At 43.1% G+C, this 1,153,433-nt stretch overlaps 1 protein-coding gene across 1 annotated transcript; it reads left to right on the forward strand.

Moving 5' to 3' along the window:
- Positions 1-181,085: 181,085 nt before the first annotated feature.
- CDH13 (cadherin 13) lies at positions 181,086-848,354 on the forward strand. Its single transcript, XM_069739177.1, has 14 exons — positions 181,086-181,272; positions 318,621-318,732; positions 405,027-405,235; positions 459,835-459,951; positions 532,075-532,227; positions 582,751-582,895; positions 659,610-659,788; positions 722,337-722,477; positions 754,071-754,253; positions 764,539-764,792; positions 812,569-812,711; positions 823,666-823,899; positions 827,169-827,387; positions 847,970-848,354. Exons 1-14 carry the CDS (start codon positions 181,228-181,230, stop codon positions 847,975-847,977), a joined length of 2,142 nt encoding a protein of 713 aa, XP_069595278.1. The 5' UTR covers positions 181,086-181,227; the 3' UTR covers positions 847,978-848,354.
- The last annotated feature ends 305,079 nt before the right edge of the window (positions 848,355-1,153,433 follow it).

The raw sequence follows: 1,153,433 nt of genomic DNA on the forward strand, positions 1-1,153,433 counted from the left end.
TTTATTCCGATTTTTGGGAGGCGGAATGAACAAAAACCAGCAATTCCTGAATTTCTTTTAGGGGGGGCGTTTATACCGTTCCACGTGTGGTAAAATGGATAAAGCAGTTTTATTCTTCGGGTCAGTACGATTACAGCGATACCTCATTTATGTAATTTCTTTTATGTTTTGGCGCTTTTACACAATAAAAACTATTTTATATAAAAAAATAATTGTTTTTGCATCGCATTATTCTGAGAGCTATAACTTTTTTATTTTTCTGCTGATGATGCTGTATGGCGGCTTTTTTTTTGCGGGACAAGATGACGTTTTCAGCGGTACCATGGTTATTTATATCCGTCGTTTTGATCGCGTGTTATTCCACTTTTTGTTCGCCTGTACGATAATAAAGCGTTGTTTTTTGCCTTGTTTTTTTTTTTTTTTTTTGCGGTGTTCACTGAAGGGGTTAACTAGTGGGACAGTTTTATAGAGCGGGTCGTTACGGACGCGGCGATACCAAATATGTGTACATTTATTGTTTGTTTTTTTTACATAAATAAATGGATTTATTGGGAAATGTTTTTTTTTTTGGGGGGGGGGATTTTTTTTTATTTTTTTTTACACATTCTATTTTTTTTTTTTTTTAACTTTCTAACATTGTCCCAGGGTGGGACATCTCTGTATTAGATCAGATCGTTGATCTGACACTGTGCATAGCACACTGTCAGATCAACGATCTGACATGCAGTTTAGCTGGCTTTCCAGCGCCTGCTCTCAGCAGGCGCCGGCTAGCCAGGTCACTTCATGACCCGGAAGGAGTCCGGCGGCCATCTTGGATCCGGGGACTCCTTCCGGGTCACCGGAGGAACGCGATCTCATTGCGTTGCTCCGGTGGGAGAGCGCAGGGAGCCCCCGTCCCTGCGCGATCCCCCTCTATGCCGCTGTCACTACTGACAGCGGCATCAGAGGGGTTAAATGCCCGCGATCGGCGATAGCGCCGATCGTGGGCATTGCTGCGGGGTGTCAGCTGTCATATACAGCTGACCCCCGCACCCGATCACCGCGGCGCTCAGCGCGAGACCGCGGTGATCGGTGCGCCGTACTAGTACTGCTGCTGGCACTAATGCAGTGCCGGCAGCGCAGTACTAGTACGGCGCATGTCGCGAAGGGGTTAATATAATTACCCTTAACTTATCCAGCCTATGTCTCAGCTCTTCCAGTAGTCTTCCTTTTCATGTGGTGTTTATGCTTGTCCTGTGTCAGTATTATGCTCTGTTGGTCACATTTCTTCTCCGGATGTAATCTTTTTCCAATGTTGGGCTTCATTGACCAATGGTTGTCATCTTTTATGCAGAGAAGATTACCCTTATATTTTGGTAGTCATTCTTATCCACTGGTGGTCATCCTAGTCCTCTGCTTGTCCCTCTTGTCTTCTAAGTGTCATTCTAATCACCATCATTGTCTAATTATCACTTCTCATATTTGCTGGTTATCTTTGGTTTTTGTTTGTGAGCCTTGTCCTCTGGCTGCCACCGTGTCTTATGGATGCAGGTATCCTGATTGTCCCCTTTTCCTCTGATGGTCATTCTTGTCCTGTGGTCACCCTTGTCCTCTCATTGTTCACTAGTTGTACAGTGATCATGCTTGTCCAATTGTTGTCCCCTTATTCTCTGGAGTCCACCCTATTATATGGGAATCATATTTTACCTTGGATGTCAAATTTGACTTCTGATAGTCAATGTAGTCCTAGGATGGTCCCCCTTGCCCTCTGTTGGTCATGCTTGTCCTTTAGTTCTCCCACTAGTTGTATGGTAGTCATCCTTGTCATCTATAGTTGTCCTACTAGTAGTATGGTGATCATCCTTGTCCTCTATAGTTGTCTTACTAGTTGTGTGGTGGTCATCCTTGTCCGCTAAATGTCCCCTTGTCATCTGCAGTCAATCCTATTCTATGATAGTAAACCTTTTTTCCTGGTTGTCACTTTTGTTTTCTGATGGTCAATGCTGCACTGAGGTGGTCACCCTTATACTGTGGTGGTCACTCTTATCTTTTGGGTGTCCCATTAGTTGTATGGTGGTTATCCTTGTCCTCTAGTTGTCTTCTTACCCTCTATGGTTAACCCTATTCTCAGATAGTCAACCTTTTTCTATGGTTTACCCCTTTGTACTTTGATGATCAATGTTGTCCTGGGGTGGTCATTCTTATCGTATGATTGCCCTAATAGTTGAATAGTGGTCATCCTTGTCCTATAGTTGTCCTCTTATCCTATGTGGTTAACCCTGTTCTCGGATAGTCAACCTTTTTCCATGGTTTCACCCTTTGTCCTTTGATGATCAATGTTGTCCTAGGGTGGTCACCCTTTTCCTGGGGTGGTCACTCTAATCCTCTGATTGTCACACTAGTTGTATGGTGGTCATCCTTGTACTATAATTATGTCCCTTATTTTCTGTGATCAACCCAATTCTTGGGCAGTCAACCTTTTTTCCTGGTTGTCATCCTTGACCTTTGGTGGTCATCGTGTCCACTGGCTGTCACTTTTGTCGTCACCCCTGCACCTGGGTTGTTACCTTTGCATATAACAATCACAACCCAGAGAAATGCAGAAAAAGTGACTATTGTTAGACTGTATATACCTGTTAGCATTCCACAGAATAGATTGCAATTAGCATTGTGTTATTAGTAAAGGATCTCAGTGGAAGCTCAACGCTTTACATTTGTGCCAAGTTTTACCGGAGAAACATGATCCCTTAATATTGATGCATAAATCACTCTACGACAAGTTTATTAATGATCTTGCTGAATATCAGTGACATCGAAGGAAAAATCCTCATTTTCGGTGTCATGAGTGGGAAGCAGAGGTGCAGGAACTCGCTGTACCCATCCATAGCCATGAATATAAATGCGCCTTTAAATTACGTTTTGGCTTCACAATTATGGAATAACATTAATAGGATGCATATGTCACTTGCTTGAGTGGGATGTGATGTACTGTATTAGAAGCAGCATAAATCAAGAGACAAGGTTAATGGATTAATAATCTGCTGCCGATATATGGTAATAGCTGGAAATATAATTAGCTGTGAAGGTGTCATGCCCCCTGATATTGCCAGGGACGTACAGCACTGGATGGCATCATTCATTTCAATGGACAACAGGGAGAATGGACACAAAGCACATTAATAAGGACTATTCTTAAGGACGTGGGAATGTACGGGGGTTGAGACGGCATATGTGACTGAGTCAATGACTCCGAGCATTTGACATAAATCCTTTAAATCAATAGTTTGCGGAAAAACCAGAGAAAAACATTCTACTTAAAATTTCAATACTTTGACATATTGTAAGGAAATTAAAGAGCCTCGAGTAACTTATTGGGTTCCTTCATATACATTGAGGTTGATAAGAGAAAATGTTGTTATTATTGCCCCCAAATAAGTTTCTTTAAACCCCATTACCATAGAAACATTAGTCCTAAAAGACTTTAGAACAGGCACCTGACATTTTCCGGTTCTCTTGGTCAATAACAATGCTCTTTGACATATAAAAAAGATTTATAATGTAACTGGACTTTCCGAATACCATAGCGACATGTGAAAAGTTTTGATCAGTGAAGGTCCTGGTGCTGAGAACCCCATCAATTGCTGAGATGAAAGGGATGATGGGTACTCCTCTTCTTTGCGAATCGGAGCTGAAGACCAGCTTACAAAAAGTCTATGAGCCAATTTTCAGCTAATGCCATCCACTAGAGTAGAGCGGCCCATACTTGAATAGATATCAACCAGCTTGGGAAGAAAGGAAGAACCTCAAATGTAGGTCCCCTATTTCCATTTATTTTAAGAATCTAAAGAAGGAAAATCAATAATTGTCTGAGAAGGTCAATGTGATCCCAAGTGACCCGATGATAGACTGGCTTACAGAAAGTCTATGAGCCCATTTTCAGCTAGTGCCATCCACTAGAGGAGAGCGACCCATACATGAGTAGATATCAACCAGTTTAATAAGAACCTCAAATGTTGGTCCCCTATTTCCATTTTTTAAGAATCTACTGAAAGAAAATCTATAATTGTTCGAGAAGGTCAAAGTGATCCCAAGTGACCCGATGACAGACTGGCTTACAGAAAGTCTATGACCCCATTTTCAGTTAGTGCCACCCACTAGAGGAGAGCGACCCATACTTGAGTAGATATCAACCAGCTTGGGAAGAAAGGAAGAACCTCAAATGTGGGTCCCCTTTTTTCCTTTACCGTATTTTAAGAATCTAAAGAAGGAAGATCTATAATTGTCCATGAAGGTCAATGTGATCCCAAGTGACCCAATGATAGACTGGCTTACAAAAAATCTATGAGCCCATTTTCAGCTAGTGTCATTCACTAGAGGAGAATGACCCATACTTGAGTAGATATCAACCAGTTTAGGAAAAAAAGGAAGAGCCTCAACCGTAGGTTCCCTATTTTCCACTTATTCTAAGAACCTATAGAAGAAGATTTATAATTGTTCGAGAAGGTCAATGTGATCTCAAGTGACCCGATTTTTAGCTTCAGCTTCGGGTCATCTATCTTTAGTTTTCTGTCCTGTGTTTTTTCTGAACAATTTTTTCAAATATTAGAATCGAATAAAAATGATCCATGTAATTCTTCCATGACCAAATTGTGTGTAAAGAGGGCAGGGTTTGGAAAAAAAAGACACCACCAATTTTTTTTAAGCTTTCCTGGACAACGATTAATAATTAAAGCACTTGGTCATCTAAAAGATTCTTCTAAAGCAAATCAACTTTTTAAAAAAATTTTTTTTTTTTAGCATGATAGAGACTTTTCAAAGTTTTTAATGGCTGTGTCAAAGTACTGATTTGCTGAAATCAAGGGTCTGATAGGTTCAGTAGGTTGCAGCTCTTTTTGGAGAAGTAGGGTTGACTGAAGACTGGATCATAGAAAAGCCACTCAAGGAGAGCAATCCATACATGAGTAAATACACAACAATATAAACACCTCCAAATGCGGGTCCCCATTTCTCTTAAGATCCCAAACAAAAAAAGATCTAAAATTGTCAGCGGACAATTGGATTCCAAATGTTGTCCAATCTTCAGGTCTTCTTTGCCTATCTTTAGCTTCATTCTATGGTAGACTGAGCTTTTTTGAACATTTTTTAATAAATGAGACTTGTGTAAAAGTGGTCCATGTCATTCATCCTTGACATGTGTATATACAGTAGACGGCAGAATTGGGTTAAAAAAGAAAACACTATTTTTTTTTCAGTTTTTCTATGTTAACCACCGATAATTAAAGATCTTGGCCATCTGTAAAAGTATTTATAAGTTTACAAGGTCAATATGATTCAACCACATGTTCCAATTTTTGGTCAATCTTCAGGTTTCTTTGCTTATCTTTAGCTGTCAAATATTGGAGTCTGGGTTCCTTTCTAACAATTTTAAAAAAATGTAGTAAAAATGGCCCATGTAACTTTTCCATGACCAAACTGTGTTTAAATCGGGAAGAGTTTAGAAGAGAAAGATACCACTAATTTTTCTTCATCAGCTTTCTTTTTCCATTGAATTAATGGTTTTGAATAAATCGACAGGTTGGTTCAAAACTGAGGTTAAAGGAAAATTATCACCGTGATTTGTTGTGCCCAAGCATATGAGAGCAATGACACCAATTCCAACCAGTTTCGACTCAGATCATAGTGGCGTCACCACTGCCATGTGTAATAATGTCCAGCAGGACCAATGTTGGACCTGGAAAGTTTTAGCAACATTATGAATTTAGTTTATTTTTTGATTATGTCGTGATCTAGACTTGGGTTCATCCTGAACATCCTCGAACATTTTACTTAAGATCTCATCTATGATGTTGAGTCAACATCTACTTGACGAATAATTGCCTTATTTTTGAGTTACTAATTATTTTTATTATCTCAAATTTAATGATATATTTAGAATTATGATGGTTCCTTACCTTACTTTTCAACAGATCCATGTTCATATCACGGACAGGGTATCCTCAAACAAATGTGAGCAGCTTCCACGGATGAAGTGGGCACAACGTGGCATAGAGGAGAGCGCATAGTGGATGTCCAGATGGGTTATTGGCTATTTAGATGGTTGTGTGAGATTAAGTCTGACCTAAGTCTAGATGAGGGAGTCAAAGATAATCCAATGCCAAGGACTGGTTGTGACTGAAGCGCACAAAAGGTCAATACCTCGAGAGAAATAAAGTGTGAGAATGATGGTAGAGCTCATCTCGGGGGGGTTGGGTAAGGACACAACACCTATAAGAGCCTTAAAGTCTGCGGCACAACCCCATGGTTGGAAGAGAAATTCTTTCAGACAGCAATTGATTTTCATGGAGATATCACGATACTTGGCTGCACTTTCACAAATGAAGACACCTCAAAGGTATGTCATTAAGTTTTTATTCACACCAACGCGTTTCGGTATCTGACTGACACTTTTTTTCTATCAGTCCAGCACTGAAATGCGATGATTTGAATTAAAACCTTAATTATATATCATCGAGCCATCTTCATTCTTGTAAGCATTGCCCATGTACCGTGATCTCTCCACTAAAGTGAAGATTAATACAATGGCTCATTAGAAGAGTAGTGGCGAAAGCATGCCTAACCCTGGTGGTCTGAAAGGATATCTTGGTAAAGAAGGTCCAACTGGGAGCATTGTTTTTTTTTTATACCAATGCGCTAACATTTTTTGTAGTCATCCAAATCCCAGCTAGAGGTAGGTAGAGTTTTGGATGGCCCCAAAATGCGTAGTGTGCTTATTTTTTATTGCAAGCCATAGAACACATATAACGATTAGAGAAGAGACAAGCTAAAATAAAATACATTGAATGCTTTTATATCAACCATAGGACTTCAACAATCATTTATTAAGAAGCTTGTATACCCTTAATAGCTGTTGGCCAATCGCTTGTGCAGGCAATGCCTCATACATATATGTTCTCGGTCTGGCGTAAGTAAAATAGGTGCGGGTGTTGGAATCGCATCCAGGTCCTAGAGCCCAAACAAGTCCTTTTGGACCATAATTAAAAACCTACAATGATTGGCAGCAACATGGAAGCTTTTGCATTGGGGACTATGACCATCAAGTTGCACCACCGTCTACACGGGCATGTCTTTTCAATAGGGATTACTCATTTGTGGGAGTGGGACTAGCCATTTCCAGGCACCTCTGAGGATTGGGTGTTGAAATTCAACATGATTATTTTCGGGGAGTGTCGGGAGGCCACCATACACTTAAGATAGAAATCCGATCCTTCAATGGAGAGTTCCATTGCCTTTGCTCTTATGTCCATCGCCACATTTTAAATTTGAGCAAATCAATTCGAGGTGAATCAAATTTCCTTCCTTGTGTCCCATACTTCCATACCAAGTTCTCTTTTGGCTTTCTTTTCCAGTCTAACTCCAGACTCCTTTTCTGCCTTCATTCAGCGGCATCTCCAGCCTCATGCAGCATAATGACATCACTCCTGGTTTAGTGAAGACTCAAGACAGAAAAGAAGTCTAAAGCTGGAGGGAGGAATTCAGTAAGTGGAGGACCAGGAGTGGGGTGGTAGCCCCAGGACAGGTGAAGAATGAAGTGGGTATAATATTTTTTTTTATTTTTTAACCCATGATTATTAAGCTCTGGGGTCTGGTGTTTGGCTTGTAACAGCACTTCAAATTTTGTAGAATAAAGTCAAAGGAAATTGAATTTCCCACCCAAGATCGAGTGAATCAAATTTCATTGGATTCGCTGATCTCTGTCACCTTTAGCATGGCAAATATTCCAGCAATACTATGGCTTAACCACCTCCCTCATATTTTCTGTACTTTGCTGAAACTGGTGCGCTTCACGACTGCACTCATTGAGACATGAGTCTAAGTATCTTCCATGGCTTTGCGGTTCAATTGCCATTGTTACTCAATGAACTTTCGAGTGGAGCTGTCCAACATCCCAGTGATTATATTTATCTCCCAAAAACATGGACGGAATAGAAAAAAAAATAAGACATGCACATCATAGAGACAGAGGGAACGAAAAGAGGAACTGATGCGGCCGACTGGAGGAAAGAAAAAAAAACAAATATGAAATATGTGCTAATCTGCCGAAAGGCCACCACATTTTAGTGTTTAATTATGAAAATTTTTCTCTCCTGACAAGTGAAATGAATTTAGGCAGCCATGCATAGGGAGAAATTTGAAGTGACTGCAAATTAAATCAAAATCAGAATGAAAAATATAACTGTGGGTTTCATTTCCAACATGAGGAGAACCATCCCTTATATGTGACATTGTGGGGCGATCCATCAGAGAAGTTATTCTTCAGATTAATAAATTACGCGTTTCACGGATGGTATAGAGGATAATGGAGAACGGTGTGTTGTATTTAAGCAAATAAATCTGTAATCTGTAATCATTTAATACTCAGGGTTGTGTTGGGTTTTGTGAAGTTAATCTGTGATCTTGCATGGATAAGATCGAGCATTGATGAGCTTTGCTTCCCTATGCGTTTCAGGCGCTAATGGAAAATCTATATCTTTTATTGCTCCTCTATACTTTATACCTGAAGATTTAAGAAATTCAGGAACTCCTTGTCTCCAAACTTAATCTAAATATAAAAAAATGACCTACCCTGAACTTGTTCTGGTCTTGACAATATCTAGGGATAGGCAAATTTGCAGAAATTCGTATTCTGCACTTCTCACAAAATTGGCAAGGAAATTTAATTTGCATCAAATTTATTAAAATGGACATTATTATGCTCTGAGGTCTCTCCAGAGCTGAGAAAATTTTTACAAAAATTGTAGTCTACCGACCTTCAAGTTTTCTGCTGCACACTTCTGCTCTCGTTGTCCTCTTTGGTGTGGTTATCGGTGTGGTCTTCACTGGGCCATCTTTGGTATCTTACTGCGCCAGCCATCTTTGGTGTCTCCTCTGCTAACGAGACTTTGACATTATGATGTCACGCGATGCACAATGTAATGTAGAATGATTTGTGTCGGGAACGGAAGACACCAAAGATAGTCCAACATCAAAGGAGACAATGGTTGGCTGAGTATTATGCTTTAACATTTTTATAACCTCTTCCCAGCCCTTGCGAATTTTGTAAAGTATGGACTGGCCCATCACTACTTTTGATGGATTTGCACAAATCAAATCATAATAAATGCGAATTCAGAATGTTTGCAAAATTTGAGATGATCTTTGATCATCTCTAGTAAGATCATGTTCCTATAGACCAGTGTTTCTCAACCCAAGTAACCACTACTCAAACATCACATGAAGGTTCCTCCAAGGCATTCACCATACCCAATGTTGCCTAAAATCACGGTATCTACAGTACCAGTAGAGACTTGATATGTGCCCTCTGGGGTCAACGCATCATAGACTCTAGGTTCGAGACTTGGAATTACGTTCAACAACACTCTTGGTGGTTTCCAACTACATTGAATCAAACCAGTACCGAAAGAAACAAATGACCTTCGGTTTCCACCAACTGGTTAACTCGATAATTTCACAACAGAGCCCTTGAGGCTCATTACCAGCTAACTACTGACTATTAGTGGAGTGAAACCTTCTCACCAACCACCACTTAGTTTCACAATCTTATTTGATGATTGTTTTTATTAATAAAGGGAATCTGTCACATTCTGTGCTCAGTCAACATGCCACAGTGTGGAAGAAGCCGAGCAGATTATTATATAGGTTTTTGGGCAATTATTCAGTATAACTTATAATAAGTGATATAAATTCCTTTTTACTATAGGAGTCCAGTGGGCTGTCTTATTCATCATTGATAATGAGTCCACCCACTGGACTAGTAAGCATTAAAAGGGATAGAATTAAAATTAAAAATATAAATTAAAAAAAGCCAAGTTCTAACAAATATTAACTATAAAAAAACATATCAATCTGATAATCTCCTCCTCTCTCTACGATTATGCCTCTTCATAAGCTCATGCCTTACTAATATGTGACTTGTAATGTGAGGGTACGACGTGGGCAATGCAAAAGGTATAACATTTAGAGTGCTGATGTCTTTGCTATGTGGGATCCCTTCGGGCACTAAAGCGTAAGAGCGACTGATACCTCTGCGTCCCTGGTGTCTGTGTTGATGTGTTAGTATGGAATTTCGATTGGAAGCTGCGCCATGCGGCTGAGGATAACGTACCGCCATACATTTCTATAATGCATGAATAAAAGATAACGGCGCTGTAATGTATGTTCCGCAGTAATTCAACCCGCGAAATGAAATCTCAAGGTACGCAGATTATACAGATACAATGCTGTTTGTGTATATAGACACCACGGCGGAATAGTATCAGCTCGAAATTCCAAACATTTCACTGGTTTAATCTTTCTTGCACCGCACTGATACAGCGATAGTAGTCAAAGACACAGGATGCAAAGGTACTAAAAGGCCACGTTCACACGAGCGTGTATTAAAAAACAATAATTTGATTTTCATCTAGAAAAATGAATGATTTTTCATCTGTATAGTCATCCATATGTACATTTTTTAACACCTTTTTTATGCATGAGAAGTCAATTGACAATTGGGTCTTGTAAATTTATGTTACTGGCAATGTAGCCATAAAAATCGGATGCTACGCGGAGGATCTATTTTTTTTTATTTTTTTTTTACACACCCATAAACTTCAATAGTCTCATCCAAAATATGAAAAAAAAAAAAACATTTTAACAGCCTTATTGAATTGCATTGACCCTAGTGAAGGTCGTGTGAACTACACTCCCAAAGCCCAAGCCTTGACCAGTGGCGTCGATGGGCCACTAGTGTCCAACTGACTTCAATGGACCTTTTCCCAGATCTCCTGCTGAAGTCAATTAGTCTTGATTGGCCAATCATTTTGGCATATCCCACAGTTAAATATTATGGCCTACGATTCAGGGCTTTTTTATCCATCCAACAACATCTATTGCTTAGGTCTAGTGGCCCACCAGAGTGCTGTACACCGTGTTCCAAATTATCATGCAAATTATATTTTTCTCGGATTTTCGTTAATGGTCGGTGCAAATGACAGTCAGTCTAATTAAAGTCATCACCCGTTACATTATACATCGAATTTTATTGAAGAAACCTCCCAATGATAACAGTATAATCTCCAAAATGAATAAAAACTCACAATGCACTGTTCCAAATTATCAGGCACAGTAGAATTTCTATACATTTGATCTGTTTTAAAGAACTGAAAATGTTCATTTGTGGAATTTGCAGCATTAGGAAGTCACATTCACTGAACAAAAAAAGCTATTTAACTCCAAAACCTCCTAACAGGCCAAGTTACATGTTAACATAGGACCCTTCTTTGATATCACCTTCCCAATTCTTGCATCCATCAAACTTGTGGTTTGTTTGAGAGTTTCTGCTTGTATTTCTTTGCATGAAGTCAGAATAGCCTCCCAGATCAGCTGTTTTGATGTGAACGGCCTCCCACCCTCATAGATCTTTTGCTTGGGGATACTCCAAAGGTTCTCTGTACGGTTGAGGTCAGGGGAAGATGGTGGCCACACCATGAGTTTATCCCCTTTTATGCCCATAGCAGCCAATGACTCAGAGGTTTCCTTGCAGCATGAGATGGTGCATTGTCAGCATGAAGATGATTTTGCTCCTGAAGGCACGTTTCTGCTTTTTAGACCATGGAAGAAAGTTGTCAGTCAAACTCTATATACTTGCAGAGGTCATTTTCACACCTTCAGGAACCTTAAAGGGCCCTAACCAGCTGTTTCCCCATGATTCCGGCCCAAAACATGACTCCTCCACCTCCTTGCTGACGTCGCAGCCTTCTTGGGACATGGTGGCCATCCACCAACCATCCACTACTGCATCCATCTGGACCATCCACGGTTGCTCGATACTCATTAGTAAACAAGACTGTTTGAAAATTAGTCTTCATGTATATCTGGGCCCAATGCAACCATTTCTGCTTGTGAACACTGTTTAGGGGTGGCCGAATAGTAGGTTTATGCACCGCAGCAAGCCTTTGAAGGATCCTACACCTTGAGGTTTGAGGGACTCCAGTGGCACCAGCAGCTTCAAATAACTGTTTGCTGCTTTGTAATGGTATTTTGGCAGCTGCTCTCTTAATCCAATGAATTTGTCTGGCAGAAACCTTCCTCATTATGCCTGAACTCTGTCTGTGCTCTGTTTCAGTCACAAATCTCTTCACAGTATGATGACCACTCTTAAGTTTTTGTGAAATATCTAATGTTTTCATCCCTTGCCCAAGGCATTGCACTATGTAAAGTTTTTCAGCAGCAGAGAGATCCTTTTTATTTCCCATGTTGCTTGAAACCTGTGGCCTGCTTAATAATGTGGAACATCATTTTTAAGTAGTTTTCCTTTAATTAGAATCACCTGGAAAAGTAATTATCACGTGTGTTTAAGATTGATTTCAGTGATCCATTGAGCCCTGAGACACAATACCATCCACAAGTTTGTTTGAAAAACAAAACAATTAAATCTTTATGACACTTGAATCCAATTTGCATAATAATTTGGAACACAGTGTATGCGTCACGCATGTGCCTCGTTCTGTTTGATGTTCTTGTGCTCCATGTCGAGTGGCATTCCCTCAAGTGATGTATTTCTTGGGCCTATATAAGGCCTCCCAAGACTCACACCTGGGTCTTGGTATTGTATGAAGACTTGCTAGTAACTCTCTTAGTTATCTGAACATGGTTACAGTCCACAATCATCAGGACATCTCCTGGCTGTCTGTAGTTTCCTGTCCATGAGTTACTTGTCTGTGGTTTCCAGTAATACTTCTACATGCCAGTGGTCTTCAGGACTTCACCTATTTGTCTGTGGTTTCCAGTAACCTTGCTATCTGTCAGTGGTCTTCAGGACTTTACCTATCTGCCTGTTTTTTTCCAGTATCAATTCTTACCAGCATCCTGCATGCTTGCCTGTGGTCTTCTTGATGTCTCCTGCCTGACTCCAGCTTCCCCTATCCTACCTGCTTACCTCCGGTCTCCTGGACATTTCCTGCTTGCCTGTGGTTTCCAGCATCCCACCTGTTTGCCTGCGGTCTCCTGGACGTTTTCCACCTTCCAGCAGTTTCCAGCATCCCGCCTGATTATCTGTGGTTCCCAGAAGTTTATTTAGTATTTTAATTTGCCTTCTACATGTTCGCTTGTGGCTTCCAGTATGTCTCGTGACTGCTTTTGACTTTCAGAACTTTATTAAAACTTTTAGTTTACCTTCTAAGTGTCTGCCTGTGGTGTCCTGGATGTCTCTCGCTTGCCCGCGGTTTCCAGTATTCCACCTATCTGTAGTTTCCAGTCCTTCATCTATGTGCTCCACCTAGCTGTTGCACCAATGTCTGTGGCCCGTGTGCGCAAACGGACCTCAGGCTTAGAGGATACACCTCACCTAGTTAGCACACTTAATGTAACAACAGGGTTCTTTGTGGGCCATGGCTCTGACATGAGGAGTCCAACCCCATTCGGAGGTGACTTTGCGCCATGCCACTATGATCTATTTCTAATGGGTAATTCACAAATAAGTTTTTATATGGTATCTATGATACTTCCTGCATCATGACAATGGTTAGTACAAAGATTAATATGCAATGGTAAGTTGATGTGCACTTACTCTGTATAAAGGGACAATGGAGCTCTAAATAATGTGGAACTGTCAGGAATTTCCTCATTAAAAGGATTACTTTACTATTTAAATTAGTGGTTTGGCTGTGTAGGTCATAGTAAACGCGACAAAAATGATACCGGTCCTGCAATAATCCGATGTGCCATCGCTAAGAAATCGAGCTTTGAAATCACATGCAAATTAGCCTGGAAGTGCATTAGGGGGGCGTGTCAATGCACTCTGACTACATGGATCCTCCCCCCCAAAGCACTTTCAGGCTAAGTTTAATCTGGCTTCAAAACTTGATTTCTCAGCGCTGGCACATCTGATTTCTACAAAACAGGTGTCATTTTTATTGTTTCATTACGACCTAGACAAAAATATGATTATTTCTAGTATTAAAATTGTCCTATCACGTTCCCTTTAAGAACATCTATATGTATGAAAACATTGGGGAAGTTTAGGATGGTAAAGAATTGGTCATCCTTCGTTTTCTAATACCCTCAGTCTGAGCTGGCATTCAGATTTGTTAAGTGTCAGGCACGAGTCACGAGGCTTATATTTTCTTAAGCCATCTTGAATGCATTGGTAAGTAGAACATTTAATGAGGGAGTTCTTTGGTCAGTAACATTTTTTTGGGAGGGGATTAGGCGCTCGGTTTGTAGTGAATGGAGCCTATGAAGTTGAATAAGCGATCTCAACATCTAAAGCGTCCAACAAAACGGGCACAAATCTGCCTTTCCACTCCAAAAGAGAAGGTTAATCTCGGAAAAGAAAAAAAAATTCGGCTGTGATGCTAGGCACGGACTTTAAAGTTAAGCGGTAGGAGGTTTTTATATTCCCAGCTCTAATCCTTAACAAGAAGGAAAATTCTTTTTTTTTCTAGAAAACAAACTGCATCTGGTCGTCTTCTCCTCCCATATCTATCTTCTGGGTTCACAGGAAGACGCGCGTCCGGTCGGACTCCATTAGTTTTAACGGGATTGACTCTGAGCCATCTGCTTTCTGAATGAGTTCTTCTAAATCACAAGGAAACAACACGGCCCCTGAATCTTACCAGATGACTTTGGAAATTAGACTCATAATCGCTAAAACGTTTGAAAAGGTCTGCTGTAATCATCACAGCCGGAGAAATTGGGCAGAAGTCTGATGGAACTGATGATGTTTTTATAGCCAAAGGGGAACGTAAGAGCCAAATGGCTGCAATGCATATGCCCAGCGCTTTGTTATTAAACACCACATTTTGCATATTATTGGCCGTTAACTTAATTATGAGAAGATACAGGAACCTATTGTACTCAGCTAGTCAGAAAGATTGACCTACTGTTTGGAGAAAAAAAACAAACATCTCACTGATTGGTAGAGGTTATTACCGTAGGTGGCCATTACGGACAGCAACGTGCACCACTATTGGCTTTGAAGAACCCATTCTCATTCTCTCGCCCCCTAGATGGACGAATGATTTCCAAGAGCATCTCTCGATCTGGATCTGGAGGACCTGTTCTTTTCCTACATGACATAGTCATCCTATTGATGCTATGTAATACTTCATGTGACCTGCGATGGTGCTGCAAGGAACTTGAACACTTTCTCTCAGGTCTCCACCAACTGAACGCTGATGATACCAGCTTGGAGATACTTTATGATCAGCTTATTTTCAAGAGACCCTTCGAAACAAGAGGACAACTTAAAAAAAAATAAAAAAATTATTAACTTTTAAAAAGTTTTGTGAAAGACATTTAGGCAGGAAGTCATCTATCAATTTGAATTTATGTGTATATATATATATATATATATATATATATATATATATATATATATATATAGCATCAAAATTGTGCAAAAAAAATACAATAAAAGATTTTCCCCAACCTTAGAAAAAAGTAAATAAAACGTTGTCATGAAGGGTTAATAAGTGACATGTTTAGTAGATGTAGAGTTCATCTTCTGTCTTATCTTATTAAATGGGAAAAATTGAAATAGTTTGCTGATTATTGCCAAGGCTACCGGCCACCTCTGTAGTCTATCAGAGGTGGCTGATTTCCTAGGAGAGAAGCATGCGCTTTTAAGCTTTTTTCTACTAGGCTTGAAAGTGTTGGATCTGACCAGTTTCAGTTCCCCTGCTTACTGGCGGACACAGACAGAGAAGGCCGCTGTGCAAGAACAACACATGGCCCCTTTGCAATCCAATATCTCATCAAAATGCACAATTCCACCTGCTTTGGAGGTGGTAGTGGCCCCATTACCTCTTGGGCCCCTCTGTGACTTTGCCTCAGGGCTCATCTGATGCTCCAGAGGAAAAGCTGTTTTTCCTTGCAGCCTCGGAGAGCAGACAATTTCGACCAGAGACTCAACCGTGCCCCAAGTGAAAATTGGCAGTTTTCAGAAGCGAGCTGCTCCCTCATCTCTGGGAGGCAGAGGAGCGCTGTGCTCCTGAAGATAAACACACTTCACTAATCGACATCCCATCATTAATATGGTCAAGGAGGAGAAAAAATAAAAATTATTAATACTCACTTCCAAGATCGGTGCTGCCTCCCCTGTCTACGTCCGGTAGAGTGATGGCCGCTGATGGGCTGCAGCGTTCACATTTTGTCCAATCGGAAAGAAAACTGTGTTAGCCAAGATTTGATTATTCGCCTTCCAAAGCAGAGCAGGTAATGGTTCTCCTTGCCGAGGGACCTTCAGTTATGAAATTATTAGAAGGAGAAGTAATGAAAGTCTTCACTGGTCTATCGGATGCCGATCTGGAGGAATGTAGCGGCGTAAGTTTCCTTGATGCACTTTTGCCGACTCCTAACCCCCATCATACTAGTTGGCTTCAGCTCGATGCTACCTGACCAGATGCAAGTCCCTGGTGGAAGGTATAAGAGCATTGCAAAGCGTCCTCGGTCAGGCGTCCTCCATCTAGGAGGGAATGGGAAGCCTGTGGGGCGTTCGCTGAGCTCTGAAACAATGCAGATGGCTGGCAATTTGACAGTCTCCAGCAGCACTGAACTGTGAATAGGAAAATGCAGAGGCAAATGGCATGAATATTACGGCTCTGTCACGCCACAACAGATAAATTACAGTGACCCAGTTTACACAATGGCACCTGGTAAGAATACATTGCAGCAAACTGCTTGATTTCATTGCCGTCCGTAAGCAGAACCGGCTGGATTTGCACATCTGACAAACAGATTCATTAGAGGGGAAATTTGTTTACTGGGTGTCATCCATATTATAAGATAACCAATGAAGTGTGGAAAATAAAACTGTTTAACCGTAAGGTCTATTTTCGAGTCCGAGATCATTGTTAAAGGTGCATTTCATTGGCCGACTCATTTTTAGGTTCACAGTCCCGTATCGGGCAAATATGATACAGTAGATAGCACTAGTAGCCTTCTTGGTCATTTAATCTCCATCACTTTTGTGCACAATGTCAATCAGCTGCTAAAGCTAACAGGACTCTGATGTTTGTTGTACAGGATGTTGATGCAATGTATAATAGTTGTGTTGAATTTTTAGGTAATTTTGGACTTCGCTTTCTGTGCACGTTTGGGTCTAAGGAGTTGTGGACTTGGGGGTGTGATTCACAATGCTGCCACCATATCCTGCCAAATAGCTGACAGACGAAGTGGCAGTTTCCTGGCTGCCATCTAACAGTGCCAGCACTGGCTGGAGGCTAAAGTCAACCTGTCAGATTTGGTGATCACAATGGATATGTCCATCGTTCATGGGCTGGAGACAAGAGTGAGCTTGTGCATTTCGGCAGAGCTGGTAGGCTGGAAACTAACGTGGGCTGATACATTGAGGGACTATTGGTGAGTTGGAGGCCAGAGTGACGGTTGAGGTATCTGAGAAGATGCTGGGCATTAGGCTTACCTTGTGGAAAACATCTTGTAGAGTTTTGTAGGAACTAAGAAAACTGGTGCCATCTTTCTATCATGTAACAAGTCACGAGAGAAAACATCTTTCGGAGATTTGAGCGGTTGTCACTGTAGAGGTATGAGTTGATAGTACCTTCACTCCTCGGAGAGGTCACCTCTGGAAGGTCTATGTAGACTGTGAGAGACTTCAGAGGAGCCATAGAGATATGGCGGGGGTTAGTCTTTTGGGGCTGGGCGGGTTGTGTGGGATCTTTAGTCTCAACTGAGTCACAGTGAAGTCTGTCAAGTTCTTCTGTGTTTTTTTTTATTCCAATGAGAAGAATAGTACTGAATTCACCAGTGTTCTTCCCATAAAATCTCCTGGGACTGTTGGTGGAGTCGCTGATCCATTGACCGCAGTGTGACCATAACCCTACCTCATGCCTATTCCCCTATCAGAACATGGGGGCAGTAAGAGAACATGAGTATATAAAAAAAACCTGTACTCTCCCTAACATAATTGCCACTCATAGTGCAGCATTCTCTTATGGTGTAGGATGCGGAATTCTTTCACAGGTTTACATAGTTGCCTAACGATGGCCATACATAAAGACAATGTGACCAATGCAACTAGTAGGAGCAATATGGTATATTTCCTATACAGTCCCCATTAGTCTAACTTTCCACCCAATGTCAATCAGCTGCTTCTAAAGCCGGTTGTATTTACTGTACTTGAGGTGTATACAATGTATATCAGTTGAATCGCATATATTTAGGTTATTTTTTCCTGCACCTTTGGGTGTTGTGAACTCGGGGTGCAGGAGTGCTAGTCACAGTATTGCTGCTATATTCTTACTTCTGGCATAAAGTAGCAGCATCATTTACATTGTGAATAGTCGATGACTGACGCCTCTCACAGAAAAGAACAAGTGATATTATAGCAGGTGGGACCGCCGCGCTAACAAGGTGTAAAAGCAATTATGAACATTGCGTAAAACATGGTGATATAATTACTGACTCCCTTATGGCTGTTAAGTAAGGATAACAGTACCTTGTGCTGTCATCAGGTAGTACACATTACCAATTCCATGGGCTTGGATGGAAGAAAGGTGGATAATTCTTGCATATTCCCCTCTGGGCATGTAGCGTAAATCGTTCTAGAGAAGTAGAAGTAAAGAAATTAGTCAGCCATGTAACCTGCTCCTAGATGTATATCATATGTGACAATATGGTGAACCTCATTCAGCCCAATGCCAATCTGCTGCTTCTAAAGCCAAAAGGACACTGGTATGAAAACTGGTTGTTGGATGGTTCCCAGGGCAGTGACTTTGGTTGGTGGCACCAATGTAGTGTTATACTGTGTACAAATAACCATACCGTACAGTGTGTAAGTAGCAGCACAATACATTATGGTTACCATATAGTTGCACATAGATTTACCAAACTGCCTTAAAGGGAACCTGTCACCCCCGAAATGGAAGATGAGCTAAGCCCTCCGGCATCAGGGGCTTATCTACAGCATTCCATAATGCTGTAGATAAACCTCCGATGTGTCCTCAAAGATGAGAAATAGAGGTTAGATTATACTCACCTGGGCGTGCGGTCCGGTCCGATGGTCGTCGCGGTCCAGTCCGGGGCCTCCCATCTTTTTACGATGACGTCCTTTTCTTGTTTTCACGCTAGGGCTCCGGCGCAGGCATACTTTGTGTGCCCTGTTGAGGGCAGAGCAAAGTACTGCAGTGCGCAGGCAACAGGAAAGGTCAGAGAGGCCCGGCGCCTGCGCACTGCAGTACTTTGCTCTGCCCTCAACAGGGCAGATAGAGTATACCTGCGCGGGAGCTGCAGCCTGAAGACAAGAAGAGGACGTCATCCTATGAGGATGGGAGGCCCCGGACCGGACCGCGACACCCAACGGATCGGACTGCACACCCAGGTGAGTATAATATAACCTCTTTTTCTCCTCTTTCAGGATACATTGGGGGCTTATCTACAGCACTACAGAATGCTGTAGATAAGCCCCTGATGCCGGTGGGCTTAGCTCATCTTCCATTTTGGGGGTGACAGGTTCCCTTTAATAGGTAAAGAGTGTCGCAATGACCACATAGCAAAAATAATATTCTGTAAAGTGTCACACAAGTAAATACCACCACTTAGTAACCAAATAATTCCGTCATAATGTGCTGAAATAATAACAACATGCAACAGACAAATTGTGATCACATAGTGCAGAAATAATATCAACATAGAGGGCTCAAATAGTACCAACATACAGTGCAGAAATACCCTACAGTGCATTTGTAATACCAGTATAAAAAGTTCAAATACCATCATGCAATGCAAAAAACACCAGCATACAGTGCTTAACATAATATTCAGATGCAATGCTCAAATAATATCAACATACAGTGCTCAAATAATACCAACATACAGTGCTCAAATAATACCAACATACAGTGCTCAAATAATACCAACATTCAGTGCTCAAATAATACCAACATACAGTGCTCAAATAATACCAACATACAGTGCTCAAATAATACCAACATTCAGTGCTCAAATAATACCAACATTCAGTGCTCAAATAATACCAACATTCAGTGCTCAAATAATACCAACATACAGTGCTCAAATAATACCAACATTAAGTGCTCAAATAATACCAACATACAGTGCTCAAATAATACCAACATTAAGTGCTCAAATAATACCAACATACAGTGCTCAAATAATACCAACATACAGTGCTCAAATAATACCAACATACAGTGCTCAAATAATACCAACATTCAGTGCTCAAATAATACCAACATTCAGTGCTCAAATAATACCAACATACAGTGCTCAAATAATACCAACATACAGTGCTCAAATAATACCAACATACAGTGCTCAAATAATACCAACATTCAGTGCTCAAATAATACCAACATTCAGTGCTGAAATAATACCAACATACAGTGCTGAAATAATACCAACATTAAGTGCTCAAATAATACCAACATACAGTGCTCAAATAATACCAACATACAGTGCTCCAATAATACCAACATACAGTGCTCAAATAATACCAACATTAAGTGCTCAAATAATACCAACATTAAGTGCTCAACTAGTACCAACATACAGTGCTCAAATAATACCAATATACAGTGCTCAAATAATACCAACATACAGTGCTCAAATAATACCAACATTAAGTGCTCAACTAGTACCACTATAAATATAATACCAACATACAGTGCTCAAATAATACCAACATGCAGTGCTCAAATAATACCAACATGCAGTACTCAAATAATAGCAACATTCAGTGCTCAAATAATACCAACATTCAGTGCTCAAATAATACCAACATACAGTGCTCAAATAATACCAACATACAGTGCTCAAATAATACCAACATTCAGTGCTCAAATAATACCAACATACAGTGCTCAAATAATACCAACATTAAGTGCTCAAATAATACCAACATTAAGTGCTCAACTAGTACCAACATACAGTGCTCAAAAAGTACCAACATTAAGTGCTCAAATAATACCAACATTAAGTGCTCAACTAGTACCAATATAAATTGCAGATGTACTATACAATGCATAAATAATTCCAGCATAAAGTGCTCAAATGCAACCATACAATGATCAACTAATATCAACTAGTAATGCTCAAATAATTACACCATGAGATGCAAAAAAATACCACCATACAGTGCTCGAATAATATCCATATGCAATGTTCAAATAGTGCCAACATATAGCGCTCAACAAGTACCAATATACAGCACTCAGCTAGTACCAACATACAGCGCTCAAACATTACCACCATACAGCGCTCAACAAGTACAGCCATACAGTGTTCAACTGATACCACCATAAGGCTGTGTGCACACGATGTGTTTTTTTTGCGTTTTTTTGTGGGTTTTTCCCGATAAAAACGCTATAAAACCGCAAAAAAATGCATACAATAAGCATCCCATCATTTAGAATAAATTCCGCAATGTTTTGTGCACATGATGCGTTTGTTTCCGCGAAAAAAAAACGCATCGCGGTAAGAACCGCAGCATGTTCATTAATTTTGCGGTTTTTTTGCGGATTTCCCACTACAAAATGCATTGGGAAATGTCCGGAAAAACCGCGGCAAAACTGCGGCAAAATCACGACAAAAACGCATGCAGATTTCTTGCAGAAAATGTCCGGTTTTTCTCAGGAATTTTCTGCGAGAAATCCTGAACGTGTGCACATAGCCTCAAGTACAGAAATACCATACAGTGCATAAATAATTCCATCATCAAGTACTCAAATAACACCATGCAATGCAAACAAATACCAACATAAAGTGCTCAAATAATATCACCATACTGTTGTAAATTCCTCCCTCCAGTCCTGCTGAACAAAGACTGCTTCTGGAGCCCAGTTATTTTACCCCCAGATCATGTGACTCCTCCCCCATGTGACTGATCACATGACTGTGACATCACACAGATCCAGTCAGCACGCGGCGGTGCTGGCTCTGCAAGTGGAGATATGGTGGACACCCTCCCATCTACTCTATGAATGTTCTGCGACGCACAATGCCTAAGTTAATATCTCCATATAGAATACAATTAATACCGCCATAATGTGCTTAAATGAGACAATGAAGAAAGCAAAGACGGGACTTAAAGGGTTGTTCTCATTTTGTAAAATGATGGAATCTCTGACATTACTTTTCAGATGGTGGGGTCTAAACTTTGGGACCTTCACCAATTTTGAGACTGACGGGGCCGCAGTTAGCATAGTCCCATTGTGGTGAACGGGTCGACGTGTGTGTGTGTGTGGGGGGGGTTTGTGCTGTGCAGGAACAGTATGTGCTATAGCTCTATTAATTCTCAGAGATTAGATTATTAAATATAACTCCTTAATTAACAATCATGGTCATTGTTATTGTTTCCTAATCATTATAATTATTTTTTTATGATTTAATTGTATTATTTTAGCTTTTTCTACATGTATTATATCCTTTGTTATATCTACTGGCTTCATTTATATAACTGTAGAAAGAAAAATTCATAAAAGCTAGAAAAATCATTACTAATCAATTCTGCCCGCTGCTTCTCTTAACATTACGGAGATTATTTTTTTTCTCGACATTCTCCTTTATGCCTACATTTCTTTCTCTCTGCGTTATCAAGAGGATAGGGTGAATTTCTTACATTTTCTCACAAAATAAAGAATAAATAACACCTTATTTAAATTGATATAAAAGTGAGGAAAGCGATCCGGGAGATAATATAGGGTGTGATCCTCTGACGCGCGTTATTATTGGGATTGCACTGTATCATTTATAAGAGGAGCAATTCTGAAATTAGGCAAATCAGGCTGTGGGGAATTCAATTTTGGAACATTTGCCATGTTATCTCCATCTGTAGGATATAGGAAGCTTTTACAACATCTTCTCCAAATAGAATGCTGACACTACAGGCTGCCGAAAAAAACAGACAATGGCCCACGAACAGTCAGTGATTCAGAGTTGAGTCAGGATCGCTGTTAGGGATCTGCCGGTGTCCTTGGCTCTTTTTGTATTTTCTTGGTTTTCATTTGACTTATTTTACCTCTATTCACGGTTAAAATTCCACTTCAATGGTTGCACAATTCGGGTAGACAATGAGTCTGTGATAACCGCTTGACACAATGGAACAACAAAAAGAGGATTTATATAACTTGCCTTTTTTTATATTTTTATCTTTTGGAATGCAGGTTAAAAAGTTGGTCATATGTCTACAGAGCTGGAATCTCATAAACTAATGACTGATAAAAGAAATCAGAATTACTAGTTTTTAATTTCAAGTTTCCTTTCGGGATGTTCCATGCTAAGCACCACAGAAAAAGTCAAAAAACAACCAGATGACTTGTCAATCCCTGACCACTTCTCATTCACTGCAGAATAAGAGTGTAGTTCTCAGAGAAGGTTTCTTGGAAAGGAGAATAATGTGGTCCTTGGAGGAAGGTTATTTTGGCCAGAAAGAAGAAGAGTGAAGTTCTTAGATGAAGATCCATTCTCCTGTAGGAAAGTAGAACAGTGAGGTCCATGGGGTTGGAGGTTTCTGTGGCAGAAAAGTAGAAGAGTGAAGTTCTCAGAAGAAAGTGCCTTCTTCAGTAAGGAAGGAAAAAGAGAGTTGTCCTCTAGGGCAGAAGCTCCTCTGTACGGTAGAAAAGGGAGGTTCTCAGTTGAATGTTCTTCTTCCTGCAGGAAAGCAGAATATTGTTGCCCTGAAGGGGAGTGAGAGGTTTCTCTGGAAGGAGATTAGAAGAGTTTGTTCCTCAGAGGAAGATGCCCTCTCTTGGGGTAATCTAAACTATAAAATAGTATTGCTTTTGTCTTCTGTAGGAAAGTAGAATAGTGTCTTCCTCGGGGGTGGAGGTTCCTCTGTAGAGTAGAAAAGGGAGGTTCTTAGTGAACGTTCCTCCTGCAGGGAAATAGATTAGTGTTGTCCTAGGGGATGGAGATTTCCTCTTGCTGAAGAGAAAAGTTAGGTCCTTAGAGGAAGGTGACTTTTCTTGGGGGAATCTACTTCTTCCAGCTAAAATACAAAAGAGTATTGTCCTTACAGAATAGTTACTTCCTTTATCCTGTAAGAATATAGAATAGTATGGTGCTCTGGGGAAAGTTCCTTTAATAGAAGAGGATAAAAGAGTGAAGACCTCAATGAAATTTTCCACCTAAAAGAAATTTAGAAGAATGTGGTGCTTGTGAAAAAATCCCTGCTCATTCATTCAGAAGAGTAAAAGAAGATTGTTGTCTGATGAAGGTCCCCTCTCCTATGTAAAGGAATTGTATGGTCCTTTGAAGAAAGAGTATAGAAGAGTGAAGTTCTCTAATTAAAATCCCTACTTCATTTCAGTAGAATATTGTGGTCCTCAGGGGAAGATTCCTTAGACAAAATGGTAAAAGAGTCTGTTTCCCACAGGAGATCATCTCTTCCTACAGGAGTAAAATAGTATAGTCTTCAATAAAGACTCTATGCTCCTTAATTGGTGTAGAATAGTCCTAGTCCTTGAGAAAAATACTGTCCTCCTGCAAGAAAGTACAACAGTTTGAACATCAAGGGAAAGACTCTCCCCTACAGGAAAGTAGTGTGGCCATTGAAGAAAGTTCCCTTCTCCTAAAGGAGGGCAGAAGAATTTGGTCCTCAAAGGAAGGACCCTCCTTCTAAAGAAGTAGATTGGTATGGTCATCGAGGGGAATGATAATATCATAATAATCTTTATTTTTATATAGCGCTAACATATTCCGCAGCGCTTTACAGTTTTGCACACATTATCATCACTGTCCCCGATGGGGCTCACAATTTAAATTCCCTATCAGTATGTCTTTGAAATGTGGGAGGAAACCGGAGTACCCGGAGGAAACCCACGCAAACACAGGGAGAACATACAAACTCCTTGCAGATGTTGTCCAAGGTGGGATTGGAACCCAGGACCCCAGCGCTGCAAGGCTGCAGTGCTATCCACTGAGCCACCGTGCTGCCCATCACCTGCTCCTTCCGTAGTGTAAAAGTCTGGTCTTCTGAGTAAGATTCTTTTTGCTTGAGAGCAGAAGAGTGTCATCCTAGACTCCTTGTAATGGAGTAGAATAGCTCGGGTCCTCAATTGAAGAACCCTTTTCCTGCAATAGAATAGAACAGTTTGGTCCTCAGAAGAAGGTCCTTCCTCCTGTAGGAGAATAGAAAAGCTTGGTCTGCAAGAGTCTGTTTCCCATGGGAGATCATCTCTTCCTACAGGAGTAAAATAGTATAGTCTTCAATAAAGACTCTATGCTCCTTAATTGGTGTAGAATAGTCCTTGGGAAAACTACTGTCCTCCTGCAAGAAAGTACAACAGTTTGAACATCAAGGGAAAGACTCTCCCCTACAGGAAAGTAGTGTGGCCATTGAAGAAAGTTCCCTCCTCCTTCAGGAGGGCAGAAGAATTTGGTCCTCAAAGGAAGGACCCTCCTTCTAAAGAAGTAGATTGATATGGTCATCGAGGGGAATCACCTGCTCCTTCCGTAGTGTAAAAGTGTGGTCTTCTGAGTAAGATTCCTTTTGCTTGAGAGCAGAAGAGTGTCATCCTAGACTCCTTGTAAAGGAGTAGAATAGCTCGGGTCCTCAATTGAAGAACCCTTTTCCTGCAATAGTATAGAACAGTTTGGTCCTCAGAAGAAGGTCCTTCCTCCTGTAGAAGAATAGAAAAGCTTGGTCTGCAAAGGTAGGACCTTCCACTTATAGGAGTTGAAAGTTGTCCTCATTGGAAGCTCCCACCTTCCAGAGTAGGAAATGTACCACCCACGAGGAATGGTGATGGAACTAACCTGCATACAATCTCTTGACTGAATACAGTGTAGCTTATATTTCGCTGAACGAACTTGCAGTAGAAGCATAATGGAATTATATTAAGGAGTCACAATTCATGCGATTGTCTGATATACTGTATATGTAATATATGTCCAAAATGGAAGCCTTAAGAAGAAACCATTGAATGTCTGAATATTTAATCGGTGGCTAATGCCACTTTGAAGGATGCAGTGTTGCTTGAGAGGGGAATCTAATCCCAGGCAGGTGGTTAGTGGAGCAGAGTCATTTACAATCTGAAGCATAACATGGAGGAATAATTCTCCTGCTGAGTAAATTTAAAAGGTAGCACAGTATGAGAAAATGTCATATAAATGAAATATTGGGAAAGCAACGTTTAAGACTGTGTTAAAATGGAGAAAGCATGCCTACACCTGCAGAATCACAAAGGCTCTTCTACTCCACTTGGGTTAATTCCAGAAATCACCTTGAAATCTGGGAGAAAAAATGTAATTTTGCTAAATTTGTGTAAAATTCATCATATCCCTCCGGCATTGTGTCAAATACTATGTTCGGCCAAGCATGATAAAGGACATTAGTAAATTGTGCCTGATCACACAAAGCTGATTTTTTTTCCCTCTGTAAATTGGCCTAGTTTTTCCTGCTAACACCCCTATTGTCACGACCTGTTGTATAAGAGCCTTCACAATGTCCTGGAAAGAAGACACTCTGTAATGAGAAGAATTAAGGGCTGCTTAAATCATTGTATTTGTCTTCCAGAAAAAGAGAAACCCCTTTAATGGAAGGAAACTGCACAGAAAAAAAAGAATATTTTATGGAAATGCATTCAATGAAGGTGAACTGCAGCCAAAAACTTAAATCTATTCTCTCTTTTCTTGGCAAGAGGTCTCGTTCTATTTAAGAGGAAGGCTGCATAATGAAATGTTTACTTCTATAGAGGTGAGGGTGGCAATTGGATAAAATAGATGGTTAATTATTGATAACCCTGATGGACTCTTTATGTTGTCCAGGTGATCTTTTGCAAACTGAAGACGAGCAGCAATGTTCTTTTTGGCGAGCAGTGGCTTTTTCCTTGCAATGCACATCATTGTTGTTAAGTGTCCTCAAAATGGTGAACTCTTGAACATTAGACAATGTGAGAAAGGCCTTTAGTTGCTTAGAGGTGACCTTGGGTTCCTTTGTGACCTTGCAGACTATTATATGCCTTTCTCTTTGAGTGATTTTTGTTGGTCGACCACTCCTACTACTACTACTAATAATAGTAATAATGGTCTTGAATTTACTCCACTGGTACATAAGTTGTCTGAATGTTGATTGGTGGAGGGCAAACTCTATAGAGATTTTTTCTAACCTTTAGTGACCTGGGGAGCATCAACAACTTCTCTTCTGAGGTCCTCAGACATTATTTGCTGGTGCCATGATACACATCCAAAAATGCATTGTGAACATCACACTGTGATAGGTCACCCACTCACACCTAATTAGCGTTTTCAATCAATGGATTGACAGATCATTAATTTCACCTTAAAATTATCTGCTAATCCTAATATCACGACCCCTGTTACAGACTTTTAGCAGGGATCTGCGCACAGAAATATTGAGATACAGGGAAGTGAGAGGAAAGCTGCGGTGAGCTTACCGGCCTGAGCGCAGGACCTAAGGCTCGTGACCCCCGGGGGAGTGGCCAGAGGCGGAGCCAGATGCCGGGTAGCGGCGGTGACCGGCGATGCCGGAAAGTAGTTAGAATGGGCCGAAGTCAAACCAGGAGGTAAATGAGGTGCCGAAGGGTGAGACGAAAGGGAGGTCAGGAAGTAGCAGTACAGTACAAACGGGGCAAGCGGGTGCGGAGTCAAAGTAAACAAGCCAGAAGGTCAGAGCAGGAGAATACAGTAACAACAGGATAGCGGGGCAAAGCACAGAACGAGGAAATGAACCAGGTCATGCACAAGAGGCAATTGGACAGACAGTATGCAAGCACACCAGGGGGGTCAGACACACAGCCAGAATTAATGTATAACTGTCAAGGAAGCCCAGACGGTGGGGGGGTAGTTTATATATAGCCCACCCAAGTCCAAAGGGAGGCTACACAAAATTAATTAGCTTTGGGAAAGAGCAAGCTATTGTTCGAAACGCGTAACCTGTTACTCATTATCATGTGAATTCATCCTACTGGACGTCATGTTTTATTCACAATAAATTTGGAATTTTTTGGGAAGCTGGATTTTCCTTTTCTTGCTACACAAAATTAACCCTGAAGGGACAGGGAAAGAAACCCTGTCCACAACCATGACACCTAATGGTTCTCGTACGATGGTCGCTTACAAATATGTGATGTTTGATTGTTTTCCCTAGCAAAAAAGTACCAAGTCTAATAATTTGGACTCATTTGTTTTATTTCATTCATTTATTCGTCCCTTTAGGACTTGTGTGAAAATCTGATGTAGTTTTAGGTCAAATTTGTGTAGAAATATAAAAAATTCTGATGAGCACACAAACTTTCAAGATCCACTATAGTAATATTGTCCACTGAATAGTCCATGTATGATACTATTGAACCACCAACCTCCAAGTACCCCACATATGGTAATAATATCCCTTGATTCCCCCTTATATAGTAATATTGCCCCTTGATTTCCTCCATATATGGTAATAATGCCCCTGGACCCTGACAAGTTTGGTGACTGAGTTAACATGTGATAGCAGGCAGAATGGCATGATGATGGCGCACCAGGATACTGGAGTCCGTGATCCTGCAACTCTGTAGACTGCAGGTCTAAAGTTACCTGCGGTCTACCTAATGGAGAATGGTAGAGCAGGGAGGCAATGGCTCTCTGCTCTACCTCTCATGCCCACTGTCTCCTTCCCTCTTGTTCCTCTCTCCCTTCCTCTACCTCTCATCCCCGCTGTCTCCTTCCCTCTTGTTCCTCTCTCCCTTCCTCTACCTCTCATCCCCGCTGTCTCCTTCCCTCTTGATCCTCTCTCCCTTCCTCTACCTCTCATCCTCACTGTCTCTTTCCCTCTTGTTCCTCTCTCCCTTCTTCTACCTCTCATCCTCGCTGTCTCCTCCCTCTTGTTCCTCTCTCCCTTCCTCTACCTCTCATCCCCACTGTCTCCTTCCCTCTTGTTCCTCTCTCCCTTCCTCCACCTCTCATCCCCGCTGTCTCCTTCCCTCTAGCTCCTCTCTCCCTTCCTCTACTTCTCATCCCCATTCTCTCCTTCCCTCTAGTTCCTCTCTCCCTTTCTCTACCTCTCATCCCCGCTGTCTCCTTCCCTCTAGCTCCTCTCTCCATTCCTCTACTTCTCATCCCCACTGTCTCCTTCCCTCTTATTCCTCTCTCCCTTCCCCTACCTCTCATCCCCGCTGTCTCCTTCCCTCTAGCTCCTCTCTCCCTTCCTCTACCTCTCATCCTCACTCTCTCCTTCCCTCTAGTTCCTCTCTCCCTTCCTCTACCTCTCATCCCCGCTGTCTCCTTCCCTCTAGCTCCTCTCTCCCTTCCTCTACTTCTCATCCCCACTCTCTCCTTCCCTCTAGTTCCTCTCTCCCTTCCTCTACCTCTCATCCCCGCTGTCTCCTTCCCTCTAGCTCCTCTCTCCATTCCTCTACTTCTCATCCCCACTGTCTCCTTCCCTCTTATTCCTCTCTCCCTTCCCCTACCTCTCATCCCCGCTGTCTCCTTCCCTCTAGCTCCTCTCTCCCTTCCTCTACCTCTCATCCTCACTCTCTCCTTCCCTCTAGTTCCTCTCTCCCTTCCTCTACCTCTCATCCCCGCTGTCTCCTTCCCTCTTGTTCCTCTCTCCCTTCCTCTACCTCTCATCCCCGCTGTCTCCTTCCCTCCAGCTCCTCTCTCCCTTCCTCTACCTCTCATCCCCACTCTCTCCTTCCCTCTAGTTCCTCTCTCCCTTCCTCTACCTCTCATCCCCGCTGTCTCCTTCCCTCTTGTTCCTCTCTCCCTTCCTCTACCTCTCATCCCCACTGTCTCCTTCCCTCTTGTTCCTCTCTCCCTTCCTCTACCTCTCATCCCCACTGTCTCCTTCCCTCTTGTCCCTCTCTCCCTTCCTCTACCTCTCATCCTCACTGTCTCCTTCCCTCTTGTTCCTCTCTCCCTTCCTCTACCTCTCATCCCCGCTGTCTCCTTCCCTCCAGCTCCTCTCTCCCTTCCTCTACCTCTCATCTCCACTCTCTCCTTCCCTCTAGTTCCTCTCTCCCTTCCTCTACCTCTCATCCCCGCTGTCTCCTTCCCTCTTATTCCTCTCTCCCTTCCCCTACCTCTCATCCCTGCTGTCTCCTTCCCTCTAGCTCCTCTCTCCCTTCCTCTACCTCCCATCCTCACTCTCTCCTTCCCTCTAGTTCCTCTCTCCCTTCCTCTACCTCTCATCCCCGCTGTCTCCTTCCCTCTAGCTCCTCTCTCCCTTCCTCTACCTCTCATCCCCGCTGTCTCCTTCCCTCCAGCTCCTCTCTCCCTTCCTCTACCTCTCATCCCCGCTGTCTCCTTCCCTCTAGCTCCTCTCTCCCTTCCTCTACTTCTCATCCCCACTGTCTCCTTCCCTCCAGCTCCTCTCTCCCTTCCTCTACCTCTCATCCCCACTCTCTCCTTCCCTCTAGTTCCTCTCTCCCTTCCTCTACCTCTCATCCTCACTGTCTCTTTCCCTCTTGTTCCTCTCTCCCTTCTTCTACCTCTCATCCTCGCTGTCTCCTCCCTCTTGTTCCTCTCTCCCTTCCTCTACCTCTCATCCCCACTGTCTCCTTCCCTCTTGTTCCTCTCTCCCTTCCTCCACCTCTCATCCCCGCTGTCTCCTTCCCTCTAGCTCCTCTCTCCCTTCCTCTACTTCTCATCCCCACTCTCTCCTTCCCTCTAGTTCCTCTCTCCCTTCCTCTACCTCTCATCCCCGCTGTCTCCTTCCCTCTAGCTCCTCTCTCCATTCCTCTACTTCTCATCCCCACTGTCCCCTTCCCTCTTATTCCTCTCTCCCTTCCCCTACCTCTCATCCCCGCTGTCTCCTTCCCTCTAGCTCCTCTCTCCCTTCCTCTACCTCTCATCCTCACTCTCTCCTTCCCTCTAGTTCCTCTCTCCCTTCCTCTACCTCTCATCCCCGCTGTCTCCTTCCCTCTAGCTCCTCTCTCCCTTCCTCTACTTCTCATCCCCACTCTCTCCTTCCCTCTAGTTCCTCTCTCCCTTCCTCTACCTCTCATCCCCGCTGTCTCCTTCCCTCTAGCTCCTCTCTCCATTCCTCTACTTCTCATCCCCACTGTCTCCTTCCCTCTTATTCCTCTCTCCCTTCCCCTACCTCTCATCCCTGCTGTCTCCTTCCCTCTAGCTCCTCTCTCCCTTCCTCTACCTCTCATCCTCACTCTCTCCTTCCCTCTTGTTCCTCTCTCCCTTCCTCTACCTCTCATCCTCGCTGTCTCCTTCCCTCCAGCTCCTCTCTCCCTTCCTCTACCTCTCATCCCCACTCTCTCCTTCCCTCTAGTTCCTCTCTCCCTTCCTCTACCTCCCATCCCCGCTGTCTCCTTCCCTCTTGTTCCTCTCTCCCTTCCTCTACCTCTCATCCCCACTGTCTCCTTCCCTCTTGTTCCTCTCTCCCTTCCTCTACCTCTCATCCCCACTGTCTCCTTCCCTCTTGTCCCTCTCTCCCTTCCTCTACCTCTCATCCCCGCTGTCTCCTTCCCTCCAGCTCCTCTCTCCCTTCCTCTACCTCTCATCTCCACTCTTTCCTTCCCTCTAGTTCCTCTCTCCCTTCCTCTACCTCTCATCCCCGCTGTCTCCTTCCCTCTTATTCCTCTCTCCCTTCCCCTACCTCTCATCCCCGCTGTCTCCTTCCCTCTAGCTCCTCTCTCCCTTCCTCTACCTCTCATCCTCACTCTCTACTTCCCTCTAGTTCCTCTCTCCCTTCCTCTACCTCTCATCCCCGCTGTCTCCTTCCCTCTAGCTCCTCTCTCCCTTCCTGTACTTCTCATCCCCACTCTCTCCTTCCCTCTAGTTCCTCTCTCCATTCCTCTACCTCTCATCCCCGCTGTCTCCTTCCCTCTTGTTCCTCTCTCCCTTCCTCTACCTCTCATCCCCACTGTCTCCTTCCCTCTTGTCCCTCTCTCCCTTCCTCTACCTCTCATCCTCACTGTCTCCTTCCCTCTTGTTCCTCTCTCCCTTCCTCTACCTCTCATCCCCGCTGTCTCCTTCCCTCTAGCTCCTCTCTCCATTCCTCTACTTCTCATCCCCACTGTCTCCTTCCCTCTTTCTCCTTCCCTCTAGTTCCTCTCTCCCTTCCTCTACCTCTCATCCCCGCTGTCTCCTTCCCTCTTGTTCCTCTCTCCCTTCCTCTACCTCTCATCCCCACTGTCTCCTTCCCTCTTGTTCCTCTCTCCCTTCCTCTACCTCTCATCCCCACTGTCTCCTTCCCTCTTGTTCCTCTCTCACTTCCTCTACCTCTCATCCCCACTGTCTCCTTCCCTCTTGTCCCTCTCTCCCTTCCTCTACCTCTCATCCTCACTGTCTCCTTCCCTCTTGTTCCTCTCTCCCTTCCTCTACCTCTCATCCCCGCTGTCTCCTTCCCTCTTGTTCCTCTCTCCCTTCCTCTACCTCTCATCCCCGCTGTCTCCTTCCCTCTTGTTCCTCTCTCCCTTCCTCTACCTCTCATCCCCCCTGTCTCCTTCCCTCTTGTTCCTCTCTCCCTTCCTCTACCTCTCATCCCCACTGTCTCCTTCCCTCTTGTTCCTCTCTCCCTTCCTCTACCTTTCATCCCCACTGTCTCCTTCCCTCTTGTTCCTCTCTCCCTTCCTCTACCTCTCATCCTCACTGTCTCCTTCCCTCTTGTTCCTCTCTCCTTTCCTCTACCTTTCATCCCCACTGTCTCCTTCCCTCTTGTTCCTCTCTCCCTTCCTCTACCTCTCATCCTCACTGTCTCCTTCCCTCTTGTTCTTCTCTCCCTTCCTCTACTTCTCATCCCCGCTGTCTCTTTCCCTCTTGTTCCTCTCTCCCTTCCTCTACTTCTCATCCCCGCTGTCTCCTTCCCTCTTGTTCCTCTCTCCCTTCCTCTACCTCTCATCCCCGCTGTCTCCTTCCCTCTTGTTCCTCTCTCCCTTCCTCTGCCTCTCATCCCCGCTGTCTCCTTCCCTCTTGTTCCTCTCTCCATTCCTCTACCTCTCATCCCCACTGTCTCCTTCCCTCTTGTTCCTCTCTCCCTTCCTCTACCTCTCATCCCCGCTGTCTCCTTCCCTCTTGTCCCTCTCTCCATTCCTCTACCTCTCATCTTCACTGTCTCCTTCCCTCTTGTTCCTCTCTCCCTTCCTCTACCTCTCATCCCCGCTGTCTCCTTCCCTCTAGCTCCTCTCTCCATTCCTCTACTTCTCATCCCCACTGTCTCCTTCCCTCTTTCTCCTTCCCTCTAGTTCCTCTCTCCCTTCCTCTACCTCTCATCCCCGCTGTCTCCTTCCCTCTTGTTCCTCTCTCCCTTCCTCTACCTCTCATCCCCACTGTCTCCTTCCCTCTTGTTCCTCTCTCCCTTCCTCTACCTCTCATCCCCACTGTCTCCTTCCCTCTTGTTCCTCTCTCACTTCCTCTACCTCTCATCCCCACTGTCTCCTTCCCTCTTGTCCCTCTCTCCCTTCCTCTACCTCTCATCCTCACTGTCTCCTTCCCTCTTGTTCCTCTCTCCCTTCCTCTACCTCTCATCCCCGCTGTCTCCTTCCCTCTTGTTCCTCTCTCCCTTCCTCTACCTCTCATCCCCGCTGTCTCCTTCCCTCTTGTTCCTCTCTCCCTTCCTCTACCTCTCATCCCCCCTGTCTCCTTCCCTCTTGTTCCTCTCTCCCTTCCTCTACCTCTCATCCCCACTGTCTCCTTCCCTCTTGTTCCTCTCTCCCTTCCTCTACCTTTCATCCCCACTGTCTCCTTCCCTCTTGTTCCTCTCTCCCTTCCTCTACCTCTCATCCTCACTGTCTCCTTCCCTCTTGTTCCTCTCTCCTTTCCTCTACCTTTCATCCCCACTGTCTCCTTCCCTCTTGTTCCTCTCTCCCTTCCTCTACCTCTCATCCTCACTGTCTCCTTCCCTCTTGTTCTTCTCTCCCTTCCTCTACTTCTCATCCCCGCTGTCTCTTTCCCTCTTGTTCCTCTCTCCCTTCCTCTACTTCTCATCCCCGCTGTCTCCTTCCCTCTTGTTCCTCTCTCCCTTCCTCTACCTCTCATCCCCGCTGTCTCCTTCCCTCTTGTTCCTCTCTCCCTTCCTCTGCCTCTCATCCCCGCTGTCTCCTTCCCTCTTGTTCCTCTCTCCATTCCTCTACCTCTCATCCCCACTGTCTCCTTCCCTCTTGTTCCTCTCTCCCTTCCTCTACCTCTCATCCCCGCTGTCTCCTTCCCTCTTGTTCCTCTCTCCATTCCTCTACCTCTCATCTTCACTGTCTCCTTCCCTCTTGTTCCTCTCTCCCTTCCTCTACCTCTCATCCCCGCTGTCTCCTTCTCTCTTGTTCCTCTCTCCCTCCTCTACCGCTCATCCCCCTGTCTCCTTCTCTCTTGTTCCTCTCTCCCTCCTCTACCGCTCATCCCCCTGTCTCCTTCTCTCTTGTTCCTCTCTCCCTCCTCTACCTCTCATCCCCACTGTCTCCTTCTCTCCTGTTCCTCTCTCCCTCCTCTACCGCTCATCCCCGCTGTCTCCTTCCCTCTAGCTCCTCTCTCCCTCCTCTACCTCTCATCCCTGCTGTCTCCTTCTCTCTTGTTCCTCTCTCCCTTCCTCTACCGCTCATCCCCCTGTCTCCTTCCCTCTTGTTCCTCTCTCCCTCCTCTACCGCTCATCCCCCTGTCTCCTTCCCTCTAGCTGACTCTTCCTCTCACTCTACTCTCGCTTTTTCTCACTCTCTCATATTCTCCCTCCTATTGTTTCCATCTCTTACTCCTCCCTCTTCTTTCCCTCCAACTTTCTACCTCTCTCCCTCTTTAGCTCAATCTTTCTCTAGTCTTCTGTCTCTCTGCCCCCACATTTTTCTCTCTCCTCCACTCTTGCTTGTTCTCAGTCTCTTATTCTCCCTTTCTCCAATTCTCTACCTCTTATTTTCTCCCCATCTTTCTCTCCTACAACTCTTGCTCTCACTATCCCTCCCTCTATCCAACTCTCTATTCTTCTTTCTCCCCTCTTCCTCGCCTCTTTTTCACTTTCCAACTCTTTCTGTCTCCCACAATCTTCCTCCTCCTCTCTCTTTCCCTCTTCTCTTCTATCGTTCTCTCCAACTCTCCCCTCTTTCTCTTTTTTCCTCTATCTTTCCATCTCTCTCGAAATGTACTGTATCTTTGTATATGATAACTAATAACATTTTATAATTGCAGTCAGTCTCTGGCCGAGGACATAGTAAAATTTGTTATACATGAAAACTGGAGTAATGAGGTTTAAAATGCGGATCACACACTGTGCGCAGACTATAAACCCGTGATTAGTATCTCGTTCCTTATTCCTGCAGTCCTCGTATGGACGGTGTGTGATCTATGCCGCGTCTTTCTGCACTATCGGCACACACTTCCCTGGTTATGGCAGATTACGGGGAATTGACTACTTTCTAGATAAATTGCTTTATATTTAGGCAGGAGACATTGGGCACTGATCGGCTGAGGCTCAGGGTATGTGATAGATTTGTAGTGCAAAGATACATTATACTTAGCTACAATACAACCCTACAATCCCAAATGACTGCCAGATTGTTACAGCGCTAAGGCGATATCCAATGGAGCATGCATGCACCAAGGTAATGATGCCCAATCAATCGATTAGGAAAACGCTACATGCTTGGGCCATCAGGGTCCTTGGAACCATCTCTAGTAATGAGACCTTGCAGGTAATACACCACTAAGTGGGGACCAAAATGATCAGAAAGTGATGGCAAATCCTGATGACTTTTTTGGGAAACCTCTCTAAAGTGTCTCCCCCCCCCCCCCCCCCACAAAGAAGAATAGATAATAAATGACTGATCATTGGTGGCCTCAGCGATCATGAGAAGGGTGTTCTTATTCCTCCATCACATGAACAAAGCTGCTAAATTCAGTTCATATGGATCTGGTGGCAATAGACATATACTGACCGCTCTCCGGCAGTCTCGTAGACCTAAATGGATTGGCACTGGACATAAAAAAAACCATGCCAAAAATTGTTACTTTCTTTGTCCAAGAGTAAAAAAATGTATAAAAAAACTTCACAAAAAGAAGACCCCCTCGATAAACCCTTCCCCAACCGTCCACCACAGAGGACCACAGCAAGGGCCAAGGTATAAGCAACCTCACCACATGTTAAAGAAGAGCACAGCTTCCACCCCATTGTCATCCGAGAGCCTCAGGTCTGTTTTCTTCCCGAAGACTATGCAAGACCACAACACTCTTTTCAATGGACAAAAATGTGAGTTCACAAGGATGATACCCGTCACAAGCAGAGAATCTCCTCGACACTCTTCCCCAACCCTCCACCACAGAAGACCACAGCAAGGGCCAGGGTATAAGGAACCTCCTCACAAGTTTAGGAAGAGCACGGCTTCCACCACATTGAGACAAGAGACCATGCAAGACCCCAAAGCTCCTTTCAATGGACAAAATTGTGACTTCACAAGCATGATATTTGTTACAACTAGAGGCCCCCCTCGACAAACCATTTCCCAACCATCAGAGGACAACAGCAAGGATCGGGGTATAGGCAACCTCCCCACAAGTTTAGGAAGAGCACAGCTTCCACCCCATTGTCATTCGAGAGCTTCAGGTCTGTCTTCTTCCCGAAGACTATGCAAGACCACAACGTTCCTTTCAATCCTGACCACAACGATATGAAACAGGGGGTTGGAACCCAGTTCGTTTGAACAGTGGGGGGTAAGCGTGGTCATACACAACTTGAAGCTCATGGGCCTTATTGCATAATCTTCATCAGGGCTCCACACTTTTTTTACAAGCCACTTACATAGTCCTCCTGGACCGTAGGGAAACTTTGAATCCATATAAACACCATGATCCTAGAGCCACCGCAATTTCAGCTCTTCCAACAGCCACACCACTAGCCTCGGTTAACGTACTTGATGAATAATTTACACGGGACCCTTCATATTGACGTCTTGTTTACTACTCTGTAATATAGGAAAGCTGGAGGCCCGGCAGTAATAACACTAAAAGTAATTAATGCTTCACTTTTCATTAACGACCGTGAGCTCCTTCCACGGCAAAATAATCAGAAAAATAAGTGTGATATCAGCACATACTGCAGGCAAAATTTGGAGCAAACAGCTACAGGAAGAGCGATGTATATGGGCTGAGCAAACGTTCACTCAGCATGATGCTCAACCACAGGCCAAGGCACTAATGAACCGAGCTGCAAATTTCCTGCAATTATAGGGCCATTAACAATTAAAGAGTGTACTGTGCGGCTGATCCGGGGATTAATATGAAGTACAGCATGGCTGGATCTATGGAAATTGTAGAAAGTAAAAGTTCAGCTGGGCACCAGGGAGACCGCGGACCATTAAGGATACTTAATAGAAGTGAAGATGACAGCATTTTATGAAGTTTATGAAATGGTCTGAAGGGGGCGCTCAACATAGGTAGACTGTTCTGCAAGCCATGGACAAGAGTATTGTCTTTTTTTTTGCAAAATTTTGCTGACCCTTAATTTTTTTCTAAATGTGGACAATCCCTTTAAGGAATCGTAACAGCTTTAAACTAAAGAGCGCTAATTTTAATCAGTCTTAAAAGGGTTTTTTTTTTCTGGTAGAAAAGTTAAATCTGCAAACATGTCTTAAAGGCTCCCTTAATAAAATAAAAAAATGGCATGGGGTCCCCTCTTTTCTAGATAACCAGCGCATATAAAGCTGATAGCTGCAGGATGCAGCCTTCAGCTGTCAGCGTTATTTTTGGCTGGTTATCAAAAAATAGAGGGGTCCCCGCTCCATTTTTAAAAAATTAATTCAATAATTTAATGAAACGGCACGGGGTCCCCCCCATTTTTGATAACCAGCTAAGCTAAAGTAGATGGGTGATGACTAGTATTCTCAGACTGGGAAGGGGCCATGGATATTGGCCCTTCTCCATCTAAAAATAGTAGCCCGCAGCCGCCCTAGCAAAGGTGTATATATTAGATGCTCCAATTCTGAAGCTTTGCCAGTCTCTTCCCATTTGCCCTGGTGCGGTGGCAAGTGAGGTAATAGTTGTGGCATTGATGTCAGCTGGTTTATAGCTGCTGACATCAAGCCCACGGGTTAGAGTTGGAGAAACGTCTATCAGACACCCCCATTACTAAGCATGTAGTCAAATGTAATAAAGACAGAAACAAAGTAAAGTTCTTTAATCGAAATAAACATACAGACTTCATTATTTGAAATAAAAACTCCATCGACCCTTTTTTACCCATGTATTCACTAAAAATGAAAACAAAAAAGCAAAGCTATACCCACTTTTCTGCTGATAATCCATTAATGGCCATCTCCCACAATGATTTGGATGGTTTGGAGAGTGGACACATCAGTGATACAACCGCTCTCTATGCCAACCAGAACACACTGACCAGAGCATAAGAAGCTCTGACTGTGACCGGTGGTAACCTTAATGAAAACACAGCCAGTCACATGCAGCTGAGTTCTCACGTTCTGCTCAGTGTGACCTGGCTGGTGTGGAGAGAGGTTGCTTCACTGATGTGACCACTCTCCAAACCATGGATGGATGCGCTGTTATGTTTGCTAATGACAGGTGTTATGAAGGCAATCCAGAAACACAGTGTGCTTAGCGATCAGAGCGCACACAGTGATCTGACAAATACCCAAAAATACAAGAACGAGCTCTGAGACGTGGAAACTCTGTAGACTGCACACCTGATCCTATCCTAAACACAACTAAAAGCGGCTGTGGATTGCGCCTAACAACTACCTAGGCAACTCGGCACAGCCTAAGAAACTAGCTAGCCTGAAGATAGAAAAATAGGCCTGACTTGCCCCAGAGAAATTCCCCAAAGGAAAAGGCAGCCCCCCACATATAATGACTGTGAGTAAGATGAAAAGACAAAACGTAGGGATGAAATAGATTCAGCAAAGTGAGGCCCGATATTCTAGGACAGAGCGAGGACAGTAAAGCGAACTTTGCAGTCTACAAAAAACCCTAAAGCAAAACCACGCAAAGGGGGAAAAAAAAAACCCACCGTGCCGAACTAACGGCACGGCGGTACACCCTTTGCGTCTCAGAGCTTCCAGCAAAACAAAAGACTAGCTGGACAGAAAAAAAGCAACAAAAAAGCAAAAAGCACTTAGCTATACAGAGCAGCAGGTCACAGGAACAATCAGGAGAAGCTCAGATCCAACACTGAAACATTGACAAGGAGCAAGGATAGCAGCATCAGGCGGAGTTAAGTAATGAAGCAGTTAACGAGCTCACCAGAACACCTGAGGGAGGAAGCTCAGAAGCTGCAGTACCACTTGTGACCACAGGAGTGAATTCAGCCACAGAATTCACAACAATGCGCCATTTCTAGAGTGACTGATGTTCTTAGTCTGGAAGGGGGCCAATATCCAAGGCCCCATCCTAGGCTATTAATATCAGTTTGTGGCTGTCTGCATAGCCTTTGCTGGTTAGTAAATATAGGGGGACTCTATGTAATTTTTTTTGGAGGGGTCTCCCCTATAATAACCAGTAAAGGCTAATCAAACAGCTGTGAGCTGATATTAATAGTTTGGGAATCTTTATGGCTATTGACCCCTTCCCAGAATATTAACATAATCCCCAGCTGTCAGCTTTCCCTCAGCTGGTTGTGACAATTATGGGAGGACCCCCAGCTGTTGTTTTTTTTTTTTTCATTTTTTTATTAACAAGTACAGTAACATACACACCCAAGGTAACCTTTGTTCACAGCTTCCAGGTGCTCCAGCAGCTGAAAACACAAGTAACCTCAAGGTGTCCCTCAAAGTTTACCATGAGGTTGTGAATGCTGGTAACCTTTAAGGTTACCTGAGTTCACAGCCCCCGGATCTTGTGGTAACTCATGTGCCGTAATGATGAATGTCGGAGTGCCGGACTCACAGTTGTTCATCAGTCCGGCACTGGTGTTGCGCAGCATGAGAACAAGCTGCTATGAACTCAGGTGACCTTGCAGTAAGTGAGAGCCGGGCGCTGTGAACTGAGATAACTTCGCCTCCCAGCAGCCGGGTCTCACAGAATGCAGCTCCAGAGTATTTAAAGAAATAATTTAAAAAACGTCCATTCCCCCCCCCCCCCCATTTTTTTATAGTTGGGCAAGCTAAATAAGACTGCTGCCTGTTGCATCCTTCACTGTCCGCTTTATCCTGGCTGGTTATCAAAAATAGAGGGCTCCCAACATGTTTTTTTTAATTATTTAAATAATTTAAAAAAACAGAGTCTTTTTTTTTTTCTTTAACACAGTGTGTGCCAGCCAATCACAGCTATGCCAATACTTCATGGCTTTGATTGAGCCGGAAGTGCTCTCACAGTAAAGCTTGTTGATTGGCTGAATTGCAGCCTTTCAACAAGTTTTGTTTGTTGGGAGGCCTAACCGTAACAGTAACATGAACTTCCTGGAGAAGTCCATCTTCGGGGTCTGTGCACGGACACTAGGTGTTCGGTCTGGACCCCAAACTTTACCGTCCGAGTTCACCCATCCCTATTCCCTGATCTTCAGCTACAAAATCTGATTTCAGCAGGACCTTTTTGTGGTTCATATCATCACAGATGTGTTTGAAGGGGGCTGGTCAGCCTCCTTTTCCATGTATATATCAGCTGTGTTAGAGAAAGGGGGCTGGGTGATTGCTTGTATCAATATCTAAGTTAGCCCTTTCTTCTGTCTAGATATCAGCTATGTTAGAGAAGGGAGCTGGCTGCTCATATCAATAGAAAAACCAGCTCCCTTTTCTGTTTTTATATGTCAGCTTTGTCAGAAAAGAGGGCTTGCTGATCATATCAATAGCTAAATCAGATCTATATTCCATCTATTTAATCAGCTGAGTCATGGAGGCGGAGTAAATGTCTTCTCGCCATCTGATTGGTTAAGATAATGTCTAAATACCATGAACTAAGAGAAACTTTCCTCACGTTCTGGAAAACAATTTAGAGTAATGAACCCTATAATAAAACAATGGGGCTAATGGGGGTGTAATACTTTTGCATCGTATTCAGGAACCTTGGCATCATATTTCAGCCGTTTTGTGCACGCAAACATCGATTAACGGCAGAAAAGGGTAAAAATAAATCCGATAAAAACAGTAGATCTGTACTCGCCTCTATTGTACTGTTTAGTGGCATTAAAATTGTGAAATGCAACATCCACAATAAAAGTAACACAGGCTACATCAGCTAGATTTATATGTGCCTGAGAGGAAAGACCAGCGGCGAAAACATAAACAGATGAACTTTTTACTCCTCCAATTCGCCCTCGGACAGTTACTACAAGAGCTGGAGTCTGGAAACTTTCCAAATTCACTCCATGAAATGCCAGTTGGTCCCTTGGAAATAAAAGCAACATAATATTTGAAAAATTTTACATGGTGATATTCTAGAGATGTAATGATGCTGGTGTTAATACAGTTAAGGGGACAGTGCGGGTAAAGCTGATGCAATGGGCTAAGTATAGTGTCCAAAGGGCAGCACATTTTACAAGGAAGGGGCCCAGGATGGAGGACATTATACCAGGAAGGGGCCAAGGATGGAGGACATTATACTAGGAAGGGGCCAAGGATGGAGGACATTATACTAGGAGGGGCCAAGGATGGAGGACATTATACAAGGGGCCCAGGGTGGAGGACATTATACTAGGAAGGGGTTCAGGATGGAGGACATTATAAAAGGAAAGGGGCCAAGAATGGAGGACATTATTATAGGAAGGGGCCCAGGATGGAGGACATTATACAAGGAAGGGGCCAAGGATGGAGGACATTATACAAGGGGCCCAGGGTGGAGGACATTATACTAGGAAGGGGTTCAGGATGGAGGACATTATAAAAGGAAAGGGGCCAAGAATGGAGGACATTATTATAGGAAGGGGCCCAGGATGGAGGACATTATACAAGGAAGGGGCCAAGGATGGAGGACATTATACTAGGAAGGGGCCAAGGATGGAGGACATTATACTAGGAGGGGCCCAGGATGGAGGACATTATACAAGGGGCCCAGGGTGGAGGACATTATACTAGGAAGGGGCCCAGGATGGAGGACATTATACAAGGAAGGGAACAAGGATGGAGGCTATGATACAAGGAAGGGGCCAAGGATGGAGGACATTATACTAGGAAGGAGTCAAGGATGGAAGACATTATTCTAGGAGGGGCCCAGGATGGAGGACATTATACAAGGGGCCCAGGGTTGAGGACATTATACTAGGAAGGGGTTAAAAGGATGGAGGACATTATGCAAGGAAGGGGCCAAGAAAGGAGGATATTATACTACCAAGGGGTACAGGATGGACAACATTATACAAGGAAGGGGCCAAGGATGGAGGACACTATACTAGGAAGAGGCCCAGGATGGGGAACTTTATGGTAGGAAGGGGGATATTATACAAGGAATAGGCCATGATGTGGGACATTATACAAGGAAGGGGCCAATGATGGAGGGCATTGTACTTGGAAGGGGAATATTATACTAGGAGGAGACCCATGAAGAGGGACATTATACCAGGAAGAGGTCCAGAATGGGGGACATTATACTAGAAAGGGTCCCAGGATGGAGGACATTAGGCTTAGATGGGGGCATTGTTGCAGGAAGGGGCCAGGATGAGGAACATTATTACAATAAGAAAATGCCGCCTTTATTTCTTTAATTGAAAAGCATCATATCTTGTACATCACAGAGAACTGGACAAACCAACACATTTTTGTGGCTAAGCCTTAACCATGATATAACAGTGACCAGTTCTCTGTGGTGTACAAGCTATGATGCTTTTAAATGTAATAAATAAAGGCGACGTTTTACTTACATTCATCTTGTTTTCAACATTTTTTCCTTTTCTCCTTACAATTTAATCTGACTCGCACCAGGGCGGCACGGTGCGTTCACTGTCTCATATCCAGGTGCATCAATTATGGAGAAAATGTATGTCATTATAGGCTCTAGAACGCTGCAAGGACACATACATGTGACCAACACGCAGGTGGGGCCCAGGTCCAAGGTGTGCACTGGTGCCCATTGAACTCTAGTTACGCCACTGCTCTGCATCAATAGACCACAACTACGATTAATAGCTCTAGCTCTTCTGCATTGTCTGTTGGGGCCTAAAGTAGGCAAAAACCTCATGCGGCAAACATAGCTGAATGACAATATAAAGAATTAGCTAAGCTTTCTTTCATCTGGGACCAAGAATTAGTTTACTACATTGTCCCCATCTAGCTAGGGTAGACAAATTATAAAATATAATGACATTAAGAATAATGGATAATCGACAAATAATGAGCTGTAAATGTAGAGCTATTGATAGTTTTTCTTTTTCCCAGGGGCGGAAGAGTTCAGTAGGTTGTTCTAGCCCTATTGATTTGAATAGGTGGCGGATGTGCAGTACCCGTCCGCGGCCACTATAGAGTAGACGGAGCTGTGCAGCTCCATAACTGAGCAGTTTAGGCAACACAAGGACCAACTGATCGGCGGAGGCGCCGCCCACAGATCACACATTGATGCCCTATCCTAAAGTCCTTGGCACCCACTTTGCTTGCCTTCGTATCAACAAACTTTGCACAAATCAACAGATCAATTGTTTATAAGAAACCTTGTAATGTATCGTATCAAAGAAATCTGCTTCTTTTTCCACTGATGATCCACTTCTTGCTAACACCTGAATTTGGCAAAAAAAGCAGCTCAACTCCATCTTGCATGAGACAAGACAGATGGTCTGGACAGTGAGGTGTCAGATAAGAGAGACTATTCAAATCTATCAAGTTCAGAGACCAGGTAGATTGAGTTGCAGCTTTAAGTAAATGCATTTCCCTTCAGTGCTGAATTCACAGCTACACTGCTCAGTATTGCTGTATAATTTTCTTCATGCTGTGTGCTACAGAGAAGGAAGAAACGGAATCCCTCATGCTGTGTATGCTGTGTATGGAAGACATCATACCAGCTAGTATCTAGCCACTAGCTCAGAGAGAACTGAAAATTAGAGATAGAGCCTGCAGAGGGGAAAACTGGTGAAAAATGCAGAGCATGAGTCATATAATTGACATAGGGTATACGTGAGTTCCGTGACCTGGAAAAAATTACCCCAACCCCCTTAAACAGATCTCTTAACAATCTAAAGAATAAACTTCTAACGTACTCAAAACAGCAGACGGAGACATATGTTGGATTTAATTGGCCACAGCAGCCATTTTATTAAATAAAAGATAACAGAACTTTTATGACAACCCAGAATAGGAGGGGCGGTCCTCGAAGCCCCAAAGTTATAAAAAACTCAGTATCCCAAAAACTCCACAATGTTCAGCCCAGGATGAGTCTTACCCCCAGCCGTAAAGCACCAGCTCAGGGATAGATAACAACCAATCCTGGTCCACCGAACCCACCCCCATGCCAGGGGTCCATAAATCCACCTCACGCGGAATAACCGTACCGCGCCTTGTTAAATTCTCTCATGGGGTGTCCAGGACCTCTCAAGATCCCCACCCCATTGAACCACGATTTACCATTTCCACCGACTTCGAGGACCTCCACCCCCGCCAACTGCCGTGACAATACCCTGACAGCATTCACATAACAAAATAAATACATTTAGACGCCTCTTAAAACAATACTCCAAAAGCCCACATATGCCGACTTCACCCCCCCCATTACCCTAGCCAAAAAAGGGAGGGTGGGCGGGAGATTCCTCACTTGTCAGGCAGGCACCTAAAATGGATGCCTGCGTGAGGAGCGTGCCCCTTTTTATGTGCCCCCTCCCCACAGTCCCCTAGTTCCACCCCTTATTTTCAAAAAATGCCCCTAAAGCCACCCCTCAAGTTCCCAGTTAACCCCTTACCACCGTATCCCTTCTAACTGCTCCAGCTCCCCAGGTCCCACGTAACCCCGTCATGGCGGCCTCCCTTTACGTGCCGTGGGCCCCCAGTACGGCCTTTCTTGACATAGGGTATACGTGAGTTCCGTGACCTGGAAAAAATTACCCCAACCCCCTTAAACAGATCTCTTAACAATCTAAAGAATAAACTTCTAACGTACTCAAAACAGCAGACGGAGACATATGTTGGATTTAATTGGCCACAGCAGCCATTTTATTAAATAAAAGATAACAGAACTTTTATGACAACCCAGAATAGGAGGGGCGGTCCTCGAAGCCCCAAAGTTATAAAAAACTCAGTATCCCAAAAACTCCACAATGTTCAGCCCAGGATGAGTCTTACCCCCAGCCGTAAAGCACCAGCTCAGGGATAGATAACAACCAATCCTGGTCCACCGAACCCACCCCCATGCCAGGGGTCCATAAATCCACCTCACGCGGAATAACCGTACCGCGCCTTGTTAAATTCTCTCATGGGGTGTCCAGGACCTCTCAAGATCCCCACCCCATTGAACCACGATTTACCATTTCCACCGACTTCGAGGACCTCCACCCCCACCACGAACACGAATGGCCTGACACCTTAGCCATTCATGTCCCTCCACACCTTCAAGCTTAATTCAATGCCACTACGGATAGCCAAACACCACATATCATTACCCACCGCGTTCAGGTGCACGCCATCAGCTCTCCAGTAAGCTCCTTGACCCGATTCCAAGTCCACATGTCTCACGGCCAACGCGCCATTCCTCACCATAAACCGAGATATGGCCCTGTTTATTTTAATCCGGGCCCTGTTCACCCCCTCGTGTGATCTAGCACCTCTCCATCTTTTACGGGGAATGATGTCGGACCACACCAACAACACTTTTGGAAACATGACCCAGAACCTCAGGATATCGAATTTGATATCCTTAATCAGCTCCCTACAAGACCGTTTAGCCAAATCATTCCCCCCTAAATGTATCACCACGATCTCCGGCACTCTATCCAGTCTAACAAAACGATGAAATTCAGGTAACCATTCCTTCCACACCATCCCCCTTTTACCGATCCATCGTAAAGTCACTGTCTCTCGAGAAAGACCCAACTGACGACCGTCCGGACGAACCGCAGCACGCAACGCAGCCCATACAACATACGAATGCCCCATGATCCAGACGAGCATCGGATCAGGCCCTGCAACACAGAAAGAAAGGCAACAAACAATTAACTTAACACAGCTTCTAACTCACAATAGGTTTGGGCGAACATACGACTGGAATCTTGAAGATTCCCACCTCCCAATTCTCCGAACCACATCCTCACCAAGGCCCCACCTAGCGGCCTCAGTCGCTGCCCCGATCCTGAAGGAGTGACCACTATATTGTGTTGCAGGTAAGCCCGCTGCCGCCAAACATTTCCTAAAAACAGAAATAAACTGAAAACGGGACAAGAAAGACCCATTTTCGTGCACCAAGAATGGCTCGTCTAACACCCCGCCCTTTGCCATGTACTTCTTCACGGATGCCACCGGGCACACCGGGGATCCTTCAACATTGAACAACACCACTTTGCACCCTTTCCCATACACGTCCGTTTTGGAAGCCTTAATAAACACTACCACCTTATTCCCTTCGACATCCACGTTTTCTCTTAACAAAATACCTTTTTTACTAACGGACGGGCTAACCAACTCACCTAACCGAAATGCCCCAAAGAAGGCCAAAGAAAAGGCTGCACAGAACAGAACCACTTCCCATTCGGAAAAACACACCTCTTGCAACTTCCGCTCAATGGCTGAGAGCACCTCATAAGATACGGGTCGGCGACCGTCCGAAGCCTTCCAGCCTTTCTTCCAACCCCGAACAACTTGCTGAACCAAGAAGGATTTCGTTATATCCTTACCCCCCCTCCATTTAAGGTTGAAGGCTAGCCCCGCCAGAAACTTATTCAAACGTGTCACAGACCAAACTGCCTCCCAATGATGACCTAAGAACAACAACAAACCATACTCCTCCTCCATATCCTGGTCCATACTTGACATCCAGGATTCCCACAAGCTCCAAGCCTGATTATAATGAGACCAAGATGAATCCGCGAGCGATTTGGTAAATAACTCTGTTACGGCCCTCGCGGCAGGTTCCACAACTCCACTGGACAATCCCGGCCCGCGCTCTCCGCCTGTGGTGCCAAATCCCGGAAAAGCTGCCACTGAAATTGAGAAAGAGCAACAACTATTGGATCAGGCGCTGACAAGCTAACTTCAGATACAATCCATAAGTTAAACTTAAGACCCAGGAAAACCAAGTGCTGCAAGACCTTCACTACTGCAGGCGTAGCCGCTGACAACGAGTTTACCGCCGTCACCGTTCCAACATGCTCACAATGAAAAGAAATCTTCAAATTCCTCAATTTGTCACCCCACAGGGCCAACGCAACTACCCTGGGGAACAAATGCAACAGTAGCCGGTTGTTTGTTAACCCCTCCTCCTTCCATTCTTCCGGCCAAGCCGCTGCTGACCAGCTACCATGAAAGAAAAGACCAAAGCCACTCATTTCAACGACATGCACCAAAATGCCCAAGGAGGTAGCATCTGCCACCGGCTGAATCCACAGAGATCTGCCATTGTACTCGTCCAGAAAATCCGCCCACATCTTCAAATCGTCCCGAAACTCTTTCTTTATCCTGATGAAATGCAAAGGGGACTTTACCCCTACTGTTGCCAAGGATAGGCGGCGGCAGAACGCTCGACCCATCGGCATGATCCTACATGCAAAGTTCAGTTTCCCTAACAATGATTGCAAACTGCGCAAATTTATCTTCTTCAAACCAATCGTATTAACCACATCTTGGCGCAACGCGGTAACCTTGTCTGCAGGTAGCCTACATTCCATTGCTACCATGTCGATTTCAATGCCTAGGAAGCTCAACACTGTCACCGGACCAACTGTTTTATCCTCCGCCAAAGGCACCCCGAAGTTTTTTGTCACACTCTCCATTGTATGCAACAAAATCGAACAATCTGCTGATTCCGCTGGCCCTATAAACAGAAAGTCATCCAGATAGTGCGAACATGAGCGTATCCCAGACACATCTTTCACCACCCATTCTAGGAACGTGCTGAAGGCCTCAAAGTAAGCACATGAAATCGAGCAACCCATGGGAAGACAACGATCAACAAAGAAGCCGCCATCCCAAAAACAACCCAATAAATGCAAACTGTCAGGATGAACTGGCAACAAACGAAAGGCCGCTTCGATGTCGGTCTTAGCCAGCTTAGCCCCCTTTCCACATGCTCTAACCCACTCCTTCGCTGAATCGAATGATAAGTACGACACCGAACTCAACTCGGGATCAATACCATCATTAACCGAAGATCCCTTCGGAAATGACAGGTGATGGATTAACCTAAATTTATTAGGTTCTTTCTTAGGGACCACGCCAAGAGGTGACACCCTCAGATTTGCAATCGGAGGGGCGACAAACGGGCCTGCCATTCTTCCCAGAGCAACTTCCTTATTCAACTTCTCCGACACGACCTCCGGGAATTGTAACGCCGATTTCAAATTTTTTCTTTTTAAACTAACATCCTGCTCAACATAAGGGATTTTGAAACCCTCCTTAAAACCGTCGCGCAATAAAACTGCAGCTGACCTATCAGGGTATCTACTTAGAAAGGCCTCCATCACGACCCACTGCACCGGAGTCACCCCTTTTGTCAGCTGAATCTCCAACTTTTTGCCTGTTACCCCTGAAACATTTTGAAGCGCTATGCACCCCCCCGCAGGTTGAACACTTGTGCCTATATTTACACTTGCTCCCGAATCTGCATATGCCATCATTGAAGGCGAAACACAGTCCCTTCTGCAAAGCCGCCGAGTGTCCTGACTGCCCTGAACTCCCGGCGCCCCTGTGAAAAGGCTGGCTAGTCTGACCTAAACGGGACGGGACCATAACTCTCATCCACAACGCTATGTCCTTGTGATCCCACCTGATACTTGGCCTAAAAGCCTTACGCTGACGAAACTGTTCGTCATAGCGTAACCAACCCTGTCCCCCATAGGTCCTGTAAGCCTCCCCTATGGCATCTAAGTAACAAAATAATGCCGAGCAATTTTCCGGGGCCTTCTCCCCGATTACGCTAGCCATAATAGCGAAAGCTTGCAGCCAATTTGAAAATGATCTGGGAATCAGCCTATATCTCCGTTTCTCCTCATCTTCTTTTTTAGAGTCCTCCCTTCTAGGTCTATCCAAATTAAATCTCTCTAGGGGTAAAAGAGAAAATATTTCTATGTACTCCCCTTTCCAGATTTTTTCCCTAACCTCTTGTTTTAAATGTGCCCCTAACGGGCCCTCGAAGCAGACATAGACCTCCCCCCTAGCCGCATCGTCTAGTTGCGGTACATCCTCCTTTTCCTTATCCTGCAAAGCTCCCTCACCTGGTGCATCAATTCCTGACCCAGGCCCTGGTGCTGTTCCGTCCTTCTCCCTTGATGAGCTCCCCGTGTCTGCCGCAGGACCCGCACTGCTGGATGTACCCGTAACTTCAGACAACTGTCTAGACCCCTCAAACGACCCCGTATTTCCCAACCAAGCAGCTGACGGCAAAGACCCCCTGCTAAGACCGGACCCCCACAAGCCCGCTAGCTCCCCTAAACCTCTAAGGATTAAACCCATACCCCCGCTAGCAACTCCCGAAGTAATGTCACTATTCCTAGCTTCAGGGGAAACTATGCCTGGCAAATTAAAGATAGGGAAAATGTTCTCACCTAGCTGCCTGGGTGCTGTGAGCCCAGCAGCCGAAGATCCAGCTCCCAGCCGAAGGTGTCCTGCATCCCGACCGGCTTGATCCGCGATGTTGCCCGCCGAACTCCTGGCGGCCGTATCCGTGTCCTGGCGACTCGGTGATGCCGTCGACTGCCCTGGTGCTGCGGAAAGGGAAAAGGCCGAGCCAGCATCCTGCCGCCCGATGGAAGATGTGCGGCTCCTTGCCACGGATACGTCCCCGGCACTGCGTACCGAAGCGACGGAATGTCGCCTGCCGGAATCCGGAAAATTTCCGCCACCACCAGCAGAGGACGCAGATCCAGGAAAGTTCCGGCCATCACCAGCAGAGGGCGCAGATCCAGGAAAATCCCGGCCATCACCAGCAGAGGGCGCAGCTGCAGGAAAATCCCGGCCAACACCAGCAGAGGGCGCAGAACTTGCAATATCCAGGCCACCACCAGCAGAGGGCGCTGCTGCGTTGAAGACTCCAGAGCTGTGCACTGCAGAAGGCCGCACGCTGATGCCAGGGCCAGCCGACTGCCGCCCGCATAATCCTCGGCGCTGAGGGGCCACCGCACCTGACCCCCGTCTCCTCGGCTGTCGCTGCCTCCCACGCTGAGCGGCGCCAGCGGGCATGCTGGCGGCCGCCGTACCGGCTCCTGCTCCTGCCGCCCCACGTCGCCCGGACACTGAAGGAGGGGAGGAAGGATCCACCCCCCGTTGTATGCCCCGCCGCACTGGAGGATTCCTCCCGGCGCCGCGCTGTGAGGTGGAGGGAACAGCGCTGCTTACCGGAGGGTCCGCAGAGGGGCTCCTATTTCGGCGCCGGGCCCTGGGGATGATGTCCGGGCTTAGGCGCGCCGGAGGCCTAGTCCTCCGCGGCCGGCGCCCGTCCTGCGGTGCCTGCGATGGTGCTCCCGATGTCCCCTGGAGAAGGCTGTTAACGGATGCATTCAGCCAATCTGTCCCCTGGGAGCTGGCTGCCGTCCGGAGACGCTGGAGGATCGCTTCAACGTCCATTCTAGTAAGTGTGACAGAGATTCCTCACTTGTCACGCAGGCACCTAAAATGGATGCCTGCGTGAGGAGCGTGCCCCTTTTTATGTGCCCCCTCCCCACAGTCCCCTAGTTCCACCCCTTATTTTCAAAAAATGCCCCTAAAGCCACCCCTCAAGTTCCCAGTTAACCCCTTACCACCGTATCCCTTCTAACTGCTCCAGCTCCCCAGGTCCCACGTAACCCCGTCATGGCGGCCTCCCTTTACGTGCCGTGGGCCCCCAGTACGGCCTTTCTGGACAGAAATGTACAACTGCGGCAGCTTATACTGAAAGGTTACATGAAATTACAAATAGACTTTTAAAAATAAAATCCACTTTGGATAACACTGATGAGTTTGTGAGTTGGGCACTCCACTAAGAAACTGAAAAGAATAACTACAATTTCAATTTTTTCATGAATAAACAACACAAGCAATGATGAGAAACTTTGCAGTATATCTCAGAAAAGAAAAACGCCTCTTTCTCCGAAGGGTCAGTCATTTCTACGCTCCTACATGATTCATTCAGTGTCAAACTGCTCGAATTGGTCTACAGATCTGCCTTCAATGAGGGATCTGGTTATTACTGCTGCCTTTAAAAGTCTATGAAGGAGTGGGAGGAGGAGAATGTGGAGGAAGAAAGAGGCAGAATATAAAAAGGAGAAGCTGCTGAGGCTTCTAGTGATTAGATCTCGTAGAGGAGAAAACTGCTAAATAATGGAGGATATGTTGTATAATGGCCAGAAGTAGTGTCATTCCTCATGTACACACATAGAACAACTTATTCTCAAAAGTTACTGGAAAGTTCAGTTCAGTTTGGTCACTTAGATGTGTCAGGGGATGTGATGGTCCTTTTTGGGATCGGGAGCTCCAGGTGATGTTACAACATTTCGTCTAGGGGTGATACATTTGGAATTGTTCTGACTGATGATGTATCTTGTTGAGGGATCTGAAATCCAATGATTTTTCGCAGTTTTGTTTGCATTTTCAGATTAAGCAGCTATTTCTAGAGCTCGGTGGGAGACAGTTTGAGAGACGTGAGCTGGAGCCCGAGACAGCACTGAGATTTCTATTATTCATATCATCAATTTCTGTCAGTGACCTGCTCAAGAGCGGTGGCCAAGGCTTCTTATTTTATTTCCATCACAGGGACAGATACTCTTCAGGAAAGCAAAAAAATATTTCATTTGGGTGAAATGTAGACGATTTTCTATTTTTTGTTACCCCGGTTTCTGTTGAGTCAGCGAAGGCACAAAAGAAGGATTTTTATATTTAATATGAGTCACTGACATTCAGAACCGTCCGGATTTATGTGACTGTAAAGAGAGAATAAAAAAGAGCCTCGACATAAAGAGGAGAGCCTTCCTATAAAGAGAAGACCCGGCCTATATAGAGGAGACCCTGACTATATAGAAAAGACCCTGCCTTTAAAAAGGAGACCCTGCCTATATAGAAAAGACCCTGCCTATATAGAGGAGACTCAGCCTATAGAAAAGAGACCCTGCCTATACAGAGGAGACCCTGCCTATACAGAGGAGACCCTGCCTATAGAAAGGAGACCCTGCCTATAGAAAGGAGACCCTGCCCATATGGAAAAAACCCTGCCTATAGAAAGGAGACCCTGCCTATATAGAGGAGACTCTGCCTATACAGAGGAGACCCTGCCTATAGAAAGGAGACCCTGCCTATACAGAGGAGACCCTGCCTATATAGAGGAGACTCTGCCTATACAGAGGAGACCCTGCCTATATAGAGGAGACCCTGCCTATACAGAGGAGACCCTGCCTATATAGAGGAGACTCTGCCTATACAGAGGAGACTCTGCCTATATAGAGGAGACTCTGCCTATAGAAAGGAGACCCTGTCTATATAGAAAAGACCCTGTCTATAGAAAGGAGACCCTGCCTATACAGAGACTCTGCCTATAGAAAGGAGACCCTGCCTATATAGAGGAGACCCTGCCTATATAGAGGAGACTCTGCCTATACAGAGGAGACCCTGCCTATATAGAGGAGACCCTGCCTATATAGAGGAGACTCTGCCTATAGAAAAGAGACCCTGCCTATACAGAGGAGACCCTGCCTATACAGAGGAGACCCTGCCTATAGAAAGGAGACCCTGCCTATATAGAGGAGACTCTGCCTATAGAAAGGAGACCCTGCCCATATGGAAAAAACCCTGCCTATAGAAAGGAGACCCTGCCTATATAGAGGAGACTCTGCCTATACAGAGGAGACCCTGCCTATAGAAAGGAGACCCTGCCTATACAGAGGAGACCCTGCCTATATAGAGGAGACTCTGCCTATACAGAGGAGACCCTGCCTATATAGAGGAGACCCTGCCTATACAGAGGAGACCCTGCCTATATAGAGGAGACTCTGCCTATACAGAGGAGACCCTGCCTATATAGAGGAGACTCTGCCTATACAGAGGAGACTCTGCCTATATAGAGGAGACTCTGCCTATACAGAGGAGACTCTGCCTATATAGAGGAGACTCTGCCTATAGAAAGGAGACCCTGTCTATATAGAAAAGACCCTGTCTATAGAAAGGAGACCCTGCCTATACAGAGACTCTGCCTATAGAAAGGAGACCCTGCCCATATAGAGGAGACTCTGCCTATAGAAAGGAGACCCTGTCTATATAGAAAAACACCCTGTCTATAGAAAGGAGACCCTGCCTATATAGAGGAGACTCTGCCTATAGAAAGGAGACCCTGTCTATATAGAAAAAGACCCTGTCTATAGAAAGAAGACGCTGCCTATATAGAGGAGACCCTGCCTATATAGAGGAGACTCTGCCTATAGAAAGGAGACCCTGCCTATACAGAGGAGACTCTGCCTATGGAAAGGAGACCCTGCCTATATAGAGGAGACTCTGCCTATAGAAAAGAGACCCTGCCTATACAGAGGAGACTCTGCCTATGGAAAGGAGACCCTGCCTATATAGAGGAGACTCTGCCTATAGAAAGGAGACCCTGCCTATATAGAGGAGACTCTGCCTATAGAAAGGAGACCCTGCCTATATAGAGGAGACTCTGCCTATAGAAAGGAGACCCTGCCTATATAGAAAAGACCCTGTCTATAGAAAGGAGACCCTGTCTATATAGAGGAGACCCTGCCTATATAGAAAATACCATGTTTATAGAAAGGAGACCCTGCCTATATAGAAAATACCATGTTTATAGAAAGGAGACCCTGCCTATATAGAGACTCTGCCTATTGAAAAGAGACCCTGCCTATTTAGAAAAGACCCTGTCTATAGAAAGGAGACCCTGCCTATATAGAGGAGACTGCCTGTAGAAAGGAGACCCTGCCTATACAGAGGGGATTCTGCCTATAGAAAGGAGACCCTGCCTATACAGAGGGGATTCTGCCTATAGAAAGGAGACTCTGCCTATACAGAGGGGATTCTGCCTATAGAAAGGAGACTCTGCCTATATAGAAAAGGCCCTGTCTATAGATAGGAGACCCTGCCTATATAGAGGAGACTCTGCCTATATAGAGGAGACTCTGCCTGTAGAAAGGAGACTCTTCCTATAGAAATAAAAATGCCTTAAAACATTCTCTCTCATTATTCTGGTATTTGGCAAATATTAATAATTCTGGTAATCCTAATTGACCTAAAACGGGAAAGGTTTATTCTGATTTCATGTCAGATATTGAGAAAAACATGCAGATGTGTCATTATATATAGTGTATGGAAACTTCTGGTTTCAACTGTATATCTGTATATACCAGTACAATAGACTTAAAAAATAAGAATATAATTTAGATCTTTAGGCAGAAAAAATTGTGCTGAGTACAACACCATTTTTCTCTGCCTAAAGATCTAAATTATTTTCTAAATAGTGGACATTATGGAGACTTCTGTCCTTGCATTGCTACTTTTGCAGCAATTTTCTACAGATCTATAAATGCTTGTCCCCCTTACGTCTCATATACCTGCGGAGCCCTTCATTTTTTAACACATATACAAATGCATTGCAATGAGTCATCTATACTTTTACATAGGACTGCCACTAAGTTGAGCTTATACATAGGACTGCTTTATCAGAGGGACAAAGAGTTAAATGCCAAGCTCTGCTCCATCTGTAGATAATTGTCCATCACAGTTATGGAAGTGGCCATAAAGCCAGTAAACAGGAACACGCGGACTATGTCAGACTTGCCGGAGGCTCTTATTAATGGCGATGACTTGTCTGTCATTGCTGACATCCCCGTAATAGGTAGAACATTTCCCATTTGTGCCGCAGACTGCGGAGCCGTTCACCTGATGGAGATTTCCAGCGCAGCAGATTCCATGTAGAACTGTCCGCGGTACTGAACTGTACGGAGAGAGCGCCTAATGATCCCCGTAATGTGCCGCAATGATTTTTTAATCATGTGATTGATGGGCACAGGTCACGTGACCGTAGCCGCCAGGATCGGTAAAAATTACCGAGGCATCACCTGCCGTCTCTGCACTTGTAGGGCTTTGTGATGAGACAGAATTGCTGGACTTTTCTGGAAGTGCATCATACGTCATTTAGCCACTGGCGGACACAGACAGATGGGGCCCCTGTACAAGAACAATATAGGGGCCCCTTGCATAGCTCATCATAATGCACAATTCCACCTGCTTTGGAGGTAGTAGTGGCCCCCTTAGTTCTCGGGCCCTGGTGCGGCAATGATATGTCATGGAGTCCATCCTACACTCCAAAAACATACTGATAATTAATTGTACAGAAGCAGAAAGACTGCTGCATTTTCAAAACAGCGCCACACCAGTCCACAGGTGACACTTGGTATTGCAAGAGAATTAAAGTGTTACTATCATTTGCAAAAAAAATACAGGAGCTGTAAAGTGCCATTGATTGATAGGGGGTCTCGGTCCTCAGGTGTAAACACCTGCAGAGTAAGCAAAACGGGCGATGTACGGGCTCAATGGATTCACACTACGTTGTGCACGCTTAGTTTGAGCAATCAATGGGGGCGTCAGGACTTTAATCTGCACCAATCAGCAGCACTTATTAGCTAATATAATATATTATACAAATGATAGGTGCCCTTTAAACAGTGAGCCAAAGGGACCGATGTGACGGCTTGCAAATTGTACTGCGCTACTGAACATGATAGTCATGATACATGATAGTAAATCTTGATATTCCGGTAACAGAAGATGTTCTGCCCGTCCACCATAATAAAGTAATAGGACATCGCCGGATTGCGAGTCTTGTATATAAAATATTGTGATCCTAATATAATGGACAAACTCCAGCAAGAACACTCAGAAGCGAATGCAATAGCCGCAAACACTGCATTTTAATGGAGGTTTGATCAATTGAAGAGTTGATGGTCGTAGCCTTGAGTTAAGAAGTGGAAGGAGAATATTGTAAATAAGTGTAATGTGCGGCGGTAACTCACATGGCGGGAACGGAAAAAAGAATGAAAATAAATTAAAAAAAAATGTTATTTTTAAAAAAGTCGGGGATGGAGATACCCGATATCGTGTCTCCGATTGGGGTGGTAGTTCCTGTTTACTTTGAGACTACAATTCCCAGCGTTTTCTGACAATCTGCAGCGGTGTGTAAAGGCAGATGTAGCTGTTGTAATACTACAACTCCCAGCATGCCCTGACAATACTTAACTGACAGCCTGCTACTGTGTACGAAGGCTGAAGGCACAGAACGTTTTGCATGAAGTTGGGACTGTACTCACAATATAAGGGGGTGAATGCTATATGCTCCCCCTCTATTACAACTGTGCTCATTCTATAGGTGTTACACAGCTGTCCCAGATCCGTACCTTGCTTCCCCCACCCCACCCTCAGTCCACTAGACTTTCTTGTGCCCCATGTCGGGATTTGCATGTAGCTCGACGTGCTCCCATGTGTTTATTTCCTGGGCCTATATAAAACATCCCAGGATACACACTAATATTAAGACTTTCTAGTAAAAATTTTAGTTTGTCTGTGCACAGTTCCTATCCACAGTCACCAAAATGCCTGGGGTTTCTAGACCCCGAGTTACATTTCTGAAGCTTTCAGCTAAATGCCTGGATTTTTCTGGACATCTCCTATTGGCCTGCAGCTTCCATGGTTTTCAGACTTTCCACTTTCTCCAGAGTTCTGTCTGCTACCTTGTCTTGTTGGTCTAGGACCTTTGCCGTGTGTCCACCGCCTGTTTCCAGGATGTCTCCTAGCCGCCTGAGGCTTCCATGGTATTTGGACTTCCAGGTCATCTAGGACTTCCCAGTCATCTAGGTCCTCTGCTGTGTGTTCAACGGTGGTTTCCAGGATGTCTACAAGCCGCCTGAGGCTTCCATGGTATTTGGACTTCCAGGTCATCTAGGATTTCCCGGTCATCTAGGTCCTCTGCTGTGTGTCCGCCGATGGTTTCCAGGATGTCTCCTAGCTGCCTGAGGCTTCCATGGTATTTGGACTTTCTTGTTACTCCAGAGTTTTGTTTGCTACCTGTCTGTGGTGTCCATGACACCGCCTGTCTTCCTGCTGCTTCCAGTTCTTGAGTCTTCAGTCTGCCTGTGGTCTGCACTAACTCTGCAATTTCACTGAGGTCTTCAGTAACTCTGCAATCAGCCTGAGGTCTTCGGTAACTCTGCAACCTGCCTGAGGTCTTCAATAACTCTGCAACCTGCCTGAGGTCTTCGGTAACTCTGCAACCTCCCTGAGGTCTTTGGTAACTCTGCAACCTGCCTGAGGTCTTCGGTAACTCTGCAACCTGCCTGAGGTCTTCATTAACTCTGCAATCTGCCTGAGGTCTTCGGTAACTCTGCAACCTGCCTGAGGTCTTCATTAACTCTGCAATCTGCCTGAAATCTTCAGTAACTCTGCAATCTGCCTGAGATCTTCAGTAACTCTGCAACCTGCCTGAGGTCTTCAGTAACTCTGTAATCTGTCTGAGGTCTTCAGTAACTCTACAACCTGCCTGAGGTCTTCAGTAACTCTGCAACCTGCCTGAGGTCTTCAGTAACTCTCCATTTCACAATAGGTGAATAATACTGAGTATTGCATTTATGCCTGCAATTTCATTTTCACCACTAGATGTCTCTGATGCTATAAAGAGAGCTGAAAGGCAGAAAGTGAGTCATGATGTGGCTGATACCACATGGCAGATTGAAGACCCCTGTACTGAGAAAATAGTCAGCGAGTGATTTCCAAACAAAGAGCCCACTATAGAGGGAACCTCAGGGGGACCTGCCATGAGAGTCGCAACTGAGATGTGATATTGGTGGAGGGATAGCTGTGACTTTCTGCTCAGCTTATTCAAGATACGTTTGAGGAAATGGGAGAACATGGCGGTGTACGGCGATCTGGGACATGCAGGACAAGGACTAAACACTAAACTGTGGTCTTTGATGAAGCTCACATTTACCTGTACGTTGCAAACTTCCCTTGCATTTTGGGAGTTGTAGTTCCACCACACTTGAGGTTGCAGACCAGCTAGCTAGATAACTTTCTCTGCTGGGTGAGTTTACTGTCAGGATGTGCTGCACCTTAATTGGTTTTGCTTAGGAGAACAAAGAAGACATGGCGCCTCGCTGTGGCATTAATACGACATGGTGACCTTTGGTTATGCCTCCTGCTCCATTCTGGTAGTAAAAGAAAGATTTGTTGCTCAAGTGTGCAATCCTTTTAGTGTAGAAGATGCTTGAGTGATCCATCTCATCACTAGCTGTCACTGCTCAGAAGCCACTGGAGGGTCCAGCACCACAAATAAGAAACAAAAAATAAATGTCTACATAAATTTCAATTGTCTTCAACATAAAAATATCTATGCAGGATTGAGAAAATGGCCGAGTCTAGCAGGTCTTTCCAAGTCTTGCTTGCTTTTGGCTTTGCAGAAATTTGCTTTAAATTTCATCTCAGGTTATAGGGTATCAGAGCTTTCCAATATAACAAGCCTGTAGCTGTGTGAGCAAAAAGTGACCAGGACGGGATTCCATCCACTAAATCATATTATTCTGTATGAAGGACTATGTGAAGTTCATTATTCTGTATGGAGGACTATGTGTGGCCTATTATTCTGTGTGAAGGACTATGTGAAGTTCATTATTCTGTATGGAGGACTATGTGTGGCCTATTATTCTGTGTGAAGGACTATGTGAAGTTCATTATTCTGTATGGAGGACTATGTGTGGCCTATTATTCTGTGTGAAGGACTATGTGAAGTTCATTATTCTGTTTGGAGGACTATGTGGGGCCTATTATTCTGTGTGAAGGACAATCTGAAGTTCATTATTCTGTATGGAGGACTATGTGTGGCCTATTATTCTGTGTGAAGGACTATGTGAAGTTCATTATTCTGTATGGAGGACTATGTGTGACCTATTATTCTGTGTGAAGGACTATGTGAAGTTCATTATTCTGTTTGGAGGACTATGTGGGGCCTATTATTCTGTGTGAAGGACAATCTGAAGTTCATTATTCTGTATGGAGGACTATGTGGGGCCTATTATTTTGTCTGAAAGACTATGTGGAGTCTATTATTCTGTATGGAGGACTATGTGGGGTCCATTATTCTTTATAGAGTACTATTTGGTCCATTGTACTGTATGGAAGACTATGTGGGGCCCATTATACTGTATGGAGGACTATATGGTACCTACTATTCTGTATGGAGGACTATGTGGCGTCTATTATTCTGTATGAAAAACTATGTGGAGTTCATTATTCTGTATGGAGGACTATGTGGGGCCCATTATACTGTATGGAGGACTATGTGAGGCCTATCATTCTGTATGGAGGACTATGTGGCACCTATTATTCTGTATGAAGGACTCTCTGGGGTCCATTATTCTGTATGGAGGACTATGTGGGGCCATCATACTGTATGAAGGACTATGTGGGGTCCATTATTTTTTATGGAGTACTATTTGGTCCATTGTACTGTATGGAAGACTATGTGGGGCCCATTACACTGTATGGAGAACTATGTGGGGCCTATTATTCTGTGTGGAGGACTATATGGCACCTACTATTCTGTATGGAGGACTATGTGGCGTCTATTATTCTGTATGAAGAACTATGTGGAGTCCATTATTCTGTATGGAGGACTATGTGGGGCCCATTATACTGTATGGAGGACTATGTGGCACCTATTATTCTGTATGAATGACTCTGTGGGGTCCATTATTCTGTATGGAGGACTAAGTGGGGCCATTTTACTGTATGAAGAAACATGTGGGGTCCATTATTTGGTATACTGGTTGGCCCACGATTTTGTCCAAGTTTTTCAGTTTTGTGTTTGAATTTGACATCCCCACTCTAACTCTAAAACAAAATCCAGCATGACGAAAGAAAGCTTTTCAGTCCCTCTTCTTGCTGATGTATAATGTTTAGATCAGGTCCTTCACATGGCTCATGTTCATAGCATCAACTAACCATCCTGACCTAGTCCTGCTTGCACGGCTGCTGAGCTGGCATATATGTAGCTAAAAGCATTCAGTGTGGAGTCCAAGTCAGGAGAAAGATTTATGCTGCTGATGTATTGATATCCTAGAGTACTACCCTGACTGATTGCTTTTATTATTATTTATTTCATAGCTTCATACATTGTAACAAATTTCAGCTATGTAAGCAATAATAGTTACTTGCCCTGTCTCCTTCTTCAGCTTTCCTTTTGGCTCAACATTAGATGAGGGCTGTTAGATGACCATCTTTAAATAAAATACAATTTTGTGATACTCTGTAGGGAGATGTTTTTGCTACATGTGTCAAAATGTTGCCACCTAGTGGTAATGATGTGAACTGCAGCCTGCTGTGTAGCTAGAATGTATTTTGATAAATTGGAGGGTGGAGATGTAATTTCTAAGAAGAACAGAATAGATACTTGTCGTAAACCTGGATTATTCTGTACTTGCGGTAATACTCGGAGGTGATTAGTCAGTCACGAATTGCTTGTGGTTGTGCTTTTTTTATCAAGGCTCATTAGTGAAGGAGAGACAATTGGGTACGAGATCAACCCACCACTCGTGATAAGAATAAGAGGCTTAAGACCTTATCCACACAGCAGTTTTGGAGCAATTTTTGGAACCATAATGAAGACAACTTCATCCCAGTTATTTTGGCCTTCAGAAGAAAGGCTCCTTGAAGTGTAGTTTCGGGTCAGTGGAAGAAACTATTGGTCTTTAGGGAGTAGAATGTGTGCCGCCATATAGTGCCCATGTTATTCTTACCTAGAAGTAAAGTTACCAAGTGCGAATAGATCTCTAATACAATGTGCATCGAAGCATGCCAAAACGTAATTTTTCATTGGTTGCTTATGAAGGATGCATAGAGCAACAGTATGGGACCGTATCATTCTGGGCTAGGGGCTCTGTGTTACAGCTCCTTATGCATTGGCCATTAGGTTGAATACCAGGGGTCCGAACATCTCTGAATCTCGGATTTATTTTTGGTACAGATGAGCAAATTTTTGGAAATTGATATTATCAGTTAGGCTAACTAAGTGAGGTGGATCCTTGAAACCCAAAGTCTGGGTTGGCACACGGGCATGCGGGAAACAGGTAGCAGAGAACCTGGAGACTGCAAGCAGACAGGAAACGTCCTAGAAGCCACAGTAAGACAGGAGAAGTCCTGGAGACCACAGGCAGGTAGCAGAGGTACTGGAAACCGCAGGCAGACAGGAGATGTCCTGGAAGTCATAAGTGGATATATAGCAGAAGTCCTGGAAGACAGGGAACAGGTAGTAGAGGTACTGGCAGCTGCAGGCAGCCAGGAGACATCCTGGAAGCCATAGGTGGACATGTACCAGAAGATGAGGATCAGGTAGCATAGGTACTGAAAGCCATAGGTGGACATGTAGCAATGAACTGACAAGCTAAAAGTCTTAATACCAAGACACAGATGTGTGTCTTGGTGAGCCTTATATTGGCCCAGGCAGATGATCACATGGGATCACACTTTGCCATCTGCAAAGCTTCATGTGGAGCACAGCAGCACTCAGCAGATCGGAACACAGCGCAGATCTGGGGCAGGTGCGTAACATTCACCAGCTTCACCAAATTTTTTGCGAAAAATGTGGTTTTCAACAGTTTGAAAGTTCTACAAACCCTCCAATTGCCCTGAATGAAGTGTGTAACACTCGGAGGCGTCCAACTCACTTCAACTCTTTACAGCAAATAAAGCCTCAGTAATGTCCAAATAACCTCAACTTAAAGGGCTGTGGGTAAAGCAATGGTAACCGTTCTTCACTTCTACCCTGTTACATATTATCGGCCCAGTTTCTTGAGTGTTTTATGGCTTTCTCTCTGGCTCAGCTGTGACGTCCTCTCACTATCCAGATTCACCACATTACGGCTGCTGCATTCCCTGTTTCAGATTTTATTTAGGCTATGATAATTCTTTATGATTGGCTGTGCTATATATCATTCATGATGAGTAAGTCCACCCGAGGTCATGTAAGCCTTTTCTGGCTCATACAATATTAGATTATTTGCCTGAAGCGAATAGCAAATTGTACAAATTTGTCGTTTTTTGGCAAATTCATAAAAATTTGCATTGAATTGATTCATTCATCTGTACAACGTAGTATTAAAAACAATAGATGTCCATTAATACGTATGAAAACAACGATCTTCTATACCCAAGATCTATGCTGGTTGTTGTCAACAAGGTGCATCACAATTAGAAGACCCAGGAGGTATCATGTGAGTATTTCCAAAATAGTGTCCCCCTTGACCTGGTATTACAGGTAAACTCCATTTACTTGGAAGGCACTTAGCTGCTTTCCCAAAAATAGCCATTGGACATGGAGGCGCTATTTTGATTTCAAAATACTTTTTTTTTTTCAGAATTTCATACAGGTCCTTTCTCGAAGAGATGCCCAGGAGAAAATATACCTTGGGCAATAAACTCACCAGTTATTTTTTTCCATGGGTGCACAGTAAACCCAATCAGAAGCAAATCAGATACTGTTTTCCATTTACAATTCTCATTTGTTTTGTCACTTTGCCAAAGTATTTGTTAAAAATAATTAGAATATGGTGAAGTCACACATAATCCTAAGTACCCTGTGCATTGGGAAAATTAATGGGAACGTGTTGTACTAAGCGACAAGCCAGAATATCAGATACTGTAAAATTACAAAGGCGGGACAATCCTGTGTCCCCCTCGGGACTCAGGAGATCAGTTGGGTAAAGGTCTCATTTCGTCAAATTTCAGTTATCTGTCTTTCAACCGTTAATTATCAAAATAATTAACAGTTTTGCTCCTTTGCCTCATTGAGTGGAATTAGAAGCTTCCCTTAATTTGTTTATTAAATCTCTCTGAAAAAAATGAATCTGTCAGCAGGCTTTGTACTATGTAATCTAACAGCAGCATGATGTAGAGCCAGAGACCCTGATTCCTGCGATATATTACTTAGTTTACTGGATGCAGCAGTTGTGATACAATCACAGTTTTCTCTGCTGCAGATGCAGCAGTTCTCCGAATGCTGAGCTATGTATAACCCCGCCCACATCACTGATTGGCAGAAATCTGCCAATCAAGTGATGGAGGCGTGGTTGGACTATGAGTCACATAACATCTAGTCCTCTAGTGATAATCTCCTGCTGATAAAACACTGATTTTATTGAAAAAACACACACAGTCCAGTAAGTGATACATCGCTGGAATCAAGGTCTTTGACCCTACACCATGCTGCTATTAGATTACCTATCCAAAACCAGCTGACAGATTCCCTTTAATATTCTCATTGGAAAGCTACTTTGGTCTTCCTCCGATCTCTGTGACAGGCAGGTGACAGCTGCAGCCAATCACTGATTGCATTGGTGACTAATGCATCACTGGCCAGTGATTGGCTGCAGCGGTCACCTGTCCATGTGGACTTATAGAGAAAAAAGGGCTTGTCTTGAATAGGGATGAGTGGACCTGTGAAAGTTCGGGTTTGTCGAGTTAGGCCAAACTTTCATCCAAAGTTCAATTACCAGAGCTGTACCCGAACTTGAACCCTATAGAAATCAACGGGGACCTGAACTTTTGAACTGGAAAATGTATCTCTCTTTTTCTCCATTTAACCCTCTCTCTCTCCTTCTCGAACTCCGAACTATTAAATGGACTTCCAGGAGAAGTCCGTTGTTTGGAGTTTAGCACCGTATGATACGAACTATGAACGTTACAGGATGGGTTCACTCATCTCTAGTCCTACTTATCTCATAACTTTCTTACTTCTTTTGGTATCACTCACACCTGACAACCACATCCCAGAGCTATGAAACTGATAAACTAGGAGATGACTGTGTGAAAAGTCCTGGAAGGGCTCTAGAGAAGATTCTCCTATTAGTAGAACAGCGTCTGTAATTGTCAGAAGTTCCTATTGATTCTGACAACACTGCAACCACCTTACACCATGGTGTCTGTTGATTATGGAAAGGGCCGGAACGAAATGGGCAGCGGAGACCTCTAGGTACCCCAATAATCTGGTTCTGTTGGCCTTCAGAATTAGACCCTAGATTGCATATTGAGAGCCAAACTGGGCATAAGGGACCTGTTTAATATTTTGGATAGGAATGTTGCCCTATTTCTACTGTTAGAGTAGACGCTCTATGTCCAACCGGTCAACAATGATCGACTTTCCCATCTCCAGGATCTAATGTGTCCACACAATGTGATTTTCATAAATTAGTTTTATGCGAAGTCATTCAATTTATGGCAGAGAGCATATTATCCTAAAAAAAAAAAAAGTGTTTCCAGTCATCTCATTATTGACGAAAGAAAGCTAATTAGTCATAATGGAAGTCTGGAAAGAAAAATAATGAGGTTGGGAGAATCCACCTCTGCCACGACAAACACCTCCGAAGAATAAGAGCCTGCCATTTCCCATTGTGATTTAGATAGCTCCGCTCAACCCTCATTGATTATTTGTCTGGGAAGCATAAAACTGATATCTGGGAAGATAATACTTTACAACTAAAAGGAGAAAAAAGTAAAATCAAACATTCTCTGCCAAGAAGTCTGGGAATAAAGCTGTTCTGAGGGAACCTAATGAGAGGAACGCCTGCGCAATGTGGAGGTTTAAGATACAGAAGACTCCTTCTTTTCACTTTCTCCAACATATAAGAAAAACAAAATTTGGCTACACTCTGCCGGGAGAAGTTTATATCATATGTGCCTATAGGTGAACAATAGGGAGGCAATCCTTTGTCTGGAATGGCCAGCAAAACCCTCGATGGGCTGCAATCTACCTCAGAACAATTGATTCCAAACAAGTTCATGATAAATTTTGCAAATTTCAATGCAGCCTTCCACCATTCCAAGGGATTATATGGCCTGAGAAAGGGTTAAAAAAAATCTATAAACTCTTTTATTCTTTTCCCCTCAACCCCCATATTTGTGCTGCTGTCATTACTCCCTGCTTGGTCCTCCAGTTGGCTCATTTTTGGTTTACTCCATCTTCCAGGTCTTCCTGGGTGCCGATAATGACGATGCCCAGTTTAGCACATGTCACCGACGCGCGTTAAGTTCCAAGTGATCGCGTGGGGTAAATACTCACATCAATAAAGTCAATGGTGTTCCTCATGACACACGCAGGTGCATGACTTGCTGAAAGTCCTCAGGGGGGAGGAGAAAACCAACGAGGAGCCAGTTGGAGGACTGGGCAGGTATAGGGGTGCAAGGACAGCCCAGTTTGAGATTTCCTTCTTTTTTCAACGCTTTGCTGGCAGATTAGATTTAACACTAAATTATTCTCCATCCTCAAAATTGAGCAAATCTGCCTAATTTTGTGACATCTCTTGACAGAGTATCACAAAAATCATGATTTTTTTTCTTGTCGAAGCTAATCATCTTGGATCTTTCATCTTGTCCAGAGGAAAGGTAAGGAAGGACACATCTATAGGTAGATTTTGGTTTCAGTGGAAGAGGGAGGAAGAGCCTTGGGCTAACCTGGTTACATATAAGACTGACCATGGGGGCTATTATGGCCGACATGTAATAAGATTTTTCGGAGGCTTATTACTGCTCCTATTCCGAAATGTCATTGCAATAGCCCAAGGATTGTGGCCAGTCCGGACTTGTCAGTACTTCCATACAGTTTATTTTTCGGCCCTTTACACTTCTTTGTTCAGCAGAGGAAACTAATATCTCGACAGAACTAGTAGATGTCACCATAAGGAATCTACGATAGAATCAGGAGATATATTTAGAATGAGAGCTGAGAAAAAGAAGAATGAAGAAAAGGTCAATAGACAACCCAGAAAGCTGAGAATTACTGGAGCGCAGAACTTATCAATACATTGGAATTGAATGATGCGGATGAAAGGAGAACTGTGCAGCTCTCGAAAGAATGGTGGAAACGCTGAGCGAAGAGGAACATGCATGGATTTGTTTCTTCTTTTTTTTTTTTAACTCATCATAGATAAAAAAAAATACTGCACCAAAGGACTCACAAGTGCAGATTGTGCATTTAAGTCCCATTTGATGCCCAGTATTCGTAGGGTTGTGATGAAGATAGAGTAGAATATGTTCTAAAACAAAGAATTCTCACAGGCTGCACAATCGATTACTATTATACTGTAGCGGTTATCTATGTTCTAGGAGATTTGCAGATGAATTAGCAATGGGAAGGTAGACTAGACAAAAGGCTAAGACTAAAAACGTACACTAAGGCTGGTAGATAAGTCAAGACCAGAATGTAGGTCAAAAACGAGAAGATGGGTCAAGAAGAATAGTAGGGACATCGAGACTAGAAGATAAATCAAGACTAGTAGGTTGATAAAGACTTGTAGACAGATAAGGACTCATAGTTGGGTCAAGTCTAATAGGTAGGCAACAAGTGGAGCAATACACCCTGGAAGCCACAGAAGATTGCAGAGATGATTACAGGGTAATGCGAATAGTTTCTAAATAACGGTTCATAATGCTTACAGTAAACAATGGATTAACCAGCAGGTTTGAGGAGCAATGCAGAGATTGCAACATAATGTAAAAAGTCTCTAAATAACATACTTTACTTTACTTTATACTGATAACAAGTTTAAACAGGTGCCATTACTACAGGTAATGAGTGGAGGAAAGAGGAGACTCTTAAAGAAGAAGTTACAGGTCTGTGAGAGCCAGAAATCTTGATTGTTTGTTTCTGACCAAATACTTATTTTCCACCATAATATGCAAATAAATTGTTAAAAAAAACAGACAATGTGATTTTCTGGATTTTTTTTTCTCATTTTGTCTTCCATAGTTGAGGTCTACCTATGATGTAAATTACAGACGCCTCTCATCTTTTTAAGTGGTGGAACTTGCACTATTGCTGACTGACTAAATACTTTTTTGCCCCACTGTATATTAGATATTACAGCCTTTATACCTTTATGACTTTCCCATCAAGCACGCTTTAATTTTTTTTTTTTACTGAGCTAGATGTAATTAATTGTTTTAACACATTTGATAAACCGTCAGGTGTGGGTTTCACATTTTATTATAAATCCCTTTTATTGCTATGACTGGAAGTCACGCTGAATATCAAAGCTAAACATTTCACCTGACATTTACATTAATTTTCTTTTTGTTTCGGATTCATTTTTCGTTATACGAGATAAGGCCAAAATGAGCTGACGACTTGATCAGAAAACAGCTCGGACTCGTTAGTGAAGTCTAATGACGTATAGTTCATGTGAAATTGTACCGGCATCGAATATTCACATGCTAAGCAAGCTACGTCTTTTAGTAACAAGCATAAAGAATCTGAACCATATGGATTATTAACCCCTTCCCGACCCATGACGCCACGTAGGCGTCATGAAAGTCGGTGCCATTCCGACCCATGACGCCTATGTGGCGTCATGGCGGGAATGCTTCCCTGCGGGTCCGGTGACCGGGGTCATTCAAATGTCACCGTACCCGCAGGTGCAGGGGGACCTGTACTTCACCCCAGGGGGGGTGGCTTTGCCCCCCCAGGTCTACGATCACCGCTGCTGACCTTTTTTTAACCCCCTCCAGCTCTGATTGGAGCTAGCGTCCATGTGACGTTAGCACTCCAATCAGAGCTGGAGGGGCGGAGAAAAACAGCGTCTGCCTCGCTCCTCAGCTTCATCCCATCCGTGGAAGCTGAGGAGCGAGGTGCCCGACTGCTCACCTGCCCCCCCAGACTCCGCGATCGCCGCCGCAGCCGCCGCACACATCTTCAGAGCGCCGCCGCCGTATCCCCCACTGCCACCGCCGCCTCCCCCACTGCTACCGCCAGTACCGCCGCTGCTGCTGAGGACAGGTACCTCCCCTCTCCTGTCCTCCACTCCCCCCAACCTCCGCTCCCTCCCCCCTGCCCCCCCGATCATCCCCCAGCCCCCCTTTATCACCAGCTCCTGCTCTATTTTCTTTTCTCCTATCGCCCCCTGCATCTGTTAGCCCCTCCTCCCCTGGTGATCCTCCTCCTCAGTGATCACCACTAATCACCCCCTGCCCCCCCCCTGATCACCCCCTACCCCCCCGATCACCCCCTGCCCCCCCTGTCCACCTGATCACCCCCTGCCCCCCTTTATCACCTGCTGCTGCTCTACTTTCTTTTCTCCTATCGCCCCCTGCATCTGTTAGCCCCTCCTCCCCTGGTGATCACCCTCCTCAGTGATCACCACTAATCACCCCCTGCCCCCCCTGATCACCCCCTACCCCCCCGATCACCCCCTGCCCCCCCCCCCCGTCCACCTGATCACCCCCTGCCCCCCTTTATCACCTGCTGCTGCTGCTGCTGTGTTTTCTCTCCTACTGCCCCCTGCGTCTGTCAGCCCCTCCTCCCCTGGTGATCACCCTCTTCAGTGATCTTCAGCTAATCACCCCCTGCCCCCCCTGATCACCCCCTACCCCCCCTGATCACCCCCTGCCCCCCCACTGTCCACCTGATCACCCCTCTGCCCCCCTTCATAACCCGCTGCTGCTGCTGTGTTTTCTTCTCTCCTACCGCGTTTGCGTCTGTCAGCCCCTCCCCTGGTGATCACCCTCTTCAGTGATCACCGCTAATCACCCCCTGCCCCCCCTGATCACCCCCTGCCCCCCCCCCCCGTCCACCTGATCACCCCTCTGCCCCCCTTTATCACCTGCTGCTGCTGCTGCGTTTTCTTCTCTGCTACCGCCCCTGTGTCTGTCAGCCCCTCCTGCCCTGGTGATCACCCTCTTCAGTGATCACCGCTAATCACCCCCTGGCCCCCCTGATCACCCACTGATCACCCCCTGCCCCCCTGATCACCCCCTGCCCCCCCCCCGTCCACCTGATCACCCCTCTGCCCCCCTTTATCACCTGCTGCTGCTGCTGCGTTTTCTTCTCTGCTACCGCCCCTGTGTCTGTCAGCCCCTCCTGCCCTGGTGATCACCCTCTTTAGTGATCACCGCTAATCACCCCCTGGCCCCCCTGATCACCCACTGATCACCCCCTGCCCCCCTGATCACTCCCTGCCCCCCTGATCACCTGCTGCTGCCAGCTTCATCTCCATCTGACGCTGCATCTCCTCAGCCCCCTCCTGTCCCCCCGCGCCTGACAGCCCCCCGCGCCTGACAGCCCCCCGCGCCTGACAGCCCCCTGCGCCTGACAGCCCCCACGCGCCTGACAGCCCCCACACGCGTCTGACAGCTCCCCGCACCTTATAGCCTCCTCCTGCAGAAGAGTTTCACCAAACACTCGCACATACACACGCACACGCAACACTATAATAAAGTTTAGATTTTTTTTTACACACGCACACGCACCACACACACAATGTCCCGCTCATCCCAGTCATCCCAGTCACAAAGGCTGTACTCAGTTGAGGAGGCATATTCCTTTCTTGCCTCCGAAGCTGATAGTGAGGGAGAGGACCCCACTTTTCTGTACTCCTCCCACTCTTCCTCCCCTAGTGACACCGACTCGCCACCCCCAAGATGTCGCAGGCCGAGAAATCGTCCGGAGCCCAGGGGAGGGGAGCCGGAGCCCAGGGGAGGAGAGTCGGAGCCAAGTGTAAGTGACCCCCAACCTAGTGCTAGTGACGCCCAACCTAGCACTAGTGCCCCCGTCTGGACCCCCGTCCCTGAAAACTTTGCTCCACGGATTCCTGATTTCATTCCCCAATCAGGAATCCAATTTGAGACTGCCAACCTCCGGGAGATAGACTTTTTCAAAGTCTTTTTCTCGGAGTCAATCGTCAGTCTCATGGTGGAGCAAACAAATTTGTACGCCCTGCAATTTTTTGCCCAAAACCCAAGTTCATCATTTACTACTTGGAAGCCCGTTGACTCCGTAGAAATGATGAAATATTGGGGACTGGTCCTTCACATGGGAATTGTGAAGAAACCAGAACTTCGCCAATACTGGAGTACTGATATTTTATATCAAACTCCAGTATTTGGCATGGTTATGAATCGCAAACGTTTTGAGGCGATTCATAAATTTCTCCACTTTAGGGACAATACGGACATCCTTCCTCGCGATGACCCGAATTTTGATAGATTGTTCAAAATTCGGCCGGTCATCGAACACTTCAGCAACAAGTTTGCTGAAGTGTACATTCCCCAAAGGGAAATTTGTGTGGATGAATCCCTCATCCACTTCAAAGGGAGGCTTCAGTTCCGTCAGTACCTGCCAAGCAAAAGGGCGAGGTACGGGATAAAACTCTACAAGATCTGTGAGAGTACCTCAGGGTACACTCTCAGCTTTAGAGTTTATCAAGGAAAGGACAGCAGTATCCAGCCCCCAGATTGTCCACCTGCTCTGGGGGTGAGTGGGAAAATAGTGTGGGATTTGGTTCACCCACTGCTTGATAAAGGTTACCATCTGTACGTTGATAACTTTTATACAAGCATCCCACTCTTTCAGTCCCTCTCTGCCAGAGCTACCGTTGCTTGCGGTACTGTGCGCAGAAACAAGAGGGGTCTCCCTTTGTCACTAATTGAGCAGGTTCTCCCAAAGGGTGAGAGCCGGGCCCAATGTAGTGGCAACATGCTTGCGGTCAAGTTCAAAGACAAAAGGGACGTCTTTTTCTTGACAACAATCCATGGTCCCGGCACCACGGCCAGCACTGTTCGAGGTACCCCAGCACAGGTCCACAAACCGGACTGTGCCCTGGGGTACAACAAACACATGGGGGGAGTTGATCTTTCTGATCAAGTCCTCCAGCCCTATAGTGCCATGCGGAAAACGAAGGTGTGGTATAAAAAACTGGCTGTGCACATCGTACAAATGGCACTGTATAACGCATACGTGCTATCACGATGTGCAGGCCAGACCAATAACACCTTCCTTCAGTTCCAGGAGGCGGTGATAAAGGCCCTGATGTTTGGAGACGAGGAAGGAGCGGGCCCCAGCACTGCTGGAACTCAAGGTTCCCGTATGGTACCGGTGCAACATTTTCCCTGTGAGGGAAGAGCAAAAAAAAGGTGCCGGGTATGCTATAAAAGGGGGATAAGAAGGGAAACTCGTTTCCAATGTGAAACGTGTCCCGACAAACCTGGACTGTGTTTGAATGAATGCTTCAGAATTCATCACACGTCCGTGGACTAGCCACATCCTGATATTCCACTACAGAACTCACCCACACCAGGCTGATATACACAACACCACACACACACACTAACCTGACGTACACTACACCACACCCCAACCTGACATACAATACACCACACACACCAACCTGACGTAGTGTGTCAGATTGGTGTGTGTGGCGTAGTGTACATCAGGTTGGTGTGTGGTGTGGTATAGTGTACGTCAGGTTGGTGTGTGTGTGTGGTGTACAGTACACCACACACACCTACCTGACGTACACTACACCACACCCCAACCTGACATACACTACACCACACACACCAACCTGACGTAGTGTGTCAGATTGATGTGTGTGGCGTTGTGTACATCAGGTTGGTGTGTGGTGTGGTATAGTGTACGTCAGGTTGGTGTGTGTGTGTGTACAGTACACCACACACACCTACCTGATGTACACTACACCACACCCCAACCTGACATACACTACACCACACACACCAACCTGACGTAGTGTGTCAGATTGGTGTGTGTGGCGTTGTGTACATCAGGTTGGTGTGTGGTGTGGTATAGTGTACGTCAGGTTGGTGTGTGTGTGTGGTGTACAGTACACCACACACACCTACCTGACGTACACTACACCACACCCCAACCTGACATACAATACACCACACACACCAACCTGACGTAGTGTGTCAGATTGGTGTGTGTGGCGTAGTGTACATCAGGTTGGTGTGTGGTGTGGTATAGTGTACGTCAGGTTGGTGTGTGTGTGTGGTGTACAGTACACCACACACACCTACCTGACGTACACTACACCACACCCCAACCTGACATACAATACACCACACACACCAACCTGACGTAGTGTGTCAGATTGGTGTGTGTGGCGTTGTGTACATCAGGTTGGTGTGTGGTGTGGTATAGTGTACGTCAGGTTGGTGTGTGTGTGTGTGTGGTGTACACTACACCACACACACCTACCTGACGTACACTACACCACACCCCAACCTAACAAACACTACACAACCCAACCTGACGTAGTGTCAGGGTGTGTATGGCGTAGTGTACGTCAGTTTGGTGTGGTGTGGTATAGTGTACGTCAGGTGTGTGTGTGTGTGTGTGGTGAATACTACACCACACACACACCAACCTGACATACACTACATACCTTCCATACACAACATAGTGTCCGCTAACGATTGGAGCTAATTTTTCATTCAAAAAGTGAAATGGCGCTCCTTCCCTTCCGAGCCTTGCCGTGCGCCTAAACAGTGGTTTACGCCTACATGTGAGGTATCGGTGTACTCAGGAGATATTGCCCAACAAATTTTAGCATCCATTTTATCCTGATGCCCATGTGAAAATGAAAAAAATTGAGGCTAAAATAAAATTTTTGTGAAAAAAAAGTACTTTTTCATTTTTATGGATCAATTTGTGAAGCACCTGGGGGTTCAAAGTGCTCAATATGCATCTAGATAAGTTCCTTGGGTGGTCTAGTTTCCAAAATGGGGTCATATGTGGGGGAGCTCCAATGTTTAGGCACACGGCAGCTCTCCAAACGTGACATGGTGTCCGCTAAAGATTGGAGCTATTTTTTCATTCAAAAAGTGAAATGGCGCTCCTTCCCTTCCGAGCCTTGCCGTGCGCCTAAACAGTGGTTTATGCCTACATGTGAGGTATCGGTGTACTCAGGAGATATTGCCCAACAAATTTTAGCATCCATTTTACCCTGATGCCCATGTGAAAATGAAAAAAATTGAGGCTAAAATAAAATTTTTGTGAAAAAAAAGTACTTTTTCATTTTTATGGATCAATTTGTGAAGCACCTGGGGGTTCAAAGTGCTCAATATGCATCTAGATAAGTTCCTTGGGTGGTCTAGTTTCCAAAATGGGGTCATATGTGGGGGAGCTCCTGTCTTTCACTAGGGGGACTTGTCAGGGAGTCACAAAAACACTGAACTTTAGGAAGGCAACGTTTGACCAGCTTAGAGATGCCCTTAATCTGGTAGACTGGGACAATATCCTCAGAAATGAGAATACAGATAATAAATGGGAAATGTTTAACCCCTTCATGACCCAGCCTATTTTGACCTTAAAGACCTTGCCGTTTTTTGCAATTCTGACCAGTGTCCCTTTATGAGGTAATAACTCAGGAACGCTTCAATGGATCCTAGCGGTTCTGAGATTGTTTTTTCGTGACATATTGGGCTTCATGTTAGTGGTAAATTTAGGTCAATAAATTCTGTGTTTATTTGTGATAAAAACGGAAATTTGGCGAAAATTTTGAAAATTTCGCAATTTTCACATTTTGAATTTTTATTCTGTTAAACCAGAGAGGTATGTGACACAAAATAGTTAATAAATAACATTTCCCACATGTTTACTTTACATCAGCACAATTTTGGAAACAAAATTTTCTTTTGCTAGGAAGTTATAAGGGTTAAAATTTGACCAGCGATTTCTCATTTTTACAACGAAATTTACAAAACCATTTTTTTTAGGGACCACCTCACATTTGAAGTCAGTTTGAGAGGTCTATATGGCTGAAAATACCCAAAAGTGACACCATTCTAAAAAATGCACCCCTCAAGGTGCTCAAAACCACATTCAAGAAGTTTATTAACCCTTCAGGTGCTTCACAGCAGCAGAAGCAACATGGAAGGAAAAAATGAACATTTAACTTTTTAGTCACAAAAATGATTTTTCAGCAACAATTTTTGTATTTTCCCAATGGTAAAAGGAGAAACTGAACCACGAAAGTTGTTGTCCAATTTGTCCTGAGTACGCTGATACCTCATATGTGGGGGTAAACCACTGTTTGGGCACACGGCAGGGCTTGGAAGGGAAGGAGCGCCATTTGACTTTTTGAATGAAAAATTGGCTGCACTCTTTAGCGGACACCATGTCAAGTTTGGAGAGCCCCCGTGTGCCTAAAAATTGGAGCTCCCCCACAAGTGACCCCATTTTGGAAACTAGACGCCCCAAGGAACTTATCTAGATGCATAGTGAGCGCTTTAAACCCCCAGCTGCTTCACAAATTGATCCGTAAAAATGAAAAAGTACTATTTTTTCACAAAAAAAATTCTTTTAGCCTCAATTTTTTCATTTTCACATGGACAACAGGATAAAATGGATCCTAAAATTTGTTTGGCAATTTCTCCTGAGCACACCGATACCTCACATGTGGGGGTAAACCACTGTTTGGGCACATGGTAAGGCTCGGAAGGGAAGGAGCGCCATTTGACTTTTTGAATGAAAAATTATCTCCATCGTTAGCGGACACCATGTCGCGTTTGGAGAGACCCTGTGTGCTTAAACATTGGAGCTCCCCCACAAGTGACCCCATTTTGGAAACTGGACCCCCCAAGGAACTTATCTAGATGCCTAGTGAGCACTTTAAACCCTCAGGTGCTTCACAAATTGTTCCGTAAAAATGAAAAAGTGCTTTTTTTTTCACAAAAAATTTCTTTTTGCCTCAATTTTTTCATTTTCACATGGGCAATAGGATAAAATGGATCCTAAAATTTGTTGAGCAATTTCTCCCGAGTACGCCGATACCTCATATGTGGGGGTAAACCACTGTTTGGGCACACGGCAGGGCTCGGAAGGGAAGGCGCGCCTTTTGACTTTTTGAATGGAGAATTAGCTCCATTTGTTAGCGGACACCATGTCGCATTTGGAGAGCCCCTGTGTGCCTATGCAATGGAGCTCCCCCACAAGTGACCCCATTTTGGAAACTAGACCCCCCAAGGAACTTATCTAGATGCATACTGAGCACTTTAAACCCCCAAGTGCTTCACAGAAGTTTATAATGCAGGGCCATGAAAATAAAAAATAATTTTTCTTTTCTCAAAAATGATTTTTTAGCCTGGAATTTCCTATTTTGCCAATGGTAATAGGAGAAATTGGACCACAAATGTTGTTGTCCAGTTTGTCCTGAGTATGCTGATACCCCATATGTGGGGGTAAACCACTGTTTGGGCGCACGGGAGGGCTCAGAAGGGAAGGCACGCCATTTGGCTTTTTAAATGGAAAATTAGCTCCAATCATTAGCGGACACCATGTCGCGTTTGGAGAGCCCCTGTGTGCCTAAACATTAGAGATCCCCCACAAATGACCCCATTTTGGAAACTAGACCCCCAAAGGAACTAATCTAGATGTGTGGTGAGCACTTTTAACCCTCAAGTGCTTCACAGAAGTTTATAACGCAGAGCCATGAAAAAAAAAAAAAATCTTTTCTCAAAAATGATTTTTTAGCCCGCAATTTTTTATTTTCCCAAGGGTAACAGGAGAAATTTGACCCCAAAAGTTGTTGTCCAGTTTCTCCTGAGTACGCTGATACCCAATATGTGGGGGTAAACCACTGTTTAGGCACATGTTGGGGCTCGGAAGTGAAGAAGTGACGTTATGAAATGCAGACTTTGATGGAATGCTCTTCGGGCGTCACGTTGCGTTTGCAGAGCCCCTGATGTTGCTAAACAGTAGAAACCCCCCACAAGTGACCCCATTTTGGAAACTAGACCCCGAAAGGAACTTATCTAGATATGTGGTGAGCACTTTCAACCCCCAAGTGCTTTACAGAAGTTTATAACACAGAGCCGTGAAAATAATAAATACGTTTTCTTTCCTCAAAAATAATTATTTAGCCCAGAATTTTTTATTTTCCTAAGGGTTACAGGAGAAATTGGACCCCAAAAGTTGTTGTCCAGTTTCTCCTGAGTAAGCTGATACCCCATGTGTGAGGGTAAACCACTGTTTGGGCACACGTCGGGGCTCAGAAGGGAAGTAGTGACTTTTGAAATGCAGACTTTGATGGAATAGTCTGCGGGCGTCACGTTGCGTTTGCAGAGCCCCTGGTGTGCCTAAACAGTAGAAACCCCACACAAGTGACCCCATTTTGGAAACTAGACCCCCCAAGGAACTTATCTAGATATGTGGTGAGCACTTTGAACCCCCAAGTGCTTCACAGACGTTTACAACGCAGAGCCGTGAAAATAAAAAATCATTTTTCTTTCCTCAAAAATGATGTTTTAGCAAGCAATTTTTTATTTTCTCAAGGGTAACAGTAGAAATTGGACCCCAGTAATTGTTGCGCAGTTTGTCCTGAGTATGCTGGTACCCCATATGTGGGGGTGAACCACTGTTTGGGCACACGTCGGGGCTCGGAAGTGAGGGAGCACCATTTGACTTTTTGAATACAAGATTGGCTGGAATCAATGGTGGCGCCATGTTGCGTTTGGAGACCCCTGATGTGCCTAAACAGTGGAAACCCCTCAATTCTAACTCCAACACTAACCCCAACACACCCCTAACCCTTATCCCAACTGTAGCCATAACCCTAATCACAACCCTAACCCCAACACACCCGTAACCCCAACACACCCCTAACCCTAACCACAACCCTAATTCCAACCCAACCCTAGCCCTAAGGCTATGTGCCCCCGTTGTGGATTCGTGTGAGATATTTCCGCACCATTTTTGAAAAATCCGCGGGTAAAAGGCACTGCGTTTTACCTGCGGATTTACCGCGGATTTCCAGTGTTTTTTGTCCGGATTTCACCTGCGGATTCCTATTGAGGAACAGGTGTAAAACGCTGCGGAATCCGCACAAAGAATTGACATGCTGCGGGAAATACAACGCAGTGTTTCCGCGCGGTATTTTCCGCAACATGGGCACAGCGGATTTGGTTTTCCATATGTTTACATGGTACCGTAAACCTGATGGAACACTGCTGCGAATCCGCAGTGGCGAATCCGCAGCGGCCAATCCGCAGCCAAATCCGCACCGTGTGCACATAGCCTAATTCTAAAGGTATGTGCACACGCTGCGGAAAACGCTGCGGATCCGCAGCATTTTCCCATGAGTTTACAGTTCAATGCAAACCTACGGGAAACAAAAATCGCTGTACACATGCTGCAGAAAAACTGCACGGAAACGCAGCGGTTTACATTCCGCAGCATGTCGCTTCTTTCTGCGGATTCCGCAGCGGTTTTACAACTGCTCAAATAGAAAATCGCAGTTGTAAAACCGCATTGAAATGCGCAGAAAAAACATGGTAAATCCGCCATAAATCCGCAGCGGTTTAGCACTGCGGATTTATCAAATCCGCAGCGGAAAAATCCGCAGAGGACCAGAATACGTGTGCACATACCGAAACCCTAACCCTACCCCTAACCCTACCCCTACCCCTAACCCTAACCCTACCCCTAACCCTACCCCTAACCCTAACCCTACCCCTAACCCTACCCCTAACCCTAACCCTAACCCTACCCCTAACCCTACCCCTAACCCTACCCCTAACCCTAACCCTAGTTCTTACCCCAACCTTAGTGGAAAAAAAAAAAAAAAAAAAAATTTATTGTCCCTACCTATGGGGGTGACAAAGGGGGGGGTGTCATTTACTTTTTTTTTTATTTTGATCACTGAGATAGATTATATCTCAGTGATCAAAATTCACTCTGGAACGAATCTGCCGGCCGGCAGATTCGGCGGGCGCACTGCACATGCGCCCGCCATTTTGGAAGATGACGGCGCCCAGGCAGAAGACGGACGGGACCCCGGCTGGATCGGTAAGTATGATGGGGTGGGGGGGGACCACGGGGGGGGCGTCGGAGCACGGGGGGGTGGATCGGAACACGGGGGGGGGGTGGATTGGAGCACGGACTGGGGGAACGCTGTGCGGGCAGGCGGATCGGAGCACGGGGGGGGGATCGCTGTGCGGGGGGGGGTGATCGCTGTGCGGGGGGGTGATCGGAGTGCGGGGGGGTTTGATTAGAGCACGGGGGGTGTGATTGGAGCACGGGGGGAGCGGGCAGGAGGACGGGGGAGCGGAGCACAGGACCGAGGAGAGCGGACCACAGATCGGGGGGCTGGGGGGGCGATCGGAGGAGTGGGGTGGGTGCACATTAGTGTGTCCAGCCATGGCCGATGATATTGCAGCATCGGCCATGGCTGGATTGTAATATTTCACCATTTTTTTAGGTGAAATATTACAAATCGCTCTGATTGGCAGTTTCACTTTCAACAGCCAATCAGAGCGATCGTAGCCACGAGGGGGTGAAGCCACCCCCCCTGGGCTAAACTACCACTCCCCCTGTCCCTGCAGATCGGGTGAAATGGGAGTTAACCCTTTCACCCGATCTGCAGGGACGCGATCATTCCATGACGCATATGCTGCGTCATGGGTCGGAATGGCACCGACTTTCATGATGCAGCGTATGCGTCAAAGGTCGGGAAGGGGTTAAGAACATCCTAAATAGGCAGTGTAAGCGGTTTATACCTTGTGGGAATAAAAGGACTAGAAATAGGAAAAACCCAATGTGGCTAAACAAAGAAGTAAGACAGGCAATTAACAGTAAAAAGAAAGCATTTGCACTACTAAAGCAGGATGGCACCATTGAAGCTCTAAAAAACTATAGGGAGAAAAATACTTTATCTAAAAAACTAATTAAAGCTGCCAAAAAGGAAACAGAGAAGCACATTGCTAAGGAGAGTAAAACTAATCCCAAACTGTTCTTCAACTATATCAATAGTAAAAGAATAAAAACTGAAAATGTAGGCCCCTTAAAAAATAGTGAGGAAAGAATGGTTGTAGATGACGAGGAAAAAGCTAACATATTAAACACCTTCTTCTCCACGGTATTCACGGTGGAAAATGAAATGCTAGGTGAAATCCCAAGAAACAATGAAAACCCTATATTAAGGGTCACCAATCTAACCCAAGAAGAGGTGCGAAACCGGCTAAATAAGATTAAAATAGATAAATCTCCGGGTCCGGATGGCATACACCCACGAGTACTAAGAGAACTAAGTAATGTAATAGATAAACCATTATTTCTTATTTTTAGGGACTCTATGGCGACAGGGTCTGTTCCGCAGGACTGGCGCATAGCAAATGTGGTGCCAATATTCAAAAAGGGCTCTAAAAGTGAACCTGGAAATTATAGGCCAGTAAGTCTAACCTCTATTGTTGGTAAAATATTTGAAGGGTTTCTGAGGGATGTTATTCTGGATTATCTCAATGAGAATAACTGTTTAACTCCATATCAGCATGGGTTTATGAGAAATCGCTCCTGTCAAACCAATCTAATCAGTTTTTATGAAGAGGTAAGCTATAGGCTGGACCACGGTGAGTCATTGGACGTGGTATATCTCGATTTTTCCAAAGCGTTTGATACCGTGCCGCACAAGAGGTTGGTACACAAAATGAGAATGCTTGGTCTGGGGGAAAATGTGTGTAAATGGGTTAGTAACTGGCTTAGTGATAGAAAGCAGAGGGTGGTTATAAATGGTATAGTCTCTAACTGGGTCGCTGTGACCAGTGGGGTACCGCAGGGGTCAGTATTGGGACCTGTTCTCTTCAACATATTCATTAATGATCTGGTAGAAGGTTTACACAGTAAAATATCGATATTTGCAGATGATACAAAACTATGTAAAGCAGTTAATACAAGAGAAGATAGTATTCTGCTACAGATGGATCTGGATAAGTTGGAAACTTGGGCTGAAAGGTGGCAGATGAGGTTTAACAATGATAAATGTAAGGTTATACACATGGGAAGAGGGAATCAATATCACCATTACACACTGAACGGGAAACCACTGGGTAAATCTGACAGGGAGAAGGACTTGGGGATCCTAGTTAATGATAAACTTACCTGGAGCAGCCAGTGCCAGGCAGCAGCTGCCAAGGCAAACAGGATCATGGGGTGCATTAAAAGAGGTCTGGATACACATGATGAGAGCATTATACTGCCTCTGTACAAATCCCTAGTTAGACCGCACATGGAGTACTGTGTCCAGTTTTGGGCACCGGTGCTCAGGAAGGATATAATGGAACTAGAGAGAGTACAAAAGAGGGCAACAAAATTAATAAAGGGGATGGGAGAACTACAATACCCAGATAGATTAGCGAAATTAGGATTATTTAGTCTAGAAAAAAGACGACTGAGGGGCGATCTAATAACCATGTATAAGTATATAAGGGGACAATACAAATATCTTGCTGAGGATCTGTTTATACCAAGGAAGGTGACGGGCACAAGGGGGCATTCTTTGCGTCTGGAGGAGAGAAGGTTTTTCCACCAACTTAGAAGAGGATTCTTTACTGTTAGGGCAGTGAGAATCTGGAATTGCTTGTCTGAGGAGGTGGTGATGGCGAACTCAGTCGAGGGGTTCAAGAGAGGCCTGGATGTCTTCCTGGAGCAGAACAATATTGTATCATACAATTATTAGGTTCTGTAGAAGGACGTAGATCTGGGGATTTATTATGATGGAATATAGGCTGAACTGGATGGACAAATGTCTTTTTTCGGCCTTACTAACTATGTTACTATGTTACTATGTTACTATGTTACTATGTTACTATGTTTAGGCACACGGCGGCTCTCCAAACGTGACATGGTGTCCGCTAAAGATTGGAGCTATTTTTTCATTCAAAAAGTCAAATGGCGCTCCTTCCCTTCCGAGCCTTGCCGTGCGCCTAAACAGTGGTTTACGCCTACATGTGAGGTATCGGTGTACTCAGGAGATATTGCCCAACAAATTTTAGCATCCATTTTATCCTGATGCCCATGTGAAAATGAAAAAAATTGAGGCTAAAATAAAATTTTTGTGAAAAAAAAGTACTTTTTCATTTTTATGGATCAATTTGTGAAACACCTGGGGGTTCAAAGTGCTCAATATGCATCTAGATAAGTTCCTTGGGTGGTCTAGTTTCCAAAATGGGGTCATATGTGGGGGAGCTCCAATGTTTAGGCACACGGTGGCTCTCCAAACGTGACATGGTGTCCGCTAAAGATTGGAGCTATTTTTTCATTCAAAAAGTGAAATGGCGCTCCTTCCCTTCCGAGCCTTGCCGTGCGCCTAAACAGTGGTTTACGCCTACATGTGAGGTATCGGTGTACTCAGGAGATATTGCCCAACAAATTTTAGCATCCATTTTATCCTGATGCCCATGTGAAAATGAAAAAAATTGAGGCTAAAATAAAATTTTTGTGAAAAAAAAGTACTTTTTCATTTTTATGGATCAATTTGTGAAGCACCTGGGGGTTCAAAGTGCTCAATATGCATCTAGATAAGTTCCTTGGGTGGTCTAGTTTCCAAAATGGGGTCACTTGTGGGGGAGCTCCAATGTTTAGGCACACGGCGGCTCTCCAAACGTGACATGGTGTCCGCTAACGATGGAGGTAATTTTTCATTCAAAAAGTCAAATGGCGCTCCTTCCCTTTCAAGCCCTGCCGTGCGCCCAAACAGTGGTTTACCCCCACATATGAGGTATCAGCGTACTCAGGACAAATTGGACAATAACTTTCGTGGTTTAGTTTCTCCTTTTACCATTGGGAAAATAAAAAAATTGTTGCTGAAAGATCATTTTTGTGACTAAAAAGTTAAATGTTAATTTTTTCCTTCCATGTTGCTTCTGCTGCTGTGAAGCACCTGAAGGGTTAATAAACTTCTTGAATGTGGTTTTGAGTACCTTGAGGGGTGCAGTTTTTAGAATGGTGTCACTTTTGGGTATTTTCAGCCATATAGACCCCTCAAACTGACTTCAAATGTGAGGTGGTCCCTAAAAAAAATGGTTTTGTAAATTTCGTTGTAAAAATGAGAAATCGCTGGTCAAATTTTAACCCTTATAACTTCCTAGCAAAAAAAAAAATTGTTTCCAAAATTGTGCTGATGTAAAGTAGACATGTGGGAAATGTTATTTATTAACTATTTTGTGTCACATATCTCTCTGGTTTAACAGAATAACAATTCAAAATTTGAAAATTGCGAAATTTTCAAAATTTTTACCAAATTTCCAATTTTTTCACACATAAACGCAAAAATTATCGACCTAAATTTACCACTAACATGAAGCCCAATATGTCACGAGAAAACAATCTCAGAATCGCTAGGATCCGTTGAAGCGTTCCCGAGTTATTACCTCATAAAGGGACACTGGTCAGAATTGCAAAAAATGGCAAGGTCTTTAAGGTCAAAATAGGCTGGGTCATGAAGGGGTTAAAAAAAAATGCAATTAGTAATACATGGCTGTTACCTTAAGAATTTGCATCTGCTATGAGCTGAATTGTATTCTCATGTGTAAAGCCCTTTGTTCTGGTTACATTGTTTTGGTTGAAGCTTCAAACGTCCTTCAATCACAAGATTAAATAATTGTTCTATAACCCGGATTCTTTTTTCAATTTCAACACATTCCCTGCATTTGTCTTCTGCATATTATATTTACTTGACCTTAAACACGGGCGATCGATCTGCGGAAACTTCTAAAATGTGAATGGTAGAATCGTGATACAAAGACTCCATGCTGATTGAAAGGTTAGACGACAAGGAACCATGGAATGTAAGTACCGTATTTTTCCGACCATAAGACGCACTTTTTTTCCTCCAAATTTGGGAGGAAAGTGTGGGTGCGTCTTATGGTACGGATGTAGCATGTGGGGAGGGGGGCAGCAGTGAGTGGGATCGCACTGTTATCCCACTTCATGATGTCCCTGCTGCCCAGAATCAGCCCTGGAGAAACCATGTGCTCCCGACGATTAAGTGCAGTGAATATTCATTAGCGGCTCCCCGCCCACCTATCAGCTGAGCGGTGAGTCGGGAGCAGCAAATGCTTAAGCAGGGACACACATGGCTTCTCCAGCGCTGATTCCTGCAGCAGCTGGGCAGGACTGTGTGTCTGGGGGAGAGGAGGCAGCAGCAGGGGCCAAGGGAGAGAGGAGATGGCTGCATACCTGCCTGCCATGCCTGGGCTGGACGCTGAGTTCTGTGCAGGAGGACCTGTGATGATGTCAGGAGTGGGCGGGCTGGAGCATCACATGGCAGCTCAGAGCCCTCCCTCTTCTTGACATCATCACAGGTCCTTCAGGCTCTCCAGTCTCCATTAGAATCTGCAGCTTCCTCATAACCTGTGCTGTGGAAAGGAAAGAGGGACTGCTCTGTGTACAGTAATGGGATGCTCCAGCTTTAGCCTCACCTTAGTGTGGCTGGCTGCCACATTTAAGAGGTTAGTCTTTACAAAACACAATAAAGCACTCTGCCACTCCTTTGGTGAACTATAACTCCCAGCATAGGATCTGCAGGACATGCTGGGAGTTATAGTTCTCCCATGGGATTTTAAAGCAGCACTCCAGTGTTATTTTGCAGTGCTGGAGTGGTGCTTTAAATATAAGCCCTGTGCCCCCATTCTAATACTCACCCTCCAGCATCTTCATATAGTACTGTACAGACACCACACTTGTCCCGCAGCTTCCAACATAATAACATACTATTATATATAATAACACCACATATAATAGTATGTCATTTATGTTATTAAATATTTTACCACATTTTTTAGCTTCAAATATTTTTTTTCCCTATTTTCCACCTCTAAAACCTGGGTGCGCCTTATAGTCCGGTGCGTCTTATAGTCCGAAAAATACGGTACTTGTCTGAAATACATCTATGACATCAGTATTTTTACTAGAATGGGAGGAAAAGGAGATGGCTGTTACACTATGTGATAAAAAAGTAAGTGGTTTAGGGATACATGTAGAGTAAATGCTACTCAACATCCCGAAACATTGCATTTTGGGGGTCTACAAACTCACCAGAAACGTTGGAATATCATGAAGGGTACGAGTGTGCCAAAACATATGATCAGCCTCATTAGGAACCATTACATCGACCAAGAAGCAAAGGTCTAAACAGAACACGACGACACGGCATGGATCGAAGTTTGAGGTTTGTTCTTTTTCAAATATTCCCTGACCCAAAAGATGGAAGTCCATTAACATTTTTGTTTTTTTTTCTATTTTACAAGACATGATTTACACAACAGCTACGATATTTGGACCAAACCAAATGTAGATCATCATACAAGATGATGGAGAGTTGCTCCTTTTTTACTTTCAGATCGTACAAAATGACATATCCAAAACTTCAGTTTTAAAGGGAGGAAACGCGTTTCAGCTCCTGAGTGTTGGCATGCATCAGCCTTAGCGATATTCCTAGACGTTGACTTAGTCCGCATAGTACAATGAAAAAAATTCTCTGAATTTTTTTCGAACCTCGACATATCTTTCATTTATTACATTATTTCTTTAAATGGCACTGAAGGTCTTTGCATAATTTTAGATGACAATATTTCACACTATCAAAAGCTGCAGAGAAAACTGAAGAAAATACAAATACATTATTATGATATACTGGGACAGATAGATAATGGCCGACTACAATGATGCACAGAATCCCGGGCTGAATGGAGATTTCCATCAGCTTATACTTGACATTTATATGGTTGCAGTTTCTATTATTTCGTTGCGGAGGGTGAAGAGAATTTGATAATTTATATTTTTATTAAGCAAACATTGAAATATAAGAGCCGTCACGTGGAAATGGTCCCAAGGTCATTCCAGATTTTATTCAGAGCAAAACATATTTTCCAAGAAAACAAAGACAACGATGGAGAAGGTTCATCTGGGGAACGACCTTCCAGCTCTGGCACCCGATGACTTTTGCCATTCCAACTTTTTTAATATTGAGGTTTAGCTTATTATCATTTACGGTATTTTCTGTCCCAATCTTTTAGTGGTTGGTGGAAAGTTTAACAAATTGCATCCAGTCAGTGGTATTGTCAGATATTAAGCGTCAGGGGAAAATTCTGTGATACATTCAGCAGCTTTTCCCTGATGGTACGCAGTACAATAAGGGTATGGTCCCTTGTGGACAGAGGTACGGTCAGCATTCATTGCCTTGATGGTATGGTCCCTGGTAGACAGTAGTGCAGTCAACATCCATTCCTTGGCTTTAAGTTGCAGTGTTGGTTCCTGGTGGACAGAGGTACAGTCAGCATTTATTCTATGGTGGTAGGTAACACAGTCAGTGTATGGTCCCTGCAGGTCAGAGGGGCAGCTAACATCCATTCCCTAGTGGTAAACAGTACAGTCATGGTTCCTGGTGGACAGTGGTGCTATCAGCATCCACTCCATGGCAGTAAGTAGTACAATCATAATATGGTTTATGATGGACAGTTTCATAGTCAGCATCCATTCCCGGTTTGTAAGTTGTACAGTCAGCATCCATTCCCAGTTTGTAAGTTGTACAGTCAGCATCCATTCCTAGTTTGTAAGTTGTACAGTCAGCATCCATTCCTGGTTTGTACGTTGTACAGTCAGCATCCATTCCCGGTTTGTAAGTTGTACAGTCAGCATCCATTCCCGGTTTGTAAGTTGTACAGTCAGCATCCATTCCCAGTTTGTAAGTTGTACAGTCAGCATCCATTCCCGGTTTGTAAGTTGTACAGTCAGCATCCATTCCCGGTTTGTAAGTTGCACAGTGTTGGTTCCTGGTGGACAGAGGTACAGTCAGCATTTATTCTCTGATGGTAGGTAACACAGTCAGTGTATGGTCCCTGCAGGACAGAGGGGCAGCCAACATCTATTCCCTAGTGGTAAACAGTACAGTCATGGTTCCTGGTGGAGAGTGGTGCTGTCAGCATCCACTCCATGGCAGTAAGTAGTACAATCATAGTATGGTCTCTGATGGCAGTTTTGTAGTCAGCATCCATTCCCGATTTGTAAGTTGTACAGTCAGCATGCATTCCCTGCTGTTTGGTAGTACTGTCCGGGAAAGGTCCCTGGATAATAGTGCTACAGTCAGCATCCATTACCTAGCGATCAATGATGCAGCAAGTGACTGGCCCATAATGGTAACGGGTACAGCCAGTGACTGGTCCATGATGATCAGGGGTACAGTCAGTGACTGGTCCATGTCGGTCAGGGGTACAGCCAGTGTCTGGTCCATGTCAGTCAGGGTTATAGCCAGTGTCTTTTCCATGGTGGTCAGAGGTAAAGTTGGTGACTGGTCCATGGTGGTTGGTGGTACAGTTAGAGGCTAATCCATGGTGGTCATGGGTACAACCCGTATCTGGTGGTTAGTAGTGCAGTCAGTGATCATGCCAATGCAGCATTCAATCTTGAAAAAATTATGCAGTGGTCTCCCATCATCCCTGAGGGTCCCAGTGGCCCTTTTCTCTCTAGTTTGTGGTTGATCTACCATTAAGCCCCATTGTCTGTGGACCTGCCAGGGGCTGGCCTGTTACCCAAGGCTGTTTGCATATATGCCTATTTTACTAAGCATCTAGATAACGTTGTTGACCAAGAGATTTATATTTGGAGCCAGGTAGTAACCTGCTGCGACTACCAAACATTTTCCAGACTCTCTCTTCTTCTTTTCCAGAGTTTACAGAACAATGGTCTGATCTAGATGTGCATAGGAATAATTTGCATGAAGGGTGACGTACATGAGGTGTTTTTTCAATTACCCAAAGTCCTTGTAACCTCTTATAATTACGGTACAATACATTAATGATGCATTTTACAGCTTTTCTGAGCTCAATCCCTTTCCATGAACCAAAAAAAAGCAAAAAAAGCATAAAGAAGTCAGACACAATAACACTTGTAGTTCTATTTCAGGGAAATGATTTTAAGGGAATTGCACTTAATAACCAAGTAAAAAATAGTCGTTTTTATGTGCGTGCTTTAACAGCGCGGTGCGAGGACCATTTCGATATGACTCCCGTAAATTGCATTCTATTGTGGCATTTGTATTGACTTTATATAGGACATTGTTAGAGAAGGTTAGTATAATTATTTCTATAATTCTCTGTATTTTGTAGAAGTTAAGAGCAACAGCAAAAAAAAGAGAGAGAAAAAACAAGTAAAAAATATGATAAAAGCAGAAAAATAAATCTGATGTGGTGGAGATTATGAACAGGACATCAATGCACCTCGGAGAGAAGCAGCGAAGCACAGATTAGTGTAGATCAGATTAGTGAGGCCACAATGGGCAATGGCAAACAGTGGATTGGTTGTTATAAAACTAAATAAATCAAATTATAGGGAAGCAAATATAGTGCCGTCATCTCTGCGTGCGGTCCCTCTCTCCCAGCAGACATGCCAGCGTACTCACCACCCCAACCCCCGTCCTCCTTAAGGATCTGCAGCTGACCGGGGTGCATGCACACTTTCCTTTTCTTAAAGGGGCCGCATTCAATCCTCAAAACTGTCCACCAATAGCAGGAGGACACTTACTATTTAAGGCAGCTCCTCCAACATGGAGGTGCCTGTGCAATGTTGTAAGTTTGCTTTATAACACTCTTGGTAGTTTTCAGGTCCCAGTCCTCGTAGCCCCATATGCTGTACCTGCCAGTGCTCAACTCTATGGCAGCTGGTCCCTTTGGACCTGCCAGTGCTCTTCTCTGCGTCAGCCATTCCAGTTGCACCAGCCAATGCTCATCTCTATGCCAGTCAGTCCCCCTGCACTTGCCAGTCCTCTTCTCTATGTCAACCAGTCCTGCTGCACCTGCCAAGGGTCATCTCTACGTCAGCAGGTCCAGTTGCACCTGCCAGTGCTCACATCTCTCGGTCAGCCGGTCCGGTCTGCATCCATGGGTTCCCATGTTCTTCGGCACCTGCCTGCTTTCACTGTACCTTCCTCCGGGTCGTCCCAGCTATCCATCCCTAAGGATGAAGCTGCCATCTACCCTAGGTCAGTCCTGGTGTAGCACCTGGTCCACCTCCTTGACTCTCCTCAGATCACTCTATCGTATGCTGCTGTTTATCAGAACTCAGATTAGGTGAAGTTCTAGTCACACCCCTCCAGGTCTTTCTTGGTTTCACCACTCAGCTCGTTACAGTTTGCAAAGGCCATGAAATCTGTTGACTCCGAGGTGTCTTCCATCTCAAACCTATACCAGGAGGTCTCCCACCAGAAGGATCAACAGTATAAGCTTTTATCCTATCTACGGACTGTAAATACCCGTCTTGACACGCTGGCAGTACTGGACGCTTCCACATCCTATCAGGCAGCAGTTACGACAGTGACCCATCAGGCTGCCAGTTATGCACCAGGTTCCAGACTTTGTTTGTTGGCCCCTCCACACTTTGGTGGAGATTATTAACCAGTGCTCGCTGCACTATGAACTCCTGGCTTATCAGTTTGTCTCGGACAAAGCCAAAGTGGCTTTCATCAAGTCCCATCTATCTGGTGAGGCCCTGGCATGGCTCAATCCTCTGTGGAAGAGAGAGCGACAAATGTAAAAGGGTGGGGGTGTATATAACAGGAAGGATCCCAGGATGATGGATGTGTATATCAGGATTAAGGACATATATACAGTTGTGCTCAAAAGTTTACATACCCAGTCAGAATTTTTGCTTTCTTTGCCTTTTTTCAGAGAAAATGAATGATAACACCAAAACTTTTTCTTCTCTCATGGTTAGTGGTTGGGTGAAGCCATTTATTGTCAGACTACTGTGTGATCTCTTTTTAAATCATAATCACAACCCAAGACATCCAAATGATCCTGATCTAAAGTTGACATACCCTGGTGATTTTGACCTGATAACATGCACAGACGTTGACACAAATGGATTTGAATGGGTATTAAACTAACAGCCTCACCTGTGACTTGCGAGCCATACCCAGGCCTGATTACTACCCCACCAATTCTCAATCAAGAAATCACTTAAATAGGACCTGCCTGACAAAGTGGAGTAAACGAAAGATCCTCAAAAGTTAGACATAATGCCATGATCCAAAGAAATTCCGGAACAAATGAGAAACAAAGTAATTGAGATCTATCAGTCTGGAAAAGGTTATAAAGCCATTTCTCAAGCTTTGAAATTCCAGCGAACCAAAGTGAGAGCCATTATCCACAAATGGCAAAATTATGGAACAGTGGTGAACCTCCTCAGGAGTGGCCGGCCGAACAAAATAACCGCAAGAATGCATCACCGACTCATCTAAGTGGTCACAAAAGATCTCACAACAACATCCAAAGAACTGCAGGCCTCACTTGTCTCAGTTAAGGTCAGTGTTCATGACTCCACCATAAGAAAGAGACTTGGCAAAAATGGCCTGCATGGCAGAGTTCCAAGACGTAAACCAATGCTGAGCAATAAGAACATAAAGGCTTGTCCCAGTTTTGCCCAAAAACATCTTGATGATCACCAAGACTTTTGGGAGAATACTCTGTGGACTGATAAAAAACAAAAGCTGAACTTTTTGGAAGCTGTATGCTCCATTACATCTGGAGTAGAAGTAACACCGCATATCAGAAAAGGAACATCATGCCAACAGTATAATATGGTGGTGGTAGTGTGATTGTCCTGGGGCTGTTTTTCTTCATCAGGACCTGTAACACTTGCTGTGGTAAATGGAACCATGAATTGTACTTAAAATCCTGAAGAAGAATGTCTGGCCATCTGTTTGTGACCTCACGCTGAAAAGCACTTGAGTTAGGCAGCAGGACAATGATCCTAAACATACCAGCAAGTCCACCTTTGAATGGCTTTAGAAAGCAAAATTAAGACTTTGGAGTGGCCTAGTCAAACTCTTGACCTTAGTCCGAATGAGATGCTGTGCCATGACCTTAAAAAGGCAGTTCATGCTTGGCTGAATTACAACAATTCTGCAAAGATGAGTGGGCCCAAATTCCTCCAGAGAGTTGTAAAAGACTCATTGCCAGTTACACTTGATTGCAGTTGTTGCTGCTAAGGGTGGTCCGATCAATTAGGTTTAGGGTCAACCACTTTCTCACACAGGGCCCTGTAGGTTTGGATTTCTTTTTATCTTAATAATAAAGAGCTGCATTTAAAAACTTCATTTTGTGAATACTTGTGTTATCTTTATCTAATATTTACATTTATTTGGTCATTTGAAACATTTAAGTGTGACAAACATGCAAAAGAATAGGGAATCAGCAAGGGGGCAAACACTTTTTCACACAACTGTATATACCAGGATGAAGAACATTTATACCAGGAAAGAACACAGGATGGGGACATACGTATATACCAGGAAGGGGCTAAGGATGAAGGACATATATACAAGGAAGGAACACGGGATGGGGGCATATATACCAGGATGGGGCATATATAAAAGGATGGGGAACATATATACCAGGAAGCGGCCCAGGATGGGGGACAATAGTACAGAATGCGGGACATTACTACATAATGGGGGGGTGACAACGTATGTCATCTCCCCAAAGTTTATTCAATCTACACACAAAGCTAAACTTTACTTCTGTATAGCAATTTTCCAGCATCGCACAGTAAAACTCTACATAACATGTTCAATGACCTTGGAAATACTTTGCTTTATGATTTAAAGGAACACAATGTTCTCTTCAATCACAACTAAAAACTAGATTGCAATCCCGCTAACATTGAGCAGTGCATGGCGGGAGTTGCGCCCACTTACATAGTCATTGCTAAAGAGAGAGGTTGTTAAATATAAAGCACCTAAAGTCAATCTCACCTTTTAACACAATGTCTGTATTCGATAATTATGTGCTAATTTAATTTTTAATATTGTTAATACTCAAACCTAAATGTATCTAACAAAACTCTAAAAATCTCTTGTATTGTCCCCACAAGATAGGGGATAGATTAATTATCGCTAGGGGTCTGACTGCTGGGATCTCGAGTGACCTTAAGAATGATGCAGGGAGGACAACAGTCATTCGTTGTGTATAGATCTGCCATTAATAGCTGACACTGTCTTTTCTTCCCGTTCCTTCTCTCAGTGTTAGAGATAGCTGTAGGGAAAGGATATAGCAGATCTCCGCAGCCTGGAGAGGGGAGAAAGCATCTACAGTCTCAGGGATCTGAAAGAAAATAAGCTACAGATAAGGAGGAAAACATGTTGCGTATCTGTTGTGTGTTTTTCTTGCAGTGTGAATAAAATTTCGGAAATCTCATGCACACGTTGCTTATTTTTTCCTTTCAGATTTGAAATCTGCAGCATGTCAGTTCTTTCAGCATTTTTTTTAGTGTTTTTCACCCATTCAAATTAACGGGGAAATAAAAATGCATTAAAATCGACGCAACAAAACCATACATATTTTGCGCAGCGTATTTCCTGCCAACATTTCAGTATCTGCGGATGATTTTTCTGAAAGTGTGATCCTAGCTTAAGAGAAAATAAGTGCTGGATAGAAGCTGGGCTGATATATGAGCTAGTGAAGAAACCAGCATTCTGGATACACAAAAAGCTCACACCCAGCCTATATTACTAGGAGTTATACACAGATGGGAACATATAAACCCTCTACAAGCAATGTACTTTAATATACTTGGTTAAAAAACACCATTTTCCGTGTGATGCGGAAAATCAACGGTGATACAGTTAGAGACCACCGTATTAAACAAATACCCTAATCTAGGGCGCCGGCCTTCATGCTGGGCAGCATTGACTCAGGCCAAGAGTAGGGATTTATAAGTTTAAAATTGGTATTATCAGAATGAACTTTAAGGTTATTTGTTTAAGATGGTGGTCCCCAACTGTATCACCGTTGATTTTCCACATCACACAGGTAATGGTGTTTTTTAATCAAGTATATTAAATTACATTGTTTTTTGAGGATTTATATGTTCACATTTTTTTCTTTCTCCTCTACAACTAAATGGTTACTTCTTTCGTTATTCACCGACCTAAAATTCGGCTTTTGTTACTGAGATACACAAATCTCACATCCAGCCTGTATTACTGGGAGAGAGATACACAAACCTCACATCCAGCCTATATTACTGGGAGAGACACACAGACCTCACATCCAGCCTATATTACTGGGAGACACACATAGCTCACATCCAGCCAATATTACTGGGAGAGACACACAGAGCTCACATCCAACCTCTATTACTTGGAGAGACACAAAGATCTCACATCCAACCTATATTACTTGGAGAGACACACATAGCTCACATCCAGCCTGTATTACTGGGAGAGAGACACACAAACCTCACATCCAGCCTATATTACTGAGAGAGACACACAGATCTCACATCCAATCTTTATTACTGGGAGAGACACACAGATCTCACATCCAACCTATATTACTTGGAGAGACACAAATACCTCACATCCAGCCTATATTACTGGGAGAGACACACAGATCTCACATCCAGCCTATATTACTGGGTGAGACACACAGGTCTCACATCCAGCCTATATTACTGGGAGAGACACACAGATCTCACATCCAGCCTGTATTACTGAGAGAGATACATAGACCTCACATCCAGCCTATATTACTGGGAGAGACACACAGAGATCACATCCAGACTATATTACTGAGAGACACACAGAGCTCACATCCAGCCTATATTACTAGTAGAGACACACAGAGCTCACATCCAGCCTATATTACTGGGAGAGACACATAGACCTCACATCCAGCCTATATTACTGGGAGAGACACACAGACCTCACATACAGCCTATATTACTGAGAGACACAGACCTCACATCCAGCCTATATTACTGGGAGAGACACTCAGACCTCACATTCAGCCTATATTACTGGGAGAGACACACAGAGATCACATCCAGACTATATTACTGAGAGACACACAGAGCTCACATCCAGCCTATATTACTAGTAGAGACACACAGAGCTCACATCCAGCCTATATTACTGGGAGAGACACATAGACCTCACATCCAGCCTATATTACTGGGAGAGACACGCAGACCTCACATACAGCCTATATTACTGAGAGACACAGACCTCACATCCAGCCTATATTACTGGGAGAGGCACATAGACCTCACATCCAGCCTATATTACTGGGAGAGGCACATAGACCTCACATCCAACCTATATTACTGGGAGAGACACACAGAGCTCAGATCCAGCCTATAATACTGGGTGAGACACACAGAGCTCACATCCAGCCTATATTACTGGGAGAGACACACAGATCTCACATCCAGCTTATATTACTGGGAGAGGCACACAGACCTCACATCCAGTCTATATTACTGAGAGAGACACAGACCTTACATCCAGCCTATATTACTGGGAGAGGCACACAGACCTCACATCCAGTCTATATTACTGGGAGACACACAGACCTCACATCCGGCATATATTACTGAGAGAGACACAGAGCTCACAACCAGCCTCTATTACTAAGAGTGAGACACAGAGACCTCACATCCAGCCTATATTACTGGGAGAGACACACAGACCTCACATACAGCCTATATTACTGAGAGACACAGACCTCACATCCAGCCTATATTACTGGGAGAGGCACATAGACCTCACATCCAGCCTATATTACTGGGAGAGGCACATAGACCTCACATCCAACCTATATTACTGGGAGAGACACACAGAGCTCAGATCCAGCCTATATTACTGGGTGAGACACACAGACCTCACATCCAGCCTATATTACTGGGAGAGGCACATAGACCTCACATCCAGCCTATATTACTGGGAGAGGCACATAGACCTCACATCCAACCTATATTACTGGGAGAGACACACAGAGCTCAGATCCAGCCTATATTACTGAGAGACACAGACCTCACATCCAGCCTATATTACTGGGAGAGACACAGACCTCACATCCAGCCTATATTACTGGGAGAGGCACATAGACCTCACATCCAGCCTATATTACTGGGAGAGGCACATAGACCTCACATCCAACCTATATTACTGGGAGAGACACACAGAGCTCAGATCCAGCCTATATTACTGGGTGAGACACACAGACCTCACATCCAGCCTATATTACTGGGAGACACACATAGCTCACATCCAGCCAATATTACTGGGAGAGACACACAGAGCTCACATCCAACCTCTATTACTTGGAGAGACACAAAGATCTCACATCCAACCTATATTACTGGGAGAGACACACATAGCTCACATCCAGCCTGTATTACTGGGAGAGAGACACACAAACCTCACATCCAGCCTATATTACTGAGAGAGACACACAGATCTCACATCCAATCTTTATTACTGGGAGAGACACACAGATCTCACATCCAACCTATATTACTTGGAGAGACACAAATACCTCACATCCAGCCTATATTACTGGGAGAGACACACAGATCTCACATCCAGCCTATATTACTGGGTGAGACACACAGGTCTCACATCCAGCCTATATTACTGGGAGAGACACACAGATCTCACATCCAGCCTGTATTACTGAGAGAGATACATAGACCTCACATCCAGCCTATATTACTGGGAGAGACACACAGAGATCACATCCAGACTATATTACTGAGAGACACACAGAGCTCACATCCAGCCTATATTACTAGTAGAGACACACAGAGCTCACATCCAGCCTATATTACTGGGAGAGACACATAGACCTCACATCCAGCCTATATTACTGGGAGAGGCACATAGACCTCACATCCAACCTATATTACTGGGAGAGACACACAGAGCTCAGATCCAGCCTATATTACTGGGTGAGACACACAGACCTCACATCCAGCCTATATTACTGGGAGACACACATAGCTCACATCCAGCCAATATTACTGGGAGAGACACACAGAGCTCACATCCAACCTCTATTACTTGGAGAGACACAAAGATCTCACATCCAACCTATATTACTGGGAGAGACACACATAGCTCACATCCAGCCTGTATTACTGGGAGAGAGACACACAAACCTCACATCCAGCCTATATTACTGAGAGAGACACACAGATCTCACATCCAATCTTTATTACTGGGAGAGACACACAGATCTCACATCCAACCTATATTACTTGGAGAGACACAAATACCTCACATCCAGCCTATATTACTGGGAGAGACACACAGATCTCACATCCAGCCTATATTACTGGGTGAGACACACAGGTCTCACATCCAGCCTATATTACTGGGAGAGACACACAGATCTCACATCCAGCCTGTATTACTGAGAGAGATACATAGACCTCACATCCAGCCTATATTACTGGGAGAGACACACAGATCTCACATCCAGCCTATATTACTGGGTGAGACACACAGGTCTCACATCCAGCCTATATTACTGGGAGAGACACACAGATCTCACATCCAGCCTGTATTACTGAGAGAGATACATAGACCTCACATCCAGCCTATATTACTGGGAGAGACACACAGAGATCACATCCAGACTATATTACTGAGAGACACACAGAGCTCACATCCAGCCTATATTACTAGTAGAGACACACAGAGCTCACATCCAGCCTATATTACTGGGAGAGACACATAGACCTCACATCCAGCCTATATTACTGGGAGAGACACACAGACCTCACATACAGCCTATATTACTGAGAGACACAGACCTCACATCCAGCCTATATTACTGGGAGAGACACTCAGACCTCACATTCAGCCTATATTACTGGGAGAGACACACAGAGATCACATCCAGACTATATTACTGAGAGACACACAGAGCTCACATCCAGCCTATATTACTAGTAGAGACACACAGAGCTCACATCCAGCCTATATTACTGGGAGAGACACATAGACCTCACATCCAGCCTATATTACTGGGAGAGACACGCAGACCTCACATACAGCCTATATTACTGAGAGACACAGACCTCACATCCAGCCTATATTACTGGGAGAGGCACATAGACCTCACATCCAGCCTATATTACTGGGAGAGGCACATAGACCTCACATCCAACCTATATTACTGGGAGAGACACACAGAGCTCAGATCCAGCCTATATTACTGGGTGAGACACACAGAGCTCACATCCAGCCTATATTACTGGGAGAGACACACAGATCTCACATCCAGCTTATATTACTGGGAGAGGCACACAGACCTCACATCCAGTCTATATTACTGAGAGAGACACAGACCTTACATCCAGCCTATATTACTGGGAGAGGCACACAGACCTCACATCCAGTCTATATTACTGGGAGACACACAGACCTCACATCCGGCATATATTACTGAGAGAGACACAGAGCTCACAACCAGCCTCTATTACTAAGAGTGAGACACAGAGACCTCACATCCAGCCTATATTACTGGGAGAGACACACAGACCTCACATCCAGCCTATATTACTGAGAGACACAGACCTCACATCCAGCCTATATTACTGGGAGAGGCACATAGACCTCACATCCAGCCTATATTACTGGGAGAGATACATAGACCTCACATCCAGCCTGTATTACTGAGAGAGAGACACAGACCTTACATCCAGCCTATATTACTGGGAGAGGCACACAGACCTCACATCCAGTCTATATTACTGGGAGAGATACATAGACCTCACATCCAGCCTGTATTACTGAGAGAGAGACACAGACCTTGCATCCAGCCTATATTACTGGGAGAGGCACACAGACCTCACATCCAGCCTATATTACTGGGAGAGGCACATAGACCTCACATCCAACCTATATTACTGGGAGAGACACACAGAGCTCACATCCAGCCTATATTACTGGGAGAGACACACAGATCTCACATCCAGCTTATATTACTGGGAGAGGCACACAGACCTCACATCCAGTCTATATTACTGGGAGAGATACATAGACCTCACATCCAGCCTGTATTACTGAGAGAGACACAGACCTTACATCCAGCCTATATTACTGGGAGAGGCACACAGACCTCACATCCAGTCTATATTACTGGGAGACACACAGACCTCACATCCGGCATATATTACTGAGAGAGACACAGAGCTCACAACCAGCCTCTATTACTAAGAGTGAGACACAGAGACCTCACATCCAGCCTATATTACTGAGAGACACAGACCTCACATCCAGCCTATATTACTGGGAGAGGCACATAGACCTCACATCCAGCCTATATTACTGGGAGAGGCACATAGACCTCACATCCAACCTGTATTACTGGGAGAGACACACAGAGCTCACATTCAGCCTATATTACTGGGTGAGACACACAGATCTCACATTCAGCCTATATTACTGGGAGAGACACACAGAGCTCACATCCAGCCTATATTACTGGGTGAGACACACAGAGCTCACTTCCAGCCTATATTACTGGGAGAGACACACAGATCTCACATCCAGCCTATATTACTGGGAGAGATACATAGACCTCACATCCAGCCTGTATTACTGAGAGAGAGACACAGACCTTACATCCAGCCTATATTACTGGGAGAGGCACACAGACCTCACATCCAGTCTATATTACTGGGAGAGATACATAGACCTCACATCCAGCCTGTATTACTGAGAGAGAGACACAGACCTTACATCCAGCCTATATTACTGGGAGAGGCACACAGACGTCACATCCAGTCTATATTACTGGGAGACACACAGACCTCACATCCGGCATATATTACTGAGAGAGACACAGAGCTCACAACCAGCCTCTATTACTAGTAGAGACACACAGAGCTCACATCCAGCCTATATTACTGGGAGAGACACATAGACCTCACATCCAGCCTATATTACTGGGAGAGACACACAGACCTCACATACAGCCTATATTACTGAGAGACACAGACCTCACATCCAGCCTATATTACTGGGAGAAGACTCCGGCACACTACTAGATACGAGAAAAAAGTCCTTAGTTCATGCAAAGTATTTATTTTCAAACAGAAATGGTGAATTTCCAAATTTTTGTTAGGATATTCTGTACATTTCAAAATAATGATGGGATTTCCAAAAATTGCATTTATCAAACTCCGTATGGACATAAAACCAAATCCTTCTCAACGTTTCGGCTGTAAAGCCTTTTTCAAGAGATTTAATGTCTCTAAGTGGATTTTCCTTACCGGCTCTCCTCCTGTATTCAAGGACATTAAATCTCTTGAAAAAGGCTTTACAGCCGAAACGTTGAGAAGGATTTGGTTTTATGTCCATACGGAGTTTGATAAATGCAATTTTTGGAAATCCCATCATTATTTTGAAATGTACAGAATATCCTAACAAAAATTTGGAAATTCACCATTTCTGTTTGAAAATAAATACTTTGCATGAACTAAGGACTTTTTTCTCGTATCTAGTAGTGTGCCGGAGTCTTCTTGTATTATTGCTATTTTTTCCAGAGCACCTTTTATATAGTGAGCACCTTCTGCATCGTCATACATAGTATATTACTGGGAGAGACACATAGACCTCACATCCAGCCTATATTACTGGGAGAGACACACAGACCTTACATCCAGCCTATATTACTGGGAGAGACACACAGACCTCACATCCAGCCTATATTACTGAGAGACACAGACCTCACATCCAGCCTATATTACTGGGAGAGGCACATAGACCTCACATCCAGCCTATATTACTGGGAGAGGCACACAGACCTCACATCCAACCTATATTACTGGGAGAGACACACAGAGCTCACATCCAGCCTATATTACTGGGTGAGACACACAGATCTCACATCCAGCCTATATTACTGGGAGAGACACACAGATCTCACATCCAGCCTGTATTACTGAGAGAGATACATAGACCTCAAATCCAGCCTATATTACTGGGTGAGACACACAGATCTCACATCCAGCCTATATTACTGGGAGAGACACACAGAGCTCACATCCAGCCTATATTACTGGGTGAGACACACAGAGCTCACTTCCAGCCTATATTACTGGGAGAGACACACAGATCTCGCATCCAGCCTATATTACTGGGAGAGATACATGGACCTCACATCCAGCCTGTATTACTGAGAGAGAGACACAGACCTTACATCCAGCCTATATTACTGGGAGAGGCACACAGACCTCACATCCAGTCTATATTACTGGGAGAGATACATAGACCTCACATCCAGCCTGTATTACTGAGAGAGAGACACAGACCTTGCATCCAGCCTATATTACTGGGAGAGGCACACATACCTCACATCCAGCCTATATTACTGGGAGAGGCACATAGACCTCACATCCAACCTATATTACTGGGAGAGACACACAGAGCTCACATCCAGCCTATATTACTGGGAGAGACACACAGATCTCACATCCAGCTTATATTACTGGGAGAGGCACACAGACCTCACATCCAGTCTATATTACTGGGAGAGATACATAGACCTCACATCCAGCCTGTATTACTGAGAGAGAGACACAGACCTTACATCCAGCCTATATTACTGGGAGAGGCACACAGACGTCACATCCAGTCTATATTACTGGGAGACACACAGACCTCACATCCGGCATATATTACTGAGAGAGACACAGAGCTCACAACCAGCCTCTATTACTAGTAGAGACACACAGAGCTCACATCCAGCCTATATTACTGGGAGAGACACATAGACCTCACATCCAGCCTATATTACTGGGAGAGACACACAGACCTCACATACAGCCTATATTACTGAGAGACACAGACCTCACATCCAGCCTATATTACTGGGAGAAGACTCCGGCACACTACTAGATACGAGAAAAAAGTCCTTAGTTCATGCAAAGTATTTATTTTCAAACAGAAATGGTGAATTTCCAAATTATTGTTAGGATATTCTGTACATTTCAAAATAATGATGGAATTTCCAAAAATTGCATTTATCAAACTCCGTATGGACATAAAACCAAATCCTTCTCAACGTTTCGGCTGTAAAGCCTTTTTCAAGAGATTTAATGTCTCTAAGTGGATTTTCCTTACCGGCTCTCCTCCTGTATTCAAGGACATTAAATCTCTTGAAAAAGGCTTTACAGCCGAAACGTTGAGAAGGATTTGGTTTTATGTCCATACGGAGTTTGATAAATGCAATTTTTGGAAATCCCATCATTATTTTGAAATGTACAGAATATCCTAACAAAAATTTGGAAATTCACCATTTCTGTTTGAAAATAAATACTTTGCATGAACTAAGGACTTTTTTCTTGTATCTAGTAGTGTGCCGGAGTCTTCTTGTATTATTGCTATTTTTTCCAGAGCACCTTTTATATAGTGAGCACCTTCTGCATCGTCATACATAGTATATTACTGGGAGAGACACATAGACCTCACATCCAGCCTATATTACTGGGAGAGACACACAGACCTTACATCCAGCCTATATTACTGGGAGAGGCACACAGACCTCACATCCAGTCTATATTACTGGGAGAGATACATAGACCTCACATCCAGCCTGTATTACTGAGAGAGAGACACAGACCTCACATCCAGCCTATATTACTGGGAGAGGCACACAGACCTCACATCCAGCCTATATTACTGAGAGAGACACAGAGACCTCACATCCAGCCGATATTACTTGGAGGGACACTACCATTAGCGAAAAAGCTGGAAATTGGATCAGGCTGCAATCTTCATATCGGGAGTCAGAAAATGAATGAAGCAATGAATATTGCAGACTGAAACATAGTGCAATATTATTAACTAAACGAAAAATAATATTTTTCTATGTCAACAGTGTCTGTAGCCTTTAATATTACTGGCTCCGAAGAACAATCTGTTGGTTAGATGAGCTCTATTACTGAGGGAGCTTGTGGATAAGAAGTGTGACGTGGACCATGAAGTCTTTATCTCCATACCATGCATTGGAATGAGGATTAATTGGAATGTCCTACCATGAAACAAAGTTTTAACTCATTTACAATTGTTGCACCAGTACAATAAAGCCTTTTACATCGGATACAAAGAAATCTCATAGCGCTGATTCATCCGAGGGATGTTTTTTGGTGTTCTGTAACAACATAGGAATCTTTGTTTAGGAATACAATGAGCAAATCCTTAATGGTAGATTTATGTCATCCTCAACGCTTTGTTCATAGATAAAATTAATTTTCCTTAAATATCCTGCCATCCCGTTTAATGGGCCTGCTATATTTCACTCGGAACAAGAGGTTTTTATTTATTTTTGTTTTATACCCGTTCCTATAATAAAAAATTTAGAGCTTTGTAAAAAATAAAAAAAAAATGTTTACGTTCAAAAAAATTAGCAGAAAGAGTTTATACATGAAAGCAGATAGACTGGATATAAAATAAAGCTTACTATTATTAACAATAATAACAACATATTATATAAATAGAATGGATATAAAAAAAAGACTGGATAAAAAATAAATATATAAATAAAAAATTAAATATTTAAATTTAATAAAATAAATAGAAATAATATAAAATATAATAAAGTGCATTTAAAATAATTAATATATAATTATTATGTATTATAATTAATATATTATATTTTAATATGTTATTATTATTATTATTATTATAAATATATTATATAAACAGAATGGATATAAAAAAAAACTAAACAAAAAAAAGACTGGATATAAGATATATAAATAAATAAAAAATATAAATAATATTAAATGCAATAAATAAAATACATCTAAAATAATTATTAAATTACTTGTACTATAATTAATAGATTGTATTTTATTAATATACTATTACAAATATTATAGAAAAATAAATTTAAAAAAACTAAAAACAAATAGACCAAAAAGGAAAATAAATAAATGACTAAATAAATAAAAAAGCCTCCACTTACTTTCTTACAGGAATTATGCATTCAGGACGGCTTTTCGAGAGGAGAGGTGTATCAATGCACTAATGATCTCTGATATTTAGTATGACGTCTAATTTATAAAGTGACATTTAAAATATCTGTTGTCTTTTTTTTAATTTTTTTTTTCAACCGCCTTTCTTTAGTGGAAGACAATTTCCATAAAACATTATCGGTGGTTGCATAATGGCATGGTACAAATGCGGGGGAGGGGAACAGAAAAGCATATTTTATTTGTTTAAAAAAATATAATAATAAAAAAACAGCGAGCGGCACATTAAACCGATACAGATGGGAAATTCGAGTCCCCTTAGAATAAAAATAGAGCGATAAATTAAAAATCAAAAGCAGAAAAATAAAACAAGTCCCTTAAGGTACTATTATCTCCACTCTTCCAGACAATTGGTGTTTTTATTATGTAGCTGTCATATTTCATTATAATCTGCTGGGGTCAAGGTGAATTTCCAAATGACGTGAATTAAGAATCCAAAATGTCATCTATGTATTTTATTTTATATTTTTTAAAGTTCCACGTTGATTTCCGTGGTTGAAGTATAAAAGGGGAAGGGATGACACTGAGTGTGAAATGCATGGGAACGTGTAAAAGAACAGCTGTAGACTTCAAACGGAAAAATTGAGGGAACAGCTACTTAAGATTTTCATCTCCTTGACCTTACTGAACCCTTATGATTCCATTAGCTTGGTAGACAAACTTGATATGTGGAATTCACAAGAATGAAGAATGCTAGACTGGTTATTCTCACTAGGTTATTAAAGGAGAATAGAAAAAAAAATATTCAAAGGAAATTTCGTTATAAATAAATTCCTAAAGACATTTAAGTAGCAAATCACAATCGATTTGCCTAAAGAGGTATTCACTATACAAATAAAATGGCCGCCATCTTGTTATACCGACAAACAGTCCTAGAATGTTAGGACAGGTGCCAGAGAACATGTGCGGTAGAAGTGTTGCACCTTCTCTTCTTGTGTAGGAGGTTGGGCTTCCAGTGGATATTCTGATTTAATACTGGACATACCAGCAGTGCTGAGGTAAGAAGAGGCTGCTCACACTGCTGTCCACCCTGTCTATCTGATTTAAGACCGGACATACCAGAAGTGATGAACCCTACCTATCTGATCTTATACTGGAGATAACAGGGATGCTGAGGTAAGAAAGAGGCTTCTCACACTGCTGTCCACCCCCATCTATCTGATTTAAGACCGGACATACCAGAAGTGATGAACCCTACCTATCTGATCTTATACTGGAGATAACAGGGACGCTGAGGTAAGAAGAGGCTGCTCACACTGATGTCCACCCTGTCTATCTGATTTAAGACCGGACATACCAGAAGTGATGAGGTAAGAAGAGACTGCTCACACTGCTGTCTACCCTACCTATCTGATCTTATACTGTAGATAACAGGGGTGCTGAGGTAAGAAGAGGCTGCTCACACTGCTATTCACCCTGTCTATCTGATCTACTACTGGAGATACCAGGGGTGCTGAGGTAAGAAGAGGCTGCTCACACTGCTATTCACCCTGTCTATCTGATCTAATACTAGAGATATCAGGGGTGCTGAGGTAAGAAGAGGCTGCTCACACTGCTGTCCTCCCTGTCTATCTGATCTTATACAAGGGCTACCAGCAGTGCTGAAGTAAGAAAAGGCTGCTCACATTGTTGTCTACCTTGTTTATCTTATCTAATACTGGAGATACCGGAGTGCTGAGATAAGAAGAGGCTGCTCACACTGCTGTCCACTCTATCTATCTGATCTAATACTGGAGATACAATGAGAGCTGAGGTAAGAAGAGGCTGCTCACATTGCTGTCCACCATGTCTATCTGATTTAAGACCGGACATACCAGCAGTGCTGAAATAAGAAGAGGATGCTCACACAGCTGTCCACCCTATCTGATCTTATATTGGAGATACCAGGAGTGCTGAGGTAAGAAGAGGCTGCTCACATAGCTGTCCACCCTGTCTATCTGATCTTATATTGGAGATACCAGGAGTGCTGAGGTAAGAAGAGGCTGCTCACACAGCTGTCCACCCTGTCTATCTGATCTTATATTGGAGATACCAGGAGTGCTGAGGTAAGAAGAGGCTGCTCACACAGCTGTCCACCCTGTCTATCTGATCTTATATTGGAGATACCAGGAGTGCTGAGGTAAGAAGAGGCTGCTCACATAGCTGTCCACCCTGTCTATCTGATCTTATATTGGAGATACCAGGAGTGCTGAGGTAAGAAGAGGCTGCTCACACAGCTGTCCACCCTGTCTATCTGATCTTATATTGGAGATACCAGGAGTGCTGAGGTAAGAAGAGGCTGCTCACACAGCTGTCCACCCTGTCTATCTGATCTTATATTGGAGATACCAGGAGTGCTGAGGTAAGAAGAGGTTGCTCACACTGCTGTCCACCCTGTCTATCTGATCTAACACTGGGGCTACCAGGGGTGCTTAATGTTACAAGACAATGGCTATTCTAATTCTGCATTGATTATCCTTATGGACAAAAGAATTGTGTTTTACTAATTTTAAGTACTTAAGAATTTATTTATAATAATTTTTCCTTTAGTTAGTTATTTTCTTATTCCTGGAAAATCGCGGATTAATGAGCATGAAGTGTTGAACTGTCCACAAAAGTAGAATGAAATTGACTGCAAAAAAATAATGTCATGGAGGGATGGACTGTATCTTTGGTCATTGGGAAAATGCCCATACACTTTGGCTAGAAGTTGCTCAAGGCACCTGTCATTTGGAACATTTGTCATAGTTATTTGCAGGTCTTTTAAGAAAACAAAGGGCTCCTAATAGCACTTTATTTTTTTTTATCAAAAGAGAATAAAATCTCTTGCAGTTCTAGCTTCTGCTTCCAGATGTTCCTAACAAACTCATTAGGTTAAAAAACTGACAAAACCAGTCCAAAATTGCATAAAAGAAACACAAGTCTAGCAAACACCTGGTGTTAGAAAGGATAATAGACACATATTGTTGCATAACCATATCCTGACAAACTATTGGAAAATTATATACAGTGGGGCAAAAAAGTATTTAGTCAGTCAGCAATAGTGCAAGTTCCACCACTTAAAAAGATGAGAGGCGTCTGTAATTTACATCATAGGTAGACCTCAACTATGGGAGACAAACTGAGAAAAAAAAATCCAGAAAATCACATTGTCTGTTTTTTTAACAATTTATTTGCATATTATGGTGGAAAATAAGTATTTGGTCAGAAACAAACAATCAAGATTTCTGGCTCTCACAGACCTGTAACTTCTTCTTTAAGAGTCTCCTCTTTCCTCCACTCATTACCTGTAGTAATGGCACCTGTTTAAACTTGTTATCAGTATAAAAAGACACCTGTGCACACCCTCAAACAGTCTGACTCCAAACTCCACTATGGTGAAGACCAAAGAGCTGTCAAAGGACACCAGAAACAAAATTGTACCCCTGCACCAGGCTGGGAAGACTGAATCTGCAATAGCCAACCAGCTTGGAGTAAAGAAATCAACAGTGGGAGCAATAATTAGAAAATGGAAGACATACAAGACCACTGATAATCTCCCTCGATCTGGGGCTCCACGCAAAATCCCACCCCGTGGGGTCAGAATGATCACAAGAACGGTGAGCAAAAATCTCAGAACCACGCGGGGGGACCTAGTGAATGAACTGCAGAGAGCTGGGACCAATGTAACAAGGCCTACCATAAGTAACACACTACGCCACCATGGACTCAGATCCTGCAGTGCCAGACGTGTCCCACTGCTTAAGCCAGTACATGTCCGGGCCCGTCTGAAGTTTGCTAGAGAGCATTTGGATGATCCAGAGGAGTTTTGGGAGAATGTCCTATGGTCTGATGAAACCAAACTGGAACTGTTTGGTAGAAACACAACTTGTCGTGTTTGGAGGAAAAAGAGTACTGAGTTGCATCCATCAAACACCATACCTACTGTAAAGCATGGTGGTGGAAACATCATGCTTTGGGGCTGTTTCTCTGCAAAGGGGCCAGGACGACTGATCCGGGTACATGAAAGAATGAATGGGGCCATGTATCGTGAGATTTTGAGTGCAAACGTCCTTCCATCAGCAAGGGCATTGAAGATGAAACGTGGCTGGGTCTTTCAACATGACAATGATCCAAAGCACACTGCCAGGGCAACGAAGGAGTGGCTTCGTAAGAAGCATTTCAAGGTCCTGGAGTGGCCTAGCCAGTCTCCAGATCTCAACCCTATAGAAAACCTTTGGAGGGAGTTGAAAGTCCGTGTTGCCAAGCGAAAAGCCAAAAACATCACTGCTCTAGAGGAGATCTGCATGGAGGAATGGGCCAACATACCAACAACAGTGTGTGGCAACCTTGTGAAGACTTACAGAAAACGTTTGACCTCTGTCATTGCCAACAAAGGATATATTACAAAGTATTGAGATGAAATTTTGTTTCTGACCAAATACTTATTTTTCACCATAATATGCAAATAAATTGTTAAAAAAACAGACAATGTGTTTTTATGGATTTTTTTTTCTCAGTTTGTCTCCCATAGTTGAGGTCTACCTATGATGTAAATTACAGACGCCTCTCATCTTTTTAAGTGGTGGAACTTGCACTATTGCTGACTGACTAAATACTTTTTTGCCCCACTGTACACTGCTCAAAAAAATAAAGGGAACACTGAAATCCCACATCTTAGATATCTCTGAATGAAATGTTCCAGTTGCAAATTTTTATTCATTGCATAGTGGAATGTGTTCAGAACAATAAAACATAACAATTCAATGTAAATCAAAATGAATATCCCATGGAGGTCTAGATTTGGAATGATACTCAAAATCAAAGTGGAAAATCAAATTACAGGCTGATCCAAATTCAGTGGAAATGCCTCATGACAAGGAAAAGATGCTCAGTATTGTGTGTGGCCTCCACGTGCCTGTATGACCTCCCTACAACGCCTGGGCATGCTCCTGATGAGGCGGCGGATGGTCTCCTGAGTGATCTCCTCCCAGACCTGGACTAAAGTATCCGCCAACACCTTGACAGTCTGTGGTGCAACGTGACGTTGGTGGATGGAGCGAGGCATGATGCCCCAGATGTGCTCAATCGGATTCAGGTCTGGGGAACGGGCGGGCCAGTCCATAGCTTCAATGCCTTCATCTTGCAGGAACTGCTGACACTGCAGCCACATGAGGTCTGGCATTGTCCTACATTAGGAGGAACCCAGGGCCAACCGCACCAGCATTTGGTCTCACAAGGGGTCTGAGGATCTCATCTTGGTACCTAATGGCAGTCAGGCTACCTCTGGCTGCTGTGCGGCCCTCCAAAGAAATGCCACCTTACACCATTACTGACCAACTGCCAAACCGGTCATGCTGAAGGATGTTGCAGGCAGCAGATCGCTCTCCACGGTGTCTCCAGACTCTGTCCCGTCTGTCACATGTGCTCAGTGTGAACCTGCTTTCATCTGTGAAGAGCACAGGGCGCCAGTGGTGAATTTGCCAATCCCGGTGTTCTGTGGCAAATTCCAAGCGTCCTGCACGGTGTTGGGCTGTGAGCACAACCCCCATCTTTGGAACGTCGGGCACTCCGACAATCCTAATAGAGTTGGTTTCTAACTGAGTGTGCAGACACGTGCACATTTGTGGCCTGCTGGAGGTCATTTTGCAGGGCTCTGGCAGTGCTCCTCCTGTTTCTCCTTGCACAAAGGCTGAGGTAACGGTCCTGCTCCTGGGTTGTTGCCCTCCTATAGACCAGAAGTCTCTAGTGATTTAGCAATTTCTTGCTTACACAGATCTGATGCCACCATTTACTAGGTGCAAGTATCACGCTCAGTGTGGGAAGACTAAGTGCAACACGAAGGGATGAGCGGAAGGAAGCCCAAACAATAGGGAATGGGGCAGTGGAGACCCCTAGGCAGATCTAATAGCACCCTGCCAACCCTACCATCCCTAAACTGGTTCCACACCAATCGCCAAACAGGAAACCTAAGCCCTGTATATCTCTAGAACTAGGCCCTGAACAGGGAAGGGGGATGAGCAATGGTCAGTCCCCACTGTACACTAAAGACAAAAAGGGAGACAAACAAGGGGGAGAAACCTACCATGAGCAGACTCCAGAGAGCTAACACCAATCGTCCTCCAAGAGCACCAGAGAGGAAGAAAGCTGACTGCTATAGCTCCAAGCCTTCACAAGGGGAAAATGTGAATATCATCGGCGACTCCCTGAAGCAGACTGAGAGTCTATAAACACCTAGGTCCAGGTGTGTCAATTAGAACAGGAGGGAGGTTGCCACTGGGTCCCAAAGTCAGAAGGATTAAGAAGGCGTCTGCAATGCCAAACGCAGAGACCTTCTGCAGCCAGATGCAGATCGACTGTCTGTTGCATCTGTCACGCCCGTGACAGCAAGGAAACTATCACCGAGGTTAATTTTATGGAAAGATGAAAAGCCCAAGGGGCATTTGCCCACTTTTATAAATGGTTGTCTAGCTATTGAAGATTCTGAATTGCATTAACAACTCTTTCCTTTCACCATTTTAATAAACCCATAGTGTATTATTCCCAGATGGCCCTCCGAGAGCTCAACACATCCACCCACCAACTCTCGGATGCGATTCAAAAGGCACCACATTGTGAGCACGTCGTGGTGTTACTTTACCGTCTTCTCAATGTGTGAAAGCAGAATTTACTGACCTGCTATGGGCGATGTGCTCAGAGGGAGATATCAATTGCTCATTGATTAGAATTTAGAAGATGTATCTGTCTCATCGGCTGTGAGAAGCCGAGAGTACACTCGTAATTAGAGCAGATGAGGATAAATTATTTATTTCCATTGCACTAGAGTCTGCAAATGCAATAAAAAAACCTTTTCATAAATGCATCTAAGATTCATCTATTGGCGAGAAAAAAAAGAAAAAAAAAAAGTTCAACCAATGCCACTTTCTGCTGATGTTGTAGATGATCTAAACCACCGACGAATGAGTCTGAATACATGTCCTTCAAACGAAGGTCCGACTGAATGGTACAGACATGATCTAACTGAAAAATGTGTGAAAGCTTTATCACCTGATGGGAATCTCAAGAAAAAACTATAATTATTTGCTACATAGGGAGATTTACAGATTTCCCAGCATATATCCTGCATTCAGAGAGTTCAATCAAGAGCGTCACTCGGGTGCTTTTGGAGTGCCAAGAAGCCGCTTTGCGTTGGCCAGGAAAATTTAGTTACAACTTTGCATCAAAGCTAATTAATTTAGGAAGAAAACTAATTCTGTTTCCTAAAATTATTAAAATGTAAAAAACTTTCTAAACATTTCCTACAGTTTTGCCACTTCAACGTGTGTGCAAACCTTTCAACTAGCTAGCTCACCTGCAAAACCATCAGAGTTCTGGTCCTGGCTCTGACGGCTCTCTCTGCCTTCATGGTTTCTTCTCTCAGTGTTAGAGATAACAGAAGGGAAAAAGGAAGAGATTTCTATACAGAAAACAACAGTTTAATGGACCTGAAAATGAAAAACTATAGGTAGCCATTAACATATAATTAAATTTTATTTTACATGTCAAAGGTATCCATATACAAGTCTGCGGGTGAGGACGTTTTGGGACAATTTTCATCCCTTTGATTGACTGGTTGAACTCAAAAAGTAGCAGTATTAAATCTATCGGAACACATACTTAAGTCATTGGTGATAATCTGCACCCTGTTCCTCAATTCCAGGACCTATTGGATTATCTTATCACGTTGGCATCCACCCTGTGGTGGCACTTATGTATTTGTACTATCATTTCCATACCCTTCTTCTTGGTTCCACGGATCCCAAGATGAGTGGTACAAGACGATTATTGTATTTTGCAATACTCTGCCGAGAGATGTTTATGCTGTAAGTATCTATATGTTGCCACCTTTTTGAAAGTTTTTTTTAGCCGGTCTCTATGGTGTGATGAATTTATATGGGTCAACCCAATGGACATCACTATTCTTCCTTCAAAAGTGCAGTCTCGTAAGGAAAATGATGGCACTAATTAATCCTGAGACTTATCTCTCTAATGGCCACAGGGTCTTCCAATATGGTCCATGTCTGTGATTACATTTGCCATCAGGGGATATTGGACTTATAATCCTCGTACCCATAGCCGTTCACCAATCACCCATTTTAGGAAGATCTGGATGGGACAATGGGCAGTACCGTAAGGAACAAGATGGGGGTGAGGGTGATGGTGGCGCTTATCTGTAAGGGTTGTGTAAGGACCTGTAGAAACCTGATGTGCTGTAGCTGCAGCCCCGTGTGTCACGCCGTTAACGGAGATAAAGGGGCAGGATGGGTACTGGGACCCGCACCTGTCCCTGCCACTAAAATGGGGCCCTGACTTTCCCTTATCTCAGGGGTACATATGATGGTTAGGAAGCCTGAGCCGCCAGCGTATCCCTGTCTCCTGTGCAGTCCCCCCCCCCCCAAAGGAGGTGGACTGCACCAGTGTATAAATACAACAATAAACAGGGTATACAGACAAGTTAACTAAAAGTCTCAAACTCACCAAATGCTCACACAACCACAGAGGTAACACATAGAAGGAAGAGAAGGAAAATACTAGGAAGGAAAACAGGTTTAACATGCAACCAAAACAGCAGACACCAATCTCTGAAAATAAACCTCCAAGCTCCTAATACACCACGCTCCTTCAACCTCCAAGCCAGGCAGCTGAACTGATCACTGACAATAGCTGAAGTCAAGGTTGGGTCTATATAGAGGAGGAGATTACAAAATCACCTTCAGCTGAGAGACCAGATCACAGCAACTCAGCAACAAGATTAACTCCTGCACTGCTGGCACAAAGCAGCCAGGTCAGAATACAGGAGAAGAGCTTCTATTCACTGTGTGTGAACGAGGCCCAGAGCGCTGCGGTTCTCTGGAACCTCTCTGTCACGGTAGACCTGTGACACTGTGACTGGAGGAGAGTATCATCCAGATAGCAGTTTGGCAAAGCAGAGATTATCACGATGTGCCGGCTGCACTCACGGAAAGGATGAGATCTGTAGAGTACAAGCAAGATTTTTAATTCAAACCAATGTGTTTCGATACCAAAAGGCACCTAAGCACATTGATATGAATAAGAAAAACCTTGCTTCTACTCTACAGATCTCATCCTTTCCGTGATAATCTTCGATTTGCCAGTCACCAAATTTGGGGTAATGAAGTGGGTGTTGGTTCCACTTGAATGAAATAAATGGACCAGAAATTCATCAGAGATTATGTTTTCCAATGGGTCCAAATGGCTGTCTACAGTCATAACCATTAGCCAATTACAATACTACCAAAGTCTTTTCATAACCCTCCTTTATCCCGTGAATTCCTGACACTCAGTGACCGACGGCTTATGGAGAAGTCATTCCCATACATGGCACCATGCTGTTCTCCTGAAGGGCGTTCCATGTTGACATCCTGAGACTTCCCATAATATTCTCCTGGACGACTACAACCAAAGACGTGGACGGTGGAAGTCTATTTTTTTGGCATTGCCCCAGCGGTTCCAAATGCCACTTCCACCACGTTGACTGCAGTGGTGAGGTGCCGACATTGGCGAGGAGAACAGTGGTGTGTTTTTGTGAATGGCCTTCAATATCTCAGTATACCATGTCGGACCCACTCATTGAAGGTAAGCCATAAAAGGGGAACATAAGCCTACTTTTTGTGGCCTGACGTTTAGGTTCTCTCAATCCCATCACATCACATCACCCATCGTTAGAAGATACAAGAGACACTTTCTCCATAACCCAAATTGTAAGGTTTAGAAGAACATTCAAGGCCCAGCTCCGAATGATTCATCGAACCTGATTGACGTTAATTATGTTATCAGAGGCCCTGGGACTGTGCACCGTGGCTTCAAGATGACATAAATGTCTGTCTTTAGGGGGTGATGCGGAGAAGGGTGGAACCATTTACTTCTTGTTTTCCAGGCTTAGACTGTCAAGTAAGGAGGCAATTAGTGTCAATTTGTGGCTGTGATCCCCCGGGACATGGATTGAATCTTTGCAGACAGTTCTGCCTGGCAGGTAGAGATAAGCCACCATGGGCTAATTTGGGAATGATACCCAAGACACAAAGAGAAAAAAAAGTCTTACATGAGTAATTGAAAATCAGAGAGTATTACGGAGAGTTGTTTTTCATGCTGCAGAAGATCTTGTGTCTTCTGCTGTGATATTTTACAGAACGAGAGCACAATGGACTCTGCATCCGAAGGAACGTCTACATCCCAGAGTCCTCGCTAACTCTTGGAAGTTGGGAGATCATTGAGACCCTCTAGCTGGGAATGACTGGGGGAGCCTATAGACCACCATTCACAACAGTCCCCAATTTCCAGTCTCCACCTCTCCGGTCTTCTCGCGTGAGCCACATGCTCAGCCAACTAGCCAAGATGTTCGATTTTTCCTTTGGGCAAACTAGATCATCTAACCAACAAATCAAAGAGTGGGCTTCGTAGCCAATAAGTGGCCCAGGGACCCCACTAAAAATTGCTGTGTCCTTTGTATTGTCAGATACTATCGGTACACTCTCACTTTGATGTTTGACCCATCAATTGTAGACTACTCTTCTGGATTAGTCCTTTGACTCCCAGTCAGGCTTTGACCTAGGTCTGTATTGCTCTGATAGTCTTGCCTGGATTCTGACCCCATTTTGCCCTTAGACTCCGATCCTATCAATTTTCTATTCATTCTCTGGGTCTGGCTTGTTCAAAAACACTTAAAAAGTATGGAAACTTTCTGGATACTTTTTTTTTACGTTGATGCATTTAAAAAAAAACATTTTTGGTTTCATTACACACAGTTTAGCTTATACAAACTCTTTGTTTCACGCTACATAAATATAGAATGAGTTAACAGAGCATCAATCAGTGAGTTCATTCTGATGGCAAAGTTTTACAACTTTTTTCATTTCTTTTTTAAACCCCTCTGTGTTGATTTATGACCACAGGAAAGCTGAACTGCCCTGTGATGTGGTTAGAAATCAACACAGAGGAGTTCAGATAAAAAAGATAAGAGCTATAAGTCCATGTTCCTGTGGACAGCACTTTGATAGATTCTCAATTAACCCCTCTGTGACCTTAGACGTACTTTCCCGTCGAGGTGCCCTGGGCTTATCTGACCCTGGACGGGATAGTACGTCATAGCGATCGGCAGCGCTCACGGGGGGAGCGCCGCCGATCGCGGCCGGGTGTCAGCTGCTTATCGCAGCTGACATCCAGCACTATGTGCCAGGAGCGGTCACGGACCGCCCCCGGCACATTAACCCCTGGCACACCGCGATCAAACATGATCGCGATGTGCCGGCGGTGCAGGGAAGCACCGCGCAGGGAGGGGGCTCCCTGCGGGCTTCCCTGAGCCCCCCGCAGCAACGCGATGTGATCGCGTTGCTGCGGGGGTCTTACCTCCCTCCCTCCCTGCTCCAGCCCCGGATCCAAGATGGCCGCGGATCCGGGTCCTGCAGGGAGGGAGGTGGCTTCACAGAGCCTGCTCAGAGCAGGCACTGTGAAGGCTGCAGCGCTGCATGTCAGATCAGTGATCTGACAGAGTGCTGTGCAAACTGTCAGATCACTGATCTGTATTGTCCCCCCCTGGGACAAAGTAAAAAGGTAAAAAAAAATTTTTCCAAATGTGTAGAAAAAAAAATAAAAAATTCCAAAATAATGAAAAAAAAAAAAAATATTATTCCCATAAATACATTTCTTCATCTAAATAAAAAAAAAGAACCAATAAAAGTACACATATTTAGTATCGCCGCGTCCGTAACGACCCGACCTATAAAACTGTCCCACTAGTTAACCCCTTCAGTAAATACCGTAAGAAAAACAAAAAAAAAACCACGCTTTATTATCATACCGCCGAACAAAAAGTGGAATAACACGCGATCAAAAAGACAGTTATAAATAACCATGGTACCGCTGCAAACATCATCTTGTCCCACAAAAAAAGAGCCGCCATACAGCATCATCAGCAAAAAAATAAAAAAGTTATAGTCCTCAGAATAAAGCGATGCAAAAATAATTATTTTTTCTGTAAAATAGTTTTTATCGTATAAAAGCGCCAAAACATTAAAAAAATGATATAAATGAGATATCGCTGTAATCGTACTGACCCGAAGAATAAAACTGATTTATCAATTTTACCAAACGCGGAACGGTATAAACGCCTCCCCCAATAGAAATTCATGAATAGCTGGTTTTTGGTCATTCTGCCTCACAAAAATCGGAATAAAAAGCGATCAAAAAATGTCACGTGCCCGAAAATGTTTTCAATAAAAACGTCAACTCGTCCCGCAAAAAACAAGACCTCACATAACTCTATGGACCAAAATATGGAAAAATTATAGCTCTCAAAATGTGGTATTGCAAAAAATATTTTTTGCAATAAAAAGCGTCTTTCAGTGTGTGACGGCTGCCAATCATAAAAATCCGCTAAAAAACCCGCTATAAAAGTAAATCAAACCCCCCTTCATCACCCCCTTAGTTAGGGAAAAATAAAAAAAAATGTATTTATTTCCATTTTCCCATTAGGGCTAGGGTTAGGGCTAGGGCTAGGGTTAGGGTTAGGGCTAGAGTTAGGGCTAGGATTAGGGCTAGGGTTAGGGCTAGGGTTAGGGTTAAGGTTAGGGCTAGGGCTAGGGTTAGGGCTAGGGTTGGGGCTAAAGTTAGGGTTAGGGTTTAGATTACATTTACGGTTGGGAATAGGGTTGGGATTAGGGTTAGGGGTGTGTCTGGGTTAGAGGTGTGGTTAGGGTTACCGTTGGAATTAGGGTTAGGGGTGTGTTTAGATTAGGGTTTCAGTTATAATTGGGGGGTTTCCACTGTTTCGGCACATCAGGGGCTCTCCAAACACGACATGGCGTCCGATCTCAATTCCAGCCAATTCTGCGTTGAAAAAGTGAAACAGTGCTCCTTCCCTTCCGAGCTCTCCCGTGTGCCCAAACAGGGGTTTACCCCAACATATGGGGTATCAGCGTACTCAGGACAAATAGGACAACAACTTTTGTGGTCCAATTTCTCCTGTTACCCTTGGGAAAATACAAAACTGGGGATAAAAAATAATTTTTGTGGGAAAACAAAAAGATTTTTTATTTTCACGGCTCTGCGTTATAAACTGTAGTGAAACACTTGGGGGTTCAAAGTTCTCACAACAAATCTAGATAAGTTCATTGAGGGGTCTAGTTTCCAATATGGGGTCACTTGTGGGGGGTTTCTACTGTTTAGGTACATTAGGGGCTCTGCAAACGCAATGTGACGCCTGCAGACCAATCCATCTAAGTCTGCATTCCAAATGATGCTCCTTCCCTTCCGAGCCCTCCTATGCGCCCAAACGGTGGTTCCCCCCCACATATCGGGTATCAGCATACTAAGGACAAATTGGACAACAACATTTAGGGTCCAATTTCTCCTGCTAACCTTGGAAAAATACAAAACTGGGGGCTAAAATATAATTTTTGTGGAAAAAAAAATATTTTTTATTTGCACGGCTCTGCGTTATAAACTGTAGTGAAATACTTGGAGGTTCAAAGCTCTCACAACACATCAAGATGAGTTCCTTAGGGGGTCTACTTTCCAAAATGGTGTCACTTGTGGGGGGTTTCTACTGTTTAGGTACATTAGGGGCTCTGCAAACGCAATGTGACGCCTGCAGACCAATCCATCTAAGTCTGCATTCCAAATGATGCTCCTTCCCTTCCGAGCCCTCCCATGCGCCCAAACGGTGGTTCCCCCCCACATATCGGGTATCAGCGTACTCAGGACAAATTGGACAAAAACATTTAGGGTCCAATTTATCCTGCTAACCTTGGAAAAATACAAAACTGGGGGCTAAAATATAATTTTTGTGGAAAAAAAAAATATTTTTTATTTGCACGGCTCTGCGTTATAAACTGTAGTGAAATACTTGGGGGTTCAAAGCTCTCACAACACATCAAGATGAGTTCCTTAGGGGGTCTACTTTCCAAAATGGTGTCACTTGTGGGGGGTTTCTACTGTTTAGGTACATTAGGGGCTCTGCAAACGCAATGTGACGCCTGCAGACCATTCCATCTAAGTCTGCATTCCAAATGGCGCTCCTTCCCTTCCGAGCCCTCCCATGCGCCCAAACGGTGGTTCTTCCCCCACATATGGGGTATCAGCGTACTCAGGACAAATTAGACAACAACTTTTGTGGTCCAATTTCTCCTGTTACCCTCTGGAAAATACAAAACTGGGGGTTAAAAAATAATTTTTGTGGGAAAAAAATTTTGTTTTATTTTTATGGCTCTGCATTATAAACTTCTGTGAAGCCCTTGGTGGGTCAAAGTGCTCACCACACATCCAGATAAGTTCCTTAGGGGGTCTACTTTCCAAAATGGTGTCAGTTGTGGGGGGTTTCAATGTTCAGGCACATCAGTGGCTCTCCAAACGCAACATGGCGTCCCATCTCAATTCATGTCAATTTTGCATTGAAAAGTCAAACGGCGCTCCTTCCCTTCCGAGCTCTCTCATGCGCCCAAACAGTGGTTTACTGCCACATATGGGGTATCAGCATACTCAGGACAAATTGGACAACAACTTTTGAGGTCCAATTTCTTCTCTTACCCTTGGAAAAATAAAAAATTGGGGGCAAAAATATAATTTTTGTGAAAAAATATGATTTTTTATTTTTACGGTTCTGCATTATAAACTTCTGTGAAACACTTGGTGGGTCAAAGTGCTCACCACACATCCAGATAAGTTCCTTAGGGGGTCTGCTTTCCAAAATGGTGTCACTTGTGGGGGGTTTCAATGTTTAGGCACATCAGTGGCTCTCCAAACGCAACATGGCGTCCCATCTCAATTCCTGTCAATTTTGCATTGAAAAGTCAAACGGCGCTCCTTCCCTTCCGAGCTCTCCCATGTGCCCAAACAGTGGTTTACTGCCACATATGGGGTATCAGCGTACTCAGGACAAATTGGACAACAACTTTTGGGGTCCATTTTCTCCTGTTACCCTTGGTAAAATAAAACAAATTGGAGCTGAAGTAAATTTTTTGTGTAAAAAAGTTAAATGTTCATTTTTATTTAAACATTCCAAAAATTCCTATTAAACACCTGAAGGGTTAATAAACTTCTTGAATGTGGTTTTGAGCACCTTGAGGGGTGTAGTTTTTAGAATGGTGTCACACTTGGGTATTTTCTATCATATAGACCCCTCAAAATGACTTCAAATGAGATGTGGTCCCTAAAAACAAAATGGTGTTGTAAAAATGAGAAATTGCTGGTCAACTTTTAACCCTTATAACTCCCTAACAAAAAAAAAATTTGGTTCCAAAATTATGCTGATGTAAAGTAGACATGTGGGAAATGTTACTTATTAAGTATTTTGTGTGACATATCTCGGTGATTTAATTGCATAAAAATTCAAAGTTGGAAAATTGCGAAATTTTCAAAATTTTCGCCAAATTTCCTTTTTTTTCACAAATAAACGCAGGTACTATCAAAGAAATTTTACCACTATCATGAAGTACAATATGTCACGAGAAAACAATGTCAGAATCACCAGGATCCGTTGAAGCGTTCCAGAGTTATAACCTCATAAAGGGACAGTGGTCAGAATTGTAAAAATTGGCCCGGTCATTGACGTGCAAACCACCCTTGGGGGTAAAGGGGTTAACACTAAAAAAGGAAAATGAAAAAGCCAAATGGTGCAAATTTTTTAAATAAATAATGAAAAAAAAAAGATTTTTGCCTCTAAGTAAATTTACTTTGGTTTAAAAAAAAAAAAAAAAAAAAAAAAAAAAATGCAATTTCTCTATAGACAGAATCAGGGAGCTCCTGCATTAAGGAGTGAGATTAGACCAGACTGAAGGGTCGTATTGAGCTGGCGACGCCATTATGGCACCAATGGATTCCAGGATCTCTGCTTGCAGTCAATAAATAGAAACCTTAATTGTTTACTCTGGGAAGATACAGAAGTTTAAGCCCTAGTCATGCAATAATCACTTGATAATTCTTATTTTTCTCCCCATAATAGGACGATCTCTGAACTCCCAATGAATGTGCTGGAATCATTCAGTCATTGCATGCTGATAACACAGCGGACGCTCAGAGTCAAAGCATGCACAGCAATCCCTGCGGTCATCGCTCTCTATACTGCAGATCACCGTGCATTGTCCGGCAGTGGCGCAGAGTCTATTACAGTCAGGGCTGCAGTATATCAGGCACCGTGCACCATTATGTGAAATTACAGTGGAGATTTCATTAACCCCTTAGTGACAGAGCCAATTTGGTACTTAATGACCGAGCCAATTTTTGCAATTCTGACCACTGTCACTTTATGAGGTAATAACTCTGGAACGCTTCAACGGATCCCGCTGATTCTGAGATTGTTTTTTCGTGACATATTGTACTTCATGTTAGTGGTAACATTTCTTCGATATTACTTGCGATTATTTATGAAAAAAACGGAAATATGGCGAAAATTTTTAAAATTTTGCAATTTTCAAACTTTGTATTTTTATGCCCTTAAATCAGAGAGATATGTCACGAAAAATAGTTAATAAATAACATTTCCCACATGTCTACTTTACATCAGCACAATTTTGGAAACAAAATTTTTTTTTGTTAGGGAGTTATAAGGGTTAAAAGTTGACCAGCAATTTCTCATTTTTACAACACCATTTTTTTTTAGGGACCACATCACATTTGAAGTCATTTTGAGGGGTCTATATGATAGAAAATAATGAAGTGTGACACCATTCTAAAAACTACACCCCTCAAGGTTCTCAAAACCACATTCAAGAAGTTTATTAACCCTTTACGTGCTTCACAGGAACTGAAACAATGTGGAAGGAAAAAATGAACATTTAACTTTTTTTTGCAAACATCTTAATTCAGAACCATTTTTTTTATTTTCACAAGTGTAAAAACAGAAATGTAACCATAAATTTTGTTATGCAATTTCTCCTGACTACGCCAATACCCCATATGTGGGGGTAAACCACTGTTAGGGCGCACCGCAGAACTTAGAAGTGAAGGAGCGCCGTTTGACTTTTTCAATGCAGAATTGGCTGGAATTGAGATCGGACGCCATGTCACGTTTAGAGAGCCCCTGATGTGCCTAAACAGTGGAAACCCCCCACAAGTGACACCATTTTGGAAACTAGACCCCTTAAGGAACTTATCTAGATGTGTGGCGAGCACTTTGAACCCCCAAGTGCTTCACAGAAGTTTATAACGTAGAGCCGTGAAAATAAAAAAATCGCTTTTGTTTACACAAAAATGATCTTTTTGCCCACAAATTCTTATTTTCACAAGGGTAACAGGAGAAATTAGACCACAAAAGTTGTTGTGCGATTTCTCCTGAATACGTCGATACCCAATATGTGGGGGTAAACCACTGTTTGGGCGCACCGCAGAGCTTGGAAGTGAAGGAGCGCCGTTTTACTTTTTCAATGTAGAATTGGCTGGAATTGAGATTGGACGCCATGTCGCGTTTGCAGAGCCCCTGGTGTGCCTAAACAGTGGAAACCCCCCACAAGTGACACCATTTTGGAAACTAGACCCCTTAAGGAACTTATCTAGATGTGTGGCGAGCACTTTGAACCCCCATGTGCTTCACAGAAGTTTATAACGTAGAGCCGTGAAAAAAAAAAAAATCGCATTTTTTCTACAAAAATGATCTTTTTGCCCACAAATTTTTATTTTCACAAGGGTAACAGGAGAAATTAGACCACAAAAGTTGTTGTGCAATTTCTCCTGAGTACGCTGATACCCAATATGTGGGGGTAAACCACTGCTAGGGCGCACCGCAGAGCTTGGAAGAGAAGGAGTGCCGTTTTACTTTTTCAATGTAGAATTGGCTGGAATTGAGATCGGACGCCATGTCGCGTTTGGAGAGCCCCTGATGTGCCTAAACAGTAGAAATCCCCCACAAGTGACCCCATTTTGGAAACTAGACCCCCCATGGAACTTATCTAGATGTGTGATGAGAACCTTGAATGCCCAAGTGCTTCACAGAAGTTTATAATGCAGAGCCGTGAAAATAAAAAATATTTTTTTTTTCCACAAAAAAGATATTGTAGCCCCCAAGTTTTTATTTTTACAAGGGTAACAAGAGAAATTGGACCCCAAAAGTTGTTGTCCAATTTGTCTTGAGTATGCTGGTACCCCATATGTGGGGGTAAACCACTGTTTGGGCGCACGGCAGAGCTCGGAAGGAAGGAGCGCCGTTTTGGAATGCAGACTTTGATAGAATGGTCTGCGGGTATTATGTTGCATTTGCAGAGCCCCTGATGTACCTAACCAGTAGAAACCCTCCACAAGTGACCCCATTTTGGAAACTAGACCCCCCAAGGAACTTATCTAGATGTGTGGTGAGAACTTTGAATGCCCAAGTGCTTCACAGAAGTTTAGAATGCAGAGTCGTGAAAATAAAAAATATTTTTTTTTTTCACAAAAAAGATTTTGTAGCCCCCAAGTTTTTATTTTCACAAGGGTAACAGGAGAAATTGGACTGCAATAGTTGTTGTCCAATTTATCCCGAGTACGCTGATGTGCCATATGTGGGGGTAAACCACTGTTTGGGCGCACGGCAGAGCTCGGAAGGGAAGGAGCGCCTTTTTGGAATGCAGACTTTGATAGAATGGTCTGTGGGCATTATGTTGCGATTGCAGAGCCCCTGATATACCTAAACTGTAGTAACCCCCCACAAGTGACCCCATTTTGGAAACTAGACCCCCCAAGGAACTTATCTAGATGTGTGGTGAGAACTTTGAATGCCCAAGTGCTTCACAGAAGTTTAGAATGCAGAGTCGTGAAAATAAAAAATATTTTTTTTTTTCACAAAAAAGATTTTGTAGCCCCCAAGTTTTTATTTTCACAAGGGTAACAAGAGAAATTGGACCCCAGAAGTTGTTGTCCAATTTATCCCGAGTACGCTGATGCCCCATATGTGGGGGTAACCCACTGTTTGGGCGCACGGCAGAGCTCAGAAGGGAGGGAGCACCATTTGACTTTTTGAGCGCAAAATTGGCTGTCGTGTTTGGAGACCCCCTGATGTACCTAAACAGTGGAAACCCCCCAATTCTAGCTCCAACCCCTAACCCTAATCCCAACCTGATCCATAATCCTAATCACTAACCCTAACCATAATCACAACCCTTACCCCAAAACAACCCTAATGTCAACCCTAACCATAACCCTAATCAAAACCCTAAATCCAACACACCCCTAATCCTAATCTCAACCCTAACCCTAATCCCAATACACCCCTAATCACAACCCTAACCTTAACCCTAATCCCAAACCTAACCCTAATCCCAAGCGTAACCCTAATGCCAACCCTAACCCTAATACCAACCCTAATCCAAACCCTAAACCTAATCCCAGCTCTAACCCTAACTTTAGCCCCAACCCTAGCCCTAACTTTAGCCCCAACCCTAACCCTAGCCCTAAGGCTACTTTCACACTTGCGTTGTTTGGCATTCCGTCGCAATCCGTCGTTTTGGACAAGAAACGGATCCTGCAAATGTGCCCGCAGGATGCGTTTTTTGCCCATAGTATTGCCGACGGATCGTGACGGATGGCCACACGTCGCGTCCGTCGTGCACTGGATCAGTTGTGTTTTGGCGGAGCGTCGGCACAAAAAAACGTTCAATGAAACGTTTTTTTGTACGTCGCATCCGCCATTTCTGACCGCACATGCGTGGCCGTAACTCCGCCCCCTCCTCCCCAGGACATAGATTGGGCAGCGGATGCGTTGAAAAACTACAGCTGCTGCCCACGTTGTGCACAATTTTCACAACGTGCGTTGGTATGTCGGGCCGACGCATTGCGACGGCCCCGTACCGACGTAAGTGTGAAAGAAGCATAACCCTAAATTTAGCCCCAACCCTAACCCTAAATTTAGCCCCAACCCTAACCCTAAATTTAGCCCCAACCCTACCCCTAACCCTACCCCTACCCCTAACCTAACCCTAGCCGTAACCCTACCCCTAACCTAACCCTACCCCTAACCTAACCCTAGCCGTAACCCTACCCCTAACCTAACCCTAGCCCTAACCCTACCCTAACCCTACCCCTAACCCTACCCCTAACCCTACCCCTAACCTAACCCTAACCCTAACCCTACCCCTAACCCTACCCCTAACCTAACCCTAACCCTACCCCTAACCTAACCCTACCCCTAACCTAACCCTAACCCTACCCCTAACCCTAACCCTAACCCTACCCCTAACCCTACCCCTAACCCTAACCCTAATTTTAGTCCTAACTGCTGTTCTCCTGCCGGCCGGCAGATGGAAACAGATGGCGGGCGCACTGGGCATGCGTCCGCCATGTTCTTCTGCCGGCGGCCAGGAGGAGCAGCAAGAGGATCCAGGGACCTAGGTGAGTATGCTAGGGTCCCCGAATCCCCCTATTTCTCTGTCCTCTGATGTGCGATCACATCAGAGGACAGAGAATTACACTTTACTTTTTTTTTTTTTTTTTTGCGGTCGCCGGTAAACAGTTAATTACCGGCGATCGCAAAACAGGGGTCGCTAAAACCGACCCCCGATCATGCTCTTTGGGGTCTCGGCTACCCCAGGCAGCCGAGACCCCAAAGATTCTCCCGGTGCCGGCCGGCGGGCGCACTGCGCATGCGCCCGCCATTTTGAAGATGGCGGCGCCCACCGGGAGACACGAGGAGCATCGGGGGAGCTAGGTGAGTATTGGGGGGCCACCTGGGACCCCTTTTCTCTGTCCTCCGATGTGCGATCACATCGGAGGACAGAGAAATTAAAAAGAGATCGCTTTTTTTTTTTTTTTTTTTTTTTTTTGCGATCGCCGGTAAACGGTTAATTACCGGCGATCGCAAATGCGGGGAGGGTTAAAAACCCCCCGAATCATGTTCTCTGGGGTCTCAGCTACCCTCGGCAGCCGAGACCCCGGAGAAAATCGGCCTGTGGGGGGCGCTATACACTTTTTCCACAGCGCCGTTAATTAACGGCGCTGTGGTTTAAGTACCCTTAGCGGCCGCCGTTAAAAGGCGTATCGGCGGTCGCTAAGGGGTTAAATCTGTGCGGCCACTGTACACGCGCCAGTGCTGGGTCCCTCCCTTACATCTCAGATAATGGAATGTGTCAGCCTTAATTACTGCATGTACTGCAAAGTTCTGCAAATTCCTCTATGCGGAAATCACATCTGAAGGCAGACATGCAAGGTGCTGCAGCAATATTAAATTTATTAACTACTATAATACTGCTCCTATGTACAGGAATATAACTACTATAATACTGCTCCTATGTACAAGAATATAACTACTATAATACTGCTCCTATGTACACGAATATAACTACTATAATACTGCCCCTATGTACAAGAATATAACTACTATAATTCTGCCCCTATGTACAAGAATATATCTACTATAATTCTGCCCCTATGTACAAGTATATAACTACTATAATACTGCTCCTATGTACAGGAATATAACTACTATAATACTGCTCCTATGTACAAGAATTTAACTACTATAATACTGCCTATGTACAAGAATATAACTACTATAATTCTGCCCCTATGTACAAGAATATAACTACTATAATACTGCTCCTATGTACAAGAATATATCTACTATAATACTGCCCTTACGTACCAGAATATAACTACTATAATACTGCCCCTATGTGCAAAAATATAACTACTATAATACTGCTCCTATGTACAAGAATATAACTACTATAATACTGCCTCTATATACAAGAATATAACTGCTATAATACTGCTCCTATGTACAAGAATATACCTACTATAATACTGCTCCTATGTACAGGAATATAACTACTATAATACTGCTCCTATGTGCAAGAATATAACTACTATAATACTGCCTCTATATACAAGAATATAACTACTATAATACTGCACTTATGTACAAGAATATACCTACTATAATACTGCTCCTATGTACATGAATATAACTACTATAATACTGCTCCTATGTGCAAGAATATAACTACTATAATACTGCTCCTATGTACAGGAATATAACTACTATAATACTGCTCCTATGTACAAGAATATAACTACTATAATACTGCTCCTATGTACAGGAATATAACTACTATAATACTGCTCCTATGTACAAGAATATAACTACTATAATACTGCCCCTATGTACAAGAATATATCTACTATAATACTGCCCTATGTACAAGAATATAACTACTATAATACTGCCCCCTATGTACAAGAATATATCTATCTATCTATCTATCCAGCTATTATATATATATATATATACATACATACATACACACACATATGTATATGTGTGTTTTGACAAATATTTTCTTTGAAAACGATGTGTAAATTACATAGAGAACTGCTGTATGTAAAAGCTCATGATAAAATCGCACTGCACTTGGATGTAAATCGGATACTAAGGCCACGTTCACACGATCAGTATTTGGTCAGTATTTTACCTCAGTATTTGAAAGTCAAAACCAGGAGTGGAACAATCAGAGGAAAAGGTATAATAGAAACACGTCACCACTTTTACATTTATCACCCACCCAGTATTTGTCTTACAAATACTGAGGTAAAATATATATCTGAGGTAAAGTACTGACCAAATACTGAATGTGTGAACATGGCCTAAGTGTGAAAATCGCATTGTACTCACATGTCACTCGTCCGTTTTTTCGGTCCTGATATTGGGACGTTTTTTTCCCACATATGGGTACGTACCCTAATGGGAATACACATCCCAGAGCCGCCATTAAGCAATGTAAAACAACAAGCCAAAGCTCCACTGCTGCCATGAGGGCAGAAAGCAGAGTGAATGTGAGTAAAGTTATGGAAGACTCACCAGCTCCAGTAACAACAAGGAAACCTGAGGTAAAAGTGTCAGTAAATAAATAAATGCAGCAAAGCCCAAGGTCCGGTAATTCCCCAAAGGACTTTTGTGTCAGTAAACAGCCGGAGCGCAGAGAAGGTGAAGCAGACGCCATTACTGACCTCAGGTGTGCGGCTCACTCCTCCACACAGGCAGAGCCGGACATCTCTGGAGAGGCAGACATGGCAGGAAAACCTGCAGCAGCGAGACATGGTGACCAGTGTGGCGCACTCAGGACGCACAAGGGCGCAGGTGGGTGACAGCAGTAAAAGTGCTGTGGAGCCCAGAGCCAGCGGTGACACCATAAAGTCTGAGGTAAAACCAAAGGAGACTAATGCATTCAGACACCCAGAGCCATTGTCCAAGCCACAACCTGAGAGGAGATGGCGCGTGCACCAGAGCTGCAGCTGGCGGAGGAGATACCGGCCCTGGTGAACAAGATGGTGAGTGACAGCAGCACAAACAAATGCTGCAAATGGAGACTGAGGTGATCTATAAACTAAAGGCCGCTCATCCTGACAGGAAAGCCGTGTGTGACCAGAGACTTTACTCACTGGGCGTGGAGCGGGCCAATGTGGTCAGGGACATAGACTGGGGAGGATGGGGCACCTGGCAGAGACCTACAGGGACATAGACTGGGGAGGATGGGGCACCTGGCAGAGACCTACAGGGACATAGACTGGGGAGGATGGGGCACCTGGCAGAGACCTACAGGGACATAGACTGGGGAGGAAGGGGCACCTGGCAGAGACCTACAGGGACATAGACTGGGGAGGATGGGGCACCTGGTAGAGACCTACAGGGACATAGACTGGGGAGGATGGGGCACCTGGCAGAGACCTACAGAGACATAGACTGTATCCTGGGGAGGATGGGGCCCCTGGCAGAGACCTACAGAGACATAGACTGTATCCTGGAGAGGATGGGGCCCCTGACAGAGACCTACAGGGACATAGACTGTATACTGGAGAGGATGGGGCCCCTGGTAGAGACCTACAGGGACATAGACTGGGGAGGATGGGGCACCTGGCAGAGACCTACAGGGACATAGACTGGGGAGGATGGGGCACCTGGCAGAGACCTACAGGGACATAGACTGGGGAGGATGGGGCACCTGGCAGAGACCTACAGGGACATAGACTGGGGAGGATGGGGCACCTGGCAGAGACCTACAGGGACATAGACTGGGGAGGATGGGGCACCTGGCAGAGACCTACAGGGACATAGACTGGGGAGGAAGGGGCACCTGGCAGAGACCTACAGGGACATAGACTGGGGAGGATGGGGCACCTGGCAGAGACCTACAGGGACATAGACTGGGGAGGATGGGGCACCTGGCAGAGACCTACAGGGACATAGACTGGGGAGGATGGGACACCTGGCAGAGACCTACAGGGACATAGACTGGGGAGGATGGGGCACCTGGCAGAGACCTACAGGGACATAGACTGGGGAGGATGGGGCACCTGGCAGAGACCTACAGGGACATAGACTGGGGAGGATGGGGCACCTGGCAGAGACCTACAGGGACATAGACTGGGGAGGAAGGGGCACCTGGCAGAGACCTACAGGGACATAGACTGGGGAGAATGGGGCACCTGGCAGAGACCTACAGGGACATAGACTGGGGAGGATGGGGCACCTGGCAGAGACCTACAGGGACATAGACTGGGGAGGATGGGGCACCTGGCAGAGACCTACAGGGACATAGACTGGGGAGGATGGGGCCCCTGGCAGAGACCTACAGGGACATAGACTGGGGAGGATGGGGCACCTGGCAGAGACCTACAGGGACATAGACTGGGGAGGATGGGGCACCTGGCAGAGACCTACAGGGACATAGACTGGGGAGGATGGGGCACCTGGCAGAGACCTACAGGGACATAGACTGGGGAGGATGGGGCACCTGGCAGAGACCTACAGGGACATAGACTGGGGAGGATGGGGCACCTGGCAGAGACCTACAGGGACATAGACTGGGGAGGATGGGGCACCTGGCAGACACCTACAGGGACATAGACTGGGGAGGATGGGGCACCTGGCAGAGACCTACAGGGACATAGACTGGGGAGGATGGGGCACCTGGCAGAGACCTACAGGGACATAGACTGGGGAGGATGGGGCACCTGGCAGAGACCTACAGGGACATAGACTGGGGAGGATGGGGCACCTGGCAGAGACCTACAGGGACATAGACTGGGGAGGATGGGGCACCTGGCAGAGACCTACAGGGACATAGACTGGGGAGGATGGGGCACCTGGCAGACACCTACAGGGACATAGACTGGGGAGGATGGGGCACCTGGCAGAGACCTACAGGGACATAGACTGGGGAGGATGGGGCACCTGGCAGAGACCTACAGGGACATAGACTGGGGAGGATGGGGCACCTGGCAGACACCTACAGGGACATAGACTGGGGAGGATGGGGCACCTGGCAGAGACCTACAGGGACATAGACTGGGGAGGATGGGGCACCTGGCAGAGACCTACAGGGACATGTGAGTCGCCCACCAGGACAGCGGGGTACCGGGTCCGGTCTTAAAGGGGAAGTCACAGTGTCTGTGACCCGGTCCGTGGCCCTAGGCGTCCAATAAAGGGAACGGTCTTTTAAGGGAAAGTGTTTTTTAAGTCTGTCGTGACGCCACATGTGGTGTTCGGTCAATAGTGGGACCAATGCTGCGTTAAAGGGGTCCTCTGGGGGATGTTATTGCAGCACACTTCCCACAGGTGAAGCGGGGTCCCCAGGGGTCCTAAGGTGTATGGTGGTGATGACGGTTGCCGGTAAATGAGGAAAGGACACAAGTTGTAAGTCTTTACCTGGTTTACTGTAGTTGGCAGGCCACAGTCCAGGGCACCAGCACCAGGTACATAGGAGTCCAGGCAGCCCGAAAATAAGCAGAATCCCCTTGGCAAGTCAGGTTAGGAGCCTTCCACTCTGCGCTTGCTAATGTCCCTTGCTGCCTAAAGTGTTCCAAACAAAGTCCTAATTCTTTCAGTTCTTTCTCCTGTCCTGGGACAGGTACCTGTATGGCAGGCAGCTTGAGCCGTACTTTCTGGGGTCTCTACACGGTGACTCCAGGCTCCAGGATGCTGCTGTGCCACAGACGTAATTTGGGCAATGTCTGTATGATCTTATGCCCTCCGGTTCTGCTGAGTGTACAGTAGTTCCACTCTAGCCTCGGGCTCCCGGTACTCAGTCTCTGCGCACTGACTATTCGGAGGCCTATTCTCAGCCTCCTTGAGCCCTGAATCTCTCGTCTGTTCCTTTCCTGTCTGTCCTCACTCACAGACTGTCTGTACAAACTGAGCTAGCTCCTCCTCCAGACCAGGATCTTTATTCAGGGAAGCTGCCCTAAAACAGGGGTTTGAGCTCCCCCTCCTGACCTGGATTTGGAAGGTGTTGTGTGTGTGATAACCTGCCAAAGGGAATCTCACTTTTCTCCAGGCATAGCACTACCCTCCTGTGGTACCCGAACTCCTGAGGTGTCACACATAGACTGTATCCTGGGGAGGATGGGGCCCCTGGCAGAGACCTACAGGGACATACACTGTATCCTGGTGAGGATGGGGCCCCTGGCAGAGAACAATAGGGACATAGACTGTATCCCGGGGATGGGGCCCCTGGCAGATACCTACAGGGACATACACTGTATCCTGGGGAGGATGGGGCCCCTGGCAGAGACCTACAGGGACATAGACTGTATCCTGGTGAGGATGGGGCCCCTGGCAGAGAACAATAGGGACATAGACTGTATCCCGGGGAGGATGGGGCCCCTGGCAGAGAACAATAGAGACATAGACTGTATCCTGAGGAGGATGGGGCCCCTGACAGAGAACAATAGGGACATAGACTGTATCCTGGGGAGGATGGGGCCCCTGGCAGAGACCTACAGGGACATATACTGTATCCTGAGGAGGATGGGGCCCCTTCCAGATACCTACAGGGACATACACTGTATCCTGGGGAGGATGGGGCCCCTGGCAGAGACCTACAGGGACATAGACTGTATCTCGGGGAGGATGGGGCCCCTGCTGGCAGAGACCTACAGGGACATAGACTGTATCCTGGGGAGGATGGGGCCCTTGGCAGAGTCCTACAGAGACATAGACTGTATCCTGGGGAGGATGGGGCCCCTGGCAGAGACCTACAGGGACATAGACTGTATCTCGGGGAGGATGGGGCCCCTGGCAGAGACCTACAGGAACATAGACTGTATCCTGGGGAGGATGGGGCCCCTGGCAGAGACCTACAGGGACATACACTGTATCCTGGGGAGGATGGGGCCCCTGGCAGAGACCTACAGGAACATAGACTGTATCCTGGGGAGGATGGGGCCCTTGGCAGAGTCCTACAGAGACATAGACTGTATCCTGGGGAGGATGGGGCCCCTGGCAGAGACCTACAGGGACATAGACTGTATCTCGGGGAGGATGGGGCCCCTGGCAGAGACCTACAGGAACATAGACTGTATCCTGGGGAGGATGGGTCCCCTGGCAGATACCTACAGGGACATAGGCTGTATCCTGGGGAGGATGGGGTCCCTGGCAGAGACCTACAGGGACATAGACTGTATCCTGGGGAGGATGGACCCCCTGGCAGAGAACAACAGGGAGGCCCTGGAGGATGAGACCCACTTCCTGCTACACTGCACCAAATACTCAGCAGTGAGGAACACTCACTTCCGGAGATTCTCAGCTCTCTTCCCGGATTTCAGCTCCATGAAGGAGGAAGAGAAAACATATATTCTGCTGGGGGAAGAAGAGAGCGCAGTGGAGATAGCAGCGCGGTATGTGAGCGCGTGCCATAGACTGCGAGAAAGAAAACCATGATATGCCATGTACTTCCTTACCCCCCACCCATTATCCTCACAGTCCCTATTCCCTACTGTACATTTGGCAAAACTAATGTTTATTTGGTCCAGCCAATAAAGCTTCTTTGAATTGAATTGAATTGACATAGACTGTATCCTGGGGAGGATGGAGCCCCTGGCAGAGACCTACAGGGACATAGACTATATCCTGGGGAGAACTACGAGGACATAGACTGTACCCTGGGGAACATGGGGCCCCTGGCAGAGACCTACAGGAACATAGACTGTAACCTGGGGAGGATGGGGCCCCTGGCAGATACCAGTGCAGCCCCCCAGGGTCCTGGTCGTTGCAGTAATATCATTCTCCTCTAGGGGGAGTGATGTTACGTTTGAAGGCAATAAAGGAGATCTCTTTACCAGGTATCACAAACATGCAACACAATTCACACTCCAGTCCACCAGGGGGAGCTATGCTCCTATTTATTAGGGCACTCTTAACAATTAGGTGAAACTTGTGGTCTGGATAGGAAGTTAAGGAGAAGCTGGCTGGGCTTCACCCAGTGAGCTGCTATCTGAGATCCGCTCAGGTAGTTGGTCCCTGACAGGGGTGGGATCCTGTCAGAGGCCTAGACAGAAGGCCACGGAGCTGCGCCTGCCCCACGTGTGGCAACATCCTAAGAAAGAGACACGAACAGCAAACTGTATTGTAGAGGGTGAGACACGAAGTCTTAGCAAAAGCAGAGGAAACCAGAAGGAGTTCTGCTCTACACAGGCTGCCTCCTTCTGAGGCGCAGGATCCGGTAGCCGGAACACCGAGGGAGCAACAGTCCTTTATGCCTTGTTCCAGAGACTGGCAGGACAGCTAATTTCAAGTTACTGATCCGCCCTATACCCAGGAGGCACGGTGGCAACTTGTGGGGGCCGGGGCGTGCTAGAGTCCCTGTAAAAAGCCTCAGGCCACCAGTCATACGGGTTTGTCCTATCCATCTGGGGGACAGAGAGAGACACAACATCTAGAACATCTACAATAGTTGTGAGGACCTTATGGGACGCTTAGCAGTAAGGTAATGCGACACCCAGGCACTAGAGGAAGGCTACTGATTTCCACCTGGATAAAGGGGACTCTGGATTTGCCTCCAAACCTGCCGGACTCTGCCTGCCCTGTGATCTGTGCTCTGGACTGGGGATGCTGAAGCCTTCAATAAAAGATAAAGAGACTGCAATCTTGTGTCTTTGTTCTTCACTGCGCCTCTCACCATCCACCACCTACACACTGGGAAGCCCTGGGGACATACTTCACCTGTGGGAAGGTACTGTATACTATCTAGCTGCCATAACATCACCCCAGCTGACCCCTAAGCAGCGTCGGTCACCCTGACCGAATACCACAGGTGGCGTCACGAACATTTCCCCTTTAAAGACCTTTCCCTTTTACAATGGACCTCCCGAGGGCCACGGACCGGGTCAGCCACCGTGACATCCCCCTTGAGAACTGAAGGACCCGGTACCGAGTACCCCTTGCCCTACGGGGGCGCTCAACCTACAGGAACATAGACGGTATCCTGCCCCCTATGTACAAGAATATAACTACTATAATACTGCCCCTATGTACAAGAATATAACTACTATAATACTGCTCCTATATACAAGAATATAACTACTATAATACTGCTCCTATGTACAAGAATATAACTACTATAATACTGCTCCTATGTACAAGAATATAACTACTATAATACTTTTCCTATGTACAAGAATATAACTACTATAATACTGCTCCTATATACAAGAATATAACTACTATAATACTGTTCCTATGTACAAGAATATAACTACTATAATACTGATCCTATGTACAAGAATATAACTACTATAATACTGCTCCTGTGTACAAGAATATAACTACTATAATACTGATCCTATATACAGGAATATAACTACTATAATACTGCTCTTATGTACAAGAATATAACTACAATACTGCCTTCTATGTACAAGAATATAACTGCTATAATACTGCCCTTATGTACAAGAATATAACTACTATAATACTGCTCCTATGTACAAGAATATAACTACTATAATACTGCTCCTATGTACAAGAATATAACTACTATAATACTGCCCCCTATGTACAAGAATATAACTACTATAATACTGCTCCTATGTACAAGAATATAACTACTATAATACTGCTCCTATGTACAAGAATATAACTACTATAATACTGCTCCTATGTACAAGAATATAACTACTATAATACTTCTCCTATGTACAAGAATATAACTACTATAATACTGCTCCTATGTACAAGAATATAACTACTATAATACTTCTCCTATGTACAAGAATATAACTACTATAATACTGCCCCCTATGTACAAGAACATAACTACTATAATACTGCCCCCTATGTACAAGAATATAACTACTATAATACTGCTCTCTATGTACAAGAATATAACTACTATAATACTGCCCCTATGTACAAGAATATAACTACTATAATACTGCTCCTATGTACAAGAATATAACTACTATAATACTGCTCCTATGTACAAGAATATAACTACTATAATACTGCTCCTATGTACAAGAATATAACTACTATAATACTGCCCCTATGTACAAGAATATAACTACTATAATACTGCCCCTATGTACAAGAATATAACTACTATAATACTTCTCCTATGTACAAGAATATAACTACTATAAGGCTATGTGCACACCTTGCGTCGGGTCCCTGCGGGTTCTCCCGCAGCGGATTTGATAAATCTGCAGGGCAAAACAACTGCGGTTCTCCCTGCAGATTTATCGCGGTTTGTTCCGCGTTTTCCGCTGCGGGTTTCCGCCTATACTATTGATGCTGCATATGCAGCAATATGCAGCATCAATAGTAATGTTAAAAAATAATAAAAATTGGTTATACTCACCCTCTGATGTCCGGATCTCCTGGGCGCTGCACCCGGCGGTCCGGTTCCAAAGATGCTGTGGGAGAAGGACCCTTCGTGACGTCACGGTCATGTGACCGCGACGTCACCGCAGGTCCTGGTCGCACAGCAACTCTGACCGGACGGCCGCGTGCAGCGCCCAGGAGCTCCGGACATCAGAGGGTGAGTATAACCAATTTTTTATTTTTTAACCCCAAATATGGTTCCCAGGGCCTGGAGGAGAGTCTCCTCTCCTCCACCCCGGGTACCACCCGCACATTATCCGCTTACTTCCCGCAACGTGGGCACAGCCCCATGCGGGAAGTAAGCGGTTCAATGTATTCCTATGGGTGCAGAATCGCAGCGATTCTGCACAAAGAAGTGACATGCTGCGGGTTGTAAACCGCTGCGTTCCCGCGCGGTTTTTCCCGCAGCATGTGCACAGCGGTTTGCGGTTTCCATAGGGTTTACATGTTACTGTAAACGCTATGGAAACTGCTGCGGACCCGCAGCATCAAAATCGCGGCGGTTCCGCGGTAAAAACCGCTAAGTGTGAATATAGCCTAATACTGCCTCTATGTACAAGAATATAACTACTATAATACTGCCCCTATGTACAAGAATATAGCTACTATAATACTGCTCCTATGTACAAGAATATAACTACTATAATACTGCTCCTATGTACAAGAATATAACTACTATAATACTGCCCCTATGTACAAGAATATAACTACTATAATACTGCTCCTGTGTACAAGAATATAACTACTATAATACTGCCCCTATGTACAAGAATATAACTACTATAATACTGCCCCTATGTACAAGAATATAACTACTATAATACTGCTCCTATGTACAAGAATATAACTACTATAATACTGCTCCTATGTACAAGAATATAACTACTATAATACTGCCCCTATGTACAAGAATATAACTACTATAATACTGCTCCCTATGTACAAGAATATAACTACTATAATACTGCTCCTGTGTACAAGAATATAACTACTATAATACTGATCCTATATACAGGAATATAACTACTATAATACTGCTCTTATGTACAAGAATATAACTACAATACTGCCTTCTATGTACAAGAATATAACTGCTATAATACTGCCCTTATGTACAAGAATATAACTACTATAATACTGCTCCTATGTACAAGAATATAACTACTATAATACTGCTCCTATGTACAAGAATATAACTACTATAATACTGCCCCCTATGTACAAGAATATAACTACTATAATACTGCTCCTATGTACAAGAATATAACTACTATAATACTGCTCCTATGTACAAGAATATAACTACTATAATACTGCCCCTATGTACAAGAATATAACTACTATAATACTGCCCCCTATGTACAAGAATATAACTACTATAATACTGCTCCTGTGTATAATAATATAACTACTATAATACTGCTCCTGTGTATAAGAAAATAACTACAGGAAATCACTGCTGTAGTTGAAGCCTCGTGGATTTGGTGTCATCCCTGTTGCTGCTTAGTGATACATTTCCAGTTAGAAGATTCTTCATGATGACATCTTGTAATATTTTATTTTTGTTTATTATAATGTTGCAATAAAATCTCATCAGAATTTAATGAGCAGATGAATGTTGGGTCTTTGTACTGTCTCTGGATTCCTTTATCTGCTTGGCAGAAACCCAAATTATTACTAGTGTTGCTCTTCATATTTTGTTCTGGAAAGTATTGGTAGATTTTAAGGGTTTCCAATAATTTACAGTATAATTTATTGATTATAACAATTCTATCCATCTCGTCACATGAAGGCAAGCATTTTGTGAAGCAAATAAGGCAGCACACTGCAGCGCTAAAACATGCAAACTTGAAAACACAAAATTTGAACTGCATTACTGCACTAGAAATATGAAATACCAGACCTGGTATAAGAGAGATGCCGTAAAGAGGCTACCAGGTACACATAAAATTGGCCATTTTTATGCGCTAAAAGCTCTCATTTTTCATATTTCTAGTGCAGTAATGCAGTTCAAATTTCGTGTTTTCAAGTTTGCATGTTTTGGCGCTGCAGTGTGCTGCCTTATTTACTTAACTATATGCGAGTTGGCGACTCTAGGGTCAGCACCTGTTCACACTGTGTCTATGTTTGGATGTGCAGGTCAGGTTTTTGAAAAGGCAAGCATTTTGTGGACTGCACTTGGAAGTCTACTTGTCGCCTCTCTGTGTTTTTTTCTGTTTACCACCATGACTGGTATGGAGATTGGTATAATTAATTTGTTGCATTGTACATTTTACTCACTGTTTGATGTATATCCATGACTGTGGCCCCAATGTCTTTGATCATCTAACCAGCCCCTAGTGTGCTGGCCCCAGCTGCCACGTTATCCCTAATCAGTTCCCACAATCCATCTCTTCTGACCCAGTATTCTGGACTATAAATTTAGACAATTCTTTAGGGTTGCACGCTAGCATCCCCAAACCAAAGCATCCCAGAAGATAAGCATCAATCAAAAGGCAGTTATTCCATGGCAGTTAGTCAGGACAGGAGTCAGGTAACCCACACTCTGCTCTCCCTTTTATCCATGTGCTTTATTTCTATCCTCCTGTGTTCCCTTGCCATCCACATTCACAGCACCATCCCCCCTCCACCACAACTCATATACATCAGCTCCTCTCTCCTTCCCTCTCCCATGTACAGCTCCCATGCATTTCTCACCTTCCTGAAAAACCTCAGCCCATTTTGCCCAAACATATTTCAGAAAAAAACTTCTTACAATTCCAATACCTACTTGCTCTTTATCCTCCTACTCCTTCTGATTTCGGGAGATATCTCCCTCAACCCTGGTCCACCATCCCCCAAACTCATCCCCTATCCTGCCTCGTATCAAAAACCACACTAATCTTATTAATATTATTTGCACTTTTTCATATCCTTCTTTTAATTGTGCCCTCTGGAATCCGCGATCTGTACGTAACAAACTTCCTTTTCTGCACAATAACTTTCTGAACAACTCTCTGAATGTGTTGGCCCTCACTGAAACCTGGATCCAGGATTCTAACCCTGTCTCCCCTGCTGCCATTTCCCATGGTGTCTTACAATTCACCCATTACCCGAGACCCACAAACAGACCTGGTGGTGGAGTCTGTATACTCCTGTCCCCACAATGCACCTTCCAGGTCATCCCCCCAGTTCCATCACTCTCATTCCCTTCTTTTGAGGTCCACTTCATCAGGCTCTTCCGTACCCTCTCCTTCACAGTAGCGGTCATATTTCGGTCCCCAGGCTTGCCCACTCAGTTCCTTGACCACTTCTCAGCATGGTTGCCGCACTTCATTGTTGTGAGTTCTGTTTTTGGGCTCCCTCTGGTGGTTACTGATGGTACTGGGTGATTTGTGTTCTGCTGTCTCTGGTGTCCACCTGTTCTATTAGGATTTGGGAGTTTCCTATTTAACCGGGCTTTCTTGTCATTTCCCCGCCGGCTATCAAGGTTATCAGAGTGTTTTGTTACCTCAGCTTCTGGCTTCAGTAATCTTCAGGACAAGCTAAGTTTTTGATTTTCTTGTTCCACGTTTTGATTTATTTTTGTCTTGTCCAGCTTGCATATAATTGTTTCTTTGCTGCTGGTTGCTCTAGCGGGCTGTAATTGCTCCTCATGTTCCATGAGTTGGAACATGAGTTCAAGTAATTACAGGATGGTTTTTTGAAGGGTTTTTTGCTGACCGCGCAGTTTACTTTTGTATCCTCTGCTATCTAGTTTTAGCGGGCCTCATTTTGCTGAATCTGATTTCATACTGTGTATGTGCCTTCCTCTCATTTCACCGTCATTATATGTGGGGGGCTGCTATTTCTGTGGGGTATTTCTCTGGAGGCAAGAGAGGTCTGTGTTTCTTCTAATAGGGGAAGTTAGATCTTCGGCTGGTGCGAGACGTCTAGGATCAACGTAGGCACGTTCCCCGGCTATTGTTATTTGTGTGTTCAGGTTTAGGGTCGCGGTCAGCTCAGGTTCCATCACCCTAGAGCTCGTTGGTGCTTGTCCTTTTGTGATTCCCTGCCATTGGAATCATGACACTTCATATCCTCAGAACTCCCAACCCTTATCTTGGGAGACTTCAACATCCCTATAAACAGCCCCACTTCCACATTTGCATCCCAGCTTCTATCACTAACCACTTCTCTAGGCCTCTCACAGCTCTCAACCTCTGAAACACACAAAGACGGTAACACCTTTGACCTGGTCTTTGCCCGGCTCTGCTCAATCTCCTACCTAGATAACTCACCACTTCCCCTCTCTGACCACAACATTCTCTCCTTCGCGCTCACAATCCCTCGCCCACCCCAGCACACTCCTACCTACCACACATTCAGAAATCTACATGCCATTAACCCTCACATACTTTCAGACTCCCTACACTCATCATTGTCCCCAATCTCCTCTTTTTCCTGTCCTGATCTGGCTGTATACCACTACAATGATACTCTCAGAAGCACCCTGAACCAAGTAGCTGCCCTCACCCTTAGAACCTCCAAGTACAGCGTAAAACAGCCCTGGCTCACTCTCCGCATTTGATCCCACCACAGATGAAGAAGTCTCGAGGCTCCTCTCTTCTTCTCGTCCGACTACATGCACAACCGACCCCATTCCTTCACACCTCCTCCATTCGCGCTCTCCAGTCGTCACAACTCACCTAACTACAATCTTTAATCTCTCCCTCTCCTCGGGCATCTTCCCCTCCTCCTTCAAACACTCTATCATTACTCCATTACTAAAGAAACCTGCTCTCAATCCATCCTGCACAAATAACTACAGACCAGTCTCCAATCTCCCCTTCATCTGTAAACTCTTGGAGCACCTGATCTACTCCCGCCATACCCGTTACCTCTCCACTCACTCCCTCCTAGACACTTCACAGTCTGGTGTCCGCCCCCTACACTCGATTGAAACTGCACTCATCAAGGTGACCAACGACCTTCTGACACCAAAATGTAACGGTGACCTTCTGTGCTCATTCTTCTCGACCTCTCAGCAGCTTTGACACTGTTGACCACCGTCTCCTACTCTCTAGGCTCCAGCCACTAGGCATTAAGGACACTGCTCTCTCCTGGTTCTCTTCATGCCTTTCTGACCGCTCCTTCATGGTATCGTTCCTTGGCTCCACTTCGTCCCCTCTTACTCTCTCACTATTGTGGTCCCTCAGGGCTCAGTCCTTGGCCCCTTTCTCTTCTCCCTCTACACGGCCCCATTTGGACAGACTATTAGTATATTAGGCTTTAAGTGCCTTTTTTATGCCGATTACACACAACTATATACATCATCCCCTGACCTTACTCCTGCTGTATTACATAACGCCAGTGACTGTCTGTCCGCAGTCTCCAAATTCATGCCCTCCCTCTATCTGAAACTCGGCCTCTCCAAAACTTCTTCTGCTCCTGCCATCTACTAACCTTCCTAAACCTGACATTTCCCTCTCCGTGGGTGGTACCATAATAACACCCCGACAGCAGTCGCGCTGTCTGGGTGCTATGTTTGACACCAATCTCTCCTTCACCTCCCACATACAATCTCTTGCCCGCTCGTGCCGCTTACACCTAAAGAACATCTCTAGAATCCGCCCTTTTCTCACCATAGAAACAACAAAAACCCTCACTGTCGCCCTAATCCACTCCCGCCTGGACTACTGCAATGCTCTACTAATTGGCCTCCCCCTCACTCGACTTTCCCCTCTCCAGTCCATCCTTAATGCAGCAGCCAGAGTTGTCCATCTGACTAATCGTTACTCGGGCGTGTCCGCTCTTCGCCAGTCATTACACTGGCTGCCCATTCATTACAGGATACAATTCAAAGTACTTGTTCTCACCCACAAAGCTCTCCACAGTGCGGCATCCCCTTACATCTCCTCCCTCATTTCTGTCTATCGGCCTAACCGACCTCTGCGCTCTGCAAATGACTTTCGACTAACCTCTGCACTAATCCGTACCTCCCACTCCTGAGTCCAAGACTTCTCCCCTGCTGCGCCAATCCTCTGGAATGCTCTACCCTAAGAAATTAGGACCATCCACAATTTGCAAAGTTTTAGGCGCGCCCTCAAAACATATTTGTTCAGAGCGGCCTATCACGTTACCTAATAAAAGTCATTTTATGTGTAAGGGCGCGTGTGTAGCCCATTCACTATCTCCATCTATCCCCCACCCCCTGAAGATGGCTGGACCATCATTGTAAATACATCATTGTAAATACACACCTGTGCTTTGTATCTCCCCCACCTCATTGTAGATTGTAAGCTCTCACGAGCAGGGGCGGCTTATTTTGCTCTAATTATTGTATTGTTATCGTTGTTACTTATGACTTGAGTTTGAAATTGTTAAACTGTAAAGCGCTGTGGAATATGTTGGCGCTATATAAATAAAGATTATTATTATTATTATAGTCTTCAACTGGATGGGTAATGTCCACAAGGTTATAAAAATACCCCAAAACATCCAAACAGCAAAGCAGCACCAATGCAATAATGTGCAGGTGCAAGCATTAAGGTCCGGGCTGCTGCACTACTGACTAGCCAAATACAGAAAGGGACAGTTCTCCTTTTCCATAAAAGTGAAAAGCTGCGTATTTATTCCAAGCCCATCTACACCACGTTTCGGCTTTGACAATGATCTTTTCTTAAAGTGAGAAAGGTTCGTTGTCACATCCAAACAGTAGTATAAATGTCCTTGGAATATATACATGAGACCTGCATCATCATTTGTGGTTTATTAAAGTTTTTCTTTGCTATTCACTGATTTTTGTGGTACAATTTAAAAAAAAAATGGTGTACATGGTTGATGGATTGGATGCAGAATCCAAAATGCTCTTTTCTTGACCTTTTTGCACCAAAGGTTGCGAATCCTTTAAAAATTCTGCAAATTGAAAACTTGAGTGAAACATGCACCAGAAGAATGCAACGTTTGGCAAAAATCCTATTTCATGAATCTGTCTAACACATCCATATAGGAAATTTGTTGAGGACAAATAAAAAAAAATACTTTCAGAGATTGTCCACTGCTTGGAGAACCTCTCCGAATTGCAACATTACTCATTTCTTTTGCCGGCGCCATTCCGATGGTGTCTGCGCCATTTCTTTGTGAGACGCAGAAGAGATGAGATGATGGTTTCTACATGTGTGGTGCCCACCGTGAAGCATGGAGGAGGATGTGTGATGGTGTCCTGTTGCTTTGCTGGTGACACTGCTGGTGATTTATTCCAAGGCACACTCGCCCAGAACGGAGTCCACCGTGTTCTGCAGCTACCGCCATCCCATCTGGTGTACACTTAGTGGGACCAACAGGACAATGAACCAAAACCACCTCCTGGCAATGTGACCAAGAAGGAAAGGGATAGAGGATGCGTCATAGGACATGGTCTCCACATTCACCCAACGTTAACCCAATGGAGATGGTTTGGGATGAGTTGGATGCAGAGTGAAGTTATTTGAAGAAAGGTAAAAAAAAAAGCAGCACTTAGAGAGTGGGTGCAAATCCCTTGAAGTCTCCATCCAAGTAGAAGGTACAAGAATGCTTGAGGTGGGAGTGGAAATTATGTGGTTAATATGGAAGATCAATGTAGTCCATCTCCTAAGACATAGATGATGAGTGTAGTCCATCTCCTAAGCCATGGATGATGAATGTATTCCATCTTCTAAGACATAGACGATGAGTGTAGTCCATCTCCTAAGACAAGGATGATGAGTGTAGTCCATCTCCTAAGACATGGAAGATGCGGGTAGTCCATCTCCTAAGCCATGGATGATGAATGTATTCCATCTTCTAAGACATAGACGATGAGTGTAGTCCATCTCCTAAGACAAGGATGATGAGTGTAGTCCATCTCCTAAGACATGGAAGATGCGGGTAGTCCATCTCCTAAGACATGGATGATGAATGTAGCCCACCTTCTAAGACATGGAAGATGAATGTAGTCCATCTCCTAAGACATGGATGATGAGTGTAGTCCATTTCCTAAGCTATGGATGATGAATGTAGTCCATCTTCTAAGACATAGATGATGAGTGTAGCCCATCTTCTAAGACATGGATGATGAGGGTAGTCCATCTCCTAAGGCATACATTATGAGTGTAGTCCATCTCCTAAGACATGGATGATGAGTGTAGTCCATTTCCTAAGCTATGGATGATGAATGTAGTCCATCTTCTAAGACATAGATGATGAGTGTAGTCCATCTCCTAAGGCATACATTATGAGTGTAGTCCATCTCCTAAGGCATGGATGATGAGTATAGTTTATCTCCTAAGACATGGATGTCCATATAACAATCCATGTAAAAATGGACTGCTATAAAGCCTGTAACCTGCACTGATATATTGTAGCAAACTCAGCCCAGCTATTTTTACACCTCTCCCAACCTTCCCCTTTAAGTACATATGCTCCATAATATCATCTGCAGCTGCTTTATCTATGTGATGGTCTTTACAGAAGCTGCGGTGTTGAGTACAAGAAAGGAAATATTTGTTTTTTTCCTTCTTTTCTTTTTTCAAAGAAATATCTTTAAAGGAACCAGTCCCCCTAAAAAGAGCTTTCCAAGCTCCCGACATGATGCTATAGATCAGAGGGAGCTGAACAGATATAATTTCTTATAGAAGGTTTCCATATAATTTGTAAATTATTACTTGGGCTTAGGAGTCCAGTGGGCGGTGCTACTCAATGATTGGCAGTGTGCTTATGATCTTTTCCGCCCACTGGACTCCTAACCCAGAATAAGCAGAGATGTAAAAGAATAAATCACAAGTTATATTGAATATTTTTTCTAGAAAACTTTATATCTATCTGCTCAGCTTTTCCTGCAGGAAAAATAGAGCAATTGTTTCACAAAGTCAAGAGAAATTTTGGGTCATCTCCATTGAAATACAGGAATGAGTAATTGTCTGATATACTGTTCTGTGTCTCCATTACTTCAGCACAATAATGGCCTCGTCCCCTAATAGTGGTTTTATGGGGTTGGGTTCTGTAGATGTTCCTAACGCTGCCCCATAAATATTAATGTAACCCTCGCTAGACGTGAATGGGTTCTGGATTCCAGAAGGGATTGTATCTTGATACATTGTATCCTATGAATGTTCCGTTACTTGGATCCGGCTCATTGTGCAGAGTCTGTTGGAGATTCTGGTCAGGGCCGCGGTGGGGTGGAGCGATGGTATTACTGGGGTCCCGTTCTGAGCAGAATTTTAAATTGTTAGTTCTGTTCACTTTTACTTTGGGGGATGGGGCTGCAGTTGCTGCCTGGGCGAGTACATCACATCTGCGGTGCCAGCTTTGCAAATGAACCAGTTATGTAGCCTTCAATTGTTCCAAGAAGTTCTGTAATTCGGTACAATGGCTGCTACCTGGGAGAATAGCAGAGAGGGTAAAGCCATAAAGAGAAGGCAAAATACGCCAGAAAGAATAGGTAGTGAAACATGGTGAATCTTTTCCATTGGTCACATAGAATTTAGAGCCTCTCTGCACAAATGAAATATTATGTTTTCCTCTTGGCCACTGAGTCCTGAGAGCCAGATCCGGAGTCATCAGTCTTGTGGACGCATTTTTAAATTAATTGTCTCTGATGATAAAAAAAAAAAAATTGTACATCCCATCAACTGAACTCCAGATGGTTTGACCCATCCCTTGCTTTATATAAAAACACCCCCGAAGAACACAGAGATGTCACTTTTTCAAGGGAATCTGTCATCTTTTTCATTATACGATGGGTAGTGTAAAATCCCGAGTTCATCACATGAGGAAGAGTCTGATCTTCTACTTAAGCAGCTCAGCTTGAGAGACGGGTTTCTTCCACTTTGTTTATATTCAAGTCACCAACTAATCAAATCAGACTCTTCTCCCTCCTCATCCGCACTCCTCCCCTCATCACACGCTCTCCTTCCCGCCTCACATACACTTATTCTTCCACTCTGCAAGCTCTCTCCTCCCTTGCCTTGCACACATACTCTTCCACCCTCTTACGACACTCTCTTCCCCTTCCTTGCAAGCTCTCTTCACCTTTCTCACAGACTCTCCTCCTATCTCACACTTCTTTCCTTCCTCCTCGCTCACTTTTTTTCCCTTCATTGCACCCTCTCTTCCCCTTTCTAGAACACCCTTGTAAACTTCCTTCCCTTTCCTCGCACACTTTCCTCCCCTTCCTCGCTTGATCTCCTCCACTTCCTCCCACAGGTTCCTCCCCTTCCCCCGCACTCTTTCCTCCCCTCGTAGGTTTTTCTCCCTTCCTCGCAGTCTCTTCTACTTTCCTCGCAGACTCTTGTCCCTTCCTTGCAGGCTCTTCTCCCTTGCCTGCATGCTCTCTTCCTTTCCTGGCAGGCTCTTCTCCCTTGCTTGCATGCTTTCCTCCTTTCCTCAAAGGCTCTTCTCCCTTCTTTGCATGCTGTCCTCCCTTTCCTCACACACATACTCTTTCACCTTCTTAGAACACTCTCCTCCCCTTCCTTGTATGCTCTCTTTACCTTTCTCACAGACTCTACTCCTATCCCGCACTTTTCTCCTTCCTCGTCGCTCACTTCCATCCCCTTCCTCGTACACATTCTTCCTCTTTCTCACATGCTCTCCTCCTCTTCCTCGTACACTTTCTTCCTCTTTCTCACATGCTCTCCTCCCCTTCCTCGTACACTTTCTTCCTCTTTCTCACATGCTCTCCTCTTTCTCGTACACTTTATTCCTCTTTCCCACATGCTCTCCTCTTCCTCGTACACATTCTTCCTCTTTTTCACATGCTCTCCTCCTCTTCCTCGTACACTTTCTTCCTCTTTCTCACATGCTCTCCTCCCCTTCCTTGTATACTTTCTTCCTCTTTCTCACATGCTCTCCTCCCCTTCCTCGTACATTGTCTTCCTCTTTCTCACATGCTCTCCTCCCCTTCCTCGTACACTTTCTTGCTCTTTCTCACATGCTCTCCTCCCCTTCCTCGTACACTTTCTTGCTCTTTCTCACATGCTCTCCTCCTCGAAGACTTTCTTCCTCTTTCTGCCATGCTCTCCTCCCCTTCCTCGCACACTTTCCTCCCCTTCCCCCCACACTTTCCTCCCCTTTCCCCCATGCTCTCCCCCCTTAATATCAGGCTCTTCTCCCTTCCTCGCAGGCTCTCCTCATTTCCTCACAGGGTTTTCTCTCTTCCTTGCACGCTCTCCTCCTTTCCTCGCAGGCTCTCCTCCTTTCCTCACAGGCTCTTCTCTCTTCCTTGCACGCTCTCCTCCTTTCCTTGCAGGCTCTTTACCCTTCCTCGCATGCTCTCCTCCTTTCCTCGCAGGCTCTCCTCCTTTCCTCACAGGCTCTTCTCTCTTCCTTGCACGCTCTCCTCCTTTCCTTGCAGGCTCTTTACCCTTCCTCGCATGCTCTCCTCCTTTCCTCGCAGGCTCTCCTCCTTTCCTCACAGGCTCTTCTCTCTTCCTTGCACGCTCTCCTCCTTTCCTTGCAGGCTCTTTACCCTTCCTCGCATGCTCTCCTCCTTTCCTCGCAGGCTCTCCTCCTTTCCTCACAGGCTCTTCTCTCTTCCTTGCACGCTCTCCTCCTTTCCTTGCAGGCTCTTTACCCTTCCTCGCATGCTCTCCTCCTTTCCTCACAGGCTCTTCTCTCTTCCTTGCACGCTCTCCTGCTTTCCTTGCAGGCTCTTTACCCTTCCTCGCAGGCTCTCCTCCTTTCCTCACAGGCTCTTCTCTCTTCCTTGCACGCTCTCCTCCTTTCCTTGCAGGCTCTTTACCCTTCCTCGCATGCTCTCCTCCTTTCCTCACAGGCTCTTCTCTCTTCCTTGCACGCTCTCCTCCTTTCCTTGCAGGCTCTTTACCCTTCCTCGCATGCTCTCCTGTTGTGAATTTGCTTTTTGGCTCCCTCTAGTGGTTACTAGTTTTTTGACTCTGGTTTTTCTGTCTTTCCTTTTATCCGCACCTGGGTCGTTAGTTAGGGGCGTTGCTTTATAAGCTCCCTGGACACTCAGTTCTATGCCTGGCAACGTAGTTATCAGAGCTAATCTGCTTTGCTCTTGTCTACTGATCCTGGTCCGGTTTTTCAGCTAAGTCATTTACTTTGCTTTTTGCTATTTGTTTTTGGTTTTGTATTTTTGTCCAGCTTGTTCCTAATCTGTATCCTGACTTTTGCTGGAAGCTCTAGGGCGCTGGTGTTCTCCCCCCGGACCGTTAGACGGTTCGGGGGTTCTTGAATTTCCAGTGTGGATTTTTGATAGGGTTTTTTGTTGACCATATAAGTTACCTTTCTATATTCTGCTATTAGTTAGCGGGCCTCTCTGTGCTAAACCTGGTTCATTTCTGTGTTTGTCATTTCCTCTTACCTCACCGTTATTATTTGTGGGGGGCTTCTACCCTGCGTTGGGGATTTGGTATGGCTTTCTTCCCGCTTTGTTCCTATGAAGGTCTCCTCTCCCAAATTTAAACCTCGTTTTATTGGTCCTTACAAGATATTGGAAATCCTTAATCCTGTATCTTTTCGTCTGGATCTTCCTGTGTCGTTTGCTATTCACAATGTATTTCATAGGTCCTTGTTGCGGCGGTACGTTGTGCCTGTAGTTCCTTCTGCTGAGCCTCCTGCTCCGGTGTTGGTTGAGGGCGAGTTGGAGTACGTGGTGGAGAAGATCTTGGATTCTCGCCTCTCCAGGCGAAGACTTCAGTACCTGGTCAAGTGGAAGGGCTATGGTCAGGAGGATAATTCCTGGGTGGTCGCCTCTGATGTTCATGCGGCCGATTTAGTTCGTGCCTTTCATGCCGCTCATCCTGATCGCCCTGGTGGTCGTGGTGAGGGTTCGGTGACCCCTCACTAAGGGGGGGGTACTGTTGTGAATTTGCTTTTTGGCTCCCTCTAGTGGTTACTAGTTTTTTGACTCTGGTTTTTCTGTCTTTCCTTTTATCCGCACCTGGGTCGTTAGTTAGGGGCGTTGCTTTATAAGCTCCCTGGACACTCAGTTCTATGCCTGGCAACGTAGTTATCAGAGCTAATCTGCTTTGCTCTTGTCTACTGATCCTGGTCCGGTTTTTCAGCTAAGTCATTTACTTTGCTTTTTGCTATTTGTTTTTGGTTTTGTATTTTTGTCCAGCTTGTTCCTAATCTGTATCCTGACTTTTGCTGGAAGCTCTAGGGCGCTGGTGTTCTCCCCCCGGACCGTTAGACGGTTCGGGGGTTCTTGAATTTCCAGTGTGGATTTTTGATAGGGTTTTTTGTTGACCATATAAGTTACCTTTCTATATTCTGCTATTAGTTAGCGGGCCTCTCTGTGCTAAACCTGGTTCATTTCTGTGTTTGTCATTTCCTCTTACCTCACCGTTATTATTTGTGGGGGGCTTCTATCCTGCTTTGGGGTCCCTTTCTCTGGAGGCAAGAGAGGTCTTTGTTTTCCTCTACTAGGGGTATTTAGATTCTCCGGCTGGCGCGAGTCATCTAGGATCAACGTAGGTATGACCCCCGGCTACTTCTAGTGTTGGCGTTAGGAGTAGATATATGGTCAACCCAGTTACCACTGCCCTATGAGCTGGATTTTTGTATCTTGCAGACTTCCACGTTCCTCTGAGACCCTCGCCATTGGGGTCATAACACTCTCCTCCTTTCCTCGCATGCTCTCCTCCTTTCCTCACAGGCTCTTCTCTCTTCCTTGCACGCTCTCCTCCTTTCCTTGCAGGCTCTTTACCCTTCCTCGCATGCTCTCCTCCTTTCCTCGCAGGCTCTCCTCCTTTCCTCACAGGCTCTTCTCTCTTCCTTGCACGCTCTCCTCCTATCCTTGCAGGCTCTTTACCCTTCCTCGCATGCTCTCCTCCTTTCCTCGCAGGCTCTCCTCCTTTCCTCACAGGCTCTTCTCTCTTCCTTGCACGCTCTCCTCCTTTCCTTGCAGGCTCTTTACCCTTCCTCGCATGCTCTCCTCCTTTCCTCACAGGCTCTTCTCTCTTCCTTGCACGCTCTCCTCCTTTCCTTGCAGGCTCTTTACCCTTCCTCACATGCTCTCCTCCTTTCCTCACAGGCTTTTCTCTCTTCCTTGCAGGCTCTCCTCCTTTCCTTGCAGGCTCTTTACCCTTCCTCGCATGCTCTCCTCCTTTCCTCACTGGCTCTCCTCCCCTTCCTCACAAACATGCTCTTCCACCCACACTCTCTTCCCTTTCCTCACATCCTTTCCTCCCCTTCCTCACACACTCTCCTCTCCTCAAACACTGTCCTCCCCACATTTCTCCCTTCCTCTGCAGACTCTTCTCCCTGCCCTTGACTTTTTAAGTAGCATCTGGGTTCTTGCCCTCATTTCTCGCCTGTTCTCCATGTGCCCGGACTCCTTTCTCCGTGCCTGGACTCTATTTCCGTGTCTGGATTTTTCTCCCTGTGTCTTATCACCGTAACCAGATTTGTCTTTAAGTACCCAAACTGATGACAGGTTCTCTTTAAGCCACCTTTCCTACTGGTTTGTATTAGTAAGATTGCATAACCAGCGATTAGCGTAGATATAGGGCTCACCGTCACCGTACTGCCCGAGGGTCCACATGCACCTAGATCTGGTGGCCACCCAGCTAATAATTCATGCTGTACCTGCAACTATTTAATGTTGCATCTCACATAAGATCATAGGACATTTTAGAACTGCAGGAAATTGACCCATTATAGAAATGACCCTATAAAAGGTAAAATAACGGGATCCGCAACTCCCCACTTACCAGTGACTTTCCATGTGGACCTGCCCCCTTCCTTTATCATCACATTGAGCCGATTGACCCCGATTAACCTTTGCGCAAATCAGTCTATTACTTTGGCACTTTATCTAGAAATGACTTTAAGGCGCCGGCCAGGATTAGCACATTCTCCCAGTAGCCAGACACATGGTATATCAGGAGCAGACCCGCTGGAAAGTAGGAACGTAACGCTAATTGCTTGTTATCGCCAACTCATATTATCAATTATACACATACCGGAACCTGCAGCCAGAAGGATGCGCAGCCCATGGGGCCGTAACACTGCGCAAATCCTGCCAGTGACACCAGGGAACTTTACTTAATACAAAAAGTTTCACAATCTGAAAACATAAAACAATTTACATCATTGAAGTAGTTGTAGCCCTAAACCCGGGACTAGATTGTAAAAGAAAAATGCAAAAAAAATCGGGGAAAAAAAATTGAAAATCTTTTTTTTTTATTGGCCGGTTGTGTGTGATTTGACTTCCTAAGGCACAAGAGTCATTTACTTCTTGCACATGGAAGACAGATAGTGAAAGGCAAGAATGGGGGCCATTTCCCTTCCGGGAGGGCGAAGAAGAGGAGAGACAATTCTAGTAATGACGAGGTGGATGGCTGGCAAGGAGTTGCTCGATTAGAGTATTGGTGTTGGAGGTGACGGCCCCACGGAGCGTGAAGATGCTACTATAGGTCTCGCTGCTCCTGGGCCCATTAGGCAGTAAGTTACATGTAGTCTCTGCTGGGTGGGGACAGCTGGGTACCACCTTCTGTAGCCCCCGAAGAGAGAAGCCAAAGAAGAAGAGAAGCTAAGAGACAAGAGCGGTGATGGAGCCCAAGATAGCTGGTGATGACCAGGACAGATTTGCTGGAACAGAGCAGAAGAAAGAGACCCCCATTGACAACCTGTGATGCAGCTGCGACATCCTTGATAGAGGATGATATGAGACGGCCCCTGAGGAAGCCGAGGGACTCACAGTTATGACCGCTGAGAAGTGTTGCCATGTTATAGCCACCTTGTTGTGGCACAAGTAAATAGAGGAGTGTGCCTTTATGTTACCATTTTCCCACCAGCTGGAGCTTGTGTGTGATGAGACCCCCTTTGCTGGTGGAGGACCTGCTTGTGCCAGACTGTACGGACCACTAGGGGCACAGCTGTATGGACAGCTAGGGGCACGGCTGTGTGGACCACTAAGGGCACGGCTGTACGGACCACTATGGGCACGGCAATATGGACCACTAGGGGCACGGTTTTGCGGAACACTAGGGGAGCGGAAGTGCTGACCGCTTGGGAAGTGGCTGTGCGGACTGCTAGAGGAGCAGATGTGATGACCACTAGGGGAATAGCTGTACGGACCGCTAGGGGCACGACTGCATGGACTGCTAGGTGCACGGTTGTACTCACCACTAAGGGCACGGCTGTGTGGAAAGCTATTGCACTGCTATATGGACCGCTAGGGGCACTGCTGTACGAACCGCTAGGGGCACGGCTGTACGGACCGATAAGGGCACGGCTGTACAGACCGATAGGGGCACGGCTGTACGGACCAATAGGGGCACGGCTGTATGAACCGCTAGGGGCACGGCTGTACGAACCGCTAGGGGCAAGGCTGTACGAACCGATAGGGGCACGGCTGTACCGACCGATAGGGGCACGACTGTATGGACCGATAGGGGCACGGCTGTACAGACCGATAGGGGCACGGCTGTACGGACCAATAGGGGCACGGCTGTACGAACTGCTAGGGGCACGGCTGTATGAACCGCAAGGGGCACGGCTGTACGGACCGATAGGGGCACGGCTGTATGGACCACTAAGGGCACGGCTGTTTGGCTTCTATGAAACACATTGATACACACCAAATTCAATCCACATCTTCATTTAACAAATTAATGCCCTGTAAACAAAAAACCCTCTGCCATCATCATCCATCTCTTGGAGTGTGTGCACATTGCACTTTTCACCATATTTCCCATATCTTAAATCTTAAAGGGGTTGTCCGGTCCAAATTGATAAGTCTGCAGTGACTCTTTGTGACTGCAGACTTATTAATCCCCCCAGCGGGGATTCGCTGGTTTTTGAGGGGGAACTGGAGGGTAACTATGAGTCAAACATACAGCCAAGGCCCGTCATGTGGGTGTGGCCTTGCTCCATACACTTGTATTGTCCTGTGGGCGTGGCCCACTAGAGGGGGCGGTGTATGGAGTGATGCCACACCCACTGGACAGGAATATGTATAACTCATATGTACCCTCTGGTCCCAGCTCAGAAACCGGTGAATCCCCGCAGCGCACAGTGGGGGGAATCATAAGTCTGCGGTCGCACACAATGTTTGCAGACTTATCGATTTGGACTTGACAAACCCTTTAAGTCTGTTACAAATGCATTCATTTTCTAAAACGTGCGTCTTTACCCCCCGGCGTTATTACCATTAATGACTATGATTTGCCACCATGGCAATGAAGCGACGCCTCGTCCGTAATCACAGCATCATTTCTGATTACACCGATGCTGTTTGCCTTCTGTTGTAGCATCGAGTTATAACTGCGGACAACACAAGTCGGGAAATGACAAAGCGGCCAAAATGTGGAGATTATAGAGGCGAAAGTGTGCGGAGATCCATCATCCGGCTGTTATCTGTCTGTTATCCAGCGATTGACTATGTATTTATCATCTATCCATTGTGGATACAAATGGGGCCAAACTGTCTGGTCACAATCAGCAGAGAATTGTTATGATTTGGTAATTCAGTACCACAATGGACATAGAAGTTAGAACACATACAGTGACCTGACTATAACCCAAAAACATAGAACGAGCTCTGAGACGTGGGAACTCTGCTGACCGCAATCCCTAATCCTCTCCAACCACACTAGAGGTAGCTGTGGATTGCGCCTAACGCTCCCTATGCAACTCGGCACAGCCTGAGAAACTAGCTAGCCTGAAGATAGAAAATAAGCCTACCTTGCCTCAGAGAAATACCCCAAAGGAAAAGGCAGCCCCCACATATAATGACTGTGAGTTAAGATGAAAAGACAAACGTAGAGATGAAATAGATTTAGCAAAGTGAGGCCCGACTTTCTAAACAGAGCGAGGATAGGAAAGGTAACTTTGCGGTCAACACAAAACCCTACAAACAACCACGCAAAGGGGGCAAAAAGACCCTCCGTACCGAACTAACGGCACAGAGGTACACCCTCTGCGTCCCAGAGCTTCCAGCAAACAAGAAAAAACAAATAAGCAAGCTGGACAGAAAAAAACAGCGATCAAAATAACAAAAGCGGACTTAGCTATGCTGAGCAGCAGGCCACAGGAACGATCCAGGAGGAAACAGGTCCAATACTAGAACATTGACTGGAGGCCAGGATCAAAGCACTAGGTGGAGTTAAATAGAGCAGCACCTAACGACTTCACCACATCACCTGAGGAAGGAAACTCAGAAGCCGCAGTACCACTCTCCTCCACCAACGGAAGCTCATAGAGAGAATCAGCCGAAGTACCACTTGTGACCACAGGAGGAAGCTCTGCCACAGAATTCACAACAGTACCCCCCCCGAGGAGGGGTCACCGAACCCTCACCAGAGCCCCCAGGATGACCAGGATGAGCCATATGAAAGGCACGAACAAGATCGGGAGCATGGACATCAGAGGCAAAGACCCAGGAATTATCTTCCTGAGCATAACCCTTCCACTTAACCAGATACTGGAGTTTCCGTCTTGAAACACGAGAATCCAAAATCTTCTCCACAATATACTCCAACTCCCCCTCCACCAAAACCGGGGCAGGAGGATCAACAGATGGAACCATAGGTGCCACGTATCTCCGCAACAATGACCTATGGAATACGTTATGAAGGGAAAAAGAATCTGGAAGGGTCAGACGAAAAGACACAGGATAAAGAACCTCAGAAATCCTATACGGACCAATGAAACGAGGTTTAAACTTAGGAGAGGAAACCTTCATAGGAATATGACGAGAAGATAACCAAACCAAATCCCCAACACGAAGTCGGGGACCCACACAGTGTCTGCGATTAGCGAAACGTTGAGCCTTCTCCTGGGACAAGGTCAAATTGTCCACTACATGAGTCCAAATCTGCTGCAACCTGTCCACCACAGTATCCACACCAGGACAGTCCGAACACTCAACCTGCCCTGAAGAGAAACGAGGATGGAACCCAGAGTTGCAGAAAAACGGCGAAACCAAGGTAGCCGAGCTGGCCCGATTATTATGGGCGAACTCAGCCAAAGGCAAAAAGGACACCCAGTCATCCTGATCAGCAGAAACAAAACATCTCAGATATGTTTCCAAGGTCTGATTGGTTCGTTCGGTCTGGCCATTAGTCTGAGGATGGAAAGCCGAGGAAAAAGACAAGTCAATGCCCATCCTAGCACAAAAGGCTCGCCAAAACCTCGAAACAAACTGGGAACCTCTGTCAGAAACGATATTCTCTGGAATTCCATGTAAACGAACCACATGCTGGAAGAACAATGGCACCAAATCAGAGGAGGAAGGTAATTTAGACAAGGGTACCAAATGGACCATCTTAGAGAAGCGATCACAAACCACCCAAATGACTGACATTTTTTGAGAGACGGGAAGATCTGAAATAAAATCCATAGAGATATGTGTCCAAGGCCTCTTCGGGACCGGCAAGGGCAAAAGCAACCCACTGGCACGAGAACAGCAGGGCTTAGCCCGAGCACAAATCCCACAGGATTGCACAAAAGAACGCACATCCCGCGACAGAGATGGCCACCAAAAGGATCTAGCCACTAACTCTCTGGTACCAAAGATTCCAGGATGACCAGCCAACACCGAACAATGAACCTCAGAGATAACCTTATTCGTCCACCTATCAGGGACAAACAGTTTCTCCGCTGGGCAACGATCAGGTATATTAGCCTGAAATTTTTGCAGCACCCGCCGCAAATCAGGGGAGATGTCAGACACAATTACTCCTTCCTTGAGGATACCCGCCGGCTCAGATAAACCCGGAGAGTCGGGCACAAAACTCCTAGACAGGGCATCCGCCTTCACATTTTTAGAGCCCGGAAGGTACGAAATCACAAAGTCAAAAGGGGCAAAAAACAGCGACCAACGAGCCTGTCTAGGATTCAACCGCTTGGCAGACTCGAGATAAGTCAAGTTCTTATGATCAGTCAAGACCACCACGCGATGCTTAGCTCCTTCAAGCCAATGACGCCACTCCTCGAATGCCCACTTCATGGCCAGCAACTCTCGATTGCCAACATCATAATTTCGCTCAGCAGGCGAAAACTTCCTGGAAAAGAAGGTGCATGGTTTCATCACCGAGCAATCAGAACTTCTCTGCGACAAAACAGCCCCTGCTCCAATCTCAGAAGCATCAACCTCGACCTGGAATGGAAGCGAAACATCTGGTTGACACAACACAGGGGCAGAAGAAAAACGACGCTTTAACTCTTGAAAAGCTTCCACAGCAGCAGAAGACCAATTGACCACATCAGCACCCTTCTTGGTCAAATCGGTCAATGGTTTAGCAATACTAGAAAAATTGCAGATGAAGCGACGATAAAAATTAGCAAAGCCCAGGAACTTTTGCAGACTTTTCAGAGATGTCGGCTGAGTCCAATCATGGATGGCTTGGACCTTAACAGGGTCCATCTCGATAGTAGAAGGGGAAAAAATGAACCCCAAAAATGAAACCTTCTGAACACCAAAGAGACACTTTGATCCCTTCACAAACAAAGAATTAGCACGCAGGACCTGAAACACCGTTCTGACCTGCTTCACATGAGACTCCCAATCATCCGAGAAGATCAAAATATCATCCAAGTATACAATCAGGAATTTATCCAGGTACTCTCGGAAGATGTCATGCATAAAGGACTGAAACACTGATGGAGCATTGGCAAGTCCGAATGGCATTACAAGATACTCAAAATGGCCCTCGGGCGTATTAAATGCAGTTTTCCATTCATCGCCTCGCTTAATACGCACAAGATTATACGCACCACGAAGATCTATCTTGGTGAACCAACTAGCCCCCTTAATCCGAGCAAACAAATCAGATAACAACGGCAAGGGGTACTGAAATTTAACCGTGATCTTATTTAGAAGGCGGTAATCTATACAAGGTCTCAGCGAACCATCCTTCTTGGCCACAAAAAAGAACCCTGCTCCTAATGGCGACGATGACGGGCGAATATTCCCCTTCTCCAAGGACTCCTTCACGTAACTCTGCATAGCGGCGTGCTCAGGCACAGATAAATTAAACAGTCGACCTTTTGGGAATTTACTACCAGGAATCAAATCGATAGCACAATCCCAATCCCTATGCGGAGGTAGGGTATCGGACTTGGGCTCATCAAATACATCCCGGTAATCAGACAAAAACTCTGGAACCTCAGAAGGGGTGGATGACGAAATAGACAGAAATGGGACATCACCATGTACCCCCTGACAACCCCAGCTGGACACAGACATGGATTTCCAATCTAATACTGGATTATGGACTTGTAGCCATGGCAACCCCAACACGACCACATCATGCAGATTATGCAACACCAGAAAGCGAATAACCTCCTGATGTGCAGGAGCCATGCACATGGTCAGCTGGGTCCAGTACTGAGGCTTATTCTTGGCCAAAGGCGTAGCATCAATTCCTCTCAATGGAATAGGACACTGCAAGGGCTCCAAGAAAAACCCACAACTCCTAGCATACTCTAAGTCCATCAAATTCAGGGCAGCGCCTGAATCCACAAATGCCATTACAGAATAAGATGACAAAGAGCAGATCAAGGTAACGGACAAAAGAAATTTTGACTGTACCGTACCAATGGTGGCAGACCTAGCGAACCGCTTAGTGCGCTTAGGACAATCAGAGATAGCATGAGTGGAATCACCACAGTAGAAACACAGCCCATTCTGACGTCTGTGTTCTTGCCGTTCAACTCTGGTCAAAGTCCTATCGCACTGCATAGGCTCAGGTTTATGCTCAGATAATACCGCCAAATGGTGCACAGATTTACGCTCACGCAAGCGTCGACCGATCTGAATGGCCAAAGACATAGACTCATTCAGACCAGCAGGCATAGGAAATCCCACCATGACATCCTTAAGGGCTTCAGAGAGATCTTTTCTGAAAATAGCTGCCAGCGCAGATTCATTCCATTGAGTGAGTACGGACCACTTTCTAAATTTCTGACAATATACCTCTATCTCATCCTGACCCTGACACAGAGCCAGCAAATTTTTCTCTGCCTGATCCACTGAATTAGGTTCATTGTACAGCAATCCGAGTGCCAGGAAAAACGCATCGATATTACTTAATGCAGGATCTCCTGGCACAAGAGAAAATGCCCAGTCCTGAGGGTCGCCACGTAAAAAAAGAAATAATGATCCTAACTTGTTGAACTGGGCCACCAGAGGAGCGAGGTTTCAAAGCCAGAAATAGTTTACAATTATTTTTGAAACTCAGAAATCTAGTTCTATCTCCAAAAAACAAATCAGGAATAGGAATTCTTGGTTCTAACATAGAATTCTGAACCACAAAGTCTTGAATATTTTGTACTCTTGCCGTGAGCTGATCTACACATGAAGACAGACCTTTAATGTCCATCGCTACACCTGTGTCCTGAACCACCCAAATGTCTAGGGGAAAAAAAAAGCAAAACACAGTGCAGAGAAAAAAAAATGGTCTCAGAACTTCTTTTTTCCCTCTATTGAGAATCATTAGTACTTTTGGCCTCCAGTACTGTTATGATTTGGTAATTCAGTACCACAATGGACATAGAAGTCAGAACACATACAGTGACCTGACTATAACCCAAAAACATAGAACGAGCTCTGAGACGTGGGAACTCTGCAGACCGCAATCCCTAATCCTCTCCAACCACACTAGAGGTAGCCGTGGAATGCGCCTAACGCTCCCTATGCAACTCGGCACAGCCTGAGAAACTAGCTAGCCTGAAGATAGAAAATAAGCCTACCTTGCCTCAGATAAATACCCCAAAGGAAAAGGCAGCCCCCACATATAATGACTGTGAGTTAAGATGAAAAGACAAACGTAGAGATGAAATAGATTTAGCAAAGTGAGGTCCGACTTTCTAAACAGAGCGAGGATAGGAAAGGTAACTTTGCGGTCAACACAAAACCCTACAAACAACCACGCAAAGGGGGCAAAAAGATCCTCCGTACCGAACTAACGGCACAGAGGTACACCCTCTGCGTCCCAGAGCTTCCAGCAAGCAAGAAAAAACAAATAAGCAAGCTGGACAGAAAAAAACAGCAAACAAAATAACAAAAGCGGACTTAGCTATGCTGAGCAGCAGGCCACAGGAACGATCCAGGAGGAAACAGGTCCAATACTAGAACATTGACTGGAGGCCAGGATCAAAGCACTAGGTGGAGTTAAATAGAGCAGCACCTAACGACTTCACCACATCACCTGAGGAAGGAAACTCAGAAGCCGCAGTACCACTCTCCTCCACCAACGGAAGCTCATAGAGAGAATCAGCCGAAGTACCACTTGTGACCACAGGAGGGAGCTCTGCCACAGAATTCACAACAGAGAATAAAGTAAATGATTTTCTTTCGTAATAAACAAAAAAAACATGATACAAGACCTTTTCTTAGGCACAAATCACATAATCCAATTTTCACACCCAGGCAGGACATTATGGAGGAGCTCACTTTCCCCAGGTCACACAAGTCCTCGTCTAGCAGAAGTTTTCATCTTTCTTGCTTACTGGCAATGTCCCATTTTATCCCCCCCAGAGCCGCACGTGGAGCCACAGCTGAGCAGCTCCAAAACCTGGAGTCCAGTGTGGGAGCGGCCATCCCACCCCGACTCGAAGGTGACTCCTAAATCCCAGGACCCCAAAATCCACCAAACATCAAACCCTGCAATAAATGTCACTTAGTGCACAAATCCTTCATTCATATGACCGAGAACAGCAACCTCCACGGCACAAGCCTACTGCCCAGCAATCTACCTGCCGGCTGGTTTCAATGTCTTTCTGTCGTACTTTTTAATTGTGGCTGTTTTAAACTTCTTTTTGAGGAATTTTCGATATCATTCTATATATTATCTATCTATCCATCCTTCCTTCCATTTATCCATCCATACACTTATTCATCCATACACCCATCCATCCATCTACCAATTAATCCACCCATCCATCCATACACCCATCCTTCCTTTCTTTCTTTCTTCCTACCCCATCCATCCACCCATTTGTCGATCCTTCCTGTCTTCTGTTCACCCATCCTTCCATCCATCTGCCCATCCACTGATACAGCCACCCATCTATCTATCCACCCTTCCTTCCATCGATCCACCAATACACTTACCCATCCATACACCCATCCATCCATCTACCAATCCACCCATCCTTCCATCCATCCAACCATGCATAACGCCCACCCTTCCCTCCTTCCTTTCTTCCTACCCCCATCCATCGACCCATCTGTCGATCCTTCCTTCTGTTCACCCATCCTTCCATCTACTGATACTGCCACCCATCTATCTATCCACCCTTTCTTCTATCGATCCATCCATCTTTCCAATAACCCACCCATCCATCCTTCCATCCTTCAAATAACCCACCCTTCCATCTACCCCTCCTTCCTTCCTTCAACCCATCAACTGTTCCATCCATCTATCCACCCATTAACCCACCCATCCTTCCATACAATCTCCCAACGTTCCTTCCTTCCTTCCTTCCATCTAACCACCAATCCACCCACCCACCTATCCTTCCATACTTCAACCCACCGTTCCTTCCATCCATCCATTCACCCACCAATTAATCCATCCATCCATCCATCCACCAATTCACCCACCCACTCATCCACCCTTCCATCCATCCATCCTACATCCATCCAACCATGTAAAAAAAAAACAAGAAAGGAATGATTTGGAAATCTCTTATCGCCATATTTTCTTCACAGTACACAGATTGGAAGTTGAACATTGCACGTTTTTCCATTTTATTTTAAAAACGATCTCATTAACAAAATTGATGGCAGTGATACATCTCAAAAACGTTGATACTGGGTTAGGAAAACGCTGGAAAAGTAACTGGTAATAATGAAAAACAGCCCGACGGTGAATGTTCACCTAAGTGACAACTCTATATAAAAAGAGCATGTGAGAGAGGCAGAGTCTCCCAGAAGCAAAGATGGTCGGAGATCACCAATCTGTGAGCAACTGTGTCTAGAAATTAGGGAACGATTTCAGAAACATTTTCCTAAATGAGCCTCACTCCAATCACGTATTACCCCTTCTCTTTGTTTTGCAGACATATTTTAGAAAGATTAACAAGATGTTTCAGACAGATGAAAACAATTATGAATGTCTGACCTGGCGTAGTCAGGTTTGTTTGTAGTCTGTTACCATGGAAAGCCATGAGTCTGCATAAGAGCTGTAGTGACAGAATGATGGGACATTGTTAACCAAGGCTATTTGCAAAGTTGCTTCATTTTTATTCTTAGATGCATCGGAGCTGAGAGCGGCTTTAGGGGCAAAGTTTGTCTCATTTAGAAGTTTGGCAGGAAATGTTTAATCAAGATCTGTTTCAATTTTTTTTTCCATTTTATGTTACATGAATTGGGAAAGTAAAAATCTCCATAATCATCCGCTCATTACAAGATCCCCCAGCGCTTTGCTTTCTAGACATGAAAACATCCTCAACAACAGGACAGAAATAGATTGTAATTATGTAATTAATGAATCCTCTCCGGGCAGATGAAGCGGTCAGCGGCGGATACCTCTAATAGTTATCAATTATTTCTAATGTATCCTCAACGCTGAGAGATAATGACGGATCCGAACGGCAGGGAGACGCACGAGCTGGAGAACGATGGAGCAAGTTCCAAAATGTAGTATGTTTATGGGAAGTAGTGTATATATATACCGTATATATACTGTATACATAGAGAGATAGGGAAATGTGTCACTGCACAGGACACGTCTCCTCCAGAGTCCAGTGGTGGCGGCTTTACACCACTCCATCCGACGCTCGGCCTTGTGCTTGGTGATGTATGGCTACATGCAACTGCTCAGCCATGCAGCTCCCGGCGGGGGCGTAGTGTTTGTACTGATATCAATCGAGGTCTGGACTCTGCAGTTATGGAGTCAGAAGAACGTTGGTGACTTTTCTGTCCTCTGCTCCTCAGGACTCGGCCCTCCCGGCTCTGTAATGTTACGGGGTCTCCATTTTGTGGCTGAGTTTCTGTAATTACTTCCCCTTCTCGATAATATCACTCACCGGTGATGGGGGAAGATTTCGGAAGAAGAAATGTCATGACCGGATTTGTTACCCCGTTGGCTCCTATTACAGGACCCCACTGGTATCAGTGAGCTGTGCACCACCAGCCATTCCGTCACAAGGTAGTAAAGGCAGGTGGCATGGCGGAGGGCCGGAGATTATACAGCGGGGGGTGAGGGGCTGGATATTATACGTTGGGGGCCGATTGGCCGGATGTTATATGCTGGGGGCCAAATGTTAAACACCGGCAGCTGAATGTTATACAACGGGAGCCGAGGGGCCAAGGAGCTGGATGTTATACGCCAGGGGCCGAATGTCACACACCGGGGGCCAAGGGGCCAGATGTTATACACTGGGCATCGAGGGGCCGGATGTTATACACTGGGCATCGAGGGGCCAGATGTTATACACTGGGCGCCGAGGGGCCGGATGTTATACACTGGGCGCTGAGGGGCCGGATGTTATACACTGGGCATCGAGGGGCCAGATGTTATACACTGGGCGCCGAGGGGCCGGATGTTACACACTGGGTGCTGAGGGGCCGGATTTTATACACTGGGCGCTGAGGGGCCGGATGTTATACACTGGGTGCCTAGGGGCCGGATGTTATACACTGGATGCCGAGGGGCCGGATGTTATACACTGGGCGCCTAGGGGCCGGATGTTATACACTGGGCGCCTAGGGGCCGGATGTTATACACTGGGCGCTGAGGGGCTGGATGTTATACACTGGGCGCCTAGGGGCCGCATGTTATACACTGGACGCCGAGGGGCCGGATGTTATACACTGGGCGCCTAGGGGCCGGATGTTATACACTGGACGCCGAGGGGCCGGATGTTATACACTGGGCGCCTAGGGGCCGGATGTTATACACTGGGCGCCTAGGGCCGGATGTTATACACTGGGCGCCTAGGGGCCGGATGTTATACACTGGGCGCTGAGGGGCTGGATGTTATACACTGGGCGCCGAGGGGCCGGATGTTATAAACTGGACGCCGAGGGGCCGGATGTTATACTCTGGGCGTCGAGGGGCGGATGTTATACACTGGGCGTCGAGGGGCGGATGTTATACACTGGGGGTCGAGGGGCCGGATGTTATACACTGTACGCTGAGGGGCCGGATGTTATACACTGGGCGCTGAGGGGCGGATGTTATACACTGGGCGTGGAGGGGCGGATGTTATACACTGGGTGCCAAGGAGCCAGATATTATAAACTGGGGGAGAGGAGTTGGAGGTTATACACAGAGGGTGATAGAGCCTTATGTTATGCATCAGGGGCCAGATGTTATACACCAGAGGTCAATATGTTATACATCGGGGTTTATGGGGCCAGATATTATACATCGGGGTCTATGGGGCCAGATATTATACAGCGGGGGGGCTATGGGCCCGGATGTTATACATAGGGGGTGAGGGTCCAAATGTTAATCACTGGGGGCAATGGGGCCGCATGTTATACACACGGAGGGAATGGGACCGGATGTTATACACCGGGGGGCAATGGGGCCAGATGTTATACACTGAGGGGCAAGGGGACGGATTTTATACACTGGGGGAAGGTGGTTGGATCCTTGCCCCAATCATTCTCTGGGATTCCTCCAGAAATACCCCAGAATACCAGAGGAACAGAACCTATGACTGACCTAATATATGGAGCTGATGCCCAGTGCCCATATGGTGCCAACAGTGCTCACCCAGTTTTAGATTATGACTCAATGGAGCCTCTAGTGGCCAAACTGAAGATGGCACAATACCGGAATGGTTGTATTTTGGGATATGCCTTTATGACACAGATATTTCCTGGTTTTATTCTGCAAATAGCATTGTAGAATAACACTTATATTCCCTAGTAGCAACTTCTCCTGTGATTTGTAATTTGCCGCTAAAGACATAAGGAGACAATTAATTTCTTATGGTAATTTATGTACTTGAATCTTGCAGACATTTTCCTAGTTTTGAGATAGTGGAAATTAATATTTCTAATTAAATTAACTGGAAAGCTTAGGGATCGAGGCTTCGAGGAATAATAATGTTCCAGGCTGCTGTGTAATGCCACGTCTGACCACAGGGTGTGCTCTTTAGAATAAACATGGTCAGAACTAACATGGCCTGTAATGCAATGTTATTCCAGTCCATGCAGCACTGTACTTTAGAGCTCCACCTAGTGGCAAAAAAATATATTACAGTCATGTAACCTTTTGATACAATGTAACCCATGCAAAGTAATGTGTTGTGCTGAATAACAGGTCTCCAGCATCTTCATGTTCTTTCACTTTACCTGGAAACAATCAGCAAGCGGCTATCTATATAGCAATGAAAGATTTTTTGTTAGGTGTTTAATTCTGTGCAATTTTTATGCTTTAGTAAGATGAACTAACCTCACTCCAGATGTTATCAGACAACAAGATCCGTCAACAGCACCTCATCTGCTTGCTGACGGTTTCATTATGGATCTTACCTGGTGGCTGTAAAAAGAGCTTACCTGGATTTTTAGATAACAAGATCAGTCAACAGCAACTAAACTACTTGCTGACGGTTTCCAACTAGTAATGTTACTTTTTCATTGTGTCATTGCTCATTATTACACATAATATATGGACATCTATGGTTCGGTTTCTTTGCCTGTGTCGCTTGGATGAGTTGTTACCGACATGTGGTGAGAATTTCATGTCAATATCACTTAGAAAAGACAAGAATAATAACTAAAACGACATCTGTTGACAAACCTAATCTGCTTGCTGATGGTTTCCACAAAACCGTGAACCGTGACAACATAAGATCAGATAGCCTGGATATTTACAAAAGCCATTATCAGATTAGAATAATAACCAAAATAGAATGTTTTAATAAGCGGACGAATCTGCTTACTGACGGTTTCCACTTTTTTTTTCTACACTGTACAATTAAGTAAAATGTTTTCTGATGCCTTATCCTAACTATGACTGTTGCTGCCCCCTTTGTAAAGTATCCATCTATAGGGGATGCGGTATCACATGAGGATATACATCTCACCACATAATCATTATCCGGCAGCATAACCCTAATGCACAGAAAGGAAAATAAGTGATTATGAAGAATCTGTGTCGGGAGAGGATGGTGAGATAGAGACTTGTCTGCCAGACGTGCAATGTAACGAGGATGGAGGAATGTGCGGAATTAATGAATGATGAAGCGGTTGCCGCGGAGAATAGAACTAACACTCGGTTCTATGGAATGCAGCGACGGTGAGAGACAATGAAAGGAGCACGGATGGTGCGGCGTGGCACAGAATGAGAATGAGGTTACTAATCCTGGCATTGTGGGCACAGCACTCACCCAAGGATACCCGCAACCAGATGAGGATAAGGAGACGTATCCTCCTGGCACAGCAGGTTTAATCAAATCACTACCTGTTCCGAAGGGTGCCTGTACTTTTGCAACCATTTTTTTGTATCATTCCACTACATCTAGTGTAAGATAGGAAGTCTCTTTTTCTAAAATAAAATACATTTCATTAACCATTAATTAAACACTGATTGTATTGAAACAGCACAACACAAACCTAGTAAGTGACACATCACTGGAATCAGGGTCTCTGCCCCTACATCATGCTGCTTTCCGATTACATAGCAAAAACCTGCTCACAGACTCCCTTTTAAGAAAGAAGAATGGAGTGCAGGATGAGACTGCAGAGAGTGTTCGTCTGTAGTCTGTAACCATGGAGACACATAGATCTGCATTAGAGCTGTGAACACAAAACGGTGGGAGCATTTTAACAGTTGGTAAATTGGTTGCAAATTCGAAATTCTTTTTTTTTTGTTGCTCATTCTTCACTTATGAGCCACTTCTCTGGCCTCTGCCTCCTGAACTCATCATTCACTCTGGACAACAGTTTGCTCAAAAGAAGACAGACTGCCATCTCACTGAGGAATCACATTATAGCTGCCCATTTAAGCTTTTTGGAAAGTAGAGGGAGGAACAGAGTGAGATGCACACATAGATGCGTGGCTGCTTTCTAGTAAGTGTTTATCTCGCCTCAGAGCTGGATTCACACTTACACTGCTCAGTATTGCCAGCTATATATCTTCCTTTCTAGTGTTTTATCTCACTGCAGTGCTGAATGTTAGTTTTAATGTCAGGAATAGCGCAGTATGCAAATATATACGTGTCATCAAAATGACAGAACCCTCAAGGGAACCCAGAAGACCTCCATAATAAGTCACTGGGGCACGTGTGTAACTATTTGGGTTCATAATATGATGACGGGGAATGTCCACCCTTCAGTACAATCTTTATTTAAGGTAAAGAATTTCTTCCAATATTATGCCTGTTGGAGCTGCATTATTTTTTTTTTGCATACAGAGCTCAAAATCCCCTGTAATACACTTCAGCCACCACTGGGGGGAGCCTAATGGCGAATTAGGTTCTACTTACACATTAAAGGGAACCTGTCACCTGAATTTGGCGGGACTGGTTTTGGGTCATATGGGCGGAGTTTTCGGGTGTTTGATTCACCCTTTCCTTACCCGCTGGCTGCATGCTGGCTGCAATATTGGATTGAAGTTCATTCTCTGTCCTCCATAGTACACGCCTGCGCAAGGCAAGATTGCTTTGCGCAGGCGTGTACTATGGAGGACAGAGAATGAACTTCAATCCAATATTGCAGCCAGCATGCAGCCAGCGGGTAAGGAAAGGGTGAATCAAACACCCAAAAACTCCGCCCATATGACCCAAAACCAGTCCCGCCAAATTCAGGTGACAGAGTCCCTTTAAGCTCTATCGAAAGACAGTATGCAGAAAGCTTAACAGCTCCCTCTAGTGGTGGCTGCAGGCGCACAGCATATTATCATTACAATCTATGTCTTTGCAGAAAATTTGGAGTTCCGTACCATAAGGTAGGCTGTCTATTATAATGTTCTGCAGCAGCTGAGGTGTATATTATGAGGTTCTGCGGCAGTTGAGGTGTATATTATGAGGTTCTGCAGCAGCTGAGGTGTATTATGAGGATCTGCAGCAGCTGAGACTGAGAACTTCCTGCAAAAGTGATCGGAGCAATCTGCTGCGATAGATGATCAGCCTCAGAGCAGCGCTCGTCCTCATCGGATCAGCGGCTCCTGAGTGTCCTGGTATTCTGCGCCGTGTGACATGAGTAATACTAATAATACACGTAAACATCCAGCGTTACTGTCAGCAGGATCACACTATGATTAATACTTGCTACATAATAGCAGATCCCGAGCCTTGCGCCAGTAGAATGGATCATTGTTGTCGATCGCTGCGATTCAGACCCCAGACCCCCCCCCCCCCGTCTCCCCTCCTCCATGAATGCCCCTACTCTTCCCGTCCGTCCCCTCCACTATACATTGTGACAATGAGAGCAGCTGACTATCACTCCGAGCGGGCATTGATCATCGCCCAGCCGCAGGCAAACCTAAGATTTTAATTTTCCCTCCAAGAAGGAGAATGAAGCACAAGACATCGCCTTCCCCTCCTCCAAGGACTACTAATTATTCCTCTGAATAGGATGTTTGCAAAGAAGATGGGTGAAATTTAAATGTAATCAAGTCTTGTCTCTGAGCTGCTGCCGCTGCCTACTCCTCACTGAACCATCTGCTGCCAGGAGTGTGAAAATGCAACACTATGCAGTGTCATAAAAGAAAAAAATATAGAAAAAAAAAGAATAACAATCCTTACAACTTCACACTACGGATGTAGGAGGAAATAAATGTCTTCAATCACATGCTGATCCGTGAGCTAATACAATGATACTATTATCACTGCCTTAAAGGAGATATCCATCTCTTAAAATTAAAATCATTTTTAGATGCGGAAGTTATTTTAGATATATATTTATGCAAAGCTCCAAATCCCCTATGAAAGACAAACATTGAAAAGATCGAGTTCTAGCCGTCTGTAACCACCACTAAAAAGAGAGCTGGCCCTCTGTAACCACCACTAGAGGGAGCTGGCCCTCTGTAACCACCACTAGAGGGAACTGGCCCTCTGTAACCACCACTAGAGGGAGCTGGCCCTCTGTAACCACCACTAGAGGGAGCTGGCCCTCTGTAACCACCACTAGAAGGAGCTGGCCCTCTGTAACCACCACTAGAAGGAGCTGGCCCTCTGTAACCACCACTAGAGGGAACTGGCCCTCTGTAACCACCACTAGAAGGAGCTGGCCCTCTGTAACCACCACTAGAGGGAGCTGGCCCTCTGTAACCACCACTAGAGGGAACTGGCCCTCTGTAACCACCACTAGAGGGAGCTGGCCCTCTGCAACCACCACTAGAGGGAACTGGCCCTCTGTAACCACCACTAGAGGGAGCTGGCCCTCTGCAACCACCACTAGAAGGAGCTGGCCCTCTGTAACCACCACTAGAAGGAGCTGGCCCTCTGTAACCACCACTAGAAGGAGCTGGCCCTCTGTAACCACCACTAGAGGGAACTGGCCCTCTGTAACCACCACTAGAAGGAGCTGGCCCTCTGTAACCACCACTAGAGGGAGCTGGCCCTCTGTAACCACCACTAGAGGGAACTGGCCCTCTGTAACCACCACTAGAGGGAGCTGGCCCTCTGTAACCACCACTAGAAGGAGCTGGCCCTCTGTAACCACCACTAGAAGGAGCTGGCCCTCTGTAACCACCACTAGAGGGAACTGGCCCTCTGTAACCACCACTAGAGGGAGCTGGCCCTCTGTAACCACCACTAGAGGGAACTGGCCCTCTGTAACCACCACTAGAGGGAGCTGGCCCTCTGTAACCACCACTAGAAGGAGCTGGCCCTCTGTAACCACCACTAGAAGGAGCTGGCCCTCTGTAACCACCACTAGAGGGAACTGGCCCTCTGTAACCACCACTAGAAGGAGCTGGCCCTCTGTAACCACCACTAGAAGGAGCTGGCCCTCTGTAACCACCACTAGAAGGAACTGGCCCTCTGTAACCACCACTAGAGGGAGCTGGCCCTCTGTAACCACCACTAGAGGGAGCTGGCCCTCTGTAACCACCACTAGAGGGAGCTGGCCCTCTGTAACCACCACTAGAGGGAGCTGGCCCTCTGTAACCACCACTAGAGGGAGCTGGCCCTCTGTAACCACCACTAGAGGGAGCTGGCCCTCTGTAACCACCACTAGAAGGAGCTGGCCCTCTGTAACCACCACTAGAGGGAGCTGATCCTCTGTAATATTGTAAATAAATAAACAACAGCCGCACTCGATATTTTGTTTTTTCATATGCAAATAAAGTAATTTATTATTTTCACCACAGTGGTATTTGCGAAACTGGGGTCACCACAATCATATATCGAGGTACTAGGTAACGTTTCGGCCCCGTTGTGGGCCTTTGTCAAACCTCACTTGTTGTAAAAAGAAAAAAGTGGAGGGTACCCCAAAGTAACGAAACAGGTAGTAAGGCAGGATCCAGGCGGAGACGTATAATGCAAAAGCGGGAAAAAGAAGGTAGGTCAGGAAAGGGGAAACAAATTCCCAGTATGCGCTGAGGATCCGGTGTACTGCGTGCCTGCGGTGATGTGTTACCTAGTACCTCGATATATGATTGTGGTGACCCCAGTTTCGCAAATACCACTGTGGTGAAAATAATAAATTACTTTATTTGCATATGAAAAAACAAAATATCGAGTGCGGCTGTTGTTTATTTATTTATGAAGTTACCGTGGTTCAGCCTGCACCAATCCACACCGATCAGAGTGCACGCCTTTGCTATCTCTATTACCTCTGTAATATTGTGACATTGTGGCATCGTGGCATTGTAAAATCAATTTCTAATTTTGTGCCAAATCCAACCCATGTGAATGTAGCCCAACTAATTAAACATTTCCCTTTCTTTAATTGCCCCATCCTTCCCAGCAGTTGGCTAAGACTCGACTTCACCTTTATTATTTTTGTTACAAAGTATGAAAATATCATAGCAGATTCAAGCAATAAGGAATAAATAATCCCCCTCCCCATACACTGTCCATCACTCCTCTTCATTTCCATCCTCCTTCAGGGTTTCTGCTCGGCACTGTTATCATCAGATGAGCTGTCCATCATCTATCATCCTTCTTCATTATCATTCATCATCTCCATCTGCTACTTTATTACTATGACTATTCCCATCACCCTTCTTACTTCTCCCCATCTCTTACCCATCCGATTATCCTGCCGGCCCTTATACCATCATGTACTGCTGCATAATTCTCATCCTCATGCACCAAATTTCTGATCTATAATTTTTCTGTGACCCTATAACCCAATATTCCAACTCTGCTTGCTGTCCTCCTATATACATAAAGCCTACATAAAACCGCATATGAGGGTTTGTTACCATTGCATCCGGACTAGACAATCTAGATTCTGTATTAAATAAGTTTGGCGTGATTGAATATGCTGGGAAAGGGTTAAAAAACTAATACGCTCATGTTCTCCTCTGCTTGGTGCCTCTCCACACCTGTCCCATCCGCAGCTTCCTCGCCAAGCTGTCCTCTGCCTTTTTCTTCTCCCTTCTCCTCTCCTTCCTGTTGGCGCTGCTGCAGCTGACAAGGCATTTATTTTTATTTTTTTTAACCTTGTTGGATTCAGAGGTCGTCACCCGAATATTCAGATTTCCCAGAATTCATGAATTTGGGGAAATTCTAAATATTTTAAAAACTTTTTGGAGCCACTTCGCTAACTTAAAACTTGAATACATTTTGTAGCAAACTATCAGAAGAGGAGAAACATGGGTGTTGCTGACGTATTTAGCTCACAGAGCATTGCCTGGACTGAAAGCAATTGGAGGAAAAAAATGTTCATCCGAGACAATTTTGGACTCTACAGAATGTAAATGTGAATGTTTCCATTCATTGACAGCAAGCAGAAATTGCAGAAATGTTCAAACTATGCTAAAAAGTGACACGATTTTCTTTATTTGATCGTTTATACAAAGATTACAAACCTCGAGACATCGGCCAACATCTTACTGACCAAATGCAATGATTGAAAACCTACTGTTTGGTGTATACAGCTCCGCTGCAGAACTATGTGTCTGGGATTAAAGACCGTAAACTGCCCTGTACAGACTATGGCTTACTCCATATGCTGCAAAAAAATGTTGATATTGGAGTCCTCCCAATTTTGGAATCATGCAAATATTAAGGTCACCCCCCCAAATGACCTGTCAGTGAATGGAATCAATAGATATAACCAAATATTAAATTCACCCCAATATTAGCTGTCAGTGAATAGAATCAGTGGATGTATCCAAATATTACATTCACCCCCAATATTAGCTGTCAGTGAATGGAATCAATGGATGTATCCAAATATTACATTCACCCCCAATATTAGCTGTCAGTGAATAGAATCAGTGGATGTATCCAAATATTACATTCACCCCCAATATTAGCTGTCAGTGAATGGAATCAATGGATGTATCCAAATATTACATTCACCCCCAATATTAGCTGTCAGTGAATGGAATCAATGGATGTATCCAAATATTACACTCACCCCCAATATTAGCTGTCAGTGAATGGAATAAATGGATGTATCCAAATATCACATTCACCCCCAATATTAGCTGTCAGTGAATAGAATCAATGGATGTATCCAAATATCACATTCACCCCCAATATTAGCTGTCAGTGAATAGAATCAATGGATGTACCCAAGTATTAAATTCACCCCCAATATTAGCTGTCAGTGAATGGAATCAATGGATGTATCCAAATATCACATTCACCCCCAATATTAGCTGTCAGTGAATAGAATCAATGGATGTACCCAAATATTACATTCACCCCCAATATTAGCTGTCAGTGAACAGAATCAATGGATGTATCCAAATATTACATTCACCCCCAATATTAGCTGTCAGTGAATAGAATCAATGGATGTATCCAAATATTACATTCACCCCCAATATTAGCTGTCAGTGAATGGAATCAATGGAGGTACCCAAATATTACACTCACCCCCAATATTAGCTGTCAGTGAATAGAATCAATGGATGTACCCAAATATTACATTCACCCCCAATATTAGCTGTCAGTGAATGGAATCAATGGATGTACCCAAGTATTAAATTCACCCCCAATATTAGCTGTCAGTGAATGGAATCAATGGATGTACCCAAATATTACATTCACCCCCAATATTAGCTGTCAGTGAATAGAATCAATGGATGTATCCAAGTATTAAATTCACCCCCAATATTAGCTGTCAGTGAATGGAATCAATGGATGTATCCAAGTATTAAATTCACCCCCAATATTAGCTGTCAGTGAATGGAATCAATGGATGTACCCAAATATTACATTCACCCCCAATATTAGCTGTCAGTGAATGGAATCAATGGATGTATCCAAATATCACATTCACCCCCAATATTAGCTGTCAGTGAATAGAATCAATGGATGTACCCAAATATCACATTCACCCCCAATATTAGCTGTCAGTGAATGGAATCAGTGGATGTATCCAAATATCACATTCACCCCCAATATTAGCTGTCAGTGAATGGAATCAATGGATGTATCCAAATATTACACTCACCCCCAATATTAGCTGTCAGTGAATGGAATCAATGGAGGTACCCAAATATTACATTCACCCCCAATATTAGCTGTCAGTGAATGGAATCAATGGATGTATCCAAATATTACATTCACCCCCAATATTAGCTGTCAGTGAATGGAATCAATGGATGTATCCAAATATCACATTCACCCCCAATATTAGCTGTCAGTGAATAGAATCAATGGAGGTACCCAAGTATTAAATTCACCCCCAATATTAGCTGTCAGTGAATGGAATCAATGGATGTATCCAAATATCACATTCACCCCCAATATTAGCTGTCAGTGAATAGAATCAATGGATGTACCCAAATATTACATTCACCCCCAATATTAGCTGTCAGTGAACAGAATCAATGGATGTATCCAAATATTACATTCACCCCCAATATTAGCTGTCAGTGAATAGAATCAATGGATGTATCCAAATATTACATTCACCCCCAATATTAGCTGTCAGTGAATGGAATCAATGGAGGTACCCAAATATTACACTCACCCCCAATATTAGCTGTCAGTGAATAGAATCAATGGATGTACCCAAATATTACATTCACCCCCAATATTAGCTGTCAGTGAATGGAATCAATGGATGTACCCAAGTATTAAATTCACCCCCAATATTAGCTGTCAGTGAATGGAATCAATGGATGTACCCAAATATTACATTCACCCCCAATATTAGCTGTCAGTGAATAGAATCAATGGATGTATCCAAGTATTAAATTCACCCCCAATATTAGCTGTCAGTGAATGGAATCAATGGATGTATCCAAATATCACATTCACCCCCAATATTAGCTGTCAGTGAATGGAATCAATGGATGTATCCAAATATCACATTCACCCCCAATATTAGCTGTCAGTGAATAGAATCAATGGATGTACCCAAATATTACACTCACCCCCAATATTAGCTGTCAGTGAATGGAATCAGTGGATGTATCCAAATATCACATTCACCCCCAATATTAGCTGTCAGTGAATGGAATCAATGGATGTATCCAAGTATTAAATTCACCCCCAATATTAGCTGTCAGTGAATGGAATCAATGGAGGTACCCAAATATTACATTCACCCCCAATATTAGCTGTCAGTGAATGGAATCAATGGATGTATCCAAATATTACATTCACCCCCAATATTAGCTGTCAGTGAATGGAATCAATGGATGTATCCAAATATCACATTCACCCCCAATATTAGCTGTCAGTGAATAGAATCAATGGATGTATCCAAATATCACATTCACCCCCAATATTAGCTGTCAGTGAATGGAATCAATGGAGGTACCCAAATATTACATTCACCCCCAATATTAGCTGTCAGTGAATGGAATCAATGGATGTATCCAAATATCACATTCACCCCCAATATTAGCTGTCAGTGAATGGAATCAATGGAGGTACCCAAATATTACATTCACCCCCAATATTAGCTGTCAGTGAATGGAATCAATGGATGTATCCAAATATTACATTCACCCCCAATATTAGCTGTCAGTGAATGGAATCAATGGATGTATCCAAATATCACATTCACCCCCAATATTAGCTGTCAGTGAATGGAATCAATGGATGTATCCAAATATCACATTCACCCCCAATATTAGCTGTCAGTGAATAGAATCAGTGGATGTATCCAAATATTACATTCACCCCCAATATTAGCTGTCAGTGAATGGAATCAATGGAGGTACCCAAATATTACATTCACCCCCAATATTAGCTGTCAGTGAATGGAATCAATGGATGTATCCAAATATTACATTCACCCCCAATATTAGCTGTCAGTGAATGGAATCAATGGATGTATCCAAATATTACATTCACCCCCAATATTAGCTGTCAGTGAATAGAATCAATGGATGTATCCAAATATCACATTCACCCCCAATATTAGCTGTCAGTGAATGGAATCAATGGATGTATCCAAATATCACATTCACCCCCAATATTAGCTGTCAGTGAATAGAATCAGTGGATGTATCCAAATATTACATTCACCCCCAATATTAGCTGTCAGTGAATGGAATCAATGGAGGTACCCAAATATTACATTCACCCCCAATATTAGCTGTCAGTGAATGGAATCAATGGATGTATCCAAATATTACATTCACCCCCAATATTAGCTGTCAGTGAATGGAATCAATGGATGTATCCAAATATTACATTCACCCCCAATATTAGCTGTCAGTGAATAGAATCAATGGATGTATCCAAATATCACATTCACCCCCAATATTAGCTGTCAGTGAATGGAATCAATGGAGGTACCCAAATATCACACTCACCCCCAATATTAGCTGTCAGTGAATGGAATCAATGGATGTATCCAAATATCACATTCACCCCCAATATTAGCTGTCAGTGAATAGAATCAATGGATGTATCCAAATATTACACTCACCCCAATATTAGCTGTCAGTGAATGGAATCAATCGATGTATCCAAATATTACACTCACCCCCAATATTAGCTGTCAGTGAATAGAATCAATGGATGTATCCAAATATTACATTCACCCCCAATATTAGCTGTCAGTGAATGGAATCAATGGAGGTACCCAAATATTACATTCACCCCCAATATTAGCTGTCAGTGAATGGAATCAATGGAGGTACCCAAATATTACATTCACCCCCAATATTAGCTGTCAGTGAATGGAATCAATGGATGTATCCAAATATTACACTCACCCCCAATATTAGCTGTCAGTGAATGGAATCAATGGAGGTACCCAAATATTACATTCACCCCCAATATTAGCTGTCAGTGAATGGAATCAATGGATGTATCCAAATATTACATTCACCCCCAATATTAGCTGTCAGTGAATGGAATCAATCGATGTATCCAAATATTACACTCACCCCCAATATTAGCTGTCAGTGAATGGAATCAATCGATGTATCCAAATATTACACTCACCCCCAATATTAGCTGTCAGTGAATGGCATCAATGGATGTATCCAAATATTACACTCACCCCCAATATTAGCTGTCAGTGAATAGAATCAATGGATGTATCCAAATATTACATTCACCCCCAATATTAGCTGTCAGTGAATGGAATCAATGGAGGTACCCAAATATTACACTCACCCCCAATATTAGCTGTCAGTGAATAGAATCAATGGATGTACCCAAATATTACATTCACCCCCAATATTAGCTGTCAGTGAATGGAATCAATGGATGTACCCAAGTATTAAATTCACCCCCAACATTAGCTGTCAGTGAATGGAATCAATGGATGTACCCAAATATTACATTCACCCCCAATATTAGCTGTCAGTGAATAGAATCAATGGATGTATCCAAATATTACATTCACCCCCAATATTAGCTGTCAGTGAATGGAATCAATGGATGTATCCAAGTATTAAATTCACCCCCAATATTAGCTGTCAGTGAATGGAATCAATCGATGTATCCAAATATTACACTCACCCCCAATATTAGCTGTCAGTGAATAGAATCAATGGATGTATCCAAATATTACACTCACCCCCAATATTAACTGTCAGTGAATGGAATCAATCGATGTATCCAAATATCACATTCACCCCCAATATTAGCTGTCAGTGAATGGAATCAATGGATGTATCCAAATATTACATTCACCCCCAATATTAGCTGTCAGTGAATGGCATCAATGGATGTATCCAAATATTACACTCACCCCCAATATTAGCTGTCAGTGAACAGAATCAATGGATGTATCCAAATATTACATTCACCCCCAATATTAGCTGTCAGTGAATAGAATCAATGGATGTATCCAAATATTACACTCACCCCCAATATTAGCTGTCAGTGAATGGAATCAATCGATGTATCCAAATATTACACTCACCCCCAATATTAGCTGTCAGTGAATAGAATCAATGGATGTATCCAAATATTACATTCACCCCCAATATTAGCTGTCAGTGAATGGAATCAATGGAGGTACCCAAATATTACACTCACCCCCAATATTAGCTGTCAGTGAATAGAATCAATGGATGTACCCAAATATTACATTCACCCCCAATATTAGCTGTCAGTGAATGGAATCAATGGATGTACCCAAGTATTAAATTCACCCCCAATATTAGCTGTCAGTGAATGGAATCAATGGATGTACCCAAATATTACATTCACCCCCAATATTAGCTGTCAGTGAATAGAATCAATGGATGTATCCAAATATTACATTCACCCCCAATATTAGCTGTCAGTGAATGGCATCAATGGATGTATCCAAGTATTAAATTCACCCCCAATATTAGCTGTCAGTGAATGGCATCAATGGATGTATCCAAATATTACATTCACCCCCAATATTAGCTGTCAGTGAATAGAATCAATGGATGTACCCAAATATTACATTCACCCCCAATATTAGCTGTCAGTGAATGGAATCAATGGATGTATCCAAATATTACATTCACCCCCAATATTAGCTGTCAGTGAATGGAATCAATGGAGGTACCCAAATATTACACTCACCCCCAATATTAGCTGTCAGTGAATAGAATCAATGGATGTACCCAAATATTACATTCACCCCCAATATTAGCTGTCAGTGAATGGAATCAATGGATGTACCCAAGTATTAAATTCACCCCCAATATTAGCTGTCAGTGAATGGAATCAATGGATGTACCCAAATATTACATTCACCCCCAATATTAGCTGTCAGTGAATAGAATCAATGGATGTATCCAAATATTACATTCACCCCCAATATTAGCTGTCAGTGAATGGCATCAATGGATGTATCCAAGTATTAAATTCACCCCCAATATTAGCTGTCAGTGAATGGCATAAATGGATGTATCCAAATATCACATTCACCCCCAATATTAGCTGTCAGTGAATAGAATCAATGGATGTACCCAAATATTACACTCACCCCCAATATTAGCTGTCAGTGAATGGAATCAGTGGATGTATCCAAATATCACATTCACCCCCAATATTAGCTGTCAGTGAATGGAATCAATGGATGTATCCAAGTATTAAATTCACCCCCAATATTAGCTGTCAGTGAATGGAATCAATGGATGTACCCAAATATTACACTCACCCCCAATATTAGCTGTCAGTGAATGGAATCAATGGATGTATCCAAATATCACATTCACCCCCAATATTAGCTGTCAGTGAATGGAATCAATGGATGTATCCAAATATTACATTCACCCCCAATATTAGCTGTCAGTGAATGGAATCAATGGATGTATCCAAATATCACATTCACCCCCAATATTAGCTGTCAGTGAATGGAATCAATGGATGTATCCAAATATCACATTCACCCCCAATATTAGCTGTCAGTGAATGGAATCAATGGATGTATCCAAATATTACACTCACCCCCAATATTAGCTGTCAGTGAATGGAATCAATGGAGGTACCCAAATATTACATTCACCCCCAATATTAGCTGTCAGTGAATGGAATCAATGGATGTATCCAAATATCACATTCACCCCCAATATTAGCTGTCAGTGAATAGAATCAATGGATGTATCCAAATATTACACTCACCCCCAATATTAGCTGTCAGTGAATGGAATCAATGGATGTACCCAAGTATTAAATTCACCCCCAATATTAGCTGTCAGTGAATGGAATCAATGGAGGTACCCAAATATTACATTCACCCCCAATATTAGCTGTCAGTGAATAGAATCAATGGATGTATCCAAATATAACACTCACCCCCAATATTAGCTGTCAGTGAATGGAATCAATGGATGTACCCAAGTATTAAATTCACCCCCAATATTAGCTGTCAGTGAATGGAATCAATGGAGGTACCCAAATATTACATTCACCCCCAATATTAGCTGTCAGTGAATGGAATCAATGGATGTATCCAAATATTACATTCACCCCCAATATTAGCTGTCAGTGAATGGAATCAATGGATGTATCCAAATATCACATTCACCCCCAATATTAGCTGTCAGTGAATAGAATCAATGGATGTACCCAAGTATTAAATTCACCCCCAATATTAGCTGTCAGTGAATGGAATCAATGGATGTATCCAAATATCACATTCACCCCCAATATTAGCTGTCAGTGAATAGAATCAATGGATGTATCCAAATATTACATTCACCCCCAATATTAGCTGTCAGTGAACAGAATCAATGGATGTATCCAAATATAACACTCACCCCCAATATTAGCTGTCAGTGAACAGAATCAATGGATGTATCCAAATATAACACTCACCCCCAATATTAGCTGTCAGTGAATAGAATCAATGGATGTATCCAAATATTACATTCACCCCCAATATTAGCTGTCAGTGAATGGAATCAATGGAGGTACCCAAATATTACACTCACCCCCAATATTAGCTGTCAGTGAATAGAATCAATGGATGTACCCAAATATTACATTCACCCCCAATATTAGCTGTCAGTGAATAGAATCAATGGATGTATCCAAATATTACATTCACCCCCAATATTAGCTGTCAGTGAATGGAATCAATGGATGTATCCAAATATTACATTCACCCCCAATATTAGCTGTCAGTGAATGGAATCAATGGAGGTACCCAAATATTACACTCACCCCCAATATTAGCTGTCAGTGAATAGAATCAATGGATGTACCCAAATATTACACTCACCCCCAATATTAGCTGTCAGTGAATGGAATCAATGGATGTATCCAAATATTACATTCACCCCCAATATTAGCTGTCAGTGAATGGAATCAATGGATGTACCCAAGTATTAAATTCACCCCCAATATTAGCTGTCAGTGAATGGAATCAATGGATGTACCCAAATATTACATTCACCCCCAATATTAGCTGTCAGTGAATAGAATCAATGGATGTATCCAAATATTACATTCACCCCCAATATTAGCTGTCAGTGAATGGAATCAATGGATGTATCCAAGTATTAAATTCACCCCCAATATTAGCTGTCAGTGAATGGAATCAATGGATGTATCCAAATATCACATTCACCCCCAATATTAGCTGTCAGTGAATGGAATCAATGGATGTATCCAAATATTACATTCACCCCCAATATTAGCTGTCAGTGAATGGAATCAATGGATGTATCCAAATATCACATTCACCCCCAATATTAGCTGTCAGTGAATAGAATCAATGGATGTACCCAAGTATTAAATTCACCCCCAATATTAGCTGTCAGTGAATGGAATCAATGGATGTATCCAAATATTACATTCACCCCCAATATTAGCTGTCAGTGAATGGAATCAATGGATGTATCCAAATATCACATTCACCCCCAATATTAGCTGTCAGTGAATAGAATCAATGGATGTACCCAAGTATTAAATTCACCCCCAATATTAGCTGTCAGTGAATGGAATCAATGGATGTATCCAAATATCACATTCACCCCCAATATTAGCTGTCAGTGAATAGAATCAATGGATGTACCCAAATATTACATTCACCCCCAATATTAGCTGTCAGTGAATGGAATCAATGGATGTATCCAAATATTACATTCACCCCCAATATTAGCTGTCAGTGAATGGAATCAATGGATGTATCCAAATATCACATTCACCCCCAATATTAGCTGTCAGTGAATAGAATCAATGGATGTACCCAAGTATTAAATTCACCCCCAATATTAGCTGTCAGTGAATGGAATCAATGGATGTATCCAAATATCACATTCACCCCCAATATTAGCTGTCAGTGAATAGAATCAATGGATGTATCCAAATATTACATTCACCCCCAATATTAGCTGTCAGTGAACAGAATCAATGGATGTATCCAAATATAACACTCACCCCCAATATTAGCTGTCAGTGAATAGAATCAATGGATGTATCCAAATATTACATTCACCCCCAATATTAGCTGTCAGTGAATGGAATCAATGGAGGTACCCAAATATTACACTCACCCCCAATATTAGCTGTCAGTGAATAGAATCAATGGATGTACCCAAATATTACATTCACCCCCAATATTAGCTGTCAGTGAATAGAATCAATGGATGTATCCAAATATTACATTCACCCCCAATATTAGCTGTCAGTGAATGGAATCAATGGATGTATCCAAATATTACATTCACCCCCAATATTAGCTGTCAGTGAATGGAATCAATGGAGGTACCCAAATATTACACTCACCCCCAATATTAGCTGTCAGTGAATAGAATCAATGGATGTACCCAAATATTACACTCACCCCCAATATTAGCTGTCAGTGAATAGAATCAATGGATGTACCCAAATATTACATTCACCCCCAATATTAGCTGTCAGTGAATGGAATCAATGGATGTACCCAAGTATTAAATTCACCCCCAATATTAGCTGTCAGTGAATGGAATCAATGGATGTACCCAAATATTACATTCACCCCCAATATTAGCTGTCAGTGAATAGAATCAATGGATGTATCCAAATATTACATTCACCCCCAATATTAGCTGTCAGTGAATGGAATCAATGGATGTATCCAAGTATTAAATTCACCCCCAATATTAGCTGTCAGTGAATGGAATCAATGGATGTATCCAAATATCACATTCACCCCCAATATTAGCTGTCAGTGAATGGAATCAATGGATGTATCCAAATATTACATTCACCCCCAATATTAGCTGTCAGTGAATGGAATCAATGGATGTATCCAAATATCACATTCACCCCCAATATTAGCTGTCAGTGAATAGAATCTATGGATGTACCCAAATATTACACTCACCCCCAATATTAGCTGTCAGTGAATGGAATCAGTGGAGGTATCCAAATATTACACTCACCCCCAATATTAGCTGTCAGTGAATGGAATCAATGGATGTATCCAAATATCACATTCACCCCCAATATTAGCTGTCAGTGAATGGAATCAATGGATGTATCCAAGTATTAAATTCACCCCCAATATTAGCTGTCAGTGAATGGAATCAATGGATGTATCCAAATATCACATTCACCCCCAATATTAGCTGTCAGTGAATGGAATCAATGGATGTATCCAAATATCACATTCACCCCCAATATTAGCTGTCAGTGAATGGAATCAGTGGATGTATCCAAATATCACATTCACCCCCAATATTAGCTGTCAGTGAATGGAATCAATGGATGTATCCAAATATTACATTCACCCCCAATATTAGCTGTCAGTGAATGGAATCAATGGATGTATCCAAATATCACATTCACCCCCAATATTAGCTGTCAGTGAATGGAATCAATGGATGTATCCAAATATCACATTCACCCCCAATATTAGCTGTCAGTGAATGGAATCAGTGGATGTATCCAAATATCACATTCACCCCCAATATTAGCTGTCAGTGAATGGAATCAATGGATGTATCCAAATATTACATTCACCCCCAATATTAGCTGTCAGTGAATGGAATCAATGGATGTATCCAAATATCACATTCACCCCCAATATTAGCTGTCAGTGAATGGAATCAGTGGATGTATCCAAATATCACATTCACCCCCAATATTAGCTGTCAGTGAATGGAATCAATGGATGTATCCAAATATTACATTCACCCCCAATATTAGCTGTCAGTGAATGGAATCAATGGATGTATCCAAATATTACATTCACCCCCAATATTAGCTGTCAGTGAATGGAATCAATGGAGGTACCCAAATATTACATTCACCCCCAATATTAGCTGTCAGTGAATGGAATCAATGGATGTATCCAAATATTACATTCACCCCCAATATTAGCTGTCAGTGAATGGAATCAATGGATGTATCCAAATATCACATTCACCCCCAATATTAGCTGTCAGTGAATGGCATCAATGGATGTATCCAAATATTACATTCACCCCCAATATTAGCTGTCAGTGAATGGAATCAATGGAGGTACCCAAATATTACATTCACCCCCAATATTAGCTGTCAGTGAATGGAATCAATGGATGTATCCAAGTATTACATTCACCCCCAATATTAGCTGTCAGTGAATGGAATCAATGGATGTATCCAAATATCACATTCACCCCCAATATTAGCTGTCAGTGAATGGAATCAATGGATGTATCCAAATATCACATTCACCCCCAATATTAGCTGTCAGTGAATGGAATCAATGGATGTATCCAAATATTACACTCACCCCCAATATTAGCTGTCAGTGAATGGAATCAATGGAGGTACCCAAATATTACATTCACCCCCAATATTAGCTGTCAGTGAATGGAATCAATGGATGTACCCAAATATTACACTCACCCCCAATATTAGCTGTCAGTGAATGGAATCAATGGAGGTACCCAAATATTACACTCACCCCCAATATTAGCTGTCAGTGAATGGAATCAATGGATGTATCCAAATATTACACTCACCCCCAATATTAGCTGTCAGTGAATGGAATCAATGGAGGTACCCAAATATTACACTCACCCCCAATATTAGCTGTCAGTGAATGGAATCAATCGATGTATCCAAATATTACACTCACCCCCAATATTAGCTGTCAGTGAATGGAATCAATGGATGTATCCAAATATTACACTCACCCCCAATATTAGCTGTCAGTGAATGGAATCAATGGAGGTACCCAAATATTACATTCACCCCCAATATTAGCTGTCAGTGAATGGAATCAATGGATGTATCCAAATATTACATTCACCCCCAATATTAGCTGTCAGTGAATGGAATCAATGGCTGTATCCAAATATCACATTCACCCCCAATATTAGCTGTCAGTGAATAGAATCAATGGATGTATCCAAATATTACATTCACCCCCAATATTAGCTGTCAGTGAATGGAATCAATGGATGTATCCAAATATTACACTCACCCCCAATATTAGCTGTCAGTGAATGGAATCAATGGATGTACCCAAATATTACACTCACCCCCAATATTAGCTGTCAGTGAATGGAATCAATGGATGTACCCAAATATTACTCTCACCCCCAATATTAACTGTCAGTGAATGGAATCAATGGATGTATCCAAATATTACATTCACCCCCAATATTAGCTGTCAGTGAATGGAATCAATGGATGTATCCAAATATTACATTCACCCCCAATATTAGCTGTCAGTGAATGGAATCAATGGCTGTATCCAAATATCACATTCACCCCCAATATTAGCTGTCAGTGAATAGAATCAATGGATGTATCCAAATATTACATTCACCCCCAATATTAGCTGTCAGTGAATGGAATCAATGGATGTATCCAAATATTACATTCACCCCCAATATTAGCTGTCAGTGAATGGAATCAATGGATGTATCCAAATATCACATTCACCCCCAATATTAGCTGTCAGTGAATGGAATCAATGGATGTATCCAAATATTACATTCACCCCCAATATTAGCTGTCAGTGAATGGAATCAATGGATGTATCCAAATATCACATTCACCCCCAATATTAGCTGTCAGTGAATGGAATCAATGGATGTATCCAAATATTACATTCACCCCCAATATTAGCTGTCAGTGAATGGAATCAATGGATGTACCCAAATATTACACTCACCCCCAATATTAGCTGTCAGTGAATGGAATCAATGGATGTACCCAAATATTACATTCACCCCCAATATTAGCTGTCAGTGAATAGAATCAATGGATGTACCCAAATATTACACTCACCCCCAATATTAGCTGTCAGTGAATGGAATCAATGGATGTACCCAAATATTACATTCACCCCCAATATTAGCTGTCAGTGAATGGAATCAATGGATGTACCCAAATATTACATTCACCCCCAATATTAACTGTCAGTGAATGGAATCAATGGATGTACCCAAATATTACATTCACCCCCAATATTAGCTGTCAGTGAATGGAATCAATGGATGTATCCAAATATTACATTCACCCCCAATATTAGCTGTCAGTGAATGGAATCAATGGATGTATCCAAATATCACATTCACCCCCAATATTAACTGTCAGTGAATGGAATCAATGGATGTACCCAAATATTACATTCACCCCCAATATTAGCTGTCAGTGAATGGAATCAATGGATGTATCCAAATATTACATTCACCCCCAATATTAGCTGTCAGTGAATGGAATCAATGGATGTACCCAAATATTACATTCACCCCCAATATTAGCTGTCAGTGAATGGAATCAATGGATGTATCCAAATATTACATTCACCCCCAATATTAGCTGTCAGTGAATGGAATCAATGGATGTATCCAAATATTACATTCACCCCCAATATTAGCTGTCAGTGAATGGAATCAATGGATGTATCCAAATATCACATTCACCCCCAATATTAACTGTCAGTGAATGGAATCAATGGATATAACAATCACCATGAAATATCTTTACTTTTCATTACTCACAATGACTAGATTCCCTCTTTTGGACCCAGCCTGATCTCTTCACCCATCCAGGTGCCATCAGCCTCACCCTCCCACCCCTCACTGCCAGGATACACTGTATCCCAATGGTTGGATGTATCCTCTTCCCCTGGATACATTCTATCTGTTTAGTAAACATGTAAATGTTGAGCTCTGTGCTGATGAGTGCAGGGGATCAGGGAAGGGAAATACTGGGCACTACTGCTTAATACAGGGATTTAGTACACTATATAAAGGTGGTGATTGCCGGAGGCGTCTACCTAATGCACAGCCTCACAATCTGGGGCTATGCTGTGATGAAATGCACCTTGTAAAGCCATTGGCTCTGGTCACCAGCCTCTATCCAATGCTTAACTGATGATGCTGCTGATCTATTTGGGAAGTTGGCTGGCTCTCAACGAGAAGCCTCTTCTCAAAGGCTGTTTCACAGTGCAAATATGCACAGAGCAGCCTCGGTGTATGTGTAATAGAAGCTCCAGTCCCTGGTAAAGCTGCAAAATGGATCCCAAATCTCAAGTCACCCTGTCCCTGCTGCTGTCCCAGGTAAGGGCTCTGCTCCTCCAGTGCTTTCCTATATTGTGCTGCTGCATACAATGTCTTTGCTTTTCTTCCTCTTCTTCCCATTGATGCCTGTTCTGTGTGTGGATGGCAAGGTGTGAATAGTAAGCACAGGCAGGGGGATATGAGTGAGGGGCTGATTTTTTTAGGGGATTTTTGGGTATTGTCCAGGCTGGATCCTCCCTACCTTCTCTTTAAAGTTGATGGGTGCTGTTTTTTTTCTTTTTTTTGAGGGGTCATGCAGCACCCCACCCTCCTGGCTGGATTTGGAGATGAAACCCCCTTTCCAGGCTCTTAGGATACATTGCAGTGGAATCCCCCCCAAGTGGGGGGCTTGGTCTGATGTAGCTTGCAAGTTGGCAGCGTGGAATTTGGAGGGGCATTTGGTCACCCCCCTCCCAGTGAACATGCAGTGTGGTTATTTAATGTCTGGATTGCTGAGCCTGTGGATTGCAAGGACACCATTTCTACAGAAGTTTGCATTGGGAAGACTATCAGCATCACTGGAGACCCCTGGAGATGCCATCATGTATTTTGCAATGGCAATTGTGTTTTATATGTTGCACCCCTGACAAAGTAGCTTGTAGCTTTTTGTGCCTGCTCCCTGCTCAGAATATTGTATATCTCCCCCCTCCTCACTGCAGCAGTGAGAAAAGACCCCCATACCCCAGCATAACAGCTGAGCCTCCTCCATTCAAGGCATGGCACGGCTGCTGCTGTCAGTCACAGCACAAGATCTCTGCCTTCCATCCAACATCTACAGCCTATTCCTGTGGAATAAAATGCAGTCATCATCCCAGCCTTCCAAGTACTCAATTCTTTTGGGGTTTTTTTGGGAGGGGGTTGCAAAAATTCTGGCATCTCTTATTTACAGACCCCCCCCCCCCTAAATCATCCTGCAGGTTGAATTGCTAAGCAACCCCTGCTGCATTCCCAACACGTTTTGCTTTAAAGTGGAAGTTTGTATCGTTAGAATGTACAGAATGGAGTGCAAGCTCCTGGGCCCAATATAAGGATTGTGGGGTAAAATAGATTACAAGCTCCTGGGCCCAATATAAGGACTGTGGGGTAAAATAGATTGCAAGCTCCTGGGCCCAATATAAGGACTGTGGGGTAAAATAGATTGCAAGCTCCTGGGCCCAATATAAGGACTGTGGGGTAAAATAGATTACAAGCTCCTGGGCCCAATATAAGGACTGTGGGGTAAAATAGATTGCAAGCTCCTGGGCCCAATATAAGGACTGTGGGGTAAAATAGATTGCAAGCTCCTGGGCCCAATATAAGGACTGTGGGGTAAAATAGATTGCAAGCTCCTGGGCCCAATATAAGGACTGTGGGGTAAAATAGATTGCAAGCTCCTGGGCCCAATATGAGGATTGTGGGGTAAAATAGATTGCAAGCTCCTGGGCCCAATATAAGGACTGTGGGGTAAAACAGATTGCAAGCTCCTGGGCCCAATATAAGGATTGTGGGGTAAAATAGATTGCAAGCTTCTGGGCCCAAATTAAAGGATTGTGGGGTAAAATAGATTGCAAGCTCCTGGGCCCAATATTAGGATTGTGGGGTAAAATAGATTGCAAGCTCCTGGGCCCAATATAAGGACTGCGGGGTAAAATAGATTGCAAGCTCCTGGGCCCAATATAAGGACTGTGGGGTAAAATAGATTACAAGCTCCTGGGCCCAATATAAGGACTGTGGGGTAAAATAGATTACAAGCTCCTGGGCCCAATATAAGGACTGTGTGGTAAAATAGATTGCAAGCTCCTGGGCCCAATATAAGGACTGTGGGGTAAAATAGATTACAAGCTCCTGGGCCCAATATAAGGACTGTGGGGTAAAATAGATTACAAACTCCTGGGCCCAATATAAGGACTGTGGGGTAAAATAGATTACAAGCTCCTGGGCCCAATATAAGGACTGTGGGGTAAAATAGATTACAAGCTCCTGGGCCCAATATAAGGACTGTGGGGTAAAATAGATTGCAAGCTCCTGGGCCCAATATAAGGATTGTGGGGTAAAATAGATTGCAAGCTCCTGGGCCCAATATAAGGACTGTGGGGTAAAATAGATTACAAGCTCCTGGGCCCAATATAAGGACTGTGGGGTAAAATAGATTACAAGCTCCTGGGCCCAATATAAGGACTGTGGGGTAAAATAGATTGCAAGCTCCTGGGCCCAATATAAGGACTGTGGGGTAAAATAGATTACAAGCTCCTGGGCCCAATATAAGGACTGTGGGGTAAAATAGATTACAAGCTCCTGGGCCCAATATAAGGACTGTGGGGTAAAATAGATTACAAGCTCCTGGGCCCAATATAAGGACTGTGGGGTAAAATAGATTACAAGCTCCTGGGCCCAATATGAGGACTGTGGGGTAAAATAGATTACAAGCTCCTGGGCCCAATATAAGGATTGTGGGGTAAAATAGATTACAAGCTCCTGGGCCCAATATAAGGACTGTGGGGTAAAATAGATTACAAGCTCCTGGGCCCAATATAAGGACTGTGGGGTAAAATAGATTACAAGCTCCTGGGCCCAATATAAGGACTGTGGGGTAAAATAGATTACAAGCTCCTGGGCCCAATATAAGGACTGTGGGGTAAAATAGATTACAAGCTCCTGGGCCCAATATAAGGACTGTGGGGTAAAATAGATTACAAGCTCCTGGGCCCAATATAAGGACTGTGGGGTAAAATAGATTGCAAGCTCCTGGGCCCAATATAAGGACTGTGGGGTAAAATAGATTACAAGCTCCTGGGCCCAATATAAGGACTGTGGGGTAAAATAGATTGCAAGCTCCTGGGCCCAATATAAGGACTGTGGGGTAAAATAGATTGCAAGCTCCTGGGCCCAATATAAGGACTGTGGGGTAAAATAGATTACAAGCTCCTGGGCCCAATATAAGGACTGTGGGGTAAAATAGATTACAAGCTCCTGGGCCCAATATAAGGACTGTGGGGTAAAATAGATTACAAGCTCCTGGGCCCAATATAAGGACTGTGGGGTAAAATAGATTGCAAGCTCCTGGGCCCAATATAAGGACTGTGGGGTAAAATAGATTGCAAGCTCCTGGGCCCAATATAAGGACTGTGGGGTAAAATAGATTGCAAGCTCCTGGGCCCAATATAAGGACTGTGGGGTAAAATAGATTACAAGCTCCTGGGCCCAATATAAGGACTGTGGGGTAAAATAGATTGCAAGCTCCTGGGCCCAATATAAGGACTGTGGGGTAAAATAGATTGCAAGCTCCTGGGCCCAATATAAGGACTGTGGGGTAAAATAGATTACAAGCTCCTGGGCCCAATATAAGGACTGTGGGGTAAAATAGATTACAAGCTCCTGGGCCCAATATAAGGACTGTGGGGTAAAATAGATTACAAGCTCCTGGGCCCAATATAAGGACTGTGGGGTAAAATAGATTGCAAGCTCCTGGGCCCAATATAAGGACTGTGGGGTAAAATAGATTGCAAGCTCCTGGGCCCAATATAAGGACTGTGGGGTAAAATAGATTACAAGCTCCTGGGCCCAATATAAGGACTGTGGGGTAAAATAGATTGCAAGCTCCTGGGCCCAATATAAGGACTGTGGGGTAAAATAGATTGCAAGCTCCTGGGCCCAATATAAGGACTGTGGGGTAAAATAGATTCCAAGCTCCTGGGCCCAATATAAGGACTGTGGGGTAAAATAGATTACAAGCTCCTGGGCCCAATATAAGGATTGTGGGGTAAAATAGATTCCAAGCTCCTGGGCCCAAATATAAGGACTGTGGGGTAAAATAGATTGCAAGCTCCTGGGCCCAATATAAGGACTGTGGGGTAAAATAGATTGCAAGCTCCTGGGCCCAATATAAGGACTGTGGGGTAAAATAGATTACAAGCTCCTGGGCCCAATATAAGGACTGTGGGGTAAAATAGATTACAAGCTCCTGGGCCCAATATAAGGACTGTGGGGTAAAATAGATTACAAGCTCCTGGGCCCAATATAAGGACTGTGGGGTAAAATAGATTGCAAGCTCCTGGGCCCAATATAAGGACTGTGGGGTAAAATAGATTGCAAGCTCCTGGGCCCAATATAAGGACTGTGGGGTAAAATAGATTGCAAGCTCCTATGGCCAGATAATACATGTACTAAACCTCATTGGGTTGGGAGGAGGGGGATCTGTTCGGAGGCCGATTTGGCTGGAGAAGGGTTAAGTGCAGCTCAGCACTGGAGACGGCATTGAAAATAAGTGGAGATTTACAGATGAGAGAAATATGGAGCAGTCGGGTAACTGAGATTAATATTTATTGCTGGGAGCAGTAATGAAAACCATCAGATGAGCAATAAGGAAGCCCAGGAGGGGCTCACATACAGCACACAGGGGGCAGACGATGGGCCCCCGAGCTCCTGTTTGTAGGGAGGGTGATATCAGGAGATACAGAGGATTTCTCAGATACCTGACTGTATACACCCACCTTATCTGTAGTGTTCGGTGTGTTCACTATCGGCAATGTAAGAGAGAGATGGAATCATGTAGGCGGACATAACATCACAATAGAAGGAGGAAAAGGATGATACATAGTGTCGAACTTCCCAAACATTCTCCGTGGCTGCTACAATCATCGTGTAGTTATATAGGTGCATAACATGTCACGCGTTGCTCCGACGAGCTTTCGCCTAGATGCAGGTAGTTGTCCCTTTTAGTGTTCCCTGTCATATTGGACAAGACATTTTTTGCAGCTGCCGAGCCACTAGACCTTATCAGCATCCAACATTTGCGTTGCCTCTCCAGTCCTGGATAGGCAACATATGTGATCCATAAGGATTTTGATTGACACTTAAGAGTTACAGTCTAGTCACTAAAGAGTTAACTCTTACCACTCCTCGGGAGAGATGTCTTCTACTCTCCTCTCGGTGCCCAAGCTCCATCCCAAAAAGTTCTTTATTTATCACAAATGTGCGCAGCAGAGGTGAATTTCGGCTCCGAATGTCGGCTGCTTTGTGTCGGAGGATGCAGCAGTCCTGTGCAAAAATCAAAGCTCTGCTATGCCCGATTTCAGCTCTGCTATATCGGTACATTGCCTTGCATGCACTTTTGGAATAGTAACCCATTCACAACTCTTCTTCTAGATGCTACTATGTGGCTCATGTGTGTTCTACTTTGTGAGGTCGGTCTTTGGGGTTCGCCATAAATTAGGATATTGAACAAGAAACCTCTTCGGGCTACAGATCCTCGTTAAGTAGCAGATCCAAGGAGATATTGTGGAGTTACATGGCTTGGATACGTGGAAGGTGGCATCTTCAGGAGTCACAGATACCTCTTCAGGCTGCAGATCCCCGTTACGTAGCAGATCCCAGGAGATATTATGGAATTACATGGCTTGGATACGGGGAAGTTGGCATCTTCAGGAGTCACAGATCAGATTTGATGGTGTCATGGCAGCATATATGGTGATGTCATGAGGATATGTACCCCATACTGGTATCTACCCATCACCGACCATGCCTAGGTGATACCCTAGGACTTTGCTATGAGTGCTAACATCTCACAGTTTAGTCTCTCTTCCTATATTATTTAGACTAAAGAGGTACAGGTAGATTTGGGTTAAACCTATTGGCCAAGGAACTGTCGCATTGAGAGCAGATACCTGGTACACAGTGATGGTCATCCAAAGTAGCAACATTCATGGTGCCCATCACTGGTACATTGGTTGTAGAAGCCCAAAATGTCTATAAGATGTCATCAATGCAATGATATTTTGAGTTTGATAGTCACCACTGTCATCTACCGGTGAGGAACAATCGTAGATGTAGAGTTCGTCCTGGGGCACCTTTGAAAAGGTCACCTACTGGTATTTCCACCATGTCAGCTTGGTTTTCTAGGTGCCTCCTCAATGTCTACATCTCTTTCAACTTCCACATGGGGTTTGTACCTACCATAGGTTGACAGGAGTCACTGTCAAGAGTTTTTCTACTCGGCGTGTCACAAGTGGGTCCTGGGAGATCTGTGGTTAGAAAATGACTACGTATTGTGAATCGCAGATCTTCCATTTATCCGGTGTGTTTGTGTTTCATATTAAATGGATTCCATTTATTTTGGTGCTGAAGAGGTTAATGACTCTTTCTATGCTGGTTAGCAAGTTGCAGGGCTATCTCACCAGCTGTTCCTGACCTGGTCATTTCCTTTCCCTATAAAATCTGGTCATACCCCCTCTTCCTTGCCAGTGGCAGCTTTGCTTTCTAGCTCTTTGGAGTAGCTGTGCTGAGTTGGAGATCGTTGTTGCTGCTGGAGAATGTTGCGTGCTGTTTTTGTGTGTATGCTTTCCTCATTGTCCTATTCCTGTTTGATTTGTGCTTTCCTACCTTACTCTATATACCTCTCTACCTTTGGTGAGTGTTTGTATGTTAGTTGCTTTTTGTTATCCCTGTTTGTCTTACGTGTTTATACACTAGCATTTCTGTCCTAGACCTCCTAGGGTAGGGGAGGGGACAGCTTGTAGTATAACAGCAGAACAGTAAGGCTGGTGGCCCAAACCTCCTCACCATCAGAGGTACCTTTAGTGCAGGGATAGTTACTATTTTTTTCCACCATGCAATCTTGGTTTTCTAGATGTCTCTTCGATATCTACATCTCTTTCAATTTGCACATGAGGTTTGTACCCATCGTAGGTTGGTGAGCGTGAGTACCAAGAGTTGGATAGATACAGCTTCCATCATGTCCTCACATCTTAGTATATAGTCATTGGACAAGCAGGTGTTGGGACTTGGTGAGGACTCATTGGTTCTTCTGTCTGCCTGTGCTTATATCCTAATTTAGTTAATTTGATGGTTTGTGCCATTGGTTTGGAATTCAGTCCAGCCATTGGCAGTAGAATTGACACCACTGTTATTAAAAAAAAATTACCATTGCCTTCACATATACAGCCGACTATTTCCAACGCTTGCCATTAGAGCGGGCTGCTCAATCGTAGATAAGATGCCTGTGCTTTGTAGGGAGGCCAGCGAAACATGTGCTATTGATGACGCCTATGGGCACGAGCGAACTTTACACCGGTGAGTAATAGTTGCCTAGTTGGCACACAATTACTGTGGCATAATGGGCACGGACAGTGTTCTCCAGAGTGGATTAATGTGTGATTTATGTCTGCTAGTAATGAACACTGAAGAGCGGAAACCAAGTGAATTACTGGAAGCTCCGATTACTGCACCCGCATCTGTATCCACATTAATGCACCTTGGTATAGGAGGGTATCACTGTACCGGCCCCTGAGAGACGCACTCTCCATATTACCAGTGCATTAGCCGTCCGGTAGCCGGGAGATTTGAGGTTTGGCTTCTTTCACATGGATTTCATTTCACATAAAAGATGATGATGTTGTATTACTAGGACACTCATAATAGACATTTATTACCTACGTGAATGATAAATGTACGACTGCTGGGGCTCCACTGATTACAGGAATGAGGGTCCTAAGTTTCTCATCTCTCCTCAGTTTCTTACTTAATGCAGTTAAGGGGAGTTTGAGCGGAGGTGGAGCATGTGCGGTGCCACTTCACCCAAAGTCCATGGCATTGATGGAGGAAGAGCCATGAACATTGAATGGATGGTAGCATCCACCTCTGACCATTGAGTGGAGCAGCAGGTTCCACATGTGACCATTTAGTGGAGCGGCAGGGCACATGTTACTATAGAATGTATTCGTAGGGCAAGTGTGACCATTGAATGGAGCGGCAGGGCATGTGTGACTATTGAATGGAGTTATAGGGCAAGTGTGACCATTGAGGAGAGGGTCACGACACGTGAGACCATTGAATGGAGGAGCAGGGCCCATGTGTGACCATTGAGCGGAGCGTCAGGACAAGTGTGACCAATGAATAGAATCGCTGGGCATGAGTGGTGACCATTGAATGGAATCCATGGGCATGTGAGACCATTGAGTGGAGCGGAAGGAAACGCGTGTGACCATTGAGGGGAGCAACAGGGCACGTGTGACCATATAATCTAGCGTCAGGGCCCATGTGTAACCATTGAGTGGAGCGGCAGGGCACACGTGTGACCATTGAGTGGAGCGGCAGGGCACACGTGTGACCATTGAGTGGAGCGGCAGGGCACACGTGTGACCATTGAGTGGAGCGGCAGGGCACACGTGTGACCATTGAGTGGAGCGGCAGGGCACGTGTGACCATTGAATGGAGCGGCAGGGTACGTGTGACCATTGAGTGGAGCGGCAGGATACGTGTGACCATTGAATGGAGCGGCAGGGTACGTGTGACCATTGAGTGGAGCGGCAGGGTACGTGTGACCATTGAGTGGAGCGGCAGGGTACGTGTGACCATTGAGTGGAGCGGCAGGGTACGTGTGACCATTGAGTGCAGCGGCAGGGTACGTGTGACCATTGAGTGGAGCCGCAGGTCACATGTGATCGTTGAATGAAGTAGTAGGGTGCATGTGTGACCATTGAATGGAGATACAGGGTACATGTGTGACCTTTGAGTGGAGCGGCAAGGACCATGTGTGACCATTGAGTGGATTGGCAGGGCCCAAGTGTGACCACTGGATGGAGCAGCGGGACACATGGGAAACCATTGTATGAAGCAGTAGAGCATATTTGACCAATGAATGAAGCAATAGGATACATGTGTGACCGTTGCATGGAGCTACAGGGCGCAGAGCACATGTGTAACCTCTGCACCATTCAAAATGCTCTCTACTTGTGGTGGTACTGTTAGTGACCACCATTACATTATTCAGGGGCCCCAGTGACCAGTCATATATCATGTGTCTTACAGGATAACCCCTTTAAGTTTCCCTTTTATGATATGAATCATTCATCTCGAAAAATCAACCTCAGATTCAGGTAACCTAGCACCATAAAAAAGTCACTTGACAATATGGAAGACATTTGTTCCTTCAGTCATCTATAGCCAGATATAGGATTATTATTACAATCTCTCCCCCCAGCTGCTCTGGGGCACCAATATAAAATGTAAGCTGGTCCCTCCACTTATCATATATTATTTCTAATACTGGTGTCTCTCAGGCATCAACCTTGGGCATGACTAATAGCGGTTCACACATTCTTCAACGTCAATTAAGTCATCATGGCTTGTGGATGGTCCAATGGTTTGTTGTTTGTGGCTTCTCAAGAAAACATTGGATCTTTAAGTCATTCCACTAGTTCCTGGAAAACTGTTGGGTTTATGCTAATTTCCTTGCGGGTTTTGGTAACCCCAATGATGCCAATAGGATCTAATGCCTCTTGATGCCTCTTGAAGAGGAGTCAACTTCTCAAAATGGTGGTGTCTATAGTCATATGATTCACTGCTTTCTCTTGAGTTCAGGTTTTTTAAGAAGACCATGTTTTTGGTCAACAGTCCATGAACCAACTTGCCCTAGACTTCTGGGATGATTGGTATGACCACTTTAGCTAATTGGCTGGCACAAAGTCTAGTTGGACTGTTGTGCCCGTTCTTAAGACAGTGGTCCATTTATCTGCTCTTTCCATTAATGCGATACTGGGCAATCTCGATAATTGCTGATGAGGCTCATGGTAGAATCCGTCCGTCTGTGCTTTGTTTGTCACCATGGCAGTGCCAGTCAATTAAAACTTGGCTTCTAGATGAATAATCCCGAGGGCGGCTACTGAGTAATTTACAAGCTGGCGACAAGAGTTCGGACTGTCCGTACATGTTGACAGATATCTGAGGACATCTTCATCCCACTTCTCTATCACACTGGACTCTCATCAGCCTGAGTGCTACTGAGTATCGCTGAGCGGACTGTTAATAGTGAGGCCGATAGGTGGCTTTAATTCTCAGAAGTGGATTATTAATTCTTATGTTTATTAAGAGATGGAAAAAGGCATCATATTAAGTGTTCCTCTGGTGCTGCCATTACTACAACACAGAGGATAACTGATAGTCCACCTGGCATATCTGGGCTTTCAATTCTCAGCACAAAGTAATGATAGTCCAGAGTAGAGAGACAAAGACCCAGTCACACTTACCGTAAAGCGACAAAGACTGACCCCACTTCTTTTAGAGAAAGACCTGCCCAGACTTACTATAGAGAGACAAATATTCACCCAAACTTATCATAGAGAAGCAAAGACCTGCCCAATTCTGTAGAGAGACAAAGGCTCGCCCCGACTTACTCTTGGAGAGACAAAGAACCACCCCCCACTTACTTTAGAAAGACAAAAAACCTCACATTTACTGTAGAAAGTCCCACCCATACTTACTGTCAGGAGACAAAGACCCACCCTCGCTTACTTTAGAGAGAAAGACATGCCCTCACTTACTGTAGAAAGACAAAGACCCAGCTACACTTACTGTAGAGAGACAAAGACCCAGCCACACTTAGTGTAGAAAGACAAAGACCCAGCCACACTTACTGTAGAAAGACAAAGACCCAGCCACACTTACTGTAGAAAGACAAAGACCCAGCCACACATACTGTAGAGTGACAAAGACCCACGTCCTATCACTGTAGAGACAAAGACCCGCCCCCACTTACTGTAGAGGAAAAAACCCACCCTCACTTACTGTAGAGAGACAAAGATCCACCCCCACTTACTTTAGAAAGACAAAAAAACCTCACATTTACTGTAGAAAGTCCCACCCATACTTACTGTCAGAAGACAAAGACCCATCCCCGCTTACTTTAGAGAGAAAGACATGCCCCCATTTACTGTAGAGAGACAAAGACGCACCCCCACTTACTGTAGAGACAAAACCCACCCCTACTTACTGTAGAGAGACAATGACCCACCCCCACTTACTGTAGAGACAAAAACCCACCCCCACTTACTGTAGAGAGACAAATACCTGCCCCCATTTACTGTAGAGAGACAAAGACCCACCCCCACTTACTGTAGAGACAAAAACCCACCCCCACTTACTGTAGAGACAAAAACCCACCCCCACTTACTGTAGAGAGACAATGACCTGCCCCCACTTACTGTAGAGAGACAAAGACCCACCCCCACTTACTGTAGAGAGACAAAGACCTTCCCCCACTTACTGTAGGGAGACAAAGACCCGCCCCCACTTATTGTAGAGACAAAGACCCGCCCCCACTTACTGTAGAGAGACAAAGACCCGCCCACACTTACTGTAGAGAGACAAAGACCTGCCCCCACTTACTGTAGAGAGACAAAGACCCACCCCCACTTACTGTAGAGAGACAAAGACCCGCCCCCACTTAATGTAGAGCGACAAAGACCTGCCCCCACTTACTGTAGAGAGACAAAGACCTTCCCCCACTTACTGTAGCAACAAAGACCCGCCTGCACTTACTGTAGAGAGAAAAAGACCTGCCCCCACTTATTGTAGAATAAGACCCAGCCACAAATAATGTTCAGACAAAATCACACCCCCACTTCTTGCTACAAATGCCCACCCAACTTCCTGTAGATAGACAAAGACCCACCTACTTTACATAAGGAAAGCCGATGACCCTTCCCCTTTTCCTGTAACGAGCGACAAACCCACACTCCACTTCTGGTAATCCATCTTGGCATATCTGCTGCTGGTGACAGATTATACTTCGCAACAGGCGGTAGACAACAAGTTTATACTTGGCAACAGGCGTATCAACAAGTTACGCAGAAGTGAGGCATCTAGTGGTCGACCCTTTGTCTGAGAGTACAGCGACCATTTAAAGGGAAACTTTTCTTCTGGAAACTAGTTTCAGAGTTTATATCTACAAACACTATGGAGTAATTATAATATTCCGGGCCATTATTTCTCTCTTCTTCTCTAACAGTAAATTCAAATGTATGCAGCTTTGCTGCTGGCAATGAGCAGTGCATTGCAGGGCAGTGACTGTCACACCTTACGTCATTGGTTTTGAAGGCTGCTTTGAATGTGAATAGAGAAAGCTATGAAATCATTGGGACTAGTGATATCGTTATCTCAACAGCTTTGGTGCTATCAGTGCTGGCGATAAGTTTTCTTACTCTTTCAGGGTATGTGCACACGTCAGGATTTCTTGCAGAAATTTCCTGAAGAAAACCGGAAATTTTCTACAAGAAATCCGCATTTTTTTTTTTGCATTTCTTTTCCCGTTTTTTTTACGGTTTTCTTAGCATTTTGCAAGCGTAATTAGCTTGCAGAATGCTAAAGTTTTCCAAGCGATCTGTAGCATCGCTTGGAAAACTGACTGACAGGTTGGTCACACTTGTCAAACATAGTGTTTGACAAGTGTGACCAACTTTTTACTATAGATGCTGCCTATGCAGCATCTATAGTAAAAGATAGAATGTTTAAAAATAATTAAAAAAATTAAAAAAATGGTTATACTCACCCGCAGACAGCCGATCTCCTCAGTGGTGTCCGTTCCTATAGATGGTGTGTGTGTGCAGGATCTTCGATGACGTCGCGGTCACGTGAGCGGTCACATGAGCGGTCACGCGACCAATCATAGGACCGCGGCGTCATCGCAGGTCCTTCACACAGACCATCTATAGAAACGGAACCGGCAGTGTGCACCGCTGAGAGGCGGGAAGAGATCGAAGGTGAGTATATCACTATTTTTTATTTTAATTCTTTTTTTTACCAATTATATGATGCCCAGTCCGTGGAGGAGAGTCTCCTCTCCTCCACCCTGGGTACCAACCGCACATGATCTGCTTACTTCCCGCCTGGTGTGCATAGCCCCATGTGGAAAGTATGCAGATCAATGCATTCCTAGGTGTGCAGAGTCACCGCAATTCCGCAAATTTAATGAACATGTTGCTTTTTTTTCCGCAATGCGATTTTTTCGCGGAAAAAAAGGCAACATTTGCCCAAAAAATGCGGAATACATTGTAAATAATAGGCGGCATATGTAAGCGTTTTTTTCGCGTTTTTATCACGTTTGTATAGCGAAAAAACGCGAAAAAAACATGAAAAATACTGTACGTGTGCACATGGCCTCAATCTTTGTACATTGCTCTGGATTAAGCTGGTGCTATACAGAAAATTGACATTGTATGCGCATCATTAATGCCGGATGAGAGCAGTAGTCATTACTACAGTATATAACTAGACAGGAATTACTCCGTTTACTGTCATTGTATATGGCGGCGTTTCTTTCCTGTAAGGCACCGGTCCATCAATCTCCCGCAGAAAGCTTTCCTAGCACCGGCGCCTGTTTGTCCTGTGTAAAGGTATATAATAAATTATGCAATCTCCGTATTTGAATATTTCAACGATCACTTGTCCCCTACAGCAGAAAGCTGCGCGCCTCACATGTCAATGGAGACAGCGCCATTATTTAGTCTCACCTGTACGGCAAACACCTCTGCTGGGAAATGAGTTATTCTGCCATTATATCTATAGGGGTGCGGGGACACGTGACCGGCCGCTCTGGTCCCCAATACCTTATATCTAAAAGAGTCAGCGACTAGAAATAAGAACATATTAGTAATGGAGGCTGTAGGGGCCGAGGACGGTAATAAGTAATAGGGGGAATAGGGAGGATAATATCTGATGAAATATTTACAGACACTGCAAAGGTAATCTATGATATATTATCTATCTATCTATTATATACTATCCATCTATCTATTATATACTATCCATCTATCTATTATATACTATCCATCTATCTATTATATACTATCCATCTATCTATTATATACTATCCATCTATCTATTATATACTATCCATCTATCTATTATATACTATCCATCTATCTATTATATACTATCCATCTATCTATTATATACTATCCATCTATCTATTATCTATCTTTCTATTCTATTCTATATCTACTGTATATATATGTCTATTATCTATCTATCTTCTATATATTGTCTATTATCTATCTATTATCTTCTATTATCTATCTATCTCTCATCAATCCATTTATTATCTATGTATTATCTATCTTCTATATATTATCTATCTATCTTTATATTATCTATCTATTATCTATCCGTCCTTCTGTCTATCTATTATCTATCCCTTTATCTATCTTTCTCTGTATCTATCCATCCTTCCCTCTATCTATCTATTATCTATCTAATTATTGTCCATCTATCTATTATCTAACCCTCTATTTATCCTTCTCTATCTATTCATCCTTCCCTCTATCTATTATCTATCTATCTATCCCTCTATCTATCCTTCTCTGTATCTATCCATCATTCCCTCTATCTATCTATCTATCTATCTATCTATCTATCTATCTATCTATCTATCTATCTATCTATCTATCTATCTATCTATCCTTCTCTGTATCTATCCATCCAAATTCAAATTCAAATTCAAATGAGCTTTATTGGCAGGACTAAGTACATGTTAGCATTGCCAAAGCATATGGTAAAAATACGGGGGTGGGGGAGGGGGGGCATATAGAGGTCCAGGGAATATCAAATTCCTTTTAGAGGATAGGGGATGTTTCCAGGGTGGGGTATAGGAGTCCATGACATATCGGGCTCTTTAGTCGGGGGATAGGGATATGTCCAGTGTTGGGGTACGGGAGTCCATGACATATCAGGCTCCTCTTAGTCTGTGGCAGGCACTGACATATTCCGCTGCTACGGCCACTGCACTTTCCTCTTCCCCCAGTATTATCGGCAGTTTCTCTTCCTCCTCCTTGGAGGTGAAGTCTGGGAGGAGATCAGACAGCCTCTTGAAGTGAGTGTCCCTCACTGCGGAGTATTTGGGGCACCTCAGCAGGAAGTGGGCCTCATCCTCCACGGCCTCCTGGGGGCACTGCTGGCAGAGTCTGTTCTCTCGAGGCTTGTAGTTCTGTCGGTGCCGCCCGGATTCGATGAGTAGGCTGTGGGCGCTCAGTCTGTACCGGCTCAGGATCTGTCGATCTTTGGGGTTTTCTATCCTTCCCTCTATCTATCTAACCCTCTATTTATCCTTCTCTATCTATTCATCCTTCCCTCTATCTATTATCTATCTATCTATCTATCTATCTATCCCTCTATCTATCCTTCTCTGTATCTATCCATCATTCCCTCTATCTATCTATTATCTATCTATCTATCTATCTATTATCTATCTATCTATCTATCTATCTATCTATCTATCTATCTATCTATCTATCTATCTATCCCTCTATCTATCCTTCTCTGTATCTATCCATCCTTCCCTCTATCTATCTATCTATCTATCTATCTATCTATCTATCTATCTATCTATCTATCCCTCTATCTATCCTTCTCTGTATCTATCCATCATTCCCTCTATCTATCTATTATCTATCTATTATCTATCTATCTATCTATCTATCTATCTATCTATCTATCTATCTATCTATTATGTATCTATTATCTATCTATCTATCTATCTATCTATCTATCCCTCTATTTATCCTTCTCTATCTATCCATCTTCCCTCTATCTATCTATCTATTATCTCTCTATCTATTATCTATCTATCTATCTATCTATCTATCTATCTATCTATCTATCTATCTATCTATCTATCTATCTATCTATCCCTCTATTTATCCTTCTCTATCTATCCATCTTCCCTCTATCTATCTATCTATTATCTCTCTATCTATTATCTATCTATCTATCTATCTATCTATCTATCCCTCTATTTATCCTTCTCTATCTATCCATCTTCCCTCTATCTATCTATCTATCTATTATCTCTCTATCTATTATCTATCTATCTATCTATCTATCTATCTATCTATCTATCTATCCATCTTCCCTCTATCTATTTATCTATCTATCTATCTATCTATCTATCTATCTATCTATCTATCTATCTATCCATCTTCCCTCTATCTATTTATCTATCTATCTATCTATCTATCTATCTATCTATCTATCTATCTATTATCTATCTATCTATTATCTATCTATCTATTATCTATCTATCTATCTATCTATCTATCTATCTATCTATCTATCTATCTATCTATCTATCTATCTATCTATGTATCTAGCTATCCCTCTTTCTATCCTTCTCTGTATCTGTCCATCCTTCCCTCTATCTATGGATACACAGCCCTGATATAGACAGCTGATACCGGAATGATCTTTTCTTCCATGGATCCTGATGTTATTTGGAGCCCAGTAAATTCTAGTGAATATATGCGTCTCGTAATGTAATGAAATGACTCCATTACTCGGCTTTATTGAGCTCATTAATCCCATTACGGGTGACACATTTATGTCCCGGACTGAAAGAATCTCCGTAAATATTTAAGTAGAACTGAAAGATAAAAAAGAAATATGGCGGCTGGTGGCTCCCAGCGAGGACGTGATTCCCGATGACACCGCGTCCAATGTCCTCACCCCGGATTCCTTCCTTTGTGGCGCTCCCGTGCCCCGAGGCCGTGGATACGATGCCGCTGTCTGTCTCATTGAATCTCGGCACAGTCCGCGCTCAATAAGCCCTTGTGTCCTCTCCGTCTCCGTCATCCGCCCTTTTCTGGGCTTCTACAACTTTCCCATCCAAGATGTCAGTGTCAAGTACAAAGAGATCAAGTGTTTCTCCTCGTGGCGGCTCGCGAATTCTTACTTCAGACGTTCACCAGGTTACACGACAAAACTGCAAAAGGCAGAGCCGAAGGCGAAAATTCCCAGAGAAGACAAGTCTGTCTTCTCCTTGATCCTTCCATGAAAGGACTGTGTGCATGGAAATGAGCAGACGACTCCTCTGATGTCAGATATCCGGGATTGCATGTCCCCCTATTAGGCGTATACTAACGTCATTTATGGCCCATTGATGTCATGGGGCGGTTGGTCCTGATTGTGCTAACGGGAAGGGATGGCACACTGGTGGCGGTAGAACTAAGCAAGATTATCAGGCACGTGCACAAAGTAACGGTATTAGGACCAAATAAAGACCTTTAACCGCTTTACGCCGCAGCCCATATTCGTTTTTGCGTTTGTTTTTCGCTCCCCTTCTTCCCAGAGCCATAGCTTTTTTTTATTTTTCTCATCAATATGGCGATGTGAGGACTTGTTTTTTGCAGGACGAGTTGTATTTTTGAACGACACGATTGATTTTAACATATCGCTCAGTGGAAAATGGGAACAATTCCAAGTGTGGTGAAATTGCAAAAAAAAGTGCAATTTCACTACTGTGTTTTTTTTGCTTTTTTTTTTTACCATGTTCACCAAATGCTAAAACTGACCTGTCATTATGATTCTCCAGGTCATTACAAGTTCACAGACACCAAACATGTCTAGGTTATTTTTTTATTTAAGTGGTGAAAAAAAAATCCAAAGTTTGTTAAAAAAAAAAAAAAATTGCGCCATTTTCCAAGACCTGTAGCTTCTCCATTTTTCGTGATCTCGTGTCGGGTAAGGGATTATTTTTTTGCGTGCCGAGCTGACGTTTTTATTGATACCATTTTGGTGCTGATACGTTCTTTTGATCACCTATTATTGCATTTTAATGCAATGTCGTGACGACCAAAAAAACGTAATTCTGGTGTTTTGATTTTTTATCGCTACGCCGTTTACTGATCAGATAAAATTATTTTTCTATCTTAATAGATCAGGCGATTCTGAGCGCAGAGATGCCTAATATGTGTATGTTTTTTTATTTTTAATTGTTTTATTTTGAATGGGGCGAATGGGGGAGGTGAGTTGAACTTTTATATTTTTTATATTTTTTAAATATTTTTAAAACCTTTTTTTTTACTTTTCACTTGCTTCAATAATCTCCATGGGAGACTAGAAGCTGTGATCATCCGATCGCCTGTGCTACATACAGGCGATGATCAGATCGCCTGTATGTAGCAGGAATGCTCATTCGTTATGAGCACCGTCTGCTGTGAGATCAGCGCCGGATCCCACATGAAAGTGAAAGACACGACATGCCCAGTACATGTATGGCACATATCGTGAAGGGGTTAAAACCTCCTTAGGTGCACAAATAATACCACCATACTGTACTCAAGTAATGCCACCACACCATGCTCCATTCATAGTGCCATACTATGCTCAACTAATACTGTCATATTGTACACCTACAATACCACTATACTGTGCTCCAATAATACTACTACCAACTGTGCTCCAATAATACTACCATACTGTGCTCAAATAATACAGCCACATGGCGCTCCAATAATACTATTATACTGTGCTCAACAATTCAGCCATTTATACTCCAATAATACCATTATATTGTGCTCAAATAATACCACCATACCGTACCCAAATAATACCATCATGTCATGCTCCATTCAAAGTGTCATGCTGTGGTCAACTAATCCGCCATAGTTCACTCCATCTCCTACAATACCACTATACTGTGCTCAAATATTACCACCATACTGTACTCCAGTAATACTACTGCTCTACTGTGCGCAACTAATACTGCCATATTGTACTCCTACAATACCACTATACTGTGCTCAAGTATTACCATCATACTGTGCTCTAATAATACTACACCTATACTGTGCTCAACTAATACAGCCACATGTTGCTCCAATAATACTATCATACCATGCTCAACTAATCTGCCATTTATGCTCCAATAATACCATTATACTGTGCTTAAATATTACCACCATACTGTACTCAAGTAATACCACAATACTATGCACCATTCATAGTAGCATATTGTGCTCAGCTAACCTGTCATAATATAGTCCTACATTACCATTATACTGAGTTGAGATAATACTATGAACATGCTGTGCTCAACTAAAACTGCCATATGGTGCTCTAATACTACTATCATACTATGCTCAACTAATCTGCATTTTAATGCTGCAATAATACCATTATATTGTGCTCAAATATTACCACCATACTGTGCTCCAGTAATACAAACATTCCTTGCTCAATGCTGTTATATTGCGATCCAGTATTGCCACCGTACTGTGTTCAAATAATACCTCTGTATTGTGCTCCAATAATACTACCTTACTGTGCTCAACTAATACTGCAATATGGTGTGCCAATAATACTAGTATTCTGAACTAAAATAATACCACCATACCATTTAAAAATAATACTGTTGTCCAACATACCACCATACTTTGCTCAAAATTGTCATCATACTATGCTCAACTGCAATATTGTGTTCAAATTATATCACAATGCTGTGTACACATAATACCACCAAGTAGTCCTGTACTGCCTGCGCCATACTATGTGCAAGTAATATAAGGATACCATGTCCAAAACACATGACATACTGTGCACAAATAATAATACCATCCAAATAGTTCCTCCATACTGTGCCAATATAAGAACACTATCAAACATCTAAATAATTGGAATAATACGCAATTTCCAAATAGTGGTGCCATACAGTGTCCACTACCAGTTAAGCCATTTATGTAGGTATGGATCCTGATGATTGTCTCAACAATGAAAAACTTCTGTTGCATACTATGTGATTTTATGGGAAAGGTAGCTACAGTATCTACATGTATAGCACTATATGAAAAAGCTATTTGACCAATGCACAGTATGACAGTGTTATGTATGTACCTTATCTGGCGTTATAAATTGACACTGTTTAATATGGATATTTGTACATTGTATGATGGTACACAGTAAAGGACAGTGGAATGTTTTCACTAATAATGTAAAGACACTAGAAAGTTGAGAATGTACAATATGGCAGCATTATTTAAGCACCCAATCTGGCGGTTATAATTAGATAGTGTATGATATGGATATTTGTATCATACATGACTGTGCATAACAAAGAGTGGTGGGATGTTTCCTCGCATTATCTAAAGAGAATATAAAGTTTAGCATGTACCGTATGACAGCATTATTTAAGAACATTATCTGGCGGTTATAGTAAGATAGTATATAGGATATGTATAAGGAATGGATATTTATGATATTGATTTTTCTACATTGTGTGACTGTACACAACATAGGAGGAGAGATATTTCCTCATATAAGGAGAATTGAGAATGTACAGTATGGCAGCATTATTTAAGCACCCTATCTGGCGGTTATAGTTAGATAGTGTATGATATGGATATTTGTATCATACATGACAATGCATAACAAAGGGTGGTGAGATGTTTTCTTGCATTATCTAAAGAGAATAGAAAGTTTAGCATGTACCATATGAGAGCATTATTTAAGAACATTATCTGGCGATTATATTGTTATTATATAGGATATGTATAAGGATATATATGATATTGATTTTTCTACATTGTGTGACTGTACACAACATACGAGGAGAGATGTTTCCTCATATAAAGAGAGTTGAGCATGTACAGTATGGTATCATTATTTAAGCATACTATCTGGTGGTTTTAATTACATAGGGTATTACATGGATATTTGTACTCTGTATGTCTACACAACACAGGGCAGTGGGTTGTTTCTTTCTATAATGGAAAGAGACTGATGGGATTTTTATTATATAATGGAAAGAAACTGGAAAGTTAAGCAGGTACAGTATGGCAGCATTATTTAAGTACTCTATCTGGTAGTTATAATTAGTTTATTATATGGATACTGGATGGTAGCCCGATTCAAACTCATCGGATATTCTAGAATATGTATGTAGTTTATTTATGAGGTTTTCAGAATAATGCAATTTATACACAGGATTCGGCCGGCCGGGCGCGACCAATTAGTGAAGCGTAGTTCAACTTCCGTGCCAATTTGCGGCCGTACTGCACCTGTCGCCGATTGGTCACGCCCGGCCGCGAACAATCAGTGAAGCCAGGGTCGGCTCAAGGTTTTTGAGGGCCCCGGGCGAAAGAGTCTCAGTGGGCCCCCCTCTTTAACACATACCACGATTCATGATGCACAGATACAGCAGAGAAATATAGCACAGCCACGTAGCGTATAACACAGCCCCGTAGTATGTAACACAGCCCACGTAGTATATAACACAGCCCACGTAGTATATAACACAGCCCACGTAGTATATAACACAGCCCACGTAGTATATAACACAGCCCACGTAGTATATAACACAGCCCACATAGTATGTAGCACAGCCAACATAGCATATTGCCCAGCCAAGTAGTATATAGCACAGCCCACATAGCATATTGCCCAGCCAAGTAGTATATAGCGCAGCCCCGTGTGAGTATTATATGTATATTTGTAACCTAGAAAAAAAATGGAGTCTGGCTCAACAGGACTGGATTTTCCTTTTCTTTTTCTTTTTCAAAAGAAAATATAGTACACAGAAAATAAAAATTTACATGGTCGACATGACCCAGTCGATGCGTTTTGACCGCACTAAGCAGTCTTGCTCATGACTGAGTCATGAGAAAGACTGCTTAGTGTAGTCGAAACAAGCTGACTGGGTCATGTCGACCATGTAAATTTTTTGTAAATGACCGTATACTAGATAGAGGATGGAATGTTTACTCATACAGTGTGTACAGACTGGAAAGCTGAGCATTGTATTAAGCTGTCAGGGCATGCTGGGAGTTGTAGTTTTTCCATAGTCTCAAGTTGGAGTTCACTGCTGTATTCCTGTATAAATGAGCTCTAATCCTAGGGATATTTAGGAAACCTGCAGAAGAGGGCCTTGTGCGCAGCAAGAAGGAAGGAAAGAAAGAAAGAAAGAAAGAAAGAAAGAAAGAAAGAAAGAAAGAAAGAAAGAAAGAAAGAAAGAAAGAAAGAAAGAGGGAAGGAAGGCAAGGAAAAAAGGAAGGAGGGAAGGAAGGGAAGTAAAGGCAAGGAAGGAATGAGGGAATTAAGGGAAGTGAAAGCAAGGAAGGAAGGAGGAAATGAAGGGAAGGGAAGTGAAGGCAAGGAAGGAGGGAGGGAAGGGAAGGGAAGAGGAAGGAAGGAGGGAGGGAATGAAGGGAAGTGAAGGCAAGGAAGGAGGGAGGGAAGTGAAAGGAAGGAAGGAGGGAAGGAAGGAGGGAGGGAAGGGAAGGAGACAAGGAAGGGAAGGGAAGTGAAGGAAAGGAACAAAGGAAAGGAAGGGAGGGAAAGGAGGGAGGAAAGAAAGGGATGGAAAGGAAGGAAGAATAGGAAGGGAATGAAGGAAAGGAAGAAAGAAAAAAGAAGGGAATGAAGGAAAGGAAGGAAGGAAAGAAAAAAAAGAAAATGAAAGGGAAGAGAAAAGGATAGGCAAATGACAGAGAAAGAAAGAAAGAAAATAATAGAGAGTGCAAGAAGGTAAAAAGGAAAGAAAGAGAAGGAAAGAAAGAAAAAAAGAGAAATTGAAAGAAATAAAAAAAGGAAAAAAGAAAGAAAGAGAAAATAAAAGTTTATTACAACACGAGGCATCAATGCTGGAGATTGGCATGAAATCCCAGGCAGCTTTGCATGTTAAGAAGGCATGGTGCGGCGGCCGGTGTTCTGCTTGATCTCACGATTCCTGCCGTGCGATCATTTTTAATGCATGTCAGAGTCTGTTTGATTTGCTTATTTGATGTCGGCAAAATGCAAAACATCTTAGCGTTGCCGACTCTGGTGAGCGCCGACAGCGGAGGAAACGCTCTTGTCGATCTTTACCGTGGGGCTTTTATATGTGATGAGATTGAAAATAATGGAGGGAACGGCAATTTGCTGCACTGTCATGTCTAATGGGCGCTGATGCAGCAGAGCTGAATGTGCCCTCGGAGTACATTATAAAGAAGAAAAAAAACAACACTGCCTTCTTCCAGAAACAGCGCCACACCTGTCCATTGGTTGTGTCTGGTATTGCAGCTTTATGAAAGTGAATGGAGCTGCAATACCACACACGACCAGAAGCTCTGATTTTGGAAAAACGCAGCCATGTTTTCTTGCTGCTCAGCTTCTAACACTACCAGTATACACTATAGTTCCAAAGTTTAGGGTCACCTAGACAATTTTGTGTTTTCCATGAAATCTCATACTTTTATTAATCAATTGAGTTGCCAAATGAATTGAAAATCTAGTCCGGACATTGACCAGGTCTGAAATAATAATTTTCTTCTTCAAACTTTGCTTTCGTCAGAGAATGCTCCTTTGCAGCAATTCCAGCATTGCAGACCTCTGGCATTCTAGCAGTTAATTTGCGGAGGTAATCTGGAGAAATGTCTCCCCATGCTTCCAGAAGCCTCTCCCACAAGTTGGTTTGGCTTGATGGGCACATTTTGCTTGCACCATACAGTCAAGCTGCTCCCACAACAGCTCAATGGGGCTGAGATCTGGTGACTACGCTGGCCACTCCATTACAGATAGAATGCCAGCTGCCTGCTTCTTCCCTAAATAGTTCTTGCATAATTTGGAGGTGTGCTTTGGGCCATTGTCCTGTTGTAGGATGAAATTGGCTCCAATCACGCGCTGTCCACAGGATACGGCATGGCGCTGCACAATGGAGTGATAGCCTTCCTTATTCAATATCCCTTTTACCTTGTACAAATCTCCCACTTTACCAGCACCAAAGCCACCCCAGACCATCACATTACCTCCACCATGCTTGACAGATGGCGTCACACTCTTCCAGCATCTTTTCAGTTGTTCATCTTCCTCTGTCCAATGTCTGTGCTCTTTTTCTCATATTAATCTTTTCCTTTTATTAGCCAGTCTCAGATACAGCTTTTTCTTTGCCACTCTGCCCTGAAGGCCAGCATCCCGGAGTTGCCTCTTCACTGTAGATGTTGACACTGTCGTTTTGAGTGTACTATTTAATGAAGCTGCCAGTTGAGGACCTGTGAGGCGTTGATTTCTCAAGCTACAGACTCTAATGTACTTGTCTTGTTGCTCAGTTGTGCAGCGCGGCCTCCCACTTCTCTTTCTACTCTGGTAAGAACCTGTTTGTGCTCTCCTCTGAAGGGAGTAGTACACACCGTTGTAGGAAATCTTCAGTTTCTTGGCAATTTCTTGCATGGAATAGCCTTCATTTCTGAGAACAAGAATAGACTGTCTAGTTTCACATGAAATTTCTTTCTTTCTGGCCGTTTTGAGAGTTTAATGGAACCAACAAATGTAATGCTCCAGATTCTCAACTAGCTCAAAGGAAGTTCAGGATTATAGGTTCTGTAATCAGCCAAACTGTTTTCAGCTGTGCTAACATACTTGTACAAGGGTTTTCAAGGGTATTCTAACCATCCATTAGCCTTCTTACACAGTTAGTAAACACAAAGTACCATAAGAACACTGGAGTGATGGTTATTGGAAATGGGCCTCTATACATCTATGAAGATATTGCATTACAAACAAGACGTTTGCAGCTAGAATAGTCATTTACCACATTAACAATGTTTAGAGCAGAGGTCTCAAACTGCATTCCTCGAGGGCCGCAAACCATGCATGTCTTCAAGATTTCCTTAGCATTGCACAAGGTGCTGGAATCATTATCTGTGCAGCTGATTAAATTATCACCTGTGCAATACAAGGAAATCCGGAAAACATGACCTATTTGCAGCCCTTGAGGAATGCAGTTTGAGAGCTCTGGTATAGAGTGTATTTCTGAATCATTTAATGTTAACTTCATTGGAAAAGACATCCGCATACAATGCATGTCTCTGCGTACCCAATGTTAAAGATAGGTACGCAAAGAGACGCAGGTGGCAGTAGGCGGAGCCTGGGCGGAGCTTAACGGAGGAAGCAAGGAGGAAGTACGCTGCCATCCGCAGCGCACAGCAATGCAAGTGTGAAACCAGCCTAAAGTATACAGGAGGAAAACTGATTAAATTTGAGTCTCCAGATTTGCTTGAATTTTGCCAGGAAATTGCATCGAATTTATGCAATGGAAATTAAATTTCTGAGATCTCTCCAGACTTCAGATCATAATATAAACGGAGGGGTTAAAAAATAAAAATTATTATACTCAGCACTGCCAGGTGCTGCAGGTCCCTTCCCCACTTCCTCGCCTGCTCACTTTTTCCTTTTGGCTCCAGTCTTTTCTGTCTGTTCAGTCTCCCTTTGTCTTTTTCGCCTCCCGTGTTAAATGACCTCACAGCATCAATTGAGGCCTAAAAAGGCGCAATTTTGCTGAATTTTAGCAAAAAAATTATATTCTGGAGAATTCAATTTTTTTTTAAATGAAATTCAAAGTGAATTTGATTAGTCTCAAATCAATTTGTTCTTTAACCCCTCTGTGACCTTAGACGTACTATCCCGTCGAGGTGCCCTGGGCTTATCTGACCCTGGACGGGATAGTACGTCATAGCCGATCGGCCGCGCTCACGGGGGGAGCGCGGCCGATCGCAGCCGGGTGTCAGCTGCTTATCGCAGCTGACATCCGGCACTATGTGCCAGGAGCGGTCACGGACCGCCCCCGGCACATTAACCCCTGGCACACCGCGATCAAAGATGATCGCGATGTGCCGGCGGTGCAGGGAAGCACCGCGCAGGGAGGGGGCTCCCTGCGGGCTTCCCTGAGCCCCCCGCAGCAACGCGATGTGATCGCGTTGCTGCGAGGGTCTCCTCACCTCCCTCCCTGCTCGAGCCCCGGATCCAAGATGGCCGCGGATCCGGGTCCTGCAGGGAGGGAGGTGGCTTCACAGAGCCTGCTTAGAGCAGGCACTGTGAAGGCTGCAGCGCTGCATGTCAGATCAGTGATCTGACAGAGTGCTGTGCAAACTGTCAGATCACTGATCTGTGATGTCCCCCCCTGGGACAAAGTAAAAAAGTAAAAAAAAAATTTTCCAAATGTGTAAAAAAAATAAAAAAAAATATTCCAAAATAATGAAAAAAAAATATATATATTATTCCCATAAATACATTTCTTCATCTAAATAAAAAAAAAAAACCAATAAAAGTACACATATTTAGTATCACCGCGTCCGTAACGACCCGACCTATAAAACTGTCCCACTAGTTAACCCCTTCAGTAAACACCGTAAGAAAAAAAAAAAAAAACGAGGCAAAAAATAACGCTTTATTATCATACCGCCGAACAAAAAGTGGAATAACACGCGATCAAAAGGACAGATATAAATAACCATGGTACCGCTGAAAGCGTCATATTGTCCCGCAAAAAAAGAGCCGCCATACAGCATCATCAGCAAAAAAATAAAAAAGTTATAGTCCTGAGAATAATGCGATGCAAAAATAATTATTTTTTCTGTAAAACAGTTTTTATCGTATAAAAGCACCAAACCATAAAAAAATGATATAAATGAGGTATCGCTGTAATCGTACTGACCCGAAGAATAAAACTGATTTATCAATTTTACCAAACGCGGAACGGTATAAACGCCTCCCCCAATAGAAATTCATGAATAGCTGGCTTTTGGTCATTCTTCCTCACAAAAATCGGAATAAAAAGCGATAAAAAAATGTTACGTGCCCAAAAATGTTTTCAATAAAAACGTCAACTCGTCCCGCAAAAAACAAGACCTCATATGACTCTGTGGACCAAAATATGGAAAAATTATAGCTCTCAAAATGTGGTATTGCAAAAAATATTTTTTGCAATAAAAAGGGTCTTTCAGTGTGTGACGGCTGCCAATCATAAAAATCCGCTAAAAAACTCGCTATAAAAGTAAATCAAACCCCCCTTCATCACCCCCTTAGTTAGGGAAAAATAAAAAAAATGTATTTATTTCCATTTTCCCGTTAGGGCTAGGGTTAGGGCTAGGGCTAGGGTTAGGGCTAGGGTTAGGGCTAGGGTTAGGGCTAGGGCTAGGGTTAGGGCTAGGGTTAGGGCTAGGGCTAGGGTTAGGGTTAGGGCTAGGGTTAGGGCTAGGGTTAGGGGTAGGGTTAGGGTTAGGGTTAGGGCTAGGGTTAGGACTAGGGTTAGGGCTAGGGTTAGGGCTAGGGTTAGGGTTAGGGCTAGGGTTAGGGCTAGGGTTAGGGCTAGGGTTAAGGTTAGGGTTGGGGCTACAGTTAGGGTTGGGGCTAAAGTTAGGGTTAGGGTTTAGATTACATTTACAGTTGGGAATAGGGTTGGGATTAGGGTTAGGGGTGTGTCAGGGTTAGAGGTGTGGTTAGGGTTACCGTTGGAATTAGGGTTAGGGGTGTGTTTAGATTAGGGTTTCAGTTATAATTGGGGGGTTTCCACTGTTTCGGCACATCAGGGGCTCTCCAAACACGACATGGCGTCCGATCTCAATTCCAGCCAATTCTGCGTTGAAAAAGTAAAACAGTGCTCCTTCCCTTCCGAGCTCTCCTGTGTGCCCAAACAGGGGTTTACCCCAACATATGGGGTATCAGCGTACTCAGGACAAATTGGACAACAACTTTTGTGGACCAATTTCTCCTGTTACCCTTGGGAAAATACAAAACTGGGGGCTAAAAAATAATTTTTGTGGGAAAACAAAAAGATTTTTTATTTTCACGGCTCTGCGTTATAAACTGTAGTGAAACACTTGGGGGTTCAAAGTTCTCACAACACATCTAGATAAGTTCATTGAGGGGTCTAGTTTCCAATATGGGGTCACTTGTGGGGAGTTTCTACTGTTTAGGTACATTAGGGGCTCTGCAAACGCAATGTGACGCCTGCAGACCAATCCATCTAAGTCTGCATTCCAAATGATGCTCCTTCCCTTCCGAGCCCTCCCATGCGCCCAAACGGTGGTTCCCCCCCACATATCGGGTATCAGCGTACTCAGGACAAATTGGACAACAACATTTAGGGTCCAATTTCTCCTGCTAACCTTGGAAAAATACAAAACTGGGGGCTAAAATATAATTTTTGTGGAAAAAAAAATATTTTTCATTTGCATGGCTCTGCGTTATAAACTGTAGTGAAATACTTGGGGGTTCAAAGCTCTCACAACACATCAAGATGAGTTCCTTAGGGGGTCTACTTTCCAAAATGGTGTCACTTGTGGGGGGTTTCTACTGTTTAGGTACATTAGGGGCTCTGCAAACGCAATGTGACGTCTGCAGACTATTCCATCTAAGTCTGCATTCCAAATGGCGCTCCTTCCCTTCCGAACCCTCCCATGCGCCCAAACGGTGGTTCCCCCCCACATATGGGGTATCAGCGTACTCAGGACAAATTGGACAACAACTTTTGGGGTCCAATTTCTCCTGTTACCCTAGGGAAAATACAAAACTGGGGGCTAAAAAATAATTTTTGTGGGGAAAAAATTTTGTTTTATTTTTATGGCTCTGCATTATAAACTTCTGTGAAGCCCTTGGTGGGTCAAAGTGCTCACCACACATCCAGATAAGTTCCTTAGGGGGTCTACTTTCCAAAATGGTGTCACTTGTGGGGGGTTTCAATGTTTAGGCACATCAGTGGCTCTCCAAACGCAACATGGCGTCCCATCTCAATTCCTGTCAATTTTGCATTGAAAAGTCAAACGGCGCTCCTTCCCTTCCGAGCTCTCCCATGCGCCCAAACAGTGGTTTACTGCCACATATGGGGTATCAGCGTACTCGGGACAAATTGGACAACAACTTTTGAGGTCCAATTTCTTCTCTTACCCTTGGAAAAATAAAAAATTGGGGGCAAAAATATAATTTTTGTGAAAAAATATGATTTTTTATTTTTACGGTTCTGCATTATAAACTTCTGTGAAGCACTTGGTGGGTCAAAGTGCTCACCACACATCCAGATAAGTTCCTTAGGGGGTCTACTTTCCAAAATGGTGTCACTTGTGGGGGGTTTCAATGTTTAGGCACATCAGTGGCTCTCCAAACGCAACATGGCGTCCCAAATCAATTCCTGTCAATTTTGCATTGAAAAGTCAAATAGCGCTCCTTCCCTTCCGAGCTCTCCCATGCGCCCAAACAGTGGTTTACTGCCACATATGGGGTATCAGCGTACTCAGGACAAATTGGACAACAACTTTTTGGGTCCAATTTCTCCTGTTACCCTTGGTAAAATAAAACAAATTGGAGCTGAAGTAAATTGTTTGTGTAAAAAAGTTAAATGTTCATTTTTATTTAAACATTCCAAAAATTCCTATTAAACACCTGAAGGGTTAATAAACTTCTTGAATGTGGTTTTGAGCACCTTGAGGGGTGCAGTTTTTAGAATGGTGTCACACTTGGGCATTTTCTATCATATAGACCCCTCAAAATGACTTCAAATGAGACGTGGTCCCTAAAAAAAAATGGTGTTGTAAAAATGAGAAATTGCTGGTCAACTTTTAACCCTTATAACTCCCTAACAAAAAAAAAAATTGGTTCCAAAATTATGCTGATGTAAAGGAGACATGTGGGAAATGTTACTTATTAAGTATTTTGTGTGACATATCTCTGTGATTTAATTGCATAAAAATTCAAAGTTTGAAAATTGCGAAATTTTCAAAATTTTCGCCAAATTTCCGTTTTTTTCACAAATAAACGCAGGTACTATCAAAGAAATTTTACCACTATCATGAAGTACAATATGTCACGAGAAAACAATGTCAGAATCACCAGGATCCGTTGAAGCGTTTCGGAGTTATAACCTCATAAAGGGACAGTGGTCAGAATTGTAAAAATTGGCCTGGTCATTAACGTGCAAACCACCCTTGGGGGTAAAGGGGTTAAAGGTCGTGCAGACATTTGCAACTCTTACATTTTAAATGCAAAACTTCATTTGCGTAAATAGTCGTGATTAAAAAATCTTCAAAACTTTTATGTACACAGCTCTTCTGCGGACTTATGTGAATATGGTTCACTTCTTTCTAGTGCTGTGCATAGTTCATCAAGAGGTAAGGGTTTAGTACTCTCCATCTGTGGCTTTCCTGCTGTTGCAAAACAATACGAATCTCTTTTAAAGGGGACTTTTCAAGGGATTTTTTAAATTTAAACTGAGTACCTCATTTAATTGTCGCTGCTCCACTGATTTCATAACAGTTTTCCTTTTTCTTCTGCGCCCCTCCATTCCAAAGTTATACCCCCTGGTAATAATGGTTCAAATTCTCCCTGCAACTAACTGGGCGTGTACCAAAGAACTTCTCTGTGGGCGTTTACATTTTCTCCTCTGATGCTGGCCAATCAAAACACGGCCACATCCACAGAGAAGTTCTGTGGTATACGCCCAGTTGATAGTGCAAATTTTCCCTTCAATCTTACTGGGTCCATAACTTTGTAACGGAGAGGCGTAAAAGAAAAAGGAAAACTGTTCCAAAATCGTCAGAGAAGCTGCAATAAGAGGAAGTATGCTTTTTATTAAAAAAAATTGAGTTAAAGTTCCCCTTTAAGTGTTCCATAGACATATGCACTCGCGCTGTTGCTGTAAACCATCATATTCTGCGCTGCTGCAAGACCCATTTCACCCACCCTGGGAGAGAACCGACAGCTGTGTGCAATCTGACTGGATATTTGTGAACATGCAGATTTGGGCTGTAATTCCTTTAGATGGCCAAACTTGGCATCTCTTGACAAAACTTTCGCACAAGCTGTTCCTTCCTCCCACTATTCCAGTTTTATATTTTTTTGTGTTATTTACAAACCATTAACTTTTTTTTTTTTTCGTGACAAAAATGTTTCATGGATTATACTGCAGAGCTCGGAGGGATTTCAGTAACCCTTTCCTACCCTCATCAGCTCCGCTCGCTCTGCGTTTGGCTTAGCAGAGCGATAGATTGCAGCATCGATCCGTATCACTCATGTCAATGGAGTCGAGCTGCAATACCAGACACAAGCCATAGACAGGCGAGGCTCTGATTTTAGAAGAAAGCAAGCATGATTTTCTATTCTGGTGCAAACCCTTTAAGTCAGCCATTGTTTTTTCTAAAAATTATAATGTGAAAACAGCCCAAAGTCATGTGACCCGGTGAGAACTCCGCCTGTGACAGCCTTAAAGTTTCACCTTTGTCCTGACCTGAGCATGCTCACTGTGAATCATTATACCGTGAAAGTCATGCACGGACACAAAATGTACCTTTCTTAGTGTGGATCCAGAAAAAAATCACATGACATGAGCATGACTCAATATGAGCATGCTTAGTGTGGATCCAGAGAAAATCATGTGACATGAGCATGACTCAAATGAGCATGTTTAGAGTGGATCCAGAGAAAATCATGTGACATGGGCAGGACTCAAATGAGCATGCTTAGTGTGGATCCAGAGAAAATCATGTGACACGGGCAGGACTCAAATGAGCATGTTTAGAGTGGATCCAGAAAAAATCATGTGACATGGGCAGGACTCAAATGAGCATGCTTAGTGTGGATACAGAGAAAATCATGTGACACGGGCAGGACTCAATATGAGCATGCTTAGAGTGGATCCAGAGAAAATCATGTGACATGGGCAGGACTCAAATGAGCATGTTTAGAGTGGATCCAGAGAAAATCATGTGACATGAGCATGACTCAAATGAGCATGTTTAGAGTGGATCCAGAGAAAATCATGTGACATGGGCAGGACTCAAATGAGCATGCTTAGTGTGGATCCAAAGAAAATCATGTGACATGGGCAGGACTCAAATGAGCATGCTTAGTGTGGATACAGAGAAAATCACGTGACATGGGCAGGACTCAATATGAACATGCTTAGTGTGGATCCAGAGAAAATCATGTGACATGGGCAGGACTCAAATGAGCATGCTTAGTGTGAATCCAGAGAAAATCATGTGACATGGGCAGGACTGTTGTGAATTCTGTTATCGAACTCCCTCCTGTGGTCATGAATGGTACTTCGGCAAGTTCTGTCCATGGACTCCCTCTGGTGGCTGTGAGTGGAGCTGCTGCTTCTGAGGTTCCTTCCACAGGTGACTTAGGTTATTCTTTGGCTGGCTGCTCAATTTAACTCCACTCAGATCGTTACTCCATGCCAGCTGTCAATGTTCTTGTACTGGTTCAGTTCGCTCTTGGATCTTTCTGGTGACCTGTCTACTCCAGCAGAAGCTAAGTCCCTGCTAGTTAATTATTTGTTCATTGTTTTCTTGTCCAGCTTGCTTTCATGATTTTGCTTTGCTAGCTGGAAGCTCTGGGATGCAGAGTGGCACCTCTGCACCGTGAGTCGGTGCGGAGGTCTTTTTGCACACTCTGCGTGGTCTTTTTGTAGTTTTTTGTGCTGACCGCAAAGATACCTTTTCTATCCTCAGTCTGTTTAGTAAGTCTGGCCTCCCTTTGCTGAAACTTGTTTCATTCCTGTGTTTGTGACTTTCATCTTAACTCACAGTCAATATATGTGGGGGGCTGCCTTTTCCTTTGGGGAATTTCTCTGAGACAAGGTAGGCTTTATTTTCTATCTCTAGGGCTAGTTAGCTCTTAGGCTGTGAAGAGGCGTCTAGGTAGAGTTAGGTACGCTCCACGGCTATTTCTAGTGTGTGTGATGGGATTAGGGGTTGCAGTCAGCAGAGCTCCCACTTCCCAGAGCTTGTTCTGTGTTAGTTTAACCATCAGGTCATTCCGGGTGCTCCTAACCACCAGGTCCATAACACAGGACTCAAATGAGCATGCTTAGTGTAGATACAGAGAAAATCACGTGACATGGGCATGACTCAAATGAGCATGCTTAGTGTGGATACAGAGAAAATCACGTGACATGGGCATGACTCAAATGAGCATGCTTAGTGTGGATACAGAGAAAATCACGTGACATGGGCAGGACTCAATATGAGCATGCTTAGAGTGGATCCAGAGAAAATCATGTGACATGGGCAGGACTCAAATGAGCATGCTTAGTGTGGATCCAGAGAAAATCATGTGACACGGGCAGGACTCAAATGAGCATGCTTAGTGTGGATCCAGAGAAAATCATGTGACATGGGCAGGACTCAAATGAGCATGTTTAGTGTGGATCCAGAGAAAATCATGTGACACGGGGAGGACTCAAATGAGCATGCTTAGTGTGGATACAGAGAAAATCACGTGACATGGGCAGGACTCAATATGAGCATGCTTAGTGTGGATCCAGAGAAAATCATGTGACATGGGCAGGGCTCAAATGAGCATGCTTAGTGTGGATACAGAGAAAATCACGTGACATGGGCAGTACTCAATATGAGCATGCTTAGTGTGGATCCAGAGAAAATCATGTGACATGGGCAGGACTCAATATGAGCATGCTTAGTGTGGATCCAGAGAAAATCATGTGACATGGGCAGGGCTCAATATGAGCATGCTCAGTGTGGATCCAGAGAAAATCACATGACATGGGCAGGACTCAATATGAGCATGCTTAGTGTGGATCCAGAGAAAATCACGTGACATGGGCAGGACTCAAATGAGCATGCTTAGTGTGGATCCAGAGAAAATCACGTGACATGGGCAGGACTCAATATGAGCATGCTTAGTGTGGATCCAGAGAAAATCACGTGACATGGGCAGGACTCAATATGAGCATGCTTAGTGTGGATCCAGAGAAAATCACGTGACATGGGCAGGACTCAAATGAGCATGCTTAGTGTGGATACAGAGAAAATCACGTGACATGGGCAGGGCTCAAATGAGCATGCTTAGTGTGGATACAGAGAAAATCACGTGACATGGGCAGGGCTCAATATGAGCATGCTTAGTGTGGATCCAGAGAAAATCATGTGACATGGGCAGGGCTCAAATGAGCATGCTTAGTGTGGATACAGAGAAAATCACGTGACATGGGCAGGACTCAATATGAGCATGCTTAGAGTGGATCCAGAGAAAATCATGTGACATGGGCAGGGCTCAATATAAGCATGCTTAGCATGGATCCAGAGAAAATCATGTAACATTCTGAAGGTTTAAAGGTGTATTCCCAAAAATTATATTATCCCTTATCTATAAGACAAAGACTAAACTGCTGATCCCAAGATTGGAGCTCTACAGCCCCATCATGAGTGGGGCGGGTTGGGTGTGCAGCTGCTTGTCCTCCACTGCACTCATTGTCTATGGGACTACTGGAGAAATCTGAGCATTATTTCTGGCTCTCCCATTGAGAGGACGGATCTCCGGATCATTGGGGGTCTCAGCAGTTGGACCTTTGAGGATCAGCAAGTTATGCCCTATCCTGTGTATATAGGGGGGAATTGTTTTTTTTTTTCAGGACTAACCTTATGGGCATGCTTTGTGTTGATCTCGAAAAAAGTCATGGACATTCTTAAACTTTATCTTGCAGTGGGCATGCTGAGCGTTGACCCATATAAAAGTCATGTGACATTCTCTGTGCTGTACTGATGTGGGCATGCTTAGTGTTGATCCCGAAATACAAAAAGATCTTCTGTATAACCACCTATACAATCTTCACAAGAGAGGAGAACCTTCTCAAAGAGTTGACTATCGCTTTTGAGAACCAAGTAAATCCAACAACTGTATGATTCTGGTTCTCCTATTATATTAGATATTTTTCACAAAATTCCCCCTTATGGTGACCACTAGATGCCCCCCAGGACAATGGCACCATGCTCAGACCAGGGTCAGATCACCTTCTACAAAACCACCAGTCCCCGCAGATTCATCCATTGGAAAGTAAGTTGTTGTATCCCTATAACCTTGTCTCGGTCACTTTGCAAGACTTTAGCTCCTACTTGGTAAACATGACGACTCCGGGCATAGAGAACCAGCTGTAAATTGCGTTACAAGTGACAATATAAAGTACATTGTCTTCGATCAGCATGTTTAATATCCCGCCAGTCCCGGGAGTGCAGCAGGTGGAATCTGTCGCATCCTTATCAAATAACAAACACAAAGGGAAAGGAAATCACATTAAAAGATGCGAAAATGAGACTTTTTCATCTGAGTTTATTATGTTCATGTTGACAATTTCTGATACAGCAGATAAGTAATAATCCCAATCTATATTGGTTCTGTGTCCTCTGTGGGTGGAGTTACAACTGAACTTGTTCTCTAAGCATCATCTGTTACCCGGAAACTTAGTAACATTTTTATTATTTTTCTTCCTTTCAATCAAGTCTCAAAGTAAATCGTCATTTACTCCCTCAAGAACTTGTTCTCTAAGAATTCATCTCTTCCACAGAAACTTAGTAACATTTTAATTACTTTTCTTCCCTGCAATCAAGTCTCAGGGTAAATCGACATTCACTCCCTCAATAACTTCTTCTCTAAGCATCATCTCTTCCTCAGAAACTTAGTAACATTTTTATTATTTTTCTTCCCTGCAATCAAGTCTCAGGATAAATCATCATTTACTCCCCAAAGAACTTGTTCTCTAAGCATCATCTGTTACCGAGAAATTTAGTAACATTTTTATTACTTTTCTTCCCTTCAATCGTAAATTGTCATTTACTCCCTCAAGAACTTGTTCTCTAAGCATCATCTCTTCCCCAGAAACTTAGTAACATTTTTTATACTTTTCTTTCCTTCAATCAAGTCTCAGCGTAAATTGTCATTTGCTCCCTCAAGAACTTGTTCTCTAAGCATCATCTCTTCCCCAGAAACTTAGTAACATTTTTATTACTTTTCTTCTCTGCAATCAAGTCTCAGGGTAAATCGTCATTTACTCCCTCATTCACCCTTAAAGGGAATCTGTCAGCAGGTTTTGGTGTGTAATCCGAGAACACCAGGATATAGGGGCAGTGACCCTGATTCCAGTGATGTGTCACTTACTGTGTTAATAAAATCAATGTATTATTAGTAGGAGATTATCACAGCCGGACTAGGTGTCTCGTGCTTAGTAGTCCAACCACACCTCCACAACTAATTTCTACCAATCAGTGATGTGGACGAGGTTATACAGGGCTCAGCATTCGTAGATCTGCTGCTGAGAAAACAGTGATTGTATGAAAACTGCTGCACTCAATAGAGTAAGTGATATATCACTGGAATTGGGGTCTCAGCCTCAAGGAGCAGCGGATAGATGTTGTACAAGACGGTAGCTTGTGCATTCCTATGCCGAAATGGTAAAAGGAGGGTTGCAAGGTGGGGAGATCACAGAATTATTGGGGGAGGACCAGGTTTACCCTGCAGCACAGAGTATTTCAGAGGAGGCTTGATTTAGTTCTGTGTAAGAAATTGACCTCTTTATTATTGTTGGCGAAGGCAAGGATAGATTACACATGAGTGATGGAAGGAGCATTACAGAGTATTTCAGGAGAGACTTACTTTGATCATATTGGAGACAGTGATCTGTTCTAGTCATATCTCAGTGCGGAGAAGGACAGTATGATGACATAAGAAGTGGACAGTCATAAAGTAATGGTGGAAGAAGCAGCACAGAGTATTTCAGTAGACCGTCGGCCTGATGTTATAGGTTCCGATTACCCATCTTGTCGTATGTCAGTACGTTCAGGGCACAGAAAATCGCTCTTTATTCTTGCTGTAATTAGTGAGCATTTTTACAAATAATACCATCAGCGGGCAGGCGCTGCGAGGGGGAGGAGGCGATTAATGGGGCGTGAGAGTTTTCGCTTCATCCTGCGGATATGTCCCAGAAGACGAGTACAAGATTGAGTTTTTCCAAAGTTTCATTTAGTGACACATTAAGCCTGAGTAGATACAAGCCGGCGCTGAGGACACTCCTTGGATGGTGCTAAGGTTGCTCCTTGGCCATCGCTGAGGTCATTCCTTGCCGTCACTGAGGACGCTCCTTGGCCGTCGCTGAGGTCGCTCCTTGGCCGGCACTGAGGTCGCTCCTTGGATGGTGCTGAGGTCGCACCTTGGCCGTCACTGAGGTCGCTCCTTGGCCGTCACTGAGGACACTGCTTGGCCGGCGCTGAGGTCACTCCTAGGCCGTCGCTGAGGTCACTCTTCGGATGGTGCTGAGGTCGCTCCTTGGCCGGCGCTGAGGTCGCTCCTTGGATGGTGCTGAGGTCGCACCTTGGCCGTCACTGAGGTCACTCCTTGGCCATCACTGAGGACACTGCTTGGCCGTCGCTGAGGTCACTCTTCGGATGGTGCTGAGGACGCTCCTTGGCCGTCGCTGAGGTCGCTCTTAGGCCGTTGCTGAGGACTCTCCTCGGAAGGCGCTGAGGATGCTCCTTGGACGGCACTGAGGACGCTCCTTGGAAGGTGCTGAGGACGCTCCTCGGACGGCGCTGAGGACACTCCTCAGACGGCGCTGAGGAAGCTCCTCGGACAGCGCTGAGGTCGCTCGGACGGCGCTGAGGTCGCTCCTCGGATGGCGCTGAGGATGCTCTTTGGACGGCGCTGAGGACGCTCCTCGGACGATGCTGAGGTCACTACTCGGACGGCGCTGAGGTCACTCCTTGGACGGCGCTGAGGACTCTTCTCAGACTGCGCTGAGGATGCTCCTTGGACGGCGCTGAGGTCGCTTCTCGGACTGCGCTGAGGACGCTCCTCGGACAGCGCTGAGGATGCTGCTAGGCCGGCGCTGAGGATGCTCCTCGGACGCTCCTCGGACGGTGCTGATGATGCTTCTAGACTCTTCTCGGACTGCACTGAGGATGCTCCTTGGGCAGCGCTGAGGTCGCCCCTTAGACTGCGCTGAGGTCGCTCCTTGGACTGCGCTGAGGTCGCCCTTTGGACTGCGCTGAGGTCGCCCCTTGGACTGCACTGAGGACACTCCTCGGACGGCGCTGAGGATGCTCCTCGGACTGCGCTGAGGACGCTCCTCGGACTGCGCTGAGGATGCTCCTTGGACGGCGCATGTTTCTTGCCTACTTAATAAAATTCATCATTGCCAATGCCGTCATGTTCGTCTTCTTCCCGGTACACACAGCTGGTAATAAATCTGTCAGCCCAACTCTAATCATCAAATGAGCGGAATCTAATTATATACAAACTTTCCAGTAGTGATGGCGGCTCATAGATCATTCCCCAAAGTGTCGGCAGCCGCAGCTAGATCTCTAGGGGAATCGAGAATGTTTCAGGAGGTCTGGGGAAAACGAAAAATAGACGCTGGAACAAGGGTCACACAGCTCCATGTCGTCACCCATATAGCATCTTTATTTCAGCATTTCTCTGTAAGGCAGGATTACATGGGCAATATATGCTGAAAGTATTTAGGCACTGTATGGATCCGTTATATAACTACTGCAATGCGGTATTTTGTGAGGGCTGGTCAGTACTTTTATGTGGCACTGTATGGTTGCATTATTTGGCATTATATGGAACCATTATATAATTACTATCTGGCATTATTTTGTGAGTGCTGTTTAGCACTTTTATGTGGCACTGTATGGTTGCACTATTTAGGCACTATAATAGAACCATTATATAACTACTATGTGACATTATTTTGTGAGTGCTATGTAGTATGTGGCTCTGTATGGTTGCATTTTTGCACTCTATGGAACTGTTATATAACTACAATATGGTGTTATTGGGTGAGAGCTGTACAGTACTTTTATTTGGCATTGTATGGTCGCATTATTTACACTATTATATGGCACTGTTTTGGGGGCTTTAAGTAAATTTGGTGGCTCCACATATTTTAGTAGGAGGGTTAAGTGCACTTTTCTCTGCATGTATAGTATTATCATTTCAGCACCATGTGGCACTAATATATAAGCGCTATATTGCCGTGTTTCATGGCTGCTATAGCGTGCTGTTATTCTGCACAATTTGTTTTTTTTTCTTTTTATGGCACTGTTCTTGGAGTGTGGTATTCACATATTTTTTCCTGGCCATTAATATTAGGCCTGCATGCACAGTATATCACTTTTTTTTAGGGTGCACAGCTATATTAATAGTGCCATAAAGTGACCAATCATGTAATAGCTCTATCACTCTATTCGGTACTATCACATGGACTTTGGCACTATTCTATATTGAATACGTATGTAAGCATTAGACTTTATTATGTTGCTATTTCTTGGTAGTATTATTTCGGCATTATATGGCACTGCTATTAGGAGGAGTGTTATGCCAGTACTTTCAGCCTATTTTATGAAACCGCTATATGGCAGTATTGCACGGACGCTGTTCTTTGTCATTGTACGGTATTATTTAAGCTGTGTATTGCGGTATTACATGGCTGCTATAGAGTACTGTTATTAGCAATGTATGGCGACATTATGTACCATATGAGCACTATGTTGTATTATTTTGGGACTAATGTTAATCAGTGTATGGCGGCATTTTTTAGGGACATGGGTATGTTATGTCAGTAGTATTTTGTGGCTGACGAATAGTTCGGAAAATCTTTTGCACATATCCTAAATGTGGAGGCCAACCAGTCCGAGTTCAGCATGAACCGTGATCGGTCATCGAGGCCATTTTTCTCTCGACGGCACAATGGGAACAATGGAAGTCAGTGCCAAGACTCATCAATAAGATTTTACGCCCTGTAATTAATTCTCACTTTATCCTACGGGGAGAATAATCCTAGATAGTCTTCCGCTTATTCTGCGCGGGGCAGACGCTCCATGTATCATCCATATGGAACTTTAATCACTATAGTATATTATCAGAGATTGATCGCTCCGTCCGCTCGGCACCTGCCGTCCATTAGTCCCAGATTAAAGCTTTTGTGACAACCAGGTTCCCGGAAAAGAGATACTTATTTGATCATATTAATATGTGATGTCGTATTATTAGGACGGAGAGCCATCTGTACGTGTATCGGGCCACTTATTACCAGGACGCTCCCTGCCGTGCAGCAATCTCATTACATCTCCTGACACGGCTCCACATTTATAATCTGGGGACACCGTCATAGGCGCAGCATGAAGGTCATGGTCGCCGTGCAACTTCTATTCTGCATTCCATGCGATTACTGCGGAAATTCCGGCACGGTTGGGGAGTTAGTGGTGAATTGTGTGCAGCCCCCCATAGCGAATACAGTGGCATGTAAAAGTTTGTGCCCCCCCTGGTCAAAATCAGTGTTATTATGAACCGTTGAAGACAAAATCATCTCTAAAGATTACACATTTCCTTTGTATTTTAGGCAAAAAATATATATTTTTTTCATCTTTTACGTTTTAAAAATTACAAAAAGGAAAATGGGCTGATGCAAATAGTTTGGGCGCCCTGCATGGTTAGTACCTAGTAGCACCCCATTTTGCAAGTATCACAGATTGTAAACCTTTTTTTGTAGCCAAATAAGAGTCTTTCAATTTTTGTTTGAGGGATTTTCATCCATTCTTTCTGGATAATTCCTCCAGTTATGTGAGATTCCTGGGTCGTCTTGCTTCCTCTGCTATTTTGTGGTCTAGCCACAGATTTTCAATGATGTTCAGATCAGGGGACTGTGAGGGCCATTGTAAAACCTTCAGCTTGCACCTTTTGAGGTCATCTATTGTGGATTTTGCTGTGTGTTTAGGATCATTATCCATTTGTAGAAGCCATCCTCTTCCTCTTTTCAACTTCAGCTTTTTTTTTTTTTTACAGATGTGTTATGTTTGTATCAAGAATTTGTGGAAATTTCATTTAATCCATTCTTGCCTCTACCCGTGAAATGTTCCCCATGCCATTGGCTATAACACAATCCCAGGCCATGATTGACTCACGCCCATGTTTAATGGTTGGCGAGATGTTCTTTTCCTGAAATTTTGTGCCTTTTTTTTTCTCCACCTTTGATCATTGTGGCCACAGAGTTCTATTTTAATCTCATCTGTCCACAAGACTTGTTTCCAAAATGCATCAGGCTTGTTTAGATGTTATTTTACATACTTGTAACACGAATTTTATGGTAAGGATGCTGGAGAGGTTTTCTTCTGATGACTCTTCCATGAAGGCCATATTTGTGCAGGTGTCTCCGAACAGTAGAACAATGTATCACAATTCCAGAGTCTGCTAAATCTTTCTGAAGGTCTTTTGCAGTAAAGCGGAGGTTCTGATTTGCCTCTCTAGCAATCCTACGAGCAGCTCTCACTGAAACTTTGCTTGGTCTTCCAGATCTTATCTTGACCTCCACTGTTCCTGTTAACTGGCATTTCTTAATTCCATTTTGATCTGAGAAAAGGGCAACTTGAAAACACTTTGCTATCTTCTTATAGCCTTTTCCTGCTTTGTGGGCCTCCACCATTTTCATTTTCAGAGTGCTAGACAGCTGCTTAGAAGAACCCATGGCTGCTGTTTTTGGGCAGAAGGTTAGAGGAGGTTGGGTTTTTATAAAGCTGGGAAATTTGCATCACCTGGCATTTCTTAACGATGATGGTGAACAAGCCATAACCCTTACAGGCTAATTAAGGTCTGAAACCTTGGTCAAAGTTATCTGAGCACACAAATCTCTAAGGGTGCCCAAACTTTTTGCATCATCCCATTTTCCGCTTTATAATTTTTAAAACGCACCAATGTCTTATTCATACAGCACACATATAGCACGTTTCACCTACATGATACTACATATTATATAAGCAGCATTTATGTAGTAATTATAGTTTCCCATACAGCACACATATCTTATTCATACAGTACTGATACAATACACATACATTACCTACATGTTACCTACAGAGCACTTATCGAATACTGCCATCTTTACTTACATCCCCCATACAGTGTGAACCCAATTGATACTCATACGCCGCACAGAGAGTAACTATATCTCAGCCATGCAGCCCCCAAACTGCCCCCGTTTATAACAGTATAGCAGAGCTTTTCGCTTTTCCGGAGTCAGTATCCCACTTAATAGACTTACGGTAGATACAATGTCTCAGCAGACAGTATCACACATGGCTTAGATACACTGACTCACTGACCTCAGAGATGAGTTTACAGCATTTATAACTATAGTACACCGTACCCACTGACCTGTACCTGAAGTTACTTTCTCCTGGCGGGTTCTATCATTTCTGCAAATTTTTGACACCATTTTTTTAAAACATTTTCATCTAATGTATAAAATATCCCCGCACTCATTACAGCTAATTCCTCCAGAAAACAGTTGCAAATTACCGAGCCATTTCAGCGGGACTGGAGCAAGCACAATGGCCCAGGGATCTATTATGTGACACATACAGTGCCGGTTTTGCTTGTCTGGGTGGAGACAGATGTAGAACCCAGAAGGCAGAAAGTGATGCAGCACAACGTACAATGTTTTGCTCCCTCGGCTCCTCATTATCGGCTGCCGCATTCTATGCCCTGAAAAGTCTTGCGGTCCTGCATAACATTGCGGTAATATAGCAAATAATTAAAATATGGCAAAACAAGTCTAGCAGCAACTTCTCCCCCCCCCAAAAAAAAAAAAAGTGGATAAAAAATACTTTGTGGGGACTCCTCTATTCTTGATAACCAGCCGTGCTAAAGTTGACAGCCGTCAGTTTTGCCTGGCTGGTTATCAAAAATACGGGGAAACCCAAGCCGTTTTTTTAATTTTTATTTATTTAGAGCGCAGGTGCCTGCTGATGAATACTCATATCAGCCACCGCCTACTCTATTATTAGCGGCAGCAGGCGTGGGCTGATGGGAGCAGTAGTCCCATCAGCCTACACTAGTGACTGGAGGTAAAATGTATTCCTCCGAACACAGTTGTGGGCTTAAGCTGTCATTTAATTGAGTGGGAATCGCGATTGTCTGACCGGCGGTGATTATTTTACCGCCGATCAGAAGCGGTGTTTGCCCCGCTGTCATGCACATGACAGCGTGACAAACACTGGATGTTCGGGCCCCCCATTCAAGTGAAATGGGTCCTGGTCTGGGTACATCATGGGATCGCAGGCTGTGTGTGTGGGTATATCAGTTGCAGAGTACATATATCTTTTTCTTCACCTCAGTATACAGGGACCATAGAAATACATTGTTATATGTACAATGTATCTCTATGGACTTGTATATAATGCTTCTGGGTTGACTGCCTGCAATAGAGGTCAAGATAACCAAATTCTCATCTATGTGCAGTTATAAGCTGTGGCTCTTAAGTAGAGCAGCGGTTTGTGAACATGAAGACATGTGTTTGAGTCCTGGGGAGTCCTGATCACAGGTGAAGAAGCAGTAAATATCTAATATAATGTATGTAGAGAGAAGTGGCCCCTAAGGGGCTAGGGAGTGATGAAGAGCGGTAACAAATGCTATGAAAGGAAGTGGAACAGTCCTGCTGAATATAAGATGGTTGGGAGCGATATGTGGGGGAACACATGGGTGTGGAAGCTACTTAAGTGGGGTTGGGATTACATGTGGGGGGAACATACTAAATGACGTATTATACATGGATATGGCAGGCTATGTGGGGTGCATACTACATGGATGCAGGATATGAGGGGTACATATGGGTGTTGATAAGGAGTACATGGTGGATGATGTGCATGCTACAGGAGGGGGTACAAATGTGGAGTGTGGGGTTAGTCATCAGGGTGCAGGTTATATGAGGGGGGTACAAATAGGGTGTGCACAGTACGGAGATGGCATTGAAGAAGGGGCTTTATTTCATATAGTGTGTGGTGCAGACTGTTGGGGAAGGATTGTCTGACAGCTAATGTTCATCAGGAAGAACTATGAAATCTGCAACATCTTGCCAAAAATATCTGTTTTATGTATTTTAACCAAAATACAGATAAAAAAATGCTTTTGTGTTTTTCCACAGCAGAAACACAATAAAAGTGCGTGTAACCTGCACATGACGTAATCAATGAAATCTCATCAAAGCCAAGTAACAGGAGCATTCCTAAACAAAGTACTTTTGATTAAAACTTGACAAACCAAAAAGAGAGAAAAACCGCAGCTGAAAAAAATGTAAATTAAGCTATTTGATGAGTTTTTGATGCCGCAGATTTTCCAAATACTCATTGCAGGAACTTAGTATGCGGGCGCAGTCAGACGGCCGTATAACATGGACGACGTTCACATGACAGTGTCCGGACTGGCCGGCGGTTCTCCTGGTTGGTCTGTTTCTGTTAGATTTTAAGACTCACTCGAATGTGTGAATGGAGCCTTAGGGTTGATGCAGATGATTGAACACTGACAGCAGAATGACCCATGTTATTCAATAGGGCTGTTCGGATGAACAATTTTTTTTCTCGGTCCATGAGAAAATAAAAAAAAATGGCAGCATGCACTACTTTCTGGTGCGAGAAAAAAAAAGTGTTTTTCATTATTTTTTAGTAAAATCTAGAGTACAAATACATAGAAATACTGTGTTATGTACAATGTATCTCTATGTAATTTGCCTGTGGAGTCAGAGCCTGCAATTCAGATCAAGTACACTAAATGCTCCTAGAGACGTCACCAGAGCTTGTGGCTCAGTAGATTAAAATGTTAAGATTGTGGGTTCAAATATCATTAGTCTGGTGTGTATGAGGGACTTTAACTACTATCGAAAAGGTATAGGTATTTTTAATCTGACTTATCAGGGGGCATGACCACTTAAATTTCCTAAGGCAGCATGAACACCAAATACAGCCCTGACTACATGCAGGGTTTTTGTAGTCTGTAGTCATGGAGACGCACAAATCTGCATAGGAGCTGCAGGTGCAAACTGGTATTAGATTTACATAGGTGAAAATAGACCATTCAGGAGTCTGGGAAAGCTGGGTGACAAGGTAGAGAAGTAAATCCATCAGTTTATGCCGCCATTGTTCTTAGTCAAATTGTATTAAATTCCTTCGTCGTAGAGATTCGCCCCGAAAAGTCAAATGAGAAATGTAATAGAAACGCTACAAGACAAATTGCCGTTTTCAGCACATCACTTCAATTATTTTGATCTTGAGCACAAATGTGGGAAATTATACGATATTCTACGTGGGCTATTTCTTTTTTCCATCGTCCCCAGCGGGTAATTGCGGATAGTAAGTAACTGCCAATATACGCCGGCTTAGAGAGTACGAGAGCGATAATGATATTAGAATTTGCAGCTTGGCACTCGTCACTTAGCGCGGGAATCTCTTAAATACTCTGTGACAGAGTGATTCAGTCTCCGCCTGGTATCCGACTGGATTTTTTATTGCCATCGTTTTTAACTTATGGATCTTTTACTGTTCCGAAACTACAACTCCCAGCATGGATTAGCTGTGCAACAATTGCAGAGCCACAAGGTGAAGATCACGGATCAATATAGTGTCACATAGCGTAGATCACCGTATCATAGGTACACTACCTACGTATTTTTTTCCAGATCTTTCAGGTTTCGGGCTATCGTTGGGCAACATTGAGTTCCATTTTCCTCCAAAGATTTACTATTGGGTTCAGGTCTGGAGACTAGCTAGGCCACTCCAGGATCGTGAAATGTTTCTGACGGAGCGACTCTTTAGTTGCCCTATCTTTATGTTTCCGGTCATTGTCATGCTGGAAAACCAGCCACGACCCATCTTCAGTGCTCTTACCAAGGGGAGGAGGTTGTTGGCCAAAATGTCACGATACATAACCCCATCTTCTCTGCAATACGGTGCAGTCATCCTGTCCCCTTTGTAGAAAAGCACCCCCAAAATATGATGTTTCCCCCACCATGCTTCACTGTTGGAAAGTTGTTCTTGGTGTTGTATTCATCCTTCTTCTTCCTCCAAACATGGCGAGTGGAGTTTATAGCAAAGAGTTCTATTTTGGTCTCATCTGACACATAACATTCTCCCATGCCTCCTCTGGATCAACCAGATGGTCATTGGTGAACTTCAAATGGGCCTGGACATGTGCTGGTGTGAGCAGGGAGAAAAAATATTGACTTGGCTGTTGGACGAGGTTCTTGCAAGTTGATTCACTCATCTATAATAGATAAATATACACCATATACTGTAGTTGTAGGACAGACAATCCTATAGAATAAAGAGGCAGATGAAGCAGAGCTGAGTTTGTCATTATGCCCAACACAACCAATGCGGCTCCAATGAGCTAAGAACAAAATACTTGTTACAATTTGATGAAAAAGACATTTGGAGTTGGGGTGTTCTTGTCAGCACTGGATACATTGTATCACCAGGAAAGTACCTTCTCCATCATAATGATGAGGCTGCGAGACATTAGCGGGTACAGCAGATATGAGCGTGCTCAGAGGTGGCTCCTCCCCATTGTCTCTCATCTTTCTGGACTGCATAAAGCATTCACGCTCCAGATCTTGTGGCTAAACCCATATTTATTCCCAAATCTGAGAGCTCCTCCTGCAGGATTAGGTCTCTCCGGTCTTCAATCGCACATGGCAAAATCCCCAGACAAAAGCTAATAATTCTGCAAGGCGCTGGCGATTGCGGGATCTCATCGATAGTAATAATTCTGCAAGGTGCTGGTGATTGCAGGATCTCATCATAGTAACATAGTAACATAGTAACATAGTTAGTAAGGCCGAAAAAAGACATTTGTCCATCCAGTTCAGCCTATATTCCATCATAATAAATACCCAGATCTACGTCCTTCTACAGAACCTAATAATTGTATGATACAATATTGTTCTGCTCCAGGAAGACATCCAGGCCTCTCTTGAACCCCTCGACTGAGTTCGCCATAACCAGCTCCTCAGGCAAGCAATTCCAGATTCTCACTGCCCTAACAGTAAAGAATCCTCTTCTATGTTGGTGGAAAAACCTTCTCTCCTCCAGACGCAAAGAATGCCCCCTTGTGCCCGTCACCTTCCTTGGTATAAACAGATCCTCAGCGAGATATTTGTATTGTCCCCTTATATACTTATACATGGTTATTAGATCGCCCCTCAGTCGTCTTTTTTCTAGACTAAATAATCCTAATTTCGCTAATCTATCTGGGTATTGTAGTTCTCCCATCCCCTTTATTAATTTTGTTGCCCTCCTTTGTACTCTCTCTAGTTCCATTATATCCTTCCTGAGCACCGGTGCCCAAAACTGGACACAGTACTCCATGTGCGGTCTAACTAGGGATTTGTACAGAGGCAGTATAATGCTCTCATCATGTGTATCCAGACCTCTTTTAATGCACCCCATGATCCTGTTTGCCTTGGCAGCTGCTGCCTGGCACTGGCTGCTCCAGGTAAGTTTATCATTAACTAGGATCCCCAAGTCCTTCTCCCTGTCAGATTTACCCAGTGGTTTCCCGTTCAGTGTGTAATGGTGACATTGATTCCTTCTTCCCATGTGTATAACCTTACATTTATCATTGTTAAACCTCATCTGCCACCTTTCAGCCCAAGTTTCCAACTTATCCAGATCCATCTGTAGCAGAATACTATCTTCTCTTGTATTAACTGCTTTACATAGTTTTGTATCATCTGCAAATATCGATATTTTACTGTGTAAACCTTCTACCAGATCATTAATGAATATGTTGAAGAGAACAGGTCCCAATACTGACCCCTGCGGTACCCCACTGGTCACAGCGACCCAGTTAGAGACTATACCATTTATAACCACCCTCTGCTTTCTATCACTAAGCCAGTTACTAACCCATTTACACACATTTTCCCCCAGACCAAGCATTCTCATTTTGTGTACCAACCTCTTGTGCGGCACGGTATCAAACGCTTTGGAAAAATCGAGATATACCACGTCCAATGACTCACCGTGGTCCAGTCTATAGCTTACCTCTTCATAAAAACTGATTAGATTGGTTTGACAGGAGCGATTTCTCATAAACCCATGCTGATATGGAGTTAAACAGTTATTCTCATTGAGATAATCCAGAATAACATCCCTCAGAAACCCTTCAAATATTTTACCAACAATAGAGGTTAGACTTACTGGCCTATAATTTCCAGGTTCACTTTTAGAGCCCTTTTTGAATATTGGCACCACATTTGCTATGCGCCAGTCCTGCGGAACAGACCCTGTCGCTATAGAGTCACTAAAAATAAGAAATAATGGTTTATCTATTACATTACTTAGTTCTCTTAGTACTCGTGGGTGTATGCCATCCGGACCCGGAGATTTATCTATTTTAATCTTATTTAGCCGGTTTCGCACCTCTTCTTGGGTTAGATTGGTGACCCTTAATATAGGGTTTTCATTGTTTCTTGGGATTTCACCTAGCATTTCATTTTCCATCGTGAATACCGTGGAGAAGAAGGTGTTTAATATGTTAGCTTTTTCCTCGTCATCTACAACCATTCTTTCCTCACTATTTTTTAAGGGGCCTACATTTTCAGTTTTTATTCTTTTACTATTGATATAGTTGAAGAACAGTTTGGGATTAGTTTTACTCTCCTTAGCAATGTGCTTCTCTGTTTCCTTTTTGGCAGCTTTAATTAGTTTTTTAGATAAAGTATTTTTCTCCCTATAGTTTTTTAGAGCTTCAATGGTGCCATCCTGCTTTAGTAGTGCAAATGCTTTCTTTTTACTGTTAATTGCCTGTCTTACTTCTTTGTTTAGCCACATTGGGTTTTTCCTATTTCTAGTCCTTTTATTCCCACAAGGTATAAACCGCTTACACTGCCTATTTAGGATGTTCTTAAACATTTCCCATTTATTATCTGTATTCTCATTTCTGAGGATATTGTCCCAGTCTACCAGATTAAGGGCATCTCTAAGCTGGTCAAACTTTGCCTTCCTAAAGTTCAGTGTTTTTGTGACTCCCTGACAAGTCCCCCTAGTGAAAGACAGGTGAAACTGTACAATATTGTGGTCGCTATTTCCTAGATGCCCGACCACCTGCAGATTTGTTATTCTGTCAGGTCTATTAGATAGTATTAGGTCTAAAAGTGCTGCTCCTCTGGTTGGGTTCTGCACCAATTGTGAAAGATAATTTTTCTTGGTTATTAGCAGAAACCTGTTGCCTTTATGGGTTTCACAGGTTTCTGTTTCCCAGTTAATATCCGGGTAGTTAAAGTCCCCCATAACCAGGACCTCATTATGGGTTGCAGCTTCATCTATCTGCTTTAGAAGTAGACTTTCCATGCTTTCTGTTATATTTGGGGGTTTGTAACAGACCCCAATGAGAATTTTGTTACCATTTTTCCCTCCATGAATTTCGACCCATATGGACTCGACATCCTCATTCCCTTCGCTAATATCCTCCCTTAAAGTGGACTTTAGACAAGACTTTACATAGAGACAAACCCCTCCTCCTCTCCGATTTTTACGATCCTTTCTAAACAGACTGTAACCCTGTAAGTTATCGATAGTAAGTCATCGATAGTAATAATTCTGCAAGGCGCTGACGATTGTGGGATCTCGTCGATAGTAATAATTCTGCAAGGTACTGGCGATCACGGGATCCAGATGATAGTAATAATTCTGCAAGGCGCTGGCGATTGCAGGATCTCATCGATGGTAATAATTCTGCAAGGCACTGACGGTTGCGCGATCCCGATGATAGTAATAATTCTGCATGGCGCTGGCGATTGCGGGATCTCATTGATAGTAATAATTCTGCAAGGCGCTGGCAATTGCAGGATGTCGTCGATAGTAATAATTCTGCAAGGCGCTTGCGATTGCGGGATCTCATCGATAGTAATAATTCTGCAAGGCACTGACGATTGCGCGATCCTGATGATAGTAATAATTCTGCAAGGCGCTGGCGATCACGGGATCCCGATAGTAATAATTCTGCAAGGTGCTGGCGATCGCAGGATCTCGTCGATAGTAATAATTCTGCAAGGCACTGACGATTGCGCGATCCTGATGATAGTAATAATTCTGCAAGGCGCTGGTGATCACGGGATCCCGATAGTAATAATTCTGCAAGGTGCTGGCGATCGCAGGATCTCGTCGATAGTAATAATTCTGCAAGGCGCTGGTGATCGCAGGATGTCGTCGATAGTAATAATTCTGCAAGGTGCTGGCAATTGCAGGATCTCGTCGATAGTAATAATTCTGCAAGGCGCTGGCGATTTTTGGATCACGTTGATAGTTTCCCTGCAGCGCCACTAGAGGAGAAACTAAGTACATGATACCAGGTTCCCTCATAGATGACTACTGATCACTTAGATTTTACGATTCATTTTTTCTAATAAAGTGTATATTATCTTCTTAAAGGGAACCTGTCAGTACGTTATTAAATATAGAAGTAGTAGTATGGCTGAAAAGACCTGTGTCCCCCAATAAAAGTGATACCTTTTTTATCGAAATGCGATGTACCAATCATGAGAAATCTAATGTAGAAACAATATGCAAATCAACCAGGAAGTGCACTGGGCTGGGGGCGTGTCAGTGCGCTTAGACTACTTATTCCAGCAGCCTGATTTGCATATGACTTTTACACTAGATTTCTCATGACTGGCACATCAGATCTCTACAAAAAAGGTATCATTTTTATCAGGGGACAAGCGTCTATACAGCCGTAATACTACATTCATAAGTAAAAACGTGCGGTTAAGTTCCCTTTAAGCATCAAATATCAAGGTTGTGACCCTGTAACCACAATGCTGTGGAATTGACAGTCAACAGCATTCTTATTTTTGTTAGAAACAAACTATTGTACTCTGTTATCAGCCAGCTTATAATTAACAACATTTGAAAACAACAAATAATTGACAACGTAACAGAAATTCCTCGAGAGGCCGAAAAGATCTATTTTTTAATCCTTTCTTATATAAGATAACGCCTTAAGTCTTTAAAATCTGCTGGGCTGGAATATTTTGAGCAGCGCGTGGATCCGTCTCATTAAAAAAAAAAATCTTTTGTAGATGTCTTAATTGGACTAAGACTCCGCTGACAAAATTATGAAAGGAAAGCTGCAAGCAAGGAAAGTTTCCTTGGAAAAGTGCGGATATATTTCATGGAATGTTTCGCCTGGCAGGACCCAGCATCTGTAATTACGACAGCGCTCTCATGGAAATTTAGGGACCCTTCAGGCGATTCAATATATTAGCCGAGATCTATAATAACTGAAATATTAAAACTCAATTCCGATGACATTTCTTCATATTACTCAAAGTGACATTGAAAAGAAGAAAGACCTAAAATATCGTTCCCTACCGAGATGAAAAATGAAAGTGAACCGCTAAATTTTTTACAAAATTAGAATTTAGTACAGAGAATAAAAGAGAAAAACAAATATGTTTTCTGAAATCGCAGACGTCTCGCTTCATGTTTCCTTGCCTCCTGAGGCACAATCTCAAAATTTAAAGGAACTGTATAAAATTTTAAGGTATCGGGTGTTCTGGCCTCTAATGCTGTCGTTGACTTGGATAAAGATTTTCAATACAAGTCCAAAAATGTGCCTCATATGCAAAAAAAAAAAAGTTGGGCTTCACAAGAAATGTTGCATTGTTAGCTTCTGTTTTGCACACTGACTGCAGAATGAGTTAACTGAGAATCTTTCAGTGAGCTCCTCTTGATGGAAAGTTATCTGTCTGTTTGCAGAGCCTGTAAAAGCCAAGTCGTTCAAAAATGACCTTTTTTATACCTAAAATACATGCATTTAAGCAAAAAATAAATTCTCATCTTGATTGTGATATCAGTAGGATATGCCATCACTTTGTGATCACGGGAGGTCTTTTAGGACCCTCACTATTCCTCAGCCCTAAATTAAAGTTATCTTGTTATTGTGGCCACTGTAGGCAAGACAACTAAAAATTGGAGCTGTTGCAAATGAATTTTCATCTGCGGGAGCCCAAAAGGTCATACTTCCACCAATCATAAATAAGAATATCCCTTTAATAATGGCTAACAGCAGGAAAGGACTAAGCTGTTGTCTTTTGCCAAGGGTAACCAGGTAAATACGTGTCTAATGCTGGATAAAGCTATATCTGCTGTTTCAACCAGAAGACACGTAGCTGACATCGAGGCGGAGCTAAACTGCTTTCTGTTTCCAAGGGCAACCAGAAAGCTTGTGGTTGACAGCGTTGTCAGTCTCCAAGGGCAACCAGTAGACACATGGAGGAGCGTGTACGGAGCTAAACTGCTGTTTGTTTCTAGGGGCAACCAGAAGACACATGACTGACAATGAGATGGAGCTGAACTGTTGCCAAGGGCAACCAGAAAGCACATGGTAGTTAAGGGGATGAAGCTAAACTGTTGTCTGTTTCTAGGGGCAACCAGAAGACACATGACTGACAATGAGATGGTGCTGAACTGTTGCCAAGGGCAATCAGAAGGCACATGGTAGATAGGGGGATGAAGCTAAACTGTTGTCTGCTTCTAGGGGCAACCAGAAGACACATGACTGACAATGAGATGGAGCTGAACTGTTGCCAAGGGCAACCAGAAAGCACATGGTAGTTAGGGGGATAAAGCTAAACTGTTGTCTGTTTCTAGGAGCAACCAGAAGACACATGACTGACAATGAGATGGAGCTGAACTGTTGCCAAGGGCAACCAGAAGGCACATGGTAGATAGGGGGATGAAGCTAAACTGTTGTCTGTTTCTAGGAGCAACCAGAAGACACATGACTGACAATGAGATGGAGCTGAACTGTTGCCAAGGGCAACCAGAAGGCACATGGTAGATAGGGGGATGAAGCTAAACTGTTGTCTGTTTCTAGGAGCAACCAGAAGACACATGACTGACAATGAGATGGAGCTGAACTGTTGCCAAGGGCAACCAGGAGGCACATGGTAGATAGGGGGATGAAGCTAAACTGTTGTCTGTTTCTAGGGGCAACCAGAAGACACATGACTGACAATGAGATGGAGCTGAACTGTTGCCAAGGGCAACCAGAAAGCACATGGTAGTTAGGGGGATAAAGCTAAACTGTTGTCTGTTTCTAGGAGCAACCAGAAGACACATGACTGACAATGAGATGGAGCTGAACTGTTGCCAAGGGCAACCAGAAGGCACATGGTAGATAGGGGGATGAAGCTAAACTGTTGTCTGTTTCTAGGAGCAACCAGAAGACACATGACTGACAATGAGATGGAGCTGAACTGTTGCCAAGGGCAACCAGAAGGCACATGGTAGATAGGGGGATGAAGCTAAACTGTTGTCTGTTTCTAGGAGCAACCAGAAGACACATGACTGACAATGAGATGGAGCTGAACTGTTGCCAAGGGCAACCAGGAGGCACATGGTAGATAGGGGGATGAAGCTAAACTGTTGTCTGTTTCTAGGGGCAACCAGAAGACACATGACTGACAATGAGATGGAGCTGAACTGTTGCCAAGGGCAACCAGAAGGCACATGGTAGATAGGTTGATGAAGCTAAACTGTTGTCTGTTTCTAGGAGCAACCAGAAGTCACATGACTGACAATGGGATGGTGCTGAACTGTTGCCAAGGGCAACCAGGAGGCACATGGTAGATAGGGGGATGAAGCTAAACTGCTGTTAGTTTTTAGGGGCAACCAGAAGACACATGACTGACAGTGGGATGGAGTGTACCTGTAGCCTGTTGTCAAGGGCAAACAGAAGCTACATGGTAGATAGAGGGACAAAGCTAAACTGTTGTCTGTTTCCAGGGGCAACCAGAAGACCCCGGCAAACAGTATTCCACTGACTGTCCATTCATTATCATTACTATTGATATATTTCATTATGTTGAAGACCATTGTGAAGATTTTATTTCTTTAGAAACAGAAAAAGATCAACTGCAGGTGTTCAATCTCCCAAAGCTCCATTACAGAGGAGATAAGGTAGCAGTCCATTAAAACCAATGGGTGGACAGGCCGGGTGCTCCAAAAGGGGGGACGCTCCTTTTTAGCAGCTCCTAGTTGAGAATCCTGAATGGGGCGATCCCACTCCTTCATTTCAGGGCCCATAAATCCGACCTTACGCTGCACTTATGTCTCATTGTAACTTCATCCAGGAAAGTCGTCCTGTTGGAACGTTACTTCCTGCCGCCGTACAGTCGTTCTCCTCGCCTGAGCACCTCCGGCGGCGCCAGGGAACAGGTTATGACATTCCTAAAAAAAAAAAAAACTAAATAAAGATGACAGACAAGCTGGCAACAAATTTTAATGTACTTCAAGCCTGTCTGATCATATATGAACTGTGAACGGGAAGCTGCGGGAAGGGCGCGATGGGCGCACAGCGATGGACATGATACAACTTTGATAGCGGAAGATAGTATAAAAAAATAATGCAAACTCTCTGAGGAGATTTATGTGATTAAACCGTCATATGGCACGATAGTATACGGGCAAAAGGGTTTGGTTCTGACCTTGACACATTTATGCTCTGAGGTCCTTCCAGACCCCATAAGTAGAGTAAACAAGGGGTAAAAAATTAATTAGACCCTCCCCTGTCCTTTTGCCGCAGGTCTACACCCAGTCCTCCCTCCGGTTTTTGGATCGGTCTTCGGTCATCTCTCATAGCGGACTAGGACTCCCTTGGTTATGTAAAGGGATGACAATGGCGACAGTGACGTTTGTTGTGCCCCATATGACCGCGGGAGGCTTAGTGCCTGAGCTAAAGACCAGAGGGAGCTATCAAAGGAGCTGAGGCAACCAGGCTGGTGAAGGGTTGGACATTTTGCTTTATTTGTACAAAACCATTGCTCAAAAATTTTAGATTCTACCAAATTTTGAAAATTTTGGAAAATTCATAATTAATTTGATTTTTAATCTCCAAGGTTCCCAACTGAAGAACTACAGGGTCGGCCAATATTTTATGACCACTTTTACCCTTGATGGATTATTATTTTTACATTTGGTAAAATTAGGAGCACCCCCTTTAATCTAAACCACACCCCTTATCGTGTTTGCCACTCCCCTTTGTGCATGTTCAGATACATCTTTCTTTAATTTTATCACATTTATGTAACATTTATTGGTTGGCTTGCTCTGCTCAAATTTGGTGCAAATATGACACAATTTAGAGCACGTGGTTCTATCAATTTATGTCCGTCATTTTCTAAGCCACACCCTTTTTGTCTAAGTCACTCCCTTTTCTTTAAGCCATGCCTCTTTATTGAATGGACTGTTAAAAGTGTTCCAAACACAAGATAAAAAGGTCTAATGCTTTGAAAATCTGTGGTCAAAAATTTGTCACGAAGTCAAGACAATTTTGCAAAACGTAATTTTGCGATGCTCTGTTGGGAGATGTTTATACTGTATGTATCTGTGTGGAACCATCTGGTGGTCATGAGTAGAACTGCAACCTGTCAAGAGTTTATTCAGCATGTTGTGATGTGTTGTGTTTGTCTTGTGAAAATTTGGAGTTCTTACCAAAATTTGCAGAAAGCTAATAATGGTGGAGAGCTGTTTGCTTTCCCCCAAAATGTACTTATTTTGAAACCGTCACCGATCCGATGTCCCTATATCATCCCATGCCAGATCATCCAGTAAATTGCTTCCGATCAGATCACAATTTTGTAAAAAGTGAAAATTTAGCATAATGTTGAGTATAATTCTTGAGCATCTGTCTCGATACCTCGGAGCATCTGCTGAGTATCTGATGTAAAAAACAAAACATGAATTCTCTCCTCGCTGTCACTGTTAATTCTCCTTTGTGATGGTGCTGGAGTATTAAGAAGCATGTGCTTGTTTTATGTCTGTCTCAGTAAAAACCTCTGCAGAACATAAACCAGGAATGAAAGGAGCCACTTCTGGGACAAAAAACCTCACTCTACCGTGTAAACAACAACAGGCGACCGTATTTCTTCTCCAAACTCGAAATGCGTGTAGGAAATGCAGGCTGTCAGAGGAGACATAAAGAAAGCTCTCTGGTCCAAAGCGCAAAATTGATGTCGTTCTAGCTTATATATATGTCAAGAGGATTGCTTATTCCTTCGCGGAAAGAATGGCCCAGCAGATCAGCAAATTTTTATGACAAAGGGAAACTTCATGACCATCCATGGAAAGGGACACCAAAGCTGGAGGTAGTGTATTCTTACAGAGCACATGGAGGTCGATCTCAACTGTAGGACCCCACATCTATGACATCCACAGGGGGTTTTATGGTGAATCAACCTCTTTAGTGGCTTTTTATGGATTCTCAAACTTTACTTGTACAGTTCCTTACTTTTCCTCCAGAGGAATGGAGCAAGATGACCAACTAAAAGGTGTAAAAGGTGTCTAAGAATGAGATGTTGATGTTCTATCCTTAGCATAGGTCATCAATATCCCATTGGAGAGGGTACAACACGTGACACCCCCACAGGTCTGAACCTGGACACTATCCTTGGCTACTGCAGATTATTCTTGTTGAAGTGAATGGTAGCTGAGCAGCGGTACCCAATAAGAGCCACCACAAAGTCTACAAAGTCCATGAAGCTATGGTGTTTCAGCATCAATGATGACCTGATAAATGGGATTGAAAGATCTTTCCCGACCTGATATTGTTGACCTACCCGAAGGATAGGTCTTTAATACCTTACTCCTGGACAACGTCTTAAAAAACTATATTTTATCATACTCTGTCAGGAGATGTTTATGCTATAGGTGACCATATGGTGGTTATGAAATAAGCTGCAGCCTGTTGAGGGTTTTGCTAACATGTTGTGATATTTTATTGAATTTGTATTGTAGGAAGTAGGAGTCAGAAAAGAAATGTTGAAAAGGAAGGACACAAGTGTATGTACTTGGCAAACATCTCAAGACGATGAACATCTGCTGCATCAATACAGAGTTAGTGCCACCCCTCTTTGCTGGTGGAACAGCCTACAAATTTCTCGGAAGGCTTTCTACACAATTTTGGAACATGGATGGAAGGATAGGTGTAGGGTGATAAGGTTGGGCTCACCCTCTATGTAGAAGTTTATTCCAAAGATGTTTTCGGGGGTCGAAGTCACAATTTGTGTAGGCTACAAAACAATCTTTCTCCTTTGGAAGACCTTCTCGGAAGCTGTTACTCTACAGCTGGAAACACAATTTTCTAGAATGTCCTTATGTGCTGTAGTATTAGATTTATTTAGATTTTCTAAAAACATCCATAAAACATTGAACCGTGCGGGATTCATAATCAGGCACATGTGCCATTGGCGACTCTGACAAGCCAGAAAATAGTTGTCATGTTCAGGATTATTTTTTTTGGAAAAAAAAACATTTTCATACAGAGACTATTACATTTTGACCTGTTAGAGGAGGTCCCATGTTTAGATTTGTCATCTCTTTTCCAGGGATGGGAGTGATTACCAAAAACTCAGGAAGACCTGTCCTTTCCTGTATTATATGGACAACATGTAATAACCAATTTCTCCTGTTGGAGTGCTGCAGGGAAATGGAATACTTGCTTCCAATGTTTTGTACATAATGACGTTTCAGTTGATGTATTATCACCATAGACAAGATTATGACAGATATCTCCACTATACACAGTGATTTCACAGCTTCCCCTTCCTCTTATAATGACTTTGCACACGCTCATTAGATCCTTTCAGTGTAAAGGATAGGATCATCCAGGTCTGTTGCTGCTAATGTACATGTGCATGAGTATAGAATAGCCCCAGTGGCCGGTATGACACATTCCCTTTAAGGCCTTTCCTCATATATAACTACATAGATATGTATTTTCCTGTTTACTTGTACATAGTAATAACAGACAGTCTAATTTACGCAATGAAATTAAATGACATTTCTTTTGGATAAACTTATTTGACATTTGGGTCCCTTGGGTCCAATGTTTAATGTCACCACAATTCAGGAGAACCTGATTAATATTCAGAGTGGAGCGCGCTGCGGCTTCCCTGTGAACATCTGTTGCATCATACGGTGCCCTCACTTCCTCCACCTCTCGGTTGATGGCGGGGATAGAGAAGTTACTACTTTTTGGCTTTGCTTTTTTGCAGTGATCATGTAAAGTTAGACCTGTACTTACCAACTCTTAGGGATCCACGGATTCAGGGATGGATACACCATTGGTGCAACAAGATTAGTCACAGAGGGGCCCAAGAGGTAAGGGAGCCAATACCACCACCAAAGCAGCACAATATGATGAGCTATTGGACTGCAAAGTATTCTTGTTGCACAGGGGGCTTCTTCGGACTGTGCCGCTCTTGCCTGAATTGCACCACTCCAAGGGTATTTTATGACTTCACCCTTTTTACCTCCACGAAGATTCCTCCACCCTTTCTGTGCATGCCGGAGCTCCATCTAATGGTAAAGCATCCTGACGTCATACGCAAGAAACCTTCAGTTTGCCCAGCTTGTTAGGAAACTCCACCAACACCATTGAAACTTGACAACATTTCCATGACGTCTGTAAGGTCTCCCGTTTTTTTGCAGGATCAGACTTTCCGAAAGAGTTGACGAGTAACCGCATCACTGGAGACCTCTCGTTGGACATTTGTCAAGAATGGTTCTTGGCTCCTTGCCCCCTCATCCAGACTGAGTGCCGCATTTGGCACCAAACACAGTATTAGAATAATGTGATGGCACAAAAGGTATGTGGCTGCACATTGTGACCAAGCAACAGTACCCAAACAAGTGACCCATGCTTGTGGCAGATGGCAGCATACAAGTGTTGGAAACAAGGCATAAAAAAGAAAAATAACAACAATATAAGACACTTGTATGATACTCTTCTATGTAAAGGGCTAATCCCTCTTCTCAATGTCTCACATAATGGAAGGTGTCTTCATCCAATTACCGTCTGTGGAGAAGACTCTTCACGCCACTTGTCATCAGTCATGACATTAATGCGGCGTCTTCCCGAGGGACCTTTCTCATCCTTTAATGTTATTAATGTCATACCACATGACTCTGGGACAAAAAGATTTGTTTTTCAAGTCCCCACTTGAATGTTGAGTACCAGGTCCCCACTTGGATGTTGAGTATCAGGTCCCCACTTGAACAATGAGTATCAGGTCCCCACTTGAACGTTGAGTGTCAGGTCCCCACTTGAACATTGTGTATCAGGTCCCCACTAGAACGTTGAGAATCATGTCCCCATTTGAACGTTGAGTATCAGGTCCCCACTTGAACATTGAGTATCAGGACCCCACTTGAACGTTGAGAATCATGTCCCCATTTGAACGTTGAGTATCAGGTCCCCACTTGAATGTTGAGTGTCAGGTCCCCACTTGAACGTTGAGTACCAGGTCCCCACTTGAACGTTGAGTATCAGGTCCCCATTTGAACGTTGAGTATCAGGTCCCCATTTGAACGTTGAGTATCAGGTCCCCACTTGAACGTTGAGTATCAGGTCCCCACTTGAACGTTGAGTGCGTTAACCTTGGTAGATTTCTCTTCTAGAAACAATGGAGAATTGACACATGGTCCCAGTTGATTGTGTAGGACACCAGGGTGGCACCACTTAAAGCTTTTGACCACCATGGTGCCTATTATTCAAGGGATATTTCGAAGATAGTTAGACATCTCTTATCCATAGGATTGGGGATAACTGAGCACTGGTGGTCTCACTTCTGGGATCCTGAGAACATGAGGACCCCATCTTGAATGGAGGAGAGGTGCACATGCTTGATTTCTTCTCCAATCACTGCCATAGAGACTGCTGAAAATAGCCCAGCACTGTGCTCATATTTCTCCGGCAGTCCCATAGACAATGAATGGATAGGAGGCCAAGCATTAGCTCCTTCGCTCCATTTGATACCGGACTCTCAGGTTCCATAGGATGGCTGGGGTCCCAGAGTTCAGGCCACCAGAGACCAGTAAGTTGGCGGCACAGTATAGTCTTGCTGCTTGGTTTTATCTGGCCAACTGAAAGTTGCGAACATTAAATAATAGATTATTCACTTTCTACAATGCAACTGTGCATAAAATTGCAATTTAATGTAACGTGACACTACAATACGTTGCATGCATTACAGGTATGGACACCTTCTCTCCTCGTGCGAGAAAAACGATCCAATTATTTTGATCAGAGTTTGGTCCACCTGTCATCAGTTTTTTTCGTACGTGAAGAGAAAAAAAGTTTCTCCATCTTCTCCTATGTGACTGTCCAAGAAAATGGGGCACACTTGAAGGTCATCCTGGTTCACTCCAATTTTTTCATGGACCCATAGACTTCCATTGCTGATTTTGATCCGACTCTTGGACATGTCTCCCCTATTTTCCACGGAAACATGTGACTAGCCCCATAGAATATCACAATTACGAGTGCTATCCGTGAAAACCACAGGCACCATTCTTACGAAAACATTGGACGTGTGAATGAGGCCTTCATGATAAAATCCTTTGAAACCCTGGTGTCAGAAGGAGCTTACTGATAGATGTTCCCTTTCCTAATGGTGTCCATGTTGGAGTTGGCCAAATTTTCCAAAATTCGAAGGGGACATTCGATCGACTAAATTCAGTGTGAATTGAATCTGTAAATTTATCTACTTACATCTTCTGTACCCTTCCCATATATGTCCAGATTCCACCTTTCCTCCTTGGTCTTTTTCTCCCTTTAGGTCTTCTGACTGGCCCTGCCACCGACTTAGATCCACGTGGTGCCATCATTGAGGTATGTTGCTCCACACTTGGTCAGCGGAGGTTCCAGCCAGAAAAAGACCATGAAAGAGTGGATCTGAGGAGCGGACGAGGAATAGTGGCGGTGGGCTAGTAATCGGTAATGATGGGTATATGTGAATATAATAGGCTTTTTAACCCTTTCTTGCTATTTTGCTGGACTTCCAAAAATTGGGAAATTTGTAGCAAATTCTGTCCGTTTAGATAAAAAAAAAAAACACAACAAATCGAAATATTTCCACAGGAATAATCCCAACAGTGGAGACATCTGCCCTAATACCTTGTGCCGTCATAGAGCGCTGTGAAAACAAGATATTGACTTCATTTACTACAATGCAAATTTACTCATTTGCTTTAGATTTGTTTTTCGGCGGTGGCGGCGGCATCAGCCGCGTATCCTCCATATCCCGTACTGTACTCGCCCGGATGAGCGTTTTACAAGCCTTAATTCCTGGCGTCTCTTGTGGCTTCATAGCAATGACAATCAGCGGCGGCGGCTCTTTACAGAGCAGGAGGAGAGGAGCCGTAATACGGTACAAATTGCAGAATATAAGGCATATCAAAAATCAAATCAAGTTGACGGCGCTGCCAGCTGTTTAGATTGTGCGCGGCGCGATGGGTTTTTATCTCCTTGGCTGTGAAGTGGCTAATGCACTTTTTTTTTGGATAATAGGCGTAGTGTGGAAACATGGTTCCTGACATGCCCATTACTAGGACTGCACACTTCACTGCTCCTCCTAATCATAGCCGAGCGATGTTCACACCCGGATACATATGCAAAAGCACCGAGCATGGATTTACTGCGCACCCGTATCCAAGCCCCCCTGGCACCCAGCACATGGCAAGAAGATGTCCGCAAGCCCCCCAGTTAGTCTTTACATGACACCTACCTAGAGAATTGTATAACTGATACGTAGTTGCATTTTCAACTTTTTTTTGTCTACTTGTCATTTTTAGTCACTTTTTAATTAGTGCCAAATTCCCTTTTTTAAGCGTATTTTACATGTTCCCACTTTTTTTTATGGGCTCAAGACAGGGATCCAGAGGAACATCTACTACATAAGACAACACCAATATAAAAAAACATATTTTTTACTGTCCTTATTAGCATAACCACACCCCTTTGTAACAGGCCACACCCCTTTGTAACAGGCCACACCCCTTTGCAACAGGCTACACCTAATTGCCTATTCCTGAGTGTGCCTATGGATCTCTGATGCTGCACTTGGTCTCCGAAGCTCATGTACTTCGTAAAAAGACGCCAGTATTGAAAAAAATACTTTTAAACTTTAATATTAGCATGGACACGCCCACATACTGGCCAGCCACTCCCCTTTGCCAATTTCTGAATTTGCCCTTGGGTGTTTGAGCATAGTAATTGCTGTTGGAGCTCTTGTGCCAGAAGTGGATATTAGTCATGTATAAATATACCAGCTTTTTGGATATTTTTTTTTTTAAGCTTGACCCACTTTTTAACAGGCAACTCCCAATTTCCCCTTCCACTCTGGTGTTGAGGGTCAGGATCATGGCAAAGAATTTTTTTTGGGGGGGGAACTTCTTCTTTATAGGAGATTCTTGGAATCTTCTGTAGCTTCCAAACTATACATTTGCAAAACATACATATTTTTTTGCAAAAGGAGGTGGATCAGACTACAGACAGCGTGTTTGTAGTCTGTTACCATAGAAACACATTCTTATTTGTAGAATTTATGAATAAACCTGATCTATTTATATCATATATTTCTATAATATGTTTAATATATAATCAGTACTTTATTTTTTTATTGTAGATGCATTAGATTAGAGCAAAAGGTGGACATCCCCTTAGGATTGATACTTTTTCTGTAGGTTTTTGGAGACTTTGTGCAACCAACTGCAACCGCGAGACGTTCCGAAAAGTTCTCCTGACCTTTGCAGTAATCCGCGCTCCTCGCTCGGCGCTCTCGTCCCCAGTGGGTGCTCTACATATTCACGGCTCCGGTTACAAGCTGTCTCAAGCTGTTTTTAGACACTCTATACATCCCCAAACAGCCTGGCACCCGTCCAGACCCTGGTGCTGGTATCCAGAAACCATTAGCACCAGGAGCCAATCGTAGAATTTCCAATTCATTATAAAAGGTCGGATCCGAAATCCTTCCTTGGGGTCTCTCATCAGATCTAAAGGGGAAATTGTATTCTTCAAATTCTCCATCTGACAATGCTAATTATTACTGTAATTAAGCCTAATAGCCCTCGTTTACCCAAGTCACATTCACAGGGTTCCCGGATGATGAGATACGGGATGATGTTTGATGGGATCTTCACACACTTCAAAGATTATGAGACATGGGATGTTGTTTGATGGGGTCTTCATATAGTTCCAGGATACTGTTTGATGGGGGTCTTCATATAATTCCAAGATGCTGAGTTATAGAGCGCTGTTTGATGGGGTCTTCGCACAGTTAAAAGATGATGAGATACAAGATGTAGTTTGGTGGGGTCTTCACACCTCCAAGATGCTGAGATGTGAGATTCTGTTTGGTGCAGTCTTCACACCTCCAAGATGCTAATATGCATGATGCTGTTTGGTGGGGTCTTCACACCTCCAAGATGCTGAGATGTGAGATTCTGTTTGGTGCAGTCTTCACACCTCCAAGATGCTAATATGCATGATGCTGTTTGGTGGGGTCTTCACACCTCCAAGATGCTGAGATGTGAGATTCTGTTTGGTGCAGTCTTCACACCTCCAAGATGCTAATATGCATGATGCTGTTTGGTGAGGTCTTCACACCTCCAAGATGCTGAGATGTGAGATTCTGTTTGGTGCAGTCTTCACACCTCCAAGATGCTAATATGCATGATGCTGTTTGGTGGGGTCTTCACACCTCCAAGATGCTGAGATGTGAGATTCTGTTTGGTGCAGTCTTCACACCTCCAAGATGCTAATATGCATGATGCTGTTTGGTGAGGTCTTCACACCTCCAAGATGCTAATATGCATGATGCTGTTTGGTGAGGTCTTCACACCTCCAAGATGCTAATATGCATGATGCTGTTTGGTGAGGTCTTCACACCTCCAAGATGCTAATATGCATGATTCTGTTTGGTGGGGTCTTCACTACTCCAAGATGATGAGATATGAGACGCTGTTTGGTGGGGTCTTCACAGCTCCAAGATGATGAGATATGAGACGCTGTTTGGTGGGGTCTTCACTACTCCAAGATGCTGAGTTGTGAGATGCTGTTTGGTGAGGTCTTCACACCACCAAGATGCTGAGATGTGAGATTTAGAGGCTGTTTGGTGGGGTCTTCACAGCTCCAAGATGATGAGATGTGAGATTGAGACGCTATTTGGTGGGGTCTTCACAGCTCCAAGATGATGAGATATGAGACGCTCTTTGGTGGGTCTTCACAGCTCCAAGATGATGAGATATGAGATGCTGTTTGGTGGGGTCTTCACAGCTCCAAGATGCTGACATATGAGATGCTGTTTGGTGGGGTCTTCACACAGCTCCAAGATGCTGAGATATGAGATGCTGTTTGGTGGGGTCTTCACAGCTCCAAGATGCTGACATATGAGATGCTGTTTGGTGGGGTCTTCACACAGCTCCAAGATGCTGAGATATGAGATGCTGTTTGGTGGGGTCTTCACAGCTCCAAGATGCTGAGATATGAGATGCTGTTTGGTGGGGTCTTCACACAGCTCCAAGATGCTGAGATATGAGATGCTGTTTGGTGGGGTCTAAACACAGCTCTAAGATGCTGAGATATGAGATGCTGTTTGGTGGGGTCTTCACAGCTCCAAGATGCTGAGATATGAGATGCTGTTTGGTGGGGTCTTCACACAGCTCCAAGATGCTGAGATATGAGATGCTGTTTGGTAGGGTCTAAACACAGCTCTAAGATGCTGAGATATGAGATGCTGTTTGGGGTCTTCACAGCTCCAAGATGCTGAGATATGAGATGCTGTTTGGTGGGGTCTTCACACAGCTCCAAGTTGCTGAGATATGAGATGCTGTTTGGTAGGGTCTAAACACAGCTCTAAGATGCTGAGATATGAGATGCTGTTTGGGGTCTTCACAGCTCCAAGATGCTGAGATATGGGATGCTGTTTGGTGGGCTCTTCTCATAGCCGTCATATGTGTCTTGGGAAAGTAAAAGATTAATTTCCAATCAAGGTCAATCTGAGAGCCAGGGTAGATGCCCGGACGCGCTGGGCAGTGAGGACCTGCGGTGATCTGGGCAATCATGCCATATACTTATCAAGCTAAGGGTAAGTTCAGCAAGGGGCGCATCTTTCTGGAAATGGTCCCTCACTACAGCGGACCTCCGACTCTGCATGTCACAGGCGGCACAGGGATGCAGAAATCTGCTGGACCATTTCAGAATCTCAGGCAAACAGCTCCTTATATCTCAGATTCTCAGAAATTGGAAAGCATGAGGAAGACGGATTGGTGCCCAACCGATGGCTCCTCCGGAGCAGAAATCACAGTGTCAGTTTAGGACGTCTGACTGCAACTAAACCTCAGAATTTAATTCCGTTGCTTATAGGTGTTTTTTTTTTAACTTAAATGCACATATTTGGGGCGAAAAACACTTTTTGCAATTGGGTCTCTTTCAATATTTTGCACCTTTTGGCTTTTACGGGCTCTTTGTTTCCCGGCACATGTAACTGTGATGTGGTCTCTGGTCATATATCAGCTGGTAGGAGCTCAGAAAAGACAGATAAAAGAGTGACCAACTCCCCAGAAAGAGCTCACTGATGGATTCTCAGTTAGCTCATTCTGCAGCCAGCAATAGATAGTATAACATAGAGGCTATAAAAGGCAAACGGTGCAAAATTTTGAATGAAACCCTATTACAAAAATGCTTTTTTGCCCCAATCATGTGCAGAGAAAAAAACATGAACCCAAAGGTGGACAACTCCTTTGAAAGGGAACAATCAGGCTCATCGGATACTTTTATCTCAGCTGCTGGAAGCATGGCATGGTGCGGAGGGTGCAGGTGCGGCTCCTGTCTCCATCCCTGGCGCATTTATTATAATGTATGCCGCTCTCCAGATCCGGGAAATGTTTATTTCGCTGCGACTAACTGGCGGTGACCTTTACATGATGCTAAACACCCGAGAGCGCGGCAATCCATTGTGTACGCCTTGTCACCTGCATTCTCCGTCTCCGCACCGCCCGGTGGAGCATTACTGCGCTGCCAGCCGGTTCAGATAAAGCCGCACTACATCAGGCCCATTGTAACGACAAATGACACACCCAGCTCTGCTGCATCGGGAAATCTCAGGCCGTCGATCCAGGAATTTACTCAGATCGGCATATTTGGAGTCAGGAAAGAAAACTGTCCTGTAATTCATTATCAACATTGAAATAGAATAGTTGGACTAGTCCTACATATGAAAACTCAACTCTGCTACATGTGACAGACTCAATTCTGGTTCATCTTACACCTGAAAAGTGAAAAAGTAATACAACTTAAAAACTCAGCTCTGCTCACTATAAAATGTGGCAAATCTTTCCCTGCTCGCTAATTAATGAGACAAACTCAGCTCTGCTCACTATAAAATGTGGCAAATCTTGCCCTGCTCGCTAATTAATGAGACAAACTCAGCTCTGCTCACTATAAAATGTGACAAATCTTGTCCTGCTCGCTAATTAATGAGACAAACTCAGCTCTGCTCGCTACTTAATGAGACAAACTCGGCTCTGCTATATCTTACAAAATCAACCCTACTACTCCTATGAACACAAAGCTATTAAATGTGACAAACCTTGCTCTGCCACATTTTGCAAAGTCAATTCATCAACATGTGACAAAGGCAGCCTTACTACGGATTTGATACTCAACTCACCTACATGTGACAAACTCAACTCTATCACTTCTTGCAAACTCAGCCCTACTGCATCTAAAATTCTAAAACCAAACGACTGCATGTGACAAACTCAACTCAACTATACCTAAAACACAACACTACTTAACGAGACAAATTCAACTCTACTACATCTTACAAACTCAGCCCCACTCCACCTAAAACTCAGTTCAACTACATGTGGCAAACTCAACTTTACTACATCTAAAACTCAACTCTACTGCACCTGAAAGTTAATACTACTCAATGAGACAAACTCAATCCTGCTATATCTTACATATCAATCCTACTACACCAAAACACCATAACTCTATAAAATGTGACAAACTTTGCTCTGCCACATTTTGATAACTCGCTTCTACTACATATTTGACTCTAGGACACCTAAAACGCGACTCTGTTATATCTTTAAAAAAAATCAACCTTCCCTCACCCTAATGTGACAAACTCAGCTCTGGCAAATTTTACATTCATCTCCACTAAACCTAAACGTAAACTTTACTAAATGAGACAAATTCAACTCTGCCACGTCTTACAAAACAAACCCTACCATGCCTACGAACTCAACTTTATTAAATGTGGCAAACTTTGCTCTGACATCTGACATATTTTACAAACTCAACTCATCTACATCTTGCAAACGCGGCCCTACTACACCTAGAATCTAACTCTGCTACAAATTACAATCTCAGATCTACTATGCCTAAAACTCATTTCTGCTAGATCTTTAAAAAATCCACCTTCTTGCACCTAAGCATTCAATTGTAATAAATGTGGCAAACAAAGCTCTGCCACATTTTACACTCATCTCCGCTGCACCTAAAACTCTACTAAACGAGGCAAATTCAACTCTGCTATATCTTCTAAGCCTAGCAATAAACTCAACTCCACTAAATGTGAAAAACTTGTTAGATTTTACAAGCCCAATGACACCTAAAAAGTAATTTAATTCAAGACTGCACTCTGTGACAAATATAGCTCTGACAGACCCAACTTTACTACTTCAGCCAAATCCAGCTCAGCTACACCTGTTTAAATATCTCATAAATCGTGCAATTTGCTCTCTGATTTATAAAAAAGAATTTCCAAGCGAAGAAGAAATATCAGAACAAAAATAATCCTCAGGTTACCTAATTAACCTTCCGACATCGCGGCATCACCTTCTCGTCACCAGAGATGTGTGAAAATCGCTGAGAAGTGAAGCAAGTTTTCCGGCCTGCGGAAAGTTCTTAAGGTTCGTACAATTAGGTCTGACATTTCCAGAACTGAATCCTTTCCAAATGGCTGCAGAAAATCATTGGCCGAAAACATTTTCAGGGATGTGCAATTATAAGCGGCCACCGTTACCTCTCTGCATGACCCAATGATCGCTCTGGTGTTATGATTTATTACTACAGAGGTAGCAGAGCTGAATGTGTCGCTCAGTGCAACTCACCGATCATAGCTTTATATAGGGCCACAAATAAACCTACCAACATGGAGCACAAATAAAGTGCAGCTCTGTTGTCTGTGGTCAATTTCAAAGGAAGAGAGTAACTTAAGCAGGGGTGTAACCGTAAGCTCCAAGGCAAAAATTTGCACAAGGGCCAATAATCAGAGCAGAACAGGTAACAATGAGGCCTTATAAGTACTAGTTCCCCATTACCGGGGGTCTCAAATATGCCCTAGAGGCTAGAACATCAGATTCTGTGACCAGTTTCAGTGGGAGAGAGTTACTGAAGCAGGGGTGTAACCGTAAGCTCCAAGGCAAAAATTTGCACAAAGGTCAATAATCAGAGCAAAACAGGGAACAGTGAGGCCTTATAAGTACTGGTTCTCCATTATCGGGGGTCTCAAATATGGCTTAGAGGCTAGAAGATCAGATTCTGTGACCAGTTTCAAAGGAAGAAGTAATTTAAGCAGGGGTGTAACCAAAAGCTACAATGCAAAATCTGCAGAAGGGCCAAAAATCAGAGCAGAACAGGTAACAATGAGGCCTTATAAGTACTAGTTCCCCATTATCAGGGGTCTCAAACATGCCCTAAAGGCTAGAACACCAGATTCTGTGACCAGTTTCAGTGGAAGAGAGTAACTTAAGCAGGGGTGTAACCAGAAGCTTCAAGGCAAAATCTGTACCAGGGCCTGTAATTGGAGCAAAGCAGCTGACAAGGGCCCTATAAGTTCCCCCATATCGGAAGTCTCAAATAAGGCTTACAGGCTACAAAATCAGAGTCTGTGGCCAGTTTCAAAGGAAGTGACTAACTTAAGCAGGGGTGTAAACCTAATTCTACCATTTCAAAATGTGTACTAGTGTTCATAATGGGAGAGGTACTAAGACCTTTATGTACTACAGCTTCTGCAGCCCATGCAGTTCTGCCCCTGAGGTTCCTGGACAACTGAATGAAGCTGATATAAGATAAAATATAAACAGATATATATGTGTCATATTGTAAGTATACAATACTCTATGACTTAATAGCATTAGTGCCCTTTTTATCTGGCTGACGGTACTAAGACCTGGATGTACTACAGCTTCTGAAATCCATGTAGTTCCTCCCCTGAGGTTCCTCGACAACTGAAAAAAGCTGATATAACATAAAATATGAAAATACTTAAGTGTCATATTGGTACGTATTCAATATCCTATGACTTAATAGCATTAATGCCCCTTTTATTTGGCCACTGGGACTAAGACCTGGATCCATTATAGCTTCTGCAAACCACATAGTTCCGCCCCTGAGGTTCCTGGACAACTGAAAGAAGCTGATATAAAATATAAACATACATATGTGCCATATTACTAAGTGTGCAATATCCAAAGACTTAATAGCATTAGTGCCCCTTTTATTAGGCTTCCGGTACTAAGACCTGGAAGCATTGCAGCTGCTGCAACCCATATAGTTCCGCCCCTGAGGTTCTTGGACAACTGTAAGAAGCCAATATAAGATGAAATATAAACATATGTGTCATATTGTAAGTATACAGTATCCTATGACTTAGTAGCATTAGTGCCCATTTTACTTGGTCGCCGGTACTAAGATCTGGATGCCCTACAGCTGCTGCAACCCATTTAGTTCCGCCCCTGAGGTTCCTGGACAACTGAAAGAAGCCAATATAAGATGAAATATAAACATACGTGTCATATTGTAAGTATACAGTATCCTATGACTTAGTAGCATTAGTGCCCATTTTACTTGGTCGCCGGTACTAAGATCTGGATGCCCTACAGCTGCTGCAACCCATTTAGTTCCGCCCCTGAGGTTCCTGGACAACTGAAAGAAGCCAATATAAGATAAAATATAAACATAAGTGTCATATTGTAAGTATATAATATCCTATGACTTAGTAGCATTAGTGCCCATTTTACTTTGTCACCGGTACTAAGACCTGGAAGCACTGCAGCTGCTGCAACCCATTTAGTTCCGCCCCTGAGGTTCCTGGACAACTGAAAGAAGCCATTAAACAATAAAATATAAACATATGTGTCATATTGTAAGTATACAATATCCTATGACTTAATAGCATTAGTGCCCGTTTTATTGGTCGCCAGTACTAAGACCTGGAAGCACTACAGCTGCTGCAACCCATTTAGTTCCGCCCCTGAGGTTCCTGGACAACTGAAAGAAGCCAATATAAGATGAAATATAAACATACGTGTCATATTGTAAGTATACAGTATCCTATGACTTAGTAGCATTAGTGCCCATTTTACTTGGTCGCCGGTACTAAGATCTGGATGCCCTACAGCTGCTGCAACCCATTTAGTTCCGCCCCTGAGGTTCCTGGACAACTGAAAGAAGCCAATATAAGATAAAATATAAACATAAGTGTCATATTGTAAGTATATAATATCCTATGACTTAGTAGCATTAGTGCCCATTTTACTTTGTCACCGGTACTAAGACCTGGAAGCACTGCAGCTGCTGCAACCCATGTAGTTCCGCCCCTGAGGTTCCTGGACAACTGAAAGAAGCCATTAAACAATAAAATATAAACATATGTGTCATATTGTAAGTATACAATATCCTATGACTTAATAGCATTAGTGCCCGTTTTATTGGTCGCCAGTACTAAGACCTGGAAGCACTACAGCTGCTGCAACCCATTTAGTTCCGCCCCTGAGGTTCCTGGACAACTGAAAGAAGCCATAAAACAATAAAATATAAACAAACATAGGTGGCAGTGTCACCATTTATGACAGAACTCCACCTGATGGAGCTGAGCCTCCAGTATATGGAGATTGCTGTTATTTCTCAGGTTTGTCTCATATCATCGGTTCGTTCTGCATGTAAATCAATTAGCTCCAGACGGATTGATGAAAAAAAAAAATAAGAATACTTGAGACTCGGCGGCAGAGAGTGTAATTTGGCGCAACTCTAACAAATCAGCTGCTCAGTAAAATGAAATATTTCACATCTTATTTCAGAGGGATTATTGCAATCACCATTAAGAACAGGCGGCCGCAATTAACGGCAAATATTTGTTTTGGTCGTTTCTGTGTAAAAAAAAAAAACAATCACGGTAAACAGATTTGATTTCAATCAGTGGATTAAGGTGGGAAACAAAGGGGCATAAAGTGGGCGCCATCCTCCATCGTACCCATAATCAAGGCATCCTGCTGCCGCCAATCAGCCATAGCCTTGTGCATCACAAATGACTTGATTTGTGTTTTACCACAACATAGAAGACGCGACCGTCCGTAAAGGTCATGGGAAACGTCTATGCCTCTGGTAAAGGCAAGTCGTACAATATCTGCAAGATCTGCTCCCTCACCCTTCAAGTCACCGCTGCGATTAATCTACATTATATATGAAAAAATCCTTTAAATTAATTACACTTTTTCACTATTGTTTCTAATTATTATTTGTATTATTTATTTTTTTGTGTATATTCTATATTTTTGGAGAAGAAGTAACATATTCATACAAGTGCCTGATGGGTATAAATAAACAAACACTCCAGCAAGCCCCTAGAGACCACTGGAAATCACATACTTGTGGACAAGGCTAAAAGTTTTCAGACTTGGTTTTACCATGTTTGCAGTTTTAGTGTTTTTAGATCTTTGTAGTCAGATGTTTCTGTGATTACTAAAGTACAATTAAAAGCATTTCATACGTTTTATAAACGCTTATTAAGAAAATACATCACGTTTTTGCATAGACTCGATATTTACAGTGTTGAGCCTTATTTTTCAAGACTTTTGTCCTTCACCTCAGCTGCTGGATATCAGCTTCTGGGCCAAATCCTGACTGATGGCCGCCTATTATTTTCTAATCAGTGCTCTGAGTTTATCACATTTTTTTTGTTTTTCTTCGTTCACTCACTATTTAAGGATTGAGTCCAGGTTCGTAATTGATTTGAGATCTAGGGAGTTCCCGGATCATGGAACCAAAATGTCAATGTTATGTTCAAAGAGCCATTTAGTCATCACTAGTATAGATGGATACGAGATTGATAAATTGACAATAGATCAAAGATAATAGATAGATAATAGATAATATATGGATACATAGATAATAGATACATGTTTAGATGATAGATAAATAATAGATAGATAATAGATATATGGAATAAATGGCGCTATAATAATAAATAATGGATGATACATAGATAATAGCAAGATAATAGATACATAGATGATAGATAATAGAGAATAAATAGATAATAGATAGATAATACATAGATCTATAGATAGATAGTAGATAGATAATAGAGAGATAGATAATATAGATAGATAATGGATACATAGCTAATAAATAGATAATAGATAAAGATAAATAGATAATAGATAAATAAAGATTAACCCCTTCATGACCGGGGGATTTTTCGTTTTTCCGTGTTCGTTTTTCGCTCCCCTCCTTCCCAGAGCCATAACTTTTTTATTTTTCCGTCAATTTGGCCATGTGAGGGCTTATTTTTTGCGGGACGAGTTGTACTTTTGAACGACATCATTGGTTTTAGCATGTCGTGTACTAGAAAACGGGAAAAAAATTCCAAGTGCGGTGAAATTGCAAAAAAAGTGCAATCCCACATTGGTTTTTTGTTTGGCTTTTTTGCTAGGTTCACTAAATGCTAAAACTGACCTGCCATTATGATTCTCCAGGTCATTACGAGTTCATAGACACCAAACATGACTAGGTTATTTGTTATCTAAGTGGTGAAAAAAAATTCCAAACTTTGCTAAAAAAAAAAAAAAAAAATTGCGCCACTTTCTGATACTCGTAGCGTCTCCATTTTTCATCATCTGGGGTCGGTTGAGGGCTTATTTTTTGCATGCCGAGATGACGTTTTTAATGATAGCATTTCGGTGCAGATACGTTCTTTTGATCGCCCATTATTGCATTTTAATGCAATGTCACGGCGACCAAAAAAACGTAATTCTGGCGTTTCGAATTTTTTTCCCGCTACGCTGTTTAGCAATCAGGTTAATACTTTTTTTTAATTGATAGATCGGGCGATTCTGAGCGCGGCGATACCAAATATGCGTAGATTTGATATTTTTTTTATTGATTTATTTTGATTGGGGCGAAAGGGGGGTGATTTAAACTTTTATGTTTTTTTTATTTTTTTCACATTTTTTTAAACTTTTTTTTTAACTTTTGCCATGCTTCAATAGCCTCCATGGGAGGCTAGAAGCAGGCACAACGCGATCGGCTCTGCTACATAGCAGCGATCTGCTGATCGCTGCTATGTAGCAGAATTGCACGTGTGCTGTCAGCGCCGACCACAGGGTGGCGCTCACAGCGACGGGCAATCAGTAACCATAGAGGTCTCAAGGACCTCTATGGTTACCATTCACAAGCATCGCCGACCCCCGATCATGTGACGGGGGTCGGCGATGACGTCATTTCCGGCCGCCCGGCCGGAAGCGGTAGTTAAATGCCGCTGTCTGCGTTTGACAGCGGCATTTAACTAGTTAATAGGTGCGGGCAGATTGCGATTCTGCCCGCGCCTATTACGGGCACATGTCAGCTGTTCAAAACAGCTGACATGTCCCGGCTTTGGTGCGGGCTCACCGCGGAGCCCTGCATCAAAGCAGGGGAGCCGGCATCGGACGGTATAGTACGTCCGATGCCGGTAAGGGGTTAATAATAGATAGATGATAGATTGCTAGATAATAGATGATACATAGATAAATATAATAGATAATAGACAGAGATAATAGATAGTAGATAGATAACAGAGAGATAGATAAATAGATAGATAAAGATGATAGACAGATGGATAGATGCTGAATGTATAGATGATAGACTGGCCCTTGGTAGTAGACTGGCTCCTCTCTTAGGGATGGTGGAAGGAGTATATATATATATATATATATATATATATATATACAGGAGACAGTTCTACAATTTTACTCACGGGGAGGCAACATACTTAATGGTTCCAACAATGTTACAGGAGGCAGCATGCTGACTTGAACATATGCAGATAAAAAATGTTTGGCTGAAAAGTTCATGGTCATTGGAAAGTTTCGTTCCTATTAGAGATGAGCGAACCCGGGCGTAAAAGTTCAGGGTTTGTACAGTTAGTGTCTGGTGCTAAGTGCCAAACACGGACTTCTCCCAGAAGTCCGTTGCAATATTCGGTTGTTCCGGGGGAAGTCAGTTGCAGAGAGAGAGAGAGAGAGCGATCTTTCCAGCTCAAAAGTTTGGGTCCCCATTGTTTTCAATGGGGTATAGGTTCTGGTTCAAGTTTGGGTACAGTTCCGGTGCTTGAACTGAACTTTGCAATAAAGCTTGTGTCGTATACCAGAACCCGAACTTCTACGGGTCCGCTCATCCCTAGTCCCTATATTACTCTGTCCATTGGTGTTTTAGTCCTGTTTGTCCAGTTGGTCCCATGGCTCCAGGGCATCTCTGGTTGTGATTACTCTGGATCGTGATACCTTTTATGTTACCTCCAACAAGGACAAAATCTATTTAGATGTGAATTTGAAATAAAGTGGAGTTTGTCTCCTCGTTTCCATCTTCCAGCTCCGTTGTTGCAACATTTATACTTCTTTCTGTATTATCCGATGACCGGACCCCGGGAGAAACGCTTCATTACAGGATCACGATGATACTACAAGTGTCTCAACGTCAATTGCTGTAATCTATGCATCCTTCCAATCTTCCTCCCTGCTCCGGCTCTCCCAGCTGTCACTTTCTGCAACTCGATGAAACATGGCGGTTACATTTCATGTTTTCTTCCATCCTATTTACCTCGATACTGCAGGAATTGGAAATGGGGTCTTTGTGATCACAATAATTTTCATTGTAAGGAATGACTTTGCAATTCATCTTTCACTTGTCATAACAATCTAAAATGAACGGAAACTGCCACTATGAAAACTGAATCGGCAAACTTTGTGAAAACCAAAATTTTGGTCAGTCTCAAAACTTTTGGCCACAACTGTATTTCTTATATTCTCACTGTCCATAAACTGGAAACTTGTGGAAACTTCTAAGTGGAAGTGAGGGACACTCTGAGAAGGTACATTATCCATTATCATTGTAACAACTCCAATTACCCAAAAATTCTGTAAAATATAAAGAAAATAAGACAACAATTTGGAAATCTCTTGTCGCCATATCTTTTTCACAACAGAACATCAAACACAGATCAGAAGTTCAACGTTGGACATTATTCCATTTTATTTGAGAAAAAAAAAACTAGTTTAGAGATTAATAGCAGCAACACATATCAAAAAAGTTGTCCCCGAACCGTGTCCACCCTTGTGTAACATCCCCTCTTTTCTTTACAACGCTCTGTAAACATCTGTGCAGTGAGGAGATGATTGCTGAATTTTTGAGAGAGGAACATTGTCCCACTCTTGTCTGATGTCAGATTCTCACTTCCCCACAGTTCGGGGTCTTTGTTAGATTTTTTGTTTCATAATTCGCCATATATTTTCTATTGGTGAAAGGTTTGTACTGCAGTTGACCGGTTCATCACCTGAACTGTTCTTCCGCAGAACTGTGCTGCTGTGATGTATGCAGTATGTGATCTGTGGACCAGCTGGATTGTCGCTCTCCTCAATCACAAGCTGGATGGTCCCTCACCTTGATAACAACCAGGATGGTCCCTCACCTTGATAACAACCTGAATGGTCCCTCATCTCTCTACAACAGGCTGGATGGTCCCTCGCATGGATAACAAGCTGGATTTTCCCTCTCCATGATAATAAGCTGGATGCTCCCTCTCCTTCATAACAAGCTGGATGCTATCCTCTCCTCAATAACAAGCTGGGTGATCCCTCTCCATGATAAGCTGAATGGTCCATCTCAATAAAAATCTGGCAAATCCCTCTCCTCGATAGTAAGCTGGATAGTCCCTCTTCTCGATAACAAGCTGGATGATCCCTGTCCATGATAATAAGCTGGATGCTCCCTTTCCTTCATAACAAGCTGGATGCTATCCTCTCCTCAATAACAAGCTGGATGATCCCTCTCCACGATAAGCTGAATGGTCCATCTCAATAAAAAGCTGGCAAATCCTTCTCCTAGATAGTAAGCTGAATAGACCCTCTTCTCGATAACAAGCTGGATGATCCTCCTCCATGATAAGCTGAATGCTCCCTCTACTTGATAACAAGCTGGATGGTCCCTCATCTCACTAGCAAGGTCGATACTTCCTCTCTTCAATAATAAGCTGGATGGTCCTACTCCTCTTTTGTCCTTAGAGCATGGCGTTCATGGTTTCAAAAAAGAATTTTACATTTTGATTCATATGACCACAGAACAGTTTTCCACTTTGCCTCAACTAATTATAAATCCGTTTCGTGCCATGGAGGATGGCAGCGTTTCTGGATCGTGTTGATATATAACTTCTGCTTTGCATGATAGAGTTTTAACTTACATTTATGGATTGCATGACAATCTGTGTTCACAGAAAGTGATTTCTGGAGTTACTCCTGAGACCATGCAGGGATTTGCATGACTGTATCATGCCTCTATTTGATGCAGCACCGCCTGCGAGCCCGTAGATCATGATCATACAATATTGAGTGTCGATCTTGTCTCTTGTGGACATGGATTTCTCCAGAATCTCTGATTCTTTGCATGATATTATGTTCTGTCAATGATGGGATATTCAAAGTCTTTGCAATTTTCAACTGAGTACATTTTCTCTACAATTTTTCCACAACTTTAATATGCAGTTGTCCACAGAATGTTGACCTCCGACCATCTTTGCTTCTTAGAGATTCTGCCTCTCTAACATGCTCATTTCATACACAGTCATGTAACTTAGTTAAAAAATTGACTCTCCAGCTGGTTTTCATTTGCATCATTTACTTTTACTCCTTTTGTTAACTCTGTCACAACTTGAGATGTGTCCATACCAATATTTTCACATTAAAAGGAAAAAGTCCAACGTTCAACATCCGATCTGTGTCCTGTGTTCTGCTGTGACTAAAATATGATAAGAGATTTTCAAATCATCACATTCTTGTTTTCTTTATATTTTCCACTGCTTCCCAACTTTCTCGGAATTGGAGTTGTATCATTATATAAAAAAATCTAAATCATTCCCACCAAAAAAAATCAAAGTGAGATTGTAAAGTAAGTGATCGAGGGGGATAAAGTTAAGAACTTTTTCCCAATAATGCCCCAATAAAATAGTAGGTTACATATGTGGCAAAGTGCAAACATTTTCCCCTTAGTCACCCAATCGATCATCTAGTAACTCAATCTTTGTGGTAAGGAAGAACATACCTTTAGCGTATAATAGGGAAATAATTCCAAATTTTTCGTTAAATTGTTACATTTAAAAAAAATGCTGTACCATTTATGAATATAATAAAGATTTAATGCATATCTAATAAAGGAGAATGTTTTGTGTTTGTGCTCGATAACAAGCTGGATGGTCCCTCTCCTTGATAACAACTAAACCTTAAATTACTTTTTTAATTTTTTATGTCGTTATGAATATAATATAGATTTAATACATATTCAATAAACTGCAATTTAAAAAAAAAAAAAATCATATTATTTTGGACTATAGCTTTCTCTAGCACTTTTCTGAGCAGCTTAGTTTTACAATTATTTAACTATTTATTTAATAAGTTTTTTATTTTTATTCAAATTAAATGTGCATTTGCACCCAAGTTCTGGTGCGAAAGTTGGTCGGAAAAGTCACATAAAGGGACCAAATCTATAAATCTGATGTTTCCAAATTTTGCATTGGGGTCCCAGTTATTCCTCTTCTTTTTGCTCTTGGCTGCCACAATGAGACAGAAGAAACGCAGAAAGACCCTGAAGATCTTGAGTAGCCTGCCCTAATAGTCCTCACTGGGCTCCAGTAAATGAGACTATTACCTCCCTTATACATGAATAACTTAATAAAATGAATGCAAATAGAGTCAGACAAGACGGCGAATGAGAAGCTGATTCTGATTGATTGCCGGATTAGGGAGGAAAATTGAAAAGTTGGTATCTTATTTCTCAGTTGTAGAAATATTCCATCACTTCACCTGCTCGGCGGATAGACGCAGAGGTTTCACATAATTCAGAATATTTTTAAAGCACTAAAAGACTGAGAAACGACTTCTGTCAAATGCTATGATTTACTTCATTATCCTTCCATTCCTGAGTCATTTGATGAAATTGTACAAAAAGTTTGTGAACACTTAAAGTAAAAGGGGTTCCTAAGTGTACCTCTAGCCACGAGGGATATCTACATAATTGGTACCGTACAAAAGTTCTCCTAAAGTGTCAGAAAAATATATTTTTGTAAACTTTTTTTTTTTTTTATAAATCGCAGTAAACTACCGTATTTGTCCTGAATGTGACCTCAATTATGCCTCAAGTGATCAAATTAAATTTATATTCCTGTTTTATGGCAGATGTCTATTTTTATTTTATGCATTTCATATATTCCTTTAATACTGCCCCCCCATGTACAAGAATATAACTACTATAATACTGCTCACTATGTACAAGAATATAACTACTATAATACTGCTCCCTATGTACAAGAATATAACTACTATAATACTGCTCACTATATACAAGAATATAACTACTATAATACTGCTCCTATGTACAAGAATATACAGGTCCTTCTCAAAAAATTAGCATATAGTGTAAAATTTCATTATTTACCATAATGTAATGATTACAATTAAACTTTCATATATTATAGATTCATTATCCACCAACTGAAATTTGTCAGGTCTTTTATTGTTTTAATACTGATGATTTTGGCATACAACTCCTGATAACCCAAAAAACCTGTCTCAATAAATTAGCATATTTCACCCATCCAATCAAATAAAAGTGTTTTTTAATAACAAACAAAAAAACCATCAAATAATAATGTTCAGTTATGCACTCAATACTTGGTCGGGAATCCTTTGGCAGAAATGACTGCTTCAATGCGGCGTGGCATGGAGGCAATCAGCCTGTGACACTGCTGAGATGTTATGGAGGTCCAGGATGCTTCAATAGCGGCCTTAAGCTCATCCAGAGTGTTGGGTCTTGCGTCTCTCAACTTTCTCTTCACAATATCCCACAGATTCTCTATGGGGTTCAGGTCAGGAGAGTTGGCAGGCCAATTGAGCACAGTAATACCATGGTCAGTAAACCATTTACCAGTGGTTTTGGCACTGTGAGCAGGTGCCAGGTCGTGCTGAAAAATGAAATCTTCATCTCCATAAAGCATTTCAGCCGATGGAAGCATGAAGTGCTCCAAAATCTCCTGATAGCTAGCTGCATTGACCCTGCCCTTGATGAAACACAGTGGACCAACACCAGCAGCTGACATGGCACCCCACACCATCACTGACTGTGGGTACTTGACACTGGACTTCAGGCATTTTGGCATTTCCTTCTCCCCAGTCTTCCTCCAGACTCTGGCACCTTGATTTCCGAATGACATGCAAAATTTGCTTTCATCAGAAAAAAGTACGTGGGACCACTTAGCAACAGTCCAGTGCTGCTTCTCTGTAGCCCAGGTCAGGCGCCTCTGCCGCTGTTTATGGTTCAAAAGTGGCTTTACCTGGGGAATGCGGCACCTGTAGCCCATTTCCTGCACACGCCTGTGCACGGTGGCTATGGATGTTTCCACACCAGACTCAGTCCACTGCTTCCTCAGGTTCCCCAAGGTCTGGAATCGGTCCTTCTCCACAATCTTCCTCAGGGTCCGGTCTCCTCTTCTCGTTGTACAGCGTTTTCTGCCACATTGTTTCCTTCCAACAGACTTACCATTGAGGTGCCTTGATACAGCACTCTGGGAACAACCTATTTGTTGAGAAATTTCTTTCTGGGTCTTACCCTCTTGCTTGAGGGTGTCAATGATGGCCTTCTTGACATCTGTCAGGTCGCTAGTCTTACCCATGATGGGGGTTTTGAGTAATGAACCAGGCAGGGAGTTTATAAAAGCCTCAGGTATCTTTTGCATGTGTTTAGAGTTAATTAGTTGATTCAGAAGATTAGGGTAATAGGTCGTTTAGAGAACCTTTTCTTGATATGCTAATTTATTGAGACAGGTTTTTTGGGTTATCAGGAGTTGTACGCCAAAATCATCAGTATTAAAACAATAAAAGACCTGACAAATTTCAGTTGGTGGATAATGAATCTATAATATATGAAAGTTTAATTGTAATCATTACATTATGGTAAATAATGAAATTTTACACTATATGCTAATTTTTTGAGAAGGACCTGTAGCTACTATAATACTGCTCCTATGTACAAGAATATAACTACTATAATACTGCTCCTATGTACAAGAATATAACTACTATAATACTGCTCCCTATGTACAAGAATATAACTACTATAATACTGCTCCTATGTACAAGAATATAGCTACTATAATACTGCTCCTATGTGCAAGAATATAACTACTATAATACTGCCCCTATGTACAAGAATATAACTACTATAATACTGCTCCTATGTACAAGAATATAACTACTATAATACTGCTCCCTATGTACAAGAATATAACTACTATAATACTGCTCCTATGTACAAGAATATAGCTACTATAATACTGCTCCTATGTACAAGAATATAACTACTATAATACTGCTCCTATGTACAAGGATATAATTACTATAATACTGCCCCTATGTACAAGAATATAACTACTATAATTCTGCCCCTATGTACAAGAATATAACTACTATAATACTGCTCCTATGTACAAGAATATGACTACTATAATTCTGCTCCTATGTACAAGAATATGACTACTATAATACTGCCCCTATGTACAAGAATATAACTACTATAATACTGCTCCTATGTACAAGGATATAATTACTATAATTCTGCTCCTATGTACAAGAATATAACTACTATAATACTGCTCCTGTGTACAAGAATATAACTACTATAATACTGCTCCTGTATACAAGAATATAACTGCTATAATACTGCCCCTATGTACAAGAATATAACTACTATAATACTGCTCCTATGTACAAGGATATAATTACTATAATTCTGCTCCTATGTACAAGAATATAACTACTATAATACTGCTCCTATGTACAAGAATATAACTACTATAATACTGCTCCTGTATACAAGAATATAACTGCTATAATACTGCCCCTATGTACAAGAATATAACTACTATAATACTGCTCCTATGTACAAGAATATAACTACTATAATACTGCTCCTATGTACCAGAATATAACTACTATAATACTGCTCCTGTATACAAGAATATAACTGCTATAATACTGCCCCTATGTACAAGAATATAACTACTATAATACTGCTCCTATGTACAAGAATATAACTACTATAATACTGCTCCTATGTACCAGAATATAACTACTATAATACTGCTCCTATGTACAAGAATATAACTACTATAATACTGTCCCCATATACAAGAATATAACTACTATAATACTGTCCCCATGTACAAGAATATAACTACTATAATACTGCTCCTATGTACAAGAATATAACTACTATAATACTGCCCCTATGTACAAGAATATAACTACTATAATACTGCTCCTATATACAAGACTATAACTACTATAATACTGCCCCCTATGTACAAGAATATAACTACTATAATACTGCCCCTATGTACAAGTATATAACTAGTATAATACTGCTCCTATGTACAAGAATATAACTACTATAATACTGCCGCTATGTACAAGAATATAACTACAATAATACTGCTCATACAGTGGCTACAGAAAGTATTCAGACCCCTTTCCATTTTTCACTCTTTGTTTCATTGCAGCCATTTGGTATATTCAAAAAAGTTTATTTTTTTTCTCATTGATGTACACTCTGCACCCCATCTTCACTGAAACCCCCCCCCCCCAGAAATGTAGACATTTTTGCAAATTTTTTAAAAAGGAAAAACTGAAATATCACATGGTCATAAGTATTCAGACCCTTTGCTCAGTATTGAGTAGAAGCACCTTTTGAGCTCGTACAGCCACGAGTCTTCTTGGGAATGATGCAACAAGTTTATCACACCTGGATTTGGGGATCCTCTGCTGTTCTTCTTTGCAGATCCTCTCCAGTTCTGTCAGTTTGGATGGTGAATGTTAGTGGACGACCATTTTCACGTCTCTCCAGAGATGCTCAATTGGGTTTAGATCAGGGCTCTGGCTGGGCCAGTCAAGATTGGTCACAGAGTTGTTCTGAAGCCACTCCTTTGTTATTTTAGCTGTGTGCTTAGGGTCCTTGTCTTGTTGGAAGGTGAACCTTCGGCCGAGTCAGAGGTCCAGAGCACTCTGGAAGAGGTTTTCATCCATGGTATCTCTGTACTTGGCCGCATTTATGTTTCCTTCAATGGCAACGTCTTGTCCCTGCAGCTGAAAAACACCCCCATAGCGTGACGCTGCCACCACCATGTTTCACTATTGGGATTGTGTTGGGCAGGTGATGAGCAGTGCCTGGTTATCTCCACTCATACTGCTTAGAATGATCACCAGATCAGGTCTATCTTCGTCTCATCAGACCAGAGAATCTTATTTCTTATAGTCTGGGAGTCCTTTGTGTGTCTTTTAGCAAACTCTATGCGGACTTTCATATGTCTTGAACTGAGGAGAGGCTTTCATTGGGTCACTTGTTGTGAATTCTGTTGTCGGGCTCCCTCCTGTGGTCATGAGTGGTGCTTCGGCTGGTTCTGTCCATGGACTTCCTCTGGTGGGTGTTTCTGAGTTTCCTTCCACAGGTGACGAGGTTAATTCGTTAGCAGGCTGGCTATTTAACTCCACTTAGTTCTTTGCTCCATGCCACCTGTCAATGTTCCAGTATTGTCTAGTTCACTCCTGGATCGTTCTTGTGACCTGTCTTCCCTGCAGAAGCTAAGTTTCAGCTTGTATTTCTTGGGTTTGCTATTTTTCTGTCCAGCTTGCTATTATTATTGTTGTCTTGCTTGCTGGAAGCTCTGGGACGCAGAGGGAGCGCCTCCACACCGTGAGTCGGTGCGGAGGGTCTTTTGCGCCCTCTGCGTGGTCTTTTTGTAGGTTTTTGTGCTGACCGCAAAGTAAACTTTCCTATCCTCGGTCTGTTCAGTAAGTCGGGCCTCACTTTGCTAAATCTATTTCATCTCTGTGTTTGTATTTTCATCTTTACTCACAGTCATTATATGTGGGGGGCTGCCTTTTCCTTTGGGGAATTTCTCTGAGGCAAGGTAGGCTTTATTTTCCTTCTTTAGGGCTAGCTAGTTTCTTAGGCTGTGCCGAGTTGCATAGGGAGCGTTAGGCGCAATCCACGGCTATTTCTAGTATGTTTGATAGGATTAGGGATTGCGGTCAGCAGAGTTCCCACGTCCGAGAGCTCGTCCGTTATTATCAGTTACTATCAGGTCATTCCGTGTGCTCTTAACCACCAGGTCCGTTATTGTCCTGACCACCAGGTCATAACAGTCACTCTGCCATAAAGGCCCGACTGGTGGAGGGCTGCAGTGATAGTTGACTTTGTGGAACTTTCTCCCATCTCCCTACTGCATCTCTGGAGCTCAGCCATAGTGATCTTGGGGTTCTTCTTTAACTTTCTCGCCAAGGCTCTTCTCCCACGATTGCTCAGTTTGGCTGGATGGCAAGGTCTAGGAAGACTTCTGGTGGTCCCAAGCGTCTTCCATTTAAGGATTATGGAGGTCACAGTGCTCTTAGGAACCTTGAATACTGCAGAAATTCTTTTTTTAACCTTGGCCAGATCTGGGCCTTGCCACAATTCTGTCTCTGAGCTCCTTGGCCAGTTCCTTTGACCTCATGATTCTCATTTGGTCTGACATGCACTGTGAGCTGTGAGGTCTTATATAGACAGGTGTGCGCCTTTCCAAATCAAGTCCTATCAGTTTAATTAAACACAGCTGGACTCCAATGAAGGAACAGAACCATCTCAAGGAGGATCATAAGGAAATGGACAGCGACAAGACTAGAATATAACTACTATAATACGGCCCTCTATAAATAATTCATTGTCTGAACAGGTGTTTTTTTTTTAAATCAGAGCTCTATGTATAGTGTTGATGGTATCCAGATAGCAGTCCCAATCCTTCTGTATGCTGAGATACAAATGCTGCACCTCAAAAATAGATAAAACTTCTATAGCTGACATACCATAGTTGCTTATGTCAATCAACACTATCTTATAGCCCTTAGTCCCGGCTGTCTGGTCAGGAGTGCGCTGTAACATGATCCACATGTACATTACTGACCTGAAACCGGAGAACTTGTCATATCTTTTAATTGATAAAAAATGTCAGGACGCACCGAGCATTCCAGAGCTCCTATTCTACTCAATGAGGCCGAGGAGAAGTGAGAACTACGAGTGTTTATCATTTCCATCATAATCACACCAGAAAGTATGCAGCAAAAAGCTCAGTGTCGATTTCCTCAGCTTCTCGCTGGTGCTAAAGTTCTCCTAGGAGTGGGAAAATCACTGACTCAGTGTCTGTAGAAAGTGTAAACTGAAACGTAGCTGTTAGAAATGGTGGACGAAAGAGGGGTCATAGGAGTTAGCAAAGTTAGTATTTGGGTAATTTTAAATGGCTCTTTGTATTTTCTGATAACTTTTGCGTCTCTTCTGTATAGCTCACTGTCTGCTGCCTGTTGTCAAGGATAATCTGTCACCAGCAGCAGGCACACTGGGAAAGATTAATGAAAGAGGGAGTGGATCTGTATTTTTTTTAGGATGTGGGAGTGTTTTTTTTTAACCTTTTATCAAGAAGTGGCGATTGGTCTTGTGTCTCTTTATCGGAAGTATGGGTAGGTTGTTGTCTCTACAGGAAGTGGATTGTTCTGTATTTATTAACAACAAATAAGGTTGAGTCTGTCTTTCTATAAGAAGTGGGATGGGTTTGAGTCTTTCTTCAGGAAATGGGATGGGTTTGAGTCTTCAGGAAGTGGGATGGGTCTGTGTCTACAGGAAGATGAATAGATCTGTGTCTCTTTGTAATATGTGGGATGGGTCTGAGTTTTTCTTCAGGAAGTGGGATGGTTCTTAGCCTTTCTACAGGATGTAGGATGGGTCTGTATTTCTCCACAGGAAGTGGGATGGGTCTTAGTTTTTCTTCAAGAAGTGAGATGGATCTGTGCCTACATGAAGATGGATGGGCCTGTGTCTTTCTGTAGGACATGGGATGGGTCTGAGTCTTCATGAAGTGGGATGGTTCTGTGTCTACAGGAAAATGAATGGGTCTGTGTCTGCCTAAAGGAAGAGGGATGGATCTGAGCCTTTCTTAAGGAAGTGGAATGGGTCTGAGTCTCTCAACAGGAATTGGGATTGGTTTGAGTCTCTTTACAGAAAGTGGTATGGAACTGTATCTCAGCAGGAAGTGGGAATGGTCTGTGTCTTCAGGAAGTGGGATAGGTTTGAGTCTTCAGGAAGTGGGATGGGTCTGTGTCTTCATGAAGATGGATAGATGGGTCTGTGTCTCTCTGTAGAAAGTGGGACAGGTCTGTCTCTCTACAATAAATAGGATGGGTCTGAGTCTTTCTACAGGATGTAGGATGGGTCTGTGTCTCTCTACAGGAAGTGAGATGGATCTGAGTCTTAAGGAAGTGGAATGGGTCTGAGTCTCTCAACAGGAATTGGGATTGGTTTGAGTCTCTTTACAGGAAGTGAGAATGTGTATGATTTCCTCAACAGGAAGAGGGATGGTTTGAGACTCTGTACAGGAAGTTGTGGTGAGTGTTTGCCTCTCAACAGGCAGTGTGAATGGGGCTGAGTCTCGGAGTTATCACCCATGCAAAATTGAATAGTAAATGGCATATGTCCCTGGACATGATATATACCAGTGCTATGAGGATTAGACCCTGTGTTGATCAGTCCATTGGATAGATGGCATATTTATTTGTCTTGCAGTCTCTATGGGACATCATATTCTTCTAGGGCAGTGGCCTCTATTCTGTGGTTCCCTAGCTGCAGCTAAACTCCAAGTCTACTACAACTAGCCACGGGTCAAACCCCCACTCTTATAGGACCTAGACTGTTAACCAGAAGAAATCCTATATAGAAAAGAAATACCAAATAATATTGAAAAATATTCAAAAAAGTAAATATTTAACACTAAGCAAATACCCAAAAGAAAATATTTACTAACCACAAATACCAAGACAATTTTTTAGAAATTCAATAAATTTTTATTACAAAACAGACATAGCACAATCAATAGCATTTTTATTAAAATATATCCATATATTTGGAATATGTATAATCTAAAATAGAAAAACATATATATGCATGTGCAATATAGATCAGCATGTGGGGGGGCCAGGGCGTACAACACCTGATCGGCAGAAATAAAACAATATAAATAATATCACGGCTTAAAGAAAAAAGCAACCATTCACATTGAAATGTATGAGCACTATATATATATAATTAATATTAAATAAGTAACATTTCATGTGATGGTATAAATAAATAATGAATTAAATAATTTGTGCATGAAACAAAATAAAAAAATAAAAAATAATAAAAAATCAATAAAGATTATCCAATTATAATTATGCGCATATCCATATGTAATGAGTCTGTATCCGATGCATGATTGACGAATTGACAAAAAATATAAATATAAATAAATAAAACAGTGATATTGTAATTAATTAACGTGATATAAAAAATATATATTACAAACTATATGAATTAAAAAATTAATGTGCAAAAAATATATATATAAATAAGTGTCAAAAAATATGTGTCAACTAATTAAAGAAAAAATAATAATAAAAACGTGAAATGTGTGTATTAGTGTTTAATATCTGTATATATATTATATATTGCAGTGATAAATTTGATAAAATGAACAATATGCATATAAGCAGAATTGAAATGTGGGAAAATATATATAGATTATATCACTCATCAACCATGCATCAAACACAAAAAATGTGGCAAACGGTTTTAATTCCACTTTGACATGAGTGTCACAATGGACATGCACATAAGTAACCAAAGGTATAGGTGATGGATAATGCACAGAGAAAAAATAATAAATAAATAAATGAAAATAATACTAAACCGTGAATACCGACCAGGAGTGCGCGCCTCAGCTCCCCCACACACCACTCCAACGCACGTTTCGCAACCGCTTCGTCAGGGACCGTCAGTCAGGGACTGACGAAGCGGTTGCGAAACGTGCGTTGGAGTGGTGTGTGGGGGAGCTGAGGCGCGCACTCCTGGTCGGTATTCACGGTTTAGTATTATTTTCATTTATTTATTTATTATTTTTTCTCTGTGCATTATCCATCACCTATACCTTTGGTTACTTATGTGCATGTCCATTGTGACACTCATGTCAAAGTGGAATTAAAACCGTTTGCCACATTTTTTGTGTTTGATGCATGGTTGATGAGTGATATAATCTATATATATTTTCCCACATTTCAATTCTGCTTATATGCATATTGTTCATTTTATCAAATTTATCACTGCAATATATAATATATATACAGATATTAAACACTAATACACACATTTCACGTTTTTATTATTATTTTTTCTTTAATTAGTTGACACATATTTTTTGACACTTATTTATATATATATTTTTTGCACATTAATTTTTTAATTCATATAGTTTGTAATATATATTTTTTATATCACGTTAATTAATTACAATATCACTGTTTTATTTATTTATATTTATATTTTTTGTCAATTCGTCAATCATGCATCGGATACAGACTCATTACATATGGATATGCGCATAATTATAATTGGATAATCTTTATTGATTTTTTATTATTTTTTATTTTTTTATTTTGTTTCATGCACAAATTATTTAATTCATTATTTATTTATACCATCACATGAAATGTTACTTATTTAATATTAATTATATATATATAGTGCTCATACATTTCAATGTGAATGGTTGCTTTTTTCTTTAAGCCGTGATATTATTTATATTGTTTTATTTCTGCCGATCAGGTGTTGTACGCCCTGGCCCCCCCACATGCTGATCTATATTGCACATGCATATATATGTTTTTCTATTTTAGATTATACATATTCCAAATATATGGATATATTTTAATAAAAATGCTATTGATTGTGCTATGTCTGTTTTATAATAAAAATGTATTGAATTTCTAAAAAATTGTCTTGGTATTTGTGATTAGTAAATATTTTCTTTTGGGTATTTGTTAACCAGAAGGTCTATTCCCAAGTGGTTACTCATGCTGTAGTTTTAATCCTTACTTTGGGAGTACTTTGATGTTATTTTTTTTATGAGAACTAGGTGTGAGAAACTTTTTTTTTTTAAGAGATCACATCTTGAAGGCTGTTGAAGGATCTCCAACCATCAGAGGTTGTAGACCACCTACATCTCCTAGCATGCCCAGATGGTCAAATCTTGGGTTATGGAATTATAGTTTTGCAACATCGGAGAGCCATCATTTTGAAATCTCTTTTTTGGGGCATCAATAATATGTTTATACTTCCAGGCTATGAAGGTTTTGGAGTCTATGAGAGAAGACCTTTGTGTGCCTTGGGCGAAGTCCACTTTGCGTTTTGTATACCAGGAAATGGTCTTGAAAAATGACAGCACTACCAATATAATTCCTACTTTAGCCAGAAGTAAAGCAGAAGAATTATCTTGGCTTTAACTAAAACAAACAGACACAAGGTGAATGTTAAGACGGATCTTGCGTCGTTGTACACGTTCCCAACAAGCAGAGTCTCTCCCCGGAGATATCTTGTTTTAGAGACAGACACTTGAACTCCCGATTCTGAATTTATTACAGGCTGCCTGGCGCACTACAGCCACTTCTTCACAAATTCACTACTAATTGCAATGTCATTTGCATATCAAAGTAAATTACATCCTAATCAAACATTCCTCTGCCAGAAGCTTCCTTATTTTAATGAAAATAAGATATCTTCTCGCATCCCAAGCTAAATAATGCTTTACCTTGGAGTTTTGGGGTCTTTTTTTAAAAGTCTCATCATATTTAACTCTGTGTCAAAAGAGAAAGAAAATTGGATATTCTCTTTATCAGCTTCTGGGCTAATATTAACATTGTTTATATTTATATAGATGAGTAAAAAAATTGGAAAGTTGTTAATATTGAGTTAGGAATGTAGAGAGTCCAAAGATGTGAATGTAACGTAACGGTCAGGACATCAATAGGGGATTGGGTTGGGGCTTGATGGCCATTGTCATGCAATGTGCCAAAACCAGTCATCCATGACATATAGAAGACTAGGGAGTATCATAAAATATGACCACTGAAAACAAGAGACTGAAGAACCAAACTATGGGGCTTCATGGACATTGCCACACAATGTGCCAACACCAGTCATCAATGACATGTAGAAGACCAGGGAGTATCAGAAAATATGACCACTGAAAACAAGAGACCGAAGAACCAAACTAAAATCATAGGCTACCGTAAATACTAAATAGTCACTATAGGTATTTAGAGAATGGGTACCGTCAAACATTGTATCTTTGGGCTTCTAAAAATGGGCACCATAGAGAAAAGTTAAAAGTCTGATTGTCGATTTTGGTAAATCCAGTTGACCACCATTTGGAAATTATTCATGTCGTTGGTGGTGGCTCAGTCATGTTAGACTATAATATTTTGCCAAATAATGTAATGTCACATTGGATCTTTTTGCCATTGTCAGCTCAAATACAAGTCTATGGCATGATTGGCTATATTTGGGTAATCAGTTACTTCCTTTCCTAATGTGCTGTTTTTTTCTTTCCCGATTTGCCTTCTTGTTCTAACATGTTGATGATAGGATCGTTCCCTCTGAAGGATGATTTTTCGGCCTCGTTATGGCAGATCCTAGTCTTATTTGTTTGGACGAGAGCCAGAATTGCTGAACCCAACAGAGATGGGCTCGAAAATTACTTTACCCCTTGGGACTGGAGAACTACAGTAAATACTCGGCCGCTTGGGGCATAAAGTGAAGTGTGCTCAATTATTACGTACAAGGGCGTTTAACCCTATGGGGAAAGGAACATATAAATGCAAAGATAAAGTACCTCTGACCTTAATAGTGGGATAAGGACAAAACCACTGGGCACCAGAGACTAGTTTGCTAAATAATTGGAAGCCCATTGTAATAATAGGGGCTTATTCGGTGATTTTGGTGGACATAGAGTTAAAAAAACTGTACAAATAACCAGGGACTGATTCTCTAATCTACTATTTGGGTGCATAACTACAGTGAGAGCCAAAGTTGACGTTGTTCCTTGGAGCCAAGATGGTCCCATATGAGAAGACCAATACTATTAGAGACCTGTGATAGTTGAAGTGCCTACTACTTGTCACCTATTATTGAAATACCATACCACTGTAAATCCGCCTTTCACATGGCACAATCATGGGCAGAAGATTTTAATCACGACTGACAAGATCGAGGGATTGGGGACCATCACTCAGCACTAGTCTCCTGGACACCACAGATTAGAGCACTGAACTGGTAGACCTCCCAACGACTAAGACCAGAATAAAGCCAAGAGTTTGTTTATAGGGAAGTCGTGGGAGATAGTTGTTGGCCAAGTGCTAACAAGTTTCAGGAACTGGATACAACAGTATGGCGGTAGGATGGTGAAGGCACATTATGACTCCTTTATCCTTGCTGTCAGAAGACCTTGCTCTACTTCTTGCTTCTAAGTCATTGTGATCCAAGAAGAGATAAATAAACCCAATCTCAAAAACTAAAGTCATAAAGAATATACAAAGCTTCATTCTTAAATTTGCCGACGGCGGCGTCTAATAATAATATCATGCACGCCGTATATTACAAAGACCTTCCCGGAGTGAACGTGGCAGAGAACAGTCCACAGCTCGGGCTCATCCATATCCAAATATTTTAATTCCTGTTTATACTATGCTCTGCGTAAATGAGTTTATCTCTCTGTTTACCGAGCTGCAGAAACAGCCTTGTCTATTGAATTGCATCTTTACCGGTAAGTAAAGGGCATCCTCTCCCCCGGAGTCCAGCGGTGAATGAAAACTGTGGAGTAAATGCTTTTCTTATATTCACAGCCAGTAGAACAGAGCTCCGCGTCCTTGGTATTGAAGCTTGAATTGGCTGAAATTTTCATTTCTTCTATGTCGGAGACTGAATTTTGTAAGAACACTCTGCTTTTTGACCAGAGAGAGTTCCCTTTATTGTAGGGTTTCGATAGGATGGAATCTCAATAGAGGGCACCAATCATGTCCATATGGCCACAAGAAAGAGGCCGGTCTGGACTATCTACCCAGAACTGCTAAGACTTTGGATCCACCATTTTTGGCAGAACTTGATTCCCATTGGAAAATTTCCAACAGGGCTCAAATATTCCAATATCGGTCTTAAAAATCATTAGTATTCTCATATATTCCGAAGTGATTATTTGGGTCCAAGACTTGGATGCAACTACGGCCCCTGTACCCACAAAAGTTACCCTCCTGTCCACCATCTACTTAAATTACGGTATTTGTAGACTGAAAGCTGAACACAAAAGGCTCTAAACCCTTAAGGACTGGATAATTTTCAATTTTTCCTTCCCTTTTTCCAAGATTCTTACATTTTCCATTTTTCCATTGTTATAGCCATCTGAGACTTTGTATTTGTGTGGGACAAGTTGTAGTTTTAAATGCCACAATTCATTTTACCAATGTATGGAAATCAGAAAATATATTCCAAGTGGGATGAAAAGGTGAAAAAAAAAAACAACACAATTTGAACAGCGGCGGGGACCGCCGAAGTCAATCGGTTCACACCCGAACGTGGTGGACATCATCTTATTTGAGCACGCTCGCTCATCACCACTTTTTATCAATTGCAAAGCATTACGGAATATGTCGGCGCTATAATATTAAAATGATTATTTATTATTACATCAAAAGATTTGTTCTAAAAATGACGCCCATGTCAGTGCGACTACAGCGATAAAAAAATTTGCATAGATTTTTAAGATTTTTTTAATTTCAGACTAAAAATAATACAGAATTAAAACAATGTAAATGTTGGGATCTTTCACCATTTTCCATAACATTTTTATTTTTCTGTCTTTTTTACGCTGCTACATTTTGATCTCTTTGTATTCCATTTTTTAGGGAGGGGCGGTAACAAAAAAAAATGCAATTTTGATGTACGGATTAATTTCTACAGTAATACTATTAGTTAATGTTATATTTTGTCGATTTGCCAAATATATATATTTTCTAATATATTTATATATTTTTTATGTCATTTTTTAGTCCCCTTAGGGGACTTGAACCTACGATCCTTTGGCTGATTATATAATATTTTGCCATATTGATAGACAATGGGCTTGTGCTTATGCACAGCAGTCAATGATAAAAAGCAAAGCTGCGGTGCAAAGCAAGGTAGCACATTTGGAATCCTCTGTATTTTATTGTAAGACATATAAATATGCCAGAAACGCATTCAATAACGATTTCTGTTAATTATTGAAGTCGGGAAGTAATAAAAGTTTTCTGAAGTGCCGTGGAGGAGCCATCATCTCGCTCATGTGACAGCCGCATTAAAAAGAAATAGAACGTTACATTCTTCTTTGAATGACGATTCCGTAAAGAAAGAAAAAAACTCTCATATAAAAGACAATGTATCACGTGGTAGATCTAAAAAAGAGCCCAACCATCTCTCAATGGGGAAGACATTTATTTTCGGTCCCGCTGGATACAAACTGTGAGATTTTCTCCTGGCAGGCCAATAAAAAAAAAAAGCTGATTGATAATAATTTTTTTTTCTTATTTTTTAAACAATGCGCTTAATTTTTTAATTGCGAGATCTGGGGAAAAATATTCCGCTTGTAAGAAATGTGAGTTGTTCTCACGGACAATTGAATAATCTTCTATATAGATTGATTCCTGCTCGTTCTGGCTGGAAATACGGAGATGGCGCAGTTCTTCTTAAAGGGGAATACAAGCATACAAGATTTAGAGGGAGATTGACTTAAAGGCACCAGACAATACATTTTTTTTAAGGTCATAAATAATTACCGGTAGGTGCCATATACTGTGTAAATAGTACAGCTATACAGTGCCCATATAGTGCCATACAGTGCCCATATAGTGCCATACAGTGCACATATAATGCCGTATAGTGCCATACAGAGCCCATATAGTGCCATACAGTGCCCATATAGTGCCATACAGTGCTCTTATAGTGTAACACAGTGCCATACAGTGTCCATGTAGAGCCATACAGAGCCCATATAGTGCCATACAGAGCCCATATAGTGCCATACAGTGTCAATGCCAACACTATACAACTCCTTAAAGGGACTCTGTCACCTGAATTTGGCGGGACTGGTTTTGGGTCATATGGGCGGAGTTTTCGGGTGTTTGATTCACCCTTTCCTTACCCGCTTGCTGAATGCTGGCTGAAATATTGGATTGAAGTTCATTCTCTGTCCTCCATAGTACATGCCTGCACAAAGCAATCTTGGCTTGTGCAGGCGTGTACTATGGAGGACAGAGAATGAACTTCAATCCAATATTTCAGCCAGCATTCAGCCAGCGGGTAAGGAAAGGGTGAATCAAACACCCGAAAACTCCGCCCATATGACCCAAAACCAGTCCCGCCAAATTCAGGTGACAGGTTCCCTTTAATAATACCACCGTAACAACTTAATTGCAGATGATGTTAGAGAACGATGTGAGGGCCTTAGACAGTTGCCCCTTTTGCTCATCCCTGAATGGAGAATTTAGTTCTTTCTTGGCTCAAGGTCTGGGGAGAGAAGGGGGTTGAATACTTTGTCACTACATTTTCAGATTTAGCCAGAGGGGCAGCAAGTCATAACAGCCAGAGGGGCATCAGGTAATAACAGCCAGGGGGGGCATCAGGTAATAACAGCCAGGGGGGGCATCAGGTAATAACAGCCAGAGGTGCTTTACTAAGTAGTATGAATGTTTGTCACGAAGAACTGAATCATTTTGAGACTGCTATATTCAGTTAAAGTGGCTGATTGTACTGAATTTGGAGAAACCACTTGTTACTAGTTGAGTTGAGCTATTGACAATGTTCAAACAGCAGAAAATGTGTAAACTGAATTTGTAATATGGGATGAGTTTTGATTGCACCTGTACGTGGATATCCCCACATGTGGTATGAATGTACACGGAGGGCCATGTATATGGATACACCTAAATAGAATGGGAATGGTTGGTGATATCAACTTCCTGTTTGTGGCACATTATTATATAGGAGGGGGAAACTTTTCAAGATGGGTGGTGACCACGGCGGCCATTTTGGATGCAACTTTATTTTTTTCAATGGGAAGAGGGTCATGTGACACATCAAACTTATTTAGAATTTCACAAGGAAAACAATGGTGTGCTTGGTTTTAATGTAATTTTATTCTTTCACGAGTTATTTACAAGTTTATGGCCACTTATAAAATGTGTCCAAAGTGCTGCCCATTGTGTTGGATTATCAATGCAACCCTCTTCTCCCACTCTTGACTCACTGATGGCAACACCGCAGAAGAAATGCTAGCACAGGCTTCCAGTATCCGTTGTTTCCGATGCTGCACATCTCGTATCTTCACAGCATAGACAATTGCCTTCAGATGACCCCAAAGATAAAAGTCTAAGGGGGTCAGATCGGGAGACCTTGGTGGAAATTCAACTGGCCAATGACAACCAATCCGCTTTCCAAGAAACCGTTCTTGTAGGAATGCTCGGATTTGACACCCATAATGTGGTGGTGCACCATCTTGGGTGTATTTTATTTAGGTGTATCCATATAATTGGCCCACGCAGTAGATCTACTGTACATGGAAGAGCAGCAAAGATTAATTTGTCCTGTAGAGGGATCTTCCAGCTCATGACATTGATGGGCTTTCCTCAGGAGACACAAAAAGCTTCATCCACATGGCTATATCTGATATGGTTCAGCATTACTTGGAGAGACAATGTGTCCGCAAGAGTCATTCCCCTACTAATCACACATTGATGACATAGTAATGTAAAATGTTTTTTTTTTCCTAAATAAGGCCATGTTCACACAGTGCGTTTTTTACTGCGGAACTGCAGCGTTTTTGCCGCTGCGGTTCCGCAGCTGTTTTCCATGCAGGGTACAGTACAATGTACCCTATGGAAAACAGGAACCGCTGTGCACATGATCCTGAATTTAAAAAAAAAAGCCGCGCTGAATAGCTGCGGGAAAAAAGAAGGAGCATGTCACTTCTTTTTTCGGAGCCGCAGCGGTTCTGCGCCCATAGACCTCCATTGTGAGGTCAAACCCGCAGTAAAACCCGCAGATCAAAAATATATCTGCGGGTTTTATTGCGGTTTGTGGTGCCGAACCGCTGCAGCAGGAAGTGCGGGGAAGCGGGCGGAAGTGCGTGGGCGGAGTGTGGCTGCCCCGATCCCACCCCCCCATGCTCCGATGCCCCCCCTCCGTGCTCCGATGCCCCCCCGTGCTCCGATGCCCCCCCGTGCTCCGATGCCCCCCCGTGCCCTAATCTCCCCCCCTTATACTTACCCGGCCTCCCGATGTCCGTCCGGCCGTCTTCTCCCTGGGCGCCGCCATCTTGCAAAATGGCGGGCGCATGCACAGTGCGCCCGCCGAATCTGCCGGCCGGCAGATTCGTTCCAAAGTGCATTTTGATCACTGAGATATAACCTATCTCAGTGATCAAAATAAAAAAAATAGTAAATGACACCCCCCCCCCTTTGTCACCCCCATAGGTAGGGACAATAAAAAAAATTAAGATTTTTTTTTTCCACTAAGGTTAGAATAGGGTTAGGGGTAGGGTTAGGGGTAGGGTTAGGGGTAGGGGTAGGGGTAGGGGTAGGGTTAGGGTATTTTCAGCCATTTTAACCCTAAAAAACTTCCTAGAAAACACACAGACTCTGCATAAAAAAAGGATCAAAAAACGCATCAAAAAACGCACCAAAAAAGCACAAAAAAAGGACCAAAAAAAGGACCTGCGTATTCTGCCAAGAGCTGCGGTTTCAGTCCTGAAAAAAAAAGGATGGAAATCAGGAACGTGTGAACATACCCTAAGACAACCTATTTTAGTCATAGCTAACGTGGAGACACGGGGGTCAGCGGGCGCTCTAGTCTGCTGGCTCAATACCACATGGACCAAGGATAATCCCACTGAACGCCTGCTGTCCTTTTACCATGGGCATAATGCTACTCAGACAACACAGGGTGAGGGTAACACATACATTATTGAACCACAAAACAGGCAGATAACACATAGTACAGTCCCAGCACAATACCCAAGATGGTGCACATTACTTTCAATGGGACTTGTGTAATACCTCATTTCTCCTGTAGGGGTGCTGTTATAAAATATAACACAGATCACAACTGATAACTGTGATCATCCTTTGATCAGTTCATCATTAATGGAAAATTCCTTTTATCTTTGCATTTCCTACTCTTTTTATTCACCCGAGGTCTATAAAACGCCCCTCGTCAAAGGGTTAACAACCATTGAAACGGTTAAAAAGGCGTCAACCAGAGGATCACCCATGGAGGTGAAGATTGTGCAGATAAGTCTCCGCACAGACGCCAGCTGACGATGTTTGTTGTGGGTGACAATGGGCTACACAGGGAATTAGCTGCTGCCGTCCACTTCTCCATCTTCCATATCGGTGATTTACCTCGCCAAGTAATGGTTTCTGAGAACGCTCTGCGATTCTATTCACATCGGCTCAGGGATGAAAATAACACCAAAGCGTGTTCTGCTCTTATCACTCAAGGACGAAACCTCTTGCGTTCGTGTAGACAAGAGCTGTCATACGCTCCGCGAAGCCGTGGGGATTTGTACCCTACAGCACTCAAACATCATTATCAGTGACCCCTGGGGAACCGGCGCTCAGGCTTCATACACTGTCCTTGTGTCACCCACAAATGACCGGAGGGATATTAAAAAAAGTTCTACAGTTATAAATTATAGGAATAAGGCACGTGATAATATGGCTAAATGTCAGGTATGGCCCCACCATTGTAGTCAAGGTTCGCGGAGGGCATGACTGACAAAGAGCAGATTCAGATCTCCTTCATACAACGTGAACTGTTGTCAGTGATGGGGAACAGATATTTATAAGACAAGATTTTATGAATGCTGATTATTGATGACCCCCCTGTCGTGCTCCAGGATTAAGTGTAGTGTTTATATTCAGTTTATGTTGAGATGAGCTTTCCACTCGGCTCCTGGCTGCCCCAGCTGGGTAATAGAGTTTGCATGTCCTTCCTTCTTTCCTCCCTCCCTCCTTCTGTTTCTCTCTCTCGCTTCCTTCCTGCCTTTTTCTATCTTCCATCCTTCCGTTCTCCCTTTCTTCTTTTCTTTCTCTCTCTTTCCCTTCCTTCCTACATTCCCCCTTCCTTCCTCTCACTCCCTTCCACTCTTGCTTCTTTTTGTTCTCCTTCCTTCTCTATCTCCCTTCTCTCTCTTCCTTTCCTCATTCCTCCTGCCTTCCCTTTTCTCTTTCCCTTCCTTTCTCTCTCCCTTCCTCTCTATCCTTTCCTACCTTTATCTCTCTCTCCCTTCCTTCTTTTCTCCCATCTTTTCTCCCTTCCTTCTATCCTTTATTCCTCTCTCTCACTTCCTTCCTCCTTAAACCCTTTTGTCGACATCACATGATATATTTATATAAAAATTCTATATGTGAATTAAAGTATACTACAATGGACCCCACAGTGTCAATTTTCTGTTCATCCACCCATCTATCCATCCAACCATTCATCCATCATCCATCTATCTATCCAACCATCCATCCATGAGTCATCTATCCATCCAACCATCCATACAACAATCCATCCATGATCTATCCATCCAACCATCCATCCATGATCTATCCATCCAACCATCCATCCATGATCTAGCTATCCATCCAACCATCCATCCATGATCCTTCTATCCATCCATCCATGATCCATCTATCCATCCACCCAATCATCCATACAACCATCCATCCATGATCCATCTATCCATCCAACCATGATCTATCTATCCATCCAACCATCCATCCATGATCCTTCTATCCATCCATCCATGATCCATCTATCCATCCACCCAATCATCCATACAACCATCCATCCATGATCTATCTATCCATCCAACCATCCATCCATGATCCATCTATCTATCCATCCAACCATCCATCCATGATCCTTCTATCCATCCATCCATGATCCATCTATCCATTCACCCAATCATCCATACAACCATCCATCCATGATCCTTCTATCCAACCATCCATCCATGATCCTTCTATCCATCCATCCATGATCCATCTATCCATCCACCCAATCATCCATACAACCATCCATCCATGATCCATATGGACATCGTTGGCGATCATCAGCCTTCTTAGGTCAGTAGTAATGGGCGTCATATATTTGTAATTTCATACCTATAGAGATAAGTCTTTGGATGCCCGTAGGTAAGCCGTTGATGGCGGCCTCCTGACCCCTCGTTGCCTGACTGCCTGGATCATTACACGGCAGCCTTAACCTTGTTCCTGCTAAGTGAATGTTGCAAACACATTTAGTGGTCATGCATAATGCAGCGTCCCCATGAATATTTACAATGGATGTGCGTGGTATTTGCTTCACCTAGAAAAACTGTATTAATCTTTAACACCTTGCTGCTGCTGTTCTTCCCTTTTCTTTTTTGCTCAATGGCCTTTTAATGAATAATCTGATGCACCATCCGAGCTTCAGCCTCCGCACAGGATGACTGCTGATAGCGGTGGAGGGAACAGGATAATGACACTGAGGCCCCCAGTAAGAAAAATGTTTCATGTTTGATTAGTGTACGTCCTACTAAAATTATACATTGCACTCGTGTTATTAAAGGGCACATTCATGCATAATGTATTTATATTGACAAGCTTCATAGAGTGAATGGGATTTCTGCTCCCCTAGTGATGTAGATTGAAAAGGACTCAATGTGTTATTGGATGGGTGGGGGTCCCAACGGTTGGGACTCCAAAAATGTTTTATGGTCTAACCTATTAAAATTGTCAATTAATTCAGTTCTTTAGAACAACTAGATCTAGATCATCAAGGAGACCTGCCATAACATTTTAATTACCCCTTGACCATTTTGTCTCACGCATGATTATCTTTTCCCCAAACAGTTTGAAAGGCAAGACTGTCAAAAGACAGCACATGTATTAACTGATAACTATTAGATGGATGTGGGACCTACCACAGTGACCTCACTGATCTCCAGAATGGGGCACTTCTTTGTGTGCAAGCATTTGTTTCAATCATCTCCTCTTGACCACGGTCTTGTAGTCAGAAGACAACGTGGGAGAACCTGAGACACAAGAATTATCAGAAAACCTCTTCAATGTCAACAGGGGTTCTCTTATACGGTAGGACATCCTTTAGACGACCACCCAAAATTGGAATGCAAAATTATCCTCTGCAATGGTGGTCCTCTTCTTAAAACGGCCAGAATGCATAATATATGATGCAAGCAGTGCTCTTCTCAGCCTTATGTTGGGTTGTCCTCATAAAAAACATAGGCTGCATAGTATGGTGGTTATACACTGGTGCATGAGTTGATGTGCTGGGTGGTTTTGATCTACCATACTTAGTAGCCTTCAAGAAGAGGTTGAGAACATCTACTCAAGTTGACGTGATTTCCAGAAATCTGGATCAGCATCTAGATATTGAAAGTAGCCACACATACATTGGGGAAAAAAAAAACTAAAACATTGTATGGACTCCACCAAGGGATGAACAAACTCTATTGGTGTCAATTGGGTTGGTGTCACGATCTCCAAAAAATAGTAGGATTTGATTGTTCCACTGCCTGAAAGTGGTCCTAGCTAATTGCCTACTCGGTCTAACCTACTGGTGCCACCATGATGGAAGATTGGATTAGCATAGATGTTGCGCTGCTCTTATCTTACACAGGGGATGGAAAGAAAGGAATGTATATCTCGTATTAATTTCGTCATGAATCCCCCTTTCTTGGGTGTTTTTTTTGCAACAACATTGCGGTGGATAACTTTATGACCTCAGAGATGTTCTTCAACATCTATTCAAGTTGAGTGATTTCCAGAAATGTGGATCACAATCTAGATATTGAAAGTAGTGACACATACATTGGGGAAAAAAGCTAAAAAATTGTAGGCACTCCACCAATGGGTGAACAAACTATGTTGGTGTATGTTGGGTTGGTGTCACAATCTCCTAAAAATGGTAGGATTTGATTGTTCCACTGCCTGAAAGTGGTTCTAGGTTATTGCTTACTTACTTGGTCCACCCTACTTGTTGTGCCACCATGATCGAAGACTGGACTAGCATAGATGTTACACTGCCCTTATCTTGCATAGGGGATGGAAAGAAAGGAATGTATGTCCTGTATTAATTTTGTCATGAAACCCCCTTTCTTGAGTGTTTTTTCTTAAGAACATCGCCATTGATAACTTTATGACCTCAGAGATGTTCTTCAACGTCTACTCAAGTTGACGTGATCTCCAGAAATCTGGATCAGAATCTGGATATTGAAAGTAGCTACACAGATATTGGGGAGCAACGCAAAGACGTGGTTACTTAACTTATTTCGAATATCCTCCTTGCTTTTGACCTCTGTGCTCTTGTCAAGCCATATTATGGCCTATGAAGACAAGTGGTCGGCATAGACTCATGAAAACAATGCCATGCCACTTATCCAAATAATGGCATAACTCAATGTCCTCCGCCGCCGCTTTACGCGAATTTATTTATTTCTGTATGAATTGCTCAGGATTGTTATTTTTCAAGTGGATACTTAAGTTAGCAATGTGAATTTCAAGAAAGCAAGGCAACTTGACAAATATTCAATGTGATAAAGGAATGGTGGGATAGCTCTCCAGAGAATATATACTTGTCATTAACCTCGCCATGGTCAAGGTCATCTCTCATGCAGAAAAATCTCCGGAGGCTGATATCTAACAGAATCTACCTACATATTAAAGGCCACATCGGCTCCTTGAGAAGATTCCTTCTCTAATAAAAGGTCTGCCTCTGCCCCGTGTTGACATATTCAATCTTCAAGATGGACACTTTCTGCCCAAAATGTGGTGCAAATCATCAAACGTACCATCATGTACTTTGAGAATAAATCATGTTATTAGTAATCTTATAGTCAAGGGCACATAACGCTTTTTTTTTTTTTACACTACTCTAAATTCTTTCGAGTTTGTCTAAATACTAAGAGGGGTAAATTGAAAACAATGCAAAATAATAGGAACCTGCTGTATACATCACCTTAGAGGAGCTTCTTCTTATTTTTATTCAAAGCACCCTCCTTTTCCCAAATACGCAGAAACAGCAGGATTAACAAATTTTGTCCTCCCTGCTCTACAAAATATATATTTTTTAAATATAGAGTTGATAACAGGCAATACAATGGTAAAGCTGCAATAAAGTAATTTGTCATTAGGCAGAAACACTAAAAACTAAACAGTAAAAAATATTGCTCACTTGATAGTACTGCTATACCAAACATAGACACACACATACACACCTTAAACAGATATACATTACACACATCCCATAAACACATATGCAACACACACATACACATTACATACACACATACAGATTAAACACATACATACACATTACACACATACATAGATACACATTACACACACACATAGATACACATTACACACATACATACACATTACACACATTATACACATTACACACATACATACACATTACACACATTATACACATTACACACATACAGTGGGGCAAAAAAGTATTTAGTCAGTCAGCAATAGTGCAAGTTCCACCACTTAAAAAGATGAGAGGCGTCTGTAATTTACATCATAGGTAGACCTCAACTATGGGAGACAAACTGAGAAAAAAAAATCCAGAAAATCACATTGTTTGTTTTTTTAACATTTTATTTGCATATTTGTTAGGAGTCGAGTTTCCTCTGCTGCACAGGGGGAATCTCGATCCGTCTCCGCTGCGGTCTCCCATTCTCCTCCAGCCGCAGTGGAGTCTGCTCAGCAGGGACGTCGATCCCAGCGTCTCGCTCAGTCTGACTCTGTGCGAAGAGTTGCTGCTGCTTTTCCTGCTTCTGCCATTAAGGCCAGTGCTGGGCAGCGGCGAGTGGACGTTTCTGGATCTAAGTCCTTGTTTGCACGCACTGAGCATGCCCAGGGCAAGTTCTCCTGTTGGAGATCGAGGGTCACATGCTCAGGTGCTGCAGCACATCCCATTGGTCCTTTTGGCAGGTCTTGGAAGGGCAAAAGTTCTGTAGCCACTTCCTGTGCTGCAACTATATAAACTGCGCATGACCGCACGGCCATGCGCTAGTATTGTCTTGTAAATATGTGTGTGTGTTGTGAGAGAAAGTCGCTCTTTAAATAACCCTCCCTATTGAATGTCTGTTCGCGGAAGGTGTATGTTTGCTAATCTAGCGCCCGACTTATCCAACAGCACGAAACACACATTGCAGCGTCCTTTTGCTGTGTCCGCCTGTACGGCGCCGTGCCCTTGCCTTGCGCTTTCCATACCCAAGCCAGTGTGGTTGGTGGCGTCCGTCAGTGCGGCATTGCTCGCACTCCTGTGCATTCATATATTTATATTTAGTTACCTTACACACCCAGTTGCGGTGTAGTGCCAGCGAGGGTCTAATCGGACTTCAATCCCAGTTGGGGTTAAGTACGCTGACTACTCGCTCGCGCTTTAGGTGCGGTACCGCGATCCTGTGACGCAACAGGATTGCTCCCTTCACGCTGGGTGAGGTTGAACCCACGTGTGTATACTTTAGTGTACCGCCATATGGCCTGTATTTACTAGCAGCAGGTTTTCACCTGCACGGTGGACCCCGGACTGCGAACGCATCTATATCACCTTTCTTGGTGCGTTCCGCCAGTCCTAACACATATTATGGTGGAAAATAAGTATTTGGTCAGAAACAAACAATCAAGATTTCAGGCTCTCACAGACCTGTAACTTCTTCTTTAAGAGTCTCCTCTTTCCTCCACTCATTACCTGTAGTAATGGCACCTGTTTAAACTTGTTATCAGTATAAAAAGACACCTGTGCACACCCTCAAACAGTCTGACTCCAAACTCCACTATGGTGAAGACCAAAGAGCTGTCAAAGGACACCAGAAACAAAATTGTAGCCCTGCACCAGGCTGGGAAGACTGAATCTGCAATAGCCAACCAGCTTGGAGTGAAAAAATCAACAGTGGGAGCAATAATTAGAAAATGGAAGACATACAAGACCACTGATAATCTCCCTCGATCTGGGGCACCACGCAAAATCCCACCCCGTGGGGTCAGAATGATCACAAGAACGCTGAGCAAAAATCCCAGAACCACGCGGGGGGACCTAGTGAATGAACTGCAGAGAGCTGGGACCAATGTAACAAGGCCTACCATAAGTAACACACTACGCCACCATGGACTCAGATCCTGCAGTGCCAGACGTGTCTCACTGCTTAAGCCAGTACATGTCCGGGCCCGTCTGAAGTTTGCTAGAGAGCATTTGGATGATCCAGAGGAGTTTTGGGAGAATGTCCTATGGTCTGATGAAACCAAACTGGAACTGTTTGGTAGAAACACAACTTGTCGTGTTTGGAGGAAAAAGAATACTGAGTTGCATCCATCAAACACCATACCTACTGTAAAGCATGGTGGTGGAAACATCATGCTTTGGGGCTGTTTCTCTGCAAAGGGGCCAGGACGACTGATCCGGGTACATGAAAGAATGAATGGGGCCATGTATCGTGAGATTTTGAGTGCAAACCTCCTTCCATCAGCAAGGGCATTGAAGATGAAACGTGGCTGGGTCTTTCAACATGACAATGATCCAAACCACACCACTAGGGCAACGAAGGAGTGGCTTAGTAAGAAGCATTTCAAGGTCCTGGAGTGGCCTAGCCAGTCTCCAGATCTCAACCCTATAGAAAACCTTTGGAGGGAGTTGAAAGTCCGTGTTGCCAAGCGAAAAGCCAAAAACATCACTGCTCTAGAGGAGATCTGCATGGAGGAATGGGCCAACATACCAACAACAGTGTGTGGCAACCTTGTGAAGACTTACAGAAAACGTTTGACCTCTGTCATTGCCAACAAAGGATATATTACAAAGTATTGAGATGAAATTTTGTTTCTGACCAAATACTTATTTTCCACCATAATATGCAAATAAAATGTTAAAAAAACAGACAATGTGATTTTCTGGATTTTTTTTTCTCAATTTGGCTCCCATAGTTGAGGTCTACCTATGATGTAAATTACAGACACCTCTCATCTTTTTAAGTGGTGGAACTTGCACTATTGCTGACTGACTAAATACTTTTTTGCCCCACTGTACATACACATTACACACATACATAGATACACATTACACACACATAGATACACATTACACACATACATACACATTACACACATTATACACATTACACACATACATACACATTACACACATACATAGATACACATTACACACACATAGATACACATTACACACATTATACACATTACACACATACATACACATTACATACACACATACAGATTAAACGCATACATACACATTACACACATACATAGATACACATTACACACATACATAGATACACATTACACACATATATAGATACACATTACACACATACAAAGATACACATTACACACATACACATTACACACATTATACACATTACACACATACATACAGCTCTGGCAAAAACCCTGTCATGGCCGCCCAATCTCCAGACCTGACCCCCATTGAAAACCTCTGGAATCTAATCAAGAGGATGATGGATAGTCACAAGCCATCAAACAAAGAAGAACTGCTTAGATTTTTGCTCCAAAAGCAGAGACTGCCAGGACGCATGAAAGCTGTAATTAAAAATCATGGTTATTCCATAAAATATTAATTTCTGAACTCTTCCTGAGATAAAACACTAATATTGTTGTTTCTAAATGATTATGAACTTGTTTTCTTTGCATTATTTGAGGTATGAAAGCACTGTTTTGTTTTGTTTTTTGACCATTTTTCTTTGTCAGAAAAAAAAAATACAAAATTAATTGCTTGGAAATTCGGCGACGTGTTGTCAAAAGTTTATAGACTAACAGATCAATTTACATTTTACTCAAAAACATACCTATAAAGAGTAAAATCAGACAAACTGAACGTTTTGCAGTAGTCTCTTAATTTTTGCCAGAGCTGTACACATGATATACATTACACACATACATACATACATACATATGACAACGGATAGACATTACACACCCATGCCTTAAACACATGCAACACACACACATACACACTTTAAACACATACACATTACACATATACTGTACTTTATGCACATACATACAGATTACACACATACAAACACATGACACACATACATACACTTGACACACACACATACCTTAAACACATATGCAACATACACACCTTAAACACATACACATTATGCACATTACACACATACATACAGATTACACACATACACACACATGACACACATACATACACATGACACACATACATACTCATGGCAAACATACATACACATGGCAAACATACATACACCTTGCACATATACATACACATGGCAAATATACATACACATGGCACATATACATACACCTTGCACACATACATACACATGGCAAACATACATACACATGGCACACTGTTGTGAATTCTGTGGTCAAGCTCCCTCCTGTGGTCATGAGTGGTACTTCGGCTGATTCTGTCTATGAGCTTCCGCTGGTGGATGTGAGTGGGGCTGTGGCTTCTGAGTTTCCTTCCTCAGGTGACGAGGTTAAGTCGTTAGGTGCTGCTCTATTTAACTCCACCTAGTTCTTTGTTCCTGGCCTCCAGTCAATGTTCCAGTATTGGTCTGGCTCTCTCCTGGATCGTTCTTGTGGCCTGTCTGCCCTGCATAAGCTAAGTTCTGCTTGTGTTACTTTTGTTTGCTATATTTTCTGTCCAGCTTGCTATATTGGTTTTTCTTGCTTGCTGGAAGCTCTGAGACGCAGAGGGAGCACCTCCGTACCGTTAGTCGGTGCGGAGGGTCTTTTTGCCCCTCTGCGTGGTTGTTTGTAGGTTTTTGTGCTGACCGCAAAGCTATCTTTCCTATCCTCGGTCTATTCAGTAAGTCGGGCTTCACTTTGCTAAAATCTATTTCATCTCTGTGTTTGTATTTTCATCTTAACTCACAGTCATTATATGTGGGGGGCTGCCTTTTCCTTTTGGGGAATTTCTCTGAGGCAAGGTAGGCTTATTTTTCTATCTTCAGGGCTAGTTAGTTTCTCAGGCTGTGCCGAGTTGCATAGGGAGCGTTAGGCGCAATCCACGGCTACCTCTAGTGTGGTATGATAGGATTAGGGATTGCGGTCAGCAGAGTTCCCACGTCTCAGAGCTCGTCCTATGTTAGTAACTATCAGGTCACTTTGTGTGCTCTTAACCACTAGGTCCATTGTGGTTCTGAATCACCTGTTCATAACAGCACACATACATACACATGGCACACATACATACACATGGCACAGATACACATGGCACACATACATACACCTTGCACACATACATACACATGGCACAGATATACATGGCACACATACATACACCTTGCACACATACATACACATGACACACATACATACACATGGCACATATACATACACATGGCACAGATACACATCAGATACACATGGCACACATACGTACACATTGCACACATACATACACATGGCACACATACGTACACATTGCACACATACATACACATGGCACACATACACATGGCACACATACATGTTACACACATACATATACATTGCACACATACATGCACATGGCACACATACACAGGGCACGCATACATACACATTACATACATACATACACATGGCACACATACGTACACATTGCACACATACATACACATGGCAGACATACACATGGCACACATACACGTTACACACATACATATACATTGCACACATACATGCACATGGCACACATACACAGGGCACGCATACATACACATTACATACATATATACACATGGCACACATACGTACACATTGCACACATACATACACATGGCACACATACACATGGCACACATACACGTTACACACATACATATACATTGCACACATACATGCACATGGCACACATACACAGGGCACGCATACATACACATTACATACATACATACACATGGCACACATACGTACACATTGCACACATACATACACATGGCACACATACACATGGCACACATACACGTTACACACATACATATACATTGCACACATACACATGGCACACATACACAGGGCACACATACATACACATGACATACATACATACACATGACATACATACATTCACCTTACACACATACTGTACACACACATGACACAGAAACAGACATAACACATACAAACATAACACGTTTTCTACTTTTGACACCAATGAAGATGGAGCCATGGTGAGACTAGCACAGAGTATGTTTCTTTCCTGACCTGCTTTTTGCATACTCCTCACATTCTTTACCTGTTCTGACAAAGTTACTCTCAGTATAAATTTACACTAGCAGCGTAGAAGGGAGAATAAGGGGTAAGGGAGAAGCTTTTCTAAAGCTGCCATTTTCGAGAATGTACCTATATCCTGAACCCCTTCTACATCCCAACTGTTGGAGGTTGCACCGTTTTGATCAGGTGCTTGATTGGCGATTTAAAAGCAAATGTTTGTATTTAGTCTTGATTCATACGGCAGATAATAAACTAAGGTACATGATTTTCTTTGGCATCTTGGGGCTTCTCCACCATCCTCTCAGCACCCAGACTTCATAGTTATTGTGTGGTTTCCACCCAATGCAAACACTGATACCCTTCGGGGGTGGAGCATGACACAGGGATTCTGTTATTGGTTGTTGTCATTACTTGATTCATGTCCCGCCCCTGCGGATCCTGCACCAGGCATAACACTCTTTTGCACACCATTCAGTATACTTGAATTTTATGCAAAGAGGACTTGTAAATATCAATATTTTTTTGCCACATGAAACAAAGAGCTGGAGCTTCTTTATATATATATATATATATATATATATATATATATATATATATATAAAAGGATTTCATTTGACATCTCCAAAAAAATCATCTCCCAGGACTCGGATTCCTATGAAGGTGCTAGAACTTGGCTGAGATGAGAGAGCAGGAAATTACGTGCAATACTGCCAGGTGCGAAGCTTCTAAAAGCAGTGACCTCATCCTAACAAGTGTATCCAACAATAGTGCGAGTTCACCTTTCACGATCCGCACCTCCACACATTTGATGTTGCTCTTTGAAAGTTTTTTTTCAGCTGCTTGGGTGCCGGAGGCAGAGGGCATGATTACACGGAGGTTTCCATTCATCTGAATTGACTGAAGTGAAATATTCAGCATGTTCAGTGGTCAGTCACATCATGCAGAAACCTTTATTGCTGTTTTCAATGGAGAGCAAAAGTCGAGAGCCGTAAATGAACCGTTCACGCCTTCCCGGGACAAAATAGCTTAAATCTGTAGATTATTATATTTCACATGATTTACTGGAAAATTTCCCTTCTGTAAAGATGAACTGCAGCGTTCGCTACAGAGCGAAAAGAACAAAAAGGGATTCAGATCAGAGATAAATCTAAAAACTACACCACCTGTTCATATGTGGACTTACATAGCGGCAGTACACTGTGTGCAGAATTATTAGGCAAGTTGTAATTTAGAGGATTGTTTTTATTATTGATCAACAACTATGTTCTCAATCAACCCAAAAGACTCATAAATATCAAAGCTTAATATTTTTGGAAGTTGTAGTGTTTTTTTTTTTAGAATTGGCTATCTTAGGAGGATATCTGTTTGTGCAGGTAACTATTACTGTGCAGAATTATTAGGCAACTTAATAAAAACCAAATATATTCCCATCTCACTTGTTTATTTTCACCAGGTAAACCAATATCACTGCACAAAATTTAGAAATAAACATGCAAAAACAAAACCCCAAAAAATTAGTGACCAATATAGCCCCCTTTTTTTCTGATGACGCTCAGCAGCCTCCATCCATAGATTCTGTCAGTTGGTTGATCTGGTTACGATGAACATTGCGTGCAGTAGCCACCACAGCCTCCAGACACTGCTCCGAGAGGTGGACTGTTCTCCCTCCCTGCAGATCTCACATTTTATGAGGGACCACAGGTTCTCTATGGGGTTCAGATCAGGTGAACAAGGGGGCCATGTAAGTTTTTTTTCTTCTTTGAGACCTTTACTGGCCAGCCACGCTGTGGAGTAGTTGGAGGCATGTGATGGAGCATTGTCCTGATGAAAATCATGTTTTTCTTGAACGATACCGACTTCTTCCTGTACCACTGCTTGAAGAAGTTGTCTTCCAGAAACTGGCAGTAGGTCTGGGAGTTGAGCTTCACTCCATCCTCAACCCGAAAAGGTCCCACAAGTTCATCTTTGATGATACCAGCCCGTACCAGTCCCCCACCTCCACCTTGCTGGCGTCTGAGTCGGAGTGGAGCTCTCTGCCCTTTACTGATCCAGCCTCTGGCCCATCCATCTGGCCCATCAAGAGTCACTCTCATTTCATCAGCCCATAAAACCTTTGAATAGTCAGTCTTAAGATATTTCTTGGCCCAGTCTTGACGTTTTATCTTATGTTTCTTGTTCAAAGATGGTCAATTTTCAGCCTTCCTTACGTTGGCCATGACCCTGAGTATCGCACACCTTGTGCTTTTTGTTACTCCAGTAACGTTGCAGCTCTGAAATATGGCAAAACTGGTGGCAAATGGCATCTTGGCAGCTTCACGCTTGATTTTCCTCAATTTATGGGCAGTTATTTTGCACCTTTTTTGCCCAACACACTTCTTACGACCCTGTTGGCTATTTGCCATGAAACGCTTGATTGTTCGGTTATCACACTTCAAAAGTTTGGCAATTTCAAGACTGCTGCATCCCTCTGCAAGACATCTCACAATTTTGGAGTTTTCAGAGCCCGTCAAATCTCTCTTCTGACCCATTTTACCAATGGAAAGGAAGTTGCCTAATAATTAAGCACACCTTATATAGGGTTCTGATGTCATTAGACAACACCCCTCCTCATTACAGAGATGCACATCACCTGATTTACTTAATTGCTAGTTGGCTCTCAAGCCTGAACATCTTGGAGTAGGACAACATGTATAAAAAGTATCATGTGATCAAAATACAACTTGCCGAGTAATTCTGCACACAGTGTATTATAGTAGTTATATTCTTGTACATAGGGGCAGTATTATAGTAGTTATATTCTTGCACATAGGGGGCAGTATTATAGTAGTTATATTCTTGTACATAGGGGGCAGTATTATAGTAGTTATATTCTTGCACATAGGAGCAGTATTATAGTAGTTATATTCTTGTACATAGGGGCAGTATTATAGTAGTTATATTCTTGTACATAGGAGCAGTATTATAGTAGTTATATTCTTGTACATGGGGGGGCGGTATTATAGTAGTTATATTCTTGTACATAGGAGCAGTATTATAGTAGTTATATTCTTGTACATAGGGGCAGTATTATAGTAGATATATTCTTGTACATAGGAGCAGTATTATAGTAGTTATATTCTTGTACATAGGAGCAGTATTATAAGAATATAACTACTATAATATTGCTCCTATGTACAAGAATATAACTACTATAATACTGTTATATTCTTTTATATTACTAGTTATATTCTTGCACATAGGAGCAGTATTATAGTAGTTATATTCTTGTACATAGGGGCAGTATTATAGTAGTTATATTCTTGTACATAGGAGCAGTATTATAGTAGTTATATTCTTGTACATGGGGGGGCGGTATTATAGTAGTTATATACATATATACATAGTTATATATATATATATATACATAGAGACAGTATTATAGTAGTTATATTCTTGTACATAGGAGCAATATTATAGTAGTTATATTCTTGTACATAGGATCAGTATTATAGTAGTTATATTCTTGTACATAGAAGCAGTATTATAGTAGTTATATTCTTGTACATAGGGGCAGTATTGTAGTAGTTATATTCTTGTACATAGGAGCAGTATTATAGTAGTTATATTCTTGTACATAGAGGCAGTATTATAGTAGTTATATTCTTGTACATAGGAGCAGTATTATAGTAGTTATATTCTTGTACATAGGATCAGTATTATAGTAGTTATATTCTTGTACATAGAAGCAGTATTATAGTAGTTATATTCTTGTACATAGGGAGCAGTATTATAGCAGTTATATTCTTGTACATAGGAGCAGTATTATAGTAGTTGTATTCTTGTACATAGGGGGCAGTATTATAGTAGTTATATTCTTGTACATAGGAGCAGTATTATAGTAGTTATATTCTTGTACATAGGATCAGTATTATAGCAGTTATATTCTTGTACATAGGAGCAGTATTATAGTAGTTGTATTCTTGTACATATGAGCAGTATTATAGTAGTTATATTCTTGTACATAGGGGGGAGTATTATAGTAGTTATATTCTTGTACATAGGATCAGTATTATAGTAGTTATATTATTGTACATAGGGGCAGCATTATAGTAGTTATATTCTTATACATAGGGGCAGGATTATAGTAGTTATATTCTTGTACATAGGAGCAGTATTATAGTAGTTATATTCTTGTACATAGGGGCAGTATTATAGTAGTTATATTCTTGTACATAGGGGCAGTATTATAGTAGTTATATTCTTGCACATATGAGCAGTATTATAGTAATTATCTTCTTGTTCCAACATATGTTAGAAATTTATTAGGCCAATGTTGTTTCTATAAAATATAATGTAGCAGAGTAATAATAACATCTGCTTGTTTTCACCATTCTTCATTTAGGGTCTTGTGTATTGAGTTGAAGCTTTTACTAGATAATTAGTGGGCTTGCTGATTAAAGGAAAGAGCAGAACATCCAGCAGCAGAATGTCTATAGATTATCACTCTTTAAGTTAATTGCATTGATAAAACGCCAGAGTCTTCGGTCGCCGGGTGTCCATTATACGAAGGCAATGTTTTATCTCATCAGTTGCTTTTTCAGGGCTGCAAAGGTAGCGAAACGCAAATCACTTTTATACAGCAATTATTTTGTCCCAAGACATTTGCATTATTAAGAAGAATTGTCCTGCTGGGGCAATTGTAGGTTTATGGGAATGGGATTCCACTTGCTCAAAAAAACAAATATTGCTTCATTATATCATATGCAATGCAAAGATTTGAAGAGCGTCTTACAAATGTATCCTGTCCAGAAGACCACGATAAGTGATTCCATAATAAAGCTGGGTTTTCTTAAAGGGATCTTGCACATTGTATGATAGTCCTGAAAGAGGTTCTCCATTCTCCTTTAGTAAGATTTAATCGTTTCAACATCCAAAAACTCACTTGTTTCCAAAACTTTGCTATTTGGTTAGAAATGGAAGCTGTTGGCCTTTTGCGGTAGTAAGCTTCCTCAAATAATCCATTTATCTATGTAATGCAACTGCAGAGCAGTTGCGCTCAGCCACCACCAAGGGGCGCTGTTATGAGAAAAAGGGTTGCATTTGCTGTGTAGCACTTCGGTGCAGAAATGCAGGCCGCCACCAGGAGGCGTCAGAGTAGTCAGACAGGCCGAAGTCAGCAACAAACAGGGAGAAGTACCAGAGGTGACAGCAAAGCACAAGGTCAGAGATGAGCCAAAAGTCAGAGCCAGACGGGAGCGCAGTATCCAAAATGTGAGATGGAAAGAGGAGTCAAGGTATGAGCCAGATGGTAAAAAGCCAGTCGGGAAACGCAGTACCGGAGACAGAAAAACCGAAGGTGGAGTTCAGAGTTCAAGCCGAGTCATACACTGTAGTGAAATCAACAAACGTACACTGAGTCAGGAACAGGGAACAGGTCAGACACACACATGGGAAGACAGAGGGAGAAGGATCACTAGGGTATACGGATCAGCTGCTCTAGCCAAGGACCAGAACTATCACTGACAAAGGTTACCAGAAATGGCACCAATAAATAGCCACCCAAGAACCAAAGAGAGGCAGGAAAAGTTAACCCCTCCATGACCAGGCTTGGTAAAGAGAAGCAAGAAGCAATCCCCGACCTGGATCATGACAACCTGTTCTTCTGGTGCTCCATTCTGGCGTTCAGGTCACTTTTAGGTCAGTGATTTGCTTTTCACAATAATGGGGATGGAGTGATTGACCGCATGACTTTCATCACTACCACATGACTATGTGAAGCCAATCGCCGGACTCAAATTGGACTCAACGTGGATAGGAGCACCGGAAAACCGCCACAGAGGTCTGGGGAGCAGTAGAGGTGGTACAGGAACATGTGAAATACAAGGAAAGTTCTTTTTTTATTTCATCCCCTTCTGGAGCTTTATAACAATCTAGCTAATTTTCACTGGGTGGGTAATTTTGGGGAGATTTGTAATGAACATGATCAGTTACAAATCATTTTGCTCATTCGTACTCTATATACTCTTTAATCAGTGCTCCCAAAAATGCAACCCACTGTGTGCCCCCTTACAGCCATAATGCCTAACCCCTGGAATAGTAACAAGTCCAACTAGAGTGGAGGTGAAGGGTGGTTGGTTGGGCATGTACCCAGGGTACTTAGTGTCAGGATTATGCCAACAAACTAAATATTTACCCAATGTGTAGAAAAGCCTAGTTACAAACTAATATGTTCCCCAAATACAGCAATCAAGGGGCACTTACTCTTTGCCCCCCATATTCTTCTTCTACTGTCCGTATCCCACTAGTTTTGCTCTGGATGTGGTGGGAACAGGATGAGTAACTCCATAACATTGATAAGTTGAGCCCAAATAATATAACTTAGGATGGGGCTACATTTGCCGCAACACAGGTCTGGGGAACTGCTAAATCGCATTACAACCGCCTACGGTACTGCGAGAAACAAGTTTTGAAAAGTTGGACTTTTTTGCAACTTGCTTGTTGTAGTCAGTGTACAAAAGGGATTTCAACCCAACCCCATTCAAAATCATGGTTTAGTCTACATTGGCCGTGACATAGGTCTGTGGAGCTGCTTCATTTTATTGCAACCCTCTAGAGTACTGCTAAAAAGTTGTGAATAGTTGGAAGGAGTTTGACTTTTAGCAACTTGCTTGTTGCAGTCATGATAACTTTCGGATTGCAACTCAACCCCCTCCATCATCATCGAGACATTTTTTGGTGTTGTACCCAAAATCTCCACGAAGCCTCAGCCTTAACCACACTGAAGTCATTATAAGTTTATTACACCATATATATCTATACGAAATCCTACAAAATGCTCTATATGGCGCGGTTCTGCTACCTTTCTTGTTAAGTCATCCATAACCATGTAATTTCAAAGCTTTTCAAACTTTATTTTTACTTCAAAGCCAAAGTTTACATAAAAACTGAACGGACTCCGCATTTTCTAATTGGGTGTAACCGTTGAGCAAAAAGCACCATTAACCACCTCCCGACAAATCGCATTTTAGCGAGAAATAATGATATCTGTGAGTATACGGAGAGCATTTGTGTTGCCGTATGTGCAGGGGGTAATAATTAGTTATTTCTGTATTATTACCAGAAGGAACGCTTACGTCCCGTGCCATCTATAATCTGTGCTGCCCTGGGAACAAAACTGAATATTTGCACAAAATAACCCCTAATTTCACGGGATCCGTCTGCCATATTTACGGCTCTTACTGGCAGTCAGTTTAGTAAATTTGGACGAGACGTGCGGATCTTGCCGCTTAATATGTTCTCCCCCTGCCAGGCGAAGTCAAGCAGGGAGTGGGCCCGAACTGAATGCTAATGAGGCAAGCAAATCGTTCAGATCGGCACCTGGGTGATGCCATTTGCATCAAATTAATAAAACAATTTTAGAGTGATTTGGCAACTTTTCAAAAATTGCCTTCCTCATTGTGAAGGCTGCGGGTGATCACGGGTGCACTTCGCGCTATCCAAAGAATTTCACAAAATGGATTATGATCCATGGAGTAACTTTTCAGACTTAAGTTATGGGATTGCTGTCAACATCAAATTAATCAATTGGGATGAAATTGATTCCATAAATTTGTATATTTTTAGAATTAATTTTAAAAATTGAAAATTTTTCGAGAGGCATCAAATTTAATTTTTACAGGAAATGTGCCCCCCTGACGGACCCCTTTTATCCAACTGTCCCAAAATGGACCCTCTTTGTCCAAGTGTCCTAAAATTGGAATAAAGTTGACTTGATAAATTTATTTTTAATCAATTCAAAAAGTTTCAAATTAGTTAATTGGGATGAAATTCATCACAAAATCTTTTATTTTGGAATAAATCAAAAAAGTTTCAAATTTTTCTAGTGCAAAGTTTCTAATTTTTCAATTTAAAGAGAATGTGGCTCAGATAGAATCCATTTAACACAGCCTCCCAAAATTGGGATGAAGTAATTTTTTTTAAAATTAATTGAAAAAGTTACAAATTCATTAATTGGGCTAAAATTCATCAGAAAATCTTTTCTTTTGCAAAAAATCCAAAAAGTTTAACATTTTTCTAGTGCAAAGTTTCTAATTTTTCAGTTTTAAGGGAATGTGGCCCTGATAGAGCCATTTATTCCAGATATCCAGATAGAATTGTCATGAAATTCACTGTATGATTTTTTTTTAATTTAAATTCAAAATCTTGTTTTTTTTTTTAGTGCTAAGTGATCCCTTATTTATCTGTTGGAATTAAATTGACTTAGAAGCTTTCTTTGTGATCGAATTTAAAGCACAATGTACATTTTACTTCTGGCACCAAGTTGCTAAATGATCAATTGAAAGGGAAACTTTCTTCAATAAGTAACATATTTTTCACATCACTTGTATTTTTTCAACATTTTTGGCAATGTTTTTATTTTCATATCATACTCTTTATTTAAAAAAAAATAATTATTATGCAATTTTCTTACTGCCCAATTGGGCTTTTTATTTAGACTCATTTTAGACTTTTTTTTAAAAAAAAAAAATTCTTTTAGACCCCGTCAGAAAGAAATTACATCAGTCTCATTATCATCAGAGGCAGCAATACAATGACTGATAACTTCTATAAATCCACCTGTCTGGATTAAAACCCAGCAGCTCTTGTACACTAGGCAGCAGCTCTTCTCTCTGAGCTATTAAGCTTGCTGGACAGGTCATTGCTAAATCAGATACTAGTACTTGTGTTGTTCCTGATTGTCTTCACCCTGGGATTCTGATTGTCTTCACCCTGAGTTCCTAATTGGCTCAACCCTGTGATATCCTGATTAAATCTGGCATTACACTCCATTCCTTGTGAGATTATTGAGCTTCCAGCCTTTAGTCTAGCTTCTTCCCACCTGCAGCTTATCCTCAGAATTCTGCTGCTACTGCTGTGTGTACCAACCTCTGGCTATATCCTGAGTACATTACCTGCTTATCCTCCCAACTATACTGCTGCTCTGTGTACCGACCTCTGGCTATATCCTGCAACGCTACCTGCCCTTGCTGCCCCTAATAGTTGCAATATCACTACTCCAACTCAGATCAGTCCTTAACACCACCAATCACAATAGATGATGTAATAGCTCCTCCTCTCTTAACCATGAACTTTGCACATGCTCATTGCTTTAATACAAAACATAGGGTCGGGATCTGTTCATTGCTATTATTATACATAGACATTTCTTGAAACAACTGGAAGTTGGACTAAAAAAAAAGCCCCAGTGGCTGTTGTGAGAATTGCTTTTTTTTAATACAGGTTGTGAAAAGAAAAGCAAAAATTCAACAGGATTCCCAGTTAATCATATCTCAAGTTTTAAGGGGCTATCCATGATTATTTCATTTTTTTTACTATGTGCCTAAGAACTAACAGGTAGCTAGTTGCTACCTACCTGTCCGTTGAGTCCGGCACCGATCTCTGCCAACCCAGAATGGTCGCATACCAGCATTCAGCAGCTGACATCACATCGACAGAGCCGCAGCTTCTCTTCCACTCTGCTTTGTTGATGGGAGATAACTTCCAATGACATGCTGATTGACAACTGGCTCCCCCCTGCTTCACTGCGGGGAGCCAGTTGTCATTCAGCATGATGTTGGCAGTCACACTGCATCAACGGAAGAGCCCAAAAGAATAAGAGTTTCTCTGTTGATGTGGAGCAGCTGAATCGCCTGCAGGAGCTGTTGGTAACAGCTTTGATCCAGTGGCAAGTAGAACAGGCAGGTAGTGGCCTCTGTTAGCAACTACCTGACTGTTAGTTTATAATCTATATCATATCAAGAGCACAGATATTCATCTGTGATCCAAGAAGTGCCACTAAATACATTAATTTAAAAACCAAATACTTTTATTAAACACTGAAATACAAAACTAAACATACATAGACATGAACAAGGTGCCTCAAAAAACAACCCTATGGCGGTCAACAGGGAATACGGATATTGGAGCCAGGTGAATCCATTATAGGTATAAAATTCCCATATAACAATTGACTAATTGAAAGCCATGTATGTTTCTCATATCATTAGAGGCTAAGACCATAACATATGTAACACCTCTCATCTATGCCTAACGGCTCACGTATAATAAGCGGTGCGTCCCGACCCTCCTACATATTACCTGCTCCGTGTCTTCTCCTAAAGTGCTCTGCTCAGTGGCGTGCTGTGACCGCAGGAACCCTGACGCGCGTTTCGCGTGATGCTTCTTCCTGGGGGTGTGTCTAAGGCGATGGGACTCACAGATTATAAGTGATCAGCGTCACTTACTGTTAGTTTATAATGTAGACATGGGCAACCCAAGATGTCTGCAGATACCATGACCCACTAGGCTTGATGGATAAACATTCTGTGCTTGTCAGCATGACAATGGGGTACACAGGGGTCCAGTAATGACTCTACTCAAGGTCCCAAGTGCTCCACCACTGACCATTTTCTACCTACAGTTGGCGGACTACAGTGAACAGTGGAAGGCAATAAAAATACCCTATATACTAAACTGCTCCCATGAGTAATTTTTTGTGCCTTTTTGGGCTCAGCGATCTGTCTTATATACAGCTTGCAAATACCAGAGCCGCAATCTTCATCTGTCTGATAAATGAAACATGTGTCTTACCTCTGCAAATACTCCAGAGATGGATATCCCGGCGCCGGTCCGCTGGCAGCTGCAAAGTTACGAACGTCTGTAAATTCCATTCATTAAGCTCCTTCTGAGGGACATCACTCATAAACATCAACAGAGCCACACATGACTGATTACGGAGGAGAAACTATAATAGCTTTCATGGGATTACGGGGAAATATCATCATATTCTGAAAGTTGTCTTCAGTGCTCGGCCATGTTGGACCATAACCCTTTGGCTGCTGGAGCCCTGTCCCATCTACTGGTCTATAAATGCTGTCCAAGTCACCCCTCGAGTATCGCTGCCACCTATGTCTTATGATATATGTGATGTCAATGAAAATACTGTAGTCAAAATCACCATCTTGCCGGTGCCACGTTGATGACGTTCATGCCATTTTGGAACAGACAGTGGTGCACATTTTGCACCCCAAGCTACAAACTCTTCTTCAGTATATTATTCTGAGAGAATGGGGAAATACTGTTTCTCCTTGTGGAGACGACACTGGTGTAAAGAAATGTACAAATTCCCTGGAACAATATATGCAAATTATCTCTGTGCCAAAAGTAAGAAAATAGCTGTTTTGGAGTTCCTGTTCTTCACGAGTACAGATCAGGGCACAGGTTGGCTGGATTAGATGGTACTTGGTGTTTTTTCTTTATGTATAGAGATTTATGGGCAATGCTACGTGGGAAAAAAAGGTATGCAAATTAGCCCTTTTCCAGATGTAAAAAACTGTGCCTTTAGTGCCAACTTTAGGTATCTGCAATGAAAGTCAAGGTCTGGTCCACCAAAAACCTTTAGAACATGATTAGAGATATATTCCAAATCATACTGGCTAATAGTGGGTCGGATTAGGTGCCCTAGGCTCAAATCTCAGGGTACTGGTTCTCATTACCAAGATCCAGCTGGTTTAGATTTCACGGGCAATGCTCCCTGGAAAAGTTTACGAATTTGTAGCAATTCGACAAAGCAGTTCCAGGATGGTCAAGCACTAATCTTTTGAAGCTCATGGGACCCAATGCAAAATTTGTAACACGGCTCCGAATTCAAGGGTATTTAATAGTATTGGTCTCCTCATATGACTGAAAGGGAATATTTAAGGCTCCAGGTCCTGTGTGTGTAAATGCAACCCCTGAATCCAGTAAATTTCTCCCATGCAGGATGGAAGCTGAAAGGCTTTGGTGGCCACCATTTTTTCTTTTCTGTACATCCTATTATTACGAATTACGTGAAGAAAGGACCAAGGAGAATACTGGATCATTTCTGGGTGGTCCCTTGACCCATTCAGTCCTCTTCTCTAAATTGCTGGTGCATCCGGTCAACTATTTGCTTCATACGTCTACTATCTTGGCTTGGGAGGAGATCAGGTGCCAAGTTGGTGACTGCTATATCAGTCCTGTAAAATAACCCAAAACTTCTGTAGAGAACCTATCACTTAGTAGAGGCTGAGATAATAATCCTGAAAATAGGTCGATCCATAAAAATGTGTGATGCCCTCACGACATGGTTGCACAAGTAAACTGGTAATTGTCTACTGGTTGACCTAGACATTTGAGAGGATTTTAAATCAGGACAAGGTGCCAAATAGCAACTAGGACAGGTAAGTACAATTATTTTTTAACCATTTTATATGACCCCATTTAGTTTGCTTTGGGAGGAGCGACCTCAGAGTCTAATAAACATCTTTCGCAGCAATTCGGGCACTATCGATTTGGACCGATTCGATCAAATCGAGCAATTTTTAGAAAATGTACTCGTCTCGAAACCAGTTTTTTATAAAAAGAGACCTAAGGGTTGTCCATTCTACCAATATGTTATTGGGCATCATTCCCCGGATCATCGATCATGAATTTATGATCTCCCACAAGTATATATAAGTCAGTACATAAGTTCTGCATGACGGGCCTTGGATACCTGACAAATGTGGCTGCTTTCATTTCAGAAACCCACTAACTGCTCAGCTCAGCTAACAAGAATTTGATTTAACAGGGCCATTAGGAAAAATTATTCTTAGGGAACAGCGGTGGAGCGCTAGATTACTACAATTTACGACTCCATTTTAAAAACCCATATTAGGTACCTCTTATAGAAGTGGGAGGAGGGGGCACATTTTTATTCAGAGTTGGTAAGATAAGCACTTAAGAGTTCTCACTTTCATTCCCTTTGTTCTACTTTGTCCTAAAAGAAAAGGCTGCATTATACTTAGAAGTAGAATTGGGGCGGGAAGTCTTCAGGGTTCTTATTTTTCAATTGTTGCCTTATACATGTAATTCTATACATATATAGAGTACACACTTATGTGGCTATTAAGGGAAAGGTACATTTGTTACTTTAATTCTAATACATTTGTTAATTTAAATTAATCATCTTAAAATCATACCTGTCATTTCAGGTGACTTTTCGAGAATAAACTGTCCCGTGTACAGTATGTACATGAGGAATAACTATTTACGGCCATTTAATAATATATATCCTGTATTTCTCATTAGTTTTCTCCTCTGCAGCCTCTATCTCAAATTTTCAGATGTGTCTGAGCTAGTAGATGGAGACCAGCTGCTATGATGTCTCCCATATGCAGCACACATAGACATAAGGGTTTCCTGTTCTTCTGTCTCTATGTTGTAGAACATGTCCCGAAGAAGTAGCAGCTGCATGGAGGGCATTATACAGCATTACTGAGCAGTGTAGCAGTGAATCCAGCAATGGGGTGAAATAACACACTTCCTAGAAAGTAGCCACACCATCTGTCTTTGTCCTCAAGGTACATATTATAGACAGTGTGCTCCATATCACACACAAAACACAAAAACATGAGGGATTCGTGCTATCCTCTCTCTTTGCAGTTCGTTTAGAAGTAGCAACACTATGGAGGACATTATACAGCGGTATTGAGCAGTATAGATGTGAATGCAGCGCTGGAGTGAGATAAAACACTTATTAGAAAGCAGCTAAATCTGTTTGTGTTCCCCAAAGTATACAGTGCAGACAGTGTGCTCTGTATCACATACAGACATAATGGATTCTTGCTCTCTAATCTCTTTCCAGCACATGTTTAAGAGTAGCAGCCGTATAGAGGACATTACACTGCAGTACTGAACACTGCAACTGTGAATCCTGTAGTGAGGTGAAATAAAATGCTCACTAGATAGCAGAAACACCGACACACCATCTGTCTGGGTCCTCCAATGCATGCGGTGTAGACAGCGTGCTCTGTATCACACACAGCACCCATGGACATGAGGGATTCTTGCTCTCCCATGTCTTTGTAGCACATGTTCAGAAGTAGCAACATTGAGCAGTGTAACTGTGAATTCAGCACTGGGTGTGAAATGAAACACTTATTAGAAAGAAGCTAAATCTGTTTGTGTACCTCAAAGCATACAGTATAGCCTGTGTGCTCCATGTCACATACAGACATGAGAGATTCTTGCTCTCTAATCTCTTTGCAGTATTGAGGACATTACACTGCAGTACTGAGCAGTGCAACTGTGAAACCTGTAGAGTGGTGAAATTTATTAGAAAGCAGAAACATCATCTGTCTGAGTCCCCCAATGCATATGGTGTAGACAGCGTGCTCAATATGTATATGAGGGATTCTTGCTCTCCTGTATCTTTGTAGTACATGTTCAGAAGTAGCAGCAGCATGAAGGGCATTATACAGCAGTACTGAGCTGTGTAAATGTGAATCCTGTAGTGTTGTGAAATAAAACACTCACTAGAAAGCAGAAACACAGAAATCCCATCTGTCTGGGTCCCCCAATATGGATATGAGGTATACTTGCTCTCATGTATCTTTGTAGCACATGTTCAGAAGCAGCAGCAGCGTGGAGGGCATTATACAGCAGTACTGAGCAGTGTAACTGTGAATCCTGTAGTGGGGTGAAATAAAACATTCACTAGAAAACAGCAAAAACATCCATCGATGTTCCCCCAAGGCAGCTGCAATCTGATCCCTCTGTCAGCTCTCAGTCCTTCTTATCTTGAACATGACAGATTTTAGCAGTTTTCAGTTTGGATGGTAAGTTGAAGATGGCGTGGAGAGGAGAAAAAAGTGGCTAATAAGTGGAGAAAGAAGCAAATTTCTCTGTTAAGATATATTGCAAAGTTTCTGGCATTCGCTTGTGCTATTGATGTCTGCAAACTTAGTTGAAACAACAATGAACCATCTATAAGTGAAAATCATATATATACAATTGTAACAGAATTGAATTTATAATTTTCCGGTCCTCATTGTAGTATCACAATGGGTCATTCTTCCAAAAACTGGGTTTAGATATTGAAGGTTTGATTTTCTTTTTGTTCAGTAAAGTAACCTTTCAATAGAAGCCCAGAGGGCTGTCACTTTTTCCCACCCCCTTATTACACCGTGTCCACATTACTTCCCGGCTATAGGTGCAAGTAGTGATTGATGCAGGCAGTTCCCATGGAAACAGCCTCTCTTTTTTCCATCAAGAAAACTTCAATTCATCACATTAACATCGCCCTGTCACATCTTGTCGATCAGTCCGTTTTTGCAGGCCAGGACCTTGACGCTTTTAACATCGTTTCCATCTTAGCTTGAAAGAAGCAACCTGACCGCTGGGATTTTATTATTTTATTATGAGAAAAAAAAGACCAAAAAAAAAAAAAAAATGATAAAAAAAATCATTGAAAAGTCTAAAAATGTGGCACCGCGCTCCTGCTCCCGCTTTCCATTTTTCTCAATATTAGGAGTTGATAAGATGACGTGTCGGCACGGACTATGGATGGGATGGTCACTCAGCTGGAAAGAATTGAAAGTGTTGAAATGCCTGTGATAGAGAAGCCGGTATTTACAGGTCCAGACCCTATTGACTTTTAGATTTGTGCATTTACTCTCTCATCCCTTCTGTGAAGATCGTCAAGGTCTATACTTGGCCGCTTTCTGGGCATCTATAGATCATGGCATGACAAGCGGTCTCCAAATTAACTGTTGCCCTACCTTACTCAAGAACGAGCCAAGCTCGTAAAGCGATGTTGCCCATTTTCATAGGCAATATTACGGTCAGTTGTGTAGGGGGCAGGTGGCTTGAGACCCCCTGGAGACATTGGAGGTAAGTAGAGCATAGCACCCTTCTCAAACATAAGACCCTAGTATTACACATGACACGTTGATGGTGTGGGGGAACTGTTATGGATGTCTCAAACAATTCTGACTCATGGTGTGTGTGGACCTTCAGGATATTTTTACAGTAAACTAAGATGCTAAGTCAACTACTATTTCAAAATTTGAAGCATAACTTATGGGGTTTGGTGTCAATGAACATAATAGGTTACAGTATAGAATGACTGGATGTGAAGTCAGGTTCAGATGTGTCCCTTCTTACCTTTTGGCCAAAGAAAGTGACCAGCTTTAAAAAAAACAACAACATAATTTTGACATAGAATGTCAGAAGATGTTCATGCTATATGTGTCTATATATGGCCAACGAGTGTTAGGGATGTGCAGTTTTGCCAATAAAGAATTGTGTTGGTATGTGTTAGTGGTCGAGTTCCCGCCTATGCACAGGGGGAATATCGGGCCATCTCCACTGCGGTCTCCCATTCTTCTCCTGCCGCAGTGGAGCCTGCTCAGCGGAGACGTCAGTCCCAGTGTCTTGCTCAGTCCCACACTGTACAAAGAGTTACTGCGGCTTTTCCTGCTTCTGCCATTGAAGCCAGTGCTGGGCAGCGGTGAGCAGACACTTCTAGGACTAAGTCCTGCTTTTCTCGTTCTGAGCATGCCCAGAGTAAGATCTCTCAGTGGAGATCGAGGGTCACATGGTCAGATACTGCAGCTAAGTCCATTGGTCCTTTCAGGAAGGTCCTGTAGGTGCTCTGGCTTTGTGGCAGCCTCTCATTGTTCCTTCTAGGAAGGTCTTGTACTTGCTGCAGCTATATAAGGCTCGCATGGCCGCACGGCCATGCGCTAGTATCAATCCAGATATGTGCTTTGCGCCAGTATGGTTATGCATGAATGTGTTCAGGGACCCGGCTGAAATAAGCCCCTAGAATACCGGCACTTCCGGTGAGGAGATTGTGTGAACGTATTCAGGGACCCGGCTGAAATAAGCCCTAAGAATACTGGCACCTCCGGTGAGGAGATTGCATGTGTGCATAACCACAGACTGCTATCAGTTCAGCAGTAAGCTTCTGCTCCTGTGAGGTTAACAGGGCGCAGTGCTTTCCTCTCACGGCTGCTCTGTGAGGTAACAGAGCTAGTCTATACCGCCAAACAGTGCCACCATTCACTACCAGCAGGTTTCTCCTGCACGGTGGACCCAGGGCTGCGAACGCACCATTTATAATAAACATCTACGGTATTTTTACTCGGTGCGTTCCGCTAGCCCTAACAGTATGTCACAGTTGTTAAAAATTGGACAAAATTTTCAGAAAAGGAGTGAACGCATCTGTATAGAGCTGGAGTTTGTACCAAAACCAAGGCAAACCAGAAGATGAGGTAGGAGACACCAAGATGAGGAACAAGATCATTGAAATACGTTTGCTCAAAAGTCATGTAACAGGACCAGAAATGGAGGATGCTACTTTACCTTTTAGCTCAAGGTGACCAGCTTTGAAAAAAAAAATCAAAACATGATTTGGCGATACTTTGTCTAGAGATGTTTATGTTATATGGGTCTATAAATGGCCAACCAGTGGTAGGGATGGCCAGTGTTGCCAATCAAGAATATTGTTGGTATGTCACAATTATGAAAACTTGGATAAAATGTTCAGAAAAGTGGTGAACACATCTGTATAGAGCTCGAGTTACTACCAAATCCAACGCAAACCAGTAGATGAGATAGGTATCACCAAGATGAGGAACCAGTTTGAACAAAAACGTTTGCCCAAAAGACATGTAACAGGACCGAGAATGGGTGAAGCTGGCGGAGGAGAAAACCGAGTTAAAGGATTCATTCCTTAATATTTTTCAAAAAACCGCCATCACTTGTAAATCAGGTCTTGATGGCTATGAGACAGATTCTACGCTAGAGCAAGGAAAAATGAGTAACGCTCTACCAGTTGAGACCATATATTATGAAGAAGGTAAATGGAATGTAAGAGTTAATCTGTGCTGCCAGTATAGAAGAATGGAAGAGGAGAACAATATCCAGGAATGCGGACAAACCATAGTCCTGATGAAGACGTCTGGAACTTCGAAACGCCTTGACTAATAAACCGCATTCCTAGATATTATTCTCCTCTTCCATTCTTCTACACCGGCAATGCAGATTAAACCTTCATTTCCATTTACCTTTATCAAAGTCGTGGGTCTGCAGCAGCCTTGAGCTTTTTAGTGGTTTTGGATACTCAACCTCACAAGGTGAGTATCATTGCCTTTGATCTCCCCACTGTGTCTCGGATAGGACCCTATTTGCGATTTATTGACATTCCAGTATTTTCCGTGGATTATGAAGGACATAGGGGTTAAGGTCAGTGTAGTTAGGAGCAACGTTCATAGCAAAAGTTGTAAGAAGGCAATTATGAGGTCAGTTGTGAAGAATCAAAGAGTCCCAATTTGTGAAATCCATCATGATGTTTTAATCTTCCATCTTGTTGATGGGTGATGACTATTGAACGCAACTACAAGAAGAGAGAAATTTAATTCCAGAAAAATCAAAATGTGACTAATGATCGCTGTAGAAAAAAAGAATCAATGAGTGATTATCCGTCCAAGTCATCTAGAAAGTCATACGAAGTGGTCAGCAACCCGTAAATCTCCACCAGCCAGGTTCTATCTAGAGAATGCCGGGGGTTGTGGTTTCTCAAAAACTGAAGAGACGTAGGCTGAAGACCACTGTCGAAAAGATTTTCACATTTCCAAAAATTTATAGTGTTCTTTGCCAAGATAAACATTGACTAAAATTAGAGTGTTGAACAAAACTTAAATTGTTTTGTACAATAGAAAGTGGATTCAAATTACCCAACACTGCAAATGGTTCTGAAAGCTTTTTGATTATTTTTTCTATCATTACTTCATGGTTTGGGAAAAATACAGAGACATTTCTTTTTCTTTTTCCTTTTTTAGCTTTAGCAGCTCAAAATTAATTTCAGTTCTGAAAAGTTGTTTTAAGTGTGGAGTAAGAAGAATGGAAAATGTGTGGACTTTCAGGTGCTTACAAAAATAAAGTGCCATTGTTATTAGGAAAAGGCAATCTATGAGAGTGAATGGAGGCATCTAGATGACGTACAGAACAAGGCACCTGAGGGGGAAAAAAACCCTTGGTAGAGCTTGTCATTGTACTCATTCCTGTGCTATATTTAACAAAGCATGAAGTTCTTTTTTGGTGAAAGAATTTTATAAATGTACCTCGGAGACGTTGATGAATCTTAGTAAAAGCTCAACTCATAAATATTTTTGTTTCATTTTTTTTTTAACAATTACCTCCAAATGGCCCATTGTGGTCAAGACTGTGATTCGCGGAGTTCAGAAATACTCTGAAAATTGCATGTTCCATTGTGGAACCTTGCTCCTATTACAGTTGAAGTCTAGTAAGTAGAACAGACTAAATGGGTCTGATATATTGGGTGACAATGACCCTTTTGATACCGATGGCCACATTTGTTATGCAAGAATGCTCAGTCTTTCCTAGCTAGTAACAAAATTGGGCAAAAATTGCCAGATCCATTGCTTATACTGTGCTAAACATCCATGATAGCTTGGGAATTGGCCAGGAAGGGCATTATATCTCACTTGAAGACCGAGTTTAATCTGTCACCTCTGGTTGCCCACTATGGGTTTTGTTTTGCATGGTCAAACTTAAGGATAGGCTATCAAAATCTGATCAGCGAGGGTGCCACACTCACCACCCCTGTTGATCAGCTGTTACTGAGGGTGGCCAAAAGTTCTTATATGCTGACGGAACACTTAATTTCTATAGTAGTCATGGCCAGGCACTGCAGACCCATCCTTTTATACAACTGAAAAGGGGTAGCCATCCTTGAACGCTATAGTTTTGACGAAAATGCTGTGTTCCAGCAGCATCCGAGAACATCAAGTTACTGACGTTAGTAGCTCATCGGCGGGGCTACCAGGTGTCACACACCCACCGATTAGATATTGATGACCTGTTGAGGGTTAACTGGTGGGCATCAAACCTCCACTGATAAGGGCCTGTCAAGGCTAGAACCGGGCAGGAGTACCTGGTGTCACACCAGGCGGGGCAGGGGTACAAAATGTCACAACCCAACACAACAGATGGGGGCCTGTCAGGGCTATGGGATGTCACCCCTTTGGGAGGGTGTACCATGTGTCACCTACACTGATGATATATTGATGACCTGTTGGGGGTGCTGGGTACCACACCTTCTCATTCAGATACCGATGGCCTGTTGGGGCTAGCGGGCATGGGAAACCAGGTGTCATCTCCAGTGGGATGGGGAAACCAGGTGACACATCCCACCTATCAGATTTTGGTTGCCTTTGGGGTCCTGGGTATCATAAGCAGCGGGACACGGGTACTGGGTGTCACACCCCCACCGATCAGATTTTGATGGCCTGTCGGGAGAACTCGGTGGGAGTACCTGGTGTCACACCCAAAGGGGCAGAGATTCTGGGTGTCATACCCCAATGGATCAGATATTGCCTGTCAGGAGTACTGGGTGTGGGCTCTGGGAGTCAAACCCGGCAGGGCAGGGGTATTGGGTGTTGCCTGTCGATCTGTAAAAAAGTAGTGGAATAGTGGATAACCTCTTTAAAGCTTATCTTCTATGATCAGTTTCTTTAGAGAAGACTTTTCTATAATGGGGCAAATATTGTAGAAACACAAAACAATCAGCAGAGCACAAATCAAGACAAATAACCCCGGCTGCACCATAAATGATCATCATACCAAGTTTATAAACACATTAAGCCTTGTAGGATCTCTTAAATGTTTTACCAAACCTTTCATTTTTAGGCTCCATTAGTAGAATGAGGTGCCGTTATCTATAATCGTTTGTCAGCAGGTAAAGGGCCTGACTGCCTCCATGTTGGAGCATGCGGCAATAAAAGCTCTCAATAACTTATTACGTTCTATTTTTGAAGTTAACGCTTCTCATATAAGCGCTAATCATTAACTCGCACTAAAAGCTATTTTTTAATATATTTTGTCAGAAAGTCACAGAGGCTACTGTTCAATCAAAATGTGATTGTCGACGTAAGAGCTCTCCCTTGGGGTCTTTTTAATGCTTATGGGGTCAATAGAAGTCAATGCAATCTACTGCTGCCACACTAGGCTTATTATACTCTGGAGGTGGAGTATTATAATAAAGCTTCTTTTATGACATTCACTAGCTAATGTGTAAAGCCTTAATGAAGCCCTTCTTGTTTTAAAGGGTACTATGGCCGTAATGTGGGTGGTTTTGTATATGTAAAATATTAGTAGCTGAATTTTACAACAGAGCAGTATTATGCTAGTTATATTCTTGTACATAGGGGGCAGTATTATAGTAGTTATATTCTTGTACATAGGAGCAGTATTATACACAGTAGTAGTTATATTCTTGTATATAGAGGCATTATAGTAGTTATATTCTTGTATATAGGGAGCAGTATTATAGTAGTTATATTCTTGTACATAGGGGCAGTATTATAGTAGTTATATTCTTGTACATAGGAGCAGTATTATAGTAGTTATATTCTTGTACATAGGGGCAGTATTATAGTAGTTATATTCTTGTACATAGGGGCAGTATTATAGTAGTTATATTCTTGTACATAGGGGCAGTATTATAGTAGTTATATTCTTGTACATAGGAGCAGTATTATAGTAGTTATATTCTTGTACATAGGGGGCAGTATTATAGTAGTTATATTCTTGTACATAGGGGCAGTATTATAGTAGTTATATTCTTGTACATAGGGGGCAGCATTATAGTAGTTATATTCTTGTACATAGGGGCAGTATTATAGTAGTTATATTCTTGTACATAGGAGCAGTATTATACACAGTAGTAGTTATATTCTTGTATATAGAGGCATTATAGTAGTTATATTCTTGTATATAGGGAGCAGTATTATAGTAGTTATATTCTTGTACATAGGGGCAGTATTATAGTAGTTATATTCTTGTATATAGGAGCAGTATTATAGTAGTTATATTCTTATACATAGGAGCAGTATTATAGTAGTTTTATTCTTGTACATAGGGGGCAGTATTGCCGTAGATTTATTACTGCCATAGAGTCATTTTGATATTCTTTCACTGTCCTTTTTTATTTCTTTACCGGCTGATGTTTATTGCACAGATGTTATTGCGCACAGTCTCTGAACCTGACTTTTAATTGTTGTGCTGTCCATGTTCCCTCCTATGTCTGATTGTCCTCATTACTGCTGACAAGCTCACTCTTATAGGCCGGTGTTAGTGTATCATTACTTTACATTATCATAGCCTTGTCTTGGGGATAATTGCACTTTTGACATTCTAATTAGTGTCGGTGAACTACCGGAGCAGGTATCCGCCAATGGTTTTCCGTTCTTTCTTCTGTCGTATGACTGCTGCAATCAATCTAGAGCGTTGTCCTCATTTCTTACTTTACAAGGTCAGCGTCAGATCTGAGCACAGTGAGGCCTTTCGTCTTCCGTACAGCTCTTTTCAGGAATGTAAACCATAATGGATGATAATTTTGTATTGGGCACAGGTACATACTTACATTGCTTTCTTCCTAGCTCAATATTTCTTGACCTTTACTTGTGTACAGTTCCCGTCTCTGCAGATACCCGGATATTACTCATCCTAGGACATTTCTTACATCTAATATAATAACTGAGGACAGCAGGTCCCGCACTCATCCGGTGATGGCGTGGGAGGGAATATCTGACATTTTATACAGAATTACTTTATATTCCAGTTTAATATTCTAAGAAACCCCTGACTGCTGAACGTTTGGACCACCTGTTGACTAAATTTGGAAATGTAGACTTGGAAAAACACAGGTACAAAGATTAAATATTCATCGAGTGTGATCACTTAAAAAATTCAGTTTATCTGGTTGGCAAACATTTTTTTCACCTTCTTCCAAGGATGATTACAGTCTAAAATATCGAAATCTTCTTCTCTTTTGAGCAAAATCTCAGATACTTAGATGACAACCAATATGGAAACCAAAGCTATGGTTGCCAGACAGGCCTTCAAAGAATAAATTAAACTGGACATCCAATCTTTGTGATCTACTCAAAGGACTGGGAAAAGTTATGGAGTCCAACCTAGTAGGTCTGGTGAAGAGAACGTCAAGGCGGTGGCATCTTCCAAGTCTCTGCAATCCACCATCCAGGTGGAAGAACTCCAGTTGGTCCTTCAATCCTCCTTGTTCTCATGTGATGGTGTCTTAAAGGCATTTTTTAGCTAGAAAGATGAATAAAAATAGATGGATAGGTGAATAAAAACAGTAATATGATTCTAGAGTCACTTGATCTTGTGGCAACACCACTTCCATCTAAGTTTTGACACCTAAGAGTTTCTTCTCCTCCTTATGTGTATGGAGGAGGCTGACTGACCGCCTTATTTTAATGACTAATCCAGTCCCTTTCTTTTTTTATGGTCAATGAAATGACAAAGAAGAAAATAAGAAAGACAAAGACGACAAAGAAGCTTTGCAATTGGAGACAAGTCACTGTTGTCATGCTGATGACAGAAGGATAATTGAGTTTTGGTCCGAGCTGCCACACCTCCATCAATACCCCGTGAAGGAGGAGTAATATTTTAACTTTTTTGGCTAAATTTTAGGAGCTAATGCCACAGGTAGAGATATAGATATTCTTATGGACACTAGTAGGGTGGACACATACCATCTAGTCTTCGGCACATTGCAGCAGAACATATGGGCATTTTTATTGTTCCATATGATATGTATGCATGTTGAAGTCATGGAACAGAACGGTAACTTTCTGTATGAATTTCATCATTTGTAAAGGAAACTGATCAATAGAATCTTGTATTCCGTGTTATTGGCATTTCCATTAGAAAAATGCCTCCTACGTTACACTACGTCTAAACAGCTAATGGGTCAACTCTATGGGGGTCCGTATTGATGAGCTTCATCCCAGGAGTTTTCATAGAAAGTTCAATTTTCCACATGAACATTTTGTACATAGATACTCTTAAATGTCTCCCTGTGTGCTCTCTCTAATGCGTCATTGCTTAGGGAAAAAATCATAAGGGTTACCGGGATCACTCTAGAGATGCAGGGAATCTTCTAACACTCGAATACAGCAGTTGCCACTTGTGTTTTTCACTTTTTTGGGGTTATTTTGAAACAACCAATCCATATTTAATGCTATGGCCTGTAGCATAGTATGTTTTTCTCAAGTGAGTCCATTGCAGCCAAGATCAATATCAGAGGTTGAGATGATGCAATGATGAACTATATGTGGAAACATGGCAGCTTTTAATAGGGTTTCCACAGACAGACTTTACGTAAGTCATTCTGCTTAACAGGTTCCAGAGGAGCCCCAGTTTTCACCTTTTAAACCCTAAAAAGGAATCCAGACTTACATCAGGGTCCCTTGGGTTGTTTTCATGGAGTAGCTGCTGGCTGGTGGAGAGATCTTTCAGAGAACCAAAAACTTCACCTTTTAAACCCTATACAGGCATTTGGGCATATATTAGGGTCCTTTGGGTTGTGTCCATGGAGTAGCTGCTGGCTGGTGGAGAGATCTTTCAGAGAACCACAAACTTCACCTTTTAAACCCTATACAGGCATTTGGGCATACATTAGGGTCCTTTGGGTTGTGTCCATGGACTAGCTGCTGGATAGTGAAGTGAGTGATCTGGCAGAAAAACCCAGTCTTTACCCTTTAAACCCTATGCAGGCATTTAGACCTACATTAGGGTCCCTTGAGTTGTGTCCATGGAGTAGCTGTTGGCTTGTGGCATGATATGGCAGAAAAACCCGGTCTTTACTCTTTAAACATTATACAGGCATCTAGACTTACATCAGCGTTCATTGAGTTGTAATCATGAAGTAGCTGCTGGATGGTGGAGAGAACTGGCAGGGACAGTTTGACTAGCCGGGTCAACACCAGAAAGTGTAGTAGATAGAAAGGAGGCCAGACGATAGCTGCGGTCAGAGACAGGTGGATGGAGTTAGAGGGAAAATCACCAGGCAAACTTAGAATCAAGTCAATCCAGGGTCAGCAATGGGAATTTAGCAAGCAATAAAAGAGCATAGCTACATGAGAATCCTCCAGGGTCAGGGTTGACATAAGTCTAACGTTTAAGGTCTTAATCACTGCCTTTGCTTTGCATGAACTGAAGTTTAATCAACTTTGCTAATTAGGCTTTTCGGAGCACCTTCAATGTATTTAAACTGTTCAGTCCATCATTTTGCCCACTGTTTTGCATTCACCTGCCTCCTTTACTGCTGATCGACAGCAGCGGTTTGCCTGGAACAATCACTGTGTGCTTAGAAAGCTCAGACAAGTCAGTGCTGTCAATTTCCAGTGAAGGAGGCAAGAATATGCGAAACCAGTTATCGAAACGATGCACTCATCCAGGGTGCTCAAACTCCCTAATTAGCATATGTGATTAAACTTCAGTTTCTACAGAACAAAAGCAATGCCAAGAACACTATGTGCGCACAGTTTTTTGAGGAGTCTTTTGTAGTGGGTGGGTTGCTAAAAACAGCTAAAAAAAAGATTGACAGACTCTATAAAACAACTTGCTCTTCTTACATTCCGGCTTTTAAGTTGCTTCGTGTTTCCAAAATGCAGAGTATTTAAAAGACTTATCCTTGCCCTTCTTCAGAAATTTTTCTGCTGTGAAGCCGCTCCATACTTTACAATAGAACTTAATTTGAAGGCTACAAAACTGCCACAATGAATTCTTGGTGTCCTTTTGAACATTTTGTAAGTGTTTTGAGGGATTTTTGCCTTTTAAAACACTATTGTTTTATTCTCCACCACTTAATAGATTTAAAAAAATAAAAAAAAATTGGCCACAAAAAATAAAAATTAAAAAAAAATGTTTTCAAAAAGTTCAACATAAAACTTTTCGAGACAAAAAAACTACGTCAAATATAAAATCAGATGAGCAAAAAATGTACACAAGAACCATTCGTAAAAAATACAAAATTTTATTAACAAACAGCAAAACAAACAAGCAAAAAAAAAAACAAGCCAGGTATTAAAAGAGTGGGAAACCAAAAAACTGGCAAAGGAAACCCACCATGGTTTGTACAGAGGCAATGGGGGCAGGCATTGGCCCCCACCAGAGGTAATCTTTGTACTACTATTATACACGTTTGCTGTTGATTATCTTATGCCTGTGGATAGAATAATCTTGTACCAAGTATTTTGATTTTTTTGTTTGACGTATAATCATGTGTAGTATATTAGTGTGTTTACTTCTATGTAGTGCCTCTGTACAAAACATGGTGGGTTTCCTTTGCCAGTTTTTTGGTTTCCCACTCTTTTAATACCTTGCTTGTTTTTTTTTTGTTTTTTTTGTTTTGCTGTTTGTTAATAACATTTTGTATTTTTTACGATTGGTTCTTATGTACACTTGTTTCTAATCTGATTTTGTGTTTCTGTACTGAACCTTAACATTGTCCAATTTCCGGTGAAATAGCGTTAGGCATTTTTTTAGGTTAATAAACATAATTTTGGATTTATTTTGTTGCCGCTATTTTGATTCAACCCCCCTTCTACTCAAATGTAAGTGCTTAAAAGAAGTGTCCCAACCGTTCTTCATTTCAGGAAGTGTCTTCCTACAAAACTCATCAAGCGCACACGCCTAAAAGACGTCATATGAACGTATCCTTAAGCTATGCACAGATGGAGTTTTTTCAAGGCATCAAGAACTGTGAATTTTCTAGTGGAGACTCCTTTTTGGGGAATTTTTATTTTACTCAAGAAGTTTTGAAACATATTGGAAGAGGTTTTTTTTTTCCCTGAAGAGTTTTTGAAACTTTTTGATTGAACAGTGCCTGGTTTCTAGCAGATTCCATCACGCTTCAAAGAGTTGATGCGCCTTTTACTTTTTTCTCATCAAGCATTTTTCAACTTAATTTGTACAATAGAAATAAATAGGAGGAGACCTTGTCCTTTACTCAAGTCTCTGCCACAGCAATATGCTTACATCGCCCAGTGATTTCTGCCGCTTGCCTCATTACTGCCATCTGCAATGGAAGTGCTGTGTCGCCTTGCAACAGAGGCAAAAGTTTTTGGGGGCAGGAACAGAGAGGGTGTAACATATGCCTGTTGGTGGTAGTTTGTGAGCTTATATATTGTTTATCGTTCTTCTCTTTTGTCCAGGGAGGGCAGTTAATTTGTGGTCTAGATCAGACTTGCACAAAGCAGTGTAGTTTCCAGGCTCAGTAACTTGCTTGCAGATAATAGGTGTGATTAAGTACCAGGATCTGACTCTAACAGCAATGGGTAGAACTCAGCCACTCTGAAAGTGACATTTAAAGTGTGTGGACTGGGAGATTTCCAGTACCATGCGTCCAACGACTTCCCCCCTAAATAGGCTTCCATGATATTCAAGTGGTCTAGTAAAGACATCCATATCTGTCTTGGTGGCTGTCCTATAGAAACCAGCCTGTGGTTGGCATTCATAGGATATTGTGATATTTCACTATACACTGTGCACTATGTAGTATAACCAATCAGGCAATTGCAGGATTAAACATGAAGTTGACTATTCCCTTTTTTTACCACATCGGTAAACCGTATGCAAAAAATAAAAAAGAAACCGCAGAATTACATTTTTCTTGGTCACCATTAAAAATGCAATATGAAGTGACCCAAACATTGGATCTATCCCGAGATGGTATCAATAAAACATCAGCCAGCCCGGCAAAAAAAAAGCTCTAAAACAGGTCCATCAACCGAAAAAACACAGAAACGTGACACCTCTTGAAAAATGTCAACATAAGCAAAATGATAATCTTTTTTTTTTCACTACTTTGTACATTTGGTAAAGCCTTTATCATACTGAGAATCATGTTCATAAGTCGTTTTTTTTTTTCTCAAACAATGAATGTCCTAAAATGAAAACACAAAAAAAAATTGTGGAATTGCATTTTTGTCTCCAACTATTTCACCGCGCTTGGAAATTTTTCTCCATTTTCTAATACATTGTATGGTAAAATGAATGGTCTCTACAACTCATCCCGCAAAAAAAAAATTCTCGTATGGCTACAGGGATGTAAAAATAAAAAAAGTTATGCCTCTTAGAAAAATGCAAGGAAAAAAAAAGAAAGTTCATAAAATGAAAAACCACCTGGTCGAGAAGGGATTAATTAATGTTTTGAGCCCTTGTGCCCAGCATATAATTTTGTAGTTTCTTGTGATTGATTTTTGATATGTACAATTTTTTTAATGTAATTAAATGATTAAATGATTGTCTAAGATCTATGATGTACAACAATGCTGATATCCTATAAATCGCCACCTCCTCCTGGCCCTAATTGTTTCGATCAAGTTGCTATGTGTCTTAAATTGGAAAAGGGGAGTAAGTCGCTTTCAAACTCTTTAATAAACAAAAAGATTGGTCCTGTTGAAATCCAACAGCTCGATCCTTTTTTCTCCTGGAATCTGCCATGGCCATGCCATGGTTGGCTTGTCCTACTGAGGGATCGGTCAAAATTTATCTAATGTGTATTCATTTACTTTGTATAGATAGGTGCTTTGGTGGGACCAACACTGATTGACGTGTCCTCCTATGGTCATACCATTTGAGATATCAATGGTTTGGGGACTTTAAGCGATGTAAAATATGAGTTACCTTGAAGTTGAAACATTTAGACCCAGTTCCTCTTCTACTCATATCCATGAGTTTAACGATGGTAGATTACCTGTAAATCCCTGGGCACAACACTTTTCTTCTATCTTAGCATATGACCATAAAAAGAGCATTGTCTACCAAGCAGAGGAGCGCTGAAATGTGGGCAGAACCTAGCTTCTAGTTAATTAATACATCTCATGAAGAGTGACATGAGATGGGTAATTTGGAGAAAAGAAAAGTGATACACTGATGAGAGATGTTGATCCTATGTGTCTGTATGTGGTCAACCTGTGGCTTGGATGTGAATTTCAGTCTGTGAAATGTTTTGCTGCCATGTTGTGATGTATTGCAGCTGTATCGTTATGTTGATGTTTATATGGAGGCCTAATGTACACTATGTGAAATATAAGCACCTCCTATTCCACAGAGGAGCAGGGATGAGTGATATGTTTTTGCTGAAGATGTGAGACTACTTGCCTTACACTTATATGAGGCACAGAGATAATTGCCTTTCTCTTGTTTGAGGCATGTAGCTACTTGCCTTGCTCTGGTTTGAGTCACGGAGCTACTTGCCCTACTGTTGTTAGAAGCATAGAGCTACCTGACCTACTCTTGTTTGAGGCACAAGGTTACTTGCCTTACTCTTGCTTGAGGCACAGAACTGCTTGCATTACTCTTGCTCAAGTAAAGGCGCTACTTGCCTTACTCTTGCTCGAGGAATGGTGCTACTTGCCCTACTCTTGCTTGAGGAATAGAGCTACTTGCCCTTTTCTTCCTTGAGAATTGGAGCTACTTGCCCTACTCTTTTATGAGGAATGGTGCTACTTGCCCTACTCTTGCTTGAGGAACGATGCTACTTGCCCTACTCTTGCTTGAGGAACGATGCTACTTGGCCTACTCTTGGTCGAGAAACGGTGCTACTTGCTCTACTCTTGCTCGAGAAACGGTGCTACTTGCCCTACTCTTGCTCAAGGAACTGTGCTACTTGCCCTATTCTTGCTTGAGGAGCGGTCCTACTTACCCTACTCTTGCTCAAAGAGCGGAGCTCCTTGCCCTACTTTTGCTCGAGTAATGGAGCTACTTACCCTACTCTTGCTCGAGGAATGAAGCTACTTGCCCTACTCTTACTCGAGGAACGGGGCTATTTGCCTTACTCTTGCTGGAGGAACGGTGCTAGTTGCCCTACTCTTGCTCGAGAAACGGTGCTATTTGTCCTACTCTTGCTCGAAGAGTGGAGCTACTTGTCTCTACTCTTGTTTGCGGAACGCTGCTACTTACCCTACTTTTGTTTGAGGAACGGTTCTATTTGCCCTACTCTTGCTCGAGGAATGGTGCTACTTGCCCCACTCTAGCTCGAAGAGTGGAGCTAATTACCCTACTCTTGCTTGAGGAATGGAACTACTTGCCCTACTCTTGCTCGAGGAGCGGAGCTACTCACACTACTCTTGCTTGAGGATTGGTTCTACTTGCCCTACTATTTCTCGTCGAATGGTGCTATTTGCCCTACTCTTGCTGGAGGAACGGTGCTACTTGCCCTACTCTTGCTCGAGGAACAGTGCTATTTGCCCTACTCTTGCTCGAAGAGTGGAGCTACTTGTCTCTACTCTTGTTCGAGGAACGGAGCTACTTACCCTTCTTTTGTTTGAGGAATCTTTCTATTTGCCCTACTCTTGCTCTAGGAGTGGTGCTACTTGCCCTACTCTTACTCCAAGAGCGGAGCTACTTGCCCTACTCTTGCTCGAGGAACAGAACTACTTGCCCTACTTTTGCTTGAGGAATGGAGCTACTCACCCTACTCTTGCTTGAGGATCGATGCTACTTGCCCTACTCTTGCTTAAGGAACGGAGCTACTTACCCTACTCTTGCACGAGGAATGGTGCTACTTGCCCTGCTCTTGCTTGAGGAACGATGCTACTTGCCCTACTCTTGCTTGAGGAGCGGAGCTACTCACCCTACTCTTGCTCGAGGAATGGTGCTACTTGCCCTGCTCTTGCTTGAGGAACGATGCTACTTGCCCTACTCTTGCTTGAGGAATGGAGCTACTTGCTCTACTCTTGCTAGAAGAGTGGAGCTACTTGCCCTACTCTTGCTTGAGGAACGGAGCTACTTACCCTACTCTTGCTTGAGGAATGGTGCTACTTGCCCTGCTCTTGCTTGAGGAACGATGCTACTTGCCCTACTCTTGCTTGAGGAATGGAGCTACTCACCCTACTCTTGCTTGATGCACGTAGCTACTTGTCCGACTCTGGCTTGAGGCATGGAGATACTTGCCCTACTGTTGTTTTTCATTATGTGAAACATTTTTTAACTTACCTGCAATTTTTCTTTTTTTTGGGGGGGGTATGTTTTATTTTTCACATAAGTTGTACTGCTGCTCTTTGCTTTGCGCAGTATTTTATCTCTCCATCTGACGATCACCAGCCGCTTAGCTGAATAGAACATTAGTCTACATCTCAAAAATAATATGAGAAAAATTCTTGCTTTCAAAGCAGACAGAAATTTCATCCCCATAGATCTAAAGCACAGAAAACTTTGATTTTTTTATATTATAAAAAAATGGCTGACAAGTGATATCTGAAACCTGTTGTGTCACTTTATTGTAGCATTATAAGAAACGGTGAGGAGTTTTTTGGCACACTCCTGGAAACCTGAGAATTCCTCTGTCTTGTACAATTTCCATCTTCTTCTGGATAGTTTACTAACACTTTTGTCTCTTTCCCGCAGGTCCTGATGGTTGCTATTGCTAGAGATTTCGACTGCATCCCGGGATTTCAAGAGAAGATTTACTATATTGAGCAGCAAGGAGAATTTTTGAAGGACCAGCTTCTTCTGAATGGTAAGAACACTGTATCTTACAAGGGGATTCCATAATGTGTTTCTTTAATGGTGGTTCCAAAAAACTTGACAATCAGAAGTAATGGAAGTGCCCTACTGGTGCCATTGGGCTTCGAGAACTTTGAGAATGATGGACATCATACTAGCACATTGACAAGCAAGGAACTTGAAGATATTGGTATTAGAAGACCACAATCCTATAACTGAAGAGTCCTTATGTGTAGGCTATTTAGTTTAGGAACATTTGTAGACATTAATTTAGCATTGAATGTCTACAGGCTGACATCCTATATTTCTGATAGCCACCTCTTAAAATAAATTAATACAATGTGTCTCACTGAAGGGACCTCCAGCAATCAGCTTTAATATGTTCAAAATGTGTGTGCTTCTGCTATAGCACCTCCACAGGGGAAATTAGGTATTACATACTGCTCATTGGAATAGATAAGATGATCGGGTCCTCCAGATGGGACTCTGACTTATAAATGAAGATAGCAAATACCAGTAGCCTCCATCATTGGAAATGTGTCTCCCAGTTCGATATATATTTGTTTAAAATAGCGATGATTTACAGTAATCAGTTGAGAATTTGAAGATATGATCCAAAAACCATTGTCTTTTTGGTCTATTTATTTTTAGCATTGAGTAGTGACGATAATAATGTTAAATTCACTGTAGGGCTCATTTTGGTTGAATGCTGGCAGGGTCTAAAGTTGAGTGCATTAAGGAAGAAGAAGAGGGCCCATTGGTGACCCCTACCTACGGCATAAACCAGTCATCTTTTCAGTTGTTGCTTAAGGATAACACAGATTGTATCCAGTTCTATAAGTTATCTTCTACTGGTTTAGTCTCTACATAAGGAAATGTACAGAAGTGTAATTTAGGAAAACCGTAAATCTCATTTGTTCTAGGACAGGTCTGATGGTGCATTAGGGTAGAAGAAGAGGGCCCATTGGTGACCCCTACCAACGGCATAAACCAGTCATCTTTTCAGTTGTTTCTTAAGGATAACACAGATTGTATCCAGTTCTATAAGTTATCTTCTACTGGTTTAGTCTCTACATAAGGAAATGTACGGAAGTGTAATTTAGGAAAACCGTAAATATCATTTGTTCTACGACAGGTCTGATGGTGCATTAGGGCAGAAGAAGAGGGCCCATTGGTGACCCCTACCTACGGCATAAACTAGTCATCTTTTCAGTTGTTGCTTAAGGATAACACAGATTGTATCCAGTTCTATAAGTTATCTTCTACTGGTTTAGTCTTAACATAAGGAAATGTACGGAAGCGCAAGTTTAGGAAAACAGTAAGTCTCATTTATGCTAGCAAAGGTCCGATGGGTTACAAATGGCTGGCATGAGAATTTTCAGTGCAGCTTCGGACGTGAGTAGAGTACAGAATAGTTTGCGTTATAGCTCATCAATACAAGTAAAGCCGAGTAACTTTACTTTACAATTCCCCTCTCTTTAGGATACACAGTTGGGGCTTAACTTTGGGATATACTAAAGATTTTCTGTCCAGATTTGTAGGTAGAAAATCTGCACAGTATTAAAGCAGCTGAAAAGTGAATGAGAACTCATCAACACGCTGCAGAAAAATCAATCTGTAAGGTGAATTTAAAATATTTTTCCAATGCATGTGATGGATTCTTGCAAACTCTGCAAGAAGTCAGCAGGATAAACATCTATTTGTTGTGGATTGCAACAAAGATTTGCCCGGAATCAGGAAAAATCTTCAGTTAATAATTTGTACTTATAATCGTAAAATAGTGTTTTATTTATTTACGGTATTTTTATTTTTTTATTATTTTTTATCACTAACAGCTGCATGCTGTAACTCCAGTGGGCCTCGCCTTTATTTGCTTACTTCACTGCATGCAACTTCTGCAGCTACTCAATGGAATCAGAAGGTGGGGATAATTTGCTAATTGCTGTGGGTCTGACCGCCGGAACCCCCCAAAGATCGAGGCTTTGAAACCCAATGAATGGGGACTGCTGGAAAAAGCATTTAGATTGACAATGAATGGAGAGGAGGCTGGGTGGCTCTACCCAATTCGGGATGAGGCTGCAAAGCCCAATTCACGGGGTTCTAAATCTCCGATCTCTGGAAAGCAGTGATCAGCTGGATAATTTAATATTTTTGTAATAACCCTGTAAAGGGAACTGCAGCACCCAATAAAGTGAGTGATGCATCACTGGAATCAGGCTCTCTGCCCTTACATCATGCTGCTCTCAGATGGGTTAGCAAAAAACCTGGGGACAGATTTCCTTTAAGGCTTTTGCATGTATATCTGTCATATAGGGACATAAGCAATTACTGGTGAGGCCAACTGGAGTCACAGCGCTGAAGCATTGGTTATTTATTTTGTATCAAACTTCCCCATTGTAAAACCACCTTTTTTTAATATCCAGGGGAACCTCATTTAAAAATGTAGAGGCTCTCAACAAGCAAAGGTATATATGTAGTGTATCCAGTGTAGATATTTATATAAGATAAAGTCTCAGCATAAAAATGAAAAAATAACATGAATTAAAATAATATTAATAATCAGTCATCTGTCTGGTTTATTCATAACTGGTGGTAAATAAACATGAACATTTTTTCTTGTTTTTTTTTTTTCGTTTTCTTCTGTAACAAAAAACACACTTTGTTCTGTCTTACAAATGGAAACAACAAGTGCTGATAGCCTTCGCCATTCTTTTTTGGTGCATTTCGGAATGAAAACAAACACAGTATTGTTCTGCAAACGCGATTATATTTTTAATAAAAGCATCTATACCGCCTCAGTCCTCCGAAACAATAAACGCCTCGCTAAAGAGGAAAAAAATCCTCCACGTGGCTCTATAGAGCTTTTTGTTTTTATGTCTACGTGAAATGGAAATGTAAAAATGTGCAGAAATTGGTTTGGTTGTATTGTTAGCTAAGGATACGATCGTAATATGCAGAAATAAAAATCCAATCAGTAGACTTTGTGGTATCACCCAAGCTTTACAGTTTCATCTAAAAATGACTTCTCCTTACCCCAGAGGAGCAGAACTTAAATCAATGGGCTATCTACTGAAAAAACATTAATAAAATATAATAAATTCTGAATTTTAGTGTTTGGATGAGGATAGAATGGAAACATTGTTTCACTTGTTTGGTCTGACGTAGGGGGATAAAAATTGTGAAACCAAAGAGGAAATTAAGGTTTTTACCACCTAAAGGCTAACAGCTCATTATGAGGAAGTCCCCACAGTCAAACCTCTCCCCTGAGCAAGTGTCCACTTTCTTCTGAGCAGGTGTCCGCCTTCCCCTAAACAGGTGTTGATGTTCCCCTGAGCATATGCCCTCCCTCGCATGCGCATGTGTCTATCTCCCCCCGAGCAGGTGTCTGCCTCCCCCAAACAGGTGTCGATGTTCCCCTGAGCATGTGCCTACACTCACTTACATAGGTATGTGCCTCCCCCTGAGCAGGTGTCCGTGTTCCCCTGAGCAGGTGTCCACCTCTGTCCGAGTTGGTGTCCCCCTCCCTTCGAGTAGGTGTCTGCCTCCCTCCGAGCAAGTGTCTTCCTCCCCTGAGCATGTGCCCACCCTCCCCTGCACAGGTATCTGCCTCCCCCTGAGCAGGTGTCCGCCTCCCTCCGAGTAGGTGTCCGCCTCCCTCCGAGCAGGTGTCCGCCTCCCTCCGAGCAGGTGTCCGCCTCCCTCTGAGCAGGTGTCTGCCTCCCTCCGAGCAGGTGTCCGCCTCCCTCCGAGCAGGTGTCCGCCTCCCTCCGAGCAGGTGTCCACCTCCCTCTGAGCAGGTGTCTGCCTCCCTCCGAGGATGGTGTCCGCCTCCCTCCGAGTAGGTGTCTGCCTCCCTCTGAGCAGATGTCCGCCTCCCTCCGAGCAGGTGTCCGCCTCCCTCCGAGCAGGTTTCCGCCTCCCTCTGAGCAGGTGTCTGCCTCCCCCTGATCATGTGCCCACCCTCCCCTGCACAGGTATCTGCCTCCCCCACAGTAGGTATCCGCCTCCCTCTGAGTAGGTGTCCGCCTCCCTCCAAGCAGGTTTCCGCCTCCCTCTGAGCAGGTGTCTGCCTCCCCCTGATCATGTGCCCACCCTCCCCTGCACAGGTATCTGCCTCCCCCACAGTAGGTATCCGCCTCCCTCTGAGTAGGTGTCCGCCTCCCTCCGAGCAGGTTTCCGCCTCCCTCTGAGCAGGTGTCTGCCTCCCCCTGATCATGTGCCCACCCTCCCCTGCACAGGTATCTGCCTCCCCCACAGTAGGTGTCCGCCTCCCTCTGAGTAGGTGTCCACCTCCCTCTGAGGATGGTGTCCACCTCCCTCCGAGTAGGTGTCTGCCTCCCTCTGAGCAGGTGTCCGCCTCCCTCTATGCAGGTGTCCGCCTTCCCTTGAGCAGGTGTCCGCATCCCTCCAAGCAGGTGTCTGCCTCCCCCTGACCATGTGCCCACCCTCCCCTGCACAGGTATCTGCCTTCCCCACAGTAGGTGTCCGCCTCCCTCTGAGTAGGTGTCCGCCTCCCTCCGAGTAGGTGTCCGCCTCCCTTCGAGCAGGTGTCCGCCTCCCTCCGAGTAGGTGTCTGCCTCCCTCCAAGCAGGTGTCTGCCTCCCCCTGAGCATTGGCCCACCCTCCCCTGCACAGGTATCTGCCTCCCCCTGAGTAGGTGTCCGCCTCCCTCTGATTAGGTGTCCACCTCCCCCTGAGCTGGTGTCCTCCTCCCTCCGAGTAGGTGTCCGCCTCCCTCCAAGCAGGTGTCCACCTCCCCCTGAACAGATGTCTGCCTCCCTCCAAGTAGATGTCCGCCTCCCTCTGATCAGGTGTCTCCCTCCCCCCTAAGCATATGTTGACCTTACCCTGAGCAGGTGTAAGCCCTAACCTTTAACAGATGAGGTGTCTTTCTTTCGCTTGAGCAGGTGTCTGCCCTCCCTCTGATAGATCTCCGCCACCCCCTGAGTATGTGTCCACCCTCCCCTGAGTATGTGTCCACCCTCCTCCTGAGCATGTGTCCACCCTCCTCCTGAGCATGTGTCCACCCTTCCCCTGTTAGGAGTGTCCACCACCCCCTGAGCAGGTGTCTGCCTCATCATGGTTCCCTTTTATGTGGAAGTATGAGCTGTCCATTCTGTGGCTTTTTGCTCTTCCTCATAGTGGGAACCCTAAGTAGAAGACAACTGTGTAAAACCTTTGGGGACATTGTGGCTCTCAAAGTACATTTTGTGTGTTGTTGTTTTAAAATATATATCCCCACCATTGTTTGGCTATGGTTTTACCTTGCCCCTCTATACACCATATCCCATCGTCCCCTGATACTTTGTTTCGAGGGAGTGATTCCATCTATTAATGCAGCATCCCAACGTCTTGCACAAGAAATCTTCCAAACTTGCTTCTTTGTGGGATATTCTTCGCTGTCCTGGAGGTTTGGAACTCTTCTGGAGGTCTGTGGGGTGGGGGATATGAGGTCTGGCTTTTCCCTGGGAACCTCCTGGACTTTGTAGGAGATTTGGAAAATATATGCTTCACTTTTGTAATTCTCCCTTTCATCTTTCCCCCCTTCACCTACTATCTCTAGAATACCAAGAATAAGGAGTAGAGGGAGTGGTTGCAGAATCTGACTACATAGGATCTGTTTGTAGTCTGTAGCCATGGAGACACATAGATAGTAACATAGTAACATAGTTAGTAAGGCCGAAAAAAGACATTTGTCCATCCAGTTCAGCCTATCTTCCATCATAATAAATCCCCAGATCTACGTCCTTCTACAGAACCTAATAATTTATATAAACATATTGACTACAGGACAAGAAAACCTTAGTCACGAAGTGTATAATATAAAACAAAATCTTTATTGACATAAATGACACATACAAATATTAAAATAGTGCCTCACAATCAGATGGAATACTAGATCAAGGTAAGCGACCCAACCCACAGGATATGTACCCTCCTAAATATACATAAGTTATTTTAGACCATATTAGACATACCGTAAGACCTTCCAATTCGGCCATATCCTTAAATGTAAGTCCTATATAAAGACCCTATGTAACTTCATACACACACCTGCCAGCTAGCCATACAATGGGTTAATCCTTATAGTCAAGATGTACCTAAAAGACCGGAGGTCAATACCTCAGTGCAAGCAATACAATGCTAAAAAAGCCCCTCATTACATATAAGGAAGCCATACCAATTTGTACGGCAAAGAACCCCCACCAGGACAACACCCAGGAGGTCTCTCACTTTATACCACTAATTCCTAGTACCAGCTATATCAGCAAAGTGAAAAATGCTTATATGTCTTCTAAATTACATGGGCACACTGCCCGGTACATATTACCTGTGTTCCTATCGTCCTGCCTCGTGGCACGCTAAACCTTGATAACCCCGACGCGCGTTTCGCACCTGCTTCCTCCAGGGGGCGTGTCTAAGGTCAGGCAACTACGGACATTTAAAATCACAGCCAACCAATCAGATTCCTTATCGGGGACTATCCCCAGTACGTCATACAGGGACACACACCATTCGTTAGCCAATGGGAAATGGGGGGCGGTCCCACCCACGTAAGCTCTAAGATCCTCCGTTCCTCCCACACTCAAGCTGATTCTCCAAAAGCCCCATATATCTAGAATGGCACACCCGGGTAGAGACACTGCCAATAGTGCATCTGGGGCCGCCGCAGCGGAAAACCCCCACCATAACACCGCACAAGACATACATAATGGCACACAGCCCGCAGCACTCCGCAGCGCTGCCAGCACCATATAACGATCAATGTAGTCTGTAGCCATGGAGACACATAGATAGTAACATAGTAACATAGTTAGTAAGGCCGAAAAAAGACATTTGTCCATCCAGTTCAGCCTATATTCCATCATAATAAATCCCCAGATCTACGTCCTTCTACAGAACCTAATAATTGTATGATACAATATTGTTCTGCTCCAGGAAGACATCCAGGCCTCTCTTGAACCCCTCGACTGAGTTCTCCATCACCACCTCCTCAGGCAAGCAATTCCAGATTCTTACCGCCCTAACAGTAAAGAATCCTCTTCTATGTTGGTGGAAAAACCTTCTCTCCTCCAGACGCAAAGAATGCCCCCTTGTGCCCGTCACCTTCCTTGGTATAAACAGATCCTCAGCGAGATATTTGTATTGTCCCCTTATATACTTATACACGGTTATTAGATCGCCCCTCAGTCGTCTTTTTTCTAGACTAAATAATCCTAATTTCGCTAATCTATCTGGGTATTGTAGTTCTCCCATCCCCTTTATTAATTTTGTTGCCCTCCTTTGTACTCTCTCTAGTTCCATTATATCCTTCCTGAGCACCGGTGCCCAAAACTGGACACAGTACTCCATGTGCGGCCTAACTAGGGATTTGTACAGAGGCAGTATAATGCTCTCATCATGTGTATCCAGACCTCTTTTAATGCACCCCATGATCCTGTTTGCCTTGGCAGCTGCTGCCTGGCACTGGCTGCTCCAGGTAAGTTTATCATTAACTAGGATCCCCAAGTCCTTCTCCCTGTCAGATTTACCCAGTGGTTTATAGATCTACCTAGTAGCTGTATGCATAAATGGTAGTAGGCTTCAACAAGCAAAACTGCATCTTCTTCTTCTTCTCCTTCTTCTTTCACTTTTTTATTTTCCTTCTCTTTCCGCTCCTTTTCTTCTTATTCTTTTCTTTTTCTATCGTCATTTTCTTCTTCATGCGTTAAAGTAATATCAACTGACAAAACTCCACATATTTAGATGACGCAAGACATTCAGAAAGTAGAGACATCACGCAGCTAAATCAAATGACCGTTAAATGTATCAAGCAACGTTTCGCCGATAAAGCCCTTCCTCAGGGCTACCCAAATGACCTATATCTTACAAAGTTAAAGGGGTTGTCGCTTTCCAGAAAAACCCAGTCCCTAGGTGAGTAAAGGATACATTTTTTTCTAAATACATAAAGAAAACTGCAGGGATTTTCTGAAAGGTGACAACTCAGTTAGGCCCACCCTAGTTGGGATTTGGGGGGCACATGGTGTAATATCTTGCTTTTTTTTATTATCCTAGGCATTAAATCCATTTCTAGAAAATTATGATCTAGTGCAAAAATGGCATATTTCTGGCAGATGTACCTGATTTCAAAGCGGGAAATTATTATATTTTCCTTTTTAGCTTCTGAATGCGCTGAAGCTTCGGCCTGAAAACAGCGAGGGACACTAATGGCGTTATTAGTATGTCACAGGACGCCTCTTCCCCGGGATCCATGCTAATAAAGCTGCGCTCGCTGTAACAGCCTCGCTCTTGGAATTAGCCAACATGATGGATGCCGACATCTGTGTTCTTAATGTATATATTTAGCTTTCCTTCCTCTAATCACAACATATTCCGCTCCCGTCACGCTGCTATATTACCGCAAACACATTATGTTACTCCACATCGTCGGCTTATGTGTCACACGGTGAGTGGCGGCGTATGAGTGTGGATGAAAGTGATCTCGTCGGTGTTCACGCATGCACACTAGCGCTTCCTCCACACTGTAGAAATTGAGACCCCGGTTATTTGGGTCCAAGCAGTTAGTTCTACTCCAGCCATAATGCATTGGTCAGCTATCCTGTGCTCTATTAACTTCTATGGGACTGGTTTTCTCCATCAGTATGGTAGAAGTCAATGGAGCTGTCTGTTAGGTCTTGCAAACTATCACTTTATACACAAGGAGATTTTTGTTACTCCCATTCTTGGTATCTGTGGGGAAGTCCTTGCAGTTATCCTGTCCTGTGCTCCATTCATTTCTATGGGAATGAAGACTTGGCGATCTCCATCACTCCCATAGAAGTAAATGGAGATGTAGTCTGGTTGGTCACACATGGACACTACAGTTCCATTCACATTATGGAATCCCAATTTTTGGGACAAGTGGCAATCGTATATTTATTTCCTATTGTAAGCTCCATTTACTTCTAAGGGACTGATTACAGTACCTCCGTCAGTATTATCAAAGCATCAGAGTTAATGTATTGCACATTACTATCCATACCTGGGACTTTTGGGATCTGTGGGGTGGCCCAGTGGTCAGCCCCAGCTACCATACATTAATCACCTGTCATGTTCTCCATTCACTACTATGGGACTCTTAGTTTGACTATCTCCTTCATTCCTATTATGATGCATGCACAATACTGCGAAATTCACGCAATAATCTGCGATACCTCCATTTTTGAGTTCAGTGGGAGTCAATGTGGTGAAACACCCAGCGATCATACATTTCCCACCTAAGCTGTGCTTCATTTACTTCTATAAGACTGACTATCCCAATCAGTATCATAGAAGTCAATGGAACAGTTGTCATGCATTGCACATTACTATCCCCACACAAGACTTTTGGACCCAAATCTTAGGAAGGGGTATCCACCCATCATACATTAATCACCTGTACTGAACTCCATTCACTTCAATGGGACTGGCGCTTTGGCTATGTCCTTCGTTCCCGCAATGGTGCTTGCAAAATACTGCTCCATTTGCACAATAAAATGTGAGACCTCAGTTCTTGGGAATAGCGGGAGTCAAAGTGGTGAAACCCACAGAGATCATCCATCCATCACCTAAGCTGTGCTCCGTTCACTTCTATGCGACTGACTACTTCCATATCCATATCATACACGTTTTTGGAGTAGTTGTTATGCGTCGCTCTTTCCTGTCTTATGGACACCACTTTTGGTCACAGTGTCGGGTCCCAGTGGTCAGCCCCCAACAATCATATATCCTTCATCTAAGCTGTGCTCCATTCACTTCTATGGGACTGACTATTTCCATCCATGTCATCCATATTTTTGGAGTAGTTGTCATGCGTCACTCTTTACTGACTGACGGACACCACTTTTGATCCCAGTGTGAGGGTCCCAGTGGTCAGCCCCCAGCAATCATATATCTTTCACCTAAGCCGTGCTCCATTCGCTTCTATGGGACTGACTGTTTCAATTCATATCATACACGTTTTCGGAGTAGTTGTCATGCGTCGCACTTTCCTGACTTTTGGTCCCAGTGGTCAGCCCCCAAAGATCACACATCCATCACCTAAGCTGGCCTGCGTTCACTTCTATGGGACTGACTATTTTCATATCCATATCATACACTTTTTTGGAGTAGTTGTCATGCGTTGCACTATCCTGACTTACGGACATCACTTTCGGTCCCAGTGTGCTGGTCTCAGTGGTGGGGATAGGTGATAAATAGATAAATAGATTTTCTAGGACCCCCCTTATCGGAAGATACGGTGGACTCGCAGGTTGTAGGTACATTTGAAAGTCACGGTCCAGGTGGAGCCCGGAGTCGCCATTCCCTGATGGTCGTCCATCGATCTACAGTAGCGCGGTGCCAATACCTGCTCGCTACCTGCGGAGACGACCGTCCGTAACATTCATCTTGTTTATTCTTCACATGATTTCGTGGCTTTTCAGGGGATTTTTTAATTGACTATAAATCAAACAGTGCACGTGAAAAATGAAGGCAATTAGCAGAAAAGCATTTTGCCATACATCCTGCATACCGGAGCGGAAAGTGCCCGGATAGTGATTTAAATGTCACAATGAAGGGTGCTCCGACCCTCACTGAAAGCCTTTAATTCGGAGTCTAATTAATGACTGACCCTTTGTTCTGCTCCCTGATAGATTATAGGTTACATCAGAATACAGAATATCTCCAGCGTTCCCGTTTAGCGTATGCAGCACTTAACACCAATTGGAAATTTTAATGTAAATTGTTGCAGCCGCACCTTTCCCCGACGCGCGTCGCGGCGATTGCCTCCAGACCACGCAGGGTTAAACGGATGATCCATCGGTCCCCGAAATGAGCTGATTTATTTAAAGGCCAGCGACATTAATATAAATTGCGTCGCGGTGTCGGAAACCTTGGATATTAATATTATCTTTCAATATCTCGTAATGGGAAAATAAAGGTTTCTGAAAGATAACAATTTTCGTTGGATTAGAAGTAAAAGAAGCTGAATCGGTCCTTGGCTATAAAGTTAGTTGCATAGGATTTAGAAAAAATGGCTGGTTTCTACCGGAAATGGCGCCACCATTGTCTGCAGGTCATGTCTGGTATTGCAGCATAGTTGCATTGAAGGGAAGGGACTCGGCATTTTTTGCAAATTTCTGTGGAAGCCCAAGGTTTGTTTGTTTTTTGACACGTTGCGTACAGTATAGAAATTTTTGTGGCGCTTATTGCCGCATTTTTACTTTTATTTTTCACTCAGCTGCAAAAGCGTTAAAAGAATTGATGTGATGCTCCTTGGCGAAAAAGGCAGCAAGGCTCAAAATATGTACGGGGAAAAAAAAAGAAGAGTGTGTATGAGATTCCAGAAATGTCAGTGATTTTCCTGGAATTGTATAATGCTGCAAATTTTCTGCATCGAATATGTGTTGTAGAAGATGCAGCAAAAATGCTCCGTGTGATTACACCCTAAGGCCGGCTTCACACTCAGCATATGAAAATACGGTCCGTATATTACGGCCGTAATACACTGAAATGTCCCGAAAATAGTGGTCCGTAGCTCCTCCGTAGGCAGGGTGTGTCAGCGTTTTTTGCGCATGGCATCCTCCGTATGTAATCCGTATGGCATCCGTACTGCGTGGTTTTCTCGCAGGCTTGCAAAACCAACATACCGCTATAGAAATGATCCATGTGTCCCAAAAAGAAAAAAATATATATATATACTGTCTATATATATATACATATATATATATGTCATTAGACACATATATGTATATATATTAATATTTATTCCAGCGCTATACAGCTTGAAAGCCGGTAATTCAATTACCGGCTTTTTCTTTCTCCTTCCTAAAAGCCGACATGATTTGAGACATGGTTTACATACAGTAAACCATGTCTTCTCTCCATTTTTTTTGCAGATTCCACACTACTAATGTCAGTAGAGTGTATCTGCAAAATTTGGCCGTTCTAGCTCTTAAAATAAAGGGTTAAATGGCGGAAAAAATTGGCGTGGGCTCCCGCGCAATTTTCTCCGCCAGAGTAGTAAAGCCAGTGACTGAGGGCAGATATTAATAGCCTGGAGAGGGTCCATGGTTATTGCCCCCCCCCTGGCTAAAAATATCTGCCCCCAGCCACCCCAGAAAAGGCACATCTGGAAGATGCGCCTATTCTGGCACTTGGCCACTCTCTTCCCATTCCCGTGTAGCGGTGGGATATGGGGTAATGAAGGGTTAATGCCACCTTGCTATTGTAAGGTGACATTAAGCCTAATTAATAATGGAGAGGCGTCAATTATGACACCTATCCATTATTAATCCAATTGAATAAAAGGGTTAAATAAAACACAAACACATTATTTAAAATTATTTTAATGAAATAAAAACAATGGTTGTTGGAGTATTTTATTCTACGCCCAATCCAATCACTGAAGACCCTCGTTCTGTGAAAGAAAAAACATAATAAACCAACAATATACTTACCCTCCGCAGATCTGTAACGTCCAACGATGTAAATCCTTTTGAAGGGGTTAAAACATTTTGCAGCAAGGAGCTTTGCTAATGCAGGCTGCTCCTCGCTGCAAAACCCCGGGGAATGAGTCTAAATATAGATCAATGAGCTATATTTAGCTTAATTTGCGGTGAGGCGCCCTCTGCTGGCTGTTTATAGATCGTGGGAACTTGCCTAGAAAGCCTGGGAGCTTTCTAGGAAATTTCCCACGATCTATGAACATACAGCTGAGGGCGCCTCACCGCAAATGAAGCTAAATATAGCTCATTGATCTATATTTAGACTCATTCCCCGGGGTTTTGCAGCGAGGAGCAGCCTGCATTAGCAAAGCTCCTTGCTGCAAAATGTTTTAACCCCTTCAGAAGGATTTACATCGTTGGACGTTACAGATCTGCGGAGGGTAAGTATATTGTTGGTTTAGTATGTTTTTTCTTTCACAGAACGAGGGTCTTCAGTGATTGGATTGGGCGTAGAATAAAATACTCCAACAACCATTGTTTTTATTTCATTAAAATAATTTTAAATAATGTGTTTGTGTTTTATTTAACCCTTTCATTCAATTGGATTAATAATGGATAGGTGTCATAATTGACGCCTCTCCATTATTAATTAGGCTTAATGTCACCTTACAATAGCAAGGTGGCATTAACCCTTCATTACCCCATATCCCACCGCTACACGGGAATGGGAAGAGAGTGGACAAGTGCCAGAATAGGCGCATCTTCCAGATGTGCCTTTTCTGGGGTGGCTGGGGGCAGATATTTTTAGCCAGGGGGGGGCCAATAACCATGGACCCTCTCCAGGCTATTAATATCTGCCCTCAGTCACTGGCTTTACTACTCTGGCGGAGAAAATTGCGCGGGAGCCCACGCCAATTATTTCCGCCATTTAACCCTTTATTTTAAGAGCTAGAACGGCCAAATTTTGCAGATACACTCTACTGACATTAGTAGTGTGGAATCTGCAAAAAAAATGGAGAGAAGACATGGTTTACTGTATGTAAACCATGTCTCAAATCATGTCGGCTTTTAGGAAGGAGAAAGAAAAAGCCGGTAATTGAATTACCGGCTTTCAAGCTGTATAGCGCTGGAAAAAATATTAATATATATACATATATGTGTCTCACTGACATATATATATATATATATACCTATTCTATGTGTACACATTTATTCTACCTATTGGACTGTAAGCTGTCAGTGTGATTTTACTGTACACCGCACTGAATTACCGGCTTTTCTCTCTAACAGCGCTGCGTATTTCTCGCAAGTCACACTGCTTGTCTGTGTGAAATCCGTATTTTTCACGCTTCCATAGACTTTCATTGGCGTATTTCTTGCGCAGTACGGTGACAAACGCAGCATGCTGCGATTTTGTACGGCCGTAGAAAGCCGTATAATACTGATCAGTAAAATACGGCAGATAGGAGCAGGGGCATAGAGAATAATTGTGCCGTATTTTTTGCGAGTTTTACGGACGTAGTTTCTGCGCTCTTACATCCGTAAAACTCGCAAGTGTGAAGCCGGCCTAAGGGTCTGTGCACACTGAGCTTTTTAGGGGGGGAACTTTCCAAATACTCAAAAGTTTCTACATGAAAAACTAATTAAAAGACTTAGTGTGAACATACCCTTTGGGCTTGATGACAGTTTTTTTTAGGAATTTTTTGGAGTAGAAACTCTCCCAACTCCCCCAATTATGGTTTTTGGAGAGTTTCTGCTCCAAAAACTCCTGAAAATACTGAACACGTCCTGATGGTATGTGTACGTGTATACATCTCTTAGGTACGTAGTATGCTCTCATGTATGTGGTTATGTGTACATCTTTTAGACGCCGGCTTACCCACTGAGCTTTTGAAGAGAGTTTGGTGACTTTCTGGTCATTTTTTGGTGGATATACCACCAGCATTTTTTCTGGTCAGTTCTCCTTTCACTTTCCCATTCATTTCCATTTGCCTTTCACATTCCCTTTGCCTTTCCCTTTTCTTTTCCTTTGCCTTTTTCATTTCCCTTTGATTTTCCCTTTCACGCTGCCCTATATTTTCCCTTTTCCTTTGTGTTTCACTTTCCATTTGCCTTTCCCTTTCCTTTTCCCTTTTCTTTTCCCTTTCCTTTTGCCTTTCTCTTTGCCCTTTCTTTTCCCTTTCCCTTTTCTTTTCCCTTTTCTTTTCCCTTTCTCTTTGCAGTTTCTTTTCCCTTTCCCTTTCCTTTTGCCTTTTCCATTTGTCTTTCTCTTTGTCTTCCTATGCCTTCATCCAGGCTCATCCACTTTGCTCAAAAAGACGGATCATGTGCCCAGCACGTTGCTTTAACATTGCAGTGCTTATATCAATTATTTTTAGTATTTACGAAGCACAATTTCAGATGGAATTTGCCTGAAAAAGATGTTGCTTGCACATATCCTGGGGGTATGTGCACACACGGCATCTTTTTCGGGTGGATTCCACTTGAAAGGGCTCTACAAAATTGCCCCCTAAAATGAACAAAGTGCACAGCAACGTCAAAACTGTGTTGCTGTGCAAAAGTTTTGTCTTATGTCACTTCTTTTAACCCTGAATCAATTAAAAGAAGTGGCATGTTCATACTTCACAGCATAGAGGGAAAGATGCCACAAGAAAGATAGCAAAGGTTTTTTTTTTTTTATAAAGTTCTTTGGTTCCTTCACAGGCATTAAAGGTCAACATTAGTCACTGTACCCCCCTATAGGCATGTGAGCATTGCACACCTGTCCTGGGTATCCCGGTTTCCGCTTCCGTCCCCTGAGTCCTCTGCCCTCTGCTGTGCTCCACGTTAGATTTTGCAAGTTGTCTGAAGTTCATCATTGACATCTCACTAGACCTATTTAAGGCCCATTTAGACACACGTGTCTTGGGATTTAGACTCTAGTTCTATGTTGGGTGTGCTCCACCTTCTGTGCTTTTTGTTTTTGTGCTTGCATTTCATTCTTGCTGGCTTCCACTCCATCCGTCCTGCTACTCCTAAGATTCCTGTGTTTGCCAAGTCTTCACTGCCCACGTGTATTCCTAATTGCTGCTTCAACGCCCCGGATCCAAGTGCTCACCTGGACCAGAGGCTTGGAGGATCCACCTCACATGGATTGAAGAGCTCTATCAATGAAATTATTGTGCAGTGCCAAAAAAGTTTTGAGACCGGTAAGACATTTTGCTTGGTGAGGTTCCAAGTGCTAATACCACTAGGATTGCTAAACATGAAAGCTCTTCCAAAATCTTGAAGCCATCATTGGCCAGCCTTGCCTTCCAAAGGAGTGGAACATTTTTTTCACTGAATGCTTCCGCAAATTTATCCAGAGTGATGGTGACAATGCTGACGCCCTCACCAATCACCAACGTGAAGAGGCACAAGTTTGGAGAGGCGATCTAAGCTGAAGCCAATCTCTTAGAAAGACTTGAGTCCACCTTGAGCAGTCTCCGTCTTTCCCAAGAAGTAGAATACTTGGCTGGAATCTTCTGACCTTATATGTCAATGATTGGTGTGCCATTTCTAAATACTTGCTCTTCTCACGTTACCTATTAATGTAATCGAGAAGTCAATTTAAGGCTTCCAAAATTTCTGGACAGCGGCCAGGCACATCATGGTTAACCATGCCATGGACTTCAATATGTCACATTTGCCGGCTGCTGAAGTTGGCCAGATGTTTTTTTAATTGGCTAAATCAATGGACAACTGTTCAGTATAAACTATAAGTCCATCGTCTTGTGCCGGGAGCTTTGGGTTACCAGCAAAGCGTGAAGAAAACCTTCAAAATAGATTTAAAGGACCAAATATAGGAATGTCTCCTCGGAAAATAGCTAATGTTTACATCAAGTTTTTATGTTAAATGTGATTTTTTTTTATATATTTTGCTTTCATTTTTTCTGATCACTAGCATGATTAAAAAAATAAAAATAAAACTGTCCACTTTGCCTAATATTAGACTCATACTTCTTGTTCTGACTTTTCAGGAGTCACAGCCCAACTCCTCCTCCTGTACAATGAATGCTAACACCTCTATATACAGTAGATAACACAGGATCCACGATTTACAATAGCTGATGTCACAGCTCACCTCCTCCTCCTGTACAATGACTGATTACACCTCTATATACAGTAGCTAACACAGGATCCACCATTCACAATAGGTGATGTCACAGCTCACCTCCTCCTCCTGTACAATGACAGATAACACCTCTATATACAGTAGATAACACAGGATCCACCATTCACAATAGGTGATGTCACAGCTCACCTCCTCCTGTACAATGACTGATAACACCTCTATATACAGTAGATAACAGAGGATCCACCATTCACAATAGGTGATATCACAGCTCACCTGCTCCTCCTGTACAATGACTGATAACACCTCTATATACAGTAGATAACACAGGATCCACCATTCACAATAGGTGATGTCACAGCTCCCCTCCCCCTCCTGTACAATGACTGATAACACCTCTATATACAATAGATAACAGGACCCACCATTCACAATAGGTGATGTCACAGCTCACCTCCTCCTCCTGTACAATGACTGATAACACCTCTATATACAGCAGATAACACAGGATCCAACATTCACAATAGGTAATGTCACAGCTCACCTCCTCCTCCTGTACAATGACTGATAGCACCTCTATATACAGCAGATAACACAGGATCCAACATTCACAATAGGTGATGTCACAGCTCACCTCCTCCTCCTGTACAATGACTGATAACACCTCTATATACAGTAGATATCATAGGATCCACCATTCACAATAGATGATGTCACAGCTCACCTCCTCCTCCTGTACAATGACTGATAACACCTCTATACACAGTAGATATCACAGGATCCACCATTCACAATAGGTGATGTCACAGCTCACCTCCTCCTGTACAATGACTGATAACACCTCTATATACAGTAGATAACACAGGATCCACCATTCACAATAGGTGATGTCACAGCTCACCTCCTCCTCTTGTACAATGACTGATAACACCTCTATATACAGTAGATAACACAGGATCCACCATTCACAATGACTGATCAATAGGATCAAATCTGTTCTACTGTTGCTTGTTGCAATGTGGCCATTGCAAACTGACAGCATGAATCTAATAGTAGGCCTAATATCTGGTGTAAATAAAAATTACATAATTTCTATTTTTTTTAAAGATGTGGAAAAATGTAACTTTTAAAACAAATGCATTTAACATAAACGTTCCTGATTTACCGTAAGCTGTAGGTCGTTTTCTGATGACACATTCCTTTTATCTAGGCAGCACAGTCATTGATATCCCTTTGGCAAAGTTCACATGATTATATGAAAAAAATCATTTAATTTCAGTCCAGAAAAAAATAGCATTTTTTTCAGCTGCATAATCATTCGTTTTTGGTTTTTTTAATCAGCAGATATTAAAATTTACAAGACCAAATAGTTTCCTATGTTAATATTTCTAATGTATCTGTTAAAATCAGATGCTATATGTGCTGAATTGATTTATTTTTTGCGCACCCATAGACTAGTCTCATACAGAATATGGAGAATACTTATGCATGCTGCGATTTTTATTCGCATCGTTCAGTACACTGTGACCGGCAGCTGTAAGCGTGCCTGGACATTTTAATGGACAGTACAGATGTGCTGCACTGCTAGATGTCAATCCCGGGGCGTGCTTACAGTTGCCAATCACTGAAAGCTGGTGGCATGACTGAAAACTGGCAGCATGACTGAAAGCTGGTGGCTTCCAGGAGGAAAAAGTTCATTTTTTCCCCAGCAACCATGCTATAGTTTATCGGCCATATGGCATTAGAATGCTTCTTACCCTATATCTGCAGGAAAATAGCATCTGGGGACACGACAGGTTCCCTAGAAAAAGCAGAATTGCAGCACATATCCGGAGCTGTTACGTTAGCACATGTTTGGAGAACTAGTTGCCGTGTTGCATCCATCTGGGTCAAACTAATAAAAGAATTTGGTGAAATGCAAAACACTAGAGAATATCTGGAGGAGGATTTTTTTGTGAAGATCTCTTGGGAATGCTTGAAGCTAGTGGTGAAGATCAAGGACACTTGTGCATGGACAGTATCTGCTTGCAGTCATCTTAGGCTTTAACTTTTTTTCATCATTCATAATTTTATCCAATTAATCATCCTTTTTTGGAGCAGAATTCTTCTTGGCAATCCAGAGATAGATGTCAGAATTGGGCTTCAGAATGGAAACCTAAAGTGATGCCCCTCGTATAGAACAACACGCTTGTAACTATTTTTGGAGAACTATACTATAGCGTCTTGCTTTTTGGAAAACGAAAAAAGATCCCCATAATTTAGATCTACAGACTTGATTAAGACAGTAGATGATAAGGGATTCACCAAGGAATGTGCTGACCCTTTTTATTTTAAAAGATCCACCATTGCAAGTGGTAATACATTGTATAACAGTAGACGTCCATAGATTACAAGATCCTTTATGAACCACCGCTCTGGACCCATCCCTCATGATCATAGCACTCTACTTATTCTGCTTTTGTCATTCCCATGAATGAATCGGTTACAGGATGATCTCTCCTTGGTCAATTTCATGAGCGATCGCAAGACGGAAGACAAAGAATAATAGAAAAGACCTTAGTTTAATACTAATTATGGGATGAACATCATGGAGAGACTCAACGACTTGAGAAGCAGTTAATTGCCAAGTCAAGCTGCTCATAATTTGACAACGATTGTGAATTATATTGTGGTTCATTAATTGGCACCATGTAAGGTCTAGTTCACATTTATGACCAAACTAAGACTTGTGACTTGGACACATCATATGGCGAGAGCAATCACTGGAGAAGGACATCATGGTCAGAAGAATAGAAGAATCAAGGCGAAGAGGAAGATCAGCAACCCGATGGCTTGATACTATCAAGATAACAGCGGAGAAGACCCTGGTGGACCTAACTAGGCTTCGTAGAGATTGTTCATCCATCAAGTCACCATGGCTGGAGTAACGCGTTGGGGTCTCAGTCTAGTTTTCTGAAAACTGTGATCCATACAGAAATATTCAGTGGAATGGGTGCACTTTGGACTCCATTTTGGTAGTGTCCAATTTTTAGGTAGACCCAATAGTATAGCATACTACGTTTTATGATGGACACCAATAAAATGAGAGTCAAAAGTTGCTCCTTCTCAATCCCATTTTTTGGGGATGCAGTGTTTTTGAACCTCGCCTGATTCTGTTCCGAGAGCAGAAATGGAGGTAAACGGCCGAGGTTCCTTTTTTTTTGGATAGGGGTTTACTCAGGGGTGTAACTCTAGCCACCTGGGCCAGTATTGGAGAATGTGTCTCCATAGCACAATGTTGCTTTTTAGAACCAATAAATTGCATATATTCCACACATCGCTCCGTACATTTCACACCTTTATCTTCTCCTGAAGCCGTCAATCATAAGCACAATTACCATTGTAAGCGATGGCATTTCTTATGGCCCGGTATAGACACTTTTGGAATAAGCATATAGCATTTCTTATAAATGAGGCCCATCTTTCTTCACATTATTACTCGATAATGCCGGGGAATCATTCTAATGTCTTCTGATGATAATGTAACCACTGAGAACACTGGTTTAATGCATCTTCAAGATTACATTTCCTTCTCATGGCGGAGCTGAGATAGCAGCTCGCAGCTTCCAGACATAGTAATGAATGCGGTAACATAAGTCTAAGATTTTTTTGTAACTTCAATCCATATTTTTTCAGTTTAAGACTCGTTATCTCCATTTTTGGAGCCAATAACCTGTATCAATGGAGGAATGTGAATTTTAGTAATATGGAACGTGCCTAATTTCATTTGAAGCCATTGCACCCATCAGACTTTTTTCAGGTTAATGGGAGGAAATCCATTCTCTATATCTTCTCTGGTTGGATATGGATCCAATTGCCCAGTGCTAATCCCTGACCATCTGTTCTCTACTCTAGTCAATATCGACTTTATAAATATGACTTCGAACATAAGGTGAAACCTGAATTTCCATTTGCAGACAGCTGTTTCGGGGTTCTTGCCCCTCATCAGTGCAAAGTAAAAGATTGGTTAGCCAGGGTGAGATGCCTTTTGATGCCGTGGTCTAAGAGTTTAAGTTTCTCCTTTAAGGGGCCGTTAAGTTGGCATAATGAAAATTATAAACAATAAAATGCTCCCTGGAAAATAAAGTATGCAAATTATTTCTTCTCCCATAAGGTCAATAGTAGCATTGGTCAAAATATTTGTAGCAACCTGGTCCAGTGGCCACATTGGTAGTCCCAGCCGTTGGGCCAATACCCTTTGATTCTCCTTCCACCTGCCAGCACTCTCAGGGCTGTGATCCGATGGCCAGAGACTACCGATGTGGTCACAGGGTCCTGTGAATCTTATTTTTTTCCACTTTAGTGAATATTGACCATGACTTGGAATATAAGGTAAAACCACAATTTCTATTTGCGCACATCTGTAGAGGGATTCTTGCCCCTCATCAGTGCAAATTATGAGACTGGTTGACCATGTGAGACTTCTTTGATGAGGTGATCTTAGGGTTCAAGTTTCTCCTTAAGAAGACCATCAAGTTGGCCTAGTGAAATTCATAAACTATGAAATGCTCCCTGGGAATTAAAAGATGCAAATGACTTCTTCTTGCGCCATAAGTGACGCTAATTTCTGGTTGAAGTTTTAGCAAAATTAGTTGGGTTCCACCAATTTTTCAGAAAAGCGTCAAGGGTGGAGGAAACAAAAGTTGACTCAAAAACATCAACTTTGTGGGAGACCCTTTGTAAATTGCTCCTACATGCTGCATATTATTTTTAGTTATATAGGTGTGATTTGTCGGAATGTACACTGGGTGAGGGGGCTTTAAGCTAATGCGTGGCTCATTCATGATTGTTTGGACCCACCTTACATGGGAAGGACTTCTAGGTTGCCCACTTTTAGTTGCTGCTATTGGGCACCTTCTCCTCTTTGAGCAGAACTTCTTTCCGTCTTTCTCTAGGAACAGAAAACCTTTTCCTAAATATTTCAAACATTTCCTCTTTTCTTGGCATCCATGATTGATATTCTGGACTAATAGAATAACATCTGAATCTTTCCTGAAACTCCGCCAGGCTTAAATGTGAGCACTTCTGTGAAACGACATATCAGATGAGTTTTGTTTCGTCTTTCTAATGTAAAGTCTTGGATGTTTTCAAGGATTGTATCCTATTGATGTAGGATTTATCAGATGGGATATATTGAAGTGGTGGCATAAGCCGGGGACGGGGGGACATCAGATCCCTTAATCAGAGATTACAAAAAGAGGATCTCATTCTCTTCATCTCCATCAAGATATGGGCACTTTGTAACCGACAGATGGAAATGCCATCAAACTAAATGTATGAGTGCGCGGTGTAGACATCTAAGACATGCAAATCATCCCTGCATACTCGTATAACCGAGGACTGGTATCTGCTAGTAGAGTAAATGTCATTGATGGCATCTGTAGGAGTTGGCACATTTGTATCGTTGCAGCGTTTGCATCATTCATTGTCTTCATCTTCAACACTTCATCGTCCTTCTCTCTAAAATTAGCAATCGAATGATTGATTTGTGATTTCTAACTCTGATACCTGACACTTCTGCAGTAAAAATAGACCACATAGTATGAGAATATGGTCCTTGGTCCTTGCCTACAGTACTACCTTGTGTCTTTGCTATGTAGTTTCTACATTGTAGCAGCCTGTAGCTGTTGTCTACCCATCATGATCTTTTGGAGACCGCCTCTTTCCGAGTGTCCATTGGTGCCCATGTTCATGGTTCCTGAGTGCCCATGTCCATGGTTCCCCTTAGGAACAGCAAATGGCCACTTACAAGCAGAATCACTGGAAATAAATGTATCTTCTGATTCTTTGTTTTTAGGGAACACTCCTTTTAAATCGTTGTGCAGATTTCATCCGGCCTAAATAAAATTCTCTCCAGACCTGGTCCTCAGCTCTCTTCAGATCGATCGTCAGTCTCTCCTCATGACGTCATTGACATCATCTATGTACATTCCACCACCACGTGATTTTTTCTAACCCCTTCCCAGCCCTTTAAAGAGTCTATCAACACTTACCTGCCCTAGCTCAAGGACAGGAAGTGTAGTCACAAGGGTGGGCTGGCAGATAAACGCTTCTTTACAGGAACCTCTGATAGCTCAAAACAGGAAAAGGGACAAAGTAAAGGGCATATAATCTAAATCTTGTAGTAACTTTCCAATCAAGGGGTTTCACAACTTTCATTTGTTAGAATGGTATTTGAAGGGGTCCTCCTGCAGATATCACCAGCATTTAGCTGCAACATCTTGAAAAACCTGGAAGGAAGTGTTTGATTTCCTTACTGGGCCACCACAGCGAAAATGAAGTATTAGACGATTTATAATACTGAGTTTTCCCAGGTTTTTGCTATTAATTATGTTATCCATATCCAAAATCCGGCAGCCCCATCGATCTGCTGTACAGCTCCTTACACTGCATAGTGGCCATTCTCAGGTACTGCAGTTCAGTAAATGGCAGATGAGCTTCGGTATCCGTGAATATATACAGTGCAGTTTAAGAACAATATTTAATGACAGAAAATTTAAAATGTGAAATCATATTACACTACTAACCAGCTATCTAGCTTATGTTTATATATTTGTTCTTTAAAAAAAATATAGTGTTTATTTTTAATACATAATATTTTTTTTGCTTTTTTATGTCATTAAATATTGTTTTTTAAGTTTTAAAGCTTTGCTTTTCTGGCTCTGACCTCATCAGAACACAGTAGTAATTGGAAAACACATCCGGTTTCGCCTCCTTGCACCCCATATCCACAAACCATGCCTATGTCTAGGCGTATTATAGTGTCACCTTATTTGTTTTAAGCATGAATTAAGGATTTGCCTTTATGGATTGAAGGTGGATTCACTTCCTTGACAAGTAGTACCAACGTCGGGCAGAGACGAGACTCCGGGCTTTTCTGCACCAGAAACTTACCTGGTTTCCATCAAGCGTGAGCTGATTTTTTTTTTTTTCATTCCTTTTTTCTGGTGTGAGACCCCCAATGATCTGATAAGTCCGAGGATAAGTCATCAATATCTAAGTCTTGGACAATCCCTTTAACTGGCTGTAATGGATGTGTCAGGTCCTCCAGAGATTTATGTTGATGTTCTTCCTCCACTAGTTTAACCTCATGTTCCTTTAAAGAGGACTAGTCCTCGGGTCAAAAATGTCCAGTATTTATTCCTGATGACCCCCCTGAATACTGGGATTAAAAATGTCCAATGTTTGAACCTACTTTATTCCTGCTAACCCCCCTGAATACGGTGATCAAAAATGTCCAGTGTTTGCACCTACTTAATTCCGGCTAACCCCCCTGAGTTCTCAGTTTTTTTACATTCTTTAAATCCATCATACTGTTCCAGAGATATGGGCCTTTTTCTTCTGTGCTTATTTTTATGATCTTAACCAAAAGGGTGTGTCACCCATTAGCTCCTCTTGGGCGTGTCTACAGGTTGCTCCGCCTTGCCTTATTACTCTGTGAGCCCCACCCCCTAGGCACTAAATAAAAAGGCTTATGTCTTTGGAACTGTATCGCAAGAACAAATTGGAAAATTCAGGGTAACAGAAGGAAAAAAATATGAACAAAAAGTGTCTTGGTGACAGGTGGCCTTTAAGAACAACTCAAAAATGTAGACACTGCCTTTAAAAGCTCATAATGTGTTGTTTGTTTAGAGAACGCAGTGGCGGCGGCAGTGGGAAGACGTTAGCATTCACAGCCACCCTTAGGTTCATCTACATGAGTCTCTCCTGTCTGATGGGATTACATTAGCGGCTGTGGATTTGTTTGTAGCGGACTGCGCCAAATAGTGAATATATCAGAAAAAAATATGCTAATCTACAAGGTGTTAAATGTGTCTGGAAGGTGTAGGATCAAAGGCCACGAAATCTCATCATGCCTTCAGTCGCGGATGATCTGTGAAATACCAGTGGGGTCACATCACCTGCACCGTAGATGACGTGGGCGACCCTGGCGGGCTTGTATCCTGCGGTCTATGGAAAACCTGACATTATTCTGCCAGTAAACAACTGCATAGAATTATCTATTTCTATGGAGAGAATCTTGTGACCCGGTGTAGCTCAGTAATGGAAGTCACATTGCTGACAGCGCTTGATGTTGCCGTCTCTTTTATCAGTTTCTTTTTTTTTTTTCTTTCTATTCGTCCAGCCCAAGATCTCAGATCTCGCCCACGTATTCGCAATTATCTATGGCGGATCAGAAAATCATTTGTTGGGATAGTCTAGATTATAGAAAAAAATAAGCCACTTTTTTGGGGTTAGGCGGCCGTCATGCCTGTTACTAGAGTTTTAATTCTGCCAACGTACATTACGGAGGTATTTGATCACTCTATGGTGGTATTATTTCTGCACTTTATGGGTATATTATTTGAGTACATTGATATTTTTGAACTTTATTGTTTTATTTAGTCTTTGTATGGTTCCATTTGTGTCAGACTGTGGCGGTGTTCATTAAGGAAGGGGGGGGCTCAAATTGTCCTTGGAACTGGGACCCTAACTATCCCTGTCCTGGGGGTACCCTTGAAGGTGGAGAGGCCTGAGTCTCCGACCTTACCATGTTCCTGTTCAACCCTGATCTGTCCCTTCTCCCACCTATGAGGCCTGGGACAGAAATGTAAGGTAAACAGGACACAAAGACAAAACAGGGATAACAGACAGCAACAAACATACAGACACTCACCAAAGGTAGAGAGGTATATAGGGAAGGATAGAAATGTACCAACCAAATGGGAATAGGACAATGAGGAAAGCATACACCCAAAAACAGCACGAAACAATCTCCAATAGCAGCAACAAACTCCTATTCAGCACAGCGACTCCAAGGAGCAAGGAAGATAACTTTCACTGGCAAGACAGAGAAGGTCTGGCCAGGTTTTATAGGGAGAGGTAATGACCAGATCAGAAGCAGCTGAAATGGAGCTGCAAGTTTCTGACCAGCACAGAAAGGGTCATTAACCTTTTCAGCATCTAATGAAACCAAATCATTTTACTATGGGACACAAACACACAGGCTAAATGGAAGATCTGCGATTCACAGCACGTAGTGATCTTCTAACCCCAGATCTCCCAGGAGGACGTGACACATTCGTGACAACTTGGCTACAATGGTGGTGGTGATTGATCATATACGGTGGTACTATTTGATCACCATATGGTGGTATTTCTACACTGTATGGTGGCATTTGATTATTGAATTGTGGTATTTGGCTATTGTACGGTGGAATTATTTGAGCAATGCATGGTGATATTATTTGAGCACATGGAGATATTTTTTAGCACTGTATGAAGGTATTTGAGCGCTAAATGGTGGTATTATTTAGTCTTTATATGGTTAAATTATTTGCACAATGTATGGTGGAAATATTTGGCAATTGGAGGTATTCTTTAAATGCTACATGATATAATTTCAGTACTCTACGATGGTATTTGGTCACTATGAGGTGGTATTATTTAGGCACTATATGATGCTACTTCAGCACTGTATTTTGGTTTTATTTGAGTATTGTATGGTGGTATTTTATCACTATATGATGGTATTATTTGTCGAATTTATGGCAGTAATATTTGATCAATTTATAATTGTATAATGGTATTATGTAAGGCCTGTGAAGTGTTGTTTGGTCATTGTATGATTATTTTAGCAATGTACAGAGGCATTATTTGAGCACTAAATGGTATCATTTAGCCATTGTCTGGGGACATTATTTGCGCACTGTGCAGTGGTATTAGCTCAGTATTGTGTAGTGGCATTATTTAATAATTTGAGATATTTAAAGGGACTCTGTCACCTGAATTTGGAGGGAACAATTTTCAGCCATAGGGGCGGGGTTTTCGGGTGTTTGATTCACCCTTTCCTTACCCGCTGGCTGCATGCTGGCTGCAATATTGGATTGAAGTTCATTCTCTGTCCTCCGTAGCACATGCCCATTATGGTTATACAATCTTGCCTTGCGCAGGCGTGTACTACGGAGGACAGAGAATGAACTTCAATCCAATATTGCAGCCAGCATGCGGCCAACGGGTAAGGAAAGGGTGAATCAAACACCCGAAAACCCCGCCCCTATGGCTGAAAATTGTTCCCTCCAAATTCAGATGACAGAGTCCCTTTAAACATTGTTTGATGGTATTATTTGAGCATTATGATGATATTTGGTTATTACAAGGTGTTATGTCAGCAGAATATGGTGCTATCTTAGCACTGATTTTTGGTTTTATTTGAGTCTTGCATGGTGGTACTATTTTGTCACTATATGGTTATATTTTTTTATAGCACAAAATGGTGTTAATATTTGACCACTATATGATGAAAATATTTGGTTACTGCATGGTGGTAATATTGGACACTATTTGCTGCTAATATTTGGACACTATATGATGGTAGTATTTGGACACTATATGGTGTCATATTTGGACACTCTATAGTGGTAATATTTGGACACTCTGGTGGTAATATTTGGACACTATTTGATGGTAATATTTGGTCTCACTCTGGTGGTAATATTTGGACACTATATGGTGTAATATTTGGTCTCTCTATGGTGGTAATATTTGGTCACGTTATGGTTGTAATATTTGGTCACTGTATGGTGGGAATATTTGGTCACTGTATGGTGGTAATATTTGGCCACTATTTGGTGGTAACATTTGGCCACTATTTGGTGGAAATATTTGGCCACTATATGGTTGTAATATTCGGTCACTTTATGGTGATAATATTTGGCCAATATATGATGATAATATTTGGTCACTTTATGGTGGTAATATTTGGTTACTGGTGGTAACATTTGGTCACTACATGGTGGTAATATTTAGTTACTGGTGGTAATATTTGGTCACTATATGATGGTAATATTTGTTTTTTTCTGTGGTGGTAATATTTGGTCACTGTATGGTGGTAATATTTGGCCAATGTGTGGTGGTAATATTTGGTCACTGGTCATAATATTTGATCACTGTATGGTGGTAATATTCGGTCACTATATGATGGTAATATTTGTTTTTTTCTATGGTGGTAATATTTGGTCATTGTATGGTGGTAATATTTGGCCAATATGTGGTGGTAATATTTGGTCACTGGTCATAGTATTTGATCACTGTATGGTGGTAATATTTGGTCACTATATGGTGGTAATATTTGGTCACTGGTGGTAATATTTGGTTACTGTATGGTGGTAATATTTGGTCACTATATGGTGGTAATATTTGTTCACTATATGGTGGTGATATTTGGTCACAGGTAGTAATATTTGGTCTCTCTATGGTGAAAATATTTACACACTATATGATGGTAATAATTGGTCACTACATGGTGGTAGTATTTGGCCACTATATGGTGGTAATATTTGTTTTTTCCATGGTTGTAATATTTGGTCACTATATGGTGGTAATATTTGGCCACTATTTGGTGGTAATATTTCTTTTTTATAGTGATAATATCTGATCACTGTATGGTGGTAATATTTTGCCACTATGTGGTGGTAATATTTTGTCACTGCATGGTGGTAAAATTTGGTCTCTCTTTGATGGTAATATTTGCCACTCTATGGTGGTAATATTTGGTCACTATACGATGGTAATATTCGGACACTATTTGGTGGTAATATTTGACCACTATTTGTCCAAACAGTAATTCTTGACAAATATATGGTAGTCCCATTATTGCCCATTGCACCCCGATTAGATGCCTAGCGGAGCAACATCCCGCTTATTACCGTCTGAGGCTGTAAATAATAGCTGCACGAAATGATGTGACCCGGCAGGCAGGGAACGCCGCCTCTCCATCTGTGCGCCATTACTGGTAGGCTCAGCCCTAGATCTTATTATGAGAATGGATGGGGTGACATTAGGCGGCCGTCATAATCATTTTCTGCTCTAGGCAGCTCACCATACAACAAATACGGGGAACACTTCCAAGAAGCTTTTTCTCCCCTCGTGCACTTAGTTTTTGGAGAATGAGGAGGCCGCGCTGTTCTGCTTCCTGCGCTGCTTCTCGTAAACAGTAAACTGCAGTTTTCTTTTCTCTCTGTACTTCGATTTCATTGCTGCTGTGGGAAATGAAGAGAGCCAGTGATTTGTTGCCTGGACTTTGCTGAGACGTTACCAAAATTTTAATTGACTACGGAGGAGAATTTAAAGGGACGGGGAGACTATGTGATAGGGAGCTTGTGCAAGCTGCACAATTGGCTCCAATTTATTACAGTTTTGTGACATTTGCATTTTAGGCACACACTTGCATCGCTTTTTTTGGGGGTGGAAAAAACATTGCACGGCAGATTCCTTTGACTTTTGGCAGGTTGCATCCCGTTATCAGTCATTTTCATGAGAAATGGGCTCAGATGGTAAAAATCTGCAAAGGAGGCTGCTGAAAGGAATGTGAGCAGATCCTTAAAGTGACCCTGTCTGCACATTTTTACATATAAAGTAGTAGTATAGCTGTATAGGTGCTCGTCCCCTGATAAAAATGATACCTGTTTTGTAGAGATCCGACATACCAGTCATGGGAAATCTAATGCAGAAGCCATATGCAAATCATGTGGGAAGTGCACTGGGGGAGTGTCAGTGCACTTGGACTATTTCTTCCTGACATCCACCCAGTGCACTTCCTTCATGCATATGGCTTCAACACTATATTTCTCATGACTGACACATCGGATCTATACAAGAAAGGTATTTTTATCAGAGGACACGTGGCTACACAGCCAAACCACTGCTGCCATATGTAAAAACGTCATAACAGGTTCCATTTAAAGGGATTGTCCTGAAATCAATTTACATTCCATAAATAACAAATATGTGATTAATGAGGGTCTGGCTAGTTGGACCCAGTCGGATTATGAGAACAGTGGTCCCAAAGTCCTTGTATGAATGGAGGAGTAGTGAGCATGTGCAATCATTGCTCTCATAGCAGAGGCGTAGCTAGGGTTTTGGTTCGGGGGGGGGGCGACGCTTCTGAGTGGGCCCCTAACCAGGTAACCTTGATTACAACTCGGTGACGCACCCTAATAGTGGAGGAGAACCTCAGCAGATGACTGCGCTATTACTGAAGATAATCTCTATAAAAAGACCAACATGGATATTACCGCCATATGGACAGTGGTAAATAATACCAGTCCTACAGAACATATAAGAGATCACAGCACAGTTACAGATAACGACTTACCGCTGATGGAATCGTTCATTTTTCCAGTCTTTTCCTTCTGGCCCAGACTGACATGACAACTTCTTCCAGCCAGGACTCGTCTGCAGAGAATACAACAAAGACACGTTTCACTTCTCATATTCCAGCCCCATCACCATCTATTCCCAACCTGCACAACCTCCTCATCCTGCTGATACCTCAATACTGAGCCCCTGCTGCCGTATGTGACCTTATTACTGCCCCTGATACCCCAATACTGAGCTGCTGCTGCCGTATGTGACCCTATTACTACACCTGATACCCCAATACTGAGCCGCTGCTGCCGTATGTGTCCTTATTACTGCACCTGATACCCCAATACTGAGCCGCTGCTGCCGTATGTGACCCTATTACTACACCTGATACCCCAATACTGAGCCGCTGCTGCCGTATGTGACCCTATTACTGCCCCTGATACCCCAATACTGAGCCGCTGCTGCCGTATGTGTCCCTATTACTGCCCCTGATACCCCAATACTGAGCCGCTGCTGCTGTATGTGTCCCTATTACTGCACCTGATACCCCAATACTGAGCCTCTGCTGCCGTATCTGTCCCTATTACACCTCATACCCCAATACTGAGCCGCTGCTGCCATATGCGTCCCTATTACTGCCCATGATACCCCAATACAGAGCCGCTGCTGCCGTATGTGTCCCTATTACTGCCCCTGATACCCCAATACTGAGCCGCTGCTGCTGTATGTGTCCCTATTACTGCACCTGATACCCCAATACTGAGCCGCTGCTGCCGTATGTGACCCTATTACTCCACCTGATACCCCAATACTGAGCCGCTGCTGCCGTATGCGTCCCTATTACTGCCCCTGATACCCCAATACTGAGCTGCTGCTGCCATATGTGTCCTTATTACTGCACCTGATACCCCAATACTGAGCCACTGCTGCCGTATGTGTCCATATTACTGCCCCTGATACCCCAATACTGAGCCGCTGCTGCCATATGTGTCCCTATTACTGCCCCTGATACCCCAATACTGAGCCACTGCTGCCGTATGTGCCATATTACTGCCCCTGATACCCCAATACTGAGCCACTGCTGCCATATGTGTCCCTATTACTGCCCCTGATACCCCAATACTGAGCCGCTGCTGCTGTATGTGTCCCTATTACTGCACCTGATACCCCAATACTGAGCCGCTGCTGCCGTATGTGATCTATTACTCCACCTGATACCCCAATACTGAGCCGCTGCTGCCGTATGCGTCCCTATTACTGCCCCTGATACCCCAATACTGAGCTGCTGCTGCCGTATGTGTCCTTATTACTGCACCTGATACCCCAATACTGAGCCACTGCTGCCGTATGTGTCCATATTACTGCCCCTGATACCCCAATACTGAGCCGCTGCTGCCATATGTGTCCCTATTACTGCCCCTGATACCCCAATACTGAGCCACTGCTGCCGTATGTGCCATATTACTGCCCCTGATACCCCAATACTGAGCCACTGCTGCCATATGTGTTATGGACCTGGTGGTTAAGAGCACCCGGAACGACCTGATGGTTAAACTCACACAGGACAAGCTCTGGGAAGTGGGAACTCTGCTGACCGCAACCCCTAATCCTGTCACACAACTAGAAATAGCCGTGGAGCGTACCTAACACGACCTAGACGCCTCTTCACAGCCTAAGAGCTAACTAGCCCTAGAGATAGAAAATAAAGCCTACCTTGCCTCAGAGAAATTCCCCAAAGGAAAAGGCAGCCCCCCACATATATTGACTGTGAGTTAAGATGAAAGTCACAAACACAGAGATGAAACAGGTTTCAGCAAAGGGAGGCCAGAATTACTAAACAGACTGAGGATAGAAAAGGTATCTTTGCGGTCAGCACAAAAAACTACAAAAAAACCACGCAGAGTGTGCAAAAAGACCTCCGCACCGACTCACGGTGCGGAGGTGCCACTCTGCATCCCAGAGCTTCCAGCTAGCAAGACAAAATCATGATAGCCAACTGGACAAGGAAACAATGAACAAATAATTAGCCAGCAGGGACTTAGCTTCTGCTGGAGTAGACAGGTCACCAGAAAGATCCAAGAGCGAACTGAACCAGTACAAGAACATTGACAGCTGGCATGAAGTAACGATCTGAGTGGAGTTAAATAGAACAGCCAGCTAAAGAATAAACTACGTCACCTGTGGAAGGAACCTCAGAAGCAGCAGCTCCACTCACAGCCACCAGAGGGAGTCCATGGACAGAACTCGCTGAAGTACCATTCATGACCACAGGAGGGAGTTCGAAAACAGAATTCACAACACATATGTGTCCATATTACTGCACCTGATTCCCCAATACTGAGCTGCTGCCATATGTGTTCCTATTACTGCACCTGATACCCCAATACTGAGCCGCTGCTACCGTATGTGTCCCTATTAAAACCTCTGATACCCCAGTACTGAGCCGCTGCTGCCTTATGTGTCCCTATTACTGCACCTGCTGTATGGTTCTGTGTGCCCTCTAAATTCTAAAGCACCCCTCTATAATATAGTAATGCCAGGTGCAAGTGCCCTAGAAAACAGAGCCCACATTTTGCCCCCTAGAAAGTAATATTGCCCTGTGTGCCCCTTTAATAGTCACAGTAACCTGTGTTCGCCTATAACAATAAGTGCCCACTTTACATTTAATAATGTCCCGAGTCGCCCCCTGTACAGCTCCTCTATACACAGTATGATGCTCTCTTATACACAGTATACTGACCCCTTAGTAGCATCCAAACTGTTTGATGGCTCCAACACTGTAATCCCCACACTTTATGATGCCCCTCTAGATGGCCTCCATATAGTATAATGCACCAGATCGTCTTCAATATAGTATAATACAGCAGACAGTCCTCAATATAGTATAATGCACTCCCCATAGGAAGACTCTATAGCACAAGGTAGCCCTCCGCAGGCAGACCCTGTAGTATGAAGCAGCGCCCCTATAGGCAGACCCTGTACTATAAGTCAGCACCCCCATAGGCAGACCCTGTACTATAAGGCAGCACCCCCATAGGCAGACCCTGTACTATAAGGCAGCACCCCCATAGGCAGACCCTGTAGTATTAGGCAGACCCCCCATAGGCAGACCCTGTAGTATTAGGCAGACCCTCATAGGCAGACCCTGTAGTATTAGGCAGACCCCCCATAGGCAGACCATGTAGTATTAGGTAGACCCCCCATAGGCAGACCCTGTAGTATTAGGCAGACCCCCATAGGCAGACCCTGCAGTATTAGGCAGACCCATCCCCATAGGCAGATTCTGTAGTAGAAGGCAGCACCTCTTAAAAAAATAAATACTCACCTCTTCTTCCCGATTCCTGCGCTGCTCTGATCTCCCTCTTGTCTCCTGACAGCGGGTGCGGGGCAGTGACTTGTAAAGCCTGCGGTCAGCGTCGCCGACGTCAGACACTGACAGGGGGATGATGGGGGAAGGAGCGCAGCGCTCCTTCCCTCATCATTGCGGTCAGCTGTATCAGTTAAATGCTGGTACAGCTTACCCTGCGATTACAGGCGGGGGGCCCACTGCTGGCATCGGGCCCCCGCCAGCTCATTGGCCCCATAGCGGCAGAGCAGGGAGATCGATTCTCCCTGCTCTGCCGAAGAAGGTAACTGTTTCTGTGCGCACAGCGCGCCGATACAGTTACAGTAATGTGGCTCCGGGTGGGCCCCCTCTGAGCACCAGGCTCCGGGCACCCACACCCTCTGCCCCCCCGGTAGCTATGCTACTGTCTCATAGTCAATGTTCGCACATTCATACAGGAAAAATTGCCATTGCCCTTTTCATGATTGGCAGGAGTTTCAGCAGTCTGACCCCTAAATATTTTCCATTTATCACCTCTCCTCGGTTGTCCAGTTGTAACATATGAATGACCTAAACTAAGGATAAGAATCAATGTCAGATTGGTAAGGGTCTGACGCCCAGCACCGCTGTTAGCAGGGTACTTCACAGCAGCGCAAAGACTACGAATATCTGGTAAAAAGACAACCCCTTTATTGATAAATTGTATCAAATTCATTGATTTGTTGCACATGAGGGTTTTAGTTCATATTGGTCTGAGGATTGATACTACGCCCAGGGCTTACCCTATCTGCAATTTTGGAAAAATATACAAAAAATTAGGAGTTAATGACCAGAGGATGTCCCCATTTAATACAACCCCAGTTACGTGGTCGATGAGAAGTTTGCGGATTTTAAGCTGTTTTTGTATTCAGTTTTTCATGAAATATATGTGCATATATGTGTACATTTATGCAATGAAAATATTTTCTTCCTAGCCAGAAGGCTTTCTAATTTTGTATTATTTGTTTTGGATTTTTTTTTGTTTTATAGTTTTGTACTCAAAATTACTTTTCAGGGGAAGTGGGAATTCATGTTGACTTTCAACAGCAGCAACAATTGTAATAAAAAAGGCAAATATCCATATAGTCGAACATGTAGAATTTGAAAAGTGAAATGATGTAATCAATGTTACTGTCTATTTTAGAAGAGCCTAATCCTTTACGATTGCACTAGTGATGAGCGAGCGTGCTGGGATATGGTGTTATCCAAGCAATGTTCGGGTGTTAACAGTGTCTTCAGCGTGCTCGTAAAATATGTTTGCGTCACCGAGGCTGTTCGACAGCCTCAACACATGCAGGGATTGCCGGTTTATTAGGCATGTGCAGGTGTTGTGGCTGTCGAACAGCCGCGAGACATGCAACAATGGGGACGCAAATGTATTTTTCGAGCACGCCGAAGATAGTCTATTAGCACACGAGCATGCCCGGATAACAAATTACCCAAGCACGTTCGCTCATCCCTAGACTGCACACGGGTATGATCAAAAAATGGCCCAAAAAAGCTCAAAAGATATAATGTGCCAGGACTTGAACCCATCAGCTCTTGTGCACCAGGCGGCAGCTCTTCCCTCTGAGCTATTCAGCTCTCTGGACAGTTTCTTGCTAGCCCAGATATTAGTACCTGTGCTGTTTCTGATTGTCTCCACCCTGAGTTCCTGATTGGCTTCACCCTGTAATCTCATAATTGAACACCCTACTTAAACCTTTAATTGCTCTTCTTTCCTTGTGAGATTATTGAGCTCCCAGCCATTAGTCAAGCTCTTCTTTCCTGATGCTTCATCCAAGATTATACTGCTGCTGTCATGTACCAACCCCTGACTATTCTTGATTATGCAACCTGCTGATCCTTTAACTATACTGCCGCTCCTGTGTACCGACCTCTGGCTATTTCTGACTATTGTACCTGCCGGTTCTGCCCCTAGTAGTTCCAATACAACTACTCCAACCCAGGTCAGTCTATAACATAATGATTTGGTGATTTGGACCCTGTAGGTTGTGATGTCAAGAAACCTCAAAAAGTTGAGGGTCTGATTGATATTCTCATTGGCCTGGGCATCAAAATGTTGGTCCATTGATTAGATATTGATGACTCCTTCTTAGGGAAGAGTCAGGCGGCAGTATAAATCGGATGAGGATTGGGACACAATGCTCAGACTGGCCGTTTGCTCTTTTGACCCAAGAGTCACAGCCACATAGAAATACATGCTGTCACGCTTGGGTTGGGAGAGCCACCAGCCATTCCAAGCATTGCGTTCCGATCTCTGTCCAATTTATATGGCCATCTGTCTTTTCTCTTAAAATCATTCTTCTGTGGACTCAAAAATTATGATCTTTCATCTTTCTAGTCAATCAGAGGTCCAGTGTGAATCCACTGTGCAAAATCTGTAATAGGGAAGTTCCAGAGGTAGGACCTGGTGTGATGCCATCAGTTGAGAAACCTCTTTTCGGCTACGTTCAGTTTTTTGAAGTGGACAAATCCAAGAAGTTTTTCAAGCAGAAGCTGTTTCAGGAAATGTAATGTTTTTGGAGGAGTTTATCAACATTTCCTGAAGGAAAAGAGTTTGGCATAGACTCCACCAGGATCTACTTCAAAGAAGTGATGTGCACGTTTTTTTCCTCACCGGAAAAAGCTCTCCAGGAAGAAAAATGGTGAAAAAGCCTTTAGGCTTCATGTTGCGTTTTTGCGGCATTTTTTTTTTTTATGTAATCAAAACTTGCTCTCTTGGCAATAAAGACACTGCTTACAGAAAGCAGTTTTTGCTGTGTTTTTTTTGCTGTATTTTTATTGTCTCTTGTGTATGCTAATAAAGCTTAATGCCCCCCCCCCAAAAAAAAAAAAAATGCACCAAAAAAGCAGCAAAACCTGATATTTGCCGTTCCTTTTTTTACTGCATTTTTGCACTTACTCATTGCTTTCTGTGGGTGTAAAAAACACTGCAAAAAAGCATCAAAAACACTGAAAGTAGTGACTTGTTGCAGTTTTAGAAAAACGCAGCAGTTTTCCAATTCAGTTAGAATAATAAAAAAAAACAATGTGTGTGCATTAGATTTCTGAAATCTTTTGTTGGGACTGTAAAACACAGCTTAAAATTTGCATAAAAAAAAAGCTGCAAAAGTGACAATATGTGAACATAGCCTTAACTTTGCATAAAACCAAAATGCAATGTGTGACTATAGCAGCGTTTGCCAAGTGTGATTTTTGTGCAGGATTTTGGAGCCTATCTGCTCCAAGAAACTTCTCCAAAAACTATGCGTAAACAAAGCCTAATGTGAGTTCTCAAAATTAATAATAAAAAAACACAAAAAACTTTAGAATTCATCTCATCTAAAATATTTCATGCGCATCAAATTCATAGAAAAGCTAAAAACACATTTGCTACTGCGGCACACGCAAATCCTCAAGGATTACAGTACTTTTCCTAACTATTAACTATCAAAGTAGTCACCAGGAAGGTATTGTTTCAAAAATACATCCCGGAAATAAAGTAATACCCAAGACCGGCATTTCAAGCCTCATCACAAATCTATATGATTTGCCAAGAATATCACAAACATATCCACTGACCACAGGTATGACCTTGGCGTTGCGCACATCCCCGGATCTGAGCATGTGCAACCATTGCTCCATTCACTGTCTATAGGAGAGGTGGGCGCACATGCTCTGTACTGCTCTTTTCTTACATAGGACTCTAAGACTCACGTTCTCAAAATCACTGCCCAGACCCCCAGCGATCATATGCTGATTACCTGTCCATTAGTGGTCGGTCTCCTAGGCAAGACGCTGTAAATAAAAGAAAAGTGTTAATATCTCACGAACGGAAGCAAATTGAAACAAGCAGTAAATTACAAAAGTGCTTGTTTTTACTAGAACTATCCGAAAATATTCATCTATAAAGATGAAGGCACAGGCAGCCGAAACGCGCGTAGGGGTCGTGGCACCATCAGACCAGAGGTAATATAAATGCTACTACTTTGGCTACTTTGTGTACTTGTATTCTCATTATGCCGCACTCATTATGATATATCTATGGTAGTACAATACAACTATGCCATCTGGCGAGTGAGACTTTTTACCCATAGGATGATTGGATAATGTGGCGGTGGGTTTCAATATTGTTATAAGCTTACCTCTGGCCTGGGGTGCCTCTATATTGGTACCATTTCCATCATTGCTGTCTTTTTAAGATTGTATCATTTTCAATAACATTTTTGAAGTTTTTGTACATTGAGGTCTTTTATGTACAATTAATTATAGGTTATATATACCTGTCCTTTAGTAATAGATGTTCTTTATAGGATTACCACATTAAACACTTTTTTACCAATCTTATAAAACTAAACCCTCCAGTCTCATCATAATAAATGTGTGTTATCGAATAGTTCTTGTAAGCACGAGCAATTTTGCAATTTACTGCTTACTAAAATCTTCAGCCGTTCTTGAGATATTAACACTTTTTTTCCTTTTGTTTACAGCTTGTTGCCCTGGAGACCGACCTCTTCTGCTAGACAGCAGAACAGGCACACTGGTTAAAAACCTCAGTATTTAAAAGCTATTTTCTATTGAGCTTGTAAGTGCTGTTTGAAAGCTGGCTATGATCTCCGAAGAGAGCTGTTACCACCTAACCCTGGCCAATCTCAGTGCAGTGTTTGTAAGCTAGGCAGCAGCGGTGGTCGGTCTCCTAGGCAAGACGCTGTAAATAAAAGAAAAGTGTTAATATCTCAAGAACGGAAGCAAATTGAAACAAGCAGTAAATTACAAAAGTGCTTGTTTTTTACTAGAACTATCCGAAAATATTCATCTATAAAGATGGGAAAAACCCTTTTAAGCCCCCAACTTATTTTCATGTACCTGATTTCAGGAGGTCATTTTCCAGGAGGTGACAAAATGATTATTACTGTTTTAATTAAGTGTCTATTTTTCTCCCAAATTGGGAAAAATCCCAAATAATACCCATATTATTGCCACAGAGCACACAATCCACGTCATAGCAGGGGCGGACATACCGAATATTGATAGATCTGCTGCTACAATGTTGCCACTTTGTTACTAAGTATTTACACTTTCCATTCCTAATAGTTTGCGTGGAGACAGATGATCTTCGCGTTACATATCCCCCCCCTCTGTCTTCCGTGTTCTCACTATAGATGAGTTTTTGAAGCTCCGGCAGATTGGTTACATTATTAAACAAGCGATTGAAGTTGTTTTCTGCAACTTAAAGCTTTGCCCATAGGAATAAACTCTTCTCGGCTCATATTATCTATTCAGATAGTTTCAGGTAACTCTTCCTTCACTTTATCATCCCTGCTGTTTCGCTCTTCCTCCAGATGCTCTCAAGTATTATTTGAGTATTATTTTATTCTCTCTTTTTTATTTTTTCTAAATCGGGGAAATTAGAGAAGACCATCTGTTCTGCTCCTTGCACCACTGACTGGTCGACTGTAAGTCTGGCTTTTATCGACCTTTTCTTTCTTATGTCAAAAACAGCTATCTAGAGATATGACTTAAAGGGTTTGTCTATTTTTGGGGACAATTTTAATTTTTTTTTACTTAAATGCATGTATTTCAGGCTGAAAATCATTTTTACAGTTAGGTTTCAGTAACAATGTTGCACCGTTTGGCTTTTACAGGCTCTTTTGTTTCTTGACACATTCAACTTTCAGGCGGTCTGTGTTCATAAATCGACTGAGAGGGGATCAGAAAAAAATATATAAATGAATTAGAAAACGCTTATGTTAGAACAACATAGCGGGCTCACCGACGCGTTCTCAGTTAACTCATTCTGCAGCTAGAAATAGTGCAGCATAGAGGCTCTAAAATGCAATCCGTGGATAATTTGTCATGAAAACCAAATGCAAAAATGATTTTTAGCCCCAAATACCTGTATTTAAATTATAAACAAAAGTTGCAAAAAGGTGGACAACCCTCCAATAATCTGGAGCATGTAAGAAATTATAAACGCTGTCCATCCAGATAATTACTGTTAATTACTGCAGCAGGAGATGATTGTCTTTGCTTTGTGGATGGCAGTGACCTTGGTTGGAGGTTGATGGGTACTATATATCTGGAGCACAATTTTTGACTTGGGGGGGGAACAAAGCACCTTGTAAGCAATAAAATTTATGAAAGCAGCAGGAGATGAGTGTGTTGATTATGTGGCAGATAGTGACTTGTAGAGTCATGACAGGAGACATTGTCTAAAAAATCAGGAGGAATAGAGATCCTACCGATCAAATAAATTGATTGATGACAGCAGAATATGATGCATGTTGTCATTTGTGTGGTCAAAACTTCCATTAGGTCACATGAATGATGAAAGCAGAAGGAAAGGAGTCTGGTGATCTTGTTTGAGAAAGTGACCTGTCGTTAGCGGGAATAGGCTGCTATGTATCAGGGGCATAATATTTGATATGGGTGGTGACAACATAACTTGTAACCAATAAGATTACATGAGTTTGAGTGAAGCAGTATAAGACTATATTGATTATGTGGGAGGCAGTGACTTGGGGAAGAAAGGGTTGGGTACATTGAATGAATAAATCTATATAATAGATCAGATGCATAATGTTTGATATGCATGGTGACAAAACACCCTGTAATCAATAAGACATGAGAGCAGCAGATGAAAATTATGTTGAATATGTTGAAGGCAGTGACTTGTATAGCCATGAAAGAGCATTATCACAAAGTAAGTTGGGTTAGATTTCCTAATAACCCATTAAGTTGAATGATGACAGCAGAAATTGATTCATGTTGTCATGAGTGGGATCAGAACATCTATTAGGTAACCTGAATGATGAAAGCAGGAGGAAAGGAGTATGTTGATCTTGTAGGAGGCAGTGACCTGTCCTATGTTTTCATATTAGTGAGGACAGAGCTGCACGTAACAATGGCAGTGTTATGAAGCAGAAGGATATTTTACATGGATATAGATATTCTGAATCACGCGTGAAGACAATGATGTTGGGTGCGGTTGTTGACAGCGCCACCTCTGATCATTTTTTTTAGAAAATCAGGGAGGAGAGTGTTGCTGTATGAAGGAAGCAATGACTTGTGCAATAATTTGATGAAATTAGCGAGAAGTATAGACATGTAGAAAGTCCTAGAAATATAGAGACGTGAACAAGTCCAGCAGCAGCACAATCTCTCCGAAGATGAGTGTGTTGATCTTGCAGGAGTCAGTGACCTGTGAATACGTAAGCAAATGGAAAGCAAAAAATAAAACTTACTGAAACTTGCTTTTCCAAAAAGTTATTCAAAAAGCAAGAATTTCCAATTTTGTTCAGAGCTGATTCAGGGCATATGTTGAGACAGATGGCTTATCTGCTCCACGGAAGTATTTATCTGGCAAAGCTATTGACATCTTGTATTGTGTTATGTAATATCGTTGTCTGTATCTTGTACGACTACACAAGCCCTCCGGTTGATTCCTGGAGTCACATTTGTCGTTAGTGAAAAGATCGATGTCACTTTATACTGGCGGACCTACTTCTGAAATCTCGCCAAGAAGTACCAGCATTTAAGATATAAATATAGATTTATGGCTACAATCCACCCGGCCAATTTCTACTGCACCGAGTCGTGTTATTAGGAATCCCGAGCGTACACATGAGGGCTCCCGGAAATGCAGTATACTCCTGCAGCGCTAAAATGATGCTTGTGTGTATATATATATATATATATATAAATATAATATGCCCCAGATGAAGCGTGGTCTGCATGCGAAACGCCTGTCAACCTAGATTTTCTTACAAATCCCCATTCTTATGTGACACCGCATGTAGAGAATTATTTTTTATGCTAAGTGGTGATTGTTCCATTTATTTGTCAGAAAAAAATATATATATAACGTATTTTTTTAATAGAATTTTTATTTTTTAAATTTTATTTTTTTCTCAGAACCTGTGTCACCGTTATCAATATGTTCTGTGGGGTCCCCATTACATCAACTGGAGCTGAGTTTATATATCAGAAATGGCCAAGGAATGCTCTGTGTTTATCTAACCATAAAACATACTGCTCTTGACCAGTAAGAAATTACACAGAGAGAAAATTGGGTTTGCCCTTTAATACGTGTCCTAAACGTGTCCTTTCTTACTTTTCCTCTTGGCTTGGATTATCCCTAGATATATGGGGTAACATGACCAGCTTTGGGGAAAAAAATGCTTATTTTGTAAACATTTGTCAGGAGATGTTACTGCTTTGTGATCACGCAATAGTTGCAATGAGGGTTGCAGCCTGTCAGGGGTTTTGTTAGCATGTCACAATGAAGTATAGTGAGAAGCTGGAGCTCTTATTGTAATATGCATCTGTAATCTGTATGAGGTAAAAAGGCCATTAAAAAATATGGACATGGGAGGAAACATTGATTTTGCATATATTAGTGTTTACTTTTAGAAAATAGAAGTTCAAAAAGTTTTAGTCTGCCTGCAGTTTGAAGCCTGTTCTTAGCTCCAGGCTTACCTCTTGGGGGAGTGTCTCTCCCAGTAATATAGGCTGGATGTGAGCTCTGTATGTCTCTCCCAGTAATATAGGCTGGATGTGAGCTCTGTGTCTCTCCCAGTAATATAGGCTGGATGTGAGGTCTGCGTGTCTCTTCCAGTAATATAGGCTGGATGTGAGGTCTGTGTCTTTCCCAGTAATATAGGCTGGATTCGAACTGTTTATTTATCCAGGGTGATGCTGTCTTCATTAACTCCTTTATCAGCACAGCTTCTGTTCTGCACTTATTTCCTCTTCATAAGCTTTTCCTTTATCTATGAGGGTCTGCCATATAATAGGTATAACCTGTGCAGCCACACAGGTGCCCAAGAAAGAAAACGGGTGAAATTGTACATTCCAATGAGGTATTGGACTGCAAAAGGTCTATTTACTGTTCTTGCACAAGGGCCCTGTGCTCTCTGTGTCCCACAGTGTGATCTACAATCTGTTTCCTCTGCCCTCCCCAAGACTGTTGATGCTTTCTTCCCTCATTACATTGTGGAGATTTCCACACAACTTCCTCACCTCCCTGCTGCTATCTCTAATGCTGAGAGAAGTGAGAGGAGAGCAAACAGAACCCCCAGAACCAGGAGCTATGATGGATTTGTAACACTCAGCTTCATAAACTCTTTACAGGAGCAAAATGGTAGAATTTTTTTTAATAAAGACTATTTAGAAAGTTTTCTAACTCTACATGTAGGAAGCAAGTGAGCATTACAACATTCTGAATAAAGGTGTACAGAGCCTAAAAATGTATTATGTAAAGACCAAACTTCCCCATAGGGCAACTCCAGTGCTAATACATGATCTTTGGCAACAGTAGCTAAAGTATATATTCAAGTTCTTATGTCTTCTTTGTGGCTGTGGAGTGAGGGCTAAGTTTAGGTTGACCTCATTGCTCTCCTCATGATTGGTGTGAGCATATCTGTGACGCTGAATCACTTCTCACGACCAAACTGTGAGACGGGATAGTCAGGAGTCCGAGGTCAAAAGCCAGGAGGGTACGTCATAAACAGAAGGAAGAGACAAAGGTGTAGTCAGGTAAAGCTCCAACATCAGAATACCAGGATGATAGCGGGTCAGAGCAGAAAGGGTGAAAAGATGGATGGTCAGAATGAGGTCCAAGGTCAGGCAATGAAAGATCAACAAACAGAGCACAAGGCACAGAGAGAACAAACCACACTGTAGCTGAATGTACGTTTGGCAGAGGTCTGGGTGTAACATCTCAGTTAAGTAGCCTGGCAATCACCTGGGACCATGAACACCTGGAGACAACCAGCACCTCCCAGTCTCAGGTTGGATGGCCAAGTGGTCAATCAGCTCACTGACAGCTCAGTACGCCCCTGCGTGGATGACTGAGCTGTTAGTAACTGCATCCCCAACACACTGAAGGGGTTGGAATTGTGACAATATCCTTCCAAATCATCAAAAATTATGATGTCATTAGGACGACATCACCTTACCATTGAATTTAGAAGTACGGTCGATACCTTTTGTAGAATAGGAGCTGAACTCGGTGCAATCCCTAATCCAATAAAGCCAATAAAAAGAGCTTGAAATATTATTTTTGCTTCTTTTTTTTTCTTTTCCCCAATCACTACCTGAACTCTGCATATTAATCTGCTATTTCATTGAGTTAAAAGCCATAATTACTGATAAATGTAGCATTAACTTTTTTTAATTAAGCGGCGGGTTTGTCAAGTCGGGATAAATTGTGATGTTCAGCTGCAACTAATTAAGCCTGAAGTCCTGACAAGTAAAATATACAGTATCAGATCTGACATTTCCACATTTTTCAAACCTTGTCTCTCTATATCCTTAATTACTAAACTCATTTGTAACTAATGCAATCATTATTAGGGCTGGATCCTGCAAAACGTTAGAGATCTACGTACATGTTGAGGAGCAGCCATTGCTGACATCTGACCGCTGTCATTTAGTTCTTTGACTACAGGCATCGAGACACAGAGTTGATAAAAAGTCCCATTCCATCGGCCATGATGGTGGTCTGTAGCCACGGGGTGGGAGAGTGAGTGCTATCTCTTACAAGGCAGCGTCTATGGTTCTTCTTTTGATTATCCAGCCTGACGTGACGTCATCGTTGCGGTGTGATCCACATGTTACATCGTGACAGGCTGGCTAATCAAAAGAACAGCCGTAGATGCCACCAGGTAAGAGGCAACACTCTCGTTCCACTATCATGACTGATGGAATGGGACATGATTGAACACTATCTCTTGATGCTGGAAACATGTTTCCATCAGAGGAACAGTGTCAACCTGTTGCTTTACCCTAGGGATTGACCAACTCAATGATCAGTAGCTAACATGGAATAAATGGATTCAGTGGTTATTCTGTTAGGGTGAAAGGTTTCCAAAATGAAGAAAAGGAACTGGTGCTTGATTCCGCTTCCTCACCATTTCCTTGACATTCCGCTCTCAGCTTAGACTTCTGCTTAGCAAAGGCGCTAGTACAAGTATGACCTTATCACTCTCTCTCCGAGACATGCACACCCTGATAGCTGCTTCTCTGATATTTACGTTGTCACCAATGTTATCTACAAAAGTCCACAGAAGTCACAAGTCTATTTCTTTTACATCACGAACTCCAATTTCTCATTGAAAAATGCAACGTCTCATCATGACATGATGACGTAACTCATAGCAGGCTGTGAATGACATCCAAGCCACCGAATGTCCACCTATAGACACAGAAAATAAACCTTGCCACTAGTTTCAAGATCATAGCAGTTTCACTTGGTGAGGTGGATCCTCCAAGCCCAAAGTTTGGGTGGGCACAAGGGCGTCAGTGCAGCAGGCAGGTGAGGAGTATAGGAAACCGGTAGCAGAGGTACTGGAATCTGCTGGCAGACAGGTAACTGAGGATCTGGAAGCCTCAGGCATCCAGGCGACATCCTGGAGGCCACAGACAGGAAACTGTGCACAGACAGACTAAAAGTCTTAATACCAAGACACAGGTGTGTGTCTTGGTGGGCCTTATATAGGGCGAGACAGATGATATCTTGGAATCACCCTGGGCCATCTGCACCATGGAGAACAACAGAATTTAGACTACTGGGGTGAGGGAAGCAAAGCCCGGATCCGAAACAGGTGAGTAACAATCATGATGCCAACAGCCACGGTAAAGTGTTAGACATCTGAGTGTTGGCTCCACTTTGGATAGGTGGATACTATCAACACATAGCGCTTGTCTGTAGGTCTTCTAATTACCAGCAACCCCTGAAAATCCTGCTAATGGCAGTAAAAAGAAAAAATGGATCAAGCATTGGCTGATGGCACCTGAAGACCTGATTATACTGGCATGGCGGAGAATATTGGGTTGGATAGCTCCATGATTTAGTTCCATACAGAGCTCCTCTATAAAAGATGGTTGTTTTTTTTTAACCAACCTTGACAAAGACCTTTGGGAAGAACTTGATATTCCTGGAAATTCATGACTTTGTCATTTCGAGCAGTCCATAACCTTGACTTTCTCATGACCTTGATCCACATCTCCCAACTTCCGCCTCTCATCTTGGACATTTTCACAAAACGAATCTGTATTTGTCTTGAAAAAATCCATAGCAATCTTGCCCCACACATCCCCATCCCTCCCTACAATGATGGCTCATCATTAGTAATCCTCTTATGTAATGGATTAATGATTAGCGCTATTCGCAGCACTCAAAAACGACCCAAGAAGGAAAAAAAATGAAGTAGCAGGCCATCTTTGGTGCAAATTGATCTCTGCTCATAAATTGCTTTAAAACATTCCTAATGGAAGAGTTATTGTGTGATCTATAGCATCTTTTGTTGCACTGTATACTCATTATAACAAGATGATGCTTTATGGAGAATCTAATGGATAGTAATATCTAAGAAACATCATTTCTTTTATTTTTTTTACCTTGTAAGTTTTTATTTTCTTTCCATATTCCCATATTTATCTCCATTGTACATAGCGAGAAAAAGATTCAGAGGTATAATAAAGTGTAATGTGATACTAAGTATAGTGGTGCTTCAGTAAATTGCTGCTTGTGCCCAACAGTTGCCCCATCTAAATGTCCTTTAGGATGTTTTGGAGATTGCATAGAGTACAATGGAATCAGAAAAATCTCTAAACACTTCAACTTGTAAGACTATGAAACTGTAAGACTTGTACATAGTGAGCTACCATGTAGCTTATTGGTAAGTTTTATTAAAGGGTAGTTATGCTTTTAAGTAACTTTTTAGACTATTTGGTCAACTTTGTGGACATGGGGAACAATACTGTGTTTTGCCATGATGGATTCCTACTCTTTATTTTTCTTTTTAGCATGCAGATCGAATAAGCAGCAGCATGGATGAGATTATATTCCACTACTGAGCAGAGTAGATGTGAATCCAGCTCTGTGGTGAGGTAACAGACTTGTTAGAAAGCTCAGCACAATCTTTCTGTTTTCTTTGCTATTTTCCTCACTCCTGCTCTTTTCTTCTTCTCACCCTTTGCTTTTTCATGGAATATAGTGAGATGTATTACCTGATACCTCAGTGAACTGGTAGTCTGCCTGAGCAAAACCGATTTCAGTTGTTTTTCTTTCATGGTGAATGCTGAACGCAGGAGGCAGGGGGGAGAAAAAGTGGCTCAAAAGTGGGGATAGAAGCAGATTTCTCTGATAAGATACTGTTAGGACTGGCGGAACGCACCAAGAAAGATGTAATAGATGCGTTCGCAGTCCGGGGTCCACCGTGCAGGTAAAAACCTGCTGCTAGTAAATGGCAGCGTAATATGGCGGTGGAAGCGAACCCGGTAATACCACAGGTCCGCAATACCGCACTAAAGAGTGCAAGCAAGGAGTCAGCGAACACAACCCCAAGACACAGGATTGAAGTCCGATTAGACCACTTGCTGACACAACACCGCAACAGGGTGTGTTAGGCAACTCTTATAATAAGAGCACCGAAGTGCGAACTGTGCCGTGCTGGCAGGCACCACTAAGCACCCAGACGTGGGTCAGGAAGCGCACTACTGGCGCGTGGCGCCGCACTGGCGGTCACAGCAATAGACGCTGATACGTGTGTGACACGTTGAGTGATTAGTCGGGCGCTAGATAGCAGCCATACTCAATACGCGAACAGTCATACAATAGGGTAGGGGTATTTAATGAACGACTTGCACTCACAACATACACACGTATTCAATAGTAAGACAATACTAGCGCATGGCCGTGCGGTCATGCGCAGTTTATATAGCAGCAGCACAGGAAGTGGCTACAGTACCTTTGCCCTTCCAAGACCTGCCAAAAGGACCAATGGAATGTGCTGCAGAGCCTGAGCACATGACCCTCGATCTCCAACGGGAGATCTTACCCTGGACATGCTCAGTACGTGCCCACAAGGACTTAGTCCCAGAGAAGTCCGCTCGCTGCTGACCAGCACTGACTTTAATGGCAGAGACTGGAGAAGCAGCAGTAACTCTCAGAACAGAGTGAGAATGAGCAAGACGCTGGGTCCGACGTCTTTGCTGAGCAGACTCCACTGCGGCTGGACAAGAATGGGAGACCGCAGCGGAGATGGCTCGAGATTCCCCCTATGCAGAAGCGGGAACTCGACCCCTAACATTACCCCCCCTCCTTGGGCCTCGCTACGTTCGAAGGCAGCAATGAGCTGCGGAGCCCGAATGTGCTCAGCAGGCTCCCAGGATCTATCCTCAGGACCGTCACCCCTCCAATCCACCAAATAAAATTTTTTGCCACGAACCACCTTGTACCCCAAGATAGCGTTCACCTCGTAATCGTCCGTAGACGAACCCGACGTCCCAGTAGATGACTCAGAAAACCGGGACATGTAGACGGGCTTAAGGAGGGACACGTGAAAGGTGTCGGTGATACCTAGGCGTGGAGGAAGGGCCAGACGGTAAACCACAGGATTAACCTGTTCGAGGACCTTAAAAGGACCTAAGTAGCGAGGTGCAAACTTGGTAGACTCAACTCGCAGCCTGATGTTACGGGCGGAGAGCCACACCAAGTCGCCAGGAGCAAAGGTTGGAGCGGGGCGCCGATGTGCGTAGGCGGAGGACCTCATTCTCTCCTTGGAAGCCTGAATGGCATCCTGAGTGCGATCCCAAATGTCCCGTGCCTCCACAGCCCAGTCTGCCACCCTGGAATCGGCGGAAGACACGGGCATGGGCACAGGTACCCGCGGATGCTGACCATAGTTAAGGAGGAATGGAGTCTGTCCAGTGGAATCAGCGACGGCATTGTTAAGAGCAAACTCCGCCCACGGTAGCAAAGATGCCCAGTCATCCTGCTTAGCCGAAACAAAATGTCGCAGATATGTGACCAAGGTCTGGTTGGCTCTCTCTACCAACCCATTCGTCTCGGGATGATAAGCCGAAGAGAGATTCAACTCGATACTGAGAAGACGACAAAGCTCTCTCCAGAACCGAGACGCAAACTGGGGACCTCGGTCACTGACAATTTTGTCTGGCATACCGTGAAGACGAAAGATGTGTTTGACAAACAACGCTGTCAAGGCCCGTGCAGAAGGTAACCGGGGAAGCGGCACCAAATGCACCATTTTAGAAAAATGGTCGGTGATTACCCAAATAATGGTACAGCCACGAGACTTGGGCAGACCCACAACAAAATCCATCCCGACCATCTCCCAGGGCCTGTCTGCCACCGGCAGAGGGTATAACAAACCAGCTGGCCGTTGTCGGGAAGACTTATTCTTGGCACAAGAGACACATGCCTGAACGTAGTCTCCGACATCACGAACCATATGTGGCCACCAGTACGTCCTCGCCAGTAGCTCAGATGTCCTTTTTGCCCCAAAGTGTCCACCCACTCTGGATGAATGAGCCCAAGCGAGAACCTCCGGACGCAAATTGATGGGAACAAAAGTCTTGCCTGGGGGCACAGACTCCAGCGAAACCGGAGCTACAGTTCTCAGACTCTCCGAAGGGACAATGAGCCGAGGCTCGTCCTCCTCCTCCTCAGCTGACACGAAGGAGCGAGAGAGAGCATCAGCACGAATGTTCTTCTCCCCGGCGAGATAATGTAGGGTAAACTGGAACCGGGAGAAAAACAAGGACCATCTGGCCTGACAAGAATTCAGCCGCTGGGCTGTTTGTAAATAGACCAAATTCTTGTGATCCGTGAAAACTTGGAATGGGAACCGAGCACCCTCCAAGAGATGTCTCCACTCCGAAAAGGCCAACTTCATTGCCAGCAACTCTCTATCCCCGATGGAGTAATTTCTCTCCGCTGGTGTGAAGGTCTTTGAGAAAAAGAAGCATGGGTGCTTCCGACCCTGAGCATCCTTTTGATAGAGGACTGCTCCAGCACCAACGGATGAGGCATCCACTTCCAAAAGGAATGGCTTACCCACATCGGGACGATGTAAGATAGGAGCACTGGCAAAATGGGACTTTATAGAAGAGAAGGCCTTGGAGACCCCTTCGGACCACGATTTGGGATTCGCTCCCTTCTTGGTGAGGGATACCAAGGGAGCTACCAAAGTTGAGAAGTGGGGGATGAACTGGCGATAGTAATTTATGAACCCCATAAAGCGCTGCACCGCTTTAAGAGAATGGGGTTCCTGCCAGTCCATCACTGCTTGTAGTTTGGCAGGATCCATAGCCAATCCCTGGGCCGAGATGATATAGCCCAGGAAAGGCAAGGACTCCTGTTCAAACACACACTTCTCCAACTTTGCATATAAGGAATTTGCCCGTAAGAGTTCGAAGACTCTGCCAACATCTCTCCGGTGGGAGTCAATATCTGGAGAGAAGATGAGAATATCATCCAGATAGACTACAACCGAGGTGGAAAGCATATCCCGGAAGATATCGTTGACAAAGTCCTGAAAAACGGCTGGGGCATTACAGAGCCCGAAGGGCATCACCAGGTACTCATAGAGCCCATCCCTGGTATTGAAAGCCGTTTTCCATTCGTCCCCCTCACGGATGCGAATCAAGTTGTAGGCACCCCGCAGATCTAGTTTGGTGAATATCTTTGCTCCCCTTAGCCTGTCAAAGAGCTCCGATATCAGGGGCAACGGGTACTTATTTTTAATGGTGATAGCATTGAGACCCCTGTAATCGATGCAAGGACGTAATTCCCCGTTCTTCTTCTGTACGAAGAAGAATCCCGCCCCTGCAGGAGACACTGACTTCCTAATGAATCCTCTTGCCAAATTCTCCTGGATGTATTGAGACATAGCCTCCGTCTCAGGGAGAGAGAGGGGATATACCCTTCCCCGAGGAGGTTCAGCTCCAGGCAAGAGGTCAATAGGACAGTCATAGGGGCGATGAGGCGGTAGAGTCTCTGCTGCCTTTTTAGAGAATACATCTGCATAGCACCTATAGTACCTTGGAAGAGATGAAAGGTCTGCGGGTACCTCGGTAGTAGAGACCTGTACACACTCACTCACACACCTGCCCATACAAGACTTACTCCAACCCAATATTCTCCCAGAGGACCACTCAATATGTGGGGAGTGGTAACGGAGCCAGGGTATTCCCAGTAAAATCTCATCCATTCCCTCGGGTAGGACTAGAAGGGAAATAATCTCCTGGTGGGAAGGGGACATGGACAACGAGAATGGAACAGTCTGGTGTGTGATTTGTTGTGGAAGTGTTGACCCATTCACAACTCTAACAGTTACAGGTTTAGCGAGCATAACAAGTGGTACAGCGTGGCGCAGAGCAAAAGCAGAGGACATGAAATTTCCCTCTGCTCCTGAATCCACACAAAGCTCAACTGGTAGAGTGGATGAGTCAAACAGGATTGTCCCTTTAAAGGACAGTTTGGAGGAAAAAGCCGCTGTGTCTAGTGAACCTCCCCCTAAGGTTACTAGACGCGATCGTTTCCCCGACCGCCGTAGACATTTATTAGTGTAATGTCCTCGTTGGTGACATTTTTTACAAACCATGGGTACTCGAGCGGCCTGAGACTTAGGTCCCGCTCGAGAAACCTCCATGGGCTCATGGGAGTCGGACGCCAAAACGGAAGATTCAAGAGGTTTGGCGAAGGTGGGGGCCAGTTTAAACCTCTGCCTACACTGGGTCCGCTCTAAACTCCGTTCGTGAAAACGGAGGTCGATGCGGGTAGATAGAGAAATAAGCTCCTCCAGTGTGGCGGGTATCTCCCTGGTGGCTAAGGCGTCCTTCACGTGATCTGCCAGTCCCCTCCAGAACACCGGAATTAGAACTTTATCCGACCACTCTAACTCCGAGGCTAGAGTCCGGAACTGAATGGCAAACTGACTGACCACGGACGAACCCTGAGTGATTGTCAATAACTGGAGCGCGGTATCGTGTGTAATACGGGGTCCCAAAAAGACCTGCTTCAGAGCGTCCAGAAAGAGCGGAGCACTCTGTACCACACGGTCATCACGCTCCCAAAGTGGCATTGCCCACTCCAACGCCCTGCCCGACAAGAGAGATAAAATAAATCCCACTTTCGCCCGTTCCGTAGGGAAACGCGCCGCCAGGAGCTCAAGGTGTATGGAGCACTGGCTTACGAATCCGCAACATTGTTTACTGTCAACTTGTCAGGAAGCGGGAGACGGGATAAAGGCGGGGCAGAGGTGGCAGCGGACAAACTGGCTGCGGCTACACTTGCAGCCTGAACAGCGACAGCAGTGACATCCACAGCTGAGGTTGAACGCTCTAGAGCCGCCAACCTTCCCTCCAGCTGCTGGATGTACCGCTGTAAACGCTGATCGTCTGTCATTTACTAGCCAGACCCTGGCGCTAGTATTCTGTTAGGACTGGCGGAACGCACCAAGAAAGATGTAATAGATGCGTTCGCAGTCCGGGGTCCACCGTGCAGGTAAAAACCTGCTGCTAGTAAATGGCAGCGTAATATGGCGGTGGAAGCGAACCCGGTAAAACCACAGGTCCGCAATACTGCACTAAAGAGTGCAAGCAAGGAGTCAGCGAACACAACCCCAAGACACAGGATTGAAGTCCGATTAGACCACTTGCTGACACAACACCGCAACAGGGTGTGTTAGGCAACTCTTATAATAAGAGCACCGAAGTGCGAACTGTGCCGTGCTGGCAGGCACCACTAAGCACCCAGACGTGGGTCAGGAAGCGCACTACTGGTGCGTGGCGCCGCACTGGCGGTCACAGCAATAGACACTGATACGTGTATGACACGTTGAGTGATTAGTCGGGCGCTAGATAGCAGCCATACTCCATACGCGAACAGTCATACAATAGGGTAGGGGTATTTAATGAACGACTTGCACTCACAACATACACACGTATTCAATAGTAAGACAATACTAGCGCATGGCCGTGCGGTCATGCGCAGTTTATATAGCAGCAGCACAGGAAGTGGCTACAGTACCTTTGCCCTTCCAAGACCTGCCAAAAGGACCAATGGAATGTGCTGCAGAGCCTGAGCACATGACCCTCGATCTCCAACGGGAGATCTTACCCTGGACATGCTCAGTACGTGCCGACAAGGACTTAGTCCCAGAGAAGTCCGCTCGCTGCTGACCAGCACTGACTTTAATGGCAGAGACTGGAGAAGCAGCAGTAACTCTCAGAACAGAGTGAGAATGAGCAAGACGCTGGGACCAACGTCTTTGCTGAGCAGACTCCGCTGCGGCTGGACAAGAATGGGAGACCGCAGCGGAGATGGCTCGAGATTCCCCCTGTGCAGAAGCGGGAACTCGACCCCTAACCGATACATTGCAAAATGTGTTTAATTCGCTTATGACATTGATTTATCCAAAAGTGTGTTGAAAGTACGTTTCCACTTTTATTTTTCAGAAGTTGATTTTTCATGGAGGGGGTAATTGATCTCGTAGTGCAGAAATTTTAAAGGAACCTGTTACATTGACTGTGGTATAAGGTACCCACCTGTTAGGCAGAAGGGTTTACATTCATGCTATTTCTGGGCTTAAGAGTCTTGTGGGTGGTCCAGTTCAGTGATTGACAGTCTTTCTCGTATAACTGTGTGTAAAGAGATAACTGTACAACACCCATTAAACGCCTATACGCAGAGCTGGAATGTAAATCAATAAAAAACAATTTATGCAGAATTTTTCACGCAAAACAACTAATCAATCTGCAGGGAGGACTGCAAATGCAACGTGAAAACTTGTCATTGCGTCACTGACAAGGCTTTATATTTACTCTATTAAATGTAACTTATTAATAATATGTGAGAATGGTCCAGTCTCATCGTAACTGAGGATATGATGTATGAGTACGGGGCTAGGTGGGTACAAGGATAAATGAGTGGGTGGATGGATAAGTGGGTACGAGGATAAATGGGTGGATGGATAGATAGGTAGATAGGTAGATGGTTTGGTAGGTAAGTGGGTAGATGGCTGGAAAGGTGAGTAGATGGTGGATAGATAGGTTGTGGGTAGATGGATGGATAGTAGAGTATATGGATGGATAGGTGTTGGGTAGATAGATGGATAGGTGAGTAGGTGGATGGATGGATAGGTGGTGGGTAGATAGATGGATAGGTGAGTAGGTAGATGGATACATAGGTGGAGGATAGCTGGATGGATAGGTGGTGAGTCGATGGTTGGATAGATGGTGAGTAGATGGATGGAAAGGTGGTGGGTAGATGGATGGATAGGTGGTTGGTAGATGGTTGGATAGGTGGTGGGTAGATGGATAGGTGGTGGGTAGATGGTTGTATAGGTGGTGGGTAGATGGATGGATAGGTGAGTAGATGGATGGATAGGTGGTTGGTAGATGGTTGGTTAGGTGGTGGGTAGATGGTTGTGTAGGTGGTGGCTGGAGGGATAGGTGGTGGGTAGATGGATAGGTGAGTAGATGGATGGATAAGTGGGGGGTGTGGACCTACTGCACCACGGGCTGGGCTTACCCTGGAGGGGCGTGATTATGTGGCTACCAGGTATTCACTAGATCCTCTGATGGTGAGGATAGGCTGGGCTGCTGGTAGACACCAGCTACCACTGCAAGGCAGTCCCTGGGACAGCAGCAGCTAACACATGGGTCAGAAGCAAACAGGATGTGAAGACAAACAACGTCAGTAACGGGAGGGAAAAACAACAAACCAACTTGACAGGAGCTAGATGCTAGCAGCAACTGGAACCTAAGCTCAGGCAAAAGTATGCAGGGCAGCACTGTCTGATATGTCACCTGCTGGTTATTGATTGACTGGGGAATCCAAACTCTGCAGGACACAGTGGGGTTAAATTCTTGCAGGATCTGGTCACGCCATCGTATAGCCTTGTGGAAAGAGCGTACAGATGCAGCAGTGCTGAGGAGTGCTGCAAGAGACAAACTCAGTGAGTTTGCCAGCCACGAAGAGAAGCAGCACGGTGACCACTGTGCGTTAGAGGCTGAGGAGGCATGCGAGTTACAGTGGCTAGATGAATGGATGGATGGTTGAATGGTCGATGGATGAATCTGAGAGAGAGATTTGGGATAGATAGATAGTTAGGTCATTGGTAGTCGAACGGTTCCCCTCTCGGGGATTACGGAAGAAGTACATACATACACAGGAGACAGTTCAACAATTTTACTCACGGGAGGCAACAAGCTTGCTGGTTTCAACAATCCTACAAGAGGCAACAGGCTAAATTGAAAAGTTTTAGATAAAGAAAAAAGCATTGGGCTGACAAGTTCATGGTCATTGGAAAATTTAGTCCCTGTATTATGCCACCCATTGGTATCTTACTCCCATTTGACCTGTTGATCCCATGGCTCCTCATGGCTCCAGTGCATCTCTGATTGTGATTACTCTCGATCGTGATACGTTTTATGTTACCTCCAACAAGGACAAAATCTATTTAGATGTAAATCTGAAATAAAGTGGAGTTTGTCTCCTCGTTTCCGTCTTCTGGCTCCGTTCTGGCAGCATTTATATTTCTTTCTATATTACGCGCCGATGACCGGACCCCGGGAGAAACGCTTCATTACAGGATCCGTCAATTGCTGTAATCTATGCATCCTTCCATTCTTCCTTCCTGCTCCAGCTCTCCCAGCTGTCACTTTCTGCATGTCGATGAAACATGGCGGTTACATTTAATATTTTCTTTCATCCTATTTACCTCGAACACTGCAGGAATTGAGAGCTCTCATCTTTCATTTATGGGAAGGAGCTCGGAGAAAGTGAACGTAGTAGTGATAAAAGATGGAGAAATAGAGCTATTTGTGTGCAATCAGAGGCGCTGTCTGGTCATGTTCAAGTGATGCGTCCATTCGCTTTACTGTTAGCACACACACGGGTACGACTCCTAACTATGTGTAATACTATTTGTCTCAGTGCTTTGCTATGGATCCGCTTTATTTAATCCATTAAATTTCCAGCTTGGAAAGAGAAAATCCCACATAGATCATGGTTCAACTTTTTCAGACTTCTCACTTTCCTAACAAGTTTTTTTTGTAATCGTCTACATATGATCTATTGTATATGAGGTTATGGTGCCCAACAAAACTTTTCCGCTAAATGTTTACAGCAACCAATCAGATTGCAAAGATTCCAAAAATCTCCTTGGTATTATAACTTTCCACAACTTCGTCCCATCCAAGTAAATGGGGTTCAGGTGTAATATCAGATGAAGACACTACTGGTAAACAGAGAGCCGGATCCAGAAACTTAATAATGGGGCTGCTTCCCCTTTATCTAGCAGATTGGTGGAGGTGTTAGGAGTCAGACCCCTACCAGACTATTCAAACAGTGAACCATTAAATTGAAAGAAAATAAACAAGGGCATAATGAAGTGATCCAAAATTATAGGTAAATCCTAAAATGGATCTGAATTTCCTATCAGTAAAAACTTGACCATAAGTCATGAGCAGGAGGACATCTTTAGCGTCTTAATTCTATAATTGTAGGAAGGGTTTTCTACTGTAAAAGCTGTATTATGGATAAGGTTATGGGGGTACTGATTAGTGTTGTAGATTGGAACTGTGGCTCGTTACAAGTGTTGGTTATCGAGTAAATGGCCATCTTCTTCAACTTTCTTTGGCCAAGCTTGCACAATTATTTAAATTTGGAGAGGAGAATAGGCTGTCACCGCCCCCGAGGAACAAGGGATAGGCCATGTCAAAAGTCAGCATGCCTTATCCCTACTTTCCTAAACATCTGGAGTACTGTCTGACTGCATCTTACTCATGGGTCAATAGTTGATCCCATTAAATTCAACAGCTTCGGCAAACATGTTTCTTAGGGACTGTCCACATTGCCTTTTGACCTTTTTAGTGTTTCATCCAAATCTCCCAAAATATGGACCACTTTATTGTTGCCCACTGTTTTCTTCTTGAACTCCTTGTTTCCTTGCACTCTATGGCTTTGTTGGAGACTTCATCTGAATCTTCAGATGGGGAGGGAAAGACCAAAACACAATGGGATGGGCTCCTAATAATTGTGGCCAGCTTTGGGTTCAACTATAGCCAAAGGTAGGTTTCCTTTGGGGAGACCAAACTTATTGCTCCCGAGCTGTATATACCTTACCTGATCCCTACCTTTCCCGAGATTAGTGGTACCACTTTTTTGGAAAGTTTGATATATTGCGCCACTTGATCCAAATGGAAATGCATGGCCAACTTATTACTAGTGGATTGCTCGAGAGTCGTATGGGGGTATGTTCCATGTAGCTAGCCCCTCTTGGGGAGACTTGGCGGAAAAAAACTGAGCCAAACGAATTTCTGTTTTCTTTCTTCTCGACTTTCGGTACTCTACAATATAACTTCTGTTTGAAGTTCTTCTGAGCCCAGGAGAGAGTGCAGGTCACTTTTATCAGAGGCGGTCATGTGTTTCACTTGAATTAGATGAGGTTATGCTTTCCTCTTCCACCAATTACCGGATCTTCGGTGGATAAGAAGGACCGGGTCTGTGCTGTCACAGAGACCATTTGTATTTTATTTGGCTTCCTAGGGAATGATTAAAGTCCAGACAAGATGTTCCTTACTTTCTAATCTAAGATTAAAATCAACAGCAGTCATTCCTTTTTTATCCAGTTAGCGGCTAAGTAAAGATTCGCGCTCAAGTGACTGTCCGGGACGAGGAGGTCTCAAATGGGAATTTAATAGCTGAAGAATTACCTCTTGGTGTTTATCTCACCTGTCCCCTCAAATTTCTTCATGAGAAATATTTTAAGTCTTTCACGAAATGAAATCGATGAAGCGCCAGAAAAAAAAAATGAAAAAACCTGAGATGACTTTTAAGGATCTTTTTTTATGTCGATAATTTTTATTTATATCAAAGTAATTTTAATCATTTACGTTGTTGAAATTTGAAACTATATTAGAAGGCAAAGTAAAAAGTTTACATTGTTGGAATTTGATGCAAAAATCAGGAAGTTTTTACTTTTGCTGCAATTTGTAACCATAGTAGCCAAAGTAGAAAGTTTACAATGTTGCGGTTTGATACAAAAATTTTCAACTTTTATTTTTTACTTCTGTTGCAATTTTAAAAGGTAAAACAAAAAGTTTTACATTATTGCAGTTTGATTAAACAAATTGGGTAATTTTTACCTTTGTTGCAATTTATAACCATATTAGGCAAAGTAGAAAGTTTACATTGTTGCCGTTTGATAAAAAAATTGGGTAAGTTTTACTTTTGTTGCAATTTGTAATCATGGAAAGCAAAGAAAAAGCTTTTACATTGTTGCAAGTTGATACAAATATCTAAATGTTTACTTTTGTTGCTGTTTGTAACAATATCAGAAGACAAAGTAAAAATGTAACGTCTTTTGTATCGACCGACAACAATATAAATGACTAAGGCTGGTTTCACACTTGCGTTTCAAAACGCATGCGTAAAAAAAAAACGCATGGTAAAAAAACGAATGTAAACGCGTGCAAACGCTGCGTTTTTTTGACGCATGCGTTTTTGCATGTGGTGTAAAAAATGCAGCGTTTTGACGCGTTTACATGCGTTTTTTTCATGCGTTTGCGTTTTTTATACGCATGCTGGGAAATGTGTGACAGCTGCCAATCATCAAAATAAAGTAAAAAACCCACTATAAACAGAAATAGTTAGGGTTAGGGTTAGGGGTAGGGATCATAACCCTAACCCTAACCCTAAAGGGATCCTAACCCTAACCCTAAGCCTAAAGGGATCCTAACCCTAACCCTAAAGGGATTAGGGTTAGGGTTAGGGGTAGGGTTAGGGTTAGGATTCCTTTAGGGTTAGGGTTAGGGTTAGGGTTAGGATCCCTTTAGGGTTAGGGGTAGGGTTAGGGTTAGGATCCCTTTAGGGTTAGGGTTAGGGATAGGGTTAGGGATAGGGTTAGGATCCCTTTAGGGTTAGGATCCCTTTAGGGTTAGGGGTAGGGGTAGGGTTAGGGTTAGGATCCCTTTAGGGTTAGGGGTAGGGTTAGGGTTAGGGGTAGGGTTAGGGATAGGGTTAGGGATAGGGTTAGGATCCCTTTAGGGTTAGGGTTAGGATCCCTTTAGGGTTAGGGCTAGGGTTAGGGTTAGGATCCCTTTAGGGTTAGGTTTAGGATCCCTTTATCACCTTTATGGTGGGGGGTGGCATATCAGTGTGTTTTCTGTTTTTTTTTTAATAAAAACGCATGCGTTTTTAAAGCAAACAAACGCATGTGCTTAAAAACGCATGCGTTTCCATTGACTCCAATGTATTTTTTGACACAAAAAAACGCATGAAAACGCATGCGTTTTTATGTGTCATAAAAAGCCTCTCAAAAATACTACAAGTTGCATTTCTGAAAAAGAACGCATGCAGCAAAAAAAACGCATGCGTTTCAAAACGCGACCAAACGCGTACAACAAAAAACGCATGCGTTTTCAATGTTAAATATAGGAAAAAAAACGCATGCGTTTTTTTGTGCAAAAAACGCTGCAGACAAAAATGCAAGTGTGAAACCACCCTTAGTTACTTTTGTAATAATATTAAAAGGCCCAAAAAATTTTTTAAAGGAGTTTTATGGACTCAAATCTCCATCATTTCAGCACCACTGCTCTGGTAATCCTCACCAAAGCCAGAAGTTGTGACACCCCATTTTTTGTTTTCGCACCGCTGCAGCTAATCACTGACTGAAGAATAGGATGTCATAATTTGGGGGGGTGATTTCCTGTTCATTAGTCTCCTATCTACTGCAGCCAATCACTGGCCTTAGTGATCACATGTTATTCATGCACATGGGACCACTGTGGCAAGGGATTGGCTGCAGCAGTCAGGTGACTGAAGAAGTGTATGGTTCGGCAGGACAACCACAGCAGCAGCAGAAAAGCCGGAATGTCAAGGATTGGTGAAAAACAAGTTGTGCCAAATGCCAACCATGGCCCTGTTATATAGTCATATGGGCCTAATTGCAGGGTCACATGTGACCTATGGGACTGCATTTCACATTTTCTGCTCTCTCCCTCCTTTCTCCTTGTGACAATTAACTATTCTGCGGAGCGACAAATCCCGAGCCGCAGAATAAATAATCATTATTGATGTGAGAATAAATCACTTTGGCGACATAAACTCTCGGCTCAGGTAATTTAAATTAAAATCCAATTTTATTTTCTCTTGCAAAACACCGGGAAATTAATTTTAATGTAATTTTTTTTTTATTTTTAGAGTACAAGAGGTAAATGTAAAACGGCAGTGACTGCAAGAGCGAGCGGTCACATTTCCCTGAGTATTCACCTACGAGAGCCGAGCGGAAAGCTGAGGGGACACATTGGTTATTTTACACCTCAAAGGGCTACTGGATAAATATGGGCCACTACTTCCATGTAGGGGCCACTGCCACCAGTTATGGGTCACTGCCACCATTTATGTGTCACTACTATAATTTATGGGCGCTATCACCATTCATGGGTCTCTACCATCACTTATGAACGCTACAACCATTTATGGGCCTTTACCATCATTTATGGGCCTCAACCACCATTTATGGGCTTCTACCATCACTTATGAACGCTATCACCATTTATGGGACTTTACCATCATTTATGGGCCTCAAACACCATTTATGGGCTTCTACCAGGTGCATTTATGGGCCACTACCACCATTTATGGACCACAACCACCATTTCTGTGTCAATACCACTATTTATAGGTCACTACCACTATTTATAGGTCACTACCACCATGTATGGATCACTACCATCATTTTTGGGTCACTCAACATTTATGGACTATTGCCACCATTTATGGGCCTCTAAAACTATTTATGGGTCACTACCAACATTTATGGGCTTCTGTCACCATTTATCATCATCCACTGATATCATTTATAGGTCACTACCATCATTTATGGGCCTCTATTACCATTTATGGGCCATAAACTACCATTTATGGGTCACAACTACCATTTATGGTTCACTACTACCATTCATGGGCCTCTACCACCATTTATGGGTTTCTCAACATTTATGGACTATTACCACCATTTATGGGTCACAACCACCATTTATAAGCCACAACTACCATTTATGGACCATTACCACCATTTATGGAACATTATCACCATTTATGGGCAATGACCGCTATTTTATGGGCAACTACCACCATTTTATGGTTAACTACCACCATTTATGGGTCACAACCACCATTTATGGACCACGACCACCACAACCCCAAAATGCTTCTTCCCAATCAATATGGCTGTAGAAGTTATATCATACTTGCTCTATATACTGATATTATTTCTGAGCTGTGTATTTTTACCTGTGCACTCCATGGTAGTATTATTTATGCACCTTATGGCAGTATTATGAATTTAGATGTATTTTGTGATATAGGGTCTATTTTTTGTCCAAAACCTTGACCCTCCCTAGATAAAGAAGTTTTCCTATACATAACAGGGGAGGTGATCAATGTAGATTCACTGATGAACCCTTCACTGATCACAGAAGTGGTGTCCTGAATGGCTCCTGTGTGAATAGAGCAGTAGTGTTTATGCATGGCCATGACTCCATTCACCGACTATGAGAAAGGCGGTTCACATGTGCGATCCATTGAAGTGAATGGAGTAATGGTCAGGCGTGGACACTCCTACTCCTTTCACAAAGGACTTTGGGACCATTGTTCTCAGGGGTCTAACCATTTGGCTTATGCTTTGAGTTCCCTTTGACACCTGATCTTGGGGCAGCTGCTACCTTGCACTTACCTACACATAATGAACCCAGAATGATTTCTTGTTACACATGCTGTCGCTGCCATATTTTATGGATCCTTAGCACTTTCATTATTAATTTACTTACAGAATGAGTCACAGACAAAAGCCCTGACCGAGATGATTCAAGCTCGTGCATTAATATCCGATGATATATCGTTCGCAGTGTGTCAACATCACTCCACTGGGAGCCGGGGAGTTTCTACTGAAGAAATAATAACGTTTAGCAAATAGTCAGAAGCCTATAATCCTATGCAGGTATAAGAGATCCTGTGTCATATGAACTATATATCACGTAGTCTTCCCATATGGCATCAGGGTGCCATATTTTCCCCTGGGAGGTGACCACATGCACCCGGCCGTCCTTGTGGTATCAAATGTGACCACAGACCTAGCCGCCTTCTTGCATTGCTCCGTGGTCCAGTTCGGATGCTCACATGTCCAATCTAGGGATTTTTGGTGATGGACCGGGTCTGTGTGACTGGTCTGTGGCTACACAGTCCTACAGACATGAAGCTGCAATGCTCTGTCACCTTTCTATCATAGGTGCAATTCTCTGCCACCGTTCTATCATATCTTCGATGTTCTGCATGTTCTAACACATTTTCTCCATACCCGTCATTTACCTTTAGACCTGACAAGCTAGCCTTCACTCCCCACAAATATCAAAGAGTCTTGGGCACCCTTGACACTATCTCCAGTTCACCAGTTTTACTTTTTGAATAACTGTTGACATTTACTAACCACTGTATACTGGAAAAAAAACTACATGGCTGGCCATATATGGGCACAACCCATAAAACTTGCAATTTACTGGAAACATCCCACAAGACCGGGAATGCCTCGCAAAGACCTGCCATATACCAGGAGCATCAATCAAAAACCCTCCTTATACAGAGAAGGCTCACAAAGTCCTACTGTATAAGGAGAGCAAACCCACAAAAACCTGGCATATACTAGGAACACCCCACAAGACCTGCTGTTAACCCATAACAACACCCCACAAGACCAGGAGCTCCTTATAAACACACTGTATACCAGGAATGCCCAACAAAAACTCGCCGTATGTTGGGAACACCAAACAAGACCGGAAACACTCTTCAAGATCCACCATATACCAAGAATAACCCACAAAAAACTATAGAAAACCAGGAACACCCCACACAGACCCACCAAATGCACTCCCTAAACAGGTAATGCTCAAAGACATTAGAACAACCCACAAAGGCCCACAGAAAGCCAGGAAAACCACACAAGACCAGGAGCACCCCATAAAGACTGTAAACAATCCATGAAAACTCACAGTAAACCAGTAACACCCTACAAGACAAGAAGCACTCCACAAAGACCCGCTGTATATTGGGAACACCCCACAAGACCAGAAACACTCTACAAGACTTACCACATACTGGGAACACCCCACAACGACTATGAACACTCCGCAATATTTTCCATTTTGGAGATGTTCTGACTCAGTCCTCGGCCCATCACAATTTGGCCCTTGCCCCAGTCGCTCGGATCCTTACACTTTCTCGTTCTTCCCAGTTCAAAATCATCAACTTCGTAGACTACGTTTTCAGTCGCTGCCTAAGATATCCCATTCCCGATAGACTCTTCTGCTCTACAGAAGAAACAAATTCTTGCTACATCCACATCAGTCAAAGGTGTCTGGTTCCATTTACATCTTGGGTGGAGAGCTTTGGCCCAGAGAATTTCCTGAATTCATACACATCGGTAGGTTTTCATGCATCAACTGCTCATTTTAGGTCCTACCACAACATCTCTATAGGATTCAAGTCAAGCCATTCACCAGGTAACCCTAAAACAAGGTTTCTCCCCAGTCACTGATTTTTAAGCTTTTGTTTTAGGTCATCGACTTGCTTTATGCAAAAGTCCAGATGTCCCGTATTGTACTTTTGCAACAGATTTATTAAATATACCAAACTCGGTCAGTGCATGCGGTGAGTTGTATTCTTTCTACGGCTGGGAAGTCATCAGTTGTGCATCGTAAGACATATATGAGAGGAAATTTGGCATCTTTAACCGTTGAGCCATAGGATCTGCTTCTAAAGTCACATAATTATAGGATGGAGGATCGGTGGTTGATTAACCAGTCCATCAATAAGGTCAGTCTGCAATCTCGGCTAAACTTTGATTGGATTCCCATAGGTTGGGTGAGTTTTGTTCTGTAGCGTTTTATGACATCCATGGGGACTCAAATGAAATGTCACCGAAGAGGCACAAAGATTTGTTTCTATAATGGAGGCTGTGAATGTCATGTGAATTGGATAAGAGGACATTGTAAAATAGGACAATAAACCAAAGATGGCTATACAAAGTATCCGGCAGAGAAGCCGCCTAATATCCCGAATAAAAAATACCAATAATGTTTCATTCTGTGCTTGACCTTTGCATGTGGCATAAGCTTCTCCACGGTGCTGTGCCAGTGATTGATTTACAGCTTGAAGTAGGAACTTTTTGGATTCGCAAATTCCCAAAATACATATTTATATTTAACAGTCAATTGTATATCCGATTTATAAAAAACATTATTTTAAATGTAACCCATTGTATTGCTGAAGGCCACAAGTGAAAAAGGACAACCGGACCCTCAGAGTGTCGGACGAGTGGCTCAAAAATACGCTTTTTATCGAGGCAGTGAATTTATGTGGCTACACCACTGGATAAGTGACAAATGCATTGGGCTATGACTGTTGGGACTACCACCTGTCAATAGTGCAAGTGTCCCCTGCTGCCTTTGGTTGGAATGGAGCATGGGCCCTCAAATTTAATTTGAAGTCTATCGCACAAACAGAAACGACTGGGGGTACAGGTAGCAAATATTGCAATAAATATTTTGAGATGGAATGCCCCTTTTGAAAAGCCACTGGATGATACTCTGACTAGTCATCTGGGCAGTAATGCTTTGACTAGACTCATGGGTGGTGTTGCAGTGAAGACTAGTCTCGTGGATGGTGTTGCAGTGATGACTTTTCATCTGGGTGGTGCTGCATTGACTAGTAATTTGCGCAGCATGGCAGTGGTGACTAGTCATCTGGGCAGTGCAGCAGTAGTGAGTAGTCAGGTGAGAGGTGCTGCAGTGGTGACTAGTCATCTGGGCAGGGCTGTAGTGGTGACTAGTCATCTGGGCAGTGCAGCAGTAGTGAGTAGTCAGGTGAGAGGTGCTGCAGTGATGACTAGTCATCTGGGTGGTGCTGCTTTGACTAGTCAGCTGGGCAGTGCTGCAGTGGTGAATAGTTTTCTGGCAAGTGCAGCTTTGACTAGTCATCTTAGTGGTGTTGCTCTGACTAGTCATCTTGGTGGTGCTGATCTTACTAGACATCTGGGTGGTGCTGTTCTGACTAGTCATTTATGTGGTGCAGCAGTTATGGTGACTCATCCACTTTGCCTTGATTGAACCTTCACTCTGCAGAGTTAGGACTCAATTCATTATTGCATTTGCAATTTCTTATTTCTTATCTAGCTTTTTTTTTTTTGTTTTGTGCCACCTTCTCCCAAGTTGCACCTATTTTGAAGTCTCTGTTTCTTGAGATGAGTGATTTAATTTGAAAGACTTCATCGTTGCCAGACTGAGGCCCTATGAACTGCCTTCTACTTACCGGTTTCCTTGGCTTCTGTTTTGATTAGTCGGCCTGGTGTGATGACATTATTGTGGCATACATAACCAGTCTGGATAATTAAAAAAAAAGAGGGCTGCCAATGTGGGTAGGTAGGAGTCAATTTTCAGGTCTCTCATTCGCAGCCACACCATATCGTCGTGGCTGTTGGGCCAGGATTCCTGTGAATCAACTTGCTCATCTCTATGGTCTTCCACTAGTCTGGTTTTTGGGCGTGTTTTTTTTCATCTAGATTTTTTTGACAGATTTATTATTTTCAACTTTTGAAAAAGTCATAATTTTGGCGCTGGATGTGCCCCATATTAAAGAAAAACACAACAAGAAAACAGAAAAAAACCCATACCCTTCTTCTAGACTGGTGCCATTCCAACAATGCCAGTGTGCTCACGTGACACTGTCATATGAGCGCTGCAGCCTATCTTTCCAGTTAGAGGAAATGTGAAGGCTGCAGCTGATCAGAGGCTGCTGATAGGCTAAAGTGTTCACAAAACAATCAATAGCCAATTATCAGTTCCAGCCTTTAAACTTCCATCAGGTAGAATCGATCGGCTGCAGTGCTCATGAAATGTTACCTGAGCACTGGGAACACAGTGCTGATATTGCTCAGACAGGTCTGGTCAAGGACATGAGAATTTTTTTGGGAGGCACGTTAGCATTTAAAAAGGAGTTGTAAAATAAGCAACGTTACACCTATCCATGTGTTGTATCTGGCTCTTGAAGTACAGTTCTATTGAGCTGAGCTGTTTTTCTAACCCTCTATATCCCATATAACGAATGTGCCAACCTCCTTGATATATACTGGCTACCATGACTTTTCTCAAGTCAATAAATTACTTTTTATGTTATCTCTAAGTAAGGTAAAAATCACTAAAAATAATACTGAGCTTCTTCTACTAAATGAATTGAGTCACTTTGGCTCAAAGCAATTTTGAGTCAAAATTCTCCTTCTGCTTTTGCGAAGCGTTCTTTGTTTATCTCCCCGATTTATGATCCTTGTGCTCCGATCTTCGAGCGTAACGCTTATTTTTCTTTTTTTTTTGTTTGTCTTTTTTCTACATGTTTAACCCTGGTGCCGATTTGCCTTCCTGCTCTTTAAATACCATTTTATCGAGCTGAAACCTCCGTTCTCCACAACCTGTAAATTAACAAAGCAACAGCAGGAATGCGAAACGCGGCAGTTAATTAACATAAAAACTATTTCTTTGCTTATTCCTTAGGCGCAGGCTCCCTTGCTACAGCCTTTATTAATATGCGGAGAGAGAGAAAATAAAAAAAACTTTATTGATCTGACAAGCTTCTTCCCGCATTGGAAAAACTAAAACCCAACTCCTGATAAATGCTCCTGACTGACACTACTTACTGGCCCCCGCGGCAGTCTCTTTGTAGACAATGCCAAAGAACTCCGCTCTCTCCATCTTTTATGGCAAGTTTTAAAAGAAACTGCCTTTGATGTGGAAGCAATTGCTGGAGGATCGCCTGTCTTTAGCTTAGATGACATCACGTGCCTTTTTAATTAAATTGTTCAACCGACGCGTTTCGAGCCAAGTCGATATCCTGATGGAGATTACTCCATTTTTGTTACCACTAGTCAATCTTTTGATCATTCAAAGACAAGAAAGGCCTATGACGGAGATAGTGTCATAAATATGAGGATAAGAAGTGATACACTGCTGGTATTTTGCCTTCATCAAGTTAATTTAGGCATTTGAGGACAATGATCATCTCCTATGGAGCTGCAAATGGTTATTGACGGTCATTACGGTGAGACCACCGACAGTCATCCTGCTGCCAATCAATAAGCATTAGCCATTAAATAAAGTCCTCGTTGGGTTATTTAGAAAGGAAAAGGCGAGGGTTTTATTGTTGGATTTACTGTACACTGGGTTGTTAATTTCTGGAACGTTTTCGAATTTAAGAATATCTGGCTTGAGCTGTAAAGTTTTATGACTTGCGGTGAAGAAGAGGTTGGAAAGAGAAAAGGTTGTGGAGTTTCAAAGTACAAAATTGCTGCTCGTCCAAGTAGAAGGTCACAATATAGTTAGTCCTTTCTTTCCAACGTTGAGTTCCCCAAAGCCAAAGAAGTCATGTCATATGAGTTTATGGGGTTTACATGGAAGGGATTGTTTTCAAATAACATTTGGCTGCATTCTTGGAGGTTCACGCTAAGTTATGGAAACCCATTGTGAAGGCGTTTCCTAAGTGCCCACAGAGTTTGTTTGAGGAGTCTTTTTGGAGCTGATCTTCTTCTGAAAAATCACTTAAAAACACACTAAAGACTATTATCATTCATTCTCATTGTTAAACTATTTTGCTGTTCCTATATTCAGTTTTTTTAAAATTTTTCTTCACTTTTTAAAAAAATGCATGCTGGTGGGGAACAAAAAGAGTGCACATTACTTTGAAGCATCTCCTGATAGGAAAATGCTCTCAACTGGCATTGTCCAAAAGGCTGGAAAGAAGGTTCACGCAAAAAGTTTTCCACAGAAAAAAGAGAGCTTCAAAACTGCTTTAGGGAATGGAAAAACTCAAAAAGCTACCTAAAGAAGGGATATTTCAATTAGGAAACATGTTATTTTTGACTGCTTAAAAAATCTCATTGTGCACCCTAATCCTCCAACCTGCTAATCTCTCCTAGAAAAGAAGGGTCCTCTTGATTTAAGTTTGGTATCTTCTTTCTTCTCTTTCTTGCTAACATGAGATGGGGACGCTTTCAAGCGTAAAAGAAGCTCTCAACTCGGAAATAGCGAAAAGTGTTCTTGTATTCACTAATCGTTGAAATGTTTCCACTCCTACTAGAGTCTTTTTCAGAAAAAAATCTGGGTAATGATGTGTGGTTACACTTCTGTGAAGGAACACTTCTGTGCTTCATTTTTTTAATCTCTTTGGACTGAACGGTCAAGGTCCAAGTGGCTTCCACCTTTTGAGAGACTTTGCTTTTTAGTTTTTTTTTTATAGTTTTGCCTCTTTTCTTCTTGGGAGACCTATAAGAGGAACATGACAAACAAGATACAGCAACGCGTATAGCAGCTACAGACAAATGGCTTGGAGCACTTGGGCTTTCAACTAAATGTCTTAAGTTGACCTTGGAACCTTCTGTAAAGATTTGGTGACCACCTGGGAATGTGACATTATTCTGCATATTTATGATTATGATGACCTCCTTTCCACATATGGTGGACCACATTCACTTGCACAGTGGCATACATAATAATTATTTGACATTATTATTATAGCGCCATTTATTACATGGTGCTTTATATAGCCTTCTATATACATGTGGAAACCATCTCAATGTATATAAAAACCTCAAGAATGAAGCAAACCATGCCTTGTCCCAAAAAGAGTCAGCATAATTTTCCATGATCCAGACTTTCAGCAAGTGTATTGCTGTTGTTCACCTGTCTTAGCTGGGCCAGTTTCCACTCTCTTCCCCTATGGCTGGCACCCTTTGCTGTGCTCCACTTTGGGTTGTCGCATGTCAGTGACATCATCTCCCTATGGTTCTTAAGGTCCAGTTGGACACACCCCTGTGTCTAAGTGTCTTGCACTTATGGCTCCACAAGACCAGCTTATTAGCCTATCATTTGCGGTAAGCCCTATGAACTAACATTTAGATACTAATCACTACACTGAATTTATCTTTGCAAACTCCAGTAACATCTAGAAACCATGTGACCTGCTGATTAACCATTAACCTAGCTTTCTGTGGGTTAACCCATTGTTTGCTGTAAGCATCACAATCTGCTATTAAAGATGGTTATTAAGCCTCCTATATCTGTGCTGCTTGAGACCCCCATTGTCCTCATCATCTGCTCTCCTGGTTCTGTAGCTTCCAGGGTGTTCTCCTCGTCTGTCTGTCATCCAGCAGAACTAGTCATCCGGGTCCTACTATTCCATGTGCCAGGGACCCGAGTCTATGCGTCCACCTTGACCTGTGGCTTTGTGAATCCTCTTCACAGTGAATTCTATCTGCTGGGTATGCACAAGACCTGGCAATTGGCCAATGGATGCCATATCGGCTACACCTCCTACCTCCCAATGAAGAAGTAAGAGGAGCTATATAACTACTTCAACTTTCCTGTAGCTAATTTGGGGTTCTGTGCCAATTTCTTTCATATATACCCCTCTAAATTTCATTATTTCCATTTTTCCCATCGCGCTTGATGACTCTTTGTTGTAATATAGTAAAAGTAGAACTCGCTCATGAAAAGCAATAAAGACCGCAAGAGAACTGACAGATTCCACTCGGTATAACAGACCTCAAAGACAAATTGTTTTAATTGTGAGCTTGTTAAAAAGACAGTGACCCACAGCTAATTGGTTAAATGAGAGAAGATCTTCAATTAATGTGTTACTTTACACTCATTTGGAAGCGGCTCTTGCAATTTCAATTTTTCTCATATGAAAGCTCAAGTAATTTCTTGACAGCAGTTGTTTCTCTGCTCATTTTGACACTTACACATGACGGTTTATTTACTCGGGAGGGTCCCGTGGGAGGCGGCATTGCTGATGTTTTACCACAACAATCTTTAGATTTCTGGGAAGAAATGTGAATGATAGAGAAAGGTTGTAATGTATTCTGTATCTATAGGTTTATTTGGCACTAGTCAGATCTATTTCTGGTTCAGTGCGTTGTGCCATACTAAGGGTTCCAATAAAAAGATGGACAGTGCAACAAGACCCTGACCCACTCTCAGGGTCACTGGGTGCAATTGGTATCAGCTATTCAAAAGATATAGTAGATCATTGCTGCCATCATCAACCCAATGGTTCCCAATTCTAATGGTTCCCATAAAAAGATGGACAGTGCAACAAACCCATGACAAACTCTTATGGTCACTGGGCGTAATTGGTATCAGCCATACAAAAGATCCAGTAGATCGTTGCTGCCATCATCAACCCAATGGTTCCCAATTCTAATGGTTCCCATAAAAAGATGGACAGTGCAACAAACCCCTGACAAACTCTTATGGTCACTGGGCGTAATTGGTATCAGCCATACAAAAGATCCAGTAGATCGTTGCTGCCTCCATCAACCCTATGGTTCCCAATACTAATGGTTCCCATAAAAAGATGGACAGTGCAAACAAACACTGACAAACTCTCAGGAACACTGGGTGTAATTGGTATCAGTCATACAAAAGATCCAGTAGGTTGTTGCTTTCTCCATCAATGTAATGGTTCCCTTCAAAATGATGAACAATGCAGCAGAACCCCAGTGGACTCTATTGTAAGTCATTGTTTGCCATTGGTATCAACCAGACAACAGGTATGGTAGATCTTTACTTCCTCCATAAATACTATGGTTTTCATCCAAATAATTGACAACGCCTAAATAAATCATTTTTACTATCCACATAGTGTTATCTGCCAGTCTACTGACACGTTCAATGCTATAGATCCTATAAAATGATGGACAATGCAGCAAAATCTTGGAAGTCAAAGGGTTATTGGGTGCAATTGGAATCACATGTGGCACATTGTTGCTGTCTTCATCAACCCAACGGTTTCCATGAAAATGATTGACAATGCAGCAAAACCAAAGTGTACTCTAGTGTAAGTCATTCCACGCCATTGGTATCAGCTTTACGAAAGATCGTTGCAGATTCCAAAAACACTATAGTTCTGGTCAAAATGATCTAAATCCTCAACACTGCTGTACACTATTTTGAAAGTCATTGCACACCAATAGTTCCCATCAAAATGATGAATAATGAAAAAAGTCCCAGTTAAATCTATTGTAAGCCATAGAGTGATTGGGTGCCATTGATGTCTGTTCTATGACAGAGCCTTTAGATTGTTGTTGCCTCCAAACAACATTATGGTTCCCATCCAAAACAATGTACAATGTACCAAAACCATGACTGACTCTATTGTAAGTTAAATGGAAATCGGTTGCCCTTGATATCCGGGATACAAATAATCAGGTAGATCACTGCTGCCTTTATCAACACTATGGTTCCAATCAAAATAATGGACAATGCATCAAAAATCAAGTGGGCTGTATTGTAAATCATGGCACGGCATGGGTGTCAACCTTACGATAGATCTGGTTGACCATTCCGGTTGACCATTACAAATGGAACCCGCGACGTAGATGTAAACAGTTTTGTGAATGGCAAATTGTATGAGTTGCCGATTTTGGAAGACCAATAAATTAACTCCTCTTACGAGACTGGAGTTATATATATATATATATATATATATATATATATATTTTATTTTTTTTTGGAAATGTCCTGTCATTGCCTTAAGTCATGCTCACACTGGGGATAAAAAATGCTAGCAAGAGTGTTCATAGCATAGAGGTTCATGCAATTACTATGGGATCAATGGAACGGGGCCCCAGCTCAAGATCATCACCTTGTTAAGTTTGTAGAACTTGAAGACATGCACTTTATATTTGTGTTAGCCAAATCCTCCAATCTCGAGTACACCAACCAACTAATGTGTGATGAATGCTCTTTTGGCCTATTTTTGGAGAGAAAAGGATCAGGCATGCTTAATTTCAAGATGGATAGATGTCTGACAGTGGCTTACCCCCCACTCCTCCTTGTGAGAACACATGCCCTCTAAGCTAAACTGAGCATGCATGTGTTCACGGTGTTAATTAGAAGTAGTTGTTGGCCAAACAAGCATTTGGCTGGCAACTATCAAAGATGCATATCAAACTTACCATTTCATGGGCACTGTAATGGATCAAAAACTAGTCAATTAGTCATGCCCTGGTCTACTTAAGTTAGGGGACAATTTGCTGATCATTGGGAGTTTGGTGCCTGGGATCCCAACTCCTCTCGAAGACGGGCCATGAGAAGACTTGAGCAGCAGCTGTGAATGCGTTCCACAACCCAATTTTTCTTTTAGGCTAGGTCCACATTGCGTTAGGGCATTCCGTTTAACTGATCCATTACTTAGCTACACTAACGCAATGTAAAAGATCCGTTAATGCACCTATTGCCATCCATTATCGTAACACATCCTAACGCATGTCAAAATCAGCATGCGTGTTATTTTGTGATGCACCCTCGAACGCGGTCTACCACGTTTTTGGGTATGTTAGGTCAAAGGCTAGGTTCACATCGTGTTAGTGCCATCTGTTTAACGGATCCGTTAAAGGATGCGCTAATTCTGATGCTCAAAATCTCTTTTTTTCTACAATCGCGCTAACGCATGTGCTAATGTATGGTAGCATTGTGTTGGCATGCTTTAGCAATAGAGGTCTATGCACAGAAAACGCATCCATTCACTGTGCGTTAGACCTAACGTAACCGAAAACGCGGTAGACTGCGTTCGAGGGTGCGTCACAAAGTAAGGAATCGCCCTTACGGACGCGTTCGCTGTGCATAGACCTCTATTACTAACGCATGCTACCATGCTTTAGCGTAATCGTAGAAAAAAGTGAATTTGTGCATCAGCGTTTAACGGATGCGTTAAATGGATGGCACTAACGTGATGTGAACCTAGCCTTATGGCACTGCCGGAGTTGTCCAAGTACAATGCTTGGGGTAGACCTCTGTTATGATCTGGTGGTTTAGGAGCAACATGGAACGAGCTCTGAAGGAGGTGGTACCTGTACTGACCGCAGTCCCTAAGCTCAACACAACACTAGAAGTAGCCGTGGGATGCTCCTAACACTCCCTAGGCACCTCGTCACAGCCTGAGAACTAACTACACCTAAAGATAGAAACAGGAAAACTATCTTGCCTCAGAGAAAATCCCCAAAGGATAGATAGCCCCCCACAAGTAATGACTGTGAGTGGAGAGGGAAAAGACATACACAGAATGAAACTAGGATGAGCATAGGAGGCCAGTCTAGCTAGATAGATAGGACAGGATGGAATACTGGGCGGTCAGTATAAAACACTACAAAAAATCCACACAGAGTTTACAAAAATCTCCACACCTGAATAAAGGTGTGGAGGGTAAATCTGCTTCCCAGAGCTTCCAGCATCACAGAATTAATTCATACTGACCAGCTGGACAAAAATAGAAAGCACAGAACGGATAGGTCCACAACCTGTGGACAGAAAAGAGCAAGCAAGGACTTAGCTTTGCTGAACTGGTCAGGATAACAGGGAAATCCAAAGAGATGTGAATCCAACCAGGAACCATTGAGGAACCATTGACAAGTGGCACAAGCTGAAGGAAAGAGCCAGGCTAAATAGCCGAGCAGAAAAGACAATCAGTGGAAGCAGCTGCTGACAGCTAAATCCAAGGAGCAGCCATTCCACTTAAAACCACCGGAGGGAGCCCAAGAGCAGAACTCACAAAAGTGCCACTTACAACCACCGGAGGGAGCCCAAGAGCGGAATTCACAACAGACCTCATCTTCAACGAGGTCCCACTGCATTGTATAATCACCAAGTAGATGGATAATATTCCTTGATATATATTCTAGAAACATTTGGAGGTTTTATATGACAAGGTGACCCGACGTAAGACTGCAGAAGAAACGTATTAAGCATAAGTAATCACATGGACATGTTAATTGTATCCGCTGCTCCGCTGAGTGCAATGTCGGTGGTCACAGGAAACAACGATATAATTAGTGTTACAAATTGCCTGTCCTAGACTAAAGCACATACCCTACATGTGTCTCCCCGCTGTACTCATACGTGGACACGGTTGTGCGCCATATGGCTGATTAAACACTGTAATGACACCAATTTGACGGTCAGTGGTAAACAGAAATTGGCTGCAAAATAAATAAGGATAAAGTTCTAAATGGAAGAAGATGCGTCCTCCACAACCATCCTACGGAATTACTGATACAAGTTAGGGAGTCGTTTTATTGGTGTTAGGAATTCTCCATTATTCTCTCATAGTAAGTTTATGTGGAGTAATATTCAAATTATCAGACAACCCTCTGATTAAACATGAGCAAAACAATTCATAACAAATCAAAATAATTATACATTTCCACCAAAAAAGTATATTTTTGTCAGAATCAAAATTATTTTCCCAATTCAATTCTCACAAATTTGGCAACATTTCAACAATTTTGCTGGATTCATTTGAAGGGTGGGAAGATGTGAACAAAATATTATACTCGCATGTTTGTAGGTCCACCTCTCACCTGTCCTGATGCAGCACTTCGGCTAGTCCTTGGCTCGATTCAGATAGGTCTTCAGATTGGTCTTTGGTGTAGATGTTTTGGCGTTGGCCGTGCCTCAAGAGTACAACACAATGTTGACGTCATTGTTGTGCCTGGCATCGCATGTGGCCACCTACACATCATTGCACCCCCATATGACCATGTGAGGACTAGTCAATATCTTAAGATCTGGACTAAAAATTAATCCAATGACTAATCTGAAGCAAACAGAGGCCTGGCTTGGATGCTGCAGTGGCAGAACAGGCAAGGGCAGGAGACTACAACATTTACCCCTTCCCAACCCATTATTATGCTTCGGGGCTCTGCAGAGAACTTGGAACATAATGAACATCTATTTGGGACAAATTCAATTGTAACCCAATTTCTTTTGGTAGTTTCGAAAGATTCACTCATCTCTAACTCCAATACCAGACAAACGTCAAGTCTGTAACAATAATCATTTTGCTGAAGTTTCACAGAGCCACAAATGAGACATTTGCTGAAAATGGAAAAAAGTGGTCATTCTCAGGTTTAGAAAGTTATGAGATAATGTCCCGATTGTTGGGGGTCCGATTGCTGGGATCCCCACTGATCCCAAGAGTAGAGACCCCTGTGAATGAAGTGGCAGTCGATCACGCGCACTGGCACTCCATTTTTAATAGGAGCTCTGGAAGTTGCTGAGCTCTGCCTTTGGCTGGTCTTCTATGCTGGTAATAGGACAATCCCTTAACTCTGATCCATATGTAAACCCACTAGAGCCTAATATAGAAGAACCTTGGTTCATTAATCAAAATTTACAAAATGTTGGATAAGCAAATACAACCTCAACTCTACTATCTCCTTTCAGCATAAGTGAGAGCTCTTTACCGCCAAAGCACCATCCCCATTTACCATTTATGATACTGGTATCTTCTTAAGGGTCAGAAGGACCTTAGGCCTCCTCAGACACCAGGATCCAGGTGTATCTGATACTACTGCCCCTCAGTTTTCTGAATATTTGTCATGTAATTTCTCTCTTCCTCCTCCTACCTATTTCTAGCTTCTCCCACCTCTTACTCAGGGGTGGGGCTTTGATAATATACATAGTTGCTCTTTGGGCATATATAGACATTATGTGCCAAAACCTAAATGGAATTTTTCAAAATATTTAGGTTTTCTAAAAACTGTAACATTTTCCATGAAACATGTAGAAATATTTGCATGTACAAACATATGACATTAAAGAGCCGTCCCCCGCTTAAAGTGCAATACTAAAAACATGCATGCCAACATATAATGACATGTTTCTTTTATAGCGCAATAATGTTCAACCTGGATATGCTGGGAGTTGTAGCTTTGCAATAGAAAGTCACTGTTTGAAAACCACTTTTCTATTATGCTAAAGTTGAAGATGAGTATTTATATAGTCGTTCAAACTATGCAAATGAATTGCTTAGAAAGCGCATCAATAACTGTCCTTGTGATCGGTCGCGGTTGTAATCCTGATTAAGCACAATAATGATGTTCGTTTACAGGTCACTGATGGATAGGCTGCTAATTAAATCATGCATGTAACTCCCACTTGTGGTGGTGGTGACATCATTTTCCTGCCTTTGCCTGTGACAAAATGCCCTGGGTTTTGGTTATTGCCTCGTTCCGGCATCCAATGTATTACCACCCAAGGACACATTTGGATTATCCAAACCCCAAAGTTTTTGCAATTCAATTAAATTGAATGAAGCAAAATGGCTTGCCCTCCCCTATCCGATTCAGCGCTCGCTTCCTCCCTGATCTTCTCTTCTCTATTTGGCGCCTTTAGAGCTGACTATGCCTTAAATTACAGCATGACATTGGACATTGTGTGAGGCCTAGTGAGCAATGAATGTGCCAAAAAATAAAGACAGAGGAAGAGAAGATCGGAGCCGAAGGGAAAAAAGCACGCTAGTGGTGGATGGGGTGGGGAGCTGCAGCACCAGGGCAGGTAAAGGGTGAACTGAGAATAATTTATTTTGCTTTTCAACTCCCCAATTTATGGTGTCTAGAAAGACCTCAGAGAATAATAACAGTTGTTTTTACCTTCTGTTCAATTCATATTGAATAAATTTGATGCAAATTGAATATTCCAGCTGAAATCAAACAAATGTGACAAATTGAATTTTAGAAAGTTACTCCTCTCTAAAATATATAGTATATGTGTAAAAGTTACTGTTTGTGTCTTATTTCTACATTACTTTGTAATTTTTTTCAAGGCCAGCTTTCCTTGATGAAACAGCTTGAGGAGCTGCAAGTTCAGAGCTCGGGGGACAATAAAAGCCTTATGCAACAGAGGGTTGTCTGAGGTCTAAAAGCATGGAAATGCATAAGTCTGCATAGGAGCTGTATACAAAGAGCAGTAGATCTGTTAAGATTATTGGCAATGCTGCTTTAAATTTCATTTTAGATTCATAGGAGAGAAAAAAATAGGTTGATGCTATGATACCATTTCCTCCAGTTAGAATATTGTTTAAATGCAAAAGTCGCCCTATACAGTTATACTGTACGTCTCAGTGACATTTTGGCAAGTAAGACACTTCCTATTATCTGCCTCCCACCCATTTCTCCCCAGCTGTAATATCAGCCCACGGACACAGCGGGGGGAGGCTCTTATCCATTTTATTATGGCAAGAACACGGAAACATTTGGGAAAATGTTATTGTGCAATTATGGTTTTTGATCTCTAGAAATACTGAAATGCGGCTCATGCACAATGCTATTGTCTGTCTGATTGCTGGAGCTCTATCTATATATCTATCAACTATCTATCCCACATGTATCTATTACTCTATCCCTCTACCCATCCATCCATTCATCCACTGTATCCATTTATGTATTCTTGTATCCATCCCTCTTTCCATCCATCCATCCACTGTATGTATCCATCCATCCATTCATGCATCCATCTATCCATCCACCCATCCTTCCTTCCTTCCATCTATCCATCCTTCCTTACTTCCATCCATCCATCCATCATCCATCCACTGTATGTATCCATCCATCCATTGTATGTATCAATCCATCCATCTACCATCCATCCATCAATCCATCCACTGTATGTATCCATCTATCCATCCATCCACCTACCCATCCATCCATTCATCTACCCATCTATCTATCCACCTACCCATCCATCCATCCAATAACTATGGATCCATATATCCATGCATCCATTTATCCATCCACCTACCCATTCATCCATCCATCCATCCATCCATTCACTATGTATCCATCTATCCATGCATCCATCTACCCATCAACATACTCATCCATCCACCCACTGTATGTATCCATCTACCGATCCATCTACCCGTCTATCTATTCATCCATCCATCCAAAATGGTGGTGGACACATCCAACCATCACTACATTAAGATGCTGCTCATCATCAGCTCCCAACAGTTAGACACTCGCCTATCAGCAAATTACCACCAACCTATGAATGAGCATGACAGCAATAACCACTTAATTGGAGCCGTAATGCCCATATGAGATCATCATTCGATTTAAAGGGGTAGACATAGGAACCTTAACTCGCATGACTGGTGGGAGTCCTGGCAATCATGCATTGTATGGATAGGTGACTAATACTCCATGAGCTTCTTTTATGGTCCGTACAGTACAATTTCATTACATACCAAAAAAGGGTATTTTGGATAATTTTAGAAGAAATATGGAGGATACAAACATCGTGAAGTTTAATTCCATTAAAGTGAAAAGTGTTGAGGTGCAATACCACAAACAACCCATGGTCAGGTGTGGTGCTGTTTACAGGATAAATCATACATGTTTTTAACATTTTGGACCAGCCCTTTAAAAAGGTCCCTATAGCGTGAGCCATACTCAGTTATAATGCCAAGAAACCAGGACACTTGCGGTAATATCTCAGGCCCCTTTGTCATAATTGTTTTCCGGTTCTGTCCCTTTTGATTAGTGTGTGACTGGAGAAATACGCATGTATGATTACATCCATCGAGCCTGCTGTGTAATCTCGGGGGGTCTTTACTATGTGCTGCAAATCTTTGAAATGCTTTTTTAGATCAATGTTCTTTGCCTCGGGCCGTGATATTTAACTTATTTGTCAAAGTACCATCTGCTCGACAACATGTGCCATATATTATTCATTTACCAGCAGTTGCCGGAATTTTCAACTTTGCTTTTCATGGTTCTCGCGCTGGTGCTGGGGGATAATTAGAGGGATCATTAGATACATAGAGTATGTGGTCTTCATCTAGAAAAAAGTATTACCGGTTAACGAAAAAAGTCTTGTCTTCCCATTACACTCTGACATTACATATGGGGTCTGAAATTCCAGGAGCCAAGCTGGGGTCCACCATTCAGCTACATATGACAAGGATGGGTGGTCGTCTGAAATAACAGGAGCCCAGCAAGAGTCCACCATTCAGCTACATAGGACAAGGATGGGTGGCTGTCTGAAATACCAAGAGCCCAGCAAGGGTCCACCATTCAGTTACATATGACAAGGATGGGTGGCTGTGTGAAATAACAGGAGCCCAGCAAGGGTCCACCATTCATCTACATAGGACAAAGATGGGGGTCTGTCCGAAATATCAGGAACCCAGCTGGGGTCGACCATTCAGCTACATAGAACAAGAAAGTAGGGCATCTGAAATACCAGGAACCCAGCTGGGATCCACCATTCAGCTATATAAGACAAAGATGGGGTCTGTCTGAAATACCAGAAGCCCAGCTGGGGTCCACCATTCAGCTACATAGAACAAGAATAGGGGGCCATCTGAAATACCAGGAGCTCAGCAAGGGTCCACCATTCTGCCACATAGAACAAGGATGGGGACTGTTATGAAAGGCAATTCAGTACCACAATGGACATAGCGGTCAGAGCACATACAGTGATCTGACAATAACCCAAAATCATAGAACGAGCTCTGAGACGTGGGAACTCTGCAGACCGCAATCCCTAATCCTCTCCAAACAACACTAGAGGCAGCCGTGGATTGCGCCTAACTCTGCCTATGCAACTCGGCACAGCCTGAGAAACTAACTAGCCTGAAGATAGAAAATAAGCCTACCTTGCCTCAGAGAAAGACCCCAAAGGAAAAGGCAGCCCCCCACATATAATGACTGTGAGTTAAGATGAAAAGACAAACGTAGAGATGAAATAGATTCAGCAAAGTGAGGCCCGACTTTCTTAACAGAGCGAGGATAGAAAAGGCAACTTTGCGGTCTACACAAAACCCTAAAGAAAACCACGCAAAGGGGGCAAAAAGACCCTCCGTACCGAACTAACGGCATGGAGGTACACCCTTTGCGTCCCAGAGCTTCCAGCAAAAAATTAGACAAGCTGGACAGAAAAAAGAGCAAACAAATAGCAAAGAAGAACTTAGCTATGTAGAGCAGCAGGCCACAGGAATGATCCAGGGGAAAGCAAGTCCAACACTGGAACATTGACAGGAAGCCAGGATCAAAGCATTAGGTGGAGTTAAGTAGAGAAGCACCTAACGACCTCACCAGATCACCTGAGGGAGGAAACTCAGAAGCCGCAGTACCACTTCCCTCCACCAACAGAAGCTCACAGAGAGAATCAGCCGAAGTACCACTTGTGACCACAAGAGGGAGCTCTGCCACAGAATTCACAACAGTACCCCATCCTTGAGGAGGGGTCACCGAACCCTCACCAGAGCCCCCAGGCCGACCAGGATGAGCCACATGAAAGGCACGAACAAGATCGGGAGCATGGACATCAGAGGCAAAAACCCAGGAATTATCTTCCTGAGCATAACCCTTCCATTTAACCAGATACTGGAGTTTCCGTCTAGAAACACGAGAATCCAAAATCTTCTCCACAATATACTCCAATTCCCCCTCCACCAAAACCGGGGCAGGAGGATCAACAGATGGAACCATAGGTGCCACGTATCTCCGCAACAATGACCTATGGAATACGTTATGTATGGAAAAAGAATCTGGAAGGGTCAGACGAAAAGACACAGGATTAAGAACCTCAGAAATCCTATACGGACCAATGAAACGAGGTTTAAACTTAGGAGAGGAAACCTTCATAGGAATATGACGAGAAGATAACCAAACCAGATCCCCAACACGAAGTCGGAGACCCACACGGCGTCTGCGATTAGCGAAACGTTGAGCCTTCTCCTGGGACAAGGTCAAATTGTCCACTACATGAGTCCAAATCTGCTGCAACCTGTCCACCACAGTATCCACACCAGGACAGTCCGAAGACTCAACCTGTCCTGAAGAGAAACGAGGATGGAACCCAGAATTGCAGAAAAATGGCGAAACCAAGGTAGCCGAGCTGGCCCGATTATTAAGGGCGAACTCAGCCAAAGGCAAAAAGGACACCCAGTCATCCTGATCGGCAGAAACAAAGCATCTCAGATATGTTTCCAAGGTCTGATTGGTTCGTTCGGTCTGGCCATTAGTCTGAGGATGGAAAGCCGAGGAAAAAGACAAGTCAATGCCCATCCTACCACAAAAGGCTCGCCAAAACCTTGAAACAAACTGGGAACCTCTGTCAGAAACGATATTCTCTGGAATGCCATGTAAACGAACCACATGCTGGAAGAACAATGGCACCAAATCAGAGGAGGAAGGCAATTTAGACAAGGGTACCAGATGGACCATCTTAGAAAAGCGATCACAGACCACCCAAATGACTGACATCTTTTGAGAAACGGGAAGATCAGAAATAAAATCCATAGAGATATGTGTCCAAGGCCTCTTCGGGACCGGCAAGGGCAAAAGCAACCCACTGGCACGAGAACAGCAGGGCTTAGCCCGAGCACAAATCCCACAGGACTGCACAAAAGCACGCACATCCCGCGACAGAGACGGCCACCAAAAGGATCTAGCCACTAACTCTCTGGTACCAAAGATTCCAGGATGACCAGCCAACACCGAACAATGAACCTCAGAGATAACTTTATTGGTCCACCTATCAGGGACAAACAGTCTCTCCGCTGGACAACGATCAGGTTTATTAGCCTGAAATTTTTGCAGCACCCGCCGCAAATCAGGGGAGATGGCAGACACAATTACTCCTTCCTTGAGGATACCCGCCGGCTCAGACAAACCCGGAGAGTCGGGCACAAAACTCCTAGACAGAGCATCCGCCTTCACATTTTTAGATCCCGGAAGGTACGAAATCACAAAGTCAAAACGGGCAAAAAACAGTGACCAACGAGCCTGTCTAGGATTCAACCGCTTAGCACACTCAAGATAAGTCAAGTTCTTATGATCAGTCAATACCACCACGCGATGCTTAGCTCCTTCAAGCCAATGACGCCACTCCTCGAATGCCCACTTCATGGCCAGCAACTCTCAGTTGCCCACATCATAATTTCGCTCAGCAGGCGAAAACTTCCTGGAAAAAAAAGCGCATGGTTTCATCACTGAGCAATCAGAACCTCTCTGCGACAAAACAGCCCCTGCTCCAATCTCAGAAGCATCAACCTCGACCTGGAACAGAAGAGAAACATCTGGCTGACACAACACAGGGGCAGAAGAAAAACGACGCTTCAACTCCTGAAAAGCTTCCACAGCAGCAGAAGACCAATTGACCAAATCAGCACCCTTCTTGGTCAAATCGGTCAATGGTTTGGCAATACTAGAAAAATTGCAGATGAAGCGACGATAAAAATTAGCAAAGCCCAGGAACTTTTGCAGACTTTTCAGAGATGTCGGCTGAGTCCAATCATGGATGGCTTGGACCTTAACAGGATCCATCTCGATAGTAGAAGGGGAAAAGATGAACCCCAAAAATGAAACCTTCTGCACACCAAAGAGACACTTTGATCCCTTCACAAACAAAGAATTAGCACGCAGGACCTGAAAAACTGTTCTGACCTGCTTCACATGAGACTCCCAATCATCCGAGAAGATCAAAATGTCATCCAAGTACACAATCAGGAATTTATCCAGGTACTCTCAGAAGATGTCATGCATAAAGGACTGAAACACTGATGGAGCATTGGCAAGTCCGAATGGCATCACTAGATACTCAAAATCAGCAAAGTGAGGCCCGACTTTCTTAACAGAGCGAGGATAGAAAAGGCAACTTTGCGGTCTACACAAAACCCTAAAGAAAACCACGCAAAGGGGGCAAAAAGACCCTCCGTACCGAACTAACGGCACGGAGGTACACCCTTTGCGTCCCAGAGCTTCCAGCAAAAAATTAGACAAGCTGGACAGAAAAAATAGCAAACAAATAGCAAAGAAGAACTTAGCTATGCAGAGCAGCAGGCCACAGGAATGATCCAGGGGAAAGCAAGTCCAACACTGGAACATTGACAGGAAGCCAGGATCAAAGCATTAGGTGGAGTTAAGTAGAGAAGCACCTAATGACCTCACCAGATCACCTGAGGGAGGAAACTCAGAAGCCGCAGTACCACTTCCCTCCACCAACAGAAGCTCACAGAGAGAATCAGCCGAAGTACCACTTGTGACCACAAGAGGGAGCTCTGCCACAGAATTCACAACAGGGGACATCTGAAATACCAGGAACCCAGCTGGGGTCCACCATTTAGCTACATATGACAAGGATGGGGGGCTGTCTGAAATACACGCCCTCGCCTGCAGCACTGAGTTACGGTAGCCTCCAATTTACCCACACTCCTTGCTCTGGCAACAGACATGGTGGAGGAGTGGGTATCCTTCTTTATAAAAACTGCTCCTTCAACCCTATCCAACCCCCACCCTCCCTTATCCTCCCTTCTTTCGAGGTTCACTCTGTCTGTATTTACCCTCCCTCCAATCTCCAAATGGCTGTCATATACTGACCACCTGGTTCAGCCACTGCCTTCATCGACCAATTCTCCACCTGGCTCTTTCACTTTCTCTCTGCCGACATCCCCACCATCATCATGGGCGACTTTAATATCCCTACTGACACCCACCAGCTAGCAGCCTTCAAACTACTGGCCCTTACTTCATCCTTTGGACACACCCAGTGGTCCTCCACAGCTACCCACACAGATTGACATACACTAGACCTCATCTTCACCCGCCTCTGTTCTTTATCTAAGCTCACAACCTCTCCCTTCCCCCTATCTGACCACCATCTACTCAACTTCTCATCCTTGTTCTCCTCACCTGCCCCCCAGGTCCAGCCATTACAACATCCTCGTAGAATCCTTGCAAACCTAGACATTCACAGACTCTCAGACTCTCTCCTACCCATGTTCTCCATATCTTCACTCCACGACACGGACAGTGCCACCGCTTTCTATAACTCCACCCTCACATCAGCCATAGACTCAGTCGCCCCTCTCACGCATGGCGAAGTGCGACGAATTAATAGGCAACCCTGGCATAACAATCTCACAGAAAAACTTCGACAAGCATCCAGGGTCACGGAGCGGCATTGGAAGAAAACACGCCTGCCAAATGACTTCACTGCTTTTAAACAAGCTACTCTTGACTTCAAATCAGCCCTCACTTCTGTTAAACAGACCTATTTCACTAACCTTGTATCTTCACTATCCTACAACCCAAAACAACTGTTCAGCACATTTAACTCTCTCCTCCGCCCACCACTGCCACCTCCAACTCCCTTCATCTCTTCCGAGGACTTTGCCACCTACTTCAAAAACAAGATCGACCAAACAAGGCAAACCTTTACTTGTCCGCCACCCCAACCACTGCATATACCAGACCTCTGCCCTTCCCTAATAACCTCCCTCTCCAACATCACTGAAGGAGAGCTTACTCGCCTCTTTTCCAAATCACACCTCACCACCTGTGCACTTGACCCCATCCCTTCCCACCTGCTCCCCAACCTCACTAACTCCCCAACGCTCTTTCCAGCCCTAACCCATCTCTTCAACCTATCGCTCTCTTCTGGTACCTTCCCCTCTGCCTTCAAACATGCCACCATCACACCCATCCTCAAAAAAACTAACCTTGACCCAACCGCTATGCCCAGCTATCGCCCCATATCACTGCTCCCATTTGCTTCAAAACTCCTTGAGCAGCATGTCCATGCTCAACTTTCCTCCCACCTCTTATCTAACTCTCTCCTTCACAACCTCCAATCTGGCTTCCGCCCCCATCACTCCACCGAAACGGCCCTGACAAAAATTACTAATGACTTAGTCACAGCCAAAGCTAACAGACAGTTCTCCATCCTCCTCCTCCTTCTTGACCTGTGCTCTGCTTTCGACACAGTCGATCACTGCCTACTGCTACAGATTCTTTCTTCCCTTGGCATCAAAGGCCTTGCCCTGTCCTGGATTGCCTCATACCTATCCAACCACACATTTAGCGTTTCCCACTCCCACACTACCTCCTCATCCCGCCCTCTCTCTGTTGGAGTCCCTCAAGGCTCTGTCCTAGGGCCCCTACTTTTTTCCATCTATACCCTTGGCCTAGGACAACTCATAAAGTCCCATGGCTTCCAGTACCACCTGTATGCAGACGACACTCAGATCTACCTCTCTGGCCCAGATGTCACCTCCCTGCTGTCCAGAATCCTGAAGTGTCTGTCAGCCATATCCTCCTTCTTCACCTCTCGCTTCCTAAAACTCAATGTAGACAAAACCGAATTCATCATCTTTCCCCCACCTCACGTATCCCCCCTACCCGATCTATCTATTATGGTAAACGGCATGACGCTCTGTCCCGCACCTGAAATCCGCTGCCTCGGGGTAACTCTCGACTCTGCCCTGTCCTTCAAACCTCACGTTCAAGCTCTTGCCACCTCCTGTCGCCTCCAACTCAAAAATATTGCCAGAATCCGTTCCTTCCTCAGCCCACAATCTACTAAAACTCTTGTGCATGCTCTCATCATCTCCCGCCTCGATTACTGCAACACCCTCCTCTGTGGCCTCCCAGCTAACTCTCTTGCACCACTCCAGTCTGTCCTCAACTCTGCTGCCCGGCTAATCCACCTCTCTCCTCACTACTCCCCTGCTTCTCCCCTCTGCAAATCCCTCCACTGGCTCCCAATTCCCCAACAAATCCATTTCAAACTACTAACACTGATCTACAAAGCCATCCATAACCTGTCCCCTCCCTATATCTTTGAACTAATCTTCCAATATCTTCCCTCACGTAATCTTCGATCCTCCCAAGACCTCCTACTCTCCTCCACACTTATTCGTTCCTCACACAACCGCCTCCAAGATTTCTCCCGAATATCCCCCATCCTCTGGAATTCCATGCCTCAACACGTCCGATTATCCACCACCCTCGGATCCTTCAGACAGAACCTGAAAACCCATCTCTTCAGGAAAGCCTACAGCCTACAATAACCATGCCGCCGCCTCACCGTCACCAGAGCCGCCGCCTCACCGCCGCCAGAGCCGCCACCTCACCGCCGCCAGAACCGCCGCCTCACCGCCGCCTCACCGCTGCCGCCGCCTCACCCCTACCTTCTGTCTCTTCCCCACTATCCCATAGAATGTAAGTCCGCAAGTAAACCTGTTTACTGTAAATGATATCCATAACCCTGTATGTAACCCCTTTCTCATGTACAGCACCATGGAATTAATGGGACTATATAAATAAATAATAATAATAAATACCAGGAGCCCAGCTGAGGTCCACCATTCAGCTACATAGAACAAGTTTAGGGGTGCGTCTGAATTACCAGGAGCCCAGCTGGAGTCCACTTTTCAGCTACACAGGAAAAGTATTGGGTCTGTCTAAATTACCAGGAGCTCATTGGAAGGCCACTGTTCAGCTACATTTGACATGTACCTACAGTATGCCCTTTGATGTGTCATAAACTGGCTTCAGCCCATATAAAAATTTTTGGTTGGAACCCTTTGTTACGGAAGGCAATGACTCTACCGAAGGACCCTCTGTTGGGCGAGATCAACCCTATTGAATTTTTTTTGTTTTTATTCACTTGTTAGAAGCCCCAATAAAACATAATTCCAATGTGACGACTTACTAGATAGGGATTAGGATGTCCATAACTTGCCAATTTTTGCTAGCCTGGCCAAACATCTAATGTGTAAGGTGGTGTCCCGAAACTTCATCAGCTGCAGATATTAGGAGAAAAAAGGATCAAGCAATTGGAACTCGACATATCTGATCCTAGTTTTTTTCTACTGGGAGATAACCCGCATACAAAGGAGTCTAGCTGCAAATCATTCCTCTCTCTCAATTGAGAACATGTGTACATATGTATGGGGGTTAAGGGAGGCATAATTGTTGGCCAAATGGTCATTTGGCCTATAGCTATTTACGGTATAAAGCCATGTCGTGTATGTAGGTGAGGGGGGTACACCTGTGCTGGGTTCATGTGAAGTTGGCCATTGAGTAAGAACCTACTTCAAAAGGGTGGTCATGATTTGGCAAGTTGGCTTATGAAGTTTCATCCAAATGGGTGCGAAGAACTGATCAACTGCTATGACTCATGTTCATTTGAATAAGGAGTCATCCAGTAGGACAGCCACTCCGAAAACATGACCTTTAGGTGGTATTCGAAGACTGTTGTTGAGAAATATTGCTCTACAACCTTCTTGCAAGTTCGTATTGAGGGTTACAGATGGGAGGGGGACAGTGTTTTATGAGTTGGCTCCATATTCAACCCAACGTACTCTTACATTGGCCTTGTAATTTTATGTTGAGTCTCCTTATTTGCCGTAAGAAGCCTCAAGATTTGATTATTAGATATTGGTTTGTTTAATTAGCGCAGGCACAATCCTTATGAGGAACAGACGGGATCAGATATGGATAAGTAAGTCTGGTAATTGCTGCCATAGAAATGCAAAGTATTAGGAGAGCTTAGATCCAGAGTTCTGTCTTCCATGGACAAACTAGGAATTAAAACGTAAGCACCGTCGTGTCTGTATTCTGCCTCTACTACTGAAATATATGGTTAGTAGAAATATTAGAATATGGGGTTGACGATCTTCAATGTGTAAAACGGCTGCAGAGAATTGTGTAATTTCTGAACATAGCTGCAACATAAAACATAACATTTTTATTTTATTTTTTTTACAGTGCAGTTTGATGATTGTCAAGGTAATGAAGACGTGCAGTATGAGGTCTCCAACCCAGATTTCAAAGTGGAACCTGATGGATCATTAATTGCTTTGAGAAACGTGACGCAGAACATCCGGGTTTTGTTCATCAATGCTCGTTCCCTTCACTCCGATGATATGGCAGAAGTCAAGATTCTGGGGAGGAAGGAAAAGCACAACTCATTAAAGGTAAAAAGGACTTGGATATCTACGTGAACGTCCCTAATCAACCTCGGTATGAAGGTATGGGGTGGGTTGGATCCTGAGGTTGCCTGTTAGATGCTTCTCTGTTGGATTGGTTAGAGTATTTCTAGAGTAAACAAGAAAGATGTTTTCTCAACTTGAAGTCTCCTCGTGTACGAGTGGTGAAGTTCAGACCAAACTGCATAGCTTGAATTCTCCAATCATAATGGATGACCGGTTGCTCTATACAGCTTGTGGAAGCATGTCATGATACTTCTGTCACTTGACAGAGCATTACCATTAATATTTTCTGCATCTGTAGCTTTCATAGCATTGGTGCCTGATGAAGATCTCATTTCAGAGTAGAAACGTGTTGTAATAATTGTTTTTCTTTGCATCTATCACTTGATCTTAACATTAGAGCATTATTTTGGAGCATCAGTATTGCTTTTTTCAACCTAGAAAAGATACCCAAACTGTGGACAGGTTTTGTGTTATTTTGGGGAAAAAAGACAGCTACGGTATATATTTCTCATCTTGGAAACCCTTTTTTAAAAAGATTTGATGTGGCGGATCTTTACGTATTTAAAGGAGTTTTCTGGGACTTCTATATCGATTCTCTTTAGGATAGGCTATCAATATAAGATAGGATAGGCCATTAATATCTATGTGCACTTGCTCATAGGCTAATGGAAAGATATCCCAGTGGACATGCTACATGACTGAATTTGATGATTTGGATACAATGGCGGAAAAGTGTAGAACCGTAGCTGTCAATATTACGTTAACTGGCTCCTGTTTCCACCTATAAATGAAAGTTTGGTTATTATTTTAGAATAAGTTGGAGTATTTTTTACTGGTCGTTATATTTATTTTGTGGAGTGCGAAGATGATTTTGAAGAAACAGTAGAGAAGTTAGAAAATGTTTATATTAATCTAAAATATATTACGTGTTGCTTTTTCTTAGCACTTCATTACATTTCCAGGAATTTGAGAATTTGAAGTTGATAACAAATATTACACCTTTTTATGTAGGTAAATAAAAATATGTGTCCTTACCTCTAAGTCTTGTGCTCAGACTATCGAAAGCTCCGTCACCTTCAATGGCAATGACGTGAAACCCAATGGAATTCCAACGGATCCCAGTTAATCCTGGAAGAACATGGCCAAATTAGTTCAATTTTTTTTTTTCATGACCAAATTCTAATCTTCAACTTTTTTTCCTATTTTTCTATCAATATAGTTTTAAAAGGGCATGTTTTTGGTTGGAGAAGTAGTTTTTAATGCCTCCATTTTGAGATACTTTTTATCTCTTTTCTTAACATTTGTAAAACAAAGCAATATTTCTGCAGTAAATTATGCCTCTCAGTAAAAAGTTCCTGGCAGGACCTAATAGGTACTATTTTGACTGGACCTAATAGGTACTAAGGTGGCAGGGCCTAATGGGCACTAAGATGGCAGGGCCTAATAGGTACTAAGATGGCAGGTACTAATGGTTACTAAGATAGCAGGACCTAATAAGTACTAAAGTGGCAGGGCCTAATGGGCACTAAGATGGCAGGACCTAATAGGTACTAAGATGACAGGGCCTAATAGGTACTAAGATGGCAGGTACTAATCGTTACTAAGATAGCAGGACCTAATAAGTACTAAGGTGGCAGGGCCTAATGGGTACTAAGATGGCAGGGCCTAATAGGTACTAAGATGACAGGGCCTAATAGGTACTAAGATGGCAGGTACTAATCGTTACTAAGATAGCAGGACCTAATAAGTACTAAGGTGGCAGGGCCTAATGGGTACTAAGATGGCAGGGCCTAATAGGTACTAAGGTGGCAGGGCCTAATGGGTACTAAGATGGCAGGACCTAATAAGTACTAAGGTGGCAGGGCCTAATGGGTACTAAGATAGCAGGACCTAATAAGTACTAAGGTGGCAGGGCCTAATGGGTACTAAGATGGCAGGGCCTAATAGGTACTAAGATGGCAGGTACTAATCATTACTAAGATAGCAGGACCTAATAAGTACTAAGGTGGCAGGGCCTAATGGGTACTAAGATGGCAGGGCCTAATAGGTACTAAGATGGCATGGCTTAATAGGTACTAAGATTGCAGGGACTATTGTGCACTAAGATAGCAGGACCTAATAAGTACTAAGGTGGCAGGGCCTAATTGGCACTAAGATGGCAGGGCCTAATGGGTACTAAGATGTCAGGGCTTAATGGGTATTAAGGTGGCAGGGCCTAATAGTTAGCCAAGATGGCAGGGCCTAATGGATACCAAGATAGCAGGGCCTATTGGGCACTAAGATGGCAGGGCCTATTATGTACTAAGATGGCAGGGTCTATTAGGCACTAAGATGACAGGGCCTAATGGGTACTAAGATTTAAGGACATTTGTTTGACTTTTTACCTTGTAGTGAAACATTAAGGTCTTGTTTAGGTCTCGATGAATGCTGTACCTGTACCTCAACATGTTGGTCATCAACATTCATTTGGATCCATTTAGTCTTACAAGCCTAAAATGTTAATTTTTTTTCTATTCTTCAATTCTGATTAAATGTTTTCTTCATGATCAGATTTAATCAGATTTATGAATATTTCCCATGGCCTCTTCTGTGATGGCTAATTCACCCGCCACGGACTTTGGAAGTTGTACATTTATAATTTATGTGCGGTGAATTTTCAGCCTCTTCCTTTTTGACATTTTAATCTCTAAAATACTAATTTTTCCTCGAGTCGCATTCTCTCCTCTGTATCATTTTATCATTTTATCTACAGCAGCTTAAAACAATCCACGAAGTGAGTATGTAAATCATAAGGCTAAGAGATTATGTTCTGCGGAGTACAGAGCCGACAGTAACGTGGACTTGTATCTTGTAGGAATACGTAATTCAGCCATCGTCTAGTTTCAACTAAGTCAAAGCTTTGGTCAACTGTTACATTTTTTCTAATTATGTCTGATTATGGGAAATTGTTCTGATGGGAAATGTGGCCCATAGATAACATTGGGTCTATAGAATCCTGAAGAGCAATTTCTTTGGTGTAAGGTATCTAAGGAAGCACGCTCCATCTTGGTGGTGTTGGGCACCAAAACACTACTCTGCTTTGGCCAAAGTATTTAGATTCACAGCTAAGCTTCATTGCAACTAGTAGAGAAAAATCTAGATATGACTTAAAAGAGTTATTCCCAAAAGTTTAGGTTAACCCTTAGATTACTAATTGCTGAAGGTCCAGCTTTTGGGACCCTTAGTGATTCCGAGAACTGGGCTCTGCAGACCTCGCCTTGAATGAAGGTGTGCATGCTCTCGTTTTTTTCCAGTTCTAGGGTTTCAGATCCCTGTACTTGAGACTCTTAGGGCTTCCAGCAGTTGGACCCTCATCAATCAGTGAGTTATCCCCTACCCTATGTATATGAGATAGCAAATATTAGGTTAACCCTTAGCTTACTAATTGCTGAAGATCTGGCTTTTGGGACCCCCAGCGATTCCGAAAACTGGGCTCTCCAGACCTCGCCTTGAATGGAGGTGTGCATGCTCTCATTTTCTCCAGTTCTAGGGTTTCAGAGCCCTGTACTTGAGACTCTTAGGGCTTCCAGCAGTTGGACCCTCATCAATCAGTGAGTTATCCCCTACCCTATGTATATGGGATAGCTTCACATTATAAAGATAACCCTTTAATATCTGTTCATCAGGAGTTTAGTTATAGCATATTTGCCAAGTTTTGTTGGCTGGCATAGACAATGGATTTTTTTTTTTTGCAGCAATGTTGCCCCTATGTTAATATTCTCCATCACTGTCCCACCTCAGTACTGAAACCTTGGGGCACAAGAAACTATGACTGATTTCAAGGCTGTTTTGACAACTCATTCTGGATTTCAGTTTTTATTCAGGAACTTACGAATACAATCCAGTATCAAGTACAAGCTAAAGGGGGTGTATAGGCGCTGGTCACACCCAACTCAAAAGACTTTTGTGCAGTGCAAGTAGATGCCACTGGAGTTCATGCCCAAGCGGATTAAAATCTGATGTGTATTTTTCAATTTTCCCACTGCAGAAAGAGGCCAACCTTCACATTTTTGCAGAAGATAATTATTCCAATTCAACGTAGAATCTACATTCACATGCACTAGATATGGATTTCACATTGGTTTTGGTGAAAAATGCATGCTAAGATACTTGTGAGACAATCAGCGGCCATGTTGGTTGTCACCCATCCATGTCGGTAGCAGCGGTAAAGAACGGTTGGGTAGAACTTTTATCAGCTTAATATCTGACTCATTCTTACTGATGATGCTTTCTTTGTTTCTTTTAATTTTCTAAGCAACAGAGAGATACTTAGACATCGGATAATGTGATTTAAAGTCTGATCAGTGCAGATGCCACAGGGCATGTCGCGGCACCAACGCCAGCACAAGACACATTGTGGCAGTTCATTATTACTGAGTGATAAGTTCTCGAAGGAAACAGTGTGAAGCAATAGAAGAAAATAAGATCATTCTACGGGATATACGTGTCGTGCAGTGTGTGAGCAGAAATAAATCAATGGCATCCGCCGGGCCCCTGGAGGCACTTGTGCACTCCAGATGGTAGTGGTTATCAATATGAAGTTTGTGCGCGCCTCGAGGTGTCGTGCCACCATGTGCTCACTGCGTTGTGTACATAAGCAAAAGACAAGAAGAGATGGAGGACATCAACTTGTAGGCAAAAAAAAATTATGGTACGAACCATAAACTATGTGGTTTAGTGTTTTGAATTAATGGTGCTTTGTAAATGGTGCAAAAGACTGATATTTACTCTGACATAACAAAATTATATGGGTCCCCATGAGTGATGAGCGGGCGTGCTCGGATAATGTTCTATCCAAGCATGTTTGGGTGTTATCCGAGCATCTATGCATGCTCATATATTGTGTACGAGTCCTTGTGGCTGCATGATTTGCTTGTTAGACATGTGGGAATTCCATAGCAAATAGGCAATCCCTGCATGTGTTGAGGCTGTCTAACAGCCGCGAGACATGCAACCGCGGGGACTCGAACATAATATACAAGCACGCCCGAGATACTCTGATAACACCCAAGCATGCTCGGATAAGAAGTTATCCAAGCACGTTCACGCGTCACTAGTCTCCATAAAAATACTGAGGAATTGGGTGCCCGTCTCACCGACCGTAAACTATAGAAATGCAAATATGCTGATTCGGATATCAGATCTTGTGCGTAAAGGTGAACTTACCTAGCAGGTAGACTGCAAAAGACTACAACAGTGCACCACCCTATCCAAGAAAAGAATTTAGATGCCACATGGGCTCTTTGAGGCTCACCATTATGGTCATCCATGTCTACGTATGGGGTCATTTTGGCTACTGTCACATTTTGGTGCTGTCACTGTTACAAGGGATATGTTGACTTACCAGAATGGAGAGAATCACGCTAGTGGGTTACGTTGAGGGATATTAGGAACCTTGAAGCTTCAGATAAGGTTTTTATTAATACCAACTCATTTCGTTGCCGAAACGCTTTGATATTTATATAAAACCTTATCTGAAGCTCCAACGCTCTTCATTTCCGGCAGCGCAGTCAATCTAACATGATTCTTTCCATTCTGCTAAATATTTATCTGGAAAATATGTCCTCCAGCCATGGGGCAGCCGCTGATATTCAGGCTTAAACAACACCACCAGGGGGGTGTAACCACCCCCTCAGTAACTTTCTTTTTAAATGGTACTGCCATATGGCTTGCCCCTCTCTAGAGTTCTTCAAGGGATATGTTGATGCCACTTTTATGGCCACAGACATGTTTTTCTCACTTAAAGGGTCACTTTTGGAGGGAATATGGTTGGCACTTATGGTTAAAACTTTTAAGTTAGAAACTCCTTATCTGGAGCATTATGGCTCGTAGGGTCTGTTATAGGGTCACTGTTGGGGGGACTCTGGCATGTGTGGGGTCACTGTTCCTCTGTGATGTTGCTGTTATTGGAACGTCGTTACTTATAGGGTCACTATTGGGAACTAATGTCTGAAACTTAAGAGGAGGGTACCTGAAATATGAAGGAAAGGGAGTCTACATTTATCTGGAACAATAGGGTTGTTGGCTGTAACGTGGGCACTATGTCACCAATGTGGCTCCCTATTAGGGAAACTAAACAATGGAAAATGTGTGAAATTTTCTACAATGTGTATATAGCTTTTTATTGAGGAATTAGTCTAGTTATACCAATTCATGTTAGTAGTTCATTGCTCAGCACTTCTGTTCTACACAATGCCCCACATGTTGCATTTTTGCAGACACTTGTTCGTTATCCTTTGCAGAACTGTTCTCTTTTATGCCCGATCTATTGTCTCCTTCGGATTTAAGGTTATGCGATTCATAAAGAACACTGCCGTAGGATTCACGAGCTGCAGCTGGCTCCAACGTAATGGCTTATTGAATCCTTTTATGATTACTGCACATCTGGACCTGAATCGCGCTATGTCACTGTGGCCAAGTAAAGGAACACCTCTCTAAGAACTTTCTGCGCTTGTCAGGGGCAATAATAAACTTGTCATTGACTGCTGAGTCTGTGGTGGAGAGACGCCCGTAGGGGATGGCGCTTGCTCACTTTGCGCTCATCTCTCTTTTTTTGCATCCGTTATTTGAGATCAGTAGGTTTATTTTCTGCAAGATCCGGCTGTGTCGCGACCACTTGTGTGCTGTGAATAAACGGCTCTCTCCAGGTTTCCTTTACATTGTTGTTTCTGAGAGATGTGAACATTTATCTGAGTGTCCTCATTTGCAAGTTGGGATCACAGATCTGTAAATGGACTCTCCCTAGTGATGTAGAAATGGGATGGAGAAATCGAAAATTCCAATAAAGCAAACCTCTGCATTGGTTTCACATGAATTTTATTTTAGTGCTGGAAAACATAGTCTTTTCACTATTTGTCCCCAATTCTTTTGGAATTTTATGTCAGTGCTGTGAGTGAAATCTCAGCCGCCCTATGGATAGTAGGGACATGTAAAGCTGTCAGTGCTGTGAGTGACAGCTCAGCCCCCTATGGATAGCAGGGGCGTGTCAGGCTGTCAGTGCTGTGAGTGACATCTCAGATACTCTAGATATCAGGGGCGTGTCAGGCTGTCAGTGCTGTGAGTGACAGCTTAGCCGCCCTATGGATAGCAGGGGCGTGTGGTGCTGTCAGTGCTGTGAGTGACAGCTCGGCCGCCCTATGGACCGCAGGGGCGTGTCAGGCTGTCAGTGCTGTAAGTGACAGCTCAGCCGCCCTATGCATAGCAGGGGTGTGTCAGGCTGTCAGTGCAGTGAGTGACAGCTCAGCCACCCTATAAATAGTAGGGGCATGTCTGGCTGTCAGTGTTGTGACATCTCAGCCGCCTTATGGATAGCAGGAGCATGTTGGGCTGTCAGTGCTGTGAGTGACAGCTCAGCCGCCCTATGCATAGCAGGGGCGTGTCGGGCTGTCAGTGCTGTGAGTGAATGATCAACCGTCCTTCAGACAGTAGGGATATGTCGCATTGTGAGTGCTGTTTGTGACAGCTTAGCCTCCGTATGGATATCAGGCATGTGTTGGGCTATCAGTGCTGTGACTGACAGCTCAGCCGCCCTATAGATAGCAGGGGCATGTCAGGCTGTCAGTGCTGTGAGTGACAGCTCAGCCGCCCTATAGATAGCAGGGGCATGTCAGGCTGTCAGTGCTGTGAGTGACAGATCAGCCCCCTATGGATAGCAGGGGCATGTCAGGCTCTCAGTGCTGTCAGTGACAGCTCAGCTGCCCTATAGATAGCAGGGGCATGTCGGGCTCTCAGTGCTGTGAGTGACAGCTTAGCCGCCCTATGCATAGCAGGAGTGTGTCGGGCTGTCAGTGCAGTGAGCGACAGCTCAGCCACAGCTGTCAGTGCTGTGAGTGAATGTTCAAGCGTCCTACAGACAGTAGGGCTATGTCGGGTTGTCAATGCTGTGAGTGACAGCTTAGCCACCCTGTGGATATCAGGGATGTGTTGGGCTGTCAGTGCTGTGACTGACAGCTCAGCCGCCCTATAGATAGCTAGATAGCAGGGGCATGTCGGGCTGTGAGTGCTCTCAGTGACAGCTCATCCACCTTTTGGATAGCAGAGATGTGTTGAGCTGTCAGTGCTGTGTGTGACAGCACAGCCACCTTTTGGATAACTCAGTGGTGTGCCAACTCTGTGCTCTGTATTTTGATATTCTGACATTTTGTTGCCAGACCTTAGAATTGCCTTTTCATTACACATTTGCATAACTCCTTTTGCCTTTGACGTATTCTAACCTTAGTTACTAAACCCCGGACTTTGCTCCTGACTATCCATTTGTCTTATCCATTTGTCTTATCCCTTTGTCTTTGATGTACCTTCCTGGCTTTTGACCTTGGACCTCTTGACCAGTCTGACTCACCCCTAGTCCATGATTACAGATTAATGTCACATTTATACTTGTTTCCATTCCCCTTCTTAAATTATACCATCATTCCTTTTACTCACTTCCCTGTTGTCACTAGGTTTAACATGTTAATGTACAGCTCACTTTCTCCAGCAAAGTCAACAACCTCTGCTTAGAATCACAGCTAGGCTTTCCTCCACCCAGGGAAAAATGTCAGTTTTCAGCCATAGCCTTGTGCCAAAATACTAATATTAAGGAAGAGTGGCTTGTTAGCCCCCATCCTGGACACAGAGCACCGCACATACCTTACCAAAGCCCCCTCCTGCTATGTAGCTGGCACCACTCCTTCAACCTGTAAGCCTACCACTTGTCCCTATCCTCTTCTTACATAACAACACTGTCTCCATCATATGCAGTTCTTTCCTTGTTAGCATTATCACAGGTGGAAGAGTCACTGCCTCCAATAAGATAAGCACACTCTCATACTGCTGCTATTGTTATTTCCAAGCTGTTGGCTACAGAGATCTCTTCCCTTGCAAATGATCTCATACTGTTATTTCTATGACAAGTCTCAGATTGGGTGTCTGCACATATTTTACCTAGTGGTCTCCACAGTCCTTGATCCAGTCCTGACCATTCCATACACATCTAAATATCGATCCTGAAATTAATCACTAATGATTGTAACCTCATTTGAGTATGTACAACCATAAACGTCCTCTGCATATATTATATTTTTCCAATTACTCAGATAACCACAAGTGCCAGGGCTTTAATCCTATATATACCAATCAGTAATATGAGGCAGCATCCAAAGCTTTGCTATAAAAAAAATCTAATCAATCATAATAATTGCATTGCCAAGATCTCATTTATTGCTTAATCTTCTCATAAAAACTGATCAGATTAGTTTGGCAGGATCACTGTGTCGTAAAATCCATGCTGACTCTATTACCAGTTTACTTTATATAACGTTTTATATTATATTACTAAAATTCAAACACTTTTTACCCATTGCTATCCAACTTTCTTTTTTCTTGGCTTGCTAGTTAAAAAATAAATAAATCTAAGAAATGGAATTAGTAGACTTAACTCCCTGTGCACCCATGGGTGAATGCCATTGAAATGTCTTTTTTTCCATTTTAATTCACCCCATTAAAATGACACATTTCTATCTTTTGATTTCCTTAAATTTTTTCCTTATAGTAATATTTTCAATTTTTGGAAACAATTCAAGAAGAACAAGTAAAGCAAACTTTTTTTTCCAAAGCACTTTAGTTGATTATTAAATTTAGAGCACTGAGGTGTAAAGAGGGGAGTGACAATGTAACACCCCAGGGTCCTGGTTGTTACAGTGGCATTGCTTTCCTCAGAGGGAGAGTGATGTCATGCTTGGAGGCCAAGGAAGATCTTCTTTATCAGGTAACCACAAAGCACACAACATGTTCACACTCCAGACCAGAAGGTGGAGCTTTAAACCTGGTTTTCAGCGGAACTTCCCTATTGATATATCCTGGTTTTGGAGGGAAAGTCAGGCAGATTGTGAGAGGACAGTGAAGTGGAAAGATGTGCTAAGAAGGAGCTCCCTCTTAGAGGGGGGGCTAGAGAGAGATTGCCAGAAGGAAGCTTGTCGAGTGTTGTGAATTCTGCTCTTGGGCTCCCTCCGGTGGTTATGAGTGGTAGTGCTGCTGTCTTTGGATCGCAGCATTTATCAGGTGTGTCCACTTATTGCAATTTCGACTGGGCTATTTAGTCTTGCTTGATCCTTTAGTCAGTGCCAGTTGTCCATTGTTTTTGGAGGATTCACATCCATACTTGGTCTCTCCTGTTTTGCTGTTCATTTCAACAAAGATAAGTTCTGGCTTTGTTTTTGCTGTCCACATGCTGTGGACCTTATTGTTCAGTGCATTTTCATGTTTTGTCTTGTCTAGCTTTGTCTGTGAAGGATTTTTTGCAGCCAAGCTGTGTCTCTGGAGATGCAGATATACCCTCCATGTCTTTAGTCAGATGTGGAGATTTGTATTTTCTGTGGTGGATATTTTCTAGTGTTTTAATACTGACCGCATAGTACTCTGTCCTATTCTTTCTTTTTAGCTAGAATGGCCTCCTTTGCTAAATCCTGATTTCAGTCTGCGTATGTCATTTTCCTCTCCTCTCACAGTCAATATTTGTGAGGGGCTGTCTATCCTTTGGGGATTTTCTCTGAGGCAAGATAGTTTTCCCGTTTCTATCTTTAGGGGAAGTTAGTTCTTAGGCTGTGTCGAGGTGTCTAGGGAGTGTTAGGTACATCCCACGGCTACTTCTAGTTGCAGTGCTAAGTTCAGGGTTTGCGGTCAGTACAGGTACCACCTTCTCCAGAGTACGTCTCATGCTGCTCCTAGGCCACCAGATCATAACAGTCGAGGAACTTCAGCTGGTATGACAGAGAGGAAGAGAGCTGAGCAGACGTGGGTCGTGCAGCCACGAGAAAGAGCTGCAGATCCTGCACAGAAATAACACAGAAGGACGAATAGATTTGTAGTGAGCGTGCAGGAGAGCAAAGCACAGGCGAGTGACACCAGGGAAGGACATCTGCGATTGAGCTATATCCCTGTGAAGCGCAGATTACTGGTAGCTGGAAGACCGAGGTTGTGAGGGACTCTAAGATTTACAGCAGAAACCAGCAGGACAGCTGAACTTCACATAACCTGTCTGCCCTTATACCCAGGAGGCACAGTGGTGCATAGAGCCTGGGTTGTGATAGAGACACTGTAAAAAGGCTAGAGCCACCTGTCATACGGGTTCATGTCCCACCTTTAAGGAGGACAGAGATGACTGAGGGAAGCCATAGGCAGTAAGGGACTACAATACCACCGCGCTATGAGGAAGGCTTTTAACTCCACCTGATAAAAGGGACTCTGAATTCGCTTCCAAGCCGGCCGGACCCTACTTGTACCTGTGACCTGGTGCCCTGGACTGTGGCTGCCTGAAGAGTACAGTAAACCTGCTAAAGACATTACACACCTGTGTCCTCCATTCTTACTGCACCACTCACCATCCTCATCTATACATCGGGAGCCCTGGGGACATACTTCACCTGTGGGAAGTTATACCATCTCAGCTGCCATAACATCACCCCAGAGGACCCCTTTAAGCAGCGTCGGTCCCCATTGACCGAATACCACAGGTGACATCACAAACAAACTTTATTGCTAAAACCCCTTTAAAGACATTCCCTTTAACATGGGCACCCAGGGCCACGGACCGAGTTGCCGCCACTGTGACATCCCCTTTATGCTGACTGGACCTGGTACCGAGAATCCCACGGCCCTGGCGGGTGACTCAACAACACAGCATTTAATCCTAATTATCCAGATGTCTATTTTCAGTAGGCCAGAATACATACACTATTATCTCTGGGTTGAGTTTGGAATTTATGTGATTTTCTGTGGTTGGTCAAGAAACACAGACTATTGTTCATAGGAGCCTGGATGTTGACTTTTGAGTTGATGTTTGTTGTAACTTATTGTCTGTTATCTTGGATGACAGGGACACAGGGTAATTGAACAATAGATGTTTGTTAATATGTTGATTACACATTGTACCAGGCTAGCTAGTTTGTTGACCTGCAAAACAGAGACGGATGAACTATGCAAAATGATTAAATACTCAAACAATGAGAGTTAAACTCATCCCAACTCCCCTGATCTGTGGATGATGACCTGAGCCACAGATGATTATATAAAAAGGGATTTCTATCGTTCTGCGAGGAAAATCAGAGGAGAGACTTTACAAAACCACAGCCAGGAACATTCTACAGGATGTCATGGCTCCATCTGGAAGAACACAGATCTGCTCTATTGACCCTCGCTGAAACCCTCTGAGAAGTCTTAAAGATATCAAGTTGGGACAATTGGGTCACCTGGCCGCATACCAAACTGCTCTCGGACAGCTTCCTAATTTTGTCATCACTTCCTCTCTATGGGTGTCCACCAAAAGCAGAGTGCCATTGGTGGGGGTAGTCAGACCTTGAAGTCCCAAAGTCGTAGCTGCTCTAATCCCGGCGAGCCAGTGGAAGGGTGAGACTCTATAACTTGCACCATATTGGGTATTTGTTGGGACTATTTTATATGTTATTTACTGTTGATGATCCAATAAAGTATTAACCCTATTGTGTAACCCTCATCCTGTGTTGTCTGAAGAGACCGAATGTTCAGCGGAATGAGCCTTGGTCCATGCAGTCTTTCTAAAGACAGCCAGGCTAGCAGACGAGAGCACCCACTGCCCCCCATGTCTCCACAAGGGGCTTATGAAATTCAATTGAATCTCGATTCAGCACTATCGGCGCCCTTCAGGTATGTTAGACTCCAAAAACTCATTTTCAATGGTTGAACATGAGAAGCCTTCAATGGAGAAATGGATTTTTAAGCATTTCCCTTTCTCTCATGACCATGTTTTTCCAGGACTTAAAATCCTTCCTAGAATGACTTTAATGTGGACCTGCATAACTTCTAAATCAGAGAGAACATAAAGTCATTGAAACACAGCAGGAGCCCAGACGTTGGAACATATGTGTGTGGGCTTGCAGCCTCCACATATTCTGCTTTCAAAGTCTAATTTTTTAATAATCGGATTTACTTTCACTAATTTATATTTTACTGAGAAAAAATAAAAAAAAAATGTATAATTTGAGAGTGGTTCTATGTAGAAAGAAATATATAGATATAACTATGAATAGCTTTGTAGTTTGTTATTAGCAGTTATTCTGCCAGCACTATAGGTGCTGAAACTTTCATTCCCTCAATTTTCAGTGTTCATTCCCCCAGTCAGTTTATCAGAAAGCCTGCTTTTCTGTTATGCCTCGATATAGATTGACAGACAGGAAAACAGGAGACCCCGCTACTTATAGAGACCAGGCCCCACTTTCAGTGTATTCCGTCTTGATGTCTCTGCTGCCAGAAATTGATTACACTTCACAATGTTAAATAATAGGATTTGCAGGTTGTACTATTTTTTTTTTAACATTATCAAATGACATCAAGTTTTTCAAAAGTACGGTGACAATTTTAGAGTTTTGTAATATGATTTGCTGGACACTTGATTGGTATCTATGTCAGTACCCTGTGGAGATGGACAACTTGGCTGGCACTTGACCGCTGGCATCCTTTTGATTACTAGGCCTCAGTGATGTTATGACGTTACGCCACGTCATGTTATGCCAGTTGAGGAAGATTGCGCTGACCTGCTTCAGCTACACAAAATACTTAAGTACCGATGAGGCTCGTTTTGTCCCAGAAATTTTGCATTCTTTTGATTATTAGGCCTCAGTGATGTTATGACGTTACGCCACGTTATGTTAGGCCAGATGAGGAAGATTGCGCTGACCTGCTTCAGCTACACAAATTACTTAAGTACCGATGAGGCTCGTTTTGTCCCAGAAATTTTTGGTAATTGACTTCAAGAAGGGTAAATGAATGTTTATTTTTTATTTAAAGGAGTTGTCCTGGACTTTTATATTGATATCCTATCTTTAGAACAGGTCATCCATATCTAATCAGTGAAGGTGGAACACCCGGTGCCTCTGACGATCAACTGTTCCCACTACCGATGGCGGACGAATATGCATAGTTCAGTCAACTGTATAGTGGCTGGGTACTGTAGATCCACCACTATTTGAATTTGGAAACAGCTGTTTGGTGGGGATACCCACGAGATATTGACCTATTCTAAGGATAGGCCATCAAGCTTAAAGTCCCTGATAACCTTTTTAATTACCCTATAAACATTACAAAGTTATGAATGTCTGGGATCTACTGCATTACATTATTTTCTTGTCTTCTTTCACAAACACCGAGCTCCATTGCTGCCCAATTCACGCTCCTTTAATGGCTCCTTTTAACTGCTGCTCAGCAAGCTTTGTACACTGTATTCAAAAGCAGAGTACACGACTTCCCCTGTCTGAGTGTCTCTGTTTCCCATCCCTGTACTTTGATGGGGAAATTCCACTACTCTGTATGTTCGAAGGATTTTCTTGAGCAACAGGTGAAATGGTCTTCTAAAGGAGCATAAACTTGGAAGTTGAATGTACTATTTTTACTAGTAATTTATGCCTATATTTGATTCTGGGGGAAAAGTTTCTTTTTTCTTTTACCTTGATTATCTACCACACTTGTCCTTTTATTGGCGCCTTAGCTTGACTCCTTAATTGTTAGGTGTTCCTGATTTATTTATATTTCACCGTAATAATAAAGGAATGAAGCTGTGAACTAAATGACCATTAAGCCGCTGGTATGATTACAAGGAAAGCAATCAGTCTTCCCGCACCTAGATAATTTTCCTGTTATGTACGTAATTGCTGTATCCAAGAATCGTACAACAGTCCTCGGTGTCCGGGCGGCCCGTTCCTTCTTCCCATTACATTTCCAATCAAAGAACTTAATGCTTAATTTTATAGAGACAAATGCGATTTAAATAACTGAACTAAAGACACCGGAAAACGATAAATATTTCAGAAAGAGACATTCGCCCTGATTGGACTTTTAATGTTGGGTTGCAAATGTTGGCGCCTCTTTGCCTGCCCTATTGTATACGGCATGCTGGGTGCAACTGGGTGAAATGTCAGTACTAAGCTGGGAAGATAAATGCTGTATGTTCTTGGAAAAAAAACATACGGAGAGTATAATGAGGCAGCATGCACATAAGGGTTGGTGGCAACTTAGCAAGACCTGATGGTGCCATCTGCCACAGTTGATGTCTACAACAACACTTACCAAAAATTCCCAATTTAATTTATTAGATATTTATTTTTTTATTAGTCAGGAAAGTGAACGGTATTATTTCCAATGCCTAATGTCTTCCTTTATATTTTTTTGTATTTATTCTTTCATTTTTTATTATTTATTTATTTTTTAAAATGTAATTTAAACCCCCGTACGAGGGCTTTATTTATTTATTTATTTATTTATTTATTTATTTTTTGGGGGGGGGGGTGTTTGGGGAGGGACGAGTTTGTAATGACACCATTGATTTTGCCATATACTGAACTGGAAAATGGGGAAATAAATTTCAGTGAAATTGCAAAAAAAACTGCAATTCCACAATTGTGTATATACAGAGAGAGAGAGAGACACATGTGTATATATATATATATATATACTAGATGGTGGCCCGATTCTAACGCATCAGGTATTCTAGAATATGTATGTAGTTTATTTATGAAGATTTTAGAATAATACATTGAATACACAGGATTCGGCTGGCCGCGACCAATTAGTGAAGAGTGGTTCAAATCCTGCGCCAATTCACGGCCGGACTGCGCCTGTCGCTGATTATTCGCGGCCGGCCACGTAGTATATAGTACAGCCATGTAGTATATAACAGCCCACGTAGTATATTGCACAGCCACGTAGTATAATGCACAGCCATGTAGTATATAGCACAGCCACGTAGTATATAGCACAGCCCACGGAGTATATAGCACAGCCCACGGAGTATACAGCACAGCCACGTAGTATATAACACAGCCCACAGAGTATATAGCACAGCCATGTAGTATATAACAGCCCACGCACGCAGTATATAACACAGGCCACGTAGTGTATAACACAGGCCACGTAGTGTATAACACAGCCCACGTAGTGTATAACACAGCCCACCTAGTATATAGCACAGCCACGTAGTATATTGCACAGCCCACGTAGTATATTGCACAGCCCACGTAGTATATTGCACAACCCACGTAGTATATTGCACAGGCCACGTAGTATATTGCACATGCCACGTAGTATATTGCACAGCCCACGCAGTATATAGCACAGCCCACGTAGTATATTGCACAGCCCACGCAGTATATTGCAAGCCCACGCAGTATATTGCACAGCCCACGTAGTATATTGCACAGCCCATGTAGTATATTGCACGGCCCACGTAGTATATTGCACAGCCCACGCAGTATATAGCATAGCCCATGCAGTATATTGCACAGCCCACGTAGTATATTGCACAGCCCACGTAGTATATTGCCCAGCCAACGTAGTATATTGCACAGGCCACGTAGTATATTGCACAGCCCACATAGTATATTGTACAGCCCACGTAGTATATAGTAATGTGGGCATCATATCCCTGTTAAAAAAAAGAATTAAAATAAAAAAAAGTTATATACTCACCTTCCGTTGGCCACCGGATCGAAGCGGTCACCGACGCTCCTTGCGCGCTCCGGTCTGAAGAGTGCATTGCGGTCTCGCGAGATGATGACATAGCGGTTTCGCGAGACCGCTACAACATCATCTCGCGAGGTCGCAATGCATGGAGCGGTCACCGGAGCATCGCGAGGAGCGGGAAAGGCCTGTTCTGGATCCGAGGGGCTGACGGACGGTGAGTATTTAACTATTTATTAAATTATTTTTAACATTAGATCTTTTTACTATTGATGCTGCATAGGCAGCATTAATAGTAAAAAGTTGGTCACACAGGGTTAATAGCAGTGTAAACGGAGTGCGTTACACCGCGGCCCATTAGCGCTGCCATTAACCCTGTGTGAGCGCTGACTGGAGGGGAGTATGGAGCGGGCACTGACTGCGGGGAGTAAGGAGCGGCCATTTTGCCGCCGGACTGTGCCCGTCGCTGATTGGTCGTGGCAATGGTCATGGGCATTTTGCCACGACCAATCAGCGACTTGGATTTCCATGACAGACAGAGGCTGTGAACAATGAATATCCGTGACAGACATACAGACAGACAGAAAGACAGACAGACGGAAGTGACCCTTAGACAATTGTATAGTAGATATGTACTGTATAGATATGTGTGTATATCTCTCTCTATCTATCTTTCTATCTATATACAGTACAGACCAAAAGTTTGGACACATCTTCTCATTTAAAGATTTTTCTGTATTTTCATGACTATGAAAATAGTACATTCACACTGAAGGCATCAAAACTATGAATTAACACATGTGGAATTATATACTTGACAATAAAGTGTGAAACAACTGAAAATATGTCTTATATTCTAGGTTCTTCAAAGTAGCCACCTTTTGCTTTGATGACTGCTTTGCACACTCTTGGCATTCTCTTGATGAGCTTCAAGAGGTAGTCACCAGGAATGGTTTTCACTTCACAGGTGTGCCCTGTCAGGTTTAATAAGTGGGATTTCTTGCCTTATAAATGGGGTTGGGACCATCAGTTGTGTTGTGCAGAAGTCTGGTGGATATACAGCTGATAGTCCTACTGAATAGACTGTTAGAAATTGTGTTATGGCAAGAAAAAAGCAGCTAAGTAAAGAAAAACGAGTGGCCATCATTACTTTAAGAAATGAAGGTCAGTCAGTCTGAAAAATTGGGAAAACTTTGAAAGTGTCCCCAAGTGCAGTTGCGAAAACCATCAAGCGCTACAAAGAAACTGGCTCACATGAGGACCGCCCCAGGAAAGGAAGACCAAGAGTCACCTCTGCTTCTGAGGATAAGTTTATCCGAGTCACCAGCCTCAGAAATCGCAGGTTAACAGCAGCTCAGATTAGAGACCAGGTCAATGCCACACAGAGTTCTAGAAACAGACACATCTCTCCAACAACTGTTAAGAGGAGACTTTGTGCAGCAGGCCTTCATGGCAAAATAGCTGCTAGGAAACCACTGTGAAGGTTCCACAGGCAGAAGAGACTGGTTTTGGCTAAAGAACACAAGGAATGGACATTAGACCAGTGGAAATCTGTGCTTTAGTCTGATGAGTCCAAATTTGAGATATTTGGTTCCCACCACCGTGTCTCTGTGCGACGCAGAAAAGATGAACGGATGGACTCTACATGCCTGGTTCCCACCATGAAGCATGGAGGAGGAGGTGTGATGGTGTGGGGTTGCTTTGCTGGTGACACTGTTGGAGATTTATTCAAAATTGAAGGCATACTGAACCAGCATGGCTACCACAGCATCTTGCAGCGGCATGCTATTCCATCCGGTTTGCGTTTAGTTGGACCATCATTTATTTTTCAACAGGACAATGATCCCAAACACACCTCCAGGCTGTGTAAGGGCTATTTTATCAATAAGGAGAGTGATGGGATGCTACGCCAGATGACCTGGCCTCCACAGTCCTGGACCGCAGAGTGAAGGCAAAAGGGCCAACAAGTGCTAAGCATCTCTGGGAACTCCTTCAAGATTGTTGGAAGACCATTCCCGGAGACTACCTCTTGAAGCTCATCAAGAGAATGCCAAGAGTGTGCAAAGCAGTCATCAAAGCAAAAGGCGACTACTTTGAAGAACCTAGAATATAAGATATATTTTCAGTTGTTTCACATTTTTTTTGTTAAGCATATAATTCCACATGTGTTAATTCATTTTGATAGTTTTGATGCCTTCTGTGTGAATGTACAATTTTCATAGTCATGAAAATACAGAAAAATCTTTAAATGAGAAGTTGTGTCCAAACTTTGGGTCTGTACTGTATATATATACATATATATATGTGTATATATATATATATATATATATATATATACATATATATATATATATATATATATATATTTATAGATATATAGTTTTATAACAGTCAAGGTATAAAAATTATTACTATATATTTAATAATTTAATACCTTTTATACCTTGACTATAATAGAATTGAATATTTGAAAATATTATTATTGTTACCATGTTATTCTTCTATTTTATATCATTTATTATTTAGTACAAATATATACCGTATTATCATTTATTATGTTATTTATGTTTTATGAAAATCATAATTTAAATTATTTTTTTAATACTTTTATACAACTAATTTAACATAGGAGGAGGCAACAACACTGACAGTCATAATTTTCTCCTATTTATTCTATCAAATGTATACGGGTAATTATATTAATTTATTTATTCGTATAACTTTTATTGGTGTTAAAAATTGTTTTCCCAGAAACCAACAAAATGTGCAAAAAGTTTAATTACATTTAAATTAAATTTACATTTAAAATTTAAATTTTTCCCCCATTCACCAGATTTCTTTTAATTGGTGCTTAAACAAGCTAAACAGTTACTTACTTTAACTATAGTTAAAAATAAAAACCGTGTGCTGTGTGTGTGATAACCGGCATGCTGCCTGAGGAAACGCTTTAATTGAAAAACCATTGCAGTTGTCCTTAACATAAAAAGACTTTTAATTAATCCCCTGGCTGCTGGAAACATCTGTGAAATTCTCTGCTGCCTGTCCTCCTTGGGTTAAACCGGTTCTCTTTAAGGAGTTGCATGACTCTATGGTGGCACAATGCTTGGTAGATGCTTGTTCTTGGTTGGTGGAAGCAAGGTTGAAGCAAAGTTATTGAGAACGTTAACACTAGGGTTGAGCGACCTTTACTTTTATAGGATCGGGTCGGGTTTCACGAAACCCGACTTTTGAAAAAGTCGGGTCGAGTGAAATCGGCCGATCCTATAAAAAAGTCGGGGTCGGGGTCGGACGAAACCCGAAACCCAATGCAGTGCATTGGGTTTCCATGGTTCCCAGGGTCTGAAGGAACGGAAACTCTCCTTCAGGCCTTGGGATCCATAATTAAGTGTAAAATAAAGAATTAAAATAAAAAATATCGCAATACTTACCCTCTGACGCGCCCTGGTACTAATCGGGAACCTTCCTTCCTTAGAATCAGCCTTCCAGGACCTTGCGGTGACGTCGCGGCTTGTGATTGGCCGCGCAGCCGCCCATGTGACCGCTCGCGCGGCCAATCACAAGCTGCGACGTCACCCGCGACGTCACCGAAGGTCCTGGAAGGGCTGATTCTTAGGAAGGAAGGCTGCCGGAAAGAAGCAGGGCGCGTCCGAGGGTGAGTATATTCCTATTATTCCTTGTGATTCATGAAACCCGACCTTGCCAAAAGTCGGCGACTTTTGAAAAATTTCGACCCGTTTCGCTCAACCCTATTTAACACTTATTGGACATTAAATTTGGCTTCCGCGAATCCAAGTCCTTGGATCCGAGTCCTTGAAAGCCATATTGTTCCATTTTCAAGCTTCTTTTTCCCTTTGAACCAGACCCTTAGGCTATGTGCCACATTGCTTTTTTAAGCGTTTTTGCCACGATTTTCCACTTGCTTAAAAAATGCTTACAGACCATATCCCATTCATTTCTTAGGCATTCTGCAGTTGATGTGCCCATACTGCATTTTTTTTTTCCCGTGGCGGAAAGCATCGCGGAAACAAATGCAGCATGTTTATTATTTTTGCGGAATCGCGGCGATTCCGCATCCATAGACATGTATTAAAAATCCCCTTGCAAAGTGCTTGAAAAGCGCATGGAAAGTGCGGTAAATATGCGGTAAAATCGCATCTAAACCGCGTCTAAATCTGCATGCGTTTTTCCTGCCAAGGGTATGCAGAATTGAAGCAGAAAATTATGCTTCTATTCTGCAACGTGGGCACATAGCCTTAATCTTAATTCATTTCTCCTTAATGGGGTTGTACGGTAAAACCAAATAATCCCTTTTCTGTATGATAGGTGATATTCACACTTATTTATTGGTTGGGTTCCAACCATTGGGACCCTTACTGATTGGCAGAACAAGCATTTTTTTTATCCCCCCGATGGGGCACTTTTATCCATGTTAGAACATACATGCCAAACCTCCACTCCATTTATTCTTTGTGAGCACAACGCCCAAACCCATAACTCCAAAAGGGAGTGGGCCACACCTCATATAGCTATTATATCATATCAGGAACACAGGTGATAAACTGTGATCCAAGAAGTGCTATAAAGATATGTTTAAAAACAGAGTACTTTTATTTATAAATCTTAAAATACAAATATACACATATAAACACAAAAAGGTGCCTCAAAACAACCAATAATTGCGGTCAGCAGAAGTAGGACACTATAGCAATGGAGCAAGGTAAGTACATAAGGAGTGTGGTAATCAGAACATATATGGAGTCATACTCATAATACCCTGGAATACAGTCACCAAATGCTATTGTGACAAATCAGGAACACAAATAGTTAAGTAAAGGGCATATTAACCATCATAACATCCTTCTCTAAGAACTGCTGGAGACTAGGCTGCAACTACCGTCGCATAACTGATACTTCCAATCTATGCTTACCAACTATGGCATAATAAGCGGTGCGCCCCGTCCCCCACACATATTACCTGCTCCGTGCCTGTCTCTTAGCGTGCTAGGCCCAGTGGTGTGCTGTGTCCGCAAACCTCGACGCGCGTTTCGCGTGATGCTTCTTCCTGGGGTTGTTTGACTGCAGGAAAAAATCAAGGGCAGCGCTTGTCAGCAGTATGAACGAATAGAGCTCCAGTCGAACGCTGCATGTTGCAGCTCCATTGTAACCTGAATTAAACTTCCCTGTTATGCCAAATGGTGTGTGGAACCATGCAGTCTGACCACCGCCGATCTAAAAGTCATCACCTATCCTATGGTGATGTCTGATAAAAACAAGATAAATGGAAATGTAACATCAATGGCTTAGGATAGGTCATCAACGTGTGATCGGTGGGGTTGAGACACCCAACACCCCAGCCAATTAGCTGTTCCCAGTGTTGGTGGCGGAGCTGCACAGCACAGCTTCATGGACAGCACATCTGCCTTCTAGCCGGATCAATAGGTGGTTGATATTTAGTACCTGGCCACGGCAACTATTCCGTCAATTGTGCTGTGCTGCTCCGCAACGAGGAACAGCTGATCGGCTGGAGTTCCAGGTGTCTCACTTCCACAGATCAGACATAAGATAGACCATCAATGTTAAAGTCTCAAACAACCACTTTATGTCCTGTTTAATAAAAAAAAAAACTTGAATTATGTGTGTCCAGGTTATGCTTTCCCCAACCTTTCTTCTCAGGGGCAGCCCAGTCAGTCTGGAGGACCTCATAACTGAACCCACTAAGCTGCACCTTGGGTCTCCACATATCCATTTCTCTCCTATAGGTCCGTCTAGTTTCACTGAACTATAAAATGCAGCATCCAAACCTTGACTGAGCCCAGTAATAAAAATCCTGCAAGGTTGAGGTTAGCACCACCTTCTCCTTTGTGACTGTCTTCCGGCTGCCATTATTCCAACCATCACAGCTGACTTCCTTAGATTGGACATCACCCTGTGTAATTGTACCATCCACCTATACAACTTTAATAATGGCCTTTATAAGACACTATGTACACCTCAACTTTCAGCCTTCCGTCCTTCCTCTTTTTTATCAAACGATAATTTTGTTAGCGCTCTTTTTCTGACTTCTAGGCCACCGTCTGGTTTCAGACATCAAGATGTTCCATCTTCAATTCCACTGTTTAAGCTGCAGTGACTTTCAATGCAACACATAGGTAGAACAAGTCCATGGCTTTTCTACCAGACATGCAAAGATAAGCTCCAAAATTGGTCCATGCACAGATCATCCACCAGTGCTCTTACTAGCTGCTAACTGCTATAAAGTGGTGGTGCAAAGAGTTAGTATCCCACGTGTTCCTACCAGACCAGGCACTTCCTCGGTCAGACCCCCTATCGGGACCCAACATGCAAACACATATGTACAAAGCAAGAACTTAACGAAACTGACACTGTAAGATCCAATATTGGTCCATGGTCTTCAAAAATGGACTTGGAGTCCTTCCTTAAACCCATACTTTATAACTCATCTTTTGGCTGGATTGTTTTTTTAAGTTTTCACTTTTTTTGTACTCCCTCTGGAACTGTTTCTCTAATAAATGGACAAAGTTATTTAAGTGCAACATTTCTGCCAGAGTTTGGCTGTCAGATGGAGCCTGCAGTCATAGTTACTTCAATAAGCAGTCCTGGATATGTTCTGTTTGTCTTCTAATTGGATCTCTTCATTATTATCAATCACTGGGTGTCAGGCAAGGACATATGCATGCCTCCCCGATTGAGAAGTCTTTTTTCTTGACTGACGTTAAGTGGTACATTTTAACATCTGTCTGTTACACCAAGCGAACAATAAACACATACAATAAAGTAAAATTGCAGTTTCCAAACATCATTCTTCTCCACCGTCAGTTTGCGTATGTTTCTTTTTTTAGTGAACTTTTTAGAAATGTGCTAGTTTTAATAAATATTCTTCCATAGTTGAGCACCACTTTATTAGTTCTCCCAACTATTGTGTGCGTCGGTGGTACCCTTTTTTCCCAGTCATTATGGGCTCTTAGGTCACCATGATCTGGGTAAGAGATTTTTGCTCATTCCAACAGTGACCTGGAATAACATATTATAAAGGGTATGAGATTTTTGCACATTGCGTAATCACTTCTTCAGTGACCTGGAATAACATCTTATAAAGTGTTCCTTTTATTTTCAAGTGACTTTTCAAAATAAGTTATGTTCAGTTGATTGAACTGTATGTCTACATTGGAAATAATGGTATTTCTGACATTTTCAGTTGTATTCTGCATTTTTATTTTTACTTGCAGGTTCCATACCTAATTTTCAGTTCTCTCTCAGCTAGTGGGTGGATTGCTCCCAGTGTTATGTGAAGGATTCCTGGTCTTCTCACTCTATGTACCAAATATTCAGAAGCTGCACCAGAATCTAGGAGAATATACAGGAAAAATTGAGCAGTGTAGCACTGAGATGAAATAAGACACTGATAAGAAAGCAGCATCACTGGTCAGTGTCTCTGCCTCCCTCTTTCACTCTGGGGTAAAAAAGATACACCCGTCAAGGCTCATCTGTCAAAGTGCCGCCGCAGTCCTTAGTTCCTTTTCTCTTCTTTCTCGTTCACTTTGAGTATCTTCACGCTGCGCTGTGACTTTCGGCGATGAGTAGGTCTATGACGGCATCATGCACAATGGAAGGAATGTCACAACATCATGACATATGTGCCCAAAACTTTAGCTGTACATTGAGGGGAACAAGGAGGCCAGATGTTAGACTACAGAGGTGGTGGGACAGATTAGCAGCGAGCTAAGTATTAGCTTTAGAATACTGTAGAGTGTAATTTTTAGACCACAGTGTATAATTTTTAGACCGCAGAGCATAAGGAACATTTGATTTCCATTGAATAATTTTGATGCAACTAAATTTTTCCTTTCCAAACTCGAGTAAAGTAATGAATTTCACCAGATTTGCTCATCACTTATGTCCATCATTTTTTGCATTCCTTCTTTCGTTCCCCAAAACCCTTTGCAAAAAATTGCCATTGCCAGTCTAATTTTGCCTCTTTGCACAACTGTGTTTCCATGGTAAAAATACTTCAAACAAACCCTGTGTAGTCTGTACACACATTAATTTATTACAATACTTAATCTTCCCCTTCTTATACTGTGTATTATATATGATGAGGGGCACAGGGTGTGTAGCAATACATATGGTCAAGATCAGAGTCCAATGGACATGTTTCAAGCCATGTAGTCCTTTACGTTAGATCTTTATGCGTTGCGAAGAGGGGAGGAGTTGAAAATAAAATTTCAAAGATTAACTTAACCTTTAAGCATTTGGATTTCACCAGTTGAGACTTTATGGGGGGCATGTAGTTGGTAACTTACAGTGAAAAGTATATAGCGTGAGTAATAATTGGAGGTGGGGCTTTTTGCAACATAAAAATGTAGTACTTGCTGACTACCGTAATTAGTTTGTGTCACACACATGGATCATGGACCCATTGCACCCCGGTACGGGCTTATGTTATGAGGAGCGTAGCTAAGTGGCCACCTAGTTTTCGCTAGAGCTCTTGATGGTGGAGTTAGGATTGAGCTGCATGTGGCCACTGGGTACCACTCAAAGGGCACTCCCTAGTATTGTGGCAGCTGAGCCCATGGGTCAGGATCACAGACACAGGCTCAAAGTCCAAGGGAGAACTGGATACTGTTGCAGTTTCAGACAGTGCTGAGCCTGGAAAACTTGACAGGACGTACAATGGTGCTGGTTCAGGTACCGCGAAAGCAGCTGCAGGCTCAGTTACCGCCAGAGTGGTTTCAGGTTCAGGTACCGCCAGAGTGACTTAAGGTTCAAGTGGTTTAAGGTTCAGGTAACACAGATAACAGGAACAGGTTTGGGTTTAGACTAGGCGGGTTAAGCAACCGGTTCAAGTTCTAACAGAATAGGTTCATGAACCAGAAAACTAACTAGCAGGGATAAACTCAAACTAACACTAAAGAGAGCATGGTACAGGCACCTCCCTACAGGAGAGCGTGCCTCAAATAAAAGATGCATCCCAGTTATTGGCTGGAGGGAGATGTAGAATGCTTGTGCTACTCCTAAAAGAGGCAAGGAGCGTGCCCCCGAGAGACCCACGTGCCGTGCACTTGAACATTGAGCAGAGAATTGTGGCAGGACAAAGAAACGTGGTGAGTATGTCAGTGTACCTGGCATTTGGAGAGGGAGGGAAAATTCAGGGACTCCGGCATTAGTGTTGCAGTTTGCAGACATATAATTTCTACTGCAATTTCAGCTCAGCACTCACTATTTCGGCCTGTGCCAAAGTATTCACAGGGCACGGAAACGTCTTGATTCTTTCAAAACGATCCCACAATGAGAGTGCAGAAAAACGTGTACACCATGTAAATAGACCCGAACAATCGAATTCCTGAAACTTCATTGTTTAATGGATGTTAATGACTCATTTTTACTCCCCTTTTTTTTTTAACTCGATGCCAGCTGGCCTTTATCCAGTCGAAATTGCCTTGAAATATAGGCAGTATTGCATGAACATGCTGCATTCGGTTGCAGAGTGTTATTTATTCCAAACGTATATAGGCAGCACAAGAGCGAAACAAAGTCTTGTCACAGTGAACAGGCAGATTATCCTAAAGACACTAAAATTGCGTTGTCAAATGTCATTTAGTCTCATTTTGCCATTTAACTTTAGCTCATACCTCACCAAGGGCAAAGGGCCATTTTATTGTCTCTTATTCTCACACCAACTCCTCATCGTGTCTCCTCTCTGTTGGTGTCCTTTAAGTCCCTGTCCTAGCATCCCAATTCATCTCCATCTTTATTTTTGGATGACCAATGTAATCCCATGGCTTCCAGTACCATCTATATGCCAATAATACTCATTGTAACAACTCTGCTGGCATCACTGCATGGCCTCCCATCCCCCACCTGCATTACTCACCAACTTACTCACTACTCCGGGCCATGCTGTGAGTTCTGTCTGCTGCCGGCTACATGCTGTGTGCTTCATGTCTCCTGCTTGCTCTTTGCATTCTTCCTGGCTGTGTGATTAGGGGGCGGCCCCCGAACTTTCTGATTTTTGTAGTGTCAGTGTGCACCTTCCCAAGGTGTCCCCAAGCCAATTGCCAAGGGGCCTCAAGTACTTAAGGCATTCCCACCCCTAGGGGAAGGTCTGAGCAACTTACTTTCTCAGTCAGTGTCTTGCTGCTGAGGTGCCAGGCCTTATCCTGCTATTACTCTTGTGTCAGCCACCCAAGGGGGCTTTGTACCCTGACCTGCACCTGTGTCTTGTGTCAGCCACCCAGTGGGGCTTAGTACCCTGGTGTGAGTCCTCGTTCTTTGCCTTGTTCCATTCCCTGTCTGAACTTAGTCCTATTCCTGTGTCCGTTTGTATCCCTGTCAGTAGCCTTTCCTATTCTGCTGTGTTTTCCCTTGTGTTCACTCCTTCCCGCTCTGCCCTGTTCTGCTCTGCTGCTCACCTTGCAGCTCTGCTCTCGCTCTGCGGCTCCACTCTGCTCTTTGCTCCGCTCCCTGTGGCTCTGCTCTTTGCTCCTCGCTCTGCGGCTTTGCTCTGCTCTCGGCTCCTCACTTTGCGACCTCACTGTGCTCTTTGCTCCGCACTCTGTGGCTCTGCTCTCTTTGCTCCGCACCCTGTGGCTCTGCTCTTTGCTCCGCACTCTGCAGCTTTGCTCTGTTCTCGGCTCCTCACTCTGCGGCTTTGCTCAGCTCTTTGCTCAGCACTCTGCGGCTGTGTTAAGCTCTTTGCTCCGCACCCTGCAGCTCTGCTAAGCTCTTTGCTCCGCACCCTGCAGCTCTGCTAAGCTCTTTGCTCCGCACCCTGCATCTGCTAAGCTCTTTGCTCTGCACCCTGCTGCTCTGCTCAGCTCTTTGCTCCGCACCATGAGGCTCTACTCAGCTCTTTGTTCTTCCTGTCTGAACAGGTTCTTACTTGTTCCCATATACCACTCATACCTGTCCGTGTTCCTGTCCTCCCTGAATCAGTCTCTGCTCCCATAGTATGAACAGGTCCCTACCTGTTCCCATATATCATTCACACCTGCCTGTGTTCCTGTGCCTTCCGAGTTAGTTCCTGTCCCTTTTGTCTCAGCCATGCCTGCCTGCCAGTGTCTCAGCCGTGCCCGCCCGCCAGTGTCTCAGCCGTGCCCGCCTGCCAGTGTCTCAGCCGTGCCCACCTGCCAGTGTCTCAGCCGTGCCCGGCTGCCAGTGTCTCAGCCGTGCCCGCCTGCCTTTGTCTCAGCTGTGTCCACCTGCCAGTGTCTCAACCGTGCCCCCTGCCAGTGTCTCAGCCATGCCAGCCTGCCAGTGTCTCAGCTGTGCCCACCTGCCAGTGTCTCAGCCCTGCTCACCTGCCAGTGTCTCAGCCGTGCCCACCTGCCAGCATCACAGCCGTGCCCACCTGCCAGTGTCTCAGCCATACCCCCTTGCCAGTGTCTCAGCCGTGCCCACCTGCCAGTGTCTCAGCCATGCCCGCCTGCCAGTGTCTCAGCCGTGCCCACCTGCCAGTGTCTCAGCCATGCCCGCCTGCCAGTGTCTCAGCTGTGCCCGCTTGCCAGTGTCTCAGCCATGCCCACCTACCAGTGTCTCAGCCGTGCCCGCCTGCCAGTGACTCAGCCGTGCCCGCCTGTCAGTGTCTCAGCCGTGCCCGCCTGCCAGTGTCTCAGCCGTGCCTGCCCGCCTGCCAGTGTTCTGTCCCCCGGTGGCATCAGGAACCACAGCCAGACACCACCCTGGAGTGGTACCTGGCAGCTACCTGCCGCACAAGCCTGACCTCACCATCAGAGGCTCCAGTGAACATGAAGGTAGCTGCTTAGTCACACCCCTTCCAGGGTAGTCTGGTTTCTGGCACAGTGGGGCCACACCCCTACGCTCACGTCACCCAGTCAAGGTGCGAGCGTGACACTCATGTTTACCTCTCTGGTCCAGACTTTACCTCTGTGTAGTCGAGAATCCCAGAGTGTCTATCAAGTATATTCACCTTCTTCTCCTCGTACTTTCCGAAACTCAACATGGAGAAAACTGTATTCATTATCTTCCCACAACCTTGCTCAAATTCCCACCATCTTGCTTCCGACAAGACTTAATTATTGCTGTTAACAGTTCCACAATGTCTCCTAAGACCAATGCTTGGGGTGAACTTTGACTTAACTCTGTCCTTTAAACCTTACATCCAGGCTTTTTCTACTTCATGCCTACTTCAATTCAAGAACATTTATGCTGTTTTCTCAATTTTGAATAAACAAAATGTAGTGCATCTCCTATCTCCCATTATGCTGCAATATCCTCTGTAACCTTCTGTCTTTCACTCATTCCTCTTCAATCCATCCTTAACTCTTCTACCCTAATAATTCACCTCTCCACCTTCCCTTCACTTACCTATTTCCAAGAGAATTCAGTTCAAAATTGACTGGTTGTTATATATTTTAAACCTTATTTTTTACAGAACACTGGAAATTAGGGCACTCTAGAATTATAGAATCATAGAATGTTAGCGTTGAAAGAGACCTCCAGGGTCATAGTGTCGGACCCCCTGATCAATGCACGATTCACTAAACCATCTCAGACAGATGTCTGTCCAGCCTCTGTTTGAAGACTTCCATTGAAGGAGAACCCGCCTCCTCTTGTGGCAGCCTGTTCCACTCATTGATCACCCTCACTGCAATAAAGTTTTTGTAATATCTAATCTGTATCTTTCAGTTTCATTCCATTGCTTTTCGTGTCTCCATGTGCAAATGAGAATAATGATGATCCCTCTATACTGTGACAGCCCTTCAGATATTTGTAGGCAGCCTTCTTTTTTTGCAAGCTAAACATTCCCAGATCCTTTAACTGTTCCTCATAGGAAATACTTGCAGTCTGATCACCATCCTGGTCGCTCTTCTCTGAACTTGCTCCAGTTTTTCAAAGTCTTTTTTAAAATGTGGTGCCCAGAACTGGACACAGTATTCCAGATGAGGCCTGACCAAGGAGTAGTAGAGGGAGATAATTACTTCTCGTGATCTAGACTCTTCTTTTAATGGATCCTAGAACTGTGTTTGCCTTTTTTGCTGCTGCATCACACTGTTGACTCATGTATAGCCTGTGATCTATTAGTATACCCAAGTCTTTTTCACATGTGCTGTTGCTTAGTTATATTCCTCCCATTCTGTAGATGTAATTTTGGTTTTTCTTGTCCAGATGTAGAATCTTGTATTTCTCCCTGTCAAATACCATTGTATTTAGTCTCTGCCCATTCTAAATTAAATACATATACTACGACTGCTACTACTACTACTACTATTAATAATAATAATGTCATGCCTATGCAAGGAGCTTAGCTCCAAATGCAGGTAATATTTCAACTGTAAAACCAACCTGAATTTGATGTGGTTTGTTTAACAGAAAGTGAAATTGTAAAAAAAAAAAAAGATTTTATGATCATTGAATAGCTTTTGGAACTTCTAGAACTCTAGATAAATTTTCCAGGGAAAGTTTCATCTGCACCACACATTTTCTCTACAGAGGCAATTGAATGAATGGATGGATGACTGTGTCATGTAAAAATGAATCGGTTGTATGAGTATGAGCTGACCTTACCTGCCTATCAAAATCCTAAATTGGGGATTCCATTATACAGGGTGGGCCATTTATAGGAATACACCTGGGTGGGCCATGTATATGGATACACCTAAATAAAATGGGAATGGTTGGTGATATCAACTTCCTGTTTATGGCACATTAGTACAGTGGGGCAAAAAAGTATTTAGTCAGTCAGCAATAGTGCAAGTTCCACCACTTAAAAAGATGAGAGGCGTCTGTAATTTACATCATAGGTAGACCTCAACTATGGGAGACAAACTGAGAAAAAAAAAATCCAAAAAATCACATTGTCTGTTTTTTTAACATTTTATTTGCATATTATGGTGGAAAATAAGTATTTGGTCAGAAACAAACAATCAAGATTTCTGGCTCTCACAGACCTGTAACTTCTTCTTTAAGAGTCTCCTCTTTCCTCCACTCATTACCTGTAGTAATGGCACCTGTTTAAACTTGTTATCAGTATAAAAAGACACCTGTGCACACCCTCAAACAGTCTGACTCCAAACTCCACTATGGTGAAGACCAAAGAGCTGTCAAAGGACACCAGAAACAAAATTGTAGCCCTGCACCAGGCTGGGAAGACTGAATCTGCAATAGCCAACCAGCTTGGAGTGAAGAAATCAACAGTGGGAGCAATAATTAGAAAATGGAAGACATACAAGACCACTGATAATCTCCCTCGATCTGGGGCTCCACGCAAAATCCCACCCCGTGGGGTCAGAATGATCACAAGAACGGTGAGCAAAAATCCCAGAACCACGCGGGGGGACCTAGTGAATGAACTGCAGAGAGCTGGGACCAATGTAACAAGGCCTACCATAAGTAACACACTACGCCACCATGGACTCAGATCGTGCAGTGCCAGACGTGTCCCACTGCTTAAGCCAGTACATGTCCGGGCCCGTCTGAAGTTTGCTAGAGAGCATTTGGATGATCCAGAGGAGTTTTGGGAGAATGTCCTATGGTCTGATGAAACCAAACTGGAACTGTTTGGTAGAAACACAACTTGTCGTGTTTGGAGGAAAAAGAATACAGAGTTGCATCCATCAAACACCATACCTACTGTAAAGCATGGTGGTGGAAACATCATGCTTTGGGGCTGTTTCTCTGCAAAGGAGCCAGGACAACTGATCCGGGTACATGAAAGAATGAATGGGGCCATGTATCGTGAGATTTTGAGTGCAAACCTCCTTCCATCAGCAAGGGCATTGAAGATGAAACGTGGCTGGGTCTTTCAACATGACAATGATCCAAAGCACACCGCCAGGGCAACGAAGGAGTGGCTTCGTAAGAAGCATTTCAAGGTCCTGGAGTGGCCTATCCAGTCTCCAGATCTCAACCCTATAGAAAAACTTTGGAGGGAGTTGAAAGTAGTCCGTGTTGCCAAGCGAAAAGCCAAAAACATCACTGCTCTAGAGGAGATCTGCATGGAGGAATGGACCAACATACCAACAACAGTGTGTGGCAACCTTGTGAAGACTTACAGAAAACGTTTGACCTCTGTCATTGCCAACAAAGGATATATTACAAAGTATTGAGATGAAATTTTGTTTCTGACCAAATACTTATTTTCCACCATAATATGCAAATAAAATGTTAAAAAAACAGACAATGTGATTTTCTGGATTTTTTTTTCTCAGTTTGTCTCCCATAGTTGAGGTCTACCTATGATGTAAATTACAGACGCCTCTCATCTTTTTAAGTGGTGAAACTTGCACTATTGCTGACTGACTAAAAACTTTTTTGCCCCACTGTATATGGGAAGGGGGATACTTTTCAAAATGGGTGGTGACCATGGCAGCCATTTTGTATTTGGCCATTTTGGATCCATATAAATGGCCCACCCAGGTGTATCCATATAAATGGCCCACCCTATATAATTTTCATAAGGCATAATTGGGTCACAGGGGTCAGTGTTGTGCCCCCTGCTTTTTAACATGTTTGTTAATGACCTTGTAGATGGCATGCAGAGTAGAATTTCAATATTTGCGGATGATACTAAACTCTGCAGAGAAATCAATAAAGAGGATGATAATTGAATGTTATAAAAGGATATATGTAAGCTGGGGGCTTGGGCTGAGAAATGGCAATTGAAGTTTAATGTAGGTAAATGTCAGGTCATGCACTTAATCAGAGGAAATAAAATGTTTAATTATGTACAAAATTGTAAAATACTGAATTCAATAAACTTAGGTCTACCTTCAACCATAAAATCTATGAAACTATATGGACAGGGATAGTCTGGTGAGATAACCTCATTAATATAATAGGGGATATCATCCAAAAAAGTTTTTAAACCCAAGTGCTAAAAAATGTTCTGACATTTTAAAGTAAAGTTTTACAATTATTTTTAAAAATAATGATTGCATAGTGTAAAGAAAAGATTTGTATGTTCCCAACGGTCTCCGACTGTGAATGTTGGCGAGCCATCCCGGATGATGACATCTATTCTTTTTATATAAAAGTTTCAATATGAGATTAGCACAAAATTGTAAATTGTTTGCCTTATATCCTCTAATTCAAAGAAAAAAAACAAAAATTTCTTGTCCTTTTGGGTATTTGTAACACCATTATCTCCTAATTAGAATTGTGCTTAAATATTTTTACTGGATTTATGTTATCTTTTTTGGTTCATGTATCGATATCAGCTCATAAAGATGATTATCGGGGATAGAGCTCTTGTTAGAATGAAATGTCCTCAAAGGATCCTGCCCAGATCACGAAAATAAAGAAAAAACCCTACTTGTTCTACATGCTTTTGTGCACAAGTCATTATTTTTATCACACTGCAGGGTTTCATCCATGGTAAAATAAAACAAGAGAAATTCTGCCCTAAATCCCCAAAGTGACTAAAATCAATTTTCAAATGCAAATGAAGATGGCATAGGTGAGGTTGTTTTATACGCCATAAATTGCTTGTCTGCTGTTTTGATCTAATGGTAGCGTAAACAAGAAGGATTGGCATCGGAGAACTGCATTATAGTCACAGAAAAATAAAAGTTTTATGCTTCTTAGGAAGCTTAGAAGAAAAAGTCTAAAGTAAAAATAAAAAAAATAAAAATAATTCCGTTCTTTACCGACCATTCGTTGACAGAAGGAAATATTTATTAGCGTATATGTAGAAAAGTTGGGTCAGTAGTTGGAAAAAGTCCAGAAATGCTGGTTGACCACTTCACCACCATTATAGATCCCACTTGTTGGAAGTGTATCACTACATATCTGATTAAATTTACTCCAGGAACCTAGACAATCAAGACGATTGACCTTGTTGAAAGTGTTACGATTATCAAGAAAGGACCCGGTGTGGACAACCCTTGTAAACATACATGTTGCACTCTTTTTAACCTATTAATTTATGTATATTTTTTTACTTGAACATTTTTGCGCTTGGATTTGGTTAAAGGAAACCTGTCATGACCCTAAATGCTATTAACTTGCAAATATAGTATTAATCTGCAGGTTACTAGCTGCCGGCTTTCAGTTATAGAGGCGCGGCAGTCCCCGGCTTAGTACATAGTGAGCGGAGGCTCTAAGCATGCTCTGGCACATTGATGGGTGTCTCTGTAGCATATCAGTGCAGAGATGGCTTGCAGTCAATGTGGCAGGACGTTCTCACATTCGCCACTCATTAAATACCGAGCAGTGACTGAAAGCCTGCAGATCCCAGTGGAATAAAGTTCACTGGCTATTGATTGACAGGTGTCATTGCAACATATCAGTGGAGTGTTGGCTGTCAGTCAGTACCAAGGGTGCGGTTACAGCTCCTGCCCACTATATACTGAGTGGTGACTGTAGCTGCGCAGGCCACTCCTCTATGACTGAAAGCCGGCTGCTCCCAGAAGAATAAAGTTAATTTTATTCTAGTAGCCATGCTTTTAGGTCAGTAGCCAGACAGGTTTGCAATGTTATTAGTTAGCAGATTAACCAGAAATCTCAACGTTAATAACATTTAGAGACCTGACAGGTTCCCTTTAAATATTTTGCACTGTTTGGCTGTTACAAGTTCTTTGTTTCCCTGTCTGTTGTCTGTTAGCTGAGAGGAGCTAAAAAGAAGACAGATAATGATGTTACATCCATTATATTATTTATTGTATGAAAAATACTGCAAAAATGGAAAAAAAAGAAACCAAAACAAAACGTCAAAAGAAGTAACGCACATTGTTCAGTTGTTTTCCACTTAATTAGTCTCATTTTCGGTCTGTGTGCGATCCAGCAAAACATCTGATTTCACTCGGACCAATGTTATTCTACGGAGCCATGCACATTTCCAATGATCTACGTGGTCTCCATTGTTTGGGTTTGTGATGACCCTTCTGATAATATTGTGTCTAGGAAATATCTCTTTGCGACTTTCTTCCTGCACAGGTGTCTTTGGTGAGTCATGGTCACCACTGCCCCATACCTGCACTTCAAAAGGAGTAAACCCATGGATCTTTTAAAGAATTGCATATGTTAAACTTTGAGAATCGGTGTCTTCATGCAATGCAAAGAGTGGATTTCCACCATTTTGCTAAATCACCATTAGTCATCCATATGTATGGTCGGCTTTGGAGATAATCAACCGAAAGACAATTCTCGATTCAGAAAGTCATTAGTTAGGAACCAACTCCACTTTCAACCTCAATTTTTTAAAGTTTTTCTTATTTTATATGGCTCATGATAGTCGATGGAGTGCATGATATCGCGATGATGAGACTTTCCGTCCAGTTTCTATTCTACATACCATTGTTTCTTTCCAGTTTTGCTTCCATTCCTGTCCCAGATCCTTCTTTTTTTTTTGTTTCAATTAGTTCCAGTCACATCTTTTGTTGGAAGCAATTTTGTGTGACACCATGCTCGTCCGCTGGGAAATTTACATGACAACTCGCCCTTCTGTTGGCCAAGTTCTTAGGAAGCTTCTGCCATCAAAAAACCCCAGCTTGAGATGACAAGTGCTAACCTGCTTACAGGCGCCATCCCAAGAGTGTTTTCATGATCTGTGGCGACGACTCGTCTCCGGCTTACACCATTGAGCGTAACTCTTCATTATTCATATGCAGAAGTTTTAGACTAAGTGTCACAGCTGCAACCTGGAAATCCTCTGAAGTGATGTGGCGGATATTATATGCCCGTCGCAGGTGTGTATGCTTGCATATGAGCCTCAGCTGGAAATCCGGGACTGATGAAGTATGATGCCACTAACATGGAGGGAGAGAAGAGATAAAAAAGCAAATTCGAAGCCAGCAAAACACATAAAGCTGATTTAACCCCTTTTAACATTATATCTTTCCGCGGAAAAACAAAATAGATCCAAGATACATGTTGATGAGTTTTATCACTAAATATTGACTTTGGTCAGAATTGAGTTTTTTTTCCCAATGTAGGGCATGTTAGGTTAGGCTATGGGTTGAACTAGATGGACATATAGTCTTCCTTCAACCTTAATAACTATGTAACTATGTAACATTAATTGCAATTAGTAGAATCTGACCCCATCTTTTGTAATGCGGCATTTAATGAGACTGTGTTAAGGTTATTGCCAAGGAAGTAGGAGGAGGTGAGCTGTGACATAATGTATTGTGAATGGTGGATCCTGTGTTATCTACTGTATATAGAGCTGTTATCAGTCATTGTACAGGATCAGGAGGTGAGCTGTGACATCACCTATTGTGAATGGTGAATCCTGTGTTATCTACTGTATATAGCATTATCACTCATTGTACAGGAGGGGGAGGTGAGCTGTGACATCACTTATTGTGAATGGTGGATCCTGTGTTATCTACTGTATATAGAGGTGTTATCAGTCATTGTACAGGAGGAGGAGGTGAGCTGTGACATCACCTATTATGAATGGTGGATCCTGTATTATCTACAGTATATAGAGGTGTTATCAGTCATTGTACAGGAGCAGGAGGTGAGCTGTGATATCACCTATTGTGAATGGTGGATCCTGTGTTATCAGCTGTATATAGAGGTGTTATCAGTCATTTTACAGGAGCAGGAGGTGAGCTGTAACATCACCTATTGTGAATGGTGGATCCTGTATTATCTACAGTATATAGAGGTGTTATCAGTCATTGTACAGGAGCAGGAGGTGAGCTGTGACATCACCTATTGTGAATGGTGGATCCTGTGTTATCTGCTGTATATAGAGATATCAGTCATTGTACAGGAGCAGGAGGTGAGCTGTGACATCACCTATTGTGAATGGTGGATCCTGTGTTATCTACTGTATCTAGCTTTATCACTCATTGTACAGGTGGAGGAGGTGAGCTGTGACATCACCTATTGTGAATGGTGGATCCTGTGTTATCTACTGTATATAGAGGTGTTATCAGTCACTGTACAGGAGGAGGAGGTGAGCTGTGACATCACCTATTGTGAATGGTGGATCCTGTGTTATCTACTGTATATAGAGGTGTTATCAGTCATTGTACAGGAGGAGGAGGTGAGCTGTGACATCATCTATTGTGAATGGTGGATCCTGTGTTATCTACTGTATATAGAGGTGTTAGCAGTCATTGTACAGGAGGAGGAGGAGGTGAGCTGTGACATCATCTATTGTGAATGGTGGATCCTGTGTTATCTACTGTATATAGAGGTGTTATCAGTCATTATACATGAGGAGGTGAGCTGTGACATCACCTATTGTGAATGGTGGATCCCCCATTATCTACTGTATAATCAATAAAGTGTATCATATTGTATCGTATATAGAGGTGTCATTGTACAGGAGGGGGAGCTGAGCTGATATATCCCCTATTGTGAATGACGGATCCTGTGTTATCAGATGTTACCTGTCATTGTAATCCTGCCTCTGATGACAAGGAGACTAGTGTGAAAATTGCAAGATTACTATTTTTTTTATTAATAATGTTGTTAAATATATATATATATATATATATATATATACATACAGTGGGGCAAAAAAGTATTTAGTCAGTCAGCAATAGTGCAAGTTCCACCACTTAAAAAGATGAGAGGCGTCTGTAATTTACATCATAGGTAGACCTCAACTATGGGAGACAAACTGAGAAAAAAAATCCAGAAAATCACATTGTCTGTTTTTTTAACAATTTATTTGCATATTATGGTGGAAAATAAGTATTTGGTCAGAAACAAAATTTCATCTCAATACTTTGTAATATATCCTTTGTTGGCAATGACAGAGGTCAAACGTTTTCTGTAAGTCTTCACAAGGTTGCCACACACTGTTGTTGGTATGTTGGCCCATTCCTCCATGCAGATCTCCTCTAGAGCAGTGATGTTTTTGGCTTTTCGCTTGGCAACACGGACTTTCAACTCCCTCCAAAGGTTTTCTATAGGGTTGAGATCTAGAGACTGGCTAGGCCACTCCAGGACCTTGAAATGCTTCTTACGAAGCCACTCCTTCGTTGCCCTGGCGGTGTGCTTTGGATCATTGTCATGTTGAAAGATCCAGCCACGTTTCATCTTCAATGTCCTTGCTGATGGAAGGAGGTTTGCACTCAAAATCTCACGATACATGGCCCCATTCATTCTTTCATGTACCCGGATCAGTCGTCCTGGCCCCTTTGCAGAGAAACAGCCCCAAAGCATGATGTTTCCACCACCATGCTTTACAGTAGGTATGGTGTTTGATGGATGCAACTCAGTATTCTTTTTCCTCCAAACACGACAAGTTGTGTTTCTACCAAACAGTTCCAGTTTGGTTTCATCAGACCATAGGACATTCTCCCAAAACTCCTCTGGATCATCCAAATGCTCTCTAGCAAACTTCAGACGGGCCCGGACATGTACTGGCTTAAGCAGTGGGACACGTCTGGCACTGCAGGATCTGAGTCCATGGTGGCGTAGTGTGTTACTTATGGTAGGCCTTGTTACATTGGTCCCAGCTCTCTGCAGTTCATTCACTAGGTCCCCCCGCGTGGTTCTGGGATTTTTGCTCTCCGTTCTTGTGATCATTCTGACCCCACGGGGTGGGATTTTGCGTGGAGCCCCAGATCAAGGGAGATTATCAGTGGTCTTGTATGTCTTCCATTTTCTAATTATTGCTCCCACTGTTGATTTCTTCACTCCAAGCTGGTTGGCTATTGCAGATTCAGTCTTCCCAGCCTGGTGCAGGGCTACAATTTTGTTTCTGGTGTCCTTTGACAGCTCTTTGGTCTTCACCATAGTGGAGTTTGGAGTCAGACTGTTTGAGGGTGTGCACAGGTGTCTTTTTATACTGATAACAAGTTTAAACAGGTGCCATTACTACAGGTAATGAGTGGAGGAAAGAGGAGACTCTTAAAGAAGAAGTTACAGGTCTGTGAGAGCCAGAAATCTTGATTGTTTGTTTCTGACCAAATACTTATTTTCCACCATAATATGCAAATAAATTGTTAAAAAAACAGACAATGTGATTTTCTGGATTTTTTTTTCTCAGTTTGTCTGCCATAGTTGAGGTCTACCTATGATGTAAATTACAGACGCCTCTCATCTTTTTAAGTGGTGGAACTTGCACTATTGCTGACTGACTAAATACTTTTTTGCCCCACTGTACATATATACCGTATATACTCGAGTATAAGCCGACCTGAGTATAAGCCGACCCCCCTAATTTTGCCACAAAAAACTGGGAAAACTTATTGACTCGAGTATAAGCCTAGGGTGGAAATGCAGCATTTACCGGTGAATTTCAAAAATAAAAATAGATCATTATTTCCCCTTAGCTGTGCGATATAGTGCTCTGCACCGTTCATATTTCCCCATAGCTGTGCCATATACGGTGCTCTGCACCGTTCACTGTGCCCCATAGATGTGCCATATACGGTGCTCTGCACCGTTCATTGTGCCCCATAGCTGTGCCATATACGGTGCTCTGCACCGTTCACTGTGCCCCATAGCTGTGCCATATACGGTGCTCTGCACCGTTCACTGTGCCCCATAGCTGTGCCATATACGGTGCTCTGCACCGTTCACTGTGCCCCATAGATGTGCCATATACGGTGCTCTGCACCGTTCACTGTGCCCCATAGCTGTGCCATATACGGTGCTCTGCACAGTTCACTGTGCCCCATAGATGTACCATATACGGTGCTCCGCACCGTTCACTGTGCCCCATAGCTGTGCCATATACGGTGCTCTGCACCGTTCATTGTGCCCCATAGCTGTGCCATATACGGTGCTCTGCACCGTTCACTGTGCCCCATAGATGTGCCATATACGGTGCTCTGCACCATTCATTGTGCCCCATAGCTGTGCCATATACGGTGCTCTGCACCGTTCACTGTGCCCCATAGATGTGCCATATACGGTGCCCTGCACCGTTCATTGTGCCCCATAGCTGTGCCATATACGGTGCTCTGCACCGTTCACTGTGCCCCATAGATGCTCCACATAAATCTCTGCCGCCGCCGCTGCTGCTGCTGCAATAAAAAAAACAAAACACATACTCACCTCCCTTGATTGCAGCTCCCGGCGTCTCGTTCCGGCGCCTCCATCTTCCCGGCGTCTCTGCTCTGACTGATCAGGCAGAGGGCGCCGCGCACACTATATGCGTCATCGCGCCCTCTGACCTGAACAGTCAGAGCGCAGACGCCGGGAAGATGGAGGCGCCGGCCGGGAAGATGGAGCGACGCTCGGCGGCTGGAACGCGGACAGGTGAATATGCTATACTTACCTAGTCCTGGCAATCCTCGCGCTGTCCCTCTGCCTGGTCTTCGGTGCCGCAGCTTCTTTCTCTATCAGCGGTCACCGGCACCGCTGATTAGAGGAATGAATAGGCGGCTCCGCCCCTATGGGAGGTGGAGCCGCTTATTCATTTCTGTAATGAGCGGTCCCACGTGACCGCTGAAGAGGGGAAGAAGCTGCAGCACAGAAGACCGTGGGACGGCAGGGACAGCGCGAGGATCGCTGGGACTAGGTAAGTATACCCCAGCGCCCTCACCCCCTCACCCGTCGACCCTGCCACCCACCTTGACTCGAGTATAAGCCGAGAGGGGCACTTTCAGCCCAAAATTTTGGGCTGAAAATCTCGGCTTATACTCGAGTATATACAGTATATGTATATGTGTGTGTGTGTGTAAAATGTAAAAAAAGCCTATTTAATTGAAAAATCTAATTTTAAACAATATGTAATTTTCTGGTAACATATTAAGTTAAACCATGAACGTAAAATTGTTATTCACAAAAAAGTGCCCAATTTTACAAAATTTGATACACAATATTCCAAATATTGGAACATTGACTTAAAAGTAGTTACTGCTTGGCAAAAGAAGTGAACGGTAACTGAAAATCATCCGTTCATCCTAGTATGATAATGTGGTAAGATCTTTCTTAACAGAAATGTATCTTGGAAAAAAAATTCCAAATGAGTTGATTTCTCCGACGATGACATTCCAATACAAGATTTGAGGAGGGAGAGGATGCATGAAAAATATTTTGCCAGGAAAGCCACAAATTTTTTTTTTTGCAAGTTAATTCCTAAAAAATGGAAGAAATTAATAAACGCCAACTGTACTTGTCCAAAAGGCTCGCGATCAATAACAGTGGATGTCTTGTCATATAGTGTATGGGAGTTAAGGATGGCCAGTGCTTAGATCGTCTTTTTGGTAAGACGTGTACTTGACTGTGACAGAGTATCTACAAGAGGTCCTTGCACCTATCAGTCAAACGCGGAGGAGGCCGCCTGCTGTATCGTAATGTATGTCTTCTGAAACAGCTGATCTTTGCAAAGCGAATACATTAATTCACTGGCAATCTGTGACACCATTGTCATCTTCAGAGTCCTCTTAACCCTCCGCTGCGCTGAGACGATCATTCTTCAGTGCCTGGTGACCTTCATGTAACGCTTTTACTGAAAAGTACACTCCAGTAATTACATCGGCTTCAGGTCTTGTAGAATTTTCAAGGGTGAGTAAGTGATAGAAGATGGAGCCTCGCAGACGAGTAGTGAACTGCGCAGGAATTTTTTTTATAATTTTCTTCATTCTCAAAAATTAAAACCTGTAGCTGGTAGATAAAAACTGGATAGCAGTGTAATATTCTGTCACAAGCCGGCTAGGACTGGCCCACCGGAGAACGGGTGAATTCCTGATAGGCCGCTGTGCAGGAGTAAGTCACTTACCTCCCAACAGGAGCAGTAGTTTGCACAATACACTTAATTCTCTATGTAGTGAAAGAAGCAGCTCCTCTTCCTTCGTTTAGCAAACGAATCAGTGTATTATTACATAGAAGCAGCGATTGAGGATAATATAATATTTGCATGTTTATGAAAAGTGGGTCAATGTCACTGGTGGGCCCTTGTTACTGCCACTGATCACAAGATAAGCAAATCACTTTGAGGCAAATTGGATTTGCTCCGAAATTCACAAAAAGTCTGGAATCCCTATTTGATTTGTGCAAATCCCGAAAAATGCAAAATTATGGCCTGCTGGATTCAAAAAGGATGGGAGGGAATTCTGAATTATTGTTTTTCCACATCTATATATATAATCATCTAAGGGGCATTTCCGTCTGTTTGTCTGTCTGTCACGCAAATCCCGCGTCACTGATTGGTCGCGGCTTCCAGGCCGCAACCATTCATCGATGGGCACAGCCCGGCCGAGAATTATTCCCTCCTTACTTCTGTTCAGTCAGTGCTTGGTGCCCGCTCCATACTCCCCTCCAGTCAGCGCTCACATAGGGTTAATGGCAGCGTTATGCCGCGGGTAACGCACTCCGTTAACGCTGCTATTAACCCTGTGTGACCAACTTTTTACTATTGATGCTGCCTATGCAGCATCAATGGTAAAAAAAATCTAATGTTAAAAATAATAACAAAACAAAAAACCTGCTATTCTCACCTTCCGTTGTCCGCTGATGCGCGCTCGGCTGCCGCCAGCTTCCGTTCCCAGAGATGCACCTGGGTAATTTCGCAATGCATCTCTGGGAACAAAAGCTGGCGGCAGCAGCATTGGGACAGCTTCGCTGGACGTTGGAGGGTGAGTATATAACTATTTTTTATTTTAATTATTTTTTTAACAGGGATATGGTGCCCACACTACTATATACTACGTGGGCTGTGTTATATACTGTGTGGCTGCTATATACTACGTGGGCTGTGTTATATACTGCGTGGGCTGTGTTATATACTGTGTGGGCTGTGCTATATATTACATGGGCTCTGTTATATACTGCGTGGCTGCTATATACTACTTTGGTAGTGTTATATACTATGTGGGCAGTGTTATATACTGCATGGGCTGTGTTATATACTGGGTGGTCACTTTTATATACTGCGTGGCCTGCGTTATATACTGCGTGGGCTGTGTTATATACTGCGCTGGGCTGTGTTGTATACTGTGTGGGTTGTGTTATATACTGCGTGGCTGTGCTATATATTACGTGGGCTGTGTTATATATTGCGTGGGCTGTGCTATATACTGCATAGGCTGTGTTATAGTCTGTGTGTGCTGTGATATATACTGCGTGGGCTGTGTTATATACTGCGTGGGCTGTTATATACTGCGTGGGCTGTGCTATTTATTACGTGGGCTGTATTATATACTGCATTTCCTGTGTTATATTGTCACGCCGTTAACAGTGATAAAGGGGCAGGATGGCGTACTGGGACCCGCACCTGTCCCTGCCACTATAATGGGGCCCTGGCTTTCACTTATCTAAGGGGTACATATAATGGTTAGGAGGCCTGAGCTGCCAGCGTATCCCTGTCTCCTGTGCAGGCCCTATCAGTGGCCCCCTCTTCCCCCCAAGGGAGGTGGACGGCACCAGTGTATAAATACGACAATTATACAGGGTATACAGACAAGGTAACTAAAAGTCTCAAACTCACCAAATGCTCACACAACCACAGAGGAAACACAGAGAAGGGAAGAGAAGATAAAAACTAGGAAGGAAAACAGGTTTAACATGCAACCAAAACAGCAGACACCAATCTCTGTAAATAAACCTCCAAGCTCCTAATACAACGCTCCTTCTCACTCCAAGCCAGGCAGCAGAACTGATCACTGACAACAGTTGTAGACAAAGCTGAGTTTATATAAGAGCGGAGATTACCAAAACCAAATCAGCTGAGAGACATAGCTCTCAGTAACTTCAGTAACAAGGTTTAACTCCTGCCCTGCTGGCACAAGACAACCAGGTCAGAATTCAGGAGAAGAGCTTCTGTTCATTGTGTGTGAATGAGGCCCAGAGCGCTGCGGTTCTCTGGAACCTCTCTGTCGCGGTAGCCCTGTAACATATATACTGTGTGGCCTGTGCTATACATTACGTGGGCTGTGTTATATACTACGTGGCTGTGTTATATACTACGTGGCTCCTATATACTACGTGGCCTGTGCTATATACTATGTGGCTGCTATATACATACTGTACATACATATTCTAGAATACCCAATGCATTAGAATCGTGCCACCATCTAGTATATTAATACTCATCCAGCTTTCAACCGTCTTTTTTGGCCCGGTTATTGGTGGTGTCTGCACTGGGTCATCCAAATTCCCAGTGGAGCATTACATGGCTTTTAAGTCTCCATACATTGACTTGGCACTCTCCACAAGAAGAAATTCACCCCTTTGACCTCCTGTCAGAGGTCTTTAACCCAACCAAAGCAGTTCTCCTGGTTTACACTGATGAGGGGCAAACTCCCTGAAACATGTGTCTGCAAATGGATTGTCTGGTTTTGCTTCTTATCCAAAGCCTTGTGGAAGATCCTTTTAAAAATCGATATTGACATTTAGGTTTGCTATATGTGACACTTGAGCTACTGTCTTCTTTCTGTCTGAGGAGGCTATTTATATATTTAATTCCCTGAGGAGCATTGGATGGCTTATAACTTTCCTTACGTCATCTTGGCACTCTCCACAAAGAGAAACTTTACCCCTTATACCAACTATCAGTGGTCTCACCCAGCCAAATCAGATCGCCTGCTTTTGCCCTAATGAGGAGCAAAAAACACGAAACAGGTGTCTGGAAATTGAGTTTCTGTTTTGGATTGTTATTCTAAGTTACGCGACAAGGCTTGTATAAGGGTCAATATTGACACGTAGGATGGCTATATCCAATAGGTGACATTTGGGTTCCTGTCCTGAGCCTTTTTTCATAGTCAGTACAGGAAGCTAATGAATAGGCGAAACTATCAATAAACTCCCCCGTATCTACAGATCCTCATTCTCCCATTTATCATCCTTCGAGTTTGTAAGCTCCGGATTCTCAGTTACATTTTTTTTTGATACACCCGAATGTGTTACTATATAATTTCTTGCTTATGATATTACCTCCGGGAGCATAGAACATCTCGACACTCGTTACTTCTTGATCCCTTATGCTTGTTTCAATAATCCTGTTGACTCGCTTGGCATGTTTATTGCTTTGCACCGATTGTAGAGACTAATCAAACTGATCTCCTTTGCCGCTAACTCTCCAATTTATTTTTGCATTATTGACTGCCACCGGTTAGCGGGAGCACAATATTTACCTGTAAATGTAAAATGTGCCGAAAGCAGACTGATTACAGCCAGACAGGTGTGAGAGGACATCTCGGAGCTTATCTCACGGCTTCTGCTAGGAGTCATTATCTTGTCAGTCCTAATATCTTTCTTTTTTTTTTTTTTTTTACGGTTGAAACCTAAATAAAAAAAATGAGAAGATTGCATGCAAATCAATATAGGTGCCAGGATACGGCAGGAGATATCAGGAAGATTTGAACAGTACATGTCTTCAAAGTGCAGAATGTTTTCAGATTTTTTTTGTCCGTGTTGTGTTACGCTGGATTACTTTTTGGCAATGAGAATTGCCGGTCATTGTTTCAAATCTAGCCATTTGGCAGACTTGGAAAATTATTTCCAATTGTTTTTGCCTGTGAGTGAAAAATGTGTCGTGGAGAGATAAAATTCTTACTTTCCACGTAGGCTGAAAACGCCTTGTACATATGAAGCACGCGCCACTAAATAAAATATTCCAGAGTTACAGTTTCCCGCCGTTCCTTTATTTCAGACAGAATAGAATTTGCATAAAATGTTAGAAAGTTTCACAATCGTATTCTCTTCTCTCGAGCTGTCAGACTTATTTACCCAATTTGTGCCTTGGGAAACAACACTTTTCCTACGCGGCTTTATCTTCTACAGCATTGCATTTCGTTTTCTTGGATTAACTCTTCAAGTTTTAGTTAATCTTTTCGGAATGGTTGTCTATCACACCCTCAAATTAATACCACCCCTGCAGTCTGTTTTTACGCTTAGCACCTGGGTAGTGAGGGCCATGACCCTCCCAGAAATCAGCACGAGAAATATAATTTTGCAATGAGCTGCCAAATTGGAGGTCCACGCCTTCATTCTACGTTGTCTGCTGCCACCAAATTAGAGTTAATCACTATCGATGAGAATAAAATGTGGTATGTCTAAGTTGCTGTCAAAGACCGGTGGTCAATGAAGAAGAGTTTATTGAGGACAACACATATTGGAGATGATCCAACTCTTTCATCGTGTACCTGGGACATACCACCCATTTTTCTCACCAACAGTCTTTTCTCAATTGCTTGACCTGTGGGTTTTCGAATAAGTGGCTAGTTACCAACGATCCTTCCTCACGGTCATCAGTATTGTTCCTGTCTTGCACAACCTTGCCAGTTCCATGCCATAAATAACCTATCCATTGTGTCCATAAATCCCCCATGAAGAACCTTTGTTTTCTCTTTATCGTAAACCACAGACCAGGGAGTAGCAGCTAAGTTCAATACCTTGGCTGGGCGTGACTGTGCAAGTGTATATGTTCTTCTTCCCCTATCCATTTCCTAGTTCTATTATTCTATATATTAGTATGGCAACTTAAAGAAGTTGTCCACTACTTTTATATTGATGGTCTCTTCTTAGGATAGGGCATCAATGTCTGATCTGGCACTAGGCATCCCCGCCGATCGGCTGTTAACGGTGCTGTCAGACGGAAGTACTTGCGGAGCTTGGCTGTCTACTTGTACTGGCCGAGGCTTGTTACTGCACATCCATCTCCTATTGAATTGACTAGAAGGCAGCTGTGCAGTACCCCGCGGTGGCCAATACAAGTAGATGAGCAAGCTCCGCAAGTGAGTACTTTTGGCCGGCACCAATAATAGCTGATCTGCAAGGGTGCCGGGTGCCGAGTGCCGGACCCTTGGCCTATCAGATATTGATGCCCTATCTTGAAGATAAGGCATCAATGTAAAAGTAGTCTTCTTCAAGTTCTTTAACCCTTTAACAATAAGAGTTAGCTCAGTTTTTGCATTTTAGTTTTTTGCTCCCCTTCTTTCCAGAGCCATAACTTTTTTTTATTTTTTTCGGTCAAAATGGCCATGTGAGGGCTTGTTTTTTGCGGACCGAGTTGTATTTTTTAACGACCTTATTGGTTTTAACATATTGTGCACTGGAAAACAGGAAAAAATTCCAAGTGTGGTGAAATTGCAAAAAAAAGTGTAATTCCACAGTTTTTTTTAACCATTGTTCACAAAATGCTAAAAGTGACCTGCCATTATGATTGATTCTCCAGGTCATTATGAGTTCATAGACACCAAACATGTCTAGGTTCTTTTTTATTTAACTGATGAAAAAAAAAAATAATTTGGTAAAAAAAAAAAAGGTGCCATTTTCTGAAACCTGTAGCATCTCCATTTTTCGTGATCTGGGCCTGGGTGGAGGCTTATTTTTTGTATGCTGAGCTGATGTTTTTAATGCTACAAATTTGGTGTATATACAATCTTTTGATCTCCTGTTACTGCATTTTATTGCAAAGTAGTGGCAACCAAAAAAATACGTAATTCTGATGGTTTTAATTTTTTTCTCGTTACGTCTTTTAGCAATTTGGTTAATTGTTTTTTTATATTGATAGATCGGGCAATTCTGAACACGGCAATACCAAATATATGTATGTTTGTTTTTTTATTGTTTTATTTTGAATGGGGCGAAAGGGGGGTGATTTATACTTTTATTTTTTGTAATTTTTTTTAATACTTTAAAACCTTTTTTTTTACTTTTTGCATGCTTCAATAGCCTCCATAGGAGACTAGAAGCTGCAGTACATTGATCTCCTTTTCACCATACAGGCGATGATCAGATCGCCGGTGTGTAGCAGAAATGCTCACTTGCTATGATCGCCAATCACCGGGTGACCCACAATCATGTGACTAGGTCACTGATCGGCGGGATTAGCAACACACTTCCGGAAAGCACCAGTTAAATGCTGATGTCAGAGATTGACAGCGGCATTTAACTAGTTAGCAGCCACAGGTGGATTGCAATTCCACCTGCGGCTGTTGCTGGCACAAATCAGCTCTCACGTGCCCGGAAAGGTGAGGGCTCAGCGTTGGAGCCCGCATCAACTAGGGGGAACCTGGCATTGGCGTACTGTTGGAAAGGGGTTAAGAAAAGACATGAGCATGTACATTTGCAGAAGCCTAACCACATCAGTGCTCCTTAAGGAGCACTGCAAACCGCCTCCTACCCTCTTGAATACCTAGTGCCATTTATGATTTATAGTCTTGGTGTCACATCATCGTTGTGTCGTGACGCACACATGATGTATTGCTGACAAATTAGAAGAAGAGTTGGGGATGCCAGTAGGGTGAAGGTGAGTTTCGCTGCTTCCTTTTTGGTGGCCTAACTTGGCCGTTGGACCAAGGTCCTGCAAATCAATTCACTCATCTCTACATCTGAGTTATTATGGCATCAACTGCAGGCAATGACAGGATGGACTACCATACTTTATGTAGTGGACCTAAAGAGAAATTCCGTGTCACACATGGAGGGGTGCTAGACTTCGATAGAAGAATACTAACGTTCCAGTCAAAGTCATAGCAGACTATGAAGCTCATGTATCGAAAGAGCATGAAAATTATGCACAACCACTATGGAAGACTCAAGACTCCCATAGATACTTAGTTTTCTCAAAGATTAATGCTTTTCAAGGCAGAAACTTTTTTTTTAAAAAGAATGCTTCCATTATGGCTGCGACTCGTCTCCATTACCAGTTCATATCTGTGATCTTTAAAGCTTTTCCATGGATGGCTCCCTATGTTGATTTTCTTTTTCTGCCTATTGATCATAGTGGGTTTGTTAGGAGATGTCTTTCGCTAAACTAACGCTACTACATATTAAATTAGAGCATCACATCCAGAGACTAGATTTAACTTAGAAAGTGAAAAAGAAATGAATGCATATACACTACAGAAGGTCTATATCATTATCTTGCCTCCATACGTTTTATCTTACAGCCAAACAGCCCCCCACTGGCATCGTGTAGACAGCAACCTCATGACTCATCAGTATTGAGACTTGATTAATGTATCCTGGACATTACACCTGCTCCCAATTCCCGCATTCTTCCTCTTCTCCTTCCACATTCTTGTAGGCTTCACCTACTTTAGATCCTCTGTCTTGTAACTGTAAGGCTTTTCTAATTCCTCTGGGAGAATATATGCTGAACGAGTAAAGCTAAATTTATATATTATTAATTATTTTTTTCTATAAAAGATAGAAAACTCTAAAATCTGCTTGTAAATGTTTGCTTTGCGAAAATATAATATTTGGGGACCAATTATTAAAAAAGTGCAATGTGCTCAAAAGAATGGGTAAAAGTTTAACCCAGAAAATTCTTTGCAAAGTTTCTTGCCAAGATGTAGACCTTTGATGACCAAGTTTTACACACCTGTCACAGGCCCGAGATCTGCTCTCTTCACCATGTTCCGCTAAACTTTTTTGTGCTTCACATCGGGCTTTGTAAGTAGCCCGACGTTCTCCCATGTGATCATCTTGCCTATAGAAGGCTAACCAAGATGCACAACTTTGTCTTCGTATCAAGACTTTAGGGTTCCTGAGAATAACTGCAGAATGAAGTTATTTCATTTGATAATATTGGTTCACTTCTTTCTGGTTGGGTCACACATGGTCTTCATGGAGCAGGCATGGGAAAGGTTAACATGGGAATTTATTTTCCTCCTTCCCATCTTGCATACAATAGAAGAGTTTTGCGTCTTTTCGGCCAGGTCACCTCCTCTTTTGTTATATTTACCAATTGGGGGAATGCCACGCAGATTTATGTCAAAAGCTCGATGATGCCAAGGTTGGCAATTCTTTGCCCCTGTCCAATAAATAGCAATGTCCCTTTATATAAAAAGATGAAATACAGCACTTTTTAAAAAAAAGAAAGGGTTTTTCTCATTTTGAAAAATGGGTAAAATTGCACAGTGCAAGTAAAAATGAGCACTTTTACCATTTACCTCGTATTAAAAATCCTGTTTTCCGGAGTTGAGGGATTTGCAAGTTCTTCGTATTAGAGCTTGCAAGCGCTGCTCAGAAGCTGGGTGGATGGCTGGATTGTTGGAGCTTCAGTCCACCATTGCTGAAGAGGCAAAGTTGGGAGAGACTTGCAGTATGGGAGATAGAACAGCTGGGACTAGCAATGCCGGCCAGAGCTGTCAATCTTCAGGAGTATATCCCCTCCAGCAAGCAGGAAATGAGGAGGTAGAGTAGCGGTGTGCTCCTGAAGAAAAAAGATGAAAAAAAAAACCTTTCGGATATGAGTAGATTATAATCCATGGATTCCATGTAGTCTCTTGGAAAGAGGAAAAAGTCTCTTTATATAGTTCACAACTGGCCTTCAACTAGCATCCAGAGGTCAGAGAAAGATATGAATGAGGTTAACTCGCATTGTTTGATTATATAATCTGTTAGCATGGTTTTCCCTCCTCTGTTTTGGCAAGTCAACAAACTGGCTGGCTTGGACAATGTGTAATCAACATATCAGCAAACATCATTGTTCAATGACCATGCTTTACTGTTTTACAAAGATAGCAGACAATAAACGGTAACAGCTCATACTTGAGGTAAATATTTGTCCTACAAGGAGAGTCAATACTTCTGACAACAGTTTATGATTCTGGGCCTGGTCTGGTATAATTAAGATTAAATGCTGTGTTACCTTGAAGTTCAATCACTTTGAAGATGGCTTTTTAAAAAAAAAACTGATAAAGTTGGGGTTTTGACCTGAAATTGAAGCCTCACAGACTACTAACATCTTATTTTTATTTTCGAGCAATGTTTAGAAAATCTACTAAACGGATCCCATCTTGTAACAGTAAGGTCAAGAACCCATCATGAGGACAATTGAGTTTGTTTAGTCTAGGGACCCATAATGTGCTGGTTCTTGGATATTTATTGGGAAAAAGAGATATAAAATGTTGTTCCACTCATGAGTCTGATGCTGACGGCTGTGTACAAGGTATAAAGATTGACAAATAGCATGGAAACCCCACTGACTACTTGTCAACCTAAGCCAAGGCTTATCATTTTTGACTGTGTGTTTTTTACCAAAGCTTTCAAAGAAGTGATAAGAATCCTACTTGATCCTTGGTTACAATTTACAAGAAGAAGAAATGATGCAATCATCTGTGGCTCAAACGGAAATTGAAAGGGTTAGCTGGCATCAAGAAGCAATAATAAAAGAAAATTAAGACTGACTGTAGGAGTCTGATGGACGAATACATGATGTACTAGGGAGCAAGGGATTTCTTTTTAGTGCCTTATTTTAGGTTGCGAAGATTTTTTCTTCTCTCCACAAATGATGTCATTATTAGTTGTTACTTCGACATTTTTTTTTCTTTTTTCTAGATCAACATTCTGGAAAAATAGGCAAAACTCGATGGAACTTTGTCTTTTGCACAACCTTTCCTACTAGGCTACAAAGAACATTTGTAGAGTGCCTACAGGATTGGTTGTTCCAATGTTAAAGAAGTTTTACATGTTTAGAAAAATGGACCCCATATACTTTCAGGCATGAAAAATAGTAAAGCCAAATGGTACTTGACTTCTCCCGCTTCAGTGCTGGGTCTATCTCACTGATCGGTTTGTGTTTTGGCTGCAGCGATGACCTAACATTGACAACTAGCATCACAGCTGCAGCCAATCACTGAACTTGGCGGCCATCTATATTAGCAGAGGAAGCCGGGATCAGTAATGATGAGTGATGTTGACACTTCTGTAGCCAAAACAGAGACCGGAGAACCGGTGTGGAGCAGGTAGGGAGAGCGGCATCTATAACTGCAAGTATTTGGGGTCCACTTTTCTAAAAATGGAAAACCCCTTTAAGCAGCTAGGGAACCAGACTTGAGGTTATTAACACCTCTATTCTTAAGAGGTTTGATCTGTCTTTGAAATTTTTGGCAAATCCACCAGCAGATGTCTAGTAGATGCGCACCCCATCTCTGGGATCAGCATTAATCTTAGAAAGATGAATGTCAAGGCACAGATCTCTCCATTCCTGTAGATGGGCGCTTTTATTTTTCGGCATATCTTGGACATTTGTGGCATATTCTGTGGATGTACTGTGCCATAAATATCCAGGATGGAAAAAGCCCTTTATGTTAGATATGTGTGGTTGAGCAGAGTGTATAACAGATCATTACTGAACGGGGACACCAATGGCTCTTGCGCTCTAGATCCAACAATTTTTGCCAAAACCTATGCAAAGACAGCCATGTAGGGGCAAATGGCTCCTTCTACCAACCTAAGGTCAGAGCCTTGGATAGAAGAATATATGGTATTCTGGAAATATTAACTGTTCACCTTTTGAAATATTGTTTTAGAAAATCACTGGTGGCCAATTTATTAACACCATTCAATGACTTTCTCCTCAAAGATGCTTGTTCGCTATGTCTTCTGTTGTAGAATGATGTGAGATCATTGGGAACCACAATTTGAAAATAATTAAACTTTGGTTGCAAAACATTTATTTTTTTCCAAACAAAGAGAAATGGTGAGGAAAAGTGAGAACTGATCATATCTTAGACGTTTGGATCTTTATTACTGTCACAAAAGGTTATAGTGGTAGACCCTCCTGGACAAACTCCTTTTGTTAGAGGGGTCTTGTGATTATAGATTGTGGGGTCTATCCTGCAATCAACTGTAAAATATTGAGGATTGCTGCAAATAGCGTTTTGTTTCCCACAGGGAAAATAAAGCATTACAATATTGGCCATTAAAATGATAGATTACTTTCAGACTTGCTGGTACCCTAGAACCTGGAAAATGAAGATCCTAAGATCCCCCTCTTTGTACTCAGAAATCCTTAATCAAACTGAAGAGAACATTTTTATTAATAACTACAACACCCACCCATATACTCTTTAGGGTAAGTTCCAATCAAAAAGGGGGTCAGGACTCTACTCTTTAACACTAGGACTACTGGACTCGTGACCCCAACTAGAACTACTGGAGTGCAAGTTGTCAAAATGACTATACCAGTAGTCCTAGTGTTAAACTAGAAAGGAAAGACACTTTCTATAAGGGGTCAGATTTAGAAAATTTGAAAAGTCATGTATTCCATAGATGGCTGAAACGTCTGGTCTGATGACTTTGCCATGAGTGCCTGAAGATCGATCATGGGATGGTTAATTCTGAAAGGGATAGTCCTTCTTTACATAACTCATTTGATCGTTCTAAATTTTTTTAATTATACATTTGGATTTACTTTTAGATGGTTTAAGGGATAATATCTTTCTTTGTGGAGAGTGACATGCTTGAGATGCCAGTGTACGGAGACTTAAAGGCTGTCATGGTCAGGACATGGTTAATGTCCTGTCAGGGTTAATTTTGCTAGCCTCTTTTCCAAAATGGGAGGGGTATTTATACTCGCTTCTAACCTGGTTTCTCTGTCAGCTATAGATTGTGTTTCTGTCTGTATGCGTGACTCCTGGAGTGTGTGCCCGGCTTGCATAGCATTGTCTTGCTTTCCGTGCTTTACCCTGTTTGTGTTCCTGGCTACTGAACTCTGGCTTTGCTTCTGACGATCCCCTGTCTCTCCGTTTTGGTACTTCGTAATCTCCTGGCTATGACTTCTGCTTGTTTGATTATTCTTTAGTGCTTGTCCCTTCTCTGTTTCCCTGGCATCTGGCTCCGCCCCCTTTCCTCCTCCCACTCTGTCACATGGTCTAAGGTCCTGTTCATTACCTGCACACTCTGTTTCATGTCAAAGGTCCCGTGGGTTCAGGTTAGTAGCTTGGCATCTTGCTCAGCTGCTGTGTGCAGCTTCCCCTGCAGCATGGATACCCGGGCGCCGTGACAAAGGCCATGCAATGTTCCATTGGGAAAAACCTTTGCAAATAGCCTTTTCAGAGAGGAAGAGGACTTGAACTCTAGTGCCACCTATTGGAAGTAGCAAGCCTATAAGTCAATATTGAACCTTTAATGGGCCTTGCCATACAGAATGACTAAGGATAAAAGCCAAACAAGAATCTCAGTTTGCGGACGTGTTTTGGGGCGTTGACCCTGTCAGAAACCTCTCATAAAGCCAAATCAGATATCTTGTTTTGCACTGAGGAGAAGCAACACCCTGAAACATGTGTCTGGAAATTGAGATTGTGGTTTGGCTTTTATCCTAGGTCACATGGCAAGGCTCTTTGAAGGGTGGCACTAGAGTGCAATTCCTATTCCTTTTCAAAGAGGCAACTTGCATGGTGTAAGTTTAAAAGTTGTAAAGTCCATGTTCGGTTTTGCTTGGCAAACGTCATATCCACTGGTTCTGAGCAATCAATATCGAGTTAGGTGTTGTATGATGTGTCCTACTTTTTTTGACAAGTTAAGGTTTGGGGACTGTCAGTAAAAGCTTTTGAAAGAAACTCTCGAAAATTTTTCATCAAGATCAATACAGAAGTTGGGAATAATTTGATTTCTATCCAACACTTGACAATTTGACACCATCAAGACTAATTTATTGAAGTCTCTAAATGACCAGAAAAGCAACATCTATTGCGGTAACTAATAATGAGCTCCGAAAGGGCCCACCTTTCACGTAGCCTTTTAAATGCTGCTAGTGACAAGATCAATATGTTTACAACATTCTCGCTTATTCCCATGACAAGAACATAATGAAGTTTCCAAGAAAAAGAGTAATGTATCAAGTCTTCAAATACAGATTGGAACATTTGACTCTGCGAAATAGAAAAAAAAAATCCCTGAAGATCATCAAAAATCATTAAGTAATGGGGTTTTAGACAAGATGAAGAAATTACTTTGCTTATCAAGAGGCTCTCAGACTTGATTGACCCAAATTTTATGACATTCCAGCTGATTGTCGGTTCCAAACTTGTCAAAACTTTTTTGAAAACAAAAACATTAAAGCGGTTGAGAATATAATTGGGCAAAAAAAAAATCCAACAACCCTTGTCTAGCTGGATGAAAGCCCTGCGGACCTCATCCCACCTGCCCCATGCCTGTCACCTCTTCTGATAGGTTAATTTGACATTATTACTATACATCACGTACAACCACTAAACAGAAAAGATGCTGGGGATGTCGCTGGTAAAAGGAGGGTGACAGTGCTACAGTCTGGCGGACATGGACTAAAGATGAGGCCAATGGTCCTTCAAATCTTTTTTGGTCACCTCTAGTTTTGAATATTAGAAAACGATAACTGAAATACCAAAATCAACTTGTGAACAAAGGCGGCACTGTTTTTCAAAGGAAGGAGCCATGTTTTTACAACCCTTTAAAACTTTGTAATTTTTTTCGTAATTATTTTTTCGATCTTGTACATTTTTGTTGAAGGTTTCTTTTGTTTTCCCCTACAGAACATGCTCAAAGCACCGAGACATCTTGCACTTTTGAGGCACAGGAGATCAATAGTGGCACCCCCTATCGCTATTCCAGAGAATCAGAGGACACCGTTTCCAAAAATTGTTGGCAAGGTAAGTCCCAATTCTTATTTCTTGATTGGCTGCTCATAATTTGCTACTAAAGAATTTTTCTACCCTAAAAAGTTTTGATGTGGTCAGCGGTGTTCCTCTCCTGTTCGTTGGAAGAGTACTTCACCAATTAGAGAATTGATTTGTGCACCCTGTAGAGTAGATGTAGTTCCATAAGGTTGGACTAGTCCCCCATTGTGATGCTAGGTTTTGCCACTCAGGGCAAAATTGCGTAATATCTGTTTTTCTCGTCTGGTTTTATGTTGCAAAGTCTGGGGCCACTAAACCATGTCGAAATGCAGTTAATAAAATAAGTAACACATTTTTGGAGCCAAGTTCTGAATTCCAGTCTAGCAGCATTGGGCAGCTGCGATTTACACTCATGATGTTGATGGACTGGAGTCCTGGACTCCTCTTTATTCCGAACACCAATATGGTTTGTTTTGACCCACACATTTTGGGCAAAATGTCAGCGACTAGAAATGGGCACATATATTCTCAGGACCAAGGACCAGTATCCAGTATCGCAGAGCCCTGTGAACTGCCCTCTACAGTGGGTCCTGTTTTCCTGTCTTCACACCGTAACGATGTCCCGCTAGGTTGGATAATAGAAAGAAGAGCCGGAGATGCGGTGGAGTAGGAGGCAGTTCGTAGGTTTCTGTTCAATCGGCTACGGAATAATGACTTGGCCGCCGGATTAAGGTCCTGCAAATCGATTAGCTCACCTTTATCCAAAACATGCCGGTGGATTTGTGGCCCCAAACTTGGTGATGAGTCCTTTTAATCACTGTTTGTTACAAGATAATTCCTCTGTTGAGTCCTGCCGTGCCCCCCTGTATCTAAGGACCCCTGAGTATGTAGAAGGATTGCCTTTATGGATACCTACCTCCTTGGCTCCAGCTGTACACATCCTTATATGAGTGTATACAAGTACTGTGGTCGGCTTTCCGAGACCACAAAAAGTTGCCTTTATTCACCCAGTTACTGAATAGATGCAATTGGACTCAGACACTTCTCTGCTTCTCTCCTTTTTTTTTAATTAATAGTGTGCCGATGCCAATGCCCTTTTTCTAACTCAGCACATTGAGCAAACTACTTGTCTTAAGGTTTCCATTGATTTCAATTAATTGAATCTAGGAATGACTTACCATAATTTCAGCCTGGAGTAAAACATCAACAAAAACTTATCAAGAAGGTACATTCTTAAGATCCTTGACCTAACAGTACCCCTTAATGCAAAACTCCAACATTCTTTTCTTGGTTGTTGTACCTGTAGCAGTGCTGTACATGGTAGTGACCGTGCCTGGTGCTGCAGGGCAATCACATTCACTGAGCTCCCATGAACTGCAGTACCAGGCAGGGACACTACCCTAATAAAGAATGCAGTGCTTTTAAGGCACAGCCATCCTGTTCCTATGGTTAGACAAGCACCAGTGAAGTATATAAAAAAAATTGACCCTTTTGGTGAATTTTTTTGCATAATTGTGTGTATTTTTTGCTAAAAATATATTTTGCAATTGGGTTTTATTAAAAAACTTGCACTGTTGGCATTTTATGGTCTTTGTGCTTTTGATTTCAGAATGAGCTAACAAAGAATCCCTTAGTGATCTTGTTCAGAGAGGAGTTTATAACTAATACCTAATAGCACTACTGAATGCAAAACACCAATCAGCTGAGCATTGCCATGCAGTCTTTCCTCCCATAGTTTCACCACTGTACACTATACTTTTTTATAACTTTTATCCATCTTCTCAGCTCCTACAAGCTTATATATTACCATTATCTTTTATCTCCTTCATATCCATTATCCATATTCTGAGATCCTCCTAGTTTATACATTATTATCTATCTTCTGCCTTCTTTCTAACCATTATCTATTTTCTGAGCTCCTCCTAGTTTATTACCATTACCTATCTTTTTTAGAACCATTATCTATCTACTAAGCTCCTCCTAGTTTATTACTGTTATCTATCTTCTACTGTATCTTCTTTATAGCTATCATCTATCTTCTTAGCTTCTCCTAGTTTCTTTATTACCATTATCTATTATCTCCTTTATATCCATTATCCATCTTCTGAGTTCCTCCTAGTGTAGTTTTTACTATTATCTATATTATATCTCCATTATAAACATTATATAGATTCTGAGCTCCGACTAGTTTATTTACTACCATTATCTATACTCTTTACTCTTTATAACCATTATCTGTCTTCTGATCTCCTCCTAGTTTATTACCATTACCTATCTTCTTTAGAAGCATTATCTATCTACTAAGTTCCTCCTAGTTTATTACTATTATCTATATTCTACTGTATCTTCTATATAACTTTTAGCCATCTTCTCAGTTCATCTTAGCTTATATATTACCATTATCTTTTATCTCCTTCATATCCATTATCCATCTTCTTAGTTACTCCTAGTTTCTACATTATTATCTATCCTCTGCCTTCTTTCTAACCATTATCTATCTGCTAAGCTCCTCCTAGTTTATTACTCTTATCTATCTTCTACTGTATCTTCTTTATAACTATTATCTATCTTTTCCGCCCCTCCTAGTTTCTTTATTACCATTATTTTTTTTCTCCTTTATATCTATTATCCATCTTCTGAGTTCCTCCTAGTTTATTTTTTAGTATATCTATCTTCTATCTCCATTATAAACATTATCAAACTTATGAGCTCCTTCTAGTTTATTAATTACCATTATCTATACTCTTTATAACCATTATTATTATCTACTGTCTCCTTTATATTCATTTTCTATCTTTTCAGCCCCTCCTAGTTTTTATATTTGCGTTAGCTATCTTCCTTATAACTATTACCTGTTTTCTGAGCTCCTCCTAGATTGTTTTACCTCAAAGTTCCACTTTTCTGTGATCTGTGTTCATAAATCAGCTTAGAGGATCGCAGAAGAAGATGATGATGGTTATAAACTCCCCTCGGACCCATATCACTGCCAGATTCTCAGTTAACTCATTCTGCAGCCAGCAATAAACAGTGCAACACTAAGTATATAGAAAGCAAACAATGCAAAATTTTTAACATAACCCAATTACGACAATGACTTTTTACTAAAAAATACGTGCATTTATGTAAAAAAAATGCTACTGAGGGTGTCATATGAAAAAATAAGAGCTCCTCAGCTGTCTACAGGTTGTTTGTGGTATTGCAATCAATTCCTGTTCACTTGGAACTTCAATGCAGTATCAAGCAGAATTCCTTTTCTGTATTAAAGTAGACTTTTTTTTCCAAATATTTTTCGAATGTTGCGCAGTTTTGTATAAAGTCTTGAAAAATATCATAAATTCAGCTCTGCTACATCTATGCAATATATACATAAGGGAATGTTCTGAGATACATTGCTTCATGGTTGTGCGTTCACCAATTAAAGACCCCATACCTAAGTGGATCACCCCCAAGGGCCGTGGGGTATTCGGACAGGGTGATCAACGCTGCTTTAAGGGGTCTGCTGGGGTGATGTTATGGCAGCTAGATGGTATACCTTCCCACATGTGAAGAGTCCGGCTGGTTTGGAGGCAAGTCCAGAGTTCCCTTTGTCCAGGTGGAAATCGGTAGCCTTCCCTTGCGCTGCGGTGGTGTAGTCCCTTACTGCCTATGGCTTCACATAAGGGTCTCACAGATGCGATGTTTCGCTCTCTCTGTCCCCCATGTAGGATAGGACAAAACCCGTATGACTGGTGACTTGAGCCTGTTTATAGGGTCTCTTAGATAACCCGGCTCTGTAGGTGTCACCGTGCCTCCTGGGTGTAGGTGCGGACAGGTAACCTGCAATTAGCTGTCCTGCCGGTCTCTGAAATAAGGCGTAGAGGTTCTTACTCCCTCGGTGTTCCGGCTACTGGGATTTTGCGCCTCAGAAGGAGGCAGCCTGAGCGGAGCTGGTCCCCTTCTGGTATCCTCTCCTTTGCTTTGACTTCCTTCACGCTCACTTTCTGGGAGCTGCAGCTCTGAGGGCATGCACAGCTTATTTAACTTTCTGTCCTCCTCAGACTACTGTCTGGAACTGATCTCCTACAGAACTCCTGTCTGGAGCTCTGTCAGGAACTAACTCCTGTCTGGAACTTCCAGACGGTGCCCTGCTTAAGCGGGGCCTGGTTTACATGGCGGTCCTTATGGGCCTGTGCCTTGGCTTGCAGATCCCTTTTGTCAAAGGCTCTGCGCCAGGCCTGGTGTTCCTCCTCCCTTTCTTCCAATTTGCGGGCAAGTTGCTGTTGATATTCGTCCCAGCTCAGGACCTCTAGGGTTTCTCTCTCCTGTTTGACTGTCCCGGGGAACCCCATGAGATTTGGTCCAGGATTCGCCTAGTGGTAGATGGTTTTCTCCACATACACCTCCCCAGGCAGGCTGGCGGGTTGGATCGGGACCTTCAGGAACTGTTCCATCCCCGTGGCCTGGTCCCACTCCCCTGGGATCTGGAGTCGGGCGGACCCATAACAGGGTGGTGCGGTGACGGGGCCCACTAAGAGGTCTTTGGCTGCTGGGGCAGGGTTGTCGTTCCTACCTCCCACAGCATCTCCGGTGCCGGGCTCCTCCTCCGATGTCAAGGGCTGCTGGACGGGACACGGCTCCTGCACGTCTCCCGCAGGTGCTGGCTTGCAGATGGTCCCAGCGTCTAACTGCATCTGCAGGAGCTGGTCAATCAGAGCTTCCACTCCGATCTGCAGGAGCGCAGGGTCGACTGGTGACGGCTCGCCGCGGCTTCCTTCCAGGTTGCTGGGGTAGTCCTCCGCTTCCACTCCATACTCTGGTTCTAGGCTGCTGGCCATGGCATCTTCTACATGGCTCTCTGCGTCCAGGTCTCTTTTTCTGCTCTTTCCTTCGGGGGTGGTTCCTTCTTCTTGGTCTCCTCCCGCCATTTAGGATCAGAAGGCGGATCTCTGTTGCTGACGGACACATCCTCAGGGTACAGAGATACTTGGACTGGGCAGCCATTATTTTTTGCGCTTCTCAGTTAGTTCCCGCCACGATGGCACGCCTTTCTTTTTCAGCGCTCTTCGTGGCGCTGTAATGGCGGCGGTTTTGGCAGTCTTTTTGCAATACACAGTCTCACAATAAAACACGATTCAGGTACAGTTCTGGCACAGTTCTGGCACAGTCTCTAGCCGCACATGACCCAATTCACGGGGTTTAGTAGATCCTGTTTGTGACACCAAGTTGGATCGCCCCCAAGGGCCATGGGGTTCTCGGTACCGAGTCCTTCAGTTCACAGGGGGATGTCATCGTGGCAGACCCGGTCCGTGGCCCTGAGACATCTGTATAAAAGGGAAAGGTCTTTAAAGGGATAATGTTTATGTTCGTGACGCCACCTGTGGTATTCAGTCAGGGTGACCAACGCTGCTTTAAGGGGTCTGCTGGGGTGATGTTATGGCAGCTAGATGGTATACCTTCCCGCATGTGAAGTATGTCCCCAGGGATTCCCCGTGGTATGGTGAAGGGCGCAGTGAAGAACGAGGACACAAGGTTGCAGTGTCTTTACCTTTACTGAAGAATTCAGCATCCACAGTCCAGGGTACCAGATCACAGGGCAGGCAAAGTCCGGCCGGTTTGGAGACAGGTCCAGAGTTCCCTTGTCCAGGTGGAAATCGGTAGCCTTCCCTTGCGCTGCGGTGGTGTAGTCCATTACTGCCTATGGCTTCACATAAGGGTCTCACAGATGCTAGGTTTCGCTCTCTCTGTCCCCCATGTAGGATAGGACAAAACTCGTATGACTGGTGACTTGAGCCTGTTTATAGGGTCTCTTAGATAACCCGGCTCTGTAGGTGTCACCGTGCCTCCTGGGTGTAGGTGCGGACAGGTAACCTGCAATTAGCTGTCCTGCTGGTCTCTGAAATAAGGCGTAGAGGTCCTTAATCCCTCGGTGTTTCTGCTACTGGGATTTTGCGCCTCAGAAGGAGGCAGCCTGAGCAGAGCTGGTCCCCTTCTGGTATCCTCTCCTTTGCTTCGACTTCCTTCACGCTCGCTGCAATACAATTCTGCCTTTCAATGTCTTTTTCTGGGTACTGCAGCTCTGAGGGCATGCACAGCTCCTTTAACTTTCTGTCCTCCTCAGACTACTATCTGGAACTGATCTCCTACAGAGCTCCTGTCTGGAGCTCTGTCAGGAAATAACTCCTGTCTGGAACTGACTAACTTTCCCTACAGACTACAAAGTTATATATATATATGTGGAGGGTCCTAATAAATAGGAGCAGGAGCGCCCCCTGGTGGCCTGGAGCATGTAATGTCTTGCATGTTTGTGATACCTGGATACAGTTATCCTTTCTTGCCTCCAAACTTAGCATCACTCTCCCCGAGAGGAAAGCAATACCACTGCGACGACCAGGACCCTGGGCCGCCACATAAGCACCACACTCATCCCCCCCAGACTTGCTAATTCTCATCTGCTATTCGGATATTCGCCGTTGCCAATGACAAACTCCAACTCTAGGTTAGTAATTGTGGGGGATTCATTTTCTTCCAGCGTTTCAATTAAACGCCGCTTGGTCGTATGGTTGTAATTTAGATCGCTCTAATTGACGTTGCGATCGCGGGAATGAATTGACCGTGTTGAGCCACTTAACGTCTCGTCTGTGCATTTCATTAACTAGCGGTCGCCCGCGCTTGGTGGACCTCTCGGAAGACGCACAGGAGCTTGTATTTGACAAATCACACAGGGTATGCAATCTAACGGGATGACAATGAAATTAAAATGTTTCATACGCTCTTGGCAGCTTCCGGCTTTATCTCCAGATGGTGCCGGTGACAAATGGCGGACGTTATTGATGTGCCTTTTCCTTCATGGCTGGCTCGCCAAAAAAACAGCAAAAGGGGATATTATATTCCATTTTTTTTGCCTGGTCCTCGTCCATATGCTTCTCCTCCAGTGTATTTGTCCACATCAGCGGGGTATACAGGCTGCCTTTAATTACAATGATGGGGGATTTGTCAGGGCTCCATTAACCATGATGGATATGTAGTGGTTTTATATGACAAGCTAAAAGCTGTAAAGAAATTTACTTACTGCTGATTGCCCGGCGCAGACGTAATCCTGAGGCTTTTTTCTCCTCTTTTTACTTGTCAAGTTCAAACACTTTTGGCAGAAAACTAATATTGTAAAAAAAGAGCAAATTGAGAGGTTTGGGCAAATCCCTGTGATTACTCTTCAGATACGGTTTTTAAGAATCTGGATTTTAGCGGTGGCTGAAATCACTTATTGATGTGCCCGGATGTGTCATTTTGATGCCGATGACGGTGGTTTGGGTGGAGAACTTTCACTGCAGTCTGTAATTGGGATGGTTTTTTTTTGCATCTACTGTGAATGTGATTCTGCTGCGATAAGAGTTATTAACACTGGATGCAAATATTGGCACAGAAATAATCACAGGAGGAGAAGGTCAATGATCCTCAAATATCACAATATATGCAACTCATGTCTATCATGTCTACATCTATCCTATCTATATCTGTGATCATACATCCATCTATCCATCCATCTAGCTATCTGTCCATTTATTATCCATACATCTCTGGAGACACGAGGGTCAGTGGGTGCTCTCATCCGCTCTCCTGGATGTCTTTAGAAAGAACGCATGGTCCACTGAACGCCCATACTCCTTCCCCATGGGCAGAACACTACTGAGACAACACAGGGTGAGGGTAACACAGTGTGGTAAAACTGTATTGGATCATCAACAGTAAATAACACATACAACAGTCCCAGCAAGTACATAAGATGGTGTGAATGACAGAGTCTCACCCTTAGTGGTTTAGATCATCTACAATTTCGGGGCTTCCAGAGCCAACCACCCCAACCCGTAGCACCCAGCTTTTGGCAGGAACCCACAGAGAGGAGGTAGATGCAAGCTTAGGAAGCTGACCGAGTACATAGAGGTATGTGGCCATGTTACCTGATTGTCCCAATGAGGGTTCTCCAAACGTTTTTGTGGGTTCAGTGATGTGCAGTGGAGCAGATCTGTATTCCACCAATTAGAGCCATGATTCCGTGGCTGCTGCCCTTTAGAGTCTGACTGGAAAAGGAGAAAGGCCCCTTTTATGCCCACAGCTCTCTTCAGGGCATTCTCCCACAGGATTGGGGGAAGGTGAAGGGAAGTAATCCCTCATTGTTCTGTGGTTCAATTATCTTGCATATTTTTCCTCTAAGTTGTTTAGACTATAAACGTCAGGAGCTGATACAATATGTAATCAGCAGGCATTCAACAAATTAGCACACATTAATTGTTCAATTATCCTGTGTATTTGTCCTCCAAGGTTTGTAGACTAGTAAACCATAGGGAGCTGATACTATACATAATCAGCTATTCCACAAATTTACATACAACAATAGTCCATCTTATGGTCCATCAGTCTTTCCATCTGGTGTTCTGTCCGTGTTTTGGTCCTTCGGTCTATTTTTATTTCAGTCCATCGGTCGCCGGCCATCTTTTGGTCCATCTTTTTATCTATTTTGGTCACTCGGTCCATCTGTCCATCCATTTTTCGGTCTCTCCGGCTTTCCATCTGTCTGTCTGTTGCCCAGCTCTCGGTTCATCCAGCTTTCAGAAGTTTTTTTGGTCTGTCCATCTTTCGGTCTGTCTGTCTGTCCATCTGTCGGTCCGTTCGTCTTCCATCTGTCTTTTCCTCAATCTATCAATTAATTTAGAATATAAATAAATAAATGACATGGATAGTCACATAGATCCATCTCTCTAGAGCACAACGTAAAAAATATGATTCAAAGATAATCTATTTGTCTATCTCACTTCTATCCACATATCAGATAACCATTTTATCCATAAACCGGATAAGACATATTCTTGGACTTTTAGTTTTGGCTTTGTTCTTCAATATTGAAGTAGTTCTTTGGCCACACCTGGAGATCTCCCAGTAGGAGATGCTGCCATAGAGAATTATCTCATTTTTTCCTGACATATCCAGTTTATTTCTATGAATTAGATATTATTATTTTACATATTTTTGATGATTGAGTCGGCTGCTTTGCTGTTGGCTTTCCATTAATGTCTAAATTAGCGATGATGGAGAGCTTGGCTTGGGGCAGTCTCCTCTGTCAGATCCCGCAGATCTGCTCTCAGTATGGAAGATTTTCCCGTAGAGAAGGAACGTTCTTCCATAACTTACAAACAGTCTCTCCTGGAGCATCACCTCTCACATCTCTCCACTTTCATGTGGGCCACTTGCTGATTATTCCTGCTGTATATGTATGCTTGTAGGACACAGCTGGAGATAAAAGTACCGGACGGATGCAGTGTCCTACTGCGATTGAGGAACATCTATATAGAAATAATTTATGGTGGAAACTGAGATTCCACAAACTTCTCCAAACTGATTTTTACTATTTTGATAAAATATATTATATATCAGACATTAGATATATGCTGTTGGCAGATGGGAGAGATCATTGATAGATAAATATGGGATGGAAGGATAGAATACAAGGTAGATGTAATATACAAATAAACACAGGTAGATGATCAATAGTAATAAGTAGAATGCAAGATGGATAAAGAGAAAGATTTTACATAGACTTCAATATAAATAGATTGGTAGGTAGGTGGATATGAGGTAGATGTGAACTAGAAAGTCATAACCTAGATAAAATGCTAGATATTGGACAGACGAATAGAGGATGAACAAATAGACTGATGAATAGATGGAGAGTAAGGCGGGTGGAAAGATGGACGGATAAATAAATGGATCGATGGATGGACAAATGGACAGACGAGTGGGTGGAAAGAAGGATAAAAGAATGGATGGGAGGACGGAAGGATAAATTAATGGTTGGGTGGATGGATGAATGAATAGATCTGTTAGAATCTGTTTAGTTTGTGACTATCCGCCATTTCCTTGTGGAGTTCTGGCTGCTGGTCTTTTTCCTCTGGTGCTGGGTTTGTCTTGGATCAGGTGTTTGTATCACTCTTGCTGGACATAAGTGTTAATCTTCTTAAGCTCTAGCTTGGTGCTTTGCTTTGTGTTCTGTGTGTGTTATTTGTGCAGTGCTGGTACCTCTGGTTCTGCTAGCCTTAGTTTCTGTTTTCTTTTGGTTTCTGCAGCCTTCTCTGTGTTTTCTATTAGGAGGTGACCCATTTTTGTACCCAGTCCTTAGTTCTTTTAGGGAACCCCTTCCCATTATCTATCGGTCTTTGCTTGAGATTAACCTAGGATCGTCGGTGGGTCTAGTCGCAAGGAATGGGTTGCCCACTCCATCGTAGGGTTTCATCCTAGTAATTGGTGCAGGGTCAGTTTTCCCCCTTCTACCTTAGTCCTGTATTGCAGATCCATAAAAAGATCGATCAACGAATAAATGAATCGATGGGCTGACAAATGTATGGACGGTCAGACAGATAAATGGACGGAAGAATGAATGGATAAATAGATGGTCAGAAGGATGGAAAAATGAATGGATGGATGAAAAAATGAATGGATGGACGGATGGATGAACAGACAGATTACGGGCTGGAAAATGGATAAATCAATGCATGGCAGGATGGACGGATGAATGAAAGGATGGGCCGACAGATGAATGAATGGATGGACGGATAAATGAATAGATGGAACATATGCACAGTCAGCTGAGCTGAGCTTTCCTGCGTTTCATTAGTCGGGAGTGATGGATGAATGACTATATATTGTCCAAAACTGTCCATCTGCTGCATCTTTTTTGTTTTGTAGATTTGATGCCCCTGATTGCCATCACACTAGATGTATCTGAAAATGTGCGGCCCCCTGACCAGCCCTGGGTGCCACCCAGCTTCTTGCTCGGTCACTGACTCCTCTTGTTTCCTCTCCCGCTCACTTCACTTGTTGGAGATTTTTTGCTTTTGGTAACGCAGAGAATACTTGTGACTGCAGCCGCTCCTGTTATCTGCAGACCTTACTGATTAAGTAAACTGGGCATCGTTTCTGTGTGATGATTGCAGATTTAAAAAGTAGTTCTGCTGGGCATGAAACGCAGCTGGCGTGGGATCAGAGTAAACAAGTTGTTTACCAAAATGTACAGCTGCTGGTGGAATCATAAGTGAAGCTCGGCCTCCTCTTATCATTCCGCGTGTTTACGTTCCATCACTTTGATACATAGAACTAAAATTTGCAATGTGAGAGAATTAGAGGTCTAATTTTACACGAAGGCGGCCAAACTGGCCTCCAATATCGCGGCAAATTACAGATCACCTTAGCCTGTTACAGGTCCTGCAAATCATGGATCTTGTGTTAGGCTAGTTTTGTCAGAACTACCTAATTTTTGGTTATTTTTTTCCCATGGAGTACTACTTTAAGATAGAAGAAGATGAAGAAGAAAAGTAACTGTTACATTCAGTGTATACTGTTTATTTAGAACATTTGAAGAAAATAATGCAGGGACATTAGGTCAGCAGGACGCAATGGAAATGTTTTTAAGCTCCTGGGTAAAGTATGAAAACATTCAGACTTTGAACAACCCAATAATCCCATAACTCGCAGGTATTGAGCATTGCTGGATTATCCTATGTGTATTTTAGAAGGCAAATGGCTCGACAGCAGGAACAAATCTCTGGTAAATACCGTTAATCGGTCAATCTTATCCACTTTCATGTCCCGCTCTCCCTCCGCGTACTCTTCACTTTGTCATAGCACATAATTAGATGGCGCCGAAGTTAGAACTATATTAGTCAATATCTGAATATCTCGTCCAGAGTTTCCAGGCTCTTAGTGCATTGATCCGGAGAAAAACAGTACATGGCAATCGATACATCTAAAAGGTTCATACCTTTTGTAGAATGTACTCTTTTAAAAATCCCAAAAAGTCGGCTTTCTTGATACAAGAATGGCAATGTTCAGATTTCATCTGAAAAAAAAAAAAGAAAAGTGACTTGAAGTCAAGTGTTCTCACCCTTACCGAGCTGCAACTTACATTTTTTTTTTTAGAAATTCTTAAATTGCTTTTTTCTCCGATTAATTCTGTAGAAACATGTTTCAGCTTCAATTTCTTAATCTTCACAATTCTCTTTTTTTTTGGAGGCTCCTGAGTTGTGTACTACCTTTACCCAATTATTTGGCATAATAATAGACACTTGGGGGATTTCTGAAATGAGGTCTGTGATGAGATGGGAAAAAAAACTCTTGCATTGACCTGAGAATTCAACCCAACCATCGTGAGAGGTCAGATTATGGTGTGAACTCCACCCTTCCCAACCGTCATCTCTTTTTGCTAATCCCAAAACCAGTATAGAAAGTTTTGATCAAGCACATCTAATATTACATGTTATCTACTGTGGTTAGTACCTAAATAAACACTAATAATTTGGCTAATTTATTAGTTACCGGTCTTCGGCTCGATCTCGAGTTATGGCGACTTAATAGATGAACGCTCTGTAGGGAGATCAATCTTGTGCAGCCTAGATAGGTCCACCAGGGTCTTCTCCGCTGTTATCTTGATTGTATCAAGCCATCAAGTTGCTGGTATTCCTCTTTGTCTAGTTCCTTCTATTCTTACCATGATGTCCTTCTCCAGTGATTGCTCTGTTTGTATGATGTGTCCAAAGTAGACAAGTCGTAGCTTGATGATCCTTGTTTTGAGTGACATGTCTGGCTTGATTTGTTTCAAAATTGATTTTTTTGTTCTTCTTGCCATCAATGGTATTGATAGCATTCCTCTCCAGCACTACGTTTCGAGGCGTCGAAGACGTTCAATATTCTTCTGTAACACCTTCTGTAATGACATGACTACTAACTCATGTATTAGTGACCGCAAAGACACAAGGGTATTACTAAACATTAGACCGCCAGGGATATTATTTACCTCTATTCCTCCAGCTATATTACTATTAGTAGTCCACCAGAGATATTAGTAAAACTCAACCCCTTTACCAACAGTGAGGTTTTTGTCTAGTAAGAACTACGCCATTAAGGAATAATCTAAATCTTAGATACCTAGACCACCATGGAACTTGTATTATTTTGAGCCCAATTTTTTATCATGTGTGCATATTGACAGAATACTTGAATACACAACCAATATTTCAGTCCTGTCAGACCTTGTTAATGCTAGTTTTGGTCTACAGGATGACCGTAAAGAAAGATAACCTTATGCGCCAAGAAATGTGCAAGAGAGTATAAGAGATCTAGATTACCAGCACTAAAAAGACCTGGATCATGAGGGCTTGAATAGACCTCCAGATCACCACATGACCTCTAGATCACCACGGCTTGAATAGACCTCTAAATCACCAGGCCTTGAATAGCCCGCTAGATCACCAGGGCTTGAATAGACTTCTAGATCACCGGGAGCTTGAATAGACATGTAAATCACCAGGGTTTGAATAAAGTTCTAGACCACCCTGGCTTAAATAGACCTCTAGATCACTGGGGCTTGAATAGACCTCTAGATCACTGGGGCTTGAATAGACCTCTAGATCACCACAGCTTGAATAGACCTCTAGATAACCACATCTTGAATAGACTTCTAGATCACCGGGGCTTAAACAGACCTCTAAATCACCAGGGCTTGAATAGACTTCTAGATCACCAGGGCTTGAATAGACTTCTGGATCATCAGGGCTTGCATAGACCTTTAGATCACCATGGTTTGAATAGCCCTCTAGATCACCAGGGCTTGAACAGACCTCTCGATTACTGGGGCTTGAATAGACTTCTAGATCACCGGAGCTTGAATAGACATGTAAATTACCAGGGTTGGAATAAACTTCTAGACCACGCTGGCTTGAATAGACCTCTAGATCACTGGGGCTTGAATAGCCTTCTAGATCACTGGGGCTTGAATAGACCTCTAGATCACCACACAGCTTGAATAGACCTTTAGATCACCAGAGCTTGAATAGACTTCTAGATCACCGGGGCTTGAATAGACCTCTAAATCTCCAGGGTTTGTATAGACCTCTAGATTACCAGGGCTTGAATAGACGTCTAGATCATCGGGGCTTGAATAGACCTTTAGATCACCAGAGCTTGAATAGACTTCTAGATCACCAGGGCTTGAATAGACCTCTAGATCATAATGACTTGAATAGATCGCTAAATCACTGGTGCTTGAATAGACCTCTAGATCACCACGGTTTCAATAGACCACTAAATCACCAATGCTTGAATAGACCTTTACATCACCATGGCTTAAATATACCTCTAGATCACCAGGGCTTGAGTAGATCTCTAGATCTTCCACTCTATTAATGATTCCTGAGACCACCAAGAATATTAAAGGGAACCTGTCACCCCGAAAATTGCAGGTGAGGTAAGCCCACCGGCATCAGGGGCTTATCTACAGCATTCTGTAATGCTGTAGATAAGCCCCCGATGTTACCTGAAAGAGGAGAAAAAGACATTAGATTATACTCACCCAGGGGCGGTCCCGCTGCTGGTCCGGTCGGATGGGTGTCTCTGGTCCGCTGCGGCGCCTCCCATCTTCATTCCAAGACGTCCTCTTCTGATCTTCAGCCACTGCTCCGGCACAGGCGTACTTTGTCTGCCCTGTTGAGGGCAGAGCAAAGTACTGCAGTGCGCAGGCGCCGGGCCTCTCTGACCTTTCCAGCACCTGCGCACTGCAGTACTTTGTTCTGCCCTCAACAGGGCAGACAAAGTACGCCTGCGCCGGAGCCGTGGCTGATGATCAGAAGAGGACGTCTTGGAATGAAGATGGGAGGCGCCGCAGCGGACCAGAGACACCCATCCGACCGGACCAGCAGCGGGACCGCCCCTGGGTGAGTATAATATAACGTCTTTTTCTCCTCTTTCAGGTAACATCGGGGGCTTATCTACAGCATTACAGAATGCTGTTGATAAGCCCCTGATGCCGGTAGGCTTACCTCACCCGCGATTTTTGGGGTGACAGGTGCCCTTTAACCCTTGTTGAAGTTTGGAAAACCAGTTTCCTATCATCTCCTCTTACAATCCACGTATATATATATAAAACAATAGACGGGACAATACATACAATTACTAAGGCAGGGAGGGTAGCATCAGATAGAATAAAAGCTTCCCGGTGTGGTTCTCATGTTTTGCATTTGATTAGTCATAAAGGAGCAATAACTTATGTGACCAATGTCTGATGATGTCCCCGAGGAACCTCTGACGAGCCTACAATTAAATTAGAGGATTTGATATAGTGACACAACAAGTAGAAATAACTAGTAAAAAATATGTCTGACCTTTTTATCTTTCAGTAACATTGTGCACAGTACATCAGGCACGCCGTGCTCGCTCTCAGTAGGCTCTACAGGACAAAAATTAATTATCTCGGTGCATTTTTTTTTTTTGTGTGCTGCGTTCAATGTCAGCATTTCTATGCAGGCCGGGCATGAGATAATGTGACAAAAATGCAAACAAGAGATGAGATTAAATCGTATTTGCTTCATCTGCAAATCTGGTGGAAAAACGGTGACACTATCTGATGAGTGATCGGATCAGCAAAAGGCAAAACACGACACGGCGGAGAAGCAAAAGGAGATAGAAGATTGAAGTTGCAAACTAAACTCTTTACTTAGGGGTCACATGAGCATCTTCTGCCACCAAAAGGAGGAGTATAGAGTTGCGCTGACATCCGAGGGTTGGATGACGTAATTAGATAAGGTGGTCCACCACTTACTTTCACATGATGACTTCACATACTGCAGCTCTTAGGTCAGATAATAAGTAATAGATAGGGGTATAACAGAGTCCTAGAGCTTAAAGGGGATATATCACTTACGAGTAATGTGTATTTTCTTAACTTAGTGTAATTCACGCTGTTCTCCTGAATCCAGAATGGTTTTTCTTTTCTTCCTGCTCATTTCCATTCCTGAGATACGGCCTCCTCTTCCCTGTCTACAAATCTAGTCTTCTTAGCAAAATGGGTGTAGTTCATAAGGATACGCCCCCGATGAAGAGTTGAGTCCACCCCCACTTAACTCACAGGGTTAGATTCACATACAGGGAAGACGGGGCCATATCTCGGGAACGAAGAGGTGCAGGAACAAAAGCAAAATATTGCCGGATTCAGGAGAACAGCGGCATTTACACCAGGAGGAATAATATTACATATTTGGCAAGTGATCCTCTTTAAAGTCACATATCTAATAGAGAGCCAAGGAAGGGGACATCCTCGAGATGACCCCTTTTAAGCTATCGCAGATTTTTCTGCAGTGGATGACATCACATATCACAGCTCTGATGTCATTAGACAGCAAGCAATGGATAGATGCATAGCTTTTAGACCCGAGCCCAAGAGCTTTAAGGGACCTGTCACTTTTAAATTATATATATATATATATTTTAGAATGATGCTTTCTCCTGTATTCAGGGTGGTTTTTCTTTAGTTCCTGCTCATATGCATTCCTGACATACAGCCCCCTCTTCCCTGACACCAAATCTAGTCTTCTTAGCCAAGTGGGTGGAGTCCTAAAAAAAAGAACAGATGAAGATCACAGCCTTTTGGATAATTACTCTAGATTCACATACAGGGATGATCGGGTCATATCTCAGGAACTGAAAGTCCAAGGAATTAAAGAAGAACATTGCCGGATTAAGAAGAACATCAGCATTTATATTAATATCACGTATATATGGAAATTGACAGGTCCTTTTTAAAGTCACATATCTGATATAGACCTGAGGAACAGGACATCATTTAAATCAGGGGTGTCAAACTGCATTCCTCGAGGGCTGCAAACAGGTCATGTTTTCAGGATTTCCTTGTACTGCACAGGTGATAATTTAATCACCAACTCATTATTTGTGTAGGTGATTAAATTATCACCTGTGCAGTACAAGGAAATCCTGAAAACATGACCTGTTTGCAGCCCTTGATGAATGCAGTTTGACACCCCTGATTTAAATGACCACTTTTGTTCTAGTCCAGATTTTTCTGCTATGGATTTAAGATTTCAAGATCTTCAGTGTAGGGTGATTTCTTATTGAAGACCACCCCATAGAAGATCATTTTCACTGGAATCTTGGGTGGCCGAACCAACGTCACACAATGGAGCGTCTGCCCACCGCATGGACTGGTGCCATTAATGTGAATAGCAGACACACACCATCAATGGACGCGATTAGAGCTGCTCAAGGCAACAAAATTATCCAAAAAGTATATTATGGTAGATTACTCCTGCATTAATGGATAGTACATATGATAATACCAATATTATTTGGATAATTACTCCATTATGTCCACACGAAACACTGCTCCGAGCAAACCCAGTGATAATTACCAGAACAAGGTTACTACTAATTACTTCCAATCCAATGATAACACTTCAACAACTCTTGAACATTACTTGTATTAATTAACCGCGCTGATGCCAAATGCAGGAGCCAAGAAATGCCGAACACCTGATACAATGTATCTGTAACTTTTGCAAAGGAACTGGCACAGATTCATCCAATATACGTGGTAACCGAATACCTGTCAGGACGGCTACATTCTGGTGATTGCAGTGTAATTCTTTTTTTTGGAAACACTCGAAAGGAACATCCAGAATCATCAGTGCAAGAGAAAGCAATCTTTATTAAAAATGGATTAAAAACATCAGGGTTGCACATAATAAATATACTGCTGGCTTATCTGATTATTAATTATACAGACCTCACTCACAGCATTGCATTGTAATTTGCCCCTTTAACCATAAGATAGAGATCAAGATCTAAATAAGATGAGTAACTTTATAAATGCTATATGTTATATGATTTACTGCTCCTGAGTAACATCCAGTATTATACTCCAGAGCTGCACTCACTATTCTGCTGGTGCAGTCACTGTGTACATACATTACATTACTGATCCTGAGTTACATCCTGTATTATACTCCAGAGCTGCACTCACTATTCTGCTGGTGCAGTCACTGTGTACATACATTACATTACTGATCCTGAGTTACATCCTGTATTATACCCTAGAGCTGCACTCACTATTCTGCTGGTGCAGTCACTGTGTACATACATTACATTACTGATCCTGAGTTACATCCTGTATTATACCCTAGAGCTGCACTCACTATTCTGCTGGTGCAGTCACTGTGTACATACATTACTGATCCTGAGTTACTTCCTGTATTATACCCCAGAGCTGCACTCACTATTCTGCTGGTGCAGTCACTGTGTACATACATTACATTACTGATCCTGAGTTACATCTTGTATTATACTCCAGAGCTGCCCTCACTATTCTGCTGGTGTAGTCACTGTGTACATACATTACTGATCCGGAATTACATCCTGTATTATACTCCAGAGCTACACTCACTATTCTGCTGGTGCAGTCACTGTGTACACACATTACATTACTGATCCTGAGTTACATCCTGTATTATACTCCAGAGCTGCACTCACTATTCTGCTGGTGCAGTCACTGTGTACATACATTACATTACTGATCCTGAGTTACATCCTGTATTATACTCCAGAGCTGCACTCACTATTCTGCTGGTGCAGTCACTTTGTACATACATTACATTACTGATCCGGAATTACATCCTGTATTATACTCCAGAGCTTCACTCACTATTCTGCTGGTGCAGTTACTGTGTACATACATTACATTACTGATCCTGAGTTACCTCCTGTATTATACTCCAGAGCTGCACTCACTATTCTGCTGGTGCAGTCACTGTGTACATACATTACATTACTGATCCTGAGTTACATCCTGTATTATACTCCAGAGTTGCACTCACTATTCTGCTGGTGCAGTCACTGTGTACATACATTACATTACTGATCCTGAGTTACATCCTGTATTATACCCCAGAGCTGCACTCACTATTCTGCTGGTGCAGTCACTGTGTACATACATTACATTACTGATCCTGAGTTACATTTCTGTATTATACCCCAGAGCTGCACTCACTATTCTGCTGGTGCAGTCACTGTGTACATACATTACATTACTGATCCTGAGTTACATTCTGTATTATACTCCAGAGCTGCACTCACTATTCTGCTGGTGCAGTCACTGTGCAGATACATTACATTACTGATCCTGAGTTACATCCTGTATTATACCCCAGAGCTGCACTCACTATTCTGCTGGAGGAATCACCGTGTACTTACATTAATTATCCTGTACTGATAATGGGGTGAAAAGCCAAACCGTCTTGCATATCCTGGGAAACCCCTTGGGATTTTTTCATGCAATCATGGGACATTTATTGGCCGTACACGCGTTTGGTTTTTCCCCTATAGCGGCCATCGCTGTAACTGATGCTGAGGATTTCATCTCCTTTTTATATTGGGACTGAAATGCTCCCGATAAGTCCTATAAATGTTTAATAGCCCACTCTGCCATGCAATAAATGTTGAGCATGTTAAGGATGAGTCCCGACCTCGTGCTCCTCAGTTCTCAGGTCCTTATATAATGTTATGAATTTTACAGCTTGAAATACGAACATCCTATAGAGATTTCCTATATAGGTAATAGCCGGAGCTTCGCACAGAATGAATTTTTGCTCTACAGTAATATTGATTTTGAAAAACAAGATCAATCACGTTGCAGTAGACTGCACAGGAAATCCCACAGAAACATCCCAAGCCTAATAGTACAACATACATCATGTAATCTGCTGAGGACACCTTGCAGTTGTTTGTAGAGACAGAATTTATGAGTTTCTAGTCAGTAGAAATAAGTAAATATTTTGAAATTCGAATTCGCCAGATTTGCCGAACTTTTTCAAGAAAATTAGATTTTCTGCAAATCAAAAGTACTGCAAAGTGTACCATTGTCTGAAAAATGTGTATAATCCTATTTCCTTTTCCCCCAAACACTAATTTTCTCTTCCGTGCTGTGAAATACTATCTGTGATGTTTATTCCGTGTTTTAAGGATAACCAATGAGTTGTGACGTCCTCTAAATATCCAGATTCGCCATAAAAATGCAAATTTGGTCTGCATTGAACTGATTCGCTCAGCCGTAGTTTTCAGATTTAGAAACTCTTTGTGGCTTAAAAACATGTTTGACCCAATTCTTTTTTCTCCAGATTAGTCAAACTTTTTTTTTTTTTAATTGGATTTGCTGTGAATCAAAAGTACTGCAAAGTGTACCATTGCCTGAAAAAATGTGTATAACCCTATTCCCTTTTTCCTCAAACTCTAATCTTCTCTGCTGCGCAGTTGCATACTATATGTGATGTTTCTTCAGTGTTTTAAAGCTAAACTGAGTTGTGACGTCCTCTAACTATCCAGATTCACCATAAAAATGCAAATTTGGTTGGCATCAAGCTGTTTTGTTCAGCTGAAGTTTTCAGATTTAGAAACTCTTTGTGGCATAAAAACGTGTTTGACCCTATTCCCTTTTCGCCAGATTTGCCAAACTTTAAAAAAAACATTAGATTTGCTGCAAATCAAAAGTATTGCAAAGTGTTCCATTGCCAGAAAAATGTGTATAGCCCTATTACCTTTTTCCTCACAAAGTAATCTCTGCTTTGCTTTTGCACACGATCTGCTGTGTTACTTCAGTGTTTTATGACTAAACTGTGAGTTTTGATGTCCTGTAACTATCCAGATTCGCCACAAAAATGCATATTTTTTTTTGCATCGAACTGATTCGCTCGGCTGTAATTTTCAGATTTAGAACCTCTTTGTGGCTTAAAAACGTGCTTGTCTCTGTTCCTCACACACTAATTTATCTGTGGTGCTTTCACACACTATTTGTGATGTTTCTTCAGTGTTTTAAATCTAAACTGTGAGTGTGACGCTTTCTCAGTATCCAGATTCGCCACAAAAGCACATTAATTTTGTATCGAACTTATTCATTCATCTGTAGTTTTTGAATTTGGAAACACTTTGTAGCTTGTGTTGGGGTTGTTAATTTTATGTGTCTAAGGGAGCCTGACTGCTGGCAGAATGTAATGAAGGAGATTCTGTGCAGTTTGATATATGATTATCATGCTTAAGAGTCCAGAGGCCGGACCCATTCAGTGATTAACAACTTTATGTGAATGGCTTTACTGATTAGAACATTCCACCAGACTCTCTTATTTTGTTTTGTTCCTACTAATTTTCCTGATGGTGGTCTCACTCTCTTGGTTGGAGGACCTTGGTCCTTAGCTTCACTTTTTGGCAGAAGTCTAGAGTACAATCATTTTTATTATTTATTCTACATAAGCCTAGATCCAGCTGGAAGATACCAGTATTATAATGGCACATGGCACAAATTTTGCTTTGGAGCCAAGATACTTCAAGTTATAGCATGCCTCATCAAACCACGACTTAAAAGCTCCTTACGTTGGTCCAGAGTCGTTGTCTCCAACCTTTGGCCTATCCATATACATGCAGAGAACATTCTGAAATGCTTTTATTTCCAAAAACGCCATCTCTTATCAGTGGATGACATTTTTTTGTAGTTCTCACCGAGCTCTGCCAATTCTTTCCTTGTCCCCTTGCCAAGAATTTTTGACCTATCCAAGTGACCAAAATGGGCCTTCCATAAGAGGCACACGTCAAGGGAACTTTCTATGTATACCTCTGATGGAAGTGTGTCGTGGTAAGGGCATGCAGAGGTATTTAGAGGTCCCCTATTTAAAAAATTGACTTTATTTTTCGATTTTATAGAAAAAAATTGAAGAATTTCTTCCAATGTTCACCAGCGTTGTAGATGCCAAATCGACTCCATTTTGGCATCTTTGGCGTGAATGGAGCCATGGATGGCCCTGATGGCTAAGTGTTGGCTATTGAGGCTCCAATATGATGTGAACAGTGACTGACATTGTCAGGAGAAGATGTGCAAGTCTACAAGACCAAATTAATTTGGTAGACATTGGTCGTCTATAATGGATGAAGTCTTAAAATCTCACATATTAACCATTTTAGGAACGCGGATTTTCTATTTATTAGCATTGGACACATACTACTCCTCTTTAAAAGGTGTTTTTCTCAACATCATAAATGGGCAGTGGCCGTTGTTCAAGGCAATGAATGCAGCCCTTGCAATTTTTTTGCTTTCGAGCTTGCATGTGCTGCTGTGAAGCTAACTGGATCCCTGGATCTGACCAGCTTTGTTCCTTCTTCTAAGCTGCAGACGCAAAGTTGCCTCCAGTTACAGCATTGGAGAGCTTGCAGTTTAAGCCCCGGCTCATCCATGTTGCTCGTTCAAACATTAAATTTTCAGGAGCGCAGCGCCCCCTCTGCAAACAGCAACTTGGGAGGCAGAGGAGCTGTGCTCTCATGATGAAAGGTCTTGAGAAGATTCCAATATGTGGTTAATCTGCATGCAAGTCGGTAAAGCATTCTTCCACTTTTGTGAATATTTTATGGAAAGCGCGGTGGTTAGCACTATGTTTTGCAGTGCTGGAGTCGTGGGTTCAAATCCCACCAAGGACAACATCTGCCAGGAGTTTGTATGTTCTCCCTATGTTTGAATGGGTTTCCTCTATGTTCTCTCGTTTCCTTCCACACTCCGAAGACATACTGATAAGGGACCAAGATTGTGATCCTCAACGAGAACAGTGATGATGATGGCGCTGTGGAATATAATGGTGTTCTATAAGCAAAGCACAATAATAGAAAAAAAAATAATGGCCAACTCCAACCTGCGTGATAGCCACTTCCCTTATTAGCACTCATTGGCTCACTTGTTCATTCCACCATTCTGTTAATGCACGCTTCTGATTCATGAGTCTATTCCCCCCCCCACCCCGTAGCATCATGCAATGCTTCAGATCTTATTTTGTGGCTAATCCTTTCCCTTTTTCTAATGTTGTTTGTGTAAATGATGACTGCCCGCAGGCTGCCTGCCGGCCGCTGGTGTGAGTGGGAGCGCACTGAGCTGATTCACATCAATTTCCAGTTCAGTGACCTGGGACTAACCGAGTTTGATCCTTTTCATAGGTAGAAACACTAATGGATAGGTTTGATTCTGAATCATGAGCGGAGCACCAGGTGTCTGAAAACTCGTTCTGGCCTTTTAATGATAAAACCCAGTCACGTCGCTCAAAAACAGGGGTTTTACAGTCAGAATGATTTAGAGCCACCATCGCATTTCATACACTGGTCTAAATGAATGTAGAAAATAAGTCGATAGGAGCCAGAACTCCAAGGAGAAAGACTGATTGAGTAGAGTAGAATGAGTCTCCGTAAACATGAATTGGCAAGATTCCTTCAATTCAAAGGAGACATACTATTCACAAATAAATTTGGTGTGAAACGAAACTTCTTGGACGGGAGTAAAAATAATTAACTTTTGTACTTGCTGCTCCCCATCCGGTTTTCTGACTGACTACCCCTTTTTTAACTTGTTCCATTGGTGCTGCTACTCATATCTGTTGGATTTGGGTGAAGCTAATTGGATTCTCCTTCATCTACAACATTTGGCAAATAGGAAACTAATTTGATTAGATCAAATTGATTGGCTTATTTTTAGACATGTCCAAAAATAGCGCCACACCTGTCGACAGGTTGAGGTAGGATTTGAAGCTTAAACCTAACTCACTTCATTGAGGCTTAACAGCAATACCTGCAATAGAAAAACTTCCACCTGATGAAGACGGTTTAACCATTGAAACCATTAAAATCCTTGTTTTGGTCTCATTTCCAGCGCTCCTAGGACCGTTATTACTATTTTCCACTGCATTTTGTATCCTAGAAGGGTAACGGCTTTAGCTGCTGTGGACCTTTTGCCTTCAATTTTAACTGTGACCCTTTCTTTTCCCTTAAATTTCAATAACTGCAATACCTGACATAAACCATGGGCAGGGGTGGCACTATTTTTGGAAAGAAAAAAAAAAAAAGAAGCCATGTTTTCCTAATCATGAGCAACCCCTTTATTTGCAATTTAGTGTAATTGATAAAAATTAATACAAATGTTGAGCGGATGGTCAGTATTAAGCTACGATATTTGCACACGTTGTAGATTTTTGGCAGGAAAAATGCAGAAAATATGTATGTATTTGCATTCGGTTTTCCTTGCTTTTTTTCCCCATTTATTTATATTGATGAAAAATGTTACCAAGAACTCTAAATTAATATAAAAAAAACGAAAAAATAAATAAATAAAAATTTAGGCATGAGATTCCAGAAATCTCATTGACTTTTCTGGTACTGTAAAACACTGCTTTTTTTCCCTGTGGCAAAAATGCAACGTGTGAACAAGCCCTTAGGAAAGAAAATAAATAAATAAATAAAAATGGGGAAGCGGTGCTCCTCATATGCAAGTAGTATTTTCCAATTCCAATATGTCACCAAACTAGGATTAGAAAACATTTCTCCTTTGTTTTCCCAGAAACAGAAATCTTGGTTAAAGTGAAAATGTTCACCCACCAAAAGAGAGTCAGCTCTGCTACATCTGTATATTATTATCCTGCTATATAAATGTTGTCAAAGTTTTACACATAAGAGCTGACACTCAACAAAGTTCGAAGATCTGAGCGTAATAGTCTCTTCTCCCTCTTACAGACATAGCCTCCCTTCCCAACACAGATGCTGCTGCCACTTTTTATAACACCACAATAACAGCAACACTCGATTCGGCCACCCCGCTCATGCATAGCAAAACTCGTACACTCAACAGGCAGCCCTGGCTGACCAGCCTGACCAAAGAACTGAGTCTGGCATCTAGGATCGCTGAGCGGAGATAGAAGTGATCCCACTCTGCCGACCACTTCACTGCATACAAAAAGTCCCTCGCCAGCTTCAAGTCTGTGCTCACTGCCGCAAAACAAACTTACTTCTCATTTCTCTTATTCTCCCTGTCTCACAACCCTAAACAGCTTTTCAACACTTTCAATTCTCTACTCCATCCCCCCGCACCTCCTCCCTCCCCTCTCATTTCTGCTAAAGACTTTGCCTCTTTCTTTAAACAGAAGATCGATACGATCAGAGAAAACTTTGGCCCACAGCGCCCAATGCCCCTCTTAGCTGCTCAACCCTGGTCCCCCAAAACCAGCTTCTCCACAATGACAGAAGATCAGCTCTCCGCCCTCCTGTCAAGATCACACCTCTCCACTTGCACGCTTGACCCGCTACCCTCCCACCTCATCCCTAACCTTGCCACGGTCTTCGTCCCAACCCTAACACACCTCTTCAACCTCTCACTCACAACAGGTGTCTTCCCCTCATCCTTCAAGCATGCCAAGATCACACCCATCCTCAAAAAGCCCTCCCTCGTCCCATCCTCTGTGTCTAGCTATCGCCCGATATCTCTTCTCCCTTACGTCTCCAAATTACTGGAACAACACGTCCATCTTGAACTGTCCTCCCACGTCTCCTCCTGCTCCCTCTTTAACCGGTTACAATCTGGCTTCGGACCCCATCACTCAACTGAAACTGCCCTAACTAAAGTCACCAATGACCTACTAACTGCCAAGAACAAGCGACACTACTCTGTCCTCCTCCTCCTGGGCCTGTCTTTTGCCTTTGACACTGTGGACCACTCCCTTCTGCTACAGATCCTCTCATCTCTTGGCATCACAGACTTGGCCCTATCCTGGATCACGTCATATCTGACAGACCGAACATTCAGTGTCTCCCTCCCCCACACCACCTCCTCACTTCGCCCCTTGTGTGTTGGTGTTCCTCAAGGCTCTGTTCTATGACCCCAACTCTTCTCCATCTACACCTTCGGCCAGGGACAGCTCATAGAATCCCACGGTATGCAGTACCATCTCTACGACGATGACAGGCAGATCTACCTATCCGGACATGACCTCACCTGCTTACCAAAATCGCACACTGTCTGTCTGCTATCTCGGCCTTCTTTTCAAATCTAATCTACCTGTCTTCCCGCTATTCCCCAGCCTCTCCCCTATGCCGAGCCCTTCACTGGCCTCCTATTGCCCAAAGACTCCAGTTCAAAACCCTTACTATGACATACAAAGCCATCCACAACCTGTCTCCTCCATACATCTGTGACATGGTCTCCCGGCACTTACCTACATGCAACCTCCAATCCTCTTAAGATCTCCTTCTCTACTCCCCTCTCATCTCTTCTTCCCATAACCGCATCCAAGACTTCGCCTGTGCTTCCCCCATACTCTGGAACTCTCTACCCCAACACATCAGACTCTCGCCTACTATAGAGACTTTCAAAAAGAACCTGAAGACTCATCTCTTCCAACAAGACTACAGCCTGCAGTGATCCTCAACCTACTGAACCAACGCACAACCAGCTCTACCCTCTCCTAGTGTATCCTCACCCATCCCCTGCAGACTGTGAGCCCTCGCGGGCCTTGTTTTTTGCTCATGTTTAATGTATTTGTCTATATTTGCCCCCTTTTCACATGTAAAGTGCCATGGAATAAATGGCGCTATAAAAATGTATAATAATAATAATAAGAAGAAGAAGACGTGGTGCTAAACCAGATGGATACAACACGGCTCCTTGCTGATCATTCCTGAGATACAAATTCTCAGACATTTATTGTGTCTTTCATACCATCCAACAAGTTTAACTTTTGCAATAAAATTTTTGCAAAATTTTCTCTTTTGACCAGAGAACTTTAAAAGTAAAAAAACAAGTTGAAAAGAAGGTAAAGGAGGGACATTTCCTTCCTCTTCTTTGTATGGAAACATTGTAGCCGCTGTTGTTAATTTAAGGTATTCCCAGCGGTGGCCGCGCTGAACGTGCACCTGGTCATTGTGCGTCTCACAGCCGGCAACAGAGAAAACTTTTTGAGCATAAAGAAAAAGAGATGAGTTTATTGGATTTGTAAGAGGAGGAAGAAAAGTCACCGTGGGCCGTAGCAGCTATTGTACCCATCGCCGGGAACACCGGGCTAGATGGTTATATTTAGACTTTTATTACAATCCTCCGTCCTTCCCAGCCCTTCTTCTCTGCCTTTCAGATTATTGCAAGATGTAAAACCCATTGTCGGGATGATTTTTAAAGACAAGACTGCTTGCTGTCACTGAATAGTAATATTGGATTAGATTCTGACACAAAATCTGAACATCTCGAAGACATACAGGAACCTGGAGCTTTTTGTAATAACACTTCTTTTCAAAATGCATTAATCTAGCCAGGCCATCCTACATGAGCCCATCTGCATAATTTCCTCTTACCTTTCTCATCCATTCCTCTATTCTTCCTTAACCCTCTCCTTTTCCCCTTATCTTCCTTTACCATCCCCCTTTTCGCTTACGTTCTTTTCCTCTTATCTTCCTTTCCCTTTTGTTTTTCCTTCCTTTACTTCTTTACCCTATCCCTTTTACCTCTTTCCTTCTTTCCCGTTTTCTCTTTCCTCCTCCTTTCCCTTTTCCTTTCTTTCTTTTCCCTTTTCATCTTTCCTTCCTGTCCCTTTTCTCTTTTCTTCATTCTTTCCTTGCTTCCTTCCTTTTCCCTTTCACCTTTCCTTTCTCTACCTTCCCTTTTAATCTTTTCTTCATTTCCCTCTTTCCTTCTTCCCCTTACCTTTTTCTTTCCTTTTCCTTTTATCATTTCTGTTTCCTTTCTTTCACTTCCTTTTTCATCTTTACTTCCCTTACCTTTCCCCTTTCATCTCTTCTTCAATTCCTGTTCTCTTTTCTTTCCTTCCTTTCCTTCCCCCTTTCACCTTTCCTTCCCCCTTTCACCTTTCCTTCCTTTCCCACCTTTACCTTCCCCCTTTTCTTTCTTTCCCCTATCTTTTCCTTCCTTTTTCCAGTTTTCCTTGTTTCCCTTTTTCCTTCTATCCCCTTTTCAACACCTTTCGCCTTTCCTTTTCCTTCTCTTTTTCCTCTTTCCTTCCTTGCACCTTCCTTCCTCTTTTCCTTCTTTCCCCTTTCCTCCTCCTTTCCCTTCCTCCCCCTTACCTCTTTCCTCTTTTCCTTTCCCTGTTTCTCTTTTCTTGCTTTCCCTTTCCTCTTTAACTTCCTTTACCTTTCCTCCTTTCATCTTTTCTTCCTTACTTCTTCCCCTTTTCCCTTCCTTCTCCTTCCTTATCCTTTCCCCATACTCTATTCATTCTGTTCTCAGGTTTTTCCTTGTTAAGATACGTTCACAGGTCTGAACATTAGGGCACATTCTCATCTAGTAGACACATTACGATATAAAATTGTGCCACCTTGAGTTTTTGGTCGTATTGTGGCCTCATCCTTGCTAGCCGGCGGCTATTACGTGGGTCCGTACCCCAAGAAGTCTTGATAACTCCTTTCTTCTTGATGTTAAACACCAGTTTTAACCCTGAGAGCCGTAAAACCATGAGGCCAATATCCAATTCTCTAGAATAAATGATCCGCCCGTGCACTGGATGAGCTGCAGTGTAGATCTGTGCTTCATCATTCTCCCATTAAACTACTACCGCGAACATTTTTACATAGCCGCCTGTTCCTTCCCCAAGTCTTATTTAATTTCCACATGACAAGTACAGATGCCCAAACCACCATTTTGATAGATGACAGCCTGGATGAATAGAAAAACAAGATAAAGTGATGGATCGGAACTTGCTGTGGCTGACACAGGCCATAAATAATACATATGATGACATCCCACACTCCGCACTTTGCTTATTATTTTCTCATTTTTACTTTCCACTCAGTTTATTTATTCGCAAAAATATTCAACATTCGTCCTTCACAAGTCGTCGTCAAAAGATATATTGCATGAGTTATACGAATGGTGTCTTTTGGTGAGACACAAGGGTCTGTTGGCTTTATGGCCTTGGTGAAGCTAGGCTATCTATAACCTCTATACATATCTATCTATCTATCCCCCCATCCCTTCATTTCAATGTTACCATATGTAAACCTGGTAAAAAGTCGATGGTCATATAAGAAATGACAGGTTAAGCCCTAACAATCACCTCTGTCCAGAGATCAAGGGTACAGTGGCATGAGCTGAAATCAGAATATCACCATTTTGTAAGCCATCATGTGCCATGTGAAATCTGCTTTCATCTACGTGGAGCAAAATAATTTAATTTGCTAGTGAAAATCAGTAAAAAAAATAATAATTTTTTGTTTCAAATTTGGCTTCATTGTTCATTCTGTAGCAATTTCTCATGCAAGGTCACGATTCATGATGGTGGTATAATATAATGTTACATAGGTTGAAAAAAGACAAAGGTCCATCAGTTCACCCTTTCTCAATATCACACTGTAAAGTTCCCCTTCTATTCCGTTAGTTTAGCTTTTTACATATTTTGGGTTTAATTGGCAATTCCTACTTTTCCACCCATAATCATAAAGGATCATGAATGGAATTAATAGAAATGTTGCTGTTAGGGCTAGCGGAATGCACCAAATAATAAGAAAGATAGAGTAAGGTGCGTTCGCAGCCCGGGGTCCACCGTGTAGAGATGGAACCTGCTGCCAAGTAATGACGGACTATATGGCGGTACAGTGTGGATACACACGGGTTAAGGCTACGTTCAGACTAGCGTTGTGCTAGTGTGCGTCGGGTTTGCGTCGGGCGACGCAGCGGCGACGCACGCGTCATGCGCCCCTATGTTTAACATGGGGGACGCATGCGTTTTTGTTTGTTGCGTTTTGCGACGCATGCGTCTTTTTTGCCGCAAGCGTCGGACCAAGAAAACGCAACAAGTTGCATTTTTCTTGCGTCCGATTTTCGGCAAAAAACAACGCACGCGTCGCAAAATGCAGCGTTTTTGCGTGCGTTTTGCCGCGTTTTTGCGTGCATTGTGCTTTGCGTCGCCGACGCAGCGGCGCACAACGCTAGTCTGAACGTAGCCTAACTTCACCCTGTGTGAAGGAAGCGAACCCTGTTGCGTCACAGGGCCGCGGTACCGCACCAAGAGCGCAAGCAAGGAGTCTCAGAACTCAAACCAAGACACAGGATTTGAGTTCATATAGACCTCTTGCGCTCGACACCGCAACTGGGGTGTCAGAGTGACAGAAATAATATTAATGAAGATGCACGAGAGTGCGTGCGGTGCCGCACTGGCGGACCCCACTAACCACCCAGGCTTGGGTGAGGAAAGCGCTGTGAAAGCGCATGGCGCCGCACTGGCGGTCACAGCAATAGACGCTGTTTTGTGTGTTACGTGCTGATGGCTAAGTCGGGCGCTAGATAGCAATCATCCACCTTACGCGAGCAGTCATACACAAGGGAGGGGATAATTAATGAACGACTTTCACACATCAGCACACACACGTTTACAAGTTTACACTAGCACATGGCCGTGCGGTCATGCAAACCTTTTATAGCTGTACAGGACCTTCCCAGAAGGACCAATGGGAGGCTGTCACAGAAGTTGAGCACCTTCAGGACCTTCCTGGAGGACCAATGGGATCTGGTGCAGAATCTGAGCATGTGACCCTCGATCTCCAACGGGAGATCTTGCCCTGGGCATGCTCAGAAGGGGAAAAGCAGAACTTAGTCCCAATGGCGTCTGCTCGCCGCTGCCCAGCACTGGCTTCATTCGCAGAAGCAGGAAAAGCAGCAGTAACCCTATGCACAGAGTGAGACTGAGCAAGACGCTGGTACCAACGTCTCCGCTGAGCAGACTCCACTGCGGCTGGAGAAAAATGGGAGACAGCAGCGGAGATGGTCCGAGTTTCCTTTTGTGCAGAGGCGGGAACTCGACACCTAACAGTTGCTAATGCTAAAGGTTTGGGGCAAGGTCCTAAATCATGTTTGTTTAATTTTCAAAAATATTTAAAAATTATCTAAAGGTTCTACAAAATATAATTTCTAGATATGAAGACAATTTTATAATGATGTTACCATAGCATTGATTACGGAAGTGGGTTGTAGAAAACGTCAAGTTGAGCCTATGATGGCAGAAGTATTCAAGAAGAATTTCAGTAGGAGATCAAGGGCGGAAAGAACTTTGCCCCAATTCTAAGGATTGGTGACCTTAAGACTTGTACATCTCAACGGGTTGGTCCATGAGCACAAACTAATCTTTGTCTTGTTATTGTGAGAGTTTTTCTAAAGCTGAGCTTGATCGGAGTAAGCTGTAAAAGACGAGTCATTATGAGGGAGGTAGAAATGATACGTGTAAGTACAAAGTATCGAGTGACCAAAAATAAACATGAAATAACGAGCCAAATGACAGCAGGTTTGTTGTGAACGTTGAATATTTTTTTCAAAATCATGGAAAATCAATGCACTTACTGAAAATCTTCAAATGAAATACGTACAAAAGTGTGTTGTGAAAATTACTGTAAAATGACCTGTTGTGGTAATTGCTGGGACTGTCAGACAGAATCTGACCAGGGCTCAAATTACCAGACACAATGAGACAATTAGGAAACTTGTTGCAAACTTAAGAGGAGGAAGGTTCTGTTCTTTGTCCATCAGAGCTTCACAGAAACATAGAAGTTGGAAACCAGATAATTGATCTTTTCTGTAAGTCATATAGACTGAAGAATGTTGTGTGATAGTTTTGAACGTCAAAAGGAGGAAGAACATTTTTTTTTAAATGTTGCTTTGTTGCAAATATTTCAATTTGTAGTGATTTAGTCCATATAGTTTGTGTTGGGTAAATATCTCCAATAGGGTTGAGCGAAATGGATCGGCCAATTTCATAAGTCGCCGACTTTCGGCAAAGTCGGGTTTCATGAAACCCGACCCCATCCCAGTGTGGGATCGGCCATGCAGTACGCGATCTTCGCGCCAAAGTCGGGTTTCATATGACGCGTTCAGAGAAGGGCATTACAGTGATTGGCTTGCTTTCTGCGGCGTCACAGGGGCTATAAAGTGGCGGGCACGCCGACCGCCATCTTACTTCTGCCGATCTGAGCATAGGGAGAGGTTGCTGTAGCTTCGTCTGAAGCAGGGATATTGTTAGGAAAGGAAGATTTACCCCCAAACTGCTTGTGCTGTAGCGATTTCCACTGTCCAACACCACCTTTTCTTTGCAGGGACAGTGGAGGCTAGATTTCTGTGCATCAGCTCTGTAGCTTATAAGGCTCCCTGATAGCTGCATTGCTGTTTGTACGCCGCTGTGCAAACCAACTGCTTTTTTCAAAGCAAAAATCCTGTTACTCCTTCTTTTCTGCACAGTTCTTTTGTTTCTTTGTCCACACTCTTGTGTGCAGCAGTCCTTTTTATTGCTGCCATACTTGTCCTTTGATCATTGTAGGGAGATTGAAATTCTACTACAGCCCTTGTATTTTTGATATATCTGCCAACCACTTTCTGCCACTCAAACTGTGTAGTGTAATACAGTGGGCCTGATTTTTTCCTGCATTCTCCTACACCTAAAAAAGGGAGATTTATATTGCCTCTGAGTGCATCTGCGTCAGTCCTGTTTGTGGCATATCTGTCATCCACTATCTGCCACTCAAACTGTGTAGTGTAATACAGTGGGCCTGATTTTCCCAGCAGTCTAACACACCTATAAAGGGAGATTTAAACTCACAACAAGTTTACGTACACCTTCTAACTGGTTTTACAGTACCATATAACGTTTGTTAGTTTGGTTACATTTTTCCAAGAATGAGGAAGTCTGGTGGAAGAGGTCGTTGCCGTGGGCGGTCATTGCCAGCTGGTAATGATGGTAGTGGTGGTGGAGCATCAGGTGGTTGTGGGAAAAGCAATATAGCACCTAAGTCTCGAGTTGTTGAGCCAGCGTCATCGTCTGGCTACACAAGGCCTCGAACGCTCCCTTTTCTGGGAGTAGGAAAACCGCTTTTAAAGCCGGAGCAGCAGGAACAAGTTTTGGCTTTCCTTGCTGACTCTGCCTCTAGCTCTTTCGCCTCCTCTTCGGAAATTGCAAAATTTAAAAGCAGCGCGTCGTCAGTGGATGCTCCCGGTCAGGAACAAGTCGCTTCCTTGTGTCCTTCACCCAGAACAACAGAGAGGGATGCGTCAGGCGACACAATGGGTTACTCTATGGAGCTCTTTACACATACCGTGCCTGGGTTAGAAAGGGAAATTGTTAACAGGCCATGCCCATTACAAGATGAATCGGACATGGAGTGCACAGATGCACAGCCACAGCTAGATTATTATACTGTTCCATTGACTCAGATCACAACATTGCCCTCGCAGTGTACTGAGCCAGAATCTGACCCTGATGAGACTATGGTGCCCCGTCCCGAACGCTATAGCACCGGCTTACACGGTGACACAGAGGAAGGTGCACAGACATAGAAGAGGAGGTGATAGATGACCCAGTTGTTGACTCCGATTGGCAGCCATTAGGGGAACAGGGTGCCACTGGCAGTAGCTCTGAAGCGGAGGAGGAGGAGCCGCAGCAGGCATCAACATCACAACAGCTTTCATCTGGCAGGCCCGTATCTGGCCAAAAACGTGTGTCAAAACCAAAAACAGTTGTAGGACAGCGTGGTCATCTGGTTACAGTAGCTCAGTGTGCAATGCCTGAAAAGGTATTCGATAGTAGGAAGAGTGAAGTCTGGCAATTTTTTAACCAAGATCCGAATGATCGGTGCAAAGTGATCTGTAAGAAATGCTCAAGGACCTTTAGCAGAGGTCAGAATGTTAAAAATCTAAATACAAGTTGCATGCGTAGACATTTAACCACCATGCACTTGCAAGCCTGAACTAACTACCAAACATCCCGTAAAGTTGTTGCACCCGCTCACAATGAAGCTAGTCAGCAACACTACATTACTTCCCTCACTGTAAGCCCACCGTTTACCACACCACCTGCAGTAAATGTGGAGGTATCGTCGCAAGGCCAAAGCAGTCAGGGAATCACCAGGTTCGTGGTAGGAAACACTGTATGTAGGGCAACAGCAAGAATACCATCACCAACCCTCTCTCAGTCTGCCATGTCCACCACCACCCCCGCTAGTTCCACCATATGTAGCTCTCCAGTCCAGCTCACCCTACAAGATACTCTCCTTAGGAAAAGGATGTACTCATCCTCTCATCCGCGTACACAGGGTTTGCACGCCAACATTACTAGACTAATCTCGTTAGAGATGATGCCCTACCGGTTGGTTGAAAGTGAAGCTTTCAAAGCCCTGATGGCCTACGCAGTACCACGCTATGACCTACCCAGTCGACACTTCTTTGCGAGAAAAGCCATCCCAGCCCTCCACCAGCATGTCAAAGACCGCATTGGCCATGCACTCAGGCAATCAGTCAGTAGAATGGTGCATCTCGCAACAGATGCATGGACCAGTAGGCATGGCCAGGGACGTTACGTCTCTATCACGGCGCACTGGGTTAATGTGGTGGATGCAGGGTACACAGGGGACAGCCATAGTGGCACAGTTCTGCCTAGCCCACAGTCTAGGAAACAGTTGGCTGTAGGCATTTGCCCCTCCTCCTCCAGAAGCGAAAGCTCGTCCACAGAGCGCAGTCGCACGACCACTCCATCCGCAGCTGCCAGTGTTGCAACCGTGGTGTCCCATTATGGAACAGCTTGTGGGAAGCATCAGCAGGCTGTGTTGGAAATGAAGTGTTTGGGCGACAACTGACACACCACGGAAGTTCTGTGCAACTTCTTGCAGCAAGAAACTAAGTCATGGCTGGGCAGTGTACATCTTGAGGCAGGCAAGGTAGTCAGTGATAACGGAAGGAATTTTATGGCTGCCATAGCCCTTTCACAACTGAAACACATACCTTGCCTGGCTCATACCTTGAACCTGGTGGTGCAGTGCTTCCTGAAAAGTTATCTGGGGTTACCCGCCCTGCTCCTGAAGGTGCAAAGACTTTGCTCGCACATCCGCCGTTCGCTTGTACACTCCAGCCGTATGCAGAACCATCAGCGATCTTTGAATCTTCCCCAGCACCGCCTAATAATCGACGTTGCAACAAGGTGGAACTCCACACTGCACATGCTTCAGAGGCTGTGCGAACAGAGGCGTGCTGTTATGTATTTGTGGGAGGATACACATACACGGGCAGGCAGTTGGATGGCAGACATGGAGTTGTCAGGTGTGCAGTGGTCGAAGGTACAAGACCTGTGTCAAGTCCTTCAGTGTTTTGAGGAATGCACACGGCTGGTTAGTGCAGACAACGCCATAATAAGCATGAGCATCCCCTAATGCGTCTGCTGATGCAAAGTTTGATGCACATAAAGGAGCAGGCATCTGCAGCCGAGAACGAGGGAAGCCATGATGACAGTCAGCCATTTTCTGGTCAGGGAAGTCTACTGGACGAGGTGGTGGGTGAAGAGGAGGAGGACGAGGAGGATGATGGGGATGAATATTTATGAGAGGAGGAAGCTTCTCAGGGGGCAATAGAAACTGGTGGCATTGCAAGGTCAGGTACAGGGTTTTTGAGGGAGACAAGTGATGTTGATTTGCCAGAAAGTGCTCCTCAACCCAGCACAAGCAGTGAATTGACACCTGGAACATTGGCCCACATGGCAGATTATGCCTTGCGTATCCTAAAAAGGGACCCCCGCATTATCAAAATGATGACCGATGACGATTACTGGTTGGCCTGCCTCCTGGATCCACGCTATAAAGGGAAATTGCAAAATATCATGCCACATGAGAACCTTGAGCAAATATTGGCTACCAAACAAGCAACTCTTTTAGACCGTTTGGTTCAGGCATTCCCAGGACACAGTGGCGGTGATGGTTCTCACACAAGCTGTAGGGGGCAACATGGCAGAGGTGTTAGAGGTGCACAAATCAGAAGTGGTGTTGGACAGAGGGGTTTTATGACCAGGTTGTGGAGTGATTTCGCAATAACCGCAGACACGACAGGTACTGCAGCATCAATTCAAAGTGACAGGAGACAACATTTGTCCAGTATGGTTACTAACTATTTTTCCTCCCTTATCGATGTTCTCCCTCACAAGTCATTCCCATTTGATTACTGGGCATCCAAAATAGACACCTGGCCTGAATTGGCAGAATATGCATTGCAGGAGCTTGCTTGCCCAGCAGCTAGTGTGCTATCAGAAAAGAGTATTCAGTGCTGCTGGGTCAATACTGACAGAAAAAAGGAGTCGTCTGGCTACCCAAAATGTTGATGATCTAACCTTCATTAAAATGAACCAATTATGGATTTCTAATTATTTTGCCCCATCTTTCCCGGCAGACACCTAGCTTTCCAGTAAAAAGGTCTTGCTTTTGGACTGGTCTTACTGACTGTTCCAATTTCTCCATTTGCAGCTGCTGTATGTCCAGCATATGCCATTTTTACACCTCCCTAAATGGGCTGACTTCCCCCACAGGGCCGTGGTCACCACTTGGCGCAAGCAACCGTGCGAGTGCCGTTTGGCTGAAGAGGTGGGTGTGCCCACTTTTGGGCGACGGCACTGGCACAGGGTCCCTCATAGTACAATGAAGTGTCTCTGGCGGTGGTGGTGCGCACCCAACGTCAGACACACCGTTGTAACATGAGGGGTCCTGGGCCAGTACCGCCAGTCACAAGAGAGGTTCCCCCCCAGCTCAAACAGTGCTCTATCACTTGCAAAATTATCTCTCACTGCTCCACTACTGTTTAGTCTATGCGGTTAAATCCTTCAATGGCATTGCCAATACCAATTTGCTGACATGTATGATGCTACTAAAAATATACTGGGGCCCTGTCCTACATTTACACCAGTTAATACTTTGCACCAAATACCACTGTCTGCAAGTCAGCAGAGGAGCCCACCCCTGTACCTAGGTATGCCACCTGTTTATTTGTTAATTTTTTTTTTGCCAGACATTAACATCAATTTATTATTTTGGACTACTAACTGTGTCAGACACTCCTTCCAATTGTCCTCCGCTGACCACGCCAATGCTGCCTGTGTACCCCTGGAACCTATTTAAACCTGCATCGAGCCAACTTTTTTATTTTAGGCCTAGTAAGTCAGTCTGCGGTCCCTCCTTCCAATTGTCCTCCACTGACCACACCAATGCTGCCTGTGTATCCCTGGAACCTATTTAAAACTGCATAGAGCCTACTTTTTTATTTTAGGCCTAGTAAGTCTGTCTGCGGTCCCTCCTTCCAATTGTCCTCCGCTGACCACACCAATGCTGCCTGTGTACCCCTGGAACCTATTTAAACCTGCATCGAGCCTACTTTTTTAATTTTAGGCCTACTAAGTCTGTCTGCGGTCCCTCCTTGCAATCGTCCTCTGCTGACCACACCAATGCTGCCCGTGTACCCCTGTAACCTTTTTTAAACTGCATTGAACCAACTTTTGTGTTTAAGGCCTACTACCAGTGTCTGTCTGCGCCACTCAATACAGCTGTCCTCCTCTTAAAAAAGATGAGCTTCAATTGTCAGGTTTTCAGCCTATCGGAATTTGAAAACTGCATTGGGGCTACAAGTTTGGTTGGGGCCTACAAACGGTGTCTGCCGCTCCTAGGTGTTCTCCTGGTTTACTTGCCTTAGCTTCAATCTTCAGGCTTTCATTAAGTAGTTTTAATATTAAACTGCATTTGGCCTACTAGTTTGGTTGGGGCCTACTAACGGTGTCTGCCGCTCCTAGGTGTTCTCCTGGTTTCCTTTCCTGAGCTTCTATCTTCAGGCTTTCATTAAGTAGTTTTAATATTAATCTGCATTTGGCCTACTAGTTTTGTTGGGGCCTACTAATGGTGTCTGCCGCTCCTAGGTGTTCTCCTGGTTTCCTTGTAGTTTTAATATTAAACTGCATTTGGCCTACTAGTTTGGTTGGGGCCTACTAACGGTGTCTGCCTCTCCTAGGTGTTCTCCTGGTTTCCTTTCCTGAGCTTCTATCTTCAGGCTTTCATGAAGTAGTTTTAATATTAAACTGCATTTGGCCTACTAGTTTGGTTGGGGCCTACTAACGGTGTCTGCCGCTCCTAGGTGTTCTCCTGGTTTCCTTTCCTGAGCTTCTATCTTCAGGCTTTCATTAAGTAGTTTTAATATTAAACTGCATTTGGCCTACTAGTTTTGTTGGGGCCTACTAACGGTGTCTGCCGCTCCTAGGTGTTCTCCTGGTTTACTTGCCTTAGCTTCAATCTTCAGGCTTTCATTAAATATTTTTAATATTAAACTGCATTTGGCCTACTAGTTTGGTTGGGCCTACTAACGGTGTCTGCCGCTCCTTGCTGTTCTCCTCCACTGAACAAAGCAGTGCCGCCTGTTTACTACTGTTACCAATTTTGAACTGCATTTAGCCTACTTACTGATTTGGGCCTACTCACTGTGTCAGCTTCTCATTACAGTTGTCCTCCACTGAGCAAAGCAATGCCGCCTAGTTAGTCCTGTTACCAATTTTGAACTGCATTTAGCCCACTTTACTATTTGGGCCTATACAGTTAGGTCCATATATATTTGGACAGAGACAACATTTTTCTAATTTTGGTTATAGACATTACCACAATAAATTTTAAACAAAACATTTCAGATGCAGTTAAAGTTCAGACTTTCAGCTTTTATTTGAGGGTATCCACTTTAAAAATGGATGAAGGGTTTAGGAGTTTTAGCTCCTTAACATGTGCCACCCTGTTTTTAAAGGGACCAAAAGTAATTGGACAGATTCAATAATTTTAAATAAAATGTTCATTTCTAGTACTTGGTTGAAAATCCTTTGTTGGCAATGACTGCCTGAAGTCTTGAACTTATGGACATCACCAGACGCTGTGTTTCCTCCTTTTTGATGCTCTGCCAGGCCTTAACTGCGGTGGTTTTCAGTTGCTGTTTGTTTGTGGGCCTTTCTGTCTGAAGCTTAGTCTTTAACAAGTGAAATTCATGCTCAATTAGGGTTGAGATCAGGTGACTGACTTGGCCATTCAAGAATATTCCACTTCTTTGCTTTAATAAACTCCTGGGTTGCTTTGGCTTTATGTTTTGGGTCATTGTCCATCTGTAGTATGAAACAACGACCAATCAGTTGGGCTGCATTTGGCTGGATCTGAGCACTCAGTATGGCTCTGAAGACCTCAGAATTCATTCGGCTGCTTCTGTCCTGTGTCACATCATCAATAAACACTAGTGACCCAGTGCCACTGGCAGCCATGCATGCCCAAGCCATCACACTGCCTCCGCCGTGTTTTACAGATTATGTGGAATGCTTTGGATCATGAGCTGTACCACGCCTTCGCCATACTTTTCTCTTTCCATCATTCTGGTAGAGGTTGATCTTGCTTTCATCTGTCCAAAGAATGTTCTTCCAGAACTGTGCTGGCTTTTTTTGATGTTTTTTAGCAAAGTCCAGTCTAGCCTTTTTATTCTTGATGCTTATGAGTGGCTTGCACCGTGCAGTGAACCCTCTGTTTTTACTTTTATGCAGTCTTCTCTTTATGGTAGATTTGGATATTGATACGCCTACCTCCTGGAGAGTGTTGTTCACTTGGTTGGCTGTTGTGAAGGGGTTTCTCTTCACCATGGAGATTATTCTGCGATCATCCACCACTGTTGTCTTCCGTGGGCGCCCAGGTCTTTTTGCATTGATGAGTTCACCAGTGCTTTCTTTCCTTCTCAGGATGTACCAAACTGTAGATTTTGCCACTCCTAATATTGTAGCAAATTCTCGGATGGGTTTTTTTCTGTTTTCGCAGCTTAAGGATGGCTTGTTTCACCTGCATGGAGAGCTCCTTTGACCGCATGTTTACTTCACAGCAAAACCTTCCAAATGCAAGCACCACTCCTGAAATCAACTCCAGGCCTTTGATCTGCTTAATTGAGAATAACATAACAAAGGGATTGCACACACCTGTCCATGAAATAGCCTTGGAGTCAATTGTCCAATTACTTTTGGTCCCTTTAAAAACAGGGTGGCACATGTTAAGGAGCTGAAACTCCCAAACCTTTCGTCCAGTTTTAATGTGGATACCCTCAAATGAAAGCTGAAAGTCTGAACTTCAACTGCATCTGAATTGTTTTGTTTAAAATTCATTGTGGTAATGTCTATAACCAAAATTAGAAAAATGTTGTATATGTCCAAATATATATGGACCTAACTGTATCTGTGTTTCCTCCTCATCCTGCCCATTGCCCAGCCAGTGCTAGATGAATCTGCTGGTAGATTGACCCACACCACTACATTCCCCTTGCACGCTACACAGCCAGAATCTGACCCTGCTGAAAGTCAGGTTCCCCTTCGCGCATACTATACCACCTTACACGGGGACAAAGAGGAAGGTGCAGATGAAGGTGCAGGTTCCTTCATCAGGTGGGGGGCATACTCTTTGGTGACATCACTGGCACAGGGCCCCTCATAGTACGCAAAAGTGTCGCTGCCGGTGGGAGGCGCCCCCGCTGTGCAAACACACCGCTGTACTTTGAGGGGCCCTGTGCCAGTAACATAGTAACATAGTAACATAGTTAGTAAGGCCGAAAAAAGACATTTGTCCATCCAGTTCAGCCTATATTCCATCATAATAAATACCCAGATCTACGTCCTTCTACAGAACCTAATAATTGTATGATACAATGTTGTTCTGCTCCAGGAAGACATCCAGGCCTCTCTTGAACCCCTCGACTGAGTTCGCCATCACCACCTCCTCAGGCAAGCAATTCCAGATTCTCACTGCCCTAACAGTAAAGAATCCTCTTCTATGTTGGTGGAAAAACCTTCTCTCCTCCAGACGCAAAGAATGCCCCCTTGTGCCCGTCACCTTCCTTGGTATAAACAGATCCTCAGCGAGATATTTGTATTGTCCCCTTATATACTTATACATGGTTATTAGATCGCCCCTCAGTCGTCTTTTTTCTAGACTAAATAATCCTAATTTCGCTAATCTATCTGGGTATTGTAGTTCTCCCATCCCCTTTATTAATTTTGTTGCCCTCCTTTGTACTCTCTCTAGTTCCATTATATCCTTCCTGAGCACCGGTGCCCAAAACTGGACACAGTACTCCATGTGCGGTCTAACTAGGGATTTGTACAGAGGCAGTATAATGCTCTCATCATGTGTATCCAGACCTCTTTTAATGCACCCCATGATCCTGTTTGCCTTGGCAGCTGCTGCCTGGCACTGGCTGCTCCAGGTAAGTTTATCATTAACTAGGATCCCCAAGTCCTTCTCCCTGTCAGATTTACCCAGTGGTTTCCCGTTCAGTGTGTAATGGTGATATTGATTCCCTCTTCCCATGTGTATAACCTTACATTTATCATTGTTAAACCTCATCTGCCACCTTTCAGCCCAAGTTTCCAACTTATCCAGATCCATCTGTAGCAGAATACTATCTTCTCTTGTATTAACTGCTTTACATAGTTTTGTATCATCTGCAAATATCGATATTTTACTGTGTAAACCTTCTACCAGATCATTAATGAATATGTTGAAGAGAACAGGTCCCAATACTGACCCCTGCGGTACCCCACTGGTCACAGCGACCCAGTTAGAGACTATACCATTTATAACCACCCTCTGCTTTCTATCACTAAGCCAGTTACTAACCCATTTACACACATTTTCCCCCAGGCCAAGCATTCTCATTTTGTGTACCAACCTCTTGTGCGGCACGGTATCAAACGCTTTGGAAAAATCGAGATATACCACGTCCAATGACTCACCGTGGTCCAGTCTATAGCTTACCTCTTCATAAAAACTGATTAGATTGGTTTGACAGGAGCGATTTCTCATAAACCCATGCTGATATGGAGTTAAACAGTTATTCTCATTGAGATAATCCAGAATAACATCCCTCAGAAACCCTTCAAATATTTTACCAACAATAGAGGTTAGACTTACTGGCCTATAATTTCCAGGTTCACTTTTAGAGCCCTTTTTGAATATTGGCACCACATTTGCTATGCGCCAGTCCTGCGGAACAGACCCTGTCGCTATAGAGTCACTAAAAATAAGAAATAATGGTTTATCTATTACATTACTTAGTTCTCTTAGTACTCGTGGGTGTATGCCATCCGGACCCGGAGATTTATCTATTTTAATCTTATTTAGCCGGTTTCGCACCTCTTCTTGGGTTAGATTGGTGACCCTTAATATAGGGTTTTCATTGTTTCTTGGGATTTCACCTAGCATTTCATTTTCCACCGTGAATACCGTGCCAATGCGAACGAGTGGGCCCCCCCTGCTTGCTCAGGATCACAGCACTTGCAAAGTTGAAATACTTACCTCTCCCTGCTCCACTGCCGTGACGTAGTCCACGTTTCCTGGGCCCACTAAAAACTTGAGCCAGCCATACCCCCCACAACTTTAGCCACATGACCCCCAATTTCCAATGCCTAATTATTATTATAAGGTAAATTAAGATTGACAAGCTTCAGTAACAAGAATGGATGTGTTTGCCATTAAAATGGGCACTGTAGGTGTTTTCCTGGCCTCCACCCACTGCCGACTATGCTTCCCCATTGACTTGCATTGGGTTTCGTGTTTCGGTCGATCCCCGACGTTTCGCGATAATCGGCCGATTTCACTCGACTCGACTTTTGAGATAGTTGGGTTTCGCGAAACCCGACTCGATCCAAAAAAAGTAAAAGTCGCTCAACCCTAATCTCCAAATGACCTCTGATAGCTATAATGGTTTACACTTGGGTCATCAATCAAAACTCATCAATACAATTCAAAAGAACTTTGGATCCATCCCAGTTGAAACTGAGTGGTCCAAGTTATTGTTGTCAAGTGAACTAGTTTCCGGTACTTTTTTGTTTTTGAAGAACATCCCATCAGTGATTTATCAGAAGGACTCAATGAGACCATGAATTACATGGTCCCCCTTTTTGTGCTTTTGGTAGCATCTTATTGAGGGTGCAGTGGTAGCTTGATTTGGGATGTCCTTCACAAACAAAGTGCCAGGAACTAAACTATGTAAAGCCACCAATGTGTTCCCAAGGAGATGGTATACAATGCTCAAAGGGTGACCTTGTGATGTATGATTTCATCGAGTTTTTCAGAGAAATCACTGGTGGCATGTTTTTCACCAGCAAAGTGCCCGGAACTAAACCACTAGTGAGTTCTCTTGATGACTCTATGAGACCATGTATTACATGGTCACCCTTTTTATCTTGGAAGAAGCAGTGGTACCTAAAAGTGAAGCTACCACTGCTTCCTCAATGAGGTGGTACATAAAGCTGAAAGGGTGACCATTAGAGATGAGTGGACACCTGGATGTTCAGGTCCAGCTTGTTCGGCAGAACAGTTACAAAAAGTTTGGATACCAGAACAGTACTGAACCCGGCCCCATTCACTTGAATCGGGGCCCGAATATCCAGTATTTGACACTCTGTCATGTGCATGACAGCGCAACAAACAACTCTTCTGATCGGCGGTAAAATTATCACCGCGGGTCAAATAGCCGTGGTTCCCACGCTGTCAAAAGACAGTGTGAGCTCGCAGCTGTGATCGGAGGTATAAAGTTTACCTCTGGTCGCTGGTGTCAGCTGATGGGACAACTTCCCCCATCAGCCAAAACCTGCTGCTGCTAATAACAGTGAGAGCAGGAGCGGCTGATGGGATGCGCTGTAAATAAATAATTTAAAAAAACTGCTGTCGGTTCCCCTGTATTTTTGGTAACCAGCCAGGCAAAACTTACAGTTGGGGGCTGCAACCCTCAGCTGTCAGCAAGGCTGGTTATCAAGAATAGAGGCGTCCCCAGTCCATATTTTTTATTATTTAAAGAAATATTTAAATTATTTAAATCAATTTAAAAAATGGTGTGGGGTCCCCACCATTTTTGACAACCTGCCTTGCTAAAGCAGACAGTTGGGGGCTGGTATTCTCAGGCTGACAAAGGGACATGGATATTGGCACCCTCCAGCCTAAAAATAGCAGCCTGCAGCCACCCAGAAAAGGTGCATCTATTAAATGCGCCAATTCTGGCACTTTGCCTGGTCTTCCCACTTGCCCTGTAGCTGTGGCAAGTGGGTTCATATTTGTTGGGTTGATGTTACCTTTGTATTGTCAAGCCCACAGGTTATTAATGGAGAGGCATCTATAAGACACCTATCCATTACTAATACAGGAGAACCCATGTCGTTTTTTATTATTATTATTTACATTGCAGGAGCTGGCTGACGAATACTCCCATCAGCCATTGCTGCTCTCTCTGCTTTTAGCGGCAGCAGTGTTGACTGATGGGAGTGGCAGTCCCATCAGCTGACACCAGTGACCAGAGGTAAACTTTATACCTCCGATCACAGCTGCACACTCACGCTGCCTTTGACAGCATGGGAATTGCGGTTGTCTAACCGGCGGTGATAATTTTACTGCCGACCAGAAGCGGTGTTTGCTGCGCTGTCATGCACATGACAGCGCGACAAACACCTGGTGTTCAGTGTCCACGCCCAAACAGTAGGTTTTTAGTACAGACTCCGAACTTTACTGTTCAAGTTCGTCGATCTCTAGTAACTATGTGTGAGGGACAAGGGAGAATCCATTTTGGATTTTAAGTTCAGGACATCTCCTGAAATGTGCCCTCCACCCTTGGGATTTCATAGGCTCATTGTTTTCTTTTAATTAAAAAAGCTAGGACAAGCTCTTTTGAAGCTGTTAACACTAAGGTGCAAACTCTTCTGCAGCTATAGCAACCTGAACCTCTTTGTGTGACCAAGCACAAGGCTATGAGGTATCGCATCTGGAAAATGACCTATAATAGCAGAATGCAATATCTCTAGGATAAGCTGAGCACATATTCCGAATCGGCATTCCTTTCCCCACGTGCCCATATTATTTAGCCACATGTAGCACTCTGGATTATGGAGCTATAAAGCATAGCTAGCAGTAATTACATACGGTAGTCATATTTAGTCTCTATGCTCTGATAAAATCCAGCAGAATCCAGTGGCGGTACAACCAATCCATTCAGAGCTTCTGGTGCAAAGTTATGGGCCAGCCACAGTTCTAGGAAGAAAATAATATTCTCACACATGGGAGGAGAGCGGCTGCACCACTCAGGGGTGGGAGCAGATTTGTGAGGTAGCAGTCTAGGAGATATAAGGCAGCCCTTCATTTTAGACTTAGTTTTCTGATGGCCGGAGGATACGTTTGCTGACACTGCCCAGAAACCTGTAACTAAGATTTGGACCTGTGATCCTTCAGTGCCTCCCTGTCGTCACATGATACATAACACAGTAATTGCAACCTATCTATACCCTATCCATGTACTACACTCTTGACTGTATATATTTGCTCTTGCATGTATAGCTGTATTTTCTAGTGCGCCTCCTCTGTGATTTAATATAAAGTGAATCTTGTGCTGCTCTTTCATCTCAATCCACGCATTCTCCACGTCCGCACGCTCCGTTGTTATATTTTACACAACCGCAGGGTTGGTTCCTGACCCGATATAAGCCTGCTGTCAGACTGGGTTTATTTTAAATAAGGAACTGGTGGCAGAATACCGTACTGTTTTAGTGAGGAACTCTGGCAGTGACGGCCGGAAGGTTTAGATATATATCCCCAGGCTGGACTGGTGATGTATATCCCCCCTCACTGGGAGCGCCTCACTAACTCGAACCTATAAGGGAAGCCTTTCCGGCGACTATTTGCCCTCGGTGCAGTTCCCTGACTGACCTGAGGCAAGTGGTGGTGCCAGAGAGCCAATCCCTGACAAGTCCTTCTCTTCCCTCCCCCAAGGTGAGCGAAGTCGACGCCCCCCCTTTCCCTGTGAGATCCCTCACACCATGTAATACATGATCTCATTGAGCTCTTCAGAGAAATCACTAGTGGGATATCCTCCACCAACAAAGTGCCAGGAAATAAACTGCAAGTGATTTATCTGAATGACTTGATATATATTACATGGTCACATTTTGGCTTGGTGACACTATTGCACTTTTAGGATGCATTGCATACCTTTCTAGTGAAGCTACCACTGCATCCTCAATGAGGTGTTACACAAAGCTGAAAGGGTGCCACTGACCATGCAATACATGGTCTCATCAAGTTCTCCAGAGAAATCACTCATAGTTAAGTTCATGGCATTTAGTTGGTGAAGGACATCCCACCAGCGATTTCTCTAAAGAACTCGATGAGATCATGATGTCCTTCACCAAGTGGGATGTCCTTCACCAAATGCTGGATGTCAATCCAAGTGATGTCCTTCACCAAATGCTGGAAACAAAACCACCAGTAATTTTCCTGGATGACTAGCTGAGACCATGTATTATATGGGTCACCCTTTGAGTGGGCCACCCATTGCACTTGGTGTAATACCTCATACAGGATATAGTGGTAACTTCACTATGTTATAGCAGCTGTGTGACAAGTGTTGCAATATTCTGTATTTTGGTAGAAAGCATCTGACTAAAGTACCTTGGATCAGAAATTATAATTTGGCCGGTCTGTCCTCCATATACAGTATACAAATTCATGTATACAATTACTTCTGCATTCATCATAAACTGGACATATCACCACACTAGAATCAACCATGTTTACCAATCATCCCATAAGAAATAGACCATAGGGGCAAGCAAGTGTCTCCAAAATCATTGCCAAAATGAAGTTGATTTCTTTTGGAACTTATGGGCTAATTCTACAACCCTGAAGTCAATAGGAGGATAGCTATGGGCAAATCAACAATGGAGTCACTGGACAAGGTCTTCCAATCAAGGAACATTTCACTGGCGATGAAGATACAGCTCATACTTAATTTGGTCTTTTCTGGGGTAAAATACTGATGCGAATCCTGAAGGATAAAGAACCAAGACAGGCGAAGAACGGCTGCCTTAGAAATGTGATGCTGGAGAAGGACATTCTCAATACCATGGATGAAAGAAAAGGAAACAAATCAATTTTTGAAAAATTCCAGTCAGACATGTCACTCAAAGTAAGGATCACCAAGCTACAACTTGCCTACTTGGACACATCATACGAAGAGAGCGATCACTGGAGAAGGACATCATGGCCAGAAGAAAAGAAGGAACAAGCCAAAGAGGAAGACCAGCAAACTGATGGCTTGATACTATTAAGATAATGGCGGAGAAAACCCTGGTGGACCTATCTAGGCTTGCATAAGATCGATCTATAAAGTCACCATGGCTCTAGAATGAGTCGACGGTCGTTAAATAATAATATTGGGTGAGAGATTGGGTACACATTTAAGGCACTAGTAGTACTTTGACCATTCAAACCCCGTTTGTAGAAAAATGTCCATATATAGCATCCATAAAGTCCAAAAGTTTCAGGATGCAGAACAGTCATGGAAGATCAAGAACCAACATACACCCTAAATAAAGAGATCATTAGCTTCTTTTGATTGCTTTTCACCATATGTAATGGGGCCAGCGAAAGGACAACGTAATGGCCATCTGTCTCTTTGCGTGTTTGGCTCTGAATTACTACTTAAGGAAAAATATCAGTGGCTCCATTAAGTTAGTGGATTACAACAAGCGGACGGCTTTCTAGAGGGTATTATAGGTTCAGGATGAAGAGTCACAGGGTCATAGACATAAAGACTAATGTAATGGAAACATTTATTGGTTTTCATTAATAGAAGTAGGACGCACTCATCACCATCCCTTCGCGAGCTGCCCCGGTCATTCAGTTGAAAATAGTAATTCAGTCTTGGGATTAAAAGTGCTCCATTGCCAAATTGTTTCTTTTCAGTGACTTCTACTGGAAGATTTTACAAAGTGATAGAAATGCTGGAAAGTCTAGACAGAAATTTACAAAACTTTGGCTTTTTTCGATTCAAGAGGGTTTAGAAAAAGTTTAAGGATTGTACAAATACACTGAATTGGAATGGTCTATTCTGCAGTAAGTCCCCTGATACTTCCCAAATCAAAGCCCCTTCCAATCACAATTGGTCCATCTGGTGAACCCCCGGGGTGCAGCTAATTTTCACTAAAGGAAGCTATAGGAAGTTACTTTTTCCATTCAAATAAATGGGCCACCATGTTAATCATGGTGAAGTTGAGTCCTCCAGCCAAGCTAAGTCCTCCATGCTCTTCTCAAGACTTTTCTAGCTTGGTTGCTAGAAGAAATGCTAAGGTCCAGATGCCCCATAAGAGATTGACCTGTTTCCCTAAGCATTGCAAATAAATGTTTCTAGAATTTATGGTTATTTATCTTTTTTGTAGCTTTTTTGGTGTAGTTTGCAAGTTGAGCTGTATCCTATATTTATTGAGTTCAACAGAGAAGTACAATTAGGCATACCAATAGAATATTGGTGCTACATGAGCTCACATAAGAGCCCTTTCTGTTGTGCCACACTTTATACACTTTACTTGTAATACCTTCTCTAACCACCTGGTGTGCTGTTTAGAAAAAACATACCCTTCATACCAAACAGCACACCAGGTGGTTAGGAGAGGTATTACAAATAAATACAGTTTTGTTACATTGCAGTGCTTTCTTTAATACTTATGTGATTTCTTGAGCTTTACAACCCTGGATAATTGCACCCTTTAATCTTCACACTACTAAATAAGAAGCTTAAATATGATCAGTTATACTCTCTTACCGAGCACAGAAAGTTTCTATGAATGTTTATGCCTCTGACATTTGTTTCCATTTAATTATTGCTAGCATATTTTGCAAACGCTAAACCTGTGATTTTAAATCAAGCAACAGCACAAAAATGATAAACGACCCAATAATACGTTCATCAACAATCTGAAATCACTCTCCATAAAGTCTAATTAAACTGGTTTTTCTTCCACAGAGCAAATAAAATCAATCTGAGAACTGCCAAAGACTCAGAAAAGCAGAAATCTTTAAATCACCTAACAAAAAAAAGGGGAAAAAAACAACAAGCTCAATGCAACTCGGCTTGATCTGGCACGAAATCAACTTACTACTCCTTAATTCATGCAGTGCCAGTGAGGCTTTGGACCCAAGGGGTTAACAGTCCCCTTATTTAAAGGCATGGGATGAATTGGATAAGCTTCAGGCACTTACTGTGCCTGTCAAGTCCCAATACCGCAGCAACTTTATAAATCCCAGACCCCATCTGAAGCCGTGAAAGGCATCAATCTCACGTCTCTCATAAGTCACAAGTCAGGTGAAAGTAGAGCGCAGAATGATTGAACAGTTGCTCCATCTGCCACTAGTTATTCTTCATTTCAGGATCTTTAAGGCTGTCCCGTGTATCTGTCAGCCCAATGAAGCATGTCACATACCGTGTGCAATAGAAGCTGCCAAGTATTGATGTGAGTGACAAATTGTAGGAGTGGTGAGAAATCAAGATGGTATGCAAAGATATAAGGGCCAACAATAGAACAGGACAGCCTAGAAGAAAGTTCTCCTACCTGTAGACTTCTATCCACACTGGCAGCGTTATAATAGTTATATTCTTTGTACACAGTGACTGTCACGCCGTAAGTGGCGTTAAAGGGGCAGGAGGGTGTACTGGGACCCGCACCTGTCCCTACCACTATAATGGGGCCGTGGCTTTCCCTTATCTTGGGGGTACCTATGATAGTTAGGAGGCCCGAGCCGCCAGCGTCTCCCTGTCTCCTGTTCAGGCCCTATAAGTGGCCCCCTCTCCCCCCCAGGGAGGAGGACTGCACCAGTGTATAAACACAACAATAATCAGGGTATACAGACAAGGTAACTAAAAGTCTCAAACTCACCAAATGCTCACACAACCACAGAGGGTACACATAGAAGGGAAGAGAAGGAGAAAACTAGGAAGGAAAACAGGATTAACAAGCAACCAAAACAACAGACACCAATCTCTGTAATAAACCTCCAAGCTCCAAATATCACTCTCCTTCAACCTCCAAGCCAGGCAGCAGAACTGATCACTGACACTAGCTGTAGTCAAGGCTGGGTCTACATAGAGGAGGAGATTACAAAAATCCACTTCAGCTGAGAGACCCAGCTCACAGCAACTTAGCAAATAAGGTTAACTCCTGCACTGCTGGCACAAAGCAGCCAGGTCAAAATACAGGAGAAGAGCTTCTGTTTACTGTGTGTGAACGAGGCCCAGAGCGCTGCGGTTCTCTGGAACCTCTCTGTCGTGGTAGCCCCGTGACAGTGACAGTATTATAGTGGTTATATTCTTGTACACAGGGGCAGTATTATAGTAGTTATATTCTTGTACACAGGGGCAGTATTATAGTAGTTATATTCTTGTACATAGGAGCAGTATTATAGTAGTTATATTCTTGTACATAGGAGCAGTATTATAGTAGTTATATTCTTGTACATAGGGGCAGTATTATAGTAGTTATATTCTTGTACATAGGGGTAGTATTATGGTAGTTATATTCTTGTACATAGGTGTAGTATTATAGTAGTGATATTCTTGTACATAGGGGTAGTATTATAGTAGTGATATTCTTGTACATAGGGGTAGTGTTATAGTAGCTATTTTCTTGTACATAGACATAGAGAGCAGTATTATAGTAGTTTTATTCTTGTACATAGGGGCAGTAGTATAGTAGTTATATTCTTGTACATAGTGTTAGGAGTCGAGTTTCCTCTGCTGCACAGGGGGAATCTCGATCCGTCTCCGCTGCGGTCTCCCATTCTCCTCCAGCCGCAGTGGAGCCTGCTCAGCAGGGACGTCGATCCCAGCGTCTCGCTCAGTCTGACTCTGTGAGAAGAGTTACTGCTGCTTCTCCAGCTTCTGCCTTTAAAGCCAATACTGGTCAGCAGCGAGTGGACTTCTCTGGGACTAAGTCCTTGTCTGCGCACACTGAGCATGCCCAGGGCAAGATCTCCCGTTGGAGATCGAGGGTCATGTGCTCAGACTCTGCAGCGCATTCTATTGGTCCTCTTGGCAGGTCTTGGAAGGGCAAAGTTTCTGTGGCCGCTTCCTGTCCTGCAGCTATATAAACTGCGCATGACCGCACGGCCATGCGCTAGTGTACAACTTTATACGTGTGTTTGTTGTGAGTGCAAGTCGTCCTTTAAATACCCCTACCCTACTGTATGATTGTTCGCGTATGGTGTATGGCTGCTATCTAGCGCCCGACTTAACACTCAACGTGTCACACACGTGTCAGCGTCCTCTGCTGTGACCGCCAGTGCGGCGCCACGCGCCTGTGTGCGCTTCCTGACCCATGTCTGGGTACTTAGTGGTGCCTGCCAGCACGGCACAGTTTGCACTTCGGTGCCTCTATTGTATATACTTTTCACACCCAGTTGTGGTGTAGTGCCAGCAAGGGTCTAATCGGACTACTATCCCTGTTGGGGTCTAGTTCGCTGACCACTTGCTCGCGCTCTATGTGCGGTACCGCGATCCTGTGACGCAACAGGATCGCTTTCTTCACGCTGGGTGAGGTTTAACCCACGCGTGTATACTTATGAGTACCGCCATATCGTCTGTCATGTCCTAGCAGCAGGTTTCACCTGCACGGTGGACCCCGGACTGCGAACGCATCCATTACATCTCTCTTGGTGCGTTCCGCCAGTCCTAACATTACACTAGCGCCAGGGTCTGGCTAGTGATGACAGACATACAGCAATCTCTGCGGCATATCCAGCAGCTGGAGGGTAGGTTGGCGGCTCTCGAGAGCGCGACCTCAGCTGTGGATGTTACTGCAGTAGCTGTACAGGCTGCCAGCGTGGCTGCAGCTACTATGTCCATTGCCACCCCTGTTCCGACATTATCTCACCTCCCGCTGCCAGAAAAATTTTCTGGTGATAGCAAGTTTTGTAGGGGATTTGTGAGTCAGTGCTCTATTCATCTCGAGCTCCTGGCTACACGTTTTCCCACAGAGCGGGCTAAGGTGGGATTTATTTTGTCTCTATTGTCGGACAGGGCGTTGGAATGGGCTACGCCGCTGTGGGAGCGTGGCGATCATGTGGTGCAGAGTGCTCCGCTGTTTCTGAGCGCTCTGAAACAGGTCTTTTTAGGACCTCAAGTCACCCATGATACTGCGCTCCAATTGCTGGCATTAACTCAGGGTGAGTCCTTGGTCAGTCATTTTGCCGTCCAATTCCGCACCTTAGCATCTGAGCTGGATTGGTCGGATAAAGCTCTTATCCCCATATTTTGGAGGGGCTTGGCTGACCACGTAAAGGACGCTCTGGCCACTAGGGAGATTCCTGCCACACTGGAGGAGTTAATAACTGTCTCCACTCGAATTGACCTCCGTTTTACCGAGCGGAGGTTAGAGCGAGCCCAGTGTAGGCAGAGGTTTCGGCTGGCTCCTACTTTTGCCAAACCTCTTGAATTTCCAGTCCTGGTTCCTGAGTCACATGAGGCCAGGGAGGTGTCACAAGCAGGATCTAAGTCCCGGACCGCTTGTGCACTCAGGGTCTGTCATGTTTGCCAGCAGTCAGGACATCTAGCCACCAGATGGCCTCAGCGGTCGAGGAAACGTCAGCGTCTAGTGGTAGTTGGTGGAGGTACACTAGACACGGCGACGTTTGCCTTTAAGGGGACAATTACTATTGGCTCATTTTCCCACTCGGTAGAGCTCTGCGTGGATTCTGGGGCGGAGGGCAACTTTATGTCTTCTGCCTTCGCCCAACGTCACGCAATACCCTTGGTTATGCTTGCTCAACCAGTAACGGTGCGAGTGGTGAATGGGTCGACATTGCCCTCACAGATAACACACCAGACCATCCCTTTTACTCTGTCCATGTCGCTATCTCATCAGGAGATAATTTCTCTGCTCGTCATTCCGGAAGGAATTGATGAGATCCTGTTGGGAATACCTTGGCTACGGTACCACTCTCCTCATATCGAGTGGTCCTCAGGCAGAATTCTGGGTTGGGGTGAATCTTGTGGGGGTAGGTGTCAGAGGGAGTGCGTTCAGGTTGCTACTACTGAGGTATCCGCAGATCTATCCTCTCTCCCCAAGCAGTATTGGTCATATGCAGACGTATTCTCCAAAAAGGCGGCGGAGACCCTTCCGCCCCATCGCCCCTATGACTGTCCTATTGACCTCTTGCCTGGTGCTGAGCCTCCCCGGGGTCGAGTCTATCCGCTATCTCTCCCGGAGACGGAGGCAATGTCACAGTACATACAGGAAAATCTGGCAAGAGGGTTCATCAGGAAGTCAGTGTCACCTGCTGGGGCAGGATTCTTCTTCGTGCAGAAGAAGAGTGGGGAATTGCGTCCATGCATAGACTACAGGGGTCTTAACGCCATCACCGTTAAGAATAAATACCCTTTGCCTTTGATATCTGAACTGTTCGATAGGCTTCGGGGAGCAAGGGTATTTACTAAATTAGATCTGCGGGGTGCTTACAACCTGATTCGCATCCGTGAGGGGGACGAATGGAAGACGGCTTTTAACACCAGGGATGGGCACTATGAATATCTGGTGATGCCCTTTGGGCTCTGTAATGCCCCAGCCGTTTTCCAAGACTTTGTGAACGATATCTTCCGGGATATGCTTTCCACCTCGGTCGTAGTCTATCTGGATGATATTCTCATCTACTCTCCAGATATTGACTCCCACCGGAGAGATGTTTGCAAAGTCTTCGACCTCCTACGGGCAAACTCCCTCTATGCCAAGTTGGAGAAGTGCATGTTTGAGCAGGAGTCCTTACCTTTCCTAGGCTACATCATCTCAGCCCAGGGATTGGCTATGGATCCTGCCAAACTACAGGCTGTGATGGACTGGCAGGAACCTCATTCTCTTAAAGCGGTGCAGCGCTTTATGGGGTTCATCAATTATTATCGCCAGTTCATCCCGTATTTCTCAACTTTGGTAGCTCCCTTGGTTGCCCTCACCAAGAAGGGGGCAAATCCTAAATTGTGGTCTGAGGAGGTCTCCAAGGCCTTTATCTCTATAAAGTCACACTTCGCTAGCGCTCCCATACTTCATCGCCCCGATGTTGATAAGCCATTTATCATGGAGGTGGATGCCTCTTCTGTTGGTGCTGGAGCAGTCCTCTTCCAAAAGGATGCTCAAGGTCGGAAGCATCCTTGCTTCTTTTTCTCCAAGACCTTCGCACCAGCAGAGAGGAATTATTCCATCGGGGACAGGGAGTTGCTAGCCATGAAGTTGGCTTTCTCGGAGTGGAGACATCTCTTGGAGGGAGCACGTTTTCCCTTCCAAGTCTTCACAGATCACAAAAATTTGGTGTATCTGCAGACAGCTCAGCGGTTGAATTCTCGCCAGGCCAGATGGTCCTTGTTCTTCTCCCGGTTTCATTTCACCCTCCATTTCCTTTCTGGGGAGAAGAACATTCGGGCCGATGCTCTCTCTCGCTCCGTTGTGTCATCTGCGGAGGAGGAGGAGGAGCCTCGGCTTATTGTCCCCACCGAGAGTTTGAGAACCGTGGCCCCAGTTTCACTGGAGTCTGTGCCCCCGGGCAAGACTTTTGTTCCATCTAGTTTGCGGCCGGAGGTTCTCTCTTGGGCGCACTCGTCCAGGGTGGGTGGACATTTTGGTACTAAAAGGACATCTGAGTTACTGGCGAGGACATACTGGTGGCCGCATATGGCTCGTGATGTCGCGGAGTACGTTCGGGCGTGTGTCTCTTGCGCCAGGAACAAGACTCCTCGGCAACGGCCAGCTGGTTTGCTTTACCCTCTGCCCGTGGCTGACAGGCCCTGGGAGATGGTCGGGATGGACTTTGTGGTGGGCTTACCCAAGTCTCGTAATTGCACCATTATCTGGGTGATCACCGACCATTTCTCCAAAATGGTGCATTTGGTGCCTCTTCCACGGCTACCATCTGCACGGGCGTTGGCTGTCTTGTTTATCAAGCATATCTTTCGCTTACACGGTATGCCAGACAAAATTGTTAGTGACCGGGGTCCCCAGTTTGCGTCTCGATTCTGGAGGGAGCTATGTCGTTTACTCAGTATTGAGTTAAATCTCTCTTCGGCATATCATCCCGAGACGAATGGGTTGGTAGAAAGGGCCAACCAGACCTTGGTCACATATCTGTGACATTTTGTTTCTGCCAGACAGGATGACTGGGCATCCTTGCTACCGTGGGCAGAGTTTGCACTTAACAATGCCGTAGCCGACTCCACCGGTCAGACTCCATTCCTCTTAAATTACGGCCAGCATCCGCGTGTTCCAGTGCCCATGCCTGTGTCTTCCGCTGATCCCAGGGTGGCAGACTGGGCTGTGGAGGCACGGGACATTTGGGATCGCACGCAGGATGCCATTCGGGCCTCCAAGGAGAGAATGAGGTCCTCCGCCGATGTTCATCGGCGCCCTGCTCCGACTTTTGTCCCTGGCGACTTGGTGTGGCTCTCCGCCCGTAACATCAGGCTGCGAGTTGAGTCCACTAAGTTTGCTCCTCGCTACTTGGGTCCCTTCAAGGTTCTCGAACAGGTTAATCCTGTGGTCTACCGCCTGGCTCTTCCTCCACGCTTGGGTATCACCGACACCTTTCATGTGTCCCTCTTGAAACCCGTATACATGTCCCGGTTTTCCGAGTCATCTGCCGGGACATCGGGTTCGTCTACGGATGATTACGAGGTGAACGCTATTTTGGGGTGTAAGGTGGTACGCGGCAAAAAGTTCTATCTGGTGGATTGGAAGGGTTATGGTCCAGAGAACAGGTCATGGGAGCCTGCTGAAAACATTCGGGCCCCACAGCTCATTGCTGCCTTCGAACGTAGCGAGGCCCAAGGAGGGGGGGGCCCTAGGAGGGGGGGTAATGTTAGGAGTCGAGTTTCCTCTGCTGCACAGGGGGAATCTCGATCCGTCTCCGCTGCGGTCTCCCATTCTCCTCCAGCCGCAGTGGAGCCTGCTCAGCAGGGACGTCGATCCCAGCGTCTCGCTCAGTCTGACTCTGTGAGAAGAGTTACTGCTGCTTCTCCAGCTTCTGCCTTTAAAGCCAATACTGGTCAGCAGCGAGTGGACTTCTCTGGGACTAAGTCCTTGTCTGCGCACACTGAGCATGCCCAGGGCAAGATCTCCCGTTGGAGATCGAGGGTCATGTGCTCAGACTCTGCAGCGCATTCTATTGGTCCTCTTGGCAGGTCTTGGAAGGGCAAAGTTTCTGTGGCCGCTTCCTGTCCTGCAGCTATATAAACTGCGCATGACCGCACGGCCATGCGCTAGTGTACAACTTTATACGTGTGTTTGTTGTGAGTGCAAGTCGTCCTTTAAATACCCCTACCCTACTGTATGATTGTTCGCGTATGGTGTATGGCTGCTATCTAGCGCCTGACTTAACACTCAACGTGTCACACACGTGTCAGCGTCCTCTGCTGTGACCGCCAGTGCGGCGCCACGCGCCTGTGTGCGCTTCCTGACCCATGTCTGGGTACTTAGTGGTGCCTGCCAGCACGGCACAGTTTGCACTTCGGTGCCTCTATTGTATATACTTTTCACACCCAGTTGTGGTGTAGTGCCAGCAAGGGTCTAATCGGACTACTATCCCTGTTGGGGTCTAGTTCGCTGACCACTTGCTCGCGCTCTATGTGCGGTACCGCGATCCTGTGACGCAACAGGATCGCTTTCTTCACGCTGGGTGAGGTTTAACCCACGCGTGTATACTTATGAGTACCGCCATATCGTCTGTCATGTCCTAGCAGCAGGTTTCACCTGCACGGTGGACCCCGGACTGCGAACGCATCCATTACATCTCTCTTGGTGCGTTCCGCCAGTCCTAACACATAGGGGCAGTATTATAGTAGTTATATTCTTGTACATAGGGGCAGTATTATAGTAGTTATATTCTTGTACATAGGGGTAGTATTATAGTAGTTATATTCTTGTACATAGGACCAGTATTATAATAGTTATATTCTTGTACATAAGGGCAGTATGAAAGTAGTTATATTCTTGTACATAGGAGCAGTATTATAGTAATTATATTCTTGTACATACGGGCAGTATTATAGTAGATATATTCTTGTACATAGGGGCAGTAGTATAGTAGTTATATTTTTGTACATAGGGGCAGTATTATAGTAGTTATAATCTTGTACATAGGGCAGTATTATAGTAGTTATATTCTTGTACATAAGAGGCAGTATTATAGTAGTTATATTCTTGTACATAGGGGCAGTATTATAGCAGTTATATTCTTGTACATAGGAGCAGTATTATAGTAGATATATTCTTCTATATATGGTCAGTATTATAGTAGTTATATTCTTGTACATAGGAGCAGTATTATAGTAATTATATTCTTGTACATAAAGGGCAGTATTATAGTAGTTATATTCTTGTACATAGGGGCAGTAGTATAGTAGTTATATTCTTGTACATAGGGGCAGTATTATAGTAGTTATAATCTTGTACATAGGGCAGTATTATAATAGTTATATTCTTGTACATAAGAGGCAGTATTATAGTAGTTATATTCTTGTACATAGGGGCAGTATTATAGCAGTTATATTCTTGTACATAGGAGCAGTATTATAGTAGATATATTCTTCTATATATGGTCAGTATTATAGTAGTTATATTCTTGTACATAGGGGCAGTATTATAGTAGTTATATTCTTGTACATAGGAGCAGTATTATAGTAGTTATAGTCTTGTACATAGGGGCAGTATTATAGCAGTTATATATTATTTGTATTGCGTTTTAACTTATTATGGACGTTTAACCAATCAGTCATAATCCACCTCTATCATCGGTACGGCACCTACTGGGCGGACACCTCTTTGCCGATTTGTTTACTTGTTGCGCCGTGATCCTTAATCTCTCGACTCCTCTGTCACTACATGATGATCCCTTTGTCCACTCCTTTCTCCATTTTATATATTTTAGTCATTGTTACCCTCATGTTGTTTTCTGGCATCTGAGATCTGGATCTAGGAAATCTGTCAGGATTGGATTTTGGGATCTGGTGAGAATCATACCTGTTACATGTCTCCACAGTTTAGTGAAATGGTTTACCTCCGTCCCCTGACCTTCCTTGCACAATGCACAGCCGGGGATTGTTTCCAGTGGGACCAATGGCTGAGAAAAATCTATAATTAGATCTCAGCAAGCAATATACACTGTGTTTGGAAAAGGGTGTAAGCGGATTATGAAAATGTTGTTGCAAGATTTCAAGTGGTGCACTTAACCCTGCCAGCAAAGCGGGGACTGGTTCCTGTCTCAAAGACCATTCTGTTTGGTTTTCATATCCCAAATTAACTTCTTGGGGACCCAGGGATGGACAAGAAGAGGAGATTTGGAGGTGAGAACTGACAGAGACACAAAGCTGGAGATAAATCTTCCTACACATCTATCACCTCCTCCCATTACTACACAGTAGACCACATTGTCTTGTACGTTACCCATCCACTGGGAAAAATATCTGTGCAGGCTGATCACGTGGCATTATAAATCATGATGGCGTCTTCTTTTTTTTTGCTGTGACTTGTGCAGTAGAACCCAAAAGAAGTTGGGCTTTGCTCACACTGCCACTGGAGGATCTGTACTTTTCAAGTCTCTATCTGCACGGTGGCAAGTGCCTACAGAATGGCTCTACGATAATGGTGTGATGATATTTGCATAGCACGTCTCTTCTCTTTTACTTTGACGCAAGTGGCAAGAAGGCAGCTGAATCATGTGTACAGCGTAAGATTTGATGCTTTATTATTAAGTCAGTGGGGTCTATCGGGTGACATTGGATTCGTTGTGCGAAGGATCAGAAAAGGAATAATTTCTTCTGTTAAATCTCATCTTTGTATTATTATGTTGCCAACAGTTTAGGGGTTTCTGAAAGTTATTTGATTCAGCCAATAATATATAAAATTGTCTATTTTTCATTAAGAAAAAAACTTAGTTTTTCATTCCAATATTCATTTTTCTTTACATCCATGTCCATGTTTTTACATCAGTGTGTTTTCATCTGTCTCCGTTATTTTTCATCTGTCATTTTTGTATTGTCAGCTGACAGCAAGCCCACAGGTTAGTAATGAAGAGGCGTCTATAAGACACCTATACATTACTAATCCTATAGATATCTTGTAAATAAAGACACAGCAAGAATAAAGTCATTTATTGGAAATAAAAAGAAATCACAATTTTCTTTTTGCATTTAAAAATAACAAACACAGTTACACTCACCTGACGCCTATTACATTGAATCCCTGGTCACCTGTAAAAAAAAAAGTAAATAGTAAGCAGCAAAAATACTCATCATTGCTCATTCCACTGAAGCCATGGTCTCCTGTAAAAAAAAAATTAAAACAACCATATTCCTCACCTATCTGTCGTTCTGTCCCACGCTGTAATCCATATCTGTGATAAATTGTTTTCAACTTGGACAGTGCCAAGATGCAACCATCCAGGCTGAAAACCAGTGGAGAATGCGCTGCTGCGAGTGCAGCATCAGTGACCAGTGGTGACGTCATCGAGTTTACTGCTTGTCACTGAGGCTATGTTCCCAGCCGGGCTGAAGTGCGGTGACCTCGGTGGGCTCAACCTGATCTCATGCCACTCATCCTGACTTAAAGGAAAAGTAAGGATTTACATTCACATAATCCGGCTATAAATGGACCATTTTTGTCCTCTACCCAGTTGTTTCTTTATTTCTTGGGTCTCTACAAACCAGTCAGTAGTAATGTCACCAACTTGAGCTGCTCCCATTCACTTTTTACATGGCCCCATGGCAGTTGCACAGTCGGTACAACCTTGTGATCTGGGGTGCCCTTAAGGGTCTCAGGGATGAGTCCGCTCGTGAATCAGTGTAGCCCCTTCTGCAGATGACATTGCTCCAGATAAGCCGCAGTACCGGTGCTGGGGACAGATAGTGCTGCTCCCCTAATGTGTAAACACATATCATAAATATTAATTAAAATCATTTATCAGCCAGAAGCGTAACCTTTCTGCTGTCGGATTAGACGAGCGGATGACAAGAGATCTCCCCTGAAAACCTTGAAAGCTGGAAGAATATGAAGGCTCTTGTTGTTCTGCAGTGTATAAATACAAGCAGAAACATCCAGAGTGTCAGTCACAGCCATATGCACTGCAGACGTTCTTCAGTAATACTACAACTCCCAGCATGCCCTGACAAATACCGATTAACAGGAGTTGTGGATTTGCAACCAAATCACCATTGGGCAGTGCAAAAGGGAAAAATCTGCAACATGATGCACTGCGCGCAGCAAAAAATCTGTAATTGGGGGTAAGACAAAGGGATGGATAAAGATCTACTCCATCTGAAAGGGTTTTATGGCACAGCTCACTTAAACATCGAAGGTGAGAGATGTGGATGATGTTATGATCCTAGAAATCTGCTGAGATGTGTGTATGAATGGCAGCTATTTGTGCGTGTCATATTCTAATGGACAGGACAAGTGCAACAAATCTGTCAATCTTACAAGACCTAGCTTCATCTGCATCTCTCATCTCCGATGCAGGAGTGAACAGTGATGTAAATACCTCTTTAAAAAAGTTTTTTTCTAAAGCTGCACACCGTTCCATAGCCTTCCATCTTCCTGCTTGCTGGGGGGCGGTGATCTCCTGAAGATTGACAGCTCGGACCAGTAGCATGTTTGTGCCGCTGGTCTGAGCTTTGCACACTCCCAGGGTGTTAGCACAGACAGCTTTCCTTCAGCAGCAACAGACAATTGCAGGGGTAATAAAGCTGTCCGGCCAGCTTCTGGGCAGTGCTTACAAGCTCTATAGCAAAGACCTTGCAAGCGCTGCCCTTCTTGCTTAGGAAACTGGCCGTCTCAGACTGCAGAAGTGGCCAGTAAACCTTCTTGAGGATTTTTAATAAGAGGGAAAATACAAAGTTGCTTATTTTTACATGCACCGTGCAGACAACCCCCCTTAAGAGGGAGCTTGTAATATTTGACAGAATTAGGTAAGCCATTATACCACTGATGTGGATTTTTAATCAATTGTGCTGCAAATAGGTATTCTGCACTTATGGATGGATGCATTTCATAAATGATTCATGGATAATTTGTTATTTTTATCACACACGTGCAGCACTTTATATGCACGTGTTTACATACGATGCACGGAATTGTCTAAATTAGTCATGGTAATTCTTGTGTGTGTGTGTATATATATATATATACTTAATAAAGGGAACACTAAAATCCCACATCCTAGATATCACTGAATGAAATATTCCAGTTGTAAATCTTTATCCATTACATAGTGGAATGTGTTGAGAACAATAAAACCTAAAAATGATCACCATAAATCACAACTAATATCACACGGAGGTTCGGAGTTGGAATGATGCTCAAAATCAAAGTGGAAAATTAAGTTACAGGCTGATCCAACTTCAGTGGAAATGCCTCAAGACAAGGAAATGGTGCTTAGTAGGGTGTGTGGCCGCCATGTGCCTGTATGACCTCCTGACAATGCCTGGGCATACTCCTGATTAGGTGGCGGATGGTCTCCTGAGGGATCTCTTCCCAGACCTGGACTAAAGCATCCGCCAACCCCTGGACAGTCTGTGGTGCAACGTGACGTTGGTGGATGGTGCGAGACATGATGTCCCATATGTGTTCAATCGGATTCAAGTCTGGGGATTGGGTGGGTCAGTCCATAGCTTCAATGCCTTCATTTTGCAGGAACTGCTAACACACTCCAGCCACATGAGGTCTGGCATTGTCCTGCATTAGGAGGAACCAGGGCCAACAGCACCAGCATATGGTCTCACAAGGCGTCTGAGGATCTCATCTCAGTACCTAATGGCAGTCAGGCTACCTCTGGAGTTCACATGGAGGGCTATGCGGCCCTCCAAAGAAACGCCACCCCACACCATTACTGACCCACTGCCAAACCGATCATGCTGAAGGATGTTGCAGGCAGCAGATCGCTCTCCACGGCATCTCCAGACTCTGTCACATCTGTCACATGTGCTCAGTGTTAACCTGCTTTCATCTGTGATGAGCGCAGGGCACCAGTGGTGAATTTGCCAATCCTGGTGTTCTGTGGCAAATGCCAATTGTCCTACACGGTGTTGGGCTGTGAGCACAACCCCCATCTGTGGATGTCAGGCACTCAGACCATCCTCTTAGAATTGGTTTCTAACCGTTTGTGCAGACACATGCACATTTGTGGCCTGCTGGAGGTCATTTTGCAGGGCTCTGGCAATGCTCCTCCTGTTCCTCCTTGCACAAAGGCTGAGGCAGCGGTCCTGCTGCTGGGTTGTTGCCCTCCTACGGCCCCCTCCACGTCTCCTGGTGTACTGGCCTGTCTCCTGATCGTGCCTCCAGCCTCTGGACACTACGCTGACAGACACAGCAAACCTTGCCACATCTCGCATTGATGTGCCATCCTGGATGAGCTGCACTATCTGAGCCACTTGTGTGGGTTGTAGAGTCTGTCTCATGCTACCACGAGTGTGAAAGCAAAACCAACATTCAAAAGTGATCAAAACATCAGCCAGAAAGCATTGGTACTGAGATGTGGTTTTGGTCCCCACCTGCAGAACCACTCCTTTATTGAGGGTGTCTTGATAATTGGCAATAATTCCCATCTGTTGTCTATTCCATTTGCACAACAGCATGTGAAATTGGTTGTCAATCAGTGTTGCTTCCTAATTGGACAGTTTGATTTCACAGAAGTTTGATATACTTGGAGTTATATTCTGTTGTTTGTGTTCCCTTTATTTTTTGAGCAGTATATATATATATATATATATATATACATACATATATTTACGGTTGGGCTCAAAAGTTTACATACCCTGACAGAATTTTTGCTTTCCTCGTCTTTTTTCAGAGATTGTGAATGATAGCACCAAAACTCAGATGGTAAAGCTGCCCACTCCTCTTGGCAAAAACCCTCCAATTCCTGTAAATTCATGGGCTGTCTTTCACGAACTCCACCCTTGATATCTCCCCAGAGTGGTTCAATGATATTGTGGTCTGGAGACTGGGATGGCCTCTCCAGAACCTTCACTTTGTTCTGCAGTAGCCAATGACAAGTCGACTTGGCCTTGTGATTTGGATTGTTGTCATGTTAGAACGTCCAAGTACGTCCCATGCACAGCTTCTGGGCTGATGAGTGCAAATTTCCCTTCAGTATTTGCTGTTGACGTGCTGCATTAATCTTTCCTTCAACTTTGACCATGTTTCCTGTGCTATCCCCAAAACATCAGCGATCCACCTCCGTGCTTTACAGTAGGAATGGTGTTCCTTTCATCATAAGTCTTGTTGACCTCTCTCCAAATGTAACCTTTGTGGTTGTGGCCAAAAAGTTGAATTTTGGTCTCATCACTCCAAATTACCTTGTTCCAGAAGTTTCGAGGCCTGTTTCTGTGCTGTTTTGTGTATTGCAGGCGAGATGCTTTGTGGCATTTGCGCAGTAATGGCTTTCTTCTGGCGACTCGACCATGCAGCCCATTTTTCTTCAAGTTTCAGAGAGTCCTGTATTTTAGTTGATGTTATTTGTGGGTTTTTCTTTGCATCCCGAACAATTTTCCTGGCAGTTGTGGATGACATTTTTGTTGGTCTACCTGACCGTGGTTTTGTTTTTACAGAGCTTCTGATTTTCCATTCGCTAATCACAGTTTGAACGCTGCTTACTGACATTAACAATTCCCTGGATATCTTTTTGTATCTCTTTCCTAACTTATACAGTTCAACTACCATTTCCCATAGATCCATTGACAATTCTTTTGCTTTCCCCTTGACAAACAATCCAGAAAGTCAGTGGCTGGATGAAAGATGCAAGAGTCTGTCTGGATCCCAGAAACTCACTCAGCTTTTATGCATACACACTGATTACAAGCAAACAGGTCACAGGTGAGGATGTTACCTTTAGTAGCCAAACCCATTTGTGTCAATTTCTGTGCATGTTATCAGGCCAAAATCACCAGGGTATGTGAACTTTTGATCATGGTCATTTGGATGTTTTGGGTTGTCATTATGATTTGAAAAGAGAAAACACCGTAGTTTGACAATAAATGGCTTCACCCAACCACGAACCATGAGTGGAGAAAAAGTTTTGGTGTGATCATTCATATTCTCTGAAAAAAAGGCTAAGAAAGCAAACATTCTGCCAGGGTATGTGAACTTTTGTGCACAACTGTATATATGTGATATTAACACTAAAATTGTAAAACCACTAAGGAAAAGACGTGGAATTATGGAAATCACAGGATGGAGACGTCACTAATCTGCAAATGGTCAAAAAATAGAAACAACATTTTCAAAACATTTGGATTTACCGTATTCAGTCTGGAGTCGGAGCCTCGTGCAAAAATCTCGGCCCTTCCAGCCTTGGCTGCTGTCACTGAGGTTATTACTGGTCATCTGAGGAACGTTCAGTTGCTGAATGCCCTTGGGCAAATCATGAAGATCCACTGCTGGCAGCTTCCTGTGTCATCACCAACCGATGATGTCCCAGATGTGCTGGATGGAGACAAGTCCGGAGACGCTGCAGGCCATGGGAGCACATTTAGGCCATGCAGGCTACTCACAGTAACATGAGTAACATGTGGCCTAGGGTTGTCCTTTTAAAAATGGTTCTTTTTAGAGAAATGGTTCCACCCAAAAAAAACTGTGTGTCACCAAACTGTTAGTGCCACAGAATGAAGACCAGAGGGGTCCGGCTACCATACATTACATAACGCCACACCATAATCCAGTGTGACGTTCCCTTGTGAAGGTCTCTTCATGGCGTTGCCCATGTTGGCCTCTGAAAGCAGTGGGCTAAGGTTAATGAGGAGGTCTTCACAAATGTATTAAGCTGTGGGACCTCTCAAGGTGAGAGTTGAATATAATATATATTTTTTAAAATTGTACTACTTCCCAACCCCAGCAAAACAAGGGTTCCGAAAGCTTCCATTTTGCTGCATGCACATGACGCAAATCACTAAAAATGAAAACCCTGTCTCGATAGATAAGTGTGAGAGAGATTGAACCAAAAATTCAATGTACGCGACTATTCACCTGGGCTCTGATCTTAGTCATGTCATGTATTCTCAGCATAATCTTAAATTCAGAATCTTTTCTTCCTCGTCTCCTTCTGACTCGTGCGGAGGCTTTCTTTATGTTTTTGGAACACTTTTCAATAGTTGATGTAAAAAAAAAAATCCCCATTTTTCAGTTCTAAGAAGGAGAACGGGCAGACCATGTCTATTGTTCCCGGACCGCCGTCCTAATTGACCTTACGAGATGGGTTTTCTTCTGTCTTTAGACCTGACGAATGTAATTATGATCCCCTCCCTTGCTCTGCACTCCAAGCCTCCTGGTTTCATAAAGCGCCACGTTATTACCTCTGCCACAAAGCAGATTCCCGCAGCATTGTATCTATGAATGTGATTATCCTGCCGTCATTAGACTGGAGAGGAATTGATACCTGGTTCCTCCATATTTGAATAATCCCTCACGATAATGGAGCCCTTACAGGCAGAGCAAATCCTATTCTTGAGACTTGTTGCCTCCAAGGGTCAAAGGCTCGGAAAGTACAGGAGAAGTTTGTCATTAATGAGATTTTTTTACCCCCTTGGGATTTGGATTTTAAAAGGGAGTGTTGAATTTTTAAAACTCATTTCCATGTATCTTCTTACTGAATTCTAAGTTAGGAGAAGGAAATTCATCTATTGACCAAAGAAAGGTGTTTACCAAGAGTGTCTCTCGCTCTGGAGGACCTTGCCCTGTCCTGTGCTACACAGGCAGCACATTGATTGGAATGTAATTCCTCATTTGGCGCTGCTAAAAAAATTGTACACAGATGATCGTTGGGATTCTCAGCAGTGGGAAACTTTATCAAAAAAGGCATGATCCAAAGTGGGAACTCCAATGATTGCAGAGAGTATAGTCTTCCGTTAGTAGAAAGAGAAAACTTTATTAGTAGTAGAAATATTGAAGAAATGGTTTCAAGAATGATCCGTCGAAATCCAACAGATCTCTAGAATTCATTTACGTTCTCGCCAAAGATTTAGGCAGACATATACTTGTCTTTAACCCATTCCTGACATCCACCGTATAATTACGGCTCAGAATAACTAAAAAAGAATAACTAAAAAAACAGTAAATAAATTTAAGTATAAAGTTAAATAAATAAAAAAGGTTTATACTCGAGGCCATTTGAGCCATAGTTGGGGGTCTCAGAATCCCACCGATCTACATGGTGGGCCATTTATATGGAAAAACCTGGGTGGGCCATGTATATGGATACACCTAAAAAATACATAAGTTAAGAGGTCCCCATACCGACCCTTAATAGTGTTGTTCAGTGTGTGAAAAAAGTTGGATAAAAGGGTCAGTGAATTTTCTTAAAGTCTCTTGCCACTCCTGTCCTCATGCTTACCGGCCACTTGGTAGATTCTACTTCCTAGTTCGGCAGGAAATTCTAAGAAATGCCCACTCAGCCGATAAACTCATCTTACCCAGATTGGTTGGGTGGCATTAAACTGCATTTTAAGAGGAGTCCAGAAAGTAGAGAGCGGGCAGCATTGGATAAGCATGTTGATATTTATATCTTATATCACACCACAGGAGTGTATCAAGATGTGTATTAATCTTCCTGAGCAATTTACAGTAGTACACCCTTGGGCACTTAAGGAGCTAAGAACAGTTAAGTCTATAGAGAAGGGTTTGAAGATGTTTTGATGGTTTGACAGAAGAGTTTCTAACTCTTATGTTTTTTATTTAGCTCTTTTCGGCTGATTTATGACCACAGATCTCATCAAAGTAGAAAGTGCAGGAAAAGAAAAACCTGTAAAAGCCAAATTGTGTGAAATTTTCAATGGAACCCAAGTGCAAACATTTTTTTTTTACCCATATATACATGTATTTAAGTAAAAATAATAATGTCCCAAGTGGTCAATCCCCTAGTAGTGCACAGAGAAACATTATAACTCCTGAAGCAATCAGGAGTCGCTGGGAGTTGTAAGTTGCCATATAGTATTTATTGCTCATTTAAAGGAATGGGAAATAGCAGAAATTACAATATCGTAAAAAAAAAGTATTTGGACCGAGACGAGAGCAGACAATAGTTGACTATACAAGGGCGGCCTTATTTACACTAATTACCGTGAAATGGCACCGCGTGCTGAATACTTTACCCAAACGGAAAAAAAAGATACATTATTTATCCAATTATCCAATTATCCGAGTTTTTGTCTCTTTATTAATGGCTTTTTTGGATTAAGTAGAATTAAACAGCACGACGGCTTTACACGCGTTTATTACGGACACCCACCCATTTTCCAATAACCTCGCATTAAGTGCTTTGTTTTCCATCAGAGACTATTTCTCCGCGCGGATATATATATAATTTTTTTTTTTTTTTTTAGATCTCACCAAACTGGATTTTAGTGAGCATATTTTTTATATTTATCATAATTTTCTCAGAGTTTTATCAATTTGCATTTGTGGACCCCAGAAACTTTTTTGTTTTTTCTGTTGTGTATTGATTCATTTTGTGATATTCCATGGTTTATTGATTGGAAACTTTTGGGTGAAGAATCTCTCCGATGCCCAGCCAGGGGTTATAGCCTCTTTGCTCCCTGAGAGATGAATACTACCTTTTAAAGCTTTAAAATATTTATGAAGCGAGCAGATAAAAGCGGCAGGAAGAGAATATAACTCCCGATTTTATAAGTAATGACAATTTTCTACCCATTAAACATTAAATAAAATCCCATCTTGGAAATCTGAGCGCTCTCGTAAGCGGCATCAAAGAAGAGATGGCAATTCTTCACATCAACCGATGAGCGTCTTCCTTCCTCTTTTTTTATAATTTGGCTTTGAGTGATTACAACGCAATTTAACTCTTATTAAAAATCCTTTCGGATCTCCAAAACAGAAGGATTTTTAATTTTTTACAGCTGACAGCTCCAGGACTAGGCTACCACCCACCTTGGCAGTCAATCAGAGGTGGCCGGGCTGGTAGGCAAGGAGCACGCACTTAGAAGTTTTTTGCTTTAGAGTTTGTAAGCGCTGCGCTGAAGCTGGTCTGTTTATTGGATCCATCCAGCTTCAGCTTTGACCACATTATTCCAATTTGACCACTTGAGAAAGCCAAAGGCAAAATGTATGACGGAGCCCTGGGGTCCTGATGTTTGTGTTAATCTCTTTTAATTATGGCATGTATATAATAGATAGATAGATAGATAGATAGATAGATAGATAGATAGATAGATAGATAGATAGATGGATATAACAGATATAGAAATAGTAGATAAATAATAGATAGAAGGATAGATAATAGATAGACATATACTGTATGTACACACCACCATAATTAAAAGAGATCAACACAAATATCAGGACTAATGAGCTCCGATATGCGTTTCGCCTTTGGCTTTCTCAAGGGGTCAAATTGGAAAAATATATATCTATTATCCATCTATTATCTATCTGTCTCTCTGTAACAACTCTGCTGGCATCACGGCATGGCCTCTCATCTCTCACACTATCTTACCCACTGCTTTAGGTCATGTTGCGGTTTCTGTTTCTAGCCAGAGCCATATTCTGTGCCTCTGCCCTCTGCATGCTTCCTGGCTGTGTGTATAGGAGTATAGGAGGACGGCGCCTGAACTCTCTGGTTCTTATAGATATCAGGTGCACCTGTCTAATCTGTTCCTGACCAATTACCAAGAGGCCTCTAGTATATAGTGCAGCTCCACCCTGTGGACTGGGCCTGTGCAATGTGTTATCTCAGTTTGTGTTTAGCTTCTGAGTTTGCCAGGCCTTGCTCTGTGTTACTCCCTCTCTGGAGGCTTTTCTCCTTGCCTTGCCTTGATCTTGTTGTCCGCCCTCCAGGAGGCAGAATATCCTGGTCCCTGTGTCTTTGTCCTTGTGTCTTGTTCCATTGCCATGTCTGTACTTTGTCCTATCTCGGTCTCCTTGTCTGTGGCTTCCTTCCCTGCTGTGTCTTTCCTTGTGTTATCAGTCTGCTTTTGCTCCGCACTCTTGCGGCTCTGCCTGCTCTGTAGCTTTGTGGCTTTACCTCTGCTCCGCACTTCTGCGGTTCTGCTCTGCTTCTGCATTAATCTCTTGCTGCAGCTCCTCTCCGTATTCTTTGCGGTTCTACTCTGCTTAGCTTCTGCAGTAATCTCTTGCTGCAGCTCCTCTCCACATTCCTTGTGGCTCTGCTCTGCTTAGCTTCTGCGCCTGCAGTAATCTCTTGCTGCAGCTCCTCTCCACATTCCTTGTGGCTCTGCTCTGCTTAGCTTCTGCGGCTGCAGTAATCTCTTGCTGCAGCTCATCTCCACATTTTTTGTGGCTCTGCTCTGCTTAGCTTCTGCGCCTGCAGTAATCTCTTGCTGCAGCTCCTCTCCACATTCCTTGTGGCTCTGCTCTGCTTAGCTTCTGCGCCTGCAGTAATCTCTTGCTGCAGCTCCTCTCCGCATTCCTTGCGGTTCTGCTCTGCTTTGCTGCTGCAGAAATCTCTTGCTGCAGCTCCTCTCCATATTCCTTGTGGTTCTGCTCTGCTTAGCTTTTATTGCTTACCACTCCTGTCCACAGCCTTGCGGTTCTCTTCCTGTGTGAACAGGTCCCAACCTGTTCCTTCATACATTCTATCCATACCTGCAACTCCTGTGTGAACAGGTCCCTACCTATTCCTTCATACACCACACCTTCATACACCGTTCCTGCCAGTCCTGTGTTCTCTGCCGTGTTCCTGCCAGTCCTGTGTTCTCTGCCATGTGCCTGCCAGCCCTGTGTTCTCTGCCGTGTTCCTGCCAGCCCTGTGTTCTCTGCCGTGTGCCTGCCAGTCCTGTGTTCTCTGCCGTGTTCCTGCCAGCCCTGTGTTCTCTGCCGTGTTCCTGCCAGTCATGTGTTCTCTGCCATGTGCCTGCCAGCCCTGTGTTCTCTGCCGTATTCCTGCCAGCCCTGTATTCTCTGCCGTGTCTCTGCCAGCTCTGTGTCTCAGCCGTGCCAGCCTACTCGTCTGAATCTCATCCGTGCTCATCTGCCAGTCCTGCCTGATTCCCGCACCAATCCTAGTGTTCCTGTCTCCCAAGTGGGATCAGCAGCCACAGCCAGACACCACCCTGGAGTAGCACCTGGCAGCTGCCTGCTGCACAAGCCTGACCTCACCATTAGAGGCTCCAGTGAAAAACCAGGCAGCTGTCAAAGTCACGCCCCTTCCAGGGTAGTCTGGTTTGTGGCACAGGTGGGCCACAAACCCCCCGAGCTCCCGCCCACCAGTCAAAGGCGTGAGCGTGACACTATCTATTATCTATCTATCTATGATCCATCTATCTATCTATGATCTATTATCCATCTATCTATATATTATCTATCCATTTATCTATCTATCATCTATCTATTTATCTATCTATCTATCTATATATTATCTATCCATTTATCTATCTATCATCTATCCATTTATCTATCTATCATCTATCCATTTATCTATCTATCATCTATCTATTTATCTATCTATCATCTATCTATCTATCTATTTATCTATCTATCCATCTATTATCTGTATACTATCTATCTATTATCCATCTATTATCTATCTATCTATCTATCTATCTATCTATGATCTATCTATCTATTATCCATCTATTATCTATCTGTCTATCTATCAGCTATCTATCTATCTATCTATCTATCTATCTATCTATCTATCTATCTATCTTTCTATTATTTATCTATTATCTATCTGTCTATCTATCTATCTATCTATCTATCTATCTATCTTTCTATTATTTATCTATTATCTATCTGTCTATCTATCTATCTATCTATCTATCTATCTATCTATCTATCTAGGCTTGAAAAAGGCTCAGATGGAGCTGAAACGTCGCCCGGCTATGTGGGTTGATTAAAACCTTCCACTTTTTTCACTTTAACAATGGAGTGCTGCCTCTTTTTTGAATCTCTGTGAATCTATTGCAATCGTTGGACTGGTTGCCTGGGGCCCTGCACCTACAGATAAGTACAGGCGTTGTGCTGTTCCTTTTTTCTACTATATCTATCTATCTATCTATCTATCTATCTATCTATCTATCTATCTATCTATCTATCTATCTATCTATCTATCTATCTATCTATCATCTATTATCTATCTGTATATACAGCACTTTCCTTTACCTGATACCTTTGTCATCAACTTTCCTTTGTGTTTTCCCCCCACTTTTTTAATGTATAAATTTTAACAATTTTTCATCTATCAATTAATTATATTTTTAGCTATTTCCTCCTCACCCCTCTGTAGATTTAACATACTGTATATTAATTTCAAGATATTCACTTTCTTGATATATTTATTATCCACATTGTTTTGCAGCTCTGCCCCATTAAGGCTTTGGCTTAGTATTTAGTGTCGCCCTGATAACACGGCATCTAGTGCTATAGAACGTCTGGCAGTTTGGGACTGTAGATTGCTATGTAGACTGCGCACCCCCTAGAGTAAATTCCACACTGGGACCCCCAGATCTTTGGCAATGTCTCTTTAGTGACCATATTTATCCTTGTGTCTTTATCAGACTTATCTCTCCTTCAGTCCTACAATCTTCTAGTCTCCGGATCCTGGCAACAAGGAATTATATTTATAAATTTAGCGCACTGAAGTTTTATGTCCTTTACTTATAAATATTTGGCTGAGTCACATCCAGAGCAGCGCTCCCATCAGACTGATATAAACACCGACAACATATGCATCAGCCGCAGGAATGAACAACTTGGCAGCCGTCATCATCGTCCTTCTCAGGGGGAATGTGAACAGATCATTTTACCTGGTGACTTAAAACACAAACAGCCGGGAAGAAAAGTCTGTTATTCAGGATAGTAATGTACGGTAGCTACAGAGGGCAGTGCTTCACCTCATGTTCCCCTGGGGGGGTCAATAATTCTTAATAAAGAGCTGAGTCACTGAGCACATACATTACATTAGTGATCCTGCATTATACCCCAGAGCTGCACTCACTATTCTGCTGGTGCAGTCACTGTGTACATACATTACATTACTGATCCTGAGTTACATCCTGTATTATACTCCAGAGCTGCACTCATTATTCTGCTGGTGCAGTCACTACGTTATATTACTTATCCAGTACTGAATCTGAGTAATTTCACCAACTGAACAGTGAGTACAGCTCTAAAGTATAATATAGGATGTATCTTATGTGAAAATGTGATAAAAATAGACAATAGTGGTTTTGAATTACTTGAAAGGGTGGTCTTGTCAAAATATCAAAGCTTATAGATGAACAGTATGAGAGGACTGGTTTCTCCACTTTGAAGCCCCTTTCCTTTGAAGTAGAGCACCCCCCTCTTTGGCATTTGTTATACACACACAATTTTCTGCTTATTTTTTTAAGACTCCAAATTTCTCACGATACAAATTCAATCCTTTATCGTGACCTGCTAATATAATCCTTGGCAGATTGCAGTTCACATTTGTTGGCATATGTAGCATAAACATCTCCAAACAGAGTATCACAAAATCTTAATATTTTAGTTGGTTAGTAAATGTTGAAGTAAGAGGAAAGTTGAGGATGGACTTCCATACAGGGTTTGCTTGCTATTCATTCCCTGACATTTGATACTACATTTTGCCTGTATATGGTCTATAGGCTGATATGGGAAAATGTCACTGGGAGTTGGACACTCCTACTGTTTTTCGAGACGAGGTTTCGGTGGTTGTCCAATCAAGAGGTTTTCCTCATCGTGTTAGTAAATGAATGGGAGGCAGCCCTTCCCTATGACAATAACATGTCTTAGAGTACTGACTGTTGTTAAACTCATGATGTTACCAAGCTGAAGATCTAAAATATGTTGCAACTGAATATGTTTTAGGATTGTGCACCATAAACTGACCACTAGATTTTCTCTTTTTCAGGTTGTGGTAAGTGACAGGATACAGGGATCCAAGTTTCGTCTGAATGGAAAAGGTGTGGATGAGGAACCCAAGGGAATATTCAAAATAATCGAGAATACAGGAGAAGTGCAGGTCACGAAAGCTCTGGACAGAGAGGTCATTCCCTCTTATAAGGTATGTGTACCCTTCTCTAGAACTTGCAGTACCATAGTATATGGTTAATGGTCCCAATAGGCTTCACGGCACATCATAGACTCACATCTTTGGTCAAGAAGGTGCTGTAGAAAAGAAAACAGTCTTGGCTGTTTTGTCGAGCAGTTTTCATCCAAGTTATATTATCTGTTTTCTTTTATGTGGAACCTTCTCTTCGGATCATGCCGATGCACAACCCAAGGTTAACTCAAGAATCGTCTTGGCTACTTTAGTGGAGCAGTTTTTATTCAAGTTACAATATCTTTTTATTTTGGATGTGGAAACTTGTCTTGGAATCTGGGTGGTGATGACCAACTCAATGTCTTCGAAGGATGGGATATGAATTGGAATTAATTCATCTGTCACCTACCATGTTCCACCAGTCATGTCGCTAGTTTGCCCTTACAAATTTGTGACATATGTTTTCCAAACATCCAACGAATCAATTGACTGGATTAAAATTTGTAATTGGATTCATATCTCTGATGTTGTCCCTCTTTTTGGCAGGAGAATCCCTCTTATCAGGTATTCGTACTTGCTCTTGATCTTGCAATATTATAGTGTATGGATTGTGGTCCTAATGGGCTTCATGGAACTTCATAGACTCATGTTTTGGTCAGCAAGGTGGTGAAGAAAGGAGAAGAACCATCTTGGTTGCTTTTGTGAAGCAGTTTTCATCCAAGTTACAATATATGTTTTCTTGGATGTACTGTATAACTTTGACTTGGGAAGTGGGTGGTGACCCAACTCAAATGTCTTCGAAGGATGGGGTATGGATGGGCATTAATTCATCTGTTTATATGTTCCACCAGTCTTGTCCCTTGTTTCACTTTACACTTGCCGGAAAAAAATATCTTTCATATGTTTTCCCAACATCCAACGCATCCATTTGAGTGGATTAAGGTTTGTAGTTAGAGTCTTACCTTCGATGTCGTCTGGAGAATACCTCATTGCCTCTTACCAGATATGTATACTTCCTCTAAATCTTGCAATACCATAGAATATGGTTTTGGTCGCAACGGGCTTTATCATGACACTTCATAGTCTCACGTTTTTCGTTAACTAGGTGATGTAGAAAAGAGAAGAACTGTCTTGACTGCTTTTGTGGAGCAGTTTTAATCCAAATTACAATATCTGTTTTTGGGATATGAGTGGTGATGCCCAACTCATCGTCTTCGAAAATATGGGATACGGATGGGCATTGATTCATCTGTCACCATGTTCCACCATTCATGTCCTTACAAATTTCTTACATATATTTTCCCAACATCCATTGATTGGATTAAGACTTTTAATTAGATCCATACCTTCTAGGTTGTGCCTCTTTTTGGCTTGAGAATCTTAAGCAATCCAATTATTCCGGATGGAAGCTTCTTCCAGACTTTTTTTACCCTATTTTTGACCTTATCTCTGCACCAATTTGCCTTGATCTAAAGATCGAAGCTCTCTGATGCAGAGTGGTTTTTGTCTGACAGATGGTAGAGAAGGAGAACGTCGATTTGGCAATGTTTTTGTAATTCCATCCGTTTTGCATTAATCATCAGATTTTTCTATCACATTTAGTTGGAGAACCTAAAACCTCCCTCCGTTCATTTCTCGAAATTATGTCCTGAATGAACATTAGCACCTACCTTGCATATTCGGAAGTGTCTTTCTGCATATTAATATAATTTATAGTACAACACTGCTGAATAACATGGAAACTTTTGAAAATCATGAAATGTTCTTCGTCCACCCATTATGCCGGCACCCCTACGGTTGTATTGCTGTTTTATTTTCCAACGGTTACAATCGAAGTGTGGGAGTACTATGGAATATGTAGAAGTTGTATTCTTTGCTTTTTTTATGCACAATGCATTATAACATGTAATTATTTTTTTTTCGTAATAACAATGAGATAGGTATTAGCTATAATTACCACAATGTTCCCTGGAACTTCTCTGTTTAAGTGCAGTTTACTTGCAACCATTGTGCTTTTGTAAAATGCACATGCGAATGTTGATTGTATTGACAGCCCCACACAAGATGGAAGGACCGTCTCTAAATTTGTGTCAATCTGCCTATAATTAGGATGTTTGCAAAGTAGAAATGGTATAGGAAAGTTCAGGTACTTAACGTGAAGGTCCTGAGCACCAATGCAAAATCTACCTGTGCCACTAATAATGGTCGTGTCTTCCTATGTGGCACAGGGCCATTTTGGTCCCAAGTACTTGGGTGCTCCTGTAACCCTTGCACCCAGTATTCATACACTCTTGTTGCATCTTCTACGCCATACGGTATGATTTGGTCCAAATCTGCCGATAAGATTAGCTGTGCCCAATTAGTTGGTGCCTAAACGATATTGTGTGTACATAAAATGCAGCTGTACAGCGCATAGCTAATAGGTAAATACAGTGACGTTAAAATTCTACAGCTGTGGCCCACCAACAGAGGATAAGGTGGAGGATCTAAATGGTGCAAATTAGAGTTGAGGGAAAAGATTTTCAGGATCCCAGTCAAGTGTCCACATTGGTAGACCATGTAGCTCAATGTTCTCCCAATGCCAGTCTTCGAAAGCCACCAACAGATCATGTTTTTAGGATATCCAAGGTGATGGAATTATCGGAAACCTGAAAACATGATCTGTTGGTGGCTCTAAAGTTGAGGAACACTGGTTTAGCTACATCATGTGTGTGTCGTAGGTAATGATGACACTGCACCAGGCTTACGAATCAAGAGGTACCAGAGATGGAGAAGGTTCACAAGGCACGGACTATAAACACGGCTCAACTCTAGTTGACATCCAAAACCAAAGCTTGTTTTGATTATTTTTTCCATAAAAAGCATCTGAACTTTGTTGGATCCATGACTTGTAGAGGATCCACTCTTGACATAGGCCTCGTGTGAGGTGTTTTAAGTTTTCACACCCTACATCCTTCTAGCTTCACAATCAACCCAATGGTTAAGTATTGATAGTCGAATCTTATTGATGGCTCCTTTTTAGTGATAAGTTTTCAAAGTAATGTATGATATTGGCACCAGCAGCTTATGGTGTCCTCTGGTCACCCGTAAGAGTTAAAACATTGGGTGATTAGGTATCAGGATCCTGTGGGCACCGGCGCACTGCCATGGCTGAACAGGGTGATCACCGACACTGCGGGAGAGCCCGGGGTCAGATACCACAGGGAAAGCTCAGACAGACGGGCCCTGAGCAGCGTGCTGAGTATGGCAGAGAACAGAAGGACCTACGAACATGTGACCACAGGGGGCGGGGCTTAGCGTCCTGCTGCTGGAGATGAGTGCATAACCTGAAGTAGAGGAGAGGGGAACTCAGGTCAGACAGGCAGGGGTCATACACGGAGAGGGTGGCACGGTACAGAAGGGGCGAGCAGAGAATAGTCAGAACGTAAGCAAGGAGTCATACACGGAGATAGCATCGTAGTACAAGAGTGACAGGCAGAACTCTAAACGGGGACAGAACCAAATCAGGACCAGACAAGCATAAAGTAGCACAGGCACAAAGCACAGGCACAGACACAAAAGGGTCACACACACTCGGCCAAGTGTCAGAGTATAAGCTCAGAGGAATGAGCAAACAATGAGGCTATAAGAAGCCTCCCAGAATCCCATAGTGAGGCCATCCAGATTAACCTCTGAACTGCCTAATCCCACAAACTATGCAGATCATGACACTAGGCCATCTTAGACTTTATTGTCCTTTGGTCACTCTTTTATAAGAGTGGTTGAACCATTGATCATGAGAAAACATTGGGTTGCCTTTCTTGCACCTCTTCTGATTATGAGGATAATATAGTGGAAGGTACTTCCAAAACTTGACAAAAGTTTCAAAAGTTGGTCTACATTTAAAAAAGTTCATCTCGATGGTTGTCCTGGGGACGTCGGGTTGAGGTTAATGATGGCTATGTTAGTTAGTGGAGTCCTTGGTTCTATTCCACAAGTTCTTGGCTGATTTGTGGTGGAATATTGTAGATGTAATTGCTACATCCAGTCCGGCTCTCGCACATAATGATCAGTTGGAGCATAAATAAATATAGAAACGAAATCCATTTAGTCTTGACGGCGGCATCCTTGAGATCGGCCGAATGAGTCATGGCAGTCAAGACAGATGTACATTAAAAGATACGGTGTAACGACATTGACGTGTGTTTTATGGAGAACACATTAACATCTCCCGAGTCCATCAGATACATGGTTGTGATGTATGCTGCACAGTATATTGACGTTTAAGGTCATATTGGTAACGGCAGGTTCCTATGTTACATGCATCAAACTGTCATTGAGCACTTGGAGGTATCTGAAGGCAGCATGTCCAATTGTGTTCTGTCTGTAAAGAGATGTAAATACCAGAAATATGTTGTTTATGATATAATATGTCTCTTTTACAGCAGTCCATGTGTTCAGGAGCAGGCTCTAATCTGTGGGATCGGAGGCAGGAGATGACCTCTGGGGTCCGGAGCCAGCAATAACCTGTGTGATCAGGAGCTGGCACTAACCTGTGTGGTCAGGAGCCAGCACTAGCCTGTGTGATCAGGAGCTGGCACTAACCTGTGGGGTCAGAATCCAGCACTAGCCTGTGTGATCAGGAGCTGGCGCTAACCTGTGGGGTCAGGAGTCAGCACTAGCCTGTGTGATCAGGAGCTGGCGCTAACCTGTGGGGTCAGGAGTCAGCACTAGCCTGTGTGATCAGGAGCTGGCACTAACCTGTGGGGTCAGGAGTCAGCACTAGCCTGTGTGATCAGGAGCCGGCGCTAACCTGTGGGGTCAGGAGTCAGCACTAGCCTGTGTGATCAGGAGCTGGCACTAACCTGTGTGGTCAGGAGCCAGCACTAGCCTGTGTGATCAGGAGCTGGCGCTAACCTGTGTGGTCAGGAGCAAGCACTAGCCTGTGTGATCAGGAGCTGGCACTAACCTGTGTGGTCAGGAGCCAGCACTAGCCTGTGTGATCAGGAGCTGGCGCTAACCTGTGTGGTCAGGAGCAAGCACTAGCCTGTGTGATCAGGAGCTGGCACTAACCTGTGTGGTCAGGAGTCAGCACTAGCCTGTGTGATCAGGAGCTGGCACTAACCTGTGTGATCAGGAGTCAGCACTAGCCTGTGTGATCAGGAGCTGGCACTAACCTGTGGGGTCAGGAGCCAGCACTAGCCTGTGTGATCAGGAGCTGGCACTAACCTGTGGGGTCAGGAACCAGCACTAGCCTGTGTGATCAGGAGCTGGCACTAACCTGTTGGGTCAGGAGCCATCACTAGCCTGTGTGATTAGGAACAGGCACTAATCTGTGGGATCAGAGGCAGGAGCTGTCCTATGGGGTCAGGAGCCGGCCCTGGCCTCTGGGGTCAGGATTCGGCACTAACCTGTGGGGTCAGGAGCCAGAGCTTGCCTGTGGGGTCAGAAGTCAGCACTAGCCTGTGGGGTGAGGAGCTGGGGATGGCCTCTGGGGTCAAAAGTTGGCACTGGCCTGTGGAGTCAGGAGTCAGTGCTGGCCTGTGTGGTCAGGAGCCGGCCCTAACTTGTGGGGTCAGGAGCCGAAGCTAGCCTGTGGGGTAAGGAGGCGGTGCCTGGGGTCTGATGCCAATGCCTGGTGGTCCTATGTAATCGGCTTACAATTGGGGTATACTTCAATAAAAAGCGAGCGTCCAATGCCGATGACCTGTGTCAGTGACCCTGATTGAAGAGCTTTGCATTAACAGCTCCCCATGTGGTCCGCCATAGTACTGCAGGTGAATACGGGAGAAAACTATAAGAATTCCATTCATTGCAAAAATATAAAATTTCAAAACTTGCAAAAATATATGAGATATAGCTGCAGATATTCTGATGATACCGAGAACGTCAATATTGTGGGGTTATATGGCAGTTCTCATATGAGGAAAACTCTATGGGGTCAACATAGAAGATATTCGTCATGTATAACACTGAATATGGCCGCAAGTAGCAGCATATTTTCCTTATGATCTTACTCTTCTCTGTGCTTTTTTTCCAATTTCTTGATTATTATGGTCGGCTGAAGGTTATATATTGATCATCCTATGTATTAATATGTCATAGGTGTAAGAAGCCTGCAGTTCCTGCTGCCATTCCTGACCCTCAGCTTTATGTCTCCACGGTGCTTTCTGGTTATTCTATTATTTGCAGAAGATAAGGAAAATGTTCCCTATTGAGCATGAGACATATATTTCCACTTTTTACCAATATTTCTTCTGATTAGTTTCCCAATATATATTACTATAATTGTCAGGTCTTTATTTTTCGGATACAGAGATCAAAATTCCCAGCGAACAGGAGTTTAACCCCTTAGTGACAGAGCCAATTTGCTACTTAATGACCGAGCCAATTTTTACAATTCTGACCACTGTCACTTTATGAGGTTATAACTCTGGAACACTTCAACGGATCCCGCTGATTCTGAGATTGTTTTTTTGTGACATATTGTACTTCATGTTAGTGGTAACATTTCTTCAATATTACTTGCGTTTATTTATGGAAAAAAATGGAAATATGGCGAATATTTTTAAAATTTTGCAATTTTCAAACTTTGTGTTTCTATGCCCTTAAATCAGAGAGATATGTCACAAAAAATAGTTACTAAATAACATTTCCCACATGTCTACTTTACATCAGCACAATTTTGGAAACACAATTTTGTTTTGTTAGGGAGTTATAAGGGTTAAAAGTTGACCAGCAATTTCTCATTTTTACAACACAATTTTTTTTTTTAGGGACCACATCACATTTGAAGTAGTTTTGAGGGGTCTATATGATAGAAAATAACCAAGTGTGACACCATTCTAAAAACTGCTCCCCTCAAGGTGCTCAAATCCACATTCAAGAAGTTTATTAACCCTTTATGTGCTTCACAGGAACTGAAACAATGTGGAAGGAAAAAATGAACATTTAACTTTTTTTTGCAAACATTTTACTTGAGAACCATTTTTTTTTTATTTTCAAAAATGTAAAAAAGGAAATTTAACCATAAATTTTGTTGTGCAATTTCTCCTGAGTACGGCGATACCCCATATGTGGGGGTAAACCACTGTTTGAGAGCACGGCAGAGCTTGGAAGAGAAGGAGTGCCGTTTGACTTTTTCAATGCAGAATTGGCTGGAATTGAGATCGGACGCCATGTCACGTTTAGAGAGCTGTTGTGAATTCTGTGGCTGAATTCACTCCTGTGGTCACAAGTGGTACTGCAGCTTCTGAGCTTCCTCCCTCAGGTGTTCTGGTGAGCTCGTTAACTGCTTCATTACTTAACTCCGCCTGATGCTGCTATCCTTGCTCCTTGTCAATGTTTCAGTGTTGGATCTGAGCTTCTCCTGATTGTTCCTGTGACCTGCTGCTCTGTATAGCTAAGTGCTTTTTGCTTTTTGTTTGCTTTTTTTCTGTCCAGCTTGTCTTTTGTTTTGCTGGAAGCTCTGAGACGCAAAGGGTGTACCGCCGTGCCGTTAGTTCGGCACGGTGGGGTTTTTTTTGCCCCCTTTTGCGTGGTTTTGCTTTAGGGTTTTTTGTAGACTGCAAAGTTCGCTTTACTGTCCTCGCTCTGCCCTAGAATATCGGGCCCCACTTTGCTGAATCTATTTCATCCCTACGTTTTGTCTTTTCATCTTACTCACAGTCATTATATGTGGGGGGCTGCCTTTTCCTTTGGGGAATTTCTCTGGGGCAAGTCAGGCCTATTTTTCTATCTTCAGGCTAGCTAGTTTCTTAGGCTGTGCCGAGTTGCCTAGGTAGTTGTTAGGCGCAATCCACAGCCGCTTTTAGTTGTGTTTAGGATAGGATCAGGTGTGCAGTCTACAGAGTTTCCACGTCTCAGAGCTCGTTCTTGTATTTTTGGGTATTTGTCAGATCACTGTGTGCGCTCTGATCTCTAAGCACACTGTGTTTCTGGATTGCCTTCATAACACCTGTCATTAGCAAACATAACAGAGAGCCCCTGATGTGCCTAAACAGTGGAAACCCCCCACAAGTGACACCATTTTGGAAACTAGACCCCTTAAGGAACTTATCTAGATGTGTGGAGAGCACTTTAAACCCCCAAGTGCTTCACAGAAATGTATAAAGTAGAGCCGTGAAAATAAAAAATCCTTTTTTTTCCCTCAAAAATGTTTTTTTAGCCTGCAATTTTTTATTTTCTCAAGGGTAAGAGGAGACATTGGACCCCAAAATCTGTTGACCAGTTTGTCCTGAGTATGCTGATACCCCATATGTGGAGGGGGCACTGTTTGGGCACCCATCGGGGCTCGGAAGGGAAGGAGCGCTGCTTGGAATGTAGACTTTGATGGGATGGTCTGCAAGCGTCATGTTGCATTTGCAGAGCTCCTGATGTAGCTAAACAGTAGAAACCCCCACAAGTGAGCCCATTTTGGAAACTAGACCTCCCAAAAAGCATATTTAGATGTGTGGTGAGCACTATGAACCCCCAACTGCTTCACAGAAGTTTATAATGTAGAGCCATGAAAATAAAAAAAATCATATTTTTGCCACAAAAATGATTTTTTCACCCCAAAATTTTTACCTTCACAAGGGTAACAGGAGAAATTGGACCCAAAAATGTATTGTTCAATTTATGCTGAGTAGGCTGATACCCCATATGTGGGGGGGACCACTGTTTAAGCGCATGGCAGAGCTCGGAAGGGAAGGAGCGCCGTTTTGAAATGCAGACTTTGATAGAATGGTCTGCGGGCGTTATGTTGCGTTTGCAGAGCCCGTGATGTACCTAAACAGTAGTAACCCCCCACAAGTGACCCCATTTTGGAAACTAGACCCCCCAAGGAACTTATCTAGGTGTGTGGTGAGAACTTTAAATGCCCAAGTGTTAGGGGTCGAGTTCCCGCCTCTGCACAGGGGGAATCTCGGGCCGTCTCCACTGCGGTCTCCCATTCTTCTCCTGCCGCAGTGGAGCCTGCTCAGCAGAGACGTCGGTCCCAGCGTCTTGCTCAGTCCCACTCTGTACAAAGAGTTACTGCTGCTTTTACTGCTTCTGCCATTGAAGTCAGTGTTGGGCAGCGGCAAGCAGATGCTTTTGGGACCAAGTCCTGCTTTTCTCTTTCTGAGCATGCCCAGGGCAAGATCTCCCGTTGGATATCGAGGGTCACATGCTCAGGTACTGCAGTACATCCCATTGGCCCTCTAGGAAGGTCCTGAAAGTGCAAAACTTCGGTAGCAGCTTCCCATTGGTCCTTTATTGGAAGGTCCTGAACGTGCTGCAACTATATAAACTGCGCATGACCGCACGGCCATGCGCTAGTATTGACTTGATATAATGTGTGTGTAGATGGATGTATGTCGATGGATGAAAGCTCCTAAATCATTCCCATTCCTAGTGTTGTTGACTGTTCGCGAATGATGGTAGCTATCTAGCGCCTGACTAAGCCATCAGCATGAAACACACATTACAGCGTCTAGTTGCTGTGACCGCCAGTGCGGCGCCGTGCGCTTTCTCAGCGCTTTCCTGACCCAAGCCTGGCTGGTTAATGGTGTCCGCCAGGGCGCCACCGCACGCACTCACGTGCATCTTTAATACATTTATATCTGTCACCCTGACAGCCCAGTAGCGGTGTTGAGTGCATGAGGTTTTTATGAACTCTATTCCTGAGTCTTGGGATTGAGTTCTGAGACTCCTTGCGCTCTTGGTGCGGTACCGCGGCCCTGTGACGCAACAGGGTTCGCTTCCTTCACACAGGGTGAAGTAAACCCATGTGTGTATTCACATTGTACCGCCATATCGTCCGTCATCACTAGCAGCAGGTTTTCACCTGCACGGTGGACCCCGGACTGCGAACGCACCTGATACTATTCCATCTTAACTTGGTGCGTTCCGCCAGTCCTAACACCAAGTGCTTCACAGAAGTTTATAATGCAGAGTCGTGAAAATAAAAAATATTTTTTTTCCACAAAAAAGATATTTTAGCCCCCAAGTTTTTATTTTCACAAAGGTAACAAGAGAAATTGGACCCCAAAAGTTGTTGTCCAATTTGTCCTGAGTATGCAGGTACCCCATGTGTGGGGAGGACCACCGTTTAGGCGCACGGCAGAGCTCGGAAGTGAAGGAGCGCCGTTTTGGAATGCAGACTTTGATAGAATGGTCTGCGGGCGTTATGTTGCGTTTGCAGAGCCCGTGATGCACCTAAACAGTAGTAACCCCCCACAAGTGAACCTATTTTGTGAAACTAGACCCCCAAGGGAACTTATCTAGATGTGTGGTGAGAACTTTGAATGCCCAAGTGCTTCACAGAAGTTTATAATGCAGAGTCATGAAAATAAAAATATATATTTTTTCCCACAAAAATGATTTTGTAGCCCCCAAGTTTTTATTTTCACACGGGTAACAGGAGAAATTGGACCCCAAAAGTTGTTGTCCAATTTATCCCGAGTACACTGAAGGCTCATATGTGGGGGTAAACCACTGTTTGGGCGCACTGCAGAGCTCAGAAGGGAGGGAGCACCATTTGACTTTTTGAGTGCAAAATTGGCTGTCGTGTTTGAAGACCCCCTGATGTACCTAAACAGTGGAAACCCCCCAATTCTAACTCCAACCCTAACCCCAACACACCCCTAACCCTAATCCCAACTCGATCCATAATCCTAATTACAACCATAACGATAATCACAACCCTAACCCCAAAACAACCCTAATCTCATCCCTAACCATAACCCTAATCAAAACCACAAATCCAACACAACCCTAATCCTAATCTCAACCCTAACCTCAAACCTAACCCTAATCTTAATACACCCCTAACCCTAATCCCAACCCTAACTTTAACCCTAATCCCAAACCTAACCCTAACTTTAGCCGCAACCCTAGCCCCCACTTTAGCCCCAAACCTAACCCTAGCCCTAACCCTAACTTTAGCCCAACTCTAGCCCTAACCCTAGCCCTAACCCTAAATTTAGCCCCAACCCTAGCCCTAACTTTAGCCCCAACCCTAACCCTAGCCCAACCCTAGCCCTAACTTTAGCCCCAACCCAAGCCCTAACCCTAGCCCTAAGACTACTTTCACACTTGCGTCGTGTGGCATCCGTCACAATCCTTCGTTTTGCACAAAAAACGGGTCCTGCAAATGTGCCCGCAGAATGCGTTTTTTGCCCATAGACTTGTATTGCCGACGGATCACGACGGATGGCCACATGTCGCGTCCGTCGTGCACTGGATCCGTTGTGTTTCGGTGGACCGTTGTCACAAAAAAAGTTCAATGTAACATTTTTTTTGTACGTCGCGTCCGCCATTTCTGACCATGCATGCGTGGCCGTAACTCCGCCCCCTCCTCCCCAGGACATAGACTGGGCAGCGGATGCGTTGAAAAACTGCATCCGCTGCCCACGTTGTGCACAATTTTCACAACGTGCATCGGTACGTCGGGCCAACGCATTGCGACGGCTCCGTACCGATGCAAGTGTGAAAGAAGTCTAACCCTAGTCCTAACCCTAAATTTAACCCCAACCCTAACCCTAAATTTAGCCCAAACCCAAACCCTAACCCTAAATTTAGCCTCAACCCTAACCTTAACCCTAAATTTAGCCCCAACCCTAACCCCAACCCTAAATTTAGCCCCAACCCTAACCCTAAATTTAGCCCCAACCCTAACCCTAAATTTAGCCCCAACCCTAACCCTAATTTTAGCCCCAACTCCTCCAGCTGCCAGCTGGCAGATCATGGCGGGCACATTGCGTATGTGCCCGCCATTTTCTTAATGGATGAAGAAGCCGGCGGGCAGGAGGGAATGCAGGAGGACTGTTGTGAATTCCGCTCTTGGGCTGCCTCCGGTGGTTGTAAATGGCACTTTTGTGAGTTCTGCTCTTGGGCTCCCTCTTGTGGTTTCTAGTGGTATGGCTGCTCCTTGGAGTTAGCTGTCATCAGCTGCCTCCACTTATCGTCTCTTCTGCTCGGCTATTTCAGTCAGGCTCTATCTTCAGCCAGTGCCACTTGTAAATGGTTCCTGGTTGGATTCACATCTCTTTGGAGTTCCCTGTTATCCTGACCAGTTCAGCTAAGCTAAGTTTTTTGCTTGCCCTTTTCTGTCCATAGATTGTGGACTTATCCATTCTGTGCTTTCTATGTTTGTCCAGCTTATCAGTGTGAATTAATTCTGTCTTGCTGGAAGCTCTGGGAGGCAGATTTGCCCTCCACACCTTTAGTCAGGTGTGGAGATTTTTTGTAAACTCTGCGTGGATTTTTGTAGTGTTTTATACTGACCGCACAGTATTCCATCCTGTCCTATCTATTTAGTTAGACTCGCCTCCTGTGCTCATCCTGGTTTCATTCTGTGTATGTCTTTTCCCTCTCCACTCACAGTCATTATTTGTGGGGGGCTAATCTATCCTTTGGGGATTTTCTCTGAGGCAAGATAGCTTTCCTGCTTCTATCTTTAGGGGTAGTTAGCTCTTAGGCTGTGACGAGATGCCTAGGGAGAGTTAGGAGCATTCCACGGCTACTTCTAGTGTTGTGTTGAGCTTAGGGACTGCGGTCAGTACAGTTACCACTTCCTTCAGAGCTCCTAGACCACCATATCATAACAGAGGACCCAGGGACACCGGTAAGTAAAGCAGGGTCCCCGAATCCCCCTGTTTCTCTGTCCTCTGATGTGCGATCATATCAGAGGACAGAGAATGACAGATCGCTTTTTTAAAAAAAAATTTGCGGCCGACGGTAAACAGTTAATTACCGGCGATCACAAAACAGGGGTCGGTAAAAACCAACCCCGATCATGTTCTTTGGGGTCTCGGCTTTCCCTGGCAGCCGAGACCCCAAAGATTTTCCGGGTACCGACTGGCGGGCGCACTGCACATGCGCCCGCCATTTTTTGGCCGGAACAAGATGATGGCGCCCATCTGGAGCCACGAGGAGCACCGGGTGAGACAGGTGAGTATCGGGGGGCTATCGGGTTCCCCATTTCTCTGTCCTTTGATGTGCGATCACATCGGAGGACAGAGAAATTAAATGGGAAATCGCGTTTTTGGTTTTTTTTGCGACCGCCGGTAAACTGTTAATTACCGGCGATCGCAACCCGGGGGTCAGTAAAAAAACCCCGAATCATGTTCTCTGGGGTATCGGCTACCCCCGACAACCGAGACCCCAGAGAACATTTGACTCTGGGGGGCGCTATTCACTTTTCCACAGCGCCGTTAATTAATGACGCTGTGGTTTAAGTACCCTTAACTGCCGCTGTTAAAAGGCGTATCGGCGGTCGTTAAGGGGTTAATAATAATATTCTGGTTGCCTGTATCCACCACTAGAGGGAGCTTATTGCATACTGTTCTATGAATGCACATTATGTACTAAGCTCCCTCTAGTGGTGACTTTGAGCAATAACAGTTCTATAATTTTTAATAGGAACCTGTTCCCATCACAATTTCTGGTTTAAAAATGTTGCCCAAAACTTATCTCTTAATGCTCAGTGGTCCAACGTAACTTTTTAAAAAGAAAAGTACTTTTTAAAATAGTTCACAACAGTCCTATGGACATGTCCAAGTCACTCGGTGAGATTGTCAAAGTCAGGTAACTCTTTATTTTATAGATGTGGATGATGTCCATTATGCTATCCACATGTTTCTGGAAATTTTGCGCATGTCACTGTTATGATCTGGTGGCCTAGGAGCAGCATGAGACGTACTCTGGAGAAGGTGGTACCTTTACTGAACGCAAACCCTGAACTAGCAGCACAACTAGAAGTAGCCGTGGGGGGTACCTAACACTCCCTAGACCCCTCGACACAGCCTAAAAACTAACTGCCCCTAAAGACAGAAACGGGAAAACTATCTTGCCTCAGAGAAAATCCCCAAAGGATAGACAGCCCCCACAAATATTGACTGTGAGAGGAGAGGGAAATAACATACGCAGACATGAAATCAGGATTTAGCATAGGAGGCCATACTAGCTAAAAAGAAAGAATAGGACAGAGTACTATGTGGTCAGTATTAAAACACTAGAAAATATCCACCGCAGAAAATATGGATCACCACATCTGACTAAAGACATGGAGGGTATATCTGCATCTCCAGAGACACAGCTAGGCTGCAAAAAATCCTTCACAGACAAAGCTGGACAAAACAAAACAAGAAAATGCACAGACTATAAGGTCCACAGCAGGTGGACAGCAAAAAACAAGGCCAGAACTTATCTTTGAAGAAATGAACAGCAGGCCAGGAGAGACCAAGTATGGATGTGAATCCTCCAAAAGCAATGGACAACTGGCACTGACTAAAGGATAAAGCAGGACTAAATAGCCCAGCCCAAATTGCAAAAAATGGATACACCTGATAAATGCTGCGATCCAACTACCGCAGCACTACCACTCATAACCACCGGAGGGAGCCCAAGAGCAGAATTCACAACAGTCACAGAGCATCTGCGCATGAGCAGTTTGTTTTTACCAATTTTGGGCAGACTAACGTTCGGAGCTAAGTATTGGGAAAATTAGGAATTTTGCATAAAAGAAGGCACGAATTTACTTTAAAAGTCCATTTTACGTGATGCTAAAATGTGCAAGGGTGTCGCACAGCATGTCATTATATGGCGGTCACATCGAAATTGCAAACAAACCGCCTGTAGCCTCATTATTCGACCACAATACTTTCCATCTGTCCTCAGTTTGTTGCGAACTGTTTATATAATAAGAAGAAAGAGATGGAGGGAAGTGAGTTAACTCATGACTGTAGTGTGAAACAAAGGAGACACATAAGTCAGCATAAGAGCTGTGTACCCAAAACGACAGGAGATTTAAAGGGCTTATGTTAAGTTTTAAAGTTATCCTCTGTCCATAGGGTAAGGTATAATATCTTTATTAGTGGTGGTTTGACCGTGGAGACCTCTGATCCCGACAATGTGGCTCTGTAGAAGCCCCATCTGAGTAGAGTAGATCATTCATAGGACTGCTGGAGATAGAGTAAACAACTTGACAGTCCCATAGAGAATGCTCAACCTCTGCTCCATTCAGATGGCCCTTTTCTCGGGATTGGCGGAGTCCCAACGACTCAGAAGTTATCCCATATCCTAGGGATGGAGGACAAGATCCAAACTTGGTGCAAGCCCTTTAATACAAAAGACTGCTTGAAAAGTGGTGTCTTTATTATTTATAACAGCAATAAAAAAAAAATTGTGCAAAAGTATTCACACCCTAATAACATAATATGCTGGAAGACTATAGGTAGAAGATCGGAGAGGATTAAAAGGAGTGCGGTATCTTGATCAATGGCGCCACTTATCCCAGCCGAACAGATATCCTTTAATTCTTGCGATTTGTTCTCTTTCTACTTCTAAAACCCGGAATATAATCCATCTCAATTAAGATGGAACAGATCACAATGAGAGTTTTCTCGCTTCCAGTGGCTTGACTGCATCTGGCGTATAATCATCCTTTGGGTCATGGCTTATTTTGGCTCATGAGCTCCACAGATCGGAATAATTCTCTCTAAAAAAAAAAAAATAATTAGGAGGAAGAGGATTCATATTGTTGATCATTATTGTAAAAATCTTGTATCTCTTGCTTGCAGGGAACCAGCGGTGATGATTTACGTGCACCTGGTCCTTATAGACGGCCAGCTCTGCTGTGGGACACATCCATAAACCTAAAAAGAAGGGTGTGGTGGGAGGAGGGGTATGTAGCTGACAATACTCCAATCACAGAGAAGCAAATTTTAATATATTGAATGAATTCCCTCCCTTCCTATTCCCATTTGTGCACGTACGCAGAACCAAGAAATTAATAATATATCCAAACATTCAGATGTCTATAAAAGCTGGGTGACTACCCCGGAGGATGACCATATAGGTTCCAAACCTTTGTTCCAAACAACATATACAACTATAGTAGGTTTAAGTAACGTGGTGCGGGGCAGTACCTGTGGGCGAGGTACTCGCCTCTTCTGCCCCGGCACGTTACATGGAAGTGGGGTACAGGATGGGTGTGTGGACTTGTGCTGTGAGGTTCCCCTTGCAGTTGGCATGTTACCGATGACTGTGGTTGGCCAGGACCAGACATTGAGGACTTCAATGAGGGAGACCAGTTGTCGAAAAGATAATAAACTTTTTACTTAATGATAACTTTGGGGAACTATATACAGTAGGTGGCGGGTACACAACTTCATGAACGTTTTCTCCGCACTACGGAGCATTTTCCACACACACTCTCAACTCTTTTCTCCTTATTTGTTTGTTCTCTATATCCACTGCTTCAATTTACTTCACCACAACCCAGGACGGTACTACAGTCCAGTTAGCAAGAGTCCTATTCTCAACCCGCGGTTCCGCATCTTCTGTTCCCTCAAGGGAACTATGTTGGCAGTATGGCCGATACTTCTCTTCTCTGCTACTGATGCCTTGGAACTCCTGCCTGAGGCCCTCTCTTTGTCTCACATACTTTGTCCCATCTTGGCCCGTTACCTGAGTTATAAACTTTGGGGCCATACTTTTAGGTGTCCTCTTCCAGGACTCGTCTCCGATTGATGCTCCGTCCTCCTGTCGGTTTTCCTTTTCTCTTCTCCAGTTCACACAAACCACAGTCTCCGTCTCCCCTCACTTCGGGACACCCACTTCATGCGGCACTGGTTACTGTCTAGACCTTAGGTCTGCTAAAATCGCACACTGGGCCCTATCTGAGGTCCTGACAGGAAATGGTCTCTGTCCCTTTACCTTAGCCCCTCCCACTCTGGGTTAGTCCCAATAATTTACTCTAACTCTCCCTACGCAATAACAACATTATTAATGCATGTCACAGTTCACATTACATAATACAACAATATTCTTGTTCTTCTAGTGGGAACGTGGGCAGTATGTCCATCTCCTTACACAAATATCATTAGGGCCAATTTTCTTTACTTTAATGTATATATCTTTGCTTAAAATCCCCTTTTGCAGTTGGGTTTTGTTAAAATGTTTTTAATTGTTTGGCTTCTACAGCCTCTATGTTTCATGGTACATAGACTGTGGACGCTCGTCCTGACAGCAGAGTTTGTACTCTTCTCCTGAACTATCTTCTAAGATGAAAGTTAAACTTTAAACATGAAAGTGATAAAGGTCACAGACCCAGTGCGAAGCTCAATACTAGTAACTTATTCTGCAGCCTATGTGTGACGATGCACGAAGAAAAACGTAAAGTGGACCCACTGGACCGTGACGACGAACCCCTCGCGGATGAGCTGACCAGGTGGACCGCTGTTATGGACCTGGTGGTTAGGAGCACCCGAAATGACCTGATGGTTAAACTAACAAGGACAAGCTCTGGGAAATGGGAGCTCTGCTGACCGCAACCCCTAATCCTATCACACACACTAGAAATAGCCGTGGAGCGTACCTAACTCTACCTAGACGCCTCTTCACAGCCTAAGAGCTAACTAGCCCTAGAGATAGAAAATAAAGCCTACCTTGCCTCAGAGAAATTCCCCAAAGAAAAAGGCAGCCACCCACATATATTGACTGTGAGTTATGATGAAAGTCACAAACACAGAAATGAAACAGGTTTCAGCAAAGGGAGGCCAGACTTACTAAACAGACTGAGGATAGGAAAGGTAACTTTGCAGTCAGCACAAAAAACTACAAAAAGACCACGCAGAGTGTGCAAAAAGACCTCCGCACCGACTCACGGTGCGGAGGTGCCACTCTACATCCCAGAGCTTCCAGCTAGCAAGGCAAAATCATGATAGCAAGCTGGACAAGAAAACAATGAACAAATAATTAACTAGCAGGGACTTAGCTTCTGCTGGAGTAGACAGGTCACCAGAAAGATCCAAGAGCGAACTGAACCAGTACAAGAACATTGACAGCTGGCATGGAGAAACGATCTGAGTGGAGTTAAATAGAACAGCCAGCCAAAGAATAAACTAAGTCACCTGTGGAAGGAACCTCAGAAGCAGCAGCTCCACTCACAGCCACCAGAGGGAGTCCATGGACAGAACTCGCCAAAGTACCATTCATGACCACAGGGGGGAGTTCGATAACAGAATTCACAACAGTAGCCCCCCCTTGAGGAGGGGTCACCAAATCTTCTCCACCACATACTCCAACTCCTCCTCGACCAACATCGGGGCAGGAGGATCAACGGAGGGAACCATAGGCGCCACGTATCTCCGCAATAACGACCTATGGAACACATTTTGGATAGCAAAAGAAGCTGGAAGGGCCAAACGAAATGACACAGGATTGAGAACTTCTGAAATCTTATACGGACCAATGAAACGAGGCTTAAACTTAGGAGAGGAAACCTTTATAGGAACATAACGAGACGACAACCAAACCAAATCCCCAACACGAAGTCGGGGACCAACACAGCGCCGGCGGTTAGCGAAACGTTGAGCCTTCTCCTGGGACAATGTCAAATTGTCCACCACATGAGTCCAAATCTGCTGCAACCTGTCCACCACAGTATCCACACCAGGACAGTCCGAAGGCTCAACCTGCCCTGAAGAGAAACGAGGATGGAAACCAGAATTACAGAAAAAGGGCGAAACCAAAGTAGCCGAGCTGGCCCGATTATTAAGGGCGAACTCAGCCAAAGGCAAAAAGGCCACCCAATCATCCTGATCAGCAGAAACAAAGCATCTCAGATATGTTTCCAAAGTCTGATTAGTTCGTTCGGTTTGGCCATTAGTCTGAGGATGGAAAGCCGAAGAAAAAGACAAATCAATGCCCATCTTAGCACAAAAGGACCGCCAAAACCTCAAAACAAACTGGGAACCTCTGTCCGAGACGATGTTCTCCGGAATGCCATGCAAACGAACCACATGCTGGAAAAACAATGGCACCAAATCAGAGGAGGAAGGCAATTTAGACAAGGGTACCAAATGGACCATCTTAGAGAAGCGATCACAAACCACCCAAATGACCGACATCCTTTGAGAGACAGGGAGATCTGAAATAAAATCCATGGAAATATGCGTCCAGGGCCTCTTCGGGAAAGGCAAGGGCAAAAGCAACCCAATGGCATGAGAACAGCAGGGCTTAGCCCGAGCACAAGTCCCACAGGACTGCACAAAAGAACGCACATCCCGTGACAAAGAAGGCCACCAAAAGGATCTAGCCACCAAATCTCTGGTACCAAAGATTCCAGGATGACCAGCCAACACCGAACAATGAAGCTCAGAGATAACTCTACTAGTCCATCTATCAGGGACAAACAGTTTCTCCGCTGGACAACGTTCAGGTCTATCAGCCTGAAACTTCTGCAGCACCCGCCGCAAATCAGGGGAGATGGCAGACAAAATTACCCCCTCTTTGAGATTACCCGCTGGCTCAGGAACACCCGGAGAGTCAGGCACAAAACTCCTTGACAGGGCATCAGCCTTCACATTCTTAGAGCCCAGAAGGTACGAAACCACAAAATCAAAACGGGAGAAAAACAGCGACCATCGAGCCTGTCTAGGATTCAACCGTTTGGCAGACTCGAGATAAGTCAAATTCTTGTGATCCGTCAAGACCACAACGCGATGCTTGGCTCCTTCAAGCCAATGTCGCCACTCCTCGAATGCCCACTTCATGGCCAACAACTCTCGATTGCCAACATCATAATTGCGCTCAGCAGGCGAGAACTTTCTAGAAAAGAAGGCACATGGTTTCATCACCGAGCCATCAGAACTTCTTTGCGACAAAACAGCCCCTGCTCCAATCTCAGAAGCATCAACCTCGACCTGAAACGGGAGCGAAACATCTGGCTGGCACAACACAGGGGCAGAAGAAAAACGACGCTTCAACTCCTGAAAAGCCTCTACAGCTGCAGAAGACCAATTGACCACATCAGCACCCACGATCTGAGTGGAGTTAAATAGAACAGCCAGCCAAAGAATAAACTAAGTCACCTGTGGAAGGAACCTCAGAAGCAGCAGCTCCACTCACAGCCACCAGAGGGAGTCCATGGAGAGAGCTCGCCAAAGTACCATTCATGACCACAGGGGGGAGTTCGATAACAGAATTCACAACAGTCCGCCCCTTATACAGGGAGAGTTAGGGGCAGGCCCGTGAGGGACTATCACCTCGGAAGCTGGGGAAAACAATACTGAAAAGGACCAAAGAAGACGTGGGACCAAGAGAACCAGGAGATACACCGGACGAGCGAGATCGGTAGAGACACGGGACTGAGGACAGGAGTGCAGAGATGCAGGACTGTATAGACAGAGGCTGCAGAGACACATGACTGTAAAGGAGCAGGACTGATATGATAGGTGGCACACGGGACTGGACTGGAGAGACCCAGGGAAGCAAAGGTATAGGGACACAAGACTGGCGATACAGGAAGAGCAGGAGCACTGGAACGCAGAGACCCAGGGAAGCAGAGACACAGGTATGGCACTGGAAGAAATACAGAAAACCAGGATCAGAAGAAACAGGGACAACACAGCACTAGCGAGGGGGAAAGAACACTTGCAGCCACAAATGATCTACAGGCACAGAGGATACGGCGGGCACAGCTTACATACCGGCGTGACGTAGCACTTCCGGGTGAAGGTCCTCCAAGACGATCGAGAGGACAAGAAGGAGTGCCAGCAGGAATATCAAATGTGCGCACGCGTAGTGCTGAATCTGGTGTGCACGCGCGCCCGACGAGCAGGAGCGGCCGGGAGCAAGCGCAGAGAGGAGGACACCGCAGGAGAGGAGGCGTACCAGAACGCCGAAGACAGGTGAGTATGACAGGGCGGGGGAGGCGGCAGCGACAGCGGCATGACACTATGTACTGTGACACAGAGGAAGTAGAAGCCAAAAGGTCCAACAATTTTATTGAAACCCTATCGTAAATCTGCTTTAAGTCAAAAATTGATACATTCAAAGATTATCTAAACTTTTTGAATTTTTTTCAGATACTTTTTATGTCCTTAAATTCCATGCACATACGTGTTGGTTTGGGTCTTGAGATCACCACCGATCACTCTAAAGAGCAGTCAAATGGGTACAGTTCAAGAGGCTGAGGCGCACATCTATATGGTTATAATAAAAAGTTATGAACTAATAAATTAAAATAATTTTTCAAAAGTTGAATTCATTTTTATGTTAAAAGGGAACTGTACTTTCAACATAAATCAATAGTACAGACAAGTATAGAAATGTATGTTATAAATGAGTTCTGCTCCTTTTTCCACTTATGAGCCACGTATTTCCTACTCTAGCCATCCACTCTGAAAAAAGCAGCTTAGCTCCACAAGACACACAGTCAGCATAGTAATGTGTCTTGTTAAACCTTCTATTATATTCTATAGAGAGTATAGGAGTAGTTAGGAGCTGTGAGAGAAAACAGGCAGAGGTAGGCACAGAAAGATCGTGCCTGAGCTTTCTAACAAGTCTTTTATCTCACTTCAAAGCTGGATTCACATTTACACAGCTTAATACTGGTGTAAAGTGTCCTCCATGCTGCTGCTGTTTGTCTCTGTGTGCTAACTAGGGAATGAAGCGCAAGAATCCTTCCCTTTGTGCTTTGTATGGCAGAAATCATAGCTGATAGTGTCGTCCCACCAGCTCAGAGCCAACTGCAAAAAAGTTTAAAAAAAATATTCAAGCATCACTTATCTATATTTGTTTTTAAGCACACTGGATGACAAAACTAGCAAGCACTGTAAGAAACTTTACTGCCTTTCAAGTAATTGTTAATAACAAAGTAACAAAATTTTGTAAATTCAAATAACAAATCTCCGTTAATTTTAACATTATTTACATAAATTGTATTTAATTATTTGACCCTAGAGCGCGCGTCCATCAATTTCCTAACCCCACAACATCTATGACTACGTCTCTGCGGAAAATAGAAAAATTGGAACATCATGTAAACATGGCGACGTTGCGTCGTGGAGCAGGGTGCACATATTTATAATCTCGTGCTGACATCTGATTTAAATATTAGATTAATCGGCCGTACGGCGGGAATGATAAATCCTCGCATCCGGGAGAAGACTGGGCAGTAAGGCAGGGTATATATGTGATGGAGCGTGCAGCACCCTCCCATTAATCTTCCCTCTTCAGCTAAGTTGCCTCCACTTTGGAATTTAATTACTTTGATAATATCAGGAGATTTTTAATCTCGGCGCCAGGTTGATGAGATATGAGCGCAGTTTGGAATTTTTTTTTTGGATGATGAAAACACTTATTTTTTTGCACCTTGTGTCTGATGAGACAATCATAATTAATATCGATAATGGCCGGCGCTTTCATGAACAGAAGGCGCCGAATGCCTCGTTTTCTCCTTAACCTCTTCATTATCATATTCAAAGAACCATTATGTTGTTTTTTTCCATCAGGATGAGTTTATGCCGAGTAGATGTGCTGGAAAATGTTTTAAGCTTCAGATGTAAAAGAAATAAATGAATCTTAAAAAAAAAATAAAAAAAAATGAAATAACTTTTTGATTCACAATCGCCGGCCGTTTCGTGCCTTGAGCAACAATGCAGACACATGTGTATCCATGGTCGTAGACTCCACTTATGGATTACTCCAATCCCTCTGTACTTTTTTGCTGCTGTATTACAGAAAAAAAGCTATAAAAAATAGTAAATGAGCTCAGAAGAAAACTACATACCTTGTAGTCCGTAATCAGGGCCACACATACAGTAGCTTTGCCTAGAAGCTGTAAGCACAAAAATTTAGAAGCAATAATAGTTGCAAATTTGCTAAACCTTTTTATTTTCTTGATGAGCTGGAGAAATAAAAAAAAGTATTGTCTATTACATTGTTCTTAAAGAGGTTGTTCATTTTTTTTCTTACTAAAAAATATTTTTGCATTTGGGTTTTGATGTGGTCTGTGGTCATAAATCAGCTGAGAGGAGCTCAGGAAAAGACAGATAAGAGATACAAACTCCATGTCAGACCAACATAGTGAGCTCACTGATGGATTGTCGGTTAACTCGTTCTGCAGCCAGCAAGACAAAGTGCAACATAGAGGGTATAATGAAACCCAATTGCACTGGTAGGGACGCTGTGCCATGCGCCATGCACTCTGCTGCATGGCTAAGGTGAATGAAGCCTAAGTCAGAAAATCAGGGTGCCAATCACCAGATGGGTTCAGATGCCAATCAGTCGCCTGGAACCCAGTAAATTGATGCTATACCACCTGTTCCACCTTGGATGCTTAGCTCAATTTTTACCTGGCTGTTCCTGATTTTGCTTCTTCCTTTCTTTCAGCTCGCTCCACCGATCAGCGGCTACTTTTGGAGCCCCCTTCTGTGAAGCTCAGATTTCTGTAAAGGGTGAATATCAAGCAGCTCCTTACATCTTGCTAAAAAGAGTGGCTAGAGCTAAGTCTGAGCATAGAACCCATTTTTTAGCTGGTGGTTCATTACGCCAATCCATATCCGTGATTCTTCTTCTTCTTCCGGCACATTAATAATCAAATTTGTCAATCCACCTAATCTTAAAATGACTAAACAGTGTGAGCAGCCGAGGTTTATAATTTTCTGCACGTCACCTGCTGCATTGCAATGCGATCCGTCTGATCAAAGGGTTTATCCCACTGCCTGAAAGGCCTTTGTAGAGCAGAAACGCTGAGGTTCTCCAGCGAGCATTGATTGTGCCTTCTCTCGACCTCTAATTCCATATAATCATCTGCTCGCACCTGGAGTGATTGAGGAGTGGCGGACCGATTAGTAATCATTGTCTTCTCCGAGTTCTGCCAGTGTGATGTGTGTGTGTGTAGTGATGGCTGCTTTTCTTCCAACGTCCGAATACCTTCAGTCTCCTGCGGATGTAGGGGTATGTTCAGATTCTACACAATACAAATATTAGCACTCTACCGCCAGCATAACCGTTGATGGACCGCTCAACACACCATGACCACTGTGTGGCATTAGCAACATATAAAGAAGAAATGAGAAATCCAGCTCAACGAGGTAGTGAAAAAAACTTCTTTCTTTATTCACTTGGAAATATATTCAGTGGAGGATAAAAACCTCAGCAATACAAAGGATAAAAAGCGATATCAACGCGTTTCTGGTGACAAAGCACCCTTAATCATGTCACCAGAAACGCGTTGATATCGCTTTTTATCCTCCACTGAATATATTTCCAAGTGAATAAAGAAAGAAGCTTTTTTCACTACCTCGTTGAGCTGGATTTCTCATTTCTTCTTTGATTGTCTACGCCCTGACACAGCGGCTCCGTGCTCCGAGTCTCCAAGGATGTCGATCATGGTGAGCTGGACTTTGTTCGATGTTAACATATAAAGAACCAGAGCGTAATCATCTCCCCACAGAGTATCACAAAGCATGTTTTTTTTAAAGCTTTTCATCTCCCATTTCACTCATTTGGAAAAGGTCGAGCCAAGATGAAGGAGGTAAGGAATGACCTCCTTGCTAGAGTTAGTATGTATTCATGCTTCTCGGGAGTAATTAGGACACCACTACAGGAACACCACTTTTTAGGTTTGTAAAGCTTAGGTATTGTGTTCACACAACAAAATGATCAAGATTTTGAGCTCGTCTCTTACATATCTTGGGTTATGGTGTGGCTGGACTGAGGTTTCTGATATGACCCTCTTGTGGATGTACCTTGCGGGTCATGGACAATTTGTTACGGATGCAAGGGAAGGTGGCAAAAACTTTTTGTTACACACCAGTGCCATCTCCATGCTCTGCTCCCTTCACCTCGGTCTACTTCCTCTGTTGTGCTCCACATCGGGCTTTGCAGGCGAGTGTGACTTCATCTCCCTAAGCCTTTTAAGGCCCATTAGGACAAACACCTGGGTCTTCGGAATTGTAATCTTAAACTTTAGTTTGTTTCTCTCCTATACCATTCTACATGCTTCTGTACCTACTGACTTCGCTGTGTCCATCCTGTGATTCCCAAGATTCCTGAAGGTATCTTGTCCTCATTCCACACGTACCCTATTGATTTTGCTGCATCCATCCTGTGATTCCCAAGATTCCCGAAGGTATCTCGTCCTCACTCCACACATCTTATCCTGCCAGCTGCACCGACCCCTGTAACCTCAGGACCGAGGGCTTACTGGGTCCACTTTCCAGATCAGCCTAACACTCATTTTTCCTTTTTTCCTTGGCCAAGACTGGGGCTAGGAACTAGACATTATGCCTATGGTATATGAAAGCCTAGCCGTGACAATGTGGTGGCCCACTCCAAACTGGATTTGGTACAATCCCAATTATGAGATCGGTCATTAAATAAATACCGTATTTTTCAGACTATAAGGCGCACTTTTTTCCCTCAAATTTGGAGGTAAAATGGGGGCTCGTCGTATAGTCCGAATGTAGTTTATCAGGCGTGCTGCAGAAGTTGGAGTTGGGCTGGGAGGAGGGGGTGTTCAAGGGGCAATGCTGCGCAGCAGTGCTTTGAGTCCCAGGTTGATAGGAAGGGGTGCTTGGCATTTCGGGGACTCCGCCAACATTTTGTGACAACCCAGAGCACCCACACTTTCATGGTTTCAATACAGTGGACTCCGGCAAAAAGGCCTCATGCATAGATTTCGATCTCAACACCGAGATTTTGGCTGCCAACATAGAAATTAGCGCATGTGCCGCCTCCAGTGGCAATTTTTATGGAATCCACCACATTAAAACCATGGATGTGCGCAGGGACTCTGGCCTTTCACAAAATGTAGATGGAGCCCACGCACTGCCAAGTTGAACACCCCCTTCTACCTGCCTGGGATGGGACTCGAAGCATCAAACCTCCGAACACCTCTTGTGACCCCACTACACCACCACCGCCATCACCCTGCCACCCACCTCTGGTAAGCTAAATTCAGACTGTAAGTCAGACCCCCAGTTGACTCAATACATTTTTTTCCCTATTTTCCTCCTGAAAGTTTGGGGTGCGTCTTACGGTCTGGTGCGTCTTATAGTCTGAAAAATACGGTAGTTATTTGAGTGCGTTCACATTGTGTCCATTTTCCATATATCCAAGGAAAGCTCTCAATATGGACATCAAATTAATTCATTCCCAATGAGGGGGCAAAACGTATCCCTTTGGCCTCCATTGGACTTCTTCACCACAAAGGCATGATAAAGGAGAGCAAGGCATTGACGACACCAAAACGACTACCTATAGTTGCAACCCTATTAATTCGGAAAGAAGAGCAACTCTGGTGAAGAAATGCTGCTTCACCTAAAGAAGAGGAGCGCTCAAACACATGGAAGTTTTAGTATTTGGGTTGAGGTTTTGAGCGCCCTCCTTGACTATTAAGAATAATTTCACATAAAGATGGAATTTCTGAGCAGGTTGGAGGAAAGGTCCGTGCTTCTTATTAACCGCAGAACCCTCCGAAGAGTAGACTCCAATATACCATATCCATTTTAACAATCCCCGGATGAATTTATAGAAACAAGAAATCTGTTTCCAGAAAATGTAATATAAATGGAACTTGTCATACTCGAGCCAAGGCAAACTTGCTCCAGGACAAAGCAGAAGTTTTTACCGATGCCGGACATTAAAGTCTTATTCTCTTTATGGCTTTCACCTGGCTTCAGGATACAAGGACACTGGGATGGAATTAAAGAAATGTTCTTGTCCTTCAAGTCTCCTCTAGTGAATCTCAGAGGAAGTTTCTTGGCTTTGTACAATTTATTCCTTATCTTTAATGCTGGATTCCGTTCTGAAGTCGTTTTCGAGACAGTCGTCAATATGTCCAGCCGCGTAAATAATCGGGTTCCACTTCTTTAGGTTTGGCCAACACTTAAGATTCTCATGTAGATTGAACTTTGGCTGTAGCTAAAGAGATTCGGTATTATCACCCCCTAGTGGCTGCGCCAGTGCCATTGCATGCCAACCAAACGCCTTTTCAGAGGTCAACATCGTAAATTCAGCACTTCCTTTAACTTTTCAGAATCTGGAAAAACAAGGTAATATAAGAAACTTTATAATATATATTATTAGAGAAATCTGCTTCTTTCTCCACTTATGAGCCGCTTCTTCATTTTCTCTGAAAAACTGCTAAAATCTGTCCTGCTTAGAACATGATGACTGCCTGAACACTGAGGGATCACATTACAGTTACCAATTCAAGTCTTCAGAATTAAGAGGAATAGGGAGGGGGCATAGTGTTTTATCTTACCACAGAGCTGGAATCAGAGCTACACTGCTCAATGCTGCTGTATAATTTCTTCCAGCATGAGCTACATAGAAACAGGAGAGCGGGAATGTCTAATGTCTGTGTGTGCTGTTTATGGGAGACTTCATAGAAGCTAGTCTACACGCACCAGCTCAGAGACAACTGAAAAAAAGGAAAACTGGTGAAAAAGGAAGGATCCAAGCCATATCATTTAGAATGGGCATCACTATGGCATCACCACTTCTTAGGTTTAGAACAATATCACTATGGGATTACCACTTTTTTGTTAGGTTTCTAAAGATTAGGTCTTATATAAAGATTCCAAGCCCGATTAATCAAGACCGGCAACTTTCTTATCAGTCTTGATGAAGGGGCATGGTGGAGTCAGAAGCTCCTTTTTCGTGAAGAGGTGCCAATCTCTTTATGAATCTGGAGCATCTAACCAGTGTTGTGCGCCTTTGTGCACCAAGGACTGGAGTGAGACTTTTTACATGAATTTAACGACCCGTGGCATCACGTTTCAATTGCGCCCTTGTCCCATCACAGCTCTGCCAAGCCGAATGTCATGTGAGACTTAAGGGAGACTTCATTGCAGCTAGTATTCACCCACCAGCTCAGAGACAACTGAAAGAGACTGAGAGAAATTGCAGAAGGGGAAGCTGGTGAAAAATAATGGGCATAAGTAATGTCACTCCTCATGTACACACTTATGACCACTTAATCTAAAAAAGTCAGTTAAAACGACAGCTAAACTTTAAGACAAGCAAAATTGATTTGTCCTCATATTCTTGGAAGGAGCAGCTGTGTTAGAAGTTGAATTGAGGAATGATAAATGAAGGGACAAGAGATTCCCTGTTTGTACATAGAATAGAGAAAAGAGAAGCATTAGCTGGTAGAAAGGCAAAATGAGCAATTGTAAGTACACCATGCTATATAATATGATGAATGCAATATATTTAGAGCGTCGCTCCCAACTGTCCCAGATTGTCCCAACTGTCCTCCATCCTATCACGTCACTGCTTTTGTCCTGGCTTCTATACTCACCTCTCCGATGTCTTCATCACTCCCGTAGCTCCTCCTCCAGGACGGGGCCTCTTTTCAGTTTAGTGCATAAATAAAATTTAATTTATTCACTTCGCACCCACTTTTCTATGTTGCAGGTGGCAGCTTTATATATGAGCTACAGCTCATCATGATGAATATAGATTTTTTTTCTTGCGCATTTTCTGCTGTGTTTAACTGTCCAAGCAAAGTAGATGTGATTTCATGAGAACTGCGCCCCCTGTGGTCTAAAGACGCTATGGAATTGTGCGGTTTTGGTGCTTTTTTTCTCTCTTGTCTTCTATGTGGAGCCTGAAAAAACGCATGTAAAAAAACTGCAGAATTTTCTTTATTAAGACCAGAATCAAAACTTTTTGTGTACTATAAAATCACATTAAAAACCCGGCTTCACATCTGCGCAAAAAGCTCATCAAATAAGGGGGAATAGACCTAAAAAATGCAGCAAAAATCAGAGAAAATTGTTATTGTGAAATTGGGTGCAGATATCTGGAGAAAACAAAAAAGCACAATATTTATGCCACAAGTGAACATGGACTTACAGACACAAAAAAAAGCTAGATATCAAATAGTAGACCTAAAAAAATGCAGCAAAAATCAGAGAAAATTGTTATTGTGAAGTTTGGTGCGGATATCTGCAGAAAACAAAAAAAAACTACAATATTTGTGCCACATGTGAACACGGCTTTACAGACACAAATAAAGCTAGATGTCATATAGTGACGCTACATAAAGATGAGAAAGTTCTGGTGGCTTCGACCGTGAATGAACGAATACAAAATAAATCCACAGGTCCAACTAGAGATGAGCAGGAAGCACAGATGATGTCATGTTGCCCGGACTAATAAAAATGGACACCGGAAGGTAAGAGATTCGTGACCTCCCGTCCAGCTGCCTGGTACCACTGACCTGGACGCTAGACATCTTCTCCTGCCAGAGGAGAAAGAAATGGTAAATGGGCGTGGATTAGGGTGCGGGTAAAAGTTGCCTCGACGCGCGCTGCAACATCTGTCCCTTTTTCTATTCTTCAAAAGTTGGGAGGTAGGTAAGAGGATAAAAACTTTGATGGGGAAGGGTCTCTTTAAGGAGACAGTAGTAGAATTGTGCAGGAAATCTTAAATCCAATTGTCATCTGATATTTCTTATTTTCAGGATTTCATGTGTTGTCCATGGCTCAGCACAATGGAGAATTGTATGAGCTGAGAGTCATCAGACCACCTAAGGAAATGAAAAGGCAAAACAAAAAAAATCAGTCTCAGAATTAAGAAAAACTGATTCTCTTCCATGATATGAAATAACACAATATCTAGTGACCACACTACTGTATAAAAATAATGATATCAGTGTCAAAAGCAGAAGGTGGAATTACCAACCTGGGAAGCAGGCAGTCTTCAGGAGTTGAACCTATCGAATACTGCTCAAGAAAGTGTGGGTCCTCATCCTCTATTGTGCTAACATTGGCCATGGTAGAGAAGTTATCTGACAGTACATAGTCAAGATGTTTGTGGAACCTGTTTTTCAGAATTATAGAGCAGAAAAATATGCCCATACGATTACATTGATAGGACCAACACCGGAAAGGGTAGTATTTTGGTTTTTTTTGATGGGTCGGTCCATCAGCTCAAGGATTTCATGAGAACACTTAATGGCAATGCCTCTAACATTCGGGTTACTTACACTTTTAGTGGTACGATGGTCGACTTCTTGGACGTCCGCCTGGAGGTTGACTTCAGGAAGCCGACATCTGTCAATTCTCTATTACATGCCTCTTCAGCTCATGATCCGCCCACTATTAGGGCCGACTCGGTTGGACAGTTCCTCAGGATGCAACGAATCTGTTCCTCTGATACTAAATTTGAATCACAAGCTTCGAACTTAAAAAAAACACTTCATAGCTCAGGATTATAGTTGGAGGTGTGACAAGTCTTGTTATGACCGTGACAGGAAAACCCCACGTAACAGTCTCTTACACCCAGCCAAGAAGAGGAATAATATGGGTGGCGATGGACCCATTCGGTTCATCTCCACCTACAATCATGAATGGAACAATATGCGTTCCATGTTGAGTAAACATTGGTCTGTCCTGGGGTCGGAGCCCTCCTTGAGGGCCACTCTGGGTATTTCTCCTCAAATGACCTCTAAGAGATGTAAAAATTTAAATGATTTATTGGTTTGGAGCCATTACATCCCTGATCCTAGTAATCCTTTTGGTACTAATGGCCCTATTCGGGGTGTTTTCCATGTGGGCACTGTCTTGCCTGCACCAATCTCCTGCGCTGCTCCAGTTTTGTTTCTGCAGACGGATCCAAGGAATTTCAAACCAGACATCGGATCTCCTGCAGTACTACTAACGTGGTCTATTATACCACGTGTCCATATCCCAGGATATATGTGGGACTTACCACCCATGAACTTAGAGTTCGTGTACAGGAGCATGTGCGGGACATCGGTGCAGCCAAGACAGTGTCCGATATCTCTGATTTAAAAACAATCCCCCGACACTTCAAGTCGCACCATAAGTGCATTGCAAAATTAGTTAAGGTGAGGGGGATTGATGCCCTGCACATGGGTAACAGAGGAGGTGACAACAAGAAACTCTTAGCAGAAATCGAAGCAAGATGGATTGTGCTGCTGGATACAATGTCACCGAAGGGCTCAAGCAAAACATTGAGTTTCGCCCCTTTCGTAGAAATTTCCCCCCACCCCCTTTGTGGCTGCTTTAATGCTAGGTTTCCTCCTGTTTCCCATCAATTTACCCCGTTGCTTTTAGCCGGCTCTGTTGTTTTTGTTTTTATTTTTATTTGTTATTTGTGTTGGTTTTAACGTTTTCTTATTTTTGCATTACCAGTAACTTGTGACATTCTGGGTCCAACTACGTCCACCATCTGCCCCTTTTTTCTTTTGAAACCTGTGACTCATACCGTGACACCATCTCACCCATTATGGACTTCAGACACATATCATGGTTAAGGGGCACGATATCCTTCTTGTTGCTTTGAATGGACTAGCATCTATCCAATCATCTGACCTGTACTACAACGCATAGGGACATTTGCATCTTTGCACAGACCTGGACAAGAAGAAGAAGTGTTGCATTGTATATACAGTGGGGCAAAAAAGTATTTAGTCAGTCAGCAATAGTGCAAGTTCCACCACTTAAAAAGATGAGAGGCGTCTGTAATTTACATCATAGGTAAACCTCAACTATGGGAGACAAACTGAGAAAAAAAAATCCAGAAAATCACATTGTCTGTTTTTTTAACATTTTATTTGCATATTATGGTGGAAAATAAGTATTTGGTCAGAAACAAAATTTCATCTCAATACTTTGTAATATATCCTTTGTTGGCAATGACAGAGGTCAAACGTTTTCTGTAAGTCTTCACAATATTGTCACACACTCTTGTTGGTATGTTGGCCCATTCCTCCATGCAGATCTCCTCTAGAGCAGTGATGTTTTTGGCTTTTCGCTTGGCAACACGGACTTTCAACTCCCTCCAAAGGTTTTCTATAGGGTTGAGATCTGGAGACTGGTTAGGCCACTCCAGGACCTTGAAATGCTTCTTACGAAGCCACTCCTTCGTTGCCCTGGTGGTGTGCTTTGGATCATTGTCAAGTTGAAAGACCCAGCCACGTTTCATCTTCAATGCCCTTGCTGATGGAAGGAGGTTTGCACTCAAAATCTCACGATACATGGCCCCATTCATTCTTTCATGTACCCGGATCAGTCGTCCTGGCCCCTTTGCAGAGAAACAGCCCCAAAGCATGATGTTTCCACCACCATGCTTTACAGTAGGTATGGTGTTTGATGGATGCAACTCAGTATTCTTTTTCCTCCAAACACGACAAGTTGTGTTTCTACCAAACAGTTCCAGTTTGGTTTCATCAGACCATAGGACATTCTCCCAAAACTCCTCTGGATCATCCAAATGCTCTCTAGCAAACTTCAGACGGGCCCGGACATGTACTGGCTTAAGCAGTGGGACACGTCTGGCACTGCAGGATCTGAGTCCATGGTGGCGTAGTGTGTTACTTATGGTAGGCCTTGTTACATTGGTCCCAGCTCTCTGCAGTTCATTCACTAGGTCCCCCCGCGTGGTTCTGGGATTTTTGCTCACCGTTCTTGTGATCATTCTGACCCCACGGGGTGGGATTTTGCGTGGAGCCCCAGATTGAGGGAGATTATCAGTGGTCTTGTATGTCTTCCATTTTCTAATTATTGCTCCCACTGTTGATTTCTTCACTCCAAGCTGGTTGGCTATTGCAGATTCAGTCTTCCCAGCCTGGTGCAGGGCTACAATTTTGTTTCTGGTGTCCTTTGACAGCTCTTTGGTCTTCACCATAGTGGAGTTTGGAGTCAGACTGTTTGAGGGTGTGCACAGGTGTCTTTTTATACTGATAACAAGTTTAAACAGGTGCCATTACTACAGGTAATGAGTGGAGGAAAGAGGAGACTCTTAAAGAAGAAGTTACTGGTCTGTGAGAGCCAGAAATCTTGATTGTTTGTTTCTGACCAAATACTTATTTTCCACCATAAAATGCAAAAAAAATTATAAAAAAACAGACAATGTGATTTTCTGGATTTTTTTTTCTCAGTTTGTCTCCCATAGTTGAGGTCTACCTATGATGTAAATTACAGACGCCTCTCATCTTTTTAAGTGGTGGAACTTGCACTATTGCTGACTGACTAAATACTTTTTTGCCCCACTGTATATTACATGTGGTCTGTGCTTATGGATATGATGTGCGACATGGGTATATATATGTTTTTGCTACCTCATCTTGGCCATGCGCATCGTGTTGTTGCCAGCTGTGCCCTGTTGTGGACCGGCGTCTACATGCTCTGTGCGCATGCTCCGGAAGCTCTTCTCCCCGCACGTGCGCGCTGGGCTTGACGCTTGTGTCTGCATTGGGACCTGATGGCTTCAATGCGCATGCGCCGAAAAGCGCCACTGTGATTTGTTGTCAGCAACCATGTGACCGGGCTCACTAGGGTATTTGAAAGTCCTATTGGGAACCTGATGTTATCCCCTTGAGAAAGCAGCACTGTGCTGCTGCGAAACGTGCGTCGGGGTACATCATCCGGCTGTCCCCTCATCACACCCTCTTACCGGTAAGCTCTGCTCACTTATAGTAGACTTCTTGCACTTGCTATGGTATTTAGTGACACTTAATTTTTTTAGGAAGTCTATGGCCATATTACTTTGTTGTGCGAGTTCACCCGGTATAGACCATCAGTCATTTTGATATATATTGAACCATGGGGGTCCTCCCGTGGGGTGTTTTGGGTGGTTTTTCAGCATTTTGACTGGCGTTGTTTTGTTATTGTGATATTTTTAACTTTTATATGGATTAATTAAAATAGAATTTGTTACTTAACTTTCATCAATGCTCTGCATTCTCCTCCTTATTCACATGATTTCTTTGGAGCGGATTGAGTTAGTCTGGGGGTGGGCGTCATTACCTGCCACATTCTCGACTTTCTAATATGCATTTGGGACTTTTGTTATCAATAATGTAGTCTTGAGGGTCTGCTGAATTTCACGCACTACCACCATCCCCCTGACATCTTCTCCTGCCAGAGGAGAAAGAAATGGTAAATGGGCGTGGATTAGGGTGTGGGTAAAAGTTGCCTTGACGCGCGCTGCAACATCTGTCCCTTTTTCTTTTCTTCAAAAGTTGGGAGGTATGTAAGAGGATAAAAACTTTGATGGGAGGAGTATCTCTTTAAGGAGACAGTAGTAGAATTGTGCAGGAAATCTTAAATCCAAGTGTCATCTGATATTTCTTATTTTCAGGATTTCAATGTGTTGTCCATGACTTAGCGCAATGGAGAATTGTACGATATACTCCAGCTGAGAGTCATCAGTCTGCCGGAGGCAGACCACACAAGGAAATGAAAAGGCAAAACAAAAAAAAAATCAGTCTCAGAATTAAGAAAATCTGATTCTCTTCCATGATATGAAATAACACAATAGCTAGTGACCGCACTATAAAAATAATGATATCAGTGTCAAATGCAGAAGGTGGATTACCAACCTGGGAAGCAGGCAGTCTTCAGGAGTTGAACCTATCGAATACTGCTCAAGAAAGTATGGGTCCTCATCCTCTATTGTGCTAACATTGGCCACGGTAGAGAAGTTATCTGACAGTATGTAGTCAAGATGTTTGTGGAACCTGTTTTTCAGAATTATAGAGTAGAAAAATATGCCCATAGTTACATTGATAGGACCAACACCGTAAAGGGTAGTATTTTGCAACATGACATCTTGGTTTATTTTTTGATGGGTCAGTCCATCAGCTCGAGGATTTCATGAGAACACTTAATGGCAATGCCACTAACACTCGGCTTACTTACACTTTTAGTGGTACGATGGTCGACTTCCTGGATGTCCGCCTGGAGGTTGACTTCAGGAAGCATAGTTACATTGATAGGACCAACACCGTAAAGGGTAGTATTTTGCAACTCCAAGACTCAGTGTGCTTGTGTCATCTAATTTTCCTTCTTTAGTTGATGCAAAATTGTTCTTGATAACCCAAGTGTCAGAACATCAGTGTACTCTCTTCCTTGTCCCAAAACCCTAATTTGTAAACCAATCCTGTGAGTCAGGTGAGCGGATTCATTTGTCCTGCACCTTGTTTTGTTACCAGTTAAGACCCTACTGCGTTCTTTTTGTTCCTAGTTTTTCACACCCTCAACTTTTGTCTTGTCAGTCCACAGGGTATTCTCCCGAAAGTCTTGGGGATCATTAAAATGTTTCAGGCAAAACTGAGACTAGTTCTTATTGCTCACTAGTGGTTTTCATCTTGGATCTCGTCTCGCTCATTCTCTTTCTTAGGGCAGTTTCACATGTCAGTGCCTCCGGTACGTGTAGTCACAGTTTTCTCACGTACCGGAGACACTAACACACGTAGACCCATTCAAATGAATGGGTCTATGCACATGTCAGTGTGTTTTCATGGACTATGTGTCCGTGGGCAAAACACGTAGACATGTCCGTTTTTTACCGGCAGCACGTACTGCAATACGTCCCGCACACGTGCACACGGAGAACAGTGTACACTCTCCTCGGTGCGCACGGACGGCCACGGGAGAAACAGCGCTACTGTAAGCGCTGTTCCCCTGCATGTGGTGCTGAAGCCGACTGTCATCCTCTCTCCCCTGCTCGGCCGAAAGCAGCACGAGCAGGGGAGAAGGGATGAAAGAAAAACCGACGTGGGGTCCCCTCTATATTTTCCAACCAACCTGGCAAAACTCACAGGAGCAGGCTGCTATTCTCAGGCTGGTAAGGAGCCATGGCTATGGGCCCCCCCAGCCTTAAAAAAGCAGCAAGCAGATGCCCAGAAAAGGCGCATCTATTAGATGGAAAGTGGGGCAATCACTTTTTCACACAGGGCCCTGTGGTTTTGGATTTATTTTTCCCTTAATAATAAAGACCTTCATTTAAAAACTAAATTTTGTGTTATCTTTGTCTAATATTTTCATTTGTTTGGTGATCTGGAACATTTAAGTGTGACAAAAATGGAAAAAAACAACAGGAAATCAGGAAGGGGCTAACAGTTTTTCACACAACTGTGTATATATATCTTATATATAGGGCAGCACTGCAGCACTGCAGCCTTGTAGCGCTGGGGTCCTGGGTTCTAATCCCACCTTGGACACCATCTGCAAGGAGTTTGTATGTTCTCCCCGTGTTTGCGTGGGTTTCCTCCGGGTTCTCCGGTTTCCTCCCACATTCCAAAGACATACTGATATGGAATTTAGATTGTGAGCCCCATAGGAGACAGCAATGATAATGTGTGAAAACTGTAAAGTGCTGCGGAATATGTTAGCGCTATATAAAAATAAAATTATTATTTATTATCTTTATTATGCATTGGAAGGAACCTTCATTTTGAGTGAATGATCCAGTTTATACCCCGGTATTGTGCAGGGAATGAACTATAAGACAGATTATTTTGGCGATTTTTACATTTCAATAGTCAGAATTGAACATAAAGACTTTCCTCCATGGAAGTCACCATTCTCTATCGTATTGTCTACAGTTTCAATTAAGCTTCTGCAAGAGAACATCTGTTAGGATTGTACATTTTGTGTATTTTTGTTTTGTAGAATTGTATTTTTTCTCTGGGGAAAAATTCAATTATTTCACAATTTCCTTTTTAGTTTGTGTTTTCATCTCGTGCTCCAACCTGTGATTACCGGATCACTTAAACACAATCTCGTACTCTAATATATTGTCATGACTATAAATTGTTTTGTGCGGGAGACTAAATGCATTTTCTTTCTTTTCTGCGCTATTGCTACATCAACATGGCGAGCAGCCTATTTACACGGCATAAATAAAATGAATTCATATTTTTAGCCTGGCGTACAATTAAGTTGGCTTCGCTACTTACATTAATGGAGTCTTGACTGCGAGGCGCGTTTTGTTACATTACTAGGACTACGTTTCGCAATGGAAAGAACGATAATAGTATCTTTTCAGATCTCTCATATTCTCGGTCTGGAGCCACAATGTCCTAGGTTTTAATTTTATTTCCAACCATTAGCTTTTGCATACAATAAACATTACGGCTCCGTGACCTTATCTTGCTTCTGCTTTATTAAATCACAAAATTAAAAAAGTTCGGAATGAATCTGGTCTTAACTCATTGAGGCGCCTACGATGCCAGTGATTGTATTCATGTTCATTGGGTTCATGTTTTAGATTTCTTCTGGATCAACAGACTTTGGACACACTAGGTCGAACTCAATAAAATGGTTTACTTTAAAGCAAAAGCTGTCGAAAGTACTTTTTGGGAATTGGAGGTAGAATACCCAATGAGAAATAAAACCGAGAAAATGTGCCCATTCAGAGACAAAAAGAAAGGTACCATATCCATTTTCTTCAAGGGGTTGTCTCATGAAGACATGATGGTGTGGGAAAGCAGGAGGTAAGGTCCTGTATAGAAGGTATGTACTACTGAGGTGGTTTTATTTTTGGTCTCTGGTTGGTCATGTTGACATGTTCGTTTTTAATCAGCAGCATGAGCAGCAAAACGTCCCTCTTACGAGCAATCTGATGACACACAGATGAGATTTCTCATGATGAACTGCAATGATCTCACTGAGGTCAGTGCAGCTCATGGACTCGTTCTCGCTGCAGCCAGTCATTTTCCCCTGCTCTTCAGCGTGTGCAGTTGCCTCAGACCAACGCTCATGCTGATGATCAAATATCGCACAGATGGATTACGGCATGGGACAGTCTGGATTCTTTCAACTTCAGACAAGTGAAGGATATTTTTGGTTTTTTTTTCTTGTTTTTTTTTTTATTTACAGGGGACAATGGCTTCAGGGGATTATGTGTTAAGGTGAGCTTAATGTATTTTTTACATTTTATTCTTCATTTTACACTCGATATAGACTGCTGGGGTTGAATGCAACTCTCAACATTGTCCCCTGCTCTCTTTGATCTCAGGTCGAGCAGGGGACAATAATGTGAGCTGTCTTCAGCACCAGGCTCCTGAGAACAGAGTAAACTGTGCCAGCTTTTCTCACGCATCTGTATGTGTGATACTGATGTGGCACATGATTGCCACACGTATGAAACACGTGGACACACGGACATCTCCAGTACTGGTTTTTCCAGTACTGGAAATATCAGGACGTGTGAAGGGGACCTTACATGGGTTAGCTGCTTATTGATGGTGCAATAGTTCAGAGACATGGACAGGTAAATACTGCTGCCTTTTTCTTGCTGGGTGAATTTTTGAATATTTGGGGGGGGATTCTAATTCCTCTTATTATGGCTTTGCTTTTATTTTTTTTTTTTTTTAATTTTGACTGGATTTTGGTTCAGGAACTTAGGAGAGACCAAAAAATCCTGGGTGGGAAAGGTCGCGCCCATAATCCAGTTCATGTCTTACTAGCCTAATAAAATGGACCTGGTCTAACTCAGGTAGTATTGTGCTGAGGCTGGAGAAAGACAGAGGTCATGGATAGTCTGTACTGCAGCCTGAGAAGTTTCGGTAATACCACCTTGGTGAGACCATGTGATTTACTTTGCCTTACCCAGAGAAAGGATTTGTTATTCATTTGAGCTGAAGAAAGGTTGTTTTCATTTTGGTGCTGTAAAGTTTATGAAGGACAATAAACTTTGTTCTCTTTTGATATAAAAACCCTGTGCCTGTGCGTAACTATGTGGCTACCAGAGAGCTGAAACCCCACCTGTCAAGCTCTAGAAGCCCCATCACTAATCAGCTGTTATTAGTGGACCATACATTTTCTTTGTAGCTTTATATGCCTCTTTGCCAAATAAGAGGGCACTAGAATAGAAAATGACAACTGTTGCCTTTAAGCCCAAGTCAAATCACGCCTCTGTATCCTTGCATTTTGCTGCAGCTTAGCATGTTCAGATTAACTTCTGTGTTTAAGCACCAGCTCGTTAAGAAATTGATGCATTCTATCATCAATTACTTTTTTTTTATTACCGCAAGCATAGAATGATTATTCACTAACACCAACTATTAAATGGAAAAATTGGTTGGCTAAGCTTGCCGCCCTCAAAGAAGAAGAAAGCTGTCTTTCTAGTGCTGCCATGTACTTCGTTGTCAGTTCTACAGCTAGTCTGGCCACATGACTTACGTTATTTAGCCAAACCAGAGACTCCTACAAAAGGAAAACTCATCCATCTGCAAACAACTGTTTTGGTGTTTTTTCTCCTTAGAGTGTAAAAAAGGACTACTGATATTACCGCCGGACCAGAGACCTACGATTATCCTCCTACCTGCCGGGATCCTCTGTTCATCTTCTCATTAGTACAGCCAACATGCCATCATCCTTGTGGTATGACGTGGTGAAGGGACTACTAAACAAAAAAGGTAGAGGGATGCTAGTAGGTATGAGGAAGTTCGAAGGGATCTTTAACGGCACCCACTGGTTACAGACATGGCTGCCAACGCACCAACATCATTGTGGTATGATGTTGCAAAGGTTTTATTAATCAGAAGAGGTGCCAGGGATGCTGGCAAGTATGAGCAGGTTCAGAAGGATCTTATGTGGCACTCATCGATTACCAATGTGGCTGTCAGACCAGAGCCCTGAGAACTTCCTTCTATCTGCCAGAATCCCGACACCTCTTCTGCTTAGCAGGCTCAGTGCAACATCATCATTCTGGGAAGATGCATGCATGATGTTGAGCTGGGACAAGTTACCAGAAGAGATGCCGGTATAATGAGGGCTCACAGGGATCTTACCCGGCACCTACCAACTACAGACATAGCAGCCATCGTGCCATCATTGAGAAGAGCTTAGTTATTGAGGTGTAAGGGATATTTTTCAGATATGAGGCAGTTTGCAAAACTCTTAACCGGCACTCTCTGACTACCAATGTGGATGCCAGATCAGAGCCCTAAGAGCCTTCTCCTACCTGCCAAAATCCCTACACCTCCTCTGATTAATAGGCTTAGTGCAATGTCATCATTGTGGGAAGACTAATCCATGACATTGCGCTGGGACAACACCAGGAATGCCAACAAGTCAAAGGTTGTCAGGGCTCTGATCCAAAAGTCAAGTCAGCAGTCCTGCAGATATTTTTGCTCAACTGTCACCCGTCCAACCAGTATCCCATTCTGCATGCACCACTAGCAAACACTCTGAAACAGCAGTCTGCAGATGGAGGTCTTTCACTTTTTTTGTAGGCAAGACTACCTATCGAATAAAAAATGGCCAACATTGCCACCGGACCAAAGTCCTGCAAATATTGTTTTGTTCAACTCTAGTGATAGTCCTGTAACAGAACTCTAGGGGATCAAGTTTTCATGCCAAGTTGGGATGAACAAGCAATGATGGCATAATAGGAATAGCTTTCATTTTGCTGGAAAAGGAAAATTTGCATTTTTTTTCCCGTGCATGCCCCGTTAGTCTCTCTATGGTAGCTTGGCTCTCTCCTGAATAGGAGACTTTGCCCTCAGAGCTTCTTCGTAAGAAACGCACATCTCGGTCTTGTTGACCATAAAGGTTTTCTCATCCGTAGATTGCAGGACTTGTGATTCCATATTCTGCTCCTCAGTGTTTAATACTTCAAAATTAAAGCTCTTTTAATTCATGATGAAATTGAGTTTGGCACCTACTGAGAGCATCTTAAAATGCCAAGAATTATGCTACTCACTCGAAGCCATTCATCTGCAGTTTATACAGTGCCATCCTTGTTTAATCTCTCTCCTCAGAACATCTTCACCACTACAATTGGATTTCAAAGCGAAAACACAATCACGACCCACTTTGCAATTACCGGTACAGCAGTTCAGACTCCAGTCAGCCTCAGTTTTGTTGCCAAGTCGTAACTTTTCTTGCTCGGCGGCCTCAGAACTTTGCAACAATTTTCAGCGGTTTGATGCCCGCTGTGTTCTATTGACAGAAAATTGGAAGGAACCACAAATGATAAATGATTAAAGTATCTTTGATCGTCTCATTTTATTTGGAATTTTTGCATTTGGAAGGTGGTAAAGAAAAAAAGGAAATAAAGGTTTTCTCAGATCAAAATAGCAAGCTCACTGCCCGAGCCAGCAAGTCCTAAGCCGCACTACAATGGCATCAGCTCAAGGCACAACTTTCTACTGATTAACGCTTCCGATTTTTCGTCATTGACCCGACCTTGAATCTCTTAACCAATGGATAAAATAAAAAACTCATAAATGTGGCAATTATAGAATCTGATGCATACCAATTTATCGACTGGAATATTGGAAAGTCTAAAAAACTTACAGGTGAGTTTCACAACGACGAGCCTGGCCAAAAGAAAATTCTAAAATCTTTAAATATTCTTCTTTGATCAATGTTGTCATAATTCTTCAGTCTTTCATGTCCTATTCTTTTGAGATTGCAGATCATCTGGTTATATAAATCAAAGCCAAACATCAGAACATTTTTATCTTTTCCATATGAGACAGTATTATACTAATCGTTTTCTTGCACATGTAAGGTAAGTGTCAAAGTAGTTATATTCTTTAATAGGAGCAGTTTCATAGTAGTTATATTCTTGCACATAGGGGGCAATACTATAGTAATTTTCTTGTACATAGGGGGCAGTATTATCTATACATATAATTGTCTAAGGCCTTTTCCGTCTGTCTGTCTGTCTGTCTATTCTGGAAATCCCGCGTCTCTTATTGGTCGAGGCCGCAAGGCCTCGACCAATCAGCGACGGGCACAGCGACGATGATGTCATAAAGGACGTAGAAATCCCACGTTTGATTCAGCGACGGGCACAGTATCGACGTAGATGTCATAATGGTTGCCATGGCGATGATGATGTCATAAAGGTTGCCTCGACCAATCAGCGACGGGCACAGTCTGCCGCGAATTCTGGAATCATCATTGTCCATATACTACGGGGACATGCATATTCTAGAATACCCGATGCGTTAGAATCGGGCCACAATCTAGTAGTACTTATATTCTTGTACATAGGGGCAATATTATAGTAGTTATATTCTTGTACATAGAGGCAGTATTATAGTAGTTATATTCTTGTACATAGAAGTATTATCTATATATATAATTGCCTAAGGGTTTTTCCGTCTGTCTGTCTGTCTGTCTTTCTGTCTGTCTGTCTGTCCTGGAAATCCCGCGTCTCTGATTGGTCGAGGCCGCCAGGCCTGGCGGCCTCGACCAATCAGAGACCGGCACAGCATCGACGTAGAAATCCCTCGTCTCTGATTGGTCGAGGCCTCGACCAATCAGCAACGGGCACAGTGATGATGATGTCATAAAGGACGTAGAAATACCACGATTCTGATTCAGCGACAGGCACAGTCTGCTGCGAATTCTGGAATCATCATTGTCCTCCACTGCTGTCAAGTGCCGCCACTGTGTAGGGTGCGTGCCTGCGTCTCCCTGTATGTAGAATGGGTCGTAAACGAAAATACGCCAATGAGGATGACAGAAAAGCAGCAGCAGCAAGAAAACGACAACATCGGGAACAGGAAACATCACAACAAACTGACGCCAGACAAGCCCAGGATGTGGAATCTCACAGACAACGTCGCCAACAGGAGACACCACAAGAAACTGACGCCAGACAAGCCCAGGATGTGGAATCTCACAGACAACGTCGCCAACAGGAGACACCACAAGAAACTGACGCCAGACAAGCCCAGGATGTGGAATCTCACAGACAACGTCGCCAACAGGAGACACCACAAGAAACTGACGCCAGACAAGCCCTGGATGCGGAATCTCACAGACAACGTCGCCAACAGGAGACACCACAAGAAACTGACGCCAGACAAGCCCAGGATGCGGAATCTCACAGACAACGTCGCCAACAGGAGACACCACAACAAACTGCCGCCAGACAAGCCCAGGATACGGAATCTCACAGACATCGTCGTCAACCGGAGACACCACAACAAACTGTTGTGCAACAGGAACAACATGATCGCCAAATTCATAAAAAACGAATGCTCTACCAACTAAGGCACGACCAGGACAATATTCAACAACTTGCACATTATGTAACAGACAATGAAAGTACAATTCGTGAACACTACTGTGAGAATATGAATGCAGTTTGCTCTAAATGCGACTCTCTGAATTTCATTGATGAAAAACCATCTGACAATCAGTTTACTCAATGCTGCCAAAAAGGAAAAGTTATGCTACCGAGACCTCACTACTCAGATCTGTTTGAGCAGTTAATGAAAGGAATGCATCAACATAGTAGAAATTTTATGGAAAATATCAGAAGCATCAACAGTTCTCATGCGTTTGCTTCATTCGGTGCCAACATTGCACCGCCCCCTGGATTCGGACCTTATTGTTTTAAAATTCACGGCCAGATCTACCATCGCACTGGAACACTTCACCCTGAAATAGGACAACCACCAAAATTTGCACAATTATACATCATTGATACAAATGAGGCTACAGAACAAAGGATGAACCTAAAAGAAAACGAAAAGTGTGATGCTGAACTGATGATCCAAATTGCTGTACATTTACAAAAAATAAGCCCATTTGCTGCCGCATATCGCATGCTAAAAGACGTTCAAGCTGAGGAGGAACAGAGGGCTATACAAAATGGTACTGAAATGCCTTCTATTGTCATGGCCATTAAACAAGAACGTAAACAGGATCCCCGACTTTACAACAAACCACGTGTAAGTGAGGTCGCAGTTGTTTTTCAAAACGATGATGGAGAACCTCCTTTTCAAAGGGATATATTAGTCCATCTTAAGCCAGACCAAAACAACCCTTTGGTTCCTAAGACACAACGAATTAGCATTTTGCACAGCAACCTTGATGCTCTTCTGTATCCGCTATTCTTTCCAAGAGGTGAACAAGGGTGGCATGAAAACCTAAACCAACAAGGAACTTCAAGAAGAATTACACAGCTGCAATACTACAGTTTTCGTCTGTCTGTCCGAAATTACTTCAATCCTATTTTAAACGGTGGGAAACTGACACAACAGTACTTAGTTGACGCATATGTTAAAATTGAAGCTAATCGTCTAAATTTCATAAGAATGAACCAAAAGCAACTTAAAGTTGAAGACTACTGCGTTCTTCAAGAACATTTGCAAAAACAATCAATTGAAAAGGGAATTCCAATTGGAAAAACAGTAATCCTCCCGTCGTCGTTTGAAGGTAGCCCCCGCAACATGCAACAGCGTTATCAAGATGCAATGGCAATAGTAACTAAGTTTGGAAGACCTGACATTTTTGTGACAATGACCTGTAATCCTAAATGGCCAGAAATTACCGAAAATCTAGAACCCTGGCAAAAAGTTGAACACAGGCCGGACTTAGTCGCACGCGTATTTCGACTGAAACTCATCAGTCTTTTGAAAGACATAAAAAATGGACTTTTTGGAACAGTCGTAGCAATGGTACACGTCATAGAGTTTCAGAAACGAGGTCTCCCACATGCGCATATACTAATTATCTTAGACACGGATTCCAAGATTCGTACGGAGGAAGAAATCGACAATATAGTGTGGGCTGAAATTCCTAACCAAGAAAAGTATCCAGAACTGTATAATATTGTAGTCTCTCATATGGTTCATGGCCCATGCGGTGTAGCAAATCCAAAAAGTCCATGCATGGAAAACGGAAAGTGTACAAAAGGGTTTCCAAAGGAGTTGAAACAGCACACTGTTAAAGACTTGGATGGCTACCCATCCTACCGGCGACAACACATTGATAACATTGCTTGCAACAATAAAATTATAAATAACTCATGGATAGTCCCATACAACCCGTACTTATCAAAATGCTACAACTGTCACATCAACATAGAAGTCTGTGCTTCAATAAAAAGTGTAAAATATCTCTTCAAGTACATCTACAAGGGGCATGACAAAGCTAACATCGAAATACAACAGAAAACAGTCAATCACGATGAATCATCAACTTTTGTTGACTCAAGAATATCTTGAGAATGTGTTCCCCTATTCTTGTTTTAAATGGCCTTTTTGTCCTCCCCACATATAGTTTGCCACAAGGGCATTCTATAATATATATAACCCCGACAGTGGAGCAAGTAACAAAATCCTTTATTGGAATAACACTATCCCCTTTTATAATATTAGTACATTTTTGGGTAATAGTTTGTGTGCAAACCTCTGTCTCAGCCCGGAGGTTAGTTTTGGGTGGCTGCTACCGGCCGGGGCAGCCACCATTCTTTGGATCTATACCACGCTACGTCCTTGTATGGAAGAGACTCTTTGGAATTATATCGGCAGCACCACGGCTCTTTTCCTCATCGATAGATGTGCGATCTGTGACAGGAGGTAGGATACTTCTATGTATATCCATCCACCTTAGGTGCTACTATAGATTATTGTGGACACATTTAGAAGCTATTCCGATTTGTCTATTGACCGCCGATTTGGATTTTTTATTCTTATTTAGTTATTCAGCAGCAGCCTCTCTGGCTCAATATCTAGCGCGTACCTATATGTACTCTGATACATATATATTTCTATTTGATTATTCATTTGCTACCGACTTAGTGTGGAGGTCGGTTAGGTAACGCAGCTGGGATCACTAGTCCTTTTTAACACTTTCGCGCCACCATTTATATATATTTTAGTTATAATCTTGTACATAGGAGCAGTATTATAGTAGTTATATTATTGTACATAGGGGCAGTATTATAGTAGTTATATTCTTGTACATAGGAGCAGTAGTATAGTAGTTATATTCCTGTACATAGAGGCAGTATTATAGTAGTTATATTCTTGTACATAGGGGCAGTATTATAGTAGTTATATTCTTGTACATAGGGGGCAGTATTATAGTAGTTATATTCCTGTACATAGGGACAGTATTATAGTAGTTATATTCTTCTACATAGGAGCAGTATTATAGTAGTTATATTCTTGTACATGGGGGCAGTATTATAGTAGTTATATTCCTGTACATAGGGACAGTATTATAGTAGTTATATTCTTGTACATAGGAGCAGTATTATAGTAGTTATGTTCTTGTACATAGGGGCAGTATTATAGTAGTTTTATTCTTCTGCATTAGAGGCAGTGTTATTGTTTTTTTATATTCTAGTATATTACACTAATGACACTAATAACAGAGTTGGCTTGAATTGCTCATTAAATAATTGATTCCTCCACAGAACCTCCAATCTTTCACATAGTACAATCAGTAATGTGGTCTGTCACTGTCACCAGGTTTTTATTGTACTTTTACACAGGTCTCTAGAGAATTAATGAATATCCCTTCTCCACCTGACATGTAAATAATTGCGCTTCCTATACGCATGTGATTGAACATGATTAATAAATACAATGAATAGACATTTCATAGTTATTGCACTTTTTTTAAAACATGGCAAATTGCTTTATTGATATAGAAGGAATGACATCAAAAATTAATATGAGACCTAAATTATCATTGCAAGAGGTCATTGTATATAGAGCTAAGCTTATGACACTGAGCTCCGGATGATGGCTGTGAATGCAGAGTGGCCTCCATCAAATTATGAAAATGTAAGAAAATGAAAGCCTTGTCACACAGATGGCAGCCAAAGACACCTTCTAATTATCTCTGTGCAAAGTAAATTAGTTTTTGCAGTTGTTGGATGCAAAAACAGAATAATTTACTGCTGCCATTCCTGGTATGCCGAGCTTGCGTCTCCCTCCTACATATGGTCAGTCTTACTAGGTTGCGTCTTTCGCTATTGATTCGCTATTAGCAAGTGAAAATTGTTTCAATAACGAAGGTGAAAAATCAATTTTAAAAAAAGCTTGTCTAGATTGGGAGTGATCTTCTTAAAAATGACCTGTCACTTGCTAAAAAAAAAAAACTGACTTTTAAGAATCCGTGAGATCCCCTTATCCTGCCACTTTTTTCCATTTTGCACTGAGTTGCCCCATTGAAGAGATATTAACGTTTGTTGATTTTGGAGCGCATCATGTGAAATCTCTGCTTTGCAGCCCGACTGGGCGTTTCTTCACAGTCCTCAATAGGACCTCATGTTTTGCTAGATTAGATGTTAAGCTGTGATTGGCCATGTCTGGGAGGGAGTGGTGAAAGCACACGCCCACAATGAAGACTCTGAAAAAAACACAGAGTTGGACTGCAAAGCAGAGATTTCACATGCTTTGTTCTAGATGTAAAAAATGTGAATATCTCTGCAATGGAATGACGTAGATCAAAAAGGAATGGAGCTGCAGAATCAGGGGAGTATAGGGATTTTTTTTTACCGTACCGTACCGTATTTAATGCTTTATTTTTTTTAGTAAGTGACAAGTCCTTTTTAAGAGGTGTCTTTTAATGAAATGTCACTATAAATGTTCCTTTATGTCAATACAAGCTGGGTGACCTTACCAACCATGTTAATCTAAGGGTGACAGATCAAAAGTTGCTATTTGTAGCTGTATTCTATTGGCTAGAAAAGTAATTTTGACTTTTCTAATGCCTAAATGCCAAGAAAAATAGCTTTCTGGTATTTGAATATTGATGATGTCAAAATACCAAAAAAAAAGCATAAGAGGGGCCTCTGGGATATTTTATATTGATGACCTACCCTTGGGACAAGCAGTCAATATGAATTAGGGTCAAAGACATCACACCCATGCAAATGGCTGGACAACCGTATAATAGATGTTAGAACCAATTCTACAGATCGAAAATTACTATTCAAAGTGGTTCTTCCACTTGACTAGTAGTAGGAGATCCACCTTAATGTTATTCAAGAAGCACATTAGAAGAAGGGGTTCTTTGATTTTTACCATCTATTACCTATCTTAAGGATTGGCAAATTATATGAGTTTGGTTGGGTTCAGACACTTGGGACAACCATAATCAGCTGTTTAAACAGCTGAGCGGCAAGGGTGCCAAAGGTTGGATCCTCATTGATATAACATTTGATGGCCTGTCCAAAGGAAGCATCTCAATAGTAAAATGTAAAAAAAGTGAACCTTTTAAGTGGCTGTCCAATTAACCACTAGGACCTAGACCAATTCTAGGAATGCCGATTTGCTTTCCTCTCTTGCCAACGATGACTTGTCCATGACCATCCTTCTACTGAGAACAAAGGACTAGACACTTCTGCTTCCACAATTTTGGACCAGAGCCGATAGGATGTAAATGGTCTATTCAATCAGCCTGCCATGTAGTAGAATAACCCATTTTGTCTTGACCACCATGTTCACAACTGGGTTTTACTGTAGGTCTAAGATTGAGATTGAGGATGGATAGGGTTCACAAAAGCTATCATACAGTATATTAGAGTTAAGATGCTTCACTTCTGAAGTCAATTTTGTGCCGTGTGCCACCTACAACATGTCACACTTCAACTCCAAAGTTAAGTCCTATCTATATGTAGGCCAGATGTACGTCGTAAAGAAGGGAAAGCAAAACAAAGCCTTTGTTCTTGTGTCATGTCAAAGAAGGATTCTTCACTATGCTCCAGTCATAAACCCATCTGTCGAGCATGTATGATAATGACTGCAATGCCCAATTTTCTACTTTCTGCTTGGAAAGGAAGAGTCCTCTACAGTGACAGGATTATAAGAATCCATGTATAGTGATATTTTTCACTAATCTTTTGCTGACGGCAGCTAATGATTAGCAGCTAATAATGCTGACATTGCGTTCCAACGTGGTAGAGTTCTTTAAGGATTTACTTGTTCCTCTAAACCTTGTTTAGTGGAACATTTACAAAATACAAAATTTTTGACTTTTAACATATTAGATCAAACATATATTTTGAAGATGCAGGAGATGAAAACGTACAGCTCGGTCAAAGGTTGTCGTAGATGAGACTACGATGGGGAGAGCAAGGTCAACATGAATTTTTTTCTTGATGGCCCCAAGGAACCTTCAACCTAATGAAACCAACACCCAAGACATGTAGATGTAGACTTTTATATTGATCAGAAGTTATTACCAAGAACTATTTAACCCAATGTGACAACTTGATGAGTCTCCAAGTACTTATTATCTGTCTCACATAATCTGTCACCCTTGAGTAATGATCTGCGTGATGTCAATATTTGTCACATCCCATGCAAGGAAGACTCTCGATGATTATCCCAGAGGGACATTATGTCAGCACTCTTGGCCACCAAATATCAAGTGTCTTTTTAAAAAGGGCTTGTTAGTTAACAAACACAATTAAAATGATCAATATAACACAAGGCTAATTAACTCGGATAAGATGGCAGCAGGAAGACAATATCTTGGTTTTTTTCTTCATTTGTCAGCAGATCTTCGTTCTGAGATTTTGAACTGTAAACAGTTTTTTCTTCTTTAAAATTATGGTTAGACATGACAGATAAAAATATATGCATTAGAGTCGGTAGTAAACAACATTTTTTTTGTCTTTTATATGGAATCCTTCAACAAAGTACTTTACGTTAATGCATTATTAGGTTATACTGTAGCAAGCAAGTATAGACAAGGCAGAAACGAGAGACGATCAGCTATGTCGGAAGTCAACTGTAGTTTAGTTCCATTTATATGGAGCATTTATTGGCTCTATACGTGACCAATCAAGATTTGTACTAGCCTTTTCCAGCGTCTACTTGGGAACTTTGTGTTAGGTGGCCCAAAAGCAGGGCGAGTTTCCTTGTTGAGCACTCATATGCCGTCAACATGGGTGCATCTTGCCATTACTAGGACCTTACAACACCATGATATCTCAAAGGCCTGGTAATCACAAGAGGAGCCCAAGATGCCATCAATTGAGTATCTACCATGGAGTATCAAGTAGATGCCACACGTTTTGCCTATCTCTATTACTAAAGTAGATCACAGATAGGGCTCTTTAAGGGGACTTGAGAACTAGGAGGACCTAGAAGATAATACCGGAGGACCTATGGCTAATGCCACTATTTCAGTAGAATACATTTATGGTATATGAATGATGACTTTAGTGATTGGAAGGGAGAAGGAATATCTTTTTTTGTGTAACCGTTGATCTTGAAATCCCATGCCACTTTCAGTGGTTCCAGAGGAAGGGACAAGTATATTGCTTAAAGGTAAGAAACATACATATGAGAAGTAGAAATAATTAGGCAAGGATGTAGAGTAGTGAAATTCCAGTAAAAGAAGTCAACAACTGAGCTCTGATTGACTCTTATATTCCAAAGACAGTATATGGAGTGCTGTCAAAGCCCAATTTTTAGTCGGTATATTAGTATATACAGTACAGACCAAAAGTTTGGACACACCTTCTCATTTAAAGATTTTTCTATATTTTCATGACTCTAAAAATTGTGCATTCACACTGAAGGCATCAAAACAATGAAAAAAATAAATATATATATATATATATATATATATATATATATATATATATATATATATATATATATATATATATTAGTTGGTATATTAGTGCAAACAAAACCCCTTTTATCTATACTGTTAATATGATAAACGGAACATCGAACCTCTCGACCCTTGAAAAATTGTATAATGCAAATGTGATCCTTAAAAAAATACATGAAAATTCTTGGTTCTCCAGAGGCCAGACACTGGCGCGCTTTCTCGTTTACAAGGAATTGGTTGTTTTCGACCAAAGTCTCTTTGGAAGTTGCCTCTGAAAAAAATTGAAATGGTCATTAGAGTTATTTCATAGAGGAGTAATTTCATGATAACTTTGTCTTTGATGGTGAATTATTTTTGTTCTTGGACCAATAAGGTGACCGATAATGACTATTCCAAAAAATATGAACAGTTATAGGACATAATAGTAAACGGTTGGTCTGTCCAAGATTTTGCATTGGTACCCAAAAACATAAAGTTACGCCTCAAAGAGCAATCATTATTCCAAAAATGTAATTCTTCAGGTCAACAGATAAGGAAATTGTAACGGAATTCTTTTTTACCAATTGTGGCATATGATCTTCTAATGTTCAAGATTGGCCAAGAGGTCTCATTAAGCCACCACATAGAGTATAGTCATTATATCTCCTGCTTCGTGTCAATCCTCCCATTGCCCTTTACCAATAATCTTTTTTTCCGCCAACAGTTACGAGTAGAAACCACAGACGAAAGTGGAAAAACCATTGAGGGACCTGTTGATCTGGAGGTCGTGGTCATAGATCAGAATGATAACAGACCAATCTTCAAAGAAGGCCCGTATGTTGGACATGTTCTAGAAGGGTCTCCAACTGGTAAGTGTGCAACTGTTACGTACTTGATTCCAGTGATCTAATACATACCCAGTTAAAGGGGTTGTGCGTTGTTGACAGACACTTTTCGTCAGTTGACTGTGGTGTGTCATGCAAATGTTTTCACAATTCTCTGTTGTGCAATTAGAGGGGAACATGGTAAAGAGAACATTCCACCATTAACACCACATCCTATGGAGGGCATGTTCATATAATTATAAGAGAAGTTCCTAGTGCACTTTTTTTATTTAAGGTACTTTAGAAATAGAGGATGATTCCTTGTTTAGTAGAAAAAAATGGTGAGTTGGATTATCATCTACGAACATCTTGGTTGGTAAAAAGGGGATGTATGAGTTCCACCTTCCATGAATGGCCAATACAAGGCAGGAACACCCACTTTTGGGCAGGATTCTCATAAACCAGACCCCTTTGAGAATTCAGATACTCTCATATTTGCCAGAATTGTTTCCAAAAATTGGGAACTGTTGGCAATAATGAACTGGAAGTAGCACTTTACATAAAATGTTATCTCTCACACAAGATAACCTTGTTTAGCATCATTGAAATTAAGAAGACTGGAATAAACTTCGACTGGATTTGTAGACCTTTTAGACCAGAACTATGTGTAACAACTTTGCTGGCATCACGGCATGGCCTCTCATCTCTCACACTATCTTGCCCACTGCTCCAGGTCATGATGTGGTTTCTGTTTCTTGCCAGCTCCATATTCTGTGCCTCTGTTCTCTGCATGCTTCCTGGCTGTGTGTATAGGGGGCCGGCGCCTGAACTCTCTGGTTCTTATAGGAATCAGGTGCATCTGTCTAATCTGTTCCTGAGCAATTGCTAAGAGGCCTCCAGTATATAGTGCAGCTCCACCCTGTGGTCTGGGCCTGTGCAATGTGTCAGCTCAGTTTGTGTTTAGCTTCTGAGTTTGCCAGGCCTTGCTCTGTGTTACTCCCTCTCTGGAGGCTTTTCTCCTTGCCTTGCCTTGATCTTGTTTTCCGCCCTCCAGGAGGCAGAATATCCTGGTCCCTGTGTCTTTGTTCTTGTTCCTTGTCTTGTTCCATTACCTTGTCTGAACTTAGTCTTATCTCGGTCTCCTTGTCTGTGGCTTCCTTCCCTGCTGTGTCTTTCCTTGTGTTCTCAGTCTGCTTATGCTCTGCACTCTTTCGGCTCTGCCTGCTCTGTACCTTTGTGGCTTTACCTCTGCTCCGCACTCCTGCGGTTCTGCTCTGTTCTATTCTGCTCTGCTGCAGTAATCTCTTACTGCTGCTTCTCTCCGCATTCGATATAGAAAAGAGAAAGAAAACAGCTGCTGACCAATACCAAGGATCACCTTAGATAAACAAGAATGCTTTATTTATTATTAGAGTACAAAACACAAACCACACTCATAAAAATAAACATGACATGGTAACAGCACAAATGGCTCATAATGGAGCCAAAAAAGGCACCCCACCTTTGGTATTAAAGTATCAAAATATAAACAAGGCTTGGAAATGACATATACGCATGAAGTTGTGTACACAAATAGTCACCACATATTAAATACCATTGTGGAGGTGGCTGGTTAGTCTTCCTATGGTAAAGCAAGCATAAGAACTCAGCACACACTCAAATAACAAATAGAGAACATGCGCAAATGTAAAAAAAATGCAAACAGTCAAATGAAAATAAAGATAAAGATACCGCAGTTCAATGAGCAGGCCTGGACTAATAAAGGGGACTTAAAAAAACCGGGAAACCCAGCACAAGAAAATAGAGCGGAATGATGAAAGGGTATCCTAGCCCACCAGAATATAATGATGGTAAGTGGGATGTGCAAACCATCAAAAGAAGCGTACCCATATACCCACACAGAGAACCTAGTTAAGCGATGCATATGCGACCATGAAGAGGGGGAGCCTGTGGAGATGCCCGACGCGTATCGCCACCGCGTATCGCCAACCTCTTGGTGCAGCTCCTCTCCACATTCCTTGCGGTTCCGTTCTGCTTAGCTTCTGCTGCTGCAGTAATCTCTTGCTGCAGCTCCTCTCCGCATTCCTTGCGTTTCCGCTCTGCTTAGCTTTTGTTGCTGCGCTATCTCTTGCTGCTCTTCCGCTCCTATCTGCAGCCTTGCACTTCTCTTCCTGTGGGAACAGGTCCCAACCTGTTTCTTCATACTCATTTCCTTCATACTTCATATCCATACCTGCATCTCCCGTGTGAACAGGTTCCAACCTGTTTCTTCATACTCCTTTTCTTCCAGCTTGCATTCATACCTGCACCTCTTGTGTGAACAGGTCCAAACCTGTTCCTTCATACAGTACACCACACCAGCCAGCCCTGTGTCTAAGCTGTTTCAGCCAGCCCTGTGTCTCTGCCGTTCCTGCCAGCCCTGTGTCTCTGCCGTTCGTGCCAGCCCTGTGTCTCTGCCGTTCCTGCCAGCCCTGTATCTCTGCCATTTCTGCCAGCCGTGTCTCTGCTGTTTCTGCCAGGCGTGTCTCTGCTGTTTCTGCCAGCCGTGTCTCTGCTGTTCCTGCCAGCCCTGTGTCTTTGCCGTACCTGCCAGCCCTGTGTCTCTGTCGTTCCTGCCAGCCCTGTGTCTCTGTCGTTCCTGCCAGTCCTGTGTCTCTGCCAGCTCTGTGTCTCAGCCGTGCCAGCCTACTCGTCTGAATCTCATCCATGCTCATCTCCTAGTCCTGCCTGATGCCGGCACCAATCCTAGTGTTCCTGATTCCCAAGTGGGATCAGCAGCCACAGCCAGACACCACCCTGGAGTGGTACCTGGCAGCTGCCTGCCGCACAAGCCTGACCTCACCATCAGAGGCTCCAGTGAAGACCAAGGCAGCTTTCATAGTCACGCCCCTTCCAGGGTAGTCTGGTGTGTGGCCCAGTGGGACCACAAACCCCCCGAGCTCTCGCCCACCAGTCAGGGCGTGAGCGTGACACTATGTTACAATAAAACATTACCATCTTGATTACTCTCAAACTTTAATGCTTGAAAAGTGGAATTTTCTTTTTTTGTAATGTTCCAACATCCCATTCTCTTCTCCAACATCTGATACTACCATGGCACCATAAGTAGTCCAAACTTTGATTGTCCTTGATCAAAGCTTTTCTTAGACCTCCAAGCAGTCATGTCATTCTGCTAATTAAACCCAACTTACCAGATCATGTTTTAATACCGTACACAGGGAAAGTTTACATTAATAAGGTTCTCAAGTATTGCATCACTTTCTTAATTCGTTTACCAGATGTCCTCCTTGTTGTGTAAGTATATTCCAAGATTATAGGGGTTTCAGCCTCTAGCATGATTATTCTTCAACAGATTTTCCATGTGTCTCCCAATAAGCTGACGATTGCCGTTCTCCGTACTAGAACATGGCAGATGTTATCTATTACAATCTGTTCTTTTTCTACCATGCGTGGTATAATTCTTGATAATTTTTGTACTTACTTTTTTCGAGGAGTTTTACTTCATGTTGAGGATAATATAATTTTAAAGCAGAACTAAACTTTAATTTATTTTAATTAATTTATTAACCAGCCTGTGGAGAGTTAAGAATCTTTGTAATATACTCTATTACGTTATTTCTCTCTCAAACATCACGATGAAAGGGTTGTTGTAATGACACAGGGACAGTGTCACCCGGGTTTAGGCCAGGGGCACTAGCCGGGAAAGGAGCGAGAAGACCGAGGTGTGTAGAGCGCACAGGACCTGAGCTAGGCCCATCACGTGACCACAGGGGCAGAGCAACCCCGCGAGCAGATGGAGAGCCGACCGTGGTGCGGAGAAAGGTGTGCAAACCGAATAACGTAGTCAAAGCAAAGCCAAGGGTCAGAAGCCAGACAAGTACGAGGTAACCAAGGGTAAAACAGACGAGTAAAGAGGGCCAAGCCAAGGGGTCAGAATACCAGGAGGGACAAAGCAATGCCGAGCAGGAAGACAGAGACAGTAGTAAAGGGACAAGCCGTTTCATACACAGCGAAACTCACACACGCAGAGGAACAGCGATTACAGACAAGTAACCTAGGTGAGCAATCTCTAGCCAAGTAAACAGAAGAATCACTAACAAGGGACCCAGGAACTACCAGCATTAAATAGCCTCCCAAGAACCAAAGAGAGGCGGACAAACTTAACCCTGACCTGACCAGAACGGAGCAGAACCGCCCATTCCTGAGTCATGACAGTTGTTTTAGCTGCCTAGTTCATGCTCTTTTACAAGCTGCTTTGAACCGCTCCTCTAGCAAGAATCCATATCAAATTCTTTGTACAAACACTGTCTATTTGTGAATAGTGTATTCTTACAAGAGCTGCAGTTCAAAGCAGCTTCTAAAAGAGAATGAACTAGGCAGCTGAAATATCACTTTTTGGGAAAGAAGGAAACAAGATAAGGAAAAGGAGTATTTTACAAAAAAGTCATCACTTTATAATGACTGACAAATAATTAAACAAAAAAAATAGGTACTCTTTTTGTCCTAAGTTTAAGATATTTAGTAATGGAACCAAAACATGCTGGACTATGATTCCATTACTTAACATCAAGCAATCATCAAGATGGCAGTGGAAGCAAAAAGCTATGACAGGAGGAGAGGATAGAGTCCGGTCATTACCATTAGGTAGAACTAACCAGTAGATGGATATTCTTTTCTTTTGGCTTGATAAATGCCCTGTGGGGTCGAAATGTTGCGTGATAAAGCTACCAAAGCAGGACGTCTGGTGCCATGCTTCCTGGATTTCTCTGAACGGTGCATGGAGCTGAAAGCGGGTGAGGAAAATAAACACAATGTTAACTAGGAGACCATCACAGGTGTTTATCAAGACCACCATAGAAGTTTTAGAGCAGTTGAACAGGACTGGACAGAGATCACTACTCTTTTTAAGAAGAAGTTCCATATCTGGTCACAGGTTGTTTGTGGTCTAGCTAATAAATTTGAGTTAAGCTGCAATACCAGACACAACCTATGGACATGAGAAGCGCTGTTTCTGGAAACACTTTAAACTTGCTTCTGATGTTTCCTTCCACCTTACCTGTGCATTTATATGCTTATTTCATATTTAAATCCTGTATTTTCTGGACTAAAGTCTTCTTTGATATGAATCAGAAGGATTTTTGAGCCAGCAGGTACTAGATTGATGGGTATCTGTGTTGCATGCATGCCACTCGGTATATGAAGGCGATACAAAGGAAACATGAGTTCTTTTTTGGAATCCTGGGGAAATCTTACTCAGGGCGACCATTATTTATAATTCTTCACAGTAGAGGGGAGGTAACGATTTTCAGGCCCACAGTTATGACACAGTTCTGAGCTGAAGTTGAGCACATGGGTTTTATTCAAGCTGCTTTTCATCACACAGAATCACTTCTCTTCATGCAATGCTTCATCAACATATATGAAAGTCTCTTCACAGATAACTTCTCTTCACACAGTGATTTAACCTAAGCAGAACTGTACTTTTCTCATGCATTGGGGTGGGAGTAAGGGGATGAGTCCAGTGCTGTAGCCCTCTCACTTCTATCTCGAGGTAATAAAGATGCTCCTGGCTGTCCTGACTGCCTCTATGATTACAGCAATAGCTTCCTAGGAAGAACTGGTCTATACAGCTTATCTGACTTCAGTGTGAAGGGAGACTCTCTGACACACACCTTACTCATGGATGTCCAGGACACAATAATACCTTTCCCAATATCCCCTGGGGCTGAGCTAACCACTCCCTGACTGCTATAATCATTTTAACCTCTATAGTTGCTAGATGATTCTAAATCTACAGTGCAGCTTCTACCTGTCACATCTGCCATGATGGTGAGACCAGTACATCATCTTCTACTTTTCTCCAGCACTGTGCTTTACAGGGGTCGTGAACCAACAATACAATATAATTGTTCCAGACAGGCTTTATTAGGTTCTTTTCTCACAGGGCTCCACTATTTCTGCCCTTCCGTTTTGCTGCTTGTAAATTCAGCCGCAATCTGAGCAGATATTAGAACTCTAAAACATTTTCCTCGCTGACAGGAATTTTATTGAAGACAGTAAAGCAGACGCTAATTGCACAATGACCTAGTATAGGTGAAGTGGTTATTTCCTTCGGCTCCACGCTTAATTCATCTTCAAAAGTCATTTTACCCTGCAGAAGCACGAATATTTGTTTTATGGCTATAAGCCCCTATGAGCCCACTCAGAAAATACCTCCATAAGTACTTTGTATAATAGATAAATAAATTGAGGCCATCGAACTGAAAGAGCTCGTCAATTCTGCCAAATACTGGTTTAATCATTCCAATTTAATGCTAATTTATGGTGAAAAAAAAAATCATAAAAAGGAATTCAGTTACGGGTAATGGGAGCAGAGACTGCATGTTGTGTGCAGATTACTTGATATTTGTTGGTAAGTTTGTAAAAAAGGAATTGTCTACAGTCGGGAAAAAAATGGTTTGCTTATTATCCAGAAATGGTGCCACTCTTGTCTGAGGGCTGCATCTGGAATTGCAGCTCATTGACTGGAATGGGTTTGAATAATGGTTGTGTTTAGAGACCAAAGGGATGGTATTCGCTTTGTAGAAGTGACTACATTTATGGTGTAGAACAGGACAAGACTGATGGTGTAGAAATGGACACCACTGACATAAAAACAATGACACTGATGGCATAGGAAAGAGACAATGCTGTTAGCGTAGGAAAGGGATGACATTGGTGGTGTAGGAAATGGATTGGTGCTGATGACATAGGAAAGGGATCGATGCGGGTGCTTTAAGAAAAGGGATCGATGCAAGTGGCAAAGGAAAGGGTCGATGCTGGTGGCGAAGCAAAGGATCGACACTGGTGGCTTAGGAAAGGGTCAATGCTGGTGGTTCAGGAAAGGGTCGTTGCTGTGGTGCAGAAAAGCGATGATGCTGGTGGGGCAGGATAGGGATGATGCTGTTGGGGCAGGATAGGGATGATGCTGGTGGCACAGGAAAGGCATGTTGCTGGTGGGGCAGTAAAGCAATGACACTTGTGGCACGAGAAAAAGAAGATGCTAGTGGCACAGAAAAGGAAAAATGCTGGGGGCAGCAAAGGGACGATGCTGGTGGCATTGAAAAGAAATTAGCACTGATGGCATAGGGAACATCAACACTAGAGTCATAGGAAAGGGATCAATACTGGTGCTGTAAGTAAAAGAGTGCGATGCTGGTGGCACAAGAAAGGGTCTATGCTGGTGTGGCAGGAAAGGGATGACGCTGGTAGGACAGGAAAGGGATGAAGCTATCAGGGGCGGAAAGGGATAACGCTGGTGGGGCAGGAAAGGGATGATGCTGGGTACATAGCAAATAATTGATGCTGTTGGCACAGAAAAAGTGGGGCAGGAAAAGTATGAAGCTGGAGGGGCAGGAAAGGGATGACAGTGGTGTTGCAGAAAATTATTGATGCTGGTGGCACGGAAAAGTTGATGCTTGTGGGACAGGAAAGGGACGATGCTGGTGGTGCATGAAGGGAATGACGCTGGTGGGGCAGGAAAGGGATTACGCTGGTGACGAAGAGCACGGATGATGTAGCTGTATGGAAGCATTGGAGGAAGCTGCACATAGACGCTGACACCTAAAGGGACAATTAGGTCCATTCATTACAAACGATGCACTGATATTATTGCCGGCCAATGGTAAGTGCTGGCGACCTCGTGCAGATATGGGGTTGGAACTTCAAATTATGCTTTTTTTTTCAGGCCAAGTTATATTAAGCTACGTACTTTATATATTCAAGTCCATAATGAATAATTATAATGGGAAACGTAAGATACCCCCAGTGTTTTTCATTAACCAATAACGGAATACAATGCCATCCCTACAGTGCAGCTCCCATACAAACAGTCAATATATGTCATAATAAATGACTTCGCCATTTAATGATTGTGTTTACGTCGCACATTTTATTTTTGCCATGTAGTCTTCCTTAGGACATATGTCTCCCTCCTCCCCTACATTGTACCCATTAGGTGAGGACACACATCTGATTAGCTGCAAGGCTTTCCCATCACAGCATCTGAAACATATTGCTACTCAATTTTTGTCGCAGAGTTTTCCTGGGGAAAAGGTAGAAGGGACTATGCCGTCTGTTTCACATTATTTCCTGAACACTAATTTACAAATGTTTTCTGCTCTGCAACTAATCGAGGCCTTCTCAAGGTTTACAAGATAATGGTGCACACCTGTAGGTTAAGACACCGCTTGAATAATTTCTTATTCCGAACTCCCATGGATTCTTTGTCTTGTTATTGTGAGATTTTCTAAAATAAGCAAGTTGTCTGCAAGAATCAAGGTGCGATGGGCGGCTCATTGATCAGAAAGTGTCAAATGAAGGAGAGAATTACAGTATCAGAGAAAAGATGCCGGAAGGTAAACTGCTCTGATCAATTTCCAGAGCAAATGCAAGCTAAAGGCAAAAGGAATCTGGAATTTCAAATAGTTCATCAAACACATAAAGAATTAGGGAACAAAACTGCAATAAATATCAATGTATAGGAATATAAATAATATAATACCGGTCTCAACATCTAAGAATATATCTACTTTAATACTACTCCCCATGCACAAGAATACAACTACTATAATACTGCTCCCTATGTACAAAAATATAACTACTATAATACTGCTCCTATATACAAGAATATACGGTAACTACTATAATACTGCTCCTATGTACAGGAATATAACTTCTATAATACTACCCCAATGTACAAGAATATAGCTACTATAATACTGCTCCTATATACAAGAATATACGGTAATTACTATAATACAGCCCCTATGTACAGGAATATAACTACTATAATACTGCTCCTATGTACAAGAATATAACTACTATAATACTGCTCCCATTGTAAAAGAATATAACTACTATAATACTGCTCTACGTACAAGAATATAACTACTGTAATACTGCTCCTATGTACAAGAATATAACTACTATAATACTGCTCTACGTACAAGAATATAACTACTGTAATACTGCTCCTATGTACAAGAATATAACTACTATAATACTGCTCTATGTACAAGAATATAACTACTATAATACTACTCCTATGTACAAGAATATAACTACTATAATACTGCCCCTATGTAAAATATAACTACTATAATACTGCTCTACGTACAAGAATATAACTACTGTAATACTGCTCCTATGTACAAGAATATAACTACTATAATACTGCCTCTATGTACAAGAATATAACTACTATTATACTGCTCCCTCTGTACAAGAATACAACTACAATACTACTGCACCTATGTACAAGCATATAACTACTATAATACTTGGATTCCCATCATTATGTAGGGCTGCAGGCAAGCCTACCTATTCCAGGATTTTGTCCTCGGTGGCCTTTGAATTCTTGGGTAGAGATGGACTAACCCGAACAATAAAGTTCTGTGTTCACACCGAACGCCTACTGTTCGGGAACGGACACCGAACACGGACTTCACCAGGAAATCTGTGTTACTGTTCGGGTTCGGCCCCTTGAACACCAGGTGTTTGTTGTGCTGTCATGTGCATGACAGCATGGCAAACACTGCTTCTGATTGGTGATAAAAATAAGTTTACCTACAGACACTGGCGTCGGCTGGTGGGACTACTGTTTTTTATTAATACCTTTTTTTAAATAATTAAAAAATACGTCATGAGTACCCATCTATTCTTGATAACCAGCCTTGCTGAAGCTGACAGCTGAAGGGTGCAGCTCTCAGCTGTCAGTTTTGCCTGGCTGGTTATTAAAAATATGGGGAAACCCACTCCGTTTTTAAAAAAAAATTATTTAATTGCAGCACATGCTCCAGCTGATGAATACTCCCATCAACCGCCACCAACTCTCACTGTTATTTGCAGCAGCAGGCATCGGCTGATGGTTGCAGTAGTCCTATCAGCTGACACCAATGACCGGAGGTAAACTTTTTACCTCCGATCACAGCTGTGGGCTCACACTGTCATTTGAACCCGTCGGATCCGAACATCCAGGGGTCTTCCCATCTCTACTCTTGGGTCCTCTTTAACCTTCTTAGGGTCTCCATACCATCAATACATCTGATGTAGAGCCACATGAATAATACAGCGGAGGTCTACCATAAGCAACATTAATGTAAATGGCGCATTTTAACGGTAACAGATGTGCATTGCGGAGAGCGCTGCATGTAGAATAGGAGAAGGTTCATCTGATGCGGACTTCTGGGGATATTATCTGAGCTCTCGGAGTCATAAATTACCCATAGATACAAATATAATGGGCTTCTAATCTCTTAAGAATTTACAAAATGGCATTTGAGGCACCAACATATTCTTCAGGATGGTGGGAAGATTAGCTGACGGGATCATTTTGTCTGTATGTAGACGCAAGGGTTGGGGAACGCCGGACCATTTGTCATTGCACATTCTTTTTTTCTAGGAAATTTAGAACTCTTTTGGGTCAGATTTTCATTTATAATTTTTTTATAGTATAGGAAGAAATGAACGGTGATGCAGAAAAGAAAGTAAATGTGTCAAAGGAAGAACTTAAAAAAGTGTTTTCCGGACTGAATGTAAATTTCATCAAATCCTGACAGTGTGCAATGTGCGCATGGTCAGGATTAACCTCGTGTGGCCATCACGTGACCACAAGTGGGCAATCTTCACGTGGGGACTAGCAACTTTTCATGCTTTTTTCAATAAGAAGCTAGTCGAAACATGACTGCAAATATAAACATCGCATGTGAAGACTGCTTGAGGCGTCAACAGAGGGAAATCCCAACAGTGTGCATTTTGCACACACTCAGGATTTAGCAATCGTTGAGCGGCTGTAGAAATTTATGTTCAACACCTTTAAGCTTTTTTGGCAAAAGTATAAAATCTGTAACAAGGACCCTAAAGTCATCCATAATACCGGTGTCTGCTTATTTAGCAAAAAGGGCATATCAGAACAATGAAACATTAGCATTGCTGTAGTAGAAAAAAAACTTCTCCACACTTTGCCATTCTTCAAGCCAGAGTCTTTTATATGGGATCTGGAGTTCCACTTATTTCAGTTGACCTTCTGCATCGTTTTATGAAAAGTCATTCATTGCAGCCCAATATATCAGCACTATGTGCATCGTTTAAGCTTGTGCGATATGTCTCTGGTGTATTGCTGTGTTCTCCAAAATTTCAGATTAATACAAACGAGACATTTTTCTCATTCAGGACTTCTCAAAAGCTAAGTGTCAACATCTCTTAATACATAAAGTAAGTGCTATTTTGATTTTTAAATATATATATATATACATATATATATATATATATATATATATATGTATATATATATATATACAGTATATACAGCCTTTTCTTTGTGAGTATGTTATGAAAGCTGAATAAGAATTAATGGATAGGAGAGGGACAGTAGACTAATATGGTTTTTAAAAAGAGAGACAAAAGTCCGCTGCCACAAAGGCCAAAAAGTGGCAGAGGGATATGAAGAAAGTCCGATCTGTGGATAATATTGATATCCTGTGTTATGGAGGCCTCCAGCAGTTCATTAGAGCCTTTATCAAAAATGATGACATGACTCTGTTGACCCTGCCCTCAAGTGATGATGAGATGACTCTGATGATCATGTCCGCTAATGATGATTTGATGAGTCTTCTGATACTACCCTCAAATGATATGACTCAGTTTACCCTGTCCTGACCTGAAATGATTGAGATGACTCTGCTAACCCTTCCCTCAAACAATGATGAGAATACTCTGCTGATCCTGCCCTCAAATGATGATATGACTCTGCTAACGCTTCCCCCAAATGATGAGATGACTGCTGACCCTGCTCTTACATGATTTGACTGTTGACCATGACCTCAAATGATGATGAGATGACTCTGCTGACCCTGTCCTCTAATGTTGAGATGACTCTGCTAATGCTGCCCTCAAATGATGATGAGATGACTGTTAACCCTGCTCTCAAATGATAACAGGGTGACTCTGCTTACCATGGCCCAGTCTGAACAGCAAAATTAAAACTCCATGAATCAAGAATAGTATCAGTAGACTAATATATTTTTTATCCAATCCCCTTCTACAGAAACCAAGGAGTGGTAGGGAATGCACGCAAAGCCTTTTCTATATGTCTAGTGTTGGGCATAGGACCCTGTTACATCTACCGTAAGCTTACAGCAAAACAATAAAGCTGTCATTAAATCATACTCTGTCTAATGTTAATGAAATGACTCTAAAGTCTGAGCCTTTTAATGATAATAACATGACTCTGCTGACCATGTCCAAATCTACACGGCAAAGCTAAAAGTTTAAATGCATAAATCTAGTAACTAGTGTGAAAACTAAAATATTTTAAGATTTTTATATAGCTTATGACTTGAAAAATGTAAAAGGAAAATTGTTTTAAAAATTGTTATGTTTACTTAGAAGTAAATGATCTTTAACGTTATTTACAGGTGTTTCCACATAAAGCATCATTAAAATTGTAACTGTACGAAATCTAAAGACATTTTAATATTTTTTTTAAAAGCTACTTTGAATCTAAATGAACTGTGAAAAAAAACATTATAAAAAAAAAATTAAAAGCTTGAAATTAATCTTGGAAGAAATAAAACGAGCCAGCAAATATTTCCGCTGGCACAATCAAATATGTTTAGGGGAAGCCAATTATACAGCTAATCCTTTTTTAAGCTTACGCTAGTTTTATGACCGGCTACGTGGGATTGTTCCTTTAAAGTAAGTGTATTTCTTACTTCAAGACGTCTACCCATTTGTCTTTTTTTTTTCCATAGAAGAAGTCATGCAGATGCAAATAAATTGAGCCAGTCAACTTTCGCACATTAGGGAGTATATTTTCTTCTTTTAATTGTAACGATGGAATAAAAATCCTATTCATTTTGTTGAATTACATTTCTTTCATTAGTCGTGACAATAAACTAATCCAATGAGTATTAAATTGTTCCATTTTAATGACATTACCTGGAAGCTACCGTCTAAATTCTTTCAAGCTCGCCCTGCTTGGTCGGGATTTGAAATTTTGCTTTGTTAGATACTTCTATGAGCTGACAAATGCCAAACTTGTTCTTTTTTTGCATTTTTAGATGTCAAAACTAGAAAGATGTGTTCCGAAAAGTCATTATGGGTTACTCCCCACCCGTATCTTGATTCTGGGCCAGCCCTGATACCCTAATAGGGCCGGACTGGCCATCTGGCAGTTCTGGCAAAAGCCAGAAGGGCCTGTCTGGTTGTGGGCTACCTTGTCTGCTACATTGTTAACAGAATTGGTGTTCTCAAGACACCCATACTGTTAAAAGTTGTGATGAAGCACAAAGTCGCTGACTCCGTTACTTACCCCAGCAGGCCTATGGTATCATTACAAGTATTGGTTGTTATGATGTGGTGATTAAGGAGCGACATGCGTCTAGCTCTGAGCAGGTGGCAACCATACTGACCGCAGTCCCTAAGCTCAACACAACACTAGAAGTAGCCGTGGAATGCTCCTAACTCTGCCTAGGCATCTCGTCACAGCCTAAGAGCTAACTACCCCTAAAGATAGAAGCAGGAAAACTATCTTGCCTCAGAGAAAATCCCCAAAGGATAGATTAGCCCCCCACAAATAATGACTGTGAGAGGAGAAGGAAATGACATACGTAGTATGAAACAAGATTTAGCACAGGAGGCCACTTCTAGCTAGATAGAAATAGTACAGGGCAGAACACTGTGCGGTCAGTAATAAAAACTAGAAAAAGTCCACCGCAGAGAAATGCAAAAATCTCCACACCTGACTAAGGCTACGTTCACATTAGCATTACGCTAATGTGCGTCGCTGTTGCGTCGGCGACGCAGCGGCGACGCAGCGGCGACGCGCCCCTATGTTTAACATAGGGGACGCGTGCGTTTTTTTGTTAGCGTTTTTCGACACGTGCGTCGTTTCCGACGCTAGCGTCGGACGCAAGAAAATGCAACAAGTTGCATTTTTCGTGCGTCCGATTTTCGTCAAAAAACGACGCACGCGTCGCAAAACGCAGCGTTTTTGCGCACGTTTTGCGCGCGTTTTTTGTGCGTCGTGCGTTGCGTCGCCGACGCACCGGCGTGCAACGCTAATGTGAACGTAGACTAAAGGTGTGGAGGGCAAACTCTGCTACCCAGAGCTTCCAGCTTAGCTGAATAAATCCATACTGAAAAGCTGGACAAATTAACAAAAACAAAGAAAGTACTAACAACAAAGTCCACAACAAGTGAACCTCAAAAGGACAAGCAAGGACTTAGCTTTGATGAACTGGTCAGAGAGTCAGGAAACTCCTAAGAGCAATGACTCCAGGCAGGAACAATTGACAACTGGCCTTGAATGAGGGATAAGGCCAGACTAATATAGCCGAGCCAGAAAGACGATCAGTGAAAACAGCTGCTGAAGCTAAATCCAAGAAGCAGCCATACCACTCAAAACCACAGGAGGGAGCCCAAGAGCAGAACTCACAAAAATGCTACTTACAACCACCGGAGGGAGCCCAAGAGCGGAATTCACAACAGTACCCCCCCTTGAGGAGGGGTCACCGAACCCTCACCAGAGCCCCCAGGCCGATCAGGATGAGCCAAATGAAAAGCACGAACCAAATCGGCGGCATGAACATCGGAGGCAACAACCCAAGAATTATCCTCCTGGCCATAACCCTTCCACTTGACAAGATACTGAAGCTTCCGCCTCGAAAAACGAGAATCCAAAATTTTCTCAACCACATATTCCAACTCCCCCTCAACCAACACCGGAGCAGGAGGATCCACAGATGGAACAACGGGCACCACATATCTCCGCAACAAAGATCTATGGAAAACATTGTGGATGGCAAAAGAGGCTGGAAGGGCCAAACGAAAAGACACAGGATTGATAATCTCAGAAATCTTATAAGGACCAATAAACCGAGGCTTGAACTTAGGGGAAGAAACCTTCATAGGAACATGACGAGAGGACAACCAGACCAAATCCCCCACACGAAGCCGAGGACCAACACACCGACGGCGGTTAGCAAAACGCTGAGCCTTTTCCTGGGACAACGTCATATTGTCCACCACATGAGTCCAAATCTGCTGTAACCTGTCCATCACAGAATCTACACCAGGACAATCAGAAGGCTCAACCTGCCCTGAAGAAAAACGAGGATGGAAACCAAAATTACAAAAGAAAGGCGAAACCAAAGTAGCCGAACTGGCCCGATTATTAAGGGCAAACTCGGCCAACGGCAAGAAGGTCACCCAATCATCCTGATCAGCAGACACAAAGCATCTCAAATAGGTCTCCAAGGTTTGACTAGTTCGCTCAGTTTGACCATTTGTCTGAAGATGGAATGTCGAAGAAAAAGACAAATCAATACCCATCCTAGCACAAAAGGCCCGCCAAAACCTGGAAACAAACTGGGAACCTCTGTCAGACACAATATTCTCCGGAATGCCATGCAAACGAACCACATGCTGAAAAAACAATGGAACCAAATCAGAGGAGGAAGGCAATTTAGGCAAAGGTACCAAATGGACCATTTTAGAGAACCGGTTACAAACCACCCAGATAACAGACATCCTCTGGGACACAGGAAGATCCGAAATAAAATCCATGGAAATATACGTCCAAGGCCTCTCCGGGACGGGCAAAGGCAAAAGCAACCCACTAGCGCGGGAACAGCAAGGCTTAGCCCGGGCACAAGTCCCACAGGACTGCACAAAAGAACGCACATCCCGCAACAAGGAAGGCCACCAAAAGGACCTAGCAACCAAATCTCTGGTACCAAAAATCCCAGGATGACCGGCCAACACAGAACAATGGACCTCAGAAATTACCTTACTTGTCCATCTATCAGGAACAAACAGCTTCCCCACAGGACAGCGGTCAGGTTTATCAGCCTGAAACTCCCGAAGCGCCCGCCGCAAATCAGGGGAGATGGCAGACAGAATCACCCCTTCCCTAAGAATGCCAACCGGCTCAAGGACTCCAGGAGAATCCGGCAAAAAACTCCTAGAGAGGGCATCCGCTTTAACATTCTTAGATCCTGGAAGATATGAGACCACAAAATCAAAACGGGAGAAAAACAGGGACCACCGAGCCTGTCTAGGGTTCAGCCGCTTGGCCGACTCAAGGTAAATCAGATTCTTATGATCGGTCAAGACCACAATGCGGTGCTTGGCTCCCTCAAGCCAATGTCGCCACTCCTCAAACGCCCACTTCATAGCCAACAACTCCCGATTGCCAACATCATAATTGCGTTCCGCAGGCGAAAACTTTCGGGAAAAGAAGGCACATGGCTTCATCAAGGAACCATCAGAATTCCTCTGAGACAAAACGGCCCCTGCCCCAATCTCAGAAGTGTCAACCTCAACCTGAAATGGAAGAGAAACATCCGGATGACGCAAGACAGGGGCAGAAGTAAATCGGTGTTTAAGCTCCTGAAAGGCCTCAACAGCCTCAGAGGACCAATTAGTCACATCAGCCCCTTTCTTCGTCAAATCGGTCAGGGGTTTAACCACACTAGAGAAGTTGGCAATGAAACAGCGATAAAAATTAGCAGAGCCCAAAAATTTCTGAAGGCTCTTCACAGATGTGGGTTGAATCCAGTCATGAATGGCTTGGACCTTAACAGGATCCATTTCTATAGACAAAGGGGAAAAAATAAACCCCAAAAAAGAGACCTTCTGAACTCCAAATAGGCACTTAGACCCCTTCACAAATAGAGCATTATCACAAAGGATCTGGAATACCATCCTGACCTGCTTCACATGAGACTCCCAATCATTGGAAAAAATCAAAATATCATCCAAATACACAATCAAGAATTTGTCAAGATAATTGCGGAAAATATCATGCATAAAGGACTGAAATACAGAAGGAGCATTAGAAAGCCCAAAAGGCATCACCAGGTATTCAAAATGGCCTTCGGGCGTATTAAATGCAGTTTTCCATTCGTCACCCTGCTTGATACGAATAAGATTATATGCCCCTCGAAGGTCAATCTTGGTAAACCCACTAGCCCCCTTAATCCTAGCAAACAAATCAGAGAGCAAAGGTAAAGGGTATTGGAACTTGACCGTGATCTTATTAAGAAGGCGATAATCAATACAGGGTCTTAAGGAGCCATCCTTCTTGGCAACAAAAAAGAATCCCGCTCCCAATGGTGACGAAGACGGCCGAATATGCCCCTTCTCTAAAGACTCCTTAACATAGCTCCGCATGGCAGCATGCTCTGGCACAGACAGATTGAAAAGTCAGCCCTTAGGGAACTTACAGCCAGGAATCAAGTCAATAGCATAATCTGTTGTGAATTCTGTGGCCAAGCTCCCTCCTGTGGTCGTGAGTGGTACTGCGGGTGGTTCTCTCTATGAGCTTCCTTTGGTGGATGAGAGTGGTACTGCGGCTTCTGAGTTTCCTTCCTCAGGTGATGAGGTTAAGTCGTTAGGTGCTGCTCTATTTAACTCCACCTGGTGCTTTGATCCTGGCCTCCAGTCAATGTTCTAGTATTGGTCTTGCTTCCTCCTGGATCGTTCCTGTGGCCTGTCTATCCTGCATAAGCTAAGTTCTGCTTATGTTATTTTTGTTTGTTGTTTTTTCTGTCCAGCTTGCTATATTGGTTTTTCTTGCTTGCTGGAAGCTCTGAGACGCAGAGGGAGCACCTCCGTACCATTAGTCGGTGCGGAGGGTCTTTTTGCCCCTCTGTGTGGTTGTTTGTAGGTTTTTGTGTTGACCGCAAAGCTATCTTTCCTATTCTCGGTCTATTCAGTAAGTCGGGCCTCACTTTGCTAAATCTATTTCATCTCTGTGTTTGTATTTCATCTTTACTCACAGTCATTATATGTGGGGGGCTGCCTTTTCCTTTGGGGAATTTCTCTGAGGCAAGGTAGGCTTATTTTTCTATCTTCAGGGCTAGTTAGTTTCTCAGGCTGTGCCGAGTTGCATAGGGAGCGTTAGGCGCAATCCACGGCTACCTCTAGTGTGGTGTGATAGGATTAGGGATTGCGGTCAGCAGAGTTTCCACGTCTCAGAGCTCGTCATATGTTTTTGGTAAATGTCAGGTCACTTTGTATGCTCTGAACTTCAAGGTCCATTGTGGTTCTGAATTACCTGTTCATAACAACAATCACAGTCCCTATGTGGAGGAAGGGAACTGGACTTGGGCTCATCGAATACATCCTGGAAATCTGACAAAAATTCAGGAACATCAGAAGAGGGGGAAGAGGAAATTGACATTAAAGGAACGTCACTATGTACCCCTTGACAACCCCAACTAGTCACAGACATTGATTTCCAATCCAGCACTGGATTGTGTACTTGTAACCATGGAAAACCCAGTACAACAACATCATGCAAATTATGCAACACCAGAAAACGACAATCTTCCTGATGTGCAGGAGCCACGCACATAGTCAGCTGAGTCCAATACTGAGGTTTATTCTTGGCCAATGGTGTAGCATCAATACCCCTCAAGGGTATGGGACTCTGCAAAGGCTGCAAAAAAAAACACAGCGCCTAGCGAATTCTAAGTCCATTAAGTTCAGAGCAGCGCCCGAATCCACAAATGCCATGACAGAAAAAGATGACAATGAGCAAATCAGGGTCACAGACAGGAGAAACTTAGGCTGCACAGTACTAATGGTAACAGATCTAGCAACCCTCTTAATACGCTTAGGGCAATCAGAAATAGCATGAGTAGAATCACCACAGTAAAAACACAGCCCATTCTGACGTCTGTATCCCCTCTGTTCTGCTCTAGTCAAAATCCTATCACATTGCATGGCCTCAGGACTCTGCTCAGAGGACACTGCCATATGGTGCACCACTTTGCGTTCGCGCAGGCGCCAATCAATCTGAATGGCCAGAGACATAGATTCGCTCAAACCAACAGGCGTGGGAAACCCCACCATAACATCTGGCTTCAGAAAGACCCTTTCTGAAAATTGCTGCCAGAGCGTCCTCATTCCATTTAGTGAGCACAGACCATTTTCTAAATTTCTGGCAGTATAATTCTGCCGCTTCCTGACCCTGACACAGGGCCAACAGTGTTTTCTCAGCATGCTCTACAGAGTTAGGTTCGTCATACAATAATTTGAGTGATTGAAAAAATGCATCTACATTAAGCAATGCCGGATTCCCTGACTCAAGTGAGAATGCCCAGTCTTGAGGGTCGCCACGCAGTAGAGAAATAACTATCTTTACTTGCTGAATGGGGTCACCAGAGGAACGGGGTTTCAGAGCAAAAAACAATTTGCAGTTATTTTTAAAGTTCAAAAACTTAGATCTATCCCCGTAAAACAAATCCGGAGTAGGAATTCTAGGCTCTAAGGCCGGAGTCTGAACCACATAATCTTGAATACTCTGTACTCTTGCAGCAAGCTGATCCACACGAGAAAACAAACCCTGAACATCCATGCCTGCATTTAAATCCTGAATCACCCAGAGATCAAGAGGAAGGAAAAAGACCAAACAAACTAAAGAAAAAAAAAATGGCTCAGAACTCTTTTTCTCTTCCTTCTTTTGAGAGGCATTCAGCTCATTTTTGGCCAGTTGTACTGTTATGATGTGGTGATTAAGGAGCGACATGCGTCTAGCTCTGAGCAGGTGGCAACTATACTGACCGCAGTCCCCAAGCTCAACACAACACTAGAAGTAGCCGTGGAATGCTCCTAACTCTGCCTAGGCATCTCATCACAGCCTAAGAGCTAACTACCCCTAAAGATAGAAGCAGGAAAACTATCTTGCCTCAGAGAAAATCCCCAAAGGATAGATTAGCCCCCCACAAATAATGACTGTGAGAGGAGAAGGAAATGACATACATAGTATGAAACAAGATTTAGCACAGGAGGCCACTTCTAGCTAGATAGAAATAGTACAGGGCAGAACACTGTGCGGTCAGTAATAAAAACTAGAAAAAGTCCACTGCAGAGAAATGCAAAAATCTCCACACCTGACTAAAGGTGTGGAGGGCAAACTCTGCTGCCCAGAGCTTCCAGCTTAGCTGAATAAATCCATACTGAAAAGCTGGACAAATGAACAAAAATAAAGAAAGTACTAACAACAAAGTCCACAACAAGTGAACCGCAAAAGGACAAGCAAGGACTTAGCTTTGATGAACTGGTCAGAGAGTCAGGAAAGTCCTAAGAGCAATGACTCCAGGCAGGAACAATTGACAACTGGCATTGAATGAGGGATAAGGCCAGACTAATATAGCCGAGCCAGAAAGACGATCAGTGAAAACAGCTGCTGAAGCTAAATCCAAGAAGCAGCCATACCACTCAAAACCACAGGAGGGAGCCCAAGAGCAGAACTCACAAAAATGCTACTTACAACCACCGGAGGGAGCCCAAGAGCGGAATTCACAACAATTGGTCTTGTTGTAAATCTTGCTTTCCTCCATCCAGGGTAATATTAGTAATATATCCCATCTGGTTCTTGGGGATGGGGACAACATGGGCCTGTGTGATCTCAAATGCCAGGGATGCATTTCAGTTCTATCAGTTCCTGTACCCTACTTACACATACCCATTCCGTATGGTCCATTCATAAAGGTGGCAAGAACATTCGCCAGTTCCCCATCTCTCTTGTTTCTCATCACTTAAAAGGTTGTGAAGAATGGAAGTGGCTTGACTCTACCCGTGGTAGAGGTAGATACAAGAATCTTATGATGTCCCCTTCATAAAAAATATGTCACTTCCCAATTGTATTCACAATTCTTGTAACAGAGAGGCATCTAAACAATGTCTTGTTTACTTCATCTCATGACAACGGTTTACCAACCTCAATTGAACCAAATTCAGTAATGTAACTTTTAAGGGTGCAGATGTAGCAATTGTACCCAGGACCTGGTTCTTGAGAAGAACCATACTCGTATGGTTACCAAACTGAAGGACAACAGTATCCCAAATGATAGGTGGAAGCTGTGATGCAGATCTTTCATGACAGGCTTCAAAAAAAAAGTTGTTCCTCTATCCACATTCATACAAGACCAGGCATAATTTTTCAAAAATGAAAGTTTAATGGAGGTCACTTGAAGTTTTCTTAAATCTTCAATTTGTTTGCCTAAAGATATGTCCTTTTTTATTTTTCCTTTTGTCGCCACATATGTAGAAATAAGTGGCGCAAGATGATATTTAGTTGGAAGAGTTTTGTGACACTTGATGGTTTTGCCAACATGTTTCAATAAAGTATTGAATTGTGTAAAAATTGGAATCCTTACTGAAATATGTGGAAAAGTAAGGATGGACTAATCGTTAATCGTGTTAGTTGAGGTTTGGAGAGCATTGAAGGGAGGTCTCTTTTTTAAGAATACCATTCACCTGGCCTGGTCTATTCAAAATGTAAATGGAAGTTCAGTTTCCTTATAGACCTTGGGCACTAGTCCACTTTTTTATAGGAGACCGTTGAATTTCAGTTTCCTAATAGACCTTGAACATTAGTTTTGGAGAGGACCACCTCTCTTGAAGACCAAATTATGGGTGATTGTCTCAAAGAGCTTTTATTGAAGTATCCCAGACTGGTTCCTTTTTAGGTGCTTTATACCCAAACCAATCTGATCTTTTTGGTTCCACTACTAGAAGATAAGTTAAGGAAAGTCATTTGTTTGGAATGCAAAGATCACAGAAATTTATTGTATCTTTGTACTTCCACTGGAATTGAGCAACTGCAAGAGCCTGATCCAATGACCAAGTGAAAAAAACTTGGCACTTGAAGTAGGTCAGAGAATATTTAGATTATAATTATGTAATATAGTCAGTAGTTTATAGCCTTTGGACCAAAGTCCTTCTAAACTCCTCCTACCTGCTGGCTTCTCATGGTACTTTTTCATTTGAGAAGATCAAGGGAAACATGACCGATCTATAATTCCATAATTATGACATTGCGCCTGGCCTACTAATCAAAGAGGCGGAACGTAGGGTTCTGGTCTGTTGGCCACAGACTACCGACGTGACCACTGAACCAAGGCCCAACAAAACATTTTGGTCACCTCTAATTTCCATCTTAAATGGTCAAAGCAAATAACTCAAAAAAAGGCAGCAGTACTATTGACATTGGTGGACCTCCTTGTGTCAAATCGTAGTTTGAGTTTTCTTGTTTTAACCGAGAACTTCTGTTCTTTTTTTTTCGTTTCTTACTAATTGACAAATCTAAAAATCTCTGTTCTTGGGTTTTGCTTGAGGAAGGAACAATCTAATGTCTTTATATTGGATTGTAATGTGATATTCGAAGGGCTTACTATGATGAATGGACGGTGACTTGGCAGCTGGAGATTGCATCCAGACCTAAACCAGTTACCATGCCGGGAGGCTTCACGAGTCCTGATCTGACCACTGAACATCTGCATCTCGAGGCCACGAGTCCTAGATGTCACCTATTGCTTATATGTAAAATATTGTTGATTTGCATAGCTTCTGGGCTCGTAATGAACCTGAGAATCCGATTTGCAATTATCTGATAAGCTTTTGTTATTTTAGCCAGTGGTAAATGGAAATTGTGAGATGCAATTTACTGCAAATTCTCATCACATGGGAGCAAAATATTAAGAAAGACAAGATTGTTTAGCCGTTTTCTTAACTCCCGAAGAGTTGGATGCAGAAATTCACATACATGGTCATCTATCATCATGGTCATCTATCATCATGGTCAACTGTTGGGTGGTCATCTATCATTATAGTAATCTATTGGGTGGTCATCTATCATCATGGTCATCTATTATCATGGTCATTTATCACTGTGGTCATCTTTCATCATGGTCATCTATTGGGTGGTCAGGGATTTCAGTTCTTCTGATCAATGGACACCCTTGAGGTTTCACATGTTACTGCTATGCTATAGATCTAAAAGTATGCAAATGAGCTCTCCTCCAGAAGGAAGAAAATAGTCTCTAGTGCCATCTATAGGTGATGGTAACATTTATTTATTTATCATTAAAGGTCCAGACATTAGTTACCTCCTTATAAGCACCGTTTCTTGAGAAAGTTTTCTTCCATCTGAAAGGAGGTCTCATTAAAAGGTCCAGACATTGACGTACTGGGTTGTGTCCTCCTAATAAGCACAGTTACTAGTTCTTCCATCTGAAACAAGGCTTATTTGGGTACTTTTGTTTCTTTAGAGCTTTGCCTTCAAAACTCCAAACTTCAGGATCAAAGCTAAGATGGAAAAAATCCTTAATCTTAAGGGATATGTATGCTTTCACAATCCTTTTAGTTTTGGATTAAAAGTCTCCTACAGTTCAGGTTCTACAGTTCTAGAGCAAAGCTAGTGTCTGTGTCTCCATGGTAACAGACTACAAACACACTTTTTGTGTAGTCTGATCCTGCAGTCATGTATCCCGGATTTTTCTATGCTTCCTTTTTTATTGTTTGTAGGTTAGCGAGAAGTGGAAACAGACACGGGTTATTCATGTGTAATTCTGTGAAGAAGCAATAGACAGAGAAGGCATTTTCCTAATTTTTTGGGAGGAACTTGTTTGGATCTTGTAATAATCTAAACTTAAGTGTCAGAGCTAAAACAGGAAAAAAATTTTAAACCAATCTCTCAGTTGGTTTTTGTTATGTAATCGAGAGCAGCATGATGTAGGGCAGAGACCCTGATTCCAGCGATGTGTCACTTACTGGGCTGTTTGTTGTAGTTTCAATACAATCAGTGTTTTAGAAGCAGAGGATTATCACTACACGACTAGTTTTCTCATTCCTCCTAGTCTAACCATGCCACCTCCACTGATTGGCAGCTTTCTGCCTATGCACAGTATACACCTGAAGTTGTCAATCAGTGGTGGGGGAATGGTTATGCTAGGAGGAACGAGACAACTAATCCTGTAGTAATAATCCCTTGCTTATAAAACGCTATTTGTATTGGAACTACAACCAGCAGCCCAGTAAGTGATACATCACTGGAATCGGGGTCCCTGTCCCTACATCATGCTGCAGGGTTATACAGAGCTCAGCATTAAGAGAATTGTTAGATCTGCAGAAGAGGAAACAGGGATTATCGAAACTACAGCATCTAGCTCAGCAAGAAACACATTGATGGAATCAGGGTCTCTGCTCTTATATGAGTTAGCAAAAACCTGGTTTCAGATTCCCTTTAATGTTTACCTGTGTATCCATTTATACATCCAAATTTCAAAAAAATTGTTTTATGTGTACAAGACAGCAAGAAGAGGAAACAGATGGCAGTAATTTTGTCGTCTGTACCTACTGTGTTACCAACACAGTAACAATGTAGGTTTGCAAAGGAGCTGTAGAAAAAAAAGTACATTTTTTTTAAATTTTCTATGCATTTTTAAATAATGGGTGCATAAGTCTACCTACCCGTCAGGTGTCTCTTTTAATAGCTTTGTGTCTTTGTGCCTATACTGACATTAAGTCTCTCATTTTTCCAGCGCGCGTCGCCTCCGCGACCACATTAGTATTCCTGCTGTATCAGCGTGTTAAATTACCACAATATGTTTTCCACAAACACGGAGACTTTGTAGGATTTTTTTTGTTGCATATTTATATCTATTTTGCATCCTCATATTAAAAACAAAAACAAAAGGCGCCTTTCTTATCTGGAAATATATTTGGAAGAAGAAAACTAATTGTCTTTTCATTAACCTGCACAAACAAATAGACGAGATCAAAGACGACAAATTAGCTTTGTGTTCTCGGCACACATCCGCGCCAACCGGAGAATGAGTTCCTTTCTTCTCTCCTGCCCGCCGCGGAGGTTTATTTCCTGACACGAGCACTGAGATCCCATCTTGATTTTACTTTTTTTATTTCTTCCACTTCAAGGAATGCAAATGGTTATCCGCGGCTTAGTGTGTCGCTGACAAGTCCTCCACTTTGCTTGCAAATAGCAGGCAGCTTTTAGGGAAATGTATAAGTCTCCTCACTCTGGCATGCCGGGCTTGGCTTGTAGCTCTCCACAAGGAGAAACGTTACCATTGAGACCCCAGTTCAGAGCCTCTCATCTAGCCAAATCAGATTTCAGATTTCATACTTTGCACTGATGAGTGGCAACACCCCCGAAACACCGTGTCTGCAAATTGAGATTCTGTTATGGCTTTTTCCAAATTCATATTGCAAGGCTCGTTAATGAGTTTTTATTGACATTTTGCATTGCTACTTTTAATAGGTGGCACTAGAGTTCTAGCCTTTTTCCTCTCTGAAGAGGCAATTTGCATATCTAATATATAAAGCTGAATGTGTGTGTGTGTGTGTGTGTGTGTGTCTGGGATTGGCATCTGCACCGTCGCAGTGTGTGTGTGTATGTCCGGGATTGGCATCTGCACCGTCGCAGCTACAGCCACAAAATTTTTCACAGTCACACGTCTGGACCCCCGAGAGCGTCATAGGCTATATTGTGAGGCGAAATTTTTAACCCTGCGTGTTCCAGTTCAACAAACAATTTTGCCCCTATCTACATAATGGGGAAAAAGTGAAAGGAAAAGTGTTGGAGGCAAATTGACAGCTGCCAGATGTGAACAAGGGGGACTTAAAGAGTTAGAGCGATGGCGCCAAAGAGTATATACCGTACAGTTCCTAAGGTGGGTCCCTGACATGGGATACTCACCACACACGGGGATATGAACACACACACAAAATGCGCCACACACTACCACGTGCTTGAACACATATACCACCCTTAGCACACATTTCACCACACATACACCAACCTCGCCACATAAAAGTCGAAACACAAAAAAAACTCGCCACATGCAAAACTAGGCTCACGCAAAACTCGCCACACTTGCAAAACTCACCTCATGGAAAACTCGCCACACGCAAAACTTGCACATGCGGAAAAATTGCCACATGCACAAAAGTTGCAACACATGCAAAAGTTGCCTTACACAAATCTTGCCCATACTCAAAACGCACCACACATAAAACTCGCAACGCGCAAAACTCGCCATGCGCAAAACTTGCTGCACACAACTTGCTACACTAACCTGTCACATGCAACTCGACACAAAAAGTTGTTACACGCATGTCGCCACACAAAACTCATCTCACAAAAGTCGCTACATGCATGTCGCCACACGCAACTCAACACACACAACTTAACACATGAAACTCGCCCTAAAATACACACACAAGTCTGGTATTATCCTCAAAAATTAAAATCTGATTAATAAGCAGACAAACTACAAGAGCAACAAATGTACCATATAGGAAATATGGCAGCTGTCAGTCACATGACCTGTGTATTATGTGTATGTGTGAGCTAATATATACTGCCAGGGGGGAGGGCTTCCTGTTGGCTGGGGATTTATCAGGCTGCCAATTTAGCTTACAAATACTGAGGTAAAAATACTGACCAAATAACGTGTGAACGCGGTCTAATACAGGAGGAGATGACATACAGATATATATTATATGCAGGGGAGATGACACACAGGTATATACTATATACAGGGGAGATGACACACAGGTATATACTATATACAGGAGGAGATGACACACACATATATACTATATACAGGGGAGATGACACACAGGTATATACTATATACAGGAGGAGATGACACACAGGTATATACTATATACAGGAGGAGAGGACACACTGGTATATACTATATACAGGGGAGATGACACACAGATATATACTATATACAGGAGGAGATGACACACAGGTATATACTATATACAGGAGGAGAGGACACACTGGTATATACTCTATACAGGAGGAGATGACACACACATATATACTATATACAGGGGAGATGACATACAGGTATATACTATATACAGGAGGAGATGACACGCAGATATATACTATATACAGGGGAGATGACACACATATATACTATATACAGGAGGAGATGACACACAGATATATACTATATACAGGAGCAGATGACACACAGGCATATCATATACTATATACAGGAGGAGATGACACACAGGTATATACTATATACAGGAGGAGATGACATACAGGTACATACTATATACAGGAGGAGATGACACACAGGTATATACTATATACAGGAGGAGATAACATACAGGTATTTACTATATACAGGAGGGATGACACACAGGTATATATACTATATACAGGAGGAGATGACACACACATATATACTATATACAGGAAGAGATGACACACAGGTATATACTATATACAGGAGGAGATGACACACAGGTATATACTATATGCAGGGGAGATGACACACACATATATACTATATACAGGGGAGATGACACACAGGTGTATACTATATACAGGAGGAGATAACATACAGGTATTTACTATATACAGGAGGACATGACACAGGTATATACTATATACAGGAGGAGATGACATACAGGTATATACTATATACAGGAGGAGATGACACGCAGATATATACTATATACAGGGGAGATGACACACATATATACTATATACAGGAGGAGATGACACACAGATATATACTATATACAGGAGCAGATGACACACAGGCATATACTATATACAGGAGGAGATGACACACAGGTATATACTATATACAGGAGGAGATGACATACAGGTACATACTATATACAGGAGGAGATGACACACAGGTATATACTATATACAGGAGCAGATGACACACAGGTATATACTATATACAGGAGGAGATGACACACGTATATACTATATACAGGAGGAGATGACATACAGGTATAGACTATATAAAAGAGGTGATGACACATAGGTATATAGAGGAGGAGATGACATACAGCAGGTATATACTATATACAGGGGAGATTACATACAGGTATATACTATATACAGGAGATGACCTACAGGTATATACTATATATAGGAGGAGATGACATACAGGTATATACTATATACAGGAGAAGATAACACGCAGATATATACTATATACAGGGGAGATGACACACATATATACTATATACAGGAGGAGATGACACACAGATATATACTATATACAGGAGCAGATGACACACAGGCATATACTATATACAGGAGGAGATGACACACAGGTATATACTATATACAGGAGGAGATGACATACAGGTACATACTATATACAGGAGGAGATGACACACAGGTATATACTATATACAGGAGCAGATGACACACAGGTATATACTATATACAGGAGGAGATGACATACAGGTATAGACTATATAAAAGAGATGACACATAGGTATATAGAGGAGGAGATGACATACAGCAGGTATATACTATATACAGGGGAGATTACATAAAGGTATATACTATATACAGGAGATGACATACAGGTATATACTATATATAGGAGGAGATGACATACAGGTATATACTATATACAGGAGGAGATGACACATAGGTATATACAATATACAGGAGGAGATGACATACAGCAGGTATATACTATTTACAGGGGAGATGACATACAGGTATATACTATATACCGGAGATGACATACAGGTGTATACTATATATAAGGGAGATGACAAACATGTATATACTGAGGGGAAAATGAGAGGTGTGAGGTGAAAAGGAAAAGGTGTGAGTGCAAAATGAGAGGAGTGAGGGAAAATAGTGGAGTGATCGGAAAATGACAGATGTGAGGTCGAAATGACAAGTGTTAGGAGGAAATGAGAGGAGTGAGGGGGAAAATAAGAGGAGTGAGGGGGAAAAAGAGGTGTAAGGGAGAAAATGAGAGATGTGAGGGGGAAAATGAGAGGCGTGATGGGAAAATAAGAGAAGTGAGGTGCTATAACTAACCACAGATATTTACTATGCCCAGGCAATGCCGAGCTCTTCAGCTAGTCTATATATATATAATTGTCTAAGGGGTACTTCCATCTGTCTGTCTGCATTTCTGTCTGCAACTTCTGTAATGGAAATCCCGCGTCGCTGATTGGTCTCGCCAGCTGCCTGTCATGGCTGCCGCGACCAATCAGCGACGACAACAGTACGATTAGTCCCTCCCTACTCCCCTGCCGTCAGTGCCCGGCGCCCGCATACTCCCTTCCAGTCACTGCACACACCGGGTTAATGCCAGTGGTAATGGACCGCGTTAAGCCGCGGGTAACACACTCCGGTAACGCAGCTATTAACCCTGTGTGACCAACTTTTTACTATTAATGCTACGTATGCAGCATCAATAGTAAAAAGATCTAATGTTACAAATAATAAGTAAAAAAAAAAAGGTTATTCTCACCCTCCGACATCACGCGCTATCCTCAGCAGTGCAAGCGGCACGTTCCGGTGCCAAGGATGCTATGCGAGAAGGACCTGCCGTGACATCACGGTCACGTGACCGCGACGTCATCACAGGTCCTGTGCTCATACCAACCCTGGGACCGGAAGCTGCCACGTGCACAGCACACAGGCGCCAGGACTTCAAGAGCCCTTCAGAAGGTGAGTATATGTTTATTTTTTATTTTAAGTCTTTTTTAACAACGCATATAGTGCCCACATTGCTATATACTACGTGGGCTGTGTTACATACTGCGTGGGCTCTGTTATATACTATGTAGCTGGGCAATATACAACGTGACTGTGAAATATACAACGTGACTGTCCAATATACTACGTGGCTGGGCAATATACTACGTGCCTATACAATATACTAAATGGCTATGTTATATACTACGTGGCTCTGCTATATACTACGTCGCTGACCAATATACTACATAGCTGTGCAATACACTACGTAGCTGTGCAATACACTACATGACTGTGTTATATACTACGTGGCTGTGCAATATACTACGTGCCTGTGCAATGTACTACGTGGCTCTACAATATAATATGTGGCTATGTTATATACTACGTGGCTCTGCTATATACTACGTGGCTGACCAATATTCTACATACCTATGCTATATACTACGTACGCTGTGTTACATACTACGTAGCTCTGTTATATTCTACGTAGCTATGTTATATACTACATCGGTTGTGTTATATACTACGTCACTGCAATATAGTATGTAGCCTGTGCTATATACTACCTACATATTCTAGAATACCCTATACATTAGAATCAAGCCACCATCTAGTTGTATATATTGGCCTATAAGTCTCCTGACTCTGATATGCCAGGCTTGGCATGTCACTCTCCACAAGGAGAAATGTTACCCCTTAGACTACAATCAAAAACTGAGAAATATCCTCCAATAATGTCCTCCATCCTCTGCTTTATTGTCCTTCATCTGTCTAAAAGGCAACTGGCTGCACCAGGAACTTCCCCCCTTCTGTCCTGACTTCAGTCGGAAATAATTGCCCTACCCCCTTGTAAAAGTTTACCCTTAGGCATTCCCAGCCAAAAATGGAGCAGATCAGCAGATGTTGTACTATGCTTTCACTGCAGGATTGCTACGATTTTATATTTTCTTGGACAATGCTGTAGACTGAAAAATGGAGGGAACGAGATTGTCTTGTTTTAATTGTAACATTCATTTTTAGGTTTAGTGTTTTGATCTAAATAAGCCTAATAGTCTGAGCTGAAAATGTTCTTCTTTATACTGATCAGAGCTTTATTTTTTGATATAAAGCTCCAAAGTCAACAGTGAAATTAGGAAACAAATCTTCCCGGAGTCACCACTAGAGGGAGCTAAAGGTAGACATTGTTATTACATAGAACATAGTATGCAGGAAGCTCCCTCTAGTGGTGGCTGAAGGTATCCGGCTTGTTGACTTTTAGATCTTTGTCTGTGTAGAGAATTTGGAGCTTTGTCCCAATCTATAAAATTATTGAAAAATTTTTCAGAATTATGGCTCCAACTTGAGAAATATGTAGATTAATTGAAGTCTCCTGTTTCCTGTGCAGTTAAACTTGACTTTACCGGCGTAATCAATTTTTCAGGATTGGACGAGGCTGACTATACTGTTGTTTAACGGTATGAGTGACATTGTAATCCCCGTTCCGATCACATTTCCATATCTCAGAACCGCCAGAAACATATTTTTTAAGACTGTGGCATTTTTTCCGAGGAATCTGTTAGAGAATTGCTTATGTAGTGTTACTCAGTCAGGACCTTGACCCTTTCTTCTGACCATTGCTGGGCATTCCGGCTTGTAGACACATTTCTTGATCCTGCATATTCTCTTTTTCCTGTTTTACGATGCCGGATGATTTATTGTACAATATTCTCATGTTCTGATCCTGACCCCATTGACTTATAATAGGAGTCATTTGGTTTTAGACAGGGTCTCTGGCAGATATATTGTTGCAGACTGTAATTTTTTTTCTTTTTTTGCAATTCGAAAGTAACAACCAGAACTTTATGAAAATTCAAAATGATGTAGGGGCAGAGACCCCTGATTCCAACGATGTATCACTTACTGGGTTGCTTAATGCAGTTTTAATAGAATCCCTGTTTTCTCTGTTGTAGACATAGCAGTTCTCTGAATGCTGAACTGTGCTCAACCCCGCCCACACCACTGATTGGCAGCTTCCTGTGTACATTGTCAGCAAGCTGCCAATCAGTGCTGGGTGCCTGGTTGGACTAGGAGGCATGGGACACCTAGTCATGTACTGATAATCTCCTGCTGATAAAACACTGATTGTACTGAAACTACAACAAACTGCTGAGCAAATGACATCCCTGGAGTCAGGTTATCTATGCCTACATCATGCTGCTCTCAGATTACACAGCAAAAACCTGCTGACATATTCTCTTTAAAGATGATAGCCACATTATAGTCAAAATTCTAAAATGCTCTAAACCTTTGTGTTTATTATAAATTGTCATAACTACCCCCATTGTTAACCATTTTAAGACCCCTTTCTGCAAAAATCTAGCTATGAAAACATTAAATGTGGAGGTATCCTCAACCATAGGATTCGAGGAGGTCACCCAGTTGACCCACTTAACCACCACCATGGCTGTCTGTCCTGTGCTGGCACTAATCACAGTTGGCACATGCACAGACATGGGCCTCAGGATCTCCTGAACTTGTAAGAAAGATATCTAAGTGAAAAGGTTCTTGAGGTTCTTGAATACTCATGGAACAATCTTCTGGTGCAGTTCCTCAATTGGGAGATGAGATATTTCTTGGCAAGGCATGTTGCGCCATGGTGGTTATGGACTACACAACCTGTCCTACCGAGGTCCTATGGATAGAAGAAGCTATTCTCTGTCACATCTTTCTACGGGTGCACCAGCCACCTTACCGTAATTGGGAGATGAGATATTTCTTGGCAAGGCATGTTGCGCCATGGTGGTTATGGACTACACAACCTGTCCTACCGAGGTCCTATGGATAGAAGAAGCTATTCTCTGTCACATCTTTCTACGGGTGCACCAGCCACCTTGCCGTAATTGGGAGATGAGATATTTCTTGGCAAGGCATGTTGCGCCATGGTGGTTATGGACTACACAACCTGTCCTACTGAGGTCCTATGGATAGAAGAAGTTATTCTCTGTCACATCTTTCTACGGGTGCACCAGCCACCTTGCCGTAATTGGGAGATGAGATATTTCTTGGCAAGGCATGTTGCGCCATGGTGGTTATGGACTACACAACCTGTCCTACTGAGGTCCTATGGATCGGAGAAGCTATTCTCTCTCACATCTTTCTACAGGTGCACCAGCCATCTTGACGCGATATGCCCCACCACACTATGTGTCATGGTGGCCATTACATCTCACAAGCGCCAGGTAGTGGTGATTACCTTCACTAGAAGATACAACCAAGAGCAGTAAGGGTGGCAAGACTTAATGGGTTTCAAAGTTATCCCCTATCCATATAATTTACTGATCACTTGGAGTCTAATTGCTGAGATCCCGATTAATCCAGAAAATTGGATCTCTGGATCCTAAGAACGGCCCCGTCTGAATGGAGTGGCGGGGCAAATGTTCCACCTCCGCGCTATTCATTGTCTGCGGGACTGTGGGTAATAGCCTAGCACTCTACTTGGCTTTCTTTGGCTTTTCTTTACTCTGTCTAGACTGATTACACTGCAAACCATTACAATATCCTCTTGAGAGGTCGTTGACGTTCAGCTCAGCGCTGTGCTACGTAAAAGCGGACTCCGAGCACTTTACCGTTCTTCTGATATCGAGGATTACTCCGCTCTGTGACTCTAGGCTTTGTTTCACCAGTGGATATTCTACATTGCATTAACTGTGCTTAACATTCACTGAAGCACTCGCCGCATCGGGTGAGAGTCTCCTTATTCAGCGTTTCATTGTCAAGAGGAAGACATTAACGTGATATATTCCCATCAACCTTACAAGCTGTTTTGTTTAGCGGCAGAAAAAAAAACATGGTTCTTAAAGTGATATCGCTTTTACGGAGACCTAAAATCGAGATCTTTCAACTCATCAATATTCACAGTCACAAAGCCGGTGACGACAGAGGTGCATGGCTCGTACACGGCAATGGTATTATAGGCTTGGGAGCTTATATGGCATTTTATTGGCCCAGCTTTTATGAGGATTACACCATGCATTATAGTCCAGGAATGACTAATGCTCCAGAATGAGGATGCAGTCTGAATAAGTAAGGAGTAGTGCTATGGGAAATGAATGGAGATTATGCATGAAGGTCACTCATGTCAAGAAACAAAATTTTCTTCCCTTAAGCTTGTAAAATTTGCTAGTTAAGTATTACTTTGGGATTTAGTACATTAACAGAGGAGTAGATGATGTATTGACTGTCACTGTCCCTACCTGGTGGAACAGACACTTTGTCCCATTGCGTCTGGTTTATAGGAGCAGAAAAACTCAACTCAAGACATATTTCATTGGGTTTTGAGGCAGAGAAACTCAACTGAAAACTCACTACTTTGGGTTTAGAAGCAGAGCAACTCCACTCAAGATACATTCGGTTAAGTGGAGCAACTGCTCTGAAGACTCCTTACATTGAGGAAGACTCAACTCAAGACTTGTTTCATTGGGTTTTGTGGCAGAGTAACACAACTAAAAACTCGCTACTTGATTTAAGAAGCAGAACAACTCAACTCAAGACACATTGGGTTAAGTGGAGCAACTCCCCTGAAGACTACTTACATTGAGGAAGACTCAGCTGAAGACATATTGCGTTGGGTTTTGGGGCAGAGGAACTCAACTGAAAACTCGCTACTTTGGGTTTAGAAGCAGAGCAACTCAACTCAAGACACTATACATTGAATTTATGGGACCATTGAGTTTATAGGAGTAGTGAAACTCAACCAAAGACACGTTTCATTGGGTTTTGTGGAGGAGTAACTCAACTGAAAACTGACTACAATGAGTCTAAGAGCAGAGCAACTCCAATGAAGACTCAAATCAAGACATATTGCATTGGATTTTGTGGCAGAGTAACTAAACTGAAAACTCACTACATTTGGTCTAAGAGCAAACCAACTCAACTCAAGACACATTGGGTTAAGTGGAGCAACTCCTTTGAAGAATCCTTACATTGAGGAAGACTCAACTCAAGACATATTTCATTGGGGGCTTACGAGAAAAAAGCAACTGAAGACATATTGTATTATTTATATTGGAGCAGAACAACTCAACACAAGAAACGTTGCATTGGGCTTTGGGGCAAAGCAACTCAACTGAAAACTAACTACTTTGGGTGTAAGAGAAGCACAAACTAACTGAAGACGCATTGCGTTGGGTTTAGGAGAACAAGGCTACTGAACTTAGGAACTCAAAACTGAATCTTTTGGGTTTATTGAACAGAGTCACTCTAATCAAGGTAGCTTATTTTAATTGGGACAAAGCAACTTAATTCACAATACATGGAGCAGATCAACTGAAGTCACCTTGCATCAGGTTCATAGTAGAAGAGCATCTCAACTGAAGGAACATTGTATTAGGTTTTGTAGGACATAGTAACTCAACTTAAGACAGGTTGCATTGGGTCAAGTTGAGCTGAGAAAGTGAAAACACATTGAATTAGGTTTTAGGAACTCAAGACTTTTTATTGGGTGAGGCAGAACTACTCAACTGAAGGCATGTTGTGCTTGTTAAGTGGAGCAGAGCAACCAAAGACACATTGGCTTTATGAGAGTTGTGAAACTCAAATTAAGTCACATTGCTTTGGATTTAGAGAAACAAAACAACTCTACTGAAGACCGGACATTGGGTTTAGGGACAGAACAACTCAAGACACTTTGCACTGAGTTTATAAGTCAAATGAAGACACATTTACTTTAGGTTCTTGGGAACATCTCTACTCAGCTTCCAAACTCAAGACTAAGTCATTAGGGTTTATTGAAATGGAGCTCAACTCAAGACATGTTGTATTGGGCGTAGTGAGACAGAACAACTCAAGATGTGTGGTAAAAAAAGTTCTAATCTGCTTTCGAATCCAAGACATCTTCCATTGGGTTTAGTGGAGCTGAGCTCGACCCGTAGCCCAGTATTTCAGTTTCTCAAGCCATTCTGAATGTCCTTCACAGACAGATCATAAGAGCAGCTTCGGAAGGTTAATATTATAAGGTTTTATGGTGGAAGTATAAGACTATCAAGCAAAAAAGTCATTGATCAGATTTTATTACTCCACCATCGTCCCATTACTCCCTGCAATATGTACACAAGAACCTGTGTGTCGACCCTTGTAGGGAGTGAATTGACACTATTACTTGTGAGCAAGCGTCCAATATTAATATCTTACAAAAATCATTTGCTGCCAAAATGCTTGAAAGCTTCCAATAATGTTATTTTCCCAAAGGAAAGCAACTGTAGCCAACTCTAAGCCTTAGATGAAAATAAACCTTTAATCTTGCCCAGAACTAATGTACAGATACTGCCGGATAATTCTGCTGCTCTGCCCATAATTGGTTGTGCACTACATAATTAAAGACCATGTTATAGAAGCAGCAAATTGTAATGCCCGTGTAAGTCATTTATAATTGAGTCCTTAATGTCACTTGAAGGGCCAGACCTACTGCACGGAGAGCCCGAACTGTTCACTACTGCCCCCAGTGTCTGAGGAGGACAAAACACATATTATACAAGTGCATAATACTACGTACAGTGGATCAACGCTTGTGATGTGCATTAAGACTTTACACTGAAGGACAAAAATCAAAGCCCCAAACTGCGAAAATGCATGGAAAAGCACCTTATAGACAAAACACAGCACAGTATTGTACTTGGGGTTCGGGGTGATGACGACACGGGCTATTGTCGTTCAGGATGATGATACAGACACTTGGGGTTCAGCATAATGACAAACGGGCTCTTGGTTGTGGTACAAGATTGTGACAAACTGGCACATGGGGTTTAAGACGGTGATTCACTAACACATAGGGCTCAGGACAATGACACTCGGGTTCTTGGGGTTCAGGGCAGTGACACACTGGCTCTTGAAGTGAGAAGCAGTGATACACTCTCTATCCGGGTGCATTGAGGTGACACTGGCTCTTGAGGTGCACGGCGATGACACACTGGCATTTGGAGTGCGGAGTGGTGACAAACCGGCATTGAGGGTTCAGGGCAGTGACACACCGGCACTTAGGGTACAGGACGGTGACAAACTGGTACATAGGGTACAGGACAGTGACAAACAGGCACTAGAGTTACAGGACAGTGGCAAACTGGCACGTAGGGTACAGGGCAGTGACAAACTGGCACTTGGGGTACAGGGCAGTGGCAAACTGGCACTTGGGGTACAGTGAAGTGACAAATTGGCATTTGAGGTTCGGTGTAGGTACACACTGACACTTAAAGTTTGGAATGGTGACACACTGGCACTTAGTGTGCAGGACGGCAACAAAGGTACTTGGGGTTCAAGGCGGTAATGCACTGGCACTTGGGGTTTGGGATGGTGACACTGGCTCTTGAGGTGCAAGGTGGTGAAACTCTGGCATTTGTGGTGCAGGGCGGTGACGTACTGGTACTTGGGTTTCAAGGTAGTGACACACTGGCACTTGAGGTTCAGAGCAATGACACACTGGTATTTGGGGTACAGGGCAGTAACACTGGCAATTGGGGTTCAGGGCATAGACACTCTGACACTTGGGGTACAGGGGTACAGGGCAATGACAGACAGTGGTACTAGGGGTTCAGGGCAGTGACACACTGGCAGTTGGGTTACAAGACGGTGACACACTGGTACTTGGGGTTTGAGACAGTGACACTGGCTCCTGAGGTGCAAGGTGGTAAAACGCTGGCATTTGTGGTGCAGGGCGGGGAAGCACTAGTACTTGCAGTTCAGGGCATTGACACACTGGTACTTGGGGTTCTGGACGGTGATATACTGGTACTTGGGGTTCAGGGCAGTGACACACTGGTACTTGGGGTTCGGGGCAGTGACACACTGGTACTTGGGGTTCAGGGCAGTGACATACTGGTATTTGGGGTTCAGGGCACTGACACACTGGTACTTGGGGTTCGGGGCAGTGATACACTGGTACTTGGGGTTCGGGGGCAGTGACACACTGGTACTTGGGTTCGGGGCAGTGAAACACTAGTACTTGAGGTTCAGGGCAGTGACATGCTGATACTTGGGGTTCTGGGCAGTAACACACTGGTATTTGGGGTTCAAGGCAGTGACACACTGTTTTTTCAGTCCCACATACTGTTGGGGTTCCAGGCTCATATCGCACTAATATTCAGAATTACAATGCAATAAAACCTTCAGAGTCTCATGAAGTCCAACGCTGTGAACTTTGGGTTCCCAGAGGCCCTGATGGTAGAATACCCTAATAGACAATATAGTGAGCGTGGCACAGACCATCCCGCACGGTGCGGACCCTATTACATACAGTACCCGTTGTACATGATAGAGACTTATTATTGCTGAACTTTCTGCCTTATAAATATGTATGAAATCAGGGAAATCTCACGCCCTCGGTTCAGCTAATTTGGGAAGTGTGGTATACGGCAGGTGACCCCGGTGGGATCTACATCCACCACTAACTCAGTGCACAGAAAGTTTCATCTTCTAGCAATTTATTTCTATATATCGCCAGGAATGTTGTAGGTAATGGAATTTACAAGCAGCGTCCCCCGACCCTGGGAATTCATATAATGCAATTTCCTGGCCGAGACACTGGCGGTAGCTGTATCTTCCCCGACATCACCTGACATTTACAGTATGTTGTGATGTTGACTTGGTCCAGACACAATCTCCATCTTATATTATGCATTTTGCTCCACTGAAATGTTGATTGCTTGTGTTTCTGAATATTTGATCAGGAGGAAAGATTTAACGGGGTTATGGTAATCAGCTGAGCGCTGAGACACCCAGATATGGTGGAGCTGCGTTTGTCATTTCACCCAAGACATTGACAATATTCCCATCCAGAAGGAAGAAAATCGTCTCTCTAGCGCCACTTCTCCAGTGATTTTTGTATCTGGATGAAAGCTATTTTCCACTACCTCCACCCGCCTCCTGAACTCATTATTAACTCTGAAAATTTGCTAAAATCCTTCTCTTTCAAGATAAGACAGACAGCCAGATCACTGAGAGATCAGATTACTACTGCTAATTGAAGTCTATGCAGAAAGGAAAAGGTTAGAAACACAGAATATTCTGCTGCTTTCTAGTAAATGTTTTTCACTCTGGAGCTGTATTCACAGCTGCACTGCTCAGTCCTGCTGTATAATGTCCATACCATACCACTTTTCCAGTGTTTATACAACCTAAGAACTGTATTCACAGCTACATTGCTCAGTACTAATCTATAAAGTCCATACCATGCCACTTTTCTACTGTATATATAAAGTAAGAACTGGATTCACAACTACATTGCTCAGTACTGCTTTATAATGTCATCCATGCTGCTGCTTTGTAGTAATCTTTATCTCCAAAGCTAGATTCACAGCTTCAATGCTCACCACTACAGTAACATGTCTTTCATGCTGATATTTAATGTCTACCTCACCCCAGAGATGGATTCACAGCTATAGTGAGCAGTACTTCTATATAGAGTCCTAAATGCTGCAAATTTCTAGGAAATGTATCTCACACCATACCTGAATTCTTAGCTGCACTGCTCAGTACTGCCGTATAATGTCTCCCATTCCAATTTTTTTAGTGTCCGTCAAACACCAGAATTGGATTCACAGCCACATTGCTTAGTACTGCTGTATAATGTCTTCCATGCAGTTGCTCTTTAGTGAGTGTTTCACCTCAAAGCTAGAGTGTCAGCTTTACTGCTCACTACTGTAGTAAAATATCCTTCACACTGCTATCTACAGTTTCTCACCCTGAGATGGATTTGCAGGTACACTGCAGAGCAGTGGCGTAATTTGAGTTCAATGGGTCCCGATGCCAAAGTGTTCTGCATCCTGTCAGTACATACAAGTTGCCTGCCCTCCCCCATTATGTAATAATGCCCCCTTTACATCTACACTGCTCAGTACTGCTGTATAAAGTATTCCATCCTGCTGCTGTGGCTTGTGAACATGTGCTACATACGGACAGGAATTCCTTATGTCTGTGTGTGGTGTGTATGAGAGGTGGTAGCAGCTAGTCTCTAACCACCAGCTCAGAGACAACTGAAAATCAGAGAGCAGAGAGAGTGAAAAATGCAGGATACCAGTCATATAAGGGCAAAAAAAAGTGTTATTTGTCATGTATGCACGAAACGGCTTATTCTGAACAATCACCTAAAGCAGGAATACTTTAAAGAGTTTTTTTCCCAAAACTAAAGCCCTCGCGATCAGTAAAGGTGGACCAGTGGTTAGAAAGTTATTCCCTATCCTATTGGGTATAACCATTCAAAGATTCTCCCAAAGTGTTAAGACTAGTGGTGAGCGAACGTGGTCGGATAACGACTTATCCGAGTATCTCGGGCGTGCTCGTATATTATGTTAGAGTCCCTGCGGCTGCATTTTAGACAGCCTTAACAAGTGCGGGGATTGCCTGTATGTAGGGAATCCCCACATGTCTAACAGCAGCAAATCATGCAGCCGCAAGGACTCGAACATAATATACGAGTACACCCGAGATACTCGGATAACACCCGACGCTATCCGAGCACGTTCACCCATCACTTGTTAAGACTCATTCGTCTCTCCTATATCTGCATACCAGTCATTTATGTAACAGTTTATATAACAATATCTGAATTCCTCTCCGCCGCCTTCTCTCACCCGTGAGATCTGAAATGTGTTGCAGTTATTAAAATAATTGCCGGCATTTTTCTCCTGTTTCAATGGCGTATATCTTATGTGCAGCGTTTCTGTCGATCTTTGACAAATTGAGCTCAAACCTCGGGAAGTATTTAGAATACGTCTTTGTGGTTATTTCAGACTCCGATGTACGGGATTCATTTGTTCTTGAAAAATATATTTTCGGAGTTTAACATTTTCTCTTTTTCTTTGTAACAATCAACCTGGATTACAGTGTGCAATATACAAGATGTGCCTAAAAGGACTATCCTTAAAAGATCAGCTCACTCGGTTGCTTATAGAGATAGACACAAGAACGCTGTCTCTTTAAATTGTCCACTGGTTTATTGAATTACAGCATAAACCAGGTCAGAATTAGAAACATAAACATGGCCTAACGGGAAAAAAAACAAAAACAAATGGCACAGACCGTGTTTGCTATGGGGATCCGCCCGCTCAGAAAACAACTGAACAAAAAAGGTTCAACTTTCCTTATTCTCAAACACAGTTGTGGTAATCTCATCTCCAGACCCACCCAACACTGATTGAGCAAGAAGGCTGTGTATTTATCCTCTGGACTCCACCCTAGAGTGGAGATATGGCGATCAGCCTCCCACCCACTCTGCAGCTGTTCACGAAACCTAGCCCTAAACATGGTTGATTAACCCCTCTCAGCACTTAGTGTGCTGGAGCGTTTTTCTAGGTTCATATCACTGAAGTTAACAACCACAGTGATACATCTCTCCTCTACAGTACTTTTGCCAGTGACTTTGTCACAATACACATACACATAACAGGCGCTTCTCACAAAATTAGAATATCATAAAAAATTTAATTTATTTCAGTTCTTCAGTACAAAACTATATATTATATAGAGTCATTACAAACAGTGATATTTTTCAAGTGTTTATTTCTGTATGTACACTCACTCACACACACATACATACTTATACACACACATATATACACACACGCACACATACACACACATGTATATACACACACATACATACATACACACACACACATATAAACACGCATACACACACATACATACATTCATATATATACCCACAGATACAGATACACACATGCACACATATATATATACAGTATATATATACTGTATATATATACATATATATACACCCACATCGCCTGGATAAAATTGTGCACTGGGCCCCAAGAGCTTTAATTCAGTTGTGTTTGCAGCTGTCTGATAAATGTGGTACCAATTGCTTTGCTACTCTGCGCTCATTTTGATCCCCCTCATCCCGGTCTCTCCCTCTCCTCCCCGTCTCTCCCTCTCCTCCCCGTCTCTCCCTCTCCTCCCCGTCTCTCCCTCTCAACCTCGTATCTTCTTCTCGCCCGTGTCTCTCCCCCTCATCCCCATCTCTCCTTCTCATACCCGTCTCTCCCTCTGGTCCCCGTCTCTCCCTCTCACCCCCATCTCTCCCTCTCGGCTCCGTCTCTCCCTCTAGGCCCCGTCCCTCCCTCTCGTCCCCTTCTCTCCCTCTCAGCCCCGTCTTTCCTTCCCGTCCCTGTCTCTCCCTCTCGTCCCCATCTCGTCCCCATCTCTCCCTCTCATCCCCATCTCTCCCTCTCCTCCCCGTTTCTCCCTCTCGTCCCCGTCTCTCCCTCTCAGCCCCGTCTTTCCTTCCCGTCCCTGTCTCTCCCTCTCGTCCCCGTCTCGTCCCCATCTCTCCCTCTCATCCTCGTCTCTCCCTCTCCTCCCCATCTCTCCCTCTCCTCCCCGTTTCTCCCTCTCGTCCCTATCTCTCCCTCTAGTCACTGTCTCTCCCTCTCGCCCCATCTCTCCTTCTTGTCCTCGATCTCTCCCTCTTGTCCCTGTCTCTCCCTCTCGGCCCCATCTCTACCTCTTGGTCCCGTCTCTCTCTCTTTGCCCCTTCTCTCCCTCTTGTCCCCATCTCTCCCTCTCGTCCCCGTATCTCCCTCTCCTCCCCGTCTCTTGTCCCTGTCTCTCGCCCCATCTCTCCCTCTCATCCCCGTCTCTCCCTCTCATCCCCATCTCTTCCTCTTGTCCCCGTCTCTCCCTCTCGACCCCATCTCATCCCCGTCTCTCCCTCTCATCCGTGTCTCTCCCTCTCGGCGCCGTCTCTCCCTCTTGCCTCATCTTTCCCTCACCTCATCTCTCCCTCTTGTCCCGTCTCTCCTTTATCGTCCCCCTTACTCCCTCTCATCCACGTTTCTCCCTCTCGTCCCTGTCTCTCCCACTCGTCCTGTCTCTCCTTCTCGTCCCTGTCTCTCTTGCCCTGTCTCTCCCTCTCGCCCCTGTCTCTCCCTCTTGCCCCTGTCTCTCCCACTCGCCCTGTCTCTCCCCTGTCTCTCCCTCTTGCCCCGTCTCTCCCTCTCGCCCCTGTCTCTCCCTCTCGCCCCTGTCTCTCCCTCTCGCCCCTGTCTCTCCCTCTCGCCCCTGTCTCTCCCTCTTGCCCCGTCTCTCCCTCTCGCCCCTGCCTCTCCCTCTTGCCCCTGTCTCTCCCTCTCGCCCCTGTCTCTCCCTCTTGCCCCTTCTCTCCCTCTCGCCCCTGTCTCTCCCTCTCGCCTCTGTCTCTCCCTCTCGCCCCTGTCTCTCCCTCTTGCCCCGTCTCTCCCTCTCGCCCCTGTCTCTCCCTCTCGCCCCTGTCTCTCCCTCTCGCCCCTGTCTCTCCCTCTTGCCCCGTCTCTCCCTCTCATTCGGGTCTCTCCCTCTGGGCGCCGTCTCTCCCTCTCGGCTTCCTCTCGGCCCCATCTTTCCCTCTCGGCCCCGTCTCTCCCTCTTGCCCCGTCTTTCCCTCACCCCATCTCTCCCTCTTGCCCCGTCTCTCCCTCTCATCTCCGTCTTTCCCTCTCGTCCCCGTTTCTCCCTCTCGTCCACGTTTCTCCCTCTCGTCCCTGTCTCTCCCTCTCATCCCTGTCTCTCCCTCTCGCCCCTGTCTCTCCCTCTCACCCCTGTCTCTCCCTCTCGTCCCTGTCTCTCCCTCACCCATGTCTCTCCCTCTTGCCCCGTCTCTCCGTCTCGCCCCTGTCTCTCCCTCTCGCCCCTGTCTCTCAATCTCACCCCTGTCTCTCCCTCTCGTCCCTGTCTCTCCCTCGCCCCTGTCTCTCCCTCTTGTCCCTGTCTCTCCCTCTCGTCCCTGTCTCTCCCTCTCGCCCCTGTCTCTCCCTCGCCCCTGTCTCTTCCTCTCGCCCCTGTCTCTCCCTCTTGCTCCTGTCTCTCCCTCTTGCTCCTGTCTCTCCCTCTCGTCCCTGTCTCTCCCTCTCGTCCCTGTCTCTCCCTCGCCCCTGTCTCTCCCTCTTGACCCTGTCTCTCCCTCTCACCCCTGTCTCTCCCTCTCGTCCCTGTCTCTCCCTCTCGCCCCTGTCTCTCCCTCTCGCCCCTGTCTCTCCCTCTTGCTCCTGTGTCTCCCTCTCGTCCCTGTCTCTCCCTCTTGTCCCTGTTGTGCCCCCTCATCCCTGTTGCTCCCCCTGGTCCCTGTCTATCCCTCTCGTTCCTGTTGCTCCCTCTCGTACCTGTTGCTCCCCCTCGTCCCTGTCTCTCCTCCCCCCAGCTCCAGTTCATCCTATTGATTCTTTTCTCACAATATCGGACAACGAAAGCCCCAAATGAAATCTAAGCAGCAGACGAGCGGCTGCCAGTCTCTCCCTCCCAGTCAGTTATAACTTACCAGCCGACAAATAAAATTAATCCCATAGATTGGAAAAGAGGAATGCTGCGGTTATTAAAATCCAGTCAATATATTTTCACTGAATATCCTAAATGTAGGATCATCGATGCTCCCAGTCCCTGAGTGTGTAGTGATTGGGTTTGACGCTGCACAAAACCTCAGCATGAAGCTAACTTAAGTCTCTCCCACGTGCTGCACATGTTCTCTCGCCAGCAGATCCCTGGTACCGAATCTTTACTTGGTCAGTCTATGCACAGCAGTGATGATCATTTTCTGCTCGCTGGTGATTTTGCACTAGTAGTTTATAGCCGGTCTGTATGGTAATATACAGTGGGGCAAAAAAGTATTTAGTCAGTCAGCAATAGTGCAAGTTCCACCACTTAAAAAGATGAGAGGCGTCTGTAATTTACATCATAGGTAGACCTCAACTATGGGAGACAAACTGAGAAAAAAAAATCCAGAAAATCACATTGTCTGTTTTTTTAACATTTTATTTGCATATTATGGTGGAAAATAAGTATTTGGTCAGAAACAAAATTTCATCTCAATACTTTGTAATATATCCTTTGTTGGCAATGACAGAGGTCAAACGTTTTCTGTAAGTCTTCACAAGGTTGCCACACACTGTTGTTGTTATGTTGGCCCATTCCTCCATGCAGATCTCCTCTAGAGCAGTGATGTTTTTGGCTTTTCGCTTGGCAACACGGACTTTCAACTCCCTCCAAAGGTTTTCTATAGGGTTGAGATCTGGAGACTGGCTAGGCCACTCCAGAACCTTGAAATGCTTCTTACGAAGCCACTCCTTCGTTGCCCTGGCGGTGTGCTTTGGATCATTGTCATGTTGAAAGACCCAGCCACGTTTCATCTTCAATGCCCTTGCTGATGGAAGGAGGTTTGCACTCAAAATCTCACGATACATGGCCCCATTCATTCTTTCATGTACCCGGATCAGTCGTCCTGGCCCCTTTGCAGAGAAACAGCCCCAAAGCATGATGTTTCCACCACCATGCTTTACAGTAGGTATGGTGTTTGATGGATGCAACTCAGTATTCTTTTTCCTCAAAACACGACAAGTTGTGTTTCTACCAAACAGTTCCAGTTTGGTTTCATCAGACCATAGGACATTCTCCCAAAACTCCTCTGGATCATCCAAATGCTCTCTAGCAAACTTCAGACGGGCCCGGACATGTACTGGCTTAAGCAGTGGGACACGTCTGGCACTGCAGGATCTGAGTCCATGGTGGCGTAGTGTGTTACTTATGGTAGGCCTTGTTACATTGGTCCCAGCTCTCTGCAGTTCATTCACTAGGTCCCCCCGCGTGGTTCTGGGACTTTTGCTCACCGTTCTTGTGATCATTCTGACCCCACGGGGTGGGATTTTGCGTGGAGCCCCAGATCGAGGGAGATTATCAGTGGTCTTGTATGTCTTCCATTTTCTAATTATTGCTCCCACTGTTGATTTCTTCACTCCAAGCTGGTTGGCTATTGCAGATTCAGTCTTCCCAGCCTGGTGCAGGGCTACAATTTTGTTTCTGGTGTCCTTTGGTCTTCACCATAGTGGAGTTTGGAGTCAGACTGTTTGAGGGTGTGCACAGGTGTCTTTTTATACTGATAACAAGTTTAAACAGGTGCCATTACTACAGGTAATGAGTGGAGGAAAGAGGAGACTCTTAAAGAAGAAGTTACAGGTCTGTGAGAGCCTGAAATCTTGATTGTTTGTTTCTGACCAAATACTTATTTTCCACCATAATATGCAAAAAAGAATGATAAAAAAACAGACAATGTGATTTTCTGGATTTTTTTTTCTCAGTTTGTCTCCCATAGTTGAGGTCTACCTATGATGTAAATTACAGACGCCTCTCATCTTTTTAAGTGGGGGAACTTGCACTATTGCTGACTGACTAAATACTTTTTTGCCCCACTGTAAGTTTAACTGTGAGTTGGTGCAGGGCTTGTGCTGAACCACTGGAGCCAAACAGAACAAGCAGAGCTACTACTGCATGAAAAAAAACAAGGCCCTTACCTACCAGAGCAAGCAAAGGGCGGCCACAAAGATCTCTTCCTGGAGGACTCGATGTACTGGTACTCAAATGTTACCACCATGCAGTGATGAAGTAATATCGCCATACAGTAATTAAATGATTTTACCATACAGTGCTCAAATAATACCACCATACAGTGTTAAAAGAATACCACCATAATCGTTTAAATAATACCACCACACAGTGCTCAAAAATAGCAGCATACTGGTGCTCAAATAATACCACAATACAGAAATTAAATACCGCCATACAGTGCTCAAATAACTGAATACAAGTCCCAAATAATTTAACCATACAGTACTGAAATAAGTTTTTCATATAGTTCTCAAACTTCACCACCATACACTACTCGAATAATATCAGCATAAATAGCTTAAATAAAACCAACATTCAGTGCTGAAAAAATAGCTTATTATGCTCAAATAATACCACCATACAGTGCTCAAATGATATAGCCACCATACAGTGCTGAAATAATACTGCCATACACAGTGCTCACATACCACCATACAGTGCTGAAAAATAGCAATACGCTGTGCCTAAATATTACCATATTGTACTGAACTAATAGAAATGCTGATAGACTTGGAATGATGAGTTTGTGGAGAGCTTTTGTCTAAACAGCCAGTCAGAACAAGCAGAAAAAACAGGACCCTCACCTGTCAGAGCAAGGGGTGACTACGATGACGTCTTTCCTCGGAGGACCCTATGTGGCACGCATTGCACGGACTGCCCCTTTGGCTCTAATAGACTCTTTCCTTTCCCTTGTGTTGACAGTGTAGGAACATTGAGCTCTTTCCCCCTCAATAAGTGTATAAGTATCTAAAGACCCTTCCTTATAGGCAATAGCAATTTTCCAATGTCGACCACCCCTTTAAATTTTCCTCTATAGGGAAAATCTTCTAGCGCCCGGCATTATTTTGTTAAAGGGACACTCTCCAATGGCTCCATGTCTCGCTCGCTCCCTGTTTACTTAGTGACTTTCTATAATTTCTATGACACAGATAAAAGTTTCGAATGAGTGGCGCAGTGATGGGAAATGTTCATGAATGGCTGCTCCGGTCTAAGCGGTCGGGGACGTTGATTTCGGGTTTTATTTGCAGTAATTATAGTATCGTGTTTGACGGTTTCCTGCTGTCGTTTTACCTTCTCATTCCATTGTTACAGCACACAAACCATTTTATGCAATTGCTTATATTACAAGTAGCGCATCGGGCGTATGACCGGAATACGCTGTCTGCAAATTACGCATTCTTAAAGGTTCTCAATGTAAAATGATGTTGAGGCAGTGACCCCTACAGGCAGCGAGAGTGTACTGCACACAAGCAAATTAGTGCATAAAGTTTGATTTAAGAGCATTTGTACCCAAAATAATAAGAAACATAGTGAATGTATTGCGGACTTGTCTTAATTGGTCCCCAGAGAGCCCTGACCTCACATCATTCAGTCAGATGACATGAAGGATTTGCAGAAGTCTTATACACAGTAGATCTGGGGTCAGTTTCCCAAGATGTTTGGAAAACATAAATGTTTGTTCATTCATTTTGCGTTTGTTAATTGGTAAAAGAAACTATTAATATTAATTCACAGCTGCCTGCTTAGCTTTTACTGGTTATTAAAAAATGGGGAACCGAACAAAACCATTATGTGGGGTTCCCCCCTATTTTAAATGCCAGCAATGGCTAAGCAGACAGCTGCGGGCTGATGTTAATAGGCTGGGAAGGGACATGGATATTGGCCCCTTCCCCTACTAATAAGACCAGCCCTCAGCCACCCCAGAAATGGCATATCCTTAAGATGCACCAATTCTGCCATTTAGCCTCAGTGTCCCGACTCTGTTGTCGTGTGCCTCCTTCCCTGTCCCTAAGGGCACCCTAGCTCGCCTTGTTCCCCGGATTACTTCTGATGGTGAAGATTCTGGGGCCAGAGTGTAAAGCGCCCTCTAGGACCATGGGGTACTCGGTACCAGGCCGGTTCTGCTGTTAAATGGGTGGTGACGGTGGCAGTGATCCGGTCCATGGCCCTGGGCATCCAGTAAAAAGGGGGTTAATGGAAATGGGAATAAAGTCTAATGTAGTATGTTCGTGACGCCACCTGTGGTATTCGGCCAGGGGTGGCCGACACTGCTTAAAGGGGTCCTCTGGGGCAGATGGTATTGCAGCAGAGTTGTGGTATAGTTCCCCACAGGTGGAGCTTGGTCCCCAGGGCGTCCGGTGTAGCTGGTAAGAGGGATGATTGACGATGGGGTGCAGAACTGAGGGTGCAGGAAATAATTGCAGGACACAGGGATAGCAGTTTCCTTTACCTTTTACAGGTAGAATTCAGGCACAGTCCAGGATACAGGTAATAGGTGATGGAGGGGTTCGGGCAGCCTGGAAACAGCTTGGGATCCACTTAGCCAGGTGGGTTCGGAGGCCTTCCTTCTGCGTTGTATATCTGTCCTTTGCTTCCTGAAGCTCTGCACGAGTCCTCTTAGTGTCTGTATTCTCAACCTGTATGGCTGACAGCCTGAACCTTTCATGGGAACTGTCTTCTCACTGGCAGCCCCAGGTTCCTGACTTGCTGTGGTACCTGCAGGCGTTAGGAGGGACAGGAGACTTGCAAACTCCTGCCCTCTGGATTCAGTGGCTGGGTCTGCAATTCACACACTTTCACGGACTCCGGTGTCTGGTCTGTTGGCGCTTACCTCTGGGGTAAGCCCACTTGCAGCTCCAGACCCCAGGTTCCTCTCCTTGCCTCTGCTTCCTCACCCTTCGCAGTCTCACACTCAACTAACTAACCCGGCCTCCAGACCAGAACTTGTAAGGGAAGTTCCCCTGAAACCTTGTTTACAGCTCCCCCTTCTGGTCTGGATGGTGTTGCATGTCAGTTTTACCTAATTAAGGGATCCCTCCTTGTTTCCAGGAATGACATCACTTCCCCCATGAGGAAGGCAATACCACTGTGGCATCCGGACTCCTGGGGTGCCATAAGTGCCTTATCTCCTGAATCTGCCCTCAGTCTGCACCCTTCTCCCACCCAGGGAAGAGGGGAGTAGTGGTGTACCATAATACACCAACCAGACTAACAAGGTAATGTAAACAGGGATAAAGGAAAATACCAATCATACAAATACACTCACCCATGTAACAGAGGAATGCATCAGGGAGTAGAGGATGGAGTGAAACCAAAGTAGGAGAAGAAATGGAATTATCACACACTCAAATCCTAGCAACAGTCACAGATAAGTCCACCAAACACCTTCTACAATGATAACCAACAACAACCTCCAGTCATGCAGCATAAGCTACCTCTGACAATGAGTGCTAGCCAGGACCCAGATTACATAGGAGATGGGAGTGGCTAACAGTGAACAACTTAGGCTTCTTTCACACTTCTACGGGGCCGTCACAAAGCGTCGGCACGACGTACGACGGACGTTGTGAAAATTTGGCACAACGTGGGCAGCGGATGCAGTTTTTCAATGCATCCGCTGCGCATTCTAAAGTGTCGGGGAGGAGGCGGCGGAGTTCCAGCCACGCATGCGCAGTAGGAATTGCGGGATCAGATGTACGAAAAAACATTCCCTTGAACGTTTTTTCGATACGACGGTCCACCAAAACACGACGCATCCAGTGCACGACGGACGTGACGTATAGCCATACGTCGTGATCTGTCAGCAATACAGGTCTATGGGGAAAAATGCATCCTGCGGGCACATTTGCAGGATGCACTTTTTTCCAAAAATGACGCATTGCGACGGAGGCCAAATGACGCAAGTGTGAAAGAAGCCTTAGAGGCTTAACTCAGGAAAGCTTCCAGGAGCTCTCAACTGAGCAAAATATGGAGGTCCTACAACCGCTGCCTGTAACCTTAATGACGTTGCCGCTTGTCACTGGCGCTGTTTCTAACCCTACTCTGTGTGCTCCAGCGGCCATGGCAAGAGCTGTCATTACTGATGTCACCGCTCATAGCAGCCTCCGGATGTCGGGGATCGTCGTGGGACCGCCATATTATGGATTACAGAAGACCCATGTGGATTTATTTTTTAAATAAATGGGTAAAGAGGGTAATTGTCTGGGAGTGATTTTTACATTTAAAGGACTTTCCTGTGTGTTTCTTTCTTTTGACTAAGGGGTTAGTAATGGGGGTCTCTGATAAACAATTCTGGGGCGGCTACGGCTTTCTATTTTTTTGCGCGGGACGGGCCATTAACCATGGACTGTCCCAGTCTGATTATAGAAACCCACAGCTATCTGCTTTATCTGCACTGGTTTTAAAATATAGAAGGGACGCCACGCCATTTTTTACATTTTTTAAATTTATTTAATGCACTGACTGCAACTGTCATCAGCGTCGCCTGGTCTCGCTGATCGAGGGGGGGGGGATGAGGATTATGGCAGTTTTACTCAGCATCCGGTGCCTGGGAGGAGCGCTAACTTTACCTCTTTACCTCTTTTTTTTCCCCAGATACTGGAGCATTTCATTCCGGAACCCATCACACACATGTCACATGGAGGTCATCTGTGTGTCATCAGTGTGCACGTATTCGGCAAGCATTTGCTCCATGCTGCCGGAAAAAAAGGACATGTCTGCGGGATTTTTACAGGGACACACCGTCCGTGGGAAAAGCCTGACATGTGCGCTCAACCATTAATTGTAATAGAATACAATGGGTGTGCGTGTGTCCGCATCTGCGGTCCTTAAAAAACTGACCACAAAAAAGGGGCCTTAACTTGGAGATTAACCCCATATCTGCAGGGTAATAGCATTTTTTCATGTAACAGGTTCCCTTTAAAGAATAGAATAGATTGAAACCATGCTAAATAATACAGTGCTAAATAATATTACCATACAGTGCTATATAATACCACAGTGCTCAATAATGCCACCATACAGTGCTCAATAATAACACCATACAATTCACAATAATACCACCATGCAGTGCTAAATAATATTACCATACAGTGCTCAATAATACCACCATGCAGTGCTCAATAATATTACCATACAGTGCTCAATATTACCACTATACAGTGCACAATAATACCACAATATGGTGTTGAATTATTATCACTTAAATACTGCCGCCATACAAGGGTCAAATTTCACCGCCATACAGTGCTCAGTTATTACATCCGAGCACCGCTACATTCTGCTCCAGTTGCTGCTTCATCTTTGTTGCATTCTACCAGACATTTCCAGGATGTGATTTGCTTCCAGGCAATTGCTGAAGGACAACTTCTGTCTGAGCAGTTCCTATGATTAGCGGCCATATGGCTGAGGAGCCTGGGATGACTGGGGCGGGCGCAGAGTGCGAATTACCCCCGATTAGCTGATAATATAAAACTGAGCATCTTCCGGGCATCTGTTGGGTGTGAATAATTGAAATCTGTGTGTTTCTCCTGGTGACTGGTGACGGCGCGCGTCAGTGACGCATTTGCATTTTCTTTCAACACATAAAGAGTAAAGTGATCTGTGTCACTTCTTTACGGGGCAGGATCTGTGCTGACGTCCTCACACAGCAGATGTCTTTATAAAGATGGCATCTGCTGCCTTCAGCGCCTGCCGCTCACCTTTACAGGCGACATCATCGGCACAACGAAACAGTTTTCCTGTTTTGGATGAAGACATGGCGAGACGATGAGCGATTCCTGCCCCACTTCTGAGAGCAGATGTCAAATCCTCCGACATTTGCTAAGTTTAACCCTCCGTTATTCAGTGGCGCGGTCTGTGCTACTTGGGTTCATTAGGAAATTACCTAAAGTTGGTCATCAAGTTCAGAAGACCCATTTCCATAACTTTATGCAGGGTGGGCTTGTGCAAAAACTCAGCAGCCAGTGTGAACGACCCGAGCTGAGACATTTTATGCAAGAAATGCGTGGAATGAGAAAAATGTATCTGCAAACAGTTTATTAACCTCTTCCTGCTGTGTGATATGTATTTACTCCTAGCTAGGGCGTATGCAGTGGGCAGGGCAGATGTTGGTTGTGTTACCCAGCCAACATCTGTCTCTAACAGCAGCAAGCGGAGTAAGATCAGATCGCTGTTGTTTATCCCTTTTAAATGGCGCTGTAAATCTATGACGACAGCATGTAATAAACGCGGTCCTGCGTGCCGATGTCATCACAGGGTGTCAATGGATTTAGATGGTTGTAGGAAACCTGTTGACTGGCCCTTTATCCTCATCATCGTCTTTATTCTTTCTTCCTCTTCTTCCTCCTCATCTTCTTCTTCCTCTTCTTCCTTCTCATTATCTTCTTCCTCTTCTTCCTTCTCCACTTTTTTCTCCTCTTCTTCCTCTTGCTCCTCTTCCTCCTCCTCTTTCATTCACCACTTCTGCTTTTTCCACCTCCTCTTTTGTTCTTGCTCTTACACCTCCTCTTCTTCCTCCTACTCCTCCTCTCCCTCCTTGTTTTTTTCTTCCTCCTCCACCTCCTGTTCTTCATCCTCTTTTTCTTCCTCCTCCTCCACTTCTTCCTTCTTATCTTCTTCCTCCTCCACCTCCTGTTCTTCCTCCTGTTCTTCCATCCTCTTTCTCCTCCTCTCGCTCCACCTCTTTTTTTCCATCCTCTTCTTTTTCCTCCTCCCCTTTTCTTCTTCCTCCTCATCATCTTCCTCTTTCACCTCCTGTTCTTCCTCCTCCTCTTCTTTTTCCTCCTACTCTTCTTTCTACTCCACCTTCTCTTCTTCTTCCTCCTGCTCTTCCTCCTCCTCCTCCTCTTCCTCAATGTCCTCCTCCTCTTTCTCCTCTTCTTCTTTGTTTTATTTTGGATTTATTGTAGCTACATAATTATTGTCATTGTTATTATTTGTAAGAATAAAATATGTATTTTGCCTTACTTGAAAAAAATTAGGACTGTCACCATTTTTTTCAGACCCATAACTATATTTTTCTGTTGACAGACCTGTGTAAGGCTTTGTTTTGTTCATGGCAGCATGTTGCTTTTAGTTATACCATTTTGAGGTTACATATGATGTTGAGATGGCCTTTATTACATTATTTTAGGCTGATTCTGGAGTTCGATTTTAGATCTACTATATGATTGTCTAAGGGTCACTTCCGTCTGTCTGTCTGTCCTTCTGTCACGGTTATTCATTCGCTGATTGGTCTCGGCAGCTGCCTGTCAATCAGCAATGGCCACAGTCCGATTAGTCCCTCCCCTGCACTCACTGCCCGGCGCCCGCTCCATAATCCCCTCCACTCACCGCTCACACAGGGTTAATGGCGGCGGTAATGGCGTGTAACGCCTATGCAGCATCAATAGTAAAAAATATGTCATGTTAAAAATAATTTAAAAAAAAAAAAACCTGCTCTACTCACCTTCCGCCGCCTTTCCCGCTCCTCGCCACGCTCCCGGGACCGCTCCATTGCAAGCGGCAGCTTCCGGTCCCAGGGCTGGTGTGCGAAAAGGACCTGCCGTGACGTCACGGTCATGTGACTGCCAAGTCATCATAGGTCCTGCTCATACGAGCCCTGGGACTGGAAGCTGCCGCTTGCAATGGAGCGATCCCGGGAGCGTGGCGAGGAGCAGGAAAGGCGGCGGATGGTGAGTATAGGAGGACTTCAACGGGCCTTCGGAAGGTGAGTATATGTTTATTTTTTTTAAGTCTCTATACTACCTGGCTCTGTGCTGGGCAATATACTACGTGGCTGGGCAATATACTACGTGGCTCTGCTATATACTATGTGGCTGGGCAATATACTACGTGACTGGGCAATATACTACGTGGTTGGGCAATATACTACGTGGCTGGGCAATATACTACGTGGCTGGGCAATATACTACGTGACTGGGCAATATACTACGTGGTTGGGCAATATACTACGTGGCTGGGCAATATACTACGTGGCTGGACAATATACTACGTGGCTCTGCTATATACTATGTGGCTGGGCAATATACTACGTGACTGGGCAATATACTACGTGGCTGGGCAATATACTACGTGGCTCTGCTATATACTATGTGGCTGGGCAATATACTACGTGACTGGGCAATATACTACGTGGTTGGGCAATATACTACGTGGCTGGGCAATATACTACGTGACTGGGCAATATACTATGTGGCTGGACAATATGCTCCGTCGCTGGGCACTATACTATTTGGCGGGGCAATATACTACATGGCTCTGCTATATACTATGTGGTTGGGCAATATACTACGTGGCTGGGCAATATACCGTACTACGTGGCTCTGCTATATACTATGTGGCTAGGCAATATACTACATCACTGGGCAATATACTACGTGGCTGGGCAAAATACTACGTCACTGGGCAATATACTACGTGACTGGGCAATATACTACGGGACTGGGCAACATACTACGTGACTGGGCAACATACTACGTGGCTGGGCAATATAATATGTGGCTGGGCAATATACTATGTGGCTGGGCAATATACTACGTGGCTGGGCAATATACTACGTGACTGGGCAATATACTACGTCGCTGGGCAATATACTACGTGACTAGGCAATATACTACATGGCTGGACAATATACTACGTCGTTGGGCAATATACTACGTGGCTGGGCAATATACTATGTGACTGGCCAATATACTACGTCACTGGGCAATATACTACGCGGCTGGGCAATATACTACGTAGCTGGGCAATATACTACGTGGCTGGGCAATATACTACATGACTGGGCAATATACTACGTAGCTGGGCAATATACTACGTGGCTTGGCCATATACTACGTCGCTGGGCAATATACTATGTGACTGGGCAATTATACTACGTCGCTGGGCAATATACTACGTGACTGGGCAATTATACTACGTCGCTGGGCAATATACTACATGACTGGGCAATATACTACGTAGCTGGGCAATATACTACGTGGCTTGGCAATATACTACGTCGCTGGGCAATATACTACGTAACTGGGCAATATGCTACGTGCCTGGGCAATATACTATGTGACTGGCCAATATACTACGTGGCTGGGCAATATACTATGTGACTGGGCAATTATACTACGTCGCTGGGCAATATACTACGTGACTGGGCTATATACGTGGACATGCATATTCTAGAATACCCGATGACCGCTCCATTGCAAGCGTCAGCTTCCGGTCCCAGGGCTGGTGTGCGACAAGGACCTGTCGTGACGTCACGGTCATGTGGCCGCGACGTCATCACAGGTCATGCTCATACCAGCCCTGGGACTGGAAGCTGACGCTTGCAATAGAGCGGTCCCGGGAGCGTCCCAAGGAGCGGGAAAGGCGGCAGATGGTGAGTATAGCAGGACTTCAAAGGGCCTTGGGAAGGTGAGTATATGTTTATTTATTTTTTTAAGTCTCTATACTACATGGCTCTGTGCTGTATACTCCGTCGCTGTTCAATATACTATGTGGCTAGGCAATATACTACGTGCCTTGCAATATACTACGTGACTGGCCAATATACTACGTGGCTGGGCAATATACTACGTGGACATGCATATTCTAGAATACCCGATGCGTTAGAATTGGGCCACCATCTAGTACTTTTATATTTTGATAGAAAAGACTTTTTGATGCGGTGATACAAAAAATTGTATTTTATTCTTTTACTTTTGTTAACGTCTTTATTTTTAATTGTGAAGGTAGGATATATTTTTTTAAACTTTTAATTTTGAAAAACTTTTAAAAAGGAGGAGGAATATTACAATTAATAGTAGTTAGAAATAAAAAAAATAATGGGAATATTACGATTTGGGATGTGACTACTATATAACAGACGTGAAAATTATATTTTGCTATTTTATTATTATTATAATTATACAAATAATTAATTAATAACACTATAATTAAAAATTACTGGGATATTACAAATTGGGATATGACTATTATACAATGGAAATGTAAAATTATATGATTATTGCTAAAAATAATAATAATAATTATAATGATATATAGTAATACAAATAATATAATTAATAATGATAATTATAATTAATAAAAAATTACTAGGTATTACTAATTGGAATGGGACTACTATATAATGGAAATGTAAAATTACATAATTATTGCTAATAATAATAATAATTATAATATATAGTTAAAAATAATATAATTATTAACGCTAATTTTAATTAATAATAAAAAATTACTAGGGTATTACTAATTGTGATGGGACTAGTATATAATGGAAATGAGAAAATTATATAATTATTGCTAATAATAATAATTATAATAATATATAGTACAAATAATATAATTAATATCACTAATTTTAATAAAAAGTAACTTGGATATTACTACGGTAATTGGGATGTTGAAAATATAATTATTTCCTTTTATGTAAAAATGATAATGATAACAATACTAAAAATTGTAATTACCGTAAATTAATAACATTGATAATGATAATTAGAAATAAAAAAAAAATACTGGTACATTATATTACTTAGTGAGGTGTGACTACTATATGCTGCTAATTGTGAAAATTCTATAATTATTGGCTTTTAGAAAATCAAAGTTAATTTTTTTCTTTATCGTGTCTTTCATCTTTTTCATTTTTTAATAAAAAAAAATCGAATTCTCTCTTATTTAGCTCAATTATTTCCCTTCCCCCACTTTGTTTTTTAGCTCCTTACTCCAAGCCTGGGGTCAAGGAGGAAAGCACAAACCGTATGTTACGCTGCGTATATGTATCTGCCTATCTGTGACCTATTTTTCTAGCATAGATAAAACTTTTTTTTCAGATGGCGCAGGATGGGAGCAGGTAAGTAGCGCAGGCGTGATCGCAATTCATCTGCCATATCAGAGGACATGCTGGGAGTTGTAGTTATGCGGCTTACGGCACAACAGGCGCTAAGATATCATCGGCCTGAGCTGTGACATATATCATCTGACCGGTGTCGCTCCCACGTCCGGCAATCCATATGTGTGGCCCCCACTCCGGTGACATCAGAGTGCCGCGCTAATTATCCACAGATCAAGAGGGGTCACCGGCTGCGCAGCGGATCCATCCGTTTCTAATGAAGCCCGGAATGAGTGAAGGCAGCACACAACAGGGGGCTTATTCCAGACCCTACATGAGGCTAATGTGATACTTTTCTGCAAATGTGTTTTTTTTGCATATTAATCAGTCTTGTTAAATAAATGTGCTGTATCCGTGTAAGCTGCAGCACACCGCGCCGCCGTCCTGCAATCCTGCAGAAAATAAACTTCTAATTAACATGCCACTTCATGGTCAAATAACCTTAATAAAAGGCCATTAACCGGGAGGGAGGCGAGAGGGAGAACACATATTTCCTAGCCGGTGCTCTAGGGGCTGTGAGATGTTCTGCCATTGTATATCATAAATTCCACATGAAAGACGGGCAACGTGAAACTCTAAGCACCGGCTAGTTTGTTCCTGGCAGTGACACCTCTTCACGCTCGTTGACCGCCTCATGCAAAGTCTCCAACAGGAACCCAACTTTCGGCAAAGGGATCTTTTGGAACCTCCTCTAAGTTCCAGTGCTCGGGTGTGACTGCAACCCCTGCACCCACTTGAGTGACGCCCATTTTTGAGGTTGCAGAACTTGTCTGAATGTTCTCCCGGAAACTAGGACTAGGTGTCGGCTGTGTGGTTAGTGTTGTTGGTTGCTTTGTGGCACCGGCGTCTTAGGTTCACATGAACAACATCTGTATGGACTTTGTATGTTCTCCCAATGAGTTTCCTACACAGTTTCCAAAAACTTCTACGTTGGTCAACTTGGAATCAAGATCTTGAGTCCCAAAGTCAAATTTCTTTGCTTGAATTCGACTGGAAAATTTGATTCCAATCTTTAATCTACAATTTTCAATTCCAATTGAAAGTCCATGATCTTGATCTGGGGTCTCTATAGACCCCACAGCATAAAAAACAAACATAGGGTAAGAAAATGAATACTCACATGTCCCCAGCCCTCAACTGTTTCTTCCTCCAGTCTAGTTTTCTCTTTCAATGTTGGCTACTGTATGTACTCTACCTCAATAAACCCCCTTTTCCCTGCATCTACATATTGGTGTGTGCTGTTGTGAATTCTGTGGCTGAGTTCACTTCTGTGGTCACAAGTGGTATTGCAGTCTCTGGGCTTCCTCCCTCAGGTGTTTTGGTGAGCTCGTTGGCTGCCTTGCTATTTAGCTCCACCTGAGTCAGTCTTCATTGCTCCTTGTCAATGTTCCAGTGTTGGATCTGAGCTACTGCATCTTTCCTTGGGCCTGCTGCTCTGCTAGATAAGTTCTTCTAGTTTGTTTTCTGTTTTTTCTGTCCAGCTTGCTATTAACTTTTGCTGGAAGCTCTGAGAAGCAAAGGGGGTGCACCGCCGTGCTGTTAGTTCGGCACGGTGGGTCTTTTTGCCCCTTTGCGTGGTTTTCGTTTTAGGGTTTTTTGTAGACTGCATAGTTCTCTTTGCTATCCTCGCTCTGTCTAGAATATCGGGCCTCACTTTGCTGAATCTATTTCATTCCTACGTTTGTCTTTTCATCTTGCTAACAGTCATTATATGTGGGGGGCTGCCTATTCCTTTGGGGTATTTCTCTGAGGTAAGTCAGGCTTGTATTTCTATCTGCAGGCTAGTCAGCTCCTCAGGCAGTGTCGAGTTGCATAGGTAGTTATAGGCGCAATCCACTGCTGCTTATAGTTGTGTGAGGATAGATCAGGTACTGCAGTCTACAGAGATTCCACGTCTCAGAGCTCGTCCTATTGTTTTTGGTTATTGCCAGATCTCTGTATGTGCGCTGATTACTGCACGCTGTGTTGCCTGATTGCCAGCCATAACAGTACAAGGAGCCACTCCAATGATTTCCAATAGAGGGAAAAAAAAAATCCTGACATCATTTTTTTTTCTTAGCTCTGTCTTCAGTCTTTTTTTTCCCCTAGACATTAGAGTGCTTCAGGACACAGCTGTGGACATGGATATTCAGGCTCTGTGCTCCTCAATGGATAATCTCGTTGTAAATGTACAAAAGATTCAAGATACTATTGATCAGAAATCGATGCTAGAACCAAGAATTCCGATTCCTGATTTGTTTTTTGGTGACAGAACTAAGTTCCTGAGCTTCAGAAATAATTGTAAGCTATTTTTGGCCTTGAAACCTCATTCTTCTGGTAATCCTATTCAACAGGTTTTGATTATTATTTCTTTTTTGCGCGGCGACCCACAGGACTGGGCGTTTTCTCTTGCACCAGGAGATTCTGCATTGAGTAATGTTGATGCATTTTTCCAGGCGCTGGGATTGCTTTACGATGAGCCTAATTCAGTGGATCAAGCTGAGAAAAATCTGCTGGCTTTATGCCAGGGTCAGGATGATGTAGAAGTATATTGTCAGAAATTTAGGAAATGGTCAGTACTCACTCTGTGGAATGAATCTGCACTAGCGGCTTTGTTCAGAAAGGGTCTCTCTGAAGCTCTTAAGGATGTAATGGTGGGATTTCCTATGCCTGCTGGTTTGAATGAGTCTATGTCCTTGGCCATTCAGATCGGTCGTCGCTTGCGCGAGCGTAAATCTGTGCACCATCTGGCGGTATTGTCTGAGAGTAAGCCTGAGCCTATGCAGTGCGACAGGACTATGACTAAAGTAGAACGGCACGAACACAGACGTCTGAACAGACTGTGTTTCTATTGTGGTGATTCTACTCATGCTATTTCTAATTGTCCTAAACGCACTAGGCGGTTCGATAGCTCTGCCGTTATTGGTACTGTACAGTCCAAATTCCTTTTGTCCATTACCTTAATGTGCTCTTTGTCATCATATTCTGTCATGGCGTTTGTGGATTCAGGCGCTGCCCTGAATCTGATGGATTTGGATTATGCTAAACGTTGTGGATTTTTCTTGGAGCCTTTGCGGTGTCCTATTCCGTTGAGAGGAATTGATGCTACACCTTTGGCCAAGAATAAGCCTCAGTACTGGGCCCAGCTGACCATGTGCATGGCTCCTGCACATCAGGAAGTTATTCGCTTTCTGGTACTGCATAATTTGCATGATGTGGTCGTGTTGGGGTTGCCATGGCTACAAACCCATAATCCAGTATTGGATTGGAACTCTATGTCGGTAACCAGCTGGGGTTGTCAGGGAGTACATGGTGATGTTCCATTTTTGTCTATTTCGTCATCCATTCCTTCTGACATCCCAGAGTTCTTGTCGGACTTTCAGGATGTATTTGAAGAGTCCAAGTCTGATGCCCTACCTCCGCATAGGAATTGTGATTGTGCTATCGATTTGATTCCTGGTAGTAAATTCCCTAAGGGTCGTTTATTTAATTTGTCCGTACCTGAACACACCGCTATGCGCAGTTATGTGAAGGAGTCCCTGGAGAAGGGACATATTCGCCCATCGTCGTCACCATTGGGAGCAGGGTTCTTTTTTGTAGCCAAGAAGGATGGTTCGCTAAGACCGTGTATTGATTACCGCCTTCTTAATAAGATCACTGTTAAGTTTCAGTATCCCTTGCCATTGATATCTGACTTGTTTGCTCGGATTAAGGGGGCTAGTTGGTTTACTAAGATTGATCTTCGTGGTGCGTATAATCTGGTGAGAATCAGGCAGGGAGATGAATGGAAAACGGCATTTAATACGCCCGAGGGTCATTTTGAGTATCTGGTGATGCCGTTCGGACTTGCCAATGCTCCATCTGTTTTTCAGTCTTTTATGCATGACATTTTCCGTGAGTATCTGGATAAATTCTTGATTGTTTACTTGGATGACATTTTGATCTTCTCAGATGATTGGGAGTCTCATGTGAAGCAAGTCAGAATGGTTTTCCAGGTACTGCGTGCTGATTCCTTGTTCGTGAAGGGATCAAAGTGTCTCTTCGGTGTGCAGAAAGTTTCATTTTTGGGCTTCATCTTTTCCCCTTCTACTATCGAGATGGATCCGGTTAAGGTTCAGGCCATCCAGGATTGGACTCAGCCGACATCTCTGAAAAGTCTGCAGAAATTCCTGGGCTTTGCTAATTTTTATCGTCGCTTCATCTGTAATTTTTCTAGCATTGCCAGACCATTGACCGATTTGACCAAGAAGGGTGCTGATTTGGTTAATTGGTCTTCTGCTGCCGTGGAAGCTTTTCAGGAGTTGAAGCGTCGTTTTTGCTGTGCCCCTGTGTTGTGTCAACCTGATGTTTCTCTTCCGTTCCAGGTCGAGGTTGATGCTTCTGAGATTGGTGCAGGGGCGGTTTTGTCACAGAGAGGTTCTGGTTGCTCAGTGTTCAAACCATGTGCTTTCTTTTCCAGGAAATTTTCTGCTGCTGAGCGTAATTATGATGTGGGCAACCGAGAGTTGCTGGCCATGAAGTGGGCATTCGAGGAGTGGCGTCATTGGCTTGAGGGTGCTAAGCATCGCGTGGTGGTTTTGACTGATCATAAGAACCTTACTTATCTTGAGTCTGCCAAGCGCTTGAATCCTAGACAGGCCCGTTGGTCGTTATTTTTTGCTCGTTTTGATTTTGTGATTTCATACCTTCCGGGCTCTAAAAATGTGAAGGCGGATGCTCTGTCTAGGAGTTTTGTGCCCGATTCTCCGGGGTTATCTGAGCCGGCGAGTATCCTCAAGGAAGGAGTCATTGTGTCTGCCATCTCCCCTGATTTGCGGAGAGTGTTGCAGAAATTTCAGGCTAATAAACCTGATCGTTGTCCGGCCGAGAAACTGTTCGTCCCTGATAGGTGGACTAGTAAAGTTATCTCTGAACTTCATTGTTCGGTGCTGGCCGGTCATCCAGGAATCTTTGGTACCAGGGAGTTGGTTGCTAGATCCTTCTGGTGGCCATCTCTGTCACGGGATGTGCGTGCTTTTGTGCAGTCCTGTGGAATTTGTGCTAGGGCTAAGCCCTGCTGTTCACGTGCCAGTGGGTTGCTTTTGCCCTTGCCGGTCCCGAAGAGGCCTTGGACACATATTTCGATGGATTTCATTTCTGACCTTCCCGTTTCTCAAAAAATGTCGGTCATTTGGGTGGTCTGTGATCGCTTTTCTAAAATGGTCCATCTGGTGCCCTTGGTTAAATTGCCTTCCTCCTCTGATTTGGTGCCTTTGTTCTTTCAGCATGTGGTTCGTTTACATGGCATTCCTGAGAATATTGTTTCTGACAGAGGTTCCCAGTTTGTCTCGAGGTTCTGGCGAGCCTTTTGTGGTAGGATGGGCATTGACCTATCTTTTTCCTCGGCCTTCCATCCTCAGACTAATGGCCAGACCGAACGAACCAATCAGACCTTGGAAACATATCTGAGATGTTTTGTTTCCGCTGACCAGGATGATTGGGTGTCATTTTTGCCGTTGGCTGAGTTCGCCCTTAATAATCGGGCCAGCTCGGCTACCTTGGTCTCTCCATTTTTCTGCAATTCTGGGTTCCATCCTCGTTTCTCTTCAGGACAGGTTGAGTCTTCGGACTGTCCTGGTGTGGATTCTGTGGTGGACAGGTTGCAGCAGATCTGGACTCAGGTAGTGGACAATTTGACCTTGTCCCAGGAGAAGGCTCAGCTTTTCGCTAATCGCAGACGCCGTGTGGGACCCCGACTTCGTGTTGGGGATCTGGTTTGGTTATCTTCTCGTCATATTCCTATGAAGGTTTCCTCTCCTAAATTTAAACCTCGTTTTATTGGTCCGTATAGGATTTCTGAGATTCTTAATCCAGTGTCTTTTCGTCTGACCCTCCCAGACTCCTTTTCCATACATAATGTATTCCATAGGTCGTTGTTGAGGAGATACGTGGCACCTATGGTTCCATCTGTGGAGCCTCCTGCCCCTGTTTTGGTGGAGGGGGAATTGGAGTATATTGTGGAGAAGATTTTGGATTCTCGTGTCTCTAGACGGAAACTCCAGTATCTGGTCAAATGGAAGGGTTATGCTCAGGAAGATAATTCCTGGGTTTTTGCCTCTGATGTCCATGCCCCAGATCTTGTTCGTGCCTTTCATGTGGCTCATCCTGGTCGGCCTGGGGGTTCTGGTGAGGGTTCGGTGACCCCTCCTCAAGGGGGGGGTACTGTTGTGAATTCTGTGGCTGAGTTCACTTCTGTGGTCACAAGTGGTATTGCAGTCTCTGGGCTTCCTCCCTCAGGTGTTTTGGTGAGCTCGTTGGCTGCCTTGCTATTTAGCTCCACCTGAGTCTGTCTTCCTTGCTCCTTGTCAATGTTCCAGTGTTGGATCTGAGCTACTGCATCTTTCCTTGGGCCTGCTGCTCTGCTAGATAAGTTCTTCTAGTTTGTTTTCTGTTTTTTCTGTCCAGCTTGCTATTAACTTTTGCTGGAAGCTCTGAGAAGCAAAGGGGTGCACCGCCGTGCTGTTAGTTCGGCACGGTGGGTCTTTTTGCCCCTTTGCGTGGTTTTCGTTTTAGGGTTTTTTGTAGACTGCATAGTTCTCTTTGCTATCCTCGCTCTGTCTAGAATATCGGGCCTCACTTTGCTGAATCTATTTCATTCCTACGTTTGTCTTTTCATCTTGCTAACAGTCATTATATGTGGGGGGCTGCCTATTCCTTTGGGGTATTTCTCTGAGGTAAGTCAGGCTTGTATTTCTATCTGCAGGCTAGTCAGCTCCTCAGGCAGTGTCGAGTTGCATAGGTAGTTATAGGCGCAATCCACTGCTGCTTATAGTTGTGTGAGGATAGATCAGGTACTGCAGTCTACAGAGATTCCACGTCTCAGAGCTCGTCCTATTGTTTTTGGTTATTGCCAGATCTCTGTATGTGCGCTGATTACTGCACGCTGTGTTGCCTGATTGCCAGCCATAACAGTGTGCCAAGTTTATCGCAATAGTTTTCTCTTTCAGCATTTTTGGAGCCTCCAACATTGACTTGGCCTTGTGAGGTCATGACATCTACTCTTGACACGTTGCTTTGTCACATCAGGCTTCACATGATGCCATCACCTTTGGAAGGCAACGTCAGCACCAGAGGCGCCGATGATGCAGGAAGAGGAGAACGGATGATGGCTGGGAACAGGCACATAAATCCTCCATTTTACTGGATTCATGCATAATGAATTCCAAGAGATGGCAAAATCTGACAAATCGAAGTTTTTTTTTAGGAATTTCGAGATGACTTTGATTCACCTGAAATCAAGTTGATCATCTTATTATAGAAATAATTAATAAGGAAGCGTCAGGGTTCGACTGGTCCACCAGAAGATCTCCCAGGGGTCCCAGTATCTGATACTATGTTGGGCCCCAAAGGTCTAATACAAGACAACATTATCCCAACATGGGAGCAAAATCACTTAGCCGACGGCAGATCCCATCACAACCAACCACTGGGTAGGCTGTTGTGAATTCTGTGGCAGAGCTCCCTCCTGTGGTCACAAGTGGTACTTCGGCTGGTTCTCTCTGTGAGCTTCCGTTGGTGGAGGAAAGTGGTACTGCGGCTTCTGAGTTTCCTTCCTCAGGTGATGTGGTGAAGTTGTTAGGTGCTGCTCTATTTAACTCCACCTAGTGCTTTGATCCTGGCCTCCAGTCAATGTTCTAGTATTGGACCTATTTCCTCCTGGATCGTTCCTGTGGCCTGCTGCTCTGCATAGCTAAGTTCCTCTTTGCTATTTGTTTGCTGTTTTTTTCTGTCCAGCTTGTCAATTTGTTTTTTACTGCTTGCTGGAAGCTCTGGGACGCAGAGGGTGTACCTCCGTGCCGTTAGTTCGGTACGGAGGGTCTTTTTGCCCCCTTTGCGTGGTTTTTGTAGGGTTTTGTGTTGACCGCAAAGTTACCTTTCCTATCCTCGCTCTGTTCAGAAAGTTGGGCCTCACTTTGCTAAATCTATTTCATCTCTACGTTTGTCTTTTCATCTTAACTCACAGTCATTATATGTGGGGGCTGCCTTTTCCTTTGGGGTATTTCTCTGAGGCAAGGTAGGCTTATTTTCTATCTTCAGGCTAGCTAGTTTCTCAGGCCGTGCCGAGTTGCATAGGGAGCGTTAGGCGCAATCCACGGCTGCCTTTAGTGTGGTTGGAGAGGATTAGGGATTGCGGTCAACAGAGTTCCCACGTCTCAGAGCTCGTTCTTGTTTTTTGGGTTATTGCCAGGTCACTGTATGTGCGCTGACGTCTATGTCCATTGTGGTACTGAATTACCTTTCATAACAGTACTGGAGGCCCAAAGTGTTGTGAATTCTGTGGCTGAGTTCACTTCTGTGGTCACAAGTGGTATTGCAGTCTCTGGGCTTCCTCCCTCAGGTGTTTTGGTGAGCTCGTTGGCTGCCTTGCTATTTAGCTCCACCTGAGTCTGTCTTCCTTGCTCCTTGTCAATGTTCCAGTGTTGTATCTGAGCTACTGCATCTTTCCTTGGGCCTGCTGCTCTGCTAGATAAGTGCTTCTAGCTTGTTTTCTGTTTTTTCTGTCCAGCTTTCTATTATCTTTTGCTGGAAGCTCTGAGAAGCAAAGGGGTGCACCGCCGTGCTGTTAGTTCGGCACGGTGGGTCTTTTTGCCCCTTTGCGTGGTTTTCGTTTTAGGGTTTTTTGTAGACTGCATAGTTCTCTTTGCTATCCTCGCTCTGTCTAGAATATCGGGCCTCACTTTGCTGAATCTATTTCATTCCTACGTTTGTCTTTTCATCTTGCTAACAGTCATTATATGTGGGGGGCTGCCTATTCCTTTGGGGTATTTCTCTGAGGTAAGTCAGGCTTGTATTTCTATCTTCAGGCTAGTCAGCTCCTCAGGCAGTGCCGAGTTGCATAGGTAGTGATAGGCGCAATCCACTGCTGCTTATAGTTGTGTGAGGATAGATCAGGTACTGCAGTCTACAGAGATTCCACGTCTCAGAGCTCGTCCTATTGTTTTTGGTTATTGCCAGATCTCTGTATGTGCGCTGATTACTGCACGCTGTGTTGCCTGATTGCCAGCCATAACAGTACAAGGAGCCACACCAATGATTCCCAATAGAGGGAAAAAAGAAATCCTGACATCATTTTTTTTTCTTAGCTCTGTCTTCAGTCTTTTTTTTCCCCTAGACATTAGAGTGCTTCAGGACACAGCTGTGGACATGGATATTCAGGCTCTGTGCTCCTCAATGGATAATCTCGTTGTAAATGTACAAAAGATTCAAGATACTATTGATCAGAAATCGATGCTAGAACCAAGAATTCCGATTCCTGATTTGTTTTTTGGTGACAGAACTAAGTTCCTGAGCTTCAGAAATAATTGTAAGCTATTTTTGGCCTTGAAACCTCATTCTTCTGGTAATCCTATTCAACAGGTTTTGATTATTATTTCTTTTTTGCGCGGCGACCCACAGGACTGGGCGTTTTCTCTTGCACCAGGAGATTCTGCATTGAGTAATGTTGATGCATTTTTCCAGGCGCTGGGATTGCTTTACGATGAGCCTAATTCAGTGGATCAGGCTGAGAAAAATCTGCTGGCTTTATGCCAGGGTCAGGATGATGTAGAAGTATATTGTCAGAAATTTAGGAAGTGGTCAGTACTCACTCTGTGGAATGAATCTGCACTAGCGGCTTTGTTCAGAAAGGGTCTCTCTGAAGCTCTTAAGGATGTAATGGTGGGATTTCCTATGCCTGCTGGTTTGAATGAGTCTATGTCCTTGGCCATTCAGATCGGTCGTCGCTTGCGCGAGCGTAAATCTGTGCACCATCTGGCGGTATTGTCTGAGAGTAAACCTGAGCCTATGCAGTGCGACAGGACTATGACTAAAGTAGAACGGCACGAACACAGACGTCTGAACAGACTGTGTTTCTATTGTGGTGATTCTACTCATGCTATTTCTAATTGTCCTAAACGCACTAGGCGGTTCGATAGCTCTGCCGTTATTGGTACTGTACAGTCCAAATTCCTTTTGTCCATTACCTTAATGTGCTCTTTGTCATCGTATTCTGTCATGGCGTTTGTGGATTCAGGCGCTGCCCTGAATCTGATGGATTTGGATTATGCTAAACGTTGTGGATTTTTCTTGGAGCCTTTGCGGTGTCCTATTCCGTTGAGAGGAATTGATGCTACACCTTTGGCCAAGAATAAGCCTCAGTACTGGGCCCAGCTGACCATGTGCATGGCTCCTGCACATCAGGAAGTTATTCGCTTTCTGGTACTGCATAATTTGCATGATGTGGTCGTGTTGGGGTTGCCATGGCTACAAACCCATAATCCAGTATTGGATTGGAACTCTATGTCGGTAACCAGCTGGGGTTGTCAGGGAGTACATGGTGATGTTCCATTTTTGTCTATTTCGTCATCCATTCCTTCTGACATCCCAGAGTTCTTGTCGGACTTTCAGGATGTATTTGAAGAGTCCAAGTCTGATGCCCTACCTCCGCATAGGAATTGTGATTGTGCTATCGATTTGATTCCTGGTAGTAAATTCCCTAAGGGTCGTTTATTTAATTTGTCCGTACCTGAACACACCGCTATGCGCAGTTATGTGAAGGAGTCCCTGGAGAAGGGACATATTCGCCCATCGTCGTCACCATTGGGAGCAGGGTTCTTTTTTGTAGCCAAGAAGGATGGTTCGCTAAGACCGTGTATTGATTACCGCCTTCTTAATAAGATCACTGTTAAGTTTCAGTATCCCTTGCCATTGATTTCTGACTTGTTTGCTCGGATTAAGGGGGCTAGTTGGTTTACTAAGATTGATCTTCGTGGTGCGTATAATCTGGTGAGAATCAGGCAGGGAGATGAATGGAAAACGGCATTTAATACGCCCGAGGGTCATTTTGAGTATCTGGTGATGCCGTTCGGACTTGCCAATGCTCCATCTGTTTTTCAGTCTTTTATGCATGACATTTTCCGTGAGTATCTGGATAAATTCTTGATTGTTTACTTGGATGACATTTTGATCTTCTCAGATGATTGGGAGTCTCATGTGAAGCAAGTCAGAATGGTTTTCCAGGTACTGCGTGCTAATTCCTTGTTCGTGAAGGGATCAAAGTGTCTCTTCGGTGTGCAGAAAGTTTCATTTTTGGGCTTCATCTTTTCCCCTTCTACTATCGAGATGGATCCGGTTAAGGTTCAGGCCATCCAGGATTGGACTCAGCCGACATCTCTAAAAAGTCTGTAGAAATTCCTGGGCTTTGCTAATTTTTATCGTCGCTTCATCTGTAATTTTTCTAGCATTGCCAGACCATTGACCGATTTGACCAAGAAGGGTGCTGATTTGGTTAATTGGTCTTCTGCTGCCGTGGAAGCTTTTCAGGAGTTGAAGCGTCGTTTTTGCTGTGCCCCTGTGTTGTGTCAACCTGATGTTTCTCTTCCGTTCCAGGTCGAGGTTGATGCTTCTGAGATTGGTGCAGGGGCGGTTTTGTCACAGAGAGGTTCTGGTTGCTCAGTGTTCAAACCATGTGCTTTCTTTTCCAGGAAATTTTCTGCTGCTGAGCGTAATTATGATGTGGGCAACCGAGAGTTGCTGGCCATGAAGTGGGCATTCGAGGAGTGGCGTCATTGGCTTGAGGGTGCTAAGCATCGCGTGGTGGTATTGACTGATCATAAGAACCTTACTTATCTTGAGTCTGCCAAGCGCTTGAATCCTAGACAGGCCCGTTGGTCGTTATTTTTTGCTCGTTTTGATTTTGTGATTTCATACCTTCCGGGCTCTAAAAATGTGAAGGCGGATGCTCTGTCTAGGAGTTTTGTGCCCGACTCTCCGGGGTTATCTGAGCCGGCGAGTATCCTCAAGGAAGGAGTCATTGTGTCTGCCATCTCCCCTGATTTGCGGAGAGTGTTGCAGAAATTTCAGGCTAATAAACCTGATCGTTGTCCGGCCGAGAAACTGTTCGTCCCTGATAGGTGGACTAGTAAAGTTATCTCTGAACTTCATTGTTCGGTGCTGGCCGGTCATCCAGGAATCTTTGGTACCAGGGAGTTGGTTGCTAGATCCTTCTGGTGGCCATCTCTGTCACGGGATGTGCGTGCTTTTGTGCAGTCCTGTGGAATTTGTGCTAGGGCTAAGCCCTGCTGTTCACGTGCCAGTGGGTTGCTTTTGCCCTTGCCGGTCCCGAAGAGGCCTTGGACACATATTTCGATGGATTTCATTTCTGACCTTCCCGTTTCTCAAAAAATGTCGGTCATTTGGGTGGTCTGTGATCGCTTTTCTAAAATGGTCCATCTGGTGCCCTTGGTTAAATTGCCTTCCTCCTCTGATTTGGTGCCTTTGTTCTTCCAGCATGTGGTTCATTTACATGGCATTCCTGAGAATATTGTTTCTGACAGAGGTTCCCAGTTTGTCTCGAGGTTCTGGCGAGCCTTTTGTGGTAGGATGGGCATTGACCTATCTTTCTTCTCGGCCTTCCATCCTCAGACTAATGGCCAGACCGAACGAACCAATCAGACCTTGGAAACATATCTGAGATGTTTTGTTTCCGCTGACCAGGATGATTGGGTGTCATTTTTGCCGTTGGCTGAGTTCGTCCTTAATAATCGGGCCAGCTCGGCTACCTTGGTCTCTCCATTTTTCTGCAATTCTGGGTTCCATCCTCGTTTCTCTTCAGGACAGGTTGAGTCTTCGGACTGTCCTGGTGTGGATTCTGTGGTGGGCAGGTTGCAGCAGATCTGGACTCAGGTAGTGGACAATTTGACCTTGTCCCAGGAGAAGGCTCAGCTTTTCGCTAATCGCAGACGCCGTGTGGGACCCCGACTTCGTGTTGGGGATTTGGTTTGGTTATCTTCTCGTCATATTCCTATGAAGGTTTCCTCTCCTAAATTTAAACCTCGTTTTATTGGTCCGTATAGGATTTCTGAGATTCTCAATCCGGTGTCTTTTCGTCTGACCCTCCCAGATCCTTTTCCATACATAATGTATTCCATAGGTCGTTGTTGAGGAGATACGTGGCACCTATGGTTCCATCTGTGGAGCCTCCTGCCCCTGTTTTGGTGGAGGGGGAATTGGAGTATATTGTGGAGAAGATTTTGGATTCTCGTGTCTCTAGACGGAAACTCCAGTATCTGGTCAAATGGAAGGGTTATGCTCAGGAAGATAATTCCTGGGTTTTTGCCTCTGATGTCCATGCCCCAGATCTTGTTCGTGCCTTTCATGTGGCTCATCCTGGTCGGCCTGGGGGTTCTGGTGAGGGTTCGGTGACCCCTCCTCAAGGGGGGGGTACTGTTGTGAATTCTGTGGCTGAGTTCACTTCTGTGGTCACAAGTGGTATTGCAGTCTCTGGGCTTCCTCCCTCAGGTGTTTTGGTGAGCTCGTTGGCTGCCTTGCTATTTAGCTCCACCTGAGTCTGTCTTCCTTGCTCCTTGTCAATGTTCCAGTGTTGGATCTGAGCTACTGCATCTTTCCTTGGGCCTGCTGCTCTGCTAGATAAGTGCTTCTAGCTTGTTTTCTGTTTTTTCTGTCCAGCTTTCTATTATCTTTTGCTGGAAGCTCTGAGAAGCAAAGGGGTGCACCGCCGTGCTGTTAGTTCGGCACGGTGGGTCTTTTTGCCCCTTTGCGTGGTTTTCGTTTTAGGGTTTTTTGTAGACTGCATAGTTCTCTTTGCTATCCTCGCTCTGTCTAGAATATCGGGCCTCACTTTGCTGAAACTATTTCATTCCTACGTTTGTCTTTTCATCTTGCTAACAGTCATTATATGTGGGGGGCTGCCTATTCCTTTGGGGTATTTCTCTGAGGTAAGTCAGGCTTGTATTTCTATCTTCAGGCTAGTCAGCTCCTCAGGCAGTGCCGAGTTGCATAGGTAGTGATAGGCGCAATCCACTGCTGCTTATAGTTGTGTGAGGATAGATCAGGTACTGCAGTCTACAGAGATTCCACGTCTCAGAGCTCGTCCTATTGTTTTTGGTTATTGCCAGATCTCTGTATGTGCGCTGATTACTGCACGCTGTGTTGCCTGATTGCCAGCCATAACACCAAAGTACTAATGATTCTCAATAGAGGGAAAAAAGAAGTTCTGAGACCATTTTTTTTTCTTTGCACTGTGTTTTGCCTTTTTTTTCCCCTAGACATTTGGGTGGTTCAGGACACAGGTGTAGCAATGGACATTAAAGGTCTGTCTTCATGTGTGGATCAGCTCACGGCAAGAGTACAAAGTATTCAAGACTTTGTGGTTCAGAATTCTATGTTAGAACCAAGAATCCCTATTCCTGATTTGTTTTTTGGAGATAGAACTAAATTTCTGAGTTTCAAAAATAATTGTAAACTATTTCTGGCTTTGAAACCTCGCTCCTCTGGTGACCCAGTTCAACAAGTTAGGATCGTTATTTCTTTTTTGCGTGGCGACCCTCAGGACTGGGCATTTTCTCTTGCGTCAGGAGATCCTGCATTAAGTAATATCGATGCATTTTTCCTGGCGCTCGGATTGCTGTACGATGAGCCTAATTCTGTGGATCAGGCAGAAAAGAATTTGCTGGCTCTGTGTCAGGGTCAGGATGAGATAGAGGTATATTGTCAGAAATTTAGAAAGTGGTCCGTACTCACTCAGTGGAATGAAGGTGCGCTCGCAGCTATTTTCAGAAAAGGTCTCTCTGAAGCCCTTAAGGATGTCATGGTGGGATTTCCTATGCCTGCTGGTCTGAATGAGTCTATGTCTTTGGCCATTCAGATCGGTCGACGCTTGCGCGAGCGTAAATCTGTGCACCATTTGGCGGTATTACCTGAGCTTGAACCTGAGCCTATGCAGTGCGATAGGACTTTGACCAGAGTTGAACGGCAAGAACACAGACGTCTGAATGGGCTGTGTTTCTACTGTGGTGATTCCACTCATGCTATCTCTGATTGTCCTAAGCGCACTAAGCGGTTCGCTAGGTCTGCCACCATTGGTATGGTACAGTCAAAATTTCTTCTGTCTGTTACCTTGATCTGCTCTTTGTCATCGTATTCTGTTTTGGCATTTGTGGACTCAGGCGCTGCTCTGAATTTGATGGACTTGGAGTATGCTAGGCGTTGTGGGTTTTTCTTGGAGCCCTTGCAGTGTCCTATTCCATTGAGAGGAATTGATGCTATGCCTTTGGCCAAGAATAAGCCTCAGTACTGGACCCAGCTGACCATGTGCATGGCTCCTGCACATCAGGAGGTTATTCGCTTTCTGGTGTTGCATAATCTGCATGATGTGGTCGTGTTGGGGTTACTGGTCCATAATCCAGTATTAGATTGGAAATCCATGTCTGTGTCCAGCTGGGGTTGTCAGGGGGTACATGGTGATGTCCCATTTCTGACTATTTTGTCATCCACCCCTTCTGAGGTTCCAGAGTTCTTGTCTGATTACCGGGATTTATTTGATGAGCCCAAGTTCGATACCCTACCTCCGCATAGGGATTGTGATTGTGCTATCGATTTGATTCCTGGTAGTAAATTCCCAAAAGGTCGACTGTTTAATTTATCTGTGCCTGAGCACGCCGCTATGCGGAGTTATGTGAAGGAGTCTTTGGAGAAGGGGCATATTCGCCCGTCATCGTCGCCATTAGGAGCAGGGTTCTTTTTTGTAGCCAAGAAGGATGGTTCACTGAGACCTTGTATTGATTACCGCCTTCTAAATAAGATCACGGTTAAAATTCAGTACCCCTTGCCATTGTTATCTGATTTGTTTGCTCGAAATAAGGGGGCTAGTTGGTTCACCAAGATAGATCTTCGTGGTGCGTATAATCTTGTGCGTATTAAGCGAGGCGATGAGTGGAAAACTGCATTTAATACGCCCGAGGGCCATTTTGAGTATCTAGTAATGCCATTCGGACTTCCCAATGCTCCATCAGTGTTTCAGTCCTTTATGCATGACATCTTCCGAGAGTACCTGGATAAATTCCTGATTGTGTACTTAGATGACATTTTGATCTTCTCGGATGATTGGGAGCCTCATGTGAAGCAGGTCAGAACTGTGTTTCAGGTCCTGCGTGCTAATTCTTTGTTTGTGAAGGGATCAAAGTGTCTCTTTGGTGTTCAGAAGGTTTCATTTTTGGGGTTCATTTTTTCCCCTTCTACTATCGAGATGGACCCTGTTAAGGTCCAAGCCATCCATAATTGGACTCAGCCGACATCTCTGAAAAGTCTGCAAAAGTTCCTGGGCTTTGCTAATTTTTATCGTCGCTTCATCTGCAATTTTTCTAGTATTGCTAAACCATTGACCGATTTGACCAAGAAAGGTGCTGATTTGGTCAATTGGTCTTCTGCTGCGGTGGAAGCTTTTCAAGAGTTGAAGCGTCGTTTTTCTTCTGCCCCTGTGTTGTGTCAACCAGATGTTTCGCTTCCGTTCCAGGTCGAGGTTGATGCTTCTGAGATTGGAGCAGGGGCTGTTTTGTCGCAGAGAAGTTCTGATTGCTCGGTGATGAAACCATGCGCCTTCTTTTCCAGGAAGTTTTCGCCTGCTGAGCAAAATTATGATGTGGGCAATCGAGAGTTGCTGGCCATGAAGTGGGCATTCGAGGAGTGGCGTCATTGGCTTGAAGGAGCTAAGCATCACGTGGTGGTCTTGACTGATCATAAGAACTTGACTTATCTCGAGTCCGCCAAGCTGTTGAATCCTAGACAAGCTCGTTGGTCGTTGTTTTTTGCCCGTTTTGACTTTGTGATTTCATACCTTCCGGGCTCTAAAAATGTGAAGGCGGATGCTTTGTCTAGGAGTTTTGTGCCCGACTCTCCGGGTGTATCTGAGCCGGCGGGTATCCTCAAAGAGGGAGTAATTGTGTCTGCCATCTCCCCTGATTTGCGGCGGGTGCTGCAAAAATTTCAGGCTAATAAACCTGATCGTTGCCCAGCGGAGAAACTGTTTGTCCCTGATAGGTGGACGAATAAAGTTATCTCTGAGGTTCATTGTTCGGTGTTGGCTGGTCATCCTGGAATCTTTGGTACCAGAGAGTTAGTGGCTAGATCCTTTTGGTGGCCATCTCTGTCGCGGGATGTGCGTACTTTTGTGCAGTCCTGTGGGATTTGTGCTCGGGCTAAGCCCTGCTGTTCTCGTGCCAGTGGGTTGCTTTTGCCCTTGCCGGTCCCGAAGAGGCCTTGGACACATATCTCTATGGATTTTATTTCAGATCTTCCCGTCTCTCAAAAGATGTCAGTCATTTGGGTGGTCTGTGATCGCTTCTCTAAGATGGTCCATTTGGTACCCTTGTCTAAATTGCCTTCCTCCTCTGATTTGGTGCCATTGTTTTTCCAGCATGTGGTTCGTTTACATGGCATTCCAGAGAATATCGTTTCTGACAGAGGTTCCCAGTTTGTTTCGAGGTTTTGGCGAGCCTTTTGTGGTAGGATGGGCATTGACTTGTCTTTTTCCTCGGCTTTCCATCCTCAGACTAATGGCCAGACCGAACAAACCAATCAGACCTTGGAAACATATCTGAGATGCTTTGTTTCTGCTGATCAGGATGACTGGGTGTCCTTTTTGCCTTTGGCTGAGTTCGCCCTTAATAATCGGGCCAGCTCGGCTACCTTGGTTTCACCATTTTTCTGCAACTTTGGGTTCCATCCTCGTTTCTCTTCAGGGCAGGTTGAGTCTTCGGACTGTCCTGGTGTGGATACTGTGGTGGACAGGTTGCAGCAGATTTGGACTCATGTAGTGGACAATTTGACTTTGTCCCAGGAGAAGGCTCAACGTTTCGCTAATCGCAGACGATTTGTGGGTCCCCGACTTCGGGTTGGGGACTTGGTTTGGTTATCTTCTCGTCATATTCCTATGAAGGTTTCCTCTCCTAAGTTTAAACCTCGTTTTATTGGTCCGTATAGGATTTCCTTAATCCTGTGTCTTTTCGTCTGACCCTTCCAGATTCTTTTTCCATACATAACGTATTCCATAAGTCATTGTTGCGGAGATACGTGGCACCTATGGTTCCATCTGTTGATCCTCCTGCCCCGGTTTTGGTGGAGGGGGAGTGGGAGTATATTGTGGAGAAGATTTTGGATTCTCGTGTTTCAAGGCGGAAACTCCAGTATCTGGTCTTTGCCTCTGATGTCCATGCTCCCGATCTTGTTCGCGCCTTTCATATGGCTCATCCTGGTCATCCTGGGAGCTCTGGTGAGGGTTCGGTGACCCCGCCTCAAGGGGGGGGGTACTGTTGTGAATTCTGTGGCAGAGCTCCCTCCTGTGGTCACAAGTGGTACTTCGACTGGTTCTCTCTGTGAGCTTCCGTTGGTGGAGGAAAGTGGTACTGCGGCTTCTGAGTTTCCTTCCTCAGGTGATGTGGTGAAGTCGTTAGGTGCTGCTCTATTTAACTCCACCTAGTGCTTTGATCCTGGCCTCCAGTCAATGTTCTAGTATTGGACCTATTTCCTCCTGGATCGTTCCTGTGGCCTGCTGCTCTGCATAGCTAAGTTCCTCTTTGCTATTTGTTTGCTGTTTTTTTCTGTCCAGCTTGTCAATTTGTTTTTTACTGCTTGCTGGAAGCTCTGGGACGCAGAGGGTGTACCTCCGTGCCGTTAGTTCGGTACGGAGGGTCTTTTTGCCCCCTTTGCGTGGTTTTTGTAGGGTTTTGTGTTGACCGCAAAGTTACCTTTCCTATCCTCGCTCTGTTCAGAAAGTTGGGCCTCACTTTGCTAAATCTATTTCATCTCTACGTTTGTCTTTTCATCTTAACTCACAGTCATTATATGTGGGGGCTGCCTTTTCCTTTGGGGTATTTCTCTGAGGCAAGGTAGGCTTATTTTCTATCTTCAGGCTAGCTAGTTTCTCAGGCCGTGCCGAGTTGCATAGGGAGCGTTAGGCGCAATCCACGGCTGCCTTTAGTGTGGTTGGAGAGGATTAGGGATTGCGGTCAACAGAGTTCCCACGTCTCAGAGCTCGTTCTTGTTTTTTGGGTTATTGCCAGGTCACTGTATGTGCGCTGACCTCTATGTCCATTGTGGTACTGAATTACCTTTCATAACAGTAGGCACCTAGAGCATAAACATCTCTCAATAGAGTATCGCAAAATCATTTCTTTTTATTTCAAAGTTGGACAACTTGGGATATGTTGAACTAAGAGCAAAGATAAGATTCAAAACATTCAAAGTTCTTTTTACAAGGGCAACATCTACAGTATATGTGTCACAAGTGTGTCAGAGGCTGCAGACAGTCGCACTGCATCTAGCTGCAGAAGGTCTCAGCAGTTGGCTTTGCAGATTCCTTCCTAGTCCTTCTAACTTTAGGACCCAGTGGCAACCTCTCTGGGCTCTAATTGACACACCTGGACCTGGGTGTTTATAACTTCCAACTTGCTGCTGGGAGTTGTCGGTGATATTTCCATTTCCCACTGTTGAGGCTTGTAGCTGTAGTAGTTGGCTATCTTCCTCTTTGGTGTTTGGAGGATGTCTGTGTTTCTCTCTGAGTCCACTTAAGCTAAGTGTTTCCCTTGTTTGTCTATCCCATCTATCTTTAGTTATAGCGGGCATCAACCAGCGGTCACCCCATCCTTCACTAAGCAGGGCTTACTGCTAGGGTCAGGCAGGGTTTAGGTATCCTGCTCGGCGATAGGTGCGGAAGCCATATATGGACCCTTAGGGCAGACAGGGTGACATTAGATCTGCCTAGAGATCTCCACTCCCCGCTTCCCTAGTGTTGGGCTCCCTTTGCCTCATCCCTTTGTGTTGCACTTAGTCTTTCCTACACTGTGTGTGACAATATGTGTCGAAATACTTAAAAATTTTACATGGACTTTGTCAAAAGTAGACAGTGATGTCCATTAGCTTGGTATGACCTTCCTCACAAGGTAAATGAGGATATGCTGTCCTAATACGAAAACTGGGCAGATAGGTTTGCATTTTGTCCGCCAGACAAGATTATATATTAGCCATGAGTGCAAAGAGAGGCCATATTGATTGGGTATTGGTTTACAAATGATTAAGGTACAGATGTGTGGTTTGTTACCTTTTTTTTTCTTGGACTTTGAGAAGAGTATCATGGGAACACCAGTTTTGGGAAAACATTATTTTTTTGATATTCTGCCAGGAGAGGTTTATGATTGATGTTGTGATATGAATTGTAACTTGTCGAGAGCTTTCCTAGAATGTATTTAAATAGTATCGGAGGAAATTGGAGTTCTTAAGGACATTTTCAGAAAGGCAAGAGTGGACAATATCTGAATTCCTACTTCTGAAGGTCTGCGAAAAGGAATAGCCAAATCTCTCTTTCGGTTGTGTGATTGAACCTTCTTTCTAGAGCTCCCTCATAACATATTTCTCATGGTATCAGCATAGAAGCCTGGAGTAGCCCTAGTTTAATCTGTTTCTCTATGGTTCATGGATAATAAGATATTTTTGTAGGGTTTCTTTTATGACAAATGACACATTTTTTTTGTAATTTTCCATGTTTCTAGGAACCATCGTGATGAACATGCTGGCATTCGATGCTGATGATCCCACAACAGATAATGCCGTCCTGCGGTACAACATTCTCAAGCAGACGCCGGATAAACCATCACCGAACATGTTCTACATAGATCCGGAGAAGGGCGACATTGTCACGGTGGTCTCTCCGGCTCTGCTGGATCGTGAAGTGAGTGACATATTTATTGACTTCTCACAAAACCCATTGTCTAGAATTAGCCTTACAACTCAGAGAAGAAGAAAAAATATGGTATTCCACTCTTAATGTATTCAGCGCTAGAGATGGATGGTGTAATTGCACTAATTAAGATTTCCATTAAGATGAATCTGTGAATTCTCACCCGTCGGCAAGTGAAATCTGTCAAATGATAAAACAAATCCGATTTACTTGTATTGTACATCATTGTCAGGATTGATTTTGGGAAACAGTGAGGACAATCCATTGTTTAGACATTGTACCGCTGGACAGGTTTTTTTTCCTGTTGTCACAACCTAAACCTAAGTCCGAGGGTTCTTTAGTGGTGTTTCAGTCAGAGTCGGATCATCCATTTCCTGTAGGGTCAATGCAGTAAGGAAAAAATGAGAAAAAGGTGGGAATGACTTTTTCTACTAGGATTTCTAGATACTTGATGAAATCCATAATGTCCCCCACATGCTGCAAGTTTCAAGTGTCAAATGAAGCAAAGCAGCTCCAGAGCATCATCAAGCCACTGCCATGCTTCAATGTAGTCATAACTGAGCCCCGGCCATGCTTCACTGTAGATATCAGCAAGCCTCCATCATGCTTCACTGTAGTGATCACCGAGTCAGCACCATGCTTCACTATTGGCATCATCGAGCCACTGCCATGCTTCATTTTAGATAATATTGAGCCACCATCATGCTTCACTTTAGATATCACCTAGCCACTGCCATTCTTCATTAGAGGCATCACCAAATGCCATGCTTCACATTAGGCATCACCAAGTGCCATGCTTCACTGTAAGCATCACGGAGCCACTGCCATGCTTCACTGTTGGTATTAATGAGCTACTTCCATGCTTCATTCTAGATCTCAATGAGCCAGTACCATGCTTGACTGTAGATCTCACTGAGCCAGTGCCATTCTTCACTGTGGACATCACCGGGCCCCCGCCATGCTTCACTGTAAACATCATCGAACCCTTACCATGATTTACTGTAGGCATCAATGAGCTACTGCAATGCTTTACTGTAGGCAACACTGAACCCCCACCATGCGTCACTGTAGGCAGGGTGTTCATTTCAAGGTGTTCTTCATTCTTACTCCTCCAGACATATTGCTGTTTCATATGCCTGAATGGTTCCAGTTTTGTTTCATTGCTCCACACATCAGAATCCCAGAACTTCTCTTGCATTTTGGGTTTCAGCCTATTGGAGGTGATATTTTTTGTGCTTTGGGGTCAGTAGAAGTGACGTCTTGGCATTTGGGCATTGAGACCTTCAGCATTTACTATGTGCCTTACTGTGCAAACTGAACCCTTAGTACCTGCTGCTATTAAATCTTGCTGCATGTTTTTTTTTTATAGTAGCTGTAGGGGTTTTGACCACCTGCCATCTTAGGAATCCAGATCCGATGATAGCTTCCTATTTTCTCCCACATAGCCAAGAATATTAATTTCCAGGAGGCCATTGCCCATAAGAAATGGTCTAAGATTACTCTGGAATACTGCCAGAAACTGGTGTCTAGCAATGCAGATTATAACAGCCAGAGGGGTAGCAGGTCACAACATCCAGATATGCTCTACTAAGTTCTAGTGTAAAGAAGCTTGTCAGGAAGGAGGGTGCAATCCTGAGACTGCAGTAGTTGGTAAAAGTGATATGTTACTGTAGAATGTTTGTAAATCGAAATTAAATCTAATCTATCTCTTATTAGTACTTATGTGAGAAAAAGCGGCAACACTCACCGGTCCTGTGTGGTCCAAGTTTTTATTATTAAAACACCTACATGGTATCTTCACGGCATCGGGAAACAGACGGAAGAGGAGGTGAGCAGGATGTGACGACGGCCGTTTCGCGCCGACGATAGCGCTTCCACGGGACCCGTGGAAGCGCTATCGTCGGCGCGAAACGGCCGTCGTCACATCCTGCTCACCTCCTCTTCCGTCTGTTTCCCGATGCCGTGAAGATACCATGTATGTGTTTTAATAATAAAAACTTGGACCACACAGGACCGGTGAGTGTTGCCGCTTTTTCTCACATAAGTACTAGTGGCGCGACTTGTTTCCAGCGCGCACCTCGCCCGGCTAGTCGGATCCATAAGAAGTGACACGTATACCGTGTGTATCGCTGTTGGTCAAGGAAAGGCTGTGCGGCGGTTTTGTCCTAGATTGCCTTTAATCTATCTCTTATTACAGTGCTATTAACCTGGTAGACTCAGTTTCGGTATGATATGTGCCCTTATCATATCATTTGCGCTACGTTGCCTTTATACCAGACATATTAGCATCTTTTCTGGAACAGAAAGTAAAATTTTCTTTTTGTTACCCAACTTCTGTAGATTTTTTTTTTGTGCTTGTTTCTCATTCATTTCCTCGGAGACTAAGCAGAAGAAGAAACATTTGGTAGCACATTATTTCATGCTTTGTAGTTCTGGAGAGCAGATGAAAGCCACACATTCCTAATTTCTATTGAAAGTTTTATATCAAGCATCAGCCATGCACAGGTATCCATGAATATTAATCATTGGAAAGAGCCGGATATCTGTCTGGTATTATTTATGTATGTATACAGAATATGCAAACCAGCATGGGTTTGGTGGCCTCCATGGTTTCTGAGCTTCGGATACGACTGCCAGAAGTAATCTGGAACGGCCAAAGACTGGAAATGCTTTGAGGAAGGGTCTTGCTCTTCAAAACTCTTAGGGTCATTACAAAGGACAACGTGCCTACTAACCAAATTGGAAAATGTTTCTTGTGCTTTCACCATGGTCAAGGGCTCCCTATCTCTTAAAGGTCTAGTTCCCTCAAATGGACCTGCATAAAGTTTTGTTGGCAATGAGACTACAACCTCCTCTCAGCACAGAAGGTTTAAAGACCATAAACTCCATTTGGCAAAAGATCTGGTCTGAAGACCATAATAGCTTGTTGGCCAGGGCCTGGACTGCAAAAACTATTAGAAATTACAGTATCTGCGACTTAAAACCTATGGACAACGTTAGCAATGAAAATGTTTTTTTTATATGTTAGTACAATTTTAGTAACTAAAAGTTACTGCTTAGTTTCAGCCTGCAGTCTTTATTTTTTCATTCATTTTGAGCCCCTCTGATAAGCAGTTTGCAACCTGATCCAAGGTTCAGATTTTTCTCTAGTGGGAGTGTCCCTCTCTGTAATATAGGCTGGATGTGAGGTCTGTGTGTCTCCCAGTAATATAGGCTGGATGTGATGTCTGTGTCTTTCCCAGCAGTAGAGGCTGGATGTGATCTCTGTGTTGCTTTCAGTAATATAGGCTGGATGTGAAGTCTGTGTGTCTCTCCCAGTAATATAAGCTGGATGTGAGCTATGTGTGTCTCTCCCAGTAATATAAGCTGGGTGTGAGGTCTGTGTGTCTCTCCCAGTAATATAGGCTGGATCCAAGGCCTGTGTGTCTCTCTCAGTAATATAGACTGGATGTGAGATCTGTGTCTCTCCCAGTCATATAGGCTGGATGTGAGCTATGTGTGTCTCTCCCAGTAATATAGGCTGGATGTGAGGTATGTGTCTCTCCCAAGTAATATAGTCTGGATGTGAGCTCTGTGTGTTTCTCCCAGTAATATAGGCTGGATGCGAGGTATGTGTCTCTCTCAGTAATATAGGCTGGATGTGAGGTCTGTGTGTCTCTCCCAGTAATATAGGCTGGATATAAGGTCTGTGTCTCTCTCCCAGTAATATAAGCTGGATGTGAGGTCTGTGTGTCTCCCAGTAATATACGTTGGATGTGAGGTCTGTGTCTCACTCCCAGTAATATCGGCTGGATGCGAGGTATGTGTCTCTCTCAGTAATATAGGCTGGATGTGATCTCTGTTTATCTCTCCCAGTAATATAGGCTGGATGTGAGGTCTGTGTGTCTCTCTCAGTAATACAGCACGTCCCTGCACCAGACTGCATAACTGAGCTGCCAATCACTGCACAGACAGCTCAGCACACTCCTGCACTGGATTGGATAACTGAGCTGTCAATTACAGCACAGACAGCTTAGCACTGAGGTCTAGAATTGTTTCAGGTGTAATGTTCATTTTTCTGCTGATGCCTCTGCCATTACCGTGTAGCAATTCGGAAAGGGGACTACTGCACAGGTTCTTCCAACTAGGAGTGAACCAACTAGGCGAGTCTATCCAAGGGTACCTTGGCCACCGCAATTAGGTGTGCACGGCATAGGAACTTGTCCTTCTTTTCCATACACCTTGGGTAGGGCAGTAGGGTGGCACCATTTTTTGGGCCATCTCATCCAGCACAAAAGCTCAGCCTGCTCGATATGCAGCAGGCATGACTCTCTTACATAATATTCTCATTTTCATCCCGATCACAAAGTGTGATCCTTCTCCTGCGTGATTTCTGTTTGATGTCAGCCATCAGCATGCAAATAGCCTTCCCATCTCATCGACATTATCATTTTCAGATGGACCCGGAGTTGGTTCTTTGCAGCTGATGTTTTGAGCTTTATCTCTCTTTGCATGTAAACCAATTAGTTATTTTCCAGTCGGCCTATTATAGCGGAGACTGACCATAATAGCAGACATATTCTTATTCAATTAATGAGTGGCTGACAGCCGGTTTAATGCATCATGGCTCTAACGACTTGTTGTGTAGAGGAACGTGCGGCTTCTTCAGAAAACAGGAATCCTAAAATCTACTATTTCTAGGGAAAATGGGATGTAAAAAGTAATCATTTCAAAATAAATCTCCCGTTTTCGTAGCCCACCTTGTGTATATGCCCCAGATGACGTTTGGCATTAATTTTCTGCCCCGAATATTTCGATTTCTGTAAAAGTCGATGGTACAACTACATTATATCCAGGTCTAGTGGTTTTTATACATGGTCCTTATTGTTGGGTGCCTGATCAAAACTCTATTGGGGAAATTTTTCTCTGTGTCAAGGTTGCAAAGAAGTGAGAAAAAAAGTTCAAATATATATATATGCATATATGTATATATATATATATATATATATATATATATATATATATCATATGTTATCATATCTTATCATATGTTATCATATCTTATATCTTATGAGAGAAATTAGCTTCTTTCTCTCCCTAGACTGATCACTAGTGTTGAGCGATACCTTCTGATATCAAGAAGTATCGGTATCGGATTGGATCAGCCGATATCCAAACAATATCGGATATCGCCGATACCGATACCCAATACCAATTTAAGTCAATGGGACACAAATATCGGAATGTAAATAAACCCTTTCTGTCCTTCTACATCCTGTTCCGGAGGGGGGAAGAGTGTGGGCGGTGCGTGGGCAGACACTGTGCGTGTCTGTGTGTGCGGGCGGGGTCTGTGCGGGCATGCCAGGGATCTGTATGGCCTGCCGGGGCTCTGTGCCTACCTGCCGGGGCTCTGTGCCTGCCTGCCGGGGCTCTGTGCGGGCCTGCCGGGGCTCTGTGCGTGCCTGCAGGGGCTGGGTGTGGGTCTGCCGGGGCTCTGTGCGTGCCTGCCGGGACTCTGTGCAGCCTGCCTTGGCTCTGTGCGTGCCTGCCGGGGCTCTGTGCGTGCCTGCCGGGGCTCTGTGCAGCCTACCGGGGCTCTGTGCGGCCTGCCGGGGCTCTGTGTGGACTTGCCGGGGCTCTGTGCGGGCTGCTGGGGCCCTGTGTGGGCTTGCTGGGGCTCTGTGCGGGCTTGCTGGGGCTCTGAGCGGGCTGCCAGGGCTCTGTGCGGGCGGTTCCATCCGTTGATCCTCCTGCCCCGGTGTTGGTTGAGGGGGAGTTGGAGTATGTGGTGGAGAAGATTTTGGATTCTCGTGTTTCGAGACGGAAACTCCAGTACCTGGTCAAGTGGAAGGTCAGGAAGATAATTCCTGGGTTTTTGCCTCTGATGTTCATGCTGCCGATCTGGTTCGTGCCTTTCATTTGGCTCATCCTGGTCGGCCTGGAGGCTCTGGTGAGGGTTCGGTGACCCCTCCTCAAGGGGGGGATACTGTTGTGAATTCTGTTGTCGGGCTCCCTCCTGTGGTCATGAATGGTACTTCGGCTGGTTCTGTCCATGGACTTCCTCTGGTGGGTGTTTCTGAGTTTCCTTCCACAGGTGACGAGGTTAATTCGTTAGCTGGCTGCTCTATTTAACTCCACTTAGATCTTTGCTCCATGCCACCTGTCAATGTTCCAGTATTGGTCTAGTTCACTCCTGGATCGTTCTTGTGACCTGTCTTCCAAGCAGAAGCTAAGTTTCAGCTTGTATTTCTTTGGTTTGCTATTTTTCTGTCCAGCTTGCTATTTTTATTGTTGTCTTGCTTGCTGGAAGCTCTGGGACGCAGAGGGAGCGCCTCCGCACCGTGAGTCGGTGCGGAGGGTCTTTTTGCGCCCTCTGCGTGGTCTTTTTGTAGGTTTTTGTGCTGACCGCAAAGTAACCTTTCCTATCCTCGGTCTGTTCAGTAAGTCGGGCCTCACTTTGCTAAATCTATTTCATCTCTGTGTTTGTATTTTCATCTTTACTCACAGTCATTATATGTGGGGGGCTGCCTTTTCCTTTGGGGAATTTCTCTGAGGCAAGGTAGGCTTTATTTTTCTATCTTCAGGGCTATCTAGTTCCTTAGGCTGTGCCGAGTTGCATAGGAAGCGTTAGGCGCAATCCACGGCTATTTCTAGTGTGTTTGATAGGATTAGGGATTGCGGTCAGCAGAGTTCCCACGTCCCAGAGCTCGTCCTTAATTATCAGTAACTATCAGGTCATTCCGTGTGCTCTTAACCACCAGGTCCATTATTGTCCTGACCACCAGGTCATAACAGTACAGGTGGCCCAAAGTACTAATGCATCTCAATAGAGGGATAAGAGAAGTTCTGAGACCATTTTTTTTCTTTGCACTGTGTTTTGTCTCTCTTTTCCCCTTTACCTCTGGGTGGTTCAGGACACAGGTGTAAACATGGACATTCAAGGTCTGTCCTCTTTGATGGATAATCTCACTATAAGTGTACAAAACATTCAAGATTTTGTGGTTTAGAATCCGATGTCAGAGACTAGGATTCCAATTCCTGATTTGTTTTTTGGTGATAGATCTAAGTTCTTGAATTTCAAAAATAATTGTAAATTGTTTCTTGCCTTGAAACCTCGCTCCTCAGGTGACCCTGTTCAACAAGTAAAGATCATTATTTCTTTGTTACGTGGTGACCCTCAAGACTGGGCATTTTCCCTTGCGCCAGGAGATCCGGCATTGCGTGATGTTGATGCGTTTTTCCTGGCGCTTGGATTGCTTTATGACGAACCTAATTCAGTGGATCAGGCAGAGAAAATCTTGCTGGCTCTGTGTCAGGGTCAGGATGAAGTGGAGATATATTGTCAGAAGTTTAGAAAGTGGTCTGTGCTCACTCAGTGGAATGAATGTGCCCTGGCAGCAATCTTCAGAAAGGGTCTCTCTGAAGCCCTTAAGGATGTCATGGTGGGATTTCCCATGCCTGCTGGTCTGAATGAGTCTATGTCCTTGGCCATTCAGATCGATCGACGCCTGCGTGAGCGTAAAGCTGTGCACCATTTGGCGGTACTATCTGAGCATGGGCCTGAGCCTATGCAATGTGATAGGACTTTGACCAGAGCTGAACGGCAAGAACACAGACGTCGGAATGGGCTATGTTTTTACTGTGGTGATTCCACTCATGCTATCTCCGATTGTCCTAAGCGCACTAAGCGGTTCGCTAGGTCTGCCACCATTGGTACGGTACAGTCTAAATTTCTATTGTCCGTTACTCTGATTTGCTCTTTGTCATCCTATTCTGTTATGGCATTTGTGGATTCAGGCGCTGCCCTGAATTTGATGGACTTGGAGTATGCTAGGCGCTGTGGTTTTTTTCTTGGAGCCCTTGCAGTATCCTATTCCATTGAGAGGAATTGATGCTACGCCTTTGGCCAAGAATAAGCCTCAGTACTGGACCCAATTGACCATGTGCATGGCTCCTGCACATCAGGAGGATATCCGCTTTCTGGTGTTGCATAATCTGCATGATGTGGTCGTTTTGGGGTTGCCATGGCTACAGGTTCATAATCCAGTATTGGACTGGAAATCTATGTCTGTGTCCAGCTGGGGTTGCCAGGGGGTACATGGTGATGTTCCATTTTTGTCTATTTCGTCTTCCACTCCTTCTGAAGTTCCAGAGTTTTTGTCGGATTATCGGGATGTATTTGATGAGCCCAAAGCCAGTGCCCTACCTCTTCATAGGGATTGCGATTGTGCAATTAATTTGATTCCTGGTAGTAAGTTTCCTAAGGGACGGTTGTTCAATTTATCGGTGCCAGAACACGCCGCTATGCGGAGTTATATAAAGGAATCCTTGGAGAAAGGCCATATTCGCCCGTCGTCATCACCGTTAGGAGCAGGGTTCTTTTTTGTGGCCAAGAAGGATGGTTCTTTGAGACCTTGTATTGATTACCGCCTTCTTAATAAAATTACAGTCAAGTTTCAGTATCCTTTGCCGTTGTTGTCTGATTTGTTTGCTCATATTAAAGGGGCTAGTTGGTTCACCAAGATAGATCTTCGAGGGGCGTATAATCTTGTGCGTATTAAACAAGGCGATGAATGGAAAACAGCATTTAATACGCCCGAGGGCCATTTTGAGTACCTGGTTATGCCATTCGGGCTTTCCAATGCTCCATCAGTATTTCAGTCCTTTATGCATGACATCTTCCGAGAGTACCTGGATAAATTCCTGATTGTGTATTTGGATGATATTTTGGTCTTTTCGTATGTTTGGGAGTCTCATGTGAAGCAGGTCAAAATCGTGTTCCAGGTCCTTCGTGCGAATTCCTTGTTTGTGAAGGGGTCAAAGTGTCTCTTTGGAGTTCAGAAGGTTTCATTTTTTCCCCTTCTACTATCGAGATGGACCCTGTTAAAGTCCAGGCCATTTACGATTGGACTCAGCCGACATCTGTGAAGAGCCTGCAAAAGTTCCTGGGCTTTGCTAATTTTTATCGGCGCTTCATCGCTAATTTTTCTACTGTTGCTAAACCGTTGACTGATTTGACCAAGAAGGGTGCTGATGTGGTCAATTGGTCTTCTGCAGCTGTAGAGGCTTTTCAGGAGTTGAAGCGTCATTTTTCTTCTGCCCCTGTGTTGTGCCAGCCAGATGTTTCGTTCCCGTTTCAGGTTGAGGTTGATGCTTCTGAGATTGGAGCAGGGGCTGTTTTGTCGCAAAGAAGTTCTGATGGCTTGGTGATGAAGCCATGTGCTTTCTTTTCTAGAAAGTTTTCGCCTGCTGAGCGTAATTATGATGTTGGTAATCGTGAGTTGTTGGCCATGAAGTGGGCATTCGAGGAGTGGCGTCATTGGCTTGAAGGAGCCAAGCATCGCGTGGTGGTCTTGACAGATCACAAGAATTTGACTTATCTTGAGTCTGCCAAACGGTTGAATCCGAGACAGGCTCGATGGTCGTTATTTTTCTCCCGTTTTGATTTTGTGGTTTCATACCTTCCGGGCTCTAAGAATGTGAAGGCTGATGCCCTGTCAAGGAGTTTTGTGCCTGACTCTCCGGGTGTTCCTGAGCCGGCGGGTATTCTCAAAGAGGGGGTAATTTTGTCTGCCATCTCCCCTGATTTGCGGCGGGTGCTGCAAAAATTTCAGGCTGATAGACCTGACCGTTGCCCAGCGGAGAAACTGTTTGTCCCTGATAGATGGACTAGTAGAGTTATCTCTGAGATTCATTGTTCAGTGTTGGCTGGGCATCCTGGAATTTTTGGTACTAGAGATTTGGTGGCTAGATCCTTTTGGTGGCCGTCTTTGTCACGGGATGTACGTTCTTTTGTGCAGTCCTGTGGGACTTGTGCTCGGGCTAAGCCCTGCTGTTCTCGTGCCAGTGGGTTGCTTTTGCCCTTGCCGGTCCCGAAGAGGCCCTGGATGCATATTTCTATGGATTTTATTTCGGATCTCCCCGTCTCTCAAAAGATGTCGGTCATTTGGGTGGTTTGTGATCGCTTTTCTAAGATGGTCCATTTGGTACCTTTGTCTAAATTGCCTTCCTCCTCTGATGTGGTGCCATTATTTTTCCAGCATGTGGTTCGTTTACATGGTATCCCGGAGAACATCGTTTCTGACAGAGGTTCCCAGTTTGTTTCGAGGTTTTGGCGATCCTTTTGTGTAAGGATGGGCATTGATTTGTCTTTTTCCTCGGCTTTCCATCCTCACACAAATGGCCAAACCGAACGAACTAATCAAACTTTGGAAACATATCTGAGATGCTTTGTTTCTGCTGATCAGGATGATTGGGTGTCCTTTTTGCCGTTGGCTGAGTTCGCCCTTAATAAACGGGCCAGCTCGGCTACCTTGGTTTCGCCGTTTTTCTGCAATTCTGGTTTCCATCCTCGTTTCTCTTCAGGGCAGGTTGAGTCTTCGGACTGTCCTGGTGTAGATACTGTGGTGGATAGGTTGCAGCAGATTTGGACTCATGTGGTGGACAATTTGACATTGTCCCAGGAGAAGGCTCAACGTTTCGCTAACCGCCGGCGCTGTGTGGGTCCCCGACTTCGTGTTGGGGATTTGGTTTGGTTGTCGTCTCGTTATGTTCCTATGAAGGTTTCCTCTCCTAAGTTTAAGCCTCGTTTCATTGGTCCGTATAAGATTTCTGAGGTTATCAATCCTGTGTCATTTCGTTTGGCCCTTCCTGCTTCTTTTGCCATCCATAATGTGTTCCATAGGTCGTTATTGCGGAGATACGTGGCGCCTGTGGTTCCATCCGTTGATCCTCCTGCCCTGGTGTTGGTTGAGGGGGAGTTGGAGTATGTGGTGGAGAAGATTTTGGATTCTCGTGTTTCGAGACGGAAACTCCAGTACCTGGTCAAGTGGAAGGTCAGGAAGATAATTCCTGGGTTTTTGCCTCTGATGTTCATGCTGCCGATCTGGTTCGTGCATTTCATTTGGCTCATCCTGGTCGGCCTGGGGGCTCTGGTGAGGGTTCGGTGACCCCTCCTCAAGGGGGGGGGTACTGTTGTGAATTCTGTTGTCGGGCTCCCTCCTGTGGTCATGAGTGGTACTTCGGTTGGTTCTGTCCATGGACTTCCTCTGGTGGGTGTTTCTGAGTTTCCTTCCACAGGTGACGAGGTTAATTCGTTAGCTGGCTGCTCTATTTAACTCCACTTAGATCATTGCTCCATGCCACCTGTCAATGTTCCAGTATTGGTCTAGTTCACTCCTGGATCGTTCTTGTGACCTGTCTTCCCAGCAGAAGCTAAGTTTCAGCTTGTATTTCTTTGGTTTGCTATTTTTCTGTCCAGCTTGCTATTTTTATTGTTGTCTTGCTTGCTGGAAGCTCTTGGACGCAGAGGGAGCGCCTCCGCACCGTGAGTCGGTGCGGAGGGTCTTTTTGCGCCCTCTGCGTGGTCTTTTTGTAGGTGTTTGTGCTGACCGCAAAGTAACCTTTCCTATCCTCGGTCTGTTCAGTAAGTCGGGCCTCACTTTGCTAAATCTATTTCATCTCTGTGTTTGTATTTTCATCTTTACTCACAGTCATTATATGTGGGGGGCTGCCTTTTCCTTTGGGGAATTTCTCTGAGGCAAGGTAGGCTTTATTTTTCTATCTTCAGGGCTAGCTAGTTCCTTAGGCTGTGCCGAGTTGCATAGGGAGCGTTAGGCGCAATCCACGGCTATTTCTAGTGTGTTTGATAGGATTAGGGATTGCGGTCAGCAGAGTTCCCACGTCCCAGAGCTCGTCCTTAATTATCAGTAACTATCAGGTCATTCCGTGTGCTCTTAACCACCAGGTCCATTATTGTCCTGACCACCTGGTCATAACAGCCGGGGCTCTGTGCGGGCTTGCTGTGGCTGTGTGTGGGCTGCCGGGGGTCTGTGCAGACATCGTCCAATGGGACTACAAGTCCCATTGGACGATGCCTGCCACAGTGACAGTGATTGACACATTAGCCAATGATGGGACAGTAGTAGTCCCATCATCCGGCTAATGTGTTGAATGTAAAAAAAAAAACATACATACAACATACATACTACATACAATACATTCATACATTACATGCAATACATACATACAGACATACATTACATATAACATAGAGTACATACTCAACATTACTTGTCACTTTGATCCCTGAAGCCAGTGTCACCTGTAAAAAATATTAAAATAACAAACAACCAATATACTCCCTGTCCGCAGAAATCCACGAGTGTCCCACAACGATCTCCTGTGGAGAACGGCAGCATCAGCTGATGCGACCGCTCTCCAGAGGCTCCAGGAACATAATGACGGGAGGAAGGTATCCTTCCGCACTGTATTCCTCCACCGCTGTAAAGAAATAGTCCCTAGTGTCACTTTTGGCATTGCTGTGTGAGAAATTTTCCCACGCAGCAATTGCCATAAAGTGAGACTTTGTCCTAAGGCAACCTTTCAGTGATGCACTGCAGGAGCCATTGTCTCCTGTCAGTGTGTCACTTAGGGTCCTATAGAGCAGTGACATCACCCTTACAATATCTGGCTGCTTTCACACTTCAGGTTTTTGCCGTCAAGCACAATCAGACGAGTTTTGAAAAAAACGGATCTGGTGGGAAAAAACGGATCCGGCAGAAAAAAACGGATCCTGTGGAAAAAAACGGATCTGGTGGAAAAACGGATCCGGTGGAAAAAAAATGGATCCGGCAGAAAAAACGGATCCTGCGGGAAAAAACGGATCCGGTGGAAAAAAGCGGGTCCGGCGAAAAAAAGGATCCGGTGGATAAAAGCGGATCCGGCAGAAAAAAATGGATCCGGCGGAAAAAAACGGATCCATTTTTTTCAAAACACGCCGGATTGTGCCTGACGGCAAAAACCTGATGTGTGAAAGCAGCGAAATATATGGATAGATACATCTATGTATCTATAGATATATCTATCTTTAAATATATCTATAGTTAGATATATCCATAAATATATAATAGAAAGGCCAATGTTTCTAAGGCTACTTTCACACTTGCATTTTTAGCAATCCGTCGTTTTGGGAAAAAAACAGATCCTGCAAATGTGCTCGCAGGATGCGTTTTTTACCCATAGACTTGTATTAGCGACGGATGGCCACACGTCGCGTCCATCTTGCAACGGACCCGTCGTGTTTTGGCGGACTGTCATCTGGAAAAAACATTCAAGTGAATGTTTTTTTGTCCGTGACGTCCGCCATTTTCTACCGCACATGCGTGCCCAAAACTCCGCCCCCTCCTCCCCAGACTTCAGAATGGGCAGCGGATGCATTGGAAAACTGCATCCGCTGCCCACGTCGTGCACAAATTTCTTAACGTGCGTCGGTACGTCAGTCCGAAGCATAGCGACGGACCCGTATTGACGCAAGTATGAAAGATTCCTTAATGAGTGTTGAATTTGTAAAAAAAAGATGGAAAAAATGGCGTGGGCTCCCGCACAATTTTCTGCGCCAGAGGGGAAAAGCCGACGGTCACGGGCCAATATTTGTAGCCTGCCATGAATATCAGCCCGCAGCTGTCTGTGTAGCCTTTACTGGCTATTAAAATAGGGGGACCCCCCAAAAAATGACGTGGGGTCCCCCTATATTTTATAGCCAGAAAGGCTACGCAGACAGCTGCGAGCTGATATTCATAGCCTAGAGAGGGGCCATGGATATTGACCCCCCGCCTACAAATACCAGTCCGCAGCCACCCCAGAAATGGCGCATCTGTAAGATGCGCCAATTCCGGCACTTAACCCCTCTCTTCCCACTCCCGTGTATCGGTGGGATATGGGGTAATAAGGGGTTAATGTCACCTTGCTATTGTAAGGTGACATTAAGCAGGGTTAATAACGGAGAGGCGTCAATAAGACGCCTATCCATTATTAATCCAATAGTAATAAAGGGTTAATAAAACACACACATTAGGAAAAAAGTATTTTAATATTCTTCATTTAACCATACTTACCATACTTCAGCGCCTGCAAAAAACGTAAAATAATAAACCGTATACTACCTGTCCGCCGTAGTCCAATTAATAACGAGTGTCCCACAACGATCTCCCTTATAGAACAGTGACATCTGGTGATGTCACTGCTCTATAGGACCCTCAGTGACACACTGACAGGAGACAATGGCTCCTGCAGTGCATCACTGAGAGGTTACCTTAGGACAAAGTCTCACTTTATGGCAATTGCTGCGTGGGAAAATTTCTCACACAGCAATGCCAAAAGTGACACTAGGGACTATTTTTTTACAGCGACGGAGGAATACAGTGCGGAGGGATACCTTCCTCCCATCATCATTGTATTCCTGGAGCCCCTAGAGAGCGGTCGCATCAGCAGATGCTGCCGTTCTCCACGGGAGATCGTCGTGGGACACTCGTGGATTTCTGCGGACAGGGAGTATATTGGTTGTTTGTTATTTTAATATTTTTTTACAGATGACACTGGCTTCGGGGAACAAAGTGACAAGTAATGGTGAGTATGTACTCTATGTTATATGTACTGTATGTCTATATGTATGAATTGTATGTAATGTATGAATGTATTGTATGTAGTATGTATGTAGTATGTATGTAGTATGTAGTATGTATGTAGTATGTAGTAACGGGAGAAGAAAAAATCAAGCCGCACAGCCCGTGTTGGAACCCGGTGTGCAGTTGGCCATTAGAACTGACGTACTCAGGAGGTGCTCGCGTTAGAAAACAGTACATGAAATATATCATAGAAAGAGAAACACGCGGCAACACTCACCGAGCCTGTGGTAGGAATTCGACTTTATTGAAGCATCTTTGTAACAATCTTAACGGCACGGGGGAGTAGGGAAAGAAGAGGTGTGAGCAGGGAAGGAACGACGGCCGTTTCACGCCAAAGCCAGCGCTTCTACGGGTTCAAGCTGAGAGGATGTGATGCCCGGGGAGGTAAGTGTGAAGCCACCACCCGCTCAGTGTCAGTACCAATCAGACTTGCAGAGTGACAGGTGCAAAATAAAACAACAATTAGACATGTTAAAAACAATGGAACCAACATTTCAACTTGATATCAAAAATACTAAATACACTAAAAAGTAGAGTCGCAGATTTATAAGATTAATTATGAAACGTTTCAAGATCTAAAATCGATCTAATGAAAAAAAAAAAAAAAAACTCCTTTCCTTATTATATCTCACATGGATTGGTAACTGTTAGAGAAACAAAGAGAATAATGAGTCCGTCACTGTATATAATCCAAAAAATGTATCAAAAACAAAAAACACGTGCTAACTACCAAGAAAGACCCTTTGTTGGCCAAATTAACCCCAAAACACGGACATGTCAATTTTTTCATTTAGACCAGCGGGTCCAGTTGCCCGTGTTCTCAGGATCCATCTGAGGATCTGTTGGTTCCATTGTTTTTAACATGTCTAATTGTTGTTTTATTTTGCACCTGTCACTCTGCAAGTCTGATTGGTACTGACACTGAGCGGGTGGTGGCTTCACACTTACCTCCCCGGGCATCACATCCTCTCAGCTTGAACCCGTAGAAGCGCCGGCTTTGACGTGAAACGGCCGTCGTTCCTTCCCTGCTCACACCTCTTCTTTCCCTACTCCCCCGTGCCGTGAAGATTGTTACAAAGATGCTTCAATAAAGTCGAATTCCTACCACAGGCTCGGTGATTGTTGCCGCGTGTTTCTCTTTCTATGATATATTTCATGTAGTATGTAGTATGTCTGTAGTATGTATGTAGTATCTAGTATGTAGTATGTATGTAGTATGCATGTAGTATGTAGTATGTATGTAGTATGTATGTAGTATGTAGCATGTATGTAGTATGCATGTAGTATCTAGTATGTAGTATGTATGTAGTATGCATGTAGTATGTATGTAGTATGCATGTAGTATGTAGCATGTATGTAGTATGCATGTAGCATATATGTATGTAGTATGTATGTACGTAGTATGTATGTATGTAGTATTTTTTTTTTTTTTTACGTTCAACACATTAACCGGATGATGGGACAACTACTGTCCCATCATTGGCTGATCTGTCAATCACTGTCACTGTTGCAGGCATCGTCTGATGGGACTTGTAGTCCCATCAGACGATGCCTGCACAGAGCCCCGGCAGCCTGCACAGATCCCCGGCAGCCCGCACAGACCCCCTGCAACCCGCACAGACCCCTGGCAGGCCACACAGACCGCACAGAGCCCCGGAAGGCCCGCACAGAGCCCCGGCAGGCACGCACAGAGCCACGACAGGCCGCACAGAGCTCCGGCAGGCACACACAGAGCTCCGGCAGACACACACAGAGCCCCGGCAGGCACGCACAGAGCCCCGGCAGGCACGCACAGAGCCCCGGCAGGCACGCACAGAGCCCCGGCAGGCACGCACAGAGCCACGGCAGGCCCACACAGAGCCCCGGCAGGCACGCACAGAGCCCCGGCAGGCACGCACAGAGCCCCGGCAGGCACGCACAGAGCCCCGGCAGGCACGCACAAAGCCCCGGCAGGCCGCACAGAGCTCCGGCAGGCACGCACAGAGCCACGGCAGGCCCACACAGAGCCCCGGCAGGCACGCACAAAGCCCCGGCAGACCGCACAGAGCTCCGGCAGGCACGCACAGATCCCCAGCAGGCCCGCACAGAGCCCCGGCAGGCCCGCACAGAGCCTCAGCAGGCACGCACAGAGCCCCGGCAGGCCACACAGAGCTCCGGTAGGCTCACACAGAGCTTCGGCAGGCACGCACAAAGCCCTGGCAGGCACGCACAGAGCCCCGGCAGGCCACACAGAGCCCCAGCAGGCCGCACAGAGCCCCGGGAGGCCCGCACAGAGCCCCGGCAGGCACGCACAGAGCCCCGGCAGGCCTGCACAGAGCCCCGGCAGTATCGGAATGCTCAACACTACTGATCACTCAATTTTCAGTTTCCAGGTAAAATCTGTCTCCAGAGGAGACAGATTTCCCTATTATTGAGAGAGGAGATGGCAGTTGGTGCTTTTCAATTTCTATGGAGGAGGAGGAGCTAGCGGAACACACATACATTTTAGGGAGGAGCTAGTGGAACGCAGACATTCTAGGGAGGAGATAGTGGAACACACAGACATTCTAGGGAGGAGCTAGTGGAACACACAGACATTCTAGGGAGGAGCTAGTGGAACACACAGACATTCTAGGGAGGAGCTGGTAGAACACACAGACATTCTAGGGAGGAGCTAGTGGAACACACAGACATTCTAGGGAGGAGCTAGTGGAACACAGACATTCTAGGGAGGAGCTAGTGGAACCCACAGACATTCTAGGGAGGAGCTAGTGGAACACACAGACATTCTAGGGAGGAGCTGGTGGAACACACAGACATTCTAGGGAGGAGCTAGTGGAACACACAGACATTCTAGGGAGGAGCTAGTGGAACACACAGACATTCTAGGGAGGAGCTAGTGGAACACACAGACATTCTAGGGAGGAGCTAGTGGAACACACAGACATTCTAGGGAGGAGCTGGTGGAATACACAAACATACACAAACATCATTGTAAATACACACCTGTACTTTGTATCTCCCCCACCTCATTGTAGATTGTAAGCTCTCACGAGCAGGGTCGTCTTATTTTGCTTTAACTATTGTATTGTTAATGTTGTTACTTATGACTTTTGTGTTTGAAACTGTTAAACTGTAAAGCGCTGCGGAATATGTTGGCGCTATATAAATAAAGATTATTATTATTATTATTATTATTATTATTCTAGGGAGGAGCTACTGGAACACACAGACATTCTAGGGAGGAGCTAGTGGAACACACATACATTTTAGGGAGGAGCTAGTGGAACACAGACATTCTAGGGAGGAGATAGTGGAACACACAGACATTCTAGGGAGGAGCTAGTGGAACACACAGACATTCTAGGGAGGAGCTAGTGGAACACACAGACATTCTAGGGAGGAGCTGGTGGAACACACAAACATTCTAGGGAGGAGCTAGTGGAACACACAGACATTCTAGGGAGGAGCTAGTGGAACACACAGACATTCTAGGGAGGAGCTAGTGGAACACACAGACATTCTAGGGAATAGCTAGTGGAACACAGACATTCTAGGGAGGAGCTAGTGGAACACAGACATTCTAGGGAGGAGCTAGTGGAACACACAGACATTCTAGGGAGGAGCTAGTGGAACACACATTCTAGGGAGGAGCTAGTGGAACACACAGACATTCTAGGGAGGAGCTAGTGGAACACACATTCTAGGGAGGAGCTAGTGGAACACAGACATTCTAGGGACAAGCTGGTGGAACACAGACATTCTAGGGAGGAGCTAGTGGAACACACAGACATTCTAGGAAGGAGCTAGTGGAACACACAGACATTCTAGGGAGGAGCTAGTGGAACACACAGACATTCTAGGGAGGAGCTAGTGGAACACACATTCTAGGGAGGAGCTAGTGGAACACACAGACATTCTAGGGAGGAGCTAGTGGAACACACAGACATTCTAGGGAGGAGCAAGTGGAACACACAGACATTCTAGGGAGGAGCTAGTGGAACACACAGACATTCTAGGAAGGAGCTAGTGGAACACACAGACATTCTAGAGAGGAGCTAGTGGAACACAGACATTCTAGGGAGGAGCTAGTGGAACACAGACATTCTAGGGAGGAGCTAGTGGAACACAGACATTCTAGGGAGGAGCTAGTGGAAGACACATACATTTTAGGGAGGAGCTAGTGGAACACACAGACATTCTAGGGAGGAGCTAATGGAACACACAGACATTCTAGGGAGGAGCTAGTGGAACACACAGATATTCTAGGGAGGAGCTAGTGGAACACACAGACATTCTAGGGAGGAACTAGTGGAACACACAGACATTTTGCTGCAAGTTCTCTTGATAGTCTTTTAACTGACCTGCGATATAAGAGAATAGCCTCCCCATACAGGCAACAATCCAGCAGCTGTCGGCTGTACACTATCGCTGACAAATTGTTGCTTCAGCCACGATCAGTGTTGGCACCGACCATATCTGTTTAACCCCTTAGATGCTGCTGTCAATAATGACTATATCGTATAAATGTTTAAGAGAGTGTGGCTTCTCCCTCTTTATCCCCATCAGCACCCTGAGATCATGATTGTGTGGTCCTGATGTTTGTCATGGCAATCCACAACCAAAAAGTGGCCTTAGAGTTTGCCGGCTACAGTTACCTGTTCAAAAGTCAGCGACATTTAGATGGTAAAAATATAATTACGGTAATTCTTTTTTTTTTAATTCTGTCGTGTCACTTTTCATTAATTCCTGAAAATCACCTGAAGGGTTAATAAACTACATGACTGCAAATTTTAATATGTCGAGGGGTGCTGTTTTTAACATGGTTTCACTTTTGGGGGTTTCCCAATATATGAGACCCCTAAAGTCACTTCAAACATGGATAGGTCCCTAAAAAAAATAATTTTGTTAAATTTCCATGAAAAAATGAAAAATTACTGATACATTTTTAAACCTCCTAAAATGCTAACAAAATAACATAACATTTTACAAATGGTGCTGATGTAAAGCCAACATGTGGAAAATATTATTTATTAACGTTTTTGTGTGGTGTGACAATCTGGATTAATGGGATTATCATTCAAAGTTTGAAAATCGCTAATTTTTTTTTTACATTTTTGTCAAATTTCTGATTTTTTTTTTCTATAAACACAAAACATATCAACCAAAATTTACCATTATCATAAAGTATAATGTGTCACGAAAAAAAACAAAAACAAAACTCGAAATCACTAGAATTTGTCAAAGCGTTCCAGAGTTATTATCACATAAAGTGACACTGGTCAGGTTTTTAAAATTTGGCCTCTGTCACTAAGGGGTTAAATAGAACTTTATGAGCGCCAACTGTCCTATCTCACTAATGGGAAAGTCTACATTCACTCAAGATGGATTTTACCCGTTGAGAATTTTTAGAATGATTGATCACCTACAGTATCAGATACCTAAATGCTTCTATTTTAGCCTAAAATCTTTTTTTTTAAACATTTACTAAATTTTCACCCTTTTGGCCTTTACGGACTCTTTAATTCCTTAGAGATTGCAGGCTGCAGAATGAGATAACTGAGTTTTTATCGTTTTCGCCAAAGCTTCTCATACTCGATTTATGACCTCATCATTCTGCAGCTCAACTTTGATGTAGTCTGCAGTCATAATCCAACTAAGCTCACCGTCAAATTAAAAATATAGTTATTATATTTTACATGTGCAAATACGACTTTTTTTTTTCTTTTTTCACATTTTTTTTTTAACAATATAAACTTTTAGCCCAAATTACATGCATTTAAATAAAAAAAACAATTGTCCATTAAGGCGTCCATATGCTTTAAGCTTCCCCTTATGGTTTTCTTCCTTTAAGTCTCGCGGAAAGCCGGCGGTGACCACGTTCGCCTCTTAATCAGCACCTGGTTTTGGAACTGAAATAATTAGATGTTAGCGGCTGAATATAACGTAATCATTACAGTCTGGATGATTAGTATTGTTAAGAAGTGAGACATTTGCACCTGTTCCACAGACTGGAAACAATTTACTGTACTTCCATTGCTATAAAAAGGCAAATTATTAAGTGGTTCATCCCTGGTATCCACTGTAGGAGCGAGCCCCCACTATCAGCGGAGACTCACAAATTTTTGGCTGACAGCTCTATCCTGTATATTGCTGACAACTTTACTTACTTTGTTACTTTGTTGCACTTTTTTTGCACAATTTATCAGCATTTGTTTCAAATTGTCCGTCAATACGGCCATGTGAGGGCTTGTTTTTTTGCGGGATGAGTTGTACTTTTGAACGACATCATTGGTTTTAGCATGTCGTGTACTGGAAAACGGGAAAAAAATTCCAAGTACGGTGAAATTGCAAAAAAAGAGCAATCCCACACTTGTTTTTTTTTTGCCTTTTTTGCTAGGTTCACTAAATTCTAAAACTGACCTGCCATTATGATTCTCCAGGTCATTACGAGTTCATAGACACCTAACATGTCTAGGTTGTTTTTTATCTAAGTGGTAAAAACAATTCCACACTTTGCTAGAAAAAAAAAATTCCGATACCCGTAGCGTCTACATTTTTCGTGATCTCGGGTTGGGTAAGAGCTTATTTTTTGAGTGCCGAGCTGATGTTTTTAGTGATATCATACTGGTGCAGATACGTTTTTTTGATCGCCCGTTATTGCATTTTAATGCAATGTCGCGGCGACCAAAAAAAGTAATTTTGGCGGTTTTAATTTTTTTCTCGCTACAACATTTAGTGTAGAGTCTGACAGCGGCATTTAGCTAGTTAAGAGGTGCGAGTGGATCGCGATTCCGCCCGCGCCTATTGCGGAAACATGTCAGCGGTTCAAAACAGCTGACATGTCCCGACTTTGATGTGGGCTTACCGCCGGAGCCTGCATCAAAGCGGGGGTTCTGCCATCGGATGTACTATTCCGTCTGATGGCAGAAAGGGTTTAAAGGGGGTATCCAGGTTTGGCACAAAAGTCTGCAGTCATTCTATGTGACTGCAGACTTGTAAATCTTCATAGCGCGTACAGTGCGAGCTGTCAGAATTCTCCGGTGCCAGCGATGGAAATGCAACCGCAAGTATGCAATATGTATATTCCCAGGCACATTCCGACTAGACATGTCTAGCCTAGCCCAATTCAAGTGAATTGAAGGAGGCCTCTCGCGTCTAGTCGGAATGTGACCGCAAGTATGTAATATGTACAGTATACTCCCAGGCACATTCTGACTACACGTCTCTGGCCTCACCTAATTCAAGTGAATTGAAGGAGGCCTCTCACATCTAGTCGGAATGTCTGGGACCTGTAGTTCTACGAGCTTTGTTTAGTTTATAAGGGACTGGGCTTACAGAGTTAGCCGGAGAGCTGGGTGGGACTGACTAACCACACACCTCCCATCAAGGGGTGTGTCTCATGCGATATAGTAAGACTGTGGTTTGATCACATGTTCTGTGTTGGAAAGTCCTGCAAGAGGACAGGTTTCCTGAATAGCACACGGTGAGGCCATGTACCTGCAGAGTCTGTGATGGCTGCTGCGTTCGGGAAAGCTACCGTCCTTCTGAGGGTCTGGAACTGTTGGGTTTGACCTGTTGAGCAAGTCATCATCCGGGACAGTGATCCCAGTAAGGCCTCTTTCTGTCTTGCGTCTGTACGGGTCCGTCGCTAAGCGTCGGTGCAACGTACTGACGCACGTTCTGAAAATTTGGCACGACGTGGGCCGTGGATGCAGTTTTTCAACGCATCTGCTGCCCATTGTAAAGTCCCGGGGTGGAGGGGGCAGAGTTCCGGCTGCGCACGTGCGGTAGGAATTGGCAGACCCGACGTACGAAAAAACGTTCCCTTGAATGTTTTTTCGTGCCGACGGTCCGTCAAAACACGACGCATCCAGTGCACGACGGATGCCACATATGGCTATACGTCGCGATCCGTCAGCAATACAAGTCTATGGGCAAAAAACGCATCCTGCGGGCACATTTGCAGGATCCGTTTTTTCCCCAAAACGACGCATTGCGACTGATCTTAAAAGACGGAAGTGTGAAAGTAGCCTAAGGCTGCTTCCCTGGAGGCCAGGACTGACAAGTAGTCAGCGTGTGGAGCGGAGCTCCTGGAAGGTAACCTCAGACAAGGGGGTTGCACGAAGGCAGAGAGGTGTATCTGCTCCATGAACAGACTGGTGTCTTATTATGTTTTGTGGATGTAACGGTACAGACTGTACTCTATCTGGTTTATGCTGCTTTTAAATAAACCAGATGGTATGATTAAGTGAGAAACCGTTCCTGTGTGCCTTAATCCCGAGGCCAAGCGAGTGTTCCCCAACACATACAGTGAGCGCTATCTTACATATGCAATATGTATTCTCCCAGACACATTTCGACTAGACGTCTCTGGCCTCACCCAATTCAAGTGAATTGAACGAGCCTGCTCACGTCTAGTTGGAATGTGACCACAAGCATGCAATATGTATACTCCCAGGCACATTTCGATTAGACGTGTCTGGCCAATTCAAATGAATTGAGTGAGGCTGCTCACGTCTAGTCGGAATGTGACCAGAAGTACGCATATTGCATACTTGCCGTCACATGATTGTTTCCTCCTTTTACCGACACCGCAGAATCCTGACAACACGCGCTGAGGATTCACAAGTCTGCAGTCAGTTACAGATTGACTGCAGACTTTCGTGCCAGACCTGGATACCCCCTTTAAGAGTGGGTAATATCGCCAATCCCTTATGATTTCTACATATCAAACTTTACATATAATAAGGAATTGCCTTTTTGAGACATCCCCAAAGCTGATAGGATGAGATACAGCGAGTTTGGGGTTCTTCCAATGTTTATTGTAGAGGAGAACACGGTTAATGGCAGCTTTTCTAAAGAAGAGACTAACACCATAAGGGGAAGCTAATGGGCATTATTGTATATTCAACATCATTTTTGCAAATGTCTCTGATTAAAATTGTTGCATTGTTTTGGCTTTAACGGGCTGTTTGTTTCCCTGCACATTGCAGTCAGTGAGCTAGTTCTGAGCTTGTAACTTTGATTTATAACCACAGACCACATCAAAGTTGAGCTTAACTTTGATGTGACCTTAAAACAGCCAAGACGACATCAGAAATAGACAGAAAAGAAGTATGCAAATAGGCCCTCATCAAGAAGGAATAAAGCTGCCTCTACTGCCCCCTGTTGGAGGAGTTTATGTCCGGATGTTTCTATAAAGCGTGAGCTCATTGGATCTGCCAGATCTGCTCCTTGTTCGATCACATTTAGGGTGGTCCCTAATAGAGAAGGTGGACGAGGGTCTCCGTGGCCATTATCCAAGCACTGGGCTTTGTCCATTTGAGATTAATTTTGCACTTTATGAAAAAATGTTTCCTTCCCGTTCTGTAGCTTTAAATACAGCCTGAGAAGAATAAGTGCGACATTTTATAATTTGCCCTCATTGTTACCATTTCTCCAATCATGGCTGTTTTGCTGCGTCGGCGTGTGGTCAGTGAAGACCGCTCTTCTAGCGGAGCGCTCCCGGTGGGATTCCTAGCTTGTATTTCTTCCTTCCACTCACCGGTCTCATTAGGATTACATTCAGGACTTTATAATCCCGATTTGATTAAATTACCGTCCTCCGTGTTATACCTGGAGATATAACCAAAGAAAATGTTTCATTGCTTTTTATTCTGTGACCATGACATCATGATGTATTAGCCGTTTGATAATTTGCGCACTTCGTGTCTCTTGATCCGTGTACGATGTTAGATACATCAATCCTACACTTTGAAAATAGCGCCACACCTGTTCACAGTTGATATCTGGCATTGCATCTCAAATCTACAGAACCGAATTGCAATACTATTTACGACCTGTGGACCAATGTGGCGCTGTTTTAGTAACCCCTTTAATGTGGCACTAATTCTGAACAACCCCTTGTCCACTTTTAGGGCATTGATGACCTCTCCTTTTGATAGGTAATCAATATATGGTCATTGGTGGTCCGAGATATGCCCCCACTCCAATCAGTTGTGAACAAGATCCCTGGATATAGTGCAAGAGAGGGTCCCTGTGCTAGAAAGGAGGGCTGCTCTTGTGACAGATCTCACGCACATATTTGGCCAGCTCGAGCTCGCTGATAGACTCTCCAGGTGAGGTGGATCCTCCAAGCCCAAGGTCCTGGTGGACACACGGGCGTCAGCGCAGCAGATAGGTGGGGCAGGCAAGGCAGGACACTGCAGACAGGTAGGAGGGATGTAGGAAACCGCTGGCTGGCAGGTGACATCCATATGGCAACAGGTAATCAAGCAGTCAGGAGATGTCCAGGAGAGTACGGGTAAGCAGGCAGGATGCTGGAACTGCTGGCGGGTGAGAGGCATCCAGGTGACCAAAGGGAAGCAGGCCGGAGGCGTCTGGGAGACCACAATCAAGCAGGCAGAATACTGGAAACTGCTGACAAGGGGGAGACGTCCAGGAGATCACAGGCAAGCAGGTGGGATGTTGTAAACTGCTGGTAGGTGAGAGACATCCTGGAGATCGCAAGCAGGTGGGATGGTGGAAGCTGCTGGCAGCTGAGAGATGTATAGGACACCACAGGCAAGCAGGCAGGATTCTATAAACTGCTGGCAGGTGAGAGACATCCAGGAGACTGCATGCAAGCAGATAGGAGACATCTAGGAGACCGCAGTCAAATAGGAGAGATGCTGGAAATCATCAGTAGGTGGGAGACGTCCAGGAGACCACAGGTAAGCAGGCAAAAGATGTCCAAGAGACTGCAAACAGTAGCCTAGCAGGTCAGGCTGCGTAGCGCAAGCCAGAGTCTAGCAACACTGAATTCTGAATAACAAGACACATGCTAATGTTTGGGGTTCCTGATCAGAAAACCCCTTTAACAAGTCCATTTTTAATAGATCGAGGTCATTTTCCTCTAACTTTTTCAGTACCATTCCCATTCAGGGAATGTGAGATAAGTGAAAACCAGACACATATGATGCCGCCTATCTTGAAATTAATCCAAAAGGTGAAAGAATCAAGATTCTGGTCCTCCGGTGGGGTCATCCACATACACATACACATTAGATCAACGGCGGATCCCCAGGAGGATAAGTCAGCTGACCTGGCGCTGAAACTGGGATCCATATTTCCATGAGATGAAACATTAGTGACCCCTATAATATTAGGTTTGGACATGAGTGACAGGATTTTTCCCAAAAATCCAATGACTTTGTCCATTTTAAATCAAGTCACCCCCCTCTCCCCCCCGAAAAAAAAAAAAAATAGAGCTTAGAAACAGTCATACAAATAATAATTTGAGAATAAAAAATCTAAAAAAACCTATTTTCTCCAAAATGTAAATTTCTCCATCTCTAAGAATGATTCACAACCTTGATAGTATTTACTTGCAGTACCACGTCTGACCATATGGTGTGCTGTTATAAGTGAGCACAGCTGTAAACGAGAAGGAATAAACACTTTTTTTTTTTTAGTTGCATACAGTACTCTGCATTGACATTAAGTTTCGGGATTAAGTTTGTAAAGTTTTTACACTTTTCTGCTTTGCAAAATGTTTTTTTTTGTGATGTTCCCTTTCAGAACGCAGAAAACAAGCGAGTCAGTGCAAGGTGATATGATCTCCCCCTTTACTAAGCAGCTAGAAAGAGCTCCCTCTGGAGGAACCAGTGTATAAGTGCAATTCACGGACAGTACATTGATTTCAGTGGATAGTGTGCAACGCAGCAATTCTCCTGCGAGAAAACTGCTCATGATGTAGATGCAAAGACATTGAGCAATATGTCCTGCTCAGATAACTCCTTTATACATCAAGGACAACCCCTTTAAAAATGACTGTGTTGTTCAACGTTTTTGCAGCTGATATTTTTGGAAACTGATTACTTCTAAATGTTTGTTGTCATTTTAACTTTGCATAAATCATTAGTGAAAGGGAATATAATAAAAAACTTTGTAATATATCCTATAAGAGAAGTATGCTTCTTTCTCCACTTATGAGCCACCTCTCCACCTTATCTTTGCCTCCTGAAAAACTGCTGGTGAAAACAAGACTGACCGCCAGTATTGAAGTCTATAGAGAGGGTAGAGGGATGGAGGAATGGTATAAAACAGGCAGATAAAACAATCCTGTTGATGCATTCTAGTCAGTGTTTTGTCTCACCCCAGTGCTAGATTCACAGCTACACTTCTCAGTACTATTGTATAATGTCCTTCAATGTGTTGTTTTCTAGTAAGCATTCTCACCCTGGTGCTGGATTCACACTACACTGCACATTACTATATATAGTGTCCTCCAATGTGCTGCTTTGTAGTAAGCATTTCTTGCCCAGAGCTGGATTCACAGCTACGCTGCTCAGTGCTGCTTTATAATGTCCTAAATGCCGCTGCTTTCTAGTAAGAATTTCTCACCCAAGTGCTGGATTCACAGCTACACAGCTCAGTATCAGTGATGCAGGATCTGGTGATAGGAATCTGTCGCAGGAGCGCTGAAAGGAAATTCTGACACAGGATAGAGTTTAACCACGTGGTAGTTAAACTCGATCCTGTGTCAGTTTCCTTTCAGCGCTCCTGCGACCGATTTCTATCACCAGATCCTGCTTCCTTCCTCCCTTGGAGGTGTTCGGCTGGAGCTGCGGCGGTACTCGACACTTTTTTCATCCTTTGGGCTGCCTCCTCAGTGCTCCTACATGATCGCCATATACTGACTTTGATTCAGTATCAGTGATGGTCCGACTCTTTTTGGTGATCCGGCTCTCATTGCTGCGCTCACCAAGAAGAGCCGGCTCTTTTTGAATCTTAAATGGTTCCCTATTAAATATGTGTTCTCAATATGTGAACACATAATTATGCTGATGTAATGCAGCCGAAACCCCGCCCACCTATTACTGAAACTCTGCCCACTTGCTATTAACCAATTCAATTGACGAGTGGGTGGAGTTTTCTTAGGGTGGGTGGAGTTACGTCTGCCAAACATTGAAATTTTATGCCAGTGAGAGCCATTCAGAGAATTTAGTGGCTCTCACTAGGGTGCCAGCTCCCATCATTCACAGCAGGGAGCCGGCTCTTTGTACCAGATCGTTCATGAACAACCTGTCACTACTCAGTACTGTCTTATAATGCCTCCATGATACTGCTGCTTCTGACCATGTGTTGCATAAAGACAAGAGAACAGGAATCTCCCATTTGTGTGTGCTGTGTATGGTAGACATCATGGCAGAGAGATATATCCTGTTTCTGCATTCTAGCAAGTGTTTTGTCTCACTTCTAGTGCTACACTGTTCAGTAATGCTGTATAGTGTCTTCCATTCTGCGGCTTTCTAGTATGAGTTTCTCACCCCAGTGCTGGATTCACACCTGCTCTGCTCAATACTGTTGCATAATGTCTGCCATGCTGCTGCTTTCTGGTATGAATTTCTCAACCCAGTGCTGGACTCACAGCTGCACTGCTGTTGTATAATGTCCGCCATGCTGCTGCTTTCTAGTATGCATTTCTCAGCCCAGTGCTGGATTCACAGCTATACTGCTCAGTACTGTTGTATAATGTGTGCCATGCTACTGCTTTTTAGTATTTCTCACCAAAGAGCTGGATTCACAGCTGCGCTGCTCAGTACTGCTGCATATTGTCCTCCATGCTGATACTGCTTCTTACCATGTGCTATGTTGAGGCAGAAGAACAGGAATCTCTCATCTGTGTGCTGTGTATGTGAGACGTCATGGGAGCTACCCTGCACCCACTAGCTCAGAGACAACTAAAAATTAGAGATTGAGCCTTCAGAGGGGAAATATAGGAAATATAGTGATAAATGCAGGATACAAGTCATATCATGGCCAGAAATACACAGTACAATCTGCAGCAATTCCGGAGTTGGTATAACTCACTTTTAGCCCTTATGTATGAATCCATTATCAGACACACTTGGGTCGTCTTGGTTCCCCCTTCGGTGCGGAGCAGAGAAAGGGCTCATCATTTCTGGATACAAAGATTCAATAAACATCTGTCATGTATATTTAAAAATGCCATTACAGGGTTTTAATTATATTATCTGTGCGCCATTCCTTTCCACCAGAGAATTAAAGTGGCACTTCAAGGGCTGGAAGAAATAAAACATGACATTGCTCATCTTCCTCCCATCCCTCCGCTAACATTTAAATTAATTTTCTTTTATCACAACAAAGTATTTTAATTGGAAATTAGTTCTGATTGCGCACACAGTTCTGTAGCATGGATCTTTGATACGGCAGCGAGAGATCAGGAAGATATTAAAGGGCGGCTTGTTTCCTCCTTGGAGACATTGACATGGGAAGACACAGAGGATTGACACACGGGTTGGGGGGGGGGGGTCGATTTAGCCAAATTGTCTATTTATTCAACAGTGAAAAATTAGGCTGGATAGTGTTAAAATGTATCAAATTGATAAATCTAATCTAATTTTAAGACTATCTAGTCCAAGTTTTCTCCACCAATGAGTTGACTTTGCACCAGAAATGTGTGCCATAATTTTAGTGCATTTTTGGACACATTGTGTCACACATTAAGTCACTCCCTTTCTTGATGAGCCCTCTATTTGCTAATTTTTTTGCAAATTGTAAATTTAGCTTGATAAACATTCCCTAATGTTATTTGTTTTATCAAAGAAATCGGCTTCTTTCTCCACTTATCAGTCACTTATCACTTCCTTTCCTGGGTCCTGGACTCACCATCCATGCTGAATATGACAGCTCCACCCTATCTTGCCTGCAGCACAGTGAGGTGTCAGGTTACACAGCCTATTAAACTCTATGGAGAAGGCAGGAGAAACAAGGAGCAGAGTGAGGAAACAAGCAGAGGCATGCTGCTCATGTTGAGCTGTCTAACAAGTAATTTACCTAATCCAAGAGCTGGATTCATATATACACAGCTCAGTATTGCTATGCAATTCCCTGTAATGCATATGGGAGACATTGTAGCAGCTAGTTCAGAGACAACTGAAAATCACTAAGTCAGCCTCCTTCTCTGTCACAACTAATGAAGAGACAGATAACAGTGTTGGCAATTATTATTTTAAAAGCCTGCAGTTTGATCTGGAGCCATTCCGACTTGATGGATGAAAGATCTGTAGGAGGATAGATCTTGTGTAAGCTTATATAGGTCCACCAGGTTCTTCTCCACCATTATTTTGATAGTATCAAGCCATTGGGTTGCTGGTCTTCCTCTTTGTCTTGTTCCTTCTATTTTTCTAACCTTGATGTCCTTTTCTAGTTCTGTAGAAATCACTTTACTGTGATTTGAAGCAAGACAGTAGAAGGCCTGCTCGGACTTGGGAAGACCCCTCATAACAGGCCACCCCTTCCCACATTGTCTCCAGCCCCATGGACATGGAACCGGATGTCAAACCCAGCCTGATAATGGAGTATCCCACCATGTGTCACTTAGTAGGAGGTTGTTGACAGGCTTCTTTTGGGGTGTGGGAGAGTTTTCACCTTTTCCAAAACTTTGGGAGATTCCAGACATTCCAGGACAGTTGGCAGATATGAGGGGGGGAACAAAGTACGCTCAAAAATTTCACAAAATGACATGAGATCGACCACATGAGGTCCATGTGCAGACTGTGCAGTGTACAAACAGGTCTGCCATCTCCCTCATTTACAGCACTGTCGCTGCATAGTTAACAATTATTTTTAACATGCGCCAAATTTCAAATATAAATTGTGGTGATAATTTAGGAAGGTCACAGCCTCCCCTGATCATGACATTGAAATCACTCAGCCTCGTAAGTGTGCAGCCTGATTGATCTGCGCTAAGCTCCCCGGCTCTTTGCTCGGGGGCTGCCCTAATTCCATCGCTACATCTTCTTCCCTTTCATCTTGACCTTTTCATTTTTCAATCAATACTTTTGTTTGTTCAGTAAAGAGAGTATCCCGCGACTGCTCCTCTTTTACTTTACTTTTTTTTATACCACAAATAGATGCCGCAAGGTGACTGGTCACATTAAATATTTAGAATAAATGCTAATGCCATTTTCTCTGAAATATTGGAATAAACCCAAACAATGACCTAACACTACGAAGACTGAAAAATGTTCTAGTTGTCAAAGCTCGTAAGCAATGTCATATATTCAGTAACTGACGCATGGAGCCACATGACAACGGTTCTATATGGGCTCCCGTCAAGGTTCGGACAAGCTCTCTCGATTCCCAAGATCGTAGTTGGGGTGTATCTCTACAACTTTGATCCCTGAAGTTCACCATGATGGATAGGCTAAATTGTATCTCTTCTTAGAAATTAGTAAATCGTTTAAATTTTACAAAAATTTTGGATGCATCCAATTCTGAATTTTTGATTGTTCATTGTTCACTAAAGTTCAGGAACCCGATCGTTCAGGAATCTGATGGACCAAGATCTGACCCTACATCTCTAGTGTCTTCTGCTCTTCTAGATCTTTAGTCTATCCCCTCTCTTCCATTGATGACTAGAGCCTCAGTGACTGATATTAAGGCGTTACTACATGTGTCACCGGAAGAACAGTTACGAAAGAGTGAAGATCTGGAACAGGATCTTCGTCATCACACGCTGGGGCCAAAGGACTGGTGGTGATTCTGGCAAGAACCTGTCAACAAGGCATATCGAGATTAATTCCCCCTAACCTCTTATTTGCTGATTGCATCCCTTTGGAGTTGGTTGACTTCCAAAGCTTCTTGGTATCTAATGGCGAAGTCAATTGCATCCACCAGATCTGGACGTCCTGCCTTCACGGGTCCTGGGGGCATCCCCTGTGATATGTAGACCCTTTCTTACATACCCTTTTTCCAATAGGGATAAGTGTAAATTACTGGTTCCCATCACGTAGTGTTATTTTCATGGGTCTTGGCTACTGAAAGAATATGTTTATTTTGCTGGACTTCAGCCAGGACTCCAGCATATAATCCGCTTAAACTTCTGTAATGAATGAAGATATATTTCACACAAAATAAATATGAATTTTAACAGCTCCCAGCAGTTTCCGCATCTATTTAGTTCCTTAATGATATCCTTCTTTATAAGCGCCGGCTGGACGCCCAATATTAACTACAGATTGGCCAATTACGTTGGGACTTTCCATATACTTTTCAGCTGTGATTCGAGTTTTGTCAGTGATGAAGGGGGGTAAAAAATGTAGGTGAAACCCAATGGAGCCAGTAATAGGACTTCTTTATTTTTATATTTTACATTCTTGTCAACTTATGTGTATTTGAAAACCATGGCTCGGTGTGATGACCCTGAGGCGGACATATCATTGGTGCAACCTGGGACCCAAGAGGTAAAAGGGTCACCACCAACTCCACAGCAATTGGAATTGTGTATTATGATGTTATTGGACTGCACAAGGGACCTTTTCTGTCTATTTCCACCAGTATGGTGACATAGCCTCCAAGCGCCACGTACTGGAAGCCTTCAGGGGGCTGTTGCTTGCCAGGAGGTTCAGAATGTCTTCTGCAACACCTGGAAGATTGACCAATTATTTCAGTAGTCTGGGAGGTTCCTCCTTTTTAAAGGAGTCTTCCAGTCGTTCCCAGAGAGATAGCAAGTGTGATATTTGCCACGCTGTTGCACTTCTTAAAGGGTTGTGCCCCAAAATTCAACTTATCCCCTATTCATTAGATAAGAGGTAACTTGCTGATTGTTGGAACCCCCAGTAAATTTGAGAAGGAGGTTCTTGAATGGATCAGAGGCGCACGTGCTTGGCGTCCATTCCGTTGATTGTACTCGTCTTTTTACGGCCATCACATAGACAAGGAATGGAACGAGGTTGAGCATGTGCACCTCCACTCCATTCGGGACAGGCCTCATAGTCAAAGTTACAGAGCCCCAATCTTGGGATTGTTGGAACCCCATCGATAAACATGCCACAAGATAGGGGATAGGTGGACTTTTGGGGAATAATCTTTTAAGTTTATACGTCCAACAACCTGAACTTATATTTCCGCACCACCGTTAGCTGTTGGAAAACACAATCTACCAGCATGCCATGACTTTCAAAGGATGTACTAGACATATCACATACCCAGAGAGCATACCAGAACTATGCTTTATAATTGGGAGTAATTCCTACACAGAACTGTTTGTAGATAGGTGTCCTCATCATTCTCATAGTCATAGTGATGGAAATGCTTCCTATGGTCTTAGGCATCCCAAGTCGGCCAACTTTCCAACATGCACCAAGAATAGGACTTTCTTTGGTTCCAAACTCTGTTACCCATCGCTCCTTAGTCCAGGGCCACCAGTGCCATTGTCTGCCTTCTAGTTCTTGGCTCTGTAATTGGTCGATCTCCCTGATGACCTCTTTAGGGCTCCCATTGTCAATAGGTGAGAAAGAATCTAACCAGGAAAGTCCATACTGAAATGGGTGAGGGTGGAGGACAGGAGACATCCTTATGCTTCTATGGTCAGTGCCTTACAGGTTCCTGTAGCTCTGGAAAGGCCATAAGGTTTCTTACACACCCTTTAATAGCTGATTGCTGACAGCTTTTATTTTCAAAGCCCCGTACACACGTGTCGGTCCTGCCAAGCAACATGTCTTTTCAATTGGGAAACTGAAGGATTGGGAATTTATATTCAATATGTCCAATCCTTCTTTCTCCAACATTCTCTGTTGGTGGAAATATGGAGGTCTCCATACATATAAAGGGGAATTCAAGTAAGCACAAATCTAAGGCTACGTTCACATTTGCATCTTTGGGCGCAGCGTCGTCGACGGATACCGACGAATGCGTCATGCGCCCCTATCTTTAACATGGGGGGTGCATGGACATGCGCCGGTATGCGTTGTCATGCGTTGTATGACGCATGCGTTTTTTTGGCGCACCAGACAGGGCGCGGACGACGCTACAGGTTGCAGTTTTGATGCATCACGTTTCCGAAGAAAAACGCATGCAACGCACCTGCGTCGTAAATGCGCCAAAAAAACACTTTAGTGTCTATGAAAAACGCATAGGGCGCAGGTGCCTGCGTTGAGCCGCGTTTTTTGATGCATGCGCCTTTTGACTAAATGTTTTTTTGGGGGGCGTTTTTGATCTTCAATTGTATAGGACAATGCATGCATCAAAAAACGCTGCGTTGTGTATGCGTTTGACATGCGTTGTGCATTGCGTTGACGACGCTGCGCCCAACAACACAAATGTGAACGTAGCCTAAGAGGATGAGATACAGTGTCAGACTGAATGCCAACGGACCACCAGTGAAATTGTCTCTGGGGGTCCACTGTGCAGTTATGTGCAAATATTACCTTACCCTAATTAACAAATTTGTCTATGCTTTAACATAACAGTAAACTGGGCAATTTGTTAAATTAATGATGAGATGCCACTCTTGACTACACATTATTATTATTATTATTATTATGTATTATCATAGCGCCATTTATTCCATGGCGCTTTACATGTGAGGGGGGTATACATAAAAACAGGTACAATAATCTTGAACAATACAAGTCATAACTGGTGCAGGAGGAGAGAGGACCCTGCCCGCGAGGGCTCACAATCTACAAGGGATGGGTGAGGATACTGTAGGTGAGGATAGAGATGGTCGTGCAGCAGTTTGATCGGTGGTTACTGCAGGTTGTAGACACATAATTAGGAATGGGCGAACCTGAACGGTAAAATTCGGGGTCCGTACCGAACACCTAGTGCACGGACTCACTGAAGCCCATGTTACTGTTTGGATTCGGCAGCCTGAACATCCAGTGTTCCCTATGCTGTCATCTGTGTCATCTGTTGATAGTTCATAGTCAAGAAAGTCCTGTGACCTCAATGATGTCAGCACTCATGAGAAAGTTCTCACTATTTCTTACTTTTGACTATGTGGTTAGTAATGGGGGAGTCTGATAGACACTTCTCCATTACTAACCCAGCGGCCATAAAACAGCTCACAATGACCCCCCAAATATTACCCCACTTGCCACACCAGGGCAAATGGCAAAAGCCAAGCAAAGAGCCAGAATTGGCGCATCTAATAGATGCACCTTTTCTGGTGTAGCTGCGGGCTGCTTTTCTAGGCTGGGTGGGGTGAATATCCATGGCCCATTTCCTGTCTGAGAATACTATCCCCCAGCTGTCTGCTTTATCTTGGCTGGTTGTCAAAAATGGGAGGGGATCCAGTGACATTTTTTAATTTATTAATTTATTTATTGTACTGTTGCCGGCTGGTGATTACTCTCTTCATTGTACACCTGCTCTTGTTGCTATCAGCGAGACCAGGCGTATAATGATTAGAGTAGTACTCTCATCAGCTGATACCTATGACTGGCGGTAACCTTTTTACCGCCGGTCACAGCTGCTGGCTCACACTCTGTCATCTGTCAGCCGACTGCAGCACTCATGGCTTCCTTCCAGTGCAGTGGAGAGACCCATTTTCACGATTAGTGGTATTGGCCAACACATTCTTCCTGGAATACCCCTTTACATCACTGTTTCCGCTCCATGGGTGGAGGTTCAAGAAGGTTCTTCAAGTCCATGTTCTTTATCTACCAAGCCTCATAATACCAATACCAGTAGCCCGTCCTCCTCATTTCATACTTACCAGGAACAGTAGTAAAAATGGACTGAATGTTCCCCACCCAACAGTCCCCCTGAAGGTTTTTTTTTAAGGTTTTTTTATACCTTGATGATCCAACATAAGTGGAATTTCTGTTGCATCTTCAAAGTCATTAATGATCCTTGTCTGGCTGCAAAAAAAAATGTTTGGAAAAATGTCCGCTCCCCCCACCACTGACTACTAGAGGCTTAATTTTCAGTGACGCTCCAGTTTTAATACGATTAGCGCAATAACTCTCTGGATCAATATTTACATGCATAATTCTTGCATCCATACACACAGACAATATGTCCTCTGCAAATTCTGTATGCATTGCTTAATTGTGGCAGCTTAATGAGAATAATTTAGGAAGACAGATGTGCAAATCTGCTCCCTTCACCTCCCCCCATCCAATTCCTGAATTTAATGAATGATCCTGCACTTGCGGCCATATATTGTCTCTTTTTCATGGCTAGCTACTGAAATAGCCAGGCTGGGTTGCCTGTGTCAGCTCGGTCTATTTTCCTTGTCTGTGATTTGATTATAGAAAACAAACTAGAACCCCGCCGGAGAGACAGGAGTCAAATGATTGCCTTGACCCCCGATTCTGCACAATCAATGGAATCCCAGGCTATGCGCCGAATGTTTTTTTCTCTCTGCAAATCTACTGAGAAGTGTTTATATCTATCCATTTTCTCGAGGACGTTTAGCCCGCTGTGTCCTATAAGTACATCTGTGCCATTTTCCATGACAATCCAGGGCAATTTTACTGTAAATTCCCTAAAGCTTGTGCTGTCACATCGCTGCTATTTGTCCAATTTTGCCATGATACGGGCAATGGGCGCGACGCTCCCTTCACAGTCTTGGAACAATTTCCTCTCCAAATATATAACATTTCACACGAGCCCTTCGTCTTATAGAAGGCTCCGCAGGAAAGAGGCTTAAAAAAATGGTTGATACCCCAACAATCAGTCTGCTTTAGCGCCCCGATGATTTGTCAAATGTCATTTTCCACCAAGAAATTGCAACTTTTATTTTGTTAGTTTAGTTTAAAAAAAAATTGGAATGGTCATTTGCCAATAATATTTCTGCCAGATTTATCAATACCTTTTTTTTTAAAGTTGCAACTCTCATTTTATTAGTTAGATGGAAAAGAAACACCCATTAGACAGAAGCGATGCATTTAAAGATGTGACAAACTTATCAAATATCTTGTAGCAAAACAAGGAAAACTGACCCCCTTATGTTGGGCGAGTTCCTCCTGCACATATACAAATAAACTGGACTCTTCTCAGAGAGAATGGCAACCACCCAGTTGTCTTTTTATTTCTACGCTTTCCAGGAGGAGGAGCAACATATGAACCCACAATGTAGAGTTTTTAATAACAATGATGCAACAGACCTTTTAGGTAATTTTTCATCTAGTGCTGTAAGTTCGAAACCCTAGATGCCACATGCGAAACCTATTATTAGCAGACACATTCAGTTTGCTACATTTGTATATTACTCCATTCTTTCAACTAATTCCCTCTGGAGTTTAATGGTAAATTCTTCTTATCAGTCAGCGTTACACTAGTGCGGCATGTGGGAAACCCCAGATAACACATGCGAAACTTATAATTAGCAGACAAACTCTGCTCTACTACATCCGTATATTATTTCATTCTTTCCAGTGCCGTTTAATGGTAAATTCTCCGTATCAGCCAGAGATATGCTAGTGCGGTATGTGGGAAACTCCAGATGACATATGCGAAACCTGCAATTATTAGTGGACAAACTCAACTCTGCTACATCTGTATATTACTAAGTTCTTTCTAATTCCCAGTGCACTTTAATAGTAATAATAATAATAATAATAATAAAATTCTCCATATCAGTCAGTGCTACGCTAGTGTTGTGCGTGGGAAACCCCAGATCACACATGCGAAACTTATAATTAGTGGACAAATTCAGCTCTGCTACATACATATCTACATTTCTCTATTTTTTCAACTAATTCCCAGTGCAGTTTAATAGTAAATTCTCTGTATCAGTGAACACTACACGTTTTATCTTCTGGAAAGGGATGCATTGAGCAAATATCTGGAATCCCAGTACATATGGAGATCTCACTGTCTACAAACAGCTGTCAGGTTGACTTTATCTTGGAAGACGGGGATGCGAGCGTTCAGGAATTATTCCAATAGAATGGAAGGCAGTGGATGTAACACTGTATGAGCGCTCCTTATTAGCCATGCAATGATAAGCTTTCAATGTATTTTGTCGAAAAGATTGCAGCCTTCTCATCTCAGTCCCAGGAGGTGACCCGTAAAGCATCCTCGCCTCTGGTTATAAATATCTGTATGCAACACAGCTGTTAGGCTGAAAAATACAAACTAGCCCCTTTCATGAGATTTCTACACTGGGATTTTAGCCGCAACGAATTTTGGCAGAAACTGGCACATCAAAAGGAGTGAGATCTCTGTATGGTCTGTTCAGCTTCGCTCTGTACTCCTGTCATTCTTGGAGTCACGCAGAGCTCTGGAGACGCCACATCCGAGGGGTTTAATCCAATTTAAAGACAGTTGTTTAACAAGCAAATCCGGGAAACTGCAACGCATATTTAAAAAAATAATAATATTATTAAAGCCGATCCCCGTGGCAACCATTGTCAGAAAGAATGTAGCAAGTAAAAGAAATTACATTGTAGATGCTGACGGTTCAGATTGTTCTGTAGGGGGAATGGGGATTGTCTCATAGATAAGGACCTTCTACTAATGATCCCATAGTGGGCGCCATATTTGCCCTATTCTATAGACCAGGGGATGGCAGCTATCAGCCTTGACATGGAGCATCAGGTCAAAGAGGTGAGACATCCAAAGGGCCCGGGGGGGAGGGGGGTTGACTTGATTAGCTTTTGAAAAACGATGGTCAGAAACCACCTTATAAGACAGGGGGTATTAGAAGAAAAATGTTCAATTTCCAAAGGATACACAGCTTCTTTTCCAGGATGGCAACTATCAGCCTGGACATGGGGCATCAGGTCATAGAGGTGAGACATCCAAAGGGCCGGTTGACTTGATTAACTTGTAAATGGCCCATACAAAAAGGGTGGTCAAAAACCGCCTCAAAGGACAAGGGACTATTAGAGGATAAAAGGTTCAATCTCCAGAGGATACAAGGTTTCTTTACCAGGATAACTAATATGTTTGGGAACACCTCATCACAGTGGGAACCGTCCATGGTTTCAAAAGGTTTAATTACTAGTCTTATCATTTATGTGCTATAGTACACTCCGCAGGTGGTACAGAGGGCAGTACATGACCCGGGCAGCTTGGCATCCGCCTCAGCTCAGCCCATGTCTTTGGTATAAAGGGTTCCTGCTCTTCGCTCTCACATATTTGGCGTTCTTACTCTCCGGTGATCCGGTGATATTTAGGTAGGACGCCTATTCTGCGGTTATTCTATTACTGCGGCTTTGTATCTCTTTCAGCTGAAGGTAACAATTTGTAGCTGAAATAATAGAAGACATTTGAGGCAGCTGCGCTGTATAATAGCCTCTGAGAGCATCATTTACAGGCAGTGTGTGTTCAGGTGAAGCTACGCCAGCCCTCAGCTAAAATAAAACAAAGAAGAGAGGTGAGCAGTGAGAAGTGAGAGGTGAGGAGAGGGGAGCAGAGAGAAGGGAGAAGAGAGGGGAGAGGTGAAACTACAGGGGTGAGAGCGGAGAGGAGAGGGGAGAAGTGAGACTGGAGGGGTGAGAGGGGAGAGGAGAGGGGAGATGTGAGTCTGGAGGGGTGAGAGGGGAGAGGAGAGGGGAGATGTGAGACTGGAGGGGTGAGAGGGGAGAAGTGAGACTGGAGGGGTGAGTGGGGAGAGGAGAGAGATGAGAAGAGAAAGGTGAGTAGTGAGAGGAGAGAGGCCATTAGAGGTGAGAAAAGAGGGGAGAGGTGAAATGAGAGGAGAGGTGAGAAGAGAGAGATGAGAGGGGAGAAGTGAGACTGGAGGGGTGAGTGGTGAGAAGAGAGAGGTGAGTAGTGAGAGGAGAGAGGTGATGAGAGGAGAGCAGAGAGAGGTGAGAAGAGAAGGGAGAGGTGAAACGAGAGGGGAGAGGAGAGAGGTGAGAAGAGAGAGGTGAGAGTGAAGACGAGAGAGGAGAAGTGAGACTGGAGGGGTGAGTGGTGAGAGGAGAGAGGTCAGAGAGAGGAGAGAAGGGATAAGGGGAGCAGTGAGAGGAGAGACACTTGTTTTTCTCTACAAAAGATGTGAGATTTGAAAGGAGGCCTAATAGCAGGAACACTGCTCCAAGCACCTTGCAGGATGGGAAACACTGGCTCCCAAAGAGGCAACACAGCACAGCCAGAAGCATTAAGAGACTAAGGATAGAAGGATATAGATAGATAGATAGATAGATAGATAGATAGATAGATAGATAGATAGATAGATAGATGATATATGGATAGATAAATAAATGATAGATAGATAGATAGATAGATAAATAAATGATAGATAATAGCTAGATAATAAATAGATGTTAGATAATAGATAGATAGATAATAGATAGATAATAGATAGATGATAGATAGATGATAAATATATGATAGATAATAGATAGATAGAGAATAGATAGATAGATAGATGATAGATAGATAATAGATAGATGATAGATAGATAGATAGATAGAGAATAGATAGATAGATAGATAGATAGATGATAGATAGATAATAGATAGATGATAGATAGATAGAAGATATATAGATAGATAGATAGATAGATAGATAGATATATATGGGATAGATGGGCGAGATGAATACAAACTGATAAATACAGAAAATAGATACAGATAGATTATATATTATATTGTATATACCGTATATATATGTATATTGTAAAGCTCCGTGATCACTCGGCTGCGGTTGAGGTCGGCACAGGAAGCTGAAATCTCCAAGCAAGTTTATTAAAACTGCATAAACCGCTCTGGATAGAATAACAAATGAACAGCCTTTTCCAGCACAAAGTGAACAACAACCAGGAAACAATTAGTCCATATCCCCCTGCAGGTCCGCCCGCTCAGATCAGTGTCTTTAACAACTCACACTGCAGGTCTCCACACCTCCAGCCACAGACACTGAATGAGAGACTCGGCCTCCATTTTATCTGCCAAAGCACTCCCCTGGGGTTGGGATATATGAGCTATCATTCCCTCCCATCTCTTATAACTGCTCGTAAAACCCAGCCCTCGAATGGCCAAATAGCTTTCAGCACTATATGTGCTGGAGCATACCTCCGAGTTCACATCACCGCAGCTAATAGCCACGATGACACGTATCTCCCCTCCAGGACTCGTCTGGCGGCCATCTTACAATATATATATATATATATGGATTCATGTACATGTGAGACTCCTCTATTTCTATACAATACAATACAATGAGTCCCCCGTTATGTATGTATTATATAACTATTTTCAGCCTCGGGTCCCTGATCCTTCCGTGTCCTTATCAATCCAGACGATATCTGACCTGAGCACCGTTCACAATTATTGATAGAAGCCAAGGGATAGTGAATAAAACCTCATATACAGAAGTGGCGCAGTCAGCATGGCCGCTAATAACGGTCTGTAATAAGTCTACAGACACGTCGGCCATGTCCTATTATTTCCTCTCCTATAAAGGATGTGACCAGTCACACAGGTGGACGGTGTCATGTGGATGGAGGATTCTTCATCTTTTATTCCTATAATGTGCCCGGGATCGGCCCTCAGGCATTGTGCTCCCTGTCAGATGAAGCACGGCATCATGCCATCACTTTCCATTACTACTCAATATCCTTAAATACTCTGTGCTGCGGAGGAATATTTATTTATCTCTGAAATATCACTTTCTGGTGATATTTAGGTAGGACGCCTATTCTGCGATTATTCCATTATTCTAGTCAGTGTCAAAGACCTAAGACGGAAGTGGAGGACCAGGCAGGGGGCTACTGAGCCAGGGCACATGAGTGGCAAAGGAAGTATGTGTGTATATATATATATATATATATATATATATATATATATATACAGTATATATATATATATATATATATATATATATATATATATATATATATATATTTATAAAACATTGTATCCTAAGAAGAATAAAGAAAAATTCAAGTTCTGGTGAATCCATATATTTTGTGACATTGTATACAAATTAAATTAGCCTTGGATTGATTTGCTTGTTTCTGCTGAATGGATATGGTGTAGTACCTAAGTTCCCCTGCGGCGGCACTGCAGGTAAATTCAACAGTTTTCTTGACAAATCAGAGCCGATCACTGTGATTAGTTAATTTTTAAAGGACCCTTCTGATAAGTAAGGATTGACCAAAGCGGAGAACTTGTTTGTGTCTCCACATTTTTCTGCTAGTCTTCTTTGCATGTGATACAAATGATATATCCACCCCGTTCTATAAATAAAGTTCCAAGAACAAAGCAAAACTATTGGATTTGTGCACTATAATTTTCCTGTAGAGTAGAGGAATCCTCCGGAGAGTCGGCTCGCCGGTGATTTGCATTATTTTTTGCTCATCCATCACTCGGATTGTTTCGTTTTTTGGGTGGGAGTATAATAATTCCTCGGTTTCCTCCGTGGTTTATTGTATCTGGGTTACACTGATATTATATTAGGGGATTACAGCCTCGGATATTTTTTTTAAATTTTTTTTTTAACTGTGCACTTTCTGTCATTTGCCATGAATCACAGAGCTCATCTCATGCTGAGACTCGGAGTGCAGCTTCATGATACCGGGGGGCCAATAATTCCCTAACTGACCAGAGCAAACCTTTATCAGAAGAGCATAGGAAGAATATAAAGAAGGACAAGACTCAGATATGGAGCCAAGACTCAGATATGAAGCCAAGGCTCAGATATGGAGCCAGTCATATGTTAAAGGGTCTCAGACCCGTGACGTTCCAGTCGTAAAACCACAACGCCTATCATGCCCTGAGCCCCTTAAGTGGATAATCCTTTTAAGTAATTGAAGATGATGCTTGTCTAGACTCAAACACCACTCTTTAGGGGACCACAAGATTATTCTTTGTCCATGGATGTCCATGGTTTTCAATAAGCTCGAAATTAGGCTTTGGAGTAAACATATGGTTGTGTCCACCATAGCCTATAAGCCTACCGATATGTCCACCCTTTTCTTTCCACAAATTTAATTAAGAACTCTTAATTTCTCAAAATACAAGTCCTAAATATTATTGCAACAAGTTAACAAATCCTTAGACAGGGTGTAAGTCATGGCACAATCACTGGGTGGCCATGTAAAGACACGTATAGCATAAACCTCTTCCAACAGAGTGTCCTTCAAAATGATTTTCATGTTTATATTACACCACTCATCTCGGGAATATGTCAAGAAAAAAGGTATAAAAGGATACGAAGGTGTCACAGTCAGTCACCCTACTCCTACATCTACTTGACATTCATCTTGGATCTTCTGCTGCTTAAGTCGGTGTCACACTATCACACATCGTAGCCCCTTGGTCCTTGGCACGGTGCTTATGGCTGCTATCTTCATGTTGGGATCTCCTCTTCTAAGCACCACAACTATCTCCCAAATGCTTTCAGGGTCAACGCGAGCCAAGGATTTACTACATCTGCTGATTTTAGTATTTAAGGCCCTTCCTTCTTTAGTGCCTAGGCAATGAGGTCCATTAAACACTTCTCTTTGCTTAGGATTTCTACTGTTCTGAATTTTAACATTTTATCCAGCTGATCTGTTTACCATATCTACCTGTGCTCTTTCCATTCTGACATTCTTCCCGTCTGCTGTTGCTGACAGAACATGGGTTGTTTTAGTTAAGATACTCATTAGGTGATGTGGATCCTCTAAGCCCAAGATCCTAGTGGGCATATGGGCCACGGGCATCAGTGCTGCAAGCAGTTGAGGCACATGTCAGATATATAGCAGTGATAATGGAGACCGCATGTGGACAGGAGACTGAGGGACTGAAAGCCGCAAGCAAGCAGGAGACATCTTAGAGACAGGTTGCAAAGTCACTGAGTAAGTGGAAGCAACAGGCAGCCAGGAGACATCCATAAAACCGCAGAGAAGTAGCAGATTACTGGAAGCTGCGGGCGGACAGGAGACATCTTAGAAGCTGCAGGCAAACTCGTAGCTGATGTACTGGAAATCCTTAGACAGGTAGCTGAGGTACTTGAAGCCGCAGGCTGTCCGGAGATGTCCAGGAGACTACAGAAAAGTAGCAAAGGTACTGGTAACCATAGGCGAACAGGAGACTTCCTGGAAACCAAGGGCAGACATGTAGCAGAGGTCTTGGAAGGTTGTAGACAGGTGGCTGAGGTACAGGCAGACTAGAATTGTCCAGCAGACCGTAATCAAGTGGCAAAGGTAGTGAAAGCCACCAGTTAACTGAGGGACACTAAAGTCTTAATACCAAGACACATGTGAGTTTCTTTTGTGAGCCTTTTATTGGCTCAGAGAGATGATCCCATAAGAGTACTCTGGGCTTCTTGCAAAGCCGGAAGTGGAGCGCATGAGACTTTAGCAGACCCGGGCAGAAGGGAGCAGAACCCAAGCTCGGGACATCTGTGTAACAGTTTTTATGCTGGGAAAATTCTCCACCTACCCTGATCGTTGCCTGTGTTGCTGCCAACTTGGTAACACATCCTGGTGTCATCTAATTGTCTTTTTTTATCTAATGAAGACTTCTTTTTGAGTGAACGAGCAGGAACTAAACCCAAAGTGCATAATCTAGTATAATGATTGAGGGAAGAACAAAGAAGTCTTGGCTGTTGGGTTTATTTCAACGTCAAATCCGTAGAAACCCAATGGTCGTCCACATCATCTACAGTAAGATGCATGCAAATCTGTAGCTGATGCAAACAGCAGTTGGTTGGAATTTTGGTGCTCCCAAAAATGTGATAACCTACGTAGGGGACAACCATGATAGGTGCTGAGGGAGCTAATATAGTTCTGCAGGTCAAAATAAAGCCTAGAATAACCAAGATGTTATAATTTTCATGGCCGATGTTACCATCATGATGACAATCTTTCGTAAAAAGCTTCAGCTTCTGCCATATTGACCCATCATAAAGACAGGTCTGTACAAGACAACCAAATCAATACTCTGTTACTATAGCAGTGGTCTTCATTGTTGGGTGTTTGTGCTCCTGTTCAGCTGAGATCCATCACACACTGAACACAAGAGACAAACAAGGCATACGCTGGCGATAAGATGCTTTCTTGCCTTACGAATTGTTCCTGACCTTTTCCCTATTCGCTATGTGATTCACCGCTTGGAAGCTGAATTCTTTTGAAAATGCATCGAATGAGAACTTAGTCTAGAAGAAGCCTATGGCGAGAAACTAACAGACTGGATTTTTTTTTTTGCTATTTCCTATTTGTTTAACGCATATGCTTGGTTAAACATTCCCGAGACTGACGACAAGAAAAGGAAGCAGTATGTAGTAAACACATTGCTGGTTTTATGCCATTTTATAAATAGGTTGTTGCTTTTGGAGAAGGACACTAAGACTGCGAGAAGAAATCCCAGCATTCAAGAAGCGCTACATGTAAGCACAATACAAGGGGTATGTTTAACTGACTGTAATTCCTATTACAACCACTGGTTGTCCACATATAGAAATATAGTGTATCACAAAAATGTGTACACCCCTCAGTTTTTGACCATTTTTTTATTATACGTTTTCATGGGACAACACTGAAGATCCGACACTCTAAATTACTCAACACGCAGCCATTAAGGTCTAAACCGCTGGCAAATGTGAGTACACCTCTTAGTGAAAATGGCCAAATTGTGCCTATAGTGTCAATATTTTGTGTGACCCTTGTTATTTTCAAGCACTGCCTTAACTCTCTTATGTATGGAAGTCATTAGAGCTTCATAGGTGGCCAATGGAATCCTCTCCATGACATCATGACATCATGGGGCTGGTGGATGTTGGAGACCTTGTGTTACTCCAGCTTCCGTTTGAAGAGGCCTCACAGATGCTCAATAGAGTTTAGGTTTGGAGACATGCTTGGCCGGTCCAGCACCTTTACCCTCAGTTTCTTTAGCAAGGCAGCGGTGGTCTTGGATGTGTGATTGGGGTCAATCTCATCTTGCAATACTTCCCTGCTGCCCAGTTTCCAAAGGGAGGGGGATCATGCCCTGCTTCAGTATGTCACAGTACATGTTGACATTGATGGTTCCCTCACAGCTAGCAGCACTCATGCAACCCAAACCATGACACTCTCACCACCATTCCTGACTGTAGGCAGGACATTTGTCTTTGTACTCCTCACCCGGTTGCCACCACACACGCTTGACACCATCTGAACCAAATAAGTTTCTTGGTCTCATCAGGCCACAGGATGCAGCTCCAGTAATCCATGTCCTTAGTCTGCTTGCCTTCAGCAAACTGTTTGCAGGCTTTCTTGTGCATCTTCCTTAGAAGAGGCTTCCTTCTGGGGCAACAGCCATGCAGATCAGTTTTATGTAGTGTGCGACTTTATGGTCTGGGCACTGACAGGCCAACCCCCCACCCCTGTAAACTCTGCAGCAGTGTGTATGGCCTGAGCACTGACAGGCAGACACTGTCCATTTTTAAGGACCACAGAAACACGAATGCTCATTGTATTCAATGGAGGTGCTCACATATCAGGTTTTTCACACGGATCGTGTGTCTGTATGAAAACTCGCAGACATGTCAGTATTTTATCAGCGGCATGGACAAAATGCATTCCACACATATGTACAAGAACACTGATGATACACGGATGACATCTGTGTGTCATCAGTGTGATGTGGCGCCCCAGGGTCCTGGTCGTCACAGTGGCATTGCTTTCCTCCAGGGGAGAGTGATGCTACGTTCAGAGGCAAGGAAGGATAACTGTATCCAGGTACCACAAGCATGCAACACATTCACACTTCAGGCCACCAGGGGGAGCTTTTGATCCTATTTACTAGGTGATTCCATATATATATACTGTATATATATATATATATATATATATATATATATATAGTAGTCTGTAGGGAAAGTAAGTTCAGTTCCAGTCAGAGAAACAGAGAGGAAGGAAACAGAAAGATGTGCTAGAGAGAGAGATTGCTAGAAGGGAGCTTGTCGTGGAGCATCAGCTGAGGCGGAGCTGGTATGATAGGAGAATAGCTGAGCAGACATGGGGGTCTGCAGCTCCTGGCAGCAATAGGAAACTGAGAAGGAAAGAACATCAGCTAAGAAAAGTTCCAGACAGCCGTCTGAGGAGGATGGAGGGTTCACAGAGCTGTGCATGCCCTAAGAGCTGCAGCTCCCAGGAAAGAGACACATAGAAAGCAGAATACGTTGCAGTGAACATGCAAGGAAAGCAAAGCACGGGAGAGGATACCAGAAGGGGGCCAGCCCCAAGTAGGTTTCTTCCTTCTGAGGCACAGATAACCGGTAACTGGAACACCGAGGTAGTAAGGACCTCTACACCTTACTTCAGAGACCGGCAGGACAGCTAATTGCACGTTACCTGTCCGCACCTACACCCAGGAGGCACGGTGACACCCCACAGAGCCGAGTCATCTAAAAGAGCCTTTAAACAAGCTCAAGTCACCAGTCATGCGGGTCTTGTCCTATCCGACTACGGGGAACAGAGAGAAACAGCACTTCTGTGAGGACCTTACGAGAGGCTTAGCAGTAAGAGGACTACATTACTACAGTGCAAGGGACGGCTATTGATTTCCACCTGGACAAGGGGACTCTGGACTTGCCTCCAAACCGGCCGGACTCTACCTGCCCAGTGATCTGGTGCCCTGGACTGTGGCTGCTGAAACCAACAGTAAACAAGGTAAAGAAACTGCAATCCTGTGTCCTCGTTCTTCACTGCACCTCTCACCATTCTACCATCTACATACTGGGAAGCCCTGGGGATATACTTCACCTGTTGGAAGGTATACCATCTAGCTGCCATAACTTCACCCCAGCGAACCCCTTAAAGCAGCGTCGGTCACCCTGACCGAATACCACAGGTGGCGTCATGAACATAAACCTTATCCCTTTAAAGACCTTTCCCCTTTTATACGGACGTCCCAGGGCCACGGACTAGGTCAGCCACCGTGACATCCCCCTGTGAACACCGGACCCAGTATCGAGTAACCCCTTGCCCTGACGGGCGCTCCAATGGCATGTACCGGCGCCTGTTAATCAGCGGTACAGGTTGCGCTGATCCCCAGTGCTGGCTGCTGAAGACAGCTCTTATCATTGTCATTGGTCTCCCTGAGATGACAGTGATGGGAGTTGTATTCAGCACCCGCTGTGTACATCCTGTGTAAAATTAAGAATTAAATAAAAAAACAGAGTGGGCTCCCGCATAATTTTCATAACCAGTAGAGGGAAAGCTCACGGCTGGGAAATGATGTTAATAATTTGGGAAAGTGGACAATATCCTAAAAGGTTCCCAGGCTTTTAATAACAGCTCACAGCCTATTTGCTTAGCCTTTACTGGTGAACTTATGGGGACCACAGAAAAAAATTTAACAAAATTCAAATTCAAACCAGCAAAGGTTAAACCCTATTACCTCACTTGCCACCACCACAGGGCAAGTGGGAAGAGTGAGGCTAAGCACCAGATTTGGCGCATCTTATGAACGCATCATTTCTGGGGTGTCAAAGGGCTGATATTGGTAGCATGGGAGGGGTGCAATATCTCTGGCCCCTTCCCAGTGTATGAATATCAACCCACAGCTGTCTGTTTAGCCTTTGCTGGTTTGAATTTATAAGGGGACCCTACATCATTTGTTTTCTGGGGTCCCCTTGTAAAATCGCCAGTAAGCTAAGCAAACAGTTGTGAGCTGTTATTAATAACCTGGGAATTTTATGTGATATTGCCCCCTTTTCCAGAATATCAGACCCCAGCTATCCGCTTTCCCTCTGCTGGTTATAAAAATTACGTGGGAGTGCATGCTATTTTTTTCTTTCATTATACGAGAACTCCCATCATTTTCGCCTGGTAGCACTGATCTCAGGAAGACTAAGTGAAAATGATGAGCTCTGCCTTAAAGCAGCCGGCTTCTGGGATCAGTGCAAACTGTACTGCTTTTCCTAGGTGCGGGTACGTGGATGTCAAACAGATACACAGATGTCACATGGATGTCACATACGTGCATACAGATGGCACAAGGACACGGACCACTGATCTCACTAACATTGGTTTTTCCTGTACAGGAATCACCAGGACGTGTGAAGGATGCCTTAGCTGGAGTAACAATGCAGCTTCAAGCAGTGGCTGAATATTTACGTTCCTAGGTACAATGGGTTCTCCTATTTTGCTAATAGAAATTTGTAACCATTCATTTAGGAAGTTAGAATCTCTGAGAACATTTGGTCTTTCAGTGGTTACAACTGGTCTCTTTCTCCTTTTGATTACCTACACTGAAATGTTTTTGACTGTTACTTGTTTGGGGTTCAGAGCTTTCCCCAAGCATCTTTCTTCTCAAATGGCCCAAACTCTATACTTTTGTGCATATCAAGTTAATCAACTCTTATCTGATTTCATGATTGTATGCCTTTTAATGCCAGCTCAGGCGACTACATGATGACTGAGACTTCAGGCAGTAGTTCGCTGCTACCACTTGTTGATATCCTGTTGAGTCTTCGGGCAAACCCATCTCTACTACCGCTGAAATCAGCTACTGTTTATATCAAGGTACTTATCTACCAACCCTGGTGCTGTCTGCACACTTGGCTCTGCTATTTCAAGGTGCCTGTTTGCCCATCTATCTTAGCTATTCTGAGGTGTCTGCAAACTCCACTCCGCTTCACCAAGTAGCCCGTTTGCCAATCCATATCTGCTTTTTCCAAGGGTTGTCCGGACACCTGGCTCAACTATATCAAGACCCTGAAATCCATACTACATATCCAGTTCCGCACTTCTTTGTGTGCCGTCCAGCATACCCAGCTCTGCTGTTCCATGTACAGATTACCTTAACCAACTCCACTGCATCAACTCCTCTAGAAGTTGATGCTCACCATGATCTATAGCTTGGGAAATACACTTCACTAGGTGAACCATAACACTGACTTTTGGTCTTTGGGACCAGTGGGATACACTGATAATATCAAGGTATTTATGAACTCCTGTTGATGCCATGACCTCCAAGAGTCTTCCCCATCCTTCTACCATCATGACCAAAAATGGATGTTTCAAATGCTAGGAGTCGTAGTGCCATGCTACCATCACTCATCTGTAAAAGTGATGCCATGTGTATGCAAATGGACCTATGCATGGTCGTTAGGAACTTCGATCATGTGAAGAGAAGAGAGCAGCTCTTCATAATTGAACTCGGTAGAGTCTTTTTTTTTAACCAGTGGTCATGTCTTAAATTGTTCACAGGACTCTTAAGAAATATTTGTGGACTGTGATCAGTACATAGTGTTACCACAATGCCAAATAGAACTTTGCTCCCCAGTACTCCCCAGACAGTACATTAAGTAAAATACAATAGTCGACAGATATTGCTTCAACCATCGTCTTGAATCTACATTCGGGAAGCTGTCGGCAGAGCGGTATTTTATCCATTTCCTTTTATCACAGAATATTCGAGCTATACCATTATCACATTCTCCTTGTTTGAAATACCTTTCTTTTCATTTCCAAGGGAGCAATAGGACAATTGAAATTCTTTTTTGCTTGATTTTCCCTCTGATGATGTAAAATTAGCTCCATTTATATTCAAGAACGATATCTCAATAACAACAAAGCCAGAGCCTTGTGATTTCTTCTGTTGTCCGCGGGAGAAGTCAGTATCATTTGCCGATTCATTTCAGACACAACAGGAAGTCTTGTTTCTAAAGCTACCTGGGTTTATCTATGATGAGGAAGACTGAAGCCAAAAATAATCTCTTGAGAAAAAATCTGAAGGTACGGGAAAAAAAAAGAAATGAAGCTTTGTGATTAGCTTCTTCTGTATGGAATTAGACTGGCCCACAAGGAGAACCTACAATGGGACCAGGTAATGAAGCAAAAGCAGGGCCTGGCCACAGCAGGGTCCATCAAGTTTAGCAGATGCTGTGGTTGATAACTTTTCGATTTTGTTTAAAACTCCTTTTTTTTGGTCATGCTTATGCTTACTATGGTTTGAGACTGTACCCTAGGAATAGTTCCTTATTTGGGACTACTACTCAAATCCAATGTGAAGTCTTCTATGACTAAAAAGATAAAGGAGCACTCTGTAGGTTTTGCTATATCATGGTTCAGTTATCTAAGAACCTCAGGGGCGGTCCACCTCAGGAGCCGTTCACCTCAGGGGCGGTTCATCCCCGGGGTGGTCCATCTCAGAAGCAGTTCACCTCAGGGGTGGTCCATCTCAGGAGCAGTTCACCTCAGAGGCGGACCATCTCAGTAGCAGTTCACTTCAGGGACAGTTCATCTCAGTGTGAAGGAGAAAATGGCTAATGAAATCAATTATTAAACCTTATATAAGTCAGTTCAGATATGGTGTAGCAAGATGGAGTCTATTTCCTTATCTGCAGCACACTGGAAGGAATCTAGAATGCAGGGGTGAAGACACTGGACACTGGACATTGGACTGAATACCATATATGGAAGTGAAGTTGGAAACGAAGTTGGAATGAACCAATCATAGAGTGACACTAACTATTCAGAAGTTGTGCGACCCCCATTTCCTGTTTCTAGTATCTTCCTTTGTTCTAAAAATAAAGTTCAGTTGTGCACCATCTTTGACTGAGAGAGGAGTGTGTATCTGTCTCTGTGTATCTGATACATTCTTAGCCTCTAAGCTAGTACTCAGCTTATATTTAGTCAGGTACAAGCAATCATATAGATCTCACTTTAAGAGATCACCCTCACATCAGGAGCTGTTCACCTCAGGCGCGGTCCATCTCAGGAGCAGTTCACATCAGGGGCGGTCCATCTCAGGAGCAGTTCACCTCAGAGGCAGACCATTTCAGGAGCAGTTCACCTCAGGGATGGTCTATCTCAGGAGCTGTTCACCTCAAATGCGGTCCATCTCAGAAGCAGGTCACCTCAGGGGTGGTCCACCTCAGGAACAGTTCACCTCAGAGGCGGTCCATCTCAGTAGCAGTTCACTTCAGGGACAATTCATATCAGGAGCTGTTCGCCTCAGGTGCGGTCCATCTCAGGAGCAGTTCACATCAGGGGCGGTCCATCTCAGGAGCAGTTCACCTCAGAGGCAGACCATTTCAGGAACAGTTCACCTCAGGGATGGTCCATCTCAGGAGCTGTTCACCTCAAGGGCGTTCCATCTCAGGAGCAGTTCACCTCAGGGATGGTCCATCTCAGGAGCTGTTCACCTCAAGGGCGTTCCATCTCAGGAGCAGTTCACCTCAGGGATGGTCCATTTCATGAGCTGTTCACCTCAGGTGCTAACCATCTCAGGAGCAGTTCACATCAGGGGCGGTCCATCTCAGGAGTTCACCTCAGAGGCAGACCATTTCAGGAGCAGTTCACCTCGGGGCGGATCATCTCAGGAGCAGTTCACCTCAGGGGCAGTTCATCTCAGGAGCAGTTTGCCTCAGGGCCGGACCATCTCATGAGCAGTTCACCTCAGTGACGGTACTTAAGACAGGTGTGTCTTTGGTTACTTAGAGCATGACTGGAGTACAGGAATCTTTATTGACATGAACCTACACAGTTGTGTAGCTAAAGGAGGTACAAAAATATCCACCCCTCCTAGTTACTGGTGCATAAGGGATGTCAAGGAACCATTTCCCCCATAAAAAGGCATTTACAAAAATGCTACATAGCAAAATAGGGACACTGCTATGGTATTGCAAGGGGGTCAATAAGAGTCAAGTTGCACCATCGACCCGACCTATGATGGGGTTAGTAATTTGTTACATGTGTATGGACTGAATCCCTATATCATATACTTTATACCATGGCAGATTCAGAATGCAAATTTGTCTTAATGAATCTCAATAACTGTGAGATTATCAACAAGTGAAACCTTAGCCTACGCTAAGTATTAATTGTTTATATAGCAATCATTAAAATTGAGTTGGTTTCTAAACTTTTTTGGTGTTCTGAACTTTTTCTTTAAGTTTTCAACAGCTTTATTTTTTAGGCTTCTGACATTTGTTGTAGTTAAATTATGAGTCAGAGCTGCCATATTGATTTCTTCACGAGGTTAGAATGAAATATTATCTATAAAAGCCTAGATGAGGAGATGATAACAATGCATGGAGGAAAAATGGCACAGAAAATACTTTGGCTCATGTGGGTAACCAACTGTTAAAAAAAAGTCTTATCTTTAATTATTTTATGATTGTCATGTTCAAAATGTATATTTTCAGTACACCCTCATCCAGTGGCCATTGTGCCTGATCTGCTTTTAATGGTAACCTGTCATCAATAAATAGGCTTCCAAACTACCTCCACTTTGCTATCAAATTTGACAAATGACATTGTGCTGAAACAGAACTTTGAAGGCCCTATTACCAAATTTGGTTGGAAAAATCAGACTGATTGGCCCATGTCCAGTCTTGATTGACATGCCAAAGGCTGAGTACATCATCACAAAACCAAAATAGCCTATTTACAGTGATGCATTAACTATATATTGTGCATGTGACATACTCCATTAGAAGGAATTGATTCCTGTGTCAGGATCTTCAGTTAAAAGCACAATTTATTTTGTAAGTATTTTTAAATAGCAACCCTTATGTAGAGATATCTACAAACGCGTCTCAGACTGGCATCTTTAAGCATTACCTACAGGGATAAGGAAAAGCTAATGTATATATATTTTTGGACTCCAAATAATATTCCTCTCACAGCAGGTGGTATGGTTGCTATATAGACGACCTTTTTCTGATAGGGGATGGTTCTATAGATTTGGCAGAAGAATTGGTGCTATATATTAATTGTAATAATATGAATCTGCAATTTACCTTCAACATTCAGAAGTTTTATACTGCCATATTATTTCTTTGATCATTTTATACATTCATCATAGGTATGTACTGCTAGGAATGGGGACCAGCCATTCTAACTTCTCTGGTCTTCAGTGGCACTCATTAAAAAGAGAGATGATCCTATGGTAGAGATAAAAAATAGACCACCACCTTGGATCTTTTTATGACCTTCAGGCCAATTCCCCATCCATTTTTTTTTACAAAATTGCAGATTCAAGGGCGTAACTCTAATGGCTGCATGCCCTGGTTACTTTGGTCCACTTTTGAGAAGACCAAGACCAGTAATGGTTGGGTCCAGTGTTGGAGCTTGAATTTTCTCCACTGTGTAGATCCCATAGAAAGGCGTCTTGGCACCTAGTAGGGAAGATGATGGTACCAGCCAGGGTTTTCTACTTTCAAAGGAGACATGGTCCACATTTGTCCTTGTTGGATGGAATATCTGTAGCGCCGTCAATAACAGCAACGCTTCAAATCACATAACCGATACCATATCAATGCAGCACCCGTCCACTTTGCTCAACTATTTACAGACATTTTGTATTACTATTATTTTTTTCATCTTCATCCTCACGGTGAGTCTCATCCAGGTTTACAGTAATTGCCTATTTCCACGCTCAGCTATTTATTTTCTCCACTTACAATCGTCTCCAGCTGACTTTGCCAGTAATCTGTCTCGGTACCTGGAGATGAGCGGAGGATTAAACCCCCTTGCAAACATTTTGTACATTTCCAACAGTGGAACCTCAGCAGGGGGCAAGGGTGGGAAGATAAATTCCGGGGAAGGGAAGAGGGATTGTATTTATAGCCATGTACAAATCTTGTGTATTTCATGTGTGGCAGAGGAAAGCACGGGTTTTATGTCTCATTTTCTGCACTTTGAAGGATTATACTGTATTTTATGTGCCTGTATGTCGCAGCAATATGGGTAATAGATGGTATAGTTCATATGTTTTAACTACTATTATTAACATTTATAAATCTCTGTGCTGTGAATAACAATAATTGTTTTCCATTTGCATTATACCTAGCGAATTACAGAATGTGAGAGCACTTTTGGACAATAATCAGCAGCATATTGTTTCTAGAGAGCAACAGGTGTAATACCCTAGCACTTTACAAGTCTATATATCATGGAAAACATGGCAGGGAAGTAAAATACCTCTCAGCAAGAAAAAGAAATTAGAACTTAGAAAAGTAAAAACGTTTATGAAAGTTATTAAATAGTGTAACTATGCTGTAAAACTTTGCCTTCGAACTTCCATAATTCATTCACTATTGAAGGTCAGTATAAAGCTAGATAGAGTAGATCCCAGTCTAATTAATGAAAAAAAAACCCAGTAACAACAAAATATCAAGTAATCCCCTCTGCGGGTTTAATCTTTAATTCTCAGTTGTCTCTGAGCTAGTGGCTGTTATGAAGTCTCCCATACAAAGCACACACTGATATGAAGGATGTCTCGGTCTCTATGTAGCACATGTTCAGAATCAGCTGCAGCCTGGCGGACACTATATTGCATTAATAAGCAGGGTAGCTGTGAATCCAGCTCTAGGTGAGAAAAACATTTACTAGAATGCAACTGTATTGTCGTTCTTGGTGTGATCCTAACCGTCTCTTCTATACAGACTACAAAAGTCACCCTTAATATAATCCCACAGTGAATGAAGAAGTCAGTAGGTGGGTGGGGAGAGTAGGTGGGCGGTCTCTGAGCTAGTGGTGGAGAAACTAGCTGCTATTAAGACTCCTACGCACAGCACACACAAAAATTAGGGATTCCTGAGTTTCTGTCTGTAAGTAGCACATGTTCAGAGGCAGCTGCAGCATGGAGAACACTATATAGCATTAATGAGCAGTGTAGCTGCGAATCAAGCTCTAGGTGAGATAAACACTTAATAGAAAGCAGCTATACTGTCTTTCTCTGTGTGATCCGATCGATCTCTTCTTCATAGACTACAAAACTCAGCAGAAATAAAGTCCCACAGCGAATGATGAGTTCAGGAGTTGGATGGGGAGAAAAGTGTCTCTGAGCTAGTGGTGGAGAAACTAGCTGCTCTGGTGTCTCCCATACACAGCACTCACAGACATGAGGGCTTCCTGCTTTTCTGTCCATAAGTGGCACATGTTAAGAATCAGCTGCAGCATGGAGAACACACTATGGCATTAATGAGCAGTGTAGCTGTTAATTCAGCTCTCGATGAGATAAACACTTACTACAAAGTAGCTGTACTGTCTTTCTCGGTGTGATCCTAACCATCTCTCGTCCATAGACTACAAAAGTCAGCCATAATATAATCCCACAGTGAATTGTGACTTCTGGAGGTGGGGAGAAAAAAACCGTGTCGTAGCATCTAACAATGTTCTGTACTCTTTTGATGGTTATGTTCACCTGAATTAATCATGTTTTTGTTAAAAAAAGAAAAAAAATACAATTTATTCGATCACACATAGAAATTTTGAAGTCTCCAGAGAAGGTCAACAGTCAGAATATAGAAGAAGAAAACCACAGAAGTAACAAAGGAAAAAACAATTAATTTTTTTTTATCTATTCCAAAGGAACGCTCCTGTAATCCTTAGATGACCGCCACCATCTGTTATTTGGAGCACATTAAATTATCATCTCAAGTTTTAGAAGCCTGATCAGCTTTTGACTTTTTAGACCACAGTCGTCTTGTTAATGAGAATCATTCGTTAAGAGGTCGGAATCATTATTTACAAGAGAGATGAGCTGGTCGAAAGAATGACAATGTAACCTGTGATGGTGATTTCATGTTAATCAAATACTTTCATCCTCTTCTTTTTATGACTTTAGACTATCAGTTTTTTTGTAATTGTGGTGTTTGTGTCTCTGTCCAAGGTCATGAAGAATAAACCTGACGTTTTATTATGTTATTATGTAATTAGAAAATCAGTTATATAAAGGGCTTGTATAAAAGTAATAAAAAAATATCAATTTAAGAAAAAAAAAACCTGCCGTTTTTTTCCATGGGCTGTGACATATATTGCAGAATATTCATACTATAATACTGCCCCTATTTACAAGAGTATAACTACCATAATACTGCCACCTATGTACAATAATACAACTACAATAATACTGCTCTTATGTACAAGAAGATAACTACTATAATACTGCTCCTATGTGCAAGAATATAACTACTATAAAACTGCTCCTATGTACAAGAATATAACTACTATAATACTGCTCCTATGTACAAGAATATAACTACTATAATACTGCTCCTATGTACAAGAATATAACTACTATAATACTGCTCCTATGTACAAGAATATAACTACTATAATACTGCTCCTATGTACAAGAATATAACTACTATAATACTGCCCCTTATTTACAAGAATATAACTACTATAATACTGCTCCTATGTACAAGAATATAACTACTATAATAGAGCCCCTATGTATAAGAATATAACTACTATAATACTGCTCCTATGTACAAGAGTATAACTACTATAATACTGCTCCTATGTACAAGAATATAACTACTATAATACTGCTCTTATGTACAAGAATATAACTACTATAATGCTGCTCCTATGTACAAGAATATAACTACTATAATACTGCTCCTATGTCCAAGAATATAACTACTATAATACTTCTCTTATGTACAAGAATATAACTACTATAATGCTGCTCCTATGTACAAGAATATAACTACTATAATACTGACGTATGTACAAAAATATAACTACTATAATACTGTCCCCTATGTACAAGAATATAACTACTATAATAGAGCCCCTATGTATAAGAATATAACTACTATAATACTGCTCCTATGTACAAGAGTATAACTACTATAATACTGCTCCTATGTACAAGAATATAAATACTATAATACTGCTCCTATATATAAGAATATAACTACTATAATACTGCCCCTATGTACAAAAATATAACTGCTATAATACTGCCCCTATGTACAAGAATATAACTACTATAATACTGCCTCTATATACAAGAATATAACTACTATAATACTGCTCCTATGTACAAGAGTATAACTACTGTAATACTGCCCCTATGTACAAGAATATAACTACTATAATACTGCCCTATGTACAAGAATATAACTACTATAATATTGCTCCTATATACAAGAATATAAATGTAATATTTCTGCCCCCTGTGTAAAACAATATAACTACTATAATACTGCCCCTATGTACAAGAATATAACTACTATATTTCTGCCCCCTGTGTATAAGAATATAACTACAATAATACTGCCTATATGTACAAGAATATAACTACTATAATACTGCTTCTATGTACAAGAATATAACTACTATAATACTGCTATATAAATGCTATATTTCTGCCCCCTATGTACAAGAATATAACTACTATAATAGTGCCCCTATGTACAAGAATATAACTACGATAATACTGTCCCTATAAACAAGAATATAACTACTATATTTCTGCCCCCCTATGTACAAGAATATAAGTATATAATACTGCTCCTATGTACAAGAGTATAACTACTGTAATACTGCCCCTATGTACAAGAATATAACTACTGTAATACTGTCCCCTATGTACAAGAATATAACTACTATAATACTGTCCCTATATACAAGAGTATAACTACTATAATACTGCCCCTATGTACAAGAATATAAGTATATAATACTACTCCTATATACAAGAATATAACTACTGTAATACTGCCCCTATGTACAAGAATTTAACTACTGTAATACTGTCCCCTATGTACAAGAATATAACTACTGTAATACTGTCCCCTATGTACAAGTATATAACTACTATAATACTGCTCCTATGTACAAGAATATAACTACTATAATACTGCTGCTATGTGCAAGAATATAACTACTATAATACTGCTTCTATGTACAAGCTTATAACTACTATATTTCTGCCCCCCTATGTACAAGAATATAACTTCTATAATACTGCCCCTATGTACAAGAATATAACTACTATAATACTGCTCCCTATGTACAAGAATATAACTACTATAATACTGCCCCTATATACAAGAATATAACTACTATAATACTGCTCCTATGTACAAGAATATAACTACTATAATACTGCTCCTATGTACAAGAATTTAACTACTATAATACTGCCCCTATGTACAAGAATATAACTACTATAATACTGCTCCTATGTACAAGAATATAACTGCTATATTTCTGCCCTCTATGTACAAGAATATATCTACTATAATACTGCCCCTATGTACAAGAATATAACTACTATAATACTGCCCCTATATACAAGAATATAACTACTATAATACTGCCCCCTGTGTACAAGAATATAACTACTATAATACTGCCCCCTGTGTACAAGAATATAACTACTATAATACTGCCCTATGTACAAGAATATAACTACTATAATACTGTCCCCTACGTACAAGAATATAACTACTATAATACTGCCCCTATGTACAAGAATATAAGTATATAATACTGCTGATATGTATAAGAATATAACTACGATAATACTACCCTATGTACAAGATTTTAACTACTATAATACTTCCCCTATGTACAAGAATATAAGTATATAATACTGCTCCTATGTACAAGAGTATAACTACTGTAATACTGCCCCTATGTACAAGAATATAACCACTATAATACTGCTCCTATGTACAAGAATATAACTACTATAATACTGCTCCTATGTACAAGAATATAACTGCTATAATCCTGCCCCTATGTATAGGAATATAACTACTATAATACTGCTGATATGTATAAGAATATAACTACTATAATACTGCCCTATGTACAAGAATATAACTACTATAATTCTGTCCCTATGTACAAGAATATAACTACTATAATACTGCTCCTATGTACAAGAATATAAATGCTATATTTCTGCCCCCTATGTACAAGAATATAACTACTATAATACTGCCTCTATGTACAAGAATATAACTACTATAATACTGCCCCTATGTGCAAGAATATAACTACTGTAATACTGCTCCTATGTACAAGAATATAACTACTATAATACTGCTGCTATGTGCAAGAATATAACTACTATAATACTGCTTCTATGTACAAGCATATAACTACTATATTTCTGCCCCCCTATGTACAAGAATATAATTACTATAATAGTGCCCTATGTACAAGAATATAACTACTATAATCCTGCTCCTATGTGCAAGAATATAACTTCTATAATACTGCCCCTATGTACAAGAATATAACTACTATAATACTGCTCCCTATGTACAAGAATATAACTACTATAATACTGCTCCTATGTACAAGAATATAACTTCTATAATACTGCCCCTATGTACAAGAATATAACTACTATAATACTGCTCCCTATGTACAAGAATATAACTACTATAATACTGCTCCTATGTACAAGAATATAACTCCTATAATACTGTCCCTATGTACAAGAATATAACTACTATAATACTGCCCCTATGTACAAGAATATAACTACTATAATACTGCCCCTATGTACAAGAATATAACTTCTATAATACTGTCCCTATGTACAAGAATATAACTACTATAATACTGCTCCCTATGTACAAGAATATAACTACTATAATACTGCTCCCTATGTACAAGAATATAACTACTATAATACTTCCCCTATGTACAAGAATATAAGTATATAATACTGCTCCTATGTACAAGAGTATAACTACTGTAATACTGCCCCTATGTACAAGAATATAACCACTATAATACTGCTCCTATGTACAAGAATATAACTACTATAATACTGCTCCTATGTACAAGAATATAACTGCTATAATCCTGCCTCTATGTATAGGAATATAACTACTATAATACTGCTGATATGTATAAGAATATAACTACTATAATACTGCCCTATGTACAAGAATATAACTACTATAATTCTGCCCCTATGTACAAGAATATAACTACTATAATACTGCTCCTATGTACAAGAATATAAATGCTATATTTCTGCCCCCTATGTACAAGAATATAACTACTATAATACTGCCCTATGTACAAGAATATAACTACTATAATTCTGCCTCTATGTACAAGAATATAACTACTATAATACTGCCCCTATGTGCAAGAATATAACTACTGTAATACTGCTCCTATGTACAAGAATATAACTACTATAATACTGCCCCTATGTGCAAGAATATAACTACTATAATACTGCTCCTATGAGCAAGAATATAACTACTATAATACTGCTCCTATGTACAAGAATATAACTACTATAATACTGCCCCTATGTACAAGAATATAACTAGTATAATACTGCTCCTATGAGCAAGAATATAACTACTATAATACTGCTCCTATGTACAAGAATATAAGTATATAATACTGCTCCTATGTACAAGAATATAACTACTATAATACTGCTCCTATGTACAAGAATATAACTTCTATACTACTGCCCCTATGTACAAGAATATAACTACTATAATACTGCTTCCTATGTACAAGAATATAACTACTATAATACTGCTCCTATGTATAAGAATATAACTACTATAATACTGCTCCTATGTACAAGAATATAACTTCTATAATACTGTCCCTATGTACAAGAATATAACTACTATAATACTGTCCCTATGTACAAGAATATAACTACTATAATACTGCTCCTATGTACAAGAATATAACTACTATAATACTGCTCCTATGTACAAGAATATACGGTAACTACTATAATACTGCTCCTATGTACAAGAATATAACTACTATAATGCTGCCCCCTATGTACAAGAATATAACTACTATAATGCTGCCTCCTATGTACAAGAATATAACTACTATAACACTGCCCCTATGTACAAGAATATAACTACTATAATACTGCTCCTATGTACAAGAATATAAGTATATAATACTGCTCCTATGTACAAGAATATAAGTATATAATACTGCTCCTATGTACAAGAATATAGCTACTATAATACTGCTCCTATGTGCAAGAATATAACTACTATAATACTGCCCCTATGTACAAGAATATAACTGCTATAATACTGCCCCTATGTACAAGAATATAACTGCTATAATACTGCTCCTATGTACAAGAATATAACTACTATAATTCTGCTCCCTATGTACAAGAATATAACTACTATAATACTGTCCCTATGTACAAGAATGTAACTACCATAATACTCCTCCTATGTACAAGAATATAACTACTATAATACTGCTCCTATGTACAAGAATATAACTACTATAATACTGCTCCTATGTACAAGAATATAACTACTATAATACTGCTCCTATGTACAAGAATATAACTACTATAATGCTGCCCCCATGTACAGGAATATAACTACTATAATACTGCTCCTATGTACAAGAATATATCTACTATAATACTGCTCCTATGTATAAGAATATAACTACTATAATACTGCTCCTATGTACAAGAATATAACTACTATAATAATGTCCCTATGTACAAGAATATAACTACTATAATACTGCTCCCTATGTACAGGAATATAACTACTATAATACTGCTCTTATGTACAAGAATATAACTACTATAATACTGCCCCCTATGTACAAGAATATAACTACTATAATACTGCTCCTATGTACAAGAATATAACTACTATAATACTGCTCCTATGTACAAGAATATAACTACTATAATGCTGCCCCCTATGTACAAGACATCTATTTCTCAGATCTCATCTTGCACCTGCACAGAAACAATCAGAGCCTCAGTGTTCAGTCACTTAAGGAGCTGTTCTGTGTAAAACATTAGCTGGTAAATTGGGGCAGAAATAATCATATTGTAAACAAGTCTTCTATGAAGAAAGCCACAATCGATTAAAGCCAGTCGGGGGCTTTCTTATTCTGCTGTAGTTGGAGTTTTCAGGCGGTGGAATCTTCTTTCCTGGAGAAATCTCCGTGCCTACTCTGCGGGCATCACATCTCCCGCAGGGGAATAGGACTGACGTCTCCTTGATGTTTCCATTGTAATCTGGGAAGTAATGTTTGAAGTAGCTGAGCTTGCAGATTTTTTATGGTTGCCAAGTGTGAACTCTTTCCAAATTATACCTATTTCTCAAACAGCACAAATACTAAGAAAGCCCCATGTGGGCACATCGCAGAGCCTCCTCTGCAGAAGAACTTGTGCCCTTCAGTCATAGCGGCCGTAGTTTCTGCTCTTTGGCATCCCATTCTCGTTGTCACATTATGGACGGTCCTGACTATCCCAAAATTAGCATACGGTCACTGCTTGTTCCAAAAACAACATTCTGCTCCTCAACAGCGTTCCCTCAAAACTGGGCAATCTGGAAAGGAGAGAGTTAAATCAGCCTAATAATGGTGTCTGTGACCACAATTATAGATATTCCTGTCTTCAGAGTGTGGTATCTTTTAACTCCATTATTTCCAGAGTGCAGGGGTTAGAGTAAATGGTGCTTGTCTCCTGAAAGACTCTGTGCTGCTTGAACATTCGTTGGCATTTTTTCTGTCAGATTCAAGTCATTTGCTGAAATCCTGTATAACATTACCTCTGTCACATTCAGCCCTGCTATCACTAGGGGTAGGAGCCGTGTCTGTGGCCGGGTACGTTGGGGGCCCCAAGGGCCCTTCTTCTCCCTGTATTATACATGGCACACACATTAATACTCATTACTGATATGTTCTTGTCTTCCAGACGCTGATCGCACCCCAGTATGAGCTGATCGTGGAGGCCAAGGACATGGCCGGCCTGGATGTGGGATTAATAGGAACGGCCACTGCCACAATTGTCATCGATGATAAGAATGACCACCCACCCGAATTTACCAAAAAAGAAGTAAGTGCACGTCTCATTCTTGATTTTTCTGTTTATTAAACATTACACAATAAAGTCGACCTGTTATTGGCTACAGCTGAAAAAAGTGAAGGTTCTGGAGTGGCCATCTCAGTCTCCTGACCTCAAGATCATTGAGCCACTCTGGGGATATCTCAAGAGTGCAGTTCATGCTAGACAGCACAGGAATTTACAGGAACTAGAGGCTTTTTGCCAAGAAAAGTGGGCAGATTTACCATCAGAGAAAATAAAGAACCTCATTCACAACTACCACAAAAGACTGCAAGCTGTCATTGATGTTAGAGGGGGCAATAACAGTATTAAGAAATGGTATGTGAACCTTTGATCAGGGTCATTTGGATGTTTTGGGTTGTCATTATGATTTACAAAAGAGAAAACACAGTAGTTTGACAATAAATGGCTTCACCCAACCACTAACCATGAGTGGAAAAAAACTTTTGGTGTTATCATTCATATTCTTTGGAAAAAGGCCATGAAAGCAAAAATTCTGCCGGGGTATGTAAACTTTTGAGCACAACTGCTGATACTTGGTAGATATTAGATAAATATTTGATATTTTTCTGCTCCATATACTCGAGAACGAACTAATCCTCTGCAGTCTGCAATGATCGCGATCGATGTGGATTACAGATTGTACAGTGTTGCCTCACCAGTAACAATGTGCTCGCGGCGGCACACGTGTATTACCGGGCCACCAGTGCAGTCATGTTCCAGATAACTGGATGCTGTTTTCATAGATACTAAATGATCGCTGCCGCTCGGGTCTATAAAACATCCAATAAAAATAAATACAAATAAACTAAAAAAAATGTCTGGAGTGTATGCCTCAGCTCATTCTCCTGCCTTGGAGCCAGACTGAGAGACGTTCCTTGGCTCGGCCGAGGTTATGAACTACAGAAAGGAATATTGAATTGCACAAGACACAACTACTTTTCACCGGAGACAAAATGGTACAAGGCCTTAATAAAGAAATCTGGGCTCAGGAGCTGCCCTGGAGCTGTGGTTTCGCAGATATAAATCACGGCTACCGCTATGAGCCTGACTCCGGATTAATCACCATCCTTTGATTTGTGTAATCTGCTTGGTCGGCTGCGGGTGAAGTCTTTGTCTACTGCTTCATTGTTAGCTTTCTTTTTGGAGGTATGGAAACCTTCCCTTTTTTTTCTTGCTGAAATTCTAGATATTAAAGAATTTTTGATAAGCCATTCCCTAAACACCCCCCCCCCCCAAACATCTCTCACCAGAAATCACAATTTTGTCCCTCTAGCGCAGTCTACTCTCGCTTCTCCCAGCTCTGGTCCCGCTCACTCGATTCTTTCCAATCACTTAGTTCGGCTTTCGGTCGCTCAGCTCTTCAATCGACTCCTCATTCGGATTTGGTCACTTTTAATGGCGGCTATAAGTCAACTCCGCTGGAACACACTGCCATCTTGTTACAGGTCCAGGTGTCGACTTTTCACTGTCCTCTTGTGCCTTTTATAATTGCTAACTGCGACACAACTATCACCTGACCTGGTGTCTCCTCCACACTCTTTCCCTCTGGAACCATGCTTTTTGTTGTACAGTTCCTGCAATTCTTTCTAGTTTCTCTTGCCCTACAATCTTTGGCCAGTAGATGCTGGTGCTCACTTGCAGACTCTATTCATTAACTGTGGAAATCTCCCATTTATCTCCTTACAGTATGAAGCCAAATTGTCAACAAAGGCCAAAGATGGATGAGTCAGCCATGAGCATGGGCTGCTTAATATTACCAAGAGAAAAACCAGTGCTTTGCCCACTCTGCGCTTTTCTTCCCCTTCCCTAATTCAGCTGTTGTTGACTGTTTTGCTTGTAATAAGAGGATATTCTTGAAAACAGTGGGGTGCTATAAGTTAGAAACCCGTCTAGCAGTTACTTTGGCATTTCCGAACCATATACCATATACAGCTTTGGCAAAAATTAAGAGTCTACCACATCAAAACCCTATTATGGGCAGACCAATCTCCAGACCTGAACCCCATTGAAAACCTCTGGAATGTAATCAAGAGGATGATAGATAGTCTAGGGCTAGGGTTAGGGCTAGGGTTATGGTTCGGGTTAGGGCTACAGTTAGGGTTGGGACTAAAGTTAGGTTTAGGGTTGGGGCTAATGTTAAGGTACCGTCACACTAAGCGACGCTGCAGCGATACCGACAACGATCCGGATTGCTGCAGCGTCGCTGTTTGGTCGCTGGAGAGCTGTCACACAGACAGCTCTCCAGCGACCAACGATCCCGAGGTCCCCGGTAACCAGGGTAAACATCGGGTAACTAAGCGCAGGGCCGCGCTTAGTAACCCGATGTTTACCCTGGTTACCATCGTTAAAGTAAAAAAAACAAACGCTACATACTTACCTACCGCTGTCTGTCCCCGGCGCTTTGCTTCTCTGCTCTGGCTGTGAGCGCCGGGCAGCCGGAAAGCAGAGCGGTGACGTCACCGCTGTGCTTTCCGGCCGCTGTGCTCACAGCCAGAGCAGAGAAGCAAAGCGCCGGGGACAGACAGCGGTAGGTAAGTATGTAGCGTTTGTTTTTTTTACTTTAACGATGGTAACCAGGGTAAACATCGGGTTACTAAGCGCGGCCCTGCGCTTAGTTACCCGATGTTTACCCTGGTTACCAGCGAAGACATCGCTGAATCGGTGTCACACACACCGATTCAGCGATGTCTACGGGGAGTCCAGCGACGAAACAAAGTTCTGGACTTTCTTTCCCGACCAGCGACAGCACAGCAGGGGCCTGATCGCTGCTGCCTGTCACACTGGATGATATCGCTAGCCAGGACGCTGCAACGTCGCGGATCGCTAGCGATATCGTCTAGTGTGACGGTACCTTTAGGGTTAGAGTTGGGGCTAAAGTTAGGGTTTGGATTACATTTACAGTTGGGATTAAGGTTAGGGGTGTGTCAGGGTTAGGGGTGTGGTTAGGGTTATGGTTGAGATTAGTGTTAGGGGTGTGTTTGGGTTAGGGTTTCAGTTAGAATAGGGAGTTTCCACTGTTTAGGCACATCAAGGGCTCTCCAAACGCGACATGGCATCCGATCTCAATTCCAGACAATTCTGCGTTGAAAAAGTAAAACAGTGCTCCTTCCCTTCCGAGCTCTCCCGTGCGCCCAAATAAGGGTTTACCCCAACATATTGGGTATCAGCGTACTAAGGACAAATTGGACAACAACTTTTGCAGTCCAATTTCTCTTGTTACCCTTGGGAAAATAAATATTTGGGGGGCTAAAAAACCCTTTTTGTGGGAAAAATGATTTTTTATTTTCACGGCTCTGTAGTGAAACACTTGGGGGTTCAAAGTTCTCACAACACATCTAGATAAGTTCCTTGGGGGGGTCTAGTTTCCAATATGGCGTCACTTGTGGGGGGTTTCTACTGTTTAGGTACGTCAGGGGCTCTGCAAATGCAATGTGACGCCTGCAGACCAATCAATCTAAGTCTGCATTCCAAACGGCGCTCCTTCCCTTCCGAGCTCTGCCATGCGCCGAAACGGTGATTCCCCCCCCCCCCACATATGGGGCATCAGCGTACTCAAGACAAATTGGACAACCACATTTGGGGTCCAGTTTCTCCTGTTAGCCTTGGAAAAATACAAAACTGGGGGCTAAATAATAATTTTTGTGAAAAAAAAAAGAATTTTTTATTTTCACGGCTCTGCATTATAAACTGTAGTGAAACACTTGGGGGTTCAAAGCTCTCACAACACATCTAGATAAGTTCCTTGTCAATTCCAGTCAATTTTGCATTGAAAAGTCAAACGGCGCTCCTTCCCTTCCAAGCTCTGCCATGTGCCCAAACAGTGGTTTACCCCCACATATGGGGTGTCAGCGTACTCAGGACAAATTGCACAACAACTTTTGAGGTCCAATTTCTTCTCTTACCCTTGGGAAAATAAAAAATTGGGGGCGAAAAGATCATTTTTGTGAAAAAATATGATTTTTTATTTTTACGGCTCTGCATTATAAACTTCTGTAAAGCACTTGGTGGGTCAAAGTGCTTACCACACATCTAGATAAGTTTCTTATAGGGTCTACTTTCCAAAATGGTGTCACTTGTGGGGGGTTTCAATGTTTAGGCACATCATGGGCTCTCCAAACGCAAAATGGCGTCCCATCTCAATTCCAGTCAATTTTGCATTGAAAAGTCAAACGGTGCTCCTTCCCTTCTGAGCTCTGCCATGCGCCCAAACAGTGGTTTACCCCCACATATGGGGTATCGGCGTGCTTAGGACAAATTGTACAACAACTTTTGGGGTCCATTTTCTCCTGTTACCCTTGGTAGAATAAAACAAATTGGAGCTGAAGTAAATTTTTTGTAAAAAAAAAGTTATATGTTCATTTTTTTTTAAACATTCCAAAAATTCCTGTGAAACACCTGAAGGGTTAATAAATTTCTTGAATGTGGTTTTGAGCACCTTGAGGGGTGCAGTTTTTAGAATGGTGTCACACTTGGTTATTTTCTATCAAATAGACCCCCAAAATTACTTCAAATGTGATGTGGTCCCTAAAAAAAATGTTGTTGTAAAAACGAGAAATTGCTGGTCAACTTTTAACCCTTATAACTCCCTAACAAAAAAAATTTTGGTTCCAAAATTGTGCTGATGTAAAGTAGACATGTGGGAAATGTTACTTTTTAAGTATTTTGTGTGGCATATCTCTGTGATTTAAGGGCAGAAAAATTCAAAGTTGGAAAATTGCAAAATTTTCAAAATTTTCGCCAAATTTCCATTTTTTTCACAAGTAAACACAGGTAATATCAAAGAAATTTTACTACTATCATGAAGTACAATATGTCATGAGAAAACAGTGTCAGAATCACCAGGATCTGTTGAAGCGTTCCAGAGTTATAACCTCATAAAGGGACAGTGGTCAGAATTGTAAAAATTGGCCCGGTCATTAACGTGCAAACCACCCTTGGGGGTAAAGGGGTTAAAGTCCCAATCCCCCTAATACTCAGTTAAAGTAATAATGCTAACTGAATGTCTCCATAAAAACTAATATTGCTCATTTTGCAAAGTAAAAATGCTTACAGCATAATTACCTCCAATAGGTGACAGTAGAGTGACTTGTAGCATAATTTTCCTCCAATAGGTGGCACTAGTGATTTATAGCATAATTACCTCCAATAGGTGACAGTAGAGAGGCTTATAGCATAATTATCTCCAATAGGTGGCACTAGTGATTTGTAGCATAATTACCTCCAATAAGTCGCACTAGTGACTTATAGCATGATTATCTCCAATAGGTGGCGCTGGAGAGTCTTATAGCATAATGACCTCCAATAGGTGGCACTAAAGACTTATAGCATAACTAGATGGTGGCCCGATTCGAACGCATCGGGTATTCTAGAATATGTATGTAAGTATGTACGTCGCGCTTAGCACAGCCACGTAGTATATAGCACAGCCACATAGTATATAACACAGACAGCCACGTAGTATATAACACAGCCACGTAGTGTATAGCACAGTTACGTAGTATATAGCACAGCCCACGCAGTATATAACACAGGCCACGTAGTATATAACACTGTCCACGTAGTATATAGCAGCCAGGCAGAGTATATAACACAGCCCACATAGTAGATAACACAGGCCACGCAGTATATAACACTGCCCACATAGTATATAGCAGCCAGGCAGTATATAACACAGCCCACGTAATATACAGCACAGCCCATGTAGTATCTAACACAGGCCATGTAGTGTATAACACAGCCCATGCAGTATATAACACAGCCCACATAGTATATAGCACAACCCACGTAATATATAACACAGCCCATGCAGTATATAACACTGTCCAAGTAGTATATAGCACAGCCCACGCAGTATATAACACAGCTCACGTAGTATATAACATAGCCCACGTAGTATATAACACAGCCCACGTAATATATAACACAGCCCATGCAAAATATAACACTGCCCATGTAGTATATAGCACAGCCTATGTAGTATATAACACAGCCCACGCAGTATATAACACAGCCCACGTAGTATATAACACAGCCCACACAGTATATAACACAGCTCAAGTACTATATCGCAGTGTGGGCACCATATCCCTGTTAAAAAAATAATTAAAATAAAAAATAGTTATATACTCACCCTCGGTCGTCCACTGAAGCTGTCCCGACGCGCACGCTGCCGGCCGCGACCAATCAGCGACGAGGGATTTCCGTTACGGAAGTTGCAGACAGACAAACAGATGGAAGTGACCCGTAGCCTATTATATATATAGATTACCTCCATTAGGTGGCACTAGAGAGGCTTATAGCATAATTACCTCCAATAGGTGGCACTAGAGAGGCTTATGTTAGGGGTCGAGTTCCCGCCTCTGCACAGGGGGAATCTCGAGCCATCTCCGCTGCGGTCTCCCATTCTTCTCCTGCCACAGTGGAGCCTGCTCAGCGGAGGCGTCGGTCCCAGCGTCTCGCTCAGTCTGACACTGTGCAAAGGGTTACTGCTGCCTTTCCAGCTTCTGCCATTGTAGCCAGTACTGGTCAGCGGTGAGCAGACGTCTTTGGGACTAAGTCCTACTTTTCCCCTTCTGGGCATGCCCAGGGTAAGATCTCTCATAGGAGATCAAGGGTCACATGCTCAGGTACTGCAGCAACTCCCACTGGTCCTCTAGGAAGGTCCTGAAGTTGCTCAAGTTCTGTGGCAGCCTCCCATTGGTCCTTCTGGGAAGGTCCTGTAGTTGCTGCAGCTATGAAAGGCTCGCATGACCGCACGGCCATGCGCTAGTATCAAACTATGTTAAGTGCTTTGCGCCAGTGTGGTTTTGTGTGTATGCATTTAGGGCCCCGGCTGAAATAAGCCCCTAGAATATCTGCACCTCCGGTGAGGAGTTTTGTGTGTATGCATTCAGGGTCCCGGCTGAAATAAGCCCTAGAATACCAGCACCTCCGGTGAGGAGTTTGTGTGTGCAAGACCACTGACTGCTATCAGCTTTGCAGTTAGCTGTGTACTCCTGTGAGTCTAACAGGGCACAGTGCTTTCTTTTGTCGGCGACTCTGTGAAGTAACAGAGTTCGCTTATACCGTCATATAGTGCCATTTGCTAGCAGCAGGTTCCTCCTGCACGGTGGACCCCGGGCTGCAAACGCACCAATAACTTCATCTATTTACTCGGTGCGTTCCGCTAGCCCTATCAGCTTATAGCATAATTACCTCCAATAGGTGGCACTAGAGACTTATAGCATAATTACCTCCAATAGGTGGCACTAGAGAGGCTTATAGCATAATTACCTCCAATAGGTGGCACTAGAGAGGTTTATAGCATAATTACTTCCAATAGGTGGCACTAGAGAGGCTTATAGCATAATTACCTCAAATAGGTGGCACTAGAGAGGTTTATAGCATAATTACCTCCAATAGGTGGCACTAGAGAGGCTTATAGCCTAATTACCTCCAATAGGTGGCACTAGAGAGGCTTATAGCATAATTACCTCCAATAGGTGGCACTAGAGAGGCTTGTAGCATAATTACCCCCAATAGGTGGCACTAGAGAGGTTTATAGCATAATTACCTCCAATAGGTGGCACTAGATAGGCTTCTAGCATAATTACCTCCAATACTTGGCACTGGAGAGACTTAGTGTCACGACTCAGCTATCGGGTTACCCGGGACCAGGAGCTCCTTCCCTGTCTCTAATACTAGGGATTGCCCTAGCTTGCCCTACTCACCGGGATACTTCTGAAGGTGAAAATGCCAGGGCCACCACCCTTGCCTTATCTCCTGAATCAGCCCTCCGACTGTTCTCTTCCACCATCCAGGGAAGAGGGGCGCTGCCATGCACTGCAGTACACCAACTCGATGAATAGGCAACACATACAAGGGTGAACTGAAAATACCAGGCATACAAATATTCACTCCCATATAACAGAGGAGTGCACCTGTAGATGTAGGGGGGAAAACAAAATAAGTAGTAGGGAAGGAAATGATCACACTTACAAACCTAAGTAACAGTCTCATATAAATCCACCAAACTCCTCATATAAACACCTCTCCTCCAAGCCATGCAGCATAAGCTAGCTCTGAAAAGGGTTTCAATCAAGACCCAGATTATATAGGGGATGGGAGTGGCCGATTAACCCCTGTTCTGACAAAAAAAAAATAAACACCATTTAAAAAGAAGGAGAAGTGCTTCTTTTCAGCTCAGGAGTAGGAACAATCAGACTTTGCAGTCTTCTGGCTCCTCTCTGTTGCGGTAAGCCCGTGACACTTACAGCATAATTACATCCATTAGGTGGCGCAAGACAGACATATAGCATAACTAGGTTCAATAGGCAGCACTAGTAGACTTGCAGCATAATTACTTCCAGTAGGTGGTGCTACAGAAACTTGTAACATATGTCCCTCCAATAGGTGATCCTGGAGTTTTCTCTCTTCTGTAGGAGAGCTAATTTGCATAATTTTTCCCATCAGCACTGCCTGTGAGAGTCTCCGTAATGGCAACCAGTTTTCCAGGAGCCTAGTAATCTGTGTTGTCATGTGAAGGTGTTGGACCCTTTTATAGTGAACAAGATCTGATTGTCCTAAAAAAGAACAGATTGGGAGGATGTACTAATCTATATGCAGAGCAGGGAAAGTGATAGACCCGCCCCTGAGGAGCATTGACTTGGCGGTGATTTTCTGAGATAGAGTGACATTATTCAAACCTCTCTCGTTTTCCTAACACTCCCGGACCGTCTGCTGTGGATTACAAATCCTGTAATGTTTTTTTAATCTGGTTTCTCGTGAAAACCAAGTAGTTTCTCAGATTGGGGCAGACAGCTCATGTATCAGCCGGTGCCATGATGTACAAGCATAGGCGTCTAATAAAGTTATGAAGTACAGATGTGAACGGAGAAGAACTTGGAAACAAAACATGTTTGTCTTTCAGTCTTCATTTCTCCTAACTTCATAAAACATTGATAAGAGCATGGACGCAATCCGCAAATGTGCGAGTCGGCGTTTTGTTATGAATCGGGGCTCTGCCGCCTGTTTAAAGAACTGCACGCATTGCTTTTTATGTGTTTTTAATGCCATAAAAGTGCGGAGATGTGGAGTCAGCAGAATTTTTGTTGGAAGACTTTAATGTGATTGCACCTGCTCTCTACATGTGGTTATGTTTCCGGATTTTATTGCTGCTGATTAACTGTTTGCAAAGAACATGTTCAGACCAAAGTGGTGAAGAAGATCGGATATAAAAAGTTGTCATTGGACTTGTAAATATAAAACGTGCTCACAGAGAAAAGAAAAATATAACTTGTATTGTTGGAAAGACTCCCAAAATAAGTATTCAGGAAAGCAGCTCTTTCCTCCCCTCTCCCAGCAGGAAGTCACAGCACAATATCTGAATTTCATCAATGGGAACATGTAGTGATCTCTACAGCAACCAGGACAGATCCTGGGCTAAGTTATCACCCCAGTAAAGCTCAAGTAGGGCACATTTTTTAATACAGAGATTGGAAATTGGAGATTTGATAGAACCAGGTTTTCCAATCTTTGACCAACGAAGAATAAACTTTTAAAAGTTAGTGCAGTCTCGTTTAGAAGGCTGCTGACCCTTCTTGATACTCTATTAATCCACTTTTACCAGTTTTTGAAGGTCTAAAGACTTAAATGTGGTGTTCTAAGATTGATTTGATATTCTGCCATGCAAGTCAATGAGTGCGTGGAAACCATCGGACTGCACTCGGATGTCATCTGAGTGCGGACCCAATTTACATGGACTGACAAAATGGCCAAGATGGAGAATTTTTTTTATCCATCTTGTCCTCATCCGAGAAAATCTGCTCACACTCTGATCAGAGTGTGGTTTGCATAGTATGTCTGATTGTCTCCGATGAAGGAATCTACGGCCGTCTGCATGAGTCCTTAGGATAGGTCATAAATATCAAAGTGGTAGAAAATCCCATTTAAGTCCTTTGCTCTTAGCTTACTCAGTGGCTTTTAAAAAAACAAAGACATTGATTTCTGATACTCTGCCAGGAGATGGTTATATTATGGCTATGTGCACACCTTGCGGAATGGTGTGCGGATTTTTCCGCACTGTTTTTGCAAAAAGCGCAGGTAAACCGCACTGCGGATTACCCCCGGATTTGCAGCTCATACCGCCTTTTTTTTGTGGATTCCACCTGCGGTTTTACACCTGCGGATTCCTATTGAGGAGCAGATGTAAACCGCTGCGGAATCCGCACAAAGAATTGAGGTGCTGCGGATAAAAAACGCTTTTTTTTGCAGCATGTGCACTGCGGATTTTGTTTTCCATATGTTAACATGGTACTGTACAACGCATGGAAAACTGCTGCGAATCCATAAACTTTCTCAGTTCTCAAACGAAAAACAGCCTTTTTTCGGACCAAACTAAATAATAAAAATCAAAATCTTTTCTCAGGGAAGGCAAAGCAGCAACAGGGTCTCACCCAGACAGCAATACAGGTCCTACATTAGGCCCCTTTCACACTTACCGGAGACACGTACACACCTATTATAATCTATAGGGCTGCGCACATATCTGTGTTACCACATGGAGTGAACTACACGTGGAAGCACGGATTACACGGACTTATGCCAGTCTAAGTGTTGGTGTAAAACATGTACCACACACAAATGACACACGGATGCAAAATGGATTGAAAAAAACGTACACGGATGTTAAAAAAGCACACAGGTGGTCAAAATGGAACGTCCTACACGTACGTGTTTTTATCCGCATGTCTGAATGAGGGCTTAGGCTCAGTGGGTTCACCATTACCGTTTACTCTCCAGCTCCAGCACACCACACCCGCCCAAGCCAACCCAGCTGCCTTTTTATAGGACCTGCAAACCCCGGACTGGAATGTGTGGGAGCGATCATTCCCAGCCAGACTCTTTTGGTTGCTCCTAAATCCAGGACCCAAAATCTGGACCCAAAAAAATGTTTCTCAGTAACCAACCATTGCAGGAGTCTTCATATTCCGTGGCTTACATCACTGAGACCAGCCACCTCGGTGACACATTCCTGAAATCCAGGATTATTCCTCCTGCTCCTTTACATCCCTCCTCTTCTATACATAGCCATGTAATGTAAACTTAAAGAGCTGATGATTCCTAATTTATCTACAGTAATTTCAATCCAGACTGTCCGCAGAAACTTTTATACGGAACTTAGCAGCAAACCGACCCAGCTTGTACTGTGCATTATTACGTCTGACACGTCCTCGCTTTCTGCACAGTGAGAAAACCACAGCAAACCTTATTTTAAGTACAGTCATGATTCCATCGGTGCTTGCTTTGCATATGAAGACTTGTATCTGGTACTAAATATGAATGAAGATCAGTGGAATATGGAGAGAAACAACAGGCTGTAAAGCGTTATTGATGGAGCAGACAGCATGTGATGTTGTAACAGCAAACACATCTGAAGGAACCGAACAGAAAAACTGACCCCGTCGGAGAATGAAAAGTCTACTGCACATCAAACACTTCAGTATTCCCCGCAGGGACCGCACAGCCCGGTATGAAAGCAGAATTCTGCTGAGATCCTATTAACAAAGGGCAGCGTAGAGAATGGGACATGTTGGGGGGATGTCAATGTGACATTGACAACATTTCTGTCACCAATGTTTTTCTACTTTCCGCTTGCTGGGGAAAACCGCATCAGATAAGAAGATATGGGCAATGGTACAACACTCCAGATTGGAACCAGTGGCTGTCCTGTTGCAAAACTACAGCTCTCAATATGATGACGCTCTGCAAGTCATTGCTTCCCAATGAGTCCAAATTCTCAGCCTATTTGCAAGACTGGCTCTCGCCTTGGTGGACTTGATCCTATTATGTCTTACTGGCCTCCACTCATCTATCACCTCTCCCCCAAAAATTATCTGCTAGGATACATCTACATAGAGATAAGAGAATTAATTTGTAGGACCCTGGTCCTGTGGTCATGCCAGTATTCCTTGGACCACTGAATGGAAGCCCTACAAATTGCCTCCTTGGATTAGGAGGCCCAGTTCAAAATCATCAGTGCATCACACCACAATCATGTAGGTCCCCCATGCCTACAAATCAGAGATGGTGATTATTTGAAGGGCTCGCGTCCAGTGGTGCATTGAATGTTGATGTGGCCACCTGACCATGGCTCATCTCTAATGCCAACCTGGTAGCCCTGCAAAAGGCCTCCCATCTGCTGGAATCCCCGGTGCCTCTTCTGATTGATAGGCCCAGGACGGCATCATCTATACATCATGCCACAACGATGTAGGAGCACCGTGCCTATGAATCACAAGCAGTGCCACAGATCTGAAGGACTCCCATCTGGAATGTTAATGTGGCCGCAGGCCCAGGGCTCATCTCTAGTGCCAACCTGGTAACCCTGCAAAAGGCCTCCCACCTGCTGAAAAATGGCCAAATTCAACAAAATTTTCATTCAATATAATTATTTTATTTTTTTATTCCCTGATAACTCCATTAACCCCTTAATGACCGCCGATACGCCTTTTAACGGCGCTACTTAAGGGTACTTAAACCACAGCACCATTAATTATCGGCTCTGTGGAAAAAGTGTATAGCGCCCCCAGAGTCGGATTTTCTCCAGGGTCTCGGCCCGGGGATAGCCGAGACACCAGAGAACATGATTTTGGTCCGTTTTTACCGACCCCCAGTTATGATCGCCGCAAAAAAAGGGCGATTTTGAAATTTAATTTCTTTGTCCTCTGATGTGATCGCACATCAGAGGACAGAGAAATAGGGTCCCCGATCCCCCCGGTACCTCCCGGTGCTCCTCGGCCCTCATGCATCCCCCCCATGGGCACCGCCATCTTCTTCCAGGAAGAAAATGGCGGGCGCATGGGCAGTGCGCCGGATCAGCCGTCCGGCACCTGGCAGATCTCAGGGTCTCGGCTGCTGTGGGTAGCTGAGACCTCAAAGAACATGATTGGGGTCGGTTTTTACTGACCCCTGTTTTGTGTTCGCTGTTAATAAACGTGTAACGGTGGCCACAAAAAAAAAAGTCTGATGTGCCGTTTAATTTGTCTCTCCTCTGATGTGATCGCACATCAGAGGAGAGAGAAATAGAGTCCCGATTGTTGTGAGTTCTGTTGTCGGGCTCCCTCCTGTGGTCATGAATGGTACTTCGGCTGGTTCTGTCCATGGACTTCCTCTGGTGGGTGTTTCTGAGTTTCCTTTCACTGGTGACGAGGTTAATTCGTTAGCTGCTGCTCTATTTAACTCCACTTAGATCTTTGCTCCACGCCACCTGTCAATGTTTCAGTATTGGTCTAGTTCACTCCTGGATCGTTCTTGTGACCTGTCTTCCCATCAGAAGCTAAGTTCCAGCTTGTATTTCTTTGGTTTGCTATTTTTCTGTCCAGCTTGCTATTTAATTTGTTGTCTTGCTTGCTGGAAGCTCTGGGATGCAGAGGGAGCGCCTCCGCACCGTGAGTCGGTGCGGAGGGTCTTTTTGCGCCCTCTGCGTGGTCTTTTTGTAGGTTTTTGTGCTGACCGCAAAGTAACCTTTCCTATCCTCGGTCTGTTCAGTAAGTCGGGCCTCACCTTGCTTAATCTATTTAATCTCTGTGTTTGTATTTTCATCTTTACTCACAGTCATTATATGTGGGGGTTTGTGCCTTTCATTTGGTTCATCCTGGTCGGCCTGGGGGCTCTGGTGAGGGTTCGGTGACCCCTCCTCAAGGGGGGGTACTGTTGTGAGTTCTGTTGTCGGGCTCCCTCCTGTGGTCATGAATGGTACTTCGGCTGGTTCTGTCCATGGACTTCCTCTGGTGGGTGTTTCTGAGTTTCCTTTCACAGGTGACGAGGTTAATTCGTTAGCTGCTGCTCTATTTAACTCCACTTAGATCTTTGCTCCACGCCACCTGTCAATGTTTCAGTATTGGTCTAGTTCACTCCTGGATCGTTCTTGTGACCTGTCTTCCCATCAGAAGCTAAGTTTCAGCTTGTATTTCTTTGGTTTGCTATTTTTCTGTCCAGCTTGCTATTTAATTTGTTGTCTTGCTTGCTGGAAGCTCTGGGATGCAGAGGGAGCGCCTCCGCACCGTGAGTCGGTGCGGAGGGTCTTTTTGCGCCCTCTGCGTGGTCTTTTTGTAGGTTTTTGTGCTGACCGCAAAGTAACCTTTCCTATCCTCGGTCTGTTCAGTAAGTCGGGCCTCACTTTGCTTAATCTATTTCATCTCTGTGTTTGTATTTTCATCTTTACTCACAGTCATTATATGTGGGGGGCTGCCTTTTCCTTTGGGGAATTTCTTTGAGGCAAGGTAGGCTTTATTTTCCTTTCTTCAGGGCTAGCTAGTTTCTTAGGCTGTGCCGAGTTGCATAGGGAGCGTTAGGCGCAATCCACGGCTATTTCTAGTGTGGTTGATAGGTTTAGGGATTGCGGTCAGCAGAGTTCCCACGTCCCAGAGCTCGTCGCTTAATTATCAGTAACTATCAGGTCATTCCGTGTGCTCTTAACCACCAGGTCCATTATTGTCCTGACCACCAGGTCATAACACCCGATCCCCCCAGTACCTCCGTTGTCCCTCCATGGCCCCCTGAAGTCCCTCATGCCTCCGGATTCTTCTTCCGGGAGAAAATTGCGGGCCCAGCGCGCCCACAGAGATCTGCCGGCCGGCACCCGGCAACAATAGGAAGATTTTTCCTATTGGTTCATTTTGGTCACCGTGATAGACTCTATCACAGTGATCAAAATAAAAAAAATAGTAAATAAATCCCCCCTTTAGCACCCCCTTAGTTAGGAAAAAATTATAAACTAAAGAAAATGTATTTATTTCCATTTTCCAATTAGGGTTACAGTTGGGCTGAAGTGAGTTGGGCTAAAGTTAGGGTTATGTTTAGGGTTGGGGCTAAAGTTAGGGTTAGGGTTTTGGCTAAAGTTAGGGTTAGGGCTGGGGCTAAAGTTAGGGTTAGAGTTTGGGTTAGCGTTGGGATTCGGGTTAGGTTTGGGTTTAGGGTTATGGTTAGCATTGGCATTAGGGTTAAGGGTGTATTGGGATTAGGGCTGGGATGAGGGTTAGGTTTATGGTTTGGGTTGGGATTAGGGTTAGGGTTTTGATTAGGGTTATGGTTAACGTTGGGATTAGGGTTAGGGATGTGCTGGGGTTAGGGTTTTGATTAGGGTTGGGATTAGGGTTAGGGGTGTGCTGAGGTAAGGGTTGTGACTAGGATTATGGATAGGCTAGGGATTAGGGTTAGAGGTATGTGGGGGGTTAGTGTTGACGTTAGAATTGGGGGGTTTCCACGGTTTAGGTACGTCAGGGGGTCTCGAAACGCGACATGGCTCCACCATTGATTCCAGCCAATTTTGTGTTCAAAAAGACAAATGGTGCTCCCTCCATTCTGAGCTCTGCCGTGCGCCGAAACAGTGATTTACCCCTACATATGGAGCATCAGCGTACTCAGGAAAAACTGGACAACAACTTTTGGGGTCCAGTTTCTCCTGTTACCTTTTGGAAAATAAAAAATTGGGTGCTAAAATATCATTTTTATGGAAAAACATTTTTTTTTTATTTTCACCACACATCTAGATAATAATCCTTGGGAAGATCTAGTTTCTAAAATGGGGTCACTTGTGGGGGTTTCTACTGTTTAGGCACATCAGGGGTTCTGCAAACACAACATGACGCCCGCAGACCATTCTATCAAAGTCTGCATTCCAAAATGGCGCTCCTTACCTTCCAAGCTCTACCGTGCGCCCAAACTATGGTCCCCCCACATATAGGGTATCAGTGTACTCAGGACAAATTCCACAATAACTTTTGGGGTCCAATATCTCCTTGTGAAAGTAAAAATGCGGGGATGAAAAGATCAATTTTGTGGAAAAAAATTAGATTTTTGTATTCTCCCGGCTCCACATTATAAATTTCTGTGAAGCAGTTGGGGGTTCATAGTGCTCACCACACACCTAGATAAGCTCCTTGGGGGACTTGTTTCCAAAATGGGGTCACTTGTGGGGGGTTTCTACTGTTTCGGTACATAAGGGGCTCTGCAAATGCAACATGACACCCGCAGACCATTCCATCCTAGTCTGCATTTTAAAACATCACTACTTCCCTTCCAAGCCCCGATTTGTGCCCAAACGGTGGTCCCCTCCCCACATATGGGGTATCGGCATACTCAGGATAAACTGGACAACAACATTTACAGTCCAATTTCTCCTGTTACCCTTGTGAAAATAAAAAATTGCGAGCTAAAATCATTTTTGTGGAAAAAATACGATTTTTTTATTTTCACGGCTCTACGTTATAAACTTTGGGGGTTCAAAGTGCTCACCACACATCTAGGTAAGTTCCTGAAGGGGTCTAGTTTCGAAACTGGTGTCATTTGTGGGGGTTTTCCACTGTTTAGGCACATCAGGGGCTCTCCAAATGCGACATGGCGTCCGATCTCAATTCCAGGCAATTCTGCATTGAAAAAGTCAAACGGCGCTCCTTCCCTTCCGAGCTCTCCCGTGCGCCCAAACACTGGTTTACCCCCACATATGGGGTATCGGCATTTTCAGGAGAAATTGCACAACAAACCTTGTGGTTCATTTTGTCTTTTTACACTTACATAGTAACATAGTAACATAGTAACATAGTTAGTAAGGCCGAAAAAAGACATTTGTCCATCCAGTTCAGCCTATATTCCATCATAATAAATCCCCAGATCTACGTCCTTCTACAGAACCTAATAATTGTATGATACAATATTGTTCTGCTCCAGGAAGACATCCAGGCCTCTCTTGAACCCCTCGATTGAGTTCGCCATCACCACCTCCTCAGGCAAGCAATTCCAGATTCTCACTGCCCTAACAGTAAAGAATCCTCTTCTATGTTGGTGGAAAAACCTTCTCTCCTCCAGACGCAAAGAATGCCCCCTTGTGCCCGTCACCTTCCTTGGTATAAATTGTGAAAATAAAAAAAATTGGTTCGGAATTAAAATGTTTGTAAAAAAAAGTTAAATGTTAATTTTTTACTTCCACATTGCTTCAGCTCCTGTGAAGCACGTAAAGGGTTAATAAACTTCTTGAATGTGGTTTTGAGCACCTTGAGGGGCGTAGTTTTTAGAATGGTGTCACTTTTGGGTATTTTCTGTCATGTACACCCCTCAATGTGACTTCAAATGTGATGTGATCCCTAAAAAAAATGGTGTTGTAAAAATGAGAAATTGCTGGTCAACTTTTAACCCTTATAACTTCCTAACAAAACAAAAAAAAATTGTTTCCAAAATTGTGCTGATGTAAATTAGACATGTGGGAAATGTTATTTACTATTTTGTGTGACATATCTCTCTGATTTAAGGGCATAAAAATTCAAAGTTTGAAAATTGCAAAATTTGAAACATTTTCGCCATATTTCCATTTTTTTAATAAATAATCGCAAGTAATATCAAAGAAATGTTACCACTAACATGAAGTATAATATGTCACGAAAAAACAGTCTCAGAATCAGCGGGATCCGTTGAAGCGTTCCAGAGTTATAACCACATAAAGTGACAGTGGTCAGAATTGTAAAAATTGGCCCGGTCATTAAGTACCAAATTGGCTCTGTCACTAAGTGGTTAAATTTAATCTAGAGTAGACTCAAATATTTAATTTTTTGGTTTCTTCTTCATACATGACAGCGCGAGAATGTGGAGACCTACAGGTGCAATAAATAACTGGGAATTGTTTTCTATGAACAAAAAATATCATTTTACACAAAAACTTGGGAACATAGTTATATTTTCCATGTTTATTACACGGTGGTTCTGCTGCCTCGTTGGGTGCCGATACCCGGGACAGGAGAAGTAATGTGCAGAACCTCTCAGGATGCCGCTGCAGCCATTGTCTCATCTGCCCGACGGAGAGCGGCATTCAGTTTCTCTGCAGCAGAAGAAAGAAACTGTGTAACTATATAAAAAAAATTATAATTAACTGTGGCTAAAAAGCCCCCAACTTAATTAGAAAGGAAGTCAGCTGGAGTGCAGAATGGGGGTCAGATGTCTGCGAAACACAGCCAAGTACCCCGCTCCCCCACCATAAATCTAAAGCATGTTTCCTGGCCTCATCACCCTGCCATTGGGTACAGTTTAATACCTGAACTCTGTAGCTACCCTGCTAATTGCCAGGACAAATTGGATTTAGGAAATAAGTGAAAGGTCACAGCAGTGAGATATTAATATGTGCAAAAATGGAAAGTTCACACCTTGTCTCTGCACTTATAAGCAACGTTCATTGTCCTCAACTTGCTCTTCATGTAAAGTCTTTATGCCTGAAATATATGTGAAATTGTGATGTTTATTAAATACAATCTGCATAAAAAAGCAAAATGATGATTTATTACTGATCCTGTACTAATCCTGAGTTACATCCTGCATTATACTCCAGAGCTGCACTCGCTATTCTGCTGGTGCAGTCACTGTGTACATACATTACATTACTGATCCTGAGTTACATCCTGTATTATACCCCAGTGCTGCACTCACTATTCTGCTGGTGCAGTCACTGTGTACATACATTACATTACTGATCCTGAGTTACATCCTGTATTATACCCCAGAGCTGCACTCACTATTCTGCTGGTGCAGTCACTGTGTACATACATTACATTACTGATCCTGAGTTACATCCTGCATTATACCCCAGAGCTGCACTCATTATTCTGCTGGTGCAGTCACTGTGTACATACATTACATTACTGATCCTGAGTTACATCCTGTATTATACCCCAGTGCTGCACTCACTATTCTGCTGGTGCAGTCACTGTGTACATACATTACATTACTGATCCTGAGTTACATCCTGTATTATACCCCAGAGCTGCACTCACTGTTCTGCTGGTGCAGTCACTGTGTACATACATTACATTACTGATCCTGAGTTACATCCTGTATTATACTCCAGAGCTGCACTCACTATTCTGCTGGTGCAATCACTGTGTACATACATTACATTACTGATCCTGAGTTACATCCTGTATTATACTCCAGAGCTGCACTCACTATTCTGCTGGTGCAGTCACTGTGTACATACATTACATTACTGATCCTGAGTTACATCTTGTATTATACCCCAGAGCTGCACTCACTATTCTGCTGGTGCAGTCACTGTGTACATACATTACATTACTGATCCTGAGTTACATCCTGTATTATACTCCAGAGCTGCACTCACTATTCTGCTGGTGCAGTTACTGTGTACATACATTACATTACTGATCCTGAGTTACATCCTGTATTATACCCCAGAGCTGCACTCACTGTTCTGCTGGTGCAGTCAATGTGTACATACATTACATTACTGATCCTGAGTTACATCCTGTATTATACTCCAGAGCTGCACTCACTATTCTGCTGGTGCAATCACTGTGTACATACATTACATTACTGATCCTGAGTTACATCCTGTATTATACTCCAGAGCTGCACTCACTATTCTGCTGGTGCAGTCACTGTGTACATACATTACATTACTGATCCTGAGTTACATCTTGTATTATACCCCAGAGCTGCACTCACTATTCTGCTGGTGCAGTCACTGTGTACATACATTACATTACTGATCCTGAGTTACATCCTGTATTATACTCCAGAGCTGCACTCACTATTCTGCTGGTGCAGTCACTGTGTACATACATTACATTACTGATCCTGAGTTACATCCTGTATTATACTCCAGAGCTGCACTCACTATTCTGCTGGTGCAGTCACTGTGTACATACATTACATTACTGATCCTGAGTTACATCCTGTATTATACCCCAGAGCTGCACTCACTATTCTGCTGGTGCAGTCACTGTGTACATACATTACATTACTGATCCTGAGTTACATCCTGTATTATACTCCAGAGCTGCACTCACTATTCTGCTGCTGCAGTCACTGTGTACATACATTACTTTACTGATCCTGAGTTACATCCTGTATTATACTCCAGAGCTGCACTCACTATTCTGCTGCTGCAGTCACTGTGTACATACATTACATTACTGATCCTGAGTTACATCCTGTATTATACTCCAGAGCTGCACTCGCTATTCTGCTGGTGCAGTCACTGTGCACATACATTACATTACTGATCCTGAGTTACATCCTGTATTATACCCCAGAGCTGCACTCACTATTCTGCTGGTGCAGTCACTGTGTACATACATTACATTACTGATCCTGAGTTACATCCTGTATTATACCCCAGAGCTGCACTCACTATTCTGCTGGTGCAGTCACTGTGCACATACATTACATTACTGATCCTGAGTTACATCCTGTATTATACCCCAGAGCTGCACTCACTATTCTGCTGGTGCAGTCACTGTGTACATACATTACATTACTGATTCTGAGTTACATCCTGTATTATACCCCAGAGCTGCACTCGCTATTCTGCTGCTGCAGTCACTGTGTACATACATTACATTACTGATCCTGAGTTACATCCTGTATTATACCCCAGAGCTGCACTCACTATTCTGCTGGTGCAGTCACTGTGTACATACATTACATTACTGATCCTGAGTTACATCCTGTATTATACCCCAGAGCTGCACTCACTATTCTGCTGGTGCAGTCACTGTGTACATACATTACATTACTGATTCTGAGTTACATCCTGTATTATACCCCAGAGCTGCACTCGCTATTCTGCTGCTGCAGTCACTGTGTACATACATTACATTACTGATTCTGAGTTACATCCTGTATTATACCCCAGAGCTGCACTCACTATTCTGCTGCTGCAGTCACTGTGTACATACATTACATTACTGATCCTGAGTTACACCCTGTATTATACCCCAGAGCTGCACTCACTATTCTGCTGGTGCAGTCACTGTGTACTTATACTCCAGTTAGCGGAGAATCCTCGGATCCCAGGTGATATTGTTAGTGAGAAGACATCTGACTCTGTGACCGAGTACCGTCCTGTCGATCGTCGGTGTCAGACGCCTGGAGGATCTGCTCCTTAGATAGAATTCATTTCTCAGCCACTAATTTCTTCCCACTCGTTTACTGAGAATTTTTGCTCGGCTTTGGTAATTGATTTCCTGCTGCAGGACGGTAACTCGGCAGAACATTTCCATATTGTGTGGAGCTGCGGCTCCTGACTACATGGAGATAATTGTTTTCCTTAGATAATGATTAGAGGGAAATAAATGAGGCTGATGATGATGATGCTCATTGTGGGGGCTGCTGATACAATGATGCCGGTGTTTTTATATGTCGCCTTGACGGCTGCGATGGAGAACGATGGGCTGTTACATAGGAGAGGTCAGAGCGGTCCGAATTCCTTTTATCGCAAGAAGTGGAATTTTTTTTCTAGTTTTTCATAGTTAAACGCAAATGTCATAAAGACGACTGTGACCAGCGCTGGACACAAGACCCCGACCGATGAGTCCTGCTCGTTATGTAGCTCATTACTGAGCTTTGCTAATGGTAATGTGGCTCATTCATTCACGAGAAGTTATCAGAAAATCACCCATTGTTTACATCAACTCTTTGTATTAATTGTGGTTTTATTCTTTTTTTTTTTTTTTTGGTATTTTTTTCCCATACTACAATCTGTATTATCAGAAAAAAAAATCTTGCAATTTTCACACCGGTCATTGGGACTCGAACTTCGTCATGTTTCTTGTAAAGCACGTCTACATTAGCAGCAATGACCTCACCTCTTGTATTGAGGCATCTAGTGAGCGTGTGAAAAGTCATTGTAAAGGGAGGAGGAGGTGAGCTGTGACATCGTCTAATGTGAATGGTGGATCCTGTGTTATCTACTGTATATAGAGGTGTTATCAGTCACTGTACAGGAGGAGGAGGTGAGCTGTGACATCACCTATTGTGAATGGTGGATCTTGTGTTATCTACTGTATATAGAGGTGTTATCAGTCATTGTACAGGAGGAGGAGGTGAGCTGTGACATCACCTATTGTGAATGGTGGATCTTGTGTTATCTACAGTATATAGAGGTGTTAAATCAGTCATTGTACAGGAGGAGGAGGTGAGCTGTGACATCACCTATTGTGAATGGTGGATCCTGTGTTGTCTACTGTATATAGAGGTGTTATCAGTCATTGTACAGGAGAAGGAGGAGGTGAGCTGTGATATCACCTATTGTGAATGGTGGATCCTGTGTTATCTACTGTATATAGAGGTGTTATCAGTCATTGTACAGGAGGAGGAGGTGAGCTGTGACATCACCTATTGTGAATGGTGGATCCTGTGTTATCTACTGTATAGAGAGGTGTTATCAGTCATTGTACAGGAGGAGGAGGTGAGCTGTGAGATCGTCTAATGTAAATCGTGGATCCTGTGTTATCTACTGTATATAGAGGTATTATCAGTCATTGTACAGGAGGAGGAGGTGAGCTGTGACATCACCTATGGTGAATGGTGGACCCTGTGTTATCTACTGTATATAGAGTTATCAGTCACTGTACATAAGGAGGAGGTGAGCTGTGACATCACCTATTGTGACTGGTGGATTCTGTGTTATCTACTGTATATAGAGGTGTTATCAGTCATTGTACAGGAGGAGGAGGTGAGCTGTGACATCACCTATTGTGACTGGTGGATTCTGTGTTATCTACTGTATATAGAGGTGTTATCAGTCATTGTACAGGAGGAGGAGGTGAGCTGTGACATCACCTATTGTGACTGGTGGATTCTGTGTTATCTACTGTATATAGAGGTGTTATCAGTCATTGTACAGGAGGAGGAGGTGAGCTGTGACATCACCTATTGTGAATAGTGAATCCTGTGCTACCTACTGTATATAGAGGTGTTATCAGTCATTGTACAGGAGGAGGAGGTGAGCTGTGACATAACCTATTGTGACTGGTGGATTCTGTGTTATCTACTGTATATAGAGGTGTTATCAGTCATTGTACAGGAGGAGGAGGTGAGCTGTGACATCACCTATTGTGAATGGTGGATCTTGTGTTATCTACTGTATATAGAGGTGTTATCAGTCATTGTACAGGAGGAGGAGGTGAGCTGTGACATCACCTATTGTGAATGGTGGATCTTGTGTTATCTACAGTATATAGAGGTGTTAAATCAGTCATTGTACAGGAGGAGGAGGTGAGCTGTGACATCACCTATTGTGAATGGTGGATCCTGTATTATCTACTGTATATAGAGGTGTTATCAGTCATTGTACAGGAGGAGGAGGTGAGCTGTGACATCACCTATTGTGACTGGTAGATCCGGTGTTATCTACTGTATATAGAGGTGTTATCAGTCATTGTACAGGAGGAGGAGGTGAGCTGTGACATCACCTATTGTGACTGGTGGATCCTGCGTTATCTACTGTATATAGAGGTGTTATCAGTCATTGTAGAGGAGGAGGAGGTGAGCTGTGACATCACCTATTGTGAATGGTGGATCCTGTGTTATCTGCTGTATATAGAGGTGTTATCATTCATTGTACAGGAGGAGGTGAGCTGTGACTTCACCTATTGTGAATGGTGGATCCTGTGCTACCTACTGTATATAGATTATCATTGTACAGGAGGTGGAGGTTAAGACAATGAAGTATAGTCCCATCACTCCTTGCAGCATCTAAAGCTGCCATTGTCACCAAGCATGCCAAATTCATGATGATGATGATGTGAAGTCTTTTCCAGGCCATCTTTTATTACCAAGCTGAATGTCAGCCATTAAACATTGATTTATGTTCTTGCATAGGATGTGTTACATGGTTAGAATGGAGATCCCAAGTTAAAAAGTATCTTCATTAAGACCAGTGTTCATCCCATATACAAAACTTAGCTTGGTTCCCATAAAATTAATCCCAAAAAGAAAGAAAATATTCTAAACAATACTTCTCAGTATGAAGCAGCCCTTCAGGTTTCGCAAAACTACAACTTCTAACATGCTTAGAGTTGTCTATTTGTGGAGACCTACAAGTTGGAAACAGTTGATAGGATGTCATTGCGTCTTGGGGTCATGGCCTCATGGGAACTGCGAATATTTTGGTTCTACATAAATATAAAGGAATGCACGGTGGCGCAGTGGTTAGCACAGCAGCCTTGCAGCGCTGGGGTCCTGGGTTCAAGCCCCGCCAAGGACAACATCTGCAAAGAGTTTGTATGTTCTCTCCGTGTTTGCGTGGGTTTCCTCCGGGCACTCCGGTTTCCTCCCACATTCCAAAGACATACTGATAGGGAATTTAGATTGTGAGCCCCAACAGGGACAGCGACGATAATGTGTGCAAACTGTAAAGTGCTGCGGAATATGTTAGCGCTATATAAAAATAAAGATTATTATTAAATAAAGAACAAACTGTGAAGTCCCAAGACCCAAAACATCTCCTGAAAGGACCAAGGATGGAAACATCTGACTAGATATCTTCTATTAACCATCTTTCCTCCTGGATTCCCAAGTAATGAGACAACTGAATGGTGACACTCCTCATGGGGCAGATCTCGTTATTTAGATTCGTCTTAACTAATCCGCCCGTAGAGATCTAATTATGTAAGTACATTCTAGGTTGCTTTCAGGAAACGCATCCGGAACCAGTGTCTTCGGTGTCCTTTTTTGTTTTGCTTCTCGCCGCTACAAAGGATGAATGGAGTTGAGGAGGCTTTAATTCCAGCCACAGGTGGTCTACGTGTGGGTACAGCGGGATATCATTCTCTTATCTGACCCATTAGCCCTTATGTTTCCGCAGGAGTTGACGTGAATGCAGAATCCCCCAACATATATTTTCCCTGAATTGATTCGTAGAAGGTAAATCATAAATGGCTTCACTTGGCTTCCACGTCCCACCGGTGGTTTGTAATTATTCTCCAGTACATTACTCTTCCACTGTTCTCGAAGCTTCAACAAAAAGTCTTCTGATCCTTCTAGGTGGTTGATTGTTATGTTGTGCTGCCTTTAAATATATCTTTTAATAAATGACTTCCCGATGTATGGCAATTAGTATTGTAGCCCGTGTCATATCGACAATTAGAACAGACAGATGAAAGAATGTGGGAAACGATCAGATTTTTGAGTATTTTTTCTCAAAACTCTATAGGTAATTCAGAATTAATTCCACTTTAGTTACTGGTTTAAAGCCTATATTATACTTCAGAGCTGCAATCATAATTCTGCTGATTATTTTGTTGTAATACAATCCTAACTGCTAAGTTGAGCTCCTGAAATACTTTAGATAGATGTGTGACCGGATGCCCATTTTGCCGACAGCTATGCCTTCCGAGTCCCTGATGATGAGTGAATAGGCCAAAATGTAAAATTGGCAGTTCTCTCAATGTCAACTATGTCTTTACAGACCCAAGAGCATAATAAATGCAGGGTGTTAAAAGAAGAAAAACAATATTCGTCTCGCTGCTCGTCTGGCCTGCCTCCACAGCTCTCCATCCGCTCCTTTCAAGCCTTGTCTACTTCTCCAACATCTTCTTCCTCCATCTTCAGTAGTTCTTTCACACTCCAACGCACTTGGTCGGATTCGGTAGAATCTGAATTTTTGGTAGAATTCGAGACAATTTAAAGTTTCCTGGAACCGATCATCTCTACTACTTGATTATCGACTTAACCATGTGCGTGTGTGTCCTCAATGAAGACAGTAGAGTAAGCTTCTTCCCAACATCTCCTATCTCCTGCAGGAATAAAGGATCGAGCATGTCGAATTCTAACTTGTCCAATCCTTCTTGTTCCCTTCTTTCGTCTGATATCTGGTGATCTCTTATACATTATTTCCAAGCATTAGATTATTGTAGAGTGCCTGCTGGAAAGATTCCACAATAAATATCACTAAATGATTGTCATGGAGATGGAAGATTTCAGCTGTGGATTTTGCAGAATGGTGAATGCAGCTCTGGAGTGACTGTAGATCAGGCCATGACTATATGTTTATGTTCACATTGCTATGCTTACATTCATGACATAACTGTTGACTTGGCTGAAAGTCTGCTGGGAGGTGCTCGTAAGATCAGTTCATGTCACAAAGCCAGTTTTCTGTGATACGGAGCTCCTGGAGAAATATAAGGGACCTCTACTACACCGATATGATATGACACGTATTCCATCTGTAATATTCCTGCTCTATTTGACTCATATATTCTCTACGCAAAATGTTGCGACTAAGCCTTTACAGCAGCATGCGGAGGTTGTGCAGCAGCGAGCTTAAAAAGCTACAAAATGACATTTTATTCTAGATTTTCTTAGCTAGATTCCCCGAATCGTCTGATAAGCTACATCTAGAGCCTTTTGTTTTGTAAGTAAATCTCAGAATTAATTTTTTTTCTTTTTTTTTTTCTCGTTAAATAACTATCCACTTGGGGTTTGTGTCTGTACAAAAATCAATTAATTCTGAGACACGTTTAATTAGTTATTTTAAGCCCTGATGGAACCTTTGAGTCTTCATGCGTTCTCTCTGTGTGCAAAGGGCAAATGAAACTTTCCCAGGGCTGAGAGCAGATAATTATCGAAAAAGTTTCCATTGTTGTAAATATTCCAACATAAGCAACAAAAGTCAAAGCCGAGAGCTGGTTACAATAGTGAGCTGAAAGAAGGATTGTTAGATCACTTCTACTGACAAGCCAGCAATGGAGATGACCATGTCATGCATCGAGAGGGGCCACAACGCTCCCGGGGGGCCACAACGCTGCCAGGTGGCCCCAGTCTCATCAATACAACAGCGATAATTGTGAGTGCTGCCTGATAACCCCATGTAAAAGGATGGAAGACCCCAGAACCCGTCTTCTGCAAGAATCAAGCCATGATAATCCCTGACTAACCTCGTACTATTAATTCGATATTTACATATAAAGAAATGACATGTTGTTTACATCAGGTTTTTATGTGAAATTTATCTTTTTTTCTTTCTTTTTTTATTTCAATTATTATACTACTGCCTATATAAAATTAAAAGTTCTTGCAATTTTTTTACACTGGATACTAAGCCCTAATACTGGACTCCCACTTCCTGTTGTGTATAGATCACTTTTCAGAAGTCTCAGTATCGTCACAGAAAGAATTAAAATAGAAAGTAACATCTCTAAATACTGTAATAATACAGGATCCACCACTCACAATAGGTGATGTCACAGATCACCTCCTCTTCCTGTACAATGACTGATAACACCTCTATACAGTAGATAACACAGGATCCACCATTCACAATAGGTGATGTCACAGCTCACCTCCTCCTCCTGTACAATGACTGATAACACCTCTATATACAGTAGATAACACAGGATCCACCATTCACAATAGGTGATGTCACAGCTCACCTCCTCCTGTCCTGTACAATGACTGATAACACCTCTATATACAGTAGGTAACACAGGATGCACCATTCACAATAGGTGATGTCACAGCTCACCTCCTCCTCCTGTACAATGACTGATAACACCTCTATATACAGTAGATAACACAGGATCCATCATACACAATAGGTGATGTCACAGCTCACCTCCTCCTCCTGTACAATGACTGATAACACCTCTATATACAGTAGATAGCACAGGATCCTCCATTCACAATAGGTGATGTCACAGCTCACCTCCTCCTCCTGTACAATGACTGATAACACCTCTATATACAGTAGATAACACAGGATCCATCATTCACAATAGGTGATGTCACAGCTCACCTCCTCCTCCTCCTGTACAATGACTGATAACACCTCTATATACATTAGATAACACAGGATCCACCATTCACAATAGGTGATGTCACAGCTCACCTCCTCCTCCTCCTGTACAATGACTGATAATACCTTTATGTACATTTTCTGCCCCCATAATCTTGTAAGTTCTATGTGATATTTATTATAGTGGGTGAACTCCCCGCGAGCCTCCTGAGGACACAAATCACAGATATTTGGTCTCCCGCTCTTTGTTGTGTGGTTCCCTCATACAAGTTCTGGTTTCGGATCCTGGTGCCGCTCAGTACTCAGCAGTGGAGATCATAGATTTCAGCTTCCTCTACAACTTGCGGCCAAACACGCTTTGCCGTAAACCACATAAAAAAAGCTATTTATTACCAGGAGCCGAAAGCAATCCGGAGTGTAGATAAAGGCGCCATACAGTAACATGAGCAAGACTGGCATCGCCGGACAGTGACGGATCACCCAATATGTCCCTGGATTTACTTTCAGAGTACGTTTTCCATCTGGCCACAGCAGATTGTGTTTCATTACCTGACCTTTTTCAGCACAGGAAGAGGTGTGATGATCTGCAGTGCACAGTGTAGGAAGAGTTGCAATGCTCTGCAGTGCACAATGTAGGAATATTTTTTATTTGTCTTGGGTTTTGTCTGTGAAATGGCCACAGTCTGAACATGCTCTTACACATTGCATGTATGCCAAGTGATCCGGCTCATTTGTTTTAGTTTTGCCGCAGTTTCTTGTACTTTGTGCAAACAAGAGGGTGGCTTCACTTTTTGAGCTATGCGCACAGTGTAGGAAGAAGTTCAATGCTCTGGGGATGTGGTAGATTAGGATGGTGTGTATGTGGATGAAGATGGCGAGGATGAGGATGGAGAGGATGAGGATGTGATGGCTTGGGTTGGCGTGGTTGAGGATAGTGTGGATGAGGAATGCTGTGGATGAGGAATGCGGTGGTTGAGGATGGTGAGGATGAGTATGTGGTGGTTGAGGTTGGCATGGATAAGGTTGGTATGGATGAGGTTGGCGTGGATGAGGATAGTGTGGATAAGGATAGTGTGGATGAGGATGTTGTGGATGAGGAATGTGGTTGATAAGGAGAGTATGGATGAGGATAGTGTGGATGATGATGTGGTGGTTGAGGATGTCACGAATGAGGATGAGTTGAATGCTCTGGATGATGATGCGGTGGATGAGAATAGTGCGCATAAGCATGGCATGGATGTGGACGATGTGGATGAGGATATGATGGATGTTCTGGATGAGAATGCTAAGGATGAGGTTGTTCTGGATGATGGCACAGATGAGGATGGGAAGGATAAGGTTAGCGTGGATGAGGAATGCAGCGGATGAGGATACGGTGGATGAGGAATGCGGTGGAAGAGGATAGCGTGGATGAGGATGCTGTGCATGAGGATACGGTGGATGAGAAATGCGGTGGATGAAGATACCGTGGATGAGGATGTGGTGGATGAGGATATGGTGGATGAGGATGCGGTTAATGAGGAATGCGCTGGATGAGGACAGCGTGGATGAGGATATGGTGGATGAGGATACAGTGGATGAGGATGCTGTGGATGATAAATGTGGTGGATGAGGATAGCGTGAGTGAGGAATGCAGTGGATGAAGATAGCGTTGATGAGGATGCGGTGGATGATTAATGCGGTGGATGAGGAATGCAGTGGATGAGGATAGCATGAATGATGATAGCGTTGATGAGGATGCAGTGGATGATAAATGTGGTGGGTGGGGAATGTGGTGGATGAGGATGTAGTGGATGATGAATGCGGTGGATGAGGATAGTGTGGATGAGGATGCGGTGGATGAGGAATGCAGTGGATGAGGATAGTGTGGATGAGGATGTGGTGGATGAGGAATGCAGTGGATGAGGATAGCGTGGATGAGGATGCGATGGATGATGAATGCGGTGAATGAGGATAGCATGGATGAGGATATGGTGAATGAGAAATACGGCGAATGAGGATAGTGTGGATGAGGAAGCTGTCAATGATGAATGCGGTGGATGAGGATTGCGTGGATGAGGATGCGGTGGATGTGGAATGCGGTGGATAAGGATAGCGTGGATGAGGAATACGGTGGATGAGGAATACGGTGGATGAGGATGCGGTGGATGATGAATGTGGTGGATGAGGATAGTGTGGATGAGGAATACGAGGGTGAGGATAGTGTGGATGAGGATGCGGTGGATGAGAATAGCGCGCATAAGCATGGCATGGATGTGGACGATGTGGATGAGGATATGATGGATGTTCTGGATGAGAATGCTAAGGATGAGGTTGTTCTGGATGATGGCACAGATGAGGATGGGAAGGATAAGGTTAGCGTGGATGAGGAATGCAGCGGATGAGGATACGGTGGATGAGGAATGCGGTGGATGAGGATAGCGTGGATGAGGATGCTGTGCATGAGGATACGGTGGATGAGAAATGCGGTGGATGAAGATACCGTCTATGAGGATGTGGTGGATGAGGATATGGTGGATGAGGATGCGGTTAATGAGGAATGTGCTGGATGAGGACAGCGTGGATGAGGATATGGTGGATGAGGATACAGTGGATGAGGATGCTGTGGATGATAAATGTGGTGGATGAGGATAGCGTGAGTGAGGAATGCAGTGGATGAAGATAGCGTTGATGAGGATGCGGTGGATGATTAATGCGGAGGATGAGGAATGCAGTGGATGAGGATAGCATGAATGATGATAGCGTTGATGAGGATGCAGTGGATGATAAATATGGTGGGTGGGGAATGTGGTGGATGAGGATGTAGTGGATGATGAATGCGGTGGATGAGGATAGTGTGGATGAGGATGCGGTGGATGAGGAATGCAGTGGATGAGGATAGTGTGGATGAGGATGTGGTGGATGAGGAATGCAGTGGATGAGGATAGCGTGGATGAGGATGTGGTGGATGATGAATGCGGTGAATGAGGATAGCATGGATGAGGATATGGTGAATGAGAAATACGGCGAATGAGGATAGTGTGGATGAGGAAGCTGTCAATGATGAATGCGGTGGATGAGGATTGCGTGAATGAGTATGCGGTCGATGATGAATACAGTGGATGAGGATAGTGTGGATGAGGATGCGGTGGATGTGGAATGCGGTGGATAAGGATAGCGTGGATTAGGAATACGGTGGATGAGGAATATGGTGGATGAGGATGCGGTGGATGATGAATGTGGTGGATGAGGATAGTGTGGATGAGGAATACGAGGGTGAGGATAGTGTGGATGAGGATGCGGTGGATGATGACCACGGTGGATGAGGATAGTGTAGATGAGGATGCGGTGGATAAGGATAGCGTGGATGAAGATAGGTGGATGAGGATAGTGTGGATGAGGATGCGGTGGATGATGACCACGGTGGATGAGGATAGTGTGGATGAGGATGCATTGGATGAGGAATATGGTGGATGAGGATAGCGTGGATGAAGATAGGCGGATGAGATATACAGTGGATGAGGATAGTGTGGATGAGGATGCGGTGGATGATGAATGTGGTGGATGAGGATTGCACGGATGAGCACAACATGGATGAGGATATGATGGATGTTCTGGATTAAGATGCTCTGTATGATCGTGGCACGGATGAGCATGGAATGAGGATGGCGTGGATGTTTAGAGATTGAAATTGTAAAAGTTGTCATTGTTGATCCTCTCATATCCAATAACTATCAGTGTTTTTAGGCTGATGACTTTTATGCGTTTCCTCTTGATGATTTTCCACCGCACTTGATAGATTTACCATTTCTGAATCCGATTTCTCAGCCGCTTCTTCCCAGCAATCTGTCAGGAGCTGCGGCTTCTCAGTAATAAAATCACCGTTATTTTCTCTACACAAATCCATTGTTTCTAGGTGCCGGATCTCCCGTCGTGAAGCAGATCCTTTGTGTCTTGAGTTGGAGGTTTAGTATAATATACGCAGGTTTTATTTAGTTTGTTGAACTGTGAATAAAGAATTTGTAACTTTTTTTTTTTTATCTTAGTTTCAAGCTACAGTGAAAGAAGGCGTCACTGGCGTCATGGTTAACCTGACCGTCAACGACAAGGATGACCCCAACACTGGAGCGTGGAAAGCCGTCTACACCATCATCAATGGAAATCCCGGGCAGAGCTTCGAAATTCATACGAATCCCAACACAAACGAGGGGATGCTCTCAGTGGTTAAGGTAAGGCGCTACTGTATGGTAATATATGCATGGAGTCCTTTCTTACCTTTTCCAAGGTAGCTAAAACAAAAATTGATTTTGTGATACTCTGCTGGGGGACGTTTATGCTATATGTCTCTATGTGTCCACCCAGTGGCTGTGATGACAACTGCAGCGTGTTCTGGGGATTTTCTAGTATGCTGTAATACCACATCCGACCAGTAGACAGATGTGGCGCTGCTTCTAAAAAACAAAAAACAGCCGTGATTTTTTTTTTTTACATTTTTTAATAACTTTGAGTTGTCGATGTATATTAAAGTTTTGAATCGTAGAAGAAAATTCTTACTGAAAAGTTAAAAATTAATTTCAAAAGTTGGTTTTTTTTGAGAGTTTACTGAGTGATGTGACATCATTTCTGAGCTTTCTTCTTCCTTTCACGGGAACGTGGTAATTATTTTGTTAAGGCCATTATTTGCTGTGTCAAAAAATAGACCCGACTCGAAATTATAATGATTGTGCCTGTGATGTTCGGAGGTGACAATTGTGCAGAAGGGCATCGGATGAACCTCTGTATTGTCGCAAATAAATATAATTATCCCTAGAAGAGGGCGGAAGGCAAAGGTTCCAAATAATTTAATTTGTGCTTTGTGTATTCAGCACAATGTTCCCTCCTGGAAAGATGGAAAAATGAGTGAAGAAGCTTCCTGACCTTGGTCAATAATGGATGCCCAACTCACCTCTCGTCTTGGGCAAAGTTTGAGCCCTTGTTACAACTTGGGTGGTCCCTTATTGAATGGTGTAAGGGCAAAATTTGAGCCCTTGTTACAACTTGGGTGGTCCCTGTTGTGAATTCTGTGGCTGAATTCACTTCTGTGGTCACAAGTGGTATTGCAGTCTCTGGGCTTCCTCCCTCAGGTGTTTTGGTGAGCTCGTTGGCTGCCTTGCTATTTAGCTCCACCTGAGTCTGTCTTCCTTGCTCCTTGTCAATGTTCCAGTGTTGGATCTGAGCTACTGCATCTTTCCTTGGGCCTGCTGCTCTGCTAGATAAGTGCTTCTAGTTTGTTTTCTGTTTTTTCTGTCCAGCTTGCTATTAACTTTTGCTGGAAGCTCTGAGAAGCAAAGGAGTGCACCGCCGTGCTGTTAGTTCGGCACGGTGGGTCTTTTTGCCCCTTTGCGTGGTTTTCGTTTTAGGGTTTTTTGTAGACTGCATAGTTCTCTTTGCTATCCTCGCTCTGTCTAGAATATCGGGCCTCACTTTGCTGAATCTATTTCATTCCTACGTTTGTCTTTTCATCTTGCTAACAGTCATTATATGTGGGGGGCTGCCTATTCCTTTGGGGTATTTCTCTGAGGTAAGTCAGGCTTGTGTTTCTATCTTCAGGCTAGTCAGCTCCTCAGGCAGTGCCGAGTTGCATAGGTAGTGATAGGCGCAATCCACTGCTGCTTATAGTTGTGTGAGGATAGATCAGGTACTGCAGTCTACAGAGATTCCACATCTCAGAGCTCGTCCTATTGTTTTTGGTTATTGCCAGATCTCTGTATGTGCGCTGATTACTGCACGCTGTGTTGCCTGATTGCCAGCCATAACAGTACAAGGAGCCACCCAATGATTCCCAATAGAGGGAAAAAAGAAATCCTGACAGCATTTTTTTTTCTTAGCTCTGTCTTCAGTCTTTTTTTTCCCCTAGACATTAGAGTGCTTCAGGACACAGCTGTGGACATGGATATTCAGGCTCTGTGCTCCTCAATGGATAATCTCGTAAATGTACAAAAGATTCAAGATACTATTGATCAGAAATCGATACTAGAACCAAGAATTCCGATTCCTGATTTGTTTTTTGGTGACAGAACTAAGTTCCTGAGCTTCAGAAATAATTGTAAGCTATTTTTGGCCTTGAAACCTCATTCTTCTGGTAATCCTATTCAACAGGTTTTGATTATTATTTCTTTTTTGCGCGGCGACCCACAGGACTGGGCGTTTTCTCTTGCACCAGGAGATTCTGCATTGAGTAATGTTGATGCATTTTTCCAGGCGCTGGGATTGCTTTACGATGAGCCTAATTCAGTGGATCAGGCTGAGAAAAATCTGCTGGCTTTATGCCAGGGTCAGGATGATGTAGAAGTATATTGTCAGAAATTTAGGAAGTGGTCAGTACTCACTCTGTGGAATGAATCTGCACTAGCGGCTTTGTTCAGAAAGGGTCTCTCTGAAGCTCTTAAGGATGTAATGGTGGGATTTCCTATGCCTGCTGGTTTGAATGAGTCTATGTCCTTGGCCATTCAGATCGGTCGTCGCTTGCGCGAGCGTAAATCTGTGCACCATCTGGCGGTATTGTCTGAGAGTAAACCTGAGCCTATGCAGTGCGACAGGACTATGACTAAAGTAGAACGGCAAGAACACAGACGTCTGAACAGACTGTGTTTCTATTGTGGTGATTCTACTCATGCTATTTCTAATTGTCCTAAACGCACTAGGCGGTTCGATAGCTCTGCCGTTATTGGTACTGTACAGTCCAAATTCCTTTTGTCCATTACCTTAATGTGCTCTTTGTCATCGTATTCTGTCATGGCGTTTGTGGATTCAGGCGCTGCCCTGAATCTGATGGATTTGGATTATGCTAAACGTTGTGGATTTTTCTTGGAGCCATTGCGGTGTCCTATTCCGTTGAGAGGAATTGATGCTACACCTTTGGCCAAGAATAAGCCTCAGTACTGGGCCCAGCTGACCATGTGCATTGCTCCTGCACATCAGGAAGTTATTCGCTTTCTGGTACTGCATAATTTGCATGATGTGGTCGTGTTGGGGTTGCCATGGCTACAAACCCATAATCCAGTATTGGATTGGAACTCTATGTCGGTAACCAGCTGGGGTTGTCAGGGAGTACATGGTGATGTTCCATTTTTGTCTATTTCGTCATCCATTCCTTCTGACATCCCAGAGTTCTTGTCGGACTTTCAGGATGTATTTGAAGAGTCCAAGTCTGATGCCCTACCTCCGCATAGGAATTGTGATTGTGCTATCGATTTGATTCCTGGTAGTAAATTCCCTAAGGGTCGTTTATTTAATTTGTCCGTACCTGAACACACCGCTATGCGCAGTTATGTGAAGGAGTCCCTGGAGAAGGGACATATTCGCCCATCGTCGTCACCATTGGGAGCAGGGTTCTTTTTTGTAGCCAAGAAGGATGGTTCGCTAAGACCGTGTATTGATTACCGCCTTCTTAATAAGATCACTGTTAAGTTTCAGTATCCCTTGCCATTGATTTCTGACTTGTTTGCTCAGATTAAGGGGGCTAGTTGGTTTACTAAGATTGATCTTCGTGGTGCGTATAATCTGGTGAGAATCAGGCAGGGAGATGAATGGAAAACGGCATTTAATACGCCCGAGGGTCATTTTGAATATCTGGTGATGCCGTTCGGACTTGCCAATGCTCCATCTGTTTTTCAGTCTTTTATGCATGACATTTTCCGTGAGTATCTGGATAAATTCTTGATTGTTTACTTGGATGACATTTTGATCTTCTCAGATGATTGGGAGTCTCATGTGAAGCAAGTCAGAATGGTTTTCCAGGTACTGCGTGCTAATTCCTTGTTCGTGAAGGGATCAAAGTGTCTCTTCGGTGTGCAGAAAGTTTCATTTTTGGGGTTCATCTTTTCCCCTTCTACTATCGAGATGGATCCGGTTAAGGTTCAGGCCATCCAGGATTGGACTCAGCCGACATCTCTAAAAAGTCTGCAGAAATTCCTGGGCTTTGCTAATTTTTATCGTCGCTTCATCTGTAATTTTTCTAGCATTGCCAGACCATTGACGGATTTGACCAAGAAGGGTGCTGATTTGGTTAATTGGTCTTCTGCTGCCGTGGAAGCTTTTCAGGAGTTGAAGCGTCGTTTTTGCTGTGCCCCTGTGTTGTGTCAACCTGATGTTTCTCTTCCGTTCCAGGTCGAGGTTGATGCTTCTGAGATTGGTGCAGGGGCGGTTTTGTCACAGAGAGGTTCTGGTTGCTCAGTGTTCAAACCATGTGCTTTCTTTTCCAGGAAATTTTCTGCTGCTGAGCGTAATTATGATGTGGGCAACCGAGAGTTGCTGGCCATGAAGTGGGCATTCGAGGAGTGGCGTCATTGGCTTGAGGGTGCTAAGCATCGCGTGGTGGTTTTGACTGATCATAAGAACCTTACTTATCTTGAGTCTGCCAAGCGCTTGAATCCAAGACAGGCCCGTTGGTCGTTATTTTTTGCTCGTTTTGATTTTGTGATTTCATACCTTCCGGGCTCTAAAAATGTGAAGGCGGATGCTCTGTCTAGGAGTTTTGTGCCCGACTCTCCGGGGTTATCTGAGCCGGCGAGTATCCTCAAGGAAGGAGTCATTGTGTCTGCCATCTCCCCTGATTTGCGGAGAGTGTTGCAGAAATTTCAGGCTAATAAACCTGATCGTTGTCCGGCCGAGAAACTGTTCGTCCCTGATAGGTGGACTAGTAAAGTTATCTATGAACTTCATTGTTCGGTGCTGGCCGGTCATCCAGGAATCTTTGGTACCAGGGAGTTGGTTGCTAGATCCTTCTGGTGGCCATCTCTGTCGCGGGATGTGCGTGCTTTTGTGCAGTCCTGTGGAATTTGTGCTAGGGCTAAGCCCTGCTGTTCACGTGCCAGTGGGTTGCTTTTGCCCTTGCCGGTCCCGAAGAGGCCTTGGACACATATTTCGATGGATTTCATTTCTGACCTTCCCGTTTCTCAAAAAATGTCGGTCATTTGGGTGGTCTGTGATCGCTTTTCTAAAATGGTCCATCTGGTGCCCTTGGTTAAATTGCCTTCCTCCTCTGATTTGGTGCCTTTGTTCTTCCAGCATGTGGTTCGTTTACATGGCATTCCTGAGAATATTGTTTCTGACAGAGGTTCCCAGTTTGTCTCGAGGTTCTGGCGAGCCTTTTGTGGTAGGATGGGCATTGACCTATCTTTCTCCTCGGCCTTCCATCCTCAGACTAATGGCCAGACCGAACGAACCAATCAGACCTTGGAAACATATCTGAGATGTTTTGTTTCCGCTGACCAGGATGATTGGGTGTCATTTTTGCCGTTGGCTGAGTTCGCCCTTAATAATCGGGCCAGCTCGGCTACCTTGGTCTCTCCATTTTTCTGCAATTCTGGGTTCCATCCTCGTTTCTCTTCAGGACAGGTTGAGTCTTCGGACTGTCCTGGTGTGGATTCTGTGGTGGACAGGTTGCAGCAGATCTGGACTCAGGTAGTGGACAATTTGACCTTGTCCCAGGAGAAGGCTCAGCTTTTCGCTAATCGCAGACGCCGTGTGGGACCCCGACTTCGTGTTGGGGATCTGGTTTGGTTATCTTCTCGTCATATTCCTATGAAGGTTTCCTCTCCTAAATTTAAACCTCGTTTTATTGGTCCGTATAGGATTTCTGAGATTCTCAATCCGGTGTCTTTTCGTCTGATCCTCCCAGACTCCTTTTCCATACATAATGTATTCCATAGGTCGTTGTTGAGGAGATACGTGGCACCTATGGTTCCATCTGTGGAGCCTCCTGCCCCTGTTTTGGTGGAGGGGGAATTGGAGTATATTGTGGAGAAGATTTTGGATTCTCGTGTCTCTAGACGGAAACTCCAGTATCTGGTCAAATGGAAGGGTTATGCTCAGGAAGATAATTCCTGGGTTTTTGCCTCTGATGTCCATGCCCCAGATCTTGTTCGTGCCTTTCATGTGGCTCATCCTGGTCGGCCTGGGGGTTCTGGTGAGGGTTCGGTGACCCCTCCTCAAGGGGGGGGGTACTGTTGTGAATTCTGTGGCTGAATTCACTTCTGTGGTCACAAGTGGTATTGCAGTCTCTGGGCTTCCTCCCTCAGGTGTTTTGGTGAGCTCGTTGGCTGCCTTGCTATTTAGCTCCACCTGAGTCTGTCTTCCTTGCTCCTTGTCAATGTTCCAGTGTTGGATCTGAGCTACTGCATCTTTCCTTGGGCCTGCTGCTCTGCTAGATAAGTGCTTCTAGTTTGTTTTCTGTTTTTTCTGTCCAGCTTGCTATTAACTTTTGCTGGAAGCTCTGAGAAGCAAAGGAGTGCACCGCCGTGCTGTTAGTTCGGCACGGTGGGTCTTTTTGCCCCTTTGCGTGGTTTTCGTTTTAGGGTTTTTTGTAGACTGCATAGTTCTCTTTGCTATCCTCGCTCTGTCTAGAATATCGGGCCTCACTTTGCTGAATCTATTTCATTCCTACGTTTGTCTTTTCATCTTGCTAACAGTCATTATATGTGGGGGGCTGCCTATTCCTTTGGGGTATTTCTCTGAGGTAAGTCAGGCTTGTGTTTCTATCTTCAGGCTAGTCAGCTCCTCAGGCAGTGCCGAGTTGCATAGGTAGTGATAGGCGCAATCCACTGCTGCTTATAGTTGTGTGAGGATAGATCAGGTACTGCAGTCTACAGAGATTCCACATCTCAGAGCTCGTCCTATTGTTTTTGGTTATTGCCAGATCTCTGTATGTGCGCTGATTACTGCACGCTGTGTTGCCTGATTGCCAGCCATAACAGGTCCCTTATTGAATGGTGTAAGGGCAAAGTTTGAGCCCTTGTTACAACTTGGGTAGTCCCTTATTGAATGGTGTAAGACCCTCAGCGTTTCTGAAGATCATCTTGTACTCTGGAAAGTCAGAAAAACTCTTTATGACCTTAGGTTGCAACATGTCTCTGCCTGGCCGAAAAGTAGACAACTCCATCAACCCATCCTGGAGCTAAACTATGTGCTATGTATTCGAGAAATAATATCAAATCTTCAAATCGAGTGGTAGAAAGTTCTTGGAAGCCCATAAAACTCTGACCCCCAAGTTTTATATTTGGAAGAGCAACGCTCCCAAGCCTCCTGCTTTCCCAAAGGGACGTGCCTATCTGAAGATTGACAGTGCACTCCCTAATGCTGAAGTGGCATAAAGTGATCCCAGCCAGCAGTAGGTCTGTGCTTACAAGCTTGTAAAAAATATTTGGAATTGAGAGTCCTCAGTGGTTGATACCTTTCAATGGCTAACTGAAAAGATACCAACCACTGAGGACTCTCAATTCCAAATATTTTTCTATCTACTGGCTAACACGGTACAAAGATATATATCTTTCCTGTACAAGCTTGTAAGAGCTGCACAGGCTCGGGAACCACTGCTAAAGTGCAGATTTGGGCAAACATGCAGACAATGTACACAAAACATTCAAAATGACAAATTCTTCTGTTTCTGAGAATGCAGACAATTTAAAAAAAATAAACTTTTAATTGAAAAGATGCTTGTTTCTTCCAGCACTTTCCAATTGTATCCATAAATAGATGATGAGAAAACACAGTGACCCCACCAGCAGAATAGTGAGTGCAGCTCTGGGGTATAATACAGGATGTAACTCAGGATCAGTAATGTAATGTATGTACACACTGACTGCACCAGCAGAATAGTGAGTGCAGCTCTGGAGTATAATACAGGATGTAACTCAGGATCAGTAATGTAATGTATGTACACAGTGACTGCACCAGCAGAATAGTGAGTGCAGCTCTGGAGTATAATACAGGATGTAACTCAGGATCAGTAATGTAATGTATGTACACAGTGACTGCACCAGCAGAATAGTGAGTGCAGCTCTGGAGTATAATACAGGATGTAACTCAGGATCAGTAATGTAATGTATGTACACAGTGACTACACCAGCAGAATAGTGAGTGCAGCTCTGAGGTATTATACAGGATGTAACTCAGGATCAGTAATGTAATGTATGTACACAGTGACTGCACCAGCAGAATAATGAGTGCAGCTCTGGGGTATAATACAGGATGTAACTTGGGATCAGTAATGTAATGTATGTACACAGTGACTGCACCAGCAGAATAGTGAGTGCAGCTCAGGGGTATAATACAGGATGTAACTCAGGATCAGTAATGTAATGTATGTACACAGTGACTGCACCAGCAGAATAGTGAGTGCAGCTCTGGAGTATAATACAGGATGTAACTCAGGATCAGTAATGTAATGTATGTACACAGTGACTACACCAGCAGAATAGTGAGTGCAGCTCTGAGGTATAATACAGGATGTAACTCAGGATCAGTAATGTAATGTATGTACACAGTGACTGCACCAGCAGAATAATGAGTGCAGCTCGGAGTATAATACAGGATGTAACTCAGGATCAGTAATGTAATGTATGTACACAGTGACTGCACCAGCAGAATAGTGAGTGCAGCTCTGGAGTATAATACAGGATGTAACTTGGGATCAGTAATGTAATGTATGTACACAGTGACTGCACCAGCAGAATAGTGAGTGCAGCTCAGGGGTATAATACAGGATGTAACTCAGGATCAGTAATGTAATGTATGTACACAATGACTGCACCAGCAGAATAATGAGTGCAGCTCTGGGGTATAATACAGGATGTAACTTGGGATCAGTAATGTAATGTATGTACACAGTGACTGCACCAGCAGAATAATGAGTGCAGCTCTGGAGTATAGTGCAGGAGGTAATTTATGATATTCACAGTGAATATATTAGCATTAATACAGAATTATGATTGTTTTTGTAAAAAGCAGCTCAGAGGAAAACCTTTTTAATGCAAGAGTGGTCCCCGAAAATGACAGTGTAGGGCTAGGGATGGATGAGTAAGACGTTGCCTCTTAATAATTCTTGTCTTCTACATTTATCTCTCTAAATTAAATAGAATTTAGTATTTGTTGTATAATGCAGGATTCCGGAATCTCGGCTGATCTGAGCGGTGGGTTCAGGCAGTGTGTAGCCCCCACTGCCCCAACATTGACCAACAGCAGTGAATTAAGTATGGGACTTGTTCAGGTGACAGATTATGCACAATATATGAGAAATCGCAGCTTTCATGTAAATGCTCATTCAGTTTTAATAAAGCTTTGTTTGTGTTTGCCCTACTGAGCCGGGATAAGAATGATCATGTGTATTATTGCCGCTCATGCTCAGCACCGAGCTATAATCGGGGCAATATGGAGTCAGATCTTCATAAATATGAAGGAGGAACACAAATCAGACGAAGGATACAATCTTCGAAGTCAGGATCATGGACCGGAGAACATTTATCAGACTGCTGATTTTTACAACCAGAGATAATGTAGTGCTAAACAGAATAACTTACTATATATGGAGCAGGACATTGCTCGCTCAATAATCCACTGCTTGCACGGGTGTTGGGGTGAGGAACCTATGGTCACACCCGGTACTTGGAGCCTAGAGTGTCCCAAAAGTTCCTTTTCTGTATGCCAATCAATTCTATAAATAAGATCTAATAATTAGGTCTCCAAAATTTTGTTTGAAACCCCCAAACCCATAAATTCTAGCTCTACCTACAAGCATTGCTTGCATCACAATAATTGCAGGCACCAAAACATACAACATGGCAAAAAAAGAGCTCGTCCATGTAGACATGATGGATTCAAACCATTTTTTTTTAGTAAAATTGTTTGTAGCTATTGAAGGGAAGTTTTACAATTTGAGAAAATTTTGGTAAAATTTTTTAAAGAATTTTTCAGGGCAAAATGAAGAAACAACATACGTCACCCACTTTTTACGTGCCACACTCATTTATAAGACTCCTTTGTCCTCCTCTATGGCCATATAAGATGCCCGTGCCTCCCTCACTTTCTGTGTTATATACTGTATACATGTATGACCTTCATGGTCTTGTTTGAGCTCTTTGTGCTGCCTATAATGCGCATCCCACTCAGCGAGCAGCACATTTTTCTTTCTGGGCATCACAAATTTCTCCAGAGAATATTACAACGTTGGAAAGGATCCTTCACCTTTTTCCAGATTTCTGGCATGCCTATAATGTTTTTTAGGGTCACAGAAATACCATTTTTTCATTGCCATGGCTAGATTATGTAGCCTGGTCTCTGAACATGAGTCCAGATACTTGGGGTTGAGTCCAGATACCATGGCGGAGCAAATCTTTGGGCAGTGGTGGTCCTGGGAAGTTTCTTCAGCAGGCATGGCAACTCTTCCGAGGTATCATCTTTTCCAAAGAACCTTCCAGGAGAGTTGACAAGTATCTCTTTAGGTCCCTTCTGACATATCAGATCATATTAGGTCTCTTTAGGTCTCTTCTGACATATCAGTGCCTAAATTGAAGACCATAAACAACTGTCCTATGCAAAATAGGAATTCTGGATTTGTAAAAAAAACCAAAACCTGTGCCTAAGGCGGCTAAAATAGTTTGGCGTCTATATAAATACAGTCAGTATTGAATCATGGTGACCGTGAATGTAACAACTTCCTCCAAGTATAATAAGACTTGTCTGTTTTTTGAATTGCAGCCATTGGACTGTGAGATTTTGGCTTTTCACACGCTACTGATCAAAGTTGAGAATGAAGATCCTCTTATCCCAGACATTGGATACGGTGCAAGCTCTACAGCCACAGTTCAGATCAATGTATTAGATGTCAATGAGGGTCCAGTTTTTCAACCTGATCCTATGAAAGTGTCGACACAAGAAAACATTCCCATCGGATCTATGTTGCTTACAGTGAGCGCTACGGATCCAGACACTCTGCAGCATCAAACTATACGGTAAGTTTCCTGTGGTCAAGGATGGACCAAACCATTCTGCCGTATGAGGAATATCTAAACTCTCAATTTTTTCTTTTTCCAAAAAGTTTGTACTTCTAAATGGTATGCCCAGGATAAGATAAAGGTTTAATTTTTTATTTATTTCACATTTCCTTTCTTACCATTTTTTTGGGCTCAATATATCCCAAGATGTGTGCCACGAGATGAGCAGCTTTGGAAAAAAAATTCTGATTTTGTGATACTCTGCCAGGAGATGTTTATGTTATTGTGTTTATATGTCACCGCTAAGTGGTTGTGATATGAATTACAGTCTGTCAATCCTTTTCCTGCCATTTAAGAATCCTTTATGCCAATGGTATTTTCCGGTGAATGGTTGGAAAATGATGGTGATTGAGCTTCTTTGTGGCTCCATTGTGCACCATTTTGGTTTGGATCATGGTGGCCAATCTCTACTGGAGCTGTATTTTATTTTGGCATGGACGGTATATCGATGATGTGTTTTTGTTGGCTTTGAAGCTTTTGTGTCTTGTGCAGTTGTTTTTCATTGCTTTCTATACTGGTAAAATCCATCCTATGGGGCAAAGATGATTAGTGTATAAAATAGCGTCTTCAAATGGGTGGATCCCAATGGAGACATTAAGATGACCCTCCACCCCGGCACCGAAAATTGACAATACTTTTGCATATTAAGCATTGCGGCTTAAAAGTCTCCTCATCTCGACAAAAAGAAACATTACTTCTTGGATCCCAGTTTGACGCCTCTCACACAGCTAATCCAGATCTCATACTTTGCACTGATGAGGGGCAGCACCCCGAAACACAGTGTCAGCTTATTGAGATTTTGGCTTTTATCCTAAGTCACGTGACAAGGCTCGTTAGAGAGTTGACATTGACTTTTAGGATTGCTACTTCCTATAGTTGGCGCTAAAGTTCTAGTTGTCTTCCTCTCCGAAGAGAACATTTCCATATCACAGGAAAGGCTGGAGAGATGGGGTTCAGGCTCATCACTATGCTCCCCATACCACCATAGTGGTCATCTTGGATGCAGGAGGACCAGAATGCTGGTCTCTGCCTAGGAGGAATCTGGAGACAATTGGAGGGCACCAAGGAAAGTGTGCATTACGAATCTGGTAGTAGGGGGAAGGTTTTCTTTAAATACTTTCTATTGTTTGCATGATTTTAACTTTTTTTTTGCTTCCCTGACAGAAAAATACTCTCATTATTTATATAGAAATGCTCTGTATTCGTACCGTGTCGGAGTAGGAGTTCCATATATCCGTGCCATGTATCTGTGCCATATAGGACTTCCATATTGGACTAGGAGTGCTGTGTATCAATGCCATGTGGGAATAGATGTGCCATATATCTGTGCCATATAGGAGTAGAAGTACCATGCATCCGCGTCATGTGGGAGTTAGAAGTACTGTGTATCTGTGCAGTGTTACAGCTGGAGTGCTATGTATCCATGCCGTGTGGCAGCAGGAGTGACGTGCATCTGTGCCGTGTGTCTCTGCAGTGTTGGATCTGGAGTGCCATGTATCCATGCCATGTTGGAGTAGAAAAAGGTTTGGACTGGCCGACCTGAGAAACGGAGATTTCTCTGCTGGGCCCTGTATCTGTGCAGTATGGAAGGAGGAGTACTCTGTATCCATGCCATGTGGGAGCTGGAGTGACGTGTATCTGTGCAGTGTTGAAGTAGGAGTGCTGTATCTGCGCCATGTAGGAGCAATAATACTGTGTATCCATGCCGTGTTGGAGCAGGAGTGCTGTGTATCTGTGCAGTATGGGAGAAGGAGTAATGTGTATCTGTGCCATGCTGGAGCAGAGCACGAGTGCCGTGTTGGAGCAGGTGTGCTGTGTATCCGTGCCGTGTTGGAGCAGGTGTGCTGTGTATCCCTGCCGTGTTGGAGCAGGTGTGCTGTGTATCCGTGCCATGTTGGAGCAGGTGTGCTGTGTATCCGTGCCGTGTTGGAGCAGGTGTGCTGTGTATCCCTGTCGTGTAGGAGCAGGTGTGCTGTGTATCCGTGCTGTGTTGTAGCAGGTGTGCTGTGTATCCCTGTCGTGTAGGAGCAGGTGTGCTGTGTATCCTTGCCGTGTTGGAGCAGGTGTGATGTGTATCCATGCCGTGTTGGAGCAGGTGTGCTGTTTATCCATGCCATGTTGGAGCAGGAGTGCTGTGCATCCATGCTGTGTTGGAGCAGGTGTGCTGTGTATCCATGCCATAATGGAGCAGGTGTGCTGTGTATCCCTGTCGTGTAGGAGCAGGTGTGCTGTGTATCCATGCTGTGTTGTAGCAGGTGTGCTGTGTATCCCTGTCGTGTAGGAGCAGGTGTGCTGTGTATCCCTGCCGTGTTGGAGCAGGTGTGCTGTGTATCCCTGCTGTGTTTGGAGCAAGTGCGCTGTGTATCCATGCCATGTTGGAGCAGGAGTGCTGTGTATCCATGCCGTGTTGGAGCAGGTGTGCTGTGTATCCATGCCGTGTTGGAGAAGGTGTGTTGTGTATACCTGCCGTGTTGGAGCAAGTGTGCTGTGTATCCCTGCCATGTTGGAGCAGGTGTGATGTGTATCCCTGCCGTGTTGGAGCAAGTGCGCTGTGTATCCATGCCATGTTGGAGCAGGAGTGCTGTGTATCCATGCCGTGTTGGAGCAGGTGTGCTGTGTATCCATGCCGTGTTGGAGCAGGTGTGATGTGTATCCGTGGCGTGTTGGAGCAGGTGTGCTGTGTATCTGTGCCGTGTTGGAGCAGGTGTGATGTGTATCCGTGGCGTGTTGGAGCAGGTGTGCTGTGTATCTGTGCCGTGTTGGAGCAGGTGTGATGTGTATCCGTGGCATGTTGGAGCAGGTGTGCTGTGTATCTGTGCCATGTTGGAGCAGGTGTGCTGTGTATCCTTGCAGTGTTGGAGCAGGTGTGCTGTGTATCCCTGCTGTGTTGAAGCAGGTGTGCTGTGTATCTGTGCCGTGTTGGAGCAGGTGTGTTGTGTATCTGTGCTGTGTTGGAGCAGGTGTGATGTGTATCCGTGGCGTGTTGGAGCAGGTGTGATGTGTATCCATGCTGTGTTGGAGCAGGTGTGCTGTGTATCCATGCCGTGTTGGAGCAGGTGTGATATGTATACCTGCTGTATTGGAACAGGTGTGCTGTGTATCTGTGCCGTGTTGGAGCAGGTGTGCTGTGTATCTGTGTTGGAACAGGTGTGCTGTGTATCCGTGGCGTGTTGGATCAGGTGTGATGTGTATCTGTGCTGTGTTGGAGCAGGTGTGCTGTGTGTCCATGCCATGTTGGAGCAGGTGTGATATGTATCCCTGCTGTGTTGGAGCAGGTGTGCTGTGTATCCGTGCTGTGTTGGAGCAGGTGTGCTGTGTATCCGTGCCGTGTAGGAGCAGGTGTGCTGTGTATCCCTCCCATGTTGGAGCAGGTGTGATGTGTATCCATGCCGTGTTGGAGCAGGTGTGCTGTTTATCCATGCCATGTTGGAGCAGGAGTGCTGTGTATCCATGCTGTGTTGGAGCAGGTGTGCTGTGCATCCATGGCATAATGGAGCAGGTATGCTGTGTATCCATGCCATAATGGAGCAGGTATGCTGTGCATCCCTGCCGTGTTGGAGCAGGTGTGCTGTGTATCCCTGCCGTGTTGGAGCAGGTGCGCTGTGTATCCATGCCATGTTGGAGCAGGAGTGCTGTGTATCCCTGCCGTGTTGGAGCAAGTGTGATGTGTAGCTGTGCCGTGTTGGAGCAGGTGTGCTGTGTATCTGTGTTGGAGCAGGTGTTCTGTGTATCCCTGCTGTGGTGGAGCAGGTGTGCTGTGTATCTGTGCCGTGTTGGAGCAGGTGTGCTGTGTATCCCTGCTGTGTTGAAGCAGGTGTGCGGTATTTCTGTGCCGTGTTGGAGCAGGTGTGTTGTGTATCTGTGCCGTGTTGGAGCAGGTGTGATGTGTATCCGTGGCGTGTTGGAGCAGGTGTGCTGTGTATCCTTGCAGTGTTGGAGCAGGAGTGCTGTGTATCCCTGCTGTGTTGAAGCAGGTGTGCTGTGTATCTGTGCCGTGTTGGAGCAGGTGTGTTGTGTATCTGTGCCGTGTTGGAGCAGGTGTGATGTGTATCCGTGGCGTGTTGGAGCAGGTGTGATGTGTATCCATGCTGTCTTGGAGCAGGTGTGCTGTGTATCCATGCCGTGTTGGAGCAGGTGTGATATGTATACCTGCTGTATTGGAACAGGTGTGCTGTGTATCTGTGCCGTGTTGGAGCAGGTGTGCTGTGTATCTGTGTTGGAGCAGGTGTGCTGTGTATCCCTGCTGTGTTGGAGCAGGTGTGCTGTGTATCTGTGCTGTGTTGGAGCAGGTGTGCTGTGTATCTGTGCCGTGTTGGAGCAGGTGTGCTGTGTATCCGTGGCGTGTTGGAGCAGGTGTGCTGTGTATCCTTGCAGTGTTGGAGCAGGTGTGTTGTGTATCTGTGCCATGTTGGAGCAGGTGTGATGTGTATCCCTGCCGTGTTGGAGCAGGTGTGTTGTGTATCTGTGCTGTGTTGGAACAGGTGTGCTGTGTATCCCTGCTGTGTTGAAGCAGGTGTGCTGTGTATCCGTGCCGTCTTGGAGCAGGTGTGCTGTGTATCCTACGTGTGATATTTATATAGGAATAGTCCAGCCCACTTCAATAGACTGACATGATAAGTAGGAAACATTGGCTCCTACTCCAGCATGACTTCTTCCAAGTGTTCAAAAATGCTGATTTTCTAGTTTTACATTGGTTTTATGTATTTTAAATATCACACATGATACTTCCTATCGTTCACTCTGTTCCTTTTTTAATAAATGTATAACATTTGGTAGATGATTAAAGTTTTTTGCATTCTAAAATAGATATAGAGAATAATCGGGCATTTCGATTCAATTTTCCGTTCTTTGGGGAAGAGAGACAATTATTAAGCTCGGCTGTATACATATATTTAAGAATTAAAAAAAAAATCAATTAAAAAAGCTAATTTAGTGACTTACAATTATAATTCCCTAATCTAAGACTCTTGGGGAAGATTGTCATGTTCATTATTATAATTTGCTAATCCTCCTATATTAATATTTCTGTCTTCTAGACTTACAACATTATTTTGCCGCTCCTACCCGTGCGTGGAGGACGACACCAGAAAAACCCTTTTTTTTAAAAAAAATTAATTTCTGACACCCTACAAAGTGATGCAAATATGACGGCGTCCGACGTGTTAATATATGAACCCTCAGTGTAACGTGAGCAAAGCGCTAAAAGTTTGTCCTTCTTGTAAAATATATTGAGAACTGTGATCTCTGTTCCTCGGGGGCGTGAACACAAGTGGAAGAGTCCATTATCCAAATTAAAATGGGGGTGTTTCTCATCCTACTCCACAACCCAATTTTTTTTATTATTATTTTTTTTACTTTTGGGGCTAAAATTCACTTTTACTATTGGGTTTCTTAAAATGTTTTGCCTTCAATAGGCTCTTGCGTTGCACTGGCTGCAGAATGAGTAAACTGAGAATCGTTCCGTAACGACCACAGACCACAGTTGAATGAGGAGGAGAACAAAAAAATCCTGTAAAAAGCCAAATATTCAATTGCAAAAATTCTATTTACCCTGAAATAGTATAGAATAAAGGCGGAGACAACCCCTTTAATACAATTTATTTTTGAGCATCTCTTCTCTATTAAAGTCTGCTCACTATCCAATCCCTTTAAATAGTTTGCTTCCTTTCAGGTTCATTCTTACTGATTTCTTTTTGTTCCTTCCCTTTCATGTTCATTCTTTATGGTTTGTCACTTTTAATTAAGAGCTAATGTGAATTAAATCTTTTGTAATTCTGTTCAATTTTTTTCTATACTTCTCCTGTGATAAATCATAATTAATTTTAGCTTTTTTTTTTTCTCCCTTTGCATAATATTGAAGCTACTTATGTCTAGGCGCAGCGACCGGAGTAGGATTTCGACATGTGTTGACGAGTAGAAATGACTCATGCTACAAAAACCATTTATTAGATGCAAAAAATGTCATTAATTAATTAGTTTCTTTTTTTTGTGGAAAAAACAATGTAAAACAAAGGTATGGATTTTGCAATAGGGACCAGTGACTTTAATTTAAAGGGTTAATCCGACACGTAGTTATTCATAGGCTAGGTCAAGAATATCATATTTGGGGGGGGGTCTGACACTTGACACCCCCAATATTGAGCAAGAAATTCACCTTAAATAGCACAGCTCCATATACTATGTAGTGGCCATTTTGGGTACTGCAGCACATTTTTTTAATTAAAACTTATTGGTAGAGTTGCCGGGTGTGTCGGACCTTCACTGATCTGATACTGATAACCTATTTTACACCCCCAACAATCTGCTGATCGGTTTATTAAAGTCACTATTTCCAAAAATTCCTTTTTGGCCAATAGTGATAATTAAAATAGGAATTATTAAATTAAATGATTAAATAGCTATTATAAATTCAAATATATATTAGATTATTATTAAATACAATATTAAATTATTAATTATTATTAAATAGTAATTATTATTGTCATTATTATTATTGAAATCTAATTATTTTTGACCAATAGGAATTATTTATTATTAAATTTAATAAAAATGTCATTATTATTAACCAAATTCAATTAAAAAAAATTACATTATTATTTCCAAATAATCCTTTTTTGGCCAATAGTAATAATTAAAATAAGAATGATTAAATGAAATGATTAAATAGCTATTATAAAATCAAATATATATTAAATTATTATTAAATATACAGTACAGACCAAAAGTTTGGACACAACTTTTCATTTAAAGATTTTTCTGTATTTTCATGACTATGAAAACTGTACATTTAAACTGAAGGCATCAAAACTATGAATTAACACATGTGGAATTATATACTTAACAAAAAAGTGTGAAACAACTGATAATATGTCTTATATTCTAGGTTCTTCAAAGTAGCCACCTTTTGCTTTGATGACTGCTTTGCACACTCTTGGCATTCTCTTGATGAGCTTCAAGAGGTAGTCACCGGGAATGGTTTTCACTTCACAGGTGTGCCCTGTCAGGTTTAATAAGTGGGATTTCTTGTCTTATAAATGGTGTTGGGACCATCAGTTGTGTTGTGTCTCGTGGATACACAGCTGATAGTCCTACTGAATAGACTGTTAGCTGCTTTTTTCTTGCCATAATAAAAATTCTAGTAAAGAAAATGAGTGTCCATCATTACTTTAAGAAATGAAGGTCAGTCACTCCGAAAAATTGGGAAAACTTTGAAAATGTCCCCAAGTGCAGTGGCAAAAACCATCAACCGCTACAAAGAAATTGGCTCACATGAGGACCACCCCAGGAAAGGAAGACCAAGAGTCACCTCTGCTTCTGAGGATAAGTTTATCAGAGTCACCAGCCTCAGAAATCGCAGGTTAACAGCAGCTCAGATTAGAGACCAGGTCAATGCCACACAGAGTTCTAGCAGCAGACACATCTCTACAACAACTGTTAAGAGGAGACTTTGTGCAGCAGGCCTTCATGGTAAAATAGCTGCTAGGAAACCACTGCTAAAGACAGGCAACAAGCAGAAGAGACTTGTTTGGGCTAAAGAACACAAGGAATGGACATTAGACCAGTGGAAATCTGTGCTTTGGTCTGATGAGTCCAAATTTGAGATCTTTGGTTCCAACCACCGTGTCTTTGTGCGATGCAGAAAAGGTGAACGGATGGACTCTACATGCCTGGTTCCCACCGTGAAGCATGGAGGAGGAGGTGTGATGTGTGGGGGTGCTTTGCTGATGACACTGTTGGGGATTTATTCAAAATTGAAGGCATACTGAACCAGCATGGCTGCCACAGCATCTTGCAGCGGCATGCTATTCCATCCGGTTTGCGTTTAGTTGGACCATCATTTATTTTTCAAGAGGACAATGACCCCAAACACACCTCCAGGCTGTGTAAGGGCTATTTGACCAAGTCGGAGAGTGATGGGGTGCTACGCCAGATGACCTGGCCTCCACAGTCACCAGTCCTGAACCCAATCGAGATGGTTTGGGGTGAGCTGGACCGCAGAGTGAAGGCAAAAGGGCCAACAAGTGCTAAGCATCTCTGGGAACTCCTTCAAGATTGTTGGAAGACCATTCCCGGTGACTACCTCTTGACGCTCATCAAGAGAATGCTAAGAGTGTGCAAAGCAGTCATCAAAGCAAAAGGTGGCTACTTTGAAGAACCTAGAATATAAGACATAATTTCAGTTGTTTCACAGTTTTTTGTTAAGTATATAATTCCACATGGGTTAATTCATAGTTTTGATGCCTTCAGTGTGAATGTACAATTTTCATAGCCATGAAAATACAGAAAAATCTTTAAATGAGAAGGTGTGTCCAAACTTTTGGTCTGTATTGTACATTATTATTAAATACAATATGAAATTATTAATTATTATTAAATAGTAATTATTATTGTTATTATTATTGCATACTAATTATTTTTTGCCAATAGGAATTATTTATTATTAAATTTAATATAAATGTAATTATTATTATCCAAATTAGTTTAAAAAATAATTGCATTATTACTACATTAAATATTATATTAAATTATTAACTATTATATAGAAATTGTTATTATTATTATTATTATTATTATTATTAAAGTAATAATTTCAAAAAAATCCTTTTTGGCCAATAGGCTGATTACTCTCCAAAAATTGAACCCTTCCATCATAATGTGCGATAATATGTATCACAAGTGTCATTATTATTGACACCTCTTAGGGGGTATAAATTTATGGTGATTTTTTTTTCTGGTCAGCCCACCATAGAATCTGCTGCAAACTCTGCAGAGCATCCTCCCTGTGTGAATGTGGCTTTCGCTCCAGTCCAAGATGCCCCTGTAAAGGTTGCACAAGTTCGGTCTATCCCGAGTTCCTGCTCTCCATTTTTTGGACCGAATGCACCATTTTTATGGAGCGTCCTTATGTGCAATGGTCTCAGTTTTGCAGAGGATGAATTTGTACCTTTGGCCCGAATCCGGATGAACCCTAAACGCCCTTCTGCCCCGTAGGGGGACCCTAGCACTCTATGGATGCCTCATGCTACAGATTTTGCATCCAGACAGGACACCTCTGCTATAGACATTGCCTACGCACCGGTATAGGTGCCATCACAAGTTGACAGCAGCGGGAGCCGTCCTCTCGCAGTGACAGCCGCCGTACTGAGTGACACTAATATCCCCTGTCATGCAGTTAACGCTTCGTCTGCAGTAAGTCGCTCCATTTTTACAACTTGTATTTGCGGCAGGATTAATTCTCAGCTTGTCTATTCCAAGTATTTTTTTTTTCTACTTGACTCCGTAGGGAGGGTTGGGAAGGAGCAGCGTCTTCGGGCGATGGTTTTCTTTTCAGACAATCCACTTTCTTCTTTCCTATGCCGTTGGCCCGCAGCATTCTGCTTTCTTCCTCTACCCTGAATACAGGAAGCAGCAATAAAATAAAGGTATATTTGTTACTATATCTCGGGGAAATGGACCCGCTGCTCCGCAATATCTGATGTTATAAAGGACAATTCACAGCGCTGTTATCATTTGCTTCAATCATAAAGAAAATATACATTTTCGGAATTGTTTCTCTTTTTCCATTATAATTACCATTCACATTGTGCCTCAGGAGAAGGCTAAAAACGAATACCGGTATTTTCTACAGGGGTTTCCTGTGTATTCAATACCGCCCACTGATAATACGCTTCTTATAAAACTCCTTTCAGAGATTTGGGAATGTATTTAGTTTATCAAAACTATCAACTATTCACAAATGAATACAAACTTTAATACAATAACTACTATGTGTAATAACCTGACTACAATAATACTGCACCCTATGTACAAGAATATAACTACTATAATACTGCACCTATGTACAAGAATATAACTACTATAATACTGCACCTATGTACAAGAATATAACTACTATAATACTGCCCCTATGTACAAGAATATAACTATTATAATACTGCACCTATGTACAAGAATATAACTACTATAATACTGCCCCTATGTACAAGAATATAACTACTATAATACTGCTCCTATGTACAAGAATATAACTACTATAATACTGCTCCTATGTACAAGAATATAACTACTATAATACTGCCCCTATGTACAATATAACTACTATAATACTGCTCCTAGGTATAAGAATATAACTACTATAATACTGCCCCTATGTACAAGAATATAACTACTATAATACTGCTCCAATGTACAAGAATATAACTACTATAATACTGCTCCTATGTACAAGAATATAACTCCTATAATACTGCCCCTATGTACAAGAATATAACTACTATAATACTGTCCCTATGTACAAGAATATAACTACTATAATACTGCTCCTATGTACAAGAATATAACTACTATAATACTGCCCCTATGTACAATATAACTACTATAATACTGCTCCTAGGTATAAGAATATAACTACTATAATACTGCCCCTATGTACAAGAATATAACTACTATAATACTGCTCCTATGTACAAGACTATAACTACTATAATACTGCTCCTATGTACAAGAATATAACTACTATAATACTGCCCCTATGTACAAGAATATAACTACTATAATACTGCTCCTATGTATAAGAATATAACTACTATAATACTGCTCCTATGTACAAGAATATAACTACTATAATACTGCCCCTATGTACAAGAATATAACTACTATAATACTGCTCCTATGTACAAGAATATAACTACTATAATACTGCTCCTATGTATAAGAATATAACTACTATAATACTGCTCCTATGTATAAGAATATAACTACTATAATACTGCTCCTATGTATAAGAATATAACTACTATAATACTGCCCCTATGTACAAGAATATAACTACTATAATACTGCCCCTATGTACAAGAATATAACTACTATAATACTGCTCCTATGTACAAGAATATAACTACTATAATACTGCTCCTATGTATAAGAATATAACTACTATAATACTGCTCCTATGTACAATAATATAACGACTATAATACTGCTCCTATGTATAAGAATATAACTACTATAATACTGCTCCTATGTACAAGAATATAACTACAATAATACTGCCCCTATGTACAAGAATATAACTACTATAATACTGCCCCCTTTGTACAAGAATATAACGACTATAATACTGCTCCCTATGTACAAGAATATAACTACTATAATACTGCTCCTATGTACAAGAATATAACTACTATAATAATGCTCCTATGTACAAGAATATAACTACTATAATACTGCTCCTGTGTACAAGAATATAACTACTATTATACTGCCCCTATGTACAAGAATATAACTACTATAATACTGCCCTATGTACAGGAATATAACTACTATAATACTGCCCCTATGTACAAGAATATAACTACTATAATACTGCTCCTATGTACAAGAATATAACTACTATAATACTGCCCCTATGTACAATATAACTACTATAATACTGCTCCTAGGTATAAGAATATAACTACTATAATACTGCCCCTATGTACAAGAATATAACTACTATAATACTGCTCCAATGTACAAGAATATAACTACTATAATACTGCTCCTATGTACAAGAATATAACTCCTATAATACTGCCCCTATGTACAAGAATATAACTACTATAATACTGTCCCTATGTACAAGAATATAACTACTATAATACTGCTCCTATGTACAAGAATATAACTACTATAATACTGCCCCTATGTACAATATAACTACTATAATACTGCTCCTAGGTATAAGAATATAACTACTATAATACTGCCCCTATGTACAAGAATATAACTACTATAATACTGCTCCTATGTACAAGACTATAACTACTATAATACTGCTCCTATGTACAAGAATATAACTACTATAATACTGCCCCTATGTACAAGAATATAACTACTATAATACTGCTCCTATGTATAAGAATATAACTACTATAATACTGCTCCTATGTACAAGAATATAACTACTATAATACTGCCCCTATGTACAAGAATATAACTACTATAATACTGCTCCTATGTACAAGAATATAACTACTATAATACTGCTCCTATGTATAAGAATATAACTACTATAATACTGCTCCTATGTATAAGAATATAACTACTATAATACTGCTCCTATGTATAAGAATATAACTACTATAATACTGCCCCTATGTACAAGAATATAACTACTATAATACTGCCCCTATGTACAAGAATATAACTACTATAATACTGCTCCTATGTACAAGAATATAACTACTATAATACTGCTCCTATGTATAAGAATATAACTACTATAATACTGCTCCTATGTACAATAATATAACTACTATAATACTGCTCCTATGTATAAGAATATAACTACTATAATACTGCTCCTATGTACAAGAATATAACTACAATAATACTGCCCCTATGTACAAGAATATAACTACTATAATACTGCCCCCTTTGTACAAGAATATAACGACTATAATACTGCTCCCTATGTACAAGAATATAACTACTATAATACTGCTCCTATGTACAAGAATATAACTACTATAATAATGCTCCTATGTACAAGAATATAACTACTATAATACTGCTCCTGTGTACAAGAATATAACTACTATTATACTGCCCCTATGTACAAGAATATAACTACTATAATACTGCCCTATGTACAGGAATATAACTGCTATAATACTGCTCCTGTGTACAAGAATATAACTACTATAATACTGCTCTTATGTACAAGAATATAACTACTATAATACTGCTCCTATGTACAAGAATATAACTACTATAATACTGCCCCTATGTACAAGAATATAACTACTATAATACTGCTCCTATGTACAAGAATATTACTACTATAATATTGCTCCTATATACAAGAATATAACTACTATAATACTGCCTCTATGTACAAGAATATAACTACTATAATACTGCCCCTATGTGCAAGAATATAACTACTATAATACTGCTCCTATGTACAATAATATAACTACTATAATACTGCTCCTATGTATAAGAATATAACTACTATAATACTGCTCCTATGTACAAGAATATAACTACAATAATACTGCCCCTATGTACAAGAATATAACTACTATAATACTGCCCCCTTTGTACAAGAATATAACTACTATAATACTGCTCCCTATGTACAAGAATATAACTACTATAATACTGCTCCTATGTACAAGAATATAACTACTATAATAATGCTCCTATGTACAAGAATATAACTACTATAATACTGCTCCTGTGTACAAGAATATAACTACTATAATACTGCCCCTATGTACAAGAATATAACTACTATAATACTGCCCTATGTACAGGAACATAACTGCTATAATACTGCTCCTGTGTACAAGAATATAACTACTATAATACTGCTCTTATGTACAAGAATATAACTACTATAATACTGCTCCTATGTACAAGAATATAACTACTATAATACTGCCCCTATGTACAAGAATATAACTACTATAATACTGCTCCTATGTACAAGAATATTACTACTATAATATTGCTCCTATATACAAGAATATAACTACTATAATACTGCCTCTATGTACAAGAATATAACTACTATAATACTGCCCCTATGTGCAAGAATATAACTACTATAATACTGCCCCTATGTACAAGAATATAACTACTATAATACTGCCCCTATGTACAAGAATATAACTACTATAATACTGCTCCTATGTACAAGAATATAACTACTATAATACTGCCCCCTATGTACAAGAATATAACTACTATAATACTGCTCCTATGTACAAGAATATTACTACTATAATATTGCTCCTATATACAAGAATAAAACTACTATAATACTGCCCCTATGTACAAGAATATAACTACTATAATACTGCCCCTATGTACAAGAATATAACTACTATAATACTGCCCCCTATGTACAAGATGTATGTAACTACTATACTTACTAACTTACGTGATCTTCAGAAGTTGGATGCTGGGACCAGTTAGGAGAGTAATGTGGGGAGAGGACTCCATTTCTGTATCCCAAACTTAATAGCTGAGATTTCATATGAATCTTTTTCTTATTGCATCTATATCTTTGCTGTCTAGATTTCCTACTGCCCTTGTGCCTTTCTCACTAGTGCTAGGGCTTATTTTATGTAGAAGAGAACAAGCAATACAATCCAGTAGTCAGTATATGGAGATGCCCGTTGCCTTCCCTGCTGGATGTAGTATTATATTTTTTTATATACAGTGGGGCAAAAAAGTATTTAGTCAGTCAGCAATAGTGCAAGTTCCACCACTTAAAAAGATGAGAGGCGTCTGTAATTTACATCATAGGTAGACCTCAACTATGGGAGACAAACTGAGAAAAAAAATCCAGAAAATCACATTGTCTGTTTTTTTTAACAATTTATTTGCATATTATGGTGGAAAATAAGTATTTGGTCAGAAACAAACAATCAAGATTTCTGGTTCTCACAGACCTGTAACTTCTTCTTTAAGAGTCTCCTCTTTCCTCCACTCATTACCTGTAGTAATGGCACCTGTTTAAACTTGTTATCAGTATAAAAAGACACCTGTGCACACCCTCAAACAGTCTGACTCCAAACTCCACTATGGTGAAGACCAAAGAGCTGTCAAAGGACACCAGAAACAAAATTGTAGCCCTGCACCAGGCTGGGAAGACTGAATCTGCAATATCCAACCAGCTTGGAGTGAAGAAATCAACAGTGGGAGCAATAATTAGAAAATGGAAGACATACAAGACCACTGATAATCTCCCTCGATCTGGGGCTCCACGCAAAATCCCACCCCGTGGGGTCAGAATGATCACAAGAACGGTGAGCAAAAATCCCAGAACCACGCGGGGGGACCTAGTGAATGAACTGCAGAGAGCTGGGACCAATTTAACAAGGCCTACCATAAGTAACACACTATGCCACCATGGACTCAGATCCTGCAGTGCCAGACGTGTCCCACTGCTTAAGCCAGTACATGTCCGGGCCCATCTGAAGTTTGCTAGAGAGCATTTGATGATCCAGGGGAGTTTTGGGAGAATGTCCTATGGTCTGATGAAACCAAACTGGAACTGTTTGGTAGAAACACAACTTGTCGTGTTTGGAGGAAAAAGAATACTGAGTTGCATCCATCAAACACCATACCTACTGTAAAGCATGGTGGTGGAAACATCATGCTTTGGGGCTGTTTCTCTGCAAAGGGGCCAGGACGACTGATCCGTGTACATGAAAGAATGAATGGGGCCATGTATCGTGAGATTTTGAGTGCAAACCTCCTTCCATCAGCAAGGGCATTGAAGATGAAACGTGGCTGGGTCTTTCAACATGACAATGATCCAAAGCACACCGCCAGGGCAACGAAGGAGTGGCTTCGTAAGAAGCATTTCAAGGTCCTGGAGTGGCCTAGCCAGTCTCCAGATCTCAACGCTATAGAAAACCTTTGGAGGGAGTTGAAAGTCCGTGTTGCCAAGCAAAAAGCCAAAAACATCACTGCTCTAGAGGAGATCTGCATGGAGGAATGGGCCAACATACCAACAACAGTGTGTGGCAACCTTGTGAAGACTTACAGAAAACGTTTGACCTCTGTCATTGCCAACAAAGGATATATTACAAAGTATTGAGATGAAATTTTGTTTCTGACCAAATACTTATTTTCCACCATAATATGCAAATAAATTGTTAAAAAAACAGACAATGTGATTTTCTGGATTTTTTTTTCTCAGTTTGTCTCCCATAGTTGAGGTCTACCTATGATGTAAATTACAGACGCCTCTCATCTTTTTAAGTGGTGGAACTTGCACTATTGCTGACTGACTAAATACTTTTTTGCCCCACTGTATTTTCTCTTATTTTTTCGTTATGTATAAATTATTATTAGACCATGTTTGCCTGAGTCGTCATGTAATAATTACACGTTCGCTGCCACATACAGGGGCAGATTTAAGGGTCTAATACTTGGAGCGTCTCTACCACTTCTGCAATTATAATTAGCAACGTTAAGCCTGGATGTCAGCAGGCGCCGATAGGACTATGCTTAATAAAATCCTTCACTCTGGGAAATTAAGAGAGGCCAAGTATAGCAAACTATATGAAGACCTGTAGATCTTAATTAAACACAAGCATAATTATCGGTGCTGAAAACTCACCCTGCCTCGTCAGTCCCTCCGTTATTCAGACGGGCTAATTATGACTAAGCTAATATTTTTAACAGTGTATATCCATATTGTCGACAGCTGAAAAATGGCTCAAATTACCAATCCCGGACGCCTGCAGTACAATTTATGATAGTTGTTTCTAGAGGAGCCAAAGCATGAGCAGATTACGGGGAGGACATAAAGTACATTATCTATGCAGATGGCAGGAGTATATGATTATAATAATTAGCGATGAGCAATTTTAGCAAATATGTGTCATTTTGTAAAAATATCTCCTTTTGGATCCTGGGATGAAAAAATAAATAATCATCCATAAGACCGTTATTGCATGAGGAAATCGCTAACAGCTCCCTAGATCTCTAAGTTTAATATGTAGTCTATATATAGTTGTGGTTTGCTTTTGGCTTAGTTGGACATCAATATTTTTTATTTAAACATTTAAAAAGTTTTTTAGGTCTTAGACTTTCCATTTGAAGCAGAAGCCTGTCCAATCAAAGGGCTGCAAAACAACTCTTTAAGGAAAAAAAATCTAAACTTTTCAAAAGCACTTCAAGAAAAGAAAAACTGAGGCAAAAGCTCAATAAAAAGGAGCATTTTTTGCAGTAGTTTCTGATTGAAAAACTCAATTTTTGAAAGCTTTAAAGTACTGTGTGCACATAGTTTTCAAGGAATTTTTGTAGGAGCTTTTTGGAGTGAATTTGCTCCAAAAAATGGCTGAAAAATTACTTAAAGGCTGCAAGAACTCTTGTTATTCAACTTTGTTGTAACATCACGTTGTTCTTCACATGTTTAGTTGTTTTTTTCCACTTCAGGTTTTGGAGACCGCCTGTTGGGAAAAAGAAAGTTCAAGTCCCCTTTTTTGAAGCGATTCTTGATGGAATCTGCTCCAAACAAGGCAGTAAAAGGCTACTAAAAAGCTTTTCAAGGAAAATCTTTTCTTAAGGAAACTCTCCAGGAAAATAAAAACTCCTCCAAAAACTAACTAAAACAGGAGCATTTTTTTGAAGCGGTTTCTGCTTGAAAAGCTTACTTTTTGAAAGCCTTAAAAAACTTTTCATGGATCAGGTTCACTTCAGAAAAATGACTGAAAAATCACTCAGATTCTTCAAGGACTCTTCCTATTCATTTTTAAGCTATGTACAGTTGAAATTTTTTGAAAAAAAATTTGAGGAGCTGTTTGGAGCAAGTCTGTTCCAAAAAACGACTGAAGAACGTTTTTTAAGGTGTCTCTTGACGGAATCTGCTCCAAACCAGGAACCATTCAATCAAAAGGCTGTTAAACAATTTTTTAAGGAAATACTGCTCAAAACCTCTTAAGGAAACTCTTCAGGTAAAGAAAAACTCCCCGACACCCCCCCCCCCATCAAAAAAAAAAGAAATGTTTATGAAATGGTTTCTATTTGAAAGCCTTAAAAAACTTCAAAAGCCTTAAGTCACGATGGTGCAAATGAAAATTTTTGAGGAGCTTTTAGGAGGGAGTCCGCTCCAGAAACTGCCTGAAGGAAAAACCTTAAAAAAAACCTTTAAAGGACTGTTCCTATTCATTTTCATTGTAAAACCACAACCACATTGCTCTTCACATGTTCAGTCATTTTTTTCCACATCCGATTTTGGAAAATTCTTGGTGGGAACAAAGAAAGTTTAAGTAATTTTTTTAAAGTGGTTTTTGATGGAATCCACTCCAAACTAAAAACTGTGCAATCAAAAGGCTGCTAAAAAAACTTTCTAAGGAAAAACTGTTACAAAACTCTACAAAACAACTTAAGGAAACACTTCAGATAAAGAAAAATTCCATCAAAAACTCACCAAAATACAAGCTTTTTCTGAAGCTGTTTCAGCTTGAAAATCATTTTTTTAAAGCCTCCAAAAACTGTGTATGAAATTTTTTTAGGAATATTTTTGAGTTCCAGAAAATTTACTCAAACACTTTAAAGACTCATCATTTTTATTGCAAAACCACATTACTTTTCCGTTGTTTTTTTCCACTTGAAGATTTCTGAAACCGCCTGGTGGAAACAAAGAAAGTTCATGGTACTTTTTGGAAACGTTTCGTAATGGAATCCGCTCCATTCTAGGCACTGTACAATCAAAAGGCTGTAAACAAAATTGGGGTAAAAAAAAACAATTCCAAAACAATTTAAAAGCTTTTCAAAACTAGGTAAGGAAACAAGAAAAAACTCTTTCAAAAACAAGAAAACTTGGTTGATCATTCCAACTCAACCTCAAAAGTCAGAAATCAAATTCCGGGTCTAGGCTTGTTAGGGGCTCTGCAACAATTTTGTAAATCTAAAATAATATAAAATGTGCCCGAAGGAGAAAGAGCCTTAGAACGACTGCGCTGATTTTATTAATTAGTGTTGTGTGTTGTGGAGACGGGCTTGTTGTGCTTTATTAATGGATGTTGTATGTGGTGGAGAAAGCCTTGCTGAGCCCCGGATCTGCCGCAGCTTAGACTGCTGTTTATTCCAAGAATTAATTGTAGATCAACCGTAATTCATTGACGTCTTGCCAAATGTGGCTAAATGACATTGAGCGCTTTCACGGGAATTTTTCTCGTGTTATAAAATGTTATAAAATGCAGATGAGAGATGTGAGGTCAGAGCTGGGAAGCCATCGACAGTCACAGGAGCCTTTTGTATCACTGGAATGACACCAAGCAATTCTTTTTCGGTTGAGCATGTTTTTAAAATTATACTTGAAAAAAAATTTCGCCATGGCCAATGGCAGACTTATGTCTGCTGAAAGGTGATCGCCCATGTTGAAATGTTTTTTACACCTAGATGTGGTCGGCCGATTACGGCTAAGTATAGACTATTTTATCCAGCGCATTTCCTGGTCAAGAGGAAATATAGATTGGTCATACAAATCATCGAACACGCAATTAATGGCCATATTCTGGCCAAGCTAGTCATATGTGTACACGGAGCTTAAATGGGGTATTACAGGATAAGCTCATTATAGCAGAGTAGTGTGAGTCTCCTAGCTAGGATGCAAAATAATTACCAAAACAAGGCACTCTTGTGCCCAGATTGCCACCTGTTCTTTCCTATAAAACCACAGGCCAGAGGTGTTGAGGTTGTGCATGTTACCATTCAAGTCTGGGAAAGTGAATATACTCCAGAATGGTTCAAACAGAATAGTGTTAGATGGAACTGCAGGGTGCTGTAGCATCTTTGCTGTTTTTTTCTTCAGCTGCTGGGCTGCGCCTTTGTTGCAGGTGATACCTGACAACTATATTATTCTGGGACTTGTGGCTCTAGCTAGTCCAGAAGCTCTGGGGTTCATCTTGTTACTTTGGGTTTCTGTTTGCTGGGTGGGCTGTTCTATATAAACCAGGCCAGTCAATAGTTATACTTTCCTGGTATATATCTCTGTGCTGTTCTTCTGTGTTTTGTCCTAATTTTCCCAGTCTTTGACTTTGGCTTGACATTTGACTACATGCTTGTTCTATGACTCTGTTCCTCACGTGACCTCCTGGATTTGATTCGGCTACCAGACTATCCTTCTTGCCAGCTTGCGCCACCGAACAGTAGTTGACTCTGTTGTCCTTGCCCAAGGACCACTGTGTAAGTCCAGATCCCTGTAGTGTGGTTAAAGGGTAAAAAACCAGGGCAACCCCTGGGCTCTTGGAAATGGAGTAGCTTGCGACAAGCCTGTTCTTGATAGCAATTTTGAAGCTGAAAGGTTACTGCAAACAGTGCTTCAGAGGTGCATGTGTGACTTGTTGCATTTTCAACATCTTCTAGCTGGATTATATTAGAAAAAACGAGGGACATAAATGCCTTGTTTTGATAATCAGCCGGAGTCCCAATGGTGGAACCCAAACTGATCCAAAAGTGGATAGGTAATAACTTGTTTAGACTGGTAGACCCCTTTAATTCTACCCATCAATAAGCCATTTATCTGCTAATGGCTTATTTTCCGCATCGTAAAAGATCATCCGTCTTGACAGCACATCTTTCTCGGCAAACAAGTAATAGTCTATGTAGGGACCGAATAATCGCTCATCCCCATGCAGTTTGCAATGACCTGTTTTAAAAGGGACTTAACTTATGCTATGATGGCCGCTGTCCTTACATGAGAGCATAATTAAAAAGAGGATACATAGGGTACTGGACATTTGACACTATCTCATTAACAATATTATATCAATATCCCTGGAAGAATTAATCAGTTCTGACCTAAGCTTGCCAGCTCAATCACGGATCTCCGATTAGATACCGGCCAGGTCTTGCGTTACATCTCTACTTGGCCCTTTCATTTTGATAGCTGTTTGGCGAAAGCGATGTTGTGTCATATTCCTGAGATGGATCGTCTGTCGTTTTTATCAGCGCAGATAATTCATGAATACTAATGACAAGTATGGATAAGTGACATTCATTGAGATAGGGAGAGTGTCACGTCCCATCCAGTCAAAATAGACGGAATTATTCTAAAGATTATCAGCAAAATTTAATACATCTTTATCTTTGCCGAGAGGAAGCCGTAATTCCTCTATTGTAATATAAAATGGATTTTATGTCATTTGGAGGAAATGTCGCTCCCGCGGTATAGGTACCGGAGAGCTATCTAATTCGGGTTTAATTTCAGCCCCTGTTGTATGGTCTGTCCATCACCAGGGTGAATGAGGAGTCTGCTTTTTATTATAAAAGATGATTCATCTCGTCCTGGACTTTATTCAACCAGTCCTTACAATTAATTACCATGCATGAACTGGATGTATATGGCTTTTTTGTCCTCCGTAACTCTTAGACATTGATATGACTCATTGGATTTTGAGGGGTTATTGAACACCTCAAAGTCCATTGAGAGTCAATGGACACCTCATTGGACTTGGAAGGGTTATACTACAGGGACTGGATGGCTCACATGATGGGTGAGAGCTCAAACGTTGACACTATTAATGAGAATGAAGAGGTTCAAGTCCTTGTTTTTGCATCAAATTGACCTTTATCTATAGGAGTGGGAAAGTCGGATACAATTGGGGCCAAGTTTTCAGCCAAGAACAAGTCTCTTGTCCACTCTAGAGTTTTATGTCCCAAAAGTTGGGTACCTTTCTAATTGATAGGTCCCAAAAGTAAAAAAATAAAGTAAATAACACGTGAAAGCCCTGTTTTTAAAGTATTCAACTGTATTTGTGAGTGATACCTTTTTTAATATTTTGGGAAACTTCACTAACTTCAAGGTCAACACAACCATTTTTTCAGGGTCTCTGACCACTACTGAGAAAAAAATGGTTCAAGTACTTGTTCTCGTCTGTAGAGTAGGCCATGCATGAGTAACCACCACTCATGAAGTTGGAAATAGTTGAGCACTCACAGTTGTAGCCAACTCTCTAACCAAGAACAAGTCTCTGTCTTGGTTTAAGGGTAAAGATTCCAAAAACTGAACTACTTATAATTTGCAGGTAATTACTGGAAAGAAAAGCATATTCGAACACAACACCATCAAGAAAAGTTCCAAAGTGATAAAACTTATACTTGTAGGGCACTTTGCTTGATAAAAGGTCATCACAGCCTCAACTTCTCAGCTTCAATCATTGGAGAGAACAAGGGATCCAAGTTCTTCCTCCCACCTAAAGATTTGGTCATGCATTAGCAGACACTTTAGAAGTGAGAAGGACATCCAGGTAGGGTCAAATAATCATTTTTGTGGCAAACTCTCCAGCCAAGTAGGACCTAAAGCCTCTCATTCTTGGTAATGGTGATATCCCCAACCAAGCGAAAGGTCACAAAAGAAAAGTAGATTGTTGAAGAACATAAATATTCACTTAATACTGGAATTAACCATAAATCTTAATGGTCTGAACTTCTAGGATTTAACATCCTGAGTCTTGCTCTGAGGCTGTGGCTGGACTTGGGTTAGAATTTGAGTTATTTGTAGAGTTTTCAGGATTTCTGATGGATTGACCATAGTCATAGCTAAGTCATAACTATCCTCAACTTTGTTCATGGTTCTGCCTCGCCCTAAAAAGCCATTTATTTTCCATATTTAATGTTAGATCTTTGGGTCAGTTCTACCCTCAATGTATACATTTTTATAATGTCTCTCTCTATGAAAAATTAGATTTGAATATAGCAAATATAGAAAGGGAAAAGCATGTTCAATTATGACATTTGTAGTTGGCCACACGAGAGGGAATAGTGATCAACAACTGTTGCTTCAACATAATTTCCTGACCTCAAAAAGAAAATAACTTTTCACACTTTTGCTACGCATGAACTGCAAGTGTGAAGAGCACTGACAATAAGGGACTAAGACCTCTAAAAAAGAATAACCTTCCCCAGTGAAACACCAGCAAGCCTCTACCTGCAGTCAGGGCAGTAACTGGCATACTGTATATGTGAGATTAAAAGACACAAGTCACCAGCACCTCAGTAGCAAAATTGATTTTTGGAACAAGAAGAATTCTCAGTGTTATAACAGGTTCTAAATTCACTCTATTATTGGAGTTTGAATTTTGCAAATAGTGCAGGACTCTGCATTATAGTAGTTATATTCGTGTACATAGGGGGCAGTATTATAGAAGTTATATTATTGTACATAAGGGGCAGTATTATAGTAGTTATATTCTTGTACATAGGGGCAGTATTATAGTAGTTATATTCTTTTATATAGGGGCAGTATTATAGTAGTTAAATTCTTGTACATAGGGGGCAGAATTATAGTAGTTATGTTCTTGTACATAGGGGTCAGTGTTATAGTAGTTATATTCTTGTACATAGGGGCAGTATTATAGTAGTTATATTCTTGTACATAGGGGTCAGTGTTATAGTAGTTATATTCTTGTACATAGGGGCAGTATTATAGCAGTTATATTCTTGTACATAGGGAGCAGTATTATAGTAGTTATATTCTTGTACATAGGGAGCAGTATTATAGTAGTTATATTCTTGTACATAGGAGCAGTATTATACTAGTTATATTCTTGTACATAGGGGTCAGTATTATAGTAGTTATATTCTTGTACATAGGGGCAGTACTATAGTAGTTATATTCTTGTACATAGGGGTCAGTGTTATAGTAGTTATATTCTTGTACATAGGGGCAGTATTATAGCAGTTATTTTCTTGTACATAGGGAGCAGTATTATAGTAGTTATATTCTTGTACATAGGGGCAGTATTATTGTAGTTATATTCTTGTACATAGGAGGCAGTATTATAGCAGTTATATTCTTGTACATAGGAGCAGTATTATAGTAGTTATATTCTTGTACATAGGAGCAGTATTATAGTAGTTATATTCTTGTACATAGGAGCAGTATTATAGTAGTTATATTCTTGTACATAGGGGCAGTATTATAGTAGTTATATTCTTGTACATAGGGGCAGTATTATAGTAGTTATATTCTTGTACATAGGAGCAGTATTATAGTAATTATATTCTTGTACATAGGAGCAGTATTATGGTAGTTATATTCTTGTACATAGGGGCAGTATTATAGTAGTTATATTCTTGTACATAGGGGGCAGTATTATAGTAGTTATATTCTTGTACATAGGGGGCAGTATTATAGTAGTTATATTCTTGTACATATGAGCAGTATTATAGTAGTTATATTCTTGTACATAGGAGCAGTATTATAGTAGTTATATTCTTGTACATAGGAGCAGTATTATAGTAGTTATATTCTTGTACATAGGAGCAGTATTATAGTAGTTATATTCTTGTACATAGGAGCAGTATTATAGTAGTTATATTCTTGTACATAGGGGCAGTATTATAGTAGTTATATTCTTGTACATAGGGGCAGTATTATAGTAGTTATATTCTTGTACATAGGAGCAGTATTATAGTAGTTATATTCTTGTACATAGGAGCAGTATTATAGTAGTTATATTCTTGTACATAGGGGCAGTATTATAGTAGTTATATTCTTGTACATAGGAGCAGTATTATAGTACCGTAGTTATATTCTTGTACATAGGAGCAGTATTATAGTAGTTATATTCTTGTACATAGGAGCAGTATTATAGTACCGTAGTTATATTATTGTATATAGGAGCAGTATTATAGTAGTTATATTCTTGTACATAGGGGTAGCATTATAATAGTTTTAATCTTGAACATCATATATCTGGATAGTTCACCTTTCTCTCTTTTCAACAGTTGTTGGAGTATTTAATAAAAAAGTGGCATCAAAACATTGATCTTCCTTTTATCCTAGGCCGCTGGTTAGATTGGATCCTGCAGTAGAGTCGTGCATTGCTTGGCACTAGTTCATGGCTGTTGTCTAATTTAGGGCAGTGTGGGGGGTGTACTGTCAGCTCCTTGCAGTGTATTTAATTAACAATTTCCTGGGGATAGATGGCTGGCGTTTCCTTTCCTTTGATGTGATCTCCCGCCATGTAGTGTTCTGTGATTCAAAGTAACAGATTTTTGATGAGGCAATGTTGTCCTATATTGTTACGTTTCGCCGTTGCCTCCACTTCACGGGGTAACTGCCTTTTTATGTTACAGAATATTACCTTTATACATTTGTAACAAACTTTCACTCGAGAAAGATATCGAGATTTTCCGTCTCCGGGTGTAAATATGGAGGTCTCGATTCACTGACTGCAAGCAGAGATGGTAGGAGCTGAAATACGAAATATATAAGAAAGATGCAGAAGCTTTTCTGCATCACATTAATTTTTTTCCTGACAGTCAGGTCATTGCCTTTAGTGCTCCATTAAGGCATGAATATTGATGAACTCGTGAAATAAGATTCCTTAAAGGGCCAGTAATAAAAAAAAAATTAAATTTTACTGCCGGAGATGAAACGATAAATCTTTCTGTCTTGTTTCACTTTTAATTTATTCTTTTGTAACGACATGTAAATTGTAATTCGGAAAACAAGAGTTTCCACCATGCTCTGAATACAAAGCTCCGATCCGTGTCCAGGTCTAATATACTCCGCGTTGCATCTGTCATGTTCGTAAGAAGCCACTTTTGTGATCAGAATGAAAGCGCTGCAGGTAAATCAGGCTCAATTTTCCCCGTACGTCCTATGGTAGGCTAATTTTACCGAGTACATGTGTCGCCTCTGCTTATGAGTTCTTTGTATTGCTGTATGTCATTACGGCATCGTCTTGCTAACACGCGGAATAACATGTTTTGTCAATTCCTGAGCTCGCCGCAGTCACAGCGACCGGCAGCAATTGAATCGCAGCGCAAACTTTTCAAGTAGTCTGACTTCCAGCTGGAGTGTTGGGAGGCTTCCAGCATGCACAATGGGGTGCGTGCTGTTAGCAGTGTCAGCTCCCTCGCCTGGGGTGCAAACTAAAGGTTTGTTGTATCACTTTTGCATTATGCGCTCTTTCTGCTGTTGTCAAGGAAGACAAAAAGGGCAATTTTAGGAGAGAAACCCGGATGCTGGAGGATGGAAACGAATATGAACCAGAGACGATTAGGTGGGAAAAAAAAGGGAACAACTGAGATACTGATTAAAACAAATGGCCATAATGCTTATTAACTCCCCTCTAAATTGCATCCTCCCTACTGTGATACTTGTATAGTAACTCCCTGCATTCACCACTAGGGGCGCTCATACAACTGACAATAAAAGGGTATTTCTCTGCAGAATTAACCCCTATAACCTGCGCCAGTCACCACCATTTGAGATATTTCTAAAGTTTACATCCATTAGTCAATTGTAACAACAGATACCCACTAAAAAAAGTATTTTGTAAGACTCTTGTATGCAAATTTATCATGACACTTGGATGCTTCGGATACGCCCACTGGACATTTGAGCCTTCGAGTGTCCAGTGGGCGTATCCGAAGCATCGAAGCATCATGGCCAGTTTTCAATAAGAGGAATCTATTGTGAAGATCAAACTAATCTGTAGTATAATCATCAAAAATAAGAGTCTATACAGCTATAAAAAATAACAATAATTATGGATATATTATTGCAATTTTATGTTTTTGCGTTTTCGTTTATTACTCTCCTTCACATAGCCATAACTTTTTTTATTTTTCCATCCACATGAGGTCTTGTTTTTTGCAGGATGAGTTGGATTTTTTAACTACACCATTGATTTTACTATATAGTGTTCTAGAATTTTTTTTGGGGGTATTTTATTTACTATGTTCACTAAATTCTAAAACTGACCTGGAAATATAATTATTTAAGTGGTGAAAAAAAATCCCAAATTTGTAAGAAAAAATATGCTCTTATGTCTCCATATTCCGAGACTTGTAGCGCCTCTATTTTTCGTGATCTGGGATTGGGTGAAGACTTATTTTTTGCACGTGAGTTGACATTTTTATTGATACCATTTTAATGTAGATATGATGTTTTTATTGCCCGTTATTGCATTTTAGTGCAATGTTGCAATGGCCGAAAACAATGCAATTTTGGAGTTTCAATTTTTTTTCTCGTCACGTCGTTTATCAATTGGATTAATTTACTTTATATTTTACTGAATGCATTGATACCAGAGGTGTATATATATATATATTTTTTTCAATGGGGCACAAGGGGGGTGATTTGAACTTTTGCATTTTTTTTTTACTTTTATATATTTTTATATATTTATATATATTTATATATATATTATATTTTATACATTTTTATTCTTACTGACTTCAATAGTCCACTTAGGGTGCTTGAAACTGCGATTGTCCGAGCACCTAGTAAGGCTTCCGCCTGCTATGTGTAGCACAAATCACGATCTCCTATGAATGATGATTTCAATAAATGATATGGGGTGTACTCATTTTTGCATCCACCACTTTTAATAAAACTGAAGATTTTGTAATGAAAGTTATATTATTAACCTTATGTTAATACTATTGGTCAAAAACAAATGTTCTATGAAACTCAGTCATGTCAAAATTTTGTAAATTGTTTTTTGTGTTCAGCGAAAGATTGATTAAAATATTACTTTTCAAAGTTTATTTATGCTAAGCATTGTACAGCTGGTAAATATGAATCCATATAGGTGCAAGAAGCATGTAAGGCTGAAAAGGCCAAAAGGCCAAAAGGCCACATATGATCAAACAAGTTTCTTACTTAAGCTATACATGAGAATACCCCATAGCGCGTTTAGCATTTACAGCTTCTGCAGGGAGTGTTAGGCAAATGTCATTTATTTTCAGCTTTACAGTGAAATGTTTCTTGTTGCATAGATACTGGGACATACAGCTATAAGGATTGATATTATTGGGTATTTAAGGTTGTATTTAAACCAAAGCAGATAATTTTTACATGTTCTACATAGGATGAAGCGAATTGTTTCCTACTTATGTGGGATTAATATAGCGCTAGCACCTTATCATTTATAATTATAATATTCTTTTCATCTGGGTCTATAAAGAAAAGTTCACACATGACGCATCATGTTATTACTTTAACCTACTTTTCTATACATCCCATGTGTGTGCTCCTATGTGGTTCCCTCATTGTATTATTTATCTGATACGCAATTTCAGCATTATATGGGAATTGTGCTTATATTATCATCTAGCTGCTTAAAAGATGAGCCTGTCTATATCATTATTAGAAAATCTTCCACTCTGTAACTGCAAATCCACCTTTTCATCCATATGCAGATGCGACTGAAGTGCTCTGGGCGTGATTGTAGCACTTTCCAAGTCACTACCTCCAGGACTATTCTGTAGTAGCTGAATAGTCAACCCACGAGCCGTCCACCGGATAGGTGATAATCTATTGATCAGTGTGTGACCCTCACTAATCCGCAGACCAGGGGACATTTACCCTGGTTACAAGATGGCACGGTAAGTTGAAGGTATGACCGCCCCTCTATTCATTCCCTAAGGATCTTTCGGAATGACCTCAAACATCCCTCAGGGATTGAGTGGAGCGTAGGTGGAGCATGCGCTCTGGTCATACGGGAATTAAATTGCCACATTTTGCCAATCGATGCGGACACCAGAGATCAGACCACCACCGATCAACAAGTTATTGCCAGTGGATAGGTGAGCACTTCTTTTAACCGGGCAACCTATCTCTTTTGGGGCAAATAATCAGGAATAATTTCCTAATTTCTTACCTTACATGTTTCTTGACTGTGGTTCAAAATTTGCTAAAATTACAATTCAATAATAAAACTATGCAGTCCTAAGCACAGCTAGAATTTTAATTTATGCCTTATTTATATCCCAGTACAAAAAGCAAAACTTGTTTTTCTTTATTCTTGCAAAAGCCGAGGTACTGGACAGCTTCATCATGGCATTATATGGTCATATCACCGGGCATTAAGATATGACGTAACTGAAAGTCTAATAAAACCTCGGCTGTTAGAGCTTTTATAGGGTCTCTGTGTCTTCAGTAATGTTAGATACCAGTGAATAGGAATATCATAGTCAATTCAGTGCAAAGAAGCCATTTCAGCCCCGACACAGGCGTCCTCAATATAGGGCCATTGCCGATTACACGTGCCGTCTGCCTTGGGGCCATAACCTGATTTAAACTTCATTAACTTAGCAACCAAGTCAATTTTTTTCCTCCCTTTGAAGAATTCTCCAGCCTCCCAGGTTGTATAACTGGCGCCAACTCCATTTCATTAATATTCGTTTAACTGGCCACAGAGAAATATGAAGAAGAGATAGGCGCGGAGCCGGGATGGCCGGGCTGGTATATCTGATGTAGACAATCATAATATTCTAACAGCAGACAGTAATTAATTATCTATTATAACTCCCATTTGTATTTGTTTCATTTGCAGCAGATAAAAAATCAACTACCAGTTCTGGTCTTAAAGGGATTGTGCATTTGACTAAACCTATATATATATATATATATATATATATATATATATATATATATTTACTAGATGGTGGCCCGATTCTAACGCATCGAGTATTCTAGAATATCCATGTTCACGTAGTATATTGCCCAGCCACGTAGTATATTGCCCAGCCACGTAGTATATTGCCCAGCCACGTAGTATATTGCCCAGCCACGTAGTATATTGCCCAGCCACGTAGTATATTGCCCAGCCACGTAGTATATTGCCCAGCCATGTAGTATATTGCCCAGCCACGTAGTATATTGCCCAGCCACGTAGTATATAGCACAGCCACGTAGTATATTGCCCAGCCACGTAGTATATTGCCCAGCCACGTAGTATATTGCCTAGCCATGTAGTATATTGCCCAGCCACGTAGTATATTGCCCAGCCACGTAGTATATTGCCCAGCCATGTAGTATATTGCCCAGCCACATAGTATATTGCCCAGCCACATAGTATATTGCCCAGCCACGTAGTATACAGCACAGAGCATATTGCCCAGTCCCGTAGTATATTGCCCAGTGACGTAGTATATTGCCCAGTGACATAGTATACAGCACAGATCCACGTAGTATATTGCCCAGCTACGTAGTATATTGCCCAGTCACGTATGTCACAGGTTAAAAAATAAAAAATAAACATTCTCACCTTCGGATCCAAGGGCCCCTGGTAGTTCTGTCACCTGCTCGCCAGCTTCCGGTCCCAGGGTGTGATGACGTCGCGGTCACATGACCGTGACGTCATGGCAGGTCCTTCTCGCGCAGGCGCGCAGGACCTGTGATTACGTCGCGGTCACATGACCGTGACATCATGGAAGGTTCTTATCGTGCAGGCGTGCAGGACCTGTGATGACGTCGCGGTCACATGACTGTGACGTCATGGAAGGTCCTTGTCGCATACCATCTTTAGCACCGGAGGAGCGAGGAGCGGGAAAGGCGCCGGAGGGTGAGTATATGATGATTTTTTATTTTTTTTTATTATAGTTAACATTAGATCTTTTTACTATTGATGCTGCATTCGCAGCATCAATAGTAAAAACTTGGTCACACAGGGTTAATAGTAGCGGTAACGGAGTGAGTTACCCGTGGGATAACGCGGTCCGTTACCGCTGGCATTAACCCTGTGTGAGCGGTGACTGCGGGGAGTATAGAGCGGGCGCTGAGTGCAGGGGAGTAGGGAGGGACTAATCGGACTGTGGCCGTCGCTGATTGGTTGCGGCAGCCATGACAGGCAGCTGGCGAGTCCAATCAGCGACTTGGATTCCATGACAGACAGAGGCCGTGACCAATGAATATCTGTGACAGACAGAAGGACAGACAGACAGAAAGACGGAAGTGACCCTTGGACAATTATATAGTATATATATATATATATATATATATATATGTATATATATATATATATATATCCTGTTAAGGTCTTGCCCAAAATAGATACTGGTTTCAAATGGTACCTCTTTCTCTCTGATGGCCAAGGACACACATCCAGTTGAAGTTTGTGCTGGCGTCGGCGGACTCCTCACCCCCACGGGTTCTGCTGTGACCGGGGTCTTTTCGCCCCTGCTTTTAAGGCCGACTTAGACAAACAATTGCCTGAAGGTACCGTCACACTTAACGATATCGTTAACGATATCGTTGCTTTTTGTGACGTAGCAACGATATCGTTAAGGAAATCGTTATGTGTGACAGCGACCAACGATCAGGCCCCTGTTGGGAGATTGTTGGTCGCTGAAGAAAGTCCAGAACTTTATTTCGTTGCTGGATCTCCCGCTGACATCGCTGGATCGGCGTGTGTGACACCGATCCAGCGATGTCTTCACTGGTAACCAGGGTAAACATCGGGTAACTAAGCGCAGGGCCGCGCTTAGTAACCCGATGTTTACCCTGGTTACCAGCGTAAAAGTAAAAAAAAAAAAACACTTCATACTTACCTACCGCTGTCTGTCCCCGACGCTCTGCTTCTCTGCACTCCTCCTGTACTGGCTGTGAGCACAGCGGCCGGAAAGCAGAGTGGTGACGTCACCGCTCTGCATTCCGGCCTCTGTGCTCACAGTCAGTGCAGAGAAGCACAGCGCCGGAGGACAGACAGCGGTAGGTAAGTATGAAGTGTTTGTTTTTTTTTACTTTTACGCTGGTAACCAGGGTAAACATCGGGTTACTAAGCGCGGCCCTGTGCTTAGTTACCCGATGTTTACCCTGGTTACCGGGGACCTCGGGATCGTTGGTCGCTGGAGAGCTGTCTGTGTGACAGCTCTCCAGCGACCAAACAGCGACGCTGCAGCGATCGACATCGTTGTCGGTATCGCTGCAGCGTCGCTTAGTGTGACGGTACCTTGAGTATTAACTAAGCTTTAAATTCAAGTACTTTGTGCTTTGGAGTTTGCCCCCATCTAGTTCTTTCAGCTGTAATCATCTCTGCAAACTCCTGTGGATTCTACAAGCTGCATTAACTTCCTTTGCTTGGACCTGCTGATTAACACTTCATCTGCTGTAAGCATAGCAAACTGTTATCTAAGTTTGTCCATACTTCATATCCCTCCTGCATCAGAGTCTATTTTTTTCTGTAAACAAGTTTGTCTCTCTATCTCTTCTGCCAGCAACTATTGATTGCTGATGAACCCCTTGTGCTGTAAACACTGGACTTGCTCATATTACACTATAGCAATTCCTTCAGTGGCTTTTTTTCTTCAGTTTCTGTTTTTTTTTACGCTCCTGGCTCTGTTTTTGTGGTGCAATCACGTGGTGCAAGTCTTCACTTTTACACATCACCTACAGTGCCTTGCGAAAGTATTGGAACTTTTCAACCTTTTCCCACATATCATGCTTCAAACATAAAGATACCAAATGTACATTTTTGGTGAAGAATCAACAACAAGTGGAACACAATTATGAAAAATTATTGGTTATTTTAAATTTTTGTGGAAATTCAAAAACTGAAAAGCTGCAAGTCGCTTGGGGTTTGTCTCTATCAGTTTTGTACATCGAGAGACTGAAATTCTCGCCCATTCTTCCTTGGCAAACAGCTCGAGCTCAGTGAGGTTTGATGGAGATCGTTTGTGAACAGCAGTTTTCAGCTCTTTCCACAGATTCTTTATTGGATTGAGGTCTGAACTTTGACTTGGCCATTCTAACACCTGGATACGTTTATTTGTGAACCGTTCCATTGTAGATTTTGCCTTATGTTTGGGATCAATGTCTTGTTGAAGACAAATCTCCCTCCCAGTCTCAGGTCTTTTGCAGACTCCAACAGGTTTTCTTCAAGAATGGTCCTGTATTTGGCTCCATCCATCTTCCCATCAATTTTAACCATCTTCCCCATCTGCCATGTCCCTGCCAAAGAAAAGCAGGCCCAAACCATGATGCTGCCACAACCATGTTTGACAGTGGGGATGGTGTGTTCAGGGTGATAAGCTGTGTTGTCTTTGTGCAAAACATATCATTTGGCATTGTTACCAAAAAGTTCGATTTTGGTTTCATCTGACCAGAACATCTTCTTCCACATGTTTGGTGTCTCCCAGGTGGCTTGTTGCAAACTTTACACAACACTTTTTATGGATATCTTTGAGAAATGGCTTTCTTCTTGCCTCTCTTCCATAAAGACCAGATTTGTGCAGTGTACGACTGATTGTTGTCCTATGGACAGACTGTCCCACCTCAGCTGTAGATCTCTGCAGTTCATCCAGAGTGATCATGGGCCTATTGGCTGCATCTCTGATCAGTCTTCTCCTTGTTTGAGATGAAAGTTTAGAGGGACGGCCGGGTCTTGGTAGATTTGCAGTGGTATTATACTCCTTCCATTTCAATATGATCTCTTGCACAGTGCTCCTTGGGATGTTTAAAGTTTTGAAAATCATTTTGTTTCCAAATCCGGTTTTAAACTTCTCCACAACAGTATCACGGACCTGCCTGTTGTGTTCCTTGGTCTTCATGATGCTCTCTGTGCTTCATACAGAACCCCGAGACTATCACAGATCAGGTGCATTTACACATAAATAGTAAGAAACTAAAAAATTATAGTGTTGGCCCCCTTAAAAATAGTCTGGTGAAATGGTGGATGAGGATGAGGAAAAAGCCAATATGCTAAATGACTTTTTTTCATCAGTATTTACGCTAGAAAATCCCATGGCAGACAAATTGACTAGTGATATAAATTCCCAATTAAATGTCACCTGCTTAACCCAGCAGGAAGTGCGGCGGCGTCTAAAAATCACTAAAATTGACAAATCTCCGGGCCCGGATGGGATACACCCTCGAGTACTGCAGGAATTAGGTACAGTCATAGTAACATAGTAACATAGTAACATAGTTAGTAAGGCCGAAAAAAGACATTTGTCCATCCAGTTCAGCCTATATTCCATCATAATAAATCCCCAGATCTACGTCCTTCTACAGAACCTAATTGTATGATACAATATTGTTCTGCTCCAGGAAGACATCCAGGCCTCTCTTGAACCCCTCGACTGAGTTCGCCATCACCACCTCCTCAGGCAAGCAATTCCAGATTCTCACTGCCCTAACAGTAAAGAATCCTCTTCTATGTTGGTGGAAAAACCTTCTCTCCTCCAGACGCACAGAATGCCCCCTTGTGCCCGTCACCTTCCTTGGTATAAACAGATCCTCAGCGAGATATTTGTATTGTCCCCTTATATACTTATACATGGTTATTAGATCGCCCCTCAGTCGTCTTTTTTCTAGACTAAATAATCCTAATTTCGCTAATCTATCTGGGTATTGTAGTTCTCCCATCCCCTTTATTAATTTTGTTGCCCTCCTTTGTACTCTCTCTAGTTCCATTATATCCTTCCTGAGCACCGGTGCCCAAAACTGGACACAGTACTCCATGTGCGGTCTAACTAGGGATTTGTACAGAGGCAGTATAATGCTCTCATCATGTGTATCCAGACCTCTTTTAATGCACCCCATGATCCTGTTTGCCTTGGCAGCTGCTGCCTGGCACTGGCTGCTCCAGGTAAGTTTATCATTAGCTAGGATCCCCAAGTCCTTCTCCCTGTCAGATTTACCCAGTGGTTTCCCATTCAGTGTGTAATGGTGACATTGATTCCTTCTTCCCATGTGTATAACCTTACATTTATCATTGTTAAACCTCATCTGCCACCTTTCAGCCCAAGTTTCCAACTTATCCAGATCCATCTGTAGCAGAATACTATCTTCTCTTGTATTAACTGCTTTACATAGTTTTGTATCATCTGCAAATATCGATATTTTACTGTGTAAACCTTCTACCAGATCATTAATGAATATGTTGAAGAGAACAGGTCCCAATACCGACCCCTGCGGTACCCCACAGGTCACAGCGACCCAGTTAGAGACTATACCATTTATAACCACCCTCTGCTTTCTATCACTAAGCCAGTTACTAACCCATTTACACACATTTTCCCCCAGACCAAGCATTCTCATTTTGTGTACCAACCTCTTGTGCGGCACGGTATCAAACGCTTTGGAAAAATCGAGATATACCACGTCCAATGACTCACCGTGGTCCAGCCTATAGCTTACCTCTTCATAAAAACTGATTAGATTGGTTTGACAGGAGCGATTTCTCATAAACCCATGCTGATATGGAGTTAAACAGTTATTCTCATTGAGATAATCCAGAATAACATCCCTCAGAAACCCTTCAAATATTTTACCAACAATAGAGGTTAGACTTACTGGCCTATAATTTCCAGGTTCACTTTTAGAGCCCTTTTTGAATATTGGCACCACATTTGCTATGCGCCAATCCTGCGGAACAGACCCTGTCGCTATAGAGTCCCTAAAAATAAGAAATAATGGTTTATCTATTACATTACTTAGTTCTCTTAGTACTCGTGGGTGTATGCCATCCGAACCCGGAGATTTATCTATTTTAATCTTATTTAGCCGGTTTCGCACCTCTTCTTGGGTTAGATTGGTGACCCTTAATATAGGGTTTTCATTGTTTCTTGGGATTTCACCTAGCATTTCATTTTCCAAAAACTAAAGCAGATCCATTCTTAACTTTCCATAGTGGGATTAGAACCCAGAATTCCCATGCTGTGAAGCACCAGTGCTTTCCGCCTTTCCACTGGGCCACCGTGCTGCTTTTAAATCATTGATTATTATTATTATTATTTATTTATATAGCACCATTGATTCCATGGTGCTGTACATGAGAAGGGGTTACATACAAGTTACAAATATCACATACAGTAAACAAACTAACAATGACGGACTGATACAGAGGGGCGAGGACCCTGCCCTTGCGGGCTTACATTCTACTAGACCATTATTTTTAATCTTTAAAGACTCCATAATAACAGGGTCTGTACCACAGGACTGGCGTATAGCAAATGTGGTGCCAATATTCCAAAAGGGGACAAAACCTGAACTCGGAAATTATAGGCCAGTAAGCTTAACCTCTACTGTGGGTAAAATCCTGGAGGGCATTCTAAGGGACGCTATACTGGAGTATCTGAAGAGGAATAACCTCATGACCCAGTATCAGCACGGGTTTACTAGGGACCGTTCATGTCAGACTAATTTGATCAGTTTCTATGAAGAGGTAAGTTCCGGATTGGACCAAGGGAACCCAGTGGAGTTAGTGTATATGGACTTTTCAAAAGCTTTTGATACGGTGCCACACAAAAGGTTGATACATAAAATGAGAATAATGGGGATAGGGGAAAATATGTGCAAGTGGGTTGAGAGCTGGCTCAGGGATAGGAAACAAAGGGTGGTTATTAATGGAGCACACTCAGACTAGGTAGCGGTTAGCAGTGGGGTACCACAGGGGTCAGTATTGGGCCCTCTTCTTATTAACATATTTATTAATCACCTTGTAGGGGGCATTCAGAGTAGAATTTCAATATTTGCAGATGACACTAAACTCTGCAGGGTAATCAATACAGAGGAGGACAATTTTATATTACAGGATGATTTATGTAAACTAGAAGCTTGGGTTGATAAATGGCAAATGAGCTTTAATGGGGATAAATGTAAGGTCATGCACTTGGGTAGAAGTAATAAGATGTATAATTATGTGCTTAATTCTAAAACTCTGGGCAAAACCGTCAATCAAAAAGACCTGGGTGTATGGGTGGATGACAAACTCATATTCAGTGGCCAGTGTCAGGCAGCTGCTACAAAGGCAAATAAAATAATGGGATGCATTAAAAGAGGCGAACATAATTTTACCTCTATACAAGTCACTAGTTCGACCTCACTTAGAATACTGTGCACAGTTCTGGTCTCCGGTGTATAAGAAAGACATAGCTGAACTGGAGTGGGTGCAGAGAAGAGCGACCAAGTTTATTAGAGGACTGAGGGGTCTGCAATACCAAGATAGGTTATTACACTTGGGGCTATTTAGTTTGGAAAAACGAAGACTAAGGGGTGATCTTATTTTAATGTATACATATATGAGGGGACAGTACAAAGACCTTTCTGATGATCTTTTTAATCATAGACGTGAAACAGGGACAAGGGGGCATCCTCTGTGTTTGGAGGAAAAAAGGTTTAAGCATAATAACAGACGCAGATTCTTTACTGTAAGAGCAGTGAGACTATGGAACTCTTTGCCGTATGATGTTGTAATGAGTGATTCATTACTTAAATTTAAGAGAGGACTGGATGCCTTTCTTGAAAAGTATAATTTTATAGGTTATATACACTAGATTCCTCGATAGGGCGTTGATCCAGGGAACTAGTCTGATTGCCGTATGTGGAGTCGGGAAGGAATTTTTTTCCCCAAGGTGGAGCTTACTCTTTCCACATGGGTTTTTTTGCCTTCCTCTGGATCAACATATTAGGGCATGTTAGGTTAGGCTATGGGTTGAACTAGATGGACTTATAGTCTTCCTTCAACCTTAATAACTATGTAACTATTACACACAGGCATTTAGGACAACATTGGATCATTCAGAGATCCACAATGGACTTCTGGAGTGAGTTTGCTGCACTGAAAGTAAAGGGGCAGAATAATATTGCATGCCCCACTTTTCAGTTTTTGAATTTCCACAAAAATTTAAAATAACCAATAAATTTCGTTCAACTTCAAAATTGTGTCCCACTTGTTGTTTATTCTTGACCAAAAATTTACATTTGGTATCTTTTCGTTTGAAGCATAATATGTGGGAAAAGGTTGAAAAGTTCCAGGGAGCCGAATACTTTCGCAAGGCACTGTACATTTGGTCCATGTGGTGTTTTGACTTGTGACTTAGTGAACCCACCTCACCAAGTGAGCATCTAACATAGGGTTTGCCTAAAGTGGAAACCCCTTTCAACTAGCCAGAGATATAGCAAAGGTGTAACTAGGCTTAACGAGTTTTTATTCTGATTTAGCCCTTTATTTAAACCCCGGTTGATGCAGGCTAGTTGGAGTCTAGGATTTTACTGTGTGCACTTTTTGTATTAGTGTCGATCTTGTGACAACCATTTCACTTTCGTAGCTTTATATCGTTCAGTGTATACAGAGCAGCAGTTGTAGCCACGACCCAGCGCTGATTGACAGCTCGCACAGCTTTAGGCCCGGCTGTCACTCAGTGCTGGGTATACAGTTACAGCTGCCGTTCTTTATACCCAGAGCGGTACCGGCACTGGGCAGATTCAGAACCCTATTAACCTGCAGATTAACCCCCCATTTTTTCACCTAACAGGTCCCCTTTAAAAAATAGTTAATTTTCTGATGACACATTCCATCTCTAGTAGTTAGATCATGCTAATACTTTAATGTGCTCATCAGCCCTGATGTTGATTTGTCCTGTGCCACCCCTTAATGCATATTTACAGATACACCTCGCACAGCTTAGAATACTATGGACGGCCAATGTGCAGCTCTATAAATGGTAAGAGACACAGGAGCTGAATGCGTCCACTAGCACCTGCTTTGGTAAGTGCTTTCGTGCTGTTTCATCCTGATTTTTGGATGTGCAACCCACTATCATTCTGAAATTCTATTGATCCAACTGGCAAATTCAGTTCGTAGTTTCTAGCACCTATTGATTTCCATCCTGGAGAAAATAATTTCCCTCTGTGAGTTGCAAAACCCTGATGTTAGGATTTTATGTCATGGACCTATGAGTAGACAAGTCTTCTGCATCAAGGAAAGTTAAATTATAAGATATGCTAGTATGGATGTAAGGAGGGATTCATGGATCCTTTCCACCAATGAGAACACTTTACCTAAACAGCTCTGCCCAAAAAATTTTAATTTTGATGAAGTCAGATCTTGGCTGATGTGACTGACATGAGACGATGACCTATATATCTGATGGTTGGCTGCATGCTTGCTGTTGCTCAATGACAATGACTTGCTTCCTGTAGAGAGACAATTACCCACTCCCACTTCCTGTAGAGGGACAATGACCAGCTGCCACTTCCTGTAGAGAAACAACAACCTTCTCCCGCTTCCTGTAAATAGACAATGAGCCACTTCCACTTCCTGTAGAGAAAGTGACCCACTTCCACTTCCTGTAAAGAGACAATGACCCACTAATAACTAGAGCGGGGGCACCACATAGGAAACGGGGATCCAACCTGGTCTATGCTATACTAAGCCATGAAAAAACAACACAAGAAATAGACCATAAAAGGGGATCACCCAAGGCAATGGATTAAATATGAAAATTACAAATTTTATTAGAATAACACTCATGGACATAGGAAACAACCACATGGAGCACACATATATTCCAATAGTGCTGTTCATGCAGACATCTTACACTGTACTATATATTATTATTAGCCATTACAGTGCGTTTGGGGAGGGATCGCATCTAGGAGGAGGGTTCTATTATGGGCCATTTGTTCATGTTTCTAGGTCCTATGTGTGACCAATTTTAAATGCTTTTAATTGTGTGTGCTCCATGTGGTTGTTTCCTATGTCCATGAGTGTTATTCTAATAAAATTTGTAATTTTCATATTTAATCCATTGCCTTGGGTGATCCCCTTTTATGGTCTATTTCTTGTGTTGTTTTTTCAAGACAATGACCCACTCCCACTTCCTGTAGAGACAGTGACTAGAGATAAGTGAATTTGATTGGGTCAAGGCTTATTCAGCAAGTGATAGCATTTACCAAATTAGTTGAAAGGGAACCCGGCTTCCTGGATCGCTCGGGATGATCAGTTGTTCGGTTCTGTAGCTGCATGTGTCATGGCTGTGTGACAGTCATGACACATGCATGGAGAGCCCAACAAATAGGTTCTCCATGCATGTGTTGTGACTGTCACACAGCCGTGACACATGCAGCTGCACTATCGCTTGCCGAATAAGCTCTGACCCGATCAAATTCTCTCATCTCTATCAGTGATCCACTTCCATTTCCTGTAAAGAGACAATGACCCACTCCCACTTCCTGTAGAGAGACAATGGCCCACTCCCACTTCCTGTAGAGAGACAATGACCCACTCCAACTTCCTGTAGATAGACAATGACCCACTCCAACTTCCTGTAGAGAGACAATGACCCACTCCAACTTCCTGTAGAGAAAGTGGCCCACTCCAACTTCCTGTAAAGAGACAATGACCCACTCCCACTTCTTGTAGAGAGACAATGACCCACTTCCACTTCCTGTAGAGAAACAACAACCTTCTCCCACTTCCTGTAGAGGGACAAGGAACCGCTTCCTGTAGAGGGAGAGCTGTCACTCTACTCATGCTCATACAGGTACCCAGGTGGGTCATACCCATTGTTTTCCGAGATCTCCACATGTTGAAGAATGGATTAATAGAACTGGAAAGTATGGATCAAGTAAGTAAAACTTTGAGAGAATTTTCAGAAGAGTGACAAATGTAAATTCATTGCTTTCCTCACCACAAACTGACATTTTTACCTGTTAAAAAACCCATCATAGACTATAAACTCCGAAACAATAAACTCTGACTTCTATTTTACAATTGAAAATGATTTCCAATCTAGTGTTTCCATTTCAGCCAGGCTGCAAATAATAGCAGCTATCAGCACTGATCTGCCTTTGGTCTTAGCCGATAAGGAGAACCAGTTATTTTATCATGAATTGTCTCTCGTCCCCAAGCCGACACATTTCTACTTTATTTTGTAAGAAAACACTCAATCTTTTCAGTTGCATTAAGTAAAATTGGATGGACCTTGTGTGTGTGGTTCTTATTTCACCTTTCCTTTGTCTGTTTTTGCTTGGATCGGCACACGTACAAATGCCTTTAATCAATTCATTCAGCCGAATATGTTATCTGCAATCATTGTGTATAGATCTACTTGTAGGAAATGAGAAAATGTTTCTTGTGCTATCAATTAAAACTGGAAAAATAAGTACCGTATGTTTTTTTAAATTCATTCCTGGCACTTGAGCAGCAAGGAAATGGGATATTTTAAAAATCTCCAACTTAGGTTATTGTAAATCTGTATGGACACTGATATAATATTCCCAATGCGTTTGATGGGTTTCAGACATGTCATTGATGAAGCCTTTCATTACAGTTAGTCAAGCATGGACTCCGTTTGTGTTCTTTTGCAACGGTCTCCAACTTGCCGAAGTAGTAAAAGCGCAAAAACTAGCCACCTTCACCAAACCTGAATTATATTACGACTTACCATGAGGTTGTCTTAAGACCAAAATAGAACTAGGACAAGAGCAGAAGAACCACCTCCGATCTAGCAGAACGCACTAACACTTGGAGGTGACTTTGATGCCAATCATTTATCACTAAGGTCTTATTCATAAGAATTGCTTTGCTATTAGTATTTATGCCCATGTGCCGTGTAGATGGGGTAGGTCCTCAGAATCATTCCTGGTGAGCCCAAGAACCCTCAGTCCACCATTTCTTAAGACTTCTACCTTCTGGGGTTGTCCACCTTTTGGTGGCATTTTCTTTTAACTTAAAATGGTTGTTCCATTTCAGAAAGCTGTTCGTCCCTAGATGCAGTTTGATAAAAAATATCAAAAATGTACATTCTTTACCTTTGTCGTCTTCACCTTTGCCAGGTCTACAAGTGAGTCTCCCCCACTGCTCCCCATTTCTGGCATTGGCTAAGACGCTGATGTCACGTTGACGGTGTAGCAACCAATTAGTGAGCTGAGTAGCTCTGAATTACCAAACTCACTGATTGGCTGTCGACGTGACGTCCGTGTCACTGCCAATGCCAGACACCGGAACTCACTGGTGGATTCGGGCAAGGTGAGTATGGCACGGTTTGTTAACAAACTGCGGTTGGGGCTAAACACTATCTAAAGGGTACAACCCCTTTAAAATGCACTTATTTGGGGAATTTTTGCACTCAAATTCCCATTCTTTAGAAAAGGGGCAAAAAACTGAACATCGGGAGTCCGACCCTAATATAGGCAATGCCCCCAATGAGACCCAAGATGTCCATATCCTTGTGCACTATGATAGCTACATAAAGACAAGCAGATAAAATTACACGGAGCATCGACACAGGGAGTAGATTGGACAATTATCTACTAACGAAATATTACCGCAGAGTAAATCCGAGAAGATTAGACTCTGGAACAAAGTATTAACGATAAAAATGGGCATGACACCAATCACTGGGTTGTTTATATGGCAGTAAAATAACCGGAAAGCCTTATAAAACATGAAATAATTGACAGAACCACATTTTTTTTCATTACAACCTATGCCAGTAAAAAAGGCATGTTATGCATGCAATACATGATTTTTACAAAATTCTAATTCAAGTCACGGATGTAAAGATTATATTTTATTGTTATTTAGTCAATAAGATGTAATGGAAATATGGAATTATAGTTTTATAGCTTCTTACAGTCCTTAATGGCAAAACGAGCCATGTTTATTGTATATAAATCTATCCTCCTTAGAAATACTATAAATTATATATGCAGAAGAAAGAAAAAGTATAAAGATTGTTTCAAAAAAGGATATTCAATTAAATTTTGACAGTTTAGATATATTGGTTTTTCACTCATCAGCCATAATAATACAGCCACTTGGCTATTATAGCGTAGGTTTCTTTGTGCTCTGTCCCAAGACCTCTGATGCCTTCTGTATTATTCGTCACCAATACATTAGCATCAGATCCTATAAGATGCTCGATGCCGCCTATGTGGATCAGACTCATTTCTCCGCATGTCCCACTGATAATAAATCAGACTAAAATCAGCAGATTTTGGAGACAAGCCATCACCTTGACCATCCATAATATTGTCCCCCGATCATTGCCTTGATCTCTGTCCATTGCATTGACCCACCTCCATTGCATTGACCCCCATTCACAATGCTGACCCTTGTCCATTGTGTTTACCCAGGTCCATTGTGTTGACCCACCTCCATTGTATTTGGATTGACACTTGTCCATTTTGTTGACCCCTGTCCATTGCATTTATCCTTGTCCATTGCATTTACCACCTGACACTCCTCCATTGTGTTTGCATTGACCCCTGTCCATTGCATTGACCCACGTACATTGCATTTGCCTTGACTCCTGTCCATTGCGTTGACCCACCTCCATTGTCTTGACCCTCATCCATTGTGTGTACCAACGTCCATTGCATTGACCCACCTCTATTTTGTTGACCCCCATTTATTGTGTTGACCCTCATCCATTGTGTTTACCCACGTCCATTGGATTGGCCCACCTGACTCACCTCCATTGCATTTGCATTGACACCTGTCCATTGTGTTGACCCGTGTCCATTGTGCTGATCCCTGTCCATTGCATTGACCCGTTTCCATTGCATTTACCCACATGGCCAACCTCCATTGCGTTTGCATCGACCCCTGTCCATTGTGTTGACCCACGTTTATTGCTTTGACCCACCTCCATTGCATTTGGATTGACACCTGTCCATTGTGTTGACCCGTGTCCATTGTGCTGATCCCTGTTTGTTGCATTGACCCTTTTCCATTGCGTTTACCCACATGACCGACCTCCATTGCGTTTGCATCGACCCCTGTCCATTGTGTTGACCCACGTTTATTGCTTTGACCCACCTCCATTGCATTTGGATTGACACCTGTCCATTGTGTTGACCCGTGTCCATTGTGCTGACCCCTGTCCATTGCATTGACCCTTTTCCATTGCGTTTACCCACATGACCGACCTCCATTGCGTTTGCATCGACCCCTGTCCATTGTGTTGACCCACGTTTATTGCTTTGACCCACCTCCATTGTATTTGGATTGACACCTGTCCATTTTGTTGACCCCTGTCCATTGCATTTATCTTTGTCCATTGCATTTACCACCTGACCCTCCTCCATTGTGTTTGTATTGACCCCTGTCCATTGCATTGACCCACGTACATTGCATTTGCGTTGACTCCTGTCCATTGCATTGACCAACCTCCATTGTCTTGACCCTCATCCATTGTGTGTACCAACGTCCATTGCATTGACCCACCTCCATTTTGTTGACCCCCATCTATTGTGTTGACCCTCCTCCATTGTGTTTACCCAAGTTCATTGGATTGGGCCACCTGACTCACCTCCATTGCATTTGCATTGACTCCCATCCATTGCCTCTAAATTCTTTTGACTTAATGATATTTTTGCATAGAGAACAGCACAAAGAAGAGAAATGAAAATTTCTAATTATTTTCTACATTCCGGTGAAAATACCCAGGGTGCATCACCTATTATTCGCCGCTTACTGTCCTAATAAAGAGTTGCTATAGATGAGTGAGTACATTGAGATTGAAAATGGTAAATGAAATCCATTCTCTCGTGAAAAAACCCAACGTCTCACACTGAGAAACAAAGACATTGAGGGATTTTGGCAAACGCGCCTGTGGTTTTTGTCAGTGATGGCGGAGGAGCATGACAGGGGGATGTTTACCGTTCTTATGATTTCATTAGCCGTGTGTCTTTTCTTTCAAGGACAGGATTTGCGAGAATAATTGAGCATTGTTTTAGGATTCTTTGAAGAAAAACCTGCTACAAAATAAATGGTAATCTCTATGTTTAAGTCACGGAGAAAGACATCGAGTAATTATTGTCAGTCTAAGAATCGGCAGTCAAATGTCGCCTGACAAAACAGAGAAAGAAGGGAAACAGACTGTAATACCGCAGACAGAAGATGTTCACTCCATGTGCCTGCTCGTTTTGGGAATGCCATTTTTGTGGGCTGCTTGTCATGAAGAATTTAGTTTACTAATGATATCACTTGTAAAAAAATAACATGCTAAAGAGCCACTGATGACATCACTGGTCACTGATGTTTCTGTCCTGATGAAGAGGTCCTGAGTGACCTCGAAACGCTTTGACCTTGTAAACCTGTTTAATAAATTTTATCCTTTGGAAACCATTGTGGATTCATCAGCAGCAGCACAGGAGTGACATCTTCTTCCCGATCATTTCAAAGTTCTGGGTTATAAGATGCCAACATGTCACTGATGATATCAGGAGTAATAAATATGCCAATGTGTCACTAATGACATCACAGATACGTTTTCTACATGTGATTAATGACATCACTGGTAGCAGGATGTTAACCACTTTCTCTGCTTTAGTGCCTGATTTACTGCTCCCTGACAATTTTCAGGTATTTCACTTTTCTTCATGTATAAAAAATAGAGGCAGCCCATGGAAATTCATTGGAAAAAAAAAGATTGTAGGCTGGTTGCTTGCCTCTTTTTTACCAATGAGTAGAATGAACGTGTGAAGGACTCCGGAAAATGTATTTTAGCAAGAACCTGGTAGAGAAACTGGTCTAAGGTTCTTATTAATTGCATTGTTGGACAACACCTGATCCTTCCTCCCTAAACTATGCTCCTTAATCAGGTCCAATTTTAATTGTTGCTATGTAGCCCCTTTCTTTTCTGTCTTATATATGGCACTGGTTCTGGGTACAAAATCCTTGCACCATCTTGCAATGTCCTCATTTAGGTCTCTTGATATTTTCTTGCTTGGGTTTTCTCCATTTCTGTCCTATTACCAAAAACTTGACATCATAGTGTGAACTCAGTGCAGTCGTTGTGTCTGCCCCTCATGGACAGCGATAACATTCTTATTCCTTCATCACCTGGAGAATTCGAAACCTCTTATCTACGCCATTGTTGACTCATTGTGTAGTTTTTTTTTTATTGATTGATGATCTTCGTAAAGTATCTCATCTTTACATCTTCACGTGATCATGACCTAATTCTTCTCAATGGAAAAAAAATTACGAACCATAGCAAAACAAAGATTTGACTTCTCTAAATCTGTTGCCCACAAGCTGCTGAAAAAATTACTAATTAAATTGGCAAATGCTCCTTATTCAACAATAATTTGGCGGTCGTTCTTCCTATTGCCGGTGAACTGAATATGTTCAATATGTTTCACTTTGCTGTTTTTGGTTCCCCCTCCTTTTTCTGACATGTTGGCCAAGTCTGATTGCCATTTTCTCTTTTTAAAATGCAAATCCATGATTTGTTTGGTCTTCTGCCTGGCTGACTAGAGCTTTCTCTCTGACCTTATAGCTGAAGCTAGCCATCAGCTTTCTGATCTTAGATAAACCCGGCCAAAACAACTTACAAAATCTGATTAATCCTCGTATTTCATCTTGTTGCGCTGAGCTTTTCTGTGTCTGTAAAGAACATGTCTTTATTAGTGTTTTCAATTGTTTTCGTAAAACCCGAAAAATTGCAAAGACCCGAGACTTCATAGGTAAGGACTTCGATAAATAAATAATATTTTGTGCATTCAATACAAAGGTTGACATTTTGAAAAAAACTCAAAAGTGATGGAGCTGTTCCAAGGCACAATGGATGCAACATTGCAGATTGATATATGTTTAACTTTTGTGAAATTACAACATTTTCACTTACACGCAGCCTATCCATTAGTTACTCCATAGTAAAGATCTAACCACCTATGACCTTCGGAGGAGAAGTTTAAAGCTGGTTGGCCATAAGTTCCTCCTACAATGTGCCATTTAGAAAGCTGATGTTGTAATATATGGCAAAGCCCCCCTTTGTGCCGAAGAGTGCTACTGCTTCCTCTATCAACACTTCTGGCCATCTTCTTCTTCCAACCTCAATTCCTTGAGATTTTTGTTTCCCAAATTCATCTTATCACTTGGTATGATGACTAATGACACATCAGCCTCAAGTTATCTCAGTTTATATATAAATCAGTTGATGGTGAGCATCACCCAGTTGTCAGGAAACGTGGCACAATAGGGAATATGGTGGCTTGTAAGGGTAGAACTTGAGTATTGATCAAAACTGGCGGAAAATGAGATTCACCCATGACCAAACATAAGATGGTCCGAATTTCACATAACTCCATTTGGCCACATTTTTGACTACAGACCATCAGCCTTGTTGGATTTTTCAATGTTGATGTATTGTTGTGTGTCACCACAAGACAGGAGATATATCTGTTGGTTGGTTGGATTCACGGATGGATAGACCATTCCTAATCATGAGATATCTCGGTTGGTTGGTTGGATACATGGATGGATAGACCTTTCTTAATCTTGATCGATGACGACCCAATAATGAGTAGTCAACTGTTTTGAAAGTACGTTATAAAAGTTGTTTTATCTTGACGCCAACCTTTTCTTACTCCAGTAATTGTGGTCTGTACAGTGCAGGAAGATTTATGGAATCTGATTGCCAACGTTGCATCTAATATATTCAGTCATAAGGTTACTTTGTAATATTGCGCTGCCCCCGTGATGGATGACTTGTGGTTTTATATAATAATCATTACACTCTAGTGTCTTGTTTTTACTACATAATAATCCAGTCTAGTTTTATAGAAGCCAGCTCATTTGCAGGATAACATTTTCCTTTTACTACCCACACACGGGGCTCAGTGCCATGTGGAAATGTGAAGTGAGGACAGAACTATTAGTGGTATGAACGAGGCGCAATTAAATAATGTTCCTTTCCATCTCTCTTATCTTCCATCTTGTCACCAAATATTTACAGCCGTCATCTACAGGATCATTAACGCTTGTCATTTTATACAAAATGAGTAGAAAAGCTTTCAACACTCATCCTGCACAATAAATGAAAACTGCTTTTGGTTCCCGTCAGCCTATTATGCCCATGAACTGTCCTAATTCTCATGTTTTCTAACTCACTGTACATTAAAGTATTAGTGGGAGGTTTCTTTTCGTAAGCATTCTACAAGCACTATAGGTGCTGGAATGTCCTTTCCCTTAATACTTACAATGCATTGCTCTTTTCATTGTGCCGTCTATGTATAGGACTTAAAAGAAAATAAAGTTGATGTGCAAATCTATATGGAAAGCTTTAGGAGAAATTCAAAAGGTTTCACATGTTTGCCAGTTTTGATCAAATCAAAGAGACGATCGATCGGAGACAAGGGCACACAACCAGTGTCTGTTAGTATATGAGCTTGTCTGAGTCTCAGATGTCTAGTCGAAAGTTTTTATTACAACCACAAAGATAAGGAGAAGTGGGAATGGATTCTTACATAAGAAAAAAGACATTTAAGTTGGGAGTAACAAAATCGTAAATTATGGATTCTGCCAAATTCCTTTCAAACTGGTTCTATCCAGACTTTCAGAAACAAAAGGAATCTTTAACACATGTAAGGTACAACACACTATGTTATTATTTTTATAAATAGCACCTATAAAGTTAGTATTAAATACAAAATTATCAAAGTTTTAATTGTCTAAATAATAATCAAAGCAAAATATAAATATTTACCATAACAAAGTATCCTTATTTTGGCTGGAAAGAAATGGGGACTGACCATTTACATGAGGATACATTAAAGTGGGCATCTGACTGCTGTACCCCCTGTACTGCCATCATGGCCACCCTGGGTGCGCTCATCCTTCGGTCTCCTTTTCTGGTTCCTTCTTGGTATATTGCTGGTTATTAATCCACAGAATTCTTGATATGCTGAGTCAATTTCTTGCATCGGTAGAAAAGTATAAATTTGTCTGTTCTGTTGTTGCAGGTTCTCCATGCTAAAGGACGATGCAGGCTGGCTCTCTATTAACCCAGTGAATGGAACAGTCAACACAACGGCCCCACTCGACCGGGAATCCTCATTTGTACATAACAGCACTTATACTTCTCTGGTTCTTGCAATAGACAATGGTGGGTACTGAGCGTCCTGTGTCGACTATAAAATAAAATGTACTAAGCGACCTTAGTCCTTTTGCAGTTTAGGTGTAGGGGAACACCTAAAAATTTGATTTCTGGAAAGTATAAACTGTTTTCTATTTTAGGGCTCATGCTCATGGTCATATGAAGGATGAATGCCTGTAGTTTTTCCACCTGTAATCTTATTTTAGATGCTACCTTCAATTTTGCATATTTATCAAGTACCGTAGCAGACAGTGGTTCTTTTATAGAATAATGTGACACAAAGATACTAAATACTGAATGCCCGAGACTGTGATAAGGACCCATAGGGACTGTGTTACCATATAAGATCACAGTTCTGATTGTGCACCCATGAAGCGGCCCAACTGTATCACTTATAAATGGGATAGGATATAAGTGTCAAATCATTATGGGTCTGATCACTGGAATATCCATTACTGTGGAGCCCATTCCTATGGGAATTGGGGCCCCAAGCTGTCAGAAAACTGGGGAAAACTGAATTAAAAGAAAACTGTCAGCAGGTTTTGCTACTTAATTTGAGAGCAGAATGATGTAGGGGCAAAGACCCTGATTCAATGGATGTGTCACTTGTCGGGCTGTGTGCTGTTGTTTCAATACGGGTTTTATCAGCAGGACATTATCACTACAGGACTATGTGTCACATGCAGACTAGTCCAGCTAATCTGTGTAACCACGCCCCCACCACTGATTGGCAGCTGATAATGTAGTGTACACAGGAAGATGCCAATCAGGGGTGTGGGCGGGGTTATACGCAGCTTAGCATTTTGAGAACTGCAATATCTACAACAGAAAAAAACAAAACTGCATCAAGCAGCCCAGTAAATGACACATCCCTGGAATCAGGGACACTGTGCCTACAACCTGCTAGTCTCGGAAACCCACTGCATTTGAGAGAAAATATACATAACTACAATATCATAGCTGGTGTTAGCTTCAAGCTGCCTTAACCAGATGAAAGATTCCCTTTAAGCTGTAACCTTCACCTTTAAGCTGCACACTCACTCAGTATTCACACCAGAAATGTTAAATTATAAACTTTGGGACTAAGCGCCAATTACAACCATGTGTCCTCCATATCAACTCCCACCAGGAATCTCCGTACCCATGCCGGGACACGGATGACCTTTGCTGAAGTGCTACATGTGCATGAAAAACTCCAGTTTTGATTATGAGAAAAAAACCTTAAACAAGAGTTTTCTCTATTTTAGAGTCAATTCTTCTGCATTTCAAGCCATCTGCTTCTAAAAATCGGAGAGGCCATGCCTGAACTGCGATACATAAAATGATAACGACTCCGAGTCACAGTACGGATGGCCAGACGTTATATTATCTCAGGGTGATAAGATTGCAAAAATAAAGAGAAGATAGACTTTACTAGTGGTCTTCTCTTATGTCCCCTGCTAGATGCCCGGGAGACTAATTTGTAGCTTTGTTGGCTGAATGTAAAATCTGTGACAAGGTTCACACCTACAATGTGCCTTTTAATCAGAGGGGGTTTTGGATCTCTTTAGGCACCAAGATCTAGGTGTGACTTCTACCTCTAATGTCTCCCAACTAAGACCGATGCGTGCCCACCTAATCCATGCATACCAACACTTACAATATAAAATTCAAAATATTTAAACCCCTCCCCTGAGGAGCACCTCAAAACCAAGGAACGCCACATCACATGCCCATTTTGGCTACAGTTTTATCCTGCCATTCTCTATTGTGGTTCACTTTCAAAAGTGTCCCAGCAAAACGTTTAGGTGTTACAGATGAGTATATCTCAAATTTGGTTCAGATTTTATTAAATCTGAATTGATTCAGTTCCAATTGCACCACCGGTCTTCTGTTCTTCCATCGCTCCATTTCAGGGCTAAGGCCATGACGTGTATCACTCATTGACGGGACCATGTGAAGCCAATCACGAGGCTTGGAATGGTTTCTAGGCTGGGTTAGAGCACTGGTAGAACAGAAGACCAGAGAGGAGGACCAAAAATCTATGGCAGAGGCAGGATAAGAACAGGTGAAGAATGGCAAGGATAAAGGGTTTATTTTGTCTTTTTTAATTCTAACCTCTTCCAGGTCTTTGAAAGATCACCATTTTGATGGATTCGTGTGAATCGAAATAACCCAAATTGTGATTCTGGCAAAAAAAAAATTGCTAATTTTGTAGAGGGTGTCAATAGCAGGGGTGTCAAACTGCATTCCTTCAGGTCTGCAAACAGGTCATGTTTTCAGGATTTCCTTGCATTGCACAGGTGATAATTTAATCACCTGCAGAGAATGATTCCAGCACCTTGTGCAATGCTAAGGAAATCTTGAAAACACGCATGGTTTGAGGCCCTCGAGGAATGCAGTTTGACACCCTTGGTCAATAGCATTAGCTTCATCATCAACTTCTGACAAATTATCCAGACTCGGCTCTATCATAACCACCAAAGGTTTCTGGAACTGGGAGAGATGAAAGTTCCTTCCCTCCAATATGGGAATCCAGTAGGTCCCATACATTTTGGCTAGAACACTTTCTTAAACTTAAAAAAACACCCTTTTTATGCAACTATGTCAAAGCTCCACCTCCAGGACTTTTGAGAATGTAAGAAGTAAATGATAATTCAACTGCAAAGCTCTTGATCTATCAGCTTTCTCATGACAAAGCCCTTTAAGAAACCAGAAGTTTTCCCAACAAACGTTTGCCCCCAGGATATGAGTTGCGCACTCGCTGATTTGTTTATTCTGCAGTTAATTTTTTTTTCATATTATATTTTGGCTCACATATATGCTGCATCATTAATGCAAGTCGAGTCAAGTAATTTCACCAGGGTCACGCTTGGTCTCAGAGGGCTTGTCGAAGTTTTGCAGATGCGCAGCTTTATATTATTTGCATACAAATGTCTTTGCCTGTGTTGGTAAATTTGCATGATGTAGCAAGTTGCTGTAAGCTGCAGGGATATTCATCAATACTTTCTATATCGGGCTGCCACGGTGTTCTGACCTCAATCTCGCTGCTTGGCTCTTGTTTGAAAGTTGAGTCTGCGCTAGTGAAATCATGCTGAAGGCTTACCGGTGCTATACAACGAGGACATACTGGGACTCATGGTCCTACAATATCGAGGGAGAATGAAAGCATAAAGAGAAATGAAGAATTACGGTCACAACACTGTTGTCAGAATACCCAGGGCCAGAGGCTCCTTCCTTGTCCCTAACGCTAGGGGCACCATAGCTATCCCTTCTCCCCGGATGACTTCTGATGGTGAAGTTGCCAGGGCCACGTACCTTGCTCAACTCCTGAATCAGCCATATATCTGTCTACCCAGGGAAGTGGTTAACAGACACTGACATGCTGGAAACACATTAATAGTTATGGTCCTAAATATGGGACCAAAAGATGAGAGCGCAGCCGCAACTCCAAATAAATATTAAACCTACAGAGAACAAGGAGTATACTCTTATGGGTACAATTTTCAATAATGAATAGAGCCCAAATCATAAGATATAGTATCAAAAGGGAACTTTTATTACACAGAGCTCATATACAATAAATAACGGCTAAATGCCAAAATATAAAACAGATGGCGAAAAAATCACAATAAAAAACACCAAAACAGCCAGAGAAGGTGTCTCCATGTTTGTTATAGCCAAGAGCAAATACAAGTTTGTAAACTAGGCGCCCCTAAATCTGAATCAATTATATAGGGAGCCCATACCGGCAATTGCCGTTCTTGTATACCCAATATAACATTACTCAATAGCCTAAACATAGCGTGTGCTTACCCATGTGGGAAGGAGAGACCTCGTCAGGCTGAATATGGAGCCCCAAACCCAGGGAAGTGGGTAGTAATAGTGAATGTATATGCACAAACCAGACTAACAAGGAAGGATGCACAGGAATAAATGAAAATACCAGATAAAAAGGAAGGAAAACCAAGTATGAGAGGATGAGGAATTGCACACAGCCAAAACACCAAGCAACAATCACAGATCAACACTCCAAAACGCCTCTACCAACAACCGATTCCTCTGATCCACACCAGACAGTACTAGATTAACACTAGCAATCCAGATTGCCAGAGGCGAGTATATAAAGCAGAGGGGAGTGGCCAATACTGAACAGCTGAGACCATCCAAGTAGGAAAGCTTCATAGATTCCAAGCTGAACAGTTTAACCCCTGCGCTGCTAACAGAAACCTGCACCGTTTAATATGAAGAAGTGATTCCAATCAGTGCAGGAGTACGTGAAATCAGCATGTGTTCTTCTGGCCCCTCGCTGTCACAGTAAACCCGTGACAATTACATAGTAGGAGAAGCAAGTTCATTTTCAAAAAGAGACTGGTCTCACCAACTACCTAAATACATTTGCTGGTATTTGTGGGAGAACAGAAGACTGAGACTTCCTTACATCCCAAGCCTATGGATAATGACATCACTACTATCTGGTCACTAGGGTAGACCAGAACTTGAGAATATTTAGTTTTTTATTAATTTGTTTCAGTTTGTAGTGAATACATATGTAATATACACATAATTTACAGTTTAAATGCTGCCAGTACAGAAGAAAGTCCTCCTTCAACTAATCATTCACGGGAAAAGTCTGTGAACACGAATTGTCCTGTCCACTCAGGGTTAAAGCTTGTTAGTCTCATGTCCTCCACCCAGTCATAGAGAGAGCCTGCGAGTCCTGCTTCTTCCACCCAGTCATAGAAAAATGCTGTGAGTCCTGCTTCCCCTCCCACTCATGAAGAAAGCTTGTGAGTCCTGCTTCTTCCACCCACTCATGAAGAAAGCCTGTGAGTCCTGCTTTCCCTTCTACTCATAGAGAAAGCCTGTGAGTCCTGCTTCTTTCACCCAGTCATAGAGAAAGCTTGTGAGTCCTGCTTCTTCCACCCAGTCATAGAGAAAGCTTGTGAGTCCTGCTTCTTTCACCCACTCATGAAGAAAGCCTGTGAGTCCTGCTTCCCCTTCTACTCATAGAGAAAGCCTGTGAGTCCTGCTTCTTCCACCCAGTCATAGAGAAAAGCTGTGAGTCCTGGTTCCCCTCCCATTCATAAAGAAAGCCTGTGAGTCCTGCTTCTTCCACCCAGTCATGGAGAAAAGCTGTGAGTCCTGCTTTCCCTCCCACTCATAGAGAAAGCCTGTGAGTCCTGCTTCCTCCACCCAGTCATAAAGAAAGTCTGTGAGCCCTGCTTCCCCACCCATTCATTAAGAGAGCCTGTGAGTCATGCGTCCCTTCCCACTCAAAGAGAAAGCCTGTGAATTGTGATTCCTGCTCCTCCCACCCACACATACTGAAAAACCTGTGAGTCCTGCTTCCCCCACCCACTCATATAAAAAGCTTGTGAGTCATGCTTACTCTACCCTGACTCATAGAGAAACCTGTGAGTCCTGCTGACCCTTCACTCATAGAGAAACCTGTGAGTCCTGCTGACCCTTCACTCATAGAGAAAGCTTGTGAGTCCTGCTTCCTCTGACCAATCATAGAAGAAGGAGGCAGGGGCTGTTGAAGGTGGTATGAAATTTTTCCTGATGTGAAGAAGTGGCCAAATGAATGAATGTAGTACATGGCCAGGACACGATTGCTCGAGCTGAAGCCTCTCTTCAATGCTGAAGAGCTGGAGACCTCCTCTTCCCAATATAGTCCATGTACCCTAATATAAACATATGGATTATGGCCATCCTAATGAAACATCCCTCTAATTCACTCCACTACAGCAGGTACTTGGTTATTGCCGGGGGTATGAAGCAGCTCCACCATCATACCTACTAATTCATTCCACTTGCTGGATTTTCCGTGTTCTGTGCACAGATTAATTGGTGCATTCTACTTCAACCTGTTTTGGTAGAATGTAGACAATTAGTTTTAATGGCAGCACAATTAATGTCCTTATCTCCTACTCGCCACTGCAATAATTAAGCATCTTGCTCCAGATGCAGCTCTTTTTGCTATTTCAATCTCATAAATTGCCGGTAAAATATTGCTTTAATATGTCATCACGCAGCCTTGATTAAAAATTAAAGTGCTGAAATCAGTGCTTAATACAGCATCTGTGCTCCGGTGCTTATTACCAGATCTGACAGAGATTTCCGATCTTAATTATCACGTGAGAACACATGACTACAATGCGGTTGGCACGCTATATTTACTCATGTGCAGATATACTACAGTATTGTACAGGAGCAGGAATGTTATTAGAAGGCTTATTGATTTGCTGAGAGTGAGGGATGAATCTTTGGCATTGTTCCGTGACATTGGCATGCCATGAAGTTTTGTAAAAACTATTCCCATTATAATCCTCTGTAGATTTCACCTACATAGTACAGATGATCAAAAAGATTGGCAGTGATCTGGACCAGTGGCCACATCAGTAGTTGACCTGTCCCCTACATAGGCTTGGCGTGATGTCATACATGCGTTATACTGAAACGATGATGTCATGCTGTGCCTACAAATCAGAAGAGGCACCAGAAAGTTTTAGGATGTTCGAAGGTTCTCATTTTGTAGAGGGGAGAAGAATGGTATCAGCAGGTGTATATCTAACGCTTGATCTGTCGAGAGTAAGGGATTCAAGTTTGGGATTGTTCCGTGACATTGGCATGCCATGAAGTTTTGTAAAAACTCTTCCCCTTGCCTGGTACTATTATCCTCTGTAGATTTCACCTCCATAGTAAAGATGATCAAAATGATTGACAGGGATCTGGACCAGTGGCCACATCAGTATTTTGCGATTTCTGGATTGAAGTACTTTGACCTGCCCCCTACATAGGCTTGGCGTGATGTCATACATATGTTATACTGAAACGATGATGTCATGCTGTGCCTACAAATCAGAAGAGGCCCCAGAAAGGAGTAGGAGATTTGAAGATTCTCATTTTGTAGAGAGGAGAGGAATGTTAGCAGCAGGTGTATATCTAACGCTTGATCTGTGGAGGGTAAGGGGTGAAAGTTTGGGATTATTCTGTGACATTGGCATGCCATGAAGTTTTGTAAAAACTATTTCCCTTGCCTGCTACTATTATCCTCTGTAGATTTCACCTGCATAGTAGAGATGATCAAAAAGATTGGCAGGGATCTGGTCCAGGTGCCACCTCAGTAGTTTATGACTTCTGGATTGGAGTTCTTTGACCTGCCTCCTACATAGGCTTGGCGTGATGTCTTAAATACATTATACTGAAACGATGATGTCATGCTGTGCCTACAAATCAGAAGAGGCCCCAGAAAGGAGTAGGTTTACTAGTCATGAGCAAGCATGCTCGGGGGCTAACCGAGTGTCTTCAGTGTGCTTGAAAAATTTGTTTGAGTCCCCGCGGCTGCATGTCTCACGCTGTTAGAGAGCTGCAACACAGACAGGGATTCCCTAAGAAACAGGTAATCCCTGCATGTGTTGCAACTGTCAAACAGCCGCGAGACATACAGCTGCGCAGACTCGAAGATATTTTTCGAGCATGCTGAAGACACTCGGTTAGTACCCGAGCATGCACTCGCTCATCACTAATGTTTACGCTATACAAGTCTACATGTGGTCTTCAACTGGCGGTGATACAATGGGACTTGGGGGCGCAGCTTTGGAAAGTCCTGTTCCCCCTAAAAGCTGTAAGAATCAACCTCTAAGAAATTGAAAATACGCCATCCAATGCAACGAAAATTGGTAAACTTTTGAAGACTTTCTATCTAATGATGTGAAATGGATTTGGGAAGTTTCGGGTCACTTTCTATCTAATGATGTGAAATGGATTTGGGAAGTTTCAGGTGACTTTCTATCTAATGATGTGAAATGGATTTGGGAAGTTTCAGGTGACTTTCTATCTAATGATGTGAAATGGATTTGGGAAGTTTCAGGTGACTTTCTATCTAATGATGTGAAATGATTTTGGAAGTTTCGGGTGACTTTCTATCTAATGATTTGAAATGGATTTGGGAAGTTTCGGGTGACTTTCTATCTAATGATGTGAAATGGATTTGGGAAGTTTCAGGTGACTTTCTATCTAATGATGTGAAATGGATTTGGGAAGTTTCAGGTGACTTTCTATCTAATGATGTGAAATGGATTTGGGAAGTTTCAGGTGACTTTCTATCTAATGATGTGAAATGGATTTGGGAAGTTTCAGGTGACTTTCTATCTAATGATGTGAAATGATTTTGGAAGTTTCGGGTGACTTTCTATCTAATGATGTGAAATGGATTTGGGAAGTTTCAGGTGACTTTCTATCTAATGATGTGAAATGGATTTGGGAAGTTTCAGGTGACTTTCTATCTAATGATGTGAAATGGATTTGGGAAGTTTCAGGTGACTTTCTATCTAATGATGTGAAATGGATTTGGGAAGTTTCGGGTGACTTTCTATCTAATGATGTGAAATGGTTTTGGGAAGTTTCGGGTGACTTTCTATCTAATGATGTGAAATGATTTTGGAAGTTTCGGGTGACTTTGTATCTAATGATGTGAAATGGATTCGGGAAGTTTCGGGTGACTTTCTATCTAATGATGTGAAATGGATTCGGGAAGTTTCGGGTGACTTTCTATCTAATGATGTGAAATGGATTTGGGAAGTTTCGGGTGACTTTCTATCTAATGATGTGAAATGGATTTGGGAAGTTTCAGGTGACTTTCTATCTAATGATGTGAAATGGATTTGGGAAGTTTCGGGTGACTTTCTATCTAATGATGTGAAATGGATTTGGGAAGTTTCGGGTGACTTTCTATCTAATGATGTGAAATGGATTTGGGAAGTTTCGGGTGACTTTCTATCTGATGATGTGAAATGGATTCTAGAAGTTTCGGGTGACTTTCTATCTAATGATGTGAAATGGATTCGGGAAGTTTCGGGTGACTTTCTATCTAATGATGTGAAATGGATTCGGGAAGTTTCGGGCAACAATCCAACAATCTGACTCCAAGAAAGAGTGATCGCACTGATCCGAGCACATCAATGTCTTTTTTTTTAGAGATAAAATAATAGTTAAAAGTAGAAGCCATTAATTGACTTTCTCACTATGTTTCCCTTAGATTACCGCCAGTCCCTGAATAATACAGAGATACATTTCCATGGCAGGGCAAAAACCACATTATCAACATTGCAAGAAAAAAAAAATCAGATCCTACGGTCGTCAGTTTCTTAATTCCAAAACGTTTTTTTTTCCCCATTTTAATATCAATGACGAAAAGGAAGAAAAAGATAAAGACGCGTACAGACACTATCAGTCCGGCCTGGAAATAATGCGTTCAGAATTAAAGACAGCAATTTAATTAAATGCATGAAAGGCGACTTTTGTGATCATATTTCAAATGCGCCATTGTGTTTTCAACCATCCCGTCTCACGACTTTTCTTAATAATACATCAAGATCCAAGAAATGTGTTGGATTCATATTACAAATTCAATTAGTCCAATCAAAAGCGAAAAAAATAATTTATTTTTCATTAAAGGAGTGGGGTTTTGCTCGGGAAGTTTCAGACACAATGCAAAGCGATATCTGCGTTCTCGGCTCGGCTGGTTGGAATGGATGGCGTGTCATTTGTCATATCGTAGCTTGCTTTTATGATACGCCTACTGGCGTCTGAATTCGACATGCAGACATTGTAATCAAGTATCCAATTTCTTATAGACGCTATCTCTACTGAGCATCCTAAAATATGGCGGAGACCAGGCTCGGGTAAATTGTCTGCGTCGTTGGCGAACACTGATAGCCAGACTCAGACCCTTCCTCCGTGACTGATGTTGGGGGCATTGGAGAACTTGCAAGAAAAATGACTCCAGCCTTAGCAAATATACAATACTTTTTTTTACACCCTAATGGGAAATTTTGGTAAATTTTAAGTTGCATAATCATGTGTTTTCAGGAGTGCACTGCTTGTTCCCAGTTTCCCCAGGGCACTTCTAATTGACCAATGGTTCAGGCGACACAGTTGCACTGGTGGCCTGAACAGTTTGCTCTCCCATGGTGAAAGCTGATGTGGCTGTGTGTCTACAGCCTCAAAGGAGCTCAAAAACAACAGAGCAGCACTTGCTAGCTCCTTTTGAAAGATTTTGTAAGCGCTGCTCTCCTTGGCTTGGAGAATGCAGTTTCCGAAAGGTGGCAACAAACAATAAACAATAAAATTAGAAATCTCTCTGTTCTTGAGAATGGAGACGATTTTTTATAAATTGAAAATTGCAAAGTTGTTTGCCTTTTCAAGCACTTTGCAATTTTACAAAATGAAAGAACCTGAGTATAAACCTCTAAAGGGATTGTAAATTTTGTAAAATCCTATTTATTAGAAGAATTCATTGCCCAAAATCCGGATCACAACGTGGGGATGCACCCAAAGATCATTCGAAAGCTTAGGAGAAACCTGGTACTACGTTTTGTGTTTACTCACAGCACCTCCGCAGGTAATAAAAAGTATTACAGGGGGTCACTTACACAGGACATAACTTTACGAACTCTTCGGCTTAGATGTGAAAATCCTGAACAAAAAAATCATGAAATATTCCCTAAATTTTCAAATATATTCTAGAGTGAAAAAAGTTGGTCTTGGAGATTAGGAAACCCCATTAAGTTACCTTCTGAAATGTGTTATACTCCTCTTCCCATCTTTGGGGACTAGTGAGATGAGACCATAGCAATTCCAAAAAAAAAGGGTCCATGGTGAAGTAGAATCGACCTTTGAATTGACAAAACACAATATGAAAGGATCTTCCAGTTTTCTGAATCATGGACATCTAGGTTGGCGTCAAAGATCTGGCAATTTGGAAGTGACAAGTAGCAGTAAGGCATTGTATGAGATTATTAATACCTGACGGCCATTTATTTTCCACTCTTGTCGATGGTTGAGTCTGGTACTGTTGTTCTTTCTATTTTCAGACACAGCCCTTAGACCAGAATAATGCATAATAATAGTGTAACAATGCGACTATAAACTTTACGTTCTAGAAATCAATGCAATGTTACCATTTTCCTTTCTCCAGGTACACCTCCTGCAACCGGCACAGGAACATTACAAATTAACTTAGGAGACGTTAACGACAATGCACCGTATATCTACCCAACCTCGGCGAAAATGTGTGAAGACTCGAAAGACCTCAACGTCATCACTCTTGGAGCGTGGGACAAAGATCTTCATCCGAACGCCGACCCGTTTAGATTTGAATTGGGGAAACAATCCGTGTCAGATAAATCCTGGAAAATCACGCAACTGAATAGTGAGTGTCATCACTGCATTTTGAATTCTATCTTCAAACTTAACATATTTTTTGTATCATTCCATTCTTTCTCTCCATTCCTCGTGGGTGGGATATTCAGCCGTGTGACATCAGAGTTGTGCTTTGAGCCAATCAGATGTCTCTTCACTTCGACTTGAAACCAAGGCAGCGTGAATGAAATTACTCAAACGCTTTGGGGTTATATATTACAAATAACGCCACCTATGGTTTTGTGATGACAAGGGCTCAGAGGCTTAGCCGCACCATCGCCAACAAATGTCAACTCACAGTTAGTAAGTGTACAATGGCCAGAATCTGGGATAATTCAGAACTCACCGCCTTACATGCAGCAATCGATAGTGTTTACGGCATCTAAGGGGTTAGACAAAGCGAGAGTCTCCGTCTCTCATCCCATCGTCTATTTTTTCCTCACAAAAAAATCTCAAGTTGCCAATGGGCTAGCTTCCTAACAACGTTCACTTTGAACCCAAAAAAACAAACCAAAAAATTTCAGAATCGCTCTTTTTTTTTGGTATTTTTTCCATTTGCAATCCATTAAAATAACGAAAGATACTGTATTTAGTAAATTCTATGTACTGCAAAATTGGTGCCATTAACAAGATACAACCAAGGATTGTAACACTTGTTGTTCCCTGTTTCCTTGGTACGGCACGCCCACAGCATCGCTACCCGTTCCTTCTGGACTATCCCTACGTTCACTTGCTCCCTCATTGCCTGAGATTTCTTGTCCCACAGTGCACCCAGGATCCTTAACCTTCCCTTCTCACGGTTCCGTGTCCATCTCTGTACACCAGAGAATAAGATACTCTCCATAGTACCCATACTGAGCCCTGAGCTCCAAACGTTCCAGGAGAGTCCGCAAGGGACTCTAGTGAGGCCTCCATGAACGATAAATACTTGCTGACGGTAGCAGCCCACTGCACTTCAGCTAGACCTTGATTACTGTCTTTCCCTATCTGACCAACTACCAGGAAGTGCCTGCTTTTCACCATCACTCACCCCTCCCACTCTGGGCTAGTCCCAAACATTAACCGTATCTTAACCCTATTGTCCTTATCTTATGTCCCAGATTCTAATCTATATCTCTACCCTATGCCATTCACTACCATAACACAGTCTATTTACTATATACACTATATATATATATATATATATACTATATATATATATATGCTTAAACCACATGATATTATCGACATGACGGGTAGGAACTTGACCGTGCAGTTCACCACTCTTACATTTGTATGGCTATGTTGATGGAAAAATGAAAAACTAATGGTTCTAAAAAAAATAAAAAAAGATAAAGTTCAATTAAATCTTCCTTTCCGCACATTTCCTCCAGCACAAGGACAGCTAGATTCTTCATTTGGCCGGAGTAGTGTAATATATTACAGGTAAAATGAGCCATGGCATGATTTACAATGGAAAATAGAATTCGATATTCGCTATGGTCTGAGCACCGCGATATTAGTCACTTCTAATCCATCTTCAAGAACTTTTGTCATATAATTTTTATATCTTGGGAATTGCCACCTCATTACCTAAAGCCGTCCAGCTACAGACTATTTTTGGATCTATTTCTCGTTCTCTTTCATTTTTTATTTTAAAAAGCCTTGTTCCCACTTGAGTTTCAAGACAAGTCATAGAAACTCACGTCAATTAAAAATCCTCCATGAAGAAGACGAAGGGAAGAGGTAGACCGAGCTGAACCCTTGTTTTTGTACTCGGTGTCATCTCCCGAAAGAGGTGAAGAGTATACTCGGCAGAAGAGAGGACCCGGGATCGAGACGTTGTGTGATCAGTCTTGGAGATTCATTGTGAACTTCTGTCAATTTAACGTCTTCCTTCTTATCCTTCTAAAAATATGAGACAGAGAACAGGAGAGGAAAGTCTTCAGATGGCGAAACACAACCGTAAAAGATGCACCAGGCAGAATCTTAGGAGAAATCAATGAGAGCTTCTATTAGAAAGCTGTGGTTGTTCAACATGTCTGAAGTCCGAGTCTCTGCCGAGTGAAATGATTTTGACATTCGGTGATGGAGAAATAAAGTATTTTACTGATGTCGTACATTTATTTAAAGGATAAAGACCATGAGCGGAGATTCTCCTAAAGTCCTACTATAGTAGTCATATTCCATAGTACATAGGGGGCAGTATTATAGTAGTTATATTCTTGTACATAGGGGCAGTATTATAGTAGTTATATTCTTGTACATAGGAGCAGTATTATAGTAGTTATATTCTTGTACATAGGAGCAGTATTATAGTAGTTATATTCTTGTACATAGGAGCAGTATTATAGTAGTTATATTCTTGTACATAGGGGCAGTATTATAGTAGTTATATTCTTGTACATAGGGGCAGTATTATAGTAGTTATTCTCCTGTACATAGGGGCAGTATTATAGTAGTTATATTCTTGTACATAGGAGCAGTATTATAGTAGTTATATTCCTGTACATAGGGGGCAGTATTATAGTAGTTTTATTCCTGTACATAGGGGCAGTATTATAGTAGTTTTATTCTTGTACATAGGGGCAGTATTATAGTAGTTATATTCTTGTACATAGGGGCAGTATTATAGTAGTTATATTCTTGTACACAGGAGCAGTATTATAGTAGTTATATTCTTGTACATAGGGGCAGTATTATAGTAGTTATATTCTTGTACATAGGGAGCAGTATTATAGTAGTTATATTCTTGTACATGGGGCAGTATTATAGTAGTTTTATTCTTGTACATAGGGGCAGTATTATAGTAGTTATATTCTTGTACATAGGGGCAGTATTATAGTAGTTATATTCTTGTACACAGGAGCAGTATTATAGTAGTTATATTCTTGTACATAGGGGCAGTATTATAGTAGTTATATTCTTGTACATAGGAGCAGTATTATAGTAGGTATATTCTTGTACATGGGGCAGTATTATAGTAGTTTTATTCTTGTACATAGGGGCAGTATTATAGTAGTTATATTCTTGTACATAGGGGCAGTATTATAGTAGTTATATATTCTTGTACACAGGAGCAGTATTATAGTAGTTATATTCTTGTACATAGGGGCAGCATTATAGTAGTTATATTCTTGTACATAGGGAGCAGTATTATAGTAGTTATGTTCTTGTACATAGGTGCATATTTGCTTCTACTTAAGGAGCTATATTGTAGTAGATATCATCTTGTCCTCGGGAGGGAATATTATGATATTTAATGCTATAAATTAATTCAATCCTTTTGAATTTCTCCAGATACTCACGCACAAGTCAGTCTACTTCAGAATCTGAAGAAAGCTAACTACAATCTCCCGGTGCTGGTGACGGACTCGGGGAAACCTCCATTGTCGTACAGCGCAGACGTTACGATCCAAGTGTGCTCCTGCAAGAAAGGCAAAGTAGACTGCAGTTCAGCCGATGCCCCACACGTCAGCATGGCCGTCGTCCTCATCTTTACACTCTACAGTCTTTTCTGTAAGTTTTCGGCTTAGTTTTATGTGGTTTTTATAAAGTTTTTGCAAGCAGTGATAAGTGGCAATATATCATTTGGGGTCTTTTCATCCAGCTCCGCATGTAGAGGGTAAAATAATGCTGACCACGTGTTGTATCTTAGAGTTTCAGCTCTAGGACAAGTTTTTGCCTCTAGATAAAATAATGTTCATCTATTTCTCATGTCGGACTTTCAACAACAACAATGTTGCAACAACGTTTTCATTCATTGTCAGCAGCAGAGATGTTGATAATAAAGAAGAATTGATGCTCAAAGTATATGAGGAAATTGGACTTCTCGGCAGCTCAGAGCGGGCGATACAAGGGAAGGCTTAATTTCGCTCCTCGGTTCCAAACAGATTTCAATTCATAAGGGAGAAAAAAAAAAGATTAGAAAGTAAATTCCTGCGGGAATCGAGTCCTGATCCTCATTAATGCATTTCCCAACATGAGACCCATCGGAGCGGCCATATTTACAAAGCGGCACTCGGACATTAGAGCTGCCGAAGGCACAAATTAAAGGGCAGCAACGTGGAGTCTCAGCGGAAACCTTCTCCTCCGGGATGTTTATGACCATGCCAAGGATGGAGAAGATGGAGGAAAGCTCCTACCTCAGTCATTCACTGACAATTCCCAGTGAAGAGGAGGAGAAGGATTAATTCGCACAGTGCAGTTTTTAGCACTAAATACCAGTGCATTTTTTTCTCCCTTTTTTTTGCCCTTTTAGCTGGATGCAAGAGTGCATCATACACTAGTATAACCTCCTCATTCAGAGACAGGGGAAATACATACAAAACCTACTATTTCATAGGGTCAGTCTTATTATCACACCTTCAGTCATTAAAGGGTTATTCTGACATTTAATCCTATAAGCCCACATATTTCCACATTCCAGGTTCCTGCTTTTTTTTTTTTTGGAGGGGGCAGTGCATTCCTGAAAATGACAGTCTGGACCATCAGCATGGTTGTGTCACTGACTAAACTTGCTGTTTCAATACAATTAGCGTTTTATCAGCAGGAGATTATCACTACAGGACTAGGTGACTGGCGCCTCCTAGTCAACTGCTCTCTCTAACTCCGCCCTCACCACCGATTAGCAGCTTTCAGTCTATACACAGTGTACGTAGCCAATCAGTGGTGAGGGTGGGGCTACACAGAGCTCAGCATTCTGAGTACTGTCAGCAGAGAAAACGGGGATAGTATCAAAATGACAGCAAGTGACACATCGCTGTCCCTACATCATGCTGTTCTCAGATTACACAGCAAAAAAGTGTTGACACATTCCCTCTAAACAAAAAGATTAAAAATCCCTCCTCTCTATTACCGAAGTTGAGACAAAAGCCCCTTTATGGTGCCCTCTAATGATAATGAGATGACTCTGCTACTTCTGCCACAGTCTATTCAACAAAGCTGAGAAGTGATCTGCAGAAAAGAAAAAGTGGAGGCCTTTTGTATGATTTTAATAACATGTAAATTAAAGGATCCTCGGTGACTGGTTCCATTTTATGTCTGGCTTACGTCACCCAAAATACCGTGAACCCTTACAGGTGTATACCACGGTCACAGGAGACTACAAGCTGTTAATTAAAAGCCATCAAACTTCCACCGCTAATTTCCCTTTTAACAAACAGCTTTGCCACCAGAGGTTATCGAACAAGAACAAAATATCTAATATTATAATAAAAGAGCAAATGAATTCTTCCTCGTCCAAACCGCGAAACCAAGCAAACGATAATGACTGCATGGGGAAAAGCAAAGCATAATAAAACACTCAGCAATGTAACCACAATCATACTCCGCTCTTGTTTAACCAACATTAACTCGGCTGAAAAGAGGTAAGATTATTACCGATGGCTTCATTTCACAGCAGGAAGCTCAGATCCAGAAACGATACACAATAAACTCGAGAAATTCTAATACCGCTTCGCTATTATTAGGCCAGATGTCCCGGATTCTTCTATAATTGGGTGGAAAAGAAAAGAATACAATTCAGAAATTGTTCTTCTTAAAGGGACCATGTGGGGGTTCCCTCGAGACCCTCAAAGCTGAGCAGGGGTACAAAGATTGTCTCTTGTTCTGGAGGAACCAGGATATCCATGCATGGCACAGACAATCCTGTTCATTTCCATGGAAAGTGTGTAATTCCTAGTTTCCCCTGTAGGGGCACTGCAGGGAAATAAAACACCTGCTGCCAGGTCCCTCATGGCTGATCGTTGTGATCACTATTGGGATTATCAATTTAGCAGATCACCTTCGGTATTAATCCATTGCGGCAGGTAAACTTAGGTATAATAAGTTGTGTGTGTATATATATATATATATATATATATATATATATATATGATTTTTAAAAAAGGAGGAGAAGTGGGAATGGAACAGGATTACTAAAAACATGTCTCTAGCTCTGGAGGAACAAGGACATCCACTCCTTACTTAGTCATCCTACATCCTATTCATTTCAATAGTACTTCATCTCCCCTCTGGGGGCACTGCAGGACCAAGGACATCCACTCCTTACTTAGTCATCCTACATCCTATTCATTTCAATAGTACTTCATCTCCCTTCTGGGGGCACTGCAGGACCAAGGACATCCACTCCTTACTTAGTCATCCTATTCATTTCAATATGTAATACTTCATCTCCCCTGTGCTGGCACTGCAGGACCAAGGACATCCACTCCTTACTTAGTCATCCTATTAATTTCAATATGTAATACTTCATCTCCCCTCTGGGGGCACTGCAGGACCGAGGATATGCACTCCTTACTTAGTCATCCTATTCATTTCAATATGTAATACTTCATCTCCCCTCTGGGGGCACTGCAGGACCGAGGATATGCACTCCTTACTTAGTCATCCTATTCATTTCAATATGTAATACTTCATCTCCCCTGCAGGACCGAGGATATCCACTCCTTACTTAGTCATCCTATTCATTTCAATATGTAGTACTTCATCTCCCCTGCGGGGGCACTGCAGGACCGAGGATATCCACTCCTTACTTAGTCATCCTATTCATTTCAATATGTAATACTTCATCTCCCCTGCAGGACCGAGGATATCCACTCCTTACTTAGTCATCCTATTCATTTCAATATGTAGTACTTCATCTCCCCTGCGGGGGCACTGCAGGACCGAGGATATCCACTCCTTACTTAGTCATCCTATTCATTTCAATATGTAATACTTCATCTCCCCTGCAGGACCGAGGATATCCACTCCTTACTTAGTCATCCTATTCATTTCAATATGTAATACTTCATCTCCCCTGCAGGACCGAGGATATTCACTCCTTACTTAGTCATCCTATTCATTTCAATATGTAGTACTTCATCTCCCCTGTGGGGGCACTGCAGGACCAAGGATATCCACTCCTTACTTAGTCATCCTATTCATTTCAATATGTAGTACTTCATCTCCCCTGCGGGGGCACTGCAGGACTGAGGATATCCACTCCTTACTTAGTCATCCTATTCATTTCAATATGTAATACTTCATCTCCCCTGCGGGGGCACTGCAGGACCGAGGATATCCACTCCTTACTTAGTCATCCTATTCATTTCAATATGTAGTACTTCATCTCCCCTGCGGGGGCACTGCAGGACCGAGGATATCCACTCCTTACTTAGTCATCCTATTCATTTCAATATGTAATACTTCATCTTCTCTGCGGGGGCACTGCAGGACCGAGGATATCCACTCCTTACTTAGTCATCCTATTCATTTCAATATGTAGTACTTCATCTCCCCTGCGGGGGCACTGCAGGACCGAGGATATCCACTCCTTACTTAGTCATCCTATTCATTTCAATATGTAATACTTCATCTCCCCTGCGGGGGCACTGCAGGAAGATGGAATATGTGCTTCCATCATGGTAAATCATTGAGATCAGCATGGGAACTCCCTGTGATGAACTTATTAGATCATCCAAAGAAGATTATTAACCCATTAATGTATATAGATGCTCGCTATACCTGGAGCTACCCCTGCAATAGTTTGTGTAAATGTCAGGGCTGACCGAAGGTGTTTGCAGGTCCTTGGGTAAACGAGACATTGAGGGTCCTATTTCAACCTTATTCTCAGCTTGACAGGCATAGAGGGCATTTTTCAGATCACTTTGGGGTCTTCAAGTCCTTGAAACCTATATACAGTAGCATCCACCAACATGATGGCTGCCGAGCTAAATATATAGTGTAGCATGGCTGTTCCCCTTCACTTTGATTAAGTGTTATGAGCTGCAAATAATATAGGCACCCATAGGGAGAAAGCTTCTCCTTATTGGATGTTGCCTGGCCTTGGGGTACAAGTCTGCAGTCACTCTATGTAACTGCAGACTTGTGAATCCTCACATCACGCACAGTGCGCACTGTCAGGATTCTCCGATACCAGCATCATCTGACTGCAGGTATGCAATTTGCACACTTATAGCCACATGACAACTAGTCGTGTCCATCATCACTCAATTCACTTGCATCGAATGAGGCCACGCATGTCTAGTCCACCCTTCCTTGCTCCTTTTAAAGCCAGAGCAGTCAATAAAATAGAAGGTCGGAGGTAGGTTGGCCACGTCAAGGGCGCACTGAGCACCTGTGCTTGGTTTGAACAGTCATCTTCTGCCGCTACATCTGTAATAGACAAGTTGGAAATAGAAATTATGTTAAAGGGTTAAAAAAAAAACTTCTGCTCCCCACACTGCAGAATGTAATTTCTCACAATGGAAACTGACGATGATTAAAAGAAATAATTTCCCATTCATTCCCCACGTATAATACAATCGTGAAAGAATTAATCTCTTTTTAGGACAGAATTACACATTATAATCCAAACGGACAAGGAAAATGTAGAAGAACTGAACTAATTATTTCTTTTGCATTTTTCCGTAATCATAGATTAATATTCTAATTTGTCGGTGACAATATTGTTTATTACCCAGTGGTTTTACAGTATTGAAAAACGGAGAAGGCATTAGGCGATGACATTGTCTTAAAGGAATTGTCCATTTATGGCTTCCTGACAGCCCCTGTAATTTATGGTGATGTGATATTTATTTAAAATTAAAGGGGTTTTCCGGGTGTAATTATTATTTTTTTTAAAGACAGCAATTCAGTCTGGTATTACAAATTAGCCACACAACCACAATACCACACAACCTATGAATGAAGAGAAAAAAGCTGCATTGTTTTGTTCTTTTTAATGCTGTTCAACCCCTTTAAAGAAACTTGCAAAGGTCCCCATAGTACAGTTTTTTTGCTCTTATTTCATTCCCGCCATTCTCCTGAGTATTCTGTTTTTTATATTTTTAAAATCCACCATGTGGTTCCAGAGATGTGAACCTTTTTAGTTGGTGTTGCATTGAATGATCTTTTCAAAAGGGGAGGAGTTGCTTAGGCTTAATTATGCGGTGTGGTGTAAGTACACGCCCCTGAGGATCCTATGAGCCACGCCCCCTTAGTAAAGACCAGAAAAAAATAAAAAGGCCCATATCTCTGAAACCATATGGCGGATTTAAAAAAAATAAAAAATGGAAAACTCAGGGGTGAAGTGGGAATAAAATGAGAGCTAAAACAGGACACTGGTGACTTGGCAACAGGTCCTCTTTAATGCAGGTGACTAAAATACTGCAGTTCTTTTTTTTATCCACGTATTTCATTTAGACATTGGCATTTTTCCAACTACTCCAGCCTGAACATGTACATCCCTTTAAAGTTGTTAAATAAACTGATTATTTGACTGGAATTTAGTATTCATGACCCTATAAGATCAGCATATGAAATGTTTACAGGTCTCTTCATTATTTTATATGGTATTGCCTTTCTCATAACCTCCAGATGTGTGATGTCGTGTTTAAGGCTGTTTAAGGGCACAGAGTAATTTCCTGAATAGGGAGCCAGTCACGCGCCTGTATGCTCCTATATGGGAAAGAAATCTATTGTGACGCCATGGAAGGTGCCATCTGTGAAAGCCTAGTAGGCACATCGCAACTAGTTATCATCAGCGTGGGCCAGACAGCTCTGTAAGACCAGTATAGCATATACACATCTTTTGAGTAAACACAGAGCTCAGAAGATGACTGCATACAGGTTTATTATTGAGTTCAGTGTAGAAACCGTATGCAGTGAGCTCCCCCTAGTGGTGACAGCATATGGCTAGTGTTGTCAATAGAAAAAAAGTAAGCTGCTGTTATTCATTTCTGGTTGCTTCATATCTGCCCTACAAACATACAAATTTGACCTTTTGACCCTGAACTTCCTTGGACGGAGGGTTGGGTGGCCCACATACACTCTAGGATGGTGGCCAGTTCTGTTGAAACTGGTTAATTTTGCCAACACGATCACTCACTATTTTATTTCACTGTCAATGGAAGGCAGGCAGAACTTAGAAAGGCTTCTGCGGCAGGCTTGGAGCTAGCCAATTTGTATGGCATGTTCCAGGGGGATATTGGCATTCACCCTTTAACCTCTATACAGGAATGTTGACTTATGCAGGGGCGAAGTGGCTGCTAGCTGGTGAAGCTGGCTGTCAGAGGATGGTCTGGAAGTCAGGTGAGTACCAAGAGGTCAGGATAGAAACCAAGTTGTCAGGCAGTAGAGTAGTCAACACATGTGCCAAGGTCAAAAAACGAGAAACAAAATGACTGAGCAGAAGCTGAGTAAGAGGAGTAAACTAGGGAAAGTAGACCTTATAACTGGCACTGGAAGTACAGAGCTAGGGGTTTAATAGAGTAAGGCCCTGCCCAAGGGTCAGAGCCGGAATAGGTGAAAAATTAACACACCGACTTCCTTCCTGGATGGTACCCGAAGTCCTAGATTTCTATAGAACTGCTGCATTGTCACCCTGCACCATCTGCAACAAACGTATGACAACGCCTGGCTAAAAAACATTAGCGAGTACAGGCATGGGTGTTAGTCACTTTACCAGGCGAAAAAACTCCCATAATTCAGATGATTAGAGTGTGTAGCTTCAAAAACTATTTTTCTGAAATTTTCCAAAAACATACACATCCAATTTGGTGCATTTTATCAGGTAAAGGAAATAAAATACTATCGTAGACTTTTGGTGCCAAACTGGTAACAAACCAGGGTAAAACCTAACATGTCTAACCCTGGTCTCCTCCGACATCTCAGATTATCCTATTCCCAATACTCATGAGATTGTTGATTGATCCAAGCAAGTCTGATCTTCATCTGTCATAAGACTTCACACGTATGTCTTCTAAAGAGTTATTCCAATTGATTTCAGCCATTGCTCATTGATAATATTGGCCGACTGAGGACTAATATATTTACAAGTCAGGACCTGTGCCCAACGGAGGCCACCAAGAGCTTCTCCAAGTAGTAGTGTTCTTCTTTAGTCCAAATGAATAAACGCTTTCCAGTTCCTAAAAGAAGGCTGTAGTAGGATTCTAAGGAATACATATTTAGAGTAATATTCAATGGTACCATAGATGACCATCAAATGATATTTCCAATGGTGCCATAGATGACCATCAAATTATATTTATGAGGACCCGAAGTCTTCAACAATATGCTATCTCCTTTTCTAACAAAAAATCGTGTACTCCTTCAAGAAAAGGATTGGATCTCTTTGGATGTCCATGGAGGAGTAAAGGGTATAAAATTCCAGGTCCAATTTGACTTGTCATTATTAGAGGTTTCAGGTTTTGGAATATTTGATGGGGTTAACTATAGGAGTCGATATGTTCTTCTGTAATCCGAATGAATCCATGCTTTCCAATTCCTAAATGATATCTGTGGTCGGAGTCTAAAGGATATATATTTAGTGTTATACCCAATGGTACCATGAATGACCATCAAACAATACTCATGGAGACCAGAAATCTTCAATAATAGACAATCTACTTTTCTAACAATCTTTGCAGTCCTTCAAGAAAAGAATTGGATCCCTTTGGATGTCCATAAGGGGTTAAAGGGTATAGGATGGCAGGTATCTCACCAATTGGACTTGTTAGAGATATGTGTCACCATTCGTGGTCCAGGTTAAGGATGTTCAGGAAAATCATTGTGGTTTGGTCCTGATGAAGAGGTTTGAAGACCTTGAAACACGTTGACATAATAAACCGCATTCATGCTTCACCTTTATGTGTGATCCTACATTTGAACCATTGGGCAGAGCAGATTCTGAACCTCGTTTTTTTACAGGAAAATCCTTGTCATAAGTAGAGGTTTCAGTTTTTGGAATATTTGATGGGGTTAACTAGGTATCGGTATAAACCTAGCGTGTGTAGAAAAGCTCCACGTCTCCAGGCACCCCGGAGGATCTACTTATTTTGCTTATTTCAAAAACCAAGATGCCTGCGCTTATTTAGAAGCCTTTTGAAGGTCTTTTAGTGCTGATCTGTATTCTTTTGATGTTTTGAACCGTGGAGTAAATTTCAGAAGTTCTGACATCAAAAGACGCACAAGACAACTGGTGAGAGTGTAAGTGGCTCTTGTGCAGGTTCATTAATATAAATTGAATTTTTACTATATAGCTGTATAGGAGGAATGCCACAGACATTATCCAGGTACCTTCATCAAAGATATTCCTCTCCAGTCTCCAGTGAAATACATTTATCTTCCTGCCAGGCTTTCTGCCGTCAGTCAGCCTGAGCACTTGTGTTCGACAACATATTATGTAAATAGGGTTATACATTACCAGACAATATACTGCGCTACACAAGCATGCACAGCGTCATTCTGCTCTAGTGAAGTAATTTTATGGTCTAGGGCAGGGGTGTCAAACTGCATTCCTTGAGGGCTGCAAACAGGTCATGTTTTCAGGATTTCCTTGTACTGCACAGGTGATAATTTAATCACCTACACAAATAATGAGTTGGTGATTAAATTATCACCTGTGAGGAACAAGGAAATCCTGAAAACATGACCTGTTTGCAGCCCTCGAGGAATGCAGTTTGACACCCCTGGTCTAGGGTGAGCATGTAGCACATCGGCTGTTAGAGGGTTTTTTCCTACTGCTTGCTGCAAGAGACATGCAATATTGCGGCAAATATGGGGTTTCGAATACTCTGGATAATTCTGGAAGTGTGAAATCTTAGTGCAGATCCATGTCTAAACCTCTATAATTTTTCCCTTTACCATTGCGTGCAGCCTTGTCCTAAAATACCTAATCCTCCGAAGTAGACAGGTCACTGTCTCATACAAAATCAACACACTCCTCTACTGCTGCAGTAATCATTCTTACAGTCTGATTAGTGATACAGTGTTGCATCTCTGCTCCCACACAACTCATCATCTTCTGCTGTCATCATTCCTATCAGTAGATCCGTTACACAGTCATCTATCGCTGCCATTTCACAACCGTTCTTCTGCTACTGTCATCAGTTTCACAAGCATATTAATTGTGGTGTTCCATCTTTTTTCTGCTGTCATCATTCTTATCTCCTGATTGTTTACAGGATAATATGTCTTCAAAATTCCATAACCTGTTTTCTGCTGCTGTCATCATTTTCTTGAACTTATTTGTTAGGCAGGTTTCTAATTTTACAACTTATTTCTATTGTGGTCATCATTCCAATAATCTGATTGGTTATAGTTCTCTAACTCCACCCCCGCAGAACTCATCTTATTCTGCTTTAATATCAACCCTCTGATCGGTTACTCAGTTGTCTATCATTACCTTTTCACAACCTATTTTCTGCTAATGTCATCATTTATGTGCTTATTAGTTACACAGTGTGCTATCTCTGCCACACACAACTCATTTTCTTATGCTGTCATCATGCCATTCAGCTGATTGGTTACGCAGAGTTTTATCCCCTCTATTTCACAACCTGTCTTTTGCTGCTCACAAAATTTTTTGTTAAACTTATTTGCTAGGCAGGTTTCTATTGTTGCCTTTTCACAACTCATCTTTTACTGTGGTCATCATTCTTATAATCTGATTGGTTACAGTTCTCTAACTCCACCCCCGCAGAACTCATCTTATTCTGCTTTAATTTCAACCCTCTGATCGGTTACTCAGTCATCTATCACTGCCATTTCACAACCTATTTTCTGCTAATGTCATCATTTATATGCTTATTAGTTACACAGTGTGCTATCTCTGCCACACACAACTCATTTTCTTATGCTGTCATCATTCCATTCAGCTGATTGGTTACGCAGAGTTTTATCCCCTCTATTTCACAACCTGTCTTTTGCTGCTCACAAAATTTTTTGTTAAACTTATTTGCTAGGCAGGTTTCTATTGTTGCCTTTTCGCAACTCATCTTTTACTGTGGTCATCATTCTTATAATCTGATTGGTTACAGTTCTCTAACTCCACCCCTGCAGAACTGATCTAATTCTGCTTTCATTTCTACCAGCTGATTGGTTACTCAGTCACCTATCACTGACATTTCACAACCTATTTTCTGCTAGTGTCATCATTCTTATATGCTTATCAGTTATACAGTGTGCTATCTTTGCAACATACAACTTGTATTCTTATTCTGTCATCATTCTGATAAGCTGGTTACAGTGCTTTATCTCCTCTATTTCACAACCCGTCTTCTGCTGCTATCATAGTTTTCTTGAACTTATTATTTATGCAGGTTTCTATCTCTTCCATTTCACAACTCAACTTCTACTGCACTAATCATTCCCATAATCTAATCGGTTACCGTCCTCTAACTCCACCCCCGCGGAGCTTATTCAGCTGTCATTTCTACTAGCTGATTGCTTACACGGTCATCTATCTCTTCCATTTCACAACACATTTTCTGCTAGTGTCATCTTTTTCATAAGTTTATTAGCTACACTGTCATGCTGTCATCATTCCGATCAGTTGATTGGCTACACAGTGTTTTATTTCAGCTATTTCACAGCTTGTCTTCTGTTGATGTCATAATGTTCTTAATCGTATTGGTTACTCAGCTTTCTACTGCTGCCTTTTGTCAAGTCATATTCTATTGCTGTCATCATGTCTATAATCTGATAGGTTGCCTTGTTGTAACTCCACCCCTGCAGAACTCATCATCTCCTGCTCTCACCATTCTTACCAGCAGATCGCTTACGCCATTTCACAACCTTTCTTTTGCTGTTGTCTTCATTCTCACGAGCTTATTAGTTATACAGCTTGTTATCTCCTCTCCCGCACAACTCATCATCTTCTTATAAGCTGTTGGGTTGTGAAATGCAAGAGGAGATAAAACACTGTGTAACCAAACAGATTAAAGGAATTATGACAGCAGAAACCGATGAGTAGTGTGGGAGTGGAGATAGCACACCATGTAACCATTATTTTCTTAGCAAAATGATGACAGCAGCAAAAGATAGGTTGTGAAATGGTGGAGGAGATAACAATGTGCATCCAATCTTTTTCTGCTGTCATCAGTTTCTTAAGCTTATTAGTTATTTTTTTTTGTTATTTCTGCCTTCTAACAACTCATCTTCTGCTGCAGCCATCATTCCCATAATCCGATTAGTTAAATTGTTCTTCAGCTACCCTCCTTCCCATGTGCTTCATTGTTACAGTTTTTCTATCTATTCCCTTTTTCACCCCATCTTTTACTACTATCATTATTCCCATGATCTGATTAGTTTGTGTTGTACCTCCACCCCTGCACAACTTATCTATTACTGCTGCCATCGTTCCCATAATCAGTTTTGTTTCTGCTACTGCACAACTCATCTTTTTTAACTGACCTCTTTTGTTTCTTGGTGGTTATTTGTCCTATATTCTGACTAGTTACAAAGTGTTATAATTTTGTGATTTCATATCCAATTCTTTGCCGTTGTTATCTTTCCCGTCAGTTTATTGGCTAAATAGTGTTCCTTTCTCCACCCCTAAATAAATCAACTGCTGCTATCCTCATTCTCATGAGCTCATCGGTAAACAGTCTTCTGTCTTCGCCCCTGAATAACCCATCTTCTGCTGCTGTCATTGTTGTTATGAGCTTACTGGTCATGTATTGTTCTAACTCCACCCCTGAATAAGCCATCTACAGTGCTGTCATTGTTGTCATGAGCTTATTATTTATTTAATGTTGCATTTCTGCCCTTTAATAACCCGTCTTCTGCTGCTGTCACCGCTGTTATGAACTCATTGTTTGTGGTCTATCTCCACCCCTGAATAACTCATCCTCTTCTGTTGTCATGAGCTTATTGGTTATTTAGTGTTCTATCTCCGCCCCTGAATAATTGATCTTCTGCTGCTGTTATCATTGTCATGATCTCATTGGTTATTTAGTGTTCTATCTCCGCCCTTGAATAATCCATGTTCAGTGCTGCCATTGTAATAGTGAGCTGATTGGTTCTGTCTTCGCCCATGAATAACTCATCTTCTGCTGCTGTCATAATTATCATGATCTCATTGGGTTAGTGTTCTATCTCTACCACTGAATAACCCATCCTCTGCAGCTGTCATGAACTTGTTATGGTGTTCTATCTCCACCCCTGAATAACTGATCTTCTGCTTCTGTCATGGTTGTCATGTTCTCATTGGTTATTTAGTGTTCCATCTCCGCACCTTAATAGCCCATCTTTAATGCTGCCAATGTTATCATGAACTGATTGGTTATGCAGTATTTTATCTCCACCTATGAATAACCCATCTTCTGCTGCTTTCATCGCTGTCATGATCTCATTGGTTATTTAGTATTCTATCTCCACCCCTGAATAACCCATCTTCTGCTGCTTTCATCGCTGTCATGATCTCATTGGTTATTTAGTGTTCTATCACCACCCCTGAATAACCCATCTTCTGCTGCTTTCATCGCTGTCATGATCTCATTGGTTATTTAGTATTCTATCTCCTCCCCCACTCAACTCATCGTCTTCTGTTGCCATCAACCTTCCCATGATCTGCTACAGCTAGGAAACGGGAGTATAAAATACAATGCAATTCAAGCTCAAAACAAGATGCATAAATGCAATTTGAAAGCATTCAGAGAATTCTACATGGAGTGTAATATCACTGTAAAGTAATATACCGTATTCAAATTACAAATCATTTCCACAATCAGAAATTTGCTTCGTGGAAAACATTATTTTCCTTGCAATGCAGGATTTTAGGCAGTCCACTCACATGTGAATTACCACTTTGTGCAGAGAAAGTAATATTTTTCATAAATTTGTTGTGCACTCTACCACTTAGCAATTATTTTCAAGTACTGACACATCCATGTATGATGTAGCGCGCACTTCAGTGGCTCTTAATGTTCTTGTTGATGACTGAATAAATAAATAAATAATTGTCATTGTTCCAAAGTGCCCTTACTCAAAAGTGTGTGAGCACATTGTGATCCAAGTAGTTGATAGCACAATAGACCTCAAGCACCCTAGATGGCTGTCAGGCAAACTCGCTTATACACGTGAACTCTCGGCATTCATGTGCTGGCTATATGAAGAAAGAAAGCAGCATTAATTCCATGGTTCTGTACATGGGAGAAGGGTTTACAAGATAAATAGATAAAATTACAATGAATAAACTAACAGTGATAGACTAGTACAGAGGGGCGAGGATCCCACCATCACAGACTTACAGTTTACAGGGCAAGGAGACAGTAGGTAGGGGGGTGGTAATGAGATGGAGGTGGTGTATTGCTGGCTATTCAGTTTTTTGGAAGAGACAAGTTTTCAAGTTGTGTTTGAAGGTTCCAAATGTGGGAGTTAGTCGGACCCGTTGAAACACAGAATTCCAGAGCATGGAAGATACTCGGGACAAGTCTTGGAGATGATTGGATGAAGAGCATATGAGAGTAGGAGAAAGAAAAAGGTCTTGTGAGGACCGGAGGTTACATATGGGGAAGTATGAGGAGATTAGTTTGGAGATGAATGGAAGATAAAGATTATGGGCAGGTTTGTATGGAGTAGACAGACTGAGGGTGGCCTTCTATGAAGGAGATAGATTATGCATGGTCCTGTATTGAGGAGACAATTATGGACAGCCTTGTTTGGAAGAGACATGCGTGGATAATACAGATAATAGTTGGCCTTGTGTGGAGGCGACAAATGGACCGCCATCTATGGAGGAGACAGAAAATGGACAGCCTTGTGTGGAGGAGACAGATTATGGACAGGTTTGTATGGAAGAGACACAGAAAATAGATGGCCCTGTGTGATTTCTACAGATAATACACAGCCTTGTGAAGATGAGACAGATAATGGATGGTCTAGTGTGGAGGCGACAGATTATGGACAGCCTTCTTTGGAGGAGACAAATAATTGACGCCTTGAATGGAAGAAACAGATTATAAATGGCCTTGTGGTCATTAGTAAATCAAAATGGAATCGTTAAGGTATTGGAAGCAAGAGAAAGGAATGGCTGAGGGTAGAGGTGTAGTGAGGGGAGAGGTGGATTAATTGGACTGCAGAGTTAGGGACGGACTGGAGAGTTGTGAGAGTGTTAGTTTGGAAGCCACAGAGAAGGGCATTGCAGTAGTCAAAGCAGGAGATGATGAGGGCATGCACTAACATTTTTAGCAGATTTGGGATTGAGGAAAGGATGAATTCTGAAATATTTATGAGTTGGAATGAGGTGGTGAGGGCCTGGATGTGCTGACACATCTGTAGATGTATTCTGGACCATTCTGCTACTTATTCTTCTGTCTCTGAATTAATACCAGAACCAGGACAGATAGAGCTCTTACTTCTTTGCTTTCCTTTTCATCTTATCACCCATCTCACCGACCAATTAATAAGATGTCCCCAAGCGGAAGGTGTTGTTCTCTGAACAAGGAATGTGCTGTCATAGAACGAACCTAATTTCAATTGCTGTATTGAATTAATTACTGTTAATTATGCTCCTCGACAGCGGGATATACAGGGAATAGATACATTCTTCTACTTGTCGGAAACTATAAAATACATTTTAGTTTTACTACGGAGTGTATTGTGTTTAAGATGCAACATGTAATTTAAGCAAAAAAGTAAACTCCAATTGATCAGTTGGCAAAATGAATCTGCGAGACCTTCCATGATCTTGAAGGGATGGAGAATTACACCGGTTATTCTTAAGGTGACCTTGTACGTACATGCTAATTTAGCCAACATCTATTCCTTTGTACCTCCTCCATAGGCATGAAAGTGTTTTAGATGGGGAAACAGAAGTAAGCCTCTAGGATTAAACATTCCAAGTAATCAGTAGGGAGGTCCTCAAACACAAAATATAGTTGCCAGTTTTGTCAAGACTTTGATATAATCTGTTATGGGTGTCGTTGGTTTGGTGTTTTAGTAATTCCTCTGCAGTAGTTGTGCTCACGTCTACTCCTCCCAAAAGCTTAGGGATCACTTTGTAGCATCGGGAGCTTCATACTTTTAGATGTTTTCTTTGTAAAATGAGCAAATCAGACAAAATTTAAAGCTCGAATTGCACCAAGAAATCAAATTTGTTTAAATTCAAGGTTTTTTTTTTTGCAAATCGAATGTACATTATGTTCGGAGGTCTCACCGGACAACAGGAGGTGACCCAGTAAAGCAGTGTTCCCCAACTCATGTCCTTAAGAGCCACCAACAGATCATATTTTCAGGATTTCCTTATTATTGCCAAGTGATAATTTGATGCAATACTAAGAAAATCCAGAAAACAAGATCTGTTGGTGGCTCTTAAGGACAGGAGTTGGGGAACACTGCAGTAGAGATTGCACCAAATACCCTTTTGAATCTAGCAAAATGTAAATCAAACAAATATGTGGAAATTAAATGTTACAAAATTTGGGTTTTGGATATTCTTAATTTTTTATGACATTAGAAACAAATTGAAATGTTTAAACAAATTAAATTTATCTTAAAGCGATTTGCTCATCTCAACTTCCTTGTCTCTCTTCTTTTGGGAGTATACTATCATGCTACCCTCTTTAGCTTTCATGAAGACATGCAAAATTCAAGTTATGGCCTTCTAAAGGGATTGTCCATTGAAAATAAGTTATAATAAACTGTCTTATCCATAGCACAGTCGATAACGTATCGAGCATTGGAAGTCTGAACAATGGGATCTGAACTAATTGGCAGAATGAAAAAAATGTTATTCACCATGGGGCAAGTTGGATGCCCAACGATTCATTCTCTTCGGCAGTGTTTCTCAACTTCAGTCCTCAAGACCCATCAACAGGTCATGTTTTCAGGATATCCTTAGTATTCTACAGGTGATAATTTCATCACCTGTTCAAGCATTAATTTCATCACCTATGCAATACTAAGAAAATCCTGAAAACATGACCTGTTGGTGGGTCTTGAGGACTAGAGTTGAGAAACACAGCCATAGAGAATGAATGGTCGAGCGTCCAACTTGCCCCTTGTGAATAACATTTTTTCATTCTGCTGATTTGTTCGGATCCCAGTGCTCTACGGGGTTTCCAGAAAAAGTCAAAAAGCTGCCCTATATTCTCTCCATTCTCTTCCCTCTTTCTTCTGATCCTTATTCATGTTTTGTCCCTTCTCTTTCCATCTCCTCTTCTTTTTGTCACAATCCTTCTTCTCGACATGGGTCAAGTGGTTTTTCATGCAGTCGCTTCCCTTGGCCAGCCATCTGCCTCTACCTTCCAATGCTTCCAAAGGTTACAAGTATTTGTGAGCTCCCGCTCCTATCCCCCTGCTGGGTTTTTTACCCCATGGGTCCATCGCAGCAGAGTTTTCATTTCCTCTCCTTGTGCGGCATGCATCATGTCAAGTCACTTGTATTACACATATTTAGCTGACAATAACTGCTCTTCCTTTTCTCCCGTCACATCTCCCAAGTAGCTGACACAATGGTTTTTCAGGTTTTACTTAAGGAATTTATTCGATGGCAGTTATATTTTTACCTAATGCACTTCAAGCAGAGACCCCCGACTGCGTGCACTTAAGTCATGATATTTACGCTGTAGTGTTAAGAGCAAATGTGTCATTGATTTTATTTCCACAAGACTGTAACCAGATCTATTCTCCCCACTGTAGAATGTGTGAGCATTTACATTAACTCCGTAATGAGGCGTTACTTATAGCTAGAGGTCAGTGCTTTTTTAGAACGGAGCTACATACATCGATTAGAGCAGTGCTCCTCTATGACTAGAATGTAGAGGTGTATCGGGTTTCTATAGGCAAAGATTTCTTACCCGATGGTATGTGAAAAAGTGAAAAACATTGTTATAAATGCTTTAATGATACATTAGAGATAGAGAATCTACCATGGTTGGAGAATAAAGATCAGTGAATCAATTAGTAACAAATAAAATGTAAGAATTTACAGAAAAATTCCATTTTGCCTCCACCTAGAATTCTTCAGGATTATACTTGTGTTTTTATAGGTTCAGGAAGAGGTTAAAAATAACACAATATTGTACTAAACTGTTCTAGATCCTCCCTCCTACCTGTTCTGCTGGCCTTACTCCTCACTTGGTTTTCCATTTGCTTTGGATCATTCTTCTTTTGCGTTTTCGTCACGACGTGCCTTGTGCCCCACATGAAGCCTAGTCAGTGGCTGAAAATTCAGAAATTCAAAAGACCAATGTAAAACAAACTTGGGACTGGATAATGGTCTTAGATCCACCCCCTACCTGTCCTGCTGGCACCGCACCTCACCTGGTATTCTATTTGCTTTGGATCGGTCTTCTTTTGGGTCTTCGTCATGCATTGTGCCCCACATGAAGCCAAATCAGCGTCTGAAAATTTGCATGTAAGACCAAAGAGAAGACTCATCAAAAGACCAGTGCAAAGCAAACTGAAGACAGGCAGGGAGCTCTGACAGTAGGATGAGTTAGGAGTGGGCCATGGACTGATGAGTTTAATCTTTTATCATTTTTTATTTTTTTCCCTGTCCCTTGTTTATTACCCTTTGAGGTCTGGAGGGACCGCAAAATGCATTAAAGTATTCTCAAAGCAAATTTGAGTAAATCTGCCTTAAACAAATTTTGGTTGATTCGCTCTTTTCTACTGGACTACCTTCTGGTTGGGACTTTGTAGTCTCATTGTAACACTTGTCCTTTACCCATGCACTCTCCAAATAATATCCCCTTTGGAAGAAGTCAGCCATGTAATTCACAGGCTTGTGATCGATACTTTAGAAGATCAACATCAAGCAGTACCTTAGGGGCATGTACACAGAAACAGCAGTCTACAGATGGGTTTCTGGTAGAGCATGTAATTTTAGTCATTCGACAAAGCTTGTTCAAGAGTTTGGACATTGAGTTATATAATAATTACTTCCAATAAATAGCACTAAAGATACTTTATTCTTTATTCTGGAGGAAATCTAATTTGCATGAGTTTTCCATGAAACATTGCCCACATTCCATGGAAACCATTCCATGGAAACCAGTACCCACAAGAGCTGATCCAAGTGGTGAAGGACTCAATGACCAGATTCTTAGAATTTGGACTTTCTACCTATTGCAGATGTCATTGTATGAGGTATATCATTATTAAAGGAGATTGTCCCTTGCCTTGTCGGCACCCACTCTGGGACCCGCCCTTCTTTAGCTATGCCATTTTTCTATCAAGTAATGTAAAGAGTGAATTTTTAAATTCCCGGTGGAAGGTCTGGCCAACATTATGTTGTGGAAACCTTCACTTTAGCTTTAACTTATTTTTTTCACTGTTTGTGGGTTCACTTTTTCATGTGTGTCCGTCACTTGGATTTGTCGGAGGCGGTTCCCTTATGGGTTCCCTTCGGATAGGTCTAGGGGATGAGTGTGTGGCCATGAGGTTCCACTCCCCCTGACCCCTGGCTCTCCTCTTTTGGGAGGGGAGTCGAGAGTTGACGGTTCCCAGCTCTCGCTTGCGTGGCAGCCTGGGCAGAAGCTCCCTTGGCTTCGGCTGAGGGAGATCACTTACTCCCTGACCCTCGCTGTGGCCTTCTGGCTCGGAGGGATGGGGATTGGTTTTGGGTACCCTTCTCCTGTTGGAGAGGGTTTTAAGATTGCACGTTTTGTGGCACCTTTAGTCACTTTTTTAGTGCACTCGGGTGGAGAGCACGATCTCAGGCTTTAAAAAAATAAATAAATAAATAAAGTGAACTTTTGATGCCAAGAGAAGCAATATCACTTCTATTCCCTCAGAGAAAAAAAAAAAGAAAAAATGAAAGACCATTCCTATAGGGAGAAGTTTTTAGTGTTAACTTTAACTGTAGCATTGTCTTGCTGGGAGAATCTAAACCCGAAGCAAGACCATGAGAATTGTGGGGTGGTCTTAGATCACTATTAATTTTTGTATTTTGACTTGGACACTGATTGCTTTTATGTAGAAATACCTGTCTAGGATAGTAGAGTTGTCATCATTCTTTAAGTTGGGTGTTGAAGTGGGAAATCTTTTGTATTAAATCCCTCCTATGTTGTACCACATCATAACCATGTAATTCCAATGTACAGTGCCGAAATAAAACTGCCCAACCAATAAAGCAGGTTATTTAGTTATCTTTCAATAGTTTTGGGTATCAAGTGTGCATTGAAGTATGAGCAATTGTTGGCTAGGACATAAGAACCAGTACTGCTCCCTTGGTTAGTGACAGGTAATATGTGGTGACTCGTACCCCAGGGGCTCTATTTCCATCTTGGCTTTCAGGCATGTCAGTGTGCTTAGTGTCTATGAGCAGATTTGAGAAGATAATGAGGAATGCTTACCTGAAAATTGTGATGTGATGTGAACCTGTAGGTCAGTGTTCCCCAAGTCCGGTCCTCAAGAGCCACCAACAGGTCATGTTTTCAGGATTTCCTTAGTATTGCACAGGTGACAATTGCATCACCTGGACAGGCAAACATTCAATGACCTGTGCAATACTAAGGAAATCCTCAAAACATGACCTGTTGGTGGCTCTTGAGGACCGGAGTTGGGGAACACTGCTGTAGGTGGTCAATCTCCTATGAAAACCGCTAATCCAACACACCTCCAGATACATGCCCTGGGTTTGGCCAAGTAGGCATGTTCTCTGGCAGTTGCTTATCTTCGTTGAGAACACAGAATCGAGCTTGTCGAAATTCAACTTGCTCAATCCCTTTTATCTTTGTCATTGGTCAAACAAACGTGAGTTGTCCAGCCTATACATGTTAGATGGCTGTGCCACCGAAATCGATGAGTTTGACTGACCTAAAGCTGGCCATATACATTAGATATCTATCAGCCAATCAATCGTTCTCTCCCGATTTCCCCATACACAGGACGAGCGCTCTTGTGTTCTCTATGAAAGTTTGGATTCCAACAATCAGATTCTGACCTCACTTGACAAACATCGAGTGGACAGTCGGCCTCCATAAACATAAGATGGTCAGACAATCCCATTGAAATCAGATTTGGATGGCTTTCTTCTAAAGTTCATTGCCTGGGTTGACCCAACACTATCTTGACTTTTCCCGTAAACTTTCATCTATAGACGACCCTTACATTTAGTACACAGGATGAGTTTGACCAGAATTGGCATTGAGTGGTCCATACCCTTCTCTCCATGGAAAAGTTAAACATCTTATAACAATAATGTAACCTCATCCTTCTCGCCGAGGCTTAGTTTGAATGCATGCATCCTAGATTCAATACCCCTCCCATCTCCACACCTGGCGCCGATAAATGACTCCATTGACATTGTTAGCTATGAAATATTCGCTTGCATTCAATCCTTTTCATCTTTAATAACAAGTCTTTTTTTTTTATTTTCTTGGTAGGTCTGTGAGCACTGGGCATTTTCTATGCTGGCTATCACATCGCCATGGAAACAAGAAGAGGGGAAAGTTTAAAAAAAAATGTTTATCTGAAGATTGCAGTATACCGTTGCTCCAAGATCAGTCCTCGACTGCTCCAGACTCTGTTTAATTTGCAACCTCAATTAGTCTATAAAATGGTACACCGGTCGTCGACAGCCTCTGATTCTGCATTCTTTGTATTACTGGATCCCTGCTGGAGATACAAGAGTTTTTTTTTGTAGGAAAGACAATGAGAACATTGTATGGACTCATCCTCCCGCTCGAGGCATCGATCATACACACTCGACATCCGCACCGTTTGTTTTTACTTTCTTGTACCAATTACTGAACCAGTTTCTCTGTCAGATTCGCGTGTACGTGTGCTTCATTTTTAATCCAGATCCCAGACCACTTCTCCCCCCCCGCACCTTAACCCAGATACGACTCATGGCTGCGAGCGACGCGTTTCGAGGCAGCATGTTGTGTGCATTGAACCGAAACACTTTTAGCAGAAAAACAGCCAAGGATTCCTTAATGGCTTCATGTTAATAAGATTACCAATCAGTATTTGACAAGGAGGCAGCAATGCAAAGCCGGGATGGTGAAATAACACATTAAGGATACATCCACATTGCAAATAAAATGTAATAAGATGCCACTTAAACACATTGTAAGCCTGTCAGAAGTAATTAGAGAATATTAACCCCTTTCAATGCGGAGGACGATTGTATCAATTACGCGTGGCGGAATGGACTGTGTTTAAAGGTCGTCGCGCCGCATCCTTGTAAACGCATTTCGCTCTTCATAAAAAAAAAACGTTAGTCTACCGAGTCGGCAGAAAGTCGGCTTGTCTTCTTTACTAGAATATATTACTTCTGGGTGGTTAGCGCACTTAGCGTAATATAGAAAGTGTTATGTGCATATGCAATCGAGTGTTCGGTAAAAGAGTGGCTCCGTTTGCTGAAATTCTATAGTCGTGTAATATAGAGGATAATATGTAGATATAGAATACAGCAGATGGAATATTTTATAATTAAGGGTTTAACGCGGGTCTGTCACCTGGATCTACGTCAGCTTTTATTTTACGGGTGCCTCTCGCCCTCCTTCACCCATCAGAGAACTTGTATATAGTTGCTAGAACAAAACGGGTCAGAAAAAGGAAAATGTTTGCCGTTCTTTGCATTAAAAGGGGTATTTCTGGTCTGTCCCAAGAGAGGAGTTTGCTCTCTTCATGATAAAAAAAACGACCTAATGTGTAAATCTGGTTTTGGCATTGTTTTCTTTTTTTCATTTTATTTTTTTTATATAATGAAATAAATTAGTAATCTTACAATTTCCACACTGGTTACTGGGGCTTTTTAGTGTTGTTCTTTGTGGCTTTTCAGGAAGAGTTTTCAGCAGTTTTTACATCATTAGAGGCAGAACTACAATGAATGATAACAACAACTCTATACACTGCTGATAACACAGGATTCACCATTCATAATAGGTGATGTCACAGCTCACCTCCTCCTCCTGTATAATGACTGATAACTCCTCTATATACAGTAGATAACACAGGATTCACCATTCATAATAGGTGATGTCACAGCTCACCTCCTCCTGTACAATGACTGATAACACCTCTATATACAGAAGATAACACAGGATCCACCATTCATAATAGGTGATGTCACAGCTCACCTCCTCCTCCTGTACAATGACTGATAACACCTCTATATACAGTAGATAACACAGGATCCACCATTCACAATAGGTGATGTCACAGCTCACCTCCTCCTGTACAATGACTGATAACACCTCTATATACAGTAGATAACACAGGATCCACCATTTACAATAGGTGATATCACAGCTCACCTCCTCCTCCTCCTGTACAATGACTGATAACACCTCTATATACAGTAGATAACACAGGATCCACCATTCATAATATGTGATGTCACATCTCACCTCCTCCTGTACAATGACTGATAACACCTCTATATACAGTAGATAACACAGGATCCACCATTCATAATAGGTGATGTCACAGCTCACCTCCTCCTCCTGTACAATGACTGATAACACCTCTATATACTTTATATACAGTAGATAACACAGGATTTACCATTCATAATAAGTGATGTCACATCTCACCTCCTCCTGTACAATGACTGATAACACCTCTATATACAGTAGATAACACAGGATCCACCATTCACAATAGGTGATGTCACAGCTCACCTCCTCCTCCTCCTGTACAATGACTGATATCACCTCTATATACAGTAGATAACACAGGATCCACCATTCACAATAGATGATGTCACAGCTCACCTCCTCCTGTACAATGACTGATATCACCTCTATATACAGTAGATAACACAGGATCGACCATTCACAATAGGTGATGTCACAGCTCACCTCCTCCTGTACAATGACTGATAAGTTATAACACCTCTATATACAGTAGATAACACAGGATCCACCATGCACAATAGGTGATTTCACAGCTCACCTCCTCCTCCTGTACAATGACTGATAACACCTCTATATACAGTAGATAACACAGGATCCATCATTCACAATAGGTGATGTCACAGCTCACCTCCTCCTCCTGTACAATGACTGATAAAATCTCTATATACAGTAGATAACACAGGATCCATCATTCACAATAGGTGATGTCACAGCTCACCTCCTCCTCCTGTACAATGACTGATAACATCTCTATATAAATGTAGATAACACAGGATCCACCATTCACAATAGGTGATTTCACAGCTCACCTCCTCCTCCTGTACAATGACTGATAACACCTCTATATACAGTAGATAACACAGGATCCATCATTCACAATAGGTGATGTCACAGCTCACCTCCTCCTCCTGTACAATGACTGATAACATCTCTATATAAATGTAGATAAGACAGGATCCACCATTCACAATAGGTGATGTCACATCTCACCTCCTCCTCCTTTACAATGATAACCCCTCTATATACAGTAGATGACACAGGATCCACCATTCACAATATGTGATGTCACAGCTCACCTCCTCCTCCTGTACAATGACTGATAACACCTCTATATACAGTAGATAACACAGGATCCACCATTCACAATAGGTGATGTCACAGCTCACCTCCTCCTCCTGTACAATGACTGATGACATCTCTATATAAATGTAGATAGCACAGGATCCACCATTCACAATAAGTGATGTCACAGCTCACCTCCTCCTCCTGTACAATGATAACCCCTCTATATACAGTAGATGACACAGGATCCACCATTCACAATAGGTTATGTCACAGCTCACCTCCTCCTGTACAATGACTGATAACACCTCTATATACAGTAGATAACACAGGATCCACCATTCACAATAGGTGATGTCACAGCTCACCTCCTCCTCCTGTACAATGACTGATAACACCTCCTATATACAGTAGATAACACAGGATCCACCATTCACAATAGGTGATGTCACAGCTCACCTCCTCCTCCTGTAAAAAGACTGATAACACAGGATCCATCAATCACAATGGGTGATCTCTCAGGTAATCCTGCTCCCCCGTCTATTCAATGATCTCTGCACAGGCTGATTAACAGACACTTCAATGAAAAAATAGGGTCAAGATCCAATTATTGTGGCTGCATACATGTGTTGTTTCCTTAAACAATAAAAAGTTGATCTAAAAAAGCCCCTGTAGCCATTGTGAAAATTATAAGAGTTCTATATTTTAATTCTTAATAGATTGTAAAACTGCCAAAAATTGTAAAAAAAAAAAAAGATGCTTTTAACAGAAAAATTGATTTAACCAATAATTCATTTTCTGATTAAAGTCTCCTTTTAAATAGAGGTTGAGGAAATAACTGGATCATGGGTTCCTTATATTGATCTCCTGGAAGTGGAATTGGAGCAAGGCGTTCTTTCGCCCAGACAAAAAAGTTCAGCTCCCTATGTTGCACTTTATTTAAAGGATCCGATCAGTATGACTTTACTACTAAAACTGATAGTATGGCTTTATAGATCCTAATACAACAATAAAAATGATTCCTATTTTGTAGTAATCCGATGTTCCAGTGCTGAAAAGTCAAGCTCGGAAGTCACATCCAAGTTAACCTGGAAGTGCATTAAGAAACGTGTGGTTATGTACTCCCAACGAATTGACATGCACCCCATGAACTTCTAGGCACAATTTGCATATGGCTTCAAAGCTCGAATTCTCAGCGCTGGCACATCGGATTGCTACAAGACAGGTATCATTTTTATTGTTGTACTAGGTCCTGTACAGTCATAACATCAGATCTAGTTGTAAAATCACTCTGACAGGTTTCCTTTAAATGCACAATACAGTCATTGAGACTTGTTGATGCCTCACCTAGCTATGCCCTTGGTGAGACAACTAAGCTAAGATAGTCCAAAAAGCTGGGATACCAGGAGTGGGTCTCTGTCAACATCATTACACGTACATTACTAGTTGTTTTCTTTTATTGGTTAGAATGTCAAGGAATTAAAATGTTAAGTTTTGAACCTAGAAAGCTACTTTTGGTCAGAGAAGACAACACCAGTGACTGCAATGTTCACACCTGTGCCAGGAATAACCAGGTGAGGACCAACAACAACTCTCCTCTCTCAGCTTCTTGGACCCATGTGGCATGGAGGAGGGTCTTAACTCTGGTCACATCGAATTATTTTTATTTTGAGTAGTCTTCATGTTATGAACTTCCATAATGGAGGAGATCATTAAGAAGGCCAATAGACCTGCAGGTACTGATGGTTGTTAGAAGGACTAGAGACGGAGAGCCTTTGCATTATAGACACGTAGAAGAATAATCCCTTGTATGAACATTTCTGAACACGTAGAAATACGTTTCTACATTGTAGCAGTCAATGGCTGTCATCTCCGTGACTCATTTGTAACCACTTCAGAAACTGAATTGTCAAAGTTCAGCTCATAATTCTACTTCCCTTTAACCAATCTATCATTTGACACCAATTTATGGAGTCTACCAGAGTCCTGGAGATTCTTCATTACTTGTGGGCTTTACAAATCTAAACATTCAACATTTTCCAGGGAAGATGTTCCACTAATGGTTCTTGATCCAGTAGTCATTGGAGCACATTTTGTCTTTAGCATTATTGGGTTGTGCCTACAACCCCCAAAAAAGAGCGTAAATCTTGTTAATCAGCATTAACACACATGCCAGTTGAGCAATGTCGTTCGTTGACTTTTTGGCATAAATATCCTTCATGGTGGTCATCCTTTGGGTGTGATTGATGTTTTCTTTAAGCCTACTACCCTCCGTGTTGAGATTTGCTTTTGCTTTCATTTACAGTTAAGTCCACCATGGTAGAAATTTTCAGCTATGCAAATTATGCAAATCCATTTCCTTACAAAGTACGGTAAGTTGTAAAGTTTTAAAAAAAAACTTTCCTATCGTCACAGGGAGGTGCTCGGAGTCTTTTAGTAAATTAAACTAACTTTTTTTTGGTCTTCCTAATTTGTGGTCAGTAGTGAAAATGAAAGCATATCGTCCCTGGGTACATAGCTAAAGAAATATAATAATAAATGAAGAAAAAAAATATTTTTATCAGTCTTTGGGAAGTGTGAGTCGCTTTTTTCGGGAGGCTTTTATTTTGTGATCAAGAAGACGTTCAGCAGCCGCAATGGAAAGGACTATAAAAAATTATATATTAATAACTATTAAAATACCAAAAAGGAAAAACACAAACTAATCACCCTTTGCCTTCGCGTTTCGAGCACGAAGGTTCTTAATCACAAAGGTGAGAAAAATATATTTCATGAAATGTATCCCGCATTAAAGCTCACTGCAAATTTTTCTTATGAAATATTTTTCTCATGTCGGACTGTAAATAGGGTCCAATCGCATGATCAAATAATTCAAAAATGGTGTCCTTAGCCACCAACCACTTGGAATATTCCTATGGCATACATCACATTTTATTTTATCGGGGGCGTCTTATCGAGATTGTGGGGCATGCAAAAACAGTAATGGGATCAATGGCAACCAAGAAAATTTCAGATCACATTTTTGCAAGGTTAGAAAAATTAATTTGCGCCATGGGCAAGTTGTCTACTTTCTTTGGGCCACTTTTTATAAACTCCTTCCAGTAATTGTATTTTTCAGACAATTTAGGAAAAACTTTATCGTGCAACTGTATTTCCAGGTGCATATACCGTAACTATTTTCCTGTATTTTTTGTTTTTCATTTTCAAAATACATAGTCTGATGTGTCCAAATTGCAAAACATTCCCCTGTGGTCAAAAGCAAAATTTAATGTTCTGAATGGCTTCTTTTTGCTGCAACATTACATGGCTATCTCATGAAATGTTTTGCTACATTGGATCCAGAGAATATAAAATCCCCAAATGTTTTTGTTTTCTGTAGTGACCTAAATAGAAAAAAAAGATATTTACTGGGATAAACCGTTCTTTAAAAGTATTTTTGTGTCTTAGAACAAACTGTACAATAGCCGAGTCTTTAAAATTTAGAAAATTGTAAAAATATTAAATAAATTCTGTTATTTTTTATCAATGGCAAATATTATTAACTAGATTTTGTAGACATAAGAGCAAAAAACAAGATTTTTATCTTGATATAAGTAGAACAAGAGGAAGGCAAGACCTGGGCAAAGTTTTTTTTTTCCGTCCATAAATTCATGTTTTAAATCGAAATGTAACAGCTAGTGATGAGCGAATATACTCGTTACTTGAGATTTCCCGAGCACGCTCGGGTGTCCTTCGAGTATTTTTTAGTGCTCGGAGATTTAGTTTTTATTGCTGCAGCTGAATGATTTACATCTGTTAGCCAGCATAAGTACATGTGGGGATTCCCTAGCAACCAGGCAACCCCCACATGTACTTATGCTGGCTAACAGATGTAAATCATTCAGCTGCGGCAAGAAAAACTAAATTTCAGAGCACTTAAAAATATTCGGAGGACACCGAAGCGTGCTCGGGGAAATCTCGAGTAACGAGTATATTCGCTCATCACTAGTAACAGCGTAATAAATTAGATTAGAAAACTTACTATAAAAATATATATTTTCTGATGTGCCTAAAATATAAACTCAACTTACAGTCCTATCGAATTATCGTAGCCATTGCGTGATTGAAAATCGGAATGACCGACTCGTAAGAACACCTGAGCCATGAACAAATTATTTCCTTTTCTAAGTGAGAACATGAAGAGCATTCTCAAAGTTTAGGAAAATACATATCCCCAAAAAGTCCTGTAATTATATTTTTGGAAAATTACACAAAGTTTTATTAATATCCATTCCACTCAATTAGCTAAAATTAGACAACCAATGAAAAAAAAGCTAGCATATGTAATTAATTGTGGGAGGAAAAAATAATAATAAAAGTTCTTTGAGGTCTTGGTGAAGCCGAAAGCATCTGGCAAGCTTAATATGTTGTTAAGATATGTGGAGAAGAAAGGTTGTCACCTGGCATAGTGCCCATGGAAACTATCTTCTAGGTTGTTTGCTAAAGCTTATAAAGTGTCTGATAAGAATTTACTTTGACCAGTGTTTAGCCACTCAGAGGAAGGAATGTCTGTTAGGATTTCTTTGAAAATTCTTCTTGAAACATCTTCATCCGTCTATATGCAATTCGAGTAAAGCACAACCCAATCTGGTATTCACTTGAGAAATGGGTGAGTTATGAAATTGACAATCTGTTCTTCTAACAGTCGTAAGCAGTGCACTCATTAAATCTTTCCATCATGTTACTTTCCAAGTTGGAAGAATAAGGAAAGGTCTTGTTCTTGGCTCATGTTAGTCAATAAGAATTTCTAAAGAAGGATCCAAAGATTGGCTTAAATCATCAATAGTCTTGGTAGCCATTGACTTGGACAGGACTTGCCTATTTATTGTAAGTCTCAATTCCAAATTATAAAAGTCAAAGATGTGTAAAATATTTACTTTAACACGTACCTTAATTATCCTAGACCTCTGCTGTCTATCCCATAGCTATTGGTCAAGGCTTATCCTTCTACCATGATTTCTGATCACACAACTTCACTCCCATCCCAGACCATTTATATCCATCCATTGGCTATTGGTCAAGGCTTAACCTTCTACCATCATTTCTGCTATCACAACTTCACTCCCATCCCAGACTATTTATATCCATCCATTGGCTATTGGTCACGGTTTAACCTTCTACCATAATTTCTGATCACACAACTTCACTCCCATCCCAGACCTTTTATGTCCATCCATCGGCTATTGGTCAAGGCTTAACTTTCTACCATCATTTCTGATCACACAACTTCACTCCCATCCCAGACCTTTCATGTCCATCCATTGGCTATTGGTCAAGGCTTAACCTTCTATCATCATTTCTGCTATCACAACTTTATTCCCATCCCAGACCTCTGATGTCCATTACTTCTCTATTGGTTGAGGCTTAACCTTCTACCATCATTTCTAATACAATATACTTTACTTTCACTTCATTTTCTTAAACTGTCCACATAGATCCTCAAATGACATCTACACTTTCAAGAGACCTTGCTTCTTTTTTTGGCAGCCCTTGGTCCTTTTTCTGTCCAAGGATCAAGAAAGTTGGTGGTTAAGAACATCATATGTTTTTGAACCCAACTGGTGTAATAAATCCTAGTTGATATAGAGAATTACCATAAGTTGTCGTTTTTTGAGACTTATAGACAGTTTTGGTTGCTCCATTTTAGATTGGATAAGGGTTGAACGTATTACACTCCCAACTGTTTTTTTTATATAATGCAACGGAAGAGTGGAAGACTTTCCAGTTTTAGGGTCTCGTTTTGTAGAATGCATAGTAATTAAACCTTGGTTTGACTTTGGTGAAATTGGCGATGGGATATAGTTCCTCTAGTTAATGTTACAACCAGTCTACAATATTGGGCATCTTCAAGCTCATGTTGATGTTGCGGACTGTGGCCTTTTAGTGAAAGGTTTTTCTAAAATTTAAAAAAAGACAATCTAAGAGTTATTATTTTCCAAGAACAATTCATGTCAACCATAAATCTTGTATCCTCCACCTCTCCCATGAGAATAAATGAATGCATCAAATACATTTTCGTGTCATGTTCTTCTACCGTAATGCCCCATTGTTGATGCCATGCACCTGCTTTAAATACATACATTTTGGCTTATATATTTGTTGAACCACAAGAACAATTTTGCATGTGAAATTTTTTGGAAACTTTGAGGAACATTTTGATTGGGTTTTTTTCTAGAAGAACACCAAAGGTGTATGTGCCGATGAGATGCTCATGAAAGCTGAGAGTATTCGAGACTACGTTTCTGAAGAACATTTATGAGCAAGGCATTGAACCCATTACCTCCCCACAAAAAATAGCTGATCTAGACCAGATATTTTGGTAAAGATTTAAATATAAGAAGTTTATATGTATTTAAATGGCATTATATCCTTATTATTACATAATTAAAAAACTTCCTGATCCTAAAGTAAGGTTGTATCATGCAATGTATTTTTCCAACTTCTTTGCCTCACTGTATCCATCAGATGAAATTGTAATTTCTTATGCAATTATTATTTGTATCTGTCTTATAATCCTAGATCAGCCAAAAAAAACCTAAGGCATCTTATTTCTGAATTTATGGCATTATTGACCATCGTTGGTCTTCTTACACAACTTTCCGAGGCTTGATAAGTAGTCCACTAATCGGTTCGGTGGTCACATACAGCTGAGGCATTAAGTGGTTGATTAAAAGGGGACATTCAAATGAAAAATATCTTCTGACATGTCGTTAATTGGATGTACATTGGTAAATGATACCGCCACCGAAAGTCATGGAGTTCCAAAAAGTTCTCCAGTACTTTCATCATTTGCAACAATTATTATTTTCTTAAGAATATTGTCAAAGATTTCCAATGTTGAAAACCTCCCGGTGCCATCAAAGGGGTTGGTGAACTTAGTTGAGGTCCAGTCTTATAGACTTGACCAATGGGATCTTCTAAACATTATCTATGACATGTCGAAAGGTCACTTTTGTTTGTTTCTCCCCATCTTACTAATAAATCCATAGAGTAAAAATGTTTGCCTCCATTGTAAGAAGGCAAACTGAAGAAATCTGAACTCTTTTTAAAATATTTTCTTTTTTCTTTTCTTTGTTTTCTGATAAAACTTCCAGTATTACGGTCAATCTTTTTTTCCAAGCACACGTGGTTTGACACCGGTTCCAGGTCCTAGTTGCTGAACTGCTTGCTGTTCCTGAGGTGTAAATAAGCATTTTTTTGATTTATGATGTGGTTGCAAAGAAACTTGTAATTTATTTGTGAAATGCTAAAATAAAGGAAATCTGGACTTTTGCCTACTTGGTTTTAACAGATGTGTGTTTTTTTAATTTGTTGCTTTTTTTGTAATTTACTGATGTTGAGATTTGCATCTTCGGATATCAAAATGTCATCTGAATATCAAAATAAGCAAATGTAAATTCTGATGCAACATTTCCATTTTACAATGATTCCTTGTTGCTCATGCACATGACCTAGAAGCCAACACCACAGGTCCACCGCATGGTGCCATCTTGCAGCTAGTTGATTTTTATTTAGTTTGGTAACAGTTCCCCTTGTAGCTATTAACCCTTACCACTCTACCGTCTTAAAAGTGGACACATTGATTACTTGTTAAAGAGATTGTCGACTGCTGTACATCCCCTTATTAATGGGCCCATTTTTGAACGGTGGATACTGTGTTATCTACTGTATATAGAGGTGTTATCAGTCATTGTACAGGAGGAGGAGGTGAGCTGTGACATCACCTATTGTGAATGGTGGATCCTGTGTTATCTACTGTATATAGAGGTGTTGTCAGTCATTGTACAGGAGGAAGAGGTGAGCTGTGACATCACCTATTGTGAATGGTGGATTCTGTGTTATCTACTGTATATAGAGGTGTTATCAGTCATTGTACAGGAGGAGGAGGTGAGCTGTGACATCACCTATTGTGAATGGCGGATCCTGTGTTATCTACTGTATATAGAGGTGTTATCAGTCATTGTACAGGAGGAGGAGGTGAGCTGTGACTTTGCCTATTGTGTATGGTGGGTCCTGTGTTATCTACTATATAGAGAGGTGTTATCAGTCATTGTACAGGAGGAGGAGGTGAGCTGTGACATCACCTATTGTGAATGGTGGACCCTGTGTTATCTGCTGTATATAGAGGTGTTGTCAGTCATTGTACAGGAGGAGGAGGTTAGCTGTGACATCACCTATTGGGAATGGTGGATCCTGTGTTATCTACTGTATATAGAGGTGTTGTCAGTCATTGTACAGGAGGAGGAGGTGAGCTGTGACATCACCTATTGTGAATGGTGGGTTCTGTGTTATCTACTGTATATAGAGGTGTTATCAGTCATTGTACAGCAGGAGAAGGTGAGCTGTGACATCACCTATTGTGAATGGTGGATCCTGTGTTATCTACTGTATATAGAGGTGTTATCAGTCATTGTACAGGAGGAGGAGGTGAGTTGTGATATCCCCTATTGTGAATGGTGGATCCTGTGTTATCTACTGTATATAGAGGTGTTATCAGTCATTGTACAGGAGGAGGAGGTGAGCTGTGACATCACTTATTGTGGATCCTGTGTTATCTACTGTATACCTATTGTGAATGGAGAATCCTGTGTTACCTACTGTGTATAGAGGGGTTATCAGTCATTGTACAGGAGGAGGTGAGCTGTGACATCATCTATTGTGAATGGTGGATCCTGTGTTATCTACTGTATATAGAGGTGTTACCAGTCATTGTACAGGAGGAGGAGGTGAGCTGTGACATCACCTACTGTGAATGGAAACAGTAGAATGATGTGCTTTACCAAAAAGCTCTATCTTGGTCTCATCTGTCCAAAAGATGCATTCCCAGAAGGATTTTGTTTTCCGCAAATGCATTTTGGCAAACAGCATTTTTCCTTTTTTGTAAACCTCTGTGTCAACAGTGGGGTCCTCCTTCATTTCCTGCCATAGCATTTCATTTCATTCAAATGTGTATGATAGTTTGCGCTGACACTGATGCACCCTGAGCCTGCATTTCTTTGGAACTCGATTGGGGCTGTTTATCCACCATACGGACTATCCTGCATTTCAACCTTTCATCAATTTTTCTCTGCCATCCACGTCCAGGGAAACTAGCTATATTACCATAGGTTGTAAACTTCTTGATTATGTTGCGCACCATGGACAAAGGAACATCAAGATCTCTGGAGATGGACTTGTACCCTTAAGATTGTTGATATTTCTCTTCTGTTCTGTTCTCCTCTTCCTGTTCTCCGTGCTTAGTGTGGCACACACAGACACACAATGCAAAGATTGAGTCAACTTCTCCCCCTTTTTATCTGGTTTCAAGTGTGATTTTCATATTACCCACACCTGTTACTTGCCATAGGTGAGATTGATCGAGCATCACATGCTTGAAGCAAAGCTGTTTTCTCAATATTTTGGAACAACAATTTTGTCCTGCCCATTTAAAAAAAATAAAAATACATTCAATTTGACTTTTTTCTCTATTTTTTGTGTTTTTTTCTAATACACAAAGCAAATAAAAGTGTGTATAACAAAACGTGTAAGTGCAATAATTTTATGGGATAAATATTTTATTTTCTGGACATTTTCTAAGGCGGCAAGTCTTTCGGCCATGACTCTATTTGGTTTTCAGAGCTGTCCTTGCTAATATATGGGGGTTTTCCTGTTGGGCACTTTTTCTAAGCTAAGTTAAAGATAAAAAAAAGTATTTTCCTAGGTGTTTGTTAGTCAGATCAGCTGATGTGCAGAATACTATATGACCGAAAGATGCAAAATCTCAGCAAAAAAGAATCCTTCCGCTATTGTTTATGGCAAACTCCAGCTATTTAACATGTTGCCTCCTCATTATCATGAGCTGCTTAGCAATTCAGCACTTTATGACCCTGACAGAAGTGAGATAAATCCTTCCTGTGAATCCCCTGAATGTAGATACAGTGCTCCAGGTTCTGCTCACTCCGCTCAATGCTCGGGTCTAATTGCTATGGCTTTCACGCATCATTCCCGAGAAAAAGGGGGTCAATTATCGTAAATCCTCAAGTTAGCACACAACCAGAGTCATATTTCCTATTAATGTGACCAAATTGAATCCGTTTAGTGACTTAATTACTGCCGGTGGAGGATTTCCATTATTCACCAGCATAAATACTCTAAATAAGGTTTATTATGCTCAGAAAAAAGGCATTTTTTTCCCAACTGACTCCATCATTGCGCTTCATTACTAAACATATACATCTTGTAGTTTTATAGGGGTAAATACTTGGCGGAGGAAAGGCAAAATGTCCACCATAAATCCCAGTATAGCCAATTTATTGGGCCAGTTTGTAGACATGAATTCATTTTTCCATTGCCTCTAAGTCATGGAATGATATAAAATTTGCCGCTCTACCCTTCCGATATTGGCCCTTTTGGTGGTGCATTTGTCAGTGACCAACATTACTTTTGAAATGTTCCTTGTGTCATATCTCATACCTGCATGGAAACAATGTGATAACGCCGGCGTGTACATTGTAAGCCCAAACATTGTGGAAAAATCCTGGCTGACTCAGTCATATTGGCAGTCTGTGCCCTTAATGGTAAAAAGCTGGGTCCCTAGTGGCATCAGGTGGTATGGCAAAAAAGCAAAAAATTTTTGAGAACCAGCTTTTTTAATCTTTCTGTGCAATGTTTAGTGACAATATACTCCTGAAACAAGGTGAATCACTGCCTGCTCAACTCTATTTCCAAGTGCTTCCTGCACTACTGCAACAAGTTGCCAGATTACCTACTCATTTCTGCTATTCTCATGCGCTATCCGCACTACTGCAACAAGCTGCCCGATTACCTACTCATTTCTGCTATTCCCATGTGCTGCCCGCACTACTGCAACAAGCTGCCGGATTACCTACTCATTTCTGCTATTCCCATGTGCTACCCACACTACTGCAACAAGCTGCCCGATTACCTACTCATTTCTGCTATTCTCATGTGCTACCTGCACTACTGCAACAAGCTGCCCAATTACCTACTCATTTCTGCTAATCCCATGTGCTGCCCGCACTACTGCAACAAGCTGCCCAATTACCTACTCATTTCTGCTATTCTCATGTGCTACCCACACTCCTGCAACAAGGCACCTGATTTCTCATTTCTGCTATTCCCATGTGCTGCCCGCACTCCTACAACAAGCTGCCCGATTACCTACTCATTTCTGCTATTCTCATGTGCTGCCTGCACTACTGCAACAAGCTGCCCGATTACCTACTCATTTCTGCTATTCCCATGTGCTGCCCGCACTACTGCAACAAGCTGCCGGATTACCTACTCATTTCTGCTATTCCCATGTGCTACCCACACTACTGCAACAAGCTGCCCGATTACCTACTCATTTCTGCTATTCTCATGTGCTGCCTGCACTACTGCAACAAGCTGCCTGATTACCTACTCATTTCTGCTAATCCCATGTGCTGCCCGCACTACTGCAACAAGGCACCTGATTTCTCATTTCTGCTATTCCCATGTGCTGCCCGCACTCCTACAACAAGCTGCCTGATTACCTACTCATTTCTGCTAATGCCATGTGCTGCCCGCACTACTGCAACAAGCTGCCAGATTACCTACTCATTTCTGCTATTCCCATGTGCTGCCCGCACTACTGCAACAAGCTGCCAGATTACCTACTCATTTCTGCTAATGCCATGTGCTGCCCGCACTACTGCAACAAGCTGCCAGATTACCTACTCATTTCTGCTAATCCCATGTGCTGCCCGCACTACTGCAACAAGCTGCCCGATTACCTACTCATTTCTGCTAATGCCATGTGCTGCCCGCACTACTGCAACAAGCTGCCCGATTACCTACTCATTTCTGCTATTCCCATGTGCTGCCCGCACTCCTACAACAAGCTGCCCGATTACCTACTCATTTCTGCTAATGCCATGTGCTGCCCGCACTACTGCAACAAGCTGCCCGATTACCTACTCATTTCTGCTATTCCCATGTGCTGCCCGCACTACTGCAACAAGCTGCCAGATTATCTATTCATTTCTGCTATTCTCATGTGCTACCCACACTACTGCAACAAGGCACCTGATTTCTCATTTCTGCTATTTCCATGTGCTGCCCGCACTCCTGCAACAAACTACCCGATTATCAAATCAAATTTGCTGTTCCTGTGTGCTGTCCACACATTTGGCTCTGTGGCATCTATTACTCCCAGCTCCACTGATCTACCTGCTGTCCTGCATATGCAGTTCTACCGATCTTCATTGTTCCATGTTCTTCCACTAATGTTTGGTGATATCTGCAACCAGCAGCAATGGTAGTCAGTGCTACCCACACTCCTGCAACAAGGTTCCTGATTGCCTTCTCATCTCAACTATTCCTGAATGCTGCACATATTGATCTGCTAGATTTAATACTTCTAGCTTCACTGATCTACCTTCTGTCCTGCATATCTGGCTCTACCAATCCTTGTCGTTCAATGTACTTTACAGTAATATTTTATGACAATCTGCAATCAGCAGCCATGGCAATCTGTGCTGCCTGCACTCTGGAAATAAGATGCCTGGCTGCATGCTCAAATCTGCTATTCCTATGTGCTCTCTGTACATTTGGCTCTGCTGTATCTTATACTTACAGCTCAGCTGATCCATCTACCATCCTGCATATCCAGCTCTACTGGTCCTCCCTATTTCATGTACCTGTAAGGATGGTGAACAGCTTTCCTGCCCCTAAAGACACCAATCCCATTGAGTGTATTTTGCCATGTGTCTTTTGTATATATTCAGTAGTGTCTTGTGATATGGTTATGCATAGTGTTATAGGTAATTTAGTAATATGTAATATATAGCTGATAGTGAAGTGTTGTAAGATATATGGTACAGGTATGTACAGTAGGTAGTTGAATGTAGCAAAGGTAGTGACAATAGGGTAAGATAGAGTTATTGTTTGGAACTAGCCCACATGGGTTGGGTTAGAGTTAGGGCAAGTGACTGCGTCCTGTAAGTTAAGGAGAAAGATCTGGAAGTGTGAAATGAGCAGAGCTGCCTTAGGAGTGATCTGGATTGAGAGGAGACTAAGAAGGAGCGATAGTGATATCCTAAAGAAAAGTTAATGACGGGAGAGAGAGGGTGGCCTTTCGGAGTAGGAAGAGGACAGGACAGCAAGTCTTGAACCGTAGAGCTTGTAACGCAGAAGGTAACAGACCTAAACAAGACTGAGTACGACGGACTAGTGGTGGGGACCCGAGCAGGAAGAAATAGGACGCGGTGCCACAGAGCAAGTAAGGAGACTTGCTGATCAGGGCTGTAGTATTATAGCTGGGTTGTGGCTAAGTAAGTAGAAACAGTGAGCCTCCCTAGCCCAGGAGAAGAACTGCAGAGGAAGGGTACTGTAAAGGAAACGTCCATAAGACTTTGTACCCTCAATCTCACATGCCGTTCAGTAAAGAGTTTATTTTGGAACGGAAGTCTCTCTCATTGAACTGTGAAACATCTGGTCCTGGTCAGCCTGCAACATTGGTTATATACAGTCTGCACGTGCCCTCACAGCAAAAGTCCACTCACCCATCTAGGACCCACACTTTTATGTAACGTGCTCTGAAGCTCTGGAGACAAGTGCCTCGCCACGTTACATAACGTCCATTAAACCTGCTCGCTGCACCATCACCTCTTGTCCGTGCTGCACTTTCTTATGAAAGGCTCCTCATTTTTTGCCCATACCTGGGCATAATAATTACGGTCAATAGATTGTGGAAAGCTTTGTACGATACGTGACAAAAACATAAAAAATGTCCTCAGGTCACCTTGGGTGTTCACTTATAGCAGCAGTCTTTGCCGTTGATGATAAATAACTGCAAGCATCAATGGCATGGGACCAACACATCATGGATGTACTGTGCTGGGCAATACTTAATAATATGTTCAACACAATAAGAGGTAGTATCAGATGCAATGCTTTATTGAGACAGCCATGATCTCTAATGCAAACTAATTCACATGTAAAAGCCAGTTATCCAGGAGTTAAACCTTTGTGTTTGCCTTTAATGTTGCTTCTGATGAATCCCATGAATAGCGCACGTGTCAAGTTATCGGATCTGAGTTTGCAGAAAATACTGCCTTGACAAGTGCACCAGGAGCCAAGGGAAGGTGCTAATTAATTGAAATGGGGCACGGGAAACCCCGGCAGCATTCTTAAAACATGGAGGTTTGATCGTTCGCCATCTAAGCCTTTGCTCTTGAATACATTTTTCATGTGGATGGTGGATATGAAAACAGGGTTTGGGAGAGATCAATGTTCTCCTCCATCCCCCATCTCTTACATGTGATCCTTTAGGCTACATTGGTGTATTTCCACAGTGATCTACAGGCTCTATGGGGTAGTTATTGACTTTAGCCGTCAGCCTTTTTCTAAGAAGTGCACATGTATACAAAAACTTAAAAACCATGTACAGTAACTGAATGACAGATAAAATAATGTGTATGGTTCAGAGAACCTTTACTGTAGGAATCAGATTTTTTTATAGCACTCGTGTCATATAAACACCCTATTGGAATACAAGGGTTACGTTGCCCATGGGCCCCTGTTAGAAAAAAAAAATGTGCTTCATGTGAAGCACTAAAATAATGGTTTACTGACATGTAACAACCTGATAGAGGTTGAAAAGACACATTTTTTGCCTCTGACAGGTAATTGGGGCCCTAAAGATACAGTTTGTCCATATATAAGTTTGAAGATAGCGGCACTCCAAAGTAAGGTGCACAAGTAGGGTCCCAAACCATGTAGTAATATAGAAAAACCTAGCACTCAGGTGATAGGTGAAAAATAAGTAATTTTATTTGCAGTGTCACATTACAATTGATGTTTCAGTAGGCAAAGTCCTTCATCAGAGTACACAGTGTTATAGGTACTATGTCTTGGTCACAAGGTCCAGGTGGTACAATCTCAGTGGTGGCGTCGGTGTGGTGGCGTGAAAGCGATATCCACCTCATTCAATTGCATAACGCTGTAATTGACATTCTTATTCTCATGGCGCCTACTTAACCATACAGTTCCTTCCTGGTTAATGGTGCTGTACTTCACACCCTCATCTGTTCTAGCTCCAGCAATTGGCTCTGTTTATTCATTCCCCAACAACCAGCTTCCTCTGTGCTAGTGTCAGGACTCAAACCCAACAGCTCTTGTACACCAGGTGGCAGCTCTTCCCTTTGAGCTATTCAGCTCACTGGACAGTTCCTTGCTAACCCAGATACTAGTACCTATGTTGTTCCTGATTGTCTCCACCCTGAGATTTTGATTATCTCCCCCCGAGTTCCTGATTGGCTCAACCCTGTGATCTCCTGATTGAACACCCTACTTAAACCTGGAACTGCACTTCCTTCATTGTGAGATTATTGAGCTCCCAGCCTTAAGTCTAGCTTCTTTCCACCTACTGCTTATCCTCAAGATTTAACTGCTGCTTCATGTACCGACCTCTGGCTATTTCCTCACTACAATTCCTGCTTATCCTCCCATCTATTCTGCTGCTCCGTGTACCAAGCTCTGGCTATTTCCTGACCACAATTCCTGCTTTCCTCCAAACAATTCTGCTTCTCCGTGTACCGACCTCTGGCTATTTCTTGACTATGCTACCTGCATATCCTCCCAACTATACTGCTCCTCCATGCAGCCGATGACAAACTCCTCTCACCTGTTGCGTTCTGCTTCTGCAGCATCTGACATGACAGAAAATGATTTCAACAAGCACTGAACACAGCAATAGATATATACAGTATCATTAGTTTTGAAAATGGGTGTAGTAAATACAGAAAAAAATGGGTGATATATATCTGCTGTACAAAGGAAAATGTAAGACGAATCAGAAATTGTGAAGACCAAAGAAAAAAGAACCGAACACATGGCCAAAAAGGATAAATAGGGACAATAAAATTAAAGCTTAAAATACCTTTATTAGTGAGGGTAAAGGGAAGTAGCAGAACATGCAAAAGAGGTGCCTGCACAGGTAAAACAGTATGTAATTAGAGATAACAGAAATTTATATTAAAAACGAACCACTAGGTAAACAATAGAAAGCTAATGTATAGCAGCATAAAAATCAGAATAATTATCAAACAAGAGAAGATGCCTCACAATACCAATAGAGCAAGAACAAATTGACACTCAATATTGTACTGTATTTTAAAGTAATAAAATAGTTATATGAATGTGTGATATCTCGGTAGCCGTTCTATTGCTGCTGAATGAGGCAGTTGTCGTGTGGCAGTAGATTGCTTCCAATATGTCTGGATTAGTTTGGGCACTGTGAGTTAGGGGATGTAATACATTGCATTGTATACCGATGACTCATAAATGTGCTTTGCTGCCATCTACTGGCCAATGTGTATATGAAATCTAAGTGATTATTCTCCTCACAACAAGCTGCCATAGAAATGGCTGGTAGGAGCCTCCCTGCTCAGGTCTCTCACACTTCTTGAGTTAACATCCGTCTCAGTACGCTCCCACTTCCTGAGGTAACTTCCAGCTCCGGACTATCACACTTCCTGAGGAAACTCCCAGCTCAGGACTCTCACACTTCCTGAGGTAACTTGCGGCTCAGGACTCACACTTCCTGAGGTAACTCCCAGCTCAGGACTCTCACACTGCCATGCCACTGACTTTGTTTAACCTACCCCCTGTGATAGGGAATGGTAGGCTCAAAACCATGAGTACTTCCACATTTCCACAGAGAGCCAATCTGTGAAGGTCTCTCCATCAGTGTAATATTTCTTGGACTGCGCATAGCACTTCCTCTAATAGCAAGTGCAAGAACTCTGCTCCAGCTGCTCTGAGAGGCCATAACCTCGCTTGTCTCATGAGGAGAGAATCATTACTTTCATATGCACAATATATTGTGAACTTTGTCTTTAAGAGAGAGACTGTACCCCATTACCTCTTTCAGTAAAATTGTTATGTTTACAAGTGCACCTGCATGTCTGGCTGCTTGAGATTGCACAAACACCACGGGCGCTCCAAACTCTGCACCCAGACACCACTGCTACAGGAGTGCCCCCAGGAGGTCCTATACCATCTACCATCTACAAGTACCACCTCCCGCTATTCACAATTGTTGTGGATACGAGGGAAGTGTTGAGGGGTCCAGCGACCCACTGCAGCTACCGTGACATCATTATCTGCTGCCAGTGGGAATACATGCCCCAGATGGCCCTTCTGCGACATCTGGCGCCTCCTCAGTGGCCCACCACAAATGTATAAAAGGTGATTGTGACTAGGCAATATAAAGATAAACATGAAATGGTAAAGGAAGCACTATAAACAGTGAATTAACACTGTATAATTAGTGTAGCAAGTAAAAGACAAAATGTGGAAAACAGTATTAGATGCAAGCTCTACAAAAGAGGTGATTAGAATGTAAATGCATCACCAGGGGAGGTAAATATAAGTAAAAGGTGCAAAATGCTGTGGTGTGTAGTTAACCCAAAGTGGGCTGGGAAATAAAGAGCTTGAGCACAATGACATACAGTATGTGGCACCCCAGGTGTTCGTGTACCACAGTAGTGCTGCCTTCCTCTCGGGGAGGGTAGTGCTATTGCAGCGCCCTAGAGTCCTGGTCGTTGCAGTAATGTCGCTCTGCCACTAAGGGGAGTGATGTTATGTCTGATTGCACTAAAGGAGTTCACCTGACCAGGTATCACAAGCACACATTACACTTCACACTCTGGCCACTAGGGGGAGCAAAAGGCACTATGTATTAGGCCACGCCTCACACTGGTAAAACTAGGGGTCGGATAGGAAGTTAGAACAGAACGCAGCCTGGGGAGAGTCCGGGGAGGACCTGTCAGGGGTGGGTTCCTGACAGGGGCCTAGCAGAACGAATAGAAAGCAACGGAACCGCGCCTGCACTACCTTGCGGCGGTATCCTAAGAAAGGACACGAAGAAAAGGATATTGTGGAAAGTGAGAAATGAGATCAAAGCAAAAAGGAGAGCCAGTAGGAGTCGTGCCCCGAGAACGGCAACATCCTTCTGAGGCGCGTAGCCGGTGACCGGAACACCGAGGAAGTAACTGACTCTATGCCTTACTTCAAATACCACAGGACAGTTGATTATAGGTTGGCTGTCTACCATACATCACCTAAGCAGACATAGGGGGCAAGCGTGGAGAGGGGCGTCTCTAGGGTCCCAGAATAGCTCCGAGCCTTCCCGTCAAACGGGTGCGTCCTATCCAGATAAACTTGGGGGATGGAGAGAGAGAAAGAGAAAGAACGAGAACAGAAGTTGTGAGGACTATCCCGAATGCTCAGCAGGGAAGAACTACAACACACAGGCGCTAGTGGTAGGCACTGATTTTCACCTGCAAAGGGAACTCTGGATGTGCCTTCGGACTGGTCGGTCTCAGACAGCCCTGTTAACAGTGCTCTGGATTGCGGATCCTGAAGTCTTCAGTAAAAGGTAAAGAGACTGCAACTCGGTGTCCTCGTTATTGACTGCACCTCACACCATTGCCACCTACACTACTGGGAAGCCCTGGGGATATACTTCACCTGTGGGAAGGTAAATCATCTAGCTGCCGTCACATCACCCCAGTGGACCCCGAGCAGCGTCGGTTGACTTGACCGAATACCACAGGTGGCGTCACGAAACTTTAGCCGACCTTTATCACCTCTTTTATTGGACGCCCCTTAGCAGGGTCATGGACCGGGTCCAGCCACCATGACAACCTTAGAACTGAGACAGAGAGGACCGGTATCGAGTAACCCGCGGCCCTGCGTCTGGGGGCGCTCCACTATGCTTGGAGACAATTGAGATTCCCTTTGGCAGATTGTCACACACACAACACCTTCCAAATCCAGGCCAGGATGGGGTGCTCAAAACCCTGCTTTAGGGCAGCTTCCCTGAATAAAGATCCTGGTTTGGAGGAGGAGTCAGACAGTTGGTCCCAGGAGACTTGTGAGTGCATTCAGTCTGTACAGAGAGTCTGTGAGCAAGGACAGACAGGATGGGAGTAGAGAGGAGATACAGGACTCAAGGAGGCTACAAGTAGGCCTCCAAGGAGTCAGTGCACAGAAACTGTTTACTGGGAACCCGAGGCTTTTGTGGAAATTCTAAAACACAGAGCAGAACCGGAGGACATAGGATTACACGGACATTGCCCATTCACACCTGTGGTACAGCAGCACCCTGGAGCCTGGAGTCACCGTGTGGAGACCCCCAGTAGGGACAGCTCAAGCTGCATACCATACAGGTACCTGTCCCAGGACAGGGGAAACAACTAGGACCTTGTTTGGAGCACTTAGTGGCAGCAGGGACCTCAGACACAGCAAGCGCAGAGTGGAAGACCCCCAACCTGACTTGCCAAGGGGATTCCACTTGTTTCTGGACTGCCTGGACTCCTAATGTACCTGTTGCCAGTGCCCTGGACTGTGGCCTACCATCTGCAGTAAACCAGGTAAAGACTTACAATTTGTCTCCTTCATTTATTCATCGGCACATACCATCATCTTGGCCACACACCATAGGACCCCTGGGGACCCCGCATCACCTGTGGGAAGTGTAACACCCGTGCTGCCACAACATCCCCCAGGGGACGTCTTCAACGCAGCGTCGGTCCTACTACTGATGGAACACCACAGGTGGCGTCATGACAGACTTTGAACATTTTCTCCTTTAAAGACCGTTCCCTTTTAACATTGAGCCCCAGGGCCACAGACCGGGTCACATCCCCCCTTTAGACCGGACCCGGTACCGAGTACCCCGCTGCCCTGGCTGCGCAACTTAACTTTGGCATCACAAACAGGATTTCGTGCCTTGGCATCGCCAGGTGTTGTGTGCCAGAGACTGTGACAGTTTGCTGCCAAAAACTGCCATTGCCGTGCCGCGTGGAGCGTGTGGGGGAGGAGATGTACCTTCATGGGTGGAGCTGGCCAAAAAGAGAGCAAAGCTGGAGAAATGGGTGCCACACTTCCAGAGGAACACTGGAAGTGAAGACGCCTTACAGTGAAGCCAGAAGTGAGGACGCCGCAAAGTGCTAGACGGAGCACCAGAGGAACTGCTGCAGACTCCGGAGAGGAGACCCCGGCTTTTACCAGTTTAGCAAGAGGGAAGAGCCATGTCTGACCCGGGAGGAGGATTGGCGGCGGTCACAGCCGCAGGCCCCATAGTACCCCAAGGTCCCGCAGCGGAAGCACCCGCAGACCCAGTGATGCCCCCAGGCCCCGTGGTGGACACAGCCACAGGCCCCATACTGCTACCTGGTCCTGCAATGCCTGCAGCTCCAACAAGCTGACCGGACCCTGCGCAGCTGCAACGCCCATAATGCCGCTATCCATGCCATATATTCCTGGAACGGCTTGGCTTCCACAGTATTCTGGAGAGGCCCATACATTAAATGACTTTACGGAAAGGCTCTGCAGCCTATTTGAAATTTATCCCCTGACAGAGCATCAGAAAGTTAACATCTTAACTGGCCAACTGATTGGTGTGGCCCTAAGAGAGGTAAAATCCTGGCCAGATGTGGAAAAAAGGACTGTGCAGCAGATCTTTGCTAAACTCAAAGTCACCTTTGACACCCGCACCGCTGCAGAAATAAAAATGAAGTTCTTCGGGTTTAGGCAGAGAGCACAAGACAGCATACGGGATTATGCCCTTAATTTAGCAAGAGGCAGTCCAGATGCAAGAGCTGACCAAAAGTGTAGCTGCATTAGCCTGGACTGTCTCTACAGGAATCCCCTAAGGAGAAGATCAAGCTGGCTTCCAGACCGGAGGACGTTCCCTGGCGACAACAGAAGAGGATCCCGCCTACCAGAAGGAGAGATGATGACCGCTATCACCAGGATGGACGACCCATCTGTCGCCGCTGCAACCAGGCAGGACACATTGCAAGGTACTGTCATTTAAAAGAGTGACCCCAGGGGCAGAAGGCCAACCCACAGGAATAGGACGACCAGGCCCACACAACTGGCGAACCAAGTACGTCAGTGGAAGACCAGTTCTCCCCATTGTGATCGACGGCATCCCGATGAACGCTTTGTTGGACACCTGTTCTCAGGTTACAACTATGCCTTACATTCTTTATAAACATTATTGGGCTGACGCAGACATTACCCGTGGCCCAGATAGTGATCTAACAATAGTAGCCAGTAAGGGTTAGCCTTTGCCACAGGTTGGATACAAGGAGGTCACCATTAAAGTGGGGCGGGTGGAATTAAACGCCCAAAGAATGGTGATTGTTGATATTGACAGATGTGAATGTAACCCCATGATGACCATTGGTAGTAATGTTATTGAAATTTGTCTTGCCGAGGTTATTGTCTTATTACAACAGGTGGCTGACACTGCTGGTTCCAGTGAGCAGAGAGTTCTGCAAAAGGAAATCAGAGCCCTGGTACAGAGACAGCAGGTACTGTAGAACTATCTGGTGGAGAAATTGGCAGAGTCACAGTGAGTGATCCAATCCCCATTGCAATACCCCCCCAGGAGTGAAATGTTAATATAGTGTTTGGGAGCAATAGGTATCAGAGGTAAGACTACAAGGCCCTGGTAGAAACTGTATTCAGATAGTAGAACAACACTAGTCCCTATATGTCCACATGAGACAAAAAGAGATCCCACAACAGTTTACTGAAGATTAAAAGCTAATATTTTATTAACAATAAATCATAAACAGTTGCGATATAACACGAATAGCCGTAATAGGGGACGCCAAATGACATATTAAAGAGGACTACAGAATAGTAACACGCAAGCAACCACCATTTGTGTTATAAATAACTATGGATACCAAGAGATCCTATATAAGTGCTGCTACGTTAACTGCTGACATCTGCCCTACAAAACAAGTAACGGAGCTCTGCAATAAGTATAAACACATATACTAAAAGCCCTATATATAAATCAGTACCAAAATATGTAAATCAAAACCCAAAATACCTTAGGCTATAATAAGCCGAGAAAAAGGTGCCAAATGTCTGATATCACCCAAAAATGAAAAGAGGGCACAAGTGCACACTTAACAAAACATGAGAGTATGGTAATATACAAGGTATGAACTTGTATTCAGGAAACACCCACTAGATTTGGGGCAGGCAAAAGGGGTACAACAGCATCATCCACCCATTAAGGAGAGGTACCGGCCTGTACCTCCAGCTCATTACCAGTGTGCCAAAAGTATGCTGCGAGAGATGAAGGAGGCTGGGGTAATCAGAGATAGTTGTAGCCCCTGTGCAGCTCCATTAGTCCATTAAGGACGGCACCATGAGAATGTGTGTAGATTATAGGCAGATAAACCGCATTACACACAAGGATGCATACCCTTTGCCTAGAATAGAAGAGTCATTAGCCACCTTAAAATCTGCTAACTACTTTTCCACCTTGGATCTCACCAGTGGGTACTGGCAGGTTCCCGTAGCAGAGGCGCATAATGAGAAGGCCTTCACAACACCAATGGGTCTTGCTGAATTTATTTACATGCCGTTTGGACTGTGCAATGCCCCAGGAACATTTCAGAGAATGATGGAGTGCTGTCTCGGGCACAAAAACTTTGAAACCGTCTTGTTGTACCTGGACGATGTCATAGTCTTCTCCAAGACTTATGAGGACCACCTGAAGCACCTGGCCGAAGTATTTGAAGCCCTGTCCAATTTTGGCTTGAAGGTAAAACCATCTAAATGTCACCTGTTGAAACCCAAAGTGCAGTACCTGGGCCATGTAGTAAGCTCCAAAGGAGTGGCACCAGACCCTGACAAGGTCACCGTGATCAAGAACTGGCCAAAACCCAATAACATCCATGAAGTCCAACAGTTCCTCGGGTTGGTAGGCTACTACAGAGGATTTATTAAAGACTTCACCAAGATAGCCGCACCACTGCAAGACCTGTTAGTGGGCCAATCTAAGAAAACCAAATGTAAGAATACCCCGATTGACTGGAACGACAGGCAGGAAGGATCCTTCACTCGGTTGAAGTTGGCTCTCATGGTAGATGAGGTAGTGGCCTACCCAGAATATGACCAACAATTTGTGCTGTACACGGATGCCAGCAACGTGGGATTGGGAGCAGTACTGTCCCAGGTACAGAAAGGCAAGGAAAGGGTACTTGCTTACGCCAGCAGGAAGCTTCGCCCTACAGAAATGATCCCCGAAAATTATAGTTCCTTTAAGCTGGAGTTCCTCGCCATCATCTGGGCGGTAACAGAGAGGCTCAAGCACTACCTGGCCTCTGCAAGATTCACAGTTTATATGGACAACAATCCGCTGACTCACCAGGAGACGGCAAAACTAGGTGCCTTGGAGCAGCGTTGGATGACCCGGTTGTCCAACTATGACTTCACCATCAAACACCGTGCAGGGCACAAGAATGCCAAATCCAACGCGTTATCCAGGATGCCCAACTTACCAGAGGTGGAACAGGATCCATAGAGGTACTCTAAGAGGTCGAGTTACCAACTTTCCATGGCCCTTGATCAACTCAGTACTCTCATTATGGGAGGAACAGGTGCAGTAACAAGCAAGAAGCCACACTGAACCCATTGCGCCTCCATGGATGGGCAGAGACACAGGACAGTGACCCCGCGGTCCATCTGGTGAAAGATCTGCTGATGCAAGCAGATTCACACGCTGGTCCAGATGATCCACAAGAGACGCAACAACTGTGGAAGGAGAAAGGCAAATTATTTATCTACGATGGTAAGCTGTGCCGGAGACACATCGACCCACACACTCACGAGTTGGTCTGGCAGATAGTGGTCCCAAGACAAGATGCACCAATGGCGCAGCAAAGTGAAGGACAGCATCCAATCCAGGTGAAGTATAAAAAGTCCTTTATTGTGCCAAATGCAACATTTCAACCATATAGGTCTTTTTCAAGCATGCTTGAAAAAGACCTATATGGTTGAAACGTTGCATAGCATGCTTGAAAAAGACCTATATGGTTGAAACGTTGCATTTGGCACAATAAAGGACTTTTTATACTTCACTTGGATTGGATGCTGTCCTTCACTTTGCTGCGGTATGTACTTTTCCATTTGGGTCCAGTGGAACTAGGACAGGCATCTGTTGTGAATTCTGTGGCAGAGCTCCCTCCTGTGGTCACAAGTGGTACTTCGGCTGATTCTCTCTGTGAGCTTCCGTTGGTGGAGGAGAGTGGTACTGCGGCGTCTGAGTTTCCTTCCTCAGGTGATGTGGTGAAGTCGTTAGGTGCTGCTCTATTTAACTCCACCTAGTGCTTTGATCCTGGCCTCCAGTCAATGTTCTAGTATTGGACCTGTTTCCTCCTGGATCGTTCCTGTGGCCTGCTGCTCTGCATAGCTAAGTTCCGCTTTGCTATTTTGTTTGCTGTTTTTTTTCTGTCCAGCTTGCTTATTTGTTGTTTCTTGCTTGCTGGAAGCTCTGGGACGCAGAGGGTGTACCTCCGTGCCGTTAGTTCGGTACGGAGGGTCTTTTTGCCCCCTTTGCGTGGTTTTTTGTAGGGTTTTGTGTTGACCGCAAAGTTACCTTTCCTATCCTCGCTCTGTTCAGAAAGTCGGGCCTCACTTTGCTAAATCTATTTCATCTCTACGTTTGTCTTTTCATCTTAACTCACAGTCATTATATGTGGGGGCTGCCTCTAGTGTGGTTGGAGAGGATTAGGGATTGCGGTCAGCAGAGTTCCCACGTCTCAGAGCTCGTTCTATGTTTTTGGGTTATTGTCAGATCACTGTTTGTGCTCTGACTTCTATGTCCATTGTGGTACTGAATTACCTTATCATAACAGGCATCCCTATATCAGTTGTGCTGTCGGCTATTTTCTAACACTAAGATGCACCGATGGTTCTGGCAGTGTACCATAATGGAGCCGGACACTTCGGATGGAAGAAGTTAGAGACCCTCTTACGCGGAAGGTTTACTGGATTGGCATGAGAAAAGCCATCAAAAAGTGGTGGCGAGAGTGTGGCCTATGTAACCTGCGCAGAAAGAATCGTGACAGCCAGAGGGCTCCCCTACAGCCCATAGTCAACAAACAGCCACTTGAACTGGGGCCTTAGACCACATGAAGCTAACTCCAAGCCGGTCAGGCTATGTCTACGCTTTGATTATTGTGGATCATTACTCCAGATTCCTGGTAGTTGTACCTGTCAAGGACCAGACAGCAAAGACGGCAGCCAAAGCCTTCCAACAGCACTTCTGTAGACCACATGGAGATCCTGAGATGGTATTTACTGACCAAGGACCAGCCTTTGAAGTGGAAGTGTTTCAAGAATTCTGCAACCTGTATGGATGCAAAAAGATTAGAACAACACCGTACCACCCGCAAACCAATGGAATGTGTGAAAAGATGAACCAAGTAGTGATTGACTTACTGAAGACCTTGCCTTTACATGAAAGAAACTTATGGCCAGAAAAGTTACCAGACTTGGTAGATTTGCATAACCACATTCCAGTGAATTCCACCAACTGCACTCCAGCATACCTGACGAGAGGAAGATCTAGTAAGCTACCAGTTGATCTAGACATGGGAGTCCTAACCCCAGAAAATACCTCACCTGATGCAGATTGGGATACAGAGAGACAACAAAAGTACCACCACCAAGTACAAGAGTGCGTCGAAAAGGGAGACAAAAACAAGAGAGAGACTATAACCAACGTGCTCCTGCAATTCCCTTGTCACCAGCTCAACAAGTGCTAAAACGTAAAAGGAGAATGCACAAACTTGAGGACCAGTGGGAAGCTGAACCGTATACTATCCTACCCTCAAACTTCAACAACACGAAAGTATGCCTTACAGTATAAGTAAAGATGGAGGAGAAACTTCAACTGCAGTATCCAGAGATCATCTCAAAATATGCCCTGTCAAACTGAGGAACAAAGAAGAAAATCCAGGAACTACTCAACCCGTGGTAGAAGAAGAAAAGAGAATCCACACTGTTCTTGGAGATTTTCCCCAGTCTTGGACTCAAGTACATCAGGCCATAGTGATACCTGTCTTAACTTTTCCCCAGCTGGAAATATCAAAATAAAATGTGATTCAAGGCCATCCTGAACCAGAGGAGACTTTACACCAGCAGGTTCAAGCATCAAATGTCGCCCCAGCAGTGGAACCAGAGAATCCACCCTCTGCTATTGGTGAAACTGACAGACCTATGGTGAATCTGAGAAGTCGCAGACATTTACCCAGTTTACCCGCACAATGCAGGCCTACAAGTAGTACATGCACCAGTGGGTACACAACAGCAAACATCTTAGACCAGGAATTACGTAGGTCTACTCGTAGCACCAAGGGTCAAATCCCAGCCCATTACAGGGACTGTCAATAATTGGTGTTACCTGTTTCAAAATGTTTGCATGTATTCTGTTACGGGTTTACAATGAACATTGAGGTAATGGACAGTGATTACCCCAAAACTTTCATTGTAAATAGTTTGGCACCCTCAAGGTGCACCCTGGTTCTGCCCACTTGCCGGCATTGGTAGATCCTTCTTTGTTTCAGCAGACCGAAGATAAAACCATCTGGGGTGGCGAACACCTGGTCTGGATATGCCTTGGAGCCTGCCCAAGTCCTACGTTGGGGGTTTATGACGGGTCCCTCACATCGGTACTGTTAAATTTATAAACATGGACTCCCTGGTATAAGGCCACCTTTATAAATTTGTTTGCAACGTTCAAGAACCGTGCCTCCCATAAGGGATGAAAAGTTATTAACCTGTCCTAATGTATTTCTAATGTATTTACAAAAATGTCTTTTTAAAATGTTGTTTATGTTTTCTTTTACCTGTCCAGGAGTACTGGATTTAACGGGGGTGGGGGGGAGAGAGGGAATGTGGCACCCCAGGAGTTCAGGTACCACAGTAGTGCTGCCTTCCTCTCAGGGAGAGTAGTGCTATGCCTGGAGACAAGTGAAATTCCCTTTGGCAGGTTGTCACACACACAAAACCTTCCAAATCCAGGTCAGGAGGGGGAGCTCAAAACCCTGTTTTAGGGCAGCTTCCCTGAATAAAGATCCTGGTTTGGAGGAGGAGTCAGACAGTTGGTCCCAGGAGACCAGTGAGTGCAGTTCTGTCTGTACAGAGAGTCTGTGAGCGAGAACAGACAGTAAGGGTGCAGAGAGGAGATACAGGACTCAAGTAGGCTACGAGTAAGCCTCCAAGGAGTCAGTGCGCAGAAACAGGATACCGGGAACCCAAGTCTTTTGTGGAAATTCTAAAACACAGAGCAGAACTGGAGGGCAAAGGATTACACTGAGATTGCCCATTCACACCTGTGGTACAGCAGCACCCTGGAGCCTGGAGTCACCGTGCGGAGACCCCCAGTAGGGACGGCTCAAGCTGCCTACCATACAGGTACCTGTCCCAGGACAGGGGAAACAACTAGGACCTTGTTTGGAGCACTTAGTGGCACCAGGGACCTCAGACACAGCAAGCGCAGAGTGGAAGGCCCCCAACCTGACTTGCCAAGGGGATTCCACTTGTCTCTGGACTGCCTGGACTCCTAATGTATCTGTTGCCGGTGCCCTGGTCTGTGGCCTACCATCTGCAGTAAACCAGGTAAAGACTTACAATTTGTCTCCATTTATTCATCAGCACATACTATCAACTTGGCCACACACCATAGGACCCCTGGGGACCCCGTTTCACCTGTGGGAAGTGTAACACCCGTGCTGCCACAACATCCCCCAGGGGACTTCTTCAACGCAGTTTCGGTCCCACTACTGACTGAACACCACAGGTGGCGTCACAACAGACTTTGAACATTTTCCCCTTTAAAGACCGTTCCCCTTTAACGTTGAGCCCCAGGGCCACGGACCGAGTCGCAGCCACCGTGACATCCCCCCTTTAGACCAGACCCGGTACCGAGTACCCCACTGCCCTGGCTGGGCGACTCAGATACCTAAGTGTTTCTTGGTCTAGGTGCGACACACACCCCGACGCGCGTTTCTGAACTCGTCCTTCATCAGGGTGTGTCAGCCGTTGTGAACCGGAGGCTTAAGAAGGAGGGGGGTGCTGCCGAATGGAGAAGACTGGGTGATGATCAACGCATGCATGTTGGGGAAAACCGTAAGTCACCGTCACTCGCGTCATGTGACTAATGACGCTGATTCACAAGACCGCGACTCAGTGTCATGGAGATATAGAGACACAGGAAGCAGGGAAGTGCAGAAAGCACATGCGTTCAGCTCCGATCAGGTCCTATGGGTATGGGGGATATCTTTTTCAATTTTCCACATGATTTTTTCTATTTTTTCCTTTATTATTCAACTTCCCCTCTAATCACTGATGTACTTCACACTTATATCAGGTGAGATGATTTTGTCATCAGCTGCTGTGCTCAGCATCAGCTTTGTCATTCCATTTGCTGCCTATGCAGAGCACAGAAGCTCAAACTCAGTTGGGTACTCACTATGCTTCTCCAAGAAGAAGCAGCGCTTGCATGCACCAATTACTCGACAGCAGGGCAACTTTGGGGGGATTTTTCACCGTCATACAGTATACATTGGCACCCACCCAATACTCTATCACTGATATAAAGGCACCTCATGCCAGCTGATAACTGCAGACCACATAATTATAAAACCATTATACAAATATTGTAATTCTGTAATTCATGATGCTCCTTTTGATCCTGGAGTAATCGGATGGCAAAAGGAAGAAGAATAAACTGTGACCGGACAAGGGGTCCCGGAAACTACCTAGCGGCTCTGTTCTCACAGCACAGACCCCTAGCGACCTCATTTTTAATGTTTTTCTCTGTTTTCCGTCTGCGGATTTTTCTCTCGGTTGAAAAGGATAAAAATCGCCATTAAAAATATTAAGTTAATGTAAGAGATAATCACAGAAAGCAATTACAAAGGTGACGGCGGAAACTGGAACATGCTGGACAATTAATATGCAAATGGCAGAGACAAATTAGCACTCAAGGATGTGTCAGCTGGAGCCGTTATTACAATCCATAATTAGACATTTGGGGAATGTTTTATATGGGGGTTCAGGCCGAGCAGGAGAAGCTGTGACCTTTACAACTCCATCATCTCTTTTGATGGCTGAATGTATCCCCTTTATGTGTGGTACACGGGAGATGTCCTTATGGCTACAAGCAGAGGATGAACAGAACTGTGCTGGGAATTATTCCTATAAGGCCAGTCTCACACGTCCAGATAATTCCGGTACCGGAAAAACCGGTACCGGAATAATCCGTGTCTGTGTGTCCGTGTGCTTACCGTGAACATCAGTGTGGCACACGTGCGGCAGCCGTGTGCCGCCCGTGTGCCAACTGGGTACCACACGGACCATGCAGGAGACAGCGCTACAAGTAAGCGTTGTCCCCTGCATCTGGTGCTGAAGCCGCTATTCATATCTTCTCTCCAGCAGCGTTCACTAGAGAGAAGATATGAAAAATCCTTTTTTTTTTTTTCGTGTTTAAAATAAAGATCCCTGTCCCCTCCCCCCACCCCCTGTGCGCCCGGCCGCTGTTACTAAAATACTCACCCGGCTTCCTCGAAGTGTCCTCTCCGCGCCGCACCTTCTCCTGTATGAGCGGTCACGTGGTGCCGCCCATTACAGTCATGAATATGCGGCTCCACCTCTCGGGAGGTGGAGCCGCATATTCATGACTGTAATGGGCGGCACCACGTGACCGCTCATACAGGAGAAGCTGGCGCTGAGAAGATGCTGCGAGGGAGCCGGGTGAGTATTTTATTAACAGCGGGCGGGCGCACAGGGGGTGGGAGGGGGTAGGGGACAGGGATCTTTATTTTAAATACGAAAAAAAAAAAGATTTTTCATATCTTCTCTCCAGTGAACGCTGCTGGAAAGAAGATATGAATGGCGGCTTCAGCACCCCGCTGGGGGGACAGCGCTTACTGTAGCGCTGTCTCCTGCACGGCACACGGACTGCACAAGGACAGCGTCTGTGTGAGGTACGTGTTTTACACGGACCCATTGACTTTAATGGGTCCGTGTAATCCGTGCGCTCCCACGAACACTGACATGCCTCCGTGTTTTGCACATGGACACACGGTCCGTGAAAACACGCTGACATGTGCAGAGACACATTGATTTCAATGTGTCTACGTGAGTCAGTGTCTCCGGTACGTGAGGAAACTGTCACCTAACTACCGGAGCCACTGACGTGTGAAACCGGCCTAAAGCAAGAGAAAATTAGTGATGAGCGAGTGTGCTGGAATAAGGTGTTATCTGAGCATTTTCGGGTGCTAACTGGGTGACTTCGGCATGCTCATTTATTATGTTCCAGTCCCTGCAGTTGCATGTCTCATGGGTGTTCAACAGGCGTAACACATGCATGTGCCTAGCAAACAGGAAGTCCCTGCATATGTTCCGGCTGTCGATCTGCAGCCTCAGGGACTCGAACGTATTTTTCGAGCACGCCGAAGACACTCGGTTAGCACCCGTGCACCTTATCCGAGCACGTTCGCTCATCACTAATACTGATCTCACTAGTGTTGGCTCGATGGAAAGATCCAACGATAAGAGGCATCACTTTGTCCAGGACGATTCTTGGTACATCCATCCAATGGAAACTTTTCATTGGATTAGACCCAAGTCCCCCGTTCCATAAAGTGATCACGTTACATGCTATGTCACTGACTGTGTCCGACCTGGTGACGTCTCCACATCAGATGTGGTGTCTTCTCTAGTCTTCTACAACGTGGAGAAATGGTGGAGCTTGATCTCATCGTTCACCACCCTGGAGATTCGAAGATAGGGGACAATGTAGATATTTATGTGACAATCTGCAGAAGACTTTCGCTCACAGATAATTGTCCATGCTGGATACAATTGTAGAAAAACATCAACTGGAAGCAAAAAAATTGATTTTCAGCCTCTAGAAATAAATAAGATTAGTCCTCTTTAGAGATCTTGAAAATGGCGAAAAAATGGAACAAAAAGAATATTAGAAATTTGCAGAAGTTTTCATTACATTGTGATGAGGCTTCACTTGAAAGCAAAGTGCGAAAGGCAAGTGTGAATTGCCCCCAGGCTTCACCTCTTCATGACCTTGACATTTTCCATTTAGTTTTTTCCTCCCCTTATTCCAAGAGCCATATCTTTTTTTATTTTTCCATCCTCTTAGCCGTATCAGGCCTTGTTTTTTTTGCGAGAAGAGTTGTACTTTTGAATGACACCGTTCATTTTATCATGGAATGGAAAAGATTCCAAGTGCATTGAAATTGCAAAAAAAGCGCAATTCCACAATTTTTTGCCATTATGATTCCCCAGCTCAGTACGAGTACACAGATACCAAAAATGTCTAGTTTTTTTTTAAATTTAAGTAGGAAAAAAAATTCTGAAATTTGTAAGAAAAAAAAATTCTCTTATGTCGTAATTTCGGAGACTTGTAATGTCTCCATTTTTCGGAATCTGGGGCTGGGTGCGGGCTTATTTTTTGCGCCTCGAGCTGCTGTTTTTAATCATACCATTTTGGAGTGGATACGATGTTTTGATTGTCTGTTATTGCATTTTATTGCAATGTTGGGAGTCCAAAAAAAGCATAATTCTAAGGATTAGATTTTTTTCTACCGATCATATTAATTTATTTTATTTATTTTGATAGATCGGACTTTTACGAATGCAGCAATATCAAATATGGGCACTTTTTTAACTTATTTTTATTTGGACTAAAGGGAGGAGATTTGATCTTTTTTGGGGTTTTTCAGATTTTTAAAAACTTTTGTTTTCAGTTTTTACTTTCTTTAACAGTCCTCTTAAGAGAGTTGAAGCTGAGATAGTGGAAATCACGATCTCCTATGAATGCCGACCCGCGGTGGATGGCAATGACAAGCACAGGGGTCGTCTTAAATCTGCCACAACTTTTATGTAAATGCTTCCGAGTTGATCATTTCTGTGCTAATTTGAACATAGGAAATCTGCAGCGGATGGTGATTGATCTGCGGGAAGAGTGTAAAATCTGCTGCAATATTTGCAAATTTTGAATGTTCAGCAAAATCTGCCAGTGGATCTGCAACAGATTTTTTTTTTTTGCGCCTACACTTGGAAGTGGATGGACCTGACCATTCCTCTCATTCCACTCCACACTTTTCGGGCTGCACAGTGTTTGGTGCAGCTGAGGGGTAATCACTGCCACACAGGAGCCAGGAGCTGAAGAGAGAAGGTTGATCCTTTCCATTGGTGCTGCAGCCACCATGAACGCTGTCCCCACGGTAAGCCCCCAGTGGCGGACATGTCATCGGTGCAGCCACACAGGGGCCCCATGGTGCAAGCTTTTTTTTTTTCACATGCAGATTTGGTCAGTGAAAACACAACATTATAGCAGCTGCGTACAGTAAAATCACAGCGTGACCCAACAGGATAGAATAACAGGATCACATATGTACCCATATATATAAATATGTCAGTCACATATATAGTTAGTACAGTTAGTATAGCGCGTGTGCAGTTTACCGTATGTGTTTTTTTTTTTACTATTAACCCCTTCGCGCTGCAGCCCATTTTCGTTTTTATCTTTCTGTTTAGCTCCCCTTTCTCCCCACACCTTTTTTTTAATTTTTCCGTCAATAGTGTCATGTAAGGGCTTATTTTGTGGGATGAGTTGCTCTTTTGAACAACACCATTGGCTTTTCCATATCTTGTAGTCAAAAATTGAAAAAAAAAAAATTCCAAGTGCGGTGAAATTGCAAAAAAAAAAAAGTAGTGCTATCGCACACTTGTTTTTTTTTTACCATGTTCACTAAGTGCTAAAACTGACCTGCTATTATGAATCTCAAGGTCATTACGAGATCATTGACCTGAAACACGTCTAGGTTATTTTTTTTACCGAAGTGGTTAAAAAAAATTCCAAACTTTATTAAAAAAAAATTAAAAAAATTTGTGCCATTTTCTGATACCCGTAGCGCTTCCATTTTTCATCATCTCGGTTTAAGTGAGTGCTTTATTTTTTACGTGCCCAGCTGATGGTTTTAATGATACCATTTTGTTGCATATACGATCTTTTGATCTCCAGTTATTGCATTTTAACGCAATGTCGCGGAGACCAAAAAAACGTAATTCTGGCGTTTTTGACTTTTTTTCTTGCTACGCCATTTACCAATCAGGTAAATCCTTTTTTATTGATAGACCGGTCGACTCTGAACGCGGCAATACCAAATATGTGTAGGTTTGATTTTTTTTTTAATAGTTTTATTTTGAATGGTGCAAAGTGGGGTGATTCTTTTCAATATTTTTAAAAACTCCATGGGAGACTAGAAGCTGCCGCAACCCGATCGGCTCTGCTACATACAGGCAATCTGATCATCGCCTCGAAGATCAGATTTCCACTGTATAGCAGATTTATTGACTTTCTATGGGTGCTGACCACCGGGTGGCGCTCACAGCAAGCCGCCACTGACAACCATAGAAGTTTCCAAGAGACCTCTGAGTGTCATGCCAACCCACCAGTGACGGGCGGATTTCCGACCCAATGGCCGGAAGCGCCCTTTAAATACCGTTGTCTGAGTTTGACAGCAGCATTTAACTGGTTAATAGCCGCTTGTAGATCGCGATTCCACCCGTGGCTGTTTTGGGCACATGTCAGCTGTTCAATACAGCTGACATGTCCCGGGAAAGATGTGGGCTCACCGCCAGAGCACACATCAAAGGGGGAGATGGGACATGTGCCTTACTAGTACGACGCATGTCGCAAAGGGGTTAATATCAGCCGCAGCTGTTTGCCTAGTCTTTGCTGGCTATTAATTATAGGGGGACCTTGCATCATTTTCCTTTATTGGGACCCTTCATTTTAATAACCAGGAAAGGCTAAGTATACAGTTGTGAGCTGATATTAATAGCCTGGAAAGTTCCATGGGTATTACCCCCTTCCCAGGCAATGAGCATCGCCCCCCAAGCTGTCCGCTTTCCCTTTGCTGGTTAATAAAATTTGGGGGGACCCCACATAAATGTTGTCGGAAAATGATTTTTTTAGGAATAAAATAAATGTACATAAATGTATATATTCATGTGTGTGTATATAGATATATATATATATATATCTACTATATAATTGTCGAAGGGTCACTTCCGTCTGTCCTTCTGTCTTTCTGTCTGTCTGGCTCGGATATTCATTGGTTGCGGCCTCTGTCTGTCATGGAAATGCAAGTCGCTGATTGGTCTCGCCAGCTGTCATGGCTGCCGCGACCAATCAGCGACAGCCACAGTCCGATTAGTCCCTCCATTCTCCCCTTCAGTCAGTGCCCGGCGCCCACTCCATACTCCGCGCAGTGAGTGCCCGGCGCCCGCTCCATACTCCCCGCTGTCAGTGCCCGGCGCCCGCTCCATACTCCCCGCAGTCAGTGCCCGGCACCCGCTCCATACTCCCCGCAGTCAGTGCCCGGCGCCTGCTCCATACTCCCCGCTGTCAGTGCCCGGCGCCCGCTCCATACTCCCCGCTGTCAGTGCCCGGCGCCCGCTCCATACTCCCCGCAGTCAGTGCCCGGCGCCTGCTCCATACTCCCCGCTGTCAGTGCCCGGCGCCCGCTCCATACTCCCCGCAGTCAGTGCCCGGCGCCCGCTCCATACTCCCCGCAGTCAGTGCCCGGCGCCTGCTCCATACTCCCCGCTGTCAGTGCCCGGCGCCCGCTCCATACTCCCCGCTGTCAGTGCCCGGCGCCCGCTCCATACTCCCCGCAGTCAGTGCCCGACGCCTGCTCCATACTCCCCACTGTCAGTGCCTGGCGCCCGCTCCATGCTCTCTGCAGTCAGTGCCCGGCACCCGCTCCATACTCCCCTTTATTCACCGCTCAAACAGGGTTAATTCCAGCGGTAACGGAGCGCGTTATGCCGTGGGTAACTCACTCCGTTACCGACGCTATTAACCCTGTGTGACCAAGTTTTTACTATTGATGCTGCCTATGCAGCATCAAAAGTAAAAAGATCTAATGTTAAAAATAATAATAATAAAAAAAAAACCTGCTATTCTCACCTTCCGTAGTCCGACGATGCGCTGGCGCCTGCCGACAGCATCCGGTCCCAGAGATGCATTGCGAAATTACCCAGAAGTCTTAGCAGTCTCGTGAGACCGCTAAGTGATCTGGGTAATTTCTCAATGCATCCTGGGAACGCAAGATGGCGGCAGCCGCGCGCGCATCGCCAGAGGTTTGCTGGATCTACGCTGGCTCCCGCCGGGTGAGTATATAACTATTTTTTATTTTAATTCTTTTTTTTTAACAGGGATATGTGCCCACAGTGCTAAATACTACGTGGGCTCTGTTAGATACCGCGTGGCTGCTATAAACTACCTGGCCAGTGTTAGATACTATGTGGGCTGTGTTCTATACTGCATGGGCTGTGCTAAATACTACATGGCTGCTATATACTACATGGGCAGTGTTATATACTACGTGGCTGTGTGCTATATACTACGTGGCCACTGTTAGATACTATGTGGGCTGTGCTATATATTACGTGGCCAGTGTTAAATACTACGTGGGCTGTGTTATATACTGCGTGGCTGTTATATACTGCGTGGCTGCTATATACTGTGTGGGCTGTGTTACATACTACGTGGGCTGTGTTATTTACTGCGTGGCCTATATTAACGCATTGGGTATTCTACAGTATGTATGTATGTATATAGCAGCCGCACGGTATATACCACAGGCCACGTAGTACTCATATATACTACGTGGCCTGTGCTATATACTATGTTGCTGCTATATACATACATACATACATATTCTAGAATACCCGATGCGTTAGAATTGGGCCACCATCTAGTATATATATACAGTATATATATCTATATATATATATATATATATATATATATATATTGAAGAATACTTTCTTGGAAAAATATGTGTAAATGACAGATTAATTCTCCCATATGTAAAAGCTCATGTTAAAAACGCATGGGATTCGGAATGTACTCGCATGAAAATCACTTGACATTCATCCCTCTATTCGGGAACAAAATCAGAGTGATTTTAGAAATTCTAGTTTGTCTCTGGCCTTACATCACAAGGCACAATGTGACCACGCTGGACAATTATTAGATGCCACATTGCAATCTATCTGTGTTTTCCTAGAGTTAAAGGGTTGGTCCCATCTCAGTAAGTAATCATTTATCCAAAGGATAACTTGTTAGTCGTTGGGGGGTTACACTACTGAGATCCCCACCAATCCTATAAATGGATGCCCCAATTGAATGGCAGGTTATTATCTATTAGGTTTTATAAGAAGTCCCATAAAGCCCGGATGGAGCGGTAGTGTGCATGCACGGCCATTGTGTCATTCACATTGGGCTTTAAATACCCACGATGTCATTTCCAATGTCCCCAGGTGATTTTCCATGTAATATTAGCCATATATAGCTTAATGATAGTGATTTGTCCCCGTTGTGCACAGTATGGACCCCAGTTCACACATTGTCATAGTCCAGCGAACATTCAGTCAACTGGAGCAGAAATGGACAGGAACAAATCGGGGGGGGGTATTTAAAGAAATATCCAAATCGTATAATACCGGCAATAATCAAATTAGAGGAGATTAACGTGCTGTCCATCAAGTGCTTATCCACTGCTTCCAATCATGCAGGCAGCCTGTAATTTACCGTCCACATTATAATCCCCAGCATTGAAAAAATAGAATATTTTATGTATACGGACACGATATGCGAGTCACGCTTCTGGAGTCTTAAAGGAGAAGCTTGCATTTTATATCGAGAAGCACTGCAGATACTTTGCTTTACGCATTGCATGTTTTATTTTTTTTTGCCTATATTAGATGTTCCTCTCATTCATCCCCAATGTATTATGTGACATCAGATCTCAGAGTTGGTTGAATTGACTGATGTGCACAGGAGAGCAAAGTCGTGCCATCGGATCCCGGGGTGGCCGATTTGGCTGAAGAGGTGCAAAGGCAGCAAAAGTCGTGCAATCGGATTCCAAGGTTGGTCAAATTGACTGATGATGTGCACGGCCGGCAAAGTCGTGCCATCGGATCCCGAGGTTAGCCAAATTGGCTGATGATGTGCATGGCCGGCAAAGTCCTGCCATCGGATCCTGAGGTTGGCCGAATTGGCTGATGATGTGCACAGCCGGCAAAGTCATGCCATCGGATCCCGAGGTTGGCTAATGTACACGGCCGGCAAAGTCGTGCCATCGGATCCCGGGGTTGGCCAAATTGGCTGAAGAGGTGCACAGGCGGCAAAAGTCGTGCCATCGGATTCCAAGGTTGGTCAAATTGACTGATGATGTGCACGGCCGGCAAAGTCGTGCCATCGGATCCCGAGGGTTGGCCGAATTGGCTGAAGAAGTGCTCAGGCGGCAAAAGTCGTGCCATTGGATTACGAAGTTGGTCAAATTGACTGATGATGTGCACGGCCAGCAAAGTCATGCCATCGTATCCCGAGGTTGGCTAATGTGCACGGCCGGCAAAGTCATGCCAGACGCTTGTATTTTGCAGACCAGAACAGCAAAAAACAAATCCAACCTGATGAACCACATTTTTGGCAGACAATATTCAACCGTTAGCCTTAGCGAAAAATAATTTTTTTAAATATAAAATTTCCAAAGTAGCATCGGACAAAAAAAATGTAAATCGTCCATTTCTGCTGAATTTAATCAAAGTATATTCATCAGTGGAAGTTTATCACCTCCAGTCCACCAGCCCAGGACTTCCCATTTTGGGTGAAGCATGTATGATACCCCTATCCTATTTCTAATCTGGGATGGCTCAGAATTTGCTGGTATTTCTCTTATAAAAATTGTGACAATTCCAGCAAATTTGACACCAGTTTTTGGTCTAACGCACCCATACAAATACATTTAAAGTTCCAGCACAACCTAGTGACTATATCTTAGGGTATAGAGGAGGAGTGTTGACTATTAGTGATGAGTGAACGTGCTCAGATAAGGTGTTTTCCGGATGCTAACTGGGTGTCTTCGGTGTGCTCAAAAAATATGGTCGAGTCCCCTCGGCTGCATGTCTCATGGCTGTTTGACAGTCGCAACACATGCAGAGATTATCTTACAAACAGGCAATCCATGCATGTGTCGAACAGCCGTGAGAAATGGAGATGCAGGAACTCGAATATAGTATTCGAGCACACAGAAGTCACTCAGTTAGCACCCAAGCATGCTCGGATGACAACTTATCCCAGCATGTTCGCTCATCAATACAGACTATTCTTCCTGGCAGATTATTTCAATAGGAGAAGGAACAGGCAGGATGAATTTCAACATGCACAATTTTATATTCTCAGGGAAATAAACCACAATTGCCAGCAGCTTTCTCCAATCACCCCATTGAGATTACTTGCATGCGCCACTTGGCCACAGTGTGTACTGGGAAGTCTATATGAATAGCTGTCGACCCATCATTTTATTTTATTTGCTTGGGCAAATGTGATTTGGCTCAATCTTCAATACTGGACTGGAGTTCAGTATTGAGGACAACCAGGAAATATGATTCTGAAATCCACCCTTCGTCTATTCTACAGATGAGCAAATTGATTAGTAACAAATTTAATTAATTACAAATTTCCTGAATTTTATTTTAGACCCTCTAGAATCATAGAATCCTAGAATGTTAGAGTTGGAAGTGATCTCCAGGGTCATCGTGTCCAACCCCCTGCTCTATGCAGTCAGTCAGATGTCTGTCCAGCTTCAGTTTGAAAACTTCCATTGAAGGAGAACTCGCCACCTCTCAAGGCAGCCTGTTCCATTCATTGACCATCCTAATTGTCAAAAAGATTTTTCTAATATCTAATCTGTATCTTCTCCCTTTCATTTTCATTTAATTGCTTCCCGCGTTTCCATGTGTATTCCTTGTGTATTTGTAGACCACTATTAAGTCTCCTCTTAGCCTTCTTTGATGCAAGCTAAACATTCCCAGACCCTTTAAACCATTCCTCATAGGACAAATTTTTCAGTCCGCTCACCATCCTGGAAGCTCTTCTTTGAAGTTGCTCCAGTTTTTCAATGTCTTTTTTAATATGTGGTGCCCATAACTGTACACAGTATTCCAGTTGAGGCCTGACCAAGAAAGAGTAGAGGGGGATAATTACTTCATATGATCTAGACTCTATGCTTCTCTTAATACTTCCTAGAACTGTTTTTGCCTTTTTTGCTGCTGCATCACACTGTTGACTCATGTATAGCCTGTGATCTATTAGTATACCGAAGTCTTTTTCACATGTGCTGTTGCTTAGTTCTATTCCTCCCATTCTGTAGGTGTAATTTTCATTTTTCTTGCCAGATGTAGAATCTTGCATTTCTCCATTAAATCTCATTCTATTAGTTCCTTCCCATTGTTTAAGCTTATTTAAATCCTTCTGAATCTGAATTTTTCATGATTCGATTCACTTTAATTTCAGCAGGGACAGAAAGAGGTTAAAAAAAGTTAAACTCTCCACTCAAAATGTCCTCCGATCAGCCATTGGTCTTATGTCTTATTTTACCAGGTCTCCAGTTATTCATTCTGTTACGTGGTGCAGAATGCACGTTAAGGATGTGTGGAGTCTTGTGAAAAATGAAGGAAGAGGTATTCATTCAATTAAATTTTTGATTGTAACTGCAAAATACGAATTTTAGAAGATTTGATCAACTTTGTGTAATGCATGTTGGTAACCTTGAGCATACAGGACATTAAAATAATTTCAAATTCACTGAAAAAGTATAGACTCCATAGAATCTAAATTTTTCATGATTCGATTTATTCAAATTTCTGCTGAAATGGAAAAGACTTGCAAAAATTCTTTTATGTTTCTCTTCTTAGTCCTACCCCTACCTCTTCAAATGTCCTCAGATCAGCCATGGGTCTTCTGTCTTCCCATACTTGGCCTCCAGGTCTTCACTTGGTTATGTGGTGGGCAATGCATGTTGTGTGGAGTCTGGTGAAGAACAATGGGAGAACACTTAGTTCAATAGAATTTTCTGATTGTATCTGCAAAATTGGAATTTTGGCAAATTGGTTGTTGGCATCCTTGAGCACACAAAACATTTCAATAAAAATGTCTAAAAGTTTATGAATCTCATCCAAAATAGGCTCTAGTGGAAAGTGATTGCTCTAAAGCCGCCTCTTCTACCAGACCATTTGACTCCAATATTGTGCCACTGTCTTGGTCCAGTAGGAGCATCCTCTAATGGTCCAGTCTGACCTTGCCCGGTAGGCTTCTTGAAATATTTCACTTTGTGTGTTGCAAAAAAAAAACCATAAACTTTGCAACATGGGTTAAATACTGGAGAAAGTGTAATTGGAACATGTAATATAAGATGTCGATTTTCTGATGTGTTTTTAAACTCTATCAGTAGAAGCTCGGCTGTTACTGTCAAGATTTCACAAGCCAGACAGGCAGCTAGACACTGTCGCTAAAGAATAGTCGGGGAAAAAAGGGTCTTTCATCTCACAGCCAGGAGTCCTTTTTCTTGAACAAAGTCCTTGTACTTCAATCATTGTCATTTCTCCCTGAATGTAGCTTTTAAATTGCTTCTTTTTAACCTTATATTGTGTGTGTTAAATAGCCTCGCTCAGCCCATTCCCTGGCAAAACAATGAGCGGCACCTTTTTTTAAAAAAAAAAAATAGCCGTAAGGGTCACAAGACTTGGTTTTAGTGAAAAATTGCCATTTCTGCTCGGCAATCGTATCCTCCCTTTGTTTCTTTTGAATATTCCCGGAACTAATGAAGTGATTGCAGGACATTAAAAGCTCAATTTAAGTGGCAATTAAGCATGAACTTCCAAGATATCAAGTTCTAGGAGCCATGGTGAATCGTTGTCTTGTTTACCGATCTTGACAATTGTACTCGTCAGAAGGAGACTTGTTTTTTTGGGGGGGAAGGAGAACAATGGAAAGCAGAAGATTGCCTTGTGTATTAGCTCTGGTTATAAACACACTTCATGTCATTTTATCACACCAGCTTTCACTCACCATTCTGCATTTCAATGAGCGGATGGGAAGTGTAAATTAATCGAGGTCTTGCTGTGCACAGCTTGTGGTGCTGAAACATAGAAGAGAAGTCATGTATATCAATTTGCTATGACAAAGTACTATGTTAGGACTCCATAATGGCCAGGAAGCAATGGTTCTCATTTATTTACCATTACTCAGAGCTCTAGCAACCTCTTTCTACTTTGTAACTTGCACATATGAAGCTGGAAACATTTGTTCCATAAAATTGGTGATTGAGGTGACCATCTAGGCACCAAAGTTAACGCATGGTCATTAGCATTAGTATGGACTACTCTTACCCGGAAGTCATGTTCTCGCCTTGTTCTTCATAGCATTAATGTTTTGGTGGCACAGATTTGTGCCTGATGTTTTGGATGAGTAATGGTTGAAATTGGACATGGACTTCTAATAAAAACAGAGGCAATGAAAGATGAACAACCAAGATGAGTTCGGGAGGGAAAAAGTCAACAAGACAAGCTTGAAGAATGGCCTAAAAGCTAATTGGAGTGCAAGGAAATGACTAAAGAAAGGATATAGCACAAAGGAAGCAATCTAAAAGAGCTTGAGGGGCTATGCGAGGTGGGAGTATGAAAATAAAAGCCAAATTATAGAAAAATCGGGAATTAGGAAGAATTAAAGGGTTAATTATCACCTTCCAAAATGGGTATTGTTGGATAGTTCTTGTAAATACAAGCAATTTACTGCTTCGTTTTTTTTAGCTGTTTTTGGAATATTAATTTTTCTTTTGTTTTCAGCTTTTTTTGCCTTGAAGACCGGCTACCTCTGCTAGACAACAGAACATGCGCAGTGCTTACATGCCCCTTTTTATTGAGCTTGTAACTGTTGTTTGAAGCTGGCCAGGATCACTGGAGTGCGCTGTTACTACCTAATCCCGGCAAGCTACAGTGGCATGCTTGACCTCATCGGTGGTCGGTTTCTTAGGCAACAAGCTGTAAACGAAAGTGTTAATATTTCAATTTAAATAGCAGTAAATTGCAAAAGTGCTTCTTTTTATAAGCACTTTTCAACACTATCTTTCTAGGAATATGGGAAAAAACCCTTCAAGAGGTAAAGATATTGTCTAAGGAGGTTACTTGTATAGTGGGGCAGAAAAATAAAGATGTCTCAGAAGGAAACTGCAAGGGATACAGGAGAACAATACATGTGTCTAAAGGGATGAAGGGGAAGAAGCAGGACTGACCATCCAGTGGAAGGATGAGCAAAGAGATAAGAAAGAAAGTGTAATAAATTAAATAAAAAAACATAGATGAGATTCATGTTGAAGATGGCCATGGCTGAGAGAGAACACAAGACTTTCGATAAAACGAGTAAATAAGATCACGGACGGGACATAGATAAAAGGTCCAACTGATAGAAGACGTAACATGAAGACTGGAGGATCAAAGGAAAGTTGAGTCATAGAATGAAAGGACAAGAGAGGCAGGAGGGGGTAGAAAAAGGAATCTATGAAAGACTAGCTATAGAGAGCCGAGGACAAGTATGAGTCGGAATATTCGGTACTAATCCCTGCAATGTTTGCTTTTATTGGTAGTACGTTACTGAGTCCTGCTAAAAAATTTGCAATCGGTTCAAGCAGCTTCAAGGCCCCTATACCCATTAGATGCCTATCGAAAATGCTGTTTCATTCAATCCTTTGTCCGACAGTCATTTCCAATGTCTAGTGTATACAGGGGCGTTAGTTTAGCCAATCGCTCCTTTGTTCTCTATGAGAAGGCCACCAACAGACATCTCTGCCTGCAGCTTATCTCCAGGAGAATAAAGTGATCAGCAGTCCAAATAGGACGTGCCTGATTGACATCTCCCCCAGCAATCAGTTGGCTGATGCTCCCGTACACATCACTGTTGGCTGAGCCAGACAATATTGGCCGATATTAGCCCAATGTGTAAGAGGGACTTTAGTCAGAGACACAGAGCTAAAATTTAAGACCCAAAACAAGACATTAGTGTCTAAAATCTTCAACTGCTTTGCCTTGAGACCACCATTCTGGAAACCCAACATACATTTTTTTTAACTGAATCCTATTTATATGGTAAATAGGATATATGTGAATTAAGAACAGTTGCAAGCAGCATATCATGAGGATCACATGAAGGTTATCTTTTGATGGCTCATTCTTATGTCTAAACATGTTCTTCTGGCTGATGTAGAGTCCTCTGGTGGGTCATTTGGACACTGATAGATTGATGGATTTTTTACATTTTATATACCATCCCTTTGCTTTACATTGAAGGCTATAGCCATAGGAACATCTAATTCTAGCCCTCCCTAGCTTCTTACCGTATCATAAGGAATTGTGTACTTCAATTTCTAGCCTTCCAGCTCTCGAAAACCCATCCTAAATAATGAATGAAACCAGTTAACTCCATATAAACGGCAAAAGACTTTTCTATCTTCCATGGCCTTAATGTCGAAGATTCCATATTCTTAAGACGTCAACAAAGTTTTGATTTCTTTCAGCCCCGTCTCAAGAAAGCCACTAGTAATGGCCTTTTATGTGCCGTATTTGTATGTATGACACAGCCTCATCTCTCCTGTTCACATCTAGTTTAATGCTGTATTTAGGAATTCCTGTCGACATTTTTTATGGGGAACCCACAGTCCTTTCTCGAGACATTTTACATCACTGTATTTTACTTCTTGCTTCCAGGACATTCGGCTAACCTTGAGGTTAAACGACCATTAATAACAGCTGTCTCCTAACATAATAGAGGTGGATTTTATTTGTTTTATTTAGGTACCGTCCCGAAGCTTTGCGGAAAAGGACATTGGATAGCTCATGTCCCATATGATGCACCAGCCCCATTTATTACCTGTTTTCTTGCTGATGTTTTTGCATTTTGTAAAGAAAAAATTAGTTTATTTTATTTGTAGAAATAAATTGGAAAAAAATGTCCCCAAATGGAGCGCCCCCATGGGGACATGGGGTACCCGGTACCGGGTCCTGCGGTCCACAGGGGAATGTCACGGTGGCTGACCCGGTCCGTGGCCCTGGGACGTCCGTGTAAAAGGGAAAGGTCTTTAAAGGGATAGAGTTTATGTTCGTGACGCCACCTGTGGTATTCGGTCAGGGTGACCGACGCTGCTTTAAGGGGTCCGCTGGGGTGATGTTATGGCAGCTAGTTGGTATTCCTTCCCACAGGTGAAGTATGTCCCCAGGGCTTCCCGGTGTGTAGATGGTGGTATGGTGAATGGTGCAGTGAAGAACGAGGACACAAGGTTGCAGTCTCTTTACCTTTACTGAATACTTTAGCATCCACAGTCCAGAGCACAGGTCACAGGGCAGGCAGAGTCCGGGCGGTTTGGAGGCAAGTCCAGAGTCCCCTTGTCCAAGTGGAAATCAGTAGCCTTCCCTTGCGCTGCAGTGGTGTAGTCCCTTACTGCCCATGGCGTCACATAAGGGTCTCACAGATGTAATGTCTTTCTCTCTGTCCCCCATATAGGATAGGACAAACCCATATGACTGGTGGCTTGAGGCTGTTTATAGGGACTCTAACACGCCCCGGCCTCCATGGGTCGCCATCGTGCCTCCTGGGTGAAGGGCGGATAGGTTTCCAGCCGGTTTCTGGAGCAAAGCATAAAGGTCCTTACTCCCTCGCTGTTCTGGCTACCGGGATTCTGCGCCTCAGAAGGAGGCAGCCTGTGTAGGGCTGGTCCCCTTCTGGTATCCTCTCCTTTGCTATGACTTCCTTCACGCTCTCTGCAATACAGTTCTGCCTTCTGAATGTCTCTTTCTGAGAGCTGCAGCTCTAAGGGCATGCACATCTCCTTGGACCCTCTGTCCACCTCAGACTACTGTCTGGAATGTTCTAACCTTCCCTACAGACTACCAGTTATATATATATATATGGGGAGTGACCTAATAAATAGGAGCAGAAGCTCCCCCTGGTGGTCTGGAGTGTTAAATGTGTTATCCTTCTTTGCCTCCAAACGTAATATCACTCTCCCCGAGAGGAAAGCAATACCACTGCGACAACCAGGACCATGGGGCGCCACTCAAACATAAGTAGAAAGGTAAAGACCTTGACAAGCACAATGGAGGGACAACATATTATTTTTAAATCTTTTTAGAGAGGGGGAATAGGTTGATGCCTCTGGTGGCAACTAATCTCCGTTAAAAGAAAAGGACTTGCTCTTAAAATTCAAGATCTTTGATCATTCTTTACCCCAACATCATCTGTACAAGGAAAGTTGGGAAGACCCCATACACAAGGCGGTCAGCAAAATAAAAATACTTGGCTGACATTAATCTTTTGTTTGGGCTCATTTGGATGCATAGTAGCACAGATAAGAGACAATATTCGGTAACATTCATTTATTGTATCATAACATTATTGACAAACCTTCCCAATTACTTATTATACCATATTATCATCCATCTTGTATTGTAAAGACCAAACTTATCTTATTCCTACTTTCCTGTTGAGAAACTTTCTTCTGTTTTTAATTTACCTTTAAACTACATTCCTATTGGGTTTCTGCAACCTTTGACTTCTGAGATGTTGTGAAATGATACCTGCTTGGCATGTAGTTTAGCAATAGTTGGAGAGGCACAGGTATTTGGTGGTCAAATATTCAAAACTTTAAAGGGTTATTCCCATCATGAAAAATACTAACCACCTAACTACTGGGAACCCGCAAGAGTGTCTATTGGTCCACAAGTTATAAACTATCCTTAGAATACTCATAAACTTTTAATGATGGGAATGGATCGCCCCCAAGGGCTAGGGGATACTCGGTACCAGGCCCTTCGGTTCTCATCGGGGATGTCACGGTGGCTGACATGGTCGGTGGCCCTAGGGGAACGTCCGATGATAAATTGGGGAAAGGTCTTTAAAGGGATAATGTTCGTGATGCCACCTGTGGTATTCGGTCAGGGTGACTGACGCTGCTTAGGGGTCCGCTGGGGTGATGTGATGGCAGCTAGATGGTATAACATCCCACAGGTGAAGTATGTCCCCAGGGCTTCCCAGTGGTGTAGATGATGGATGGTGAGAGGCGCAGTGAAGTACGAGGACACAAGGTTGCAGTCTCTTTACCTTTACTGAAGGCTTCAGCATCCACAGTCCATGGTAGGGACCACAGGGCAGGCAGAGTCCGGCCGGTCTGAAGGCAAATCCAGAGTCCCCTTGTCCAGGTGGAATTCAATAGCCTTCCTTTAGTGCCTGAGTGTTGTAGTACCTCCCTGCTGAGCTCCTCGGTGAGGTCCTCACAACTATCGTAGGTGTTAAGTCTCTTTCTCTCTGTCCCCATGACGGATAGGACAAACCCGTATGACTGATGGCCTGAGGCTTTTTATAGGGACCCTAGAGACGCCCCGGCCCCACAAGTTGCCACCGTGCCTCCTGGGCATATGGTTGGGCAGCCAACGTGGAATCAACTGTCCTACCAGTCTCTGAAGTAAAGCATAGAGATCCTTACTCCCTCGGTGTTCTGGCTACCGGTACTGCGCTTCAGAAGGAGGCAGCCTGCTTCTAGCTGGTCTCCCTCTGATGTTCCTCTCCTTTTGCTATGACTTTGTTTCTCACTCACTGCAACACAATTCCTTTCAATGTCTCTTCTTTGGATGCTGCCGCACATGGGGCAGGCGCAGCTCCTCTTTTCCTTCTAACTTTCTGTCCAGACTACCAGTTTTACCTAATTGTGAGGAGTGCCCTAACAGATAGAAGCATGGCTCCCCCTGGCGGCCTGGAGTGTGAAGTGTGTATTGTGGTTGTGATACCTGGACAGAAGATCTCCTTCATTGCTCTTAGACGTAACATCACTCCCCCTGGTGGAAGAATAACATTACTGCAATGACCAGGACTCTGGGGCGCTGCAGGAATATCCCTGTAAAGAAAATGAACGCCTTAAATATAAAAGTAGACGAACAAATAAAAAAAAAAAAAAAAGTTGTTAGGTGTTTAAAAACTAAATAAATAAATAAAAATACACTGTGTAGCAAGGCAGGAGATAAGGTCCTGGATGGCAGGTATGTGTTATTGAGATAGTTTTTATTGTGAATAAATTTTGAGTCCAGGATTTAGGAGCGACCAAAAGAGCCTGGATGGGAAAGGTTGTTCCCATACTGCAGCCCGGATCTTGCAGGACTAATAACAGGCAGCATGGTTCGCTCATCAGATTGTGTTGTGTTAAAGCTGGAGAAAGACCATTCATGGTGGTAGAAGTTGAGAAGTGCCTGTGATACCAAGTTGGTGAAACCATTTGATTTATTTTGCCTTCCTATGTGCTGAAGAAAGGATTGTTTTGTGGTTCATCTTTACTGGAGAAAAGCTGTTTTTATTTTGGAGCTGAAAAGTTCATGAGACACAAAAGAATGCTATTTTGATATAAAAACTCTGTGTGTATCCTGTATCCAAGTGGCTACCATAGAGCTAAAACTTCTTCACCTGTTTGTGGTTTGTTAGTCCAGACTGGTCCAAATATTTGCAATCATCATAAATAAAAATGCCTTTTCTCCCTCTTGAGTCATTAGGTTATGAGTGTGGTGCAATTTATATTCCCCTCTATGACAGAAAATTGTCCTCCAAATGTTGCAAAAAGTTGTTTTTATGTACAAAAAGATCACATTTTTGCACTTTAAAAAAAGTGGCCAACATTTGGGAAAAAAAAATAACCCTGTGCAACAAATTTACAATAATGTACACCAGAAAACAGGTGAACCTTGTGTGCCTCCCAAAACATTTTGCTGGCTCTACTTCTATAAATTCAAGTCTAGAGTGAAAAATGCCAGTCTTAAAGGGAACCTGTCACCCCCAAAATCGAAGGTGAGCTAAGCCCACCGGCATCAGGGGCTTATCTACAGCATTCTGTAATGCTGTAGATAAGCCTCCGATGTATCCTGAAAGATGAGAAAAAGAGGTTAGATTATACTTACCCAGGGGCGGTCCCGCTGCGGTCCGGTCCGATTTGGCGCCACGGTCCGGGGCCTCCCATCTTCTTCTTACGATGACGTCCTCTTCTTGTCTTCAGGCTGTGGCTACGGCACAGGCGTACTTTGTCTGCCCTGTTGAGGGCAGAGCAAAGTACTGCAGTGCGCATGCTCCAGGAAAGGTCAGAGAGGCCCGGCGCCTGCGCACTGCAGTACTTTGCTCTGCCCTCAATAGGGCAGACAAAGTACGCCTGCGCCTGAGCCGCAGCCTGAAGACAAGAAGAGGACGTCATTCTATGAAGATGGGAGGCCCCGGACCGGACCGCGATGCCCATCGGATCGGACCGCCCGCCCAGGTGAGTATAATATAACCTCTTTTTCTCCTCTTTCAGAATACATAGGGGGCTTATCTACAGCATTACAGAATGCTGTAGATAAGCCCCTGATGCCGGTGGGCTTAGCTCACCTTCGATTTGGGGGGTGACAGGTTCCCTTTAATTTAATTTTTCATCTGTGTTAACCTTTACAAGTAAAATCTAAAGACTGTGGATGCAATGCTTCATGTCACCTGCGGAGGCACTGCAGGGAAATTGATCCTTCGCACTGATTACAGCTGGTTGCCAAGAGACCCAGCGGCAGGACATCTTTTGACCAATTTGTCAGGGGATGCTTCTATTAAAAAAAGGGATTGATGAAAACAAATATGCAATTAAATAGTCTCCATATACAGGTCCTTCTCAAAAAATTAGCATATAGTGTTAAATTTCATTATTTACCATAATGTAATGATTACAATTAAACTTTCATATATTATAGATTCATTATCCACCAACTGAAATTTGTCAGGTCTTTTATTGTTTTAATACTGATGATTTTGGCATACAACTCCTGATAACCCAAAAAACCTGTCTCAATAAATTAGCATATTTCACCCATCCAATCAAATAAAAGTGTTTTTTAATAACAAACAAAAAAAACAACAAATAATAATGTTCAGTTATGCACTCAATACTTGGTCGGGAATCCTTTGGCAGAAATGACTGCTTCAATGCGGCGTGGCATGGAGGTAATCAGCCTGTGACACTGCTGAGATGTTATGGAGGCCCAGGATGCTTCAATAGCGGCCTTAAGCTCATCCAGAGTGTTGGGTCTTGCGTCTCTCAACTTTCTCTTCACAATATCCCACAGATTCTCTATGGGGTTCAGGTCAGGAGAGTTGGCAGGCCAATTGAGCACAGTAATACCATGGTCAGTAAACCATTTACCAGTGGTTTTGGCACTGTGAGCAGGTGCCAGGTCGTGCTGAAAAATGAAATCTTCATCTCCATAAAGCATTTCAGCCGATGGAAGCATGAAGTGCTCCAAAATCTCCTGATAGCTAGCTGCATTGACCCTGCCCTTGATGAAACACAGTGGACCAACACCAGCAGCTGACATGGCACCCCACACCATCACTGACTGTGGGTACTTGACACTGGACTTCAGGCATTTTGGCATTTCCTTCTCCCCAGTCTTCCTCCAGACTCTGGCACCTTGATTTCCGAATGACATGCAAAATTTGCTTTCATCAGAAAAAAGTACTTGGGACCACTTAGCAACAGTCCAGTGCTGCTTCTCTGTAGCTCAAAAGTGGCTTTACCTGGGGAATGCGGCACCTGTAGCCCATTTCCTGCACATGCCTGTGCACGGTGGCTCTGGATGTTTCCACACCAGACTCAGTCCACTGCTTCCTCAGGTTCCCCAAGGTCTGGAATCGGTCCTTCTCCACAATCTTCCTCAGGGTCCGGTCTCCTCTTCTCGTTGTACAGCGTTTTCTGCCACATTGTTTCCTTCCAACAGACTTACCATTGAGGTGCCTTGATACAGCACTCTGGGAACAGCCTATTTGTTGAGAAATTTCTTTCTGGGTCTTACCCTCTTGCTTGAGGGTGTCAATGATGGCCTTCTTGACATCTGTCAGGTCGCTAGTCTTACCCATGATGGGGGTTTTGAGTAATGAACCAGGCAGGGAGTTTATAAAAGCCTCAGGTATCTTTTGCATGTGTTTAGAGTTAATTAGTTGATTCAGAAGATTAGGGTAATAGGTCGTTTAGAGAACCTTTTCTTGATATGCTAATTTATTGAGACAGGTTTTTTGGGTTATCAGGAGTTGTATGCCAAAATCATCAGTATTAAAACAATAAAAGACCTGACAAATTTCAGTTGGTGGATAATGAATCTATAATATATGAAAGTTTAATTGTAATCATTACATTATGGTAAATAATGAAATTTAACACTATATGCTAATTTTTTGAGAAGGACCTGTATATATACAAAATGCTAAAAAAAAAGACAAAAAATTAGTGAAAATAATGACGTTACCCGAGATCTTTGAGCGAAATCCTACTCTCCAGTAAACAAAATCCACTTTTAATGACATGCAAATCGCATTTCCAAAAAAAACCACACGTAGCACTTGTTTAATAAAATCAAATTAATCCTAAAATGTCAATTTCTAATTTTAAGCAGCCGCGTCTTGTCATATTTTTTTTCTGTTTTGTGCCTATAGGGAAAAGGAAGAGTAAAAAAAAAACAGCAAAATACCAGAGATGCTCAGCGCAGTACGAGGAGAGCGGACTGCGGGGGCAGTTTTTCATATTTGTAGCAGATTAATATGTTAATTAAGGAAAATATTTTTAAAACAGATTAAGTCAAAGAAAAGTACAATTATTTATTTTAAGACATTTTTTTTTCTTTTTTTTGCGTCGCTATCTCGCCCTGTTACAGCCCGTAAATTAGCCAGCGGAATACATAATGCAAGTAGAGACAGGAAGATTGCCGGAGCATTATACAAACTCTTGCGGCATATGAGAGATAATGTCTTTTATTTCAACTAAGCACATTATTAAATAGAGCCCTGGCTTTTCCAGTAACACCTGTTATTTTCTTACAAATTGTCTGCCAGGGAAAAACGAAAAAAAAAAAAAAGGACTGAAATGTGAAGCTATAAATGTATTATCATAAATCAAGTGTCCCTGCATCCAGTAATTATTGTCGTCAGATTGAATGCCCTTCTATCTGGGATTTCGGAAACCAAACGATAATTTTCTCTACAATTTGTTTTTTTTTTTAGTTTTTTACATTTACATTTTTGTTTATTTGCCGTAGTCGTTGCTTTTGGATTGTCAAGAGCATTTCATTGAGTTCTTTTTGCAATTTTTGTTTCACACATTACACATCATAGTTGATCGAAACTTGATGTTCTTCTATAGAAGATCTGATATTGATGAGATGCGAAAGCAGAAACAATGAGTGCAGATGATCGAAAAGTAACAGAGGTAGGACTAGGAAGGTCCAGAAGTAGATGATGAAGGAGCTGAAGAAATATAGCCGAAAGGGATAACACTAAGAAAGGGTATTTTGTACTTATATGAATAAGTCAGATGTGTAACTAAAAAAAGAGTTTCGAAAGTGAATAGGTGGTGGGAAAGGGAAAATATTGAGGAAGGTAAGAAAGAATCCTGAAGAAGGACCATGGTGGAAAGGTAGAAGACCAAGAAATGGAACGGATAAGGAAGAAATAGGAGAATGATGGCTGATCAGTTGTGGAACCAAAAAGAAGCCAACTGGTGAGGAAGGAGTAGAAGTAGATGATAATGAAAGCAAGGATGGAAAATTGTTGAAGGGGACAGGAAAGACAAAGAAGGAACAAGAGTATGATATTGCTATACATTAGATTAGACTTTGGATAGATGTGGAGGCCAAAAGTAAGAGTTTAGATGATAGAAAGTGAACAGATTGACCAGGGAGAGAACAAAAGTAGATGAGGAGGAAACCGAGGTAGGACCATTGCTGAAATGTAGCAGAACAGGAAATGGACCAGATTAAGGTGAAATAGGAGTAAAATGGCTGGTCAGTTGCGAAACGAATTAAAAGCAACTGGTGGGAAAGGAATAGAAGTAGATGAGACAGAAACTAAGGATGTAAAATTGTTGAAGGGGACAGGATAATGAAGGAACAAGAGCATGATCTAACTGAACATTAGATTAGAAGTTGGCAGATGTGGAACCAAAATGTAACTTTAGATGATAGAAGGTGAACAGAGATGGACCAGGGAAAGAACATGAGTAGACGAGGAGAGAACCTTGAAGGAACCGTGGTTGAAAGAAAGAGGAAGGATCAGAGATTTGATGTTCCTATGTAGTTGATCTGTTATGAGTCAGATGTGGAACCACGAAGAAGTAAAAGCCAACTGATGGGGAAGGAAACACTAGTAGATTTTAGGGTGTATAAAAAGAGAGATAAAATTCCACGATCCCAACGTATTGTTACCCCTTTCTAAATCACTGGTGAGGCCACATCTAGAATATGGGATCCAGTTTTGGTTTCCACATTTTAAAAAGGATATTTAGAAGTTAGAGTCAGTTTAAAGGTGGCAACTAGAGTATTACAAAAGATGGAATACCTCTTATAATAGGAGAGGTTGGAAAAGTTTAGCTTAGAAAAAAAAAGACGTCTCAGAGGAGATTTCATTTACTTGGATAAATATATTTGTGGCCACTACAAGACACTAACTCATGACTTATGTCTTCCAAGGACCATACTGAGGACTAGAAGGCACTCATTATGGGTGGAAGAAAGGCGATTCCGGCAGCTAATCAGGAAATGGCTCTTTACAGTTAGAGCAGTCAGAAAGTGGAATGCCGACTACAAAAGGTCGTAATGGCAGACACTGTAACAGTTTTCATACAAGGGCTGTGTGATTTCCTCAATACACATTCCCATTTCTTGCTATACCTATGCCACATTTTTGGGGGAAATTGTCCTTGACCTTTTTCAACTATTGAAAATTGATTAAGGTCTGGCCTTATTAGATTAGAAGTTAGTGAGATGTTTTGCCTAATGATAAGAATTTAGATGATAGAAAGTGGACCAAGGAAATAAAGCCAGTGGATGAGTAGGAAGGACCATGGTTGAATGGTAGAAGGACAAGAAGGGACGGGCATAGGATAAAACAAGGTCAGACATGGAGCCAAAACGGAACATCTCTTAGATGATAGAAAATGGAGTCAATACAGTAGCTAAAGTTGGTCGTTCATAGGCAAAGGACCGATGAATAAGGTGTTATGTCTCACTTTATGAGGTGGATCCTCAAAGCCTTTGATCCAGATGAGCAGATGGGATCAGCATGGACACATGACACTAATGCAGTGAGGAGAACTGTCTGGAATAATGGAGGCTGTAGAAGTGAATGGCAACTGGAGCAATGGAGGTTCAAGAGGGCCTTTAGAGACTTAATGATGTAGCAGAATAGAGACTCACCTATTGGAAAGTGGCAGAGTCTAGCGGTACTGCATTGCTGGGTTTGTCAGTTGGCACACTTGTTGCAATGTAGCAGAGTCCAGTGGTTATAGCAGAGTTGTGCTTGTCATGAGGCACCTCAACATAATAGAAGTATGATGTAGTATAGCCCACAGAAGTTCTGGGAATATCATTAGACACACTTAAAAAGAAAACCATAGCCTACTGATGTGGTAGTGGAGTGGACATCAAACTACCTGAATACTCAATCGGATTATTGCCACCTGAGCCAACCTACTGAATAACTCCTTGATGTCTTATATCAGAGGTAACCAACACACATGGGCATAGGAGGAACTTGCCACTGGGGCAGGAGGATGCAGAGTTCAGTGCTGGAGTCGGGACAGGTGAGTAACAGAAGGCACCAAGAGGTAACAAGTAAGGAGCAAATATAGGGCTGAAAAGCAATATAGACACTGGTTTAAGGAGGGATAGAGGCCGATCAAAGAGAGAATAATGGGGGACAATAAGGAAATTTGTAGCCAGAGCAAAGAAGGCGGAAAAAAGGAGGGACAGAAGATAAAATAAAATATGGAACAGATAAAACATGAAACGGGACAAGGGATGAATGGAGGAATGACTGTGATTAATTAGAGATAAAATGAAGGAACAAAGATGGGATACGTATACCCATGAGTCAGTACATAAGGTTTCATCTGGATTTCTTTTAAAAATATTTTTGAAACCCATTATAATTTACCATATTTTGTCATAAAAAGGGAATGTCATTGTCACAATACAGCTGACTGGTGACCCAGGACCAGGGGCTCCTTCCCTGTCTCAAACACTAGGCAGCACCCTAACTCGCCCTGGTCCCCGGGATACTTCAGATGGTGAAGATGCCACGGCCTCCGCCCTTGCCTTATCTCCTAGGTTAGCCCTTCGTCTGTTCTCTTCCCCCACCCAGGGAAGAGGGGGCGCTATTGGGTACCGTTGTACACCAACCCGACAAACAAGGCAACATAGACAAGGGTTACCAAAAAACTCCAGGCATACAAAATATTCACTCACATATAACAGAAGAATACACCAGGGTGTGGAGGTAGGGGAATTATCAAACACAGAGAATTATAAGGAATTACCAGACATACAAAGCAAAGCAAGCAACAGTTACTAATAACTCCTCCAACTCTCCGCCTCATGAGTTAGCCATGCAGCAAATGCTAGCTCTGACAAGGATTAGTACTAGAGCCCAGATTGTAAAGGGAAGAGGAGTGGCTAACTGAGCTCAGCTGTGAGCACAGGGATTTCCAACATGGCCGATTAACTCCTGTTCTGGAAGAAGAAATAAATACATTTAAAATTAAGAAATGCTTCTTCTTAGCACCAAAGTAAGAGCAATCTTCTGGCTTCACACTATCGTGGTAACCCCGTGACAGTCATGCAGGATATCCACGAGCTAGAAGATGAGCTGAAGGACCAAGGACATTTCTGAATACACAATACACAACCAGCCCTTTGAGTTCAAGGAGTACCATGCAATACGTTACGTTGCCTGTGGAGGCACTGCAGGCAAATTTCACATTTTTTAATACATAGTTTTACAGCCAATCACTTGAGTTTTCAATGATCAAGGACCCAAATTATTATAAAGAGATCAGTGGCACCGAGCACACGACATTCACACCTATCGATGGATGGAAAGCTGATGCCTTTGTGAATGTTATAAGTGGTAGAGAGGGATGTATATTATGGGGGAAAAAAGCAATAGCAAGTAAATTCTTTAAGTTCTATCTCATTTGCATGCATTTTATTAATTAGACACCAGATCCCAGTGTATCATCATTATCAGGCTATTGAGCTGGCTAAATTAGCTATGAGGATATATCTATATAATTTTTTTTTGTCTTCTGCACTAAAATCCAACAAAAGCTATGGAATTAAGACACAGTGATTATCAGATCCATATTAAATTAGCAGGATGAGTGGGGACATAAAATAGAATGCTTGATCACCTGAACGGCAGAAATAATTCAAGCATTGTTTTAAGCAGAATTTCAGATATGCTGGAGAGGAGGAGATTATAGTAATAAAAGATTAGAAGAAACGAAGCAGAGCTTTTATCATAGATGCTCAGAACATGGTAGATGCAGGACTGGGTGTCTCTATAAGATTAGTATCTTTCTGATTAGATCACAAAAGGTGCACTTATATTGGTCCGTTCCTAGGAACGCTCGATTCCCAATAATTGGGCAGTATTAACTGGCTGACGATCACCCAACTAATTAAATATATGCTAGTTCGTTGGGTAAATTTATTAATTTTTTTAGATGGCTCAAAAAAAAAATTTACATATGTGCTGCCGAGAACAATGTCACTTTTGTGCACAGCCTGATCTAATAATGGTTATTCTAAGTGCAATGGAAACGAGATCTTCTTGTCTAAACAAGCTATTAAATGACCCTCAGTTGGTTGGCAAGCTTGTAACCTATCGGTTGGCAATTAACATCCCAGATTATGTAGTTTTAATGGGCCCTTAGTTATTTTCATTCTGTGACTGTCTAACTATATCAGGGTTATGCTCCATAAGTTGGAGATCACTCGCCTAATCCACCAGGAGAAATGGCATTTTTGGATGTCGGCATAATAGAAACATTTACGACTCATTGTGCCTAGTGGATCCAGCCAGTTAATGTATAACGCAGGATGCTCACAGCCCATTAATCTTCATATGGGACATGTAATGCATCATCTGTCTTGTGGAGGCGATGCAGGGATATTCAACACTTGCTAAAAAAATAAAATTCTCCCTCGGGTTACAGCTGTTCACTGGAGGTGCCAGCATGTAATCCCTCCTGTGCAGGCTTGGACTGGCCCACAGGAGTACAGGAGAATCCTCCGGTGGGCCACCACCCTCTTCATATGAGCAGTACTTGGCACACTGTACTTGAATCACTATGTACAGACAAAGGCGGCATTTTATTCAGTTAACAATCTACCCAGATCATTGTTATATAAATTTGTGATTGAGGATAATGTCACACTGGAATGTAGCTGAAAAGTGAGGGTCCTGGAGTTGGTTACTGGTGGACCCATGGCATCCCAGTCCAACACTGCTCGCGTAATTATCTAAGTCTACAAGCAAAAAATTGCACATTTTAATTTTTATGACAAAATTTATTATACTTGTTAACTCTTGGAATCCCAAGACTCGTGGTAGATTTGGCAAATCTACAAAGGATACTGAAGAAGCCTCCTTAATGCACAGTTCCATTTATTTTGAAGGTGGTAGTTGGCCTTCTTACCTTTTGGGCCTCTATGCGACTGTAGACGTGGCACCAATGGCAGTGTTGGACTGGGTTGGCAAAAGCCCACTGATAACATTGATTTTGGGGGCCAACTGTTCAGCTACAATGCAAAAATGACCTGACTTTAGAATGCAAATTTACTTATGCTTCTATGTAATACTAAATTGGCTAGCTTGTTTACCGAATGATTAGATACTTTTTCTAAAAAATAGTTAATCAAATGCAATAGCACTGCTCTTTCTTCAGCACTCTATCACAGGGGCCTACCGGAGGATTCTCCTGTTCCCCTGTGGGCCAGTCCGAGAGTGACCAATGATATGTCCGCCCCTGAGAGGCACATATAAGTGATGAATTGGGAGTGTAGATAGGGAATGACCAGTTGGAAATGGGACACAGCTATGCCAATAAATAAATCCATGTTCCTGGAACAAATGATCATTTTGGCAATGGATGTGAAGTTTGGGGCTGGCAGGGAACAAGTCAATGGCAAAGGAACCACAGAAGACGTTGCCAAATTACTAGAAGCTAGACCCTATTGCTCAGTGCTGAATTAAGAAGTTGTCATTGAAATCCCAGAAGGAGACTGCTCAGATCTTTAACTGGCAACCAGGAGAAGGACAAAGACTCTAAAGACCCCCATGCCCTTTAGATGGCTGTCGAACAAACTATTATTTGGCCTGCAGCTAATCTCTTCCATAAATAGGAGCCCTTGCTCTGCCAACCTCTCTTGTGTTCTCTATGAAAGAGCAGCTGCCAGACCTATCTGGCGGTGGCTTATCTCTCGGGAAACAAATGGATTGGCCATCTGAAATCGGACATCTCCTCTGACATCACATGACGGGGAAGAGTTGTAAGTTCCTGTACACATTACACTGTTAGCCAAACCTTTCAATATCCACAGGTTTGGCTGACATTAGTCTGATGTGTAAAGGGGAGGAAGTAGGAGAGAATTTGTGGCCTCCCCCAGAGCTAACTCATCCATGTAAGAGTTTCCTCATCTTTGACCTTCTTCAGTCCACACTTATTAGGGTTTCAACAAAAGACTTCGGCCTTACACAATATTAATGCAATGTAACATTTAAAGAAGGATACAAAATAGTCCTTTATTGAGTATTGTGATATATCTACAGCCTACCCTTATTTACCAAAATCATTTCAATTCCACATGATATTCTTCCCCGGCGTGCTGTTTTCGGAAGCTAAAAAGCCAATCAAAGCATCTTCACAGCCCATTATAATTTCCCATTCTTGCCTATAAAAGCTTTTAATCCATCACTGTCTTCAGTATACAACACTAAGAGTAGTGTTGTGCCCTATATCAAGCGACGTAAGTGAGCTTAATTGGTATATAAAATGTGCTGAACTGCAAAACACTCCTAAAAACTATAATCACGTATGCCAACAATGTACTATAGCACATCAATACTTTTTTTTTCCTATAAAAAGAAAGAAAATACTTCAGTCTCGGCTGTAGAACTAAATTTCAACACAATCCAGCCCGAGCTAGCCTCAATTATTCAGGTTTGAGCGCTCTACTATCTCAGTAGAGTATTGCTGCTGAATGCTTTCAAAGTAACATCAATGAATATACAAAAGATGTGTAATTAAAATAGAAAAAAAATTCTTATTGCTCCCAACTTCAGGGACACGCAATTTCTACCGCTATCTCATTTCAAAGTCATTCTGCCAGGCATCGGTGAGAAAATTGAATGAAGTCTGTATTCCTCTGATATCTTTACACTTCAGCTACAGCTCATACATCCAATAAAGTTATATCGTCGAGACGGCAGAAGGAAAATCAACCAATATCTATTACCGAAGCTTCATTTGCCAGCCTGGAATAGACAGATGCTAACCTCCCCATTTTGTCTTATTTTGTCTAATTTTCGTCACTGCCAGTATCTTACATTACGGAGAGTGTCGGAGAGAGCAGGCAGCCGATTCTCTAAGAAGCGTTGAAGACTCAATAAAGATGTGTAACTCAAAAAAAAATCCATCAGTAGGAGTTGCCGGCATACATTGATACTTAACTCTATATCGCTGTCATGCACAGTGTAGGACAGACTTCGAGCAACATAATGGGATAAGGGAAGGGGAACCAAACGCTAGGGAAGGGTGAAGTGGTGACCCCTGAACTCATCTAATGTCACCCTGTCTGTCCTACCGTCCCTATATAGGTTCCACATCTATCTCTGAGCAGGATACCTAATCCCTGTTTGACCCTGACAATAAGCCCTGCATCGGGAAGGACAGGATGAGCGCTAGTCAGTCCCACTAACACTAAAGACAGCAAGGATAAATGCAACAAAGGGGACACTTAGCTTGAGTAGACTCAGAGAGACACACTGACGCCCTCCAAAATCTAAGAGGATGCTAGCAGACCTCTACAGCTCCAAGTCCCAACAGAGAAGTGCAAACAGGAAATAACACCCGCACCTCCCAATAAGAAGTAGGGAGTTATAAACACCAGGTATGGTCATTAGCACCGTGGGAGGTGGCCACTAGTCTGCAAAGCAAGCCGAGACCTTCTGCAGACATATGCAGTGCAACGGTCTGCAGCCTCTGACACATCCGTGACAATCACATTGTATATTATTAAATTTTTTATTATAAAAATCTAACACCTTGCTTTACTGCTTTTGAGTAATTTTATGTTTTTTCTTCTCCACTTGTCTACAGAAATAAGTTCTACATTCTACTGGATGTCTCTTAAAGCTTGACCATGGTTTTCCAACCTGAGTTCAGATTTGGAGGTGACTGTAGAAGACAACATTCTAAAAGTAAGTAAAAGATTGACAAAGTACACCAATACCTCACACCTTTATCCAGGCCGATTCCACCATTTATTATGCATAATGGCCACCTTCTTTCAGAAAACCAGCCCCAAAGACGACCATGACTCATGAAGTGGTCATCTAAAAAAATCTCATCTCCTCTCATTTCATCTTGTTCAAAAATAGAAGAAATTTCAGTGATGGGCCAGGACGTGACTAAGGGTTTGGTTGGAAGGTGGATGAGCAACCAATTACCAAAAGGAAGTAATGGATTACCACCATTTTGTTTTGTGACCGTGAGGAACCCCTTCCCATGCTCCATAAGTAAAAAGCTAAGAGAGTGGTTTGGGGTTTCTTTTTTTTTTCTTCATTAGAAGCCTTCGACAGTCAGGGCAATGAGAGGGAAGGTCAGTTCAGTAGGTAGATATTATTATGATGTGCCTCGCATCCATATTGAGTATTCACTGGTTGGTTGTGTTCCGGCTGATGCCACCTTACATAGCTTATTTTTTCAAAAGTCAATTGGGGAGCACAGCATACATTTTTCAATCTGATAGGGGTTGTCCGCTCTCAGAAAATCTTGGCCCCTGGGTGCAAAAATAAACAACCTATTCATTATTCACTCTCCCTGGGTCCATCACTGAGTCTCTGCCGTTACTCCCAGTAACTGTTATTAGCTGTGACTCTGACATCACGCCAACAGTGCTGCAGGCAATCAGTGAGCTCAGTGGCGGTGTCCATGTAGACAGAACACATAGCAGCTCGCCGATTGGCTGCAGTGCTATAGATGTGACGTCAATGCTGCAGCCAATAACAGACAGCGGAACAGCGGCAGAAACTCGACATTTCGTAACAAGAATTTTGCGGGAACCAAGAGGAAATGATGCTACAGGTCAAAGACATAAAGCCCCTTGAGCCTTATGTTACAAGTTTCCATCTCCCCAAAGTGGCTTTTGGCCCACCTTAGGCACCAGAATCCTAGTGTTGGCAAAATATTTTGACTATGGGTTTGTGTTGTACACCACAATAGCACACAAGGAGCCATCCTCTAAAAGGTGATACATCTCATCAGTGAGAGTGCAGCTGACCATACCGAACACGGTGGGTTAAAATAAAACGTAATCAGGATTTTGCAGAAAGCATTAAAGGAAAAATAAAATTCTGCTGGATTTGAGACGCATCACTGGGGCCAATCTTCTTTTATTTTTCACATTATAAATGCAAAGCATTATTCATCAGTGCCCTGCTAAAGAGCTTAGTGGTAAATAGAGAAAACCGATGCTAAACTGCTTTTACCGCTCCATAGACCTGTCAGAATAAAAGAGGAAGTCTGTGGAGGAAAAAAAAATATGCAAGACGAAAGATTGGGCAGTGTCAAAAATTCCTAGAATTCCATGTAGTTTAATCATATACAGTGGGGCAAAAAAGTATTTAGTCAGTCAGCAATAGTGCAAGTTCCACCACTTAAAAAGATGAGAGGCGTCTGTAATTTACATCATAGGTAGACCTCAACTATGGGAGACAAACTGAGAAAAAAAAATCCAGAAAATCACATTGTCTGTTTTTTTAACAATTTATTTGCATAATATGGTGGAAAATAAGTATTTGGTCAGAAACAAAATTTCATCTCAATACTTTGTAATATATCCTTTGTTGGCAATGACAGAGGTCAAACGTTTTCTGTAAGTCTTCACAAGGTTGCCACACACTGTTGTTGGTATGTTGGCCCATTCCTCCATGCAGATCTCCTCTAGAGCAGTGATGTTTTTGGCTTTTCGCTTGGCAACACGGACTTTCAACTCCCTCCAAAGGTTTTCTATAGGGTTGAGATCTGGAGACTGGCTAGGCCACTCCAGGACCTTGAAATGCTTCTTACGAAGCCACTCCTTCGTTGCCCTGGCAGTGTGCTTTGGATCATTGTCATGTTGAAAGACCCAGCCACGTTTCATCTTCAATGCCCTTGCTGATGGAAGGAGGTTTGCACTCAAAATCTCACGATACATGGCTCCATTCATTCTTTCATGTACCCGGATCAGTCGTCCTGGCCCCTTTGCAGAGAAACAGCCCCAAAGCATGATGTTTCCATCACCATGCTTTACAGTAGGTATGGTGTTTGATGGATGCAACTCAGTATTCTTTTTCCTCCAAACACGACAAGTTGTGTTTCTACCAAACAGTTCCAGTTTGGTTTCATCAGACCATAGGACATTCTCCCAAAACTCCTCTGGATCATCCAAATGCCCTCTAGCAAACTTCAGACGGACCCGGACATGTACTGGCTTAAGCAGTGGGACACGTCTGGCACTGCAGGATCTGAGTCCATGGTGGCGTAGTGTGTTACTTATGGTAGGCCTTGTTACATTGGTCCCAGCTCTCTGCAGTTCATTCACTAGGTCCCCCCGCGTGGTTCTGGGATTTTTGCTCACCGTTCTTGTGATCATTCTGACCCCACGGGGTGGGATTTTGCGTGGAGCCCCAGATCGAGGGAGATTATCAGTGGTCTTGTATGTCTTCCATTTTCTAATTATTGCTCCCACTGTTGATTTCTTCACTCCAAGCTGGTTGGCTATTGCAGATTCAGTCTTCCCAGCCTGGTTCAGGGCTACAATTTTGTTTCTGGTGTCCTTTGACAGCTCTTTGGTCTTCACCATAGTGGAGTTTGGAGTCAGACTGTTTGAGGGTGTGCACAGGTGTCTTTTTATACTGATAACAAGTTTAAACAGATGCCATTACTACAGGTAATGAGTGGAGGAAAGAGGAGACTCTTAAAGAAGAAGTTACAGGTCTGTGAGAGCCAGAAATATTGATTGTTTGTTTCTGACCAAATACTTATTTTCCACCATAATATGCAAATAAATTGTTAAAAAAACAGACAATGTGATTTTCTGGATTTTTTTTTCTCAGTTTGTCTCTCATAGTTGAGGTCTACCTATGATGTAAATTACAGACGCCTCTCATCTTTTTAAGTGGTGGAACTTGCACTATTGCTGACTGACTAAATACTTTTTTGCCCCACTGTAGTGCACAGAAGAAAGGGACTCCATAGCAGACATCAAAATTTACTCCATATGATGAGTTTTACCACCCTAAACAAAAAGACTTTGTGTTGGGTTTTCCAATTTGTTTTACCCCTTGTCCTGCCCCCTTTGGTATGCACCCTCTTATGGATGCTATTTCTTTTTACACTTTTGCCATACTTACCAATTCTTGGTACATCAAGTAGCCTCTTAGAATAATAGGAGACCCCCAGAAATGTCAGAAAATCTCTTGAGCCCCACTAAATCTCAGAGAAAAGTCCCCCAAAATACAGCTCTTTTGAGAGGGTTATTCACCCAGAAAGGCAAGAAGGGGGGGTATGTAAGGGGGTGGCTAGGGCTAAAATTTAGATGCCTATCTTGAATGCTTGCAAAGAACAGTTGATGTTGACTGTCGTTTGAGCATATATATGGAAATAAATTAAGTGGTGGTAAATCACACAGGAGGTCAAACTATTGATCTACTCTTTATTTGCTATTTGTAGGGCAATTCATTTAAAAGATGGGTGTAGTTGGTGACAATATTCAATATATAAAACATATATTTCGGGAAACACAATGGTGTGCCAAATGAGACATTTAAGGGTTATGCTTGCGTCTGCAAAGTAGAAAATGCAAACATTTCCATATCATTTCATCCTGGGCCTGAATATCATCTCGATAGACCATTGATGGATCCTCCAAATTTATTTATAAGATGTGTATGCAAGAAAAATAAAAATGTGTCTTTTTTATATATATGGTATATAATAAGCTTCAATCCTGCAGAAGAACTAGAGCTATCTGGAACTGAATTTATTGACAGCCCTTGGGGAAAAGTCATTTTCATTTGTGATGCTCACAGCGAGGGGTGCAAACGAAAATCAATCCACCCCCAACAGGGGTTGAAAACATCTCTTGTGATTTACATTAATTTTATATAATGACGGTCAGCCTGAAAAATAAAGTCTTCTTTGATGTTCAAGACCTTTTTGGTCCCCAGCATGAAATATGCCATAGAACGCATTTTCAGTAATACGATGTCCATATGGAGTCATAAATTAGTATATCATAGTAGACCAGCAGGATGCAGCATATGGTTTTGGGGCTAACACATATGCATTAAAACGAGGGCTAAGCTGAAATACCAAGTATAGCCTGTAGACAAAGGTGGCGTTGATTTGAGGCAAAAATAAAGCAGACTTCTTTTCAAGTCTCCAACTCTCTAATAACTTTGTTCTCTTTTTTAGAGTTATTGTGGTTTTTAAGTGTTAATTGGATGACATACAGTACAGACCAAAAGTTTGGACACACCTTCTCATTTAAAGATTTTTCTGCATTTTCATGACTATGAAAATTGTACATTCACACTGAAGGCATCAAAACTATGAATTAACACATGTGGAATTATATACTTAACAAAAAAGTGTGAAACAACTGAAAATATGTCTTATGTTCTTCAAAATAGCCACCTTTTGCTTTGATGACTGCTTTGCACACTCTTGGCATTCTCTTGATGAGCTTCAAGAGGTATTTAACGGGAATGGTTTTCACTTCACATGTGTGCCCTGTCAGGTTTAATAAGTGGGATTTTTGCCTTATGAATGGGGTTGGGACCATCAGTTGTGTTGTGCAGAAGTCTGGTGGATACACAGCTGATAATCCTATTGAATAGACTGTTAGAATTTGTATTATGGCAAGAAAAAGCAGCTAAGTAAAGCTTCTGAGGATAAGTTTATCCGAGTCACCAGCCTCAGAAATTCAAGTTAACAGCAGCTCAGATTAGAGACCAGGTCAATGCCTGTAAAAGTACGGGTTTTCCTCCTAATAATACTGAGACTTATAGTATCAAAAGAGGAAACCTCCTTACACCTCTAATGAGGTCTGATATCAACTATTAACGCCAAAATTGACTACTAATAATTAATATCCACTAAATACCACAATGTTATCTTTACCTTATACTACACACTAACTGTTATCTATTCCTTATACTATATACTAACTGAGACAAAACCGTGTATCACTAAAGGGTATTTATTACACATACAAGTCTGCAGTCTATAACGTACATATATATTTATACCCAAGCTGGCAACTATAAATATGTATATACATATACACAATATACGGATATTACAACTCTATTACAGTAATATCACTACAGTATACAGTGACATCCCAACAATTCACACAGTAATAACCCACAATAACCAGAAATATCACAACAATCAATTAACTGCCCGATTACCCAAATCACACATACAATATCAGCCCTCCCACCTATGGCTAGCTAACCCTAATGAATAGTATTGGGCCTATTAAGAAAAGGGATACAGAGTATAATTAAGCCATGTGGATCCATCATCATTCCAGCATGCAGGCACAGCAAAAGAGGCAGAACCACCTGGTCTTGTCCCTTATAAGTGACCAGCTGAAAGAGGTGTGTCCAGCCCCAGGTGTGTGAGATGAGGTCACGGTCTGTTGTCCCCTAAGATAAACCCCCTCAGTCCTAAATGAAACTTGTTTTTCCAGCTCATGGCAGCTTTGTTTTACAGCAGGCTGGAGGGGGGGCTTTGCTCCATGTGGTATGCATGTGGGGGATATACCCAAAACATGCACTAAACACATCTCTATGTAAAGATGTACATTTTGGGTGCACTTCCCTTCTACATTCCCTCTGTTGTCGAGAACACGACAATGAAATTTGAGGGACATTTTGTGCTGGGATTTATTTGCCTACTCAACCCCATTTATAACTAGTGACAGTTCAGGATGGAATGAAGCATAATTCTGCACTTAGGTACCTAGACATCATCCACACGGCCATCAGCTCTTCCCTGCCTTTCACCGTAACCCACATCTATATCCACATAGTACAACTTCTTCTTATTTCTTGGAGACTTATTGTAGTCTTCAGTCTCTGTTCTGGTCTTTAATTGTCAATCTTCAGGTATTGGCCCTTCCCAAAGCCATCTTTCTCCAGCTGTGACTGGTCAGATTCTGGAACGGCTTCACCCTCACAGTCCATAGGTCAGCAACATCATCCTGTGTGCACCCGTCACCCTGCCAGACTTCACGTTACTCTCCTGTAGCTTGATTCAGCAGGATTTTGAGTATGTCTGGCAAGATGAGACTGCTGGATGTCACAGGTTTGTTTTGTTTTTTCACGGACTCTGGCACTGGAAATGACTGGACTCAGGCACTTGAAACGACTTTGATCAGACATGCATCAGACTCGACTTCCATCAGGCTCTTCTGTAATCTTGATTAAAAATTGTTGATGAGGTTCCTCCATGGACAGATACGCAGATCTTTACTAGGTAGGTCAGAATTTCTTAAGTAGGGAGTGATGTCACAATTCCTAAGTGGACTGCGGGAAAATTACACCGTCTAATTCTAACCGACATTCAATCCATCCCTTACGAACTTCACCATTGCTAGGGTTAAAGTGGCAAATACCTTAGATGAAGTGACCTGTCCCTAGAGAACCTTACTCTTTTCCCCATTCACACCCCATTCACACAAAGTACATATTACAATTCCATAATGTAAATAGAGACTTAAGCTCTACTGGCTGTAAATGCATGGACACCTTCACATGAACACACTTACTAAGTATGTCCATGTACAGGTAGTCCTGCACTTCCACCTAAAGTGTCCATATGGACACATATGGAATTTACTACACAGTAACACGACAATGAATAAAACATCATTATTATATACAATATATATTGGATTCGGGGTAAAGGACTGGATTTTTCTTATGTCCTTAACCCCCTTCACTGGCTGAGTTAATGGTGCTCAGTCTGACTTCCGTACAGTTGGGTGTCCAGTCTTTTGGTCCTTCTGCTGATCATAAACAGTCCAATATATATAAAATAATGACCGGGAGGAAAATGACAGGACAAAGTGGCGTTGGGTTTTATTACAGTCTCCTCCTCATGGCTGAAATCTGAGAGATGTTTCAGCTCGGCACCAAACGTAAGAGGGGTGTTCTGGAGTCTCTCAGGGTCATCTGGGCAAAGGTCAAGACTTCTTTTCTTGAGTGATAGGTGCTCTTCTACATAAATACCTAAATGGACAAAGGGAACAATACGCTCTGGGAAATCTCCCAGTGCAGTTAATAAACATCCTTATTTGATGCTTCCCTGTCCCCCCAAACTCATTCATTCTTTATACTTTTACTTAAGGGTGACCTCCCCCGTTAACCTTTCTTGAGCTGTCCAGTAACTAGCTAATACCTCAACTCTCCTGAACCCCACAAAATGAATGCAATTGTTTTGTAGCTTGATCCTAGTCAATTGCCTCTGTTTCCTATACAGGCACCCCTACCAGTTTTCCACAATTCAAAAGAGTAACATACAACCCTCGCAGCTACTTAACATCCTAGGAAAACTAAACGTTAAACTAAGGTACACTGACTCTAGTTGTATCCTGCATCAGGTCTTAAACAAAACCATGTTATCCGTCCCAACTTCAAGATCAGCACACAGTATAACACGACACTCCCTCGTGTACGTCCGTTATCTGTCCATGCTTCTCCGCCTGTCTTAGTTCACTTAACAACACCCTTTATCCAATCTAAGATGCACACGAAACAAACAATCAAAGTGAATTTTACAGCTGAACTTCAAGTGAACACACACCTCCCTACCTATCTTAGTTCAGGCAACAAATCAGAGCAGCCATGGATGTGACTCTATTATCCTGCGATCTGTGTTACTCTTATCATTATGATTTCTATGGAAAACTGGAGCTAAAAAAAAAGTACCAGTAAATAAAACCTCATTTACTTCACAGGGGGTCTGATAGAAAACAGCAAACAACCAACAACTAACAAATCCTTTTATCATTGCAATCACAACGAACCTCAGATAAGACCCTTCTGCCTCCTGTCTGGTCCTCACTAGTCTAACAATACATTTCACTAAGGGTACCGTCACACAGTGGCATTTTGATCGCTACGACGGCACGATCCGTGACGCTCCAGCATCGTAACAATATCGCTCCAGCGTCGTAGACTGCTGCCACACTTTGCAATGTACGACGCTGGAGCGATAATTTCATGACGTATGTGCGATGTAGAAGCCGTTGGTTACTATGCGCACATCGTATACAATATCGTGCACACCTTTGTTACACCATGCGATCATGCCGCCACAGCGGGACACTAGACGACGAAAGAAAGTTGCAAACGATCTGCTACGACGTACGATTCTCAGCGGGGTCCCTGATCGCAGGAGCGTGTCAGACATAGCGAGATCGCTGGAACGTCACGGATATATCGCTGGAACGTCACGAATCGTGCCGTCGTAGCGATCAAAATGCCACTGTGTGACGGTACCCTTACAAAAGAGCAAACTTAGCAAATAGAAGAGTAAAAGAAATTAAAACAAAACAGACAATCAGAAAGACCAGAGTCCAGACTGAAACTCTGAAAACTGAGTTTACATCAAGGCCTCACTAGCCTCCCTGGTTGTAATCGGCCATTTTGAGGAGTCTGCCCATGGCTGGGCACAGACTGAGAGAAAATGCTATTATGCCTGTGCTCCTTGACAACATTGCTAGGACCCTCACAATTACTTGTGCAGTAACAGTTCCTTGCAATATGTCCAAAGTGACCACATTTAATATTTCCTCTCCTTCATTGTACCCGGCCATTTGCAGTACCTGGCAATATGGCCGGAGCCAGCACAGGCATAACATCTAACACATGCCATGCCTGATTTAGGGGCCCGGACAGAACATATTTCCTTCTGTCTGGAACTTTTAAACTCTTCCATTACTAAGGATGCACTCTTAACAATGTTACGCTTGAACTTTCTTTGTAATTTAGACAGCACATACCTGTCATTACATTTCTTTATTGGATCAAAATTTGATAAAATATTTGATCCCTCACCTGTTCCATCACTCCCTCCTTTTTGGGCACAATTGGTCGGGCATCTGACCTTGTGTTCAGAGACAAAGAGAAGGTCGGCAACACATTTGAAAAATCATTGACAATATTTTTCAGACTAGTAATCAGTTGGGAACTAGTATCCAGCTCCACACTGCACTGATTAATAATGGCATCACTAGCTGCTGCCATTTTCTTCACAGCTTTGATCTCAGCCCCAGACTGAATCAGCTGGGCTTCCATATCAACACAATGATTTTTCATTTTCAGCAGTTGTGATTCAAGACTGGCAATCCGCTTTTCTCTGCCCACATTATACTGCTCGTTCTCTGCCAGTTGTGTCTGTAAGGCACACACTCTCTACACATTAGTCACACAACACTGGCAGTGGAAATTTGGGGAATCTGCATTACACAGGGATTCCTCATACACACGGATTAGTTTGACTAACATTTGTAGACGTTTGCTTGATTTATTCAAGACCCACAGTCTCTCTATGCACATGCTGTCAATGCTTGTTCCAATAGGGCAGACTACAGCACTTCTGCAGATTTGGGTACAGTGGGGGTTACTGGGTGAAATTTACTGTGCTTTGCTAATCATTCAAGGGTTGATATGATAAGTCCATACTCACTCTTCCTGAAGCCATCTTGGTCATCCTCCTTGTTCCTTCTCTGCTGCTTGAAAAAGGTCCTTTTACCTCTTGAACACCTTTCCCTGACAGCTGGACTTTTACCTTAAGAACGACTATGACTCTTTGGAAGATTGAACTGGTAAAGATGACCCCAAACTCTCAAAGATGACCAAGCAAAGGAAAACGAAAAAAAAAACTTTAAAAATCAGAAGACTGGTTCTCTGTTATGTAGGCAATCCAGTGACACAGTGTGCCAGCAATCAGAGCACATACCGTGATCTGATAATAACCCAAAAACAATAGAACGAGCTCTGAGACGTGGAATCTCTGTAGACCGCAATACCTGAACCTATCCTAAACACAACTAAAGGCAGCTGTGGATTGCGCCTGTCACTACCTATGCAACTCGGCACAGCCTGAGGAACTGACTAGCCTGAAGATAGAAATACAAGCCTGACTTGCCTCAGAGAAATACCCCAAAGGAAAAGGCAGCCCCCCACATATAATGACTGTTAGCAAGATGAAAAGACAAACGTAGGGATGAAATAGATTCAGCAAAGTGAGGCCCGATATTCTAGATAGAGCGAGGATAGCAAAGAGAACTTTGCAGTCTACAAAAAACCCTAAAGCAAAAAACCACGCAAAGGGGGCAAAAAGACCCACCGTGCCGAACTAACGGCACGGCGGTACACCCTTTGCGTCTCAGAGCTTCCAGCAAAAACGACTAGACAAGCTGGACAGAAAAAACAGCAACAAAAGCAAAGAAGCACTTATCTAAGCAGAGCAGCAGGCCACAGGAAAGATCCAGAAGCTCAGATCCAACACTGGAACATTGACAAGGAGCAAGGAAGACAGAATCAGGTGGAGTTAAATAACAAAGCAGCCAACGAGCTCACCAGAACACCTGAGGGAGGAAGCTCAGAAGCTGCAGTACCACTTGTGACCACAGGAGTGAATTCAGCCACAGAATTCATAACAGTACCCCCCCCCCTTGAGGAGGGGTCACTGAACCCTCACCAGAGCCCCCAGGCCGACCAGGATGAGCCACATGAAAGGCACGAACAAGATCTGGAGCATGGACATCAGAGGCAAAAACCCAGGAATTATCTTCCTGAACATAACCCTTCCATTTAACCAGATACTGGAGTTTCCGTCTAGAAACACGAGAATCCAAAATTTTCTCCACAATATACTCCAATTCCCCCTCCACCAAAACCGGGGCAGGAGGCTCAACAGATGGAACCATAGGTGCCACGTATCTCCGCAACAACGACCTATGGAATACATTATGTATGGAAAAGGAGTCTGGGAGGGTCAGACGAAAAGACACAGGATTGAGAATCTCAGAAATCCTATACGGACCAATAAAACGAGGTTTAAATTTAGGAGAGGAAACCTTCATAGGAATATGACGAGAAGATAACCAAACCAGATCCCCAACACGAAGTCGGGGACCCACACGGCGTCTGCGATTAGCGAAAAGTTGAGCCTTCTCCTGGGACAAGGTCAAATTGTCCACTACCTGAGTCCAGATCTGCTGCAACCTGTCCACCACAGAATCCACACCAGGACAGTCCGAAGACTCAACCTGTCCTGAAGAGAAACGAGGATGGAACCCAGAATTGCAGAAAAATGGAGAGACCAAGGTAGCCGAGCTGGCCCGATTATTAAGGACGAACTCAGCCAACGGCAAAAATGACACCCAATCATCCTGGTCAGCAGAAACAAAACATCTCAGATATGTTTCCAAGGTCTGATTGGTTCGTTCGGTCTGGCCATTAGTCTGAGGATGGAAAGCCGAGGAAAAAGATAGGTCAATGCCCATCCTACCACAAAAGGCTCGCCAAAACCTTGAAACAAACTGGGAACCTCTGTCAGAAACAATATTCTCAGGAATGCCATGCAAACGAACCACATGCTGGAAGAACAAAGGCACCAAATCAGAGGAGGAAGGCAATTTAACCAAGGGCACCAGATGGACCATTTTAGAAAAGGGATCACAGACCACCCAAATGACTGACATCTTTTGAGAAACGGGAAGGTCAGAAATGAAATCCATCGAAATATGTGTCCAAGGCCTCTTTGGGACCGGCAAGGGCAAAAGCAACCCACTGGCACGTGAACAACAGGGCTTAGCCCTAGCACAAATCCCACAGGACTGCACAAAAGTACGTACATCCCGTGACAGAGATGGCCACCAGAAGGATCTAGCCACTAACTCTCTGGTACCAAAGATTCCAGGATGACCAGCCAAGACCGAACAATGAAGTTCAGAGATAACTTTACTAGTCCACCTATCAGGGACGAACAGTTTCTCCGCCGGACAACGATCAGGTTTATTCGCCTGAAATTTTTGCAACACTCGACGCAAATCAGGGGAGATGGCAGACACAATGACTCCTTCCTTGAGGATACCCGCCGGCTCAGATAAACCCGGAGAGTCGGGCACAAAACTCCTAGACAGAGCATCCGCCTTCACATTTTTAGAGCCCGGAAGGTACGAAATCACAAAATCGAAGCGGGCAAAAAATAACGACCAACGGGCCTGTCTAGGATTCAACCGCTTGGCAGACTCGAGATAAGTAAGGTTCTTATGATCAGTCAATACCACCACGCGATGCTTAGCTCCTTCAAGCCAATGACGCCACTCCTCGAATGCCCACTTCATGGCCAGCAATTCTCGGTTGCCCACATCATAATTACGCTCAGCAGCCGAAAACTTCCTGGAAAAGAAAGCACATGGTTTCAACACTGAGCAACCAGAACCTCTCTGTGACAAAACCGCCCCTGCTCCAATCTCAAAAGCATCAACCTCGACCTGGAATGGAAGAGAAACATCTGGTTGACACAACACAGGGGCAGAACAAAAACGACGCTTCAACTCCTGAAAAGCTTCCACAGCAGCAGAAGACCAATTAACCAAATCAGCACCCTTCTTGGTCAAATCGGTCAATGGTTTGGCAATGCTAGAAAAATTACAGATGAAGCGACGATAAAAATTAGCAAAGCCCAGGAACTTTTGCAGACTTTTCAGAGATGTCGGCTGAGTCCAATCCTGGATGGCTTGGACCTTAACCGGATCCATCTCGATAGTAGAAGGGGAAAAGATGAACCCCAAAAATGAAACTTTCTGCACACCGAAGAGACACTTTGATCCCTTCACGAACAAAGAATTAGCACGCAGGACCTGGAAAACCATTCTGACCTGCTTCACATGAGACTCCCAATCATCTGAGAAGATCAAAATGTCATCCAAATAAACAATCAGGAATTTATCCAGATACTCACGGAAGATGTCATGCATAAAAGACTGAAACACAGATGGAGCATTGGCAAGTCCGAACGGCATCGCTAGATACTCAAAATGACCCTCGGGCGTATTAAATGCAGTTTTCCATTCATCTCCTTGCCTGATTCTCACCAGATTATACGCACCACGAAGATCTATCTTAGTGAACCAACTAGCCCCCTTAATCCGAGCAAACAAGTCAGATAACAATGGCAAGGGATACTGAAATTTAACAGTGATCTTATTAAGAAGGCGGTAATCAATACACGGTCTCAGCGAACCATCCTTCTTGGCTACAAAAAAGAACCCTGCTCCCAGTGGTGATGATGATGGGCGAATATGTCCCTTCTCCAAGGATTCCTTCACATAACTGCGCATAGCGGCGTGTTCAGGCACGGATAAATTAAATAATCGACCTTTAGGGAATTTACTACCAGGAATCAAATTGATAGCACAATCACAATCCCTATGCGGAGGTAGGGCATCGGACTTGGGCTCCTCAAATACATCCTGATAATCAGACAAGAACTCTGGGACCTCAGAAGGAGTGGATGACGAAATTGACAAAAATGGAACATCACCATGTACCCCCTGACAACCCCAGCTGGATACCGACATAGAGTTTCAATCCAAAACTGGATTATGGGTTTGCAGCCAAGGTAACCCCAACACGACCACATCATGCAGATTATGTAGCACCAGAAAGCGAATAACTTCTTGATGTGCAGGAGCCATGCACATGGTCAGCTGGGCCCAGTACTGAGGTTTATTCTTGGCTAAAGGTGTAGCATCAATTCCTCTCAACGGAATAGGACACCGCAAAGGCTCCAAGAAAAACCCACAACGTTTAGCATAATCCAAATCCATCAGATTCAGGGCAGCGCCTGAATCCACAAACGCCATGACAGAATACGATGACAAAGAACATATCAAGGTAATGGACAGAAGGAATTTGGACTGTACAGTACCAATGACGGCAGACCTATCGAACCGCTTAGTGCGCTTAGGACAATCAGAAATAGCATGAGTGGAATCACCACAGTAGAAACACAGCCCATTCAGACGTCTGTGTTCTTGTCGTTCAACTCTGGTCATAGTCCTATCGCACTGCATAGGCTCAGGTTTAATCTCAGACAATACCGCCAAATGGTGCACAGATTTACGCTCGCGCAAGCGTCGACCGATCTGAATGGCCAAAGACATAGACTCATTCAAACCAGCAGGCATAGGAAAACCCACCATGACATCCTTAAGAGCCTCAGAGAGACCCTTTCTGAATAAAGCTGCCAGCGCAGATTCATTCCACAGAGTGAGTACTGACCACTTCCTAAATTTCTGACAATATACTTCTATATCATCCTGACCCTGGCACAAAGCCAGCAAATTTTTCTCAGCCTGATCCACTGAATTAGGCTCATCGTACAGCAATCCGAGCGCCAGGAAAAACGCATTGACATTACTCAATGCAGGGTCTCCTGGCGCAAGAGAAAATGCCCAGTCCTGAGGGTCGCCGTGCAAAAAAAGAAGTAATAATCAAAACTTGTTGAACAGGATTACCAGAAGAATGAGGTTTCAAGGCCAGAAATAGCTTACAATTATTTTTGAAACTAAGAAACTTAGTTCTATCACCAAAAAACAAATCAGGAATAAGAATTTTTGGTTCTAACATAGATTTCTGATCAATAGTATCTTGAATCCTTTGTACATTTGTAACGAGATTATCCATTGAAGAGCACAGACCCTGAATATCCATGTCCAGACCTGTGTCCTGAAACACCCAAATGTCTAGGGAAAAAAAAAGACTGAACACAGAGCTGAGAAAAAAAAATGATGTCAGAACTTCTTTTTTCCCTCTATTGAGAATCATTAGTTTGGCTCCTTGTACTGTTATGTAGGCAATCCAGTGACACAGTGTGCCAGCAATCAGAGCACATACCGTGATCTGATAATAACCCAAAAACAATAGAACGAGCTCTGAGACGTGGAATCTCTGTAGACCGCAATACCTGAACCTATCCTAAACACAACTAAAGGCAGCTGTGGATTGCGCCTGACACTACCTATGCAACTCGGCACAGCCTGAGGAACTGACTAGCCTGAAGATAGAAATACAAGCCTGACTTGCCTCAGAGAAATACCCCAAAGGAAAAGGCAGCCCCCCACATATAATGACTGTTAGCAAGATGAAAAGACAAACGTAGGGATGAAATAGATTCAGCAAAGTGAGGCCCGATATTCTAGATAGAGCGAGGATAGCAAAGAGAACTTTGCAGTCTACAAAAAACCCTAAAGCAAAAAACCACGCAAAGGGGGCAAAAAGACCCACCGTGCCGAACTAACGGCACGGCGGTACACCCTTTGCGTCTCAGAGCTTCCAGCAAAAACGACTAGACAAGCTGGACAGAAAAAACAGCAACAAAAGCAAAGAAGCACTTATCTAAGCAGAGCAGCAGGCCACAGGAAAGATCCAGAAGCTCAGATCCAACACTGGAACATTGACAAGGAGCAAGGAAGACAGAATCAGGTGGAGTTAAATAACAAAGCAGCCAACGAGCTCACCAGAACACCTGAGGGAGGAAGCTCAGAAGCTGCAGTACCACTTGTGACCACAGGAGTGAATTCAGCCACAGAATTCACAACAGTTCTCTGTTACTGATTTTGTTCCATGTATAGCTTGTATTGAAAATCTGCGTCACCCGTCTGAACTATCGGCGCTCTGAACGCATAGAATTACGCAACAGTTCACCCTGTATCAATGTAATCTGTCCATGTCCCTCTGGCCCGATCAGTTCACAGACGATGACCAGAAATTCATACAGCAAAACATGGAAAACAAAATCTAAACAGTGGGCACGTAGCTCGCCATTATTAAAAGGACGGGTTTTCCTCCTAATAATACTGAGACTTATAGTATCAAAAGAGGAAATCTCTCCAACTCTCTAATAACTTTTTGTTCTCTTTTTTTAGAGTTATTGTGGTTTTTAAGTGTTAATTGGATGACACACAGTAAAGACCTAAAGTTTGGACACACCTTCTCATTTAAAGATTTTTCTGTATTTTCATGACTATGAAAATTGTACATTCACACTGAAGGCATCAAAACTATGAAATGAGAAGGTGTGTCCAAACTTTTGGTCTGTACTGTATAAGCGTCAAACTCCCAATGTTGCAAGTCACTGGCCAGATAGATCAAATAATTGCTGGGGACTTGATCCAGAAGGGGCAGATAGGCTTCAAAGTAAATATAGTATATGCAATAGGTAAGGCATAAGGAACCACGTCTAGACATAAACTTTATCATTGGAACTTGGCGCAAAGTATAACTTCATAATCTAGATCCAGATTCACTTTTTGCGCATTATTTTCTGCATCCCACGGAATATGAAATATGATATGAAAGTCTGTAAATAAGCCAGGAAGTCAGATTTGGATCTGCTTAATAAAAATTGTCTCCATTTATACTAAAGAAACCAAGATGTAGGTCCGTATAGGAACCTTGCTACAAGTTATAGGCGGGCTATTACAAAATGCACAAACTATAAGTTGGTATACTGGACATATTGCTAGGTATAGTACTAATTATTACACTTGGCACCAGGTATGGACTCTACATAGTACCCTGGGTGTCCAATATTATTTTAATTTTTTTTTTAAATTGGCATAAGCTATAGCTCTACACTTTTTCAGACTTGCAAGTCTGCAAATAAACTGAAAGTTAGTATTCAATCTGCTTATTAAAAACTGGCACTATTTATAGTGAAGAAGCAAGATGTAGATCTATATATCAACCTTAGTATCAACTGGATTTTTGCAAAAATGTGAAAATCTTCGGCGTATTCCCAAGCAAGGAACCAAATTTTAGACCGGACACCAGATTTGATGTTTACTAGTCAATGTGGTCATTACTCTTGGCTCCAGATGTGGACTTTATTAGTTAATGTGTACATACAATGTGTGATGTAGAGCACAATACACCATGCCTGGGGAGTATGAGGCAATAGTACATGCGCAAGATTTGGAGGAGGCTGGTGGTTACTACAGCAAGAGGAGGGATGTCAATCATTGCTGGAGAGTCAGGATTTGGACTATTTTGCACAGTGACCACTCCCAGTTGACGTTTCACATGTAATTAGTATGTAGAGTGCATCATTTAAAAAGCATAAAGCGATATGTTTGGAAAAATTGTCATGAGGCATAGAGGAGATAAAATGAACCAACAGGATCCCTTTAACTCCCTGGAGTTAGTAAAATATTTAAGTTGGCAAAACATTTTGGACATTCCAGAAAAAGACGAGAAAGATATCTGTACTACCCTGAAAATGTTTCAAGCTAAACGAAGATGTAAAAAAAATATATGCAGCACTCAGGCGTCAACCACGGCAGAGATGACTTGATGAGTAGATGCGTACGGCTCTCGTTCTTTGCTGATGTCTTCATTTTTGTGATTGGCCCAAATGATTTCAATGTTCCAATCCATTTCCCAACAATTAGGGGACACTTTGCTGCCAATCCATCATCCTGACTGCAGCATAAATAGACTGCAGCTTTCTCAATATCGTATTCATCACGCTTTTTATAGTGATGAGAAAGTCGCCAAAAACTCGTCACCTGTTTATTCTACAGTCCTACATTGGAGATTCACTAGCTCCTCCCAATGGTTTCCTAGCCCCACCCACTTTATCCCTAATTTGCATTTTAATTACTTTTATTTTAGTTGACATTACATTAATCTACTATTTATTATACTTATAATATTTGGCACTGACTTAATCTTAATTATTTAAAGACCTATAGACTTTTAGCCTCAAATTACTCCACCCCTAATTAATGCCAGTAAATTTTGGCACAAGGTACGTGATATTGTTCCTGGGGGGAATAAATAAAGATGTGCACGGTTTCATTTAGACTTTCTTTTTTGACACTCATCCTGTACCAATGACTTTAATTAATCATGTGATCTCCTGCCCTATACTAATGATATAAAACATGTATGACCAATGTTTGAACAGAGAATGAAAAAAAAAAAGATGATTGGGCATGTTCAATTTCAACATGTCCAATCCATTGCTCTGAAGGAAAAAAACGGCTGCTATAAGTGGATACATAGCAATAGCTTCCCTACTCCCCGTATATTCAGGCTCGGCCAAACCAAGCATGCATGTGAATGGGAAATTCGAAAGAAAAAGTTTGGTCGATAGCTATAGAAGGAGTAATGCCGAATTTAGATCTAATGTCCAAGTTCCATGTTAGAAAGCAATTGTGAATTACTTGAAGGACACAGTCACACAGTGATAGTGGACTGACAACCTTTTCTTTAAGTGCAAATTGGAAGGTTGGTGATGACCACCACTGTGACATTCACAGAGAAAGAGGGACCCCAGATGCCTTAAGTTCATCTGTTGGTCCACGCTGAAGCTACAGAGACATCTTCCCAGCAACAATGTCCATTGCACTGCACAGAGGGTGCCGCCTATCTGCTCCTAATCTGTTGCATGAGACTACCTGGAACGATGCATTTTTGCTGTTGGTTATGTGTGCCCACCATTATTTCTATGGTGTTTTGTTTGTGGGGTGATGTGATCATGTGTCATTACAGTTGTTGGGCAACTCTCCCTGCGGATGCTTTTTTTGCCAGGGAAGTGGTCTCCATAGATTTAATAAAGAGGGTGTTACACATGTGTCTCAGTTCCGGTTCTTTGTTTCCCTCACCCTGGTCTGATAGACTTTCTTGAGCTCCATTTCGGGCTTTGCAAACAGCCCACCATGTGTTTATTTCCTGGGTCTATATAAGGCCTCTCGGGATACACACCTGTGTACATTTCCAGTCCACAGCCCCCAAGAAGACATCAGTAGTTTCCAGCCCCTAGTTACCTGTCTGCAGTTTTCAGTACTGCTCCTAACTGGCTGGATTCTCCTGGATGTCTCCTATCTGCCTGCGGCTTCCATGGTTTTCAGACTTTTTAGCTACTCTGGAGTTCTGTCTTCTACCTGCTCTCAGTTTTCTAAATCCTCTGCTGCATGTCCGAAGTTTTCTAAGATGTCTCCTAGCTGCCTGCTGCTTCCATGGTATTTGGACTTTCTTGTTACTCCGAAGTTTTGACTATTACATGACTGAAGTTTCCATGACATCTCCTGTCTGCCTTCAGCTTCCAGTCCTTGAGTCTCCAGTCTGCCTGCAGTTTCTAGTAACCCTTCAATCTTCCTGAGGTTTCTAGTAATTCTGAAATCTGCTTGTGGCCTTCAGTAACTCTGTTAATGGTCACCTGTCTTCAATCCATGTCCTGCGTTCATCACCTACTTGTTGCATCGACGCCTGCGTGCCCACTTGGACCTTGAACTTACAGGATCCACCTCATCGTGTGAGCCCCCTTTCCATGAGAGAAGTTACCCCGTGATGTACTGTAGCATTGGCTTATACACTTTGATCAAAATGTAAACTGAGAACCAAAAGTCATTGAGGCAATTTTTATTAGCTACTAAAATGAAAATAATTAAAAGCACCTTGTTCGACATAAAGCGGCCGTCAGGTCCCAGTCTCTGTATGAGCTGTGACAAGGGCATGTTCTCTAATTTTACAGATGGGTACGGTTTTCTTTCCCTGCATCTATACAGAAACCCTGGTTACATCAGCATTCCGTATCAGGCACATAACTGTCAACTAAAGGACTCGACGGCTCATCTTTGATCATTATCCTGCTGCGGCATCAAGCGTGAGGGCTGAGATTTCATACCAAGGTCACAAAAGGCACATAAATAAAAACATGCTGATTTAGTATAATTATGGTTATTGGGGACAGACTGCTCTCTGTGTTGTCAAACTGTGAAATTTATGGTTTTCCCACCTGAAATTCTCCCCTCTTCCTTTGAAAATGTACAACCTTTACTTTTTGAAGGCAATGAAGTAAAATTTTCTCTGTAAGTGCAGTGTATTTGGAGTTGATTGGCTCCAGCACAAAGTGCAGGTAAACTTTTAGGAAACTTATCTTTTTTGTTTCTTGTGAAGCACAAGTATAAAGGAAATTTGTCTAAATATTCATTTTATAAAAATTCATTTTCACTAGTCCAGTTTATTCGACAAGACTATGAGCTGAGTGCAAAAAAACAAAAAACAATCATACTATAAAGATACATGATCAGCAGGTACATTAGTCAGTGTTGGACTGGGGTGCCAAGGTCCCACCACCAGTATATTAAATCTACGGGTCTACTGTTCACCTACATAGATTAAAATATCTTACCCTAGTACACAAATTTACTTATGCTTTCACATAATCTTAAACTGCACAATTTGTATAAAGATTCATAATATTATATATACCCCTCCTCACATGAAAAGCGCCATGGAATAAATGGCGCTATAATAATAAATAATAGTAATAATAATAAATAGTGATGGGCGAACCCATAGATGTTCGGGTCCAGCTGAACATTTAAGAAAAAAGTTTGGTTTCGGGTATCAGAATGGTACCCAAACTCGAACTCAGACCCCATTCAGAAGAATGGGGGACCCGAACATCCATTGTTTCCCAAACTGTCATCTGCGTTACAGCTCTGATCAGTGGTAAGTTTGTTACCGCCAGTCAGAGCACTGCAGTTCCCATGCTGTCAGATGACAGCATGAGAAGCAGCTGTGACCAGCAGTAAAAAAGTTACTGCTGGTCACAGCCATCGACTGATGAGTATTAGTCTCCTCATCCTACACCTGTTCTCGCTGATAGTAACAAGAGCAGATGAGACTGATGAGAGTATTCATCAGCTGGCTCCTGTGCAAAAAATAAATACATTTAAAAAAATGGAGGGGTTGCCCCTCTATTTTTGATAACCAGTGCAGGTAAAGCTGACAGCTGCAGGCTGCAAACCCCAGCTGTCATGTTTACATTGGCATGTTATCAAAAATAGTGGTGTCCCCACGCTGTAATTTTTAGTTATTTAACCATCTCGGACAGATATCTGTCCAGCCTCTGTTTGAAGACTTCCATTGAAGGAGAACTCGCCACCACTCGTTGATCACTCATTATGCAGACATTTATTTATGCACATACTGTTATATTTTTTCTCCATTGTTAAATTTTTCTCGTCCATTCACAAATCTTAACTCTGTGGAAATGCACTTTGTAAATAAAAGTGACTCCTGTAGAAAAAAGTCAGAAATTATGTAATGAAAATAATGACATTATCTAGCAAAAATCCAAAGGGAAAAGATGAAAAGAGAACACGGGCAATAAGAAAACTTAAGCTTGTAGGGCACGTCCCGACTGATTCTTCTCAATAAGCTGAGGTTCTTTCAGAGCATTTAGTGCCATAATCCTTTTCATGGTCTTGGAAATAAACAGTTTATATTTACAGATATTTTCTGCCACATAAGTTTTAGTCAGAATATGTTTTATGATTGTTAGTTTTTATGTTTTTATTAAGTATTCTATTAAACTAATAAGGGACTGATGATAAATAGGATTTCCAAGAACTTAGGCTACATGAATGTGTCAACTGGAATTTTTGATAGGCCAGGGAGGAAGGTAAGGGGGTTGTCTCCTTGCAAAATCTTTTTCCACTGCAACTAGATTTGCTATAGAGAGAGGATACTTTGTTGTGGATCAGATGTAGTTGACCTAGAAAAGGACAACAACATCTCTTTGCTCTACATTCCTGGCAATATCTGGTTGTGCATTAAATGCCACCCAAACCAGAACCACTGTGAGGTCAGAATGGAGAATGAACCTCTGTTGCAGCCATGACAGTCTTCAAGTAAAATGAAAGTGAGCCACAATGATGACAATGGATGACAACCATGTACTTGAGAATTCTGTGTGATAAAGAGAAGCCATCCACAACTATTGACAGCTCCTCGTGGAATAGGGAAGCCAACCACAACCATTGAGAGCTCCCCATGGAAAAGCAAAGCCAATCACAAGCATTGAGGATGCCTCATGGAAAGGTCTAGCCAACCACAACCGTTGAGAGCTCCTCTATGGAAAGGACTAGCCAACCACAACCATAGAGCGCTCCTCTATGGAAAGGACTAGCCAACAACAACCATAGAGCGCTCCTCTATGGAAAGGACTAGCCAACCACAACCATTGAGTGCTCCTCTTGGGAAAAGTAAAGACAACCACAACCATTGAGAGCTCCTCTATGGAAAGGTCCAGTCAACACTACAACCATTGAGTGCTCCCCATGGAAAAGTGAATCATTGAGAGCTCCGCTATGGAAAGGTCTAGCCAACCACAACCATTGAGAGCTCTGCTATGGAAAAGTCTAGCCAACCACAACCATTGAGAGCTCTGCTATGGAAAAGTCTAGCCAACCACAATCATTCAGAGATCCCCATGGAAAAGTGAAGCCAACCACAATCATTGAGAGCTCTGCTATGGAAAGGTCTAGCCAACCGCAACCATTGAGAGCTCTGTTATGTAAAGGTCTAGAAAAACCGCAACCATTCAGAGCACCCCATGGAAAGGTGATGCCAACCAGAACTATCTAGCACTCCCTATATAAAAATTATGACAATCACAACCATCAAGAGCTCCACATTGAAAAGTAAAGCCAACCACCACTATTGATAGCTCCCCAATGAAAAGTGAAGCCAACCAAAACTATTGAAAGCTATTTTTATACTTTTGCGTTTCAAAGTACAAACAGGGCTTCACTTCTCGCACCTTTCCTATTGGACTCCTTGGCATTGACCATGGCTTTGTCTTTTGCTTGTGTCTTGGATCTTCCCACCTTCCTGGTATTGACCCTTGACTCTCTTGTCCTACTCATTTGTATACTGCATTTAGTCTAGTCTTTACCTGACATTTCCCCCACCATAATGGCCTTCTTTTGGGACTTTGACCTGCATTTTATAATGTGGAAATACTCCATTAGGAAAACGGATGAAGAACAGGATGTTGCCTTTACAATCCCCATCTTGGTTGGTCGGTTATTGCAGCATTCTCTATTTCACTTTTCTTTAAAGTTTTAATATCAAGCCCCTTTTTAATTTTTATGAAACATTGATCCTAACGAGAATTTCCACCTAGAATATAAAAATGCCCATATTAGTAAATCAGAAGTCAGAACAGTCAAAGTCTGGTAATTATGTTTTATTTATCAGTCTGAAACCATACTTGAGGGTAAGATTGTTATAGATTTTATGTTTTTCTTTCTATTTTTTTTACAAGTAAGAAGCCATCAAGATACATGCTCCAGCATTGAAACAAGTGCATATATTAGACCTTCCCCTACGTCGAAGCTTCATCGATCAGACAGTAGGATGCGTCACTCAGGGTCCGACGCTCGTGTGAATTTATTATAAGATTATAACCCTCGCGGACCCTTCCTATGCTCTTATTGTCCTTGAAAGAGGATTGTAAAAGGCACATGAAGAATTTATGATTTCTGTCTTTATTGATTTTTTGTGACTGAAAATAAATCAATGCAGTCAGAAAGTGACTTATTGAATGCTCACTGTAGCCCTAAATCTGATTTCAACTATTTTACGAAACTACGACGGAAGCAAAACAGACAATTCCACTTTCGAGACGGAGACACAAGAGTCTCCAGGGCATGGACTCTCCTAGACAGATGACTTGTTTCTTTCATGTACCTGGTATTTTATACAGAAATATTGACCAAAATAATTTCATTTCTTAAAGGACATTTGCACGTAATTGGGTTATATTGACAGTTTGTGTCTATACGCAGGGAAGGAACTGCTGCCATGGAGCAGTGCGTCGGGTTTCGCTGCTGGAGGGCCATCAGTGCAACGGCAGGACTAAAGCCTACAAGGCCTGATTCCTTATTGCATTGACATCTTTGTCTAGTTTTTGGTGGTTTTCAACAATTTTTGGTTAGCTTTTTATTCCTCTCATTGTGCTCCTTTTTTTAAAGTCCATTTTATACTTGTTTGCTTGGTTTTAGTTTTGCTAATTTTTTTGCTTAAATATACTCCAGTTCACCCCGGAGTTGTTTTATGTATGTGGCACACACGGCCACATCATGACCTATCCAGCTCACACCTTCTAACGCTCTGTCTGCTGCTCCTCATTGCTGGCGACATATCCCCAAATCCTGGCCCTCCTCATCACATCCCCACACTCATTTCTAATCCCCTGCCACGATCCTCTACACGTCCTCGCAACCACAGTAACCTCATACCCATTCATCCTGCCCCCACTCCCCCAATTTCCCTATCTGGAGCACTATGGAACGCACGCTCTGTCTGCAATAAACTTCCATTTATCCATGACCTCTTTATCAATAACAAACTCTCCTTCCTCGGCATCACTGAAACCTGGCTCACCCCTTCTGACACAGCCTCCCCTGCGGCACTCTCTTACGGTGGCTTCCACCTTTCTCACACACCCCGCCCCAGCAGCAAGCATGGCGGAGGAGTTGGTTTTCTCCTGTCAGATAACTGCTCCTTCACCCCAATCCCACTGCCACCCTCTGTTATCCTCCCTTCCTTTGAGGTGCACTCTGTGCGCATCTACTCCCCCTCCAACCTCCAACTGGCTGTCATCTACCGTCCCCCAGGGCCAGCCACCACCTTCTTCGACCACTTCACCACCTGGCTACTCCACTTCCTCGCCGCTGACATCCCCACTATCATCATGGGCGACTTCAACATCCCCATTGACACTTCCCTCTCAGCTGCCACTAAACTTCTATCTCTCACTTCCTCCTTTGGCCTCACTCAATGGTCTTCTACAGCCACCCACAAAGATGGTCACACACTGGACCTCATTCTCACCCGCCTCTGCTCCCTATCTAACCTCTCAAACTCACCTCTTCCTCTTTCTGACCACAACCTACTTACATTCTCTTCCCTTTCCACTCCTTGTCTACAACCCCCACCCCACAAACTCTCACACCCTCGCAGAAATCTTAAACACCTTGATCTTCACTCACTCTCTGAATCCCTCCTCCCTCTCACAGACATAAGCTCCCTACACAATGCGGATGATGCTGCCACTCTATATAACACCACAATAGCTGCAGCTTTGGAATCTCTTGCCCCTCTCACACATACCAAAGCTCGCAAAATCAACAGACAACCCTGGCACACCAGCATGACAAAAGAACTGAGGCGAGCTTCCAGAGCTGCTGAGCGCAGATGGAAAAGATCCCACTCCATCGAGCACTTCATCGCATTCAAACAGTCCCTCACTGCTTTCAAAACCATGCTCGCCACAGCAAAACAAACCTACTTCTCATCTCTCATATCCTCCCTGTCTCACAACCCCAAACAGTTATTCAACACCTTCAACTCTCTCCTCCGTCCCCCAGCACCTCCTCCCTCCCCACTCATCTCAGCTGAAGACTTCGCCTCATTTTTCAAGCAGAAAATTGAGAACATCAGAGACAATTTTAGTAAACAACCCCCAGAACCCTTCCTCCCAACTACCCAGCCCTCCACCTCCAAAACCAACTTCTCCACCATTACAGAAGACGGACTCTCCACTCTACTCTCAAGATCGCATCTCACCACCTGTGCACTTGACCCACTCCCATCCCACTTCATCCCAAACCTCACCACAGTCTTCATCCCAACCCTAACCCATCTCTTTAACCTATCACTAACAACTGGCATTTTCCCCTCAAGCTTTAAACATGCCACAATCACACCTATCCTCAAAAAGCCCTCTCTTGACCCATCCTCTGTATCTAGCTATCGCCCTATATCACTTCTCCCCTTTGCCTCAAAACTACTGGAACAACATGTCCATATTGAACTGTCCTCCCATCTATCTTCCTGCTCCTTCTTCGACCGCTTTCAATCAGGCTTCCGGTCACACCACTCCACTGAAACTGCCCTAACTAAGGTCACCAATGACCTATTAACCGCCAAGAGCAAGCGACACTACTCTGTCCTCCTCCTCCTGGACCTGTCCTCTGCCTTTGACACAGCGGACCATTCCCTGCTGCTGCAGACCCTCTCATCCCTTGGCATCACAGAATTGGCCCTATCCTGGATCTCATCATACCTAACTGACCGTACATTCAGCGTCTCCCACTCACACACCACCTCCTCACCTCGCCCCCTATCTGTCGGAGTCCCGCAAGGTTCAGTTCTAGGACCCCTGCTCTTCTCCATCTACACCTTTGGCCTGGGACAGCTCATAGAATCTCACGGCTTTCAGTATCATCTCTATGCTGACGACACACAGATCTACATCTCTGGACCAGATATCACCTCCCTACTAACCAGAATCCCTCAATGTCTGTCTGCTATTTCATCCTTCTTCTCCACTAGATTTCTAAAACTTAACATGGACAAAACAGAATTCATCATCTTTCCCCCATCTCACGCGATCTCCCCAACGAACCTATCCATTACAGTAAACTGCTGCCCACTCTCCCCAGTCCCACAAGCCCGCTGTCTTGGGGTAATCCTTGACACTGATCTCTCCTTTAAACCACATATCCAAACCCTTTCCACTTCCTGCCGCCTCCAACTCAAAAATATTTCACGGATCCGCACATTCCTAAACCAAGAATCTGCAAAAACCCTAGTCCATGCCCTCATCATCTCCCGCCTTGACTACTGTAACCTCCTGCTCTGTGGCCTCCCCTCTAACACTCTTGCACCCCTCCAATCTATTCTAAACTCTGCTGCCCGACTAATCCACCTGTCCCCCCGCTATTCCCCGGCCTCTCCCCTCTGTCAATCCCTGCACTGGCTCCCCATCACCCAGAGACTCCAGTACAAAAGCCTAACCATGACATATAAAGCCATCCACAACCTGTCTCCTCCATACATCTGTGACCTCGTCTCCCGGTACTTTCCTGCACGCAACCTCCGATCCTCACAAGATCTCCTTCTCTACTCCCCTATTATCTCCTCTTCCCACAATCGCATACAAGATTTCTCTCGTGCATCCCCCCTACTCTGGAATGCTCTACCACAACATATCAGACTCTCGCCTACCATTGAAACCTTCAAAAAGAACCTGAAGACCCACCTCTTCCGACAAGCCTACAACCTGCAGTAACCACCGATTGACCAAACCGCTGCACGGCCAGCTCTACCCTCACCTACTGTATCCTCACCCATCCCTTGTAGATTGTGAGCCCTCGCGGGCAGGGTCCTCTCTCCTCCTGTACCAGTTGTGACTTGTATTTTTCAAGATTATTGTACTTGTTTTATTATGTATACCCCTCCTCACATGTAAAGCGCCATGGAATAAATGGCGCTATAATAATAAATAATAATAATAATAATGTATGTTTGGAGTTTTTGGTTAAATTTTGCTATATGCGAGCATGCATTAAAAATAGTTTAAATCATTTTAGATTTTGAGTACAATTCAACAAAGCCGCATGTGTTAGCTGGAAAAAAAACGTAAGACTTGAACCTGCGATTATAAATGGGACAAATTGTGCTCTTCTATGAAGTCCAACCACATGGCCATAACAGAATCCTTCAGCCGGCTCCCGGCTGTCATGGCAAACTATTTCTATCCTGCAAATGGGCAGCTAGAACAGACGTCCCGGTTAGCTTCGCGTGGCAGTGATTGACAGCAACATTTAATGGTTGAACAGCAGCGATTGGCGGTGGCTCTGGCCACTGCTGTTGGAGGCAAATGCTGGCTGTATAAACCAGCTTCTTACACCAGCACTTACTACACAATGTAATGGGTTAATAAAGGATTGCAACGTGTTTGCAAAACCTTCAACCACTGGGAAGCCACAAGTAGACGCACACAGCATAAACCTCTCCTGACAGAGCATCAAGTTAATGTATTCTCTCCAAGCTGCTCATCTTTGCACCACTAAATTAAGGGTTTATTAAGCCAAGAAGAAAAGTGTTTGGAATTTACCACTCCTCCTTTCCTCTTCTTCTCTCAAACTAATTTAGTGCTCATAGAAGAAAGACCTTTATTGAACAGCCTAAAAGTCTCAAAAAAGTTAAAATAGGAGTACCCCTTTAAAGGTACTGACCTGTTCAAAAATCATCAGCGGAGTAAATAGCTTCAATGGAAGTGCAATGATTCTAACAAATGCATATAACCAAGATTAATTCTGAGTTTAATAAACACCGTTCTGTTCCCACCATGCTCCGATTTCCTAGATCTCCCCTGTGATCTCTCGTCTCAGTGCGGGAGATGGCAAGTAATTAAACTGTAGGCAAAAACAAAGGCGCTCTTGCAGGTTGCCGGTGTTAACCTCATGTGCCCCTGCCTGCTCTCTAACCCGTGAATCTCCCCCATCGGGGCATCTGTGTGCAGAGGGTGAGAATTCAGCTTCCCGCTTGGAAAATAGACCCAAACATCCATATTTAACGACTATTCATTTCCTACGCTCCGGCATTAATTGTCTGCACATCACTCCTGGAGGCAGACGTGCCTATTGTTTGCCGAGTGACATATGGTAATGCGGCTATTGGGGACGGTGGTCTCTACGGAGCAGATTTGTTTACATTAACGGGTCATTAGAAGTCAGGTATTTAATTCTCCCCTTTCAAGTCTATTGTATCCACGTCAAATTTCCTTATGAATTTCCAAAACCTGTCAGGAAGGTTTCCGATGTGTCTCTAAACCTGCCCTTAGTGGGACAAGACTCCACAAAACTGACTGGGTTGAAGCCAAAGAAATGTGGAGAAAGTTGGAAAAGTTATTTATTTTTTTCCAGAGAACAGAGAACAACTTCAAATATGGATTTTTTTGGGGGGATGGGATTATCAAATTTCATTAATTTAAACTGGGTATCGCCTTCAATCGTCACTGCTCCACTGATTCTAGAACAGTTTTCATTTTTCTCCTGCACCCCTCCGTTCCCAAGTTATGCACCCTAAAAAAAATGTACATTTTGCTTCAGCCAACTGGGCGTACACCACAGAGCCTATCTGTTTTTGATTGGCCAGTATCAGAGGAGAAAAAGCAAACGCCCACAAGTGGACTCGTGGAGGTTCAGGTTCTGGTATTCAAACCAAACTTTATTGCAAAGTTCAGTTCATCTACCAGAACTGTACCCAAACTTCCACCAGAACCCAAAGATTCATTTGACTACCAGAACTGTACCCAAACTTCCATCAGAACTCAAAGATTGGTTTGTCTACCAGAACTGCACCTGAGCATCCACCAGAACCCAAAGATTAGTTCGTCTACCAGAACTACATCCGAACTTTTACCAGAACCCAAAATTCAGTTTGTCTACCAGAACTGTACCCAAACTTCCACCAGAACCCAAACATTCATTCGAATACCAGAACTGTACCCAAACTTCCACCAGAACTCAAAGATTGGTTTGTCTACCAGAACTGCACCTGAGCATCCACCAGAACCCAAAGATTAGTTCGTCTACCAGAACTGCACCCGAAATTTTGCCAGAACCCAAAATTCAGTTTGTCTACCAGAACTGTACCCGAACTTTCACCAGAAAGGAGTCATTTGCATATAATACCTTTTATGTGCCTGATAATTCCACTGTTGTACCAATGCTTCCACTCCTTGCCGGTCTCGGTTTACCTTCATTCAATGGTCACATGCCATCTACCTACATACATAATCGCTGCAGCCAACCATTGGTCTCATCATTTAATGGTGCAAGAAGTCTAAGACCAATGATTGGAATCAGCAATTACATCGCTATACGGCACGGAAGAGCAGTGCTGAAGCTGCAGGCAATTTTAAAGTGTAAGTACTAGTTCTTTTGTTATTTTAGGCTATTATCCCCCTTTTGTATAGTTTTCTACCAATACCAGAAAACTCTTTTAGGTATTACTTGGGTCTATTGGAATTAGTAGTATAGTTCTTGGATGTAATGGATCTTTCAGAGCAATTCCAAGCGATTCTAATGAATTAATATACAATATATTTTACATACCCTTGAAAGGAATATAGAAAGAGGTTCCCCAAGGAGGAAAACCCGATTAACTGAACCCATAAATGTACAGATCCCAATCTACTATATAATTGTCCAAGGGTCACTTCCGTCTGTCTGTCTGTCTGTCTGTCACGGATATTCATTGGTCGCGGCCTCTGTCTGTCATGGAAATCCAAGTTGCTGATGGGTTGCGGAAAATCAGCCACGATCAATCAGCGACGGGCTAAGTCCGGAAGAAAATGGCCGCTCCTTCCTCCCCGCAGTCAGTGCGCGGTGCCCGCATACTCCCCTCCGGTCACCGCTCACACAGGGTTAATGGCAGCGTTGACCGTGGTGTAAACGCACTCGGTTAATGCTGCTATTAACCCTGTGTGAACAACTTTTTACTATTCATGCTGCCTATGCAGCATGAATAGTAAAAACATCTAATGTTAAAAAAAAAAAAAAAATTGTAATATACTCACCCTCTGGTGGCCCCCGGATCGAAGCGGTTACCGATGCTCCTCGCGACGCCCCGGTGACCGCTCCATGCATTGTGGTCTCGCGAGAGGATGACATGAGGTCTCGCGAGACTGCTACGTCATCATCTCGCGAGGCCGCAATGCACTCTTCAGACCGGAGCGCACGAGGAGCGTCGGTAACCGCTTTGATCCGGAGGCCAACGGAGGGTGAGTATATCACTATTTTTTATCTTAATTCTTTTTTTTAAAAGGGATATGGTGCCCACATTGCTATAGACTGCGTGGGCTGGGCAATATATTACGTGGGCTGGGCAATATACTACATGGGCTGGGCAATATACTACGTGGGCTGTGCAATATACATTGTGGGCTGCGCAATATACATTGTGGGCTGCGCAATATACAACGTGGGCTGCGCAATATACAATGTGGGCTGCGCAATATACAACGTGGGCCGCGCAATATACAATGTGGGCTGCACAATATACTACGTGGGCTGCGCAATATACTACATGGGCTGCGCAATATACAACGTGGGCTGGGCAATGTGCTACTTGGGCTGGGCAATATATTACGTGGGCTGCGCAATATACTACGTGGGCTGCGCAATATACAACGTGGGCTGCGCAATATACAACGTGGTCTGCGCAATATACAACGTGGTCTGCGCAATATACAATGTGGGCTGCACAATATACAATGTGGGCTGCGCAATATACAAGTGGGCTGCACAATATACAACGTGGGCTGCGCAATATACTACGTGGGCTGCGCAATGTACTGTGTGGGCTGCGCCATGTACTGCGTGGGCTGCGCCATGTACTGCGTGGGCTGCGCCATGTACTGCGTGGGCTGCGCAATGTACTGCGTGGGCTGCGCCATGTACTGCGTGGGCTGCGCCATGTACTGCGTGGGCTGCGCCATGTACTGCGTGGGCTGCGCCATGTACTGCGTGGGCTGTGCAATATACTACGTGGGCTGTGCTATACACTACGCATACATATTCTAGAATAACCGATGCGTTAGAATCGGGCTACCATCTAGTAACTTTGATAAAAGTTAACTTCTGAAACTCCAAAACAATTTCCAATAATAATAACAATGCCATCTTGACGTGTGATACAAATAACTGACCTTTAAAGACAACATGGAGATTGTAGTCTTAGCTCTGCGGCTTATGTTGTCAGATACATCCGCAACTTATTATTCCTCATCAGGTTCAATTGGTATTTTTGTCACTCCTTGATAGGATCCACATGAGCTGACAAAAGGCTTTGCTCTTTGCAGAGTGACATCTTGGATAATGAGATTGGACCACCGTGTAAACTGAGTGGGACCCCATTTCAATGATATTGTATAGGTAGCGGCTTCAGGAATGGAATGACTTGCCAATATTCTGCATGAGACGAGAACCGGCGTGTCAATACCAATAACTATCAGAAGGTCACAGACCCAGTAAAATTAATTCCATCATCTCTCTTGTTGGATGGAGGCGGGAGATCAAAGGTCTGGATGTAAATCTTTCCATTGACTCACAGGCGAGGTAATATTTTGGCTGATGTAGAGTAATTGATAATAAGATCCTACAGCAGAAAATGTGTCAGATGTAGATCCTGGTTACTGTAACATAAAAATGATTCGAAGATCAACTGGGTCATTGTTAGTGATGAGCGAACGTGCTGGGATAAGTTGTTAATAATCGAGTGTCTTCGGTGTGCTTAAAAAAATTTGTTTCAGTCCTCGCGGCTGTTCAAAAGCTTCAACCTATGCAGGGATTACCTGTTTGTTAGGCAATCCCTGCATTTGTTGGGGCTAACAGCTGCTAGTCTTGCAGCCGCGAGAACTCGGACATATTATACGAGCACATAGCACTCGAGCATGGTCGGATAACACCTTATCCCAGCACATTTGTTCATCACTAGTTATTATAAATTATCTGAAAAGTTCTGGAGCCATTTTTTTTAAATTCATTTCTTTACCATTCATGATGAGCAAATTTTCAGAAATTTTAATTTGACCGTTCCTTCAAATTTTGGTCAGGAAATATTCTACTTACCTGTTTCACCAAACAGCCTTGCTCCGGTCCAGTCACTCTTGGGGAATTGTATCTAGGACGAAGTTAGAAGAGTGTCCTAAACTGACGATCTTGATCCCTACCAACATCTTTCAAATAGAAAGGGTTTTGTCGATGTAAATAAATTGTTTTATACCTGCACCATTAAGGGTGACTAACCCATAGGAATACAACATCGGTAAAGGAAGGATTCTCTGCAATATAAGTATTGCACTTCAGTTCTTCCTCTCATTCGCTGGTTGCAGAAGTTGCCACTTTATGTTCCAGCACCATGGAGAGCGATATGTTTCTCTCCTGCTTCAGGCAAAGAAAATCTGGAGGGAGATTCTGAGCAGAGATGTCAATAATTAGCGTATAAGGAGTCAGGAAATAAGGCAACAGAGAAGACATGGAGACCCCCTCTGCAGGCAATGAGACCAAGCTTCGCCGCGTAGTGCCGTCTATGAAGGATGGTCATAAATTATAGGATGACTTGGACAAACTTGGCTTCAATGTAGAGAAATGTAAAATTATGCACCTAGGCAGTAATAACCTAAGGGATTCCTATGTTCCCAGGGTTTTTTAAACTAGGATAGTCACTTGTAGAGAAGGATCTGTGTGAATAATATTCTACAGGCAGCATATAATCTAGGGGGATAATAGAAAGGGGAGCGTCACTTTTAGAGAAGAATCCAGGTATAATAACCTGTAGGCATCATTATGTGTTTTAGAGGAGTTTAACTAGGAGAGTCACATGTAGAGAAGGACTGAGCACTAATAATCTGCAGACTAGTTGGAAAAAAAGTAGGAGAGTCACATGTAAAGAAGAATCCAGGTATAATAATCTGAGGGCATCATCATATGTTTGTCACAAGTAGGGTTGAGCGAAACGGGTCGAACATTTTCAAAAGTCGCCGACTTTTGGCTAAGTCGGGGTTTCATGAAACCCGATCCGACCCCTGTGCGTGGTCGGCCATGCGGTACGCGACTTTCGCGCCAAAGTCGCGTTTCAATGACGCGAAAAGCGCCATTTCTCAGCCAATGAAGGTAAACGCAGAGTGTGGGCAGCGTGATGACATAGGTCCTGGTCCCCACCATCTTAGAGAAGGGCATTGCAGTGATTGGCTTGCTGTCTGCGACGTCACAGGGGCTATAAAGAGGCGTTCCCGCCGACCGCCATCTTACTGCTGCTGATCTGAGCTTAGGGAGAGGTTGCTGCCGCTTTGTCAGAAGCAGGGATAGCGTTAGGCAGGGTCCATTAACCACAAAACCGCTTGTGCTGCAGCGATTTGCACTGTCCAACACCACCCTCGGTGTGCAGGGACAGTGGAAGTTTTTTTTTTTCCCCTCAGCGCTGTAGCTCATTGGGCTGCCCTAGAAGGCTCCCTGATAGCTGCATTGCTGTGTGTACGCCGCTGTGCAAACCAACTGCTTTTTTCAAAGCACAAATCCTCTTGTTCCTTCCTTTCTGCACAGCTATCTTTTTTGTTTGTCCACACTTTTTATTTCATTTGTGCATCAGTCCACTCCTTATTGCTGCCTGCCATACCTGGCTGAGATTACTGCAGGCAGGGAGATAGTAGCTGCCTGCCATACCTGGCTGAGATTACTGCAGGCAGGGAGATAGTAATTGTAGGACATTCCCTGTTTTTTTTTTTTTTTTTTTTTGGTGGGAGATTAAGATTGGCAATTTGGCATTTCTGCTAGAGTGCCATCCCTGTGTGTGCCATCTCTCTCACATAGTGGGCCATAGAAAGCCTTTTCATTTTTCTGTATTTTTTTTTGTGGGGTGTATAAATTCTCCCTGATAAAAATACAGTGGGAGATTAATATTGGCCTTTGGGCTTGTGTGCCAGTCCTGAGTGTGCCATCTCTCTCACAAATAGTGGGCCATAGAAAGCCTATTTTATTTTTTTTGGGGTTTTATAAATTCTCCCTGAAAAAAGGGAGATTAATATTGGCCTCTGGGCTTGTGTGCCAGTTGTGAGCGTGCCATCTGTGCCAGTCCTGAGCGTGCCATCTCTCTCACAAATAGTGGGCCATAGAAAGCCTATTTAAATATTTTTTTGGTTTTATAAATTCTCCCAGAAAAAAAGGGAGATTAATATTGGCCTCTGGGCTTCTGTGCCAGTCCTGAGCGTGCCATCTGTGCCAGTCCTGAGCGTCCCATCTCTCTCACAAATAGTGGGCCATAGAAAGCCTATTTAATTTTTTTTTTGGTTTTATAAATTCTCCCAGAAAAAAAGGGAGATTAATATTGGCCTCTGGGCTTCTGTGCCAGTCCTGAGCGTGCCATCTGTGCCAGTCCTGAGCGTCCCATCTCTCTCACAAATAGTGGGCCATAGAAAGCCTATTTAATTTTTTTTTTGGTTTTATAAATTTTCCCTGAAAAAAGGGAGATTAATATTGGCCTCTGGGCTTGTGTGCCAGTTGTGAGCGTGCCATCTGTGCCAGTCCTGAGCGTGCCATCTCTCTCACAAATAGTGGGCCATAGAAAGCCTATTTAATTTTTTTTTTGGTTTTATAAATTCTCCCAGAAAAAAAGGGAGATTAATATTGGCCTCTGGGCTTCTGTGCCAGTCCTGAGCGTGCCATCTGTGCCAGTCCTGAGCGTCCCATCTCTCTCACAAATAGTGGGCCATAGAAAGCCTATTTTTTTTTTGGGGGGGGTTTTAGAAATTCTCCCTGGAAAAAAAAAGGGAGATTAATATTGCCCTTTGGGCTTGTGTGCCAGTACTAAGCGTTCCATCTCTCTCTCTCTCTCTTAGTCAGTGGGCCATAGAACGCCTATTTTTGGTTTTATTTGTTTTCTAAATTCTCCCTGAAAAAATCATTTTATTTTATTTGGTTTCTAAATTCTTCCTGATAAAATCATATTTTTTTTATTATTTTTTTTTCTAAAGTCTCCCTGAAAAAAAAAAAAAAAAAAAAAAAAACAGTGGGAGATTAATATTGGCCTTTCTGCTTGTGTGCCAGTCTTGACTCCTGGGTGCGTCATCTCTCAGTCAGTGGGCCATAGAACGCCTATTTTTGGTTTTATTTGTTTTCTAAATTCTCCCTGAAAAAATCATTTTATTTTATTTGGTTTCTAAATTCTTCCTGATAAAATCATATTTTTTTTATTATTTTTTTTTCTAAAGTCTCCCTGAAAAAAAAAAAAAAAAACAACCAAAAAAAACAGTGGGAGATTAATATTGGCCTTTCTGCTTGTGTGCCAGTCTTGACTCCTGGGTGTGCCATCTCTCTCTCTCTCTCTCTCTCTCTCTCTCTCTCTCTCTCTCTCCAATTGTGGTCCATAGAAAGCCTATATTTTTTTTCCTTGATTTGGGTTCCAAAATCTACCAGAGAAAATAACTACATCAATCATTGGTAGAAAAATATTGGCCTCTGGGCTTGTGTGCCACTTCTGATTCCTGTGTGCGTCATCTCTCAGTCAGTGGGCCATAGAACGCCTATTTTTGTTTTTATTTGTTTTATAAATTCTCCCTGAAAAAATCATTTTATTTTATTTGGTTTCTAAATTCTTCCTGATAAAATCATATTTTTTTTATTATTTTTTTTTCTAAAGTCTCCCTGAAAAAAAAAAAAAAAAAACAGTGGGAGATTAATATTGGCCTTTCTGCTTGTGTGCCAGTCTTGACTCCTGGGTGCGTCATCTCTCAGTCAGTGGGCCATAGAACGCCTATTTTTGTTTTTATTTGTTTTGTAAATTCTCCCTGAAAAAATCATTTTATTTTATTTGGTTTCTAAATTCTTCCTGATAAAATCATATTTTTTTTATTATTTTTTTTTCTAAAGTCTCCCTGAAAAAAAAAAAAAAAAAAAAAAAAACAGTGGGAGATTAATATTGGCCTTTCTGCTTGTGTGCCAGTCTTGACTCCTGGGTGCGTCATCTCTCAGTCAGTGGGCCATAGAACGCCTATTTTTGGTTTTATTTGTTTTCTAAATTCTCCCTGAAAAAATCATTTTATTTTATTTGGTTTCTAAATTCTTCCTGATAAAATCATATTTTTTTTATTATTTTTTTTTCTAAAGTCTCCCTGAAAAAAAAAAAAAAAAACAACCAAAAAAAACAGTGGGAGATTAATATTGGCCTTTCTGCTTGTGTGCCAGTCTTGACTCCTGGGTGTGCCATCTCTCTCTCTCTCTCTCTCTCTCTCTCTCTCTCTCTCTCCAATTGTGGTCCATAGAAAGCCTATATTTTTTTTCCTTGATTTGGGTTCCAAAATCTACCAGAGAAAATAACTACATCAATCATTGGTAGAAAAATATTGGCCTCTGGGCTTGTGTGCCACTCCTGATTCCTGTGTGCGTCATCTCTCAGTCAGTGGGCCATAGAACGCCTATTTTTGTTTTTATTTGTTTTATAAATTCTCCCTGAAAAAATCATTTTATTTTATTTGGTTTCTAAATTCTTCCTGATAAAATCATATTTTTTTTATTATTTTTTTTTCTAAAGTCTCCCTGACAAAAAAAAAAAAAAAAAAAAAAACAGTGGGAGATTAATATTGGCCTTTCTGCTTGTGTGCCAGTCTTGACTCCTGGGTGTGCCATCTCTCTCTCTCTCTCTCTCTCTCTCTCTCTCTCTCTCTCCAATTGTGGTCCATAGAAAGCCTATATTTTTTTTCCTTGATTTGGGTTCCAAAATCTACCAGAGAAAATAACTCCATCAATCATTGGTAGAAAAATATTGGCCTCTGGGCTTGTGTGCCACTCCTGATTCCTGTGTGCGTCATCTCTCACTCAGTGGCCCATAGAAAGCATATAGTTTGTTACATTTGTTTTCTAAATTCTCCCTGCAAAAATCAAATTTCTTTTTTTTTTGGGGGGGTTTCTAAAGTGTTCCTGAAAAAAATAAAAATAAAAAACAAATAATAGTGTGACATTAATATTAACATTTGTGCTTCAGTGACAGTCCTGCGTGTGGGGCATCTCTCTAATTTGCAGCCACCAAAAAAAGAGTGTGTAACATTGTGCCTGATTTTCGCGGTGGTCTCACCAACCTGTAAAGGGGTAGCTAAATCATACTGAAGTTATAGCTCACCGTGTAAGTTGTGTGACTGCAACAAATAACGTTAGTTTGGTTACGTTTTTAAAACAATGAGGAAGTCTAGTGGAAGAGGTCGTGGCCGGGGGCGTTCATTGTCAGCTGGTAATGAGGGTAGTGGTAGTGGTGGAGCATCAGGTGGTCGTGGGGAAAAAAATATTGCACCTAAGTCTGGAGCTGTGGAGCCAGGTTCGTCGTCCGGCTACACAAGGCCTCGAACGCTCCCTTTTCTGGGATTAGGAAAACCGCTTTTAAAGCCGGAGCAGCAAGAGCAAGTTTTGGCTTATCTTGCTGACTCAGCCTCTAGCTCTTTTGCCTCCTCTCGTGAAACTGGTAAAAGTAAAAGCAGCGCGTCGTTAGTGGATGTTCACGGTCAGGGACAAGTCACTTCCTTGTCCTCTTCAGCAAAAACAACAACAGAGAAGAATGCAGCAGGCGACACAACGGGTTACTCCATGGAGCTCTTTACACATACCGTCCCTGGCTTAGAAAGTGAAGCAGTTAACAGTCCATGCCCATTACAAATTGAATCTGACATGGAGTGCAGTGACGCACAGCCACAGCCAGACTACTATGCTGGTCCTTTGACTCAGACCACAACATTGCCCTCGCAGGGTGCTGATCAAGAATCAGACCCTGATGAGACTATGTTGCCCCATCACGAACGCTATACCACCGAACGACACGGTGACACAGACGAAGTTGCGCAGGAGGTACAAGAAGAGTTATTAGATGACCCAGTTCTTGACCCCGATTGGCAGCCATTGGGGGAACAGGGTGCAGGCGGCAGCAGTTCTGAAGCAGAGGAGGAGGAGGGGCCGCAGCAGGCATCAACATCGCCACAGGTTCCATCTGCCGGGCCCGTATCTTGCCCAAAACGCGTGGCAAAGCCAAAACCTGGTGGAGGACAGCGTGGCCATCCGGTTAAAGCTCAGTCTGCAATGCCTGAAAAGGTATCCGATGCTAGAAAGAGTGCAGTCTGGCATTTTTTTAAACAACATCCAATTGATCAGCGCAAAGTCATCTGTCAAAAATGTTCTACTTCCTTAAGCAGAGGTCAGAATCTGAAAAGTCTCAATACTAGTTGCATGCATAGACATTTAACCACCATGCATTTGAAAGCTTGGACTAACTACCAAACGTCCCTTAAGGTTGTTGCACCCTCGGCCAATGAAGCTAGTCATCAACGCAACATCCCTTCCGGCAGTGTAGGACCACCATTTAGCGCACCACCTGCTGTATCTGTGCAGGTATCTTTGCCAGGCCAAAGCAGTCAGGGTCAGGGAATCACCAGTTTCGTAGTAGGAAACACTGCATCTAGGGCACCGGCGGCAACAATACCATCTCCCACCGTCTCTCAGTCTGCCATGTCCACCGGCACCCCCGCTAGTTCCACGATCTCCATCTCTCCAGTCCAGCTCACCCTACATGAGACTATGGTTAGAAAAAGGAAGTACTTAGCCTCGCATCCGCGTACACAGGGTTTGAACGCCCACATAGCTAGACTAATCTCGTTAGAGATGATGCCCTACCGGTTAGTTGAAAGCGAAGCTTTCAAAGACCTGATGGACTACGCTGTACCACGCTACGAGCTACCCAGTCGACACTTTTTTTCCAGAAAAGCCATCCCAGCCCTCCACCAGCATGTTAAAGAGCGCATCGTCCATGCACTCAGGCAATCTGTGAGCACAAAGGTGCACCTGACAACAGATGCATGGACCAGTAGGCATGGCCAGGGACGTTACGTGTCCATCACGGCACACTGGGTAAATGTGGTGGATTCAGGGTCCACAGGGGACAGCAAGTTTGGGACAGTTCTGCCTAGCCCACGGTCTAGTAAACAGTTGTCTGTAGCCGTTCGCACCCCCTCCTCCTCCTCCTCCTCCTCGTCCTCCTGCAGAAGCAAGAGCTCGTCCACAGACCGCAGTCGCACAAACACTCCATCCGCACCTGCCACTGTTGCACACCAGGTCTCCCATTATGGGGCAGCTACTGGCATACGTCAGCAGGCTGTATTGGCTATGAAGTGTTTGGGCGACAATAGACACACCGCGGAAGTTCTGTCCGAGTTCTTGCAGCAAGAAACGCAGTCGTGGCTGGGCACTGTAGATCTTGAGGCAGGCAAGGTAGTGAGTGATAACGGAAGGAATTTCATGGCTGCCATCTCCCTTTCCCAACTGAAACACATTCCTTGCCTGGCTCACACCTTAAACCTGGTGGTGCAGTGCTTCCTGAAAAGTTATCCGGGGTTATCCGACCTGCTCCTCAAAGTGCGTGGACTTTGCGCACATATCCGCCGTTCGCCTGTACACTCCAGCCGTATGCAGACCTATCAGCGTTCTTTGAACCTTCCCCAGCATCGCCTAATCATAGACGTTGCAACAAGGTGGAACTCAACACTGCACATGCTTCAGAGACTGTGCGAACAGAGGCGGGCTGTTATGTTTTTGTGGGAGGATACACATACACGGGCAGGCAGTAGGATGGCAGACATGGAGTTGTCAGGTGTGCAGTGGTCGAAGATTCAAGACATGTGTCAAGTCCTTCAGTGTTTTGAGGAATGCACACGGCTGGTTAGTGCAGACAACGCCATAATAAGCATGAGCATCCCCCTAATGCGTCTGCTGATGCAAAGTTTGACGCACATAAAGGATCAGGCGTCTGCACCAGAGGAAGAGGAAAGCCTTGATGACAGTCAGCGATTGTCTGGTCAGGGCAGTGTACATGACGAGGTACCGGGCGAAGAGGAGGTGGAGGATGAGGAGGATGATGGGGATGAGTATATTTTTAATGAGGAAGCTTTCCCGGGGGCACGGGAAATTGGTGGCGTGGCAAGGCCGGGTTCTGGTTTTTTGAGGGACACAAGTGACGTAGATTTGCCTGCAACTGCCCCTCAACCAAGCACAACCGCAGATTTGACAACGGGAACTTTGGCCCACATGGCGGATTATGCCTTGCGTATCCTCAAAAGGGACACACGCATTACAAAAATGATGAACGATGACGATTACTGGTTGGCCTGCCTCCTTGATCCTCGCTATAAAGGCAAATTGCAAAATATTATGCCACATGAGAACTTGGAACTAATATTAGCAACAAAACAATCAACTCTTGTTGACCGTTTGCTTCTGGCATTCCCTGCACACAGCGCCCGTGATCGTTCTCACACGAGCTCCAGGGGCCAGCAGACCAGAGGTGTTAGAGGGGCAGAAATCAGAAGTGGCGTTGGCAAGAGGGGTTTTCTGACCAGGTTGTGGAGTGATTTTTCTAGGACCGCAGACAGGACAGGTACTGCAGCATCAATTCAAAGTGACAGGAGACAACATTTGTCCAGTATGGTTACAAACTATTTTTCATCCCTTATCGACGTTCTCCCTCAACCGTCATTCCCATTTGATTACTGGGCATCCAAATTAGACACCTGGCCAGAATTGGCAGAATATGCATTGCAGGAGCTTGCTTGCCCGGCAGCTAGTGTCCTATCAGAAAGAGTATTCAGTGCTGCAGGTTCAATACTAACAGAAAAAAGGACTCGTCTGTCTACCCAAAATGTAGATGATCTAACCTTCATTAAAATGAACCACAACTGGATTTCAAAATCTTTTGCCCCACCCTGCCCGGCTGACACCTAGCTTTCCTATGAAAAGGTCTTGCCTGTGGACTATTCTGAATGACTTTTCCAATCTCGTAATTTTCTTCACCTGATTGTCCAGCATACGACATGTTTCCACCTCACGAAATGGCCAAACTCCCCACACGGGGTCGTGCTATCGCCACTTTGCGCTTGGACCCTTGAGAGTGCTGTTTGTCTGAAGAGGTGGGTGAGCCCGCTTTTGGTCGACGGCACTGCCACTGGGTCCCTCATAGTACAATAAAGTGTCTCTGGCGGTGGTGGTGCGCACCCAACGTCAGACTCACCGTTGTAATATGAGGGGCCCTGTGCCTGTACCGCCGGCCACAAGCCAGTTCCCCCCCCCCCCAGCTCAAACAGTGCTCTACCACTAGCAAAATTATCTCTCACAGCTTCACCAATGTGTAGTCTAGGCGCTGACATCCTTCAATGACTGGCACTGACAATACCATTGTTTTGACATTTTTGTTATGTTAGGCCTTCGAAGCCTGTCTGCGGTCACTCCTTCCACTAGACTTCCACTGACCAGACCACTGCTGCCCGTGTACCCCTGGAACCAATTTAAAATTGCCTACAGCCATGTGTGATTATTTTAGGCCGTCGATGCCTGTCTGCGGTCACTCCTTCCACTAGGCCTCCACTGACCACACCACTGCTGCCCGTGTAACCCTGGAACCAATTTAAAATTGCCTACAGCCAGCCCAATTTTTTTATTTTAGGCCTTCGATGCCTGTCTGCGGTACATTCTTTCAACTACTACTACACTGACCAGGGCACTGCTGCCCAAGTACCCCTGGAACCAATTTAAAATTGCCTACAGCCATGTGTTAATATTTTAGGCCTTCGATGCCTGTCTGCGGTCACTCCTTCCACTAGGCCTCCACTGACCACACCACTGCTGCCCGTGTACCCCTGGAACCAATTTAAAATTGCCTACAGCCATGTGTGATTATTTTAGGCCGTCGATGCCTGTCTGCGGTCACTCCTTCCACTAGGCCTCCACTGACCACACCACTGCTGCCCGTGTAACCCTGGAACCAATTTAAAATTGCCTACAGCCATGTGTTATTATTTTAGGCCTTCGATGCCTGTCTGCGGTCACTCCTTCCACTAGGCCTCCACTGACCACACCACTGCTGCCCGTGTAACCCTGGAAACAATTTAAAATTGCCTACAGCCAGCCCAATTTTTTTATTTTAGGCCTTCGATGCCTGTCTGCGGTACATTCTTTCAACTACTACTACACTGACCAGGGCACTGCTGCCCAAGTACCCCTGGAACCAATTTAAAATTGCCTACAGCCATGTGTTAATATTTTAGGCCTTCGATGCCTGTCTGCGGTCACTCCTTCCACTAGGCCTCCACTGACCACACCACTGCTGCCCGTGTAACCCTGGAACCAATTTAAAATTGCCTACAGCCATGTGTTATTATTTTAGGCCTTCGATGCCTGTCTGCGGTCACTCCTTCCACTAGGCCTCCACTGACCTGTCTACTGCGGCCCGTGTACCCCTTGAACCAACCTAATAAAATATTTAAAAAATTAATTTGATTATAAAAAATAAGATCGTGTTGAGATCTCAAATGCAGACATTTTAACATTAAAAACAAACACACAACAAAAATCTGGAACTGTACTAAAAAGGTCCACCAGCTACAATTACTTTCTCCTGCAAGAAGTTAACTGAAAGGTTTTTTTGGAGTTGTTAACACAGATATGGCATCCACCGAGTGTTGTCCTGTCGCGTCTCCTTTAAATTATTTCCAATAAGATGTTAAACTATTAATTTAATAAAATCAATAATTAAAAAAATAATTGAGTAAGTCAAAAGCACATTGCAAATAAACATTAATTACAAATCAAGAAGCATGGCGCGTCCGAGGGTGAGTAGATACCGAATAAGAATATAATCACCCTCGGGCGCGCAATGCTTATTTACAACAGCCTTCCTTCCTAAGAATCAGCCCTTCCGTGGTGTAGAGAGAGGTTGTTGTTACACTCCAAGGTGTTCCCCAGGTTGCCTTTCCTGAGCTTCGATCTTCCGGCTCTCGTTTACTAGCTGTTGGAAACTACGCTGCATTAGGCCTACAAATTGTGTATGGGTGAAACAGTGGCGCATCTGCGGTCCCTCCTTCCACTAGGCCTCCACTGACCTGTCTACTGCTGCCCGTGTACCCCTTGAACCAACATCTTAAAATAAAAAAATAATTATTTTGATTATAAAAAATAAGATCGTGTTGAGATCTCAAATGCAGACATTTTAACATTAAAAACAAACACACAACAAAAATCTGGAACTGTACTAAAAGGTCCACCAGCTACAATTACTTTCTCCTGCAAGAAGTTAACTGAAAGGTTTTTTTGGAGTTGTTAACACAGATATGGCATCCACCGAGTGTTGTCCTGTCGCGTCTCCTTTAAATTATTTCCAATAAGATGTTAAACTATTAATTTAATAAAATCAATAATTAAAAAAATAATTGAGTAAGTCAAAAGCACATTGCAAATAAACATTAATTACAAATCAAGAAGCATGGCGCGTCCGAGGGTGAGTAGATACCGAATAAGAATATAATCACCCTCGGGCGCGCAATGCTTATTTACAACAGCCTTCCTTCCTAAGAATCAGCCCTTCCGTGGTGTAGAGAGAGGTTGTTGTTACACTCCAAGGTGTTCCCCAGGTTGCCTTTCCTGAGCTTCGATCTTCCGGCTCTCGTTTACTAGCTGTTGGAAACTACGCTGCATTAGGCCTACAAATTGTGTATGGGTGAAACAGTGGCGCATCTGCGGTCCCTCCTTCCACTAGGCCTCCACTGACCTGTCTACTGCTGCCCGTGTACCCCTTGAACCAACATCTTAAAATAAAAAAATAATTATTTTGATTATAAAAAATAAGATCGTGTTGAGATCTCAAATGCAGACATTTTAACATTAAAAACAAACACACAACAAAAATCTGGAACTGTACTAAAAGGTCCACCAGCTACAATTACTTTCTCCTGCAAGAAGTTAACTGAAAGGTTTTTTTGGAGTTGTTAACACAGATATGGCATCCACCGAGTGTTGTCCTGTCGCGTCTCCTTTAAATTATTTCCAATAAGATGTTAAACTATTAATTTAATAAAATCAATAATTAAAAAAATAATTGAGTAAGTCAAAAGCACATTGCAAATAAACATTAATTACAAATCAAGAAGCATGGCGCGTCCGAGGGTGAGTAGATACCGAATAAGAATATAATCACCCTCGGGCGCGCAATGCTTATTTACAACAGCCTTCCTTCCTAAGAATCAGCCCTTCCGTGGTGTAGAGAGAGGTTGTTGTTACACTCCAAGGTGTTCCCCAGGTTGCCTTTCCTGAGCTTCGATCTTCATGCTCTCGTTTAGTAGGTGTCGGAAAGTAGGCTGCATTAGGCCTAAAAAATGGGGAATGGGGTGGAGAGAGATGGTGTGTTACACTCCAAGGTGTTCTCCAGGTTTCCTCGCCATTGCTTCGATCTTCCGACTCTCGTTTAGTAGTTGTAGAAAACTACACTGCATTAGGCCTACAAAATGGGTATCGGGTGGAGAGAGATGGTGTGTTACACTCCAAGGTGTTCCCCAGGTTTCCTTGCCATTGCTTCGGTCTTCCGACTCTCGTTTAGTAGTTGTAGAAAAGTACACAGCATTAGGCCTACAAAATGGGTATGGGGTGGAGAGAGATGGTGTGTTACACTCCAAGGTGTTCCCCAGGTTGCCTTTCCTGAGCTTCTATCTTCAGGCTCTCATTAAATTGTGGTTAAATGGAACAACTGCATTTGGCGTACTAGTTGGTTTGGGGCCTACTATCGGTGTCTGCCACTCCTTGCTGTTCTCCTGGTTTCCTGTCCTGAAATTCCATTTTCAGCCTCTCGTTAAGTAGTTGTTAATGTTAGACTGCATTTGGCCTACTAGTTGGGTTGGGGCCTACTATCGGTGTCTGCCACTCCTTGCTGTTCTCCTCCACTGAACAAAGCTGTGCCGCCTGTTTACTACGGTTGCCAATTTTGAACTGCATTTCGACTACTTACTGATTTGGCCCTACTCTCTGTGTCAGCCTCTCATTCCAGTTGTCCTCCACTGCAATGCCCCCTGGTTATTCCTGTGTTACCAATTTTGAACTGCATTTAGCCCACTTTCTTCTTTGGGCCTATATCTGTGTTTCCACTTCATCGTGCCCATTGCCCAGCCAGTGATAGATGAGTCTGCTGGTACATTGACCCATAACGCAACATTCCCCGTGCACGCTACACAACAACATTGTGACCCTGCTGAAAGTCAGGTTGCTCTTCCCGCATACCATACCACCTTACACGGGGACAAAGAGGAAGGTGCAGATGAAAGTGCAGGTTCCTTCATCAGGTGGGGGGAGGAATACTAGTTGGCGACGTCACTGGCACAGGGCCTCTCATAGTACGCAAAAGTGTTGCTGCCGGTGGGAGGCGCCCCCGCCGTGCAAACACACCGCTGTACTTTGAGGGGCCCTGTGCCAGTGCCAATGCCAACGAGTGGGCCCCCCCTGCTTGCTCAGGATCACAGCACTTGCAAAGTTGAAATACTTACCTCTCCCTGCTCCACTGCCGTGACGTGGTCCAGATTTACTGGGCCCACTAATTACTTGAACCAGCCCTACCCCCCACAACTTTAGCCAAATGACCCCCAATTTCAAATGCCTTCCAATTATTTTAAGGTAAATTACGCTTGACAAGCTTCATTAAGAAGAATGGATGGTTTTGACATTAAAATGGGCACTCTAGGTGTTTTCCTGGCCCCCACTCACTGCCGACTATGCTGCCCCATTGACTTGCATTGGGTTTCGTGTTTCGGTCGATCCCGACTTTACGTCATAATCGGCCGATTTCACTCGACCCGACTTTGGACATAGTCGGGTTTCGCAAAACCCGGCTCGACTCTAAAAAGGTCAAGGTCGCTCAACTCTAGTCACAAGTGTTTCACGTCCTCCTGGGACATCTGAGGTTAGTCGAACATTACATAATGTGAATTGCAGGTCTTCCATTTAGCCTGTGTGTTTTGTTCCGTATATTAAATGGACTTTGTTTCCTTTGGTGCTGAAGAGGTTAACGACTCTTTGTATACTGGTTGGAGACATGCAGCTGTTCCTGACATGCTCATTTTCTCCCTTTAAAAAACTTTTCCAGACCCTTCTTTGTTATGAACAGGTAATTCAGAACCACAATGGACATTGAAGTTCAGAGCACACAAAGTGACCTGACAAATACCAAAAACAAAGGACGAGCTCTGAGACGTGGAAACTCTGCTGACCGCAATCCCTAATCCTAACACACCACACTAGAGGTAGCCGTGGATTGCGCCTAACGCTCCCTATGCAACTCGGCACAGCCTGAGAAACTAACTAGCCCTGAAGATAGAAAAATAAGCCTACCTTGCCTCAGAGAAATTCCCCAAAGGAAAAGGCAGCCCCCCACATATAATGACTGTGAGTAAGATGAAAATACAAACACAGAGATGAAATAGATTTAGCAAAGTGAGGCCCGACTTACTGAATAGACCGAGGATAGGAAAGATAGCTTTGCGGTCAACACAAAAACCTACAAACAACCACGCAGAGGGGCAAAAAGACCCTCCGCACCGACTAACGGTACGGAAGGTGCTCCCTCTGCGTCTCAGAGCTTCCAGCAAGCAAGAAAAACCAATATAGCAAGCTGGACAGAAAAAATAGCAAACAAAAAATAACACAAGCAAAACTTAGCTTATGCAGGATAGACAGGCCACAGGAACGATCCAGGAGGAAGCAAGACCAATACTAGAACATTGACTGGAGGCCAGGATCAAAGCACCAGGTGGAGTTAAATAGAGCAGCACCTAACGACTTAACCTCATCACCTGAGGAAGGAAACTCAGAAGCCGCAGTACCACTCTCATCCACAGGAGGGAGCTTGGCCACAGAATTCACAACACTTCTCATCCCTGCCTGTGAAAGTTTACTTCCTGACTTTCTGAAGTTGGAGTTCTTAGTTGCTGCTGGAGATTGTTGTCTGCTGTGTTTGGGTGTATGGTTTCTCCATTATCCCATTCCCATTTGGTTTGTACCTTCCTATCCTTCCCTTTATTCCTCTCTCTACCATTGGTGAGTGTTTTTTTGTATGCAAGTTGTTTTTTGTTATCCCTGTTTGTCTTATGTGTTTATACACTAACATATCTGTCCCAGGCCTCCAGGGGAAGGGGAGGGGGCAGTTTAGGACCTTAACAGGGGCATAGTAAGGTCGGAGACTCGGGCCTCTCTACCATCAAGAGAACCCCCGGGACATGGTCCCCGCTGTAGGGACAGTTTGAAGTCCCCTTTCCTTACCAAAAACTGTCACAGTGTAATATCATTCTAGTGGAGTTAAACTAGGAGACTAAGATGTAGAGAAGGAGTGAGTATTAAAAATCTGCAGGCATCATGTATTCTAGGTGGAATATAACTAGGAAACTCAGAAGAATCCAGGTATGATAATTTGAGGGCATCATCAAATGTTCTAGTGGAGTTTATCTAGGAGGGTCACTTGTAGAGAAGGATCTTGGTGTACTTGTAAACCATACACTAAACCTTTTCAATCAGCAGCTTCTAAGGCAAGCAGGATATTGGCATGTATTGAAGGAGGCATGGACTCACATTGCAGGAACGTATTCTTACCACTTTACAAAGCATTAGGACAACCTCATCTGGTGTTTGCAGTTCAGTTTTGGGCACCAGTTCATAGAATGGATGTCCTGGAGTCAGAAAAGGTGGAAGAAGAGTCACAAAACTAAGGTGCATGGAGGATCTTAGTTATGAGAAAAGATTAAAAGAATAACATTTATTAAGTCTTAAGAGATGTCTAATGAGGACATAATTAATTTGCACAAGTAAATACATAATAGAAGCTTAAAAGCAGATTTATGTAGAACCCCCTGAAGAAAGAGGTTCAATCTCCAGAAGACACAAGCCTTTTTTTACCATGAGAATTGGTCACAGTGGGAACTATATGGGATCCTTAAAAAGGCTCAGATACTTTGTTCGAAAAAAAGGATGTATAACTAGTTATATACATGAGTAAAGTTCTTGTTCTGAGCGTTTATCCAGCTTACTGACACTCGGGATCAGTGGGTAAAAACTTGCACTTTAGGGCTTTGTGGATGTGCCTTTAACCCATTCCCTGTATGGTTTCCCCATCCCTCGGCTGAACTTGGTGGACTCGCAATGTTCCAGCACATGTGATGATGAATCTATTCTGCAATTTAGCTTGTTTCTGTGCAACATAAAATATAGCTTTAAAAAAAAGGCTTCGCAAATTTGAAATAATTAAGAACTGTTTTCTCAATATTTCTTCTCTCCGCTCGAAAGTCGATGCCGGCATTTCAATAAAATTAAAGCCTGTGTAACTTCAAGGATGATTTGCCGTACACAGAAAGTTGCCGGCTGCAGTCAATTTGAAGTATTAAAATTTGATAACTCTTTAATCACTTTATTTAATGAGATAGAAACAGCAGGAGAAGGGGAAATTCATCATGTCACTTAGAGTACCTGGCTGTCTTCCTGCTGCGAATATTTAACATGACACCGATTCCTGAGCCCTCCTTTAGCCGCCGCTGCTGGATGAGACAATTCTTTACGTCTACCAGGATGTTTGATTTCCCTCCAGAATCCACGTCAAGTTGGATCCTAGATCAAAAAATCTCTCTGCTGCCACAAGGGAAAAATCATCCCAGACCCAGAGAATGAGCAGTGAGCGTTAAGTTTCAGCAAAGTAATACAATTAAGGTACATGGGGAGAGAGGGTCTAAAAGTATGGACTATGGAGAGGTTCAACATTGTCCATTGTGCTGATGAAAGCAACCAGGAGACGTGGAGGAGGCAATAATGGGTAATAAGTAATGTATGTACACAGTGACTGCACCAGCAGAATAGTGAGTGCAGCTCTGGAGTATAATACAGGATGTAACTCAGGATCAGTAATGTAATGTATGTACACAGTGACTGCACCAGCAGAATAGTGAGTGCAGCTCTGGGGTATAATACAGGATGTAATTCAGGATCAGTAATGTAATGTATGTACACAGTGACTGCACCAGCAGAATAGTGAGTGCAGCTCTGGAGTATAATACAGGAGGTAACTCAGGATCAGTAATGTAATGTATGTACACAGTAACTCCACCAGCAGAATAGTGAGTGCAGCTCTGGGGTATAATACAGGATGTAACTCAGGATCAGTAATGTAATGTATGTACACAGTGACTGCACCAGCAGAATAGTGAGTGCAGCTCTGGAGTATAATACAGGATGTAACTCAGGATCAGTAATGTAATGTATGTACACAGTGACTGCACCAGCAGAATAGTGAGTGCAGCTCTGGAGTATAATACAGGATGTAACTCAGGATCAGTAATGTATGTACGCAGTGACTGCACCAGCAGAATAGTGAGTGCAGCTCTGGGGTATAATACAGGATGTAACTCAGGATCAGTAATGTAATGTATGTGCACAGTGACTGCACCAGCAGAATAGTGAGTGCAGCTCTAGGGTATAATACAGGATGTAACTCAGGATCAGTAATGTAATGTATGTACACAGTGACTGCACCAGCAGAATAGTGAGTGCAGATCTGGGGTATAACACAGGATGTAACTCAGGATCAGTAATGTAATGTGTGTACACAGTGACTGCACCAGCAGAATAGTGAGTGCAGCTCTGGAGTATAATACAGGATGTAACTCAGGATCAGTAATGTAATGTATGTACACAGTGACTGCACCAGCAGAATAGTGAGTGCAGCTCTGGGGTATAATACAGGATGTAACTCAGGATCAGTAAGGTAATGTATGTACACAGTGACAGCACCAGCAGAATAGTGAGTGCAGCTCTGGAGTATAATACAGGATATAACTCAGGATCAGTAATGTAATGTATGTACACAGTGACTCCACCAGCAGAATAGTGAGTGCAGCTCTGGGGTATAATACAGGAGGTAACTCAGGATCAGTAATGTAATGTATGTATGGGAAACCACTGGGTAATGTATGTATGGGAAACCAATGTATGAATGGGAAACCACTGGGTAAATCTGACAGTGAGAAGGACTTGGGGATCCTAGTTAATGATAAACTTACCTGGAGCAGCCAGTGCCAGGCAGCAGCTGCCAAGGCAAACAGGATCATGGGGTGCATTAAAAGAGGTCTGGATACACATGATGAGAGCATTATACTGCCTCTGTACAAATCCCTAGTTAGACCGCACATGGAGTACTGTGTCCAGTTTTGGGCACCGGTGCTCAGGAAGGATATAATGGAACTAGAGAGAGTACAAAGGAGGGCAACAAAATTAATAAAGGGGATGGGAGAACTACAATACCCAGATAGATTAGCGAAATTAGGATTATTTAGTCTAGAAAAAAGACGACTGAGGGGCGATCTAATAACCATGTATAAGTATATAAGGGGACAATACAAATATCTCGCTGAGGATCTGTTTATACCAAGGAAGGTGACGGGCACAAGGGGGCATTCTTTGCGTCTGGAGGAGAGAAGGTTTTTCCACCAACATAGAAAAGGATTCTTTACTGTTAGGGCAGTGAGAATCTGGAATTGCTTGCCTGAGGAGGTGGTGATGGCGAACTCAGTCGGGGGGTTCAAGAGAGGCCTGGATGTCTTCCTGGAGCAGAACAATATTGTATCATACAATTAGGTTCTGTAGAAGGACGTAGATCTGGGGATTTATTATGATGGAATATAGGCTGAACTGGATGGACAAATGTCTTTTTTCGGCCCTACTAACTATGTTACTATGTTACTATGTACACATTGACTGCACCAGCAGAATAGTGAGTGCAGCTCTGGAGTATAATACAGGATGTAACTCAGGAACAGTAATGTAATGTAATGTATGTACACAGTGACTGCACCAGCAGAATAGTGAGTGCAGCTCTGGGGTATAATACAGGAGGTAACTCAGGATCAGTAATGTAATGTATGTACACAGTGACTGCACCAGCAGAATAGTGAGTGCAGCTCTGGAGTATAATACAGGATGTAACTCAGGATCAGTAATGTAATGTATGTACACAGTGACTGCACCAGCAGAATAGTGAGTGCAGCTCTGGAGTATATCTCAAAATCTATATTTTATTTCTAAGAGCAGGTCATCTCCCTCTAATTTGTGTAGTCAAGAATAAAAGTAAGAATGGTCATATCTGTAGTAAATACAGTATGTAAATGGTGAGAGGGGTGGACCTGTTACCCCCTAAACCATCCTCCAACAGACTGGAGGAGCATGTTACTGGAGAGGTAAAGCTCGGTGCAGTAGTCTACTAATCACAGAGCGGACACCAGCAAGGCAGAGGCGCGAGTTTACCATCTAGTTATCTTACATAATGTCATTGCTGGCCTTTGCCTTCCCGCGATATAATTATTCTCCATCATCACCGGTAACATATGTTCGGCTTGAAGATTGTACGTTAGGGTTTGTAAATCAGACTGCGCAGGAAGGAGTCGAGCTTGCAAATAATCCCCTTTCTGCAATAGTTAGAAAGATCTATGTGTATCAGAAGGAGCTTTTCTGCCAGATTAATTCATTAGATTTTACCCCGAAGCTTCTCTACTAATGTGGATTTTTGCATGAAATCAGCCAGGAGTCAGAATCAAACACGCAGACATCTGTCGACGGAAATTGAATACAAAATATTGGACATTAGCAAAGTCTTCATCCGCTACGATTGACACATTAGAGAGCGGGGAGGGAGATCCTACAGAGAGATGAAAATCTCCCTCTGCAGACCCCTTTCTGATCCACCGAGCAGTATCCGGAACACACGCCTTTACTAAATAATGTGCGAAAGAAACGTCAAAGCTGACTTCTCTTTGGTGGGAAAATATGTATATATGGAAAATCCTGACTATCAACCAACCTCGTTACTTTCAAAACCAATGCTAAGACTAATGGATATAAGATCCACATGTAAGTGCCGAAATATTAGTAGCATTTAACCAGGATCATCCTTTTTTTTTTTAACGGTCTTTGGCTAACTCTCAAGCCATGGCGACTTGATGGATGAACAGTCATCCATTACCGAGACTCCATTGCCCTAATGCATACACTTAACTTTCATGGTAATCTTCTAAGTGTGAATGCTACTTCTCCATCCATTATAGCTGCACCTCTACTACAATGCAGATCCATATTGTAGCCTTTATGATCTTAAAGGGGAGTTCTATCTTATAAAGTCATGCCATATGCCTTTACAATTGAGTGAGTGCCAACCTTTGGGGTCACTGGCACCAAAATATTAATATATTTAGCACTACATCTTTTTCTAAGGTTTCCTTGGCCAACAAGACCCTCTTCCACCTGGTGGAGCAAGGAACTGTCTTAGCCCATGTTCTTGCTTGAGGATGTTCGATAGTTTCCTGCCCAATGAAGGGGGAAGAAGCACTAAAATAACACTGAGGCCCCTTTCATTTCCAGATCAGTGAGGGTCCCCGTAGTCGTTTCTCCACAGATCATAAAGTGAGACATCAATACAGTTCTAAAGTCTGGAGTAAGTTGGGAAACAATCTAAAGGACGTCATACACATTAGACAATGTGACCAGACTTGGCCAACAGTCTACGAAAGACTCGCATCTCTCACCCTGATGTTGGAGAAGGTAGGTTTCTGGCATGTCCAGTTTTGGACTGCCAATCCTTTTCTTCTTGGCAAGATAAGCTGCCACCAGCGAAGACTGGCAATGGTGCTTGGTAAAGTGAGGGCCCCTGTGTATGGGAAAGTTGGGTGAGATAGATACCGAAAGAACAATCGTTCACCCGACACCTTTCTAGTGTTGGTGAAACCTTTCCCTTTTCAAATACGGTCTTTACTCATGACAGTCATCATTTCATATTGTCATATGATTGGCCTTGGATAAAGTGCTTGAATTTATTTACATCGCATTGGTCAATTAATTAGCATTTATAATTTAGATTGGGAGCCCCAATGAAGATGGGGAGTAATGGAAGTCTCTGTGGAAAGGTGCGGAATACATTGCACTGTATAAGTAAAACTAATTGCAAGAGATTGGAACCTCTGTTCATGCCAGCCACTCATTTTTGAGAAGACCACCTCCTAACTAGACCAGAATTCCTTATCTAAGAAGAACCCCTTCTTTGTGTTGGGTGGTTTTCTTATTCATAAACCAATATTCCTCCCACTATCCGAAAGGAATAAGTGAGGGCATATTCAATACATTAAAAAACAAATTGTAATCAATAATTCACCATAAAAACATACAAATATAACAACAGCAGGGTAAAGCTTACAAAACATAAAGTGGAAAACAATAAATACCAGATAGTATAGTTTAACTAACCATGAACAGCTATAGAGGAATATTGTAGCAATAGTTAAATACTATGTCCATATATAAATAATTAGTGAAATGAAACTGTAAAACTAATCCTCAAGCAGCTGAATATAGAATAAAGTACAGAAAAATGCTTATTCTAGCGTTAGGGGCAATGGAAAATGCATACTGCCAAATCGCGTAGTGCTAATTCCTATAGGGCTAAAATCCCTGCCACCTGATGAAACGCCAATATCCTAAGCACATAACTTAGTACAATACTGACTAATAGCATATAGGCAATGTGAACTTACTTAGTCAGCGATCTGGTAAATAAAGTTCCACAGCGACCCCGACAGCGCCGTTTCGCCTGACTGGCTTCCTCAAATAGGGGGCATATGTGTCTACACTCCATTTGTCTCTCCTTTTATACATGGCCGAACAGCTGTAGCCGGCGTCCACATCATGGGCATAAAGCGGCGCATGCGCAGATACTCGGACTCCCCGATCGAAAAGTGACTTCCGGTCTTCAGCGCCGGCGGGGTGAGCGAAAATCGCTTCACCACACCATATGCGCAGAGACGGAAGTCTAGGGACGTCACTGACCGGCGCATGCGTACTCCCATCACGGAGGCTTGAACAGAAAAGGTGGTACGACTATCAAGATGCGCAAGCGTAGAAAAAACCCGATATAGGCAATATACAAGAAGCGCATATTGTGCAGTAACGGGCCATAAATATTCAAATACCACTATGGTACAAATAAATACAATAAGCAAACCCGGACATGCAGATTGTATTATCAATGAACGGGTAATATGCCTGCCATAGTGTACATACTAAAAAACGGCAAGGCAGCCACAGATTGTAAATATCTATAGAAGTAGTACAATATAAGTACCGCACCTAGCCTGATACAATACTCCTAGAATATGAAATATACAACTATATAGAAAATACCCCGGCAGCACAAATAGTATATAGATGCACTTAATAATATATACATACCCATACTATAGAAACAATGCCGCTGTGTATACCATATACAAGAGAACAAACAAAATAAGAAGCATATATAAAAATACATAGGATATAAATATATAAAAGTATACAATAGGACTATATTGCAAACAGTGTATTAAACAAGTAAGGAAAAAACTAAGAAAAGTGACCTAAACAAAATAAATAAATAAATAAATATATATGGAACGTGTACTAAATAAATAATATATATATATATATATATATATATAGAAAGTATAAAAATATATAAGTGATGGTGCAAATAATTAACAATCAAATAAACAATATAAATATTCAAGATACCAATATTAATAAAATACAACTAATATAAATTGCCAGCAATATTATAGACAAACACAATTAATATAAAGTGCATAACGGTGAGTTATAGTTGACTGACAAATTTTTGGATTCCCAGATGTAAATCTTCTTGGATAGAACTCATTTTTTCAAGATGGTAAGTATAGAACATCAACGTCCAAGGGCAGTCAAATAAACCGTCACCCTCCCAAGTGAATACAGACCGCATACAATAATGTCCTGATTAATGAATAAATAAAAACAATTAAAAAAAAAAGAAGACACACATACATATAATAAAAACAGGAAAACAGGAAATGTAACTACCTCCAATTACTGGAAAATACATAAAAAAAGAACCTAAAGCATGGGGACACTTCCGAGCAGATGTTCAGATATAATAACAACACAGACCGTACAAGAAAACAGATGGGACACGGACAAGACCGTGGGACTATAAGAAGGCAACTTCCAAAAAAGAAACGTAATGGTTCGATATCTAAGACAGGAGGGCCCTCACGTGAACAGTTATCTTATGCTGAAAGCAGTACTTCATGCAGCGAGGCTGAAAGTTCGAGTGAAAGCTATGCCCGTACAAGACCTTCTAATAGGGAGAATAGAAGATATCCTGATCTCTTCTATAATAAGAAAACTAATAAACGCACGAATGACAGACCCAAGGTAACTAACCTGTCTGATCATGTCCTTACAGAGTCTCAAAAGTTACTGTTAGAAAAAGGTCTAACATTCTCACCTTCTTCACATTTAGACAAGTTCGAGGTAGTTAAAGATCTGCATTTATTCGCGCGCAAGATTATCTTGCAGAAATTTCATCACAGAGTAGATATTGATGCGGATTTTACTACTGAGGCTGAGAAAGAAGTATTGAAAAATTTAGAAGAATTACTTGATGAAAACGAGCCTGTAACAGAGGGTAAGTTTCCTTTGCATTTATTAGGCAAATCAAACAAATTCCCCAGTTTAAATATGAGCTCAGCTGTGGAGATATTTGTTAAAATGGTCACAAAAGAGATTGAGAGTTTGCCCCCTGTCCCAAATTGGGTCTCCAATTTGAAAGTAGATGAGAGACAAGCATTGAGAGAGCTTCAATCATGGGACGATATAGTTATAAAGCAGGCGGACAAAGGTGGGAACACCGTGTTATGGCCTAATACAATGTATGAGAAGCAGGCTAATAAGATCTTGGGCAACTCTAATTGTTATAAAAAATTGTGTTACAACCCTCTTACTAAATTCCAGCAAGATTTAATTTACATCTTAGAATCGGCCTATGAGGATGGGATCATTCCCAGGAGGCTAGTGGAAGTAATTTAGAAATTACAGCCAAGATTGGCAATGTTTTATTTACTACCAAAACTTCACAAAAATCAGTTAGATCCCGCGGGTAGGCCTATAGTATCAGGGAACGGCGGCCTGTGCGAAATCATCTGCACAGTGATTGATTACTATCTTCAGCCGCTGGTACAGACCCTTCCTGCTTATATTAAAGATACAACTATGATGTTGAAGAGGCTAGATTCACTACATCTGGAAAAGGGGGCGGTCCTAGTAACAGCCGATGTGGAAGCCCTTTATTCCTCTATTAGACATTCTGATGGTCTAACAGCAGTCTCCCACTACCTACGGGAGAGCAATTTGGAGGCCCCGCTAATTGATTTGATTCTGATTCTATTAAAATTTATATTAGAACATAATGTATTCATATTTGGAAAAGATATTTATCTCCAAAAACAGGGTACTGCTATGGGGGCCACCTGTGCCCCCGCATATGCAAACCTCTTTATGGGGTATTGGGAACGGCTTATCTTTCAAAATGATGATTTTGATAATGAAGCTATACAGGGGTGGAGTCGTTTCATAGATGACATTTTGTTCATATGGGAAGGCTCCCCTGATAAATTACATGATCTCATGACTAGACTGAATCAGAATCAATTCAATATCAAATTGACATATAATTTTGGTAGGGTTGTTGAGTTCTTGGATCTAAAAATCATGGCTTTGGAAGATGGTCAAATTATCACGGATGTGTTTAGAAAGCCCACAGCAACCAACACCTTGCTACATGCTTCATCGGCCCATCATAGATCAACCATCAATGGTATACCAACTGGGCAGTTTCTTCGTATCAAAAGGATATGCACTAATGTAAAAGACTATGAAAAACAAGCATCAGATCTTGCTGGCAGATTCATAGAAAGAGGGTATAGTAGAAGGCAGATTAAAAAGGGTTGCAAAAAAGCTTCCGAGATGTCTAGAGAAGAACTGTTATATGGGAGTAAACGTGATGATAATAAAAAGGCTGGCAAGAATGAGATAAGATTTATTACAAAATTTAACAAACAATGGCCTGAACTCACCAATATTATGAACAAACAATGGGGGATTCTACAGTCGGATCCAATACTGAAGCAGTTTCTTCCGAGTCATCCATCAATGGTCCCTAGAAGATCTAGAAATTTGAAAGACCTTCTTGTACACAGTCACTATTCTGCAAATAGACAAGTTACAGCAAATTCAGGAGGTAATGGTTTTTTCCCCTGTAATATGTGTAAGGGTTGTCGAAATTTGTTCAAAAGTAAAACCTTTGTGAATTTTGATGGCTCTAGAACTTTTGAAATACGCAAAAGACTGACGTGCAGTTCTAAGGGTGTGATTTACCATGCTCAATGTCCTTGTAAAAAAGTATATATCGGTATGACGACACGAGAATTAAAGATTAGGACTAGAGAGCATATTAGAGACATAGAGAAGTCAATTGATGCTGATGACCCTAGCACTTTAAAAACTTTGCCTAGACATTTTAGACTATATCATGAATCAGACCCTAGGGGACTAAGGATCCAAGCCATTGATCATATCCATCTGGGAATGAGAGGGGGGAATTTAGCCAAATCTTTGGCCCAGAAAGAGAGTAAATGGATTTATCTGTTAGGAACAATGGCCCCCCAAGGCTTAAATGAAACCTTGAGTCTTAATGCCTTCTTATAGTCCCATGGTCCCATCTGTTTTCTTGTACGGTCTGTGTTGTTATTATATCTGAACATCTGCTCGGAAGTGTCCCCATGCTTTAGGTTCTTTTTTTATGTATTTTCCAGTAATTGGAGGTAGTTACATTTCCTGTTTTCCTGTTTTTATTATATGTATGTGTGTCTTCTTTTTTTTTAATTGTTTTTATTTATTCATTAATCAGGACATTATTGTATGCGGTCTGTATTCACTTGGGAGGGTGACGGTTTATTTGACTGCCCTTGGACGTTGATGTTCTATACTTACCATCTTGAAAAAATGAGTTCTATCCACGAAGATTTACATCTGGGAATCCAAAAATTCGTCAGTCAACTATAACTCACCGTTATGCACTTTATATTAATTGTGTTTGTCTATAATATTGCTGGCAATTTATATTAGTTGTATTTTATTAATATTGGTATCTTGAATATTTATATTGTTTATTTGATTGTTAATTATTTGCACCATCACTTATATATTTTTATACTTTCTATATATATATATATATATATTATTTATTTAGTACACGTTCCATATATATTTATTTATTTTGTTTAGGTCACTTTTCTTAGTTTTGTCCTTACTTGTTTAATACACTGTTTGCAATATAGTCCTATTGTATACTTTTATATATTTATATCCTATGTATTTTTATATATGCTTCTTATTTTGTTTGTTCTCTTGTATATGGTATACACAGCGGCATTGTTTCTATAGTATGGGTATGTATATATTATTAAGTGCATCTATATACTATTTGTGCTGCCGGGGTATTTTCTATATAGTTGTATATTTCATATTCTAGGAGTATTGTATCAGGCTAGGTGCGGTACTTATATTGTACTACTTCTATAGATATTTACAATCTGTGGCTGCCTTGCCGTTTTTTAGTATGTACACTATGGCAGGCATATTACCCGTTCATTGATAATACAATCTGCATGTCCGAGTTTGCTTATTGTATTTATTTGTACCATAGTGGTATTTGAATATTTATGGCCCGTTACTGCACAATATGCGCTTCTTGTATATTGCCTATATCGGGTTTTTTCTACGCTTGCGCATCTTGATAGTCGTACCACCTTTTCTGTTCAAGCCTCCGTGATGGGAGTACGCATGCGCCGGTCAGTGACGTCCCTAGACTTCCGTCTCTGCGCATATGGTGTGGTGAAGCGATTTTCGCTCACCCCGCCGGCGCTGAAGACCGGAAGTCACTTTTCGATCGGGGAGTCCGAGTATCTGCGCATGCGCCGCTTTATGCCCATGATGTGGACGCCGGCTACAGCTGTTCGGCCATGTATAAAAGGAGAGACAAATGGAGTGTAGACACATATGCCCCCTATTTGAGGAAGCCAGTCAGGCGAAACGGCGCTGTCGGGGTCGCTGTGGAACTTTATTTACCAGATCGCTGACTAAGTAAGTTCACATTGCCTATATGCTATTAGTCAGTATTGTACTAAGTTATGTGCTTAGGATATTGGCGTTTCATCAGGTGGCAGGGATTTTAGCCCTATAGGAATTAGCACTACGCGATTTGGCAGTATGCATTTTCCATTGCCCCTAACGCTAGAATAAGCATTTTTCTGTACTTTATTCTATATTCAGCTGCTTGAGGATTAGTTTTACAGTGTCATTTCACTAATTATTTATTTATGGACATAGTATTTAACTATTGCTACAATATTCCTCTATAGCTGTTCATGGTTAGTTAAACTATACTATCTGGTATTTATTGTTTTCCACTTTATGTTTTGTAAGCTTTACCCTGCTGTTGTTATATTTGTATGTTTTTATGGTGAATTATTGATTAAAATTTGTTTTTTAATGTATTGAATATGCCCTCATTTATTCCTTTCGGATAATGGGAGGAATATTGGTTTATGAATATGATTTTGAGGTGTGCTTTATACTGGAGGACTTTTGATAAATTTGGGTGGTTTTCTTAGACAGATTTCACTAGCACCCCACCTTTCATGTCTCACCCATATTCTTGTGCTTCCACTACAGGCTGCTCCCATTTACATGACATTGCGGAGTTTTTTTTTTTTTGCATTTTGCCCTTTGTATCGAAGCCATAACTCCATTGAGGTTTGGTGGTTACTCTCCTACCACTGAGAGTAAACTATGTCCCCTAATAGCTTTAGTTAATTCATGAAGCCAAACAGATTGCTGAAGTTGGAAAACTGGAATTTCTTTTTTTTATATTCCCTTGTGAATTGAAATGCACAAGACCATATTGGCTGGGTCCATGGCAGCCGTTACTACAGGTAGTAAATTCACGACAGTAGACCTTGATCTGCCACTTCAGCATAACCCACTTCTCTTTGGTATCTAGTATTCAGGAGCGATAACATATTTAAAGCTTAGTACTAGCACATTGTTATTTAAAGTATCAGGACAGAGAAGTATGTCCAATTCAGCATAATGACTGATCTTATCAGACATGTAGTTCCGATCAATAGCTATTAGAGGTAATGTATACACTTCATTATTTTCCTTGTTCCACATTCTACACCCCAGCTTATCAGTCACATGCGTGCCCCGTAAGGGATTTGAGTAGAAGAGCCACATGGAATTAAAGCTGTATTCCAATCTTAAATTTTAAATGTAATAACTGTTTTGGAGCATATCTTTTGAGTAATTATGACCTTACAGGGGTATTCTTAAGTTTGAACTTTATTTCCTATCCATTGGACAGCGGATAATTTCCTGATTACTGGGTATCTGACTGCAAGTTAACACCTACTTACAGGATAGATGATAACTTGCTGAAATCTGCTAACATATAACTAAAGGATAGATGATAGCTTGCTGAAAATTGTGAATATGCAACTAAAGGATACATGATAACTTGCTGAAAACTGCTAACCTATAACTACAGGATACGTGATAACTTGCTGAAAACTGCTAACCTATAACTACAGGATAGATAGCTTGCTGAAGTTTCAGGTTGAAACAGTCGTACCTAGACTGAGGAGTGGAGCAGCATTGTGTAGTTCTACTCCATTCATTGTTTACGAGATTGTCTGAAATATGAGTACAGCTTACGGCTATTTCCCACAGTCCCATAGAAAAAGAATGGAGCAGAGGTTTATATGCTCTATACCTGCTTTCCATTCTCAAGATCAGTATGGGTCCCAGTAGTGTGACCCCAAGCAATCAGCAAGTTATCAATCTGCAGCAGAAACTGTGGCAGAAATAGTAAATTAACACATGACTGCAGGATCAGACTACATGGATCTTTTGTAGTCTGTAACCATAGAAACATTTGTCTGCATACAAGCTGTAGACAGAAAACAGAGGGAGATTTTTGTTGCTACTTTTTGCAAATTGTTTAATGTAAGAAATGGTTGCAGAAGTGCACACATCCTTCTTTTTCTGTATTGAGAATCAAGAAAAGAAACTATATGTTGACATACCGGTTCGGTGACTCCTAACTGCTAAGGGGTTTTATTACCAATGTTTTTAGAGCTCAATTGGAGTTTTGATTTAGGGAGTGAGCAGTAAAACACTAGGACCGACTCCTCTTTCAACCTCAATGTACCGTACTTGATGGGCTGAATCCATATCTGATCCAATCTGTTGACCAGATTAACACTTCCCAATAAGTAATGTCGTGTAGAGCTGTCCTCCCTGGAATACTGGCTGCAGAGCTGTCCTCCCAGGCAGACTGGGTGGAGAGCTGTCCTCCCTGGAATACTGGCTGGGGAGCTGTCCTCCCCGGTAGAGTGGCTGCAGAGCTGTCCTCCCTGGCAGACTGGCTGGGGAGCTGTCCTCCCGGCAGACTGGCTGGGGAGCTGTCCTCCCCTGCAGATTGGCTGCGGAGCTGTCCTCCTGGCAGACTGTCTGGGAGCTGTCCTCCCTAGCAGACTGGCTCCAGAGCTGTCCTCCCCAGAAGACTGGCTGCGGATCTGTCCTCCCCGGCAGACTGGCTGCGGAACTGTCCTCCCAGGCAGAATGGCTCCAGAGCTGTCCTCCCCGGCAGACTGGCTGCAAAGCTGTCCTCCTCGGCAGACTGGCTGCGAAGCTGTCTTCCCCGGCAGACTGGTTGCGGAGCTGTCCTCCCCGACAGACTGGTTGCAGAGCTGTCCTCCCTGGCAGACTGGCTGCGGAGCTGTCCTCCCCCCCGGCAGACTGGCTGCGGAGCTGTCCTCCCCGACAGACTGTTTGCAGAGCTATCCTCCCTGGCAGACTGGTTGCAGAGCTGTCCTCCCCGGCAGACTGGTTGCAGAGCTATCCTCCTTGGCAGAGTGGTTGCAGAGCTATCCTCCCTGGCAGACTGGCTGCAGAGCTGTCCTCCCCGACAGACTGTTTGCAGAGCTGTCCTCCCCGGCAGACTGGTTGCAGAGCTATCCTCCCTGGCAGACTGGTTGCAGAGCTGTCCTCCCTGGCTGACTGGCTGTGGAGCTGTCAATATTACGTTAATGCTATAGACCATAAGAGACACCGAGAGCAGCGGTGGGCGCTGAGCGCTAGACCCAGGAAGGGGGGGAAGTAAATCAAGTTTTCTAAGACCAGCAAACCCCATTCAATCTTAGTATGTATATATGAGTAATTTGCTTTGTGCTGTCCCGATCCTGAGTCCAGTCCGGGTTTCTAGTGAAATATATGCATGCTGCCAAAGATGGTGGACATTGACGTGATGAGTTGACCAACCACCAAAGAGGACTGAACACCGGACCACAGCAACTTGTATCGAATTCATTGTCTCTAGCCACTAAAATGCTTCTTTTTTTTGCACATTAGTTTTAGATTTATAGAAATATTACATTGTTTTACTCTATTTTTAATGATCCCATTTGCAAGTCTTGGAGAAATAGAGAAAGTCGGAAGGGTAAGAGTTGCGGGTGGAGTTGTTATAGAAAGCAGATCCGGAGCCGAGCATTGTACGTACACTAATCACTTCTCACATAATAATGGCTACCTAGGACGGGATTAATGACTGAAAACACAATTATCTATTAAAATTAATTATCCTTAAATGAAGGAATAAATGGATCCATCTTTAATGACCAAACATGCGGTGCTCTGATGATGGTTTATTCTCTTTACATGTTTATGGCATCTTTGATAGTGGCCTGACATGATTATATTGATCTGTTTGTTGTGCATAATTTCTTCCATCTCTTTTTTTTATTTTAAGCCAATCAGGTTTGGATTAAAAAAACTGAACAGCTGGAAACAACAGTGCCCACTGCAGAGAACAATGGGGGTATTGCATGTTGACCATTAGAATGAACACTTGTCCATTGCAAGATCTTTTTTATGGACAATAACTTAGGCTCATAGACAGGGATGCCAAACATTGGCTCATAGACAGGGGTGCCAAACATTGGCTCATAGACAGGGGTGCCAAACATGGTGTTCCATTAATGTTGACTTGCTTGTGCCAAGTCACACCTCATATAGACAAACTCAGCCAAAAGGGGGTCTATGAGCAAAAAAATGCAAATGAGGTTCTTTCGTTGGATTATACGGGACTTGTGCTTGTTCTGCTTTTTGTATTGGAGACTAGTCATGTGTTAAAGGGATTGTCCCATATGTTAAATGCGTGGTCCAGTAGGGTTAACCATAACCCTACAGCAGCATTTTCATATTGAAGACTTTTATGAATGGGTTATTTTCCAAATAGTAAATTACATAGAATAATAGATAAGTTGCTGATCGATGGGGGTCTGACCACTGGGATCTCCAGGGCTCTAGAATTCTGGAGAAGCATGTTCCATTCATTGCTTCTGCCTGAGATCAACATCAGCACCACCAAGTCCTCCCATTCTCTATGGTCCCCATAGCAGCCCAGTTCCCTGGATGATTAGGTAACATATCGGTCACACTCCCAGTGATCAGTGAGTTATCCCTTATACCCGGGATCTGAACTAAACGTAGTGGTTTCCTATCCTATTGATACAGGATAACTTACTATTTTGGAAATAACCCTTTATTAAAGGGGGTCCACTATTCAGGATACTCATCTCTTGGCTAAACATATTATTGGATATGAAGAGTGCCTCTTGCTCTGGAGGACTTGTGTTGTCCTGCATTACACAGAAAACCCTTTGACTTAAATGGTCATTGTGTAATACTTAACTTCTCCTGTAGGAGCGCTACAGGAAAACTAAATACTCAATCTCAGATCACAGCTGATTGCTCATGGTCTCGGGAAGGAGACACTTTATGATTCCAAGGGATGATGTTCAAGACCTTTATTTTTGGCCAAGATCGTCTCGTTTTCTAGGAAACCTCATTTTTTTGAACACCCAATTCGCTCCCTTACTTGGTTTACTTGGGCACCTTCTTTATATGACTTAAATGACGTGTGTCTTTTATTGGAAGGAAGACATGCAAAAACCAGCTGCCCTTGGCCATGTACAGGAGCCGGCTCATTGGAAATATCTTTATTTATTTTTTTCCTACTTGCTAAACTTTGTCGGCTTACTTTCAAGATGCGCTGTAAATTATATTGTTCGGTTACACCTGCGATAAGCCGAACACTCCAGACAGGAATAAGCCTTTGGCATAAAGACGAGAAATATTGAGGCTTAGATGAAATTAAATACATGTGCCACAATTGATGTAACTGTCCTTCTCGCTGTCACCAAGAATTACATCCTACAGAATAAGCTGTCTGCTCAAGACAGCAAGTACAGATCATCCGAGGTTTAGCAGAATGTGTTTTATGGGATGCGGCCGGAGATACGACGATTGAGTCACTTGCTCTCCGAAATGAGGGTCAAGCTTAAAAATATGTGTTTGGCCCTGACATCACCCAGATGTGGAGTCTGATGGAAAGGGTCGAAATGTTAGGTGGGCAAAAGGAGCAATTGTCTCCACCAGCAGATCTCCTCGAGAACTTCAAAGACATCGGCCAAGAAAACAAAGATGTCTTGTCCTTGGTTCTTCCAATTGCACATATGTCCATATATATCATATATTACACAGCTGGGAGATCTTTACATCGTCGTCTTCTCATGTATGGTTTACGTAACAGGAATTGTCACATTGTAAATGCAATCTCGTCTGTTGGCCGTATGTTCTAGAGCAAAAAGAGCTGAACAGAGTGATAAAAAGTTTTATGGGAAAAAATTTACTATAACTTGTACGTTATGCATTTTCATTCCTGCTTTTTTATGCTTAGGACTCTGGTGGGCGGTTCAACTTTTTAATTACGGTACCTGTATTTTATACTGCTCTTTTTATAATTAGTCCAGTGGGCGGCCATGTTTCTGTATAACTTGTATTTTATACTGCTTTTTTATACTTTGTCCAGTGGCTGGTCCTACTTCTAGGTAACTTTTTGTTACTGCTTTTTTATACTTCTGCATAACTTGTATTTCATATTGCTCGTTCAATGCTTTTTAGTCCAGTGGGTGGTCCTACTTTTGTATAACTTGTATTTTATACTGCTTTTTTATGCTTCGTCCAGTGGGTGGTCCTACTTCTGTATAACTTGTATTTTATACTGCCTTTTTATACTTCGTCCAGTGGACCGTCCTACTTCTGTGTAACTTGTATTTTATACTGCTTTTTTATACTTCGTCCAGTGGGTGGTCCTACTTCTGTATAACTTGTATTTTATACTGCTTTTTTATACTTCGTCCAGTGGGTGGTCCTACTTCTGTATAACTTGTATTTTATACTGCCTTTTTATACTTCGTCCAGTGGGCGGCCCTACTTCTGTGTAACTTGTATTTTATACTGCTTTTTTATACTTTGTCCAGTGGGCGGTCCTACTTCTGTGTAACTTGTATTTTATACTGCTTTTTTATACCTAGTCCAGTGGGCGGTCCTACTTCTGTGTAACTTGTATTTTATACTGCTTTTTTATACTTTGTCCAGTGGGCGGTCCTACTTCTGTGTAACTTGTATTTTATACTGCTTTTTTATACTTCGTCCAGTGGGCGGCCCTACTTCTGTGTAACTTGTATTTTATACTGCTTTTTTATACTTTGTCCAGTGGCTGGTCCTACTTCTAGGTAACTTTTTGTTACTGCTTTTTTATACTTCTGCATAACTTGTATTTCATATTGCTCGTTCAATGCTTTTTAGTCCAGTGGGTGGTCCTACTTTTGTATAACTTGTATTTTATACTGCTTTTTTATACTTCGTCCAGTGGGTGGTCCTACTTCTGTATAACTTGTATTTTATACTGCCTTTTTATACTTCGTCCAGTGGGCCGTCCTACTTCTGTGTAACTTGTATTTTATACTGCTTTTTTATACTTCGTCCAGTGGGTGGTCCTACTTCTGTATAACTTGTATTTTATACTGCTTTTTTATACTTCGTCCAGTGGGTGCTCCTACTTCTGTATAACTTGTATTTTATACTGCCTTTTTATACTTCGTCCAGTGGGCGGCCCTACTTCTGTGTAACTTGTATTTTATACTGCTTTTTTATACTTTGTCCAGTGGGCGGTCCTACTTCTGTGTAACTTGTATTTTATACTGCTTTTTTATACCTAGTCCAGTGGGCGGTCCTACTTCTGTGTAACTTGTATTTTATACTGCTTTTTTATACTTTGTCCAGTGGGCGGTCCTACTTCTGTGTAACTTGTATTTTATACTGCTTTTTATACCTAGTCCAGTGGGCGGTCCTACTTCTGTGTAACTTGTATTTTATACTGCTTTTTTATACTTTGTCCAGTGGGCGGTCCTACTTCTGTGTAACTTGTATTTTATACTGCTTTTTTATACTTCGTCCAGTGGGCGGCCCTACTTCGGTGTAACTTGTATTTTATACTGCTTTTTTATACTTCGTCCAGTGGGTGGTCCTACTTCTGTATAACTTGTATTTTATACTGCCTTTTTATACTTCGTCCAGTGGGCGGCCCTACTTCTGTGTAACTTGTATTTTATACTGTTTTTTTATACTTTGTCCAGTGGGCGGTCCTACTTCTGTGTAACTTGTATTTTATACTGCTTTTTTATACTTAGTCCAGTGGGCGGTCCTACTTCTGTGTAACTTGTATTTTATACTGCTTTTTTATACTTTGTCCAGTGGGCGGTCCTACTTCTGTGTAACTTGTATTTTATACTGCTTTTTTATACTTCGTCCAGTGGGCGGCCCTACTTCTGTGTAACTTGCATTTTATACTGCTTTTTTGTACTTCGTCCAGTGGGCGGTCCTACTTTTGTATAACTGGTATTTTATACTGCTTTTTTATACCTAGTCCAGTGGGCGGTCCTACTTCTGTGTAACTTGTATTTTATACTGCTTTTTTATACTTTGTACAGTGGGTGGTCCTACTTCTAAGTAACTTTTTTTTACTGCTTTTTTTATACTTCTGCATAACTTGTATTTCATATTGCTCGTTCAATGCTTTTTAGTTCAGTTGATGGTTCTACTTCTGTGTAACTTGTATTGTATATTGCTTTTTTATACTTGGTCCAGTGGGTGGTCCTACTTCTAGGTAACTTTTATTTTATACTGCTCTTTTTCTGCTTAGGAGACCAGTGGGTGATCCTTCTTACTGATTGTCACCTCTCTCTGTAGGCACAGTCATATAAGATGACTGTCGATCACTGAATAGCCCCGCCTACTAGACTTTCTAGCCTTGAAAGAGCAAGGCTATAGATGAATAAACTACAAGTCATGCAGATGCTTCCCATAATACTATATATCGATCTGCTCTGCTCCTCCTGCTCTAGTATACTGCCAGTAGTTTAGATATTCGCTATATTCAGCCAATGACCAGAGGATAAGTTACTGAGCCTCAATTAATCATTTGGAACAGGACATTCCCTCGTCCATCTGATATTTGAAATTTCAGCGTCAGGGGGTGTTTCGCTCCTTAAGTACTTATGGCACAACTATCTCTGCGCCTGCATATGAGCCAACTACTTGGACGATGGCTATTACAATTTTTCCCAGGTGCTACCACTTTATCTGATTAATGTTAGGACTAGCCCATTGTGGGTGGGGTTTAGTTTTAGGGAACAAATCAACTTCCTGTACGTAGTTAGTTGGAGTTTTGGCTTGAGTGCAAGTAGGAAGTGCAGAGTGAGTAATGCTCCCTTAAGGGTGAACCAGAGTGAGAGGAGACTAATGGCAAAGGATAGCGAGATCCTGAAGTGACCTACACATTGGAAAAACTCATCGGACAGCTGTTATTTTTTTTTTCATGGAGCCAACCTGATGTAAATAATATTATTGCTGGAAACAGGGTCTCTGCTTTTTCATCATGCTGCTCTCAGATTAGGTAGTAAAAACCTGGTGACAGATTACTTTCAATTGTAATTGGGTGTCTTGATATGGGGGGAAGAAGGGAGGGCAAAGGTGGCACATGATGGAAGGTTCTTTTAATTAAAAAAAATTGCAAACCTGAGGAAATCTCAGCTGCAGTCGGGAAGAGGTTAAATACCCATATTGTGAGATTAGTAGTAGTAAATTCTGTAAGGAACCGCCGGATCCCCTACATAACAAGGCTTCATGTTTGCACTGGGTTTGATTCATCCTCTGCTGCATTTTCTCTCCACGAGGTGAATTATTTCGCGTTTCCTTCCCACAGGCAGAGGGAAAACTTTGCACCTTATTGTCTGAGGATCCTATTGACACATGTGACAGCTCGCTGGAGCGTGGCCTGGTGGGACGCTTGTAGGATGCCGGCAGAGACAAATCATAAATCATCCTATCATAAAGTTTGTCAGGGCCCAGGATTTATGTTGCAAACACCGGCGGGTGAAGCAAACATGGAGACGGAGTGTAGAGTCTCGGAAAATGCTGACCTTGAGAAGGGCTGACCTGGAGAGAAGCGATATCTCAGCCGCCCTGACACCGCCACAGTTTATATCTCTACTACAAAACAGTCACTTTTATATTTACAAGAGAAAACGGAGAAACAAAAACTAAATATCTGAGAATAGATGGTTTTATATTGATATGTGCCGCGCGAAAATCAAGAAAAGACTAAGAGTTGGATAGATGGATACTACAGATTCAATAGATAGATGGATAGACACAGAAAAATTGGATGGATGGAGGGATGAATAGAGGAAGGGATTTATCAATTGATGGACAGAGGCATGGAATGATTGATGGACAGAGGTGTGGATAGATGGATGCTCGATTTTACTTTCAAGGATACACTTGATGGAGGGATGTGTAGAGGGATAGAAGGATGGTAGATGGATAGATGGACGGAACGATGGACGATAGATTGGATGGATGGAGCGAGCATACACTTTATGGATGGAGGGATGGATACAGGGATAGAACGATGATAGAAGGATAGATGGATGGATAGATGGGTGGAGGCACGTATGGATAGAGGGATGGATGATAGATTGGATGGATGGATGATACACTTGATGGATGGATAGATTTGATAGAAGGATGCTAGATGGATAGAGGGTTAGATGGATGGATAGATGCATGGAGGGAGGGATTGATGATACAATGGATGGATGAATGGATGGAGGATACGCTTCATGGATGGAGTGATGGTTACAGGGATAGAAGGATGATAGATAGAGGGATATATGAATGGTTAGATTCCATGGATGAATAGATTCATGAATTAAAGGATGGATGGATGGATGGACAGAGGCATGGATGGAGTCATGGATGGATAGAGGGATGGATGGCTAGAGGGATAGAATGATGCTAGATGGATAGACGGATAGATGGATAGATGGATGGAGGGATCGATAGATGGATAGAGGTATGAGTAGATGGGTGGAGGCATGGATGGATAGATAAACGGATGATAGATTGGATGGATGGAGAGATGGATAGAGAAATGGATCGATGGATGGAGGCCTGGATGGGTAGAGGGGTGGATGATTGATTGGATGAATGAATGATAGACTTGATTGATAGAGAGACAGATGGTTGATCAGATTTGATGGATAAAGTAATGGATAGAGGGATACAATAGATGATATATACAATAGATATGAGATAGATGGATACATAGGAAAATAGACCAACATGAGATGGATACGTTAGATAAACAAGTAAATATTCAGTTTTTAGATATATGAATTCTATAGAAATTACTGTAACTACAGTAGAGAGAAGAGATAATTGAATCCTCTGAGGTTAAAGCTCACCAACTTCACCTGAAAAGACGCTTGTAACACTTTGAGGTCTCCTAGGACTGTATCCAACTCATTTCAAGCTGTTCAATGCAAACAAAGCTTTAGTAATGTCCTAGTGACCTCAGCATACATTGCTATGAGTAAATGCAATGGTGTAATTTTGAATCTTGTGGGACCAAATTAAAACTCTCCAACAGATCCCTCAGATATCACAGGTCTTAAATATATGGTTGTTTCCTGAAGAAATGGTGCTTGTCACTTTGAAATGCGTTGAATAAGAAAAACGCAAATTTATTAAAAATACCCTTGGATTGACATCTTCATTAAATCAGCACCGCGAGAGATATCAACAAACTCCTTTCATATAGACAGGTCTTAAATAGTAATAGTCCTTTTATATGGAGGCAAAGAGACATTTTGGACTCTTCTAGTCTCTAGGGCTTAGGTGCGATTGCAGCCCCTGCACTTACAGGTCCTTCTCAAAAAATTAGCATATAGTGTTAAATTTCATTATTTACCATAATGTAATGATTACAATTAAACTTTCATATATTATAGATTCATTATCCACCAACTGAAATTTGTCAGGTCTTTTATTGTTTTAATACTGATGATTTTGGCATACAACTCCTGATAACCCAAAAAACCTGTCTCAATAAATTAGCATATCAAGAAAAGGTTCTCTAAACGACCTATTACCCTAATCTTCTGAATCAACTAATTAACTCTAAACACATGCAAAAGATACCTGAGGCTTTTATAAACTCCCTGCCTGGTTCATTACTCAAAACCCCCATCATGGGTAAGACTAGCGACCTGACAGATGTCAAGAAGGCCATCATTGACACCCTCAAGCAAGAGGGTAAGACCCAGAAAGAAATTTCTCAACAAATAGGCTGTTCCCAGAGTGCTGTATCAAGGCACCTCAATGGTAAGTCTGTTGGAAGGAAACAATGTGGCAGAAAACGCTGTACAACGAGAAGAGGAGACCGGACCCTGAGGAAGATTGTGGAGAAGGACCGATTCCAGACCTTGGGGAACCTGAGGAAGCAGTGGACTGAGTCTGGTGTGGAAACATCCAGAGCCACCGTGCACAGGCGTGTGCAGGAAATGGGCTACAGGTGCCGCATTCCCCAGGTAAAGCCACTTTTGAGCTACAGAGAAGCAGCACTGGACTGTTGCTAAGTGGTCCCAAGTACTTTTTTCTGATGAAAGCAAATTTTGCATGTCATTCGGAAATCAAGGTGCCAGAGTCTGGAGGAAGACTGGGGAGAAGGAAATGCCAAAATGCCTGAAGTCCAGTGTCAAGTACCCACAGTCAGTGATGGTGTGGGGTGCCATGTCAGCTGCTGGTGTTGGTCCGCTGTGTTTCATCAAGGGCAGGGTCAATGCAGCTAGCTATCAGGAGATTTTGGAGCACTTCATGCTTCCATCGGCTGAAATGCTTTATGGAGATGAAGATTTCATTTTTCAGCACGACCTGGCACCTGCTCACAGTGCCAAAACCACTGGTAAATGGTTTACTGACCATGGTATTACTGTGCTCAATTGGCCTGCCAACTCTCCTGACCTGAACCCCATAGAGAATCTGTGGGATATTGTGAAGAGAAAGTTGAGAGACGCAAGACCCAACACTCTGGATGAGCTTAAGGCCGCTATTGAAGCATCCTGGGCCTCCATAACATCTCAGCAGTGTCACAGGCTGATTGCCTCCATGCCACGCGGCATTGAAGCAGTCATTTCTGCCAAAGGATTCCCGACCAAGTATTGAGTGCATAACTGAACATTATTATTTGATGGTTTTTTTGTTTGTTATTAAAAAACACTTTTATTTGATTGGATGGGTGAAATATGCTAATTTATTGAGACAGGTTTTTTGGGTTATCAGGAGTTGTATGCCAAAATCATCAGTATTAAAACAATAAAAGACCTGACAAATTTCAGTTGGTGGATAATGAATCTATAATATATGAAAGTTTAATTGTAATCATTACATTATGGTAAATAATGAAATTTAACACTATATGCTAATTTTTTGAGAAGGACCTGTATTATAGTCAAACAGATGGAAGCGGTTCTTCACTACTATGTATTTAGCATCTTCAGTATTTTATGGTTCTATGGCTAAGCTGTGATATATCCTCTCACTATCTAGATTCACCACAAATGGCTGCTGCACTCCTTACATTGGCTTTTATACAGGCTACAATAGTCCTTCTGTATTGGTTGTGCTATACCATGTGATTTCATTACCGCAAGGCATTATAGGGAATTCTGTGTGGTTGTAAAATGGGGCATAAAAACCTTCTGTGGCCAATTCAATGATCTCCAATAGGCAGTGGCGTCGCGGATTATTGCATTTTATGTAAATCAAATTGCTGAAGCGGATTCTCCTTTGAATTGATTTGCTCATCTCTGATAGCTGGATATTATTGTGGGCTCTATGCAGATAATGATAAACCTTTTTTTGGATTTTATTTTTGTCTTTAATTCCATTTTAAAGCTAAATATTTATGAAGCTTTCTGCATTGCTCAGTGAATTTTAGAGCGATCTGTTTGTCTAGCGCCGACAGAATAGACAAGTTCATGACACCGAGCAAATATACAAGAATTCTGTTTCTTGTACAAAGCAAACAGCGCGTGGAGAAGTAAAGGGCAGGTCCCAGCCGCAGACTCGTCGTGAACGGGGCTGGTGGCATTTACAGTCGTTTTTGAAGCCTTGTTGAGAATTAATCAAAGAGGAACGAGAGCTGATGGACAGCGGCACCGATCTCGCCTGAGACAATGACGCTCCGCCGTACAAGGCGCGTGCACCTGAAGATTCTCTTAGAGTAGTGTGAGGCTCTGCTCGCACCCCTTCAACAACTATTGGGTGGTGGAAATATTTTCAGGGCTTTTACGATTGTGTCGCCCACACGTATGAAGAACCAGGAGAGCAGGCAATCATCAGTTCTTCACAGGAACAAAATGACGATGAGCGAATCTCAGAAATGTTGACGTTTGCTCAAATGTGGTCAAAAAATAATGCACATTATTATGGTCGGAATTCTCTCCAGACATATGTAAAAAGAATTAATACTGAGTGGGCCACTCCTGTCCCATCGTGCAGCCCTGCTCTGGTCTGGCTGACTTCTTTGGTCTTGTGTCCAGTGCGATCTTCACTAGACCATCATCGTCTTCTTCTGGCTTTGGCATTTCGTTTGCCATTATGACAACTTGTGGTTTGTTCAACAGCTAAAAAGACGTCACTAGTCACTGGAGGTTGCTGACGATGGTCCAGGGAAGATAGCACCAGTGATCTGACCCTAAGAAGACTTGTGAGCATCGGGTGAGTATTAATTTTTACAATTGTTCTTCCTCCTTTTCCTTGCCAAAAATTGAGGCTTCTTGTTGTTTTCCTGGATTCATGCAAATTGGCTCCCCCAAAAAATTAGATTTTGGCAAATCTGATTTATTTATTTTTTTAAATTTAAGGTGAATTTAATTTGTTTTTCTCTAAATCTGTGGTCCCATTTAAGGGGCATCTGGGCCAATACAGTTGCACCATCTAAAGTGCCTTCAAAGCGTTGATGGTTAGAACTCTTCACTCCAAAAATGAGTGGTCTTTACTAGAGTTGAGCGACCTTGACCTTTTTAGAGTCGAGCCGGGTTTCGCGAAACCCGACTATCTCAAAAGTCGGGTCGAGTGAAATCGGCCGATTATGACGTAAAGTCGGGATCGACCGAAACACGAAACCCAATGCAAGTCAATGGGGCAGCATAGTCGGCAGTGAGTGGGGGCCAGGAAAACACCTAGAGTGCCCATTTTAATGTCAAAACCATCCATTCTTCTTAATGAAGCTTGTCAAGCGTAATTTACCTTATAATAATTGGAAGGCATTTGAAATTGGGGGTCATTTGGCTAAAGTTGTGGTGGGTAGGGCTGGTTCAAGTAATTAGTGGGCCCAGGAAATCTGGACCACGTCACGGCAGTGGAGCAGGGAGAGGTAAGTATTTCAACTTTGCAAGTGCTGTGAACCTGAGCAAGCAGGGGGGGCCCCACTCGTTGGCATTGGCACTGGCACAGGGCCCCTCAAAGTACAGCGGTGTGTTTGCACGGCGGGGGCGCCTCCCACCGGCAGCAACACTTTTGCGTACTATGAGAGGCCCTGTGCCAGTGACGTCGCCAACTAGTATTCCTCCCCCCACCTGATGAAGGAACCTGCACTTTCATCTGCACCTTCCTCTTTGTCCCCGTGTAAGGTGGTATGGTATGCGGGAAGAGCAACCTGACTTTCAGCAGGGTCACAATGTTGTTGTGTAGCGTGCACGGGGAATGTTGCGTTATGGGTCAATGTACCAGCAGACTCATCTATCACTGGCTGGGCAATGGGCAGGATGAGGAGGAAACACAGATATAGGCCCAAAGAATAAAGTTGGCTAAATGCAGTTCAAAATTGGTAACACAGGAATAACCAGGGGGCATTGCAGTGGAGGACAACTGGAATGAGAGGCTGACACAGAGAGTAGGCCCAAATCAGTACGTAGTCGAAATGCAGTTCAAAATTGGCAACCGTAGTAAACAGGCGGCACAGCTTTGTTCAGTGGAGGAGAACAGCAAGGAGTGGCAGACACCGATAGTAGGCCCCAACCAAACTAGTAGGCCAAATGCAGTCTAACATTAACAACTACTTAACGAGCGCCTGAAAACGGAATTTCAGGACAGGAAACCAGGAGAACAGCAAGGAGCGGCAGACACTGTTAGTAGGCCCCAAACCAACTAGTACGCTAAATGCAGTTGTTCCATTTAACCACAATTTAACGAGAGCCTGAAGATAGAAGCTCAGGAAAGGCAACCTGGAGAACACCTTGGAGTGGAACACACCATCTCTCTCCACCCCATACCCATTTTGTAGGCCTAATGCAGTGTAGTTTTCTACAACTACTAAACGAGAGTCGGAAGACCGAAGCAATGGCAAGGAAACCTGGGGAACACCTTGGAGTGTAACACACCATCTCTCTCCACACGATACCCATTTTGTAGGCCTAATGCAGTGTAGTTTTCTACAACTACTGAACGAGAGTCGGAAGACCGAAGCAATGGCAAGGAAACCTGGGGAACACCTTGGAGTGTAACACACCATCTCTCTCCACCCGATACCCATTTTGTAGGCCTAATGCAGTGTAGTTTTCTACAACTACTAAACGAGAGTCGGAAGGCCGAAGCAATGGCAAGGAAACCTGGGGAACACCTTGGAGTGTAACACACCATCTCTCTCCACCCGATACCCATTTTGTAGGCCTAATGCAGTGTAGTTTTCTACAACTACTAAACGAGAGTCGGAAGACCGAAGCAATGGCAAGGAAACCTGGGGAACACCTTGGAGTGTAACACACCATCTCTCTCCACCCCATACCCAATTTGTAGGCCTAATGCAGCCTACTTTCCGACAACTACTAAACGAGAGCATGAAGATCGAAGCTCAGGAAAGGCAACCTGGGGAACACCTTGGAGTGTAACACACCCTCTCTCTACACCACGGAAGGGCTGATTCTTAGGAAGGAAGGCTGTCGGAAAGAAGCAGGGCGCGTCCGAGGGTGATTATATTCTTATTAGGTATATACTCACCCTCGGACGCGCCCTGCTTCTTTATTTGTAATGAATGTTTATTTGCAATGTGGTTTTGACTTACTCTATTTTTTTGGTAAATAATGATTTTATTATTTTCATTGTTTTGCATCTTCTTGGCAATAATATAAAGAAGACGCGACAGGACAACACTCGGTAAATGCCATATCTGTGTTTTAAATTGAAAAAAACTTTCAGTTAACTACTTGCAGGAGAAAGTTATTGTAGCTGGTGGCCATTTTTAGTACTGTACCAGTTTTTTGTTGTATGTGTTTGTTTTTAATGTTAAAATGTCTGCATTTGATATCTCTCCAGTATTTTCTTTTTTATAAGCAAAATACTTATTTTTATATTTTCTGATGTTGGTTCAAGGGGTACACGGGCAGCAGTAGACAGGTCAGTGGAGGCCTAGTGGAAGGAGGGACTGCAGACAGGCTTCAATGGCCTAACATAATAAATTGGGCTGGCTGTAGGCAATTTAAAATTGGTTCCAGGGGAACACGGGCAGCAGTGGCCTGGTCTGTGTAGTAGTAGTGGAAAGAACGGGCCGCAGACAGGCTTCGAAGGCCTAACATAACAAAAATTGGGATGTAGGCAATTTACAATTGGTTCCAGGGGAACACGGACAGCAGTAGACAGGTCAGTGGAGGCATAGTGGAAGGAGGGACCGCAGACAGGCTTCGAAGGCCTAACATAATAAATTGGGCTTGCTGTCGGCAATTTTAAATTGGTTCCAGGGGAACACGGGCGGCAGTAGCCAGGTCAGTGTAGTAGTAGTGGAAAGAACGGGCCGCAGACAGGCTTCGAAGGCCTAACATAACAAAAATTGGGCTGTAGGCAATTTAAAATTGGTTCCAGGGGAACACGGGCAGCAGTAGACAGGTCAGTGGAGGCCTAGTGGAAGGAGTGACCGCAGACAGGCTTCGAAGGCCTAACATAAGAAAAATGTCAATACAATGGTATTGACAGTGCCAGGCATTGAAGGATGTCAGCGCATAGACTAAACATTGGTGGAGCTGTGAGAGAAAATTTTGCAAGTGGTAGAGCACTGTTTGAGCTGGGGGGGGGACTGTCTTGTGGCCGGCGGTACAGGCCCAGGGCCCCTCATATTACAACGGTGTGTCTGACGTTGGGTGCGCACCACCACCGCCAGACACTTTATTGTACTATGAGGGACCTAGTGGCAGTGCCGTCGACCAAAAGCGGGCACACCCACCTCCTCAGACAAACAGTACTCTCACGGGTGCTGGCGCCAAGTGGCGATACCACGGCCCCGTGTGGGGACTTTGGGCATTTAGGGAGGTGTTAACATGTCGGATGCTGGACAATCAGGTGCTGCAAATTACGAGATTGGAAAAGTCGTTCAGAATAGTCCACAGGCAAGACCTTTACATAGGAAAGCTAGGTGTCAGCCGGGCAAGGTGGGGCAAAAGATTTTGAAATCCAGTTGTGGTTCATTTTAATGAAGGTTAGATCATCTACATTTTGGGTAGCCAGACGAGTCCTTTTTTCTGTTAGTATTGAACCTGCAGCACTGAATACTCTTTCTGATAGGACACTAGCTGCCGGGCAAGCAAGCTCCTGCAATGCATATTCTGCCAATTCTGGCCAGGTGTCTAATTTTGATGCCCAGTAATCAAATGGGAATGACGGTTGAGGGAGAACGTCGATAAGGGATGAAAAATAGTTAGTAACCATACTGGACAAATGTTGTCTCCTGTCACTTTGAATTGATGCTGCAGTACCTGTCCTGTCTGCGGTCATAGCAAAATCACTCCACAACCTGGTCAGAAAACCCCTCTGGCCAACGCCACTTCTGATTTCTGCCCCTCTAACACCTCTGGTCTGCTGGCCCCTGCAGCTCGTGTTAGAACGATCACGGGCGCTGTGTGCAGGGAATGCCAGAAGCAAACGGTCAACAAGAGTTGATTGTTTGGTTGCTAATATTAGTTCCAAGTTCTCATGTGGCATTATATTTTGCAATTTGCCTTTATAGCGAGGATCAAGGAGGCAGGCCAACCAGTAATCGTCATCGTTCATCATTTTTGTTATGCGTGTGTCCCTTTTGAGGATACGTAAGGCATAATCCGCCATGTGGCCCAAAGTTCCAGTTCTCAAATCTGTGGTTGTGCTTGGTTGAGGGGCAGTTTCAGGCAAATCCACGTCACTTGTGTCCCTCCAAAAACCAGAACCCGGCCTTGCCGCGCCAACAATTTCCACTGGCCCCGGAAAAGCTTCCTCATTAAAAATATACTCATCCCCATCATCCTCCTCATCCTCCACCTCCTCTTCGCCCGGTACCTCGTCATGTACACTGCCCTGACCAGACAATCGCTGACTGTCATCAAGGCTTTCCTCTTCCTCTGGTGCAGACGCCTGATCCTTTATGTGCGTCAAACTTTGCATCAGCAGACGCATTAGGGGGATGCTCATGCTTATTATGGCGTTGTCTGCACTAACCAGCCGTGTGCATTCCTCAAAACACTGAAGGACTTGACACATGTCTTGAATCTTCGACCACTGCACACCTGACAACTCCATGTCTGCCATCCTACTGCCTGCCCGTGTATGTGTATCCTCCCACAAAAACATAACAGCCCGCCTCTGTTCGCACAGTCTCTGAAGCATGTGCAGTGTTGAGTTCCACCTTGTTGCAACGTCTATGATTAGGCGATGCTGGGGAAGGTTCAAAGAACGCTGATAGGTCTGCATACGGCTGGAGTGTACGGGCGAACGGCGGATATGTGAGCAAAGTCCACGCACTTTGAGGAGCAGGTCGGATAACCCCGGATAACTTTTCAGGAAGCACTGCACCACCAGGTTTAAGGTGTGAGCCAGGCAAGGAATGTGTTTCAGTTGGGAAAGGGAGATGGCAGCCATGAAATTCCTTCCGTTATCACTCACTACCTTGCCTGCCTCAAGATCTACAGTGTCCAGCCACGACTGCGTTTCTTTCTGCAAGAACTCGGACAGAACTTCAGCGGTGTGTCTGTTGTCGCCCAAACACTTCATAGCCAATACAGCCTGCTGACGTTTGCCAGTAGCTGCCCCATAATGGGAGACCTGGTGTGCAACAGTGGCAGCTGCGGATGGAGTGGTTGTGCGACTGCGGTCTGTGGACGAGGTCTCGCTTCTGCAGGAGGACGAGGAGGAGGAGGATGGGGTGCGAACGGCTACAGCCAACTGTTTCCTAGACCGTGGGCTAGGCAGAACTGTCCCAAACTTGCTGTCCCCTGTGGACCCTGCATCCACCACATTTACCCAGTGTGCCGTGATGGACACGTAACGTCCCTGGCCATGCCTACTGATCCATGCATCTGTTGTCAGGTGCACCTTTGTGCTCACAGATTGCCTGAGTGCATGGACGATGCGCTCTTTAACATGCTGGTGGAGGGCTGGGATGGCTTTTCTGGAAAAAAAGTGTCGACTGGGTAGCTCGTAGCGTGGTACAGCGTAGTCCATCAGGGCTTTGAAAGCTTTGCTTTCAACTAACCGGTAGGGCATCATCTCTAACGAGATTAGTCTAGCTATGTGGGCGTTCAAACCCTGTGTACGCGGATGCGAGGCTAAGTACTTCCTTTTTCTAACCATAGTCTCATGTAGGGTGAGCTGGACTGGAGAGCTGGAGATCGTGGAACTAGCGGGGGTGCCGGTGGACATGGCAGACTGAGAGACGGTGGGAGATGGTATTGTTGCCGCCGGTGCCCTAGATGCAGTGTTTCCTACTACGAAACTGGTGATTCCCTGACCCTGACTGCTTTGGCCTGGCAAAGAAACCTGCACAGATACTGCAGGTGGTGCAGAAAATGGTGGCCCTACACTGCCGGAAGGGATGTTGCGTTGATGACTAGCTTCATTGGCCGAGGGTGCTACAACCTTAAGGGACGTTTGGTAGTTAGTCCAAGCTTGCAAATGCATGGTGGTTAAATGTCTATGCATGCAACTTGTATTGAGACTTTTCAGATTCTGCCCTCTGCTTAAGGTAGTTGAACATTTTTGACAGATGACTTTGCGCTGATCAATTGGATGTTGTTTAAAAAAATGCCAGACTGCACTCTTTCTAGCATCGGATACCTTTTCAGGCATTGCAGACTGAGCTTTAACCGGATGGCCACGCTGTCCTCCAACAGGTTTTGACTTTGCCACGCGTTTTGGGCAAGATACAGGCCCGGCAGATGGAACCTGTTGCGATGTTGATGCCTGCTGCGGCCCCTCCTCCTCCGCTTCAGAACTGCTGCCGCCTGCACCCTGTTCCCCCAATGGCTGCCAATCGGGGTCAAGAACTGGGTCATCTATTACCTCTTCTTGTAGCTCGTGTGCAACTTCGTCTGTGTCACCGTGTCGGTCGGTGGTATAGCGTTCGTGATGGGGCAACATAGTCTCATCAGGGTCTGATTCTTGATCAGCACCCTGCGAGGGCAATGTTGTGGTCTGAGTCAAAGGACCAGCATAGTAGTCTGGCTGTGGCTGTGCATCAGTGCACTCCATGTCAGATTCAACTTGTAATGGGCATGGACTGTTAACTGCTTCACTTTCTAAGCCAGGGACGGTATGTGTAAAGAGCTCCATGGAGTAACCCGTTGTGTCGCCTGCTGCATTCTTCTCTGTTGTTGTTTTTGCTGAAGAGGACAAGGAAGCGACTTGTCCCTGACCGTGAACATCCACTAACGACGCGCTGCTTTTACTTTTACCAGTTTCACGAGAGGAGGCAAAAGAGCTAGAGGCTGAGTCAGCAAGATAAGCCAAAACTTGCTCTTGCTGCTCCGGCTTTAAAAGCGGTTTTCCTACTCCCAGAAAAGGGAGCGTTCGAGGCCTTGTGTAGCCAGACGACGAACCTGGCTCCACAGCTCCAGACTTAGGTGCAATATTTTTTTTCCCACGACCACCTGATGCTCCACCACTACCACTACCCTCATTACCAGCTGACAATGAACGCCCCCGGCCACGAACTCTTCCACCAGACTTCCTCATTGTTTTAAAAACGTTACCAAACTAACGGTATTTGTTGCTGTCACACAACTTACACGGTGAGCTATAACTTCAGTATGATTTAGCTACCCCTTTACAGGTGGGTGAGACCACAACGAAAATCAGGCACAATGTTACACACTCTGTTGTTGGTGGCAACAAATGAGAGAGATGCCACACACGCAGGACTGTCACTGAAGCGCAAATGTAAATATTAATCTCCCACTGATTTGTTGTTTTTTTTTTAACAGGGAGACTTTAGAAAAAAAAAAAATAATAAAAAAAAATGATTTTTTAAGGAAGAATTTATAAACCAAATAAAATGAAATGATTGTTTCAGGGAGAATTTAGAAAACAAATAAAAAAAAAATAGGCTTTCTATGGCCCACTGAGTGAGAGAGGACGCACACAGGAGTCAGGAGTGGCACACAAGCCCAGAGGCCAATATTTATCTCCCACTGATTGATTTAGTGATTTTTTCAGGTAGATTTTGGAACCCAAATCAAGCAAAAAAATAAATAGGCTTTCTATGGCCCACAATTGGAGAGAGAGAGAGAGAGAGAGATGGCACACCCAGGAGTCAAGACTGGCACACAAGCAGAAAGGGCAATATTAATCTCCCACTGATTTGATTTTTTTTTTTTTTCAGGGAGACTTTAGAAAAAAAAAATACAAAAAAATGAATTTTTCAGGAAGAATTTAGAAACCAAATAAAATGAAATGATTGTTTCAGGGATAATTTAGAAAACAAATAAAAAAAAAAATAGGCTTTCTATGGCCCACTGAGTGAGAGAGGACGCACACAGGAGTCAGGAGTGGCACACAAGCCCAGAGGCCAATATTTATCTCCCACTGATTGATTTAGTGATTTTTTCAGGTAGATTTTGGAACCCAAATCAAGCAAAAAAATAAATAGGCTTTCTATGGCCCACAATTGGAGAGAGAGAGAGAGAGATGGCACACCCAGGAGTCAAGACTGGCACACAAGCAGAAAGGGCAATATTAATCTTCCACTGATTTGATTTTTTTTTTTTTTTCAGGGAGAGTTTAGAAAAAAAAATACAAAAAAATGAATTTTTCAGGAAGAATTTAGAAACAAATAAAATAAAATGATTGTTTCAGGGAGAATTTAGAAAACACATAAAACAAAAAAATAGGCTTTCTATGGCCCACTGAGTGAGAGAGGACGCACACAGGAGTCAGGAGTGGCACACAAGCCCAGAGGCCAATATTTATCTCCCACTGATTGATTTATTGATTTTTTCAGGTAGAATTTAGAACCCAAATCAAGCAAAAAAATTAATAGGCTTTCTATGGCCCACTGAGTGAGAGATGGCACACACAGGCGTCAGGAGTGGCACACAAGCCCTGAGGCCAATATTTATCTCCCACTGATTGATGTTGTGATTTTTTCAGGTAGATTTTGGAACCCAAATCAAGCAAAAAAATAAATAGGCTTTCTATGGCCCACTGACTGAGAGATGGCACACACAGGGATGGCACTCTAGCAGAAATGCCAATCTTAATCTCCCACAAAAAAAAAAAAAAAAAAAAGGAACTGTCCTTCAATTACTATCTCCCTGCAGTAATCTCAGCCAGGTATGGCAGGCAGCAATAAGGAGTGGACTGATGCACAAATTAAATAAAAAGTGTGTACAAACAAAAAAGATAGCTGTGCAGAAAGGAAGGAACAAGAGGATTTGTGCTTTGAAAAAAGCAGTTGGTGTGCACAGCGGCGTACACACAGCAATGCAGCTATCAGGGAGCCTTCTAGGGCAGCCCAATGAGCTACAGCGCTGAGGGGGAAAAAAAAAAATGTAGCTTCCACTGTCCCTGCACACCGAAGGTGGTGTTGGGCAGTGGAAATCGCTACAGCACAAGCGGTTTGGCATACCTCCCAACCGTCCCTCATTGTGCGGGACTGCCCCGGATTTCATGCTTGTCCCGCTTGTCCTGCCCGGGACGCAGAGCTTCCCGCAGACAGAACAGTTGAAGCTGCTGTAACACGCCCCCTTTTGTTAGGCCACGCCCCTTCCTTGTCGGTGTGTTCCTGAGTCTTCAGTGTGCCTCACAGTTCAGAGAGAGGACACCTGAGGGGACATAACACAGCCGGACACAGCCTGGGTGCCGGCGGCAATGTAAGCAGCAGACCATGAGAGGACTGGAGGCTGCTAACGGGACAGATGCAGATCAGTGAGTAGTGGATGTCACAGAGATGACTCCTCCGTCCAGTGCATTCCTGAGGAGGAGCAGCTGCAGCCTCCTGGGAGAGAGTGACAACACATCAATGTGGCTGCTTTATTTCCCCAGGCATAAAAGTGCTAAGCCCCTATGACAGTCAGTCACTGTATCATCATGTGCTAATTACAAGCTGCAGCTCCGCTCGGTACACACACGCGGCTGAGGCTCCACTTGGTACACTTCGTACAGAGACACACACGCGGCTCCGCTCAGTGCACCTCGTACTGTGAAAGGTGTACGGAGCAGAGTCGTGTGTAAGAGGTGTACGGAGCCATGTGTACGAGGTGTACGGAGCACAGCCGCGTGTGTACGGAGCGGAGCAGCACGTGAAAGGTGTACGGAGCAGAGCAGCATGTGAAAGGTGAGCGGAGTCGTGTGTACGGTGCACAGCCGCGTGTGTACGAGGTGTACGGAGCGGAGCAGCATGTGAAAGGTGTACGGAGCACAGCCGCGTGTGTACGAGGTGTACGGAGCACAGCCGCGTGTGTACGAGGTGTACGGAGCACAGCCGCGTGTGTACGAGGTGTACGGAGCGGAGCAGCATGTGAAAGGTGTACTGAGCAGAGTCGTGTGTACAGAGCACAGCCGCGTGTGTACGAGGTGTACGGAGCACAGCCGTGTGTGTACGAGGTGTACGGAGCACAGCCGCGTGTGTACGAGGTGTACGGAGCACAGCCGCGTGTGTACGAGGTGTACGGAGCGGAGCAGCATGTGAAAGATGTACTGAGCAGAGTCGTGTGTACGAGGTGTACAGAGCACAGCCGTGTGTACGAGGTGTACGGAGCACAGCCGCGTGTGTACGAGGTGTACAGAGCACAGCCGCGTGTGTATGAGGTGTACGGAGCGGAGCAACATGTGAAAGGTGTACAGAGCAGAGTCGTGTGTACGAGGTGTACTGAGCAGAGTCGTGTGTACGGAGCACAGCCGCGTGTGTACGAGGTGTACGGAGCACAGCCGCGTGTGTACGAGGTGTACGGAGCGGAGCAGCATGTGAAAGGTGTACGGAGCGGAGTCGTGTGTAAGAGGTCTACGGAACCATGTGTACGAGGTGTACGGAGCACAGCCGCATGTGTACGAGGTGTACGGAGCGGAGCAGCATGTGAAAGGTGTACGGAGCGGAGTCGTGTATAAGAGGTGTACGGAGCCGTGTGTACGAGGTGTACGGAGCACAGCCGCATGTGTACGAGGTGTACGGAGCACAGCCGCATGTGTACGAGGTGTACAGAGCACAGCCGCGTGTGTAAGAGGAGTACGGAGCACAGCCGCATGTGTACGAGGTGTACGGAGCACAGCCGCATGTGTACGAGGTGTACAGAGCACAGCCGCATGTGTACGAGGTGTACGAAGCACAGCCGCGTGTGTACGGAGCGGAGCAGCATGTGAAAGATGTACGGAGCGGAGTCGTGTGTAAGAGGTGTACGGAGCACAGCCGCGTGTGTACAAGGTGTACGGAGCGGAGCAGCGTGTGAAAGGTGTATGGAGCGGAGTCGTGTGTGTAAGAGGTGTGCGGATCAGAGCAGAGTGTGAAAGGTGTACGGAGCGGAGCCACGTGTGTACGAGGTGTACAGAGCAGAGCCACGTGTGTACGAGGTGTGCGGAGCAGAGCCATGCATGTACAAGGTATACGGAGCGGAGCAGCGTGTGCAATTTGTATAGAGCGGAGCCGTGTGTGTATGAGATGTATGGAGAGGAGCCGTATGTGAACGCAGCGGAGCCGTGTGTGTGGAAGGTATACGGAGCGGTGCAGCATGTGCAATGCGTATGGAGCGGAGCGGTGTGTGTATGAGGTGTACGGAGTAGTGCCATGTGTATGAGATGTATGGAGCGGAGCCGTGTGTGTATGAGGTGTATGGAGCGAAGCCGTGTATGAGGTGTATGGAGCGGAGCTGAATGTTTACGAGGTGTATGGAGCAGAGCTGAATGTGTACGAGGTGTACGGAGCGGAGCTGAATGTGTACGAGGTGTACGGAGCGGAGCCGTGTGTGTATGAGATGTATGGAGAGGAGCCGTATGTGTACGCAGCGGAGCCGTGTGTGTGGAAGGTATACGGAGCGGAGCAGCATGTGCAATGTGTATGGAGCGGAGCGGTGTGTGTATGAGGTGTACGGAGTAGTGCCATGTGTATGAGATGTATGGAGCGGAGCCGTGTGTGTATGAGGTGTATGGAGCGGAGCCGTGTATGAGGTGTATGGAGCGGAGTTGAATGTTTACGAGGTGTATGGAGCAGAGCTGAATGTGTACGAGGTGTACGGAGCGGAGCCGTGTGTGTATGAGATGTATGGAGTGGAGCCGTGTGTACGGAGCGGAGCCGTGTGTGCAAAGTGTGGGAGTAGCTATGCGTGGCCATTATACGATACGAAGTATCATGTGCGGCCAGTATACAGTATGGAGCATCATGTGCGGTCATTATACAGTATGGAGCATCATGTGCGGTCATTATACAGTATGGAGCATCATGTGCGGTCATTATACACTATGGAACATCATGTGCGGCTATTATACAGTATGGAGCATCATGTGTGGCCATTATACAGTATGGAGCATCATGTGCAGCCAATATACAGTATGGAGCATCATGTGCGGCCAATATACAGTATGGAGCATCATGTGTGGCCATTATACAGTATGGAGCATCATGAGCGGTCATTATACAGTATGGAGCATCATGTGCAGCCAATATACAGTATGGAGCATCATGTGCGGCCAATATACAGTATTGAGCATCATGTGCGGTCATTATACAGTATGGAGCATCATGTGCGGTCATTATACACTATGGAACATCATGTGCGGCTATTATACAGTATGGAGCATCATGTGCGGCCATTATACAGTATGGAGCATCATGTGTGGCCAATATACAGTATGGAGCATCATGTGCGGCCAATATACAGTATGGAGCATCATGTGCGGCCATTATACAGTATGTAGCATCATGTGTGGCCATTATACAGTATGGAGCATCATGAGCGGTCATTATACAGTATGGAGCATCATGTGCAGCCAATATACAGTATGGAGCATCATGTGCGGCCAATATACAGTATTGAGCATCATGTGTGGCCATTATACAGTATGGAGCATCATGTGCGGTCATTATACAGTATGGAGCATCATGTGTGGCCATTATACAGTATGGAGCATCATGTGTGGCCATTATACAGTATGGAGCATCATGTACGGTCATTATACAGTATGGAGCATCATGTGTGGTCATTATACAGTATTGAGCATCATGTGTGGCCATTATACAGTATGGAGCATCATGTGTGGCCATTATACAGTATGGAGCATCATGTGTGGCCATTATACAGTATTGAGCATCATGTGTGGCCATTATACAGTATGGAGCATCATGTGTGGTCATTATACAGTATTGAGCATCATGTGTGGCCATTATACAGTATGGAGCATCATGTGTGGCCATTATACAGTATGGAGCATCATGTGCGGCCATTATACAGTATTGAGCATCATGTGCGGATATTATACAGTATGGAGCATCATGTGCGGCTATTATACAGTATTGAGCATCATGTGTGGCCATTATACAGTATGGAGCATCATGTGCTGCCATTATACAGTATTGAGCATCATGTGTGGCCATTATACAGTATGGAGCATCATGTGGGGTCATTATACAGTATTGAGCATCATGTGCGGCCATTATACAGTATGGAGCATCATGTGGGGTCATTATACAGTATGGAGCATCATGTGGGGTCATTATACAGTATGGAGCATCATGTGCAGCCAATATATAGTATGGAGCATCATGTGCAGTCATTATACAGTATTGAGCATCATGTGTGGTCATTATACAGTATGGAGCATCATGTGCGGTCATTATACAGTATGGAGCATCATGTGTGGCCATTATACAGTATTGAGCATCATGTGTGGCCATAATACAGTATGAAGCATCATGTGTGGTCATTATACAGTATGGAGCATCATGTGCGGCCATTATACAGTATGGAGCATCATGTGCGGCCATTATACAGTATGGAGCATCATGTGTGGCCATTATACAGTATGGAGCATCATGTGCGGCCATTATACAGTATGGAGCATCATGTGTGGCCATTATACAGTATGGAGCATCATGTGTGGCCATTATACAGTATGGAGCATCATGTGCGGTCATTATACAGTATGGAGCATCATGTGCGGCCATTATACAGTATTGAGCATCATGTGGGGCCATTATACAGTATGGAGCATCATGTGTGGCCATTATACAGTATGGAGCATCATGTGCGGCCATTATACAGTATGGAGCATCATGTGTGGCCATTATACAGTATGGAGCATCATGTGTGGCCATTATACAGTATGGAGCATCATGTGCGGTCATTATACAGTATGGAGCATCATGTGCAGCCATTATACAGTATTGAGCATCATGTGGGGCCATTATACAGTATTGAGCATCATGTACGGCCATTATACAGTATGGAGCATCATGTGGGGTCGTTGTACAGTATGGAGCACTGTGTGGGCATTATACAGTATGGAGCACTATGTGTGGCCATTGTAGAGTATGGAGCATCATGTGTGGCCATTATACAGTATTGAGCATCATGTGTGGCCACTATACAGTATGGAGCATCATGTGTGGCCATTATACAGTATGGAGCACTGTGTGGCCATTATACAGTATGGAGCAGTGTGGCCATATTTTTTTGTTTATAATTATTCTTTATGAACAGTGTGATCAGCAGTGCTAAATGGGTGTGGTTGGGACGTGGATATGGGTGTGACTAGTGAATGGGTGTGGTCAGAGGCGTGGTCAGGTTGCGCGCCGCTAACTTTATCCCTCTTTCCCAACTTCAAAAGTTGGGAGGTATGGGTTTGGTGGTTAATGGACCCTGCCTAACGCTATCCCTGCTTCTGACGAAGCGGCAGCAACCTCTCCCTAAGCTCAGATCAGCAGCAGTAAGATGGCGGTCGGCGGGAACGCCCCTTTATAGCCCCTGTGACGCCGCGGACAGCAAGCCAATCACTGCAATGCCCTTCTCTAAGATGGTGGGGACCAGGACCTATGTCATCACGCTGCCCACACTCTGCGTTTACCTTCATTGGCTGAGAAATGGCGCTTTTCGCGTCATTGAAACGCGACTTTGGCGCGAAAGTCGCGTACCGCATGGCCGACCCCGCACAAGGGTCGGATCGGGTTTCATGAAACCCGACTTTGCCAAAAGTCGGTGACTTTTGAAAATGAACGACCTGTTTCGCTCAACCCTAGTCTTTACCAGTCAATGACACTAATTTGACTCCTATATCTAAGTTTTCCATGCCTTGAGACTCAATCTAAGACTTGGGGTACATGGACACAATTCAGCTGAAAGAAGGAAATTACCGCGCAGCCCAAACATTTGCAATCTCTCTTGGCAATTAAGGGTTTATCTGTATCTTGTAGGGGCAGGAAAAACAAACTTGACCATATATGATCCCTATAAGCTCCGTTGTCTTCCCAAGGGTTAGGGGTGCAACCTAAAATACTGTATGTTATGACCTGGTGGTTAGGAGCACCCGGCACGACCTGATAGTTAAACTCACACAGGACGAGTTCTGGGATGTGGGAGCTCTGCTGACCGCAAGCCCTAATTGTTAGGGTTGGCGGAACGCACCAAATATATAATTTATTAAATGGAATTGGTGCGTTCGCAACCCGGGATCCACCGTGCAGGAAAGCACCTGCTGCTAAATAATGGCGGCTCTATATGGCGGTATATACCAACTCTGTTAGCTTCACAGAGTAACCGCGAGAGGAAAGCTCTGTGCCCTGTTAGACTTTCACAGAGGCACAGGCCAACTACCCAGATGTGAGCAGTGAGTGGTCATGCATGCGTACAAAACTCCTCGCCGGAGATGCCAGCATTCTAGGGGCTTATTTCAGCTGGGTCCCTGAACACACTTAAACACAATCTCCTCGCCGGAGGTGCCAGCATTCTAGGGGCTTATTTCAGCCGGGTCCCTGAACACATTCAAACACATGACCACATTGGCGCAAAGCATATAGCATAAGACGATACTAGCGCATGGCCGTGCGGTCATGCGCAGTTTATATAGTTGCAGCACAGGAAGCTGCTACTGAAGTTTTTGCCCTTTCAGGACCTTCCAGAAGGACCAATGGAAAGTGCTGCAGTACCTGAGCATGTTTTGCCCTTTCAGGACCTTCCAGAAGGACCAATGGAATGTACTGCAGCACCTGAGCATGTGACCGAACATGTGGCCTTCGGCCTCCAATGGGAGACCCTGCCCTGGGCATGCTCAGTGTGTGTAAATAAGGACTTAGTCCCAGAGAGGCCTGCTCGCCGCAGATTAGTGCAGGGTACCATAGGAAAGCCAGAAAAGGCAGTAGTGACCCTATGCACAGAATCAGCCTCAGCGAGACGCTGGGAGCGACGTCTCCGCTGAGCAGACCCCACAGCGGCCGATGCTGGATGGGAGACCGCAGCAGACACGGATCGAGATTCCCCCTGTGCAGCAGAGGAAACTCGACTCCTAACACTAATCCTATCACACACACTAGAAATAGCCGTGGAGCGTTCCTGACTCTCCCTAGACGCCTCTTCACAGCCTCAGAGCTAGCTAGCCCTAGAGATAGAAAATAAAGCCTACCTTGCCTCAGAGAAATTCCCCAAAGGAAAAGGCAGCCCCCCACATATATTGACTGTGAGTAAAGATGAAAGTCACAAACGCAGAAATGAAACAGGTTTCAGCAAAGGGAGGCCAGACTTACTAAACAGACAGAGGATAGGAAAGGTATCTTTGTGGTCAGCACAAAAAACTACAAAAGACCACGCAGAGTGTGCAAAAAAGACCTCCGCACCAACTCACGGTGTGGAGGTGCCACGCTGCATCCCAGAGCTTCCAGCTAGCAAGACAAAACAAATAATAACTATCAGGAACTTAGCTTCTGCTGGAGAAGACAGGTCACCAGAAAGATCCAAGAGCGAACTGAACCAATGCAGGAACATTGACAGCTGGCATGGAGTAACGATCTGAGTGGAGTTAAATAGAGCAGCCAACCAAAGGATAAACCACGTCACCTGTGTAAGGAACCTCAGAAGAAGCAGCTTCACTCACAGCCACCAGAGGGAGCCGATAGACAGAACCCGCCGAAGTACCATTCACGACCACAGGAGGGAGTTCGACAACAGAATTCACAACAGTACCCCCCCCCCTTGAGGAGGGGTCACCGAACCCTCACCAGAGCCCCCAGGCCGATCAGGATGAGCCAAATGAAAGGCACGAACAAGATCAGCAGCATGAACATCAGAGGCAAAAACCCAGGAATTATCTTCCTGACCATAACCCTTCCACTTAACCAGGTACTGGAGTCTCTGTCTCGAAACACGAGAATCCAAAATCTTCTCCACCACATACTCCAACTCCCCCTCAACCAACACCGGGGCAGGAGGATCGACGGAGGGAACCATAGGCGCCACGTATCTCCGCAACAACGACCTATGGAACACATTATGGATGGCAAAAGAAGCTGGAAGGTCCAAACGAAATGACACAGGATTAAGAACTTCAGAAATCTTATATGGCCCAATGAAAAGAGGCTTAAACTTAGGAGAGGAAACCTTCATAGGAACATGACGAGATGACAACCAAACCAAATCCCCAACACGAAGTCGGAGACCAACACAGCGCCGGCGGTCAGCGAAACGTTGAGCCTTCTCCTGGGACAATGTCAAATTGTCCACCACATGAGTCCAAATCTGCTGTAACCTGTCCACCACCGTATCCACACCAGGACAGTCTGAAGGCTCAACCTGCCCTGAAGAGAAACGAGGATGGAAACCAGAATTACAGAAAAAAGGAGAAACCAAAGTAGCCGAGCTGGCCCGATTATTAAGGGCGAACTCAGCCAAAGGCAAGAAGGACACCCAATCATCCTGATCAGCAGAAACAAAGCATCTCAGATATGTTTCCAAAGTCTGATTAGTTCGTTCGGTTTGGCCATTAGTCTGAGGATGGAAAGCCGAAGAAAAAGACAAATCAATGCCCATCTTAGCACAAAAGGACTGCCAAAACCTCGAAACAAACTGGGAACCTCTGTCCGAGACGATGTTCTCTGGAATGCCATGCAAACGAACCACATGCTGGAAAAACAATGGCACCAAATCAGAGGAGGAAGGCAATTTAGAAGAAAAACGACGCTTCAACTCCTGAAAAGCCTCTACAGCCGCAGAGGACCAATTGACCACATCAGCACCTTTCTTGGTCAAATCAGTCAATGGTTTAGCAATACTAGAAAAATTAGCGATGAAGCGACGGTAAAAATTAGCAAAGCCCAGGAACTTCTGCAGGCTCTTCACAGATGTCGGCTGAGTCCAATCGTAAATGGCCTGAACTTTAACAGGGTCCATCTCGATAGTAGAAGGGGAAAAAATGAAACCCAAAAATGAAACCTTCTGAACTCCAAAGAGACACTTTGACCCCTTCACAAATAAGGAATTCGCACGAAGGACCTGGAACACCATTCTGACCTGCTTCACATGAGACTCCCAATCATCCGAAAAGACCAAAATGTCATCCAAATATACAATCATGAATCTATCCAGGTACTCTCGGAAGATGTCATGCATAAAGGACTGAAACACAGATGGAGCATTAGAAAGCCCGAATGGCATAACCAGGTACTCAAAATGGCCCTCGGGCGTATTAAATGCTGTTTTCCATTCATCGCCCTGTTTAATTCGCACAAGATTATATGCCCCACGAAGATCTATCTTGGTGAACCAACTAGCCCCCTTAATCCGAGCAAACAAATCAGACAGCAGCGGCAAAGGATACTGAAATTTGACTGTGATCTTATTAAGAAGGCGGTAATCAATACAAGGTCTCAAAGAGCCATCCTTCTTGGCCACAAAAAAGAACCCTGCTCCCAATGGTGACGACGACGGGCGAATAGGCCAGACTTACTAAACAGACAGAGGATAGAAAAGGTATCTTTGCGGTCAGCACAAAAAACTACAAAAGACCACGCAGAGTGTGCAAAAAAGACCTCCGCACCGACTCACGGTGCGGAGGTGCCACTCTGCATCCCAGAGCTTCCAGCTAGCAAGACAAAATCATGATAACCAGCTGGACAAGGAAACAATGAACAAATAATAACTATCAGGAACTTAGCTTCTGCTGGAGAAGACAGGTCACCAGAAAGATCCAAGAGCGAACTGAACCAATGCAGGAACATTGACAGCTGGCATGGAGTAACGATCTTAGTGGAGTTAAATAGAGCAGCCAACCAAAGGATAAACCACATCACCTGTGTAAGGAATCTCAGAAGAAGCAGCTTCACTCACAGCCACCAGAGGGAGCCGATAGACAGAACCCGCCGAAGTACCATTCACGACCACAGGAGGGAGTTCGACAACAGAATTCACAACAACTGTATGGAATGCTGTAACATTTGCCTGCTGCTTGGTCACCGAGGCGCAAGGTCAAGTTATGGCTCATTAGACGATAATAATCTGGGGTCCAGCTCTGATCTAAAGAGAACATGTACATCCACTTATGTCACAGGTTACTTGTGAATCAATCTAGACCCTTGTGGCAAAAGATTGGCTTTGAGGTCATCTCCAATTGGGGTTGTCCTCTTCTCGACCATTGAGGTCAAGATTTGCTTTAGAGCTTATTGAAGTGTCATCATCCATCACGGTGGTGAACCCCATTAACCCTGCCCGGTTGGTGTTTAGTGGCTGAAATCCAATCACTATAAAGGAATTAAGATTACCCCTAATTAAAGGGGATTTCTTAAAGATAAATTCCTTTTGATGGCTCTCAACAAGTGATGATAAATTATACATACACATCATTAATGCAGGTTAAGTGCCTAGAGGTAAAGCAGTCGATACAGAGTGACAGTACTTGTATCGCTTGGCTGTCTTGTGCTTCTGAACTGATTGAATTCATTAAAATTGTGGATGGAAAGAAAGAAATGTTGTGTTACTTGATACAAACATCTTATAAATAGTCAATGGAGTTACTGCAGGTTTCACATAACGAGAAAAAAATCCTTGTTCCCTTGATTATCGTTTTTTTTTTTTTTATGCAAATTGGGTAAAATTTGTAAATGACATTTTAATAGAATACATGTTAATCAGATCTAATAAAATAATGGATCCAAATACTAAAAAAAAGCCACAATTTGCTCAGACCTGCGCAAAGGAGATGTCATGCTGGGCCAACGACAAAGGATTAATCAAGGTAAATGTGATTGGCATGGTTAGCAGATACCGAGGCGTCGCCTCCTGTGTCAGTCACCCTGTATGCAACCGCTGGTATCTGCACAGACAGGACTGACGGTCTACCCAATAGGTGCAGGGGGATAGATTTGGGACTAGATGCTTTTGGTGCACCATGCTATCGGAGGGTACGACCCCTTTTATGAGGTCCTTTAGTGAAACGTTTTGAGAACAACATTGTAAGAAATTCCGTCAAGCTTTTTTTTTTTCCCCTTGACATCTGATTTCCATAATTACCATTGCTTTGTATACAGAGATGTATCATGTGTCGCGTGTAACTCGGGGGGTGGGGGGGCGATCGCTGCATGACTCGCGTTCCTTTCTTATTAGAAATGACAAGAGAAACTGAGATAATGGAAAATTAGGCTCAGGGAAAGGGATCTGCCTACGGGCAAAGAATAAGGCGGCTGCCAAAGTAAAAGAATCAGCCCAGAGTCCGGGAAACAAAGAGCTGTCCATGGTGCAGAAATGTTCCTGATACAAACATTCAAAATGTCTGCGCTGGCTGCTTGCAAAAAGGGTCTGCGCTGGCTGCTGGTAAAAAGTCTCTGCACTGTCTGCTGGCAAAAAGTCTCTGCGCTGGCTGCTGGCAAAAAGGGTCGGTGCTAGCTGCTGGGTAGAAGTGTCTGCGCTGGCTACTTGCAAAAAGTGTCTGTGCTGACTGCTGGCAAAACGTGTCTGCGCTGGCTGCTGGCAAAAAGTGTCTGCGCTGACTGCTGGCAAAAAGTCTCTGCGCTGGCTGCTGGCAAAAAGTGTCTGCGCTGTCTGCTGGCAAAAATGTGTGCGCTGGCTGCTGGCAAAAAGTCACTGCGCTGGCTGCTGGCAAAAATGTCTGCGCTGGCTGCTGGCAAAAAGTGACTGCGCTGGCTGCTGGCAAAAAGTATCTGCGCTGGCTGCTGGCAAAAAGTATCTGCGCTGGCTGCTGGCAAAAAGTATCTGCGCTGGCTGCTGGCAAAAATGTCTGCGCTGGCTGCTGGCAAAAATGTCTGTGCTGGCTGCTGGCAAAAATGTCTGCGCTGGCTGCTGGCAAAAAGTATCTGCGCTGGCTGCTGGCAAAAAGTGTCTGCGCTGACCGCTTTAACTTTATCCTTTAACTTCATATTCTTATATTATCTTAAATTATAAGTCCTCCTTTGGGGTCTGCTGTGATCTCTTTTAAATGATTAACCGGTTTAGAAAAACTGCTTTCTCCCGGCTGCAGTTTGATATATAAAAAAAAGTGGTTTACTCACCCTCCTAAGGTTCAATGCGGAGTCTCTATCATTGCTTCCAGTGTCTTATTGTCTCCAATTCTGATGTTTCATCGACAGCGCTGCAGCGAATCAGTGAGGTTAGCGGCTCATGCCGTCCACTTTGGCAGAGCTACTGAGCTTATCGATTGGCTGCAGCGCTGTCAACATGATTTCAACACTGCACTCAATAACAGACACCACAAGCATTGGCAAAGACTTAGCCTTGGACCTGCGGGTGGTCAGTAAAGCAAACTTTTTTTTTTTAATAAAGCAGTGGCAGAGACTGGGCTCTAGATCTGGGGATGGTGAGTAATGCCCAGTTTGTTTTTAATAAACTGCAGATGGAGGACAGTGGTTTTTTTGGAACGTCTTTAAGGATTTTGTTGCACTAGTGATATGTCACAATATCTATGATTGGGAACAGGACATCGCAAAAGTAGGTTTCCATCCAGAATTTGGAAATCTGCGCCTAAGGCCTTGGCTATAACTTGTTTGCATATTTTGACTCAATGTACAAAACAGAACGCCATGCTGCACGGACTTTACTGCCTTTTATAAACTAACATTATCGGCAATTCAAAGCTTTTACAGTTCATCCGTCCGAATTGGTGAATCTGAAAGCTCTCACAAAACAACTGCAAGCATTATTAAATAGATCTTAGACCTGATGAGGCTGGTGTACTTACTGGGAAAAGCTTTATCAAATGGGCTGTATAATTCTTTATAATTGTTTAATCCCAATGTCTAATCATCAGGCTATTGATTGCTCTTGATGGTTTTTACAGCTTCTCAGTAACTCTCCTCTCTATTCCGGTATTATTGCCCCTGTAGACTAACTGAAAGTTTTGTGGCTCTTCTCCCAGCTGATAGTGCTGAATCTCCCCCCACCTTCTGACTGACAGCTCCTCTGTGTTCCTCCTCCCTGCTGCTGAATCTCCCCTCATGTAGTCTGATTTACAGCTCCTCAGTGTTCCTCCTCCCTGCTGCTGAATCTCCCCTCATGTAGTCTGATTGACAGCTCCTCAGTGTTCCTCCTCCCTGCTGCTGAATCTCCCCTCATGTAGTCTGATTGACAGCTCCTCTGTGTTCCTCCTCCCTGCTGCTGAATCTCCCCTCACCTAGTCTGATTGACAGCTCCTCTGTGTTCCTCCTCCCTGCTGCTGAATCTCCCCTCATGTAGTCTGATTGACAGCTCCTCAGTGTTTCTCCTCCCTGCTGTTGATGAATCTCTGCCCAACTAGTCTGACTAACTGACATCTCCTTAGTATACTTCATTCCTCCTGCTGTGTCTCCCCATCTACTCTGACAGCCCCTCAGTGTTCTTCCTCCCTTCTGTGAATCTCCCACATCTAGTCTGACAGCTCCTCAGTGTTAATCCTCCCTGCTGCTGATTAATCGCTGCCAAACTAGTCTAACATCTCCTCCATATCCTTCCTGCCTGCTACTGCTGCATCTCCCCATCTGGTGTGGTTGACGGCTCCTCAGTGTTCCCTCTCCCTGCTGCTAAATCTCCTCCCATCTAATCTCATTTACAGCTCCTCAGTGTTCCTCCTCCCTGCTGCTGAATCTCCTCCCATCTAATCTCATTTACAGCTCCTCAGTGTTCCTCCTCCCTGCTGTTGATGAATCTCTGCGCAACCAATCTGACTGACATATCCTTAGTATCCTTCCTGCCTCCTGCTGTATCTCTTTCACCAAGTTTGATTGGCAGCTCTACAGTATCCCTCCTCCTGCTGCTGAAACTCCACACACCTATCCTGACTTGACAACTCTTCAGCATCCCTCCTCCCTGCAGCTTCACAAAGCCTGATTGACAGCTCCTTAAAATCTGCTGCTGAGGTCTCACTCTGCTCAGAACAAGCTGCTGGTCGTCAGGCTGGATGGGAAGTGACTGAATACACTTGGACTCATGAGCGCTCACTATTTTTTCTGATCTCCTACAATGCTTATTTTATAATGTCAGAATTATAGAACCATTCTGATCTGCATTTTTGTACTGAGTACACCAGCACCAGCAACATCAGGCCTAAAACATCTATTTAATGGGTGCCGTTACTATTGTAAAATGTAATGAAAGATCCACATATAATGTAGAATGCTGTGATTTCTTTATTTTATTTTTATAATGTGGCCCGTAATGGTGTACCATGGAGAAGCACAATAGTCCTCGCCCACATTGATGTGCTTGAAGCTCGAGGTCAAGGATACCTGGGAAATAGATGCTAAAAAAAAAGAGGGAAAGATCTTAGATCCCTAAAATTTTGGTAATCCGAAGATGATTCAGCACTAATTTGTCCTTGGATTAAAGAACAGAGCAGAACTTCAGGAGTTTCCCAATGTGCCTTTTAAGAGCTTCACGGCTCCGGAGACGACTCCAACTACTCGGAATTGATTTCCGCAGTTTATTACAGTGCGCTACAGATGGTTTAGCGAGGACCGCGACTGGCCGTATGTTAGCTTTGATAATATGGCAGCGGATCCTGGCACTGACGACTACATGTGTACCACTCCGCAGCTCTTCACGAGAACATTCATCCTGCGCCCGTTTTGCCGATTTCCAGGACTCGTAAATAAAATGTATTTTGGTAGCGTGAGCTACAAAATAGCCACTTTATCAATTTCAAACACGTTTTGAATGCGCTTCACTACATCAACCACCTGCCAAGACTTGCGCTGAATTCGAAAGGTTCCAGACCATTGGCACCTTAATCATGGGGGACTCTGGAGGCTCTCGAAAATTGCAGAAAATTGTGCATTGATTGTTGGCGAGCACACACTGGGCAGGAAACCTAGACTTGGTTGAGTACATCTAGGTTGGACTAATTTATTTTTCCATTTTCCAGTTTCAGCAATTAAAGTAATCATAGTAAAATGTGCGCCGCTTTTTTTTTTTTTAACCACTGAACCTCAATGTGACTCTGTAAAATAATCCCGTCTGGGCTGTTTAATTCCAAGACCCAGACGTTTTAATTTTTGCTCTTTCAAGGCTGTAGCTCATCTTTACACTAAATTATTGCTTGGCAAAAGGAGCTCAAATTCTGTGGTCATTTGTCTATTTAACGGTATAGGCGTGAAATGTCTATTAGGCGCGCCGTGACTATGGAATTAGTTATGTAGAAATGAAGGTGAACATGCTAATCCAAGGTCAATCGTCAAGGTATCGGAACCTTGGTTCTGTCGTGTTTGCGACAAAATGACTGTAGGGACTGCTGTATATCCGTGTAATTTCTAAAAAAAATCAATATTAATGGGGTGAGTTGCAATTCCACACGTAGCCCACAGAGAAGAGTGGCGCTGTTACTTAGAAAAGCAGACTTTTTTCTAACTTATACATCTCCATGAACTGCTTTTCATAGCATTGAGTTATAGGATTTTCATCTGTGTTTTGCAGTAATTTACAGTATTCTTTCACTACTTCCTTACCATATATAATTCAGCTTGACCCTTTCTATCTCGAAATGTATGGAATTCTTCTCTTCATTTTTATCACATGGTGGTCATCCTGGAAATTACATTGGTTCATGCCCACCAGACCTGTCTGTATGATGCAATTGCATGGATCATACCACTGAGGTTCTCCACTGGAAGATGACTCACATCACAGATCGTGATGATGACTGCACAGGTATAATGTAGGAAATTGCATATCAACCTCCCTTACTATATACTGATAATCTATTCACTTATTTAGAAGAATATAAAGGAGAAGATAATCACAGAGACAGATGGTTTAGGCTCTAGCTGGTCTTGTGATGCTTTACTAATGCAACATACGATTTTTCAGAGTATAAAGGAACATGCAGGATGAGAGCTAGGAGTCAAGATGGAGGCTGAAATTGGGAAAACAGAAGGCAGAACTGCTGTACGTGTAAATAAGTATATTATGTATGAGAAGGGGTTATAGTCTTTTAAATCTCCCCTTCCCCACCTTGTGCTTTATTATGGAACCATCGATTAATTAACTGCAGCTTCATCCCCCCCTCCTCCCTTCTTTTGTTGTGTTATTGCTATGGGATTCTTTAATGGCTTAGAAGATTCATGAGTACAGAACCTTCATACATGGAAGAAGATCCCAATTTTTCACTTCGATAATGCATGTTTCCTATGGACACAGATGTAGCTTTTCTTAACTTGACAGTCGTACCGCAATGCAATTAGATATCTTGATGCAGAACACTGAAACATGGCACCTATATATTCAGCAGCTTGTGTTGTGTTACTTATTGCTATTCTTCTGCATCATGGTATGGTTCATGGGTGATGTACCAAGTTAGAAATTCTACATCTGTACCTAATTTGCGAAATGTATTTTTTTAGATTTAATGTTACTGAATCCAACTATATTAATGATAGCGAGGTAACTATTAGTGATGAGCGAGTGTACTCGTTGCTCGGGTTTTCCCGAGCACGCTTGGGTGGTGTCTGAGTATTTATGACTGACTGGAGATTTAGTTTTCATCGCCGCAGCTGAGTGATTTACAGCTACTAGCCAGGCTGAGTACATGTGGGGGTTGCCTGGTTGCTAGGGAATCCCCACATGTAATCAAGCTGGCTAGTAGCTGTAAATCATAAAATTGCCGAGATGAAAACTAAATCACTGAGCAGTCATAAATACTCGGAAGTCACCCAAGCGTGCTCGGGAAAACCCGAGCAACGAGTACACTCACTCATCACTAGTAACTAGTAGTGGCAAGACTGTAAATAGTCAAAGTATGGTTCGTAAAGGCTGTAACTTTAACAACTTGCTGGGATAATAGTTTTCCAATACCAAGAGCTCCAAAGATAGAGATCACTAAAACTCACATTGCTTCACTACTCTAGTTGGAGTTGCCATCTTCCAGCAACATGGAGAGCATCTGATGTCACTGACTGTAGTTAGAGTTGTCATCTTCCAGTACATGGACACCATCTAATTTCACTGGCTGTAGTAGTTGATGCCATCTTCCAGCTCGATAACTAGCATCTAGTTTTCACTGACTGTAGTTGGAGTTGTCATCTTCCAGCACCATGGACAACATTTGATGTTACTGACTGTAGTTGCAGTGGTTATCTTCCAGCACCATGGACAACATCTGATGTCACTAACTGTAGTTGAAGTGCCTATCTTCCGGCATCATGGTCAGCAATGTATTTAACTAACACTAACTGAAGTGGCCATCTTTCAAGACCATGGACAACATCTGAGTTCACTGACTAGTTGTTATATGCAAATTGCCTCTTCTGAGAAAAAGAGGACTTAAAATCTATAGCGCCACCTATTGAAAGTAGCGATCCTACAAGTCACAATCAACTCTTTAACGAGTCGTGCAATATGACTTAGGATTAAAGCCAAATCAGTATCTCAATTCGCAGACACAGTGTTTCGGGCTGTTGGCCAGAGCCTCTCACCTAGCCAAATCAGTTCTCATGCTTCGCACTGACGAGGGCCAACAGCCCGAAACACCGTGTCTGCGAATTGAGATACTGATTTGGCTTTAATCCTAAGTCATATTGCACGACTCGGTAAAGAGTTGATTGTGACTTGTAGGATCGCTACTTCCAACAGGTGGCGCTATAGAGTTTAAGTCCTCTTTTTCTCAGAAGAGGCAATTTGCATATTTAATTGACTAGTTGTTGACATCCTTCAGCACCATGGACAGCATCTGATTCTTACTGACACTAGTTGGAGTTGCTTTCTCCCAACACAGTGGACATCATGTGATTTCACTGACTATAGTTGCAGTTGCCATTTTCCAGCACCATATCCAGCATGTGATTCTAACTTACTATAGTTGGCGTTTCTGTCTTCCAGTACCATGGATGGCATTTTATTTCACTGACCGTAGTTGACGCTGCCATCTTCCAGCGCCATAAACAAAAATTGACAAGTGATTTAACTTACTGTAGCTGTCGTTGCCAACCTTCAGCACCAATGACAACATATGATTTCACTTATTTAGTTGAAGTTGCCATCTTCCGGCACCATGGACTGACTGTAGTTGGTGTTGCCATCTTCTAGCACCATGGACTGACTGTAGTTGAAGTTGCCATCTTCCAGCACCATAGACTGACTGTAGTTGAAGTTGCCATTTTCCAGCACCATGGACTGACTGTAGTTGGTGTTGCTATCTTCCAGCACCATGGACTGACTGTAGTTGGTGTTGCCATCTTCCAGCACCATAGACTGACTATAGTTGAAGTTGCCATTTTCCAGCACCATGGACTGACTGTAGTTGGTGTTGCTATCTTCCAGCACCATGGACTGACTGTAGTTGGTGTTGCCATCTTCCAGCACCATGGACTGATTGTAGTTGGTGTTGCCATCTTCTAGCACCATGGACTGACTGTAGTTGGTGTTGCAATCTTCCAGCACCATGGACTGACTGTAGTTGGTGTTGCCATCTTCCAGCACCATGGACTGATTGTAGTTGGTGTTGCCATCTTCTAGCACCATGGACTGACTGTAGTTGGTGTTGCAATCTTCCAGCACCATGGACTGACTGTAGTTGGTGTTGCCACCTTCCAGCACCATGGACTGATTGTAGTTGGTGTTGCCATCTTTTAGCACCATAAACAACGTGTAATTTTGAGTAACTGTAGTTGGAGTTGTCTTCCAGTACCATGGACGTCATTTGATTTCACTGACCATAGTTGGCATTGCCATCTTCCAGCACCAGGGTTCACCTCTGATTTCTCTTACTGTAGTTGGAGTTGACATCTTCTGGCATCATGGTCATCAACTTATATAAGCTACTGGAGTTGAAGCTGGCATCTTTTAACCCAATGGACAACATCTGATCTCACGGACTATAGTGGGAGCTGCCATCTTTCAGCAGTTCAGTTCACGGACTTCGAAGATCACTAGTCTTCTTGATGCTATTCCAAATGTACTTTTTAATCCATTATTTATTTCGAGAAGTAGCTGGTAACATGATTCCTTGCTTAACGTGCGATTTTCTATTTAAGTTACAGTTAATATTTTATCTTTCTACAAGACTTTCCCCATGTCTAGTGTGAGTTTTACAAGGGTATGTATCCAAGCGCATGAAACGCGGTCCCTCGTGGCTGAACCGAGCTTGTCGTTTTAACCCCTTACGGCTTCTCTGGCACTTAGCACTTTCTATCAGGTTTATGCAAAATGTTGAGAAATGGTAGCAAACAGTACACAGCTCCTATGCAAAGCTACGTGCCTTGTGTAATCTGAAGGGACAAAGTGTTAATTTCTTAAATTTTGCTCAATTTTTCCCGTTGATAAAGGACCCGGTTAGAACATGCCGGACGCCTCCTAGTGTATATTCGACAGTAGGTCCCATCTTTTTCTAATTAAGCATAATATCTGCAGTATAATTTTACACAATTTGATATCACTAGTCCAAAAACATTTATCTCTATAGCAGACATCAAATTAATTCAGTCTTCCGAACGCACCCCTATATAAGAGTAATCTCCAGATATAGCAGACGTTACAAGGCGTCATAACTTATTATGGGCATAAGTCCCTTCATTTGCTTTTATTGAGGTCACCTTCATGTGAATGATCACATCCACCAGTTTATTGTACGGAGCAATAAATCTTTGCATTTTCAGTTCTGCTGATACAAGATTGCATTATGCGGAGACCTAAGAGATTAGATTTAAGATGCTGTGAATCCTGCTCCATTTTGGTCCAAGCAGGAAAACCGTTGATGCTTGTATAGAGCAATGCACCTCCATTATATGGTCAGGCTTCTGTACCTTATAGAAAGAGGATGCCCCCTGCTGGCCACCATTGTATGACCACCCTGAATACCACATAGGATGGTAAATTGAAGCCAGCAGACACCAAGGGGTTAACCTGTTAGCTGAAGCATCTGATCTTGGATAGAACTCATAATATCACATTGTTATTTATTGGGCGGAAGAAACTAAGTATCAGCATGTTTATCAAATTTGGAAAAGGTAATACAAGTGTCCCCTGAAAGAAACATCATGCAAAAAGCCACATACCCCTATAAAACGATCAGGCCCTGATTCATTAATGACATTTTTATCTTTTTTGTAAGTCATTTTTTTCTTTTTTGTCTTGTAGTATTCATTGCCGTTTGCTCAAAATTCATGAACCGCCTGCACCGTTTTGAAGAATTTTGCACAATATCATAAATCTTTGTTCATCCTTAATCTTTTTTTTTTTTTTTAAGAGGGTAAATGTCCTAAAAAAATGCACAAAAAACTTTCGACGTTCCTAAAATCAGTCTTAAGCACATTTGCACAAAAAGAAATGTTTCCACTTTTCTGGAAAATGAAAAAGAGGAATCAGATGAAAATTTCTACAAAAAAATAAACTTTGCGTATAATGGTGAAGTAAAACAAAACACACAGAAAAGTGACTTTAAAAGACACAAAAGAAAAGTGATGTAAAAATGTGCAATAGTAGACCAAAAAGCGCAAATGAAAAAATGAGCTAAAAATATACAAAACTAGACAAAATAAACAAGCTAAAAATATACAAAGCTAGACAAAAAAACAAAGATAAAAAAATATACAGAACTACACCAAAAAGTGCCAAAGAAAAGCAAGATAAAATATATAAAACTAGACAAAAATGCGCAAAAGAAAAATGAGCTAAAAATATGCAAAACTAGACTTTTTTAGTTTTGCCAAAGAAAAGCAAAATAAAAATATATAAAACTAGACAAAAAAGTGCAAAAGAAAACAGAGCTAAAAAATATACAAAACTAGACAAAATAACAAGCTAAAAATATGCAGAACTAGACAAAAAAAATGCCAAAGAAAAGCAAGATACAGATATATAAAACTAGACGAAAAAGTGCAAAAGAAAACAGAGCTAAGAATATGCAAAACTAGACAAGAAAGCACAAAGGAAGATGAACTAAAATATACAAAACTAGACAGAAAAACAAGCTAAAAAGATATAAAACAAGACAAAAATGCGCAAAAGAAAAATGAGCTAAATATATGCAAAACTAGATTTAAAAAAAAGCAGAAAAGAAAAATAAAGTAAAAATATGCAAAAATAGACAAAAAAAGCGCAAAAGAAATGATGAATCCGTCTCATCCTCTTCTCCCTGCATTCATACACCATTAATGAGTTGACATACTATAAAGGTTGGAGGGTTGCTCCTTTTTCTTGTTTTACAAGAAGTTGAGTACAGGATCTCCTTCGGCTGTGACCACCAGCGATCAGCTCTGAGCAAGCTCAGAGGCAAGTATTCAATTTCTCAACATCACCACCACTGCAAGACTTAAATGGATTTTCCCCCTTTGGAGGCAAGATTGGCTTTTTTTTTTTACTTAGGATCTTATTCTGCTCTATAACTTGAAATTCATGTGTTCAATAATGACATTCATAAAGATGAAGGAGGTCAAGATATAAGAATATTCTGAAGGCCGGCAGAGACTGGAGACCACAACGGCTCATTATTTCCTTTCCCTGTCGAGTAAAGTAGCAACTTGTTTTTGCACTGTCAGTATACAGGCTGCAAAAGAAAAGTGGTGACCACCGATTCTGACAAAGAACCCTCCAATATCTCAGCTTCCAGGAAGGTAACGCAATACTGCATTCAGAATTCAGCTCTGAGGTTGGGCTTTAAAGGGCTCTATGAGACGAGTATCATCAGCGCTACACTTGTCCATAGGAAGTTTCTGGTATTACAGCTTAAGAAAGTGCTTGGTTGCAATACCAGACCCAACCTCTAGGCAAGGGTTGCGCTGTTTATGAAATATATAAAAATGGAAGATACTTTATTTCAATTTCATAAAACCCTTTAAAACTATGATGATATCCTACAGATGGCGCAAGGGTGTGCCAAGTTTATGTGCATAAAATGGATGACTTAGAGCAGCTAGTATTTCTCCTCCATTCCCGATTTTAGAAATTTCCCAAAGATTTTACTGCATCATTTCTTTGATATCGTCAAAGAACTTTTAATTCCAAAACTATAGATATGAAAATCAGAATAATTTATAACTTTCCTGAACAGGTCACAAGTAACATCTCAATATTAGATCAAACTAATAAAGGCCTTTCCAAGTGTCCAGAGCTGGAACCAGCAAGTCCTGCGTCTTCTTTATTACTGCAGAAATTGTGCTGTCTGTTGCCTCGGTACCTCGGATCATCCCCGATCATTAACCCCATGATCTGGTTCTTTATGAGACCACCCAGCAGTGGAGCTGGGAATACTCTGCACAACCAGCGGTGGAGCAGAGAATTATCTGTGCAACCAATGGTGGAGCAGGGAATGATCTGTACAACCAGCAGTAGAAGGGAGAATTGTCTGTACAACCAGCGGTGGAGCAGGGAATGATCTGTACAACCAGCAGTGGAGAAGGGAATGATATGTACAACCAGCAGTGGAGCAGGGAATGCTCTGTACAACCAGCAGTGGAGCAGGGAATGATCTGTACAACCAGCGGTGGAGCAGGGAATGATCTGTACAACCAGCAGTGGAGCAGGGAATAATCTGTACAACCAGCTGTGGAGCAGGGAATGATCTGTACAACCAGCGGTGGAGCAGGGAATGATCTGTACAATCAGCCGTGGAGCAGGGAATGATTTGTACAACCAGCAGTGGAGCAGGGAATAATCTGTACAACCAGCGGTGGAGCAGGGAATGATTTGTACAACCAGCAGTGGAGCAGGGAATAATAATCTGTACAACCAGCAGTGGAGCAGGGAATGATTTGTACAACCAGCAGTGGAGCAGGGAATAATCTGTACAACCAGCGGTGGAGCAGGGAATGATCTGTACAACCAGCGGTGGAGCAGGGAATGATTTGTACAACCAGCGGTGGAGCAGAGAATGATCTGTACAACCAGCGGTGGAGCAGGGAATGATCTGTACAACCAGCGGTGGAGCAGGGAAAGTTCTGTACAACTAGCGGTGGATGAAGGAATAGTCTGTACAACCAGCGGTGGAGGGAATTGTCTTTACAACCAGCAGTGAAGCAGGGAATTGTCTGTATAACTAGGAAATGGGCAGGGGATTGTTTGTACAACCAGCAGTGGAAAGGGGGAAATAGCTGTACAACCAATGGTGAAGCACGGAATTGCCTATATAACCAGGAAAGAAGCAGAGAATTGTCTGTACAGCCTGCGGTGGAGCACGGAATTGTCTATATTATTATTATTATTATTTATTTATATAGCACCATTGATTCCATGGTGCTTTACATGAGAAGGGGTTACATACAAGTTACAGATCTCACTTACAGTAAACAACTAACAATTACAGACTGATACAGAGGGGCAAGGACCCTGCCCTTGCGGGCTTACATTCTACAGGATTATGGGGAAAGAGACAGTAGGTTGAAGGTTGCAGGAGCTCCGGTGTTGGTGAGGCGGTAGCTTTGGTAGTGATGAGGCGGTAGCTACGGTATTGGTGAGGAGGCAGCGGGGCAGTGCAGGCTGTAGGCTTTCCTGAAGAGGTGGGTTTTCAGGTTCCGTGTGAAGGATCCGAATGTGGTTGATAGTCGGACGTGTTGGGGCAAAGAATTCCAGAGGATGGGGGATATTCTGGAGAAGTCTTGGAGCCGGTTGGATGAGGAGCGAATAAGTGTGCAGGAGAGAAGGAGGTCTTGGGAGGACCTGAGATTGCGTGAGGGAAGATATCGGGAGATTAGTTCAGAGATATATGGAGGAGACAGGTTATGGATGGCTTTGTAGGTCAGTATTAGTAATTTGAACTGGATACGCTGAGGGAATGGGAGCCAGTGAAGAGATTTACAGAGGGGGGAAGCGGAGGAGTAGCGAGGAGAGAGATGAATTAGTCGCGCAGCAGAGTTAAGGATGGACTGGAGAGGTGCAAGGGTGTTAGCAGGGAGGCCACAGAAAAGGATGTTGCAGTAGTCTAGGCGGGAGATGATGAGGGCGTGCACAAGCATTTTAGTAGATTGACGGTTGAGGAAAGGACGGATTCTGGAGATATTTTTGAGCTGGAGGCGACAGGAGGTGGACAGAGCTTGGATGTGCGTTTTAAAATACAGGGCAGAGTCAAAGGTTACTCCGATGCAGCGGACTTCCGGTACGGGGGAAAGCATGATGTCGTTGATTGTGATAGATAGGTCAGGTAAGGAAGATATATGGGATGGAGGAAAGATGGTGACTTCAGATTTGTCCACATTGAGTTTGAGGAAGCGAGAGGAGAAGAAGGAGGATATGGCAGATAGACACTCTGGGATTCTGGACAGCAGAGCGGTGACGTCTGGGCCAGAGAGGTAGATCTGAGTGTCATCAGCATAGGGGTGGTACTGGAATCTATGGGACTTAATGAGTTGTCCCAGGCCAAGTGTATAGATTGAGAAGAGTAGGGGTCCTAGAACAGAGCCATGGGGGACTCTAACAGAGAGAGGGTGGGATGAGGAGGCAGTGTGGGAGTGGGAGACGCTGAATGTGCAGTACGAGGAGATCCAGGATAGGGTGAGGTCTTTGATGCCAAAGGAGGAGAGGATCTGTAATAGGAGGCAGTGGTCAACTGTGTCGAAAGCAGAGGACAGGTCTAGAAGGAGGAGTACAGAGTATTGTCCATTAGCTTTGGCGGTAAGTAGGTCGTTAGTGATTCTGGTCAGGGCTGTCTCAGTTGAGTGATGGGGGAGGAAACCAGATTGTAGATTGTCAAAGAGCAAGTTAGATGAGAGGTAGGAGGAAAGTTCAGCGTGGACGGTGCTGCTCCAGGAGTTTGGAAGCGAATGGGAGCAGCGATATTGGGCAATAGCTGGACATAGCAGTTGGGTCAAGGGTTGGCTTTTTAAGGATAGGCGTGATTGTGGCATGTTTGAAAGCAGAAAGGAAGGTGCCAGAAGTTACTGATAGGTTGAAGAGGTGGGTTAGGGATGGGCTAAGAGTGGTGGTGAGGTTGGGGAGGAGGTGGGATGGGGTCAAGCTCACAGGAAATATAACCAGGAAATATATAACCAGGAAAGAAGCAGAGAATTGTCTGCACAGCCTTCGGTGGAGCACGGAATTGTCTATATAACCAGGAAAGAAGCAGAGAATTGTCTGTACAGCCTGCGGTGGAGCACAGAATTGCCTATATAACCAGGAAAGAAGCAGAGAATTGTCTGTAGAGCCTGCGGTGGAGCAGGAAAATATCTTTAAGAGATTGGCTGTGGACAAAGGATTTGTCTTCATTAGACCAGTGGTGGAATAAGAATGCATCCGCACAGGACAAAAGGAGTATTCTTTCCCTTACCAATGTTTTCTGACGGTCTCCATTTACCAGAGTCGATTGTTTGTGTAGGTGAGATGTCTGGTCAACACAACATTAATAGGCCCTGGAAAATGAGAAAGGAGGGAAACATCTAGTCAGTTTTGTTACGAGACTGGCAAAATATATTCAGTTCAGTTTTACTCATTTTGTTCTTATATATGAATGTTTAGCTCTTTGTAAGAACATCTTAAGATGTTAAATAACCATTTTAATCATTGACACCTATCATCAGCAGAGACTTGATAACAACCATCCCCGGAGATGGCCCTGGAAGGTCCTGCTTGTACTTCTAGAGGTCACCGATCATACACGACCTGCTCCCAAAAATCACAACTCTATATAAATCACTAAAGCAACTGTTGCCCTTCACCCCCTGATAATGAAGTTAGGTTGATCTGCTGGTCTTTCGCAATCCCGTCAGGGAATTGTTAGAAATCAAGGTAACATTCTAAAACTTCCAAAGCTTTGAAACGTAAAGGCAGCGGGAAGCCGAATGTTTAAGCCTCAGTGCTCCTTGAGATTGCTTCTGTCTGGGCAAAACATCTTATTATCTGTACTGTGACTGGATGTGTTACCTGCCTTGACCTTTCTTTGTTTCACTGTGGATAAAACGTGTCTTTACAAGCTGAGTATGTTTGGATTGCTGTCATTCTATTCATCCATGGCTTTAAAAGAAGTAATCCTGGAATCGCTGGAGACGATCTCCACATTTGTATAGAAACCTTATCGTGATGAATAGGGTTGAGCGAAACGGGTCGTTCATTTTCAAAAGTCGCCGACTTTTGGCAAAGTCGGGTTTCATGAAACCCGATCCAACCCCTGTGCGGGGTTGGCCATGCGGTACGCGACTTTCGCGCCAAAGTCGTGTTTCAATGACGCGAAAAGCGCCATTTCTCAGCCAATGAAGGTAAACGCAGAGTGTGGGCAGCGTGATGACATAGGTCCTGGTCCCCACCATCTTAGAGAAGGGCATTGCAGTGATTGGCTTGCTGTCCGCGGCGTCACAGGGGCTATAAAGGGGCGTTCCCGCCGACCGCCATGTTACTGCTGCTGATCTGAGCTTAGGGAGAGGTTGCTGCCGCTTCGTCAGAAGCAGGGATAGCGTTAGGCAGGGTCCATTAACCACCAAACCGCTTGTGCTGTAGCGATTTCCACTGCCCAACACCACCTTCGGTGTGCAGGGATAGTGGAAGCTACATTTTTTTTTTTCCTCAGCGCTGTAGCTCATTGGGCTGCCCTAGAAGGCTCCCTGATAGCTGCATTGCTGTGTGTACGCCGCTGTGCAAACCAACTGCTTTTTTCAAAGCACAAATCCTCTTGTTCCTTCCTTTCTGCACAGCTATCTTTTTTGTTTGTACACACTTTTTATTTAATTTGTGCATCAGTCCACTCCTTATTGCTGCCTGCCATACCTGGCTGAGATTACTGCAGGGAGATAGTAATTGAAGGACAGTTCCTTTTTTTTTTTTTTTTTGTGGGAGATTAAGATTGGCATTTCTGCTAGAGTGCCATCCCTGTGTGTGCCATCTCTCACTCAGTGGGCCATAGAAAGCCTATTTATTTTTTTGCTTGATTTGGGTTCTAAAATCTACCTGAAAAAATCACTACATCAATCAGTGGGAGAAAAATATTGGCCTCAGGGCTTGTGTGCCACTCCTTACTCCTGTGTGTGCCATCTCTCACTCAGTGGGCCATAGAAAGCCTATTTATTTTTTTGCTTGATTTGGGTTCCAAAATCTACCTGAAAAAATCACAACATCAATCAGTGGGAGAAAAATATTGGCCTCAGGGCTTGTGTGCCACTCCTGACTCCTGTGTGTGCCATCTCTCACTCAGTGGGCCATAGAAAGCCTATTAATTTTTTTGCTTGATTTGGGTTCTAAATTCTACCTGAAAAAAATCAATAAATCAATCAGTGGGAGATTAATATTGGCCTTTGGGCTTGTGTGCCAGTCCTAAGCGTGCCATCTCTCTCTCTCAGATAGTGGGCCATAGAAAGCCTATTTATCATTTTTTTTATTGGGTTTATAAATTTTCCCTGGAAAAAAAAAAAAAAGTGGGAGATTAATATTGGCCTCTGGGCTTGTGTGCCAGTCCTGAGCGTGCCACCTCTCTCACAAATAGTGGGCCATAGAAAGCCTATTTATTTTTTGGGTTTTTTTGGGTTCTAAATTCTACCTGAAAAAATCAATAAATCAATCAGTGGGAGATAAATATTGGCCTCTGGGCTTGTGTGCCACTCCTGACTCCTGTGTGCATCATCTCTCACTCAGTGGGCCCTAGAAAGCCTATTTTTTGTTTCATTTGTTTTCTAAATTCTCCCTGAAACAATCATTTTATTTTATTTGGTTTCTAAATTATTCCTGAAAAAAATCATTTTTTTTGTATTTTTTTTTTCTAAAGTCTCCCTGAAAAAAAAAAAAAAAATCAAATCAGTGGGAGATTAATATTGCCCTTTCTGCTTGTGTGCCAGTCTTGACTCCTGGGTGTGCCATCTCTCTCTCTCTCTCTCTCCAATTGTGGGCCATAGAAAGCCTATTTATTTTTTTGCTTGATTTGGGTTCCAAAATCTACCTGAAAAAATCACTAAATCAATCAGTGGGAGATAAATATTGGCCTCTGGGCTTGTGTGCCACTCCTGACTCCTGTGTGCGTCCTCTCTCACTCAGTGGGCCCTACAAAGCCTATTTTTTTTTTATTTGTTTATTAAATTCTCCCTGAAACAAACATTTTATTTTATTTGGTTTCTAAATTCTTCCTGAAAAATTCATTTTTTTGTATTTTTTTTTTCTAAAGTCTCCCTGAAAAAAAAAAAATCAAATCAGTGGGAGATTAATATTGCCCTTTCTGCTTGTGTGCCAGTCTTGACTCCTGGGTGTGCCATCTCTCTCTCTCCAATTGTGGGCCATAGAAAGCCTATTTATTTTTTTGCTTGATTTGGGTTCCAAAATCTACCTGAAAAAATCACTAAATCAATCAGTGGGAGATAAATATTGGCCTCTGGGCTTGTGTGCCACTCCTGACTCCTGTGTGCGTCCTCTCTCACTCAGTGGGCCATAGAAAGCCTATTTTTTTTTTATTTGTTTTCTAAATTCTCCCTGAAACAATCATTTCATTTTATTTGGTTTATAAATTCTTCCTTAAAAAATCATTTTTTTTATTATTTTTTTTTTCTAAAGTCTCCCTGTTAAAAAAAAAACAAACAAATCAGTGGGAGATTAATATTTACATTTGCGCTTCAGTGACAGTCCTGCGTGTGTGGCATCTCTCTCATTTGTTGCCACCAACAACAGAGTGTGTAACATTGTGGCTGATTTTCGTTGTGGTCTCACCCACCTGTAAAGGGGTAGCTAAATCATACTGAAGTTATAGCTCACCGTGTAAGTTGTGTGACAGCAACAAATACCGTTAGTTTGGTAACGTTTTTAAAACAATGAGGAAGTCTGGTGGAAGAGGTCGTGGCCGGGGGCGTTCATTGTCAGCTGGTAATGAGGGTAGTGGTAGTGGTGGAGCATCAGGTGGTCGTGGGAAAAAAAATATTGCACCTAAGTCTGGAGCTGTGGAGCCAGGTTCGTCGTCTGGCTACACAAGGCCTCGAACGCTCCCTTTTCTGGGAGTAGGAAAACCGCTTTTAAAGCCGGAGCAGCAAGAGCAAGTTTTGGCTTATCTTGCTGACTCAGCCTCTAGCTCTTTTGCCTCCTCTCGTGAAACTGGTAAAAGTAAAAGCAGCGCGTCGTTAGTAGATGTTCACGGTCAGGGACAAGTCGCTTCCTTGTCCTCTTCAGCAAAAACAACAACAGAGAAGAATGCAGCAGGCAACACAACGGGTTACTCCATGGAGCTCTTTACACATACCGTCCCTGGCTTAGAAAGTGAAGCAGTTAACAGTCCATGCCCATTACAAGTTGAATCTGACATGGAGTGCACTGATGCACAGCCACAGCCAGACTACTATGCTGGTCCTTTGACTCAGACCACAACATTGCCCTCGCAGGGTGCTGATGAAGAATCAGACCCTGATGAGACTATGTTGCCCCATCACGAACGCTATACCACCGACCGACACGGTGACACAGACGAAGTTGCACACGAGCTACAAGAAGAGGTAATAGATGACCCAGTTCTTGACCCCGATTGGCAGCCATTGGGGGAACAGGGTGCAGGCGGCAGCAGTTCTGAAGCGGAGGAGGAGGGGCCGCAGCAGGCATCAACATCGCAACAGGTTCCATCTGCCAGGCCCGTATCTTGCCCAAAACGCGTGGCAAAGTCAAAACCTGTTGGAGGACAGCGTGGCCATCCGGTTAAAGCTCAGTCTGCAATGCCTGAAAAGGTATCCGATGCTAGAAAGAGTGCAGTCTGGCATTTTTTTAAACAACATCCAATTGATCAGCGCAAAGTCATCTGTCAAAAATGTTCAACTACCTTAAGCAGAGGGCAGAATCTGAAAAGTCTCAATACAAGTTGCATGCATAGACATTTAACCACCATGCATTTGCAAGCTTGGACTAACTACCAAACGTCCCTTAAGGTTGTAGCACCCTCGGCCAATGAAGCTAGTCATCAACACAACATCCCTTCCGGCAGTGTAGGGCCACCATTTTCTGCACCACCTGCAGTATCTGTGCAGGTTTCTTTGACAGGCCAAAGCAGTCAGGGTCAGGGAATCACCAGTTTCGTAGTAGGAAACACTGCATTTAGGGCACCGGCGGCAACAATACCATCTCCCACCGTCTCTCAGTCTGCCATGTCCACCGGCACCCCCGCTAGTTCCACGATCTCCAGCTCTCCAGTCCAGCTCACCCTACATGAGACTATGGTTAGAAAAAGGAAGTACTTAGCCTCGCATCCGCGTACACAGGGTTTGAACGCTCACATAGCTAGACTAATCTCGTTAGAGATGATGCCCTACCGTTTAGTTGAAAGCGAAGCTTTCAAAGCCCTGATGGACTACGCTGTACCACGCTACGAGCTACCCAGTCGACACTTTTTTTCCAGAAAAGCCATCCCAGCCCTCCACCAGCATGTTAAAGAGCGCATCGTCCATGCACTCAGGCAATCTGTGAGCACAAAGGTGCACCTGACAACAGATGCATGGACCAGTAGGCATGGCCAGGGACGTTACGTGTCCATCACGGCACACTGGGTAAATGTGGTGGATGCAGGGTCCACAGGGGACAGCAAGTTTGGGACAGTTCTGCCTAGCCCACGGTCTAGGAAACAGTTGGCTGTAGCCGTTCGCACCCCCTCCTCCTCCTCCTCGTCCTCCTGCAGAAGCGAGACCTCGTCCACAGACCGCAGCCGCACAACCACTCCATCCGCAGCTGCCACTGTTGCACACCAGGTCTCCCATTATGGGGCAGCTACTGGCAAACGTCAGCAGGCTGTATTGGCTATGAAGTGTTTGGGCGACAACAGACACACCGCTGAAGTTCTGTCCGAGTTCTTGCAGAAAGAAACGCAGTCGTGGCTGGGCACTGTAGATCTTGAGGCAGGCAAGGTAGTGAGTGATAACGGAAGGAATTTCATGGCTGCCATCTCCCTTTCCCAACTGAAACACATTCCTTGCCTGGCTCACACCTTAAACCTGGTGGTGCAGTGCTTCCTGAAAAGTTATCCGGGGTTATCCGACCTGCTCCTCAAAGTGCGTGGACTTTGCTCACATATCCGCCGTTCGCCCGTACACTCCAGCCGTATGCAGACCTATCAGCGTTCTTTGAACCTTCCCCAGCATCGCCTAATCATAGACGTTGCAACAAGGTGGAACTCAACACTGCACATGCTTCAGAGACTGTGTGAACAGAGGCGGGCTGTTATGTTTTTGTGGGAGGATACACATACACGGGCAGGCAGTAGGATGGCAGACATGGAGTTGTCAGGTGTGCAGTGGTCGAAGATTCAAGACATGTGTCAAGTCCTTCAGTGTTTTGAGGAATGCACACGGCTGGTTAGTGCAGACAACGCCATAATAAGCATGAGCATCCCCCTAATGCGTCTGCTGATGCAAAGTTTGACGCACATAAAGGATCAGGCGTCTGCAGCTGAGGAAGAGGAAAGCCTTGATGACAGTCAGCCATTGTCTGGCCAGGGCAGTGTACAGGACGAGGTAGCGGGCGAACAGGAGGAGGAGGACGAGGAGGATGATGGGGATGATTATATTTTTAATGAGGAAGCTTTTCCGGGGCCAGTGGAAATTGTTGGCGCGGCAAGGCCGGGTTCTGGTTTTTGGAGGGACACAAGTGACGTGGATTTGCCTGAAACTGCCCCTCAACCAAGCACAACCACAGATTTGAGAACTGGAACTTTGGGCCACATGGCGGATTATGCCTTACGTATCCTCAAAAGGGACACACGCATAACAAAAATGATGAACGATGACGATTACTGGTTGGCCTGCCTCCTTGATCCTCGCTATAAAGGCAAATTGCAAAATATAATGCCACATGAGAACTTGGAACTAATATTAGCAACCAAACAATCAACTCTTATTACATAGTAACATAGTAACATAGTTAGTAAGGCCGAAAAAAGACATTTGTCCATCCAGTTCAGCCTATATTCCATTATAATAAATACCCAGATCTACGTCCTTCTACAGAACCTAATAATTGTATGATACAATATTGTTCTGCTCCAGGAAGACATCCAGGCCTCTCTTGAACCCCTCGACTGAGTTCGCCATCACCACCTCCTCAGGCAAGCAATTCCAGATTCTCACTGCCCTAACAGTAAAGAATCCTCTTCTATGTTGGTGGAAAAACCTTCTCTCCTCCAGACGCAAAGAATGCCCCCTTGTGCCCGTCACCTTCCTTGGTATAAACAGATCCTCAGCGAGATATTTGTATTGTCCCCTTATATACTTATACATGGTTATTAGATCGCCCCTCAGTCGTCTTTTTTCTAGACTAAATAATCCTAATTTCGCTAATCTATCTGGGTATTGTAGTTCTCCCATCCCCTTTATTAATTTTGTTGCCCTCCTTTGTACTCTCTCTAGTTCCATTATATCCTTCCTGAGCACCGGTGCCCAAAACTGGACACAGTACTCCATGTGCGGTCTAACTAGGGATTTGTACAGAGGCAGTATAATGCTCTCATCATGTGTATCCAGACCTCTTTTAATGCACCCCATGATCCTGTTTGCCTTGGCAGCTGCTGCCTGGCACTGGCTGCTCCAGGTAAGTTTATCATTAACTAGGATCCCCAAGTCCTTCTCCCTGTCAGATTTACCCAGTGGTTTCCCGTTCAGTGTGTAATGGTGATATTGATTCCCTCTTCCCATGTGTATAACCTTACATTTATCATTGTTAAACCTCATCTGCCACCTTTCAGCCCAAGTTTCCAACTTATCCAAATCCATCTGTAGCAGAATACTATCTTCTCTTGTATTAACTGCTTTACATAGTTTTGTATCATCTGCAAATATCGATATTTTACTGTGTAAACCTTCTACCAGATCATTAATGAATATGTTGAAGAGAACAGGTCCCAATACTGACCCCTGCGGTACCCCACTGGTCACAGCGACCCAGTTAGAGACTATACCATTTATAACCACCCTCTGCTTTCTATCACTAAGCCAGTTACTAACCCATTTACACACATTTTCCCCCAGACCAAGCATTCTCATTTTGTGTACCAACCTCTTGTGCCTTATTGACCGTTTGCTTCTGGCATTTCCTGCACACAGCGCCCGTGATCGTTCTCACACGAGCTGCAGGGGCCAGCAGACCAGAGGTGTTAGAGGTGCAGAAATCCGAAGTGGCGTTGGACAGAGGGGTTTTCTGACCAGGTTGTGGAGTGATTTTGCTATGACCGCAGACAGGACAGGTACTGCAGCATCAATTCAAAGTGACAGGAGACAACATTTGTCCAGTATGGTTACTAACTATTTTTCATCCCTTATCGACGTTCTCCCTCAACCGTCATTCCCATTTGATTACTGGGCATCAAAATTAGACACCTGGCCAGAATTGGCAGAATATGCATTGCAGGAGCTTGCTTGCCCGGCAGCTAGTGTCCTATCAGAAAGAGTATTCAGTGCTGTAGGTTCAATACTAACAGAAAAAAGGACTCGTCTGGCTACCCAAAATGTAGATGATCTAACCTTCATTAAAATGAACCACAACTGGATTTCGAAATCTTTTGCCCCACCTTGCCCGGCTGACACCTAGCTTTCCTATGTAAAGGTCTTGCCTGTGGACTATTCTGAACGACTTTTCCAATCTCGTAATTTGCAGCACCTGATTGTCCAGCATCCGACATGTTAACACCTCCCTAAATGGCCAAAGTCCCCACACGGGGCCGTGGTATTGCCACTTGGCGCCAGCACCCGTGAGAGTACTGTTTGTCTGAAGAGGTGGGTGTGCCCGCTTTTGGTCGACGGCACTGCCACTAGGTCCCTCATAGTACAATAAAGTGTCTGGCGGTGGTGGTGCGCACCCAACGTCAGACACACCGTTGTAATATGAGGGGCCCTGGGCATGTACCGCCGGCCACAAGACAGTCCCCCCCCCCAGGTCAAACAGTGCTCTACCACTTGCAAAATTTTCTCTCACAGCTCCACCAATGTTTAGTCTATGCGCTGACATCCTTCAATGCCTGGCACTGTCAATACCATTGTATTGACATTTTTCTTATGTTAGGCCTTCGAAGCCTGTCTGCGGTCACTCCTTCCACTAGGCCTCCACTGACCTGTCTACTGCTGCCCGTGTTCCCCTGGAACCAATTTTAAATTGCCTACAGCCAGGCCAATTTATTATGTTAGGGCTTCGAAGCCTGTCTGCGGTCCCTCCTTCCACTAGGCCTCCACTGACTTGTCTACTGCTGCCCGGGTTCCCCTGGAACCAATTTTAAATTGCCTACAGCCAGCCCAATTTATTATGTTAGGGCTTCGAAGCCTGTCTGCGGTCCCTCCTTCCACTAGGCCTCCACTGACCTGTCTACTGCTGCCTGTGTTCCCCTGGAACCAATTTTAAATTGCCTACAGCCAGCCCAATTTATTATGTTAGGGCTTCGAAGCCTGTCTGCGGCCCGTTCTTTCCACTACTACTACACTGACCTGGCTACTGCTGCCCGTGTTCCCCTGGAACCAATTTTAAATTGCCTACAGCCAGCCCAATTTATTATGTTAGGGCTTCGAAGCCTGTCTGCGGTCCCTCCTTCCACTAGGCCTCCACTGACCTGTCTACTGCCGCCCGTGTTCCCCTGGAACCAATTTTAAATTGCCTACAGCCAGCCCAATTTATTATGTTAGGGCTTCGAAGCCTGTCTGCGGTCCCTCCTTCCACTAGGCCTCCACTGACCTGTCTACTGCTGCCCGGGTTCCCCTGGAACCAATTTTAAATTGCCTACAGCCAGCCCAATTTATTATGTTAGGGCTTCGAAGCCTGTCTGCGGTCCCTCCTTCCACTAGGCCTCCACTGACCTGTCTACTGCTGTCCGTGTTCCCCTGGAACCAATTGTAAATTGCCTACATCCCAATTTTTGTTATGTTAGGCCTTCGAAGCCTGTCTGCGGCCCGTTCTTTCCACTACTACTACACTGACCAGGCCACTGCTGCCCGTGTTCCCCTGGAACCAATTTTAAATTGCCTACAGCCAGCCCAATTTATTATGTTAGGCCTTCAAAGCCTGTCTGCGGTCCCTCCTTCCACTAGGCCTCCACTGACCTGTCTACTGCTGCCCGTGTACCCCTTGAACCAACATCAGAAAATATAAAAATAAGTATTTTGCTTATAAAAAAGAAAATACTGGAGAGATATCAAATGCAGACATTTTAACATTAAAAACAAACACATACAACAAAAATCTGGTACAGTACTAAAAATGGCCACCAGCTACAATAACTTTCTCCTGCAAGTAGTTAACTGAAAGTTTTTTTCAATTTAAAAGACAGATATGGCATCCACCGAGTGTTGTCCTGTCGCGTCTTCTTTATATTATTGCCAAGAAGATGCAAAACAATGAAAATAATAAAATCATTATTTACCAAAAAAATAGAGTAAGTCAAAATCACATTGCAAATAAACATTCATTACAAATAAAGAAGCAGGGCGCGTCCGAGGGTGAGTGTATACCTAATAAGAATATAATCACCCTCGGACGCGCCCTGCTTCTTTCCGACAGCCTTCCTTCCTAAGAATCAGCCCTTCCGTGGTGTAGAGAGAGGGTGTGTTACACTCCAAGGTATTCCCCAGGTTGCCTTTCCTGAGCTTCGATCTTCATGCTCTCGTTTAGTAGTTGTCGGAAAGTAGGCTGCATTAGGCCTACAAATTGGGTATGGGGTGTAGAGAGATGGTGTGTTACACTCCAAAGGTGTTCCCCAGGTTTCCTTGCCATTGCTTCGGTCTTCCGACTCTCGTTTAGTAGTTGTAGAAAACTACACTGCATTAGGCCTACAAAATGGGTATCGGGTGGAGAGAGATGGTGTGTTACACTCCAAGGTGTTCCCCAGGTTTCCTTGCCATTGCTTTGGTCTTCCGACTCTCGTTTAGTAGTTGTAGAAAACTACACTGCATTAGGCCTACAAAATGGGTATTGGGTGGAGAGAGATGGTGTGTTACACTCCAAGGTGTTCCCCAGGTTTCCTTGCCATTGCTTCGGTCTTCCGACTCTCGTTTAGTAGCTGTAGAAAACTACACTGCATTAGGCCTACAAAATGGGTATCGGGTGGAGAGAGATGGTGTGTTACACTCCAAGGTGTTCCCCAGGTTTCCTTGCCATTGCTTCGGTCTTCCGACTCTAGTTTAGTAGTTGTAGAAAACTACACTGCATTAGTCCTACAAATTGGGTATCGGGTGGAGAGAGATGGTGTGTTACACTCCAAGGTGTTCCCCAGGTTTCCTTGCCATTGCTTCGGTCTTCCGACTCTCGTTTAGTAGTTGTAGAAAACTACACTGCATTAGGCCTACAAATTGGGTATCGGGTGGAGAGAGATGGTGTGTTACCCTCCAAGGTGTTCCCCAGGTTTCCTTGCCATTGCTTCGGTCTTCCGACTCTCGTTTAGTAGTTGTAGAAAACTACACTGCATTAGGCCTTCAAATTGGGTATCGGGTGGAGAGAGATGGTGTGTTACGCTCCAAGGTGTTCCCCAGGTTTCCTTGCCATTGCTTCGGTCTTCCGACTCTCGTTTAGTAGTTGTAGAAAACTACACTGCATTAGGCCTACAAAATGGGTATCGGGTGGAGAGAGATGGTGTGTTACCCTCCAAGGTGTTCCCCAGGTTTCCTTGCCATTGCTTCGGTCTTCCGACTCTCGTTTAGTAGTTGTAGAAAACTACACTGCATTAGGCCTTCAAATTGGGTATCGGGTGGAGAGAGATGGTGTGTTACACTCCAAGGTGTTCCCCAGGTTTCCTTGCCATTGCTTCGGTCTTCCGACTCTCGTTTAGTAGTTGTAGAAAACTACACTGCATTAGGCCTACAAAATGGGTATCGGGTGGAGAGAGATGGTGTGTTACACTCCAAGGTGTTCCCCAGGTTTCCTTGCCATTGCTTCGGTCTTCCGACTCTCGTTCAGTAGTTGTAGAAAACTACACTGCATTAGGCCTACAAAATGGGTATCGGGTGGAGAGAGATGGTGTGTTACACTCCAAGGTGTTCTCCAGGTTGCCTTTCCAGAGCTTCGATCTTAATGCTCTCGTTTAGTAGTTGTTGGAAACTACGCTGCATTAGGCCTCCAAATTGGCTATGGGGTGGAGAGAGATGGTGTGTTACACTCCAAGGTGTTCTCCAGGTTTCCTCGCCATTGCTTCGATCTTCCGACTCTCGTTTAGTAGTTGTAGAAAACTACACTGCATTAGGCCTACAAAATGGGTATCGGGTGGAGAGAGATGGTGTGTTACACTCCAAGGTGTTCCCCAGGTTTCCTTGCCATTGCTTCGGTCTTCCGACTCTCGTTTAGTAGTTGTAGAAAACTACACTGCATTAGGCCTACAAAATGGGTATGGGGTGGAGAGAGATGGTGTGTTCCACTCCAAGGTATTCTCCAGGTTGCCTTTCCTGAGCTTCTATCTTCAGGCTCTCGTTAAATTGTGGTTAAATGGAACAACTGCATTTGGCGTACTAGTTGGTTTGGGGCCTACTAACAGTGTCTGCCGCTCCTTGCTGTTCTCCTGGTTTCCTGTCCTGAAATTCCGTTTTCAGGCGCTCGTTAAGTAGTTGTTAATGTTAGACTGCATTTGGCCTACTAGTTGGGTTGGGGCCTACTATCGGTGTCTGCCACTCCTTGCTGTTCTCCTCCACTGAACAAAGCTGTGCCGCCTGTTTACTACGGTTACCAATTTTGAACTGCATTTCGACTACTTACTGATTTGGGCCTACTCTCTGTGTCAGCCTCTCATTCCAGTTGTCCTCCACTGCAATGCCCCCTGGTTATTCCTGTGTTACCAATTTTGAACTGCATTTAGCCAACTTTATTCTTTGGGCCTATATCTGTGTTTCCTCCTCATCCTGCCCATTGCCCAGCCAGTGATAGATGAGTCTGCTGGTACATTGACCCATAACGCAACATTCCCCGTGCACGCTACACAACAACATTGTGACCCTGCTGAAAGTCAGGTTGCTCTTCCCGCATACCATACCACCTTACACGGGGACAAAGAGGAAGGTGCAGATGAAAGTGCAGGTTCCTTCATCAGGTGGGGGGAGGAATACTAGTTGGCGACGTCACTGGCACGGGGCCTCTCATAGTACGCAAAAGTGTTGCTGCCGGTGGGAGGCGCCCCCGCCGTGCAAACACACCGCTGTACTTTGAGGGGCCCTGTGCCAGTGCCAATGCCAACGAGTGGGCCCCCCCTGCTTGCTCAGGTTCACAGCACTTGCAAAGTTGAAATACTTACAGTACCTCTCCCTGCTCCACTGCCGTGACGTGGTCCAGATTTCCTGGGCCCACTAATTACTTGAACCAGCCCTACCCACCACAACTTTAGCCAAATGACCCCCAATTTCAAATGCCTTCCAATTATTATAAGGTAAATTACGCTTGACAAGCTTCATTAAGAAGAATGGATGGTTTTGACATTAAAATGGGCACTCTAAGTGTTTTCCTGGCCCCCACTCACTGCCGACTATGCTGCCCCATTGACTTGCATTGGGTTTCGTGTTTCGGTCGATCCCGACTTTACGTCATAATCGGCCGATTTCACTCAACCCGACTTTTGAGATAGTCGGGTTTCGCGAAACCCGGCTCGACTCTAAAAAGGTCAAGGTCGCTCAACTCTAGTGATGAATAAGAATCGTGTTAGTTTTGGAATCAAGGCACAAAGATCACCAAGCTACGACTTGCCTACTTTGGACATAATATATGAAGAGAGCAATCACTGGACTTCATAGTCGGACAAATACAAGGAACAAGGCAAAGAGGAAGACCAGCAACCCGACGGCTTGATACTATCAAGAGAACGTGAGAGAAGACCCTGGTGGACCTATCTAGGCTTGCACAAGATCTATCTTCCTACAGAGCCTTCATCCATCAAGTCACCACGGCTTGAAACCGAGCCAAAGGCTCCTACAAAAAATAATAATGATCTTGGAAAATGAATGCTAAGTGAAAATGAAATGCACACCACCCAGAGATGAGTGAAGCTAGTGGAGATCTATGTCCAAAGGTGGACTGGCCCATCAAAGCACAAGAGGGCCCTCCAAAGGGGTCAGTTTCAATAGATCCAAAAAACCAGCAGTAAACAACCCAACAAGAGGTAACTTTGGAACAATCATTTGCCACTAGGGTGGCACAAGTAATTTATTAAATCTTATGTATGTGCAATGGGATCCACTAAAAAGACAAAAGTGAACCTGCACGTAAAGATAGAAAATGGATCTTGGAATCATCTCTTCTGCTGCATCCAAGGAACCTGTTCCAACACGGTATAGGTCTACAGCATTCCATAAGCAAGCACATGAAGTCTATGGACTGATAACAATGGTCTACCTGAGAAGATCTCAGAAGATATCTAGGGATTACAACATTTAGGTTGATTACCCTGCAATCAGCATAGATCTACTGTGTGCCATCTGTGTCCATGTTTTATATACGGTAATCGGTTTAGAATGTTCACTATCAAATACGTTTTTCTAGGTTAATGATGGCAATAAGGCACTATAAAGAGAGCAGTCATTGGAGAAGGACAGGAGAAGAGGAAGATGAGCAACCTGATGGCTTGATACTATCGAGATAATGGTAGAGAAGACCCTGATGGACCTACCTAGGAAGCACAAAATCGATCTTCCTGCAGAGCGTTCATCCATCAAGTCTCCATTGCTTAAGATTGAGCTGAGAGCTGTTAAAAAAACAAAACAAAACACAAATTCAATAAAAATCTAATGCAATACAGATGTTCCCTATGGGTTGCGATTTTGGAGAGGCACACAGACTCCCTTAATGGGTATGTGTACATGACATCTTTTTCAGGTGGGCGAACATGCCGAGTTTTTCTTGAAGAAGACGCTTCGGGAAAAGCCGGCATCTCTTTCTAGTAATTTTTTTTCTTGGGGGTGGGTGGTATTTCCTGAGTGCTTTTTCTACAGATTTTTTGAGCATTTTTCATTGGGTTGTGTGTTTTTTTGTTTTTTGTTAACTTAACTGCAATGAAGAAACCACTAGCGTTTTTTGATGCAAAAAGATAACCGTACGTCTTTTGAGTCTTACCATTGACTAGTATTGTAAATTCTAGACCTCCTTCATGCCTAAAACTACATGGAAAAATCATCATATTCACATACTATAAGGCTACTTGCACACTGCATCTTTTAGGCATCAGCACAGTCTTTTCCCAGGCAAGGCCGCTTCATGAAAATGCTGTGGTGGTTTTCTAAGTTGAAATAGCCATCATTCTTGACAGTTCTTTTCTCTTTATACTGTGAAGTGTAGAGAGTTGGTGGATTCCTAGCTGGAGTCATCCAAAGGATGAGCAGGTCACTTCTTTTAATGCCTTCAAGGTGATCTAAGACAGAAGTGACATGAGCAAGAACATGTGCACAGTATGATGTGATGGAAAAGTTGTCCAACTTTGGTGGCGGAAAAGTTGGCTAACCTTTGGTGACGGAAAAGTTGTCTAACTTTGGTGACGGAAAAGTTGTTCAACTTTGGTGACGGAAAAGTTGTCCAACTTTGGTACCGAAAAGGTTGACCAACTTTGGTGATGGAAAAGTCCAACTTTGGTGGCGGAAAAGTTGACCAACTTTGGTGACGGAAAAGTTGTCCAACTTTGGTGACGGAAAAGTTGTCCAACTTCGGTGACGGAAAAGTTGTCCAACTTCGGTGACGGAAAAGTTGTCTAACCTTTGGTGACGGAAAAGTTGTCCAACTTTGGTGACGGAAAAGTTGACCAACTTTTGGTGATGGAAAAGTTGGCCACCTTTTATAACTTTCCTTTAAGATTTCTCAACATTTTAGGATCTCTACTTGCTGGCAGTGAATAGGAACATTCTTGTTTGCATCCTGTAACTTAAAATCTGTCCGGATTAGTTTCCAAATGACACAAGTGCAGGGCATGTTTTGGAATTGCAGGAGTGTTACAAAATGTTCCAATATCCCTCATTTGTATTTGTTTCCCTTTAATACAACGTTTTCACCATCTTTTTGGAGTCCTCGCGCCATTGAGAGGCATCACTCACGTCGCTTGCATTTCGTCGCCATTTACATCTTTCATTTCTCGCCTGCAAATTACCATAGTGGAGTTTAAATAAACCTCTGTCTTCATGCAAATCACAGGCGGCTACAAATAGGGTAAAGATTTTCTTCTTCTTCAGTCATTATTAGGACACAGTTATTGATAGCAGCTGAATCCATGTAATGGCCACGAGATTTATGATTAGCGGGTAAAAAAGAATAATGATCTTCCAGGGACACATCTGGATCTCGCCTGAAATATTGATGGAACAATTACTGTGCTGATCATCAGACGCCGGAGATTACAAGATTTATGCTGTTTTATTTTTATGCGATGGTTTTATGTATTTGTCAAAGCAACATGGACAAATCCAGATCAGTTCATTCTCTTCCTATAATAAGTCATCCTATGGAGAAAGCTGGGTGATCGTCAATACAGTCATGGCCAAAAGTATTGACAGCCCTGAAATTCTGTCAGATAATAATCAGTTTCTTCCTGAAAATGATTGCAAACACAAATTATTTGGTATTATTATCTTCATTTAATTTGTCTTAAATGAAAAAAACACAAAAGAGAATGAAGCAAAAAGCAAAACATTGATCATTTCACACAAAACTCCAAAAATGGGCCAGACAAAGTATTGGCACCCTCAGCCTAATACTTGGTTGCACAACCTTTAGCCAAAATAACTGCGACCAACTGCTTCCGGTAACCATCAATGCGTTTCTTACAATGCTCTGCTGGAATTTTAGACCATTCTTCTTTGGCAAACTGCTCCAGGTCCCTGATATTTGAAGGGTGCCTTCTCCAAACTGCCATTTTTAGATCTCTCCACAGGTGTTCTATGGGATTCAGGTCTGGACCCATTGCTGGCCACCTTAGAAGTCTCCAGTGCTTTCTCTCAAACCATTTTCTAGTGCTTTTTGAAGCGTGTTTTGGGTCATTATCCTGCTGGAAGACCTATGACTTCTGAGGGAGACCCAGCTTTCTCACACTGGGCCCTACATTATGCTGCAAAATTTGTTGGTAGTCTTCAGACTTCATAAAGCCATGCACACAGTCAAGCAGTCCAGAGCCAGAGGCAGCAAAGCAACCCCAAAACATCAGGGAACCTCCGCCATGTTTGACTGTAGAGACCGTGTTCTTTTCTTTGAATGCCTCTTTTCTTCTCCTGTAAACTCTATGTTGATGCCTTTGCCCAAAAAGCTCTACTTTTGTCTCATCTGACCAGAGAACATTCTTCCAAAATGTTTTAGGCTTTTTCAGGTAAGTTTTGGCAAACTCCAGCCTGGCTTTTTTATGTCTCGGGGTAAGAAGTGGGGTCTTCCTGGGTCTCCTACCATACAGTCCCTTTTCATTCAGATGCTGACGGATAGTACGGGTTGACACTGTTGTACCCTCGGACTGCAGGGCAGCTTGAACTTGTTTGGATGTTAGTCGAGGTTCTTTATCCAACATCCGCACAATCTTGTGTTGAAATCTCTTGTCAATTTTTCTTTTTCATCCACATCTAGGGAGGTTAGCCACAGTGCCATGGGCTTTACACTTCTTGATGACACTGCGCACGGTAGACACAGGAACATTCAGGTCTTTGGAGATGGACTTGTAGCCTTGAGATGGCTCATACTTCCTCACAATTTGGTTTCTCAAGTCCTCAGACTGTTCTTTGGTCTTCTTTCTTTTCTCCATGCTCAATGTGGTGCACACAAGGACACAGGACAGAGGTTGAGTCAACTTTAATCCATGTCAACTGGCTGCAAGTGTGATTTAGTTATTGCCAACACCTGTTAGGTGCCACAGGTAAGTTACAGGTGCTGTTAATTACACTAATTAGAGAAGCATCACATGATTTTTCGAACAGTGCCAATACTTTTCTCCGCCCCCTTTTTTTTTTTTTGGTGTGGAATTATATCCAATTTGGCTTTAGGACAATTCTTTTTGTCTTTCTTTCATTTACGACAAATTAAATGAAGATAATAATAACAAAGAATTTGTGTTTGCAATCATTTTCAGGAAGAAAATAAGTATTATCTGACAGAATTGCAGGGGTGTCAATACTTTTGGCCATGACTGTATAACCTCTACAGCTTATAGTATAGGAATGTCACTCAGCTTTCCCAGTCTCCTCAAGCAAAAAGCCTTTTTATAATGCAATAAGTAAATAATTTATATCTAATTTTGCCTCCAGGCATTAATCAATGTAGTCTTTATTGCAGCTTACCACCCGGCTTTCCAAGTATGTTTGGGAAAGAAATCAACTTTTTCATAAAGCATTATTTAAGAAAGGTTAATATTAATGCATAGTTAGTCAATTTTGTTACTTAGGAGCCAAGAAAAACAAGGTGGTAATATAATCAGCTTTCACTCACATCTTCTTAAAATAAATGCTTTATTGATCCAGTAGTATAAAAGGCACAAAAAATGATTGAACATAACGGCACAAAAATTAAAAAGAAACTAAATATCCACTGCGCTCCCAGGTAACATGTTTCAGACCTACATAGGTCCTTTGTCAAACCATGGAGATCTGAAACATGTTGCCGGAGCGCAGCGTATATTTCTTTTCTGCCTTTTTAATTTTTGGGCTGTTATCATTTTTTGTGCCTTTTATACTACTGGTTCAGTAAAGCTATTCTTTTAGGAAGATGTGAGTGCCGGCTATTGATGGGACTGTTGCTATTACTGAAGTATTTTGTGGAGCTGATTGCTCCTTTTCATATTTTAGTAATTAATATAGTATTCCAACTTGCACAGGCTTGTCACGCAGCTTTCCCAGTCTCCTCAAGGGTAAATTTGCCATTAAAGTTGGCATTAATGCGTAACTATGGGGGAAAAATGTCATTCAGGGCCCAGGAAAACTTGGATAACAATTAAGCAATTAATATAATTCTCATTATAGATTCCCCCAGGGTCGTCAAACAATTTTCCAAGTCTCTTCAGGAGCAAAAAGTCTTTTCCGTGTCTTTATTGCACCCTATACCTCCTGTCTATCAAGACCCCTTTTAAGACTTTGTGATTAGAGGATGCGCAGAATTGAAAAAGTTCTCTCGTAATTTGCAAATTAATGAGTAACGGGGGGTTATTATACCCGGACTTGTGCTACTGTAAGCAGCCTGTGTGACCTAAAACTACTCCTATGGCTTCAGCATCTCCAGACTTGTCTCCCATTAAGCACATTGGGGACGTTTTTAGTTGGTGACTGCAAAAGGAGCTGCCAGCAGCGGATTTTGATGATTTCCCCAAATGTATACATTCTCATATGATCTCAGCGATAGTAGCTGAGTAACGTCTCCATCTGGTGATTTACACAATTCCAAGGCTGTCTCAATTTCAATGTTGAGAAGCGTATATATATATATATATATATATATATATACATTTTTTTAAAAAGCCAAATAAAGTACCAAGGAGCGGCCACCATGTGGTGTATGGAGCGGTGTCGTTTGGCTCTGTCGACAGTTTACATCTTGCGGTCGCAGGAGCTGGTAACAACTGATCGGTAGAGAGTGGTGGGTCTCGGACTCAAAACCTATCTGATCAAGTGGATAGGTAATTAATATGAAATTATTGGACTCCTCCTTTAAGTCTTCTGTGCAGTGACAACAAAAAATCAGACTTTGGTCTCTGTCCTTCCTGTGGTTTGTTTTTACACCTAGTTATTTTTTCCTTATATGTACAGGTGTAGCAAAAGTTATCCTGACGCTCCGTCTTGATCACTTGTCACAGAAGGTTAGAAAAACTCAAGTCAATGATCGACATCAACTTAGGCGTCAGGTTACATCATTTTTGGTGTGGTTATGACGGCAGGTAACCTGCACCACATCTCTGTAATGTTCCTTACCCTGCTCTTATTTTTGCCACTACCTTCTTCATTTCTTTTTGCATCGGCACCTACATTCTGTTTCTGATCTTGCCCCATCTCAATCCTTTATGTAAGTTGGGGGCAGCAAAACTGAGGGTATCGGGGTGTTAAGGCTGCATTGCTACCATCTGAACTTTTTGGGGAATTTTTGCATACCTTCTTATATGGATCTGAATATGGTGACAGGTGCAAGGCCGTCCTGATCAGCATTTACCGGCATTTTTTTCATTATTTCTTGTATTAATATCATTTTTTTCTCGTTATTATTTTTCGGAATCTGTCACTTAGTCGCAGACAATGAGCAGCGAGCTTTGCGCTAATATATTTTGATTTATTTCCATTTCTCCTTCCATCAGCGCCGGTTTAGAAAATCCATATTTTTGCTGACATCAATCCTTCGATTGTTTTCATTATTTGTCACTTTTGACTAATAAATAATGACAAGATCTCGTCTCATTATCATCCCGGAGAGGTGGTGATGGCTGACGGACGCGGCGTGAGTGACGGCTGTCACCGGTGAGGAGCCAATGGAGAGACTGTGAGATGGGACACGTCGCGGCTCCACTATTGGGGTTATTGAAATTACTTTTATATGAAAGTGCAGCTCGGCCTTATGGGTAACATATTAATCAACCAAACTTCTGATTTGTTTTCTTCTTTTTTTATATGTCAGTTGCAGAAAAGTCCTCAAGATCGGAGGGGATTCATTTCATACGTCCATGGTGGGCTCTTTACTCTTTTTTTTTTTTAAATGTTATCAGTCATTATACAGGAGGAGGTGAGCTGTGACATCACATATTGTGAATGGTGGATCCTGTGTTATCTACTGTATATAGAGGTGTTATCAGTCATTGTACAGGAGGAGGTGAGCTGTGACATCATCTATTGTGAATGATGGATCCTGTGTTATCTACTGTATATAGAGGTGTTATCAGTCACTGTACAGGAGGAGGCGGTGAGCTGTGATATCACCTATTGTGAATGATGGATCCTGTGTTATCTACTGTATATAGAGGTGTTATCAGTCATTGTACAGGAGGAGGAGGAGGTGAGCTGTGATATCACCTATTGTGAATGATGGATCCTGTGTTATCTACTGTATATAGAGGTGTTATCAGTCATTGTACAGGAGGAGGAGGAGGTGAGCTGTGATATCACCTATTGTGAATGGTGGATCCTGTGTTATCTACTGTATATAGGGGTGTTATCAGTCATTGTACAGGAGGAGGAGGTGAGCTGTGACATCACCTATTGTGAATGGTGGATCCTGTGTTATCTACTGTATATAGAGGTGTTATCGGTCATTGTACAGGAGGAGGTGAGCTGTGACATCACCTATTCTGAATGGTGGGTCCTGTGTTATCTACTGTATATAGAGGTGTTATCAGTCATTGTACAGGAGGAGGAGGTGAGCTGTGATATCACCTATTGTGAATGGTGGATCCTGTGTTATCTACTGTATATAGAGGTGTTATCAGTCATTGTACAGGAGGAGGAGGAGGTGAGCTGTGACATCACCTTTATTATCAGCTGTGAATAGACACATTACCGGTCATTGTTTTGCTGCCTCTGATGATAAAGAAACTCTCCCTAAAATGACAGAAAGCTTGAGTGTTTTCACATAAAACCTGACTCTCCAGCAGAGGGTAGATAGTTACTGCATGCAAGGCGCTTTTGATGTTGACCTCTTGCAATGGAAATGCCGCAGCAGTGTTGCAGTTATGCAGAGGTTCGGCTGCACAGGGTGAAATTATTGGTAATACCTGCAGCACATGCCAATCCACCAGTCATTTTACACTGCAGATCTTCTCCCCAGCATGTGAATGAGATTTCTTGAAATTCTGGTGTAATAAGCTGCGTTGTTCACACTAAGACCCTGTAATAATGTAAGTTTGCACCATGCGATGTTCTCAACATGAGAATTTATGATGTTTCTGCTGGGCACCTTGGTGGGTTTTTTTCTGCACTTGTTTTTGGAGCAAAAAATGTCCTACTCTCCAGTCACACTTTTGACTTTTGGAAAGATTCTGATACAAAAAACGCTGAAACAAAAGAAGAATCCTCAGTGTGAACACACTTTTTGAGTGTTTATGCATAAAGATGGGCGAACCAGAGCAATAATGGCTTGGTAATTTTTAGAGATGTTGCCCTCCTTCCCAGAATATTAGCATCAGCCATCATCCGTCAGCTTTCCTTCTGCTGCTGATGAAGACTACTGGTGATCCCCATGCGTTTTTTATTAATTTATTAACTAGAACAGTAAGGTCATCTTAGTTCATAGCAACTGTTTCTCTTGCTTTGCAAATGCCGGTGCTGGACTGAACGCCCATGAGTCCGGCACTTGGGACGCCGACATTCAGTGGTCCGGCACTGGAGCAATCTGAGACCTGGTGACTTGAACTCAGGTAACCTTCAGGTTACCAGAGTTCACAGCCATGAACTCCGGTAACCTACAGGTTACCTTACCAGAGTTCACAGCCACCTGGTTTTCTGGCAGCTGCGAGGCCCTGAATCCTCATGGGAAACTTTGAGGGACATTTTAAGATTACTAGAGTTTCCAGTTGCTGGAACACCTAAAGGCTGTGAAAGTTACCTTGGGTGTGTATTTTACAGTAGTTGTTAATAAATAAAATAAAAAAAATTGAACAATAATGGCATCCGATGTGAAGATAATCCATATTGTCCAATGACAATCGGGATTATTTGTACAGCGGTCACATGAGTGATGTGACCGATCTCCGGTGCCAATCCGACATGTGATGCCTATGTGGCGTCATGGCAGGATCACGTTCCTGCAGATCGGGTGAAAGGGTTAACTGAAATTTCACCCAACCTGCAGGGACAGGGGGAGTGGTACTTGAGCCCAGGGGGGTGGCTTTGCCCCCCGTGGCTACGATCGCTCCGATTGACTGTTTCACTTTTAACAGCCAATCAGAGCAATCGTAATATTTCACCAATGAAAATTGGTGAAATATTACAATCCAGCCATGGCCGATGCTGCAATATCATCGGCCATGGCTGGAGACCCCGATCTGACCCCGCCACGACTGACGGCAGCGATCTGCAGCCACCGTCAGTGTTTCCTACCCCTCTGTCTTGTCCTCCGCACCCCCCTCTCCCCTCCGCCCCTCCATCCTTCCTTCCGCCCTCCGATGTCCGATCCCACCGCCCATACTTACCGAGTCCTGATGTCCTTCCCGGTGTCCCTCAGTCTTCTCCTATGGGTGCCACCATCTTCCAAAATGGTGGGCGCATGCACAGTGCTCCCGCCGAATCTGCCAGGCGGCAGATTCATTCCAGGTACATTTTGATCACTGTGATAGGTTCTAGCACAGCAATCAAACTAAAAAAATAGTAAAAAACCCCGCCATTTATCATCCCCATAGGTAGGGAAGATAATAAAATTAAGAAAATATATTTATTTTTATTTTTCCACTAGGGGTTAGGGTTGCAATTAGGGTTAGGGTTGCAATTAGGGTTAGGGTTAGAATTAGGGTTAGGGTTAGAATTAGGGTTAGAATTAGGCTATGTCACACGGTGCGCATTTGGCTGTGGATCCGCAGTGGATTGGCCGCTGCAGATTCGTAGCAGTTTTCCATCACGCTTACAGTACCATGTAACCTATGGAAAACCAAAGCCGCTGTGCCCATGGCGCGGAAAATACCGCTCGGTATTTTCCGCAGCATGTCAATTCTTTGTGCGGATTCTGCCGCGTTTTGCACCTGTTCCTGTATAGGAATCCGCTGGTGAAATCCGCACAAAAAACACTGGTATTCTGCAGTAAATCCGCAGGTAAAACGTACCAGATTTTTCAAAAACGGTGCGGAAAAATCCTCACACAAATCCGCAACGCGAGCGCCAGGGCCGGACTGGGACTAAAATTCAGCCCTGGCATTTGAAGTTACACAGGCCCACTTGTCACATGGTGACTGTATAATATCTTTGTACACTTGTAGGCAGGGCCGGTTTTACGCAAAGTGGGGCCCTAGGCAAAGTTTAAAATGTGGCCCCAAATGCTAACATATTGCACATCACACAAAAGCATTTCTGTTGTATTTACATGCGCTGATCTCAGGCCGCTAAATGAGTTTGATCGACAATACTGAAGTTGTTCAACACTTGATTCCCGGCCTCTTTCCACCAGCTGAGGAATAATGATGGGACAGAACGATCACTAACAGATCACTAACAGATTCCCATACAGTATCATATTATCAGCAGCACATCTACAGTTTACAGCGGCGATGTGCTGCTGAGAACAATGATTTTTGTTCCAGCAAAAACAATCTGAATATGCAGCATTTTGCTTGTTTAGTATAATACACCCCATAGTCCTCCATATATTATAATGTGCACCACAGTCCTCCATATAGTATAATACACTCCTCAGTCCTCCATATAGCATAATACACTCCTCATAGTGCTCCATATAGTATAATGCACCCCCATAGTTATCCATGTAGTACAATTCACTTCCCATAGTATAATGCACCCCATAGTTCTTTATATAGTATAACATATTCCCCAAAATCCTCGATGCAGTATTATGCAGCCACCACCCTACAGAGTATAATGCAGCCACCCAGAGTATAATGCAGTCACCCCATAGAATATAATACAGCCCACCTCCCCATAATATATAATGTAGCCCCCATAGAATATAATACAGCCTCCCCATAGAATATAATATACCCCCCATAGTATATAGCACAACCCACATAGCAGATAACAGCTCATGTAGCAGTATACAGCACAGCCCACATAGTAGGCTAATTGTTGCTAAAAGATCATTTTTGTGACTAAAAAGTTAAATGTTCATTTTTCCTTCCATGTTGCTTCTGCTGCTGTGAAGCATCTGAAGGGTTAATAAACTTCTTGAATGTGGTTTTGTGCACCTTGAGGGGTGCAGTTTTTAGAATGGAGTCACTTTGGGGTATTTTCAGCCATATAGACCCCTCAAACTGACTTCAAATGTGAGGTGGTCCCTAAAAAAAATGGTTTTGCAAATTTTGTTGTAAAAATGAGCAATCGCTGGTCAAATTTTAACCCTTATAACTTCCTAGCAAAAAAAAAAATTGTTTCCAAAATTGTGCTGATGTAAAGTAGACATGTGGGAAATGTTATTTATTAACTATTTTGTGTCACATAACTCTCTGGTTTAACAGAATAAAAATTAAAAATTTGAAAATTTGAAAATTGCAAATTTTTCAAAATTTTCACCAAATTTCCATTTTTTTCACAAATAAACACACAAATTATCGACCTAAATTTACCACTAACATGAAGCCCAATATGTCACAAAAAAACAATCTCAGAACCGCTAGGATCCGTTGAAGCGTTCCTGAGTTATTACCTCATAAAGGGACACTGGTCAGAATTGCAAAAAACGGCCAGGTCATTAGGGTCAAAATAGGCTGGCTCATGAAGGGGTTAAAAACTGCAACACATACTCTTGTTTTTTTCTTTCCTTGGGTGTGAAATCTTTGGCTCTTCTCATCCTGCAGTTTTCCTGTGTGAGCTCACAGCTGGACAATCTAGCGTGTAAAACGTTCCAGCAGCTGTCAGAGAGGAAACGAAACGTCAGACCAATGGCGTATTTCGATGTTCCATTTAAGCGCCCACTCTGTTTATTAAATTGCTCTGGAGCAGGACGCCAAATGGTAAATGTGTACAAGACAAAGTGTGATAAAGCCGGTGCTCGCTGCCACAGAAGGACGATTGCCCTCATTCACTGATTAATGAACGTCATTCTCACTGAAAGTGATGCCACTGAAAGTATCCCTGGCAAGAACAGATGTACGGGCGAAATGAGCGCAAAGGGCAGAGTATTAATAACACAGTGAATACATTACACTGACAGCGTGGTATCAGCTTAATCACTCCATGTATAAGTGCCGGATGCAGGATCTTACAGCAGCACGGTAACGAGTAAGCATCTTATTCCTTAAGAACGACTTACTTTTAGTGGGCTAAAATGCTCGAGTGCTCTAATCAGTTGGACGCTCGATCGGGCTACACTCGAATAACGAGTATAATGGAAGTCAATGGGAAAGTGGAGCATTTTTCCGGAAGACCCTAACAGGAAGGCTGGTGGGGTGAGCAGGAAAACCACTAAGATGTATGGAAGCACAGCTGAAATGGCAACAGCATGGGAAAAGCGCCTGGACTCATCTCTGACTATCAGGGAACAATGTTGTCAGAGTATTACTCTACTTTTATGGACTGATAATAAAACACTCAAAACCAAAGATACTCACATCCTGTGTAATTTATGAAGGAGGGACTCTGAAACTCACAAAGCCTATGTGGACAATGCAAGAACTTATCTAAAAATTAAAAGGAAGAGGGACTCAGATACACCCTGTATTAGACATAAAGGAGATCTCATACACATTGTTACAGTTGTGGCCAAAACTATTGACACCCCTGCAATTCTGTCAGATAATACTCAGTTTTTTTCCTGAAAATGATTGCAAACACAATTTCTTTGTTATTATTATCTTCATTTAATTTGTCTTAAATGAAAAAAACACAAAAAGAATTGTCCTAAAGCCAAATTGGATATAATTCCACACCAAACATAAAAAAGGGGGTGGACAAAAGTATTGGCACCGTTCGAAAAATCATGTAATGCTTCCCTAATTTGTGTAATTAACAGCACCTGTAACTTACCTGTGGCACCTAACAGGTGTTGGCAATAACTAAATCACACTTGCAGCCAGTTGACATGGATTAAAGTTGAATCAACCTCTGTCCTGTGTCCTTGTGTGTGCCACATTGAGCATGGAGAAAAGAAAGAAGACCAAAGAACTGTCTGAGGACTTGAGAAACCAAATTGTGAGGAAGCATGAGCAATCTCAAGGCTACAAGTCCATCTCCAAAGACCTGAATGTTCCTGTGTCTACTGTGCGCAGTGTCATCAAGAAGTTTAAAGCCCATGGCACTGTGGCTAACCTCCCTAGATGTGGACGGAAAAGAAAAATTGTCAAGAGATTTCAACGCAAGATTGCGCGGATGTTGGATAAAGAACCTCGACTAACATCCAAACAAGTTCCAGCTGCCCTGCAGTCCGAGGGTACAACAGTGTCAACCCGTACTATCCGTTGGCGTCTGAATGAAAGGGGACTGTATGGTAGGAGACCCAGGAAGACCCCACTTCTTACCACGAGACATAAAAAAGCCAGGCTGGAGTTTGCCAAAACTTACCTGAAAAAGCCTAAAATATTTTGGAAGAATGTTTTCTGGTTAGATGAGACAAAAGTAGAGCTTTTTGGGCAAAGGCATCAACATAGAGTTTACAGGACAAAAAAAAGAGGCATTCAAAGAAAAGAACACTGTCCCTACAGTCAAACATGGCGGAAGTTCACTGATGTTTTGGGGTTGCTTTGCTGCCTCTGGCACTGGACTGCTTGACCATGTGCATGGCTTATTATGAAGTCTGAAGACTACCAACAAATTTATCAGTATAATGTAGGGCCCAGTGTGAGAAAGCTGGGTCTCCCTCAGAGGTCATGGGTCTTCCAGCAAGACAATGACCCAAAACAGTAGTAAAAAAAAAACCCAGCACTCTAACTTAGCTTTTAGTCAGTGGTTTAATTGTGTCCACGTTAAACAACAGAAACGTTTCGGTCCTAATATTCGGACCTTCCTCAGTCACAGTAATAAGATATGGTTGACACCAGGCAGACCCCAGGATTGTGAGATCTCAGTAGATTCATGGGGGATGGTGGACACAGACAGTGTCTCAGGGCTTGTATAAGTATCCGGCAGGTGCCCTTAGGGAGAATCTGGAGCCTGTGTGTGTGGTCTGAAGGGACGCGGCCTCCACCGTAAGTCCATGCGAGATCGCATGGACTTACGGTGGAGGCCGCGTCCCTTCAGACCACACACACAGGCTCCAGATTCTCCCTAAGGGCACCTGCCGGATACTTATACAAGCCCTGAGACACTGTCTGTGTCCACCATCCCCCATGAATCTACTGAGATCTCACAATCCTGGGATCTGCCTGGTGTCAACCATATCTTATAACTGTGACTGAGGAAGGTCCGAAACGTTTCTGTTGTTTAACGTGGACACAATTAAACCACTGACTAAAAGCTAAGTTAGAGTGCTGGGTTTTTTTTTACTACTATTTATGATATTGGAATCTACCCAGGCACCTCACTATCAGGCTGTGCACGCGTTTACCTTTCTAATGACCCAAAACAGACTTCAAAAAGCACTAGAAAATGGTTTGAGAGAAAGCACCGGAGACTTCTAAGGTGGCCAGCAATGAGTCCAGACCTGAATCCCATAGAACACCTGTGGCGAGATCTAAAAATGGCAGTTTGGAGAAGGCACCCTTCAAATATCAGGGACCTGGAGCAGTTTGCCAAAGAAGAGTGGTCTAAAATTCCAGCAGAGCATTGTAAGAAACTCATTGATGGTTACCGGAAGTGGTTGGTCGCAGTTATTTTGGCTAACGGTTGTGCAACCAAGTATTAGGCTGAGGGTGCCAATACTTTTGTCTGGCCCATTTTTGGAGTTTTGTGTAAAATGATCAATGTTTTGTTTTATGCTTCATTCTCTTTTGTGTTTTTTCATTTAAGGCAAATTAAATGAAGATAATAATACCAAAGAGTTTGTGATTGAAATCATTTCAGGAAGAAACTGACTATTATCTGACAGAATTGCAGGGGTGTCAATACTTTTGGCCACAACTGTAGGTAGTAGGACTCCTAGACTGGTAAAGCCTATGCACTAAGTGCAAGGGCTGCCAAGAATAAGAAGGATGGGCTGCAATACACCATGAAAGACAAACATTTTGAACGAGTGGCTCATAAAAACTCTGTAAAAATTTGGAGTGTCCCTACATTTGAATTGGCTTTATGTTCCGCTGCTGTCATCCGGTGGGGTTAAGAAGTTGGGTCAATCAAAGCCTAGTTAATTTTGCGTGAGGCCGCCTGATGACCCAATAAAGATTTAGAGTGAGGGCTGCCTGATGACCTTGTTAATATGGTGGAGGAGGAGGTCAAGAAAATGAAGAAACCATGGCCCGTATACCCTTTCTTGGGTGGGAAGGCATGCATGGGAATACAAGACAAAAAAAGGAACATTTGAATTGGCTTTATGTTCCACTGCTGTCATCCGGTGGGGTTGAGAAGTCTCAGCACATCTAGGCATTGTTTATTTTGATAAGTGTCAGCATTTTCTTTTGACACGCGGATGCACCTATTAGTTATTATGCCCCTAGTGGCACTAAAACCCACTCTGACAAAACACTAGTGGCAGAGCAGGCCAGCACCTCGATGGCCTAGAGGGACAATTTATGCCATGTGTCCAGCTTAGATTCCCATTAATTGTACAGCACAGAGGAATTTTGGCGGACGCTGGTATGGTTGGCTGGGAATTCTTTCACTATCTTGAAAAACTTTTCCATCCTTGTCAGATAACTCTACGCATCTGGGCCTTTGCGGCCATACCTGTGTCTCATACCTTTGGTGTTTCCCTGCCTCTGTTAGACGTTAGACCTTGTGTTTGTCTCCCTCACCTCTGCTCCTCCTTGGTTGCCCAAGGATCTATGACCTCTGCCCCCAACATTGGGAATTTTTTTTATTGATTGCTCACCTATGGCCTTCTGGTACTACATAATTTTACTAGCCTTCTTTGCCGCAGGAAAGAGAGATGGAAAGATCTCTTTTTAGCATGGGTCAAGAAGGGTGAACAACCAGTAATCAGTCTTGGTCAAATACATATAACACGAGGGTAACGGTAAAAGCAGAGGGACATAGTCAACCATGAGTGCCAGACTCCCAGCAGGCAAGAATTCCCTGTGCCCAACAGGAGGACAACTCTACCTCTCCTCCTCCAAGCCATCCATGCTGAACAGACAGGATGAAGCATGCACCATCTGCAGCACAGGAAACCATCTCCTCTGCCTTCTCCTCCTCAACCTCCTCCTTCTCATTATTACCCAATCCATGTTGAGATGATGAGATGAGACTGGGCAGGTTAGTGTCTCCCGGTGTACTTTCTTCCTCCATCTCCACCTGGTCCACATGCAAAGCTTCCTCTTTAATTGTGAGCAGGGAGTATTTGAGTATTCACAGATGCAGGATGGTTATGCTGATTATGACGTAATCGACGCTCACCATCTGGGTTTATTGTTCAGTGTTTTGGTGAACCTCACAGATGTTAAACATCCATGCCCACTCGTCAGTTGTTATGTGCAGAGGCTGACCAAAATACCAACTGGTGTGTTGAAACTGCGATTCATCTACTGTCTTCTACTGCTCACAAAGCTTTGCTAACATATGTAATGTGGAGTACCAGTGCGTGGTCAAGTTGCACACCAGTCGGTGAGCTGGCACTTGCAAGCACTGCTGCAGCACTGCCAGACCAGCAGCAGCTGTTGCTGACTTGTGGAAAAGGGCACACACGTGGCATACCTTCACAAGTAGCTCAGACAAATCTAGGTAGGGTTTTCAGAATTCGCTGAACCACGAAGTTGAGCACATTGGCCAGACATGGTATGTGTGTGAGCTTGTAAAGCTTCAGATCCTCCACCAGGTTACAGCCATTATCACACATGACCATGGCTGGTTGTAGGTTCAGCGGTGAGAACCACAGGTAACCTTTCAACAACTCTGCGGCGGTGTGCTGTTTGTCACCTAAATAAATGAGTGTCAGCAGAGACTGTTGCTGCTTCATCGAGGCAGTGCTGCAGTGCTTCCAGCTTGCGACTGATTTGGATGACAAATCTGAGAAGGAGGAGGAAGAGGGGGGTACAGGAACTGGTGTAGTAGGTGAAGGAATCCCTGATGGAACTAGGGCCTGCAATCCTCGTCATCAGTAGCACATGTGCTGACCCAGGGTCCAACCTGGTCATGGCCTCCACTAGGATCACCAAGTGTGCCATCAATGAAATGTAGCATCCCTGCCCACTAGCTCTTGTCCACGTGTCAGTTATTAAGTGAACCTTCTCAGTAACTGCGTTGGCCAGGGCACGAGTGATGTATGGGACACATGATGTGTAAGGCGGGGGCGGCACACTGGTAGAAATAGTGGCGGCTGGGAACAGAGTACCTAGGAACGGTTGCCATGAGGTTGCTGAAAGTTTGTGTCCTCGAAACTAACATGATATCAATTCCAGGTCAAGCAGTCTGAAAATGTTCCCATTTAGTGTTTGGGCCTGTGGGTGGATGTCTGGGTATTTACGCTTGTGTTCCAAAGCCTGGGGTAGGGACAGCTGAATACTGCTCTGTGAAAAGGAATTGGACGTGGTTGCTGATGGTGCTTGCGAATGTGCATCGACAGGTGCAGGCGGAATCATCCGCATCTGTATCATGGACAGAGGATTGAGAAGCACAGGGAAAAAAGTAGTGGTGTCACCTGCAGACACTGGTTGTGGACCCAGGTGTTTGGCCTACCTAGTTGGGTGCTTCGATGACATGTGCCTGATCTTGCTCGTGGTGGTCAGGCCCCTGCTGATTTTGAAATGGCATTGGTTGCAAATGACAATTCTTTTATTATTAGTACTTTCTTTAAAAAAAGCACCAGAAGGGGAAATGCCTAACCCTTGGCCTAGGAACTTGCCGCGTGTGGATGGTCTAAAGAACAGTTGCCTGCCTTATCCCTCAAAACAACCTACTGCCTATTCCTGCCTGTTGCAGTGCAGCGGATTCATCCCTCTTGCGCTGCCGGCCTCTCTCTCAACATGGCACCTTCCCCAGTTGGGTCAATGACTTCATAGTCCATTACCTCGTCTTCCACTTCTGCACTCTTGTCCTCCTGACTTGTTGACTTGACATCACTTTATGGCAACTGTGTCTCATCATCATCTACTTTTTGAGACCCTAATTACCAATCCACACCATTGTCTTCTTCTGACCATGGATGATCAAATATTTTGGCATCATTTTGGCAAGAGGTCAGAATCAATTAATGGACACTCCGAAGAGCTCTTCAAATTTTCGAGTGTTGGAACACTTGTCTCTTGGGTCTCGCCATGGTGGGAGGAAGGAAGATCATGGTGAGGATTATGTAGTCCAGACTCTTGGCTAGTGAGACTAAACCGTGTGGAAGACAGGGTGGTTCTTGGAAACCTACTGGATTCATTATCTGCTATCCAACCAACCACCTGTTCGCAATGTTGTGGCTTCAATAGTGATGTCCTGTGCTCCCCTGCAAAAAGGGAAAGGAAGCTAGGTCTCGTAGACATGCGTGTTTGTTGTGCTTCCGCAGCAGGCACAGTTTCACCTCCACTTTGCTGAAGTTGTCCTTGGTGGGATTTCAACCCAGGACCACAGATCTGCAAATCAACAGTGCTAACCACTGAGCCAACTTTTAATATGCTGCCCATAAAATTTATTGATATTCCTATACATAAGGAGCTACATTACAGTAATAATATTCTTGTACATAGGGACAGTATTATAGTCCAAAAGAATAAGAGGAAGTCTGGCTTTACAATAACGGTAAATACTTTATTCTCAGCCTGAACAAGTTCACAGACATCGGTGCAGTTAAAATATAATAGAAAAATTAAATTCCATCTGGATGGAGTTCTAATTTTTCTATTATAATATTTTAACTGCACCGATGTCTGTGAACTTGTTCACGCTGAGAATAAAGTACCGCATTTACCGTTATTGTGAAGCCAGACTCCCTCTTATTCTTTTGGACTGATTTATATCAAGGCACAGACATTGTCATCTGATCTGAATCACAAGAATATTGTATGTTGCTGAACTGGACTTTTTCTTTTTAGGGTATGTTTCCACGGTCAGGAACCAACAGCGCTTTGAACGCAGCACATGCCCACTCCGTCCAGAGTGCTGACGGCTTTTGAATGCAGGTGATTCCGCATGTGTTAATTGAACCATGCGGAATCACCGCGCCACAATACATTGGACGTGAAATTTATCTTGCGGACACTGAGCGTCTCCGCAAGTTAAATAGACATTCTGCAGTCTCGAAAGACGTGCCGCATGTTCGTCTCCACAGGGAAGCCGTAGGCGTCCCTGCAAGCATAGTGGCGATGGGATTTCTTCACATCCCATCCACTATGCTGTAACATCTGGCCGCAGCGTTTCCTGACCATGGGAACATACCCTTACAGTATTACAGTATATTCTTGTACATAGGGGCAGTATTATAGTAGTTACTTTCTTGTACATAGGGGGCAGTATTATAGTAGTTATATTCTTGTACATAGGAGCAGTATTATAGTAGTTATATTCCTGTACATAGGAGCAGTATTATAGTAGTTATATTCTTGTACATGGGGCAATATTATAGTAGTTATATTCCTGTACATAGGGGCAGTATTATAGTAGTTATATTCTAGTACATAGGGGGCAGTATTATAGTAGTTATATTCTTGTACATAAGGGGGCAGTATTATAGTAGTTATATTCTTGTACATAGGGGGCAGTATTATAGTAGTTATATTCTTGTACATAGGGGGCAGTATTATAGTAGGTATATTCTTGTACATAGGGGGCAGTATTATAGTAGGTATATTCTTGTACATAGGGGGCAGTATTATAGTAGCTATATTCCTGTACATAGGATCAGTATTATAATAGTTATATTCTTGTACATAGGGAGCAGCATTATAGTAGTTATATTCTTGTACATAGGAGCAGTATTATAGTAGTTATATTCCTGTACATAGGGGCAGTATTGTAGTAGTTATATTCTTGTACATAGGGGCAGTATTATAGGAGTTATATTCCTGTACATAGGGGCAGTATTATAGTAGTTATATTCTTGTACATAGCGGCAGTATTATAGTAGTTATATTCTTGTACATAGGGCCAGTATTATAGTAGTTATATTCTTGTACATAGGGGGCAGTATTATAGTAGTTATATTCTTGTACATAGGGGCAGTATTATAGTAGTTATATTCTTTTACATAGGAGCAGTATTATAGTAGTTATATTCTTGTACATAGGGGGCAGTATTATAGTAGTTATATTCTTGTACATAGGGGCAGTATTATAGTAGTTATATTCTTGTACATAGGGGGCAGTATTATAGTAGTTATATTCTTGTACATAGTGGGCAGTGTTATAGAGTTATATTCTTGTACATAGGGGGCAGTGTTATAGTAGTTATATTCTTGTACATAGGAGCATTATTATAGTAGTAATATTCTTATACGTAGGAGCAGTATTATAGTAGTTATATTCTTGTACATAGGAGCAGTATTATAGTAGCTATATTCTTGTACATAGGGGCAGTATTATAGTAGCTATATTCTTGTACATAGGGGCAGTATTATAGTAGTTATATTCTTGTACATAGGGGCAGTATTATAGTAGTTATATTCTTGTACATAGGGGCAGTATTATAGTAGTTATATTCTTGTACATAGGGGGCAGTGTTATAGTAGGTATATTCTTGAACATCCTGTAAGTCTTCCATGGGCTGCAGTATTTTTAATCCTCTTGTTGCCTCATCACTGTGAAGACCTTATGTGTTTTTTCATAGCTTTTATAACTTGCTATATAGTAGCCCGTAGATACAATCTGTCTCTGCTCGGTCCTGCTGCTGTTATTCACCAAATGTCTATTATTTTGGAAAAACACTTCACACTGTACATTGTTTTATGGGTTCTTAAAAAAATGAAATGATGCCATATAGCGATGTATTAATATCTACGTAAAGTAAAAAGATAAAAGACAAGTTACATCTCAGTAGATGGCGAACAGATGTCTCTCAGCCAAACATAAAACTGTGTTGTAAATCCCATAAACCTCTCATTGTTCCTCAGTAGTCCTGCCCAAAATGAAGCTGGATAGAAGCCGGCAATAGATCTTGATGTTTCACGAGGAGGCCGCGTCCACGAGAAACCGTTTGTCAAAACTACAGTATATAGTCAAAGCTGTTTCCTATCTAATAACATTGCTCATAAAATGTTAGGACTTAATGGCTGTTGTACTAGATGTTAAGAAAAATGCATAAACCAGCAGCCCATTAGCTGTAGTACAAGTGACATTACCAGTGATGGATACTTCAGCTCGTCCCTTTCTAGACCTCGGATTTTATGAACTTACTTTCTTTTCTTGGCAGAAATTCGGAAAATCGTTGGTCTATATGGATTATTATTCCTCGTCTGCTATAACTTTTTAGGTTTCTACCTCCACTTTACAAACAGGAACACATGGGCTACCTGCACAGAGAACAAGTCTGTAAGAACATGTTCACACACCACCAAGAAACCTGAAGACACAAAAGAGAATGGTAAAACCAAAAACACTCAGTTTGAAAAAATGTTTGCAGTAATCCGCAAGTGCTAGTAAAAGATGTAAATAACAGGGTATTTGGTTGATATGTTTTTTGCAAAAAATGTATACTAAGCTGCTCTACCAATCTTCACGGTATACCCTTATCAGAGCAGTCCTAACTAATGTATGCAATCCCTATCTGATGTATTTAAAAACCTGATCATCTGTATATAACCTGTGTGAACAGGGTTCAGAGAGGAAAAATCCATGTGTGTATACAGGGTAGAACAGCTTTTGTGCAGCTAGCCCAAGAGGAGTGGTGGAACTCCCCAGTCTTGTAGACACAAGAGAACAATTATGGAAACAGGAACACAACAAAAGCTGTTCTACCCTGTATGCACACATGGATTTTTCCTCTCTGAACCCTGTTCACACAGGTAATGTACAGATGATCAGGTTTTTAAATACATCAGATAGGGATTGCATACATTAGTTAGGACTGCTCTGATATGGGTATACCGTGAAGATTGGTAGAGCAGCTTAGTATACATTTTTTGCAAAAAACGTATCAACCAAATACCCTGTTATTTACATCTTTTACTAGCACTTGCGGATTACTGCAAACATTTTTTCAAACTGAGTGTTTTTGGTTTTACCATTCTCTTTTGTGTCTTCTCCACTTTACAAAGTCAACTTGATCACAGATGTAGTCTAGGTTCTTGAAGGATGTGGATGGTCCTCAAAAATTAGGTAACTTTCAGATTTACCTTCCAAGGAAAGAAAACTCTCTTTGCCAGTGCCATGTTTTGGAGGTCGACCTTATAAGTCAAGGACTCACCCTTTTATCCAACTTTTAATATGTCTAAAAATAATAGCCAAGCCAAATACTCATTTACGGAGAGCTTTTTTTGCAATCTCAAAGTCATGCTTTCTCCAGTTATTAAAAAAAACTTCTGCGTTTTTGCTTTTTTAAGAACCCAACTTATCATCCAATTTGGACTATGCGACACAAAAAAGCGCACGAGAATGCAGTGTATCACAGCCCGTTCCATAAAGATAAGGGGCCACAATGAACCTTTCTTACCTCCTAAGATTAGATATTACAGAAAACGTTTTGACATTGACGGTGATCAATGAATGGAACAGACTGACACGAGAATTGGTGAGTTCTCCTTCAATGAAAGTCTGGACAGACATCTGTCTGAGATGGTTTAGTGACTCCTGCATTGAGCAGGGCGTTCGATATGAGGACCCTGGAGGTCCTTTCCATCTCTGACATTCTAGGATTCTATGATTCCTCCCATTATTCTGGACAAGAAGACCACAGCAAGGGACAGGTATCAATGGTAACCCCCACAGAAGCTTGGAAAGAGCCAGTTGGGCTTCTAACTTGCTCTTTGGTGCCACCCCAATAGAATTGAGAGCTAAGTCTAGTTCAGCTCCCCCCGCCCCCAAAAGTGAAGAGCCGCTAAGTTTGCAAGAGGGAGCTGAACCTGATGGCTAACTCCCACCTCAACTTGTTTAGACCGACAATCAGGAGAGAACCTGAAATGTCTTTATGACAAGGTCATACAGTCAAATGGTGACACATTAGGGAAAAAAATAAATAGTGAAGAATTATCACCATAAGGGCAGGTGCCCATGACCGATATTTCTCCATTTAAGAAAAACTGTTCGATTATTCTGATTACACCCCTATTTGAGTGGCTCCAGGTTTTCTCGGAAGAGAGTGAGGAAAAAAAATTCCACCTTCTCCCTTTTTTCCATGAAAATAAAACCACGCTCAGATGTCATCCAAGAGCCATCCAGTTTTTTTATTTTGCCATGGACACTTAGACTTGCATTGCCGATTTTGATCCGTCATTCGGATCAAAATTGGACGTGTCTCCGATTTTCTTCCTTGGTCCACTCGGTCCAAGGGATGAATCGGACATGTGCACAGCTCCATAGAATACCATAGGTACGAGTGCTATCTGTGGAGTTCATGGGTATAATTTGTCTTGTGTATGAGCTGTAAAACTGACAAGACCTTCAACAGGGAAATTCCAAAACGTACCGATCCTTACTAGAAAACCTAGTGTCAGGGTGTGTCCTCAAAATAATAAAAGTGAAATGTGTCAATAATTTGTTTGGAGTCCCACACCCAGTGAGTTCAGGAACCGTAGCGTCAACACTCCTGGGGAACTTTAGTTCCTCTGACTCTCAAACTACTTGGTCCATTAATTCGAGAATGACGTTGGGAGACACTTGACTGGATGACTATATAATTCACCCAGCATACTCCGAAAGCTTCCACCCAGGATGACCATCCAGAAACTTGTCTACAGACTTTCCGATAGGTCTCCATACCCAAAGGGTCACCTTACTAAAAGGTTGATAACCCCTAATTACTGATCAAAAAACTTCTTCGTTCTGGGTTCCACAGCGACCCTCTGTCATTTGTGAGACCTGGTAGTAAGTGTTCAATTTCCCTGCAGCACCTCCACAGGGGACATTGAGCATTACATCGCTCCCATTCACATCATTACAGGACATGGCAGGTCCTCCAGAGCAAGAGATCTTTGTAGTCGCGTCCTCTCCTGCCCTAACTTCAGAAATAGAGCCTTGCGAGAGGCGTCTTGTATCCACGTTCCCTGCTGTTTTCTGTAGTGCTCATTATACGGGAGGTGTACTTTAAATCCTGTTTACAGTGATTATCCTTCAGATTACAAGCGTTCTTAATGATAATCGTCTTGTGGAAATGAGCCAGATGATCAGTGATGAACATAAAGCTCATCGTGGATGAAATTGATTGATCATACATAAAAATTTACATGATCACCAAGAAAGTTTTATCGTTTTAGTCATTAAGTGTAAAACAACATAACAATACCGCTACCGGAAGAACCGTGAGAACGGGAGCCTGTAGCTATGACCGAACAGTCAAGGATCTGTATAGTCAGAGGGGTGACTGAACCCGCGGCGGTGCTGCCCTGTGACTGAACCCGAATGCTGGCCGAAGGAATAAAGTTTCGATTTCTCCCCGAAGTGTATTGGCTAAGAGCAGGCTAATAACGCCGCAGATTTACCCCATATATAAATTATTTTTATTTTTTCTCTTCTTACCAAATCATTAGCTCCCAAAAATATTTATCTAAACTTGATGAAAAATTAATAGTACGGTATATATATTATGTCGTAGACAGTTGGGATATGAACAGGCACAAAGTTCTTGTATCAAAACAGTGAGCACTTATTAAATGTCAATGTCCTAGCTCACAAAAATGGCTGTTCCAAAACCGTTCTTGTGCCGCAGACACAGTCGTCAGAGTAGGCGCACCCGAACACAAGCACCCATTTCTGATTCTAGCTTTGGTTCACCAGCAGTAAAGGTCCTTTCCTCCTCCCACATCTGAGACCGCTCAGCTGCTTTTTAAATGGACTGCATATCCTGGATTGGAGATATGGGATCAGCCAGTCCCACCCAACTCTTCTAGCTGCTCCTGAAATCAGGACCCCAAATCCAGGCCTTTAAAAAAAAAATTATTTTAAGAATTTCTGAAACTATATAATCGGGTGTTAGACCATGTGTACAATTTAACCAGACACCTAAATTAGCATACAAGTGCGCCAAACTGTACAAAGAGCGGACGTGTTTTCATACGTTCCCCTCTCTCTCATTACAAATGTCCTGCCTATTGGAATAAACGGCCTAGAAACTGCGCGGAGGTCATTTTTCAAGCACTTTTAATTAGCCCTTTGTGACAAATTGTATTTCTTCCGTAAATGACACTGTAACTTTTCGCTTTTTTACTTTTTAATTCAGGTCTTTAAAGTATCGCGGCCAATTTGTAATTTCCTTTGCTGTTTTATTGCAGATCCAGAAACACAAATTGTAAAGGGAACTGCAGCAGATTTATCACTGGGTGTTCTCCATCCTTTATGGTTATTTGTGACTTGTTCGTATTTATATCTTTTTGCTACAGAGAATTAATGACTTTCCCTATAGTAGAGTGGAAACTGTATAGAAACCCTATGTCGTAGCTGACGCCGACATATTATGACTATCATTAATATGCTGAATGCACCGAGGTGAAGTCCTGCTTCTATTATCTTGATAAGGGGGAATCTCCCCTCCCCCATCCTATGTTCTCACGACCACATATATAATAATAATATATCAACCGTTCTTATTTCTAATCTATTTCTATGCATTTCTGGCAAAATGATTTACTGCTGCAGGGTTAGGGCACGAAGAAAGCTTTCCTCTCCATGAATCTTGGCAATGTTATTTTTCCTCAGTGTCACCTATATCTGTACTTAAAAAATGCAAATCATCTTGTAATTTTCAGAGTGGCCACTGGGGCTTTTATAGAGTCTCACATCCTTTACTTTAAAGGGAACCTGTCACCCCGAAAATCGCGGGTGAGGTAAGCCCACCGGCATCAGGGGCTTATCTGCAGCATTCTGTAATGCTGTAGATAATCCCCCAATGTTACCTGAAAGAGGAGAAAAAGTGGTTAGATTATACTCACCCAGGGGCGGTCCCGCTGCTGGTCAGGTCAGATGGGCGTCTCCGGTCCGCTGCGGCGCCTCCCATCTTCATTACAAGACGTTCTCTTCTGATCTTCAGCCACGGCTCCGGTGCAGGCGTACTTTGCTCTCCCCTTTTGAGGGCAGACAAAGTACTGCAGTGCGCAGGCGCCGGGCCTCTGACCTTTCCGGGGCCTGCGCACTGCAGTACTTTGTCTGCCCTCAACAGGGCAGAGCAAAGTACGCCTGCGCCGGAGCCGTGGCTGAAGATCAGAAGAGAACGTCTTGTAATGAAGATGGGAGGCGCCGCAGCGGACCGGAGACGCCCATCCGACCTGACCAGCAGCGGGCCCGCCCCTGGGTGAGTATAATCTAACCACTTTTTCTCCTCTTTCAGGTAACATCGGGGGCTTATCTACAGCATTACAGAATGCTGGAGATAAGCCCCTGATGCCGGTGGGCTTACCTCACCCGCGATTTTCGGGGTGACAGGTTCCCTTTAAGAAATAATTCACAGCAGGCTCCTTATCATCAGAGACAGGACAACAATGATTAATAACACCTCTACACACAGCTAATGGCACAGGATCCACCAATTACAATAGGTGATGTCACAGCTCACCTCCTCCTCCTGTACAATGACTGATAACACCTCTATATACAGTAGATAACACAGGATCCATCATTCACAATAGGTGATGTCACAGCTCACCTCCTCCTCCTGTACAATGACTGATAACACCTCTATATACAGTAGATAACACAGGATCCACCAATTACAATAGGTGATGTCACAGCTCACCTCCTCCTCCTGTACAATGACTGATAACACCTCTATATACAGTAGATAACACAGGATCCTCCATTCACAACAGGTGATATCACAACTCACCTCCTCCTCCTGTACAATGACTGATAACACCTCTATATACAGTAAATAACACAGGATCCACCATTCACAATAGGTGATGTCACAGCTCACTTCCTCCTCCTGTACAATGACTGATAACACCTCTATATACAGTAGATAACACAGGGTCCACCATTCACAATAGGTGATGTCACAGCTCACCTCCTCCTCCTGTACAATGACTGATAACACCTCTATATACAGTAGATAACACAGGATCCACCATTCACAATAGGTGATGTCACAGCTCACCTCCTCCTCCTGTACAATGACTGATAACACCTCTATATACAGTAGATAACACAGGATCCACCATTCACAATAGGTGATATCACAGCTCACCTCCTCCTCCTGTACAATGACTGATAACACCTCTATATACAGTAGATAACACAGGATCCACCATTCACAATAGGTGATGTCACAGCTCACCTCCTCCTCCTGTACAATGACTGATAATACCTCTATATACAGTAGATAACACAGGATCCACCATTCACAATAGGTGATATCACAACTCACCTCCTCCTGCTGTACAATGACTGATAACACTTCTATATACAGCTGATAACACAGGATCCATCATTCACAATAGATGAGGTCACAGCTCACCTCCCCCTCCTGTACAATGACTGATAACACCTCTATATACAGTAGATAACACAGGATCCACCATTCACAATAGGTGATGTCACAGCTCACCTCCTCCTCCTGTACAATGACTGATAACACCTCTATATACAGTAGATAACACAGGATCCACCATTCACAATAGGTGACGTCACAGCTCACCTCCTCCCCCTCCCTTCTCAGTGAATTTTGCACATGCTCTTAAGGTTATGCAATACAAACCCTAGGCTCAGAGTTTGTTCATTGTGGCTAGTGTACATGTGAATTTTTTGACACAGGAAATTTGTCTTAGAAAATAAATTTTCACACTGATAATTATTTTTATTTTTCATTTTTATTTGACTAAAGATTGTGATATGAAAAAAATCTTCCCAAATCTTTGTTTTAAAGAAAATGGCATTTAACACAAAAAATCCAACTTTTAACCCATTGGTCATTAATGACGTATTCACTTTAAGAAATAATGGAGGAATAATTAACCCTTGTCGTTGCAGTTGTTGAGACGTGTTCTATGCTGGTTGTACATAAGGAACAGTTATCCAGCAGCTCCCAGCGCCACACGGTGAGGCACCGCTGACATGCCGCTGACTGCTGCATGGCGGGTATCATGTTATTCATTAGCGGAGGAGTTGTGGATGTGAAATGTCAAGAGGTCGTCAACGCCGCGTCACCCCCTGATGTGCTAGTGAGAGGCGCTGGATAACGCTTCTACGTCTGACATCCACACACTCTTGACTTTTGACTCATTGGGTCCGACCTCTAGAGAGAACTTCGGCTTCCATTATAATCCATAAATAATTATATGGCAATTTATGGTTTATTGCATAAGAAGTGAACATTAATGGCACGTGATTGGCGCCAAATCGGGTTGTTTTTAGCCGGGCACCATTGTTGTGTCAGATCCACCAGGGGAATTCTACCAATTTTACTAGACTATGTCTCCAAGTTTATCGATGTTGCTGCTACCTCCATAGTTATGACTATTAACTCAAGAAGATTAAAGACCATGTCCATCTAATGGCCAAGTGCACCACGGATGGCATGGAAATTGGGGCCGTTAACCGACACGCTCCAATGAGCAATATGTCAGTCTAGACAACATTTGCAATGAGGTGTTTCGGGGTCCTTGCCCCTCAAAAGTGTAGGGTTTGGCTAATGTTCCTAGTCACGGTGCAGGGATCATTTGCAGTATCAGACACAAACTGGGTATCTACTGACCATTGGTGGCACCAGCAAAATAACTAGATCTTATTTGCAAAAGTTTTAAGGATGAAGCCACCAATAGAAGTTGTCACTAAACTTTCTGCTTATAGACCAGCGGAACAGCAGAGCAAGGGACTCAGTGCATGGAGTTGAGTCCAGTGGAACAGTAAAGCTGGGTATGTCAAGAGACAAGCTGTGATTGCTGCAGAGTCCAGTGGAACAGCTGACCTGGGCATGTCAGGAGACAAGCTGTGATTGCCATAGAGTCCAGTGGAACAGCAGACCTGGGCATGTCAAGAGACAAGCTCTGATTGTCGCAGAGTCCAGTAGAAGAGCAGAGCTGGGTATGTCAAGAGACAAGCTGTGATTGCTGCAGAGTCCAGTGGAACAGCAGACCTGGGCATGTCAAGAGACAAGCTCTGATTGTCGCAGAGTCCAGTAGAACAGCAGAGCTGGGTATGTCAAGAGACAAGCTGTGATTGCTGCAGAGTCTAGTGGAATAGCAGAGCTGGGTATGTCAAGAGACAAGCTGTGATTGCTGCAGAGTCCAGTGGAACAGCGGAGCTGGGTATGTCAAGAGACAAGCTGTGATTGTCACAGAGTCCGGTTGAACAGCAGAGCTGGGTATGTCAAGAGACAAGCTGTGATTGCTGCAGAGTCCAGTGGAACAGCGGAGCTGGGTATGTCAAGAGACAAGCTGTGATTGTCACAGAGTCCAGTGGAACAGCAGAGCTGGGTAATGCCAAGAGACTTGCACAGTTCATGTAGCCAAGTCTAGCAAAACAAGAAAGCTAAATGCCAGGACAGCCACTTAGTGCTTGTAGCAGAGCCCATTGGTTGCAGCATAGCTGAGTATGTGAGCCTGTGCTTTGTTTGCTCAGTCATTTTGTGCTTAGAGATTCTTTTTAATCCATTTGCAACTTGAATACATTTTTACCGCAGCAATCATTTGATAGGAAGCAGCCCTGAGCCTTCTGTCCCAGTTCTATCACAGATAAGAATAGGACTGATTTGTGTTTATTCCCTTCTGTCATTTATCTGATGTTCCGAGCAGAAAACCACAATTGTTTTAAGTAAATATCCAACCGCAGCACAAAATGTAAGCAAATACCAGAATAATCTGCCGGAACGCAGGTATTGACGTAAATGGGAACACATTTCTAGAATGCATTCACCAAGCTGCAGTACCGCATGCAACCTGTGCACAGGTGTGGCGCTGTTGTCAGAGAAAGTGAACATATTATTCCAATCCTGCAAAACTCTGACTACGTCTCTGAATAAATCTGGTGCATCTTTTTGATCTTGCATTGACTTTCCATAAAAAAAAAAAAATGGCAGATGCAATACCTGACATGGCCACGTAACTGGAGTGGCGCTATTTCTAGGAAAAATAAAGTAATTTCTTTATATTTAATCCTGGACTGCTCCTTTAAAGGAATATGAGATCCCAAAAGTTTTCTAATTTTGATGCTACTAGTGATAATAATCCTGATAACGGCTTCCTTTATACAATGGTGCAAAATACTCACAAAAATCAATTGTATACAGCAATTGTTCAATGAAGTAATGTTCCACCATTACGGGAGCAGAATTCAGATATCCTTCACAGTCGGAGCAGAAATATATTATTTTGGGTCACGATAAATGGGAGGATGAAGGTCGTCGTCTGCGAGATCCAATTGTTTGAATTGTATTTAACATTCATTAGCCGTAAAGTTCACATCCAGATACGCACGTAGGAAAGGTAAATGTGTTTTCAGATATAATGAGCGAGGCCATCTGTGACCTATATTGTGGGAGAGACGCACTATCCCCAGACACACGGCCAGGGACGGGGAGGACAGCGCTGCTTCTAAAGGGTTCTGTGTAATGCACAATCTATAGCCAAGGACAGAGGCGGAAGAATGACTATGGGACGTCCGGAAGGACTATTGTACAGCTATGATAGCAAACGGGGAGGCAGAGACCTGACCACCGAGTAAGGACATGGAGGAGTAACAGGATCAGTATTGTATGTACACACTGCCTGCACCAGCAGAATACTGAGTGCAGCTCTGGAGTATAATACAGGATGTAACTCAGCATCAGTAATGTAATGTATGTACACAGTGACTGCACCAGCAGAATAGTGAGTGCAGCTCTGGGGTATAATACAGGATGTAACTCAGGATCAGTAATGTAATGTATGTACACAGTGACTGCACCAGCAGAATAGTGAGTGCAGCTCTTGGGTATAATACAGGATGTAACTCAGGATCAGTAATGTAATGTATGTACACAGTGACTGCACCAGCAGAATAGTGAGTGCAGCTCTGGAGTATAATACAGGATGTAACTCAGGATCAGTAATGTAATGTATGTACACAGTGACTGCACCAGCAGAATAGTGAGTGCAGCTCTTGGGTATAATACAGGATGTAACTCAGGATCAGTAATGTAATGTATGTACACAGTGACTGCACCAGCAGAATAGTGAGTGCAGCTCTGGAGTATAATACAGGATGTAACTCAGGATCAGTAATGTAATGTATGTACACAGTGACTGCACCAGCAGAATAGTGAGTGCAGCTCTGGGGTATAATACAGGAGGTAACTCAGGATCAGTAATGTAATGTATGTACACAGTGACTGCACCAGCAGAATAGTGAGTGCAGCACTGGAGTATAATACAGGATATAACTCAGGACCAGTAATGTAATGTATGTATACAGTGACTGCACCAGCAGAATAGTGAGTGCAGCTCTGGAGTATAATACAGGATGTAACTCAGGATCAGTAATGTAATATATGTACACAGTGACTGCACCAGCAGAATAGTAAGTGCAGCTCTGGAGTATAATACAGGATGTAACTCAGGATCAGTAATGTATGTATGTAGAATTTGGAATTGCTTGCCTGAGGAGGTGGTGATGGCGAACTCAGTCGAGGGGTTCAAGAGAGGCCTGGATGTCTTCCTGGAGCAGAACAATATTGTAACATACAATTATTAGGTTCTGTAGAAGGACGTAGATCTGGGGATTTATTATGATGGAATATAGGCTGCATGTACACAGTGACTGCACCAGCAGAATAGTGAGTGCAGCTCTGGAGTATAATACAGGATGTAACTTAAGATCAGTAATGTAATGTCTGTACCCAGTGACTGCACCAGCAGAATAGTGAGCGCAGCTCTGGCGTATAATACAGGATGTAACTCGGGATCAGTAATGTAATGTATGTACACAGTGATTGCACCAGCAGAATAGTGAGTGCAGCTCTGGGGTATAGTACAGGATGTAACTCAGGATCAGTAATGTAATGTATGTACACAGTGACTGCACCAGCAGAATAGTGAGTGCAGCTCTGGAGTATAATACAGGAGGTAACTTAAGATCAGTAATGTAATGTCTGTACCCAGTGACTGCACCAGCAGAATAGTGAGCGCAGCTCTGGCGTATAATACAGGATGTAACTCGGGATCAGTAATGTAATGTATGTACACAGTGATTGCACCAGCAGAATAGTGAGTGCAGCTCTGGAGTATAATACAGGATGTAACTCAGGATCAGTAATGTAATGTATGTACACAGTGACTGCACCAGCAGAATAGTGAGTGCAGCTCTGGAGTATAATACAGGAGGTAACTTAAGATCAGTAATGTAATGTATGTACACAGTGACTGCACCAGCAGAATAGTGAGTGCAGCTCTGGAGTATAATACAGGATCTAACTCAGGATCAGTAATGTAATGTATGTACACAGTGACTGCACCAGCAGAATAGTGAGTGCAGCTCTGGAGGATAATACAGGATGTAACTCAGGATCAGTAATGTAATGTATGTACACAGTGACTGCACCAGCAGAATAGTGAGTGCAGCTCTGGAGTATAATACAGGATGTAACTCAGGATCAGTAATGTAATGTATGTACACAGTGACTGCACCAGCAGAATAGTGAGTGCAGCTCTTGGGTATAATACAGGATGTAACTCAGGATCAGTAATGTAATGTATGTACACAGTGACTGCACCAGCAAAATAGTGAGTGCAGCTCTGGAGTATAATACAGGATGTAACTCAGGATCAGTAATGTAATGTATGTACACAGTGACTGCACCAGCAGAATAGTGAGTGCAGCTCTTGGGTATAATACAGGATGTAACTCAGGATCAGTAATGTAATGTATGTACACAGTGACTGCACCAGCAGAATAGTGAGTGCAGCTCTGGAGTATAATACAGGATGTAACTCAGGATCAGTAATGTAATGTATGTACACAGTGACTGCACCAGCAGAATAGTGAGTGCAGCTCTGGGGTATAATACAGGAGGTAACTCAGGATCAGTAATGTAATGTATGTACACAGTGACTGCACCAGCAGAATAGTGAGTGCAGCACTGGAGTATAATACAGGATATAACTCAGGACCAGTAATGTAATGTATGTATACAGTGACTGCACCAGCAGAATAGTGAGTGCAGCTCTGGAGTATAATACAGGATGTAACTCAGGATCAGTAATGTAATGTATGTACACAGTGACTGCACCAGCAGAATAGTGAGTGCAGCTCTGGAGTATAATACAGGAGGTAACTTAAGATCAGTAATGTAATGTATGTACACAGTGACTGCACCAGCAGAATAGTGAGTGCAGCTCTGGAGTATAATACAGGAGGTAACTTAAGATCAGTAATGTAATGTATGTACACAGTGACTGCACCAGCAGAATAGTGAGTGCAGCTCTGGAGTATAATACAGGATGTAACTCAGGATCAGTACAACTATGTAGATTTATGCAAACTATAAAATGTTACTTTTCCGGTGTGACTCCACAGTTTTGATGTTCTGAGCTTAGTTTTGTAATACACAGTCTTATAAGACATTAATGTGATGTTTATAAAAGCCTTGAAAGAGTGAAAGGAGAAGGTGTGAGAAAATGAGCAGAAGTGCGAGCGAACACATGAATGATGTAACAGAGTGTATTACTGAGAGGAGATAACGCGTACGGCCTGGAGGCGAGTGGTGGGGGCGGGGAGGGGGCGCATCCTGCAGTGACAGCCAATCCAGGAAATAAAATACCGCGGGATTATCAAATGGGGAATGTAAATTAGGAATTATATTTTATTCATGGCATTGAGGGGCATGTCACTAGGAATTTATATTCCTGTTAAATGGAGAAAAAAAAGCAAACCACCTAGAAATTGTCAGGAGTTTGAATTTCTAGAATATTTCATCCTAGACATAGAGAAAGGAACACGTCGCTATCCTTAAAGGGGATGTCCAGGACAAGGGTAGTGATGACCTATCAGTTATCAGGTCCAGTCGCTGCTGGACGTTTAGTGTACAGAGCTGCGATAGCACAGCGCCACACACCTTGCAGTGGCCGTTCTAGGGTACTGCAGCTCTGTTCTTAAGTGATTAGTTTTTCTTTTATCCTTAGGCCGGCTTCACACTCAGCGTATGAAAATACGGTCCGTATATTACGGCCGTAATACGCTGAAATGTCCCGAAAATAGTGGTCCGTAGCTCCTCCGTAGGCAGGGTGTGTCAGCGTTTTTTGCGCATGGCATCCTCCGTATGTAATCCGTATGGCATCCGTACTGCGTGGTTTTCTCGCAGGCTTGCAAAACCAACATACCGCTATAGAAATGATCCATGTGTCCCAAAAAGAAAAAAAAATATATATATACTGTCTACAAATATATATATATATATGTCATTAGACACATATATGTATATATATTAATATTTATTCCAGCGCAATACAGCTTGAAAGCCGGTAATTCAATTACCGGCTTTTTCTTTCTCCTTCCTAAAAGCCGACATGATTTGAGACCTGGTTTACATACAGTAAACCATGTCTTCTCTCCATTTTTTTTGCAGATTCCACACTACTAATGTCAGTAGAGTGTATCTGCAAAATTTGGCCGTTCTAGCTCTTAAAATAAAGGGTTAAATGGCGGAAAAAATTGGCGTGGGCTCCCGCGCAATTTTCTCCGCCAGAGTAGTAAAGCCAGTGACTGAGGGCAGATATTAATAGCCTGGAGAGGGTCCACGGTTATTGGCCCCCCCCCTGGCTAAAAATATCTGCCTCCAGCCACCCCAGAAAAGGCACATCTGGAAGATGCACCTATTCTGGCACTTGGCCACTCTCTTCCCATTCCCGTGTAGCCTGGGAGCTTTCTAGGAAATTTCCCACGATCTATGAACATCCAGCAGAGGGCGCCTCACCGCAAATGAAGCTAAATATAGCTCATTGATCTATTTTTAGACTCATTCCCCGGGGTTTTGCAGCGAGGAGCAGCCTGCATTAGCACAGCTCCTTGCTGCAAAATGTTTTAACCCCTTCAGAAGGATTTACATCGTTGGACGTTACAGATCTGCGGAGGGTAAGTATATTGTTGGTTTATTATGTTTTTTTCTTTCACAGAACGAGGGTCTTCAGTGATTGGATTGGGCGTAGAATAAAATACTCCAACAACCATTGTTTTTATTTCATTAAAATAATTTTAAATAATGTGTTTGTGTTTTATTTAACCCTTTCATTCAATTGGATTAATAATGGATAGGTGTCATAATTGACGCCTCTCCATTATTAATTAGGCTTAATGTCACCTTACAATAGCAAGGTGGCATTAACCCTTCATTACCCCATATCCCACCGCTACACGGGAATGGGAAGAGAGTGGCCAAGTGCCAGAATAGGCGCATCTTCCAGATGTGCCTTTTCTGGGGTGGCTGGGGGCAGATATTTTTAGCCAGGGGGGGGCCAATAACCATGGACCCTCTCCAGGCTATTAATATCTGCCCTCAGTCACTGGCTTTACTACTCTGGCGGAGAAAATTGCGCGGGAGCCTACGCCAATTTTTTCCGCCATTTAACCCTTTATTTTAAGAGCTAGAACGGCCAAATTTTGCAGATACACTCTACTGACATTAGTAGTGTGGAATCTGCAAAAAAATGGAGAGAAGACATGGTTTACTGTATGTAAACCATGTCTCAAATCATGTCGGCTTTTAGGAAGGAGAAAGAAAAAGCCGGTAATTGAATTACCGGCTTTCAAGCTGTATAGCGCTGGAATAAATATTAATATATATACATATATGTGTCTCAATGACATATATATATATATATACCTATTCTATGTGTACACATTTATTCTACCTATTGGACTGTAAGCTGTCAGTGTGATTTTACTGTACACCGCACTGAATTACCGGCTTTTCTCTCTAACAGCGCTGCGTATTTCTCGCAAGTCACACTGCTTGTCCGTGTGAAATCCGTATTTTTCACGCTTCCATAGACTTTCATTGGCGTATTTCTTGCGCAGTACGGTGACAAACGCAGCATGCTGCGATTTTGTACGGCCGTAGAAAGCCGTATAATACTGATCAGTAAAATACGGCAGATAGGAGCAGGGGCAGAGAATAATTGTGCCGTATTTTTTGCGAGTTTTACGGACGTAATTTCTGCGCTCTTACGTCCGTAAAACTCGCAAGTGTGAAGCCGGCCTAAGTCATAGGATTGATTGATTAAAGGGTTGATTGTGACTTGTAGGATCGCTACTTCCAACGGGTGGCGCTATAGAGTTTAAGTCTTCTTTTTCTCTAAAGAGGCAATTTGCATATAGTTTTTCTTTAGCAATACTTGTTTCTGAGAGATCTGTGCATCTTCCAAAAAGGACACCATTTATTGCTTCTTAAAAGGGTTGTCCAGGATTGGAAAAACCTGTCTGCTTTCTATTACTCGCCTCTCTTAGATCCGCCACTGGGTGCTGCATCCTCTGCAGGGCTGCCACTAGGAATTTACGGGCCTCATACTGGCAAAATTTTTTGGGCCCCCTTGTGACTCCTCCCAGACAACACCCCAGCCCTGCCTCCACCCCTAGAACTGTCCACAGTCAAAAGATTTTTTAAGTCGCCATCATGACATGGTAGACTCTTTTGGCTTGGCCCTACTCTACTCTATCCTATTAATCATTTGTTAAAATATCCAATAATGTAGGTATGTTTGTATTTTTCAATTTTTAAAATGACCAAAAATTTCACATACAGGGGACAAATACCACCGTACCATAACCAGACGCCATATTACCACCACATAGTGACCAATAATACCACATACAAGGAACAAATACCGCCACACCGTGACCAGACAACATATTACCACCACAGTGACCCAATAATATCATATACAAGGGACAAATACCACCGCACCATGTCCAGACCACAAATTACCACATGATGATCAATAATACCATATACAAGGAACAAATACTGCCACACCATGACCAGACCACATATTACCACCACAGTGACCCAATAATATCCCATACAATGGACAAATACCACCACCCCATGACCAGACCACATATTACCACCACATAGTGACCAAATAATAGCACATACAAGTAACAAATACCACCACACCATGGATGGACAACATATTACCACCAAATAGTGACTGAAAACTAAAATTCTGATCAGTAATAAAAAAAACACAATACTAATATCACCATAAGTGCCATTATACAAGGGTGATCTGTACTTAGTATGCAGTGTCTGTGTACAGGTAATACAGTGATCACTGGTGACATTATACACAGGAGCTCTGTATATGGTGTATAGTGTAAAGGTAATACAGTGACCACTGGTGACATTGTACACAGGACTGCTGCTGTATATATTATACAGTGTATAGTGTCAGTGTACAGTTAACACACTGACTCACCAGTCATGTCTCTACGTGAAGTCCTTCATTTCTGCTTTTTATCTTCATCTAGCACAGACTGCCGTCACTTCTTCCTAGAGCACCGCTTGCAGAACACATTACTTGTCTTTTTTTCCCAATTCTAAACTACACCAGATGAAGGAAAAAAGCGACAGTGTTGCTCTGCACAGTAACAGGACTGCCTCCCCCATTTAAAACACTATCCTCAAAAAATATAATAAATACCTCACTGCAGTAATAATATCCCCCATCCTGGCCCCGTGTGTCTCATTGCTGGCTCCAGCCATATGTTCTCCCATCCTGCCTCCATGTGATGTCCCATCGTGTTCCATCTGATCTCCCCATCCTGCCCCATGATCCTGCCCTATCTGCCCCATGATCCTGCCTCATCTGCCCCATCATTCTGCCCCATCTGCAGTGGCTCCAAACTCTGCTCTACTACATTAATAAGTTAATTCTGTTCTGCCTCTGACTCTTTTACTACATAGCCATACTTTCCCACGTCCTCATTGCTGAGTATACCATTCTAATTTGTGGATTATTACTGTTAGATCAGTCACCATTGTGCCACAACAGCCTCCGTTGTCCAAATTGGACCTCCCCACTGCACCAAAGCCATGTCCTGCACAACAGCTGCTCATTTAGACCAAGTGAGACATAACACCTTGTTCCAGAAACAGCGCCACTCCTGTTAACAGGTTGGATGAAGTACTACACAGTCGTGCCTCCATGTTTTTTCTAATCCTAAATTGTCGTATAATGTTCATAATTAATTTGCAGGCAGCGTAAATAAAATATAGAAATAAAATAAAATAAACACCTAAATTTTCACCTTTTGATGCTGGAAAAGAAAAACCTTCATAACGAGCTGCCGGATTAGTCACCTCTCTAAATCAAACGTGATGTTGAGTATTGTAGTCCTTGTTGATATATGCATGAAAGAGACACCAGAAAAGCATATAATCCCTAGGAAGGATATTAATTGAATAATATGCAAATAGTCGGAGGTAAAAGCGTGCTCGAGCAATTCTACCCAGCAAACAGCTCTGCTCCGCGGCATCACTCCATCAATTCCATTTCTTAGAAATCAATAAAACGGATACGCGGAATATACGTGGGCGCTGAGCGTCAGTCAATTAGCAGTTTTCAAGTGCCGTGCAATCACCTCCGGCCTCACGGGGCGCGATGCCTTACAGCCGCGGCGTTAACCCCTTATCTGCAGTCTTTTATTTAAAAGGACAGAACAAATGAAAAAACGCATGGAATCCGCAGCTGAAACAATGCTGCAAAAAATGCAACAATACTTATGTTTTTCTGCCAAGAAAGCAGGTTTTGGTTGCAGGAAAAAGAGTTAACAATGCAGCCCTGCTTTCAATAAATGGTCTTAGGGTCACATGGTTAGAAGACATGACTGGTCCTGGGCTAAGTAGAAAAGGAGACATTTTTTGCACAAGTGTAGTCACCTAGGAGAAGTGAAGGAGCAGGTAAGGGAACAACCAAAGTTCCTGTAGATGAGAGAGCCCCTCTGGCCTCCATGTTTTCTGGACTATTTGGAGTGCACCACATTACATCACACTACCAGGAAACAGAGGTTAATTATGTGCACCCGGGCATCACAAACTTTTTTTTGTTTTCTTTTTGTGCCTACCATAGTGAAGTGTTAACTTCAAGTTGTCTTAACTCAGCAAGTTATCACCAATCTTCGTTAGGCTACGTTCGTTTGGAGTTTTTTTTTTTTTTTTTTTTAAAGCAAAAAAGTCAACGGCTTCTGGAAATGTAACTTTTGATTACATTTTTTTTTATCTGGTTTTTTTTATTTTATGTTTTAAGTTTTGTTATTTTATTTTTTTGTTCTTTTTTTTACATATTTTGCATTTTTTTTTATTTAGTTAATTTTTATTCTCTATATTTTAAAAAAAAATTCCATCAAGGATGTCTTCAAAGAAGTTGAGTCCATTTTTTTTTTTACTAGGCCGTTTTCAAGACCTTTTCAGGGAAAAAAAAACAAACCTCAAATGAAGCACGAAGTGGATTTCTGATAAATAATAGAAAACATTTTAATAGTTTAAGGATTTTTTTTTTTTTTGTAATATCGAAAATCACTAACCTTATACTTGATAACTTAATTATATCTTGGGGACTGATCCCCAGATCCCAGACCAGATTTGGTTTAATAAGGGAGAATGGATGGAAAAGCTCAATACACATGAAACAAATGTAGCAAGTAGAAAAAAATATCTTGCACTCCATTTGATCCCTTTTGGCCAATGATACCGCCAATGCTTATGATCGGCAGAGAGTCCTACATATCCGATTGGTCTCGGAACCATTGTTCAAATTTTAACAATGCGCAAGTACAGAATTAGTAAAAATGGAACTGCCCCTTTAAGTATGAATGATTAAAAAGAATTATAATTTTATTTTTTTTGTAAATCAACAGTGAGTGTATAAAAATAAGAAACTTTGTTATATATAAATGAATTTATGTCTTCTCCTGCGCTTATTCCTCATTCTCAATATTCTGAATTCATAGGTAAAATGTGTCCTCAGTGAATATAAACTTTCTCATTATTGAGACAGAAGGTGGCAGTTGGTGATTATAAGGTTCTGTGGAGAAATATAGCGGAATGTCTGTGTGTTCCACTAGCTCCTCCCTAGAATGTCTGTGTGTTCCACTAGCTCCTCCCTAGAATGTCTGTGTGTTCCACTAGCTCCTCCTTAGAATGTCTGTGTGTTCCACTAGCTCCTCCCTAGAATGTCTGTGTTCCACTAGCTCCTCCCTAGAATGTCTGTGTGTTCCATTAGCTCCTCCCTAGAATGTCTGTGAGTTCCACTAGCTCCTCCCTAGAATGTCTGTGTGTTCCACTAGCTCCTCCCTAGAATGTCTGTGTGTTCCACTAGCTCCTCCCTAGAATGTCTGTGTGTTCCACTAGCTCCTCCCTAGAATGTCTGTTTGTTCCACTAGCTCCTCCCTAGAATGTCTGTGTGTTCCACTAGCTCCTCCCTAGAATGTCTGTGTTCCACTAGCTCCTCCCTAGAATGTTTGTGTGTTCCACCAGCTCCTCCCTAGAATGTCTGTGAGTTCCACTAGCTCCTCCCTAGAATGTCTGTGTGTTCCATTAGCTCCTCCCTAGAATGTGTGTTCCACTAGCTCGTCCCTAGAATGTCTGTGTGTTCCACTAGCTCCTCCCTAGAATGTCTGTGTTCCACTAGCTCCTCCCTAGAATGTCTGTGTCTTCCACTAGCTCCTCCCTAGAATGTCTGTGTGTTCCACTATCTGCTCCCTAGAATGTCTGTGTGTTCCACTAGCTCCTCCCTAGAATGTTGGTGTGTTCCACTAGCTCCTCCCTAGAATGTCTGTGTTCCACTAGCTCCTTCCTAGAATGTCGGTGTGTTCCACTAGCTCCTCACTAGAATGTCTGTGTTCCACTAGCTCCTCCCTAGAATGTCTGTGTTCCACTTGCTCCTCCCTAGAATGTCTTTGTGTTCCACTAGCTCCTCCCTAGAATGTCTGTGGGTTCCACTAGCTCCTCCCTAGAATGTCTGTGTGTTCCACTAGCTCCTGCCTAGAATGTCTGTGTGTTCCACCAGCTCCTCCCTAGAATGTCTGTGTGTTCCACTAGCTCCTCCCTAGAATGTCTGTGTGTTGCACTAGCGCCTCCCTAGAATGTCTGTGGGTTCCACTAGCTCCTCCCTAGAATGTCTGTGTGTTCCACTAGCTCCTTCCTAGAATGTCTGTGTGTTCCTCTAGCTCCTCTTTAGAATGTCTGTATGTTCCACTAGCTCCTCCCTAGAATGTATGTGGGTTCCACTAGCTCCTCCCTAGAATGTCTGTGTTCCACTAGCTCCTCCCTAGAATGTCTGTGTTCCACTAGCTCCTCCCTAGAATGTCTGTGTGTTGCACTAGCTCCTCCCTAGAATGTCTGTGTTCCACTAGTTCCTCCCTAGAATGTCTGTGTGTTCCACTAGCTCCTCCCTAGAATGTCTGTGTGTTGCACTAGCGCCTCCCTAGAATGTCTGTGGGTTCCACTAGCTCCTCCCTAGAATGTCTGTGTGTTCCACTAGCTCCTTCCTAGAATGTCTGTGTGTTCTTCTAGCTCCTCTTTAGAATGTCTGTATGTTCCACTAGCTCCTCCCTAGAATATATGTGGGTTCCACTAGCTCCTCCCTAGAATGTCTGTGTTCCACTAGCGCCTCCCTAGAATGTCTGTGTTCCACTAGCTCCTCCCTAGAATGTCTGTGTGTTGCACTAGCTCCTCCCTAGAATGTCTGTGTTCCATTAGCTCCTCCCTAGAATGTCTGTGTTCCACTAGTTCCTCCCTAGAATGTCTGTGTGTTCCACTAGCTCCTCCCTAGAATGTCTGTGTTCCACTAGCTCCTCCCTAGAATGTCTGTGTGTTCCACTAGCTCCTCCCTAGAATGTCTGTGTTCCACTAGCTCGTCCCTAGAATGTCGGTGTGTTCCACTAGCTCCTCCCTAGAATGTCTGTGTGTTCCACTAGCTCCTCCCTAGAATGTCTGTGTGTTCCACTAGCTCCTCCCTAGAATGTCTGTGTGTTCCACTAGCTCCTCCCTAGAATGTCTGTATGTTCCACTATCTGCTCCCTAGAATGTCTGTGTGTTCCACTAGCTCCTCCCTAGAATGTCTGTGTTCCACTAGCTACTCCCTAGAATGTCTGTGTGTTCCACTATCTGCTCCCTAGAATGTCTGTGTGTTCCACTAGCTCCTCCCTAGAATGTTGGTGTGTTCCACTAGCTCCTCCCTAGAATGTCTGTGTGTTGCACTAGCGCCTCCCTAGAATGTCTGTGGGTTCCACTAGCTCCTCCCTAGAATGCCTGTGTGTTCCACTAGCTCCTTCCTAGAATGTCTGTGTGTTCCTCTAGCTCCTCCCTAGAATGTCTGTGCGTTCCACTAGCTCCTCCCTAGAATGTCTGTGTTCCACTATCTCCTCCCTAGAATGTCTGTGTGTTGCACTAGCGCTTCCCTAGAATGTCTGTGGGTTCCACTAGCTCCTTCCTAGAATGTCTGTGTGTTCCACTAGCTCCTCCCTAGAATGTCTGTATGTTCCACTAGCTCCTCCCTAGAATGTATGTGGGTTCCACTAGCTCCTCCCTAGAATGTCTGTGTGTTCCACTAGCTCCTCCCTAGAATGTCTGTGTTCCACTAGCTCCTCCCTAGAATGTCTGTGTTCCACTAGCTCCTCCCTAGAATGTCTGTGTGTTGCACTAGCGCCTCCCTAGAATGTCTGTGGGTTCCACTAGCTCCTTCCTAGAATGTCTGTGTGTTCCACTAGCTCCTCCCTAGAATGTCTGTGTGTTCCACTAGCTCCTCCCAAGAATGTCTGTGTTCCACTAGCTCCTCCCTAGAATGTCTTTGTGTTGCACTAGCTCCTCCCTAGAATGTCTGTGGGTTCCACTAACTCCTCCCTAGAATGTCTGTGTGTTCCACCAGCTCCTCCCTAGAACGTCTGTGTGTTCCACCAGCTCCTCCCTAGAATGTCTGTGTGTTCCACTAGCTCCTCCCTAGAATGTCTGTGTGTTGCACTAGCGCCTCCCTAGAATGTCTGTGGGTTCCACTAGCGCCTCCCTAGAATGTCTGTGTGTTCCACTAGCTCCTTCCTAGAATGTCTGTGTGTTCCTCTAGCTCCTCCCTAGAATGTCTGTGCGTTCCACTTGCTCCTCCCTAGAATTTCTGTGTTCCACTAGCTCCTCACTAGAATGTCTGTGTGTTGCACTACCGCCTCCCTAGAATGTCTGTGGTTTCCACTAGCTCCTTCCTAGAATGTCTGTGTGTTCCACTAGCTCCTCCCTAGAATGCCTGTATGTTCCACTAGCTCCTCCCTAGAATGTATGTGGGTTCCACTAGCTCTTCCCTAGAATGTCTGTGTTCCACTAGCTCCTCCCTATAATGTCTGTGTTCCACTAGCTCCTCCCTAGAATGTCTGTGTGTTGCACTAGCGCCTCCCTAGAATGTCTGTGGGTTCCACTAGCTCCTTCCTAGAATGTCTGTGTGTTCCACTAGCTCCTCCCTAGAATGTCTGTGTGTTCCACTAGCTCCTCCCTAGAATGTCTGTGTGTTCCACTTGCTCCTCCCTAGAATGTCTGTGTGTTCCACTAGCTCCTCCGTAGAATGTCTGTGTGTTCCACTAGCTCCTCCCTAGAATGTCTGTGTGTTCCACTAGCTCCTCCCTAGAATGTCTGTGTGTTCCACTAGCTCCTCCCTAGAATGTCTGTGTGTTCCACTAGCTCCTCCCTAGAATGTCTGTGAGTTCCACTAGCTCCTCCCTAGAATGTATGTGGGTTCCCCTAGCTCCTCCCTAGAATGTCTGTGTTCCACTTGCTCCTCCCTAGAATGTCTGTGTGTTCCACTAGCTCATCCCTAGAATTTCTGTGTGTTCCACTAGCTCCTCCCTAGAATGTCTGTGTTCCACTATCTCCTCCCTAGAATGTCTGTGTGTTCCACTAGCTCCTCCCTAGAATGTCTGTGCGTTCCACTAGCTCCTCCCTAGAATGTCTGTGTTCCACTAGCTCCTCCCTAGAATGTCTGTGTGTTGCACTAGCGCCTCCCTAGAATGTCTGTGGGTTCCACTAGCTCCTTCCTAGAATGTCTCTGTGTTCCACTAGCTCCTCCCTAGAATGTCTGTGTGTTCCACTAGCTCCTCCCTAGAATGTCTGTGTGTTCCACTACCTCCTTCCTAGAATGTCTGTGGGTTCCACTAGCTCCTCCCTAGAATGTCTGTGTGTTCCACTAGCTCCTCCCTAGAATGTCTGTGTGTTCCACTAGCTCCTCCCTAGAATGTCTGTGTGTTCCACTAGCTCCTCCCTAGAATGTCTGTGTTCCACTAGCTCCTCCCTAGAATGTCTGTGTTCCACTAGCTCCTCCCCTTAGTAGTATTTTAAAGGGACAAACTGCCAGCTGCCTATCTCAGTAATGGTGAAATCTGTCTTCACTAGATTTGGATTTTCTAAGTTTTACCCCTGAAGTGCTGGACTAGAAAACACGTCAGCACCACGAACAGCTCCTCATTGGCATCACAGGGACCTACATTCTTCAAAAGTTGATTCCAGTTACTAGTAGTGGAGCTGGTTACTTTTTTTTCTGCATGAAAAATGCATCTGAAGTTGTGCTTTTTTTTTTTTGTTGCCGAGTCATTTTGAAAATCCACAGTGAAAGAATGAACTTAGTGAGTTTTTTGGTTTTTTTTAAACACAACAGATTAAAACAAGCAATGAAGAAAAATGCACCATGTGAATGAGACTTGAATTGGGTCTTACATGGGTCCTCACTTGCAATAAATTCTAAATGAATGAGGGAGGTTTAGTCGGAAAATTATTTATTTATTATTATTATTTTCCATTAAAAAAAATCATTAAATTCTTTACATCTGTTCCAGTAAAAGAATTTAAAAAAAAAAGCGTAAACATGAAACGGAGCCGGACATATGTTTCATGGAAGAGATGCAAATCACTAATCTCTATACATGCTTACGCTGCAGTTTTGCATTATTGCACTAAAGATTTGTGAGACATTTTAATACGGTCTCTCCGCATGGACTCAACTCACCAGGGACCATGTTCTATAGCCGGATGTGCGAGATACAGTAGCAAAATATCCAGTAAATCGACAAGAGATACGACCACCTTTGAAGATCCAATCAGATTAGGGTTATCCAAGATTAATAATAAGAAATACTTTTTTTTTTCTGAAAAACAGCACCACCCTAGTCCACAGGTCGTATGTGGTACTGCAGTTAAAGGGTTACCTTTCATATTTTTTTTTAAAAAAATGTGTATTTTAGGATAGAGCTTGTAAATACAATCAATTTTGGAATTTACTGCTTGTTAAAATTCTCATCCATTGTTGAGATATTAACATTTTTTTGTTTTAGAGCTCGTTGCCTTGGAGACAGACCGCCTCTGCTAGACAACAAAACAAACACAGTGGTTACAGGCTTTTTTCTGAGTATCTGAACACTGTTTTGAAGCTGGTTAAGATTGCTGGAGCGGGATGTTACCTCCTAGTCCCTGCCAGGTTGAGCGCAATGCTCACATGCTAATCAACAGCGGTGGTCGGTTTCCTAGGCAACCAGCTGCTGATAAAAACAAGTGATAATATCTCAAGAACGGCTGCAAATTTTAACAAGCAGTAAATTGCAAAAGTGCTTGTTTTTACGAGCTCTATCCGAAAATATCCATCTACAAAGATGGAAATAACCCCTTTAAGCTACATCCACTTCCATGGAGTTGAGCTGCCATACTGGAAACAACCCATAGATAAGTAGGGCGCTGTTTCTTGTCCTGGACATCTCATTTAGGTTGCCTACACATGAGATAAGTACCAAGTAGAAGTTAACGTAATAACCATCATGAAAGAGATAAACTATAAAATGGTTTGTGTAGGTTTATTCTGCCCCTACCGCGGCTTCCCAATGATCAGCTGATGTCAGTTTTTTTGTATGTAAGGTTTGTGCAATATGTCCTTGGAAAAATTGGTAATTGAAGCTATAGTTGCGTTTTTTTTTTTTTTTAAAGAGAACAGCGCCACTCCTGCCTGCTGGTTGCATTTGGTATTGCAGCACAGCTCCCATTTTTTTTTTAGAGTTAAACTGTAATGGACAGAACAAGTCTTGTACTATGTCTGAAAGTCAGCAGCCCCCTAAACATCCAGGGGTAATAATGGAGCGATCGGCATAAGCCAGAATAAAGAAACGCAAAGAAAGGTCAAGCCCCTATATAAGAGGAAGCGGAGGGGCAACATCGCGAACCCCCCTCCAAACCGCAGAGAAATATCCTGCATGCTAAGCACATCACGCAGATCATCGGAAAGGTTAATGTTAAATATTTCCATTGCCGAGCACCTAAGAATGAATTCACACTACTAATCAAAGGCAAAGCCAGCACTGTGCATCTGCTGCACTTACTGCAGTCATTTCACCGCTGTATCACATTCGCCACAAAAGGTCTTGGCATTTAAGAAACCGATAAAGTTTAATTTTGTCTGTTTGATAAACAGTCCTGGTTCCTTCAGGGGGAAAAGGAGAAAGGACAAAAGGAAACATTAGAATATTCTTATTGTGTTATGTGTAGGTAATTGTATAAAAATATACATTATTGGAGAGAAGGTGATAGGACACAATATGTCCACCGCTGGTTATAATGGTACAGTGATCGTATAGATATAGACTTTATACGAAGACAAGTCACCTGCAACACTGATCCTGACCCCAGAGCTGCACTCACTATTCTGCTGGTGCAGTCACTGTGTACATACGTTACATTACTGATCCTGAGTTACATCCTGTATTATACCCCAGAGCTGCACTCACTATTCTGCTGGTGCACTCACTGTGTACATACATTACATTACTGATCCTGAGTTACATCCTGTATTATACCCCAGAGCTGCACTCACTATTCTGCTGGTGCAGTCACTGTGTACATACATTACATTACTGATCCTGAGTTACATCCTGTATTATACCCCAGAGCTGCACTCACTATTCTGCTGGTGCACTCACTGTGTACATACATTACATTACTGATCCTGAGTTACATCCTGTATTATACCCCAGAGCTGCACTCACTATTCTGCTGGTGCAGTCACTGTATACATACATTACATTACTGATCCTGAGTTACATCCTGTATTATACCCCAGAGCTGCACTCACTATTCTGCTGGTGCACTCACTGTGTACATACATTACATTACTGATCCTGAGTTACATCCTGTATTATACCCCAGAGCTGCACTCACTATTCTGCTGGTGCAGTCACTGTGTACATACGTTACATTACTGATCCTGAGTTACATCCTGTATTATACCCCAGAGCTGCACTCACTATTCTGCTGGTGCACTCACTGTGTACATACATTACATTACTGATCCTGAGTTACATCCTGTATTATACCCCAGAGCTGCACTCACTATTCTGCTGGTGCAGTCACTGTGTACATGCATTACATTACTGATCCTGAGTTACATCCTGTATTATACTCCAGAGCTGCACTCACTATTCTGCTGGTGCAGTCACTGTGTACATACATTACATTACTGATCCTGAGTTACATCCTGTATTATACCCCAGAGCTGCACTCACTATTCTGCTGGTGCAGTCACTGTGTGCATACATTACATTACAGATCCTGAGTTACATCCTGTATTATACCCCAGAGCTGCACTCACTATTCTGCTGGTGCAGTCACTGTGTACATACATTACATTACAGATCCTGAGTTACATCCTGCATTATACCCCAGAGCTGCACTCACTATTCTGCTGGTGCAGTCACTGTGTACATACATTACATAACAGATCCTGAGTTACATCCTGTATTATACCACAGAGCTGCACTCACTATTCTGCTGGTGCAGTCACTGTGTACATACATTACATTACTGATCCTGAGTTACATCCTGTATTATACCACAGAGCTGCACTCACTATTCTGCTGGTGCAGTCACTGTGTACATACATTACATTACTGATCCTGAGTTACATCCTGTATTATACCCCAGAGCTGCACTCACTATTCTGCTGGTGCAGTCACTGTGTACATACATTACATTACTGATCCTGAGTTACATCCTGTATTATACCCCAGAGCTGCACTCACTATTCTGCTGGTGCAGTCACTGTGTACATACATTACATTACTGATCCTGAGTTACATCCTGTATTATACTCCAGAGCTGCACTCACTATTCTGCTGGTGCAGTCACTGTGTACATACATTACATTACTGATCCTGAGTTACATCCTGTATTATACCCCAGAGCTGCACTCACTATTCTGCTGGTGCAGTCACTGTGCACATACATTAAATTACTGATCCTGAGTTACATCCTGTATTATACTGCAGAGCTGCACTCACTATTCTGCTGGTGCAGTCACTGTGTACATACATTACATTACTGATCCTGAGTTACATCCTGTATTATACCCCAGAGCTGCACTCACTATTCTGCTGGTGCAGTCACTGTGCACATACATTAAATTACTGATCCTGAGTTACATCCTGTATTATACTGCAGAGCTGCACTCACTATTCTGCTGGTGCAGTCACTGTGTACATACATTACATTACTGATCCTGAGTTACATCCTGTATTATACCACAGAGCTGCACTCACTATTCTGCTGGTGCAGTCACTGTGTACATACATTACATAACAGATCCTGAGTTACATCCTGTATTATACTCCAGAGCTGCACTCACTATTCTGCTGGTGCAGTCACTGTGTACATACATTACATAACAGATCCTGAGTTACATTTTGTATTATACTCCAGAGCTGCACTCACTATTCTGCTGGTGCAGTCACTGTGTACATACATTACTGATCCTGAGTTACATCCTGTATTATACTCCAGAGCTGCACTCGCTATTCTGCTGGTGCACTCACTGTGTACATACATTACATTACTGATCCTGAGTTACATCCTGTATTATACCCCAGAGCTGCACTCACTATTCTGCTGGTGCAGTCACTGTGTACATGCATTACATTACTGATCCTGAGTTACATCCTGTATTATACTCCAGAGCTGCACTCACTATTCTGCTGGTGCAGTCACTGTGTACATACATTACATTACTGATCCTGAGTTACATCCTGTATTATACTCCAGAGCTGCACTCACTATTCTGCTGGTGCAGTCACTGTGTACATACATTACATTACTGATCCTGAGTTACATCCTGTATTATACCCCAGAGCTGCACTCACTATTCTGCTGGTGCAGTCACTGTGCACATACATTAAATTACTGATCCTGAGTTACATCCTGCATTATACCCCAGAGCTGCACTCACTATTCTGCTGGTGCAGTCACTGTGTACATACATTACATTACTGATCCTGAGTTACATCCTGTATTATACCCCAGAGCTGCACTCACTATTCTGCTGGTGCAGTCACTGTGCACATACATTAAATTACAGATCCTGAGTTACATCCTGTATTATACTGCAGAGCTGCACTCACTATTCTGCTGGTGCAGTCACTGTGTACATACATTACATTACTGATCCTGAGTTACATCATGTATTATACCCCAGAACTGCACTCACTATTCTGCTGGTGCAGTCACTGTGTACATACATTACATTACTGATCCTGAGTTACATCCTGTATTATACCCCAGAGCTGCACTCACTATTCTGCTGGTGCAGTCACTGTGTACATACATTACATAACAGATCCTGAGTTACATCCTGTATTATACCACAGAGCTGCACTCACTATTCTGCTGGTGCAGTCACTGTGTACATACATTACATAACAGATCCTGAGTTACATCCTGTATTATACTCCAGAGCTGCACTCACTATTCTGCTGGTGCAGTCATTGTGTACATACATTACATTACTGATCCTGAGTTACATCCTGTATTATACTCCAGAGCTGCACTCACTATTCTGCTGGTGCAGTCACTGTGTACATACATTACATTACTGATCCTGAGTTACATTCTGTATTATACCCCAGAGCTGCACTCACTATTCTGCTGGTGCAGTCACTGTGTACATACATTACATTACTGATCCTGAGTTACATCCTGTATTATACCCCAGAGCTGTGCTCACTATTCTGCTGGTGCCGTCACTGTGTACATACATTACATTACTGATCCTGAGTTACATCCTGTATTATACCCCAGAGCTGCACTCACTATTCTGCTGGTGCAGTCACTGTGCACATACATTAAATTACTGATCCTGAGTTACATCCTGTATTATACTGCAGAGCTGCACTCACTATTCTGCTGGTGCAGTCACTGTGTACATACATTACATTACTGATCCTGAGTTACATCCTGTATTATACCACAGAGCTGCACTCACTATTCTGCTGGTGCAGTCACTGTGTACATACATTACATAACAGATCCTGAGTTACATCCTGTATTATACTCCAGAGCTGCACTCACTATTCTGCTGGTGCAGTCACTGTGTACATACATTACATAACAGATCCTGAGTTACATTTTGTATTATACTCCAGAGCTGCACTCACTATTCTGCTGGTGCAGTCACTGTGTACATACATTACTGATCCTGAGTTACATCCTGTATTATACTCCAGAGCTGCACTCGCTATTCTGCTGGTGCAGTCACTGTGTACATACTTTACATTACTGATCCTGAGTTACATCCTGTATTATATCCCAGAGCTGCACTCACTATTCTGCTGGTGCAGTCACTGTGTACATACATTACATTACTGATCCTGAGTTACATCCTGTATTATACCCCAGAGCTGCACTCACTATTCTGCTGGTGCAGTCACTGTGTACATACATTACATTACTGATCCTGAGTTACATCCTGTATTATACTCCAGAGCTGCACTCACTATTCTGCTGGTGCAGTCACTGTGTACATACATTACATTACTGATCCTGAGTTACATCCTGTATTATACCCCAGAGCTGCACTCACTATTCTGCTGGTGCAGTCACTGTGCACATACATTAAATTACTGATCCTGAGTTACATCCTGTATTATACTGCAGAGCTGCACTCACTATTCTGCTGGTGCAGTCACTGTGTACATACATTACATTACTGATCCTGAGTTACATCCTGTATTATACCCCAGAGCTGCACTCACTATTCTGCTGGTGCAGTCACTGTGCACATACATTAAATTACTGATCCTGAGTTACATCCTGTATTATACTGCAGAGCTGCACTCACTATTCTGCTGGTGCAGTCACTGTGTACATACATTACATTACTGATCCTGAGTTACATCCTGTATTATACCCCAGAACTGCACTCACTATTCTGCTGGTGCAGTCACTGTGTACATACATTACATTACTGATCCTGAGTTACATCCTGTATTATACCCCAGAGCTGCACTCACTATTCTGCTGGTGCAGTCACTGTGTACATACATTACATAACAGATCCTGAGTTACATCCTGTATTATACCACAGAGCTGCACTCACTATTCTGCTGGTGCAGTCACTGTGTACATACATTACATAACAGATCCTGAGTTACATCCTGTATTATACTCCAGAGCTGCACTCACTATTCTGCTGGTGCAGTCATTGTGTACATACATTACATAACAGATCCTGAGTTACATTTTGTATTATACTCCAGAGCTGCACTCACTATTCTGCTGGTGCAGTCACTGTGTACATACATTACATTACTGATCCTGAGTTACATTCTGTATTATACCCCAGAGCTGCACTCACTATTCTGCTGGTGCAGTCACTGTGTACATACATTACATTACTGATCCTGAGTTACATCCTGTATTATACCCCAGAGCTGTGCTCACTATTCTGCTGGTGCCGTCACTGTGTACATACATTACTGATCCTGAGTTACATCCTGTATTATACTCCAGAGCTGCACTCACTATTCTGCTGGTGCAGTCACTGTGTACATACATTACATTACTGATCCTGAGTTACATCCTGTATTATACCCCAGAGCTGCACTCACTATTCTGGTGGTGCAGTCACTGTGTACATACATTACATTACTGATCCTGAGTTACATCCTGTATTATACTCCAGAGCTGCACTCACTATTCTGCTGGTGCAGTCACTGTGTACATACATTACATTACTGATCCTGAGTTACATCCTGTATTATACCCCAGAGCTGTGCTCACTATTCTGCTGGTGCCGTCACTGTGTACATACATTACATTACTGATCCTGAGTTACATCCTGTATTATACCCCAGAGCTGCACTCACTATTCTGCTGGTGCAGTCACTGTGTACATACATTACATTACTGATCCTGAGTTACATCCTGTATTATACTCCAGAGCTGCACTCACTATTCTGCTGGTGCAGTCACTGTGTACATACATTACATTACTGATCCTGAGTTACATCCTGTATTATACCCCAGAGCTGCACTCACTATTCTGCTGGTGCAGTCACTGTGCACATACATTAAATTACTGATCCTGAGTTACATCCTGTATTATACTGCAGAGCTGCACTCACTATTCTGCTGGTGCAGTCACTGTGTACATACATTACATTACTGATCCTGAGTTACATCCTGTATTATACCCCAGAGCTGTGCTCACTATTCTGCTGGTGCCGTCACTGTGTACATACATTACATTACTGATCCTGAGTTACATCCTGTATTATACCCCAGAGCTGCACTCACTATTCTGCTGGTGCAGTCACTGTGTACATACATTACATTACTGATCCTGAGTTACATCCTGTATTATACTCCAGAGCTGCACTCACTATTCTGCTGGTGCAGTCACTGTGTACATACATTACATTACTGATCCTGAGTTACATCCTGTATTATACCCCAGAGCTGCACTCACTATTCTGCTGGTGCAGTCACTGTGCACATACATTAAATTACTGATCCTGAGTTACATCCTGTATTATACTGCAGAGCTGCACTCACTATTCTGCTGGTGCAGTCACTGTGTACATACATTACATTACTGATCCTGAGTTACATCCTGTATTATACCCCAGAACTGCACTCACTATTCTGCTGGTGCAGTCACTGTGTACATACATTACATTACTGATCCTGAGTTACATCCTGTATTATACCCCAGAGCTGCACTCACTATTCTGCTGGTGCAGTCACTGTGTACATACATTACATAACAGATCCTGAGTTACATCCTGTATTATACCACAGAGCTGCACTCACTATTCTGCTGGTGCAGTCACTGTGTACATACATTACATAACAGATCCTGAGTTACATCCTGTATTATACTCCAGAGCTGCACTCACTATTCTGCTGGTGCAGTCATTGTGTAACATAGTAACATAGTAACATAGTTAGTAAGGCCGAAAAAAGACATTTGTCCATCCAGTTCAGCCTATATTCCATCATAATAAATACCCAGATCTACGTCCTTCTACAGAACCTAATAATTGTATGATACAATATTGTTCTGCTCCAGGAAGACATCCAGGCCTCTCTTGAACCCCTCGACTGAGTTCGCCATCACCACCTCCTCAGGCAAGCAATTCCAGATTCTCACTGCCCTAACAGTAAAGAATCCTCTTCTATGTTGGTGGAAAAACCTTCTCTCCTCCAGACGCAAAGAATGCCCCCTTGTGCCCGTCACCTTCCTTGGTATAAACAGATCCTCAGCGAGATATTTGTATTGTCCCCTTATATACTTATACATGGTTATTAGATCGCCTCTCAGTCGTCTTTTTTCTAGACTAAATAATCCTAATTTCGCTAATCTATCTGGGTATTGTAGTTCTCCCATCCCCTTTATTAATTTTGTTGCCCTCCTTTGTACTCTCTCTAGTTCCATTATATCCTTCCTGAGCACCGGTGCCCAAAACTGGACACAGTACTCCATGTGCGGTCTAACTAAGGATTTGTACAGAGGCAGTATAATGCTCTCATCATGTGTATCCAGACCTCTTTTAATGCACCCCATGATCCTGTTTGCCTTGGCAGCTGCTGCCTGGCACTGGCTGCTCCAGGTAAGTTTATCATTAACTAGGATCCCCAAGTCCTTCTCCCTGTCAGATTTACCCAGTGGTTTCCCATTCAGTGTGTAATGGTGACATTGATTCCTTCTTCCCATGTGTATAACCTTACATTTATCATTGTTAAACCTCATCTGCCACCTTTCAGCCCAAGTTTCCAACTTATCCAGATCCATCTGTAGCAGAATACTATCTTCTCTTGTATTAACTGCTTTACATAGTTTTGTATCATCTGCAAATATCGATATTTTACTGTGTAAACCTTCTACCAGATCATTAATGAATATGTTGAAGAGAACAGGTCCCAATACCGACCCCTGCGGTACCCCACTGGTCACAGCGACCCAGTTAGAGACTATACCATTTATAACCACCCTCTGCTTTCTATCACTAAGCCAGTTACTAACCCATTTACACACATTTTCCCCCAGACCAAGCATTCTCATTTTGTGTACCAACCTCTTGTGCGGCACGGTATCAAACGCTTTGGAAAAATCGAGATATACCACGTCCAATGACTCACCGTGGTCCAGCCTATAGCTTACCTCTTCATAAAAACTGATTAGATTGGTTTGACAGGAACGATTTCTCATAAACCCATGCTGATATGGAGTTAAACAGTTATTCTCATTGAGATAATCCAGAATAACATCCCTCAGAAACCCTTCAAATATTTTACCAACAATAGAGGTTAGACTTACTGGCCTATAATTTCCAGGTTCACTTTTAGAGCCCTTTTTGAATATTGGCACCACATTTGCTATGCGCCAGTCCTGCGGAACAGACCCTGTCGCTATAGAGTCACTAAAAATAAGAAATAATGGTTTATCTATTACATTACTTAGTTCTCTTAGTACTCGTGGGTGTATGCCATCCGGACCCGGAGATTTATCTATTTTAATCTTATTTAGCCGGTTTCGCACCTCTTCTTGGGTTAGATTGGTGACTCTTAATATAGGGTTTTCATTGTTTCTTGGGATTTCACCTAGCATTTCATTTTCCACCGTGAATACCGTGGAGAAGAAGGTGTTTAATATGTTAGCTTTTTCCTCGTCATCTACAACCATTCTTTCCTCACTATTTTTTAACGGGCCTACATTTTCAGTTTTTATTCTTTTACTATTGATATAGTTGAAGAACAGTTTGGGATTAGTTTTACTCTCCTTAGCAATGTGCTTCTCTGTTTCCTTTTTGGCAGCTTTAATTAGTTTTTTAGATAAAGTATTTTTCTCCCTATAGTTTTTTAGAGCTTCAATGGTGCCATCCTGCTTTAGTAGTACAAATGCTTTCTTTTTACTGTTAATTGCCTGTCTTACTTCTTTGTTTAGCCACATTGGGTTTTTCCTATTTCTAGTCCTTTTATTCCCACAAGGTATAAACCGCTTACACTGCCTATTTAGGATGTTCTTAAACATTTCCCATTTATTATCTGTATTCTCATTTCTGAGGATATTGTCCCAGTCTACCAGATTAAGGGCATCTCTAAGCTGTTCAAACTTTGCCTTCCTAAAGTTCAATGTTTTTGTGACTCCCTGACAAGTCCCCCTAGTGAAAGACAGGTGAAACTGCACAATATTGTGGTCGCTATTTCCTAAATGCCCAACCACCTGCAGATTTGTTATTCTGTCAGGTCTATTAGATAGTATTAGGTCTAAAAGTGCTGCTCCTCTGGTTGGATTCTGCACCAATTGTGAAAGATAATTTTTCTTGGTTATTAGCAGAAACCTGTTGCCTTTATGGGTTTCACAGGTTTCTGTTTCCCAGTTAATATCCGGGTAGTTAAAGTCCCCCATAACCAGGACCTCATTATGGGTTGCAGCTTCATCTATCTGCTTTAGAAGTAGACTTTCCATGCTTTCTGTTATATTTGGGGGTTTGTAACAGACCCCAATGAGAATTTTGTTACCATTTTTCCCTCCATGAATTTCGACCCATATGGACTCGACATCCTCATTTCCTTCGCTAATATCCTCCCTTAAAGTGGACTTTAGACAAGACTTTACATAGAGACAAACCCCTCCTCCTCTCCGATTTTTACGATCCTTTCTAAACAGACTGTAACCCTGTAAGTTAACTGCCCAGTCATAGCTTTCATCTAACCATGTCTCGGTTATTCCCACTATGTCAAAGTTACCTGTAGATATTTCTGCTTCTAGTTCTTCCATCTTGTTTGTCAGGCTTCTGGCGTTTGCGAGCATGCAGTTTAGAGGATTTTGTTTTGTTCCAATCTCCTCGCTGTGGATTGTTTTAGAAATGTTCTTACCTCCCTTCTGAGTATGTTTTCCTGGGTCGTCTTTGTTCGAGTCTAATGTTTTTCTTCCCGTCCCCTCTTCTTCTAGTTTAACGCCCTCCTGATGAGTGTAGCGAGTCTTCTGGCGAATGTGTGTTTCCCAGGTTTGTTGAGGTGTAGTCCGTCTCTGGCGAGGAGTCCATCGTACAAGTAATTCACACCGTGGTCCAGGAATCCGAATCCTTGTTGTCTGCACCATCGTCTTAGCCAGTTGTTTGCATCAAGGATCCTGTTCCATCTCCTGGTGCCATGCCCGTCTACTGGAAGGATAGAAGAAAAAACTACCTGTGCATCCAGTTCCTTTACTTTCTTCCCCAACTCTTCAAAGTCCTTGCAGATTGTCGGTAGGTCCTTCCTTGCCGTGTCATTGGTGCCAACATGTATCAGAAGAAATGGGTGGACGTCCTTGGAGCTGAAGAGCTTTGGTATCCTATCGGTCACATCCTTGATCATCGCACCTGGAAGGCAGCATACTTCTCTTGCAGTTATGTCCGGTCTGCAGATGGCTGCTTCGGTGCCTCTCAGTAGTGAGTCTCCCACCACCACCACTCTTCGTTGCTTCTTGGCTGTACTTTTTGCTGTCACTTGTTGCTGTGTGCCCTTTTCTTTTTTGCTTGCTGGTATTGCTTCATTCTTAGGTGTGCCATCTTCATCCTCTACAAAGATTTGATATCGGTTCTTCAGTTGTGTGGTTGGTGATTTCTCCATGGTCTTCTTGCTTCTTTTGGTCACATGCTTCCACTCATCTGCTTTTGGAGGTTCTCTGACACTTTTTGCACCTTCTGTGACCAGTAGAGATGCTTCAGTTCTGTCTATAAAGTCTTCATTCTCTTTGATGAGTTTCAAAGTTGCTATTCTTTCTTCCAGACCCCGCACCTTTTCTTCTAAAAGGGCCACTAGTCTACACTTCTGACAGGTGAAATTGGATTCTTCTTCTGGTCGATCTGTGAACATGTAGCACATGCTGCAGCTCACCATGTAGGTTGTCACATCTGCCATGTTGCTCCTAGATCCTGCTGACTTGCTGTGTGTTTTCCTTCTTGTGTAATCTACTCAGCCAAGCTCTCTTGCAATAATGTCCTACAGGCAAAAATTCGGTGATGCTTTCCAAGCAGCTGGTCCCGGCTGTACCCAACGATCTTCTAGCTTAGGGAGACTTCGCTTCTCCCAGAAGGCACCTGGAATATGCAAATTAGCCTCCTGAAGCTTGAATCCCTGGTTTGGTGATGCTTTCGAAGCAGCTGGTCCCGGCTGTACCCAACGATCTTCTAGCTTAGGGAGACTTCGCTTCTCCCAGAAGGCACCTGGAATATGCAAATTAGCCTCCTGAAGCTTGAATCCCTGGTTTGGTGATGCTTTCGAAGCAGCTGGTCCCGGCTGTACCCAACGATCTTCTAGCTTAGGGAGACTTCGCTTCTCCCAGAAGGCACCTGGAATTTGCAAATTAGCCTCCTGAAGCTTGAATCCCTGGTTTGGTGATGCTTTCGAAGCAGCTGGTCCCGGCTGTACCCAACGATCTTCTAGCTTAGGGAGACTTCGCTTCTCCCAGAAGGCACCTGGAATATGCAAATTAGTCTCCTGAAGCTTGAATCCCTGGTTTGGTGATGCTTTCGAAGCAGCTGGTCCCGGCTGTACCCAACGATCTTCTAGCTTAGGGAGACTTCGCTTCTCCCAGAAGGCACCTGGAATATGCAAATTAGCCTCCTGAAGCTTGAATCCCTGGTTTGGTGATGCTTTCGAAGCAGCTGGTCCCGGCTGTACCCAACGATCTTCTAGCTTAGGGAGACTTCGCTTCTCCCAGAAGGCACCTGGAATATGCAAATTAGCCTCCTGAAGCTTGAATCCCTGGTTTGGTGATGCTTTCGAAGCAGCTGGTCCCGGCTGTACCCAACGATCTTCTAGCTTAGGGAGACTTCGCTTCTCCCAGAAGGCACCTGGAATATGCAAATTAGCCTCCTGAAGCTTGAATCCCTGGTTTGGTGATGCTTTCGAAGCAGCTGGTCCCGGCTGTACCCAACGATCTTCTAGCTTAGGGAGACTTCGCTTCTCCCAGAAGGCACCTGGAATATGCAAATTAGCCTCCTGAAGCTTGAATCCCTGGTTTGGTGATGCTTTCGAAGCAGCATACATACATTACATAACAGATCCTGAGTTACATTTTGTATTATACTCCAGAGCTGCACTCACTATTCTGCTGGTGCAGTCACTGTGTACATACATTACATTACTGATCCTGAGTTACATTCTGTATTATACCCCAGAGCTGCACTCACTATTCTGCTGGTGCAGTCACTGTGTACATACATTACATTACTGATCCTGAGTTACATCCTGTATTATACCCCAGAGCTGTGCTCACTATTCTGCTGGTGCCGTCACTGTGTACATACATTACTGATCCTGAGTTACATCCTGTATTATACTCCAGAGCTGCACTCACTATTCTGCTGGTGCAGTCACTGTGTACATACATTACATTACTGATCCTGAGTTACATCCTGTATTATACCCCAGAGCTGCACTCACTATTCTGGTGGTGCAGTCACTGTGTACATACATTACATTACTGATCCTGAGTTACATCCTGTATTATACTCCAGAGCTGCACTCACTATTCTGCTGGTGCAGTCACTGTGTACATACATTACATTACTGATCCTGAGTTACATCCTGTATTATACCCCAGAGCTGTGCTCACTATTCTGCTGGTGCCGTCACTGTGTACATACATTACATTACTGATCCTGAGTTACATCCTGTATTATACCCCAGAGCTGCACTCACTATTCTGCTGGTGCAGTCACTGTGTACATACATTACATTACTGATCCTGAGTTACATCCTGTATTATACCCCAGAGCTGCACTCACTATTCTGCTGGTGCAGTCACTGTGTACATACATTACATTACTTATGTTAATAGTGGGACTCTTCGCTAATCTTGAGAATGGTCACCTCGATCAGTGACTGGTGTGGTGGTCGCACATGCTCTCTGCTTCATTAATTCAAGAGACTTCAGAAACTGCCGCACATTCCCACTATTGCTTCATCCAAGGACCCCTGTTTTTTAGATTGATGGAGGTCACAGCTCTTTGTCTACTGGGACGCTTCGCTAATCATGAGTACGGGGGTCCCAAAGTCCACTTTATGAACAGAGAGGTACTGAGCATGTGCGACCACCTTCCTATTCTTTCTATAGGAGCGCTGGCTGCACATGCTCAGTACAGCACCTTTCACACCTGTCCTTATCTCCAGTTGTAGGACCCCCAGTTGATTGGGCTTGGACCCCATCGATCTATTACTGCTCAATCCATCATCATTGATACATCCTATTTAACCCCTTTAACCCTTTCTACGGAGATATGCTTAGTAATCTTTATTCCTCTGCTATTCAGTCTTGTCCGGACATCAATCACGTGCGCAGGTTGCGGTTTAGTGTCGGAGTTATTTATGCTCCATCCGTCACCCAAGATCTTCATAAAAATATATATTCCTGGTGAGGAAACGCTGATACATTTTATTTATTTTTTCTTAACACTTAAAGGAAAAATAAAAACTTGAGACTTGTCCCATCTGTCACTGTCAGGAGTGAGGAGGGAGGAATGTAATGGAGATGACGGGATAAGGATGATTTATTAGGGGAAGCGACTCTATTCAGGAAGCATTATCATGCAATGATGGCCGAAGCGCTCGATCATTAGAAAGTCTCCGCTGCGGAGAGCGGCCCCGTAAATGCACAACTAATGGCGGCGTGACGAGACGGGAAAGCAAACAATAACCAGAGAGCGAGGGGAGACGGCGCAATATTGGGGGCTGCCAAATCCTTACAGCTATATACCCCAGTAGAGGGGGTCATCCACAAAGAGCGGGCGGGCCGGAAAACATCCACTCTGTGCCTAATTATAAGATGCCCCAGTGGATTGGTCACACAGTTTCTCAAAAAGTCAGGTCACCCCCCCACCCCCTAGTGTCTCTATCATGTGTGAAAAAGTCAGCGTCCCCCCAGGGGCCGGAGGAAGGCAGGGCAGACTAGATGGTCATCTGTAGTTGCACTGGTGGTGTCAGGGGCAGAATTTCTATTGGAGGTCTGGTTTGTTGGGTTCTGTATTTGTTTAGGGGGTCTGGCCTGGGATTTATTTGTTTAGGAGGTTTAGTGTGTCAATTGTTTATGGGGTTTGGTCTGGGGTCTGAATTTTAGAGGGTCTGGTCTACTGTCTGTATTTGTTTAGTGGGTCTGGTCTGGGACCTGTATTTATTTAGAGGGTCTGGTCTGGGGTCCATATTTAGTGGAAACTTGATTCCATCTCACCCAGTAGCTCTCTGCTCATCCATCTGGGGCTCAGATTCCGGCCTCACATCAAGGAAAATAGCAAAAAAAATTGGAGTCCGGCTCAACAGGACTGGATTTTCCTTTTCTTTTTCAAAAGAAAATATAGCGCATACAAAAGAAAAATTTACATGGTCAACATGACCAAGTCGAAGCGGTTCAACTGCACTAGTCATGAGTAAGACTGCTTAGTGCAGTCGAAACGCTTCGACTTGGTCATGTTGACCATGTAAATTTTACTTTTGTATGCACTATATTTTCTTTTGAAAAAGATAAGGAAATCCAGTCCTGTTGAGCCAGACTCCAATTTTTTTTCTATTTTCCATATTTAGTGGGTCTGATATACTGTCTGTTTAGGGGTCTGGTCTTGAATCTGTATTTAGGGGGTCTTATCTACTGTGGATTTGTTTGATAGGTTTGGTCTGGGGTCTGTATCTTCATAGAGCATGGAGTCTGTATTTGTTCTTGTGGTCTTGTCCACTGTTTATAGGGTATGGTCTGTGGTCCGTATTTGCCTAGGGGATGTGCTCTGGGGTTTGTACTTGTTTTTAGGGTCTCTGGTGGAATCTTTATTACTACAGATGTCTGATCTACTATCTATTTGTTTAGGGGGTGTCTGGTCCGAGGTCTATAATTGTTTAGGGGGTCTGGTCTGGAGTCTGTATTAGGTTAGGCGGTTTGGGTTCTGTATTTGTTTAGTGAGTCTGGTCTAGGTTCTGTATTTGTTTAGTGAGTCTGGTCTAGGTTCTGTATTTGTTTAGGGGGTCTGATCTACTGTCTATTTGTTTAGGGGGCCTGTATTTGTTTAGAAGTTCTGGTCCTTTGTTTAGGGGTCTGATCGGGAGGGGGGGTCTGTATTTGTTTAGCAGGTCTATTCGGGGATCTGTATTTGTTTAGGGGTCTGATCCGCAGTCTGTATTTTTTTTAGGGGCTCTGGTTTGGGTCTGTATTTGTCTAGGGGGTCTGGTATGTGGTCCTAATTTGTTAAAAAAGATCTGCTTGGGGATCTGTATTTGTGGTGAGGATCCCTTCTGGGATCTTTATTATTATTATGGGGGTCTATATTTTTCTAGGTCTGCGTTAAGGAGGTGTGATGAAGGGGGTCATATGGACCATTTGTGATGTGTGTCACATATACAGTAAAAGGACGGGACATCGGGGAAACACGTGTTCATCTGAATATATAAAGTCCTTGCCTCTCCCGCATCGGCTTCGGTCACAGCGCGGACCTCTTCTCATGCAGTCTGGGTAATCTTTGTCTTCTTCCTCCTCCCGGTGTTTTCTCTGCTTAACGTCCACTAATTAATATCCTGATTACATTATAAAACGCCTGTCTGAGAAAAGGACTTAATTATCGGATATTCATACCCACGGATCATTACGAGGGGGATTGTACACACTGTTCTGGTGGAAACGCTGAATTATGTATCGGATGTATTATTGAAATCATATTTTATCCATTATTAACAAGTTTCAGTCGGCAAATGCGACTTGAAATCCCTGTCGAAGGTCGGAGCTGGGGTGACCTTATCTCGAGCGCGCAGCCGTGCCGGTATTAAGACTGGATTTTGTCTTAATTCTGGAGTCAAAGAGCACAAATTGAATATTCGCTTCTTTCATTAGGGTTCCTCATTGGGATGGGCATGAAATATGTCTGCGCTGGCAAAGTGTGAACTGAAAAAGGATTAAAGCGCTGGATCGGCCTCGTAATTGGCACTGATAAAGGATCTTAATTCTAAAATTCGTCTGACATTACATGTGCTCTGGTGAAGACTAGATAAGAGCGGCGTGGTGTCTAGTCCTGACACGTGTGGTGTCCCGGTTGATTTGGTGTCCTGCAGCAAATACATGGTGAGGGAGGAGGTGGATACAGTGGCATGTAAAAGTTTGTTCACCCCTGGTCAAAATTAGTGGTATTGTGAAAAGTTAAGCAAGTTCAAGTTGATGATGAAATGATCTCTAAAAGGCCTAAAGTTAAAGAGGACACATTTCCTTTGTATTTAAGGCAAAAAAAAATTACATTGTCGCTTTTTTCGTTTTACAAAAAGGAAAATGGGCTGGCGCAAAAGTTTGGTTACCCTAAGAGATTTCTGTGCTCAGATAACTTTGACCAAGGTTTTAGACCTCAATTAGTCTGTTAGGGTTATGATGACTTGTTCATTATCATTTTTAGGAAAGGCCAGGTGATGCAAATATCCCAGCTTTATAAAAACCCAGCCTCCTCTAACCTTGTGCCATAAGCAGCAGCCGTGGGGTCTACTAAGCAGCTGCCTAGCACTCTGAAAATGCTGGAGGCCCACAAAGCAGGAGAAGGCTGTAAGAGTTTTCAAGTTGCCCTTTCCTCAGTACGAAATGTAGTTAAGAAATGGCAGTTACCAGGAATATTGGATGTCAAGATAAAGTCTGGAAGACCAAGCAAAATTTCAGTGAGAGCTGCCTGTAGGATTGCTAGAGAGGCAAATCGGAACCCCCGCTTGAATACAAAAGACCTTCAGAAAGATATAGCAGACTCTGGCAGTTATGTTACATTGTTCTAATGTTCAGAGAAACCTGCACAAACATCGCCTTCAAAGAAGAGTAATCAGAAGAAAACCTCTTCTGCATCCTCACCATAAAACTCAGTTTCAGGAGTATGCAAAAGAACATCTAAACAAGCCTGATGCATTCTGGAAACAAGTCCTATAGACCGATGAGGGTAAATTAGAACTATTTGGCTACAATGATCAAATGTATGTGTGGGAAAAAAAGGGCACAGAACATCAGGTAAAGAGGCTGTGTTGCAGCTAATGGCATGGGGAACATTACACAGGTAGAAGGAACAATGACTTCAATGAAATTTTAACAAATTCTTCATGCAAACATAACGCCATCTGTAAAGAAACTGAAGTTGAAAATAGGATGGCTTCTACAAATGGATAATGATCCTAAACAAACGTCAAAATCCACAATAGACAACCTCAAAAGGTGCAAGCTGAAGGTTTTACAATGGCCCTCACAGTCCCCTGATCTGAACATCATTGAAAATGTGTAGCTAGACCTGAAAATAGCAGAGGATGGAAGACGACCCAGGAGTCTCACAGAACTGAAGGAATTTACCAAGGAAAAATGGATGAAAATCTCTCAAACAAGAATTGAAAGACTCTTGACTGGCCACAAAAGGAGTTTACAAACTGTGATACTTGCAAAAGGGGATGTTACTAGATACTAACTGTTACCTCGGCTCCTGTTCCTGGTGCTCCCCCTGCTGCCGCCGAGTCCAGGTCAGCTGATGTCCTTGCTGCGTCCTCCTCACTCCGGGGCTCGGTGCTTGCATCCCGGCGCGCATCCTCCCTGCACTCAGCTGCGCGCACCTGTGGGTTGCGCAGGCACAGTAGGTTCTGACCGCGCGCGCTCCCTCTGCTCTTCTATCCCTCCATGACCTGACCCGGAAGTACTTCCTGCCAATCAGTGTCTGGCCTCAGGTATTTCTGGTCCTCCTCCCTTTGTGGAGGCGCCTGATTATTGTGTTTTTCCTGCTTTAGTTAGGCCGCATAGTTTTCTGTGCTTTACCAGTCAGGTGCATTCCCAGTCTTGTTCCTTCCCAGCCCTGTGTTGTTTAACCTCTTGTTCTCCTTTTTTCCCTTTCAGTTCCTGCTCCCGTGTTCCGCAGTTCCTGTGTTTTCCCTTTCCTCAGTCCGATCCTCAGCTCCTTTACTTCTCACCCAGGTTTTCCTCCGTCACCTTCTTCCTTTTCTGTTTTTCCCCGTTTTTCTCCCTGTTTCCTTTTCCTAGAGCTGATCCCTGGTCCTGGCCTCTGTGGTACTAGTTTTCCCTGTGCTTGCCTTCTAACAGTCCCTGTATAGGGGTTGGTTCCTCTCTGGAGTGCTCGCTCAGGGGAGGTTCGGTGCCACGGTCCAGTGGGTCCACTCTTTGTTCCCGTCGCCTTCGGCGTAACAGACTGCACTCGGACGACATCTGAGTGCAGCCTGATTCTAACACTAACCATGCAGGGTGCCCAAACTATATATGAAAATATATAGTTGTCACGCTGTTATGGTCTTTGGGAAGGAGGGAGGGCATCAAACTGTCCCTGGAACCCTAGGTATCCCTGTCCCGGGGGCACGCTTGAAGGTAGAAGGGCCCAAGTCTCCAATCTCACTATGCTCCTTTTAAAACCCTAATCTGTCCCTCCCCCACCCCATGAGGCATGGGACAGAAATGTAAGGTAAGCAAGACACAAAGACAAAACAGGGATAGTAGAAAACCTCTTTCAAATAAAAGCAATAACCAACAATAGGGAAGAGGACAGGGACAGGGAGGAATAAACTAAATTGGAACAGGGACCAGGAGTTAAACAAACACATACTACAGCAAACCACAGATCACTGCTACAACAACTCCACTCCAAAATTTTGTGATTTGTAAAATGAAAAAAAAATACTATTTTTTTTTTTTGCCTAAAATACAACGGAAATGTGTCATCTTTAACTATAGGCCTTTTAGAGATCATTTGATCTTCAAGTTGTTTAACTGTTCACAGTAACAGTAATTTTCACCTGTGGTGCTCAAACTTTTACATGCCACTGTATATAGAGATTGTTGTGTTTTGACCTCCTATATATGCATGATCAATTTAGCTATGGGAGGTGGAGCCGCATATTCATGACTGTAATCAGCACCACGTGACCGCTCATACAGGAGAAGGTGCGGCGCGGAGAGGACACTGCGAGGGAGCGGGTGAGTATTTTATTAACAGCGGGCGGGCGCACAGGGGGTGGGGACAGGGATCTTTATTTTTAACATGAAAAAAGAAAAAAAAAGGATTTTTCATATCTTCTCTCTAGCGAACACTGCTGGAGAGAAGATATGAATGGCAGCTTCAGCACCACACGGGGGGGACAGCGCTTACTGTAGCGCTGTCTCCTGCATGGCACACGGATTGCACACGGACAGCGTCCGTGTGCGGTACGTGTTTTACACGGACGCATTGACTTTAATGGGTCCGTGTAAGCCGTGCGCTCCCACGAACACTGACATGTCTCCGTGTTTTGCACACGGACACACGGTCCGTGAAAACACGCTGACATGTGCAGAGACACATTGATTTCAATGTGTCTATGTGAGTCAGTGTCTCCGGTACGTGAGGAAACTGTCACCTCACGTACCGGAGCCACTGACATGTGAAACCGGCCTTAGGGAAACAGCCCTATATCCATCCTGGTTTGGAGGAGGAGCTAGGCAGTCAGTCCAGGGAGACCAAAGAGAGCAGACTTGTAAGAGAGACACGAGACAAGAAAGTAGCATAGGAGAGATTAGGACCTCAGGGAGGGTGCGAGTGGGCCTCCTGTGAGCCACAGTGCAGAAACTGGGCACTGGGAGCCCGAGGCTGTGGATAACTGTAAGGTCCACGACAGACCCAGAGGGCATAGGACAATAAGTATACTGCCCATACCATACCTGAGGCACAGCAGCAGATAGAGCCTGGAGTCACCGTGTCAGAGACCCCCAAGAGTACAGCTCAAGCTGCCTGCCATGCAGGTTCTGTCCCAGGACAGGAGAGAAAGGAGTACTTTGCCAGCAAACCATGGGTAGCAAGGTACAAGAAACCAGTACATAGTGGAAGGCTCCCAACCTGACCTGCCATGGGGATTTCCACTTATTGTCGGGCTGCCTGGACTCCCTTTGTACCTGTTGTTGGTACCCTGGACTGTGGCCTACTACCACCAGTAAACCAGGTAAAGACTTTACAACTCTGTGTCCTAAACTTATTCATCGGCATACACCATCCTTGCCACACACCTTCGGAGCCCTGGGGACCCCGCTTCACCTGTGGGAAGCATTACCATCTTGCTGCAACATCACCCCAGAGGACCCCTTTAAGCAGCATCAGTCCCTATTGACCGAGAACCACAGATGGAGTCACGAACAATAGACTTTATCCACAATTCTCCCTAAAAGACCTTTCCCCTTTTATTGAGCGCCCAGGGCCACGGACCGGGTCGCAGCCACCGTGACATCCCCTTTAAGACCGGACCCGGTACCGAGTACCCCATGACCCTGGTGGGCGACTCATGAGCAGCCACTTATTTCCTCAGAATCCCTGGTATTTCCAGTATTAAATAAGATAGGGTGGACAGCAGTGTGAACAGCCTTTTAACTCAGCATTGTTGGTGTCTCCAATGTCACACAGTGACTAGGGACTGTGGGTGCTTATCTGATCCCTTGAACTGGGGGTCACCCTAGTCTATCATTGTCCCCTGGATTAAACGAGAAGGTAGTGACCCTGGGGTCACATACCTTGCTGTGCTCCAATCTTAGCCCTTATCTGTTCCCTTCCCCTCCCATGGAGGTGTGAGGCTGATGTGTATAGGATGGCATTAATCAGTAAGACAGGGTTAAAAGAAAAGTACCATCATACAAATACACTCACAAAACAACAAAGTTAAAAACACAGGGGAGGGATAGGTAGGAGAAACCAAATAGGTGAGGACAAGGATAAGCGCTCAAACTAACCCCACTCAGTAATATCCAGAACAACTCTCCAAACGCCTACTCCAAACATGAATTACTCCTCCAACACCAAACTAGGCAGAATGAACTATCACTGCCAAGGTCAGAAGCAAGGGGGAGGTTTATTATAGCTGCTGGGGAGTAACCAACTCAGAACAACTGATATCACCCAAGTTAGAGAACTCCTGGAATCCTACTAAGCAGTTTATCCCTTGCAGTGCCAGAGCAAAGAAATCCAAAACTGCTAATAGGACGTTAAAGGCATTCTAACCACCGCAGGTGTATGTGTCACCAGATGTTGCGATTGTCTGACTTCACTCTGTCGTGATTTCCCCTAGACATCTCAGCACCTCTGGTATTATTATTTATTTATATAGCACCATTAATTCCATGGTGCTGTACATGTGAAAAAGGGTTACATACAAGGTTATAGATATCGTTAACAGTAAACAAATTTACAATGACAGACTGGTACAGAGGAGAGAGGACCCTGTCCTTGCGGACTTACATTCTACTGGTATCTCCAGTATTAGATCAGATAGACAGGGTGGACAGCAGTGTGAGCAGCCTCTTCTTCCATCAGCACCCCTTCCATCTCCAGTATTAGATCAGATAGACAGGGTGGATAGCAGTGTGAACAGCCTCTTCTTACCGCAGCACCCCTGGTATCTCCAGTATTAGATCAGATAGAGTAACAGCAGTGTGAGAAGCCTCTTCTTACCTCATCACCCCTGGTTTCTCTAGTATTAGATCAGATAGACAGGGTGGACAGCAGTATGAGCAGCCTCTTCTTCCATCAGCACCCCTTCCATCTCCAGTATTAGATCAGATAGACAGGGTGGATAGCAGTGTGAACAGCCTCTTCTTACCGCAGCACCCCTGGTATCTCCAGTGTTGTGAGTTCTGTTTTTGGGCTCCCTCTGGTGGTTACTGATGGTACTGGGTGATTTGTGTTCTGCTGTCTCTGGTGTCCACCTGTTCTATTAGGGTTTGGGAGTTTCCTATTTAACCGGGCTTTCTTGTCATTTCCCCGCCGGCTATCAAGGTTATCAGAGTGTTTTGTTACCTCAGCTTCTGGCTTCAGTAATCTTCAGGACTAGCTAAGTTTTTGATTTTCTTGTTCCACGTTTTGCTTTATTTTTGTCTTGTCCAGCTTGCATATAATTGTTTCTTTGCTGCTGGTTGCTCTGGTGGGCTGTAATTGCTCCTCATGTTCCATGAGTTGGAACATGAGTTCAAGTAATTGCAGGATGGTTTTTTGAAGGGTTTTTTGCTGACCGCGCAGTTTACTTTTGTATCCTCTGCTATCTAGTTTTAGCAGGCCTCATTTTGCTGAATCTGTTTTCATACTGTGTATGTGCCTTCCTCTCATTTCACCGTCATTATATGTGGGGGGCTGCTATTTCTGTGGGGTATTTCTCTGGAGGCAAGAGAGGTCTGTGTTTCTTCTAATAGGGGAAGTTAGATCTTCGGCTGGTGCGAGACGTCTAGGATCAACGTAGGCACGTTCCCCGGCTATTGTTATTTGTGTGTTCAGGTTTAGGGTCGCGGTCAGCTCAGGTTCCATCACCCTAGAGCTCGTTGGTGCTTGTCCTTTTGTGATTCCCTGCCATTGGAATCATGACACTCCAGTATTAGATCAGATAGAGTAACAGCAGTGTGAGAAGCCTCTTCTTACCTCATCACCCCTGGTTTCTCTAGTATTAGATCAGATAGACAGGGTGGACAGCAGTGTGAGGAGCCTCTTGTTACCTCAGAACCACTGGTTTCTCTAGTATTAGATCAGATAGACAGGGTGGACAGCAGTGTGAGCAGCCTCTTCTTACCTCAGAACCACTGGTGTCTCTAGTATTAGATCAGATAGACAGGGTGGACAGCAGTGTGAGCAGCCTCTTCTTACCTCAGCACCCCTGGTGTCTCTAGTATTAGATCAGATAGACAGGGTGGACAGCAGTGTGAGCAGCCTCTTCTTACCTCAGCACCCCTGGTGTCTCTAGTATTAGATCAGATAGACAGGGTGAATAGCAGTGTGAGCAGCCTCTTCTTACCTCAGCACCCCTGGTGTCTCTAGTATTAGATCAGATAGACAGGGTGGACAGCAGTGTGAGAAGCCTCTTCTTACCTCAGCACCCCTGGTGTCTCTAGTATTAGATCAGATAGACAGGGTGGTCAGCAGTGTGAGGAGCCTTTTGTTACCTCAGAACCACTGGTTTCTCTAGTATTAGATCAGATAGACAGGGTGGACAGCAGTGTGAGAAGCCTCTTCTTACCTCAGCACCCCTGATATCTCTAGTATTAGATCAGATAGACAGGGTGAATAGCAGTGTGAGCAGCCTCTTCTTACCTCAGCACCCCTGATATCTCTAGTATTAGATCAGATAGACAGGGTGGTCAGCAGTGTGAGGAGCCTCTTGTTAACTCAGAACCACTGGTTTCTCTAGTATTAGATCACATATTGTGGAAAGCAGTGTGAGGAGCCTCTTCTTATGCCAGTACCCTGGTATATCCAGTGTCAGACCAGAATATCCACTGGGAGGATATCTTCCTACACATGAAGGGAGGGTGGAGGTTCCTTCTACATATGTTCACTGGTACCTTCCATATTAATATTCTAGGACTTTTGTCTCTCAGAGTAACAAAGCAGAGGCCATTTTCATGTACCATAATTATTACCTCTAGACCATACGAGGGTGAGTTATTAATTAATGGTATTTTGGGAATTGCTTAAAAATTGTATTTCTTTTATCCATTCATTTTCTTTTTCCTGGAGAACCCCTTTAAGGATCAATTCTCCTCCTCTCCTGCCCAAATATTGGTGAATTTGGTTCTTACACAGACCACTGCATGGAGGTTAAAGCGTAAGAACCTCGGCATTGAATAAACATCCCTCCAATTTGCCTCCAAAATACCAAGCCCATAGCCACCTAGCTAGGGGAACATTATCCTAGCCTCACCTCATCCTCTGCTTCCACCATGGACCACCAGGCACCAGAGATCCGATCCCAATAATACCATATGCCATGTAATGGAAAACCAGGTACTCCTGTACAATATACGCTGACACCATTGCCCAGTTCAGTCATTTTTCTTTTTTTTTTTGCTTTGGCTGTATTAGTTTTGTAAGGGTAGAAATGTAATTAAACCATAGATCACTGGTTATTCTTCAGCGGAAACTAAAAGTAAATGGACCGTTCACAATATGGCCTGATCCAGAACATTTAACTTCAATGAGGAGAGTAAGCATGTTCCTTAATGAACAGAACGGAGAGAATAAAAGAGATTTCCTAAAGGGAGTCTTACAGAATGTAGAATAGTGGTGTCTGCTGCCAAACATACGTTCCCCCAGTCTTTATCAGTCCCCGCGCATCCGGCGCGTCTGCTACGTTTAGTTCAGTGATGTGATTGGTGACTTACACAAAGCATTCTTATAGAAATTGCGATACAAACACCTGGTGCCCACCTTCAGTTAGCAAGCATCACTTGTAGGAATATGTTGGGACTCCCTACTCCCTGCATAAAAACCATGTAACTAAAAAAATATATATTGTCCACCTTCACACCATTTTTTCATCTCTAATTTGCATTGCAAATATACAGTACAGACCAAAAGTTTGGACACACCTTCTCATTGAAAGATTTTTCTGTATTTTCACGATTATGAAAATTGTACATTCACACTGAAGGCATCAAAACTATGAATTAACACATGTGGAATAATATACTTAACAAAAAAGTGTGAAACAACTGAAAATATGTCTTATATTCTAGGTTTTTCAAAATAGCCACCTTTTGCTTTGATGACTGCTTTGCACACTCTTGGCATTCTCTTGATGAACTTCAAGAGGTAGTCACCGGGAATGGTTTTCACTTCACAGGTGTGCTCAGTCAGGTTTAAAAAGTGGGATTTCTTGCCTTGTAAATGGGGTTGGGACCATCAGTTGTGTTGTGCAGAAGTCTGGTGGATACACAGCTGATAGTCCTACTGAATAGACTGTTAGAATTTGTATTACGGCAAGAAAAAAGCAGCTAAGTAAATAAAAACGAGTGGCCATCATTAATTTAAGAAATGAAGGTCAGTCAATCCGAAAAACTGGGAAAACATTGAAAGTGTTCCCAAGTGCAGTGGCAAAAACCATCAAGCGCTACAAAGAAACTGGCTCACATGAGGACCACCCCAGGAAAGGAAGACCAAGAGTCACCTCTGCTTCTGAGGATAAGTTTATCTGAGTCACCAGCCTCAGAAATCGCAGGTTAACAGCAGCTCAGATTAGAGACCAGGTCAATGCCACACAGAGATCTAGCAGCAGACACATCTCTACAGCAACTGTTAAGAGGAGACTTTGTGCAGCAGGCCTTCATGGTAAAATAGCTGCTAGGAAACCACTGCTAAGGGCAGGCAACAAGCAGAAGAGACTTGTTTTGGCTAAGGAACACAAAGAATGGACATTAGACCAGTGGAAATCTGTGCTTTGGTCTGATGGGTCCAAATTTGAGATCTTTGGTTCCAACCACCGTGTCTTTGTGCGACGCAGAAAAGGTGAACGGATGGACTCTACATGCCTGGTTCCCACCGTGAAGCATGGAGGAGGAGGTGTGATGGTGTGGGGGTGCTTTGCTGGTGACACTGTTGGGGATTTATTCAAAATTGATGGCATACTGAACCAGCATGGCTACCACAGCATCTTGCAGCGGCATGCTATTCCATCCGGTTTGCGTTTAGTTGGACCATCATTTATTTTTCAACAGGACAATGACCCCAAACACACCTCCAGACTGTGTAAGGGCTATTTGACCAAGAAGGAGAGTGATGTGGTGCTACGCCAGATGACCTGGCCTCCACAGTCACCAGACCTGAACCCAATCGAGATGGTTTGGGGTGAGCTGGACCGTAGAGTGAAGGCAAAAGGGTCAACAAGTGCTAAGCATCTCTGGGAACTCCTTCAAGATTGTTGGAAGACCATTCCCGGTGACTACCTCTTGAAGCTCATCAAGAGAATGCCAAGAGTGTGCAAAGCAGTCATCAAAGCAAAAGGTGGCTACTTTGAAGAACCTAGAATATAAGACATAATTTCAGTTGTTTCACACTTTTTTGTTAATATATATAATTCCACATGTGTTAATTCATAGTTTTGATGCCTTCAGTGTGAATGTGCAATTTTCATAGTCATGAAAATACAGAAAAATCTTTAAATGAGGTGTGTCCAAACTTTTGATCTGTACTGTAAATCCAATTATTTTCCGTTTTTTAGGTATACAGCCACTATGCAGACCTATGCGTCTTCATGGTAATAGGGCTACAATAATGCTTGTATAGTCTTTCTTGGGTCCCTTCTAAGTCACCAAGTGGACATTGTCACCCGTCTCACTCAGTATTGATATTTTTTCCCTACCTTAGTATCTTTAGCCAGATTGCCTCTCATTCCACCTCTCTCTTCTTACCTCAGGGGACATTTATCTTCCCTCCTTCAGGTCTTTTCCTCTCTTAGGTTCCATCTCACTCTCTCTTCTTCCTCCAAACATCACCCTTAATAATATCTAATGATTTGTCTTTAGCACCAATCCACACACCTGTGTTTCACAGACTGAGTATGGAGCACAATGTAAAGATCGCACGTGGATCTCTTGACCCAAACCACAGGAGATCTGCGGTCGGTCCCTGCATCGTGTTCCGTACTCAGACTGTGGAGCACCAAGGTGAGAATGTTGGATTGACACTTGGGTGTAAAACCAACCTCTGCCAATACCACTTCTACTCTCCTACTGATAACACCACTCTCCATTCTCTATACATCCCACACACACATAAGTAAAATTTCTCCCCGTATATCAATTTTCTGCAATATCCTCCATCTCTCCTGTATCACTTCCTCTCCCTCAGTATCACCTCCCCATTATCTGCTCCTGCCCCCAAAGCGTCAACTCCCCAATATTCCCTCCTCTACCCCAGTATCACCCACTCTATATCCTCTTCTACCCTAGTATCTCCTCCCCAATATATATTCCTCTATACCGGTATCACCTGCCCAGTATTCCCTGCACCCATACCATCCCCCACCCTATATCCTCCCCTCCTCTACCCCAGTATGACCTTCCCAATATCTCCTTCTCTCCCCCAGTATCACCTCCCCAAAAATCTCCTCTTTTCCTGTATTACCTCCCCAGTTTTACTTCTATGATAACCCTTTTCTCCCTTGGTATCACTTTCCCAATATCTCCTCCTCTCCCCCAGTAAAACTTACCTAATTACCCTTCTCTTCCCTCCTAGTATCACCGCCCCAATATCTCCTCTTTTCCAGTATCATCTCTCCAAATCCCCTCCGCCACCCATAGCATCACCTCCCCAATATCTACTCCACTTCTCAGGCATAACATCTCCAATATTCCCCATTCAATATAATTCTTGAGGATCACACCCAACTTAAGGTTCATAACCCTTTCAACCTCAAAGAATGGGGTGGACAAGACAAGCAATTCGGCATGATGGCAGAAACTGAGTATCCTCCTCAAAGTGAAATGAAAATAAAACTTTTCATCAACCCTCAAGGTGGCCATACATATTAGATTAATGCAGACCAATACTGCTTTAGGTTGGACTAACCATGTTTGGGAGACCCGATTCCCTCCACAAAGTCAGGTTTTTGAGGGGGGCAAAAATTGAATTGCTGAATTTCAACATGGCCAATTCTTTGGTACTTCTGCGAGATAATCTTCTGCCACCAAAGATGTCTGGAACTTCAGAACCCATGCACCCCCAAGGTGAACCAAGCATGCATGTTTACAGGAGGTTGGGAGTTCATGGCCAGCGTTAGATTCCTACAAACGTTATCTTGATGGCCTTATCCGGCACCAGGAAAGGAGTCCTCTGCTCCTCTGTACATCTCTCATGCTGACGTCAAGCATACGTAGCTCAAGCCTTCTAACCAATTCAGTAGACTCTCACGGCTTTGCATGAATTTCCTTTCCCTGTAATTTAAGCCACATAGATTAAATAATTTTCTCGTAAAACCAAGAAATAAAATCATCTACATAAACTTTTTAACGGCCGACATTGCAGTTGCAATTATCACTCCGAGCTCTTACCCAGATGTAATATGGCTAAGCAGAACTTGTTTATTGCTGCAATGTTTGCACATGAAAACTTTAGAAACAAATATACACAAGATAATCTACACGGCTCTGAACATACAGACAACCCTCTCTCCACCCCTGGGGACCGCACGCAACGTGCAACCGCTGAGTGAATAATTAGTTGCAATTAGTCCTCGAACCTGATGCCTTCTGAGATACTCTGCCAAGTTTTTAAGCACTTTTCATACTAATGGATTCTTTTTTTGCACTGGTATAAATCTTTACAGAGGAAGCAAGTGCAAATTGATTTTTAAAGAGCCTGTCTAACGTGAAATTCATCTTTCCAAAACATTACATTTGAAAACAATTACATATATCTCCTGGCCCTTTATAATGCATTTTCGTCGTAAAGTTTGTCCTCCATAAGATGGTGCCGCCGAGAGTTACAATGTATGGCAAAGATCACGATGATCAGCGTCATCCGCTCCTCCAAACTTCCCAAGCGCAGATCCATTTCTATAATTGTATCCTTGCCGTAACACCTGAGAGAATTTCATTCAGAGCTTCTTCTTGGAGGCATCTGTCAGGGTCTTGGTGCATCTTCGTTAAGCGACACATCCGGTAATTAGTCAGCTCATTGTGTTGTGTTTACAGACGAGCAGTTATTAATGAACTTCTCGAAGATGCTGTTTTGGTGGGCTTATTCCAAATTTGACGTGGCTGTTGCCTCCTCTGCCAAAATTGTGCTTTTTGTTTTACATTCTTCTATGATACCTGATGTAACAAATGTTCTACTTGGGTTTTTAAACTGTTTTGCGTTGGCAGCAGATGTTAACAGTAACCTGGCAATGGTCAAAGCTTGTAAGCGCTAATCTAAAATAAGAGAGGGTTTAAATGGAGATGCCCACTTTTGCATCAGGAGTTGAGCGTCGCCGATGCTGTTGCACCTACACTTAACTGCCAGGATGTATGCAGATATTGTGGTTCATGATACCGGACGGTCATGTAGGCATCCCTGTAGGTATCTGTAGACGCTACATCATTGGTGTCTCTCACCTCCAGATGTGGGAGTGAGCAACGCAAGATAAACTCTTTTAGACAACTTTCGCCACTTTTGGACACCTTTTGGTACCAATACAAGAACAAAGGACCATGGTCATATTTCAAGGTGTAGCAGCCAGGTTTTGTATTAAAATGGTACCACAACGTAAAAGGTATAAAGAGCTGCGACAAACTACGTCAATAGCATAGCTTGCCGAATGCTCATGTTGCCAGCAATCATATTTTTTACCAATTTGCATTGCATAATGGACGTCCTAAGTCGGTGACAAGTCTCATTGATGCTGCACCCATTTAAATGAAGCTTTTTCTTAACTCCCCCATTCAAGCATATGGAAAAGGATGACTCGCGCTAATCCTGCCCTCCAGCCAAAAACAACAGCAAAGGTTTCTCCATAGGGTCATCATTCTTGCGGGATAGATCACTGTGTTCTTATATATTGGCATAAGCTGAATATTACTTTTTTTTATTGCAAAAGACATTTGTAAGATGGTGTTTGGCTCACCAGGTGAGATGGATCCTCTAATCCCCGGGTCCGGTTGAGCTCAGAGACCCCAGACATTGATGCTAGAAGGCACATGGGCAGCGAGGATTTGGTGCACACAGGAACCTCAAGAGCAGCAGGATAGTTGAAGTGGAACCTAGCAGGGATCAATGGAAGCACAACAGCAAAAAATACAGATGGTGGTTGCCACCAAACAAAGGACTAGAGTCTCAATCCCAAAATACAAGTATGTCTAAATGGACCGTAAATAGGTCTATGGAGATGATGTCATTGATCCATACCGGGCAACTTGTAAAACTTGATGTGTGGCACAACAAAGGGCAGGGGACCCAGGGGAAAGAATCAGAGCTGGGATACCCACGACAGGTGTGTAAAAGCTGGAAAATACATTTTTTGGCCAATTGGCTGTTTGGATCTCATAACAGATTTTACTCCTATCGAAAGGCTTTACTGATAAATTTTGAAACGTAGCTGTAAATATTTGCTTTTTCACTAGTGCAAAAAAAGCACTACTATGGTTGTTTCCAGGTCTTGGGTTGCTAAGATTTGCCTCTCACTCACAGTTTTGACTGAGTTGAGGTCAAGGCTTGGTATAGGAAGACAAGTTCTAACACACCAAAGTTGTAGAATTATGGAAAACCAAAGATAAGATGTTTTGTTAATTCCTACTGACCTCAAGCCCCTTTGGTCTACTGACAGAACCAGCTCAAATCCATAAATTTTGAGGCTCTATGTAGGACAGCCAGTTTATTCCGCACCAAACGCTCATGAGCGAATAGTCAATTGAGCTGACGATAGATGGGGAGGTGTTTCGTCAAATGTTTTACAACCCTATGGTTCACTTATATAATTTCTGAACCCCAATTAAAATAAAAAGGGGGGATGAAGAGCTCCATTAAATTAAAAAATAATTTTTATTAGAAAATAAAAACAAAATACAAAAATATTATTAAAAGCAAAATGGTTCCATGGTTCACTTGTAGAACCAGCTCCATTCCTTCAAGAACCTTAAGTAGCGACTCTGTCATATATGTAGTTTTGACTAAAGTTTTTTGCACTTTGGCTGCCATGTTTTTCCATGCCATCTACTACAAAGTTTTATCATGAGTATAAGGAGTCTAAGCTGGAGCATAAATGGGTAGATGTCTCGCTAATGCTAAATATCCGCACACTCTTTTGCCCGCATTTTGACACCAGGAGCAATCCTTCAATCACTTCCTATCCTCTGTAATTCTTGATATGCCCAATTTCAAGTCCATCATCGGGTTTGACCAAAAAAATTGGTGGTCAATGGCAGTTCTATCCATTGTTCCAGAAGTATAGCTTGGTTTTCTGTCTGGATCTAGTTGGCCACTTTGGACAAATACTAGTACAAGGAATGAAAAATATCCTATTTTTCATTCATGTGCCATGCATGAGAAGTGCATAGAACCAGGGTTCTATCGGTAAGGCTCCCAAATCTTTTTTAGGAGAAGGTTACCTTTGAGTGGTCAGTCTAGCTATATGGTGGCTCTTGAATTCTGCACCTTGCTTCTGGCTTGTGTTTCCAGGAGAGCACAGAGGGTTAAACATAGACAGGAAAAATAAAATCCTGTTTGGTTTCTCTGCTGCAGCTAAATGAGAAGTGACTGGTGCTTAGAGATCTGAGCCGAGGTCTTGCTTGATTTGCGTTTATAAAATATGAGTCTTGGCTGTTAGACGTGTCCAGAGTGGCATCGGCAAAATTAGGACTGGTAATTGCAAAAATGCAAAGTGTGGCATAGTAAATCCCAATTATCAATAAGCCTAATAACTGTATCCAGGGCTCTAATCTACTGTACTGGAAGATGTCTTCGTCAGCAGCTGGGTTACTGCCCCCGCCATAAACGTCCTCCACTAAGAAAGATTAAATCGCTTCTGGTCTCCATCGGAGATTTCCATTCCGGAGACTCCTCCTCGCTCAGAGCACCATATGGAAATCACTCTGTAATTTTCATTTTCCTCCTTGATAGACACACAGAGATGAGTCGGGGAGTTGGAAGCTAATTACTTTATGTTGTAGCCTGATGGAAACAAGAAGCCCTCTGGATCTATTCGCTCCTGATGTAAAAGTATTATGAGATGGGTCGACGAGGTACAAAAGTGATACCGGCCCTTCAGAGGGAAAAGTATTAATTAAAAGCTACTGTATGTGTTTGGCATTAAGGGAAATCTGAGCTGAAGATTAGACATTAATATAGAGTAGAGCTTTAGGGACCTGATGGCGTCAAATTAAAGGGAATGTCAACAAAAAAAAGAGCTAATTGTTTTGTGTAAGGTACTTAAAGACTGCTCTGGTTCTTGGCTTCAATGCCACTTGGACAATGAAGACTAACATCTACCCAAGTACAGCTCGAGAGACAGTGTGGTCAAGGGCGAATTAAGGTCTTTGGGAAGCTTTGCTTTGGTCTTACGCCCCACCATACACCTTAGATGACCGTTGGCTTGATCAATCGGCTTGCAGCTATCTCATACACAGGAGTGCTCGATCAGCCGAGCTGCTGCCAGACATGTCTAGTGGTGGGTGATCTCAAGGAGACCAAAAGGATCTGCAGTAGTGATGAGCGAGTATACTGAGAGCTTTACCTACTGTCTGTTTCTGCCCATGCAGAGTGCATCTTGACTGTTGCGCTTCCCATATGAACTAGTGGCTACTTTACTCAATTAGTTTGCTTGGGCACTACTTACTCTGTCCAGGGGGTTGAGGGAGTGAAATCTTGCATCCCCATAGACTTTTGGCAACTGCGCTCCTACTCAGTGATACACCACTATCAAGAGGCAGGACATTTTGAAAATAGGTGTTTATCCAAGAGGCTGGTCCCTCATCTATTGTTTGGCAAGTCCTGACATATTATTAGGCGCCTGTCCCAGATCTGTGCTTTCCCTCCCTCACCCTGGTCTGCTAGACTGTTGTGCTCCACGTTGGGCTTTTCAGATGTTCCAGCGTGATCCCATGTGATCATCAGCCTTTGGTCTAAATAAAGCTCAACAAGACACACACCTGTGTCTTGACATTAAGACTTCAATGCTTCTAGACTCTCAGCTACTCAGCTACTCTAGGCACCTTGACCTGCTCTGCTTGCCTGTGGTCTCCTGGATATCACCCGTCTGCCTGCGGTTTCCATCATCCCGACTGCTTGTCTGTGGTCTCCTGCACCCCCACTTGCTTGCCTGTGGTCTCCTGCTTCCTGCTTGCATGACGGCTTCCTGCACCTTACCTGCTGTGTCCTGGACTTCCCCCGCCTGCCTGCAGTTTCCATCATCCTGCCTATTTACCTGTGATCTGCTGGATGTCTTCTGCCTGCCTGCGGTTTATTGGATGCTGCCCTTCCCTTGGTTGTTCCTTCCCGGGGAAAGGCCTGGCTATTCACTGCCTGCGTTGAGAAACACGTGATGGCGTCTCCGCAGCTCCTCTACTTGCATTTGCATATTTGGGGGCAGTGTTCTGGATCACTGCGTTGAGAAACACGTGATGGTGTCTCCCCGGTGTTGGATGTTTTGGTGTCCACGAGGTCAATCATCCGTGCCTTTATAGACTTTCTACTAGGCACTGCTCCTGATAGCCAGTTTCCTACTCCACACTGATGAGGGGCAAAAACCCCGAAACAGCTGTCTGTGGATGGATACCATGCTTGGCATAGGTGGTTTTCCTTTATTGGATGTTTTCCTTTATTGGATGCTGCCCTTCCCTTGGTTGTTCCTTCCCGGGGAAAGGCCTGGCTATTCACTGCCTGCGTTGAGAAACACGTGATGGTGTCTCCGCAGCTCCTCTACTTGCATTTGCATATTTGGGGGCAGTGTTCTGGATCACTGCGTTGAGAAACACGTGATGGTGTCTCCGCGGTGTTGGATGTTTTGGTCTCCACGAGGTCAATCATCCGTGCCTTTATAGACTTTCTACTAGGCACTGCTCCTGATAGCCAGTTTCCTACTCCACACTGATGAGGGGCAAAAACCCCGAAACAGCTGTGTGTGGATGGATACCATGCTTGGCATAGGTGGTTTTCCTTTATTGGATGTTTTCCTTTATTGGATGCTGCCCTTCCCTTGGTAGTTCCTTCCCGGGGAAAGGCCTGGCTATTCACTGCCTGCGTTGAGAAACACGTGATGGTGTCTCCGCAGCTCCTCTACTTGCATTTGCATATTTGGGGGCAGTGTTCTGGATCACTGCGTTGAGAAACACGTGATGGTGTCTCCGCGGTGTTGGATGTTTTGGTCTCCACGAGGTCAATCATCCGTGCCTTTATAGACTTTCTACTAGGCACTGCTCCTGATAGCCAGTTTCCTACTCCACACTGATGAGGGGGCAAAAACCCCGAAACAGCTGTCTGTGGATGGATACCATGCTTGGCATAGGTGGTTTTCCTTTATTGGATGTTTTCCTTTATTGGATGCTGCCCTTCCCTTGGTTGTTCCTTCCCGGGGAAAGGCCTGGCTATTCACTGCCTGCGTTGAGAAACACGTGATGGTGTCTCCGCAGCTCCTCTACTTGCATTTGCATATTTGGGGGCAGTGTTCTGGATCACTGCGTTGATAAACACGTGATGGTGTCTCCGCGGTGTTGGATGTTTTGGTCTCCACGAGGTCAATCATCTGTGCCTTTATTGCCTGCGGTTTCTAGCATACCGTTGGGTTAGCTGTGGTCTCCTGCACCACGCCTGCCTGCTTCACCTATCTGCTGCACCAATGCCTGTTGTCCTAATTCCCACCCGGACCTTGGGCTTGGAGGATCCACCTCACCTGGTGAGCACATGTGCCATGAATTTCTGAGATAGGATTACCCATGAAGTTTGGGTTTATGCAGCTACAAATATGCATTATGGAGGCTTTATATCGTCACCTTTTGAATTTTTTTTCTTTTGTTCTCTTCAAAGCAAAAAGAAAAAAACGCACAAGGAGGTATCCCATCCTTCCTGCAGAGATAATGCCCACTCCGAGAAGCGATCAGACGCGATGACCGTACTCTACAAACTGATTAAACTTTCTTCCCGCAATTCAAACCTCTACTTTTCAGCCAGCGTAATAGATTTTGCCGCAAAAGGGGCGGAGGAGGGGATGAATATGGCAAAATTGCCGCCAGTGTCTCGGATCCCAAGTCTAAGAGGAGTCAATTTAGCTGAGATTTATTACGAGTCCTGAAAATGGAAGTGGTATACAAAGGGAGCGGCACACGAGGAGATGTACGCAGCTCCCCCGCACTAGCACCACTCTGGAAATCTAAATGTATCACCGCCTCTACAGTCATAACTCTAATAGACGCTGTCACTGCCGGCTCCCGGTGAATATATTTATATGATATCCGAGAAAGCAGGTAGGAAAGAAAACAACCCGCATCCTCTTTTCCAATCCCTGGCCTAAAATTTCTCCCACAATAGAGAGATGGTTTATTATTTATGGGGAAGAAAGGAGACAAATCCGTCTGATGTGTCCTACTACGGCGGGAAATGATGGCGGCAGAAACTGGGGCTACGGAGACTCGATGTGCGTAACGTCCAGACCAAGGTTTACTGCAACGCTGGAAATGTTGGAAAGCTGAGGGACAATTCCTTAAAGGAAACCTGTCACCCCCAAAATCGATGGTGAGGTAAGCTCACCGTCATCAGGGGCTTATCTACAGCATTCTGGAATGCTGTAGATAAGCCGCTAATGTTACCTAAAAGAGGAGAAAAAGAGGTTAGATTATACTCACCCAGGGGCTGTCCCGCTGCGGTCTGGTCAAATGGGTGTCTCAGGTCCGCTCCGGGGCCTCCCATCTTCATTCCATGACGTCCTCTTCTGGTCTTCACGCTCCGGCTGTTGTGAATTCTGCTTTTGGGTTCCCTCCAGTGGTTGTAGGTGGTAATGCAGTTGTCCATGAGTTGCAGTCATAGTCAGGTGTATCTGCTGATTGCAGTTCTGACTGGGGTATTTAGGTGTGCAGGATTCATTAGTCCTTACCAGTTGTCCATGGTTCAGGGAGGTTTTGGATCTGTGTCTGGTTCCTCCTGCCTTGCTGCCAATTCAGCAAAGATAAGTGTTTGTTTGTTTTTTTCCTGTGGCACACAAGCTGTGTGCTTAATATTTTGTGCTATTCATTTGTCTTCTCTTGTCCAGCTTAGATTGTGTCAGTGTTTTTCTCAGTCTTGTTGGATTCTCAGGAGTTGCAGATATACGCTCCACATCTTTAGTTAGATGGTGGAATTTTTTGTATCATCTACTGTGGATATTTTTTGGAAGGGTTTTAATACTGACCGCTTAGTATTCTGTCCTATCCTTTCCTATTTAGCTAGAAGTGGCCTCTTTTGCTAAATCCTGTTTCCTGCCTGCGTGTGTCTTTCCTCTACTACTCACAGTCAATATTTGTGGGGGGCTGCCTATCCTTTGGGGTTCTGCTCTGAGGCAAGGTAGAATTCCTACTTCCATCTATAGGGGTATTTAGTCCTCCGGCTGTGTCGAGGTGTTTAGGATTTGTTAGGCACACCCCACGTCTACTTCTAGTTGCGGTGCTAGTTCAGGATTTGAGGTCAGTATAGTTTCCACCAACTCCAGAGAAAGTTCCATGCGGCTCCAAGGCCACCAGATCATAACACCGCAGGCGTACTTTGTCTGCCCTGTTGAGGGCAGAGGAAAGTGCAGTGCGCAGGCGCCGGAAAGGTCAGAGAGGCCCGGCGCCTGCGCACTGCAGTACTTTGCTCTGCCCTCAACAGGGCAGACAAAGTACGCCTGCGCCGGAGCTGCGGCGTGAAGACCAGAAGAGGACGTCATGGAATGAAGATAGGAGGCGCCGGAGCGGACCTGAGACACCCATTTGACCGGACCGCAGCGGGCCCGCCCCTGGGTGAGTATATTCTAACCTCTTTTTCTCCTCTTTCAGGTTACATCGGGGGCTTATCTACAGCATTACAGAATGCTGTAGATAAGCTCCTGATACCGGTGAGCTTACCTCACCATCGATTTTGGGGGTGACAGGTTCCGTTTAAAATTATTTTTGTATAGAACCCTATCATACACTTGCTCCATACAGCAGATGTCTTAAGGTAACTGGCAACCCCTTTAAATATTTTTCTCTATAATAAAATGCTTTAATGTAGCGGACAACCCCTTTAAATCACTCTATATATAATAAGAAAAAGGTCTTAAAGTAGCAGACAACCCATTTAAATATATCTCTTTATATATAACTAGATAGATGGTGGCCTGATTCTAACACATTGGGTATTCTAGAATATGCATGTCCACGTAGTATATTGCCCAGCCACGTAGTATATTGCTCAGAGCTCATTCATCCTTTATCAGTGAGTACTAAGAGCGGTTTTTCTCAGTGCCATTCATATTTCTTTTTACTGATTTGCACACGTAGTATATTGCCCAGTCACGTAGTATATTGCCCAGTCACGTAGTATATTGCCCAGTCACGTAATATATTGCCCAGCTATGTAGTATTTTGCCCAGTGACGTAGTATACAGTGCAGACACGTAGTATATTGCCCAGCTACGTAGTATTTTGCCCAGTCACGTAGTATATTGGCCAGCCACATAGTATATTGCCCAGCCACGTAGTATATTGCCCAGTCACGTAGTATATTGCCCAGTCACGTAATATATTGCCCAGCTATGTAGTATTTTGCCCAGTGACGTAGTATACAGTGCAGACACGTAGTATATTGCCCAGCTACGTAGTATTTTGCCCAGTCACGTAGTATATTGGCCAGCCACATAGTATATTGCCCAGCCACGTAGTATATTGCCCAGTCACGTATGTAACAGGTTAAACAAGACTTAAAATAAAAAATAAACATATACTCACCTTCCGAAGACCCCTTGTAGTCCTGTCGCCTGTGTGCGGTGCACGCGGCAGCTTCCGGTCCCAGGATTGGTATGAGCGCAGGACCTGTGATGACGTCGCGGTCACATCACCGTGATGTCATGGCAGGTCCTTCTCGCATAGCATCCTTGGCACCGGAACCTGCCGCTTGCACTGCCGAGGAGAGGGTGCGACGTCGGAGGATAAGAATAACGTTTTTTTTTATTATTATTTAGAACATTAGATCTTTTTACTATTGATGCTGCATAGGCAGCATCAATAGTAAAAAAGTTGGTCACACAGGGTTAATAGCAGCGTTAGTGGAGTGTGTTACACCGCGGCATAACGCGGTCCATATGCGCTGCCATTAACCCTGTGTGAGGGCTGACTGGAGGGGAGTACGGAGCGGGCACTGACTGCAGGGAGGAAGGAGCAGCCATGTTGCCGTCGGACTGCGCCCGTCGCTGATTGGTCGTGGCAATCAGCGACTTGGATTCCATGACAGACAGAGGCCGCAACCAATGAATATCAGAAGGACAGACAGAAAGACGGAAGTGACCCTTAGACAATTATATAGTAGATAAAATGTCTTAAAGTAGTGGACAATCCCGTTAAATATATCTATCTATTTATCAATCTGTGTTAAAGTGGCGCAAAACCCCTTTAAATATCTCTATATAAACAATGCCTTAAAGTAGTGGACAATCTCTTTAAATATCTCTATGTAAATAATAAAATATCTTAAAGTAGTGAATAACCCCTTTAAATATATCTCTATATATAATTTTAAAAAAAGTCTAAAAGTGGTGAGCATCTCCTTTAAAAGTCATATAACATTTAAAGGGGTTGTCTGGTATTTCAATACATTTTACTTATTTGTAGAGAGATATTTAAAGGGATTGTCCGCTACGTTACAACATTTTACTTATTGTATTCAGAGATATTTAAAGGGGTTGTCCGCTACTTTGACATTTTACTTATTAAATACAGAGATATTTAAAGAAGCTATCAGCCAGCTACTTTAAATATTTGTATTTATTAAGTTTCTTAACATAATTGATCCCTTTCACTGGTCTTTAAGAGCACCTGTCCTCTTTCCTGACATATGTTTTTCCTTAGTATCTACAATTATGGAGTATCTTTTCCTCTGTTATTCCTCTTACAAATTTCTGGGTGATAACGTTTACCCTTGTCAAAAAGGAGCTTCTGTGTCCCTGCACAGTCAGAAATTATCCAATAAGTTCTGACAGTGTTGCATTATTTAGGTTCACACCCTAACCCAAACTATTGTGGTTTATTTAAAAAAAAAAAAAAGTGAAGTTGCAAAGTAAAGGTACCTTCACACTGAGCGACTTTAGAACGATAACGATCGTGACGTTGCAGCGTCCTGGATAGCGATATCGTTGTGATTGACACGCAGCAGCGATCAGGATCCTGCTGTGACATCGCTGGTCGGAGCTAGAAGTCCGGAACTTTATTTCGTCGCTGGCTCTCCCGTTGACATCGCTGAATCGGCGTGTGTGACGCCGATTCAGCGATGTCTTCACTTGTAACCAGGGTAAACATCGGGTTACTAAGCGCAGGGCCGCGCTTAGTAACACAATGTTTACCCTGGTTACCATTGTAAATGTTAAAAAAACAAACACTACATACTTACATTCCGGTGTCTGTCGCGTCCCCTCGCCGTCACCTTCCCTGCACTGTGTCAGCGCCGGCCGGCCGTAAAGCAGAGCACAGCGGTGACATCACCGCTCTGCTTTACGGCCGGCGCTTACACAGTGCAGGGAAGGTGACGGCGAGGGGACGCGACAGACACCGGAATGTAAGTATGTAGTGTTTGTTTTTTTTACATTTACAATGGTAACCAGGGTAAACATTGTGTTACTAAGCGCGGCCCTGCGCTTAGTAACCCGATGTTTACCCTGGTTACCCGGGGACTTCGGCATCGTTGGTCGCTGGAGAGCTGTCTGTGTGACAGCTCTCCAGCGACCACACAGCGACGCTGCAGCGATTGACATCGTTGCCTATATTGCTGCAGCGTCGCTTAATGTGATAATGTGACGGTACCTTAAGACTTAACACAGTGGCTGTTTTTCTTACCCAGTAGGACATACACATTGAAACCCTGATAAACCCCATCCATTATGCGGAGATCTGTCTATTTTCCTGGAATGTAACTTTTTCTACTCTTCAGTGAGGCAGATAATTAACTCCACTAATGAGGTGAACAATAGGTCTGTGGCAGAAAACAAAGGCAGACCCTTATCAGATTCTGAGGCATTCTTGGAAAGCAAAATCATTATCTTTGCAAATGAAGACGAGGAAACGCCATCTATTACCAGTCACGGCCAGGAGATGCCGGTCTATTACCAGTCACCATCAGGAGATGCCGGTCTATTACCAGTCACTGCCAGGAGATGCCGGTCTATTACCAGTCACTATCAGGAGATGCCGGTCTATTACCAGTCACGGCCAGGAGATGCCGGTCTATTACCAGTCACCATCAGGAGACGCCAGTCCATTACCAGTCACGGCCAGGAGATGCCGGTCTATTACCAGTCACCATCAGGAGATGACGGTCTATTACCAGTCACTATCAGGAGATGCCGGTCTATTACCAGTCACGGCCAGGAGATGCCGGTCTATTACCAGTCACGGCCAGGAGAATGCTGGTCTATTACCAGTCACGGCCAGGAGATGCTGGTCTATTACCAGTCACGGCCAGGAGATGCTGGTCTATTACCAGTCACCATCAGGAGATGCTGGTCTATTACCAGTCACTATCAGGAGATGCCGGTCTATTACCAGTCACGGCCAGGAGATGCCGGTCTATTACCTGTCACCGCCACGAGATGCTGGTCTATTACCAGTCACTATCAGGAGATGCCGGTCTATTACCAGTCACGGCCAGGAGATGCCGGTCTATTACCAGTCACGGCCAGGAGATGCCGGTCTATTTCCTGTCACCGCCACGAGATGCTGGTCTATTACCAGTCACGGCCAGGAGATGCCGGTCTATTACCAGTCACGGCCAGGAGATGCTGGTCTATTACCAGTCACCATCAGGAGATGCTGGTCTATTACCAGTCACTATCAGGAGATGCCGGTCTATTACCAGTCACGGCCAGGGGATGCCGGTCTATTACCTGTCACCGCCACGAGATGCTGGTCTATTACCAGTCACTATCAGGAGATGCCGGTCTATTACCAGTCACGGCCAGGAGACGCCGGTCTATTACCAGTCACTATCAGGAGATGCCGGTCTATTACCAGTCACGGCCAGGAGATGCCGGTCTATTACCTGTCACCGCCACGAGATGCTGGTCTATTACCAGTCACGGCCAGGAGATGCCGGTCTATTACCAGTCACGGCCAGGAGATGCCGGTCTATTACCTGTCACCGCCACGAGATGCCGGTCTATTACCAGTCACGGCCAGGAGATGCTGGTCTATTACCAGTCACAGCCAGGAGATGCCGGTCTATTACCAGTCACTATGCCGGTCTATTACCTGTCACCGCCACGAGATGCCGGTCTATTACCTGTCACCGCCACGAGATGCCGGTCTATTACCAGTCACGGCCAGGAGATGCCGGTCTATTACCAGTCACGGCCAGGAGATGCCGGTCTGTTACCAGTCACGGCCAGGAGATGCTGGTCTATTACCAGTCACGGCCAGGAGATGCCGGTCTGTTACCTGTCACCGCCATGAGATGCCGGTCTATTACCAGTCACGGCCAGGAGACGCCAGTCTATAACCAGTCACTGCCAGGAGACGCTGATCTATTACCAGTCACCATCAGGAGATGCCAGTCTATTATCAGTCACCACCAGGAGAGGCCAGTCTATTGCCAGTCAAGGCCTGGAAACGTCAGTCTATTACCAGTCACCACCAGTAGATGCCAGTCTATTACCAATGATGGCCAGGAGATGCCGGTCTATTACCAGTCACGGCCATGAGATGCCGGTCTATTACCAGTCACGGCCAGGAGATGCCGGTCTATTACCAGTCACGGCCAGGAGATGCCGGTCTATTACCTGTCACCGCCACGAGATGCCGGTCTATTACCAGTCACGGCCATGAGATGCCGGTCTATTACCAGTCACGGCCAGGAGATGCCGGTCTATTACCAGTCACGGCCAGGAGATGCCGGTCTATTACCAGTCACGGCCAGGAGATGCCGGTCTATTACCTGTCACCGCCACGAGATGCCGGTCTATTACCAGTCACGGCCAGGAGATGCTGGTCTATTACCAGTCACAGCCAGGAGATGCCGGTCTATTACCTGTCACCGCCCCGAGATGCTGGTCTATTACCAGTCACGGCCAGGAGATGCCGGTCTATTACCTGTCACCGCCACGAGATGCCGGTCTATTACCAGTCACGGCCAGGAGATGCTGGTCTATTACCAGTCACAGCCAGGAGATGCCGGTCTATTACCAATGATGGCCAGGAGATGCCGGTCTATTAGCAGTCACCGCCAGGAGATGCCGGTCTATTACCAGTCACCGCTAGGAACCACAGGCAGGTTTAGGTGGGCTGCGTACGGCAGAATGAAGAGCCTAGGGTGTTATGGAAATTTGGTTTGGGATGAATGTATCCCTGTGTGTGCTGCGGCTGTTCCCAATCAGATATAGAATATATTGAGCGCTCAAGGAAGAATGACACTGTGCACGTGGGTGACAGAATAACATTCCACCATATCCGGCGGTTTATTGTTCGTACATGGTTTTATAGGTGCATACAGAAAAGAAATGGGGTGGTTAGTTAATTAACATACAATTAAGCTGCTATATTATTGGTTGAAAGAATACATTCAATATTCTGACTAAGGCCTACCTAGCAACAAGCTGATTTAGCCCTCAGTATGCAGCTGTCACCTTTTTCCTGCTATTTCAGCAGCGTTGGTTCCTGTTTTTGGTGTCTAGAAAGTGCTAAGGAACTGTCTGGTTTGAGCTGGTCTGGCTCATGGGATCAAGTTAAGCAATTGATTATAGTAATATATTAGCTGTGGGTATATATGAGTATATTTAAAAATATATGCGTATATATGAGTATATATGCAAGTGAGATCTATATGAAATGTATACATTTCCATCACATGGGATTCCAAAACATTTTTTATTAATTCCATCTTGTTTCTGTGCCGGACTGGCGCCTTTCTGAAGGTATTAAAACCAAGTGCTGTCGCTTGATTTTCATACCTTGAGAAAGATGTTGCTGCTAATAATAAAAAGACATTTTAGAATCCCAAGGTTCTTCATTCCCTAAATATGCCAGCTTCCCTTTTTGCCAATATGAGAGTGATAACATAGCTGGATATTGCACAGGTATGAAACTGACATAATATTAAAGATGGATGGGTTGATGAATGATGATTGGATGAATGGGTAGTTGGGAAGGTGGATGGATAGGTGGTTGGTTGTGTAGATGGGAGAGGTGGGTAGTTGGATGGATGGGTTGTTGGGAACATGGATCGATAGATGGGACGGGTTGGTAGTTGGATAGATAGATGGCTGGATAGTTGAATTGGGTAGTTGGGAAGATGGATGGGTATATTGATGGATGATGATTTGCAGGAAGGATGGATGGATGGTTGGCTAGGTATATGAGGTGGGTAGATGGATGATTATTGGCTAGATTGTTGGATGGGTATATGGGATGTGTAGGCTGTTAGAAAGATGGATTGATAGGTAGATGGGACGAGTTGGCAGTTGAATGGATGGATAGTTAGCTGGATAGGTAGTTGGGAAAATAGATGGGTAAATGGGATGGATAAGTAGATAGATAATGGGTTGCTGGATAGATAGATAGATGGATAGTTGGCTAGATGGATGGATAGTTAGCCAGATGGATGGATAGCTGGCTAGTTGGATGGATGGGTAGTTGGGACTATGGATGGGTAGAGGTGATGGGTGGGTAGATATGGCTGGATGTGTAGTTGACTAAATGGGTAGCTAGGTAGATGGGTAGTTTGGAATATTTATGGATAGTTGAGTGGATGGTTGAGCGGATGAATTGGTAGATTGTTGGGTAGATGAATGGATAGCTAGATGGGTAGATGTATGAAAAAGAGATCAGATAACTATACGGTCAAATTCACACATCCGTGGTCTATACTCGTCGTACCACAATGTACAGAGGGGCCATAGTTCTGACCTGAACTTGACAGCTACGTAGGCACATACTGCATGAGGCTCTGGAGATCTGGGCAGGAGGCCTACCACCTGTCTGTGCATCGTGGAATAAATACAGACCACAAAATACAGCATTGCTGAAGCAAATGGAAAATTACTTCGGACCGTCTATGTATGTGCATGAAGGACAAGTATTCCCATCCAGCAGCATTACATATCTCTGGATTTATTGCAATGGACATGTTATTACGTAGACCACCTTGTTGTTCGGTCCCCGCTGGCATCGCCCTACATCCTGCAGCCTGTTGACCATTTTTATCGTTAGTTTAAATTTCAATCTCCGTAAATTAAATTCCGCCATGAAATCTTCATTTTTGGATTGTGCGGAGGGTCCCCAGAGCGAAGATATCAATTTCAATTCAATTTCACCTCTTCTGTGGTGTCCCCCCTCCTCTGAGTTCTGAATAACACTGACATTACCGGTCCCACAAGTGATTAATAAAGACTAACTTTAATTAGATAAGATGAAAAAGGCAGATTTTCCTGATTGTATTTTTTTTCCAATCTCTGGCCTCATTATTCTCGAGTTGAAATGGAATTTTTTTTTTTTTTTTTTAGAAATCTAAGTGGGAATTCCAGGGCAGCGGACAGCTTCACTATCACTGATGCTTTTAAAGACCTAGGTCCAGGTGAGCAGTCCGTATGCAGAATGGTAAAGATGACATAGGGACAGCTGAGGGATAAGTAGGGACAATGGTGGCAGATGAGACAGGGCCAGAAATACAGAACCTAGAATAGAACCTAGAATAGCGGACTGGTGCAGAAGAATTGTCATCCACAGTAAAGCAGAAATTGAGTTGCGGCTATTGGTGTAGTAGAGTAATTACAGCAATGAAGCAGAGCTGAATTTGCAACAGAGTTCAGTATGGTAATGATGGCAGAGTTGAGTTTGTAACAGAGTCCAAGTAACAGCTGTTTCAGAAGCAAATAAGAAAAAAAGTAGCAAATATCGGTAGTTTAAGTAGCTACCACGGCACAGCAAAGTAGCAGAGTTGACTCATCAATGAATGTTCAGAGCAGCAGAGCTCATTCTGTAGTAGCAGAGCTGCATTAATCAATATAGCAGAGTTTCCCTTCAATGTGATACAGGAGTCTGAAATTCAGCTGGGTCTGAAATGATACAAGTGCAGGCAAGAAGTCTACAGTGGAGACAGAGAACAATTACCTGAATACTCAGGTGGCACTCAGCCTCCTGAGCCAGGTCTGTATGGTTTGAATAAGAGACATCAAAGGAGCATGTAAGGAGCAGAGAGCAGGCCAAAAAAGAAAAAGGAGCCAGGACAACATGACTGCAGAGACCATCTACAGTCCCATAGGAGTTGTGTATAAAAAAATGGAAATGTTTTAAAGCATATTTTCCAAAATTTGCATCATTTTAATTTTTTAGATGCGAAAATGCACAAAACCTAAAAAAAAAATGATACATTGTTTCTTTTTCTCATCTAAAAGGAAGGAAAATTTTGGAGTTAGCTATCCTAAAAGTCATTGTCTGACCCTTTACTAGCCAACCAGAACTTTTTTTTCCTTGTTGATGAGGCGCAAATACCTGCCCCACCCCACCCCAAAAAAAAGGCACTGTTATAGATGTCTTTAGTTATCGTTTAAGGCTCAAGGACAGGGCCGGCTCCAGGTTTTTGTGGGCCCCGGGTGAAAGAGTCTCAGTGGGCCCCCCCTTTAACACATACCATGATTCATGATCGCATATAAACACAGCCATGTAGTATATAACACAGCCGACGTAGTATATAGCAGCCCAGCCCACGTAGTATATAGCAGCCCATGTAGTATATAGCAGCCAACGTAGTATATAGCAGCCCACGTAGCATATAGCAGCCCATGTAGTATATAGCACAGCCCACGTAGTATATACAGCCCATGTAGTATATAACACAGCCCAGCCAGTATATAAGAGCCCATACCTTGTCCTCCCAGGCAGGCTCTGCATCCCCCCCGCAATCCTTTGTTCCAGTCAGGTGGCAGATGCTGCACACTTCCTGCTTGGGGACGCTCGGCTCATTCTCTGGGCACTGGACGGTCGGAAGTCACTCTGCTCTGCGTATCCATGGCGATGGATTGTGGGCGGCCCTCCAGCAGCTGCAAAAGTCCTAGAGCTCCATGCTGCCTCCTCTCTTCAATCGTGCACCTCGGACTGCAGATGCCTGACTCAGGGGCCGCATGCGGGCAGCCTGCCCCTAACGCCAGCCCTGAATGGGCCCCCCTGTCTCGCCAGGGCCCCGGCATTTGCCCGGGTATGCCTGGTGCTGACGCCGGCCCTGCTCAAGGACTTTGACTTCTTGGGTTGTTACTTCCAACAAATGGCAATAGAGACAGTTTTCTTTCTTCAAGATGGGAGCTAATTTGCAAACTTTTTTTCCCTATTAATAAATTGATGATTTATTTCAATTAATTATTAAAACAAAAAGTTTTCCTATAGTTTTCTAACAGTGCAACAAGTCTGTAAAGATTCGTAATTCTCGCAGTCGCTGTGTTCAGATTTCCGCTAGTTAAAGATATTAAATGATGGATAATGAACAGAGTGATGTGCCCGTCTTTGTCTCGGGGAGGAGATTAATTTCTCTGCTCGTTCCTTTAAGTCTATTTGCTGTATCAATTTCCTTTTCAATTTAATAATACACACGGAGTATTTAGAGACTTCTCCGCGGCTAACGCTGGTTTTAATATTCTCGCTCTAATTTTAACTTTTACTCATTTATATTAATGTCCCCTATTACTAGACTGATTTTCACCTTTTGGCACGGGGACTCGTTTTATGCAGATCTTCATTTCTGTTGCTTCGTTTTGCCCTCTAATGGCCAAATCGGTGACTTCATATCATATCTGGAGACTGTAAGAATTCGCTGTTTTGACGGGTACCTTTGTATTTGCTGATACTCTTTGTAACAATCGATATGGGGTTGATTGACAAGTCACTCTACTCTCTTTGACCTGTCATCCCTGCCTGGGATTCTGTGCAGGCACCACCATTGTCCATGGTCTTTTTTTTTTAAAGCCCTAGATGGGGCTCTCTTCACCAAGGTGATCTGAAAAATGTGAAGGTTCTAAGTAAAAAAAAATAGTGCTCAAGAATGTGGTCCTCTTTGAAAGATGCAGGGCTCCTAATAAACCATTCCCTATCCCTCCCAGTCAGAAAGGCACATCGAGGAACCAGGACTAATGGCTCCACTTTTGCCGAAGTTGAGGAAAAGCCCAAATCATGCTCCCTGCGTCTACCTAAGCTGCCATTCTAGTGAAACCAGGAGACATCCTTCCTGAAGAAGGAGAGCCTAGGGTTGGGGCAGAAACTAATGATCAAACACGCCTCTCCTCCTACCTAAACTGTTCAAAGGGGAACCCATAAGGGAAACATTTCCTGAGAAGTCATTGCCCATGGTCATCTCACCAGAAGGAGCTGTACATGCTTAGTAAGCTCCTCATAATGTTACGAGTCCTGGACCATCACATCAGGACTGGAGTTTGGGAAACTGTTCTACATCATACTAGTTAAGGACTTCTTGGTGGACCCTCACCTCAAGTTGTCCATGTGACTCCTAACTGGTTGATTATCTGAAGATGTCATGGTATGATGACCTCAGAAGTTTGAACCCATGGTACCAAGAAAGTTCTAAGATATCATGTACAAGTTCAAGATTGGACCTCTATTTTGTACGCTTTGGCGCTTTCGATGGTGATGAAACCTTCCACCCGTAGACATGGAGAAGATAATAGAAGAAATAGAAAAATAGCTTGTAGACCTCTTCAGGTCCCAGTACACAGCTCAGTTTTTCTCAAACAGTCAATAATGGTAGAACGTTCCATGAACTCTCCTAAAACGTTGCCGAGACTTCCTTGCCACAACTTTTATTTTTGAGTCCAATTTCCTTGATAAATATACAAAATGCAGCATTATATCAGAAAGTTTCCGAGCCCAGTAGAGCCGATAATTCGAGTCACAAGTAAATTAGTACAATCGTATCACACTTATTAGATCCTTAGAAGCCAGTCGTCTCTCGAATCACCCCTAATTTTTTTCCCCTACTGTTATAACCAAATGTTATTTCCTCTAGTAATAAAGCTTTACATTCGTGCAAATTAATGATGCATTAAACGAGCCTACAGAAGTGGCAGAAAATAAAAAAAAACTGTAAATGTTCCAAAGTGGATGCATTTCAGAGAAAAATGGAAGAGAAGAATCCAGGAGAAAAAAGTCAAGGTCGTGACATTAAAAGTAACGAATTCCTTTATTATTAAGTGGGAAAAAGTCTTTCTTTCCGCAGAATTTCACCCGTGGGCCTCATGATACAGAGATTACATTAGAGAGGCGGCATTTATGATACAATATTTGTCTTCTTTACAACATTACCCTCAAATCTCCAAACGCCTCTTTATTACAGCAAGATGGAAAAGTAACAGTTGTCGGAGACTGTAGCGTCAAAGTGAGAATGTCTGACATTTGTGGGCACAAAGACGAAGAGGGCAATGGAGGAGGACTTACAAGGAGACAAGGAGGATTTCCACCAAAGGACCAATATCAAGAAGAGGTCTACTGCATAGGAACCCTACTGAAGGGGAATGGACCACCATATGGCTCCCAAGAAACTCTAGCTGTTGTGCCAGTCCACCAGTAATGGAGTCCGTCCAAGCTTAGACCTTCATAAATAAATAAACAACAGCCGCACTCGATATTTTGTTTTTTCATATGCAAATAAAGTAATTTATTATTTTCACCACAGTGGTATTTGCGAAACTGGGGTCACCACAATCATATATCGAGGTACTAGGTAACGTTTCGGCCCCGTTGTGGGCCTTTGTCAAACCTCACTTGTTGTAAAAAGAAAAAAGTGGAGGGTACCCCAAAGTAACGAAACAGGTAGTAAGGCAGGATCCAGGCGGAGACGTATAATGCAAAAGCGGGAAAAAGAAGGTAGGTCAGGAAAGGGGAAACAAATTCCCAGTATGCGCTGAGGATCCGGTGTACTGCGTGCCTGCGGTGATGCGTGACACATCACCGCAGGCACGCAGTACACCGGATCCTCAGCGCATACTGGGAATTTGTTTCCCCTTTCCTGACCTACCTTCTTTTTCCCGCTTTTGCATTATACGTCTCCGCCTGGATCCTGCCTTACTACCTGTTTCGTTACTTTGGGGTACCCTCCACTTTTTTCTTTTTACAACAAGTGAGGTTTGACAAAGGCCCACAACGGGGCCGAAACGTTACCTAGTACCTCGATATATGATTGTGGTGACCCCAGTTTCGCAAATACCACTGTGGTGAAAATAATAAATTACTTTATTTGCATATGAAAAAACAAAATATCGAGTGCGGCTGTTGTTTATTTATTTATGAAGTTACCGTGGTTCAGCCTGCACCAATCCACACCGATCAGAGTGCACGCCTTTGCTATCTCTATCAAGCTTAGACCTTTACATGGGATCTATGGGATGGTTGAGACCACCATTGGCCTCATTTCCTGGAGAAACCCTGTTCAGATGTTTAAGTTGTGCATGTGGTATGTCCATCCTTAGGCTACACATTTCTGGCCACTGCTCACTAAAATGAACTGGGTCCACGGAGACCTCAAATTGGGTCTTCATTGGAGAACTTCCAATAATATGACAGTGAGAGTAATCATTGAGTGGAACAGGCTGCCTCAAGAGGTGGTGAGTTCTCCTTCAATGAAAGTCTTCAAACAGAGGCTGGACTGACAGCTGTCTGAGATGGTTTAGTGACTCCTGCGTTGAGCAGGGGGTTGGACATCATGACCCCGGAGGTTTCTTCCAACTCTAACATTCTATGATTTATTAGTCCGCAGTCCAATGACCATAAATATCAGAGCAAGGTAGGACTGCAGTGCACAGACTGGGTAGGCGGCTCTCCCAACCTGGGCTGCCAATCAGTGGTGGGGGTATGGTTTGACTAGGAGGCACAAGACAACTAGCCCTATAGTGATTGATCTCCTGCTGATGAAACACTGATTGGATTCAATTACATATATTCCATTGTTTGTCTCTTATAGCCTCTATGTTGAACTCTCTATTGCTTTGATGCAGAATGAGTTAAAAGAAAATCCATCAGTGAGCTTGCTCTGTGGAATTTGTAACTCTCATCTTTGTTCTTTGACTTAAAATCACTCTCTCCTGTGAGTTTTCCGAGCACTTTTTTATTTCTTGTACTTCCTCCATGGGAACACAATGACGACTGTCGTCCTACAATTACCAGTCGCGTTCCTCCTTTGACTCATTTAATGGATTGGAGAGCCTTTTCATTTTTTTTTTATTGACGGGAACAAAACTGGAAATTGCTTTTTCATTCGTCAACAGGAAATTTTTTATTTTTTTACATTTTTTTTTATTTATTATTATTAGCATAAGTGAAACATAAAAAAATACACAAAAAAGTATATCATAAAAGAATGTAACATTTTAACAAAATGTTAAATGAGTAAACGCGGCCGCCCGCCTAATGTTCTAGCAAGAGCATTGTGTCAGGAATATGGCGGGAAGCATCACACAATGGAGGAAGCGGCTGCCAGCATCTTTTATTATGTTTATTTATTTTATCTTATTTTCTGTTTATCCTTTTATTTTGTATTGTTTATTTCTATTCTATTATATTATTTTTGTTTTTTTTAATTAGCAGAACAAACATACAGCATCGGGGTAATTGACTAGTTTTAGGAGAGTGAGCAAAACTCCCTCCACCCATGACCTTTGGAAAAGTCGCTGTGATGTATACAAGAAAACCCAATAAATTCATCCTAATTTTATGACTTTTTTCTGCAAGTTTTAATAAATTTGGGGGTCTATGACTTTCATAGACACTTTTACTATACACTTTAAGCAGAAACCTCTCAAAAGCGTTTTTTCTGATTATATATGCCGGTACTTGATTGTGTATTGTAGGTCCAAATTTCCGTGCTAGGATCTTGAGATATATATACACTGCTCAAATAAAATAACGGGAACACTAAAATCCCACATCCTAGATATCACTGAATGTAATATTCCAATTGTAAATCTTTATTCATTACATAGTGGAATGTGTTGAGAACAATAAATCATAAAAAGGATCAATGTAAATCACATTAAGTGGAAAATCAAATTACAGGCTGATCCAACTTCAGTGGAAATGCCTCAAGACCAGGAAATGATTCTCAGTAGTGTGTGTGGCCTCCACGTGCCTGTATGATCTCCCTACAACGCCTGGGCATGGTCCTGATGAGGTGGCGGATGTTCTACTGAGGGATCAACTCTCAGATCTGGATATAAAGTATCAGTCAACTCCTGGACAGTCTGTGGTGCAACGTGGCATTGGTGGATAGAGCGGCACATGATGTCCCAGATGTCCTCGATTGGATTCAGGTCTGGGAAAAGGGCAGGCCAGTCCATAGCATAAATGCCTTCATCATGGTGGAACTGCTGATGCACTTAAACCACATGAGGCCTAGTGTTGTCATGCATCAGATGGAACCTAGGGCCTATTGGCCCTCCATATGGTCTCACAATGGGTCTGAGGATCTTATCTCATACCTAGCGGCAGTAAGGCTACCTCTGGCGAGCAGGAAAAAACAAAATCCAGCTCACCATACCGACATTCCCAAGAGCTCGGAGCACGGAACCGCTGTGTCAGGGCGTAGACGAACAGGAAAGAGAAGGAGATCCAGCTCAACGAAATAGTGAAAAATCCATAGTGAAAATTAAATTTTATTAAAATTTATGCGATAGAAAAAATTCATAAACCATTTAGAGGAGGAGACATTGAGGTGACCCTGAGAAACAGGGAATCATGGTGGATCTTTAAACTTGGTACAAGAATTCCACATGGTCTAAATAAAAGGAAAGATCTCATGCTCTTTTATTAGTTTTCTGAGGGTTCACAAACAATGAAGTTACTATTCTGACATCTAATAATTAAATTTGTAGTTTATATTTCCCATATAATAAATGACTTTTTTTTTAGGCTAATAGCTATCTACTCGCCCCTTTTTTTTTTTTTTTTCCTTGTTTGCAGGCCGCTGTTACATTGTCACGGCGTCTTCAGCTGTGCTTCTACCCATTTTGCTCCAACCTACTTTGGCTGTTTCAGCTCTCTGTTTGAGAGATTTCTGCCATAGATTGTTTTGCTTTTTTATCTATAGCTGCTTGTGAGCCCGCTACTTTCAAAGATATTAAGGAATTTTATTAGTATTCTGAGGGTTCACAAATAAGGATGTTGTTTTTCTAACATCTAGTAACCAAATTTGTAGTTTATACTTTCTGCATAATCAATAACTTTTTTGTGAGTCTAATAGCTATCTATTTTCCCTTCCGTTCCCTCCTGTTTGCCGGCCGCTGTTACATTGTTACGGCGTCTTCAGCTGTGTTTTTACCTATTTGCTCCTACCTATTTCAGCTGTTTCAACTCCCTGTTTGGGAGATCTCTGCCATTGATTGTTTTGTTTTTCCATCCATGGTTGTCTGTGAGCTTGCTACTTTCAAAGGTATCAGGGAATTTTATTAGTATTCCGAGGGTTTGCAAACAATGAAGTCGCTTTTTTGACATCTAGTTACTAAATTTGTAGTTTATATTTCCCGCATAATTATCGACTCTTTTGTGAGGCTAATAGTTATCAATCTGCCCTTTTGTTTCCCCCTGTTTGCCGACTGCTGTTACATTGTCACGGCGTCTGCAGCTGTGCTTTTACCTACTTGCTCCAACCTATTTTGGCTGTTTTCATAGTTGTTTGTGAACCCGCTATGTATAAAGGTACTAGGGCATTTTATTAGTATTCCGAGGGTTTACAAATAATATCTAGCAACTCAAGCTTTATATTGTTATGTGGGTTCACAACATATGACACTGTACATATTATTTTACCATTATATTTTTGGATTTATTCAATGATTATGGTAATGTTATTTCATTTTTCATTTTGTATATAGTTTTTGTATCTTATGCTATTTCTGTTTTCTCTGCTTTTTTGTTTAACTTAAACATTTGTTTTTGTGCTTCTATCAAGCTTGTCTTGCTTCCATTATCATGTGTGTCTATTTTTGCTTGATTAGACAATTCCACCAATTGCAGCACCGGAGCGATAACCGGATACTAGTATAAAAGTATAGACATGTCTTGTACCAGGTATCATGATTAAGGGTGCTTAGTCACCGGAAACGCGTTGACCTTGGTTTTATAATATTTTTTTGTATGCTGATGTTTTGTCCTTTCACTATATTTTAAGTGAAATAAACTATGGATTTTTCACTATTTCGTTGAGCTGGATCTCCTTCTCTTACCTCTGGCGAGCACATGGAGGGCTGTGCGGCCCTCCAAAGAGATGCCTACCCACACCATTATTGAAGCAGTGCCAAACCGGTTATGCTACAGGATGTTGCAGGCAGCAGAACATTCTCCACGGCATCTCCAGACTCTGCCACGTCTGTCACACGTGCTCAGTATGAACCTGTCTCATCTGTGAAGACTACAGGGCGCAAATGTCAAATCTGCCATTCTTGGTGTTTTCTGACAAATGCCAATTGCCCTGCATGGTGTTGTGGATGTTAGTGGCCTGCTGGAGGTCATTTTGCAGGGCTCTTACATAAAGGAGGAGATTGCGGTCCTGCTGCCTGGTTGTTGCCATCCTACTGCCCCCTCCACATCTCCTGATGTACTTGCCTGTGTCCTGGTATATGCTCCATGCTCTGGACACTGTGCTAACAGACACAGCTACTCTTCTTGCTGCAGCTTGCATTGATGTGCCATCCTGGATGAGCTGCACTACCTGAGCAACTTCTGTGGGTTGTAGAGTCCGTCTTGTGCTACTGTTCAAGTAGGGTTGAGAGTAATGACAAAATGGAAAAGTAACCAAAGGAACAGTAAAAAAGAATGAGGACAGACCATTTGGTCTGTGGTCACCAACCTGCAGAACCACTCCTTAATAGGGAATGTCTTGTTAATTTCACAGAATTGTGATTGACTTGGAGTTACATTATGTTGTGTAAGTGTTCCATTATTTTTTGAACAGTGTTGCATGTATGTGTGTGCGCATAAATATATACAGCTCTGACAAAAAATAAGAGACCTTTGCAAAAATTTCAGTTTGTCTGATTTTTCTCTTTATATGTATATTTTTGAGTAAAATGTAAATTGTTCTTATATTCTATAAACTACTGACAGCATATCTCTGAAGTTCCAAGCAATAAATTTTGTATTTATTTTCTGAAAATGAGAAATGGTCAAAATAACAAAAAAATGCATTGCTTGCAGACCTCAAATAATGCAAAAAAGTTCATAATCATTTAGAAACAAGAATACTAATATTTTAACTCTGGAAGAGTTCAGAAATCAATATTTTGTGGAACAACCATGATCTTTAATCACAGCTTTTATGCGTCTTGGCATGCTTTCCACCAGTCTTTCTCTCTCTCCCCCATGATGGCACCACGGAAAGAGGGGATCCGCCCCGTCGGGACAGGAAACCTACAGATAAAAAGGTGCTAACCCTCTTCCGCATCAGTTGGTTTCCTGTCCTGAGGGAACCATACAGCTACTAGACATACCTCTGTTACCGTGATTCCAGGGCCTGTCAGTTCGGTGCAGGTGTGGCGCCCCAGGGTCCTGGTCATCACAGTAGCATTGCTTTCCTCACGGGGAGAGTGATGCTACTCTTGAAGGAAAGAAGGGATAACTGTACCAGGTACCACAAGCATGCAACACATTCACACTCCAGGCCACCAGGTGGAGCTTTTGATCCTATTCACTAGGTGACTCCCTATATATATATATATATATATAACTGGTAGTCTGTAGGGAAAGTCAGTCAGTTCCAGAAAGGTCCAGTCAGCTCTTGCCAGAAAAGAGACTGGATCAGTCTGAGGAGAGAAGTGTCACAGCCACTTTTTCTGCGGCCGTGCCTGCTGCCGGGACCACTGGCGCTCCCCCTGCTCATACTTACCCGCTGTGGTGTGCTCCTCCTGCAGGTGCGCATCCTCTCCTTCATTCTTCTCCGCTCCCTGGTTCTCGTCTGGTGCGCGTGCGCACCGCCCACTCCAGCGCTTCCTCTTTCTGATGTACAGGCGCTCTGTATCTCCTCTCTGTGATCCTGGAGGACCGTGACCTGGAAGTCCTTCAGCACTCCATGTATTTAAGGCGATTCCTTCCTCTGCTCCTTGCCTGTCTGTCATTTGTGCTTCTGTGACTCAGGTTCACCTTTGTCTTTGCCCTGCCTGTTCTGAGTCTCCGCTCTGTCCAGCCAGTTCAGCTTTTCTGCCTTTCCCAGGCTTCCTTGTCTCCTCGTCCAGTCCAGCCTTCCGAGTGTCTGCTCCGTACTCTGTTAGTCTGGTGTCTCTGTCCTGTCCTGCTTCCTTTGTGTCTTCCCCTTCCCAGTGCTCCTTTGGTCTCGCCTGTACTCAGCTATTACCAAACTGTACTTCATCTTACCCCGCTCTGTCCGTCCTACGCCCAGCTTCTCTATTTTGTACCTCCTACTACCTGTCTCCGGGTTCCAGCTTCTGCGGCAATAGTCTCCCTTGGGTCTGCCCCTAATGCTCCCTGCATAGGGGGTGGTCAACCTGGTCAGCTCAGCCTTGGGAGGTACGTTATAGTGGATCTGCGGGTCCACTCCAGGTGTTACAAAAGATCTCACAAGAAGGTTCTACGGAGCTGTGTAGCCACAGTGCAGCAGTTCCTGGAAAGAGACATTAGGAAAGCCGAATACATTGCAGAAAGCATGTATTCGGCTTTCCTAATGTCTCTTTTGCAGAAAGCATGCAGGAGGGCAAAATACAGGAGAGACTACCAGGGGGAGACCAGCCCTGAGCAGGCTTCCTCCTTCTGAGGCGCAGAGACCGGTAGCCGGAACACTGAGGTTTAAGGACCTCTATGACTTAAATCAGAGACCGGCAGGACAGCTGAACTCCAAGTTACCTGTCTGACCTAACACCCAGGAGGCACGGTGGCACCCCTCAGAGGCCGGGGCATGCTAAAGTCTCTATAAACAGCCTCAAGCCACCAGTCATACGGGTTATGTCCTATCCTATCCGGGGGACGGAAAGAGAGAGATAACATCTGTGAGGACCTTATGTGAATCCCTAGGCAGTAATTGACTACAACACCACAGCACTAGAGGAAGGATTTTGACTTCCACCTTGATAAGGGGACTCCTAACTTGCCTCCAAGCCGACTGGACCCTGCCTGCCCTGTGATCTGGTGCTCTGGACTGTGGCTGCCTGAAGTCAACAGTAAACAAGGTAAAGAGACTGCAAACCTGTGTCCTCATTCTTTACTGTGCCTTTCACCACCTTCCATCTACACACCGGGAGCCATGGGGATATACTTCACCTGTGGGAAGTTATACCATCGAGCTGTCATGATCAGCTGCGGCCGCCAATGCAGCCCAGCCCATAGACGCCCCCAAGCCGACTAATCTCAGAAGGCATGAGGCGTGCGTCCCCCGGGGACGTAATACGGACCCTTTAAACCGCAGAGGTGGATCCGGCCTACCCAAACTAGGGGAGAGCAGCGACCAGTGTTCTGTGGCAGCTGAGCATGTGGACAAGGAAGGAGATACGTAGGACTTGATTACACCGATACTTCAGGTATAGAGAAAGTAAAGTTTACTAAAGTAAAGACACACAGTACATAAACAAAACATGACGATGTCAGGCTCCCTATTCCACACCTCAGAATGGTACCACCCAGTGGACCCCAAGGCACAGATAGGCGGGACATCAGGACCCAGGCAGGACAGTTGGGTACACGAGGACATCAGGGTGCGGGAAAGACATCAGGATACAAACAGGACATCAGGACATCTGGACTCAGGAAAGACCTCATGACATCAGGACACAGGCAGGGCATCAGGACACAGGAATACCGGATAGACATCTGGGACACTGGCATGGCAGCCCAGGTCATCAGCTGGGACACTGGCGTGGGAGCCCAGGAAATCAGGTTACATCAGGGAACAGACAGGATATCAGGACATCAGGGTCCATGAGGTCATCAAGACACAGGCAGGACATCAGGGTACAGACAGGACATCTGGACCCAGGGTCACTGGCAGACATCAGACAGGAGTCGTTCGGTTCCGGACATCCGACATGACCTACAGGCACCACCAGAGACATCAGGCTCAAAGCTCCAGACAGCGGTCATCAGGTTCCAGACTGAGGTCGACAGGCTCCGGGCATAGGACCTAGGAAGGAACTCAAGCGTGATGGTGCAGACACCGCTGTACTGGACATGAGCCAGACGGGGTTAACACCGCATGGTAGTCAGAGCACAGAGTAGTAGATGCTCAGCAGAAACACCGGTTTCAAAAGACTCAAAGTCACTGGGAATGAGGCTCCAGATGCAGAGGGATTCCAATAACATAATCACAACAGACACAGTTCAGACAGGTTCAGGTACAGGACAGGTACAGGATCGAGGATTCGGGCCTGGATATACCGCCTCCAGGACAGGTGCCCGAATAGGACAAAACAGGAATCAAGGCAAGGACTTTGGTACCAAAACATAGAGAGGAGAGGTGCAGGAACACAAACACACATAGCAAAGTTCAGGAGCTCTGTGAGTAGCTCAGGCCCCGCCCATAGGGCAGGGGAGCTTTATATATGAGCTGCCCCTCAGCAATTGGCTGGGGACAGCTTTAGGAATACACACCCTAATCCTGATAAAAGCAGGGGAGGTGTGGCCGCGCACGCCCTAAGCACACAGAAACCATTACAGCACACAGTGCAGGATCTGTGACTCAGGGCACCTGGCTGAGACAGCATGCACTGAGCCACGTGGAAAGTCATGCACCAGCCGCAAATGACCTCACAACCCGCGGACAGCTTCACAGCAGCAACCAGGGACCGCACATGAGGAAGGTATGCAGCAGGGCAAATACCTTAATGCCCATGTACGACTGCGCAGCAGAGCAGGGAACTGAGAAGGCTCTATTAAGGTAACAGCCAGCAGTATCCCAGCTAAAATTAGGGTGAAAAGAGTAAAGGGTTAAAGCAAACATATGCATTGTCATGCCGAAAACCAGAGACAGACAGAACGGCATGACACAAGCTGCCATAACATCACCCCAGAGGACCCCTTAAAGCAGCGTCGGTCCGCACTGACCGAATACCACAGGTGGCGTCACGAACATAAACTTTATTCCCTTTAAAGACCTTTCCCTTTTACATGGGCGCCCAGGGCCATGGACCGGGTCACCACCGTGACATCCCCCTGCGAACTGCAGGACCCGGTACCGAGTACCCCACGGCCCTGGCAGGCGACTCACAGGCAGGGGGTTCCCTGCCTCGACTGGGGCGGCTTTCTAAAGCGCCACCAGCAGGGTCAGTGGGCCCTTGAGGGTGTGCGGGGAGAGGTGGCAGCAGAAGGAACAGAAGACTACCTCTCCTGGCGCTTGTGCGGCGTCCCTCATGGTTTCAGTTTCCAGAACTCCGGAACGAGAAGGTGCACACGCAAGTTAAGCGGCCGCTATGCCTTGCTGGGTAATCCAGTACTGCGCATGCGCGGGATCCCAATGACGTCAGGGGGGCGCAATGCATTACTGGGAATGCTGTAATAGGGCAAGCAGTGTTCCCTTAATGAAACAGAGGCTGGGGGAGGTCCGGATATAGCTTTTTAAACCATTTCGGGCTCCAAGCAGGCGCTTCTTAGTGAGTCAACATTCCTAGCAGGTATGAGTGACAAGGAGCTCCCAGAAGCGCAGGCCCCTTTGGGTCATTATCCCAGCTACGGTTTCTCTTGGCCAAGCCTTCAGCAGCAGCCACAACAGCAGAAGAAACAGACGGAGAAGGATCCTTCCCAGAGACGCAGCAACCGTTCAGGCTCTCAACGCAGTAAGAGCCCTAGCACGGTCGTCAGCAGGTAAGAAATATCATCTTTGAATAAATGGTCCTCTTATCCGGTATCCTTCCGTTCTCTGCTGGGTGGTAAGTGGACTTTGTGAAGGTCACTCTGTAATTAGGGCCTATTTCTTTTGTCTTATAGGGGAAGAAACGTGCCACCAATACTAAACATAGCATACAGTTAGGGCCAGAAATATTTGGACAGTGACACAATCTTCGCGAGTTGGGCTCTGCATGCCACCACATTGGATTTGAAATGAAACCTCTACAACAGAATTCAAGTGCAGATTGTAACGTTTAATTTGAAGGGTTGAACAAAAATATCTGATAGAAAATGTAGGAATTGTACACATTTCTTTACAAACACTCCACATTTTAGGAGGTCAAAAGTAATTGGACAACTAAACATAACCCAAACAAAATATTTTTATTTTCAATATTTTGTTGCAAATCCTTTGGAGGCAATCACTGCCTTAAGTCTGGAACCCATGGACATCACCAAACGCTGGGTTTCCTCCTTCTTAATGCTTTGCCAGGCCTTTACAGCCGCAGCCTTCAGGTCTTGCTTGTTTGTGGGTCTTTCCGTCTTGAGTCTGGATTTGAGCAAGTGAAATGCATGCTCAATTGGGTTTAGATCTGGAGATTGACTTGGCCATTGCAGAATATTCCACTTTTTGGCACTCATGAACTCCTGGGTAGCTTTGGCTGTATGCTTGGGGTCATTGTCCATCTGTACTATGAAGCGCCGTCCAATCAACTTTGCAGCATTTGGCTGAATCTGGGCTGAAAGTATATCCCGGTACACTTCAGAATTCATCCGGCTACTCTTGTCTGCTCTTATGTCATCAATAAACACAAGTGACCCAGTGCCATTGAAAGCCATGCATGCCCATGCCATCACGTTGCCTCCACCATGTTTTACAGAGGATGTGGTGTGCCTTGGATCATGTGCCGTTCCCTTTCTTCTCCAAACTTTTTTCTTCCCATCATTCTGGTACAGGTTGATCTTTGTCTCATCTGTCCATAGAATACTTTTCCAGAACTGAGCTGGCTTCTTGAGGTGTTTTTCTGCAAATTTAACTCTGGCCTGTCTATTTTTGGTATTGATGAATGGTTTGCATCTAGATGTGAACCCTTTGTATTTACTGTCATGGAGTCTTCTCTTTACTGTTGACTTAGAGACAGATACACCTACTTCACTGAGAGTGTTCTGGACTTCAGTTGATGTTGTGAACGGGTTCTTCTTCACCAAATTAAGTATGCGGCGATCATCCACCACTGTTTTCATCCGTGGACGCCCAGGCCTTTTTGAGTTCCCAAGCTCACCAGTCAATTCCATGTTTTCTCAGAATGTACCCAACTGCTGATTTTGCTACTCCAAGCATGTCTGCTATCTCTCTGATGGATTTTTTCTTTTTTTTCAGCCTCAGGATGTTCTGCTTCACCTCAATTGAGAGTTCCTTTGACCGCATGTTGTCTGATCACAGCAACAGCTTCCAGATGTAAAACCACACACCTGGAATCCACCCCTGACCTTTTAACTACTGCATTGATTACAGGTTAACGAGGGAGACGCCTTCAGAGTTAATTGCAGCCCTTAGAGTCCATTGTCCAATTACTTTTGGTCCCTTGAAAAAGAGGACGCTATGCATTACAGAGCTATGATTCCTAAACCCTTTCTCCGATTTGGATGTGGAAACTATCATATTGCAGCTGGGAGTGTGCACTTTCAGCCCATATTATATATATAATTGTATTTCTGAACATGTTTTTGTAAACAGCTAAAATAACAAAACTTGTGTCACTGTCCAAATATTTCTGGCCCTAACTGTATGTGCACTATCTGCAGAGGATCTACCCACTACTTGGTCGAAAAGGCTGTCTAGCTCCAGTATTCAGTAAACAATTTCTGAAGAAGCGCCAAACTTTGCCTCAAATCTCAGGTCCCTAATTAAATATCAGGTGGAGGACTCCCTTAAATCCTTAAAAAAAGATGGGGAAAAAAACGACAGAAAACTAAGTACATTTTCTCTGTTTCTGAGTCAGTTAATTCAGAGAGCATGAGTGAGTCAGATTTTGATAGCTCACCCTCATCTGCCTCGTCATCTTCTTCTGAGGATGGTCGGTGCTGTTTTGCAATAGGGGAAACAGGTAACTTAACTAAAGTATTTAGATCCACGATGGGTCTCGTAGATTCCCGGCCAAATAAACCCATTCAAGACATAATGTTTAACAGGCTTGAACAAAAAACCAGAAGGTCTTTTCCATTGAACGAAAAAGTCCAAAACTGGATTAAAGAAGAATGGAAAAAAAACAGTAAAAAGGGCCTTCTCACTCCCAAAAGAAAATACCCCTTTGAGGATCCCATGTGTTCCTTCTGGGGGAAAGCCCCAAAATTAGCAAGAAGGCAGATTTTTTCTTAAAAGGTTCCTGGGAGGCCACTGTGGGTGGACTAAAGCCTTCAGCTGCAGCCACCTGTACTGCTAGGGCTTTAATGATATGGCTAGATCAACTTGAAACACAACTGAAGGAAAATACCTCTAGAGAGACAATTCTAAACACTGTCCCAATAATGAGGGGGGCTTTTTTGGCAGACACCTCTGTGGATTCCGTCAGACTAGCCGCTAAGTCAGGTTCTTTTTCAAATGCAGCCAGACGGGCCTTGTGGCTTAAATCTTGGCCAGGGGATCTCCAAACTAAATCAAAATTATGTTCTATTCCCAGTGAATAAAGTAACACAGTACACCCACCGTAGGTTTAAAATAATTTTCCTATCCCTTTAAAGGGGAATATATAGATTAGAAATAAAAGAATATAATATACCACCAGGGTGCGCTGTGCCCGATTGTAGTGAACACCACTACATAAATGAGGCTAAAAACAAAGCAATACCACACGGACCAAAAAAGGAAAATATATACAAGGCACGGGAATATTAAATGTGGCTTTATTAAAAGGAATGCCAAATGTTACATAATAAAAATTTATACATAAACACTTCCACGTGACAACAGGATTATACGGCTATATATATTCACCAGCACTCTAACCTCCAATTTCACCAGGATTCAATTATTTAGGCTGTACAGGAAACACTATATATTGCATAAGAAAAAGGAGGGGGGAGATAAAATAAAATGAATAATGTGCAAAATCTGCTCATATAAAGTGAATAAGTGCTTTGTGCAACCAATATGATTCAGCACATATGCAGGGCGCATAGAAGGTATATAAATTCTTAATAAAGATATATATTATTGCACATGAAAAAAACTAAAAACCACAATCAATGTGTGTAAAAATGTGGGGAAGGGGGTATAGAACCCCTGTTATACAAGTCGGTATATATAAAGTGCAAAATATAAGGTGCAGTAAAAAAAGTGATAATGTGCCAAAATCTTATTCCAAGTAAATGAAAACCACCCTTGCAAATAGCTACCATAGGGAAAACAATGGCGACCGCCTAAATTAGCATATGGCACTGTGCACCTGTGCAGCCAAAAATTATAGTAATCACATATATCTGGGGAGGGGGGGGGCTCTGTTCCTGTGTCAGCACGTACCCGACGCGCGTTTCGGAGTTATCCTTCGTCTGGGATAAGGATAACTCCGAAACGCGCGTCGGGTACGTGCTGACACAGGAACAGAGCCCCCCCCTCCCCAGGTATATGTGATTACTATATTTTTGGCTGCACAGGTGCACAGTGCCATATGCTAATTTAGGCGGTCGCCATTGTTTTCCCTATGGTAGCTATTTGCAAGGGTGGTTTTCATTTACTTGGAATAAGATTTTGGCACATTATCACTTTTTTTACTGCACTTTATATATACCGACTTGTATAACAGGGGTTCTATACCCCCTTCCCCACATTTTTACACACATTGATTGTGGTTTTTAGTTTTTTTCATGTGCAATAATATATATCTTTATTAAGAATTTATATACCTTCTATGCGCCCTGCATATGTGCTGAATCATATTGGTTGCACAAAGCACTTATTCACTTTATATGAGCAGATTTTGCACATTATTCATTTTATTTTATCTCCCCCCTCCCCCCTCCTTTTTCTTATGCAATATATAGTGTTTCCTGTACAGCCTAAATATTTGAATCCTGGTGAAATTGGAGGTTAGAGTGCTGGTGAATATATATAGCCGTATAATCCTGTTGTCACGTGGAAGTGTTTATGTATACATTTTTATTATGTAACATTTGGCATTCCTTTTAATAAAGCCACATTTAATATTCCCGTGCCTTGTATATATTTTCCTTTTTTGGTCCGTGTGGTATTGCTTTGTTTTTATTCCCAGGGAAGGTGAATTCCTGTTCGGGCCCACACTGGACGATATTTTAGACAAAGCAGGAGATAAAAATAAATCTTTCCCTAATCTCTTTGGGTACTCCTACAAAAGGGTAGGAAATTTGGGAATAGTTGGAAAAGTGGGGGGAATGTCCCCGGGAAGGATGGGGGGATAAAAAGAACAAATCCAAGGGGTTCGTGTTTAATAAACCCAGCACCCCCAAAACTCAATCCCAATGAGGGTGTTCCCTGGGTGGGGGGGGGGGGAGTTTAGTTTTCTCTCTCCCAGCCTGGGAAAAGATATCCAACAGCACATGGATTATCAATATAATAAGATCAGGACTAAAACTAAAATTCATTTACCCTCCTCCCCCATCCCTCATAGTGACCCCCCAAAGACCCTGGAAAGAAGAGCAGCTGGCCCTTCAACAGGAAGTTCTAGGCCTATTGGAAAAGAATGTTCTTGTCACGATTGGACTGGCCGGTAAACTGGTACCAGGGGCACCTTTCCTGGCCCTATCTCTATGGGGCGCTCTAACTCGCCCTGTTCCCCGGGATACCCCAGATGGCGAGCATGCCGGGGCCTCCGCCCTCGCCCTGTCTCCTGATTGCTGCCCTGCGTCTGTCCCCCTCCCCCACCCGGGGAAGAGAGACGCTACTGTGTACAACAGTACACCAACCCGACAAACAGGGGAACAATGACAAGGGTAAAAAGAAAACTCCACTCACACAAAATATGCTCTCACAAATAACAGAGGTATCCACCACGGTGTGAAGGACGGGGAAGGTAAATAAAGCAGGTAAGGATGAGGAATTTTCCAAGCGTACAAACCATACAACTGTCGCACAATAAAATTCCTCCAGCTCTCCAAACACCAGCTCCTCACTACTCCAGGTCTATCAAGCAAGTGCTATCTCAGACAAAGATCTGACCAGAAGGCTTAGCTTTTAAAGGAGAGAGGAGTGGCTAACCGAGCACAGCTGAAAGCAGGAATTTCCACATGACCTATTAACCCCTGTCTTGCTGAAAGAAAACAAAACACTTTTAATACACAGGAGAAGTGCTTCTTCTCAGGGATGAAGCAGAAGCCATCAGATGCCGTGGTCTTCTGGTACTGCTCTGTCGCGGTAACTCCGTGACAGTTCTCCAGGAAGTTCCCCATCAAGAAGGAGGCAAGGGGTTTTACTCTCCGCTTTTTCTAAGAAAAAAGCCAGATGGGACTTTCAGAACTATTGTAAACCTAAAAAAATTGAACAAATGTTTACATATAGAGTCCTTCAAGATGGAGACAATAAAATCTGCAGTAAAAATGCTGTTTCCTTCCTGTTTTATGACAGTGTTAGACCTAAAGGATGCGTATTATCACGTCCCCATCCACGAGGATTACAGAAAATTCCTCAGGGTGGCACTCATGATTCAGGGGGAGATGTAGGACTTTCAATTTGCAGTTCTTCCATTCGGGTTAGCTATCGCCCCGAGAGTCTTCACCAAGATAATGGCAGAAGTGATGGTTCACCTAAGGGAACAAAATATTTTGATAGTCACGTACCTGGACGATCTTCTCATAATAGGCAACTCACCACATCACTGCAAGGACCAACTAATCAAGGCCATAACAGGTCTGACCAGCTTAGGTTGGATGCTAAGCTTGCCAAAATCCAAGATTGTACCAAGCCAAGTACAGGAGTATTTGGCCATATTGCTGGACTCAAACAATCATGAATGCCGTCTCCCGGATCAGAAGGTACAGAATATGGCAGAACTGGCATCTCGAGTGCTAGCCTTTCCCTCTATTACCCTGTGGAAGGCTATGTCACTCTTAGGGAATATGACTTCTTGTGTCCCAGCTGTCCAGTGGGCTCAGGTCCATTCAAGGAAACTACAGTGGGAAATATTGGCAGCAGAAAATTCCCTAAAAGGGAATTTAGAAGGGTGGGTAGATATATCATTAGAAACAGCCCTCTCGCTACAATGGTGGACAAACACAGACAACCTAATTCGGGGTGTTCTCTGGACTTTGCCAGTTTCCCAAATTTTAACGACAGACGCAAGTCCCAGAGGTTGGGGGGCTCACCTTTTTGGTCAATTAGCCTAAGGAGTTGGGGAAGAAAAAGTGAGTTTGGCGTCCTCAAATATGAAAGAGCTCCTAGCCGTAAAATTCGCCCTGATACATTTTCTGAGCTCTCTCCAATCCCCCCATGTGAGATTATTCTCGGACAATCAAGTAGTAGTGGCCTATCTAAATCACCGGGGAGACCAGATCCCGCTCTCTGATGGAGGTAACAGGGTCAATCTTTCAGATTGCCGAAAACAGCTTGAGTTCCCTGTCAGCACTACACATAAAGGGGTCAGAAAATCAAACGCAGGTAAGACTGGGCGAATGGGAACTGAAACAGTCGGTGTTAGACCAGATTGCGAGGGCATGGGGTTATCCAGCTATAGTCCTGTTCGCAAACCCAAAGAATCGGAAAGTCGACACCTTCTGCTCTATAGATCCCCTGGGGAACCCGGTTGCTCTAGACACCCTCATGATACCTTGGGATTAACACCTAGCATATGCCTTTCCACCCATAGTCCTGATTCCAGCAGTCCTGAGGAAGATTCGGGAGGAAAGGGCAAGGGTAATCTTGATAGCCCCATTCTGGCCGAGGAGGCCATGGTTTTCATGGTTAAAGATGCTGTCCATCACAGACCCTTGGGTCCTTCCGGAACTTCTGGACCTTCTTTCCCAAGGGCCTGTGATCCATCCACAAGTATAAAACTTACACTTGACGGCAAGGAACTTGAAAGGTCACTTTTTTCAGCAACAAAGGATTTTCTCCAAATTTAATTCCCACCCTCCAAAAAAAGCAGAAAATCCGGTAACCACCAAAACATGCGGTAGAATTTGGAAAAAAGTTATCTCAGTGGCAGGTGCTGCCTGGAATGGGGAGGTTCCACTCACGGCTATATTAGAATTTTTGCAGAAGGGCCTACAACATGGGCTGGCCATAAATACCTTAAAATTTCAAGTTGTGGCGCTAGGTGCCCTGTACAATTATAACTTGGCAACCAATGGATAGCTAGATTCATCAAGGCTGCAGGTAGATCAAGACCTATCTTATCTCAGGGTGTTCCCCCCGGGATCTGATTTTGGTCCTCTCAGCTTTAACAAAGGACCCTTTTGAACCCCTATCAGAAGCCCAGCTGAAACTATTGTCCCTTAAAACTTCCTTACTAGTGGTCTTAACTTCAGCACCCAGGGTCAGCGATATTCAGGCTCTATCAGCATATACACATCTCACCCAAGTTTTAGAGGATAGAGTGGTCCTTAAAATAGACCCGGCTTACCTCCCAAAAGTGGCATCTCGTTTTCACGGGGCTCAGGAGATAACCCTCCCTGCTTTCTGTCCCAACCCCAAAAATAGTAGGGAGGAAGCTCTACAGACCCTAGACGTGAGGAGATGCATAGTCCAATATCTAGCAGCAGCACGGGAGTATAGGAAGGACAGGTCTCTTTTTTTCTGCTTTCAGGGACCAGGGAAAGGACAGAAAGCATCCAGGAGTACACTCGCAAGGTGGATAAGAGATGCTATCACACTTTCACACTCCTTTCACGGGGCAGCTGTTCCGGAGAAAATAAAGGCTCACTCAACAAGATCAGTGGCAACTTCCTGGGAGGAATGAGCCGGAGCCTCGATAGAACAGATATGTAGAGCCGCTACTTGGTCCTCTCCCTCTACATTTTTCAACCACTATCGGCTGGATTTAGCCTCCTCTTCAGATCTTACTTTTGCCAAACGGGTTCTGGAGGTGGTGGTGCCACCCTAGTCTGCATATCTCTGCAATTCTCTCCGTGGGGCAGTCATGGGGGAGAGAGAAAAATATAGTTACTTACCAATAACGGTATTTCTCTTACCACATGACGGCACCCGTATATTCCCTACCTTTATGCGTGGGTGTGCACTTTCAGCTATTCAGTTACTTAGTTATCCAGTTAGTAAAAATTGTCACGCGGTGCTTCCGTTCAGTAATAATATGAATATTTAATGTAATTAGTGATGTCTTTAATCTGAAAGTTTCTTTAGTTCTCTGTAAAACAACTGATGCGGAAGAGGGGTACCGCCTATTTATCTGTAGGTTTCCTGTCCCAAAAGGGCGGATCCCTTCTCTCCATGGTGCCGTCATGGGGTCAGAGAAATACCGTTATTGGTAAGTAACTATATTTTTCACACTGCTTTTGGGTGACCTTATGCCACTCCTGGTTCAAAAATGTAAGCAGTTCTTTGTTTGATGGCTTGTGACTATCCATCTTCCTCTTGATTACATTCCAGAGGTTTTCAATGGGGTTCAGGTCTGGAGATTGGGCGGCCATGACAGGGATTTGATATGGTGGTCCTTCATCCACACCTTGATTAACCTAGCTGTGTGGCGCGGTGCTTTGTCCTACTGGAAAAACCAGTCCTCAGAGTTGGGGAACATTGCCTGAGCAGAAGGAATCAACTGTTTTTTTTCCAGGATAACCTTGTGTGCGGCTTGAATCATACATCCTTCGCAAAGATTAACCTGCCAAATTCCAGCCTTGCTTAAGCATCCTCAGATCGTCACCGATCCTCCACCAAATTTCACAGTGAGTGCAAGACACTGTGGCTTGTACGCCTCTCCAGGTCTTGGTCTAACCATTGGATGACCAGGTGTTCGGCAAAGCTGAAAATTAGACTAATCAGAGAAGATTACCTTACTCCAGTCCTCTGTGGTCCAATCCTTATGGTCTTTGGCATACTTCAGCCTGGCTCTCCTTTGCTTCTCATTGATGAAAGGCTTTTTTTCTAGCTTTATGTGACTTGAGTCCTGCCTCTAGGAGCCTGTTACGAACTGTTCTTGCCATGCACTTGACCCCAGCTGCCATTTTCCATTCCTTTTGTAGGTCACTTGATGTCATCCTGCGGTTGCTGAGTGACATTCGAATAAGATGACGGTCATCCCGGTCAGTGGAGAGTCGTTTTCGCTCTCTGCCGGTCTGTAGCTTTGTTGTCCCTAATGTCTGCTGCTTGACCTTGTTGTAATGGAGTGCCGTCTTAGAAATTTTAAGGATGGAGGCAACATGACGCTCTGTGTCCTTCTGCTAGTAAAGTCAGAATTGAGCCCTTCTTTTCCTCACTCAATACTTTTCTTTTTAAGCTCATTTGGCATGGTTAAAAGTTATTTTTTCATTCCTATTACTTTTGAGATTACTAGCACTTGTTTTGCCATCCAGCTTGTCCTATTGCAAGAGGATTGTGAGCATCAGAGCAGGGTTTTTTTTATACTTTCCTTCATTAAATAAGATTTGATTCAGGAGATCACCTAATCAGAAGCACATTAAGTAGAATGAGGTGTCCTCTGGTTGGAGTTCAACTGACACTGGAATGGAATGACTGTCAGACATGTAGAGAAGATGATTTTTAAAAAACTGTGCCGTGGTCTCTGAATTTTTGCCAGAGCTGTATATATTTATATGTAGGTGGATAGATACTAGAACTATAATGGGGACAGAAAAATCTACAAACAAGTTTATAAAAGTATGTATAAACTAGGAGGGGACAATATAAGTTTTATAAAATAGTGGGACAAAAAATAGGGAGGATGAAAAAGTACAAAAAAGTTTGTAAAAGTTTTTACATACTAGGGACACAAAATAATGTGTAGGTAATAGGGGAGTAAAAAGTACAAAAAGGTACAATAAAGTTAATAAAAGTTTTTATAAACGAGGGACAAAGTCATTTTTATAAAATGGGGGAACAACGAAAATATGGGGGATCAAAACGTTTGTAAAAGTTTTCATAAGCTAGGGGGACAAAAAGTACAAGTAAGTTTTATTTAAAAGAAAAAAGCACCAAAAATGAAAAAAAAAACTATGTTTATTTGAAATCAGACAATAGTAAGTGGAGAACATAAAAATAAAAAAGGTTCCTCCTCCCCTAATAATAAAAAAAATTAAGAAAACAAAAACCAAAAATGATATTGTAGCAAAATACAATTTTATTCTGTAAAAATCAAGCCATATATATATTTCTGTATTGTATACAGTGTAAGGACAGGGACTGCTGTTGTTTCTGCGGTCGTCAGCTATGACGGATATTTCTGTATTCCGCTCACACAGTGCACAAGCCGCGATATGAATACATTACAACCCACACGAGCCTCCTCACCATCATACACTCGCTCTCCGCTCTAATTTCCACATGTTTAAGGCAATTAATTTATTATTTCCGTCTTTATACATTTCTTTCTTCCTCCCAATTCCAAGCTCGTTACTGCTAATGAAGGGTGCGAATCGTAAGTTTGGCTTTTAATTATTTCCCGCAGAAACAAGGAGGAACCTCACACTCTGGCACTAATGCAGAGCTCTACATATCAAAATAAAGAGAAGTGACAACACCCCTGTACTAATACATATATGGGGAGATATGGGGAGACCGGGGGTCCGTGCCGAAAAGAAAGGAGAGAAGAAATCATAGAAGATCTAAACATGCAGAGATCCAAAGTTTAGGAGAAATGACGTAATAGAAACCATAGAATAGATCAGCGTCCCTGCCCATTATAGGACCATGTGCGGGGTCGGCCCATTATAGGACCATGTGCAGTGTTGGCCCATCATAGGACCATGTGTGGCGTCGGCCCATTATAGGATCATGTGCCGGGTCGGCCCATTACAGGACTGTAACTGGGTCTACCAAGCTGGGGTACCTCTTTAAGTACCACCTCGTGTTTCAGGAGGTCCACTCTGCTTAGGCTGGAGTCTGAATGAAGGACGCTGGCTGGAATTGCTTGGTTACATGGGCACATATAAAAGATCACTGCTTCTTCACGTATTTCCAGTCTGACAACACTTTACTCACAGGACACAGAATATATCACACAGATACAGAGGGCAGGCCAATAGAAAAGCGGCAGGCCAGACATACATTACCATAGCCGCAGGTGGCCGGAGCCTGCCGATATTTACTGTGGGAATTACAAAGGTGGGGGGTGGACAAAAGGGGAATATCGTGCCCCTCTGCCCAGGGGCGCAGCCTGTGGGCTGATGCATTAGGGACATTCGTCTCACATGGAACCTATTATACATACATATAAATGCACAACATATTCTGGGTGCTGAGTGGTTCCGTAACACGTAACATGGCTCCCCTTTTCAGCGACGCGATCGGCATACACAGTCTAATCCTTAACGGATCGGTTTGGGGATGACCGAAGTTTATGGGGTTGGTACAAGTTCCATTTGTCGACTTAGTCCATCGGCGTTGTCTCCGGAGACCCGATTAAGCCACACTAGGGGATTATGGTCCGTTAGGAGGGAAAACTGTCATCCATGCAAATATGGTTGCAACTTTTTGAGTGCCCATACTACCGCCAGGCACTCCTTCTCGATGGCCGCATAGCTTACCTCACGGTGCAGTAGTTTCCAACTCAGGTAAGCTACCGGGTGTTCTTGGCTGTCCGGCCTGACTTGGCTCAGTACTGCCCCCAATCCAAACATAGAAGCGTCTGTGTGAAGAAGGAAACGTTTAGTTGGATAGGGTGCGGCCACTACAGGGGTATTGGTGAGGGTGTCCTTTAGTTGGCGTAAGGCTTCCTCACACTCTGGGGTCCAGGTTGCCTGGCGGGGTTGGTTCTTACGGGTCAGATCAGTGAGGGGCTTGGCTAAGCTGCTGTAATTGGGAACGAATTTCCTGTAATACCCCGCTGTCCCTAGAAACGCCATGACCTGGGTTTTAGTGCGTGGGGTGGGCCATTTGGCTATGGCCTCAATCTTGGCTGGTTCTGGTCACTGTTTCCCACTTCCCACCCAATGCCCTAAATACTGAACCTCTGCTTTGCCCACGTGACACTTGTTTGGGTTCAGGGTGATTCCGGCCTTGTGGATCCTGTCCAATACTTTCTCTAGGTGATTTAGATGCTCTTCCCATGTCGCACTGTAGATGGCGATGTCTTCCAGGTAGGCACAATCATAGTCCTGGAGACCATCCAGAAGCCGGTCAGCCAGCCTCTGGAAGGTCGCCGGGGCATTCTTCATCCCGAATGGCGTAGCTCAAAACTGGAATAAGCCGAACGGGGTGACAAATGCCGACTTGGGAATAGCGTCAGGACTAAGGGGAATCTGCCAGTAGCCTTTGCATAGACCGATGGTGGTCAAATACTTTGCCCCCGCCAGCCAGTCTAACAACTCATCCACACGCGGCATATGCATCCGTCACTGTTTTCTCATTGAGCTTACGATAGTCTACACAAAACCGTGTAGTCCCATCCTTCTTGGGCACTAACACTACAGGGGATGCCCAGGGACTATCTGACTCTTCAATGACACCTAAACGCAACATTTCTTGTATCTCTTGTCACATCCCCTCTCGTACAGACACAGGGACGTGGAAGGGGTTTTGTCGCAGGGGGGTCTGATCCTGGGTCTCAACCTTGTGTTGTGCCAGGCGAGTGTACCCTGACCTCCCCGAAAACATCCTCTGTCGCTGCCTCAACAACTCCTCCGCCTGCTGTCCTCTCCCCGGGGCCTAGGTCTTCACCCAAGTGTACCTGGTCCCATGTTTTTGACTGAGTCCTTTCCCCTAAGACATCCGGCAAGGGAAGTCTGGCTAAATCCTCTGCTTCAGGTGCACAGATGGCCACTACCTGTTCAGGGTGCTCCTGGTAGGGCTTCAGCATATTCACGTGGAACATGTGGATAACCCTGGGGTTGTCACAATCGGCGACATTATAGGTTGTGTCGGCTATTTTCCCCACTACCTGGTAGGGCCCCTGCCATGCAGCTTGGAACTTGTCCTGCCTAGTGGGCTCTAACACCAGGACCTTCTATCCTATTTCCAAGGTGCGCTCTCTGGCCCTCCGATTGTACCATACATGCTGGCGCCGCTGGGTCACCTGCATGTTCTCACATACAGCCTGGGTCAGCTCCTGTAGGCGGTCCCGGAATTCCAGCACATAGGGTACAATAGGTATCCCTTCTATGAGGCCCTCCCCTTCCCAGTGTTCAAGCACTAAGTCTAGGGGTCCCCTTACCGGTCTCCCATATACCAGCTCGAACGGGGAGAACCCCATGGATTCTTGGGGCACCCCCCGATAGGCAAACAGGAGGTGTGGCAAGAATTTCTCCCAGTCCCTGTAGGTCCTGGTAAAAGTCCCAATGAGTTGTTTTAACATCCCGTTAAAGCGTTCACACAACCCATTGGTTTGCGGGTGGTACGGGGCGCTTCTAATGGACTTTACGCCGCACAGCTTCCACAGTTGGTTGGTCACCTCTGCTGTAAACTGGGTACCCTGGTCCGAGATAATCTCCCGGGGAAATCCAACCCTTGAGAAAACCTGGAGCAGGGCGCCGCCACCGTCTCTGCCAGTATGTTAGGTAACGCAACCGCCTCTAGATACTGTGTAGCATAATCTACCACTGTCAATATATACCTTTTCCCTGACGGACTGGGTTTGGCTAACGGCCCTATCAGATCGACCGCTACTCGGCTAAATGGTTCCTCCACAATGGGGAGGGGGCGTAATTTGGTCTTGCATTGATCTCCCATCTTGCTAATGCGCTGGCAACTGTCACAGGTCTGGCAGTACTGACGAACATCATAGGTTACCCCCGGCCAAAAGAAGTTTTGTGTCAGATGATGCCTGGTGCGACTGACGCCGAAGTGCCCGGCCAAGGGTATGTCATGAGAGATTCACAGTAACTCCTGCATATACTTCTTGGGAACTACCAGCTGTCGTTTTATAGTGGGGCTCGTTACTGTGTGGTGCTGCTCTGTGATCCGGTAGAGGAGTCCCTGCTTCCATACAAACTGTTCCCCTTCCAGTACCCCTCTCCCCTCCTGTGCCTTCCCACGATATCCCTCCAATGAAGGATCCTCAAGTAACTCCCTCTTAAATTCATCCGGGGTGGCCCAAGAAATGTGTCTGGCTATGGGAATATGTGTAGGGCTGGGATGTCTTACCTGGGCCTCCTCTGAGTGTGATTCCGCCTCTGCAGCTCGAGCTTGTCTCCGGGTGGTCACAGGATATGTCTCAGCCAGAGGGGCAACCGAGAAGGCAGACAACATGGGCCCCAAATCATTTCCCAGCAAGACGTCTGCCGACAAATCCTCCATCAAGCCAACCTCAACAAGGCCATCCCCGACTCCCCAGTTCAGGTGAATCCTGGCAGTGGGCGGTCGATGTATAGCTCCCCCTGCTACACGGACTGCCACTGTCCAGTCCGTCTTCTCTTGGTCCCGGACGAGATGAGGGTTCACAAGGGTCAAAGTTGCCCCGGAATCTCTTAATCCCTGCATACGTTTCCCATTAACCCACATGACCTGTCGATGCTGTTGTCGATTATCTGCCCGGGCTGCCTGCACGGGGTCTACTTCATGCAGCACTTCCTCCATCTCTTCCACCCCTTGGTTAGTCGTAGCCCCCAATGCCGGGTCAGCTTCGCCTTGGTAGCAGTGTACAGCAGCCCGGCTGAAGGTAGCTGTTCCCGCCTTTGGCCACTGGGTATGCTGAGTCCGGTTGGGACATTGTCTGTGCAGGTGGCCCAGCTGACGGCAGGTGTGGCATCGCGCCCCAGGGGGAATGTGGTAGGCCGGGTTTCTAGCTGGTCCCCCTACAATCTTTGATGGTTTGGGGCCCTCCAGGTCCATGGGTGGACCCCTAGTGACCATTTTTGATCCGGACAACTGAGGCCTCCTGGCATCATGATGTTCATTAGCCAGACGAGCGGCTTCCTCAAGAGTCGTTGGCCGCCTGTCCCGAAGCCATTCCTGTGTCTCGGGGGTTAGTCCATTAAAGAATCGTTCTAACAAGATGAGCTGGAGGATGTCCTCCTTGCTTGGCTCCCTTGTACCCACTGTAGCAGTGACCATTGTAATTTACAGGCCCATTCAGCGTGGGTATCGGTTACGTGTTTTATAAGTCTGTGGAACTTTTGGCGGTATGCCTCTGGTGTCAGCGCATACCGAGCCAAGATCCGCTCATAGTCCATACAGTCCTCATCAGGTACCGTGCGATAGGCGTCCGCTGCCCGACCTGTCAGCTTGCTGGCCAGAATCTGAACCCGTTCCTCCAGCTTCACTTGATGAAGGGCACACTGCCACTCAAAGTCCTGCAGAAAGCCATCAATGTCTTCCTCTGCCTCTCCCAACTGTCCGAAGGCATTATACTGGATCTTTTTGTGGCTTACTGTTGAAGGTACCTGGTCGAAGGCCAGAGCTCCCCTTGCTCGCTGACTTTCCTCTCTCCGCTCTGCTATCTCCACCTTGGCCAGCTCCACTTTGGTCCGCTCTGCCATCTCCATCTTGGCTAGCTCTATCCTGGTCCGCTTGGCCATCTTTTCCTTCAGATCAGTACGCACATCAGCCATCACCTCTCGTATGATCTCTACTGCAGGGTTTGGGCCATAGAACGCCAGTCTGTTCTTTACCTCCCTCTGGAATTCAGTCTCCTCCACGTTCACATTGAGGGGCGCTGCACTGTCGTGTTCCATGATGGCTGCTACCAAATCCGCTTTTGTTTTGTTGCTGGCGATCAACCCTTGGGCTTCCACCAGATCTTTTAATGTAGTCCTCTTTAACTTCTGGTAGTTGTTTTCCATTCATTCCTTTCCTCCTGTAGAAGGGGTATCATATCCCGCTGTCTGCCACCAGTGTAACGGGGTCTACCAAGCTGGGGTACCTCTTTCAGTACCACCCCGTGTTTCAGGAGGTCCACTCTGCTTTGGCTGGAGTCTGAATGAAGGACGCTGGCTGGAATTGCTTGGTTACATGGGCGCATATAAAAGATCACTGCTTCTCCACATATTTCCAGTCTGACAACACTTTACTCACAGGACACAGAATATATCACACAGATACAGAGGGCAGGCCAATAGAAAAGCAGCAGGCCAGACATACATTACAATAGCCGCAGGTGGCCGGAGCCTGACGATATTTACTGTGGGAATTACAAAGGTGGGGGGAGGACAAAAGGGGAATATCGTGTCCCCTCTGCCCAGGGGCGCAGCCTGTGGGCTGATGCATTAGGGACATGCATCTCACATGGAACCTATTATACATACATATAACTGCACAACATATTCTGGTTGCTGAGTGGTTCCATAACAGGTTACAAGGACCATGTGCAGTGTGGGCCCATTATAGGACCATGTGTGGCGTCGGCCCATTATAGGACCATGTGCGGGGTCAGCTATTATAGGACCATGTGTGGGGTCGGCCATTATCGGACCAGGTGGGATGTCAGCCATTATAGGACCATGTGTGGCATCGACCATAATATGGCCATGTGTAGCATTGGTCCAAGCCAGCCCCCTTCTCTATGTATAACTGGTCCCTTTACTAGGGAAGCCAACACCTTTCTCTCTGAATAGCTGGTCATTTCGGCCATTTCAGTAGAGTAGCCAAGAAAGCCGCCTCCTCTTTCCATTCATAGGCTGTGCCAGATAAGGGAGGTGGCTTAGCTATTGACCTGAGCAACCAGCCAAGTTTTAACCATGCTGTGGTCCGGGACCAACACAGAAAATGTCCTGTGTTACCCTCGCACCATAAGACAACGTGTTCTTATAGCAGAAGATCGGGCACCTTTTAATTATTAAGCATATTATCAAGTTGTATCCTTTACTAATTTAAGCTGATTTCATTTTTGGACAGGTAACGAGTCACATTGAACCCATCAAGGCAGGCATCAGGTGGTCGAGCAGGACGGACTGAACAGACTGATACATATTTTGTAGAAACACATACTGAATGCATTTTACTCCAAGACCTTTGGACCTTGGTCCACTTTGGATCTAGGAGTCCAGTGGGCGAACTTATTAGTGATTGACAACTAGCTCTCCTAATACAAGGATGTCAATCACTAGTTTGTCCCACCCACTGGACTCCTAAACCCAGAATGAACGGAATATTAAAATACAAAAAAATAAGCAAAGCTTGGATGCTACATAATCTCCAGCTCGATTATTAATCTGATTTTCAAAAAATGAATAGATCATGGTAAAGGTATAACCACCCTTATAATACGACCTCCTGGATTACCAGCGTCTTGTACCTTCCTGCGCCTTGTACCAACGTCTTTGTACCTTCTTGCGTCTTGTACCTTCCTACGTCTTGTACCAGCGTCTTTGTACCTTCTTGCGTCTTGTACCAGCGTCTTTGTACCTTCATGCGTCTTGTACCTTCCTACGTCTTGTACCAGCATCTTTGTACCTTCCTGCATCTTGTACCTTCCTACGCCTTGTACCAGCATCTTTGTACCTTCCTTCGTCTTGTACCAGCGTCTTTGTACCTTCCTGTGTCTTGTACCAGCGTCTTTGTACCTTCCTGTGTCTTCTATCTTCCTGCGTTTTGTACCAGCGTCTTTGTACCTTCCTGCGTCTTGTACTTTCCTGTGTCTTGTACCAGCGTCTTTGTACCTTCCTGCGTCTTGTACCTTCCTGTGTCTTGTACCAGCATCTTTTTACCTTCCTGCGTCTTGCACCAGCATCTTTGTACCTTCCTGCATCTTGTACCAGCATCTTTGTACCTTCCTGTGTCTTGTAACAGCTTCTTTGTACCTTCCTGTGTCTTGTATCTTCCTGTGTCTTGTACCAGCGTCTTTGTACCTTCCTGCGTCTTGTACCAGCGTCTTTGTACCTTCCTGCGTCTTGTACCTTCCTGTTTCTTGTACCAGCATCTTTGTACCTTCCTGCGTCTTGTACCTTCCTGTGTCTTGTACCAGCATCTTTTTACCTTCCTGCGTCTTGCACCAGCATCTTTGTACCTTCCTGCATCTTGTACCAGCATCTTTGTACCTTCCTGTGTCTTGTAACAGCTTCTTTGTACCTTCCTGTGTCTTGTATCTTCCTGTGTCTTGTACCAGCGTCTTTGTACCTTCCTGCGTCTTGTACCAGCGTCTTTGTACCTTCCTGCGTCTTGTACCTTCCTGTTTCTTGTACCAGCATCTTTGTACTTAAATGCAATGATTTACTTTCCCATTTACTGTGAAATGAGCGTCACGTTTAGCACATCAGGTCGTCCTTAGGGAGAAATCCACTTGAGAGTCACTCAGCCTCCGACGCGCGCCGAAGGAACCCTGAAAACAATTAGCCGCTTGTGCATTTAGCTTTGCACATTAATTATTCAGCGCTGCACTTATTGCATAGGACGCCATTAAATATTCATCCCCACGATGGCTTCCTACAGTATTCATGACGCAGGTGATTCTTCAACTCCTGGAAATCCCTCGTAGGTCACACAGGCCAACGAAGATGCC

Source organism: Ranitomeya imitator, chromosome 9 (genome assembly GCF_032444005.1).
Source record: "Ranitomeya imitator isolate aRanImi1 chromosome 9, aRanImi1.pri, whole genome shotgun sequence".
Lineage (NCBI taxonomy): Eukaryota > Metazoa > Chordata > Amphibia > Anura > Dendrobatidae > Ranitomeya > Ranitomeya imitator.

Coding starts and splice junctions, on each gene's coding strand:
- CDH13 (XM_069739177.1), top strand. CDS start 181,228: ATGGATCCCAAATCTCAAGTCACCCTGTCCCTGCTGCTGTCCCAG. Junction 405,236..459,834: donor AAAAGCACAACTCATTAAAG/GTAAAAAGGACT, acceptor TTTCCCCTACAG/AACATGCTCAAAGCACCGAG. Junction 764,793..812,568: donor CTGCAGCATCAAACTATACG/GTAAGTTTCCTG, acceptor CTGTTGTTGCAG/GTTCTCCATGCTAAAGGACG.